The 1015123-nt window shown below is 50.0% G+C and overlaps 379 protein-coding genes and 4 non-coding genes across 383 annotated transcripts in view; 194 read left to right on the top strand and 189 right to left on the bottom strand.

Annotated features, from left to right (window-relative positions):
- BU24DRAFT_400895 (AAA family ATPase/60S ribosome export protein-like protein Rix7) overlaps nt 1–971 on the bottom strand; it is a gene marked incomplete at its 3' end in the record, with an annotated part of 2405 nt that extends 1434 nt beyond the window's left edge. The window contains exon 1 of the mRNA XM_033525473.1: nt 1–971. This exon is cut by the window's left edge and continues 805 nt beyond it. Within this exon, the coding sequence (XP_033378502.1) occupies nt 1–836 (836 nt within the window). The 5' untranslated portion in view covers nt 837–971.
- A 210-nt stretch (nt 972–1181) lies between these two features.
- On the top strand, nt 1182–1938 carry BU24DRAFT_436990 (charged multivesicular body protein-like protein 6; the record flags this gene model as incomplete). The annotated part of the gene is made up of 3 exons (XM_033530190.1): nt 1182–1225; nt 1285–1648; nt 1708–1938. 3 exons carry the CDS (start codon nt 1182–1184, stop codon nt 1936–1938), a joined length of 639 nt encoding a protein of 212 aa, XP_033378501.1.
- A 220-nt stretch (nt 1939–2158) lies between these two features.
- BU24DRAFT_72606 (DUF1000-domain-containing protein) lies at nt 2159–3261 on the top strand. Its single transcript, XM_033534570.1, has 2 exons — nt 2159–2644; nt 2734–3261. Exons 1-2 carry the CDS (start codon nt 2379–2381, stop codon nt 3137–3139), a joined length of 672 nt encoding a protein of 223 aa, XP_033378500.1. The 5' UTR covers nt 2159–2378; the 3' UTR covers nt 3140–3261.
- Nucleotide 3262: 1 nt separating this feature from the next.
- On the bottom strand, nt 3263–4010 carry BU24DRAFT_72619 (Sm-like ribonucleo protein). The gene is made up of 2 exons (XM_033534571.1): nt 3962–4010; nt 3263–3889 (listed from the first exon to the last, which is right to left on the bottom strand). Exons 1-2 carry the CDS (start codon nt 3984–3986, stop codon nt 3615–3617), a joined length of 300 nt encoding a protein of 99 aa, XP_033378499.1. The 5' UTR covers nt 3987–4010; the 3' UTR covers nt 3263–3614.
- A 791-nt stretch (nt 4011–4801) lies between these two features.
- BU24DRAFT_467636 (uncharacterized protein) lies at nt 4802–6340 on the bottom strand (the record flags this gene model as incomplete). The annotated part of the gene is made up of 3 exons (XM_033532454.1): nt 4802–5568; nt 5641–6032; nt 6090–6340. 3 exons carry the CDS (start codon nt 6338–6340, stop codon nt 4802–4804), a joined length of 1410 nt encoding a protein of 469 aa, XP_033378498.1.
- Nucleotides 6341–7546: 1206 nt separating this feature from the next.
- On the top strand, nt 7547–9299 carry BU24DRAFT_436988 (RNI-like protein; the record flags this gene model as incomplete). Its single annotated transcript, XM_033530189.1, has 2 exons — nt 7547–8745; nt 8801–9299. 2 exons carry the CDS (start codon nt 7547–7549, stop codon nt 9297–9299), a joined length of 1698 nt encoding a protein of 565 aa, XP_033378497.1.
- A 386-nt stretch (nt 9300–9685) lies between these two features.
- On the top strand, nt 9686–11256 carry BU24DRAFT_428187 (NAD(P)-binding protein). Its single transcript, XM_033529410.1, has one exon. The coding sequence runs from the start codon at nt 10046–10048 to the stop codon at nt 11060–11062; it is 1017 nt and encodes a 338-aa protein (XP_033378496.1). The 5' UTR covers nt 9686–10045; the 3' UTR covers nt 11063–11256.
- Nucleotides 11257–11462: 206 nt separating this feature from the next.
- BU24DRAFT_455289 (beta-lactamase/transpeptidase-like protein) lies at nt 11463–13001 on the top strand (the record flags this gene model as incomplete). Its single annotated transcript, XM_033531365.1, has 5 exons — nt 11463–11621; nt 11685–11716; nt 11774–12047; nt 12102–12813; nt 12861–13001. The coding sequence occupies exons 1-5, from the start codon at nt 11515–11517 to the stop codon at nt 12999–13001; spliced, it is 1266 nt and encodes a 421-aa protein (XP_033378495.1). The 5' UTR covers nt 11463–11514.
- Nucleotides 13002–13170: 169 nt separating this feature from the next.
- Nucleotides 13171–14790, bottom strand: BU24DRAFT_467632 (uncharacterized protein; the record flags this gene model as incomplete). Its single annotated transcript, XM_033532453.1, has 1 exon — nt 13171–14790. One exon carries the CDS (start codon nt 14788–14790, stop codon nt 13171–13173), a length of 1620 nt encoding a protein of 539 aa, XP_033378494.1.
- A 1525-nt stretch (nt 14791–16315) lies between these two features.
- BU24DRAFT_455288 (uncharacterized protein) lies at nt 16316–17263 on the top strand (the record flags this gene model as incomplete). Its single annotated transcript, XM_033531364.1, has 2 exons — nt 16316–16625; nt 16697–17263. 2 exons carry the CDS (start codon nt 16316–16318, stop codon nt 17083–17085), a joined length of 699 nt encoding a protein of 232 aa, XP_033378493.1. The 3' UTR covers nt 17086–17263.
- Nucleotides 17264–17324: 61 nt separating this feature from the next.
- BU24DRAFT_436986 (RNA-binding domain-containing protein) lies at nt 17325–19784 on the top strand (the record flags this gene model as incomplete). Its single annotated transcript, XM_033530188.1, has 2 exons — nt 17325–17341; nt 17495–19784. The coding sequence occupies 2 exons, from the start codon at nt 17325–17327 to the stop codon at nt 19782–19784; spliced, it is 2307 nt and encodes a 768-aa protein (XP_033378492.1).
- A 3170-nt stretch (nt 19785–22954) lies between these two features.
- BU24DRAFT_496928 (progesterone binding protein-like protein) lies at nt 22955–24033 on the bottom strand. Its single transcript, XM_033534223.1, has 4 exons — nt 23840–24033; nt 23743–23780; nt 23605–23662; nt 22955–23544 (listed from the first exon to the last, which is right to left on the bottom strand). Exons 1-4 carry the CDS (start codon nt 23955–23957, stop codon nt 23363–23365), a joined length of 396 nt encoding a protein of 131 aa, XP_033378491.1. The 5' UTR covers nt 23958–24033; the 3' UTR covers nt 22955–23362.
- Nucleotides 24034–24074: 41 nt separating this feature from the next.
- On the bottom strand, nt 24075–26573 carry BU24DRAFT_428179 (Arginase/deacetylase). Its single transcript, XM_033529409.1, has 10 exons — nt 26231–26573; nt 25736–25829; nt 25385–25449; nt 25287–25328; nt 25065–25215; nt 24992–25015; nt 24917–24938; nt 24602–24870; nt 24409–24504; nt 24075–24333 (listed from the first exon to the last, which is right to left on the bottom strand). Exons 1-10 carry the CDS (start codon nt 26489–26491, stop codon nt 24194–24196), a joined length of 1164 nt encoding a protein of 387 aa, XP_033378490.1. The 5' UTR covers nt 26492–26573; the 3' UTR covers nt 24075–24193.
- A 147-nt stretch (nt 26574–26720) lies between these two features.
- BU24DRAFT_379530 (DUF1295-domain-containing protein) lies at nt 26721–28464 on the top strand. Its single transcript, XM_033524698.1, has 2 exons — nt 26721–27982; nt 28032–28464. Exons 1-2 carry the CDS (start codon nt 27195–27197, stop codon nt 28354–28356), a joined length of 1113 nt encoding a protein of 370 aa, XP_033378489.1. The 5' UTR covers nt 26721–27194; the 3' UTR covers nt 28357–28464.
- A 993-nt stretch (nt 28465–29457) lies between these two features.
- BU24DRAFT_356933 (MFS general substrate transporter) lies at nt 29458–31224 on the top strand (the record flags this gene model as incomplete). Its single annotated transcript, XM_033523919.1, has 3 exons — nt 29458–29824; nt 29884–30639; nt 30701–31224. The coding sequence occupies 3 exons, from the start codon at nt 29458–29460 to the stop codon at nt 31222–31224; spliced, it is 1647 nt and encodes a 548-aa protein (XP_033378488.1).
- A 1105-nt stretch (nt 31225–32329) lies between these two features.
- Nucleotides 32330–33642, top strand: BU24DRAFT_414576 (ribosomal protein L6; the record flags this gene model as incomplete). The annotated part of the gene is made up of 9 exons (XM_033526230.1): nt 32330–32340; nt 32496–32569; nt 32629–32636; nt 32694–32741; nt 32795–32878; nt 32956–32996; nt 33049–33069; nt 33274–33439; nt 33514–33642. The coding sequence occupies 9 exons, from the start codon at nt 32330–32332 to the stop codon at nt 33640–33642; spliced, it is 582 nt and encodes a 193-aa protein (XP_033378487.1).
- Nucleotides 33643–35479: 1837 nt separating this feature from the next.
- Nucleotides 35480–36687, bottom strand: BU24DRAFT_71923 (uncharacterized protein). The gene has a single exon (XM_033534566.1). The coding sequence runs from the start codon at nt 36297–36299 to the stop codon at nt 35607–35609; it is 693 nt and encodes a 230-aa protein (XP_033378486.1). The 5' UTR covers nt 36300–36687; the 3' UTR covers nt 35480–35606.
- Nucleotides 36620–37808, top strand: BU24DRAFT_473324 (uncharacterized protein; the record flags this gene model as incomplete). The annotated part of the gene is made up of 4 exons (XM_033532775.1): nt 36620–36746; nt 36881–36932; nt 37091–37274; nt 37331–37808. 4 exons carry the CDS (start codon nt 36620–36622, stop codon nt 37514–37516), a joined length of 549 nt encoding a protein of 182 aa, XP_033378485.1. The 3' UTR covers nt 37517–37808.
- On the top strand, nt 37248–37808 carry BU24DRAFT_72029 (uncharacterized protein). Its single transcript, XM_033534567.1, has 2 exons — nt 37248–37274; nt 37496–37808. The coding sequence occupies exon 2, from the start codon at nt 37520–37522 to the stop codon at nt 37733–37735; it is 216 nt and encodes a 71-aa protein (XP_033378484.1). The 5' UTR covers nt 37248–37274; nt 37496–37519; the 3' UTR covers nt 37736–37808.
- A 1857-nt stretch (nt 37809–39665) lies between these two features.
- Nucleotides 39666–42352, top strand: BU24DRAFT_71681 (uncharacterized protein). Its single transcript, XM_033534564.1, has one exon. The coding sequence runs from the start codon at nt 39897–39899 to the stop codon at nt 42255–42257; it is 2361 nt and encodes a 786-aa protein (XP_033378483.1). The 5' UTR covers nt 39666–39896; the 3' UTR covers nt 42258–42352.
- Nucleotides 42353–42565: 213 nt separating this feature from the next.
- On the top strand, nt 42566–44799 carry BU24DRAFT_357387 (P-loop containing nucleoside triphosphate hydrolase protein; the record flags this gene model as incomplete). Its single annotated transcript, XM_033523951.1, has 3 exons — nt 42566–42805; nt 42874–44571; nt 44662–44799. 3 exons carry the CDS (start codon nt 42566–42568, stop codon nt 44797–44799), a joined length of 2076 nt encoding a protein of 691 aa, XP_033378482.1.
- A 117-nt stretch (nt 44800–44916) lies between these two features.
- BU24DRAFT_356941 (uncharacterized protein) lies at nt 44917–45721 on the bottom strand (the record flags this gene model as incomplete). The annotated part of the gene is made up of 2 exons (XM_033523920.1): nt 44917–45467; nt 45532–45721. The coding sequence occupies 2 exons, from the start codon at nt 45719–45721 to the stop codon at nt 44917–44919; spliced, it is 741 nt and encodes a 246-aa protein (XP_033378481.1).
- Nucleotides 45722–46079: 358 nt separating this feature from the next.
- BU24DRAFT_455279 (uncharacterized protein) lies at nt 46080–49591 on the top strand. Its single transcript, XM_033531363.1, has 3 exons — nt 46080–47549; nt 47602–48316; nt 48363–49591. Exons 1-3 carry the CDS (start codon nt 46253–46255, stop codon nt 49408–49410), a joined length of 3060 nt encoding a protein of 1019 aa, XP_033378480.1. The 5' UTR covers nt 46080–46252; the 3' UTR covers nt 49411–49591.
- Nucleotides 49592–49768: 177 nt separating this feature from the next.
- BU24DRAFT_428170 (uncharacterized protein) lies at nt 49769–50083 on the top strand. Its single transcript, XM_033529408.1, has one exon. The coding sequence runs from the start codon at nt 49810–49812 to the stop codon at nt 49969–49971; it is 162 nt and encodes a 53-aa protein (XP_033378479.1). The 5' UTR covers nt 49769–49809; the 3' UTR covers nt 49972–50083.
- Nucleotides 50040–51129, top strand: BU24DRAFT_428169 (uncharacterized protein). The gene is made up of 3 exons (XM_033529407.1): nt 50040–50120; nt 50276–50353; nt 50409–51129. The coding sequence occupies exons 1-3, from the start codon at nt 50062–50064 to the stop codon at nt 50674–50676; spliced, it is 405 nt and encodes a 134-aa protein (XP_033378478.1). The 5' UTR covers nt 50040–50061; the 3' UTR covers nt 50677–51129.
- A 530-nt stretch (nt 51130–51659) lies between these two features.
- BU24DRAFT_428168 (uncharacterized protein) lies at nt 51660–52189 on the top strand. Its single transcript, XM_033529406.1, has one exon. The coding sequence runs from the start codon at nt 51912–51914 to the stop codon at nt 52107–52109; it is 198 nt and encodes a 65-aa protein (XP_033378477.1). The 5' UTR covers nt 51660–51911; the 3' UTR covers nt 52110–52189.
- A 670-nt stretch (nt 52190–52859) lies between these two features.
- Nucleotides 52860–53634, top strand: BU24DRAFT_428167 (uncharacterized protein). The gene has a single exon (XM_033529405.1). The coding sequence runs from the start codon at nt 52957–52959 to the stop codon at nt 53416–53418; it is 462 nt and encodes a 153-aa protein (XP_033378476.1). The 5' UTR covers nt 52860–52956; the 3' UTR covers nt 53419–53634.
- Nucleotides 53635–54604: 970 nt separating this feature from the next.
- BU24DRAFT_496917 (uncharacterized protein) lies at nt 54605–55248 on the top strand (the record flags this gene model as incomplete). Its single annotated transcript, XM_033534222.1, has 2 exons — nt 54605–54678; nt 54745–55248. The coding sequence occupies 2 exons, from the start codon at nt 54605–54607 to the stop codon at nt 55010–55012; spliced, it is 342 nt and encodes a 113-aa protein (XP_033378475.1). The 3' UTR covers nt 55013–55248.
- An 824-nt stretch (nt 55249–56072) lies between these two features.
- On the top strand, nt 56073–57600 carry BU24DRAFT_71491 (uncharacterized protein). Its single transcript, XM_033534563.1, has one exon. It carries the CDS (start codon nt 56206–56208, stop codon nt 57295–57297), a length of 1092 nt encoding a protein of 363 aa, XP_033378474.1. The 5' UTR covers nt 56073–56205; the 3' UTR covers nt 57298–57600.
- A 304-nt stretch (nt 57601–57904) lies between these two features.
- BU24DRAFT_357228 (uncharacterized protein) lies at nt 57905–61604 on the bottom strand (the record flags this gene model as incomplete). The annotated part of the gene is made up of 7 exons (XM_033523938.1): nt 57905–58094; nt 58192–58545; nt 58676–58863; nt 59886–59991; nt 60042–60442; nt 60492–60713; nt 60753–61604. The coding sequence occupies 7 exons, from the start codon at nt 61602–61604 to the stop codon at nt 57905–57907; spliced, it is 2313 nt and encodes a 770-aa protein (XP_033378473.1).
- Nucleotides 61605–61775: 171 nt separating this feature from the next.
- On the bottom strand, nt 61776–62342 carry BU24DRAFT_71440 (uncharacterized protein). The gene has a single exon (XM_033534562.1). It carries the CDS (start codon nt 62241–62243, stop codon nt 61947–61949), a length of 297 nt encoding a protein of 98 aa, XP_033378472.1. The 5' UTR covers nt 62244–62342; the 3' UTR covers nt 61776–61946.
- Nucleotides 62343–62426: 84 nt separating this feature from the next.
- BU24DRAFT_357367 (uncharacterized protein) lies at nt 62427–64209 on the bottom strand (the record flags this gene model as incomplete). The annotated part of the gene is made up of 3 exons (XM_033523950.1): nt 62427–62795; nt 62843–63275; nt 63326–64209. The coding sequence occupies 3 exons, from the start codon at nt 64207–64209 to the stop codon at nt 62427–62429; spliced, it is 1686 nt and encodes a 561-aa protein (XP_033378471.1).
- Nucleotides 64210–64704: 495 nt separating this feature from the next.
- On the bottom strand, nt 64705–65584 carry BU24DRAFT_356902 (uncharacterized protein; the record flags this gene model as incomplete). The annotated part of the gene is made up of 2 exons (XM_033523918.1): nt 64705–65009; nt 65080–65584. The coding sequence occupies 2 exons, from the start codon at nt 65582–65584 to the stop codon at nt 64705–64707; spliced, it is 810 nt and encodes a 269-aa protein (XP_033378470.1).
- Nucleotides 65585–66325: 741 nt separating this feature from the next.
- On the bottom strand, nt 66326–68385 carry BU24DRAFT_379499 (MFS general substrate transporter). The gene is made up of 5 exons (XM_033524697.1): nt 68221–68385; nt 67873–68167; nt 67446–67822; nt 67171–67399; nt 66326–67117 (listed from the first exon to the last, which is right to left on the bottom strand). Exons 1-5 carry the CDS (start codon nt 68377–68379, stop codon nt 66411–66413), a joined length of 1767 nt encoding a protein of 588 aa, XP_033378469.1. The 5' UTR covers nt 68380–68385; the 3' UTR covers nt 66326–66410.
- A 2302-nt stretch (nt 68386–70687) lies between these two features.
- On the top strand, nt 70688–73798 carry BU24DRAFT_467611 (HET-domain-containing protein; the record flags this gene model as incomplete). Its single annotated transcript, XM_033532452.1, has 2 exons — nt 70688–71553; nt 71605–73798. The coding sequence occupies 2 exons, from the start codon at nt 70688–70690 to the stop codon at nt 73796–73798; spliced, it is 3060 nt and encodes a 1019-aa protein (XP_033378468.1).
- Nucleotides 73799–73812: 14 nt separating this feature from the next.
- BU24DRAFT_428159 (uncharacterized protein) lies at nt 73813–74432 on the bottom strand. Its single transcript, XM_033529404.1, has one exon. It carries the CDS (start codon nt 74258–74260, stop codon nt 73874–73876), a length of 387 nt encoding a protein of 128 aa, XP_033378467.1. The 5' UTR covers nt 74261–74432; the 3' UTR covers nt 73813–73873.
- Nucleotides 74433–74638: 206 nt separating this feature from the next.
- BU24DRAFT_t85 lies at nt 74639–74729 on the top strand. The gene has a single exon. It is a non-coding gene; the product is annotated as a tRNA-Gln (tRNA).
- An 865-nt stretch (nt 74730–75594) lies between these two features.
- Nucleotides 75595–76179, top strand: BU24DRAFT_71393 (uncharacterized protein). The gene has a single exon (XM_033534560.1). The coding sequence runs from the start codon at nt 75710–75712 to the stop codon at nt 76100–76102; it is 393 nt and encodes a 130-aa protein (XP_033378466.1). The 5' UTR covers nt 75595–75709; the 3' UTR covers nt 76103–76179.
- A 1-nt stretch (nt 76180) lies between these two features.
- Nucleotides 76181–76871, bottom strand: BU24DRAFT_71405 (3-demethylubiquinone-9 3-methyltransferase). The gene has a single exon (XM_033534561.1). The coding sequence runs from the start codon at nt 76753–76755 to the stop codon at nt 76258–76260; it is 498 nt and encodes a 165-aa protein (XP_033378465.1). The 5' UTR covers nt 76756–76871; the 3' UTR covers nt 76181–76257.
- Nucleotides 76872–77248: 377 nt separating this feature from the next.
- BU24DRAFT_400834 (MFS general substrate transporter) lies at nt 77249–79575 on the bottom strand. The gene is made up of 4 exons (XM_033525472.1): nt 79176–79575; nt 78511–79124; nt 78082–78457; nt 77249–78031 (listed from the first exon to the last, which is right to left on the bottom strand). Exons 1-4 carry the CDS (start codon nt 79364–79366, stop codon nt 77476–77478), a joined length of 1737 nt encoding a protein of 578 aa, XP_033378464.1. The 5' UTR covers nt 79367–79575; the 3' UTR covers nt 77249–77475.
- Nucleotides 79576–83103: 3528 nt separating this feature from the next.
- Nucleotides 83104–84606, top strand: BU24DRAFT_357018 (FAD dependent oxidoreductase; the record flags this gene model as incomplete). Its single annotated transcript, XM_033523927.1, has 1 exon — nt 83104–84606. One exon carries the CDS (start codon nt 83104–83106, stop codon nt 84604–84606), a length of 1503 nt encoding a protein of 500 aa, XP_033378463.1.
- Nucleotides 84607–84760: 154 nt separating this feature from the next.
- On the top strand, nt 84761–86081 carry BU24DRAFT_71218 (uncharacterized protein). Its single transcript, XM_033534557.1, has one exon. The coding sequence runs from the start codon at nt 85107–85109 to the stop codon at nt 85794–85796; it is 690 nt and encodes a 229-aa protein (XP_033378462.1). The 5' UTR covers nt 84761–85106; the 3' UTR covers nt 85797–86081.
- Nucleotides 86082–89393: 3312 nt separating this feature from the next.
- Nucleotides 89394–90644, top strand: BU24DRAFT_71183 (thioredoxin-like protein). Its single transcript, XM_033534556.1, has 3 exons — nt 89394–89509; nt 89571–90116; nt 90170–90644. Exons 2-3 carry the CDS (start codon nt 89657–89659, stop codon nt 90517–90519), a joined length of 810 nt encoding a protein of 269 aa, XP_033378461.1. The 5' UTR covers nt 89394–89509; nt 89571–89656; the 3' UTR covers nt 90520–90644.
- Nucleotides 90645–91225: 581 nt separating this feature from the next.
- Nucleotides 91226–92412, bottom strand: BU24DRAFT_357213 (Aldo/keto reductase; the record flags this gene model as incomplete). The annotated part of the gene is made up of 4 exons (XM_033523937.1): nt 91226–91521; nt 91584–91778; nt 91834–92091; nt 92175–92412. 4 exons carry the CDS (start codon nt 92410–92412, stop codon nt 91226–91228), a joined length of 987 nt encoding a protein of 328 aa, XP_033378460.1.
- Nucleotides 92413–93300: 888 nt separating this feature from the next.
- On the top strand, nt 93301–94417 carry BU24DRAFT_414556 (uncharacterized protein; the record flags this gene model as incomplete). The annotated part of the gene is made up of 3 exons (XM_033526229.1): nt 93301–93592; nt 93728–94168; nt 94221–94417. The coding sequence occupies 3 exons, from the start codon at nt 93301–93303 to the stop codon at nt 94415–94417; spliced, it is 930 nt and encodes a 309-aa protein (XP_033378459.1).
- A 670-nt stretch (nt 94418–95087) lies between these two features.
- On the top strand, nt 95088–96207 carry BU24DRAFT_316873 (uncharacterized protein; the record flags this gene model as incomplete). The annotated part of the gene is made up of 3 exons (XM_033522885.1): nt 95088–95210; nt 95291–95395; nt 95455–96207. Coding segments are annotated over 3 exons (981 nt in total), but the record flags the coding sequence as incomplete, so codon positions are not given.
- Nucleotides 96208–99262: 3055 nt separating this feature from the next.
- On the top strand, nt 99263–101162 carry BU24DRAFT_357619 (GMC oxidoreductase; the record flags this gene model as incomplete). The annotated part of the gene is made up of 4 exons (XM_033523963.1): nt 99263–99299; nt 99371–100090; nt 100140–101007; nt 101063–101162. 4 exons carry the CDS (start codon nt 99263–99265, stop codon nt 101160–101162), a joined length of 1725 nt encoding a protein of 574 aa, XP_033378457.1.
- A 1257-nt stretch (nt 101163–102419) lies between these two features.
- On the top strand, nt 102420–103898 carry BU24DRAFT_496899 (uncharacterized protein; the record flags this gene model as incomplete). The annotated part of the gene is made up of 2 exons (XM_033534221.1): nt 102420–103473; nt 103528–103898. The coding sequence occupies 2 exons, from the start codon at nt 102420–102422 to the stop codon at nt 103584–103586; spliced, it is 1113 nt and encodes a 370-aa protein (XP_033378456.1). The 3' UTR covers nt 103587–103898.
- A 794-nt stretch (nt 103899–104692) lies between these two features.
- Nucleotides 104693–107838, top strand: BU24DRAFT_467598 (ubiquitin-activating enzyme E1; the record flags this gene model as incomplete). The annotated part of the gene is made up of 2 exons (XM_033532451.1): nt 104693–107646; nt 107700–107838. 2 exons carry the CDS (start codon nt 104693–104695, stop codon nt 107836–107838), a joined length of 3093 nt encoding a protein of 1030 aa, XP_033378455.1.
- Nucleotides 107839–108241: 403 nt separating this feature from the next.
- On the top strand, nt 108242–109632 carry BU24DRAFT_428140 (cytosolic Fe-S cluster assembly factor NBP35). Its single transcript, XM_033529403.1, has 2 exons — nt 108242–108373; nt 108436–109632. The coding sequence occupies exons 1-2, from the start codon at nt 108289–108291 to the stop codon at nt 109362–109364; spliced, it is 1014 nt and encodes a 337-aa protein (XP_033378454.1). The 5' UTR covers nt 108242–108288; the 3' UTR covers nt 109365–109632.
- Nucleotides 109633–110730: 1098 nt separating this feature from the next.
- Nucleotides 110731–113790, top strand: BU24DRAFT_400809 (uncharacterized protein). The gene is made up of 2 exons (XM_033525471.1): nt 110731–110936; nt 110994–113790. Exon 2 carries the CDS (start codon nt 111048–111050, stop codon nt 113412–113414), a length of 2367 nt encoding a protein of 788 aa, XP_033378453.1. The 5' UTR covers nt 110731–110936; nt 110994–111047; the 3' UTR covers nt 113415–113790.
- A 235-nt stretch (nt 113791–114025) lies between these two features.
- Nucleotides 114026–115967, top strand: BU24DRAFT_400806 (amino acid transporter; the record flags this gene model as incomplete). Its single annotated transcript, XM_033525470.1, has 4 exons — nt 114026–114921; nt 114997–115158; nt 115271–115587; nt 115643–115967. Exons 1-4 carry the CDS (start codon nt 114091–114093, stop codon nt 115965–115967), a joined length of 1635 nt encoding a protein of 544 aa, XP_033378452.1. The 5' UTR covers nt 114026–114090.
- Nucleotides 115968–116410: 443 nt separating this feature from the next.
- Nucleotides 116411–119508, bottom strand: BU24DRAFT_496894 (uncharacterized protein; the record flags this gene model as incomplete). The annotated part of the gene is made up of 5 exons (XM_033534220.1): nt 118856–119508; nt 118154–118807; nt 117979–118103; nt 117730–117932; nt 116411–117684 (listed from the first exon to the last, which is right to left on the bottom strand). Exons 1-5 carry the CDS (start codon nt 119462–119464, stop codon nt 116411–116413), a joined length of 2865 nt encoding a protein of 954 aa, XP_033378451.1. The 5' UTR covers nt 119465–119508.
- A 705-nt stretch (nt 119509–120213) lies between these two features.
- On the bottom strand, nt 120214–122338 carry BU24DRAFT_414547 (uncharacterized protein; the record flags this gene model as incomplete). Its single annotated transcript, XM_033526228.1, has 6 exons — nt 120214–121065; nt 121126–121324; nt 121376–121500; nt 121554–121604; nt 121660–122255; nt 122314–122338. The coding sequence occupies 6 exons, from the start codon at nt 122336–122338 to the stop codon at nt 120214–120216; spliced, it is 1848 nt and encodes a 615-aa protein (XP_033378450.1).
- A 701-nt stretch (nt 122339–123039) lies between these two features.
- BU24DRAFT_400801 (MFS general substrate transporter) lies at nt 123040–124919 on the bottom strand (the record flags this gene model as incomplete). Its single annotated transcript, XM_033525469.1, has 5 exons — nt 123040–123294; nt 123351–124539; nt 124594–124664; nt 124723–124787; nt 124859–124919. The coding sequence occupies 5 exons, from the start codon at nt 124917–124919 to the stop codon at nt 123040–123042; spliced, it is 1641 nt and encodes a 546-aa protein (XP_033378449.1).
- A 673-nt stretch (nt 124920–125592) lies between these two features.
- BU24DRAFT_400798 (FAD dependent oxidoreductase) lies at nt 125593–127074 on the top strand (the record flags this gene model as incomplete). The annotated part of the gene is made up of 2 exons (XM_033525468.1): nt 125593–126924; nt 126973–127074. The coding sequence occupies exons 1-2, from the start codon at nt 125656–125658 to the stop codon at nt 127072–127074; spliced, it is 1371 nt and encodes a 456-aa protein (XP_033378448.1). The 5' UTR covers nt 125593–125655.
- A 205-nt stretch (nt 127075–127279) lies between these two features.
- Nucleotides 127280–128583, bottom strand: BU24DRAFT_357332 (DUF453-domain-containing protein; the record flags this gene model as incomplete). The annotated part of the gene is made up of 2 exons (XM_033523948.1): nt 127280–128140; nt 128194–128583. The coding sequence occupies 2 exons, from the start codon at nt 128581–128583 to the stop codon at nt 127280–127282; spliced, it is 1251 nt and encodes a 416-aa protein (XP_033378447.1).
- Nucleotides 128584–129298: 715 nt separating this feature from the next.
- On the bottom strand, nt 129299–131325 carry BU24DRAFT_357605 (uncharacterized protein; the record flags this gene model as incomplete). The annotated part of the gene is made up of 3 exons (XM_033523962.1): nt 129299–130118; nt 130168–130561; nt 130611–131325. 3 exons carry the CDS (start codon nt 131323–131325, stop codon nt 129299–129301), a joined length of 1929 nt encoding a protein of 642 aa, XP_033378446.1.
- A 609-nt stretch (nt 131326–131934) lies between these two features.
- On the top strand, nt 131935–132858 carry BU24DRAFT_473289 (tricarboxylate transport protein, mitochondrial precursor; the record flags this gene model as incomplete). Its single annotated transcript, XM_033532774.1, has 1 exon — nt 131935–132858. One exon carries the CDS (start codon nt 131935–131937, stop codon nt 132856–132858), a length of 924 nt encoding a protein of 307 aa, XP_033378445.1.
- A 941-nt stretch (nt 132859–133799) lies between these two features.
- BU24DRAFT_436953 (MFS general substrate transporter) lies at nt 133800–135437 on the top strand (the record flags this gene model as incomplete). Its single annotated transcript, XM_033530187.1, has 4 exons — nt 133800–134005; nt 134057–134358; nt 134436–134833; nt 134889–135437. 4 exons carry the CDS (start codon nt 133800–133802, stop codon nt 135435–135437), a joined length of 1455 nt encoding a protein of 484 aa, XP_033378444.1.
- A 730-nt stretch (nt 135438–136167) lies between these two features.
- On the top strand, nt 136168–137498 carry BU24DRAFT_70518 (uncharacterized protein). The gene has a single exon (XM_033534551.1). The coding sequence runs from the start codon at nt 136263–136265 to the stop codon at nt 137256–137258; it is 996 nt and encodes a 331-aa protein (XP_033378443.1). The 5' UTR covers nt 136168–136262; the 3' UTR covers nt 137259–137498.
- BU24DRAFT_444743 (uncharacterized protein) lies at nt 137087–138509 on the bottom strand (the record flags this gene model as incomplete). The annotated part of the gene is made up of 3 exons (XM_033530652.1): nt 137087–137902; nt 137959–138319; nt 138382–138509. The coding sequence occupies 3 exons, from the start codon at nt 138507–138509 to the stop codon at nt 137573–137575; spliced, it is 819 nt and encodes a 272-aa protein (XP_033378442.1). The 3' UTR covers nt 137087–137572.
- A 213-nt stretch (nt 138510–138722) lies between these two features.
- Nucleotides 138723–139369, top strand: BU24DRAFT_70525 (uncharacterized protein). Its single transcript, XM_033534552.1, has one exon. The coding sequence runs from the start codon at nt 138841–138843 to the stop codon at nt 139207–139209; it is 369 nt and encodes a 122-aa protein (XP_033378441.1). The 5' UTR covers nt 138723–138840; the 3' UTR covers nt 139210–139369.
- A 2022-nt stretch (nt 139370–141391) lies between these two features.
- BU24DRAFT_473283 (uncharacterized protein) lies at nt 141392–144841 on the top strand (the record flags this gene model as incomplete). The annotated part of the gene is made up of 20 exons (XM_033532773.1): nt 141392–141798; nt 141845–141946; nt 141996–142059; nt 142117–142129; nt 142176–142294; nt 142343–142355; nt 142402–142528; nt 142624–142722; nt 142778–142876; nt 142933–143031; nt 143101–143202; nt 143265–143351; nt 143416–143514; nt 143581–143679; nt 143741–143839; nt 143904–144014; nt 144084–144182; nt 144250–144348; nt 144408–144489; nt 144558–144841. 20 exons carry the CDS (start codon nt 141392–141394, stop codon nt 144729–144731), a joined length of 2193 nt encoding a protein of 730 aa, XP_033378440.1. The 3' UTR covers nt 144732–144841.
- A 495-nt stretch (nt 144842–145336) lies between these two features.
- On the bottom strand, nt 145337–148589 carry BU24DRAFT_428135 (uncharacterized protein). Its single transcript, XM_033529402.1, has 8 exons — nt 147960–148589; nt 147788–147905; nt 147378–147736; nt 146264–147326; nt 146001–146210; nt 145709–145948; nt 145447–145656; nt 145337–145392 (listed from the first exon to the last, which is right to left on the bottom strand). Exons 1-8 carry the CDS (start codon nt 148217–148219, stop codon nt 145384–145386), a joined length of 2469 nt encoding a protein of 822 aa, XP_033378439.1. The 5' UTR covers nt 148220–148589; the 3' UTR covers nt 145337–145383.
- A 635-nt stretch (nt 148590–149224) lies between these two features.
- Nucleotides 149225–150640, top strand: BU24DRAFT_473281 (uncharacterized protein). Its single transcript, XM_033532772.1, has 2 exons — nt 149225–149956; nt 150012–150640. The coding sequence occupies exons 1-2, from the start codon at nt 149288–149290 to the stop codon at nt 150618–150620; spliced, it is 1278 nt and encodes a 425-aa protein (XP_033378438.1). The 5' UTR covers nt 149225–149287; the 3' UTR covers nt 150621–150640.
- Nucleotides 150641–151576: 936 nt separating this feature from the next.
- BU24DRAFT_467584 (uncharacterized protein) lies at nt 151577–152248 on the top strand (the record flags this gene model as incomplete). Its single annotated transcript, XM_033532450.1, has 1 exon — nt 151577–152248. The coding sequence occupies one exon, from the start codon at nt 151577–151579 to the stop codon at nt 152246–152248; it is 672 nt and encodes a 223-aa protein (XP_033378437.1).
- A 231-nt stretch (nt 152249–152479) lies between these two features.
- BU24DRAFT_379449 (acyl-CoA thioesteras-like protein) lies at nt 152480–153746 on the bottom strand (the record flags this gene model as incomplete). Its single annotated transcript, XM_033524696.1, has 2 exons — nt 153448–153746; nt 152480–153399 (listed from the first exon to the last, which is right to left on the bottom strand). The coding sequence occupies exons 1-2, from the start codon at nt 153655–153657 to the stop codon at nt 152482–152484; spliced, it is 1128 nt and encodes a 375-aa protein (XP_033378436.1). The 5' UTR covers nt 153658–153746.
- Nucleotides 153747–154802: 1056 nt separating this feature from the next.
- On the top strand, nt 154803–156950 carry BU24DRAFT_400788 (glycoside hydrolase family 13 protein). The gene is made up of 4 exons (XM_033525467.1): nt 154803–155015; nt 155066–155183; nt 155232–156297; nt 156350–156950. The coding sequence occupies exons 1-4, from the start codon at nt 154902–154904 to the stop codon at nt 156882–156884; spliced, it is 1833 nt and encodes a 610-aa protein (XP_033378435.1). The 5' UTR covers nt 154803–154901; the 3' UTR covers nt 156885–156950.
- A 165-nt stretch (nt 156951–157115) lies between these two features.
- Nucleotides 157116–158749, bottom strand: BU24DRAFT_473278 (uncharacterized protein; the record flags this gene model as incomplete). The annotated part of the gene is made up of 2 exons (XM_033532771.1): nt 157116–158573; nt 158630–158749. The coding sequence occupies 2 exons, from the start codon at nt 158747–158749 to the stop codon at nt 157116–157118; spliced, it is 1578 nt and encodes a 525-aa protein (XP_033378434.1).
- A 1069-nt stretch (nt 158750–159818) lies between these two features.
- BU24DRAFT_428131 (supernatant protein factor, C-terminal domain-containing protein) lies at nt 159819–160939 on the top strand. Its single transcript, XM_033529401.1, has 4 exons — nt 159819–160038; nt 160093–160300; nt 160350–160537; nt 160594–160939. Exons 1-4 carry the CDS (start codon nt 159841–159843, stop codon nt 160609–160611), a joined length of 612 nt encoding a protein of 203 aa, XP_033378433.1. The 5' UTR covers nt 159819–159840; the 3' UTR covers nt 160612–160939.
- A 359-nt stretch (nt 160940–161298) lies between these two features.
- BU24DRAFT_455247 (uncharacterized protein) lies at nt 161299–163576 on the top strand. The gene is made up of 3 exons (XM_033531362.1): nt 161299–161418; nt 161524–161564; nt 161675–163576. The coding sequence occupies exons 1-3, from the start codon at nt 161332–161334 to the stop codon at nt 163245–163247; spliced, it is 1701 nt and encodes a 566-aa protein (XP_033378432.1). The 5' UTR covers nt 161299–161331; the 3' UTR covers nt 163248–163576.
- A 207-nt stretch (nt 163577–163783) lies between these two features.
- Nucleotides 163784–166382, bottom strand: BU24DRAFT_428130 (uncharacterized protein). The gene has a single exon (XM_033529400.1). It carries the CDS (start codon nt 165918–165920, stop codon nt 163995–163997), a length of 1926 nt encoding a protein of 641 aa, XP_033378431.1. The 5' UTR covers nt 165921–166382; the 3' UTR covers nt 163784–163994.
- Nucleotides 166383–168522: 2140 nt separating this feature from the next.
- Nucleotides 168523–170644, top strand: BU24DRAFT_444738 (sulfate permease; the record flags this gene model as incomplete). The annotated part of the gene is made up of 2 exons (XM_033530651.1): nt 168523–168844; nt 168893–170644. The coding sequence occupies 2 exons, from the start codon at nt 168523–168525 to the stop codon at nt 170590–170592; spliced, it is 2022 nt and encodes a 673-aa protein (XP_033378430.1). The 3' UTR covers nt 170593–170644.
- Nucleotides 170645–170900: 256 nt separating this feature from the next.
- BU24DRAFT_473267 (uncharacterized protein) lies at nt 170901–172664 on the bottom strand (the record flags this gene model as incomplete). The annotated part of the gene is made up of 4 exons (XM_033532770.1): nt 170901–171830; nt 171898–171966; nt 172048–172053; nt 172089–172664. The coding sequence occupies 4 exons, from the start codon at nt 172662–172664 to the stop codon at nt 170901–170903; spliced, it is 1581 nt and encodes a 526-aa protein (XP_033378429.1).
- A 1131-nt stretch (nt 172665–173795) lies between these two features.
- BU24DRAFT_414527 (uncharacterized protein) lies at nt 173796–174518 on the bottom strand (the record flags this gene model as incomplete). Its single annotated transcript, XM_033526227.1, has 1 exon — nt 173796–174518. One exon carries the CDS (start codon nt 174516–174518, stop codon nt 173796–173798), a length of 723 nt encoding a protein of 240 aa, XP_033378428.1.
- A 764-nt stretch (nt 174519–175282) lies between these two features.
- On the top strand, nt 175283–176190 carry BU24DRAFT_70417 (kinase-like protein). Its single transcript, XM_033534550.1, has one exon. It carries the CDS (start codon nt 175351–175353, stop codon nt 176110–176112), a length of 762 nt encoding a protein of 253 aa, XP_033378427.1. The 5' UTR covers nt 175283–175350; the 3' UTR covers nt 176113–176190.
- Nucleotides 176191–176668: 478 nt separating this feature from the next.
- On the top strand, nt 176669–177137 carry BU24DRAFT_414525 (uncharacterized protein; the record flags this gene model as incomplete). The annotated part of the gene is made up of 3 exons (XM_033526226.1): nt 176669–176801; nt 176862–176968; nt 177039–177137. 3 exons carry the CDS (start codon nt 176669–176671, stop codon nt 177135–177137), a joined length of 339 nt encoding a protein of 112 aa, XP_033378426.1.
- An 86-nt stretch (nt 177138–177223) lies between these two features.
- Nucleotides 177224–178625, bottom strand: BU24DRAFT_428126 (NAD(P)-binding protein). Its single transcript, XM_033529399.1, has 3 exons — nt 178062–178625; nt 177527–178001; nt 177224–177470 (listed from the first exon to the last, which is right to left on the bottom strand). Exons 1-3 carry the CDS (start codon nt 178361–178363, stop codon nt 177435–177437), a joined length of 813 nt encoding a protein of 270 aa, XP_033378425.1. The 5' UTR covers nt 178364–178625; the 3' UTR covers nt 177224–177434.
- A 741-nt stretch (nt 178626–179366) lies between these two features.
- Nucleotides 179367–180221, bottom strand: BU24DRAFT_428125 (pyridoxamine 5'-phosphate oxidase). The gene has a single exon (XM_033529398.1). The coding sequence runs from the start codon at nt 180123–180125 to the stop codon at nt 179382–179384; it is 744 nt and encodes a 247-aa protein (XP_033378424.1). The 5' UTR covers nt 180126–180221; the 3' UTR covers nt 179367–179381.
- A 409-nt stretch (nt 180222–180630) lies between these two features.
- BU24DRAFT_444735 (ATP-binding cassette sub-family A member 7) lies at nt 180631–185841 on the bottom strand (the record flags this gene model as incomplete). Its single annotated transcript, XM_033530650.1, has 7 exons — nt 180631–180651; nt 180763–181218; nt 181274–182258; nt 182307–182547; nt 182601–182752; nt 182803–184913; nt 184963–185841. The coding sequence occupies 7 exons, from the start codon at nt 185839–185841 to the stop codon at nt 180631–180633; spliced, it is 4845 nt and encodes a 1614-aa protein (XP_033378423.1).
- A 665-nt stretch (nt 185842–186506) lies between these two features.
- On the top strand, nt 186507–187264 carry BU24DRAFT_436943 (RNase P/MRP, p29 subunit; the record flags this gene model as incomplete). The annotated part of the gene is made up of 2 exons (XM_033530186.1): nt 186507–187041; nt 187095–187264. 2 exons carry the CDS (start codon nt 186507–186509, stop codon nt 187262–187264), a joined length of 705 nt encoding a protein of 234 aa, XP_033378422.1.
- Nucleotides 187265–187734: 470 nt separating this feature from the next.
- Nucleotides 187735–189795, bottom strand: BU24DRAFT_379419 (glycoside hydrolase family 125 protein). The gene is made up of 2 exons (XM_033524695.1): nt 189350–189795; nt 187735–189295 (listed from the first exon to the last, which is right to left on the bottom strand). Exons 1-2 carry the CDS (start codon nt 189526–189528, stop codon nt 187807–187809), a joined length of 1668 nt encoding a protein of 555 aa, XP_033378421.1. The 5' UTR covers nt 189529–189795; the 3' UTR covers nt 187735–187806.
- Nucleotides 189796–191147: 1352 nt separating this feature from the next.
- BU24DRAFT_428119 (Clp1-domain-containing protein) lies at nt 191148–192907 on the top strand (the record flags this gene model as incomplete). The annotated part of the gene is made up of 2 exons (XM_033529397.1): nt 191148–192090; nt 192238–192907. Coding segments are annotated over exons 1-2 (1429 nt in total), but the record flags the coding sequence as incomplete, so codon positions are not given.
- Nucleotides 192862–194341, bottom strand: BU24DRAFT_428116 (inositol hexaphosphate kinase 3). Its single transcript, XM_033529396.1, has 2 exons — nt 193984–194341; nt 192862–193916 (listed from the first exon to the last, which is right to left on the bottom strand). Exons 1-2 carry the CDS (start codon nt 194043–194045, stop codon nt 192971–192973), a joined length of 1008 nt encoding a protein of 335 aa, XP_033378419.1. The 5' UTR covers nt 194046–194341; the 3' UTR covers nt 192862–192970.
- Nucleotides 194342–194861: 520 nt separating this feature from the next.
- BU24DRAFT_496872 (uncharacterized protein) lies at nt 194862–196982 on the top strand (the record flags this gene model as incomplete). The annotated part of the gene is made up of 3 exons (XM_033534219.1): nt 194862–195017; nt 195079–195815; nt 195865–196982. 3 exons carry the CDS (start codon nt 194862–194864, stop codon nt 196820–196822), a joined length of 1851 nt encoding a protein of 616 aa, XP_033378418.1. The 3' UTR covers nt 196823–196982.
- Nucleotides 196983–200265: 3283 nt separating this feature from the next.
- BU24DRAFT_70340 (dual specificity protein phosphatase-like protein PPS1) lies at nt 200266–202783 on the bottom strand. The gene is made up of 5 exons (XM_033534549.1): nt 201914–202783; nt 201779–201865; nt 200818–201723; nt 200645–200765; nt 200266–200582 (listed from the first exon to the last, which is right to left on the bottom strand). The coding sequence occupies exons 1-5, from the start codon at nt 202677–202679 to the stop codon at nt 200402–200404; spliced, it is 2061 nt and encodes a 686-aa protein (XP_033378417.1). The 5' UTR covers nt 202680–202783; the 3' UTR covers nt 200266–200401.
- Nucleotides 202784–205948: 3165 nt separating this feature from the next.
- Nucleotides 205949–208277, bottom strand: BU24DRAFT_400747 (uncharacterized protein). The gene is made up of 2 exons (XM_033525466.1): nt 208195–208277; nt 205949–208123 (listed from the first exon to the last, which is right to left on the bottom strand). The coding sequence occupies exons 1-2, from the start codon at nt 208259–208261 to the stop codon at nt 206025–206027; spliced, it is 2166 nt and encodes a 721-aa protein (XP_033378416.1). The 5' UTR covers nt 208262–208277; the 3' UTR covers nt 205949–206024.
- A 390-nt stretch (nt 208278–208667) lies between these two features.
- On the top strand, nt 208668–209416 carry BU24DRAFT_428112 (uncharacterized protein). Its single transcript, XM_033529395.1, has 2 exons — nt 208668–208701; nt 208797–209416. The coding sequence occupies exons 1-2, from the start codon at nt 208679–208681 to the stop codon at nt 208939–208941; spliced, it is 168 nt and encodes a 55-aa protein (XP_033378415.1). The 5' UTR covers nt 208668–208678; the 3' UTR covers nt 208942–209416.
- A 1170-nt stretch (nt 209417–210586) lies between these two features.
- BU24DRAFT_467562 (uncharacterized protein) lies at nt 210587–213286 on the top strand (the record flags this gene model as incomplete). Its single annotated transcript, XM_033532449.1, has 3 exons — nt 210587–210861; nt 210910–211034; nt 211086–213286. 3 exons carry the CDS (start codon nt 210587–210589, stop codon nt 213284–213286), a joined length of 2601 nt encoding a protein of 866 aa, XP_033378414.1.
- A 660-nt stretch (nt 213287–213946) lies between these two features.
- Nucleotides 213947–215649, bottom strand: BU24DRAFT_400743 (p60 domain-containing protein). Its single transcript, XM_033525465.1, has 3 exons — nt 215452–215649; nt 214454–215383; nt 213947–214398 (listed from the first exon to the last, which is right to left on the bottom strand). The coding sequence occupies exons 1-3, from the start codon at nt 215583–215585 to the stop codon at nt 214182–214184; spliced, it is 1281 nt and encodes a 426-aa protein (XP_033378413.1). The 5' UTR covers nt 215586–215649; the 3' UTR covers nt 213947–214181.
- A 294-nt stretch (nt 215650–215943) lies between these two features.
- On the top strand, nt 215944–217054 carry BU24DRAFT_400741 (ras-domain-containing protein; the record flags this gene model as incomplete). Its single annotated transcript, XM_033525464.1, has 5 exons — nt 215944–215984; nt 216044–216069; nt 216135–216223; nt 216282–216684; nt 216740–217054. The coding sequence occupies 5 exons, from the start codon at nt 215944–215946 to the stop codon at nt 216796–216798; spliced, it is 618 nt and encodes a 205-aa protein (XP_033378412.1). The 3' UTR covers nt 216799–217054.
- On the bottom strand, nt 216924–217947 carry BU24DRAFT_400738 (mitochondrial import receptor subunit tom-20; the record flags this gene model as incomplete). The annotated part of the gene is made up of 3 exons (XM_033525463.1): nt 216924–217423; nt 217478–217578; nt 217629–217947. 3 exons carry the CDS (start codon nt 217945–217947, stop codon nt 217307–217309), a joined length of 537 nt encoding a protein of 178 aa, XP_033378411.1. The 3' UTR covers nt 216924–217306.
- A 215-nt stretch (nt 217948–218162) lies between these two features.
- BU24DRAFT_428106 (uncharacterized protein) lies at nt 218163–220452 on the top strand. Its single transcript, XM_033529394.1, has 3 exons — nt 218163–218692; nt 218742–219999; nt 220052–220452. Exons 1-3 carry the CDS (start codon nt 218254–218256, stop codon nt 220401–220403), a joined length of 2049 nt encoding a protein of 682 aa, XP_033378410.1. The 5' UTR covers nt 218163–218253; the 3' UTR covers nt 220404–220452.
- Nucleotides 220453–221105: 653 nt separating this feature from the next.
- Nucleotides 221106–222155, top strand: BU24DRAFT_473253 (uncharacterized protein; the record flags this gene model as incomplete). The annotated part of the gene is made up of 4 exons (XM_033532769.1): nt 221106–221171; nt 221247–221402; nt 221466–222036; nt 222103–222155. The coding sequence occupies 4 exons, from the start codon at nt 221106–221108 to the stop codon at nt 222153–222155; spliced, it is 846 nt and encodes a 281-aa protein (XP_033378409.1).
- Nucleotides 222156–222438: 283 nt separating this feature from the next.
- On the bottom strand, nt 222439–223739 carry BU24DRAFT_428104 (exoribonuclease family protein). Its single transcript, XM_033529393.1, has 2 exons — nt 223565–223739; nt 222439–223427 (listed from the first exon to the last, which is right to left on the bottom strand). Exons 1-2 carry the CDS (start codon nt 223710–223712, stop codon nt 222601–222603), a joined length of 975 nt encoding a protein of 324 aa, XP_033378408.1. The 5' UTR covers nt 223713–223739; the 3' UTR covers nt 222439–222600.
- Nucleotides 223740–226500: 2761 nt separating this feature from the next.
- Nucleotides 226501–228276, top strand: BU24DRAFT_436931 (glycosyltransferase family 62 protein; the record flags this gene model as incomplete). Its single annotated transcript, XM_033530185.1, has 4 exons — nt 226501–226619; nt 226730–227409; nt 227462–227781; nt 227839–228276. The coding sequence occupies 4 exons, from the start codon at nt 226501–226503 to the stop codon at nt 228274–228276; spliced, it is 1557 nt and encodes a 518-aa protein (XP_033378407.1).
- A 1166-nt stretch (nt 228277–229442) lies between these two features.
- On the top strand, nt 229443–234565 carry BU24DRAFT_357303 (Sec7-domain-containing protein; the record flags this gene model as incomplete). The annotated part of the gene is made up of 5 exons (XM_033523945.1): nt 229443–229830; nt 229931–233513; nt 233565–233671; nt 233739–234112; nt 234197–234565. The coding sequence occupies 5 exons, from the start codon at nt 229443–229445 to the stop codon at nt 234563–234565; spliced, it is 4821 nt and encodes a 1606-aa protein (XP_033378406.1).
- A 2613-nt stretch (nt 234566–237178) lies between these two features.
- On the top strand, nt 237179–238555 carry BU24DRAFT_326511 (glycoside hydrolase family 72 protein; the record flags this gene model as incomplete). The annotated part of the gene is made up of 2 exons (XM_033522986.1): nt 237179–237424; nt 237494–238555. Coding segments are annotated over 2 exons (1308 nt in total), but the record flags the coding sequence as incomplete, so codon positions are not given.
- A 614-nt stretch (nt 238556–239169) lies between these two features.
- On the bottom strand, nt 239170–240866 carry BU24DRAFT_379379 (NAD(P)-binding protein). Its single transcript, XM_033524694.1, has 2 exons — nt 240495–240866; nt 239170–240443 (listed from the first exon to the last, which is right to left on the bottom strand). The coding sequence occupies exon 2, from the start codon at nt 240388–240390 to the stop codon at nt 239212–239214; it is 1179 nt and encodes a 392-aa protein (XP_033378404.1). The 5' UTR covers nt 240391–240443; nt 240495–240866; the 3' UTR covers nt 239170–239211.
- A 298-nt stretch (nt 240867–241164) lies between these two features.
- BU24DRAFT_428096 (uncharacterized protein) lies at nt 241165–243838 on the bottom strand. The gene is made up of 2 exons (XM_033529392.1): nt 241553–243838; nt 241165–241488 (listed from the first exon to the last, which is right to left on the bottom strand). The coding sequence occupies exons 1-2, from the start codon at nt 243597–243599 to the stop codon at nt 241472–241474; spliced, it is 2064 nt and encodes a 687-aa protein (XP_033378403.1). The 5' UTR covers nt 243600–243838; the 3' UTR covers nt 241165–241471.
- Nucleotides 243839–244309: 471 nt separating this feature from the next.
- BU24DRAFT_356959 (mitochondrial division protein 1) lies at nt 244310–246435 on the bottom strand (the record flags this gene model as incomplete). Its single annotated transcript, XM_033523921.1, has 3 exons — nt 244310–244588; nt 244639–246261; nt 246322–246435. The coding sequence occupies 3 exons, from the start codon at nt 246433–246435 to the stop codon at nt 244310–244312; spliced, it is 2016 nt and encodes a 671-aa protein (XP_033378402.1).
- A 563-nt stretch (nt 246436–246998) lies between these two features.
- On the top strand, nt 246999–247922 carry BU24DRAFT_414501 (chorismate mutase; the record flags this gene model as incomplete). The annotated part of the gene is made up of 3 exons (XM_033526225.1): nt 246999–247069; nt 247137–247788; nt 247845–247922. 3 exons carry the CDS (start codon nt 246999–247001, stop codon nt 247920–247922), a joined length of 801 nt encoding a protein of 266 aa, XP_033378401.1.
- Nucleotides 247923–248406: 484 nt separating this feature from the next.
- Nucleotides 248407–249842, top strand: BU24DRAFT_467548 (glycosyltransferase family 58 protein; the record flags this gene model as incomplete). Its single annotated transcript, XM_033532448.1, has 4 exons — nt 248407–248527; nt 248590–248834; nt 248889–249167; nt 249228–249842. 4 exons carry the CDS (start codon nt 248407–248409, stop codon nt 249840–249842), a joined length of 1260 nt encoding a protein of 419 aa, XP_033378400.1.
- Nucleotides 249843–249864: 22 nt separating this feature from the next.
- On the bottom strand, nt 249865–250368 carry BU24DRAFT_414499 (nucleic acid-binding protein; the record flags this gene model as incomplete). Its single annotated transcript, XM_033526224.1, has 2 exons — nt 249865–249961; nt 250058–250368. 2 exons carry the CDS (start codon nt 250366–250368, stop codon nt 249865–249867), a joined length of 408 nt encoding a protein of 135 aa, XP_033378399.1.
- Nucleotides 250369–251014: 646 nt separating this feature from the next.
- BU24DRAFT_444713 (MFS general substrate transporter) lies at nt 251015–252972 on the top strand (the record flags this gene model as incomplete). The annotated part of the gene is made up of 4 exons (XM_033530649.1): nt 251015–251601; nt 251703–251931; nt 251982–252483; nt 252559–252972. The coding sequence occupies exons 1-4, from the start codon at nt 251208–251210 to the stop codon at nt 252970–252972; spliced, it is 1539 nt and encodes a 512-aa protein (XP_033378398.1). The 5' UTR covers nt 251015–251207.
- Nucleotides 252973–253276: 304 nt separating this feature from the next.
- Nucleotides 253277–255118, bottom strand: BU24DRAFT_379359 (norsolorinic acid reductase). Its single transcript, XM_033524693.1, has 4 exons — nt 254710–255118; nt 254562–254648; nt 254018–254382; nt 253277–253939 (listed from the first exon to the last, which is right to left on the bottom strand). The coding sequence occupies exons 1-4, from the start codon at nt 254832–254834 to the stop codon at nt 253365–253367; spliced, it is 1152 nt and encodes a 383-aa protein (XP_033378397.1). The 5' UTR covers nt 254835–255118; the 3' UTR covers nt 253277–253364.
- A 354-nt stretch (nt 255119–255472) lies between these two features.
- BU24DRAFT_428091 (RNA exonuclease 4) lies at nt 255473–256818 on the bottom strand. Its single transcript, XM_033529391.1, has one exon. It carries the CDS (start codon nt 256755–256757, stop codon nt 255702–255704), a length of 1056 nt encoding a protein of 351 aa, XP_033378396.1. The 5' UTR covers nt 256758–256818; the 3' UTR covers nt 255473–255701.
- A 149-nt stretch (nt 256819–256967) lies between these two features.
- BU24DRAFT_428090 (histone acetyltransferase ESA1) lies at nt 256968–259069 on the top strand. The gene is made up of 3 exons (XM_033529390.1): nt 256968–257133; nt 257190–257217; nt 257396–259069. Exons 1-3 carry the CDS (start codon nt 257051–257053, stop codon nt 258800–258802), a joined length of 1518 nt encoding a protein of 505 aa, XP_033378395.1. The 5' UTR covers nt 256968–257050; the 3' UTR covers nt 258803–259069.
- A 449-nt stretch (nt 259070–259518) lies between these two features.
- On the top strand, nt 259519–262467 carry BU24DRAFT_496850 (uncharacterized protein). Its single transcript, XM_033534218.1, has 7 exons — nt 259519–260323; nt 260401–260780; nt 260829–261142; nt 261195–261539; nt 261649–261785; nt 261847–261917; nt 261967–262467. The coding sequence occupies exons 1-7, from the start codon at nt 259813–259815 to the stop codon at nt 262315–262317; spliced, it is 2109 nt and encodes a 702-aa protein (XP_033378394.1). The 5' UTR covers nt 259519–259812; the 3' UTR covers nt 262318–262467.
- Nucleotides 262468–263762: 1295 nt separating this feature from the next.
- BU24DRAFT_357646 (glia maturation factor beta) lies at nt 263763–264386 on the bottom strand (the record flags this gene model as incomplete). Its single annotated transcript, XM_033523964.1, has 3 exons — nt 263763–263954; nt 264006–264136; nt 264284–264386. Coding segments are annotated over 3 exons (426 nt in total), but the record flags the coding sequence as incomplete, so codon positions are not given.
- Nucleotides 264387–264647: 261 nt separating this feature from the next.
- On the top strand, nt 264648–266045 carry BU24DRAFT_428083 (Molybdopterin binding protein). The gene is made up of 4 exons (XM_033529389.1): nt 264648–264927; nt 264995–265012; nt 265072–265220; nt 265284–266045. The coding sequence occupies exons 1-4, from the start codon at nt 264841–264843 to the stop codon at nt 265924–265926; spliced, it is 897 nt and encodes a 298-aa protein (XP_033378392.1). The 5' UTR covers nt 264648–264840; the 3' UTR covers nt 265927–266045.
- A 2658-nt stretch (nt 266046–268703) lies between these two features.
- BU24DRAFT_467539 (ras-domain-containing protein) lies at nt 268704–269541 on the top strand (the record flags this gene model as incomplete). Its single annotated transcript, XM_033532447.1, has 4 exons — nt 268704–268715; nt 268799–268913; nt 268972–269247; nt 269306–269541. The coding sequence occupies 4 exons, from the start codon at nt 268704–268706 to the stop codon at nt 269539–269541; spliced, it is 639 nt and encodes a 212-aa protein (XP_033378391.1).
- A 5343-nt stretch (nt 269542–274884) lies between these two features.
- BU24DRAFT_436916 (uncharacterized protein) lies at nt 274885–275334 on the bottom strand (the record flags this gene model as incomplete). The annotated part of the gene is made up of 1 exon (XM_033530184.1): nt 274885–275334. The coding sequence occupies one exon, from the start codon at nt 275332–275334 to the stop codon at nt 274885–274887; it is 450 nt and encodes a 149-aa protein (XP_033378390.1).
- A 1012-nt stretch (nt 275335–276346) lies between these two features.
- On the bottom strand, nt 276347–276745 carry BU24DRAFT_414490 (uncharacterized protein; the record flags this gene model as incomplete). The annotated part of the gene is made up of 1 exon (XM_033526223.1): nt 276347–276745. One exon carries the CDS (start codon nt 276743–276745, stop codon nt 276347–276349), a length of 399 nt encoding a protein of 132 aa, XP_033378389.1.
- A 157-nt stretch (nt 276746–276902) lies between these two features.
- On the top strand, nt 276903–279077 carry BU24DRAFT_428077 (Metallo-dependent phosphatase). Its single transcript, XM_033529388.1, has 5 exons — nt 276903–277351; nt 277402–277525; nt 277576–277666; nt 277717–277897; nt 277950–279077. Exons 1-5 carry the CDS (start codon nt 277323–277325, stop codon nt 278890–278892), a joined length of 1368 nt encoding a protein of 455 aa, XP_033378388.1. The 5' UTR covers nt 276903–277322; the 3' UTR covers nt 278893–279077.
- A 154-nt stretch (nt 279078–279231) lies between these two features.
- BU24DRAFT_428076 (uncharacterized protein) lies at nt 279232–280251 on the bottom strand. The gene has a single exon (XM_033529387.1). It carries the CDS (start codon nt 280144–280146, stop codon nt 279286–279288), a length of 861 nt encoding a protein of 286 aa, XP_033378387.1. The 5' UTR covers nt 280147–280251; the 3' UTR covers nt 279232–279285.
- A 2915-nt stretch (nt 280252–283166) lies between these two features.
- On the top strand, nt 283167–285587 carry BU24DRAFT_428073 (MATE efflux family protein). The gene is made up of 2 exons (XM_033529386.1): nt 283167–285180; nt 285233–285587. The coding sequence occupies exons 1-2, from the start codon at nt 283348–283350 to the stop codon at nt 285341–285343; spliced, it is 1944 nt and encodes a 647-aa protein (XP_033378386.1). The 5' UTR covers nt 283167–283347; the 3' UTR covers nt 285344–285587.
- Nucleotides 285588–285658: 71 nt separating this feature from the next.
- On the top strand, nt 285659–286804 carry BU24DRAFT_455206 (PQ loop repeat protein-like protein; the record flags this gene model as incomplete). The annotated part of the gene is made up of 3 exons (XM_033531361.1): nt 285659–285866; nt 285925–286182; nt 286240–286804. Exons 1-3 carry the CDS (start codon nt 285796–285798, stop codon nt 286802–286804), a joined length of 894 nt encoding a protein of 297 aa, XP_033378385.1. The 5' UTR covers nt 285659–285795.
- Nucleotides 286805–286821: 17 nt separating this feature from the next.
- On the bottom strand, nt 286822–288476 carry BU24DRAFT_428072 (uncharacterized protein). Its single transcript, XM_033529385.1, has one exon. It carries the CDS (start codon nt 288392–288394, stop codon nt 286976–286978), a length of 1419 nt encoding a protein of 472 aa, XP_033378384.1. The 5' UTR covers nt 288395–288476; the 3' UTR covers nt 286822–286975.
- A 990-nt stretch (nt 288477–289466) lies between these two features.
- On the top strand, nt 289467–290411 carry BU24DRAFT_379326 (carbohydrate esterase family 8 protein; the record flags this gene model as incomplete). Its single annotated transcript, XM_033524692.1, has 1 exon — nt 289467–290411. A coding segment is annotated over one exon (945 nt), but the record flags the coding sequence as incomplete, so codon positions are not given.
- A 281-nt stretch (nt 290412–290692) lies between these two features.
- Nucleotides 290693–292102, top strand: BU24DRAFT_414484 (uncharacterized protein; the record flags this gene model as incomplete). The annotated part of the gene is made up of 2 exons (XM_033526222.1): nt 290693–290812; nt 291053–292102. 2 exons carry the CDS (start codon nt 290693–290695, stop codon nt 292100–292102), a joined length of 1170 nt encoding a protein of 389 aa, XP_033378382.1.
- A 487-nt stretch (nt 292103–292589) lies between these two features.
- Nucleotides 292590–294620, bottom strand: BU24DRAFT_444701 (ammonium transporter). The gene is made up of 7 exons (XM_033530648.1): nt 294529–294620; nt 294348–294477; nt 294215–294296; nt 293835–294163; nt 293735–293779; nt 293479–293583; nt 292590–293425 (listed from the first exon to the last, which is right to left on the bottom strand). Exons 1-7 carry the CDS (start codon nt 294568–294570, stop codon nt 292704–292706), a joined length of 1455 nt encoding a protein of 484 aa, XP_033378381.1. The 5' UTR covers nt 294571–294620; the 3' UTR covers nt 292590–292703.
- Nucleotides 294621–296882: 2262 nt separating this feature from the next.
- Nucleotides 296883–297530, top strand: BU24DRAFT_473232 (uncharacterized protein; the record flags this gene model as incomplete). The annotated part of the gene is made up of 3 exons (XM_033532768.1): nt 296883–296894; nt 296971–296991; nt 297079–297530. 3 exons carry the CDS (start codon nt 296883–296885, stop codon nt 297523–297525), a joined length of 480 nt encoding a protein of 159 aa, XP_033378380.1. The 3' UTR covers nt 297526–297530.
- Nucleotides 297531–298575: 1045 nt separating this feature from the next.
- Nucleotides 298576–300270, bottom strand: BU24DRAFT_467528 (uncharacterized protein; the record flags this gene model as incomplete). Its single annotated transcript, XM_033532446.1, has 1 exon — nt 298576–300270. The coding sequence occupies one exon, from the start codon at nt 300268–300270 to the stop codon at nt 298576–298578; it is 1695 nt and encodes a 564-aa protein (XP_033378379.1).
- A 1577-nt stretch (nt 300271–301847) lies between these two features.
- On the top strand, nt 301848–303121 carry BU24DRAFT_414480 (uncharacterized protein; the record flags this gene model as incomplete). The annotated part of the gene is made up of 3 exons (XM_033526221.1): nt 301848–302213; nt 302283–302617; nt 302665–303121. 3 exons carry the CDS (start codon nt 301848–301850, stop codon nt 303119–303121), a joined length of 1158 nt encoding a protein of 385 aa, XP_033378378.1.
- Nucleotides 303122–303913: 792 nt separating this feature from the next.
- Nucleotides 303914–304603, top strand: BU24DRAFT_414479 (uncharacterized protein; the record flags this gene model as incomplete). The annotated part of the gene is made up of 2 exons (XM_033526220.1): nt 303914–304095; nt 304222–304603. 2 exons carry the CDS (start codon nt 303914–303916, stop codon nt 304601–304603), a joined length of 564 nt encoding a protein of 187 aa, XP_033378377.1.
- Nucleotides 304604–307991: 3388 nt separating this feature from the next.
- BU24DRAFT_473229 (uncharacterized protein) lies at nt 307992–309441 on the bottom strand. The gene is made up of 3 exons (XM_033532767.1): nt 308826–309441; nt 308258–308772; nt 307992–308199 (listed from the first exon to the last, which is right to left on the bottom strand). Exons 1-3 carry the CDS (start codon nt 309241–309243, stop codon nt 308152–308154), a joined length of 981 nt encoding a protein of 326 aa, XP_033378376.1. The 5' UTR covers nt 309244–309441; the 3' UTR covers nt 307992–308151.
- A 382-nt stretch (nt 309442–309823) lies between these two features.
- Nucleotides 309824–311613, top strand: BU24DRAFT_496837 (general substrate transporter; the record flags this gene model as incomplete). Its single annotated transcript, XM_033534217.1, has 3 exons — nt 309824–310001; nt 310073–310869; nt 310923–311613. The coding sequence occupies exons 1-3, from the start codon at nt 309903–309905 to the stop codon at nt 311611–311613; spliced, it is 1587 nt and encodes a 528-aa protein (XP_033378375.1). The 5' UTR covers nt 309824–309902.
- A 1295-nt stretch (nt 311614–312908) lies between these two features.
- On the top strand, nt 312909–314378 carry BU24DRAFT_496836 (alpha/beta-hydrolase). Its single transcript, XM_033534216.1, has 2 exons — nt 312909–313564; nt 313618–314378. The coding sequence occupies exons 1-2, from the start codon at nt 313047–313049 to the stop codon at nt 314159–314161; spliced, it is 1062 nt and encodes a 353-aa protein (XP_033378374.1). The 5' UTR covers nt 312909–313046; the 3' UTR covers nt 314162–314378.
- A 609-nt stretch (nt 314379–314987) lies between these two features.
- Nucleotides 314988–316109, top strand: BU24DRAFT_428069 (carbohydrate-binding module family 1 protein; the record flags this gene model as incomplete). The annotated part of the gene is made up of 3 exons (XM_033529384.1): nt 314988–315225; nt 315271–315348; nt 315396–316109. The coding sequence occupies 3 exons, from the start codon at nt 314991–314993 to the stop codon at nt 316010–316012; spliced, it is 930 nt and encodes a 309-aa protein (XP_033378373.1). The 3' UTR covers nt 316013–316109.
- A 539-nt stretch (nt 316110–316648) lies between these two features.
- On the top strand, nt 316649–317234 carry BU24DRAFT_473221 (uncharacterized protein; the record flags this gene model as incomplete). The annotated part of the gene is made up of 2 exons (XM_033532766.1): nt 316649–317024; nt 317086–317234. Exons 1-2 carry the CDS (start codon nt 316694–316696, stop codon nt 317232–317234), a joined length of 480 nt encoding a protein of 159 aa, XP_033378372.1. The 5' UTR covers nt 316649–316693.
- A 637-nt stretch (nt 317235–317871) lies between these two features.
- Nucleotides 317872–321099, top strand: BU24DRAFT_455199 (uncharacterized protein; the record flags this gene model as incomplete). The annotated part of the gene is made up of 4 exons (XM_033531360.1): nt 317872–319060; nt 319105–319543; nt 319595–319828; nt 319876–321099. 4 exons carry the CDS (start codon nt 317872–317874, stop codon nt 320939–320941), a joined length of 2928 nt encoding a protein of 975 aa, XP_033378371.1. The 3' UTR covers nt 320942–321099.
- Nucleotides 321100–322120: 1021 nt separating this feature from the next.
- Nucleotides 322121–323310, bottom strand: BU24DRAFT_428065 (uncharacterized protein; the record flags this gene model as incomplete). Its single annotated transcript, XM_033529383.1, has 1 exon — nt 322121–323310. The coding sequence occupies exon 1, from the start codon at nt 323068–323070 to the stop codon at nt 322123–322125; it is 948 nt and encodes a 315-aa protein (XP_033378370.1). The 5' UTR covers nt 323071–323310.
- Nucleotides 323311–324736: 1426 nt separating this feature from the next.
- On the top strand, nt 324737–326664 carry BU24DRAFT_379315 (MFS general substrate transporter). The gene is made up of 5 exons (XM_033524691.1): nt 324737–324915; nt 324971–325228; nt 325281–325775; nt 325845–326240; nt 326292–326664. The coding sequence occupies exons 1-5, from the start codon at nt 324847–324849 to the stop codon at nt 326598–326600; spliced, it is 1527 nt and encodes a 508-aa protein (XP_033378369.1). The 5' UTR covers nt 324737–324846; the 3' UTR covers nt 326601–326664.
- Nucleotides 326665–328239: 1575 nt separating this feature from the next.
- On the top strand, nt 328240–328880 carry BU24DRAFT_357254 (30S ribosomal protein S12; the record flags this gene model as incomplete). The annotated part of the gene is made up of 3 exons (XM_033523941.1): nt 328240–328606; nt 328662–328762; nt 328812–328880. 3 exons carry the CDS (start codon nt 328240–328242, stop codon nt 328878–328880), a joined length of 537 nt encoding a protein of 178 aa, XP_033378368.1.
- A 2011-nt stretch (nt 328881–330891) lies between these two features.
- On the top strand, nt 330892–331841 carry BU24DRAFT_428059 (uncharacterized protein). The gene is made up of 3 exons (XM_033529382.1): nt 330892–331014; nt 331066–331203; nt 331257–331841. Exons 1-3 carry the CDS (start codon nt 330968–330970, stop codon nt 331714–331716), a joined length of 645 nt encoding a protein of 214 aa, XP_033378367.1. The 5' UTR covers nt 330892–330967; the 3' UTR covers nt 331717–331841.
- BU24DRAFT_428058 (uncharacterized protein) lies at nt 331841–333229 on the bottom strand. Its single transcript, XM_033529381.1, has one exon. It carries the CDS (start codon nt 333163–333165, stop codon nt 331966–331968), a length of 1200 nt encoding a protein of 399 aa, XP_033378366.1. The 5' UTR covers nt 333166–333229; the 3' UTR covers nt 331841–331965.
- A 246-nt stretch (nt 333230–333475) lies between these two features.
- BU24DRAFT_428057 (nonsense-mediated mRNA decay protein) lies at nt 333476–335316 on the top strand. Its single transcript, XM_033529380.1, has one exon. It carries the CDS (start codon nt 333544–333546, stop codon nt 335068–335070), a length of 1527 nt encoding a protein of 508 aa, XP_033378365.1. The 5' UTR covers nt 333476–333543; the 3' UTR covers nt 335071–335316.
- Nucleotides 335317–336270: 954 nt separating this feature from the next.
- BU24DRAFT_69460 (uncharacterized protein) lies at nt 336271–339115 on the bottom strand. Its single transcript, XM_033534548.1, has one exon. The coding sequence runs from the start codon at nt 339021–339023 to the stop codon at nt 336423–336425; it is 2601 nt and encodes an 866-aa protein (XP_033378364.1). The 5' UTR covers nt 339024–339115; the 3' UTR covers nt 336271–336422.
- A 703-nt stretch (nt 339116–339818) lies between these two features.
- On the bottom strand, nt 339819–343606 carry BU24DRAFT_400644 (uncharacterized protein). The gene is made up of 4 exons (XM_033525462.1): nt 343356–343606; nt 341512–343308; nt 340597–341462; nt 339819–340544 (listed from the first exon to the last, which is right to left on the bottom strand). The coding sequence occupies exons 1-4, from the start codon at nt 343540–343542 to the stop codon at nt 339897–339899; spliced, it is 3498 nt and encodes a 1165-aa protein (XP_033378363.1). The 5' UTR covers nt 343543–343606; the 3' UTR covers nt 339819–339896.
- Nucleotides 343607–344387: 781 nt separating this feature from the next.
- Nucleotides 344388–345731, bottom strand: BU24DRAFT_69441 (translation initiation factor-like protein eIF-2B subunit alpha). The gene is made up of 2 exons (XM_033534547.1): nt 344629–345731; nt 344388–344573 (listed from the first exon to the last, which is right to left on the bottom strand). Exons 1-2 carry the CDS (start codon nt 345589–345591, stop codon nt 344484–344486), a joined length of 1053 nt encoding a protein of 350 aa, XP_033378362.1. The 5' UTR covers nt 345592–345731; the 3' UTR covers nt 344388–344483.
- A 1890-nt stretch (nt 345732–347621) lies between these two features.
- BU24DRAFT_379297 (glycoside hydrolase family 79 protein) lies at nt 347622–350152 on the top strand. The gene is made up of 2 exons (XM_033524690.1): nt 347622–348897; nt 348970–350152. The coding sequence occupies exons 1-2, from the start codon at nt 348087–348089 to the stop codon at nt 349884–349886; spliced, it is 1728 nt and encodes a 575-aa protein (XP_033378361.1). The 5' UTR covers nt 347622–348086; the 3' UTR covers nt 349887–350152.
- Nucleotides 350153–350358: 206 nt separating this feature from the next.
- BU24DRAFT_428052 (uncharacterized protein) lies at nt 350359–351181 on the top strand. Its single transcript, XM_033529379.1, has one exon. It carries the CDS (start codon nt 350780–350782, stop codon nt 350984–350986), a length of 207 nt encoding a protein of 68 aa, XP_033378360.1. The 5' UTR covers nt 350359–350779; the 3' UTR covers nt 350987–351181.
- BU24DRAFT_69242 (uncharacterized protein) lies at nt 351027–352044 on the bottom strand. The gene has a single exon (XM_033534546.1). It carries the CDS (start codon nt 351958–351960, stop codon nt 351067–351069), a length of 894 nt encoding a protein of 297 aa, XP_033378359.1. The 5' UTR covers nt 351961–352044; the 3' UTR covers nt 351027–351066.
- Nucleotides 352045–354458: 2414 nt separating this feature from the next.
- BU24DRAFT_414461 (uncharacterized protein) lies at nt 354459–354899 on the bottom strand (the record flags this gene model as incomplete). Its single annotated transcript, XM_033526219.1, has 2 exons — nt 354459–354737; nt 354768–354899. 2 exons carry the CDS (start codon nt 354897–354899, stop codon nt 354459–354461), a joined length of 411 nt encoding a protein of 136 aa, XP_033378358.1.
- A 2204-nt stretch (nt 354900–357103) lies between these two features.
- BU24DRAFT_436889 (glycoside hydrolase family 47 protein) lies at nt 357104–358858 on the bottom strand (the record flags this gene model as incomplete). The annotated part of the gene is made up of 1 exon (XM_033530183.1): nt 357104–358858. One exon carries the CDS (start codon nt 358856–358858, stop codon nt 357104–357106), a length of 1755 nt encoding a protein of 584 aa, XP_033378357.1.
- Nucleotides 358859–361754: 2896 nt separating this feature from the next.
- Nucleotides 361755–363562, bottom strand: BU24DRAFT_436888 (uncharacterized protein; the record flags this gene model as incomplete). The annotated part of the gene is made up of 3 exons (XM_033530182.1): nt 361755–362419; nt 362503–363041; nt 363147–363562. 3 exons carry the CDS (start codon nt 363560–363562, stop codon nt 361755–361757), a joined length of 1620 nt encoding a protein of 539 aa, XP_033378356.1.
- Nucleotides 363563–366959: 3397 nt separating this feature from the next.
- Nucleotides 366960–368545, bottom strand: BU24DRAFT_455184 (COPI associated). The gene is made up of 9 exons (XM_033531359.1): nt 368372–368545; nt 368174–368248; nt 367992–368051; nt 367713–367756; nt 367636–367650; nt 367515–367595; nt 367415–367483; nt 367214–367349; nt 366960–367146 (listed from the first exon to the last, which is right to left on the bottom strand). Exons 1-9 carry the CDS (start codon nt 368389–368391, stop codon nt 367110–367112), a joined length of 537 nt encoding a protein of 178 aa, XP_033378355.1. The 5' UTR covers nt 368392–368545; the 3' UTR covers nt 366960–367109.
- A 226-nt stretch (nt 368546–368771) lies between these two features.
- Nucleotides 368772–369963, bottom strand: BU24DRAFT_455183 (uncharacterized protein; the record flags this gene model as incomplete). Its single annotated transcript, XM_033531358.1, has 5 exons — nt 368772–368941; nt 369042–369120; nt 369157–369208; nt 369515–369612; nt 369747–369963. The coding sequence occupies 5 exons, from the start codon at nt 369961–369963 to the stop codon at nt 368902–368904; spliced, it is 486 nt and encodes a 161-aa protein (XP_033378354.1). The 3' UTR covers nt 368772–368901.
- A 645-nt stretch (nt 369964–370608) lies between these two features.
- On the bottom strand, nt 370609–374213 carry BU24DRAFT_400629 (26S proteasome regulatory complex, non-ATPase subcomplex, Rpn1 subunit). The gene is made up of 6 exons (XM_033525461.1): nt 373872–374213; nt 373748–373812; nt 373488–373652; nt 373082–373431; nt 371068–373027; nt 370609–370992 (listed from the first exon to the last, which is right to left on the bottom strand). Exons 1-6 carry the CDS (start codon nt 374011–374013, stop codon nt 370972–370974), a joined length of 2703 nt encoding a protein of 900 aa, XP_033378353.1. The 5' UTR covers nt 374014–374213; the 3' UTR covers nt 370609–370971.
- Nucleotides 374214–374440: 227 nt separating this feature from the next.
- On the top strand, nt 374441–375809 carry BU24DRAFT_356976 (RIO1-domain-containing protein; the record flags this gene model as incomplete). Its single annotated transcript, XM_033523923.1, has 2 exons — nt 374441–374503; nt 374565–375809. The coding sequence occupies 2 exons, from the start codon at nt 374441–374443 to the stop codon at nt 375807–375809; spliced, it is 1308 nt and encodes a 435-aa protein (XP_033378352.1).
- Nucleotides 375810–376591: 782 nt separating this feature from the next.
- BU24DRAFT_400627 (uncharacterized protein) lies at nt 376592–378505 on the bottom strand (the record flags this gene model as incomplete). Its single annotated transcript, XM_033525460.1, has 2 exons — nt 376592–377517; nt 377568–378505. The coding sequence occupies 2 exons, from the start codon at nt 378503–378505 to the stop codon at nt 376713–376715; spliced, it is 1743 nt and encodes a 580-aa protein (XP_033378351.1). The 3' UTR covers nt 376592–376712.
- Nucleotides 378506–382568: 4063 nt separating this feature from the next.
- On the bottom strand, nt 382569–384714 carry BU24DRAFT_357543 (uncharacterized protein; the record flags this gene model as incomplete). Its single annotated transcript, XM_033523959.1, has 2 exons — nt 382569–382865; nt 382921–384714. 2 exons carry the CDS (start codon nt 384712–384714, stop codon nt 382569–382571), a joined length of 2091 nt encoding a protein of 696 aa, XP_033378350.1.
- A 2788-nt stretch (nt 384715–387502) lies between these two features.
- BU24DRAFT_414452 (uncharacterized protein) lies at nt 387503–395579 on the top strand (the record flags this gene model as incomplete). The annotated part of the gene is made up of 4 exons (XM_033526218.1): nt 387503–387506; nt 387770–388413; nt 388475–388705; nt 388755–395579. The coding sequence occupies 4 exons, from the start codon at nt 387503–387505 to the stop codon at nt 395577–395579; spliced, it is 7704 nt and encodes a 2567-aa protein (XP_033378349.1).
- A 3504-nt stretch (nt 395580–399083) lies between these two features.
- BU24DRAFT_357678 (plasma membrane iron permease-like protein) lies at nt 399084–400357 on the bottom strand (the record flags this gene model as incomplete). The annotated part of the gene is made up of 6 exons (XM_033523965.1): nt 399084–399335; nt 399386–399472; nt 399520–399631; nt 399686–399787; nt 399836–400179; nt 400229–400357. Coding segments are annotated over 6 exons (1026 nt in total), but the record flags the coding sequence as incomplete, so codon positions are not given.
- A 234-nt stretch (nt 400358–400591) lies between these two features.
- On the top strand, nt 400592–403471 carry BU24DRAFT_473199 (multicopper oxidase; the record flags this gene model as incomplete). The annotated part of the gene is made up of 6 exons (XM_033532765.1): nt 400592–400611; nt 400976–401303; nt 401359–401853; nt 401962–402182; nt 402287–402460; nt 402537–403471. 6 exons carry the CDS (start codon nt 400592–400594, stop codon nt 403060–403062), a joined length of 1764 nt encoding a protein of 587 aa, XP_033378347.1. The 3' UTR covers nt 403063–403471.
- A 526-nt stretch (nt 403472–403997) lies between these two features.
- On the bottom strand, nt 403998–405247 carry BU24DRAFT_473195 (PAP2-domain-containing protein; the record flags this gene model as incomplete). The annotated part of the gene is made up of 2 exons (XM_033532764.1): nt 403998–404598; nt 404659–405247. 2 exons carry the CDS (start codon nt 405245–405247, stop codon nt 404060–404062), a joined length of 1128 nt encoding a protein of 375 aa, XP_033378346.1. The 3' UTR covers nt 403998–404059.
- A 314-nt stretch (nt 405248–405561) lies between these two features.
- Nucleotides 405562–407600, bottom strand: BU24DRAFT_473189 (MFS general substrate transporter; the record flags this gene model as incomplete). The annotated part of the gene is made up of 6 exons (XM_033532763.1): nt 405562–406139; nt 406209–406594; nt 406650–406716; nt 406771–406839; nt 406889–407068; nt 407165–407600. 6 exons carry the CDS (start codon nt 407598–407600, stop codon nt 405562–405564), a joined length of 1716 nt encoding a protein of 571 aa, XP_033378345.1.
- A 418-nt stretch (nt 407601–408018) lies between these two features.
- On the top strand, nt 408019–408844 carry BU24DRAFT_473184 (uncharacterized protein; the record flags this gene model as incomplete). The annotated part of the gene is made up of 2 exons (XM_033532762.1): nt 408019–408701; nt 408750–408844. Exons 1-2 carry the CDS (start codon nt 408023–408025, stop codon nt 408842–408844), a joined length of 774 nt encoding a protein of 257 aa, XP_033378344.1. The 5' UTR covers nt 408019–408022.
- Nucleotides 408845–409311: 467 nt separating this feature from the next.
- Nucleotides 409312–411294, bottom strand: BU24DRAFT_357242 (putative pantothenate transporter; the record flags this gene model as incomplete). The annotated part of the gene is made up of 9 exons (XM_033523940.1): nt 409312–409885; nt 409939–410167; nt 410228–410295; nt 410352–410445; nt 410509–410596; nt 410645–410728; nt 410779–410859; nt 410919–411020; nt 411082–411294. 9 exons carry the CDS (start codon nt 411292–411294, stop codon nt 409312–409314), a joined length of 1533 nt encoding a protein of 510 aa, XP_033378343.1.
- A 1160-nt stretch (nt 411295–412454) lies between these two features.
- Nucleotides 412455–414397, bottom strand: BU24DRAFT_473177 (putative MFS drug transporter; the record flags this gene model as incomplete). Its single annotated transcript, XM_033532761.1, has 7 exons — nt 412455–413230; nt 413291–413426; nt 413486–413648; nt 413704–413780; nt 413833–414082; nt 414174–414265; nt 414317–414397. 7 exons carry the CDS (start codon nt 414395–414397, stop codon nt 412455–412457), a joined length of 1575 nt encoding a protein of 524 aa, XP_033378342.1.
- Nucleotides 414398–416663: 2266 nt separating this feature from the next.
- Nucleotides 416664–418846, bottom strand: BU24DRAFT_473171 (FAD dependent oxidoreductase; the record flags this gene model as incomplete). Its single annotated transcript, XM_033532760.1, has 9 exons — nt 418731–418846; nt 418624–418668; nt 418460–418563; nt 417866–418403; nt 417568–417815; nt 417292–417507; nt 417148–417240; nt 416958–417084; nt 416664–416692 (listed from the first exon to the last, which is right to left on the bottom strand). Exons 1-9 carry the CDS (start codon nt 418780–418782, stop codon nt 416664–416666), a joined length of 1452 nt encoding a protein of 483 aa, XP_033378341.1. The 5' UTR covers nt 418783–418846.
- Nucleotides 418847–419478: 632 nt separating this feature from the next.
- On the bottom strand, nt 419479–421255 carry BU24DRAFT_473165 (amine oxidase; the record flags this gene model as incomplete). The annotated part of the gene is made up of 1 exon (XM_033532759.1): nt 419479–421255. The coding sequence occupies exon 1, from the start codon at nt 421240–421242 to the stop codon at nt 419479–419481; it is 1764 nt and encodes a 587-aa protein (XP_033378340.1). The 5' UTR covers nt 421243–421255.
- A 715-nt stretch (nt 421256–421970) lies between these two features.
- Nucleotides 421971–424017, top strand: BU24DRAFT_473164 (amidase signature enzyme; the record flags this gene model as incomplete). Its single annotated transcript, XM_033532758.1, has 4 exons — nt 421971–422271; nt 422323–422919; nt 422978–423073; nt 423128–424017. The coding sequence occupies 4 exons, from the start codon at nt 421971–421973 to the stop codon at nt 424015–424017; spliced, it is 1884 nt and encodes a 627-aa protein (XP_033378339.1).
- Nucleotides 424018–425466: 1449 nt separating this feature from the next.
- Nucleotides 425467–427170, bottom strand: BU24DRAFT_436872 (uncharacterized protein; the record flags this gene model as incomplete). The annotated part of the gene is made up of 8 exons (XM_033530181.1): nt 425467–425509; nt 425596–425703; nt 425761–425882; nt 425942–426003; nt 426062–426291; nt 426343–426636; nt 426688–426728; nt 426784–427170. 8 exons carry the CDS (start codon nt 427168–427170, stop codon nt 425467–425469), a joined length of 1287 nt encoding a protein of 428 aa, XP_033378338.1.
- A 6555-nt stretch (nt 427171–433725) lies between these two features.
- BU24DRAFT_428038 (NAD(P)-binding protein) lies at nt 433726–435211 on the top strand. The gene is made up of 2 exons (XM_033529378.1): nt 433726–434355; nt 434488–435211. The coding sequence occupies exons 1-2, from the start codon at nt 434097–434099 to the stop codon at nt 435066–435068; spliced, it is 840 nt and encodes a 279-aa protein (XP_033378337.1). The 5' UTR covers nt 433726–434096; the 3' UTR covers nt 435069–435211.
- Nucleotides 435212–435357: 146 nt separating this feature from the next.
- BU24DRAFT_496814 (uncharacterized protein) lies at nt 435358–436727 on the bottom strand (the record flags this gene model as incomplete). Its single annotated transcript, XM_033534215.1, has 2 exons — nt 435358–435524; nt 435572–436727. 2 exons carry the CDS (start codon nt 436725–436727, stop codon nt 435358–435360), a joined length of 1323 nt encoding a protein of 440 aa, XP_033378336.1.
- Nucleotides 436728–437432: 705 nt separating this feature from the next.
- Nucleotides 437433–437521, bottom strand: BU24DRAFT_t83. Its single transcript has one exon. It is a non-coding gene; the product is annotated as a tRNA-Gln (tRNA).
- A 640-nt stretch (nt 437522–438161) lies between these two features.
- Nucleotides 438162–439637, bottom strand: BU24DRAFT_400614 (glycosyltransferase family 4 protein; the record flags this gene model as incomplete). Its single annotated transcript, XM_033525459.1, has 2 exons — nt 438162–439387; nt 439469–439637. 2 exons carry the CDS (start codon nt 439635–439637, stop codon nt 438162–438164), a joined length of 1395 nt encoding a protein of 464 aa, XP_033378335.1.
- A 343-nt stretch (nt 439638–439980) lies between these two features.
- On the top strand, nt 439981–444787 carry BU24DRAFT_356894 (ARM repeat-containing protein; the record flags this gene model as incomplete). Its single annotated transcript, XM_033523917.1, has 3 exons — nt 439981–440194; nt 440253–440373; nt 440431–444787. The coding sequence occupies 3 exons, from the start codon at nt 439981–439983 to the stop codon at nt 444785–444787; spliced, it is 4692 nt and encodes a 1563-aa protein (XP_033378334.1).
- Nucleotides 444788–445119: 332 nt separating this feature from the next.
- Nucleotides 445120–446420, top strand: BU24DRAFT_68962 (uncharacterized protein). Its single transcript, XM_033534545.1, has one exon. The coding sequence runs from the start codon at nt 445451–445453 to the stop codon at nt 446210–446212; it is 762 nt and encodes a 253-aa protein (XP_033378333.1). The 5' UTR covers nt 445120–445450; the 3' UTR covers nt 446213–446420.
- A 503-nt stretch (nt 446421–446923) lies between these two features.
- Nucleotides 446924–448294, top strand: BU24DRAFT_428034 (U2 small nuclear ribonucleo protein A). The gene is made up of 5 exons (XM_033529377.1): nt 446924–447061; nt 447129–447169; nt 447223–447483; nt 447633–447767; nt 447821–448294. The coding sequence occupies exons 1-5, from the start codon at nt 446983–446985 to the stop codon at nt 448037–448039; spliced, it is 735 nt and encodes a 244-aa protein (XP_033378332.1). The 5' UTR covers nt 446924–446982; the 3' UTR covers nt 448040–448294.
- BU24DRAFT_496810 (uncharacterized protein) lies at nt 448127–449853 on the bottom strand (the record flags this gene model as incomplete). The annotated part of the gene is made up of 5 exons (XM_033534214.1): nt 448127–448810; nt 448872–449083; nt 449136–449185; nt 449236–449605; nt 449714–449853. The coding sequence occupies 5 exons, from the start codon at nt 449851–449853 to the stop codon at nt 448302–448304; spliced, it is 1281 nt and encodes a 426-aa protein (XP_033378331.1). The 3' UTR covers nt 448127–448301.
- Nucleotides 449854–450019: 166 nt separating this feature from the next.
- BU24DRAFT_473149 (uncharacterized protein) lies at nt 450020–452074 on the top strand (the record flags this gene model as incomplete). The annotated part of the gene is made up of 3 exons (XM_033532757.1): nt 450020–450075; nt 450193–450612; nt 450663–452074. The coding sequence occupies 3 exons, from the start codon at nt 450020–450022 to the stop codon at nt 451603–451605; spliced, it is 1419 nt and encodes a 472-aa protein (XP_033378330.1). The 3' UTR covers nt 451606–452074.
- Nucleotides 452075–453988: 1914 nt separating this feature from the next.
- BU24DRAFT_428031 (uncharacterized protein) lies at nt 453989–455680 on the top strand. The gene is made up of 3 exons (XM_033529376.1): nt 453989–454288; nt 454360–454958; nt 455052–455680. Exons 1-3 carry the CDS (start codon nt 454286–454288, stop codon nt 455473–455475), a joined length of 1026 nt encoding a protein of 341 aa, XP_033378329.1. The 5' UTR covers nt 453989–454285; the 3' UTR covers nt 455476–455680.
- A 713-nt stretch (nt 455681–456393) lies between these two features.
- Nucleotides 456394–460500, bottom strand: BU24DRAFT_68872 (uncharacterized protein). Its single transcript, XM_033534544.1, has one exon. The coding sequence runs from the start codon at nt 460197–460199 to the stop codon at nt 456489–456491; it is 3711 nt and encodes a 1236-aa protein (XP_033378328.1). The 5' UTR covers nt 460200–460500; the 3' UTR covers nt 456394–456488.
- A 4629-nt stretch (nt 460501–465129) lies between these two features.
- BU24DRAFT_379256 (uncharacterized protein) lies at nt 465130–471631 on the bottom strand. The gene is made up of 3 exons (XM_033524689.1): nt 470958–471631; nt 470831–470899; nt 465130–470781 (listed from the first exon to the last, which is right to left on the bottom strand). The coding sequence occupies exons 1-3, from the start codon at nt 471381–471383 to the stop codon at nt 465382–465384; spliced, it is 5895 nt and encodes a 1964-aa protein (XP_033378327.1). The 5' UTR covers nt 471384–471631; the 3' UTR covers nt 465130–465381.
- A 1724-nt stretch (nt 471632–473355) lies between these two features.
- Nucleotides 473356–475525, top strand: BU24DRAFT_455168 (uncharacterized protein). Its single transcript, XM_033531357.1, has 2 exons — nt 473356–473924; nt 473970–475525. The coding sequence occupies exons 1-2, from the start codon at nt 473613–473615 to the stop codon at nt 475227–475229; spliced, it is 1572 nt and encodes a 523-aa protein (XP_033378326.1). The 5' UTR covers nt 473356–473612; the 3' UTR covers nt 475230–475525.
- Nucleotides 475526–476104: 579 nt separating this feature from the next.
- BU24DRAFT_455167 (uncharacterized protein) lies at nt 476105–483351 on the bottom strand. Its single transcript, XM_033531356.1, has 6 exons — nt 482839–483351; nt 480435–482778; nt 480332–480345; nt 480233–480263; nt 479498–479884; nt 476105–479447 (listed from the first exon to the last, which is right to left on the bottom strand). The coding sequence occupies exons 1-6, from the start codon at nt 483187–483189 to the stop codon at nt 476431–476433; spliced, it is 6144 nt and encodes a 2047-aa protein (XP_033378325.1). The 5' UTR covers nt 483190–483351; the 3' UTR covers nt 476105–476430.
- Nucleotides 483352–483708: 357 nt separating this feature from the next.
- Nucleotides 483709–484507, top strand: BU24DRAFT_428024 (uncharacterized protein). The gene is made up of 2 exons (XM_033529375.1): nt 483709–483967; nt 484017–484507. The coding sequence occupies exons 1-2, from the start codon at nt 483872–483874 to the stop codon at nt 484473–484475; spliced, it is 555 nt and encodes a 184-aa protein (XP_033378324.1). The 5' UTR covers nt 483709–483871; the 3' UTR covers nt 484476–484507.
- Nucleotides 484508–485367: 860 nt separating this feature from the next.
- BU24DRAFT_379247 (homocitrate synthase) lies at nt 485368–487479 on the top strand. The gene is made up of 4 exons (XM_033524688.1): nt 485368–485737; nt 485888–486444; nt 486496–486764; nt 486815–487479. Exons 1-4 carry the CDS (start codon nt 485542–485544, stop codon nt 487260–487262), a joined length of 1470 nt encoding a protein of 489 aa, XP_033378323.1. The 5' UTR covers nt 485368–485541; the 3' UTR covers nt 487263–487479.
- Nucleotides 487480–487720: 241 nt separating this feature from the next.
- BU24DRAFT_428022 (isopentenyl-diphosphate delta isomeras-like protein 1) lies at nt 487721–488922 on the top strand. Its single transcript, XM_033529374.1, has 3 exons — nt 487721–488058; nt 488120–488458; nt 488507–488922. Exons 1-3 carry the CDS (start codon nt 487833–487835, stop codon nt 488737–488739), a joined length of 798 nt encoding a protein of 265 aa, XP_033378322.1. The 5' UTR covers nt 487721–487832; the 3' UTR covers nt 488740–488922.
- A 1653-nt stretch (nt 488923–490575) lies between these two features.
- On the top strand, nt 490576–491439 carry BU24DRAFT_356960 (uncharacterized protein; the record flags this gene model as incomplete). Its single annotated transcript, XM_033523922.1, has 2 exons — nt 490576–490949; nt 491013–491439. 2 exons carry the CDS (start codon nt 490576–490578, stop codon nt 491437–491439), a joined length of 801 nt encoding a protein of 266 aa, XP_033378321.1.
- Nucleotides 491440–493307: 1868 nt separating this feature from the next.
- On the top strand, nt 493308–495077 carry BU24DRAFT_68744 (uncharacterized protein). The gene is made up of 2 exons (XM_033534543.1): nt 493308–493700; nt 493840–495077. Exons 1-2 carry the CDS (start codon nt 493511–493513, stop codon nt 494994–494996), a joined length of 1347 nt encoding a protein of 448 aa, XP_033378320.1. The 5' UTR covers nt 493308–493510; the 3' UTR covers nt 494997–495077.
- BU24DRAFT_68739 (uncharacterized protein) lies at nt 495078–495793 on the top strand. Its single transcript, XM_033534542.1, has one exon. It carries the CDS (start codon nt 495158–495160, stop codon nt 495650–495652), a length of 495 nt encoding a protein of 164 aa, XP_033378319.1. The 5' UTR covers nt 495078–495157; the 3' UTR covers nt 495653–495793.
- A 141-nt stretch (nt 495794–495934) lies between these two features.
- BU24DRAFT_400579 (Spc98 family protein) lies at nt 495935–498469 on the bottom strand (the record flags this gene model as incomplete). The annotated part of the gene is made up of 1 exon (XM_033525458.1): nt 495935–498469. The coding sequence occupies exon 1, from the start codon at nt 498272–498274 to the stop codon at nt 495935–495937; it is 2340 nt and encodes a 779-aa protein (XP_033378318.1). The 5' UTR covers nt 498275–498469.
- Nucleotides 498470–499159: 690 nt separating this feature from the next.
- On the top strand, nt 499160–500839 carry BU24DRAFT_496798 (biotin synthase). The gene is made up of 2 exons (XM_033534213.1): nt 499160–499493; nt 499552–500839. Exons 1-2 carry the CDS (start codon nt 499242–499244, stop codon nt 500542–500544), a joined length of 1245 nt encoding a protein of 414 aa, XP_033378317.1. The 5' UTR covers nt 499160–499241; the 3' UTR covers nt 500545–500839.
- On the bottom strand, nt 500812–503049 carry BU24DRAFT_400575 (general substrate transporter; the record flags this gene model as incomplete). The annotated part of the gene is made up of 7 exons (XM_033525457.1): nt 502550–503049; nt 502315–502494; nt 501726–502257; nt 501382–501659; nt 501283–501327; nt 500993–501223; nt 500812–500927 (listed from the first exon to the last, which is right to left on the bottom strand). Exons 1-7 carry the CDS (start codon nt 502749–502751, stop codon nt 500812–500814), a joined length of 1584 nt encoding a protein of 527 aa, XP_033378316.1. The 5' UTR covers nt 502752–503049.
- A 935-nt stretch (nt 503050–503984) lies between these two features.
- On the bottom strand, nt 503985–504647 carry BU24DRAFT_68713 (uncharacterized protein). Its single transcript, XM_033534541.1, has one exon. The coding sequence runs from the start codon at nt 504489–504491 to the stop codon at nt 504117–504119; it is 375 nt and encodes a 124-aa protein (XP_033378315.1). The 5' UTR covers nt 504492–504647; the 3' UTR covers nt 503985–504116.
- Nucleotides 504648–505160: 513 nt separating this feature from the next.
- On the top strand, nt 505161–505827 carry BU24DRAFT_428016 (uncharacterized protein). Its single transcript, XM_033529373.1, has one exon. The coding sequence runs from the start codon at nt 505259–505261 to the stop codon at nt 505430–505432; it is 174 nt and encodes a 57-aa protein (XP_033378314.1). The 5' UTR covers nt 505161–505258; the 3' UTR covers nt 505433–505827.
- Nucleotides 505356–505841, top strand: BU24DRAFT_68688 (uncharacterized protein). Its single transcript, XM_033534540.1, has one exon. It carries the CDS (start codon nt 505451–505453, stop codon nt 505754–505756), a length of 306 nt encoding a protein of 101 aa, XP_033378313.1. The 5' UTR covers nt 505356–505450; the 3' UTR covers nt 505757–505841.
- A 7321-nt stretch (nt 505842–513162) lies between these two features.
- On the bottom strand, nt 513163–519145 carry BU24DRAFT_428014 (carbohydrate-binding module family 18 protein). Its single transcript, XM_033529372.1, has 4 exons — nt 518967–519145; nt 515952–518855; nt 513524–515894; nt 513163–513462 (listed from the first exon to the last, which is right to left on the bottom strand). The coding sequence occupies exons 1-4, from the start codon at nt 519028–519030 to the stop codon at nt 513444–513446; spliced, it is 5358 nt and encodes a 1785-aa protein (XP_033378312.1). The 5' UTR covers nt 519031–519145; the 3' UTR covers nt 513163–513443.
- Nucleotides 519146–519904: 759 nt separating this feature from the next.
- On the top strand, nt 519905–520761 carry BU24DRAFT_68668 (uncharacterized protein). The gene has a single exon (XM_033534539.1). The coding sequence runs from the start codon at nt 520184–520186 to the stop codon at nt 520637–520639; it is 456 nt and encodes a 151-aa protein (XP_033378311.1). The 5' UTR covers nt 519905–520183; the 3' UTR covers nt 520640–520761.
- Nucleotides 520762–522658: 1897 nt separating this feature from the next.
- On the bottom strand, nt 522659–523367 carry BU24DRAFT_436857 (thioredoxin-domain-containing protein; the record flags this gene model as incomplete). Its single annotated transcript, XM_033530180.1, has 3 exons — nt 522659–522857; nt 522947–523054; nt 523177–523367. 3 exons carry the CDS (start codon nt 523365–523367, stop codon nt 522659–522661), a joined length of 498 nt encoding a protein of 165 aa, XP_033378310.1.
- A 42-nt stretch (nt 523368–523409) lies between these two features.
- BU24DRAFT_68611 (uncharacterized protein) lies at nt 523410–523895 on the bottom strand. The gene has a single exon (XM_033534538.1). It carries the CDS (start codon nt 523789–523791, stop codon nt 523546–523548), a length of 246 nt encoding a protein of 81 aa, XP_033378309.1. The 5' UTR covers nt 523792–523895; the 3' UTR covers nt 523410–523545.
- Nucleotides 523896–525378: 1483 nt separating this feature from the next.
- On the bottom strand, nt 525379–527895 carry BU24DRAFT_325793 (uncharacterized protein; the record flags this gene model as incomplete). Its single annotated transcript, XM_033522978.1, has 1 exon — nt 525379–527895. A coding segment is annotated over one exon (2517 nt), but the record flags the coding sequence as incomplete, so codon positions are not given.
- Nucleotides 527896–533258: 5363 nt separating this feature from the next.
- On the top strand, nt 533259–535227 carry BU24DRAFT_68353 (kinetochore protein nuf2). The gene is made up of 4 exons (XM_033534534.1): nt 533259–533615; nt 533672–533935; nt 533993–534907; nt 534978–535227. The coding sequence occupies exons 1-4, from the start codon at nt 533523–533525 to the stop codon at nt 535092–535094; spliced, it is 1389 nt and encodes a 462-aa protein (XP_033378307.1). The 5' UTR covers nt 533259–533522; the 3' UTR covers nt 535095–535227.
- Nucleotides 535157–536190, bottom strand: BU24DRAFT_428005 (PLP-dependent transferase). Its single transcript, XM_033529371.1, has 2 exons — nt 535956–536190; nt 535157–535871 (listed from the first exon to the last, which is right to left on the bottom strand). Exons 1-2 carry the CDS (start codon nt 536161–536163, stop codon nt 535360–535362), a joined length of 720 nt encoding a protein of 239 aa, XP_033378306.1. The 5' UTR covers nt 536164–536190; the 3' UTR covers nt 535157–535359.
- A 1167-nt stretch (nt 536191–537357) lies between these two features.
- On the top strand, nt 537358–540036 carry BU24DRAFT_357557 (PLP-dependent transferase; the record flags this gene model as incomplete). The annotated part of the gene is made up of 6 exons (XM_033523961.1): nt 537358–537551; nt 537631–537730; nt 537784–538428; nt 538456–539138; nt 539194–539789; nt 539852–540036. The coding sequence occupies 6 exons, from the start codon at nt 537358–537360 to the stop codon at nt 540034–540036; spliced, it is 2403 nt and encodes an 800-aa protein (XP_033378305.1).
- Nucleotides 540037–540114: 78 nt separating this feature from the next.
- On the bottom strand, nt 540115–541411 carry BU24DRAFT_428003 (SEN34 subunit of tRNA-splicing endonuclease). The gene has a single exon (XM_033529370.1). It carries the CDS (start codon nt 541179–541181, stop codon nt 540222–540224), a length of 960 nt encoding a protein of 319 aa, XP_033378304.1. The 5' UTR covers nt 541182–541411; the 3' UTR covers nt 540115–540221.
- Nucleotides 541406–542000, top strand: BU24DRAFT_467460 (uncharacterized protein; the record flags this gene model as incomplete). Its single annotated transcript, XM_033532445.1, has 2 exons — nt 541406–541491; nt 541691–542000. The coding sequence occupies 2 exons, from the start codon at nt 541406–541408 to the stop codon at nt 541998–542000; spliced, it is 396 nt and encodes a 131-aa protein (XP_033378303.1).
- A 158-nt stretch (nt 542001–542158) lies between these two features.
- BU24DRAFT_68266 (secretory pathway protein-like protein Ssp120) lies at nt 542159–543108 on the top strand. Its single transcript, XM_033534533.1, has 2 exons — nt 542159–542454; nt 542516–543108. Exons 1-2 carry the CDS (start codon nt 542316–542318, stop codon nt 542998–543000), a joined length of 624 nt encoding a protein of 207 aa, XP_033378302.1. The 5' UTR covers nt 542159–542315; the 3' UTR covers nt 543001–543108.
- Nucleotides 543108–544855, bottom strand: BU24DRAFT_68240 (uncharacterized protein). Its single transcript, XM_033534532.1, has one exon. The coding sequence runs from the start codon at nt 544740–544742 to the stop codon at nt 543216–543218; it is 1527 nt and encodes a 508-aa protein (XP_033378301.1). The 5' UTR covers nt 544743–544855; the 3' UTR covers nt 543108–543215.
- A 114-nt stretch (nt 544856–544969) lies between these two features.
- On the bottom strand, nt 544970–546861 carry BU24DRAFT_357030 (sphingosine-1-phosphate phosphohydrolase-like protein; the record flags this gene model as incomplete). The annotated part of the gene is made up of 5 exons (XM_033523929.1): nt 544970–545052; nt 545101–545633; nt 545682–546452; nt 546504–546720; nt 546786–546861. The coding sequence occupies 5 exons, from the start codon at nt 546859–546861 to the stop codon at nt 544970–544972; spliced, it is 1680 nt and encodes a 559-aa protein (XP_033378300.1).
- A 907-nt stretch (nt 546862–547768) lies between these two features.
- On the top strand, nt 547769–549362 carry BU24DRAFT_400548 (GTP-binding protein-like protein rho4). Its single transcript, XM_033525456.1, has 3 exons — nt 547769–548326; nt 548386–548589; nt 548641–549362. Exons 1-3 carry the CDS (start codon nt 548048–548050, stop codon nt 548974–548976), a joined length of 819 nt encoding a protein of 272 aa, XP_033378299.1. The 5' UTR covers nt 547769–548047; the 3' UTR covers nt 548977–549362.
- A 245-nt stretch (nt 549363–549607) lies between these two features.
- Nucleotides 549608–550170, bottom strand: BU24DRAFT_496783 (uncharacterized protein; the record flags this gene model as incomplete). Its single annotated transcript, XM_033534212.1, has 2 exons — nt 549895–550170; nt 549608–549832 (listed from the first exon to the last, which is right to left on the bottom strand). The coding sequence occupies exons 1-2, from the start codon at nt 550021–550023 to the stop codon at nt 549608–549610; spliced, it is 354 nt and encodes a 117-aa protein (XP_033378298.1). The 5' UTR covers nt 550024–550170.
- Nucleotides 550171–550289: 119 nt separating this feature from the next.
- Nucleotides 550290–551582, top strand: BU24DRAFT_427999 (thiamine pyrophosphokinase). Its single transcript, XM_033529369.1, has 2 exons — nt 550290–550508; nt 550567–551582. The coding sequence occupies exons 1-2, from the start codon at nt 550447–550449 to the stop codon at nt 551471–551473; spliced, it is 969 nt and encodes a 322-aa protein (XP_033378297.1). The 5' UTR covers nt 550290–550446; the 3' UTR covers nt 551474–551582.
- On the bottom strand, nt 551282–552519 carry BU24DRAFT_379200 (RNA polymerase). Its single transcript, XM_033524687.1, has 2 exons — nt 551830–552519; nt 551282–551776 (listed from the first exon to the last, which is right to left on the bottom strand). The coding sequence occupies exons 1-2, from the start codon at nt 552150–552152 to the stop codon at nt 551671–551673; spliced, it is 429 nt and encodes a 142-aa protein (XP_033378296.1). The 5' UTR covers nt 552153–552519; the 3' UTR covers nt 551282–551670.
- An 8-nt stretch (nt 552520–552527) lies between these two features.
- BU24DRAFT_427997 (uncharacterized protein) lies at nt 552528–555389 on the top strand. The gene has a single exon (XM_033529368.1). The coding sequence runs from the start codon at nt 552950–552952 to the stop codon at nt 555191–555193; it is 2244 nt and encodes a 747-aa protein (XP_033378295.1). The 5' UTR covers nt 552528–552949; the 3' UTR covers nt 555194–555389.
- A 463-nt stretch (nt 555390–555852) lies between these two features.
- Nucleotides 555853–557001, top strand: BU24DRAFT_68211 (uncharacterized protein). The gene is made up of 2 exons (XM_033534531.1): nt 555853–556521; nt 556589–557001. The coding sequence occupies exons 1-2, from the start codon at nt 556188–556190 to the stop codon at nt 556825–556827; spliced, it is 573 nt and encodes a 190-aa protein (XP_033378294.1). The 5' UTR covers nt 555853–556187; the 3' UTR covers nt 556828–557001.
- On the bottom strand, nt 556935–558391 carry BU24DRAFT_379193 (PAXNEB-domain-containing protein). Its single transcript, XM_033524686.1, has 2 exons — nt 557924–558391; nt 556935–557836 (listed from the first exon to the last, which is right to left on the bottom strand). The coding sequence occupies exons 1-2, from the start codon at nt 558375–558377 to the stop codon at nt 557097–557099; spliced, it is 1194 nt and encodes a 397-aa protein (XP_033378293.1). The 5' UTR covers nt 558378–558391; the 3' UTR covers nt 556935–557096.
- A 168-nt stretch (nt 558392–558559) lies between these two features.
- On the bottom strand, nt 558560–561231 carry BU24DRAFT_400533 (putative nucleoside diphosphatase). The gene is made up of 4 exons (XM_033525455.1): nt 561056–561231; nt 560951–560985; nt 560764–560890; nt 558560–560699 (listed from the first exon to the last, which is right to left on the bottom strand). The coding sequence occupies exons 1-4, from the start codon at nt 561063–561065 to the stop codon at nt 558796–558798; spliced, it is 2076 nt and encodes a 691-aa protein (XP_033378292.1). The 5' UTR covers nt 561066–561231; the 3' UTR covers nt 558560–558795.
- A 452-nt stretch (nt 561232–561683) lies between these two features.
- BU24DRAFT_427993 (uncharacterized protein) lies at nt 561684–563873 on the bottom strand. The gene has a single exon (XM_033529367.1). The coding sequence runs from the start codon at nt 563634–563636 to the stop codon at nt 561873–561875; it is 1764 nt and encodes a 587-aa protein (XP_033378291.1). The 5' UTR covers nt 563637–563873; the 3' UTR covers nt 561684–561872.
- A 523-nt stretch (nt 563874–564396) lies between these two features.
- Nucleotides 564397–566599, top strand: BU24DRAFT_68138 (MFS general substrate transporter). Its single transcript, XM_033534530.1, has 5 exons — nt 564397–564785; nt 564832–565123; nt 565174–566159; nt 566234–566300; nt 566402–566599. The coding sequence occupies exons 1-5, from the start codon at nt 564456–564458 to the stop codon at nt 566578–566580; spliced, it is 1854 nt and encodes a 617-aa protein (XP_033378290.1). The 5' UTR covers nt 564397–564455; the 3' UTR covers nt 566581–566599.
- A 423-nt stretch (nt 566600–567022) lies between these two features.
- On the bottom strand, nt 567023–567107 carry BU24DRAFT_t82. Its single transcript has one exon. It is a non-coding gene; the product is annotated as a tRNA-Trp (tRNA).
- A 7762-nt stretch (nt 567108–574869) lies between these two features.
- BU24DRAFT_436841 (calcium transporting P-type ATPase-like protein) lies at nt 574870–579117 on the top strand (the record flags this gene model as incomplete). Its single annotated transcript, XM_033530179.1, has 1 exon — nt 574870–579117. The coding sequence occupies one exon, from the start codon at nt 574870–574872 to the stop codon at nt 579115–579117; it is 4248 nt and encodes a 1415-aa protein (XP_033378289.1).
- A 2400-nt stretch (nt 579118–581517) lies between these two features.
- BU24DRAFT_68101 (uncharacterized protein) lies at nt 581518–582278 on the bottom strand. The gene has a single exon (XM_033534529.1). It carries the CDS (start codon nt 582006–582008, stop codon nt 581601–581603), a length of 408 nt encoding a protein of 135 aa, XP_033378288.1. The 5' UTR covers nt 582009–582278; the 3' UTR covers nt 581518–581600.
- BU24DRAFT_436840 (uncharacterized protein) lies at nt 582221–584243 on the bottom strand (the record flags this gene model as incomplete). Its single annotated transcript, XM_033530178.1, has 2 exons — nt 582221–583763; nt 583819–584243. 2 exons carry the CDS (start codon nt 584241–584243, stop codon nt 582221–582223), a joined length of 1968 nt encoding a protein of 655 aa, XP_033378287.1.
- Nucleotides 584244–586518: 2275 nt separating this feature from the next.
- BU24DRAFT_427981 (alcohol dehydrogenase) lies at nt 586519–588364 on the top strand. The gene is made up of 4 exons (XM_033529366.1): nt 586519–586941; nt 587046–587089; nt 587160–587849; nt 587911–588364. Exons 1-4 carry the CDS (start codon nt 586824–586826, stop codon nt 588109–588111), a joined length of 1053 nt encoding a protein of 350 aa, XP_033378286.1. The 5' UTR covers nt 586519–586823; the 3' UTR covers nt 588112–588364.
- A 1062-nt stretch (nt 588365–589426) lies between these two features.
- BU24DRAFT_68016 (uncharacterized protein) lies at nt 589427–592451 on the bottom strand. The gene is made up of 2 exons (XM_033534528.1): nt 592139–592451; nt 589427–592088 (listed from the first exon to the last, which is right to left on the bottom strand). Exons 1-2 carry the CDS (start codon nt 592250–592252, stop codon nt 589680–589682), a joined length of 2523 nt encoding a protein of 840 aa, XP_033378285.1. The 5' UTR covers nt 592253–592451; the 3' UTR covers nt 589427–589679.
- Nucleotides 592452–593425: 974 nt separating this feature from the next.
- On the top strand, nt 593426–595261 carry BU24DRAFT_427978 (serine/threonine protein phosphatase-like protein 2A catalytic subunit). The gene is made up of 6 exons (XM_033529365.1): nt 593426–593822; nt 593894–593935; nt 593986–594091; nt 594141–594674; nt 594723–594795; nt 594845–595261. Exons 1-6 carry the CDS (start codon nt 593661–593663, stop codon nt 594915–594917), a joined length of 990 nt encoding a protein of 329 aa, XP_033378284.1. The 5' UTR covers nt 593426–593660; the 3' UTR covers nt 594918–595261.
- Nucleotides 595262–595684: 423 nt separating this feature from the next.
- Nucleotides 595685–598942, top strand: BU24DRAFT_379174 (MCM-domain-containing protein). Its single transcript, XM_033524685.1, has 3 exons — nt 595685–596035; nt 596085–598569; nt 598626–598942. The coding sequence occupies exons 1-3, from the start codon at nt 595752–595754 to the stop codon at nt 598743–598745; spliced, it is 2889 nt and encodes a 962-aa protein (XP_033378283.1). The 5' UTR covers nt 595685–595751; the 3' UTR covers nt 598746–598942.
- Nucleotides 598943–599022: 80 nt separating this feature from the next.
- On the bottom strand, nt 599023–600532 carry BU24DRAFT_427975 (uncharacterized protein). Its single transcript, XM_033529364.1, has 3 exons — nt 600317–600532; nt 599907–600102; nt 599023–599721 (listed from the first exon to the last, which is right to left on the bottom strand). Exons 1-3 carry the CDS (start codon nt 600406–600408, stop codon nt 599248–599250), a joined length of 762 nt encoding a protein of 253 aa, XP_033378282.1. The 5' UTR covers nt 600409–600532; the 3' UTR covers nt 599023–599247.
- A 163-nt stretch (nt 600533–600695) lies between these two features.
- Nucleotides 600696–602495, top strand: BU24DRAFT_427974 (uridine kinase). The gene is made up of 4 exons (XM_033529363.1): nt 600696–601137; nt 601195–601322; nt 601373–601560; nt 601610–602495. The coding sequence occupies exons 1-4, from the start codon at nt 600991–600993 to the stop codon at nt 602479–602481; spliced, it is 1335 nt and encodes a 444-aa protein (XP_033378281.1). The 5' UTR covers nt 600696–600990; the 3' UTR covers nt 602482–602495.
- Nucleotides 602468–604012, bottom strand: BU24DRAFT_379166 (serine/threonine-protein phosphatase 4 catalytic subunit). Its single transcript, XM_033524684.1, has 3 exons — nt 603858–604012; nt 603569–603802; nt 602468–603518 (listed from the first exon to the last, which is right to left on the bottom strand). Exons 1-3 carry the CDS (start codon nt 603871–603873, stop codon nt 602815–602817), a joined length of 954 nt encoding a protein of 317 aa, XP_033378280.1. The 5' UTR covers nt 603874–604012; the 3' UTR covers nt 602468–602814.
- A 482-nt stretch (nt 604013–604494) lies between these two features.
- On the top strand, nt 604495–607002 carry BU24DRAFT_67808 (uncharacterized protein). Its single transcript, XM_033534527.1, has 3 exons — nt 604495–604874; nt 604946–606274; nt 606322–607002. The coding sequence occupies exons 1-3, from the start codon at nt 604702–604704 to the stop codon at nt 606692–606694; spliced, it is 1875 nt and encodes a 624-aa protein (XP_033378279.1). The 5' UTR covers nt 604495–604701; the 3' UTR covers nt 606695–607002.
- Nucleotides 607003–607514: 512 nt separating this feature from the next.
- Nucleotides 607515–610527, bottom strand: BU24DRAFT_427971 (ARM repeat-containing protein). Its single transcript, XM_033529362.1, has 2 exons — nt 610141–610527; nt 607515–610017 (listed from the first exon to the last, which is right to left on the bottom strand). The coding sequence occupies exons 1-2, from the start codon at nt 610324–610326 to the stop codon at nt 607681–607683; spliced, it is 2523 nt and encodes an 840-aa protein (XP_033378278.1). The 5' UTR covers nt 610327–610527; the 3' UTR covers nt 607515–607680.
- A 307-nt stretch (nt 610528–610834) lies between these two features.
- Nucleotides 610835–611893, top strand: BU24DRAFT_427970 (uncharacterized protein). The gene has a single exon (XM_033529361.1). It carries the CDS (start codon nt 610944–610946, stop codon nt 611679–611681), a length of 738 nt encoding a protein of 245 aa, XP_033378277.1. The 5' UTR covers nt 610835–610943; the 3' UTR covers nt 611682–611893.
- On the bottom strand, nt 611812–613148 carry BU24DRAFT_67770 (E set domain-containing protein). The gene is made up of 4 exons (XM_033534526.1): nt 612654–613148; nt 612231–612550; nt 612127–612175; nt 611812–612076 (listed from the first exon to the last, which is right to left on the bottom strand). The coding sequence occupies exons 1-4, from the start codon at nt 612751–612753 to the stop codon at nt 611943–611945; spliced, it is 603 nt and encodes a 200-aa protein (XP_033378276.1). The 5' UTR covers nt 612754–613148; the 3' UTR covers nt 611812–611942.
- A 1609-nt stretch (nt 613149–614757) lies between these two features.
- BU24DRAFT_473095 (uncharacterized protein) lies at nt 614758–616768 on the top strand (the record flags this gene model as incomplete). Its single annotated transcript, XM_033532756.1, has 5 exons — nt 614758–614824; nt 614918–615126; nt 615184–615346; nt 615406–616243; nt 616297–616768. The coding sequence occupies 5 exons, from the start codon at nt 614758–614760 to the stop codon at nt 616319–616321; spliced, it is 1302 nt and encodes a 433-aa protein (XP_033378275.1). The 3' UTR covers nt 616322–616768.
- Nucleotides 616769–617309: 541 nt separating this feature from the next.
- On the bottom strand, nt 617310–619620 carry BU24DRAFT_436826 (succinyl-CoA ligase-like protein subunit alpha; the record flags this gene model as incomplete). Its single annotated transcript, XM_033530177.1, has 4 exons — nt 617310–618425; nt 618492–618690; nt 618743–619125; nt 619183–619620. 4 exons carry the CDS (start codon nt 619618–619620, stop codon nt 617310–617312), a joined length of 2136 nt encoding a protein of 711 aa, XP_033378274.1.
- Nucleotides 619621–621160: 1540 nt separating this feature from the next.
- Nucleotides 621161–621890, top strand: BU24DRAFT_467431 (uncharacterized protein; the record flags this gene model as incomplete). Its single annotated transcript, XM_033532444.1, has 2 exons — nt 621161–621188; nt 621325–621890. The coding sequence occupies 2 exons, from the start codon at nt 621161–621163 to the stop codon at nt 621888–621890; spliced, it is 594 nt and encodes a 197-aa protein (XP_033378273.1).
- An 888-nt stretch (nt 621891–622778) lies between these two features.
- BU24DRAFT_357411 (ubiquitin-like protein) lies at nt 622779–623159 on the bottom strand (the record flags this gene model as incomplete). The annotated part of the gene is made up of 2 exons (XM_033523952.1): nt 622779–622841; nt 622923–623159. 2 exons carry the CDS (start codon nt 623157–623159, stop codon nt 622779–622781), a joined length of 300 nt encoding a protein of 99 aa, XP_033378272.1.
- A 1554-nt stretch (nt 623160–624713) lies between these two features.
- On the top strand, nt 624714–628378 carry BU24DRAFT_400489 (nuclear pore complex protein-like protein Nup107). Its single transcript, XM_033525454.1, has 3 exons — nt 624714–627084; nt 627138–627474; nt 627542–628378. Exons 1-3 carry the CDS (start codon nt 624948–624950, stop codon nt 628002–628004), a joined length of 2937 nt encoding a protein of 978 aa, XP_033378271.1. The 5' UTR covers nt 624714–624947; the 3' UTR covers nt 628005–628378.
- A 2085-nt stretch (nt 628379–630463) lies between these two features.
- On the bottom strand, nt 630464–631289 carry BU24DRAFT_67629 (uncharacterized protein). The gene has a single exon (XM_033534525.1). It carries the CDS (start codon nt 631123–631125, stop codon nt 630586–630588), a length of 540 nt encoding a protein of 179 aa, XP_033378270.1. The 5' UTR covers nt 631126–631289; the 3' UTR covers nt 630464–630585.
- Nucleotides 631290–631452: 163 nt separating this feature from the next.
- On the top strand, nt 631453–632964 carry BU24DRAFT_357480 (uncharacterized protein; the record flags this gene model as incomplete). The annotated part of the gene is made up of 2 exons (XM_033523956.1): nt 631453–632427; nt 632479–632964. 2 exons carry the CDS (start codon nt 631453–631455, stop codon nt 632962–632964), a joined length of 1461 nt encoding a protein of 486 aa, XP_033378269.1.
- A 1489-nt stretch (nt 632965–634453) lies between these two features.
- BU24DRAFT_67612 (uncharacterized protein) lies at nt 634454–636959 on the bottom strand. The gene is made up of 2 exons (XM_033534524.1): nt 635974–636959; nt 634454–635919 (listed from the first exon to the last, which is right to left on the bottom strand). The coding sequence occupies exons 1-2, from the start codon at nt 636697–636699 to the stop codon at nt 634465–634467; spliced, it is 2181 nt and encodes a 726-aa protein (XP_033378268.1). The 5' UTR covers nt 636700–636959; the 3' UTR covers nt 634454–634464.
- Nucleotides 636960–639216: 2257 nt separating this feature from the next.
- BU24DRAFT_467426 (WD40 repeat-like protein) lies at nt 639217–641152 on the top strand (the record flags this gene model as incomplete). Its single annotated transcript, XM_033532443.1, has 3 exons — nt 639217–639458; nt 639603–639934; nt 640047–641152. 3 exons carry the CDS (start codon nt 639217–639219, stop codon nt 641150–641152), a joined length of 1680 nt encoding a protein of 559 aa, XP_033378267.1.
- A 236-nt stretch (nt 641153–641388) lies between these two features.
- On the top strand, nt 641389–642998 carry BU24DRAFT_427958 (uncharacterized protein). Its single transcript, XM_033529360.1, has 3 exons — nt 641389–641800; nt 641850–642004; nt 642197–642998. The coding sequence occupies exons 1-3, from the start codon at nt 641713–641715 to the stop codon at nt 642932–642934; spliced, it is 981 nt and encodes a 326-aa protein (XP_033378266.1). The 5' UTR covers nt 641389–641712; the 3' UTR covers nt 642935–642998.
- Nucleotides 642999–643236: 238 nt separating this feature from the next.
- Nucleotides 643237–643864, top strand: BU24DRAFT_467424 (UPF0057-domain-containing protein; the record flags this gene model as incomplete). Its single annotated transcript, XM_033532442.1, has 2 exons — nt 643237–643294; nt 643401–643864. The coding sequence occupies 2 exons, from the start codon at nt 643237–643239 to the stop codon at nt 643862–643864; spliced, it is 522 nt and encodes a 173-aa protein (XP_033378265.1).
- Nucleotides 643865–645772: 1908 nt separating this feature from the next.
- On the top strand, nt 645773–647709 carry BU24DRAFT_414374 (vacuolar calcium ion transporter-like protein /H(+) exchanger; the record flags this gene model as incomplete). The annotated part of the gene is made up of 3 exons (XM_033526217.1): nt 645773–645776; nt 645883–647568; nt 647618–647709. The coding sequence occupies 3 exons, from the start codon at nt 645773–645775 to the stop codon at nt 647707–647709; spliced, it is 1782 nt and encodes a 593-aa protein (XP_033378264.1).
- Nucleotides 647710–649252: 1543 nt separating this feature from the next.
- BU24DRAFT_357138 (uncharacterized protein) lies at nt 649253–653193 on the top strand (the record flags this gene model as incomplete). The annotated part of the gene is made up of 7 exons (XM_033523934.1): nt 649253–650624; nt 650671–651286; nt 651335–652384; nt 652431–652482; nt 652608–652710; nt 652764–652995; nt 653049–653193. 7 exons carry the CDS (start codon nt 649253–649255, stop codon nt 653191–653193), a joined length of 3570 nt encoding a protein of 1189 aa, XP_033378263.1.
- Nucleotides 653194–654067: 874 nt separating this feature from the next.
- Nucleotides 654068–654771, bottom strand: BU24DRAFT_67479 (uncharacterized protein). The gene has a single exon (XM_033534523.1). The coding sequence runs from the start codon at nt 654610–654612 to the stop codon at nt 654238–654240; it is 375 nt and encodes a 124-aa protein (XP_033378262.1). The 5' UTR covers nt 654613–654771; the 3' UTR covers nt 654068–654237.
- A 1103-nt stretch (nt 654772–655874) lies between these two features.
- On the top strand, nt 655875–658683 carry BU24DRAFT_436817 (uncharacterized protein; the record flags this gene model as incomplete). Its single annotated transcript, XM_033530176.1, has 3 exons — nt 655875–656033; nt 656132–657555; nt 657606–658683. The coding sequence occupies 3 exons, from the start codon at nt 655875–655877 to the stop codon at nt 658681–658683; spliced, it is 2661 nt and encodes an 886-aa protein (XP_033378261.1).
- Nucleotides 658684–658801: 118 nt separating this feature from the next.
- Nucleotides 658802–659539, top strand: BU24DRAFT_67417 (uncharacterized protein). Its single transcript, XM_033534522.1, has 2 exons — nt 658802–659344; nt 659432–659539. Exon 1 carries the CDS (start codon nt 658919–658921, stop codon nt 659252–659254), a length of 336 nt encoding a protein of 111 aa, XP_033378260.1. The 5' UTR covers nt 658802–658918; the 3' UTR covers nt 659255–659344; nt 659432–659539.
- Nucleotides 659540–659737: 198 nt separating this feature from the next.
- Nucleotides 659738–660832, bottom strand: BU24DRAFT_414371 (uncharacterized protein; the record flags this gene model as incomplete). The annotated part of the gene is made up of 1 exon (XM_033526216.1): nt 659738–660832. One exon carries the CDS (start codon nt 660830–660832, stop codon nt 659738–659740), a length of 1095 nt encoding a protein of 364 aa, XP_033378259.1.
- Nucleotides 660833–661611: 779 nt separating this feature from the next.
- Nucleotides 661612–663104, bottom strand: BU24DRAFT_400464 (DNA repair protein rad18; the record flags this gene model as incomplete). The annotated part of the gene is made up of 2 exons (XM_033525453.1): nt 662439–663104; nt 661612–662383 (listed from the first exon to the last, which is right to left on the bottom strand). The coding sequence occupies exons 1-2, from the start codon at nt 663053–663055 to the stop codon at nt 661612–661614; spliced, it is 1389 nt and encodes a 462-aa protein (XP_033378258.1). The 5' UTR covers nt 663056–663104.
- A 197-nt stretch (nt 663105–663301) lies between these two features.
- On the bottom strand, nt 663302–665600 carry BU24DRAFT_427954 (NEDD8-activating enzyme E1 regulatory subunit). Its single transcript, XM_033529359.1, has 5 exons — nt 665461–665600; nt 665102–665393; nt 664126–665050; nt 663809–664073; nt 663302–663752 (listed from the first exon to the last, which is right to left on the bottom strand). The coding sequence occupies exons 1-5, from the start codon at nt 665508–665510 to the stop codon at nt 663593–663595; spliced, it is 1692 nt and encodes a 563-aa protein (XP_033378257.1). The 5' UTR covers nt 665511–665600; the 3' UTR covers nt 663302–663592.
- Nucleotides 665601–666078: 478 nt separating this feature from the next.
- BU24DRAFT_66993 (ribose-5-phosphate isomerase) lies at nt 666079–667254 on the top strand. The gene is made up of 2 exons (XM_033534519.1): nt 666079–666566; nt 666626–667254. The coding sequence occupies exons 1-2, from the start codon at nt 666188–666190 to the stop codon at nt 667096–667098; spliced, it is 852 nt and encodes a 283-aa protein (XP_033378256.1). The 5' UTR covers nt 666079–666187; the 3' UTR covers nt 667099–667254.
- BU24DRAFT_427952 (uncharacterized protein) lies at nt 667056–668705 on the bottom strand. Its single transcript, XM_033529358.1, has one exon. It carries the CDS (start codon nt 668385–668387, stop codon nt 667410–667412), a length of 978 nt encoding a protein of 325 aa, XP_033378255.1. The 5' UTR covers nt 668388–668705; the 3' UTR covers nt 667056–667409.
- Nucleotides 668706–669149: 444 nt separating this feature from the next.
- On the bottom strand, nt 669150–670723 carry BU24DRAFT_357241 (lytic polysaccharide monooxygenase; the record flags this gene model as incomplete). Its single annotated transcript, XM_033523939.1, has 4 exons — nt 669150–670213; nt 670263–670442; nt 670504–670591; nt 670643–670723. 4 exons carry the CDS (start codon nt 670721–670723, stop codon nt 669150–669152), a joined length of 1413 nt encoding a protein of 470 aa, XP_033378254.1.
- Nucleotides 670724–672979: 2256 nt separating this feature from the next.
- Nucleotides 672980–674939, bottom strand: BU24DRAFT_427949 (uncharacterized protein). Its single transcript, XM_033529357.1, has one exon. It carries the CDS (start codon nt 674593–674595, stop codon nt 673330–673332), a length of 1266 nt encoding a protein of 421 aa, XP_033378253.1. The 5' UTR covers nt 674596–674939; the 3' UTR covers nt 672980–673329.
- Nucleotides 674940–676448: 1509 nt separating this feature from the next.
- On the bottom strand, nt 676449–678127 carry BU24DRAFT_427945 (uncharacterized protein). The gene has a single exon (XM_033529356.1). It carries the CDS (start codon nt 678056–678058, stop codon nt 676754–676756), a length of 1305 nt encoding a protein of 434 aa, XP_033378252.1. The 5' UTR covers nt 678059–678127; the 3' UTR covers nt 676449–676753.
- A 2294-nt stretch (nt 678128–680421) lies between these two features.
- BU24DRAFT_444620 (uncharacterized protein) lies at nt 680422–683152 on the top strand. Its single transcript, XM_033530646.1, has 2 exons — nt 680422–680526; nt 680586–683152. Exons 1-2 carry the CDS (start codon nt 680490–680492, stop codon nt 683024–683026), a joined length of 2478 nt encoding a protein of 825 aa, XP_033378251.1. The 5' UTR covers nt 680422–680489; the 3' UTR covers nt 683027–683152.
- A 280-nt stretch (nt 683153–683432) lies between these two features.
- On the bottom strand, nt 683433–688807 carry BU24DRAFT_379108 (thiamine diphosphate-binding protein). The gene is made up of 4 exons (XM_033524683.1): nt 688459–688807; nt 688166–688305; nt 683703–688103; nt 683433–683649 (listed from the first exon to the last, which is right to left on the bottom strand). Exons 1-4 carry the CDS (start codon nt 688487–688489, stop codon nt 683620–683622), a joined length of 4602 nt encoding a protein of 1533 aa, XP_033378250.1. The 5' UTR covers nt 688490–688807; the 3' UTR covers nt 683433–683619.
- A 1579-nt stretch (nt 688808–690386) lies between these two features.
- BU24DRAFT_66904 (adenine nucleotide alpha hydrolases-like protein) lies at nt 690387–692008 on the top strand. The gene is made up of 3 exons (XM_033534517.1): nt 690387–690882; nt 691043–691460; nt 691526–692008. The coding sequence occupies exons 1-3, from the start codon at nt 690665–690667 to the stop codon at nt 691760–691762; spliced, it is 873 nt and encodes a 290-aa protein (XP_033378249.1). The 5' UTR covers nt 690387–690664; the 3' UTR covers nt 691763–692008.
- A 77-nt stretch (nt 692009–692085) lies between these two features.
- Nucleotides 692086–693039, bottom strand: BU24DRAFT_66926 (uncharacterized protein). The gene is made up of 2 exons (XM_033534518.1): nt 692739–693039; nt 692086–692602 (listed from the first exon to the last, which is right to left on the bottom strand). Exons 1-2 carry the CDS (start codon nt 692769–692771, stop codon nt 692222–692224), a joined length of 414 nt encoding a protein of 137 aa, XP_033378248.1. The 5' UTR covers nt 692772–693039; the 3' UTR covers nt 692086–692221.
- A 75-nt stretch (nt 693040–693114) lies between these two features.
- On the top strand, nt 693115–695593 carry BU24DRAFT_455102 (ABC transporter-like protein). Its single transcript, XM_033531355.1, has 2 exons — nt 693115–694101; nt 694181–695593. Exons 1-2 carry the CDS (start codon nt 693351–693353, stop codon nt 695512–695514), a joined length of 2085 nt encoding a protein of 694 aa, XP_033378247.1. The 5' UTR covers nt 693115–693350; the 3' UTR covers nt 695515–695593.
- A 1341-nt stretch (nt 695594–696934) lies between these two features.
- BU24DRAFT_427940 (glycerol-3-phosphate acyltransferas-like protein) lies at nt 696935–699904 on the top strand. Its single transcript, XM_033529355.1, has 5 exons — nt 696935–697703; nt 697763–698237; nt 698284–698790; nt 698846–699005; nt 699066–699904. Exons 1-5 carry the CDS (start codon nt 697133–697135, stop codon nt 699825–699827), a joined length of 2475 nt encoding a protein of 824 aa, XP_033378246.1. The 5' UTR covers nt 696935–697132; the 3' UTR covers nt 699828–699904.
- Nucleotides 699895–701601, bottom strand: BU24DRAFT_379099 (uncharacterized protein). The gene is made up of 2 exons (XM_033524682.1): nt 701327–701601; nt 699895–701269 (listed from the first exon to the last, which is right to left on the bottom strand). Exons 1-2 carry the CDS (start codon nt 701340–701342, stop codon nt 700044–700046), a joined length of 1242 nt encoding a protein of 413 aa, XP_033378245.1. The 5' UTR covers nt 701343–701601; the 3' UTR covers nt 699895–700043.
- A 142-nt stretch (nt 701602–701743) lies between these two features.
- On the top strand, nt 701744–705519 carry BU24DRAFT_427938 (uncharacterized protein). Its single transcript, XM_033529354.1, has 4 exons — nt 701744–702038; nt 702089–702708; nt 702760–705092; nt 705153–705519. The coding sequence occupies exons 1-4, from the start codon at nt 701944–701946 to the stop codon at nt 705450–705452; spliced, it is 3348 nt and encodes a 1115-aa protein (XP_033378244.1). The 5' UTR covers nt 701744–701943; the 3' UTR covers nt 705453–705519.
- Nucleotides 705520–705690: 171 nt separating this feature from the next.
- BU24DRAFT_427937 (uncharacterized protein) lies at nt 705691–708209 on the bottom strand. Its single transcript, XM_033529353.1, has one exon. It carries the CDS (start codon nt 708149–708151, stop codon nt 706004–706006), a length of 2148 nt encoding a protein of 715 aa, XP_033378243.1. The 5' UTR covers nt 708152–708209; the 3' UTR covers nt 705691–706003.
- A 396-nt stretch (nt 708210–708605) lies between these two features.
- On the bottom strand, nt 708606–709272 carry BU24DRAFT_66865 (uncharacterized protein). Its single transcript, XM_033534515.1, has one exon. It carries the CDS (start codon nt 709086–709088, stop codon nt 708663–708665), a length of 426 nt encoding a protein of 141 aa, XP_033378242.1. The 5' UTR covers nt 709089–709272; the 3' UTR covers nt 708606–708662.
- Nucleotides 709259–709963, bottom strand: BU24DRAFT_357316 (uncharacterized protein; the record flags this gene model as incomplete). Its single annotated transcript, XM_033523946.1, has 3 exons — nt 709259–709672; nt 709728–709824; nt 709875–709963. The coding sequence occupies 3 exons, from the start codon at nt 709961–709963 to the stop codon at nt 709259–709261; spliced, it is 600 nt and encodes a 199-aa protein (XP_033378241.1).
- A 268-nt stretch (nt 709964–710231) lies between these two features.
- Nucleotides 710232–711234, bottom strand: BU24DRAFT_427935 (transcription initiation factor IIA gamma chain). The gene is made up of 3 exons (XM_033529352.1): nt 711153–711234; nt 710948–711095; nt 710232–710880 (listed from the first exon to the last, which is right to left on the bottom strand). The coding sequence occupies exons 1-3, from the start codon at nt 711191–711193 to the stop codon at nt 710731–710733; spliced, it is 339 nt and encodes a 112-aa protein (XP_033378240.1). The 5' UTR covers nt 711194–711234; the 3' UTR covers nt 710232–710730.
- A 159-nt stretch (nt 711235–711393) lies between these two features.
- BU24DRAFT_427933 (uncharacterized protein) lies at nt 711394–712500 on the top strand. Its single transcript, XM_033529351.1, has 5 exons — nt 711394–711488; nt 711539–711573; nt 711627–711718; nt 711768–712079; nt 712129–712500. Exons 1-5 carry the CDS (start codon nt 711431–711433, stop codon nt 712229–712231), a joined length of 600 nt encoding a protein of 199 aa, XP_033378239.1. The 5' UTR covers nt 711394–711430; the 3' UTR covers nt 712232–712500.
- A 102-nt stretch (nt 712501–712602) lies between these two features.
- Nucleotides 712603–715143, top strand: BU24DRAFT_427932 (uncharacterized protein). Its single transcript, XM_033529350.1, has 6 exons — nt 712603–712895; nt 712947–712987; nt 713038–713075; nt 713123–713344; nt 713398–714283; nt 714331–715143. Exons 1-6 carry the CDS (start codon nt 712626–712628, stop codon nt 714914–714916), a joined length of 2043 nt encoding a protein of 680 aa, XP_033378238.1. The 5' UTR covers nt 712603–712625; the 3' UTR covers nt 714917–715143.
- Nucleotides 714963–716163, bottom strand: BU24DRAFT_496728 (uncharacterized protein; the record flags this gene model as incomplete). Its single annotated transcript, XM_033534211.1, has 2 exons — nt 714963–715798; nt 715863–716163. The coding sequence occupies 2 exons, from the start codon at nt 716161–716163 to the stop codon at nt 715185–715187; spliced, it is 915 nt and encodes a 304-aa protein (XP_033378237.1). The 3' UTR covers nt 714963–715184.
- A 2083-nt stretch (nt 716164–718246) lies between these two features.
- BU24DRAFT_427931 (uncharacterized protein) lies at nt 718247–719526 on the bottom strand. Its single transcript, XM_033529349.1, has one exon. It carries the CDS (start codon nt 719425–719427, stop codon nt 718402–718404), a length of 1026 nt encoding a protein of 341 aa, XP_033378236.1. The 5' UTR covers nt 719428–719526; the 3' UTR covers nt 718247–718401.
- A 1282-nt stretch (nt 719527–720808) lies between these two features.
- On the top strand, nt 720809–721801 carry BU24DRAFT_414350 (uncharacterized protein; the record flags this gene model as incomplete). Its single annotated transcript, XM_033526215.1, has 2 exons — nt 720809–721707; nt 721759–721801. 2 exons carry the CDS (start codon nt 720809–720811, stop codon nt 721799–721801), a joined length of 942 nt encoding a protein of 313 aa, XP_033378235.1.
- A 138-nt stretch (nt 721802–721939) lies between these two features.
- On the bottom strand, nt 721940–723289 carry BU24DRAFT_427930 (uncharacterized protein). The gene has a single exon (XM_033529348.1). It carries the CDS (start codon nt 723209–723211, stop codon nt 722165–722167), a length of 1047 nt encoding a protein of 348 aa, XP_033378234.1. The 5' UTR covers nt 723212–723289; the 3' UTR covers nt 721940–722164.
- Nucleotides 723290–724419: 1130 nt separating this feature from the next.
- On the top strand, nt 724420–725897 carry BU24DRAFT_427929 (pirin-like protein-like protein Prn3). Its single transcript, XM_033529347.1, has one exon. It carries the CDS (start codon nt 724620–724622, stop codon nt 725757–725759), a length of 1140 nt encoding a protein of 379 aa, XP_033378233.1. The 5' UTR covers nt 724420–724619; the 3' UTR covers nt 725760–725897.
- Nucleotides 725898–727166: 1269 nt separating this feature from the next.
- BU24DRAFT_357174 (MFS transporter) lies at nt 727167–728863 on the top strand (the record flags this gene model as incomplete). Its single annotated transcript, XM_033523935.1, has 3 exons — nt 727167–727361; nt 727428–727544; nt 727601–728863. The coding sequence occupies 3 exons, from the start codon at nt 727167–727169 to the stop codon at nt 728861–728863; spliced, it is 1575 nt and encodes a 524-aa protein (XP_033378232.1).
- A 312-nt stretch (nt 728864–729175) lies between these two features.
- On the bottom strand, nt 729176–731311 carry BU24DRAFT_414346 (uncharacterized protein; the record flags this gene model as incomplete). Its single annotated transcript, XM_033526214.1, has 1 exon — nt 729176–731311. The coding sequence occupies one exon, from the start codon at nt 731309–731311 to the stop codon at nt 729176–729178; it is 2136 nt and encodes a 711-aa protein (XP_033378231.1).
- An 885-nt stretch (nt 731312–732196) lies between these two features.
- BU24DRAFT_357522 (uncharacterized protein) lies at nt 732197–733100 on the top strand (the record flags this gene model as incomplete). Its single annotated transcript, XM_033523957.1, has 3 exons — nt 732197–732261; nt 732338–732696; nt 732751–733100. The coding sequence occupies 3 exons, from the start codon at nt 732197–732199 to the stop codon at nt 733098–733100; spliced, it is 774 nt and encodes a 257-aa protein (XP_033378230.1).
- A 1085-nt stretch (nt 733101–734185) lies between these two features.
- On the bottom strand, nt 734186–736063 carry BU24DRAFT_66659 (amidase signature enzyme). Its single transcript, XM_033534514.1, has 4 exons — nt 735773–736063; nt 735494–735688; nt 734988–735350; nt 734186–734939 (listed from the first exon to the last, which is right to left on the bottom strand). Exons 1-4 carry the CDS (start codon nt 735932–735934, stop codon nt 734394–734396), a joined length of 1266 nt encoding a protein of 421 aa, XP_033378229.1. The 5' UTR covers nt 735935–736063; the 3' UTR covers nt 734186–734393.
- Nucleotides 736064–737912: 1849 nt separating this feature from the next.
- BU24DRAFT_467391 (FAD monooxygenase-like protein) lies at nt 737913–739957 on the top strand (the record flags this gene model as incomplete). The annotated part of the gene is made up of 3 exons (XM_033532441.1): nt 737913–738070; nt 738122–738296; nt 738356–739957. The coding sequence occupies 3 exons, from the start codon at nt 737913–737915 to the stop codon at nt 739955–739957; spliced, it is 1935 nt and encodes a 644-aa protein (XP_033378228.1).
- Nucleotides 739958–740201: 244 nt separating this feature from the next.
- Nucleotides 740202–742264, bottom strand: BU24DRAFT_427924 (HET-domain-containing protein). The gene has a single exon (XM_033529346.1). It carries the CDS (start codon nt 742157–742159, stop codon nt 740363–740365), a length of 1797 nt encoding a protein of 598 aa, XP_033378227.1. The 5' UTR covers nt 742160–742264; the 3' UTR covers nt 740202–740362.
- A 377-nt stretch (nt 742265–742641) lies between these two features.
- On the bottom strand, nt 742642–743460 carry BU24DRAFT_357020 (carbohydrate esterase family 1 protein; the record flags this gene model as incomplete). The annotated part of the gene is made up of 1 exon (XM_033523928.1): nt 742642–743460. One exon carries the CDS (start codon nt 743458–743460, stop codon nt 742642–742644), a length of 819 nt encoding a protein of 272 aa, XP_033378226.1.
- Nucleotides 743461–744957: 1497 nt separating this feature from the next.
- BU24DRAFT_357551 (class I glutamine amidotransferase-like protein) lies at nt 744958–745876 on the top strand (the record flags this gene model as incomplete). The annotated part of the gene is made up of 2 exons (XM_033523960.1): nt 744958–745291; nt 745350–745876. 2 exons carry the CDS (start codon nt 744958–744960, stop codon nt 745874–745876), a joined length of 861 nt encoding a protein of 286 aa, XP_033378225.1.
- A 160-nt stretch (nt 745877–746036) lies between these two features.
- On the bottom strand, nt 746037–747938 carry BU24DRAFT_379061 (MFS general substrate transporter). The gene is made up of 2 exons (XM_033524681.1): nt 747417–747938; nt 746037–747361 (listed from the first exon to the last, which is right to left on the bottom strand). The coding sequence occupies exons 1-2, from the start codon at nt 747738–747740 to the stop codon at nt 746087–746089; spliced, it is 1599 nt and encodes a 532-aa protein (XP_033378224.1). The 5' UTR covers nt 747741–747938; the 3' UTR covers nt 746037–746086.
- A 743-nt stretch (nt 747939–748681) lies between these two features.
- On the bottom strand, nt 748682–749598 carry BU24DRAFT_427920 (uncharacterized protein). Its single transcript, XM_033529345.1, has one exon. The coding sequence runs from the start codon at nt 749561–749563 to the stop codon at nt 748856–748858; it is 708 nt and encodes a 235-aa protein (XP_033378223.1). The 5' UTR covers nt 749564–749598; the 3' UTR covers nt 748682–748855.
- Nucleotides 749599–750898: 1300 nt separating this feature from the next.
- On the bottom strand, nt 750899–754662 carry BU24DRAFT_414337 (uncharacterized protein; the record flags this gene model as incomplete). Its single annotated transcript, XM_033526213.1, has 3 exons — nt 750899–751033; nt 751118–751265; nt 752066–754662. The coding sequence occupies 3 exons, from the start codon at nt 754660–754662 to the stop codon at nt 750899–750901; spliced, it is 2880 nt and encodes a 959-aa protein (XP_033378222.1).
- Nucleotides 754663–756293: 1631 nt separating this feature from the next.
- BU24DRAFT_427914 (Ribulose-phosphate 3-epimerase) lies at nt 756294–757828 on the top strand. The gene is made up of 4 exons (XM_033529344.1): nt 756294–756615; nt 756669–756806; nt 756896–757144; nt 757463–757828. The coding sequence occupies exons 1-4, from the start codon at nt 756511–756513 to the stop codon at nt 757727–757729; spliced, it is 759 nt and encodes a 252-aa protein (XP_033378221.1). The 5' UTR covers nt 756294–756510; the 3' UTR covers nt 757730–757828.
- A 1940-nt stretch (nt 757829–759768) lies between these two features.
- Nucleotides 759769–760888, top strand: BU24DRAFT_427912 (uncharacterized protein). The gene has a single exon (XM_033529343.1). The coding sequence runs from the start codon at nt 759876–759878 to the stop codon at nt 760752–760754; it is 879 nt and encodes a 292-aa protein (XP_033378220.1). The 5' UTR covers nt 759769–759875; the 3' UTR covers nt 760755–760888.
- A 404-nt stretch (nt 760889–761292) lies between these two features.
- On the top strand, nt 761293–762315 carry BU24DRAFT_357453 (galactose oxidase; the record flags this gene model as incomplete). Its single annotated transcript, XM_033523953.1, has 1 exon — nt 761293–762315. One exon carries the CDS (start codon nt 761293–761295, stop codon nt 762313–762315), a length of 1023 nt encoding a protein of 340 aa, XP_033378219.1.
- Nucleotides 762316–762961: 646 nt separating this feature from the next.
- Nucleotides 762962–763960, top strand: BU24DRAFT_66499 (uncharacterized protein). The gene is made up of 3 exons (XM_033534512.1): nt 762962–763481; nt 763555–763597; nt 763649–763960. Exons 1-3 carry the CDS (start codon nt 763053–763055, stop codon nt 763750–763752), a joined length of 576 nt encoding a protein of 191 aa, XP_033378218.1. The 5' UTR covers nt 762962–763052; the 3' UTR covers nt 763753–763960.
- Nucleotides 763961–765385: 1425 nt separating this feature from the next.
- On the top strand, nt 765386–765771 carry BU24DRAFT_467380 (uncharacterized protein; the record flags this gene model as incomplete). Its single annotated transcript, XM_033532440.1, has 2 exons — nt 765386–765496; nt 765598–765771. The coding sequence occupies 2 exons, from the start codon at nt 765386–765388 to the stop codon at nt 765769–765771; spliced, it is 285 nt and encodes a 94-aa protein (XP_033378217.1).
- Nucleotides 765772–765871: 100 nt separating this feature from the next.
- On the bottom strand, nt 765872–769288 carry BU24DRAFT_400390 (uncharacterized protein). Its single transcript, XM_033525452.1, has 5 exons — nt 768714–769288; nt 768540–768652; nt 768412–768486; nt 766362–768359; nt 765872–766308 (listed from the first exon to the last, which is right to left on the bottom strand). The coding sequence occupies exons 1-5, from the start codon at nt 768916–768918 to the stop codon at nt 766222–766224; spliced, it is 2478 nt and encodes an 825-aa protein (XP_033378216.1). The 5' UTR covers nt 768919–769288; the 3' UTR covers nt 765872–766221.
- Nucleotides 769289–770917: 1629 nt separating this feature from the next.
- Nucleotides 770918–775863, top strand: BU24DRAFT_66396 (uncharacterized protein). Its single transcript, XM_033534511.1, has 3 exons — nt 770918–771631; nt 771690–774392; nt 774453–775863. The coding sequence occupies exons 1-3, from the start codon at nt 771011–771013 to the stop codon at nt 775767–775769; spliced, it is 4641 nt and encodes a 1546-aa protein (XP_033378215.1). The 5' UTR covers nt 770918–771010; the 3' UTR covers nt 775770–775863.
- A 129-nt stretch (nt 775864–775992) lies between these two features.
- On the bottom strand, nt 775993–777808 carry BU24DRAFT_379040 (NAD(P)-binding protein). Its single transcript, XM_033524680.1, has 3 exons — nt 777428–777808; nt 776588–777308; nt 775993–776530 (listed from the first exon to the last, which is right to left on the bottom strand). The coding sequence occupies exons 1-3, from the start codon at nt 777610–777612 to the stop codon at nt 776447–776449; spliced, it is 990 nt and encodes a 329-aa protein (XP_033378214.1). The 5' UTR covers nt 777613–777808; the 3' UTR covers nt 775993–776446.
- Nucleotides 777809–777989: 181 nt separating this feature from the next.
- BU24DRAFT_400382 (uncharacterized protein) lies at nt 777990–781967 on the top strand. The gene is made up of 5 exons (XM_033525451.1): nt 777990–778391; nt 778468–778557; nt 778619–778681; nt 778761–778893; nt 778948–781967. Exons 1-5 carry the CDS (start codon nt 778307–778309, stop codon nt 781661–781663), a joined length of 3087 nt encoding a protein of 1028 aa, XP_033378213.1. The 5' UTR covers nt 777990–778306; the 3' UTR covers nt 781664–781967.
- A 756-nt stretch (nt 781968–782723) lies between these two features.
- BU24DRAFT_455072 (uncharacterized protein) lies at nt 782724–783266 on the top strand (the record flags this gene model as incomplete). The annotated part of the gene is made up of 2 exons (XM_033531354.1): nt 782724–783092; nt 783186–783266. Coding segments are annotated over exons 1-2 (345 nt in total), but the record flags the coding sequence as incomplete, so codon positions are not given.
- A 179-nt stretch (nt 783267–783445) lies between these two features.
- On the bottom strand, nt 783446–786092 carry BU24DRAFT_379036 (WD40 repeat-like protein). The gene is made up of 3 exons (XM_033524679.1): nt 785794–786092; nt 784902–785732; nt 783446–784845 (listed from the first exon to the last, which is right to left on the bottom strand). The coding sequence occupies exons 1-3, from the start codon at nt 785926–785928 to the stop codon at nt 783697–783699; spliced, it is 2115 nt and encodes a 704-aa protein (XP_033378211.1). The 5' UTR covers nt 785929–786092; the 3' UTR covers nt 783446–783696.
- A 164-nt stretch (nt 786093–786256) lies between these two features.
- BU24DRAFT_496704 (uncharacterized protein) lies at nt 786257–787155 on the top strand. Its single transcript, XM_033534210.1, has 3 exons — nt 786257–786408; nt 786517–786700; nt 786822–787155. The coding sequence occupies exons 1-3, from the start codon at nt 786385–786387 to the stop codon at nt 786893–786895; spliced, it is 282 nt and encodes a 93-aa protein (XP_033378210.1). The 5' UTR covers nt 786257–786384; the 3' UTR covers nt 786896–787155.
- A 411-nt stretch (nt 787156–787566) lies between these two features.
- BU24DRAFT_467372 (dynamin-1) lies at nt 787567–790172 on the bottom strand (the record flags this gene model as incomplete). Its single annotated transcript, XM_033532439.1, has 4 exons — nt 787567–787884; nt 787936–789564; nt 789612–790007; nt 790074–790172. 4 exons carry the CDS (start codon nt 790170–790172, stop codon nt 787567–787569), a joined length of 2442 nt encoding a protein of 813 aa, XP_033378209.1.
- Nucleotides 790173–791266: 1094 nt separating this feature from the next.
- BU24DRAFT_427902 (PEBP-like protein) lies at nt 791267–792762 on the top strand. The gene is made up of 4 exons (XM_033529342.1): nt 791267–791556; nt 791640–791668; nt 791728–792273; nt 792329–792762. The coding sequence occupies exons 1-4, from the start codon at nt 791435–791437 to the stop codon at nt 792364–792366; spliced, it is 735 nt and encodes a 244-aa protein (XP_033378208.1). The 5' UTR covers nt 791267–791434; the 3' UTR covers nt 792367–792762.
- A 1286-nt stretch (nt 792763–794048) lies between these two features.
- On the bottom strand, nt 794049–795194 carry BU24DRAFT_66265 (uncharacterized protein). The gene is made up of 2 exons (XM_033534510.1): nt 794692–795194; nt 794049–794624 (listed from the first exon to the last, which is right to left on the bottom strand). Exons 1-2 carry the CDS (start codon nt 794891–794893, stop codon nt 794173–794175), a joined length of 654 nt encoding a protein of 217 aa, XP_033378207.1. The 5' UTR covers nt 794894–795194; the 3' UTR covers nt 794049–794172.
- Nucleotides 795195–795931: 737 nt separating this feature from the next.
- BU24DRAFT_427900 (uncharacterized protein) lies at nt 795932–796361 on the top strand. The gene has a single exon (XM_033529341.1). The coding sequence runs from the start codon at nt 796056–796058 to the stop codon at nt 796335–796337; it is 282 nt and encodes a 93-aa protein (XP_033378206.1). The 5' UTR covers nt 795932–796055; the 3' UTR covers nt 796338–796361.
- Nucleotides 796362–798259: 1898 nt separating this feature from the next.
- Nucleotides 798260–798874, bottom strand: BU24DRAFT_467369 (uncharacterized protein; the record flags this gene model as incomplete). Its single annotated transcript, XM_033532438.1, has 2 exons — nt 798260–798519; nt 798610–798874. 2 exons carry the CDS (start codon nt 798872–798874, stop codon nt 798260–798262), a joined length of 525 nt encoding a protein of 174 aa, XP_033378205.1.
- Nucleotides 798875–799465: 591 nt separating this feature from the next.
- BU24DRAFT_467368 (SET domain-containing protein) lies at nt 799466–801343 on the bottom strand (the record flags this gene model as incomplete). The annotated part of the gene is made up of 3 exons (XM_033532437.1): nt 799466–800488; nt 800548–800856; nt 801032–801343. 3 exons carry the CDS (start codon nt 801341–801343, stop codon nt 799466–799468), a joined length of 1644 nt encoding a protein of 547 aa, XP_033378204.1.
- Nucleotides 801344–801719: 376 nt separating this feature from the next.
- Nucleotides 801720–803102, bottom strand: BU24DRAFT_427893 (putative thioredoxin). The gene is made up of 2 exons (XM_033529340.1): nt 802133–803102; nt 801720–802085 (listed from the first exon to the last, which is right to left on the bottom strand). The coding sequence occupies exons 1-2, from the start codon at nt 802871–802873 to the stop codon at nt 802011–802013; spliced, it is 816 nt and encodes a 271-aa protein (XP_033378203.1). The 5' UTR covers nt 802874–803102; the 3' UTR covers nt 801720–802010.
- Nucleotides 803103–803256: 154 nt separating this feature from the next.
- Nucleotides 803257–804599, top strand: BU24DRAFT_455064 (Brix-domain-containing protein). Its single transcript, XM_033531353.1, has 3 exons — nt 803257–803342; nt 803427–803632; nt 803689–804599. The coding sequence occupies exons 1-3, from the start codon at nt 803329–803331 to the stop codon at nt 804444–804446; spliced, it is 978 nt and encodes a 325-aa protein (XP_033378202.1). The 5' UTR covers nt 803257–803328; the 3' UTR covers nt 804447–804599.
- A 1075-nt stretch (nt 804600–805674) lies between these two features.
- BU24DRAFT_357282 (general substrate transporter) lies at nt 805675–807353 on the bottom strand (the record flags this gene model as incomplete). The annotated part of the gene is made up of 2 exons (XM_033523943.1): nt 805675–807202; nt 807256–807353. 2 exons carry the CDS (start codon nt 807351–807353, stop codon nt 805675–805677), a joined length of 1626 nt encoding a protein of 541 aa, XP_033378201.1.
- Nucleotides 807354–808303: 950 nt separating this feature from the next.
- BU24DRAFT_427890 (uncharacterized protein) lies at nt 808304–808458 on the top strand (the record flags this gene model as incomplete). Its single annotated transcript, XM_033529339.1, has 1 exon — nt 808304–808458. A coding segment is annotated over one exon (155 nt), but the record flags the coding sequence as incomplete, so codon positions are not given.
- Nucleotides 808459–809663: 1205 nt separating this feature from the next.
- Nucleotides 809664–811311, top strand: BU24DRAFT_65877 (dUTP diphosphatase). The gene is made up of 3 exons (XM_033534508.1): nt 809664–810531; nt 810677–810849; nt 810935–811311. The coding sequence occupies exons 1-3, from the start codon at nt 810078–810080 to the stop codon at nt 811043–811045; spliced, it is 738 nt and encodes a 245-aa protein (XP_033378199.1). The 5' UTR covers nt 809664–810077; the 3' UTR covers nt 811046–811311.
- A 24-nt stretch (nt 811312–811335) lies between these two features.
- BU24DRAFT_357534 (Ribokinase-like protein) lies at nt 811336–812886 on the bottom strand (the record flags this gene model as incomplete). The annotated part of the gene is made up of 6 exons (XM_033523958.1): nt 811336–811881; nt 811921–812128; nt 812184–812301; nt 812348–812560; nt 812637–812716; nt 812822–812886. 6 exons carry the CDS (start codon nt 812884–812886, stop codon nt 811336–811338), a joined length of 1230 nt encoding a protein of 409 aa, XP_033378198.1.
- A 108-nt stretch (nt 812887–812994) lies between these two features.
- Nucleotides 812995–814395, bottom strand: BU24DRAFT_65849 (proliferating cell nuclear antigen). Its single transcript, XM_033534506.1, has 5 exons — nt 814201–814395; nt 814109–814149; nt 813630–814059; nt 813283–813572; nt 812995–813229 (listed from the first exon to the last, which is right to left on the bottom strand). Coding segments are annotated over exons 1-5 (780 nt in total). The 5' UTR covers nt 814202–814395; the 3' UTR covers nt 812995–813211.
- A 252-nt stretch (nt 814396–814647) lies between these two features.
- BU24DRAFT_427887 (uncharacterized protein) lies at nt 814648–815424 on the bottom strand. Its single transcript, XM_033529338.1, has one exon. The coding sequence runs from the start codon at nt 815295–815297 to the stop codon at nt 814956–814958; it is 342 nt and encodes a 113-aa protein (XP_033378196.1). The 5' UTR covers nt 815298–815424; the 3' UTR covers nt 814648–814955.
- BU24DRAFT_65861 (uncharacterized protein) lies at nt 814926–815940 on the top strand. The gene has a single exon (XM_033534507.1). It carries the CDS (start codon nt 815366–815368, stop codon nt 815876–815878), a length of 513 nt encoding a protein of 170 aa, XP_033378195.1. The 5' UTR covers nt 814926–815365; the 3' UTR covers nt 815879–815940.
- On the bottom strand, nt 815819–816361 carry BU24DRAFT_427885 (uncharacterized protein). The gene is made up of 2 exons (XM_033529337.1): nt 816098–816361; nt 815819–816040 (listed from the first exon to the last, which is right to left on the bottom strand). The coding sequence occupies exons 1-2, from the start codon at nt 816214–816216 to the stop codon at nt 816004–816006; spliced, it is 156 nt and encodes a 51-aa protein (XP_033378194.1). The 5' UTR covers nt 816217–816361; the 3' UTR covers nt 815819–816003.
- Nucleotides 816064–817120, bottom strand: BU24DRAFT_66131 (uncharacterized protein). The gene is made up of 2 exons (XM_033534509.1): nt 816606–817120; nt 816064–816554 (listed from the first exon to the last, which is right to left on the bottom strand). Exons 1-2 carry the CDS (start codon nt 816943–816945, stop codon nt 816250–816252), a joined length of 645 nt encoding a protein of 214 aa, XP_033378193.1. The 5' UTR covers nt 816946–817120; the 3' UTR covers nt 816064–816249.
- A 594-nt stretch (nt 817121–817714) lies between these two features.
- Nucleotides 817715–818332, bottom strand: BU24DRAFT_427883 (uncharacterized protein). Its single transcript, XM_033529336.1, has 2 exons — nt 817994–818332; nt 817715–817933 (listed from the first exon to the last, which is right to left on the bottom strand). The coding sequence occupies exon 1, from the start codon at nt 818275–818277 to the stop codon at nt 818059–818061; it is 219 nt and encodes a 72-aa protein (XP_033378192.1). The 5' UTR covers nt 818278–818332; the 3' UTR covers nt 817715–817933; nt 817994–818058.
- A 2159-nt stretch (nt 818333–820491) lies between these two features.
- On the top strand, nt 820492–822836 carry BU24DRAFT_65584 (uncharacterized protein). Its single transcript, XM_033534503.1, has 4 exons — nt 820492–820741; nt 820808–820998; nt 821064–821542; nt 821597–822836. The coding sequence occupies exons 1-4, from the start codon at nt 820693–820695 to the stop codon at nt 822720–822722; spliced, it is 1845 nt and encodes a 614-aa protein (XP_033378191.1). The 5' UTR covers nt 820492–820692; the 3' UTR covers nt 822723–822836.
- Nucleotides 822837–824698: 1862 nt separating this feature from the next.
- On the bottom strand, nt 824699–827084 carry BU24DRAFT_65786 (uncharacterized protein). The gene has a single exon (XM_033534505.1). It carries the CDS (start codon nt 826734–826736, stop codon nt 825174–825176), a length of 1563 nt encoding a protein of 520 aa, XP_033378190.1. The 5' UTR covers nt 826737–827084; the 3' UTR covers nt 824699–825173.
- BU24DRAFT_65722 (uncharacterized protein) lies at nt 827076–828163 on the bottom strand. Its single transcript, XM_033534504.1, has one exon. It carries the CDS (start codon nt 827985–827987, stop codon nt 827433–827435), a length of 555 nt encoding a protein of 184 aa, XP_033378189.1. The 5' UTR covers nt 827988–828163; the 3' UTR covers nt 827076–827432.
- A 781-nt stretch (nt 828164–828944) lies between these two features.
- Nucleotides 828945–830462, bottom strand: BU24DRAFT_427878 (uncharacterized protein). The gene is made up of 5 exons (XM_033529335.1): nt 830303–830462; nt 830214–830247; nt 829794–830154; nt 829488–829649; nt 828945–829426 (listed from the first exon to the last, which is right to left on the bottom strand). The coding sequence occupies exons 1-5, from the start codon at nt 830347–830349 to the stop codon at nt 829251–829253; spliced, it is 780 nt and encodes a 259-aa protein (XP_033378188.1). The 5' UTR covers nt 830350–830462; the 3' UTR covers nt 828945–829250.
- A 70-nt stretch (nt 830463–830532) lies between these two features.
- BU24DRAFT_427876 (SPC25-domain-containing protein) lies at nt 830533–831928 on the top strand. The gene is made up of 3 exons (XM_033529334.1): nt 830533–830693; nt 830752–831032; nt 831116–831928. Exons 1-3 carry the CDS (start codon nt 830651–830653, stop codon nt 831467–831469), a joined length of 678 nt encoding a protein of 225 aa, XP_033378187.1. The 5' UTR covers nt 830533–830650; the 3' UTR covers nt 831470–831928.
- On the bottom strand, nt 831819–833698 carry BU24DRAFT_427875 (uncharacterized protein). Its single transcript, XM_033529333.1, has one exon. It carries the CDS (start codon nt 833322–833324, stop codon nt 832104–832106), a length of 1221 nt encoding a protein of 406 aa, XP_033378186.1. The 5' UTR covers nt 833325–833698; the 3' UTR covers nt 831819–832103.
- Nucleotides 833699–838215: 4517 nt separating this feature from the next.
- Nucleotides 838216–842650, top strand: BU24DRAFT_65382 (uncharacterized protein). Its single transcript, XM_033534502.1, has 2 exons — nt 838216–841622; nt 841674–842650. Exons 1-2 carry the CDS (start codon nt 838517–838519, stop codon nt 842504–842506), a joined length of 3939 nt encoding a protein of 1312 aa, XP_033378185.1. The 5' UTR covers nt 838216–838516; the 3' UTR covers nt 842507–842650.
- A 2134-nt stretch (nt 842651–844784) lies between these two features.
- On the top strand, nt 844785–847524 carry BU24DRAFT_473015 (uncharacterized protein; the record flags this gene model as incomplete). The annotated part of the gene is made up of 4 exons (XM_033532755.1): nt 844785–844832; nt 844885–845618; nt 845670–845927; nt 845975–847524. 4 exons carry the CDS (start codon nt 844785–844787, stop codon nt 847431–847433), a joined length of 2499 nt encoding a protein of 832 aa, XP_033378184.1. The 3' UTR covers nt 847434–847524.
- A 498-nt stretch (nt 847525–848022) lies between these two features.
- Nucleotides 848023–851001, top strand: BU24DRAFT_400338 (glycosyltransferase family 66 protein). The gene is made up of 5 exons (XM_033525450.1): nt 848023–848250; nt 848304–848384; nt 848474–849067; nt 849121–850276; nt 850328–851001. The coding sequence occupies exons 1-5, from the start codon at nt 848097–848099 to the stop codon at nt 850596–850598; spliced, it is 2256 nt and encodes a 751-aa protein (XP_033378183.1). The 5' UTR covers nt 848023–848096; the 3' UTR covers nt 850599–851001.
- Nucleotides 851002–852109: 1108 nt separating this feature from the next.
- Nucleotides 852110–854139, top strand: BU24DRAFT_427867 (uncharacterized protein). Its single transcript, XM_033529332.1, has one exon. It carries the CDS (start codon nt 852119–852121, stop codon nt 853769–853771), a length of 1653 nt encoding a protein of 550 aa, XP_033378182.1. The 5' UTR covers nt 852110–852118; the 3' UTR covers nt 853772–854139.
- A 237-nt stretch (nt 854140–854376) lies between these two features.
- BU24DRAFT_455048 (uncharacterized protein) lies at nt 854377–857220 on the top strand. Its single transcript, XM_033531352.1, has 2 exons — nt 854377–855983; nt 856040–857220. The coding sequence occupies exons 1-2, from the start codon at nt 854530–854532 to the stop codon at nt 857043–857045; spliced, it is 2460 nt and encodes an 819-aa protein (XP_033378181.1). The 5' UTR covers nt 854377–854529; the 3' UTR covers nt 857046–857220.
- Nucleotides 857221–858397: 1177 nt separating this feature from the next.
- On the bottom strand, nt 858398–858817 carry BU24DRAFT_65261 (uncharacterized protein). Its single transcript, XM_033534501.1, has one exon. The coding sequence runs from the start codon at nt 858777–858779 to the stop codon at nt 858462–858464; it is 318 nt and encodes a 105-aa protein (XP_033378180.1). The 5' UTR covers nt 858780–858817; the 3' UTR covers nt 858398–858461.
- Nucleotides 858818–860717: 1900 nt separating this feature from the next.
- Nucleotides 860718–861098, top strand: BU24DRAFT_414301 (uncharacterized protein; the record flags this gene model as incomplete). Its single annotated transcript, XM_033526212.1, has 1 exon — nt 860718–861098. One exon carries the CDS (start codon nt 860718–860720, stop codon nt 861096–861098), a length of 381 nt encoding a protein of 126 aa, XP_033378179.1.
- A 1536-nt stretch (nt 861099–862634) lies between these two features.
- On the top strand, nt 862635–865618 carry BU24DRAFT_414300 (uncharacterized protein; the record flags this gene model as incomplete). Its single annotated transcript, XM_033526211.1, has 2 exons — nt 862635–862778; nt 862922–865618. The coding sequence occupies 2 exons, from the start codon at nt 862635–862637 to the stop codon at nt 865616–865618; spliced, it is 2841 nt and encodes a 946-aa protein (XP_033378178.1).
- A 2345-nt stretch (nt 865619–867963) lies between these two features.
- On the bottom strand, nt 867964–869087 carry BU24DRAFT_357101 (ribonuclease T2; the record flags this gene model as incomplete). The annotated part of the gene is made up of 3 exons (XM_033523932.1): nt 867964–868107; nt 868173–868906; nt 868982–869087. The coding sequence occupies 3 exons, from the start codon at nt 869085–869087 to the stop codon at nt 867964–867966; spliced, it is 984 nt and encodes a 327-aa protein (XP_033378177.1).
- A 1376-nt stretch (nt 869088–870463) lies between these two features.
- Nucleotides 870464–872116, top strand: BU24DRAFT_427862 (Metallo-hydrolase/oxidoreductase). Its single transcript, XM_033529331.1, has one exon. It carries the CDS (start codon nt 870686–870688, stop codon nt 871883–871885), a length of 1200 nt encoding a protein of 399 aa, XP_033378176.1. The 5' UTR covers nt 870464–870685; the 3' UTR covers nt 871886–872116.
- BU24DRAFT_400324 (TPR-like protein) lies at nt 872038–874648 on the bottom strand. Its single transcript, XM_033525449.1, has 2 exons — nt 874208–874648; nt 872038–874135 (listed from the first exon to the last, which is right to left on the bottom strand). Exons 1-2 carry the CDS (start codon nt 874376–874378, stop codon nt 872387–872389), a joined length of 1920 nt encoding a protein of 639 aa, XP_033378175.1. The 5' UTR covers nt 874379–874648; the 3' UTR covers nt 872038–872386.
- Nucleotides 874649–874904: 256 nt separating this feature from the next.
- Nucleotides 874905–879124, bottom strand: BU24DRAFT_427860 (uncharacterized protein). The gene has a single exon (XM_033529330.1). The coding sequence runs from the start codon at nt 878713–878715 to the stop codon at nt 875125–875127; it is 3591 nt and encodes a 1196-aa protein (XP_033378174.1). The 5' UTR covers nt 878716–879124; the 3' UTR covers nt 874905–875124.
- A 150-nt stretch (nt 879125–879274) lies between these two features.
- On the top strand, nt 879275–880022 carry BU24DRAFT_427859 (vacuolar ATPase assembly integral membrane protein VMA21). The gene is made up of 3 exons (XM_033529329.1): nt 879275–879429; nt 879602–879693; nt 879771–880022. The coding sequence occupies exons 1-3, from the start codon at nt 879332–879334 to the stop codon at nt 879902–879904; spliced, it is 324 nt and encodes a 107-aa protein (XP_033378173.1). The 5' UTR covers nt 879275–879331; the 3' UTR covers nt 879905–880022.
- Nucleotides 880023–880523: 501 nt separating this feature from the next.
- BU24DRAFT_414295 (uncharacterized protein) lies at nt 880524–881860 on the bottom strand (the record flags this gene model as incomplete). The annotated part of the gene is made up of 4 exons (XM_033526210.1): nt 880524–881242; nt 881299–881418; nt 881469–881546; nt 881644–881860. 4 exons carry the CDS (start codon nt 881858–881860, stop codon nt 880524–880526), a joined length of 1134 nt encoding a protein of 377 aa, XP_033378172.1.
- A 1610-nt stretch (nt 881861–883470) lies between these two features.
- Nucleotides 883471–884243, top strand: BU24DRAFT_65114 (uncharacterized protein). Its single transcript, XM_033534499.1, has one exon. It carries the CDS (start codon nt 883704–883706, stop codon nt 884145–884147), a length of 444 nt encoding a protein of 147 aa, XP_033378171.1. The 5' UTR covers nt 883471–883703; the 3' UTR covers nt 884148–884243.
- Nucleotides 884244–884906: 663 nt separating this feature from the next.
- Nucleotides 884907–885512, bottom strand: BU24DRAFT_427854 (uncharacterized protein). Its single transcript, XM_033529328.1, has one exon. The coding sequence runs from the start codon at nt 885135–885137 to the stop codon at nt 884940–884942; it is 198 nt and encodes a 65-aa protein (XP_033378170.1). The 5' UTR covers nt 885138–885512; the 3' UTR covers nt 884907–884939.
- Nucleotides 885513–886026: 514 nt separating this feature from the next.
- BU24DRAFT_427853 (methylmalonate-semialdehyde dehydrogenase) lies at nt 886027–888469 on the bottom strand. Its single transcript, XM_033529327.1, has 3 exons — nt 887478–888469; nt 886535–887412; nt 886027–886466 (listed from the first exon to the last, which is right to left on the bottom strand). Exons 1-3 carry the CDS (start codon nt 888139–888141, stop codon nt 886290–886292), a joined length of 1719 nt encoding a protein of 572 aa, XP_033378169.1. The 5' UTR covers nt 888142–888469; the 3' UTR covers nt 886027–886289.
- A 382-nt stretch (nt 888470–888851) lies between these two features.
- BU24DRAFT_427852 (calnexin-like protein) lies at nt 888852–891437 on the bottom strand. The gene is made up of 5 exons (XM_033529326.1): nt 891126–891437; nt 890768–891050; nt 890582–890712; nt 889869–890522; nt 888852–889814 (listed from the first exon to the last, which is right to left on the bottom strand). The coding sequence occupies exons 1-5, from the start codon at nt 891243–891245 to the stop codon at nt 889305–889307; spliced, it is 1698 nt and encodes a 565-aa protein (XP_033378168.1). The 5' UTR covers nt 891246–891437; the 3' UTR covers nt 888852–889304.
- Nucleotides 891438–894020: 2583 nt separating this feature from the next.
- Nucleotides 894021–895869, bottom strand: BU24DRAFT_436763 (uncharacterized protein; the record flags this gene model as incomplete). Its single annotated transcript, XM_033530175.1, has 2 exons — nt 894021–895137; nt 895265–895869. 2 exons carry the CDS (start codon nt 895867–895869, stop codon nt 894021–894023), a joined length of 1722 nt encoding a protein of 573 aa, XP_033378167.1.
- A 5343-nt stretch (nt 895870–901212) lies between these two features.
- BU24DRAFT_356986 (multidrug resistance protein fnx1) lies at nt 901213–903371 on the top strand (the record flags this gene model as incomplete). The annotated part of the gene is made up of 4 exons (XM_033523924.1): nt 901213–901458; nt 901518–901933; nt 901991–902675; nt 902865–903371. The coding sequence occupies 4 exons, from the start codon at nt 901213–901215 to the stop codon at nt 903369–903371; spliced, it is 1854 nt and encodes a 617-aa protein (XP_033378166.1).
- Nucleotides 903372–905277: 1906 nt separating this feature from the next.
- On the bottom strand, nt 905278–906945 carry BU24DRAFT_427847 (Clavaminate synthase-like protein). The gene is made up of 2 exons (XM_033529325.1): nt 905535–906945; nt 905278–905417 (listed from the first exon to the last, which is right to left on the bottom strand). The coding sequence occupies exons 1-2, from the start codon at nt 906777–906779 to the stop codon at nt 905319–905321; spliced, it is 1344 nt and encodes a 447-aa protein (XP_033378165.1). The 5' UTR covers nt 906780–906945; the 3' UTR covers nt 905278–905318.
- Nucleotides 906946–907172: 227 nt separating this feature from the next.
- Nucleotides 907173–908622, top strand: BU24DRAFT_427845 (mitochondrial deoxynucleotide carrier). Its single transcript, XM_033529324.1, has 3 exons — nt 907173–907311; nt 907402–907454; nt 907520–908622. The coding sequence occupies exons 1-3, from the start codon at nt 907279–907281 to the stop codon at nt 908397–908399; spliced, it is 966 nt and encodes a 321-aa protein (XP_033378164.1). The 5' UTR covers nt 907173–907278; the 3' UTR covers nt 908400–908622.
- A 351-nt stretch (nt 908623–908973) lies between these two features.
- BU24DRAFT_427843 (uncharacterized protein) lies at nt 908974–911256 on the top strand. Its single transcript, XM_033529323.1, has 3 exons — nt 908974–909206; nt 909274–909559; nt 909607–911256. The coding sequence occupies exons 1-3, from the start codon at nt 909058–909060 to the stop codon at nt 911095–911097; spliced, it is 1926 nt and encodes a 641-aa protein (XP_033378163.1). The 5' UTR covers nt 908974–909057; the 3' UTR covers nt 911098–911256.
- Nucleotides 911257–911316: 60 nt separating this feature from the next.
- Nucleotides 911317–913379, top strand: BU24DRAFT_400297 (para-nitrobenzyl esterase; the record flags this gene model as incomplete). Its single annotated transcript, XM_033525448.1, has 2 exons — nt 911317–912664; nt 912714–913379. The coding sequence occupies exons 1-2, from the start codon at nt 911630–911632 to the stop codon at nt 913377–913379; spliced, it is 1701 nt and encodes a 566-aa protein (XP_033378162.1). The 5' UTR covers nt 911317–911629.
- A 179-nt stretch (nt 913380–913558) lies between these two features.
- On the bottom strand, nt 913559–914911 carry BU24DRAFT_467335 (uncharacterized protein; the record flags this gene model as incomplete). Its single annotated transcript, XM_033532436.1, has 1 exon — nt 913559–914911. The coding sequence occupies one exon, from the start codon at nt 914909–914911 to the stop codon at nt 913559–913561; it is 1353 nt and encodes a 450-aa protein (XP_033378161.1).
- A 310-nt stretch (nt 914912–915221) lies between these two features.
- BU24DRAFT_357201 (cytochrome P450 76C3) lies at nt 915222–916984 on the bottom strand (the record flags this gene model as incomplete). Its single annotated transcript, XM_033523936.1, has 3 exons — nt 915222–916262; nt 916322–916532; nt 916602–916984. 3 exons carry the CDS (start codon nt 916982–916984, stop codon nt 915222–915224), a joined length of 1635 nt encoding a protein of 544 aa, XP_033378160.1.
- A 472-nt stretch (nt 916985–917456) lies between these two features.
- BU24DRAFT_378952 (uncharacterized protein) lies at nt 917457–920864 on the bottom strand (the record flags this gene model as incomplete). The annotated part of the gene is made up of 7 exons (XM_033524678.1): nt 917457–918773; nt 918822–918943; nt 918990–919040; nt 919088–919210; nt 919269–920583; nt 920661–920715; nt 920786–920864. The coding sequence occupies 7 exons, from the start codon at nt 920859–920861 to the stop codon at nt 917723–917725; spliced, it is 2793 nt and encodes a 930-aa protein (XP_033378159.1). The 3' UTR covers nt 917457–917722.
- Nucleotides 920865–923537: 2673 nt separating this feature from the next.
- Nucleotides 923538–924363, bottom strand: BU24DRAFT_357119 (mitochondrial carrier; the record flags this gene model as incomplete). The annotated part of the gene is made up of 2 exons (XM_033523933.1): nt 923538–924192; nt 924245–924363. Coding segments are annotated over 2 exons (774 nt in total), but the record flags the coding sequence as incomplete, so codon positions are not given.
- An 803-nt stretch (nt 924364–925166) lies between these two features.
- BU24DRAFT_444565 (CoA-transferase family III) lies at nt 925167–927110 on the bottom strand (the record flags this gene model as incomplete). The annotated part of the gene is made up of 7 exons (XM_033530645.1): nt 925167–925515; nt 925580–925873; nt 925937–926441; nt 926538–926622; nt 926677–926708; nt 926772–926850; nt 927073–927110. 7 exons carry the CDS (start codon nt 927108–927110, stop codon nt 925304–925306), a joined length of 1245 nt encoding a protein of 414 aa, XP_033378157.1. The 3' UTR covers nt 925167–925303.
- A 262-nt stretch (nt 927111–927372) lies between these two features.
- Nucleotides 927373–929270, bottom strand: BU24DRAFT_444564 (homogentisate 1,2-dioxygenase; the record flags this gene model as incomplete). The annotated part of the gene is made up of 5 exons (XM_033530644.1): nt 927373–927458; nt 927528–927717; nt 927771–927889; nt 927936–928925; nt 928976–929270. The coding sequence occupies 5 exons, from the start codon at nt 929268–929270 to the stop codon at nt 927373–927375; spliced, it is 1680 nt and encodes a 559-aa protein (XP_033378156.1).
- A 267-nt stretch (nt 929271–929537) lies between these two features.
- Nucleotides 929538–931307, bottom strand: BU24DRAFT_427839 (adenylosuccinate lyase). The gene has a single exon (XM_033529322.1). The coding sequence runs from the start codon at nt 931142–931144 to the stop codon at nt 929711–929713; it is 1434 nt and encodes a 477-aa protein (XP_033378155.1). The 5' UTR covers nt 931145–931307; the 3' UTR covers nt 929538–929710.
- Nucleotides 931308–931314: 7 nt separating this feature from the next.
- Nucleotides 931315–933028, bottom strand: BU24DRAFT_427837 (putative 3-ketoacyl-CoA thiolase). The gene is made up of 2 exons (XM_033529321.1): nt 932059–933028; nt 931315–932010 (listed from the first exon to the last, which is right to left on the bottom strand). The coding sequence occupies exons 1-2, from the start codon at nt 932688–932690 to the stop codon at nt 931566–931568; spliced, it is 1077 nt and encodes a 358-aa protein (XP_033378154.1). The 5' UTR covers nt 932691–933028; the 3' UTR covers nt 931315–931565.
- A 106-nt stretch (nt 933029–933134) lies between these two features.
- Nucleotides 933135–937345, top strand: BU24DRAFT_400279 (uncharacterized protein). The gene is made up of 11 exons (XM_033525447.1): nt 933135–933337; nt 933397–933559; nt 933611–933867; nt 933915–933976; nt 934024–934482; nt 934533–934617; nt 934981–935241; nt 935494–935982; nt 936034–936432; nt 936491–936835; nt 936886–937345. The coding sequence occupies exons 1-11, from the start codon at nt 933241–933243 to the stop codon at nt 937212–937214; spliced, it is 2946 nt and encodes a 981-aa protein (XP_033378153.1). The 5' UTR covers nt 933135–933240; the 3' UTR covers nt 937215–937345.
- A 29-nt stretch (nt 937346–937374) lies between these two features.
- Nucleotides 937375–938409, bottom strand: BU24DRAFT_496660 (NAD(P)-binding protein; the record flags this gene model as incomplete). Its single annotated transcript, XM_033534209.1, has 2 exons — nt 937375–938054; nt 938139–938409. 2 exons carry the CDS (start codon nt 938407–938409, stop codon nt 937375–937377), a joined length of 951 nt encoding a protein of 316 aa, XP_033378152.1.
- A 664-nt stretch (nt 938410–939073) lies between these two features.
- Nucleotides 939074–940087, top strand: BU24DRAFT_444558 (3-hydroxyisobutyrate dehydrogenase mitochondrial precursor; the record flags this gene model as incomplete). Its single annotated transcript, XM_033530643.1, has 2 exons — nt 939074–939427; nt 939479–940087. The coding sequence occupies 2 exons, from the start codon at nt 939074–939076 to the stop codon at nt 940085–940087; spliced, it is 963 nt and encodes a 320-aa protein (XP_033378151.1).
- An 81-nt stretch (nt 940088–940168) lies between these two features.
- Nucleotides 940169–941210, bottom strand: BU24DRAFT_444557 (putative 15-hydroxyprostaglandin dehydrogenase; the record flags this gene model as incomplete). The annotated part of the gene is made up of 3 exons (XM_033530642.1): nt 940169–940503; nt 940556–941044; nt 941099–941210. 3 exons carry the CDS (start codon nt 941208–941210, stop codon nt 940169–940171), a joined length of 936 nt encoding a protein of 311 aa, XP_033378150.1.
- A 329-nt stretch (nt 941211–941539) lies between these two features.
- Nucleotides 941540–943511, bottom strand: BU24DRAFT_496657 (carboxylesteras-like protein; the record flags this gene model as incomplete). The annotated part of the gene is made up of 5 exons (XM_033534208.1): nt 943216–943511; nt 942865–943158; nt 942642–942817; nt 942213–942583; nt 941540–942163 (listed from the first exon to the last, which is right to left on the bottom strand). Exons 1-5 carry the CDS (start codon nt 943380–943382, stop codon nt 941540–941542), a joined length of 1632 nt encoding a protein of 543 aa, XP_033378149.1. The 5' UTR covers nt 943383–943511.
- A 299-nt stretch (nt 943512–943810) lies between these two features.
- On the top strand, nt 943811–944927 carry BU24DRAFT_357460 (uncharacterized protein; the record flags this gene model as incomplete). The annotated part of the gene is made up of 4 exons (XM_033523954.1): nt 943811–944008; nt 944067–944203; nt 944267–944611; nt 944666–944927. The coding sequence occupies 4 exons, from the start codon at nt 943811–943813 to the stop codon at nt 944925–944927; spliced, it is 942 nt and encodes a 313-aa protein (XP_033378148.1).
- Nucleotides 944928–945195: 268 nt separating this feature from the next.
- BU24DRAFT_378919 (cytochrome P450 3A30) lies at nt 945196–947656 on the top strand. Its single transcript, XM_033524677.1, has 2 exons — nt 945196–945721; nt 945784–947656. The coding sequence occupies exons 1-2, from the start codon at nt 945617–945619 to the stop codon at nt 947290–947292; spliced, it is 1614 nt and encodes a 537-aa protein (XP_033378147.1). The 5' UTR covers nt 945196–945616; the 3' UTR covers nt 947293–947656.
- A 304-nt stretch (nt 947657–947960) lies between these two features.
- Nucleotides 947961–948746, top strand: BU24DRAFT_436742 (DUF924-domain-containing protein; the record flags this gene model as incomplete). The annotated part of the gene is made up of 1 exon (XM_033530174.1): nt 947961–948746. One exon carries the CDS (start codon nt 947961–947963, stop codon nt 948744–948746), a length of 786 nt encoding a protein of 261 aa, XP_033378146.1.
- Nucleotides 948747–948844: 98 nt separating this feature from the next.
- On the bottom strand, nt 948845–949507 carry BU24DRAFT_414272 (glutathione S-transferase; the record flags this gene model as incomplete). Its single annotated transcript, XM_033526209.1, has 1 exon — nt 948845–949507. The coding sequence occupies one exon, from the start codon at nt 949505–949507 to the stop codon at nt 948845–948847; it is 663 nt and encodes a 220-aa protein (XP_033378145.1).
- Nucleotides 949508–950044: 537 nt separating this feature from the next.
- BU24DRAFT_t81 lies at nt 950045–950130 on the bottom strand. The gene has a single exon. It is a non-coding gene; the product is annotated as a tRNA-Pro (tRNA).
- A 754-nt stretch (nt 950131–950884) lies between these two features.
- Nucleotides 950885–952786, top strand: BU24DRAFT_427827 (uncharacterized protein). The gene is made up of 3 exons (XM_033529320.1): nt 950885–951052; nt 951133–951885; nt 951938–952786. Exons 1-3 carry the CDS (start codon nt 950957–950959, stop codon nt 952700–952702), a joined length of 1614 nt encoding a protein of 537 aa, XP_033378144.1. The 5' UTR covers nt 950885–950956; the 3' UTR covers nt 952703–952786.
- BU24DRAFT_427826 (NAD(P)-binding protein) lies at nt 952387–954356 on the bottom strand. Its single transcript, XM_033529319.1, has 4 exons — nt 953967–954356; nt 953789–953858; nt 953326–953689; nt 952387–953235 (listed from the first exon to the last, which is right to left on the bottom strand). The coding sequence occupies exons 1-4, from the start codon at nt 954042–954044 to the stop codon at nt 952827–952829; spliced, it is 921 nt and encodes a 306-aa protein (XP_033378143.1). The 5' UTR covers nt 954045–954356; the 3' UTR covers nt 952387–952826.
- A 102-nt stretch (nt 954357–954458) lies between these two features.
- On the bottom strand, nt 954459–955484 carry BU24DRAFT_496651 (cytidine deaminase). Its single transcript, XM_033534207.1, has 2 exons — nt 955301–955484; nt 954459–955204 (listed from the first exon to the last, which is right to left on the bottom strand). Exons 1-2 carry the CDS (start codon nt 955434–955436, stop codon nt 954786–954788), a joined length of 555 nt encoding a protein of 184 aa, XP_033378142.1. The 5' UTR covers nt 955437–955484; the 3' UTR covers nt 954459–954785.
- A 207-nt stretch (nt 955485–955691) lies between these two features.
- BU24DRAFT_427824 (Co-chaperone Hsc20) lies at nt 955692–956792 on the bottom strand. The gene has a single exon (XM_033529318.1). It carries the CDS (start codon nt 956711–956713, stop codon nt 955985–955987), a length of 729 nt encoding a protein of 242 aa, XP_033378141.1. The 5' UTR covers nt 956714–956792; the 3' UTR covers nt 955692–955984.
- Nucleotides 956793–957351: 559 nt separating this feature from the next.
- Nucleotides 957352–960614, bottom strand: BU24DRAFT_357344 (kinase-like protein; the record flags this gene model as incomplete). The annotated part of the gene is made up of 3 exons (XM_033523949.1): nt 957352–959714; nt 959769–959846; nt 959897–960614. The coding sequence occupies 3 exons, from the start codon at nt 960612–960614 to the stop codon at nt 957352–957354; spliced, it is 3159 nt and encodes a 1052-aa protein (XP_033378140.1).
- Nucleotides 960615–962429: 1815 nt separating this feature from the next.
- Nucleotides 962430–963368, top strand: BU24DRAFT_64579 (uncharacterized protein). The gene is made up of 3 exons (XM_033534496.1): nt 962430–962547; nt 962600–963198; nt 963300–963368. The coding sequence occupies exon 2, from the start codon at nt 962727–962729 to the stop codon at nt 963138–963140; it is 414 nt and encodes a 137-aa protein (XP_033378139.1). The 5' UTR covers nt 962430–962547; nt 962600–962726; the 3' UTR covers nt 963141–963198; nt 963300–963368.
- Nucleotides 963369–964246: 878 nt separating this feature from the next.
- Nucleotides 964247–965542, top strand: BU24DRAFT_64537 (uncharacterized protein). Its single transcript, XM_033534495.1, has 3 exons — nt 964247–964572; nt 964830–965386; nt 965542. Exons 1-2 carry the CDS (start codon nt 964475–964477, stop codon nt 965221–965223), a joined length of 492 nt encoding a protein of 163 aa, XP_033378138.1. The 5' UTR covers nt 964247–964474; the 3' UTR covers nt 965224–965386; nt 965542.
- Nucleotides 965543–970218: 4676 nt separating this feature from the next.
- BU24DRAFT_64275 (uncharacterized protein) lies at nt 970219–971585 on the top strand. Its single transcript, XM_033534494.1, has 4 exons — nt 970219–970847; nt 970902–971024; nt 971081–971226; nt 971284–971585. The coding sequence occupies exons 1-4, from the start codon at nt 970333–970335 to the stop codon at nt 971451–971453; spliced, it is 954 nt and encodes a 317-aa protein (XP_033378137.1). The 5' UTR covers nt 970219–970332; the 3' UTR covers nt 971454–971585.
- Nucleotides 971586–973504: 1919 nt separating this feature from the next.
- BU24DRAFT_427818 (NADP-dependent leukotriene B4 12-hydroxydehydrogenase) lies at nt 973505–975290 on the bottom strand. The gene is made up of 4 exons (XM_033529317.1): nt 974284–975290; nt 974207–974234; nt 973839–974150; nt 973505–973787 (listed from the first exon to the last, which is right to left on the bottom strand). Exons 1-4 carry the CDS (start codon nt 974932–974934, stop codon nt 973735–973737), a joined length of 1044 nt encoding a protein of 347 aa, XP_033378136.1. The 5' UTR covers nt 974935–975290; the 3' UTR covers nt 973505–973734.
- Nucleotides 975291–976024: 734 nt separating this feature from the next.
- BU24DRAFT_455011 (uncharacterized protein) lies at nt 976025–976937 on the top strand. The gene is made up of 3 exons (XM_033531351.1): nt 976025–976170; nt 976279–976517; nt 976656–976937. The coding sequence occupies exons 1-3, from the start codon at nt 976036–976038 to the stop codon at nt 976816–976818; spliced, it is 537 nt and encodes a 178-aa protein (XP_033378135.1). The 5' UTR covers nt 976025–976035; the 3' UTR covers nt 976819–976937.
- Nucleotides 976938–977614: 677 nt separating this feature from the next.
- Nucleotides 977615–978574, bottom strand: BU24DRAFT_414262 (uncharacterized protein; the record flags this gene model as incomplete). The annotated part of the gene is made up of 1 exon (XM_033526208.1): nt 977615–978574. One exon carries the CDS (start codon nt 978572–978574, stop codon nt 977615–977617), a length of 960 nt encoding a protein of 319 aa, XP_033378134.1.
- Nucleotides 978575–980799: 2225 nt separating this feature from the next.
- On the top strand, nt 980800–981167 carry BU24DRAFT_64102 (uncharacterized protein). Its single transcript, XM_033534493.1, has one exon. It carries the CDS (start codon nt 980921–980923, stop codon nt 981131–981133), a length of 213 nt encoding a protein of 70 aa, XP_033378133.1. The 5' UTR covers nt 980800–980920; the 3' UTR covers nt 981134–981167.
- A 3798-nt stretch (nt 981168–984965) lies between these two features.
- Nucleotides 984966–987431, bottom strand: BU24DRAFT_472960 (PLC-like phosphodiesterase; the record flags this gene model as incomplete). Its single annotated transcript, XM_033532754.1, has 6 exons — nt 984966–985718; nt 985845–985939; nt 986000–986418; nt 986476–986548; nt 986599–986896; nt 986964–987431. The coding sequence occupies 6 exons, from the start codon at nt 987429–987431 to the stop codon at nt 985080–985082; spliced, it is 1992 nt and encodes a 663-aa protein (XP_033378132.1). The 3' UTR covers nt 984966–985079.
- Nucleotides 987432–989195: 1764 nt separating this feature from the next.
- On the bottom strand, nt 989196–990029 carry BU24DRAFT_356989 (DNA-directed RNA polymerase III; the record flags this gene model as incomplete). Its single annotated transcript, XM_033523925.1, has 3 exons — nt 989196–989294; nt 989347–989671; nt 989827–990029. Coding segments are annotated over 3 exons (627 nt in total), but the record flags the coding sequence as incomplete, so codon positions are not given.
- A 443-nt stretch (nt 990030–990472) lies between these two features.
- On the top strand, nt 990473–992172 carry BU24DRAFT_427808 (uncharacterized protein; the record flags this gene model as incomplete). Its single annotated transcript, XM_033529316.1, has 1 exon — nt 990473–992172. A coding segment is annotated over exon 1 (1513 nt), but the record flags the coding sequence as incomplete, so codon positions are not given.
- A 484-nt stretch (nt 992173–992656) lies between these two features.
- BU24DRAFT_467306 (uncharacterized protein) lies at nt 992657–992927 on the bottom strand (the record flags this gene model as incomplete). Its single annotated transcript, XM_033532435.1, has 2 exons — nt 992657–992810; nt 992875–992927. The coding sequence occupies 2 exons, from the start codon at nt 992925–992927 to the stop codon at nt 992657–992659; spliced, it is 207 nt and encodes a 68-aa protein (XP_033378129.1).
- A 1374-nt stretch (nt 992928–994301) lies between these two features.
- BU24DRAFT_427806 (uncharacterized protein) lies at nt 994302–998778 on the bottom strand. Its single transcript, XM_033529315.1, has 4 exons — nt 998167–998778; nt 996559–998014; nt 994649–996487; nt 994302–994597 (listed from the first exon to the last, which is right to left on the bottom strand). Exons 1-4 carry the CDS (start codon nt 998362–998364, stop codon nt 994572–994574), a joined length of 3519 nt encoding a protein of 1172 aa, XP_033378128.1. The 5' UTR covers nt 998365–998778; the 3' UTR covers nt 994302–994571.
- Nucleotides 998779–1000177: 1399 nt separating this feature from the next.
- Nucleotides 1000178–1001635, top strand: BU24DRAFT_436732 (MFS general substrate transporter; the record flags this gene model as incomplete). The annotated part of the gene is made up of 1 exon (XM_033530173.1): nt 1000178–1001635. One exon carries the CDS (start codon nt 1000178–1000180, stop codon nt 1001633–1001635), a length of 1458 nt encoding a protein of 485 aa, XP_033378127.1.
- Nucleotides 1001636–1001975: 340 nt separating this feature from the next.
- BU24DRAFT_63620 (uncharacterized protein) lies at nt 1001976–1003630 on the bottom strand. Its single transcript, XM_033534492.1, has one exon. The coding sequence runs from the start codon at nt 1003420–1003422 to the stop codon at nt 1002316–1002318; it is 1107 nt and encodes a 368-aa protein (XP_033378126.1). The 5' UTR covers nt 1003423–1003630; the 3' UTR covers nt 1001976–1002315.
- Nucleotides 1003631–1009260: 5630 nt separating this feature from the next.
- Nucleotides 1009261–1011165, bottom strand: BU24DRAFT_455002 (RNA-binding domain-containing protein). Its single transcript, XM_033531350.1, has 2 exons — nt 1011025–1011165; nt 1009261–1010957 (listed from the first exon to the last, which is right to left on the bottom strand). The coding sequence occupies exons 1-2, from the start codon at nt 1011145–1011147 to the stop codon at nt 1009467–1009469; spliced, it is 1614 nt and encodes a 537-aa protein (XP_033378125.1). The 5' UTR covers nt 1011148–1011165; the 3' UTR covers nt 1009261–1009466.
- Nucleotides 1011166–1011310: 145 nt separating this feature from the next.
- BU24DRAFT_427802 (uncharacterized protein) lies at nt 1011311–1014533 on the top strand. The gene is made up of 5 exons (XM_033529314.1): nt 1011311–1011713; nt 1011908–1012927; nt 1012996–1013065; nt 1013119–1013605; nt 1013662–1014533. The coding sequence occupies exons 1-5, from the start codon at nt 1011635–1011637 to the stop codon at nt 1014283–1014285; spliced, it is 2280 nt and encodes a 759-aa protein (XP_033378124.1). The 5' UTR covers nt 1011311–1011634; the 3' UTR covers nt 1014286–1014533.
- Nucleotides 1014534–1015123: the final 590 nt, after the last annotated feature.

Raw genomic sequence — 1015123 nt, 5'->3', positions numbered from 1 at the left:
TCCATCTGGCTTTGCGCCGTGTCTCGCTTGGGTGCAATCACGTCGATTTCGTCGATGAAGATGAGACACGGGGCGACCTCCTTTGCCCTTTCGAAATGCTCCCGAATCTGCTTTTCCGACTCTCCCGACATGCCAGAAACAACGGAAGGGCCGAGAATTTCAATGAAAGGAACCCCGAGTTTTGCGGCAAACGCTCTGCAAATCACAGTCTTGCCGCAACCTGGGGGGCCGTGAAGTAGGATACCCCTGGGAATTGGAATGCCCCTTCGCACGTAATCTTCAGGTCGGAGCAATGGCATGACGAGGTGATCCTTTAATTGGGCTTTGACATCATCGACACCACCTACATCCTCCAGGCTAAGATGCGTTGGCGGTGATGTATTGATCTTCTGGCCGTCCTTCTCTTTTCTCGGTTTCTTAGCATCCCTTTCGCCATTGACCTTAGATCCGTCGCGTTTCTTGCTCTTCTCTCCGGTTGGGGTGGCGGTCCCCGATGACACGGCCCAGGAGTTGACAATGGACCGATTCATCAAATCTGTCGAGTGGCTTTTCTTCTCCTTCTTTGCGACCTCTTCGACGAAGCCCTCCATTTCGACCAATTCATCTTCTCCGGATTCGTCCTCTTGCAGGACGGCCAGTACGCGGTCGATAGAATCCTCTAATTGTTTCTTGGGTCTCCTTTTTAGACTGCTGTTCGAACCCTTGATCCAGTCGTATAGAGTGTAAGATTTTATCTTGAGTGGCGATTCATTTCGTTCCTCTATGAACTTTGTGACGATTTGATACACTTCCTTGTCGAGACCTTGCTGTAAAGTCGCACGACTTCGTGAAGCCATTTTTGAGTGCTGTCTCGCAGTTTCAGAAAATAGCGAGATAACCTATTACGCTCTTTCCTTTTAAAGAACCCTTGTAACTTGCTTTTCTTGCGTGAACGCTATTAAACAGAACTTGACGATTTTGCGGAGGTGCTTCGGCGATGCATCTCCAAAGGAAACTCGGAAAAAAAGTTGATGCCAAGACATTGTACCCTATTTTGCTTATCGATAATGCACGGTCCCTGCGCTGTCGACATCATTGTACCGGCTGGTAGGGCACGCGCGCGAAACCATGGCACATCACATCTCCCAAGTCTCAACAAACTACATTGCACCCCAGATACACCACCCCATAGCCATGAAATCATGGGGAACTCGGGGAGCACGAACAAGATCTCTGCCCAGGATAAGTATGTGCCTGAAATAGCGAGTAGGAAGTCTCATAGAGTGGATGTTGACTCAATCTCAGAGCTATCCTGGACATGAAGAACCAGCGAGATAAGCTACACCAATACCAGAAGCGCATTACCGTTATCACCGACCGCGAGTTGGCAGTCGCAAAGGAATGTCTGAAACGAGGCGACGAGAAGAAGGCGAAGCTTGCTCTCCGGCGCAAGAAATACCAGGAGTCATTGCTCGCAAAGGCAGATGCGCAGTTGGCGCAGCTCGAGCAGTTGACGCATGACGTAGAGTTTGCGCAGTTGCAGAAGGATGTTATGTTCGGATTGCAGCAAGGAACACAGGTGCTGAAGGAGATTCATAAGGAAATGGGCGGGGTGGAACAGGTTGAGAAACTGCTCGAGGAGAATGCAGAGGCACGCGCTTACCAAGAGGTATGGAGGACAATTGTAAACCTACAATACTTTGGCTGTGCTAACACAAATATACACAGGAAATCAGCAATATGCTGGCGAACAATCTCTCCAACCAGGACGAGGACGAGGTTGAGGATGAGCTGGAAGCCCTTGAAGCCGAACTCTCGGGCATCGATCTACCCACCGCGCCTGCGAACAAGATCGAATTGACCGATGCACAGAAGGCAGAGATCGCCAAAGAGCGAGCAAAGAAGAGAGCCCGCGACAGAGCTGCCGAGCAGCAGCAACGAGAGCTCATTCCCGCATGATTTGATGACATTTTGCGATCTACAATTTCAATACTCAAGAGGCATTGCAGCGAGGCGTTATGGAGTGTCCAATTTGGACATACTAGATCAGGCGGCCGCATTTGGATTTCGTCTTATTCCGTACATATGCATTTGAATATCCATCTGATTTGTAGCAGTGAAGTTGGTTGTCCATGTGCTCTTGATGGGACATAATGCAGTGAAGCGCGAATCGCTCAATTAGGCATCGGTGTGTTTCGCACTTCACGTCACTGCACATGACAGTGTTGATCCACACCAGAAAGTTTACTTAAGGACATACATGTAGCAAACAATCCACATCTTACAACCCGCTTTGACATGCTGTTGCTGTCCACAACTCAGACCTGATCGAACATACACATCAAACTATACGATCCCCACCAACTCAAGCTACCCCGCCATCACATCCCACCACAAACATGTCGCATCACCATCACCACCATGGTCACGGCCATGACGATGAGCACGCCGAAGCTCACGACCACGTCCACGACCATAGCGATGACATCACACCAGCACTCCAGAACCTCCTCTACGAACAAATAGACTTCAGCAAGCTCCACACCCTTAACGAAGACGACTCCAACTCCGGCCGCGCAATCTGCCAAAAAACATGGATGCAAAGACTAGACCCAGAGCCAGAGCTCAAGAGCAGTGCAGATGAACAGCTCCTCATGATAATCCCGTAAGTTCCAAAATTGCCCTTGCACCCAAAACAAGGTTCATCAATCATCAATGACCACAACCCACTGACCAACATCTCCGCAAACTCAGATTCACCGGCCAAGTCCGCCTCCACTCAATCCTAATCCGCACCTCGCAATCCGACCACTCGCCCAAGACCCTCAAAGTCTTCGTAAACGCCGATGACATCGACTTCGACACCGCCTCCGAGAAGGAACCCACGCAGGAACTCTCCGTCTCGCAGTCCTCGGAGGTCCAGGAGATCCCCGTGAAGCGTGCGTACTTCAACACAACGCGGAGCCTCGCGCTCTTCTTCGAGGATAATTGGAGCGGTGGCGAGGAGGATGAGACGAGAATTAGCTATCTCGGGTTCAAGGGCGACTTCATGAAGCTGAATAAGGAGCCGGTGAACGTGCTGTATGAGGCTGCGGCGAATCCGGGGGATCATAAGGCGATCGTGGGGACGGATGTGGGTGTTGGGAGAAGTATACAGTAGAGACATGGAATGGAGGAAGCTCCATTCTGACCGTCGCAAAGGAGGGGAATGAAAAGCGAGTGATGATACCAACATAACAATAGGCCTTCAGATCAGATTAACAGGAGTAATCAACAGGAAAAATTTCTTTCTTTGCTTCTCTTTCACGGGTGTGTGGCACGGCACGCATCATTGCAGGTCCCTGACGTTGTTCCATAATTTCAATTGATCATTACAAAATTTCCAGCGGGCCATTCTCTCTCTCGCTCTCGAAATGCGAAGATTAGCAATTACAACCAGCTCTCCGTCCGTCAATATTGAAGTGTTGACATACGCTCCGTATATCTCTATTCGCTCGTGGGTATCATTTTCAGGCCCTTTATGCTCCTTCTCCCTCCATCCCCAGGCTAAAGCTCCTACACGCGCAAGCTCTTCCCCCAGTATCTTCCCCTCCCTCCCAAAACTCCAAATTCCCCGCGCACACAGTCCCTCGCCCTCAAAAATGTTTCGTCGTCCCAATCACATCCCCATGCACCTTCTCCCAATTAATCTGCCCATCGACCTCCAGATCCACCCGCCCACACAGCGCCACGCTATCCCCTCTTATGATGTACAGGCCCAGCGGGACCTCTTCGCTCGGCGTGCCTTCGTCGTCGAGGGGCCGGATGATGCGTTCGACTGCGTCGGCGAGGACGATGTTCATGGAGCCGTCGCATGAGAGGAGGGTTCCGACCATTGTGCGACCGTCGAGTGTGAGGACGGAGACTTTTTCTGCGGGGGGTTAGTTGGGGGAGGGGGGGGCGGAGAGGGGAATGGCAGTGGGGGAAGGAGGGGGAGGATTACTGTTGAGGTAGGCGTTTAAGGCCATGGTGGATGGAGGATGTGAGGTTGTGGATTGTGGATTCTGAGGCGCGGTTACAGGCCTGGTGGTGAGCTTTCCTGGGTGGAAAGTGGGTCGGGGGAAAACTCCAGACACCGGTGTGGGTGGATGAGGTTATGGTCTTATTGAGGTTTCTGGCGTAACAGAAGGATCAATGCTGATTGCGAGGGAGGGGTTTTTGGAACACTGGGAGCTGTTATTGGGGAAATGTTTAAACATTCGGAAATGTCGAGTGAAGCTTGCAGTTGATCTAGGACGCACCCCGTCCGTGCGCTCCAACCAATGAGCATTCCGCATTGAATTATGGTATTAAACTGATCCTATCTACTATCAAGTTTGAGGACGGCGATAGCTGTTCTGTACTTTTCAAGCCTTAGACATTGGAATGTTTTTGCTACGACGTATAATTATAGAGTATGCCAATCATTTAGGCCTATATGTGAAGCTTTCTCCCATCTTCTGGCAGGCAATCGAATGTCCAACGACTCTGAATTGAGATGTTGAAATACTCTTCTCTCCCTCTTTATGGAATCTCATTGAATGTGAAGAAATAGTTCCCTCCAGACTTGTTCGCCGGTCTTCTGGACTGAGAATCTTCCATGCACAGCAGCGACGTTCTCCCCACCGAAGTGTGGTTTCCGGGGTCTCCTAGTTTTGGCCGTCAATGCATCGGACACATTCAGAAAAAGATGAATGAGTCCTCCTGTGGATCTTCAGCTCCTATGGGAGTTTGGAGTTTCCTACCCTGGGAATAGGGCATCATAATTCTCCTCTTAGTTCAACTCAAGCCCCCAACTCTTGTCTCACCCACCCGCCCCTAATATCTCCCAGTCGTCATTAAACGGCGGCAAGCCTTCTGGATCTAGATGCCCTTTCACCTGATAGCGCATCAAGTCTCCACTGTAGTCACGTACTATACAATCGACAACACCATCTTCGCCCCTGATGATACTTGTCGCCATATGGCTTATAATCTCGCGATCCACACCGTTCTCACCACACCAAAGAGGGACCCAGGAATCCCATTCGGTGCCGTTATGAGAGATGTAATGGATACAGTTGTCGTCTCCTCGAGCCATCATGTGTGCGAATGGTCGTTCATCCACACCATCCCCAGAAACAACGCTGATTGTATGTGGAAGTACCCCTCCCTCATGGCTTGCCGGTACGATGTCCCAGTCATTGCCCCATGCACCATTGCTGAACATCTTGTGGTAAGTCGAACCAGAGTTGACCACAACGTCGATTATTCCGTCGCCCTCGGGAGAACGCCACGATACTGCCCGCGGCGGCGAGAAATCGGTATCTTCGATGACATACGCTTCTCCTAGCTCTTCCCACAAGTTCGACCAGCCTCCCTCATTTGTCCACCACAGATGATAAATCCAGGTGTTGCGTCTGGCAAAGACATCGATCCTTTTTTCATCCCATGACGTCGCAGACACTTCGCCAGTGAACTCGGAGCCCAAGTATTCGAACTCACTCCAGAAGCCGTTGTCTTGCGAGACAGTCCACATTTCGCCCATCGAGTCAATAGCGAAGATATCAATCCCACCGTTACCTCGAGACACTGCGGTTGGACGAGTCAGAATGGGTGCGCGAACAGGCCTAGAGACCTCCTCCCATCCCCTCCCCCACGAACCATCCCTAAAGTACGCAACCACTATTTGGCCAGTAATTGCGTCGACTGAAACCGCCATCTGGGTGCCGTCGCCGGTCTTGACAGCTATCGGGGCGAGCAGGAACTTCTGGTCGAGCACTTTGATCCATTCGCCTTGTCTGCTTTCTTCAATCCATAATGTTCCGTCTTCCTTCAGGTCCCAGGCGGTCAGACCGAATGGCGACTCAGAGGCTCCGCCAAACGTTCGAGGAATGATGCTTTGGTTATTTAACATTGGTCGCGGTTCTGGGTTTGGTGATTCGGTAGGGTAGTCGTAATAATAAGTCGAGCTCGATATGTATGTCGTTGTAGTACTAGGATAATAGTAATAAGGATACGAAGACGTTACACCCGATTGCAATCGAGAACTTGATCTAATAATATCTGTCAATCCTAAATCTTTGGAATCGTTTCGTATTGTTACCACTCACGCGTTACTCGCATTGACACGTTTGGCGCCAACTACTGTCCCGACGATGACTCCAACGATTACCCCAACCCCCAGTAGTACTATAGGTATCATTACCGGTCTCTTCCATAATGACTTTTTGTTAGGCGTGGGAGCAGCTGCTTGAGATTGCGATACACTCGGCAATGCGCCGCCTTGTGTCTTTGGCGTAGTAGCTACTGCCTCCGAATATGGCGGAGGCGGATCCAATGTAGCTCTGTCAACGTCCGCCATGGTTGTAACATAATTGAAGAACCGCAATCAAGGGAGTACTTCCTCCCCATCATACATATACATACAAAGTACGAATGCTGCCAAGTCGTATTTCAACTTATACATCGAAGGATTTGGGCCTGACAAGCATCCATCGCACGACCCTCCAATCAGCGATTCTTCCCGTGCCGACTCCCCGGATTTTGCTCTCTGCCAATGTCACCTGGTCGCACTATAGCCCCCAAGGGAAGTTGTGAATATTGAGTAAGACAAATATGATGTCGATAATGGTGCTACTTTATATTAAATATTCGTCTGCGGCTGCCCGAGGCTGGATTGGGTCTCAATGTGCGGCTCAACACATGGTTCTAGAGCGTGAGGCGAACATGTGAACCCGGGCATCCGTGGGCACCTTGTAGAAGTTGGAGCACTATGGATTCTGGATTATGGGAAAGTAAAAGGAGATGGGGATTTTAAGATGTGATTGTCAGAACGTAATCTGTCACAGGTGTTAATATTGGTATTCTGTTCAACTAAGTACATTACAGCACGGCATTTTGCCCACATTCGAAGGCGATGTCGAGGTGGCGTGAGCCGTGAATTGCTTTCATCCTATCTTTGCTGCTGGATCGAATTATTCGTCTCTTGATACACGTGTTGGGTGCAATCATTGGTCGTCGACTATCTGAGCTGATGATGGTCGAACTTGAAGCGATGTTTGTGATCCCGCCTATTCACTTTCTTTGTTTGTTAGGCAACCGTGAAGCACGTGCACTCGCACGATTGTGACTCCCCACCAAACCTACCACGCGCCCGGGGCGCCCTTCACGCCCTTGCAGCAGTGCTCAAATCCGATTGTTTGCCCGCTGAATAGAATAACTTCTATTCGTACGAATTCGATGAGATTCCAAAAAAGAAAGTTGAAGTGACGTGGCTATGGCAACAGCAAGACACTGTCTTCGAGACATTGTCTTACAACCCCTATTGACAACTATAAAAACTCCCTAGGCTCCCAGCCGGTTTCACAACTCCAATATCAATTTGCATCTGAACATCATGGCTTCAGCAACTCTTCTACAGCTTTCCTCCCAGGATAGTATTCTGGACCAAGCCATATTGTGGGCAGACAAGATTCGACAAATTGCTTCAACATTGGCGCAGGACGATGTCGACGATGATGCAGGCGAAGTTGCGAACACGAACTTCATAGCCATCGATGAGAGCATCATGGATGCACCTCGCCGAAAAGCCGCGGACCCCGTCAGTGCTGCCATCGCTGAGAAAGCTGCCGAGTTGCTGTACCCTGCGCCCGATCATTCATTGGCACCGATCATCAAATACGAAAGGGACCTCGTCAAGCTTCGCAGACACGTGGTCGAGCAAAGAGTACGGGCCATCGATACAGCGACCAAAGAGAACGAACAATACAGTTGGCGCCATCGTATCATCGAGCAAGGCCCTTGGGATCCTCTCAAGGACCCCGTTTCCCTTGACGGGTCGCCTAGTTTGCCTATGCCAGTTCAAATTTCGGAACCCAAGACGTTGAAGCCCTTCTTTGATCACCTCAGAGTCGGTGGTACCGAGAAGCAGGCCTCGTCAACGACAGCCACTGAGAGCTCATCTCGAATCCAGGAGCCTCATTATGAGGTGGATGCTCTTGAGTTCGAGAGAGGTGTCGTATATTCTGACCGTCGAATGGACCTATGCAAAATGGTGCTCGGTCCAACGAATATCAAAGATCTCTTGGAGAGCTTGAAGTCCAATGAGTTCATCACCCACTTCTTGCTCGGCAATAACATCATCGGACCATACGGTGCGAAGTGTATCGCCGAGTTTCTGCAGGAGTACCCAGACCGTATTGACACTTGGTATTTGGCGGGCAATTGCATCGACGGAACCAGCTTCAAAGTGTTGGTCGATCAGCTTGTGAAGTCTTCCACAGTCACGAACATCTGGTTGAAGCGCAATCCATTGGGACCGTCGTCTGCAGATGACCTGTTTCGACTAATCACCGAAACGCCCAACCTCCGCACTTTGGATCTTGATCAGACCGAGCTGGGTGATGTTGGTGTCACCAATCTCTTCTCCAAATTGGCTGCGTGGGAACAACCACTTCCTCTTCGCCACATCTATCTCAATGCCGTTGGTATTGGTCTCAGTGGTGCTACCGCGATTCGGAACTTTCTCGCTTCGCCGCACTGTCGACTGGAGTCTCTGTATGCCTCTAGTAATCCACTAGGATCTCCTGGTGTTGAAGCTCTTGCCGTAGGGTTGGCTGCCAACAAGAGCCTCACCCGCCTATCGCTCACATCGGTTGGCCTAACTGATGACGGCACGATTACACTCTGCGAGTCGCTTTATGACCATCCAACACTGATGACGCTGCAACTTGGTCACACCTACGCCACTCGTGATCTCGATGCCAGGTACGTAGAACCCTACGAAAAACAACCTTTCACGATACACTAACATGCCCAATAGGTTCAATTGGATAACCGACAAATCCGCGCCCGCCATCCAGACCCTGATAAGCCGTTCGCAAATCGCCTACCTAAATCTCAGCTTCAGCGCGCTCACCCAGGTCGGCTTGAACCAGATCCTTAGCGCTGTCGCCTCCTCCCCTTCGATTCAATACTTCTTCGGCAAAACCATCTGGCCACAATCCCGCGAAGCCGAAGCAATCGCCGAAGGCCAAAAGCACGCAGCCATGGCCAAGCAAGCCCACGACCATATTGTCGCAAACATCAAGCGCATATATGGTGCGGACTACGATTACCACACTTTCCATGCTGAGGACAAGCGCTGGCTTCTCAGTGACAAGACTGATGTGAGGAAAATCGATTCGGTGTATCGGAATAGGGATGCGGGTCTGGCAAGGAGGCATATCAAGAAGTTGGACAAGTGGTGGGACGCGGATGATGAGACGTTGGCGCAGGTCATGAAGGCGACCGGTCCGGTTTGCACTATGAGGAAACACTGATGAGGTTTTTGCCTTCCGTGGCGTTTAGGGAGACTGGGAGGAACTTAGAATGGGCAGAATGAATCGGTTAATGGATGATGTCAATGGGCATTTGACAGCCTTAGAGAACTAGACAGGAACCAATGTACAGGTGGTTACAATTACTTCATAGATTGTGTTATCGGCCAATTTACCTACCTATCTAGTAGATGTCTATATATGCAGTTCAACCGTGATCACGTTTCCAACGCTCTGGCTTGCCAGACCCGAGATGTTCGTACGTCATATCGTTCCCATGTCATCAACTCGAACGGCGATAGGCCAGTCAGTCTCATGCAAGTTGCCTTCTTAACGCAATTTGCCTTATATAATAACAGTACAACACCGACATCCGCTATCAGGCTAAGTAAATTAATTGACCGATCGCTATAGCGAACGATCACTAGTAGCGACGATCTTGCCCCTCTAATGTTCAGCGAAATTGTGGCACGTTAAGATAAGCGCAACTACAAGTAGGTAGCTGCAGGCGTAGGTCGCAGTGCTCCGGGATCTATCAAATCTCGAAGCTACGCCGCAGCATTCTTACATCAGTCGTACTGCGCCGTTTCGGCGGAGGAAGTGCTGGTCCTCACGCTCGACTACAGTTCCTTGGGACTCAAAAATTGAATATCTCTTTAAAAAGAGTGAATCAGAACTTGTAAACTCGCCTTAACGGAATTTCTTCCCTAAACAGTGCAGTATTCCACTTTCACAACACCATTCCAATCATGGGCGTGAGTCTATCAGCAGTCTGGACGCAAATCTTCCCACCCAAAGACCGCGCTCCAATTACAGAGAAGAACTTAGGCTCACAGAAGGGCAAAGTCTTCATCGTGACGGGAGGAAGCAGCGGAATTGGCTACGAGCTCACCAAACTACTCTACGCCGCCGGCGCAAAGGTCTATATTCTTTCCCGCACACCAGCCAATGTCGATGCAGCAATCCAGCGTATAGAAGAAGCATACGCTGATGTCGACAAGAGTGACCTTGGATCTTTGCATTTCGTACCCTTGGATCTGGAAGATCTTGAGAGTGTGAGAGACGCAGCTAGGAGCTTTAAAGAGAAGGAGACAAGACTCGATGTCCTGTTTTGCAATGCGGGGCTCGCAGCTGTACCCGGGAACAAAAGGACAAAGCAAGGCATCGAAATGCACCTCGGAGTCAACACTGTAGCGCATGTTCTCCTCGAAAGAAGCTTACTCCCAATTCTCACGGCAACCGCAAAGGTTGCACCAAAGGACAGTGTGCGGGTAGTCTGGTCCGCGAGCATTGTCGTAGACTGCATGGCGCCCACAGGCGGAGTGCCTCCATCTTTCCTAGAGACTCCAGGTACAAATATAGGCGTCAAATACTCCATCTCGAAGACGGCTGCGTGGTTCTCTGCCTCGCAGCTGGCAAGGGAACACGGAAGGGAATCTGGTGTGGTTAACATCGCTGGCAATCCCGGGACGTACTTTACCAACGTTTGGAGGTTCACGCCAACAATTATTTCTTATGTCTTCAGGTTTTTCATGAGGGATACTGTCTTTGGTGCGTATACGTATCTTTGGATGGGATTTTCAAACGAGGTGACGATGGAAGCTGCGGAAGAGGGGAGGTATGGGATTTGCGACGGGAGGTGGCATCCGGGGCAGAGAGAGGATCTTGTTCTCGCGAATTTAGCAGTTGAAGACGGGGGAACTGGGGAGGCAAAGAGATATATGGAGTGGGTGGATGAGAAGATTGGACCATTCCTAGATGTGTGATATTAGATCGATTGGACAGATAGCATGGAGAGGAGAAGCAGGGAGGAAGGTTGAACATTTTCCTATTATTCACTACAACAATCAAGATGTAGGACAGAAGGATTGCGTTGGAGTTCTATAGAATCAAGGTGAAATAACTGCAATAACATTATTTGGCCTGCATGAGCTGGAGCAATTACATGAAATGAGATAAACCCCCTTCTCATTGGTCAACCGGAGGTTTTCCTGATTGGGCTTAATTAGAATCCTATGCTCGATCTTCTACAACCCAACATGTCTTAGTATTTTATAGGGCTTATCATACTGTCAGAAACCCACTGTGTCGGCTGTGCCACGATCATGGAAAATGAGAGAGCTTATAAAGGAGCGTGCCCTACAATAAATTGCCAAAGTTGTAACATCACAATATCCCTAAGTCTTTTATCATTCACAGTGCATTTAAAACAAACAAGATGGCGTTCTACTCCGAAACCAAGGTTGCTCCGCGACACGTTACATCTGAAGCGTCAGTGCCTTTCGACCAAGCATACAAAGAAGCTATCGAGAAGAAGATCCTGCCGTGAGTGGTTTCCCTTTCTCTGCACAGCAGCCCCGAAATCCGTCAATTGAACTCTGTGATTAGCGGTTACGCACTCATTGCAGGGGGCCGAGATGGTAACACACTCTGATCCCTTTTCAATAAGCATCAATGATCAACATTCCTCACTCTAGGAAACATTCTATACTCCAAGGCAGACGGTGTCGCATCGCTCAAAGAGGGAGAAACTCAGCCCTTCAAGCTCGACACAATCTGTTGGATCGCCTCTATGACCAAACTTCTCACCTCAGTGGCCTGCTTACAAGCTGTAGAAGCGGGACTATTGGAATTGGAGAAGCCCGTCACAGAAACACTACCAGAAGTAGGCAAATACGGGATACTCACAGGATGGAACGACGAGAAGAATGAAGGGATCTACGAACAACACAAGACGCCAGTCACGTTGCGGTAAGAATTCGAATAGTAATACAAGAGCTTTGGTCGTTAATTAATTGGAAACAGTATGCTTCTCTGCCATACCTCCGGCTATGAGTACGACTGGTTCAGCCCACTGCTGGCCAAGTGGCGTGCGAGTCGAAACGAACAACCATGGACAGGACCTACCGTTGAGGACAAAACGACACTACCACTTCTTTTCGAGCCTGGTACTAGCTTTCGATATGGTGGCAGCCCGGATTGGACAGGAAAGCTGATCGAACGGGTGACGGGTAAGTCGCTCGAGGAGTTTATGGTCGAAAAGATCTTCGAGCCTCTAGGTATCAAGGATCTTACATTCTATCCGAAGAAACGGGAGGACATGAAGGATCGCTTAGCAACCCTGAGCACATTGAGCGAGACAGGTGAAGCACCGGCGAAAGACGCTTCAGACCAAGATATGTTGTTTGGAGGTACCGATTGCTTAGGTGGCGGGGGCGGGTATGGCAGCGCACAAGACTTCTTCACGTTCTTGCAGGCTGTTCTGCGACGGGACAACAGGCTTCTCAACTCTGAATCGTATGATGAGCTGTTCCGACCTCAGCTGAACGATGAAGTTAAGACGGCATTGAACGAGTATCTGCGCTCTTCTCCAGCACATGCTCAATTCTTGGGCATGAGTTTGCCTCAGGAAATCGAGAAGACGTGGAGCTTTGCGGGCTTGACGGTCGAGCAGGATCTGGAAGGGAGAATGTTGGCGGGTACTCATACTTGGGGAGGCGTTCCTAGTATGACATGGGTAAGTAGGTTGCCTCTATTAGAGAAGCTTGAGTTAACAACCAGCAGTACATGGACCACAAGGCAGGAATTTGTGGTGTTGCTTTCTGCCAGATTATGCCACCTATGTTTCCTGGTGTTCTGGCCCTCCACGAACAATTCCAGAGGGCAATGTACGCAAAAGCTACTAAAGGAGAGCAAAGGGAGTGAGGATAATTCTGGTAATATTTCTACCACCATTTTGATCACTTTTCAATAGACTGTAGGCATTCAGAATGAACTTTCAAAACTTGCTTTGTTATACAATTCTACATCTTGAGCATCTCACTATCCACCTTCAGTCGAGGTCGAAAGGTAGTTCCCGCCAGTGCTGCTCCGATCAGTATTCGCCATCGGTCAGTGGCTCTTGGGGAGACTCTGGATCTGTCTCCCCCTCGACATCTGGGACCAGCTCCGGCAGTGGTTCGATTTCAGACTCCTCCTCGGAGTCCTCACCCGAGTCTGACAACTCCATTGGAGATGACTGGGTACCGAGGCCCCGGTGGCCATGTGCGCCTGGGGTGGGAGAACCCCCAGGAAGTAGTTGGCCCTGCAGGCCTCCATGCTCTGGCTCCCTATCCGAGCCTGCCTCCTGAAAGATCGCCGGCAGCATGGCGCCCGCGTTGCGGGAGAAACGGGCGAGTGGAGAGGCGGAGAAGGAGTCTCCAGAGGCTGGGGAGTCGAAGGGATGCTCCTCCTCGTCGGATGCAGGGTACACCGACTCATCGTCCGACTCGGAGGTGTCGGGGCTCTGGCTGTTACTGCTGTGGTGGAGTCTCTCGGATTGAGGATTCTCGGAGACTCGGCGAACCAAGCTGTCTCGCACATGTTCAACGAGTCTGTCCATGATGGGTACATCGGGGAATTCATCTCTGACGTATTGGACAGCTTGAAGAAATACTTCCTCTCGGCTTGCGCCACGGTGAATGGCAGGTACCTCATTGAAATCATCTTCAGGCGATGACGAGTAGTACCTGAGAACTTCTTGTGTAGATGAATCAAGCTGGTCCTCTTCGCGAACACGCTTGCGGTGGTGGACATTCCTTGGAGAGCTGGATGCTGATCCCGGGAGGGAGTCGGTGCTCGCGGCCGTTTCTGTGGTATAGCCGCTATGCTCGACATCGTAGTCGCTTGCCTCAATACCGGCTGCGCTTCTATGACCCTCAAGGGGTCCATTATGGACGGCGCTGTCATAGTGGTCATGTGTGGGAACCGAGGATGAAGACTCCGCGGTCAGTGTCTGCTCAGTTGTAGGCTCCAATTTCGACAACTCTGCGTTCACGTCTTCTGTGAATGTGAGACCATTCTCTGGGCTTCCGGGATATTTCCTGGAAAGTCTCTTGACGCCAGCTCTGTACGTGGCTTCGGCGAAGTGGCATTGGACCGCGGTTTTAGCCTTTGAAAGTGCGGTTGTAGCCTCATCAGACAGTTTGATCAGCTCTAATGCGTATAGAGAGCGGATGTCGCGTAGTCCCATGTCCTCATTATAGGACTTGGAGATGTTTTGCTTGACTGGGGCAACGAACTTCCTCTTGAACAATTCCTCCTCCACCTGGTCCATGTCTCCCCCAGTCATTCTGCCCTGGTTGACTTCCTCAATCTCCCAATCGATCCACTCCCTCAACTGCTCAGCACTTTGATCGACGCCTTCTCCAAGTTTAAGCGCAGCCTCGTTGTCTCTGCAAACCGTCGTGTAGTACTTCATCATGTTTCGAAAGCGCTGAGCACGGTCAGGGTTGGCTCGATACGCATGGAGTGAAGCTGTACCAGCTTCGAAGAGGGCATCGATGAGAAGGGAGTAGGTTAGATCTGATTCCGCTTCGGGGGCGGAGGCGCTTGAAAGATATGGGGTCAAGGTGATGGAGTCATCGTGGTCTCCATCTTCATTCTCAGTCATGACCGTGTCATCATGTGCGGTTCCCTGCATCAATGCAGCAAGCCACGGTGGGTGGGACGCCATCTTAGTTGAGATGGACTTTGATATATCAGGCCTGGCCTGTATTTGTTCCTGCAAATGTCTGAGTAAAACTTCGTCACATCGCCATCGCCGTCAAACTTCGTCACATCGCCATCGCCGTCAAACTTCGTCACATCGCCATCGCCGTCAAACTCACCAAATGTTTCCTCTCAACGAGGAAGAAAGCTGCCAAAGGTGCAACTGCAATGAGCTTGATGCTTGATCGAGCTGATTCGTGGTATCTATTGAAAAGTCAGCTATGGCTCCTTTCTTGCGAGCAAAAACGAGGTCGAGTGCAGCAGTGTGTGTATGTGTGTGTGGATGGAAGGATGGAGTGAAGCAGTGAAGGAGGACGGGTAGAATAAATAGGTAAACAAGTCCTCGCACCCCAGGTAAGGTAAAGGTAAAGGTATCACTAGTCAGCTGTCTCCCTCTCTCTCTCTCACCCATTCTCTCACTTACCTCAACTCAATGGAAAGGTGACAATGATATCTCCAGAAATCCTGACGAGCGAGGGAAAAGGTATTGGTATCTGGCTACTCGTTAGCTGGTTCGCTTTTCTCACAAAAAAAGACGCCGTGTGGATAGTGTGTAGCTTGTTCGATGGGAAGAAGAAGGACAGAGAGAGGAAGAGAGTGAGAGAGATTGTACGGGCGAGCTGGGTCACTGATCCATGTCTACCTAAATTTCAGACTAGTAGTGAAGGTAGAGGTTTTCTTCGAATCAACACACAATCTGATGCAGTAGTCATTACCATATTGTCCTTATTTCTGTAATGCCCTCTTCAAATGCCATAGTATGGATTTACTCTCATACCTCACGAACTTCTTCGTCACTCGCTATGTCTTTTCTCTCAACCTACGATTGAAGAGGAAAAAGGTTGTTTGGTCAGGTACTGTCTGACTCTCACGATGCTTCATCTCAATAAAGACACCTACCTTACCCATTATGTCACCCTACAAAAGCCAAAACACGTTGGACTCTGAATGCACCGCCTGTGGTAATGATGACCCGGTCCGGGTTCAATCAACAATTGAGTTCAGGAAACAAGTAGTATGCACGTCTAAGTGAACTCTCTCTTGAAAACAGCAACATATATCAATTGAGCAATACCATTAGCATTTCTCTTTCAAAGATCACTCCTAGTATTGAGTGGCTCGGACGAGACATGGCTGGATACCCTAAGATCTTGGATGAAAGAATCGTCCTCACCATATTTGTTTCCGAGCAGTTGACACATGTTAAATGTGAAATATTCCTTTTATTGTTGTTGTCTATCTAACTCAATCAAACCTTCTTCACCAAAATTGTTGCTCCATGCAGGACCCCACATGCTTTGCAAGGGGTGGGGCTTGCGGGGAAGTTCTAATATTTCAAGCATTAGGTACTCTATTGATTTTCTAAATTCAACATCTATCCTACAGAAGAGCTGGGGAAAATAATGCACTGATATGTTACACGGGGACGACCTTTTTAATTATCGTAAGATTGTCAGCCAATATTCATGAAGCATCGGAGTATCAAAACCATGAACAGCCCAGAACTTATTCTTCGCCTGGCAACGGCTTCTGATCTACCTGCTATTGCTCGATGTTGGTACTATGCGTTCTTTGATGACGAAGTCATTGGAGACTTGATGCATCCCCATCGAGAAGAGAGCCCTGAAGATGTCTACTATTTCCTTCTCCGGGGAGTTAGAGAACGATTCTGGGACTGGAGACACCAGTTCATCGTTATTACGGTTATAGAAGAAGGTATTGAAAGAATTGTCGGCGCGGCAGATTGGAGGAGAATCGGGGATGGTGGCAAAGCGATGGAGCTTCCACGTCTCGATCCAAGTGTGTTCCCTTCCCCAGCTCTGGCCTTGCTAAATTCAAAGACGACATACACATACTAAAGCATGGGGTAGGAAATCTGATCTCTCCGACCTACTCGTTGTATCACAACGTTTCCCTGTACTTTTTCCCAAATCGTGCTGCAGATCCTGCACGTGCTTCGATTCTCAACTCCGCAGTCGAGAGCGCGGCTTCTTACTGGACAGGCAAACATTCTCAGTGCTGGGATCTTTACGTCTGCGGAGTCCATCCAGATTACCAAGGCAAGGGCATTGGGAAAGCACTAGTCGATTGGGGTATCAGGAAAGCCGATGAAGAGCGTACAAGTGCAAGTGTACTATGTGGTGAGAAGAATCGGGTATTCTACAACAAGGCCGGATTGACGGAGGACATGGGAGGTTTGAAAAGTTCTAGCGGCGGTAATGGCGGGATTGCATTATTTCGCAGTGTACAGCAGGAGTAACATGATGTCGTGAGTCTCGTGCCTATCTGAGACAGAATCGATGGTAGGAAGATGGACGAGCCTTTGGGGAGGGGGAGGTGATGCCGAATTTCCCATTGTGTAGAGAAATACAATTCATATCCCGCAGAAGAATCCAGAGCAAATGCCACATATAGCTAGGTGATGGACCGTATCAGTGAGTAATTGTTATGTTCTTGATGCTATGGAGTTGAGAAGTTAGTATAAAGTGCATCTGACATATGGTGCACGGCCCATGGTGAATTACCCGTTTGGGTTGGCCACACTCCGCAGGTGCCAAGACTCTGCGCTTTGGCCTCTAAACTTTTTTTTTGTTCAGTCTATTCCCATGCTCTCAGTGCAAATTCGATCCTACAGCAATCAATTTGCAATTGTACAAAATGGGTCCTAGGATAAAGCGCCAACGCCTTTCGGTGGACGGCGCAGAAGCTGTCACTGCGACAGTCGACGCTGAACAACCTACCTCAAATGTTGAACCCTTACCGAACGATGAGGAAGTCCGCAAGCAAAACCTCCAACAGCGCCGCTCGCTCTTCATACGCTCGCTGGCGCCCTCTGTAACAACAGAACATCTTACCGAGCTCTTCTCCGAGTCGTATCCTATCAAACACGCTCTCGCCGTTCTCGATCCGACCACAAAGCAGTGCAAAGGATATGGTTTCGTTACGTTCGCAGACGCGGAGGACGCACAGCGTGCTAAGGACGAGTTGAATGGTGCGGACCTACAGGGTCGTAAGATCAGGGTAGAGATTGCGGAGCCTCGTCACCGTGATATCGATTCTGAAATCCCCGGACACAAGAAGAGCACTCCCGCCGCCGCTTCGATCAAGGCGAAGGAAGAACGCGAGCAAGCACGAAAAGATCAGCAACCCCCCAAGCTTATTCTTCGTAACCTTCCCTGGAGTATCAAGACACCCGAAGATCTATCTAAGTTATTCCAAAGCTACGGAAAGGTCACGATCGCCACGCTGCCGAAGAAACCGAATGGGGAACTTAAGGGCTTTGGCTTTGTGTTGTTGCGCGGACGCAAGAATGCAGAGAAGGCTCTTGAGAACCTGAATGGCAAGGAGATCGATGGCAGAGCAATTGCTGTGGATTGGGCGGTGGACAGGGATACATGGCAGAATCTACAAAGCGCTCAGAGAGAAGAAGAAAAGGCCAAAGCTGATGACGCGGAAGATGATTCGGACGCCGAATCCTCAGTGCTGACCGAATCTGATGAGGACAGCGATGAAGAGGATGAGGAGGACGAGGACGAAGACGAAGACGAGGATGACGAAGACAGCAACACCGACCTCGAAGACATATCAGATGATGAGGATGGCGGCATCAAAATCGAACCGGAGGCGCCCCCACCGAAACAAGACCTCAGAACAATTTTCATCCGCAACCTTCCATTCACTGCAGATGACGACTCTTTATTTGAACAATTCTCGCAATTCGGAAAACTACGCTACGCCCGTGTTGTCATGGACCAGCAAACCGAAAAGCCCAAAGGCACAGGCTTCGTTTCCTTCGTTCGTGACGAAGACGCTACAAACTGCTTGAAGGGTGTACCTCGCAACGCGCCACAACCCAAATCAAATGACAAAAAACAAGGCTCGAACATTGCACTTCCCAATTCCGTCCTTGAAAACTCTGAGGCGGATCCATCAGGTGCATACACCATGGACGGTCGAGTTCTCCGACTTTCCCTCGCGGTCGATCGCAACGAAGCTGCCCGTCTTGCGGCAGACCACCATGCCGCTCGATTTAGCCGTGACAAGGACAAGCGACGTCTCTATCTCCTTTCCGAAGGAACCATTGCCAAAGGCTCTCCTTTGTACGAGAAGCTCTCGCCCTCCGAGGTCACTCTTCGTGAGTCCAGTGCAAAACAGCGACAGAAGCTCATTCAAACAAATCCATCGCTGCATGTATCGCTCACACGTCTTTCTATCCGGAACATCCCCAGAAGCATTACGTCGAAGGATCTCAAAGCGCTCGCTCGCCAGGCCATCGTCGGCTTCGCTTCAGATGTCAAGGCTAGCAAACGTCAGGGCATCTCGAGGGAAGAATTGACTCGTGGATTCGACGCCGCTGCGGAGCTTCATCGCAAGACGAAGGGCAAAGGTCTGGTCAAGCAAGCCAAAGTAGTGTTCGAGACCGAGGGTGGAAGCAAGGTCACCGAAGGCACTGGTGCGGGTCGATCACGCGGGTACGGATTCATCGAGTACTATACGCATCGCAATGCGCTCATGGGTCTCCGATGGTTAAATGGTCACGCAGTCGATTACAAGGTGAAGACCGATAACCAGCCCAAGAGCAAGAAAACCCAAAAGGAGGCCTTTGAAGACAAAAAGAAGAGATTGATCGTCGAATTTGCATTGGAGAATGCAAATGTCGTACATCGTCGATCAGATCGAGAGAATAAGGCTCGGGAGTTCCCGAAACCGAAGGGTGATGTCGATGCTGGACCTAGTTCTACAGGTGGCGCTGGCAACAAGCGGAAGCGTGATGATGCAGATGCAGCAAGAGGGCAAAAGGGCAAGGGTAAGAAGGCAGATGGATCAGATACCGGGGAACGGGGAGACGATGCCGGTTCCAGGGTTGGAGCTGCAGAGGACGACAAACTTGCGCAACGGTCGCGCATCATTCGCAAAAAGCGCATGGCAAGGAGGGCGAAGAAGGGTGGCAAGGCCTAGCGGTTAACATCTCATGTGCATCTATGGCGTCGTGGTAAATAGGAAAAGCTTTCTCATGTATGGGCGGAATACCTCCAATTCATCGTTCATTTGTTTGTCTTCACCGTCTCCTCTCCCAACCCTCTAATCCTCACAAGTGAATATCTCTCAAGACCGTACGATACCAGTCCCCCCCTAGTAGCCAAGTTCCACCTCGTAATTGAACACGGGTTACTGCTTGCTTCATGTAACACCCACGAGAAAATTTTCATCCTCGCACCCATTTCTTTACACCGCCGCTCGAGCGCCGTTGCTTGTACGACATGCGCCGACGACAATTGACTGCAGCCCCACGCAGCCGTGGGGACTTGACCACTGACAGAACAATCATTTCAGAGCATTGCCGCCCAACGAGTCCTGCGCGTAACAAGGCCCCGATGCTGCACGCCCTTCCTATTTAGGTCGAAGTCATACAACCTATCGTGCGTCTTCCCAATTGGGAGGGTCACGAATGGAATTATCGGCTATTCTTACTTGCGATGAGTCTCTGCGACGGCGGGTCATTGACGTTTTTCTTCCATGCGCGAGCTTTTTGGATAAGGCTTCATAACCGTCTGCTCGTAGGTGAGTTATGTTGGTATCTTCTAAAAGGTCCGTTCGCCTGCAGCAAATACAGCCATGAAGCACACCGTATGTTAGGGACGAGAGACCTTCATCATCACCCATAACCAAGAAATGAAAGTACCAAAGTATGGTCTCCTCCCTCCTCGAGGCCCATTCCCGCAAGGTGACATTTCAAAGGGCCAAGCCTGCACGCAACGGTTGGGCAACGCAAATGAAACACGACGATGGCCGTTCGGGACGGGGGAAGCAGTTCCCCTTCCGGCATGCTTCTTGTCAAATGCAATCGAATATGTCTATTGGCCGGCTGGCCGTTTTGATCCCATTGTGGCTTTCAGTGTTGCGGGAGGTGGGTCCCGGAAACAGTTTGTCTGGGGTCTCAAAATTTCCTCTTTCGGTAAACAGTCCTTAATGAGTGATGAGGGAGGTGAGGGAGTCATGAGTGAGCCACCCCGAATGGTGTAGACCTGGTGGGAGGGGAATCAGAGCGGAGATATGAGCTGTCTGCTTTGGTCTTCAATCGTCCTGCTCGATTGTGGGCAGTTTTTGGCGGTTATGCATTGATTGGCCCGTTAGCTATGTCTGTCTCTCATGGTCCTACAAGCAAGAAAATCGTACATACGAGCAGAGAATCCACATGCAGCTTTCAATCGTCCTGTAGTTGTAACCTACGTACATATTTCCCCCGTGGCACTCGGGGAAGGGGGGAATCGAACCGGGAGCTGACAGCAACAGGTCTATCTGCCATCTCTGTCCCACACCAACTGTCTGATGCTGTGAACTTGGAATGAACAGGACAGGGGCGGACCGCATAGTATCCCCAAAGAAACGACGGGTACTAGCGAGCTCGACCGCCCTTCCCTGAAGCCAGCTGCACGAAGCAATCAGTGAGGGCTACATCAGTCAATAGGTGCACGACAGGACCGCTACATGAGATGCATGCATAAAGCTCAAAACCCCCTTCACACGACGATGGGTCACTTCTTTCGTTCAATTTCTTCCCAGGGTCCTCGAGGATTTCCCTTCAGACGGTACACCTTGGCATCGAGATGCACGATGGAGCGTACAGGCAAGCCAGTCCCTGCGAGAATCAGTGTTGCATATGCCCATGACCTTCCTGCGGATTCTGTGGTGCCAGGCGCACGGAACCAACATTTCAGCGTCCAGAATCGGACATCGATATGTTTGCCACACTGTCATGAATCTACCCTCTACCTGGATTGAATGTACCAAATCCCCGGCTGCTGGTCGCTTTTCATGCACCCCGGCCCTCTCACCAGAGGCAAGTGAGCCAGATCGTCTGTTAATGCCCTCAAACGTGCTGACTGCATCATAGCATCGACTTTACTGGCTCGGATATTCTGTTTAGAACACTCATGACTTCATAGATCGAGGAAGTCTAGACTTGACGTAGGCTACGAAGGCTCTCACGGGACACGAATTCACTCGCAAGGGGTGCGGCGCTACTGCTAAGGAGGTTTTCTATGTTTGCTCGTCTTTGGATAACGAACAACCACCCCAAGCAGAGGTATGGGTATGACAACACCTGTGACGACCAAGGGTAACGCAGACTATGTACCAGCGGTGTCTACCGTGTATCCTCGCAGTTGACACCCACTCCGGACCGGTAGAATCGAAGCATGAAGGATGTCCATGCATTTGATTGAACGTCGACCAATAGACGGTTAAAGTTACTCTGCACAGTGACGATGAAACTGGATTAACTGGATTATCTGTACAGATCGACCGTCAGTCTAGTTGTCGCACGGCAGCATTGGAGAAGATATAAAGAGAGTGGCTGAGGAGACCGATGCCTCGTTCATAATTTCCAGTTCCTGCAAGCATTCCATTTCTTATAGGCGGTGCATTTGCTTGATACGAAATCATTTTCCCAATTCCTCATCGCATTCGAACTCATTGAGAATTTGACTCTTGCCTTCCGGACCACTCACAAACCACACTAGGTAATTGACGTCCCCGTTCAACTCTTCATCATCTAATTGATATACAGTCACTTCTCGGATATCGATCAGTCTCCGTCGCCATGTGTCTCTGGGAAAGCGTCCAGTATACTCCCTGCGGCCACGAGATAACTCGCCGTTATCAATACTGCCACTTTGCGCGCAATGATCCCAATCATCAATGCTTTGGTGCATGGAGGATCAACAGATCATGGCCGCAGAACAACTCAGAGTGTGACGGATGCATTCAACGAAGAATCCTCCACGCCAATTATGTGGAATCCAAGTCAATGGGTATGGCAAATGGTAGACACTGAGTTCATTGACACGCGGTTGGTTAGTCATGGTATCGTCTACTTGGATGATCGACTAAAGGAAGGTTGATGGGCTGTATGGTGTGTAGTGGTGAGAATCTGTTGTGTGTCTTTCATGTGAAGATTGGACTTTCATTGGGACTGTTATTTGTCCTTGGTTTGGACTCGAGTTCTTTGTTTTGCCTGTAGCGAGAATGTGCGTTGGCCTGCATAAGATAGTCTTTGTACTTCCATATCGTATCACGTCCGTTGCCTAGGCTAGCAAAGGCTCGAATGTCATTCCAATTCATGCGTGATCAAATGTTGAACAGCTTACGTATAATCATACGATTGAGCAAAGAAGAGTTGTGCTAAAAATTGATGATGATTATGTGCAAAAGTCCGACTCCACTATAATGTAGCATAGCATCATATGCGCGGCTAGAATTTGTGAATGATGTTTAGCTATGGAACAAGGTTCGTCGCGTTCAACGGACTGTCTATACAGTATTCCAAATGACCTCGACCATTGGAGGAGGTTAATTCTTTGCCAAGAGAGGTGCGGTGCTTGCGCAATACCTCGAGGTGTCTTATCTAATGTAGCCATGAAGTCTGTCGTTGGGTGTCAAGGTGTCCCCGCAGTATGTCGTTCGGGGGTACACTGCGCATTGTAGCCTGTACTCACGTTGTACTGGAGTCGACTCCAGACCATCCAATATCTCGATCAAAGGTTCGAGCTACTCTGAAGCTTCCCAACAACATTGTATCGTTTGCTGAAGAAAGTGTACCAATCGTCCAGCACTTTCTTGGGGCCCGCGTCGAGATCGTCGTAGTCAGAACGAGCAGCGTCTTCTTCCTTGAGAGAGGATAGGGCGAGAGCTCGATTGGGCTCCTTGCCGGCGAACACTGTAGAGAAAAGATGTCAGGTTCCATGAATATTTAGGATCTTAGAAGCAGTATACATACCATGGTATCCTTTTCCAGGCGCGTAAGTCTCCTTCCCACTCACATCAAACACAGTTCCCTAAACACAGGTAAGCTACACAGTCCACTGGGCACAAGGGTAACCAGGTGGTTACACCCCAGTATGAGACAAGAAAATACCTTTATAGCGACATAAGTGGGATATCCTTCCGTCTCGCCTACGATTCATCTGGTCAGCCTGTGGTGGAGCAGCCATGTTGATGCGCGCGGGGCTCACCGTTGCATTTGGCGAGGTGTTCGAGGCTGATTATGTCGTCTTTTGGGGGGTTTAATTGCACCGGCTCCTTTGGCGCAAACTTCTCCTTCTTCTCTTGCGGTTGATTCGTGTCTGCCATGTTGAAATGTGTGTGTAGAGATTGAAAGAACGCGTTGATGCGGATAGCGATGGAGATGGAGATGCCGAGGTGGGGGAAATAGCGTGATTGCTATTCGATGATGTCGACGCATGAGCCACAGCACTAGCGCACTTCTAACTTTCTACATAAATTATCATATGTTTAGTCGGCGTCTATATCTTTCCATGCCCAATGCGATGATTTATGAAAGATCTCTTTCCGTAAGCCATGGGCTCTCACAGCTCGTTCAATTCCTCACCACTCCCGGCTGCTTCTATAGGTTTGTGGACCATCAAGCCGATCAGAGACTTAACAACTTCAGCAGCCGCCAGTACAGTCGTCTCACCTGGGTTATCATAAATTGGTGCAACTTCAACTATTGGTACAGACAGTCAGTGATCGGAAACAACAATTCTAATTGATCTTCGAAAGGGTAAAAGAGAAAACTTACCAACATCGGCGCCCACCACCTTTAGTCCACTGAGACCATCAAGAATCGACAGGAGTTCGCGCGTTGTCCAGCCGCCGACCTCTGCAGTTCCCGTCGCTATCGGTGAAGAGTCAGCAGATGGAATTTGGGTCTAAGTCAAGATATTGCCTAGTCTAGTAGGACTACGGTAATTCGAAAGCTCAAGATTACGCACCTGGCGCGAATGCAGGATCTAAAACGTCTATATCAACGCTAATGTAGACATTCGAATCTCCCACTCTTTTCTTCAGCAAATCAATCACACCGGCAACACCAATATGGTCTAGATCTCGAGCTTTTATCATAGTGAAGCCACAGCGAAGATCATTTCTAATATCGCCTTTAGGCCGTGATACAGGAGCTCTTATGCCAGCATGTATCGAGGTATTACGGATCAAGCCTTCCTCGTGAGCTATATGCAGGAATGTGCCATGATTGACGCCTCTGCGGAGCGTTAGGGGGACTATCATAGACTTCTATCGACACTTACGCATAATGAGATATCCCTCCTCCTAGCAACATAATTAGTGGTCAATCAATTGCAGGAGCCATCTTTTGGACTTACCTAGAACTTTTGGATCCCAGGTATCTATCGGCGATTATCAGCAACGTCTAGTGCATGATGTGAGTCAACTCACCAATATGACTATCAAAATGTATGACGCTTACTTGGCCCCAATGCTCGTACGTTGATCTCAAGGCAGGCAATGTCGTGGTATGATCTCCACCCAGTGTAATGATTCTAGGCTGAGAATAATCGCTAGCTTTTCCTCGTCGCCCAGAGATGACCTGACAATATTAGCCTATAAACCTGCAACATTCATACGTCTCTACAGGTTTGGCCTATTCCACTAACTCACCTTGTGCGCTTGCGTAAGTTGCTTCAGCGCAACGGTATTGTCCTATCACAGATGGGTTCAGCTCAACAAAAGCATTAACCGCATATGTATCTACTGACCAGAAACGTCAATGGGGCATCTCCGCAGTCGACCACTTTGGCCCATTCTTGGAACACATCCTCACCTTTTCACGTTAGTAGGCTTTTCAAGTACTTGCACTGCCCTTTTCAGCCGATAAGATGTACTACAATCGCCCCGCATAAAAATTACGCAGCCACAACATGTTGTGATACCGTATCATACCTGAATGTTCGAACTGATTGGTAACGATTTTGTTTCGTCAACAGCAGCACAATGACGGAGGGCAGGCTGGAGGCCGGAACCGCCACACAGCATGAAGCACTTTGGACCACATGCACATGTGCATATACATCCACCGCATACGTTTCAAATAAATCCTCCGAGCTTACCTGTGTATATGCTGTACTCGCCCGGTTGAAGTCTACGAGAACCTTGACGGATGCCACCAGGCCCATATCTCGTGCCTGGCCGGGCAGTAACACCCTAGCAAGGACATCAGCTCGGGTTGCAGTATGAACTCTTCCACTTTGGGCTGTCTTCTTTAACCATTTTGTAACTACTGGATCTCTTTCTGGTATCAACACGGTACAAACACCGCGTAGCCAATTATTAGACCTCCGACATCGCAGCTTTATCGCGTAACATCTGACGGAGACACAGGCTTGGCGATACACTCGACATACACAAACGATCGTGGTATATCTCCACAAAGGACACAAGATAGCGCAGATGAGGTACTCGGCCCGCACAACTTCGGTTCGATCCGAGATTGTTGTGAGCTGTCCGGACCTGAGCGGTTCCAGTCCCATTCAGGTCAAAGGTGACACGCACACAACATCCAATACTCAAGATATCAAACGCCTAGGTAGATAAAACAAACGTACCGTATCGAAAGGAGCACCTAGGATCGCGATGTCATAACCTTCCACCTCTTGGCCTTCGGGTGCTAAACAGTAGACATATGGTAGGTTGGCATACGTGGTGAGACCATTGAATGCTCCTTCGAGAGAGGCAAATCCATGGTCGTTCCAACCCAGCTGTTGTGGGCTCGCGAAGCCAGAGACTGGAGGGAATGTGATCTCGCGGGCGAAGCTACAGCTAGCTGCGAGGGCCAATGGCAGAAGGAAAGCTTTCGGGTATGACATTGGACAGAAGTACAAGCGAGGGAATTACAAGAGATGGATCAGAAAGGGGTTTAAATGTTGATCAGAGAGCAGTGGTATTATGTACATTGATATGGGTGGAGTCGAGAGAGTGAGGGGCATAGAGCATGATAGAAGACTCAACTAGTCTGTTCTTGGATTAGACAGTCTGTCATATCATGCTCTGGTTGCTTTCGCAAGGAGGAACTATCTATTATTATCTATAGTACAATATTCTTCTCTGCATTGCGATGTTTCCCTCAATCATTATCAAGATACTCGTACTGTTTTATAAGAATTCTCAAAAGCATCGTACCACAGATATGACGTCAATGTTGTAAGCTCCGGTATGCACTAGTCCATTGTGTTGGCGAACTCCATACATAGACTATGGCAACGCCCCCCTTCATGCTCGACTGGCTCCATTACTATTGCGGCTTAAATTGATCATTCAAAGCTGAGAAACGAAGCAATATTGATTGGGCTGCAAATGTTGGCTACAGCAGGTTTAGCCGGCAGTGTGCAGAATCCGGGGTAGGTGGGGCCGCGAATGGAAAGCATCGCCTCCCTTCCGTCATGCAGTCACTCCAGATGCGGGGAAATTGTCACAAGCTCATAATAAGCTCAGGGGTGGGAGGAATGCATTCCTTTCCAGCAGCTTCTTCCTCCTCTGACACCTCAATTGACACGACAACAATAATCAATCATGTCGTGGTTCCAGAAAAGCGGTGCTCCCCAGACGCCGCCGGACATTCAGGTCCAAATCGCGGACCGCGAACCAAACAACTTCTATTTAAGATCTTCTTCTAACAACACTGGACCGCCACCGGGGACGCGTGTTATCGATACTAATCATTCAAAGACTCACGTTAGCACCAACACTTTGTTTGACGTTGGCATCTTGAAGGACACGCTTGTTCCATCACTGGAACTACACTCAGGTCTTGCTATAATTGCTTGGGGAGCTGCCCGTTACACTGGACGAGTTGAAGCCAAAGATTGGCTTTGGCCCAGTGGACAAGTCGTCAATGCCTGGTGGTCCGCTGTTGGTCGTCGCCTATATCAAGGTCTCACTCTTTCGCAAGCACTTCATCGTCTTTCCTGGCACGAGCGCCTTGTATTGACCGGTGTTACTCTATGGGGCGGACGCCTCTTCTACCGAATTGCCTCAAGGTCAATCAAGCGTGGAGAGGATGATCCTCGGTACGACGAGGCAAAGATGGACGAAGACTTCTGGTCGAAGTCATTGTTCACGACTTTCATCCCGGAGGCTTTCTTCCAGATGTTAATTGCTTTGCCCTTTACCGCGCCATTCCGACATGAAGGCGCGGTTTTGATGGGATACCATCCGCTCCTTCAGATGACGGCCGTGGGTCTATTCTCGGCTGGCTTCGCGTTGGAGACACTTGCAGATTATCAGCTTGATCAATTCAAAGCAAAAGGTGGAACTGGTATCTTGAAGGAAGGCGTATGGAGTATTGTCCGCCATCCTAAGTATGATCAGTTTTCTGCTCTCTTCTCTCAATCACTAACGCAAGAATAGCTACCTTGGTGACGCGTTTGTCCATCTCTCCTTCATTGTCCTTCTCTACGGCTCTGACATGCTCGCCCCCGTCGAGCTCCTTGGCCCAGTCGCAAATTACCTCTTCCTCCGCTTCTTCGGCGGAGACAATCAAAAGGAACGCCACCAGACCCGCCGATACTCTGCTTCAAACCCAGATAAGTTCGCGGAGTTGGAGAAGTTCAGAAAGGAGAAGAACGCTTTCTGGCCCCAGACACAGGAACTTTCGAACAAGTGGCTGTGGACCGTGCTCGGCGTCGGTGTTGCCGGTGCAGCTCTCGAAGAGGCTATCAGGACGCTATTTTAAAGGGATTTGGCAAAGTGCATTTGTGTATGACTGTCAATCGCTATAACTATGACTCTCGGGAGTATGGCGTCCTTTCTATCTGTATAGTACGAAAACCATACTACCACGGAAGATGTTCCCCTCAATGCAATAGCAATCAATTCATCTATCAATTAGCAATTGAGTCTTTATGACAATTCTAAGAAAGCTTAATCTCCATAGTGAAGAGCCAAGAAAGCTCCAGTTGACCTTTGATCCATCTATGTGCACGTGCACACGCGCAGCCTATGTTACATCGCACATCTACTTCTAGCGCGTGAATGGGCTCAGTACAGGTAATTAGGACATCGGTAAAGCCGATCTGCTCTAGGACCACTGGCGAGATACAAGTTGATATCTGCATTTGGGATTTAGTTCATAGTATGAGTCCGCTATTTTGATTTGAAACGAGTATGGATTATATCCATTTCGCTTTGCAGAACTAGCACCACTTGTCAAGGAGAATTGAATTGTTGTTTTACTTGAGGATGGCCGTCGTTGCAAGCATCCAAAACCGCCCATGCCCTTGATCACAATTTGAGCATCGAGCTTCTCAACAGCTTGGAAAAGTGGATGGCATATACTTCCAGCACTAAGATCGGAGCTAGGATCGTACAGGACCCACCAAATCACTGGCATAAGGACAGAATCTCCTAGTCTAAGACATCGAAAACCCAACTTTCCCATAGCTGGTAGGTAGTTTGCCTGATTTCCTTCAAGGAGTTCTTAGAGCATGTCACCGATTGGGCTTAGCCTAACATTTCCACCAATCACATTCCCGGATCAGGTCAATTCTACAATTTCCTCTGACGTCGTCTACATTATCATTGTACATCCATCCCGTTTGCAAAACGCGAGAATATGTCAACCGAGGAATCACCCAGGTACATTGTCCCTCGAGCGGGCCGTCCAGTCTCGCGGATCTTAAGTAGAAGCCATGTGCCATGACGAGCGAATATGTCACACAAAGAATCAGCTCAACTTTTCATTCAGCCTTTTGCTTCTTCGTCTTCCACTGCTGCCTACGGGTCTTTTGAACATTCAGACTTGCTGCCTCCCCGCAGCTCTACATCGTCTGCCAAGATGGAAACCGAGAAAAAGCAAAGCGAGGCCGAGTATGAACCCGATCTCGGTCAAGACACTGAGCGCTCTCGATCACTGGCTGAAGAGCTAGCTGCGGAAGGATCTAATTTGTACGAGAAAAAATGCATTCTCATTAATCGAGAGATTGATTCAATGGGCATGGGGAGGTACCAGTGGTACTTATGGGCGCTCTGCGGTCTAGGATACTGGATCGACTTGATGTGGGCTCAGGCATTTGGGCTAGTGTTAAGTCCATTGCAGCAGGAACTTGGATTTGGTGATGACCAGACTGGAAACCTAAGTACAGCGTTCTCGAGTGGTCTTACTGCTGGAGCATTTGTCTGGGGAGTATTAGTCGACATTATCGGTATGCCATCGAATCCTCTCCTGAACAGAGCAGACATCCCAGCTAACGACGCATCCTAGGCCGGCAATGGGCATTCAACCTCACAGTATTCATAGCCTCTATATTCGGTCTTTGTCTCGGTATCCCTGATTCCTACGATTCCATTCTAGTTCTCACAGCCTTCGTTGGGTTCGGAGTCGGCGGTAACATTCCCATCGACACGACCATCACTTTAGAGTTTACGCCTCAAAATCGACGCTATCTTCTACCACTGTTATCTATCTTCCAACCAATCGGTGTGGTTATTTGCAGTGTCATTGCATACGGCTTCATCCCCAACTACTCTTGCGCGCCCAATTTCTCCGAACCCAACTCGCTTCCAGCCTGCAGCAAGGCCCAGCCAGGACAAGATTGCTGCACCAAAGCGAGCAACATGGGTTGGCGGTATCTGTTGTTCTGTCTCGGAGCAATCACTTTGTTCGTGTTCTTTTTGCGTTTTGTCGTCTTTCGGTTCCAAGAGTCACCGAAGTTCCTCGTCTACCGCGGGCGAGATGAGAAAGCCGTTCAGGTGCTCCAGTACGTTGCGAAGATGAACAAGAGGGCATGCAATATAACTTTAGAAGACTTCGAGGCTCTAGAGAAGGAGCATAATTCTTTGGCTAGCTCAACGCCTGTACTGGGCGGAGGAGCAAAGCAGCTGCAGGCAACATGGAGCGAGAAGATCAAGCTAGAACTCGTCCGCTTCAAGATTCTATTCAGCAGCCCCCAGATGGCGAGACTTACAATCCTCGTCTGGCTTACCTATATTTGTGATTACTGGGGTTTCACCGTTGCTGGTACGTTTACTTCTCTACCCTGTCCACGTTCTGTTACCATGACATACTCATGCTCGTATAGGCACCTACCTCCCCCAAATCATCGCCCTCAAGAACGGCGCCCTCAACCTCTCCCTCCGCTACACCTACCGCTCCTACATCTACATCTACCTGCCCGGCACGCTCGGCGTCCTCCTCGGCACCCTCCTCTACCGCACACCCTTCATCGGTCGAAAATGGGCCATGGTAATCTCTTCCGCGCTAATGGGAACCTCCATCTTCGTCTTCAGCACCGTCAATTCCGCCGCCTCCAACATCGGCCTCAACGTCATGGAATACTTCTTCCAATCCATGTTCAATGCTATCTTGTACGGCTGGACACCCGAGGCCTTCCCGGCTCCGATCAGGGGCACGGCGTGCGGTATTGCGAGTTTCTGGGGGAGGTTGTTTGGTATTGTGAGTCCGCTTATTGCGCAGCATCTTTATGCACAGGGCGAGGGTAAGGATATTAATAGTGTGCTGTATCTTGCGGGAGGAGTTACGCTTGGGTGCGTGTTTACGACGGCGTTTCTACCGGGTAAGCTTGTTGGAAGGCAGAGTTTGTAGATTTGGTGTGGTGGCTGTCTACACGGAAGTGGTTGATGTTGGTGGGTTGGTGAAGGGGGTGTTGTATCGATTCGAGCATTTTATTACATATCTGCGGGACGATTATGTTGGCTTAGTTTTGGATACCCTTTTTGTCTATACTTGGATCCTTTTATGAGATGGATTATACTTGCGAGCACCATTTACTCCACCGAAAGCATGATCCTCAAGCTAATTAGTGTGTAATAAACTCGTGGAATTTCAACCTGCAAAATCGTGTAAATCAAACAATTACCCGCACAACACAACATAACTTTTCAACCCTTCCAAGTACCTTCTTGCTACCCCTAAAATCTGGGAAAAAATTCATAAATTCAAAACACCCGTTTGTTGAGCGTTGAGACGTATGTTCTTTGTAGAGGAGGCTGTAAGAACGCAGTGAAGACGCCAAGCGATATCATGACCAAAGTCACCCAGATTCAGGGTTCAAATGGTATCTACCTAGGTAGTGGAGTCTAATGAAAGTCAATGCATGTGTACTAAGAAGATGTAGTTGAGTATGTTCAGCGCACTGGGGTTGATGTACTGCATGTATGAAGTCTAGTGTGTTCGTGTGTATGCTGGATTACTTTAACACTACGATAGAAATTTGAATGGTATACACGAGGTAGAAAAAAGGAAGTAACTGGATAAGAGACGGCAGTCTTCAGGCTTGCATATTACTATTATTGTAAAAGTCTGGTCAACGTATGCATTATCTCAAACGGGAGAGACAAATAAAACACATCAAGATGGATTATTGAATGGTAGAGACCGATGCTTGTTAGAATAGATGGCTACTGGGCAGTTGTGTAGGCGGCATGCGCGAGTAGACATATCTGCGTTGACTTTTCTGTTTATGCTGGCATCATTTTATCTCATGAATTTGGTGAGGCGAGAGGCGTCTTGGTGCTGAGTGGGTCGTGTGCGTGACGATGATTTTTGGTGTTGAGGCAAAAAGGCCAGTGACAGATGCGGTTTAGCGCCTCGCTAACTCATTCTTTTCGAACTGCCCACAACTCTCAATTTCGTCGCCCAATATCGAACACAACGACAACCGACATTCGACGCCGCCCCAATCCTCAAAATGAAGTACATGTACGTACCGAATGCCTTTCCGGACACAATATACACCATCTCCTGGCGATTACAATGAGCGCAATGAGCCTGCATACGCTCTCGCAAACCCATCCCTTCCAACGCCCACGAAATAGATCGAATTGCATGGAGCAGGACTGACAGTGTCGCAACAGCCATTCCGAGGAACTGCTCGAAATCCCCGAGGGGGTCAAGGTCGCCATCAAGACCAGGAATGTCGTCGTTGAGGGTGAGTGCGCCAACAATCAAGAAAGTGGAAATTGATGACTGACAAACTTTTGCCTACAGGTCCCCGAGTATGTCCACCCCGATGACAGCCAAGACGAAGAAGACAGAATACTCATAGGAAACAGGGAAAATTGACCAAGTCTCTCGGTCACTTGGCCGTCTCCTTCTCTCACGTATGTCGGAAATTCGAAATATTGATATGGATGGTGGACTAAACATATTACAGCCCAAGAAGAACCTCATCAAGATCGAGCTCCACCACGGATCGCGCAAGAGCGTCGCCACTCTCCGAACTGTCCGCACCTTGATCGTACGTTGCCACAATATCGCCAGGTCGATTCGTTGAAACGAAGGCCGGATCGTTGGACTGAGACTGACATGGGCTAGAACAACTTGATCATCGGTGTCACCAAGGGATACAAGTACAAGTAAGGGTTCTCCTGCGGGTGAAATTTTGCTTTGTTTGCTAATGCATAACAGGATGCGATACGTCTATGCCCAGTAGGTTTCCCTCGTCCATTATCATTTTCGAATATCCGACCCGGTCCGAGTCCTTCGCATGGCAAAACAAGAAAGGAAGATTGATGAACAGGCGGAAACGTGCTGCATCACGTTGGAAAGTTGCATGAAAGGACGAGGATCGCTTTGGGTCGAAAATCGACTGTGTTGTTTGTGGCATTTGCGGGCGGGCGCTAACGAACCTAGTTTTCCCATCAACGTCAACGTTGAGAAGAACAAGGAGACCGACCAGTTCGAGGTTGAAATCAGGAACTTCATTGGCGAGAAGATCGTCCGAAGGATCACCATCCGACCTGGTGTCGACGTTGAGATCTCCGCAAACCAGAAGGATGAGCTCCAGCTCCTCGGAAACGTAAGACTCCCGACAAACCCTAGATGGGGTGCCGACACTCGCTTTGAATGGACCATGCTAACGCAAGACGACAGTCCCTCGAGGACGTTTCCCAGTCCGCCGCCGACATCCAGCAAATCTGCAAAGTCCGAAACAAGGATATCCGAAAGTTCTTGGACGGTCTGTACGTGTCGGAGCGGGGCAACATCGTCGAGGACGAGTAAATATCATCCGAATCAAATCATGAACCCACAAAAACGATATGATATGATGGTGATGGCTTGAAAGAAGACGACGACGATGGCGGCCGGGCGGGTCGCGAAGGGTTTCCAAGCGGATTTTCTTTCATGGGCAATATGCGCTTTTCTCTCTGCATTTCAATGGTGGGGAAACGCGACACTCAGGGCGCCTTGGGGAATAAAGCTCGAACGTAAAAAAATCAAACGTGTTCACCAATCAAACAATACCCCAATCTCCGTTCCGCATATCGTGTCGGTGTTCGTGGTTTGGATTTACAGTCCTATCCACATCACTCTCGTTGTGATTTCAGCAGTCGTTCGTTCAATTATGCCAACTGATCATGTCCTTGCGTGAAAGTACTTCAATGCCATCACCACTCATCCATCACTCTCCCTCTCTAGCATGAAACCCCATCCATCTACACATCAACAATTCCTCCCCTTCCCTCAGCCTCCAGTTGCATCCCACCTCTTCAACTCATCCATACGCACACAACACCAAAGAGCCCATCTGCAAAATCCCGCGCAAGGTGTGTTTCAATCCATTCACACTCACGCCTCTTCTCACATATATAACCACATCCTCACACGCATTCCATCCATGTACACGAATACCACAATCCCAACACGGAATAAAAATTCATTCACAGCAACAACATTGATATCCAGTCCTATCAATTGCGTCCTATCGTATGCACATTCCACCTCTTACTATCATTCGACCGTAATTCCACGCAGGGTATATGTGTGCTTTTACGACTACCATTTCATTCTCTCAATTTCCTCTTCTTTGATGTGTTTCTTAACTCGTATTGGCATCAGCGGTGGAGTGCATGACGCGTAGGACTGAAGGTCTCCGTGGTCGAGTGGTATATGCATATCATATTGAATCGCCTCGAAGGTACCTAACATATCGACTAGTGTGTGCAATCGTATCGTCCTCATAAACCACACTCGGTATGTGACGTCACATTCCATATTATCTCCATCCAGCAGAAAGCATTAGAATAGCATTAACAAGGCATTGAAAGGTGACGGGCATTATCTCGTACCTGCAGTATATGGCGAGATACGTTGGCTTGTATTTCGTACGAGCGACCCGTAGTGGAGACTCTGTCCCGTTTAGGCAAGTTAGCCTGATCACCAGATACATACTCCCAGTATCAGGTACGAGCACCACGAGGGAATTAACAAAGTCAGGGAAGTAGACACGACACGACTCAATATGTACGATACAGTCGATCGATGCGGTGACGAGATGTGCATCTGAATTTCATTGCCAGGACGCAGAGCAAGAGCCTCGTTGATGCGAGATTGCGCGGAGATCTGGTGAGCGTTGCGGCGTGGTACCTGCCTACCTACCGCCCTGCCTACTTCCTCACGCCTCTACTGTCGTGTCTTCAGGTCATTATCTGTCTACTCATACGGTGTACCTTGATAATTGACTCAGGGCTGTATGATTAGATAGCTACACTTGATGATCGAGCATTAATCTCAATGGTAATGTCTATGCCAAGGCGGGGATGCCGTTGGATTCCCAATGGCCTGCTGCTGCAGCTCAAGGTCCCGCTTCGTACCCGCCGTCCGGAAGACGGTGCATCGCTCATAGGTACCTCGTGGCTACGAGACAAGACAGGGCGCGAGCGTGTGGGATAGATGAAGCAGTATCCCGTCACCACCACCATCGCAATCATTGTTCTCTATTGTACGGAGTACATTATGCTACTACCTAGTTTACCATGTCCCAACGACACAGCTGAAACGCAAACTGCGCACTCTACCCCTCAAGCCTGCATTCGCTGGGACGCGGATGGCGATTGAGTGGTGGGATGACGTACGGGGGTCAGGTCGCGTGAGTGGTCTCACCACCTCACCTCGCCTCTTCTTCCCTCCGACCACGTCCGCTAACAGGCCACCACCACCACCACCACCACCACCACCACCACCAGTCACAAACAACTTTCACCGCCTACGTAGTTTTCACGATGCCAGTGTTTACTTGTGTGTTTACCTTTCACTTTTGATGATTGGGATGGGAGATGGGTCTTTGTACCTGCGTGCTTAGGGAGGGGGTGGGTGCGAGGGATGAGGAGTCGTTCACTAAGGCGATGGAGCGAGCGGAGCTTCCCCGCATTCTTGTTGTCCCCCCCCCCCGGCTGGGTGGGTGGGTCTGTGCTTGCATCATCGTCAGCCATCATCCTTTGACTATATGGAAAGGAAGAGGAGTAGATGTGCAGTTGGGATAGTTTATGAGGCTGTTGGATGGTGAATTGAGATGGGATTGGGGATAAGCGATTGCTGGGTGATGTGTGAATTGCATGTGTGTTGATGTGTATCTCCAAAGTACTGTTGTTGTCTACGAAGGTATACACAAGAAAGGGCCTATAACGGGTACATCTAGCCCAGCATCGGCGAGATCCCTCATTGGATTGATTGGGTGGTGAGAGGACGGAAAAAGGGACGGTGGGATGATGATACTGGGAGTAGAGTAGAGCAATGGCCTCCGACTGGTTCCCTTTGGGGCAACATGGGACATGATTTGATGGTTTCATGGGTTGGCTATGGTGGTTAAGGGTGGTGTGCTGATCAAGTGACACCTCTTTACTCCTCCCGTTGATGCCGTTAACTCCTTCTCTATGCATTACTGTTACGAGTATTGTTACTGTTACTACCACTGTTACTACTGTATACTGTACATGCTCGTACCTACATGGCCCTTGCGTTAAACTGATCTGACTGTCCGTCTGTTAAGGGAAACCCCTCATTCTCATTCATTTATCTACCTCGTCCTCCCACCCCAATCTTCCCTCTTCCTTTCTTCCCACCTCACCCACCACCTCACATTCCTCTCTCTCCATCCATCCCTCACTCACTCTTCCATTCTTCCATTACCATCACCACCAATATCAAGCTCGCTTCAGCTTCAAAGCTACCAATACAACAACCCGTCTCCGTCACAGTCATGGCAGCTGAGACAGAAAACACCCTCTCCAAGGTCGACTCCCTCGTAGAAGAGGCACCCGTCAAGAAGCCCGGCCACCGCAGGGGTAGTTCCCTCGCCGCCGATGTCTACAACATCAACGACCTAGGTCCGTAACTTCCTCATCTCCCCCTCTCTCGTCGCTCTCACTCCAATGGCGTGATTCCGCTCCTACCCCCAAACTACCCCAATGTCCAAGTGAGGGGAACCATGTGGGGCTGCCAATGCTGACCAGATACACAGAGAAGGAGAATAAGCCCATCAAGATCGCCATCGAGACACAAAAGCTAGGCTGGTAAGTCATCCCCTCACCCTCTCTAGTCTCCTCATCGCGGGTGATGCCGAGCTGCTCGTCAGCCTCGTCTCCCGGACAGCGCGCAACCTCGTTGTCGCGTCCGGTCACTCGCGGATCCCTTCGGATAGGTCAAGGCTGACATGTTATCCCCCATATAGGAAGCTGAACACCTCGCCCTCATCAATAGATGACAAGGATGTGTTAAAGAAGCCTCTCACCGAACCCAAGATCAAGAAGATCGACCTGCACTTCCCACTCGGTCTTGAGGTCACTGCACGGAACTTGAAGGGTGTCACCATCAAGGATGCGTTAGACGCAATCCACAAGCAGTTCAAGAAGAAGGTATGCTCCCTCCGTTTTACCCGTTCTACCCCGCTCCTTGTACTCCAATCCTGCAGGACGACCCCGCTGACAACGTCGCACCACAGGCTGATGATGAGCTCGACGCACCCTACCTCGCTGGCTTCGAGTGGGATCCGGAAGAGTGCTACACCCGATTCATCGTGCACCAGAAGAAGACGGGAGAGCAATCATCAAACACCTCGGGCAAGAAGAAGAAGAAGGGTGCCCACGCTGACGAGTAATGAATGACTCGCCCCCGACTTCCCTCGACACTCTTTATACTATTCCAATCAACTGGCCTCCTCGACGACGACATATCCAACTATCCGGACATTGCAGCGTTCACGTCAAATGACGGCGATGATGGCAATGGCGATGACGGATACCAGATATGTGCTCGCGCTGTCGGCGAGGATCGGCATATGGTTCCAAAAGGGAAGAGCGGTGCTCGCCTGCCTTGAATGAAGTGGATGGCGAGGTAAGCTTGCTGCATGCCCGGTGTATCTGGCCTTTACTGTGTAGGTAGATTGAGGTGAGCGGTTCGTGCTGGCTGTTTGCTCATTTTAGCGCTTGGGATTGAGGACCGTAAAGGGATTTACAGAGTCTTCATTTTTTGCTGCTTCTGGCATTGTGTGCGTAGTCGCTGGCTCGGGGATTTGTCCCGTGGCCGCGCTCGCCGTATGTACTTCTTCTCTCCATCACACTTCGGATCCGTTCGCGGATTGCTGAAAAGCGTCCTCTAGAATTGGAACTGGTCATCATCGATATGGTGTTTTCTTATATGATATGATGTGACGTGATGTTGTGAGGTCGTCGTCAATCTCACCCACGGGCGGGCGGGCAGAGCAGCTGCATTGGCCCCACCCAACTGTGGATACTCGCCCGCCCCAATCGAGATTAAGCGTAAAAGGCGCCGTACGTGCGTATCTACAAGTACAGCCAGGGAACGCGATCAATGATCACAGCCTTGAATTCGCGAATAGTCTCGAACGAACACCTAGAATCTCGTTGTCTACTTTTTTATTTGATAGAATCAATGAATTTCAGAAGATCTATCGTAGAAAAACCATTCCTTCTAACAATCTTACCGTGTCAATGATTTTTTATCGATGTTAAGCCAGCTCTCTTTCACAAACCAAAATACACTGTTTCTTGTACCGCAAGGCAACAGATGAAAAGACTCTAGAATGACTATCTTATATCGTCACTGTTTTTCAGAGGGTAATGCAATAAAAAGAGGCTCTGAAGAAGGGAGGGAGGGAGACAGAGAGGCTATCGGCTTTTAAATGGCGTTCATTGTTGCATGTATTGCATAGCATTGGCAACGGGCACAACATCACGCGAGGAATCATCGCATAATGTTCGAGCACCTATCCGCACAATACTTGATTGCAAGGCTCCAACTGCTATCAAGCTACCGAAACTACCGATTGCCTGCCTTAGGTAGGGCCAAAACCCTAAGGTCATCATTGTGGAGATGGCGGAAGTTTTTGCCAAGAGTCCATCTCGTTTGCTGATGGGGTTGGATACGAAAGCAGCTTCCTGGCCTGGGATGGTCTGTCCTGCTCTTTTCTTGAGTTTTGCGGTCTTGTACGAGGACCTTCGAGGCGAGGCTGTGGGTTGTGTTGATTGTGTCATGCTATATAGCTCTTGTTATTTTTTGGTGCTGGTTGCTGTTCGTTGATTGATTCTACAATGTCGCGTTATGAGGGCATCTGGTAGACGTAAATGTAAATCTGATGGTTAGTATGAGAATAAATGATACAAGAGTTGGAGAGAGAAAATAAGGTGGAGGGAGGCGTCACGCCGAATTGTCTTGTTTCCTACTAGTTCACACCATGTGTTCTGCGGTTCTTCTGTTGGCTCCTGTTCTTGTTCCTGCAGCAATAATGCAATAATTACCACAAGAATGAGGGAGGGAGTCCCCGCGTGTCGGCCAGCCCGCCGCCCGCCAACCCGCCCGCCATCGAACCCAGACGCCACCCCGTTGGGTCCCAAGTCTTTTGTACCTTTGCACCTTCCACCTTCCCATCATCTCAACTCATCTCAATTTCCATCATCCATTCCGCCATTAACCTCTTTCACGTCCTTCGTATCCAATCTCTACCCGACCTCATCCATTAACCCAAACACAGCAATGACCGCCGCCCATATGCCTTGATTAACCGGGTACCCGGTCCTCTAGACTCCCTTGGCATTCCTTATCCACCTACTCGATGAGGAAGCTCGCAGCCCGTTGCCATCCCGTTGCCAATCAGCTCAATCACTCAATCATGACCCAATCCTATCGCCATTGGGGGGAGCTTGACCTCGTCGAGCTTCGAGCTCCAAGTACATATATGACCTCACGCCGTTGTTGAACCCTCGCACTGCCTCTGTGTCACCCAATTGAGCTCTGCATCTCGCCTTTGCTCTCTTCCTCTCCCCGCGGGGTTCTTGCTTGGGTTCATCACAAATACGAGCCAGCTACTTTGCGAGCTGTCGTAATTTGCTTGCACGACCAACAAGACAGGGTAGCTCTCGGCAGGTCGTCATCTTCATATTAATTGACGCCCTCGCCCATCCATTGGAACTGCAATTGCCGTCGTCTGTGTTGTTTGGGACCTCTGCTCTTCTGCAACAATGATGCGTTCTCTTGTTCTCCTGGCGTCCAGCATCTCGCTGGTCGCTGCAATTGACCCGGCGCGTCCCCCTCACCAGCCAAAGGGAAACGGCGAGAAGCTCCTCAACTACAACATCACCACTGACGCTCCCGGCCCTCTCCTCGCCTCGTCCCAGGCCCTGAGCTGGGTTGGTCTCGGTGCGGATGGCGACTACATCACCACCGCCGACGACGGATCCTTCGTCTTCGAGAACGTTGCGACCGGCGAGTCGACAACATTCCTCTCTGCTGACAAGGTCCCTGAGGACTACTGGGAGTACTGGATCTCGCCCGACGCGACTCACGTCCTCTGGGCCGTCAACCACACCAAGCAGTACAGGCACTCGTACTTCGCCGACTACGTCATCTCGAACGTAGAGTCTGGCGAGTCCACGCCCCTCGTTGCCGACTCCGTTGGCGACATCCAGTACGCCGAATGGAGCCCCGTCTCCTCTTCGCAGATTGCCTTTGTCCGAGGCAACGACCTCTACCTCTGGAACGATGGAGAGATCACCCAGGTCACCAAGGACGGCGGCCCTGACCAATTCAACGCCGTCCCCGACTGGGTCTACGAGGAGGAGATCTACGGCGACCGCTACACTCTCTGGTACTCCCCCGACGGCAAGTACATCGCCTACCTCAGCTTCAACGAGACTGGCGTCGAGACCTACCGTATCCCTTATTACATGAACGACCAGGAGATTGCCGATGTCTACCCCCGCGAGTTGGAGCTCAGGTACCCCAAGGTCGGCACCAAGAACCCCACTGTCCAGTTCAACCTTTTGGACGTTGAGGCGGTTAAGGTTACCAACGTCCCGATTGACGCCTTCCCCGAGGATGATCTCGTCATCGGCCAGGTCGCATGGGTCACCGAGGAGCACGGAAAGGTGCTCTACCGCGCCTTCAACCGTGTCCAGGACCAGGAGAAGCACGTCCTCGTCGATGTCGAGGCCGCTTCCACCAAGGTCGTCCGCGAGCGTGACGGAACTGATGGATGGCTCGACGACCTCTTTGCCATCTCCTACGTCGGTGCCGTCGCCAACGCTACCGGTTACAAGACCAGCAGCGATACTGAGTACTACGTCGATCTCTCCGACAAGGATGGCTGGGCTCACCTCTACCTCTTCCCCGTCGAGGGTGGTGAGGAGATTGCGCTCACCTCTGGAGAGTTCGAGGTCGCCGCCATCCTCAAGATCGACGGCAAGCGTGGATTGATCTACTTCACCTCCACCGAGCACCACAGCACCGAGCGTCACGTCTACTCTGTGTCCTACAAGACCCTCGAGAAGAAGGCGCTCGTCGATGACAAGGTCGCTGCTTACTGGAGCGCTTCTTTCTCCTCCGGTGGCTCGTACTACGTCCTCAACTACCTCGGCCCCAACGTCCCCTACCAGGAGCTCTACGCCATCAACTCCACCACCCCGCTCAAGACCGTCACCGACAACAAGAAGCTCTGGGACACCCTCGAGGAGTACAACCTCCCCAACATCACCTACCACGAGCTCAAGCACCCGTCCGGTGTGACCCTCAACGCCATGCTCCGTCTCCCTCCCAACTTCGACCCCTCCAAGAAGTACCCTGCCATCCTCATCCCCTACGGCGGACCCGGCGCCCAGGAGGTCCACAAGCGCTTCAGCGCCCTCAACTTCAAGGCCTACATCGCCTCCGACCCTGAGCTCGAGTACATCACCTACACCGTCGACAACCGCGGCACCGGCTTCAAGGGCCGCGAGTTCCGCTCCCTCGCCGCCAAACAGCTCGGCTCCCTCGACGCGGAAGACCAAGTCTGGGCCGCGCACGAGCTCGCCAAGAACTCCTTCGTCGACAGCGACCACATCGCCTTCTTCGGATGGTCCTACGGCGGATACCTCGGCGCCAAAGTCGTCGAGCGCAACGACCCCATCATCTCGCTCGCCCTGATCACCGCCCCCGTCTCCGACTGGCGCTTCTACGACTCCGTCTACACGGAGCGCTACATGAAGACGCCCGAGCTCAACCCGGACGGCTACAACGTCTCCCGCGTGCACGACTCCACGGGCTTCAAGAACATCCCCGGCCACGTGCTCATCCAGCACGGCACCGGCGACGACAACGTGCACTTCCAGAACGGCGCCGCGCTCGTCGACCTCCTGATGGGCGACCGCGTGACGCCCGAGAAGTTCTCGAACACCTTCTTCACCGACTCCGACCACAGCATCGTGTACAACAACGGCGGCAAGTACCTCTACCGCCAGCTCAGCGAGAAGCTGTTCGAGGAGAAGAACAGGAAGGTCGACTCCAAGGGCAGCCACCAGTGGAGTAAGAGGAAGGTTGCTGGTGGGGCGACGATTCCTAGGCTTTGAGTGTGTGGAGATGTGTGGGGGTGTCGGGGATGGGGATATGTTTTAATGTCTATTAGCCTACGTGTTGAATGAATGAAAAATGTACTATGAATTCTATTCAAGGATCTTGCTTTTGACTACTGTGTGTATTGTGTTTATGGTCGTCTAATCGAGAAAACCTCAAATCCCATACTTCCAAAAACGGCGAATGATATCACGTGAACATTTTACTAGCTCACAACCCCAACTCCAACCTTCAACCCACATCCACCCATCACTTCAACTTCACCCAACCCCTTAAAAATAAAATAAACCGAAAGCCGCAAACGATGGCAGAAGAAGAAGAAGAAGAGCAGGACCTCGCCCAGGGGTCCATCATACCCTCCCTCTACAAGCCCGCCTCCCTCCTCCCCATCGCCCGCCTAAAAGACCAATTGTTATACACCATCGAAACATACCCCGTCACCATCGTCGTCGGCGAAACGGGCAGCGGGAAAACGACTCAGATCCCCAGGTTCCTGTACGACGCGGGCTGGACGTCCGACGGGTCGAGCATCGCGGTTACGCAGGTGAGTAGTCAACCCCCCTTGGACGAAGACGTGTAAGGAGAAACGGCGTACTACTGCTGATTTACCAGCCGCGCAGGATCGCAGCGACATCCGTGGCGGCGCGGGTAGCGGAGGAAATGGGGTGTAAGCTCGGACAAGAGGTCGGGTACTCGATTCGCTTCGAGGACGTGACGTCCGCGGCGACGCGGGTGAAGTTCCTGACTGACGGGCTGTTGCTGCGGGAGATGCTTGTCGATCCGCTGTTGAAGAGGTATTCGGTTGTTATGGTTGACGAGGCGCATGAAAGGTCGTTGAGTTCGGATGTGCTGTTGGGGTTGTTGAAGAAGGTGGTTAGGCGGAGGGGGGATTTGAGGGTCGTGGTGGCGAGTGCGACGTTGGATGCTGAGAGGTTCAAGGCGTTTTTTGAGCCGGAAGGGGAGGAGGAGAGGGTTTGTGGGAGGGGGAGGGGGGAGGTTGCGTGCGTGGTTGGGATTGAGGGGAGGGTGTGGCCGGTTGAGGTGCAGTTTTTGAGGGAGGCTGCGGAGGATTACGTGGAGAGGGCTGTTGAGACGGTGATGGAGATTCATGCGAGTGAGGGGCCGGGGGATATTTTGGTGTTCCTGACGGGGCGTGAGGAGATCGAGACGGCGATTGATATGATTGCGGATCGGATGGTTGACTTGGAGCCTGGACGACAGCGATTGCAGCCGCTGCCGCTGTATGCGGGACTCCCGACGGATCAGCAGATGTACGTCTTTGAGGAGGCCGGTGAGGATACGCGGAAAGTCATCGTGTCGACCAACATCGCCGAGGCGTCCGTCACCATCGACGGCATCGTATACGTCGTCGACAGCGGCTTCGTGAAGTTGCGCGTCTACGACCCAACCCTCGGCATCGAGCGCCTCAACGTGTGTCCCGTCTCGCGCGCATCTGCAATCCAGCGCGCCGGTCGCGCAGGCCGGACTCGCCCTGGTAAATGCTTCCGACTGTACACGGAATCGACCTTCAACGCCCTCGAGGCGGCCACCACCCCGGAGATCCAGCGCAGCAACCTCGCGCCCATGGCCCTGCAACTCATGAACCTGGGCATCCAAAACCTCGTCCGCTTCGACTACCTCTCCCCTCCGCCATCCACCCTCCTCATCCGCGCAATGGACCTCCTCGGCTCCCTGGGCGCCGTCGACGCAACGACCGCACGCCTCACGAAACCCCTCGGAACACGCATGGCAGAGCTCCCCCTCCCTCCGATGCTCGCGAAATGCCTCCTCAACGCCCCGTCCTTCGGCTGCCTCTCCGAAATGCTCACCATCGCCGCCATGATGACGCTCAACGGCAACGTCTTCATCTCCCACTCCTCAACCTCCACCTCTAAAGCCCAGGAGGAAAAGATCCGGCGCCGCTTCGCCGTAACCCAAGGCGACGCGGTGACGCTGTATAACATCTACACCTCCTTCCACTCCCACTCCTCCCCATCATCCTCTTCCTCCACTAACAGCCCCTCCCCCCAATGGTGCAGAGAAAACAACCTAAACTTCAAATCCCTCATCAAAGCCACCTCCGTTCGCAAGCAGCTCCGCAACCACCTCTCGCGCCTCGGCATCGAAGAGAACGCAGGGCTTTCCGGCCCGGAGGTCGTGCGTGCTGGAGGCATGGGCGTGGTCGAGAGGGTGCAGCGGTGTCTTGCGAGTGGGTTTTTCGCGCAGGCGGCGCGGATGCAAAGTGACGGCACTTTTAGGACGGCGGGCGGGGGTGCGACGCTGTGGCCGCATCCTACTTCTATTTTCTTTGTAAGTTTGATTTCCGTTACCCCCTTTTCGCTTGCTTGCTTTTTGGGTTATGGGTTTTGGCTGACGGTGGATGGTTGGCGGGGTAAACAGCATAGGAAGGCGGATTGGGTGGTGTACGGCGAGATTCTGGAGACGAGGGGGAAGGTGTATATTAGGGATCTGACGGCGGTGGAGATGGAGTGGTTGGTTGAGAGTGCGCCGGAGTATTATAAGGTTACGCAGAAATGAGGGAATGGGTGGAATTGGTAATAGGTACGGGGTGGGTATACAAGAAACTAAAACGACTAGACAGAAAGCATGGAAGCAAGAAGAAGAGAAGAAGAAGAAGAGAGGTGAGATGAACAACTACTTCATCGCCTCCACAAAAACCTCCCTCATCCCCTTCAAAAACCCACCCAAATCCCTACTCTCATTCAACCTCTCCACCACCCTCTCCACGGCCTCCCTATCCACCGCCCCCTCCGGCCTCACCTCAAGAACCCTATACTCCCTCTCACTCGTATCCAGCTCAAACCACGCCTCGCGCTCCCACTCCCTCTCACAAACCCCCTCATACACAAACCTCAACCTATCCTCCTTCCCGAGCCCTTCAATCCTCAACCCCAAATACCTCTCCCAGAACTCAAGCTCGGGTTCGTTATACCGCGCCTGCCCGTCCAAGTACCGCCGGTGTTTAGCCTGCGCGTCGCGCCGCGCCGACACCGCGCGCTGGGCCTCCGCGATTTGGGCGCGCAGGGCGTCCCGCGTTGTGAGCAGGGCGTCGCGCTGGGTGGTCAGGGTCGAGATCGCGGTGTGCATCTCGGATGTCTCTGCGGATTCCTTGGCGAGGGTCTGTCGGTGCTGCGAGGTTTTGAGGTGCAGGATTTCGATGGCGCGGGCGCGGGCGCGCTGGTCCTCTTTTCGGAGTTAGTTTCTGTACTTTCATGGGTTTGTGGGTGGAGGGGAGGGGGAGGTGTTTACCTTGACACTCGGCGACGTTGATGCGGAACTGGTTTCTGTCTTCGAGGACGCGGGCGCGGCCTTTGGCGATGAAGTCGTCGAAGCGCGCGGTGAAGTGGTTCATGCGGGTGCGCAGGTCGTCGAAGCCGAAGGCGATGGACGGGAGGGTGTCGGCCATTGTGGGTGCGCCGGTGGTGGTCGAGTGCAGCATTGTGCTGGTGTTGAGGGAGGGGGTGGGCTCGAAGGTCGTCATTGAGATGATGGTGGGCGTGGGGAACACCGGGGTTTTATTTGGGGCGTGGGTTTTTTTGTTATTGTTGTTTTGGTTGGGGTCGCAGGTTGATTGCACTGGCGGTTTCGGTGACGTGGTAGTGGATGTATGATATGGTAGACAGGGTGTGGTTATGGTTGTGGTTGTGGTGGTGAATTGTTGTTTTGATTTTCCCGCATCGGTTGCTAGGCAAAACAAACGTCGAATCGACAATCACGTGACCATGCGTTTCGCAGTTTAGCGCAAAGCTGCGGGGAATGTCTGATCGCTTTCCCGAACTGGAGCTCTCGAGGACAGGCGGGAAAAAAAGTTACACGGCCTTCACCTCTATCGTCGCGCGTACGCGTCTCGCGCCCTCCTCCTATACAATAAAGTTGGATTCAGTATTTTGTATTCTTACGTTCCGCCGATCAATTATGCCATTACTCTTGGTCCCTCTACTCGGCAGACGAACACCTCTTTTGAACCCAAATGGCTAACTCGCCGTTCAATCTGAACTATGGCCACCCGGGACAGCCGTTGTACGATTTGGAAACCAGCTCGTGGGGGTTTGAAAGGACACCTGGACAGAATGGACGCTTACGACAATTGGGCTCCTTCAAGCTTGTAGTACCGTCGTCCACTGAAGCCGATCACAGCACTGCAGGAGGACCATGTGGAAAAACCAACCAAGAAGTGCAGCAGTCGACCAAAACCCTCAGCCGCGCCTGTCCAGAAATCGCACCTGCAATCGACATCCTACCCAACCTCGCGCAGGTCTCCGCGGCCATATCCTCGACGACCGAAGTCTACGACCCGGCGATTGGCCCGCTACTCTCTTTTGGCACGTTCACGGGCGGCGGGCGGTACATGTACCCGCGCCGCATCGCCGCGATACCGACTGGAGACTCGGGCAGCGTTCTCTGCCTGTTGGCTGTCACAAAGGAGAGACTTGGATGGGGCGCCGACAGGAGCTTTTGGATCGAAGGGCCCTCTCTAGCCAACTGCGAATGTGGATATTGGGCCGATGATGCGGCGCCGATACAGCAGATATGCTTCTCGCAGGCCGAGAATAGGTCGTCTTTTCTGGCTGTGCGATACCCTACGAGGACTGTCATTTTTCGACCCTGGCAGAACAATGTCACGGCGTTTCGGTCGCAGTTCCATAGACTCCCTCCTTCGCGACTGGATGCGCATCGGATATTGGCTTTGTCGATTGAGCAGACGGGGGGAGCGCCCCATGCGGATGTGACGTTTAATTTTGAATATCAGCGCCAGTTTGGAGTTGTTGATCAGAAGGGGTTTTGGAGCGTTTGGGATATCGATGCTGGATACCGGGAGAGCGAATATAAGATGTCGTGCACAGTGACGGGATCTCTGGATGCCACACCCGGGGAATTTGCCACAGAGTCTGGACCTGGGCTACAAGCTGATGGATGGGGGAGAATATTATGGATCGGGAACGTGAATACCGTTGTTGTTTGCAACCGAAGGGTGATGCGAATCTTCGACATTCGAGGTGGACAGACGAACTTGCTGCAGTGCCCCTCGCCTATATTGGCAAAATCACCGGATTGGATTTTGGATGTACAGAAGCATCCGGCGCATAAAGGTCACCTATTTGTGATCACATCCAGGCAATTGCTCGTCATGGCGGTGAATCCTCCGACCGATGTTCCCGAATACAGCAACCCTGTGAAAGGAGGTCGCACATTGGTGTCTTCTTTTCATTATCGGGGGACGGATGATATCACGCTTCAGATTTATCTTCATGCGAGTTCGGAATCAGGTAATTGAACTTTCCATCTTGGCGTAGAATTATGTGCTGACTCGATCATTAGAAACGCTTGTATTCGTACACTCACGTTTGAATCCTTTGATCACGATCTTTAGATTCCAATTCCACGATCAACGTGGCGGACTCCCCTATTCTTGCTCAGATCCACTGCAATTGGACCTCGACCGGACTCTTTTCGGGTCCGTGGAAAAGCCCCTTCACATCGTCAACCTCCAACTAGACGCTTTAGAGTACGGGGAGGATGATAATGTCCGTGGTACAGGACTCGGCCCTGGCTACTCCCACTCAGGCGTTCGCTTCTATCGTCTTGCCATAATGCTCTCGGATTTTAGTATTCTTCAGTCACTACTTGTGTACGAGCCTGGCAGATCTCCCCAACATGCCCGGATGAGTGTAGATCTACCAGGCTGGACTAGAATCACCCGCCCGCATCTTGCTGTAGGTCGATCGCCTACTAATGTCGACCACAGTGAATTCATCGTTGCTGTTGGGTTGGGCCCCACATCGAAACCACAGTTGCTTCTGTCGCATCCGCAGAGGCGTTCTACTAGTACGAATATCGACATGGCCTCGAACGTTCAGTACTGGACGAATACCCGGGAAGTAGACAATCGGCTGATATACCAGACTTTGGTGAAATCGGCAGCTCGAACGGAAGACTCAAACACGGAATCCGAGAGTGTCACGAGTATCATTCAAGAGGTCAGCTCTATCTTGGATGAACAGCTTGTACAGGAAGAAGTACCCACAGAGACATTGTAAGATTTTTGCAGCCATCTGTCGTAACCAAACTAATAGTCTTAGATTTGAACTTTCTACAACATCTGAGATCGGAGTTGAGGACGTCGATGAAGCATCTGTACAATTGCAAAGGCTCCTGGATGATACGGAGCGAGATCTTCCTCACCACCTAGAGCGGATTTCGCTCGATAGCATCCTTCGTATTGGTGGCGAGGATGACGAGAGAGCCACCATTTCCTCTCTCTATGACACCATCCTCGCTCATTGGATTGGTTCACTCCCAGCACATGTCTCTATACCCGTCCGACAGGCAAAAGAGCAATTGGCCCGTCGCATATCTGCTGAAGTCATACTCGCGAGTATCCGAATACGTATGGATAATAGCACAGGTCCCCCTGGTACGCAAGCAGAACAAGAGCCGACTGTGCATCTGCCAATCTTACCATCGCGCAAAGGCATGGACCAGCCGAACGTTGGAATGAATTCATTCTCGCAGCCTCAGCCCCAAACAACCTTTTCGTGGTCACAGCCTGCGGCTCAACAGGGTCTAACGGCTTCTCAGCCTCTCCCATCTCTAGCTCCAACAGGTGTGACCGCAACTACTGCAGAGCCCTTACCGGTCAGCCCTTTCACAAGGCTAGGCCAACATCTCCAATTCGACAAACTACAACCCGTGACGCCCCCTGGCATCCGCGATGTCTTGACACAATGGACGCCCGGCGCGGACCCCAGAGCATACCAATGGGACGGCAAGATCCTCGGCGCCGAAGACGATTATGACGACGAAGACGACGACGAGGAATCGCGACTTCGCAACCTCAAAGCCCGACGAAAGAAAGAAGAGCAGCTCCGCAAAAGACAGCGACGCGAATTGGAGAAGGAGCAGAGGAAAGCAGAGAGTCAGCCTCTCATCGGAATGGATCGGGGCGGCGTTCGAAGCTCGCCGGCGCCGCCTATGTTTGGCCTGGGCATGAGCAGCCAGGTGATGCCGCAATTTCCAAGCAGTAGTCAGATTCCTATCGTGCAGAGTCAGATGGAGCCTGGGAGGCACGGGGGTCGGCCGTTGATGTCGAAGAAGAAGGCGAAGGATAAGAGGAAGAGCGGGTTTTAGTGTACTCCTGCAGGCATAGCAATCCTGTTAATGATGATCATGACTTTGGTATTTGGAATACAAGTATTAGATGACAAAAATTTCGAAATGAATGATAGAGCACTGCTGTCCACTTGCTGACGCTGACTTCACGATCTACGAATCCTTCTTACACTCGCAGTTTTATCATCGTGGTCCATCATGCCATGTCGGCAGAACGGAAGTTGTCGCGCAGCAAGGCGTTGCAAAGGCGGGCCCGCATCGGAGGTAGGCGGCGCCGCGGGGTAGCTGTTGAGCTCGATTTGTATAGCTAGGAGGTATCCAACAACATCTATCCCACTATTAAAGCATCAATTGTTGCACTTCTCTCCCTCCAGAACTCCAATCACCACCAAATACATCCAATTCATTCTCTCCAAGATGTCCGGATTCCCAAGTCTTCAACCCGCTTTCACAGTGCGAGTACGTCTTTCTGTCCCTCGTGCCCCTCTCCCCTCACCTTTCCATACATCAATATGCACATCACCTGATCGTCCATACAAAATACAAACCCCCAAGAAACCACAAGAAAAGAACAATTGATTGACTGACGGTTGTTCGTGAAAATAGGTAACCATCGATGCTCCCATCGCAACAGGAGCCCAGCACGGCTCGCCGCTGGTGATCGTGCCAATGGTGTCTGGATCGGTGAAGAGCGAACCGGGTTTTGAGCCAAAGCTTGATGCTGAACTGTATGATTGATTTCTCCATATCTTTTCGAAATTGTCGACGTTAGGGGGAAGAGGAGGAATGGGAGAGGGGGAGTGGAAGCTGGGAAGGACGATGGAGAGACGAGAAATAAGGGCCGAGGAATGAGAAGAGATATCACGTTCTGACGAGATTATAGACACGGCGTAGGATACGACTACATCCACAACGACGCCGACGGCAAAAACATGCGCCTCGACGTCCGTAGCCAAGTCAAGTACACCTCCCCTCCCTCTCCCATATCTCCCCTTTCACTCACAACCCTCCCACAGGAACAACGACGGCACCGTCTTCGCCATGTACTACAAAGGCACCGTCGCGCTGACCCCCGGCGTCCAGGCCATCCTGGGCGGCGGTGCGGACGCCCATACGACGCCCTACGGCGACTCGTTCGTGACGTTCTCGTTCGAGACTGGGAGCGAGGCGTACAAGGAGTTGCAGAATGGGACGTACGTTGCGGCGGGGCACTTTGTCACTAACGAGGAGGGGGTGAAGGGGGTGGTGGTGGAGTATAAAGTGAGTAGGGTTGTTAAGGGATGAGGGAAAGTGTGTGCGGATGGGTGATGAGGGATGGGGGTATGTAGATATTAGGTGAATGGTATTCCTGATTTTCTGATTTGTGTCTTTTGGGGGTAGTAGGTGGAGGTTGGAGTGTGCGTTTGTGATGAAAAGATGATGGACGGAAGTGGTGCGAGTACATACTGCTTACTGGATCTTACTTGTATTCATTGTTCAGCGAATGACATGGAGCTTGTTTGAACGTGTTCCTAGCAGTTCAATGGGTTGTAAGGAGGAGAGGAGATAACAGTAGAACCTCTTCTGTATTTCCTTTATCCAACCATTCAACCCTAAGACAAGCGGTTGGCTTATCATGTTCACCTTTTAGAATAGGAGCGCTTAACGATGGAGCAAAAGGGCCATATTGACATCGAAAATGAGTGATACGATTCTCGACCGAGAATCAGCGCCTAATGGCAATAGAAGAGGCATTGATGTACCTGCTGAACGAACTTGACTAGAGTTGTTGGGTCTGGACTCTGACTCTGACCGTGGACAAAGCCTGCGCGCAGGGTTTTTCTTACTTTTTGCAAGCCGAGTCTCGTGAATTGAATCAGTTCTTTCATGCATCTCTCCCTAAGATCTAGACGGTTCAAAGCAGTGTACTCTTTCGGAATCGCTCTCCCAATCTGCAAGTAGCTACAGATACATCTCCAACATTCATGACTCGGTACACCCGACGCCAACGTCCAAACGGCAACGGCCGCCGCAGCTGAAAAGCAAGCCGCCGAAGCTTGAGCCATATAATGAGGCGGAATCAAATCGTGTGCTGGCAGTCGGTGGCTTGCAACAAGCACCGCAAAACCGCCTCCCTTGAGCTTAACAAGTGCCTGTGCCTGGTTCCGAAGTGGGGCTCTAATTGATTTCCGCCACAACCGTAAATCACAGGATACTCCCGTCTCGCGTGCGGGCCTAGGTTGCTTACAACCTGGACGTTATCGTCGTATCTCGTTCTCCCCCATGATCATCATCGTCGTCATGTCGAGTCAGGTTCTTTTTTTGTCTTTGGTTGGGGGTTGACTATGACGTGTTGAGTATCGTGACTTCAACAGGGAGTCAGGTACCTTGATACTGAAGAGTAAGGTGCGAGTAAGGGGACATGGAAGTTGTCGTTGCGCTTGTGAAGTACTCGTACAAACGACGTATCATTTCTATGATGTTGAGCATCCTCGGACACCGCCGCATGGCTTTGCTGATGCTACCAGCATAGTACAATAATGTGTATACATTGCAGGAGTGGCGACAGAGTATTGCATTGTATTGTCTTGTCCCCAACGACACCTGCATCTCGTATTCCGGGTCTCATAAACCCAGTTCCAGCCAGCCCCGTCCTCCTCACCCATGTAATCGAGAAATCGCATGATACCATTATGGTCAAGCTCGATCTGACAGCTAACAATAACACCACCCAGTAGAGCTTCCGCATCCCAGCCTCTGATCGGGATTGACAAACGAAAAGGAAAAAGTGTGGCGCGTTGCTTTGCAGCGCAACGTCATTGGCCCCATCGCCCCAGAAAAGGGTTGGTAGACTTGAATGGATTGAAAAGGCAACGAAACAGGGCGAAAACTGGAGTAATACTGTCGATACGAACTGCGAGTTCCACTTTTGATCCTTTCCGTCGCTGTTTCGACGCTAGGGGAATCTCGAAAAAGTGGCCGACTGCAAAGCCTAATCTCTAAAAAGGGAGGAGATCCTCGGTCTAGTGGACTCCGTCCGCGATTCTGGTCGCTGGGGAGAGTCCAAATCGGGGGCAAGCACAGAGTTTAGTAACGTTGCAATGCAGAGACAAAGTCGTTTATTAGTTTAGTTTCCCCATCTGAAATTCTATTTTTGCCCGCTGGCTAGACAGATGCGCTTTTTGGGGGTGGAGAGAGGGCCAGATGAAACAACCTAGTCGTGGGTCAATTCGATCTCAATATTGAATAATATCGGGGGTGGTCGCTATTGGCTCTCCGCAATCCATAAACACGAACATGGCGAGAAACAATGACAAAAGGGTGCTCAAGGAAACACAAGAGTGGGAATGTAGGGAAGCATTCTAGAAGACAATGCAGATAGTTACCCCATCGGGTTCTTGATAGTTTCGGGCCGTGGGAAAAGTGGACCAAGATGATGGCCTCATGGAGAATAGATGTGCATATAGAAATACCAGCTTCAAGAAGCACTCTTTTGAAAGAAGCATCAGCAATCAACAGTTCTTTCTCTGTATCATACTTCGATCTACTACCAAAAAACCCAAAACCACCTTCGTTTTATTCAAAATGTACACCAACATCCTCGCTACTCTCCTCGCCGTCGCGCCCTTCGTCGCCGCGAGCCCAGTCTCTCCCGAGCCTCATGGCGCTCCCGTTGGCATCCGCGAGTGCTCCGGCTCTTCTCTCACCAGCGACGACTTCAATGCCTTCGCCGACGTGATTCTGACCAAGGAGTCCTTCACCGCACAACCCAGCATGACCCGCTACCAGTTCCAGGAGCAAGTCAACGGCAAATGCGTCCAAGTGCAGATCTACAACCAGAACTGCAACAACGCCTACGAGGTCGATGGTGACAGCCTCGCCAACACCATCCGAAGCATCACTGAGCAGTGCTCCGAGACGGCTGGCCAGACCGCGGGCTGGGGATACTACCGCAATGTCAACACCGCCGATACCTACAAGAACCAGCTCTGGGTCCTCACTTCCGAGTGCAACACCCGTATCATCCGCAGCGCCTGCGCCCCATAGAGGAAGACTTGATGACTTGACAACGGAATGGACGGTCGACGGGAGAAAGAGACTGCAACATCGCTTGTCCTTCGAGACATGGATAGTGAGCGGCAATTTAACCGAAGGACTCGCCTCCAGGTGTGAGAATTCAAGGCCTACCAGGATCGTTACTGAACGTCGAAAAAGCTATAATGTGAATCACTTAATGATAATGAAAACTCTGTTGAAGTTGAGGGCTGCATAGCCCTAGAAACTTTCATGAAAAGCTCGTCTTGCCTTGTTGTGATGTATTGGTGCTGATAGTCTCCACATAGTCGTGTCCTATGCGCCAGACGCAACTGTCCATCCCATGTGGTGAATGTGTACTTTCTGTAACTATGTGTTTAACAAATTGAATCCTTTACGTTGGTATAAGGGTAGACTTATTCATTCCAGATATTCCGGAAATATGAATCAGTTCAAGCAGCAGAGAGGTTTCCTATTCGCAAGTCAAAGTTCGATCTGCTAATCGACACATCTGCCAATACAAGCTTCTAAATCAATACACTTTTCTCCTTCTCAAAGATAACGCTTTCCAGGTCTTGTATCCGAAGATTGGCTAGAACACTTGGTCATTGTCGTTGGCCAATCACCATCATCCTGGGTAGGAGTCCTGCATTTTGCCGTCAACCCCATTTGTCTTGCATCAATTACAACACTATATTTAGCCATTCAATTGAGAAATCACCTGCCTCTCTTACTTGCTACCTCTTTGCAAACCGTCAAGTCTACCAATTGACTCCTCAAATGCAAAGATGCCGCTTGACTCGAATACTTATATTCATTATACGAGCCCCGCAATCTGGAAGAACGACCCACAGTTCTCTTATCGCGAATCATGCAATGTCATGTCTCGTAGCCGGGTCAAGATGGCAGTTCGCTTCTCGCTACGTGATGTCATGCAATATACTCGATATGAAGAACGGCTGCGGAACATGCGAGTGAGGGGCTCCAAAATCATGAAAACGTGAAGCTTGTTGGTCGTTTGGATATTAAGATGCCTTGTTAAACCTTGCGATTCTGTTTCCGCGACCTTCGATTGGCTATGCTGTAGAGTTTGGTCTCGTATAGTAGGATTCTTGATACCAAAAAGAATCCGGCGCGCAGCATTATGTCGTCCAGAATCCGAGTTACTAAACAGTGAGCAGCATCATCGTTAATCTATATGCCTCCGCGAAACGTTCGTCGAGAGACATATAAAAGGAGTGGATCACTGGAGGCTAAGATCGACACAGAACTGTAAGTGCAGCATTGACATTACCTTACATCGATTTGCGAATATACAAATACAAACCTACAAGTAAGGACCCCTCGAATCTCGCTCTGTGGAAGGGTACTGATTGTCGTAGCAATGAAGCTCATCTTCCTCACTGCACTGCTTCCACTTGCAATTGCTAGCGCCATCCCCGCTGATCCTTATCCTGCTCCATGCGGTCGCTCTGATCCATCGGGCATCTGTACGAAGAAGGAAACCTGCTACAAGAAGGGTGGATTCTGGGTTCAGAGAGACTGCACCTTCTACAACGTTTTGGACATCGGATGCTGCTACAGCATTCCCGACAAGAAAGATTAGACTTCTGATCTTACTGGGAATGACAAGAATCGACTGGAGTTGATAAATGGACTTGAGTTCAAATTATCAAAATTGGGCGTCGTTTGATGTCGAATACCGCATAAAGTAATTGAATCTTTTCGTCCTCGGGGCGATTAAAAGACTTGACGTCTGTACTTGAGTAGTAAAATATACCCCATAGGAGTGACATGCAAGTTCTATGAGGCTCAATGATGTAATGGGAATCCTAGCGAAGGCATCGGAAAATGGTTGAAGATCTGACAGCGGGCAACGGGATAGATTAGATTAGATCTCGATAGAGGCCGAGGTTAACCATCCTAGGTTAGCGTCTCAACATGACTAACCATTCACTTAGCACCACCAACACGTGCTCCGTAATTTCTCCACAGAAGCGACGACGTTCGGAAACCTCAACCCTCCCTTTGCTCGAGCTATCCCCAGGTTATTTTCTTCACTAATATCTTTGTCTCTTTGACCTCTTCACTGCTGTTTGCAGTTGTTACTGCGTTCTCGCGCGTCGGTTTGTGTTCGAGCCTTTGCCGACGCACACTCCGACTGCCCGATTTTTTCGCGTCACGAGTTACTGTGTTCCGAGTCAGCCCGAAACATTTTTTTCAACCCTCAACCTCTTATCCGAATAATGTGTATACGAATGTCGATGCCTGAGGGCGCACCCAGCGAAGCTCTATAGGTCACACGAGTACTAAACATTCTACTTCTGAGCTTGTACGTTGCTAAACTTCCTCTCCCCAATGCAAGATCCCCAGATCCCAGTTCGCACGTACCCTGGCCCGGTTTTTTCCACAATGGCCGTGTGCTGGGGGCTATAAACCCTTCAGATATCGCCACCCGTGTTTTGTTTATTCGTTGCGACTTTCGCCTTTGGAAACCGTGCCGGATCATTCGACTTTCCACTGTGCCTCCCATGCCAGGCTCTGGAAACGACAGTGGATCCCGAAGCTTTGCTGCTACTCAAGCTGGCAAGCTTATCTTGTGATTTGATATTTCCCTGTTGCCGATTCGTATGCAGCGTTGGCTTCTAGCCTCAGCATGCAGATCCTACATCAGTCGCTAAATCTCTTGTAACCTCTTCCAGACATTCGGTACTCCAATCATACGACGGTTGAGGAAGCGTTTACTATTCTACGCTAGACAGTCGTCCTACATCGGAGAGGGCTGGTCCATTTCCAGCCATGGTACACAGCTCTACCATGAAGCGAAAGCGATGTCAAAGTCCCGCAGAATCGCTTCCTTCAAAGAAGGTTGCTCAAGAGATAGATGCAGGAAGTCCGGGCAAGATATGTCAGCTCATCTGTATTCTCCAGCAATATGGCTTGCTAGTGGGAATCACGAAACACCTTTTCCCAAAGGACCTGCATGCACTGGCGGCGACCTCTAAAGCGACTTACAATGCCATTTTCCCGAGAAATACAAGCCGGTGTAGCTTGCTTAAGAAGATGCCCTGTGATGGCCGTGGTGTCGCCATACGAAATGACCTACATAAGAGATCCCAGTTCAGCCAAGGAGCCGTGGAGAGTAATCAGTGTGGTACTGTCGCCAAAAATCGGAAAGTTGAGTCTCGGCCATGCGTCAAGTGCAAGGTCACTACATGTGACGAGTGTCGAATACATTGCGTCTACCAAAGCATCCGGCATCCTGCAGATGAGCCAGATGAATTCGATAATTACAGCGGCTTTGTGCTCTTAGATGAGACCGAAATGGGAGTGCTAAGCCATTCCCACATGTTTGCAAACGACGACCTACCAAATGGCGCTGCACGGTGGGGAGAATTACCACACCATGATCAAGGCTTTCTCGATATCCCACTCGACTCTCCTACATTTGTGTCTCCGGTGGAAATCGAGGAACTGATCAGCATGGACCTGGGAATGCGTCCCATAGCTGCCGAGGTGTCATCAGGGATAGCCCATCCGTCTTCTATCCTCAGAGCCTTTTGGGACATTACCGAGAAACGCAAGCGACCATGCTGCAAAACGTGCCTATCAAATTTTGTCCGCCGCGGTGACAAAACACACACCGTGTGCGACTGCACACTGAAGAGCCAATTCCTTGACCGATGGCTTTGTCTTCGTTGTTACCAACTAGAACAGAAGACCGTAGAAGAATCCACCGAAGGCGTAGCCGATGAGCTTTCTGGACTCTGCAATTGCGGAGAAACACTCGATGATGAAACAGAACGAGTAATTTGCCTATGGTGTTACGGCGAAGTCACCAACCCATGGGGCGTTATTGACGTCCAATCCCCTACTTCAACCGTGGCATAGACATGCCCTAACCATTCACCCTGTCGCTTCGCTCATGAAACGGCTCGCGTACCTTCAGCGGATACCCCGGATTGACGGTGTACGGAACTGGAGTTTCTTTCCCTATTTGATCGGCATATACCCTGGATTTAAAAGCGAGCTGGGATATTCAATTCTCCCCACTATGTTCGAGATATACCCAGGGTTGCTGCAACATGGCGTTCGAGTTGAGAGGTTTATTGTTTTTTGGGCCCACATCCGTCTTTTCCTTTTCTTCTCGTTTTCAAAAGTGTTTCTTTTGAAACATCTTTCCAACTCTCCTCTTCTCCTTGTACTATCACCAATTGTAACACCACCATGTCTTTATATCCGCAATGGTAATGATTAATGAGTCTTTCATGCAAATTATCTCTTTCTAGCATACTCGTGCACGCATCTTAACAGTTCTCACATTTCTCCTCCACATCGCGTTGCTTGAGAAAGATTCCAAATTGGCAGCATGTATTCGCTTCCGAACCCAAAACTCCAGCAAATTTAACATCAACAGTCTGTCCTCTCAATCCACACTTACACGCGCATTCGTCTCAACATAACCCACCAACCCTAGATCCTATTCAATCCACCCAACTCACTCAAGCGTATCATCCGAATGGAAAACCAACGCCCTGACCTCGATGCTCTCCCTCTTCTCCTTATCCTCAGTTCCTGGAACCTCAAACGCCGTATGTGGAACTCTCCTAGCGCGCCCGTCGAGCTTCGAGTCGAAACACTTGATCAACAGCACTTCTTCAGGAGAGAGCTGGCTCTTGTAAAACCACCTACACGGCGTTAGCCTCCGCTCTGCCTCGCCCCGGAAACGGCACCCCAAAGAAGAAAAAAGGAACGGGAAAGGGAAAAATGGAAGGAATGACCTACCTATGTCCCGGATCATGCTTAACAGCAAACGTCTCGCCCCTCCTCGTCGGATAAATCAGCTCGGTAACCACCAAACTCTTATCATCGACGCTGCTCGCCTCGGCGACGGCTAGCGGATCCCGCTGCACCGTCTTGATCGGCCTCCACACGTTGATGATCTGCACGCGGCCCTTCAGCAGCTCCTCCGCCTCCTCGGGGAGGTGGTGCGGGACGCGGGACAGCGCGGCGGAGTACGACTGGTCGATGTGGACGCGCTGGACGGGGCCGCGGAGGTTGCGGCTGGTTGTGCTGGCGGGCGTGTTGGGTTGGCGACGGATCGTGTGGTCGAAAATGAAGATGCGGGATGCGCCAGTCCTATTACATCCGTCAGAAATGCTCTTTCTCACGTTCGACCTTTGCTGCTTTTGAATTTCTTTTTCTCATGCATGGAAATTGCATTGAGGAAAGAGAACAGTTGGAAGGGAGAAGGGGGTGGGTAACATACGCATCCTTAAGCAACTGCTCCGTCTCCGGGTAATACCTGCTCTTGATCTGCTCCTCGTCCAGGAAATCCTTCTCCTCGCTCGTGTGCTTGTAAAACTCGAACCCGTTCCCGTCGAGCGTGTACTCGCTCTCCCGCCCGCGGACGTCGCGCACCGTGGCCTTGTGGCTCTCGAACGGCCGCTCGTAGGTCTCCGGGCGGTCGGTGTAGGTTGGGTGGGGTGGCGAGCCGTCGGCGTTGGGCTTGTGGTAGTTGAGTGTTGTTTCGACGTCTTGGGGTTTCGGTGTTTGGGGGGTTGTGGTGGTGGGGAGGACGGACGGGGTGAATGTGGGTGTGGATTGGGGGAGTTGGACTGCTGCTGTGGCCATGGTTGTGGTAGTTGTGGTAGTTGTGGAGGTTGTGGAGGTTGTGGTGGTTGTGGTGGTGGTTTATAGTTTCACGGGGATGAAGTCACAGAGATCGTCGAGTCAGGATGTATTGTAGCAAGCTAGCAAAGCGAATACAAGAAGAGTATCTTGCAAAAAGTAAATGCACTTCGGGCCGTCCACCACCACGTCTTTATACTCCATCCCTCGACAGCGTGGGGCGCATCACACCATTCCCCATCACAGCCAGTCGTTCGACGTAAGACGTACGATAGCTACCATTTCGGATATGTAAGCTACCCCCCCTCTACAGTATGACTTCCCCGCAAGCACGCAATCATCCAACAGCAACGAGTGATCGCATTGCATTTCAAAGCCGAGTCGTACGAATCGAGCTAATCCCGCTAGTGTTCGTCCGAATGCAAGGCTTAACGTGCAGTTTCTCATGCCTGTGAGACTGGAATTGCATGGTTGGATGTTATGGTGTCAGAGGGTCCAACGCATGCAGGGTTGGGTGCGGTGGTGCTGATAAATACTGGAGGATTGCGTTTGATGCTTCAATGGCATTGGTGCAATCTATGTGGTATTTCTAATCGTTGTACGTGGATGAATTGCATGTCATATTTCAGAGGTAGCGAGTGGAGTCAGATTCTTATGTTTTCGTCTAAATCATATGATGTCAAGATTGTATCTAAATCTAACCACTGATGCCTGCGAAAAGTGCAAGAATTAATGAGTGAGATAACGCTGCCAATGTGTATAGGAAAAGAGAAGTGCAAAAATATGTAGCAATGCCTAAGAATCCAGAAATCTCTCTAAGTTCGAGGAACGTGAACAAGTGTCGTTACTGTCGTGCCGTCATTAAGAATACTCGTCTCTTCTTCGAGGCGATATCCCCTCAATTTGGGGATCAAACGTGTCCAGATATACCAGTAAAGCAAGCCAAATACGATACTTGTGTTGTTAGCCTGATCCTCGTCTTTGAGCTTCAAATATACACTTACATGCTAATCCCAACTACGGCGTAAGTAGCATACCAAATTCCTCCCTTGTTGACCTTGTCCTTCGAAGGGAAGAACGGCGCAGCTAGAAGTGCGGCACTCAGGCCAATCCGAAAGACCACGGCTGCAATCCAGGCCTTGAACGGCCGTTTGAGGTCAGGCCGCTGGTAACGCAGTATCAAAAGGCCAACTGATACAGCAAGTGCGAAAATTTGTCCGGGATACCCTTCAACTTCCAAAATGAAGGAATAGACGTCTCCAGACGGAGGAAGTGCTAGGACCAAAAGTGATGGGATGTAGTGTACAATGAGTCCTCCCAACGGGGCGTTGAAAGGCTTCGAGGACGCCAGAATCTTCGAAAAGGGTAAAAATCCCTGACGGGCAATCTCTTGGTTCAGTCGAGCCTAGACATAGTTCAGTCATTGATTGCCATGAGCAGATTTCCATACTAACCAGAGCAAAAGTAACAACCATGACATTCCCAGCGCCAGACAATGCAACTGCGAGGGGGAGAATCTTCTTCCCTAACTGTGGACCAAAACTACGCTCAAAGAACAGTGCAGCGATCAACTCGCCGCTATCGCGGATTTCCTCTAGCGGGACGACAATAAAATACGCAATATTGACCAAAACATACAATATGCAAGCCGTGGCCAGTGCGGTGACTGAAACTGACTTCAGGGTTCGTACGGGGTTCTTGACTTCGTTGAGAACGTTGTTGACGTTATTAAGCCCCGCATACGAGTAGAAGACCTTGAACAACGCAGTAGAGATGACACCCCAGCTCCAGTCCGAATCTTTCCAGAGATCCTCTGCAGGCGGGAAATGGTTTCTTCTGACCTCTGTGTCGTGGCGCTGGAATACTACCACGAACAGACCAGCGAAGATCATAAAAATGACAAGGCCGACCTTGAGCCATCCAAGGAAATTCTGTATCCGGATTCCAGTCTTCAGAAAACACCCGTGGATGATGGTGATGATTGTAAGAAGGCCAATCGCTAAGGTCTTCCGGATGAAATCCGTTCCCTCAATGTCGAAGGCGAAAAGCGTGTATTGAGCGAAAACGATGCAGTTACTCGCAGTAAATCCAAGCAGAACGGCCTGTACTGCCACCAGAGTCGATGCTAGATATCTCGGTTTTCGGTATGTAAACTCCAGGTAGACCTTCTCGCCGCCCGATCTTGGGAGCATGGAGCCATATTCGAGGGATATCGCCAGACCGCAGGCAGCGATGATAGCACCTGCAAACCAGAGCGAAAGGCTCAACCCGACACTTCCGACTCCTCGCAGGATGGCACCTGGAGTTGCAAAGATGCCGCTGCCAATGACGCGCGATATGACGAGAATGTACGCGCTCGGCCAGGTAATGTTCCTTCCAAGTACTGAGGTTTCGGGTAGGACGTCGTCCTCGATTTCGCGGGATACCTCTCCAACGGCTATTGTTCCGTTTGATTCTTCGTCGCTTCCATATGCTGTCTTGGAGCTCGACCGTGTAGATACCTGGGTTATTGATGGAGATGGAGACGATGAGAGCAACGGTTGCTCTTCTTCTGGAGTAGCCGCCATATTGTCGAGTTCGAAAGGATTTGGTGTAGCGAGACTGTAGTTTGGGTAGTAATCGTGGAATATTATGTCGCTGGTATCGCCGCTTTCATCACATTCTCGGGGCGACGGAGGAATGTAGATGGTGACATGTTGAGCATCTCGACGACAGCAGAGGGAGCGAGGTCGACGTCGTCAGCGGGTTGCATCATTCGGATATTGGATGTCGCGGGTATCAGGCTCCAAATAACAGTGAGACAGATGTGATATGGAGAGGTTGGTGATTGGTGCCCTGTGCCGGGCGTGCGACATCCCCATCTCGCACGCAATTCTTAGCTCCCCTGACGACGTCCATAACCGCCAACGTCACCTCTTATCTGTATATAACTCCATCAATCCCCATCTTATTATAAATCCAATTCTTAGTAATTGGGAACTTCCGAGGTACAAAAGGTAACAGCTCTGCGACGAGTACCGTCTTCTAAATGCTTGAGTGGGGTTACCTTTATAGGTCATTTGGCCAAGCTTGCACGAGAAGGAGATCACGTGATCGATAGTACTCACCTCCCTGATGTTCTGAAGCAAGGATGTAGCGGGGCGGGTGAATATAAACAACACAGGAGACGGTAAGGACATTAGCCAAGTGTGAAATCGACGGATCATATTTGACTCGTATATTGGGGTATTCGTATAAAACTCATGCGTCGTGAGTTGTATCTATGTACAAGGAAAAGCAAGTTTTGCAGTAAGAGAGTGAAGAGGATCTATGAACACGGAAGCGAAATATCAACAAGTGAATTTTACACATACGGACGCGAAACCTCCTCACACTTGATATGGTTGGTGTTACATCGACATACTCATGGCCGCCATCGCCGGTGGCAACTCTGAAAATGTCGTTGATGGCGGGGTATATAGCGACATGTCGCTCCAAGAAGTGGATTGTGGGAGTCCGCGCGACGTATCGTGTTCATCTTCTGAGGATGAGACATCGGTGAGTAATCGAGGCGACGATGTACTCAATCCCAGCGCGCTCATTTTCTCTTGTAGGATGTTGATGACTGCAGGGTTTCCGCCTCGGAAAGAAGCAAGCAACGTTGAAAGCTCATGTATCAGATCCCTTGGACCGATAGAGAAGCCAGCATCATAATTGATAGTTGGAACACATATCATGACATCGGCTAAGGATGTTGCTATGTCAAAGAGTTTAGATTCCTGTAATGGTCAGTACTTGCCCGAGTTCGACGTGTTGACTGACTAACCATCCCTGGACCGTGAGCTTCAAGGCTTTGCCGTGATAGCGTTCCTAGGAAGCTCAGTGCATTCTGTGCGACAGTGGCCGGATAAGAGAAAGAGAACTCATCATTCTCCACCGTCGTTCTCAAGTTTGTCACTCCCAGAGCATGTTGCCAGAGGAAGATCCGCATCCACTGCTGAGTCATCGATATGTCGGCCCTAGCAAGTTCATTCTCTAACGAGCGAGATCCACTATCATCGCTAAGTTGCTGTTGAGCCCTTGATAACGCTTCACGGACGGATGAAGGGTCGGCGGTCAGGGTATTGTCCAAGATTTGGAACAGTTGACAGAGTTGAATAAACGCGGGTGTTACAGCTCCATCATGGAGATCCACCATCTGTGGAAGCCCGGGAGTGCGTCTAAGCATCGTGGGCACATCGTGTTGGATGGAATGAGCTCTGTAAAACCAATCAGCGTCGGGAAAATCATACAGAATCAAGCCAATTACCTTTCTGTTATGAACAGGAGCCAATACACCCGCAAGCTATGCTGCTCCTGCTCCGTATCCATTGTATGATAGTGTTGTATCCGGTGTAGGCCAATGATGTGTGCCTTGGTGATCGCTTCGCCGAGTAGGTTCGTCGACGTCGACATTCGGCCGACATTGGCCGAGTGTACATGAAGAAAGAAACTCCCAAGGACAGACCATATAGTAACGTGTTCGAGGTGATCAGATAATTCACGCGCTCTCTTCGCTTCCTCTGCGAAGAGAGCACTGGTTACTCGAAAGTGACCCTCTACGGGGCTTCCTGGCTCAGAGTCAATCTGAAATTGACTTATCGTAACCGCGCAGACTGCACACGCTAAGCCATAAGCCTCCATGTCCTCCGGGGCAGTGAGCAGCCGTGCTATCAAGGGCTCCGTATCGATGACTGGCCATATTGGATAACCCCTCTCACGGAAGATTTCAAGATACTGGGAGATACACGATGTAGATATGCGCTGAGGTTCTCTCTGAATCGCAGGATGTAGTGGAGGCGACAGTATGTCTGGCCATCCTGTTCCATCCAAGTTGGAGTCACCGATTGGCAGGTGGTCTACCAAAGGGATGTCGGCGGTACTTGGACTCCCACTGTCAAGGCTGGTCTCGCTGTCACTTCGATGCAATTCAAAATTCGACCGGTTGCGCTCTTGCAACCTCCTGATGGCGGCTTCTGTCGTCCTCCTGGGTCCCTTGGGTCCGGATTTTCCATGAGTTTTGAGGTACGTACAATCCCAACTTGCGGCGATACATCTTGCACACGGATGGTTACCGTCACATCGAACTTTGCGAATGGAACAAGGGTCACAGGCTCTTCTCGTGCCCTTTCGCGGGGCAGTTGTATCAGGCATTTCGTACTGAGGGTCCTTTTCAAAAATCCGTCCCGAAAGACCTTCCGGCGTTGTTGCGCCCTTACGCCGTCATGGTTTAGAGCTCACGCGACTGTCGGATAGCGTACAGGGGTAGATGAATGGGCCGTGGCGGGTCTGAACGCAAGATATTGTGGAAAGATTTGGTCGAATATAAGGGTATACAAGAAAAGCAACAACCTCTCCTACAGAATTCTTCTCCTGTGTTGCGAAAGAAAAAATGTTGGTTTTGTCAAGTCTAAAGGCTGACGAGGGACGTACTGCATCATCGGAGAGGGGGAAGGCCAAAGGTGGGGAAGGCGGACAAAATCTCGGCCCATCTTTGCCTCTTCAAGCAAGGAAGTCCAACGCAGCCAATGAGAACGACGCAATCCAGTCCGTGTTTGGTTAGTACCGGATAGCGCCTTTTGAGGTTTAGAGCCTCAACAATGATCGTCCCATAGAAGCGTCTGATAACGTCTAAAATCCTTCTAGAGCCTACATTAGGGCCCCGATGACAACCGAAATGCAGGCCACAGTCCATACCCATCCTAGTCCCCTGGCTCTTGGTTCAGCCATGGAGGTGTTCTTCTTGCTGCCCGTGGTAGGACTGGCGGTGTAGTACAGACTAACTTCTGTTCGCGTCCCTAGTAAATCCTCTGCCGTAGTACTAGGGATCTGCGCCTCAGCGGCCGTCGCTTTCCAATCCAGCATGTAGTCGAAGAATTCCTTGGTGGGTGGGTTCTCTGAGCAGTATGCATCTGCCGCAGCACTAATGTAGGATTCTGGAAACCAGTGCCACCCTATGCTCACTTGCGTCAGTACAAACCAATCATCAAACGAAGAGGGGTGGGCTGAATGGAGCATATGTACCTTCGATGCCTCCATGCATCTCCAAGCACTTCTGGCATCCTAGCGTCGCCTCAAAGAAGGGGTACTTTTCGCAAAAGCAGTGCTGCTGCTCGTCGAAATTATCTTCATATTTCCTCAGGCCACTGAAAGTTCCATTTGTGTTCTGGAGTCGGCAATTCGTATTGATGGCCCCCTGGCGGTGGCATGGCGGGGAATCCTCTTGGTAATCGGGTTTCTCGATCTTGATGTAGATCCACGAATCTTCCCTTTTGGTCTGGTTCCTAGGCTCTACGTATCTATGGGGCCGGGAGGGGAGATAGCAGCGATTGAGCAAATCGGTGTCAAGGTGTGTGATATCAGACAAGTAATCTGCAATAATAGCGAACCGGGATATGTAGTTTGCATTTGGAAAAACGGGGTAAGAGGCGTCGCCAGTGAAAGTAGACCTCGATGCTGAGGCCGTAGTGGTAGATGGCGCGTAAGGCTCAAATTCTGTGACGGTAGACGCAGCTACTTCTTTGGGCATGTTGGAATGGATGCCTCGTTGGACCGGCGCAAGGATCCGGTCGAATGGGGCAATGGGAATCTGATTAGCGGCAAATATTACGCTATTGCATGACTGTCTATCTCAACTTCGCGACAGGACAAACGGGTACCTCTAAAGAACAAGTATGGAGTCGTAATTGAGGGTGAAGTGTTTTTCTACAGATGGGAAAGGAGGTGGAAACAAGCTGTTCGAGAAAAGCGCGAAGCCAAGATATGCTATCCTCAAACTACAATCTCCGATATCTCCATACAGTCTAGTGCCCAAATCCTTCTATTTCTACGCATCGCATCTCATGATAGCAAGATCGAGAGAAACGTAGGATGGTCATTATGTTTTCTAACAAGAAATGGTCTTGTGGAAAATCCGGAGATAATTCGTCATGCGGAGTAGCACAAGGGTTAGAGCCACATCATCATGTAGGCTTCACATTACTAGCCTGAAAGAACAGCCAATCGCTACTCTCAAAGCATGTTCCAACGTTCCATGAGTCTTCTAGAACTTCACACTTTTCTTCGTTGGTGGGTGAATACGATGCCAATACTATAGTTCCAATTGGAAGCACATATGCCATGCTCGGAAGAGATCATCAGCATCATGTTTGATTACTATTCGTCCAAATAAATGCGCATTTGCAAGCCTATTGAGGTCTCGTCTACCGTAACCCGGACCACTAATGCGAACCCCGGCATCAAAAGATACCCTAGACTTCGCTCATGTGATCCGAATTTACGCCTCAAGGTGGAGGCCCAAATCATCCATGACAACAGTCAGCAATCGATGATCGGTCCTTGAAAACCAGGATCCCTTAGACCGGCGCAGCCACCTGATTAGTCAAGAGCGTTCCAATGTCCTCAACGAAGAAGCTGAGGATGAAGCAGATGGAGCCAAAGGCGATGCTAATCCAATAAGGGAACCGATATGCCAATGCAAATGCTTCCTGTGCGGCTCGGATGATGATCGGATATGCGTCGCGCCTCAATACTGCTGGGCTATTTGCCATGATCTCTTTCAATTCGGCAAATCTTGCATTTCCAACAAGTTCTACCATGTGCGCGATTAGAGGAAGTTCTGTTGGCGCGACGATACCTTGCAACACGATGGTTTTAATCGCGACGGTATCCGTTGCGTACTCAGTGAACTTGCGGAAGAAGAGGTTGGCGTAGACGGCGAAACCTATGGCGCCTCCAATGTATCGGATAGCCAATGTGATCGCAGTTATAGTGGCAAGTAGGTCGTCTGGACAGGCAATCTGTGCGATGATTGAAGACGGGATAATGACACCCCCTACGCCGATCGCGGAGATGGTGACAATGGCGTACATCGTATTCAAATTGTCGGGATTGGAGACGGAGATGGCTCCGGTACCTGCAGTCATCAAGGCGGTGAAAAAGATCATAAGAGCCTTGACACGGCCTTGTGTTATGGGAATAAGGATGAGACAGATGGCTGCTCCAGCAATAATACCAAAGCCGACTGGCAGAGAGCGAATGCCAATACCAACGGGATCATCCCCTAGGCCATGTTAGATATGTGATGATTGGAAAATCAAGTACAGGCATGCTCACCATAGACGTTGTACACTTGAGTTGGCCAGAAAAGCAACATGACGAAGTAGTTTCCTCCAGAGAAGAATGTGATGAGAAGAATAAACGTCATAGTCTTCTTCGACTTGCTGAACAGACCTTTTGGAGCCATGGGATATGGAGCAAACCACCCTTCCCATACGAAGAACGCAATGATCAGCACAACGCCAACCACGAAGGGTGCAACATTATGTGCACTGCCCCAAGGATACTGTTGGATATTAGAGGAGACTCAATTCAGATCCACAAATCCATACCTGAGAAGCACCCCATTGGAGGCCCATCATAAAACAAGTGACACCAATCGTGCTCAAAAGCCCCCCAATGTAGTCAACCTGGCGTAAAACATCCTTCGCCGTATACTCGGACGTAAGGCGAGGTGGGTCGTGGTAGCAAAAGATGCACAAGAGTAGTCCGACGAAGTTCCACACCCCGACAAAGATACCATTGTATCGCCAGTTGCTTTCTTTCGCGATGAGTTGAGCATACAGCACAGAAGGACAAAAGGGCAGGATGGTAAGCACAATGAAGCCAACCCATTTGCCTCGATCCTTGACGGGAACGACCTCAGCCATTCCGGCTAGAGCAATGAGTTCGTTGAGACCGGCTCCTAAGCCTGAAAAGACCTGCCCAGCTATATCTGCATTAGACCCACCCCTTGTTCGTTTCCCCAGGACTACTTACCAATAGCAATGTTCATCGTATGAGCCGTAGCCGTGACAATCGGCCCAAGGATGAGGAACAATTGGCCCACGATAGCCACCTTCTGTCTCCCCCACAAATCTGACAGCGCACCAACGAAGGGGCACAGAGCCGCATTGGGGATGAGGTAGCCAATGACGAACCAAGTGTATCGATCCACACCTCCAACATCTTGGTAGATGATCGGAAGCACCGATCCGAAGAGATACAATGGAATCTGAGACCCGATCCAGAGGAATGACATGCAGAGGACAATTCCGAAGAACTTCCATGACATCTGTTTGCCACTGTTAGATCGCATCTTGTTGTTTAGAGTATGCAATATATTACCTTATCATGAATGACTGGCACATTGCTCGCTACGCGGACAGGAGTGTGTCCTTTCTCGGTCTCACTTGGTGTCAAATCCGCCGGAGCTCTCTCAAGGTGCTCAATCGTCTCCTCCCCCTTCGCGTTCTTCTCTTGAGGCGAGTCTGAACCAGTCATCATTCTAATTGGGTGCGATACGAAAGAAAACGGTGTCGTGATCATTGAGAGTGAAAGCTTCTGGTGATGCCAAAAACAGCGCAATGAATCTGTCAAAGGCAGGGCCTCCAGACGATTCAACAATCTCGCGATGTCGATCTCTATATCACCAACTTGTCTCTACACTAAGAACTGTAGGAGGTATACTCGAAAGAGTCGAATCTATACCTCGATGCCGCGGCTACAGGGTAGCCACCCCCAACTCCTGCCGCTTGGCCTACAGGCCACGTAGCCAAACAGATGCTGAAAATGCGAAGATATACATCCCTTACGTAGGCACGGAAGGGGAATGGGATTCTGGTGGCTGTATCAAGAATGCGGGGTCGCTAACCCGCATTTACGTCGATCTGCTTTAGTATCGTCGCGCTAGACTTGTAAGGCAGAATGCGCGATTGGCGCAACAGCTCTCTTTGCCCGTGAATAGTGCGGATTGTAAATATAGACCTATCATTTTTGAGTTTATTCAATTCAATCTTGAACGGGAGGGTTCTTTGCGGCGCTCAAAGGGTCAGTCTGCAGCTTCGCTTAATGCTTTGGCGGTCCAGAGACGCCCACTTTGTAATTGTCTGCTCCGTACATGTTGATCATTTGCCTGCGTGCGTGTGAAGAGGGGTTTAGAATTCTCCCTCAGGTAGAGCTCAATATATTTCGAAGCAATAATTACCGCTATACCGGGTCCTGTAGCGGGAGATCTTCAGGTGTTCTGCTACTGCAGCATTGGCAATTTCTTTGAAGGACTCGAAGCGTAAACCTTCGTCAAGAAATGGGCGGTATTTCCCAACGTCTTCCTTCATTAATCCCCAACTCACACCATGTGAAATCAAATTGTTTAGAGGAGCGATGGTACCCCCGAGCAATATAGATCGTTAGACTATTCACCACTAATGTATATCATCTAAACCACATTCGGAAGGTCTAGCTACCGTCCCCAAAGCTTATCCATTTCCCAACGTCAAGCGTACTTTTGACACAAAACGGACTTCTCATGTGAAATTGAGAACCAGACCAATATACTTTCATACGTCCTGATCCTCTAGAATATGAGTCCTATTGCTACTTCAATTCAAAGAGTCTAGATCCTCGATACCTTTCAATGGCGTCGTCCATCCTCCGCTGAATTACCGTATCTGCGTATCTACCCCACACGCCACGCACCTCCCGCACGTGGTTCCCTCTCCCTCCCCATGCCTCTCCCTACACAAATACTCAATATATGCGACATTGAATCCATACATACTTCCCTTTCCGTACCCTGCCAAGGCACAGCCGTCCATTTGATTGGTATCATGCGAAGCTTGTTCCCGCCTTGCGGGGTACATTGATCCCAGTGACCGGGGTATGTGAGCGGGAACGCCACACTGAATACCGAAAAGCTCCGCGTGGAAGGACGGCGATGGGGATTTCGGCATTGTGATGCCGTTTTAGTGAGGTGGGGAAATGGGATGAGGTGTTTGAGGATGCTGGGGTGGAGTTGCCGTGGACGATGGAAGGGATATTTTGGGCAGGGTTTGGATTGCTTTTTGATATTAGCGCATCTACAGACGTCTAGAGTTTAGGGAAGATCTTGTAGAGTCTAAAAGGAACATGCGTTTAATGTAAAATGGGTGTCGTCTGAGTAGACTAGCAATTCATAAAGCTGCCCAAGCATAGACTCTGTGTGCTAAATGCATTCCTTATGCAAACAGCAGCCTTTTGATCCGCTCATATCCATAATGACAGACGCGCATTCATAAGAACTTCCCTCATAGAGGTCGAAGAAGGCATCTTCAGCTCTGCGCAGTCGGTCGCTCATCCTGTCATCTATCATCTTCTCGTAGGGTACTGTGAACAATGAGATACGACTTCAGAGTTCAAAAGCCATGGACAATATGAGGTTTATTTTATCGCTAATTTGAACCAATACCTGAAATTCAAATGAAAAGGAAATGTCAATTTCATGACTTATTCCTCAAAAACTTACGTCAGCCTCTCGACATCAGGCTGTCCTTGTGTAACCCGGCTATCCAGCGAATGGAATCATGCCAGATCAAACCCAAGGCAGCAAGGCCTATGATAACAGCCTCAGGTCTCATCCTACATTCCACCTTGCCTTTCCAGGCCAGACAGGCTCATCACATGACTTGTGCATCCAACATCGCCATTGCACAGCCTAGTTGACTGAATTATCGTTTACAATTTCGACGATCAAGCATTAGGTGTCGGCTTAATGCCGCTAGCATAGTCAACAGTCAATCTTTAAAACGCGACACGATCTTACTTTACGAGTATCTCGATGCGGCTTTTACAGTTCCGTGATGGCACTTTCAGCCTTGTGGAGCGGCTGGGAAGAGATATCCCGCCATATGCGATACTCTCGCATACGTGGGGAAATGATGGCGACGAGGTAACTTTCGAAGACCTCATCAAAGGCATAGGCAAATCGAAACCGGGATATCGTAAACTGGCCTTCTGCGCGGGCCAGGCTGAGAAGGATGACCTGCCCTTCTTCTGGGTGGACACCTGTTGTATTGACAAGTCGAGCAGCGCAGAGCTTACGGAGGCTATCAATTCGATGTTCAAGTGGTATCGGGGAGCGGCCAAGTGCTATGCTTACTTATCGGATGTATCAGCAGCGGAGGCTTCTCGTGATGAGCAGGCCATTGGGAAGAGCAGGTGGTTTGCTCGAGGGTGGACGCTACAGGAATTTATCGCGCCGAAAGAAGTGGAATTCTTCTCAATGGAATGCATCAAGTTGGGTGATAAACAATCACTCCAGAAGATCCTTCACGAGATTACAAATATTCCCATTGACGTGCTCCGAGGCAAAGCTCTAGCAGAAGTCAATGTTGACGAGCGCATGTCGTGGTCTCTGAAACGCCAAACAAAACGAGAGGAAGATGCTGCATACTCTTTGTTGGGAATATTCGACGTCTTCATGCCATTGATCTATGGGGAGGGGCGCGACAATGCTTTCAAGCGACTCCGTCGAGAGATCAAGGGGGCATCAACTAATGATGGACCTTCTGTGGTGCCGAGTTCTAGCGTGCCGTTCCGACGTGATCGGGAATTCGTCGATCGAGCAGCGGTGCTTGACCAATTGCGAGTCAAGTGTTCGGAGCCAGCATCGCGCGTTGCCCTTGTCGGTCTGGGTGGTGTTGGGTAAGTGCCAACAGCAATACTGACTCAATATGAAGCCAATGACTTGCACAGAAAATCTCAAATTGCCATCGAGTACTCGTATCGTGTAAGAGAGGAGTCGCCCGAAACATGGATATTCTGGGTATATGCAGGCACACGAGCGCGGTTCGAAGAAGGATATCGACAAATCGCGGAGTTGACTTCGATGAAAGGATGGGACGACCCCAAGTCTGACATTCTGCGGCTCGTTCGCAAATGGCTGCGGCATGAGTTGAACGAACGCTGGTTGATGATCATCGACAACGCCGATGATGAGGAAGTCTTCATGCACCACGAGACGATGCCAGATGGTACATTCGATGCAACGAATTTAGAAGAACCACTCTCGGATTTCCTTCCTCAGTCGCCGAACGGCTCAGTTCTGGTAACATCGCGGAACCGTGCTGTCGCACATCGGCTAGTTGGAGGCAACAGTTCCATCATTGATGTTCATCCCATGGACAAAGAGCAGTCCTTGGATTTACTGCACAGCAAGCTTGATTTGAACGATAGCGAAAAGGTGGATGAAACGGACGCCGCGAAATTGGTGGAAACACTTGAATACATGCCGTTAGCTATTACGCAGGCAGCGGCGTTTATCGCACTAAGGAAACCGCGAATGACCGTTCAAAAGTACACAGAGAGACTCATCCGCAGTGATGAAGAGCGGGCACGGCTCCTGCAAGAAGATGTCGGCGATACTCGTCGAGACGGTCGTGTATCGAATTCGATCATGACAATCTGGCAAATCTCGTTCGAATACATTCAGAAGCATCAGCCGTCGGCTGCAAGACTATTGTCGTTGATGAGCCTATTTGATCGACAAGGAATTCCAGAGTGGCTCTTGCTTATACATTATCGGCGTACATGCGATATCCAAGAAGACGAGACAGACGAGGAATTGTGGAAGGCCACATTTGAAGAAGACATTCACATACTATCGACCTTCTCCCTAGTTCATGCTAACGCAGCTGGGAGCGAATTCGAGATGCACCGACTGGTTCAATTATCCATGAAGAAATGGCTGGAGATAAACCATGAATTGGAGTTCTGGTATGCTACATATATCTATCTTATGAACGAAAACTATCCCAGTAGCGAATACGAGAACTGGCCAACATGCCGCGCCTTGTTTCCGCATGCTCAAGTTCTGGTCAACGACTGCCCGGAGCAGACTGAGGTCCTCCTGTTATGGATGTCAATTCTATACAAGGCAATTGGGTATGCAATGGCGAGAGGCCAATACACCGTCGCCCAAAACATCAATGAGCGCGCTCTTGAAGTAGGAAAAACCAACTTGGGGGAAACTCACCGTAGAACTCTTATGCACGTTGAGATTTCGGCCAATATTTTAGATAATCAAGGCAAGTACGAAGAAGCAAGGGAAATTTATCAAAGGGTAAAGACAGAATATGAGAAGATGTATGGACTGGGCCATCCAATTACGCTGCGGATCATGAAGGACCTAGCCCTCTTGTCCTTAGATGCAGGCAAGATCAAGGATGCCGAATTCATCCTTAGGGCAGCACTAGCCAGGTCAGTAATGGCACAAGGCCTCGAGCATCACCATACGTCAACCATCATGACCCATCTTTCGGCTGTCCTGATGAGGATGAGAAGATTCAAAGAAAGCGAGGCCATAAACCGAATAGCGCAGGAACGATCCGAAAAGGCCTTAGGGCGGGATCATCCGGAGACATTAACGATCAATCGCATCCTCGCACTTGGGTTGTTCGTACAGGGAAGGATTGCGGATGGCGTATCAATGATGAGACAGGGGCTGGATCGGGCTGAGAAGTCGCTAGGCTTCGATCATCCATACACATTGGGGGTTGTTCACAACTTATCTGGGCTTCTCGCAACACTAGGCCGCTACGATGAAGCTCTCGTATTGTATGAAAGAGGTTGCGTGGAATATCTCAAGGTTCATGGAAGAGATCATCCATACACCCAGGAATGCTTGAAAGCCTACTCCAAAATACTCGCAACAAGACAGGGGAGTGAGCTCGACGTCGAGTTTGAAGCGCGGCATAGATTCAGACTTAGACGAAAGCGATCGGGCAGAAGACTGATAAAAGTCAGAAGTACTTCCGAGGAAATTACGGAAAGGCTCAATACTGTTCTCAGAATTGCTTGCTACGGAGCGGTTGAATTTGGAAGCGGAAGCCGTGCGCAAGAGAGCGGACAATTAGGTGTCAATGGGAATTTGTTCTATGGCAGCGGATGAGACTACCTGTAGCTTCAAATATGATGCCGAAACTTGGACGCTTTGCATTGTTGGTCAGGTATTTAGTTACATTCATTAAGCCTGTCCTACACCTTCCAACTCCAGTCCAGCAAGGGTATTCTGCTTCACACCTTCGCCAACCCATATGGCCGGAAAGACATTGGAGAACTTCTCGACATCTGGTTTCGTCTCTTCGCTCCCGTTCTCCAACGCAGCTTTGAGATGTTCGACTTGATCGAAATAGCATGTCGTTTGCACGAGATACGGTGGCGTCTGACCAGTCAGAGGACAAGGATTGGGAAACTCGTTGATGGACCAAGAGCGCAAGCCATATGGGCCCCATGCGCGTTCGATCAGAGGTAGATGCGACGCGAGATAGTATTTCATGTCGAAGTTGAGCGCGTCGCCGGTGTCGGGGTCCTTGGAGGGATATGCGACGACGAGGGCTATTTTGGAGGACATGATGGATTCAATGCAAACGTAGAAATGAGAGCGTAAGATGAAGGCAAAGAGTGTTCACATCCGGTATGTTGAAGTTTTGAATGAAGGTCTGTTCCCCGCAATGGAATACTGACTCTGTTGAGGCTACACGGCCTAAGATTACTCGTGGCGTTGTGCTGCATTCCAAAACACAAAACCTCGGTTAATGAATGGATGGTTTCGATGGATCTTATTGTTCGCGCTATTTAAAATAGTTCGCATTGAGTTCATAATAGACTTATTACTGATAGTTTCGCTGGATCCCAGAGTCAAGAATGTTTCCGAGAATGGCGCTAAACAACACTTGTGTGGGTACTTAGTACTTAAAATTTTCAGAAACAACATCAAACAACGAGGTTCGGTTCTATAGTGTAGTTGGTCATCACATCGGATTCTGATTCACATCAGAATATTCCTTCCGGGGACCCCGGTTCGAGTCCGGGTAGGACCTCATCATGCAATCTTCTTTTTTTTGCTTTTTTTTGTATTGTGGCCGCTTGGTGTAGTGGCCGGCAGATTGGTTGTTTTAGCGTTTCAATTACGGCCCACCTTTTTTTCGAGGAAGAAGCTTCACCTAAGCGAGTTGTCCGCCTCTCGTTGTTGTTACTATCAAGGAGCCTCCTAAAGGTGTTGACCCTTCACTATATATAAGTCGTCTATCCAAGCTGCTCGTAAAGCAGGGTTAAGAAGAACATAATACAGACAGAGTACATACAGGGAGTTACTATAGGACAAACATCAATATCAGGATTATACCACACATTTACTGATTTACATAGTAGTGATTTTAAGTTATCTATGCATATCCTCCGTTCTATTCTGTCAAAGTAAAATGTCAAAAGTCATAGTTAATACGAACGAACATTGAGTTAATTGATTTATGTCTGATAATTGGACACCTACACAAAGGATAGGCTTGCGCGGAGTAGTCGTGTCTACTTCCAATGTCAATTTATCGATTTGCTGGTCCATTTTCGACCTGCTACGCCCTTGGTTTCGCCCTTCAGGATTCTTCTGAAAGCCATTCCATATTACTTCTCCTTAGAATAGATTAGCGCATCGATGTAGTTTCAGCTGAAGGATTGCCAACTTCAGGCAGCAATGGAGATAAGGCTGACAACACACGTAATCCCGTGCCCGCGCGTCCCGAGACGCTTGACGTGAATGGTACAAAAGCGGGGTCGCGTCAGCTCAATGAACATTCACTTGCTCATCCACAATACAACAACTCACACATCTTCCCTCTAAGATCCCAACAAGAAAATTTTGTAAATAAGGAAACCTCCACATATTGATTTGCAGTCGCGCCAAAACTTGCACAGCTTTATCAGATTCTCCCGCCCAACTACTACAACGAGTACCCCACAGAACCATTGCAGATCAACCAAATCCTACACAACAAACCCCAGATCTACCACCTCAAAATACAAAATGCCTATCTCCAGAAGCCCAATCATCTCCCTAGCCGCCGCATTCTTCGCCACAGTTTTCATCGGCTTCGGCGCAAACTACATCTTCCGCCCATATGACGCATTTGGCACCTTTGGCCTGCCATATGTCTCCAATGCCGCCGACCAGGAGATCATCGACAGCTTCTGCAAGCTCTTTGGCGTGAAGGACCTTTTCATGGGCTTCTCAATCTTCTCCGCGCTCTTGTTCGGCTCGAGGAGGACGCTGGGCGCGCTATTGATCGCATCCAGTGCGGCTGCGTTTGCTGATGGCGCGATTGTGAAGGCGCATGCTGGAACTGGAGAGTGGAACCACTGGGGGTATGGCAGTATGGTCGGTGTTGTTGGGCTTTTGGCATCTGGGATCTTGGGATGAAATGATGTCACTCACTCCTCAGAGGGAGAAGCCGGATGATCGTCAATGAAGAGCTTTTATTCGAACTCAGAAAAATCAATAAAGCACCGTACCAACTCCCACATAACCTCATAAAACCATCCAGAACTGCATCTTTCCCCGTCCAATCCCCTCGCTCACTTCTCCCCCTCAAAGGCCTTCCTCATACCCTCAATATCCAACTTCTTCATCCCCATAAACGCATCCGTAACCCTCTCCACCTGCCCCTGACTCCCCTCCTTCATCCACCGCTCCAAATCCCTCGGCACAAGCTGCCACGAAACCCCATACTTATCCACCACCCACCCACAAACCTTCATCTCGTCATCGCCCCCCTCCCCCAACTTCTCGAAATAATAATCTAACTCCTTCTGGTCGTCGACGTAGATGATGAACGAGGTCGCCATGTTGGGCTTCGGCTCCGGCCCGCCGTTGAGGATTTGGAACGGGTTGTTGTTGAGCGTGAAGTCGATCGTCATAGCGGAGCCGGGGGTGTGTTTGTGGATGGATTGCCCAGCGGTGGAGTAGGGTTGGATGTGGGTTATGGAGGAGTTGGGGAAGATGGAGGTGTAGAATTTGGCGGCGGTTTCGCCTTCCGTGTCCATCCAGAGGCAAGGGGTGATTTTGAAGGACATGATGTTTGTAAGGGTTTGGGGAGGTTTCTTGGGATTGGGTTAGTGGGTTGTGACTTGGGGGGTTGAGGTTGCGGAATGGAGTCACCTTGAAATGTAAATGTCTCTGAAAATGTATGTTTGATTGTTTTCTTATCTGAATGTTGCTGGTTCTCAATTATTTCAAGCCCAGATTGTCATTCATTTTATATCTTCCATTGCTTAAAGCGGTGCAACGCGCCAAGTTCACCAAAAATGAGGGGTCGCGACAGGATTACTGAACACGGCGGCGCGAAGTCACATGAAGGCGCGCTGGAGCCTGGAAAACGAGGAATGCGATCCAATTACTTTGAGCTTACATTTTCCTCAACTAAAAGTTTTGTCATATCGCACTTTGTGCAACGACCTGGTGCTGCGCTGTTACTGTTGGGGGTTGATGGCAGTTCAGCCACTGACATAATTAGTAGGCAACAACGCACTAGGTAACGACGAGACATTCTGGTCACAACGATGGTTTATAAAGTCTGTTGATATTGATTACATCGAGTTGAGATAGACGCTTCTGAAGCCATATAATGACTATTTGATAATCAACATAGCTATTTGAAAGACCTTACGTTGAGTAGGTAGGTTTGATAAGTAATATCCTTTAAGTCCCCCAACCAAAACGAACGATAGCCATATGAAAGGGTCCAATGGATAGCACCAATGACTAGCATTGGATTCCTAAGGAGGATAAATCCCTTAGAAAACAGTTCCCTTAGTCTGCTTCATATCCTTGACATGAAGGTTCTTCCAGACAAAAATACTTGCGGCGACGAGCGGAACGAACGCAGCTCCAGCGATGACCATCAACCTCATCACATCACCGTACGCATGAACAATAGCCTCGCGCACAGGGCTACCATACGGGTAGCTCAACTGAACCTTCAAGTCTCCGTAGATCGTCATTGTCTCATTCTTGAACTCATCTGGGAGATAGAACTCAAGCTTCTTGGGAAGCAAGTTTGTCCACAGAGCGCCGGATATGGCGGATCCGACACTGGAGCCGATGGATGTGAACATACTTGTCAGGGCGAGGACGACAGCGACTTCCTGGTGAGAGACGGAGGCCATCACCATGATGGGATTGAGGATGTCGAGGATACCTCCTGCGGCTCCGTTGAACACCTGGCACATCGCAATGAGTCCGGAGCTTTGGCCGGGAACGCGGAACTTGACGAGTAGGCCGGTGCCTAGGGCGATGAGCGGGATGGCGGCAATGCCTAGGTACTTAGGTTGCTTCATGTATCGCAGCGCCCTGTACGATGTTAGTATGGTTTCAAATAGAACAGCCTTCAAGGAACTTACAATCCGGTAATAGGCATGACTACAAATGCTGTAAGGGAGTACGTGTCCATAATGTATCCTGCGTTCCTGACGTTGACCTGTTGAACCACCTGGAGGTATGAGGACATGTAGATATCCCAAGTCCTAATCGTGATGTACAAGGCGAAACGACAGATGCAGACTCCCAGGATCGTACGGTCCTTGAGATATCTGAACGGCAGGTACTGGACAGGAGCGAACCATTTCTCCCAAATGACAAAGCTAACAAGACAGAGAACTCCGACAACGATCATTGCAATGATGCTAGGATTTGCCCATTTGTGACTGGCACCGGAGGCGAGAGAGAAAGGAAGGAGGATTAGAGAGAAGCCCGCGATGGTCAAGAGCATTCCCATCACTGCGAAGCCGTTAGTTTTATTCGTTGGAAAGGATTCGTTGGAAGCAATTCACCGTCAAATTCGATAACATAGTGTTTGATGGACTCGAACGCAGTGCGACCAGCACCCGCCTCATGTGCGACGCCGAGTTTCTTCGCCTTCCTTTCGTAATGCGCGAACGCAAAGATGACTGGTATGGTGATTGCTGGGATGACAATACAGAAGAGTCCGTAACCCCAGCGGAAGCTGGAGTGTTGAAGAAGCTCCTGAGCGATAGCAGGTCCAGCAAAGATAGCGGCGAGACCTGGAGTGCTGTTGACACCGAAGACGAGGCCTCTGTTCCTCAAGGATGTGACATCCGATACGAAGACATCCACAGCATATGAAAGACCTGTGGCTCCAACCCACCAGAAGACATTTCCGGCGGCATAGGTCTGGACATTCTGGCACACTGCCTTTAGAATCAAACCCATGAGGACAAGGAAAACAGCAACGGCAAATCCTTGGGGGCGACCCCAGATGTCGAACAACTTGGCGATCGCGAGTTGGGAGACACCACCGGCCAGAGTAGAAACAATGCTGACGATAGCAAGCAGTCCATGTTTCCTGAACGCCGAAGTGACATATGGTTCAAGGGGGAAAGCCACATTTCGCATAAACGCGATAGCGAAGAATACACCGTAAAGCCTGAATAGATGAGTAATCAGGCGGATAGGATGAGATTCATGAGAGACCTACAGTACAATGACAACCCATAAAGCCTTCTTTGTCCACACTCTGGTCATGGCCTCGACGTTTGCCACGCCATGCTGCTTATGGCTTTCGAGATCTTTCTCCTTCTGCGACTCAGAATCGCTCACATCAGGTGCTGTAGCGGCAGCATTGGAATCGATGGCCACATCCTTCTCTTGGACCTGTTGAGTAGCCATAATGACTGGAAGTGTCGCAAAAGATCAACTGCAAAAGCTACAAGAGATTGTATGGTTCTGCAGTTCCAGGGGAACGGAACTGATTTATTCTTGTACTCTCCGTTCATGGAGAATCATTGTTTGTCGCCATGGTGGGCACTGAAAATTTCTTGAGCAGGCCTTGCCCGAAGCAAGTTGCGATCATCCCATCGCGACCATTGTACTGGGACTATAATGAAGGTCAGATGCCAGTGTCCACGGCGTGGCTGGCCATACAAGATTTCGGCACCGACCTCGGATCTAATCAGATCCTAGAGAAAACTGGGGCTCATGGACCTTGCTCGGTCGAAAATCTCTGCCTGATTTCCACTTGCCTAATGGATATATTGAAATGCAGATCACATGCCTCCATTCACTCATTCTTGCATGAGCTGATGGATCTGATAAGATAAGATTTGATGCAATGTCAAGCGAATTTTTGAATACGAGCGGGATTTGCATCGGGTGTAACTATAAACTGTTTAAAATGGCATTGAACCCCATTCTGAGGGACCTGTTCCTCGATGTTGCTCATCTTTAATTCACGCCTGCTTACTGGCAAAGTCTACCCATGAAATTGAGTGCCAACGAACACACACATCTGAATCGCTTACTATCTTCTCCCAGCACAGTGGATGGATTTTTAAGGGCAAAAATGTTCCTTCAACGGTTTTGAATGACTCCAATACACTACACTACATCCATGAGGCGAAGATGCCGTCACCGCGCTTGGCGTAATTAAGCCCGCTAGGCGCTAAAGCTTGCCGCCTTCGTACTCCTTCTCCACCGGACTGTATTCCTATTTGAGCTGTGAACCTTTTGAATTTCTCATATACAATACAGCACCTTTCCACTACCTATTTAACACATGATTTTGTGTTGTAGGTCTGGGCGTGCAGTGAGTCCGTGGGTGCGGCATATGTACCCAGTTGAGGAACCCTCCGTTGCCAACGGCACGGTTTAGAGATTCATTAACCATGTCGAAGAATCCTACGCACGACATTATAAGGCGTCCAAGGGTCGAAGGGCAATAGAAGCGTGAAGAGGCTGATTGGCGCGAAATCAAGCAGTTGGCGAACCTCAAAATCAGTGCATGATCAGATAAGATGGACGGGTAATAGCCGTGATGATCGCCAGAGCCGTCCGACTGGCGGACCTCGTATTCACTAGCTCACAAGGTAGAATACCCGAGCGATGACAAAAGCAGCTCGATATTGGCTCCCGATATGGAATGTTTCCGCTCCTTCGCCTAGAATACAAGATCATGATAGGTGAGAGCATCAATTAACGATGGAGGGGGACGAGCTCTCGCATGCTCCCACGCTGGACAATGGGGTCGCACAGCTAAGAGTTTACTCAACCTCGACCCGCCCACCAAATTGTATCCACGTCGGACATTCTCGTAACAGGAATAGGTGACTCCAATCAGAATTTTTATCTCGCTGTGCCTCTTACGGAATCCTAATTCGCTTTGCTGCCGAAGCGCCAGATTGCTTCCGTTTCCTTCGGCTCATTGTCAATGATCCTTATGTCTCTCTCTTGTCCTCGAAAGCATATTGGGAGTGGCATAAGAATTGGTCATTTTCTGTAAAACCTTGGACGGAGTATACGATATCTAAATACTAAATGCAACAGCAACAGCATACTGTTCACTGCAAACCGTATTTTGGCTATGAATAGAGACTACTACTCCGTACATGAGATCGGAATTCGGATCCCGATACTTCAGTACTGGTGGGCACGAATAACCTCCACTAATCAGCCTAGTGCCTCTCCCGTTTATAAATCGGGCACTAGGTGCCGTTCAGGGTGCTGTTCGTGGCGCCGATGCGCTTTGGCACATTTGCATTCATTGGGTATTGCTGCGTGGGTCGTTGTTACATTGAGAAAGTTTACGGCCTATGGCCGTGCTCCTCCATGGGGGCCGTGCAAGCCGCGGGAAGCGATGGGGCAAACAACTTTACAGTGCATGGCTTTGACAAGGAAGAACTGTAATGGTTGCGCATTTTGCTCCTGGGTATCTCATTACTAACAACTCTGTCAAAGGTCTAGTCCCAAGAGAATCAGCAGATTTATGCTTCGAGAGTTGCCTAATTATATTCGGGCAGTCATTGTCACACAACATTTAAGCAGATGGGTAGGCAAGAGTGCAATGTCTGGTCATTCATAAGGTTGATTATATGCAAGTCCAAGCGATGGCCACTCCTAGATCTCGCCAAAGGCTCATTGTTCCTAAGACTCAGCAGAACAACATTCCTCCAGATACATTACTGTTATTTGACTTGGAGTTCAAACATATCCCACAGATATTTCACACTCTAGGATGTCATCTAGCTCTTTGCTATGCTGGTTGGTAGCATCAGTGCGTGCTTCTGCTCTCAGTTCAACCTTCATTTCCCGCGTGTACACGGAGACCATCTCGTCAAGGACATGAGGGCCGGCAGCCATTTCCTTTTCTTTTTATCATATTGAACAGCACTTGATCCATAAAAAATCCCGCAATGCATCCAGAACCAGTAGAGACTCGAGAGGAGCTGAGCATGACCACGTCTCTGCGTCCACACCGTGAAAAAGCTCCTGATTCATTCCAAGTGCAGCGCAAGGCATTGTCAAAGGGCGTGGAACATCTTTGCTCAAAATCTTACGGAAACGGAAACGGAAACGGAAATACCCCTGTCCAACAACATTTCATGCGCTCGCCACACTTCTTGTCGGAGCGAGATCTTCATTGTTGGGACTGTGGAATAGCATGAGGACCCATTCTTCTGGATCAATCAGGGCGTAGTCGGTAAGTTTTTCTGGTCATGAGGATGAAAGTGCATACTGTGAATTCTATAATGAGGCTTTGCATGACGAACTTACCAGCAATCAACTTACATGGAGAAGGTTGATCTCGTATCCCACGACAAGTGTAGTTTACAGACTGATAGAAGAGAATCTTGTAGACCTGTGTCACCTCGCTCGCTTCGAAAAATTGTTGGGCCAATTGAGTGAAGAGCAATAATGCCTTGTAAGAGATGCAGTCCACTCCCTGCAAAGCATTTTAGCAAATTTCCGACCCTGTAATGACTTGCAGGGCATAACACATGATATTAGCAGCCAGGTACGACATCACTGGTAATGTTTGCATATAGATTGCTTGTTCCCCTGTCCCTTTCATTGCTCTTGTCTTCCGGACCCTAGTTAGTCAGATTAACATATTATTGAGATATATGCGATCAGGTCTAATGAACGAAAACACCTCATCGCGATATCCTTGATCAGCTACTCAATAATTGTTGAAAGGTGGCACACCTTTCTTTTTAGAGATCTAACTTTCTCAAAGTTCAAAGCACCGTTCATCCTGACAATTCCAGTATTTCATGGTATATGCATTTCAAGTTATCAGATGGTATCATCCATATTCATCAAAAGCGGGGAGCTACCCCAATTAGGAAGTTGTTTACGTAGCTCAGAACCCCGCCAGAGCGACGATAATCTTCCTCACGGGGAGGTCTTTCTATCTGATGACGTCTGTAAAACCTACTACCATATACCTGACTCTATACATTCAAGGCCACCAAAGTTTGACGACATTATTGAACGTTGCTTGGTTGAGTCACGCTGGACTTCCCTCGTTCCCGTTTGCCTCTCTAAAATAGCGCCAGTTTGCGCTACCATACAACTACAGCATCACCAACCACTCCGGACAGACTCATATTGCATCCCACAATTACGAAATGGAGAGCAGATCACAAATACCAGTCGGCCCACCCGTGAGAGACCCTCTCCCATCATACTGGCACGAGCCAAAATCTCCTCTCGCGAAAGTGGTCGAGGCAGAAGTCGACAATGAGAGCCATGTCTACGACCACTGTATCATTGGATCTGGCATCTCCGGGACTATGATTGCGTATAATCTCCTTACCCAGCGACCGGATTCTCGGATAGTGATGCTTGAAGCCCGCGAAGTGTGCGGAGGCGCGACAGGACGGAACGGGGGGCATACAAAGGCCGCTAGCTATCGGACCTGGCTGCAGCACGTCGATGAGCTTGGGGAGGAGGAAGCGAAACGGATTATGAGGTTTGAACATGCAAATATTTTGGCGACTCATGAGTTGGCGAAAGAGTTGGGGATTGAATGTGAAAGCCAGTTGTGTAATACGGTGGATTTGATCTACGATAAGGACACTTTCGTCGAAGGACAGAAGGCCATCGATTCGTTGAGAGCTTCGGCGACAGAAGAAGAGAAAGCAGAGGGCGCGGTCGCCTGGTACAAAATTCATTCCCCAGAAGGAGCGACGGAGAAATTCTGGGCAGCTAAGAAGAACGGAAACCCTGCTGTAAAAGAGGAAGAACAGCTTCAAGGAGCCGTCGAATACCTGGCAGGAAGAATCAACGCGTATAAATTCTCCACGGCAGTCCTGAACCTATGTACAAGGAAAGGACTACGACTTTGTACCAGAACACCCGTCCACGCATTCAGACCCGCTCGCCAATCTGACGATCCGAATGTCAAGTGGGAAGTCTTCACCCAGTACAGTACTATCAAGACCACCTCTATCATTATTGCCACGAATGGTTACACGCCGTACATACTTCCTTCCTTGCAAGGCTCCATCGTGCCTCTGCGTGGGCAGATCACGGCGCAGAAACCAGGGGAGGCGACGAAGCTTCCATCACCACTACCATATACGTACTCGATAGCTTACAAGTCTGGTTTCGAATACATGATACCCAGACCACTACCAGACGGAGGTCAACATATCGTGATAGGTGGCGGCGTTGGACGGTTACCAGACAATGGTGAGCGTGAATATGGTACCGTGAACGACGCTATTCTGAATCCACAAATCTCAGAATATCTGCGAGGCAGCCTCGTAGGCTACTTTGGTAAAGCAAACTGGGGCGAGAAGTCAGAGGAGGAACAAGATAGTCGAATCGTGCAGGAGTGGACGGGTATCATGGGAGCTACAACGGATGGAAGACCATACGTCGGAAAGGTGCCGGATATGGAGGGAGTTTGGATAAGTGCGGGTTTCAATGGGCATGGCATGGTTTTATGTCTGAAATCGGCTGAGGCGCTGGTCCAGATGGTACTTGATTCGTCACCAGAAGAGATTTCTTGGTTTCCACAAAGCTTCCTACCAACCACAGAAAGGATGCAAATCAAATTCCAAGGCCTGACGGATATTCAAGTTCCAGAAACAGGGGCAGGTACTGTAGAAACTGGTAGCTCATGATAGGAGCTTATAGGAAATCTGCGATTATTGATGTGGGATATGCCATCATGTAAATTCACTTCAGTTCAAGTAGGAATTCCTAGTACCTACGGCAGCATAGAAACAGCTTGTTGATAGTATTGGAAGTAACAAACAACTCATCTGTCTCATTCCCTACTTCTTTCCATCTTCCTTCACTTCTGCCCCATACTCATTCACTTCTGCCCCATACTCATTCACTTCTGCCCCATACTCATTCACTTCTGCCCCATACTCATTCACTTGCTCCCAGGACAACCGTGCGCCTTCCTCAATCACACACTGCCCTCAATCACCTTCACTGACAACAAATAAACAACAAAGCTTCCTCCATCCACGCGACAACATTTCAACACTCATTCATAAACCACCCATGACCATTTCACTCTCTTTAAACCTCAACCCCTCATCCAACATACAACCAACTCAACCAACATCACAACCCCAACAACCAACCACCTAACCCACTACAAAACGAAACCATGTGCAAGCTCTGGAAGAAGACCTACCTCTGCGGCTGCTCCTCGCACCTCTTCCGCGACCGCTGCACCACGGCCCTCCGCTCCCCCTCCGACACCTGCGACGAGTGCTCCCAGGAAGACGAGCCGCGCAAATCCTACTTCAAATGCTACGACTGCCTGAAGCTCGAAGTTGAGCAGGAAAAGGTAGATGCCGTTCGCCTTGCCGCTGCCGTGGAGGAACAGAAGAAGAAGGACACTGAGAAGGCGCGACAGGAACGTATCCGACGCGAGGCGGAGGAACGGGCCGCGAGGGAGCGGGAGGAAGATGCGAGGCGGGAGAGGGAAAGGCGTTCAGAGATGGAGAGGGCGAAGAAGGATGGTGGTGCCTGGGTCGAGATGGGGAGTCAGAGGAGGAAGGGGAAGAAAGGGTTCCAGCCTAGGGGCCGTATCACGAGTTTGCATGCTGGTGGTTCTGAGCCGAACTCGCCACTGACGATCAAGACGAATGCGCCGGGTATGAGCGGTATTACGGGTGCGTTTGGGGCGTTGAGGTCTGCACCGCCGACTGCGACGACAATGACGGGACTGAAGGAGAACGGCGCAAGTGGAGTCGATCCTGGTGGCAGGGCTGGTCGCTGGGGTCCCTCGAACAAGACAGACACTCCGGTTAGGATCCTCAAGCCTGATCGAACTGATTGGAAGAAGGTATAGGGAGCCCATCTTTTGAGCCTCCCCAAGAGACCAGCGGCACCCCAGGAGCGTGGCAATAGCAAGCATAGGAAAGTGTCAACAGGATCGCCGCCTTCAAGCAACACGAACATTCGCTCTGATCAGCACGAACAGTGGCGGCTTTCGTTAAAAAGGAGAAGGAACCACCGTAACAGCAGTACCACGTTAGAACCTGATTCGAACAACCACGCCCGGAAGAGATTATTCAACCCGGCTGATTAAACAATCGTCACAGACTTATACAGCTCATAGTTCCGAAATAAATATTACCCCCATGTGATCTCATCATTGTTCAGTGGTATCTCCATGATCATCAACAAATCCTTATCACCTTCCTGAAACTCCAACGTTCCCCGGTACACGTACGATTTCCGTGAGACTTCATGCCGAGGTGGAATAGAGTGATGCTTAAATGAAGTAAGCAACGTTCTACCAAAGGTTGAAAAGAGACGAGAGTAGTTATTCACAAAGCTATTTAGATAAGAGAGGAGTGAAACAGACACCTAAACACCAATTCTAATCACGCTCATAGTTGACTGACTTCACGTACTCGCTACCTCTTCTTCTTCTTCTGCCCCCAACCTTCTACTACAGCAATTATGAGCGCGACACATATCACCGCGGCGAACACAAACGGCACGTCGTCGTCGCCGAGGCAAACATTGTGGTGGTGCGTGATTTGCACTGGGATTTGCACTGGGGGCACTACTACTTCGATTTCCACCGGTGACACTACTACTTCGATTGCCCTGGGTATGGAGTCTAGGGAAGAAGGGGAAGTTAGTTAGGGTGGGTGGAGGGGTGGGTGGAGGGGTGGGTGGAGGGGTGGGAGAGGAGGGTTCGTACTTGCGTATAGTGTTGGCCATGGTATGAAGACAGGGAAGAAATATGCGTTGGGCATTGTGTAGGTGGGGTTTTTCTCTTTTAATAAAGGTTGGTCGTTTGGGGGTGGGAAGGTGATGAGGGGGGCAAGGCGGGAGTGGGAGATCGATTTTATACTTTACGGCTCCGCCGTCCTCCTTTTGTTGGGATCTAGACCAGAGGGTTGGGAAAATGTTAGCATAGATATGTTGGCCTTGAAGAATTGTTACAAGGTAAATAGGGAATGAATATAGAAAAGAGAGGATTTTCTTTTTACTAAGCTATTAATGATAAGAGAACAGTAAAACAGACACCTAAACGCCTAACCACGACCTACAGATAGACCTGAGCCATTGATACGGCTCACGAATCGCTTACACGACATCTCTCTCCATCACAGATTCCTCCAACCCTCGCCCATCCTCCTCGCTCAGCCCAACCCATCTACCAACACGTTCTTAACCTCTTCGCCATCTCACCGACTTCACCTAACCACTACCTCGTCCCCTCCGCCACCTCTCTCTTCGGACCTCCCGCCTCAGCCACCAGCGAGGATATTACCAGCGATACCACTACACCCATCACCACGACAAACACCCACGGCACGACGCCGCCGAGAGAAACGTGGTGCGCTGTTTCCGCCTTCCAATACGGTGGGAAAAGGTTCGTGAATTTCAGTGGCGGGAACGGATTGAATGCTCGAGATGCGGACTCTAGGTGGAGGTAGGTCAGTAGGGTGGCTGGTGGGATGGGAAGGGGACGGGTTCGTACTTGATTGTTCTAACGTCAGTATGAAGTAGGGGAAGAATAGTGGGGTGTTCATTGTGTAGGTGAGACTGTTATTGTAATTGAGGTTGTGGGGTTGTAGGGTTGAAGGGGGTAGAGGAGGGGAGGTTATGTACTGTACGGATCCCCGTTGTTCCCATTTGTCGGGATATGAACCAGATGGTTGGGAAACCGTCGGGATGGAGATGTTGGATTTGAACGATTGATGTGAGGAAGATAGGAAAGGAATATATAAGTGGGTGCGGTGTAGTGTAGTGTATCGGATCAATAGGTACTGAGCGTAATATCTTTCGCATCATATAAGTACCTATGCTCGTAGTGATCCCTTTGCAGCAATGAAGGCCTGTTCGTTTCGGAGAACACAGAAGGTACCTAGTGATTGCATACTCGATACTGTCAAGATCTATGGGTCGTCTGCAAGATACGATGTAGGTTCGACGCTTTACGATCTGTGACGTCTCTTTTCTTACGGAACTTTTGGTCACATTGTCTGAAGGCTTACTCTCAAAAATTTATCTACGGAGCCTAAATCATTGAGAACCTGTAAGTAGATCTATTCTTCTTAGAGGGTTTCCCTCAATTCTGTAGTCGGAACCTCTAGCCTGTCAAAGACATGTTTCAAGTGCATACATTGAAGTCGCTCCACTGTCAGAGTCTACGGGAACAAGCTGATAGGAAGACCGCGGATGAACAGAAGAAGTCGATAAAAATATATGGAGCGTGTAGTCCATATCAAGCAATGTCTGGGGTGACCAGGGGATCCATATTGGGAACCATGGTAATTATAATATGCCATGCGATGTCAGCAGCCAATTCCATGCAACTAGCCGCTTTGGGCAAATATTGGAAACACTGTCGATCTATGACGATCTTCAGATCTTGATATCAGTCTCAAAAGACCGGGTGTGGTCGATTACCCATGGCCGGTGCGTTCTAGAGGTAGTGACATGTCAACTAAAAAAATAAGGGATGTTGCACAATGCAAGATCATGAAAACATGATTGAGGCGTGTAAGACTGTGCTACCGCGATCAATGACCAGCTTATCAGAACGCCTCTCCCTGGGACTTCATGAAAGGAAGGATTCGCCAATGTTGTGTGGGCAGTCGGACAGATCTAGGACAGACGCGGCGGCAGCCCTTTGTGTGCAACGGTTGCGAGTGTTGAGACACGTCGCGTCTTTGTCGCGTACTTCTCCTCGGATATACGGGATGTTGGGAAGGGAAATCCTGCATGAAGGTGGATCTGCCTCGTAGGGTCTCGACGGTCTAGATATCTAGGTCCCTAAGATACTTAGATGACGGAGAGCAATCCGACAGGCAATGTGAACAGTATCCCGTTATGGAAGAAAGGTTACTAAATGGGTAGGTAGTGATTAGTCGGACCTACTAGCATGATGAGAATGGTGACAGTATGTTTCCACTGACATATGCATGTAGGGTCCGATCTGAATCGACGATCATTGCAGCAATCAATCGCTACCGAGGCAAAGGAGACAGAATGTAATGACTATCTCGTATAATAATGATTGAATGGTAGGATGGAGGAGGTTACTGTGTAGAGTTGAGAGTTAGAGTTACATAACAGGAGGGGGAGAGGAGGGAGAGGGAAGCCAGTCACAGTCCCAATCCGGTTAGTCGGGAAGAAAGTGGCGCCGCACCCATAAGCCAAGCCCCTGGGACCTTCCCTCCCCCGGCTTCGCTCTCTTCTGCTCCCTGCAAGTTTCCCCATTCACATTTCCAGTCCTGTACACTTACACTTATAACTTACTACTACACCACTCCTCACACACTGCACACTACACTTACTCGTATCTACCGTGCACGCTTCGTCTTCCTTTTCCCCTCATCCTCACATCTGTTGTTTGGGCTCAATATCTACTTGCGAGCATTACCAGAGAGAAGCTTTATTAGAGCTCCTGTACACTTATACATCATAGCTGTCGCATGAGCACTACCGGTGAGCTCGGCTGAATTAACACCCCCGCGAATTCCATACACCAGACCGGCAGAGGGTATGCACGTTGGCCTGGCCACTTGCTAGCTTCATGTATTTTCTATGCCTGAATTGCATATTCCAGAGTACATTGTAATTAACTAGTTGACAGTAGAACAACATTCCTTTCGCATCGCAACAGCTCGATTCGTAACCCACCCTGTACACTTCCCCGCCAATTACGCCCGAGAACCAGTCACAATGCCATCCCAACGACGCATGCGCCTCAGTGGCCTTCTCTTCATCGTCGTTGTCATAGTAATTCTCTACATGAGCAGCTCAGCCAGCCGGACACAGGGCTCGGATTTCTACACCAGAACGCAAGAGGCCCTCCAATCGAGGGAGTACGAAGCAGCTGCCAAACAACGCGATGCAGAAGACGTCGGTTCCCGTTTGAAGGCGGCAGAAAACGCTGCTAAGCAGTCGGCGGATAAAAAGAGCCAGAAATACTTTGAGTCGGTCGATGGCGCAGGCAATGAGAAGAGCGTTGCTGGACGGGTCAAGCTAGGAGAACAGGCAGCAGACAGGAAGAACCCCCCAGGTGTTGCCAACGTTGGAGGCAGGCCTGCAGACATACACGCTGCCAAGGAGGATAAGGATGAGACAAAAGAGCAGCACGAAGCCGAGGTCGAATTGAATGCTATCCTGAAAAAGAGTCCAAGTACGTACCAGAAAGCACTTGTGGTCTGATGCGCCTGCTAACGTACCCTACAGTGATCATTTTCAGCAAATCCTACTGTCCCTATTCTAAAAAGGCAAAGAACATTCTCCTCAAGAAATACAAAATCGTTCCTGAGCCTTTCGTGGTCGAGCTCGACGAACACCCTCTCGGCCACTATCTTCAGCAAACGCTCGGCCAGACCACCGGCCGAACGACGGTTCCTAATGTTCTACTCATGGGCAAGAGTATCGGTGGAGGTGACGACATCGAAGAACTCCACATTCACAACAAGCTCATCGACAAAGTCAAAACTATGGGTGGCAGCCGCATAGTCGAGGTCGCACACCGAGACGGCCTGTCCATGGATTCCGACTCAAGGTCAGAGGTAAAACTCCGGGTTTGAGTGACAAACCATACGTAGCTCCAGCAATTCTCATTCTATTATTTCGTTGTACATATTACCAAACGGATCATAAACGGCGTTGACAGGGTGGAATGCCCTTGGGTCTGCGGACCGGGATTTGGGAATTGAGCATACTACTCAATGTTCGGATTGGAGATACCTCTGGGACAATTGGCTTTTAGGTTTTGAGGAGGTTTACTAATTGACTTGCCCATTCTAATTTCCCTCCGCCATCCATGGATTTATCAATCAAAAACAATTCATCATGACCAAAACTCTGACTTTACTCCCCAATTTTTTCTTCGCCTCTTTTAGGCTCATCTCCATACCAATCTGCCAATTTCGTTTTGTTTCGTTTCTTATTATGAGAGCAGGGGGCCCTTCCACTCTTTTTTACTGCTATTCACCCGCACCAAAACGCCCCTGTCTTCTGATCATGGTCACGAATACATTTTCGACTAGAAAACAATATTGCTCTACTAATTTCGAAATGCCCCTCAAGAACCCAGCGAGGCCGGGGCGACTGTCTGCAACGGATAGATGTAGAATCACTCAAGGACATTCTCAGCTCTCAACATCACATTTAGGGACCAAGTTCGGGATCTACCCTGTACAATGGGATATCCAAAGTGCCACAATCCTAGAACCTTAGCATTGAAACTTTTACATATCTACCTCGGCCCGCCGATACGGTATATTTCCATCCCTAATGCCCAACCATCTTCTGCTGCGCCTCCGCATACCGGTTACCAGTCGGCTTCGCAGCATCGACGATCCTCCGCATCTCCGCGCGCTCCTCCTCCGTCAACACCACATCCCTCGACGCCCAGTTCTCCTCCAGCCGGCTGGACTTCGTGGTACCGGGGATGGGTATCATGCCCTGCGCGGCGACCCACGCAAGCGCAATCTGCGACGTCTTGACGCCCTTCTTCGCCGCGAGCTTCTTGATCTCCTCCACGATCGCCTTGTTCTTGTAGAAGTTCTCGCCTTGGAATTTGGGTACTGTCGAGAGTGTTAGGTTACAGAGCACTGATGTTGGTGGGGACTTGAGGGGAGAGGGTTACCTGATCGTCGGAAGTCGTTCGCGGCGAAGTCGTCGGGAGAGTTGTAGTCGAAGTTATCGACGAGCCAGCCGTGGCCTAGGGGGCTGTATGCGACGTATGCGACGCCTAGTTCCTTCGCGGTGTCGATGAGGCCGTCGGTCTCGTGTAGTGTTTCGAAGGCGGAGTACTCTGCTTGCACGGCGTCGATCTTCGCGACTATGGATCCAGTCAGAAATGCGTCAAGGGATCCATATAAGTGATTTCAACTTACTGGCATTGGCAGCACGCAGCGTCTTCGCCGAGCACTCGGAGAGACCGATGTACTTCGTCTTTCCCTGCCTGCGGATCTCATCGAGCGCGGGGATCGATTCGGTGAGCGGGGTGTTGGGGTCGATGCGGTGGAGATAGTACAGGTCTGGCGCGAAGCCGAGGCGAGAGATGGTGCCCTCGATGTATTCCTTGATATGCTCCGCAGAATTCGTGCAACCAGATTCGCCGTTGAAGCACTTCAATCCGCATTTTGATGCAACTGGAATTCGTTTGTTAGCAAACAGTGTCCACCTCTTGTGCGGGGGGTTCACGAGCTCGTGTGGGTTACGTTATGTTACGTACTGAAGACCTTGTCACGGACATTGTGCTTCCTAATGAAATCACCGAGGAGCTTCTCGTTCACGCCGGCTTGGTACACGACTGCGGTGTCCCAGAATGTGCACCCCAATTCGATGGCCTTGAGCAGGACGGGCTCTGCTTCCTCGAGACTGAGATCGCTGCCGAGGCCGAAGCTGAGGCCCATGGCGCCGAAACCTGGGGTCGGGACTTGGATGTCCTGGAATTGGAATGTTTTGCTCATTTTGTTCCTTCTCTTGTTTTGTGATGTTGAGTAACGAATTTGTTGGTGGTTAGGTCGTCAAGTATGCTGGTAGTTCAATGTCAATGAAGTTCAGCTATTTCGGCGGATCAAGTTCACTTTATATCTTCCATACCATCTATCAAAAACTCCGATGAGGCTCTGGAAGTTGATATCACTATGCGTCCAAGCTCTGAATATCTCCGGTCATCAAGATGCATTAGCTCGGCGGGATCGGCTCGACTACAAGCTTGACGTCGTTGATGCGATTATCACCGATTAATTCCGCGCCATACCATGAACGGCGATCCACAATAGAAACAGGCATTTTGAGCTAACAGGTTTGCCGGGAGCAGTTCGGCAACATAGATTTTGATTTACGGATGCTGATGACACTAGACGTTGGAACAGTTGCAGCCAAAGGTTGGTGTATGAGATGATGTGCTCTGCACCCCGGAATTATGCGCGGAATTGATTGGTTAAGTCCGTGCATCAGATCGATCTTTCTTGATAGATGCGAATGAACCCAATAAATGCTTCAAAAGTCGATCAGGAAGGATATGACTTTATCCGACACACTGTAGATGTTGCGATGGGTGGTATGGCCCTCTGTTAATATGTACGTTAATATGTACAGGATGTCACATGCACTGGGTAGTGACGCGTAGTCCAAAGCGGAGCATTGTTCTTTCCCTCCAACCAGTGTTGTTCTCCAACACTAACACAACAACTTTGTCAACGATTCATCCGCATTCAGATCCAAATTATTACGGACTCAGTCCGTACTTGAAAGTCTATTGTTACTTCCGTGTAGCCGCAATCGTACCTTACCGTCGGTCCTGTAGATAATTGTTCAATTACGTCACACTTTTCCCCCGCATATAAATCAACATGGCCCTATCAGCAGAACCCATTGTAATCCGCATATCAAGCACAGAGATTGAGAATGCATCTCTCACTCAACAGAATCTCGAGATTGCAACCAGAGCTCTGCATCGTGATGGCCTCGTTGTCATTGAGGATCTCATCCCCCACGAAATCCTCGATTCCCTCAACGACTATATGATCAAGGATGCTTACGAGCTTCGATCGAGGAAAGACAGTCCGTTTAACTACCACAGGGGAAACATTCAGCAGGATCCACTGCTTACCACGGAGCTGTTCAGCGATGAGGTTTATGTCAGTAAGTGCTTCTGGGGTAGCCAAGGATTTCTCATCGAGAGGCCAAGTCTATGGTAATGAAAATCTGGGGAAGCAAAAAGAGTCCGCTATGCTGGGCTCATCAACCACTAGACGAGCTTTTCTCTGACGGAGCCAGATCCCATCATCACCCAAATCACGTCAACAACTCTTGGTCCCAAGCCCTCCTTGCGATTCATATCTGGCAACACTGCCCTTCCGCCTTCTCCGGATGCTCCGCCCAAGTCCCAGCCGACACACACTGATGCCGACTTCAATCACCCGGAGATTCCATTCGCTCTTGTTATCAATGTGCCTCTCGTGACTATGACACCCGAGAATGGCTCTACCGAAGTTTGGCTCGGGACGCATGCGAATACTACAATCGCGGATCAGGAGGGCGCACATGGCGATCGCGCAAGCGGGAGAATCAAGTCCAATCTACTCAGGGACAGGCGCGCTCAACGACCTCCATGCCAGCCCGTCGTGAAGAAAGGAAGTGTCGTTGTACGAGACTTAAGACTATGGCATGGCGGGATGCCTAATATGAGCAAAGATCCAAGAGTCATGCTTGCTTTCAGTAAGCCAGCCACGTCGCTTAAGAGAATCCTTGCCGCTAAAAATTCTGACAGTCCATTTTGCGCCTTGGTATCGGAATCAAATGCAAGTCGAGTTTGCCGAGGAGTTGAGGGAGAGGTTGACGCTCGAGAGGACTGGCCTGCACGTGGCAGCAATATATGTGTCGAGCCAGGAGTTGGCGCAGAATTATTTGAGTCGACCGTACGGAAATGCGTACGACTTCGACCAAACCGAAAAGCTCGTGATCTAATCTCTATTTGACATATGACCCTGAAATGTCTGCTCTCAATCGCTGATCTTTAAAGGAGACGACTCCGCGTGCCAATCATGTGTGCTGGTGGTTAGAACAAAGAAAGGGAACCGTGTACGAGCCCACGAGCCAGAAGACCCTGCGTCGACAGTGACTTCCATCATAGGAATTGGGTCGATCTAATCACTGATCAAAATACCATCCGGCTGTGCATGCCCAGGCTGCGGATATTTATTCAGCATGGGCAGGTCGTATTCCGAGTGGTGCCCAGACATATCGACACGCCATAGCGCGCTCAGTAAGCACTCACTCAATCTCAACACGGGCATGCATCACCTTACCTCGTACCAACAAACATGAATAGAAACGAGCCCCACTGCAACCCGTTTTCCTTTCAATCGCCGTTACTCACACCTCGGATTTCGACATTCTGGATCTTGATTGAAGTTATTGACATCTTGCGGTCTCCTCTCCCTGCATCTATTTTTGAAGAGGAGGAGAAATGCGGATTTGCGAGAGCTCGTTTTAGGGCACTAGAGCCATGGCTATTCCGCCTGCAACCGACTGGCACTGGAGAATTTTGAGGGCTTTGGAGCTGCGCGGCACCGACAATATCAAGCAACATGAAGTCGTGAATGGCTACCGCGGCCCTCAAATATCGAAAACTGCAACCCTCGCGACAGAACTACCCTTGATGATCCTTGCAACTTCCACGGTTGCATTGCGACTCTGGTCAAGATTGGCAGTGAAAAGAATGTTGGCGGTCGATGATGTGCTCATCACACTTGGATGGGTAAGTCTGAGAAGATCTACTTTGTTCGATGCGGACTCGAGGGAGAGTCGTAAGAAGAAACCCTCTAACTGTCGACCCAGGCGTGCGCATTCGGGCGAACAGTCATTTCATGCATGAGTGCAGATGATCCATATGGTTTCAGCATAGACGGACCTGATGAACCTGCTGAGATACCATATTACCAGGTAAGCATGACGTCTGCATGTTCGGAGTTTTAGTGCTGCATGTCTCTGACAGTAAACAGCACATATTCGAACGTCGCATCGCGTACATCTTCGCCGTAGCTTTCATACGTACATCAGTCGTGTCATACTACCTTCGCATCTTCCCCCCATCACTTCTGTCCCTCCGTCGCCTTTCGTGGGTCTTGCTAGTCCTTGCCCTTGCTCAGTTCATCGAGGTTTTTACCGTGCTCATAGTCTTCTGCAAAGACATCTCAAAGATCTGGACAAATGACTATATCGCTTTCCGTGGGTCGCGGTGTTTCTCGTCGTCGACGTACAGCTATAGTGCCGCAATCGGTGATAGCATTCTCGACTGTCTGATCTTCGCACTCCCGATTCCCTATGTATGGTCTCTCACCAAGCTGCGATTTCGGCAGCGACTCAGTCTTATCATCATCTTCGCTCTTGGTTTTCTTGTCTGCGCAGTCGCGCTCACCCAAATACCCTTTATCCAACGCCGCGAACAGAACCCCAACTACTTCGGCGGCGCAATCAACCTCCTGATCGCCATACAGCTAGCTTTGGCCATAATCGCCGCGTCACTCCCGGATCTGCGGGCCCTCATTGCGAGATTCTTTCCGAAATTCGAACATTTGCATCGGAGTAGCAGCAGTGGCCGGGACGCCCAACAAGATGCGCACGAACATTATGGCGATGCGGAAAATGGTGGAGATGCGTTGCGATATCCTCAACGGGCCCAAGAATGCCAGAAGCGTGAATCGAGAATTCCGGATTGGATGCGATCGGCGATACCCGCGAGTCTGATGGAATCCAGGAATCCGCAGGACACCGAAGCAGGAGATACCAGAGTTTCGTGCGAGGAAGACCGGCCGGAGGGAGCGAAGACAGGACAGGCCAGGTTCGGATATGAATCGAGCTCGAGTCTCGGAGTCGGGGTGGGTTTGGGCGTAGGCATGAGGAGCGGACAGCCTCGACGAGGGAGCGCATTTTCCAGGCGCGCGACGGTGGCAGATATTACACCACTGCCGCAACATAGCGAAAAAAGCGAGCTCTCCACGCAGTAATATATATACACGATACATACGACGTCCCCCCGGAAGCAAGATCCGATATCTGCGAGCCTAGTGCGGCTCTATAACTTACATGATTTGACGAATTGATGACTGATGATTCTGTGCTTTTACACCTTGTGCCAGACCCATGCATGCCCAAACGGCGTTGGAAATCGAGAGCTTCTGACTTGCTGTTGCCATAATGATGCACACGCATCCGGCAAAGAAGGTTTCGTGCCATCCAACTCTTTTGAGCAAGAGTGCGAACAATCGTGTCTGTTGCGCATGCATCTCAGCCTCAGCAAAGACATTGAATCCCTCCGCTGCAGTCTCGCCAGAAACATACCATAATTACCACAGCCCTTCCCAAACTGTCGACTAGGTGGACCCGTTATCTTACGGATCGGTCCTTCCCATCCTCCTGGAATCTTACCAATGCTTCACATAAGCTTCACGGCCGCTTCATCATACACTTACATACAACATCGCTCCCCAACGAACAGTATCCCCACACCCATCATACCATACACAAACGCATACATGAACATACTTTCATACCTAGATAAGGACCTATTTTCCTAGGAAAGGAAAGGCAAGGCCAACAGCAAAACATCCACGCACCCATGAAGTACACGAATAGGTCTAGCATCACACACTAGACACGACCCTTTCGGCCCGACCTACCCGCTACCCGATCCGCATGCGCCATCGTCACCACACGTTCGATGTTAGATGCACGACGCCGTCGGGGGCCCTGCATGATGGACTGATAGAGGGGTGGTATGTGATGAGAGGGGGAGGGGGAGGGAGGGTAAGTACCGTGTACTGCTGCCGTGCGATTCGTGGCGCACTTGTGCAGAAGGAGGGTTGATGTGCGGAGGGGGTTATGGTGCGGTTGGAAGGCGTAGCGAGAGTACGGAGAGAGGGTAGCTGTTTTGAAGATGTTGGATATTAGGTGCCTGCTGTAGGAAAAGAGTGTTAAGAAGTTGCATGAACAGATATTGCATGGGTGGGGTGGTTTTCGCTGTAGAGTGTTGATGACGAGGATCATGGATAGACATGTATGAGACTTCCATCGTGCTTGAATTTGTTTGGTTGTGCGAATGCGTGTCTGATTTCTTTTTTGTTTCGAACACGACGTGCGAAAGCACACGAGGAGAATGCGTACTATCTATCTAAACATACATCTCACAGCGATTAGCAGAAACTGCGAGGAAGTACTTCCGTGATTGAATAGATGTAGAGTTAAGAAGGTTGTCGAGGATTTCTTACTAGATCTTTATTGGGAGTATGTACTGTCCAGAACCCCGAAACTTACTTGTACAAGGTAGACTTTCTGCGCATTTATTTATTAGAGTACAGATGTATGTATGTACGATACGACGCGTTTTCAATTCCCATGTCTATCTCCCTAGCCGTTGACCTTGATACATCCCCTCTTTCGCAAGCGTTGGTGGAAAGCATGAATATCAAAAACATACATATGTTCTCTCGCCTTTGGTCCTTTTGAGAAGACCGTGATGGCTTCATTCTTGTCTCTAGTTCAAATCTCACGCACAAACACCATCCTCCCTCATACTCATACTAATACACAAACACACTCACCGCACTTCCAACCACCTACTCCTCCCAACATCTCCATTAATCCTACGACACATCACATCACCCACGATCTCCCACCATCCCCAGCGCGCTCCGTCGATCATAATCAGGGCTATCCACACTTAGCGTAAGGCACACCACACACCACATTTTTACCCCACAATTCGACTAGCACGCGTGCGTACATATCCACAATTCGTCTCAATTGCTTCATGCACTGGCGATCATCGGAAGAGTATCACAGCGTACGATATATCTACGGGTAACGACGACGGCATGGGAAGTACAGGAATGGGGGAATGTTGGTGAGGAGGACAAGATGGTGAGGATGCATGTGATTTGTCCGTCGGCGCGACTTCGGGAGTCTGGAGTACGAGGGGAGGGAAGGACAATGTGTGAAAGGCGGGGAGAGGGGGGGGCTTCGGCGCCGATGGTCACTGGTGTATACCCGCAGTGCACTGCCGGTGCTGTGGGTAGGTGGTAGGGTAGCGTACTGTGCTGTGCTGTGTGGTTAGTAGAAGGTAGGTTAGTGTGCGACCCTGAGTTTTTTTGTCATGTCTCGTTTTGTTTTGTCATTTCTTATGTGAAGGGATTTGGAATCGTTGGGCGGTGCAAGGCATCACGGGGATTGTTCTGTTTTTGATGTTGGATGTTTTTCTATCTCGTGTTTGTTGGGAGCGGTTGGCGGCGTGCGATCGGTGCGTAGCGGGGTTATTTGAATTGGTTCGAGTCGAGGATGATTTGTGTTGATTTGGAATGGATTGATGATGTTACGAGGCGGTTTACAAGGTAGATGCCTATTAACGGGTAATGGGTTTTGTGGTCGACTTGATGCTGATGATGCTGATGATGCAGATGATGGGCTGGACTGGGCTAAAATAGAACGGATCGGAGTGGAGTTTGGGAGCTGCGTCGGAAGCGTGTGGAGACGAGGCGGGGTGGATGTTGGTGGTAACTAGTTCGGTAAGTAGGTATATATACGAGGGACGGCGGTTGTTTGTTTCATGGTGCTTAAGTATATACTTTATTTGCCTTTGTTTTGTGCGACAGATCTTCATTGGTGTTTGAACGAAAAGGTCGCTATCAGCCTTGCTACTTGTTTCTCTGGTGTGATTCTTGCTCGTATTTGTAGTTGTTTGGTGCTTCGAAAGTCAACCGCTGTGAAAGTTTAGATCGGAATTATACAGCTGTTACTGTTGTATAGCGCATAGTCATGTCGGATTCGACATACGATTTCATTATTGTCGGAGGTGGGTTCGAATTGTCTATAATGTTTATTCGCTTTGCAGAGGTGGACATTGAAGCTAATTGATATGCATAGGAGGAACGGCCGGATGTCTCCTCGCTCATCGTCTCGCGCACACACAGTCTCGTCCCTCGGTCCTCGTCGTCGAGGCTGGCCCGAAGCCAGAGGGTGAGCACCTCCGAGCGCCATATCACCGCTTTGCGCCTGCGTTCACACGACCTGATCTCGACTATGAGTACTCCACTATCCCGCAAAAGGAATTGAACGGACGGGTTGTGCCGTACAATCGTGGAAAGGGACTAGGAGGGAGCAGCATATTGAATTTCGCCGTGTATTTGTACGGGTCCTCGGAGGATTATAATCGGTGGGCTGAGCTAGTTGGGGATGATGCGTGGAAGTGGGAGAACACGCTGAAGTCGTTTCAAGCGATTGAAAACTACGATACCACTGGCTCGAAAGATTACCCGCATCTAGCGAATCCGGATTCAGAGGTGCATGGGAAAAGTGGCCAGGTTCAAATTTGTGTTCCACCAGTCCTAGAAAAGGGGTTCGCGTCGCATATGGAGGCCGTCATCGAGGCGGGGGAGAAGGTGAACCTGGATGCGAATTCAGGGGATCCGGTGGGAATATCGGTGTTTCCTGCGTCGTATGGGGCAGAAGGGAGGTCGACGAGCGCAACGGCGCATCTTTTGAATAGTCCGGATAATCTCACCATCTGGACTGGGGCGACGGTCCAGAGATTGGTGTTCGAGGGGACGAAGGTTGTGGGGGTAAAGACGACTGACGGCCGGACTGGTGGGTTGATAAAAAGCACACTGGGTAGGGCTACACTGACGTTGAACAGCATCTGCGCGACATGACACTATCATTACGGGTGGATCCATCGACACTCCTCGGCTGCTTCTTGTGAACGGAATCGGACCGGCCAAGGAACTCGAAGCCCTCAGCATCAAGGTCGTCAAGGACCTACCTGGCGTTGGTAAGGGCCTACACGATCACGTCATGACGTTCCTTTGCGTGGAAATCGATGGATCTCACAACGATCGGTATGCGTTCGAAAGCAACGAGAACATGATGCTCGAGGCAGATGCCCAGTGGAAGAATGACCACACCGGCAGGTACTCTCTAGATTTCAGCGGCCTCTGGGGAGGGTTCCTGAAACTTCCAGAACTCGAGAATCTCCCCGAATTCAAGGGACTGGACGAGAGTATGCAGAGATTCCTCTTGAAGGACAAGGTGCCGGCTTATGAGTTTACCGCTCCCTCCATCCTGTTCCCGCCAGGCACGCCGCTCGAGGAGGGAAATACCTATCTATCTGCTGTGGCGTTTCTGATGAACGCACAATCAGAGGGCTCTATAACACTTTCTTCGTCGAATCCAGACGACAAGCCAGTCATCGACTTTGCATACCTCACTCATCCGTATGATAAGCGCATCATGCGAGAGTCGGTGCGGCAGTCGTGGATCAAGTTGTTCGAAAACCCAGCGATCAAGCCATTGATCAAGCGTAGGCTGTACGGACCTGAGACATTATCCGACGAAGACGTCGATGCGTTTGTCAAAGATGCCGCTGGCACAGTTTGGCACGCTAATGGAACTGTGGTGATGGGCAAGCCGGAGAACCCCAAGGCATGTGTGGATACTAGTTTCCGGGTGTATGGCGTGCAAGGGCTTCGCGTGGCAGACTTGAGTGTCTGTCCTGTAACGACAAAGTGAGTTTCTTGGAGAAGAGCTGAGCATCCTGACAATGTGCTAATCTGATCATAGCAACCACACGCAAGCAACGGCATACTTGGTGGGACAGAAGGCTGCGGAAAAGCTCATTGCCGAGTACCAGTTGGACACAGTCGGTTCATCCAAGTTGTAGAGAGAGCGCAGGCTGCATTACGACGAAGTCCTATAGCAGCCATGCTTTTTACGTACGTCGTCTTACACATTGACAAATAACGGGAGTGTATTGAAATACAGAGTACTTGAAGACAATATGTGGACGATATCGGTTTGTTTCTTAGATTTAGATTAGTCTGAGTTTACAGTTATATGATGATGACTTTACGAAAGATACACGATGCAGATGAGATATGAAAATGACCAAGTATGGAACACTAGCGGTCCGAGGCTGTTGAACATGCTTTGTGATGGATGGATGATGGTCTGACAGAGGTCCAGAGGTTCATTATTTGATGTGACGGCAATAGATGGGGTGCCGAATGTGATCATGTGACTGCCTTCAAACAAGGCAGGAGCGCAACCAGCACGAGGAATAGGTAACGGCATCTTCAACCAGGCAGCAGACAAATGTATGGCGGAATAATTAGGCCTGGACCTTAACAAAATACGACAGAAGGATGATGTCAAATTTGAAAATGAAACGTGAGACGGCCGTGCACTATTGTTATTGGGCTCTCCGAGTAAAAATAGGGCAGGACATTGGCAGAGTGGCCGAGGGGCGGCGGTTGCTAGGACAAACGTTCGCTTGTGTTTGTATACGGGGGAGGATGGGGGGTGGAGAGTAGGCGGAGATCATCTACCATCATCATCTCAACCAACTTCACATTATTACAATAACCTCACTCAAAAAACCTCGAAACCTGCATCGCAAACGCAAACATTATTGTTATTAACTTACAGCGAATATTTTATCTCGGACACGAGCGGTACGATATATCAACAGGGAAGGTGTTGTCCCAAAAGACCCGCAGTAGCGCAGTTGCGGTGGTTGGTAGCCAACCTCCTCCCAGCCATCACCAAATCTAAGTACCCTATTTCCTCCCACCACCTGCACTCAATCCACCATTCCATCTTTCCACTCTTTTCTCTCTCTCACACACACACACACAAACTGCTCTCTACATTCTCCGAACATTCCATCGCTGACTTCTATCAATTCGTCTGTCTTTCTCGCGACATACGGCATTCCAAAGACAGTCACTTCCAAGAGAATCCGACGTGCAGGACGCTAAGCGAATCAACTGCATCAACCCCACCCCGCAGCATCTCACCACTCACGACTTCATTCGACCCGTTCACCGCTGATTCCTCCCTCTTTGCGCTTCTTCATAAAGCCTTAGAGTCAGAGTAACTCGCCCGTCTGGCCATTCCTTTGGTCCATTCACATTTCCAGATGTGGTTCCTCCAACCCTCAGTGGCTGCGATCGGCCTGATTGCCCTATCAAACTTGCCTTCAGCTGTAGCCAAGCCATATCCAGTTGAGATCCAGCAAACCCCCGAGCAAAGCCTACAGAACGATACTCAAATCGAGAAGAGGCAATGCGCGGGCACTCTTTGCGGTTTCTACAATCAGCTTTGCTGTGCTGCTGGTGAGACTTGCTACACCAACGCGAACAACGAGGCAGTTTGCGGAAAGGGACAGGCCAACCCTGGTGGATCATGGTCCTACTGGACTTCGACCTGGGTCGAGAGTGAGACCGTCACCAAGACCCAGGTCTTCAGTTCTTACGTCGGAGCCGCAACCCCTCAAGCTACTGCTGCCTGCAGCGACTGGCAGAACCCATGCGGCAGCCTCTGCTGCGACAGCGGATATTATTGTTTAAAGGCCGGGCAGTGTGCCTTGGTAGGAGGAGGATCTTCTGGTGGAATCATTGGTACCTTGACCCCGTCCGCACCGTTACGGCCCACGAGCTCGACTCTGATTATCGTCACAGCCACCGGAAGTCCCACCGCAACGAAGCCATTCTCAACTCCCATCCCCACTGGAGTCAATGGAACCCTAGTGGAGCAGGGACCTGGAGATAGTGGTGGTCTAAGCGGAGGAGCCATTGCCGGTATCGTCATCGGCGTGCTCCTCGGTCTACTCCTACTACTTCTCATCTGCTTCTACTGCTGTGCCAAATCTCTCTTCGACACCATCCTCGCCTGCTTCGGCTGCGGCAAGAAGCGTAAGCACACCCACGAGGAAACCTACATCGAGGAACACCACCACAGCCATGGCGGCGCGGCTGCCGGCGGTGGTCGCACCTGGTTCGGTACTCGTCCTTCCCGCCCAGATCGTCCATCCGGCTCGGGCGGCTTTGGAAATGCTTTGGGCATCGGCGCCGGTCTTGCTGGACTGGCGCTTGCCCTAGGTTTGAAGCGCAAGCACGACGCCCGACACGACAGGCCGGAGATGTCGAGTTACACAGGCTCTTCGGCATACTACAGCGACTACACAAGCTCAAGTAAGTTTCCATAAAATATGTGTATCGATCTCCAGATGCTAACAATCCTTATAGGTAGCGCAAGCTCAGATGATCGTCGATCACGCCCTACTCGTCACTCCTCACGCCGATAAGGGTCTTTCTTTTTCGCCTTCTTGTACAAAAGTTTCCGGGTTTCATCTTAACTGCATAGATTTTGTGGCGTTACGATTGAGCGTGCATGTATTTTTTCCAAGGCCTAGGCCGCAGTCTCTCCAAGGAGTTTCAGGGTGGCAGCCTTTTTCAACATGTTTTATATGTGGCAATAATGACTGGTCAAAATGGCCGCGGATGGAGAAGAATATGGATATTACGACCGATGGATTATGTAGATGACCAGGCTGCCAGGAAAGGCTGTGAATACGATTTTTTCGAGTGGATTTTGCTCGATCTTGTTCTGCTTCAATTAGTAACCGTCCCTCATCCGTGCGTGACCGATGATGCTATCGCCCAAATTCCGTTGCGTGAGAATCCGTCATTGAGGCCCAGCGAATTGAATTCTTTGGATGTAGAGGCTAATGTAACGTGAACGGTGCAGGATGTGTGTGCAGGGTGTATTATTAATGATTTGGGTCGTTATGTAGAAGAGAGCGCGTAGCTTATGGTGGTGCCTGGAGGCGGGAAGGTAGAGAAGACCTTGTTGTCATCGATCGGCTGCCAAGAGAAAAGTGGGATGAGACGTAGCGAGCTCTAAGCATCCAGCACCTTCTGCTGCTCCTCAATCAGCAACCAACACTCGCCTTCTTCCTCTCTCACAACCTCACAAGACTTACTCCCTCCAACGGACACAATATCTACGTCAATCAACATCTTCACGCTCTACATCTCTTCTATTCAGTAGCACAGCCGGCTGTTGCGCATCTGTGAACGATAACATCATCCCCGCCAACCGCCGCTCTCTCGCCACAAGTACACAGCTCCGGGGCTTTTGTGCAAGCCGGCAAGCTGGGGAAGAGAAGGTTTTCCGGTGAGGACCTTGGGAGTCCACAAAAGAAAGCCATGTCCGTAAGTAAGCGCCATTCCGGCAATCAGTTTCCCAAGCAAACCCTCTGCATCCAAACAACATATGGGTCGAGGCTGTGTATCTATAAACATCATTGATGCATCCTTCCACAAGTTATCGTCTCAACAACCAGCTGTTCATCTTTCACCTACCACAAATTCGTCGCCCAACTAATTATTGACCCCGATTAAGGATAACATGCAGATCGATGACCCAGCGGCAGCCGCTGAGCAGCTCAAGGATGCTCAGGGCGAGATCGATGAGTCCCTCTACAGCAGGCAGCTGTACGTCCTCGGACACGAGGCCATGAAGCGCATGGGAGCCTCCAACGTCCTCGTTGTTGGCCTCCGTGGCCTTGGCGTCGAAATCGCAAAGAACATTGCACTTGCTGGTGTCAAGTCTCTGACCCTCTACGACCCTAAGCCCGCCGCTCTCGCGGACCTCTCCTCCCAGTTCTTCCTCCACCCTGAGGATGTCGGAAAGCCCCGAGCGAGCGTCACTGTCCCTCGTGTCTCTGAGCTCAACCCTTATACCCCCGTGAAGGAGTTCACACCAACAGATCTGACGTCAGACCTGTCGCAACTGAAGCAGTTCCAGGCTATCGTTCTGACGGATACACCCTTGAAGGACCAAATCACAATTGCCGACTACTGTCACGAGAATGGTATCTATGTGGTCATTACTGACACCTATGGACTTTTCGGCTCAATCTTCACCGATTTCGGTAAGAACTTCACTGTTGGAGACCCGACCGGCGAGAATACCACCAGCGGAATCATCGCTGGAATCGATTCCGAAGGCCTAGTTTCCGCATTGGACGAGACGCGACATGGACTGGAGGATGGTGATTTCGTTACTTTCACGGAAGTTGAGGGTATGGAGGCACTGAATGACAGTGCTCCACGCAAGATTGAAGTTAAGGGACCCTATACCTTCTCTATCGGTGACGTTGCTGGACTCGGGCAGTACAAGCGCGGAGGCCAGTACCACCAGGTCAAGATGCCCAAGATCATCGACTTCGAGCCATTCAGCAAGCAGTTGAAGAACCCCGAACACCTCATTTCCGATTTCGCAAAGTTCGACAGACCCCAGCAGTTGCACGTTGGTGTCCAGGCTCTGCATGCGTTTGCCGAAAAGAATGGCGGCGACTTCCCCCGCCCTCACCATGAGCAGGACGCAGCCGAGGTGCTCAAGATTGCTCAGGAAATTGCTGGCCAGGGAGAAGAGAAGGTTGAACTCGATGAGAAGGTTATCAAGGAGCTCAGTTACCAGGCACGCGGAGACCTTAGCCCTGTCGCTGCATTCTACGGTGGTCTAGCTGCACAGGAAGTCTTGAAATCAGTGTCCGGAAAGTTCCACCCCATCAAGCAGTTCCTCTACTTCGACTCTCTTGAGTCCCTCCCAACATCAACCAAGCGATCCGAGGAGCTATGCGCGCCTATCGGCTCTCGCTATGACGGCCAGATTGCAGTGCTCGGAAAGGAGTACCAGGAGAAGCTCGGCAATGTCAAGGAGTTCCTCGTTGGTGCCGGTGCTATTGGTTGCGAGATGCTCAAGAACTGGGCCATGATGGGCTTGGGCGCTGGACCTGAGGGCAAGATCACCGTGACAGATAACGACCAGATTGAGAAGAGCAACTTGAACAGGCAATTCTTGTTCAGGCCTGCAGATGTCGGAAAGCTCAAGAGTACGGCTGCTGCCGCTGCCGTTCAAGCCATGAACCCCGATCTCAAGGGCAAGATCGTCACTCTCCAGGACAAGGTTGGACCCGAGACCGAGGACATTTTCAATGAGGAGTTCTGGGAGGGCTTGGATGCTGTGACCAATGCGCTTGACAATGTCGAGGCGCGAACATATGTCGATCGCCGCTGCGTATTTTTCCGCAAGCCTCTCCTCGACAGCGGTACTCTTGGAACCAAAGGAAACACCCAGGTCGTCCTTCCACACATCACCGAGTCGTACTCCTCTTCTCAAGATCCCCCGGAGAAGTCTTTCCCCATGTGCACACTGAGGAGTTTCCCTAACCGTATCGAGCACACCATTGCTTGGGCACGCGAATCGTTCGACACCTTCTTCGTCAAGGGCCCTGAGACTGTCAACCTCTACTTGACACAGCCTGACTACCTCGGTGCCTCATTGAAGCAGTCTGGAAGTGAGAAGCAAACTCTTGAGACATTGCGCGATTTCTTGGTCACGGAGAAGCCTCTGACATTTGACGATTGTATCATCTGGGCTCGCCAACAATTCGAGAAGAATTACAACCATTCGATCGAGCAGTTGTTGTACAACTTCCCCAAGGACTCCACAACTGGCTCCGGCCAGCCCTTCTGGTCTGGTCCCAAGCGCGCCCCAGACGCATTGAAGTTTGATGCCAACAACCCTACTCACTTCAGTTATGTCGAGGCCGGTGCCAACCTGCATGCGTTCAACTACGGAATCAATCCTAAGGGAGTCACAAAGGAGCACTACATCTCCGTCTTGAATGATATGATCGTTCCTGACTTCAAGCCCGACCCCACTGTCAAGATACAGGCGAACGACTCCGACCCCGACCCGAACGCCCAGCCAGCCGGAGGCGACGACGGTGATGATCTATCGAAGATCATCGAGTCGCTTCCACCACCAAAGAGCCTAGCTGGCTTTAGGTTAGAGCCAGTTGAGTTCGAGAAGGACGATGACACCAACTTCCACATCGACTTCATCACTGCTGCAAGCAACTTGCGTGCAGAGAACTACAAGATCGAAAACGCCGACCGACACAAGACCAAGTTCATTGCCGGAAAGATTATTCCAGCCATCGCCACGACGACTGCTCTCGTTACTGGTCTTGTCAATCTTGAGCTGTACAAGATCCTCGATGGAAAGACCGACATTGAGCAGTACAAGAACGGTTTCATCAACCTGGCTTTGCCATTCTTCGGCTTCAGTGAGCCCATTGCCAGCCCCAAGGGAGATTACGTTGGTCCCGACGGATCAAAGGTCGTCATTGACAAGCTCTGGGACCGTTTCGAGACCGACGATATTCCCCTCTCAGACTTCATTGCAGACTTTGAGAAGCGTGGCCTGAGCATCACCATGATTAGCTCGGGTGTGAGCTTGCTGTATGCATCATTCTACCCCCCAAGCAAACTGAAGGACAGGCTGCCATTGACGTAAGTAATCCCAAGATCAGTGACCATTTGAGACTGTGACTGACCTGCAATAGAATGAGCAAACTTGTTGAGACGATCAGCAAGAAGCCCATCCCTGAACACCAGAAGAACGTCATCTTCGAGATCACCGCCGAGGACTCGACCGAGGAAGACGTTGAGGTTCCGTATGTGATGGTCAAGCTCCGCAAGTAAGCAGTGTCCGAGATCGCTCTCCTGCGAGGATGCTTTGCTGTTTGCACGGATCACACTTGATGAATAGATGTTACTGGATGCATTGACTACCATTACATAGATGATAAATAAATGAAAGTGAAATCATTAGCTATTCGTCCTCTGCATGTCCTGTTGAGATCTATATGTGAACGCAGATATGATGGGTTCGGCCATTGGTGTCGACAGGGTTGCTAGTAAATCAGACCACACAGTTCCGATTCCGGTCGGAACGAGGGGCAAGTTTGCCAAGCGTTTAGTTATTCGTTCCCTATCGATATGTCAGCGCCCGCCGCCCGCTCTGGATTGGATTTCCAATCACGGGCAACTTTCACGACTGATCCTTTTTCGAAAACTCAGCTGGGGAAGAACATAACTCCTCGATTCCTACAACACACACTCGCACACTCGTACACACGAAAGGAATTCGACATGGCGCCCTCACTGGAAGAGCCAACCCAAGTCGATTTCGATGCGCCCATCAAAGCGGCACCCAAACTCGTCGCCCCAGAGCCAGGTACGTCCTCTCTCCTCCCTCCATACCCCAGCCAAATACTCACCCAACACCTCTCCCCTCAGAGCACTGCCCAGGCCCCGAATCCGAAAAAGCCGGCCTCGCAGACAACTGCGCCGGCTGTCCCAACCAAGCCATATGCGCCTCCGCGCCCAAAGGTCCCGACCCGGACATCCCGCTCATAACCTCGCGCCTCTCGTCCATCCAGCACAAAATCCTCGTCCTCTCCGGCAAAGGCGGTGTCGGCAAATCGACATTTAGCACGATGCTGTCGCACGGCTTCGCGGCGAACCCCTCCCACACAATCGGCCTCATGGACACCGACATCTGCGGGCCCAGCATCCCGAAGATGATGGGCGTCGAAGACGAGACGATCCACGTCACTGGCTCCGGGTGGGAGCCCGTGTGGGTGTCCGACAACCTGGGCGTGATGAGCGTGCAATTCATGCTGCCGAACCGGGACGACGCGGTCATCTGGCGGGGACCCAAGAAGAACGGACTCATCAAGAAGTTCCTCATGGATGTGCAGTGGGGGGAGTTGGATTTCCTGATCGTGGACACGCCGCCGGGTACGAGTGATGAGCATCTGAGTGTGAATTCGTTTCTCAAGGCGTCCGGGGTGGATGGTGCGGTGCTAGTTACGACACCCCAGGAGGTGGCGCTGCTGGACGTGAGGAAGGAGATTGATTTCTGTAGGAAGGCGAAGATTCCGATTCTCGGGATTGTGGAGAATATGAGTGGGTTTGTTTGTCCGGGATGTAAGCATGAGAGTCAGATTTTTAGGGCGAGTACGGGGGGTGCGGAGAGGTTGGCGAAGGACGTGGGGATTCCGTATCTTGGGGCCGTGCCGTTGGATCCTAGGATCGGGATGGCGTGTGATTATGGGGAGAGCTTTCTCGATGCGTATCCGGACTCGCCGGCGTGTGCGGCGATTAGAGAGGTGGTGAGGAGGGTTGGGGAGCAGATGGGTGTTGTGGTGGATGGAGAGGAGTAGGACGGCGAGGACCTTGACGAAGAAGATGACGACGAGGAAGACGTTTTCTCTTCATGTTCATGACATTTCCGCATCTTTTGGAGTTACATTTTTTGGAAGCATTCGGCGGCGTTTATAGTTCTGGTACTTCCTGTATCAGAGCACTTTACTCAATACCATATCTTCGTCTTGCTGCCACGGTAGAACTACATACTAGAAAACTCATGTTCATATTCAATCTACATATATCTATGGCTATACTATAGAGATCATTCACTTTTCTTCAAGTATAACCTACCCTCCATTCGAATCCCAACATTGCCATGTACAAGTCACTAGCATTGAACTTGATCGTTTGAGAGGTCTTAATTGACGAGCCCAAATATGTACGTAGGTGGGCATATCATATATATGAGTATACATAGGTAGGTATACGTACAGCAACAACCGATTCCGCCATAGTTTTCACCTGATTCGTTGTATAAATATATGCATTATCATTGCTGTGTATATAATTCATAGCCCACAAGGAAATGTCGTATATGTGCGATCGATGCTTCCATTATCCAGTCGAGGAAACCTCTTGTTCTTAGACTCGACGACAACAATAGGGTGGCTGTTCACGTCCTGCGCCACACAATAACGAGGAAATTCTCGGAACGTTTCAGTTTTGGATGTGATGCTCGAATGCTTGTTTTCCCGCAGATCATTTGATAAAATCGAGATTGAAAAAGGATGGCATGTGATTGGGCGATTCAGTGTGGTACTCGAGTGGGGGGAGCTTGGGCCCGCGTTCGTGGGTACCCGGCTGGTCTCCACCCAGTAAGGTTAAGATGAATTGTGGCTCAGTTCAGCTTATGAAAAGGACATGACCATCCATTCACGATTGTTACCACTCATAAGGAGTATCGATCATCAGGGAGGGAAGGGAAGGGAATGGAAGTGTAATGTAAAGTTCCTACGGCAAATATCACTGAAATGCATGATGAGTCGACATAATAGACATGTGAATGATTGGAGGTTGAAGTTGTAATCTGCCAAGGGGGTTTAAGATGCCGCTAGCCGGCCTATGACATCGTCATCGAAACACAAAAACAAGGTCATTTATCTTTTGTACTCCTGGTACTCCCTACCCTCTCCTCTTTTTCAATCAGAGATTGTTTGGGCAGTAAGGGGAGGTTTAGACTTGTAATTAATGCAATTGGTAATTGAATTGCAGGAGGGTAGGAGGAAAAGGGGCGGAGTTTGTGTTGTTGAGGTGGTGGTTGTGCATTGCGATGGGTGGGCGTATCACACGTCTCCATAACAACCTTGGATCATCGCATACGTACCGAGTAATGGCTGAACAGAATAACTACTTACCAATTCCTGAATTACTGTAACCACTAACTTGACTACCTCACTCCACCTCACCACTTCATTATTCCCTCCCTCCCTCATCCTCCTCTTCTTCACTCCATCCCATCTCACCTCGCATCACCTCCGCCGCCGCGCCACCCCCAAGCGCACAGCTCACAAGCGCCCTCATCGTCAGCTCCCCTGTCGTCAATCAGCCCCAATAGCCGTGCGCTTATTGTTGATTCCACATCGCAGGTGCATTGATCTTTCTTACATATGTCTTCTTTTGCGCGTCACTGACAATTCTCAAAGCAACCTCTTAATACTTCCACCTCACCCGAGACTTCCTCAACATCCACCAACACCATGGCCGAACAACCCATATCGCAACCGCAACCGCAACAGCCGCAGCCGCAGATACAGCCACAGACAGATGCCAACGGCGCGCAAGGAGTCGGAAACGGTCCCCAGGTCATCAGCACATCCAATGGCCTCGAAGTCATCGTCGGGCCGCTCCTCAACTACAGGCGCATGAGCAATGAACAGACCGGACAGCCAATCTGGCACGGCAGCGTGCTCATCGTGACAAAACCCGGCCAACAAGGTCCCAGCCTCACTCTCTCACCCGCCGGAGCAGTAAACCCACAAGAGGGCAACCAGCAGTTCTCCGTCTCCGGCAGCACCAGGTACGCCGGCGAGAAGCTGTACGAAGATCCCAATAAGGCGTTCTGGCGCTTCACCATCGAGCTGCCATTCCAGCAATTCGAGTCGCGGTGGGAGTACTCGATCGAGGGCTTGAGGTACGTCGACGAGAAGAAGACCGACAAGCCCCAGACGTTTGCGGTCCCCTCCGTCCACCAGTCCATGCGCATCATGTTCCACTCTTGCAACGGCTTCAGCGTCGGCACCGACATCGACGCCTGGTCGGGCCCCGCGCTGTGGAACGACGTCCTCCGGATGCACGAGCAGAAGCCGTTCCACGTCATGATCGGAGGCGGCGACCAGATCTACAACGACGGCGTGCGAGTGGATGGTCCCTTGAGGCCGTGGACTGACATCGGCAACCCGCACAAGCGACGCGAATACCCCTTCAACGAGAAGATGCGCGCGGACTGCGACGAGTACTACTACAACAACTATGTGCGCTGGTACGGCCAGAAGCCGTTTTCCACCGCCAATGGACAGATTCCGCAGGTCAACATCTGGGACGACCACGACATCATTGACGGATTCGGTTCGTATACCGACCACTTCATGAAGTGCGCTGTCTTCCGAGGCATTGGAGGTGTCGCGCATAAGTACTATCTGCTGTTCCAGCACCACATTGCGCCTCCCAAGAGTACGTTCACTACGGATGCGCCAGCTACCACGGCCGTCGGCCCAGAGGGCACGCCTGCGGATCCTGCGCAGCTCAAGTCGACCTGGGTCAAGACCGACGATGCTAAAGATCCATCCTACATCATCGGCCATAAGCCTGGTCCTTATGTCGAGGAGACGAGCATGAACATCTACTGCCAGCTCGGTGCGCGCATTGCATTTGCTGGTATTGATGCTCGGACGGAGCGTACCAGGCATCGTATCAACTACCCTGAGACCTACAAGCTGATCTTCGATCGCGTCAACAAGGAGTTGGCAGCTAACAAGGAGATCAAGCATCTTATTCTGTTGCTCGGTGTCCCAATTGCGTACCCCCGTCTGCAGTGGTTGGAGAACATCTTCTCCTCCCCCCTCATTGCGCCCATCAAATTCCTGAACAAGCGTTTCGGATTCGGTGGAAGCTTGTTCAACCAGTTCGACGGCAACGTCGATCTCCTCGACGACCTGGACGACCACTACACCGCGCACCAGCACAAGCACGAGCGCAGAGACCTCATCCACATGCTTCAGAACACCGCAAAGAAGAACAACGTGCGCGTCACCATCCTCGGCGGCGACGTGCATCTCGCCGCCATCGGCCGCTTCTACTCGAACCCCAAGCTCGCGATCCCCGCCGAACACGACTTCCGCTACATGCCCAACGTCGTCAGCTCCGCCATCACCAACAAGCCGCCCCCGCAGGCCGTCGCCAACCTCCTCGCCAAGCGCAACAAGATCCACCACCTCGACCACGACACCGACGAGACCCTCCTCGAGATCTTCGACCGCGACCCGAACAGCAACGGCAAAATCACCAACGGCACCACCCCTACCAACGGCGTCACCAACGGTAACACCACCACCAACGGAGCCACCACCACCACAAACGGCGAGCCCGCCCCCAACCCACCAAACCACACCCCAACCTCAGACATCAAAGTCGAAAAGAAGACCGCCGACTCCAACCACGCGACAATGCCCTCCCGCAACTACGCCATCATCGCCGAGTCCAACCCTTCCCCCATCCTCCCCCCTCCCTCCTCAACCCTCCAACCCCCCGCCTCCGCAAACGCAAACGCCCCCTCCATAACCGGCGGTCCCGCCTCCTCCATCGCCCCCTCCACCGTCTCCCAGCCCCCCGAGCGCAAAGCCAACGCAAGGAAGCCGATTCACAACGGCGAGCAGGGGGCCGGGACCACGCATCCTGCGGCGAGTGGGTTGCGGGCGACGGGGCTGTGTGGGCCGTACGGGCTGGATGTTACGATTAGGGTTGAGGTGGCGCCGAGTGATAGGGAGGGGCATACGGATGGGTATGGGTTTAGTATTCCGGCGCTCGAGGGCGGGGAGGGGTTTAAGGAGCAGGGGAGTCGGTGGTAGAGTTTTGGTTAGTTGTCGTTCATGAGGAGGATATGTGTGTTCGTGTTCGTGTGTGTGTGGTTGAGTGATGAGAGGAGGAAGGTGGAAAAGGAAAGGAAAGGATACCCTTGTCATCTTTTGTCTTATGTTTTCTTTAATGGTACTTCGATTCTCTATACTGGAAGTTGTTAGTTTTTGAAAAATCCTAATACTGTTTTCGGAATCATTTTGGTTTTTTGTTTCCTTTCTGTTTCAATGAGATGAGAGACTCGTTATTGGTTTAAAGGAAAGACTATCGTTTTTTTTTGGTTAAAGAGAGGTCTTCTCATGATCTTTTGGAAAAGTACCAATTCAATATATTTACTGATTTATTTGAGTACCAGAACTTCAAGGGGTCAATTTTCTTTAGTGTAAGAATGGGTTGTGATGCTGTTGAAGACTTATCATGTAGTTCCCTACTGCATTTATATGTGTAAGAATTCCTTATATTCACATTTGTAGCTTCTCTCTTGGGTGTATATGACTACCCGGGTAGGTCGATGAAGTAGAAGATATGCGCTCACGTGACTTACCATGACTCCATAGAGCACGCAATCATCCCAGCCAATGATATGCTATCTCGAACTACATATCAACGACCTCACATCTCCAAACCCTCCACCACCATCACCCACATGCAATTCCCCCGCCAGCCAAAATGCCAACGGAGAACACCCCCCTCCTCCAGGACCAGGAAAACCAGGACTCCCAGGCCCAACCCTCCATCCCCCCCTCATCCCAATCCCAAAATGTCCCCTCCCAACCACACTCCACGTTCGCCCGCCGCCTAACCGCCACCTCCGCCTTCACCCTCCTAATCTCCATAATAATCGGCTCCGGCATCTTCAGCTCCCCCGGCCCCATCGACGCCAACGTGCCCTCCCCCGGCGCCGCGCTCCTAACCTGGCTCGTCGGCGGCATCGTCGCCTGGACCGGCGCGCTCACCATGGCCGAACTCGGCACCCTTTTCCCCGGGCCCGGCGGCATCCAACCCTACCTAAGCCACATGTACGGCGAGGTTTTCGGGTTCTTGGCGGCCTGGTCGTGGGTCGTGGCGACGATGCCGGCGACGCTCGCGATCTTGAGCGTTGCGTTTGTGGAGAGTGTGTATTCGAGTCTCGGTGTTAATGATGCGGCGCCTGGGGTGGTGCACAAGCTTTGGGGGTTGCTTGTTGTGGGGACGGTGACGGTGTTGAATTCGATTAGTACGAGGACGAGTACGCGGTTGGGGAGTTTCTTTGTGGGGGTGAAGTTTTTGTCCGTGTTTTTGCTGATTGTGGCGGGGGTTGCGGCGGTGGGGGTGTTTGTGACGAGAGGGAGGGATCTAGGGGGTGGGGATTGGCATCAGAGGGGGTGGTTTGAGAAGAGGGAGACGGTGTTGCCGGATGGGGGGACGATTCGGTGGGAGGAGGTGGGTGTGTGGGAGTCGTTGGGGTTTTATAGTACGGCGTTGTATGGGGCGTTGTGGGCGTACTCGGGCTGGGATAAGGTATTTGGATTCCCCCTTTTCAACGTGAGGTTGTAGCAGAAAGGAAGAAGACTGACCATGTGAATTATGATGAAGGCGAACTATGTAGCCGCGGAGCTCAAGAACCCGAGGAAACAGCTCCCGCTCGCTATCAACACTGCGATTCCGACTATCATCGTGTGCTATGTTGCCGCGAACGCAGTCTACTACGTCCTCCTCCCCTGGAAAGTCGTCTCCATCACTGATGCAGCCGCCGTCGTACGTTCAATTCTCTCTTTACCCTCTCCCAAGGTCTCTCACTACTATCTCGAAAAGAAAGATATCATCTCCGAAAGCAAGACAACGGAAATTCATTAACTCGCAAACACAGACAGCAGTAACCCACTTCCTCGGCAAAACCGTAGCCTACATCGCGACCTTCCTCATCTGCCTCGTGATCGCCGGCTCCGCGCTCGGAAACTCCTTCGTCGCAGGCCGCATGACCGTCGCCGCCGCGAACAAAGGCTGGATCCCCGCCGTATTCGGCACCGTGGGCCAGATAGGTCCGTTCAAGATCTCCCACCACCTGCGTTCCTCAAAGGACGCCTCAAACGCCGACGCCTCCTCCGCCTCCTCTCCCACCTTAATCGACCAAAGCGACGATGATACGTCGGACGAAGACGCCCTGGATAGAGGCGACTCACCAATGTAACCCATCCCCATCCCCCCTTCTCTCCCCCCTTTCCACTGACAAAAGAAACAGCAACGCACTCCTCCTAAACTTCCTCCTCTCAGCAATCTACATCCTCCTCTTCCCCATGCGCACCCTCCTCACGCTCAATGGCCTGGCAGAGTACTTCTTCTTCTTCCTGACGGTCCTCGGCGCCATCGTCCTGCGTTTCCGCGAGCCGGACCTCGAGAGGCCCGTCAAGCCGAGTATCGTGGTGCCGGGCGTGTTTTGTGTTATCAGTGGGTTTGTGGTGGTTAGGGGTGCGGTCGGGGAGGTGCTGCAGGCGGGGGTTTTGGTGGGCGTGTGGGCGTTGGGTGGGGTTTGGTGGGCTGTTAGGGGGAGGAGGGGGAGGGATTGAGGTGGGGGATGGGAGGTGGGAGATGAGGTTGTGGGATGGGGTGGTGGAAAGTGGGTGTATATAGAGATGGACAGATGTTGTAATGCGTAGACACAAGAGGTAGAGAAGAAGTGCTACTAGGCCTTGTTACTTTCGTCGTTAGGGGGGTGCTAAGGTACGGTATCGTTATGCGTGCTCTCAGTCTAAGGGAGAAGCTGGTAATAGTCCTGGGAAGGCTTGTCAGGTTGTTTGACCGACTATAGAGACATTACAGATGGTAGAATAACAAAATATCAAAAACATTTCTTAAGTCTTTACAACGTTTCCATAATATTGTATCGTTTTTGACACAGAGGTGCCTAGGTGTGATCGGCAGGTGGTGCGTTGTAGTCGAAAGGCAGGTTTGATGAGTTCATGTGTTGACACCTTGATGAATTGAACAGACCCCAAAAGGCTAACATCCCCTACCCTTCTTCCGTAGATACAGTCTGCGTTTCAACCTTGTCAAGAACCACACCAATGTCCATAATCCTCTGTATTTGTGATTCATCGATATCAGACAATTCGCCACACTCTTCTTCCATCTTTGGCTCCCAGACGTTGTCGATGAACTCCTGAAATTTCCCTGTGTGTGTTTCCCAAGCAGCCGTAAATTCTTCCATGAGTCGTTCCAAAAGCTCAATGTCCTTCTTTTCGATAACGTGTATCTCGTCTATTTCACTGCAGTCTGGAGGGTCTGAAAGCCACCACCTCTTAAGTGACTCGTGACAGCAGGTGTGAGTGAGGTTCAATTTGTCGAAAGTGAGGATTCGAATGATCGCAGGTGCCATCCAACGACGATCATCATGCAAATCTACGATCTCGTAGACAAAATGCAACATGCCTGTTCGTCTTTCCTCTATTGTATCGACCAAGCCTGAGGACAACTTTATGGCACTTCCAATGACAGTACATCCATCTTCTGAACAGTGGCAGCAGCAGACGTCGCGGTTCCCACGTAGGAGAACATCCATCATGAATTCACTGCACGGTGGCAATGAATCATCTAGGTTAATAGAAGTGAAGACCCCTGAGCATGCAAACTGTCGCGCAATGAAATGGGCGGAAGTGGTGCGGTGCTGTGGATGAACCCAGTCAAGGCTACACCCTTTGCTTACAAGCCACTCTAGAAGTGATTCCGTAGCAGCCCATGAGGATTCCTTGGGATCCGCAAGTCTAGCATGAGACCACAACGGTGATGACCTCCCAGGACACCCAGTGTCCTGGTCCAGTGGAAAACCTGCATCCCAAAGACATTGAGCAGCGATTGGAGTCAACTTATATTCGTGGTAGAGTCGGGAAGTGCACCCAGCTCGTGCCAAGTATGTGGCCATGTATGTGAAGATCTCATTTCGTGTCTCTGCCTCAAAGCCGTCTTGCAGATAGCAAGCACACCTCCATAAATCAGGAGTTACAGAGATATTGTTGTGGAGAAGGATACGTATCGATGCTCTGTTGTTGAGGTTCAAAGCATGATTCATCAGGAGGCTCTGGTCCGCGCCTAAAATAGATAGGCCCCCAGGGATATTGGACAACAGTGATTTTAATCCAGATGGCCATGATAATGCAATTGATAACGCTTCGTTGAACTCGATACTAGTGTAAAATGAAGATGGCGGCTTTGATTGAAGTATCAACAAGAGCTCCTGTTGCGATCTATGGACAATGGCGGATGTGAGGGGGGATTCCTCCTCGAAGTCTGGAATATCTCAGCAAAGAATAGCAATAGCCACTTGAATTATACCTCTGTCATATTTTTCAAGTAAGAGCAGTTCATATATGAAGTCGAAGAACCCCTGAGGTGCCATCAATAGCAAAGTTGTATTGGGGAGGCTCCAACTCCCTGTTGTGCGTATGACATGTGAATAAATGAGAGCAACATCGTCCTCGTCATATTTAAGACAGAGACTCCCCACCTGGGAACCGTATTTCATGTGCAGCAAAAGCCTAGTGATAATCAGCGCGATCATTGTGATCTGCAAGTGTGGCTTACATTGCATAGCTGACTTCCTGGTTCAGTCTAAGTCCCATAAGTTCTAGATCGTTGAGGAGAATGTTAAATTCGTCAATGTCAAGCAATCCTTGCTCAAGGTAGAACATCACATGCTTAAGAATAAGCTACCCAGTTTAGAATATTGAAGATTCGAAGAGAAAGAGTGATATCTCACCTTCACTATACTCATCCCGTTTGTGTTAATATCGAGTGGACTAGCCCGTTGATGCTTAAAGTTGTCCCGAACCGTGTTTAATGTTTGATAAAGTCGCAACTTCCAATTCCTTTTGCGCCCCTTATCTGAAAGATGATGTATGCGAGGGAGTGACCGAAATTCTTTCAAAGACTCTTGGAGTAACCGGTTGAAAGGTTCAAACCCTGGCGAATCGGTTGGAACTACGGGATGGAATCGTAAAACAGGGGATATGGTCGACCAAATTGATGTTTGCGCGTGAGTCCAGCTCGCTTTTACATGGTAATTCCAGCTTCCAGCTATTCTCACATTGAAATGTGTTTTGATCGTTTGAACGCGATCGCCGCTTGCATAATATTGGCAACCTGGCATATGATCCGACACCTCCTCGATGCGGATAGGAAACCAGAGCCAGTGTGAAATACTGAACTTAATTTGAATCTGATTCCGCGCAAAATAGCGACAATGACATCTTGCACTTCGCGAACCCTTCCAATTTGCTATCTCTTGAAGTGGCTCACGACGATTTTCGGCTGTTTGATTCTGTGAACAGAGCAACGTTTCATCGTGGCCTTTCTCATTTGATGAAGAACTTGGAAAGCTAGTCAGATTCATAGTTCTTGCATTGGGTAAGACCTGCTACAATTTAGTAAAAATGTACATTTTTTTCAAGGGTGTTCTCACTATTATGTCAAGCCTCCGCTTGATGGCAGAAAGCTGCGATGAAATCAGGGATGTCTGATTCTGAATCGAAGTCATCTCGATTGTCCGATTTCCACGTTCGATCTCGATTATATCATTTTGACTTTTCAAGGTCTCTCTGACCTCTTCAAGAGCTTCTGTATGATTGTGTGCGACTCCAAAATCTATAATCTGCAAAGCAAGCTCCAGATCCGCTTGCGTTCGGTCCAGCGTATCCTGGAGATAGAGTAATGTGTCGTGCCGAAAAGGCCACAACAATCTCTTCGTCACAAGCCTTGCTTGATCTCGCTGGCTCACGGGTACTTTGATCTCTCCACATCGTTTCGCATACTCATTCAACTTCCTGAGCGCCAGAGCGACTGTATCCATGGACTTTTGTAGATCCGAGGACACCTCGCCATCCCCCAGTCGGATCTTCAACGACTCTAAGGCTTTCAAATTTCTGCCCAGGCTTTCTGATCTTCTTACAACTGCGTCGACATCATCGTGAAAACTTCGGAACTTCCCGTAATATACGATTAGAGCCTGGCATATTTGCAGCCCGAGAGAGGTGACACCGACGGCCGAACCCGCCACGGAGAACGGGTCCATTTTGGACAAAAGGAGGAGAATTGGAATTCCAAGTAGGCTGAAAGAATGATGGGGAGCGGGGTAGAAGAAGGAATTGGCTTGACAAGGCTGAATCTCAAGAGCGCGACAGGTTGCGAAATCGAATGCCAAGTGACTACACCGCCAGGCTGAAATAGCCTTGCGACCTGCCCTTCTCGATTGGACAGAACCGTGTAGAGATCTCTCAGCAAAGAAGGTGCTCTCATGCAATTTCTGATCGGAGCACATTCTGAAGGTGAGAACTGCCCCCAAAGAATCAGTCCCTCAAAGATATGGCAAACGAGGTTTTGATCAACAAAAGGCTTTTGCTGTTCTGCGTGACCAGTTAATGCCACACAGCGAAGGAAACCTTAGCATCACCTCTGAGGACGATATTTATTTCTACTTGAGGAGACTCTTGACTTGAATCATGTACAGAGTGATGGCATTCATTACAATCTTTTGTGCTGCGAGACCTAGACCTAGGTTGGGGAAGTGCTGAAGCTACACGACAGATACAGTAACGCTGTGTCAGCCTAGGCAGCCATGGCTAAAACAGCCGTATACCAACATATGTGACGTGGCGATGCCCAGTAGATTCAGTGGCGGTAAACTGGTTGTAGTCACGATTGACTCGGGTCTTGAGGATCGGGTAGCTCAGGATAGGCAGGATATGCCTGAACGCCACACAGAAAGCATCGCTCACAGCGAACAGTTGTGACAACAAGCCGAATATCTTGAGCATTGATTGTCTAAAACCCATATCCCTCCTGGTTATAATCCCCGATAAGGCTAGTCAAAAGAGTCCCAAATGCGTCCGGCATACTGAGATCAGCAATCTGTGCCGCCCACTGCGTCAACTCCTCCGTATTCGGGCTCGGGGCTGTGAAAACTGGACTTGCATCCTGGCCTTGCTCCACAATCATGGTCATGGTACGCGAGGCCAGAGCTTGGAACAAGTCGCGGTATGGCGCAGCGCCCGCCCAGTGCTCCGCCATTATGGCAAGGAGCATGGTGCAGTTTGTAAATGTGTTGCTCGCCTTGTCGTATCGTGCTGCTTGTCGACAGGTCGGCGATGCCCAGAGGCAGTGAAGATACGTCAATCCTGCGAGGAAAAGGACGTGGAGCGCAGACCAAGTGTAATTGATGGGCTTGCCGACGTAGAGACGCTTGCAGGAGTCGCAGATGCTGCTGGCGGCCTGCATACATTCTAGGAAGATGTCGTCTGGTGGATTGTCCTTTGCTCTGGTTAATTTTCCTCGGTAGAGCAGGATGATGGTCTCATTGTATGTGATCTTGTAGTCTTCCGTGCTGGCAAATACGCATAGTGTAGGGCCTGCTCGATGGGGTTCGGGCGGTGTCAATGACATCCAATTGTCGAGCTCGCTGCGCAGAGATTTTATTTGCGCTTCGTAGCTCTCCTTGTTGTGGCGTTTAATGGCTGCATTGGTGTAAAGCGCCGCATAGATCCGCGCCCAGATACAGCGGATGCGAAATTGGTGCAATGCATGTGTGACAGTGGTTACGGGATCAAGCCGTGACTGCCGTGGAGCTTCCCCAATACCTTCATTGCTGATGGCGGAATCGTTGATATCGAGAGGAAACTGGAATGGTTATTGTGTAAGCACTTTTGGTGCTGTGAATAGTGGTGTTCTACTACTGACCTCTGTGTCCACTTCTTCAATAGGCAGGCTGAGTGGGAGGCCGACATTGACAGAGGAAGCACAGTCAATCTGATAGGCGCACCAAAATACTCTCTTCTTCATTTCTGACTGCAAAGTATTCGTGATCGGATTGGCTTTCTTAAAATTCCGATGATAGCCCAATTCAATACACTGGCGTAACGCAAGTCCAGATAGATTCCTAACGTCAGTTATTAGCGGCATTCTGTGGTGATAGTGTAGAACAACGTACCATGTGGAAGGTCCTACCGTAGACCTCAATGAAAACATTGCGCAGCAAAGCACGGCTTGAATTGATTCGATGTTCTTCTGGGCAATCACATCGTCGAAATACAAGAGAGCGGAGGCATAAAGTTGCTGCATGAACTAAGTAAGTCGGGTTTTCCAAGTGAAATAATTTGCCCACTTACCTGTGAAAGGGTTCCCGTGTTTGGCTTAAGAAGAGAACCCACCGAATATACCTGATCGCGTTATAAAGATTTTTTCCTTTTGGACAGACTATAACAAACGACTTACTATGTTGACGAAAAATAGCTCCATAGAATTGGTGACTTGTGTCCCAATTCCATGAGCATTATTCTCCCATTGCCTGAAAGTTGGTTCATGCAAGAAGGGGTATTGCAAGTGTATATTCTCGAAATACGCATTACTGAGAATCAGACCAACTCCCAAGTCTGGTAGATTGCAAGGTGAAATGGACGAACTTCCCGCTCCACCTAAAGCTGACTCGAATTGCTCGTCCGACCTCCCTTGCCCAACCTGGCGGACACAAGATCGGATAATACGAGAGAAGGAGAACATCGATGAATGTCCGAAATAATGCGGTTCCGCACCTGATGCATGAAGACTTAGCACTCCCGCTTTGGAGACTAGGTTATCACTTCCTTCGGGATCGTCGTTTTCGCTGGCGACAGAACGTGTTGTAGGTGTGTTCGCATAGTCATGGATGTGAGATTGGGACCTTTGTGGTGGCTCAACGGTCTCTGCCTGGCTTTGACCGCGTTGTTGTTGTTGCTGCAAAAGACCTTCAAGAACTTCAAGGCGCTCTTCTAACGTTTGCACATAATTTCTGGGTAGTTGGCGTCTGGTTGATGGATCCTCAATGAGACAAGCTATCGACATCATTATCAGTGGCCACTCTCGCACGATTTGGACCTTCATCTTACCAACATGAAAGCGCAAACAGTTGGTACATGATGGCACACAATCATCGCACTGGGGGATGTGATTAGTTTCGAATATGTATTCTTCGATCATTGCGGAGCTGGTACCTTTAATTTTCTTTCCTTACAATGAGTGCAAGCCGCCTGTGCTCGAGACCGGCGTTTCGGCTCGCTAGGATGCGGTCGCATTGGGCGCCTTTGACGGTTGTGTTGAAGCATGACCATGTGTCGAGCGCGAAGTTATTGGAGTAGCAATATTTTGTCGTTTTGGATCAATCTGGAGCATGGCCGGATTGGTGGTAGATAATGGATCGCGAGTTGAGTATGTTGTCTGAGGTCGACTCCGCACGTGCTAAGCCTGATAGGGCTAATGTTATCTACCATTATTTGGATATCAACCCATTACGTTCCGTTATTTTAGTATTCATCTTTTACGGGATATGACCAATTGATTGACATCGTATGGTTGAAGAGACTTGCTCTGCCCGAGGCTACCCCATTAGCCATTACTCTTTTACTACAGATTCTCTTGATCTTGCAATAGGAAGTCACGACTGTTTGGAAGATACGATTCCGAGATCACCAATCCACTAAATATAAGAACTTGATTTCCTTCACCTAATAGACATCCACATATTCTTTGTTATAAACAACATATTATTTCACAGACTATCGAGTTCTCTCGTTACTAGCTACTTTCAGATTGCGGCCTCGCCGTACTCAACTGAACCACCTAGGAAAAGTTGACCCGCGGCTCAAACTGCTTCATCGCATATTTCTGGTAAGTCGCGCGGTACTTGTACCTAAAGTACTTTCCATAATAGACCAAGAATCCATTGCCAAAGAGAATGGAAGCAAGTATGACACCAATCATGATAAACGTGTTTTGCAAGCCGATGCCAGCGATCCAAGGCGTTTTCGCGAAAATCATGATGGTGCTACATAAATTGCGGATGAAAGTCACACCGACCATGGCGTCTCCTACGATCTGAAAGTGATGTGTTAGCCGAAATGAAACTGTACTTGTCTGCACGGCGATCTTACCTGAGTGTATGCATCGGTGATGTAAGTGAGAGAGAGCGTGCCAGCTGGTGCAATTCCAAAGCTGCATAGCGCATAGCAAACGGCTAGAATAGGCCATGTCCAGCCCTTCTCTAGTCCAACGCCGAGTAAAATCATGCCGACAGGCAGGAAAGTGGCAAAGACGATTATGAGCCACAGACGCATTTCTGGCTCGTAGATGCCCTTGTTTCTTTTGGTAAGATACACAATCGACCAGTCACTGACGGGGCCGCAAATGAGAGTACCCAAGGTTGAGCCAATGAACGGAGCTAGACTCATCAAACCTATCTGATCAGGGCTGAAGTTGTATGGCTCCTGAGTCATGTATGTTGATACGGTTGTGACCAAGATGTTGTTCGTGACCATCATGCCTCCGTAAAGGAGAGACATGTAGAGAACACCGGGGATAGTGAAAAGTATCTGAAATGGTTGATAGCAGTGGCGAAGCAGATCATTGAGAGACCCGGGTGATGATGTTGTAAGTGCAAGGCGCTTGAGATAACTCTTCCTTGGAATAGTAGGGTCGATCGATATCTTCGTAGCATATCGAGTGGTCTCGTCTGCGACTTTGACTCGGCCGACTTCTGGGTCTTTGATGTCCTTGCCATCTTTGGTGGTGTTGTTTTCGAGAGTAGAACAGTGGTCCAGAGCGATACCCTCAGTTGCCGGTGGAACGAACTTTGTCTCTTCATAGCCGAAGAACATGACTATAATCAGAGCACCAAAGATGATGGTGAGCCACCACCAGACCCAGCGCCACCCTTGATCGACCGTGACATACCCTGCAGCCAAGGGCGTCAACGATGCGCCAATTCTGGTGGACCAAAAATACAAGCTGTTCATCAATGCTCGTTGGTTTACGAAGATCATATCCGCTATGGTCATCTGCACGATTGTCTCTGCGAGAGCACCCAAGAAACAACTGAAAATGTTGACCAGAATCAGGTCTGCCACAGTCTTTTGACGTGCAGACCAGATGCAGACCCCGAACTGTATAGCGCAGCTGAACAGGTATATGGGACGACGTCCATACTTGTGTGCGAATGGTATCAGTGCGACAGCTCCGAGAGCGAGACCTGCGCATCCAGCAGCGTAGCTATTGTTGAGATCATCGTAGCTATATCCGAGCTCTTCATGCATGGGGTCCCAGGTCGGGGTGGCAGCATCGATTCTAGAACCTCGTTAATTGAGATACACAGCATAGACGTGGGCAGAAGTGACATACAATGCAAAGACGATTAGGGCATACAATGCTGCCAAACCAAAGTTGAGGTACTTGAGTTTATTGGACCAGTTCTGGAGTTTCCACATCAGCAGATGGATCTTGCATCGAAAGGTACTTGCTATGACTAACCAGTGGGTCGTTTGGATCTTGAGACGGCTGGGGTTGTAGAATGATCTCGTTCGATGTATGTTCCTCTGGAGTGAAAGTGGATTAGTGGTCCACATTAAACCAAGTCATTGCTTTGATCAGGAAAGGCCTTGCTTACCTTGCAGACGAACAGTCCCAGGAGGCCACATAGGGTCATCAAAATGATCGGTTGAAGACATTTTAAAATACCTCGAAGACACTCGGAGCTTATTGAGAAATTGATGCTTCGAGTTGAGTGTTAAAAGCTGAAGCAGAGATATGGACTTTGTATTCGAGACTGCATCTTGTAAAGTATAGATATTGCTGTTCACATAGTTGCGATAATAGGTTTGCGCCGGCGATATGGACATGAACGAAATTCACTGATAGGAAACTTCCTCAAGTCGGCAGCGGTTCAATCCGACGCAGTTTTCCGATTGGTGGGTACTATTCCCCGACTAGGACTGAGTTGGTCATCTCTCTCCCTTTGTGGCCGTATTTCCAAGTATGAAGGGAACTACCCACCAATGGGAACATGCGCTCGGATTCGTCAATTAGTCTGTTGATATGTAGAGTTTTTGGGCCACGGCGATAGGGTCGCTATTTACAATTGTTACGATAAATCACCGCGCCACTGGATCTAGATGTTCCCGGTTATCTGAAATACTCCCATTAATTGAACTAAAGCAATTGACGATCTGTTTCGAATCATACGAGTAATCGATTATCCCGGTACTTTCCCTTCCGCTGACATGGAAGGTATACAACGCGCGTAGGCTAGAAGGCGCTTCAGAGTCATTTTTGCCTTCAACTCTTTTCTTGGACTAAGTTCGACTTTCTTTGAATTTAATAATTGCCATATTCCAACCACAAGTCAAACTCGTCAAGTCATCCTCAGTCCTCGATCCCTTGAACAAACACTGCGAAAAGACCACCATGTTCACCAAGCCAGCCCCTCCCTCGAAGTCAGATGGCATCATCATCGTAGGAGCCGGAATCTTTGGCCTGAGCACCGCAATTCACCTTGCAGAACGAGGTTACACCAACGTAACATTGCTCGACAAGAACCCCTACGAGAGCACACTCTACTCCTACCTCAACGGCTGCGACGCCGCCTCGGCCGATATAAACAAGATCATCCGCTCCGCCTATGGCACGCAAACCATATACCAGAACCTAAGTCTCCATGCTGTAGAGGCATGGGATGCGTGGAATCAGGAGCTGCGTGACGGTGGCGCGGCTGTACCTCCAGGCATGAGCTCCGAAGACGTGCTTTGGATCAATAACGGAGATTTGTCGGTCACTGATGCCGATGTTCTCCCTGAATTCGAGAGTTCATCAATAAAGAACATGGAGAAGGCGGGATATGCTGATACGCAACTCGTTAACAACAATGAGGCACACTTGCGCTTGGCGGAGGAGAAAGGGTTCTCAGCAAGAATGAACCCATTTTATAAGAAGCTGCTGGGTGTGATGGACACAACTGGGGGTATCGCATTGGCGGACAAGGCTTGTCGCTTTGCGTTACATAAGGCAAAGCGCTTGGGTGTCCATCTTTTCTTGGACTCAAATGCGGGGAATGTGTTGTCTACCATCCAAAGTCCGACAGGAAAGGTTGTCGGAGTGCGCACAGCCGATGGAAAGATTCACAACGCTGCTCTCGTCATTGTTGCCTGCGGTGGGTGGACGCCAAGTCTTGTGCCATCTCTTGATGGAATGGCCGAGACTACAGCTGGATCGGTTGTCATCTTCAAAATTCCAGAGTCTTCTCCTCTCCGCCAGAGGTTTGCACCAGATAACTTTCCAGCATGGGCGTTCAAGATTGGTGACGGACCTGAAGCCGGATTGTATGGATTCCCCGTCGATGAACACGGCCTTCTCAAGATTGGTTACAGAGGAACAAAGTACACCAATCCACGAGTCCAACCAGATGGACAGGAGCGTAGTGTTCCGATCACAAGGTGGTCGCAAGATGAGCAGATTCGTCAGATTCCAGCCCAAGCTGTGAAAGTCATTCGAATGTTTACAAACGTGTATCTTCCCGAGTTGGCAGATCTTGACATCTGGTTGACGAGACTGTGTTGGTATACTGATTCTTTCGATAACCAATACATCATCGATCATGTGCCCGGTCAGGAAGGATTAATGGTCGTCACGGCGGGAAGCGGGCATGCATTTAAGTTCCTACCAACTATTGGAGGTTGGGTAGTAGATATTATTGAAAACAAAGGTATGGAAAGAGCACCTATTAAGTCGTGGCAATGGAGGTCATTGAAAGAAGGAGAGGCACCATTCAACAAGTTGATGGAGGGGTCGAAAGGAAAGAGGGCGCTTCGATATGTCTCGATGCTGTAAGATGATGCTAAGAGGCGACTGGTTGCAAGATAATTAATTCTTGTTGCGTGTGTAATTTAAAAAGTGGTTTTGGTGTACTATGCGCAAAGCATTCATGGGAGCTTTTGTAATTCCCACAAGAATCAACGGCTGTAAATCTAGCCAAGTGTGTAGATTATGGATCTTTATTGGGTATTCATTGGGTACAAAGTTGGTGGTATTAATTCTAGGCCTGACATTGCGCTGCATCTTGATAATAGTACACGTTCCCCTCGAATAATCGTCGAGCCGTGCGCGAAACAATACATCGGTCCACCACCGCTATTTCAGGCGAGCTCGCGGCAGAGACATCGACAGTGATTAATCCACTCGGATGCGCGATGCTAACAGTCTTCCTGTCGGGAAGGACAGGACAGCTGTGATCACTCGAGTCCGAAAGAGAAGGACTCGGGGTCCTCTCAGGTGTTGAGAGCTGCCACGCAGCCTGGGTTCCCGACTTTGAAGCGATATCATGAGCTACCGTGCCCTCAATGCACACTGCGGCAGCAATACATGCTGCTCCTGTCAGTTGTAGACTCGGATGAGGTCTTCCCATGCTGAACGCTTGCACTTGAAGACTCGCATCGTCGGTAGTTGAAACGAGGGCAAGCTTCGGCGTTCCTCTCACTTTGGCTGCAGCATCAGTACTGGATGCTAGGCCCATTGTAACTGCACCAGTACGTCGAATCATCTCCATGTACTCCAAATATCCGGTTGAATCCTTGGAACATGAGCGAAGATGTAGTGGTAGCGTATTGGCGTCGACAAGAATAAAGGGGTTGGCAGCGTCAATCAAGGTTGCTCTGACCGAGAACGGACTGTCGTTTCTCTTCTTCACTACGATGGTCTCGTTACGCTTCCCGGTTGGGAAAAGCTTGCCAGTCATACTCCCTGCTGGGTCGACGAAAGCAACTTTGACTTCGCTGCCAGTTCCTTTCACGCCCGGCATTGAATAGTCACCATCTTCTTCATACTGGCCAAACTCATCTATTTCAACAGTGTCGACAATTATCCGCGATGTATTAGTGTTGAATATTTTAACATCAATCTATGATAATTAATAGATACTACGATACTGCGAGTCGACTGAAGAAGACTTACGGTCCTGTCCCCGGGCCTGGCACGCACAAGTCCTTCTTGAAGGGCGAATGGGCCGACACCCGAGCACATGTTCCCACAGTTCCCACTCAAATCGACCATTCCTTTCCCAACTGCGACTTGAACAAACGTATAGTCCACATCCACACCTAAACGTGTTGACGGCGATACTACGGCAACCTTTGAAGTTGTGGACGTTCCGCCACCAACACCATCTACCTGACGAGCATCTGAGTTATGAGATCCCATTGCGGCAAGTAATGGAGCCGTCCAATCGGTTTCAGAAGCAGGTAGATGATGACGGTGTACGAAAAGGCCTTTGGAGGTCCCGGCACGCATGAGCACTGCTGGCAATTTGCATCGGACCTTTCTAGGAGGTCGTTCGGTATGCATTATGAAAGTCGGTAAAAGCCAAGTCGGGGTTGGGGCAGTGGTAGATGTCTCGATTATAGAAAGATGGGATGTTTTTGTGTGAAATGATTTAGCAAGTGCGCGAAGCATTGAAAACCCCAAAGGCCAGGAATATAATTTTGGAAAAAGCCTGTCAGATATGGGAGTACTTCCATGATGGCCCCAAAGTGAAATATCTTTATATGACTATTGCTGGTAAATCTTGTTGCCCGGGTAGCTCTTGGTGAGGTCTGAAGTCTGCATTGCCTGACGGGTCTGCACCATTCCCGCGGCATTGCTACTGAGAGGGAACGGGAGGGAGGACGGGAAGGGGTGTGGGGCCCGAAGTTTAGCCGCGGATGAATAAGGCGGGCAGCGTGTTTAGGTAGCGGCTCTCTCAACCTAAGGGGGAAGTCGGAAATAGTCCTGGCCACCCCCTATTGTTATAATCACCACCTAAGCACCGTTGTATCTAGTAAATAATATTATAGCATTTAGTATTTAAATTTAATAGCACTATTATAAAGCCTTAAGAGGTGTGTTTAATATAATGTTATTCTGCCCTCTAAAGTGTCTCTGTAGTCAATTAAATAGCCTCACGAGCCTTCCTTGGACTATTTCCGACTTCCCCCTTAGGCTGAGAGCGGCTCTATTGATCAGTAGACGGGTAGGTAGTGATTGATTGCATCGTGCGTCCCGGTTCTTATTTCGCCGCTCCTCACATCATAGTTCCATCGAGGATGGGGAAGCTGTCTAGTGCCGATCCGTTGAAACCGTAGAGTAAGTCATCTACCGATATAGAAACTTCTCCAAACGGTTGTTGTTGCCCTTGGTATAACCAACTCGAATCGGTTTCATAGGCAAGGGTGTTCGTATCCTGATTCTCGGATTGCGGCCCCACACCTTGAACCTCTGTACTTGGAAAGGACCACATTTGCTGCGCGGGGAATGTGGCATCTGATGACATATTGCGACCGGACTGACTTGCTTGGGGAACTTGCATAGTTTCCTGTTCTCGTACAAAACTCTGAATAATGCCGTCGATATCCAGACTGTGCAAGCTAGGTTCTCTCGCCATTGACCTGCTTGTTGACGTACCGGGAGTACTACTCTGACTGTTCCCGCCATTGTCTCGATCAATTCGAGTTTCGTCAGGGCTAGGAATGTCTACTCCTAGCCTTTTCATCAGGTTCTGTACAATAGCATTAGCGCGCCGAACAGCCCAATTTGTCTCTTGGTTTTCTCGAAATACGGCTAAGCACGCTTTCAAATTACTATGAGCATTTGAACCGATGCCTCTCTTTGCAGCAATGCGAGCATGAATAGTGGCGGCAACGTATGTCGCATACGATATCAAGTATGGTGCCCTGCGTACGCTGAATGCTTTGTCATACACACGTAGAAGATCGACTATGTTTTCAGCTGCTGTGGCACAGGCTATAAAGGAATTGACAGATATGCTGCGAGATGTACTGTAAAGATGTCCGTCGGCAACAAATGGGCGGTGTAGCAGTATCATGAGTACGTTGTACATAGCACTATCGGTGTTCAGATGAAAGTGGGATAGGTGGGTCTGGGAAGACTTACTGTAGGCTCAATACGTGTGGAGGGGGTGTTATAGGTTCTTTTTTCACGTCAACAGCAAGATGAGCAGGCAGATGGCTATGCCATGTTGTTAGCTTTGAGTGGATACTCTCCAATTTGGCCGAGAGTTCTCCTGGACTGGAGTCGAAAGTTCTTTCCGTGTATATTGTGCTAAGAATGTCGCTGAGAATCACCGAGAGCTTGCACAAATGTTGAAAGGTAGTGATGCTGTAGGCCGGTGATCCCTGGTAGGTAGAGCTTGACTGAGTAGAATATGCAAAAGGTGACCAATTCTCAAGCTCTTCGTAAGTATCGAGAAACTTGATAGGGACAAGGGTGTCGGATTCCTTGATGCTGACCGGCCGACCCTGATATAAACTCTGGATCTTATCGACGACTATCTTCCATCAGTTGAATGTATTGGCTGGCGACAGAATATGTTATACCAAATGCTGCCCAGAACACGCGCCTCCGTATTTCATAATCTTCGTCCGAAAACTTGCGAGTACTTGCCAGATCTACGGTATCTACGTGCATTCCTAAATCGACAATCATGCGAAAGGCGAGGCCAGCATAGAGCCAGGCAGCACTACGCTCATCACCCAAAGCGAACAGAGAGTTGGTCATCACTAGCAATGCCTGGATAGTGGTGACCTCACTCTTATCGAGAGCACCGCCTAGGAGTTCGCGCACCCTTTGACGAAATTGCCAGCCAGCAGTACGTACATCGTCAGCTACTCGCCGAACCTCGTGCCGTGGGCTGAATTTTGAAGCGCCAAAGTAGATGGCATTGAGAAGAAGTTTGGAGAAGTATGGGCCCCCACACGCCATATCACGCATAAATGCTGGACGATATGTTGTGAGGAATGAATGATGTTGACGATTCCAATGTAAGGACAATAAGTGCATTCCCAAATCGGGTTCAACACCATCAAAATCGAGCTTCCCAAGGCGGAAGTTTACTTCCTCGAGTTGTCGCTGGCGCGCAGCTTCAGCAACGAGGCCCTTTTCAACCCATTCATCAGGCATTCGAGGGCGCGTTTCAGTATTGGCTCGGTCATGGGGATTTTCATCAAACAAAGTGCTCGTACGGCCATGATAACTAGAAGCACCATTGGAAGCAACAACAATACGCGACACTGTTTGTGGTGTCGAAGACATGGTGATGGTAATCGACTCTGAAGTGGGTTCCCTTCGTGGAGCCTTGCTTGGACGGCTGCGAGCTTGAGCCTCCTCTATGGGCTCATAGCTGCATGTCGTTCCATGTGTTTTACAATTTGCGCATGAAGGCCTCTCTGCGCTGCATTTGATCTGTGCGAAATCTCAGTGTCTTGAATGTTGGCATGGGTGCTGCGATGACGAACCTTGCGACGGCGACAGAAGGTGCAGGCCTCAAGCGCACGTTTGCGAGGGCGACTAGGCGAGGGCTCGTTGCCTTCCGTACTCATGCTGCCGCGGTAAGGTACTTGGCACAAACAGATACTCTGAACGGGATATTCGATTAACTTGATGAAGAACAGAGCAGACGAGTGTTGAGCGGCGGGTATGTTGCAGGAGGGCGAAGAGGTTATGGGACAGCGGGAAGTCGGCGCTCCCGTCGGGCCGCGTCCGATATGGAAGGCATTGGATGTATAGGTACTGTATTTCTCTCCATTATTCTGGGTACGGATTTATTCATGCCCAGACTATTATCTAAATACTCCTTGATGAATCAGAATATCCGTATCAAAATTTATTCTCTGCACCTTTTCTACATCCCATACAGCCACCATGAGCGTCGCATCCGCACCTGTGAACAATTCGATACATACATTGTCAACGGCCAATGTGACCAAAGCTACGCCTCCTAAAGCAAAGCAGGCTCCAACAGCTCTTGTCTCGCTTTGTTCTGGTGCTATTGCCGGTGGGGTGGAAGCAACCGCGACATATCCCTTCGAATTCGCAAAAACGCGCGCACAGCTTCAAGTCGGCGCGAGCTCATCATCAAATCCTTTCGCGGTCATCGCTCAAGTGGCACGTAACGACGGCATAGGAGCTATATACACTGGCTGCTCAACGTTGATACTGGGCACTGCTTTCAAGGCCGGCGTCCGGTTTTTATCATTTGACTCGATACGTCGTCATCTTGCCGACGAGAAAGGTGTACTATCCCCTTGGAGAGGCGTATTGGCAGGAATGCTTGCGGGTGCTGCTGAAAGTGTGGTGGCGGTCACCCCAACGGAGCGCGTGAAGACCGCTCTCATTGACAATGCGAAGAATGGGGGACAATCAAGTCGGGGCGGTCTGCAAACCTGTAGACTCATTATTCAAACACAGGGCACTGCTGGCCTTTATCGAGGATTGGTCTCCACAACGATGAAGCAGTCGGCCACATCTGCCGTACGCATGGGATCTTACAATGTATTGAAAGAGCTTTCTCGGCGAAACAACATTGCACAAAACAGTGCAACGACGTTTGGAACAGGTGCAGTGGCTGGGGTTATCACAGTCTATACAACACAACCGTTTGATACGATCAAGACGCAGGCTCAAAGTGCGAAGGGAGCAAGCACGGGGAAAGCATTTCGAACTGTCCTACAGGGAGCGGGCATTCGGGGTTTCTGGAGTGGAAGTACGATGCGATTAGGGAGATTAGTCTTTAGTGGTGGCATTGTCTTTACGGTGTATGAACAGGTTGCTGCATTGCTTAGTTAGTCAGGTAGTGTAGCATAGAGGTTTGGAGACATGCATGTACGATAAGTTCTGGTATCTTTTATATCCTCTTGAGGTTCAGTTCAACTACTATTGTCGTGTTCATTGAAACTTTCACTACAACCCTCTGTCTCCATTCGCATCGAAAAGTCGAGTTCTCTATATTTTACCTATGTTCTTCTTTCATTTGAGGAAAGAAGACCGACAAGAACTTCGGTTCTTTTTGCGCAGTCACATGGCACAAAATGAAGGCCCCAGTTTTACCACCATCAATAATGTGCAGAGGGTTGGCACGCCCGGCTGGCCACCTGCTAGCTTCAAGTAGCTCGAATACCTGAATTAAGGATGTATTGTAGCCAGTAAACAGTCTTGACTCCTCGCGATAAAATCTTGCGTATGCACTGTTGTAGGCATGAAATACTAGCAAAGGGGAAGCCTGACGTGCCAACCCTCTGTATTTACGGCAAATCTAGCCAACATTCATGCGTCTCTTCAGAACCAATCTCGTAAAGCCGCGATTGTCTCGAGTACAACGGCGAGCCCGTTTCCCCCGGACGGCGCAACCGTAAATACGTTTTCCCTTGGGGTCTGGTCTCTGTCCCGTTTCTCTTCCCGCGGGAACAAATTTGCACCATGACGGGAACGAGCGAGCCGTTACTATCGCCTTAGCTTCCTCGATGGCGTCTCCCCCAATGCGTGAGACCAACAGTTTGCGGGGAATCTGGGGGCCCGCGTTTTAGTGGCTTACCACACAGAAAACGCCATTCTCTGGCTAGCAGATTCCACATGAAGACTCTAGACCAGACCAGACTCTGTGATGTCTGATATATATTGAACGTTCTTCCGCATTGAAACATGATCTCATGCACAGACAGCTTCAACGCATCTCACCACTTATCAAGAATCATTTCAGCTTTTCCGAAACCGAGTGCGCATTGAAAGACATGGCGCTCGATCAAAAGAATGTAGAGAATGCCGAATTCAAGGAGGTGGCAGCCGAAAGTGGCAATATCACAGCGCAGCAGATCCAGGCGCGTTTTGAGACGCTCCGGGATCTGACTGAGGAGCAGATGGCAGATCTCAACAAAAGGCTTGTCAAGAAGCTCGACTGGAGACTCATGCCATGTATCACTCTCATGTTTTTAATGAAGTATGTATACTACACCGTATCTTGCTCGGAAATTTTGTACTGACCTAACAGTTATCTGGACCGCATCAACGTATCCAATGCCCGCCTTGCGGGACTGCAGAAGGATCTGCATATGAGTGATACTGTGTGGAACACCGGTATCTCCACCTTCTATGTGGGCTATCTCATCGGTCAGCTTCCAGGAAATTTGTGGCTTGCTAAAGCAGATCCTCGCTGGCTTCTGCCATCTATGATGATGGCATGGAGTATTGGAACGATTTGCATGCCAGCCATGACAAGTGGCGCTGGCTTCGCCGTGTGCAGGTTCTTCATTGGCCTTTCTGAAGCCCCATTCTTTCCAGGCATTACGCTCAGTAAGTTCACCAAATGACTATGGCCTAGACGAGGATCTAATAGTACGCAGTGACATCTTCATGGTACACCAAGGAAGAGAACCCAATGCGAATGGCAATTTGGCATGCCGGTAACACAATGTCGAATATACTCTCTGGCTTTTTAGCTGCCGGCATCCTAACCAACATGGACGAAGTTCTTGGTTTGCACGCCTGGCAGTGGTTCTTCATTATAGAGGGAGCCGCATCCATTCTCGTTGCACTAGTCGGATACATTGTGCTTCCATCTTGGCCACACAACACTAAGTGGTTGTCTCAGGAGGAAACTGAGATGGCTCAATATCGTGTGCAGGTCTCGAATGGTGGGCGTGAAGAGGAGCTTGGAGGCACATGGGATGGACTCAAAGAAGCAGCAAAGGATCCTTTCACGTGGTACTTTTGCCTCATGCACTTCGCCCTTGTCACGGCACAGAGCTTCAAGGATTTCCTACCATCAGTAAGCGGAATCTCCCCCCCGATTGAATTTTCGACAATGCTAAAATAATGTGCAGATTATGAAAACCTTCCATTTCGACACCCTTACCACCTATCTCGTGCAAGCTCCTCCTTATGCAATCGCTTACGCCGTCGCATGCGGTCTTGCATACACCTCAGGACGCTTTCAAGAATCGTGCCTCCATATCGTCATACCAATCCTGTTCAGTGCGGTCGGATGTAGCGTGCTTATTGGGACCTTGAATGTGGGTGCTCGCTACTTTGGCCTCATTCTACTCATCAGCGGTACCTACTCTGGGCTCAATCTGCAACTGAGCTGGGAGACTACCTTAGTTCCGGCTCCGAGAAGTAAGAAAGCGGCACTGATCGCGATCGCAAATTGCATCAGTCAGGTCAGCCATTGGTTCAGCCCATACTTCTTTCCCACATCCCAGGAGCCGTTCTATCGGATGGGCGGTGGCCTCATCCTTTTTGGCTGCGTCGCTTGTGTTGTCTCCGCTGTACTTATCAGATGGCGAGCGGTCAGACTCAATAAGAGGCTGGATGAAGCAGAGGGTTGGTCTGAGCATACAGGGGTGGAGCGTGGATGGCGTTATGTATATTAGAACCACTGCAAGTGGACACTTTGTCAAGGCGAACATAGCGTGGAACCAGATGCACGACAGAATTGAAATGATACGAGTAGGGTTCTCTCAACTTTTTGATCACCACCTAAACACCTTTGTATCCAGTAAATGATATTATACGACTTAACAGTTATAAATAGTAGAAATGTTGCGAAGACTAAAGAAATGCCGTTAATGTTTAGTTATTCTACCCCCTATAATGTCTCTGTAGTCAAATAAATAACCTCACGAGCCTTTCAAGGACGATTTCCGGCTTCCTCCTTAGGATTCGAGGGTTCTCACAAGTTTCGTGTTGAACCAAGGGAATGTTGTATACCCTCACCATTTCATAAGCAGTCTAGTGTCTCATTAGTGTCCGATAACAGTTAGTGTAGCAATGTGCTCCTGCAGACCACAAACCACCATATCAACAACGACATCTTTACTTCACGATCTCCTCTGGGCAATATATCCAAAATGTCTTTATATGAACCCCCTCCGTGAGTTCCAGTCGTAATCCAGTTGCTGTATATGATACCCTCATTGAATTATGGCCTTATCTTTCACCCAATACCCTTTTCACGCTTCCACTTCTTATCGAATCGACGAGGAACAGAGCAGACGAGTGGCGAGTGGCGGCCATGTTGCTGGAACCTGAATAAATTGTGCAAGAGCGAGCAGTCGGCACCCCCCTCGGCATCCGATAATGCGTCTCAACAATTCTGGCCCGGTAAGGCGTATAAATGCTGTCGAATCCAAGATTCTCGTCCTCCTTCCTTCTTCCTTTGACCTTCCCACCCCATCATCCATCTCATCACAAGCAGAATGATGAGAGTACCACGCTGCACTGGAAAGTCTGATCTCCTCATAGCCAACATGGCGCAACTCCCTCACCACTATCGAATGCCCACTGAACTTGTCTTGCACATTGGCACCTACCTCTCACCGGCCGACTACTTGAGCCTAGAAGCATCCTGTCGCCACTTCCGATATATGCTTCAGACTGAAACAACCAAGATCTCCGATGCCTTTGACCGGCGGAAATTCTTTCGACGGATAAAAAGAGACATATGTTCGCAGGCTGCACGGGCAGAAATAGAAGCACTAGAAGGTTATAAGGAGGGCAGGACGACTAGACTTTTACTATCCCTAGAAAATCTGTTCTGCAGCTACTGTTTATCCCCTCACCTAGTTCAGTTCTTTAGTCTAAATGCTGTTCTAGAATCCCCATTCAACCGCGATTGTCGAGGAGCAGCAGGCGTCTTACGAGTATGCCAGCATCGCGAAATGACTTTTACAGAAGTCAGAAAGGCTATCCCAGCTAAAGCGCGAGAAAAGTATCTGTGCAGTCATCGAGATCACTACAGAGACTCCGGAGGGCCCTGTATCTTTGATGGAGCCCGTCACTTACGCAAGTCAAGGGCTGCTGAGAGGTGGGTTCTCATTAACCCTGTGTATTTCCATTGTCAACATTGGAGTTACTTTAACCCTGAGCCCTTGCGCCTTAGTATATCTAAGATCAAGGTCTATCTCTGTCAGCATCTGACTCCCTCAAGTCAGGCCTTCTTTGATCTCATGTATGCCCCGATACGGAAAGACGAAGATTGCTGCGTAAAAAATTCGCTTGTTTCTGAATCACGGTGCCCGCACAAGGATTGTAACACCCGTTTCACGTTTAGAGATTTGGCAACACGAAGAGCAGAACTGGAGGTTTCGCGAGCATTGGGGAACCTTTTGGAACCAACCTCAAAAAAATGGTTAAGCCACGTTCAAGTCGCCACCACTACCTCGAGCCGTGCTCGTGTAGCGAGAAAGCAATGACCTGAGCTTAAATCACTTCGCAGATGGTATCCTATTTCTTCATTTGTGGGGCCTTGACTCCGATTTATTAGTGAATTCTGGTCTTTCGAAGTAAATCGGAGATCAAAGTGCCAGGATGAGCTATATTGGAAGAGTCTTATTCAACTATTGATGAGGAAGGACTTTCCTGTCTCTGGTCTGGATCCACGTCTTGATTAGATCCTCCCCCCGGGTTTTGGATCGTTGCCGTATCTGGAAACTCATCGAGGAGCTATGCACGAAAAAAGCCTCGAGAACAATCCGTTAGCAGGCACCTGCTCGGGGGGTATTGATTGTCATGCACTGCACTGCGTATCTTCGCGCGCCACAGCCGCAACAAACTCCGCCCAACTCGGTCCAAAACTTTCGTAAAATGCTTGCGTCAAATCCGTCACGAATAAATACTCTGCACGATCCCGAAGTTCGTGCGTCAAAGCAGATACCTCACACTTCGGAACCGAATGGACCATGTAGCTGGACCTCGTTCGATTATAAGGCGACGTTGCGAGCCATCGCTGGTAATCATCGGTACGATAATTAGCAAACGAATCTTCCACCACTGTCGTAAGGTCCGGTCCCGGTTGAGCAAGTGTAGCGTCCACGGCCGTCCCAGGATTATGGATTACCTAGGGCAATTGTCAACATTTCGAAAAATACACTTCAGACTACACATATTACGTACGAGACGATTGCCTGCAAGCCCGGCTGTTTCTTTCGCGCGCTGCGTGATAGTATTCAAATACGCTGCCACCTCTGGTGTAAACCGATTCGGCGTTTCGTCGAAGAAAATTCCTTTCACGCCAAGTCCAGGGTACCGACTATCTGTCGACCACTTCGCATACGCATCAATATCTGCGTACACATCGGCAAGCGGTCTTCGACAGTAATCAATTTTCACATATCCAACTGTCTCTGCATTTGGCTGCGCATTGAGCCTAGGCACCTCTCGAACATAATCTGGATTCGGCCACCATGGTGGCGCCCCTGGTCCGCTGCTCGGATTAACAATGATTGTAAACTTCACGCTGCGATGAAGGGACAATCTAGAAGCATTTTGTTAATCGGAATACTTCATGCAAGGGGCAATAAGGGGCAAGAAACGTACGCGCCGTAGAGAGGGTCCCACGCGCCAGGAGCGGGATAGATATACAATGGAAGAAGGACATTGGCTTTTGGCTTCGACTGAGGCGGTTGTGCGACAGTCGCGTTTATGTTCTGCGGCTCGACTGCCATTCTTCTAGCAATTCTCGTGGAGGCATCTTCAACCAGGTACGTGGCCGCAAACCCCACAAACAACTAGCTTACTAATCAGAAATTTAGGTTAAATATAGAATTTTGTGTCTTGGTATCTCACGAATACGCAGAATACGTTGACCATATTGATTTAATGTTACTGCTTCATTCATGTCAGTTCTGATATGTTACTTTGTTGTCATGCAGGCGTACCTTTAGTTTTGCTCGTATTCACAATGACTTTGTTGCGCCACAAATTTAGAACAATACTATCGACAAAGCATACATCTACCATGAAAGTGGTAGAGATGAATTCCTCATAAACGCGCATATGTTGCTGATTTTATATTCATATCAACTTTTCTTGCTCCCTGTGGTGGCTGGAATGCAAGACATGGCGCTTTGGTTAACGAATGAGGAAAAAGGAAAAAAGATCACACATGCCTTGAAAGGCTTCACAGGGGGACTTGGTATCACTCCAAGGGAATTAGTTTCCCAATCTGAGTCTCTTGGTCCTCATAAATACTCCATTAGTACTTTGCTCGTTCAGTCTGCCTGCGAAGAAATGGGTGCAATGTATTCGGAATTCAAGTTTAGCGGCGCTCTTTTAGACTTCCTAAAGGTGAGCCCAAACGCCCCGTCAGGCATAAAATCTGGAAGTCAATTTACCGTGACATTCGGACGAGAATCTAGGGCTTAAGATACCAATTCGGGTTCTGTGTCATAGTACGATTGTGCGCCATTGCCAAATGGCACCGCACGGAGTGTCACATGGTCAACTATGGCACCGGTTGACACTGTACGGCTAGTGATGCCTTTTTACAATGAATGGCTCGATACATTCATTGCGAGTCAAATAAGTAACAAAACCCCACATGGCTGTTGCCACATCATGTTTGTTTCAATACCTACAATGATCGTTGCGTAGATTTGGTTGATGGAGTCCTCAATTCCTTATTTCAGGTGTATCCAGGGCTATATCCCTTGTGTCTGCCACATGATCGAAGAGCAGAGTTAGAAATGCGAAACTTCAACGTAGTGCTGGGAGTGGTTATTGTTGGAGAGGTTGCACTCTTTACTGAGATTGCAGCTGGTCATCGAAGCTGGACTCGAGCCTCATTAGAGTTATACCAGTGGCGTTGGTGGCGGTCGCAAAGAGATTGTGTTGCACAAGCAAGTGTATTGGAGAACTCGAGAACGGAAAAAGAAAGGAAGCGAGCGGAGGATGTTCATCGTGAATCCTGTTGCCGAGTTTTCAGTGATCCCGACACTTGGGTACTCAAATATCTTGTCACTGAGCTTGGTGTTGCATATCATCCTATTACGAACGCCTTCAATATCTTGGAACTCTGAAATGGGAAGCTTGTCAAAGATAGTGGGATTTTGTTATATAAAAATAAAAGTTAATCATCCCTCCACATGTTGAATATGGAAATGGAGAAGTTGAAGGAAAATATAGTAAGCGAACGTGACCACAGCGACCGACCAATTCCAACTTCCTTTTTCGATCCTTTCGACATCAAACATAGCGTCATTATTTCATGTAAGACGGCATCTGAGTGAAGATATCTGCTTCATCTGCACTGTTCCCGAGCATGATCAATGTGGTTCGCAGTGGTATACGAGCTGGTTAGATCCTGTATTGCCACAGAAGCCTCCGTGGGTGTGACATGCGGACAATGTGGGAGCGGAAGGGCACTTTACTCTTAACATCAGCACAATTCTTTAACGATATATCCTCATGATGCAACATCTATCAATAAATCTTTGTTGTTGGAATCTTTTTTCCTCATTAAAATTATGCACTTACACAAAAGTTACAGTTTGCAGCAGCACCATAAGTGGAACAGCCGGAAGGCGTAGAACATGCGCGCGGAACAAGCTCTACAGGAGTAGGTGAGGCGATGACACCTGCAACAAGAGCGACAAAGGGTATGAGAGTATATTTCATATTGAGAAGTGTTTGCGATAGAGCTTTCCGGCAATAGGTGGTGGTGAATTGATCAATGGTTGAGTGGCTGCACAGAAGAAATGAATGCGGGAATCAGTGCAACTTTATAATTTTCTTGACTTGATTCTCATGCATGTGGCGATATTGTGTGTGTTGAAAGAACGGGTTTGTAACAACAGAATCAAGTGAAGGATCCCCGTCAACTATACCGACACAATCGAGGGTATGCGTTTCTCTCGGTGTTCCGCGATACTTTGCATGTCCAGGAAACATAAGCCTATGCACTATGTGCCTATGCATTATGTTGTTGCTCTTATCCTCTTCAGAATTTCTACATGCCGCCAAGCCATGAGAGGACATACAAGGTCTTTACGAGTTTGTTTGCGCTCTACCATGATGTCCAGTTGAAAACCCAATCGTATCAATTCTCCAGGTAATGTCATCGTTACAACATCAGAAATCTTGGCTGTTGTTGGCCTCATTCCGCAATGTTGGAGTTGAGTTCCTGCAGTGGTGCCTTGGCAGTACCTTGATGTCTACTGACAAGACATCTAGACGTTCATCATATGGTCTATGATATGATCCATCCTCACGAGTTAGGGCATCACTACCGAGATCTCCTCTTGGCCTTTTATGTCCCGCTTGAACGAATGGTAAAACCAACAGATTCGGAATGTGATGAACGATTAAACCCCACGCTATCATCAGCCACCTGCTCGTTGCGTTACGGCTTCAACACTTCTGGGGTTTACCTGACTATTGGATCCTACCGGGGAGGTGGCCAACATTTCGTGAATGTGAATTGCAAATACGATGATGTTGTTGATCTATGCGGCACAGCACGCAGATAGTTTATCATAAATACATGCAGTATCACCTTGCAAGAATTCTACACGTGGAGCTTGCAGATACCATTCGGTTCGTCTCAACAATGACCAGTCTTCGGCATCAAGCTCTAGCGCTTCTAGCGATCTACAGGAGCATAGGAACTGTGAACGCATTACCGCAAGGCATCACAGCAGCTCCTCTATGCACCACTACAACGCTGACATGGGGAATTGCAACAACTGTTACCAATATTGATGATTTTGACAGTCGGCTTGGGCCTATAGCTAGTACGGTAACCGACACGGATCTCGAGGTTCCAGTATTCACGACTGCCTTCGACTTCCCGGGTCTAGGTTGGATTACAGCTTACAGGTTCTACGGATCAAGTATCCTTTCAAGCGCTGGCTATACCGTTACCTCCGGTTTGACGACCATCACGGCTCCCTGCTCCACGCCCACTCTTCCACCCTCCCCCACAGGATCCATCTGTTCACCTCATGGAGACCATTGGTAAGTCTGAACTCTTGACGATCATCATTTAGCTAACAATAACTAGGCACTGCGACCCTCTACCGACCGCAACAGGGAGCGAGGATCCCCATACGGAACTTCCACCGTCCCCCACTGGCTCAGCGTGTTCTCCCCATGGTGATCACTGGTAAGTTGTAATGTATCTAATAATGTTTCTATGCTAAACATCAGCGAAGGCATTGCGAACCATTACCGACTGCGACTCCACCTCCAGGCGAAGGAGAATGTGAACCCCATGATGTGAGCAAACAATTTCCCTGGACTTATAATATAAGAGCATATACTCACAGCATCCAGGACCATTGGCATTGTATGATGCCCATTGTTGCTGTCAAGTGAAGTACTAATTGGTTTAGGTCCTCCAGGAGTAGAGCCTCCTTCAACGCCACCACCTTCGGAGCCACAACCGACAACTCCACCGCCGAGCCAACCAACTCAGACAGCTCCAGTGGACGGAGAGTGTGAGCCTCGTGGCGTAAGTCATGGTTCTTTTCCATACACACAACTTGACTAACTTTTATAGGATCATTGGCACTGTAGGTCGCTGCATCTACAAACGTGAATGAGACTAAAAACTTGTAGGCCCACCTGGTGTCCCGGAGCCAACCACTCCACCTCCGACCGAACCTCTTCCTACTCGGCCGACTCTCAATCCTCAGCCTACCTTTCCGTCAGGAGAATGCGAGCCTCATGGCGATCACTGGCATTGGTAAGGGTCTCTATTTACGTTTTGTGAATCTAAGCTTCGTTTCCCGGCAGCCCTCTTGCTTCTGGAGGTTTACTGATCAAATATCAATCTTGCAGTCCAGATGGTGTACCAGAACCTTCGAGCCCACCGCCTACAAATCCTCAGCCAACGAACCCTCCTCAAGAGTGTGAACCACACGGTGACCACTGGCACTGGTAAGCAACTCATTCGAGGATGGAGTGTGTCTTTTGCTAATTAGCCCATTCACAGTCCAGACGGAGTTCCAGAGCCTTCGAGTCCACCGCCCACGCATCCTCAGCCAACAACCCCTGCTCAAGAGTGTGAGCCTCATGGCGACCACTGGCACTGGTACGTAGAGATATCTGAAGATCGATTACATCTTATACTTACAAGCCCACTCACAGCCCAGATGGCGTACCGGAACCACCAAACCCTCCAACAACCAGTCCTCAGCCGACAGCACCATCACAGGAGTGTGAGCCTCACGGAGATCATTGGCATTGGTAAGAAGATTTTTATTGAAAGGAAGAAGTTGCAACAATGAGAACGCATGCTGACCCCGTCTCTTACAGTCCAGACGGAGTGCCGGAGCCTACAAGCCCACCACCCGTGAACCCACAGCCAACCTCTCCTCCTGCCGGAGAATGTACCCCACACGGTGATCACTGGCATTGGTATGTACCCCAACATCTTGGTCAAACGAGAACAATTTTCTAATTAAAGATCGCTGTGGCAGTCCTGATGGCGTACCGGAGCCTCCAACTCCACCTCCAACTACAACTCCTACCGAGGAGTGCACTCCACATGGAGATCATTGGCACTGGTAAGTATCTATGTTGTAACTTTATGTCTTCTTTGCAGTATCTAACTCGTTATACTCTATGCAGCCCTGATGGTGTTCCCGAGCCATCGACTCCGCCTCCGGCAGAGCAGCCAACTACACCCCCGTCAGAAGTCTGCACTCCGCACGGAGACCACTGGCATTGGTAAGAGCACCAAGAACGTTCTATCATCGAGTGAGATATGTTACTTACTTATGGCGACATAAATAGTCCCGATGGCGTTCCAGAGCCTACCACTCCACCACCTGCTGAGCCTCATCCAACTGCACCAGCCACTGAATGCACCCCACATGGAGATCACTGGCACTGGTAAGTCACAACTTCAGCTTTACCTAGTGTGAGCGATATATTACTCACACAACCTTAATAGTCCGGAGGGCGTTCCAGAGCCGACAACGCCGCCTGCTGTTGAACCTCAGCCCACCGCGCCAGGTGGAGAATGCACACCTCATGGTGACCACTGGCACTGGTACGTCGCTATTGGCAGCTTCAAGATGCCTTACACTTAACTACGAATATAACTTTCTAACAAGCCTCTCCTACAGCCCCGATGGTGTTCCGGAGCCAACCACGCCGCCACCGACCGCACCCCAACCAACGAGCCCAGCGGAAACGTGTGAACCCCACGGAGACCATTGGCACTGGTGAGTTGTTCTATTGTTTGAACTCGTGTATATATATGCAAGTGACTAACTGTAAGACTTCACACATAGTCCTGAAGGTGTGCCTGAGCCTATAATATCACCAGCAGCGACTCCTCAACCAACCTCGCCGGCGCAAGAATGTGAACCCCATGGAGACCACTGGCATTGGTGTGTAGTCCTCATTACAACCACAATTGTGTTATGAACTCCTCCGCTAACCACACTGTAATAAAAGCCCGGAAGGTGTTCCTGAACCAACCACCCCTCCACCAGTATCTCCCCAGACTACCCCAATTGCTGAGGTTTGCGAGCCTCACGGTGACCACTGGCACTGGTAAGTCTTTAATTCCAGCCAACCCCAAAGATAAACGCTAATCGCGCGTTCTATGACAGCCCAGAGGGTGTCCCAGAACCGACGACACCACCAGCTGCAACAGCCCAGGCCACGGGACAAGAGTGTACTCCACATGGCGATGTAAGTGCCCAATGCGCAAGTCATAACTAGTTATCTACTGCCGTTGACTAATCATCGCTTCTCCTCAGCATTGGCATTGTCCTGACGGCGTGCCGGAACCAACGACCCCTCCACCAGTCGCAAGCCCGACCCAAACTCCAGAAGAGTTCACGGGAGCTGCGTCCGGGATCAGAGGGAAGGATGTCTTGGCTACCTTTGGAGTCAGTCTGATGGCCCTTGCTCTGGGCTTCGGTATGATGTGATAGACGATAATAGTTATGGTACACGAAATGGAATGGAAAATGAAGGTTTCTTTTGGCGCGAAGTCATTCGCTGATACTACGATTACTCGATGAAAAATTATGGACAGTCACTCCTTAATATAATATAATATCGTTCATTAAAATATAGATGAGGAGATAGAGTCTACTCTACGCATTGCTCTATTCTATCAACATCGTAATGATCTCGTAGCTAGGGAATGCTGAACTAGTGTTGAAGTCTAATTACATTGTAACTGCGTGGAAATATTTACTAGCGGATATAGTCGTAAGGTATATCTTTCCATTAATGCCCTTGGTGAATGGGGTGCATCTTGTAGAAGAATGCTTATATCGTGACCGAAACTCATGTTGATTCTACTTATCAAAAAGGAATCGTGATATTCTCCACCAACTGTCGCAGTTCAAACTGCTCTGGTGAGATCTTGGAGGGGTAAACATTGGGAAATTGGAATACTTAGTAATGATGGTACTACTACTCATTCAATTACACGGCTTTAAGGTCAAAGACATATTCAATAGATGATAGTTGCCATTATTGATCAATAATTTCATTTAGATCTGGAATGTATGTACAGATCGTCCCCATACGATCCCTCACGCTCTCTCAGTCAATATCATTCACACGCATCTTTTACCACGCCTACATTCTGTCAGCATATAAATTTTTGGTATCGTATTGAGAGGTAAAGCGTACAACAGTCTTGCGTGGCTTCTTCGCAATGTTCGTGGAGATAGCACTAGGTGCAGCCGCCTCTGTCTCTGTCAAACTCTGGGTAATGGCCGCACCATCCTTGACAGCCTCAATGGCCTTGGCGCTAGGTTGGAACTCAGTAGGGAACTTGGCTATCGAGCTTCCAATTTCATTGATGCGATTCTGCAATCCGGAGATGATTTCTTTTTGTTTCTGAAGACGTGTTAGTGCGAGTTGGCGAATTCTGATGTGTTCAAATACGTACGGCTTGGACAATGTCTTTGACATTCTTTTCTGCTTGGGTCACGAACTCAGACAGCTTCTTCTTGTTCTCACGGAAATAATCGTCGTCGTCGACCTTGTCATTTCCGTTGGCGATGTGGAGCTTTCCGACAAGGATGATTCCCTCCTGAATGCATTTGCGATCAACTTCCATGTACATGCTTGCGACATCGCGATAAAGCGAGAAGTTGGCAGCAATCTTCAGCGCCAGTTGGAAAATGAGCTAATAACACAAGTTAATAATATGTGACGACTGTATTCAGGGTGAAGCTTACATCTCTGTAGAAATCTCCATACATCAGAGCCTTATCTTGGTTGTTCTTGGCATAGCTGTCTAGATGTTTCTGGAACGGCTGGACTTGACTCTTGATGCAGACATCAATGAGGTTGGTTAGCCCAGAGAAGAAGATGACCAATTTGCCAATTCTATCTTTGAGATCAGTGAGATAGCTGATGCACTCGATCAGGACTTTTCGGACGGTTTCCTATTCAGAAAGTGAGCACCCGATTTCTAATACATGGACAACCATCAACATACCAGCGTCAATTTGTCGGAGGTTAATGCAGTCACCTGCTGCCTTGCTCTGAGCAGGTTATCCTGAACCAAGAGCACTTGCTCTGTTTGTTTCTGGTAGGTTTCCAGCGTTGCAGCATACGTCTGCTGTGTCGAGAGAAGTTTCGTAGTTGCGGACTTAACAGCCTGCTCAGCGACAGCTGCTTTGGAGTTCATGCTGGCAATCTTTTCCTCTGGCGTCTGGGAAGGAGCCATAAGAGATGCATTACCTGCGCCAACTCCTCCTGGGGTGCTTTTGGTGACAGTATCCAAAGCCAATGCAGTAGATGCACATCGCGTGATGCGGGTATCGAGGTCGGTGAAGAACTGTGACTTCCTGTCTGGCTTGACCCAACCTGACAAATCCTTTGCGTTCTCAGCCTCCTTCTCAAGCTCATCCGCAACGCCGATAGCTTCTGTGACGATGGCATTCATGAGCTGAGAAGCAAGACCGCCTTTCTTGGGCTTCATATCTTTGAGCAAGCGGTCAAGAGTATGGCTTAGTCGGGCAACTTCACTGATCTTTCCTTGGGTTTCATCCTTAGGTGGCAAGACGGAATCCCATCTGATTCCTTCCGGTGACCCGACAATGATGGCCTTGAGCTCGTCGGTCGCTGTCTTGACGGCCGGCGCAATGATGAGTGCGCTATCGTCTGCGTAAAACTTGCCGCTCAAGTCATAATAAGTCTCCTTCTCAGCGTCCTTGGCAGGCTCTTCGGTCTTCTCACCCTTGGGTTTTGCCCTCCGAATGAAAGTCGTAGTCAACTTCGCAAGGATAGCAGACTTCTTTGCACTAGCTTTCTCTGGATCTGGTCCCTTTTCGCTAGAATCAGTGCTTTTATCCGTGGACTTAGGATCACTCGGCGGCGGCTTAGGGCCGCTGCTTTCGTGGTTAAATTTCCGGACTTCGTCGGTCAGCGTCTTGACTCCGGAAGTCACGCCGCCAACGGGGTTGACATATGTTGCAGCAGCTGTTGCACCGATGGTGATAGCACCACTTGCCGCCTCTCCAAGCGACATCAAGACCTGCTGGCCAACCAGGTCCATGCTATTGTAGACTCGTTAGCGACAGACAAATGCGAGGTCGAGTTTTGCTTACCCTGTCGGCATGGCATCAATGGCCTTTTGATAGTTGGTTTTGGCGTCGTTCAAATGTGTGTTCATCTTGTCCAACTCGGTCTTTACTGCCGTTTCTTGTTCTTTCCTAAAGTCGGATTCATCCTGAGCGAGTTGCAGGTTCAGTGCAGCCTTTTGTGCCTTCACTTCCGTCGACGATGACTCTGCACTGCAGGCATCGTCGAGTTCCATACAGACGTCGGACCATTTCCGCATGCTCTTCTGGATGGTACTTGCTGACTGGTAACACTCCGTTGCGGTTTCCTTCATCGTATCTAGAGAGATGAGAACAACAGACATGGGTACATCTGGGTCTGCAAGGGCTCCAACGATGGTTCTCATCTGCCATATTCGTTAGAAAGACCATAGCTTGAACATTCTAGTCTTACATACCTCACCCGGAATTGAGCCTGCAAGTCCGTGAATCTTGTCCATTTGGATTCGCGCATCTGTGAAGGCGACATTGCCTTGATTTGTCAACTGAGATAGACCACCTTTGAGGTTACCATAGCTGTAGATTATGTTAGTTACTTGCTAATGTCTACCAGACATTGACACTGCTTACTCCTTCAGATGCTCGAATCCACCTTTAGGGGCCTTCAGTGGAGTTGTAGAGGCCAGCTTCGTGGAGGATATGGCATTGATATTTCCCAAGAGCTCAAGGCAGTTAGGCGCAGCAAGTAGTAACTCATCCCAATTCTGACGGAAGAACTCGCTACTGGCCATATCTGCAATGACCTGTCGAGCGCTCAAAGCCCGCTTCTCCTCTTCCCTAGCAAGGACCGTGAGGGCCTGCTTGTGGGTTGCGGTAAGCTCTTGGCTCATGTTGATGACTTGAATACTTTGAGAGGAGAAAAGATAAATAAACGCTGAGTGTGGGAAGCTGTATGCTTCGCTGGAAAGAGGTGAAAGAGGAGAGTGGTATAATGTGAAGATGATTGTAGAGCACGACTGACGGTCCAACAAGGTCTTATATATCTTTTGGCGGCATAACTAGTATGGGACTTTCGAACGATTAAACGCAGTTCAGCTTTCAATTGCCCATATCGACTAAAGAAATGGTGTGAAGAAAGGCTTCGGTGTCACCGTGGTTATTGGGGCGCAAGCCCTCCCATGGCTAGAATGAATGATCTCGCGCCATTTACCATAGCTCCGGTCTAGAAAGACATCAGAACGAGGCCATAGACAGTTGTCCAGAAGCAGTGATGGAGTTTGCAGGATGTAGGAGAATCGACACGGGGATGTGACAGGGGTTGAAGTTCTAGGCTGGCTGATGGGAGCCCCAGCGCCCCTCTGTTACGGGCCGCCCCCGCGCGTTACCCGTCTCGGCACCATAGATCGCTCAATCGAGATCTAGCAACCTTCGACGAACCTATTTCGGATTGTTGTTCGCCTACCCTAGAGTCTTCACCGAAAGTTTCTCTGCTTCAAGCGTACACTCAGCTGTCTCGAACACGGTGCCGCGGCCCCACTGCTGCGATTGCCATGAGCATCGCTGGCTTACGAGTTCAGCCACCAGAGACTGGCTTCTTTGTTTTGGGTATCGCCTCATCCATAGAGAAGTCACCGGGGACTCCCGCAACGGTCCAGATGGCTTCATGCTTTTTCTCAGCTTCACATGGACTGTGGTGGCTACTCGGCGTGTGAGGTGGTCTCACTATAGAATCATGCACTTCGCAAGCAAGCCGATCACATCCATAAACTTGAAGGACTTCTCAATTAGGAATGATACAGAAAAAAGAACTTACAGTGAAGCCGTGTCAATTCATATGAAAGGCATCGAGTTGGCCAACATTTCTCTCTGGTTGAGCTTATCATCTTTCCTATCACAAAACATTCACATCGAAATTCTTGTTCCATCTTTACCAGATCTCTACTTTTCTCTTCGCAACAATGACGGACACTGGCGTTGGCAAACAAGCAAACGATCTCATCAACAAGATCAAAGTGTTCTTTGATGGACACAATGCATTGATCAAGAGATGGGAAGCTGCTAGGAAGCTGCCTGAAATTCCACCCGCTACTATCTTCGAGAAGCTTTGTAAATTCACAGCTTCTGTTGGAACCCAAGATCCAATTGAGAACCATGCTAAGTACATGGAAGAGCTCAAGACGATTGCAAAGCTTGTTGCAGGGCATCCAAACCCCTGGGAAAAGACTCTCCAGATGTTCCAGAAGGATGCACATGAGATCGTTGAGAATTTCAAAACTGCATCCGAAGAGAGCAAGACCGCGATGGCCGCAATAGCTAAAGTCATCGATGAGGCTGCCAGCGAAGAACATGACCTCTCGAAACATGTTCAGGAAGCTGCGGACATACTCGATCTCCTAAAGACCGAACACGATACTTCTGATCAAAATCTGAAGGATTTTATCGCCGGTGGCGGCGACAGCAAGAAGGGATACAACTTCGTCAAACAACTCAAAGAAGCTGATGCAAAGAAAATCACCGATACGGAAGCCGAGATAGAGCACGCAAAGTCAGAAAGAGACAAGTACGAGGGGTGGGCCTCTGAATCTCAACTCACCTTCGATGACGACAACGACTATTATGCTGATTTGGTAAGTCAATATACTCACGCACCAGTATCCTTATCCAGCCACTGACATCTTTCAGGGAAGGCAAAATGTCATGGAATCGAAAGCACAAGCAGAGAGAGACAACATCAAAATCAAGACCGGTCTTCTGCCCGGATACAAGACCACAGCTTGCAAGAGCAATAATGCATTCAAGAAAATGGACGAGGAGAAGTCGACACGCGAGCACTACATTGATGTGATGCAGCATCTGATCGACGCTCTGAAAGGATTGCAACCTGAGTTGGCAGCCATTTCTAAAGATTCAGAGTCAACCCAGAATAAGATGGAGGACGACCTTGAAGCGTTCACAGCATGCCACTCTCACGCTGGTTTCCTCAAAAATAAGGCTAGTCTGCTGGAAGACAAAATGCAGCGCTATCTACCTGAGCGTAGCAACCTTAGTGAGCGAGTGGTTGCAATCGTCAACCAAGGAGCATATTTCGCTGGCCGGCCTGTCATTCTGAATTGGCTGCGCCAAATCTTGTCTGAAGTTGAGAAAGCGAATAACTGGAAATTGGATGAGACTAAGGAACTGAGGAAGAGCGTTGACGCTGTGTCTGGGCTGCTCAATTCTGTTGCCAGCGCTGTTGCTGCGGGCAAACATGGCAAAGAGCTTCCCCAGCCATTGGCACTTACAATCGGTTGATTGAGTAGCAATACATTGCCCAATTGAGTTTCTGTTTAGTCACGTAGTTGAAATAAAATGAGGTGGATCGTCACATGAACGTGTTCACGCTGAGCCAAATAATTCTCTTGCTGAACAGAGACTGAGCATGCCCAAGATAAGCAACATCTTTTAGTCAAAGCTCAGTTTGGCACATTGTTGAATCTCGCAACCACCATTCCAAATGCGATAACAAAATACCGATCATGGTAGCCACGTGTTTTACCATCGGATTCATGCGTGGGCGGCCGTTCTAGCGGCCCGCATCCGCATAATCGAGACCGGTCCTTCAGCCACCACAAACGTCAATGCTCAGCTGAAGTTCTCGTACCTGTGAGCACGATGTGACCGATTTCAGATATGCTGCACTGGCTATTGGAATTTGTTTACTCACCCCGCATAACCCGTCTCGCTACCACCCGCTTGTTGCTTTTGTGTGGCTGCGGCAGGTACCTAACGTGTGCCGTAGTGCCGCATAACGACGCCTCCATAAATGTATGTGATGGACCAACATGGCTTCGGGAAGGGATCAGCTGTGATGAGCTTGTCTGGAACTATCGTATCATTTCAATATAGGATACTGCAGTAGTGTCCCAAGGTCGAACTATGGTCTGAGGTGTGATGGTTCTCGTTTACAGACAAACTATTGTTTTCTTCGACAGAGCGAGAATTGAAGAGATTCTCGGGTTCCCCGACACGTAACCATCTGAAATTGTCTAGACCCGGATTCAAAGAAGAAGTACCTTCGTGAGCGGGATGGTCCAGCGTTCTGTACGGATCTTTGGGTATATAAAGGGCGTTGACACAGTCGTACAGCTTCTATTCATTCCAAATTAAATAGCATTTTGTAGTTGACATCTCCAGACTACAATCTTCTCAAATTCAAAACTCTTTTCAATTCCTCAATTCCATCCGGCAAAACTTGTTTCGAAGCCACAATGGTTGACAAAAAATCCGACCATTTTATTATTGAGATCGGCGGCGAAGATGGCCAATATGCCATGGATATCCCCGCCAAGGTCGATCATTCCATCCTCCAAAATCAACAGAACTGGTTGCCAAAGTCAAAGTTCAATCCAGACAACGGAGACATGAACTGTGTCTGGGTGACTGTGGCTGTCTTGCTGGACACGACCACTGTCCAACTAGCCAAAGATACTGGGATCAACCAAAGCTTCATCAACGGCACCAACCTCGCGCAACTACAAACACTCTTGAACAAAAAGGGCCTGCAGTTCGTGATCTACGAGATCGAAAAGACTGCAAGTGGGGCGGAAAAGTACACCGTCGCTGGGAAGTCTGTTGCGCCGGACATGAGCGTACTCCCAGCTCGCCATGGTGCTGGCTACAGGCGTGCGGACGGCAGCGGACACATGGTCGTCAGAGTCCTAGACGACTCCGGCGATATTGAAGCCAAGAAGACTGGCGCAAACTACACTTGCTATCAGAGAACTGATAAGGGCGAAAATGTGGCTTGGGATGTGGCTGGATCACAGCTTGAGTGGGTTATGTTTTTGTTGCCAGTGTCGAAAGATGGCGCCGGCATTATATTGAATGCGAACAAAAAGGCGCAAAAGAAAGGTTGGAGCCTTTTTGGGTTGTTCAAGTAATGATCTGCAAGCGCTTTTGGGAAATTGGGACGGTGAAATGTCATAGAATAACACTTCGAGACCTATCCTAACTATATTCATCTACATTCACTCAACGAGATCTTTCTGGTGATGCAAAGTATTCCATGCTACTGACAATTTCACCTGTGATTGCGCTGAAGTAGCACATATTATGCAGAACACAGAGGTAAGGAGTTTTGTGCAATATTTGAAAAGTTCTCAGGTTTAATGGTTCATAGCTTAGTCTTAGATTCAAATCTAATCAGCCCATCTTGTATCGTACTAGCGATGTGTGTGCCTTTCTTGTAGTCCCACAAGCGGCTCATATGCAATCCTCTCCCTCCAGCCGCTCTCGACACCCAAGATTCTTGCATGTACCATTTCCGACCATCCCCGTCCTTCTCATCAGGCGAAATGTCACCGAAATTACAAAGTGGAGTTGAGCCCTCGTCGAACAATGTTGGATCCGCATTGGGGTGACTGATTCGCGGCTCTGGTGGGAGAACCAGATCTCTTATGCCAACGTGAAAGATAACAGTATGCGAAAGAGAGGCCATGCGTGTCCATTCCCGGCTGCGCTTCAGGTGGTTGGGAATAATGAACAGAGAGTTCCTATCTGACGCATAGAGATGGGCGCAGGCATGTAAATTCGCTTCTCTTGTGACAGTCAAGTTTGCTGATAGGGTCGGCGGATATGGTGCCGTGGGTAGTGGCAATGCTCCGCGCAATGTGTACAAGATAAGTTGTCTCCGGTCAATTGCCGCTTTGTTTTCGTTATACTTTTTCATGTCGACTTTGCGAAGATGCAGCCCCGCCACAGGATTGAAATGCTCGGGATGTGTAGGGAGATACGTCTCGCGAAACCACTCAGAATCCTGGGACGGCGCATTTGGGTGTTCCATCGGCTCGTTTTCTTTCCCTCCTAGCACTTCCTTGAAGCGCTCTTCGATCTTGACGGTATCTTGGACATCTACAGATGATGGCTCATCGCGTTTGAACGAGCAAGTACACGTGAACATGGTCCCCTTTTCCGCGACTTGGGTTACCGTCACAGAACGTGTACAATAATTATAGCCATCACGGATCTTGTGAACAGTATAAACAAAGTGTTCGCTTGGCTTCCCACCTAATATGAACCAGCCCGTGATGTTCTGAGTATGATCAGTTAGAGATTCATGATCACTAATTACGGATCATACATGGAGTAGAAATCCCTCGGAGATCGTTTGAGCTGCTGCCCATGCAGCTTGCGCATATACGTGTCCTCCATAGGTTCCATTCTCTCCACCAGTCGGAGAGTAGGCCTTCACAATTGATCGAAATGTGCGGTCGTCAATCTTCTCGAGTTCCATGACCTTGTCGAAAGGCAGAACATGGTGGTTTTCGTCGAAATAGGGCTTCGGCGTCATTTTCCAGTGCAGCAGTCAAGGGAAAAATTAAGATTTTACTACACGCGTTGTTGTTTTAAATGATGAAAAGAACGTGCATTCGATGGTACCTGAGTGTTTTGATGATGGTCCCAGGTACCTCGGGAGAGCACGAGTAAGCGCGCGGGGGCTGCGATCAACCCAAAGCCTGCCGAGCTAGCAGCACTTGGGTCGCTATGAAAGTTTGATTTAGACGTAAATCAAAAAGCCGCTGTCCAGAATAATAAAAATCATTGCGTCCTCTCGAAAGTAACGCAATGATACACTAGATTATCCTTGATGTGGAACTATCTCGAGCACGTGATTGAATGCTGTAGCTGCCGATGGAATCTCCACAGTAGAGCGGCGCCATTTGCATCGTACGTTTCTGTCCCTTTATTAGGGATTACACGAGTAAGATCCGACATATCGAAGACAGCCTGTCGGCCGTCTGTATAGTGCTCGTGCCTTTGGACTGTGCTAGAGAATAGGACAGAACATCCTGAGAGGTTCGGACTTAGGAAAGCCTTCATTCCAGTTATTCATGATTAATTATCTCGTGAATATTGAGCCTTGAAACAATTGAGGTCGAAGTCATTATTGATATTCAATTCATTCTCTTCTGAGTACGAGTACACATTTGTGTCTCAAAGAGGGCTCTATTTTACGTCATTGCTTGGCGACGATGTCGGACCGACATCTCTGTGTTGACTGTAGTCGTATCGTTGAGGCGGAGAATTATGGGGAAAGCAAATGGAGAAACAATGAAGGAGCGGCAGGATACGAAAGGATTTAGGAGAAAGAATCCACCGCGTGTCACAGTCTCCAAGCCGTCTTACTTGGAGGCTTGGGCGGATAGTTACTTACGGCCAATTGCATACGAGCTTTTGGGTCAGCGTGAGATTAGGTGAATAGGGCAAATTGATATCTGCAAAGAAATACCTTGAGCGATAACACGGATCTAAAAGTTTTAGTTTGAGTAGACCCGCAAGCCAATCTTCCTGCTAATAAATATCAAATATAATGTGTTTAATGGTTATAGTTCGGGCCTTTTGGTCAACCCCGAATGCCCCGCGCGTTATACAAGGCACTCCACTTAAATCCATGACTGCATGACGTGCCATCACACTGCAGAAGCCACGATACTTCCATAATCCTATAAAGCCCGGGCGCTGATTTCTGCGGGACGCTTACTTCCCTAACTTTCCTTTTACTTTCCCAATTGACCTATTTTCTTATCCTGCGATATGTCTCTAACTTCTAAGATATCGGATGTGGCCAATGCTGTCAAAAAACAAGTTCCCGGCTTATATGTCGGCGTGGACAAACACAAATGGTGGAAAGAGGCTGTGGTCTATCAGGTTTGTTCGAATTAATATTGCTACCTGTACTTTCGCTAATAATGCTATAGATCTATCCAGCATCATTCCTAGATACCAATAATGATGGATGGGGAGACGTGCCTGGAATAACGCAAAAGCTCGACTACCTTAAGGACCTGGGCGTCGATGTAATTTGGACATCCCCAAGTAAGGTTGAAACAATGTATTGCAAGTCAGTAAATTAATATGTTGTAGTTTACAAGAGTCCTCAGGCGGACATGGGCTACGACATCGCCGACTACGAAGATATTGACCCCAGCTATGGAACCCTGGCCGATGTCGACAACCTAATCGCCGAGTGCAAGAAACGAGGTCTCAAACTTGTCATGGACCTTGTCGTAAACCACACTTCCGATCAACATGCCTGGTTCCTGGATTCTCGTTCTTCCAAAACCTCACCAAAACGTGACTGGTATATCTGGAAGCCCGCCAATTATGATAGCGACGGTAATCGACAACCGCCTAACAATTGGGCGCAGATTCTTGGAGAAGCGAACAGCGCATGGGTCTGGGACGAGACTACACAAGAATACTACCTTGCCAATTTCACACCAGAGCAACCTGACCTGAATTGGGAGAACCCAGACGTGCGCGAGGCTGTTCACAATGTGCTTCGATTCTGGCTTGATCGTGGGGTCAGCGGTTTCCGAATGGATGTCATCAACCTCATCTCGAAGAACCAAGATTTCCCCGATGCGGATATCGTTGTAGAAGGCCACAAATACCAACCTGGCTGCAAGCACTACGCCAACGGTCCCCGTCTTCACGAATGGCTTCAAGATCTCAACAAGCAGGTCTTGTCCAAGTATGACACACTCACCGTCGGCGAGATGCCATTCGTACGCGACGAAGACGAAATCATCAAGGGCGTAGGCGCAACCAGAGGCGAACTTAACATGATCTTTGCTTTCGATCTTGTCGACATTGACAATGTCCCCGGTGACTTCAAATACACCCTACACCCATGGGATGCTCGAGACATGAAGAAGATCATCAATCGACTGCAGAGACTGATGCTTGAGCGAGACGGATGGAACTCGGTCTTTGTAGAGAACCACGACCAGCCCCGCAGCGTGTCGAGATACACCGACGATAGCGACGAGTGGCGCGAATACGGCGCAAAGCTGCTTTGCTTGATGCAAACATCGCTTGCAGGGACACTATATGTTTACCAGGGTGAGGAACTTGGTATGCGAAATGTGCCTGCTAGTTGGGATCCAGAGGAGTACAAGGATATCGAATCGATCAACTTCTTCAACAAGTAAGTTTACAATAAAATCCATTTGTTGAGAGCCGAACTAACATACGTAAAGATACAGGCAGATGTACCCCAACGACGAGGAAAAATTCGCCGTTGCCCGTGATATCCTGCAGCGCAAATCGCGAGACAATGCCCGCACTCCAGTTCAATGGACATCTGCCCCCAACGCAGGTTTCACTTCCCCGGATTCCAAGCCATGGATGCGCGTGAACGACGATTACCCTACCGTCAACGCTGAGGCACAACTTGCGAATCCCACACCCGCCCCTGGCCAACTCTCTGTCCACGCATTCTGGAAGCGCGGGCTCGAGAAGCGGAAGGAGCATAAGGATGTCTTTGTGTACGGAGATTTTGAGATCATTGATCCCGATCACGACAAGGTTGTCGCTTTCAGGAGGTGGAATGGTAACAAGGCTTTCCTTGTTGTTCTCAACTTCTCCGGTGAGACTGTTCAGTGGGAGGGACTGGGTTCGCATCAGGCGAAGAGGTGGGTTGCGGGCACGTATGATGAGAGGCAGCTACCGTCGAGGAACAAATCTGGAACCATTGAATTAAGGCCATGGGAGGGTCTGTTGGGTATTGCTTAAATTATTCCATTCCAGGGTTATTAGACTACATACTTCCAAGAAACGCCTATCCCAGGGTTTAATCGTACAGTGAGACAGAAAGAGACCAAACATCTACCTTGACCATCACCATATTTGACATGCGAGAACAAAATCCCATCCTGGACGTGATAAGAAATACCCAATTGCCAATGTTCTCATCTCTCGTCAATCCATTATTCGTGATCCATTGTTCTCGTCAGTTAATCGTCCTCAGTTGCCTTTGGATGCTACCTTTCCCGTCAGCTTGTGCTCGAAGACATCTGGATCGAGGATCCTTCCAGTCTTGTCGCGGAATCGGCTTGCAATCCTGAGCCACAACATCTTATTGTCATCCTTGAGAATCTTGGCAACGAGAGTCAAATCTTTCATGGAGAAATTTGCATCGGGGTAGAGCTCCTGATAGACGGTTGAGGCCGTGGACTCCGTATCATCGTCCTTCTTCTTGTCGTCTTTCTTTTTGTCGCGCCTCTCACGCTTCTTGTCATCATCTTTCCAACTGGAGTTGGACTCGCTCTCAGACGAACTGTCGTTGCCCCAGCTAGAGGAGTCATTGCCCTTTTTGGTGGAGTCCGAGCGACGACTGGATTTCTTCTCCACCGATTCTTCATTATTCCAGCTAGAGTCATTGTTCTTTTTGGCGGAAGCCGAAGGACGACTGGATTTGGAATGATGTTTAGAACGAGACTTAGAGTCACGGGAGCTTTTCTGGCTTCTGCTAGAGCTTTTATCTTGGGGCCAGCCTGAATCGAAAGTTTCAGCGGGTGCGCCTCCAGTATCCCCTGAAGAATTCTTCCAATCCGAAGTACCGCCACCATTTGAATCTCCATTGCCATTACTCTGATCTTCTCCGTTTGCATCGTCTTTAGAACTCTTGTTGTCGGTGGTCTTGTTGTCTTCATCATTGGTCTGCCAACTGGGGAGCACATCTTCGTCTTTCTTGTCAGCATTATCCCAAGATGCAGCTCCGCCGAAACCGCCATTGTTATCGTCGTTAGTGTTCTCCTGTGGTGATTCCCATTTGTTCGCTCCCTCGAATGTTTCGCCCATGCCACCACTGTTGTTTCCTACATCAGCCGCCTCTGTGTCCCAGGTGTTTCCCCAAGGCTCTGCATCTCCACTCTGGTTGTTACCAGTATCGGCCGTTTCCCACGATGAGGCTTCAGTCTTTTTCTTCTCCGCGCCATCCTGTTTTTCCTGCTTGCCTTGATTCTTGTTGTTGTTCTTTTGCTTCTGACCTTTACTGCCCTTGTTGGTTTGGGATGGCCTCCAGTCCGCTGGCTTGATGTCTTTGAACCTCTTTGTTAAGTCTGCCTTGCTCTTCCCCATCGCTTTCTCGATCGTTGCCCACTGTTCACCTGCGTTCTTCCGCTCCATAAGTTCGTCATCCTGCTTCTTGGTCCAACCGCCTGCATCCTCTTTGGGATCTTCATCCCAAAGGCCACCCATGCCACCTAACATGCCAATCTTAGATTCGCTCTTTGCAGCCTTTGCCACAGTGGATGCGGTCTTTCCCTGGAGGGCCTCAGATGGTAACTTGGCGAGGTTCTTCGCAGTGAGCAGACGCTGTGCAGTCTGGAGTCTTTGGGGGAAAGAGTTAGGGAGACCTGAAACTTTGCCTTTACGGCCATCACTGGCGACGTACTCAATCATTGCGCCAGGTGAGCTGACCTATTTAATGTTGTGAGTGAAGGAGAACAATGTGGGGGAGGGCTGGTGGAACTGACAACTTCTTTGTAGGGGTTGTGTATGGGTGGAGTGCGGGGTTTGAGAGGTTTCTCGCTCCAGCCTAAGAGGTAGCTTTTGGAGATTCTCATTTCCTTGGGAGGCCATTCTGGAGAGGCCATGGCGGCGGGACTTCGCCTTCACCTTGGAGGCCAGCACGGAGCGGACAATTGAGTGACTTCGCCGAACGACGCCTCAAGTAGAAACAGGAAACTAAAAGAGGAGTCTGCCTCAGAACAGAGAAGTAACGCAAGGGTTTAACAAAGCAATTGTGGTTGTGTAGAAAGCAAAATAACCGCAAAGGTGAGAGAGTGGGAGTGTTGACTTCAGAGGCCTGTGTTGTCTTGGCGACGGCAACAGTGACCATTTCGCAGACATGACAACATTCATAATGAAAACAAACAATCACTTCTCACTAGATACGCGTTGGAATACACGTGCAATGCATTTTCGCCTCGATCAAATGCCTCTCCAGTGTTTATAATACAGACGTCTATCTGAGTTACCATTTCGATGCTAGGACCATGCCCAATCACTTAGTCAAGATTTGGGAAACATCGAAGAAGAGACGGGAAAAATTAATTCTCTATACTATTATGGATACAAGAATTGAAGCATACACAAGACATCGGCTGCAGTGTATCCTACGAGCACTACCTGGACAGGTAGTCGGCATCCTTAGTATAGTATAATTAGGTATCTAAGGTATACAACGTGGAAGTAGCACTCTCATATATTCCTGGTGTATGAAAATTACAATCTGACAGCCAGCCGATTTGAGGAGCATCGGAATTGATTTTCAAATTTCAACAATGGCCATATACAACTGCTCGTTCGGCATTGGAAGGGCGTCTTGATAGCGAAGTGGCCCGTCTGTGGTCGCGTGACCCTGGCTTCTTATTGGCTCAGTGAGTGAGGTAATCTTAACACTTCTACATCGCAGTGACACAAGACTCAGAATATGTAACGACTGAGTGACAGGTTCTTTATGATGTCTTTTCGACGTTTAATTTTGATGACAGAAAAGCGTGTGACTATACAGATTGGGATAGGTACCTCGTGGTTGATGCCAGGGGTATGAATGTTATGCATATCGGCCCGATGTTTTCCCGACTGATCTCGAAAGCTGGCATCACCTCAATCTTGGCAATAGTTTTGGAGCATCAACAATCCCGATCGAACTTTCTACAACTGTAAGACGACAATTTTGAAGATGCTGCTCCCCTCTTTTGGTGTCCTCGCTGCGGCGAGCAGCTTGTTCTCGCTAGCTGCGGCGCACAACATCCAGATGAAAGCGTACATGCGGGAATGCTTCCACGAGCAGCTTCACAAGGACGACAAGATGACCGTGACTTTCCAAGTTGGTGACAGGGAATTTGGAGGAAGCGGAAACATTGAGATTGATTTCTGGGTACTTTACTACCCTGTATCCTTAATTGTCCACTTGCTAATTCAATTGCGATAGATTGAGACTCCCTCCCGTAACTACCAGATTCATCAACGCGGCGTATCCTCCGGCGACCATTCCTTCACTGCAACCGAGGACGGAACATACACATACTGCTTCAACAATGAGCATTGGGGTGCAAACACAAAAGAGGTGTCCTTCAACGTGCACGGAATAGTATACGTTCCCGAATCTGAGGCTCCACAAGATCCTTTGGAGAAGGAGGGTATGTACACATGGATGTTGTGACATGGACAGAATACTGATGGTTTCAGTGCGAACTCTTTCCGAGCTTGTCTCGCAGGTCAAGGACGAGCAGGGTTATATCATTGTCCGCGAGAGAACACACAGAAACACTGCCGAAAGCACGAACGCGCGAGTGAAGTGGTGGAGTGTTGCCCAGCTGTTTGTTCTCATCGGCAATGGAGTCTTCCAAGTTTGGTGGTTGAAGAGGTTTTTCGAGGTTGGACATTGCTTGATCACGCATTTTCAGTTCCATTTCACTAACCAAGAGCTCAGGTTAAGCGTGTTGTTTAAGCGATTTGCCGTGATGGTACACTTATGTCCGATTATTTTCAATCTTATAAGGCGGCTTGATACACAGGACCCAATCAGCTGCATCAGTTTGCTGCTTAGGCGTTCATACGCTTCCGCAAACCAGGCATGGACGGAGTAAAGGCAGTGTTTACGAGTGAAAGCTCACCTCAAGCAATGCATCGGTTGCTATTCTTCCTCAGTGAAATCACCGCATCCCTAAATGTACTCTTCACAGTGACTCACTCCTACATAGCAGTTGCGTGCGACTTATTACTTGCAGTCTTCTTCACAAATTTTTTTTCAAAATTGTTTGTTTACACAAACTGAGGCCTGGCCATTTTTCGTAACATCAACTGACAAATCACATGTGTTGCAGCTCATCATCTCCCACTGCTGAAAGCAATGGGCACGCCATCGAGTCAAAGTGATTGTAGGGTGGCAAATCTTTCACTTGCTCGCTGCCGCCGCCATGACCACCACGTTTTCCTAAAGTGATTGACGACCTACACCTTTGCGTCAACTACTTAAACCCCAACATAACACTCCCACGCTCCATAGTTGCATTTTCCTTGTCATTGAGATCACTCAGCTAACGCAGTAGGCCAGTATTTGGTTAGCCTCGGTTGTGTTTTGGAAATTCTTATCACTCTTGTCTTCCATCTTCAACTTTTGGATATGGTTGATCAGAGCGAACCTCCGCTGCCAAGGGGTGCAATCGCTATGCGAGGGCGTCGTCCCTGGTATGGGCTCATGCCTGCTAGATTGGATAATCATGGTATGAGGCCTCCAGTCTCGCAGACTGCTCCTGTAAGTCAACGCGCGCCAGCACGAGCAACTGAACCGCATCGAGGGAGAACTAGAACTCTTCGAACTTCGTACCCTCCTCGCAGTTCAACCGAAACACGCGGACAGGGGCAGCGACTTGAGTCTCAAGCGCCTCGTCATGCTTCACAGTAAGTCTTTTTCGTCTTCCGTTCGAACATCAAGTCCAAATTTGATATTCACGCTGTCATACCATTTCCCACCAGCTTCGCTGTTTACACTACTCTAACCAACTCACTAGACATGTATTCACCAACGTTCCTTCGCGATCCCAAGCTCAAGCCAGTGAGCGAACGCCATCGCAGCTCGCGCTCGAGGAGATGGAACGTCTGAATGACTTTTGTCGCGAAAGCTCAGAACGGTTCCGGCGGACTGGATCGTATTATGAGCACCCACCGCGTGATCCGCAGCTGACACTGCCTCCGATTCGGAATGTAGGAGGAATATTCCAAACCCCCGGTTCAACCATCACCTACGATCTCCAACGGGTCAGGGAGAACGGTCCTCTCTTCAGGGAGCAGTTCCGTGATACCTCAACTACGCCTTCTACAGTTGAGCACGACCTCCAGCGACCTAGGGACAACCGTCCTCTTTCCAGTGGACCGCCGATTCCACCTCGTCCAGTTGGGTCTGGTCGCCAACAGCCCAGGCCGCTTGAAGTTCCTGCACGGGAACCTGCCAGAATCCATCCAAGAATACTACAGGAACGTCAAGCTGCGCTTGTAGATCCTAGAGCTAGGAATCCTCGCGGGCAGCAGCATCTTTTCCGCCCGGGATACTTCCGCCCAATTTCCTATAATTCTGCTAGAGATGAAATCCTTGGCCACCCTTTTAGAGATGGAGACCGTCGCCAGCTTGCTCCAGCGCCAGCACGAAACCCAGTCTTGCCATCTGCATCCCCCAACCCCGAACAACCCCCCCTGGCAACCAAAGATCCCGCTCTACCTGAAACCCCCGAACGCAAACGCAAGAACGCTCGAAACCCCGCCGCCAAACCCCGGAAGCGCAAATCCCTCGCCGAACCCACTCTCCCCACCCGTGACGAAACCCTCCCCCCACAACCACCCGCCATCGACCCAGACACCCTCCCCCAGTCCATCACCAGCGACTACTCCCGCTACAAGTGGTCCGTCCTCCTCCTCCAAGTCGACGCTCCCTCCACAGGAGGCCCCGCAAAAACAGCCTACGACACACTCCAGCACTTCCTCTCCTTCGAGCAAACCCGCCGCACCTTCGAATGGCACGTCCACGTAACCGAAGGCTTCATCGCCCGCGGCGGCAACCAATCCTCCTTCGTCGTCGCTTACAACGCATGCAACCCGTTCTCCGACAAGGACCTCTTCAACACCACCTCCTTCGGGTACTACCACGGCGCCGACGAGGACAGCATCCAGTGGCTCACCGTGTCGTTCGGCGCGCAGCTCGAAATCATCGACATGTTGAAGAACGGCGTGAGGGAGGCGTATAGGTGGAGGGTTAGCATGCGCGCGGATGAGAAGAGGTTCCATCGCGCGTACTGGCTCGCGGCGAATATGCTGCCGCTTGGTGCGCTGCTGAACCGTGCGGCTATTTCCCCGCCAGCAATGACCACCGCTACAAACAAAGAAGTGAGGGAGAAGGCGAATACGGAGACGACGCCGTCTGCGACGGGTGTGGAAGACCTGAGCGACGAGGAGGTGCCGGAGAATACGGGCATCGATGTCACTATCAACACGGCCAGGAGGAATTGGAGGAACGTCGAGGAGCAGGCTATGAGGTACCACTCCGGTCTGCCTACGCTCTTGAACCATGTCGTTGGCGGGTCGGAATTGTAATGACGGCGATTGGAAGAGTGCGGTTTGGTGGTGAGGCGTTTGGGCTTCTGGTGATTGGGCTTTTTTCCTTTGCGGTGTACGATGAATCCCTTGTGACGGTTAATACTCACGATTGCCCATTTCCCTATTCCCCATACGGTATGTGCTTTACGAAGTGCGCCACCGCCCAGCGTCTGAGCTCCTGGAGCACGAAGGAAAACTCATATGTGGAACAGTACCAGTGTTACCACCCAATGTATAATAGACACCAACACATCAGCGTGATATCGCTCCACCCGTTCAACATGTATGAGCAGTGGAAAAGATAGCAAGGCTCTCTAAGAATACACAAGAATGAAAACAAAATGTATGAAAATGATTCGTAGATGTGCCAATTACTATCGTGACAAGGGCATACGATGGAAGTATTTGGCTGTTATGTTTGGCTACTTACCACCTGTGGTGTATGCCACTTTCTTCGACTCTCCCCTTCTTGGTTGACTTAGGTTGTGTATAATTGCAGGCCAGTAGGCAGAATTTTAATTTCTTTATTAATCGACTGACTATCTGTCCGTCTAACCGGCCAGACTCATACATCCGTACATGCCTTGACTTCCTACTTTAATCCACCCTCTACCAGAACAGAATGTATCTCTCAATCCTGACGACAAACCACAAACCTATCATATCATCAACAGTGCCCCGAATAATCATAAACATCTATCCCTCTCCAACCCTACTCCTCTCTATTACCCGTCAAACCCCTCCTTACTCCACCTCTTCGTCTGCCAAACTCAACGTCTCGATGTTAGCTTCCAATCCCGTTCCGTCACCACCGTCACCAATACTTTGTTTCGTAGCTTTCTTCCCGGACTTCCCTGCCCTCTTCTTCCTCTTGCCAGGTATACCGCTGTTCACTGATGTGAGCGCGGGGGCCTCACGCACCCAGCGTGATATGGCCTCCGCACGCTCGGTCGAGATCGGGTATTCGCGGCCGTCCTCTTGGGCCCAACGCTTCGGGGCTTGTGGGTTTTGATTCTGCTGTGATGTGGAAGTAGGGGGTGGTGAAGGGCCGGTGGGGGATGAAGAGGCGGCTTCTTCGTCTTCTTGGAAGCGGCGCTCGCGGGCGGCGACGGCGCGCTGGAAGGATTCTTCGTCGACGACCCGGTCGTCGGCGAGGGCTTCGAGGATGGCTTCGTGCTTCTGGCGGTCGCGCTTTTGGGCGGGAGTTTCTTCTTGATGGTGGGGCGGCGGAGGCTTTGTTGAGGTTGTGGCGGTGGAGGATGAGGAAGTAGAGGAGGCGGGGGTGCTAAGGGCGTCGCTGGGCAATTTACTACTGCCGCCAGCGTGGCCTGGGAGAGGTGCTGGGCTACATAGAGTTTCCCAGGACATGGAGAGACCTATCCAGTTTCCTGCGCGGCGGAGGACTTCGATCCAGTCTGCTCGGGCAGGAGAGCGAGCGGCGAGGAAGATGGGGTAGCCGTCGCAGACGCGGGCAAGACGGGCAGCATTGTGGGCGTGCCGGAGGAGCTCCTTGGGTGGAGTTTGAATAAGAGAGTGACAGAGAAGGAGGGAGTGTAGGGCGTCAGTGAGGAGTGGGTGGTAGGTTATGCGCTCGTGGTACTCTGCGAGCGCGACGGCAGCAGCTAAGTTGGCGGAGCTGGCAGGATTGGTAGATGGATGCGGTGGGTATGGAGGCAGAGAGGAGGGAGGAGAGGCGTCGAAGAGCTGGCTCGACTTAAAGATCTCTGGTGGTGGCAACTTAGGCCACGCTGGTCGATCGCCATAGGGGGTGTTGGGTTTGCGATGTGGCACCAGTGCTTCTGATACTGGGGAGGAAGGTTTTGATGCAGAGTCCAAAAGACGGTTTAAGGGTTTTTCTGTACCTTGTGTTGGATTTCTGTAGCCATTAGCCGAGTTCCCAACACGGCGAAGAAACTCTTCCGCTTCGTCTGCAGACAATCCTGGCGTGTATTCGAAGTGAGAAAGGAACCCAACGTAGTCCCGGATGGCACGCTTTGCATTCGTCCGGACCTGCTTTCGAGCCTCGGCCCTTCGTTGATCATCTTTCAGTTCCTCTAGCGTTATTGGTATTGGGTCTTCTCCAGCAGCTGTTTGTGCGTCTCTTCGAGCCTTCGCCTCCATGGCTTCCCTTAGTCCATCTAAAGCATCATGTACATGTTGACAAGCGATCGTGAAATACACACCGGCGCGATGGAACAAAAGCTGCGATTCAAGAGAACTTGGTTGATCTTCTTCGGGTATTTTAACCTGCTGTTTCCAATCTCGACCATGTTGTTCCTGCATGGTCTTCGCCAGAACTAATTGGTCTTTGCCTGCGCGATGCTGCGCGGCGAGGTACCGAGCAAGCGCCAGTCCTTCCGACAGGTCCTTCGCGGAATTTAGAAAGTCCTCTTTGAATATGCGCGTCAACGCTCTCGTCCTCCACGGCGATCCGTCATGCGGCCTTTCTGATATTATCTCATTCAGAGTATCCAGCGGCGTGAATCGCGCCATCATCCTGGAAGGTATCTTCTCATGGAAAAAATGAACATATTTGGCATCTACGTCATTGGGGTTCCTCTGCAACACCAGATGGGCGACATCTTCCAACGTAGAAGCCGATTGCATAGTGGCGACGCTGGCCGCAATCTCGTCCAAGTGATAGGCCTGGCTCAATTTCGCCGTTGCCATTTCGCGCATGCGATGTTTCCGCTCTCTACTCAGTTTTGTATTTCCCCCACCTCCCCCATACCCTATCCCCAGCGCTGCGGCGTTCCCTAGCATGCCATTCCCTGCGTTTAGTGAGTTGGTCACAGCTGCGGACGTTAACCCGTTGGTCGCTCGAACAGCAAGACTCGTAGCCTCGTCAACGGCCTTTCGGATCTTGACGACATCGTAGAACACGGCAGGGTCTATGGGATGCGGACGTGGCGAGAGGTAATTGTTATGCGCAAGTGATTCGAGGACCTCTGGGGGTAGCTGGAGCCAGGGGCCATGAAAGGAAGATATGTAGCGCCAATGCCTGTTGGGGTAGAGTCAGTATGGTGATTTCGTTGGGGAGGAACGGCCGTAAAACGGTCTGTAGAACATGCCTCCCATGAGACCTACTTATTGCGACATATTATGAGAGCAGAAGTCGAAGGCCCTGTGGCGGGCTTCTTGGATGAGGATGCGCCATTGACGTTGGCGAATGGACTTGAGGATGATGCGCATGAGGACGGGCTTGGAGGGATCGAGTTGCCATTGGGTTCGTCGACGACCCGGGAATTCTTCTTCCTGGCCATTGCATCGAGTGTGCAAAGGAGTGAAGGAGCATGCGACAAAAAGAATGTTACTATTAATGTTAATGTTAGAGCATGTATCTTTGTGGAGGAGTGAATGGTATGGGTATTGAGTCCATAGTGGAGTAACCAAAGGGCATAAATTATTTCGTAACGTCTCTCTCTCCTCTCCCCTTTGGGTTTAGCGGGTCTAGCTGTTTTGAGCTCCCCTTAGCTCCTTCTAGCTCCCACTAGTCGCAAATCCCCCATCAGTTCCTCTCCTGGTCTTCTCTCTCTCTTCTTCATACTTTCCCATCCCCATATAACAATCCCATCTCCACTTCCTTTCCCGTCTCATCGTTATTCAAATGGCCCTTCGAATGTTGCATTCCATATTGCCTCTTTGATAGAATATTCGACATCAATATCCTTCATAACTGCCATCGTGTACGATCGACTCATGCCTCCTGCCCTTTTGGGATCACACAACCACTACGCCGCTACCATTGAATGGCATGAACAAACAAACAAACGAACAAACACATCAACAAAATTACTGAACCCAACTCTTCGTACCAGATGCAGCCCCGTATGCATATGCCAAACGTTACACTGCATCAACAGCGAAAGGCTTGAACTCGCGCCCAGCCAGAGTTATTATGGAGCCAGTACTCCGTAATTATATCGGAGAATAAAAGTCTTGGTGGATGATCGATTTCGTGGGGTAACATCCACTTCATCGAAACGCATAACAATAACTCTATCCGGGCTTTACTTATAACAGGCTAGTCCAACAGCACATCATCATCCTGAACCCTCGTCACCATCACCATCACCCAGCAAGCACGACTTCTTCGTCCAACCTCATCTCCTTTCTTTATTTAGCCTCCCACATTACCCAATCCATCCTCACTGCCGGGGTCTTGTAATCAAGATCCGCTCCTTTTGATCGTCGGCATGACATGAAACAAAACATTCAACGACACCTCGGCCTCTTCTGTGCACCGGCCCGCGATTCCTGCTTCGAAAACCACAGGGATCTTCGCGCCCGTTCCGCTTCCGTCCTTTCGATCATCCTATTTCCACCTATCAGCTATCCTCTTCCTCTTCCGCTCATGCTTGATATGTGTCGCAAGCTGCAGCCTGCTTACACTTGATGTCGCCAATAAACAGAACGAGGACGTGTGATCCCATGGATACTGACAGGGGCTTTTTACCAACCAATGTCTTGTCGAAGCTTGTGTAGAAGCTTATACTGTTTCGGGTCTCACTGCACCATCACGAGTGAACAATGCCGCAGCTACTATTCCTGGCAGAAGCGGGGCTATTCACAACCGCATCAGACAAGATTAAGCGTTGTAGAGCAATCCGGTGGTTGTCTTCAGGTATGTGAAGGTAGAGACTGATGCCTTCATGACTTCGATAAGTTGTCACTGCAAGCACGCACAGTCTATATGATTTACTTCGATCAGGTAGAACAAGTGATGCCTCTCTGACTGACTAAACCATTGTTATCACTATGCCCGTCCTCATCTCGTCACCTGCAGCTTTCACTTCTCAGATTGAACGATCATCCACTTTCCGTCAGTATCCGTGTTTATGTATAGAGAAACCATGCGCTGTCGCCGTCGATAGTCGTCAAGTACCTCTATGTCACTCGCTGAGGGTGGTGTCCAACCCTGGTTAGCTGGCTTACCCCTCAAATGAATGTATCACTGTTTCTTGCAGACTCCGAGAACTGCCCGAGGGCTGGCAAATCAGGATAGGGCTTCTAGTACAATTTGCGTATGCTCCGTCGTCTCTCCTCTCTCGGGTACCTGTCTATCAATCGATTGGATAGTACCATGGATTCTCTGTTACGATGTGACTTCAAGATACTAGGATGCCCTTTCAAGTCTGGCAGGTCAGTGAGCCTCAATGCCCCTATATATCGTAGCATTTCAGATAGGCCATTTTCATGTCTAGGAGCATACAAATACTCTTTGATAAGAGCAGTCTATTGCATTACCAGCACTCATTCACTTTCTTGAACCATGGGTTATTGGAACAAGGCCCGTACAGCGTTCGCTGAGGATCAAAACACCCAACGCTTTAGGTACTACGGCGGCAGAGCTGCTCGAGCCCTACCATCTGCTTCACTCAATTACCTGGTCGAGAAAGTGCCAGTTATTTTCTGGCTACCCAAATACAACCCTCGATGGTTGCTCAACGATGCACTTGCGGGCATCACCATCGGTGTCCTTTTGATACCTCAATCATTGGCCTACGCGAAGATTGCTACTATCCCTGGGCAACATGGCCTCTTCTCAAGCTGGCTTCCTAACTTTCTGTACTTCTTCATGGGTACATCCAAAGGCAAGTAGGACAAGTATCACTCATCAGTATCTGGCTAATACTATACAGATATGTCCACTGGCCCCACCTCCCTCATTGGTCTCCTGACGGCTGAAATCATCCGTGATATCGCATCTGAAGGCTTCGCCCCGGAGGCCATAGCATCTGCTGTTGCTATGTCGATGGGAATCTATTGTTTGATCGTCGGCTTATTCAAACTGGGATTCCTGCTAGAGTTTGTCTCTATCCCGGTCCTACACGGTTTTATCTCTGCTGCCGGTATTGTCATCATGCTCGGCCAGATTCCGTCACTGTTTGGTGTCAAAGTCGGGACGGGGACAGCAAAGATCATTCACGATCTATTTGCACAGATACCTGACTTCAAAGGGCCCACAGTAGGTGTGGGTCTAGGAGGCATTCTTCTTTTAGTCCTCATGCAGAAGATGGGACAACGATGGGGCAAGAAGAACAAGATTATATGGTTCGTCGCGCTTGCGCGCAGTGCCATCGTCCTGATTCTGTTCACTGGCATCAGCTATGGGATCAACAAGAATCGAGACGACGACCCGGTGTGGGAACTGAGCAAGGTCAAGTCATCAGGAATCGTCCATCCTGCTATGCCTCAGCCTATACTCATACAAAAGGTCTTTGCTCGCTCCGTCGCTCCCTTCCTTGCTGCTGCCATTGAGCACCTCGCCATTGCCAAAGGCTTTGCAAGAAAGAATGACTATGTCATAGACCCTGCCCAAGAGCTGGTGTATCTCGGATTCGCCAATTTCTTCAATAGCTTCTTCTCGTCTATGGGTGTTGGTGGTGCCATGTCGCGCACTGCAGTCAACTCGGACACGGGCGTCAAGTCCCCAATGTACGGCTTCATTGCCGGTGGCTTCGTTATTCTCGCTATCTATGAGCTTACTCCTGCTCTCTACTGGATACCCAAGGCCACGCTTGCTGCCATCATTGTTACCGCCGTCTGGCACGTCGTCCTTCCACCCAGAGTCTTTTATGGGTACTGGAAGACCTCCCTTGTCGACTTCATTGCTTCTATGCTTGCCTTCTGGGTCACACTCTTCGTTTCGACTGAGATTGGCATTGCTTCTGCCGTTGGTTTCAATCTCGCATTCCACATTCTGTACACTGCCTTCCAGCACATTACTCACGTCACCACTGTGGAAGACAATAACCAAGTTGTCGAGAAGTATCCGATCAAGAGCATTCCCCTAGACACCCAAGTATTCCAACCCTCTCAAAGCGTCATCTTCTCAAACGCGTTTCGCCTGAAGTCCCGATGCTTCGACGTAGTGCAGACGTACAACTCAGGCTCCGTCGTGTCTCTCGAACTACAGCAGGCAAACCGCAACTGGAGCGTCTCAGGCGAGCGTCGAGTTCGCCAGCTACGCGCCAAGGTGGGCATCGTAGACGAACCCCATCAGATATCTTTCGTCGTACTGGATTTCGCCAAAGTCGCTACCATCGACACCACGGCGTTGATCGCCCTTCAGGACCTCAGCATCGACCTAGCCAAATACGGCGGCAAAGATCTTGAGTTGCGCTTTGTGAATCTCAACACGCAGGTTCGTTTGAGGTTTGAGCGATTTGGCTGGGTCCTATATGACTCCGCAAGTGTGACGACCTCCACGAGGGGCAGTCTGAAAGCCAACGTAGTCTACACTTCGCTCACTGAGGCACTTCTAGACCGCACTGAGGGCTCAGACTCACTTGAGATAGGTCCAACTGAGATCAAAGAGGTAGGCAGCGAGAAGGTTTAGGCTCCTCTACTGCTTGGTATGAATGAGTTTTTGGATGTTATGATGACGATACATTATGTTAACATGGACATTCGTTTTCAATCCTGCGTTCTTTCTTCATTTTCGGTTTCACTTTTTATTTCTTTTCGTACATCAAAGGTGGAAGTGCAGGCACCCAACACTCTTTTACACTTTATATGAATTTATGTTCCTTATTTTGGATTTTATTGTGAAACTCCTTTTGAAATTCAGGTTATTAGTTTCGTAACGATCATATCATAACAATCATAACCCATCAAACAATACCACAACTCTCCGTAAATCTAGCCTCATTTCACCCCTTCCGACCCATCACCTTCCGTCGAAACCCACCTCAAAAGCCGATCATAATTAATCAGCGGCCTCCCCTTCCCATTAACCTGACTCCTCCTCTCCAGCGGTGCCCTCCTCGGCAACCCCTCCCCAGGCATCAAAATCCCCCCATGCCTCATACCAAAATGCCTCACTTCCCCCACCACGACCTTAGTCCTCTTCACTCTCCCAGCAGCCTCCACACCACGTGCCCTCTTCCCCTGCCGCACGCAGTGCACTACATGTCTCGCCGCCGCACTGTCGTCCTGCCGTAGCGCCACGCCGCACCCTGGACAGCAGAGGGGGAGGCTGTTGAGAGGGCAGAGCAGGGCGTGGATTTCCCGTGACTCTGCTCGTAGGGCTTGGAGGTCAGTTTGGCAGTGTGGGCATAGACTGCCCGGGGGGACTTCAGAGGGGGCTGACGGCGATGACTCTGGAGGAGGGGGAGAGGGAGGGGAGGCCTCCACGGGGGGAGCGGACTCCACAGGGGGAGGTTGGGAAAGAGTGCTGGGTGGGCCTTCAGGGGCCTGGTCCCTCTTTCCTTCCTCCTCCTCTGTTAGGGGATCCGGCGCCACAGGGCGAGAAGGAGCAGGCTGCACACTGGGAGCCGACTCCGCACGCCGAGGGGCCTCCACGCTGTCGGGATCATACTCGCCTTCAATGATGGCGAAGAGGATGTAGTCGTCGTTCGAGGTCCTGTCATGACGCGCCTTCGTCATGTCCCCCAACTCGAACTTCCTCCTCGTCTTCTTGCTCAACTTGCGAGCATCGCTTTCTTTAGCGAACCTCGTCCAGCAGAAGTTGATGTGCTGTACGCGATTATGCTCATTTTTTATCGCCTCTAGATCTACCCCGCAGCGGCATGGCTGCTTCTGTCGGGTGCTCGATTCGATGTATTCTTCGCCCAACTGGAATACAATTAGTCGTTTGAACCGTGGCTTGGTAGGAAAAGGGGGAGGGAACTGTGGTACTTACACTGTTCCGGATCTGGCAGTTCATGACCACCTTTTTCTTCCCAGATTTGGTTTTGCATTTCGCCACCATCTTCTTGCACGGTCGGCACAGCTCCGCATGCGACATCTTCCTCTCGTACGTCGGTGCCTGTCACCATATGTTAGCACTCACAATCATCTAGACACAATCAAGGACCAGGACCAGCAACTTACCTCCACCGCTTCTTCCCCTTCCTCGACGGCGGCCTCCACAACCCTCAACCCACTCTGCCCATGCAGCAACGCCCTCCCATCCCTCTTCAACTCCTCGCGCCGCCACACCTTCGCGTGCCCAATGGCTCGCCCCAGCCGCCGCCCCGCCGGCTTTCCCTCCAGCTGCTCAGAGTGCAGCCGCACCCCGTGCTTCGCAGAGTCCTGCGCCAGGTACTCGCGGAAGCTCGCCGGGGCCAGGCGTCGGTTGACGGCCGCTTGCTGCGCGTGCTCGGCGCCCAATATCGTGTAGAGGGTTGGCCGCCAGTGGGGCTCCACGCCTGGGTGCTGCTGCTTCTGCTCGGCGAGCGTGCGGGTGAGTTGCTTGCCCAATTTTTGGGCGGTTGGGCTTGGGGGGGTGGTGCGACGGCGGGGGGCTTTAGGGGTTGTGGGGGAGGGTGCTTGGGGTGTAGTGGGGGAGGGGGATTGGGGGATTATGGGAGAGGGTTCCTGGGGGGTTGTAGGAGAGGGTGCTTGGGGGAGGGGGCTGTTGAGGAGGCAGGTGTTGATGATGCGGTGGGTGGCTTGGAAGAGAAACATTTTGGGTTGGTGAGGTGGTGGGAGGTTAGGGGGAGTGCTTGATAAAGGGGTTTTGATGGGATGGGGGATTGAACCGGCGACAGCGGGCTCAAGTTGTTGGGAGAGGTTGAGAGTGTTGGTAGATGGCTTGTTGATGACAGCGTGCTGAACCGGTGACAGTCGATTCAGTTCGTTGATAGAGGCTGGTTGTGGTAGTTGGGATAGTGATGATAGTGTCCGTTGATGTTTTGTTGTGATAGTGTACTGAGCTGGTTGACAGTTGATTCTGCTGGAAGATGCTTGAGTACAATGGATTGTAGTAGCTGAGGAACTCTGAGTCTTATATATTCATTCAGAGACCCGACAATCTGTATCTTCAATACTTGCTCAAATATTGGATATCTCATGGGTTCCAAGGTTCGGCATCAAAATGTTGCATTTCCATACTATAAGTCTCGTGTCAGTGGTGAACCACGAAACGACGTCGGGATAACAAGCACGAATTGGGATTTCCTATAATGGGCACACGATGCATGACGTACCGCTTCTTTCCATTGCAGTTCAGTCATTTGATTCATCTCATGGCATCTCCAAAGCTGTTGGGATCGTTGGTCACTGGACACATGTGATAGATCCTCACAGGCGGGTTTTGTAACTTCACCGAGCAAGCTCCGAGATATCATAATTAGGGGTAATTTCATAGAGTGATAATAATCTTCAGAATAGGACTGTTACAGATCATAGTTGTAAAATGATATAATTCTTTCAGAAGGTGTTGTAATTATTCACTGTTACAAGGCAGTATATGAGTGAAAGGGGCTTAGGGAAATGTGGAAGGCTTGCGGAAGGAGTTCAGATTGTTCGCTGTTACAGCATAGTTCATAAGACAAATATTCTAGATGATTAAATTTCTCATTCTATAGAAGATATACATGGGCATCTCAACAATGCCATTGTCCAAATTACATGCGGCATCCAGTGTGAAATGCGCCCTCTGCCCCTTAGTTGTCTGTACAAATCATACTGCCATCACTACCTCCTCAAGATGGCCTGCAAATTCCCCCATTGCCTTCGCGTATTGAAACGTTCTCAGTACCGGGCATGGATCGAGTCTGCAAAGCCAGTGGCTTCCGACCCTTCACCTCCTAGTCATCATCTACAGTAGAAGCCAGCAAAGCCTCCAGAGTACGCATGGCTCTCCCAATCCATAGGAGAGCCTGTACCAACAGATTCCGAAGACGAGTTTTCCCAGGAACCTTCCTCATTCGCGTCCGATGACTCGTCCTTGTCATCAAAACGGCACTCCTTGGCTAAACGAGACGGCATCACCACAGAGTAGCGCTCCCACGCCGGTTTCTGAGCCACATGGAGGTTGCGGTCGTGAGTCCATCGTAGAGTGTAGTTCTCATCCACGCGTTTCTGGGTCAGGGAGCCATTGATGACATCCAGCCGGTGGTCGACGTACACGGTTGAGGGGTTCACCTCGTAGTAGGCGTAGTAATTGAACTGTAGGTGCGAGTCATCGCTGGGTGATTCGCTGGCTTCGGAGTATTGGGGTAGTGCAGTATCTGATGATAGGAAGGAAGTTTTCTCTTCGGTTGTTGGGATTTCTTTCAGGGGTGAGCGCGATACGTGAGTCATGGAGGTTCCTTCCGTGGATGAAGAGGGTGCTTGAGTTGTTGAGGGTCCTTCCGATGGTGTGGGCGACGACGATGCGGGTGGCGACTGGGGAATTGGTGTGGTTATAGCGTCTTTCGATTCTTCCCAGGTGGTGTAATCGTCGAGCATTTCGTTGTAATCCCATTCCTCTTCTTCTTCGTCTACCCAAATCTTGATGGTTGTGGATTCAGGGTTATTGGAGATTGGAAACGCCATGACGGTTGGTGTGTGAGACCTTACAAAGGTTCAAGAAGGTGCAGATGAAGACTTTTGCGTTCTCGGGTAAAGAGTTACTGCTGTTATATATGACAGCAGCAATGGTGGATGAACAATGTAGCGTAGATGTCTCACTGTACAATGAAGGTGAGATGTGTGTGTGAGGGAGTCAGGGGTTGAGTTTACAAAAGCGAAGCAGTCTGATCTAGATGGCAGAGAGTCTTTATAAATGACGGAGAGAAAATGTTTCATTCGTGCCATGATTGTTGGCATTCAATGACCTTGCTGCAATTATTTCCACTTGCAGTGAAAGTATACGAATCTCCTCAACATCCCAAAGTTTCTACCATTGTGCAGTGGTTCTATACCGCACAACGTTCAATCTCAACAATGTTGACGAAAAACGTGGGACCCAATACAATATCATTATTCACTACTTTGGGACGTGATTTCAAAGTCCGAAAGTCCATATTTCTGATTTCTGGGCCGGAGGTTCGTTTCTGACTTTGAAGTGACGGGGATGTTGCTCTACTCTCTAGATACATTAATGATATACAACAATATTCCACAGTTCCTATCAAAATATGCGAACTGAAATTCGCTAAATCTTCTCATTCAAAGCAATAGAAGGTGATGATTGTAAGTATGATAGGACCAGGACGAGCCAGGTCAACCTCTCTACATATTTCAGGTTGTTGATAGGCTTCCGCACATACCTGTGTCTTTCCTTGAGTTGCTCAGCCTTGCTTACATAACTGCTTCAGATCATCCGCGTACCTTCATCCCTTTCACCGCGACGTGAGTATACAATGTCAGCGGCCCAAACAAAAAAATGGATGGGGATATCTATGTCACTCCCTATTTTCCGAAAGGAGTACAATACATCATTACCACTGGTAGCGACCACTACATTGGTTTCGTCAACGAGACAACAATTCTGAAATATCCGCATTTCAAAGATGGCTCAAACGCACTTGATATCGAAACTGCAATGTTCCGACAGCTCGGCAAACATCCTCGCATCATTGAATTCAAAGGGGAGCATGAGGACGGTTTGCTTCTCGAGTATGCACCGAACGGATCGTTGGCAAATTATATACAAAACACAAACGTCACCATGAAAGAGAAGATCAGATTCGCCCGAGAAACGGCGGAGGGCGTTGCCCATGTTCATCGGAGCAACGTGCTAATATGCGACATTCATGTTCGCAACATGTTGCTCGATCACGAGCTTCACATCAAACTCTGTGACTTCCAGGGCCGATTGTTGGGGGCTGATGGAGAGGTCCTTCTTTCTGGTGGAGCTTCAGAGAATGCAGAGTCGTTCATGCCTCGCGAAGATAGAAAAGTTGCAGATGTGAGGACAGACATCTTCGCTCTGGGGTCTACTATCTACCATATCATTACCGGTCACAGGCCATACCCACAGTATCACACCATCAACGACGAAGCCAAGTTTAGAGAACTATACCAAAAGGGCCAATTCCCTGCTCTAGATGTCTCATTAGGGGGCGATATCGTTCGGAACTGTTGGAGAGGCAACTACGCATCTGCGGACGAAGTGGTCAAGGATCTCAGCTTGATAGAGATATGAGCTGGTAGGAGCAGGCCCCTCATAGCGATTGTTTTTTTTCAGATGCAATAAAGCATTGATACATTATAAAGCGATACAAATAATGGGTTCAGATGATCAGTCAGAGTGTACAGTGTTATGCTTGAGAAAACGGGAACGAATCGTGATGTTGTACCATCACGTGACGCCACCCATGCATTCATCCACACAGATCCTCCAACATCTGGGCATCCTTTCTCGCAGCCTCACCCGAAGAACCAAAAGAATCATGCCCGATCCGCACGAATTGCGACATCCAACGTTAGATCCCCCACTAGACACTGTACCTGAATGAAATTTGCACTCCCACCCACACATTGCAACACTTATCGGAACCGACCCACAGTGCGTTCATCACTACGTCATGAGCTCCATCATTCATCATCATAGCTCTCACATCGGGAGCTATCTACATAAATTTCTCGCAACGCCCTTGATTTTCGACATTGTTCAATTCACCTCCATAATCAAAAACTACCTCTCAATTGACTTTTTTGTATTCTGATACCTCAATTCCAACTCCCAAAACAAATCCAAAATGTCAGGCAATTCCAGCGTCGGAAACAGCTCGGTCTACGAGGCGGGCGACCAGCGCAACTACAAGCAATCAGAGAACCAGCCCGAGAGGTTCCACGAGGGCAAGGAGAACAGCCATCTCGCTCTTGACTCCAGTATGTCTTTCCCCTAGCATCAGGTCACACATGAGGTGAAACTAACGTCCGATCCTACAGAGGACGAGCGCTCCATCGCCAACAAGCTCGCTCGCGAAGAGCAGCGCAGCGAGGAGGCCAACCTCAGTGAGGAGGCCCGCTTGGGACAGGAGGACGCTACTCTTCCCGTAAGTACCTGCCCTCCCAATAACATTCATGTATTCATGGGGGCAATTGAATTAATGCGTCGGTATACAGGCACGCGCACACGGCAACGAGCCCAGCAGGGGCGCTAAGATCGACCAGGAGCTCAGGGAAGAAGAGGAGGAGTACCTCCGCAACAAGGGAAAGAAATAGATGATAACGATACCATGATGCGTACGCTGTTGTATTATTAGTATTATGACATGAATTCCACCTGGAATAATGAAACGAGTTTCCATGTTCGATGAGTCTTTTTACATTTCTTGTTAAGATGTTGTTCTATGTGGTTGTGATGTGATGTGTAGATCATGCATATGCTGGCTTCTCTCGATATTGCACTGAGGTTTAGTGTCAATTCCCTTCTTTTCTCGTCTATAGCTTGTTCGACTTCGATACCGGCTTTCTATACATAGCGGTGCCCGCCCCAGCCTGTTGTGGCGGTTAGCTCTTCTACTGAGTCTTCCTGTGCATGACGGTTGCCGCGGCCTGTAGACCACACATATCAGCGCCATTCGATCAAAAACCGCAGGAGCTCAACTTACCTGGTGATTAGGGAAAATCAGTGTATCAGCAATGACGACGTTCTCCCTCCTGCCCGCTGTAAACACAACCACCTCCGCGATATCATCCGGCGTCAACGGCTCGACACCCTCGTAAACCTTCTTCGCCTTATCCTTATCACCGTAAAACCTCACGACGCTGAACTCCGTCTCCACCTGTCCGGGATCGATCTCAATGACGCGGATGCGGGAAGCAATGAGTTCCCTGCGCAGCGCGTCGGTGAACGAGCGCACGGCGGCTTTTGTCGCGCAGTAGATGGAGCCTCCCTGGTAGGGCTCGCGGCCTGCGATTGAGCCAATGTTAATGATGTCGCCGCGGCCGCCGTCGGGGCGGTTCTTGAAGATCGGGAGGATGGCTTGGGTCACGTTGATGAGGCCGGTGACGTTGGTCGCGAACATGACGTCAATGTCTTCGGCGGCGATGGAGGGCGCTTGGGCTACACCTTTTACGAGGCCGCTGGGTCATTTTGTCAGTTATTTGGACGGAGTTCGAGGGGGTGGGTTTGTGGGTGCTCACGCATTGTTAACCAGCACATCGACCTCCTTGAACTCAGCGGGCAGGCCGTCTACGAGCCCGGCAACCTCCTTAGGATTGCTAACGTCGAGCTTAACGGGAAGCACCTTGACGCCCTTTGCGAACCCCTCGATTTCGGCCGCGATCTCCTTGAGCGTGTCGATGCGCCGCGCGGTGAGGATGAGCTTCAGGTCTTCTGGGCTCGTGCGGGCGAATTCGAGGGCGGTCGCCTTTCCGATGCCGGAGCTCGCGCCCGTGATCAAGATCGTCTTGCCCTTGAGGCGCTGGGAGACAGAGGAGGACATGTTGGCGTGTTGACGGTGGAGCAGATTGCGCAATTGGTGGGGTATTGTCCCTGTGTTGGAGGATCGGAACGGGGATGCTGCTCTGGCGAGGGCGGAGGTCGTGCGGAGGATGCTGCGGGTGGTTTGGGAGAGGTGGGAATTCATGTACGGTCTCGAGATCGTGGGGGAAGGGAAGAATGGGAGAGGTTTTATATGTTACGATTCAGAGAGATAAGCGGTTTATTGTTAATGCAAGATTTCTGCGAGGTCGGCGTTGCGCGAGTGGTGGAGCTTTCCGTTGTATTTGAGAGCTGCAACTCGGTATATCTCGGATTAATTCCGACCAGAGGCGGGGTTACACCTGCGCGAGTCATGCCATCCACTGGGGAAGGCGGATTTGGGGTAATGGATAATTGATCCTTCATCATTGATCGTAGCTTTTTGTTCACAATATATTGATCTATCTCGATATCCCCTTGAGAGAAATATATCAATTTTGATATGTTTACTAGCACTATTGCATTGCTCTATTCGTCATTCCCTAGTGTCCCAGATCGTCACCAATTCTGACATTTCCGTTTATATGACGTGCTACCGGACATTGAAGGTCCGTTTCGTGCAACACGTGATTTGGTCCCATCTAGTTTATTAGTAGGGCACTTGATGAATTATAGGTAGAATGGTGAATATTGTTTCGTTTATTACTATTTGGCTTTGATTCCATCGTTGAACATGAAGAGATTATCCGGAATCTGACCGGAAAAGGCTGGTGAATCCCCGGAAATAGAAGAAGTTGGCTTGTTCCGTTGATAGCCGTCAATTGGTTGATGAGAAGAACGGATTATATTCGAAAGTATGATTATTGAATTTGTGGAAGGATTGCAGAACGGCACATCGTCGTCATTTATTACCATCCATAGTATACACACTTTTCTAAGTGCTTGTAGTTATCTTGATTTTTGAAGCCAATACGGAACATAATGTAAGTTTTGAGTTGGGATATAGTTAAACACGATCTCTCTCTATCCACTTCCATGCATCAAGGACCCAACCTCTCAATATTCCACTCTCCATCCTCCTGCTTCGTATACCTAAACCGATCGTGCAACCTGCTCTGCCTCCCCTGCCAGAACTCTACAACCTCAGGAATGACCCTCAATCCACCCCAGAATTCCGGCACAGGAATCTTTTCCTGGCCCTCGAACCTCTCCTCCACCTCCTTAACCCTCCTCTCCAATTCCTCCCTCCCATCCAGAACCTTCGACTGCGGACTCGCCCAAGCCCCAATCCTACTCGCCCGGATCCTCGTATCATAATACACCTGGCTCTCCTCCGCGGTCAACCTTTCCACACGCCCCTCAACACGGACTTGCCTCTCCAGCTCCCTCCACCAAAACGTCAGCGCAGCCTGCGGGTTACTCGCCACGTCCGCCGCCTTCCTCGACGTCTCCCAGTTCGAATAGATCACGAATCCCTTGTCATCTAGCTCTTTCATGAACACCGTGCGAGCAGAAACTTTTCCAGACGGTAGTGACGCAGTAGATAAGGTGACGGTTTCCGGTTGGTACACTTTGGAGTCCACGGCATGTTTGAACCAGGCGTGGAATTGGTCTGTGGGTGAAGGGGACAGGTCGTCGCGGTCGAGGGCACCTTTGGCGTATTGGACTGCGTGGCCTGGGTCTGTGGATCCGCCTGTTGGCGCGAAGATGCGTTTTGATGATGTCGAGGGGCCTTCCGGCTGCATTTGAGGGTCTATTGATGGGGGTTTGGCGGAGTGTAACATTTTTGCGGTTTGTGGTGTTGAAGCGCGGAATAGATTGAGATGGATGAATGGTGAGGGTATGACTCGGAAGGACGTTGAAAGTGAATTTTTGATTACACCAGTGGATTGGAGTGTTCGGCGCGTGAGCATCGATCAGAGTAGAATTGATTGGTTTTATATGTCTAATTCCAGGTTCTTGGGTTCTTCTATGGATTTCTTCGTGGGGTGATGAATTAATTATAGATGAGTCGTCGGAGGGGCAGCAATTGGTGCGGCGATCGGGAGCTAGTGGGGTGACGTCGAGATCTGACGGTCACTTTTAGCGTGGCGTGCTCCAGGAACAACAACATAACGTAAGCCAAAAGGGGCAAGCTTTTCATTTCATACGCAATGTTGCACTCTTGATGGAAATGAATAAACTCCCGGTACTAGCACAGATAAAGGTGTACAGGCCTCGGTACGGGCCGGTGATGTGATGCTAGCTCATTGTTGGCGCTACATACATGGTTCATATATTTAATGCAGCTCACAGTACGCTTGAAAAGTTCTATTAAATATTACAAATCTTCTACATTGCCTACACAAAGAGGAGAGGCAAAAACATCTTCAAATAATCGTACCACTTCATCTTTATCTTCGGGGTATCCTCCTCACCAACCTTGTGTTTGTCTATGACCTTCAGGAATACTTCATCAAACGTCGACGGGCTAACAGAGTAGAACTCCAGTCCCAATCTCTCCCTGTGCTCCTCGAGGAGCACATATAATTTGCCAACAGTGACATCTTCTTCACTCTCTTGTATAGTCTCCTCTATCTTGTCTTCAGAGGATGTCTCGAAGGAGGTGATGGATCCCTTGGCAGGGACACTGAATCGCATTTGTCCATGGTAGGCGAAGCCTTCAATCTTCGAACCAGGTAGCTTTTCCTCGACAAATTGCTTGATACTCTCGATTTGATCATCGGGCGTATTGGGCGCGGAAGCGCATATGAGTTGGAGGTGGAAACCATGACCGTGTTTGTTCCGAAGATGCGAAGTTGTTCCCACATCGAGCATTCGCTTCGCCAAAAAACCGACGCGATCAGCCAAGTGGACTGCTTCTTCCATGGAATGTGTCTATGCACATCAGTCAGACCAATGTCAAATACTTTAATGGAATACCCAAACTTACGGTCAGCAGTACGCTTCTCCCAGGCACAAATTTGATCAGTGTCTTCCACATGATCCGCTTTGCCAATGGATCCATCCCACTACTAGGCTCATCCAACAACACCAACTCAGGATTCCCAGTCAACGCGATACCCAAGCTCAACTTCCTCTTGTTACCACCCGACAGCTTACTTCCCATGGTATTCTTGAATTGATCCAATCCCACAGCATTAACGACCTGTTCTGCGCAAAGCTTCGGATCCGACACGCCCCTCACCCCGGCATAGAAGACGAGATGCTCAAGCACCGTCATCTGATCAATAGCATCGAACTGAGGACATATCCCGAATCTCGCCCTCGCGACACTCTTTTCTCTCAGCACATCGACATCGCCGAGGTGAATTTCCGCTTCCGGCCGACTAGGCGGAATCTCGCCGCGGAGCATACTTATCGTCGTCGATTTACCCGCACCGTTAGGGCCGATGATAGAAAAGACCTCGCCTTTCTGGACCCCGAATGTGAGATCGTCGACTGCGGTAAGTGGAGCTCGAGTCTTTGTCTTGGACTTGTAGTGCCGAGTGAGGTGCTGGACACGCAGGCCGTCAGAGGCTTCAGCGACCCGATTGATTTCGTCCAGTACTTCCTGCTCGCAGGTGTCTTGGTCTTCTGGGTCTTTGGCGGGCGCTTTGGTCTTGAACCACCGGGCTGTCCACTTGTAATCTGTTGACAAGAGAATGAAAAAGAGGAATGCGGATTGGAATAATAGGTATAAGATCGGGGCGCCGTAAAGCTTGAATTCACCCCCGTATGTTGCGATTCGCGGCGGGGTTCCGCGGCAAAGTGGCGAGAAGAGATTCATGGCGATGATCAGCGACCTCAAGAGATTGCCGATGGGCGTTATGATGGTGAATGTGAGGTTGAAGATTGTTAGTGTGCTGTCGATTTCACTCGCGTCTACGTTGGATTGGATCTGCATCCATCCAGTGAAGTACATCAACATCAGAAAACTGATGCGCATTAGTGAGGGTTTTGTTTGAATGGGTGTACGTTCTTACGCCTGTGATCCAGCTGCAATAGCAAATGCAGCCAATTGCGACTTGGCAAATAGGGAGATGGTGTATGACCATAGTAGTGATGCCAGGCCATATAAGAACAGAACTACGAAAAGGTAGCCGATGTTCCACCAATTGTCTGGAGTCGCTGTCGCTAGAATGATTGTCATGATGCTACTGGATACAAGGACAATGATCCAATCGAATGATAGATAGGCTAGCCAAAGCGAAAGAGGTCGCACACCTAGTAAATAATATTAGCGTCTTGAAGTATTTCAAAAAATAACGGAGACATACCATTGCTATACTGCAGTGCCTTGATGTTCAAAACTCTTTCTTTCGTTGGATACAAGGCGAAAAATGCCGGGTAACAAGCCATAATCAACCCGAAGTAAAATAGGAACTGATATTGATCGGTTGTATCGTCTCGCCATGGATAACTGAATGATCTGCGGACTGTCAGACATGTACATTACAATTCCACAGTAGTAGTACTCACCTGAGATTTGTAGTAATTGTCGTGTTCGTCATTAATACATTCACTGCATTCTGCATGAAGATGGAAGAGTACAGCCCCAGATACCCAAGATTGGAATAGAAGGCGAAGGTCGGTTCTTCGCCCAGGAAAAATCCTCCAGGTGAGACCGAGCTGAAATTTGCCTCGATATACTCATGGAACTGATCGATAGTTTCGACAATGCTGATGTACTGCGATATATCGCTCGTGTTAGACTGTGCGTTCCCGAACTGGCTAGGTAGCAGTGATTGAAATAGGGAAAGGTCCACGTTTGCAAATGCGCTGCTGGGACCAATTACTAGCAAGGGCCGGTAGTCACTGTCGTCTTCAAGCGTGGTGAACTTTGATTCATCAACCTGCTGTGTGGGGGAGCAGCCACCATAGGATTTGTCCTTCAGAAGAATCGACACAAGACCAGTGGCAAGAATAGGGATGAGCAATGCTAAGACCAGGGGAAGATAATTTCTTCGGAAAACTGTTAGGCGCTTCTTAAACATGACGAGTGTCTGCTTCGGGAGACCAACAGGTCGGCCCGTCATGAGAGGTTCGTTGGCGGACTCAGTTGTTTGTACAACGGTTTGTTTGCCCTCCTTATTCTCGTGCACAGATGAATGCTGGTCCTCGTCAAGTAGCAACTTCGGCTTACCGGAAGTTGGCACAAAATTGGGTTCTCCGGCGATTTTCATGAATACTTCCTCAATAGTCGGGCCACTGACTTGATAATCGATAATGCCCCGGCTCTCCAGAGTCCGAATGATATTTGCGGATCGTTGGAAATCAGGGACCGTGTATATGGTCTGGTCAAATAGTTGTTCTTTCGGTATGTTGACGAACAAATCTTCGACGTCTGGAAGTTTGCTGTAGCCCGTCCCATGAAGGAAATGAAAACGACAGCCTTCGCCAAGCTGAGTCTTCAATTGAGAAACCGAACCCTCCGCTTTGACACTTCCTTTCGACATCACGACCATGTGGTCCGCAAGAAACTCTGCCTCGTCCAAGAAATGAGTTGTGAGGACGATGGTCCGTTTACCTCGCTCGGCAAGCAAGATGTCCCAAATCTTTCTTCGAGATAGCGGGTCAAGTCCTCCAGAAACTTCATCAACGCAGCAGACTTGGCTCCCGCCAGTGAGCATTAGCACGAGCTGCAATTTTCGTTTCTGACCGCCAGACAAAGTGGTAGCATACGATTGCATCTTGTGGCTGAGACCACAGTCGTATACGAGCTGACTCAGTTCGGCCAGGTGATTGGGAGCTTGAGTGACCGACTTGAGCTGGTTGAAGATTTTCGCGTGTTGAGAGACGGTAAGGTAATCCCAGAGAACGTTTTTCTGCGGGCAGATACCAATACCGCCAGACCCGTTCACCACAATTGAACCACTTGTAACGTCTCCCAGCCCTGCAATTGCATTCAGGGTGGTCGACTTGCCACATCCGTTTGCACCGACCAATACCATGATTTGACCCTTCATAGGGGCGATAGAAACATCATTGACTGCCTTTACGGTGGGCTTGTGAATCCCAAATAATGGGGCGACGGTCCGGAAGAACCAACTAGGTTGGTAATATTTGGTGAATCCTGACAATACGATCGGTTGATCGTCATCCTCGTAGATGATTGTTCTTCCGTGAGATGTCGGATAGTGTAGCTTCCGTTCAATTAGGGCCGCCAAAACAGGGTATGCAACAATCTGAATCAGCATACATATCCAGAATACAAGACCAGGTATCTCCCATGATGCCCCCGGTGACGCCTTGATCAAGTTGGGCGATATCCGCTTGTGCTCGTAATGAGCCATCCATATCATATGGAAGACAAAGGTCATTGGTGTAAACAGTAATCCTAGTATTGCAACAGCTGCGGTGGAGAGAGACTTAGCTGCTACTTGCGCAGCAACACCTAGGCCCAGTGCCACAATTACAACCGTTATACCGCTGAGCTGAGCTCTCCTGAAGAGTGATGCGCCAAGGATCGAGAAGGAGTTCAATGACAGTCCAGTCAATACGAAGAAGATGATGGGGATGATCGGGTTGGTATTTGGGTACAATCCGAGCCTGGCAACGATTGCAATGATTATCCAGGATGGAAAGTAAATCTTCTTAGTGTCAGAGACCAACAATGTTCCGAAGCATTAGGGGACTTACCAATGTGAAGGCAACCCAATGTCCAAGCAACCTTGCCATCTGTGGTTGCCAACGGGAAACGTTCGGCATCATTGACTCCAACAGATCGGCCATGCCATGTTCTCTCTCTCTAGCCATCAATCCCACAAGCTGATAGCATAAGCCAATGAATGCAATGTACCACACCACGGCGATGTATTTGGCAATGGCATTCTGGATACCCGTCACTAGCTTATAGTTCCATTCTTTCTGTGTCTCCGAGGTATATGGATAGGCATGAACCTTTGGTGGAACTGAGCTGCTCCGAGATTCTGAGCTGACACTGGATATCGCAGTATCAACAGCATGCTGTAATGGAATGAGAAAAATCTCAGCATCGTTCTTGTTCTTTTCTACGTCGATCTTATAACCCAAGGCACCATCAACTCGAAGGGTATAGTTCCAGCTGCCGCCCTGGTCTGGTGATGAATGGAATTCCGCTGCTGCGAAACATTTCGTTACTCCAGACAACGTACTCCTACAAAGCGTCAGGAGTTCATCAGGATGATGGAGAACCTGTATGGTCTGGCCATTGTTGCCGCTGGCTGATCTTGCAACAAGGTCGATAACTTCATCAATGTCTCCGCCTTGTGATCCATAATTACAGAGAGCGAGCGTGCGTCGACTTCCCGGCGCGTCCCTTATGGCGTCTGATAAGGGACGAACTGCTGCTGGGTTCCCAATGCCATATATCTCGCGCGGCCAGTATACCCTGATGATGAAGGATATGTAGATGACGAAAACGGTGGGAATTGAAAATGCTCGTATGATGGTAAAGACACGGATTTTTTGGTTCAATGCCAGGAGAATGTCTTTGAATGCGAGAGTCCAGATCTGTCGAAGTAACAAGGGAAGAATCATAATGACAAAAAAAGGAAGATGGAGAATAGAGCAACTGATTCGCGGAGTGTTCTATGAACCAGCGGTCTTGATCATATCGGGAGATGTAGCCTTGACTTCCAGATATATGTTGTACGAAAGCCGTTTAGATGATTGAAAGACTGCCCAGGAAATACCAGTACGAGGAGTGCGAACACGCAGAGCGATTTACACTCGTACAGCCCATATTGTCTTGTATAAGAACATAGGGGTTTTGACTTCTGCCTTGCGGCAAGCCTCAATCTCGTGTATGAAGCTGGGGTAGTAGACCACATGAGTGACAGGGTTCATCCAGGATGTAGCGTCTTATCTCTACCAATAAGAATTCACCATAAAAGTCTTGGCCTTGATACTTTCCTAATTGAGGCTTTCATGTACAATCCTGAATGGCTCGGTTCGGAAACCAGTGAATGCATTAGCGCTGGCACGGACCTCCAGATCTCTAGAACATCAGATCATTCAGTCGCAAACATTTCAGCCTTGCCTATAGTACAACAACCGTCAATCATCCACCGAATCACACAGCACCATCAAGCTAGCTCACGTCGCGTCACCATCTGCTTCAGTCCTTCACCGGAAAATCATAAAAGCGTAGAGATCCTACCTTTCTTGGGAGCCGAGTTTACCATAGTTGAATCCTTTCACACATGGCATCGGATACACAGCCCCTCGCCCACGCACTCTTGCAGCGCGCACTTCCACCAGAAGCTGCAGACCGATATTACGAAGAGCGCGTGGTCAGGCGAACCTTGTTCCTACGACCGACGTCACCAGAGCCATCCGCGCGCGCGACACGCCGGCGCATTCTGAACGAGAAGAAGGAGAAAGCGAAGAAGCGCAAGAACCTGAAGCCGCGTCCTCTCTCGGCTGCGAAGAAGAGACAACTGGGACTATCCGAAATACCGAAGGAACAGCGGAAATGGGCAATATATGAGCCGCTACACAACTTGTGGCTAGGGTACATGAAAGAGATACTTGGGCTGCAGGGGGTAGCGTCGGGGGAAAAGAAGTCTCATGTGCATGTGGATCATGCCGGCGCAATGATTGGGAGTGCCGATATGCACGGCGCAATGCTGGAGGTCGTAAGGAGTCGATGTGTCAGTCGGGTGGGCTTGAAGGGTATTGTGGTGAGGGATTCACAACATGTGTTTGAGATCATTACAAAAGGCAATGTCTTGAAGAGTAAGTTTTTCTCCTGTGCACACATGTTGGTAACAACTACTGACCATGAAAAGCAATACCGAAAGAACACACCATATACCGGATGGAGATCCCTCTCGAAGCTGCAGAGAATGTCGAAACACCCCGACCACTAGTCTTCGAAATCAATGGCGAACAATTCCAGAACCGCGCGCCTGATCGAGCGAATAAGAAATACAAGATGCATTACCAGCCAGATCGTTGAACATTCGACGGCGCGTTCGATCTCGCTCTTGTTCTTTGCGCCGCGCAAGACGCGTGCCTGGCTCCTTGGAAAAACGCCCAACGGACTGAGGCTGAGCCAGCTCAGGACTTCGTATATCGCATTCAGAGCAGCCACCCAGTATCCGCAAAACGCATGCTAGATATATGCGGACCGTGTTCGACGAAAGAAATTGTCCTGACCCTAATAGCGTCAAGCCTGTCTCGCCCGATGTCATACCATATATAGAAAGACGCTGTACCGGCGACACAGCCATCTTGGTACACGCAATCCAGCGTTGGCAGCCAGTCGCAACAAAGCGAACTACGCAGAAGCAGAAGTGGGAGGAAGAATGAATTCAAAGAAGAATCATGGACAGAATAGCAGCACAACAAGTTCCCATCCGCTGATGCGCCTTGCGCCATCATCAGAGGGGGATGGATGGATATCACGGACACAAATCATTGCTATGACTGAGCTTGAAATTGGTCATCTATCTATCTCATACACATGCCGCCAAACACATAGCATAATCCCATACATCATCAACCAAGCACATACGGCTTTGCGCCCTCTCCGAACAACAGATGGGGTTTCCTAGCCGCTAGATCTAGTATCGTCTGCGCAAACACAGAGTTAGCCCACGCGAACCAACTCCTCGTGTAGTCCCTCCCGTAGTCCACATTCACACTCTCATGAATCAAGCCATTCTTGCTCACGTTCTTAACGAGGTTCAGACACTTCGCGATCTCGTCGTCGTTGTCGCTAGTCATAGCCTGCGTGAGAACGCTCATAGGCCACGCGTGCTGGAGCCCGATATGCGGGCCGCCGATGCCGTGGAAGGCGGGGCCCTTGAGGTAGTAAGGGTTTCCGTTCTTCGCGAGGATCATCTTGCGGGTGTTCTGGTAGACTTCGTTGTCTGTGGAGACGAAGCCTAGGAGGGGGAGCGCGAGGAGCGAGGGCAAGTTAGCGTCGTCCATGATGATGTGGGAGCCGAAACCATCGACTTCGAAGGCGAAGACTTTGCCGTAGGTCTTGTGCTGCACGACGCCGTGCTCCCAGACGCCGGCTGCGATGGTTTCGCCCCAGGTTTGGAGGGTTGAGGCGAGTTTCTTGCTGCCGGATTTGTGGAGGATTTCCGCGCAGCGTTTGAGTTCCACGCTTATCATGGCGTTGGCGGGGATGAAGAAGCCGAGGATGGTGGCATCGTCGCTGGGGCGGAAGGCACTGCGGACAAGGCCGGTGCCGGCGTTGAGGGGGTTGCCTCGTCCTCCTAGACTGAGTGTCTCGGTGCCCGCGTTGGTCTGGCGCTGGAAGGAGTATTCGTTGTGGTCCAAAGCACCTGTCTCTGGATCGAAAGTAGGTCGAGACTGCTCGGAGAGCGTCTCGATAAGTGTGTTCAGTGCTTTGCCCCAGCGGTGAGTGATGAACTCGGTAGAGCCGGTGTGATTGTAGAATTCATTCGAAAGTCGAAGGAAATGGGCAAGAGAATCTAGTTCGTACTTGCATTCGAAGACGAACGAGTTCTCGTACGCAGGATGTACGGTGTCTCCGTCGCCCTGGTAGGTTGGCTGGAGGCCACTGGGTCCGGGAGGTTGAAAGGCGTTGCAATACGGAGAGCCGATAACGTACTCCGCCTGTGTGTTGATCGCTCCAAGAATCAAGTTGTGAATGGCCTTGTCTTGCTTTGCCAATGATTGGTACTGGGCGAGCTGGTTCGTGGAATCCCGCAGCCATTCTGCGTTGATATCTCCAGTGACAATGAAACTTTGTGGTCCCTTCCAAGCATCCTCGCTCCATGTCTGCTTGATCTTGTGCTTCGGCTTTTGCTTCTCTGTGCCATCGACGTGCCACCGGACCGTCGTGTCGAGTGTGTTGGGGAATGCATTCTCGAATATACGAGCGAGGTCCTTGTCCAGAAGCTTCTCGTTGAAGTCTTCTATCACCTTCTCGACGAGCGGCGACTCGAATGTCCGACAATACTTATGGGGTCGTTGGAAAGGAAGTCCGAGGGGACCATCGCTGAGTGGAGGACTTCGGTGTGTTAGCACGCAGGGTAACACTGGATGAACTTTTAAGTTGTCTTACTGGGGTCGCGTAGCATAATGGGTATAATCCGGACATGCAGCCTTGTATTTGAGAGGATCTATATGTCCTGGTAATGGTTCTTGCCAATCACCGACCTGGGCAAGGGCGGGCGTAGGTAGAGAGGAGAGGACAGCGGATAGGAGGCCCAGGCAGGCAATTGATTCAGATCTGTACTTCATGGTCTCGTAGTAGAATCGCTGGGCGTCGCCCTTAGGAGTCTGTAAATGTTCTTATAAATGTGTGGGGTATCAAATAGCCTGAGGAACGATGGATGTAAGGAATGTGCGGCAGTCAAGTCGCGCAAAGACGTAGGTTCAACGAGGGAGGATCGTTAGCATGTCTTCTGCTCATCTGTACATGTGAGTACCCGTGGGTGCGGTCGACGCTTGCAACATATAAGATGTTGAGGAGAAAAGACAAGTTTCACAGGTTGGTGCTGATCCATTCGTATTGCCGTTGGTCGAGCTTGGAGGTAAGATGTGGTGGCCCTAGCTCCGGCAGCGCACTCTGGGAGATCGACAGGTGGCTTTACCATCAACGGACTTCTGCATGTTACACACTCATTCGTTCAATATGAGATAATAAGGTGTTGGGTTCTATGCGATTAATGCTGCCTTTGGTTCCTCGCGAACCGTACCAGCCCAGCATACCATGTATTATGTTTTGCAACTTTCATAGCGGGTTTGACGGTAGTGTCAATACCAGGTACCAGGGTCCTGCTATAAAGCCACCAGTGGTAACACCCACCACATTCCACCCTTCACCGCACAGAGAGAGATGTGCTCCAAGATCTTGGGAAAGTATACCAAGGCATGGAAGGGTCTCCGTGTAGACTGTTTCCACCGGGTATTGGCTGACCTGGAAACCCTTACTGAGATGCCCAAAATGGAAGGTCTCTCTTGGGTACAAGTACTTGCCCAAAAATCCTCGTGAATTTCAGAAACACAAGAAAATGGCGTTCGAATACCAAAACAATTCGTCCGTAGACCATATTCTATCATCGTGTTCTGATGAGACTCTCATTTTCCCCGGGACTTCGCACCCAAGACTTCATTCCACAAGGAGGAGTATATGCTCTTTCAGCAATTCTCAAGAATCTCAGACATGTGGAATGGGTGATACACTGACTTCATAATTCTCCTTCGAGTCCTAGCCATCTATGACTTTAGTCTGGAAAGCGAGCTAGATTTGCTGTAGATGTAACATTCTTGCAAATTGAATCAACCGTCTCTATAAATCCAGAGGAAGCTTCATTCGTTTACATACCTTGATGTTGCTGAGCAATAATATGATGAACTTTTCCCTTTCTTGATTTACGTGACCAATCAGTCATGTCTTCCAGTAATTACAGAGAACTATTATCTCATGCCAAAATAAGAGTAGGAGATGAAGAACCCCGAAAGAGCCAGAATTATATCCAAAAATGTAAGAAAGATCTCTGTACGCATACGCTAGCCCAAAACAGTAATCAGCTGGGATACCTGGAACCATTCTCAACATTGAGAATTGAATAGAAAGCAACTACTGGCTTGTATTCAAAGCATCATCTATTGGGATTATTATCATTCAAATTACAAGATTATCGTGGCCCTTGGGGGTTGTGTGGACGTTGCTATCCAGATCAGTTCGAGGAAGCTCCGCACCAACCACAGTGCAAGACCTCCGAGCTTCTTCTTTCAACTTCATCGCAAACAACATTTCTCCTCCATACCACCCACTTCAACCCCGCCATAACATTCATTTTCTCGAGACCAGAACAACATACAGTTCACATTTCCCATACTAATTCCTGTTAGCAGTGACTTCTATCCACAAAGCAATCTCAGCGCGCAGCGCTTCCTAGCTGCTCTCCCGCTTCGCACATCCAGACAACCACAACACCACCATGTTGTCGCTCCCAGGCCTCAACCTAGCCGCACCCTCCTCCGAACCCACCACAACCTCCAGCGCGACTCTAGCGCGCCCACAAGACCTCCCCGCCAATACTGAGTACCGCTTCGAAGTCGCCTTCAACCGGACGCTGAGCATAAAGCTCGTGACCGGCACAGCAGAGCTCTTCGGCACCGAACTCGCGCCCTCCTCAGCATACACGTTCACGGGCACAAAGGCTGCGATATACACATGGCACGGCTGCAAGCTCGAAGTGACGGGTGAGGTGGAGAGCGAATACATCGCCGAGGAGACGCAGATGACGAGCTATGCGAATGCGCATTTCGCGCTGGAAGAGCTGAGGGAGAGGGCCATGTCAGCGACGCATAACGGCAGCGCAGACCTCCATGGCGGGCCGAGGGTGCTGGTGGTTGGACCTGAGAACTCAGGGAAGACGAGCGTGGTCAAGATATTGACTGCGTATGCGGTCAAGATGGGACACCAGCCCATTGTCCTGAACCTCGATCCCAAGCAAGGCTTCCTCGGCGTCCCTGGTGCGTTCTCAGCTGCAGCGTTCTCCAGCATCATCGACATTGAGGAGGGATGGGGCAGCTCGCCGATATCAGGCCCGAGTCCGATTCCGGTGAAGATGCCGCTCGTATATCATTACGGCCTGGCGAACACTGAGGACGGTGCTGGACAGAAGCTGTTCAGGCCGTTGGTGACGAGGATGGCGCTCGCGGTCACGAGTCGGTTGGAGGAGGACAGCACGGCGAAACAGGCTGGCTTCATTGTAGATTCCCCGGCTTCCATTGCTCAAGGCAAGGCGGGCGTTTACGAGAACATAGAGCATATAGTGTCTGAGTTTTCAAGTATGTGTGATGTTGACGATTCCTTCCTTCTTTCGCCTATCAACCCTCTATATATCCTCGACCCAACCCTCCCATGTCCCCTCCCCACAGGTCGAAACCGTCATACCACTCCCCTCACAATCGCATAAGCTAACAACCCCCCTCCAGTAAACGTCGTCTTCGTCCTTGGCAGCGAACGCCTCTACTCAGACCTCCAACGCAAATACACGGCCCGCGACCCCAGCGACCCCGTCCACGTCATCCGCCTCGACAAGACTGGCGGCGCCGTCGCGCGCGACGAATCCTACATGAAGTCCCTCCGACAGGCGCAGATCCGCGAGTACTTCTTCGGCACGGGAGACAACACCCTAGGTCCCCATTCGCACATGGCCGACTTCGCAGACTTGAATCTGTTTAGGATCGTTGATCCGGCAGAGTCGACGGCAAGTGCGCCGGCAGGGGATGAGTATGATATTTATGGGACGGGGGCGGGTGTGGGGTCGATATATGAGAGGGTGACGCCGTCGTCGTCGATACAGAATTCGCTGTTGGCGGTGACGACGGCGTCGGCGAACGAGCCGCAGGATAGTATTAGAGATTCGAGCGTGAAGGGGTATATTTATGTGGCGGATGTGGATGAGGCGAAGAGGAAGGTGAGGTTGTTGTCGCCGCAGGCTGGGCAGACGCCTTCGACGGCGATTTTGTTGGGGTCTTTCCCGGAGGATGTTCCTGGGCTTGTGAGCTGATTGAATTCACTTGCGGGGTATGGGGGTGGTAGTGTCCATCTAGGCTGGGTGCAGTCTATAGATGCATAGTTGATTTCAATGGGTATATAGCTAGGTATGTTCAGGCTATGCCAAATATATGATCAATCCGAAGCTACGAGCTTCCGCGTCTATGTCTACTCAAGATCCTTCTCAACTTTATTCAACAGATCCTCCAAAATGGTGGCAGTGCTCCTAATTCCCTTGATGGCGTTCTCATCAGGGCCCTTGCCAGGATGGAACGAAGCATGTGCGAAATCGATCATCTTGACAGCGGCAAGCTTGGGCAGGTCGTCCTCGTCGTCCTCTTCGCCTGACGGTTCGGCATCCGGGTTGGTGAGGAACAACTTGGTCTTCTCATATTCCTCCAAGTCACCCTCATACACCAAGAGGATACTGGCGGAGTACATCCTGCTCTCCTTTTTCTCGAAAGCCTTCTGGATGTCTTTGACTTCGCCGAGGAAGTAAGAAAGCACCTCACGGGCTCTCTCAAGCTCGGCCTTTGACTTTCCCTGCGGCAAGACGTATGCCCAGAAGCCGTCGTTGACATCCTCCTGGTTGAACTTTCGTCCGTACATCTTGTTGTAGACCGTAAAACTACCGTCATTTTCCGCGAACTCCTTCAAATCATCACTTAGGGCCGGTGCCTTCTCGCCGACATACGTTCTCATGCCCGCAATTCGGAAGTTCAAGCTTCCACTTGTGGTCTTCGCTGCAACCTCATCTAATCGCCTCCTCTTATCTTCACTAGCTCCCTCGTCCCACAGTTGTGCGCCGAGCTTGAGGTCGAGGACATTTGGTTTCTTGAATCCGTGCGTAATGTTCTCGAGCACAATGTGCAGATCGGTATCCAGCTTTTTACCGTGCAACCGCTCCAATGCTCCAGATGCTGTCTGTATAAATCCAGAATCATTGGCAGCATCTGCTGCCTTGTCGCCAGAGAGGGACAGAGTGCCCATGAAGGTTGGGAGATGAGGAGCGAGGTCGGGGTGGTTTGCAGCGACGGCCTCGTAGAAGTCGACTTCAGGTCGGGTACAGGGCTTCACGACGACAGCGCCTGAGGCATCAGAGAGGACGCCATCGCTGAAGGGTGTAGTTAGTGTCTGAGCAACGTTGCGACGCTGGAATCATGATGGTGAGGTCGACTTACTGTCCTGCAGCGGCATTGCCGAATGCTTGGAGGGAGGAGGGGTCGAACTCTTTCTTGGCCATGATAGAAGCAGGACTATGTATAGATATAATTTATTTAGATCTTGAAGTAGAAATTCGTAGGACTTTATAGCAATTGCTGGTAGCAGCAGACGACAAGTGAGGCGTTGATGTCGGGGCTAAACTGGGGGAGCGAAGGCTGAAAGTGGCGGCGGGGCGAACAATTGCGGCCCTGGAGAAAAGAAAGCGGGATATGCCAAGCTATGAGAGTAAGATAGAATCGAAAAGGGAAGAAACTCCGAGCTGAAGGATTTGTTGTTTGAGGATTGTTGTCGGTTACAGCTGAGCGGGCGGGTAGGTTATGCCTCAGGTACTTAATGGGAGCTGTTGACATGCCCCCGCCTTAGCCCCCACTCGTTCCAACCGTCTTCCCCAAACGGGTAAGAATGAAGGGTTCATGTTTATATAAACCATCTCGCTCCAACTCTATGTGAACCTCGATCTATACAAAACTCAGAAAGGAGTTATGCCCACACTGGCGGAGTATTCAATCATACTTCAGAGTGATTCAACGTCTACCAAGAAAAGACAACTTCACTATACATTGATGATCACGCGCTTCACTGCCTGTTCACTTCACTAACAAACTCTCATTTACTCACTTGCCATACAATAGTAGAAGCAAACAATTCACACCGCCTATACTGTCTGCTGACAATCAATCACCTGGTCTGCTGGTAAGAGCAGCTCTTCCCCCGAACACTATATAGTTCCACCGTGAACATGGCTCTTCTCATTTTAACAACAACACCTTCGTTTCACATACAACCTACACTGAATCACCACGACCCGATTAGAATAGACTCTCTACCCATAGCAATGACAGACACTCCAGACTCAATGGAGGTTGAAAACCACCCGCCTTCCGCTTTGGAGCAGAAAGCAGAAGTGGAGATGGAGAAGCCGCCAATGGTGAAAACTGGCGATGGAGAGCCAGAAGCAGAGCACCCCGATGCACCACGAGTGCGACAACAGGTACGAACACACACTGACAGTCAAGAGCGTTGTCAACCATGATAGCCTAACAGTCGTATAGGTCGAGTATTATTTCTCCGACGAGAACCTCCCCACTGATCTCCACCTGCTCCAATGCTGTGGAGGTCGCGAGAACCTCCCGGTATCTATCAGCCGGATCAGAGGCTTCAAGAAGATGCGGCAGTTCAAGAACAAGAAGATGGTAGTCGACGCGCTTCGAAAGAGCGCCTTTCTCACAGTGACCGAGGACGGAAAGGGTATCAAGCGCAAGATCCCTCTCATCGGGAAGTGTCTCCTCGATCCAGACTTCCACTCCCAGGATTCAGAAGACGATGAGATTGCGTACGATCCTCGGACCAAGAGGCCTATTCAGCACCCTGTTCCCCTCATCTCGCAGGCTAAGAAGGGCCTCCCTCCCGGTGTAAGTAAGGCCATGCTGAAGCCAACGGGATTTGAAGATGGCTACGTCGAAGGGCCCCTCCCACCAGCCGAAGCCGAAGAAGAGGAGGCGATGTATGATCCCGGTAAGCCGTTCATTGAACGCATCGAACTTGCCATCCAGCGCTTCAAGCAGAAACGCCGAATGCACGAGATATACGCCAAAGTATTTGCAAAATGGATGAAGTTTGGAGGGGTGGACAACGATCCGAAAATTTTCGGCGGTTTGTCGAGACAGGAAATGAAGAGCATGAACGCTGAAGAGATTGCGCGAGCTACGGCGACATACGTGGTACCTTGGGATCGTACAGACGAGAGCAAGTGGGATGTTGACTTTCTTGGGGTGGCCGAGGGATTCTTGTACATTGCCAGCTTCTCTATGGACTATGCATCTACTAACAGTTTCCAGGTCTTCTTACTATCCTGACTACTTTGGCTACGATCGCAAGAGCATCAAGACAGCTAGCCAAGTCCTCCGGTCATTCTTCCAGTATCTCCTCTTCCACCGAGTCTGCCCAGAGTACCAAAACGATCTCCTCCTTGCACGCGCAATCTGCGACAAGGCCGAACAAGAGCTGCCGTTGGTTGACGCAGCCGGACTCCTCCTTCCCGGCGAATTCAATCAAGCCGCAAGTACCATTTTCGGAGGACACCATGCCAACACATACGCCGGGAATGCAGAATGGCTAACCGAGGAAGAACGCGAGAGCTTCGCAGACTGCGGCATGCGAAAAGAGCAGGCACTCATCACATTCAAAACCGCCGTAGCCATTTACGGGACCGACGAGCAGTTCGACCTCCTTGAGCGTTCCGGTCAAGACCTCGCACACTTCAAGACCATCAAGTCGGAGGAATTGAACTTGCAGATAGTGAGGAAAGAAGCCTCCACCCCCGAGTTCCAGAAGTACTACGACCAGCAGAACAAGCAGTGGAAAGACAAGCTCGTCCTCCACCCCCTCGGAAAACTGATCTGCCAAATCGTCACCATCAACCGCAACGAGCAATACGACCTGCCAGACGGCGTCCAAGTGAAACCTTCCCGGGATGCCGGCGACGTCATCGAGTTCTGGATCGAGGACAAAGTCCTAGACGGATGCTTCGAGGGCATGAAGATGTCTGCCGTCGTCAACACCATCACGGGCGGCTTCGTGGTCCTGGACCAAGTGCAGAAGATCATGTGTTCCTTCTACAAGTGGCTCCCCAACGAGCTGTGGATGATGAACAAGCCCAAGGCGCTCAGGATCATCAAGAAAGGAATGTTCGAGCTCGAGGCACAGAAGGCTAAAGACGCCACTGACGGAAAAGAGGGAGGAGCCGCGGAGGATCAGGTCGAGCAGGGGGGTATGAGCGATGACAGTGAGGGGTAGTCAGACAGGTAGGCAGGCCAGTGTGTAGATGGCCTCACAGAGAGATGACTTGTCTCGACTACATTCTCTCTCCCCTATCTTCCGCATCTCCCCGAAGCAGTCTGAGAATAAAGCAGCCCTCCATCGAAAGACAACTCTAGTCAACTTCAGTAGCTCGAGCACACTTCAAGCGAAGATGAGATCTTTTGAATGATTGATAACAATGATTGATGATGAAGTTCCTTTTGTGAGGCAGGCTTGAGATGTCAAGTAGAGATGCCATTCTCGTTTGCTACCCGGGGTTTATATAGTTATCTACTTGCATACAAATTGGCATGAGCGAGAGTGTATGTGCACGTCTGTTTACAACGGGCACAGTAGAATGGAGAAGGGGAAGACGGGTACGGTAGACCGTGAGAAATTTTTGTGTGCGGTGATTGCTGGGTGTTCGGCCGCGGGCCATGGGTGTGAATGGACATGTGTAGCTGTGGCCGCACAGATGAAATAGCGCGTATAGGGCTGCATATGGTATTCGTGCGTAGGGCTGCAGATGGGATGCAGGTCTCTGATTACGCGGACCTGTGAGAAAGAGAACATAGGCAGATGGGATGGAACAATTTGTCAGTCAGATGAGAGTAGAGAAACACAGTTAGTCAGTCAGTCAGTCAGTCAGTCAGTCCGGTCAGAGGCATTTCAACATGTGTATACGCCCGAATGTCCCCATATACAATACAACGGTGCATGTACGAAAATAATAACTATGGGATTCCACGATGCTGATAGGCCAGGACCAATCAGACTGGGACCAGAATAGGAAATATGAGCTACAGTAGAAGCGTGTAAGATGAATCGGACATTAGTTACGGTTCCCCAGTTGAAGCTGTGTAATGGCCGTGCACTGTGCGCTCTGTGGGCGCTGGAAGCCTGGCGATGGATGTTGTAGACTATGTAGGGAGCGGGTGCAGATCCTTCGGGTGCATGTCTCAGAGACATGCACCCGATGATAGGTCAGGAATATTAAAGATGCCGTTAGGAACATTACATTCTAAGGAATTGGTGATGTGAGCCGTGGGGCATGCCATGCGTAAACGGGGTCCCGGGAAGGATCAATGTTGATATGCACCCGTGTGAATGGAACGGCTCTGAGACCTATTGCCGCGGCTTTTGCCTTCCTAGCCCAAGCAATTGTACTCAAGATGATGACCGAGCGTTTCGATGGGCGTTCCACGAGTAGCTGAGGAGCCATGGAAGAGGAAAGGTTACAGTAATAATTCTAATGAATTGTGTAAGGCAAGAGAACTGCTGGGATCAAGTTGCAGACATGGGCCCAGTAGGTGCGTGCAAATCTACTCTGCAGTGTTCGCATCCACCAACGTCTTTAGCTGCATACGCTGGCCATGTGGCAGCTCGAGAGCACCCTTTGACAACAGACTCCTTGAATTTCCATGCCTAGTCCAAAGCCAAGTTCCAGCTTTCTTACTTTGACTGGACGAGAAAAGCAGCCTGAGATTCAACCTCGCGGGTTAAAATATACCAGTAACAGGGTACTGGTATTCTTAATACCCGCTGCTAGTCCAGACTGGGCCTACGAGGGTAAGAGAACGACATTCACACCAGGTCATACGGTGCTTCCCCTTCATGCACCTCTAGATCAAGGGAAGTCAGAATAGAGATACACAGTCAGCTACAATAGCTCGCTTAGAAAAGGTGTCGGGTATACCCGACGAGCTAACCTAGGAAGGGGTTGTTACATACCGCTTTTTGCAGTATCAAGGGCTACAGTAATCGAGGAAGATGCGAACAAGACGCTCAGGCATCCCAGCCACAGCACCGGTCTGACTTATTACTCGTCACATGCCTACAATATCTTGCCACACGCTTCTTCTTCTATACCTCTACCATCTTGAAACTGCTTGCAAAAGGCGTAGTCCCCAGCTGGTAAGCCGGGGACAATGTACCTCCGTATTACTTACTCACTGCTTCCTACGAAGCCAAGCGCCTACAACGATCAAGGAACATGAGAAGAAGATAATATTGATCCCTCTCTTGTCTTGTACCCGTTTACACATTGCTGGTGCCCCAGTCATATCCTTATCAACAATTAACCCTTTTGACGACATAAGCAGAGTCATTTACTATCAAACCTCGTAACGCATTTCTTCTTCTATACCTACTCCTATACCTATACCTACAACATCTCGACATGGCGCATCATAGCTTCCTATTCTCACAAACATACCTAAACCAGCCATATCACAACCCGTTTCCTCTCTCACCAAGACTCATCGCTTCTATTGAAATTCAGCCCGACCCTCCCAACCAAGCAAGATAACGCCAAACACACACACACACACACACACACACACACACACACACACACACACACACACACACAAACTTCAACGCTTGATCAACCCGTCCACAGTAGTTGGAAAGGGTGGGTGGTATTTCGTGAACAAGACCACACACATCCCAAGCACCGAACACTTAAGCCTAACCGTAACTACAACTACCTATGTAAAGCGTGCCAGCGCCAAATACAAACGACACGGCGTTCGCTGCGTCACTGTACGCGCTGGGGAAGAGCTCAGACGAGTGACATGGAGTTTGACATAAGTCGAAGGAGGGGGGGGAAGGGATTGTGATGTCTGTACCCTATTTTGCTCATGGTACTCATATAGTAATAACCTTTCATACCGCCCTCCTCGTCGTCGGGCGGCAGGTAGACCCTCGCTACCCTTCGTGCGTGATGACGGCGGGAGGAAAGGCCCGCTGATCTACACCAGGGGGGGAGGGATTCGGGAAACGTAGTGCTTACCACCGTTCAGCACGGTGCACACTTCCGAATCCTTGTGCTCAATCAATCATTCATTCATTCATTCATTCATTCATTCATTCATTCATTCAGTCACTTATTCGTTCGTTCTTTGGACACGATTGTACCATTGAAACCCATGTTCTCTCATTCTGCGTCAAGATTCCCGAGGATAGCTTTGAATCTACAAATTTGGAGAATAGAAGAGCAGGTTACCTTACATATGCCAGTATACGAACGGAAAAATTGGCGAAGAAGAAAGAAAAAAAAAGCTGATTTCCGCATGTGATGCTGTGTGCTGCTGTGCTGTTTGCATAGTTCCTCCATTTGATAAAAACAGGCAACCAAAGAAGAATGGAGTTGAAGTTGAAAGAAGAAGAGGAAGAGAAGGTAAGTAAGTAATTTGCTTGCAACCCCCATAGAATTGATTGTGCGCCTTTGGAAAATACCGCCATCCCTGACAAACGACATTGATGAAGGGAAAGAAAAGGGAAGATCCCGTGACATACAACATATCGTGTCCTCAGTTTGCGGTTGGAGAAAAAAAAGAACTGATAGAAAAGCAAGGCCTTTGGTGGGGAAAACACCTGTCCCTAAATGCCGTGTGCAAAGGTAGTAGTGCTGTGATGATATGTGCGAAGATGTGCACGCACATAAGCACCCACAGCCAGGAGAGAGAGAAAAAATCGTGACAAATACCCATATCATACCGTCGTTAAATCGTGTCATGCTGAACCAGAAGAAGAAGAAAAAAAAAAAGAATCCCAGGTGGGTTGGCTGGGAAATCACCTCGAATAAGGTTTGTTCATAAGGGCGATCTCCCTGGAGACGGTAGCCCATTCGAGCTCGCGGCGGAGAGGCTCGTTGCGTCGCAGACGCTGGTACTCCTCCCATTTGAGGAGTTCGTAGGTGAATCGGAGATGTGGTTGGATGATGACATTCAGTCGGCGCGCTCGAACAAAGCAACTACGCCAGGTGAGCAAACCGAACGGTCTTGTCGTTCGTCGCCGAGGCGGGAATTGACTTACTAGGCACGGGGGAACGAAAGACCCAGTTCGTTCATGACTTCGGCAATGCATATGGTTGCGGATCGAGAGACTCCCACTCGACAATGCACGAGGGTGGCTCCGCCTTCGAGTTTCCCATCTTCTGTCGTGAGGTTAGCGTGATGAATATATACATTCGTTATGGGCACTCTTACCAATAAACTTCAAACAACGCCCGAAATCATCCCAGAGCGGATCAACGCCATTGTCTTGGACTCTGTCGATGAGCATGAGATTCTCATCTGGCCAGTCCAAATCTCTCTTCATCTCGTCGGTCCATGATAGTGATTCGCCAACACTGAGAATTCTGGTAATGCCTAGTTCGCGTAGTAATTCTGGGTTATTGGCGTGTCCGAGATTCCCCAAATACATGTAAGGAAGAATCCTGCTCGGCAGACTGCCGTCGATGCGCGACATCCACTTCGGCGCCTGCATGGTGATGATGTTTCCCTGGAATTTCGGCGACGCTTGGAGGATTCGGGGTTGAATTTGCGTCAGCAGCGCAACGTCGGAGGGATACGCAAAGAAGTTACGACCCTTATCCCGATGCATCTGAACCCATGCCTGGTCAGCGGAGAGGCCCTCGGCATACATGAAATAAGCCAGAGCCAACATCGTAGTCTCTGTATAGCCGTCCGTGCAGTGGATGAGAAACTTTCGAGATCGAACGATGTCGTCCAGTGCAATTGCTTCGTCCTCCTTGCTATCTCTCCGTTTCAGAATATCGGATGCGTGTGGATTGGCCAAATCATAGATCCATTTGCACATGGCGAGGAGTCCGTCGACTTCGGAATGAGACCAGGTTGGGGGCATGATACTACCGGAGGAAGGGAACTCAATGTGCATCGGACCGTCTTGCACACTTTGGATCGAGTTCCGCCACTCCGTGAGACATCTGCTGTCCGGGATGTGTGCGAGGTCACTGGCCTCTATGAGGATATCGAAATCACTTTCTGTCGTGTTCGGGTCCAGCGTTGGGTCGGGCGTTGGTCCAAGATACACATTGTTACTGATCTCGGCTGCCTTGGACATGGAACTCATCTCATACCGTTCCCAGTAGACTGTTTGTCCGTTAATTTCTGCATAATTGCAATGTGATTTAATTGAGATACTTACAGAAATCTGCGACATGTCCGGTCATGCCGCCCGCGGCATCTACGGCGACTAGTTCAGGATGTGCTTCTTGTACATGGGCAAAGGTATCTAGAGATGTCAGCAACTAGCATCATAGTAACATATGAGATATCCTACCTGAGAGCATGAACGTATTGAACAACCCACGAGGCAGCCCGTTCCTTGCCTCGTATTGTCTCTGAGCCTTGGAGATGCGCTTTGCGAGGGCGACTGTGTCGGGCAGAGGGGTTTTGTCATCGCCGTACACGATGATGTCGGAGACCATGGCCAATTTGCAAGCCTGAATATGGAAGTTACGAACGGAGAAGCCGTCTTTGGGGTCGCACTCGATGAAAGTGTTGGAGTCTTTGGTGGGACACAACAATTCCTCGGGGGAGATCGCACCCTTCAATTTTGACGAGGTCAAGTCTCCGCCAGTCTTGACGAGCGTGACGCTACGAATGCATAGCGGTACCTTCCGTACGCTCTTCCGTCGCGAGGTGAAGAAGGCAAGTTGGATCTGGTTGTCGGCGTGCAAGCCGTGCAGCCATGGGAATACCTGCTCTGGGTTGGGCAATGGCTGCGTCGCAGTATGCTCGATTGCCTCAGCCATCTTCTGCGCATCGATCGTCCATAATGGAGGATCGTGCGAGTATTGGGTGCAGTGCAAGTTCGGCGGATAGGTCACGGCGGTGGTCTCGATGATGTTGTTCTTGGTTGGCGGCGAGGAAGGTGGGGTTTGAAGACCACGAGCAGGAATTGGACCTGGCGGGCATACTGGAATGTGTTTGTTGGGAATGGCTGCAGGAGTGCCACGAGTAGAAGTATTTAGAGAGATGTGGTGTGGTGGAGGCGTGGAGGAGCGACTCGTTATGGCAGGCGGGCGCGCGAGGACGGCAGCCATGGTGGAGAAGGTTGACTTCGATTGCGACGATGACGAGGATGGGGAGGTGAACGTGGTGTGTGTTGAAGGCACACCACGATTGTCGTGATTCTGGTCAAAAGAAAAAAGAAAGAGCGAAGGATCCGCGAGTGTATCTGGTTGTGCTCGGAGGAATAATAATTATATCAGGTCTCTCTATCGTATCTTCAGGCCGGGGTTGTGAACTTGTGATGGAGGGAAGTGGAGATATAGGTGGGGTTTCGGCAACCTTCCCGATGCAAAGGGAATGCAAGTGGGTGGAGGAGGAGGAGGGGGATCAAGCCGTTAGCGGTGCTGATGGTGGCTTTGGCGCTGGCTTTGACTTTGGCGGACTTGCGCTTCGGTGGGCTTTAGGTGAGATGGAGAGATACGAATGGTGAGTAGTCGCGCGGTGGTAGTGCTGAATATAGCAGTAGTTCTGGACTGTATTTGTCTGACTGCCCGTTTAGCACGAGGAGGCGGATGGCTGGATAAACGAGGTTCTGGACTGCCTGTATGCGGCAGATAGCACGCGATGTGGGAGGAGTGGCAATTGGGGATCGCCAGGGCGTTGCGCCGTGCAGTCTGATCGGCGCAATGGACGATTTGCTGGGAGGAGGAAGTTGAAGTCTGGGGAGAATGTTGTTACGCTCTGTCGTGAAGAAGCAATTGAGTTAGTAAGGGATAGAGCCGTCCATAATTGGTGATGGTCAATCAGGTGTTTGGTGGAGTGATGGGAGTGTGCGGAGATATTGGCTTGACTCGACTCGACTAAGGAGTCGCGGATCCGTGAGGTACAGACAGAACAGACACAGATAGAGATAGAGATAAAGATAAAGAGGCGGGAGAGGAGTGGAAGAGTAGCGTACCAAACGGGTCGATCTGGCCGAGGATGGCGATCAAGCGAAGAGCATAAAGGTGTGTGTTTCAATAATGCTGGGAGCGAACAATAAGGATGGGGTGAGGCGGTCTTGGGGATTGTCGCGTATTCTATTCAGAGGGTGACGACGGAGGGTGCGACGGCGTGCGCAACGACTAGCATTGCGCTGCGATGGGTTGAGATGAGATGGGACGCGATTGCGATTGCGATTGCGATTGCAATTGCGATAAGAGGGATAGATAGGGTAGGGTAGGGTAGGGTTACGAGTGCTGGTAACTAGACGGACTCTAGAGTCTACTGTAGATACGAGTAGTTGGTGGTGGTGGTGGTGGTGGTGGTGGTGGTTGATGATTAGTACTAAGTACTCGTAGTGTTGATGGCGGAGATTGTGGAGAAATAGATAGACGGATAGATCAGATAGAACGGATAAGAGGGCTAGGCCTGCTAACTAAAGTAAGGTGACGTCTAGCTGAACGGGGAGTAGAAGGTAGAAAGGAGGAAGAGGAGGAGAAGTGTAAACAAGAGATGGGGAGAGAGAGAGAGAGAGAGATGGGAGGGGATTGAGGAATGCGACGAAGGGGAGAGGAAGAGAAAGGAGACTCGTACAGGGCGCAGATGCAGGCGCAGACTGAAGATGCAGGTGGAATGATGGGAAAGTGAGGAGGACGGATGGTGGTTGGATGGATTCGTTGTGATACAGCAGCCGTAGAAGCAGCATAAAACACATACACTACCTATAGTTACACACTCAAGCAAGCATCACACAACAGCCGTCGGCGGAATGCCATCCTTACCCTCATCCTCACCCTTGCACATAACCATACACACACACACAAATAACTACTCCGTGCAGTCACAAAGAGACACAGAATATCTACGAGTATCCAGCCTCAAAAGAAGTCATGAACTTGTTACTCCTCCAGCCATTACGAGTATGTTGACCTACCTCGGAACTATTCTTAGATTGAGTCGATTCCCGCCGGCAAAGACAGCATCATTCCCTTATCTTTTCCCTTTCCTCCCTCTCTTCGTCCTCCTACCTTGTCCTCCTACCTCGTCCTCCTACCTCGTCCTCCTCCCTCCCACCTCATCTCCATCTTTTGTCCTTTTCCTCCCTCTTTTCATTCATTGTTGTTTCAGAACAACACAACACAACATTTCCAGAAAAGGAGGGGTAACTACCTAGGTACTCGTATTATCTGGACATGTTATCGATTATCGATTACAGCGCACACACCCACACGCTTATCGGATCGCGATGATGTCTCAGCACATCATCACATCGCATCATCATATCCCCCCCTACATACATACACATAGTTACCCATACAACCACCTAGATACATACAGTAATTACTAAAGACCCTAACACCATCATCATACCTAGCAAGCGAACCGCCCAGACGAGGGAAGAGGGGAAGGGGAAGGGGGAGACAACGACTAGACGAGAACCTAGACCGAACAACGCAACGCTAGCCGTGCCTCTAGAGAGGAGGGACTAGCTGTTAGAGGAGAATATGTGAGATGAGGGTTTGTCGAATCATGTTGAGCGTCATTGAGATTCTTCCTTTTACTTTTATTTTGTGTCTTTTTGTTTCGCTTGTGAAAGTACATATATACGAGGGTAGGGAGGGGGATGGGGGGGTTAAGTATCACAACTCACGTCTCCCTAAGAGACACATTAAGAAACGACGAAGTAAAACAGAAAGTAATACACCAATTCACCTCCCCTACCTACTCTTACATGTAAATACTCGTCATCTAGCTAAAGCTACTCGAATCTGAGCACGCGAACACCAACGGACCCATCTCCATCTCCCATCTTCGATTCCCCACTCCACCCCTCCACTTACCCATCCCAATCCTTCCATCCAACAAGGTAATCCATTCACACACAACACACTACTGCACACCCCCATCCCTGCTCTTTAGCACGATTACTCTTTAGCATCGCATGGTAATATAGCCAATGGAAGTGCGTCTTATGTGCCGTTTAGACAATAAGAGGGGCATGGGTATGGTTTACCCCGCAAACTAGTGGACTAGTAGGTTCGTTAACGGTCGCGGTTGTGCGGTTAGGGGGTGGCATCGATGATCTTGGGGGCGTATGGTGCATCGAGATGTGGGTGAATTAATAGTAGTGGTGGTGGTGGTGGTGAATGTGAGGTGAAGATGAAGGTAGAGGAGGTGGTGGGTTTGGTATATTTTGTTCGGGAGGGGAGGGGGGTTGTATGAGGGATTGGGGTTGGTGGTGAAGTGATGGGTTAATTGGGTTTTTTTTTTGGTTTACTGGGGTTGAGGGTGTTGATGGCGATTGTTCTTGATGGGAGGGTTGGAGATGATGCGAGGTATATGACTGGCATTGTGGATATGTGAGCGATGAGTGAACTGTGAATAGATGCATTGATGAATATATACTACAATGCAGTGCGGAGTACGTCTAAGGTATCCCGTCTAGATGCCATTTTCTACCGCCGACTCTTCGCCTTCACCCTTTCTGCCAGCTTCTTCAGGTCGTCTGCGTTGTCGCCAGCACCAGCACCAGCATCCTTCTTCGACTTCTTCGCTCGCGATTGCTGCGACTCCAAGTCCTCCCCGTCATCCCTATCGTGTCTCCGCTTTTTGCGGCCCTCCTCCAAAAGCGCCTTCATGCCCTGCGTGCCCTTGAACCTGGGGTTCGTAGGATCGATGGCGAACTCGTGGCTATCGTACAGCTTCGCGAAACGGGGGTCCTGAGTGTTCATCTCGAAATCGTCTTCCACCACTGCAGCGGCAGCAGCGTCCTTTGATTTCTTGCCCTTCTTGCCCTTCTTCTTCGCCTTCTCTGCCTTCGCTATCTCGTTCATGTCGAAGTGTTGGACTTTGTTGCCTTCATCGTCCACCATGAGGAGCTCCAGGTTCGCCTTCTCCGCCGCTGCCGCCTCCTCGTCTTGTTCTTGCTCCTTGCGCTTGCGTGCCTTTTCGGCCTTCTTCGATTTGCGCTCCGCGGCCTCGACGTCTTCTGGGTCGGACGCGAAGAAGGGGTCGTTCCAGGGGTCGTCTTCGGCTGCGTCTCCGTCGTCGTTGGCTTTCGATGCAACGGCGTTTTTGGCCTCCTTTGCTTCGGCGTCGGGATCGCGTCCTTCGCGGATAGCTTTGGCCCGCTCTTTGCCTCTCTGCTTCCTCTCCTTCTGCTTCCTTTTGTACCTCTCCAGTGTGGTTTCTTCGACGATGGGTTCGTTCTCGAACACCGACCCGCCTTGTCCTTTCGTCGACAGTGCCGCCGAGAACGTGACTTGCATTTCGCCGCCCGGATGCTTCGACTCACGCTTTGAGGCCTTGGACGGCTCGTCAGCGGACCCGAGCCCGAGCGCTTTGCGCAAAGCCGCCGCCTTGTCCGGTCGCGGGGCGTCTTCCTCTTCGTCGTCGTCTGAGTCGCCGTCGGAGCCCAGGTACGCTTTGAGTTCGTTTTCGTCCAGCTCGTCGCGCGAGAAGGCGCGCTTCTGCGCCTCCTGTCGCTGCCGGTCGTCGGCGTCCCATGTCAGCGTGACTTTGGAGTGGGAGAGCGCGCCCGTGGTGAATTCGTTGGGCTTGTAGCCGCTGGGGAGTTCGCTGCATTCGTCGTGCGGTTCCTCGTCGAATGTGGTGTCGTCGGGGATGAAGCGCAGGTCGAAGAAGTTGGCGCTGGAAAGGTACTCGCGGCCGTCGAGGTTGTCGTAGATAGACTTTGCGACGTTGGGGGACGAACAGGTGATTACGGCGTAGTAGTATCGTAGACGGTCGAGCTGGTAGGCGCGGAGTGCTTTGGAATCGAACTCGTCGCCGGTGCTCTCTTCGAGGAGTTGCTTCTTGATCTGCTCGTCGTCTTCTGATGCGTCGGAGTCTGAGTCGTCGTTCAGAGTGGTGTCGTCCTTGGACTTGGAGCTTGCGGCGAAGATCTCTTTGGGCGGGCCTTCGAGTTCCTCTCGCTCCATCCTCTCGCGGCCGAACTCGCTGGGGTAGATTACTACGCTCAGGAGCCTTCCATCGGAGGGAACGAATGAGCCGGCGACAGCCACGATATCAGCAGCCCGTATGTTGTCCCAGTCGAGGTTGACCGCGGCCAATCGTGATGTGACATCTCCAGTAGGGATATCTTCATTCTCACCAGCCAATTCAACCTCCTCTTCTGCCTCCACCTCTTCGTCTTCCGAGTCGTCGTCGCTGGAGCTTTCGTCGGAAGACGAGGATAGGCCGCCATCGCGTATGGGGTCGTAGTTCTGGCCGCGGATGTCTGCTTTTGCGAGCTGCTTCTTCACATTCTTCTCCCTCTTGCTAGCCTTTCCGTCTTTCAGATCTTCCTCGTCCTCCTCTTCATCATCATCCTCGTCATCATCCTCCTCTTGATCCTGTCGGTAGAACTTTTCGAGCTTTTTCTTGCCCGCGTCCTTCCCTACTTTTCGGCCATAGCGGTCGACAGATGCCTTGTTGTAGAATTCCGGATCATCGAGAAGCCTCGAAAATCGCGAGTCGAGTTTTGTCTTGGTGTTCTTCTTCGAGGGAAGTCGAAACTTGGCGTCGGTCTGGAAGTTGGAGAATCGTGTGTCCTCTGTCGCAAACAGTCAGTACGGTCGACCTTGATATTCTCCAATTGAAGAATTGGCAATTGGATGAACTCACTCTTCCTGGCGCCTTCTTCCGAGGACTTTGCCTTGGTAGGCAGCGTAGGTCGCTTGGGCAGAGGCATCGTTGTTGATTTCTGTCTGTATAGGCGTATGAGCGAGCTTGAGCTTTCGAGAAATTTTGGCGAATATCCACGGGCGGTGAGACAATTCTGCCAGTCGTGCTGCATTAGCGCATCTACCAAGGGCTCGGCTGGCTATCGATAGGACTAACCAGATACGTCGTTGGGTCGAATGTAAATGGTCAATTCGTCGGCTGTTAGTGGCCGGGGGCTGGACTTTCCTGGGGCAATACTAAGTAGTCGCGTCACAACAAAGGGAGGGGAAATGGGTCGTGTGAGCGCATCTTTTCCCAACATATACATAGATTCCTGCTTGCTCCCTCTAGCATTTGCCTCCCCGAGGTACTCGATCATTCTCCAACTCCATTTCATATACACTTCAATAACCTACTTCAATTTCACACTCAATCTCTCAACACAATGCCTCCTCTAAGGATTGCCGGGTATGTTACAATCAAGTCCCACCGAGGCTTCTCGGTGCTCACCGCTTCGCGACAATACCCCAGAGTAAGAGCTAGGCTAACGGTCTGATGATCAGTCCTCGCAATCTTGCCCTTCTCTCCGTCATTTCCCTCGGCGGCACCTACATGATCCTCAAATCGAAGACCCTAGCAGTCAAGCAGGACAATAGGACAGCGGGTGATTACAGTGTGTCTGTAGACAGATCCGGTAGGTCGACATGAACATACACCATCCGCATGAGAAGGATAGACGGTGACGACCCTCGCCACAACTACATCATCCGCAATCTATACCCAAAAGCTTGGTCAGCTTGCACTCCTAAAGTCATGAGAACATCGATTGTCTGGAGGATCCTATCTGAGGCGGATCATTTCGGAAGAGCATGTTTCGCAATATTGCGAGATGTTGCTGCTTTTGTAGAAGCATTCTACGAATCGACGGATCCCGAGAAATCTGACGTCCTGCTCTAAGCCCTCCAATTCATCTCGCTCACGAAGAACAACCCAACAGTCCCGACGTCGGACGTCTGTGTTTATGGTTTCGGACCCTTAAGCTGACTTTGACTGTGCAGGTGGCGGGATCTGAAAGTTGACTGTGGTTGAAACAACGAATTATACGCATCTACCTTTCGTTATGAGCATATCAGCAATGAATTCGGCGGCATGATGATCGATCATTTAAACAGCGTCTTTCCACATAATTTATACAATGAAATCATGAGCGTATTGGGTCACGAATGATGACCCGGTTACAATGCATCGAAATTACTTGCAGTGGTCGAAATCGTTCCTTCTATGCTCATTTAACACTGAACCCTGTTGCTCGTTTGAAATACAAGGTATATCTTGGAGGCACAATTCCAACCTAAGTGTTGCCGTGTTCAAGGATCTGAGCGGGAGTCGTGCAGGCTCCTGCATAGAATCCTACAGACCACGGGCGGGTAAACACCAAGGCGAGAAGCGACATTTGGTCGCGACGTGAGCACTGCATGCCGGAATCCCGCTACTACGGGACGGAGGATTTGTATCCGTATCAGACATTCTACACGGAATAGGTAAGAAGAAGAACGATTTGGTCAGAATATCTGGCAACCTAACGCAGGAGCAAATGTGATGGATGACTGCGGCCATGCGACCCCACTTTTATCCTGGGTGCTTACCATGGACCCTCAGCCAGCCCAGCCTCTTTCCGACAAACCCACCCCAAGGACGGGACGGGATTGGTCCATCATATCCATGCTGCTAGCCCAGTACCATTATGCTATTAATAACACCTCAGCCTCTCTGGTGGTTCTTCCATGGTTGATACCAGGGACAACGCTGCACGCATCTTGTTTTACAACGCACTTCTACGGTTCTACCCAGTAACCTGTCTCGTCTCATCTCGTGTAATGGATTGGTGAAGACGCCACAGTTGAAATGCTACGCGAATCAACCTCTACAAACACCCGTGCTTTTTGTCAGCTAGCATACATGCTTCCAAGTGTGGGCCCCATTCCGGAAGATCCAACGTGTTTAGTGTTCGGTTCTCAGCTCTGAGGAATGCTTTCTAGTGGGACCCCATTCACGTTAACTAAATCGAGTAAATATCAAAGGAACTATGGAGCGAGCCTTGGTCGAGTTGTTTTGCTCAGCCCTACATCAGTGCGGAGCCTTTAAAGCATCTTATCCCTAGACTTGCCCCAAGGTCAGAATCCATCTGGCATGCTGCGGCCATCCCAAGCTGGCATCAGGTACCCGCTCGTCTCAGATCCATCGCATCCTTTGAGGCCAGCACAAAAGCAACACATCCCACGCAACTCTTTACCCGTAGGAGAACTGATCTTCACTTCCGTACATCTCAGTATCAATTAATGCCGAAACAACTATGGGTGGCCAAACAGGAAACTACTACAGTGTAGAGGAGTACAACAGTTGGAAGAGGAAGCTCGGAGCAAACTACAGGAGTCCCCCAAAAGCGAATTTCCTCGCCGCTGCAACATACATACGTAACCTTCTCGATGGAAAGAAAATGAACTGGGCCGCCATCGGCGGGCTCGCCATGCTTTGCCTTGGTTCACGACGAGAAATGCCTGACATTCACATTGTATACGAAGATCGAGACTACAACAAAATAAAGATGAAGCTTGAGGCAGACCCACGGTAATAAAGACACTTATCGACAACAAGAGATCAAGCTGATGAAAGTAGGGTGAGGTTACCACGCGATATGAACCCATTATTCCCCTCGAAGATCTTGATCAGTACTGGTCCAAAATTTAGAGACGCCGGTTGCACCCACGATATGGAGGTGGAGCTTGACTTAGTCCCACCAGGTGAGCCTCTACTGTCTCAGATCGGAGAGCAAGCATACTAACGACCCCCAGGCTCACAAGGAACACCCCCAAACGATGTTCTCCGGAAGAACCAAAACCTTTTACGGCTGAGTATGGACGGGAAGATGCAAAACTTTAAGGGCTTGAACATACTCTACCTCGTGAAAACAACACTGGAATTTTGCAAGCGGCAAGACTTGATGTGGGACCCAAAGCACGACCTATACTTCTTGTGCTGCCATTTTGGAAAAGAGTTGGAGGCTATCCGGCATAGATTGGATGTCAAGGCTTTCGAGAAGTATTTCTTCTCGACTCTTTTCTATTCGAGATTGGCACCAGCAGACCAGCGTAGGTGCTCGGTGCCTATACTCGGCAAGGAACTTCTCAGGTCCCCTCCTCCTATGATGGCTATCACTCCTCCACCAGAGACCACTAATCAAGCACCCACACTACCCAACGTTATACCACCGCAACCTACAAGGCCCATTCTTCATCCATCAAAGTCTACTCCCCAATTAAGCGCTGGAAAGCCAAGTGTGAACAGCCTGCTCACGCCTCCTATGCCTGGAAGGGCGAAGCTTGTAAAGCCTCCGCCGAAGGAGCCAAATCTGCTACCGAAAGCCACGACCTCCAACCCCAACACAACAGCTGCCGGCACTGAACCCCGCGAGATTCGATCAAGATATCGTCAAACTGCCCCACCGATCACCCCAGGTCACTCTAGAAGCGCGAGCTCGAACATGCAAGCTGTTCCCACAGGCTCAAATACGCAAACCAGGCCACGATCAATGGAGTCTCTGGCACCGTCTCGGCTACCAAATGGACCAGTGTCCAACACTGTTGCTAGGGGTGTAGAGGGAGTCATGAATGGTCAGCAAGCTCTGAAAGGTGCTCCATTGCATAAAACCTCCTCAGCAAACAATGGCGTTCCAGCTGGCAAGAACCCAGTCCCGATCTTCGCGCATTCCGTGCCAATTCCCGATCCAAGAATCCACCCGGTGCCCCCGATTCCCGCCCAATTTTCTTCTCCAAATCATCCTACTGCAGCTTCGACTCACACGCATCGCAACTCCCCTGGTGCACATCGTCCTACAGCGTCTTCAACCGAGAAACCCAAAGAAGCAAAGGCCAGCGGATTGAGGGTGGTTGGTCCAGACGGGCTATACGCAGCACAGCCGAAGCCGCCACGGCCAACTCCTCCTCCGGCGCAGGCTCAGATCCAAGCTCCACCACCTAAACATGCTGAAACTTCTATCAGTCCTCCTATTATACATAGCCAATCTGGCTTTGCATTTGAGCTCCCGGGTTCAACGCCTTCTTCGTCGCGTTCTTACGATATCTCTCCGCTACAGTCACCAGACGCCACGCCAGTCAAGCTGCCCGAGGGGTTGATGGTGCATCAGGGTGCCCCAGCTCCCCCACGTAAGGCATCTATCCCACACGTGCAGCCACAGGCAACTCTACCACGCCCAGCGGAAGACGCAGTCCATCAGCACGATATAGTGGCTGAACTACCTGCTGATCATCCGGGAGCATCTGAATGTCTGCCCACTAGGCCACACCATCCTCGCACTCAGTCCGAACCTATTGTAGATTTTCCGTCCAGCCTCATGGCTGGTCGCTCACAAAACGTTTCCCAGAACTATATCTCCCACGCAATGCCTTCTCAGCAGCCCGAATCAGAACAGATACAAACTAATGCTAATCGATATGCCGGATATACCGTCAATAATTATTATCACCCAGCTGTAACTTCGCAATACAAAGCATACACAGGCGTTATTACTCCTCCTATGCCACCAACTGCTGCACCTATATCTCAGGACAATCCATATCATGACCAAATCGACTACTCAATGCTCCCTCGACCTCTTCAGTCGTCCCACAAACAAGTCCAGGAATTCGGTCCCAGCCATTCTGAACACAAGCGCTACGACTCAGCCTTCACCCCACCGCCATCATCCGGCGGAAAAGAGACGTACCAACGCGGCGACGAACCTCGCTTCGTCAACCTACAGCCACTCACTGGATATGAAGATTTCGCCCATGGACCATACACTCCCGTCGACCTCCAGCAAAACCCCTTTGAGAACCAGGGACAATGGCAAAACCATAAGCAACAGTATACCCTTGCCATGAGCGCGCCGGGAGGGCAGCAACAGCACAACGCTTCCCCACAAAACCACAACTACCAAGCTTTCGCCGCACCACCCCCTGAGCAGCAGCATTACCCACGAAACGACAGATACTAAGCATCTGCATAGGCGAACCTCGAGAATGATTACCCAATCGAAAATCTGATACCCAGACAGACTCTCTCCAGTCTTTGAAAATCTATTGTAATGAATATAGATGTCAACGATGTGATGATTGTGTTTCCTTTTATGTTTTGTGGTTTGTTTTGGATGCATTTTATGGGGTTGGAATCATTTGGTGTATGAATTGGATTTAATGTATCATCATTTTATTTTGCTAGGGATTGAGATGGGGATTTTGTATATCATTTTCTATGCTTCTTTCAGAGATGAATGAATTAACAATTGATTTTTTATATTTAAAGATGTGTACAGAACACCGAGTGGAGCTATTTTGATGTTTGCTCTTGCGTTTGTGTGATAACATTTATTTTCTTGTTTTTTTAATTTTATCTAAGTCACACCTTAGACAAACCAACAATGTCATACTGTATGAATATCCCGTGTATATTCCGGTACTGCTACTTGTTTATCAGAACTGGTCTTTCAGAAATTGCTGAGTGAGGAATTAGGGAAGGGGTTTGCAATTCTGTTCGTTCGTCCGTTGGTTCATCTTGTTCATGTTGTCCGTCCATTCGTTTGTGCGAACATTGCATATAAGAGATTAGTGGAGATGGACGATGATATGGGGAATCACAGAGGAAATGATCAATCGAGAGACAGAGATATGATGATATATTGAGGGCTAGCTTTTTGATGACTTCGGCGGAAATAGAGGCTTCTATATGTGCTTGTTCCCCTGCATTCCTCTCTCTGTGCTCATGTCCCTCTGTGTGGCAAAGTGTCTTAACTTTTCAAAAACGAATCGAACCAAAGAACATCCAAAGAAACTCCATGCAAATGCAGCGTACGTTTAATTTTAATAGGTCTAGTAGCTGAAGTTGGCAAGACTTCAAACGTGCTTGTCGAGCGACCAGTCCTTGTAGGACCATTTCTCCGAGGTGGTCGTCTTGCGCTGTTTCTTCTGGGTCTGCTTCCTGGACTCGACTCTGCCGCGGATGAGCATGCTTCGCATCCTGTCGTTGAGGAGGCTGCCTTCGGGCTTGAGGCGGCGGAGGGAGTCTTGGAGTTCGTCGGCTAGAACGACTTCGAGAGGTGCTTGGGGGACACTGCAGGGCGAGTGGTTAGATATGTTCATGGGAGTTGGGGGTGGGGGTGACTTACGGGTACTTTCCGAATCGCCTTTTTCGTAGGACTTCGTCTTCCTCTTCGTCGGAGGAGGCGTCGTTTTGGTTGGTAGCTTTGGCGATGGCGCTGGCCTTCGCTTTCTCCTTCGCTTCTATTGACTTGACGAGTTCCTTGATGCGCTGGGCCTGCTTTTCTCGCTCCTTCATCCTAGCTTGGTGCTTGGCCTCCGCTTCGGCTGCTTTTCTCCGCCTGATCTTGCTTCGCTGCGTGGGCGTCTTTCGCTCGGGTCGCTTCTTTTTCAGTTCGTTACCCTCGGCGTCGCTGAAACCTTCCCACTCGCTCTCCCATGTGCTCTCGTTGGCTTCCGCCTCTTCGTCCTCCTTCATGGCGCGCTCCATTATTGCCGCCTCCTCTCGTGCCTCCTGTAGTCTCTGCTTCTCGGCCTCGACTTCCTTGTTGCCTTCCCTCTCGAGCAGGTTCGCCCAGTCTTCCAATAGGGGATTGTAACTCTTTCCAGCTTCGGGTTTCTTGACGGCGGGCATCTGCTTTCCGCTCTTTGCGAGGGAAACAGGCGCACGCTTAAGCGTCGCAGGCTCTCTGGTCGCCTTCTTCTTCTCCAAGAACGAGTACCGCGGGTCCTGCTTCACCTCCTGCACAGCCCAGGGATCGTGGTCGGCCGTCCCACCCGTCTCCACGACATCCTTCTGGACCGCATCGCCGCCATATGCGATTGCGCGGAGTTTGTCGTAGTCCTTGTGCGAGATGCGCGGCTTCTTGGTCTTGGGCGCTTCGAAGTCGGAGAGACGCTTCTTGAGGTTGGAGACTGCGGGCACGGCAGAGCGCTGGGCGAGGATCTCGTCGACTTTGAGGGGCTTGTGGCGCTTGTTGTGGGCTTTTTGGAGGTCGGATGAGCCGACGGTGTCGATTGCGAAAAGTTGGTCAGCGGTTTTCTCGGAGATTAGACCGCTGGGTGGATGGTTAGTATTTTTGAAGCGAATTGAGTTTTATGGGAGGTTGAGAGGGAGGGAAATTACCCGTCAATGATTTGCTCTCGCACTTCATCAAGACCTTCTTGTACTTCGGTGACATCGATGTTCTTTCTCCAGGCCTTCTTGCCTTTTCGAGAAGGCTGCTTATAAGTCGCAGGCGCAGACGTTGAGGTCGACATCGTTTCTGCGCGAATTCCCAGGAATCCAAAGTACGTTGGTGACTTGGGGTGTTTTCGATGTTTGTTTCCACCTAGATAGAGACTTTTTTTTCGACGACGGAGATCGATAATTTCGCCCGCCCGCAAAAGGTGCACGGACCAGTCACGGGCCACGTCCCTGAAGGCTTGGCGCAACCTGGATCTCGGATATGCTGTTTGGACCGACAAGGCTTCCAGATCGACCACAAGCCCAGCTTATTATAACGTTACCTCCCTATTCCAGTTCACACCGCGCCTTTGGAGTAACTCGTTTTCTCTTTCAAACTTCATAATCTCTCATTGATTTAGTTGGATTGTCTTCCTTTTCACACCTTCCACAATGGCTCAGTCAGGTTATTCCAACCCTTTGAAGAAGTTCAAGTCAGTTGCATGGTTCCCCCGCGGAGAGGAACACCTCGATTGCTAACACGGCAGCACAGGCTTGTGTTCTTGGGCGAGCAAAGCGGTATGTCGACTCAAAACGACTAGAAAGCACTGCACAATTCACGATGACTGATGCGATGAGGACAGTTGGCAAGACGTCTTTGATAACACGATTCATGTACGATTCGTTCGATAACACCTACCAAGCCACGATTGGTATCGACTTTTTGTCCAAGGTGCGCATGCAGGAGGAGGAGGAGAAGGCCGGACTAGACCACGTCTAACATGATTTAGACTATGTACCTCGAGGATCGCACAGTCCGCCTACAGCTTTGGGATACTGCCGGTCAGGAACGATTTCGATCTTTGATCCCCTCATACATCCGCGATTCCAGCGTCGCCGTCGTCGTTTATGACATCACCAACAAGAAGACTTTCGAGAACACGAGGAAGTGGGTTGACGATGTGCGGGGCGAACGGGGTAATGATGTTATCATAGTGTTGGTCGGCAACAAGACCGATTTGAACGACAAGCGGGAGGTTACCACACAGCAGGGAGAAGAGGAGGCGAAGAAGAATAACCTCATGTTCATTGAAACAAGTGCCAAAGTGGGACACAATGTCAAGAGTCTGTTCAAGAGGATCGCGCAGGCATTGCCTGGCATGGAGGGCGAGTCGCAGCAGGGACAGAGCCAGAGTACGTTGACGCCCGCTCGGCTTCGCCACAACCAACGGCCGCTAATCGTTTGCAGTGATCGATGTCAACATCAACCCAACAAAACCGGAACAAAACGACTCCTGCGCGTGCTAAGGTATCTACCACGAATGGTCTACAGTTTCTTCATCGTCGCCGTTCGTCGTCCCTAGACATTGTTGTAATTATTCGGAATTCGGCCAAGAGTGGATGAGGATGAACATGAACATTCTGAGCAAGGCGTTCTGGGAATTGGGGTCTCACAGGTTGCAGAGCGCACGACCTCTTGGGACTCATGTAATTTGTAGTATATTCAAGCATTCATTCATCAAGCACGTGCCTGACGATGCATCGAACGATAATGACGTGAACCAAGGCCGTGAACTCTTGATATTTGCGAATGTCCATTTTCGAAGATATCTTCTTCATTGGAATGCTATGTGCCACCCGATTCCAGTTTCATCCATGCATTATGTCATACCTTGAACTCCACCTGGTCTGGCCACTAAACCTGGGCGTACTTCTACATTTACACGAATATTACAATATCGAATCCGGGAGTGGGAGAGGAGTCCTAGAACGCTTTTGTCGTGTACTAATCGAACTTTTAAGGTCGTCGGGAGTTCTACTCGTCAATTCCGCCACCGGTGGAGGAATCGGCATCGGCATCGGAGGCCTCTTTGCTGCCGACGGGAATGCTGGTGTCGACTGCGATCATCTCGGCGAGGATGTCAAGAACGGGCTAAATTGGACATCAGTAAATACTCGTATTTGTTGAGGGGTAGAGGCTTCATACCTTAGGAACAGTCTTGTCGTAGATGTTGATCAACTCTCTTGGGTTGGGGTAAACCTTCAATGCGCGGTAGAAACACAGCGCCGCGTCGATGTTATCCGCACCTGGGAACAATTAGCGATGCCATATCATATGCCATTGATTCCTCGCATACCCTGCTGGCAGAGACCCTCTCCTTGGGCGACCTCCTGCATGAAATATGCCTCGACCTCCTCGGGGTCCTTGGGGAAGCCCTCCTCATTCGCCTTCTCTACCGCCTCCCGGATAGCCTTCTTCTGCTCCTTGCCTGCGCTCTCGGCTTCCTCTTTGGCAACACGAGCAGTTCGCTTGGACTCGCGCTTCAATTGCTTGCGGAAATCGGGATCGTTTCGTCTCCGGTGATCGAACCAGATGGCATATGCGAGGAGTCCAGTGACGACAGTGCCGACGCTGATGGCGGCGATGGTGGCGGGCCGTATCGACTGCTGCGACATGGTGGTTTCAATTTGGAAATATGTAGCTTAGATGCTTGCGTAGTCGGAAACGGCAGCAGACGTGTAGCAAGGCGATTTGAATAGTGGTTTGGAGATGCGATGAGGAAGTGATGTCGAACTTTTTTGGAGGGTAGGGAAAAGCACGGGAAAGGGCTGGTCCGAGCTTCATGCTCATCCCGTGCATCTGGTACGAGAGCGCGTATGTGCGACGTATTGCTGCGACTCGAGTAACATACACATACCCCTCGCTTTCTACTGCCTTGCCTTTACGCCGACCTCTATCGACATCCTGTCGTATCCGTCAAGATGTCTGAGGAGAAAAGTAAAGGCATTTCGCTCCGCAAGAAGCGGACGCCGCGGCCCAAGGGCCCGATGCCTACAATCAGTGCTCCGCGGCAGATCAGTGCTCCTATGCCTGCTGGGCTCGCGGCTACGCAATCAAGTTCACGGCGACCTTCACAAGAATCATCGAGATCCACAGCTTCAAAAAAGCTAGATGCTCCAAGGGAAAGGCCGCAGCGAGCGGACAGGACGGCGGATTTGGTCAAGAGGAGATACTCGCAGAAGATCACGCAGGTGCCCGCCGATTTTGGAAATGGAGCCCCTATGCCAGCAATGCCGCAGATGCCGGCTCAGTATAAGAATGGACCGCCGCCTAGGGACGGGAGACCAGCTGGAAGCTCGGAGAGCCGTGTGCGCGTTGATCCGAAAGTACTCCAGGATCCCAACTTGAGACCTGAGCAATGTAGTTCATTCCTTACCGCCATACATACCTAATCTAACAGTGTGTCTAGATGTGGCAACGATATTAGCTGATGCCTCTGAGGAGGACATTCGCCGCTTCCAGGATGACCTCCGGAAAGTCAAGCATCGGACCTCTGCCGACCTTCAAAACAATGTATATCAGAATCGTACGCAGTTTATCAAGATCAGTAAAGAGGCAGAGAAACTCAAGACGGAGATGCGTACGCTCCGTCAGCTAATGTCTGAGCTTACAAGTACACTGGGACAAACAACGTCTGCTGCAGGCGCCAGCGGCGACAATCTTACCGCGAGGAAAGCATCAAACCGGAGTTCGGTTGCCAATCTGGAGGCGCTCTGGAGCTCTCATCTCCAGGAGTTGTGGAAGCGAGTGGAGGGATCGCAGAAGTACCTTCCAGCCATTCCAGGTCGACATATTGTTTGGGAATCCGGGAGGTGGGTCGAGTTGAATGCCGCCACCTGGAAAGCGAGAAGACGAGTGCATCTGATATTGCTGAACGATCATTTGCTAGTCGCTGCCGAAAAGAAACAGCGTGCTGATGTTCCCGGACAAGGTCCTCGAGACAAGAAGAGCGCGGGCAAGGAGTGGGTAGCGCAGCGATGCTGGCCACTGCAAGACGTTCAAATTGCGGACCTTTCCTCTCGGTCCAAATCAGGAAACCAAGGAGCCTCGAATGCGATTAACATCCGTGTTGGGGCAGAGTCATTCACATTTGCAGTCTACCAAGGAGATGCGAGTGAGAAATCAACCTTCCTGTCTACGTACCGAAAGTCTCTCGAAGATCTGCGAAAGAGCACGGAAGCTGAAATTGAGGAACGCGGGCGTGCCCAGGATTCCGTCAACTATTTCGCCACTCGCGATGTGAACATCTTGAAGAATCAAGATTTGATGGACAGCATTTCAGAAACGGTCAACAGCAACCGTGCAAGCATCTTCGTCAATGTTGACGGAAAGCAGCAACCCATCCGTTGGGTAGAGAGCCAATTGGACGATCTCGACATCGACATTGCACTTCAGAATTTCGAGGAAGCTGTGAAAAAGGTCGAAAAGCTAAAGTCCGTGGCTAGAGGCATTAGAAACGACCCTATGTCCCAAGGAATTGTGACATTCAAACTGAATGATCGAGCCGGAAAATTGGCAACAGTGTTGATGAAGCAGATGGTGGAGAACAACAACTGGATATCCTCTGTGAAAAAACACGTTACATGGATAGTCCGCCTCGGCTTCGAGGACCGGGCCAGAGAAGCGTACCTCCAGGCAAGAGGTGAGGTCATTAAACTGCGGACTCGGTATGTTGTTGTCATTGGAGCTCCCGTGAGATCGCTGCTAACATTGGCCAAGGCAATGCGTTTTCGAGGGTAATCTCCCCGAATACATATTCCAAATCGCGTTCATCTATTTTACCATTATCAAGAATACGGTCGATATATATCAGAAATGCTTCCCACAGCACCTCATGTCAGCGTGCGTCAAATGGGCAAAGGAGAACGTAGATGCCTTTAACGTCATCTTGGGACGTCAATTGAGCAGCGTAGAGCAGGGTGGCAAGGTTTGGACAGAGTGCATGGAGTTGGCACACGAACACGCTGGCATGCTGACAGAGGTTGGCTTGGATTTCAAGGATATGGTCGGGAACTTCGAGCATGAGGAAGCTAAAGAGTCAAAGCCGGTAGGACTAGGTGTGAGCACTTAAAGAGAGAGATTAGTGTAGTAAACAATTCTATGAATACGTCGATCATTTCATGAAATGTCCTGATATCATCACTGATTTGTTCATCTCTTTACGGGGTTCGCGTATTAGTAAACTCAAACTTGCTTCGTCCTCTTCCAACACTGTCGAAGTCAATCATGAATTCCAATCAACTATATTATGGCAAACTTCTCTATGTACCTAACATGAATGGCACAACGCCTCCTGTTTGAGGGTTGTGTTGAGCTCGCAATTTCACCAACCCGACTCCCAAAGGGAACTTGTCTAGACTGTACAAATAACAACAGCAATATTTGAAATAATTCGTCCTAATTCGGACACTACTTTTGTGAGCAAAACCAACACATCTAAGAATATAGCCAGTAATGAGAATTGATCCAGAGGTTTCACGGTGGTATCCCCAAGATCGCTCACCGCAATGACTTCTCCTTGGGTAAACTCATATTAGAGAGATCTTCACCTTCACTACTTCACCAACCCTCTCACCGTCTCTCGTCTCTCACCTTCCCACTTGTTCACTGAAGTAAGCTTGACAGTGGACGGTTCACGAACGTCCAACCTATAAAGACCCCGTCCCGTCCGTCGTCCGACAATCCAACTCTCATCCAACTCACCCACTGCAACACCCATCACCATATCTTTTCAGTCTTCACAAACAATCCAACACCTGCAATTACCATCACCATGCCTTCCCAAGGAGAGAACATCCAATACCTCTACCAGGTCCTTACCGAAGGCGGCAATCCCACCGTTAGTATCCGAACTTCCTTCGCTCGCTCCTAAGAGCGATACTGAAAGAAGAACGTATACTCACTCACTTTGCAGATCGACTTTGCTAAAGTCGGAGAAGTACTCGATCTGAAGATAGGAGCCGTCACCAAGCGCTGGTCTCGCCTCAAGCAGGCCATGAAAGCTGGCACAGTTCCGAACGACTCGGCCTACCCGTTCCTCTGGCTCTGCGTCAAGCACAGCACTCACCAGGTAACGTTCTTGTCATATCCGTAGAGGAAGTCATGCCTGCTTACTTTACTTACACAAGTACAGACTCTGAACTGGGAGGCAATCGCTAAGGCATGCAACCTCACTGTGGGCGCGGCCTCCAAGCGATACTCCCGCATGAAGATCGCCTTCGAGAAGGGCGAGGCCATGCCTGAGACTCCCAAGAAGGAACCGAAGGCAGCTGGAGGCGCCGGTACCAAGCGCAAGCGTGCCTCTACTTCTCCCAAGGCCAAGGTCGTCAAAGAAGAGGCTGCTTCTGAGCATGGTGAGAATGATGGTGAGGACCAGGCACCAGCACCAAAGCCAAAGGCTGCGAAGGCCAAGGCCAAGGTCGAGAAGTCTGAGACAGTGCCCAAGCCCAAGCGTGCTCGTACAGTCAAGAAGACCAAGAAATCCGAGGTGAACGTCAAGACCGAAGACGATTCCGACCACGAGAAGGAAGTCGACAAGAGTGTGGCCGATGCGTCCACCAATGCCGAGCTCATGGCTGAACTAGAGGCCGTTGTGAATGCTGCGGGTGGAGATGTTGGAGATGTCGACGAGGTGTTCTTCGACGCTGAAGAGTCAAGTCTTCTTAGCGGTACCGAGGATGAGACCATTGCTGCTTCTCAGACCCGTACGTCATGATTCTCCCGACCGCTTTTACTTCATCAACTGACTTCACGGCTGATTAGTGGTTTAGGCGTCAGAGATTGGTTGCAAAGCTGCGATCTCGCGAGAGAGACCGACATCTGAACGCACAAACATACATATTCGAGCGAATGGTTGTCGATGCGTTTCACTTTACGGAACATGACTGGATACTGGGGTATTCACATACTATGGAGAGTTTTTTGGGAATGTTCAGACGTTTAGGCCGATGGAACTTCATGTTACTTCGCCTATCCCCAATTTTCGGAGCAGGCGTTTTATGGTATCAGTTCTTTGAGACAGGCTTCAGTGTCAATGAGACACTGGCGAGGAACCTAGCAGTGCTTCACGCATTTGAATAGGAAACTTCTTGAAAATGGCTCTGCTGGGTGGATTTATGCCTTTGAGGGCTTTTCTCAAGTAGTTGATATGCCGAAAGTGGGCAAACACCAAATAAAATTTATGGTATATCCATTTCCATGCTTTTTCATCCAAACGCCATCGCTATGCACACACAGGGTTCCAAACAAGTCTTCAATGGAGACAACAATCATCCTGACATTTCAATGTCGCCCCCCGAATCGCCGCCCTTGGCATCCGTGGACTTCTCTGTGAAGCCCTTGAATTTGGCCTCGAGAGATTCGAGTAGGACCTCCTTCATGACCGTTAAGCCACCGAAGGCAGCATGTGTTGCGCCCTCAATTAGTTGATCGGAATCCTCTTGCACATTACCCCTAACCCACAGTTCCGTAATCTCATCTCTTCCGGCAAGATACCCCACCGCGCACGCAGCAATAATATCTTGATGCTCTGAAGGACAAGGATCGAGTACCTTCACGAGAGCGCCCTCTTTTCCTGTCTGTGAGGGTTCTCGGACAAGCGCAGCCACTCCTCCAGAAACCATATCCACACAATCGATCCCAGCATCTGTGATCGCCGCACTGCTGACAGTAATGCAGCCCGAAAGAACATTCAACAGTCCCCATCCGCTGCCTTCTCCTGCGCTATCGCCCCACCAGCCATCCTCATCTCCCTCTAATATGGTAATCACGATCTCGACCCCGCTCTTCGGCCATCGTTCTCCAATGATCACGCCGCGAAGTGCGCTCTCAAGATGGACGCCTAGGTCTCGCTCGACAGAGTCGCGTATATAGCCTCGACGGTTCCGGGTAGCAAATGGCGCGAATTTGACTGTGGTGGTGAGGAGAAGAGATGGAGAGAAAGGTGCGCTTCGTGGAAGCGGCTTGGGTCCTTGAATGGAGGCTGTGATCTTGAGAGAAGAAGAGGATGGGATCAAGGTCGAGGATGACCGTGGTTGTCCTGGGATTTCAAGGTATGCGGATCCAGAAGCAGAAGGTATGATGCCGGTTTGAAGGACTTGGTGGTTGTTAGTGGGAATTTTGCAAGATATGTCTTCCGAGCTTCATTGTAATAAGGCAAACTCAATTGACACCTATAGCGCCAACTAAGTCCTTATTTATCTTGCCTAAGCCATAGTAACTATTCCAACTTACAAATCTTGCGAAGCTCATCTGGACCTCTGGTACGGGTTGGCCGGAGAGATTGCTGATACTGAGGATCCTTCACAGTCTTTGCAAAGATTGGTGCAGATGTGCCACCACTCGGCGCATTGATTCTCCTTCTATCCGTATTCGCAGCCATATTGTCTGTTCGAGCTGAAGCTTTTCGTTGTAAAATGTTAGGATGCTTCTAACTGAAAGACGTCAAGGTGCACGGACCGCCAAGATTTCGCGACCTGCTCGCTCATATTTTTTCCTTTCGCTTGAGCTCCTCCATCTTCCTCTTTCTCTCAACCTCAGCTCTACATTCAGAGCTGTCGCCGTCCTATAGGTATGTTTATCCATCATTTTCTCGACTTGTTCCTCTTCTTTACATGAATGATATTTTCTGATTATGTTCTGGTGATTACCAATGAGCCATTGAACAATGCACCACCATCTGATGCTTTCTCTTCTTCACCGCAGATTTGCGCAGTCCAGTATGGAGATTACTTGCTAACTCTATGCAGAAAACAGTGAACAGGAGCTATTCGCGTCACATCGTTGTTCATCCTGAAGGTTCCACGCTGGCCGTCGTAAGAGATTGCCATACAACCCCTTGTCGAGGGCACGTTGTGGTTGGGCCGGTTGCATTCATATCATTCACGAGCATGGCTTGACGGTAGTTACGCGTACTATGGGCTGGAGTTCATGTCCATTGTCGGTCAAGATGTCGATGCATGCGAATATTAAGTGTTGATAATGGACATGAAACCCCACGGACATGCTCCAGCATACATCCTCGGTACTAATAAGCAGTTTGCGGCATAATTGACTCCATGATCCTAGTAAGTACTATCCTCCTTATTTTCCGAACATTCCGTATACTTCCCGTATACTATTTTTATGATGAGTGTATATTTTTTTCAGTTCTGCTACTGAACCACTTGAAGACAACCCCTACCAAAGCTTACCATGTCTGATCACTTTATTCAACTTCGTTGCATTTTTCGAGTATCTTGTTCAAGCAATTGTACTAACTCGCAATGATAGGCATAAAATTCGCAGTTTCAGCACATTAGCAGACACCGACCTTGTTATGGTACGTTTTACATATTTCCTACATGTCTCGCCAAGATGAAACTTCAGTTATATCCATTCAACGAGCTCGGCTTCCGGGTCGCCCTCCCGCACTCTACTGGCTTCGGCTGGGAGGACGAGTTGTGGAGTTTTGCTGAAGGTTTACCCCGACGGCGAGTAATTGCGGTCTTTGAGCTGAAGGTTGGAGCGGTCCGTCTTGGGCTACTTCGACTGGAGGCCAGGCGGCGGTGCATGACTACAACGGCTGTTCTGAGCAGAAGACCAATAGTCTTTAGAGTTTTTCTTCTCAAATTGTTGAAGACATGCTGACTCTAAAATAGACTTTCTCTTCTCTTGGCTCTATCAGTCCAATACATCGTGATCGTGTTGTATGTTTCTTTTAGAGTAACGCGTTAAGCGCGAGTCAGCCCCTACCGCAATCTCTTCGTATTCTCCCCACTAGTTATTATAGTGTATAATGTCAAAATTGATCTCAAATTCTGTGGATACTTTCTATTTCCAAAGTGATAGTCGCATCGCTTAAAGCAATGGATTGAATGTAGATGTAGATAGTCATGTCATGTAATCGTGATTATTGTGTCGGCATTCGACAGCGACGGAGTATTGAAATTGCCCCGGGTGCCTGTCCGGAGGTGTCATCACCAAATCCGTAGACTGTGACGTTGCGTACCTAAGAGATGGGATCGTGGCTGATGCAACAAATCCCCGTTGCAGGAACAAGGCAGGACAGGCAGGATGCATGACAAGTATTTCCATAAATATTGCAGCTTAAGGGGTGTGGGTCGTGATGTGCTTGTACTGTACGGAGTAAATATCCAAGTACCAAGGTAGCTAAGGTACTGCGTAAATCATTGCAGATGGTGGAAAGAAAACTGCTGATCCATGATTGGATGAACAGAGTCAGGGTACAGGTACTTGTATAGTACATAGGTAGGTACTTTGTAGGTACGAGTAGAGTCTTACTGTATTTAGGGGGGATTCGGATTAGGGACTAATTGGCAGAGAAATTGTATCAGATTTAGAGGCGGAATAAGGATAATAAAGATGAGAAGACAAGCAACAGCTAGAGTAAAGGATTAATGCAATTTCAACATCTCATCAAGTCACCGCTACGCCTTTTGAAAGATCTCCGGTTCTGAAACGTTGGCTTGTACTTGTCCCTCACCCTACATTCCGGAACAAGTAGACAATTGCGCAACTCCCTCAACCCCGTTACTCGTCACCCCCTCAAGATTGCTGCGTGTCCACACTAGCCAGCCTTTCTCTGTCTCGCGCGCCCTTTTTCCTTATTGTCCTTTCTATTATCATTATTACAGTACTATTCCCTCCCTTTTTCCCAACTTGTGATGTGCTATGCTTGTACAAGTATACAGTACAGCACACTACCTACAAAAGCATACGCCACCAGGGTGCGTCTCTGGCCTATCTCAAGACGTCAACGGTGGCCTTTAGCGAAATAAATCGCAGGCCAAGTCTCTCTCGCGCGCTCTTACTCTACTCCGTACCCTCTAATAAGCCTCTAACTCTTTCTCGGGGGTCTTGTACCTGTACTGTACAACGTCCGCCCTCTCCACTCCTAGTCCTGTCCTAGGAGTGCAACAACTTCCACTCACTACCCTCCATCCATCCACCCACCCTCCTTAATACCTCCTCTCCCTCCCATTCGAGCCTTCCTCTCATCGTGGACAACATCGTCAAAGCCGTCAACATCTACATCTCCGTACGACTGGCTCTGGGAGCTTAGCCTAGATCTTCGCAACACCGCGTTCTGGCGGGTGGACGGCGCTCGGGGGTGTTCAAGGGATAAAAACTTTCGAGGGCAATCCAAGTCTCACGACTTGCTCTCCTGGATGCTGCCCTTACATAGCTCGGCTACCAAAGGGAAGATGCATCGCAATGCCTTTTCGAATGGGCAGGCGGGGGCATATCCGTCTGGAGGAAACGGTACCTTCTCCATTCAACCTCACAAGTACGTCTGGCTACCACCATGTTCAGCGGTTCTTTTGCGCAAGACCTCTCCTCCATCATCCACAAGCACCATGCGTGGCGCCACGATGCTGACCTCAATTGTAACTGCAGATTCCAGCCGCGATCACAGCCAGCTTTGCGGCGGCGCAGGCAATTAATACAGCGGATACTCCTCGTCGGCGGAGTCTTCTTCACTGTTCTCTTTTTCTTCTTCCCTGACCTGAGACCGAATCTTGGCTCCGGCCCGTTGAGTTACTTGACCTCGAGCGATGATGGTCAGCTCGAGACTATTCGATACTATGACCTCAACAACGTGCAAGGCACAGCGAGGGGCTGGGAGCGGGAGGAGAGGATATTACTTTGCGCCCCTCTGCGAGATGCTTCACCGCATTTGCCCATGTTCTTCTCTCATCTGAAGAACCTGACCTACCCGCACAACCTCATTGACCTCGCCTTCCTCGTCGGAGATTCGAAGGACAACACCCTTCAGTTGTTGGAGGACAGCCTGAAGGAGCTTCAGGCCAACGAGGATTCTAGACAGCACTTCGGAGAGATATCGATCATGCAGAAGGATTTCGGCCAAAAGGTCAACCAGGACGTAGAAAGTCGACACGGTTTTGCGGCGCAGGCTGGACGTCGTAAGTCCATGGCCCAGGCCCGCAACTGGCTCCTCAGCGCTGCCCTCCGGCCAACGCACAGCTGGGTCTACTGGCGAGATGTCGATGTCGAGACTGCGCCATTCACGATTCTCGAGGATCTTATGCGACACAACAAGGATGTTATTGTACCCAGTATGTCACCGCATTTTCATGATTGCGTACCGTAAACTAACATTATATACAGACGTTTGGCGTCCCCTACCCGATTGGCTAGGCGGAGAGCAACCCTACGATCTCAACTCGTGGCAAGAATCGGAGACCGCCCTCGCCCTCGCCGACACCCTCGATGAGGATGCTGTCATCGTTGAAGGTTACGCAGAGTACGCCACCTGGAGACCCCACTTGGCTTACCTCCGTGATCCCTATGGTGACCCTGATATGGAGATGGAGATTGACGGTGTCGGTGGTGTCAGTATTCTCGCCAAAGCCAAGGTCTTCCGCGCGGGCGTTCACTTCCCTGCTTTCAGTTTCGAGAAGCACGCAGAAACCGAAGGTTTCGGAAAGGTACGAATTCTTACGACTGCTATTATGTTTGTCAAATAGATCACTAACAAATTGTAGATGGCCAAGCGCATGAAATTCTCCGTTGTTGGTCTCCCGCATTACACCATTTGGCATCTTTACGAGCCTAGTGTTGACGACATCCGCCACATGGAAGAGATGGAGAAGGAGCGAAAGGCAAAGGAGGCTGAAGAGGAGGCCAAGAAGGCACGTCTGGAGAAGATCAACAGCCAATTCGATTCCAAGTCCAGCGACTGGGAGAGGGAGAAGGCCAAGGTCCAAGACGCAGTTCAGAAGGAGAAGAACGATGAGGCCGAGAGGCAGAAGCAAGAGGAGGAGGCCAAGAAAGAAGCGGAGATCAAGAAGGAGACCCCAGCGGAGAGGTTCGAAGAGAAGCCGGAGGGCCAGCAAGCGGAGATCAAAGAGGAGAAAGTGGACAAGCCGGAGCAAGTCAACGAAGAGAGGCAGGAAGCTCCTAAGAAAGCCCGTGACTCTTAAGGGGGCGTAGAGGAAATGAATTACAGTTCCGCCGATATTGTAAGACTTCCCAAGACCTTTCAATTTGTATCAATGGTCTTATACTAACGATTTACCTAGTATGTGTTCGAATCGGCTCTAATAATAAATCTTTTTACACGACCTTTCTATGAATGTTCCCCAAGGGGCAAAGCAGATGGCACATCAATCTGCGGCACACATTGGCTGGACCGTGTTCCAACGTCGAAACCGCGATATACGCTTGCTAGACACTCTGGCTCTGTGGATCTAAAAGGGACAGACAGTGGAGAAACTGGCACCCGCTGAGTTGGGGGTCTATTTGAATGTTTTGCATGGGTTGTTAGATTCCAAAAGCCCAAAAATTATGGACTTCAGTTGGCGTTTCTTTGCTTGACGATGTTTCGGATGGGAGGTGGAGGGGAGAGAGTCGAAGGTCGAGGGAGGATGTATATATCATATTAGAGAAGGCTCTTGCATGGATGCATTCATTCAAGGGCGTTGTGCTCTTCATTCTGTTCTTTTTTTTCCTTTTCTCTCATGAGGTTGGGCGATAAGAGTTGTATCAGTATCATGGGATTTTCTAAATTTTCACGATCAGGTCGCCTTGAGAATACTTTGCCATTATGTTGTAGTTGATGCACATCAGAGTGAAGAGTGAATAGTAACAAAAGGTGGACTCTACTACCTGATGCGGAGGTAGTGCCAGGGCCAGGGGTGTTCCCCTCCCACTCCCCAGCGAAACATGTCCGCTGCTTGGCATCGCCGCCCGTATGGGAAAATGTCCAGATAGCTACTAAGTTACTAAGTACTACTTCGTACCTACCTCCAGACAGACCGCCATTGATTCCCCGTTAAGTTTGTTACTTTGCCACTTTTCTATCCCCAATAGAGGAATACATATATATCAATCGGTATCCCGGAAGAATCCGAATCTATTTTCTCCCATCCTCCAGGCAGCCGTTTTATCTATTCCACCACATTCATGATGATGATGCATCTCGGAGCTTGCTGAACTGGACATGTAGCATCATCCCCACCCGCAAAACCACCAAGGCAACCAAACAACAACACCTACAACACAACCTCCTCCGCTACAACTACTACCAAAATAACACCCTCATAATTCCCGTTTTCCCCTCCAATCCATTCGGGGCGCCACTTACGAAATGTCAGTCGACGGGCGGAGCGTTTCCACGGCGCAAGAAACCCTCCAAGATGCCATCACCTCAACACTCGATCCCCGGCCCATCTCCGTGGCAGTCAATCCGGTAGCTCTGGTCGTGACAGAATGCATAACCGTCACATCGGCGATGCGCAAGCACGCCCGCTGGGCGCACTCGTCCGTGTCTGCCATCCTAGGCGGGTCCTCGAACAAGACGCCGGCGATCCAGAAGCGCGACCGCGCGGGCCAGGGCATCGTGAGCGGAGCTGGCGAGCAGGAAGAGGCAGTCCCCAGCCGATGGGGCTTGAGGGGGAAGAAGGGCAAGAGCTTGCAGGATAATCCGCTGATGTCTGCTTTTGCGCGTCTGCGCAGCGAACTCAAGGGTTGCAAGAGTATGTTCTGTCTTTTTCTTTTGCTATTTTTGGCTGCACAAAACGAAACGGAAACATGTTTGTTATATGCCTGGGAGGTTCTTATGCTAATGCAGGGCAGATATAAGGAACTTCGATACCCCTTCCATGCTACATCCTTTCCTCCAGGTCATTCGCTCTTCGTCCACCTCCGCGCCCATAACGTCGCTCGCGCTCATTGCTATTACAAAGTTCCTGTCGTATAACATAATTGGCCATGACTCCCCACGGCTCCCAGAAGCCATGCAGCAGCTCTCATCTGCCATCACGCATTGCCGTTTCGAAGCTAGCGATTCCGCCGCGGACGAGATCGTCCTTCTCCGTATTTTGAAGCTCATGGAGGGCATGATATCCGGACCCGGAGGCGAGGTCTTGGGTGACGAGAGTGTCTGCGAAATGATGGAGACAGGACTTAGCATGTGCTGCCAGGCCAGGTTATCGGAGCTGCTTCGCCGGTCTGCGGAGATCGCCATGGTCTCCATGTGCCAGGTCATTTTCAAGCGCCTGAAGACATTGGAGCTCGAGGCACCAGAAGAGCTGGAGGCATTGGATGAGGAACTGGAAGACGAGGATGTCAAGGACACCGTCAGAATGGATCCCACCACAAATGGAGAGACAGAAGGATCTCCGACCAAAGTGGAGGAGCCGCAACAACCAGGCGACTCTGAGAAGAACCAAGAGGACACAGACAGCAATGCTCCCAACCCAACGAGCAGCACACTGGATCTAACCGTGACCGCACCGGCCCCTGAGCCCGAGAAACCCGTCGAGATCAAGCCATATTCCCTTCCCTCGATTCGAGAATTGCTCCGAGTATTGGTGGACCTCCTGGATCCACATGACAGGCAACACACCGATACCATGCGCGTCATGGCTCTGAGGATCGTGGACGTAGCGCTCGAGGTGGCAGGTCCCTCCATAGCCAGCCACCCAAGTCTGGCGAATTTGGCAAAGGACACACTCTGTCGACATCTGTTCCAACTCGTTCGGTCGGACAACATGGCCATTCTCAACGAGTCTCTCCGAGTGGCGGGAACGTTATTAGCAACATGCCGAAATGTTCTGAAGCTTCAGCAAGAGCTTTATCTATCCTATCTGGTTGCGTGCCTTTTCCCTCAAGTGGAGATACCGCAGGAGCCCGGGATCGAGCCAACGCTGTACGAAGGCGTACCACAAGCGCCGAGCATCATCAAGCCTTCTCCCTCGCGCCAGAGCAGCGGCAGCGGGCGATCGACCCCCATTCCTGTCAAAGACAGGCAAAAGCTTGGTCTCGAGGGCGGATCCCGCAAACCTGATGCTCGAGAGGCCATGGTTGAGAATCTAGGTGGACTCGTCCGGGTGCCGTCGTTCATGGCTGAGCTCTTCGTCAACTATGATTGTGAGGTTGACCGTGGCGACTTGTGCATGGACATCGTTGGCCTCCTCTCCCGTAATGCATTCCCGGACTCGGCTACTTGGAGCACGGTGAACGTCCCCCCTCTATGCTTGGATGCACTCCTTGGCTTCGTACAGTCGATTGCGGACCGTCTAGAGGACGATCCCGTGACTGAGGGCTTCCCAGATGTGGATGCCCTACGCGAACAGCGAGCGCGAAAGAAGATCATCATCAAAGGTGCTGCCAAATTCAACGAGAACCCGAAGGGTGGCATCGCCTTCCTTGCCTCGCAGGGCATCATCAGCAACCCCGACGACCCTAAGTGCATAGCCGAATTCGTCAAGGGAACCACGCGAGTCGACAAGAAGGTTCTCGGAGAGTTCATTTCGAAGCGGTCGAACGAGGGCATCCTGAGCGCTTTCATTGGCCTGTTCGACTTCAAAGGACAACGAATCGACGAAGCATTGAGGCAGCTGCTACACTCCTTCCGTCTGCCCGGCGAGTCCCAGCTCATCGAGCGTATCATGACCGAGTTCTCAGACCAGTACTTCAACAACGCCGAGCCCGAAGACATTGCGAACAAAGACGCGATATACGTCATGTCGTACGCTGTCATCATGCTGAACACCGATCAGCACAACCCGAACCTGAAGGGCGCGAAGCGAATGTCCCTGGAGGACTTCTCCAAGAACCTGCGCGGCGTCAACGACGGCAAGGACTTCGACCCCGAGTACCTGAAGTCTATCTACGACTCCATCAAAACGAAAGAAATCATCCTGCCCGAGGAGCACGAGAACAGACATGCGTACGACCACGCGTGGAAGGAGTTGCTCGTCAAGATCAAGTCTACAACCGACCTCGTCGTCTGTGACACCAACATCTTCGATGCAGACATGTTCGCAGCGACTTGGAAGCCCATCGTCGCGACCTTGTCCTACGTGTTCATGTCGGCTACGGACGATGCGGTCTTTTCCCGCGTCGTCACTGGGTTCGACCAGTGTGCGCAGATTGCTGCACAGTACGGGAACAGTGATGCGCTGGATCGGATCATCTCGTGCTTGTCGTACATCAGTACGCTGGCCCCTGACGTGCCACCAAGTACCTCTCTGAACACGGAGGTGCAGGCGGATAAGAAGAGCGTCATGGTCAGTGAGACTGCCGTCCGATTCGGACGAGATGGAAGGGCACAACTAGCGACGGTGGTGCTTTTCCAGGTCATCAAGGGCAATGAGGCTTCTATTCGCGAAGGATGGAACCATCTTATCCACATCATGGTCAACCTTTTTGTTAACTCCCTGATTCCACCCTACTTCCTATCCTTCCAGAAGACGCTAGCCCTCCCCCCTATACCACTACAAAGCCCCGCCCAAATCATCGACCGGGCAGAGCGCCCTGCGGATACCGGAATCTTCTCTGCACTTACGTCCTACGTGTCGAGTTTCGCTAATGACGAGCCCCCGGAGCCCTCAGACCAAGAGATTGAGTACACTCTCTGTACCGTGGATACCGTGAAGGAATGCCACTTTGAAGACATCCTCGCAAACATCAGCCAACTTCCGGTGGAGTCCCTCCGGTCGTTGCTCATGTCTCTCTTGGAGCAGATTCCCGAGGATGGTTCACCGAGAGTCATAGTGGTGAAGCCAGACTTACCCAGCGCTCCAAGCCCGCGGCCCAACGGCAACAAGGCCAAATTGAACCGCCCCATCTACGACCCCAGTGTCGTCTTCGTGCTCGAACTCGCGACGGTGCTGGCCCTGCGAGACGAGGAGACTGTCCGAGAACTAGCCAAGGACGTCACGGACTCTCTCGCCAGCGTAATCAGGGATGCCACAAAACTACATCCCGTGGTGATTGCACGGTCGGTGTACTACCTCCTGAGCCTGTTGAAGGCGAGCAACGACTTCGACTTCATCCGCGCTCCAGTGCTCCTGCACACATTCTCTAAGTTCGACGAGTCGCTCTTGAAGGAGTGTGCTTCGCCGTTGTTGAAGGGCCTGTCTGATTGCTGTAAGGGACCGAACGGCCTCCGCAGCGAATTGGCCAGCTCGCCTGACTTCTGGGTTATCCTCAACACTCTTCAACGCGTGCCAGAGGCGGCAGGTGATGTGTTCCAGCTGGTCGAGGAGCTGACCACATCGTCACAGCCCGGCATCACGGCGGATAACTACGAAGCAGCGATTGCACTGCTAGGCGAGTTTGCTACTGCGGCACAGGTTGGTGCAGCGTTGGAGCAGAGGCATGATCAGGCTGTACGAAGGGGGAAAGTGCCGGCCAAGACCAAGAAGCCTGAGTGAGTACATACATGTGGAAAAGTCCGAGTTTTCAACTAATGTAGATCTAGGAGCAACGAGATCGTGGTGCGAGGAAGCACGGCCATGACGATTGTTTTCCAGATGTCTGATCGCGTCCCCAACTTCATCGAGCAGTCCCAGTTGGAACCTAGCGAAGGTAAGACTAATCCCCAAAACCTTCATATGAAATGACTTAGCTAACGCCGAAAATTTAGCCTGGACAGCATACTGGTCGCCCATCCTCAAAACCCTAACGCACCAATGCCTAAACCCCTGCCGCGAGATCCGCCAACAAGCGTTCGGGGCTTTGCAACGCACGCTCCTATCCAACGAACTCGCATCGCCCGAGCACAAAGAATGGGAAGCCATCTTCACCGAAGTCCTCTTCCCTCTCATCAACCAGCTCCTCAAGCCGGAGGTGTACCAATCAGACCCAATGGGCATGTCGGAGACGCGTCTCCGCGCCGCGACGCTGCTGTCAAAGGTGTTCCTGCACTACCTGACCATGCTCGCCGAGGGCGACGACCTGATGGACCTGTGGCTGAAGATCGTGACGATCATGGACAGGCTGATCAACAGTGGGCAGGGCGACAACTTGGTACGTTTCCCCCCCTTTCTTCCCCCACCCCTTCCTACCCTTCCAGCCCTTTCACGGAACGAACGCTAACGTGCCATCCCACAGGAGGAAGCCGTTTCCGAAAACCTGAAAAACATGCTGCTCGTCATGTCATCGGCAGGATACCTCACACCACCCTCCGACGACGCCGACGGCAACGAAGACGGAGACGACGACGACAAGGCAGAGCAAGAGGAGCTCTGGACCGAGACTTGGAAGCGCATCAACAGGTTCCTCCCTGACTTCTACGCCGAGCTGTTCCCCGAGGAGGCGAAGAAGCCGAGGAAGGAACGCCCGGCGAAGGTCGCGAAGGGGAAGGAGAGCGAGGATGTTAAGGCGGATGCTGGTGCTCTGGAGAAGGGTAGTGATGATGCGGAGGAGAAGGGGGAGGTGGAGGGTGGGGATGAAGTGCCTGCGGCGGCGGCTTCGACTTGAGGGGGTCAAAGGGTGGATGGTGAGAGTGTTATGAATGAAGGGATAGGCATGCATGAACAAGAGACAGAGATAGAGATGGGGATAGAGACGGAGACGGAGAGAGGGAGAATATCAAAGTAGAATAGAGAAGATTTCGACGTATATGAATCAAACATTTATCAATTGATCAAATCAATCGACGAATGAAGAAATTCGAGCTGTGATTGTTCTTGTCACCAAGCTCGAAGTGTCGTTGACTCTTGACATACGTGACGTTAAAACAGAACAACAATATAGTGCTGTCAATGATAGTACAGTCCAGGACGGAATCAATCGCATGACAATATCTTTCACATCCAATTAGATGCGTCACTATATACCGAAATACCCAGTACACACATCATCAACATCAGCCCTGCTCATCGCCCAAATGCGAACAATTGACACCCAGGCGTCCCTACCTATGTTGGCGGTCGTCTACGTGCTCCTGCTCCCGTTTCTCTTAGCCTTTTTCATTTTTCGTTCTTCGTGGGGGTGATTTACGGTGTACCCAGGTCGGTAGGTGATTATCGCATCTTTTGGTTTAGGGATCTAGGTTAGGTAGGTAGACAAGCATCGCGTTATAGTACAGCGGAAGTACAAGTACAAAGTACAAAGTTGACAGTATGAGATTCTACACGGGTATTCGCACGCGTGTCGTCTTTCTCGTACAGTAAGTACCCAGTACAGTATGGCCGGTATAGAACATCTGACAGTATGACATGATACGGACTTTTGCATCAATCTTCCCTCAATCGCCATTATTAAAGATGATTCGGTCAGCCAAGATGGAGGAATGGAACGATGGTGTTCGGGTTAGGTTGATGTCCGGACTGGTTGGTTTTCAGATGTCCATTTGGGGTATTGTTCGTCGGGGTATATGGGGGTATCATCTCTGCGACAATGTTGAAGTATGATGGTTACTTGTACTTAGAACGATAACTACAAGTACACAGTCCTTACACGCAGTGTGGAGTAGGGCGTTTAATCGAGGTAATGATAAATCCCTTAGGGAGCGGAGAATTGGAGAGCACGGGGTAAGGTGATGTGGAATAAAGGATATACTCCCACTCCCGTATTCTCAATTTACTATTGGATGAGATGGCATGTTTCGAGCCCCTGGATGATGCCTGCATCGGGATTAGGGCTAAGGAGAGTGGGAGAGTTAGGTGCCGAGGCTTCTTTCTTCTTTCTTTTTTCCTTTTGTTGATGGTGATGATTGGGCCTGATGGATAGATAAACAGAGACAATTGAGGATGATGAGTATGTGTAAATTATGTGTATTTCTTTTCCTTCTATTTATTGGTATGGCGTTGATTGATTATTTGGTGGAGGAAGATTAGTGAAGTGGCCGTTCCTGGGGCTTGGACAGCTTGGGAAAGGGCTTGGTGGTTGTGCTTGTTCCGTGTTGGCCTTTGCTTGTGCCAGTTCTTGGGGGGATTGGTATTTGCTTGTATCGTATCCCCGACGGCCGTGGGTTTATCGATTGTAACTTCACTCCGTTCTACAGACTTGTGTATCATCATGGTTTTGCGCATGAATTGAGTACCTATGGATGATGAGTGATGATGGGATAATGTGGCAATGGTAGAGATTGGTGGATGGGGTATTGTCATTGGTGGGTAGAACGGATGTATCCATGGCCATTCGCTCTTTCCTCGTTTCATCTCGTCTGTAGTGTTCCGCCGTCCGTCATTTCAATTCGATTCACTCACTTCACTTGTTCACTTCACTTTCACTACGACATGGAGTCATGCATTCACTCACTCATCAATGATCGTCTCCCCTTCTTCCTTCCTGTCATGACATCTTCCATTCAATCTTCAATTCGATAGCCACCTCAACACTCTCTAGGACCTGACGAGACTCGCGCTTACGGGTAGTCCAGTGCATTCAGCTTGCCACCAATACATCCACACTAGGTTACCTACCTAGCCTCTAGGTAAGCTACCAACCGCCACTTTGTACGTTACGAGCGGCATCGACCCCTGCAAGTCGCGTCCAACAAACGATAATAATAAATCATCGCCAATTAGTTCAACCTCTTCAACCTCGTATACCAGGCTCCCCCTTCTCGTAACTGCAGTCTACCTACAGACTACAGTAGGAGTTCCGCCTCTGTAACAGACTAATTCTGTTACATACCCTTCTCTAGTCCTCTTACGACTTGTCACTGTCTGCTGGTCGGCTTCTGCGCCAATCCCCTTCTCGTATTCCTTTCTATTCTCTCCTTGTACTCTTTCCCTCTTTCTCTCGTTGCCTTCCCCTTCCAGAACTGGCCAGGGTCCCCCCCCAGTCGATATTCTTATCCACCCGTCTACACCTTACATTAGGGTAGAAGGTAGATTACGCCCAAGATACCCTCCTCCTCTTGCTCCTCTTTCAAAATAATCTATCACCGTCCGTCGACCTGCTAACCTCCTACCCTCTTTTTCCTTTAATTCTTCCTACCTTTGCTTGCGCGTCCTGTTACGCATCACACTCGCTCATCATGATTCCCGTACGTACTATCCATCCTACCCTGGCCAACTAGTCGTCATCTATGTATCTCTTTATAAGAACAACAATCGTCTCCCACACAATTCAACTGACACCCTCATCCAGTTCGTTCGCTCCCTCTCGCTCTCCGTAGCGCTCCTCAGCGCCCTCACTTCGGCCGTCCACCCCGTCGAAGTGCGCGGCCAGGACTTTGTCGATACCGTTTCTAACAAGCGATTGATGATCGTGGGTGTCGACTACCAGCCAGGAGGTCAAGGTGGTTACAAGCCCACCGAGAAGAAGGATGCCCTCACCGACGCGACCATCTGTCGTCGTGATGCCGCCATCATGCAACAACTCGGTGTACGCACAATCCTAGCTCTCTCAAATAATTGCGCTTAATTGAATAACCAAAAACTAACCAACTACCAGGTCAACACCATCCGCGTCTACAATGTTGATCCCACCCTGAACCACGACGATTGTGCTAGCATCTTCAACGCCGTCGGTATCTACATGATCATTGACGTCAACTCTCCCTTTGGCGGCGAGAGCATCAACCGTGGCGACCCTGGAAGCTCCTACCACAAGGGCTATCTTGCCCGCATCTTCGGTGTGGTCGAGAACTTCAAGGCCTACCCCAACACCCTCGCCTTCTTCGCCGGCAATGAGGTCATGAACGACGTCCCCAGCTCCAAGGAGAACCCGCCCTACATCAGGGCCGTCCAGCGCGACCTGAAGCAGTACATCAAGAACCACGCCGACCGCACCATCCCCGTCGGCTACAGTGCCGCCGACGTCAGGGAGATCCTCGAGGACACCTGGGCCTACTACCAGTGCGACAACGGCGACAACAACGAATCGCGCTCCGACTTCTTCGGCCTGAATTCGTACTCGTGGTGCGGCGGCAGCGCCACCTTCGAGACCGCCGGCTACAACACCATCGTCGACATGTTCAATAGTAGTGCTATTCCTGTCTTCTTCTCCGAGTACGGCTGCAACAAGGTCCTCCCCCGTGTCTTCGACGAGGTCGTCGCCCTCTACGGCGAGAAGATGACCTCCCTCAGCGGTGGTCTCGTCTACGAGTACAGCCAGGAGGAGTCGGACTACGGCCTCGTCGAGATCGATGGCGACAACGTCAAGTACAAGACCGACTACGACAACCTGAAGAAGCAGTACGCCAAGCTCGACCTCCAGCTCCTCCAGTCCACCGATGCCTCCTCCACCAAGATCACCGCCCCCAAGTGCTCCGCCAACCTCATCTCCAACTCCGGTTTCTCCAAGGACTTCAAGATCCCCAAGCAGCCCGAGGGCGCCGCCGACCTCATCAAGAACGGCGTCAGCCAGGACTACGTACGCGGCAAGATCAACGAGGTCAAGGAGACCAAGGTCACCCAGGAGGTCACTGGCAGCGACGGCAAGAAGATTGAGGGTCTCGAGCTCCACCTCCTTGCCAACAACGAGTCCAACACCCCTGGCTCGTCCAACAACACCTCAGGAACTCCCCAGAACACCAAGAAGCCAGGTGCGGCCAGTACGTTGAGTATCGGCAGTGCTTGGGTGATGGGTCTTGTCTCTGTCGTTGCTGCGCTGACCATGATGTAAGGTGACAGTGATCCTGCTGCAGCCGCGGCTCCTGTTGTCTCTCCGTCTACCACCACGAAACCCGGAGCCGGTGCTCGCCTCGAGGCTTCTTTCTTCCTGCACTTCCTACCGCTGGCCTGCCTTGCGATGGCCGTCGATTGATATATCATCTCGAATAGTTTTTGCCTTTTCCGAGGACATTGAGCGATTCTGCATTTATGGAAGCGTTACGCCGATACATCATAGACTTGAGCGAAGAAGTTTGGGGAGTAATCAGTCAGTCAACCGCCAGGATTGAAGACGGCTCTTCTTCTCTGTATATCCCATTTCACCACTACGTATGCCATTCTATTGCTGGCCTTGATGGCTTACCTCTTTGTTTTTCTCCGTTCCTTCATTCCTTGCCTCTGGGCGCAGTGGTTGGTGGTAGGAGCTGTAATGTATACTCACATATATATATACCTGATTCCAGTACGATGTTAGATGAATCGAAATGTGTGTGAATCCTGCAAGAAGAGCGATATGTCTGATACAGGGATGTGATTGTTCTTTCTGCCTACAAACGCTCACGGCTTGAGCAACAGCTTTCCGGTCGTCTTCCTGCTCTCGATGTCCACAGTAGCTCTAACGACGTCCTCCAGGGGGTAGATCTCGTGAATGTGCACCTTGACCTCGCCCCTCTCCACGAACCCCCACAGCTCCTCCGCATACCCCAGCAACTCCTCCCTCGTCGCGATGAAGTTAAACAGCGTCGGCCTCATGAGCCTCACATTCTTCGCGCCCAACCTGCCCAGCGCAAACCCCTCAACCGCACCACTCGCATTCCCAAAACTAATCAAACTCCCCTTCCTCCTCACAACCTTCAGCACGCTATCAAACGTCGCCTTCCCCACACTATCAAACACCGCCGCGACCCCCTCCCCGCCCGTAATCCCAAGCACCTCCTCGACAAACTTCTCCCGATCCTCCTCCCCATACCCAATCGCAACCTCCGCGCCATTCTCCCTCGCCAACCCCCTCTTCTCCTCACTACTCGCCACCGCAATCGTCCTCGCGCCCACCGCCCTGAGCAACTGACACAACCAGCCTCCCACGCCCCCCGCCGCCGCAGTAACAAGAACCCAATCCCCCCTCTCCACCCTATGCGCCTCGCGGATCAGCGTCAGCGCCGTAAGTCCCTGCAGCAACGACGCGGCCGCGACTTCATCCCCCACGCCATCTGGTACCGGGACGAGCGCCTCGACGGGCACGACGGTGTGGCCCGCGTACGTGGCGGTGTGCAAGTATGCGACTCTGCTTCCCACCTCCACCACACCTTTGCCATCTTTGGTAGCGGAGGGGGGAGAAGTGTCAGGGCCGAACGCGACGACGACGCCGGAGGCCTCGCGACCGGGGACGAAGGGGAAGGACGCGATGGGGTAGAGCCCGGAGCGGAAGTATGTGTCGATGTAGTTTATTCCTATGAATGCGTTGCGTACGAGGGCGTGGCCTTTTGGGGGGGTGGGGAGCGGGGAGGAGGGGGTGTAGGTTAGGAGGGAGGGGGGGCCTGTGGTGGAGATGGAGACTTGGGGTGTCGTTTTGGGGAGGGCCATTTTGGTGGAGATGGGGGAGGTTGTGAAGGGTTGGAATTGGGGGTGGAGATGGAAGGTTGGTGGGCGGAGGGTGGTGATGGGCTTGGTGAGGGTCCTGGTTGTGGTGGGTGAGAGGAAGAAGGTTCGCCAGAGGAGGTGGAGCGTGGTGGGCATGTAACGATACGCCGTATCAATTCCAAGTGAGGAGGAAAGAGGAGGTAGAACCACTGTTCGCGTGTTAGGATTGATGATCTTAAAGATCTCTTCGATGTACGTACGCGTGCGTTGTGTTCAACAGTTTATCGTTACGGTGTCGTCTCTATGTTGTTTTCCTGTAAGAGCGACGGACGGATTGAATCAATTGAAACAGCTGTCGTCGAAAATCACGTATGTCAATTGCTGAAGGGACGTAGGTTGCGAGTGTGGAAGTGTATAAAGTACGAGTGTGTATGTTTATATTGCGGGGAAGGGCGTGTTGATGATAAATACAACAACCCTATATCGGATCTCACTCCTTCGGTCTTAGGTCTTAGGTCTTAGGTCCGCGCCCCGGCCTCGGTATCTGCTAATGTCACTCAGGTTGATTTGTACCTAGTTTTGTTGTCTTCCGTAGAGAGAGACGGATCGACGTTAGGTGATGTGCCTGCCCCGCTTGCGTCATTCGATGGGGGATGGTGTTAGTTTAGGGAGGGCGGGGCTTATCCGATGGGGGATGTGGGTTTATCCGATGGGGTATTGGTAATCGTACTTGGAGCGCGGAATAACGTTTTTGGGGTGTTTGAGCTGATGTGTGTGTGTGATGAAGAGAATGTTCAGCAATAGGAATTGATTCAATTGCTCTTTGGGTTGTTGAATAAAAATGAATTGGTCGATTGAGTGGTATGAGTAGTTGGCTGTCTGGGATTGATATTGTCCAAATGTGGGTAGTCGTTTGATATCCTATTTTGCTTGCTGTACTTTTCTATCATGATAGAGCATAGAACACGTCTTTGGAAGTTATGTAGATGTATTGTTATATAAATTCACAGGACGGCTTCAAACAACCGTCCCAGGACTTCGGCTCCAAAAGTCCGACCCAGGTTGCACTCAGCCGATCCAACACCGTAAGCTGTGAGTGCGGCAGCAGAATCGACGACAAAAGAAATTCAAGGTTACTATCATGATGATGTAGAAGTGAGAAAGTAAAAAGGATGTTTCGAATTGAATGGCTTCCGTTCTTGCATGCTCGCACACTTGCCCGCTCAATTGCCCGCTTTTAGAAGTTCATTAGATCTGGGAGAAACAGTCAGTTTATAACGTCTTATAGTAGAATCAATCTTGTGATTTCTTGACATACCTCGTCCGAAAAGCGCCCTCTTGCTCCAATCCATGGCAAGCAAACACCTCGTCCTGAAACTCACGCTCTGGGCGAAGTAGATGCTCCTCCAGAGGTACACGGCTACCAGACCTCCCGAGAAGCTCATCCCGCCAAAGTCGAAGATGGCGGCATTGCCAATGTACGCCAGACTGCCCAGATGCTTGTACTCAAACGCCTTGTACACGGCGTCGTCGAGGTCGCCGTAGTCCATCTGGTTCAGCGTCATTCCCGGCGCAGCCTGGGCGATCTTACTGAACTTGCGCCCAAGATATTGACCCTGTTGGTGGGCGCGCTGGGCCGTGGCCGGCAGGGAGGTGAGCTTAGAGTCGATCTGCGCGAGGAGTTCTCGAAGCTCGCCGAAGTCGAGTGTACCCGAGTTATCCTTGTCGTAGGCTGAGAAGAGCTTGTCGAGGCGGCGTAGGTGGTCGGAGGCCTGGGGGAATCGCTGCTTCACGCGCTTGGCTACACCCCGCCAGTCGGAGTATGAAAGCGCCATCTTCTCCGGATCCTTACCCTTCTCCCATGCAAGGGTACGGAGGAAGGATATGATGTGGTCGGACACATTGTTCTGTACCGTTGCACAGTCGCCAATCGCATAGACATCACCAAGGGGAGCACCGACCACGCGCAGATGTGAGTCCGTCTCGAGGGCGCGCTTGTTGTTCTGGCCGTCGAGTTTCGCTGCAAGGCGCTTGCAGAAGTCGGTCTGGGAGAGACCAGTAGACCAGAGACAGAAGCCCATAGGAATCTCCTTCTCGACGACTTTGCCGCTCTCGTCCTTCTGCGTGAAGATGATCTTGTCTGCATGGACTTCCTTGACGCGAGAGTTGGTCAGGACGTCTACGGCATCGTGGGCGAAGCGCTTCTCTGCGTACTCCGAAAGCGCCTCTTCGTAAGTGTTGAGGATGTGGCTGCGGGATTGAATGACGTGAACAGAGATCTCGTTGCGGAGGACCTTGGGGAAGAATTTGGTCAAATCCTCGTTCAACATGTCGAACAGCTCTGCGGCAAACTCCACACCAGTTGGACCGCCGCCACTGACGACGAATGACAGAAGCCGTCTCCTCTCCTCGTCAGACGTCGTGGGCAAGCATGCACTCTCGAGGTTGCGGACAATGGAATTACGGATCAGGCGCGCATCGCTGATGTCTTTCAAGAAGTGGCAGTGTTCGAGTCCCTTGACACCGTGAGGGTTGGTGACGGAACCAGTTCCGATGACCAATTTGTCGTAAGGCACGTAGAAATGCTGCTTCTGGCCACTCGAGTCAATGGCAGATACCTCGACCAGTTTCTCGGAGAAATCTACGTCCTCCGCGAAACCTTTGAGGAAATGCCCTTGCACCCTTTTGACTATCCTTCGGACGGGCTCGACCAGCGACCTCAATTCCAACGTTCCGACGGTAGCAGAGGGCAGCATTGGAGTAAACAGGAAATGGTTCGATGGCGATACGACAGTGACATGGTAGTCTCCAGGGTTGAGTTGCTTCAGAATAGCCACGCTTCCCCACCCCGTTCCCAAAATGACCAACTTGGGCTTGTGCTTGACTGCCTTGTTCAGCGCGCAATCATCATCGTCAATGAAGTGGTCGACGATAGGCAAATTCTTGGGTCCACCTCTTCTAGGGTTCAATGCGAGTTCCGACACAGGCACGTCCTCTGCCTCCGGCTCTTCGCGGTACGTAGATGCGTCATATATGAAAAAGGCGACCACCAGTATACCACTTATTCCAACGAATGTACCCAGTAACGCGGCTCCCCTATAGACTGCACGAATAAATCCGTTCCGAGGCGTGGGTATAGGTTTTGTCGAGGCGCTCCGCAGGATGGGCGAGGCATGCTTGTTCAGCTGGAAGTTGCGGAGTGCGGACGATGTGGCCAGCTGAGGGCGCTTCGTGAATGGTGACGCCCCGCCATGGCTTGGATGTGTATACGACCGGATCTCTGAAGCTCGTGGGAGCCTTGAAGCGCGAAGTGTTGATCTCGTCGAGAGGTTCGTGATACGCGATCCAGCATGCCTGAGGATCATGTTGAGGTACGAGGCGCGCGGCGGCGTCGTGGCAGGGTGAGGAGGGTTTCAAGTCGGCCAAGTCAATCAATTGACAGGATGATAGAATATTCGATGCTGCGATACGATTCAAATCCCTACGAGGTCAATTGCGGGGATTGATTGACATGTGAGGTAGATATGAAAACAATGTGCAGGGAGACACAATAATGTAGGGACAAGGGAGATCGTTTTGTTGATAGGAAGGAAGTTGCTGGTAGGGGCAGGTACTAAGATGTGACGTAGCGCGGCCGATCGAAGCTTGACGTGCAGCCGAACCCAACGATCTCCAACTGGGAAAAGACGACACGACGGATCCACCACTAGCCATGAAACTTCGATTAGGTGCTGACATCACTTCCGCGTGAACCCATCAGGATTAGATGATGCTTGCATTTCTTTCGCATCTGAAGTCAAAATAGCTACCCGTTCGTCCCGTTGTAGCGTTCCCACTAATCTATCACCGAGGAAGGACGGAGGTGACGGATCTCGACCCATTTTTATGAGGCAAATAAGAAAAGAAGAGAATAAAAATAAAAAGATGATTTCGATAAGGAAACAAAAAATCTAATACAGCTACTGGAGAGGTATCTTGCGAGGTTACTGGCTGGTACTTTTACAGGCGCTTCATCTATACCAATAATGTCCCTACTCAGTATGTACAATGTCATGTTTTCGTTGCTCGTTAGGTTCTAGCAGGACCAGATACCAATCATTCCGTTCTTGCGGCCTTCCACCATGAAGCCTTCCTTGATACGCACCCGGTCGATCGTGGAGAGAGCGGAGGTATCCGAATCGTCCACTCCGACACCGGGGCCGCAGTTCCAATGGCGGCTCTCTGCCTTGTCGTAGATCTTGACAACATCTTCACCCGCTGCTGAGACAATGCGGCGAGAATCAAACATCATGCTGGTGATACCGTTGTCATAGGCGTATGCGTCATGAATCGAGCCTGTTCGAAGATCCCATATCTATCATCGTCAGTATTGGCATTTTAAGATTTTCAGCGTATTCGACTTACCCGAACGCTTCTATCCATGCTTCCGGTGACCAAATGAAAGTCGTCAAATTGAAGAGAGGTGACAGGGCCCGTATGTCCGACCAGGCTTCGGTGAACTTGACCGCTGCGAAGATCCCACAGTCGAACCATTCCGTCGGCGGTACCGCAAGCCAGAGCAGCATCAAATACCTGAAGAGCACCAACGAAATCCGCTGAAGGGTCTGGTGCCCGACCTGTCTGTCGCCATGAATCCGTATTATTAACATTGTTCGATGCCGTGGCCTGTGCAGCAGCCCACAGAACGTCGAGGGTCTGAACACATCGACCTTTAACCAAATCCCATTGCCTTAGAGTTTTATCGGAAGAGCCAGAAACCAAAACGTCTCCACGGAAGTGGAGTGCAGTGACCTCGTCCACGTGAGAGGCGAGGGTGAACATGGGACAGTCTTGCATGATAGTAGGTGGTGGTGGAGGCGGCGCGTCCTCGGAATTCTCAAAGGTTAGACCGTCGTCCTCGTCCTCATCGTCATCAGTTTTGTGTGTTCGGTTATCCATGGGTGCATATTCCGCTTTGCTCAAATCCCAAAGGCGGATAGAGGCGTCCATTGATCCAGTGGCAACGATGTTGTCCTCCACCTGAAGGCAGCGCACAGATGAGAGATGTCCCTCGAGAAGACCAATACAACGCCCAGCGTTCATGTCCCAGACACGGACGGTATCATCCAAAGCAGCAGTTACAAGAGTTCCCCAGGGTGCGTCAAAATCCATCGCAGTTATGGCATCGGTGTGGGCCTCCCATTCTTTGATCTTGGATCCAGGCTCCAAATGTTCGTGAAGTATAGGAATTGATATCCTTCGTTGCCTTGCCTTTCTCCGCTTGGATTTAGGTGAGCCCATCTTCTGGTAGATTGATTCCGACATGAAATCTTCTCCATCGTGCGTGGCTACCGTTGACGGTGAGTCGGGAGATTTGGGGGCCAACGCGGCAGCGTCTTCTAGCTCTTCCTCAAGGTCCTCAATGTTGTTTTCTACCTCCAACAAGTCTTGCTCAAGTTCCGCCTCTTCCATTTCTAGCCCGGCGAGCCTATCTAACACCATCTTGCGCATCGTATTGAGGTTGGCAATCTTGTTATCAATTTCGTGGATCTCGGCCGCACACATGTGCTTCCTGACGCTCATCATGTCCAAGCGACGGCCCATACTACGCTTTTGATTCTTCAATTTTATCATCGAAGGTGGAAGGTTTGCATCCTCATCCTCCTCAACTGCCCCGCCTATCAACTTTTGCCCTTTTGCATTATGTTTGCCACCCTTCGAATTTACTTCGTGGTCTTCGGGGAGAGAAGCTTGAAATCCTTCGAAAAGCGAATAAGCACTCTTATCTTCCGGAATATTGCTTAGAAGCTCGTCTGGGAGGTACGATAAAGCTCTTTGCTGGATCTCGGGCACGGAAATTCTCGAACGCACAAGCTCGCGTGGGGTCGTCTGGGCGAAAGAAAAGACAGAACGTTGCAGCATGGGCCGCCTCAGCTCACGATGAAGCTCCCCCAATGCATTGTGATAGTGTTGACTGACGCCTTCCGCACCGATAAGGTGCCCAGCTGTAGCGGTGACTTTGCGGCCGAATGCCTTGATATTTCTCCTCTGCGATGGCTAAATCAGCTTCCAAAACCTACTCGAGCTAGAACAGCAAGGGCCAAGTACATCAGAAAGACCATCTACGATACTAGAATCGTCGTCGCTCATCGGTGTCACCGGCCGTGGGCTACGTGACCTGCCTCTTGAGGGCGAGCCAGTGCCACCCAATAGAGTAGCCATGTCCAGAAACGGAAAAACGGGTTACGAGGGCGGATGGTAGCTTTCGAGTGGTGACTTATTTCATTATCGAGATCAATGAGGCACAGGAACCATCACCAGGTGGTTTTGGGGTGTGTTGCGGGCGGGTCGCGTCGTAACGACGGATGTTTGGTGTTGGGCGAAGAAGTCGGTAAAGGTAAAGAAGCACATGCAAGGCTGCTAAACGCGCCCGGACGTCATCCGAAAGATCCAGCTCCTCGTATGAATGATGACAATGCCTGCAAAATGCCATCTTACATTTATCCTGTGCAACGCAGCCCGCGATATAAAATATGTAGATAGCCGCAGCCGCAGCCTTGCCAATTGTCGGGTTTCTAATCCTCAGCCTGGCATCATGACAGCGCTGCTCATGCTCCGTACAGTTATGATGACTCCTTTCACACTCGCTGGCATCGCCGACCCCGATACTAGGGCTGGGCTTATAAGTGTGACCAATGGCAACAACAACCCCAACTCTGAACAACTCCCAGGCTTCCTCGCAATCAACAGCTACAATTGACTCTCTACAACCTCAGCCTTGCAAGATGGATGCAGCATTAGAGCTATACGATGCCTCCAAGGCACTCGACCTCTCCAACATTCGCTTCCAACTAATGTATGCTTACCAGAACAAGTATTTTCCCGATGCGGCGAAGCATTTGAACTAACTGAGCACCCAAAAGACGGTTAGAAGACACAATCACCTTCCACCTCATCGAGCGCGTACAATTCCCATTGAATAAGACCATCTACATCGCCGGCGGTGTTCCCATCCCCGAAAGCGACCTAAGCCTGTTCGACTGGGTGCTGCGCGAGCAAGAGCGCCTACAGTCCATCATCCGCCGCTACGAATCCCCAGACGAATACCCCTTCTTCCCAGAGGTCCTGCAGAAGCCGATCCTCAAGCCCCTCCGATACCCAAAGATCCTGCACGAAAACGACGTCAATGTGAACGAGAAGCTCAAGCAGTCCTACATCGAGCACATCCTGCCCGCTGCGTGTGCGAAATCGGACCGAGAGGACAGGGGAGAGCAGCAGGAGAATTATGGGTCGTCCGCAACTTGCGATATCACTTTTCTACAGGCGCTTTCCAGGCGGATACATTTTGGAAAGTTCGTGGCCGAGTCTAAATTCCAGAGCGAGACGGAGCGCTTCGTGAAGTTGATCAAGGCCGAGGATCGGAAGGGAATTGACGAGGCTATCACGAATGCGGCAGTCGAGAAGAAGGTGTTGGAGAGATTGAGACTCAAGGCGAACACCTACGGCACTGACCCAGACTCTGGCGGTGCTGGTACGTCGAAGGTCGACGCTGAGGCTGTGGTCGCAATGTACAAGGTACGAGAAGGAATTGCATCTTGTTGATGTGCTTAAGTATGCTGACAATGTTGTAGGATTGGGTCATTCCTTTGACTAAGGAAGTGGAAGTCGAATACCTAATGCAGCGGCTGAAAGGTACCGAATGGGAATGATCAATGCTGTGCGACAACCCTACGTAATAATAAATACCATGGGGCTACAAGACATGCGAGAGCTAGATGCTAGTACTAGAAGCAGTTATATAGATTTGGAGCGATTCAGGCTACTCATTGGATGGAAAGTGGACTGATTCCTTCTACACCATCGTATTAGAGCAAAGTTGTTGGATTGGGATGGACCATCTAGCTTAGAAGAGTACGAGGTAGAATAATCGGGGCATCCAGCGTTGACGAATTCGGGCACCGAATCGGCAGGAATACCCTTCAGGCGTGTGTACGAAGCAATGTTCTAAAGGATCGTACGAACAAACTCTCCCCATGAAACACGCAAGAGTTTGACAATGTTCTCCTCCTGCGCAAACCTGAAACCTGAAGCTCACCTCATTCACGTGACCTCGCATTGCTCCTATAACACAGGCCTCTATCCCGGAGGGGAAGAAGTCATCTAATACCGCTTTCCTCACAGAAAATAATCATCATGGAGTTAATACGACAGGGACTGGATATCGCTACGAATCCAAAGCACATGTCATGGATATATCCATTACTTCTCATCGCCGACGCAGGGCTGTGCGGCGTGATCATTGAGAAAATCCCATGTTCGTGACATCTCGAGAATCGACGCGACGAACACGTGGAAGATAACTAATATGCTCGACAGATACTGAAATTGACTGGACGACGTACATGGAGCACATCAAGATTTATTTGAAGGGAGAAAGAGATTATAGAAAGATTGAGGGTTCGACAGGCCCTTTGGTTTATCCCGCCGCACATGTCTACATCTACAGGCTACTCTACTCGCTCACGGATGAGGGCCGCGATATCCAGATGGCGCAGTACCTCTTTGCGTTGGTGTATCTGTTCACGTTGGCGATTGTCATGCAATGTTATCGCGCTGCAAAGGTAAACCATGTCATCTCTATTTACTTCGGACTTGTTGTTGACGTATGCTGTTAGGTTCCGCCATATGTTTTCCCATTGCTTATCTTGTCCAAACGTCTACATAGCATATTTATGCTGCGACTTTTCAACGATTGCTTTGCTGTTTTGGGACTTTTCCTTGCCATCTACTTCTATCAGAGGAATAACTGGCATCTCGGATCATTCTTTTACACGACTGGTCTGAATGTCAAAATGAGCCTATTACTACCACTCCCTGCTATTGGTTTCCTGGCTCTTCAGGCTCTCGGAGGCAGGGAGGGTCTCACTCAAGGAATGATCATTGTTCAGGTCACGGTAAGTTTAAACATTATCACGTGCATCGTTTTCGTATGTACTGGTATTGACAGACAGTAGATTGGCTATGGATATCCATTCCGAAAGCGTGCTCCATCATACTTTGCAAGAGCTTTCGAACTTACACGACAGTTCTTATACAAATGGACCGTGAACTGGCGATTTGTGGATGAATCTACGTTCCTTTCCAAACCCTTCGCGATCGGACTTTTGGCTGTACATGCAGGCCTTCTCATCTGGTTCGCAACGACACGTTGGATTAAGCCCTCCCGACGTTCGCTACGCGGGGTCCTCAAATTGATCACCAACGAGCCCGAAGATCAGGAGGCCATCAGTCGAAGGGTGTCTCCGAGCTTCATAATGACCACTATTCTCACTGCGAACATCATTGGCATGCTATGTGCCAGATCTCTCCACTACCAGTTCTACGTCTATATCGCATGGGCAACTCCGTTCCTCTTATGGAAAGCCGGACTCCACCCAATCATCCAGTATGCGCTCTGGGCTGCGCAGGAATGGGCATGGAACGTGTACCCAAGCACACCGGCGAGCTCTGCGACCGTAGTCGGGGTGCTGGCGATTACCCTGTTGAGCACATGGTGGGGCACGAGGAACGAGTTTGAGAATGTCCAAGAGAATGGCAGCGTGACCGAGCCGCACGAGCATACAGAATAGACCACGACGGCTTTCTTTTCCCTCAATCCTCTTCCGAATCTGAAGGTGGCATCTTGCCGACAGTGGACTCTTCCTCGTCGCTATCGACGTACGTCTGCTTCTTCTCGAATTCCTTCGGCCTGTATTTTTATATCAGTATCCCGTGCATATATTCCTCCCCAATGATACCAAAAACCTCCCCAGCATCTCCATAGCGTTTAGAATCAGGTACATACCAATAACTCATCTTACGCCATTCCTTCTCCTCTCGCACCACGTTGACAATCTCGCCGTCCAATTTGTTCTCTCGATCCGCAAGCGCCTTCACATCTACGACCACATAGCCTCCGCGCTTAATCCATATCGTGGAGCGAAACTTCGCAACAAGTTCCACGAGAATTGACTTCCCACCTGGCAGCTCAGCGATGTACAGGTTCTTTCCGGCGGCTTTGGAGACGCGGGCGATGGCTTGGGACTCGGATAATTCGTCGGGAGGGGTGAGGGTGTCTTGGACGGTGGCGAGGATGTTACGTTTCGGACGGGGCATGATTGCAATGACGTGGGGATTTGAACGACTTTTGAATTAAAAGTTTGTTTTGGAGGGGCAGGAAAAATAATGGACGGTAAACCAACAAGTACGAATATCTACCATGAAGAGTAATTCTGCCCGGCGGGGGGTGTGGACGAAGGCGGTAAGGCGCGCCGGTGGATCTTTCTCCGACGTTCTCCCGATTGTCCATCCAGATGCAGATACTCCGACTCGTCTCAATTGCCTGTCATAACCTAAAAGATACAATTCATGTTCATAGTTAATTGAGCCCACCACGTCAAGTGCTGATAAATTCAAAAGTCACGGCCCCATGATCTCAAAGTCTCCGAATCGATTTCGACGTAGTCCCCCAAGGTCTTAGCCCACTTGGACCAATCACAAAGTCCCAATCCGCTATCGAAACATTTTCCCAAGTCCAATCCACAATATTGGAAAAAGAACGTCAAAGGTTGCTAATGTTTTATCCAGTCCCTAATGGTTGCATACACGCGTAACAATGTCAGATTCCGACTGGCTAGATGTCGGTCCAAGCACAATGCATATGTTGCGAGTCCTGTGGATCCCCTTAGAGTCATCCACTGTCTCCCCGCACCTATTAATCAGCCCATGCTGTTCACGATGCTCCTCTTCTCGCTAGCTTATGCTGTGCCATCGTGACTTATCTCTGCTCATATAAAATTCGGATTGCATGAACGTAAAAATTTTTATCGTTCTCCTATCCTCAATCAATGAATTGACCAGACCTCTCAATTGCATTGTAGCCACTTTTAACAGATCATACCCTAAATTATTAGCAATTTTCTATCAGTTTTTCTCCTTATCGCTTTCTGTTTATCATGTCGACGGCCGGTGGCATTCACGGCTTTTTCGACATCCAACACTCTACTAGCCAACCAGTCGCCAGCCCGGCAGCAACTCTCCAGAAGTCCAAAGGTCATGCTCGCCAGGCCCCTTCAAATATTGAATTGGACGAATACACCTTCGGCAAAAAATACAATGGCCCGCTTCGTTCTGGTCCCCCAACTCCAGGAGAGGCGCCTTCTGCCGCCGAATCCGTAATGGAGAATACCCTGCCTCAGACTCCAAATGAATTGGAAATGAGTAGACCGCCCTCTCCGAAGATGGAGGAGGCTGCCAATCTCATGCAGTGCTGGAACGACCCGCCGAAGAATAAGTGGCGAGTTTTGAGTTGTTGTCTGATTTACTTTGGAAACGGCATCAATGATAGCGGTATGTATTCCCACCATGTCGCTGTCCCATCGTGAAGGAATAGCGAGTTTCGTTCAAGATAGTTTCCTTTTGTTCAATTGCAGTATCCTGACAAAAATCAGCAACTGGCGCTCTCATCCCTTATATGGAACATCACTATGCAAAAGGACATGCAATCATGTCATTGATTTTCGTCGGGCAGGCCTTGGGATTCGTCACTGCGGCATTCTTCAATAACCTCCTCTTGAGCAAGATCGGTAGAGCCAAGATGCTCATGACCGCCGAACTGATATTGATTCTATCGTACATTGTTCTTGTCTGCACGCCACCTTTTCCAGCTGTAGTCATTGCGTAAGTCCGCTCGGTTTGGCTCACCTCGGAACAATATTGACAAAACATAGTTTCTTTCTCCTAGGTTACGGCATGGCCATGACTCTGGCCCTCAACAATGTCTTTTGCTCCAATCTGCAGCCAACGACCGTTGTCTTAGGCGCAGCCCATGGCAGCTACGGCATAGGCGGCATCTTTGCACCTATCCTCGCAACCCTCATGGTCTCCAACGGCATCGTCTGGTCCCGCTTCTACTTCGTCCCCTTCGCCATTGCCATCGTCGCCATGCCCTTCGCAGGCTGGGCCTTCTGGGACTACCAAGAAGAGACCCCACAGACACTGATAACTGCGCTCGAACGGACCGCCAGTCGACAGATGGCTGGCGAAGAGGCCGTCTCGAAACTCCACGACCTCAAGGTCGCCCTGAAGAGCCGCGTCACCATCTTCGGCGCCCTCTTCATCTTCGCCTACCAAGGTGCCGAAGTGTCCATCTCCGGCTGGGTCATCTCCTTCCTGATCAACTACCGCGATGGAGATCCCTCAAGCGTCGGCTACGTGACCGCTGGATTCTGGGTAAGAAACCCCCTTCCCCTCCTCCCCTCCCACATCTCCCACTTCAATCCCCATCATACTAACGCACGAAACCAGGGCGGCATCACCCTCGGCCGCTTCGTCCTCACGCACCTCGCGCCCCGCATCGGCGAGCGCCGCTTCGTCATCCTGCTCATCCTCGGCACGACGGCCTTCCAGCTCCTCGCCTGGCTCGTCCCCAACGTCATCACCAACGCCGTCGCCGTCTCCATCCTCGGCCTCCTCCTCGGCCCCGTCTACCCGTGCGCCTCGACCATCTTCGCACGCCTCATGCCGCGCTCGACCCAGACGACGGCGATCGGGTTCATCGCGGGGGCGGGGAGCTCTGGAGGTGCGGTGGCGCCGTTCACGACGGGCATTTTGGCGCAGGCGGTTGGGACCTGGGTGCTGCATCCGGTTTGTATTGGGTTGTATGTTTGTATGCTGGGGTGCTGGCTTGGGATGCCGAGGATTAGGAAGAGGACTGAGTAAGGTGGAATGGGGTTTGTTTTGGTTGTTGTTGGAGGGGTGGGTGAGCGGTGTTCGGGGGGATGTGGAGGTGGTAATGGGAAAGCATTGGGTGGTGGAGAAAAGGAGCGTTGATATGTTTAGCGATTTCATTCCATTTATAGTGTTGGTGGTGTATGGCGTTCTGTTGGGAGACGGCCTTTTTGAAGGGGTTTTCCCGGTGGTTTCTATAAAACTTAATGATGATAATGGGAAATGATATCAGTGTAATGAATCAGACTCAAGAACGCCGTCAGGATGGAACATGCCATGTTTTTTGACATATTTAGTATTTCTTGACCATACTATATCTCGATGTCTACGGGGAGACGTCTGAATATACGTAAGTGAGGTATCACATCACTACACCAACCCCCTTACAACTGCTTCGGTTCCACCCCGAACTGATTTGGCACAGTCTGCAAGTGTCCCGCAAACTTCAACAACCCAACATCCTCACTATTCATCTTCCAATTATACTTACTCCCGGAGAACTCATACAAAAAGCTCATTGGGAACCCGATCTCGAAATCCGCCGCAGAATCAATATCCTCAACCTCCTCATCCGACAGCCTAAGCCCCAACGCCTCAATATTCCCCTTCAAATGCTCGATCTTACGCCCACCAACAATAGGAAAAACATACGGGTACTTATGCCGGATGTACGCGAGCGCCACGCTCGTGATTTGCGTGCCGTGCTTCTCCGCCACAGCCTCGAGCTTCTTGGAGACTTGTATCTGCTTCTCGGTCGGCGGCCGCATGTTGCGGCCCTTCTCGTTGGCTTGCCGTTTGGCTTCCGTGGTGAAGCTTCCGCCGCCGAGGGCGCCCCACGGCGCGAGGGCCATGCCTTCGTCGCGCGCCATCGGGATGATTTCGCGCTCGAAGTCGCGGTCTGCGGCGGACCAGCGGCCTTGGTAGACGGAGAAGCCGCGGAGACCGTGGTTGCGGGCGTCTGTGGGTGGGTGTTAGTTGGATGTTACGTGACGGTATCAGGTTGGGACGGGTAGAGAGCAGTAGGGAAGAAGCTTACATTCGTTTGCTTTGCTGACGACCCAGGCGGGGGTGTCACTGACGCCCAAGTACAGGACCTTGCCCCTTTGCACGAGATGGTTGAGGCTCTGCATCAGCTCGGGGATGCTCGTGGTGAAGTCCCAGTAGTGGACGTAGAGCAGGTCTATGTAGTCCGTCTGGAGCTTCTTCAAGCTGGCCTCGACGGACACATTGAGAGATTTGGTAGCATTTCCGGCATGGTTGATCTTGGTGCCCATGGGTTTACGAGGGTCCGGGTAGCAGATGGTGTACTTTGTTGCCAGCACGATTTGGTCGCGGTTCTGGCGGGAGGCGAACCATTCGCCAATCCATGTCTCGGATTCTTCTGATTGGTAGTTGTTGGCTCTGGGGGATTTGTCAGTTGGTAGCTCAAATGCTGTAGTTCACATAATCTCGTTGATACTTGAAGGGCCGATGTGTGGGGCATGTGGGGTAGGGGTGAGGCATTTGGAGATGGCCGCTAGGAGGGCATGATGGCGGCCAGGAAAAGCAAATGGACATGAAGAGAAAGAGTATATACTCACGTATCGATGAAATTGCCGCCTTGTTCCACGAAGTAATCGAGAATTCCGAATGTGGTTTCCTTATCACACTTGCCCATGACGCTCTCCCTTCAATTCCGGAATCTATTAGCTTCTACAACTCAGTTGTGATAGAGATTATACAACATACCAAGCATCACCAAAGTTCATTGCCCCGAGGCATAATGGGGAAACGCGAACACCAGCGACCGGCGCCAGTACGCGTGAGAACTCGAGGAGAGACTTTGGCTTGCGAATTTCGCCGAAGATAGACATGGTTGCTGATTAGATCCTTTTTCGAGGCCTTCGAGGGTCGACTCTATATGCTCTAGGAGTGAGGTGTTCAGAGGTTGATAATTGAAAGACAGTATTGGACAGGTTGGATGGCTTTTATGTGGTTTCTCTCTTTCCTCGGTACATACGTCCAACTATGCATGACGTTTGAGACAGATGCTTTAAGGGTCCATGATGTGGGGTCTCCGGGTATGGAGTAGCGTTAGTAGTTCGGTAATTGAGAATGAAGTCGATGATGCCAGGGAACGTTGATTGGGAGACAACAACCACACTTTAGTAGCGGAACTAGATCCGCGATGGCGCACTTTGTACATATAATTGTTTCGGAGTATCACGCATGCAACCGTCATGTTGGGAATGACCCACAATAAGCAACGTGATGTCAATCATAGCTTCTTTGAACCCAGAGATAAATTGTAGCAGTAGATTCATCCAGAAAACAATACTTAAACCAACGTAACCACCCGGTCGAGATACAAATCACCAATACGAATTTTACATACCATACAAGGCAAGACTCCGACGATGCCAGTATCATATCTTAAAACTCGGCGTCTTCTCTATTGCTTGTCATCACCAGCGAGACGCACAGGTTGAACAGTCAACTACTGTAATGTAATGTATTCAGTTATGCAAATATCGTATATCGCTAGTAGTCGAATATTGAATAATATGCCTGCCATATATGCACATGTGAGAAATGTTTAAAGTTGTCCAAGTCTCTGCTTCATTGTCGAAGCCTCGAAACGCCATTTGAAATGCAACAATCCGGAGTCCGTTGACAGTCATCCCTACCACAGAAACCAAGAAATATCGGAATTTCCACAACAACCATCATGAAGTGTTGCACTAGTGCTTCTTCTTTTTCTTCTTAGGTTTGTTCTTCTTCCTCCGCACTTCACCGTCTGCGTCCGGTTCCGCGACCTGCCTGCCTGGAAGCCTCGTAAGCCCGTATAGTTTTGTAATCTCCTCTTCGAACCCTTCCTTCTCCAACCTGAATAGTGCCATCGTGGCTCTTGCATCCTCGACAGAACTATGTGCACCAGTCTGAATCTCCACCCCCAAGCGCTTTTCGACCAAATGTTTCAATCCTGGTGTTCGGCCTGGTACCAGCGAGATTTCCCTGAACTTGGAGTATTTGGATGTATCGCGAATGAACCTCTTGTCATGTTTGAGAATGAGCACGTCAAGATCGTTCTTGACGCCGTGTCCGACCAGTATCCTATTCGATAAGAGAGTCTGAATATCTTCCTGAACTTCTTTGAAGGGCCGCGCAAAATCACGCCGTAGGTGCTTAGGCTCAATGCCGGACACTGCTGTCCTGTAATCGGTCACGGGGACTTTGACCTGTACATACGAGTCGTACACCTGATGCCCATGGAAGTTCACCACACTGACTCTGGCCAGCGCAGAGTCGCGGTCAGGCTCGGGCCCTGTGCCAACCATCTCACAATCTATGGCCACGTATTTCCCTGGTAGAGCGGTTTCGGATACACCCTCATTCTCGATATCAGGGTGATCTGGAGAGGGCGCGAGCACAGATGCGGATTTTGAGACGGCCTTAGGGTCGGAAAGAAGCGGAGGGTGTTTCAGCGAGGGCATCGAGATACTTCGAGAGAGGGCGCGGGAGTCCTTATGTTTCGAGGAAGCGCCGACTGAATTGGGCTCCTCCATCTTTTGGCGTTTATGAGTTGCGAAAGACTTCTCGGGCTTGATGTGTTTTCTCAGATGTGTGGAAGAGGGCCTCTCATGCTCTCCATTGAGCTGTGTTGCCCTCTTGCGTTTGAGGGAAGTATGATCGGATTTCTCTTCCGGTTTTGAGGACGCGGATTTGGAGGAGGGTTGTAGTGTTTTCTGTAGCTTCTTCCAGTTGCTGGAAAGGTTCTTGAGTTCAATTGGTGCCATCTTGGGTCATCGGTTGCGCATGGCGGTGTGGAAAATAAAACTTAAGCAAACAAAATTGTGTAGAAAGCGTTTGATGCAGAACTCTCTCCTCCGCTCCCCGCCTGCATTGGTCGCCGCAAAAAAACTCGCACGGGCCAATCGTCTGATCACGTGCCCTTAGGTCCGCGAACAGGCGGCGACATCGTCACTTTCGCCTCGTCGCGCGACAAAGAGAGCTTCAAACATTCACGACAACAATAATTCACAACGCCATCTACAGCTTGCGATAATCTGACTGCTTGTTCGTAGAGACCATGGCACCTCGTGAAAATTCTCACGAGCCCTCAGGCACGCCGGTGCCGCTGGAAACTGGATTTGCCACTCTTGCGACCCTAAGGTATGCGCGACACCGATGTGTACTTTTTTGAGATGAATACTGATGATTTTGTGCAGGCCTGGCGTGAAGGCTTTCGTTGAGAAGGTAAGTTCTGCGTACCCATGAAGTAGAGGCTGAGCAACTAGCGCCTATCAGGCGGCTGATCGTTGGAGTTCTCTTAATCCCCATGAACATAAGAACGTTGAAATCAGTTCCTGGCGCTGGAGTTACAAGACGTTTCCAAAATGCTTCGTTTCGAAAAGATATATGCTAATAATATTAGGATGGCGAAACTCGTAAAGCCGAGATCCTCACAAAGCAAATGCGCCGTGGGAAAATGAAATTCTATGTCCATTACGAAGACTTCAACAAACGTCTCGATGAATGGATAGACTCAGAACGTATTGATCTCACCCGAGAGGTCGAATGGCCCGCACCGGAAAAGCCGGAGAAGAAGAAGGCTTCGTCAAGTTCAAAGAAGGACGCCCCCTCAAAAGCAGATCCGAAGAACCTAAAGAGATCGAGGAGTAAATTGGATCGAGAGATTTCAGCGACACCTTCGGAGTCGACAAGTGTCAACATTCCTGGCAAAGCATCACGCCCTTCCAAAGCCAGTGGAAAAGAGAACAAGGAGGTGCTTGTCACGAGCGAGGTCACAGATGGCACGACTCCAAAACCCGAAGATGAGGAAATCGACCTTGTAGATGTGCAAGATGCCGCTGCAGCTGCCAAAGCCGCGCCAGAGGAGGTGTTCTCGAGAGAAGAAGAGATAGAAAAACTTCGAACAGGAGGCTCTATGACACAGAACCAGACCGAAATCTCACGTGTGCGAAATTTAGATAAGATACAGATGGGCAAGTACGAGGTCGAGCCTTGGTACTTCTCGCCATACCCGATCGATTTCGCCACGGACGCCGAAATGGTGTACATCTGCGAGTTCTGCCTGTCGTACTTTGGCGAAGAGACCTCTTTCAACAGACACCGCATGAAGTGCACACTCCTCCATCCTCCAGGCAACGAGATATATCGCGACGACTTTGTATCCTTCTTTGAAATCGACGGCCGCCGCCAGCGAACATGGTGCCGCAACCTCTGTCTCCTCTCTAAGCTATTCCTGGACCACAAAACCCTCTACTACGATGTCGACCCTTTCCTCTTCTACTGCATGTGTATAAGAGACGAGCATGGTTGCCACTTGGTCGGGTACTTCAGCAAAGAAAAAGAATCTGCCGAAGGCTACAATGTGGCCTGTATTCTAACACTCCCCCAATACCAACGTAAAGGATTCGGTAAACTGCTCATCGACTTCTCCTACATTCTATCAAAACGAGAAGGGAAGCTCGGTTCACCCGAAAAACCGCTCTCTGATTTGGGTCTTCTGGGTTACCGTGCTTACTGGCAGGAGACAATCGTGGATCTCCTGCTTGACGGAAAAGTCGAGGCGAACATCGAAGAGATCGGCTTCGCATCTGCCATGACAACAAACGACGTATTACACACGTTGCAAAATTTGAACATGCTTCGCTACAATAAGAACCAACACGTCATTGTGCTGACGGACGCCGTTGTCGAACAGCGCGAAAGGCAGAAGGCGAAGGAAAAGATCAAGGGAAAGCGGTCCCTGGATCCCGAGAAGTTGATCTGGAAACCACCAGTCTTTTCTGCTGCATCTCGAACGTGGAATTGGTAGGGGATGTTCTGGTGATCTACGTATTTGGTCATTAGAGTTCCCTATCGAGATAGGAATACAATTCCATTTAGGCGGACGTAGAAAAGGATTCGTTTTGTATTATTTGTATTGGAAACAGGCTCGGGCAACGTCGGGATTCAGGGATACCATTTGTCAAGGAAAGCATGGAGTTAGGGAGAGGAGCAATATGCTACAGTTGCTTTGGTTCATTATTAACGTGGAAGGCTATGTATATCAAAATGACACTTGAAGTTTTTTAAGGTCCATCGATAAATGAAATGAAAGATTGATCTCCACCAAAATTTTCGTAATACATACTCTGCTTAGCTTTACTTAAGAAGTGATCAAAATTTGACATAGGCTGTCATTATGTGCTAAATGTATACTTATTCTATGTGGTCATAGCAGAATTAGGATTATGAAAAGCCTGACCCTCTTAAATGATCTTAAGATACCCACCGCGCTTGACCCTCAACGATTGCGCCGTAGAGCTTTCAAGATCATATTTCTGTTTCGTCGAAAAATTATACAAATGTACAGGTGATGATCTCGCGATAATACTACAAGCAACCCAAGCTGCTGCTCGTGAGGGACTGCGGTTAAGTCACCCGAACCAATCACTGCCTCCACAGACACTGTACTGACTCAGCCAACATCTTCTCGATGTGACCTCTAGAGGATATTATGATATGTGAAACCATTTTCTACATAGGCTCCCGTTCTCTCCTGTACAATGGAAGAGATTCTGACCTCAATACATCCTACTACTATTATGAGTGTTGCCTGATCTCCCACTGTGTACCCATGCAGACGATCCACACCTCTGCGGTGGGCACAACGAATGGCTCATCTCATTGGTTGGGTGTGGTATCCGGCCTCAAGAGCTTAACCCAGCTACCAGCAACTGTGAGGCGTGGTAAAGTTCACTCAGTTGAAACGTTTCTCAGAAGACTACAGTTTGCTGTGCCACACGACTGGGGGTCTCGGATGATGGTTACTGTACCGCCAACATGTCTACGAACCCCAACCGTGCGACACCGTCGTCTCGAGGCTATCGCTCACTTCTTCCAGCCATTGGAGGCGTAAGGCCCGTACTGCCTGAAAATCATAGCACAAAGAAAGTACGATTGGCATGTAACGTCTGTCGCACCAGGAAGATTCGTTGCGATGGCCACCGCCCAATATGTGGACACTGTCAGCAGCACAGTGTCAGCTGCATCTATGTGGAAGAAGACAATAGAGAGATGCGACCAACCGTTCTAAGGCGTGAGAACATTGCTTTGCGTGAGAAGGTGACCGCATACCAACAGATCATCGGGCTCATAGCAAACATGCCAGCAGATGCTGCACAATCCGCCATGTGGCAGCTACAAAATGGTTCTGATCCGACCAACTTGCTCAGAAGCCTTAGAAGCAAAAATATGGGATCCACTGTTTCACAGGTACGGACATTTCGGGCTGCTCTCCCAGCTGCAGTTCATTCCCAGGGTGAATTGGAGTTGCTGGTACGGCACCCACTAGGTATGATAATTTCCAAGTTACGAAGGGAAACATGACACATCTGTACGCAAAGACATGTCTCACAACTCTCTATCTAGTGTACCCTGCATTAGACCTCTCTCCTCGCGCTCAATCCCTCGGAAAGACATTGGTCAATCCAGTCCGAGATCTTGGCCTGCCACCAGCGGATCAACTCCCAAAGACGTTTGATAACCCTTCTCGTAACCAGCATCCAGAAGAGGGAGCAGCAAGTGGGGCTTTGTACTTCGATTCACGACTTGCCAGCCTCCACATAGACTTTTGGACTACGGTTCCGGTATCCAATTCGCAAGCCGCAGAAGCCATCTCCGCTTTCCTGGAATTCCAGCATCCAGTTTGGGGAGTATTTGATGCAACGCTGTTTGTGCGTGACCTTGTCGAGCACCGTTTCGATTTCTGTTCTTCATTTCTAGTCAGCTCACTGCTTGCTGTTGCGTTTGTAGGTATTGTGACTCCTCTTGACAAGATTGATATTGACTGGACATAGCAAACTCATGCTCTCGTCGACCGGGAGGCCTTGGGCCGTAGTTTGAAATTTGCCGGGGAAGCGGAAATGCTGCTTCGATCAGTATCAGAAGATGATTGTCTTTCGACACTTGCTGGCCTTGCGCTTCTGTCTATACACTTGACTGGCCAGGGGAAGTTCACACCAGCAGCATCATGTCTCATCAAGGCCAAGGCCATGGCAGAAAGAATGAAATTGTTTGGCGTAATGGACTCGTTGCTTGTTTCATCGTTGGAATCTAAAGACCAACTGGAGGCCACAAGCGGGACTGCCTGGGGCGTCTTCAACATGATCGTGTAAGCATTCACCGGCTTTGCGGAGATTATAGAAGGTTACCATTGTTTGAAGGCACCAGAGCCGCTTCTACTCGTGGATAGAACCCGTCAAAGTGCGGCCGGCTCTACCGGTGCCTGGAGATCCAGTCGAGAGTCCACCAGCCCGCGACAACGTGGAAGCTTGGTCTCTACCTATCAGTGAAAGAGTCGACGGTAATGCTTCGGCAAGAGGCGCTTTTTGCCGACTCTGGGTCATTATCAACGAAGTGCAGCTTCTGCTTCGAAGCCCTGACAACGATGGCACAACGTCGCTGGCATTTGCGCTTTCGAAGTTCTCCGATCTTCTGCACTTAGCAGATACTCTACCCCATGGGATGCGTCGGGGAGAGAGAACACCAAACTCTGCACTCGTATTCTAGTCAGTCACAGTTTTCCCTAATCGTCCTGTCCTTCTCTTTATTGGCGTCTATTCCCATCAAAATAAAAGCTCTCCGTTGGTGCATGCTCACACGCTAAATATCGTCCAGTATGCACCTGCACACAATCATTCTGGACCTGTTCCGTCCATTTCTGGCGCCCGAGATCCAACAGAGCCACAAGAAGTATCTATCGCTCGGTACTCAACCATCGACCATATTCGCGGCCTCGGTCGAGCAACTCAAAAGTACATTCGAGTGACCTTTGTGCCCAGGCTGCCCACTCTCAAACTAACACGAGCTTCCCAGGTCTGCTCTTCGAATACACTCATCAGTTCCCAGCACCACAATGGAACATCTACATCTACGTCGCAGTCATCGTCCGTCACCTCCCCCCGTGCCCAAACAAACCCCACTAACATCCCACAGTACGCCGCCAGCGCCGTCCTCAACGACGAGCACGACCCCGAACGCCGCATGTACTGCCTCTTCTACGCCCAATGCGGCCTGAAGCATCGCCCGGCCGTCCAATCCATCGGCAAGATCGGAGAGTCCATCCTCGCAATGGGCTACGACCGCAACGTCCTCCAGCAAGCCGAGGTCGCCCAGTTCAAGAAGATGGCCGAATACAACGACAACGACGAACGGCGGGGGCCGCCGGGTGGCGGCTTCTCGGTGAATAGGAACTCGGAGCCGGGTAACGACGCGGATGTCGATACGCTCGCGGGCAGGTTTGAGGACATTGTCATTTTTGATGAGTTTACGGAGAGCGTGGCTTGAGGGGGGATTCGCTGAGCGATATGATTGCCGGCTGCATCTTTTGATTTATTTTTTTGGGCATATTCCTCGACATTCAGAACTGGAGAGAGGAGTAAGATACAACATACACATATACTTCAAGACACCATGATAATCAATAAAATCTTCAACCTACTTACCTACTTGTTTACCAAATGATATCTTTAGCATCTACAAAATTCAACAATCAGAAAAGATTTCGAAACCATCTTGACTTTGTCCATACAGTCTTACCTTGTTCTGTTCTAGCAATACCTCGATTCAAAAATAAATAAAATAAACCCATTCGAAACTTCATCTAGAGACTCAACGAATATAATATCTTCATGCAAATGATCGACCGCAAAAACTCAATCCCCCCCTAAGAAGAAAACTCGTAAACTAATACCTACCTACCCAGGCATTACACAAGCCTTCCGCATATATGCACGCACTACACCAGCACAAGCAACTCGACAGCCAAAGAGAAAAAATATACCCCACCCCACGCCGACCCTCTTCCCCCCCCCTGGAAATTATCCCTTCACTATTCTAGCCTATTATATGCTGTGATATTTTTCTCTCCTTCCTCGAATCGCGCGGTGGCAAGGGGAGAGGGGTATTCGGACTTGCGCGACACGGCCGTTTTTTTCGGAGAATTACTAACTACCCTATATACATGGCGTATAACACAACGGCGTTGTAATTTTCGAAATGTGAAATGAACTCGAAGGGTAGGGAAAAGAAAATAAAGGAAGGGAAGGTGAGGCGAGGTATTTCAAAGGGGCTGGTTTCGCTTTTGTAAAAGATAGGGAGGGAAAGGGTGCGGTGCGTGGCTAAACTGTTGACCTACCTACCTAGGTAGGTATCGTGACATCGGGTAGGTGGGTGTTCGCAGTCGTGAACGGCGTCGCCGTGTATCTGCAGCTTCATCGGTGGCGGGTGTATCCACTCGGGTTTTGCTTAGCGTGGGCGATAGGTCTGGTGGAGTCAATGATTGCATAAAACATGTGTTTTGTTACGATGAGATGGTGGGTTTGTCTGTGTAGATCATTGAGTGATGATAGGGGTGTGATGTGATGTGATGTGATAGGAAATGATCCGGGAGAAAGGATCTGAAACGGTAGCCTGTGAAGATCTTCGACACGTGCAAGGAACGTTCCCAGGAACTAAGATGCAAGAAACTTGGAAGCGGCGTGAGGTTGGATTATTGTCATGGATCTAATATGCTGTTGAATAAAATGATGGAAGGCCTGGGGGACCACCCACGTTGTCAAGTCCTGGTTAGGATATCATGATATCTTGACTTGAGTTTCTTATAGATGAATCCCAGCAGGTTGTATGCATCCGCGTGGCAACCCAACAATGCGTTCGACGTTGCTGTGCCTCTGGGAGTACCCAATTTGCCCAGTTCTGCGCCCGATGATGCCATGGTTGCTATGCTTTGTTCATGAGTGTTCCTTGAGCTTGGCCTCGATCTCTTCCAGATCCTCCGCAGAGTCGATCTCAATTATCCTGCCAACCTCTGCCGTATTCCGCATCAATTCCTTCGCGCCCGCGTAAAGCATCTTTACTTCGTTGTTGCAGGTTACTGGGAGGTAGTATAGCATGACGTACGGTACCGACAATCGGCCGGAGTCCTGTCAATTCATCAATCATGGATCCGTTCGAGCAGGTGTCGAGTTGCGTACGAGGGTTATGGGATAGCTCAAGAGTACGAATCTGGGCGCATGGTCTGGCAGTTCGTCGCCCAAGCTCTGCAGATCCGAGTATACCTCGTCATCATCCTGCTTGACCTCAAGCGTCTTCTTGTCGATTGCGTCTGGCTCGACTAGGTATCAGCGCCGTTCTTGGGAGGATTCTAACTTCGCGAGGAGGAGGCATGGGCGCGACGTAGGCCGTAGCAGATGGCAAATGCCATGTATGAACACCCCGGTGTTGCACGCGAAATGGAGGGCTCCTGACTAACAGATGACGGCCTGGGGGTCTTTGGCACGCGATGTGCCCAGGCGGAACTTCCGCAGCTTCTGTTTCGTTTCCTCGCTGAAGGTGTAGAGTCTTGACTCGGACGACTGCGGGGAGCATGGCTTCAGCGATGAAACGTCCGTTGAGCGGGAGGACACGAATGAGCGGTACTGACCATTATGAAGGTAAAATAGTGACTGTAAGGAAGGTCTGCTAAAGATAGACGGACTCTGGAAGACGTGTCGTAGGGGACTGGAAGTGGGATAGGGCTGAGGAAGTGTGAATGGCGGAGGAGGATCCCTGAGTCGTTCGCTGGAGTGCGGGGCAAATTCCGAAACGTTGGCGTCTAGCACGGGACGACTTCCTTTCCACGCTGTTTCTCGAAGACTTCTGACTTCATGCACCTAGCTACTCAGTCAATCCTCCATTGCGATTGAGGTCCCCTGAAGATCAATGTTCAGCAGGCTCAACCAAGTAGCCAGACACCTCACGCGACCCCTGCCAAACTTTTCACACCTCTCCGCAGCCAATCCGCGATCTCCATCGATAACGTCATCGACCATGGCCGGCGTCACGACGACACAGCAGAAGTCGCTCATACATACGGCGGCATGTTTGATCATTGGTGACGAAGTATTGGGCGGCAAGGTATGCAATTCAGGGATCTGAGTCTCGTGTAGCGCAGGGTTGGCTAATGCGCGCGCGTGCGCACCAGACAGTGGACACAAACTCGGTAAGACATCCAATATCATTCCCAATGTCTTCACTTCAGCCTCAGCTAATGCAGACCAGGCATACTTGGCCAAGTTCTGCTTCTCACTGGGTATCAACCTCCGGCGCATCGAAGTGATTGCCGATGACGAGGCCGAGATCATAGAAGCTGCGCAACGCATGTCCAAGAACTATGACTTTGTAGTCACATCGGGAGGAATTGGTCCTACGTGAGTCGCGCCGTACCACCCATGTCGCAGGATGTGCAGTCACTGATCACCATGCTATTCCAGACACGACGATATCACTTACCAATCGATAGCTAAAGCGTTCGGGCTACCTTTGAAACTACACGAGGAGGCGTACGAGCGCATGAGACGACTATCAAAACCTCACAAATCACAGCCCAACTTTAGTTGGGACACTCCTTCCGCCGCACTGACAGCGAAGAAGCGTATGGTCGAACTGCCACTGGACGACTCAAGACCTTATGAGGACCAGGTCGTGTTCGTAGACGACAATTTATGGGTGCCTGTCAGTGTTGTGAATGGCAATATCCATATATTGCCTGGTGTTCCCAGAATCTTCGAGTCCATGCTGGATGGGCTGAAACCTCGCTTGCTACCTAGATTGACCGATCCAGAAGGAAAGGGCGTTTACCGGATTTTGATATCCACTCCCATGGCTGAGAGTGCAATTGCAGAGTACCTGACGCAATTGGCGAGCAAGGCCGAACCCAAGGGAGTCAAAGTAGGTAGCTACCCACGCTGGGGCATGGAAAACAACACAGTCACACTTGTCGGTCGGGATGTAGAATACATGGACTCACTCGTCGCCGAGGTGGAAAAGGCTGTCCAAGGCCATCGAGTAGCGGTCGAAGGGGAGGACGATAAACCATCGTCTGACACAGAGGCGGGCAAACTAAAGTCCGGCTAAGCGGATGTCTGGACACTCTCCGCTGTGCGTATGTACATACATAGGAGAGTGATGCTGGGTCAGGATCAGAGGGAAACATGTCGTTGTCAAAATAGAAAACCGAGGTTGCTCGACATGACCTTAAATAAATCATTGCAAATAAATGAATGTCAGCTCACCAATACATACGGACTACATAATTACCACAGTAGTATCCATTGACGCTCAGACCGCCAATGCGAATCTCAGCGCAATGATACATAGAGTGCCCTAGTGCGCAAGGCTCAGGGGCATTGCTCCTCGAGCACACGCCAACGCCAAATTCTCGAAGAACTGTGGAAGGCGAGCTAGACGAGCCGTGTGCATCGCCAGTGAACTGGCTAGGGAGGGTGGACGTGCGCCGAGCCAATATTTGTTTTCGGGACGCGATAACGCTGTGATAGAGTGAAGTACAGTGATAATGCAAGGTGGAAGTGGGACTTCGTTGTTGAATAGCGAACAAAACGTCAACGTCGGGTAGATTCTGCATCTACGACGGGATACAAGGTTTCGCGTGTCATCTCGTGGCAAACAGTTGGTCAAAAGGGCATTCAGCATGAGCCTGCATCTTCCCGCACCCCACCCATACATCAAATAGAACTGTACCTGTGTGCATGTGCGACCCTCCTAGGCGGTGCCGTGGAGGTAAGGCCGTCGTGCCCGCATGCAAAGGACCGTCATGTGAAATGGTGACTGGTGCAGAGGGAAAAAGACAATGCCGGACAAGAGCTGAGATGAGCTGAGCTGAGCTTCAGCGTGACGACGTGACAGCGCGACTACGTGATTTTTGTGAGGATTGAGAATCTACTACTACTGCTAGTTAGGGAGGACAAAAGATATGGAGTATTTCGTATACATCGGTCCATGGGCTAGAACGCATATCTCCAGAGAGCGGAAATGGTGCTTTATTTCATGTTAGCACTGTGCTTCTCGGAACGATGGTTTGGTTGCTGGCCCGGTACCCCAGTTGGTGTTGGCCGCCGGCAACCCGCACGCACACCGACTTAGGCTTCTTGATCCTTCCTGTGAAAAAGGACAGGACTGGACTGCAAAGGCCCAGGATCGCGTACCTAGAAGGGGAGAAGGAGGGTTGAGGGCCGGAGGAGGGTGACAGACGAGTAGGTCATCCCAGTAACGCGCCGCTTTAACCGCTGGGTGAGGTCCTAGTCAAAGGCGGTCCGGGGTGGCCCATTCCATTCGCCTGTGCGGGCGTTTCTTTTGCGCGCGCCGGGCTGCAGGCAGACAGTGAGAGGGCAAGGATGCGCTGATCTCATTCTGTATTTCTTGGAAAGGCGTGTAAGAAAAGTACATTGAAGTGATGGGAGTGGATGAGATTGGACAATGCGTCTGTATGGGATGATGAGGCCGGGTCGAAATGGTTGATGGTGTGACCTGATGCAAAGATATGTGAATGTCCAGTAGTTACGGAGCATGTACGGAGCAGTAGTAGTGCAGCAATATAATGCAGGTCAACAACGAGTATCGTTCACCGCAGGGTCTTTCTCGCTTGAAGTTCCACTACCTGACACAATGCCGTCTGGAGACTCTGGACTGGACTGGACGGACGGTTGGATATGCTCAGTGGATGGACGGCGAGGGGCGAATGGTGACGGGGGACCGAGGATTGGGCGAATGGGGGCAAAGGACGAGGAAGAAACGAAGCCTCTCCCTATTGCCTATCCCTATCCCTAACCTTACTGTATCCCAATCCCATCCCCAATCCCATCCCCTCTTTCCTTCCTGTCCTTAGGGGATGGACTGTGCAGTGCTTGCAAGCGTCGTGGGAAGCGAAGACCTCATTGTGCACAGCGCTAAGGAGCCCAAAGAGGGATTGCTCGAATCAGAGGTGAAGTGGAATTTGCGGGTGGGGTGGGATGAATAGTTTAGTCAGTTCAGTGTCAGTGGATGCCGTTAATTGTATGGTGGTTGTCACTGTGATGGCGGTGGTAGTAGTGGTGGTGGTTTATGGTTTATGGTGGTGGAGGATGAACGAGCCAACGATGCCGGGCGTAGAGGCGGAATCTGCCCATTGCTCCCATGGCGCTAAACCCAATCTGGACCCATCTACTCTCCACTAACAGAAAGTCCAGTTTACCAACACCACTCATCTTCCACCCATCTCCCGATAATACACTGTAGTAGAGAGAGAAAGACAGAACAGTCAGTATTAGAAGACAGAGAGAATAATACTCCGTAGTCTACAGAGAGAGACACTGAGACATAGCTCCTTTACATCTTGTTACTGGCACTGCGCTGTAGTACTTTATCTACGGACTCTGCCCGGTCCCAGTGCCAACCTAACCTACTCTACTCCCTTACTACTCACTACCACTACTACTCACTACTCGTACCTACCCTTACCCTAATCACCTAACCTACCGCGCCTACCACACCTACCCTACACTACCAAGTACCTACCTACCTAACCTACCTCTCTCACGGTGGTTTTCAACTCTTCATACCTTATCCCTTCACACTCCCACCACCACACCCCTTCCTCCTCACAATTCCGTTCTCTCGGCATCTTCAATTGCCTCTCCACCGTTCTGTCCCTCCGCCTTCATCCTCTGTTCGCCTCTGGTACCTCGTGGTCGACACTCGGTGAGCGCAAAAGCCTGCTGCTCCGCTCGTTCCCCGTTTCCCGCCTCCTCCAATTTGATCAACCCCCGAGCAGCGCTCATCATCCGCGCTTCGGTTTCTGCTTCTGCTTCTTCTAATAGACCGCGTCCCGGCTGGTCCTTCTTATATACACATACATAATGGCATCAAAGGTGTGTTTCTGCGCGGCGTCGTTGTCCCCGTCCAACGGTCGCGGGCCCTTCAAAGAAGAATGTTCACTGACCGTACCTTCCAGTTCCTCCGAGAATATAAGCTCGTCGTAGTCGGCGGTGGTGGTGTAGGAAAGTCGTGCTTAACCATCCAGTTGATTCAGAGCCACTTCGTAGATGAATATGACCCGACGATCGAGGGTAAGTGTTTTCCTGACTCCTTGCGCATGACTCCGGATGGTGGCTGACCTTGGATCAGATTCCTACCGCAAGCAGTGTGTCATCGACGACGAGGTTGCCCTCCTCGATGTTCTCGATACAGCCGGCCAGGAGGAGTACTCGGCCATGCGAGAGCAGTACATGCGTACCGGCGAAGGCTTCCTTCTCGTCTATTCCATAACCGACCGCCAGAGCTTCGAGGAAATCATGACCTTCCAACAGCAAATCCTCCGAGTCAAGGACAAGGACTACTTCCCCATGATCGTCGTCGGCAACAAGTGTGATCTTGACGGAGAGAGGCAGGTGTCGACGCAAGGTAGGTCCCACGCCCAGAGATTCCATCCCAAGACATGCTAACCGTTTTCCGCCTACAGAGGGACAAAATCTGGCACGACAGTTCGGCTGCAAGTTCATCGAGACATCGGCCAAGTCACGCATCAACGTAGATAACGCATTTTACGACATCGTACGAGAGATCCGCAGATACAACAAGGAGATGTCATCATACACAGGCGCACCCAGCGGCGGCGCACCAAACGGCATCTCCAACAAGATGGGCGTGGAGGAGGATTCGGAGAAGAAGGGATGCTGCGGATGCGTGGTGATGTAGGAGACTGGAGACGTTGTCGCGCGTTTTGGTTGGGAGGAAGGAAATAAGATACCTATCATTTGCCCGGTGCCATCATCTCGGAGGTCGCATATGTTCAACGCCTTTACCAGGGAGCAATCGCGGAAACACAACCCGATACTTTTAGCACGTACTGTCACTTTAACTTGCTGGTGGTCAGCCTTCGACCGTCCTTCCCTTCTTTGAATCTTTTTGGGGTTCACCTTCAGGGTCTCGGTGTTGAACACGGATTATTTTGCGCTACCAGAGGGCACGTTCCATATGTTGCAAGCTTGTTGTTACTCATACATCTTCCCTCTACTTTACTGGGAGCTATTCTCATCATTGTTCCTCTTTTTTTTCGAAGGTCATCCTGCTACCGGCCTACTTACCGTTTCTCTAGACTTCTTTTCCCCCCTCATGGCATATCATATCGTGGTAAATTGTGTTTCCCCCTTGTCACATGGCTTCGATGCACACATCAAACCAGCACAACAAGGTCGCGCAGGTTAGGATAGGGGCATGAGGATTTCTGGAGTCCAAAATCTTTTTTCTCAATATATTTCATTAATTCTCGCTGAATGTGCCTGGTCCATCACTCGCCACCCCCTACCACTACTTGCTGCGCTGGACTTTCGCCTACTGCATGTATGCATCACCTCCTGGGCTGTCGACCGCCATCAGCCCAATCCCATTCCAAACGCCCATCCCCTCGTGCAAAGTAATAAAGCTTCTAATAGCGCGCAGCATTTCCAATTCTCCTAACTACACCAAACAGCTTTCTTTCCTAGGGAAGCGCACGCAGCCCTGCCCGTCGTCCGCCTATTACCCCCGCATTTTACTCTTGCATTAGTTACAACCTAGGTACTTATAGTTCACTATCCGTGGGGAATCCATGTTCGTGCCTAGGCATGTGCTTTGTGTTAGATGCGGTGTGGTGCTCGCATCGAGAATTTCCCCAAAGCAGTATCCGTCCATCAGCCCGAGAAACAACCGCCGCCGATCATGATCAACCTGGCTGTATAGCTTGCTTGCTTGTGATTGTTGTTAGCTTGCTTCCCTCCTCTTGTCGTTGTTTGACATTGCCTTTTCGTGTAATTACCAGATAGATATAGATACTTGGAGGTTGGCAATATATATATAATAAGGTATTGTCATGTGGTGTCACTACTCCGGTATACAGAGAAGTATGCGTTCAGCCGAGGAAGAAGGAGAGCTTGACTTCTATGTATGTACCTACCATCTCACCCCATGAGAGCGAGAGAGACACAGCGAGAGAAACATTCCACATGCCGAGCTTCTTCCCGACGAGTCGAATCCATAACTAACTCCAACGGAAATAAACCCGCACTGGCCCCTACCCTGCCCTGTAGTTGTCTCGGACTATTTGGTTCATTTCTCACGACAAACGCAACGGTGTGGAAACGCATGTGAAAGAACAATCGGAGAAACTGGGTTGTTCCGAAAGGGTAGGTACGGTAGGGGTGAATCGCTGTCTCGTAGAGGATCTTATCTAAATCCCATCTACACTTTCTTCCGGCGTCTCTGCAGAGCTTGCTTGCGATGGCTTCCCTACCCTACCTAGAAGCATTACTGGAGATATCTAAACAACTAGTTTGATTGATTGCTAGAGGAGACACGCTGGAGAGATCATATCTAGATTCACGACGATGCACCTGGCGACTTGACCCCCTACTGGCCCATCTTCCGCCTCACTCTCCCATATTTAGCCTATACATATTACGCTCCTCTACCTCATCCAACCAGACACACGCAATCCCGATCGTCCCCCTCCCGAAGTGCCAGGTTGTTCGCCAGCAATGCCATTCGAAGGGATTACATATTTTGCTACTCCTACCAGCCAGCATCCGAGCAGCGCGAAAAGTAAATGTAGGAGATATGTGGTATGGAGGGAGAGAGGAGGGAAAAAAGAGGGAATCGGTCGGTGCTTATTTTATATACCCATGCAGCACACACGCACACACTCGCTGTGGTGGAGTTAGCCTTGCGTGTACTGCGTGCGTGCGAGATACCGCTTTTGGGAGGTAGGGGGACCGTTTCTGCGGCCGCTGGTTTTGGGGTTGGGGGCAGGTAAGTGTACGGAGTACAGAGGAATATGTATAGACATGTGTACATATGTACCTAATGTGTATACACCATTCCCGCGTCCCATTGAAATCTAGACGACACTTATTACCATTGATAGGTGATAAATTGGTGTTCCATCAAAATTTCTCCCCTTTTTTTAATTGAAAAGCGAATTTGGCTTCTACGATTTCCAATTGGTTACTTATCAGGCAATTTCCATTTCTCATGATTGCTATCTCCATGCGTGCTTGGGATCTTGTGTGGATATTGAGGGGAAATGCAGGTGGGGAATTGCTGGCATTTTTCCCCATCCGTGCGCACCGCATCGCGCGAATGCTGAAACGTTTTCTTTCCCAACGAGCGAGCGAGCAAACCGTTGTGTCGGTGCTTGCAGTTTACGATTCTTGTTGATGGTATTTATCCAGATCATATTGGAGAGGAAGAGTTGGGGATGAAGGGAAGTGCAGGTTCACGCACGGATTGTGAGGGGATGTGATTGGTGTTTTGTCGGTTGGTGGTGATGCGATGGATGCACAGCTAAGAAACGGGAAACGGCTGGTCTAACGACACGACTAACTACAGTTATTGTGTGAGGCGGCATAGTGCAGTAGTGAGACAGACACTGCTCGCTGCAGGCATGGTGAACGGTGAGTGGTGACGGGTGGAGAGACGGGACGTGGATGGTGACATCGCATCATGCACATGTGAGCGGGTGTGCGGAGCGGCGCGCGTCCTGTTCGTTGGTTGTGTGTCGTGTGCATAGATTTCCCTTTTTTGATTTCTTCGCCTGCATGCCGATGTGTAGGAGAAGCCTCAGGACGTTTTTAATATGTACGGAGTGCAATGCGGAAGAACTTCCCCCGCATGCTTCTCGTTGGGATTGCGGCGTGGCTGGTTAGAATTCGTGGTCTCTACGGAGTAATAACGACTAAACTAACAACGGGAATATTGTAGAATAATGCATCTAATCTACGTTGAAATACCCCAGGTTTTTCGTTCTTGTGTCCTGGAAGGGTTTGAATTCGTTGAGACGCGCTGTGGGGCGGTACTTGAGAACTACTGCACGCTTTTTTCCTGTTGGAAGGCCTGAACCCTGCTTGACGTTATTTGTGATAGAGTAGAGTAGAGGTTCGGTGGATCTTCTTGTGGCTGGCGGGAATGGGGAAGCTAGGTGGAGTACCAATGCAGGACGAACGGCTGAATTGGACGGATGTGGGTAGAAATCTAAATGTAAACGTAAATATTTAGTCCAATCAGTAGTTGTTATTTTCCTTATATTATTTCAACAACTGCTGTGGCTACTGTAATCGCTGGCCGCACAGGTACATATTTGGTACATAGCAATGTTGGTGCAACACATGTTCACATTCGAGAAGACGCAAGGGAAGTATATCTTTCGGGGGCCAGAAGCATTCCAACTCTGCTCGCTAGCCTAAATATACAGAGCAGCGAATCAGACAAACACATTCAACACCTCTCTATACATCACCTTTCCACTTCGCCGCAATACGCTTACAATGGATGATGGACTTTTTCACTCGGCTCGACCGAGCGCTCACAATGCCATACACCGAATGCATGACCCACACGCAGAGCCTCGCATGAACGTGATGTGATTGTCCGCCTCTCGCTTCAACACAGGCAAGACAAATGCAGGTGAAATGCGCCCATCACCACCACTCGCCGTGCCTCGAAACGCGAGACAAAAAGGCGCGTGAAAGGAATGTGACAAGATAGATAGAGTGAATAGAGTCTTATCCACCATCCTTGGTTGGTATAGATGCTCGTTCGCGGCGTAATCCAACCTTTTCTCCCCACGGCCAATCAAGCTCTCCATCAACCGATCCAACGTCAAATCTTAGACACTCGAGCACACACGCATGTGGCAATCGTTCGAGTGTGCCTTCTGTCTATCACAGGCGAAAAACCTTTACGCCCTGCTGCCATTACCAATACACTAGTCAGCATGGTTACCGAGAGACATCCATCCATCCATCCGTCCATCCCTCCCTGCCCCCGTCGTGCGTGCGGTTTGTAGTTATGTAGTACAAGTACAAATCCACGGCCGTGGCGACCACGCGAGATCTCCAGGATCCCTCACGTCCGTTTCTCGTCCAACGTAAGCGGGGAAGGGGAAGGGGGGCCACGGGGTAAGGGTTCGCGACGACTGTGCCCGACCTTCTTCTTTCCAACGAGGCGTTCTCGGCGAAGCCAGTCCTGAAAGGTATGTGACCAGGTGAGCGGCTCGGCTCGGATTGCTGTAGGGCTGAATGGGGGAATTTCGAAGGGGAAAGAGCTTTTGGTTCACGTGGTGATGGAGAGAGACAGATGAGGTGAGATGGTAATTGCTTTGTGAGGTCCGGAGAGTGAGACTATGAGTGTGGTGGGGGGCGATGGAGTCGAAGAGGTTTGCAATGTACGCATAGCACATACGAGTACATGTGTGAGTATGTGGGTTCAGTGCATTGCGAGGACGATTGGATCCGTACGTATTTTTCCCTGGAAGATCACGGCGTCTGCAACGAACTGTCGGTAACGGGGTTGGGGGACCAGACTTCTAATCGATATACGCGTCGCGTTCCCAAGTAACTGTGAATGACGGACTGTGCCTCAGCCTCGCGCATTGTGTCTGCGCTGCTGCTTTAAGGTGGCCCATCGCTCGGTCTTATTGTAGATGCAGTGCTTACACCCCCGAATCCTGAATTATATCTGGATGAGGGTTTTTAATCTACAAACTGTAGTTGGACCCCTTGAGAAAACATTAGGGAGTTGATTGATGTTTTTCCCAAGCGATCTATATCAAGCCGTTGCGTCATTTTTTCCGCACGATTTATATATTATTGGAACCATGTTCCAGGAACTCGGATTGAGGCGAGAGCATGCATGTTTACTGCACGCTATTAATGGTCTTTCTTGTCGTCTTGTCCCAGGCACTATAATCTCGGTGCTTAGCGAGGTTGGTATTTTGGTCCATGGTACGAGTCTATAGGTCTCGGACTTGCGGTCCGGCGATTTGGTTGGGTAGCTTCGTGAGCCGGAGATGAGTGCCTTGGTTGTTGAGGCTTCTGGAAGGCCCGAATGGCTGTTTGGTTACGCAGATTAAAGTCTCGATTGATCCTTCTCCTAAGTGACATAAGTCTGAGAAGTACCGCTAGAACTGTTGGTCGATTCGATTCCGAGTCCAATTCTGGTGGGAAGCACGTGAGCTTCTTCATTGATACATCCAGTGATTGATAATCTCCTTGGTGCTGTAATTCCTCACGTCTGTTTCGATTCCCTTCTCTTGTCCTTATCCCAGGCCTTTTGCTCCTCCAAGAACATCTCTTTCATCCTCTTATATCCCTCCTCCGCCTTCGCCTTCTCCCACATTTCCCTGAAAATCCCCGCTGCCTCCTCTTTCTCCTCTCTCCCTTTATGCCCCTTACTCTTCTCCAATTCCCTCCCAGACTCCCTATCGTACTTCCTACCCCCCTTGTGATTTGCATATCTCTTCGCCCTCGTCATCCCCATCTGCAAGAACTTCCTGCACATGTCCATGCCCACAAAGTCATCGTCCGCCTCGTACTGTTTGAACTTCGCGTAGATCAGAGATGAAGACTGACGGGCCAATGGGGGATTTGCAAAGCGCCAGAGCGGAAGAATGGAGGACTTGTAGGGTTCGAAGGTGAGGACGAGGGTTTCGCCTCGCCCGATGCGGTAGCTCATCATGTGGGATTTTGAGGGTTTGGGGTGCGAAGAGGGTGGGGAGGCTGGGAGGGGAGGGGGTTTAGGCATTTTGAATTATGTGTGAGCAGGAATTGTATCGAGGAATTATGGTGAACAGTATGTGTATGGGGATGGATGTTGTTTTGAAGTGATGGTTATGGATTGGAATTACTGTTATTGGTTAGTGTATGTAGTGACGTAGTCTATTCGTAGGACAATGGCGAAGACTGAGTGGATGGTTATTAGAGATGGAATTCTGGTCATCTATATCATTGTCTTAGGATGAATGATATTCTACATCACCCTCCTATATACGTCTTCCTGAATACATTGTTGTGGATGGTACCAGGTATTTAGAAAGTATGTCAAGAGAGAGCCTTGAACCACGAGATTATGCTTATTGACTGGATATCTGCCAATTGGAGATCGAGATTGCGTGTAACCTTGAATTCAGCTCCACCAGTAGAAGGAAAATTCCAATGATATTTGCAACGAAGTGACATCGACATTGGAAATTGTTTCTCATTTTCGGATTGCAGGGATGTCTGAAATGGTCGTCCGCTTGGTTTCTTCCTAGCTCTGATTGGTTCAGCTGGTGTCGAATGATCCCAAATATTTATTCATCCTATGTATCGCGCGATTGAGCGACTTCCCCTGATTATGACGCGTTGTAGTTCGCAGGTAACATTGCAGAATACAAGCACAACTTCTTGACACTGTTTTGTTGTTTTTATGGCTGAATTTTGATACTTTGAGAGTTTGTCGCACCGTGCTAGACGAGGCCGTGCCGTGAATCCAAATTTCGAGTCATCAGTTTAGAGTATTTAATCGTGTAATAGAATTCTAAAACGCTCTATGATTTACATAGTTTGATAGCAACCTTCGTAGTGGTGCTGAGTACTTGGAGTACATTTGGTATACACATCGTCGTCCTTTCCACTTTCCTCTGTGGTAAATTGTTGTAGGTCTGCTCCGATATCAAAATCATCCGATCGCGACTTCGATGTTGGTCCGATCATTCGTCGCTAGCCTTCTGTCGTATTCTTTGCTTGTTCACTTCTTCCAGGATGGAAAAGTCCATCTCATCCTCGTTCTCGCTCTTGATTCCGAGAACCTGGCCGATCAATCCACCTGGCTTTGGTACAGGGCACTCCCTCTTTGGCCTCGCCCAATCATCAGTGACAATCTGGATCTTCCTATCCTCCCTCATGGTATCGTTGCAAGCTTCCTCCTGGGCTCTCCGTCGCCTCCGTCGTCGTTGCAGTGCTTGTGGGTCGGCTGAATCGGCAAATGCGCGGTTATCGACTGGACATGGCAGAAGATGCGGCGTCGCAACGACTATGAAACATATCGCTAAAGTCGTGGTGAATAGCGACATGGTCATCCGCGACCGCGGGTGAAGATGTGGTGGCATAATCGGAGAAGATTTGATTGGACTAGAAGCTCCTAGGCGATGATGATAGGCATCTCTGAGTTCTGCTGAGGAGTCAATTGGTGCTCTCGGTACCGCAAGATATTGAGTATATCATACCGACCCGATTGAGATGCCTCGAACGAGTGTGACCGTGGGTGAGGTGAGGTGGGTGGGGGTGAGTAGCATGATGGACTTTTGGATGTAGGGTCGAGTTGGCTACTAGCGCGGAATCTCGCCAAGACTTTATCGATTACATCCCTGCAGCTCTTCCTGGGAAAGCATCTCGAACTTCAACACCATCCCGCCCACCAGCTTATATCCGCATTCTCTCCGCAAATCGCTTCAAACATTCGAGCTGTACTGTGGAGTTTTGCAATACTAACGTCTATTCTAGTAGTCGCCGATCAGACGCCTGAAGCTTTTAAAGTCCATTTTTGGCACGCGACGCCACCTCTCTGAGAGAACTCTCCTACACGTCCATTATCTTCAAGACCTTATTCTATAACAACATCGCCAACCACAGCGATCAAGCTTAAGCCGGCATTTATTCTCTGGGTACCTACCCCAAATCACAAATATGAGCTCCGGTGGCTGCGATCTGGACAAGTACACCCCCCAATATCTCACTGCTCCGAAGCCGGGCTGACTCTATGTAGGGCCATCCAACAATTGCGCGCATGTCGACCAATTCCCGAGAACCAAGTCCGCGAACTATGCCATAAAGCGCGTGAGCTCCTTATAGAAGAGGGTAATGTTGTCGGTGTCGACGCGCCCGTAACGGTACGTCATTCAGTCGCGCATCCAGAACCTGGGACTAATGGCCATATCAGATATGCGGAGATATCCATGGACAGTTCCATGATCTCATGGAGCTCTTTCGTGTTGGTGGAGATGTGCCGGATACGAACTATCTATTCATGGGTGTGTACTCCTGAGCTTGTGCGACTGTTCGAAATACTAATCTACCCTAGGCGACTTCGTCGATCGAGGCTTCTACTCGCTTGAATCATTCCTGCTCCTCCTATGTTTGAAAGTTCGATATCCTGATAGGATAACTCTCATTCGTGGTAACCACGAATCGCGTCAGATCACCACGGTGTACGGCTTTTACGACGAGTGCTTGCGAAAGTATGGGAGCGCCAATGTTTGGAGGTACATCAGTCAAATACTACTGTTTGGATAACTTGAGCTAACGCACTCTTAGATACTGCTGCGAAGTATTCGACTACCTTGCTTTGGGTGCACTCGTATCCGGGGCTGCAACATCTCTTGTTCCTACAGATGGCCCAATGGCAGAAAACACGAACCTGGATAATTTCCCTGATTCCGATGCAGACATTGAGATCGAAACGCTGAATGCCAATGGAGAAATCATGTACCGGTACGCCCGAAACTCGGACTCTCAATCATCACAGCCGAACTCCAACCCCGCTTCTTCATCTCCCATTGCACCTACACCTTCTCGTGTAGGCCCTGCAGGTACCGGCGCCACCAGTTCCGCGAACGGGTCTGTGAAGAACGACACTGGAGCAATTCTTTGCGTTCACGGTGGATTGTCGCCCTTGATCGACACAATCGACAAGATCCGATTGCTGGATCGTAAACAAGAGGTGCCTCATGAAGGTGCCATGTGTGATTTGCTATGGTCTGACCCTGACGAAATTGAGGGTTGGGGATTATCTCCCCGTGGCGCTGGCTTCCTGTTTGGTGCCGATATCGTCAAGTGTTTCAATTACAAGAATGACCTGAGCTTGATTGCAAGAGCCCATCAGCTCGTCATGGAAGGCTTCAAGGAAATGTTCGAATCCACCATTGTTACCGTTTGGTCTGCGCCAAATTATTGTTACCGATGCGGCAACGTCGCTGCAATCCTCGAGCTGGGAGAAGACGGCTCCAATGCAGGTTACCAGCGACGATCGAACGGGGATCAAGGCGGTGGCGGTGGTGGATGGATTCTAGGATCCAACGACGGGAGTTCCTCCAACATGGTCGGCAATGGGAACGATCGGAGACTGAGTTCAGTTCTCGGAGACAATATGCAACGAACCAGAGATGGACCAGGAAGAAGGTACCGCGTCTTCGAGGCTGCGCCACAAGATTCACGTGGAATGCCAGCCAAAAAGCCAGTTGCCGATTACTTCTTGTAGAGAGGTCACTGTCGTAGAAGGTGTTTGACAATATAATTAGGATACCCAGGGGAAATCGTTGCACGCGCGCAACGGCGGCGTTGCTCAGGCGCTCTTTGTCTCAGTTTAGACTACGAAATTAAGGAAATGAATCAGTCATGAATTAAGCACAACTGATGAGGGAAGATGACAGCACATCTTGCTAATGTGTGATGAAGGTATTTGTGAACGATAACTGAGCTAACTAATAATTGAGTGGGTATACCGGTATGCAACGCCTTGAGTGAATGAACGCCTTCAGCCTTGTGGCCATTTCCGACTCCTTGAAACTATGCAAACGCCCTGAACCATTTCTAACGCCTTGAGCCAAGTCCGCCATTCCTATACCGCATCTCCTGGGGTAGACAGTACATTTCAAGTACGCTTCGGTCGAGGGGGCAATGGCGGAGGTGTCTGCTCTCCAGAGGGATAAGACCCAGGCATCTGTCCTACCCTCCTCCTATCGTACCTCTCGGCCGGGTAATCAGCCACCTGGTCGACCACCGCAGCAACAGGAGCCACCAGAAAGACATCCTGTGCAATGTGTCCCGCACTATCATGCCAACCTCCAGTATCTTCGCCGCCGGCTTCTATAGCATCTATCCTTTCCTGTGCTCCGTCGATGCCCAGCATATCATGCACCGCATCCACAGGCACTTCCGCGAGCCCATTCAGATCGCCCAGAACCGGAACATCTAGGGCTTCAGTATGGGCGTTGACTGTGTCGATCGCCCCACTGAGCAACGATTCAGACCCAGGGAACTCCTCCACGAGTGACCCTAATGCGAAGAGCACTTCGTCGTGCCCCCACAGAAGAAAGGTCAGTGGAAGCTTCTGCAGTGCGCCAACAGCCACCCCGTTCGCGAGATCTCGCTTCCGGATTTTGAACCCAAGCTTCTCGAGTTCTTCGAGGTCATGTCGAGCCTTGCGGGCTTTGTAGAGTCCGTAGCCCGATGCAGCTGCTGGGCCTAGCATGTATGGGAAGACGGTGGCCATGGAGGTTGATGTGGCTACGCCGAGGGAGTTGCGGGTTGTGCGGCGGACTACTTGCCGATATAGTCGGTTGAAGTCTGCGATTTGTTGGGGTGTGAGGTTTTGAGGGTTGATGGGTGTTGGTTGGGACCCTGGTGTTGCAGTGTTTGCTTGATGTGATGTTGAGGGTAAGGCTGGGTTTTGATTTGAGCTTGATGATATCGATTCGTAGGGAGGAGGTGGGGTTGGCGATGACTTGGCCATGGTGGTTCGATATGATGATTTCAATATGTTTATTGTTCAAGTATGATATGTATAAGGGATACTTTTGATATGATATCGGCTTCAGTGCCTAATGATGATGAATAGAATTCTTCTGTTCAGTTATAAGGATCCGATGCGGGATCGTATCTATTTCTACTAATTTTCAGTCACACAATGAGTAATCCAACTGTCTGTACATGCTCAACCTGACATTGTGTATAACATCTGTATAGGGCTGCACAAAGCATTGAGCCTCCATCAGGCCGCCTACCTGCGCTGACATGCGCACAGTTGGGGGCCGATCTCCAAAGACCAATGATCAGCAGCATGTCAACTGCCACGACCAACCACACCGACCACAGTCACACATTCCATTGCTGACTGCGCCCTGGCTTCGCTAGATCAGTAACACATTAGGGTTGGTCGCTCATCCTAATTCGGAGACCTGTGTGTCCGCTGGGCTATAACGACTGGTCCAAGCGCATTTGATATTCATCGGAGGTTTCTTTTTGGAGCAATGCGCGACGCTCTAAATTTGTAAGTCTAACGGGATCCTCGTTGTTCACCGGTAAACTCCTTCTTGATCTTCTAATAATTGATCATTACTAAACCTTCAGTTGGGATGTGCATTCTTGCCACTCACTACATAACCAGCCTCATGGGGATCCGATTTACGATACTTGTCTCGACCAGATTTATCGATCGAAATATTTCGTCCGAACAGATGGTGATGCTTCAGCCTTAAGGACAACACTTCTCCGGGTAGTAACATTCATGATTGAAGTCCGAGCTTATTTCTTCCCACGCGCAAAATGTTCCCTTAAGCGGATGGCCCCGATCGATTTCCTGATAAGCTATTGTTTCACATTGTAACGAGTACCAACAATAGGGTGAGAATAAGTTCCAGCAAACTACTCCCACGTGCGAATGCCTGCTGCCTTGCCTACAATGCAGCATGCTCGTGACTGAGCCACCGCCACAAGCGAATGGGAACTCTAAAGCCGGGCCACAATAAAGAAACCTCCAAAGAAACCCCCGCTCAGGTCTGCGAACTTCGCATTTGGTATATTTTTTTAGTATGATCTTTGGTACACGTGGTTTTGTTTTGCTACCTCGGAATAGCTTTGCATTTCCTCCTTCCTAGGGCGTTGACTTCTCGCCCGATATCGTTCTCGACGAGAGGTGCGACTCTACCTAGATGTTCTTGTGCGACATAAGCGGGGCAAACATTACAATCCTATGAGTACTGAGCACATCGCTTCGCCGCACATCCTAAAGTGCAAGTTGGCCTTAAAATTTGGCTTTGGTCGCAGAGTTCCTTAAACAAGACCTTCGTTGCATCTAGACTGCCCAATTTACCAATAGCTAGAATTAGAAAGAGGTGATGGGTATAACTACAGAAGAATGGCGGCAACAAGAAAGAGACATCATCGATGACTTCTTTGAGATCAAGGTTGGCCAAGTTCTCAATGATGATACGGATAGAACTTGTATCGAGGAGTCTTGCATCAAATTGGGAACTCAAATCTTCCCCTGGCTAATGATCTTGAGGCTGTTCATAAGCAAGGTTGCAATAGTTTAAACCTAGTATGCCATCGCAAATAAAGATTGTTCAGTTTCGTCTAGAACCGTTTGAAATTATGGTTATAGATCTGGTCCCTCAGGTCCCGATACAAGGGCTCCTCGAATCAACTTTCATAGCTGCTTTCCTCTGCTAGTATGTAGCTGCGACCTCCTACCTGTAAAGCTGTATGTGCTCCGGGAAGCCCCTGCAGAACTTCAAATAGAAGGCAGAGAAGACTAGTCATGAAGCTGGGAGTGCGATTCGTATCAAAGACAACACGTTCTCCATGGCCTGAGAATTTGTACCGGGCGGATGGCTGGACCATGAGAGCAAAGGAAATTCTACCATGGCTCACATCTCTAATCCGCAGGAAACCCTTGATGGAAAACATTTGAGCATGCCATGTTTCATCCGTCTTCATATCCGATACGCTTTGGAGTCGCTGGTCCCGGACGCAACTTGCAGTCATACTTTAATACTCTCTTCACCATCTGTCTTGAACCGCAGCCATAATACTTCTCATAGTTCGCTCAGTGCATCTGATATACGCTTCAGCTACAGACGTTGTGGCATTGTCTTCATGCTCTTGGTTCAGATTCAGTTCGAACGAGAAAACCCGCATGAAATAATTTGAAGTCGAGTTCAACTTTCTCGAAAGGAATTCTTTTGATTAAAGAGATCAACCCATCATTCATGGATTTCCGGCGTGGAATGGCATATCTCAAGTGTGATTGAGTGCGAACAGGATAGGGAAATAACTGTTGTTTACGGCAGACTTTGGAACGGTTGAAAAGCAATCGAGTGTGTCGTGATTGTGGCAACAGTTGTTCGAGAAAAAGTCCGAGGGTGTACGGGGTAGCATTGCATTGCATCGCGACATGCGCCTGTAGCTGCTATCACACAACTTTGCAGCTAGCCTAGCTTATCTCGGTCAATGTTCATCAAGAGCTGCAGGTTAAAGGGCTGATCTTCTGAATCGAATGAAAACGAGTTGCGAAACCAACGATCTCCCTCTAATTGGTAGATAATCGATCTAAGATGATCATCGAGAAGAGGCGGGATCTCTATCTCTAGCTAAGATGGTATCAGCAGCGCCCTTCTGCAGTAGATGAATGTGAGTCATTGCACCTCACAAAACTAAGCATTAATTATTGAATCGACATGTTCAACTCAGCTTCCAACTGGGGGTGCATCAGAAAGTTATAATAAAATATAGAAAATCTTTCCGCCAAGTTGATGCCTGAGTCACAATTGTCCCACGGGATGTGTCAATTGTCAAGTGTCAAGCGTCAGGCTTGAAGGGCGTAGTAGTGCAGGATGACTGTGAACGAACGTTCACCGCTTAGAGCTTCCCGATTGGTCCAGACGATGATAGTAGCCCGCATTATCGATACCCACTACTACTCGTGCCACTGGAACGATTGACATGCCATCCGTCATCCCCGCTTTTTGATCTCCAGCTCTTTTAAAGACCTTTTGGAAGGCATTATTTGTCGACTCACTTGTCCCGTTCCTCAGGAACACAATTTCCCACTCTATCTCTAATATCTTTTTCAAGATTGGAGATCCACCTCTCGCCCGATCAATTACTTTCACAACTCTCACTCTGTACTGCAGCTAAGAGGCTGTCAGCAACAATGGCTCAACGGGCGGAGCAGGCTGGAGGCAGCTCTATCAGTGGTATCGCCAATGAGATAGCTGCACAGATGGATTCCCTTTCTACTTCGGCTCCAATTGCAGAAGAAGCCATTGCCCGAGATCTTGAAGAAGAACCAGAGGAAGCGAATTCGAATTCAGAAGATGATGATTCAGATGATTCCACTATCCGACAATACTCAATGATAAATTCCTATCGTCGACCGTCATGTGCGAATCCTGCAGCCAGGTCGCCCGCAATTTTCTCTTCCAGCATGCCAGATCATGGGTACTTATCTAAGAAAGAGCGGGAAGCTGTGAGAAGCGAGGAGCGGAGTTTACTCCGCGATAACCACCTCTTACCACCCAAGCACCCGCGCCGAGGAAGTGAGGGAGTCCTTTCGAGCCTTGGGCGGAGAATATCCACCTCGGGCCTCAGAAAGGTTCGAAGCGAGGCGGATGAGGAGGCCCTCTACCCTGATGGCTCGCCATCTGAGCAGACTGCGCTGCTAGATGGTGACCCGAGTCTTCCATACGGAGGTTTGGATTCGCCAAAGACCATAAACAAGAGATGGGACGAAGCTGTTGCTGCCGGAAAGATCTCGACAACTTGGCAGCGAGAGACGAAGGTCCTGTTGAGGACGTCGGCGCCAATGATTCTTACGTTTTTGCTGCAATACTCACTACCAGTTGCTAGCATTTTTACCGTAGGACATATTGGAAAGATCGAATTAGGAGCAGTCAGCCTTGCTAGTATGACTGCTTCAATCACCGGATATGCGGTCATTCACGGGCTCTCCACCTCCCTGGATACACTTTGCGCCCAGGCATATCCCGTAAATCCCCGCCTAGTTGGATTACAACTACAGCGAATGGTGTACTTCCTTTGGCTTATGATAATTCCTATTGCGACTGTATGGTCTTTTGGTACTCAGATACTGGCCGTCATTGTCCCAGAAAGGGAGACTGCAGAGTTTGCAGGACTCTATCTCAAAGTGCTAATTGCTGGTGCTCCCGGATACGCTGCGTTCGAAGCAGGAAAACGATATGTTCAGGCCCAAGGTATATTCAGCGCCACTATGTACGTTCTACTGATATGTGCGCCACTAAACGCTTATCTCAATTGGATGTTCGTCTGGAAGTTGAAATGGGGCTTCGTTGGCGCACCAATCGCCGTATCAATTACGGAGACTATCATGCCAATTTTGCTCTTTCTGTATGTTTACTTCATCGATGGTTCTAAGTGCTGGGGTGGCTTCGATCGACGAGCACTCAAGAACTGGATGCCAATGGTCAAACTGGCTCTCCCTGGTCTGGTCATGGTTCTGGCAGAGTTGATTGCATTTGAGATTATTGCACTGTCCTCGTCCTGGATGGGAACCACTCCCCTTGCGGCCCAGAGTGTTCTAGGATCCATCACTGGCATAACCTGGCAGATTCCATTCCCCATGAGCGTCGCAGCATCGACCCGAATCGCAAATCTAATTGGCGCAACGCTTGCTGAACCAGCAAAGGTGACTGCCAAGGTTGCAGCTGTGTTCTCCGTCATAATCGGTGTAGCCAATCTGCTGTTGTTATATGGTTTCCGAAACTCCATCCCGAGACTTTTTACTCCAGATGAGGAGGTTATCGAATTGGTGGCCGCACTTCTACCCTTGTGTGCGGCTTTCCAAGTCTTCGATGCAACCGCAGCCACCTGTAATGGTATTCTGAGGGGTCTAGGAAGGCAAGAGTTCGGCGGATACGTGGCTTTGTTCAGTTACTATGTAATTGGTGTTCCCATCAGTTTCGGCTTAGGTTTTGGTGCAGGATGGGGCTTGTACGGGTTATGGGCTGTAAGTCTACGATCCAAGATGAGAGGAGAATTTCAACTAATCAACTACGTAGGGTCCTGCCATCGCTCTCGGCATCGTCTCTCTCATAGAGACTATCTTCATTTTAAAGGTGAACTGGCAAAAAGCAGTTCATGCTGCCGAGCGACGGAACCAGCTGGGTTAAATTTCATTTAATCGACGCGATTTGAGAAGTCTCCCAAGTTTCGTTGCGGGGTTTGGCTTGTTCTATCAGTACGGGGTGTGGGATACCAGAAGTGGATAGGGTTTTGAGCAGCGAAGGCGTCTGGGACTTTATGACTTTGGATGGAATTTTACTGCGCAACAGCGACGTGGGATTTACCAAATTATTTACATAGAGAAGATACCCTCCATTCTGTTAAATCTGATAACGAGATTGTTTTCTGGCCTTTTTGCTCTACTTTTTATTGATACCTTATATGGAGATGAAGTAAACATCGACCATGAGGTCGATAGTGAGATATGATTGGCCAATATGAAACAACCGCGGTCCAGCGGCCTAGACCTTGTACCACCCGACGTCACACGCTCATAGCTCCCTAAGCTCCGTCTCATCGTTCGCGCGTCAACCACATCAACATACCAACAACAACAACCATGAAGGACCATCTTTCCGAACGATGTCGGGAGCTCTCCCATCCCGATGTCTTCCAGTTCTCCGTCTCAGTGTACGTTTATCATCCCAAACTTCCTCCTATACAATTCCCCAGCGCTAATCCTCCACAGCTTCATCGTCGTAGGCATCCTCGTTTCGTACCTGCCGCAACACTACAAGATCATATCACGACGATCCTCACGAGGATTGAGCCCTCTTTTCGTTCTATTAGGCACCATATCCGGCACAGCCAGCATAGCGAACATCCTCACTCTCCCTGAAAGCACGCGGGACATGCGATGTTGCAAGGAGATTGGCTCGTATCCATGCGCAGCAGCGCTTCTCGGAATCGCCCAGATCGGCGTGCAGTGGACATGCTTCTTCTTCATGTAAGTCCTTCCTCCCACATCCGAAGCAGAACTTCAATATACTAACCTAACCCCCAGAATGCTTCTCTTCCTCATCTTCTTCCCGCGAAGCTCCCTCTCCTCCGAAGACCCCTCGGACATCGACGAAGACACCAACCTCCCAACCTGGAAAGAAGCCATCCTCGTGCTCGCGGCCTCCCTCACATTCTTCGTGATCGCGCTGTTCGGCTCCATCGTCTTCGCCAACGCGGCGCCGCAGTACATCCGCGGGTGGGCCAACTTCCTCGGCCTACTGGGCACCGTGCTCGCGGCGATACAGTACATCCCGCAGATCATCACGACGTGGCGGCTGCAGGCGGTGGGGAGCCTGAGCGTGCCGATGATGTGCATTCAGACACCCGGGAGCTTCGTGTTTGCGGCATCGTTGGCGGTAAGGTTGGGGCCGGGAGGGTGGAGTGCTTGGGGGTTGTTTATTTTGACGGGGTGTTTGCAGGGGTGCTTGTTGGCGATGAGTCTGGGGTTCTTGTGGAGGGATAGGAAGGCTGTGAGGGGGGAGAGTGCGGAGGGGAGTAATGGGGGTGCGGTTGCGGGGGATAGTGAGAGGACTCCGCTTTTGGGGAATGGGAGGTCAGAAACGGAGTAAGTGGGTTGAATGAGATGGTATAATAGATATATAACTCTGCTGCGCGCTAGATTCAAATAAGCTCAAGATTTTGACTTGGCCGTCCAATATCTCCTCCGTATAATAACATGCATGATGCAGTCCTCTCTGATATGCAAACCAAATACTAATACAACAGCAATCCCGAAGGCTCTACACAACGACTCTTCGCAAGACCTCTGTTCCGCCGAGGATACGTCGGCCGGTGATTGCGTCTCTGCCCTTTCCTGATTCCCATCGTCCCTCTCGGCTGCCCTCTTCTTTGGACCAATCGTCATCCTCTTCGTCTTCGTCTTCCGGCGAGCCCGATTTGAAACCCGCGGAACCCTCCATGAATGCGACCTGGCGGTCGTGGGTTCCCTCAACCCATCGGTGTATGCACGTGTAGCAGTAGACAAAGCCGGTGGGCGAGGCTGTCGGTGTGACTATCGGCTGGCTGCAAATTGGGCAGAGATGAGATGTCTCGGGTATTGGGTGCGCAACAGTGAGGATTGGAAGGAGTGTCTTTGAGGAGATCGGAGGGTCTATCCGCTTCTGCTTATCGGAAGAGGAAGAGCCAGGGCGCTTTTCTGATGCTGGCTTCTCCCCAGCTTCTGTTTTAGACTGTTTCGGGGGCCTTGACAATAGATTTGGCAAGACTGGAGGAGGCAGTTCAATGTTTTCCGCTGCTCTCCTTGACAGCTGACGTGCGAAGTCTGATGCGTGCCACCATTCTAGGAATTTCAGGGCGAAGATACTTGTGGGTAAAAGTATCCTCATAGATCCCATTAATTTGGGACCGACTGCTCGCGCCATGACCCTTGGGCTGAATAGGGAGCCTCCCTCTCCTGGTCGGCCTGGTAGGATCTTTGCTGGTTGTGTAGCTATTTCGATAGCTTGGTAATCTGCTGGTCCTAATCTTCGTATCCTTGTCCCTATCATCCAGAGGAAAGGCGAATGGTATTTCGACCCATCAAAGAGGTATGCCATGTTAAACACAAGCAGACTGAAATAGTATGCTGCATTCACGCTTGGATACACCTTCCTCAAGAACCACTTGTAGAAAAACATCAATCGCTGCTTCATGCTTGCGCCCGGGGGTAACGCATCGCGTTCGCGATTGTATCCAGAGCCCAATATATCGGAATGGGCGGCGTGGATGTCGTAACTCTCGTCCAACTTCCTCTTCAACCAAGGCAATGCCACCATCACCGCCAAGTTCTTCCAAACATCACTGTTTCGTAGTTTCACGGCGTCGCGCACGCTGTCTGAGGCTCCGAGCTGTGCTCTGGGTATCTCTCCTCCTTTTGTACGCAGCACACGGGCTCGTTTCATGCCATAGAAGTTCTCTGTGAATGAACCTCCATATGTACGCAGGAAATGTCGCTCCACCAGGAGCATGACCAGCGCGTAGACTTCATCGAATGAATTGAGGACGGGGAGTAGGTATCGCGGGTATCGATGGGTGGAGATGGCAAGGAGATAACGGATTGATGGTGGAAGGAGCGCGGCCAGTTGTTGTTCGGAGAGAAGTTCGAAAAGTGATGGCTTCAAGTCATCAACCTGCGACTGCAGGCTTGGAAGATACTCCATGATGGTGTTGTGTTGAATGGAGAGATGGGCCGCAAACTGCGGTGCATTGCGCGTAGGAATGACCGCTGGGAGGAGAGATTCGCGACGTCGGTCTATGAACGTGCTGGGCCGAGGCAGATGCCGGAAATGACTCGGAAGGTTGCTTAGTCACCCTATCACAAGTCAAATTCATGTTCTTGACCAGAATGCTTTCATTCGAATTAACTAATTTTACCCAATATTCTGGAAATCTGAAGAGAAGTTCTGAGAAGAAACTTCAAATCCTGTTATTGTTTTGCGGGTAGTATCTACAGAGCTGTTGCACGTTGTTTGGATCGACAGAATATGTATGTACTGTAGACGTTTTCACGATATACAAGCTTCACATCTTACGCATGCTTGAGAAAATTTAAGCTTTGTGAAATATGGAGTAGACAGATAATAATATGTCAGAGCGGTAGGCAATTAGATCAATGGTCTGTTTATTGTCTTCCTTTGAGTTGCTGTCCGGGTCGACCCGCTCGTCCTCATGATTGTCTCCGATATGAACATTTCTAGCCAACGAACCCTCAATTCTGCTACCCACGATCATCTCCGCCTGATAGCCGTCGTGCATCCATCAATTCCGCGAATTAGATAAATGTTTCTCCGCAAGGGCGCCATAGGTGACACACCTCAATCAAAATGATGCCGCTACTCCTCCGCACAGACGATCGAGATTCCACCAACGAGGACACACTATTTACCCCGGATTTCCAGATGGATCCCCCATCCGGACAATTTCGCTACCAACCTTGTCTTCCCATGGCAATGTACAACGTGAACGCATTTTGTTTCGACCATGTAGTGCAAATCTACGTGATGGGGCCATTCCTAAAGTTTCCTTGTTCAGGGAAACGAAATTAGAATTCAGCCGGAAAAATATAGATGAGAAACAGCAATTACTCGGTATATTGCGGGGCATGGAATCAAGATGTAAGTATAAATACATTGTCCAATTCTTAAGTTTTATTTTGCAGTATCAGATCATCTTCACTACTCCAATATGCGTTCGCTTTTCTCTCTGATTCCCTTTGCATCTGCGGTTCTGGCTGCTGGCCGTACCTCACCTCCCTCAGGATGCTTGGTGGTCAGCAAATCAGCCAGCTCAGGACAGTACAGTACCTTCCAGTCTGCTGTCAATGCTCTGAGCACATCCAGCACATCGTCGCAATGTATCTTCCTTTACCAGGGAACCTACAATGAGCAGGTCTACATCCAGGCTCTCAAAGGTCCTTTGACCATTTATGGTTACACAACCGACACCTCTGGATATGCTGGCAACACTGTCACAATCACTCAAAAGCTCAGCCAGGACGATGTCTCGGGCAACGACTTGACCGCAACGCTCCGAGCTTGGTCGCCCAACTTCAAGGTGTACAACATCAACTTGGTCAACACTCGCGGCAAGGGATCTCAAGCTTTGGCCGTCAGTGCCCAAGCCGACAAGCAAGGCTATTATGGCGTCCAATTCAAAGGATACCAGGATACCATCCTTGCAAATAAGGGTGCTCAAGTCTACGCCAAATGCTACATTGAGGGCGCAACGGATTTCATCTTCGGTCAAACGGCAACTGCCTGGTTCGATGGATCTGACATTCGCGTGCTTGCTGCATCAGTCGGATATATCACCGCCAATGGACGCGACTCTTCTTCCAATCCCTCATTCTATGTCATCAACAAGAGCAATGTTGCCGCTGCTTCGGGTAACAGTGTGACTAAGGGAGCTTATTATCTCGGCAGGCCATGGCGAAACTATTCGAGAGTCGTCTTCCAGAACACCAAGTTGTCGAATGTGATCAACAGTGCCGGGTGGGTAATCTGGAACACGGGAGATGCAAGGACGGACAATGTCTATTATGGAGAGTACGCAAACTCAGGAGATGGAGCTTCGGGAACAAGGGCCAGCTTCTCCAAGAAATTGTCTTCTCCTGTAGCAATCGCTACGGTGTTGGGAAGTGGCTACACCAGTTGGGTGGATACATCCTACTTGTCTTAAGTCATAAGTTTCACTAGTGGAAGCAATCTTGTTGGGCTGGAACCTGTATCTATCTATCAACTGTAAATATGCCTCGAAGCAAATGTGATACATTTCCAAAAGGGCGTGCTTGAATGCCATAAGACTAAAACAAGTGAGGCCGTGATCAGTGCAATTGTTCGACTATATGTAAAGTCTAGATTTAGTAGACGCGAGTAACTACCATAAAGGGACGAATGTCAACTAGCGAACCAGAGTCGATGGGCTAACTGTCCTACTAAGATTATCGGAAGACGGGAACCATGGGCGGACAGGGTCGAGATTATGAACAAAGCCCATCTCCCACCCCGCCGTACCTCAACAACCCTTCACTTTCTCAATGCAACTTACAAAAGAAAACAAATGTGCTCGTGATGAGTCTGGTGTGTAGCAGCAACCAGCTATATTGCAATGCGTCCGTTCCATATTGTCTGGACTTCAAGGACTTTGATTGCTCTATAAGGAGCGTTTGTGGTTGTCCACCGTTGAAAGTATGCAGTACCTTGCAGGATACAATTGGTTGAAACCTCATCTGATACAAAATAGGCTGATGCTGATATTGCCGGAACTGGTGTAGGCTCTCTAGCTTCATCATTTCTCTATGTTGATTAACTTGACCACAGGTTGTTATCGCCTTTGCTGTTTCCGCACTGTTGGCCTGGATAACCACGTTTGCCCACCTCATCCTCTCTCATTACCCAAAACCTCGGCGCACAAATACAATCGACCAATTCGTAACAGCGCACCTCGGAAATTGGGTTCGATCACACGTAAAGAACCCAGATGTCTTCGCGGACTGTTTTTTCCGTGTCACCCTGACGCTGAGTGATCAACAAGTCGTAACCGGTATCGCCATTATGATCGCCGGTCTCAAACTTTTAGCAGAAAACCATATCAGCATCTATCACTTCTCCGTCGTACGTGAGCTAGCATTCTTCAGCTCGAATGCACACCTGCTCTCACTCATATCGCTCTGGGCCTACCTCTCCAGCGACCGCAAGCGCTATAGGACAACCGGAAGATATCGACGGATCCCATTGGCTTTCTCGACCAAATGGAGGCTTGTTTGCTTCTTTGCATTCTTCGTCTTGTTCCTCACTGTTACCTGGATGGGTGCCGACAGGGACTGGGATAATGAATTCGGATGTCCCGTGAAGTGCGCATCGCATAATGTAAAGGACTTCGGGGGGCAGCCACTCGGCTGGGCGATTGCTATCACATACCTCCTGTTCACTGGATACACTTTCTACGCCTTGCAATTAGGTGAAGCTCTTGTTGACCGTAACAAGACTGTGCGACGATGGATAATCGCGAAGTGGTCATCAGTCGATGACAAGGTTACAAGACGTATCGCGCGGTCGTCTATCTTGCTGAAACTCTTTCATGGGCTGAAGACTATTGCATACGCGTGGAGGATGTATGTGTACTCTGATGCCATGGAATTACTCACCATGCTCGGATGGTACACGGCAAACCTTTACTGGCTGATCGAAGACAAGAAGGAGGGGTCACGGTGGATGTCAGATGAGCAGTGGACGATTGAAAATGAGTACGGATTCGGGCAGATTGTACCTTTGGTTCTACTGGTTTTGCCGATAATGACGTTCCTGGAGGCATATTATGGTAAGAAGCCTATGCACTGGTTTCGATCCTGGCTAATGGTACCTTTGTAGAAAACATGGAAATGCTGCAGCCTGGCAACCTCGATGCAACGATAAGACCTAAGAGAAATGATCATTTGCAGGGTTGCTCCAGCCACTTGGAAAAAAGGACGCAGATAGAACAGTGAGATACTACGTCCAGGAGATCATAACAGCTTTTGGGCCCCCTCAGTAGATTATGGACAAAATCATATTAGTATCCATCACTTCACTGTTGCATGCCAACTGGCAGCTGGACGTACATACATTGCTTATTATAGGCTCAAAAGAGACCTTGCAATACTTTGTTATTTAGATATTTTAATAATGGGCGGCATGACTATTGCCAACAGTAATCTTCTAGCCGGAGTAGATAATACAAAAGATAGGCTGTGGACAGGCGTCTTCCGAAATTATCTTTATGGGGGGTACCGTTGGCCTTCCGATGCCCATGCGACAGTCGAACAGGGAGGGTATATTGTAACGAAAAATGCTCAACAAATATATCAAATTAAAATTGGTCTCATATTAAAGCTCATTCTAGTATGAACAACGTCTGAAGTCCTCCGTCTCCGGCGCATTGTGCCTGTCACGTGCACCACTACGTCTTTCCACACACGTTCTCACATCCAACTTATGCCTGCTTAGCAGCAGCATCCTCAGGGGTTGCCTTGACGCTGCTATGGCTGCTGGACTGTGCTCCAACTTGCCCCTCGTATGTGTGTTGTTCCATCATGCTCCAGTCACCAATCTGCTCGTCGACAAACTGGTCAAGGTCAAGACCAATCATTTCAGCCTCCTCGCTAACACGGAGGTGCATGAAAGGAATGAACTTGAGGCCGTAGAGTAAGATGCAAGATACGACAAAGGCATAGGACGCAACGGCGCAAATCTCTGCGAGTTGACGGCCAACTTGAACACCGACGCCATCGAGAGCTCCCTCATAGATCGAGGACCCATCAAGAGACGACACCCACTTCTGAGCGAAGATACCAGTAAGGAATGAGCCCACCATTCCACCGATTCCGTGGAGCTTGAAAACATCCATTCCTTCGTCGATGTGGAGCCACTTGTCGATGTTATGGCAGAGGGCGCACACAACGCCGGTGAGGAAGCCGATCAACGCAGCAATCCAGAGCGATACATAACCAGCAGCAGGAGTAATACCAACTAGACCGGCAATAGCGCCAGAGCAAGCTCCGACTACGCTAAAATGTCCCTTGGTGCGGACGTAATCCACGATGACCCACCCCAGCACACCAAATGATCCCGCAGTCTGCGTATTGTACACAGCAATCATTGATCGCATCGTTGCATTAAGCGCACTACCGCCATTGAAGCCCATCCAGCCCAGGACCGCGAAAATCAGCACAGGAAGCGATTCCAGAGTTGTAGGAGTTGTAACTTACAGATCAAAGCTGTGCCAAGAAACACCAACGTGGTGTTGTGCGGCTTCCCATGAATCTTATCACCCTTATGCTTACGCTTTCCGAGAACAAATGCATAGGCAAGCGCTATTAAGTATGTTAGACCCATTCTCGAATTGTTTTGGGGTCATGTGGTGGTGAGAGGGAGGGGGGACGTTGGAAAAGTGAGGTCCGCACTGCCTTGCACTATCCATTCATCTGCAAGCACCACAACCAATCCAGCATAGTATTGACTTACCAGAAGATCCAGAACTGATGTGTACGACCGAGCCTCCAGCAAAATCTATTTTTCAGAGTAAGCTAGGGACCTTGCAATCGACAAAATGCGCACTGCTTACCAAGCGATGGGAGATTGTACAGCCAGCCGTTGGAGTTCCAGACCCAGCATGCGATGGGACAATAGACAATGGTTGTCCAAAGGAATGCGAAAATTGCTGATGGAAGGATACGACCTCGCTCAAAAGAGCCTCCGATGACGAGCATGACGGTACAGGTACAGAACAGCTGCTGATAGTAGACGAATACGATTTCGGGAATCAGGGCCGATCCTGGAGAGGGCGCAGACATGATATGCCTCAGTCCAAAATATTCCAAATTTCCAATGAATGCGTTCCCAGTTCGGGAGAAAGCCAGCGAGTAGCCCCAGAACATCCAAGTGAAACTGACACTGGAACGGTGTCAGTGAATTTCAATCTCAAGTGTAGACGTTTTTACTAACACGCCGAAGACCATGAAGCATTGGAACAATAGAGACAGCGAAGACTTTCGTCGGGCAAGACCACTGTAAAGCAGAGCGATACCTTTCCAAATATTAGTTTTACCGTAAAGATGATGTGAGATGACAAAAATACCAGGAACGATCATCCAGACAAAAAAGCCGCAAATGACGAGGTAGACATAGTGGAATTCGTAGCCGGCATATTGTGCATTTACATCTACATCCAAAGAGTTTCCGCCATTAGGCATGGCCGGGTCATACTCCTATATCAATGTTAAAGGTGCGTTTGAAACTAGAATAGGGATATTTCCTACCGGCGTCGGATTGTCATGTCTGGCGAACAGCGTCCTGTCCATTTTGTCGGTTACAAGACTTCGTCACGACTTAGGATCAAGATTGAATTAAGAAGATAATTTGGAGAATCTCAAGGGAAAATCCCTTGTCAGGGGGAATAGCAGGAGTCTATATAGGGCATCCTTCCAACACGGCTCAAATACCGAACATAGGCATCCGACAATCAGTGCCCAGATACATGGCACACAATATCCACCACGGCACCCCCATACTTCGTGAACACGAGCGACTTGGCGCTGATAAGAACCATGTTGTCAACCATGCCTAACAGCCGAGAGAGATGTACCACGCCGCCGACAACTTACTATTCCCCATTCCCCATTCCCCAGCATCGAAGCGGCATTGGTGGGTCACTAAGGATGATGAAAAGAGAGGCTTGTCGGATCCGCTGTTCGAATACAGCCAAGGCGCCCTGGGAGTCTCTATCAACGAAATGGATGGATTGACTCGGTATAAGGGGTCTTGGTGTTGTAGATAAGGTCGTCTCTGCCATAGTCCCGAACTGGGATAGTGTGGCGCAACGTGGATGATAACAGTTGAACGGAATTCACTCTGATTGGTTCCAGTCGGTTGGGGCTGGCAAATCCCATGTGTCAAACAATCTCGCTGCACGCCCGGTATTGATAGACAAGCCCCTACTAATTTTATGCTCTTCGTTCTCTATCAATCATTGATCAACATCTTTATCTTTGGGTTGGGCGCCTGTGTCGTCTTTATGGTGTTACCTGTTTCGGACGGTAGGTGATGAGCGCCCGCCATTGATAGGTCAAGTAGCGATCCGTGTTTCCGAATACCGGGACGGATAGGCGATGCCACATGCTTACCGTCCCCAGCGCCCTGGTTTTACTTTCTAGTCTCCAGTGATGCATATGTAGGGACTTTGAACATTTCCCTGCGGTCGACTGGTATGAATGTCCAGCGGCTAAATTTTGCAGCAACCCTATCGCTGTTGTTACGTTACCGGATTCCATCTTCTAGTATTGCTATCTGCCCTGCGCCCAAATTCGCTTACTTTGAACTAATCCGAACAACCCTTGAGCTCTTCAAGGTATGCATCCCACTCTTTTCTGATGCGAATCGCGTGATATAGGTGGCCGCAAATCACTCGGCGAGATAGACTTCGATACAGCGATTCAAAGGAACAATTTGTAGGTTTACGCCTTCTGAAGGCCTCCATAGCTCATCACGCGTACACAACCTCTCCTGTATAGTATGTGTCAATTAATACTTCTATTATCTGAATATCTAGCCTGTTCAGCGGTACAATGGCCGTTTAGTGGCTTATCAGGAGCTGGCCCCAACTACTATGCAGTATGCTTACACGATAGGTGCCCTTACCTCGGTCTTGGATGTTTACCAACATTGTAAGACTTAGGTATGACTGTAGCAACAGCAATTCCGCATGCTTTTCACTTCCTACATACCATCATTGCGCCAATAGTGTCAGGGTGAGCAATAGACAATTGCAGATCACTCAGAACGTAGCGACATCGAACAGTGACCGATCAAGTAGAATGAAAGTAGGGGCAATTGCATGTCCTTGCTTTTGTTTGCTTGACATTGTCATGCATACACGCCTCAATATCAGACATGATCACGGACGCGACTTGCAATCGATGGATGGGTAAATATTGGACATTATCGATGGGCCTCCGCAGGCAAGTAGACGATGTCTATGCTCTGCTTAGTGCCTTCCCCATACACGTGATCCCTAAACAGCCTCACCTACCTTGCTATTATCACTAATGAGACTCATGACGGAGAGATCGGCTCCTGCTAAGCAGTGCGAGATCCCTTGTACAAAACTAGCAGCCAATCAGTAAGCGTACAAGCCGATTTCTTACCACAAGTCTACGGCTGTTTTGGTCAGGATTTGATTCGAATATAGCTACTTTTACCTTACTTAGTCTCTACTACTACTAAGAATATTGATATAATAGTAATAGAACTGTATGCTTGTGTAGAGACCTATGAACATAATAGATTACTAACGCGTTTCTGTTGCCTTCAAACGTTGTTGTTACGCCTTATGTACTTAATTTTTGTCCTATAGCGTAATTCATTCTACAGTATAGCAAAACGCGCACATATTTCCCTTAGACGCGTTGCCAGGGCTCTGATCCTTACTAATCAACAATATAGCGCTCTAATAAGCCCGCCAAAGAAGCGTTTGGCTGGTGAGATAATCTTTCTACACCATCTATATATAAATGGTTGCTTAGGCTTCAAGCGATTGTACTCTTTTGAAGTGAAGGTGAGAGGACCATTCGGATCGCTTCCGAGCAGGGGTGTATCCAATGGCGACAGCGCACTAATGCCTATCATGGTTAGTTAGACAACTAGTGCCATCCCCATCCGTTCTGTTCTAAGACTGGCTCTCTTCCTTTTTGAACTTCCCCAAGTTTTCGCCAAAGGCAAATAAGGTATGTGCTGTTTCGTTCGATTATGCAACTTTTTAACATTTTCCCTTTAGCTCTACAGACTCATTCCGCGACAAGACTAGTGTCTAGAGTCTTTTGCCTCCTGTCAAGCTCTCTGGCATCAAAGGTCCTCCGTCCGCCTTCATCAAAAACGTTCTTGAACCTAATTCCTCAATGGCTACCAAAACTTATTTCTTGTATTTTAAGAACACAGTAGAATTTGTTGAAAGCGTAGTAAGCTCTCCCGTCTCTCTTATCTGTGTCTCATCTTTACTTACGCATGCATATGAAGCCAACCAAGAAGAGGAAGACCCCATCCACGACTACAACAATAACGGCATCAAAGAAGACAAAGATCACCACGGCCACGACCATGGCCGTGACCGTGACCGTGATCGCCGGCACCACCACCGTCACGACCACTACCACAACCACAAAGACGACGACGACTACAAAGACGACGACGAAGACGATCGAGGAGATGGAATGAAGACGACGGCAAACGACGTGGACGCAGTCGGGTGCGAGAAATTCTGAGGCAGTCTAGGATGCATTGCAATAGTCGTTAATGGATAATGCAGGCAGGGTAGCTGGATAGGTGAGGCATTCCGGGGATCACGCGGTGGGGAAGCATCAGGTTGAGCATGCATAGATAGATCAGGCCAGCCGAGAGAATTAAGACATCGTACACTACCTTCGGAGGCCGATTGACAAAAGCGAATATTTAATACCCTACCCATCTACTGATTGCAGGTCATGTCAGTGATGCTTGTAATGCTCCCCACTATAAACGCGTCTATTCGCACTGTTGCGGACCGGAAACTCAAGGTCTTGGAACGGATATTGTAGGTAAAGATTCGATCGATCGTGATCTATTGTTTTATCCCTATGGCAGGTATACATTCAATATAACCCCCTGGAGAATTGGCCATTTTAGATCATAATTGCAGTTGGAGAGTGATCATCAATTTTACTCCAGCTGGTTATTTCCTCTCTGTCTCCTACCTATATACTCTGACTCAAAAGTTACTGCTGCTAATGATCATGCTGTTCACTATTACACTATCTAGATTATAAAGTATTGCTAGGTTTTCAATCAATACGCCGTCCATCCTAAGATTATTGAACGTCATGTTGCATCGTCAGCGCACTGCCAGGCGTTTGAAAGTCAAAATAGAGAGCTACGTAGTATTATCACTCTGCCAATAGCTTTTGGGCAACTTACAAAGCCCTTCGTGTTGAGACGATAATACGTGAATTTTGTCGAAATACCAATATTTCCAGGAAAGTAACTGGTGTTAGGCAAGGTAATATACAATAGAACCTTTTCCACAGACTGTGCAACAAGATTATCACAGATGGTCGAGTGGAAGAGATTTATCATATGATATCATTGATTGAACTGAAATCGAAATACTAATGTAATGAAGAGTGGAGTGGAGAAAGTATCGCACCAAGGGTCCTATCCATTCTTATCCATTCCTCTTCATGGAACTGTTGATGAGAGAAAAATGAAAACTAGCAATCTAATACATGTGCTTGGGAGGAACGAATTCCCTAAAGTGATCAGAAGCAATGAATGCTCCGTCAATCTAGATCAGACTCGTCGTCCTCTGAATCTGGGATCTCAAATCGAGGAACTTCATCCTCATCTGCCATGAGCGAGTCCTGAGCGGGCCTGTCAGCTATGAATCGAATTCTCGTGCTGATGGGGGTACTATCGCGTGGGGCGGCAGGTCGACAGATCAGTGCCGATCGGATGGTATTTCGTTGAACAATCTGGTCGGGAGACATTTTGTCTTCTTGTGTTGACCTGTTCCTCAGCGTAGGTGTCCACGAACAACATGGTCTTCCGTATATCTCGAGACAATTCTTGCAGACTCGTCTATCAGCGACCTGGATACATGGGGTATTGTCAAATGCCATCAGTCTGCAAGTGTCGCAAACGATGCCACGATGCCCGACCTTTTCTTGGAAAGGCCCATCGACACCTTCGAGTAAGTATTGCGGCTGCTTCATTTGTGCCTTTATGGAAGCAGCGGATCGCCTTGCAGCTGAGATTGGCGGCGGTAGGCGAACAGGTGTCGCGAAATCGATGGTCATGGTAAGGAAATCCCACTTCATCTGCTTGACAAAGGCCGCACCATAGGCATCCGGTATCCAACTATGTTTGTGGGTTGGAGTTTCTCCGAATAACCAATGGATCATACGTATGCCTTGGGCATACGCATTGAACCCACCAGGCACATTTGTTGCGATGAGAACACTCGGAGTGAAATACTGAATCCACCGGTGTCTCCACTGGCCAGAAGCAGGGGGATGCTCCCAATTCGCGCGAATAGCCCAGCTATTTGCGCGGTCCCAATCTTCGTATGGCCCGATTTCAGGCAGGCAAGCCCAGGACTTCGAGTGGGGTTTCCAATCCAGTCGAACATCGATCGTAACATAAAATCGACTTCCCGGAAGAGGTCCATTGATGCCATTCGGCGTCTCGGTACAGAACATCTCGAATGAAAAGGAGCCTCCATCTTTGAGGGACGCACCCGAGAAAACATGCGTACCAAAGTTGGTCGATTTCCCAGTGGCGCTTTTTCGTTCCCTCCAGCTTGCCAGCTTTGACTTGGCACGACGGAATTCGGCAATCTGGTAAGGCTCTCCTGTTTGCTTATTCATTATCCAAGTATCCTTTCGTAACAGAAGTGGCCGCTCCGTAAATACGATTTCTTGGAGTGGTGAGCTGAAGTTCACACCGAAAGGAACCTGGAAGCTCTCACGTAGAACCCCTCCTGGCCAACCAGTCTTAGCTGCAACCAAGTCGATAGCCATCTTATAGTAGTGTGCCGCGTCGACCGCCGCAGCGGCTGTAGGCCTCTCTGCGAGCAATTTTGCGCCAGAGCCACCTGGTCGGATAGCAAAAACATCTCGCCGCCATGTCTGGAGCAAGCAGACGAAAATTTGCTCAATCAGCAAATAGACAGTCTTGTTCTCGTGTTCAAATATGGCTACTGGAAACATAATCATTCTCTCGGCCGTTTCTTTGAGAAGACTATGTTTTGCAGTACTCTTTGTCTGATGAGAGGTGTAGCGTGAGCAGAACTCGATCGTATGGCCGAAATATAGATGATTTTTCCCCGGAGTCCAGAAAGTGGCGTTTTTTCCCGAAAGGTAGAGCCGTACATAAATGCCTCCTCTGCCTTTAGGCGTGTACTCGTTAATTCGATACTTTTTGGCATCGACAAGTCCATGGATGGAGAAATCCGGCTTATTTAGAACTTGGTGCATATTGGCGGCTGTAATCGCGCCCATTATCATCCCGGCCAGAGCATCGGGTGATCCTAAATTCGTAATGATGCTCGTGTCAAGGTGAGCCGGGGGATCTCTAACGAAATATTGAACCAGCAATGAGATTGTGCGCGATAGCACGTCACCGGAGGCAGACAGGTTGCCTAAGCCTGGGACCGATTGTAACTGAAAATCGGTCGTTATGTTCCACTTCAGGAAGTCGTCGATGTACGGGACACTACCGATCTGGAGGTATCGAACCGGCACCCACACGTTTTCTTTCGTGATTCATGGGATACTGATTAATGCCTTATCGCCCTTCTGAAGGAGGGCAATGCCGTTCATATCGGTCCTCAAATTCAGATTTCCAACCACGATATTTGAGGTGACCCTGCAGCCGACAGGGCCCAATCGCTGAGCCTGAGCATGGGCAGACTGGTTCAGCTGAGGGGCTTCAGTTGAGTTAAATTGGCGCAAGAATAAACCTTGAGTTCCATCGAGGAAAACGGGGGACGGAATTGGACGTGCTCCCGGCATGGCGATTGAAGTCCCCGAGGGGAGACGTGGGTGGTTATGGAGGAAGATATGCGAGGTATGAAAGGAGTGTGATCCGATACTGATGTGGTAAAAGTAATAGAGGGTCGATCGGAGGTGTTGGAGGTAGGGTGAACAAGCAGAAGGTGTGAGAAGTAAAGACTTGGAGGAATAGAGAATGAGATCAAGAGAGGGAAGAGTGTGGGCTTTTATATCGTAAAAGTAGGATCTAAGCAGCCAATCGCCTCAACAGTCTCTACCGTTGGTCACCGCCGCTTCTCCACGGGGAAACTCAGGCAGCAAAATTGAAGTCAATATGACTGGAGCGCTCTGATTGTAACCTCACGTGAACTCGTGGGCCAATTGTCTCAGCAGCTCGTTCTTTTGGTCACCGCCATTCTCCACGTGGAAGCTCAGGCAGCGATATTGAAGTGAATACTACCGTAAAACTCTAGTTGATGGGCCAATTGTGTCAACGGTTCGTACTGTTGGTCACCGTAATTTTCTCATGTGAGAATGCAGGCAGCAATCCTGAAGTGAATATCACCATAGGGTTCCGATTGTAAGTATTGTGGGCCAATTACATTTGGTAGCTGGTCTCGATGCTTACCGCAAATCTGCCATATGATACTTTGGTGTTTGTGTGCAGTAATTATGCTGACAAACGGATGTTTGCGCAAGAGGACAGGACGTGCTTGCGTGAAGGTGAAGGTGGGTTATCAGGGCCTATATATTGACCTTGTGGCGAGCACAACCTTCGCCGTTTCATCAACCTGTTGGCAGCTCTTACACCACCTACAAGTTATCAACCCAGAGCACACCTTGAGGGCTTCAATTCTTCACTTCCTTACTTTGGTGAGCTCCCCACATTCAAATGTACTGTTGATCTAATCTAACTATCACCTCAGGACCTCTTTCAATCCGAAAAGCCCAGTCCTCTGCATAAACCAGTCCCCTGCATATACCAGTTCTCTCAAAAAATCAGTTCTGTGAACTAAGCAGTTGTCTGAACGATACGAATCAAACTTCGTATCGTCTACAACATGGCTGGAAGATACGAGCGGCATTATGTGTCCGCCAAAGACACTGGCAAGGTCACCGACGTCAAGGCACACGGACCCGTCCCCTCCAACTATTCTGTTAGTCGAAATGACTACAAGAGACCTGAAGGCAAAATCTATGCAGCGAGGTACACAGAGAAGACTTCAAAGAGGAAGACGTCAGAGCATCCTTGCAGCCCAAACAACCGGCGATTAGGATTTCGTATTGCAGAGGAAGGATACCAGCCAGTCGCCGTTGTTGGAGCTATTCAGGCTCCTTTCAACTACAATACGAAGGATTGGAAATGGAAATTTCACAAGACCTGGGCTGACGCTGCCGCGGCCGCTCTCGCCTCCTCCGGATGTTCGGTCGGGAAAAATGCCCCCACGCCAAAGGATATACTGGATGCGGGAGAGGAACTGTAGAAGGCCAACAAGGTCGATGACTGTCCGTATCACCCATCTGATCGCCGCACCGTTGTGTACCAACATGAGGCTCGCTGTGCTTCCGTGGTCCGAGAAATGGGAGGGCGTAGTCTCATCATCGTAACGCCTGAGATACCAAATAACGCCCAGAGATGGAACCAGTTCTGGGACGAGGAAGAACGTCCCAAGATGTATGCCCGATGGTCTACTGGCCCTCAGGGCACATCCAAGCCCATCGTACTTGGTTGTCTCCCAGTCTGGTACGAATGGAATACCAGAGAGGCGTTGTGGTACACGCTCGAACCTCTGGGATCATTTGGAATCGACTGGAACAAAAACCTCAACACGTAAGTATCTCTCTCGTGAAGACTAATGTTTACTAATATTACGACAGGAAGCTCGACAGTCTCAACCTACCTTGTCTCCAGGGTATCCGCGTCGATACTAGAATCATGAAGCCCTCACACCTCCACTGGACCATCGTTGGCGCACATCGCCAATATGTTATGGACACGTATGTCTTTCCTAAGAACGACAGAGGCGAGCCAATATTCGGCAACTGGATCCAACAGCACCTTGACCACATGAAACTCTGCTTTCAAGCCCGCAAGCGCTCTGACTTCGTCTTTGACAAGGACAGGAAGTATAGCGGGCCGGACTTGGACTGGACCCAGCTGAGTGCCATCGTCCTAGGAGCAGACAACGCGAGGAAATATGCCGTAATGTGGGACGATGCAATTGATGCATACATCACGTACCAATTGACGCAGAACGATGAAAATTGGATGGACTTCTCCCGCAAGATGAGGAAGGCGACAGTGTGGCCAGACTGTCCTTTCCCTCAGAAGTAATTACTGAGCGAGGGACAATTGGGAAGAACATTTAGATTGAGGCAAGGTGAAATTCATCAACACTTGAGGAAATGAAGGAATGAACGGCCTTGGGGGTCACCATGCTATGGAGAAGGTTTTCTTCCAGTTTAGGATGAACATTGGCTTTTATCGAGAATTCGGCACCTCATTAGGGGTTTTATCACAGTACGTGGAAGACTAGAAGCCAACTCCAATGAAATGAATACACATTCTCTATTGAACAAGCCGCATCAAGTATAGATATTCTACTCATGGGGCAATCGGCGGAGCATTGAAGAAATGAAGAATGAAACAACTGAAAAGGCAATAAACAATTATAGTCAGCCAGAGTCACAGTCATATCAACTTCTGTGTTCAATTATGTGATATGTCACAATCAGGTATGAGGATAGAATGCGTATAATCGCATGGTGCAGGCATGTCATGATTGGTGTGTTGCTAATTCAAGCTCCAATTCTGACAGATGGTGCAAGTTCACTATAGCAATACTCAACTGCTTCTTTCTTACGCAAAGGCGTTTCTGAAGACCTTTTTAATAAAAATTATACAGATTAGAAGAAGAGATACGTCAAGATATAATATCAAGATACTACAATTGATCAGGTGTTGTGATAAGGAGATATGATAGGAAGCATGTTCTTCTCTCACTTAGGGTTTCTGTTCCACCATGAGGCTCCCGTCTACCTTCGCGTAGGGCTTCGGTAGTTGCCGGTAGAAATTGCGCTTTCCAAGGATGTGGGTGGGCATCAGGTGGTGGGACACGGATCACTGATGGGATCAGGACGAGTGAACCATTCAGATCACTTTCGAACAGGGGTCGTGGCCAATCACGTCTGGTCGCCACTCATGTTAGCGAGATCACAGATGGTCGATGCTCGCCCCATCTGGGCTTTATTAAGATGGATTGCTTCCTTCATCCTAAGTTCTCCAAGTTTTACAGAAATCAAGATGAGGTATGTACTGCTCTGATGGATCCTGCGCTTCACTGATCCTGCAATTCACTGATCAGTGATTGACTGATCAGTCATTGACTGGTCGCGTAATTGACTGATTGTGCAATTTGCTGACATATGTTGTAGTTTTACCGATACGTTTTTCGACGACGACGGCGTTTTTTCGATCCTCCCTCGCGTGAGGCTCTCCGGGGTTGAGGGCCCCCCACCCGATCATATCGAGGTCGTCGAGCTCGATCTTGTTGCTGCGGCGTCTCCCGCACCTTCGTTGTCTTCCGCTGAGGAAGAAGTGGAGGAACCGTCGGAGACCGTCGTAGGCTTTATCGTTTCCCCCTTCTTTGTCTCACATACTAGAATACTAATGCATATAGAAGCCTATAGTGCCTACAAGGACGTCAACTATGAAGTTGACAGGAAAGAGAAAGACGAAGACGACGACGACGACGACAACGACGACGAAGAAGAAGACGACGACGATGAAGACGACGACGACGACGACGACGATTAGTCGAAGCGCGGAGCCGTCAAAACAAATGTAAGTGCATTTGTCTGACATATTTATCAAATCTTTTCATGACTTGCTCTTTATCCTTATGCACTTTTGCTTCCCTTTCTTGATCTTCACATTCAGCTTCTGTCAAGTATATGCATCTTTCGTCATGTCTCCTTGGTTTTGTAATGCATTTACTTCCTCAATTTATGTGCCTTGAGAAATAGTTGTTCTCCTTCATGTTTTCTCTTATGTTCTCCTCCTTCTTTGTGCTTTTTGTGTTTGTCTAAGATTTGTTCAAGACACCAGCTAATTTATTACTATAGTGTTGAACAGAGTGATGCCAACAATAAAGAAAATGTGTTGTCCCCGAGTGTCCCCGCAAAGCGGGCTTATGTTGAGGACGAGGAGGAGAAGGAGGTCAAGCATCCAAAGGTGATGCGGCAAGCTAGCATATTTGACTTTCTACAGCGCACTTAAATGTTGTCATTTCTAGAGCATGAACCATCTAATTACAGCCTTCAGAGCCATAGATAGAACTACACAGATGTTGTAATATGCAACAAATTAATAAGACATCAGACTTTAGTACTTCATGTTCACATTTTCTACACTTCACAATTAAATCAAGCGTTTGTCTACCTGAATGTTCATCGCAACAAGCTTGTATAGCGTGTAGCAATGCAATTTCTGACGTAGTTAATGTTTGAAAAAAAAAATTACATTCGATTCTAATTAGAACAAAGGATGCTTTTCTACCCAAGACTGCATACTCTGGGAAACTATAATTGCTGCTTTGCAGCTTCAACCACTTTATGGCTTGCTTTGTTACTCTAGAAATTGCTTCATTACTTTACTACTTCTTAATTTTTTCTTCATTTTATCAATTACATCTTCGATTGCCTTTCTACGAAAGTATCGATACTTGATACGCGTTTTCCCGACGCAATGATGCGTTATCTAACTGGAGTTTGCTTGCAGTCTCGCTTGATGATCAGAAATATACATCAACCCTATGTCGCCACTGTTTAGTTGTTCATGGTCACAGAAAGGAAGGAAAATTGATTTTCTTACCAAAGAGTCTACCAGAGTACAGTGGCTCATTATAGTACAATTTGGGTTTATTTGATAGATACATTCTCCAAAGAACGCCTTTTTGCATTTATTACCTGATAAACTTCTGTGCCTACTTAACTGTCACGATTAGAAATGATTGTATGGTAGAGTATTGCAGATTCTAACCACCTACTAAGGAGGCATTATTCAGTGTATCCTAGTGTACGATGATAGGCCATCGGGTTGCCTACCTAGTAATGCTCTTAGTATATAGTTCAAGTAATGCGTTTACCTAAGTCATATATCAACTGTAAGGTAGCTGATCGAGGTTCTTAAGTAGACATGATACTGTCAGCCGTACAACTAAACCTGCTTACCCTTTGTATAAATAACATGCGTCTTCGTCTGCTTTCATTCCTAAATATTTATTTCTGCGTAGTGAAACCTCGATAGTAAGGAGCATCGGAAGGGCAATCCGTAATCGATGACTTGGTAGAGTAGGCAAATATTCGCCTTTGTCAATCGGTCTCCGGAGGTAGTGGGACGACGCGTCAATCTCTCGGCTGCCCTGATCTATCTATGTTCAGCCTAATGGTTCTTTACGTACATGTTACCTTTGGTCAGTATCACCTATTCTGCTAGACTACAAGATTGGACATAGATTCTATTCTGACTGGCTGTTCTCTGTCATCTTCCTGCTGTAGGTGAACGTTTGTTTTTCGTGACTGTTAGTCCAACGTTCGGTCGATTCTAGCTACAATGAGAGTCGGAAAGGTCATCGTTACGATCGCGGTTATAGGTAAAGATTCGACCAATTGCACTAGTGTAGGTAGAAATGTGATTTTTCTTACAGAGAGGAGTATAATGCTTGATTAGGTACTTAGCCCATAGTAGAACCCTTAGTTTGCTGGCTTGCTACTGGCATTTAAATTAGCCTACGTGGATTGCTTCGTCAATATCACTGCTTAGCCGTTAGGAAAGAATAAAGGCTCACGTAGGAAAAAATCCAGTTGGTTAGAACCAATCTTGGGCGTAACTTGGAGCGGAGATTCTTATGTTCTTAGTTTCGCATGGTGCGCATTTCTTTTAGAGTACCCTGCTTGTCAATTAATTGATTATTCTTGTCTAGCATGTTGAAATGCGATAAATGGTGTAAATATGGCTATCCTCTCTCCACCTTTCCTTCTGTAGGTGGCTATTTGATCAATTTTAACCATTACTACAGGTCGTTGATTGATCACTGTTGTAGATAGTAGATTGGGGTGGTTAAACAAAGCCGCCTCCAAGGACAGTGCTATCTCTACGAACAGCAACGTCGTCGCTAAGAAGAAGCCTGTCTCCTTGCGCGCTGCAAATAGGTCTAACAACAACAAAGTTAGTTGCAGAAACGTCTACTAGAAGAGTAACATTAATTCTGAAACAATCATTCTTAGCAATGTATTATCATATTTTCTACCTATAACGGATATCGCATGATGTCGATTTTTTGAGCGTTCCCAGCAATCATAAGCATGGTCACTCATGTACCGTCCATAATGAAAAAGAGAATTCACGTGGAGGAAGTAATAAATCCAATGCTAATTGAGGTAGCCATAAAATCTCTTAGCATAACGTGGATCAGAGACTCTAAAGTTCGTGTTACAGGGAAGGTAGTTGATTGATTGCTTCCGCCGCAGATGAAGCCTGATTCAATTTTAGACATTATTGTAGGTAGAATTAGATCAAAACCAATTGAAAGTAGGTGGAAATTGAATAACAATAACGGGTAGGTTGGAAGCCAGGCGTAAGCTCCTCTTGAGATCATTTACAGCTTACAGACTATTTTGAATTTGCATTAATTGTAAGATACTACCACAGGCAGTAACCTTTTTGACAGGAAAGGATATCACGATTACGCCCTACAACTTTCAATGGCCTTCCTAGGCATTTGCTCACTCAGGAGACTCTGACTAGGTGTTACCAACCTCGGTAGCCTATCTGGGTAGATAGTCGATCGATCGCTCTATTCTCCATACTATACTTTAAGTCCCTTCAGGGATCATATCAGTTGGTAGTTGATGAAAATTGGTCACTGTTATCGGTGGTTGATCAGATAATGTTATAGACAAGAATTGAATTGATTCTGAGTAACATTCGGAAAATACAATCGACGTTAATCACTGCGGTAGGTAGAGATCCAATCGATTCTATGGATATTGTGGGTGGAAACTCGGTTTATATTGATCACCATTACAGGCGGCAATTCGGTTGACATCTCTCAATCTAATATCATAAAGGGCCAATCTCGGCCAGAACCATACCAGGAGATTGATAATTGGTTTTGCGCACTACAATACGTTGAGGCTTATCCCCACAGCCCATCATGCTTACAGTGCCCTAGCCGACGAACAAGCAAAGCGGGCCCTACTTCCTCCTATACTACTCTTTATCATGCAGAAATAGCTATGATAAAAGAACTCAGGCGCCAAATTCTTTTACCACATGTCCTTTGTTGAGTCTTCATGATAGGATCAGAATATTGCCACGGCATTGGCGGGGCTCGCGACTCCCCCAGGAATCTATCATCAATTTAGCATACGAAGATAAGGCGATAGTCCAGTACCTTGAGCCACATACCTTCAACGGCATGCTCTGAACAAAGAATGTCCACCGGCCGTGCTTTTGGCAATACTGTGCCAGCTCATCCAAATTAAACAGTTCACCTAGAGGTAGACCCCATCCTGCGAGACACCACTGGTGAATGCTAACATCGGGATCGTTATAAGAACCAGTCGCGGGCCCACGCTCGAAACCTGCCGCATCGGACGCAATAGCAGCGAACTGATTCACCCATAACCAGCGAAGGCTATCGCGGCTGGCTTCAAGGCCTAAAAGTCCACCTGGTTGCCGATTTGGAAAGTTTTGCTGTTGCTCGATGGAGAGCTTGTCGTACTCGGCCGTGAACCCGACTCGAATGAACAAGATATCTGCAGGACGGAGTTCGATGGATTTCTCTTGCAGTATTGCTTTCAGATGCGACAACTCCACAGCACCTGTCTCGAATGGAGACCGATGAATGCCATTCTTCTGCGCCCACGAGTACCAATCAAGCAGCACACCCCGGCCAGTGATTCCACCATGACGAGCGAACACTGTTGAAAATGTCAGAATACAGTCAAATCGCGAATCTAGGCGTTGATGCTACCGTCTATACTGAGCGGCCCCTGGCCCGGCACAAAATCCTCTTGTCGATGCCCTCGGTAGAACTGCTTCGTCCGCTGATAACCATAATGCCGGAATCCATCCCACTGCGTACTACTTTGGGTATTGATATAGATGGCATCATCGTTCATTGTCATTGGGGCTTTGTTCAAGATCTCATGATGGAAGCGGCGTCGATCGAAAGCAGGATGAGATGGCTTGTCCAGGGGCCAGTCCAGTGATATACGGTGTCCATTTTGAATCTCTCTGGCGGCGGCAGCTACAACTTGGGGTGTGATGCGATTGAGCATGCCAAGCTCGTCGTGTTCACCCCATAAACCCCACGCGTTGCCTGGCGGGCCATTCTTGTCAAGTGGGAGATCATCAAATGAAGGGATGGTAGGTGAGTCCTGCGACAGCATTGCAACGAGTTCCAAATTCTAAGTTGCGGTTCTTATGAGGTGTTGTAATGTGAAGAAGATGCGTGCGACACGTTGTTTGCGGCTGGTACCCCGGGTTGTTACCAATGAGTGGATCAACGATGCCGAACGGTACTCATGCGAGCCTGCCTCTGTCGGCATACTCAATCAGAGAAACTATCTTCCATGGAAATGCAGAACCGAATCTTCAGACACGAAAAACTGGGGTTGAACCAGCCAAAGCGTGTTGTGCCTTGATATTCGGATATGACTTCTTCCAGGCGATTGGATGAGACGGGTCATGACTCAAGTCTCCGCGAAAAGAGGCGAATGACGAGTAGACAAACAGAACATCACTGAACATGTCGTCCACTCCGCTCTCCGCGTTTCCCCCGCAGTGCTGATCTCCATGTTCGCTATACTAATTCTGCTATGGTTTATTTGCCATGGTTAAATACTCAGACAGTCCTCGGTTACCATTGCCGAGCATAGAACAGTCTTGCTCTTACGGCATGCCGGTATAAGTATGTGGTTCTGTTTACTATACGGTAGATGACCTTCTTCGATTGTAGTAATTAATATTTGATACCATTCTCCAATATTGGAGCGTCAAGTAACTCCCAGACAAGGCCCTCAGGTGCTCAACCCGAACCACGACGACTATGCGAAACATTCTCAAACTGAGGGAGAGACCAGGTGAGGAGGTTCCGCAAGAAGTGTACGGATGGAGGCCCTACGCTCTCGCATTTTCCGCATCATGGGTAAAAGCCCCTTCTGTAACCCCTCAGTAGACTGTTGTAGCAAACTTTGACTAACGCATAGATTGCTGTAGGCATCTGCGATGTATGGATATGATTCCGCCTTCATTGGCGGCACTCTCAACCTGCCCTCGTTCCAGAGAACATTCGGCCTTGCAGACGCCAGTAAGCGAGCAAAGGCAGACTTATCCTCGAATATTGTTTCCACTTTCCAGGGCGGCGCATTCTTCGGTTGCGCCGCTGGGTTCTTCATGGCCGAGCGCTTCGGTCGTAAAGCTACCATCATGGCATCCGCCGTCATCTTCACGGTTGGGGCTATATTGCAAATGATAGGTCGCCTGGATCTACTTTACGCGGGTCGAGTGTTCACGGGATGGGGCGTTGGAGCCAGTGCAATGATTCTACCCATCTACGTGTCAGAATGCTCTCCTGCATTGATTCGTGGGCGATTGGTGGGGGTGTTTGAGATCATGCTTCAGGTCGCACTTGTGTTCGGATTCTGGGTCAATTATGGCGTGAACAAGAACATCCCCGCGACGACATCAAAGCAGTGGCACATACCGGTTGCAGTGCAATTCATCCCGGCTGGATTGCTAGTCTTGACCATGATACCCATGATAGAGAGTCCTCGATGGCTCATGTCGAAGGGTAGAAAGCAGGAGGCAGCCAAAGCTCTGTCATGGGTAAGGCACTTGCCAGAAGACCACCCCTGGATCATACATGAGCTTTCAGTGGTTGAAAATGCAATAGAATCCGAAGTGGCTGGTTCCCCGCGCACATGGAAACAAATAGGACGAGAGTTGTTTTCAGCCGGTGTGAGAGGGCGTATCATTATCTCGTTCATGATGATGATATTCCAGAACTTCACTGGGTAAGCTTCGCATCTATGGCCTGATAATGTCCATGACTGAACTTCTGCTACAGTATCAACGCAATCAACTACTACTCTCCAACGATATTTACTTCCATTGGTTTCACCGGAACTTCCAATGGCCTCCTTGCAACGGGTATCTTTGGCATCGTCAAGATGGTGGCTACCATGCTATATGCTGGTTTCCTTGTCGACAAGGTAGGCCGTCGTAACCTGTTGCTGATCGGTGGCGCGGGAGCAGGCATCAGCATGTTCTACCTAGCCGGTTATTCCCAAATATCGGGCTCGTTTGAGCGCACGCCGCCGCTCGACTCTGGTGCCCGCGCAGCCGTCGCCATGGTGTACATTTATGCCCTCTTCTACGGCCTCAGCTGGAATGGAATACCCTGGTTATTCTGCTCGGAGGTCCTACCCACGCGCGTTCGGACTGCTGGTATGGCATTCTGCGTGTGTATACAGTGGCTGACACAATTCGTCGTTGTGTACTCTTTACCACATATGGTCATTGGCATCAAACATGGTACATTTCTCTTCTTCGGAGCATGCACAGTGCTTGCGATTGGTTTCGCTTGGTTGTTTGTGCCAGAGACGAAGGGTGTTCAGCTCGAGGATATGGATCTATTGTTCGGGCGTGACGTCTCGATCGTTGCCACGAAGGCGAGGCAAAATTATGAAGATGTCCGGAATGCGCGAGTGGTTGTAGCGGAGGAGAAGGGCAGTGTGGTGTATGAGGAGAAAGTCTAATCAGGCGGAGTGATGTCATTTGTACAACTACGAACTTCTCTAATGTCAAGTACAGATTGCCAAATGACCAACAGCCAATCTTGGATTAGTGTATCACGATACTGGGAATTGCCCATAAGTACTCCTACCAAGTATGAATACTATTTCCTTTGCCTAAGCCATCATCGAGTCCGCAGTGTTGAGAGACAATATGTGATTGTGCAATCCCCTCAGATTTGCATCAATGGCCAGCCCAAACGGTTAAGAGATGGCTCGGGACCTGATCGAAAGGACACTTCGTCGGGCGATTACGGAGACAATTGGCATTTGTGCATACCTACTGAGAAATGGATGAGAAGTTACATCCTCATGTCCGACACTTGCGCAGGCTTCAATTCAAGTACTTGGCTTTTGGGAAGATGGGCACAGATCATGAATAAAGACCACCAAGAGTTGAACCATTCGGATCACTTCCTAGAATTACTCTTGTCCAATCATGGTTAGCGACAAGGTCGAAGCCTCTCCATCACTTCGAATTACTTCACTCGTCCTTCTGGTTTCATCAACTTCGCCAACTTCACCAACTTTTCCACAAAACAACGAGGTACGTACTACTCTTCAAGTAGACGCGTCTCACACTTGACTAATATGTTCTCTTAGCTACAAACACATTTCGCAACGAAACCCCGCACCCGAGGACTTTTGACCCGCGTTGTATTATTTGGTCACCAATCTCATTTTGGGGGGCTCCCCATGTGGATCTGACCGATATAGACGACCTAGCGCAGGAGAAGTTTTAATTATTTGGCTACCATTTTCACGTCTGAGACCCGTTACCCGAATAAAGCTGTCCGGAGTGGAAGACCCAGTGCCTGGATATGTCGAGATCATTGAGCTGGATCTCTCTGTGGGTCCACCTGCGCCTTCTTTATCTTCTGTTTAGGAGAAGGAGAGAATTTGTCGGAGACTGCGGTAGGCCTTCTCGTTGAGGATTTGCTACTGTGAGATAGAGGACAACAGTCATTTGAAATTGACAAGACCGTACAGTCCACTCTGCATTCATCAATGCCATTCTATGATGAAGCTGAAAGTGTACAACTAATCGAGTTTAGCCGCGGCGCGTCATGAAGTATCTCTTGCCGAAGTATGGTGTGGCTGATCAGCCTCTCCGCCTCTGCATTCCTCTTCCAGCCTCGAAAGGTAAGTCGGGGCTCCGACTACCAATGAGACCACCCGGACACGCCCGAATTTTTGGTGGTACAAACCAAAGAATATATGAGGGCTCGTAGCCAGTACAGTCACTCAGTCATTCTTCTTGATTCTACATGATATCTAATTGTAGCCTGTACAAGCACCCGAATTCCTTCCATCTCAATTTCATTCAAGAACTTCATCGTCCACTTAGCAATTGTGGATTTCTGGACAAATAAAGTGCCCTCTATCGTCAAGTTCCCATGTTCGGCCCGTTCGTTCTCCAATGGCGAGCACCATCTCCCAACCCTCCAAGACCACCGCCGCCGCCAGCGGGTATCAAACGTACATATGTGACCACGACTTCTGGCCCGCTGGAACTACTTTCTGCCATTCCCGATTCAACGTCAGACTCTAAACCACCTCTCTTCTTTGCGCACGGTGGGTTTGGTTGTGCTGAAATGTGGATTCCATATTTGCAGTATTTCTCTTCTCAGGGCTACCCATGTTACTCTATAAGCTATCGTGGCCACGGTAACTCCTGGTATCCAGGCTTATGGAGAATGTATTTCACGAGTCGCGGGACCATGGGCAGTGATCTCGTCGCAGGGATCGAGCACGTCGAGAAGCTTGAAAAGGCGCGACGAAAAGTGCAAGAGAATGTAAAGGTCATTTTGATCGCTCATTCGGCTGGCGGTGCACTCAGCCAGTACATTCTCAGCAGAGGGCTGGTCAAAGTGCAGGGATTCTGCATGTTTGCAGCCGTACCTGGATTCGGATCGTAAGTCAATTCTCCGCAGATCTCAGGAGTATTAAAACTGATGTTTCCTCTAGATGGAGTGCATACAAGTTCTGGGCTCTGACAGCGCCCTTTCACTTCCCGTATCGCCTTTACCATCCACGGTACATTCTGGCAAACACGCAACAGGTGCATGATGCATTTTTTTCTCCATCTACGCCAACTTCGGTTGTCAAATCGTTAGAACGATTATTGTCGCCCTATGAGAGCATGCTTTGGCCGATGCAGGCTCTATTCCGATTCGTCACGGGTGCAGATGTGCTGTCGTCGATCACAGGGTGGCGTTTGCAAAAAAGCAACTCTTCCGCCTCCAAGCTGAGCAACAGATTCCTCGTGATAGCAGCGGAGAAAGATGTATTATGTACGCCTTCATTGTTGGAAGATGCAACCCAACGATATCGAGCCGCATTCCGCGATATGGTCCAGAGGAAAAAGGTAGATGGGATCTCTGAACGAGATCTCGATGAAACAAGCGGTGTATCTTTCAAGGTTGTCCCGGAATTGGGACACCACCTTCAAAACCACGTTGGTTGGGAACGGGGAGCAGAAGAGGTGCTCGATTGGGTGAAGTCTTTGTGACAGAGTGCAAACGCATGTTTTTTCCAACTCGACAGCGTCGTTCTAAACATTGCTTAGCTTCCACTCCGCTCCGAAAAATGTTATCTGATGTCATGAATGGTATTGCCTATACATTGTACAATGTATTGAATAATTGTACATTATTTCTGGTGTTTTTGCAATGTGCAGCCTAGGGTCGCTTCATATAGAATGCAATATAACCCCCTACCAATTTCGGCACGGACCAGACGGACCGAAGGGAGACTCCCAAACGACCATCTACTCTATTATTTATATGGTGAAATCGAACGCGGAGCCTCCTGGCCATGTGCTTCAACAAGGTACTATCGGATGCCGGCAGCTGCCTGTTCGAGTGTTGCGATCCTGGGAGCCGATAGCATGTCCAAAATCTGGGGTATGGCAATTTCTCGTCCCCCACTGTTCGCGTCCAATCGAACAGTCACTTGATAAATTACACGATGCCCAACCTTTGCTCACATGGCAGGGCTGTTGTTTCAATTTCCACTTCTCAAGCGCTTCACTGCCTCCGTTTTCTCCGGCACCAATCGAGATCCGCTTCTAAATGGCTTCTAGCCACGATGTCTTACGTGGATCGAAATCAATAGCGGATTGCACTCCATCTAATCCTAGCGCTGGGCAATCTAAACTACCACACTTCGACCCGACAGACAAGATTTTGAGAACATGATAAGATTTGATAGTAAGGCTTCCTAGCATCAAGGCTCGTGTAGCGTGCAGATCAGTCTCGTCTATAAAACGGCCACTGCTGCCAGACAAAAGCCTCGACCTGCAAGCCATCCAAGAAACACTCCAAACTAGAATACAAGCTATGAAGATCCAGTCCCTCATCAGCGCGGCTGTTCTTGCTGCATCCAATGTCTCGGCCCACACTATCCTCCAGAAGATCTCCGTGAATGGTGCGGATCAGGGCCAGTTGAAGGGTGTCCGTGCCCCCGATAGCGACTACCCCATCCAGAACGTCAACGACGCTAGCTTCGCTTGTAACAAAGACATCAAGCACAAGGACAACACTGTCATCAACATACCAGCTGGAGCCAAAATAGGTACGGAGTAATAGTGAGTACACAGACACACAACTGACCGATCAGGCGGATGGTGGGGTCACGTGATAGGCGGAGCACAGGGAGCAAATGATCCAGATCACCCAATCGCGAAGTCACATAAGGGTTAGTAGTCATCTTCTTGGTGTAAAGTTGTTTCTAAGACGCGACAGGACCTATCAGCTACTGGCTTGCAAAGGTGGACAGCGCCGCAAACACTGGCACAACAGGTCTTCAGTGGTTCAAGGTGGCCCATGAGGGACTTTCCAACGGCAAGTGGGCCGTCGATAACATGATTGCGAATCAAGGCTGGCATTACTTCACGATGCCATCCTGCATTGCCCCAGGAGAATATCTTCTCCGAGTCGAGCTCCTCGCCCTTCACAGCGCGGGCCAATCTGGACAGGCTCAGTTTTACATGGAGTGCGCTCAAATCAAGATTACAGGCAGCGGTACTAGCAAGGGCTCAAACTTCGTTTCATTCCCAGGAGCGTACAAGAGTAACGACCCTGGCATCTTGTTGTCCATCTACGATACCACTGGCCAACCATACATGGGAGGAAAGCCATACCAGATCCCAGGACCAGCTCCTCTTGTCTGTGGTGCCGATAGTGGATCGGGAGGTCAGACTCCTGAGGTGACTCCGCCTGTCCCAGGAAATGGCGCGGGGGGTGCGACCGCTCCGCTCTACGGTCAGTGTGGTGGTAACACTTGGACTGGACCAACGGCATGCGCTGAAGGTGTTTGCAAGGCATCTGGTGAATACTACAGCCAGTGTGTGCCAAATTAGGGTGCAGCTCGAACATAGCGCATAATAGCAATGCCACTGTACTTTTCGTTCCTGATGATCGGGAACTAAGAATGCATTTATTAGTGAGCCAAAGAACCACTATTATGAATTCATGTTAGTTACTCAGTAATCAATATTTCATAAGAATCACAAAATACTTAACTATCATTGATTCCTTTGTCATCCAAAACGCGTATCCCTCTTTCACTCATCAGCGTGTCAACACAATATGACTCTATGTATTGATGACAGCCCGCAGATCATCTATTTCCTGCTGCACATGTCGTCAGAACTCCGCACAGAATGTCGTTCCTTACGATCACCTACCGTGCTTTTTTACGCCGAAAGCACCGTGTTCTATAAATGAGAATGGCGCGATTCCAGTTTGACGATGAAACTTAGCTGCACAGTGAAAGAGAGGTAGGTGAAAAGGACTGGAGCCATGACGCATGATATAGCTGCTCATATAATCAAGAATCATACGCAAGGATCTACTACTTGGAGTCACATCAAGAGCAAGTCATTGCATTCAGCAAAGACGTTCAAGATGAAAGTTCCAGTACATAAGGTTCCATGATCCAAGAGTGTCCTTCATCATCCTCAAAACCTCGCCTGCAACTCTCGGACTTTGGCACACTTCAACGAAACATTTCGTTTACAGATCATCGAATCTTATCAACGATGGCCAACAGCAGTAGCGGTCAAGACCCCCATGTTCTCTACTCCGTGGAGTTCTTTCACCTGAAAGGAAAAGTGTACCAAAGCGAGCCAGTTGCCACTTTGGGATTTACTACTTCGAAGGCTATTAGGCAATTATGCGTCGACGAATGGGGATGGAAATGCGGAGGTTGTGAGGAATACAAGACCTACAAGGAGCTTGCAGAAAGAAAGCATCGACTGAGCCAGGAAGACGGAAATGGCTCCAAGCGAATGTGCAAATGGATTGATCCACTCGATGACAATAAACCCAACGAGACGGGTCGCAATCCAAACGCTGTGGTACAACTAGGCTGTGAGTTTTAGACTGTCTTCTGCATTCTTTGCATATCAGACTTTGAGCTAACGTATGGTAGTGTGGGAGAATCTGGTAAAAACGATACGCCCGTGCTTTCGTGAGAATCGCATAGATGAGCTCCTTGAAAAAATAAGGAAGGATCAGGAGGAGATCCAGGAGAAGGTCATGAAGGAAGGTTCTCCCACTTCCCAAGCTCGTGGATGCTAAGGCATCATCAAAATCACGGGGAATTAATTTCTGACCAGGCCCCCATCTGATTGTCCTTCTACCGTTTCCCTGAATGGCGCAAAGTGGTATACTAAATAACCATACTTCAAACTTCAAACAAAGAATAGAATCTTCACCACCCTGGCAATAGCGAATCACAATGTTTTTAGATTTATTTGCCTACCGACCGTGTGGGACATATACTGAAATTTGGTGCAGATATTACATCGATCAATGGTTATGTATTTCGTTAGGCCAGCGAACATCTCTCGCCCAGCGAGCAGCTAGCGCAATATTATAGTGATCACAGCGAATGAAACCATCAGGTGGGGCATAGGCTCCAAAAAACCACAACGACCTCAATTGTTCTTCCTGCGGGTGCCACTACTTCGTTATCAGGGAATAAAGAGGTCAGGGTGCAAGTCACAGTCACGGGGCCCCACGACGTTCCGCGCCAGTTTCGTGTGCTAGCGTCTCGCGTTCCCCTGATCGGCGCTTTTTTAGCCCAATCTAGCCACTTCGATGAATTGGTGGAATGTCAAACGTTCACTTATGACATTCTCAGTTAACGAAGACTTGGACGAGCGTGCTCACAAGTCGAACGGACGCCTTAAGAAAACATCTTATTCTTCCAGCAATGAGCGACGAAGAATATGACAGCGAAGACTTTGACCGCGAGGATGATGATAGCGAACCTGATTATGAATTCAGACGTCGTAATCAATCTCCAGAAGTAGTAGCTGCTCCCAACCTACGCTCTTTCAAATCACAGTTACGAGGCTGCTTGGACCGAATAGAGCACGAAGGAACCTTTTCCGCCATTCATCATTATCAGTCCTACACCCCTCCTGGTCTCTTCTTAGATGCACTTGGGTCAGTTGGCTTGCCCTTGAGCATTCGCGATGCAGAGGCCATCAAACAAGCATGCCTGTCCTCAAATTCTGGGCCCCTTCCCATGGATGATATCTGGGAAGTTGGATTCGAATGCAAAAACCCTGAATGGGAAGCGCAACTCGATACCTACATCAACAGAACAGTCGAACTGCTGGGTTTCGCGCGATCGATTTGGGCCGTACCACGAAGAACACTTCTCTGCGGAGTGAACGCATTCGCGAACGGTGAACTACCAGATAATACCGAGACGCGCGGTAAATGTGGTACACTACTGATATGCCTGCCGTCGGAGCATACTGGTGGTAATATTGAAGTTAGCCACCATGACGAAAGGTGCAATTTCGCGACTTCAGCTACATCAGCTTTTGGATTAACTGTGTTGGCGTGGCATTCTGATGTTTCCTCCAAAGTACAAAGAATTACCTCGGGCTATCGCTTGGCTCTTGAATATGATCTCGTACGAAATGTATCAGAAGGACCCGAACAAACAGCTACATCACTTTCAACAAGACACAATGAGCTACAGCAAATCTTGCAGCAATGGCAGGATGCCCCAAATTTCCCCGATATCCTTCTATATCCTCTTAAGCGAAAATACACCGACCTTGCCTTGCAGTCATTGCAAGGTGGCGATGCTGCCAAAGCGAGATACCTGGATCATGTTTGCAAGTCGAATGGTTTCCTTTGGTTTCTTGGCCGCTTGACTCGAACAGAAACTGTAATCGATGAGGAGCCTGATATTCCCATGAAGCACTCACTTCACCAGGTGGTCACTCCTCTTGGAGAGGCGGTGGAGTTGAGTAGAATTATTGATATTTCACACATCGTGACAGAGGACTTGTACCGAGGGCGGCAATCAGACAATGAAGTCGGATCAGACTTCGAATATGACATGCCGAGAAAGTTGACGATTCAACACCATGACAATGTTGGTATACTCTTCAGTTCTGAGAAACGAGTTAATGAATTGAACAAGTACTGGTCCTGGTGGACAGAGCTAAATTGTTGCAGAAGGAAAGGATTCTGGACTGTACCAATTCTGCCTCGTTGCTCTCCTACTTCAAAATTTGCAACAACGAGCTTGTACCGCTCGAGTTGCGCGAATCCCTGATGCAGACATTTTTACAGGCTGCTATCGAAATGCTTTTCAAGGCGCTGAAGGGAGTGTTATCTGTTATGGACCATAACGGACTGGTCCATGAGGACCGAGCTATTTCAGAAATGAAACAGGTCATTGTCGGCTCGATAAAACATTCTGCACTAGTCGGACGAAGTGAAGCCATCTGTTCCATTTTGGCTCCTGCTCTTCGAAATCCAGTCTTTTGGGCTTCCTTGTCAAACCCCCTCGCAAAAGTCATCAAAGAGCAGATATACATCGATTTTGTCAAGCGGGGGGCGGGCGTTTTCGATGCATGGTAAATGGTCCTGTTATCATCGTAACAGCAAATTGGTTAACGCAAGTTCAGGTTCTCGTATTTACCAGATGTGCGCACATTCGTGGATGTCAATAACATTCGAACGTTTCTGGATCAAGTCGCACAGCAGATACCCACCACGTCAAGCGTTTCCCATCAAGAGTTTCGTGAGCGGAAGTTGACAGACCTCTTGCGTAATATCCAAGACTATTCCGAGTCTGATGTCAACGCAATTCTATCTTTGATAGATAGTCGTGCGGTGCCTCCAAGGGTATACTATGACGTGTATGTTACAATCAGTATCCTGATACACAGCACTAACGCAATTCCAGGGTGATACCAACACTTGCCAGAGGAAATCGCGCAGCACTTTCTCTTTTCTTGGAGAGGTTTGGGTGTAAATCTGTCGACGAGCATTGGCGGCCAACTGTCCAAGCTACTTTCAAGTCGTTACTGGAAACCTCTATGACTACTTTAAAAGCACGACATGCCGATCTTAAAGATCAAAACGTCCATGTGACAGGCAACACCACCATATCATCACGGACTTACGTGACACGTCTGATCGAAATCTTGCGGACAACACTCCACCTGAAGCTACAGTCGGAAGCAAGACTACTCATGGAAGTTGCATTTTCGGACGTACCAGATTTGAAATCCCCGATATGGTCGGATTGGACGACGATCTTTGACATCCAGAAGGGACTGTTTCATGTGATGGAACAATACGACTATGAGCCTCTCAATATGGCTGCAGCGTATTATTCCAGGACATCATTCGCTAATTGCGTCGAAAGCCTTGCTCTCAAGCGCCCGCGTCCGCCAGTGGACTGGAGCCGCGGACAAGTGTATCCATGTAGCGGGTCCTGCCTGCAATGCCGAGATCTGAATCATTTTCTCGGTGACCCGGTGCAACCGCAAGCAATATTCGGCTATCCAATGCAGGCTCGTAAACACATAGAGTTCAAGCTAAATGGCCAATACTGTGAATGTGTCACGGATAAAGACTTTAAGCCTCACAGGTTCATAGTCACAAAAACTGACGGAAGGTATCGGGAGCTACAGACACGGTGGATCACGGAGGTTGACAGGTTACGTGAGCGCCTTACCAGCCTAGTGAATCCCTTTGGGTTGAAGGTTCTTGGGGCATCGTATGTTCAGGCGCTTTTCGACAGGTTGGACAATGCATCTATCTCACAACCAGGTCCCACCATGGAACAGGAGGCTCAAAGTAATCCTCACGGGCAACTTTCGGGGCCCCTTCAACCACCAGCTAGTGTATCAGGTCCTCAGGGCTATCACTCGCCGCTCCCTGGGCCATCCAATATCCCAGTTCATACTGCAGCAAGTTCGTCAAGCCACGCAGGAGTCAAAAGAAGATTTGACGGCACGCATTAGTATACGGGCACTCAAATGGTGAAGGGTTCTCTTTGCTATAGATAGCGGTTGGGCAGATGAGCTGCTTGCATCTTTGTTTCGCGATCGTCGAATCTGCATCTGGTACGGGGGCGGCGATGACAAATTGAATCAACCAGCAGCTGGATACGATGCCGAAGTTTTAAGGGTTTATTTCTGTATCACGGGGCATACTTATAAAATTTATTCGCTTGGGATAAGACAGGTTGTGGTATCAAGTAAACAGGCATAAAGGCCCGAAATGGTATTGTATTTATAGTCCAATGAGCGCGATTGGTGATTACAGTGTGCAGACACAAAGTATGTGGTGCGAACATTTCAGCACGCGTATGCGTGAATTGCTGCATTGTAGCCCCAATAATACACTCACACTCATCAACTTCAAACACATATGGCAAATTGCGTAACGTTTGAAGGAAGGAGAGCTGACGACCCAGGTGAGATCGAAGCGCCTAATGGAACGCAAACAAGTACATCACTCCATACAAGATGAGAATGACGATGCGTGCATTCAAAAAACAAAGAGATAACAGGTATGGTGTATGCGATCCACTTTATAAGACGCGCGAGAGGATCACGCCTTCAAAAAAGACGTAGCTGCTCTTCACGTTACGAATCACATCGTAAGATGGGCGGTGCTATTCTAGGCCGCCTCCGAATTGGTTTTGTTGTTGCGAGACATAAGCCCAAATTTCCCTTCCTGGATAAGCTTCGGACTGATCCATACACCATAAGCGTATGGGTACCTTTGCTGCGGATCAACACCCGTTTGACCGCTTTGATGCGGTCCTTGGGCAAAGCATCCATTTCGTCCCGCATGTACAAAGAATGAGGTTGGGTGTTTGAAGGCCTGATAGTCGCCACTTGTACCGTGCCGCTTGTCGGTTTCCGACTTGTGCCTACAACGGTTCACCTACAGGTCCAGCGTGGCTGAAGGACGAAATACCCAACGTATCTGGTTTCGGAGAACTTGCCACACCCTCTCTGGATACTTACTTGTCTATGAAAGACAAAAATTCCTTGTCTTTTATGACCGTGGATTTAAAAGTGTAGGTATATTTCGCGCGTAATTCAGGGTATAATTCGCTACAACGTAAAGTATGAACATAATCGAAATGCATGTACATGTTAAGAATACAACTGAATATTTCAAACAATAGCAATCATCCTGTAAGTGTCCGCTCTGAATCGGCAGCACTGCGCAAAGTATCGGTCGACCTCTCATGCTTCAGCGATGAAGATGGTGTCGATTTCTCTTGTAGGCAGCGTTTCGATTGTCTCCAAGTCGCTATCACCGCATCCCAATACATTGCTGGATCATCCGCCATATGTCGGCAATGAGCACTTTTTTCGAAGAAAGCCTCCGTGACTGGTATTCCTTTTTCTCGAGACTCGATTGCATGCTCTTGAATGTCGGGCCACATTATCAAATCATCAGCTCTCGAATAAAGATAACACCTTGGTGCTTCGAAGTCCCACAATCGGTCATCAAGTAAGCGACGCCTTGTCTTCGCGATGGGACTAGTTTTCTTGCCTCCATTGATGATGTAAATGGCCCACACCAAGGAAAACCAAATCCAACTGATGGCCAGACCTCCAAATCGGAGAATAGGGTGTGGCGGAAGGCTCTTCCTTACAGCATTGACCAACGGCATGAATCGGGGCTTACCTGGTGCCGAGTCAATACATACTGTAGTGGCTGGCAACCGTTGCCCCGTCTCGTTGTAGTAAGCCTCTGCAAACTCCACAGCCTTATTTGTACCACCTTCTGAGAATGCGTGGATGAGTATATCATTCGCCTTGTATTGGAGAATATGGTCGATGGCAGGCCGAAGTCGACGTTGTCGTCTCTTTGATGTCCGTAGGGCCATGTCTTTAATCGATGTAGTGACGACAAGTATTCGACTTGATGGGAACAAGATTTGATAATTTTGTGTGTATTTCAGAATGTGTCGTCCTCCAGCGCCTGTCCATGAGAAGATGAAAATCAGGTCGGGACATTGCTCTTCACTCTTTCCAGATAACTGTGTCGGGGTATGGCGTGCATACTCCCAGATACCAGGTCCTATGGAAGAGAAACCTGGGATTGAGTCGTATCGATCTTTCACCATGTCGTCACTGTAATATTTGTGATATATGCAGTGAACGGACGGGGGAATCGATTGGAGGCCTCACAGCCTTATGGATATGATCAGGGTGCCAAGAATAGGCAAAAATATATGAGAAGAGAAAGACCTGTTTTCGAAAGCAGAGCGGTAGATAAGAATAACCTTGAAATTGCAGAATAATGATTTCTGGGGTGCTGATACCTGAGGGACTTTCCCCCATTTATGATCCCCTCTGCTCTGACATGTTGCGCCGCTCAAGATTGGGATTCGCGCGAAGTGATACTGAAATAGAGGCACATGGATTTCTGTTATTTTTGCCTTGAATGATTTCACTTGGCTGGGTTTCGATAACCGCAATAATCACCGAATGCGCAAACCGTTCCAGATCTTCATTACATGAGCATGGCTATGGGGCCCACTCTATTGCTACGTCACTCCATTTCTCAACTCATCTTGGTATCATAGCTTTCCAACATAATATTCACTATCCAAATGGGCTATTTACAACGGGAAATGTCTAGTTCGGGGACAAGTTACTGTATATGCTTACCAGAGATAGTCATTTTATTGCAACAATCCGTACAGTCAAGACAATACCATTATATTGTAAGAGAACTTCTTAGATTTTCTAATGGCCTCGTTGACGCCGTGGTTCTAACTTCATGGCGACGAATCTCGCTTGAACATCGTCCACCTCAAAATAGAGCGTTAGCGTTTCGTCGAACAGGTATCGATAAAGTTAGACTCGCAACAGCTAGCGCCATTCCCGCAGGCTGGGGACACTTTTCTTATAAAAGATCTCGTACCAGCCAGCATTCGCATTTGCTCAATTCAGTATGGTTAAGATCCGATCCGGGCCCTGTTCCCGTGGGGCTGACATGGGAGCGTTTAGACTTACACATCGGATGGGGGCTGAGCGCCTCACAGTCAAGGACCCCCAAGGGCCCACTGTAACGCCCTATGAGGTCAGATATCTCTATCGATTACACCTGCGGAGGAAAGTTCAGACGGACCATGGGTTCATGTCTGGACGATTTCTGCCAATCGTTCATCCAAATGTGCCACTTGAAACCCTTCAGGGAATTTTTCGCTTCTTCTTGCATGCCGCGAGCCGGGTAGAACAATACAGCACAAGGATCTTTCTCCCCGGTAAGCCACCCATGCGATCGCCACGACACTGGCTGGCACATATCACCACATGCATACATGGCCTTTGATCTACATTCGCGCGGTATTCTCACTTAAGCTGAGGGACACAATACATCATCTTTGCTGCGCTGGTCTGTCTATCAAGACTTAAAGTGGGATAGTAAACGGCTGTGCCCTACAGAGGGACGTCCTGGGTTATATCATGTACATGTATACTTAAACGCAGCATCGTTGTATGGAAATAGAATCCATACAGTTTCATCGTCAATGAGCGCTATCTAGGTCTCCCTGTACCCTAGATATATCTGAATCATTCCCTCCGTAAAGCCCTTCTGAGCGTCAATTTTCGTCTTACTTTTTAATTGATTAGAAAACTCAGTCTCAATGTATTTAGTAGCTCCTATGGAGAGCTATAGACCTCAACCTTTGGGTAGCAACCCAGCAAGGGTTGCTTTTGTCGAGAATTATGCTCAACGAAATGTTGCCGTGACGGCGTCACCAGATGCGTTCCGTACACCCTCATCGACCACAGTGTACGATAGTTCTGATGAGTCGACCTTGGGATCTATCGAGGCGAAATCATCTAGGGACGATCTGAACTGGAAACCTCAGAAGAAAGAATGGTTCATCATGATCAGTCTGTCCTTCATATCTTTCATGGTATCTCTCGATTCTACCATCTTAGTCACGGTCCTTCCAGTAAGTACGCCATCCGATAAGCCTTCACGATAGCAGCTAACAATATCCCTTCTAGACCATTGCAGGGGCTCTACATGGCACATCAATCGATGCCTTCTGGGCAGGTACATCATACCTTCTTACAAGTGCTGTTTTCCAGCCTGTCATCGCTTCAATTTCTGAGGTTTTTGGACGACAACAGCTTCTTCTCTTCTCCTTGGTGTTCTTCACCGTCGGCACAATCATGTGTGGCGCAGCCAACGACTTCACTGTTCTACTTGCTGGTCGCAGCATTAAAGGTATTGGAGGAGGTGGCATCATCACAATGAACCAGGTAAGTGTGATAAGCTATCCTTATGCCAAATCCCTCTTTGACCTTCATCTAGGTGATCTTTTGCGACATTGTCCCACTACGCCTAAGGCCAAAGTACTTCGCTATCGTCCTCAGCTCATGGAGTCTTGGAACGCTTGTTGGTCCAATGCTGGGCGGTGCTCTTGCGGAAAATACTTCGTGGCGATGGGTCTTCTGGATCAATCTGCCATTCTGTGGTGTCGGCATCATCCTCGCAGTCTTCTTCATCAGACTCAACGCAGTCGCGAAGATGACGTTTGCGCAAAAGCTGAAGCATACTGACTTCCTTGGTGCGTTTTTGTTCGTTGGCGGGTTGACTTCTATTCTCATTGGTCTGTCATGGGCGGGCATCCAATACTCCTGGACTTCTGTTCAAACACTCTGCCCAGTCATAGTCGGCTTTGCTGGCCTTGTTGGTTTCGTTGTGTGGCAAAAGATGGCAGCTTCACACCCATTGCTTCCGTTATCGTTGTTCTACTGTCCATCTGCATTCGCGGCATTCTACTGCGCATTTGTCAATGGTTTAGTGGTGAGTATTTTCCCTCGATCCATCAAAGACGCAGTTCTTCTCAGGCCGATACTGACTATGGTACTCCAGATCTTTATGGGATTGTACTACTTCCCCTTCTACAGTATGAGCGCGCGCGGAGTGTCAGCTATCAAATCTGGGGTTGACCTATTGCCGGCTCTTGTTCTTTTCCTCCCTGGCTCCATCATCGTTGCCACCCTCACCACTCGATTGGGCCGTTTCCGTTGGGCTCTCTGGGTGGGATGGGCCATCATGACCCTCGGCAGCGGGCTTTGGATCTTGCTTGATGAAGACGTCAAGACTGCAGTTTGGGCCGTTGCGCTTGCGGTCTTTGGTGTCGGTGCTGGAATGGTTCTCACCAGCGTGAATGTTGCCATCCAGGCCATCGCTCACGTAGAAGACGCAGCAATGGCTGCTAGCATGTATGGCTTCTTCCGAAGCCTAGGTATGCCAATTGGTGTCATTGTAAGTGGCTACAAGCGACTGGTTCAAATCTTCTCGACTAACAGATCATAGCTTGCCGGAACCATTTTCCAGAACGTCATGTCCACGCGCCTTGAAACACTTAACCTTCCTACTGCGATTGCACATGACTCTGAGCGTTATGTTCACGTACTCCAAGCAATGGACCCTGCTGATCCTAAGCGTGCCCTCATTATCGACGCTTATGTGACGGGCTTTCGCGGTATCTGGATCTTTATGGTAGGAATGACAGCGACCGGGTTGCTTGCTAGTGTGTTCATCAAAAAGTTCGATATGAACAAGGAGTTGAAGGGCAAGTTTTCGGTCGGGCCATCGAAAGAGGCGCCGGCAGACAATGTCTGATCAATGGTTCAATGTCTCCTTGGCTCTGATCATATCTTTTTATTACACGCCTTAGAAAATATGCATGTGGAGGATATACCCAGAATGTAGATATCTGTACAGTACACGATTTATTCAAATACTTCGACGAAGCGATGAATGAACTTCAAAATCACGAATTCAAGCAGAATTTTCAACATCTAGAGGTGGTATTGATCAAAAGCCTTAGGATTCTATATTGCGGATTCATGTTGCGTCTTTCAAGTTGTGGGTTTGATGTTCCGGATTGCAACTCCTCCCCCACAGTTCAGCCAGACAACATGAGATGTAGTCACACTCATTCAAGAACCTTCCCCCTAAGTTCATACTCCTTGAACTGCTCCTCCATAAGCACCCTGAATAACTGCGGTTCTTTAGTCACATAGCCTTCCATCGTAATCCGATTCTCATTAGGTCCGAATTGTGTTACATACCGATCGAACCTCTCTACGTGAGTACCTGGAAACCTTGGGTCGAATTCCATTGGTGGTGGCATGATCTTGTCCGGTATATACCGATCAACATGCTTTTTATCATCCTCGCTGGCCTGGCCAAAGACTGCTCTCCCTTCATGAGCCCAATCTCGTGTCACAAAATAGTACGTGATATCGATAAATCCCATAGGCTTATAAGGGCCATCCATATGGGCTTTCAAGAAGGTTGCCATCTCCAACCGCCTAAGGAACAAATCATCGAATGAAATCAAGAAGCGAATAGATAATTTTGGCTTCCTGGTCTGCAGATCGCACAGAATAGGGCCGAAATCCTTCCACCACAGTGATTCATAATTGGTCTTTTGCATCTGCACAGTCAGGCTTCTGAGTCGCTTGAACTTGAAAAGTGCATACCATTTGATACGGGAGAAACAGGACCTGTAGACTTCTTCAACCCTAGCAGTACTGGAGTTTGGCCATTGGAATGGTTCAGCTTCGTTGACAGGAACTATGAGATGACGAATATGCCTTTTGGCAAAATCTTGGTGAGGGCCATAGGACTTGTCGTGCTTATCGCCAGCAATGGGCAGATGTGTCATAACCAATATGAAAGTGTTGATTCGATAGTACGTTTCGAGAGCCTCGTACAGGAACACAGGATTCGAGAGAATTTCATTGTCGAAAGGCTGGGCTTTGATTTCCTTCAGAGGAATAGGGTCGTCTTCAGCGACAACGAGTGGGTAAATGAGATCGCGAATCTCTCGAGGAATACGGACGAGTGAATGAATGAGTGCCTCGGATGAATTATCCTCCATCGTATGACCTGGAGTAAGACTCATGAGAAGAGGGGAACGACAGCGTCCAACTGTCGATAATGTAGAGACAGAGGATTGGTTGTTATGGACGTAGGTTGTAATTGTTAGCGCTGATTTTGCCTAGGGAAGAACGCATAGTAACGGGTCTTTTATACCCCTTATACCCGCTACAGCAGTTTCACTATTGTCCATTGTGCATATACAAGATTGTGGTAGTAAATCAGATCAGACAAGGGGAAGATGTCATGGTGAGTATTGTAACTAGTTATACAATGTATGTGTAGTGATTGTGCACGGGCCTGCCAAGACATCTGCATCTCCAGCTCCCAAACTTTTCCCCAGTTAGCACTCATTTGCACATCACGACACATCATGCCTATCCAACTTCTCCGCCGCCTAGCCAGGCCAATTCTCCTCCAAAACCCCTGCGCATATCTTCCCCGACCCGCGAGACCGTCAATTGCCCCCTCGATCACACGATCCGCCCTGCCAATCCGAACTTTTACAGCATCTGCCCCACGACCCAAATGTACCTTGATACAAGTGAGGACGAAGGGTCGCAATGATCGAAAAGCCCGAAAACTGCGATCTCCGGCGCTGGCGAACAGGCCAGAAATGAAGGGTGTCTGTTTGAAGGTTGGAACGACGAAACCTAAGAAGCCCAACTCTGGAGAGAGGAAGATTGCAAGAGTGAGATTGAGCAGCGGAAAGATCGTTACAGCTTATATTCCTGGAGAGGGTACGTTTGAGTATAGCCGTTTGATAATTGGAAACAGCTGTTGATGTGCAGCTAGGTCATAATGTGCAGCAGCATTCGGTCGTTATGGTACGTGGAGGTCGAGCGCAGGATTGCCCTGGTGTGAAATATCACTTGGTGCGAGGCGCTCTGGATTTGGTAGGTCCATCCAGATTTATTGGCCATCAACAGATACTAATTAAAAAAGGGTGGTGTTGGAAATCGTATCACAGCAAGATCGAAATACGGAACGAAGAAACCCAAGCAGACCGCTTAAGCAAGCCATTGTATGAACCTGTAGTTTTCTGTACCATATTTACTTAGCATAGGCGGCGTTTGAGCTTTAGAAAGAAGCCTATCCGGAATCTCAGGCCGATTGGTTATGCAAGAACCTGGGACGCACTCGACGAATGGCTTCATGTACCGAAGCAATGAATACTTTACGAGGTAGCATTGAGAAAAGTTGGAAAATCATGGAGAACATGCATGGCCACTCTCTCCAAATGTGCTGTCATTTGTCTTCTGCACGCTTGAAACATCCAGGACTGTGTCGAAAGGACCTTCGGGCTAGGAGTATGAGAATGTCATATTTGCAAATGCTTGAGCTGTAGCACTTTCCTTTGTAAAGAAATACTACCCGAACTCTGTTTAAGAATAGCAACGTCAATTCTCCGCCAAGTACATACTTCCATGACGTTGCATGCGTCCGAAATCCACATCGGCCAAGCTTAAGCAAGGAAAAATCAATCATATGGCTTGCAGATCAATAAAACACTTGAAGAACAAGGGTGCGATACGAACGTTGTACTTCTTAGCCCCTCCCACTCGACCTTGTGATCCTTCGTCTGTCTCTTCCTACAGCGCCACGGGTCGGATCATGATATTGGGGACAACGGAGCTGTCTATAAAGCTAGAATGTATCGACTTGTAACTACTACTACAACTCCTTGAGATCAGTATCCATTGCAATCACCATGAAATTGTTTTTTGCAACTCTACTTCTGAGCATTTGGTAAGTTCTTGCACTGGACCCTCAGTTCTTCCAAGGATTCATTCCAGTACCAGTGCTTCGGTCGCTGCTCTCCCAGCAGAAGATATTCGGCCCACAATAATCTCAGCAACCTCCCTCGTTCCAATCCCACCGTTCACACCCCTCCCCTCGACGACATGCCCGGCTTCTACTCCTGTGACCGTCGTCATGACAGTTACCACGACTACTCTGCGCGAGCGTCGTTGCCCAACGTTCATCACCCGGGTTGATACACCTGCGCCATGGTCATCCTGTTCCTTCAACGCCGAGACTTGTACACGTCTGCTTTGTCTGAATATACGAACAATTACTCAACCGTGTATCACAGATTCCTGCTGTTCGTACCACGGCCCCAGACATTGTCGAGACTATCAAGTTCAAGCTGACATTTCATTTAGGTACAAGAACCGCAACTGATACAGTATTCGCAGGGTGTCCTACACGCTGTCCAACGGGATGTGCAACAAGTTGGACTGTTGTAAGCAAGACTTGCTCCACGGCAAGGCCTACCATCACCCCACTATAAATGCAAGTAAGGAGACGAGCTCTACAGAACTAAATTGCAAGGGAAGGTGGTCCTACTATTCAACATATAGGACCTGCGTTTGGAAATTATGCAGAATTTGTAAATTGAATCCAATATATCTAAAACATTCGTAAAGTCTTCTGTGATCCTTCCACATGGTGACATGCACGAGGTTTTGTACATATCAGGAGACACACTTCTTCTTTCTCCGATGTGGAGGCAATTATAAGCGAACAATGTACAATGCATACAGAGTATCTAAATAAAGAAATGCCATGCACATGGGGAAATTCAGCCAAGAATGTGGAAGTGCCACACGGCTATTCAGCTCGTTGGCCTTATACACTCCATGTTACTCCACGGCAAGTATGACCTAAAGGGGAAGACTTATACACCAACAGCAGTCTTCGTACGACTAGTCACGTATGCCTCCATCGTTCCATCTTTTCTGATTCGTATATTTCGCATATCTCGCTTTTGCCTCCAAAGCTGTCAAACTCTGATAGGTTTATTAGATATACCTCGTGTCACTTTATCCATCGTATCTGCGGGGTCAAACTTTGCTTTCAATCAATACTTGCATTGTTACGAAAGGCAAGCAGCCACATTGAGCGGCTTAGGCGACCGAATGGCGAGTAAAGATCCGGGGTACATTAACGGCTCATGCAAGGTACATCCACCATACATGCCGGAAAATCAGAGGCTCCCGTACACTAGAACTGACATTGCAGAATTTCATCAGATTATGCTCATATATAATGACTTAGAACGGCAACGTCTGTAGACCCTACTCCAAAACATAGCCAACATGGTCGGACTTTTCAAGATCATTGCTCTTACAGCTCTGTCCTTTAGGTAGTTTGTGCTCTCAATCAAGCCAGTATCCAGCTGATTGTTATCTCGTAGCTCGACGGTCGTCGCTCAAGATCTTGCTGGCATCACACCATGCCCTTGCTACACTGCGACAACCTGGGCTGAAGACAAACAATGCGCGCCATTCCAGCCAACCTCACTATGCATTATCCCTCTCTGTCTCAAGCTTGCGTAAGTATTCTCCCCGCTCGCTCTAAACCGTTCCTCTCTCACAATTCCTCAAGATTCACCACCATCCCTGGACCGAATAAACATTGCCCCATCACCCCAACAATCACCTCCCGCCTGCCATGCCAAACTGCCTGTCCAAAAGGCTGTCCAACATCCACGCAGACAATCACCGACTCGGTCGCCTGCCCGCCTCCAGCACCAACCCTGCCTCCCCCATCATCCCTCCTGACGTCCTGGAAGCCACCGAAGCCTACGATCACACCGCCTCCGTCACAGCCGCCACGGTCTTCCCCATGTTACACGGAGACAGTGTCAGCGACGCAGGTCTGCCCTGAGGATCTGATGGGTTGCCCACCGCCTGATTGTATCTATTTGAGCACGAGGACGGTACCGCCGGGGCCAGTGGAGGGGTGTCCGATTACGCCGACGTCAGTGCAGTTTAGGACATGCCGTGGACGGTGCCATGGCGAGTGTGCGACGCAATGGATCACTTCGACGGCTACGGCGTGGTAGGAGTAGAGTCATTGAGTGGAAAAGAGGGTGGATAAATCTCGTGATGATATTGGAAGCACAGTCAGACAGTGGCAAATCTTGACCGGTGTCCATATGAGGTTTCACTGCGCTGATGCATATTTGCACGCTTGAATGAGAATCGATATTGTTACATCATATTTGCAAGCCAATGATGAACAAAACTGTTTTACATCGGCGACTACGAAAGTTTGTCTTTATTCATTACAGTATTTGTACAATGTTTCGGGATCATGATAGTGCGTTTGACCTCAGGCCAACCGTGTGTAAGCGTCGATATTGCTGGCCCGAATTACGAATCGGAGCTTCTGGAAATGGATCGCCTTTTGTTGGTGCTGGTCGATGCCATTGACGGGTCGAAGGTTCAATTGATGGGAATGGGTCGCTTGGTGGTCGTGACGATGCAGAATTGGAAAGATGTGGTTTCGGTGGAGACACATCAGACTGGATGTCGCTCTCCTCTCCCTCGCCTTCCTCTTCTTGCTCCTTTAGTAGCTTTTCCTCTGCTTCTGTGATCTTGCGATCGTGTGTCCTTAGAACACCACCCCATAGTGTCTCCAAATCTATTTCGTCTCGCTTCTCTTCTGTAAACATCTGAACGACGACGTTCACGCCAGGCTTGACGTCTCTGAACCCCACAAAGTTGTCCACATCGTCTCCTGGCATCTCCGTGTCCTCTGGATGAGCCTCGATTTTCCCAATCGTACAGCAGATCCAACCAGTCCTAATTCCGTCATCGATCATCCCTTCCGGCTCCTTTCCTCCAACATTTGCCAGCATCTTCATCCTCTTCATCTTTCTCCGTAGCTTGATCTTTAGCTCATTACGGCCCAGCAGTCCGGCTGCATTTGCCTTCAAGTTGTGCTCACGCCTAAGCCAACGACAAAATCTGTCCGCAGAAACGTGAAGATGCTTCTCTGAACGTGCCGTGCCAACAATCATTATGAGTTTCGGGCCGAGGGCGGGAGGAGGGTCGAGGTGTCGGAGGTCAAGTAGGTTGAGGTCATCTAGACCCGCGGTGATCGAGACGTATTCTAATATGGCTTGTAGTAGCGGCGGTGGGTTGTGTGGTAGCTCAGGAATAGCTTGACGGTGTCGGTCGTCGATTTCATCGCGGCCTTTCTTAGGTTGGAACTGGTTCTGAAGGTACCAGGGTAATGGTGCGGCAGCGGGTGATGCTGATTCCACGACGGTATCCGTTGTTGTGCTCGCAGAATCCTCTTTCTGTGATGTGGTCAAGGCATCTTGCTCGTTATTGAGTCTTCGGCCTGAAGCGAATGCTCGTGATTGAGGTAGGCGATGGCTTGCCACTACGAGGGAGACATGTGAGGGAGATGCATTGCTCGTGGTGGGGCTTATGAAAGAGCGAACAATGGCGCTTCTACAGCCATGGCATCGTAAAGATGCAGGTAACGCCCGTATTAATGGCATTGTCAAAGAGCAATGGAAGCCGTAGAGTCGAAAGACTGAGTAAATGTACGAAGTTACGATGGCTGGTCGCAAAGTTTCGAGATGGTCGGCGAGAGAAAATGCCGACGCTCGGTAGGGCTGAGCCCGCGGATTCCGCCTGACTATGATTGGTCGAATAATGAATTTAGCTTATCGATAAATAATCAACTTTTGAGAAAGTTCTGGTGGTGGGGTTAAATCTCAATTTGCCTCCCAAGAGCCTTACAAACCAATTACTGACCTCTGACTCCTCATCTGGGGCTTCATTCCTCATATACAACCGCTCTGATAACTTTGAGATACCCCATACATCCTTCTCTTCTTTTCTTTTGAATTTCCGTTTTCCTTCCCTCATCAACCATGGAGGTCTTCACTCCTGCCCCTCGGACCGCCGCCACCATTTTGTGCGCAGACTGTGGTGCACCTGTCGATGGAACAATCTCTGGAGCTTTCTGCATAGACTGCATAAAACTCAAGACCGATGTCACATCCGGCATTCAAAGAGAGGGAACCCTTCACATGTGCAGAGATTGTGACCGATGGCTATCTCCCCCGAACACATGGGTCGTCGCATCCCTCGAGTCCCGCGAACTCCTCGCCCTCTGCCTCCGCAAACTTCGTGGCCTCAACAAGCTCCGGATCATCGATGCGAGCTTTATCTGGACGGAGCCTCACTCGAGGAGGATAAAGATGAAGATTACCGTGCAGAGTGAACTGGGATCTCAGGAGGGAGCCATTTTCCAACAGACTTTCGAGGTGGAATTCGTCCAAAATTACCAGCAGTGCCCGGATTGCCAAAAGAGTTTCACACCCAACACATGGAGAGCCAGTGTACAGGTCCGCCAGCATGTCCCGCACAAGAGAACGTTCCTTTTCCTCGAGCAGCTTATCCTCAAGCATTCGGCCCACAAAGACACTATCAACATCAAGGAAGTCCACGAGGGTATCGATTTCTACTTCGCACAGCGTAATCAGGCCGACGCATTCGTCGACTTCCTCAAGGCCGTCGTGCCTGTCAACGTCAAGAAATCCCAAGAGCTCATCTCCATGGACGTACACACCAGCACGAAGTCATACAAATTCTCCTACTCGGTGGAACTCGTCCCCATCTGCAAGGACGACTTGGTCGCTCTCCCCATCCCCATGGCCAAAAAGCTCGGAAACATCAGCCCTCTAACCCTCTGCCACCGTATCGGAACCTCCATCAACCTCATCGACCCCATCACCCTTCAAACTGCCGACGTCTCCACCGAAATCTACTGGCGCGCCCCCTTCAAGCCCCTCGCCGACGTGCAAGACCTAACAGAATTCATCATCCTCGACATCGAGCCGCTCGGCCCGTCGCGGGGGCGCCTCTTCCTCGCCGAAGCGACCGTCGCCCGCGCCGCCGACATGGGCGCCAACGACCAAACCTTCTACACGCGCACACATCTCGGCGGAATCCTGAACGTCGGCGATTCCGTGATGGGATACTCGTTCACCGGCACCAATTTCAACAACCCCTTGTTCGACGCACTCGAGGAGTCCAAGTACGCTTCCAAGCTCCCGGACGTCGTGCTCGTCAAGAAGCACTACGCCCGCAAGAAGAAGGGCAAGAGCCGCAACTGGCGCGTCAAGCGCATGGCGAAGGAGGAGTCCGAGATGCTGCCCCGCAAGCAGGACCAGGAGCGCATGGAGCGCGACTTCGAAATGTTCTTGCGCGACGTCGAGGAGGACTCCGACTTGCGCGCTGGTGTTGCACTGTACAAAGCTGAGCAGCAGAGGTTGCAGGACGGTGGCGATGCGATGGATGTGGAGGAGAGTGATGCTGGTGATGAGGATGAGGGGCTGGAGATCCCGATGGATCAGCTGCTGGACGATTTCGAGGATATGACGATGCAAGAATAGATGAGATGATGTCGTTTAACGGCATTGGAGTGGCGTGTTGGGTTGCATCATATCTGGCGTTACCATCTTGTGTCCCCTTTTTGATATCTTATTTATACAAGGACACAAAATAAAAAGTTACGATATTTAAGGACATGCATCACGTCTCTTTGGCAAACTATTTCGTTGCTTTTTTCTCCGAGTAGAGTAGTACCGTTTCCTCTTGAAATTCACTGAAAGACCTCACGCTCATACCTTGATGATCCGATCCAATAACTGCCACATTCACAACCTCTTTTGATTCTCTTGTGTTGAACCTCCTCATCCGTCTCATGCCAGTGGTGTTTCCTCTCTCCTTTTCTAGCTATTTTATTCCATCGATTTCAAATTCCCTCTTCCTTAACTGACATGTTCTTCTTCTTCAACAGATCCCATCGTATTGTGTTTCTCTTTTCCGCTGTTTGATTGTACCTCAAGCCCAACAGATACACACATCTTATACCATCCCCCCTTGGGCCAAGAAGAAGATCATGTATTATAGTGGGCGAAGGGGAGAAACCAGGACTGAATCACTGCATCACTACCTCATAGCCCCTCACTATCACTTCACTCATCTCATTCGCATATATGCAGCGTATTGTCTTATTTTATTTGTATGCCTATCCCCTGCTCATACCATAACCCCCCCCGTCCCACCATTGTCCCCCTCCGCCCCGCCCCCAATATCCATGTACATAAAAAAAGAGCAGACAGATCCACGCATGCATGCTGAGTGAGCTACATCCCTAACTTATGCTTGCTTTCGTCGCATAGAAGGGAAACCATGACCGGGGAATGCAATTCGAAAACCACCGCCGCCGTTTTTTATTTCCTTATTGCCGTCCCGCCTGCCCGCCAGCCAGCCAGCCAGTCCGCCAACCGATAGCCCCCCCCGTATGCATGCACGAAAAGGGATTGCCCCGCCGTCCTCCCCTTTTGAACCGAAACAGCCGTTGAATGGTATAGTAGTAGTAGCAGTAAGTGGTAAGTGTAGTAGAGTAGTAGAGTAGTAGTTGTAGTAGTAATCCATAATCGACCGTCTTGTCTGAGCGGACCGAAAGACGAAGAGAGAGACGAGCGAGAGAGAGAGAGAGAGAAGGAGAGAATATGAGTTAATACACCAAGAATATGTTTTCCCCAAGACTCCACGCTAGCATAGCCCCGAGTAATATGTGTTGGTTTTGGACGTTGAACGGAGAAAGACAGCGGAAAAAAAGTGTAGCGTGGCACCCCATCCATCCCTCCCCCCTTTCCTTTTTTTTCTTTGATGATTAAGTGGAAAAGGGTGATACCATTGGTTTTTGCGAATGTTTCGTATGCTCTAGGTGTGTTTTTTAGTACATGTTTGGAGGGCGACCGCCCTGGCGTGGGCCGGGTCCGCCGAACTGCTCGAAGTCGGGACGGCCCATCATCATACGGGGGTCGGGGGGACCACCAAAGCCCTGGGGCGGGAAGTATCCCTGAGGAGGGACTGGGGGCATCTGGTTGGGCCCAGGGCCGCCGGGAAACATGCCTCCTGGGCCTCCGGGGCCTCTCATGCCGGCAGATGGCGGGCCAAATCCAGGCGGGTGAAGAGGTGTGTTTCCGCCAGAGAAGGGAGGCATCTGTGGGGGGCCACCTGGGCCAACAAGGCCAGGTGGTGGCTGTCTCATGCCGCCAGGTCCTCCGAAGCCTGGGGGCGGAGCAATGTTTTGACGCTCATTAGGCGTCGGGGGCATTCCTGGCTGCCTGCCGCCCATGAACTGCATGTCAGGGATGGGCTGAGAGGGTATACCCATATTGGTCATCTGTCGAGGTATCTCACCGGCAGTGTTCCGGCGTTGCAACATTGGGTCTTCGTTCATAGGGTTGAAGCCCATAGGCATTCCGCGCTCCTTAGCACGCATGGCTTCTTGTTGCTGTTGCTGTTGCTGTTGCTGCTGCTGCTGCTGCTGTGCATGTTCACGAAGGCGTTGTTCGGCCATGAATCGGGGATCCTCCATGAAACCGGGTGGTGGTCCGCCTCGACCTTTCCCTTGATTCTGGGGTCGCTGAGGCCCTTGATCGAAGAACTGCATGTTATGGTTCTCCGAGGGTGGACGAGGGAGGCCTTGGTGATGCATCTGTGGAGGTGTGGCGCGAGAAGGTTGCTGCATAAGCGTGAGAAGGAAGTCGCGCTCACGCTGCTTCACTTGTGGGTCGCGGTTGGTTTCCTCCCGGGCACGGGAGTTGAGCAGAGCATGTAAGTGAGCATCCTGGGCGCTGCTGTTCCTAGATGGAGGCTGTTGGATGGGGAAATCATCAATTGGACGGTTTGATTCAGGCCGGGGAATGCCGTATCGCTCGAGTAAACTGTTATCGGGAGACATGGAGGAGAAGTTACCCTGTGACGGCCGGCTTTCCGGGACAGAAGGCCTGGGAGCTAGGATGTTCTTCAGAAGGGCTTTCTGCTCCATCGAACGTTGCTCGTCCTGCCGTTGCTGCTCCTGCCGTTGCTGCTGCATGTTCAACATACGATCATCTGGAGGCGAAGCTGGATTGAAATCCAGGGGGACGCCGCCTTGTCCTGCCGCGTTGTTTGGCATTCCAATACCTGGAGGGGCGCCTTGTGGCGCGGCAATGTTGACTCCACCAAGCATTTGCAGGATGCGCTGAAAGCCTTGCTTGTCTTCGTCGGCACCAAGCTGGGGAGCTGGTGACGCGCTGGCACTAGCCGAGGGTTGCACAGGAGCTGCAAGCAGGGCTGGCTCTTCGGGTTTGTCAAACATGTTCATGAAACGAGACTTCTTGGTCGGCTTTGCCTTTGCGGGAGCTGTTTCTGCAGCTGGGGCGGCCGGCTCAGACAATTGACCCTTGCCCCAATTACCGAACAGGTTTCCAGCCTGCATTTCAGACACTCCTGGTGAGGCCACGGTCTTTGGTGGGTTGGCAACCGGGGCAGCCTCAAGGGGTGCTGGAGTGTCTGCTTTCGTCTCCTCCTTCTCCGCTGGCGGTGCATCTTTGGCCTTCATGAGTTCTTTCCAGCGCTGGAACTCTTCTTGCGTATGCGCCTGTTTCTTCTCCTTTGGCAATCGCGGAGTATCCATCCATTCCGGATCCTCTTCCGCCTTCGTAGTAGCACCTCTATGCCAGTCTCGATCCTTCTCACGCTCGCGCTCACGGTCTCGCCAGCCGCCAGTTGTCATTCCTAACTTGGTGCCTTCGGAATCTTTTGTTGGATTGTCATCTCGTCGACCCCAGCGTTCGAACTTGTCGCGGCCGGTGCCAGCACGTCGGGTAGTAGTTTCGCCACCATCAGCATCACCCTCTTTGTGACTCTTCTCACGATCACCGTTGCGTCCGAACCCACGATCGAAGTCTTCCTGGCCCAGGCTCTTCCGACCCTTGACGTTGGTCCAACCTTCACCTTCCTCCCTTGTACGTCGTCCGTTCGCAAAGGTGGCTTTGTCGCGAGGATTATCACCTTCACGATCCCTTCCCCACCGTTCTCCTCGCTGCCGGTTGCTGCTCGGGAAGCGATCGCCGAGATGGTCACCGTCAATTGAGATTATGCCGCGCTTCTCTTGGCTATCGGTGGTCTTTGCATCGCGGCGCGCAGACGTGAAGGAGAGTTTGGGAGGTCCGAGGACTGTGTCGTCGGGTTCTAGAAGGAGAGAATTAATAGAGGATATGAGGGCTGTTTGCCGTGAAGACTCACGCATGCTAGCGCGGCGGCCAAAGTGTCCCATCGATCCCGTGTTCACCAGTGGCGGTCGCTCTGCACGGTGCTCGCCCGCCGCGTTGGAATCGCCATGATTGCCTGAGCGCGGACGGCGGTTCGTGTTGGTGTTGTTATTGTTCTGATCGGCTGGCAATTCCATCCATTGCTCGATCGAAGGAAGTCCATCGGGCTTCTGAACGAGCGGAGAATCCCGTAGATATTCTAGTTGCTCTACTGTGTAGGTTGGCCCGGCCATTCTTGTGGCCTTTGGGTAGTGATAGAAGGCGGTGAGGCGGGGGAGGGGGTTTCGATCGTGGGTTGTTTGGGTGTCGGAGTGGCGATGTTTGGTGGGTGTTATTAGCCCACAAAGGGCAGCGGCGGCAGATGCCCGATGGCCGGCTCAGATGTAATGATTCGAAATGCAGGCCACTGAGCAATTCCTACGTTGTTGTCCTTGTTCGAATATCAATGGTGATGCGATCAGTGTGCGATGAGCGAGAGCAGAGATGGAGTATATGTGTATGTCTTGTATATCTGAATAGTCTTAGTATGTAAACAGCAATTGCTTGGACGACGTAAATCGTGTTGACGTATAACAAGTAAGGTGAGTCCATGGAGTGAAGACGTACTTGGAGCACCCCTGCGGGCGGCGTGCAAAAGGCGGGCAGATGCGAAGCGAGTTACGCATGCGATGAGGATATTGTGATGTTTGGATGAGCTGTAAGAATTCGTTCGATTGGTAGTAGGATGTTCGATAGCTCTGTGTGTTAGGGCAATATGATTCTACTGAGTAAGTGAGGTTGCGCGGGGGGTGTGTGTTTGGTTCTCCAGCTTGTCGGTCGGCTTCGTTATGCACGTCCAGTAGTGGACCAGCACGAGCCAACGGCGACAGCGGAAAAAGGGTTTGACCGGTGGACGTCACTCCAGCATGCATCGATGCCTGCCAGGCAGTACTGCGCATTAATTAATATCATGTGCACCTTTATCATGGGATATCGAAGACGGTAGAATAACCAGAACGTTCAAATGAGCAAAATTCTTATTATATACGATGTTCAATGCGGCCAATTGTCCGTGAGACACATGCTGCCCAATTCCTCCGAACTATCGAATATCTACTTCGGCGGTACTAATTCGCCTTAACCATCAATGCCAACGCGGGCTGCAACGTCTTGCTACTCCATTGCTCCACCTGTTCTTGGTCGCAATTCTCCCAAATACGAGTTGCCAAAATCTTCAATGATCTTTGTCGGTGATCATTGTTCTGCAGCCGCATCTGAATCCAGCTCACTACACCACAGCGCTTAATGAGAGTGGTACTCCCACCGACAGAGACTGCTCGTAGCAATAGTCGCACAATCTTCTCCTTAGCTGACACGGCGCAAGACGCCGATAGGTAGTATGAGAGAAGTCTTTCGAATACGTTCTTCGTCCTGAGGATTTCCATGTCCTGTTCAGTTCGGAGAGCGTCGATCAGGTAGTCCAGGTACCAATCGACTTCGGTATGATACGAGCCATCGACGTCCGGTTCGCTGTTGATGGTGACTCTTCCAAAGTAGCGCGGCAGGTTGGCCACTGTCCAATTCGGTCCCTTCAGTAGGAAGTTGTTGATCTTTCCAAACATAAAATGAGTTGGGTCAGCTATGACGCGAACAGCTCGTGCAGCGAAAACGCCTCCGATGTAAGGGAACGGCTCAGATGAAATGACTGATTGAGCCGTTTCGACTGCAGCACCAAGGAGAATCCTGAGCTGCAGAAAGTCGGCATCATTGCTAGCCTACAAAGAAACGTTAGCCTTGCCTTTGATACTTCTGTTTAAGTGAACTTACAGTGATATGGGCGATTAATTGGCGAATGCTGCTCACAGCTTGAATGCGGATTTCAGTATGCTTGGAGCAGAGGCACAACAATAGCTCGCCAATGTCGCCATCTTCAACAGCCTCGTCAATGTCTTTCTTTCTCCAGCGATTGAGACCAGCATGCTTCTCGTCTTCCTCAGGTGGTAGCTCAAGGTTGATTTCTTGTAATGGCTCTGGCTTCGCCTTTTTCTTCTCGATAGGAATTGGAGACGTGCTTGAGCGCTCAGAGCCACTGAAATCGACACCCGTGGCAAGCTTCAATGCCTGTTTTGCCTGCTCCTTGCCTAGCTTCCACTGGAATGAATCCTTGAGGACTTCTTGATAGGCCTTGTCCGCCGATGCAACTAGGGCATCACGGACCGCGACTAACAGAGCCTCATCTTCGCCAATTAGCTTCAGTAGATACAACAGCTTGGAAAGCCATTGTGCTAGCGGTTCGGCTGGATTGCCCTTCTCCGGCTTGCCACCCTTGAAGGGCCATTGTTCCACCAAGGTCATGAGTAGAGGACTGAAATGTCCGGCTGGCAAGGGAGGATCCGTAAGGCGAGCCTTCATTGCATCGAGGTCATCAAAATACTTGATAGGCTTCTTGACGAACATTGCAAAGGAATTGTCAAGGAAATCCAAGATCTGAGCCGATGACCCCGAAGAGCCGTATGTTGCGCCCAGACTAGCAATGAGGGCGTCGAGGGCGTCCGGATGAGTATTCATCTGAAGCATCTCGTGATCCTGCAAGATCGCAACCAACAAGCTCTTGATTCCCGTGTACAACTCGTTCTCCGACGACTTGGCGACTAGATTCAACAAAGTTATAAAGGGCGAGTGTTGTAGTGATTCTGCTACGGTTAGCGTCGAGAAAACATCATGTTACGGGAAACTACTTACTGTCTTTTGACCACCATCGGATTGTGGAAGACTGTCTTGCCATCTGTATCCAATGCTCAAGTTCCATCACACGAAAAGCTTTATCCTCTGGTGTCTCCGAAGGCTGCTCGGCCTGAAGAAGCGCATTACAAAGTGAGACTGAGATGTCGAACTTCTCCTGCAGCGCAACTTGGGGTGTGACTTCATAGTATAGTCTTAGTAATCGCGTGATGGCCTCACGCATCATTCCCTTCTGGAAATTCGGCCGTTTGAAAGCCAGAATGACTGTCCGCATCAAGGGGCATCGCTGGCTGAACTCGGTCACCAAACGGCTTTGAGACTGCACCCAGGTTTTGGAGGTCTTCATTTGCGACGCCTGACTGAACTCCCGGAGGACCGCTCTGAGCTTGTAGAACGCAACAGTCATCACACGGACGGCGAAGAAATTGACCAAATCGGACTTCATGTTCAAGCAGGTCGTCAACACTTGCTGTGTTAGAGGTTGAGGCAGAATACTCTGGATGACCGTCGAGATGGCTGGGGCATATTCACGATAGCCGCGTTTACCTCCAAGATATGACGGCACGGGCAGCTCGATTGTCTGATAAAGGAAAGACGAAAATCCAATCCAGGTAGACGTGAGCTTCGGATCATATGGGAAAGCTTCTTTATGCGTGAAATAGTTGGCTACTAGTTCTGGGCAGGCATTGAAGATTGCAAGCATAAGATCCTGTTGCAACTTGTTGGAATGAGGCTTCAATGTCCGGATGAAATCTGCGAGGACAACGTTGCGGACTTGAGCTTTGCCGTGGGTAGCATCGTATTGGTCGAGTCCCAGCTCTCCCGGTAGGTCAATGGCATCGTCCATAACCTGATCACCATCTTCGTCCTGGTTGGCGGGAGGATAAAAGCCGGGCGAAGGCAACATTACGCCGAACGCGGGTGAAGTGCATACCAAGCACAAGAAGTCATGACCGAGCTCATCCGGCGCTTTATGGCCTTCTGGTAGAGAACCTTCCGCATGTTTGTATCTATAGAGGTTGGCAATATGCGACAAGACTTTGCCGGTGAGAATGCGGTTCTTAGTATGGCGTGGGATCGTCTTGTCCTGGAAGACATGGGTCTTCATGACATCCAGAATCTCGAATATCAACGAGGGGTGGTCGAACTGGAGATAATCAAACAGTGGCCGTATGATTATCGAGTTGGACAGAATCTCCGTCTTAGCAATCTCATCTTGGTATTTGAGATGCGCGAGAAGATAACGAACCGCGTTCACGCGGATTGACGGCTTCCTAATAGCGGGTTCGTTGTCTTCTTTCATGTCTTTCCAAAGTCCAATGTTCCTGCCCAGCGTCTTGTACTCCAGAGTGAAATCTCTCTTCGCATATACCGCCCTGGCGTATGCACCTTCATTGAACTTGGTGAGCTCGGTGAGCAGTCGAAGTACCGGCGAGATGATAGCTTCCTTCGATTGTGGAGCCGAAAGGCTTCGATTAAGACGCTTGATCAGAGTCGATCTCAAGGTCACTTTGCAGAGAAGTGTGCCATAGCTCTGCAAGTCCTCGTGGCTGGAGAAAACTTTCAGCAGCAGCGCCAGAACAGCAGGCACTTGCGTCTGCAAGCTCTCCAGATCTGTCTCGACAGCATAATCCCAGGCCTGGAATATGAAAGGTAGAAAAGTAGTATCCTTGTCCTCACGTCCCTCTTTTTTCTGGGTGTCAAGGTATTCGCGGAGAATGGCTCGTTTGCGCGGCAAGCTCTCTTCGTCGTTTGTGTAAAGAATGGAGTCCAAGAACTTCTTCAGGGTTTGCAAGCCTAATTATGTTAGCAGTGTTGTGAAATTGTAAACCGCGCTATCTTACCATTGCGGTATCCAGAAGGGTTGCTCGCCAGCGCCTTCTGCAACTGGTATGCGGAGGTGATTTCTTCGACCTGAGGTGCGGGCCGTGGTGAGTTCCTCTCTGCGGAATTTTCGACGCGCTGTCTTTTTTGGTGATGCGCTTCGTAGGACGGTTTGGAGTCGGCCTCGGGGGCCAGTCGTTTTCCCATTTTCACCTCATCTCTCAGTTGTAGGTTTTGCAATGCTTGCGTCGCGCTGAAGGTTTTCGGCGGGACCTCGAAATTTTGGACCAGGGTATCAAGGTCGCTAGCTTCCATTGGCGTTAGCGTGGTCGTGGGTTCAACGGCCAACAATGTTGGATGGAGGTAGCCGTAGAGTGATGTTTCTAAAGAATACGAGGAATACTTGTTATTTGAGGTAATAGTAAATACTTCAAGCTAAATCTCGAGCTCTAGCAAGAGGTAATATAGTCGTTTATCTTGTTGGATACACGATATCATAGTAAGAAGTAATCTTCGGCGCAGAGTTCATGGAGAGCCTTTCAGAGAAAACGACAATCTCCATACGAGTAAAGAATTTCCGCACTGGTAGCGATGATAATATCATAGAACTTCACGGAATTCTAGGTTGCAAGAATAGAAAGAGACTGAAACTGGAGGATCATGTTCGAACCGTCCATTTGTGGGTATAAGCTTTACTTCTCCATATATAATGCATCAATATCTCCATTCAGTAGCTTCACTCAAGGTGCTTCACAGCCAATTAGATAGAGCTCGCCACAGGTCATGCCTATCGGCTACGCTTGTGTGCAGTAGACACTACCCGGCCATTGCGTCTGCTCAGTCCCTGATCGTGTCTTTAGGCGCAGTGGCCCATATCTTGACTCGATATGAATATATAAATGAAGAAGGTGCCTCCGGGTCCTCTTACACACTCATCATCATCATTCCTTGCGTGAGTCGTGAGACATGGCCAACTTGTCGCTGCAATATGCTTGCGACTGGCGGCTAGAGTTTAGGCGAGACTGCTACTGAAGGGAGACCTTTCCAGATTGTCAAGATGTATCCGGGGTCTTGATCATATGTAGTGAAAGAGGCGGCGCCGCGAAGCCAGAAGCATGTCATCATTCGTGAGCTAACGGTAAAGGCGTCTAGAACCAGATCTTGATGAGCTCTTCAGAGACGGCAGACGGTGTCAAAACACCAGATTCAGTGATGATACCAGAGATTAAATCAGGAGGCTATTTGATGTCAGCAGTGAAACAATGGCGGAGATGGGAGACGCAATGCACTAACCGTGAAATCTACAGCATCTGCCGCACGCAGATGGGTAGTCGTGAATGTATTCAGATCTGCAACGCCTTCGTCCTCAGTAAGCTTTTCAGCGTTGGGCTTCTTCACGTCTTCTGCCACCTTGAAATCCAGAACCTTTTGGTCGATAGGGAGATCAAACTGGCTCAGCGGATACAGCCTAACGAACTTGTGGCTCTCGGCAACGACGTAGAATGGCTTTCCTTTGCTCTTTGCAAGAAGACCCATCTGGTAGGTACCCAACCGCGAGATGATACCGCCGTTCTCCACTACACCTTCAGCGCCCACAATAACCATATCAACCTTGCCCAAAGAGTAAGCCACCGCAGAATCTGGAATGGTAGCGACAGGGACATTGTGTGCCCTCAGATCAGCTACGATTTTGTTGCCTCCCTGTGCATCCGAGCAGTCCTCTGGTGAAGTCACATAGATAACCTTGAACCTCATCGTGCTCGAGTCGGCAGCCCTTCGCAAAAGTGCGCCCACCACTCTAGATCCACCGTTCGTCAGCACCGTCGCACCATCTCGAATGAAGTGTTTTCCGAAGCTCGCAATCTTCTCCCTGCTAGCCTTTGCCCTCTCCACGAAAAGTCGTCCGTTCGATAGCAAGTGGTTGCGAATGGCGCGGAAATCATCCTCGGGTCCCAGATTCAGACTTGCCGGTCGGTTTAGGGTTGTGACAAGATATCGCTGGAAGAGATCGGTACCGGCGGAGAGTGAGATGGGATTCGGTATGGAGGATTTGAGAATCTCGGTGTGGTATGTGAGTAGGTCGAGAGTTTCTGCGACGGTGTTTACGGTGCTGTTGGCGATGGCTTCCACGAGAGCTTCGATAGCGGCAACAGGCATGGTGAGATCGGGGTCGGAGGCGAGAATAGTCCTGTAGGTAGAGACAATATCGAAGGCTGGAAAGGAGGTCTTCTCCGTTGTGGGCGTCCGAAGGTCCATTTTTGCGGTGTTTGAGCTGTCTTCTGCTATGCAGAGATTCGATTCTTAGAGTGGAGGAGGGGTCCAGTGGGGTTGAATATCGCAATATCGTCCGCTTAATAGGACAGCTGATCTGCTCTGGATTTCCGGGATGAAAGCGTGCAATATGTAAATATGTAATTGATTTTCTTCGAGCAGATATCGACACCTCACGCTGGTATAGAAGAAGCTTTACACTTTTTTGGTCGGCACATCTGCGATTGTTGGACACATTCGAAATTGAGTCATTGCCAAGATTTACATGTGGATGATGATTAGTCATGCATCTGCAAGGCACAGAACGATTGGCCATCGCTACACCAACGACGTTGTTACAAGCAACACCGACATGTATGGGCAATTGTTCGTCCTTCTATGCGATTTGATAGAAAATGCCATATCATACGAGTCTAGAGGAAGCCAATGAATGATATGCCTCCGCCCATCACGAAAAGTTGAGAAGAGCTCTCCCTCAATCTCGACACATACACATAGCAAGAGCTACAGTTACTGATTGGTTGAGGGGGGCCGTATTTGAATACGCCGTGAACCTTCTTTCCAACGGAGTAGATACTTGGACAGTGCAGTCTCAGAGAGGGCGGAAACAAAGCTCTGTCTCACTCGGACACTGTATTACCATCATATTCCAAACAAAACAATAATGCCAATATCGCCATGCGCATACGAGCATCTGGGCATGGAAGCGGTGCCCAATGAAGGTGAAGATGGCAAAGATTCACTAATTATAGACGGAGAGAATACGGAGTAGCGCAGTGAAAGAACAAGATGCTGAAGTATTGGATGAGATCCTTTGGGGTTAAGCGAGCCAATCAGAGTCTTCACGGGTCAAAGTCCGCGTTCGATGTTGATGTCTTCCAAGAATCTTCCCGGCATAGCCACTAGTACATAGACTGCCTGATGATTCCTTTGAGCATGATTGATGATTGTGTGCCTATTACCTGTTTTTGATTCTTGGTACGGAATACCTGTTGCAAATACAATACTTGTAGAAGCAAATGGTGCGCAAGGCAAGCGTAATACGGATGATGTTGATGATCAGGGAGAGATTGATGATGAATCTCCCCCAATCAGAGTCAAGCACTTTTTATCCATGCGAGGATGACGGGAAAACAAAACGCCATGTCGGGCTGGTTTGATTGAATGCAAGTTGTAATATTAAATATGTAGTGTTAGTTAATGTCATGTGTAGGCTGAAGAGATAAGCGATTCCGTGCGAACGACTATACGAATGTGGCGGCACTGTGCCGTGTCCATCTAAATAATTGGTGATGCTCATCAAATCGCAGTCTGCGTATGCCCAAGAGAGAGCGACATATCGACCTAGGCAGATCATGGCATAATTAAATAGGGGAACCTCGATTTAGCACGTGGCTTTGCGTCTTCTCAGCGTCATTGCAGCCTCTATGTGGACGGTGTAGACTACTGGATATTACTAGATACTTACCCACTAAACTATTAACTGGACGCGGCTCTTGATGGTTTTCTTCGATCGGCTGAAGCTGTAACGCAAATCCCGTCGCTCGCTCCTGTTCATGCCCATGCCAATCTGCCAATCTCATCCCACTCATCCCGTCAGCGCATCTTTCTCTTGTTTGAGCTGACGCGTTGTTGTTGACATTCCCGATTTGATCTTCTCCCGCACTGCAGTGACTGCACTGGGCTCAGGCCAAACTTCCCTAATTACTCCTAGAGGAAGATCCTTTTGTACCCCCATGATCCATTATTCCCTCGTGGGAAGGGGAACACGAAAGGGACAAAGGGCCCGCCAGCATTAGTGAATCAATCGATATGCATCCGCCTCAGGTTTTTGTGCATCATTGACTCCTACCTCACCGATGTTTCAAATCGCATTATGGATGATGTCAAGTCTTTTTCTCTTTGCGATATTTTCTCAAACGCCACCGCGGCTTCAACAAATAATACTGGAGCCCCGAGCGCTCCGGCCGCACAAGGAGGTTTCGAGGTTTCGCGCCCCCGGCGCCGCCTTCCCCAATCCATTCACTAAGCCCCCCCCGTCGTGACGCATCCTTATCCCATCCCATGTTGCTTGACAGGTTTACGGCCGTTTACCTGCCCTGCTCAAAAGTCATAGCGGGTGGGTGGATGTTTGTATTGTAGGTGTGGGTGCGGATAGACTAATACTTGTAATAACAAGGCAGCACATCTTCCAATACAGGTAAATATACTTACCAATTACTTGTATATACACTTGCACTTACCCTGGTGGGTCTCGACTTCCGGAGCCTCCATCATCCATCTACCCTCTTCTATCATCGACCTTCCCTCTTGCTCTCTCTCCCTCTCTCTCGTTCCCCATACTTGTTTTCACTCGCTCTTGCTCTCTCTCGTTTTTTTCCTCTTCCCCCTACACATACCTCACTCGCTCTTCGTCTGTCTTGCGTGCATTCTGATTTCCACTGTATCTGTTTGCGCGCGTTGTCGGCGCTCTAGCAAACATGCTGCGTTCGTTATGCCCTTCCGGGCTCTTACTGTCGTTTGCGACCCAGTCCCTCGCTCAGTCCATATCCTTGTCGATCGCCCCAAAGGCTACCGATACATCTGTTTCTGACGCCCTGGACCCGTCCTTCGCTGGCTTTGGTATCGAGCCGTCCAATCTGTTCACATTCACTGGCGACGAAACCCCGAATAATTTCTCCATCCAATTGATGCAGAACCTGGCAGACTACTCCGGAAAGCCCCCTCACATTCGCTTAGGAGGAAACGCGCAGGACTACTTGATATACGATGAGACTTATAAGAAGGTTGCGTGGAAGCCGAACGCTGCGTCCAGCGCTCAGGGGACATACGCCGCGGATTCGATCATCGTCGGGCCGGGATACTTCGAGGCGGTGGAAAGATTCCCCAAGGACACTCCAGTCACCGTCGGATTGAACATGGCCTACAGCGGAGCAGACTACCTCGAGCGCATTTCCACCATGGCCCAGGCGGCGGTCGATAACCTGAACAATGTTAAATTGTACTCTTTCGAAATTGGAAACGAGCCCGATCTATGGTTGAAGAACCTGTTCCGAACTGCACCCTGGGACGGGAAGGTGTACACCCAGGAATTCCTAGCTCGAGCGGATGCCATCTATCAGCGCGTACTGAAGCCTGCCGGATTGCCTGCGAACTTCTTCGAGGCCCAGGCCACGGCCAGTACCATTGGAACCACCTTTGAGATTAACATGCTGATTGATGACGGGATGCTGGACGAAGTGAACGGGAACAAATACGTGTCGGCTTGGAACCAGCACGACTACTTCTACTGTGAGTTCTATCGAGCCCAGTTGAGGTCTCGGGTGTAGTACATGCAGGGTCGTCGTACTAACTGTGTCTTAGTTTTCGAGGTGACACCCAAACCAATAACACTTGACGACCTCATGGACCTGGACCAAACCAATACGCAGTTCCTCTACTGGGAGAAGCAGACCGCTATCGGCTTGAAGACGGGCCTCCCATTTGTGCTGCGCGAGATGTGCTCGATCGGTCCTATCGGATACCATGGAATTAGTGACACTCACGGTGCATCTCTATGGACTCTCAACTTCTTCCTCTACGCTGCCAGTCTTGGCATCTCATCCGTACAGATGCACATGACCGTAGACTCGAATGCTTCAGCCTGGCAACCGCAAGTATGGTACGGAAACCCCCAACACGTGCGACCCCAATATTACGCCCACGCCGCGATCGCACAAATCATCGGGAATGGCAACGGTACCACACAGATTGCATCGGTCAAGGCCAGCGGCAGCGGCGATTACAAAGGCCGCATTAGGGCGTATGCCTCCTACGCGCAAGGTGTACTCCGGTCTTTGGTCCTGATCAACTCCAAAATGGCCAACTCCTCCGAGTCCAAGGGGAGCTTCACATTCAACCTCGACTTGGGAAGCGACTATCAAGACAGGGACGTATTCATATCCTACCTTACGGCAGACGGTGCCGAATCCCTCGATACCACTACCTTCAACGCAATGAAGTACTCTGACACAGACGGCCTGGCTTCGAGGGCCAATGAAGACCCAGCCCCCATCCGAACGTCCTCGACGGGAGCCATCTCGATCCCAGTGCGCGATTCTGAAGCTGTGGTCGCCAACATCGAATGGCTATTGGGCAGCACGGAGGTCATCAACGGAGACGGCTCCAAGTTCAAGGGAAACAAGGCCTCGGCCGCCATCCGCATCAGCACGGGAGCAAGCACTATCGTGTGGACGACCGCTACGCTCACCATCGTCGCAGGGTTCTTCCTGACCGCATAAAAGAGCGTGACTCCTTCGCATCCTCTCACTCGCCATTGTTTTTCAGCAACTTTCTCAAAATCTGTTTGTTTCACATGCATGGCGCAGGCGTTACTCCATATGCATTAGACCGTTTTCTTTTTTCATGTTCCTCTTATCTCTCTCACAAACTCTCTCTCTCTCTGTCTATCTTACTCAAATTCCCGATATAGGAATCAGGAATCGGAACCAGGTATCCTGCCACACCCCCGCCCCAGGGTTAATTCAACTGTTCGTACGGAGGCGCGATGGGGGGAAAGGGAAAGGCAGGATGGAATATGTAATGGAATATTTTCAAGGGTCAAGGGAAAGGGAACAGGAATCGGAGTATATAGAACACACATACTTACATACATACCTATGTATGGACGAACGACATATTACGAACGATTACACAACAAGATAGTTAATATAATCTTGCGAATATAGATATCATTGATACTATTACCATGATTCTTGTTATTGAAGAGCGGAATCAGACGACCTCGTGGATTGGGTCCCTTCCTTATCTCCATCGCCCTCCATTAATGCCAACTACAACGAAGACATTTTAAAAGACATCGAAACCACTCCCTCACCTACACTATTCCTCTCCTCACGTACAAAATTACCTTACGCACGACAACTCCAACCCCAAAAAGGCAGGCAGGCCAACGAAAGGATCGAAGTCACACCCTGATCCTGCCCTTCCTTTCGCTTCACATGAACCCTCCGACTCACGAATACTGTGTACGGGGGCGGGGACGCCGATATCGTATCAAGCTCGTCCCGTCTGTCTGTCTGTTGTGCGATCGTGGGGTTGTGGGATCGTGGGATCGGGAGTGTGATAGGGAGGGTGATAGGGATTGGGATGAGGGGGGAAGGGGGCGCACGACATGGACGATGTGTGGTTGACGGTGTGGGAAAGTTTATGTGCTTATGATCTATGCATACGGCTGTGGTTTATGCTGTTATGCGTTGTTTGTATGTACGCTGCAGTGTACATGCGTAGCAATGTGCTACTCACTACGCAGTATGCATTCGAAAGACATGGTGCGAGCCAGTGGGTAACGTGTGTGGGGACGGAATGTGGGGGGAGGTGAGGTGAGGTGTTGGTTGGTTGGTTAGTGGGTAGGAGGTGTGATGACGTGCTTTGCTATTTTTTGTGTTTCCTTTTTCTTTTTTAACTTCGGGGAGAACGATTTGTGGTGGGTGATGATCGGTGGGGGTAGGAGGGGAGGATTGAAGAGGTGATGTGGTGATGATTGCATGCGGGTGGGATGAACGGTGGAGATGGGATGGGGGATTTGGGAAGATATGTCACTGTGAGCAGAAGAACGATTTGTATAGGATGTATGTAGATAGTATGTATTAAGAGGTTGTGGTTAAGATATATGTAGTTAAATATTGACAAGAAGGTTATTATGATACTCGATGTGTAGTATGAAACCCGCAACCAAGAAACCTTTTTCGATGATCCTTTCGAAAAGAACTTTTTCTTTTCCCGATCCCCCACGTGATGACGACGATCTTCCCATTCATCCTTCTTCATGGCATGAAGAGGAAAAAATATAAGGTGATTAATTGGTATGCACCTCATCTCCGATGCAACGAGGAGGGGCTCTCTTGGCTGGACAAGGACCACGTCTCCGCCCATGCATTGGCGCTTGGTGCTTGGAAAAAAATCCCCAAGAACACCCAAGTCCCAAGCTTCTCCGCCCGGACTCGGCGAAAGCAGAAAGAAGAAAGAGAGGAAAATTTTGGCTGGCTGGCTGGCTGGGCTGGAACGTGCTCCGCTGCTCCGCTCGCCTGCCTCAGGCTCCACCTGCCTACTTTTGACGTAGGTTGTGAGGCTATTAGTTGTGTTTTCTCCCTCCCGTGTCTGGGCAATGAACCCAAGAGTCGTGCGATCAATTTCCGCTTTTCTTGTCCAGTGGAGAGGGGAGGGGGAAGATTCTCGGTCGTTCCAAAAGGTTGCTCGTGGCTCGTCTCGCGTGCTGGCTGCTGTACGATTCATGCAATTTCTCGTGTTGCCTTTTCTTTCGTTGGCGGGCGGGCTTATGATGCAAGCATGCATTTGCTCGGCGTCATTCTCGCAATTTCCGAAGATTGTGGGGAAGAAAGCTAGGACAGATCGATAATCGCCCGTGGTTGTAGTTTATCTTTCTCCAGATCATGATTCCGACAATTGTTCAATTGATCAGATTCGGAATCCACTTTTGTACTCCGGCAATGGTGTAAACGCTCATTCTTCCTCATCGACGCTCTCCTCGCTAGGAGATGGGGAGGACTCGCGGGAATAGACCGAGTCTCTTCGCTTGAGCTGCGGGAGTGGGGATGCCCTGGTGGTCATTGGGGCTGCATCATCCATGGAAAGCGAGAGACCGGGAGATGTCGTGAGCGTCTGATCTTCGCAAGGAAGGACGGGAACGCGGAGAACCTGTCGACCGACGAGGTTGGGGATGTAGACGTATTGGATTGATGGGGAAGACATTGTGGTTGTTGTTTAGTGAGGAGGGAGGTACAGTCGATTGATGATGGTGATAGTGTGTAGTAGGATGGTATACCAATTGGTGATGTAGAGGTCAAGGATCAAATCAATCTTGAGGACTGATGAAGGTTGAAGTAAGATGTCGTGAGTATATGACGAACGAACATCGTGAACTCCGGGGGATCCACCCAACTATATAGACATGAGTTGGGGAATCGGTCGTGGCCTCACCCAAGAAGGAGAACAAACGCACAAGACAGCATCCAAAACCCTAACCCCATGTCCGCTACTCGTAATCGCGATATCTCGCGGTTAAACGCTGTTATTCGTTGATAGTCGCCCTTAAGGGGGACGGACCCTGGTAAAGTCCATTATCCCCACCTCGATGGACCAATTGACCGTTCGATGGGACCACGACTTGGCTGCATGACGATAACTCATCCCTCCAGCACTTGCGAGCACTTACGAATCACTAAGAACGGGCCAAGCGGCTAAGTCTCTTAACGGTCTTAAGGCCTTTTGAGGTTCCGGTCTAGCCGTCCGCCTTCATGGCCAGGATGTGTGACTGGGCATCTCACATGGGTTTAGCTCGGGCGTCCGGGGAGGAAGAGGAGTCTCTCGTTAGGTCTCGCAGATAACTGCACAGCGGTCGGCCAAGTGGTGGTAATGGGTCCGTATTGGTGGTTGCCTTCGATCGCATTCAAAGAAATTCCAGACCCGATCACCAGATTATGCTTCCGCTTTCGGCCAAGGCTGGGGTGATACAGCCAAGGGTTGGGGGACTGTTACCCTGTCAGAGGCAATAGTCGAGGTTCAACAATGAATCCTGGAGGCGAGGATGCTTGTTCCATAGACTCCATACCCATTGCCCCATTGATGCCAGACCTTGGACCGACTTCCATCTGCATCTCAAACATAAGGCTGTGTTTGTGACTTGTGACAACGTGGTGTCTCTCTATGGGGTTGAATGAGGATGGAGATGTTCCAAGTTGACTGGCATCCTCATTGGGACAGGTGGACAAGACTGTTAACTGCTCGCGGCTGAATTATTCGAAATAACGGACTAATGATCAATGACCGGTCGGTGGATGATGGACGATGGTTGGTGGTTGACTCAATAATGATTGTCGTTGTAACTTGTTGGGTTCGTCCTTGTGTGTCGGCGTTAGCACTAGTTAGCGTGCTGGGGTATTAGTTATCGCCGCGCCGACCATCCATTACCTACACACTTCGTCCGCTCTTAGTTACTTGTTACGTTGCTAAACCACCAGTGGTCTTCTACTCCTTAGTTCAGTAATCGTATGTGCTCGTACATCGTACACCTCCGCGATCAAGTAAAAATCATCCTTCCCTTTCACGCTTCGGGCCTGTCGGTGTGTCGGCGTTTTCCCCTGCTGCCTTGCAGTTACGTTACGTTTCCTTGCATGCAATCGTCCACAATTGTCGTCGTTCGTTCGCTTCGGTCCAAATCGTTCCTCCGTCCCACGGAGCACGGAGAAAGAAGATGGACTTGATGAACAATTGACGTCCAAAGCAAGCGCTTACCCTGCTCTAGTTAATCACGACATTGCTCACATTTTCCTGCGACCCGGTGATGCTGCTTCAAAAATAGAATTCGGGATATATACTTCTAAAGACCGAGTGTTCCCCAGCACACGAAAGTCATTGAGTCACTGGCTCATGGATTTTCGTTCACGGGTACATACTTGTGGGTTCTCATCGTAGTAATCGCAATGATTTGCCCCAGGATACTATTCTCGAATCTCGCACCAATACCAACGTTATCAAATTATTGTTTCTAAATACAATTACGCTAAGATGCAAGCGACTGGCCTCCTCGCTCGGATATAACCATCTCGACTTGCACTGAATAGGCGTTGGGTAGGCGGCTCCGAAAGTCTGGCCGCTCATTACTTGCATTAGGCTGTCATCCCGCGGGTCTACAGGGCTGATTTAATGAGCACGATAACACCTTTATCGCAATCTCATACGAGGAAACCTAAATGCCATTACTATTCCAACAGACTCGGCGGGTGATCAGCAATGAACGATTATCTAACCTATCGTGTATGCATACATCTATATTAGGCCTCGCAGAGTCGATTTCGCCTCTTCTTCTGCCTCCGCTTGTTCTCTCGATTTCTAGTCTGGAATTTGACACACAGCTTCGCGTCGACCTTGCTCAATGCGGCAGGTCTTCTCAGGATCAGATATGCCCTTGGCACCTCGCCAGGTAGGCCGACAAGAGCCGCATCCAATATATCTTCATGTACCATCAGGTGATTTTTCACTTCTGCGGGTGCTTCATGCACGCCCTTGTACTTAACCAGCTTCTCTTTCGCGGCATCCGCCGTAGACTTTGCCTGCTGTGATCACGGCGAAGTCGCCCGTACAGACCCACTCGGTGCATCATGGGACGTTCCAGCGCTCGCCTCGGCATCGTCGTAGTGCCCGTTCGTAACGAAAGGTTCTCGAACTACATTCTCGCCTGGTTGCTCGCAAATCGACGTCGCGATGGTCGTCATCCACGACGTGCATCTCCGTGTTCGGAAGTTCGGGTCACCTGGAACTAGCCACGTCTGAGGTCCCGCGCGGCATCGATGTCACAGCAGCCGGGGCTGGAAAAGCTTAGCTGAGAATAGTTTCAAGCTCTGTATGTTTCGACACTGCAGCACCAATGGGAGTTTCCACAGGCCCGAAGTTTTCCAAGTATTCAATTGTAGGCTTTGAAGCACAGAGCCAGGAAATGCGAGAAAGAAGAACCCACATCGAAAGGGAAATAAAACTTACCACAGTCTCACCCAAGGACCGCGTCTACGCTATCGTCGTCTTGACTTTTCCCAGTATCGCCGTATTGGAGTATGACACTGTTGGAGTTCTGTGTTCGTCGGTGCCATGACTCCGTGGTCGCTGCCATGATAGTGCCAAACTGATCTGCGACAGCTCGGTTCTTTGCAATTCGGAGAAAGATGCCGGACATCAACAGAAGACAGCGATATGACTCTCCCACATGTGTCTCAAAAAGCAATACAAACTAATCATAAGGCCAAGTAGATATCTCTTTCTGTATGCTAACACCACACAAAGTAAGAAGACATGACAGCATACAGATGTCCAACAGCGAAAGTTCACCAGCCCTGATAACAGTAGCGAGATCAGCACAAGACTACACGAAGAACAGTACGGAGTATGAAAATTTAGGGGACAATATTCGCATTTAAAGAGAATCGTACCCATCTATACACACTATCAAATTTACAGTCATCATTTCACACAGTTGATATATCCAGATTCCTCCCTTCTCAGCACACCCTTCGACCTGACATATGGCAATACAGTCAAGATTCTCTTCAACTGCTCTGGGGCATATCAGACATAAGCAACATCACCGAACAGAAATGTAAACAAGCCGACGTGACAGCACTTCTATGCAAACTTTACCACTTGTAAACAATACCACAACACGTCTTCGTTGTCATTGGGTCGTCACAACAGGCAGACATCCTTGACGACCTATACCCAGCATATCTTACTTTGATCTTCGTACCCAAGCAATATGAATAACCTGAACGTGTATCAAAGATCAACGAAGTCCGAGATAACACAGAAAGATAATCTCAGACTCACTCCACCGTCGAAGTCCCATCCAAACATACAGACATACCTGCAACCAGCAAACCAGAAACAACTACTCCACCCGGCCAACCAATCTATCAGCCTCAAATCCCTTTCCAATAGCCGCTACCTCGTTTGACCAGCACCTCATCCCACACAGCACCTCGTACCACATAGCACCACCACCCAGCACCAAACGCACGAACCCCAAGATCTCTTAAACCGCGATCGATCTACACCACCAACCGCCCGGTCCCAGCATCTCACACCAACAAAAGAAATGCGGGGGTTAGCTCTCCCTTTCGCTCCTTAGCGCACCAGCCGTTCAGCAATGCGCCACGGATACCTTCGACTAACCTCACCCAGCTATTGGATGCCGGGGAAGTACCATTTAGTGTTCTCTTTGAAAAGTATATGACTAGGAAACGGTTGAGGCGGGGGGGTTCTTTGTCTCGTAGTGTCCGCGCGATCGACGGCGGGAAAGGGAAAGGCTTGGCGGGCGATGGGAGAGTTTGGGGATTGGATTGGGACGGTAGAGGTTGCGGGGGAGGGAATGTGGTGCGGGTGCTGCACTGTTTCCTGGGGGATCTATTGGTGGTGATGGTGGTGGTGGTGGTAGAAGGAGGAGGAGTAGGGAAGGGCAGGCATTGGATGTGTGTTTGTGGCGTGCGAGGCTGGTGACCGACTCCTCGACGACAACATGGAAATTTCGAAGAGATTATTCTTGAGCATTGTGTAGTAGGTTAAATGTATGGTCAGTACTGCTGGTGGTTTGTTTTGATGAGTGGGTACGTAGAGAGTAGATATCCATTATTGCCATTCGACGTAGAATATCTCAACGACATCTCTTGCTAGACATCTACCAATGAACAGTGCACTATGTAATCCCATCGCAGTAATGCGTAACGACGCACACTTCCCACAGATAAAGACAAGTGACCAAAACTACGGCCACAGGAAGCTTTTACAGCATTGAATATCAACATGGTTGCACACATAGACCTCTACTCATATCACAATGGCACCAACACCACCATCTCGACACCCTACGCCATTCAAATACAAACAAATCTTAAATTCCATTTACATATCATATCCACAGGAGAAAAACCCATCACGTCTCCCCACCTCCCCCAGGTATCCTAAAAGCATGCGCCTCAGTATTAAAAACCCACTCATCCAACCCCAACACCTCCTCGCCCGCAAACACCAAATAAAAATACTTCAACGTCTCCGCGAGCCAAAAGCTCTCCATGCTATCCTCCGTCCCCGGACTCTCACTCATCACGTCCGCGACCGCGCCGTTCGCGATGCTCGTCCGCGTGTGCGTGTCGATGGCTTCGAACATCGCCCACGCGACGTCCTGGTAGGCCGTGTCGCCTGTGACGCGGTAGGCGTAGAAGACGGCTTCGATGGCCTCAGGGCGGAGGATGTAGCGGGGGTCGAGGACTTGGTCGAAGGGGGAGGAGGAGGACGGGATGCCGGTGACGGGGCAGGCGGAGAGGGAGGGGCAGGCGGTCATGGAGAATTCTTCGGGCATGATGCCAGAGGGCGTGGAGTGGTAGGTGTAGACGCAGCCGTCGGTGACTTTAAGGCCGAGGGACTCGTGCGTGGTGTTTGAGGAGAGGCGTCCGCCGAGGAGCAGCATCCCGCCGACGAAGCAGGAGAGGTGCATGCCGATGTTGAGGCGTTTGCCTTTGTCGAGGGTGCCTGCGAAGAGGATGTCCGCGTTGTCGTGCAGCATTGGGCGGAAGAGCGTTGCGTTGATGGCGGTGGACATGGCGTAGGTGTACATGTCGAGATATCGGTTCGCTTCGTCGCCGCGGCCAGAGAGGAGTTGGTACATCTTGGGGAGGTACTCGTAGGCTGAGTCCGCCATCGAGCCGAGCGTGTACTCGACGCCGACTTTCAGGTTCGGCATCCGCTGATCGATGTCCTTGGGCCACATGCCCGGTAGACGAGTGAGGTTCTGCTGCGCGTGGAGAACGTCCGTGATGCGCTTCGCCGCGTCGAAGTACCGCATGTCGCCAGTGAGCTGCGAGAGGCGTGTGAACTCCAGGCTGGCGGATGCCAGCTCGGCGATGGATCCAGAGTACGGGGGGAGCTGTTCCTCGCCGTCGACGGCTTTCTGCGGGTCCCATCGAGTCACTGGCATCCGGTTGTGCGTGTCGTACGTAGCATACGCCATATCTGCGACCTCAACGGCTTTGTTCAGCAGGCGCTGGTCAAAGCAGCCGGAGACGTCGTATGCGCCGATGAAGCCTCCAAGGTAGCGGATGATGACCTCGAACATGTTGATCTCTCCACCCTTGGGCGAGAAGTCAACCATGACGGCCGCCTCGACAGCTTCTGCAAATTCCTCCTGCAGTCCCATGATCCAGAGCGTGTCGAGGCTGTCGATAAGAGTGGCTCCCCAACCGCCAAAGGTTTCTCTCGAGCCACCCGACATTGGCATCAGTTCGTCTTTCGTCCACGCGAAGTCTTTGTATGCTTGCCAGCATCGCTTGAAAGTCGCCTTGACGGCCTCCTGTCGTTCAAGTCTCTTTTTCTGTTCTGCAGGCGTCGACCGTCCGAACTTGAACTGGATCCTTGGAATGGGCGCCGGCTCGTCTGTAGGCAGAGAAGCGTACGACTCGACTGGATACTTGGCTGGGTAATCTCTCCAGTTATACCGTCCTTGGGTGTTCGGTACGAAGGCGGGACTTGGTGGTCGATTCGGACAGATGTTGGGCTTTCCTATGGTGGTTGATGTCGTCTTCTTCCATGGTAGCAGCGTGGCGCAAAGGATTATGAAGACCAGGGTGATGAGCGATATGCCTGTGATGTCCAACCAAGGTATCCGCCTGGGTTTGTGTTGTTTAGAATACATTATATAGTTGTTTGTTGTCGTCGTGAGATCCGTTTTGGATGTCGACTTATTTGGTTTGCGATTATGATATTTCCAGCTTCCGGGTATCCTCGTTGCTTGGAAAGACTGAATATGAATTCGAAATGCGTGAAGGGTATAATATAGCAAGCCCATCGATGGACTGCCTGCTCGTCGAATCTTCCCGGGCTCTCTCCCACGCTCAAGCAGTGATGCGCTGCGATGCGATAATACCACCTCTTTAGCACCCGCGATAACCCACCGACACCCAAACCGAATCAAACAAACTAACACGATAATTCCGTCTCTTCGCAATCCCTTATCGCAGCCTCGCACAGCAGCCGCTGGCACTCAGAAACCGACTCATGGCCGTGTGTCTTTGCTCGCAACACAGCGCGTCAGCAACCATAGGGGGAGGGGGGCGGATGCGCGAGGCGAACGACATTTCGTTTTTATTAAGCAGCCGAGGGACTTAGGATATCTTAGCCCCAAGACTTTTTTCTGATCATGTTTGGATGGCGGAGGGAAAAGATACGATGGAGATTATGTAGGCTATGCCGGATGGGGAAGGCCCAGCGCCGAGAAGGGTTGACGTGCCCCCTAATCTAGCCGAGGATTTTGGAGGTGCTGGTTTGGTGGGTGGAGAGAGTGAGGTTGATGGCGCGTGAGTTTGGATGTGGCTGTCTGATTGTATGATATGTATCATGTCTTGTTGGTGTGATGGAGTAAAAGAGGTGGAAGATCGTGATGCGTACAAAAAGGGTCCTTAACTCTACAAGTCGTACCGTGCCGCCGGCGTACAACAAGAGACACAGGAAACTAATTAACATTTCAACCATTACTTCCGCAGATCATCTCGCATTCAAGATACTAAACGACGAGTCCGTACATACACCTTCACATCCTCCAACCAACCCTACACGCGACACCTATCTACGCCTCCGTCTCCGCTACCCACCATCTCATCCCATCCATCCCATCTCCACCACCACAACCTAACCTTCCCCACCAGGAAACTCCCTAAATCCCCATTAAACACAGCAAGCCCTTTTCCCTCACCCTAACAAACGTGGACATACACCCTTAACCCTTCTACATCACGCATGTTCACCTACATAAAAAGCAGTGAACACATTATCAGATCCCTTGGCGCGGTGAGCAGATGGGCCAACGTAATCGACGGCAAATCCGTTAAATTACCGCATTAGGCAGGTTGTTCACCTTTTCCCACGTTCCCTGGGTACGGTGAACTCAGGCCCAGCCATCCACACTTTTTTAAAACCTTCCTAATCCGGCAGCTCTATGCTTACTTAGTCAGGATCATGTGACTCGACCTTCCTAATGCGGTAGGTAAAACGAAAAAGTGTCGATCGCGAGGCCTTTCACTTCACCGTCGGCCAAGTGAAAGGGTTCACCAGAGGTCCTAAAAGTCGATCTGATAAGAAGCAAGTTGCCTGATTAGGAAGGTTTAGGGAGAAGTGTGGATTGCGGTGGCCGTGAAGGGAGCCGGGGATCTGATAAGGGGTTCACTGAGAGAGAAAGGTCACGTGCGTGATATGGGCCAATCAGGGCGGTGAATTTGAGTGGTGGGGGGGAGGGGAGGAGATGAGATGAGTTTTGAGATGAGTTTTCCGTGAAAAACTTCATGGAAAATCTAAGGCACTGTGTCTGTATTTGTTGTACGTGGTAGAAGGGTCACTTTTCTTAGTGCTTTGAATGTAAGTATCGAGGTTGTCACTATGGATTCGGAGGATAGTCTGATGTGTTAGAGATGCGATTTGGATACTGAGTGCCTCTTTCTCTCACATGCACACAGAGGAATTCTGTAGTATACACCATCGAGCAAATTCATCTCCTGGGATGCAAACAAGTGTGTGGAAACTTCCCTCTCTCATCGGCTCAACCGAACATACATGTACAGGACCGCGAGCAAACCTCTCATCGCTACACTGACTTACGCCCATTCCCCTCTACCCACTCGACTAAAACAGAGCGAGTGAAATGGCGATGGACCGTGCAATGCTTTCATGCCTACTTCAAATCTCTGTGTGTATACGCACACCAATACGTGAATGTCTGGAAAGGAAATGCTGTCCATGGATTGTCAAAGTGGAGATCGGCTTGAGGGCTGGAAAAAGAGGTAGAAGAGACAGAATGTACCCGTGGTCCAAAGACCAAAACCACTCAATGGTGGAGATGCAGTGGAATACTTTTGTCTTGAGTGAGTTATGTACCCTTCTCACATACCTCCTCGTAGTCAACGGAGAAACATGCCATCTACCAACAACAAGCAGCCACTCCCCCACCCCTCCCTCCGTAATCCGAGTGAAACAGTCGCATGTGGGTTCATTCATTCACTAACATCATCTTCACCTCCAAAAAAACAAAGAGTGGAACAAATAGCGACAAAGTCGGACGCACCGACAAATATAAATCAATTAGATAGACCCTATCCTTTGACCCGAGTTAAGATCCCGTCCCTGTCTGTCATTGAACCTAATTTCCCAAATTCATAACGTCGTTGATTTCCCGTGCTTAAAAAAAAGAGTTTCCGAAGAAGAAAAGAAGAGTAGCCCCCGTAGTAGTTATCGTGACCCATGAGAAAGCAAAGCAAAAGAAAAAAAAACGGACTGGAGACAAAAAAGTAAAGACATGAGAAGAGAGACATACAGTCTGGCAGGACAACGACAGGCATCCCCCCCCATTGTCTACATCTAGCCAAAGCAAGAAGAAGAAGAAAAAGTTTTGTTGATCCCAGTCTACTCCGGATTGTGCACGCTAAAAGTTGGTTTTTTGAAAAGTTCCCAATACACCTTTTTTGGTCATGTTACTTTTTTTTGGCCTGCTGTTGTTCGTGTCGGAGAAAAAACTGTAATGCGTGCCCCCCGTTTTGGCGAAATCAATCCCCCATTTGTTCCAATTCCCTCTCCCTCCTTGCTAGTTCCTCTCTCATGGCCTCGGCTTCGCGCCTCAGCCTATCTCTCCTTGCGAACTTGTCCTCCTGCGAGGCGGGACTGGTTCTCGAAGCGTTCGAGTTTGCGGCGGAGTGTGTGCGGGCAGGGTGCGAGTGTGAAAGTGATGGATCGATGTTTGTTTCGGGTGCATCCGTGGGATGATTCAGGATCGAGGAGATGGCGTTCGGGCGGTGAGGAATAGGGTTTACGGGCGTCGATGGCTTGTCGTCTTCGAGATGGGCACTGAGGCTCCGTTTTCGAGGCGAAGGCGCACCAGGGACCATGCCGGACGGTGTTGCAGGACCCTGCGGGTGGGAGGTAACGGACGGGTTATTTCTGGTGTTGTAGTTTGTGAAGTCGACGGCGATAGGACCCCTAGGAGGTTCCGGAGACGGCGCGTAGCTCTCGCTGGATTCGATGGCGGTGGTGGGGTCTGGCGAGACGGAGTGCTCGAATCGTGGGGTCTCGGCGGCACGTTGTCGTGGAGAGGTGCTTGCTATGGACGAGGCGGTAGCATCTCCAATTGCGGGTACCACACGTTTGCGGCGTTTGATTTCCTGTTTCTTCATCGCGACCGGGCGGTGTGCGCCATGAAGTTTGTAGTATAGCCCTGCATTGACTTGTCAGTATCGTCTGCACATTCAACAACGCAAAACCTTCATGAAAGACATGGCAAGCAACCATTCCACCTACCACAAGCATTGCATATTGTATGCCCAGCCTCGTCTCTCCTCCACAACGGCGTGATCGTCGTCCCACAATTCTGACAAGCTGGAATGGCGGCTGTCCCTGCAACGGCCGACTGAGCACTTCCCTCGCCCCCACTCGGTCCGTCGCTGGATCCTGCAGTGGCGTTTGCTTGTGCCAACGCAAACTGGGCGGTCTTGGAAACTCGGTTGTTGAACGCCGGGCAGCCATTGCAGCCTTGCTGACCTCCCGTGCCGTTGCATCTGCCCCCACCCGGGCAAGTCCCAGAAGCGACGTGCTCAGCGCTGACATACGTTTGGCCTCTGGATGGACCGGCAGAGTTTGTGGGTGAGCCAGTTCGGTCGAAACTCTGGCCAGGCGTAGGGCTTTGATGGCCTTGATCTATGGGGTGCGGGCCGGTGTTGCGCTTTAGATTGGTCGGTCGCGATTGGTTGCGCGCCTTGAGATACAGGCCGCATGCATTGCAGATGGTCTCTCCAGTCGGTGAGCGGCGCCACAGGGGCGTTCTCGTCGTCCCGCAATTACTGCATTCCCATCAGCTTCAAAGATTTCAAGAGATAAGTGATCGTGTGTCTGGCGACAGCGCACAAAGGCGCGCCTACAGCATGATTGGATTATGGGAGACGTACCTGCAAGTCTGGCCAGTCACTGGCGCATTCCCTAGCGGAGCGGTGCTTCTTGTTGTCGAGGCTATCGTGGCAGGCGTGGGTGCGTCTTCTGGCTGTTCGGCTGTCTGCAGCGGTACGGTATCCTGGAGGGAGTGGTAGACGTGCGGGCTTTGGCTTTGTTGGTGTTGCGGTTGCTGTTGCTGCTGGGGTGGCGGTGATACGGCAGCCTGCGGAGACAGCGGCTTCTGGGGCTGCTGCTGCTGTGGGAGCTGAGGGCTGAGTTCGGGTTTTCGAGAGTGATGTTCTTGTGAGTTATTTAGGAGACTGAGGTTCTCCGCCATTTCGATGTCCTCCTTGCTGTGTTCTCTAGATAGGTGATGAGGATGGGTAGGGGTAGGAGCCAAGGACGTGCCTCCGCTCCCAGAACCATGCGCCATATCACGATAAAGGAGTGAAAGGTGGCGAAGAGGACTGCAAAGTGCCGTCCAGCACCAGCAAGTGCGGCAAAGGGGGGAAGTGTAAGAAGATAGGAACGTGGACTTGGGGATTGGATATCCAGATAGTCGGCCCGTTAAGTGCGTATGGGGAGACTAATAAGAGTTCCCGAAACGTGGGTACAGAAGTAGCGTGAGGGACAACGAAAGTCAAGATGGAGCGAGTGGAGGGAACGTCTCGTGGGTAGGGTAGGGTAGGGGGGTGTGGATTTGTGGGTAAGTAGGAGGCAAGGCACCTGATGGACGGCGACGCGTGTGGCGGTACAGCGTGATCCAGCGAACAAAGGAGTGAGTGATGTGAGTGTCAAGTGAGAGGATGAGGGAGTGAGCGAGGGGGAGATATGGGGTTTGTTGCGTGAGTAGGTAGGTATGCGAGAGCAGGTTGTCGTGGTGGTATAGTAATAGTAGAAGTACGGAGTAGTAGATAGATGATGGTAGATGGTGGTAGTAATCGTGCTCGTAGTACTACTAGTAATCCTAGTAAACTACCGGTAGTGGTGGAAGTAGTGAGGAACGTAGGCGTTGGCGTAGTGGTCGGAGGCGTTTAGGTGTGTGAGGCTGCGGGTGGCCAGATCTTGACTGGTCTTGGAAGGGGTGCAACGCCGGACGAACGAGATGGAGAAGAAGATGTAGCGGTAGTGTGTGTGGTAGTGGAAGTAGAAGAGTAGTACGAGTAGTAATGGTAGTAGAGGTATTCGTAAGGAGGTAGTGGTAGATGGGAGGAATGGATTTTGTTATAACGGATAGTGGCGGTGACGGGGGAGTTTAGATGTCAGACAATTTGAGAGATAGAAATTTCGTCATTGCGAAGGGAATACGTGAAGTGGGATGTGGAAGTGATGGACGGTGCTTTTGTTGTAGTAATGCGAGACGGGTAATTGGACTGTGAGGAGAGGATTGGAAATAGGCCAGACTAGACTGGGTAAATTGGGAATGAGTAAGTCTGGTTAAGTGTGTAGTATCGTGTAGTCGAGTAGTGGTTAGATGCTCCGTGAGGTTACTCGAATGGGTAGAAAATAGAATGGAGATGAAGAGTAACGGACGATTAATAAAGTGGGGGGGGAAGGGAGGGGGGTAGGGTAGGGTAGGCGGTAGGGTAGGTAGGGGAAGGGAAGGGAAGGGAAGGGTGAATGTATGGGAACAAGGCAGCGTGTGAGGCGTGCAGGTTGCAGAGGAGTGCAGAGTTAGAGTGCAGAGTGCAGAGTGCAGGTGTGTAGGTGTGCAGACACGAATGACAAAAGGAGAGCTGGAGAGCTGGAGAGGATATTCAGGGCAGACATATGGATGACATTGCGACCACCGGCAGACAGGACGGAATGACTAACTGGCGATGGCGATGATGTGGACTACGACTACTCGTAAGATGGCTACCTAATTGATTACTCGTATTATTTGCGATAAGTAGGAAAGTGTCTGATTAATTACTTGAATAGACTACGGTTAACAGTGGTAATGGTAATAGGTCGCAATAACTACTAACGATACTATCGTCTGTTAGTGTTTGTTGAAGAGAAAGAAAAGAAGTGAACAGGTATCGACTATCGACTATCAAAATATCGGTGAACGGAAGTCTGCACGCGGACGAATCACGTCACTTCTGATTCTAAGCAACAAATCCAAAGTCCCTCGAGTCTCCACGAATCTATGCCTACCTTACCCTCTACTACAATTATCATCAGAACACAACGTTCTGTAGTAATAAACGTTCAACAAAATAATACAAACATTGTAAAGACCTCCTCGTTAATGATAATTTGTTTTTCTGTCTATCCCTATCAAATTGTGCGATTGGCGCACGAGATGCGTGGTCGGACATGTCGGACGACTGAAAGCCAAGTCCGGTCCCATCCTCTTCTCTCTCTCGTAATGGCCTCGTAACCCTCCAGCCAGGCGTGCTAGGCCTTGGTTCAGCTGCCATTGACCCAATTAGATAGGCGTGACTAGTATCAAGCTACTCGTACTCGTCCATCTGGCAGACAAACGTCTGTCATAGGCGGCTTTGTTGCCCGTCGCTGCCCACGTGTGTCCGATTTGGTGAACTACCCACTCCAAGTATCTCCTCCGTAGTACATTACTGTACTCCGCTGTACCTGAACACCATCGTATCTAGTAAAAGACAAATGAAGAAAAAAAATCAACAGAGAAACTTGAAAAGTTTTTTTTCCCTTCGTTGAAATTAATTTGCCCCAGGCCATCCTAGCAATGCTAATGCACAGCGTTTATTCCGCCAGATCGGTTCTCGGCTTGCCTCCCCTCCCTCTACTTGTACACGGTACTGTGTATGTACTCGCAGATACACAGACTACTTCTCCAGTACATACAACGTAGTCACGCTCTACTTCCCTCTCGGCTTACATGCAATAATCAGCCTACCCTCCCTCGGCGAAGTACACAGTAGTTATATAAAATAAATGAGAGCAATTGGCCCCCCCCGAGTTATTCCCATATAGTCACCACCCAGGTAACTACTCTATGTCTACAGGGTATATACATTACATCACCACCGCAAACATCCACACCCACACCCACACCCTTACCCATACCCATCCACCCACCCTCTCCCCTCCCGAACATGCCGACCATCCCGAGCGCCATCCCGAACCCATTCATCCAATCAGCGGGTATTCACAACCCATGTATATACACCGACCAGATGGACGACCCCTTCATGGCATATGCACACCACCCAAACCATAAATAAAGTTTCCAAACTTCCCTTGCCTTCCCTTCCCGATCATCTCAGAGATCAGATAAGAGAGGGAGGGGAAGAGAAAGAGACGTGGGCTTGCATGATGTGGTACGTTTTCATCGATTGTTACTCGTTCGGACTGTCGCCGCGGCCGCCTTGTTCGCCCTCCCGGAACATCTAGCGGAAAAAGGAAGGAAAGGGGCAAGGGAGGGAAGGGAATGAATGAACCAATCAATCAATCAAGATCTATAAATCTACAACCTTAGAGAGATCGACGACACAAAACAACAGTTGATAAACGACGATGATGGATGCCAGGATAGCTGCATCGTGGAGGGAATAAAGGATCCCGGATACCACTTCAGCGGAAATAACCCCCCCCCTTTGATCCCCTCCCTCCCCTTCCCCTTCCCTTCTCTTGAGGGACATCCCTCCCATCTTTCAATGAACATGGACAACGTTCAATAGCGACTGACGACCCCCTCCGTCCGTTCTAATCGCACAGCAATTCCCCCCTAGTGTCGTCATATCGATTTCCGCACAAACATACATACATCCAACCGGCCATCGACTCTGTACACCTGCGTCCCTTTTCTTGACTTGACGTTAAGTTTGACTACTCGGCAGGTACCACGCAGGTACCCCCCAAGTCACCCCCTCCCGCCCCCTCTCTTTCAAGTCCCCCAGCCGGATCTGCAGGAGGAATCATACAAACGCCATCCTCGACCGCGTGGCCCCCCTGGGCCTGGGCTTGGGCGTGAGCTTGGGCTGGGATGAGACCAGGTGGGCGAGTGGTCACGGTTAGACCTGTTCGGCGCCCCAGCCAGCGTCCGCATCACTGTGATCGGTCAGGGTATTGTTCGGCTTCGGCCGTCAGATTTGGCTGGTTATGATGTATTGCTTACCGCATATTGGCCGGGGGCTCAATCGACGGGATGTACTCGAGCACGGCATAGCCGATGCCAATGACACCGACGATCGTGCCGGGAAGCCATCGGAACCATCCCGGGCCGACAATCACGGAGCCAATGAAAATGTAGACTGCATCATACGTTAGCCTTGTCCGCGCACAGTAGAAATAAATAATAGAAGATAGATATACGTACAGACTCCACGTCCGAGGAACGAGAACATGAAAGACGCATAACGCGCAACTTGCGGTGGGATCTGGATCTCTGTTCCGGATCGTCAGTAACTAGTGCATACTACCAGACAGACATTGAGCTGGGAAGGTGAGACGGCGCCGACAGCATGACTCTGTCCACCGAAACTCAACTATCGCAGAGCCTAAAGTTTGTTTATACGAAGGGACATGACAAATACGCACCAAGGAGGGCAGTTCCTAGAGAGTCATTAGCACGATTTCCAGAGAGCTTGGCGATGCCTTAGAGCGAGCTATCTTACCAGCACCGAAGAGGACGAGGTAAACACCGAGAATGATATCTGAGCTACAATTTCCTTGTCAGTGCCATTGTCCACTTTGTCCATGTTGATACGCGCGTGTCGCATCCGAAGTCTGGTGCTACGACCGCTACCGCGTTGCCCATCATCGTGCGAATCGCAAGAGCCTTGAGCTTCTCCCCAGACTCTTGGAGACTGATGTAAAATCCCGGTATGGAATGTAGATGGTCGGACGGGAGAGACCATGCCAACTATATAGCTTGATGAGATGTGGTCCCATACAAGCCAAGTTCATCGGCCATATTGATCCACCCCTCCCATCCATCCCCAAGAGCTCCTATCCTGCAGTATCAAGAGCAACAAGCTTCATGACAATTGCATTATATACGGCGATCGCGACGATGACAACGGCGGCGGTGGTAGAAGGTAGATGGCGAGCACGCTTTGCGCCAGGGCAAACTCACAAGTCATTGAATCCGAAGAACTTCGAGATGCCACCGAGGACCATAAACACGGCGACGGCGAAGTTCACAATGCGACTGGCAAAGGTTCGAATTAGTAAATTTCATCTAAAGCTAATACCGAAGGCCTGTGCAGGAAGCTTCCCCTTCTCCTTCCTCCCTGCCTGCCTTCGATGGCAGATGCCTACTGCTGGAACTTACAAGATATCGGAGAAATCCATCGTGGCGAGCGCGAGGCGTATGTGTTTGGTTCTACGAGGAAAAGAATTGGACTATAAACCGAGGCAGATCGGCGTGATGAGGGTTTAGATGGATGGGTGGAATTTCTGGGTGGTGCGCAGGGAAATAGCAGAGAAAGTGAACACAGTGGTGAGGTTTCGCGTTGGAGGTTGCGCAACGGCCACCACAGGAGGACCGAGACGGGGGTTCCGTTTCGAACCTTGCGCCGTCGCTGTTCCTCCCCCAAGCTCAGTTCCCCCAGACCAGAACCAACGCTTCTCATTCGCTGGTCGCTACTAGGGGGTCGCCTACGTCACCGGAACACGCAACTGCGGTTGTCTTTTGCCCATCATCCATTGAGATGTGTTAGAACATGGAACATGTAGCATTAGGCAACAATATCTATCATCGGAATCTAGGTAACAAGTCCAGTACTTCGCCTTGAACGTATGTTTTATTTTTACGTCGTATTATTGTTGCTGTGTAGATTCTGGAAATTGGCATCAACTATCCTAGCCTCCTAGGGGACGAGCAAGCAAAAAAGTCTCTTGTCTATCATATCAAAGAGAGTTTGCAATAACTACTTAGCTATCAAATATTTTTAATATTCGGGATACACTTTCATAGGAACAGTTTTGGAGGTATGACATACTTCTCCTTGTCTTGTTCAAATCCCTCATTTTCGTAAACATAGTCTCTTCTATATGGACGTTCATGTAACATCATCATACCTATATCGCATATAATTGTTCAACTTCTCCCATTACATTTTTTAATCTTCATAGAAATATCATCCTTTTCTCTTTTCAAAATGATGAACTTCAATATTAGTGGTAGCAAATATAATCACAGCTGCGTTATTGTTCCCACTGCTTTTAGTACTCCTTCACTCTCGGCCAACGTCAATGGTACATATACGATACACTACACTTGAATGCCAACGTGAAGAAGAAGAAGAACTGGGACAGTTTCTCTCATTAAACTTGCTAGGATCTGTTTGTTTTCAAGTGCACTGAAAAAAGAATGCCTCGATTCAGGTATGATGCTTTGCTATGATCGAATAAATAAACTGCTTTCATATCTCCAACATTGATGAAGATGCAGAAAAATAGAACAACCACTTACTGTATGATAATACACCAACTCACCCAACTCTGTCAACATACTACATCTTATCCTATTAGCATCTCCACCAACATCTTCAATAGAATCTTCATCATTATCTTCAACACCATTCTCAACACCACCTTCCACAATACCCCCAACACCGCCCAAAACCTTACACCCTACCTCTCATCCTCCCACCTCACCCCATACGCCGCCATCAACCTCTCCATCTCCTCCCTCGTACACCTACTCGCCCACTCCCTCCTCCACACCTCCGCCAGATGCGGCCTGCCCTCCCAGTTGTCGAACGACGCCTCGCCGCGGGCCTGGATCTCCGCGATGCGCGGGTCGAACGGGTCGAGGACGTCGACGCGGAAGCGCCAGCGCGCGAAGTCGGACGCAATGGGCGTGGAGAAGGTCAGGTAGGGGCGGCCGGGCGCGACGGGGTGGTGGATTAGGAATGGCATTCTTGACTTTTGGTTGAGAGGGTACCTTGTGTTTGTTTTTAGAGGGGGGGGGACTCTGGGTTGTGATATTCGTCTTTGAGGAACTGGTATCTTTTGGATAGAAAAGGGGTATTGACTGACTGACTGACTGACTGACTGATTAACTGACATGCGCAGGACGCTTTAGATAGCAAAACTAAAGGGAAAAGGTGAGAACATGACGACGAGAGACTACATCTCGCATTTATACAACCCAGAAACGTGAAGTCTTGATCCTTGGAATGGTGGGAGATATTGATCGATTGAGATGGAGTTGACGTCCCAGCAAAGGCTCGAGCGATACGTGGTCAGCCAGTGATCCCGAAGAACTGGGGAGAAGTATCTGGACTGTGGGAGAGATGGGGTTTGAGTGGTGGATTGGAGTTGCTAACGATGGATTAAGCAGTGACACTTTGAATCCGATGTCGAGACTATACCGTACATTGGCTGCGTATGGCGTTGTGGAAAGGGGGAGGGAAAGGATGCCATTGTCTTTGGAGCAATTTATGTAACATGGCGAGAAGACGCTGCTTAGAACATTCAATCGTCAATGGCCAACATGGAAAGGCAGCAATTGATGCAACATATTTGGAAATTTCACCATGAGATCATTCATCAGAACACAATCCCTATCTGAGTCTAAGTACATCACGTAAAGCAGCCCAACGTAATATTCAATACTTTCATTCCATTCTCTCTTATCATAGCGCGCGCTAATCTATATATACACAACGATAAATACCCTACACAAGCCCTTCTTCCTCATTCGTTCACTTCAGGAGAGCAACTCGCGGGTATGTATCATTGCGGTCTTCTAATTAGACTTTGGATCCCCCCAACAGAGACAATTGAGGTGGGGGAAGAAGATTCGAAAGTCTTCTTGTTAATCCTCAATAACATTCCGGGTGGTGGTTTTTCATTGATTGATTTATTGAATGCGTTCGATTACCTAGTGAATTTATGCTAGTTTCCACACAAGTGTTGTTACGTTCAATCCTCCCATTCAGGGTTCTGCAGATGTGTTAGTAATGCCATTCAATATTGCTGGGTCCCCTGTAGAGGCATAGGTGACATTGGGGGACATACCTTTCTGAGAATCACCACACCCTCCAGAATACTGCTCAATGGAATGTACTTCTCATCTTCCAGCTCTGCCCTCTCGCCATGTGCGAGCAGCACCGGCGTGCTCTGTGTCTGCCAGCCTGTGATAGTCTTGGGCTTACCGGCCTGGCCAACGACATCGACGGCTTGACCGACGCGCACATTGACTGTGAGTGGCTTCAATTCCTCGTCGAGTGTGATGAGGAAACGTGGGTGAATGGAAGTTGCTAAGAAGTAGAGCAGGTAATGTGAATCTCCGAGAATGAACTGCTTAGCGTCGATCATGGAAACGAGGACGGTGAGCAGGCCTGCGGCGGCCACGCGGGAAAGGACCTGTCGGTCGGTGTGGAACGGACTTGAGGATAGCGTGCCCTTGCCCATGTGGAGAAGACCCTGGGCCACGCGAACCATGAAGAGGGCATTCGCATCTCTATGGTAGTAGCTGGCAAGCTGTCGGAGCAATTGTGCAAGACGGGCGTTGTTGGTACCGGCACCGCAAAGACCCATGGCAAAGATGGCGTTGACAGCAACGTCGTTGTCGTTGTCGTGGGAGTATCGTGACAGAGTGTCGTACACCTTCATTTGCGGGTTGCTGGCGCTGATGAGACCCATGGCAAGCGGGACAGCCTTTCGGATGTTCGCCTCGCCGTAGTGCATCAAGTGGCCGAAGGTTCGGAGGATCATGTCCTGGCCAACGTCTTCGCCCATTGCGACCAATGAAAGACCGATGACAGCATATGACTGAAGCAGCTCATCGCCCTTCTTCTCGTCACTGTCATCCTCGATGTGCTCATTGCAGATGTGGAGAAGCTGCTGGATCTTGAGCACGGCACCAGTACCTGCCCAGGCGCAGACTTCGGCAAGGACCGAAGTTGGCTTGGACATGGGGTGGTCGAGAGCCTTGAGAGTCTCCAGAATGACCTCGACCTCTTCTTGCTGGCCGAAGAAAAGGAGAGCAAGACCGAGAGCCATGAAGCGAGTCCACTTATCAGTGAGCTGCTTCGTCCGGTCCTCGTCCAAGAGTGTGTTCATCAAAGCGTCAGTGACCTCACCATTGGCCGAGCCAACGAAGATGAGTCCGAGAGACAATGCTGCCATGGCAGAGAGTTGCATCTCAATGTTGGTATCAGCAACGATGGGTAGAAGGAACTCCAGAAGCTCCTCCTTGTTCGATCCAGCATAAGCCAGACCAAGACCCATGATGGAAGCCATGCGGATGTTGAGATTCTTGTGCGCCAGGTTGTCCTCGTCGCTGAGAAGAGCCAGAGCAGGATCCGACTCGTTCCTCACGCCTGAGTTGATGATACCAGTGGCAAGCATAGCACCGGCCTTGACCATGTCGTCATCAGCAGTGGTGTAGCGGTCAATCTTGTCAAGACCACCCTCCACATCCCAAAGCATGAGCATACCAAGAGAGGCGGCCGTAGACATCATTCCCTCGTCCTTTGTCTTCCAGACCCAGCTAGTCCTTTGGTCCTGGCCGAGCATGAGCTTGTCGTTGCTGTATCCTGCGTTCACGAAGGCATTCACGAAAGAAGAGGCAAGGTTGTGTCTGGCAGAGTCGGTGTTGGTCAGGCCCGCTGTCCGGCTGCTTTCAAGATGGGTCTTGTAGATGTCATCGGGGGTCTTGGGATCAAGGATGTTGAGTTCCTTGCCCAAAGCCTTGAAGTGATCGGGCAATTTGGTGTTGTTTAAGCACTCCTGGAGCTCTGGGTCCTCGTCATCCGAAACATCGAACCATATACGTTGTCGGGCGCAGAGGAACGCCAATTGTCGCCTCACGGCCTTGTCTTCGGTCGAGTTGAACGTCTCCTCGATGAGGTCGTGGTCGTTCAACCGTATCGCCAGAGCCACCGCCTGTGTGTATTGCTTGTATTTCCGGTAAACCTGGTGTGCTGTGCGGAGGAACTTGTCGTTGTCGGGGTATGTGAGAAGAGGCACGGTGCTGAAGCCGTCAGTCAGTATTGCCCAGAACATCCTGAATTCCCACAACACTTACCTAACCATGTACAAGCACACTCTTGCGTAGGTGTTCTCGTCCAAATACTGTTCGATCTGGTCAATCATCTCTAGCTCCGAGAGGATATCCACCGCGTCGGCCTCGGCGTTGTGCTTGAGGAAGAACGGAACAAGGGTGAGGGCAAGATCGGTGATATCATCAGTCGACTTATCATCGTTCAGTCTGTTCTGGAACTCCCTTCCGATTTCAAGTGCGAGATGTCGCATGTATTCGTGGCCCCAGGAGCCGAGATCCGTCGAGGGCGCTTGCAGGCGGTATTTGAGGCAGTCGAGGCGATCTTCATCGGAATATGTCATTCCGAGTACGGACAACACATCGGCGAACGATTTCTGCAGAACAATGAGCTTTCCTTTGCCCTGTACGCGCGGAATCCAGACAATCATACCTTGTTGTCGCCCTCCGGCCACGAGTCGTAAGCCTTCTCCAGGTTCTGGTAGTGCGGCCTCAGAAACTTGAGGGGCTTGGGGACAGCCGTCATCGAGCTCGTTGACGTCTTGATGAAGTTCTTGATGTTCTCGAGCGCGGGTGGGTACAGACTCGTATCTGGCTCCTACAATCACAGGCAATATATGTCAGCGCATGTTCAAACCCCAGAAGCGGACGCATCAACAGCGGACGCCGCGATGTACTGCCGGACTGACGTACCAGTAACCTCTCGACAAGCATATCGAGTTCGCTCTTGAGCTGCTGGTCCTCTTCGCTAAGCTCCTCTACACATCGCCGTCAGTATACGCGGAAATGCCAACATGGCTAAACATCTAGAACGCACCAGCCTGCTGCACGCCCTTCTTGTCGTCCTGTATCGGTTTGCCATCCTTGTCCTTCTTGACCTCCTTCTCAGCCTCGCCGTTCACGGCCTTTCCCTTGCCCTTGTCGGCGGCCGTGGGCTTCTTCTCATCTTCCTTTGCCATGATGGATTACAAACGGGTAGCTTAGGGCAAGGCGGCAAAGCGTATCACGTTCTCGTTTCCCGGGGGTTGCAGATGCGCTGGTACGCGAATTATCGGGGACCGTATCCGCGTGTCTCGAAGATAGGTATGGGGTGGATCGAGGGAGTGCGAGAGGGTAGTTTGGTAGGGGGAACGGTGTTGTATTGATGAGATTGTTGTCGGTGAAGTTCCACAGAGCTCCATCCATCACGGCGGCGTCGGTGCCAAGAGCATACTTGCCCGCCGATCCACCGTAAGAAAGCTCAGACGTCGGAATTTACCAAGTGCCCCTCCAAAATTTCCCAAATCCATTAATATCGTCTTCAAGAGTATTCGTCTTGTACTTCGACAAAAGAATTCACATACGGCCACACCACAAATTTACCTTTGAGAATTCGAAACCGCAACCATGAAATTGAACGTCAAAAACATCCGCTACCTCAGCGGAGACGACTGGCGAGTCCTCACAGCCGTACGTAAATTCTTTCCCCCATACCTTTCCCAAAACTTTACTGACTTTTTTACGTGAACAGACCGAGATGGGCAGTCGAAACCACGAAGTCGTCCCCACGCCCCTAATCTCTCAACTCGCCTCCCTCCGCGCCGGCGGCATCCCCCGCTGCATCTCCAACCTCGCAAAGATCGGGCTGATCGCGAAGGTCAAGAACGCAAAGTACGACGGCTACCGCCTAACTTACGGCGGGCTTGACTACCTCGCCCTGCACACGCACACCAAGGCTTCCACTGTCTACTCCGTGGGCAACCAGATCGGCGTGGGCAAGGAGTCCGACATCTTCGTGTGCGCGTCGGAGACGGGCAAGCAATTGGTGCTGAAGATCCACCGGCTGGGCAGGATCTCGTTCCGGACGGTCAAGGCGAATAGAGATTACCTGCGGAACCGCTCGTCGGCGTCGTGGATGTACATGTCGAGGTTGGCGGCGACGAAGGAGTTCGAGTTCATGAAGGCGCTGCGGGACGCAGGGTTCCCTGTGCCGGAGCCCGTGGCGCAGAATAGGCATACGGTTATCATGAGCTTGATTGATGCGTTTCCTATGAGGCAGATCTCGGCGGTCGCGGAACCCGCGGCGCTGTACGCGGAACTGTTGTCGCTTATTGTGCAGCTCGCGCAGCATGGGTTGATTCATGGGGATTTCAACGAGTTTAACATCTTGATTGAGGAGAAGGTGGATGAGGAGTCGGGAGAGGTCACGCTCATTCCGACGGTCATTGACTTCCCTCAGATGATCTCCATCGATCATATGAATGCGGAGTACTATTTCGACAGAGATGTGCAATGCATCAAGAGGTACTTCTCACGGCGTTTTGGCTTCACCAGCGACGAACCTGGCCCGTTCTTCAAGGACGCCATCAAGACGATCACCAAACGTATTGATGTGGAGGTCGAAGCCTCGGGTTTCAGCAAGAAGATGGCTAAGGAGCTGGACAATTACATGAAGGAGCATGGCGTGGACGGCGACGCAGGGGACATTGAAAAGGCGGAAGAGGACGAAGACGAGGATGACGAGGAGGACGGAGCTAGTGACCGTGATAGCGAAGACGGCGGTGTGACATTGGATGGATCGACTGGGCTTTCCGACGATATCAGCAGCGCCGCTGTGAAGGATGACGAACAATCGTCGGCCCTTCCAGCGCAGATGACCATCCTTGATATTCGAGACAACGATCCACTTCCCGATCTCAGTGAGATCAAGAAGTCCGCACCAACACCAAGCATATCTACTAAAGCTGCTAAGGCAAAGGCTGGGTGGTCCATCTGAGCTTCACAATGTCCTCGGCTCTATCTTCATTCCCATTTCTATCCATGATACCCCACGAGCAGTTGCTCCAAAAGTTTAGTACACGTAGACAACGATTGCAATCGAACGTACCGTTACCAAGGTTTTCGCCTAATTCTGAATGTAGTCTACCATAGATGATAACAAGGCATTTGACAAAATGACTACTGTATGAGCATATGCTTGAACGTATTTGAAGGTTCAAAGCCTGGGAATGGGCATCTTTCACGATGAAAACGCACACGATCATTAATCTGACTTTGATTGATTTTTTGAGCATGCTAACATTATTATAATCTATGATCAATGCCTCCCATAGAACCCCATATCATGTGCCTCCACTAGTGTGTAGATACTTGATCAAGAATGCAAGCTCACTTGCTGTTCGCGTTCGAAGATGTTCCTTGCTTGCAAAATAGTAAAACATACTCAGCTGGTGTAGCAAAACACAGCCGGCGGAAGAAGAAGTGCATGCCCTTTTCGGCGATAAAACATGAACGCCGGCCAATGTCGATAACGAGTGGCAGTCACCAGGGAAGCGACGCAGGTGGGTCCAAAAGTATCAAGTGAATAAGGACAGTTACGTAAGAGAGCAATAGAGTAGACGCATGGGCATCGACAGCAAGGTGCGTGGCCGGAAGGAAGAAGAGAAGATGAGATGTAACTGTAAGGGGCCGCCTGGGGGTAACAGTTGACATAACAGGCTTCATGGCGATGTGCTTGTCTGAGATACCAGGATAGGGAATGAATGCCCAAAAACTCTCCATGAATTGACTTTGAAGTGTTGAGATGAATAAAGAGCAGGCGCCGCTGATACGATTGGAGCGACGAGATGAGCTTCAAAGCCTGCAGGTGCATGCGAGGAGAGCCAGTGGGGGATCGACCTTACTCCTCGCGTCCAGACTCACGAGCAGGAGAGCTAGAGGAGGCTGCAGTCTTCGCGGGAGTAGCAGGACTGGGTTTGTTCTCGACACCCTCATCGTCAGAACCGTCACGACCAGCCTTGCCAGGAACTTGGGCAGCTGAGAGCAGCATGGGAGGCATCGTTGGACGGGCGGTGCCCAGAGTCGATGGGACAGCGGGGGCATACGGCTGGCGATAACGCTGGTTGGGGACGAATGGAGCCCCATTTGACTGACGCTGGAGGAACATTTCGAACTCGTTGACACTACTATGCTGTTCCGGGGAGATGGAGAGGAACCTGTCCGGGGCACTCAATGCGCGAGCCTGAGCGACGCCGACCTCATACTCATGAGCACGGAAGACTCGTCCAGCAGCTGTCTGCTGCTTGAGAAGCTTCTGCTCATGGGTGTCGGCATAGCGAATCTGAATGATATGCTCCTCCGTTCCGGGCTTGGAGACGGGGGTGTTGTTGAACTTCTTGATGATCTCTTCGCAGACATCACGAGACTCCATGCGAGCGAATCCAACACCACGAGGAGTCCCGGCTGCATCACGAAGGATACGGCTGGAGCAGACTTTGTGAGGTGCAAAGATGGCACTGAGCTCGTGTTCGTTGAAATTCTTTGGCAAGGTGGAGATGTAAAGATTCGTGTTCTGCTCGTCGGAGAATTTCTTGAGCTTGGAATAGAACGACTCCCGTGCGAAGCTGACTTCGTATCCAAGATAGTGGAAGCCACGAATGCAGTTCTCGGCGTCTTCGAAGTTATGATATTTGATGAATCCGAAACTGGAAGGTACTAGTCAGCAAATGAACAAGAAGTATCGGATAGCACGTACCCTTTGCACAGTTCAGTCTTGTTATCGATGATCGACTTGGAGCTCTGAATGTCTCCGAAGCGCGCGCCCCAGGAATGCAACATCTCATCGGTGGTCTCCGGAAGCAAGCCACGGATGTAGACGTTTGTCTCGCCAGACTTATTCTCAAGGCTGCGGTCGAGTGGCTTTGCGGGGGAGTTAGGAGCAGGAATGGCCCGAGGGATTGACGGCTCCTTGTTGACCAGCGCCAGCAGACGAGGTGAGAGTGTTGGCATGCTCTGGGCCTTATGGAGTGGGGCAACGAGCTGATACCCATGAGCCAACTGGGAAGGTGAAGGGGTTGCACTGTTCGCGTAGACTCCATTGGGGGAACGATCAATGATGGCCGCCGAAGGTCCATAGCGGTAAGGGCCGCTGCCATTGTAGGGCGTACCGGGGATGTCATTCTCGTTCGAAGAGATGGAGTCACGTCTAGGTGTCATCAGCGATGGCATCTCGGCTGAGGAGATACGACCGCTCCAGTTAGCAGCCATTGCGGGGTTCTCAGCAATGCCCTGGCTATACTGATAGGCAGGGACGAAAGCACCTGCATGGTTGTACATGCCAGGCGAAGCTTGCTGTTGACCAGCTCCAGGCAGGACTTGGTACATGGAGTTCAGAACATGCTGATTGGGGACCCATAGACCCTGACCCTGAAGACCATTGTAATCTGACGAGGTGGAAGACATCATGGATGCACCGGATTTGTTAGTGCCGGAGGAGCCATAGGAGGCATGCAAGTTCAGACCACTCATATTGTTCGTCAAGTTCTGGAGAGGGTTGTCACCTATGTGGGACGATATCGGGAGCCCGCGAGGAAGGTACTGGGCTCCGCCGTGAGCTTGGGCATAGTGGTTCATCATGTTCTGGCCTTTGAAGCCAGAAGTGCCGTAGCCGTTTTGACGTCTGTCGGTAGCCATTGGAATTGTCTGAGTAAAGAACGTAAAGTCAGCTTGGAACTTGAGTCAATTGAAAAGCAGGAGTGAACGTACCAAGCTTGAGATTTGCTGGATGACGAAGCAATTGAATCGAGAGAGAGAGACCGAGGCGGCTGAGTGCAGTGCGGACGAAGGCTGCTGAGTGATTGGCGAGCAGCTTTTCGACAAGAGCGAGTCGATAGGGAAAGCAGCAATGTTTGGTTGTTCTAAAAGTGATGTACGATCAAAAGAAGAAGGTACTCTGCAGAACCGTCAGCCAAATTCGATTGCTTTTTTTGCAATCGGTGCGAATTGTCGTGTATTGTTCGGTGGAGGGAGGGAAAAGAGAGAATAAATAGAAGGTGAGAGAGATAGAGCGAGAGGTTGGGATTGGAGTGGACTAGCTTTCACTGAGGCACTAACTCCGGCGACATGGCAACCATGAACGCGAAGAGTCAAGTAGCCCCGAGTGAAGGCTTCGGTGAAAGGTTGAGAGTGAAACCTACAGTGTCGAAAATGTCAAATTCTGCAATGTGCGAGGCTTGTAGTGCTTCCAAAGCTGTTCACTGTTAGAGTGGTGCTCGATCGTGAAGTGTGACGTGACACCAGAACGGGGCAGAACTGGGGGAGTCGGTGGGTGAGCACGATGCCTGGTTCAAGCACTGACCTGAGAGAAAAGCTACAAAGAATGTGGCCACTGAAGCGTACTGGTGAGAAAAGAAGTGTGGTAGAGAAAGAGAAGAAAAGAAAGATGAAGGGAAAAGGCCGATTGGAAACAGAAGATGTCAATATACGGGCCGTGGTAGATCCGTGTAAATGAGGGAAGGAGCAGTGGTAGTAGTGTTGAAGAGGACTGGACACGGTCGGAAGGCCATCAACAGTGCACGAACCTCTCCTTCCACCTATGGCCTCGAAAATTTGCGCAATATCCAATTCAGATGGATGAACAGAATGAAGCGAAGCAGGAGCTTACCTCGTTCTCACGAAGATACCGGTATAGTAAACAACGAGGTAGGAAGTAGTGGCTGATAGGTGAAGTAACAACAAGGACCAGTGAAGTAACGACGAAGACCAAAGATATTACGAACGGCAACAAGGGGAACAATTGGGGACACTTTAATCCCAATCTTTGGGTGGTTAGATATGACTCGATGTGGTTCTGAGATATCCTTCTGCTCTCCTTCTTTCATACGAACATATGCGACGTCAGAAGAAAGGTTGGTAGGTCGGTTATCGTAAGCAAGTAAAATATTTCGGAAATGCTGCTCCTTTATCAATGTATATGTATGCCTCCCAGGGCTGGCGGACAGATAGATAGATAGAGAGAGTATAGGTATATAAGTGCGATGCAGTGCGTATGTTTGCCTAACCGCCACAATGGGAGGGTCACTGCTTTAATAGTGCGGTCACAGAATGGGTGCACTGTACGAGAACCATGCTTCAGGGATGTTCGTCTATGAATCTGCAACTCAACGTCCTGGTGGAGACACTGCGAGGGTCACATCAAGTCGTGCACACTATCCGCTTCCGCTGATGGATCCAGCCATTCCCCTCCAGGATGACTTTGTACTCCCTATCCCGTACTGGAGCGCCATCATTCGTAGTCGGACTCTACATACAGCGGGCATTTCCCAGCCATAGCGAGAAGTAATGCATTGCCCTTGCAGCAAGGCTGAACAAACCCGAGAGAAAACTCTCCCCAAATAGGGAACAATCCTCTTGCATGAGTATGATAGTACATGGACGAATGCCATCGTTTTGGCGAGCCACTCCCGATGCAGATTCGACCTGTCACTTTTGGGTCCTCCCCCCCCGGCAAGGCTTTGTGTACCGACAATCACTTGCCTGAATAATCGTTGCTACGACGTGCATCTATTTGCATTTGACATCAGGTCTGCTTGCAGCACGTTAGCATGGCTACACGGACAGGGAAGATATCACGCAGCCAGAATCGAATCCCACCTGGAGTACTCCGTAAGTGGACATCTGTAAAGATCTCCAAATAGCGTGCGCACGACTTAACTCTCTGTAACCTATAAGACATCCACAACAGATCGACTTTGCTGCGGCGGACCCGGCCGTTGCAAGTGGCGTTGGACAATTGCACCTTGGAACGGTTCGGCGGTTGGTATCTCGAGGACGGTTGCGTATTCTGTGCAGTGCACTCGCGAATCATTGGATCTGCATCCTGGCAGACGATACGCCACAGACCAGTAGGTGCCATTAACATGGTGCAATGGCCCATCTCGTAGATTTATTCCGGCTGCAACTTCAAATCTCCGGCTAGATGCTGCCGCGTGCCCGCGGGGGGACGGAAAGCAAGGGTACATTCCGAGATTATCAGGACTCATCGATTCTCTTCCATTCGAGGTTGAAGGCAAGAGAATCCAAGAAACGGTGCAGATGATCAAGGACACCGAGGTGGGGACTTCCCCTCTGTGCGCTACAGACATTGAAAAGGTTAGGGTAGATCGGCTTCTTCGGTTGCTCCCGCGCGCTGTGGACCCTGCTCCGTCAGAATAGATGAGATAGAGAGTCGCATCACTCTGTGCCTAACGAAATTCAGTATCTGCTACCTTCCACAGGTCGTGCGATCAATGACTTCTCGTCCGCGAGCCAGGAGGGGCCCGTGTGACCTGTCTGGCTGAACAGAGCTCGAATTGCTTCTGAGCGTGCGGTGTGGGCGCAACTGCGGCAACACCGCGTTGCAGAAATTCGCTATGTGGTTACCCGACCACCGGTAGCCGTCTGAAACGTTTAAATGCAGCAGCTGCTTGGATATTGTAAGTCCAGAAATGGCCTGGTGCCGAATTGGCCCCACGAGTAAGCATAGAGATTGGATGTTTGAGGACTGTCTTGCATCTCGGTGATATAGTAGGCGGTGTAATGACGATGTTGTTTCCCGTTTTATCCCAGGCTCTGATCACATGGTATGTTTACGCCAGGTGTGATCGTAGCCGCTGGCGTGTTAGATGTCGTGCGTCGATGAGATATCTTCGACCTTGGCCAGCAAACTTCTCAAGTTGACTTCCTTGGAACTGCCCGACATGTCCAGAGTTTCTCCATCCAACGTTACGAGTACCAGCCTCATACCTGGCCTTCGGGTCCACGCACTCAGGAAAGGTGTCCAAGAAAGGGGTCGAAGGCGACGCTTCTAACCATTTTCATGTCAAGGTAGCACAAGACGTAATTCCGGCGCACGCCAGGCTCGAGTGTCTTGCTTGTTCGGGTCATTAGTATTCAAGAACATGTCTCTTCAGATTGGATGGTTGGCCCAATCGCTAAGGGACTCTGCATATGACCTTCCCCATGGGCAGCTCACTGTTAGGAATGCCTCGGATTGCTCGACGATTTGTAAGAGTGCCCTATTCTAGATGCCGGCTGGAAAGCCACATGCATGGGATCTCTCATGGATAGTATAAACAAAATGTCGTGCATCTAACTGAGACGAAATGGACAATGCTCTGTGTGGGTGTCCATGTTTGCTTTTGCGGAGGCTGCATCTATACGCATTTGACCAGTTCGTTCTAGAAAGATGGAAGGACTGCAGAAATTACATGTCGCCGCCGTGCTGCAGCGGGTCCACATCTGCCGGAAGCCTCTAGAAATAAGCGACGCAGTGATAAAGTGAGACCTATCCTGGCGGCAGGCGTAGATGCTTGATGCCAGTTTTGTTAGTTCTGAGTTTAGAGTTCATTAAGCGACGTGGAGATGGGAAGTGGTACTTTTCCCAAGAGTTAGCTCGCCCTCCTTGGCATCAATCACAGCATTAGCCTGCAGCACACAGAGTACGTACATGATGTCTAAAATAAAATAAGATAACAGAAAATGCGTACTGTGCGCTTCGCTTATTAGATTGTCATATCGCAGAAGTTTATGTACTAGGCTATGGGTAGTCAATGAATAAAAAAAGAGATGAGACCAATGGTGCATCTAGAGAGTTATTCCAACAATCACATGCCGCCCTCGCAATTATTTATTCCATCGAAGGCTATGCGTTCAAACGCCAAACCACTCCAATCTAATCCCTGACGACCGGAAATGCTATGAAGATGGACGTTACAAATCATGACCAGACGTCTTCCTGGTATTGGTTCGAGGCCCTCATCGCCTTGACGATTTCCTCTCCCTTCTGCTCAGACACGTTGCGGTGTTTTGCGATCATCTTGCCGAGGAGCGTGTTGACTTCGCGAGCCATGTTGGCTGCGTCACCGCAAACGTAGAAGTAGGCCTTCTGGTCGAGAAGCTGGTTGAGCTCGTCGGCATAGTTGGCCATCTGGTGCTGCACGTAAACCTTCTTTGGGCCGTCACGTGAGAAAGCAACGTGGAGAACGAAGTTATCGCCAAGAGCTTCCTTGTATTCCTGTGATACTGTTAGTGAACCGAACGTGTGTTGGTAGCGATGCGCGTATACTAACCTTCCACTCATTTTGGTAGATGTAATCCTCGTCCTTTCTCCGGCAACCGAAGAAAAGGATCGTCTTTCCAACGTTTTGTCCAGCCTTGGCCTGTGCGGCGCGCTCCTGCACGAAGGCTCGGAAGGGAGCGACACCGGTACCGGGACCAACCATAATGATGGGCTTGGATGGATCCGAGGGAAGCTTGAAGTTCGAGTGGCGGACATGGACGGGGACGTGGATACCATCGTACTTGTTACGGGGACCATTGATTGCGTAGTTGAGTCCATGGGGATCGGGGTTGGGATCGCCGTGCTGCTTCTGCTTCAGAGCCAAGAGATAGTTGGTGGTGACACCCTTCAGAATGTGTGGTGAACCTGGCTTCTCCAACGATTCAACAACCGCGGTGATCGAGATCTTGTTTTTCTGGACTAGAGACGACGAGGAGATGGAGTAGTAGCGGGGCTGGATCTTGAGCAATCCTTCGATCATGAGAGAGAATGGGATCTGCTCCCAAGGCTTGCCACCAGACGCGATCTCAAGGAACTGGGCAATGTTGAGTTGACGATCGGAAATCTTCTCATGGAAATAATCCTTGTCACCTCCAAGCTTAGCGAGTTCGGCACGGAGCTCGTCGTTGGGGGCGAATTGCGCGATGGTGGAGACGAATTGACGGGAGACGGGGGCGCCGATCTCGATGTGGTATCGAACGGCAGCATCGTAGGTGGTCGGGGATGGGAAAGGCACCTTAGCAGTAGCATCAAGACTCTTAACGGCAATGACCGTGTGGCGCTTGGAGGCAAGACCGAGGATGTTCAAGAAGCGATCAACCTCCTTTCCAGAATTTGTGGGCCACACAGCGATATGATCTCCCGTAGTGTACGATAGGTTGGAGCCAGAGACATCGATTTCCATGTGCAAGCAATTCCTGTCCTTGGCGGTGAAGAGTTCGGTGGATTCGGCGATGGGTGCGATGAACGGGTTGTTGGCGTTGTAGGGTCCCTTCTGCGACCCCTCCAAGTGGTTCTTGTTAGGCTCGCCCAAGTAGACCTCTGTGGACTCGGCGTCGACGTCTGACTTCTCGGTAATCTCGAAGTTTGGCTCGTAAACGGCTTCGCGCTCCTCGAGACCCATGGACTCGGTGACAGCAGCCCACATGGGCTCTTTCCAGGCCAAGAAGTCTTCCTCCATGGTGCCAGCGCCATCGTCACCCTCACCAGCAGCTCCGAGCCTGGTAGCACCAAGCTTGGTGAGATACTTGTCGACGTTGCGGACCATGGAGTTGTAATGTTCGTAGGTGTTGTTGCCGAGACCGAATGCGACGTACTTCATGCTACCGAGGGGCTTGTCGTCAATGGACCCGCCCTCACTGAATGCAACATCCTCAGAGCCAATGAACTCGTAAAATTCGACAGCGTTATCCGTGGGTTCACCTTCGCCATAGGTAGCAAGGACGAAGACTGCAAGTTTGTCATCGGGGAATTTGTCTAGGTTGTCGAAGTCGTAGTCCTCTAGGTCGGCCACCATGGTGCTGAGACCAAACCTCGAGTGCCCCTCCTTGGCCAATCTCGAAGCATAGTCCTCGGCGGTACCAGTTTGGCTGCCATAGAATACAACGCAGTTCTTGTCCTGCTCCTCCATGCGCTCTAGTATGTTTCGTGACTTGCCCGCCTTCGCTGCGCCATTGCTGGCGGCCAGCGAATTGCCGTAGGGGTCACCATAGACGGCCCAGTAGGTGCCTTTGGTGAAATAGGCAACCGTTCCGAGAAGGAGTGCGGCGAGGACGATGATGTCGAGCGTGTCGAGTTGCGCCATTGTGCTGTTTGTCCCGATGATTAGCAAAAGAAGAACATGGCAGAAGGATGCGAGAGTTGGAAATTCTTACAGGACACGTTGGGAAGATCAGGACCGGAAGAGGACAAGCGGTCAAAGGAGCGAGAGAGAGAGAGAGCGAGGTAGACACACGGAGGGTCACCTAGGAATTGGAATGGGGCGCGGTGGAAAGTGGGAGGTGGTGGTGGTTCGGGGCGGAAATCGGTTTGTTAGTGTCCGATATCTCAAGCGTTGCCTTTATCGGCGGTGGCCGTGGAGCCGTGCTGGGCGATGGATTGGGAGCTGGATGCTCAGGTGGGGATGAGGTGAGGTGGGTGAGGCCCCTCGTAACAAGCGAATATGGGTACGAATAGGTGGAGACTCGTAGAATGAACAAGTATAACTTTTGACGAGAAGAAAAAAGGAGAAAAGGAAAAGGAGGAGATTTGCAAGGAGAATTAACTCTCTCACATGTGCTAGGAGGAAAGGAATCGTATGTATGCAGGATGCAGCTGTCTCGGGTGGCGATGCTGCTTGTACTTGTAATTAATGTTGTCACCACCTTGGGGTGGCGCACGTGCGTGAAGCGGTAGAGAGATGGTGGGTTCCAGTAGCACCGGTAATAGCGGTGATGAATGAAAGGTGAAGAAGAATGAAGCAGAATGAAGGGTTACGGGACAGAGCAGATACAGCGGAAGATATTAGCTGCTATTGTCCGTAGGTAGACTGCAACTCTCTCTATGTACAGTACGAGGTAGTGCACGAAGTACCTATTGTTGTATAGAGTAGTAGTAGAGAAAACCGGCTGGTGGCAGTTGGTAGAGGCAGTGGGAATCGGACAGAACTCGGAGGTGATCGGATCGCCGCTATTCCGCGTCCGTGAGAAAACTGTAGAGAGTATAGGGAGACAAAAAAGATGTCTCCGGAAAGGGTGATGGGTAGCGTGTGATGGATGCGGGACGTAGTACACAGAACTGCGTAGAACAACCAGCGTCTTGGTGGAGGGGATAGAGCATGCGCTTGTGATTCCGCAGTTCCTGTTTGGGAATCGCAAATCTTTCCGCAGGACCCCAGGCACCGATTACTGAGACGATTTGCTACCGGTAGTTCTCCTACAAGCCTACGAATACCTACGAGGGTACGCCGAAGGACTTGGAGGTGAATGCTACGTAACCGAAATCACAGCTATTCAATGCCGTGTGGGGTATCCAGGACCAGGTAGCGTGTAAAAGCCTCGTGCGAGCGCCGAAGCGGACCACGGTGGTAGTGTAGGTTCCCTAGACGTTGGATCGAAGTGCGGAATAATGAGGGGAATCAGAAGCTCGCACGACTGCAACGAGGCTGTAAGACAACTTAGCCGCGGTTAGCCTGGACGGAGACTTCTATCGGCAGTGGTGGAGAAGAGAACGGGAGCAGTGAGGGGCGGTATTCAGGTAGGTACTTGTAATTTGTATGGGATGGACTTACTATTTCATGTACCCTTTCGAATCCGCAAATCTTTCCACTCTCCCAAATGATGGTCCTGGTATAATACACGATGAAGAAAAAGGAAATGAGAGATTGTACTAAAGAGACCTCTTGATCGTTTCCTCAAGGAAAAAATGTAGATACAATGCAAACACACGAGTAGTATCCGGTCCGGGTTTATATACCTCGGGCTCATCATTCAAGTAATATACCTTTCTTCATTGCCGACTCGGGACTCTACAGTAAAAGATCACCTCAGGCTCGTTTGAGGCTGTGGTCTCCCAGTCTGGGTCTGCAGTAAGCCGAGCTACCTAGTAGACGTGCCATTATTGCGCGCATTCATAGTAGTAACTTCGAAACCTTTTGGGAATGTTGGTGGCAAGGCTCGGGTTACGAGGGATTATTGTGTTGATATCGGTAGGTATCTATAGGGTTGTGGTGAACATAATCAATCACGACTGGGCATATTCACATCAAAGCCTGGCTTTCACAAAACATTGTAAGATTAATAGGAAAAGCAATACGGGCGATAATTTGCAGGTGATCTCCAGCCTTTACTCTAAGATGATCGGATCGGAGGATTTACTAAAGCAATCCATCGTATAGTGGAGGGGACTGTGGAGTATCTCCTAAATTACTGCTACTACTACCAGGTGCCGGGTATCCCACTCGCGTGCATCGTTACTGTTTCAGCATTGAACGTTCTTATCAATCAATCTTATCTACTTTATTTTCCTTTGATCTTACTGTTCTCTCTCTATATCTACCCTGATTTCAATGTTCGGCCAATGATGTCGGCCATTGTGGTGCTCCTCCTTCTTTGTACATACACAGAGGATATGAGCAGAGCGTGAGAGGGTACAAGCACATGAGGTAATCAGTAGCCGACATTGCCATGGCCCTAGATCTACCCGCAGTAATTTTACTATAACATACATCATATCACATTTAACATTATTTACTTGACTATGGTAAGCTGATGAAGTCTCACGAGGATGTTATATGTATACACTATAGGTATGACCGTCAGCCCAGATCTTCCGGTTGGATTGCCCGCCATAGCCTTACGCCCACCACCAAACAGCGATCATGACCTATGAAAGCGGTCTAGTGCCAGGAACCGACCTGGAAGCCGCAAGGGTCGATTGTTGAAAACTAAAAGACGACCGACCTAGACATCATTACATATTCGCACCTCCGCTCCCTCCGAGAAATCTAACCCCCCCTCCGCATCACCATCATGACGACCGGTTGAACATATCATACCTCTTGCTGTTCCTTGTCAACTCTGCTGCGCGCATATGACAAGTGAGATGCCGGCAACATGTGTGAGTAACCCCTTCTTCTTCTCCAACACGCCCCCATATCCGCATCCCAGTCCAAAAAGCCCCCTCCCTCAGAAACAGCTTCATATGTCGAATCTCCAAAACCGCCGCCATCCCTAGGCACGGCTCGAAGGAGTGCACTGTTTGTCAACAACCATCTGTGCATATCCGCCCCTCTCCCGTGTTCGCCGCCGAGCTTGTCTGGACGTTGAAACTTTCCCACTCCGTATTTGTATTGAGCTGACCCCTGTGACTCGCTGCAGCAGCGTCCTCCCCACTGGCGCAGCCCGCCCAGCAGGCTCGAAATACGTCGCACCATACTGACGCTTCCTTTGGTCCATCGGCTCCCTCCCGAGAATCTTCTGTCACACGAGGGCGGGCGCTGACCACCTCCGGCCGTACAATATCGCCGCGTTCGCAAACGCCTGTCGTCTTGATACCCGGTAGCAATTCGAGCCCTGACCGGGGCCTCGAACGGAAACCCTCCCTTCCCTACAATCACCACCGTAATACCTCCATCGTACATGGCATTCAACACTCCCGCAACACCAGCTTCGTCAATTCTCCTGCCACCAGCCCGCTGAGTCCGCAGATCATTGCCGCCAGCGGCGCTGGCTCTCTCGATGGACCAGTAATGGCGGAGGAGAACATCACCGAGGCCTCCATGGCCAACGGCTTACAGAACGTGTCGGCACCGCCCAATGGCCACTCAGGAGGAGGCGTGGCATCTCCTGTAAGTGCCCACGATGGCACCGGGAATCAGACTTCAACCGTACGCAAGCCAGAGCGGGGCCTCAGTCGTTCGTCGCGGAAGGGACATCACCACCACCGGTCGCAATCTCGGCACCACCAGCATCCCCACGAGACAAAGACAGTGAGCGAATATGCCCTGCATCATCTTTTCAACTCGGTAAGTCGATCCGGATAAGTTTCCTCCATCGGTTGAGGTGCTAACACAGTGTTTGCCGTAGTTCATGGACCAGACTTCAAAGATGATAGAACAGTGCATGACGGATCGTGGACAACCAGAGGTGAATGTTGAAAAGGTTTGCGGTCCAGGCGTGGATCCGAGTTTCGATCAACTCATTTCCGCCCTGGGCCATATTGCTCGCCACAAACCAAAACCTCTCATCGATACGATAATGCACTGGCGGAAGGCAAAAAGCGACGAAGCAAACTCCCAGAGGCTGAAGCTCGCCAGCGTGAGTACACATATTCTACGACAGTGATTGTTACTAATTCTCAAGGCAGGCAAGACAAGGTGCTTCCCTTCCCCCAACGGTTCTTCCTCGCCGCAATACCGAACCTGTTCAAAGTGTAGGAGACCATGCGAGCTCGGGATCAATCTCTTCAAGCCCCGAAAATATCCTTGTCCTACAACAAGTGCTTGCCCAAGCAGAGCAACGTTCAACTGTCTCAACATATATACTTTGCCGTGTTCTTATCGAAATCATAACCCAAACGGACTTGCAGTCTTTGACGGTGGAAATGGCAGACCGTCTTCTTGGGCTTTTCTACGGACAGCTCATCAGCGTCGAACCTGAACTAGTTGAGGAATCACCACTGTGCCATGCCAACTGGGTTATTTATGGCCAGCTCTTGGGTGCTTTGAGCGAGCTCGTCTTCGACAATGTTCGCGACAAGTACATCGGGGAACTTAAAACCATCGATAGCCAATTTGCCGTAAAAACCCAATTCAGCCGAGAGCTAGAGACGAAGGGGGCCCTTCTTGTTCGCTCCATGCGGTACATGAAAGTCAGGTCCCATCCAGAGGATGCCTGGGACCGCACTTGCGATTACATGCTTTCACTAGCCAGACTGTTTTCGACCGTACACGGCCAGACTATCAAGTACGCATATTGCCAGGTTCTCCGGGAGCTGCTTATACGCATTGCCGCGAACACACCAGCGGAGAACCTCAGCTGTCAAAAATGGAGAGCAGTGATTGAGACTATGAAACCAAGAGTGTCCCTTCTGCTTGGCAAACCAAAACACTGGCAAGAGGCGTTTCCGCTGATGTGCGCCCTGCTCAGTGCCTCACCTCCCGAGAACATCACCACTCAGTGGTCGGCTCTTGCTTTGTCTACACAGCCCAGGCTTAAAGAGCGTGCCACGAGGGCTCTTGCTCTTCGGGGATTGTGCCAGCTAGTGTGGTCATACCTCTATCGAACGAACACTGATTCGCCCAACATCGCTGCACGCAAACTCGAGGAAATAATCCGGATGGTGTTCCAGCCAGGGAAGAGGTCATACCTGTCTACAGAGCCCACAATCGCAGAGCCACTGATTCAACTTACGCGTATCATTGGGTACAAGTTCCAAGATCTTTGTTTCAAGACGCTGATTTTTCCTCTACTGAACGCTGATGTCTTCTTGTCTGGGCACAACCTGCGTGCCGAGAACCTCGAACCTGACCGCATGGTTATAGGCATACGGTCTTTCCTTGCAATCGTGTCGGATTTGGAGAACACCGCACAGCCACCATTTCCTGTCTCCTTCGACTCGGATCCATCTTTAGACTCCACCGGTCTTCCCGCGCTGCCTTCCCATTCAAAGCCAATGCAACACTTGCAACTTAAATCTTCTCTGCTCAAGGATGAGCGACTCTCCAGACCTGTCAACTTCACCGGCTTTGCTGAGGTTGCCAAGGAGTACTACGTGCGTTTCTGCAAGATTCTGGGAGAGATTACTATCATTTGCGACAATGCCTTTGGCGGACAGGCCGTTCTCGACGAGAAGTTTTCACTCGCAACTCCAAAAACTCCAATGTCCGATGCCTTTAATTTCGCCCGACGCGACGATCATCAGGTATCCGCCGACCCTCGCCAGAGCTTTTATGATCTCTTGCATGTTGCGGTACAGGCATTGCCGCGATGCTTGTCTCCTCATATCCCATTCAACTCGCTTATCAATCTTTTGTGTACGGGGACTGCCCACGTGCAAAAAAACATCGCCCTGTCATCAGCACAGTCCTTAAAATCCATTGCAAGGCAATCGCATGCACAGCAAGTGACCATAGGCTTTGCCAGATTCATATTCAATTTTGATGACCGCTATGCTACCATGTCTGACGGTGGAATGCTGGGACCGGGTCACATAGAGAGTACACTAAAACTTTACGTGGAACTGCTCCAAGTTTGGATTGAGGAAATAAAACAGAAGACAAGAAAAGCGGCGCTCGACACTCCTGATGATGGTACCTCGGGCCATAGGGGAGTGCATCTCGATCTCTCCTCTGTCTGGGCCCATGTGGACGAGGTCGAGTCGCATGGCCTGTTCTTCCTGTGTTCCCCATCTCGTCGCGTCCGGTCCTACGCTGTTACGGTCCTTCGCCTTGTCACCGAATTTGATATCGCCCTTGGAGGCAGTAGCTCGAGAGTGATTCGGGTCATGGAAGACAGTCCACAGAAGGTTTTGGATATCAGCCTCGAAAAACTGTCGCTCGCCGAACGGAGTCGTTTACAGCGAGGAATGAGGAAGAGCAATGTTCAAAGTACTCTAGTCGAATTGTGCAGCAGCGACGTCCCTTACGACTCCACCCTTTGGTTCAAGATTTTCCCAAATCTTATACGACTCAGTTTCGAAGGCTGCCCGTTCGCCGTCACCCTTACTCGCGATATAGTCTGCGCACGCCTTGCTCAGATGCATAAAACTCTGGTAACGTTAATTGAAGGACACCGCACTGGTCCATATTCCGCATTCGATTCCAATGGTGGAAGATACAGCAGTCGTCTCGCAACTACGTCCCCCGAGATGATAGTCGAGCAATGGAAGCTCTATCTCATCTTTGCTTTCACTACCCTCACCAACCTAGGGCAAAGCAACCAAGTCGCACTCCATAGCCCGGTGGCGCATTCCCGGAAAAGCTCCAAGTCCTCGCAGAAGAGCTCCAATAAGGTATACACCGCTTCAGAATTGTTTGCCAAGGTGCTCCCATTCCTGTCAACCGATAACTTAGCAGTACGAGACGCTGCTGTTGTGGGGCTAGGATCGATCAACATGAATCTGTACCGGACGCTCTTGGAATCTCTTCAAGGTCACGCAGCAGCGTGTGCAGAGGAAGCAAAGTCACGTCTAGGCATGCACACAAGAACCATCAGTAGTCCGCGTCGAAATCGTCGTACCGATCATCTCCGCACCGAGATCACTCATGTGTACAAGCTCACCTCCCATTTTCTCAAGGAACCGGAAGCCTACAATGACGAGTGGATCCTTAATAATCTCATGAACTACACAAAAGACTTGCGCATATTCCTCAGCGACACAGACGTCCAGAATGAATGGAACTTCCAAAAGCTGCGGACCCACTATTGTGGCCTCGTAGAGGTATTGTTCGAAGGGATCAACAAAACACAGGATCCGCTTCAGTGGATGCCATTCCAAGCACGAAAAGCTGCCTTCACGTTGATGGAAGACTGGTGCGGTTATTCTGCCAATCAACCCGAAATACGTCAGCGCGAAGAACACATGAGACGCTCCATGCTGGACAGAGAGGCAGAGATGGGAAACAAAGGCATAGCCACAGCTGCCATGGAGATCGAAAAGCGCGATCTCCGGACTGCGGCCCTTAGCGCCATGGCTGCACTATGCGGTGGGCCAGTCAGCATCACCACGGACAGCAAGGTGCATCTCCAATTCGACGTCCGTCGCATGCTGTCTTGGATCGATAGCATCTTTGAGAATGCAAGTGATCGCACTCATGCAATCGGCCGACGCGCACTAAAGAACCTCATTATCCACAACAGGGAACACACCTATCTTCTCGAACGGGCGATAGAGATGTGTTACCTTTCGAAATTCGCCAAATCTCTAGAAAGCTATTTTGAAGTCGTTACCCAAGTCCTCACTGAACGAGAAGACCATGCACTACCTTACTGGAAGGTGCTCAGCGCGGGGCTATACACATTGGGACACGAAAACAACGAGTTGCGGATGAAGTCTGCGCGCTTGCTGAGAGTGCTAGAAGCCCGGGAACAGAAAAATTCGAAACTACAAGATCTCGACATCAGTATTTCGGATAAGACAATAGCAGTCTACAAAGCCGCACAGTTCGAGATGTCCTGCAGGCTTGCAAAAGAACATTCTGAGCTAGCTTTCCTGGTGTTCTCCCAATTCTCGTACTACTTCAAGGAATTGCAGCCAGATCACCAGCGCAACATGGTCGCAGCAATGCTTCCCTGGGTTCAATCCATTGAGCTACAAGTATTTCCTGAAGGAGGGCCCACTGCCAACTCGTACATGCTGCTCGTCAATCTCTTTGAGATCACTGTGCGGTGTAGTAACGCATTACATAACGAGATTCAAGCATTGTGGCAAGCCCTCGCCAACGGACCCTATGGCGGGAATGTGCAGACGATACTCGACTTCATAATAAAGCTCTGCTTGGACAAGCGGGAACAAAACTTTGTTGATTATTCCAAACAGATTGTCGTCCATTTGTCGGGCACGATATCAGGACAAAAGGTCATCGAGTTCCTGCTGCTCCAGATCAATCCACGCAACATGGTGGCCGAGAAGCGCGAACCTGTTCCACCGCCCGCCGACGCTGGCAACGTGCCTTATCTCGCAGACCTGAATGCGCTCCTCCCCACCAGCAATAAACAATCTGGCTTCGCCTTGGGACAGATATGTCTCATCCTACTGGTTGATCTCGTCATTCCTCCATTACAGCTTTCTGCCGAACACGTGCCACTTTTGCTCCAGGTCGTTTTGGTATTGTGGGACCATTACACAGGGGTTGTTCAAGATCAAGCTCGAGAGATGGTAATCCACCTCATTCATGGGCTAGTCATATCTTCGCTTGAGGAAGATTCGGATGAGAAACGGTCCGTTGAGGACTTCATCGAGAGTGTGAGGCGGCACGATCCCAAGGTCGTTTGGAATTACGACGACAAGAACGGCAAAGACTCAGAGGATTCGGGCGCAAAGGTCCCCGAGGCCATGGCCTATGTCGCAACGGAAGTCCTCAGGATTATGGAATATGCTTGTCCAGGTCTGAGGGAGAAATGGGGGAAGATCACGCTGAAATGGGCGACCTCCTGTCCAGTGCGACATCTCGCTTGTCGATCGTTCCAATTGTTCCGTTGCATACTGAGTACACTTGACCAGCCGATGCTCTCCGACATGTTGGCGAGACTTTCCAATACAATTTCGGATGACGAAAGTGATATTCAATTCTTCTCGATGGAGATTTTGACAACTCTCAGAGTCATTATCGAGGCACTGACACCAGATGACCTCATTCAATACCCTCAGCTCTTCTGGACAACATGCGCATGCTTAGACACCATACATGAAGGAGAGTTTATGGAGAGCATGCGCATGTTAGACAAATTCATGGATAAGATCGATCTAGGAAACCCCGCCCTACTTGAGATTCTGGAAATCAATTGTCCTCCAAAATGGGAGGGACAATTTGAAGGTCTTGCCCCTCTCATATACAAAGGTTTACGATCAAGTGTCTGTCTAGATCGAAGTCTGCGCCTTCTCGAGAGACTGGTAATCCTTCCCCCCAGCCGCATCGTTGGCGACGATACCCGCCTTGTCTATACTGTTCTCGCCAATATGCCCAGGTTCTTGCGCTCGTTTGACGAGGCCACCAAGGACCCTTTCGTGACTGCCCATGCCGAAGTTTTGTCACAGGTAGCCGAGTCATACGACTGCGTCGATCTATCACAGGCATTGACTGCATTCGCAAACAAGAGATACAGAGCGGAGAAGGATTTTGTGGCACAGGTCATCTCTGCGATCCGGTCGTCCTTCTTCCCCGAGCTGGAATTCACGAGCCTGGTATTCTTGCTTAGTTTACTCAGCAACAAGTTGGACTGGATGAAGATCAACACCATGGAAGTCCTCTGTGTTATCATTCCGGAGATAGACATGCGGAAACCAGAGATTGCTACAAAGGGGGCAGATCTAATATCGCCCCTTCTCCGACTTCTACAAACCGATTTCTGTCCCCAGGCTTTGGCCGTCCTGGATTGCGTCATGAATTTCACTAGCGCTCCCACCCCTCTCGAGCGTCAACATCTGCGCATGAGCATGGCTGGCTCTCACAGTAGCCGTGCTTTCAAGAAACAATACGAGAAGACGCAGTCATTATACGGCATCCCGGAAGCGAGCGGCTGGTCGATACCAATTCCTGCGCATCATTCGCAATCAACACGATCCAACGTCCACGCCGTATTCTATACGTGCGCAAACGCAGAGAACATAGATGTAGACACCGCTGCCACTCCGAAGATCGAGTTCCGACAGGACGAATTCCCGTTCAGCCCCATGTCGGATTACCGCACGGCTACGATGACGTCCGAGGATACCCGTGGTGACAGCCACATTGGAGAGCTGGTGATGAAATTGGACAGTCTCGATGATTTCTTCGAAGACGATGACGATACTGAAACGCTTACGGATCTGCCCGACAGCTCGGTCTTTGGCAACAGCCGCTATGGTAACGGTTCATTCTCCACGCTGCCAGGAAATCTCAACACGCGGGAGAATCTCTATGACCAGCAGACAGCCCCGATCCTGCACAAATCCTTGACTCGAAATGCTAGCGTCACTTCGTTCCAGGGCGGGTTCACCGATCATAAGCTCTCCTCATCTAGGGACCCTGGAGTCATGACCCCAGGAGCCTTCACCTCTTTCACCTCCGCGCCTTCGGTTCTTGCGAACGCCAAACCCCCTCTCACAGCACCTGCTCGCCCTGGCCTCCATTCCCGTTCCATCACCTCACCCTCTGCTTCCAATCAACCTCAACGGCTCTCGCCAGGTCTATCATCAACCTTGGACGAAATGGGTGAGCCCTTTTCCGATGACGAGATAACCACGGGACGCAGCAACAGCGCAGGCACCGCCACAGACAAGACTTTCAGTCTGGAAAACGTGATGAAGCCCATCAGAGAAGACACCCGCAGCCGCTTCCGAAGCGGCATGCGCAGGCTAACAGGCGGAGGAGGCGACCCGAAGGAGAGGGAAAAGAGCCGCGAGGCCATCAAACAAGCGCTGCAGAAATCTCCGCAAGTGCCAAAGGTGCCAGACATCTACCTGGTGAACCCCAAAAGTGCAGACCCGTGATCTTCTACTGATGATCAGTTGTTGGTTCGTTAACGATTGTATTGTACAAACGATGATGGCATGTATGGTCTCCTTGCAATGTAGTTTTCCGTCCCGGAATGAGTGGATTCAACGTCGGATGGCATGCATCACTTCACCTTCACAATATGGGCAGCGACTGGGATTTCATCCCCCTCTCGTGAGGCCCCCGATTTATACTAGATGTTGTTGGGATCTCCTGGGTGCTTTCTTTTCTTTCCATTCTCTTTCTAAATCTCATGTTATTATGTTTGACTTTCATCTTTCGACTTTTATGGGGGTTGCAGGGGTTTTGGGTGTATGTAAACGGAGTGGTGTGTGGGAGTTGGAACCTTAGCCAGATACCATGACGCTCCTTCGCTTTTTGCGCGTGATACCAAATAGTTATGAGGAAGATTGTAATGCTGTTTTATTTCTGGAAAAGACTATCATGAGAGACTCTTTGTAAATGTGTTTGATGAATGACTGTTGGGACTGGACTGTGTGTCTGTGTGTGATGGGTTTTATGCATACGATTGTGAAGATAGATTGGAGTGGAGGGATGTGTATGATGTGTAGGAGGTGATCGAAGTCGTGGACAATTGTTCACGGCATGGCAATTTCATATATGAAGAGTAGATCAAGGGGACTTTCATCTAGGTATCTGACCCTTACCTCCGAGAATATCGACTGAATATCAAATCTTATAACTACAACCCTTATCAAGATCACAAGTGTCCTTTACAACCACGCACACGACTACTTTCTTCATCATCACCAGTTCTCATTTTAATAGATCTTCATGCCAGTCTTATGATTGTATAAAGGAACCTCGCGTGTATAAGACTTTCTCAATTGACATGAACATTTTGAGGCATTTCTAAAGTAAACCAAGTCACCATTTGAACGGACTGAGTTTCGAACCACCGTCATTGCGTCGGGCTCACTTCTAGATCGTCATCCGCATGAATCTCACAGTGTGTCATATCTGTGATCTTGTGCTTGGAAATAACAAGTTGATGCAAATACAGGATTCTCCACAGCTATGGTGTTCGACGCACTTTATAAAGAAGCGCTCGAAAGTAGCTCGAACGAATCAAGTTTGGAAGCGATTTTGTCACAATGATTGAAGGCTGGTTTCGTTCGGTTATCAAGCATCTCTATGCAAGCAAGCCTCTTGCCGTAGATAATTCACAAAATCCAATATCGGCAAGCATAGAGGCCAGCGGGAAGAAGTCAAAAGTAATGACACCTTTCTTTGTTGTGAATGAAGAAGACAGCATTATCGACTTCTGCGCGGATGAAGCTCCTGCGAGAAATGGGTGGTTCTGTTTGGCTGTGCGAGTGATGATGTCCTCTCCTTCTACATAATTCACGGTCTTCTGAGTGAACAGGCCACAGAGCATGGAATCATCGTGAGAAAACATCTATCTACAGCTCAAGTCGGGGTGTTTTGTACGGAGAGGGGGCTTTCATGTGGATTCATGATGTAAATGCTCATGAAAGGTATTCAGAGCAGCATTGGTTTGCGGACCCATTGTAACGCTCGGTCAAAGTCACTCTGGACGTCAGAATTGGTGAGAATTGTCGGCTACTTTTGTAGCAAAAGGCTGCGGCTTTTCTCAAGGCAGATGCTACCATTGCCTTTGATCATTAAATCAATGGTCGTCCGCTGGATGAGTCGATTTCCATGTTTTCGATGGTAATAGGGCTCGTCTTCAAGGGAGGATTGTTCTCTCATGAACCGATTCTATTTATTGCAATAGAAAATCTTTACTCTTATTTCAAAGACGGTATTTACCCAATAGATAATATTGAAATGGCTATCAAGAATGTTTTTTTCGAAAGACAAGAGTATCTTGGGTTTTCCGCACTCATGTTTAACAGGAACTGAACTTGACCTACCTTTCACTACCGTGAGCAGACACCCATCATACCAGATGGTCTCAAACTATAATGGCATTGGAAATAGAGACAAGGTGATTAGTCCATCCATGGTGTTTCTATCGAAACAATAGATAGAAAAAATCATAATAAGACCAAAATTAAACATGGTAAAATGTCTCATACGCGACATGAAAGTACCCGCTCCGTAGATTGTCGACTTGATCATCTTGACTACCCTGATAATGCATAAACTGCGTGCACAGCGCCCGGGTAGGTCTTGTGCATTTGAGCGCCTTCACAAAATTGAAAGTGACAGATTACTCACACAGAAGCATGCCGATGGTGTTGGAACATGTCAGGATTAGAGTTTGTTGGAAAGTGACCCCGAGTTGGGGTTAGATCCGAACCAGTATCTCTCCACACCTCCACGAGCTTGAACTTTTCATATCCTTAGGCACTGGGGGTCCACATCCTGACTGACTCTGCAGAAGGCCGTAGAGCGTTTGGATTTATCTGATGTTGCGCCGGATCTAAAACCCTTTTTGGGAAGAATCGCGCGAAGAGGCCGGTCGGCGAGCTTGCAGCAGGATCAGCCAATTCGCCCAAATGTCACAGCGATATCGCCTGAGTTTTAAATTCCGCGGCAGTGAACCTCGAATAAACGGTACCAAAAGTATACTAGATGTGTTGTTCATAGTTCAAGCGGATACTGCCTTAATGCCCGACATCAATTCAATCGCACGATACTTGATAGCAAGCAACTCTCTTTCATGTCGAGCTAGACCCGCAACCTCGCATATTAGCGATAGTTGCATTAGTGTTTGCAGGGAAGATTATTTTTTTCTATTTGCAAGGGTGATCCAGCATGCCGATGCTTGATGAAGAAGCTTATTACTAGCGCTGGTGCTTGTCATAGTGAATGGAGACTTGGTGGCGCTCGTTTCCATGTTGGGTACGGATGGCAACTCTGAGGTCCACCTCACCACAAAACATCTGATAAACTCAGAACCCTTGTTCATGCATTAGATTCATACTACTAGCTCCCTAGCATGCAGGTGATAATTTTCGGAATTCAGAAAACGGCACAACGCCTATGCGTCGGCTTTAGTGCTAGGAAGAGCACATGTTTCGAGGAAGTAGACTTGAGGAAGGGCCTAATGGGCCGCGCAATGTGAGGAGGTTGGAAGCATGAGTACCTATGACCCCGAGAAGGAATGAGGTGCTTTTGTCGGGTTCACAGAAGGCTCCGATCAAGGACATTTCCATGAGCACTTTTACTCACCAAAGTTGATTCATAATACAGAATAGAAGCTGGACAACTTTTTGAAGGCTAATCCAGCAATGAGAGAAAGCGCCAAAGGAAAACATTATCACTTGCTGAAAGTTGTATTTCCTCGTCAGATACGAGTATATACATTGAATGAATGTAGTATTTATCATTAACACTGAGAAGTGCTAGCAAGTTTGCAAGAGCCAACTATGAAACTACATGTGTTTCTGTATGCATAAATGTGTATCACTTTTTGATCAACGTTCTGATCTGGATCCGACAATTGTCTCCAAGCTTGTGACGAGCTGAGCTGAATGCAACATTCAAACCGCAGCTCGATCTCCCCATCCTTATGGCTTCGTGACTGGCGTTTCGTGTACGACAACAGGCTCGCTAGCAGCATCCTCATTTTGCTGAGGAGCCTTTTGCAGTGGCCAGTGGCCCTTCCTTTCCTTGAATCCTTGACAGAAAAAGTAGATGATTACAACCAGCCAGTATAGGTTGTAGGAAATGACAGACCCATAGGTCGCAGAATTCTCCCAACCAAACAGGGAGTTGAAGACTCCCCATCCGCCTTCTCCGTAGCTTGCTGGGCTGCAGCACTATAATTTTTTTAGCTCAGAGTAAACATCGAGTCAAGGAGAACCCTCACATTTACATGCCAAACGCTCTTGCGGATATCGTATGACCCTGGGCCATTTCCAGCCTCGACAGCGCCTTCACCGGCAACTTTGACCCACTGGGATCGTTAGGACCAAGGTAATATTATGGTATCGATAGACAAACCTGATGGGTTTCAAAGTCCCAAACACCCTTCGAGAAAAGACCAGCAGCTACAAGGTAGAGAAAGCATGTAGAAGCGACAAGGAATATCTGGAGAGAGGTTCTATTTCCGCCCCTGGTGATGTGAGTTGTATGCAAAGCTTGAATTTGTTTCCTACAGCCAACTTACTTGTAAATCAGGACTCCGACGAGAATACCAGCTCCGAGCCCACAGAACACTGCCAAGGGAAACGATGTTGCTGGCATACCAACTCCAACGCCAGCAATGAAACTATGATCCGTCAGTGTCTTTCCACTATAGAATTGTGGTTTTGCTTACAGGACGGCTTCGATGCCCTCTCTAAGAACCGTGACGAACGGAAGTAAAAACATCGCATTCTTTTCCGACCACTTCTTAAATCGACTAGATACCGGAAGCTTTGACGTATCGTCTTGTTCGAAAATCTTTTTGAGTTTAGCATTCCATCTCTCTTGTAGCTTGTTTATCCGTAGCAGGGCAGCTCCCATGATTGTAATGATAATGGAGGCGACGATGGCAAAGACTCCCTCCCAGAGATATTCTGCGGCATCAAAGGCTCTTTTACCCGCAGTATAGAACGCAGCGATTAAACCCGCGCCAATAATGAGACATATGATCACTCCTAGGCCAACACCAAGCCAGATCTAACGATTGTCAGAATCTAAATTTGTGTGGGCATTGACCTAAATTTACCTGCTTTATCAACTTTCTTTGAATTGCAGCATCATTTTCAAGACTCAGAGTCTGCTTAAGAAATGACAGAAGGACTGAGACAATAATGCTCGTCTCGAGGCTCTCGCGAAAGCAAATGAAGAAGAATGGGGAAGGTCAGCTTTATCATAGAATGTTTCCAAGACGCGAACATTCCTACCTGGAACAGCAAAGACGTTAGGCATTGTTTGAAAAGGTCGTGTTGATGGCCAATGGATTGTTTTGAGATGTGGTGAACAAGTGGAAGAATTTGTGAGAAACGCTCGTTGACGAAAGATCGGCTCAACTCGCTCATGATATGTTCCTTCCCTGGTCCTGACTTAGGAGCTTCCGCAGGTCGGCTCAATGGCGACTAATAATTTCACGTAATTCTACGGCAGAGCTTTCAACACGTGGGTCTAGATCCCATTAAAGTCCATTATTGTCCTCGATCTTCGTGTCACACGGCATGGTCTGGCGAATGGTTGCTCTCAATGAAGCTGCATGTTTATCTGTGGCTTATCAGATGATCCGATAGTTCTCCGCCTCGTTCGAGCGACACCAGTTGGATGTTGCTGACCCCTCTGGAACAAAACTGGGGGCCCAAGTGTTCGATCTACGGTAATTTGTCTCGTTCGATAAGACTCGGTGACACCTGGGTTTTGATCTACTTGCAACAGGTTGTGAGACCCTACGAACGTTCTGAGGACATACTTTCACTGTCTTGTGCAACATGCTCCCATACTTCAGAACATCATCATTTCTTTTGTACTCTCTCGTGGGGTTCGCGCACGCGAGCACCATCAACCACAACTTCGACGTTGGCTGGGTCTATGCCAACCCTGACGGTCTCCAAAATCGCCCAGTCATCGGCATCAATGGACAGTGGCCTATTCCGACAATAACAGCAGACAAAGGGGATCGCCTTATCATTAATGTGACCAACTCCCTGCACAACGAATCAACCAGTCTACATTTTCACGGCATTTATCAGAATGGATCAACCCATATGGATGGGCCTGTCGCCGTCACCCAGTGCGATATCCCACCAGGAAGCAGCTTTGTGTACAATTTTACAGTGAGTCCAAACTGTTGATACTAGCGACGAAATTCTGAGTAACACATTCCTATAGGTCGATCAGCCAGGTACATATTGGTACCACTCGCATAGTAGAGGCCAATATCCAGACGGACTACGCGGAGCGCTCATAATTCACGATCCTGAATCTCCTCATAAAAATCTCTATGATGCCGAGATTGTTCTCACATTCTCCGACTGGTATCACAGCCTGATGAACCCGCTCCTTAACTCGTTTTTATCCATCAGCAATCCTTCTGGCGCTGAGCCTGTGCCTCAGTCTTCTCTTGTTAATGAAACGAGAGATCTCTCTGTGGCCGTAGAACCAGGAAAAACATATCTTGTGAGGATGGTGAATATGGGGGCGTTCGCAGCCCAGTATGTGTGGTTCGAGGATCACACTATGAGAATCGTTGAGGTAGATGGCATATACACTGAACCAACGGAAGCAAGCATGATCTACATGACAGCTGCGCAAAGGTACAGCGTACTGATTACAACCAAAAATTCGACGGCTGGCAACTTTGCCTTCGTTGGGAGTATGGATCAGGTATGATTGTCTCGATTTCCACCTGCGTTGCCCTTTTAGTGCTTTTTGGAGAGATCATTTGGCATCAATCCAAACAATTCGAGGAACTTACAATAACGGTTCAATTAGGACTTGTTCGATGTCGTACCAGACGGCCTGAATCCGAATGTCACTGGTTGGCTCGTTTATGACAGCACCAAAGAAAAACCCGCAGCCAAAGAGATTTCGGAATTCGCGCCCTTCGACGATTTCACACTCGTACCTCAGGATAGTGAGCCGCTGCTCCAGCATGTTGACAGGTCGATCACATTGGATATGAAGATGGACAATCTGATCGATGGCGCGAACTAGTAAGTTAGCTCGTTCATGTCGACTGTTACTGTCTCATACAATCACCGCATGTGACTGTATGGGGTTGTACGCCTGGAGAATTATGCTAATAGCCTATAATCAGTGCCTTCTTTAATGATAAGACATACGTTGCACCAAAAGTTCCGACTCTGTATACCGCCCTCTCGACTGGAGCCAATGCTTCCAATCCGGAGATCTACGGATCATATACAAATCAATTCGTTCTCTCTGAAAACGAAGTTATCGAAATCATACTTAACAATAACGATCCAGGAAAGTAAGTTCTTCCACATGCCCGACAGCCGTTCTTCAGTCAGAATAACAATGGATCCTGTTCACTTACATCTATGTAGACATCCATTCCATTTACATGGCCACGCCTTCCAAGTTGCCTATCGTTCGGAGGAAGAAGCCGGTCCTTATGATGCCAGTCAGATTACGGATGGCACATTTCCCGCGAGCCCAATGAGGCGTGATACGGTGTTGGTAAATCCCAATGGGAATATCGTCCTACGATTCCGTGCTAACAACCCTGGAATCTGGCTGTTCCACTGCCACATCGAATGGCACGTGGCATCCGGACTTGTTGCCACGATGATTGAGTCGCCGCTGTCACTTCAGAAGCAGCTCGCGGATGGCATACCAGAAAATCACTTGGACGTTTGCAAATCATCGCGTGTTCCCACGGCAGGTAATGCTGCTGGTAATACAGTCGACTTATTCGATCTGGCAGGAGAGAACAAAGCCCCAGGACCATTGCCGGCGGGGTTCACACCCAGAGGCATCGTAGCGTTGGTCTTTAGCTGCGTGGCGGCCTTTGTGGGCGTCGGCGTTGTTGCATGGTATGGAGTAGCACCAATCAAAGCCAAGTCGGTTTAGATGGATCCACCGAGCAGCATGAGACGCAGCCTGTAGATTCAAATCAAGTACGGAGTCAATTGAATTGAGCATTCTACCTCTGCTTCATGTTTGTGTCAAGAACAACAACCTAGATGACTAGGTGAAACCTCTCTTCACTGTATTTTTATCTGGGAGACCTCGCGGGAGATTCTTGACCCGAAATATCATACCACAATACCAAAGGTTAAATGGCAATTCACTTGTAGTCCGTGCCTTATCTAAATAGATTGACTGAACTCGATTCTGTGGAACTCAGGAGGCGTGTTCCAGCTCTGTTGTCTCCGCAAAACCGTAATCGACGGCTTCTCCTAGTAAGTCCTCCGGGCCTCGAACAAGTTGTTGCTTATCAAAAAGTCGGTGTTTTCAATCCTGCTGGCCTGTGTTGATGTGGATCGATGTGTCATTCCAGGGTTGTGAAGCCTACCATATCTTCAGCTAGGCTAAACCAAGCTAGAATGGGCTAAGCATCTTCTTGGCAGGCTTAATTGATCAGCCGGACATGACGGAGATGGCGGAGATGGCGGCGCGGTTTTGTTTTGTCCGCACGCCCCCTTGCTATTCACTTGGTCAAAGCGTGTTGTAGCTGCATGTAGGTATTCGGATTCGTACTCGGTTTGCAAAATTCGGTCTAGATCGTCAACAAATGGTTTTAGGCAGGGCACGGATAAGGAGCCTAACCTTGTTCAAGGACTACCAATCAACTCTAATCCGACGTCACGCTGTAACGAGCATGCTACTGACTACCAGATAAGGCTACGCCTGTAAATGTGTGTTTGTATTTTGTACTATTTACTAGTATACACTTGCAAATCCCTCTCCTACCGACAGTGGGGTTCATCGATCATCCTTCTTCCCATAAATAGTTGTTGATCTTAAGCGACCATACGCGTCGTTTTTGGCCTTACTGAACAGTGCCTCGACCAATTGGAATCATTCTTTCAAGCACATGTGCTCACAGTTGCCATGTACTGTATCATCATACCAAGGCACGATGGCTGTCGTAGCTTCCATCTGCCGTTTCGGTGGCACGAAGATCACGCAGTTCGACTGATGCGGTGTGCCGTCCATCTGCGCCCGCCCGCTCAGCGTCAGCCTGTCTGTGCATATTGGTTTTGGAATGGCTGAGTATGCCATAGCTGCCCATTCCAACTCCTATCCCCCATGCTGCGTTTCGGTGGCGGGGTGCCCAAGCCCAACCAGCTCCGCGACGAACGGGGAGATGATACACTCGGAAAGCGAACCAAGCAACTACAGCACCCTCTAAGGACCCAGATAGGACGTCGAAACCTGCATGCTTGTAATCTGTGAAGCGCGTCGAAGCAATGTAGATGGCGGCCCCAAAGGGAATGAACACTATTACCCACAGATACAGTGGAGGTGCTGCAGATGCCTTTCTCTCATCCGCATATGGGAAGTGGCTCGGTTCTCTACCGGGCGCAGACCTCAAAAATGGGACGTTGGTGGAAAACTTAGCAGCCAAAAAGAGAGTGAGATAGGTCAGACCTGCAAAGGCGACTGAGACGATGTTGTTAGCTATACAATTTTACAGATTTCAAATGATAGAGACAAACAAACCCGTGCAATGCCCACTTGGAAAGCTCCTAAATCCATCAATGAATTCTGATTTCCCGACCCCAGTTCCATCCTTGCTGCGACATATCTGCCAATTCACTAATTGCGAAGTGCCCTCGAGTGCTTCACTGGTGTAACCGCCCACGAGATATTTATCCATGTTTACAATATCCGGATTGCAGCGCGCCAGGAAATCCGGACGATGTTTTCCGAACATGTTCTTCATGGTCTGGGTCAGGAAGAGCGAAAGCGTGAGGGAGAACGCGAGACCCAGCCATGTAGCATGCAATTCCCACAACTTGCGCTTCCAATGCGCCTTAGTCGATGGCTCTATGCCTGGTCGAGGTGGTATGCGCACAAGGGCAGCGCAAACGATGGCGATGATGATGGCAGGAGCAACCACGGCAATGATAAAAAGAAGCGGTATCGAAATCGTATCTTCGCGATAAGGGTAGGAGATAGCATCATTTGTCAATGAAAAGTCGCGTTTGACTGGCTCCAGGATGGTAAATGCGCCGGCAATGCCCAAGAACACAACGATGATGATCCAGTCTGCCACATAGGACAACGCAGCGCGATCGAGCAACGCCATTGTGGTTAAGGTATAATGGCTCCTGAGGACGAGAGAGACGAAGAGATAAGAGCGATGAAGGAAACAAGTGCGCTGAAGGAGACAAAAGCGGACGGGGTATCTTTTACTTGGCTAGCGGATTTACCAAGCCACTGAGGGATACTTGTATATAGGTAGCGATGACGCGTCTCAATGGAGCACCTGTCTGAGCCTCAATAATGGAGCAGATCTACGAAGGTCGACGGTATTCTTGCACAAGCACTTCCTTGAACAGCGCTTCATTGAATTCTTGATTTATTTGATTTTGAAATAGATTCTAAACACGTGGTCGTATTCTACATTTTATCTCGCGCCCCTCGCTCGCCCCTTTCCCTTCTCCAATCTCTTCCCCAATACCACTGTATCACCACCATCGGAACGGTCCCCAAGGTGATCAACGACAATCCCAGGAAAGCTCCAGCAACGCTCAAGTTTTCTATCATCTTCTCGACGAAAGCAACGCCAATAGCGCCTAGACTACACCTTACGAGGTTGTTGATTGCTGTGCTCGATGCACCTCTACCCGGACACAAATCCGATACCATAGTCTGGTTGATTGCAAATATCGCATTCGAGGTCGCAGCAATCAGGAACTGTAGGACAAGTGGCAAGGCAATCCATCCTGGCCTAGATGTCAAGTTGTCAAAGGCGACCGAGAAGCCGTAAGCAGCAGTGCTGAGGATAAAAGCCACGGTTATCCAACCGATGTGCTGCAGACGTGCATGTTCAATCGGGAAATCGAGCGGTATGGCCTTTTTGGACAAAACGAACGTAGGCGCGAGGCCACGTCGTTCCTTGTACGCTGCCTCCGCTTGAACGTATGACTGGTTCATTAGGTTGCCAACTATGGTCGAGCCAACGATTGTTCCTAGGCCTGTGCCACTGGCAGTCAGCATAATGGCTCAAGACATTCATAGGATTTAGCAAGGGAAAGTAGACTAACCATTTGGAATGAATGAAAGTCCGAGAAGCAGGTTGCTTAAGTGGAAACTTCTCTTGAAGATCCCAGTAGTACTGGCTGTCACCATACTCCAGACTGCATAAACAGTACCGCCAAATAACAAACTGAGCAAGATGTCCTTTTCCTTCAGCAGCAGTAAGGGCTCAACGAAAGTTCTGGCCGTTACATTGGGGCGATTGTGTGCAACATCGGCAGTGCTAGGATCGTCGTAAAGGGATTCCTTTGTTCTTCTACGGATGAACGGTCTGTGAATGCCATGGAGCCGCACACTGCCATCTCCTGCAATGCTACGAAGGGTTTCGGGCAGAAATAGGAGAATTGCAACGAGCGTAAGGGTTGAAAGTATGAGAAGAAAGATAAAGATCGATCTGTTGAATGTCAATGACATTGCCAGGTATTCTTCTGGGGATGAGAAAATAATACCTGAAGCCGAAGAAATTATTGAGTATACCACCAAGCACTGGGCCAACGGCAATGCTGAGATTTCGAACTAAAGTCCATATGAGAAGATGATTTCAGTATCGAGGGCGGAGTTGACACTCACTCGCTTGATAGAAGCTGATGAAACCTCCCCTTTCAGCTGGTGGGATGATGTCTTGGATAACGCCATTTCCTGATTGTTCAGCGGATCACTCATGCTGGGAATGATGTTAAGTACGTACCAATGCTGACCGTCGAAGCACTTCCAGCAGCTTGAAGTCCGCGAAATATGAATAGTACTGTAAAGGTTGGGGAGAAAGATAGGCCGATATTCGCCAGTATGTACACCAGAAATGAGTAAATGTATATTTGCCTCCTCCCAATAGTGTCTGAGAGGGTGCCCCAAAGTAATGGAGAGATACCTTGAATGATCAGGTAAGATGTGATTGTGAGAGACACCGAATTCAGACTGATGTTTAGGTCCTAAAGAAATGATTAGTCCCAACCCATGTGAAGACAGGAGAGGCATACCTGTGCGATTGCATCCAGAGCTGGGAAGTAGATGTTTGACGAGAGGCCTGAGAAGAGTCCTGCACTTCCAATCAGAACCACGACTACCCATCTTTCTTTATTGGAAAAGACATGATAGGGCGCTTCGGGAAGAGGTTTGGTGTCCTGAGGAGTCGTCACAGCCTCGTTGTCATCAGGATTTCGTTTGTTTTCTTCAAGTCCAAGCACTATATCAGAGCGTCTTTGGCTTGGTAGGCTGAATGAACTTCTCGTGGTTCTGTCGTCTTCATACAACTCCGAGTCGAATTGATTTTGAACAGAGAAAACGCGCACATTGGATCCCGCAACATAAAGGTCTCCAATCTCCCGGAACCCTTCTAAAGTGGTGAAACGCCTCGTTATTTTGGTTGGGAGACCTGACAAGGAAGAACGATTGCGAGACATGTTGTAGATGCGCACGAAGATAGGAAACTGATTGTGAATAAATGAGTGCTTGTGGAGGTTAGAACTTATTTCAATGAAGTATATCTCAAGAGACCGATAGAGAAGACTAATAGAGTAGGTGAAACCGCAACGTTCGGCCCCGTAGATATCGGCCATTTAACCCTACCTCAACAATGCAAGGAGCCGAATTGTATCACAAAGAGCAGGAGCCGCACCGGAAACATCATCATCAAACGTATGCTTGCACATAAGGAGGACCATAAGATTCGTCAGAGTTGAACGTGTTACATCGGTGGACCCTCTGATTGGCTAGGGATCTGCTCGGGCGGTTATATAGTGTGAAACGGTCCAAAAGCTTCGTACGTGTCACTGATGTTTGTAGAACACAGATAATGGTGACCTTACTTTGTTTTATGTCCTTTATGTCCCGATTCGACTTGTACATACATAGCGTACGCGTCAGCTCACTTAATTGCTGTCCAACATTCCAGTCTCCGCATACCACTTATTTAGTCTTTGTTTTCTCCTTCAAACTATCGTGGCTGGTAAAGGCCATGATTGAATCCCGCCGAAAACCACGCCCTTGCCCTATCCAAGTTCCTAAGCTTGTAGGAAGACAAGAGCGCGAAAATGTCGTGCAGGCTGCTGAGAAAACACCTCCTCTTTCACCAGCAGTTCAGGCTACCTCATCTCATACGCAGAGCGAATCCTTCACAAGAGGAGCACCAGCCTCAGATCACCCTTCGAATGTCCAAGGGACACTTCTACCACGAACCTCGCTTCGCCCTTCCTCGACAATAACTACCCCAACGTCGTTACAGACGACGACCTTACGTATACCGCAATCACTTCTAACACCGAGCACAACCCGAAAAGACTCACCGACCGTCACGACAGTTGTCACTGTCACTCAATCGTTCAGTGCCCCTGGAGCGGAGCCGGAAACGCCTGAGGCGGACGAAATAGTTTTTATTTCGCAACGCGTCACAGTGACTGTCGCCGCACCCCAAGTAACAGCTCAGGCCGACAGCAAAGGCAATCCGCCCGTGCAAATAATACCATCAAATGCTAAAGTACCACTCATTGTTATTAGTGTTCTCGGTAAGTAGTTTTCCTTTGTCTCTTCCTAGGATACTGACCTTTATGAAGGTGCGATTGCAGCAGTTGTTGCTCTGGCCATTGTAATCTGGAGGCGAAGAGCGAAAAAGAAGAAGCAGAATGTCGACATCATAGAGAAATCCTGAAATAATAATAGAACATATAGCAAAAGCGTTAGACTGGATTACGCTGTTCTCAGTTACAAATGTAAATTATGATAATATTTCGATATTGCAACATTGCCAATGTATAACATACCCTGGTGTAACTATGTATTATTTTTTGAGGGAGCGGTGTGCCGATTTGCATCAGTCTTGGCACGAAACAGTGCCCTGGCCACGATACTGCACAAGTTTACTAAGCCCATGAAGCTCCTTGTGAAAGCACTCCCTAACCAGGGTATCTTGATTTTTAATTTGCAGCATTCCTTTATAGAAGTTCTAAGTATGATGTACAATATCTTTACGCGTATTTACTTACATTTATTAGATGTTGCCCCTATCACACTCTTCCCCTGTAGTACTAAAGCAAAAAGCTTCGCCCAAAAGCTATCGACTGACTCATCTTCTTTGCGATACAAAAGCATCCGAACATATCGCTCGAGTCCGCATAACTAGGCCGCTCCGTCCTTCCGATTTCGAAAGTCCGCGTTGATATCTACGTCTTGTGTGATAAATCCACCGTTTCGTGCCGCGGCGATCCTTTGCTTCTGTATGTATCGTGTCTGTCTCTCTGTCTCTCTCGTTACCCACCAGGTGTAGGCAATCGTGACGAGGCAAATGACGGTGAAACCCATAGCAATGCCGAAGGAAGTTGAGTATCTTGGAGCATATTTGACACGGAAAATCTGTGGCCCGACAACTGACCCAATCTGACCGAGAGAATTAGAGAAGGCGATGGCGAAGGCGGAGCCCGTGGCTTTCGAAGTCGTTTGAAGTCGCCATGGCCATGCTGAAGAGAACCATGCCAACGATACCGAAGCAGCGATGACTGTGGCAGCATACACCCCTCCGACATTTGGATACGTGTAGAGAACCGCGTAGCAAATCAGCGTAATGGACATGTATACAAAAGGAATGATTGGATATGGTACATTCCGCTTCCATGTCAAGAAGGTTTGCCCAGCGATCAGCAGTATCGGGAGTACTGAAGAAGGAATAGTCAGGAGCTGGCTCTGGGCAATTGACCTGCGATTCAGTGAATTAGCATTGTGAATCAAGTGACAGAGGAGAGAGCATACGTAAGTTTCAGCGTAGACACAATCTCAGGAAGATAAAATGAAAGACCAGAAGAGCCAACGGTCTTGGTCGCCCACATTAGTGTGAACAGCCAGAGACGTTGGTCTTTCAAGGTTTCAACGATCTCTTTCCAATTGAAGTTCACCTCGTCTGAACGTGGAGCGTTTGCGGGAAGTCGAGCCTTGAGGAAGGCTTTTTCCTTCTCAGTAAGCCATTTGGCTTGATCAGGGACTGGAAAGTGCACACCATAATCAGCTGAAATTGAATTGTTCGCTCGACGAAATCACTCACAGTCGGGTAAAATAAACCATATCAAAATTCCAAATGCAACTGTAAATACTCCCTCCAGCAAGAAAAACCTGTTGGGGGCTGTTTAGCAACCAGAATTAATATAGAGCATCAAGGAGCAACTTACCATTGCCATCCAGATAATCCTTTCATGCCATTCATATGGTCGAAACCGAACGCAAGCAAAGCACTAACAACGTTGGCAAAAAATTCGAATGAATCTGTGGCCAATTAATATATATTTTTTGCACTTGAGATTTCTGAATGCCAAATTTGGTACTCACAGAAAATCAAAAAGCGCCAAGTCATTTCATCCGCACGGTACCAGTATGTCATTTGAAGGACGATTCCTGGGAACATTCCAGCCTCGCACTGAAATATCGTCAGCGTATTTATGACCTCTGTCTCAGGTATACTTACGAGTCCGAGGAAAAATCGTGCGGTGTAGAGCCCTCCCTTTGTTGTAACAGCGGCATGACATGCTAGCGCAATGCCCCAAGTTACCTTCGCGATTAGGTCAGAACATGTAATTGACAAGAACGATTTCAGCTTACCATTATCCTAGACTGGAACCTCGAAGGAAGCATTTTCTTCACAATCAGATTTGACGGGATTTCGAACACGATGAAGGGTATCTGTGACAGCGTCAATAATGCTTGCAGTTTGATGATTCCACGATTCCAAGGTAACAAACAAAGTAAATAGTGTTCACGAAATTGTACTCGTCGCCAGTCATCTCGAGCTGAGTCAGAATATTCCGAGGTGTGCCCTTGTTCATGATGCGAGCGTTTGCAGCCTGTTGCGACGGTAATTAGTGCTTTGGCTTCTAGGTATGAGAGGTAGGGTATATATTGTACGTTGTTGGCATCGACATTCTTAATCATGAAGATAACTGCACATAGTACCATAAGACGCAAGTCTACCCGGCGTAACAACTTCTTTTCTTCTTCGTGCGATAGCAGTTGTCGATCTTCTGCACGCTCGTCGTCAAGTCTAGTGAGATTCTCCGTCTCGAACTTCTTCAAAGTTTCATCTTGTGATAATTGATGGTTCGCCTCAGGATTATGCATATCCTTAGTTGATACCGGGTTGCGCACATTGATCGTGGAGTCCATGATGAGTGGTACAAACAGAATGGCACAAAGTGAATGCAGATAAACTCAAGAATGAAGAGTGAGAGAAGGTTTTACAAGGGGTATAATAAATGAGCTGGATAGGTCTGTGCATCTTTTACGTAGAAATCGACAAATTCCTATGAGAGAATGCACAGACGTGTCGCACGTGATTAGGGCCACCCCATGTATGAGAAAAAAGCAAACAAGCAGCATGTCTGCTCGAAGATCCCAACCCAAGGATCAATGGTGGCGATGTAGATGGCTCAAAAAGGTAAGAGATTATCAGACGAGTGAATCAGATAAGATGTAACCTCGCATGGAGGAGATTGCGCCGCATATTCCTTTGCCAAGCATACATCGGATGGAATGCATGTCGGTCGGGGATGGTGAAGAATACGAAGGATCCATGTCATGCACGAAGTTATCACGTCAGTACGAGTGCGGAACGCTGGCGTGCAGTATGCATTGCCTTAGTCCACCGTAATGCAAGCCTGGTAAGGATGCTGCCTCGAACAGCTTAGCCTCGGAAGAAACTGCTTGTTCGATAGTGTCAAGAACACTTGGTACCTTGTCCGCACACTCACACGAATGAAGCTCTCAGTCGCAATTCGACGCTGGCTCGTGCTGTTGAAATTTGTATTGTATTGTTGTAAAGAAGCCGATTGGCGCGGGCTTCAATGCGTACCCCACGCAATGGTTAGGTAAGGCCCAGGTATTTACGGCCCCACCTCCTTAGCTTCATAGCTTAATTTGATGGCAATTCGCACAACAATATCCGTTGGTCATTTAGGAAACTTTACGAGGGCTGAAGATGCACGACCAGGCTTTCAAGAAATTCTTTTCCTGTAATGCACCGATCCCTACAGATCAGGAAAAATGCCAGTAAATACATGATTAACGAGAGGTGTCGTGGCACGCATGGTACGCACACATTGGTCAGCACCATATACATTCATGCGACCTGAAGAGGATGAGCCAACAATCCCGTCCCCGTGATTTCATACAAAAGTTTCCCGTGAGACTTATGTAGTACCCTTTCGCCAGTTCCTTGATGAACACCTGATCCATGTTCTTGGAATGGCACAGATAATATTCCGAATGCTATCAATACTTTCTTACTGGACGTCGCTTTTCTTGGCGGTCTCAAGATCTCTTTGCTCATTCAACGCGGCGTCATCTGGCCGGTCTAAGTTGATGTGGGAGATCATTGTCCATGCAAGCAGAGCGGCCAAAGCGCTCAGTGCAGCATTCAGGTAGAAGACGTGTCGAAAGCCCTGCGAGTAAGCAGACAGGACCATTTCTTGTGCCGCCTGCCGTGCGCCTTCGGGAATCATTGACAGGTATGCCTCAGGATCGTCAATGACTTGAGCAGCGTTCTGGCCGGTCACCCGAGACTGCAGACTGGAGGAAATGAGGGTAGCAGCCACAGCAAGACCTAAGGTGGACCCCAGGTTACGTACAAAATTGCGTGTGCACGTAATCACGGCCATATCCTGTCGGGCGACGCCTGCCTGTATGGCGATCAAGGACGGTTGCAGAGTTTGGCCAACACCAAATCCAGTGAGAAGACCGTAACCGATAGCTTTGCCTAAGTCAAAATGTGTGGTGTCAAGAGTGGAGTACAGACCAAGGCCTACAGTCCAAGAGACCCAACCTATGATGATGCTCTCCCGGTATCGGCCGGTCCAATGCACGATCAACCCGGAGAAAGTGCTGGAAACGGTTTGCATCAGAGTTATTGGGAGAAGAAGAGCCCCGGATTTCATGGGAGAGAGACCATATGCTAACTGAAAGAAAGCCGGAATGTAGTAGATCTGAGTGACAAAGAGCCAACCGTTTATGAACATGGTTGTGCATATCCCGATCACTAGGGGGTTACGAAAAATATGCACTGGAGGTGTGATCAGTGACGGTGGTTCACTTGTTGCAGCGTAGCGACCGCCGGACTTACATGGCATGAGCGGGTACTTTGGACCTATTCCTTCCCAAATAACGAAAGCGGCCAAGAGGACCACTCCAAGAATTAACGGCGTAATGACCGCCGCCGAATGCCACGGATGGTCAATCCCGGCCCAGGTAAGTGACAACTATACAGAGTACTGATCAGATGTTGCTCCATAGTAGTGGGCGTGGCAAGAATACGAACCACGAGGCACGTTGAAGCAGTCAGTGTAAGTAATGCACCTGCAAAATCAATGGCCTTGAGCTTGAAAATCCAGGATCCTTGCACTCGCTTCAACGGCATCATGTAGACTATCGCCACTGTCGAAACAGCCGTCAATGGCAAGTTCAGTCGAAAGATCCATCTCCTATGCTTGGCATTAGTTGTCATACTGTGGGGGACAATTCCGAAGCGGAACTGACCAAGACTCAGGACTAATTGACGTTAGCGAGGCACCAATGATGGGCCCAATACCGTTAGCTAGCGCAACCACGGCCCCCTATTTGGTGTGAGTAATGGTTTGGGTGGTGCGGGATGGCATCCAGTCATACCAAGATCCCTTGGTACTTTCCCCTTTCACGGAGAGAGACAACATCAGAGACGATCGTCTGAGCCAGCGTCATCAGTCCGCCTCCTCCCACGCCAGTGATCGCCCGGAAAGCGATTAGTTGCGTCGTGGTTTGCGCTAAGGACGCCGCGAGAGACCCGATGAAGAACAGAAACATGCAGCACAACAGGACTGTCTTTCGTGACCAGATGTCTGATAATCGGCCGTAGAGAAGTTGAAAGCTAGTCGAAGTTCTTCGGAAAGGTTAGTTTCCAGACTAGTCTTCTGCAGGGGTATACTTGCAGAAAATAGGCGCCCGCAATCCATGCATTGTCTCCTTGAGACCCTAAGGCTCGAGACACCGATGACAAGCTTGCAGCCAAGGTGGTCTGGTCCATGAGTGCGACCAGGTCAACGCTTGCGCAGGTGAGAAAAATCTTCATGTTTGTCAGATGTCGCCGTTCGATGCAACAGCCAGGGACCCTCACCATAACAATTCTACTCGGCTTAACGTATCCAGTCTGATCTGTAAGGCTGCTCGGCTCGTCTGTCTCGTTACTGCTGGCCATGGCCGGCAATGTCGCTGGGACATCTACTGAAGTAGAAGGGTCAAGTGTAGGTACTTTTCCCGATGACCCTAAGGTGGCGTGTGTACTCGATGCAGCTTGCATGACGATGGAAGTAATCAAAGGCGGTTTTCTCTCAATGAATGCTGTCGAGACTGGCACAAAACCCCCTCGCATATGCAGATCTTATGTACCCATGAGCAAGAGGAGGGGTCCTCCCGAGGCCGGTCTGCAGTTACGATTATGACACAGTCTCTACAGTCGAATCTGTGATTTCCGGCGTAGCACTACATCCGTGTAACTGTAGTGGCAAGCGGCCGGGTTCGAAGGCTGGGGTCATAGTTGGAGTAGATGCATTCAGTGGAGACCAAGAAGACTCACAGATCAGAGATTGGAGCAACATTGAAGCCCAGTACGTCACAGTGCAGGCTGATGGACTACTATCAGATCGTCTGATACGGAAGTCTATCAGATCTTTTGATTAAATCAAAAGATCATCAAGTCAATAGCGAAGCTTAACCCAGGTAAAGCCAAGGTCTTGTAAGGTTGAGCCAAGCCTGCAGCATGACGAATATTGATGCGAAATGCAACCATCACATGAAATAGGTGCCCGAAGAAGAAGAGAATACGTCCTGAGAATACCGTGATTATAGCCGTGAACGTGGGAAGATAGTATCTCTGATATTGTCTTTTCTGCCTCCCACCTCATTGAAGTAGATTGATATAAATTGATCACGACAGTACTCCCAGATATACTCACATAAAAGATCAAGTCGATACCATCATCCTCTAGCAAGTACTTTATACTACCAACATTTTATCTATCTATTTTCCAAGACTCCCTTCGGTATGGCGACTCAGAAAAATAAAAATGTCTTCAGCGGGGAGAGTGCCTTGAAGGACTACTATGATCCTGACAAGAATCCACTCCTGCCTCTTGTTGAGGTTCCTCGCCATCTCAACCCCCTTTATGACGACGGCGTTCGCATGTACGCTAAGATGATGACATTTCTTCCTGCCCATAATGTCAAAGAGCTCCCAGCCTTGGCCATGTTGTCATCCTCACAGGTCTCCCCCAAGACCACATCCGTTGTTGAGTACTCTTCCGGCTCGACAGTCATCTCAATGGGTATCGTTGCTCGGATCCTGCACAACATTACCGACACCCGTGCCTATGTCAGCAATAAGACCAGCGAAAGCAAGCTTAGACTCTTGCAATTCTTCGGTCTCAATCTACGCCTCTTTGGAGGCCCGTCACAGCCAGAGCCGAGGGATGAGCGCGGCGGTATTCAGCGGGCACGCTGCGATGCTACTGCGGATGAAACACTCGAGAATCTGAACCAGTACGAGAATAATCTGAATTGGGGAGCACATATGCGATGGACTGGCCCACAGATCTTAGCGCAGATGCCGACACTATCTGTGCTCTGTGCGGGTATGGGTACGGCGGGGACCTTGACAGGAACTGCTACGTATATGAAGCGCACGAAGCCTTCTGTCACGACTGTTGGGGTTTGTACTTCACCTGGAGATCGCGTCCCAGGCCCTCGAAGTCATGCTCTCCTTGCACCCGTCGAATTCCCATGGAAGGACTGTGTGGACAGTATTGTCGAATGCGGGTCTGAAGATGCATTCAGTGCCTCTTTAAAATTGACTCGAACCGGCATCGTCTGCGGGCCATCCTCTGGCTTCAATCTTGTGGGCCTCACGCGGTATCTTCAGAGGCGAAAGGATGAGGGGACGCTCGAGGAGCTACGCAATGGGTCAACCCAGATTGACTGCGTGTTTCTCTGTTGCGACCTCCCCTACCAATACCTAGACGAGTATTTCCACAAGGTCCCCTCAAGTGAGTTCCATCCTATCCAGGACTCGAACCTGGCCAATGTAGACATATATCGTTACGACGACAGCTGGGAGCTCGATATCCAAAGCGACATTTTTGCCAGAATTCGCCTCGAGGAGAACACGATGTTCGTTGACCTCCGCGCACTCGGTGCAAGCGATTGCTTCTCCGGCACGAGGGCGGGAGACACGCTTCGGATTCCTATGGCAACGTTGCGAGAGCACCAAACCAGTCCATTTTACGACAGCAAAATACTGGTGGAGCAGTGGACGGAGTTGTCGCAGTACTTTGATCGCAAAACGGTGCCGACGGCGAAGTACTTTGATTTAGTGAAGGGCAAAGTTGTTGTTGTGGTCTGCTATGGAGGAGACACCGCTCGAATGGCAGTAAGCATCTTACGTGGCAACGGAATGATAGCTTGGTCCATCAAAGGGGGCGCTCAAGCCTGCATGGATCTGCCCACAGTCACAGACCGAGCCGACAGTCCACTAGCTGGATTTGAATAAGGAGAGAAAGAGGTTAAATTCCAGTACATTGTAGAGCTGGAAGCAAAGCAAGGTATTGGGGCCTCGATGGGAATTCAAGCTACTGAGCAATAAGTGTATCGCACTAGTTTACAATGAACACTTTTTCTCTCTCTAGTATTTATCTAATAAAATTGACAAATGGTGCTTGATCTCTGTATTTCGAGCTTAATTCATCTAAGACTATTCAATGTGCTAAGATCTCGTAGGCTACCAGGCCCGTCTTCAAGCCCGTTCTTCCGCGGCGCATCCTCCCGCCAGCGCCAGTGCTGACGCATGGGCGTGCTACTTTCTTCCTTGTTTTCAAATATATCAGCTGCGTGCTTGTATTGTCAGTACATCCGATTTGCGCAGTTTTATCCTACTGGAGCAAGGTGTAAGCTTACCTCCCCAAGAACTGGCATGAACTTGGCTCCATGCCCGCTACCACCGGTGCAGACGAAGACTGAATCGTCCTCATACATGGGAACATAGTCCACCTCAAATGTAGATAAGCAACGGGACGAGAACACGTAGGCTAAAGTGCTTACTAGAAATGAATTATCCAAGGTATCTGTGTACCAACAGAGCTTTGTGGAAAAGAACGGTTCATTATTGAAATCGGGCATAAAGATAGATACAAAGTTTCGAATGGCCTCTGCTGCTCCTGATGGAATGTTGTGGCACTGCTCAGACGGGAGCGGGATGGACCATTTCCCATCCTGAGTGAAACGTGCGCCATCAGGGGCCGGTTGGAAATTGGTGAACTGACGAGAAAGGGCTTGTTTTAGCGGTTTCTTAGCATGGATGGATGCGGCAGGACTCACTTTGATTCCCCGATACCCGATCTTAACAAAACCTTCTGGAGTTCTGGGCAAGACATAGACACTACCTATGTCTTTGCCGTCTTTACCTCTCGGGGCGCTCTTCCATGTAATGACTGGGAAATTCTCGGGCGAGTACTTCTCCCACAAGGCCTTGTCCTGTGGGTCAATTTTGAAGAAGACGATTGTACCGGCTGATGATTCCATGTGATAGGACAACGTAGGTAGTATCTGCGTCGAAAAGGACCCAGCTGTAGCACGATGAGTACAACACTACGTGCAGATCACAGACAGCTCTTACCAGCAACTACAACCGTATCGACGTAGTGCGATCGTTGATCAGCTGTCATGAAGCCAATTGCTCTCTTCTTGCCACTGTTGAGGGTTTCTTCGATCAAGGATGCAAAGCGTCCCTGCTCAGGGCCTAGTGAAAAGACCACACCCTCACGCTCAGCCACCCTTCGGAAATAGTTGCATCCGTCAGCACATCTCGTGAAGCCTGCCAGAGAATCCAATACCGCCTCAAAAGGGAGGTGCTCCGGGTCGTCAGGTATGAAATAATCGAGCAGCTTGTGCTGCAGTCCCCGGTCAGCGGCGCGTCGACAATCCTTGGGATCACCTTTGACAAATTGAGTATCTCTCACTCCGTCCCGCTCCATGCTTGCCAGGGTCTCCATTTCAAGCGCGCCAAGGGATGAGCTCGGCTGCACGCGAAGCATGCAACAAGGCACAAATAGATCGTGGCCTATGTCTTGACTGCTGTTGAGGGAAAGCCATTGCTTCCTGCTTTCGAGTGCGAGTCGCTGATAGTCGGCTCGCTTCCCGTACGATGCGCGGAACTTCAAGTGTGTCAATATGCACTTCCTTGTTAGTGCAAGTAACGTGGAGAACTTACAATTTTGTTGTGGTCCACTGAAGCTGCGAGCTCGGATGAGTACTCTGATGGGCGGTACCCTGTCTCATGGTAGGCGTTCTGGTCAAAAACCGCCACGCAATGACCTATTCCGCAGCAGTTGGTGTAAGCGTCCAGCGACGGGTAGCCGTGCGTGAAGGACCTACCTTTTCTTCGTAGAGTTAAGGCTAGTGAGAGACCGAAAACACCCGCTGGCAAGAATTGTGTTAGTATGTCAACGCGCCTTCGTGTTGTAAGTGGCTTTGGAACGCACCGCCGATGATGGCCACACGCCTAGGTATGCTCGAATCGTTCGTGGAAGACATGGATAACGATAGTCTTGAACCAGCTGCTAAAAGAATGGATAATTCCTGGAGCTCGATGCTGGCGTGGGCATTGGCAAGCTTAGGTTACATGCAGCTGAGGCTGGACAAGTCCAAAGTCGGAGAAGGTGGAAGTCCGACGATGTCCGACGATGTCCGAGGTCTGAATCCCAAATCTAATTGATTTTCAACCGCGTTTACCAAGCTAATTAATGAAATTGGTGAAACCAATGATGTAATTATCCGTCGTGCACGCCGATCGTGATCCCATATCTGCAAGCCTGCGTGCCCGCATCACGTTGGGGTGCCTCCGCCAGGGATCGAGCACTACGGAGAGCACCATGATGATCCAATCGAGAAAGAGGAGTGACCTTAGCAAGTAGAGGTGCTAGTACTCTCCCAGAGCAATGCTTCAACATTCTAGTAGGATCGGCTTCCTAGTCTCGGCACGGGAGAAGGGAGCACAATTCGAATCTGCGTAGGGTATGGTAGGTCTCGGAAACGAAACAGGACGCGTGAAGTGATGTGGCAGATGTGGCTTCAATGGCTTTTCTTCGCAAGAGCCTTTGGAACGGGTATGATTCTTCTTCAAGAGTTTAATAACGAGAGGGTGATAACTTGAAGCACCCTGTTTACGAACATACATATTCCCATCTGCATAGTTGACAGCTGCATCTGCATACATTTCCGGCTTTCCATTTATACACCAAAATCGATCCACCGTCCCATCCATCTAGCATTGAGGGCTTTGGCCTCAGCTACCATACCTATCTCCAACAAAAGCTGTATAGCCCCTCTAACAGAAGAATGAATTGACGAGCTAACCCACGCATGCGTCGGAGCGGTATGCTCGCCGATGAAAATTGTGTTGTGCTCTGTGGCATGATACGCAGGAATGTATAGTGCATGCTGCTGAACGTCTGGTCTGCACCAGGACGTAGCTGAGTGCTCATCCTCTAGCCAGCAGAGACGCTCAAATTGGCCTGTGTATAGCTCCCTCGCCTGCTCGCCATGCAGGCTGACAATTGCATCAAGAACCTGTTCTACATGCTGTTCGTCGGAAAAGCTCATGTAACGATCGCTCCAGTCACCTCCACGGTAATGAATAATCGCCCCTGGGCGCCCAGTCTCGTTGTGACCATAGACAGGATAGTAAAGGGCACCAACAGCAACACTAAGGGGCTGAGAGTAGCCGCCAAAGATCGGGCGTTCTCCTTTCTCCCAGAAACGCTCCCGGAAGAGTAGGGCGACCTTGCATGCAGATTTGAATCGTAGACCAGCTTCGCTAATAGCACGCCCAAGTACAGATGAGAACTTCGGAAGATCCATGAACCGGGTGACAGTGAATGGTGCAGTGATGATGGTGAAATCGTAATCTTTGTGAGACAAACCTCGGTCTTTGCCACCAGTATGCCATGAGAGACGAGTCCTGGGCAAACCCGAAGATCCATTCACAGCTTCCAGCTTGGTGATCTTGCGATTCAACACAATTCGATCACTTATCAACGGTATGAAAGCATCGGAAAGCTTGTTGAATCCTTTGTCGATGCACTTCCACTCTGTCTCTCCTAACGTGCCCGAGCTACCATCCTGGGCTAGGTTGGAATTATGGACCATCTCGTCCCAGAACAGATCGTAATCAGACGCAGTCCATATAGCGTCAGTAGTGTTCTCGCTTGCGTTGAAGACGTTGCGCATCATGGCTTGTTGACTGATGTCATCAAGACCCCTATCCATTGCTGCTCGATGCGCACGCCAGACATCTTTCTGTATAGCCCGGAGAGTTGTTTCGTTCTTCAGGATGGCGTTCATCTTCTCTTTGGTGCTGTTGTAATCAGCGGTAAGAAGTGGCGGTGCAGACTGAAGCTCTGCATTGGCAGCAATGTCTGCCCGTGTTGGAATCCGGCCATCAGAAGTCTTCTTGCCCCCGCGCGCCATCAGCTCATTTGGATGGTGCTGGATCCATGGAATGAATTCCACCTCCCACCGTGGGTCGTGATGATTGAGTTCATTCAGCCATTCAGCCAGTTGGAAGACCATTCGGTGGTCCGTATACTCATGTGTTGAATTGTCGCTGTCGTATGTTATGGTGTAAGGGAGGCGCATAGGTCCCATTTCTACCCACTCCTGAGTGTCCGCGAAGAATTTCGTTCTGAAACGTCCACCAACGCGATCGCTGGCCTCAACGATCTCCCAGTTGTGTACGCCGACACTATCAAGCATCAGTGCTGTAGTCAAACCAGAGATGCCAGCCCCAACGATAGCAATGGTGACATTAGGCTGACGAGGGATTGCACTCTGCTTGATACCCGCGACGCCGTCGTACCAAGCACCCAGAGCATCAAAGTCTCGTAGGAGAGGCCTTGCATTCTGTATGCTTCTTTCTGTATGAGGTGATACCACGCGGGCGTAAGACAATTGGAACGTCGCCAGAGCAGACAAAAGAATAGCGTGAATCGCCATGGTCGGCTTAGAGTCAATGATCGCATCACTTTGAAAGGCATGGAAATCACAAGTTATATTGGCAGCAAAATCCAAAATGAGCAAAAGCATCATATCATGCATCCAGGTACGCATGGGTCCCCCACGTTCCCCACATTTCATTGAGCCAGGGGGGTACCTGGCCAAACGTCACGATGCGCTAGCGAAGAATGCCCGCCCACGAGCCACTAGCAGGTATAGGCTCTTAGCTTCCGGAGGCTTGATGCAAGGTTGAGAACTCTAAATTATCAGATCCTGGCCATATCGCTTATCAGATCCTTGCCCTTGCCCTTGTGGCGACCTTCTGTTGATCAGCGTTAGACCTCATCTCTCATGTCTAGTGTCTTAGCAAGCCCAACACATATTTATATGCACGATCGCACCGTCCACCTCTGCAATATGCCAGGGCCTTAGTTGGTTGAATCAGGTGCAGGATCAGGTTTTTCAACTTTACCAACGTCAGTAAATCTCCACCGCCAAGGTGATGATCTGGAAAAACTTGTCAATCCGCAAGAACGGCCTAGAGACCGCATGTAGTCGATTTAGATAGCTTTTGCGACATCTCCGAGCCCCACGAGTAGTCTTGAAAGAATGGTCTTGTATGATATAAGAGCCTGCGCAATGTTGGCTACAAACAGTTCCACGGGAGTATCTACTATCTCTTGCGCTGTGTGCGATCGGGAATAGAACTTGTTCGATATCATTTCATCATGCAGTCGACACGCTATGTTATTGGCTTTTCTTTTCTATGGTTACGGATTGTCCACGCAAACGCATTAGTCCTGACTGGTACCACACTGACATTCGATGGCATTCCATACTTTGTGCCGCCTTACTCGGTAGGAAAGATACCAGACACGGTAGTGCGTTCTTCGATTACGCATACGCTTGGGCTGTCACCGATTACCATCGCCACTGTAGCTGCCGGCCATTTTGACCTCAACGACCTGGATTCGCTACGACACAACTTTACAGAACACGATGACGTCTTTCAAAATGGTTTTCTGCAATGTGATTATTACCTGCACACCCTGTCTCACCCGACACTACTGACTCGATCAGCAATCTACCTCCAGTACCCAGGATCATGGAATCGCAGCGCCGTTTTCCCCGGATCTGTTGGTAACAGTTCCATATTCGATTTGGGTTGCGATCTATCGCTGCCAAGCGGGCCGTATTTCATGTCTCCTGACGGTTCCTTGTATCAGGCCTACCGCCTCTACGCAGACACACAGGGTGCTTTTGTCGAAACAGCCATCGCTAACACCGATGGAAGCTTTTCAGTTCTTCCAGCTAATATTCCGGGACAGGCTTTGGCTGTGGCGGTCCCGTCTCGATTGTACTTTACCAAAACAGCGAGCAAGCCTCTATCAGGTGTGAGGATCGGCATCAAAGATATCTACAGCATCAAAGGCCTTAGATCAGCAAATGGTAATCGTGCCTGGTACGATCTGTATCCTGCAGCCAACATCACGTCCCCAGCGGTTCAAAATCTAATCGAAGCTGGAGCGGTGATCGTTGGTAAGATGAAAACTAGCCAATTTGCCATTGGAGAAACAGCCACCGCAGATTGGGTTGATGTACATGCGCCATTCAATCCTCGTGGAGATGGCTATCAAGATCCGTCCTCTTCCTCTGCGGGTTCCGCAGCAGGAGAAGGTTAGTAACAATCTTACTTTGAGGCTGGCGGTAAATATTGACGATTATTTTAATGCAGCTGCGTATCCTTGGCTGGATCTAACCGTTGGCACCGATACTGGAGGTAGCATACGAAGCCCTGCGCAGATCCAAGGGGTCTTCGGACATAGGCCCAGTAAGTAGATATGGGCGCGCGGGCAGTATTAATCACGGCTGACTCACGTTACAGCACACGGATTAGTCTCGCTGGACAACGTAACGCCCATTGCCCCCGAGCTTGACACGGCAGGTTTCTTTGCACGTGATCCGATACTGTTCAAAACGGCAGCTCAAGCATTCTACAAAGACAGGATTAGCATGTTAAATAGTTATCCTTCTAACATTCTCGCAGTAGGATTTCCAGATAACACTACTGGGGAGCTGAATCGCATCTTAGTGGATTTCCTATCGAGTTTGACCGACTTCCTATCATCCAATACAACTGTATTCGATATACAGAAAACTTGGGAAGCGAACAGACCGGAAATGCCTCCTCTGTCTACTTATCTTAATGACACATACGACATCATTACCTCGCATCGACAGGCTCAACTAGTGAGAGACCCATTCTACGCCGACTATGCAGCCAAGTTCGACAGCAGAACGCCGTTTGTGAACCCGAGCCCTCTCGCCCGTTGGGCTGTTGCAGATATGTCTCCAAATACACTAGAGAATGCCCTTGAGGCCAAGTCTCAATTCCGTGATTGGGTCAGCTCTTATATTCTCCCCGCTGACCCCCAGACTTGCTCGAAACACTTGCTTGTGTACGTTCCAAGAAGGCCTACGCCTAAGTACCGCAACACATATCTTGCAGGCGTTACGCCTCCGGCGGCCTTTTCAACAAGCAGGATCTCCCCACTTGCGGACGTGCCGGAGATGGTAGTACCCATTGGAGAGGTGGCATACCGGTCTAATATAACGTCGCATACAGAATACTTGCCTGTGACCGTGGATTTAATAGCGCGGAAAGGTTGCGACGGTATGCTATTCTCCCTGCTAGCAGAGCTCTATGAGAAGGGGTTGGTAAACAGAAGTGAGCCTGGGAGAAGCAGTGTGCTTGGTGGCGACATCCTTTTTTGAATTTCGAACGGCTTCGTGGGCAATCGGATAAGTATACGAGACTATTAATAAAGAGACAAGTGGTATTCCTGCGTGATCTATATCAGCCGATGGTTCCCGAGCCTTGTGATTGTGCACTTGCGGAGGGGCTTTAGTGGAGTGCCCATTGAGTGGAACAGCTAGGCTAAATAGAGCCGAAATATGCACTTCTGCTCGTTATCTTCGGATTCGTTGCCGGTTTGTGTGCACCGCAAATTTAGAAGAGCGCGATGCAAGTGGCAGTAGGCTCGGAGGAGACGAAGCTGGGTAACTGCGCGTCGGCTGTTGACTCTCAGACCGGCCACATAGAACTGCAATTGTGCAGGCCCCTCCAACTGGGTTGACTACCACACAAACACATACACACGTTCTGTTTGAAAATGGTTTTTTTGGATTATGGCTGCGTGCTGGATTTCTTTATGTACGTAATATGGTGAATGGCAGTTCTGTTCTCCTGGAGGCAAGCACTACAACTGCGAAGTCGGCGCATTTGTCCAGTCCACACTCTTTCAACCTAACAACTCGAAGAGAAGGCGAATAGATATAAAGATTTCTCATCCAGGTGAACACAGTCTTTGCATCAATGGTTACCATGAAAACGACTCCGGGAAGAAATCCAGGTTGTAAGAGCCTGCCTGAAGCGCTCTGACAACTATTGCTCTTACAGTATCAGCCATGGATGGCGGTCCACAACAGATGAGAGCTGCCTTTCCGTCGTCGTGTGAAGTTTGGTCAGCGTAACTGAGGCAGATATCTTCTAGAAGCGGCCTCCCGGTGTAGAACTGAACACCCACTTCAACTTCTCCCTCAGACTTCTTTTTGTGATCCTTCTTGACGTCCGTCACGGACACACCGCCTTCATCCAAGCCTTTGGGCGATTCAAGGTCCTCGCCAGAACTGTTGAGCGCAGAATCAATTCCCGTCTTTACTGTATATGGAGCAATCTGTGCGGTCTCTTTGGTCGTGTAAATATCGAATCTGATGTCCATCCTTGATCCGATCTTGCTTTGGGAAAGCCAAGGCATTATATCGTCCTTCAATACACCTGATGCAAGCTCAGCGTGACGAACAGCCCACACAATGTGAGCTCTGCGGGTTGCGACTACATGACCCTTTTCAAGCATTGCGTCCAGGCTCCGCAGGTGGGAGATTGCAACGGTTATGCCCGATCCTCCCACCACAAACAACGCCGAACTGTGTGAGCTTGTATCACTAGTGTGACCATAAGGACCCTCCACTAAAGCGAGGACGGAGCGCTTCTGCAGTGCGTCCGATCCGTATTCAGTATCGACCTTTTTAATGGCTAGATCTCTGAGTCTGCCGGTAAAGCCGTCAAGGGGTCGGACCAGGAATTTGAGAGTTGTTCGGCCCCCAGTACCACCAGCCTGTCTTTCCCACGAATGCAAGGTGAATGGGTGGCTTTCCCAGAATTTAAGGCCATGGAGGACGTATACGTAGTAGTATGTGCCGGCGGCTGGTTGTACAATCGATCCTGTCATGACGTTGAGATGAAGCATGTCTGAAGAAGGATTGTATACAACTTCGGCCTGGGTCACAGACCAGTTCAGGACGAGTACTCGGCCTAAGCGCAAGGCGCGATCAAACGCCCATACTGCTACACATGGCCAGAAATACATGTCGAATTCATTATCTTGTTTCTTGATATGGCTTCGCGATGTTCGTCAGTGGTTTGTATGTGGCATAAGCATTATCGGAAGACCTTACAACCACGTTCCAACCAGGAATAGCATTGCTAAAACAATGTGACCCAGCAGAAATGCATCATAGAACCTTTGGCGGATCGGATAGATTGCACTAGCAGTAGCAAAGGACCCTGCAATGATAGACTAGCCATAAAGTGTTGTTAGAAATGCTTCATCTTAGTGGGAAGGGATGTGGGATTTACCACAACGCCCCACCACCAGTACTCTTGTGGCCACTGAGCATAGTACTTCTTTAATCCTCCGGCTATTTCGAGTCAGTTTGAACTCTCCCCAGTACTGTGGCTCTCGTAGGGTATACATACAGTAGTAGTCGGAGAGACTGTATGCAACTGCGTGAGCGACCAGCTCCGCCATTACCACACGAGCTATCCACCGGTGAAAAGAACTGAAAGTAGCAAAAGTCCAGCCGCTTATCCAGGACAATATGTTGTTCCTCATGGCAAACGTCCACATAAGCGGCAAATTTGCCATGATCAGCACTCCTGTACGGCGCCCAATCAGACGTGAAACTTGATTGGGAATACTCGGGCGTCTGGATACAATCAATTCCATTGTATTTGTTGTTTGGGTTACTTGGACTCACTTCAGATTGCCTGGGAAAACATCGTAGCCGCTCACGCACAGAGCTAAATTCAAGGCAATGAACGCAATGATGACGAGGGACTGAAGTCGGGGTGGAACTGTACACCAACCAATGTTCTCCGCAGTACGCTTACCAGCAAGTGCAGGAATGGTCACATGTTGCCTCAGCTTCGTGGAGGCCTTATTTACCCATCCTTTCTGAGCAACGCGGGGATATTTCGTGGTCAGGAATTCCCACAGCTTCATAAGGCTGGATACTAAGATAGTGAGAGCCCAAAACCCGTACATTGCGTGTCTACTACATTTAGTCGCTTGCCAAAAAGATCGAACGAAGTCTATGACTAACCCGTAGCGGACGTTGATCTCGTCCTGAGCTGCTGCACTTGTCTAAGACAGAAAGATATCAGTGTAACTTTTGGTTTGTCTTCGGACTACAACTCACGATTGTGCGCACCGAGAGCAAGTACAACGATTCCTCTAGGGTAACAGGTTGCTTGACAGGTGCTTTCTTATAGAGGTCCTTGGCTGTTATCTTTGCCAGACCATCTACGTCTACTGTGACGTTTGCTATGGTCGGAATTGCAGCCGTACTTTTACAAGTCTTTTTCAGAGCCGTATACGCTTCAACTGCTTCTCCAGGACAGTACTGCCTCAAGCAAGAATAGTACGAGACTATGTGTAATTGGTTTGTACATTGTTGTTTTGTGGCATTACCAGAAAAGACAACATAGGACAGTGCACTTTCACAAGCTGATGGACAGAGTGCTGTACTTGCCGCGAACGGCCATGTAACAGCCAATATGAGAAACGAATAGAAGAATGATTTCATTCTGATTGCGTGTAAACGATAAGCAAAGATGTCGAGTTGAAGAAAAGATGGTGCCTTGAGCTGTTGCTTTATATCAGAGCATCTGTCAAGTTTATCGAATTACCGACGTCGGTACTGGTGCACATAAAGTGGCCTTTGAGTGAAAATCCTTCGCAGACACAGCGTACGGGGCATCCGCTTCGCGAGTCCTGTACTAGATTTGGCTGCGTATGATCGCATTTAGCGTGCTACTATTATTCCTGGTCCGCATGCTGGTCGTACAATTGCTTGGTGGAGCATCTTACGCATAGCCCAATACCAGAGCCGACATACCACCGAGGAAGATTGAGGACTGGATTTGTGTTGACATGACTGACTTACTTCCCACGTGCATTCAAGGGCCAACGGTATGAGAGTACTATGGATGGGACCTGCTAAACTTTGATCAGATTAAGCGGGTCGCACGATCTGATAATACTGTAAGCACATTCGACGGCCAGCTAGTAGCGGGTTACTACGGACTGGCACTTACGAGGCTCACTAGCCAGCCGACTGCGGACTTAAAGAAGGTCTACGGAACTAAAGGTAGGAAATCGACCCGACATGCATATGCCTTATATCGCAGGAACTGAGCGCTCCAGGCCACAATTTCACATAGGTGTGGGCAATGGCGGATCACACATCCCGTTGAATTAAGGCTAGACATATATCTACTGCCACCGCTTCGACTCAAAGAATTATCGAAATTCAAAGCGTGGACATAGAAAACCTCTCCATGATCGCGGACAAGATATTACCCCGAAGCTTGTCGCTGTCCAAGCTATACCAAGCTCCCAGTGGTGTCATATTACAATGGTGTCATATCAGATGTAGCGTCATGCTAGAAGCAGGGGTTGCACGGAGCTTGAGGACAAGCTGGGGTGAACGAGTCTCGTTCGGTGGAACATTTAAGGCTATCAAATTTTCTATGCAGTACTTGGATAGCGCAGGTGGGTCCTGATGCCCATCTGATAAGCGCAGTGAGGAGCACTATGGCAACCTGCAGCCTGAACACGCCAATGCACGGAGAGGATAGTTACAGTACGTCGGTTCATCCACCTGCTAGTATCATGTGCGCTCTAAACTTGTTCAGCTGCTTTACAGCAGATAAGAGGCTGTAAATACACATACTATACCTTGTATCGGCTAAAATCGCTAGCAGGTATACGACCCGACCTGCTTCCTTTCTGGTAACTATACTTATAGCATCGCGCTAATCTTTTTGCGCTCCAAAAGTGCTGGTGATAGTTCTGAGCAAAACTGTAGTCTAGGCTCTAGATTTACGCCATGTCCTATGATTATCCTTGGTTATTAATTTCAGGCTCACTGCTTGATACAGAAGGTCTATGTTGTGTGTTAGAGGGAATAATGAACCATCAGACTCATATACCGTGGGGAGCCGGTCCGAATAGAGCGCAAATTTGGCAGGCGACAGCAAAGGTGCAACCGAATTAAAACCAGCCATGAGCCGGGTCAAAACTATCATGGTTGGTAGATCAGCGTCAAGTTCAAAGCTATATGATGGAAGATAATCTTCCGTTATTCGATTTTCTTGCGCCCATCCAGGTTTCTTCACGCTAAACTAGTAACTTGTTCGGGCATGTTCTGTCTGGACTTAGCTATCACCATCCGCTCTCGGTTAAGTAATAAGTGTGATCTTGTTTGAGGCCACTGAAGTGCGTCGAATAATCTGTTGTAAGTCCCTTCCTCTGTTCCCTTGACTACAATGGGTTCCCCATTTGCATTTACCCTGTTCATCATCCAATGCGTGGTCACGACAGTGACATGCAACTTTACCCTCACATAGGTCATTGGCCAATTTTAATGATTCTACTGAACGGAGGGTTGTTGTTGTCAAAATTACATGGTCTTTACTAGTCATCGAGGTCGTTAGAGGTGGCTACCTTATTGTCAACGTCGTGAACTGTCTTCCTCAAGACTCTAGTATCTACTTCACAGCATGATTTAATACTGTACTAAACACCTGAACGGTGCGATTATGGTAACACAATGTCGAATTCCTCATATATTCATTTCTGTCTATAATTAAAAGCTCGACTAAAATGGTACATACTAGTACCATTGCCACGTTAATGACTACTGTCTTAATAGGTATCCTGAGGCTCTTGTTGTACAACGTCCTGATGCCTTGTTAAACAATAAGTACGATGATGAGATTGTCATCACTCTAATTAATGAGTATCATGACCTCGCTCAATATATTAAGCCCTCATTCCTCACCAAATCCAATCCTACAGGCGCTGAACCAGTGCCAAAGTCCTTTTTGTTCAACGACACCATGAAACCTACAATCCCAATCGATCCGGGCAAAACATATTTATTTCGCTTAATCCATACAGCCGCGATCGAGGCTCAGTACTTCTATATTAAGAATCGGCGTTTACACCAAGTCACAAAACGCCAACACCTTATACATTGCTGTTGCTCAGCGTTATGCTATCCTACTTACCATGGAAAACATCACCAACCAAAGTCAGCTCGATATCACCCAAGCGATCTATAGCTGAACAGCAGCAATTGGCTCTTGTACACTAATCTTGCGCCGCCGAAGGCGATTAACCATACATTTGACGTTTTAAATGCCCTGCCTTTTTCTTTTTCTATGACTTGTCACTCGTACCGCCTGATCATGAGGAGCTGTTCTCTGAACCCGTCTTAACATTGAACTCGAAGTCGTCATGCAAAAACTAGACAACGGGCTTCTGTACGCGTTCTTTAACTAGACCACGTACGTGAGACTTAAGGTGTCAACACCAATCCTTTCCTCTTTGATCACATAGACGTCATCGATATTACTTTGAACAACAACCATTCGGGTAGAATGCATAATCTGATATATCTATATCCAAATGGTTACTAATTATACTCAACTGGCCCAGGCACTCCGTTCCATCTGCACGGGCATAACTCCCAAGTCCTTTAAAGGTCAGATAGCCCTGCCATGTGGATCTTCTGGGAGCATTTTTTGGATCCATCTTTTGAAATCAGCACACTGACATCCTCATCTTAGATGGCCATATTGCCTGGCACATATCTCAAGGTGATGCTTCTTTGTTCATTGAAGCTCCTTCCCAAATGAAATTGAACTTGACCATCACTGATGACCATATTGCAGCTTGCAAGGCCACTGGCGTCCCATATGCAGGGAATGCTACTCGAAATACAAATGATCTCCTAGACCTGTGCGGCAAAGACCGGCAAGCAGATTAGATACCTTAATAAAGCTTCACGGCTGAGATAATGGTCGCATTTGCGTTCTCGATCATTTCAGCGTTTGCGGGAGTGGCTGCTCTGACTTTGTATAGGAAGGGCAATTCGAACCACACTCCTGGCGAGATATACAAGACTCAGATCATGAATTCTGGGGTCATTACACCGGAGGTGATGCGGAGAAAGGTACGAGCCGATATCAATGCTCTTCGAAGAGGAATGAATTGACGATACGGCTGCATGAGAACTGCTTGAGGTGTTTGCAAAACAACCTTCAACTTTGGTAGTCTTCTTTTCAGTAGTGTGGCTTTAACAGGTTACAAGTGGTCATATATGATTCGTTTGGCCAGCGACCATCGATAAATTCCAGTATGAGTTATTAATCAATGAGGTCTTGTGTGTTATCATCACTACGTACTACAGCCAGGCGACGACGGATAGTTAGACGCAAATCAATAGCAAGAAGCACGGAGACGATACCAAGGCATACTCGTGAGATTATGATGTTCTAGCTGGTGTGTTCCCATGTCAGGAGGCCAGATTGCCTACAAGATCTGGGCAAGTTCTCGAGAACGCGAAAGCGCATGAAAACGTGTAATCCCATGGCTTAGGGCTGGCTGTATAATCATGTCTTCTTTGCCCTTCAGTTTCGCACATATAGGGACGACTGATCGATTTTAGATGTGTGATCTCAAAATTACGGTGTAATTCGTAAAAGTTCTCGCACCATAGCCAATCTGATCTCTGAGCCTCTCACCAGCACTGTCATTAATGCAGGTCAAGTTCACACCAACACTCAGCATGGGACCAATCAGTTACATAGGTTACGAACCGTCACAAACGGATGCGTTCTCGCCAATAAACACCCCTTATCAGTGTCAACATTGGGGTTGATCTATAATTGAACGGCCTACCAGTTAGGACTCATGTTAAGTTCACACTCCTCGGCGTGTGAGAACGAGTAAGAACGTAAACCTCCTAATCCTCGAAGCGTGAGGAATCTTCCTCCATGAAGCATAACACATAGTTTAAAGTGAGGTCTGCGATCCGTCACGCAGACCAAGGTCAGAAAGAACAGCAACGAGTGCATCTAGGACTATATCAGAAGAGAGTCTTTCGATCATCAATAGTAAACTCACCAATGCGCCGAGGAAGGATGCGCCTTCAACTGTGGCTACCCCATCAATGTTCTGGAGCAGACTCAAGTCTAGTATCGGTCCGCAACCAACATTGTTCCAGGCTATAGACGACCAGAGTGCCCTGGTAAGACTGATTCTCTGACAGGCAGCTGAAGTGAACGCGCGCCAATTTCAAGAAGTTATATCACCCGCCAGTTTGTCGATTCATACAGATCGGCTGTGATACTCAAACCCACGAACAAGCAAACCATAGTGCAGATGAACAAAACGACGGCGAAGATATCCAATTCTGTTAGCTTGGTAGGACAACGAACTCTGTCTTGAATTTCGCTTGCGTTGCATATGAGAACCCGAGTAGAACGTATAAAAGAACGTTCAAACAGGATTCCAGCAATATAGTAACACGCTAGTTTAAGGACTGAATGCGGAGTATGCCGGGGTTTACTCACCCAGCGATGATCTCTTCTCAAAATACCAATAGGAAGACTCTATGCCGTTTTAATTGCAACAATAATGAGAAAAGCATCTAGTAACTTGGACTCGCTGCGAGACTAAGGATTCCAGTACGGCGCATAGGCAGCGCAAAAAGACCTCCGCACCGCAATTTTTGGAGTACACAAGACTGCGCAATCTGTGGATGACACGATACAGGAGCAGTAAGGCAACGATTTGGAGGTTTTCACAGAGCAAGGAGCCAACTCCAAGCAACATCGCCAACTTGATCACGACACTTCTGCGATTGAATTCATTAGATAATCCCGCAAGAATAGACTAAGATAGATGGAGAAAATTTGGTATGATGCAATGGATCGAAAGGTTTTAGTAGTACTACTCTCGGGCACTATGGTCATGATGTGGCGCATGTCAGTCGAGCATTTTCTATCGTAGGCGCATGATAAGGACGGCGCCAGTATACACGGCGATAAGGGATGTGAAACAAGAAGAGATGCAGCAGAATGGTCAGTGAGCTTTTTGTGTTTGGCAGGAGTTTCGACTCTTTGCAGACTCATGGAACGAACGCTCCAATATATACATATAGTGTCCAAATTTGTGCGCCATGCGGAAGTAGACTCATGCACATGAAGAGGCAGCGCGCTAACTAAGATAAGGACTATAGTCATCATTCTTGCTAAGAGAGCTATGTAGATATGATCCAATATCAGCCAGTCCACAAGCACGGGATCAAACTTTTCACAAGTGGGAGAATGCTTAATTACTACAGTCTGCTCCTGGGTACCGACCGAGCACGCTTTGTCTTCATGGCACCATGCGGGTAGTCATCAGAAGCATATTAGTTACCTATAAGACGATTATCGGCTTCCTGCGCTGCAGATGCTCAATCATATTTGCAGAATTGTGGTAGGATAAAAAGTCTTTCGCGGTGCATCTCTCAAACTGCCGCGTCTAGTGATATAAGTTCGTCTCTTGCCATTTCTTATCACCGTTACTGCATTGTGCTTCATTCGTAGGCCCCCTAGGCTGCTCAGATGGCTGCATTGGTACTTTAACCCCTCCATGGACGCAACCTACTGGGTTCACTTGGAGCGACTTGTTTTAGGAACAGGTTTCTCGATTAAAAGGGGTCGACAAGTACATGAAAAACAAGTTTGTTTGGTCAAACAAGATCATAAACTCAGCCTTAGAAAATCCCTTGACTGTCGTTACATCTCTGTCTGGTCCTTCCTTCATCCTTCATTGCGTTAGTCACTTGTAGTCACTTGTAGTGGAGCATACGGAGAGGGTAAAATAATCATAAATTGTTCGGCTAAGGTGTCATTGTAACAGAGTATAGCTGGCGCCTTGCGCGTGTTTCTAACAGTGGGGCACGCTGTTGGCATTGCTGTCTCCTCCGTTCTACTTTTATTCATTATGGTGCATCGCTCTCTAGGCGGGCCATCACTTGTGCTCTAGAGCCAGAGGGGGTTTGACGCTGCGCTGACAACAACGTTCACCGCATCGGCAGATAAGGTCCTAATATAATAATATTACTATGCTGTTTTTCTAAAACATCATGATGAAGGACTTTTTGTTTTGTGTGTCTGTGTGTGATAATCGGCATGGAGGGACATGATGTGGGGATCAATGTTTCGAACAAGATTCCACGCTATGGAGGTGTCAAGAGTAGATCAAACTCATTAATTCATTCAGCCATCTCATGAATCGTTTCGCGTTCATCTATATAAAAATGGCATGATGGATTCGACACTCGATGTAGGAGTGTCTACGGAACACTCGTCGTTAGCTGACAACGCCCATCCATCGCGTCATCCCTTCCCCCTCCCCGCCTCGGTCCGATCCGCAACGTCGAGCACCCTAACCTTGACGTCAATAGCCAGGAAAGTCGTGCAGTATTATTATTACCAATCAAACAACCAAAACCCCAATAAGAAACCTTAAATTGCGTGCTAACCCATTCCTCTTTCCACTACCTTTCTCGTAGCAATATAAATAAAACCTCGTTCATTTGGAAGTTACTCAAACCTATCCTCAAACTCAACTCCATCATCACCCACCCATCATCATCATCAATCCCCAAAAATGCCACCGAAATCCATCCTCCTAATCGGCGGCCACGGCAAGGTCTCGCAGCTACTGACGCCTCTCCTTCTCGCCAAGTCATGGAACGTGACCAGCGTGATCCGCTCTCCAGACCAGGTGCCTACGATCGAGGCGCTTGGGAAGGGCCAGCCGGGCAAGCTAGACGTGCTGGTTAGTAGTGTTGAGGATGTTAGAAGCGAAAGCGATGCGAAGAAGGTGCTGGAGAAAGTCGGACCGGAGTGGGTTATTTGGAGCGCTGGTATGTTGGTCTTTCGCACTATTTTTCTGTCTCTGGAAGAGGGCGGATGTATCACGTGATGAAAACTCCACAGTAGAAATCCCATTTCCCTTTGATAATGATGTGGAGAATGATACTAAATGCAACTATTAGGAGCCGGCGGGAAAGGCGGTCCAGACTGCACGTACGCGGTAGACCAGGACGCGGCGATCGCATTCACGAAAGCCAGTATCCACACTCCGAGCGTGAAGAAGTTCCTCACAGTATCGTACATCAGCTCGCGGCGCAACAAGCCGTCATGGTGGACCGACAAAGACTGGGCTTACGGGCAGAAAGTCAACAACGAGATCCTCCCGCATTATTTCAAGGCCAAGGTTGCGGCCGACGAGGTGCTAACCGTGCTCTCGAACGAGCGGGTCAAGAAAGAGGAGGAGAGTGGGGTGCCTGCTGCAGAGCGGTTTGCCGGGATCAGTTTGAGGCCTGGAACGTTGACGGATGAGGCGGCGGGGGGGATCAAGGCGGGGAGGATTGGATCTGAGGGGAAGATTAGTAGGGAGGCAGTTGCGCAGGCGGTTGTTGCGGCATTGGAGGTTGAGGGGACGAAGGGGTGGTTGGATATCTTGGATGGAGAGGATGCGCCTGTGGAGGCTGTGAGGAAGTATGTTAGGGATGGTAGTGATGCGGTTGAGGGAGAGGATTTAGAGGGTCAGAAGGAGAGGGTTGCGAATTTGTAATGGTCCCAGTGAGGGTTTAAGAAAGAAATGGGGGAATTTGATACTACTGAGAACTGGTGAATACATAAGAAATCAATGAAAAAGGGAAGAATAGAAAGAAAATTTCCAGAGTACTATCTGAGAGATGCATCCCCAGTTACTGGTCGCAAACCACATCATCGCATACCTAAAGCCGTGCTCTTCCTATCGTCGAGACTCAAATTACCAATTCTTGCGCTCAAAAAGTGACCAGCATTGAAGCCATCGACATCACTAAGCGTCTTCGGGATTTTGGCACCTTGATTGGGATTTAACGAGATTTGCTGTTTCCTTTATCCTCACGCTCTCGAAGCTTGATCTGTTCGTTCTCGTATGTCGCCTTATCCACCAATAGCAATTGGGGCTCTTCGCTGTATCGTTCATGCAGCTCTTGCCTCCGATTTTCCTCCGCTATTGCTCCAATATATCGTTCCAGCACTGGTTGTATCAGCTGCAAATTCGAAGTGATAAACAAGGCCACTCACCATTACTCGTGCACTGGTATGCATAAATTTTGCCATCTTCGCTCCTCCGCTCTTCCACGTATGGGTACTTTTCTAAAGCCTCTTTAACCCGGTGATCAGGTGGATTGTCATCGACAACCACATCCGGTTCCAAATCTCTCATAAACTCGATTAGTTGTTCTGTCGCTTGCGTTTTCTTGATTACTCCATTGGAAGGGTGGTACCCTATCTCGGAATCTTCGCTGTCGGAGACCGAATAGACTTTCATGCTAATGTAGGCGAATTTCCCTTTGTCATTATCAGTGTACTTGTACATCTTCAACTTATCTTCCTTCGGAATCTCTTTGGGAACAACAGGTCTCGTAGGCCATTCTTTTGCGTCAGCCATATCCGCCGAGCGCTGTTGCTTTTGATAGAATGCAGCCGGATCACAAGGATAGCCATACTGATGGTGCATTTGACCCGGCATCTGCGTAAATGCTGGTCCGGAATGTGCATGGTAGAACCCCGGGTCTGGACAGGTAGGCTGATTGTATGAATAGCCTGGCGTTTGCGTGTATCCTGGCCCGTGTTGTTGCGCATCATAGTGCCCCGGAAAGTTGCTATAGTTATGTTGATTGTAGTGCGAAGAATCCATAGGTACGTATGCCGGTTGTGGCCTTCGCTGGTCGAATTTATCACTTCTGGTCGAGTAACATGGCATTTCTCTTTGGCGGCCAGGGTTGTGTAGCAACGGGCTGTCATTTGGCTGCCCACCATAAGTACCATTGGTTGAGGACCGAGGATTGTAATATCTTTGCTCTTTTTCCTTCAACAAATGAGGATGGTCTTCGGGTTCTGAGCCAGACCACTCATCTTCCCTTTTCAACCGGGTAGATTCATGTCGGTGTTCCTCTCGCCTGAGAGACAATTTGCTCAGATGGGCGCTTAGTGGATCGTTTGACTCCTTGTGATAATGTCTGCTTTCTGAGCTTGGATGGTCATCTAAGGCGCTCTTTCGGGAAGGTTTCTGTTGGTGTTGCTCTCTCTGGAGAGACCGCGAATAGTAAAACTCCTCCTCCTCATCGGAATAATATCTGCTTTCTGAGCTGGAGTAGGCAATTGGGTGGTTCTTTCGGGAAGATTCATGTCTGTGTTTCTCTGGCTGGGAAGGTCTTTTACTCATCGGGCGAGGCATCGTCTTTTCGATTTGGCTGAAAATAATATCACTAAGTTGTGGGTAGGATCCTACTCTGTGATTACTTCGAAAGGCTGTTGGTATTGGGCAAAGTGAAAGAGAGTAACAGGAAGCATATAGCAAGTTGAAGATAGAGTGCTCAAATATGTACTGATTACTGAGTCCGAATGACTGGTATTACTGTAAGACTGAAAGTGTCGTGACAGGTCAAAGAGCAGTCAATGCGATCAATGTGTCACACACAATGAGCCAAATACCCAACATTATGACAATAGGAAATGAAGGAGTCAATATACGTCCGTCAAATCTGTATCAACATCTACTACCAGTATTATCTGATAAACATAATTATTGGTACAACGAGACTTGTATGTGGTGGCTACGTGAAGTAGATACAGTAAATGACATGAGCGAAACATCATGAACAGGGGAATGAAAGGGAAATAGATAAATATCGATTTCTACCCGTTTCACTTAATGAAATTTTCAACCTTTATAATTATAGAAATATGATAGATATTGTACTCAGTATAAAGAAAGGTTCTTTCTTTATTGCACTAAAAAAGAAAACACAAAGTGTGTCAAAATTTGTGATCAAACCCTTACATTGTTTGATAGGGTAGCCGTGGTGATAGACAGATAGCAGGGCTAGGAGAGTATTTAGAGTCGGTGTCTTTTTACGGGAGCAAAAAAAGTCAAAAAGAGAGGTCATACCCAGATTCGAACTGGGGTTACCGGAAGTTGTTGTTTGATCAAGTCAAAATCCGGAGTGATAACCGCTACACTATATGACCGAATCAACTGTTTGATGCGCTTGTTGATGGAAATTCGATGAATCATTATTATTATGAGCCCCGTAAAAACCTCTCTTCAAAGCAATCGCTCTGAAGAGACACATTGTGAGGAGAAGCGAGAAGCTGAAAATTTTGCTTGGCGGATAGGGGTGGTGGGCCCCTCCATCCGCTAAGAAGGCGCTATACGTCATGACACGCATTTCGCTCAAGGCGACTCACCACAACGAGTCATAGATGTCTCAAGGCCAAGGAGACGTGAGTTTCCCATTCATCGAATAACAATAATGTAATATAAAGCATAGCTGGTTAGACCCGTGATACTGTTAGAGTGATGTGCAAGATGGTGTCAAGTGAATTTTGGTTTATTTCCTCATGTGCCAAGCTAAGCACAAACAACATGGAACAGTGCAGATAAAAATAAGGGGCAGGGCTGTAATTGTTACGACTTGCTGGCTAGCATATTGTGCACTTGAAAATGAAGTTCAACGACCCACAGCCTCGATCTAGAAAGTCGTGTTGTCGGTTGATCCATTATTTTACCTTAAAATCGTCTAAGAAAGCCTTGTTATGTTTAGATAAGTAGCGACAATTGGGTATCTTCATCGCGATTCGATTTATAAGCACACCTTCTCGAGAGTATCTATTGTTTACCACTGTCTATCATATTGGAAAACCAGAAGCTGAGCATGACCAATATCGGCATCAAGCCGACCGCAAGTATGACTGGAGGTATGCCAACTATGGGCGGCCGTGGCCGTCCAGGCTTCATCATGCTTTGGATTTCTCCTTCCAGCGTCTCTGCCATCCTCTCTTGGGAGAACTCTGCGACCACCCTCTCTTTCCCCCACTTGCCCATCTCTTTCCGTCTCGCCTCGCCCTCACCATCTTCTAGGGCGATACGCATGACCTCCGTCCAATCTTGAACCTTCGTGACGTCGCGCAGCCACCCTGTTTGTCCACTCACTACAGTTTCCGTCGGGCCTCCCTCATTGGCGGCAAGTACGGGTGTGCCAGCTAGCATAGCTTCCAGAGGGACAATGCCAAAATGCTCATGAAGAGGAGTATATACCAGCAGGCGAGATGTTTTAAGCAGTACGGTCTTAAGTGCGCTGGGTACGGAGTGGAGGAACACGATGTCAACATCGTCGGAAACGCCCTGTGCTGTCACAATAGTCCTTGCAGTCGCATGCTTGAGTTTCAGCGCGTCCGCCAGGTCGCATAGCTCCTTATATGTATTCACATTCTCTGCTACCCGAGGATCGTAGCCGCCCGCAATGGCAAGTCTCGTGTCATTCCGCTCTGCATGAGTTAAACCAGCATATGCCTTAATCGCTAGAGCAACGTCCTTCTTCTTTTCAAACCGGTTGATGCTTAGAACAACCTTCTTATTCTTCCACACGGGCAGTACCTTGTCAGTCGCATCCCCAGTATTTATGTCCACGCATGGATAGACTACACCAGGTTCGCGGTGCTTTAAGCTAGGGAACGCCGATCGGAAAATGCCTTTCGTGAACTTGCTATTGACCACAATCTTGTCACTGCAGCCTGTACTCCAGCTCTCTACCCAATCAAAGGGTGCACGATATAAAGATTTCAAGGTGCCTCCTTCTTTTGCGAGAAGTTTGTCTGGGAAGTGGCAATAAAATAGTACTCGCACAGATGGGAAAAGTATTCGGAGGAGAGGTATTCCAGCACTAAGCTGATCGATGAAAAACGCGGAAGGGTTGAGTTCTTGAAGCTCGGAGCTGAACCATGCAATTTGGACTATCAGATGCAACTGGCGCAGTATAGCACATAGGATAGCGAAGCGACCGAAGACGGTGGTAGGTACGATCGAATTTCCGCGCACTAAGACCTTGAGGGTACCTTTTGGTGAAAGACGATATCTCAGCGACCTTCATGCAGGTATAAGTGGAAAGGGACTGTGAAGTATAATATGCTACTCACCATCGCGGGCTTCGTCGAAGCAATGGTCGTGATCACAGTGCGATGTGTAGATGGTGACAGTATGCCCCCTCTTCTGTAGGCCCACTGCAGCGTCCACCACAAGCCGCTCAGCCCCTCCTATGCCCAGATCCGGATGGAAGAACACAATGTTCTGTGGTTTGGTGGCCATGTGTGGTGCTTGAAGCAGCCTCGTACACGGTAAACGTGGTGTTTCCAGATGGTAGACCTCCGGCAAATGACCTTTCCCCTTTTGGAATAGTTTGTGATGCCTCCGCCGACGTGAGATGACCTACACCGACCTCCAGCGATATGCACATGACGCTTCCGTTGCAATATCCCCACGCCAAATTTGATCTACGTGTAGCTGGAGAGGTGCATATTGCGTGTTTGATACAGGATCAGAGCTCTAGTCAACGCAGTTTATCGGAAAACATCTCACGACAATATGTGGGCGGAAAGGCAACAGCGCCGTGTCTCTAAGCCCTAAAGTCAACAATCAAATCACTCCAACTATGGGCCAAGGATTCTCTCTCACAACGCTTTCGGCTGGCTCGGCTGGGATTGATGTGCCTCAGCTGGCCGATATTCAATATGAAAAGAGTCTCGGAGCAGCTCGTTTCATGAAAACGGTCCGAGCGCGACATAAGGATGGGCTGGTAGTTGCTCGAGTAGTTGCTAAACCGTATGCCCAGCTGAATCTGGATATCTATGTTAAACGTCTTCTAAGTAAGCCCCAACAGATGCTTTTCTATGTTAAAAGGACCGTACTGATCTATCTTATCAGGGGAACGGGCGGCGCTTGCTGATGTTCCTAATGCCTTGGCCTACCATCGCATCCTAGAAGATGAAATCGGTGGGTATCTCGTCCGTCAGTATATTCACAGTTCCCTATATGATCGTCTAAGGTATGTATATTTACTTGAATTTCGCCATAAAATGCTCTGGCAGCTGATCGATACAAGCACGCGACCGTTTCTTGAAGAGATTGAGAAGAAATGGCTTTCATTCCAGTTGTTAAGCGCTGTCCGGGATTGTCATTCTCGAAACATCTATCATGGAGATATCAAGACGGAGAACGTCCTGGTCACCTCCTGGAACTGGCTCTATCTCACAGACTTCTCCTCTGCGTATAAGCCAGCATACCTCCCCGAAGATAACCCCGCCGATTTCTCCTTCTATTTCGACATGTCAGGCCGCCGAACTTGTTATCTGGCCCCTGAACGGTTCCTACCTCCTGGCGAACAACCCGAAGGTGAAGGCGTGATTACTTGGGCCATGGACATATTCAGCGTTGGGTGCGTCATTGCTGAACTATTTCTCGAGTCACCTATATTTTCCCTCAGCCAGCTCTTCAAATACCGGCAACACGAGTACGACCCAGCACGGCTACAGATTAGTAAAATAAACGATCCTCACGTCCGAGAACTGGTCACGCATATGATCCAGCTCGACCCAAATATGCGCTTGTCTGCCGACGATTACCTTAAATACTGGCAAGACAAGGTTTTTCCGAGCTACTTCTACGGATTCCTTCAGCAGTACATGCATTCCATCACAGATCCGACTTCCGGAAGGAAACCAGTAACGACCGCCAATGAACACCTTGGGGAGCCTGATGAAAGAATCGAACAGATCTACAATGATTTCGATAAGATATCTGTTCTTCTGGCTGGGAACGATGGACAAGAACACACCAAACCCAGCCACTCACCCCCAAAACCGAATGATAGGCTCTTTCCACTGACAGTCGATATTCCAAATTACCAACATCAAGCGTCTGCGACGCCAAGTCTCTCCGTCGATGATGGCAATTTAATATTCTTGACAATAGTTGTCTCCTGCATTCGAGGTACAGCTAGAGCATCCGCCCGGCTCAGGGGCCTTGAGCTACTATTAGCCTTCGCCGAAAGACTTACAGACGAGGCCAAACTTGATCGTGTCATACCTTACGTAACGAATCTCTTGACGGACAAATCTGAGCTGGTTAAGATAGGGGCGTTGCGAACCTTGACACAGATTCTTGCCATGGTGCAAGTCGTTTCTCCTGTGAACGCATACATTTTCCCTGTGTATATTCTTCAACGCCTCGAGCCCTATCTTCCGGACTCCTCACTGGAACGACCGAGCTCTCTAGTCCGAATGCATTATGCCTGGTGTATTGGCACCTTGGCCACGACTGCAGCAAGATACATGGACATGATCCAGGCCCTTCGGGCAGAAGGATCCCTTCCAACAACAGGCGCGGGCGGTGAAGACGAGTTGACATCCTCACTTCGCCGGAACCAGTTCGATCTGGATCGGTACAATCTATTGGACGCCTTTGAGAAGCACAGCACAGCGCTTCTCACCGACCCCGAGCCGTCCGTCCGTCGCGCCATTCTCAAATCCGTGTCTGACCTTTGCGTCTTCTTTGGGAGTCCCAGGGCCAACGATGTCGTTCTCAGTCATCTCAACACATATCTCAACGATCCCGACTGGCTACTTAAGTGCGCTTTCTTCGATTCGATCGTGGGTGTTGCGGTTTTTATAGGCGGTGCTGGGCTCGAGGGCTATATCTTGCCGCTGATGGTTCAGGCCCTAACCGATCCCGAAGAGTTCGTTGTCGAAAAGGTGATCAGAGCTTTTTCCTCCATGGCCGAACTCGGACTATTCCAACGATCTAAAACGTGGGAATTGGTCGATATCGTTGCCCGGCTCACCATGCATCCCAACGTGTGGATACGAGAGGCTGCTGCCCAGTTCATTTCCACCGCTTCGAAATATCTCTCCATTGCAGATACCCATAGCATCCTTGTGAATCTCATCAAGCCGTATCTGAAGATAGTTCCCTCTGACTTCAGTACACTACGCCTCCTAGATTCCTTAAGGAAGCCTTTACCTAGACTAGTCATGGATATGGCCTCCAACTGGGCGACACAATCACAAAAGGGCTTATTCTGGGTTCCTGCAAAGCAACAACAGACCTTTACATTCAGCTCTGCGGATGACACTCTTCCAACAATCTCTGGGCGCGAAGCAGATCCCAAGATCCTTCAAAAGATTCCAAAAAATGACGAAGATGAACAGTGGTTACGCAAGTTACGAAATGCTGGCATGTCGTCCGACGATGAGTTCAAACTCGTAGCTTTGCGAGAATTCATCTGGCGAAGCACCCATCGTCGACGTGGAGATGACAGTAATGCCGCCTCTTCGAAGTTCAAAAACATTGTATCGCTGAAGGACCTGAACATCGTACCAGAAATTGTCCTTTTCGAGCCGAATGCTGCACGGCAATTAGTCGATGATGGGCAGAGACCAAACAACGAAGGTGAACCCTACAACCAACCTCGCACTATAAGAGATGCGCTACTCGATGCTTCTACCACCGATAACGACGCACCTGTTATGTCCCCAGTTCACACCCCTGATACCCAAGCAGACAGATTGGTCCGCGCAGAAGCGGGTACTCACAGACTCAACCTTCCAGCACGTCCAAAGCCTTTGTCCCCAAGCGAGCTCCACGTTGGTTTGGACTCGCCCTCATCCGATGTTGATAACAGAAGGAGCTCTCTACAGATTCCGCGAGATTCTCCCAGCACACAGTCGCCGATCGGCTCTCTTGGAGCGGGTGATCATTTGCATCCTTTGCGACACAGGAACAGTGCACTGAGTCTCTTGAACAGAGGAGAAGGCAAGGCTATAGCTGAAACAGGAACAACATCTACCAATGCTTTTGGCCGTGTGGACGGTCTTACTGGTCGCGAGATCTCTCGCTCACGACCATCTACATCCTTCCCCACTTCAGAGAATCGCCAACCGAGTCCTTCTCAGGCCAGGTTCAGGGATGCACATAATTATCGAGGCAATGACCCTGCCGTGCTGAAGCTCTTGGACTCTATGATGCTCGAGAGATTACCATCCGACGAACTCGAATTCGGTCCTCGGGTCCAGCCCAATCTGCGCAAACAACCTATAAAGCACAAAGACAGCAATGTCACTCCAGCAGGTGTTCCTTGGCGACCTGAAGGTATGCTTGTGGCTACATTCAGCGAACACACTGCGGCGGTGAATCGGGTTCTTGTCGCGCCAGACCAGAGCTTTTTCATAACTGGATCAGATGATGGGACTGTCAAAGTGTGGGATACATCACGTCTCGAGCGCAATGTAAGCCGAAGATCTCGCCAGACATATAAACTTAGCAACCAGGCCAAGGTGACCAGTCTTGTTTTTGTTGAGCAAACGTATTGCTTCGTTGTTACCGGCAGTGATGGAAGTATACACGTGATACGTGTCAATTATTACCCAGGCAATGATGGCGGAAATCGATTTGGAAAACTCTCGTCGCTTCGTGAACATCAACTTGACGAGGGGGAATTCGCAGTCTGGTCTGAACATTACAGAGAAGAGAATAAGTCTGTTCTACTTCTAGCAACAAACACCTCACGGGTTGTTGCGTTGGATCTACTCTCCATGACCGAGCTATTCACTCTACAGAACCCTGTTGAGCACGGGACGCCAACGTGTTTCTGTGTCGACCGGAAACATCAGTGGATACTGCTTGGTACCTCACATGGCGTTCTTGACATGTGGGATCTGAGATTTAGACTGCGACTGAAGGCATGGACTTTCCAGGGCGCTTCACCAATTCATCGGCTCACACTCCCGAGGGTAAAAAAAGCGCGTCTTTATATCGCCGGAGGAACAGGCCAGGGCGAAGTTACTGTCTGGGACTTCGAAAAGCTTACGTGTAAAGAGGTATATCGGACTGGTAACAGTAAAGACATTGGATCGAGGAGTACCACATTAATCGACCTTGACGAGGAAAAGCCTGGGGGTATGCTAGGGCGTTTCGCAACGAACCTGGAGCCCACGGCCAACTCGATAGCTGATCGTGGAATCCGCTCCTTGGCCGTGAATTCGCAAGCCATTGATGACAAAGGTGACCCCAAACACACGTTCATCCTCACTGTTGGTCCAGACTGGAAAGTTAGATACTGGGATACCAGTCGTCCAGAAGCGTCGCTCGTAGTAAGTGGCCTAGATGCCGACGAACTAAAACCTCAGTATGGCAACAGCCAGCTCAGTCCAGACACGCTAGTGGTCACTGAGCGGCTGTCTCAGCCTCAGCCTTCCGTGGCCACGGGAAGAGAGAGCAGAAGCTCCAACACCTCAGCTAAGCGAACCGCGCCTAAAAGCTCTCGCTCCGGCCTGATTAGCTTGCAGCAGCATAATCTTCTCCGAAGCCATATGGACACAGTGCTCGATGTGGCGATGATAGAACAACCTTATGGGATGGTGATCTCGGTTGACCGGAGCGGGATCATTTATCTTTTCATGTAGGGACAGACCGGTGTACATTCTAGCTTCCAAACAAGTCGCATATTCCTAGAGCCTATTCGAAAGCACTCTAAAGCCTCCACATGTTCATGTGCTATCCTTGTCTCGTGCTTCACAAACCAAGCTAATGCACCATACGTCGAACCAGGTCATTTTCTGATGGAGGAACGCAACGATCAACTGGGGTTTCAGAATTCACTAACAAGCAGGCTGCATATAATACGTAATGATCATCGATCGCTCGGTAATTAATTTTGGCATTTCTGTGAGTACCGGCGGGCTCTTTATCGGGTTGCATTTGGTGGCTTGAACGACCGGTGAACGCAATCAAGTGTGCAGCACCTGGTATGCATAAGCATACAGGCAGCCTGCTGTATCAACGAACTTCATATTTAGACGACGTATTTCTTCAAAGGGCTGAACCCTTCCCCGTCGCGCCTAAATCTTTTCATCAAAAGCGATTTGGTCGAGGCATAAGACGGAAACAACACAGCGACTTCACTGTTTCTACCCGCACTCAGGAAGTAGCAGAGAGTTCCAAGATTTGTCTACATCAACGCCGAACTCAAAGTTGCTCCAACTAAACAGTGTTTCAACAAAATTTCTTACCACATACATAATACCCTTGCACCCCACATCCCCCTCGATACCTTGTCATCTGACACCATGTCATTCTGTAATACCTGCGGGGAGATGTTTGAGGGTCCCGGCTCCTACTGCCTCTATCATGATCCGTACTCCACCAAGCATAGTTTTGGGTACAACAAGCTTGACTTCGATGGGTTCCCCAGCATCAAGTACCGTACGGGACAAGGAAGTCATGGTCACAACCATCATCGCCACCATCAGCAGCAACATCATCTTCATCACCCACACACTCACCATACATCTCATAAGCTCAAAGACTACGATACGTATGATGTGCTTGGCAGATACGATAACTCCCTAGACTTGGTCGCGCCCAGCGACTCAGCACTGATTCAATACAACGATCAGACTGCTCTCCAGCCATTCAATAATTACAATTACAACTATCAAACCTCAAACAGTCAAAGCCATCCCATCCTCGCTGCCGCAGCAAGCACCTTTACTCGCCTCACTGCGAACTACTCAATTAACCATATGAGTTTCTCCATGGCACCAAACGGTACAAAGTCCGTCAATGTTTCGGCAAACAAAGACCGTGAACAGTGTTCCACATGCAAGAAATGGTTCCCTGATCACGAGAAACTGAGGAACCATATGTGGGAGCTGCCTTCCGGGTGTGAAGTGCACAATATGTGCTTCACCAGGGACGAGGAGAGTTTCCATGGTACGAGATGTCGACATGATAGATGTTTCGTAAAGGGATGCGGGAGCGTGTACAGAAAGGAAGGCGGGTGGAAGACTGGAGTGGTGGAAAATCATGTCAGGGAGTTTCACCTTTGAGGGTACGGGCTTATGGTTTCCTTTTGATTTTGTTCAGATCCATTCTACGTTAAGTTTCATTCACGATACGGTTGTGGTTACTCAGTTCGTTGATTGTTCATTTCAAGCGAAGGAGGTCAATATTGTCTAAAATGTTTTGCCCAAATCCGATTTCTCTTACAGCCAAACGTTGGCCACGGTGGATATTTAAGACTATCGTTCCATAAATTTAAGATAGTTATGCACCTTCTTATTAATTCGAAAGATGAAGATGGAAAGTTCGTGCCTACAACAAATGTCAAGAAAACAGATTACTATGCTTTGAAACGAGAAAATTGGAGCTAAACTCAGTATTCAGCGTATCTAACATAGCAGTATCTTACTATTTGTCTACAAAATACTCTATTATAGTGTCCGGTCTTCTTGCGATTCATTGTTCACAGGATTAAGAACACTGATATCTGATGAGATGCACAAAAATCAAAGCTGACTGCTACTATATAATTGCGGTTTTTAGGAAAGGCAAAGGTCCAAAACAACGAAAATTGGTCAGAATAATGCAAGGTGAAATAGCTAGGCACCTAGGTAAATGATCATGTTCACTTTGCCCTGCTCACACAATGTCTTACATAAGCCGCCCGCAGTGGCCTATGTCCAAAATCTTGGCATCAAGCTACTAATTTCGTAAATAGCTCCATCCCACTTCACATCCCATTCTTTTGTGTACTAACGCCTACCACCCGATTCGAACCATTTAACTAGGAACAAATAATAAGATATTGGTCGCAATCATGAGGTTGACAACGGACCTGATCCAACATTCCCTCTCCTATATCAATCCGTTAACAGAGCGTGAACTCGATTTACGAGGTACGTTGAAAGGAACAGATACTACACTTGTTTGAGCTGCATTGATCTCAATTCTTTTGCAATTTAGGACACAAAATCTCGGCGATCGAGAACATGGGTGCTGCGCGCGTGAGTCATACCTTCAAGCCCACACGCGACAGCTTGCTAACGAAGATTGCTAGGACAACGATGCCATCGACCTTACGGACAACGACATCGCTTTGCTTGGAAACTTCCCACTGAACCCCCGCTTGCGAACGCTTTTCCTCGCCCAAAACCGCATATCAAACATCCAGTCCAACCTCTCCTCTTCGATACCCTCACTCACGACAATCGTCCTTACAAAGAACCGGTTAGCTGAATTGGCGGACTTGGACCCTTTGAGTGGCTTCAAGAAGCTGGTATACTTGTCGTTGATGGGAAATCCGGTCGCAAACAAGGAGGTAAGTCAACCTCCCTTAACTTCGTGCTCGGAGTCCCTGTATCAAGCGCAAGTGAGGGTTCTAGACTGCGTTGCGACCGTGGTCGACAGAGAGATACTAGACCGAGCTTGGCCACACACTTTAAGGCAGCACAGCTGACATGCTCATAGAATTACCGATACTGGGTGATATGGAGGTGCCCTTCTGTCCGTTACCTTGACTTCGCGAAGGTCCGACAGGCTGAAAAGCAAAAGGCTGAAGAACTGTTTGGTACTGCGGAGGAGCCCACCGAGCTTGCCACACAGGTAAGTACTATACCGAATGGACATTCGAGCCATGTAGACTGATAATCATCTAGATCATGGGCGTGAAGTCCAAGGGCTTCGTAGTGGCCTCTCTTTCTTCTAGCAACGACCACGTCAAGGAGCGAATCTGGACCGACGAGGAAAAGAATAAGATGAGGGCCGCAATTCAGAACGCGAAGAGCTTGGCAGAGATGGCCAGATTAGAGAAGGACTTCTCAGAGGGCCGTATACCAGCATACGTACTTGAAGGTGGCGAGCCCATGGAACTATAGACTTTGACGTTTCAAAACATGGACGAAGGATAGAGAACAAGTATTGGCGCATCATGATAGCACGATTATTGGGATGACTACCCCCTTGGCGTTCAAATGGAGCATTGGATGGACGAAATATCAAAATCTTTTCCATGGCTTTGTCCTGGTATCGTACATAAAACGCCAGACCGTGCAACCAAACCGTGACCGTGCCTACCTTGGCAGTCATATTGAAATGCAGATTCCCAGAAGGGTAGAAGATAAAGGCTTTCCCCACACACTACCACCCTCTACCTCTCCTGCCTTGCCCTCTTCCGCCTCCACCTTGATTGCCTTGCTGCTGTCCGCCAAACCCTCCTCCACCACCGCCACCCATGCCCGGCATGCCGCCACCGACCATCTGCATGAATTGACTGATGTCCATGTTGCCGACATCCATACCTGATGCCTGCATCTGCATCATAGTCTGCATCATTTGCTCTTCGTTCATTCCCATTCCTGGTGGCATTGGGGGCATACCACCCCCACCGCTATTTTGAGCTGATGGTCCAGTTGGCGCACCAGGCATAGGACCTGGGCCCGCATTCCCAGCTCCTGGTGCTGGAGAAGGACCGCCCATAAACATTTGCTGGAACTGGGCCGTCTCGGCCTTTTGCCTGGAAAGATTGTTCGACATGTCCGTTTGACGCTGCCTGTACATTTCCCATGTGAACTCATCAAAGCCGTAGTTGAAATAATCCGACTGGTCGGCGCCGGGAAGTCGCCACGGTTTTGTGGATTCAGCAAGATCTATGCCGTGCATTAGTAGGCGTATTCACAATTTTACTGCCTGGCCATGGATGGTACCCACCTGCATCCATATCAAGTTGTGACACGGGTTTCCCTGCTGGGGGATAAATGGGATCGGCGTTCACATCTATTGTCGATGTCCGCACGGCGGGATATGCCGTTCCAGGTTGGGAAGGTATCTGAGGGACAGCCGAAGCCGACTTTGCTGTTGGTGTTGAGGATGGTTGCTGGGGTGCTTCTATTTTGATTGCTTTTGACTCTTGCGGAGCTTGTCTGGTGAAGGAATTAGCTTTGTATAGCGTATTGAGACCTTTAAGAAACTCACGAAATAGGCTTTGGGGCTGTCTGAGGCTTGTCGATGATGATCTCGAGGTCCTACAATCCGTTAGCTATGCGTTGCGCGTGGCGATCTCGATTCAATGTACCGAGTCACTTTCGTCCGACTCTTCGCCTGACTCTTCGCCTTCGTCCATAGATTCATCGCCCTGTTCGCCATCCTCCTCTTCTCTGGACACGTCTTTCTTTGCGTCCACAGCCGCGCTCGACTCCGAAGGACCATAGAGATCATCGTCTTCTTCTTCCATTGTTCCTTCCTCTTCCCAGAATGTTGGTGGTTTGCCCTTCTTGAAATCCCAGGGAATCAAGTGATATCCTGCCTCTTCAAGACCTTTTTGAATAAAACGCGCGCGTTTGATGATGTTCCGCTGCTTGTCGCCCTCGACGTCGTGGTTGGGATACTTGAACAAGTACACGAGCTTCCCTCTCTTCAAGCCGTACCTGATTGTTTGGCTGTCACTAAGATCGAAGAAGATCAGCGGGTGGCCCAAGCGCCTGCATTTCGCGGAGAGCTCTGGTTTTCGAGCCAAAACACCATCACACCGGTCGTTGCACAAGAATACTCACGCGCTGACTCTCTCAAGTCGGCAAACTGCCGTAACCACGCTCTCGCCACTATCCAACTTCTCCTTTATCTTCTTCATCTCGGCCTCGCGTCGCGCCTCCACCACCCTCCGACTTGCGGATCGCTCTTCCGACACAGGCATCTCCGCAGGGAGTGACCGGACCTGCATCGACTTCCGTTCGCGCCGTCCAAAACACACGGAACCTGCAATTGATACAATCGAAATCGAGTGCTCTCCTTTTCAGGAAGCATACAATAAACTGGGTTGAATATCCTGAAATATTGGGACACTGCTGCTATCCGACAAAATGACAGGCTTTGGTCGCTCCAACTCGCTGAGTATCAACACCAGCGGGTCGCTCTTGTAAGTTTATATACGAAAAGCAGATTGAACCTGTCTTATGCTTCGATATGATTCGCATTCGGGGGGCGATTTTATCACTGTACTTGCCTAGTTTCACACGATCTAACAGCTGGACAGTGGAAATAACACCAATACCAGTCAAGGACAGCAGAGTGCAGGGCTTTTTGGCTCTACTAATGCAACATCCCAGCCTGCAACAGCCGGAGGGCTTTTCGGATCGACGTCCCAGCCTCAGTCAGGAGGATTGTTCGGCGGTGCGTCGGCAGCAGCCTCACAGCCACCCCAATCCGGGGGACTCTTCGGGGCCACACAACAGGCATCACAACCACAATCGGCCGGCCTATTCGGGAATCTGAACAAACCAGCAACAGCGGGAACAGGAGCCAGCACTGGCCTGTTCGGGTCTTCAACAACTGCATCTCAACCCCAGGCAGCCGGGGGCCTGTTTGGGGGCGCTCTGGGAGGGAATGCACAGAATCAAAATCAGACTCAGAATACCCAGACGGGAGGATTGCTTGGCTCCAAGCCATCATTGTTGTAAGCAAGAGAGACGTCGATGGTGTTACGCGGAGAATAACGTGTTCTAGTGGCTCGTCAACAGCGCAACCTGCAGCAACATCTTCTTTGTTCGTTGGCGGGAACGCAAACACCCAACAAAATCAAACAACCACCCCATCCTTATTTGGTGCCACACAACAGAATCAACCTCAGCAGCAACAGCAACAGAGCTCACTCTTTGGCGGCATGGCCTCACAAAACAAGCCTCTTGGGGGCCTCGGAAACTCAACGACTGGTCTAGGTAACAACCAGCAGGCTGTTCAATACCGCACTCTTGATAACATCAAAGGAACCCACCGATTGCACGAATTGCACCCAGATCTCCAGGCCGAGATACAGAAACTGGACGACACATTTCAATACCACATAAGCAACTCCATCAAACTGCGCGAGGCAATGCTTAAATCGGAGCAAGAAGTTGCCACTGTCGCCCCAGACGTCGTCTACGTTGAAGAGTTCTTAGCTACTATAGAGACTGGCCTCGTGAACGACTCCACGAACATTGCCAAGCTGAAAGAGGTGATCAAGAAGGATGCGGAAGAAGCCTTGCTTAGCTTCCGTGCCATCGAGAACCATAAACTCCCTGCACAATTCCACTACGGCAACCGCACGAACCTCAATGCGTCGAGTGCAAAGCCGGCAGCGAACAACTCCCTAGATGAGGATGACCCGAATAAGCCCGTCGATCTGGTTAGCTACTTCTCGAGGCGCACAGAAGACCTGGGGCGGACGCTTGATGTGTATCAGCACCAGATCCGCGAAATTGAGGCTCATCTGCGAACCATGGAGGCAGGCACAGTGGAGAAAGCACAGCAACTGACAGGTAGCCGCAACGGAGCTCGTGATCAGCGCAAGGAACTTGTGGAGGCGATGAAGGCCATCGAGGGCGCGATCCTCGATGCAGCAAAGAAAGTCGGACAGACAAGAGACATGGTCAATCAGCAAACGCTAGGCGGTGTCGGGGGTGCATAAGTCGCGATGCGAGACGTTGGGAGCAGGATGCAGCGGCTCGTCTCACTGCAGCAACGAGCTAGGATGTACATGTACATCAGGGTGTCCCGGACCATGGACACGCATCTTCCCTGAACGTGGCGTGTTATTGCTTCAATTCTTTTCCTCATTCCCTCTTCCCGATCAGATTTCTTCATGCACATCCTGGTACATACAAAACCACGGTAGATACCCTTGATATCAGATGAGCAACGTTCTTCAGAATCACTCTCCCGCGAGAACTCGTGAATCTATTATTGATCGATCACCAATAGTTGGGGCGGCTGTGTCCGAAAGCATCATTCAACGAATACGACAACTGGCCCCCTTATCTGCAAGCGAACGTGCGTGGCTGAGTGGGAGTTCATAATATACCCTATACCTCTTGTAAAATGAACCGAGACCAAGACTCAGCGACGGTTAGGACGGCCAGATAAGATTTTCCAGCATAATAGGCGTTCGGTGGGGACAATGGACGTTGGAGTAAAAGTGCACCAAGCGCGGACCATATGTCTATGGGGTAATTTTGTAAGACATCTTTGAGTAGACAACATGAACGTGTCAGACTGGCAATGGCATTACGAATTGTGCGCAATTGGTCATATCTCAAATGTAGCAAATGTGAACGGCAAAACTTACATTGAAACTCATCATTCTAAGGTACAAAACAAACCGCGAGAGCCGATCTAGACATTGACGTCATACCTCTCTTTCAAAAGGAGAACCATACCAAACCACGTTGAAAAGAGCATGGCACCATTTCCAATCCAGAGCAAGGAACTACACTATTCACCAGCAACATCCCGTAGTGGTCTTACAAGCTCGCAAAGGCGACAAGTAGAGGCAGAGAGCAGACACAGAGCCTCAATCACTTACCCGCTCCACCCCAACCCTGTCACCTTTGTACGAGGATACATAGGGCTGACAGGGGTCAATACCAAACTCACTCGTCAGGCGTAATCGCTCAGCCAGAAATTCGATAATCCTCAGCAGCGATTATCGCCGCGTCCAATCAATTTCCATTGCGTGGAGGTAAATAATCAATTAATGATCGATCGATCGATCGATTATAAATTCCTTTACTTTTCGGGGATGGGGGATGGGCTGGGTATTGTGAATGAGGCTCTGCGTACACCGCGTACACACAAGTACTGCAGAATGAGTATGATTACAAGGATGCACGCGTACGTGTGGACGGGTATGGGTGTGCGATTGTCTCAAAGACACAATACCTGCCTCTTCTCGCTCCTCGGCGATCGTAAGAACAGAACCAGTGCGCGCCAGCCTTGATCGTGGCGTGGCGTTTGCTTGTTAAATGCCGTTGATTGTCTCAGTTCGGTCAGGCGAGCTGGAGATCCAGCATATGTCTGTGTGTGTGCGTGTCATCTCATACATATCACTTCGCAATCTCTGATGGGGAAAAGGGAAGGGAGGAGGAGAGGGAGGGAGATTGGGGAGACTTGGTCAGATGAGACTCGCGTAAGTTCGCGTGTGGGTGGAGAGATTGGGAGTAAGCTGTCTGGGGGCGAGGCGCAATCGCTTCGTGTATGTGTGTGATTGCACACGTGTTACGGTTCTTGGGGTGTTCGGTCTTTGGTTGCAATCTCTCTGTAGGCTGGCTTATGGAAAGGGTGATACTGGGTGCGTGGTATTGGATTGGTGGTTTGGATGGGAATGATGAATGTATTTTGAGCGAGGCTAGATCTGAGAATTTGAGACCAATTTGCCTGTCAACGCAATGGTCTCAGCAGGATCTTCATTGACAGCAAGAAAAATGCAGAATAGGCTTCCCCAGTCCAGTCTGTGTCGGCATAGGACATAGCTTTGGTGCAATGATGCTGGAAAGTAACAATGCTGCGTCTCTATGATGGTGGAAGGGGGTCTGTAAAGCTAGGAGTAATGACGTAGATAGAGTCAATAGAAACACATTGCACTTTCATTCCCACTCAAAGCCGCGGACGGTGACCAAGTTGTTCTATTGTTACTCACCGTCATGATTATTCCATGGAACATAGTGGAGTAGATTCGAAGGAGAAGTGGAATGTTGGTGTACAGTAATCAAAGCTGTAGTGGTAGCCTTTACACAGACCAATTATTGGGGGGTTTAGGGATACATGTCCAAAACGAGGCTGTAGTCCATAGAGTAAGGAAGGTAGTTCTATGGACTAATGACAGTGTCCCATGCTGAAAAGTGTATATTGGATTGGATTAGGATAAACTAAGAGTACAGAGTGAATTGAGCGGCGCGAGAGCTGGAACTGTGTTTAGCTAAGGTCTTACTCAACATTGTCAATTTGTTAAGCTATTGTAATGCTGATTAACCGCCAAGTGCAGGGATGTTGGCCCTACAGAAGTCGAGAAGACCCTGTCAATCATCAACCTTCATGACGAAAGCGGGACATTCCTAGCGCCAATTCACCCCGCTTCATCCATAATGCAGCTCTACGAGGGACATTCAATCTATCGTCACTACTACTGAGTAAATTATGATAAAAGCCACATCTCCAGCCTCGAGAAAAGTTATTCCTCTTCTTACATCACTCTTCCACACTTTCCCTCCCAATTGTATATGTCTATAGCTCTGACCAGACTCCGAGCTCTTTCATCCCAAATCCCAAGAATTACATCTATTCACTCCACCACTAGACCTTTTTCTTCCACAATGGTATGTGTCACTCGTCTCTATTCATACACATCTTGCTCAATTACTCGTCCATCTACTAACAATCCTCACAGTCCACAAAAGACTCCATCCTCAACTGGGTGAAGCCCGGCGACAACTCTGGCGAGTTCAAGCGTCAAGTCTCCGTCTTCCGCAACTGGATCGAGAACAAGCCGGACGCCGAGTTCCCAGCTGAAAAGGGCCGCTACCACCTCTACGTCTCCTACGCCTGCCCATGGGCGCACCGAACGCTCCTCGTCCGCCAGCTCAAGGGCCTCGAAGAAATCATCCCCTACACATCCGTCCACTGGCACCTGGGCGAGAAGGGATGGCGCTTCTCGACCCCTGACGAGAAGCTTCCCGGCGAGAACGTGACCCCCGACCCTCTTCACCCCAACTTCACGCACCTCCGCGACATCTACTTCGAGCAGAACCCCGACTACGAGGGCCGCTTCACCGTGCCCACCCTGTACGACAAGAAGCAGAACCGCATCGTGAGCAACGAGAGCAGCGAGATCATCCGCATGTTCTACACGGCGTTCGACGACATCATCGCAGACGAGTACAAGAAGGTCGAGCTTCTGCCCAAGAACCTCGAGAAGGAGATCGACGCGCTCAACGAGTGGGTCTACAACGACATCAACAACGGCGTCTACCGCTCCGGTTTCGCTACGTACGTCCCTTTCTCCCTTCCATCCCATTTCCTTCCCCCTTCCACAACCCCCTCTACAAAAACCCACAATCAAAACTAACAATCCCCCTCCAGCTCCGAAGAAGCCTACACAACCGCCGTAACCACCCTCTTCTCCTCCCTCCAAAAGATCGAATCCCACCTCGCCTCCTCCACCACCCCGTACCTCCTCTCCGCGCCCGCCCCCACCGAAGCCGACGTCCGCCTCTACACCACCATCATCCGCTTCGACCCCGTCTACGTCCAGCACTTCAAGTGCAACATCCGGGACATCCGGTCCGGGTTCCCGCACATCCACCGCTGGGTCCGCCACCTCTACTGGGACATCCCCGCGTTCAAGGACACCACGCAGTTCGAGCACATCAAGCTGCATTATACGAAGAGCCATCGCCAGATTAATCCGTTTAGTATCCCGCCTGTGGGACCCGTGCCGGATATTCTGGGGAAGGAGGAGGAGGTTGAGGCTGTTAAGGCGGCGCTTGCGGCGCTGAGGAAGTAAGGGGGTATGCAACTTCTTTATCACGGCCTTTTTCTTTTCTAGGGGCGAAATGAAAGTCGGGTGAAGCAAAACTGGAAGGAATAACAGAGAAGTTTCTGATCTGGTGGATATGAATCTATTTATTGTATATAACATAACATTTACCACGAAATAAACGGCCGCCGTTTCTATTTCAAAAAGAACATGAATTCAAACAAAAGTAAAGCAAACGAACCGATGACTGTGACAACGCGGTTGCAGACTTGACCACCAACTCATGAATTCACACGAACGCAGGGTGCAAGATAAAATCAGCAGAAGCAAGATTTGAGGAGACTCGTGAAAAAGAATCTCGGTCCACGATGAAAAGGTTGAGGGGAGGAGACGTAGGTAATAGCCAAGCACCGTGAGGCTGCGAAACAGGCAATGAAATATACCGCGTTCCTGCGTTTGTTTCGTGCCTGGGGAAGGTCAGGGTTGAGATACAATGTAGTGGTACAATGCGTGAGAGTATATATATGGGTATATTTACTGTGGTGGAAAGAATGATTTAAAGCTAAGGTGCCTATTGGTTTTCATATAAGGGGAGTTCATTAGATAGCTAGGTGGATATTTAATGTAGACGTGTAGATCTGTGGAAGATAAGAGTGCATCACACCATAGTATATGCATATAGATCAAAAGTTTCTTCAGGATATAAAAGTAGTATTATCATCGTTATCGTATCATATCTTAGTCTAGTTTCTCTCATCGTCATCCGAAAAAAAGGTGACGTGCTGGTTGGGTATCGTCGCGCCATGAAAGCACGCAAGGAGAAAAGAAAGAAAAAACCGCTACTTAAGTAGCTTGCTCTGCAGAGAAGAAAAAAGAAGAGTCTCTCTACATGTGAACTCGGGCAAGCAGGCCGTGAGAAAACAAAGACCCGCCCCGTTACATTCCTTATCGATATACACTTTGATCCGTCTGACGCAAAAGAGGTATTAGGGGGGAAGAGGGTGAGGGAAAGAGGAGGAAGAGAGCAGTTGTGATGATGACTACTCTACTTCAGTAAGCCAGCGTCGAATGCCCTCTTTGAGAGATGAGTCTGTTGCCGTGCTCGCGGGGGCGTCTTGTTGAACCTTCTTGTCGGTGACAAGAGCTTTGTCTTTCGTTGATTGTTCTTTCCCGGTGCGCTCAGATGTCACGTCCCTCACTACTGATTCGAGAGCGTCGAAGATTATGCCCTTGTAATCGCCTTGGGAGATCTCGGCTGGTCCGTGGCCGGCGTCGAAACTCGTCCTGGTGTCTCGCCTTCCTCGCCGGGAACTAGACCTCGAAGAACTAGTGGACTGGACACGAGAACCTTGCCCGGATTGTGCGAGAACACGATCGACAGCGTCGATGAGAGTGGCATCGAAATCCATGATGGTCTCCTCACTAAACTCCTCAGTAAGATGCTGTTCGGTCATTGTCGGCCCGACGGTACTGGCGCTGTACGGATTACCATACTGTGAACGGCCAGGCACACCAGTTACACTGGGCGTCAGGGCTGCTTGGTGATATGTCGGCAATGGTGTGATCTTCACCAGTCGCCTGAGACGTATACGTTTGATGGTGAAGTTACGAGTATCGGACACGAGAGCAGAGCAGACGTCTACCCACCGTTCCTGGGGCCCTTGCTCAAGTGTTGGAGTCGCCGCCGATGTGACAGGAGTTGGCTCAGCACTCATGGCTTGCTTGATGTCTCGCTCGAGATCGGCGTACGGTTTGATGGCTTGAATAGCGAAATCGGGATGGAACTGCTTGAGCCAGCCGGCAGCATTGACAGGCTGATCGGGTTCACAGTATGGCATTGATAGTATCGATGTTTCGCCAAAGCTCGAGCCTTGCTGGCTCGATGCTGATCCATATCCGCCGAGCAATGGCGATTGAAGCGGCGACCCGAAATCTGGAAGTGGTATGTCCACATCAATGACTCCGTCTTTCTCATTGATCGAGAGCTTGAGGGTGGAGTCGAACGTTTTGGGACGTTCGGGTATCGGCCTCGCAGCTGATGCTGGCATACCACTGGAGCCGCCCATCGGGTATGTTTCCGGAGATCCGTCGGCTGTGGTACTGTTGTCCAGGTTGGAAGAATCGAATGCATCAGATTCATCAAATGTTTCTTGGTCCATGGACAGCTCGTGCACCATTTGTTCGAGCTGCGACCGTCGCCTTTCACCCGCGAAGCCGAAGTGGGGAACGCCCAAGCCGTCATCTGTAGATTGTAGGAAGTCGCTGTGATCTGTAGATGATTCGCGCCTGCCCCCGTTCCAGAAGCTCATGAAGCCGCTCCACCGGCTTGTGTTACCCGAATCAGTGCTACGGTTACTGATATGTCCGGTGTTGCTTCGTTGGAGCGTGTTCATCAGATTCGCAGAAGCGAGGCTGTCGCTGCTCTCTGGCCTATTCTCAGCTGGTGGCCCAGAAGACTTTGTGCGGGGAAGTGCGAAGTGAGCAACAGGTATGTTATTTTCAGGCGTTGCTGTCGAAGTGGTTGCGGAACCACTCTTACTAGCTGCACTATCCGACATAGGGGGAAGAACCAAGCTGTTCTGGATTGAATTTACAGAAGACCGACAGGAGTGCTGCTTAGACGCATCCTGAAACTCAGCGACACCCGAATCAACGCGAATGTTAGAAGATTCAAACGTCGAGCCGTTGCTGGAACTGCCCCCATGCTGTGGGCGCATATTTGTAAGACTTGGTTTACCCCGGGGACGGCGGTTGATCTGACGTCGCAGAGAATGTTTTCTCGATGGAGGTAGATTTGTAGGTGGGGATTGTGAGTATGCCCGGAACGATGCGGAAGTGCCAGGTCTCATTGGAGACGCGCCATCGTAAAGCACCGAAGTGCCAGACGGCAAGAACGCAGCGAGCAAGAATATTAGCCTTCTCGCAGCCATCTTATCAGGGGACACAATGACAGTCCTGTTCGGGATAGTAAGATTGTCCCCAGAAAGTGACTTTTGCTGCTCCCGGTGACGCTTTCGATGCCATTTCGGCCCCAAGATATTTAACCATTCGGTATGATGCCCCAGGAAGGCCGTAAGTAGATTGAAGAAGAAAAAGTTCTCTTCTCGTCGATTCGCCCACCGGCCGAGCCACCTTGCTTCTTCACGCCAAACACCCCATTTCCCTTGACCGGTGACGACTCGAGGGATTCTCATTCCGCTCACTACGCGGTTGCCTGCAACCTCGACTGCCTGGCGGATGAGTGGGTCTATTGCGAGCTCGTTTGGTTGCAGCCTCCAGAACCGACGGCCTACTTGGGGAAGAGGTTCTCGTGTGGCATATCGAGATGGCTGACCACGTGGTAGCGGTGAGACTGTTGGAGAACGGGCATCGTTCATTCGGAAATGGGCTAATATCCGTTCGCGCACTACATACTGAAGACTTGTAAGAGTCCTTGTGATGACATCCCAGTGCTGTCCAATGACATCAACGCGGTCATCGACATCGCTACTCAGGGACATCGACAAGAGCGATTCCACGCCGAAATTGGGATCGATGGTTGTCCAACCAGCGCGACGATCGGAGTCTAGGGATGATCCAAGAGAGTCCTGGCCAGGAGCAGAAGTGGATAAGTGAGCCGTACCTCTGGCGGCAGAGTGGCCCGGCCTAGAGGGTGGTCGCATGGTAGGGGACGAAGAAGACAATGGCAAATGGAGTATAATAGTGATGGCGTACATTGGAGTCCGCCGCGACTGAGATGGCTGTGGCGGTCGAGTAGCTCCAACTCCCGCCTTATTTCCTGTGCGAGGAAAAGGAAAGCCGTTACCTTTCCCTAGGGAGCTTTGAGGGGTTGGAGTACGAGGGTCGGAGGAATCACGTTCCTCGTCTGGCAACGCAACCGAGAACATTCTAGTGATGAGAATGGTTCGTCTGCGGGACTCTTTTGAGGAGTTTCCAGGAGTATCCGTTTGAGGCATATCAATTGGGAAGTTAGATGGCGTGAATGACTTTGCTAAATTACTTCTTCGACGGAGCCCTTCTGACCTGCCTAGGGAACCGGACGCTTCGTGTAAACTTGCTGCTGCAGGGGTGAGATCAGCGGGCCTAGAGTCGAGGGGGACGATATGTAGTTTGTTGGAATTGCCCCTATAGCTCATGGTAGTGTTTCCAAACATGCAATCCAGACATGTTTTCACAACGTCGAAGGACTCCGTTGGTTTGGCCTGGAACTGAGCATGGGTTTGTGTGTGTTCGTCTATGTTTGGCATGGAGGAAATCGAACCGCCCCGTGCTCGCGTGCGCGAGAACGCAGCAACGGTTGGCGATCTTGGTGTTGGCTCCGTGACAAGGGAGGATCGCCGTGCATGTACACCTCCAAAGGAGGGGCCCGCAGTATTGGCGCCTGCGGTCGAGCCAAAGGGCCTTGACCGTGCATTCTGCTGTGTGGGCGATTCTGCTCGAGGTGAGCCGGGTTTGGAATCATAGAGGACGGTTCTCGGCATAGCATTGATTTCGTCCTGGGCAATTATGATCCTACAGTCCCTGGGGAACTCGAGATCAATCTCGGGCTGAGGACCATCATAGCCGTTTCCCAAGGGGAGGGTTGGCGTCGGTAGTGGATAGTGTTGACCATCGTGTGGGTAGTTGCTGTTCAATTCGGGATAGAGCAGGTGTCGCGTGTGAGACTCTTCTGTCGCAGATTCCAGAGGGGTGGTCGGCGAGGGATGGGTCGCGCCGGTAGCCTTCCGACCGCCAAAGAATTGACCGAGCATGACGTCTACTGTAATAACAATTGTACACACAACTCGTCCAGGTAAGGTGGGAGACCTTAGCAATTATGGAAGGAGCCACAGTCGCAGGTTTGTCGGACGCGAACTGGAAGACGGGTCGGGCGTGGGCAGCCCATGACAGTCTATTGTTCGACGTAGGTATTGGAAGGAGCCGCGCTGCGGGAAACCGGTCGTCGCTCGAGGGTAGGGTGAAGAGTCTGTTCTATCTATGGACCGCGGTCTATGGATGTCGGAGAAGGGTGTTTGCTATCGTGAAGACAAAGCGAGGCGTATTGTGAGGCGGGAGGCGTAGGGTAGGTGGTCTAGGGCGTAGACAAGGATGAATTGTCGCGTGTCTTGTAGAACAGTGGAAGGCGGGGAGAGCAGAGAGGAGGGGGAGGAAGGAAAAGAGAGCAAAGCAGAGTAGAACAAGGGCGTAAAGTGAGTGGAGTATCGTGGGTTGAAAGAGTACGAGGGAAGAAGTTGAATAATGGTCGAAGTTTTGGATTGGACGGTGGGAGGAGAGGAGATGGGACTTGTGGAGGCTAGTGGTGGTAGTGGTAGGAGTAGTAGGAGTAGTAGTAAGTAGTGGTGGTAACGGCGAAACTATGGAGAATCGTCAAGATCGATTTGAGGAAAGTGTGAGTGATCTAGGAGTAGGCGAAGGGCTAGGAGAATTACGGGCTGGGTGAAGCATTGTAAGGCATGAGGCGTTGTGGATCTCATCATTAGATATAGTTGCAGTACAATGAGATACCGTGTAACACATGAGAGAGTAGTAGTAGTAGTAGTTGCAGTGTCAGTGGGAAGTGGAAGTGGGATACGAGATGGGAGTTGACAACAATGGCGGTGTAGGGCTCGCCGTCTTCCGGAGCATGTCACTGGCCGCCTCCTTCCAGTTACCCCCCCTACCATTACAGTATCTATGAGCACACACTTACATTCAATTCATACATGATACATCACATCCATACCTCTCCACCCCTCCTCCTCCATAGTTATCTCCTCCAGACTTTCCATACCCTTGACAATCATCCCCTTAATCCATGTTCATTCAACACGATCCCTCTGCTCTCCACTTCCGCTCCACGGGCCAGGCCTCCGGCAACCATACCCATACTCCTCCAACTTAACTGACTACTCGTACTCTCCCAACATCATGCTTAGTCTGTTAATCACTTCCTTACCAACAAACATTCCTGATGATAAATCTACTCGGCTACGGAGAAGGATGAGGCAGAAAGCAAAAATAAAAAAAAAGCCACTCAGACGCTACGGGACGATAGCGGCTGCTCCCATACTCCACCCACCTCACACTCTCTTACGAGAGGATTAATTCCCCTATCGATAATATATAATGACCATTAAGTATCTAATTTGATAGGAGAGGAGCATGATGACTCGTAACCATCGACAGGTGGTCAGCGATAACGACGACAACACAATATCAATCACTCCTTCGATAACACGGAGAGTACAGAGTACTGTGCACAGATTCTCTTCCTCGTCTGGTGTCTTCGGCCGATACTACGAGTCCGGACGAACACGCCCTCCTCCTTTGTTGCGTTGCTTCTTACTATCGCCGTCTCTCCCAATGGCTGTCGCCGCTGTTCGCTACCTATGACTGTTCGGCAATCCTTCGTGCATACACTTACACCACGCGCAGATCGCCAGTCAGGGGTGACCCCAGATGATGCCTATCCATCCGTGACATTTTCTTCAAGCCATTCCATTCCGGCAGGCGACAGTAGGCACAGCTTGTTCCGTCACACCCTTTGCAGCCAGTCACCGTTGCATTCTTTCATGGGATGCGCGTAGGCAGACGCATTCGATCACGACATGTAGATAGCAATGTAGCAGACGCAATCCTCCACCAACGGCCAGCCTGGAAATCTGCAACATCCTCCCTACCGTCCCGTTGCTCACGGCAAGTTATCAACAACAACGGCTATTTGCATCACAGCACGTCAGACTCCGTGCAGCTCCAAGGGCTAGACTACCACGACAGCTCTCTGTACCCGGACGCTGTGAAACACGAGCCACTGTCATTGGAAGAGCACGCGTTGTCCATGGAGGCTTCGTTGGTCAACGATCTGTACGACGAACATGCATGCTTCCCACTCCCTCGGATTTCCACAATGGCACCCTCTACGACATCCGCGCTGACAGCACCGCTTACCATCAGCTTAAACATGACCAATACATCATGAACAATGCGCAACAACATAAAGCGCTTCAGCAGCCTCATTAACACATTTGACTCGCAGGACTACGCAAACATGATACGCATCGGTTTTCTATAGATAAGCCCGGTCGCAGTACGCGCCACAGGCTGATCTGTACCCAGCGGTGTGGAACATGAGGCTTGGAATGGTCACAGTGCTGCCAACATTGCGACCCAACGCCCGTGATTATATTCAACGATCCCCGTTCCACTCTATGAACTGACAATCCGTGATGTTCGATAGGCTGTTCGAAAGGGTCCAGAGAGGGAAACCTGATATCGGGAGGCATTGGCGCATCGGAGTACCCGAGCCGAAACAGTCACCTATGGCGTCCAAGGCTGCGCAAATATATTGTACTCTTTCCAAAAGCATATCGACTTGTCTCATCTTCCCACGCGCAGGCTGACATGAGTGAGGCAGCGCCAAATGGTTCGCATCACGACTGTCGTCCACTCAGGATGCCGCGTACTCTGTGCGAACAGGTCATTTCCCTGGCACCACAGCGCATGTCTCTCTCTCCCCATTAGGAAGTCCATTATTCCATTATCACTCCCGATACCGGCCCGGCATCACAGATATGCATGGTGGTCGACCCTCAAATGTGGTCAAACAAGGGCAGAGCTTAAATCCAAATCGTAGCGACCATTACCGAAACCCACCACATCCAGCAAATCAGACGGCAGGATCACATGTTGGTGTGTAACTACGGGTATGCCTGATTCACCAAAAGCATCGCTCAAACAAACGTCAAACCCGGTTCTTAAGACTGATCGATTACTGCCATGGACATGACGCACCCCGCTTCGGGATTTTGCTAACGACTTCTACAACTGCTGGGATCCATTCTCGCTTCTGCACCCCAGACTGACTGAATTCTGCCTGCTCTACCAGGCCGACGAGCGTTGGGGAAACAGGCAATCCTTAACATCCGTCTTAAGCCTAAACTCTCGTCCATCGTCCTCATGATAGCGTCCATATCAGTGACGGCGATGCCACGACCTTTCAAGTCATCACGTCCGGCGCTATCGTAACCCAATTTCGCAGGGACCCACGTCATCCGGGTGATCGCCTTTGCCGTACCGGGTGGAGCCAACGAGGAAATATATTGCATCTCGAAGGGAAAACGGTCCTGAATGGGTCGAAAGGGTTCACCCGACCGTTGGAAGTTCGAGGCCCCTTTCGTCCAGTTCTGGGCATCTACGGATCATTCTACCGCTTACAATTTTCCAAGCGAAAAAAGCCCCGTATTGTCTGCATACGGAGCCGCAATATCCTGATTGTGATAGTTCTTGGTAGGCATTGGCCAATTGGAAACAGCTGCAATCTGTGAGTCTCATGGCGACAACAACGGTTCGCCGTTGAACGTGTGCATGCGAACGGTTCCCTCGCCCGGGAAGTCTTCTCGCATGGCCAGTAAATAGCCACGTGAGCGACTTCTATTCGGTACTGATGATTAACAATATGCAACTCTGTACATTTCAGTCGCCTAGCATAACCAGTCATTTCTAGGAACGCGAAATCAGTCGATGCCACATCATCAGACAATCATGCCCTCCATCCACCTCTTCGACTCACATTTCGCCCTCACCGATCAAACCGATCAACCCTTCGTAATCGTCCTTCTCTTTCTCTTCTAGGAAAGAAACTACACACATTACGTCATATTCGATCTCCCCCATCTCCCCCATCTCCCCCATCGAACCTCACAACCACTCCATCAATCAATCAATCGATCGATCGAAAAACTCCCTCCCTCGCCTCACACCTGCACCAGCCCAGCGTATGTACCGTACCCACTTCCACTTCACTCCACCGTGCCGTGCCACAACCGAAAAAACAGAACCTTCCAAGATATCCAAGTCCCCTCCGTCATCGCCCCCAGCGATCTTCACAACCTCTTATTTCGATCTTCTCTCGTCCCGTGTTGACTACATTTCCCTTTCCTTCCCTCCCCTTCCCACAGCACTCACGCACGGAGAAACAAAAGAAACGATCGTCTCACCTTACCTTACCTTACCAACCTAGAAACGGAACATCACCCGCCGAAGCTGACCGAGCGAGGCGAGCATAACATGATTCTTTTCTTCCGTTTCTTTGCATCTGCTTCGGACGGATAATTTATGAAATCCGTCCGGACACTCTTCACGTTTCCGTAGACATTGATTTCGAAGAGGGGAATTAATTCCGGGGCGGGGGGGATTTGTGAGACTGGTGTTGGTGATGATAGATGATACATTTCTGTTCCGTGCCTTTTCTTAGATGGAAAGGTAGGGAGAGTGTGTGACGTAGGCACCCTTCCCCCTACAAGAAAGGGAAAGGGATAGGAGGTGGAGAATATGTAATACGGTAATTGAAGTACGGAGCACAACGTCACAGCTCAGGAAAATAATATTTGTGTCGTGGTCTCGTATCTGCACTCACTTGTTTGTTTACACAGTATTTATTTGAGTTTTGTAGTTTGTGCGTACGACCGTAGCACAAAAATACCCCGTCAACCACGCGGCTTGCCAGATAGACGACACCATAGTGACCATACCAATGTGCGGCGCCATGTAAACCCGAACATAATAAAGTTCATTCAAATACTCGTGTGGCCCTTCCGAAGTCGATTTTTGTTTCCGCGCGTTGCGTAGTAGATAAGGTAACTCTAAGTGAGCATTCAGTAGGTAGGTAGAGTGGGAAAAATTGATATCAGAATACCGTGCGTTGGATTTACTATTGGATTAATGTGAATAATGTACTATAACATGGCTATCCTTATTGAATTGAACTCCTCATCGCTCTCTGCTCTCTCAATCCCCTCTGGAAAGAATAGCTGTAGATAGATAGCCCAAAAAGCCAGCGGTTCCCCTACCAGTTAAACCCAAAGATCCAACTCCATGCAAAAGACAAAAGTCAAGTATACATGCAATCCGTACAAGTAACAGCAAACAAACAATACATGATTCCAACAACCCTCATCACACGCCCGTCCCGGCACTACCCTGCGAGTCCTGTCTCCTCGGCGCTCCCCCATTCCCACCGCTTCCACCGCTTCCACTCCCTGCACTCCCATTCCCACCCGCACTTCCCGGAATCCCAATTCCACTCCCACTTCCATCGCTCCCCTGCCTCCTCCCCATGATGCCCGCGACCGTCGCAGCCGCAGCCGCATTCGGCATCCTAGGCGTGCCGATGTAGCCCGCGGACCCAGCACCACCACCGCCGCCGCCGCCGCCGCCTCCCGCAGAAGACGCCAGACTGAGGCCGCCGCCACCCCACCCGGAACTCTGCGCAGGGCTCGCCTCGCGGATGCTGATGGCGGGTGGGAGACCGAGGCTCGGGATCTTGTCGTCGAGGACGGGGAGGAGCTGGGGGCTCGGGCTAGGGGCCTGGCGGAAGGCCTCGTCGTAGAATTTCTGGAGGGCGGGGGCGTCGTGGCAGAAGGCTTCCATGTCGTCTTTGATCTGCTCGGGGGTGCGGGAGGTGAGTGGTTGGTGGGGGAGGGACGAGAGGACGGGGTGTGAGGTTGTGGAGTTGGTGGAGGAGAGCTGGGGCTTCTCGGCGAGGGAGAGGTGCAGGAGGGAGGGGTCCTGTGGTTGGACGGGGCGGGCGAGGGGGGAGGAGAAGGGGGAGCGGTGCGGGTTTGCGCGCTCGGCTGGAGTGGGTGGTGCGGTTGACGTCGTTCGCGAGAGCTTGTGGTCGTAGTGACTGCCGCCTCCGCCGGCGCCGGTGGTCGCGGTTGGGCGCAGCCGGCTCGTGGTGTCTTTGCCGCGGTTGTGGGCGAGGCGGTTGGCGAGCAGGAGGAAGTCGCCGTCCGCGGTGATCTGCGCGAGGAGCACTCCCGTGCGGTGGATGAATTGCGTGTATTTGTAGTCCGGGTTGCCCCAGGAATAGGAGACCTCGACGTCTGAGGGGAATGCGGACGCGGCTTCCATGTCGAGGACGAAGTCTAGGCGCCGGAGGAGCGCTTTGTGGTAAGGGAAGCTTTCGGTCTTGAACTGTGGTGTGAAGTGTGAGGTGTCCCAGGCCACTTCTGGCTGTTGCTGGGGAGGTTGGCGCGCGAGCTTGATGATGTAGGGAGAGCGGAATGGGTGGTGGGTAGCGATGTTGCAGGCCTCGCCGATGGGTACTTCGACGAGCTTGAGGCCGTACTTTTCTACCATGGTGGCCCAGGTCACGATCGCGTCTTCGATCAGTTTCGCGGTCACGTTCATCCAATCGATCCTTACGTGGTAGCAGTTGTCCGGGTTGTGAAGTCGATCGTAATGCAGCGAGATTATCTCTGGACGATAGGAGCGTCTGCGAGGGTCGACGTCGTAGCGCATGACGCGAGATAGTACGACTTTGCGCTTTGGAGTACCATCTCGAGTGGGCGTTTTCTCCCCATCGCGTGAGGATTCAGAAGCACTTGACGAATCGCGGAACTTTGTGTTAGTCCGAGGTGCCAAAGGAGACGTCCTTGGGCCCTCGGTGAGAGGCGTCGACGGAACTGATCGGTCGGTCCTCCGCATTCCAAACCACCCAGCCCGAGATTCTGGGCGGGGTGCCCTATATTCATTGGCAATCTGGTAGAAGAAATTGCCGTCACGGAACTGATGACGCTTTTGGACATGATTGAACAGGCCCTTTTCCATTAGTTGGTTCCCAAGATCCACGGCTTCTTCGCGGGTGTGGATTTCTTTGAACCGAGACAGCAACCAGCTCGTTAGGTCGAACCCAAGGAAGCAGTTGTAATGCAGCTTCCAGTGCCAGCGACGGTCCATCATATGAATACCTTTATCTCCTTGAAGATCATCTGCCAACTTCTTGATGTCGATGTTAGCGGTTGCATACTGTTCGGTCTCGGAGAAAAGCGACATCTGGAGCTCGTTCTCCGCATCTGTTAGTATCGTACTGTCAGGGCCGGCGGCCACAATCGAGGAAGGGTCCCGCGTCCTATACTCTATAGCAAGAGGATTGGGGTCTTTTTGCAGATTGGCGGCAGATGACTGGGTTCCCCTTTCCTCCGGCGGCACGTATCGATATCTTTGCCACACCTGTGTCAGCTTTCGAATACCCTCCAGCCGTATTTCTTCCTCTGAGTCTTCTGTCAGTAGGTGTAGCGGCCGGCGATTCACAGTCGGCAGTGCTACAGGAATGAGCACAAAACGTGCTCTCCAGAATCGCAAGACGTCGGAGAATTCGTCCTGATAGCCAGCAAGGAATGTGTCAATGAAATTCCAATTGTACTCCTTCCGTGGAGGTCGCAGCACGACGTCTCTAGGCTCGTAATTTGGCTCCAGCGCGGTTTTGATGAATGGCTTATACGCAAATGGCGTATCTACCCCCGCTGAAGTCTGCAACGCCGTAGTAGGTTTACGGTTATACCGCTTGACCTCTACCTCGCCACCGGCGGCACAGACAAGCTGGTGTATGGTATTTCCAACAAACATGAATACGGTATCTCCATCTTGCGCCATATAGTTGGGATCAAAGATGCTCGACAGATCCCGCTCACGTCCGCCTGCAAATTCTGCAACAGCGGAACCAATGATGATTTGAAACCCGTGCGATAGTCGAAACGCAATGAGCTCGCGAACCAGGGATTCTCTGGACTTGGGTGCTTCCAGCACGTCTTCATCATCGTTTTGTGTGATCTTGTATGGGCTTTCGTTGTACTCAGTTGCCAATTGCTCTGCGGTTGGAAAATACTCGTTCGTCAACGGGACAGCCGCCGGGGAGCATAATGATTTCCACTTCACCGAGGAAGTTTTCAGACGCTTGGGAAATATATGCTGCCACCGTCGGAATTGAGCGGCAACGTTTTGCTGATTCTTTTTCGGATTACATGGGTTGACCAGGACTGCCCATGGCGCGATCGCACTGGTCGGAGATATTGTTCGTGGGACTTCTTTTGTGCCGCCACTCGTTGACAAATCTAACTTGGGACCGACCGCATCTCCTAAAGCTCTTGACCCTGCAATCAAGAACGTCGATCCAGGGTCTTTTGTCACCGAACTTGCCTGTGAAGTTGTAGCCGTTCTTGAGATGCGGGAGTTCCTGACGGTTTCAACCGACTGGGAGACACTTTCTGAAGACGGTGAACCATCGGATGATAATCCGGCGCGGGAACCTGAGCGTATGTTGATCGGTTGTGAAGGCTTTGTGCTCGCCAACTTCGCAGCAATGACATCTTTCTGGTTGTTTTCGGCACTGAGATTTGTAGCCGTCACTTTCACCGGGGTAGAGTCGACAGTAGCAACACTTGTTGTCGGTGCTGCTGTTGCACCGCGCTTTGCACCAAAGCTAATTTGTCGAAGAAACCAACTGGTTGGCTTTTCTGACTGGGTGGAAGGGGTCAATGCTCCGGGACGAATTGGCAATCCACTCCGTTTTGGTGGAGTGTTGTTTCTGCTCACTATTGGGGAATCATTTGGTGTCGACATCACCGAGTGGTGAGGATTGTTCGAATCACCAGAATTTCCTCGACGATGTTGTTGGGGACGTTTATCTTCCTGATTTCTAGAGGCCGCCATCTGCCTGTATAGAACGTCCGCGCGGGGGGCACCTGGACCACCATAATCACCTGGCTGAAGAGTGCCACCTGATGGCGATGAACTGTACCCCCCCTTTGATCTATGTTGAGCCAAGAATCTCCCGTTCTCGATATATCGCGTGTCCTTGGACGGCGAAGTCCCATTTCTGCCAATAGAACTTGGCAGCAATGAATTATCGATTGATTGCCCTGGAGAAATGGTCTTCTCAAGAATCCCGTTGTTGTTGCTAGGAGTGTTGAAACGTATTTGGGGCACCTCCTCATTCAGTGGACGAAATACGTTGTCATCGTAAGTATCCATCCATGCTTGGCAGACGGCTCGAGGATTGGTTGCCTCTTCGTTTAGCGGTGATCCTGACGCTCTAGAAAGCTCTGCATCGATTGTGTTGAAAACAGAACCCCGTTTTGCGACCGTTCCCGGCTCTTTACCTTGAAGACCCTCTGCTAGTTGCTTCAGGTTATGCGGATAGAATGGATCTTCTTCTAGATACGGAATTGAGATGTCACCAAGCTCGTTCTCCATGACGCCCATCATCTGCATCTCATACATGCGGCATCTTAGAGCAAATGTCCTTTTCCGTTTAGTGGCTTTCTCAATCGACGTCTTGGCCTTTGTGGGCTTTGATAGTTGAATAATTTCCTCTGTGGTCCCGGACCAGAAGGAAATATCAAGCCAATGTGGCATAGCATACCTCCAGTCGTCCACGGCAGATTGTCCCCTTTGGATCGGGTCCTCTATGTGGGTTGTTGCTGGAAGCACGGGGTGTGCAAATCGTATGGATCCAAAGTTGGCTTGGTGTTGCCGTGGTGTTTTATCATCCTGCTCGGTGAATGGATCTGGAGAAGGCGCACTCTTTTTATTTCCGGTTGTACCAAAACCTAACGAAGATATTGACCGCGGGCTTCGGTATTTAAAGAGAGGCACTGAATGAAGTGGCATCGGAGAAAGACACACCAGATCAATCCCGATTCCAGAGCCCACAAGGGTATCAGTTGTCAATTTCAGCATATTATAGTCGACCTCGAATACACCTGTGCCTGCAGTGATGACAACTATGGAGATTCCCGTACGTACCAAATCGCGATCGATATAGTCTTTTGCGAACTGAGTTGCTGCCAGATTGATGGCCTCAAGAATGTTGCCGGTGGATGCAGTCGATGGCTTGCCTGATATCACCAATTCTGTCTCGGCATTGTTTGATGACTGAGCGTCGGTGGCGAGAGTATCATTTGCCTTGGGTACCAATGATACATCTTTTAGAAACGATCTAAATTCTTTCTTCAGCTGGTACAGAATCCTTATCCAGTCTTGGCTTGCCATGTCACTGACGACTACACGGTAATAGTCTCGATAGTTGCCACAGCGGTTATTAAAACTCGAGCTGCTATTGATAGCGGGATGATTCGGACTATTCTCGTCGTATCGCATACGCGTGAACAAAATGATAGTGACCAGATGGCGTGCATTGATTTTCAACCATCGCTTGAAGAGATCAGGCAGGAAGCCATTCACCACTTTGTTGAACATGATTTCCCCGGCGCCTTCCGCATCGAAGTTCCACATCTCCTTTGACATTTGGATAAACAAGACAAATCGTGCGGACTCGCTGCGGAACACTGGTTTGGTGAGAGACGAAAAGTATCCGGAGTGCGTTGATTGGCCATTGATAAAGACGTTCTTGACGGTAGCTTTTATGGTGCTCATGAAAAGCAGCTTTTGTCCGCGATAAACAGTTCGATTGCTCAGTTCAGATGAGGCCATGCGCCACATATCAGCGCGGGCTAGATATTCATCTCGAAAGGTAATCTCGACGTGTGACGCCGAATGCCTTTCCTCGTCGGCCTATTTACCGTTAACACATAGCACAGCAGAGAGGATGAGTCGAGCTTACCTCTGTTACTACAACTTGCATGCGGTTTCTAAGGCCAAATTCTCTTGCAATCGTTTCCGAAATAGAAACCTGTTGTATTCAATCAGTAAAACGTTAGACATAGGCGCGGAGCATAGTTCAAAAATACCTGCAAATTGGGGTGCTTGCTCTTCAGCTCCGGAGACATAGGCTTCGCTACGAAGACGTATGATTTCTGCAGATCTACGTCGCGCCTTTCATTGATGACAGACCCATTTTCATCGAGCGTGATCCTAACGGAACCTCTACGGCTTCTTTTGGAGTGATGCGTCGATGCAGTGTCCTTGCCAATGTCATCGGCCTTTGAAGAGCTTGTGTCCTTGACATTGCTTTTCGCCGGTACCTGGAAGTCTCGAACAGCGACAGACTGCGTGAGAGCGAGTACTTGTATTAGAGATCCGTGGCTCGCTGGTAGCTCGGGAAATTTCTCTATATTGAAGATGACATCGTCGCGAGAAAAGTTATCCCCGTGCGTCCATAAGGTGCACACCTTTTGCACCCTGGCCTGCTTGGGATCCAGGCTAGTTTTGGACATCTTCGATTGATGATTTAGGCTTACAAGCGCCTTAGGTTGAGCACTTTCATAGTAGCACTTGATCCCCAGATTTATTATGACGATCGCATAGCCGTGGTATGTTGTATCAATGGTACTCTTACTCAGGCTGCGCAAGAGGTTGCGCAACCAGCAATGAGTTCAAATACAAGCCCCAAGTTCCAGATTGGCATTCCAAAACACCATCCAAAAGATATAGTGATGCACAGTGCGAAAGTAAAGAAGTTCGTGATGAAAGGTCACACGTCCACACGAATGGCAATCCACCTGGGCACGTACCAGCAGGCTTATCTAATTCCTAATCTAACTACTTTCGGGTCGTCAGAACCTCACCAGCAACATTCATTGTATCTCAATCCAACAATCCAAAAAGACTGCAAGACAATATGTTTCATTTCTCGAGGTCATAGTGGTAAGTAACAAGGTCGGCTAGGTTGAAGTATTGCAAACTCCGGGTTCTTTTAATTAATAAATACGTTGGTGAAATTGTGAGTCTTAATTAGTGCTAGTCATTACTTCATAGGTACCACCTCAGTTTTCCTAGCATTTTTACATTGAACGTTTGGAACGACGATGCATGCAAAGCATACTCAAAGTCCAGAGACTTATGATACATTTAGCTGCAAGATTTTACTCATATCCTAAGGTAGCTTTCAATTTTCACATAGAAGGAAATAATATTCCTATGATACATACAAATTTCGCGCCATACTATATATGTAATGTGAAAAAACATTCAAACATAGTAAAGTCGGCAAAGCCATCTTCTTTGCTCGCAAGCTTCATTGAAACAAATCACATAGACCACAAAGGCGCCAACTTTTGACTCCTCACTAGAGTCATCAACAATGACAACACTTACCGTAGCACCGCCAAAGACAGTCATTACACCTTAGAGTTAAAGACATCACAGTCAGAATCTCTATGAAAGACTATAAAGCAACATTATGCAGTAAGGAATCTTCTTACATTAAACCACACCAAGTTTGCTCCTGCCTTGAATTATTTCTACCTAATCTTGTGCACACGATACTTCTAAATCTCTGCAATTCGCCAAAACATGTCGTCGGAAGAATACTACCAAGAAAGAAAACAACACCATCAGGATGTCAAGCGTCAAAAACACCAGGCGATTCTCGACGTAATCAAAGAAATGAAGGAAGATCACCAGAAGGTCGGTATTTTTATCACGCATCCACTCTACCGAGTTAGACACCCAAGACGAACTAACAAACCTCAGGAGTGGGATGCCAAAAAACAAATTGTATTATACCGTCCGCTGGCACGGGGTTGGAAGTAGACGACAGATAAGACTGGGGAGGTGTGTTGGGAACATACTGAAGTGAATCAGTCTACGATCTACATCAGACCGATCGATCTGAAAGAACCGTTCAAAGTGTACTGGAGTCAAGAGTTCAAATCATTCTATTCGTACAATACGGAGACAGGAGAGTCCGAATATTACGAACAGGATAGTGATGGAGATCCGAAGCAAAACAAGGGGTGATCCCAATTAACATGAGATCCATCACGAAGCTTACTCCTATCAAGTTTCATGTAGGCATTATTAGCCTGTCTATGTTGTGCTTTGGCAATGACGATATGAAAAGGAACAAAGAATTTCGAGAACTCATGTCTAAACCTTGTTCTTGAGCGACCGAGAAGAAAGCGCTCAAACGAGTGTTCTTTCATCATTGAACCAATATTAGTTTAGACAGCAAAAACAGCGCAGAAGCGAGCAACATCCTAGTTGCGAACTTCTGTGCTATCATCGAAAGCAAATGATAGAGAGCCGACGTGCCGAAATGTAAAGTTTGGTGATGCTCTGCTAACCTGAGGTCATTGTTTGTCTCCAAGCAAACACTACCCTTGTTGTCGCTAATTTTAGGCTACCAGGTCAATCATACCAATGTCGTGTCATTGCAGCACAAGTCTCTCTTCATACAGTCTTAATGTAAGGGGTTTGATACGGCAGTCTCTAGATTGTCATTTCTTGCTCCCCACTTTATTGTGGTCCCGGTAGCGAAGTTTAATGCGTGACTATTGCCCTGGCTTGAGGTTTGACGTTTTGGCATCTCTCTTTGTCGGCTGTCCCAAAGTCATGGCTGATTATACATCCCGTTCTTTATCCACTTGATTGCTCGAAAAGATGGAAAACATCGCTTCCCAACTTCTCAAACTTTCTTCAGATATCACTTTACTAGATTCCACATGCCCAAATCGAACACTTCACACAACCGCGAACGTGCGGATCTGGGTTCACCTCACCAGGTCCGGACGGAGCGGTCGGAAACAACAATATCTAACGAATACCCTACATACCAATTGCCGCCACAGTTTTGGGATAACCTCTCCAAGATCTGGCTCACCAAAAACGCTTTGAGAGAACTGAAGCGAAGGAACGAGCAGCAAGAGAAGCGGTTACCGCCTCCTCAATCACACCGACCAGTCACTCGAAGTTTCCCCGCAACAATTAGACGGTTTTCTCGCAAAGGGGGGCCAGACCTGTCTGATCTCAGAGGCGTATGCGCTCACTTCCTTGGGCCTACAAAGCTAACACCCGTTTAGTATCCAGAACCGAGACACCGTACAATGGGTTGCAATAAAGATAGCTCTCGCAGTCGCCGCACACATGGCACCAAAGATCGCTCTCGCAGTCGCCGCACACATGGCACCAAAGATCGCTCGCAAGCAAAGGATCCGAAAACTACCACAAGCTTTATTAAAAGCATAGGACCCTACGATAGGAACTTTGAACAGGCTCTTACGGATGGTGGCATATTCCACGATCAGTATCGCTTCCCTGATGGTCAGGTTAAACCAAAACCGGGAAACTGGGCTCTGATCAATGAAAGGGCATCGCAACGCCGGGAATCGCTATCATCATCAACTTTTTCGGATGCAGCATATGCGAAGTTCCTACAGATCACTGAAAATGCGAAGCACGAACACCAACTCACAACATCCGTGATTCCCATCATTGCAGGCGAAATCCGGGACGAAGATTGTGCTTCGGGAAAAATCCCTTTGACGAATCTAAGACAACTGACGGACGATATGTTTGTTCCTGGAAATCCGGACCTATACTACGGTGCTCGTCCGGAGCAACTTAATAAAAGGGTTCGAGATGATCTTTGCGACCTGATCATACCTTCAACTTTAACTAGTCTTCCCATTGCGCCAAACTTCTTCCTTCACGTGAAGGGTCCACTCGGCATGTTCCCTGTGGCTAAATCGCAAGCATTGTACGACGGCACACTAGGAGAACGAGGCCAAATCAGTTTAGAGTCTTGGATACAAGGTGGGACAGTATTTGACGACAACGCCCATACTATTACGGCGACATACCATAATGGCCTGCTCAGATTGTACTCAATACATTCTGCCCAGTCTAGTGATCACGGCGGCCGTCCTGAGTACCACATGAACTTCATCCAAGCGTACGCGATGGTAGGTGGTGCGGAACAATTCCGTCAGGGAGCGAGGGCGTTCAGAAATCTGCGGGACTATGCAGAAGAGCTTAGAAACGATGCAATCCGTCGAGCGAATGACAGGGTCCGAAGGATCGAGAGGGCTGAAGCGGAAGGTGTGGCAATTGAGGATCTACAGGTTGAGTCTTCAGGTAATCCACCCCCTGCCACTCCTGTCCAGGATGAAGGGGCCACTCCCGTCCAGGATGAAGGGACCACTCCCGTCCAGGATAAAGAGATCACTCCCGTCCGTGAGCGAGTAATGGAAGCTTTGGAAGATCAGTCGACACCATCGCGGAAACCCTCAGACCAACTCGATGAACACCAAGCAAAGCGTCGCAAGGTCAATTCGGCTTAATTTCTGGACATACAGAGTGGCTCCAAAACACGTCCTGGGTATCAAGGCTGTTTGTGGTTGTCGCGAGTTGCGATGAGGCCTGGCTCATCAGGTTGGACAACGTGGTGGTACGACATGCGGCATACACGGGGCTGGGTTCTTTCCAGAGCCTAGTGGTATGGGGTGTTCGTTGGACAATAGCCTCGGTGCTATGTGGTGGATCAAGAACTTTGAAAGGTATGGGGGCATATAGAGGGAGTGTTGTTTCTTAGGAAGGGCGGGATGTTTGATTTATCAAGTTTCTTAGATAGGTAATGGGTAATTAGATTTCTTTCTAAGCACGCATCGCTCAAGTGAAACCAGTGTGTCTGTCCATTCAGATGTCGTTGTACCAAATTGGACTTTCGTGGTTTTCTGCAGAGAGCCGACACGATGTTCGTGAAACCTTCAGGACTCTCGCGGAAATTGGACCAACGACAGTTTGAGGAATAACAGTCTACAGCTCATTTACCCAGTCATCTGCGCCACCCGAGTTGCAACAAGGCCGTAAATTGGAACACGATCTGATTGATAGTTTACGCCGTTCTTAGATCTCTTAAATTCAAATCTACGCCACAACTCGTTCCTAGCAATGCGGGGTAGCTTTCTGATTCACGATGATACGGCATGAGCGAAGGGAATGGTACGGTGCTTGGTCACGCTCTCCGGTATGTACTGTTTCGAACAGCTTTCTTCAAATGGATGGGTCTTGGTGTCGGGTAGTGATTGCATATGATAAGTAGAAGACCTTGGTGAACATTCGATGGCGGTTTAGGATAATGCGTTGCAGTTAGCATACGATCATGCTCGTCAGTATCAGTGAGGGAAGGTGAGGGAAGGTATGCGCGAGAAACTAGCGACGCTTGCGAAAGTTTATTGGTGTTTCTAATGGACGAGGGAAAATGACAGCAATGTGTTAAAGAAACCAGGAAAATATTATATTGAACAATGTGTGCTATAGTGAGAATTGAATATTGGCAATGATGAATTGTGTATCACCATCCCGCATGTACTTTCGAACCTCGGAGATCCGCCGCGTTCAAGAAAGGCTGAATCGGTGATTACAGAAGAACCATTAAAAGAAAAGGATGAAGAAGCAAAATCTAGCACAATACTATCGCACAATCATTGGATGCGGGCGGTAGAGAGGAAATGTGAAGCAAAGGCGCAAGGACGTCATCTCCTACCAACGCATTTTCCCTTTGCCTTTCCCTCCAGAGGAACCATTCACGGGACTCAGAGGTGGGAAAGAATCCTCAGCATCCTTCCTGCTTTGCTCTTCTGCGAGGCTTAATTGGAGAGCGAACTCTAGATCAGACAACTCGCTCTCTTTGCTCGATCCCCCGTTGGCGCGCGCTCCTCCAGTTGGGCTGGCCTTCGAGCGCGGTGGTGACTTGCGGCCTTTGGCATACTTGATCGGGATATCAAGGCCAAGGTCATTAGCGGAATCATCGTAACCGTAAGAGTCAGACGAGTTCTCTTGCAAGCTGAGGCGGATGGCTTCAGCGATGTCAGCATCGAGCTCTTGATCGCCCACCAGAGTAGGCGAGGAAGCTTGTCCAGAGACACTTGGCTCCGGTGTGATTGTCGTGCTTGACAGAGCGCTGCTGGTTTCGCTTTCTTGCCGTTTCTTCTTCTCGTTCTCCAGGCTCTCCTGGGACAACATAGCAGCATACGCGAGCGCCTCGTCTTCGTCAGCAAGTAAATCGACGCCGAACCGCCCAGCCAAGCGCTCCGCCTGCCGGTCTCGCTCGACTTTCTCTCGTTCAAGTTCGTACTGCTCGTTCGCGATGTAGTCTTTGAGGTTCGTCCTGCCGGTGCCCGAGAACCGTTCTACAGCAGTGTTGCTACCTCGTTCCGAGTGTCGGAGTCTGCGCTTGTTGCTCTTGAACTGATCCGCTGCAGAGGAGCTGTAGCTCCAGTATCGGATCTGATTACCAAGGGAAACCGCACCACGTAATGTTGTCGGATCGGGATCCACGCATATGGCTCCAGCAGCATACATGTTGATTCCCACCCCGTGTACCGAAGCTTGAGCTTGGACAAGCCGTCTGCGGGCTCGGGACGAGAAGCGGGAGTTCAGTGTCTTGATCGGTTGCATGCTAGACGCCAACGGATCCCAAGCTTGAACTAGGCCGTCGTTGCCTCCGTGTATGAGGTGCAATGCGGTGAGACCAAGACATGATATCTCAGGCGATTCGGTATAGATAATGCGGATTGGGTCGATGCTATTCACGTAATCCACGCTACGAGAAAAGGGGGCACGTACGTCCCAGAGAAGGACAACACCATTCAGAGTTCCAGCAGCAATGAAGCGGCCGCGTTGTCCTGGAATATCTGCAGGTGAAGCCGGCTGGCTAGCCACTGACATAGGGGAAGCGTACGGCGACGATGCAGTGGATGTAGTCGAAAAGCCAAGGGCCGGATCTTCTGACATTGTCATGGTGGCGAATGTCGAAATGTCCAGTGTGGTCGCGGAAATGCGAACCATTTTGAGACCCCCGAAACTAAGTAGAGAGCATCGCCATTCCTCTACCAAGTTCTCCCTTTCAGGTGAGCTGGATGTAGATATGGACGAGTCGCTCCTTATACGTTCCGTAGATGCTACGTGAGATGAGATTGGCGTCGCCGAACCGCCAAAAATCGATGCGTTGTGTCGTGCGGCAACGCCATTCGGAATAGGGAAGCTCCTGTTCTTTTCCACTGATTTCCATCGTGTATACCTCTTGATCTCCGCCGTCTCATCTTGCCCAAGCCCACACTGGAAGACGACCATAGCTTCTCCGGCATAGTGTCCGTCGTCACCCGCAAAATCTACCTCAAGGCGTCGGCGCATATCCCAGCCAAGGCAGGAAGCACGGAAATCCTTGGGTTGCTTTCGAATAAATGACCGGATCTCTTTCGTTTCTGCCGCAACTTGGTCTTTACTCAAGCACATGCTATCCCAGGAAGTTCGAGGCGAGTAGCTGCCATCGGTCTCGCTATCATTGTAAGGGTCGGGCCGCGCTGTACGCCTACTAGGCTCAATGAGATTCCAGTAGGCCGTTCGACCCGTAGTCCAGGCGTGATGTTCTAAATGCTCTATTTCTTGACTTTGGGGGGCGGTATTGCGGATAGGAAACTTGGTCAGATAGAAGAGCTCGCCCAAGGCGTTCAGGGCAACGGCCCAGATCCGGTTCTGCGCTTGCCTCTTAAGGGAGTAATTCTCATCGACGACAATTGACACAACCGGCACACCGGGGCTTAGCACCCAGCGTGCCGTGAGTTCGCCGCGCTGGAGCCGTTGACCACGAAGCCCATCAGTACCAACAGAGCAGGCCGTCACAACGCCTGCAGCGGATCCCATCATCATGCCGATAAGGCCTTCGGATAATGACGGAATAGTACTTGATTTTGCAAGCCAGACGCTGCAGATAGAACCACCATCAACGCCAAGCTTGGGAACCCCTGCTTCTGGCATAGAAAGGTCGGTAGGTTGTGCGATGAAGCGACCACGCAATTCTTCTACTGATCGGTAGTAGCAGGAGCCCTCAGGGCAGCCCTGACCATATATCATTCCGTACGGCTGCGAGATATCCATGACGTTTGGCCGTCCAACGATTTCACCTGCGCCCAGACCCCACTCGGCAACTCCGGGGAAGCGCTCAGAGAACTGGCTGTAGAAGTTGGGATCACTGCGACCCCATGGATCTACTTTTCCACTAGTCGGGTCGCTGCTGGTGACCAATCCAACGTCATCAGCACCGTGAACGAATCGAGGAAGTCGCTTGTTCAACCCAGCACCAAATGTAGCATGCAGGTGGTTTATAGTGGCAAATGTCTCTGCGTTGTACATGATAATGGGAGCTGGAGTCTGAGTGTGGCCCAAACGCGCTGAGGTGACGGTGGATGGTGCTTGAATAGGTTTGCCTCTTGCCATGGAGCGCAGTGATCTCGTACGGACTATGTATTCGGTCCTCCACGAAGTCAATGCCATTAGTCTGGCGAATGATCGCTTCTCCGATCGGACGTAGTCCCCAGCATCCTCGGCACCCAGTCGCACCTCAGGATCAATAAGAGCTTCAGGTCCAGGGAAGTAGCGAGCAAAGGCAACTTGCCACGCATGCGGGGTGGTGACGAGAGAATTGAATCGGCGCGATACGAGAGAGACAGCAGCGAGGTCATTTGGAGAAAGATGGGATAGAGCATGCGTTAGGATTTCTAGAGTCAGGTTAGCATTGGGAAGTGAATGGACAGTCGCGGTAACTCACCATTTGGCAAATCAGTAATTGGGGAAGCCATGTCGCCAGGCTTCCTAGGCTTCTTAATAACCTCAAAGATCGGACCTTCCGAGCGTTTCTTGACAGATGAAGTCAAGGCATTCTCATATTCCGAAATTCGATCGCGGGGCTCCCGGAGTGGGGTGAAATTGCCGTTCAGTCGCGCGGACTCATCCGCAAGAACGCGTTCAGGGGAACGCGTAAATGAACTGGTGCGGCTTCCATTTGAGAGTCGCCACGAGTCTCTCTGCTCCTCATGCTGAGGAGGCAGGGACGTTGGGCGATCATCGAAGTGGAGAATTCCATGCTGGGAAATTGTAGAGCTGTTATCGAGGGGTGGTTCGGGGGGCAAATCGTTCTTGAATGCGGTGGACGGGTCTGGTTGCATAAAAATTGAAATAGGTTAAAGAGTTATTCGCAATTGACCGAGCTGGTTCGTGTTGCTCAGTCGTGAATTAAGGAGTCAGTGGCTGCTGGTAATCGAGAGTTTTTGGTTGTCTATGATGACGAAGTTGAAGGCTCAGAAGAAAGGTTTTGGATAGGTGACTAAGCTCTGGTGTTCGTCCTTTGGCTTTACCCGAATGGGATCTCGAGAGAAGCCCTGAACAATCCGCGTCACTTTCGGCACCGGTTCTCGGCGACGAGCGGTTCACTCTTAATTACACTATGTCTATTCTCTAATCGTCTATACCCGTGCAGCAGTGATGATATATCATTGGATCTTACTATGTTCCTCGTGGACATTGCCAAAATTGTACTAGAAAAAGGAAGAGTATGTACAGAATAGAAAACGCCAATGGACCCGAAGGCTATCATGGCACATACAGCCGTGAATAAGCCTGGACATTGGTCCTGCAGCAAACACAGGTTGTATAGTTCTTAGACGCCAACCCAACTCTACACTCGTCGCATAATGACAAACACCCACATGGCCAGACCAGAACTGTACGTGGGCTCAATTGGCAAACAACGCATTGAGGACCTTCAGACCCCATTCCCTCGGCACCACTATCCCAGGTGCCGGCTTTGCTCGTGCCCTGCTCATCGATCTTTCGTTTGTTGAGGATGAACTCTTCCAAGACCTGTTCCTCTTCTTCCGAAGTCATATTACTGCCACCTGCTAGCGTGATTGGCAATCGCGACGAAGTTAGGACTCTAGCTTCCTCGCGCTCGATCAATTGACGATAACGAGAGCGTGTCATGATTCCAGGTTCCTGGAGATGACGGGCCAATAGTCGTGCTTCCTGCCGATCTTCATCGGTCTTTGGGTCTAGAAGATGCGACAAACGTGCCAAATCAATTGTGCTTTCCGGCTGAACTGATGACTCCCGCTCATTGTCATAGGGCCAGTTTTGCGTAGGCGTTCGTTGGCCATCATCACTAACATCTGACCACTCGTCTTCTGTGGCGGCAGTATCCAGTGATACGACACTTGTTGTATCGTCGTCAAGTGGTGGGACGTAGTCGCCACTCATATCGACCTCACTCCAACGGCCTCCGCGTTTCCACCAGTTATACAGATAGTCAGTAATGTGTTCCTCCACCATGGGAGTTCCCATTTCTTCATAGACGCCGTTTTCGCGAAGTTTTTCGCGAACAACGTTCTCCAGATCTGCTGTCAGAGCGGGCTTGAAACGTGTATTCTCATCGACGTACAACCACGGCTCTGTAGGAGTAGCAAACCTAGCAGGGGCATTGCGGGAGGCATGGCCTTGTCGTTTCTCCACTGACACATTGCCAGCGATCTGGCGAAGCCACCTAGGGCAATACGTGATCCGCACCGTTCGCAAGACCGATATGATGACTCGGGCATGGATAGCCATGAGAAGACGGGATATGCTTCTCAGGAAATGGTAGGCCAAGGTCCAGCGACCTCGGCGCTGTTGTAATCCGACCCCATTATCTCTGCCAGCGGCACGAGTGGCATCGGACACTGCAGTTGCACTTTTGGTTTTTCTTTCTCGAGCGTAGCCGGATGCAGATTGGGAGACATCGCTGCTGGCCTTGTCCAAAACCTCGATACCTTCAGCCATTGCATCTCCATGCAATTCACGAGGAATGTTGGTGAGGCTCTGTCGGAACGTCCGTTGCCGTGCAATCAGCTCTTGAAGCCTCTTCTTCTCTAGCCAAGTCATGGAATTCACATTCACCCTTGTCCCTTCGTTCAGATAGACAGCCTCGCTTGCAGCTGTCAGCACAGTGAAGCCGACTTTCAGAATGGCAGTGTAGAAGTCCTCATGCCAGTTGATCGTTAGAGGAGTAATTGCGGACAGATGAATGTTGGCATGTAGATTCTCGTATGCAACTGAAAACCTTTCTCGCCACGTCAACGAGGCAGGCTGATTGGGAGGTGGAGAGAGGACGGTTAGTGCAAATGCCAAAGAATATATGGTTCCACACGCAACTATGCCGATTATGATGAGAAGATGCGGGATGAAGCCCACAATGCATACAGTCGGAAACCTCAGAATACCGATCGCAGCACCATGTTGCGAGTCTAACATGGCAAATCGCAAGAAGCTCCAGAGGAATGCTGACATGTATGCGATGCCCCAGATGCCAGTGGTCACAAGGCGAAAACGTGCCCTTAGGCCAGCAATTGCAAGGACATTGCTTGTAAGGTGACTGAAACTGGATATGACAGAAATCAGTAGTACCTCAGGCGGGACATTCGCGAAAGAAGAGAGAGTAGCACGTGAGACTGTGAGTGAAGTCCCATCTGGAGTGAAGACGGGCTTTGGCTTCCAGAATCGAGCAGTATCTAAAGCAAAAGGCTTTGTGACAACCGCCTCGGCCTCTGCAAATGCAAGAGAATGTTCGAAAATGGTCATGCCGACTTCAGGCAAGGGCTGGCGACCCTGCAATGCACAGGCAAGCGTCTCGATGAACTGACTGAAGCCCAGCGACAGAAACAGCGGCCAGAGAAGGGCCAAAGATCCTGCAGTGCGTGTTGAGCCTGCGTCCAGGGGGAACATATTCACAGCCTTGCAGGAGATCGCAGGGTCTTCTCCAAATAGCAAGAGAGAGCTTGCCCACCACAGGAACCCCCCTTCCCCCGCAAAATCAGTGTCTAATCGTCTCCCGGTAGCTCCGTACTGCATTATCGACCAGTCGGGCGATGTTTGACAGTGAATCGCCCGGAGGAGACTTTGAATCCGGTACACAAACAACAGCGTAGGTAGAATGTATAAGGCGAACCGGAGATAGATACGGTTGAACGAGAGTGGGACACGGCTAGATGCGTAGAAATGGGTTCGATTCAGCAAGATAGCCTAACATTACATGTCAGTAACCAATCGCGAACACAGACACTTGCTTTTCTTGAAACTCACTGTTGCAAACGTAGTTATCGCCCACTTCGATGTAATGTAGGTGAATACAGTTCCAATGTTTTTCAAGGATTGGAAAAGTCCCGACTCATCCTGGGAGCTTGCAACGGCACTTGCTGCAGCTGCCGCCGACTGCTGAACGAATGTGCTTCCCGTCATGGCGGCGGTACTGTTCGTAATGTTGACGGATGTTGGTTCCGCAATTATGCTACCGCCCGACAACATCTTGCCCATGTCAAGATTCTCCGCATATATACCGGCTTTAGCGAGTAGGCGTGGGAAGACGAGGAGAAGATCCGCCGGTGAGGGTAGGTACGAGGTCGCGTTTGCGAACGAGGATGGCGGCCGTTCCATGGTGTCAGGGGACAAAGATTCGCCAGTAACTCAAGTCAGTCGCATGTGAAGTGGCGATAGGAAGACCTTCGCGACTCGACTATCTGTGCATATGCATCTCACCAACTGTTTTCCATCCAAAAGATGGTTGCGGAGAGTGATGCGGTGGCAGTCATGAAGTTGCGACCTCATCTATCGTCATATCCGATAGGCGGACGAAACTCCTGGAGTCGCAACCCACGCTAGTCTATTTTAGGTAGCTTCACTCCGCGTCCTGAAAACGCGGGCAAAGAGACATTCGGTTAAGGTTTCCGAAGTCTGGCCTGCCTTTGATATTTGCTTCAAAAAAAAGGCGTGTAATGATGTGAGGAATCTATCTCATGGGAGTCATAACGAATTGTAATTTGTAACTTTCCCCCTACTTTTCGCCTACGGCTGGTTGACAGTCAGTCGTCTTTTACAGACGCATGTGAAAGATAGCCTTTTCCTAGGGTTTACTCATTATTGGCCATTTCGAGAGCAACCGTTAAATTCTGAGCAGCCAGTTACAGTTGAGATTGATCTGCATTTCAGGCTCACGTGCCAATCTGACGCGCCCTTTGATCATTTATCACCATGTACGATTTAAAAGTGAGCTCAAGTGGTACCAAATTATTCTTCAATCTCAGATAAGTTGAATCATCAAAACCCCAAGTTCGAAGACATGGCACGCCCAGAGAGCATAGAGGGAGGTTGCCTTTGTGGAGCAATTAGATTCAAGGTCACATTTCCGCAGGAGGAGGATTGGCCTCCACAGGGCGTACGTTGCAGTCCATCCCAATGCTCGTAGGCTTGCTAACGAAGACCAGAACGGCGTCTGCCAATGTACAATGTGCCGCAAACACGGAGGAAGCGTATTACCGCAGAATGTAGCCTTCCCCAGGTCAAACGTGTCACCGCCTTTGGAGGCAAATGCTACCTATAAGAAATATCAGTCGTCCACACATTGCTCACGGGGTTTCTGTAGCACCTGTGGAAGCGCTTTGACGTTTGACGAGCATGGATCCAATACGATCGAAATCAATATTGGAGCATTCGATGAGGAAGTACTTTGTGGACGGCGAGACGAGGCAAATGCATGGGAGGACGGGTATGGTCGTCATGTGCCAAGGGTTGGAGGTGTAGGAAAGGAACTTTGTTACCCAAAGTACCACATTTATGTGGAGAACGCGATTCCGGGGGTAACAGATGATTTCCCTGGACCAAAATATCTACTGGGGAGAGAGGGTGGCAAGGCGTTTACAGAGAAGCCGCCAGAGCGAAAGTAGCATACTTGATGACTCCTATGTAGTGTCTTCCGTACCATCTCCATCGAAACGAATTGGCCACACTCTCCACTCTGTTTGTCTCAATGCGATTGAACTAGAGAGGTGATCTTTGGAGCTATGTTTAGTCACGGTGGAGCTGGGAAAACAATTGAAGAGAAGAGCGCAAACTTGTGTGACTCAAAGAACGATACACAGCAGTATCCTGAACGCAACGAGATCTGAAATGGGAATCCACCGCCGTCCGGAACGGGTGCCGCTCGCTTCACAAGCATGTACAGTACTTTGGATTGCTTGGTAGAGGTATGGTCCAGACTGGAGATGGCATGGGCAGCTGCAGGGAATCGCAGGGGGATAATGGAAGTGCAGTTGCAGATAATATATGGATTGCGGAGGCTCGGGTTCAATGAACTGTCTGGTGCTCCGTAGAAGAACGGTGTATCGTGACTCAACATGGGATCTATGCTGATATTGGATTTTTCCATAACTTATCCTACCTCGTAGCTTATGAGCTATGAATCGCAGGGCGATCAAAAGGAACAGAGTACCTATGATCGATGACCTAGGTATATACCTAGTTAGCGGAATTTGCGGGGGCAAGGAACCGCAGTATGACATGACTTCAGAACCCCCAAGATTGTTAAAAACATGGATTGTTAATTGGCCTACGGCAAGGGAGGAAAAAATTGTCTGGCTGGGGGAGCGAGGTGCGTTAAACCACCTATACTGTAGTAGGTAGAGACTAGAGTAGTGCTGCAGGAGGAGGAGCAGGAGGAGGTGGGGAAAAGATGGCAGGCGAAAGGTGAGGGCAAGGGTGCCAATGGCCGCAATGTGCCACCCGCGCTAAGTTAAGCCTAGCCGATCGCGGCCTCTCTTTCATCATCAAAACCAGCCAGTCCAATCCGTCGTCCGGGTGTGCGTGCGAAAAGAATTTCTTCCTCTGATCTTGAGTCACCTCTACTATCAATCAACCCATTCACCAATCTCCCCTACCATTCAAATACCCCCATCAATCCTCCCTTCCATCCTTCAACCTTCAATCCCAAATCTCATCTCACATTCCCACATCATGTGCCCTCCCGTCGAAGATACGCCTGTCAATGGCACCAACGGTCAAGCAAACGGCTCCAATGGTACCAACGGCGACCACCCAGGCTTCCGTGCCATCCAGTCCTCGCACAACCCCCATTCCAATCACAAGAGCCCGTACCAGCCTGTCGGCGACTTCTTGAGCAATGTCTCCAACTTCAAGATCATTGAGTCCAGTACGTTTCCATCTTCCAAGCTGTCGCGTGCTGTCTGCCTTACCTCCGGAGATTGCCGTTTCTCATCGACATTGCAATCTATTCGGGGCGAGTCCGAAGCCGTCGGACGACCCTCCCGCCAATGAAGACATGTGTTAACAACATTCACAGCCCTCAGAGAAGGCGAGCAATTTAGCAACGCATACTTTGACCTCGAAGCCAAGATCAAGATCGCCAAAGCGCTGGACGAGTTTGGCGTCGATTACATCGAGCTCACCAGCCCTGCTGCTTCGGAGCAGTCCCGCTTGGACTGCGAGGCCATCTGCAAGCTCGGATTGAAGGCCAAGATCCTTACCCACGTCCGATGCCATCTCGAAGATGCCAAGATCGCCGTCGAGACTGGTGTTGACGGCCTCGATGTCGTCATTGGAACCAGCAGCTACCTCCGCGAGCACTCCCACGGAAAGGATATGACATACATCAAGAACACTGCCATTGAGGTCATCGAATACGTCAAGTCCAAGGGCAAGGAGATTCGATTCTCCTCCGAGGACTCCTTCCGATCCGATTTGGTCGACTTGCTCTCAATCTACTCTGCTGTCGACAAGGTCGGCGTCAACCGTGTTGGTATCGCTGATACCGTTGGATGCGCTTCCCCAAGGCAGGTTTACGACCTGATCAGGACTTTGAGGGGTGTTGTGAGCTGCGACATTGAGACCCATTTCCACGTAAGTCAATAGAAAATAGCCCATCAGAGGATCCCGCTAACAGCATCTCAGAACGACACCGGATGCGCCGTTGCCAACGCATACTGCGCTTTGGAGGCCGGTGCCACCCACATCGACACCTCCGTTCTCGGTATTGGCGAGCGTAACGGTATCACTCCTTTGGGCGGTTTGATGGCTCGCATGATTGTTGCCGATCGCGACTACGTTTTGTCCAAGTACAAGCTTCACAAGCTCAAGGAGGTTGAGGATTTGGTTGCCGATCTTGTTGAGGTCAACATTCCCTTCAACAACTACATCACCGGTTTCTGTGCCTTCACCCAGTAAGTTCACCGATGCGCCGCAGAAGAATTATGTACTCACAACCATCTAGCAAAGCTGGTATTCACGCTAAGGCTATCCTTAACAACCCCTCAACTTATGAGATCATCAACCCCGCCGATTTTGGAATGTCCCGATACGTCCACTTCGCTAGCAGACTCACTGGCTGGAATGCCATCAAGAGCCGTGCCGATCAGCTAGGTTTGAACATGACCGATGCTCAATACAAGGAGTGCACAGCCAAGATCAAGGCTCTCGCCGATGTCCGCAAGATCGGTCTCGATGACACAGATTCGATCATCCGTACCTACCACCAGAACCTTCACAGCGAGGTAGAGAAGCCTTTGCTTGAGGGTCTCTCCGCAGAGGAGGAGCAGAAGTTCCAAGAGGCAGAGAAGAGCTTGGGCGGAGTCCCTGAGAAGCGCCAGTTGGACCAGACCGCGGATGCGGAGGCTGAAGTGCCGGCTGCTAAGAAGACAAGATCGGCCGCAGTTGCATAGAGGATTCAGGACCAGCGGTCAGAGTCTTTCGGAGTTTTGTGAACCTAAATTTTCATTTCCTGGGGCCATGTTTGGGCATTTCTAGCATCCGGTTACGGAAAAGTTCCCTGTTTAGATACCTCGCTATGAACGGGCGATGTTCATATATCCTGACATATCAAAAAGCTAATACGCTTTGACGTCGATAGTCAAAAGAACACAGTGTATTTTATTTCCCAATCTGGTGCCTACATTGCAATAATGTGATGCATTACTTGTGGATTCTAGCTTGACATTGAGACTCAATTCCAGTCAATCAAGTAACTCCTATGTAGTCTTACTCATTCGGGACTCGGGGACTCGAGTCTCGATCTTCGGGGGAGTCGGTGTAGCACCAAACCAGACCACGTGAGCAATTCCGGCTAAGCTAGTTATCCTGATCCCTGCAGGGTCCTCCTACTCCTTGTCCTAGTCCTGGGCCTGCGGGACCGAACTTTCGTTTAAACTTATTATTGCCTCTCCCCTCCAGATACTCCTCTCCTCAATCTCCTTTCAGAAGACTACAAACGAAACACTTTGACAGTCGCCACCATGAGTACTACCGCCACAATCACGCAGGCTCCCACTATCACGGCGGAAAACGTCCAACGCCTCTTCCCAGAAGTCAATACAGCGATCATTGGCGGATCGCACAACTCCGCCCGCAATGACAACGACATGGAGGGGTACGATGAGGAGCAGATCAAGTTGATGGATGAGGTCTGCATTGTCCTTGACGAGGACGACATCCCCATTGGCAGCGCAAGCAAGAAAGTTTGTAAGCTATCCATACAGTCCTCAGCTAGGTGGGACGGTCAAGCTGATAGTTCTTTGTACAGGCCACTTGATGGAGAACATCGATCGAGGATTGCTCCACCGCGCATTCTCCGTTTTCCTCTTCGACTCTCAGAACCGCCTCCTCCTACAACAGCGCGCCACCGAGAAGATCACCTTCCCCGATATGTGGACCAACACCTGCTGCTCCCACCCTCTAGGTATTCCCGGAGAGACTGGCGTTGGGCTTGATTCCTCCGTACAAGGTGTTCGACGCGCCGCAGTGCGCAAACTGGATCAGGAATTGGGTATCAAGGCCGAGCAAGTCCCAATTGACGATTTCAAGTTCCTCACGAGGATACACTACAAGTCTCCCAGTGACGGCAAGTGGGGCGAGCACGAGAGTGAGTAAATTGCTGCATACATTGGAGTCAATTGCTCACATATTACAGTCGACTACATTCTGTTCATCAAGGCTGATGTCGACACCGACATCAACCCTAACGAGGTTCGAGACTCGCGTTTCGTTTCTCAGGAGGATTTGAGGACCATGTTCCAGGACAAGTCATTGAAATTCACACCGTGGTTCAAACTCATTTGCGAGAGCATGCTGTATGAGTGGTGGGACCATCTTGACTCTGGTCTGGAGAAGTACTTGGGCGAGAAGGAGATCCGCCGAATGTAGTGTCAGAGCGCGCGGGCTGACAGAGGGGATTACGAGTAATGGACCGAAAACTTGCATAAAGGAAACAGTGCCATTGGTGCGCTGCTGAGAGTCTGAGACACATCCGAACGGTCTGCAGGACCTGATTTCAATAGATACCATACGAGTACGGCGAAAATGATACAAACTACACACCCTGACAAATGACGTTCCTTTCATGCAGCATTGATCCCGAGGAATGCAGTGGGTGGCTTTATCTGTCGTGCGTGACCAGTCGGCTCTCTCCTATCACTATCTGTGAATGACCGAACGACGTGGCAAGCGATCTGCATTCCCCGCAGCGAACGCATACTCTTCTCAGACATAGTCCTCGTAGAACGGAGAGGAGATCCCGCCCTATCCAATGCGTTTGTGATTACCTTATGCATCAAGGCGGAAGACTGTTGAATGCTGCAATGTACCATACCTCGTACTTGCTATTCACAGTAATTGTTTTCTTGAAGCGGTTTAGCAATTGATAACGTGTGCTGTGCAGGAGCATTGCCCGTCACGCATTCCTCTAGCTAGTTGCAGCAAGTACTACCGACTACTGGTCAACAACCTGCAACTCTCCATCCACCACCCCACACTTCCTGACGATGTCGTCTCGTATCTCGTTCTTAGTGTTCACGATGGAGGGACAATGCCTCCACTCTTTACTATCTTATCGCTAACAAGGCTGAGTGTGTTCAGCTTTGATACGATACAGCTGGTTGCTCTAAGCCTCACGATGGCGGCGGCAGTATCCCCAAGATGATGCTCTAAGATTATTGAAGCTGATCCACGGCTACACCCGCGGCGCCCTTGAGGAATGGTAACAGCTAATCAACAACAGCCAAGATCCCGCCCGGGACAAACAATGGCCTCCACCTTCACGCTGTGGGCTAGTGGACGTTGCAAGGGTGTGGGCGGAACGTATATCAAGCCTGCATCTTCCTTCCATCTTCAAGGAACTCCTGTGAATCACCCAGTACTACGCTGCACAACTCGTCATCATCCAACAGCTCTGCACCAACCATTATCTGTACTTCCCCCACGACCCACGCATTATCACTGCAATCGTTCTAGGTCCTACGGGCTTGCCACATTCTCACCACATCAGCAACGCATAGAAGGAGGCCAGCCAGTACCCTCTGTTATCGTGGACGTCTCGTGACCAAGTCCCAGCCAACTGGAAAGACGGAAAGAAAGAAAGACAGCAACGAAAGGGCTTGGACTACGCTCGTCCATCTGTAAACATAAACGCATACCCAACCCATATTTCTGCGACCTCACCCGTCCTTCCTCAACCTACTGACAAACATACGACCTACCTGTCAACCCCGATCAGCCAATTACCCTCTCCATCTTGACCTGCCACCACACAAGGGCAACTAGCATAGTCCGCCTATTGATGTCGGTTGATTGTCGTAACGCATTTACTTCGCTGCGATTCCCCTCTAGAGTGGAATCCGTCTCAAGATCTCAATTATCAAGAGTACATACAGGAGATAGTAATCGTCCAGCAGATACATAACCGTCGACAGCTAACAGAAAAAGGTATACTATTGCAGAGTGTGGACTGCGGCGAATCCCACCTGAACCCGCTTGCCAACAATGGACCGCAATCAGACTAATTGCAACATAGTCGTGGTATTTGAACAGAAGGTATTTCCCTATTGAGAAAGCTACGTTCAAGTGACATAGTACCTTTTGGCCGCTTGAGCCTTCTGTTCTAATCTAAGTCTTCACGCTGGCTCGATATACGACTGTCCCAATAATAAAAAGAAGCGGCAGATCCCATCTCAATACTAGTAGAGACTCAGCGAAATCGCAATCATGGCGAAGATCCTCCCAGCCGTCGCTCTTAACTTTAAACAGCCGGCTCCAACCCTGAAGCCCACGAGCCGTGTCGTTAAGATTGTTCAAAGTGCTGTCGAGGCAGTGCCGCAGACCAGTGCATTCGTTCCCCCTCCCTATGAGGGCGTCCGTGTTGTCACTGCCGCCGAATACAAAGAGGCGGCAGCCTGTCTGGCGGAAGCCTTTGCAGAGGACGATGTGGCTCGCTACTTCATTGACGTGCCTGATCGCGACCATTGGACGGCGGAAGAGAAATGGAATCTTCATGTCGAGATCATGGAGTATGTGACGTATGCTCACATCTTGAAAGGCCTTGTGACTACAGTTGATGAGTTCAAGGCTGTTGCGCTGTGGTAGGTTTCCCTCGTAATTGACAGCTATGGAAATGCATCGTGGAGACTGATGTATGCAATTAGGATGCCTCCTGGGCAAGACATGGATGATCTGTGGACCGTCCTTCGCAGCGGTATGTGGCGGCTTAATTACAGACTGTCTGCGGAAGGAAAACGACGATTCTTCAATGAGTTCCTCCCTCTCCTCCACGACACGAAGCACGCTACTCTGGGAGAGCACGATGAAACGAGCTGGTACCTCGTGTACATTGGAACCAAACCAAGCGCACGAGGCCATGGGTACTGCCGCAAGCTGATCGAGCATGTGACGAGACAGGCAGACCGTGATGGCCATGTGTGCTATCTGGAGTCGAGCAACGACGTCAACCCGGCCATCTATCGCAAGTTTGGCTTCGAGGATCGCCGTACGATCCATCTGCAGCGCGGGAAGAAGAATGTCTCGCTTGATATCATGGTGCGGGAGCCCACCAGCAGCGAGGACAAGCACTGAGCGTGCGTTATAAGGGAGAGACGGACGGATGAAATGATCAAGAACGCGATTCAACAGTGCTCTTGCGGGTGAAATTGTCATTGGAAGATCCGATGAGAATTCTTCAACAGATGGCTCAGTCGGAAGGCGTAGTTTTGTTCTTTCTTTTATGCGACTTGACTTTATAAGCTTAACATTCGTTTACAGTTGCTATTTGAATTGATTGACACTGATGATTAACATGGTACTTCAATTCTTGCGTGCGAAATGTATCCATCTGTGATCTATCCATGCGTGGAGTCCAGTCCCAGCTTTCATGACATTATTGAAAGCTTACGTTTGGGGAGATCATGAATCACGATGGTTTCACCGGTGTCAATTGTTGGGGATGATCGATTGTTACCTCAAGGAGGTAAATGCTACACAGCAGCTCTTAGCTCTCTGGGTAGATCTTGATTTTAATTAAATGGCGGTTGGCAGCGAGTTTATGCTGGGCTAGCGGGGATGCTGGGGGGTCGTATGGGGAAATGGATTGACTTTGTTTACTTTTTCGCGTTTTCGTCTTCAGCGAGCAGTCTTCGTCAGAAAGTTGATCCTCGACTTGTTAATTACGTAGTACAAGTATAGTACACGACACAAGATGGCACGGTGATACGGGGGCAAAGTAGGCGCAGCAAAAAGGCAAATGGATAGGTAGCCACAGCATGAAACGGAGCCCCCCGAATCAGAATACCTTAATCTCCCACCGTTTCAACAATCTTGCAGACACGGATGCTTGATTGTTTAGTCATTTGATGAATGTGTCCGGTGTGTTCTCTTGAGTGGGAGCGTGTTAGTGTTGCCTGTTTTTTCTTTTCTTTTTTCTTGTTTGCTTTTTTCTCTTCGTAGATTAGATACTCGGACGTACATGTGTAGTTGATAGGTACCTCGTAGGTGGTTTTGTTAGTGATGGGTACTTGACGATTACTTGTGCTTAATCGATAAGGGTAGGGACGGGACTAAAATGGGAAATGCATTGGTACTGCCGCTCTCCCGCACTCTTGCGCTTTAGGGCCCCGCCCAATATCCACTCACTCACTACCTACACTACCACAGTACCACTCCCATTCACTCATCATCAACTATCGTCATTTAGTTAATTATATTTATTTTATTCTATACGAAGTACTGCTTCACTTCATACTTTGCCTATCCATCCCTTGCCACGGAGTACTACTATTCTTCAACAGGGCACAGGATAGAGACCATACAGGCTACAGACCAGTCACAGGTTTCCAGGAGATAGGTCAGGGCTGTTGGAACATACGCAGAACTGCAACAATAATTATTACTGCCACCCCCTCCTCTGTCTCTGCCTCTACTCTTCTCCCTCCCTGCCTACCATCCCTCCCCCTCCCCACTCATTTCTTCCGCCCGCCCCTGATCAAATCAACAACTAACACACCACAACACTACACATCACTTCCACAACAAACTCCCTCTCAGCTCTCTCTCGCATTCACTCTCTAACCTTTCTCACAAATCTAATCAAATACTTGCGCATCGCCATTCCCGTGTCCTGCGTCTTGATCCATCTTGTTCTTGTCCTGTCCTGTTCTGTCCTGTCCTGTCCTGTCCTGCTCTGTCCTTGTCCTGTCTGTCCTATTCCTTTCCTGCACCCCAACTACGTAAATCCCTCTTCTCATCTAATTACCTACCTATCTCCCTCTCCCTCTCCCTGCCACATCCCTCCCCATTATTCTTCCTACTTTGCCGTCTCAAGGCAGGCCGCCAGCACATCATAATCAGCAACCACGCCGCATTCGCCCTCGACTTCTCTGTCGCCGTCGCCGTCGTATTCCTCCTGTCGGGGCGCACTCCTCACTAGCATCACCCCCCAAACACGCACGTGCTGAAACCCGTCGTAACATCTATACACCAATTCTCCGACAACTACACGTATCAACACCCTCCCAACCGCCGACACTCAATAACTTCTCGTCCCTCGACACCCGAATACCATCATCACCACAAACAAGAAGAAGGAAAAAGAGAAGGAAGACCCAGACATCACCACCAAGTGAGGTCAGGATACCAGAACAACGCAGACATCATGGTCGCCGCTATACCCCCAAACACCCCCGTTATTCCTCCGCTACAACGACGATACTCGATTTCCGGCAAGACACCGCTAGAAGACCTGGGATCTGTCAAGTCACCGCTGCAGGCACTGGATACAAACGTGCAGTCTCCGAGTTGCGGCCTATGTGACTCCAGCAGCAGCGGAGGTGCAGGAGAGAATGGTGAGTGAATCCCGAGGACTGCCCTGCCTCCTTTCACCTGTTGCATGTCAAGGCAAAGTGATTTTCACTTGTGTTTTGTGCAATTCGGTACGCAGGTGAAGACGCGGAAACAACAGGGACTAACAACGAGTTACAATAGCAGTACGAACTTCTGCGAAACGCTCCGCCATGCAATTACCCTCGCCCAACACGCCCGCACCACAGGAGCTCCCAACCAAGATTGCCAGATTAGGCCTCGACCAGGATGATATGGATCTCAGCGGAGGAGAAGAGAGCTGCGTCACCGACCCTCTGCCTGACGAGCGTGAGTGGGTGGAAGACGACATCATGAACATGGACCAGGATTTCCTCTCAATCTCCCCTTCCAGCACGAGCTCCCCCGCAGATTGTGATTGCGAGTGTGACCACGCGATCTCACCGAGCGACTCAGCTACAGCGTTGCCGACATCCACGATACCGAGCCCACCCTTGGCTTTCACCCCATGTGAGATGGACATACAACATCCGACATTCCTGACCCTTCCGCCCGAAATCCGTCACCAGATCTACCTCCACCTCCCCGACCTCGTCCTCCCGCATCCGCTCATCTACTGCCTCTCCACATTCGCCAACAAGAAGTCCCATCCCTTGGCTTCCGTCTCCTCACAGATCCGCGCCGAGGCCCTGGCCATCTTCTACACGTACAACATCTGGACCATCAAACTGGAGTTTAAGATCATGTACGATGCATTCCAGGAATGGATATGCAGACTAGGCGACAGTGCACGAGATTTGAGAGTAGTCATCATAGCCGTACGAGGGAGGATGTTCAAGCCGTGGACCCGGCACGGCCGTGGCAGTAATTTGATCAGCGTAGGAAACCAGCAACAACAACAAACCATACTCCCCTCAAACCAAGCAACGGCCATAAACATGGCACTCGGCACCGGCAGCGCCTCGACGGCAGCAGGTGCAGGACCAGCAGGGCCCATGACAATCCTCCCGTCCAACACCTCCATGATCGCATCACCCTTACTCCCACCCGTTCCGCCTGTCACACAGGCTACGCCACACCCATACTCCCCTCCAGACGGCGACGCATCCTTCCGCATCGACCTCAGCGAGAAGTGGGCCGGCGGGCGGGTGGAGCTCCTCCGCAACGACGGGACGGCTGCATCGGGCGAACTGGCGAGGTTCCAGCTGTCGAAGCTCGTCGTCGGGATCTGGGAGAAGAGGCAGGCGGGGACGCTCAACGGACAGGACTGGGTCAACCTCGTGGATCGGTTCCTGGCGTTGACGGGGGGTGGGTCTTGGTAGACAAACCACCCCTTCCATCTCTTGTCACGACTATCGGGGTATCCGTCCGACTTCCAACGGCTAGCACGACTGGCAAGCACAGTTATCATCGAATGTTTACGCTTTTCCTTTTTCTTTAATATCAACACGGGAAGGCGTCTAGGAGGGGACTGGAGTCAGTCATGATATTGAACGGAGCTCTCCAGCAACACCCTTCCTCACAGCAAGGGATCGTATTTCCCCTCCCCTTCCGATTCGATCCGCGGCCTTCTCCGATCCCGTTTGATCATTCTTCCTCTTTGACCTTGAAGTTTAGCATTGGATCTTTTCTGGAATTTCGTTTTATATCGTCTCTTACTTTAGGGGAAAGGACTCGGCGCGAAAAGAAGGAGAATCTCGAACTCGACTGGGGAGAAAATGTTTGGGCCGTCATCATCGTCAACATCGTCACCTTATCATCATCTTTACTGGTTCTATTCCTAGGCTTTATTTTCATCCTTGGGAGGCATCATCACCACCACCACCACCACCATCTTCTCTCTTTCCCCCTCCTCCCCCCCACCACACTCACCACAACACTAATATCCACGAGGAGGAAAATAGGGAAACTGACACATTCTGCGACATTCTTGGGCCACTTTGGAGAAATGACAAGGGAAACCTTTTTTCGGGAGTAAAAAGCGAGCGAATATCTGTTCTTATATCTATACCTGCCTTGTTCACTTTTTTTCTATTTCGTTTTTTTCGGTCGTCGTCTTTGTTTTAAAAAGATTAATATACCCCCTTATTTAGCACCTACCCGCCTATCTATATGCCTCACATGCACCTGCACCTCACGATGGGATTTCCACGATTCTGTTAGGAGGGGATGAGGATGAGGATGAGGATGAGGATCAAAATGGAATCAATATCGAATTGAATTGAATTTGAATTGAACGACGTGTGTCTGCTCAGTGATATCAAACCAAGTCCCTCCTCCCCACCTCGTCATCATCATCGCCATCCCCCTCGTCATCAACAGCACCCCAATCCAACTTCATAAGCAAGCGATCCACGCCCCCAATCCGCAGCGGCTTATACACCATCCCCTCCTCCCCACCCTCCCCTGCACCACCACCCGCATTCCCCTTCCCCACAACAGACGAGACATCTCCGCCGACTCTCTCGGCGTCGATGTCCCTCAACCGCCCAACAAGCGCCTTCATATCCCCGTCCAGCCTCCTCCGCGCCCGATCCAACTGCACCCTCACCTCCCCCTCCTCCTTCACTAAATTCGTCGCGAGGTCGACGTCGTCTTCGACACCGTCGTCGTCTGCGAGGTCGAGCGACGCGCGCACGACCTGCAGCCGCGATATCAACGCCGTGAGCTCTGACGCGTGTGCCAGGAAGGACCGGAGGGTCGTCGTGAAGGGTGTGTCGGTTAGGAGGAGGGATGTCGTGATGGAGGTCAGGAAGAGCCGGTGGGCGCGGGTTAGGGATTCTGGGTCGTGTTGTTGCTGTTGCTTCTGGTTTGATGGTTGTGGGTTTGGTGGAGGGTTGGGGGTGGAGGTAGGGCCCGAGACCCAGGCGAGGAAGTGGTTGAATGATTCGCGGATGACTTCGCCGGCGAAGTAGGCTTCGCTCTCCGAGAGGAAGAAGATTGCGGCCGAGCAGGTCGCCCATACTTTTCGCATCTCCCGCGTGCGGGTGTCGAAGCGGGTGCGGCGTTTGGCGAGGATGGCGCGCCCGTAGGGGGTGTTGGTGTAGGTGTGGTTTGGCGGGGCGGGGTGCTCGCGTCGGATGGATGATTGCTTCCAGAGGTGGGTGAGGTGGAGGTGGGCGCGGCGGCACGCGAGGAGGTAGGCGTTGATGGTGGAGTAGACGTCCAGGTCGTGTTTGGTCATGAAGAGGTCGAGGGGGGGTTGGAGGGAGAAGGTGAGGGATGTCGGGACGGAGAGGAGGAGGTCGCTGAAGACGACGGGGCTGAGAGTCGGGAGGGAGGTGTTTGATTCTCGCGCGCGGCCGGGCGTGCCGGGGCGGTGGGCGGAGGTGGGTTGGACGTTGAGGTGGACGATGTCCATGGCGAGGTCGAGGATGTCGTCCGTGTGGTCGTCTTCGCCGCCGAGTGAGGCCAGGACGGACCATGCGCGGGAGAGCGTGTTGTTGATTTCGTTTTCTTTCAGTAGGACGCCTTGGATTCCGTGGCCGGGTTTCCCGGGGGCGGGGGCACGATGTCGGCTTTGCAGCTTCTCGTCTGCTTCTGCGATCAGCACTGTGGCGAACTCGCCCCGTCCGAGGAGGAAGAATTGGTAGAGGAGGGTCAGTATCTCGACGATCCTCTCCCGCGGTAACAGGTGTTGCAGCAGGTTTCGGGAGAGGGATAAGCGGATGTTTGTCACTGCTGAGGACATCTTTGCTGAAGAGATGGGGGCGGTGATCTCTGATAGGTAGCCAACATGTGTGGGGAGAAGGTCGAGCTCGGAAGTCATGGAAGAAGCCATGGTCGACGTCTTGGAAGAGGCAGGGAGCGATCGAATCTGATTGAGAGACTTGCCGATGAACAGCATGGATGAAGCTGTCTGGCGAGTGACGAATTTCGGCAAGAGCTTGTGATTGATGACGAAGACTAAGTCGTCCTCGTTCTCTGCGCTGATGAAGAAGTCCGTGGCACCGAACGAAGGTAGTCGACCGTATAGAAGCCATGTCGATAGCTGTCGTAACCAGGAGGTCTCTGCTACTTTCCCCAGGTGCAAGGCAGTCTCTTCGATATCTGGATACCCCGTCTGGGCTTCGCTTCGCAGCTTGTTCATGATCTCAGCGCCGGAAGCAGTCTTTCCATTAACTCTTTCTGTGTCGTATTTTCGACTTGAATCATCCGCGTCCAGCATGAAGACGCTCATCTCCCACAGCCATTCCATGGGTCTGGTGAATTCAGAGAACTCGGCCACGATCGCCGCCAGTGGGACAATGTTGTATGCACCAACAGCGGATGCATCTTGAGTAAGAATCCTGGACTCAACATCCAGGACTTTGCGTTGGAAGTTCTCCAGGTGGTGGGACGTTATTGCGGTGGCCACAGCCCGACATACAGTGGAGGGGTGGGATGCTGCGATCTTGGCGACATGATCTCGTATCCTCCGATGGAGCCGGGAAAGATGTGCAAGTGACGAGAGAAGCTCTGCCTCGGGAGCTGATAGCAATGCCAGAGGAGAGGTGGAATTGGTCACGTGGGAGGATTTTTGGGAGGCCCGGTCTGAGCTGGGGGCATCGAAGAGCGCCGAGGGGTGTCCGGACAGCGAGAGGAGGATTTCGTGTAGCATAGTCGCGGGGATGGCGGGGACGGAGTGTCGACAATGATGGCGCTCTGGGTGGGGGGATGGGGCCTCCGGGGGTTGTGTCTTTGAGCAAAGGACAGGCAGACGCTCAAGAGTTCAAAACGGCACATTGGGAGACGCGTCGCATTTCCACAAGGCGCGTATTGCGGGGGATGCGTAGGCGGAGTGGCCAGAGGTGGGGGAGTGGAGTGGAGTGGAAAGGAACGCGAGATCACGAAGTCACGAAGGCTTGAAGGCACAAGAGTCGCGCAGTCACGGGACCGGAACGAAATCAGGGAAAATGTACTGTGTGGACTGGTGACTGTGTAAGGCTGTGATACAAGTTCTGTCGTGACTCGTATTGTCCAGATAGACGGATACGAGGTGTGGAGGGTCCCCCTCATCCCTCTGACCCTCTCCCGTAGCTAGTTAATTATAGCTTCCCGCAGAAAATGTTCCTGACCTGACGTGACTGTCGTGACTGCCCGGTGCCTGGTGATTTTTTTATTTTATTCAAGTACGGAGCACAGAGTACTGCAGATGTTTTGAAGACAGGATGGAAGAGATGAGTGGCATCCCCTCCCCTCTAACACATGCACAAGTAGATTGACACCATCGGGGTTGGAGTTGGAGCTGGAGGCCCTACCTAATCTAATTGAATAATAACAATGGAGCTGCCGGTGAGCAGCCACCTCATCAACATACACACACACACACACACATTTCCTCGTCTATCCTCTTCCTCCAGCCAATGATGTCAAAGCCGATTGCAAGCGGGGGGAACTGGTCAGGAACACTTCCCCCCCCCCCGCCCGAGTTCAACAATCCTGGATTCACATCTTACTCACCTCCCACTTCATTCCATCGTCCTTCTTGCCATCAATTGTATACGAGATCACCTTGGTTGCCTCGCACGGGTTTTTTTTTTTTTTGCTTTTGTCAATTCTAATCCCTATTCATCTTCCCGCCCACCATGGCTACACGAGCCCTCATACGCCCAATCGGCTTCTCAAAACAAACCGCCCGTTCCTCACAATACCTCCGACGGTTCAGCACAGTCATCGACGCTCCCATCTCCCCCTCATCTGGCAATGTGCCACCAGCAGCTCCCAAATCATCCATCTTCGAAGATGCCGTCAACGCAACTAGCCCGAGGAACAATTGGACTCGAGAGGAAATCTCGGAAATTTACAACACCTCACTCATGGAGCTCACATATGCTTCCGTGCGTACATCCCATACTGCCCTGCTCTACCATTGGCTGACCACATGCTACTCACCAGGCCACTGTCCATCGGAGATTCCACAACCCAGGAGCAGTCCAAATGTGCACTCTCATGAACATCAAGACTGGAGGTTGCAGTGAAGATTGCAGTTACTGTGCCCAATCATCCCGCTACAACACCGGTCTCAAAGCTTCAAAGATGGTCAATGTCGAATCGGTCCTTGAAGCTGCTCGGATAGCTAAAGAGAACGGTAGCTCTCGTTTCTGCATGGGAGCCGCCTGGAGGGACATGAGGGGCCGCAAGACGAACCTGAAGAACGTCAAAGAGATGGTCAAGGGTGTCAGGGCCCTAGGCATGGAGGCCTGTGTCACACTTGGTATGATCGATGCCGAGCAAGCAAAGGAGCTCAAGGACGCTGGGTTGACGGCATACAATCACAACGTCGATACTTCGAGGGAACATTATCCCAGCGTCATTACAACACGCACGTACGACGAGCGGTTAGCTACGATCAAGAACGTGAGCAACGCCGGCATTCATGTCTGCACGGGAGGAATCCTTGGACTCGGAGAGAAGCCTAAGGACCATGTCGGGCTGATTCACACCGTCTCGACGCTTCCCGTCCATCCAGAGTCGTTCCCCGTGAACGCTCTTGTCCCCATCAAGGGAACGCCACTCGGAGAGAGCAAGACCATTAAATTCGATGCTATCCTGCGTACTATCGCTACTGCTCGCCTCGTCCTTCCGTCTACCATCATCCGACTCGCCGCAGGCCGACACACCATGCGCGAGGAGAAGCAAATCATGTGCTTCATGGCCGGCGCCAACGCCGTATTCACCGGCGAGAAGATGCTGACCACAGCCTGCAACGGATGGGACGAAGACAAGGAGATGTTCCAACGATGGGGACTGAGGCCAATGGAAAGCCACGAGACGATGCAAGGCCAGCAAGAGGCTGCGGTAGCTGCAGCGGCTGAAATCGAGGTAGATCCAAGCCTTCTGGAAGAGCCAAGTGCGGGAGCAAAGCCTGCGGCGGCCTTGGGCGCCTGATGGATGCGCCACTACATTTCTTGTCTTATCCCCAGTGATGAACCGCAATATAAAAACGTTTCAAAGTAATATCAAACCAAAACGGCAGATTGATCAAAAATCGTACGGCTCAAATTTGCTTTTTCGCTCTTCCACAGAGAATAAATTGACTATTAGGCGAGAAGATTATATGCTACTAACCCCCCCCTTTCCAAACTGCCTATTTCGGACATCTTCCACAACAGGTCCCCCCCCCCTTCCAATCACAAAACGTCAGAGGCCGGAAACCTACTGGTGAGCAGGCTTCTCGCTCGTCATAACAGCGTTCTTCTCATCGTGTCCGATATGCACGACATCCTCAACAGCCTCGTTAGCCTTCTCAGCCAACGCCTTGTCTTCGAACACTGTTTCGTCACAATTAGCCAAATCCGACCCACATGCCTAAGGGCAACAGGTAGGTGGAACTTACAGAAAGCCAACTCCTCGAGGGTGCGGTTCGCCGTCTCGGGGAACAGGAAGTACACGAAGACGATCTCGAAGCAGAGCCAGCAGCAGTAGACGATGAGCCACTTCCACTTGATGTTGTTGAGACCGATGGGGTTGACGAAGGTGGTGAAGAAGGCGGCGAGACGGCCGAAGAGCTGGAAGATGGCGATACCGCGGGAACGCTCCATGTAGGGCCAGACCTCAACCATGTAGGCTGTTGGGAAACATTGTTAGTGGGTGTCCTTGGAGGGGCAGTAATGCAAAGGGACTTACTGTAGGTGAGGGCGTTGTAGCCGATGTTGTAGCATGGGGAGTAGGCTGGTTCACGTTAGCTATCTGGCAGTCGACGATGGATTTTTCGATGTGGCTTACCGTAGATGAAGAAGATGGTGGCGATAGAGGCAGCCCTGTTGACGGTGCCTGCATCCTTGGCCGCGTTCGCCTTCTGCATGCTAATGGTCCATGCAGTGTAGCAGCAGAGCAGGGAGATGGTGCAAGTGAGGTAGAGCGTTCGGCGGTTGAAACGGGTGACGAACATGGAGATGGTGAAGGCGTTGATGAGAGCCCAGCATGCATTGGCGAGATTGAGCTTCTGCTTGAGGATGGAGCTGGTGATGCCGACCATCTTGAGCAGATCTCCGAAGTAGTAGCTGGTCCAACCGTTAGCCTTACGCTCCCTGGGGGAAAGAGACGAGATGGGTTTTGCAGAGACTTACGAGATGAGGGTGTTTCCAGACCACTGGGTGAACAGTCCGAGGGCGGAGGTGATCAATAGACGACGACGCATACCGGCAGTGGCGACGAGATCCATCCAGGAGTGCCTGGCAGCCTCGTTCTCGAGCTCGAGGGTGGTGCGGATCTGGAGCATTTCTGCCTTGACAAACTCAGAGTCACGGTCGCCCTCAGCGTGGTACTTGATGAAGATGGCTTCGGCCTCCTCGGCACGGTCCTTGCTGATCAAGTAACGCGGCGATTCGGGGAGCATGTAGATGACGATGATCTGGACCAAAGAGGGAGCGGCCTGTAGGAACGAGGGAATCCTCCAGCCCCAGTTGCCGGCCAGGTTGTTGGTGCCGAAAGCAATACCAGCAGCCATGATCTGGCCGACAAAGTAGGCGACGTTGAAGAGCGAGGTCAGGACTGGACGCTCCTTGGGGTAACCCAACTCTCCGATCAAGGACGAACCGGAGACAATGCAAGTAGGGATACCGAAACCGAGAATCATACGTGCAACAATGTACATGCCAGCTGTAGTCATGTCGTCAGAATTGAGCATTCACCATTTCTATTTCAACATGTCCTTACCGTTCTGGGCACATCCTTGGATGATGGCACCAATGACCATGACCCAAGATCCAGCGAAGATGGAACCACGTCGACCGAACCTTTCATTGACGATCGGGACGAGAGGTAGCGAGAGAATGGCACCGAGCGAGTAGGCGGCGCTGATTATTCCCTTCAAAGAGCCTTGAGGGTCGCCAAAGTCTACAGCGCATTAGTTTTGCTTCGAGACGATTGCATTCATGGTCTAAAATCTTACAATCGATCCATGATGGCACAATTTGAAGAGCGTTGATCAATTGAGAATCGAATCCGGAGGTAAGTTCGATACCCATACAAGAGAAGAACAACAGGACGTATAGGATGCGTAGGTTCGGTTTCTTGTACCAGCGCACCTTGTCCTCGGCGACGAGGCGGGTCAGGACCGGATCGGCCACACCAGTTGCTCCAGCACCACCCATGATTACGACGATAGGTATCGGATTGTCAGAGAGACTTGACTTTGGACCTTTCAGGTAGGGGAGAGAAAGAAATCTCGTTCGAGTCTGCTTCCCAAATGTTTTTCGCCGACCGGCGCGCAGGTATATATCCCACCAGGGTTCAATATCATGCCGTCCGGCCTCCCAGAAATGCCTCGTTAGCTCTGCTGCAAAGCAAACCCCAGATGCGAGCCAAGCACTCTTAATGACCTGCAGTCATCTCGAAGAGACCACACCCGCCATGGCGGTCTTGCACCTTTTGATTGACCTCGTGTCTCTGATATATGTGCACGGAGGGTTAGCCCAACAATTTACCCTGTCCCTCCCCAATCAATATAGCCTGACCCCTGTCCGCACCCCATGAAATCCTTCAAGCGAAGGGCGAGCCGTCTCTCGTAGACTCGTCGACGAGACCGCTCGATGGGAAAAGAAGGCAAAAAGTGTGCTTCGTGACCTTTTTTTGCAAGACAATGAATAACTTAACCAAATGGGCCGTCTTGTTTAACTTTCCATAGAGCCGCTTAAGGCGCGCCTCGATCGACCACCTTCGCCTCCCGAGTACGCCTACAGCTAAACAATGAACTCCAAATCTACCATTACTGTACAGTACCTTACCTACATGTATGTGCGATCTGATGTCTTAGGTACCTAGTCTTACATACCCACCCGCCTAACCCACCCACCAACCTATTACCCCATCCCATCCCCCCCAATCTTCCATGTTTACCAGCAATATAGCCGTTCCCCAACACCCATCTGCCCGTGGATCCGCTTCCGTGGTCCTTCTCGAAAATGCACACCTGGACTGGGTGCCCACCATGCCCACCACCACCACCGACCGGCCACCACGTTGTGCTGTGCTTGCTGTGCGTGTATGCTTGGTGCCCGTGCTAAACCTGTAAAACCTGTAAACCTGTCACGACTCACACGAAGCGGTACCGGGTCATCGGCCAGACGTACCCACGAAACCGACGAGGGTATTCCCAAATCGGTCCCATCTCCCTCCCTCCCCCAGCTCCCCTCCTCGCCTAACATCGAGTTGAGTAGACTACGCCGCAGTATAAGGCAATGATTGCACCTTTTGCAAGAACTGAACAACAGAGTAACAAGGGAGCCAAGCCCCAACCCACTGGGTTTACCCTCCCCCTCCCCTCCCCTTCCCCATCCCCCGGCAATGCAGAGCAGCGCATCCAGCCCAGCTTTGCAATGTCCCGGGTCTAGCTACGCTACGCTCTGTCTGCGATGCATCAAGCCCCACAAGAAAACAATTAAGACTATTGAGCCGCAGCCAATACCCATTGGCGGCTCCCCATCGCTCCCCTCGCTCGCCTCCCAGGCGCGGAGCGATCACGCTGCGCGAGGGTGGGTCGAGAGTCTACAGATGGGATTGGAATTGGGGGGTTCCAACAGCCAGGCCCGTTCGTGACTATGTACATGGCTCGAGGGGGAGGGGGATTGTGTCGTGGGTTTTTGGGAGTTTATATGAGGAGGGAGCGAGGGAGGGAGGAGGGACCCGCATGCGCGTGGTTTGCGTATGGTATGGTATGGTATGGGGCTCTGGGAGGTGTGTGTGTGTGTGTGTGGGTTTGGGTATGGCTGGATGGGTGTACATACATTTCGTATATGTGTGTGCGACGCGGGCGATCCTCTTTTTTGCGTTGTGTAAGAAAGCAAGCAAGATGTGTACCTTGTTTTTTTTTTTTTTTGCTTGCAGCGAGGCATTCTTCGTGTTGAGGTGAGGTGGTTGTTGTTGGGTGTGCGGTGAGTGATTGACGTTTTGGTCGGTACGTTTCACGCATCATCACCATGGTCTTTCGAGTCTTGCGATTTGGACGGACAAGCAAGCTACGTATCGGACGGGTGTTCGGCGGCAGTGGTTATAGTTCAAAGCAAGATTGGGTAAGAAACGACAAGTTCGGTAGAATAAAGTACCGTTTGCCTTTTTGTCTCTTGTCACGGGGGATGCTGAAGAGCGTCTGGATATCAAAAAAATGTTGTCACCTAGAAGGAAAGCAACCTCATTGGTCTGTACCCTCGTCATGAAGACCCGAGCATGGCATGGAGGAACAGGAACATGCTCAAAAAGACCAAAAGAAGAAGGCATTCAAAACTACCGAATGTACGGAGTATGTACATCTTATGCAGAGCAGGCCCTTTTTTCGCCCCCCATGCGCTGGTCAACCACGCGAGGGAGACACTAGGTAGCTACCGTAGATAGGTAGATATCGTATCTTTTCTCCATGATCCCCAGCAGGAGGTACGAGTTGAGAGTGGGGTCAATCACCGTAGCTGGCTATCATGCTGCTAGGTTGGTTGGGTAGTCAGGACTTTAGCGATGCTAGTATGTTGCATACTTGGACGTCAGTCAATCCGTCACAGCAATCATCACATCCTCCTCCACAAGAAAGTTCTCTCCGATTACGCACCTAACTCGGCCAAGATAGACCAGCGATGATTCGCGCGGCTCACGTCTTTGAGGCGTGGCTTTCATGATCCTTCCGAAGCGATTTAGCAGGTGGGACAATTTGATTTCCAGCAATCCTGCCGTCGCTCCGTCCGAAAGCGCCGCTCAACTCGGACACACCCCGTCTCGTCTTACCGCGGGGCGTCAGCAACAGCAAACCAAGCAAAAGCAACACGACCGTATCCCCAGTCAAAACTAAAAGCAGCTGAGAAAGCGAATGACAACCTTACCCAAAGCAACCCTATGGGAATTCCTCCTCCTGCTTGCACGCCCACACACTCTTTCTCTTCCTGCGCTAGTGCGGGAGAGAGAGGTGTCAATCATTTCGGAACCACGCGAAGATATATCCGCAAGTTCCTTGGGATTCGCCATGCCAAGGTTCGTTTTTATGCCACACACACACCCTACCATGAATCTACCTATGATGGACTGGAAAGCCCAGACCCCTATTGCCTCTCTATCTGATTCTACTTCTGCCTACACGGTACGGTCTTACCTACACCGTGTATGTCTGTGCATGTGACCTCTGGGGTTTTTGGGTCGATGTCCGCTATGTTGGCCACTGTACTGGGTAGATTGCGTGTGTAATCGGACTACTTTGCTTCGTTTCTCCTTGGCTGCTTGCTTGTGACATTGGCATTGTGGGCTTTGGTGCGAATTTGCATCTCCGACGACGGCGACGACGACGGCGGCGATGTACCGCCGGCAAAGACTCGAAATGCACCAGCGCTTCGTGAATCGTGATTCTTTACTGTGTGCGTACATACCATACATACATACAGATAGTTGTGCTTTGACAATCATCCAAACACCTGCCGTGCAAACAACACACACATCCCCTCAATCCTTCCAACAATAACATATTAGACCCCCTAATATCCAGCCAAAACCCGTGCCTCAATCACCACATAACTTACTTAAACCCAACGCCAACGCCAACACCTTCAAATTGACATGTATATATATATTCCACCCCAGGCGTCCCGCCGGGCCCCCCGCATGTGAGCGCCGCCGCAATGTGAACAAATATACACAGTATGTAGTTAACCAAAAAGACGAAAACTGGTTCATTAAAACACAACCTGGCGAGCTCGCGACATGTTTCCTTCGCAAGGAATCTCCGCGGATTGTGGGGAGCGGAGGGGAGCGGGGATGGGGGATCAGGTGCTTGCTCTTGATGTGAATGTCTGGGAGTCTGCCTTGTATATATTGTATGTGTATGTTTGTATGTATGTACGATGGTACCTTGGCTTGTGGTGGATGGTTTGAGAGTGTATGTACTGTGTATGTACGTCCATGCACGGTAGTTCGAGTTCGCAAGAATAAACACGCCGTATCGCGTTGGGATGCTCGCCTATGTTGTATGTACTGTAGCCCCAGGTCGTCAGTTCTAAATCTTACTCTGTCTGAATGAAGCAGTATCGCTATGTAGCTATCATACGTACGACCTATCTTAACCTAGCCTACCTCCCTATAAGAAAACCGACGCCAAAAATGACGATACCAAAACACGGCTCCAAACAGTACTAGTTTCCCAAAAGCCCTTCGCCAAGCCGATGCAGTGGTAACCATAGGCATACGCGATCTCGTATTTCATAGTTACATCGTAGGGCGACAGTCGAGCAAGACAACGACGGAGGAAGCTAATGCTTTCCTAGGAACTTTTCCCCGGGCTCGCGAAAAGCGTTGGGGCGTTAGTGTGGGGGGGAAAGGTTCGTTCCTGCGACTTCTTCGTATTAAGACCGTCCGCGTCCTTGGAAACTTGTGGGATGGGATGGGGTTGGAGACTTGTTTGCTGGCTCGCCGTGTCTATGTTGAATTCGGGATGTGCTTCCGGATTGAAGGGGCATGGCGGTGAGTTTGTGGTGTTGTAGGTTTGACTTGTCTTTCGGGCTTGTTTTTTGGCGGTCTTTAACTACTGGTCTGGTCGTTCTGGGAGGGAGTGGCAGGTTTCCTGATATGTAACCTTTGTCATGTCTTTCCCATGGCGAACGGGCGTAACTAGTAGTTCGTGGATGCTGACAAGCAGATTATCAACCCCGGGTTACAGCATCCAATGCACTCCATCCATCCGACAAGGCGGCAAAGAGAGACTTACCAATTTACCGTGGCAGGCCATGAGCTAGCACATCCAAAAGCACCAGAAGAGTCGGTCCTCAGGAATCTCAACTGTCAGTCTGGTCTGTACGGCGGAGGATTCTCACGTACGCCCAACTTACACTACCAAGTTCTCGTGCCTTGGATGATTTTTGCCGCCTCATAGTGTCACTAGTCGTGCTCTCCAAGCTCCTGTCATTGAAAACCTAGGCTGTCTGCGGTACCTCGCGAGGTCATGGGATACCTCACGCACGCGGTCGTTGGAAATCGCCGGCCAGAACGACCGCTAACTCAAAGTGCTGACATTGCTGACGGAAAAATCAGGGCGTCGGAAAGCCACTGCAGACGATGGCGATGCGACGGAGTTTCGATCCAACCCCACGAAAAGCTCACTGCTGTAGTCGTAACCAGCGCGCCATCACCTCGAAAGTTTTCAACAACTCTGGGAGAATGATTAATCGATGTATACAATCATATACGAAAGAGGAAGGGGAGTTTGGGTGTCGGATGCGAGTTTCAGATTCGCAGTCAGCTTGCACTGTACCGTCATCATCCTACGAGTAGTTGCTCCTCATCAGTCCTACCCTATACCTGTTGGAGGAATATCAAAGAGTTCTGTCTCGAATGATGCGAATCAAAGGCCCCGAGCGAAGTATAGGACCTTGATTTCCTCAGTATCCATACATAGAAAGACTACGGAGACGATACGGAATGTGAAAGACTCTCCATTTTCGTCTGCTCCTGGAGGGGGGTTATCTATGTCTTTGCTGAGCTTTGGTCATATCCGAGCATGCTGTGGTTGAAGACGAAAACTATTGAGCTGACCTCCAAGTCCAATTCGAGATGTTGAACATGATAGTTAGGATCTTGAGACGAAAGGACAGCCCAAACAGCATGAAGTCCCTGAAGATTCACATTGACCAAATTTTGATCGTATGTTATGCCCTAAACGTTGCAGTCGATCCCAGTATTCGGTAATAAAGAACGTTCTCTTCGAGTCTTGCTAGTTGTCCATAATATTCTATATTGTCCAGCTTCCAGATGCGGACAGTCTGGTATCAGCTTTCTCCAGCATGTAAGCTGCAACTGGAAATGGACCAACAGCGTTCGATTATCCGTTATCATGTCCCCAGTGTCGCAATGTGCCGCAGTAACAGACGAGTATCTCATCCTCTCACAATATGGTTGTTTCGGGCGTATTCACTATACCAACCGTTACAATCGATCCACACTTTACTTTCTTTTCCTACTGTATCGTACTCCCATCTCGAGCCCTAGACATCACGCACGTCGAAAAGCAAACTTTGCCCACATGCTTTCTCTTCCGCCCACCTATTCGGAGCCATAAAGGCTTCTGTGTAGTCGGTTTTCCAAAATAGCAAAGAGCTGCATACAGCCGGAATATCTGTGTGACCCAGGAACCGGGATCCAGAGGCTCGGGATGTCGAGGGGGTGGTGGTCTCAGGCTGCCTATGACGAGACGACAGTCGCAGGTTGGTCGATCCCCTGGTAGCAACGGTTTCGCAACATGATTCGAGAACAAAACAAATTTTGATCGACTAGGTCGTGTGTGGAAAGTGGTGCTGCTCGACGGTTTTACGAGTATTTCGCGCGTAGTTGTTGGGGTGATTTTCGCGGATTGAACTTGTGAAGTTGATGTAGTCTTATCGTGCGCGACTACGATCTGATCGGAGACATATTGCAAACTATGGAATCTTTCTTCAAGCAGCGCTGCGATAACTTTGCGAAATATCTCAGAATAAATTAGATACTACATAAACACGCTCGCAAGTGAAGTAGAGGTGGGGTGAATCGAACCTGAGAATACGCCATGTATCTCGATCGTCGTTCCAGATCTTCTTGGGTGCTGTTACTCGTAGCTAGTATGGTGGGCCATGTGTATTGCTAGTCTACACTCTACAGCTGCGACAGCTCGATGACGCGAACGACTACCTACCTGACTAGAGCATTACCATGTGTCAGATTGTCTACCCCTCAATTCGGTCTGATGCACGAGTCTGATACGTTGACATAAGCTGAGCGTGTTGTAAAAAGCTTGGGGGATTGCGCATGGATGGGGGTGCCCGACTCATTTTACTTGCAAGCTTGTCCCTAGAAACTTAAGACCATTGGCCGTTACGGTTGTTGGGTTGGGGATGTTGGTTATTGTTGTGGTATCTTGTTATAGGTTACATTAACTCAATAGCATCAGAACAATAATGCGATGAATTGATCGCTGATTTTGGATCTTCCGCTGTTTTCATTCTTTGTTTCTGCAAATAATTGTACATCTACTGGAAATCGTATGCATATTAGCATCTTGGGTTGGCCAAGATTATACGATAGAAGGCTGTCTTATTAATTAATTACTTAGTAGTTGCTGAACTTGTTATTGGAGCTCATTATTGCTTTGCGCACTCGTACTCCAATTAATTTGCTGTATGCTGACCATCGCGATTGCTTTGGAGAGCACTGTATTGGTCCGGACTCCCCAATGGATGGTACATTTTGTGTCAATTGATTGTTTATTTATTCAACCATGTAGAAATTCATCGATACATCGTCCAAACGTTGCCGCGGCTCATATGCGGAAGCTCATGTTTCGTTCCAGGTTGGCGAGGATGCAAGGCACCTCTCCTGCAGCTGAAGGGGTTCGGCCTTCGGTCTGTTCGAGAACAGCAAAACCATTATTGCACGGCCAATATACCTCAGAGGCTCCGTTTGGACCACGAATCGCTCAGATTCTCTCTGTGCCGTATTAACCGAATTAAAAACAACAATCGAAATGGTCTGCAATGTTGTACGTCACCGTCGAAAGATGCCATGAAGTTGTGGGTTTGCTTCTGCAACACCAGTGGGTCGGCTTTTAGGTCATGATGAGAGTGGTTATGCACGATAATGGGATTTCAGATAGGTAGGTCAATAATCAATTAACGACTGCCCTAGGCAATCCCGGAAGCGACCTGCCCGCGAAGATCATCAAGGATTAGGCGTGCTGAGCCTCAGTGCTACGGGCGGACTGTCGCAGCCATAAGACGGGCCTCGATTGAAACCATGCACATACGGGAGTCCGATGCCGTCATGGGTCGGGTCCCACCGTCTACCTATCACGTCGCTGCAAACAACAGGATTTCCTCGAGGAGGAGGTGACGAGAAAAACAAAATGATTTTACTCGTGGTATTGCCAACCCTTGCCGTCGTTCTGAAACTCGGCTCGTTCCCTAGCGAGCGTTCCCCAAAAATCTCTTGAGTCTTTATGAACTGATTTCTGCCCCTGGTGGTGGGGATTCTGCTACACTGTCTCTAACGAAAGACGTTAGGCCAAGAGTTTCAATTGGCCGAATGTGCACAACACACTTCCTCTTTCGTCCATCCGACCATTAACGTCCATCCCTGATTGGCCCATGGACCTTTCAGCAAACCCTATCTTCACCTACTTTTGCTATTCCTTCTTTCTGAGGGACCTGTCTACAGCTGCTACCTGAGGTGGCAGACGTCTACGCTTGATCCATGTGGGGGTAACCACTTCTTGTCAACGTCTCCTTGAAGCCTGATCTGCAGGGGACTTACTCGCCGTAGACCAGGCTTACGATGGTATTCGGGATTGGGCAAAACAGTCCTCCAAAGACTGTGTGCCGTCTTCCAGAACGTCAAGTGGTCAAAGCTACAGGGACGGTATATATCTCTAATATGCTCTCCTCCTCTGCTCATCTTTTCCTCTAACAAGCAACCTTTTAATCTTGTCCACTTCTGCTCAGTGCCGTGCACGAACCTTTCTTTATCTTTTTGTTTCTTCTTACTTACTTTCTTGCCTTGAGCTGTGCTCGATTACTTTCATTTGATCATCGATCAATCTTCTGCCGTTCGCCCCAATTCCCTCGAATTTCAATCGAACCTCCCGACTTACAAGGAAAAGAACCAACAACCATAATGAGGGCCTCCTATTCTCTGATCACACTCTTGACCGCGGCTCTCGTGGCTGCCGGACCCGTGCCCATCAATGGCAACGCTCCCTCCCGCCGTGGACTGTCTAATGATATACTTAATGTACGATTGGAGGGACGGACTGAGAAGGCACCAGAGGCTGCAGTCGTAGCGGAACCGGAACCCACATATCTAGTCGCTGGGGGAGCACCACTCGTTGAGGAAAACAAGGCCGAGAACTCGACGACTATCGCTGTCCCTGAACAAACCGCACCTCCTGAGGCCGCTGCTCCTCCACCAGCTCATCCAGTGGCAGCAGCTCCTCCACCTCCTCCAGAGCACAAAGTGGAACAGGCGGCTCCTCCGCCTCCCCCGGAGCACAAGGTAGAAGAGGCTGCTCCTCCTCCTGAGCATAAGGTCGAACAGGCTGCTCCCCCGCCTCCTGAGCATAAGGTCGAACAGGCTGCTCCCCCACCTCCCCCAGAGCACAAAGTGGAAGAGGCCGCACCTCCACCTCCTGAGCATACAGTGGTAGCAGAAGCACCTCCACCTGCTCCGAAGCATGAAGTGGAGCAGGCTGCTCCTCCCCCACCACCTCCTGAGCATACGATGGTAGCAGAGGCTGCTCCTCCACCGCCCCCTCCAGCAGCAAAGCACGAACCGGAACAGGCTGCTCCTCCACCACCGCCTCCTGAGCACACTGTCGTAGCAGAGGCTCCTCCACCACCCCCGAAGCACGAGGTCCCAGCAGCAGCTCCTCCACCTCCACCCGTCCACCCAGTTGCAGAGGCTCCCCCACCACCTGAGCACACTGTCGTCGCTGAGGCCCCTCCACCACCGCCGGAGCACACCACGCCTCCTGCAGCAGAGGTCACTCCTCCCCCTGCAGCCGCCGCTCCCCCGCCACCACCACCTCCTCCTCCCGCAGCGGGTCCTACCCCTGAGGAAATGGCCAGTAAGTTTCTCTCCATACACAGCATCCTAGCGAAGTACAAAGTCTAACAGAGTGACTCCAGAATGGGATGCCGAGAAGAAAGCAGCTGCTGAGCACAAGGCCGCCGCCGACAAGGCCGGTAAGTTCCCCTTAATTACCCTCCCACATTCAAGTACCCCGAAACTAACATACCCCAGCCGCCGAGCACAAAGCAGCCGCCGAAGCCATGGAAGCCATGCACGTAGCCAACGCGGAAGCCGAAGCAAAGGCCTCTCAGGAAGCAGCCGCAAAGATGGAGGCCGAGCACGTCGCTAAAGCCCAAGCCGCGGACCTCGAGCACCAGAAGAAGGCAAAGGAGATGGAAGCCATGCACGTGGCTGAGGAGGAGAAGAAGAACGCCGAGCACCTCAAGGCGGCACAGGAGATGGAGGCCATGCACGTCGCGCAGGAGCAGGCGAAGAACGAGGAGGCGAAGAAGGCGGCCGATGCGAAGGAGCTTGAGCACCAGCAACAGCAGCAGCAGGGTATTGTTCCCCCCGAGGGCGCCGCTGCCACGGGTACGGCTGTTGCTGAGGCTGCCCCTCCCGCCGTCACGATTCTTGCGGAGGAGAACCCTGCTGCCCCCGAGCCTACCGCTGCTCCCGTTGCTGAGCGTCGCATGCGCAGGTATGTCGCTTAGATGGGGTTGACATGGTAGGCGGTGGAGGAGAGGTATTGTTTGGATAGCGGTGGGTGCTGATTGTGAGTGAGTGTGGAAACATTTGTATCATGACATTACATCTAGACGTTTCGATTGTTGTTCCTTTGTTCGTCCAAGGGTCATATTTTATATAAGGGAATAAAAGAAAGGGGTATGAAGAAGTTAGCATTTTTAATCACGGCCATCCTAGATGAGACCAACTCTTCTCAGCCTCTAATTAACGGATCACGATTTTCTTTTTCATCACTTCACATTCTGATGTGCGATTCAAATACGGAAACATGTGTGACACTAAAGATCTATCGGCTACAGGCTACATTGACAATTTTTATCTGCAACCAAGCAGATTCTAGTACCTTATCTGATCCTCCGATGGATGCTTGGGACCCCAGACCGGGAGTTTGAAATTTGTCCAACTCCCAACGGACGTCGCGCGCGAGCGTGGATGCGTCGTCTTGGTGACGATGAGTGGATTGATGCCGTCCAAGACTTCGAAACGAGCGTTAGAGAAGATGACTCCTCCTCGGACTAGACTACCTGCAGACTCCCACACTTCTAGGATCTTTTGGATATCCTTTTCCAGCAACAAGTCAGCCTCTGTTTTCTCTGGGGGGCCTCCGGGATATTCGACGTACCCTTCTTCTCGCTTGCCGAGATCCCTGCTGTGAATCTTGCTGGGAGCCTTGCTGGGCTTCTTACTGAGATCCTCTTTCTCTGGTGCCGCAGATCTCGAGAAAAATTCCCCCAAAAATAGTTGGAAATCGTGCCAATTTCTCGGGCTGAGTTTGTCGCCCCTCTTCGTGTAAACATTATAATCCTCCACGAAATCACTCGTGAAATTGACGATTGTATCCCATACGTCCATGATACCTGTTTTATCGTCTCGACGGGCGAGAGATCTCTTCCCTAGGATACTCCAAGGTATCATGAGCCAATCTAAAGTATCGTCCAAACCCTGCAGGAATTGATTGTCACCCGCTTCCCGTTCTACGAGGTTTTCCCGGGCGACGAGGGATACCATCCCTTCATCTACGTCGGGATCTACCAAGTGATATTTTTGGTGCCACGGAGGCTCCTCATCGCCCAAGAAGGCAAAACCCATGCCTTGGAGCCATTGCTTGGCGGCGTATTTGATCAGATCGTAACCGTGCATGCGCTTTTCGAGTTGCTTTTCGACGGGCTTTTCGGATGGATTTTCGACTGGCTTTTCGGCTGGCTTTTCAACATCCCTTCTCTGAAGTGACTCGTCTAGTGGCCAAGTGGGCAATGGGTACGTATGTTCAGGATCCTCAATCCCCCCGAGCTCGGGGATGCGAGACCTCTTTCTTCCTGGGTCTGGCACCACACTGAAGGACGGGGGGTACACGGCTAAGTCGAACGAACTACTATCAGTGTCAGTATCGGTTTGAACCCATTGGTGCTTTAAGAGAGATCGCTGGGAGGCAGATGTCCTGGAGGCGGACCTCCTGGAGGCAGATCTTTCGGAGACAGATCTCTTTCCTGAGTCTGTCAAGATAATGATTTCCGGCTCGGGCTCTTTCTCGTCGGAACTACTGGAAGTGCTAGTCTCCCGCTTGAAGAAAGATCTCTTTGTTGGTGGTAAATTTTCCAATGCCATCCAGTCACTGGTTGTCGAGAAGGTTTCCTCATCCCCCAAATCGAGACTGTCATCACTCCGGACCCCAGATCTCTTTACTGGTGCTTCCATTGCGATGTAGAAATCGGGAGCCGCGATGATATCCTCATCCGTACTACTCAAACTATCATCAGGCCCGAGGATAGATGGCCAATATGGTTCCGGTACGGCTCTCTTTATAAGTGGTTCTTCCAGTACGGGTTCCAATACCACTGCGAGATCAGGGTTCGGGACGGTTTCGTCATCTGAACTGCTAATACTATCAACACTATCACGGCGGGCGATAGACCTCTTTGTGATTTCTGGCGCTTCCAATCTGATGTACCAGCTGGGTTCCAACCGGTCGATGACTCTCTCCTCGTCCGAACTACTTTCTTCATGACGCGGGGCGAGATATGCACTTGGTGGTTCGTCAATCACGATCTGGAAGGGAAATTCAGAGAGAGGGATCTCGTCCTCCGAACTACTATGGGAATTATCATCCTCATTACGGGGGACGACAGATCGCTTTCCCGGGTCTTCCGCTAGATATGCGTTTGGGAGGTAGCTGGCTTCAGGGTTGTCTGGATCGGTGGGATCCAAACCGATGTCCCTGAGAAGCTTCTCAAAAGAGTCCCGCAGAACGTCCCCGAAATGTTCGCGTTTAGATTTGCCGTGTGTAGGTGCCTTGGTGCTCGTTGGAGTTGTAGCGTTGGCACCAAGATGTTTCAATGCGTTCAGAACCTGCTTCCAGCCCGAAGTGTCTTGAGACTCAATGTCATCGACAGACGCCGGTATGATGATTTCGTACTCCACATCTCCAAGGTAGATGCGCTTGGCGGAGTACTGGATCAGGTCGAGGAACTTGTTCTGCTTGATCTTGATCTTCTTAACTGTGGTGTCGTTGGAGCCAGCCAGTTTGTCGATGAACTCTCCGCTCTTGAAGAGAACTGGCGTGATGACAGTCTCGTTGGCGAGCTTAACATAGTAAACATCATCGCCCTCGACGCGATAGTAGTTGATGCTTCCGTTGTTGAACTTCTCCAAAACGGGCTCTGGGATACCTTCACTCGCATTACGGTACTCTGGGACGTGTCCAGAGCAAGGGTTGGTGCAAAGGAGGTAGTCCTTTTCGTCACCATGCGGAAGGATGCGGAAGAAGGTTTTGGCATCAATCTCTCCGCAAGCAGTTGGGGTGGGGGTAGGGGTGGCGATCTTGCTGGTTGCGCTCGCTACGGACTTTGTCGAAGGTTTTGTAATCGACAAGAAGCCTGATGGGGCCGCTCTCTTCTGGTAGTGAATTGGCTTGTGCTTTCCCGTGGCATCCTCGACCCAAGCACCCCAAAAGTTTTCATCATATTCTGGAGTCGGCTTGGCTGTTGGGGCGACTGCTGCGGTGGATTTAGCTTCCGGCTCAGTAAACATAAACGCTTTCTCATTTGACTTACTCGACGAGATTTCATCTACGTATTCCGTGACGACTGTTGTGCTATACGTTGTGCTATACACCGTGTCGTATTCGACTGGTGGTGTAGTAGTCGGCGCAACTTCTTTCGTCTTACTTGTCTTGCTTGATGAAGTTTCAGCTCCATATCCTGGGTAGTATTCTGCGGCAGGAGTGGTAGATGTCGGTCCCGCCTCGCTTGACGTACACGACGTGCTTGACTGGCTCGCCTTGCTCGAAGAAGTCTCTGCTTCATACTCCGGGTAATGGTGTTCGAACGCAGGCGTGGTAGAGGCCGGCGCAGTATACGTCGTGCTTGACTCGCTCCATGAAGTTTCGGCCTCATATTCTGGGTAATACTCGACCGCAGGGGTAGTAGGGGTGGGTACAACTTCCGTCGTCTTACTCCAAGATGGAGCACTGGAAGATGGCTTGGGGAGCTCGGAGGCATGATTATACCCCTCACCGTAAGACTCCCACGATTCCTCCTCAGCTGCGTACTCGACTTCCTCGAAATCACCCTCTTCAGGACCATACCCGTACTCAGCAGGCCCTGGAGTGGCTTCCGGGACGTCCTCTGACCATGTGGACGAAGATACTGTCTTGTACAAAGAGTGGATCAAGCTTTCAAACTCATTGGACTCTTCTACCTCAGGGGCCGGTGTGACATGGGGGGCCTTTGTAGGGGCACCATGATGAGAGCTTTGTCCAACCGTCTTAGAGGGAGCATAACTAGATTCCTCAGAATACTCCCAGGGAGTAGGCAAATGCTCTGACTTGGTAGATGTCGACGACCACGGGATCAGGGTTCCTGGAATATGCTTTGACGATGTTGCCTTTGCGTGGGAGGAACTGGAAGCAGATGGCTTATGCGGGATCGAAGCAGCAGGCTTTGACGAGACGGAGAACGACTCGCAATAACCGTACTGAGAATTGCACCCTGCACCGCAATGATCAATGGATTTTCCACACCATCCGGCTTGGGAGCAACATGAACCAGCAGCGAATCCAATGCAGCTGTATCCCTTGTAACCACCGCAAGAGCCATCAGGGCTCGTCTTGATCTTCTCTCCTTGTTCATGGACGGCCGAGTCCTCTGGATTAGAGGCCCAATCGTTCACTTTGTGGGAACTCGGCAGAGCTGGTGGATGCGTTGCGGTGGGCTTTCCCTGGTACTCGCCATCTTCACCGAGGGAGTTGCGTCGCTCGTCTGGGACTTCGCCGTCCCCCTTGCGTATATAGTATGCCCAGTAATCAGACAGCATTGGGTCGTCACGTTCTGCAAGAGAGCGACGGTCTGCTTCTTCGGTTGCATTCTTAGGGGGAGGATTCACCGCGATGCTCAACCTCTGACGGGTCTCTTCGACGGCATCATCATACATGGGAACCGGCTCCGTGCCCTCTGGTCCCGCGAAGAGGATTTTTCTGTCGCCAATATCCTGCGGGAGAATGTAATATTCTTGGCCCGGCTTGACGGGGATCGTCACGGTGTCATCATCAAATGTGACTTCGGCGTCTTCATCCCATTTCAGCGAGTTGTGGTTAAACACTGGCTTTATAACGGGCACGAGGGGCCCTGTCTCCGTAGGGATGGCGGTTGGTCCTTGTTCTACAGTCCAGTAGCCCTCGGCACGCGATGGGGTCGAAGTTGCATCTTGCCATAACAGATCTTCGGTTGGGGTTGCTGTTTGTATGTATCGTGTGATTACCACTGTTGCGCCGGTGTCATCGGGATCGATGGCTGTGAGAGGATCATGCAAAAACACAGTGTGACGTGGGGGCGCTGAGTCCAACGTTGCTTCTGCTGCTGTCACTGCTTCTTCTGCTGTCACTGCTTCTTCTGCTGTCACTGCTGTCACTGCTGACGGCCTGACTGTTATTGTCCTTGTCACTGGCGGGCCGAACTCTGGTTCTGTCACCGGTGAGGCTGCCACTGCTTCTGCGATGGGAGTGAGTGTCGCTGGCGCCACAGTACCGTCCGCACCGGTAATTGAGATGATCTCAACTTTAGCCGATTCAGAAGCGGAGGCATTGCGTAGTCCAAAGAAGCCTGGCCTGGCGACTATATGTCCCGGGAGTGTCACTCCTGATGGCAACTCGGTCGCAGTTTGGGGATGGATGACCACAGTCGAGTCGGAAAACTGCACCTCAATGATCGGGCCGCCGCCGCTTGAAGAAGTCGTCGTTGCAATTTCAACTTCATCCTCAGCAATGGCTGTGAGCGTTGGTGTTGGTGTTGATATTAGTGTTGAAGATGGAGTTGGAGTTGTTGTTGAAGTTGGAATTGGGGTTTGATCAGCTGTGGTGTGAATGGTGACCGTGACAGTAGGGATTTCAATGTTAACAATGGCCTGTGGGACGATTAGGGTGGAATTTGTGCCATTGACCACGTTGAACGCCACAGCAGTAGACTCGGCCACTACTGGAAGAGTGGTTGTGTTGGTGAAGAAGGCGAAGGGCACGCTCGTATTAAGAGCGGGTGCCGTAGTTACATTAGGTGCAGCAGATACAAGAGGTGCAGCGGATACCGCAGGAGCAGCAGATGCCACTGGGACCCTTACTGCACCCCAGATTGACGCAAGCGGCTGAGGATCCAAGACCTCAGACTTGAGATAGCAAGGAGCAGGAGCAGGATCTTCGCCACGGAAAGCGACGGCCTGACAAGTTGGCGTCTCGTCGCAGAGCTCAATGCAGGCATTGAAGTTGTCCGCATAGCGAGGGGCGCCGATGTCGCCACCGAAGTAGTCGATGCCGCATCTGATGAGATACTGTTTCTCCCCGGCGGTGGTGTTTGTCACAGTCGAATCGAGCTGTGGACAGACTCCATCGACAGCAGCGCTGGAGACGGTGGGATTCGGAGCGCCAATTGACTCAGAAGTAGAGGTCACCGCTCGATAGTTGATTGCAACTACGTTCAGTCAGTGTGAGTCTTCACTATGCTTTATGATGGGATGAATGGCCCATGGTAAGAGCCTCAAGGAAAATATCACATTGATATTGGAAAGAGGATAGAACTTACAGCCGTTGGCCACGCCAGTGCTAACGAGCACGACGGACAAGGCTTTGATGCTCTTAGTAGGCATCTTGACCTGTATTCAAGATGCTTGTCAAAGCAAAGCACCTTGTAAAGGGGAAGGGGTGGCCTCAGATATGAGGTTTTCGTTCTGCTTGTGGGAAGATTGTGGTGATTTTCTGAGGGGTTTCAGCAGATTGGGAGGGATCAGGAAGAATTACCAGGGAGGAGTCCACCTTTATTCAGTTGGAATCAAAAATTTTGATGTGAAATCGAGAGATTGAGGGGCCCTGTCGGCTGTTCGGTTTCCGGGGGACCATTTGTTGAGTGACATTACGCGGCTGTCCCATGACCGAATGCATATATTAGAAGTTAGGTCCTTGGGTAGGATCGTGAGTTTTTTTGGTAGATTACTCAATGGAACAGACCAAAGTGGAAGATGTCTCATTGAGTTAGAGGCATGTTCGGTATTACCCCAACGAAAAGACCAAAGTAGAAGAGATTATGTTGAATTGCAAGCATCCTTGGTACGTAACTCCATCGAAAAAACCAAAGTGGGAAATGTTGCAAAATTTGTATTGAAGTGTAGGCATATTTGGTGCAATAGTCGACTGAAACAACCAAAATGAAAGAAATCGTATTGAACCGTAAGCATCCTCGGTACATGTCCCTAACGAAAAGACCAAAATGGGAAATGTTGCAAATATTCTATTGAATAGTAGGCATATTGGGTGCAATACTCGACTGAAAAGACCAAAATGGAAGAAATTTTATTGACCTATAAGCATTTTCGGTACATAACTCCATCGAAACGACCAAACTAGAAGCAATACATTGGATGTCCAGTGGTACCTGATCACTTGAGCAGCAAAGTCTCTTTGAATCCCTTCCGACCTCACCAAGGAGAGTGGTAGGAATCTCAAATGAGATATGACAACCACTGTACACTTACATTGAATCACCCCAACGATAAAAATTGTACAGATCGTCAGTGCAACATTTCGAAAGGATGGGGGGAGCTTTTTGTATACAAAAGTCGAGTCGATGTCGCAAAGACAGACTCCTCATTCACTTCGGTTCCCTATCAAAAAATTTCATCAGATATCATCATCGTCGTCTATCATCACTCACACAAAGTTACCGACTTTCAATCAGCCAAGTCTTGACAATGTCATCCTCCCACCACTCGAAACGGAGTTCTCAGGGCGGCAGTAGCCAAGGCAATGGTAGCGGCAGTCACCACAGTGGCAGTCGTCACAGTGGCAGTCGTCACAGTGGCAGTCACCACAGCGAGGGCAGCAAAGCCAATGGCAGTGGCAGCCACCACAGCGAAAGCCGGAAAGGCAATGGCAGCAGCAGCCAACAAATGGCTCTCCAGCCATTTGGCGGTTAGTTCGATCCCCATTCCCAGCTACACTTCTTCTGCTTCGACCAACTTACCCACATCCATCTCTCCCACCTTCCCCTCTCTCCTATTGCAAACATCGACTAACCCCTCAATCCCCATAGATTGGACCAACAGGCAGAGAGAGACAACCTCCACAGCCTACACCCTCCCACGGATCGGGAAATACCATGGGAAGCGCGCGATGGATTACGAGACGTGGATAAGGCAGCAGAAGATAGAAGAGGAGATACGCAAGAAGGAGGAAGGATGTTGCAGCTGCAACGTCATGTGAGCGGGATCGAGCGAGCGAGTTGAGTTGAGTCCGGGAGGTCGAGTCGTTGAGTGGGTGGTGGTTGTATCGATTCCTTCCCCTTCTCAGGTCATTTTTTTCCCGCTCTTTTCCTTGCTCCTTTGGGGGTCGTTGGGAGGTTTCTGTCCTTTCCAATAGACACGGGTCCGTGGTTGGGTGCGTTGTTGGGGGGGGGGAAGTTTTCCAACTATTGTGTCTCTCCTTTTTGTGTTTTTTTTGGGAAACGATGCGGATGCGGGCATTTTATCCTCGGGCTGGATCGATACCGTTCGGATCCCCTCGTTTCCATGCATTGGCATTCACTGTCCTTACCACTAACCCGGGGGGTGGAATCTCGGACATCGGTGGCAGCAAGCCACCTGTATACGGCATGTACTCATCATACATGGCATAAAAATGAAAAATTGATTAAGACGAGAGTGTGTTCAATCATCACTACGTCCTTTTCAAGCAATAACTTCCCCTTTTGGTGTGAAATTTGTGACGAACGAAAGTGATGACACTGACATCTATCTGCGCAAGTCTTAGTATAATGAAGACACATTATATCTGATATTTTTGATACCATCCCTCCTCCTCCACAACTAACAAAACTAATACACGACACGTTGATGTTCTCATCTTTCTGAAGCACACAGAGTAGCCCAACCCAGCCTCAAGGACCCCGATTTCAAAGGCCACAAAATCTCCACTTCCCTTCTCCTTCTAGGAGAGAATTATAGTATGACCATTTGACCGAATTTGAACAGACCCCTTGGAAAAAGTGTTACTCCAACAAGACATAGCGACACAGGCGTCAAACAACTGAAGCCATACTTCAATTATTAATCTAGACACCAAGGCAGATCTCACACAACTAACCCAACGAACACCACCACACATAGGTACCTACGTAGTAATGCAATGTCCTCCTCATACAGCCCTCTCCCCCGTCGTCCCTCTTCCCAGGCGAGAAGAGGCAGAGAACAATGACTGGCGGAACGAAACCTCTCACGACTTCTTCGAAAGAAATATTATCTCCATGACCTTAAGAATCCATATCTCTATTTATCAAAGCTATCAGAGTATCCAAACCATCAACACCCTACCTACCCTTGAGACACATGGGACGAAGTACACTCCCCTGCACAGTACACCTTCCACCCTTTCCATAAGAACGCTCAACATCATCTCATACAATCCATCAAACCAACAAATCACCAAACACCCACCCTCACATCTACCCTCCACTCCACTCACCTCTCCTCCCCATTGAAAGCTCCCCCCCGTCCAGAGAGATGTAATCAGTTCACTGTCATCGTCGTCGTCATTCCAAATCGGTACCTGGTCAAGTTGGCTTACGTACCCACCCATACCACACAAGGTACAAGGTACATGGATCAGAAGAGGACCCGACGACCCCCGACGGGCCTCCGAGGGAGCGCCGAACATCGGCGGGGCGGGCGTCATTTTGCTTTAATTAGTAATGTTGCACATACATACGTATGTACTTGTAACTACGGAGTACGTTACCGAGGGAATTGGAATTGCGAATTACTACGGTATTGCTATCGATCGCCGTGTGATGGGTTTGGGTAGTGGGTTATTGATTGATTTGTTGATGTTGGAGGGGGTTCATGTATTGACGGTTGAAGATATCGTAGATGGGCCGATAAGTAGATAGGGAATAAATGGGCGTAATCAAATCCATGGCAAGCACCTTCAAATCATGATTATTGGAGAAAGGACAGTGTTGTGTATCATTCATTTATTTCTGGAGAAGAAGTGTATCCTAGTGAGGTAAGGCAAGGTAACCAAGTCCTTTCCAATTATCTCTCATAAGAGCCTTCCTTCGAAACATCTCTTCTCTCTCTCGTGGGTGTATCCATAATTCATGCATTGTATGTATGTTTCTTCCCAAGAACCTAGTCGGAATAACAAGCTCTCGGGTCGTGTAGGCAAGAGGCCTTCCTTTCGTACAAAAAAAAAACCGCTTCTTGTCTGGATATCTAATGTTTTTGTCTACTCGGCCTGCTCAAGACCGGACTTGATGGCGGCCTCGAGGGCCTTGGGGTTTGCGCCGACGACCTCGCCGACCTTGTCACCGTTCTTGAAGAGGAGGAAGGTGGGCATGGCGCGGATGCCGAGTTCTTGTGCAACATCTGGGACCTCGTCGACGTCGAGCTTGTAGAATCGGGCCTCGGGGTAGGCCTTGGAGTACCTTTGGTAATTGTTAGAATGTCATTGTTTTTTTTGTGGGATTTGGAACGGGCGCGCGGGCGCTGCCGGGGGAAGAAAGATTTTACGCACTTTAAGACTTGAGGAGCAATGACCTTGCAAGGTCCGCACCATGTAGCGAAGCAGTCGAGGACGATGAGAGTGTCCTTAGCCTCGAGAGCAGAGTCCCATTCGGCCTTGCTGTATGTTGCATTACGTTAGCTACCGATTCAATTCGTGGGCGGCAATGATGTGGGAATGGATGGGGCATCACGTAGTCGGAAATGAAATATTGGCGGGAGATGCAAGGGACAGGGACTTACGCAGCCAAGTTGTGTACGCCACCTTCGGATGTCATTTTGCTGCTTGTGTAGGAGAAGAAACGGGGAGCCGCGGATAGGATAGGACGGTATTGGAATAGAGTTGCGGTGGAGTTTGAGTAGGTGGGTGCTGTTTTGGGCGAACGGGCGGTGGTAAGCAGAGTTCTTCGGAAGATGGTTGATGTAGCGAACATGATCAAAGGGTAGATGGACGACGGTATATGTACAAGGGGAGCCGAAGGAAACAGGGCAGGAAGAGTACTGCTTAGAGAGAAGGAAGGACAGGGGTGATGATGATGATGATGATGAAAGAAAAAACGGATTATAAAGAATAGCGGCGATAGAATGAGCTGGACAACGTTCGCCGCTGGATTACAATTCAATGCAAGCGATGTTGAATAATGACGCGCTTATTTTAGTTTTGATGGAGGATGGAGGGATTTGAGTTTGCGGTTGGGGGAGAGTCAGAGAGTCAGAGAGACAGAGGCAGAGACAGTAACTAGGGAGGGAGAGAGACAGCGAAAGAGAGTCGGCAACCGGCTCCGAAGTCCCCTTGCGCAAAAAACCCATAACCGTGGAGGGGCATGGGCAGCGATGCATGGGAAACGAACGGCGCATTTACAACGCTGGTGGATGTATGTGTAGATGTAGATGGAGATGGAGATGGAGATGGAGATGGAGTTTTCAAGAAAGGGAAAAGAGAAGAACTTACAACAGTACTATTGTCCTGTACAGAGGTGATGTTTGTTGTTGATGTGTATGGAGTAGAAAAAGAAAGAGGACGAAGCAATAAATGATGATGAAGGGGAGGGGCAGAGTCAGTCAATTCATGACAAATGCAGATATGATGCAAGACACACCACGCTTACCCGATTCGGCAACCAACCTGCTGGTGGGGCAATCTCTCTCTCTACTCTCTTCATCAACCTTCTATCTAATCATAGATAACCATTATATCTTGGCCTCAATTATGATAACAACTCCATACTTCATCTTGAAAAGACATCATGATTCTCTTATTCGATGCTTGTCGTCTCTATAGGTATATATGTACATACACACCTACTCACCCATCATCCAATTCATCCTCTACCGATAATGTCCGGCTCCTCCCTCCACCATTTGTCTACTCGCCCCCACCATCATGCTCCTCTCGGAAGGGGAATTTATCTATTTAGATAGATGGGAGATACGATGCACCCCATGTATCCTCCACCACATTCCCATGTGCAACACATTCTCAGAGTACATACACTGGCAATAGCAAGAGTTTGTTGGCAATGTTTTCCATACATGGTTCATGAACCAAATATTTGATTTGGCATTTCCTTTGTTATCTGAAACTACATATACAGCCTCCTACAAAAAAAGAGGTAAGATGGCTGCTGTCGATCCGTGCACCATTGCACGATGCGACGGCGACAAAGACAAAATATCCCCGTTTCCATCAAGGTCGGGGGATGAAGGAGAGAATATCCTGTAGCCCTTCCTAACCACTCAATGCTCGTGCATTGGGAAGGGGTAGAAAAGGAAGAGAAGATTCTTTCTTCTTCTTCCATGGTTCCAGGACTGACAATACAGACGCCGTCCCATCAATTCCAACGTGGTATGTGCCCTTCTATAATGCCAGGCCCCAAAAAGCTGTGTCTCGGGACCAGATGAAGTCGGAAGAGTGTAACAAGACTGTGGAATCCAAAATAAAAATTGCCGGGCCCAATCGCCACACAGCTGGTGTACAGTACAAACTGGATATCTGAGACCCTTGAACCAAAGAAAAAAAAATAGTAAATCCGGGTAGGTTAACCACCAACGCCTTGCTCAGCAGTACTGAGAAAATTCAATGTGTTTCGTTCAGACGCTCCAACACTCCGTCTCAACTCATGCTTCTTCGGGAAGGCAACCATTCCAAGCGCCGGAAGGAAGACCAGAGGAACCACGCCATATGCCAATCGAAAAGGACGAAAAAAAAAACGAAAATTGGACAGATAAGGAAATATTCAAAGAAAGAGCGACAATAGTTGGGTTGTCTGGTAATGACTGACGGATACAAAGGAAAGTACAAAACGAATGGCGTGATGTGGCAGATGTTGGTTGATTCCTCTTGATTCATTCCTTTGACTGCAAGGAAGGGACCTACTCGTGTGGCAATGTGTTTTGGGAGGTTGTGCTGGCCCGTTTTGGATCAACCGAAGACCGTTTTGCCGGGATGTCTAGCAATTTCGCCGAGCCAGCGCTGAGTTGTCTCGTATGGTAGTTACCCAGATCCACGCTACGTGCGCGCTGGACCATGGGTGTTTCTGTTTCTGATATCGGCGATTCCTGTTCCCTGGCATCCTCAGCCGATGGCCTTTCCTCGGGGGATGTCTTGTCCGTCTGGAAGAAGCTGACCAGCGCCTCTGTGGACTTGACACGGGCATTGCGGTGCACAATAGTAGGCTGGCGACCGACACCAACATGAACAAGTTCTTCCCCTCCATTAGCGGGCCTGGTGGTGTCTTCTTCATCTTCGGATTCTGCAATGTCCAGAGCTGCCATTGCCGTGCTGCTAGCCTTTCGGGCAAGCAGGTCGGCCGAGTGTGCAGAGCGGCGCTTCTCATCGGGTTGGGGAGTTAATCGTCTGAAATACTCATCATCCGGAATGCCAAGTTCTTCGTAAGAGGCGTTGAACTCTTCATTGGGCTTCAAGATTCCCGATGAACCCACGCTTGACCGGAGATGCGTGTTGTTCGATCTTCGCTTCATCGGTTTGCCAGATAGCCAAGACCCCTCCGAGTCTACAGAAGCTAAGCTCTGCGACATGGCGCCGGCAACTGGCACACCAGGGCTCACTGGGGAGTCGGTTCGGCCACCAACTGGGCTGCTGGCATTGACTCGAATATCTTGTGGAGGGTTGTTTCCACGTCGGGTGGCGATGGCACTTCCCGTGACCTCCGGTGACTGAACTCGGGAGTCTGGGGGAGATATCGGAAACTCCGGTAGGTCCTCCCGGAATTTGGACATAGTGCGGCGCGGAACGCTGGACGGCCGTTTGATCTGGATAGGCTGAGTAGGGCCGACAAGATGTGCGGGTAGTGGCTGGCGGGACATCGATTCTCGCGAAGTGTTTGAAAAGGATGCCTCCGATGGCGTGGCGCGAGCCTGGTCTTGGGAACTTCGCTTTCCACGGCGGAAGAACGAGGCAAACACGCCCATGCGTCTGCCCTCTGAGCTGCGTCGGCGAGCCCAGGACTCTTTCTTTGACGTTGCGGCAGTGTCTGTGGAGATCACAGGATGAAGCGATCCACTGGCATTTGGGTCCTCGTGGGTGGGTTCCACAGATTGGAGGGCTGTTTCACGTGCTGTCATCTCGGAGAGGAGCTCTGGCATCTGCGAAACGTTGGAAGGTCCACGGGTGTGGCCGTGTGGGGTTGGAGTAGGTGACATGCTTGCGCGCGAATATCTGACGGCCTGCGCATCGGCTACAACGGGTTCTTCGGTCGGGCTGTCCAGCGGCGTCGGGAGCTGGCTGTTTTCCTCGAGCTTTGGTGTCGCCGAGGTATCTATGGCATGAGGTTGCGGCTCTGGCGGCGGTGTTGCGGATCGGACGTCCTCCATGGGAGTGGCTTCGTCCTTGCCGATTCCCAATCCTACAGCTCCTTGTGCTGCGTTTCCGGGCGTCGCAGGTGTTCCGCTTGGTTCCATGACCTTGTCTTGGGCTTTCTGTTTTTCTGCGCGCCGCTCGAGCCTTCTACGCAGACGTTCGTCGTCCGCCCTCCTCTTTTTCTCTCTCCGCCGCTGGTCCCTCTCGAGGATTTCCCTCAGAGCACCGGCATCGAGGGTGTCTGCTAAATCATCGATAGTCTTGCTTCTGCTTTCGTGTTTGCCTTCCCGGCTGGTCGAGGCTCTCTGCTCTCTCTTCGTGTCGCTCTTCGGGGATGGTCCTGCTCCTGTGTAGTAGTATTGGGAGCCCGTCGAACACCGGACAGTCGGTCGTGGGGAGAATACATCGAGGGCGCTGACGCGCCAGCCGCGGGTCTCGGAGCTGCCAGACATGGAGGAGTGTATAGAGTCCTGGAGTGGAAGGGAGATGTTGGAGGTGGGTCGATCGAAATGGCGGTTGAGTCCTGCTTTGACTTTCTTGCTGTCACGGCGCAGCATGCCTCCCGAATTCCCTGCTGGGCGCTTCTGTGGTAGAGGCATACTCATCGCCCGGATCTCCTCCTCGCGCAGGGAATCGTGCTGCTTCCGCTTACTAGACTTGCGGCGAACAAGTGACGACTCATTGACGGATTTGCGTAGGGACTGGGGTCGTTGTAATTTCCCCCGCTCACGCGCCGCCGAGAGACTGGGATGTGAGCCTGCGTGGAAACTGTATGGAATGCTGTGGTCTTGGGTGACGGGTCGAAGGTGAGGACTTTGGGAGAGACGCTTGGTGGCAGGCAGTGCGGTGATGTCCTCTGAGGAGTGTTGATATCGCCTGGAAGCGAAGGGGGGATTGACGGGAGGGAGGTCGGAGAGATGTTTCTCTGGGTCGCGCGAGGATGTAGTACTGGAGCGCGAGGGTCTTCTCTTTCGGCGAGCGCTGCGTCTGCTTGGGTTGTTTTGCAGGGCATCGTTGCTTGGTGGCACAGGGCCGGAGGTTCCTGTGGGCGGGATGTTCCCTCCAGCAGTAGGTGTAACGGGAGTGGGTCTGCCCTCCTGTTTTAATTTAGCGGTTTTTGCTCTTCTTGCCCCAAAGGGCCATGATATTTTGGGCATGGCGCTGCCGCCGCTGGGCGGGCGTGCGAAAGGTATCGCAATGTGTGACGCGCTACGTTGTCCTGGACGGGTGTGCGTGGTTGTGTGTCGCTGTAGGGCCTAGGGCAGGAAAGATGGTAGGTATCTTATCGTCTGTGTGCGTGTGTGGCGGGCAGACAAGGGCTATCTAACATCGATGGACCTGGTGGAAGTAGGCATTGTGGGCTGACATGGGCCGGCGCGCGCGCACTGACTTTGGCGATGAGATGTGAGCGAGTGTGTGTTGGACGAGACGTGACGAGGCGACAGCGAGTGAAATTTGAGCGTGAGTGTGTGCGCGAACGAGTGTGAGTGTAAAGACAGGGAGAAGAGAGTTTGGAAGAAGAGAAGAGGGTAAAAGTAGAATAGAATAGAGTGAAGTGGAGTGGAGTGGCAGAGCAGACAGGGACGTGGTGGAGTCGGGATGATGGAATTGGGTAAGAATACGGAGCAAGCCGTAAAGAGTGAGTGAGTTGGCAGAGGGAGGTGAGGTGTGTGCGTGTGCGTGTGCGCTGCGTATAGTGTGGCTAAGGTGAGAGTAGTGTGTGGTTTTGCGACTGGTTTGTTGTAGTGAAAGGACCAGGGAATATAATAATGGAGCACGGAGGAGAGTTAGGTAGGTGGGTTTAAGAGTGAGTGAGTGAGGGTGGAGAGAGAGAGAAGAAGATGAATGGATTATTAGAATGGAGGTTGAACGGGGATGCAGGTGGGTGGGTGAGTGTGAGTGGTGAGTGGGCGTCCAGAGGTCCAAATAGATGAATGGTGGATGGGTGGATGGGTGGATGGAATATGACTCTAGTAGGGCAATTAGTGACAAGGGAAGGAAGGGCAGGGCAGGAAGGAAGGAAAAAGGAAGGGAAGGAACGACGGTCCATTCGACGTCACACTGGAAGGAAGGAGCAAGGGCGAACAACAGGATTTGTCTGGAAGTCTGGACTATCACTTACACACGTACGGTAGTTACTGGACTGGTACTATGCAGTTACCTACTATTGTAACTAACTAGTTATTACTTGACTTACCTACAGTCTAATTGTTAGGTACCTTTTATTGTTTCTCTCTTCAGCATGTAGAACCGCTGATCTCAAGAAGAATGTCCTGAATTCAGTCACACACACACGTCCATCCAAGTCCAATAATCGACACTGTATTTCCGACATTATCATTTACATTGACTGACATCTCTACGGAGTACGGAGCTCTTCTCAGTTCATACGAGGTACGAGGTGGATATCGCCGCTCGTTAAAAATAGGTTCACCACCTTCTTTTCTTCCCAATTATTCCTTTTTTGTTTCACATGACTTAATAGACCGTGTCTGTCCTGTCTAATAATCATCTCGTCAGGTGCTGGTAGGACTTTTGCACCGTCACCTTAGGTACCTGCAAATAGTCAATAGGCGATACCTAAAGATACCTAAAGGTAGTAGTCAATCAGTCAGTCGTTGCTCTAACGTTCAGCTCTAACTAGTCAGTGACTCTTTGTCAGTCAGTCAGTCTCGTCCACATCTAACCACTCCCCTAGTTATAGCTTACCTCTATTGTATCACTCCTACACGCATTTACTGACCTACTACTCCGTACTCCAGACTCCAGAGTAATTATGCAGCAGGATGATATGGTACCGCACAGTAATTATTCCGCTTACACCTGTAGAAGGATGGAACATGCATATCATCGAGGATGGAGGATGGCAGATGATTGTTATGAGGTCGATGGTTGGTCAGAGATGGATATGGTGGCTGGACTTGGCTGAAGGTTGATTCATTATTCTAGTAACCCTCGTAGTAGAAGTCTTCGTCTCGTAGGCGGTTGATGACAGCCAGCCAGACGGAGACAGACTCACGGATGACCCGTGGGTGCCGCTTTCCCTTTTTCCCTTTCCCTTTCCCTCTCTTTCCGTGCGCCTCTCCCATCTCCCATCTCCCATGAGTCCCATCTTACGGCCCTACTAATTACCCTGCCCTATCCTATCCCATCCTATCCCATCCTATCCCATCCTTCTCAACCTCATCTCCCCTCTACCAAAGATCTAATCTCACCCATCTCACCTGTCTCACCTATCAAGCTCTCCCCCACCTCTGCTCTGAGAACCATTCTTTTCGCCCTCGCCTTCTCCCCAGAACACACCACACTACTAAAATTACCAAAGTGTGGTACGCCAGAACCAGAACCATGCCTTGTACCCGTGACAGCTACCCGCCGATCACTAACCGTTCCGCTCGTGGTGGCAAACCTTCCACCGACTTGAACAAGCTAGCTAATTGCTAGGTCTATTTTGTTAACAGCAGTAGTGGCCATGGCCATGCCATGATCTGGTCTGCCTGGTCTGTCAGGCCTGTCTAGGTCTGTTCTCGTCTCGAAGCAAGCATGGATCTTGCTGGATGGCTGGGCCTCTGTGGCGTTTCGGTCACCAAAAAAATGACCCTGCAATGTCATCCCTGCCGTTTGCTCGGTGGCTACCGACGCCAATGGCCAGTCCAGTGACTGCCCACGCCTTTTCAGTGCAAGGGAAGTGCCCATCTTCACCACGAGCTGGGCTGAACTACTCAATTCCCACACCCGCGACCATCTTCGGCGCCCATCAGCGCCCATCAAACGCTCATCAACGCTCATCAGTAGTGCTGATCACCAATCACAATCTTTCCCCTACATGTGGCCAGGCACTCACTCGTCGGCAAGTACGTAGGAGTAATTTGCCTTGCTCTCTCCAAACCCCGTGCCACATTTTCTCCCCAGCAACAAACTCAGCGAGCTACGAGTACGAGTTGGTCAGTCTACAATGCTTCCAACTCGGAATCCCGTCATACCCGTCATGGCCGACTGTGTAGTGTAGCTTGCACTGATCCTGCGCAAACGTCCAGCGCACGTACAGCACCTACCAGTCGAGAAGATATCTTTAGCTCGCGAGGCATCGTTTCTGGTCAGTGCTGCGTATTCAAGGGACACCGTCGACAGACAGCGTGCAGCCACGCGAATCGTAGTGACTTGTACGCAGGGTGGCAGGGTTGGTAGCTTGCGACCGCCGCGACACCCTGGAGGAAGCTCGCGGGACCTGGAGCGGACTCAGGCGGAGCCACGTCGGTCCTGCAGCGGCGGCCAACGGTACATAGACGCGACGACGGGAGGATCCCCTCAGAATCCTTCTCTCTGTTCCAATCGGCTACCAAGAACGCCTATCTCTGCCCTGCACCTTACTGCACCTTACCAGCAAAAGTATCTTGTCCGTCTTGCTGCTGTCTGCTTGCAAAGCGTGCAAACCCAGGTACGATCTTCGACAACTCCCTGGAATGCTTCTAGGCATGCTGTGATCGAATAGTACCGCCCAATGCTACCGCGCGACTTCGATTCGCTACACTTGCTGCATTCTCCGCACCCTGTAACTTCCGATATCAGTATGGCGTAAGCCGCTTCGAAGTATCGCAGGGACACAGACAGATGCTGTACTTCGCATGTAGGCAAAATGGAACTCAATACTCCCTCCGTACGAAGCAGTTACTGGCTTCATGTTGAACGTCGTGCAATGCGCGAGGACATGGCATGGCATGGCATGGCATCCATATAATGTCTCAAATTGCAGCTGTGTTCTTGACTGCAGCTTTGCGCGCGCCACTTTCCTTAAACCAACTCCAGAAAGCCATCAGTCGTAGTTGTATGGGACCGAGTCTGTTGCGCTAGCATTGGTCGGATTGTGTTGACTTTCTCAAAGCACGACGAGTATCAGCGACGACAACACGTCTTTCAGCAGGCCGCAATTACGGAGTACTCATACTGTCTCTTAGTATCCCTTGCTGATCTTCTCTCTACCAAATCATCATGATTTTTTCTCGTCCACTCGAGTGTCTGTGGATTTAGGTTCGGAGTATATCGTCAACTAGTGACCGCCAGATTCATAGCTCAAAGTTTATCTAAGGGCAACGATGTGCGCGCTACACCCCAGAGCTACTTCCGACGAGGAATGGAGAGGATCCCTTCCTATGTTCAGTTCCCCGCATCAATCGTGGAGTAAACAGACCCCCAAACACCTTTGCCTACGCGTAGGTTCCATGGCAGCAACTCGATCTCTCTGGCAGCGCGGCACAACACAGGCAAGCAGTCAAGACAACCAATCCGATAACTCTAGGTACTTCAGTTCGCACATATAGCCAAGGTTCTCCCGATTGGGATATGCAGAGCGATCAATAAAATGCAGTACAACCTCCTCCAATGCGCGTAACGTCTCTCGAGCCAGCGACGGCGCTTTCTCAGGTCGTACTAACACCACATATGCCAGAGTAACGGGATAGCATGTATACGTTCCTAGCGACAATACAGGTCCTTGGATTCCAGACTCTTGACATGTCTACTAACCTCGACCTTTCCCATCGATACGTCCACCAAAGCGTTGAACGGTTCTGCGTAACATTGAGATGGTGTAGCGACCTGTCGATTGGTGGCTGCGTGAGATCGGGTGTTCTATGCGATGGCCTTGTGTTTGGATATCTCAGCCGTGACCGATCGTGTACCTTCTGCATGTATGCAGTACGAGAACCGCGCAGTTCACTCCGTACTGAGATCGTTGACTGTTTTGAGGCAATTAGTCGATGCAAGCCTGGAAAACAAACAGAAACTCAATGGTTTTCGTATTGTCTCCTTGCTGGTTTACACGCATATCGCGAGATCACGACGTCATCTGATCCTTAGAAGTACCATGGTTCAACCAAAAGGGTTGCAGAAATCACGAGAGCGTGATCCGACCCCAATACTTGGCTCGACAACAATAGTCACGGTTCACGGATTGGGCACCACCTCGGGCTACTGATCGTGATGGTGATCGTCGATGCAGATTTCAACGAGATAACGTATAAGATAGGATCGCGATTGGTGGTCATGCGCAGTTGATTTCGGCTACACCGCCGTCTTTGCCTGCAATTTTGGTTGAAGCCATCCCGCAACTCCGAACAAAAATCATGACTTTCCGTGAGAGAACTAATACTACTGATCATTACACTCATTGACCGTAGTCTAGACTTTGGATCCATGTTGATGGCGACCGCTACCATATTCCTCTATGGCGTTTCTGATTTTGCTATCAGATTGCAGTTCCTATCTAATTACGGGGTACTTAGGTAGTTAATGGAATGTGTCTCTCTCTGATCGAATTATTGTGACTAGGTAAATAATGGAACAATGGCAATAAGGGGATATTGAACTGAATTTCACCATTACGATAAGCATGTTCATTGTAGACAGTACAACAGCGTTACATGGCGACAGCATTGCGATTGATATAGTAGAGGTTGGTAATGAATCAATCTCATGAGAGAAGAATATTCGGACAGCTATTTTGCATATAAATGATCACTTCAGGCTCGAAAGTTTAATGTCTAGGACGCCACATCTATGATCTATCCAACATTGTCGTAGGGCTGCCAAGTAATGAGGGGATCAGCGCCGGCTGCCAGGGTGTTAGTTGCGCACAGACCATGTCAACAAACAAATCCAACACGGCATCGCAAGCGTCAACACTCGAAATCGAAAGGAAAACCAACTCAATCGCATGTGAACGAGCATTAAAAACCACATATCGAACAAGCAGTTACAACACAATCTGAAGATGTCTTACAATCCGCGCATGAGCACTGCGCGCGTCACATCCTCCTACAACCAGCGCACAAAACCGCAAGATGAAGATGCCTTCATGACTCTAGTATGTCAACAAACTCAAAACACTGCACCGCAAGCGTTACTGATATGTAAACACAGCCCGACTCCGAGATCGCAGGATGCATCACAGACATCGGAATCAACTTCACCGTCCAAGACCTCCAGAAACCCAACCCGCAGATCATCCAGAAGGTATTCGAATGGCTGGCCGAACTGTTGATGAACACGACGCGGGAGGTGATCGCACCGGCCATGAGGGCGGCTGCAGAGGATATCTGCGGTGGAGACGCTGAGCGTATCTTCACGAGCGACACAAGAGATCTGATGGCCTTCTTCGTCATCCTCAAGAAGCTGCTGGGAGAGGTAAGGTTGACGTACGCGTGGGGTGTTTATTGAATCATGAAGCTGACAGTATCGCAGTGCGGAATCCATGACTTCACTTTCCAGGACATCTATAAGCCATCGCACCCGCGTCTCGTCAAGATTTTCTCGTACATGATCAACTTCATTCGATTCCGCGAGTCGCAGACTTCGGTCATCGACGAGCACTTCAACAAGGCGGAGCGCACCAAGCTGCGCATCGAGCAGCTTTACAACGACAAGCAGAATAAGGAGATGCAGGTCGCTGAGCTGGAGCGCAACCGTGTGGCTACACAGAGAGTCATGGCCGAACGGGAGAAGAGGAACAGCGAGTTGAAGAGCAAGCTTCTAGAACTGAAGAAGGGTCAAGAAGCTGTTTCTGTGAAACTGGAACGTGCCAAGGAAGAACAGAAGAGGCTGAAGGATCTGTTGATCGAGAAGACTGAGGCGAAAGAGAATGTCCAGAGGGAAGTCATCAAGCTCAAGCCCTATACTCAGCAGAGCCCGGCGGCGTTGGAGGACTCTCTCCGCAGCTTGAACGACAAGCTGGCTGCAGACAAGGCACAGATTGATTCTCTGGATCGTCGAGCACGCGCCCTTCAAACTTCGACCGACTCCTTCGCAGTTGTGGCATCAGACGTGACTGCTTGCACTCGGTTGCTGACAGACGTGCAAGCGGATCTAGCAAGGGAGGAGGAAGAGCTTGGAAAGGCTTCGCGGCACCGGGATGCTCTGGCCGACAAGAGCAACAATGTCCGTGAAGTGGAGCGCCAGGAGAAACTTCTCCAGAAGCAGCTCAGCAACGTGAACGCACGAACAGAGAAGCTCAAGAACAAGGCGGATGAAGAAGCCGAACGCGCCCGTGGACGTATGGAGGAACTGAGGGAGACACACGCCAGTCTCGCCGAAGAAAGGGCTGATAAAGGACGAGAGATGGAGAGACGTAGAGTACGCATCGAGCAGACTGAGAAAAAGGTAAGGAAATGACCCAAGTTCGCTCCGAAAGTAGAAAAATTAGCAAGCAGCTAACAGAGTGTCTTTCTAGATGGCCGAGCTCAAAGACAACATTGAGAACGAGGTCCACGCCGCACACGACGAGTACAGGAAGATGGAGAGCCACATCAAGCTGTACATCACTGAGATGGACCAGAGCCTCCAGTAAAAAGAAACAGCCTTGTTTCTCCCACGGTTTCATTGGATTTTCCCTATCCCCTTGGCGTTAGATCAGGTCCGCTCACGGTCGGTTGGCACATGATGAACTGGATGTTGGGGGAGCTCAAGATACCCCCGCCGTGTATATACCTTGGATATTTCCATCCATAGAGGCGTCTTCTCTTTTCATTTCCATCTTCTCAACCAAGTCTATCTATCTACTTTTTCACCTGTCTATCTTTCTATACACACCCAACCCTCCACAAATCTACTTACTAAAGTCTCGCTCTCGCCTTCGCCCTCCCCCGAGCCCACTCCCCAATCCCATCCACCAGCGTCTCAACCTCCCCCTTCGTGTTCCCAGCATGAAGACACACCCTCACTCTCTCCGTCCCCTCCGCTACCGTCGGCGCCACGACCGCCCTTACCATCATGCCCCGCGCCTGCAGGAACGCCGCCAATTGCCTCGGTTCGGGCGTTTGGACTGCGAAGATGGGTGATGAGGGGCATGTTTTCGGTACCTGGATCAGAGTCCGTATGTCCCCGTCGGCATTGGAGCTGGAGTCAGTGTCCACGAGGGCAGTCAAAGAGGTAAAGAGCTGGGAAATGAGATTGAAGAGGTGGGTCCTTGGGTCTTCTTCTCCCTCCTGTTGGCCGAGGAGTGGAAGGAGCCTGTAGGATGTGCGGATGGCTGCGAGGGCTGGATAGGAGAGAGATGTCGTGTAGATCAAGGGGCGGGCGTAGTTGATGAGGTAGTGTCGGAGGAGTGGTGAGCAGAGGATTATCGCTGTGTTTTCGAACGCATATGAGTTATGTCCTTTCGTCTCATGACCACGAAGGAAAGGGGATAGGGGGATGGAATCGAACTCACCTCCATTACACGCCAACGCCTTCCCAAACGTGTGAAGCCTCGCAAACACACGATCCTCCAGACCCAACTCACAAACCAACCCCCTACCCTGCGGCCCCAACACACCCGTCGAATGCGCCTCATCAACAACCACATGCCCCGTCCCCCTCGGCAGCGTCCTCTCCACCATCTCCACAATCTCCCTCAACTTCGCAACATCCCCATCCATACTATACACGGCCTCGACCGCAACCACCACGCTCCCCCTCCCCTCCCTCAACTCCTCCCCCTCCGCCAGACACCCCTCCAACACCTCCCTCAAACTCTCCACGCAATTATGCCTAAACTTGCGACACCGGCCCCTCCCCACCCGACTCATCCTCATCCCATCATGCACACTCGCATGGATCAACTCATCATACACCACGAACCCTCCCCCCTGCGGCACGCACGCAAAGAACCCGGCATTCGCATCAAACCCCGAATTAAACAGCAGCCCCGCCTCCGCGCCATGGAACGCCGCGACGTCGCGCTCCAGCGCCTCCGCGTACGCCGAGTTGCCGTCGAGGAGCCGCGAGCCGCCGCTGCCCAGCGGCAGGTGTGGCTGCGTGGCGGCGGAGGAGGAGAGCTCGGCGAGGTAGAGGGATTTGAGGCGCGGGTTGTGGGAGAGGGAGAGGAAGTCGTTGGAGGAGAAGTCGGTCATGTGTGTTTGGGGCAGGGTCAGGGTGCGGAGGGTGGAGTTGGTGAGGCGCCGGTGAAGGGATTGGCGGTGCTGGTGCTCGAGGGGGGTTTCTTTGCGATTGCTGGGGGGTGGGGGGATTGGGGAGGGCATTTTTGAGGGGGGTTGGTTGGGGGCCTTGGATGAGGGGGGGGTTTTTCTTTTTGACTTCTTCCTTTGGGGGTGTTGGGGAATTGGAATTTGGGATGTTTGGGTTTTATATAAATTTCCAAAGGCGGAATACGAGGTGTTTTGGTTTGTAGGCAAGAAGCTTTGTAGGGATGAAGCTAGTACGACTCAACATTCACACCAGGGGGCAGAGCGAGCGATGATCCAATGTAATAACGCGGGGAACGAGCAATTGAAATTCGGAGACTTGGGGGAGCGTCTTCGGAGCTTAGGGTAATGCGGGATTTTAAGTAATTTTCTTTTTCAGCTGGATATCGTCGGGATAAAACTTTCAATTGCGAATGATGACTCTCTTGGGGGAGGAGGAGCAGGATGCAGAAACGATGTCCAAACCGGTGTTGACGACTAGCCTGGTGCGGTTTAGCGCCCACATCGTATAATACACCTCGGATACTTTAGGATGAATTGAATGTTAAAGCCTGGGGCGACGTCAGCTGCGGGATTGTTGTCATCTAGTTCAGCATTCCTTTTTCTTTCTTTCCAATTGGACGTGGAGTTGGTCGAAAGGAATTCACAATGTCTGAATTGTCGGGTGGTCTGTGGAGGAACCTGATTGCCATCCAGATATACGGCGCCAACACCGGCGTGGGGAAGACGGTCGCTTCCACATTGTTGGGAGCACACTTTGCCAATAGGAAGAAGTCGACAAAGTACAACATTCATTACATCAAGCCTGTATCTACGGGGCCGAACAGTGATCGAGATGATAAGTAAGCCTCGTTAGACGACAATTGCTATTTTACATACGCAATTGGGAAGTGGGGAAGATGAACGCTGATGTGTGAACAGCTATGTGAAGCTGTACGCGAGACAGCCGACTGTGTCGACGCTCTTCCAATTCGATGATCCTGTGAGCCCGCATGTTGCGGCGAGGAGGTTCGGTCATGTGGTTTGCATTCTCTCCCTCAATTCATCTACGCATGTCAATTGACTTTATCACAGCCCACTGATGGTGCCGTTCTGGCACGGCTGAACGCCGAACTCGACAAGATTGCCCATGCAACCCCCAAGCAACAAGGTTTCAAGGACATAACGTTCGTCGAAACCGCAGGCGGAGTCCTGAGCCCTGGACCGTCTGGAACTCCCCAGGCCGATATATACCGACCCCTTCGACTGCCCGTTGTCCTCATCGGCGACCATCGACTGGGAGGCATCGCGTCCACGATATCAGCAGCCGAATCGCTCCTGATGCGAGGCTACGACATCGACGCCGTAGTCTGCTTCAACGACGACTCGACATTCGAAAACGCACAGTACCTCCAGCAATACTTCGACAAACTCGGCGTCGGCGCGTTCCAACTCCCCTGGATCCCCAAGCTCGAGGGCGTCTCGCGCGAGGAAGAGACGCACAAGATGAAGCAGTACTACGACACGAACAGCAGACAAGAAGGCGCCTCCCTTCTCGGCGACCGCATCATCAACCGCCACATGGACCGTCTGAAGAACATGAGCACCATGGCCAGCCGCACGCAAAGCGCAGTGTGGCACCCTTTCACGCAGCACAAGCACATCGAGAAGGCGGATGATATTTTAGTCTTCGACTCTGCGTATGGTGATTTCTTCCAAGCAAAGCATACCGCGAAGTCCGTCGAAAAGACTCCTCAACATAGTGAGGATGGATCTCTCTTGTACCCGGCCTTCGACGGCTCTGCGTCGTGGTGGACGCAAGGTTTGGGACATGGAAATCCGCAATTGTCTCTCGCGGCTGCGTATGCTGCTGGGAGATACGGACACGTCATGTTTGCTGGCGCCACCCACGAGCCCGCTCTGACTCTCGCGGAACGCCTGTTGAAAGACATTGGAAATCCCCGCTTAACAAAGGTCTTCTACACTGACAACGGAAGCACCGCACTCGAGGTCGGCATCAAGATGGGCCTGAGGGCAGCATGTAAGAGATATGACTGGGACGGATCGCAGGAGAACATCGGCGTCCTGGGGTTGAAGGGTAGCTACCACGGGGACACGATCGGTGCCATGGACGCCTCCGAGCCATGCGTGTATAACAAGAAGGTCGACTGGTACCGGGGCCGCGGATACTGGTTTGATTTCCCGACTGTCAAGATGACCCAGGGACGATGGGTTGTCGAGCCGCCAGCAGGAATGGAGAACGATTTTGGATCGGCGCAGAGCTTCGACTCGCTCGATGAAGTCTTCGATTTCCAGTCGAGGACATCGCGGCAGAAGTATGAGCAATACATCACCAGCGTACTAGACGATCTGGTCGGAACCCAAGGAAGGAAGTTCGGTACCCTCCTCATGGAGCCCATCATCCTCGGCGCCGGAGGCATGCTCTTCGTGTACGTCTAACTCCCCCTTCCCATCAACATTACAACTAACTCAATACCAAACCAGGGACCCCCTCTTCCAGCGCACTCTCGTAGATGTAGTCCGCAAGTACACCTTCTCCCCCACCTCCTCCCCCATCCCAGAAGACCAAGCCACATGGACCGGCCTCCCCGTCGTTTTCGACGAGGTATTCACCGGCCTGTACCGCCTGGGCCGCTACACCGCGGCGTCCTTCCTCGACGTCCACCCGGACATCACATGCAACGCTAAACTCCTGACCGGCGGGTTGCTTCCCCTCAGCGTCACCGTCGCGAGCAGTTCTATCTTCGAGGCGTTCTGGGGAGACGAGAAGTCGGATGCGCTGTTGCATGGTCATAGTTACACGGCGCATGCGATTGGGTGCCATGTCGCTAATACGAGTCTGAGCGAGATGGATAATCTGCATCGGGGTGCTGAGTGGCGGGCTTATAAGGAGGCGTGGGGAAGGGAGGCGGGAGTTGAGCGTGACGGACGAGTGAATTCTGGGAGCGAGCGTGAGGCGGCGTCCTGGAGTATGTGGTCGAAGGACACTGTGACGGAGCTTTCGAACCATGCTCGTGTGGAGGGTGTTATTGCGCTGGGGTCGGTGCTCGCTGTCACGTTGAAGGATCTGGCTGGTTCTGGTGAGTGTCCTTTTGCTTGCTTTTCTCGGACGATGATGGGTTTGCTGATCTTGGGTGAATAGGTTATACATCGACGGCTGCGTTGTCGCTTCGCGATGATCTTTTGAGTGGAGGCGACGAGGACATCAGGATCCACTCTCGGGTATTGGGTAATGTGTTGTATTTGATGGCAAGTATGACGAGCAAACGAGACGATTTGAGAGCTATCGAGAAGGTGTTGCTCAGGAAGCTTGATGAGGTCTCATGAGTGTCCTTTGGTTGGTGGAAAAAGGGGTATAGTAACATCACTCTGGATTAGGGTGCATTATGGACAGCATCATGTAGTTGTGATAATAGGGTATATTTGTGGTAGAATGAACAGAATATCATTCGGTTTGTTCAATGTCTTCGTTCTTTACTTTTGTGTAGCTCGACGAGGCAAACCAACAATGTTTACATTGCCACCCACTCAATCGAAAACACACGCATTCCCTCTGTGGATGTCACACTCTCTTTTGGCACCTGTGGATCCTCGCCTCCGATCAGATATGCTTTCTTGTTTCTATTCGCTAACCGACCTCCGCCAATGACGTCGAGTAGATCAAACTCTTCATCCCATCCGAGACCAGTCCCGAGGAAGTGGCTGTGGAATCTAAGCGGGTCGCCAGGATAGATTGAGTAATTACAGCCGAAGCGCAGTCCAGGCATTGTGAAGTAGCCTTTCGACTGCACATATCTGTACAGTGAATAGCTCTTTGGAACCACGGGTAGCGGTATCGAATGGTCTATAGCTGGCTTTGGTAGTGGAGGGTGAGAAGTGGTGGGTGTGATGAAATGAGGAACGATCTTGTTCTCAGGAGCAGAAACGGCCGTAGCAGCAGGTTCCGAGTCGAAGAGCGACTCTTCCTTTACTTCAACAGGTTTGACTGATGCCAATGAGTTTGGCCTGAATTGCGGCATGGTCACATCACGGTACGGCTCCGGCACTAGTTCAGGATCCACTGGAGGGTTTTCTTCTTCCTTTGGCTTCAAACCCTTCGCACTGAGTGCTTTTGCCGTCCTCTGCTCGGTCATACGTTTCGACTCCATGGCCTTCTCATGGCCTTGCTGGTCCATATATTGTAAGAACTTCAATCGGTCTTCTCGACTCATCTCCATGAAGCCTTGTCGATGAGCCTGCGCATCATCGACAATATATGCAGCGCCCTGTTCTACCAGGACGCGTGCTTCCTCAGGCATAAGCTCAAGCGGAATGCCGAGAAAGACATTCTGCTGTGAGAGATTGGGAATGGTGCCGACTAGGAGGCCGCACATATTATGGTTGCGGCGCACATGGCTGATGATGTCGACATCAAATAGCAAGTAACGACTTGCGATGCGAGAAATGGGGAAGGGCTCTGTGACCGGAGCCATTGTAAACTACTATACCGAAGACTTGTCAGCAAGGAGACGCGAAGAAATTGCGTAAGAAATAAGAAGCTGAGCTCTGGTTGTGAATCATAGTGTGAATACAAAAATTTGGGGTCATCAGTTCCCGTAGGATACAGAAGATTGACAGATTGAAATTTGGAATAATCATATAAACCCAGAGATAGGAAATTAGTTGTGTTGACATACCTTTTCACTTGTATGGTATCATGGCGAAGGACCAGAAGAGTGAAGAAGATGAACAGAGGAAGTTCGAGTTCTCAATTTTTGTTTCGAGTGCCAAGACGCGCTATTGGTGGGCTAGTCGGGATTGGGTGATATGTCAACCAGCTGTAGGAAGCGCAATTGACTAGGTGCATACATGTGCGTAGAAATTATTGCAGCTGTTTGTTACTTCCTTTCTCCTGGACAGAGTCAATACCAAATATTGTATCTTTATTTCTATATAATTACTGCAGCTATCGAAGATCTGATTTTGGCCATAAATCTATTAGTATCATTGCCAATTTCTACAGCACAGCAAACAGGCCTCCATATCCTTTCCCGTTCATCATGAAGGTACTCGCAATTCTCGGATTTCTACTCCTGTTCCCCATACTTTTCTTCATCGCGTTCCTCGCATTGTCGTCCTGCATGGGCGAGAATTTCCGCGCAAGAATAGCCGGCATGACCTTCAGCCCTCGAAACACATCCTTTGGCCGCTTCTACGCCCGTGGAATGGGCTCGGGAGCAGGACAAGCAGGCTGGGAACAGATCGAAATGGAGGACATGCTTGGGGACGATTCCCATTCGGATTCGGAGTGAGCGTCTTCGCGATATCAAGTGGGTCAGAGCTCCTAGGGGAAGCTCCTCAGATATCAACTCCCATCCCGTCTCGCAGAACCCAACAACGCAAACTACCAGCACAAATCATCTGATCCCTTCACGTCAAAGAGAAGTTGCAATTGCAGGCTCATTTGCTTTCTATCTCCATATTGCATACGTCATCGCGTCGCGCCGAGGTGCATCTCGACCCGCAACAAAGTTTCGCCGCACCCCGTCAGCCGCATGCCCCCTATCGATTACCATCTACTTTTTTCCCAACAGTTGTCGCGCTATAGCTACAAGACCACATAAATCATGAGCAGATTACTACGGATACCCCTCGGCGTGCTCGTTGTGCTGTCGTGCGCGCTCAATGCCTCGGCGCATGGTGGCGGCGCCCATGAGCAGATCGTACTGGACGATAACGCGGACTGGGCGACGAAACATATGGCTGGTATGTTTCACCTTTTCAAATTGGCTTTCTCTAAGACAACGTGCTTACATGGTGGTTACAGAGGAACATCACATTTCAACATTCGACGCCCTTTCATTCTTCAGGCTTCACGACTACGACTCCACTGGCGTCTGGACGACAGAAGACATCCGACGGACGTACGGCCTGAGAGACCCGTCCAGTGCGCACATCTCCGAGCTCAAGAAGCAGGGCGTAGTTGACACCGTGCTCGGCATCTACGACGCCAACAAGGACGGCGAGATCACGAGTGAGGAGTTCGTTTCCAAATGGGATGCTGGCGAGAAGTTGCCCGACTTCGGCATGGGTCCTGGGCACCACGGAGACGACGAGTACGAGTATGAGATCCACCATTGGGAGAAGTATCACAGCGGGGATGACGTCAAGGAAGAGGATTTGAATCACCCGGAGGACATTGAGCATTTTGCTAAGCATGACGAGATGGATCGGAGGCGGGAGGAGTGGGAGAAGATGGAGTGGAAGGGCGTGGTGGAGAGGAATATACCCGCCAAGTTCAGGATCAATTGAACATAATCCGATGTGAAAGATATATCTTATGTCCATTGGGTGTGGCGTTAGGCGTTCGAGTAGAAAGAGATGGACTCGAGGCCATCCATCGAAACGCGCAAGAACTGTGAACACGAATAAGTAACGGCTTGCGTAGTATATATGTAGAAACGGTCTGGAATAAACCATCGCCATCAAAGGCAAATTACCTACAACAAACACCCACCGCCATCAAATCATCCCTCCACATCCCTCCACCCCTCAACCCTAACATCAAAAACCACATGCCACACCCCAGGCGCATACGTCTTAATCCTCTCCGTATGCTCCCACACCACCCTCCTCCTCCCTCCATCTCTCCTCCCCAACTCCCCATCCCACTCATCTAAAAACCCCTGCATAGCCTCCACGACCTCCCCCGCCCTCCCCTCAATCTCCCCAACCCCAACATTCTCATGCACATGAACCCACCCCCCAACCTCCGCATCCACAACCCTCACCGCCGTCCTCCATGCGCCCCGCGACGAAGGCAAAAACCCCAAATTCACATGTCTGACCCGCGGCACCACGCCCCCCTCCCTCAGCGCACGCACAACCGGCGCCGCGAACTCGTTGCTCTGCTGGAAGACCGCGAAATCCACCCCCTCTTCATCTAACTCGCGTAACGTACTAACCACAGCAGACGGGGACGACGAAGCAGCGTCGTGGAAGATAGCAGTCTTCCAGCGGTTCCTCTCCGCCCCGCGACGCAGACCCTCCACGCTCCAGGGATTCAACTCCCAGCACAGCACCTTCGCGACGCCGGCGCGCCGGTACGAGAAGGAGAAGTACCCGATGCCGGCGTAGAGGTCCACGGCCGTGCAACCCTGCTCCTCTTCCGCCCCTTGCGTGACGGCGGCGGTGACGGAGGGGAGAGTGAGCAGCCGTGTTTTCTCGCGGATGTTGCCGCGGGAGAACATGGTGTATAGCGGTGCCCAGACCTGGACGATGCCGTTTTGGCTTGTGGAGACCCAGAGGGTGGAGGAGAGGTCGGAGGGGGTTGGGGAGGTGAGGGTTTGGGGGGTCGGGAGGGGGTGGAAGGCGCCGTGGAGGGGGGTGAGGTTTAGGGGGCTGCGGAGGATGTTTTCGACTTCTTGGGGTTTGGTGGTGGTGGGTTGGGCTTTGGAGAGCGGGATTCCGGCGTTGATGGCTATGTGCGTTACGTTCATTGAGGAGGCGATGGTTGTCCAGAGGGGTTGGAGGTCTTGGTGGTTGGCTCCGTGGGCGGAGAAGAGGGTTTTCCAGGGAGGGGAGTCGAATGCGTTGGGTGGGAGGAGGAGCATGGGTTTGTATATCGAGTATGTTGTTGGTGCTTCGTTGATCAAGTCCGCGTGGCTGATGTGGATGACTTCGAGTAATGATGGCGGGAGTTTGTTGAGTGCTTCTATTATGGCGGCAGTGAATGGATTGCGAGTTGTAGTGGCTCCGGTCGATTCACTGTTCTGTAGGATGATATCTATTTCTTCTTTCAAGTCGTCCAGAGCGAGGTCCCCTGTGAGGGTGGATTTCCGTTCGTCATCTAGAAACATGTCTTGTATTTCCGATTGAGTTGGATTTATTGTCGTAAATAATGCCATTCGCGAATCTCGCGGTTGTCCCTGCTCTTCATCTGCAGCAACGGCTGCAATTTTTGTTTTTCGATCTAGCAAATCATGTTGCTCGAGAACCGTCTTCACCCTCTTGACATGAAGGCGAGGAACAAGAAATATAATGCGGGGCTCCATGGTTCCTCTGTAAGTACAATATCATCAATTCATTCGATGTTGTGTTGTGGTCGAGAAGAATGATAGAGTTAAGTGGGCCCAAACTACGAGGTCAAGGCAAAAGTCAGGATGTTCAAGTAGTGGGGTATCTAAAATACGTCTAGTCTGAAATCATGACCCAACGTCCACAGGAGTAGAAGAAAATCAACAGCCACCATGTCTGAAATGTATACAACAGAAGTCTCCGCTCACTGGACAAGAGCCACACCCATTCCCAAACCAACTATTTGAAACAACATTGGGTTTCCTGAAACCGCCAACCAGCCAATGCCTAATCATATCAGCAGATGTGCGCAAATTCGAATGGAGTGCTTCTTACCTGCATAGACAATTAATTTCGTTACAACCTCCACATCGTACCTCACACGGGGCTTGGTGATCTTCATGAATATTTCCCGTTTCTCGTTTTCTTCTTCGGTAGGACTCTGAACGGCATCTTCGCCCATAAAATTTTGATTCCGCTCTGGAGGTGTTGCAGTCGTGACAGCTGCATTCCCTGTTCCCATCATTTGCTCATAGGAATGTACCCGCGATGCCATTGGAGTAGGAAGCATATTTGCACCTAACGGTACCTTTTCTTGGGACTGTTGTGGGGAAGCTTGGGTGCCATCCTCCTTAGTTTGAGGCACCCAGGCCGAGTCCTCGGGCATCTTTCCATCTAAGGAGTTTATGCTTTCTCGACGACGCCTATTGCGATATGCAAGCGTTTCGTAAGCATCCGCTGCGGACTGTGGCCCAACCGATACCGATCTTCTGCGGGGGTGCGCGAGATTCTTAAGCATATGCGGCAATTCTGATGCAGTAGGGATGACATTGTCATCGCCTCGTAATGTTGGAATACTGGTATATTTCCTGTGCAATGTAAGTGTTAAGATCTAGCGCTCGGAGCAGGTAACCTACGAAGCGTTCAGAAAGAAAGCACGCGGAAGGTTCCAGCGAACTCTTTCGAGGACACGGAAGAGTGGGGGCAGAATTTTGAATAGCGCAGGTTTCGTTGATGCCCTCCAGATGAAGATCATTACCACACCCAAAATGACCCGAAGTACAGCTCGTACCCACCCAATGCTTTCTATGCTGAATGGAACGGTAGATGAGATTGGGTCGTTAGTGGAGAAGGCACATCGAGCATACTGCCAGGCTCCGACTTGGATTCCGAGCACTACGCCAGCAAATGAGACGCTGTCATCGAAGCAAGGGCAATCGTCTGCGGGTTCGGGATGAATCCGAACAAGAACCAAAACGACCAATATCGAGATTATCAGGTTGCCAATAGGGCCGTCGGGAATCCACGTGTCCAGGAAGTCCCCATATGCTAATTGGCCGACCCCGATAATAGCCCCGAGAATGCTTCCAATGACAACGTCCAGAAAGCCATGCATTCCGCAGTACAGCCTGCCGAAGATGATGGAGATGGCATACCACCAGAAGAGGGCCTGAACCGCGACAAAAACCTGAGGATGGTACTGCTCTGGAGCACTTCGTATCATGTAAATGGCGTATAGGGCTACGGAAACGGCATTGGTAGAGTGAGAGGAAGGAAAGCCATATTCGAGCGCTGCCGATCCTGACATGGTAATACGCGCAAGCGGGGGAGACAGTGGTCTGGGCAGACAGAGCATGTCCTTGAGAAACCCGCTCACGAAGATGCCTGCAGCGAGCATGTGGACCATCCTAGATTGGATCAGTATTCGGTAGCGATATGATCTCAGACGCAGGACCTACGCTCGGCCAAAGTTTGTGTATCCGCACCAGAACAGGATGGGAAGAAAGACCATGTAGAAAGTATGCGTTCCGAGATTAGCTGTAAAGGCGAAATAGGAGTCGAGCGCAGGAGTTCGCAGCGCATCCTGCATCAGCGCGAGGTATGGGGTCTCCCATCGTACGATGGGAATCAACTTTTTGCGGATTTCGTTTCGCCATTTGGGAAGAGCATTTGCATCTGTAGTACATTGTATTAGTGGAATGTCTGAGACAATGGGCCATAGGGGAAGGGCAAAGGCGCACAGTGATCGTGATGTTTATTGCCTGCGTCGAGCCGAGGCTCGTTCTGCGCGTTGGAGAGGGGATCCACCTTAGTCATTGTCGCGTGGGTGGAGGAGGAGGAGGAAGAGGAGGTCGAGGCCTCATAGTGGAGAGCCATGAGTAAGTCCTAGAATAGAATTCCGAGGAGCTATCATGGCCATTCAGGGCGGGGTAGGGACAACATGGAGGAGATTGATGATGTTGGGGGCTGCTATGTTGGAGAGGCAGGAGAAGGATGGTCGCTTAAGTAACTCTGTTCAGCTAGTGCATAGTACGGGTGAGCATCGAGACAAGAATAGAATGGAGAGGAGATGAAGAGACAAGACAATTAATTAGATTGATACTGTATTGTATATTGGGAACTGTAACGACGTCACTTGACTATCCGTCTGCGCATTTATGGGTCGATAAGATACTGTGTGTCGTGACTTGTATGAGTAAGAAGTAGAAAGCCGACTTACCTAGTGTGTCACGTCACACACGCTTTGAATTACATTTCATTGGACGTACGATCGAGACATATGAGAGAAAGCTAAGGTAGCTATTGTCTTTGTTGAGTGCGACAGATGCATCATTGCATAATTGGTACTCGAAAGTACTCGTAGGTGGGATTCGCGCAAACATACTCCGTACTCGGTGCAATTATAACTACTTGTGCTGTTATGTGACTATATTAATTCCTCTGTAACAGCAAGGCAAGGCTAGGGACGGGAGGGGACGATGGCGCACGCGCGTTGAAGCGGGCACTGGCAGGTGAACGGCCTGGCTGGACTGGCTGGACTGGCTGGACTGGCTGGGGGCGGGCTGATCTGCTGTGCTGGTTGGTTGGGTGGGTGCATTTGGTGAGCCTTGAGCCTTGAGGAGTGGGCGACTCGAGTGCGGAGTGGCCCAGTAGGTCAGTGGGTGGCCCAGTGGGTGCGTGGGTGTGCGGGAGGGATTGTTGCCAGGGCAGCCGCCGCCCTCGAAACAAACACTGGCAACCAACCCACTTCACTTACCTTCGACCAAGGAAAAACTTGATTAATTAAACATTGCCCTTCACTTTCACCACTCTCTCTCGTTCCTCATCAAAACGTCAATCCCACTCTTCCACTCTCCCCCCAACGTTTCGACATTTCCTTCCACTTCGCTGTTCATATATTGATACCGCATATTCAGATCTGTTCGACGACTTTGCTGTCCTCCGGCAACAGAACACGATACATACCCTCATACGGACACATACACATCCAAATACAACTACAATGTCGGCGCAGACAGGCACCACCGCCAACTACGACTACCTGCGCCGCAAGCAGTCCGTCAAGGCGCCTGTATCATCAGTGGCTCCCGTTCGCAAGCCTGTCCGCACACCCAGCGAGCGCAACAGCAATGGCACTGTGAGCTCCTACGACACTGCCAACACCCGGGAGACCAACATCACAGAGCCCCCTACCTACTCCAAGAAGCTCGTCGTTGTTGGAGATGGCGGCTGCGGAAAGACATGTCTTCTCATCAGCTATAGCACCGGCAACTTCCCTGAGGTATGACCAATTCACTCGCTCCAGCTTCATACATTGATCAATTTACTAACGGCGAACAGAAATATGTACCAACTGTCTTCGAGAACTACATCACTCACACACCACATCCTCCTACCGGAAAGATGGTTGAGCTTGCTCTCTGGGATACTGCCGGTCAAGAGGAGTACGATCGATTGAGGCCGCTCTCTTACCCCGAGACAGATATCTTGTTCGTCTGCTTCGCCATTGATTGCCCCAACTCGCTCGAGAACGTCATGGACAAAGTAAGTTGATAGTGATTGCTCGTGGATACACACGTATACTAACGTTAGCAGTGGTACCCCGAAGTTCTTCACTTCTGCCCAACCACCCCAATCATGCTTCTCGGCCTCAAATCAGATCTTCGCAACAAGAGGTCATGCATTGAACTACTCAAGACACAAGGCCTCACACCAGTGACGCCCGAGCAGGGCAGGGCAGTAGCAAAGAAGATGGGCGCGCACTATATGGAGTGCAGTAGTAAGGAGCAAGACGGTGTCGAGGAGATCTTCGACATGGCCGTGACAACAGCGGTAGGAGAGGAGTACAAGGAGCCAGAGGAGACGGGCGTGCCGCGTTCTGCATTCACAGGTGGTAAGAAGCCTAAGAAGCGGAGCTGCAAAGTCCTCTAAGCATTTCTCTTTCGTTTCTTGTAGAGTCCGTGGTACTGAGCAACCCCAACCCGCCGCCTTCGGTAGGATTATCAAGATTCACGACGCTGGACGACACGATCGAGATGCTTAATGACCGTATCATGGACATATTTACCTTTCTTCGCACCCTTTTCGAGCATCCTAGTCGTGGTATAGCGGCTACTGGGGGGAACCACATTGGCGTTCGGGATCTGTCATACACAAATCGGAGGAGTTAGTCTGCAGCGCCCTCCTCTTCTGCACATCCAAATTTCCTTTCCTTTTCTCTTGTTTGTATTCTGGTATCTGGTATCTGAACGGGGTTGTCCGAGGAGCTTCCCGCCGTGTAAAAGAAGTGAATTTGAAACGAATTTTCCATTGCCTCGACGTGTATCGTGATCGACAATCGCCCTAACAGCAATATTTCACGATGTGCACTCTCCGCAGCCCTCGAATGTCAACGGCCAATTCGGCCAGCTCTCCATAGTACAGGGCATTTCAACCCTAACACAACTTCCTCTTCCCCTTACAAAAACTTGGGTATCATATATCGCCACCACACACAGTGACGCAACCACATCTCCTCCTCTTCCTCCCATCCACACTTCCGCAATGAACAGAAAAAGGCTCCTCACTTCCCCCTCCCCTCCACCTCCGTCTCCCCCTCTCCCTCCGTCTCCCCCTCCCCATTCTCCGCACCTCCCCCTTCCTCCCCCTCCTCCCCATTATCCTTCGCCATCACGTTCTCAAACTGGCTCCACAGCGCCTCGACGGGGCTGAACTCCTTGCCCACGGCTATGACTTCCTCCAGCGACCGGTTGAGCTTGTTCATGTTTTGTAGGACGTGCTCTAGGCTCTGTGGATATGCGTTAGACAAATGCATGGGAAGAGGAGAGGGGGGACAGGAGGGAGGCGTACCTGTGCGATTTCGCCGACGAGGATCTCGCGCTGCTGCTCGAAGTAGGTTTTCTCAGCCCCGCTGGCGAGCGCGGATGCGGCGCCGCCGGTGGTGTTGTTGGATATCGAGACGCTGCGGTTGTGTGACATTGTGTTCGTTCGTCCCAGTTTGAGGGGATTTCAATGGTAGGTTTGTTCAGTAGTTGCGGCGGTGGCGGCTGTAGAGGAGCGAGAGACGTGCCTGTGTTTACAAAATAATCCAGGTAACTTAGGGTAGGGTAGCTTAATCAGACGGTGATGAACATTCAATTCACGAAACAGCTAAGGGTCGGTCCCCGGTTTTTAGCCCCGCCCCCCACTTTGGCGGTTTAGGTATAAAGAAACTGGAGGGTCTCGAGGGCATGACGTACGCTGAACTTCCTTTTTCTCAATTGCTATAATCTACTTTTATTATATATAAAGAAAGGGATTGCTAAATTTCATTCCAGTGGTGGCAATTGAGCAAAAGTCAAAGGTTTTAGACTAAGAGCTGTATCTATCAACAGAACGGACAAAGTCCAAGGCAAATCGACAATGGAGCCCGCAGCACAAAAGACGAACTACTCCAACCTCGACCTGGTGGACGAGTGCGATTCGTAAGTCCCCTCCTCCACAAAAGCGCCATACCGCCTACTCACTCACACGCCGCACCAGCTTCCCTTACTACCAAGTCGATCCGGACCTCTACGCCGCGAGCATATCAACCTACTACGAGCTCCGCGTGCGCAACCACGCCTACGGCATCGGATACCTGCTCCCCTCCGTCGCCGAGGTGTTCCGCGGGGTCCCCAACTGGGACCTCAACGACGCGGACCGCATACTCACGCTAGAAGCCGGCGACACGGCGGCGGAGCGGTCGGCGGCCGTCGAGCAGACGCTGCTGGCGCTACGTGCGACAGGGCACTTCAAGGTGCTGGATAAGTGGCGGGACGAGTTGTATGCGGTGTATGGGCGCAACAAGGAATTGTTGTTCAATGTGGAGAGGAGCGCGGGGCCGCTGTTCGGGGTGGTGATGTATGGGGTTCATTTGACGGCGTATGTGCGGACGAAGGAGGGGGAGATCAAGATTTGGACGCCGAGGAGGGCGAGGACGAAGCAGACGTATGGGGGCATGCTGGATAATGCTGTCGCGGGGGGGATTGCGTCCGGGGAGGATCCGTTCGAGAGTATGGTTAGGGAGTGTGCGGAGGAGGCGTCGCTGGGAGAGGAGCTGGTGAGGAAGGGTGCGAAGGCTTGCGGGACGGTCACGTATCATCACATTCGGACGGAGAAGGCGGGCGGCGAGACGAAGTTGTTGCAGCCGGAGTGTCAGTACATTTGGGATCTGGAGCTTCCGAAGGATGTGATACCCAAACCGGGCGACGACGAGGTGGAGGAGTTCTATCTGTGGTCGGTGGAGGAGGTGCAGGAGGCGATGAGGAAGGGGGAGTTCAAGCCCAATTGCGCGCTCGTGGTCCTGGACTTCTTCGTCAGGCACGGCATCCTGACGTGTGAGAATGAGAAGGACTACATTGAAATTGTGTCGAGGTTGCATCGGAAATTGGAGTTTCCTACTCTATAGAGGGCTGGGCTATCTTTGGACGCCAGTCTGGGGTTGGGTATCCGGGCGCGCCATGTTTGCCGATTGAAACAAAAGGTTCTTTTCCAGAGATATACCAAACAAACAAAAAATCTCTAGAGATAAAAGTCCACACTTTTTTACCTCCTCCAAAAACGCCATCCATGCATGCTTTCAGTCGTCTCTGCCATTCATGTCCTTCATTTCTTGACCAAGAGGTAGACATACTCGATCCTCAAGCCAGTGAGCTTCTTGTATGGGCCTTCGATGTAGAGAAGAAGTCCTCCGAAAGAGATGTACACCTTTCTGTATATCTTATTAGCATTTTCCACTGGAAGAACCTTCAAAAGGCTACTTACGCAGTCTCCGCCTCAGCCGAATCCTCAAAACGATAGACCTTTCCGTGGCAGACGTAGTCGTACATATCAGCCAGCGTCGCACGGTCGCCCTGGTTCTGCCTCCAACCCCTCTCGTCCTTTGTGCCGTCCAGGTTCAGTGTCGTCGCGATGTTGAACTGCAATTGGTCGCCGACCGCGCAGGGGAAGAGCTCATGGTTGATGTCGAGCTGCATGGTCATGGTATTGTCGATGGAAGTTCCATAGAGACGAGAGACTCGGTCATATTTCTTTTGATCCACCGAGGTTATGCTGAAGGTGTCTTCGAGGACGGTAGCGTCGGCCATTGCGATGGTATATTCACAAACTGGAGGATAAAGGTGCAGTCGCGATAATGTATCGTGCAGTCTAGTTGGTCTGGTTCGATTGTTTTCTCTTGAAATGCGATTTGAGAGGTCTGACGGTTGTGATTGCGAATGGCGGGGTTGTGAGTATGCAAGCTCGATAGTGAAGCTCTATGAAAGAGAAATCGACAAATCTTCCCAGCACTGTGCCAAGAAATACAGAGGCTATGCCCTTTCAGGAACTGTCTTGTCTTTATCATGCCAGCTTTGTTCGCTCTGAGTCCAGTCCAGTGGTCTAATAGTAGAATTCATGGACCTGGAGTACATGAAACTGCGTAGATATAATCTTACTTGCTTGTGGTCATCAAACTATTGAGCGTTTGTGAATCCCAATCGCGTGATAAATCATCCAGCATTCCCAAGGAGCAGCCACCCAAAACGCCGACTACCGACCTCCGACATCATGTACGAGCGCCCGCATTCACTATCGTCGCAACTCTTGCGGCACAATCATTCGTGCCTTTCACCTAACCGAAGTGAAGGCTACAATATTAATCGTTGCGGCTCCTTCACTTCGCTTGCGTTTAAATCTTACTCAAACCCTCTCTCCCTCTGAGAACGAAGCATAGCTGCTCTCCAACTCCACCCAGAGCTGTCGCGACTAGGCTGAGCTCTGCTTCCCATGCTGTTCACAAGGCGATACGCAGCACTCCAATACAACCGCATGTGATACCAACTGCCAGGACTAATTGGACTCTGTTGACGCGAGTGAAGGACAAAGACTGCTGCAGCAAAGAATCATGGATGCTGATACCGATTCCAGCACCTCCGTCAGCCGCGAAACCAGCCCAGACGCCGCAAGACCCAATGGCACCCAGCGCGACGGAGATATTACGATGTCTGAGCCCATAGTACAAGACTCGCCATTCCTAAGGCTTCCAGTCGATATCTTCAAGTGTATCTCCGATTACCTCGACCGAGACTCCGCATGGTCCCTCAAGCGCCTGTGTAAGGGCATGTCGCAGTCCAAATTGGTGAACGAGCTATTATACAAATACCCCTTGCAGTGGAACGATGTTAGCGACCTCTGTCTAAGAGATTGGAAGTATGGACCTACAGGACAACAACGATGGGAGGCTTTCCAAGAGTCCATCGACGATAGCAACAGGAATTATGTGCATAGGCTTTCCATGTCTCACTGGAGCAGCATACAAGACTTTCGGTGGATCGAGGAGAATCTCCCCAGCCTCACATGCTTAGATATTTCAAGTATCAAAGACTTTGTTTGGACTCCGGAAGAGACATGGACATGGACGGAGCTTGCGAACGCCTGCCCCAAGCTCTTTGGCCGGCTCGAGGAGCTCGAGGTGGCAAACTGGGCTGATTACACCAATCACTCACGCATTTCTTACGCTTATTCATACGAGGACTACAGGTTCAAGACGAAGTTCAGACTCTCACGGCGTCAGGGCGGTGGTTCCGTGGCCAAGATACTCTTCCCCATCTGCACCACGCTGAAGACACTTTCGATCCGCGAAAAGTACTCTGGATACCATAGTTGGGATGAGTTCGAAGTTCACCAAAGAGTTTGCTTGCTGGTGAACGGAATCGAAGAGAATTGCCCGCCAACCTTGACAAAACTTCGCGTATATGATTTCGGACCGTACAGGTCACTGTTCTGCACAGATGTTACCAGCTGGGGAAGGCTACATGACATCGAGATTAGCCTGTATGACTGGCTAGATGGTGGCCGAGGTCCGCGTGAGCTATTCGCACCTATACCCTACCGCATAATGCCTGGTGATCATCGCCGAGAGGATGAAGAGGTCTTTGACGACAAAACATTCGAAACGTGTGGGCGAAATCACATGGAAGTAGGAAAACAGGTTGTGTCGGGTGTGAACGCATCTTTCATTGATGTTCTTCAGAATCTTCGGACTAGTACTCAGAAGTTTTCCAACATCAAGGTCACACCCATGAGCTTCCGCCGTAGTATGGAGTATCAGCCCCTCCAACTCATCAATGCCAGTCATAGGCGTAGGCATGTTGCCGCGACTCCGGTCCTGGTGCTACCGCCGCCCGCCGATCCCATTTCCAGTCCAGATGTACAGGATGCTTTACGCTGGCTGGCTCAAACGTGTGGTTGGAAACCAGCATTGTCTTGGGAGTCCTTGATGTGCGATGTGTACCCAGAAAATTTGGACTCGAGATATCTCCTCCCAAAGGTAGATCTTATTGCGAGGATCGAAGCGATGATGCGAATACTCAAATCCATCGACATTCCTATCAGGTTGCTCATTGGTAGCCGCAGAGACTACAATGCGCCCGAGGTTTGTCTCTTCTTTGGAGATTACAAGAGTTTCGAGGGTGAGGGTGAAGGCAGAAGGGAAGTTCTAGCGCCCACACAAGCACGATGCAATCTGTCCGGTGTAGCGGAGCTCGTTGATGAGCTGACCATCAGTTACCCCTATGACGTACCTGGTGTAGCAACATGGAATCGCTCCAAGCGAGCAAGCGACGCCGAAAAGCAGCTCATCGATCGAGAAAAGGTTGGATGGCGCCGCTTCTGGAAGCGATACGCTCTCAAGTTCAAGAACCTCAAAAAATTGACCGTCACCGTGCCGCTTGAGTTATACAACGATTGGGTACAGTCGCAGGAATTTGCGGAGCTGCTGGCCGACAAAGGCTGGGAGATGCTGACACTCGATGACCAAAGTGCACCTGTCACCGACATAATGTCGAGGACCTATCCGATCACCTTCCAGAAGTTCAGCTTTGTCAGGAAGCGCCACTGCATGGAGTTTGTACGAAGAGTATTCTTCCGAGAAGACACACAAGAGCTGCATCTCAACGCTCCAAATCTCACATCTGAGCAGCTCGAAGGTAGAGAGATCTTGGACAGCGAAATTGCTGATCTGGACAATCCACCCGCACACCGGTTCTGGCCCGCTACATCTAGGAAAGCAGAAAGGGTGCTCAAGAGGAAGTCCGAGCATGATGGTCCAGAATCCTCGGCGAAGAGGCCGACTCTGGAGACATCGTAATCTATCTACTACACATTTAGCGGTGTATGCAACCGTTCCTTTTGAGGGTTTTATATTCATAACTCTTCGGAGTTCTTTTTTGCCGAGATACTGGAAGCGGCGACAATTGCATTTTCTTTACCGTGCAATATGAAATGCGCGGACAATCATTAGTATAATTATTATTTCAGGAACGAATTTCATTGATATGTCAATATCTTGATAGACCGATAAGCGTGATGTTTTGTGTCAATTCCTCGAGTACTAAATGCTAGACAAACAAACTGCTACCTCGTATCGTTCTCACACGGTAAAAGGAGAACACAGAAGAAGATTCAAAGATCTTGGAACATGATACATTTCACCAATAGACCCTGGATACGCCCTACACTTCTCATGCAAAATATTCCTACGCTCCAACATTGAAGCATTTCGTGTTGTTGTCCGCCAAGCTCGAACCCATCCAACGTCATAGCCCTGGCCGATCACCACTCTATTATCCCCAAACGGCAAAACCTTAGATCCTATAAGCCTTGCACCCCGGGATCACAACTCAGCCTCTGATCTCACGCTGCGAAAGCGGGTCGCCTGCTCTTAACCCGTAGAGGCAATGGAGAAGGCCAAGAGATAGGGAATCGCGACCGATTGGCCCGCCGATCGACCATTTCGGGGGCTGAGACCTCGCGGCTTGGTGCCTTTGCTGGAATAATTTTGGAAACGTTAGGGATGGGGTGGGTGAGCGTCGACGTAGGTGTGTGTGTAGATCATGAGATTGCGGTTGCGATAGAGTTACAGCCATGATGTCTGATTATGCATCGTTGAATGCAAAGATACTTAAGGTTCGCTGCATCCTACTTCTTTGGAATATATCAAATCACTATCCACTGAAAAAAAAAAAACAATATCCCTCTAAAGCATCAAATCCGAGGATACATCAACTATACAACATCCAACCAAAGAGGATAAGCACACCAATATCCATACAATCACAAAACCACCACAACCACATCTCAAAATGAACCCCCTCCCACCACCAGGCATCGTCCTCTGCCAGGGCTTCACAGCCAAACGGCCCGAGCAATTCGTTATGAAAGAGAAGCAAGGCTGGTCCAAGAACAGCTACATCGCCGCATTCCGCCTCCCCAACGGCGAGCCAGGCGAGACATTCCTCGAGATCGAGCAGCAAAACAGGAAGAACTGGGACTTCAAGCAGAATGGAAGGGTGGTGTTGAAGCTGCAAAAGACGACCGGCTGCTGGACGTCGAAGCCAGAGTACGTTGCTATCGCGCCTGGCGGCCGTCAGATCTTTCACACTAAGCTGAAGGACGGATTTACGAAGACTAAGTTCGGTACGTATGATGTCTTTACACCTTGAGTCCTAGTGGGACCTATTTGCTGACATGTGGGGACTGGTAGAAATGCAAACTCCAACGACGCAAAACATCGAGGTCGATAGGCACCAGAGCTGGATGACTATCACGGCCGATGGCCAACCTGTCGCGACGCAGAAGCATCCCAACGGCTTGTCTTTCCGGAGCAGGAGAGACAATATCGATGTGACTCCCGGAATGGATCTGCTGCTCACCTTTGGATTGGTGATGGTGACGATCGATAAGTACAACCAGGACGTCAAGACGGTCGCCGCGGCGACGTAGAATCGTGACGTGATGGGAACGAAACGAAAAGTGGAAAGGCAGGGTTCTTTCTGATTCTTTCTGATGGCCATGTGTCATTTTATGTATTAATATGTCTCCAAGCGATGATTAACGACCTTTGTATTTTAAATCAATATTCTTCATCACATCATTTCATTTCCGGTACAAGATTTCCGATTGTGATGAACCCCAATTCAATCGCTCCTTCCAAATAATAAATGGTATCTTTAATATCCTGCCCTAGATAACTAACTATATCAACCCGATACTTAGAACTCAAGTTCTGCTTTACTCGGCATCGTCTTCCCTCTCTCTCCCGCAACATCCCTCATCGCTTCCTCCTGAGCCTCCTGATCTCCCTCCATCGGCGGCAGACTGAACTTCGCAATGGTGAACTTCCTCCTGCTTAACGTGAAGGCTAGATCCTCGCCTAGACCCTCGACCGCACCACCTCCTCCTTTGTCACTCCACACAGGTAACTTGTGTACTGCGAACATGCCCTGTGGCCTTTCCTCTTCCTTGGTGGCAGCGGAGGAGGTGGAGAGTGCTTGGGAGGCGGAGTAGGGGAATGGTGAAAGTTCGAAGACACCGTCCGATAGGTGTTCCATCCAACGAATTAGACCAGTACTACGGGGGTATAAAGATAGGGGTATGGTGGATATGGCTGTTAGGCGTGTCGGATATTGTCTCAGGAGGGCTCGTAAGGCGTGGAGGAATTGGAGGACATGTTGAGGCTGGGATGATGAAGGAGGATAATAGGCAGGTGACAGGATGGAAGGAATGATGAGACGGTGGATCGAACTAGGTGGTGACGTTTCGAGCTTCTGTTGGAGGTTTTGTATTATCCCTGTGAACGGTGAGGCTTGAGGTGCGGTTCGTGGTATTTGAATGTAGTTGATGGATGTGTTAGACGGTAGAGAGAGCCGTTTTGCGAGGTCAAACGTATGGCAAAATATTGACTCCGCCTCAGCTCCATCAGTCTTGGTTTGTGTGGGGACTCTGTTCGCATCTATACACGACAGTAGTTAGCAAAAGTATTTGCGTGAAAGCACACGTAGTTTGCTGCGTAAAATGATAGGAAATGCACAGCACGTACTCCTGCCACCAAACTCCCCCAAACTTTCGTATCGCCAGGCAATCTTCATTTTTTCTTCCCGTTCACTCCTTTGCCTTCTCTTTTCCTCATCTCTGCTTTCCGCTATCCCAGGCAGCTCCCTTCCCCATACCTCACCCAACCCCACAACGTGCACTACATGGCCCTGTAGCACGCCCTCCGAGGCATAGAATCTCAGCAATGCTCCCGCATAATCAGTAGTTCCAGATTCTCCGATCAATAGGGAGTTCCCAAGGGCTAATCCTGCGTGGCCGGCAAGTACTGCGTCGAGCGATGGCGTTCCTGTGGATGTGGTAGGTCGCCCGTCAATTGGGGAGGGTCGCACGCCTGGTGATGGCTGAGGAACATTTGCCGCTTGAGGGGACGTAGGGGATGATACCGTATCACTGGACGGATCACTACGGGTTAGGGCTACATTGCGCTTGCGGAATGCCATTGTGAATGTTCGCGATGGTGGGGTTGTGATGAGTTCGAGAAATTTGGTTCCCCAAAACCTTATCGATAAGCAGCATAGGTGTGTTGACAAACGACGTCACTGAGCAAGGCTAAAGTTACACTCTTTTAGATTATTCCAATACCCACGGACACTCTGATTACCACAGTTCTGGTCAATTGATAGTCCAGATTCATGATATGGAGAAGTTAAAGATATAGGTATAAAGGTATAAAGGTAATATCAACGCTAGAATAGACGAAGCCCCAGGCCTAAAAATCCGTATATGGTTACTCCATCCCACAATATCAAGGTAAGACGCCGTCTGCCTGTAGACACTCATGACCCATTGAAGCGAATTTCGTCTATAACATAAACATGAAGCCGACGTTGAGAGACTGATCACATTGTTGAATGTAAATCACTCCCTCAGGTTCGTCCTTCCGCTCCTCAATCGGCCAGGAGAGCTAGGTCGGCTTCTCGCTAATCTCTCTCTGCTTTCTGTCCGACTCATCAGCCCCCCTCTGTCTATTGCATTGGCATAGGCGGGAGGACCCAACCCTAAGTTTCCACCCTGACTTACAATATTGTCGGAATCCACGCCCGGTGTCCCTGGTGTGGCCTGGGTAGCTTTGATCTGCGGAGTTGCCCATCCAGACGTGCGCCCAAGTCGACTTCCATCGCTCGAATCTGACTGTTCGTGATCAGAATTTGAGTCCACTGATCCCAGTTCAAAGTCGTCGGCACCCTCTCCACTTTCGAGGACACGTTCATATGATGGTGCACTGGAGCCAAAGAGCTTGCCTGCTAAACCCCGCCGTCGCCGTGAAGAGCCATGGCGACCGCTACCTCGTCCGAACAGCTGGCCCAACTTCTTTCCTGCAGACTGTCTCCGTTCTCGTCCACATGCAGTAAATATGATCACAAAAATAATGAGAACAAATATTATGAGCCCCGGAATCCTTCGGGAGTTGTCTGCGAGAAGATGATCGTCGTCCGTGTCCGGGTATGGAAGATATGCGCCGCCGGGGTACTGGAAATTTTCGGGAATGCCATCCTCGTTGCTGCCAAATCCCACTGCCAAATCGTTTTCTGAGGGAGGTGGGACCTCGCTTGCGGCATACAGGACCATCTTACCCAGCGTCCAACTCACTTCAACGTCATTGATCTTATTGACAGCCTGGAAGGGATTGAGGAACCCTTTCTCTTTAGCTCCATCAATAACAGCCTTGGTTGTGTTTTGGTCGCCTTGAAGCTCCTCGAGGCCTACGCGTGGAACACCAATGCCGTCGTGAAGCACATTGATAAGCCATGAAGCCTTGAAACATACTTCCAAGGCAGTTGTTTCGTCGACCTTCTTTCCCCACTTCTTTTTGGAGATGCCTTTCTCAATGTCCTTCCAGCTCCGGCTGCAGAATTCCTCCACTCGCTCTTGGTAAGTCTTGAAATCATAGGCTTTGTCTTTGTGTCCCATCTCGAATATTTCGTGTGTTGTGTGCCAGTATTCCGAGACACCAACGAAATGGTTTACATCGAAATCGATAGCTGGTACATGTTGTCCATTCAGTAGGCACGGCTCGTCAAGGCATTCCTTCTCTTTCTCTAACAAGGGGTACGTTTGGTGCAAACATTCCGAGAATTTGCCAGTTCCAACAAGTTCTCGGTCGTCTTCTTGCTTTTCGTCGGAATCGATAGGTTTGCCATCCTTTGTAACTCGCAACCCAGAGGGTAAACAAGGATCCGGGAATTCCTTGGTGGTTGTGCTAGATTCCAGGAGTGCCGTGACATATCGTTGTCTTGCCTGATTGACACCGAATCCTAACCATGTAGTCACGAAGACTCTGTATTCGAGTGCGGTTCCCCCCACTGTTCGTAGGCGCAGCAACGTCAAATCATCTGCGTGTTTCTTCGCTTCTGTGGCGTTTGGAGCAAACGCAATCTGAGCTGATGCTCCTCCCATATCAAGAAATCCATATGTATGATGTCCCTTCCCGTGATCGTGGTCCTTGGGGGAATCGAAACCGCCCAGGAGATAATTGGCCGCTATCCACCCATATAGACCCTCTGTTTCACCGGGTATGACCTGAACGTGTAGATTGCAATCTGGAAGCTGGAACTTCGTGGTTTTCTTCGCGAAATCGCACACTTCCTGTAGAACGGCCTTCCTCTGGCCTGGGGGAAGTATGCGCATTCCCGCTGTCGCAAGTAGGAACAGAGGTGTATTCGGAACCTCTTCCAGCGGTACGTATTTAAGCGCATGGCTAAGCAGCTCATCGAGATGGTCCGGACCAACATTATGGGGGGTCTCGCCGAATGTAGATATGCCTATTCCAGAGTCAGGTCTTGCTCGCTATCCACCTCCAACAAAGTTCCAACAAAGTTTGCGCACCAGGATGTATTTTCTTCGTCCACTTCTTATCGGTTTCGATTTCGGGTAAGCTTTGAAGCTCCTCTTCGCTCGCTTTGGAGCGTGCTTTGTCGCTGTTCAGCCATCGATAAATATGGACCCGTGTCCCCTAAACTTCTTGTCAGTATTTGGCTTGCGATTCGAGAAGATCGTCATCGGGGGGACATACGGAGGACCCAGCATCCAAGATGACACCATATCTCCCTGTGAAACAGCGATTGTCAGTATAGCGCCTGAAATACGAGTTTGCGCGAGCGTGAAGGTGATTGCGTACACTTTCCCATTGGAGAGGGCGATGCCTGAGGCTACGAAAGATGAGGCATGCAGCGAAAGCTGTCGAGTACTAAGCGAAATATGTGATTTAACGTGAGGCGACGCAAGGGGTAGAAGAAGTAGAAGAAGGGATAATCGTTAGTGAGCGAGAAAAGGCAAAGTTGTGTTGGAGAGCTGATAAGTTAGATAGAGAGTCGCACATGAAGATTGGACTCGCCGCTTTTGGATTGGCCACTTCTCGAAACAACCCAGTCTCCGGTCCGCGTCACCCAATGTTGATCATGCCAATTGTCCGCTAACGAAATGCCCACCAACCATCGTCGCTTCTGGGAAACTGTGCTCTACTCCCCTCATAGCTGTTGTCTTGATTTGCCAATACTTGAGACCTAACTACGAGTAAATACTGTTCATGCACATTATTGCTGCGACACATAGTTCATTATTGGACAGGTCCTTGCTTGTAATACGAGCTTTCATCATTTCTGGAGACTTGAAGCCATACTAAACCCCGGATTTCCTTAAAGAGAATAATCGTCTGAGCCATCTCGCCATCATATGTTCTATACGTTTTAAATAGAAACATCTTGTCATCTGCTACCTCGTAACTAGTCCTCCATTCCAATGAGGAAAATCTCTCCACGTGTTCCAAATAAAAATGTTAGGCTCGCCATAATGAGGAGTTGTTGCCGTTTTCCCAATAGGCCTTTACCAACGGTGAAGGATGCAGGAACTAGAGCTATAGCACTCTAAAGGATTTGATAGAGAAGATCTAGCATTCGGTACCATTGAGACCATCGCCAGGAAAGTCTTAAAATCCTTCAATGACCATCGCTTGAGCTATCATCAGGTGACGACCCTCCTTGATCATTTTCGTCTTCATCATCATCGATGTCATCGTCTCCCTCTGCTTCTGCTCCTCCATGTTCGTCATCTTCATCCTCCTCATCGTCGTCATCGACTCCGCTTTCCTCCCAAGATCCCCACTCGAAATTACGTTCGTACTCAGAGGAATCATCACTGAGACCATCATAACCATCTCTAATGGCTTTCTCCATTTCGAATCTTCGAGTATAGTCCACAGGTACCTGAACATATTGCGTGCCATTCCATCGAGTCTCCTTTTGAGGTGTGTCAAAGTAGCCTTCGGCATCTACGAAACAACTCTCACCACGCATGAACGAATCGATTCCAACATATTCCACCCGCAGCGATTCTGTGAGCTTTTCTGGTATAGCCTTACGTCGCCGAACCTTGTTCGGGTGGGCAGTGACGATCCGGACACTTTTCAGAGCCGGACATGTTTTCTCGCGAACAGTTAAAAAGTCTTGAAAATCGGCGAGCGAGACTCCGTCGCATCCTGCCCCGAAAAGTATGTCCAATTGCTCCAAAGAAGGCGGTAGTACATTGCGAAGTTTCTTTTCGTCCGGGTAGTCGTAGTTGCTCTCATTTGCTTCGACGAACTTGAAGTCATCTGCATCCACTTCAATTTTCTTCAGCGCCGTGAATTCAGCCAGTGATGGGATATCCACTTGCATGCCCGGGTGGTCGCTTTGGTATTGTCGGAGTCCAAAATATTCCAAGGTTTTCCTGTGACGGCTTAAAGATTCGACAAGCTGTGCTGGGTTCACACACTCGAGGCACACAAGCTTGCGACCCAAGGACATGAAGAATGATCTCAAAGCGCAACAGGCTCTGAGCAAGGTCTCCATATCGGGATATGGGATTGCGCTGTACTCCAATCGGATTGTGCTCAGGAACAACGATCGAGGGGGTAGATACAGAGGTATAATGGGTCCGTTCACCACGCTGCACGATGCCACGTTCATTTCGAGTGTCTGCAGCTTTTTGCTCAGCAGTTGGCGTTCCAAGGTAGCAATATGAAAGGGGATTAGGCCACTGTCACCCGAAACAGTCAGTCTACGCAGTTCAGGAAAGTCGAAGCCATCTAGATCCCAGCCCAAAGAAAGGGGATCTGGGGACACCCCATCGAGCCTGATAGCTTGTAGATTTGGCGAGAGCGATAAGAGAAGAATGATCAAGGCGTCTTCTAGTCCTAGTCGAATGTGATCACAGAACCTGCGATCTAACGGCACATCCCCATCCTTCATATCGTCGTCGTAAACATTTGGAGGCAAAACCAATTCGTCCGACCTCGACAACATTCCTTCGAAATCTTTCATTATTTTCAGTATAGGACTTCTTTCTTTGAAGGACAGGATGTCAGTGATCAATCCTTGGGCCTTTGCACATTCTGTGAGTTTCTGGTATTGGTCTTTCGTCATCATGCGTTCTCGTCGTCGACGGTCATCTGGATCCTCGTCGAGAAGCCTTGACAGGGAAAACCAAGGTCGCAAGCGTACGGTTTTGATGGATCTCCCATCAATTTCACCATCTATGATTCTGTTGATAACATCGACAAATGAATTTCCCATGATATGGACATTGTTGTATTCTCGGTGGAGAGATGATTTCGTCGTTTCGCGTAGACCCTTACAGACCAGCGACACATTTAGTAAATCGATCTGTTCCAAGTATCCTGCAATTTCTAGAACAAGTTCTGGGCTGAGTTGAAGAAAAGACATGATGAGAATTTTGAGCGGCGAGGTGGGTAGAAAGTCCTCTGATTGAGAGCCCCTCTGTGGAAATTCACAGTATAAGTAGATTCCGATGCGCGTTGAAGAGGAGAGGATGCAGGCTTCAGAAGCGCGCAAAGTCGCGCTATAAATGTACCCCCGCATACACTGACTCTGTGTGTTTTCTGCATGTTACACGAAGTCAAGATAGGCGAAACAGCTTTCATGAAAGGTTTCATATTCGATCAATTCTTAATTATCTACTTAATACCGACGCTCTCTCTATTCTTCAAATTTACGTTGTTCAAGTAAGTGATGGTCTTGACGAAGCATTCAGTCATCAATCATACCAATCCCATACGAGTTTCTCCGTGCATATTGTTACGGGACTCCGAGCAATTGTTGTCAAGCGTTGCTACAATATCATATCAGGGGCGTATTTATCTATTCTAGTGGGAAGGCAACCTCGGTGAGTTCGGTATCTATCGTTGATTGGTACCATTTTCGGTGGGTTTTGCTATTGTGGCTTTCGAATGTAAGTGCACAGCAGCAATTTTGACTCAACAATTCGAAATTGCGGTATCACCATTTCACCAGCTGCAGCGACCCCGCAAAAGAAAAAAAAATCGAATTCGTAGCGATAAATCCGTGTAACAATGGAGATGCAATCATAGAGTAGGGGATATGGCTAGCCTAATACGGCTAGAACCGTCGGCATGCTGAGGCGAGTCACGGCAGCTATCCCGTCATCTTTGTCATCTTTTCAACATGAACTTTGATCTTTTCTCCCAGTTTCTTTCTGAGTACGGAGTACGTTGACGAGATATAATGGGGAAGAAAAGCAACAATGGAAGTCAGCCATCGGAGAGGACGCCGCTATTGCACCCCGATCCCGAGCTGTTAGATGGCTCTGCCATTGAGGAGAACGCGATACAAACAGTAGAATCTCACAGTCAAGGAGCTCTTCAACCAGGGGTCTTTCCGGACGGTGGAAGGACACGGAGTTACTCACATAGCCATTGGCTTGCGCCAGACGAAGATGCAAGTGGTCGACCTGAACCCGAATTCGTCGCAGAGTTTGGGGAGAATGGATTAATCGCGAATCTTTCAAGAACCAAGTTCCGATTCATTTTTGGAGGCATCCTGCTGGGTTACCTGGTGAGTAGTTTATATTGGTCGATGAATGCTACTAATTCCTTGATAGGTGGCCATGTTCGACTCTACACTTATGGCATCAAGTCATCCAGTCATTACTTCCTATTTCAATGCCTCTAATTCGGCTTCATGGTTATCTACTTCGTTTCTACTCACCTCAACATCTCTCCAACCACTTTTCGGTCGCGTCTCGGACACCATTGGTCGCCGTCCACTGTATCTCATGGGCATTGCATGGCTGGCAGCAACGACCGCTTGGTGTGCTTTGGCGCAAAGCATTGGAAGTTTCATTGCCGCAAGAGCATTTTGTGGTTTCGGTGCTGCGGGAGTTCTAGCGATGGGTAGGTTCAGATGTTGACTCTCGTTGTGCTTTGGATTAATAGATTCTAAGGGAATATCATGACGAACGACCTGGTCAGCATTCAAGTCCGAGGCACTTACCAAGCTTATATCAACTTATTCTATGGCGGCGGATCTGCTGCAGGTGCCGCCTTTGGAGGTTTCCTTTGCGATAAACTGGGATGGCGTATGACCTTTGCTCTTCAAATTCCCCTGCTGCTTGTTATCTTCCTGAATGCTGTGTTCACTACACCATCGAATCTCGGCCCACAGCTGGCGAAGCGTTCTGGAAAAGGCTTGCGGGAGGCATTGAAGGACTTTGACTTCGCTGGATCTTTTCTTCTAACAAGCTCAGTTGCATTTTTGATCTTGGGTCTCAATCTGGGTGGAAATGTCTATCCTTGGAAACATCCTCTCGTAATCACAGCCCTTATTCTTGCCGTCCTTGCTGGTGGAGCTCTCATCTATGCCGAATCGAAGGCTTCAAGACCTGTCATGCCTCTGGCCATGCTTTTCAGCAGGCCGCGAGGCAACTTGGTCTTCAACAATTTCTTCGCACAAGTTGGCATAAACACAATCATCTTCAACGCACCTCTGTACTTCCAAGCCGTCAAGCTCGAGTCCGCCTCTCTATCTGGATTTCGTCTTGCTGGTCCGTCAGTAGGTTTGACAATCTGTGGAGTGTCTGCTGGGTTCATCATGACAGCAACCGGCAAGACACGATGGCTCATCGTTGTCGGTTCGTTGGGCATGCTGTTGGGAGGAATTTGTATGTCCGTAATGTGGGATGGCATACCAGAATGGGTAGCTACCCTCTTCCTCTTCCCACCGAGTATTGGCCAGGGACTCTCCTTTCCAGCGTCCTCCATCGCCGTCCTCGCGACGAGCACGCAAGCCGATCAGGCAGTCATGACGAGTACTCTGATTCTCTGGCGAAGCCTGGGTATCGTGATGGGCGTTTCACTAAGCAGCCTGATTCTCCAAAATGCCTTGACAGCCTATCTTCACGACCTCGTCACCGGTCCCGACAAGGACGAGGTACGTACTACCTTGGATTTTTCGTTTTCGAACTCGCCGCAGCATTCATCTCTAACCGCATTTTTCTCATGCAGATCATACTCCGTGTACGACAATCGGTCCGCTCTATTATCGCCCTTGAACCCAAGACACGAAGCCAAGGTACGTTCCAAGAAGAAACAGAAACCCTTCGTTCCTCACACATGTTCTGCCCTCCCTACCTAGTACACAGCCCCCAAAACTAATGGCATGAATCCTACTAGTCATCGATGCATACTCGCGAAGTCTGAAGATTACATTCATCTCGGCCATTGCTGTTTTCGTGATAGTCAATGCGCTGTTAATCCCCGTTCGCCTTCCAAATCTTAAGAACAAGGAGGCGGAGGAGAGACAATCACACCAAGCGCAGAACACGAACACGTCAAGTGGTGACGAGGAATAAAGTGGATCGACCCTAGAGACTATCTGGCCAATGGGTCTCTAGAAGACGCAATGCATTATCGATTTCGTACCCGGTTGTGGAATCCATGCGAAATGCGTTATTGTTGTGGGGAAATAAAAAAGTGACAACGGCTTCCTGCGGGAAGGCAGTGCACGCATATTAGCACTTGTAACAGTGTACAGACAGACTATCACCATGAGCGAATATGTCTCATGCCGATGCTGATCGAAAAAGATAACAAAGGAATGCAATATTCGACCATACTCCATTTTTTACTGCAAGGTCGTCTTGGTACTAGTTTGTCCAGACAATGAATCGATCCCCACATGGTTCCCACTCAGGGCCTCGTATCATCACGTCTAATTCACCAATTACCCGTACCCCTTCCACTTCAACCCACTACCCCGATTCATTCACATCGTCCAAAGAATTGGCAAAAAAATGACCACATCCTGATTCGAACAGGAAGCCTTCAGGAATCTCCAAGGATACTGGAATCTGACGCGCTACCGTTGCGCCATGCGGCCAGTGAATGAAGAAGAAACGATCAAACGATCAGTTCTATTCGTAGATGACTAATCTGTGAAGTTAAATCATTCACATTCAAAGACAGAAGAATCAGAGGACGTAGATGCACACAATCTGGACACGGGGATTCAAAAGTGTGCGGTGGGGCACAAGGGCCGGCCAGAACGCAATTGTCCTTTGTTTGGTTAAATGTGCGTCTCAGTGTGCATTATTCTATCAATCTAGAATATATTGAGATTAGCGGACATTCGCTAGACCCGCGTACAACTGGCCCAACTTGACTTCGAAGCTCAGGTCTATCTGTTTCTCTGCTACGACTCTGAGAATTTGTTTATTTTATAACTGCTTTCTGGCGGCATATCTGGGTACTGGTAGATTATAGGAAAACGATGGTTGAAATTTGAACCACCATAGTTTGAGAGTCGACCTCGTTCAGCGTTTGCTATAATCTCAGAGCCTAATACTTGACTTTCTGACAATTGCCTACCATAGTCAGCACGCAAGGCAACTATCATTTTCAGTCAAGTTCATTCCTAACGCCTAACCACCAGTAGTTTACGGTTGTCGTTCATCAGCTCATGAGACATTAGCTGAAATCAGCGGACACCGGTCCACGACTTGGCCTCATAGAACCCTCTAACACATCAGAAACCCATGATGTGCAATAATGCGAACAAAGCACCTGAAAATCCTAAGCTTCAAACCCTCCCAATCAACCTCGGCGCGGCAAAAAATTCACCGGACCCCCCGAAACGCCATACATCATACACAAAACGCGAGCGCCTGCGTCTGCGCCACATTCATTGATGCACCGCCACACGCCACATTTCTCAAACCCAACCTCCTCAACCACGGCACTCCGCTCGGCAAAGATAATTTAGTTGCCTCATGGTACGTGACGTCTTTGATATTCGTAACAATCTTTCAATGCACATCATGAGGGACGGGGGGGTATCACGAGGCTCAATCATCTCGCCGCTGGCGTCAGCCCTGATGTCTTTAGCTTTGAGACGGACATCAAGGGGATTACAGGATTGAAACGGGCTATGCTATGGAATTGAGGCTCAGTGCTACAATCCCACACTGCGATTCTTTACCTTCGATTATGGATGAATGAATTAACGGCGTCAATGTCGGTGTCTCTTGATTACGCCGCGTGGACGCCCGTTTCGTGGCAGTCCTTGAGGCTGGCTAGCTTCGAGGCGGATATCAAGCCTTGTGATCTTGAAGACGAGGGCGAAGGGAAGCTCTCGTCATCGCGACACAAGGTGTCTACGTACGTCTAGACGGACGGACATGCCAGAAACCAGATGAGGCGATAAGAGAGCCGCGCATTCAGCGAGAAGCGCAAAGCCTCGAGGCTCCATCGTAGAACACTGCGTACGAGCGCTAGCTTACGGCTCGTGAAGAGGGTTCCTGAATAGGGAAGAGGATGTGCATTCCGCGAAGGATTCACTATTGGTACCTTTTGCCCTCTATGCTGGGCCTCGCATGTGTAATTAGCTTGCTTGTTTGGGAAATATGTTTTGGCGGTGTGAAGAATTATGTAGACATGGGCGTAAACGTGCCTCCTGAATGGCAGTCATCAAGGACTTGAGTTATACAATCTTACAGTGTATGTACAGTGCCTCACAACCACATATGTACAAGACTACAGAAATTATACAAGAGAAATTACCGCCAAGTAGAGTCGGTGACATCTACGCCCACCTTTCCCATCCAATCCATCCCACGACGAAATACCTATGCAATTCGTCACGTTTCAGAACCACCCTGCAGTCAATCATCTCGCACGAGACACCCGTAGGTAGGTGACAGGTCGTTGACCCAAGATCTCGGGAAGAATATCCAAAACGCAACGATCTGAGACAATGCCTTCTCTTTCGCGCGCCTGAAATGTGCATCCGTTCGCATGATGCGAGGGGGCGGCGCAGCATGTACCAAGTACCGTAAAGTAGAGCTTACTGTATGCAATAATCAACGACAAGACAAGAACCGAGACAAAATAAAGGAGGACAATGAACTTGCGCCCACTATCTCAGGGGGAGGTGGATTTTCTTCGAGGCGTGGAAAGAAGAATTCTCCGTGATCTGAGATTATTCATTCATTATTGACTATTGCTCAGGAAGAAGAGAAATCGCTCTTACGGAGTACCTCTGTTGAGAAGTTCGTTCTGGAGGGGTTTTTTGCACAGCCTCCCTCAGCCAAGGAAATCTACAATGCCTAGCACTTCTGGCTTAATTCGATTAATCTCTCCCGAAGGCGAAGAAATATCGAAGAAGGGAAAAGAATCATCGGGTGTAGTCCTTCGGTGCCTCTCCGGTATGAAGTTGCATATCGATAACCGTAGTATGTATGCCATTCGCATCAATAACGTCGATGGAGCATTTCATTTCTTGGCGCATCCCGGCCTCCGACGCCGCTCGCTGCGAGAAGAGCCAAGATAATCACGCCGAAGAAAACCGCATAATCAACTAGCCGAAGGTCAGGTAACTACATACCTAATTGAGAAGCCGGTCGGTTGCTCATCGTACACCTTACTTGATTTTTAAACGAAGAGAGAGATACAAGTACTTGGTTGGTATCGGGGTTGGGTTGGCAGTGGAGGCTGTGTGCAGGTAACTGTGGGTCCCGACCGCGGATGCGAAAGGCTGCGAGAGCGCGTGTGAAACTGCCTGAAGCTGGTTAGTGCAGGCCTTCCCAGGCGTGCTTGATGAATAGATGTTGTTACATGTACGAGTACGGGATGGATGGGTGTGATCTGCAAGATGTGCGTGAACTGTAGTAGACGAGGTATGGTAAGCAAGGGCAAATTGAAGTCTGACCGATCGACAGTCATGATGGGAACGTATTCGTATGTATGGACTATGTATGTACACAGTAAGAGGGGAGGCAAATGGCAAGGTTGATTTCATCCTGGGAATCATATCGTTGTTGATTGATATGTGCTTATTGGTTCATGGCACAGGAAGTTCAGTTGTGCCTGAGATTTTCATTCTAGGCGGTAATGTTCGGAGGTGCTTGCTGCCTTGTCTAGATTATTTTTGATGTTGTTAGTCGTGACGTCGACCGTGTAAATTCGGGATACGAGACACACCGGCCTCAGGGTCGTGATACAACCTCGTGACGGACGCATAATTGGCCTGGAAACCACGGTATGACGTCGCACAGCGTCGTCGAGTAGAATTGAATGGACAAGCTCAAGCGACGCGATGGTTGCCTCCGTGAGCTTGACAGGGACGTGGGAGCGCAATCGTAGATGGATAGGGTGTACGATGCGCAGCGAATGTACTCCGTAAGACTGTACCTACATACGAGCGACGATGTTGTGTTGTGCAATAATTTATGTTTTGTATTAGAGTGATGTCTCGGTAATTCCAACGGCCGACGTCGATTGTTTTGTGGTATAAGTGGTCAAACCCAATCGATTGGAAGTCTGATATCAAAATACACTCGACCACTAGTGTGACATTACTTGAGTGTTTGAAATACTTCAAACACGACCCAGCAGAACGAACGCGCTGGATTATTCTGGAATTAGACACCACGAGTCTCATCCAATAGATCAATATATACATATAAATAGTTGATAGAACCCCGGTATTCATTTGTTACGAGCTATTTCTGCAAAGAAAGAGATTGCGAGAAATCCAGGGCAGTGGAAGGATTACTCCAGCAAACGAATGTAGATCTGTTTTTGGGTTATGCGAACAAGAGAGTGAACGCTTTGGGGGCCAACTATATGCAGGTACGCGGTCAGATTCATGCCTTATCAGAAACATATCCCAATGGGGGCCAAAGTGAAATGGTTCGCCCACGAGACTTGAGGATCGTTCACCAGTGTATAGATGCGTAGATCAAACTTTTGAGTCAGCATTACATGAAGTATGGCATTTCATGAAAATCAATAGGTATTTGAGAGAGATAGGCGACGTCAGAATTTCGAGGAATGTACTGTGTATGGTTTAGATGATACGTATGTACAGAGTATTATCATGACTTTTCTTTGTTTTCGATCTGGATTATGATAAGGTAGGAACCAACCAATGTATGTGTTACCTCCTAGATAGTTGGCCAATAGTGACGAATACTGAACTGGTGAACAATATTGGTGATCATTTCATATTAAAAGATTGTCATCATGAGAGCAAAATATGGTCATTCAACCTTTGGCATGGTTCGAATAGGCGAGGTCGCTTAGCGCCCTGGACTGTGATTGGTAGGCCGAGGTGCACCGACAGGCAGGCTCGTGAAGACTTCATTGATTGGCTCGCAAGTCTGGAAGAGGACAAAAGTTTAAGCTGCATGCTAGCCGGCACCAATGCGTTCTTGATTTTGAACACTAAAATGTTCTGTGGGGCAGACCACCGAAACGTTCCATGTGCATCCCTGGGCTGGTATCCTACTCCATTGTCATTGATGAGAGTTCTAGTTTTTGTTCAATGAGGTCCAGTAAGTCGAGATGCGCCATTCAAGTCAACACCGATGATGACCGAGTGATTGTGTTCATCTGTCGACACCAAGGTAAGCGAGAAGACCAATGGCTGGCTGATATCAAGGTCGATCGCGGTTGCACTTGGGCCCACCAACGTTGTTTTTGCTTTGTCGGAGATCTAGTGGAAGCGTTCAATTCGGGACAAGACCTACATCATCTACTCTTCACCGATAGAGACGAGCTGCTTTGCTCTGCGATGTGATCGCCAATGTACACCAGATATCCTTTCGGCGTTGGAAAATCCTGTTTGGTAAAAAACACAACAGCATGATGCTCACATGAGATACATTCCAGAGAGATCAGGCTAGTCCATGAGACTAGTCAAGAGTCGAGACAGACCTGGTTGCGACCTGCATGTGCCTGCTGCACCCGCAGCGGCGACAGCCATGGTCTCCCGCTGATTATTGAGCAGCTCAACCTTAGATGCGGAGTACAATGCACTATACGCCAGATTGAGTTCTTGAGTCCCGTCTCAGCGGCTCCTTTTCGACGACAGCCTTTGCTCGACGAGCTTCCGGTTTCAGGTCTTGTGTGTTCTCAGCATTGAGGCTATGTCACGAAACCAAGAAGCATGGCATTTGCGTGGTTTCTCGTAGTACCAAGCATCACGATGGGCAACCGTGTGGTTCTTGGACGGTTGATTTGCAGTTTCACGCCCCTTACGCCATCGCGCACCCATCGGGACATGGGGAGCAATTGGCTTCCCGGCGGCAGATACAGATGCAGCTGCGGGAAGGCCAACACGACAACACAACACGGGTGGCCAAATGAGATTCCAAGTTGTCGCGCGCTTGGCTTCGCTGAACGTCTGACTTGAACATGGCGCTACGTCTTGTTTTGGCAGAAAGCAAAGTCTGAAGATCGACAGGGTGGTAGTTTGGCACTATCAGGGACTGCGATGAATGGTGGTGGTGGTGATAGTATCACGTCTAGATCACGCTGGTGGGTTGCTAGATGGGACGAAGCATTTGGCGAGGCTATGCTGGCGGCAAAGTCGACCAACAACAACAACGGAAGGGCAACATCGGAGGATATGGCCGACAGAGCATTCGGTCCGCCAAATGGACTATTAGAGCGAGGCGAACAATCCAAGGCCAACGAATAGGTAGATTGAGCTTCGGGTTTAGGGGTGGAGGACACAGGACAGAGGACTGACGTTATTTACCCCGTGCCTACCTATGTAATTAATCGACCATGATTTATCGCGCACAATCTCTGTCCTCGGGGACGGGGATAGGGCCAGGGAAGGCAAGGCAGGACAGGGCGCGAGAAGGAGTCGGGCACAGATCTGACGTTGCGACTTGCTAAACACGCGGCAAGTTACTGCTCGCTGACCTTCGGCGGGCTGCTGCATAGGCTCTTGGCCGACATGAGGGCGTGAGGGCGCGAGGAGAGCAAGGCAGAGGATTTAATCAACGGTGCACGACAACGACGACGATGTTCGCGACAAATCAGAGCGGGAAAGGAGGTGAAGATGTATGTAGTAGTGAACTTATGAAGATACTCGTACTGTACTCCGTAGTGTACATGATGTTGATGAATGAGGACGATGAAGATGATGTGCATCTTTTGGTTAGCGGGCGAAGGGGTACGGCAGGTCCCGAGATAGGTTTAGCGTGGCGGAGAAGGAGAACACGAGAACCGAGATTTGTTAGTTGAAACTGCCAGATCAGAACTGCCAGCGTTTCGAGGATAAAGAAGAAGGTTAAGCAGGGCAGGCAAGTAGAGTAGGTACATAGGCATTGTGGTTCTGTCACAGACTATTGCATGTCTTTACGCGTATTATCGTAATGTATACAATCAAGCGAACGGAGATTTTTCTTGATCATGGTAGACATGGGTTGAATAGATTGCTCCGTAAACTATTGTTGTACCTAGGCATGCATGCAGAACGGAGGGCAGCAAGGTAGAGGAAGAGAGGATGACGGAGGAGGAGAAGGAGGACAGTTCAATCAATCCACCATATGCTTCACCATGTACGAGAATATGTCTGCATATTGAAGCTTGATGGGTTGTTGATAGGTTGGATGGGGTGTTGACATTGATGATGCTTGATGGCCGTTGAATGGTTGAATTAGACGACGAGGAGGGACGGGAGTGGATTCTAGTGGACATGCACACGACTCCATACTAACATCAAAACAGGAAAGCGACCTGAATAGCTCCTTCCGGTCTGCCTAGGCTTGGTCCCCAAGACCACCATACCGGATCCGGAATGGTCCCGGGGGCTGTGTAGACATCAATCCCCAAGAGTCCCCATCATGAATCCCAATCGACGTCTTTCTTCCCCCCAATATCGCCGCCCCCGATTGAACTGAGCTCTTTTCTTGTGTGCGTGTGAAGGGGGCAACTTCGAAACTTTTTTCCCTGGTTCTGCACGTAGTACTAATTACTTCAATTCTCAAAAATCCCTGGTTCGCTCCTTTCGTCCATCCATAGCAAGTCTCGATTCTTCTCTACCTCTCCCTGGCCAGCCTTCCTTTCCGATCAATACTTCTTTCGCCTACCTACACTCTACGCAATCCATCTCATAGCTACAGGCAATGCTCCATTGAAAGCTCTCAAACTGCATGATCATGAGTGGTTGTCATCAACACTGCCACAACATTGCCTCATCACAATTGCTTGCTCCGGTCCAGTCATAGGTTCATCCAGTCAACAATTCAACGACCTTGTTTTCCTCAACACCCGCTCAATCACAGGGTCGACCTCTTTCAGCTATCCCTAAAACAATCATTGCTTGACAGCTCCCATTCACTCATTCATTCTTCATTCAAACGTGCGCCCCTGCTCCACGTACCTCCTCGAGCTCAAAAAGGTGAGCTAGCAACGTTTGCCGCTTTCGTTTGTGTTAGACGCAGTGTCTGGCCCTCAGAGACACACCAAAACCACGTCTCTCAGCTTTACTGGCTGTGGCTGTGCCTTGGTTGCGTACACGTCTTTGGGATCGCTTTGACTGACTACCGGCTGTCCTAGTCGCCTCTCGTAGTCTCCGGGCATCATTCTTGATACCACCGGTAGCGACTTCTTGGAAGGCACGCTACAGAAGAAGGGAAACGTCTATTGCGAAAGCACAGCCTTGTCAAGTCGCCTTCGCCCACCCTTTATTACTTCGACCCCGTACTGCATGCCCGACTGCATGCATCACACCGGCGTGTCGCCTTAGCACATTCTTCTAATCACATTCATCCTTCCCGGGCGAACTCAGCCACCCACAAAACCTAAGCCCTCCCCACACAGGGAGTCTCATCAGCAAGGCACCCATCATGTCGGATCATAAAGACGCGGGAGAGCGGGACACACCGTCTCCTGGTCCTCGAAGGCAAAGGGCTCCTACCATCACCATTGACACTTCGGCTGTCAACCCGAACGACCCGAATATGGGAGAGTCTGTTCCCCTTGGAGATTTAGATGACAATCGTCCATCACAACAACATGACGACAATGCAGACCTGTCGCCGCAAACCAAAAACCCGCCTACCGAGCTGAGAGGAACCAATTCCTTCGATAGCAAGGAGAGCAGGCCAACATCACCCCACAACGTCTCTTCCCCGAAGTCAACCAGCGGAAACCCACAAAACTTTCTATCCGTCCCAGGAGCACGCTCTCGCGGTAACTCGCTCGATTCAACAACAGAGAACGGCGAATCAGCATCGACTGGAACTTACCTCGCTTCCTCGCAAGGAGATACTCTGCATGGAGAGGTCGCGGCTCACGATTTGATCAATGACAAGGATGCGCTTACTCCAGATCCCGGTACCGAGGCCGATTTCCAAGTGGAGGATAACAAATTTGCCTTCTCGCCTGGGCAGCTCTCCAAACTTCTCAATCCTAAAAACCTGGCGGCTTTCCATGCCTTGGGCGGTTTGGATGGCATTGAGAAAGGATTAAGAACGGACAGGAAGTCAGGCTTGAGCGTCGACGAAGACCGTTGGCACGACAGCATCTCCTTCGAAGAAGCGACCACCCCCAACTCTGCACAGACACCTACAAAAGGCGCCGATCTTGCACGAAATGATACACCTCCTCATGCCGAGGGAGGAAAAGATGGCTTCTCGGATCGCAAGCGTGTTTTTAGCGACAACAGGCTGCCCGAACGAAAGCCAAAGAGCATTCTCCAATTGGCGTGGATGGCTTACAACGACAAAGTGCTCCTTTTGCTTTCCGGCGCTGCGGCTATCTCGCTCGCTCTAGGTTTATACCAAACCTTTGGTGTTAAGCACAAGCCCGGTGAGCCAAAGGTGGAATGGATCGAAGGCGTGGCCATTATTGTGGCCATCCTTGTAGTCGTCATTGTCGGTGCACTTAATGATTGGGAGAAAGAGCGTCAGTTCGTTAGACTCAACAAGAAGAAGGAAGACCGCTTCGTAAAATGTGTTCGGTCCGGAAATATTCGTGAGGTTTCAGTTCATGACATCCTTGTCGGAGACGTCGTCAACCTGGAACCCGGAGATTTGGTCCCTGTGGACGGTATCCTCATTCAGGGCCACGGTATCAAATGCGACGAGTCCTCTGCTACAGGCGAATCCGACCTTCTTAAGAAGACTAGCGGAGCTGAAGTGTTCCGTGCCATCGAAAACCACGAACCCCTCAAGAAGATGGATCCTTTCATCCTCTCTGGCGCCAAGGTCTCCGAAGGTGTTGGATCTTTTATGGTTACAGCAACTGGCATTAACTCTACCTATGGAAAGACGCTCATGTCCCTCCGCGAGGACAGCGAGGTCACTCCGCTCCAGGCGAAGTTGAACAACTTGGCGGAATATATTGCAAAGCTTGGTGGTGCATCAGCCCTCTTGCTTTTCATCGTTCTCTTCATAGAATTCTTAGTCCACCTCCGAACCAACGACGCCTCCCCCGCCGAGAAAGGACAGAACTTCTTGAACATCTTGATTGTGGCCATCACGGTCGTAGTTGTTGCTGTTCCAGAAGGTTTGCCACTTGCTGTTACCCTCGCCTTGGCCTTTGCTACCAGACAAATGCTTAAGGACAACAATCTCGTCCGTTTGCTTCGATCCTGCGAGACTATGGGCAATGCTACAGTCATTTGCTCCGACAAAACAGGTACCCTAACGACGAATAAGATGACCGTCGTCTCAGGAACCCTTGGGACCGCCCTTAGGTTCGGCGACCGAAAGCTCAAGGCCCCAGTAGCACCTGTCCTCGATGATGGAACAAAGGGCAAACAGTCCGTGGATTCACCTGTCGACCACCCGGATGATGTATCCCCCGCTGAGTTCGTTTCCACACTCAGCAAAGAGGTCAAGGAGTTGCTTGAACAGTCTATTGTTTTGAACACTACTGCTTTCGAAGGCGATCAAAATGGCCCTGACCCCTTTATCGGTTCTAAGACTGAGACAGCCTTGCTCAGCTTTGCACGCGACCACCTTGGAATGGGCCCTGTCAGCACTGAACGAGCGAATGCTAACATCACTCAAATCATACCCTTCGACTCTGCTATCAAATGCTCGGGAGTGGTTGTAAAGCTGAACGATGGACGGTACCGACTCTACGTAAAGGGAGCATCCGAGATTCTCTTATCTCACTGCGACAAGATCATCTCTGATGCCACCAAAGAGATTTCTGATATCCCGATTTCCGACGACAACCGCGATACCCTCGAACGTGTAATCACCACATACGCATCTCGGTCACTCAGAACTATCGGAATCGTCTATCGTGACTTTGAAAGCTGGCCTCCTCGGGAATCCCGCAAGAACGAGGACGATCCCACCATGGCCGTGTTTGAGGACATCTTTGACAAAATGGTTTTCTTGGCTATTGTTGGCATTCAGGATCCTCTTCGCGACGGTGTGCGCGAGGCTGTTCAGGACTGTCAAATGGCTGGTGTCTTTGTCCGCATGGTCACTGGTGATAATCCTCTTACAGCCAAGGCAATTGCTGAAAGTTGCGGTATCCTTGTCCCTGGCGGAGTTGTCATGGAAGGACCTACATTCAGAAAGCTCTCCAAGAAAGATATGGACGCTGTCATTCCTAAGCTCTGCGTTCTTGCTCGCTCCAGCCCTGAAGATAAACGTAAGCTGGTTAAGAGGCTCAAAGAACTCGGAGAAACTGTCGCTGTCACTGGAGATGGTACCAACGATGCTCCTGCTTTGAAGACGGCCGATGTTGGTTTCTCCATGGGTATTGCTGGAACAGAAGTCGCAAAGGAGGCCTCCGCCATCATTTTGATGGATGACAACTTCTCATCCATCGTCAAGGCTTTGCTTTGGGGCCGTGCTGTCAACGATGCCGTCAAGAAGTTCCTGCAGTTCCAGATCACCGTCAACATCACAGCTGTATTGCTCACCTTTGTCTCGGCCGTTTCCAGTGGTTCACAGGAATCAGTCCTTAACGCCGTCCAACTTCTCTGGGTCAATCTTATCATGGATACTTTCGCTGCGCTTGCGCTTGCTACTGACCCTCCTACGCGCACCTTGCTGGAGAGGAAGCCCGATCCCAAATCTGCACCGCTCATCACACTACGCATGTGGAAGATGATCATCGGCCAATCCATCTACCAGCTTACTGTTACCTTCATTCTGTACTTTGCTGGAGAGTCCATACTCTCATATGAATCTACTGAGGAGAAAGAACGCATGCCGACCCTTGTGTTCAACACCTTTGTGTGGATGCAAATTTTCAACGCTCTCAACAACCGTCGCTTGGATAATCACTTCAATGTTTTCGAAGGAATCCATCGCAATGTCTTCTTCATCATCATCATGTTCATCATGATCGGAGGCCAGACGATGATTGTTTTCGTCGGTGGTGCTGCTTTCGACGTCACACGTATTAATGGCGCTCAATGGGCATACTCAATCGTCCTCGGTGCTCTCTCACTACCAGTTGGCATGATCATTCGATTGATACCCGACGACTTGATCCGCCGATGCATTCCCGCCTTCATGAAGAGGAAGCGTACACCGGAGGTGGTTGTATCGGACGAGTACCAGTGGAACCAAGGACTGCTCGAGATCCGAGAAGAACTCGCCTTTATCAAGAAGGTCCGCGGTGGACGACTCAGCCATTTGAAGTTTGCCGTTCAGCATCCAAAGGAGATCTTCTCGAGATCCAGGTCCAGTTACTCCCTACCAGGAACTCCTAACAATGGTCCATCTAATGATCAGGACGGTTCCCCCGCTCCTCCCACTCCCGAGTCGAGAGGTCGCCGTCGCGGCAGGTCTCGTTCCAACTCGGCATTCGGGCCTGCCGCCGTCATGGCCGGTATTGTCGCCGGCAGTGTTGCCGGCTGGTCACCGATCGATCGCCATGGTGGGGAGAACGAGTCTCTCAAGTTCGGTCGCACTAGGAGTAAATCGGATTTGGAGGCTCAGGAGGGCATCGAAGTTCACCCTGACACGAAGCCAAATGACCCTATCCTAGCTCCTGGACCATCGGAGTATACCCATAATGGGCCACCAAGCCAGAACGTGGAAACCACACCGAATTTCGGAGTTGGTCCTTTCGCGGGAGATCCGAAGCTAGATGAGGATAAGAAGGCGCAATCTCCATGATGCTGTTCCATGGTGTGACCGTACTTTGAGTCCGGGGTGCGATGTTTCTCCATCTCTTTTGTTCATTTCCTTTTTCAGTGCTCCTCTACACCACTTTGCGTAATCCCCCAACATTGGCATTGCATGGCGTTCATTGGAGTATCCCATGTCGCGGGATGAGCGACAACGTGGAGGCGGTTTAGTCTATTCTGCCGTCGAAATAATATCCGTCTGTAAACTACCAACGACCACCACCAACACAATGTGCGTCTCTCTTTCGTTTTCCAATTGAGCGGCGTCTGCTGCTGGCCGCTCTCTTGTTCCTGTATTATTTAGTCTTTTTTTGTTCCTGGGTGTCGTGGGCGGATCATGTCTTGGACAGTGAGAAGCATCATCCCGAGCTTTCTCTTTTCTTGGTCCTTTGTTTCATTGCGTCATATGGGGGGCAATGGTGTTTTTGCGAGAAGGCGAGCGAGCGTGCCAGTCGACTGATCGATCATATTTGGGTAATCACACCCCCACGGAGTTGAAATCAAGGAGGAATTAGAATCAGAAATCCGGGCGGATCGGGATGGTGATGAGGTCCTAGGAAGTAGCAATTCCACATTTTCCCAACAAAAATCAAGTTCCTTTCCTACAACCAGTTGTCCTATCGTGTGGGTGTGCGTGCATGTTTATATCGTCCAGTAAATCCGAGTGCGCGTAAATCAATATAACAGGTGTGTGCCAGCCAGTCCAGTGTTCGAGTCCAAAAATGCGAAGGGAGTCGTCGCGAGAGGGAAAAATGGCAGCATGTGTGGCGCACCACCTCCCCATATATATATACACCTACCCTAACCCCACCGACCACCCTAACGTACAAACAAGCACCTCGTAAAAGCAACGGAACCCAAGCCCGCACGACGAGAAATGTAATGACGACGTGCAGAAAGCCCAGCATCCGTCCCATGGGGCTGAAAAAAAAAGTGTGAACGAGTACGCCGTACGCTGTTGTTTCTTGGCTCAACCGGCTTGGTGGGCATGGATTAGGTGCCTCGTGTTCCGGCCGTGATAGCCGTGGGTTGTGTGTACTGTGCTACACTATGATATCGTACCCTGCCACTTACTTGTTCAGGAAGGATTTAACGACGTCCCGACTTTTGTAGTGATAAAAAAGGCACGTAGGAAGAGTTATACGCAGTGAGCTAACTAGTCTTCAGGTTCGAGTGGGACGAGATTGGAGATATGGATACGTATCTAGCTTGGAATTGCACCTAAGACTGACTGTCTGACTTTATCTGGAGTCTGCTTTGGGGAGCGCGTACTTGCTTACAGCGGCGGCGGCGACGCGCGGAATAGATAAGATTAACCCGACTGTTGCTAATACACACTGGTCTTTTCTTATGGAGGGATGATCTACGTGCTGTGTGGTTTGCTCGAGGGTAGGATTTGGCAATTGATGCAATTCTACCAATTGGTACGAGGCGTTGCTGTAGCCGTTGAAGATGCTAGATATCAGCTTACTACAATACATCAGGGCCTAACTGAGACGGGTGGAAATTGGTCTCTCTTATGTGCTCTGGGCCTGAGCGCGTGTGTGAGCTACGTACATGGTAGGTACATCATACTGCGTAGAGTCTAGCTTTGTATATACTTCTTGTACTATTATCATCCTCGCCAGATAGGTTAATTGGGTACGGATTGTATGTACAGCGGCTAGACCCTCTGGCATCTCGGTATCTATCTAATTGAACTGCCAAAATCTTTGAGAATGAACGATATCAGCACTCGATGTATAATTCCACCACGCACGCAGCGGCATTGAGGATATGTGAAAAGTACAAAGTCAACTACTTCTCATCCTCGACGCCGTGCGTCACACGCACATATCAATGCAGCGGTACTTCACATAGATCTCTTACACAAGCGGCCCCCATGAAATGACAACACACCAACATAAGATAGGCAAAAGGTGGGGAAAACTGAACGACGGCAAGTAAGTCTCGCTATCACCTCCTCTCCCATATCAAGGTAGATGTCATGAAAACCTACGTCCAGTCCTCTAGCCACTGAATACACGTCCTTTCTTCTTCTATCCCCATTCCACGATGAGCAGTCCAGACCAACGTATCGCGTACATTTTCTCAAAATGATAGAGACGACGACCGAAACAAGACACGATAGCTGTCTCTCATCTCGCGTGTTCAATGATACATTCAGTCCCAACGCATACGGGTACAGATACACCCAACCCCAACCCCCAAAGTATCACAACCCCATCGCTCGCCCCAACGAACGAACATTCATTCATAGATCATACCTGGCCCCAAAGAATACGATACGATTAACACACCACTGATACCTCCCCGTCCCTCTCTTCTCGACCCAGCACCCTACCATCCCCAACGTCCCCTTCATCTCATCCCAAACTCCTCTACCCCCTCCATACCTATGCCTCAGGCGAGGAAGAGTCCGCAACACACAAGTACATGCGGTACCCTTTGTCGCGGTATCGTGTCAGAAGCTTATATCTCCCCCATACATGTACATACATGCATGCATATCATGTCGTGTCGTGTTCGAGGACGGATCGGCGCCTCGCCGTCGGATTGCACTGGTACTGTGTTATGCATGTGTATGTATGTGTGCGATTGGGTGTACGTACTGTGTGAGACGGCGGGCGGGCGGCTATATGTGCGTGCGTGGTATTGGTTATGCGGTGCGGCGTGCGTGTGTGCGTGCGTGTGTGCGTGCGTGCGGCGTAGCAAGTGGTGGATGGTGGTACTGTGGGGGGCAGATGGGGGCGGATTTCGATGTTGAGGGTTTTTGAGGGGAGGATTTTCGGCATTGATGGGGTCGGGCTTTTTGTGTGAGATGTATGGGAGTGGGTTTGGGGTATTAGGTTGAGGTGAGGTGAGTGTCTTGGGGTGCATGTAGTACGTTTGTTGTGCATGTGGATGGATGTTGATGTGATGCGAAGATTGTACAGTGTGGAATTAGTATGTAGGTGCTGCTATATACCGTTTGGAAAACAATAGTCTATGACATGCAAAGGAAAAATTGGGGTATCGCAAGTAGGATGGTGGCACAGTCCCTCGTGAGAATGGAAATGGACAAAGAAAGAAGAACAAAACGCGATCCCCGATCAACTGTCCTCGCTATCACTATGGGACAGCAGTGCTTCCTTTTCTTCTTCAGAGCCTTTCTCCCTCTCGGCTTCTCGCCTCGACCTCCTTAGTCCAGCGTACAAGCCGTATTTGACGATGTCTTTCGTCTCGCCCGCAGTGCCGAAGGTGCAGTGTTCGACTTTACCCAGCGGACCCTCCCACGGCTCCTCCTCCAGCAGGACGCCAAACCTCAACTTCGTCTCTCTGAGTTCCTTGGGGAACGGGTCGCCTCCTAGGCATGCGCCGACGCTCAGCCAGTCGATCGTGGGATTTCTCGTTGTCACAAGGATACGGCTGAACTTCGTGTCAGAGGCAACGCCGTTCTGCCACATGGAGCACAGCCCAATGAGAATGGTGGTGAGAGTTGCAAAGACAGCCATTGCATAACCCAGCCAAAGAGCCCGCTCGTGGTATACGAAGGTGTTCATGGTGCGTGATTTCTCGCACGGGACGCTTGTGTTGTCGGCGACGACTAGCAACGGTTCGCTCATCAAGGTGATTAGCATCTCCTCGTACGTATTTTGGATCTCTTCCATGAGATTGCCGATTGGATACGACGTTCTCGCGTCCACGAGCCGGGTCTCGGAAAGGTCGGAGCTAGTAATGTAGGTGCCGGTGAATCGAATGTCGCCACGGAGGAAGTTGCGCAATAACGTGTTCATCGAGTGGTATACAGCAGTAACCTTATACATGCCTTTGTCTGTTCGAGGGCTGATGTAGTTCTGCCGCGGGTTCGCGACGAGTCTTCCAGGGGGTCCCGTGACTGTGGTGTCGACGATTGGCTTGAGAAAGACGCGCTCTTTCCTCTTCGCAACCTGAACGGTATCGTTGTAACTCATCTCGAAGGTGTAATTCGTATGGTACGCGACGCACTTGAAGATCTTTGATTCGTGAACAGTGCCCCACACCTTCTTAAATGGCGATAAGTCGTCGTAAGGTCGCCCCGTATCTCTGGCGTAGCCGATCCATAGCACTGGCTCAGACTCGAAGACACCGAGTGAATCTGGGTAAGGAGGTGGTTGCGTGGGAACGCCGTCGGTCGTGTCGATTTGAGGGGACCGGTAATCTGCAGTATCGACAGATGCTTTGTACAAGCTGTCACCCTCGGGCGCGAATGCAGTCCTGTTGAATGGGGCTCCTTCGGATGTCTCCTCGCATTTGTACCCTGGTCCTTCGAAGGTAATACTGTATGTGCAATTCCAGCCTTCGCCGCAGGCATTGAATGAAGCATTTGCGTGAGATGCGGGCTTTTTGAGGTATGCGCTTGTAACGGCCAGTCTTCTTGCGTTCTTTGAGGGTTCGGCGTAGTAATCGAACCATCCTTCCGCTTTGCCTACTCTATCGGTAGTGTTATAGAAAGCTAGTGAAGAGCCCGGCAAGAAGTTTTTATCTCGGAAGTCATATTGGGCCTCATGGCTGAAGTTTAGAGTAGCCACCGATGCGCAGGTGGTGTAGTTGAGAGAAGTCTTCATTTCAGTGGTCAAGGCAGCTGGCGACAGGACTGAGGCCAAAGGGATGAGCCTGAGCAATGATTAGTATTTTCTACACTCAATTGGCCGGACGAAAGATGACTTACCAACTAGTTGCTGCCATTAATGTCGCAAGCTTCCCGTTACGTAGCATCTCGATGTTATAGAAGAATTGTGTTGGGTCTTCAGTAGCTGCGAAGAGCCCGTCAATGCCTCTGATTGTCATTGCCTTGGTCCTGAAAGTACGCCATATACGTTGTCGATATGACATAATAACTGCTCCAACCAAAGTACTTTTCACAAAGAATGCCATGGCAGTTCCATAACGAATCATCTTAAGCTGCTCTTCCGCGGGTCTACCGTGCAGGTAATCGTAGAAAAAATGATGCGCCAGTGCTGCACTCGTGCCGGCGAGGAGAAGTATGGTGATGACAGCCGGCGTAACCCAATGAATGTGCCATTTCGCAATTTCGCCAGCTCTTCGATCGCACAATGCCTGAATCTTTACGTCCATGCTCTTGTAACTAGTCATTGATGGTACCGATTGCAATGAAGTTTGCGTTTGAGACCGCTCGGGAATTGGTCTTGGTGAAGGCGCATCTTGATTGTATTGGAATACATCGCGAAATGCTGGACTGGGAATACCGATGGGAGTCAGGTTGTAGGAGTCAATTGGGGAGACCAGCCCATATCTGCGCTCGTCGAAGTTCTCCACGAAATGCGATGGCGAAGGCACGTTAATCATCGCAACGGAAGGTGATTGATGGTACGACAACAAAATCGTACCTCCAGCGCAGCTAGGAAGCTCGAAATGCAGATCAATACAATTGAGAGGAGGGGTAGCTGCAGAGAGCAGGCATGAGAGGTCATGTATCGGACAATGTACTGGATTGTGAAACCGCCTCTTTTAGCGAAGGAACCTGGGGACAAGAGCTCCCACGGCACATTATCTTGGTGGCGGAGCTTGCCTGTTACAAATGTGCCTCGCTACTTTTTTCTCATACAGGTGGAGGATTAATGTTCAGCGGGCTGGGTTATCGAGTAGGTTGGCGCATGATTGTCATCACGAATGCGGACTATGGGCGTTGTTGGTGAATTGAATAAAGGATAGTCCATTAATGCGATTCATCGGAATAATTGTCAGGCGGTTGCGCTCGTTTTCAAGTCCAGCAATCAAGTTGTTTTCTTCCTTGCGATCGTTTCTCTAGCATTGTATCGCTTGATTTCACAAACTATGCTAGTAGTAAATCCCATCGTTGAAGATATCCGCATACTATTTTGAATCATTTACTACTAGCCGGAGAAGCGTCGCGGCGCGTATATTGGGAACTCTTAGTCTGCGAGCAAGGCGTAGGCATATTCGACGCCATCCTACGATGTGTATCGAGTTGCTGATATGGGGCCAATTTCTGATGAACGATGATGCAATTGTAGTCATAGAGGGGAATGGAGATGAGGAAAGGAAGATGGGGATGAAGCATGAGTGTAGGAGAGTTGGAGGTGGAGTGGAGTGTAGAGTTGCCCCGCAAACCTGAGGCATGAGTTCCGAAGATCTGGACTTTGGAACGGCAGATACAAGGCACAGGCACAGCACAGGCACAAGCACAAGCACAACAGAAAGGTACAGGCACAGGTACAGGCACGACAGGCAGAGCCGCCCCCGATTTCTAACAGCGAGGTCAACCGTTGTCAGACCAGGGGACCTGAATCTATGCAGGTCAGGGAATGGCATGTCTGAAACCGGTTGCTTCCTTCGGGTTCCCGATCTTGAACTCTACCAAGGTAAATACTAGTACGAGAACTATTGTGTAGGTATATTATTATCTTGATATTACACTCTTCGATCAACTACGCCTCATTTTGTCTGACTGGTAATTTTATTCACGGATGGTTCGGGTGATGGTAGTCACAACTAAGAAGTAGTTCGTTACGGGTAACGTGGGCATTGGGGTTGGTGTTGGCTTACACCTCTATTTGTAGGTACAACGTACAACATATAGTTACAACGTATTTGTTAGGCTGCACCTGTCAGAGTGCAGGTACTATGACTACCTCGTATATACATACACACACTGTACCACCAGTTCCCCAAAGCCAGCCACATGCTTTAACTTGCGGGTGGCCCAATGATATTTCAGCAAGCTTTTAACGGCGCTTCACCAGCCTGGTTTCCGATTCTAAACCTCGGTTGGTAGACGCCCAGTAATAAGTATAGTCGCTGTGCAGGGAGGGAGGTGGCTGCATTTCTCAGATTCATCTCTAACGACTAGACACACTCTGACCGTTGAGAAAACGTTACCTCTAGGCTCTAGCTAGGAGAAAACGACCCCCTTACCTTTTGTAGGATTCGTTTCTGGAACTGTAGTTGAGCACCTAGATGTTGCGTAAACGGGTAAGGATACTCGGTCATGTTGTCCAGAACCTGTGGGGTCTCAGATGTGGTTCACCATGTGGCCCCAGGGACACCCATGCAGACAGCCTCGTCAGATCCAGTCAAATGTATCTGTGCAGTCGGTTTAGGTAGTTTGTTAGTTTGTAAGCAGATATGTTGGTAATCTGATCTTACTTGTTCACTAATTGAATAATGATCAATTTGCTGTTGTTTTGTTTGTTGAACGGACAATATGGAGAATTCTGTTATAAATCTCATGCGTTGTGGTAGACGATCACCAGGAGATATCTCGGAATTGACTCGCGGGAGAGGAAATGGACTGAATTGGCAACTCCACATTTGCGTCACCAACTTATTAATCGACATGGGCATGGGCATCATCAGTTATTTCACCGAATCTGGTGGCGGGGCAGGTCTTTATTGTTGCTTGCAAATGTCGTGATGAAGGGTACATACAATTCATGAATGGTAGTTGACTTCGGTATAAAGATACACACTACTTCCACCTCAATTGATTAAAACTTCATCTATCTACTACCCACATCTCGCCTTGTCCATATTACTTCCACATCTCTGTACAACTCTAGCGCGCCGTTTGTGGATCCAATTCGAATATTTCCATACCCTCCCCACCTACGCACTTACATACATACGGAGTACATCCATACACATTTTCCATTCCCGACTTGTACCCAATATCTCGACCACCCAATCCAAGCAATGGCACCCACAACCACCAGGCAATGGACCGTTGAAGGCCAGAATGGCTTCGACTCCTTGAAATTCAACGAGAAGGCCGAGATCAAAGCATTGGGCGACCATGATGTCCTGGTCAAGAGTACGTCACTCGACACCTTCCCCATTCGTCATCGATGTACTCGGTACATACATGCTGCATACGAAGACTCGATAATAGGACCGAGATACTAATTAGGAAAACAGTCCACGCTGCTTCCCTCAACTACCGTGACCTCATCATTCCCAAGGTAAGTATTCTCCCTCCTCATCCTGACATCACCAACTTTGGAAGTTCCCGGGACTAACAAAACCCGACAGGGCAAATACCCATTCCCGATAGTCGACAACGTCGTCCCTGGTTCCGACGGCGCAGGCACAGTCGAGGCCGTCGGCCCACGCGTGACGCGCTTCAAGCCCGGCGACAAGGTCGTCACTCTTTTCTCTCAAGGCCACCAAGCCGGATCTCTCGATAATGCCTCTCTAGCCACTGGACTCGGAGGCGCCGTCGACGGTACCTTCAGGGAGTACGGCGCATTCGAGGAGACGGGACTCGTGCACCAGCCCAAGAACCTCAACGCCCTCGAGGCTTCCACTCTCTCTTGCGCCGCACTCACCGCATGGAATGCGCTCTACGGCCTCGAGAGCAAGGCCCTCAAGCAGGGTGAGGTCGTGTTGACGCAGGGAACCGGCGGCGTCAGTATCTTCGCAGTGCAGTTCGCAAAGGCGGCGGGCGCAACCGTCATCGCGACCACCTCTTCCGCAGAGAAGGCCAAGGTCCTCAAGAAGCACGGCGCAGACTATGTCATCAACTACAAGGACACCCCCAACTGGGGCGAGGAGGCGAAGAAGCTGACTCCCGGCGGGGTCGGCGTCAACCACGTCGTCGAGGTCGGTGGTCCTACCACTATGGCACAGTCGATCAAGGCCGCGAAGATCGATGGTGTTATCTCCATCATTGGTTTCATTGGCGGCTTCGGAAAGGACCAGCCTACTTTCCTCGACTGCTTGGTATGTCAAGTTTCCCTTCCTTCGGTATCAATATCAAACATACTGACCTCCCCGCCCACAGACAAACCTCCTCACCGTCCGCGGCCTCCTCGTCGGATCCCGCGCCCAGTTCGAGGACATGAACCGCGCCATCGAGGCCAACGACATCCACCCCGTCATCGACGAGAAGGTCTTCGACCTCGCCAGCCTCAAGGAGGCTTACCAGTACATGTGGGACCAGAACCACTTCGGAAAGCTGACCCTCAGGATCGCCGCCGAGTAGAGACGGACGAGGGTAGGCCGTGGAACTGAAACTCTTTGATTGACAAACATGAGATACCTTTTTACCTAAGTTCTTCGCATGCACGAGAGAACTCGTTAGATTCAAGAATATATACAATATACACTGAGCGGCGTTATTCTATCAAGGTTGTTATTGCGTGCCATGTGGTTGTCATCTGTCTTTGTGGTTTTCCTGTGAAGATAATTGTACGTCAGCAGCTAGAACTTGACCAATCACACCAAATTGTTAAAAACATCAACTGCCACATAATCACAAGCATGGGAAGCAATAAAAAGATGAATGTGTAATGTGTGAGATTCTGTAGAAGTAGCAGCCCATCTCAAAAGAGACAGGCGCCACAGTCGATTAAACTAATCGATCTGAATCTCTCACGCGACAGATAATTCGTCGCTGTTAAAACCTATAATTTCAAGCCCATGCATCTCCGTTAGACCTCCCAAGGTCCAGGGCCATTTCGATGCAAATTTTCATCGATGCCATATAAAGGCGGGTATCTTACAAAACAGAAACAGGTAGGAAAAAGAAAACCAGACCCTGGAACAGCCAATTGTTCCGGTCATGGTTTTATATGAGAGGGGGTATCATTCGCTTTTCCTGTCCGAGAGCAAAAAAAGGAAAAAAGAAGAGCCGGAAAAAAAATCCGTTCCAAGCTCGTAGAGTGGATATCATTCGCTGCCATCATGCAATGCAAGTCCGCGCGAGAGAGAAGTAAAAAAGGTGGTCGAGAGAAAAGGTGGTCGAGAGAAAAGGTGGTCGAGAGAAAAGGTGGTCGAGAGAAAAGGTGGTCGAGAAAAAAGGTGGTCGAGAGAAAAGGTGGTCGAGAGAAAAGGTGGTCGAGAGAAAAGGTGGTCGAGAGAAAAGGTGGTCGAGAGAGAAGGTGGTCGAGAACAATTGTTTGTTCCGCCGTCGAGGGTGTGTCCGCGTATGCGCCTTTGCGTCGTCCCTTATTCCGTAGGTTGGTGAACGTCCGGAAAATGGGCAGTACAAAGAAGATGAGAAGAAAAAGAAGGACAGGAGTTGAGGGGTAAGGGTGCATGTTCATGGCAAAGTAGGGTCAAGATCACAATCAAGACCAACTAACCAGAGCACCAGAGAAAAGTAAAGAAAAGAAAAGAAATAAACAAGACTGAGAGAATACAAAGCGAAAGAACAAAAAGCAAAAGCAAAACTCCGACATAAACCCATCAAACCCCACAAGTACCTCCCAATGAATTAAAGAAAAGCCGAAACCAAGACTCCGAAGCAGACGTATGAAACCCACCCAGTACCCATAAACATAAAACCACCCATTGCCAATTGAAACCGAAGGGCAAAAAACCACCGTTATTCATGATACAGAGGCTGACCCCTATAGAAGACGAGAAAGAAAAAAGAAACACAGACAGAAACCGAAACAAGAAAACAAACAAGGAAGAAAAAGTTGTGAAAGAGACGTCTACGTCGTTTTCCTTGCCTGTCGAACATTTGAAGACATAGGACGCTGCTTTGGAACGTAGTATCCATTAGGAAGATGGGTGGCATCCGAAAGTGAATTTTGTGTGGCGAGACTAATCCATTTCGCCAGTGAGTGATTTGTTGAGCAAGCTGACCGCGATTCTCTTTCGAGCGGCATCCATGCCATCGTCAGGAATGACACGGAACAGTCCCTCTTCGCGGAGCAGAGCGAGTGCATTCAAACAAACGAACACTCCACAGTCGCTGCCATTCATCTGGCGTTCGCTGGTATGATCGTCGAGAACCTGCCATTCCGACTCGACGTAAAGGGGACCGAGTTCGTTCTTGACCCAATCTCTGGCCATCTTGGTAAAATCGTCTTGCCTCATAAACAGAGAGTCGATGTATTGGATAGTCCTGTCTTGAGGCTTGATTGATAACAATCTCCAATGGCCGTTGTCGCAGATAGGAATAAGGAGTAACTTTGCATCGAGCAACTGCTTGCCACCGAGTTGCACACGTCCAGCCCACCGCGCGACGTTCTTAGCGCACTTAGTGATGGTTACGTACCATTGCGATGGGAATGCGTGTACAGGAGGGGCCGGGCCGTTCTTGATGTGTGTATAACCAGCCTTCGCCTTCACATGATCGGTGAGAAGTTTGAGGTATTCGTTGACAATGTTGTCATTCACCCAGGCCACGGGATTGCCGTTGAAGAGGGTGGGTAGCAAGGTCTTGAAATCATGGGTTGTGAGAATGCCATCGGCTAAATCGATATGGTCCAATCCGCCATTGGTCATGCTCACTGCCTCGGCGAGCTGCAACTCCTGTGATTCATTGAGGGGCCTCACTAGCGGTGGGGGATTTTCATCGAATGGAGATGATGATCGCTCTTGTTCTGAGAGTTCTAATGTCTTCTCAAAGTCTTCGATTACTTCAAGAGACAATGCCGACTCATCGACTGCCTCTCCGAAAAGATCAGGACGCTTGTGAGGAGAGGTGACGATGTACTCGAGGGAAGAGTCAAGAAGGTCGCATGGAGCTTCGTCCTTGAAGAAAGGTTTGGAACGTCCAGATCTACGGATTCGGACAGTCTTCTTTGGTAGTAGTTCAGGCGCATCAGGCAAGAATGACAAGTCATTTGCGTAGTCTGGTGCAACAGGCAGCTCATCATCTTCTTGCGGCTCATCATCTTCTTCTTCGGCAATCGGAGAAAGGAAGGAGGAATGGAGGAAGCTCTGTATTTCGCCGAGTTTTCCTAAGCCGTCTGGAGTGTATGGATCAAATTCATCTTCAATGTCATAGTCGACTGAATTGATCTCAGGGGCCACATGCTCAGCGATTGTGGTACCTTCACCAGCGATACCATCATGCAGTGGCGAAGTTGCTTCGGAAACATGAATCTGTGGTAGCGGATTTCCCAATTCAACGTTCTCCTCGAAGGGAGAACTTTCTCTAGCGTCAATCCCATGGAGATGCGAGTCTTCTACTCCAACGTCCTTATCGAATGGAGAGCTCTCTCTATGGGCGATCTCGTTGAATGGCGAGTCCTCCCTGGCAAAGGCCACATGGTACTGAAGGTTGTCTTGTTTGCTGGCTGAGTGTTCTGCTTCCAGGTTTTCTGTTATGGCTAATCCCTCCGACTCGCAGCCAGCAATGAACTTTGCGAAGTTAGAGCTTATGTTCTTGCTCGGTTGCTGGATGGGAGTATCGCGTGTCGAGTGCAGAAATTTAGGCCGGTTGCGATCTGTATGGTTCGCAACAGGTCTTGCAAGGTCGCGAATGCGCGAGTGTTGAAGTGGCCGATTAAGACTGAATCGACCTGCGGCTGGGGACAAGAATTGTTGAGAGCCGGAAGGCTCGATAGTGAAGCGGGCTGGTGCAGCGCGACCAATGGGTGAAGGTGATGGCGGCGGGGTGCTGTGGAGGCAATTTTCGAAGCTCAAATCGATGTTATCGATGACTGAGTGGTTGTTAAACTGCAGGCTGCTACTTCCTGGAGTGATATTATCAGAGCGCGCAGATCTAGTTATTGAGGGTGACGGATTTGGGAAATTATTCCCTCGGTTCCAACCACGGTTAGGAGTGTTGATAGTGTCGAAAGTGTTGAGAGTATTAGCGTTGTTTACGGTGGCGTAATTGTTTGTGATGTCATTTGTTGTAATGGGACTGGAAAGGCCAGGTTGCTGCCTGAATCGCTGCGTAGGTGTCCAGCCATTCTGGCTCTTCGTGTTGTTTATTATACTCTGAGGGGAGCGGCGAGGTTCATCGAGTGTGCCTACGTCCAGTAGGACTTTCTTCCTGGATCCATCTTCGCGCACTACAGGTACGGCCTGGATGACCTGGCGTCGGGTGTATTTGTTCACAATGCGCACTGCGGCAGTGATGAGAGAAGCTATGTTGGTGACGATCGGTGCAAGCTTGGAAGTTGTAGTGAAGAGGGTATTGGAGGAGAGCTCATCGAGTGAGTTTTCTGGCACGTAGATGGTGTCCCATTGACCAGGCATCGCAGGGAGTGCGATCTGATTCCTTTGTTAGTGCGCGCCAAACAACTGTAGTGAATGCCACTTGCCTGGGAGAGCGCGCGCGAGTTGGGGAAATGAGCCGAAGCAGAGGAAAAGGAAGCGTCAGCCATGTTGCTGTAATCGTCGTGGATGAAAGCCTCTGGAAGGCTGCGCTTAGACATCGTGAGCTTTCTTGCCAAAGTTGCTGGTTGTTGGCAGTTTGTTGCTCGTTGATGTGGGGTGTGTTTGTTGTATAGGAAGGATGGAAGGTGAGGTCAAGGGAAGAGCTCTTGTAGCTCAAAGTCGGAGGTTGGGACGCCAAGAGCTCCGACCTCCGACCATTGTGTAACCTCCGATTGCGCAATCGATACCACCAACCATGGTTCGTGCTAACGTTTGTGGATGAACATAAACAAATAACCCAAGTAGTAGGTATTTACCAAACTTTGGATGTAGAGAAATGTTAATGGTACTCCGTACTGTCTGACGCAAATATGCAAAACCCTTCATTCGAGCTCCTGCATTTCCACGAGCTCCGAGATTTCCGGTCCACCTAGAATGCTTCTACTTCAATTGCTTTTGGTCCAGACCCCGACTTATTCAAGGTCGATCTAAGCGACAACAAAAAGTTACAACGGTAGGACTCAAACAGAGCTGGAAGGCAAAACAGAGACAGATATGTTCGAAACAGCATTTGTAAACCTTGGGAAGGCTATTCGTCATCTTTGAGATAAGATCTATCACGGATGATTAAGTTGAGTCTGTGATTGCCCAAGGGCATTGTGCGGCCCTGATGACAAGTTCTTTACTCGAAATACACACAAGAGGAGACGCCCACCACACTACATCGCTCTTTCTCGTTGTCAACGGAAAGGAAGAAGGCTACAAGCAGATGTGGTGTTTTTGCTGTGGTGTTTGATCGTTACGAGGTACGAGCAGCTCGCCCTGCTCACATTTCCACCAGTCATTCATGGTGGTACTGAGAAGTGTGCTTGCAGCATTAATGAATAATCCCAAGGGCACTAACTATGCTTTTCCTTTGGCACACACGTCATATCTATTACTCCTCCAAGGCAGTTTAGATGCCGCTATCCTGGAAGACTTTTCGTCGAATGAAAAAAGAGCTTTTAGATTGCTTTTAGATTAGAGAATCGATTTCTTGAACATGCCATTTTCGCAAATGATCAAAGTATAGTGATTACGTTTTTATCTGCATAACTGGTAATGCCTCTTGACATCTTGGCCACCAGCGCAGACGTCTATCGTGCGGATAAAGGTATCTCCGACGCCAAGCACTCGAGGATGGGAAGCGGCAACCCGCCCCAAGTGCATCACTCAGTTCACTCTCCCTATTATTCTCAAACATACCCCGCCTACGTTTACCCTTCCTGTCGCAGAAGTAATCTGAACGAGATATTTGATTCGAAAGAGTACTGTCTACTGACCGCGCTCTTTGTTAACAACGCACGTCATCGCAAGGTTTGACACCAGAAGCCCCTCGCAAGCTGCACACCAAAACAAGCGATACCCCCCTCATAACATCCACACCTACCGACCTTCGAACTTTCGCCATCGGTATCTCCGGCAAACATGGATACCAACATGGAGGATGTGAAGATGCCAGAAGCCATACAGATGTCGTCCGTCCCTAGCACAGAGCCGGCTACGATCCCCACACTCGATGGCTGGATTGAAAGCTTGATGAGCTGCAAGCAGTTGGCAGAAAGCGATGTGCAGAGGCTATGTGATAAGGTACGAATCATCGGATGCGCTCCGGCTCGGAACCATCATGCGATCGGTTACTAACGACTTCTCTTACCCAGGCTCGAGAAGTCCTCCAAGAGGAATCCAATGTTCAACCAGTGGTAAGTGGCAAGAACCTTCTGGCATGAAACCCCTTACTCACAAAGTGTAGAAATGCCCAGTCACGGTGTGCGGTGATATCCACGGTCAGTTCCATGACTTGATGGAGCTCTTCAAGATTGGTGGACCCAACCCAGACACTAACTACCTTTTCATGGGTAAGACCACTAGGCATTCATTTGAGATCAAACTAACATAGCCATATAGGTGACTACGTTGATCGTGGATATTTCTCTGTGGAGACGGTGACGTTGCTTGTAGCTCTCAAGATCCGCTACCCACAACGTATTACTATCCTTCGTGGAAACCACGAGTCCCGTCAGATTACGCAGGTGTATGGTTTCTATGACGAATGTCTTCGAAAGTACGGCAACGCCAATGTTTGGAAATACTTCACCGATTTGTTTGACTATCTTCCGCTCACCGCTCTGATCGACAACCAAATATTCTGCCTTCATGGAGGACTTTCTCCCAGTATTGACACCCTGGATAACATCCGTGCTTTGGACAGAATACAGGAGGTTCCTCATGAAGGACCCATGTGTGATCTTCTCTGGTCCGATCCCGATGACAGGTGTGGTTGGGGTATATCTCCCCGAGGTGCGGGCTACACCTTCGGACAGGATATATCGGAGGCGTTTAACCATAACAATGGTTTGACCCTGGTAGCAAGAGCACATCAGCTTGTGATGGAGGGTTACAATTGGTCCCAAGACAGGAATGTTGTGACTATTTTCTCTGGTATGTTGTTTATGTGGTTCTGGAGTAACATAAACTAATAACGGCCAGCACCAAATTACTGTTACAGATGCGGCAACCAGGCCGCGATCATGGAGATTGACGAGCACCTGAAATATACCTTGTAAGTCCATCAACATCCCTCAATGTAGTCGCTCTAACGAGTCCGATAGCTTGCAGTTCGACCCATGCCCACGAGCTGGCGAACCGATGGTGTCGCGCAGGACCCCCGATTACTTCCTCTAGACAGCATTACCGGCGCCCCCAGCTCCCTTGCTAAGACTGGTAGACTGTATATAATCTCAGCCTATCAACGCCCTTTGATTGGGGTCTTCTTATACCTATGTAACGATTACCATTGGCTTCAAACAGGCAGGCCCCAATGTGTACATGAGCGATGAGCCCTTTGTCTTGTAGAGCGTCGATATGTGCAATGAGCACAGAAAAACAGTATTGTGAACGTATTGCGCCGCGCGGCTTGGTATGCCATGGTTTATGTGTCAGCCATGACACTTAGAACCCACGATAAGGTGTCGTGGTGTACGGAGTAAGCTAATAGACGAAATGCCATGAAGTAATGGCTGCGAGTACTCATGTCGTGTCAAATTATCGCTACCGTGATGCCTAACTGTGAAATCGGAAGACGAAAGGCCATTTGAGCGTAGCTTGCTGTTGAACGACTTTAAGAACACAGGATGATTCCTTTGATAACAGGTACTTAGGTAGCCCAGATCCAAACGATCTTTTCCCAATTACCCCCTTCGACGTTTCTCTGCTTAAGATAAAAAAGAAGAAAGTTAAACATTGTTCTACAGCGATATCCTTCAGCCGCCACTGAGTGCATCCAAGTAAGCACACAACTAGTCATCAACGACATACCTCATAGACAGAGTTCTCCACAGGAGTTGTTTGTGATGCTTTCATAGGTGGATGGGCATTCGCGGCTATTCCTAATCGGGCGCTTAATTGAGACTTCGCGTGCGCGACGCGTCCTCCGCTGGTGTCCCCCCTCTTTTTCCCTCAACTCTACACAAAGTGTAGACACCCCACTACTGCGAGTATACACAACCTCCGACCACCATGTCGTCCCTTCTCGACGCTGCTCTTAACTCAGATGCCGCACCTACGCCATCCAGCGATATAGGTGCTGGGCAACGTCAATCTCGAGTTCGATCCTCTTCGAGACCTCGCGCACCCCCCTCAGACAGCGCGGGCGCAAACAGTGACATTGAAGGTTACGCAGACGACGATGTGGTCGAGAAAATACCTGGTAGAAGAACGAATGGCCCCAGGACGGATATCCCTAAGGTCGTTGATGTGACGGGAGAGACACTCTCTTTGCGATTTCAGGAGTTCCTCGAGAGGTATGATACGCACATAAGGGTTCATTTTCCACGATTCTGATTTGTACAGTTACACAGAAGATCCTACATCATCAGTAGCGGCGCCGCAATCCAGTGTTCCCACGACGGATAAGTACTATATTGCTCAAATCGGCGGACTGCGTTTATACGGACTCTCTACACTATACGTCGATTACACACACTTGCTCAGACATGAAGACGGTGTGCTGGCTGCCGCTATTGCTAGCGAATACTACCGCTTTCTTCCGCACATGATTCGTGCTCTACACAATCTGATTGCAAGATACGAGCCCAAATATTTCCAACAACATCGTCAGCCGCCTTCCACAACTTCCGTTTCCGCACCCTCGAATGCCGGAAACGCTACAAGTCAGAATGAAAGTGTCATTGGTCAGACCGCGAATCAGCAAACGGATAAGATTTTTACTCTTGCGTTCTACAATTTGCCGCTTGTTTCGCGCATTCGCCAGCTCCGAACGTCGTCTATCGGAAGCCTTCTCTCCATCTCCGGCACCGTCACACGTACGTCTGAAGTCCGGCCCGAACTCTCGATGGCAACTTTCATATGTGAGGGTTGCAATACTGTATTGCCAAATATTGAGCAGACCTTCAAGTACACTGAGCCGACGCAATGTCCCAACGCCGTGTGCATGAACCGAGAGGGCTGGCGGCTTGATATCCGGCAATCTACTTTCGTCGATTGGCAAAAGGTTCGAATTCAGGAAAACAGTTCCGAAATTCCTACAGGTAGCATGCCTCGAACCATGGACGTCATTCTCCGCGGAGAGATGGTCGATCGTGCAAAGGCTGGAGAGAAATGCATATTCACGGGTACTATCATTGTTATCCCGGATGTCAGTCAATTCAGGGTACCTGGCGTACGGCCACAGGCGACAAGAGATACATCAAACGTAGCTCGAGGAAATGATGCTGGCGGATCTGGCGTCAGTGGCTTGAAGGCCCTTGGTGTTCGTGATTTGACCTACCGGATGTCCTTCCTAGCCTGCATGGTCAGCCCTGATACTTCAACCCCAGGACAAACAACGAACCACCACATGCAAGGACAGGCCGGGAACATATTAGCGTCCCTAAACCAAGCACAGGCAATGGAGACCACAGCGACAGGCGAAGAGGCACAGGCAGAGTACCTAGGCACTCTTACTGGCGCTGAAATCCAGGATCTCAAGGATATGGTCCATCGTCCCAACATCTTCATGCGCCTTGTGGACTCGATTGCTCCTATGGTCTATGGACATCAAGTTATCAAGAAAGGCTTACTACTCCAGCTAATGGGAGGTGTGCCAAAAGAGACGCCCGAAGGAATGGCTCTTCGTGGTGACATCAACATTTGCATCGTTGGCGATCCCTCAACATCCAAGTCACAATTCTTAAAGTACATTTGCAGCTTTTTGCCTCGGGCGGTTTACACATCCGGAAAGGCCTCATCCGCTGCTGGTCTCACAGCAGCCGTGGTCAAGGATGAAGAGACTGGAGAGTTTACTATTGAAGCAGGTGCACTTATGCTTGCAGACAATGGTATCTGCGCAATTGATGAATTCGACAAGATGGATATTGCTGACCAAGTTGCTATCCATGAGGCTATGGAACAGCAGACCATCTCTATCGCGAAGGCCGGCATCCAGGCAACATTGAATGCACGAACGTCCATTCTCGCGGCTGCAAATCCGGTTGGCGGTCGGTATAACCGTAAAACTACTCTCCGCGCGAACGTGAATATGTCGGCTCCCATCATGTCCCGTTTCGATCTCTTCTTCGTTGTTTTGGACGAATGCGACGAGGCGATCGATCGCCACCTTGCCGAGCACATTGTCGGCATCCACAAAGACAGGGATGATGCCGTGGAGCCTGAGTTCAGCACCGAGCAACTGCAGCGATACATCCGATTCGCTAGGACATTCCGACCCGAGTTCACGGAGGAAGCCAAGGTGACTCTCGTCGAGAAGTACAAAGAGCTGAGGGCAGATGATGCACAGGGAGGAATTGGCCGAAACAGCTACCGAATCACTGTTCGTCAGCTTGAGAGTATGATCCGTCTCTCTGAGGCCATTGCAAAAGCAAACTGTGTCAGCGAAATCACTACGGATTTCGTCAAAGAAGCGTACAATCTTCTCCGCCAATCCATCATCAGCGTCGAGAAGGATGACGTTGAGGTTGAGGATGAGGATGATGAGGCTATGTTAGCCGCAGCCGCAGCTGCTGAGGCAGAAGAGCAAGGCGAAGATGCCAACATGGCAGATACTAATGAGGAAGCTGATGCATCGAGGGCGCGAACCGCAAGCCGAACACCAGCGCCACCGCGCGAGAAGACGAAGATTACGCACGACAAATACATTGCCATGCGCAATCTCCTTGTCAAGCGCGTCAACGAAGATCAGACATCTACAGAGGACGGTGTTGAAGAAGAAGAGCTCCTGGTTTGGTATCTCGAACAGAAAGAATCAGAGATGGAGACGCAGGAAGACCTCGAGAAGGAGAGGTTGCTTGCGAAGAAGGTCTTAAGGAGACTGGTCAAGGTGAGTTCATGGATCCTATTATCGTGTAAAACGTGGTTACTGACAGTCCTTACTAGGATTCATACCTTATGCAGATTCGCGGCGAAGGTCTTGCAGATGAACAAGGCCAGGGCGCTCAAGAGGGCAGGACTGTCTACGTTCTACACCCTAGCTGTCCAGTGGAGGATATTGTTTAGCGTATTACAACTATTAGCATGTCATGCAAATGTACAAAGCTTACGAAGCATTGGAGGGATGAGGAATTGGCGTTCGATCTGATCACAGAAAGGCATACATCGGTTATAAAGGATCATAGCGAGAGTATAGTTATCACGTTAGCTGAGATAGACATAGCTACAACAAGCTTTTACGAACAGTAGAACGCAATTAAGCCCGTGCACATTGAAAGAGGTGCAAACTTTAATCACATAGGCGAGGTCACTGTTTCACCAAGAAAATATACCAAAATCAAAATTTTCAAATTAGCAGCGTACCCTAAGGTTGCGCAATGGTTCATATTCAGGTAGGTATCAATAACAATCCATACTATAACGCCATGGCAAAGAGATGATGCCAGCGGACCAAACGCCTTACAAAGATAACAGGACACAGTGGGATACCAAAGAACCACCCGATCAAGATATCATTAACCATGTTGTTCGTGAAAAATTCTTCATCCCGAAGACAAGTCACCTAATTTCAAGTGACCATGAAGTCTGAAGTATCATTATCAATTCCGTGAGTGTCATCAGGATCTTGCAGAGTGTACGGGAGCACGGGTGGCAAATTTTTGCCAGATGCTCTGGCTTTTTGCTCAGCCCAGACGCGTAAGCGCACCAAGCTACGAAGTCGAGATTCACCTCTTGCACCCATGTGGGTCAAGATAGCTTCATTCACGCGCTTCGCGACGTCCCGACGAAGGGATGGTTCCAGAAGTTCAGCGAACTGGGGCTGTAAAGTGCTGTCGGTTGGAAGGAAGATGAGTAGGGACATGGTGAGTTCAAGGTCTTTCAAGAAATCATTGTTGGTAGCCGCACGGGGAGCGAGTTGAGCGGAGGCGAAGGCGAGAGCCGGAGTGATGTCGGCAGAGGGAGACGAAGTGCACGTACGAATCAGTTCTATCAGCTGCAGACGAAGAAGGGCGAAATGAAGAGAGGGATCTGTGTCAAGGATCTGAATGTTTATTAGCAAAGCTCGGCCAAAAGCTTGTGTAAACAGAAGTTGTAAATCTCTTTAAAAATCATACTGAGGACTGAAGGTTTGGTGTTTCATCAAAGCCCGGAGACTATGCGTGGTGCATGAAAAACACTTTCTAATCATAAGAGGAGGGGTGGGAGCGCCGCAAGATGTAGACTTACTTGGGGGTTCAAGTCATTGATCTTGTTGATAGCAGTATCAATGTCGCCAGCGTAAATGGCCCTGCGGATCTCCACTCTCGACTGGATTGAATCTTCCTCGAGAGGGAGAGTCAGGTTGGCCTCTTTAGCAAACTTTTCAGCAGCTCGAGGATAGCCTTCGCTGATGAGGTAATCCATGATCACGAAGTTGATGTCTCTGTTGAATGAGGCGGTCAGCGCGTTGTATTCATTGGTGATGGTAATGACAGGTAGAGTCATTGATGAAGCAACATTGATTGCTTCAATCAGAGATACAAGTTAACATATTCTCCACACGTTGTTTCGGAGAGATTCCCAACTTGATTTTCGACACATCATATGGAAAAGCTCGACGCGTCGAGCTGGGCGACATTGAGGGGATCGCGACTTACGATTTGGAGGGTTTGATCTCATTGACCTTCCTTTGGAAGGGGTGCTGAGTCGGCGTCGTGGCCGACACAGACACGGAGGAAGAGCTCTGCATTGCGTCAGCCCGAAAGCTCAAAGAGCTATTCAGCACCGATAGGCAAGCGTACCATGACGACCGCTGTGTTATCAACGGATGTCCATCGGAAGATGAGAACTGTTTGCTCGACCGTGTCCAAGTTGCGTTGAGCCCTTGGAAGAGTTTTGCAAGTGGGAGGAAGGTGAAAGCAAGCTCTGCGGAAGATGAAAGCTCTAAGAAGTCGCAGATCCTTTAGCGAGAAGCTTAGTCATCCATGAGCCTCTTCTTTCCGAGGCATAGTGGCATTGTCTCCACTCCATAGACCTTGAAAATCACACTGGGCGGTATTTTGCAGCATTTAATATCTGGGCGATTGGTTGCAGGGTAGCGCCGTCTTAACCTCTTATCTATCCTTACATCTCTTCATTCCGCGGGCTATCGACACCCAAATCACCACCAAATGATGCGTTGAACGACCATTTACCGTCTCAGTCTGTGTAACCACGGATTTATTGGAAAGCTTTCAATCGATTGGAAGATCAAAAAAGCTCTATTCCATGTTGTGAAGTTGTTGTTCCTCGAATAGCCATTTTTCTTGCATTTTGAAACTCGTTCCACATCATGACGAGTACCCGGGCTCGTTATTCCCCGCCTTGGGGAAATGCCAGCATCATTGGAGTAGCTGGAAGCTCTGGATCCGGAAAAACTTCTCTGGCCCTTGCCATGGTAGCTTCTTTAAACCTTCCATGGGTTGTCATTCTATCTATGGTGAGCTATCCAAAAGCCGTTACACCATGTCACGTGCTTCTATATTCACATCAACAGGATTCTTTCTACAAGCCACTTAACCCTGAGCAATCCGCAGCTGCTTTCCGCAATGAATTCGACTTCGATTCGCCCGAAGCTATTGATTTCGATGTGCTGGTAGATCGCCTCCGAGATCTTAAGCAAGGGTGAGCCACCCTTGCTGCATTCGAAAGTAGATATCTGACACAAACGCCAGCAAAGTTGCGGAAGTGCCAGTGTATTCATTTGAAAAGCACGCCCGACTTGAACACACTACTACTATCTACTCGCCTCATGTTCTTATCCTGGAAGGGATATTTGCTTTACATGATCCCCGAGTGCTTGAGTTGCTTGATCTCAAGATATTTGCAGAGGCTGATGCAGATTTGTGCCTGTCGAGAAGATGTACGGATTCTATACCCTGCACAAATACAATTGAAGCTGACCTAGAAAGTGGTCCGGGACGTTAAAGAGCGCGGGCGTGAGATAGAAGGTTGCATCAAGCAATGGTTTGGCTTTGTCAAGCCCAACTTCTACAAATATGTAGCCCCTCAGCGAGAGATCGCAGACATCATTATACCCCGAGGTATTGAGAACAAGGTCGCCATCTCAATGGTATCTAGCCAGATACAACGAACACTCGCACACAAATCAGCCGAGCATCAGTTGGAGCTGCAACGCTTGGGGAAGATTGCAGAAGAGGCGCCGTTATCGCCAAATGCGCTGATATTACCACAGACGAACCAGGTCAAGGGCATTCATACGCTGCTCATGAACCCCAACACTGACAAAGAAGACTACATCTTCTACTTCGACAGGTTGTGCGCAATGCTCATTGAAAAAGCTGTTGACTTCCTTCCGTTTGAACCACAGCAGGTCGTCACTCCTCAGGAGAACGTATATATGGGTCTTCGGAAGACTGCAGATATGAGCGCCGTAGTAATCTTACGTGGCGGTAGTGCATTCGAGACTGGCCTTCGCCGGACTATTCCAGACTGTCGCACGGGTAGAATCCTGATTCAGTCCAATTATAGGACAGGCGAGCCAGAACTTCATTACAGATCCCTACCAAGCACCATCAATGAGGATGGATTGGTCCTGTTACTGGACCCGCAGATGTCCAGCGGTGGTGCTGCTCTCATGGCCGTGAAGGTGCTCGTAGATCACGGGGTTGCAGAGGATAAGATAGTCTTCGTTACATACTTGGCGGGACGAGTTGGGGTCAATAGGGTGTTGAACGTCTTCCCGGATGTAAGGGTGGTTATTGCCCGTATGGGAGATGACATGGAGGAACGATGGGTAGAAACGAGGTATTTAGGATGTTGAAATATATATCATGAACTTTCGAAAGAGGGGAGCTTCATTGAACTGTGGATATGGAGTGCTCGAATCCACGAGAGCTATGAGGTGGCATAGCGCCCGGCAACCAACGATGCATATCAAACGTCACAAAGTTTGTTAGTTACATATGGACTTTGCATCATTGCTTTCGATCTGCATCATCCACTTCATATGCTTATAAAGCAATGTATAACCGGAGAACAAAAACCACAACACTGAAACTTAGCATGCAGGATATCCGTAATCTAGAGCAGTTCCAAACGCCTCTAAGCCAAACACCGACCCATATCGTTTATTATCATACAACAACCAAGTATCTCATAAGAAATACTCAGTTGTTACTTCTTTGCCTTGCTGGTTCTGCTGATCAATACGATGCTGATCATTTTCAGGGCTCGCGTCGAAAACGTTGAAGAAGCGTTCGCCTGTATCGCTGACTTCCAGTACGCTGGCCATGTTTCCACATCGGTAGCAGTAATTTGGCGCACTCCAAACTGTGCTCAATCTATCATCAAACAATACTTGATATCCCTCTTGGCACAGCTGGTGCGCCCGCAATATGTGAGACATAGCATTGACCTCTAAGAACTTTTTAACCACCTGAGCTCCAAAAGTATATCCTGCGCCTCTTGGGCTCAAAGAAAATTCGTCTCTGTCTGGATCCGGGTCGCTCCAAACTAGATCAGCCATGGGTCCTTCGTGGGGTATCTCTCTGAAGCGGTCGATGATCTTGATCTGATCGATAGAATGTATGGAAGGTGATAGACCACCGTGGACGCAGAAAATTTGATCATTTATAACCACGGAAAGTGTGAGGAAATCGAACATGTCAGTGAAATAGTGCCAGACATTCGCATTGCCATATTTTCGCGAGCACTCAGTATAGAACCCATAGGACTGTGTGACTCCGCGCGACTCGTGATTACCGCGAATGAGGTGAACTCGATGTGGGTAACGCAGCTTGAGGCAGACCAGAAGGGAGATCGTTTCTACGGAAAAGAGACCGCGGTCTACGTAGTCGCCTAGTATTATTTAGTAAGTGAGCTATGCTGCCAGAATAGTATTCGCATACCGAGAAATAGATAGTTCGTGTCCGGGCATGGTCCGCCGATCTTGAATATCTCGATCATGTCGAAGAATTGGCCATGGATGTCACCAACCACGGTAACTGGCGCCTTGATGTGCACTACGTTGCTCTCCTTCATAAGGAGCTCTTTCGTTTTGGCGCATATTGCCTCAATGACGGACTCGGCCAATAATTCCTTTTTGTACAATCTTGATATGCACTCATCAAGGTCCACGGTGGCTGGTGCGGGGCAGTCAGCAAGAGCGAGAGGTAGCAGGGCTAGATCAGAGCATACACGGAAGCCCTGGCATGGTAGGAGATGTGAGTGGGCGATGGATACTGCTGCATCCGCGTCGGAGCTCAGGGTAAGGGGTCTAGGTTGGTGGGCGACGGGCTCGAATACCTCACAATCATCCTCGGTGGTTCATGAAGGCGAGCGCAGAGTCGGTGGTGGCGCGAGGAGGGCGTGAATGCGGTCGAGGTTGAGGTAGAGGTGCGGCATGCTGTCAAGCTCGTGTGCCATCCCGGTAAGCTTGGCCTAGGCTAGCGCTTATGTGGCTAGCCGCCCACGCCGCATTGTCTCCTCTCAGGGTTCAACATCAGTCTTCAGATGACTTCTAAACCTCACTCATTCTATCCACTCGAATGTTCTCAATCTTCGATTAACGTCTCTCAGCAGCCTGTTCGCTACTGAAGCTTCAAAGTTCATTGTCATCTCTTGCTAGCCCTTTTTCCTAGCCTCTTGTTCCATCAAGTCTCTTCTTCAATAAGTTGCATGGCTGCTTCCCCCTCATATCAGCACCAGCGCATCTAAGCCCGCCCATCGACCCTGTCTCGATTCATCTGGTTTTCCTCCGTCTCTATTTCCAGTCATACATCTGATTTCTTTTGTTATTTGCTCTGTTATTTGAAAAGATTCAACCGCCAAACCAAAAGGACAAATGAAGACATAATTTAACTTCAACTAAGAAGTCTTCAATACACCACCAAGGAGTATTACCTAGGATCCACCAAAGAAGCCAACCCATCAGCTACACCTCCGGTAGGAATAAATCGTGCTGATATTGTATTGCTCCGACCACGTCAGCGGTCTTAGGACTGGATGCATGGACTATCGATTGAACCGACAATAAGTTGACATGTCGTGGAGTGGACCGTCCACAGGAGTCGCGCCATATCAAACACATCCGTATGCCCAAGGACAGCCGTATCAACCCCATTCACATCCACATCATGGCCAGCCATCAAACCATGGCCAACACCCCATGCAATTCCAGCATGGCCCTCCCCAATACAGACCATCAGAAAGACGGTACGTCTCTGGGTCTAACTAGTGCATTATAATGGGTATGATTCGTCTCAAGTATACTAATGAGCGAGCAGGCCCCCCAAGAAGAAAGGCAATCCTGTCATAACCAAATATCCACCCCCGCCTGGTTATCGTGGGCCGAATCAGCCACAACGGTCTTATGGATCTCGGCATCAGAATCAATTCCAGCAACCTCAGCAGTCGTATGGTCATATTAACGGGACTCCGCCACTGCCACCTCCCCCTGGTCATCCATATCAAGGCTATCCACCTTCTAACCATATATCTGGCCCAAGCTATCATTCCCAAAGTTCCGGTCCACAGCAAAACTATTCGCAGCATTCTGCCTATCCTCAATCGGTGGCTCCACAGGTACAGTCCCATCAAAACAGCCAACAAGGCTATCCTACGCAAGGCTACCCGCATGGCTACAGTTACCAAGGAAGCCAAGGGTATTCTCCATCCCAGAACGGCTATTCTGGATATGCACACCAGTCTGGCAGCCAGCCTCCGTATGGTGCACATCAGAATTGGAACAACAATAACCAAGTATCTTATGGGCAGGGACCTCATGACCAATTTAATGCGTATGGCAACCAAGCAGCGCCTGCAAAAAGAAAAGATTCCCAAACTGCAACTACGCTAGTAACGTCACAACCCAATACGTCTCATAGTTCCCCTGTGCAAGCTCAACCAACTAGTGGCTCAAACGAAGAGAATGAAAAGCCTCAGCTCTATCTTGCATGGGACGATTGGGACTTCGATTTCGACGGCGCCATTTGGCCAAAAAGCAATGAACCAGTCGATCCAAGTTTAAGTCTTGGGGTTATAATCTGGAGACCTGCAAAACAAGTTACACGCGCTCTGCCAGCAACTTTTGAAGAAGCTGAAGAGCAAGCTCTGAAACCCCCTGCCGAGAAGCTTGATAATGGGGAGTCGGTCTCCATCTATTTCACGATTGAAAATTCTCATGAAGCATTCTTGAACATCCGACAGACGGACTACTGGAACGAGATCAAAGATGATCCAGTTTTTGTGGTATTCCCCGACAGCAAAGATATGAAACTGATTACTGTGGATGCGTGCATTGCTCAATGCGATCGGATGGACGAAGCTCTTGACGAGGGTACAAGCGGGAATGACGAGATCATGCAAGATTCGACATGGAACGTCATGGATAATCTCGAACAAATGCTAACCAGTCGAGGAAGCCAATCCAAGCCTCGGCTTGCTATGCAGTCAGAATCATTGCGAAGCCAGAAACAAGAAGATATTCTCGCGATGCTTGGTGTCACAGGCTCCCCCAAGCCAATTACAGACGAACATAAAGCATTCCCTTTCCCTCTTGTGCAGAACAGCACCATTGTCTCCGAAGAGACATCTCAAATATCTCCCTCTCAACAGTAAGTGCATCGTAGGCCCTCATAGGATTTGGCTTACAAGCGTACAGAGCCGTTGTTAAAACCGAGCATACAGCTCTTCCCGCTCCCCCTTCTGCAACCCCATCATCAGATCAAGGGCACCCTCAAAGACTGGGAAATTCTGGTCCTGGGGCGGCTGAGAGCGTGCACGAGCATCCAAACGGCTCGGCAAGATTAGAGCGTAGTGATGTAACATTGGCTAGTTCAAATTCCAGTGATAGTCCGCAGATCGAGGGTTCAAAATCCTCAGCTGCAGCATCACAAACTGTGCGAAACGATACCCCAATCTCCAGAAAGCGAAGCTATGAGTCCGATACCAACGACGAGGGTATACGCCAGCAAGATGAGACCTTCAAGCGCAAGAGGCGATCTCCGATCGATGCTGCTTATGGCCGCCGCTGATTGTCGTAGTGCTAGCGAGTTGGGTCTGCCAGCATCGAGAGACATAACATTATTTTCAACATTTACAAAGTGAGGAGATCCAACATGTTTCCTATCTACCAATTTTCAGGGTTCAGCCACCAATCTTAACAATTTAGCGATATATCATCAGAATTGATTTCCAAGGCGTTATGGGTACGGTATTTCATACGGATATGGAGGTCATATCATCCAATTATTGCAGTCGGAATATTTAATTGTGAACATTATATGATGCACAATTTTTCCATATTTTTCGTTTTATTAGCCTTACGATTCTTTCTCTGGCTCTGGCATGGCAATTTTCTTTCCATCTGCTATGGACAACTTCTTTCTATTTGCTATATCAATTTGAATACATATCAATTTCTATTGCTACATTCGTCATTTCACAGTCTATGGCTCTTCTACGTCGCCAGCCACTATCGTCTCACCTTCACATTCCCTCTTTCTTTCTCCTTTTCTCTCTCATTTGCGTGATTCCCAGCCCCATCGAACACCACGCGATCACTCATCACACTCGACGATCTGTACCTACAATCTCAGCTTCCGCGTCATCTCGACCGTGGCCACATCACCCCCAGCCTCTGATCAACGATGCAAACATCCTGTGTCCCAAAAAATAATCCTAAGCACGTAGGTCTTGGTTTTCTTTTCTCTTTACTTGGTGGGTCTCGCCGGGGTTTGTTGGTTCGATTTGCGTATTATGATGTACACTTTCATATATTATATTCCATGAGCGTAGACTACATGGTGAGGCATAGTTCGGCGTTGGGTAATGGTAACATTGAGCGTAGTTGTATTGATTTCCGGGTTCATTCGTTATCCACACATGGGTGTGAACATGTGTGTGATATCTGCAGATGTGACATAGTTGGTACACGAGCTATAAATATCAACATATGATCATACAACCCCATCAATTTTGTTCATTTCATTTCATTTCACATCATGAGAACCGAGTGTATCTACCTAACAAGCCTCTGATTCTCATCTCCGTCATCACTGTCCGTCTCCTCCTCTTCCTCGCTATCAGTCTCATACTCCTCCTCATCATCCGTCTCTTCCTCTTCACTGCTCTCCTCCGCACTCTCCTCAGCCAACCACTCATCCAACGTCTTCTCCTTCCCATTCCCTGCCGCCGGCGCGGCTCCCGCACCATTCAACCCCCTTCCACCGGACGCCGTCGCAGGGGGAGGCGTAGGCGACAACTCAGGCGTCCTCCCACTCCTCGCGGCATCGAGTTGCTCCGCCGCCGTGAGCGTCCTCCCCCCACCACCGCCTTCGTACAATGACGAGGACGACGAGGACGCCTTACTCTCCTCCCTGAGCCGGGGATCGGGTTCGCTTCCGTCCTTCACCCAAGCGGGTAGGTCTTCGTAGCCCCTGAGCCCGCCGACGCCGCCTTCGTCGCCGATCACCAGGCTCGAGCTGCCGAGCACGAAGCCCTTTCTCGCTTCGGAGGGGCTCGGGGCGTGCGGGACGGGTTTGGGCGCGAGGAGGAGGAGCGAGGCGAGTTGCGTGGAGGACGGCGTTGCGAGCAGGGCTTTGTAGACGCGCGCGCGGTCGCGGATGTCGTAGGATGTGTCGTAGCGGGTTAGGAGGAGGACGTAGCGGTAGAGGGATTCGATTGGGTGGGGGGTTTCGGGGGAGGGGTCCTCGGGTGGTGGTGGTTGAGAGTCGAGGTGGGAGTCGCGGAAGCCGCCTGAGTCTTCTTCGTAACCTTCTAGCAGGGAGGATGGGGTGGTGGTGGAGGTCTGTTGGGGTTTGGAGGGCGCTTCGGGGGGCGGGTTGGCGTTCAGGTGGTGGATGTACACTTTTGCGGCGAGGAGGACGATTTGAAGTTTTGCGGGCTCGGCTTCGTCGGCGAAGCCCTTGACGAGAATGCGTAGCACGTCGGCGGCGATGTTGTTCTCAGGGTCGATGCCGGCGAATTCTCCTACCAACCAGATTATGCTGGCTCGAGCCTGGGGGCTGGTGGCAGCGTCCAAATGCTTTGCCAAGCGCACGACTGTCGTGCGGTGGTTGTCCGGGTCTCGCTGGATGAGATGCCGTATCACTTCCAAGCTCTCTGCGACCAAGTGTGCGTCTGCAGATCCAATGTGTGCGAGTAGCAGCCTCAAGCATCTAGCAGAAGTTTGAGGGCTCGTGGCACTGCTCTGGGAGCATCGTCCAATTGCTCGAACGGCCTCTTTTACCAATCCGATATCCAGACTCCCAGAATGCGAAAAGTGGCTCAGCTCGGCTAGAATAAGACTTTGCACGCGCGGCGGAGCGAAGGGGAAAATGAGGGTAAGAAGTTCCAGTTTCAGACGCCATATATGCGGAGCGTCGGTAGATCGCACGAGGAAATGGGTATAATAGTTCACAAACGATGCTGGGTACGAAAGGCACACCTGGACGATGTTGTAAAGGGCTATATGTTGGACGTCGGCAGCGGACCGCAACAAGGAGATAAGAGGTCCAATCGCGGTCTGCAAGTAGGCTTCGTTTCCAAGGTAAAGATATGCTCTTGCAACGGCGATAATGACGGCAGCATTCCTTGACTGAAGTAACGATTGACACGATTTCAGGAGTAATTCAAGGTCCGGATCCAGTACCAAAATTTCCTCAAACTCCTGATCCTGGGGTTCATCTGAATCGCTATCGGTGTCGTAAAATCCTTTCGTAGTCTTCGTCGTTTTGGCTCCAGTGTTGTTGGCTGCCGTCTTCTTAACCTTCTTCGTCCGCCTGGGGAAACATTTCCGTGCATAAACCATCATAAGTCGAAGAGTAGCCAACTGCCCCCACTCATCCATGTCGACCAATTTCCGCACAAGTGATCGATAATGAGGATGTATAAGGTCCAATCGATCGGGGCATATCTCCAAGAAAGCAGCCACCGCTGCCCCGGTCACAAAGTATTGTTTATCCCCAAGAAGCGTGGAGAGGTATTCCAATAGTTGAGGTTCTGTGGTGGGGTCCAAACTGTAGCACTTCGGTATAGCCAACGCTGCTGCTCTTCTTACATATGGCGACATGTCGCCTGCCCCTCGCTTTATGCCCAAACTGACAATCTGACTGATGACGGGTACTCGGATCCCAGACATGACGCGAAGTGCGAGCGCACGCAATTGCGGATTAGAGTCGGTGAGAGACTTCTGGATGGTGTTGATCGAGAGTAGGGCGGTATCGGGTTCGTGTTCCGCATGTTGGAGGAGATATATGTAAACGAGCTTCTTGATAGGTAAAGATGGCGACGCAATATTCTTGATTACGTGGGTGAAGAATGGTAGAGTCTGGGAAGGAGGCTGTCGATATGACATCTGTCGGGGTATCAGTACTGCTCCAGGTCTTGCACGAATATGCTAATTGATGCGCCAGGTGTGCGCAGAGCGCAGAAGCACGAGCATGTAGCCCAATTGTATTTTGGGGAGCCGATGTCATACCGTCACAACCCTTTTGAGTCCTTCCAAAACATCGCGTTCCGAACGGCTGTCGAGCAGCTTCTTGAGCTGGCCCGAAGGCAGGATCTTTGTGGATGTTCGTCTAGCGGCGCTGGCATCGCGGGCGGCTTCGAGGGTCAGGTCGCGCGCTGTGGTGAGACTCCAATGAGCATAATTACTAGGATGCATTGTGGGAAAGGATAGCAGAGGGAGAGGAGGGAAGTGAGCGCTCCAAGGGGCAGACAGAGCGGCCGTAGAGACTCAATAGAGGGATCGCGGCGAGGATGACGATGCTATGCGTACCGGATTCAAGCATGCTAGAAATGCGAGATATCGACTCCATGGTGAGCCGGTGGTGGTCCCGGGGGGCACTCGGGTACGGGAAGGAGCTTGCAAGCGGGCTTTTGGATTATGCAGAGTCTGATCAAGGTTGGGAAGACGATTTGTGCTGAACATGCATGATGCTTCGGTGTGCCTGTTGTGGGTTTGGGCGTTGATGGGTGTGGTTACTGGTGGCCCTGGTGGGGTAGTTCTGCCTTTGCCTACGAACGGGGAACCTGGCCCGAGAGCTAGCTAGCACGCGAGGAGCTTACTTGTACTCGTCCTTCATTCAACTAATTGTCGACATCTATACCATCATACACATCTCAAATGCATGTGACTGTACGGAATACACCTTCGCCCTACCGACATTACTGAACGATCAGATCAACCGTCCAAAAGTATCGCGCGGAAATCATACCAGGCAGGATCTTATATGCACCTACTCTCCATATGGAACCCATCAACATCCAAAAAACTCCCAAATGTCCACCAAGAACATCATACTTCCTCCATTGACTCTACCTGAATTCCTGTGTCATGTTGCCGATACCCAGCCTGACTCCGGCGTCACGATCCTGATCATATGTTCCACTCGGGAAGCTTTCCTAGGCACACTTTCCCAAGCATTGACGGAGCAGCAACCCGAAGAAGCAAAAGAAATAGAAGCACTTCGACGGCTGACGGTACCTACACTGCAAAATCTTCTCACCGCCAAACATATCAAAGTCGTTTTCTGTGCCACTGTGCAACATCTGCTAGCATACTTGACAGGACTGCAACTTGAAGAAGGCAGAGGAGTTTTCCGGCCTGAGAGCACGGGGGCAAATGCGAGAATCATAGTTGTGAATCCATTGACTTTGCACATTCACACGCCGTTGTATTCCGCGCAGGGATTGTCTAGGACTTTTGCTGCTGCCGCTGAAGCAGCTTCCAGAGAAGGCGTTGCGAAGCTGTTGGTGGTGGAGTGTATTCGAATGCATGGAGATGATGAGATGGACCAGATGGAAGGGTTAGAATCGCTTGCTACGGTGGAAGAAGGCACGGAGCAAAGTTCTTTTACGCGTGACAATCATGATCCATGGGAAGAGGAAGTACCGATCCTCAACGTGTCAGCAAGACGGTTCGGCTCGGGTGGAAGTGAGCGTCTCTGGGCGGGTCGGACGGTAAAAGTCAAGCGGGTCGCAGCAAGGTGGTTTCGATTTCAGCAGAAACTCGCATGAGAAAGAAATGGAAACGAAGCGTAGAAGATGGTGCACGTTCAGGTGATGGGTGGAAGAAAAGAATTCAGATTCCAATCAAGTATTGTGAGGTGAAAACCTACACATCATGTCATTCTGCCATTTGGCAGCTGTCCAGTTCGTCATTTTCAGGCCGTTTCCTTGCGTTCTATTCGTGCTGTCTCCAAGCTTTTTGAATCAATCATATGCTTCCCCCGGTTATGATAACCCTCGTCTGTCTCTCACCGTTCACACCGCTGCCATCTATTTCCAGTCCTTCTTGATGTCGAACGACCATTCGAACTTGAGATGCGTCTCGTTGTCGTCGTCGACGAACTTGGATGTAGCGTTGTAGTGACCACGTGCGAGCATGCCGGATGGGGCAGTATCGGGTTCGACTGTGAAGGTCAGTTTCGGTATATCCAAAAAATTGTATAGTTCTCCTTACACTTCTTCTCGTAGAAAGGCTTCTCCTCTGTGCTGGGACCATATGAACCCTTTGAAGTGTTAGCAACATGGCCAGACGCAATTGCTAAAGTACGGTGCACTTACAAGCATCTCCTGGTGCTTGCTGCTTATGGGACCACGCTTGACGACCTGGAGGTACTTCAATCCAGACAAGATCTGGTGCTGGACCTTGAAATGGACCTTCATGCGGAACTCCGCGCCCTCCTTGATCACGAATGGCTTGTCCTTGAGTGTTTCGACTGCGCCGGGCGACTTCAAGTCGATTATGATATCCGGTCGTCCCTCAACCTCCAAGCCGAGCGATTCGATGATGCATTTGCGGGGGTCGTTGGGGTCGGAAATGCTCTTTCCAGTTCCGAGGCCGAGTGACTCTTTCCACTTGCGGAGGGACTCATCGTTCTGGTCTACAGGGTGGAGGTCAATTACATGGTGAAGGACATGGACGATATGGTAGTGAAGGTAGCGACGTGTTTGGCAGAAACGATGGTACTGAAGAGATTGACTTACCAAGCTGCTGATACTCGTCGATTGTCTTCTTCTCGCCGACCTTGAATCCGGCGGTCTGCTCGGGGGTGAGCTCATCATCAGGGTGAGCGGCGCCAGACATGTTGGACTACGTGAAGGTTTGTGGGGTAATGGTGCAGGAAAGGTATATTGGATATGGATATCAAGAACCTCTGGAAGTGCAGAGGTGATTTTGATTGATTGACAATATCAGAAATGGGTAATAAAGATTGAGAGAAAGAAGTTGTCAAAGGAATTGAGAAGTAAAGCAGCAGGAAGCAGGTCAGCAGCAGTACGACGGCGGGGCAATGGGATCCATTCACCGCCCCTCCATAGCGTGACGGTGCCTGATTGGTGAGTTCCTGAGACGGAATGTGTTAGAGCCCGCTTCCCTTCCACGATTCGAAAAGGCACTTGAGGGCAGCCATTTTGGGATAGCATGATCCACGTCACCCGCTGGCCCCTTGCCACTATTACTATGAAAGCCAATTAATTAATGATGCTAGAGGCTACTAAAAGATTCTAAAAGGTGTTTTGCTGCATGTTCGAGGCCTCGAGGGTGTTTGGAGAACCTGCTTTGAACTGTAACTACCTACAAATTATTGGAGATGGAGATGGAGATGCCGAATATTGACCGAGCCCCGCAGTACAAGTACAAGTACAAGTTACATACCAGCAGTGTTCATCTACCAAGCATAAAATACATAAACAAACCAGCTTCCTTTTTGTACGAGTAGGAAGCGCGCTCGAACAATTATTGTTTAGGTCCGATTTACCGGTTGATAAAAAAGTCTCTCGCCTAATTCCATTTGGCACTTAGTACTGAAGGAAAGCTACCTAGGTACCTAGCTAATAGGTATCTGGTAGAGTGCGGGTTTGCCCCTGAAGTAGTCCCTATACTTTGTCGCATGTACTGTGTACCCAGTTACAGACAGGTAGAGGCATGTCACCTTGTTTACTTGCACTCTTCTCATCATGCGGAGTGGATGTGGATTTGTAGAAGGCTGTCAAGACATTTGATGAAAACCTTGACCCGATGTCACTGATCGATGTTCGCACTGCATTATCGGACGCGCTGCGCAAGGGGGCCATGAGTAGGAGAGGGATGGACGGGGTGACGGGGTACTCTTTTCGCGTGCAATGGGCGCGAAGTGCACTAACCGCTTTGGATATCCCGGCATCAGAACTGTTGTTCTTGGACAGTTCTGCGCTGGCGAAAAGGATGGAGAAGAAAAAAAAAGAAAACCCAGACTGAGGTTGACGAATCACGAACGGTACTGATATTGAATGAAAGCCCGAAAGGGTAATGTCGTTAATTCCGCTTACTGGAAGGGATTCTCTCGAGAGCAGGAAAAGGGATCTGGGGAAGTCAGCCATCCGAATACCGTGTACGTCTTGGCGTGGTGGTGAGCCCTGCAAGTTACTTGTACGGGTTACGGCGGGCGTTACGGTACCCCATCCCGTGCCCTCGTTGGATAGGAGGAGGAAGAGATGAGAAGAGCAATCCTTCCCCCCGTGGCACTCTCGAGCAAACTTACTTGTACAGTAATCAATTAGTATTACTTATTACTACAAGTGTCGAGTAAAGATTTAAGATTAATTACCTGTGTAGTATGTACTAAGTCCCATAATTAGTCGGATAGGCCATAGGTCATAGTTCATAGGTACGGAGCGTTACCAGGTGTGGCCTGTAGGGTACTGTAGGGTAGGGTAGGGTAGGGTACATAGTCCATGGTCCCCAGGCCAGCTGCGCGCGCGAACTTTGCCCTGTCCACCTCCTCCTCTCTTTACCACCACTTAAACTTCCTCCCCCTCCATCTTCACGACATTCCAGTCGCGCTCTTGTGTGTTCTGCGCAATCATCTGCATCGTCGCATCAACACATCCCTCCTCTACTCTCGCAACTTCCACTTCGCTGTGTGTTCCAAGTTGCCAATCCGCTCCACGGCGCGAAACCACAATCGGAGCTTACCCTCTGGTACTACCTAACTGCGCGCTCGAAGCCACATTCCCGTCGCCATCCATCTTGCATCCTCCCTTTGCGCTGCGCGCTTCATCTCTATCTAATTGTTGTACTTCGTCTTAATAATACAGTCACGTTCTCAATATGGTTGCGAAAAGACCGCTCCCCGAGAGGCACAACGACCTCGTCGAAGCCGAGCATTCGCCTTCCCGTACGTACCACCGCGCGCATCAGCTAGCCGCGACGCGAGGCAGCTATGAGCATCCGTCATCGAGAGCGCGCACCCGCTGACATTTCTTTTCAGATGAAATACTCGTCGAGAGACGCCGACTGGGACAGACAAACCTGGCCGTCAAATCCGGCGCTGTCGGGGTTTCCAACGCGACCAAGTCAGAGCACTTGGGTACGTTCGACTATGCCCATCTCCGAGTGCCCCTCCCCAAGGACTTGGGCGGCTCCGGCATCTTTACACTGAAGAACGCGACCTCATATCCCGAGTCTTACTTCCTGATGGTACGCAATTGAATCGTGGCGATTTCGCAAGACATTGAATCGACTGACGCGACACAGCGACGGAGCAGCGATGGTTACATCAGCGCGACAGGCATGTTCAAAGCCGCCTTCCCGTGGGCTTCCCTAGCAGAAGAGGAGGCGGAGCGCAAGTTCCAGAAAACATTTCCTTCCGCAGGAGATGAGGAGGTTGCGGGTAGCGTCTGGATTGCTCCAGAAGAAGGTAAATTTGCCAACGACTTCCATTCGCATCGAACCAGGCTAACGTCGTATTTCTTGAAGCACTCGCGTTGTCCGAAGACTATGGCATGCGCCGTTGGATTGTCGCACTGCTAGATCCAAGCACCATCGAGAAGGGATCCAAGGACCGTGATAACACCCACATCCAGGTCCCGCCGAGGTTCGACATCGAAAAGGCCGTCCATCCCGTTGTTCTTCCTCCAAGCTCCGCCCTTCGTTCTACCCGCGCAAGGTCTACGCGATCGGCTTCCCCCAGCAAGATTGCCACGCCTGGTCGCAAGATCGCAAGTCCTCGCAAGGCGCGCACCACACGAAGTGCCGCGAAGCCGGAGTCGGTCAATGGGGAGGAGATTCTCGAGACTGCAAAAGCACTATCCGCAACGAGCGCCCTCCAGAGGGTCATCGAAAACGGTACCGCGCCTGCCGAGTCCACTGCGTCTGAGTCGGTCAACGAGGATGTGGCTAAGGAGGGCGAGGTCAAGGACATCGAGGCCAGAGAGCCTGAGACGGTCCGAATCGAGATTCAAGAGACGGTTGAGCAGGATGGCGACGTGGAGACCACAACGACCAATGTCAAGATCGATGTTCCCGCTGATCATCCCGAGCTTTCCACTCCGGAAGACCCTGCCAAAATGATCGAGGAGGCTAAGCGCATGGTTGAGGAAGCACGAGAGCTCGATGCACAGAGCTCTGGCGTGGAGCCTATTAAATCGAGCAAGAGGAAGGCCAAGGATCTCTCGAAGGATGACAACGAGACAGAAGAGGCCGCTGAGGACCGACCGGCAAAGCAGGCCAGGACGTACACAACAGAGCAGCGATTGAAGAAAGAAAAGGTGACAGTCAAGGCTTTTATTGGACTAGGAGTCATGACCGCCATTGGGTAAGTTAGATGATTCTTTAACGATGGCATCGCAATTTGCTAACTCTGTTTAGTGCCGCTGTTCAATACTTCATATAAGCGCAAAGAGCCGATAACAACGCTCGTACGCTTCTATGATCTGAAATGTCTCTTTTTCTCTTATGCGGCTCGTCACTGGATACATTTCCCCCTCTTTTCTGTCTTTTAACCGATACCACTACACCTTTTATTTCGATCTTACGATCTTGACCTCCCTCCATTTACATCCGCCTAGGTATACGGCGCAATGGATTGTGGTTTTTTTGTATCTTCCATTTCCTCTCTAAAATCATTCCATCCCCACCCCTCCCAAATGGCGTTTATGAAATAGCACTTGTTTTGCCTGGTCACCTTACTACCTTACCTTACCACACCCTTTTTGACCTCGTTCCCATCCCGTCCTCCGTCTTGCGAACCAAACGTGCACTATCACTTCTCATGAAACCCTGCCATTACCCATATCACCAAAAAATCCATCTCGGAAACACGAAAGTAGATATTTAATTCCAATCCCTTCCATCCCCGTCATCATCTATCCACCACCTTCACAACACTACAACCACGCACTACATCATCACTACTATCATGATCACAGAAACTCTCATCCATCCGTATTCTCCAGTATCTTAAACTTCTATTCGTTTAACCAACCTTTCAACCTTGAGTCCACGGACTTTCGAGACCGCTTTTACTTCTCTTCTACTCTTTCTTAATCTTCTCTTCTCTTCTTTTGGTCTGGCCGGGAGCTCAGGGGGTAGGGGATGGATAGTACGTTGTTAGTGCTTAACAGTAATGTCAGAGTTTCATAACCGTTCGTTTGTGCGATCGGAATCGTATCTTCAACCCTCTTTGGAAGGCGAGACAAGACGAATGTGGTGGTCTTTTACACATGGGGCGTTGTTGTTTTCAGGTGGATATGACCTGTGCATGATGCCAGGTAAAGCTGATGTAGTGATATAGTGATATAGTCTCGATATTCTATCAATGAATGCTATGTGATAACAACCTCCCACCCCAACGCGATATACCCTCCACACACATCTTCCCATCATATCTCCTTCCCATCACTAGCAACACCCGCCAACCTCCCCACCTCCCTCACCGCCTCCTCAAAGTCATCAAACGCCACAATCGGGAGCCTCGCCTCCTGCAGAATCCTCCTACCCTCCTCCTCGTTCGTCCCCTTGATCCTCACGACGACCGGCTTGTCGACGCCGACCTCCTTGAACGCGAGGATGATGCCCTCGGCGATCATGTCGCCGAGCGTGAGGCCGCCGAAGATGTTAACGAACACGACGGCGACGCGCGGGTCCTGCAGGATCAGCTTGAAGGAGGTCGAGATGGTTTGGGATGTCGCTTTTCCGCCGGTGTCGAGGAAGTTTGCGGAGGTGGTGGTGGGGGAGAGGCGGAGGGACAGCACGTCGTTGGTGTTCATTGCGAGGCCCGCGCCGTTGACGAGGGTGCCGATGAGGTTGTTGCGCGGTGGGGAGGAGGCGGTGGTGGTGCTGGGGGAGGCGAGCGGGATGAAGACGATGCCGGAGGCTTCGGCTTCGAGGGAGGTGGGGTGCAGGGTGGAGGTGTCGCGGAGGGCGTGGAGGTCGGCGTGCCGGTTGTTGGATTTGAAGGCCGCGTCGTCGAAGAAGAGGTAGGGGTTCCAGATCTGGAGGGTGTCTTGTGAGGGGGAGGGGGCGAGGGAGACGGTCGCGGTGATGGCTTCTTTGGCGGTGTAGAGGGTCCAGAGGTTGGTGATCAGTGAGGCGGTTTGGGCTTTGGTCTTTGGGGCTGCCGCGTCGAGTTGGAGGTACGATATCGCTGCGGAGATGGTTTCTTGGGTCGGACCGGTGCGGTAGTCGAAGGGGAAGCGGCGTACGCGGTGGGAGAGTTGGGATGGAGAGGATGTGGGCGCCGCGATGATGCTTGGGGAGCGGGCGCCGCGGGCTACGTCTATGCCGACAAAGTGTGTGTTTTCTGTGTCCGCTGGCGGTGCGGTAAGCTCGATGTTGTATGATTTTAGGAGTTCTTTGGACTGTTCGGGTGATAGATGTAGGGAACGTTTCTGATGGTAGGTGGTGGAGATACTGGAAGATGGTGGGACAGTGGGTCGTGATGCACTGCGTGAAGTATGATATGAGCGACGTTGTTGAGCCTGAGCTGCGGACCGTTCCTGGATCATATCAGTATGTCGCATGGTGCTACAAGTTTGAGAGTGATCTCCTACAATCTTCCTGACATCTCGGCCAGATTGAGCCAGGATCTCCTTCATTACTCCGCCAAACTTGGCCGGGTGGTCAACCATCGTGACTCCCGCGTCCGACAAAGCCTTCCACTTCGACTCCGAAGTACCCTCTCCAAGTCCTGTCCATGCACCTGCGTGGCCCATGACCCGACCTGGTGCTGCTTGGAAGCCGCCTATGACTGCAGCTATGGGTCTGGAAGAGTCAGTCTCGCTCCGAGATGATTAATGCCATAGGGAAGACTTACTTCGGGTCCTTGGTTCTCTTCTTATAATCCCTGATCCAATCTGCCGCCTCCTCTTCTGATGTACCACCAAGCTCTCCAACAATGATTATGCCCTCTGTGTCAGTGTCATGCTCGAAGACCTTCAATGCATCGACGAAACTGGTCCCTGCAATCACATCGCCTCCCACTGCGATACACAAGCTCTGACCCACGCCCGAACGTGTCAGAGAGCCCACTGTCTCGTAGGAAAGTGTTCCTGACTTCGCTACAATTCCAACATGGCCTGGCGAGAATGTGGGCAGAGGTTGGAATCCGATTCTGCAGCGGCCAATGGCGGAGATGATGCCAGGAGCGTTTGCCCCAACCAATCGAGACTTTGACTGTGTCTGAAGCATGGAGTGTATCTGTCCTAGGACTTAATCATCATGTCTAGGTATAAGTCAATGGTCCGATTTGCTCACCCTCATGATATCATGTATTGGGATATGCTCCGCTACAGCAACGATAAGCGGGACTTCCGCCTCGATTGCTTCCTCAATGGCCGCGGGTGCCTGGTGTGCTGCAACATAGATACCCGTCGCGTCTGGCTTCAATTGCTCCATTGCTGCTCGAACCGAAGGCAAGACGGGCAGACCGAGATGTTCGCCCGAGCCTCCTGGCTTGACGCCGCCCACCACGTTGGTGCCCCATTCTATCGACTCTTTTGCGTTGGCTGTGGCGAGCTTGCCGGTGAAGCCTTGGAATATCACACGTGTGTCTTTGCCGATCTTGAGGTTGGCTATTGTGTCGTCGTAGCCATTGCGCCTGGCGGAAGAGGAGAATGGGGCGTAGGTGAGTCGGGAGTTGGGACATGGGTAGCGAAGTTTCTTGCTCAGACACCGCGAGCGATGAGGAAGCATTGTGAAGTATATCTTCGTGAAGTAACGACCCTACTGTGGGGTGGGAGTAGGAAACGACGAGGTCTATTGGTCTATACACAAGCTGATTCGTATCGTACCATGGACTTCAAACAGCTTCCAGAGCTTCGAAGTCACCCAATTGACTTTATGTACGAGAAATTCCAAAGGTACATGCGAAATATAGATATCTAGGAGCTCAATAATGGCAATGAGACCGGGCAGTTGTCATGGTTTTGTGTCTCAGCAGGTCCAAAGTAAACAGCCGACTCGAGCTATGGCAAGTAACCGAACGTACCCCTCTCCCTCCCTCCACCTACACATACCCGCCTACTCACCATAGGAAAATAGGTCAGCTACACAGTAACAACTGCTTTTCCCACAAGTGAATAGTAATCAATCGTGCTCCTCGTGACTCCATTGTAATTTAATTTACCCTAGGCTATGCATTTTACTTATTAAAATCGATTGCTCCTAAAGACAGACGCATCCGACCTCGGGAGACCTGGCTTGGCTATCCTTCTTTCGCCGAACGGAATTAGAATACACAACTAACTAACTTATGTACCAGGTACGCAGAGGGAGTATATCCACCGTGTTAGTTATTGTACACATAATAAGTTCTTTTGTATTGTTGGCTCCAATGTAATTGACTGGGGGCCCGCAAGATCTCGCCATTCCCTGGTCAAAGTGTTGAACAGCTACTAGTAGTTTGCGTCACCCATCCCCACAGATTTCTATCTATAAAGACATTCTAGAATTCCGCATACGTGTGCACGCAAAAAAGGGGGAAAGGACCTTGACCCTGGAATAGAAGGTCGGCCGTACGAATTGTCTTGTGGAGAGTAGTCGAATGCAGGTCTTGAGCTGAGAGCGGACAGTGACGGTGACGTCTTGGTTTCAACGTCCGTTCCCCCACATCATCCATCCGCTAATTACCACCACCACTTACACCTACATGGTCAATGATGGATGGATACCCTCCCAATTTAGAGACTGATCTGTCTTCTTGATCTTCCTGATCTTCTTGAATAGTGCTATACCTTAAAGACTATTGGTGTTCTAGTCCTTTTTCACAACGTGTATATATAGTGGGACAGGGCCCCTTGCTCGAATAAATCGATCCACTCCATAATAAAGCGAAGATAATTTGACGACGAGTAAGATTCCATACCTAAACATTACGAGTTGTCTACCTCGTAATACTTAAACAGAGAGACCTTCGCGTTGACCAACCATAAGCACACACTACAGCTTCCCAACCCATCCTTCTCAATTCCCAACAACCAAACTTTCTCTCGTTTGAAAATCATAAATATACCAGCCCCCTCGTTTTACGCTACATCTTTGAAAAGAACTCTACTGTTTCTTTCAGCCCTGCCTAGCGCATAGCTTTCGCCGCTCTTTGAACAAAAAGTTGGAGATTCGAAGCTCCATCAACCTACCCTTGAACTACCCCGCAAAATCCGAACTCCCTCCACCCCGTATACAACATACCTACGGGTATCTACCTACCGAGCAACGAACAATCATTAATATCACAATGGCACACGCAACGCCTTCAGAAGCAGGTAAGCTCCCACAATCAAACAAACCAACATCAATCCCGCAATTCCCCATGCCAAACCCCCCTCCCCTCCCCTGCCAAACCCAACCCCCAAACCACCATCCACAAAAGCTCACCGAAACCTCTTCTTCCCCCAACAGAAGTCGTCTCGACCCTCTCCTCCCTCAAAATATCCCCCAACTCCAAGCCGAAAGCGAAGCCGAAATCCAAGCCCGTAGCCGACAGCTGGGACGACGACGTCTCGTCCGGCAGCGACACCGAGACCGAGGCGGCGAACCCCCCCGGCTTAAGTACCACCACCACCACCTCCACATCCTCCAACTCCAAAGACACCGGCCTGTCCGCCATAAATACGTCCACATCGGTCGAAACCCCGGGTCCACCGCCGCCCACGCCCGCCTCGCCGACGCCAAAACCTTTCGAGTATCCGGATAACACGCCCTTCGGGAGCCAGGCGTCGAGTCGCGGGGGCGGGGGCGGGGGCAATGGTGGTCCGATGAAGAGGCCTGAGAAGACGACGGCGGTGGCGGGGCGGTTGATCGCGGGGGCGCTGGGGGTGCGGGCCCCACGGCGGACGGAGGAGGAGAGGGAGTTCGACAAGGCGATGAGGGAGAAGGAGAGGAAGAGGAGGGATGAGGAGAGGGGGAGGGAGAAGAGGGAGAGGGAGGTCGCGGAGGAGAGGAAGCGGGCGATTTGGGAGGACTGATTACCTGCTTACTCTACCTCTCTCTCTCTCTCTCTCTCTCTCTCCTGGCCCTGATCTTACTTGCGGTGATCGCTGATTCTGGGGGTTGGGAAGGGAAGGTGTTTGGGTTATGATGGCGGCGGGGATCTTGTCGTTGCTGATGAACGCTCACGAGAATCATTTTGTACTTTTCTGTGTTTCTTTTGGAGAGGGGTGTATTTATAGTTTTTGTGTTTGCATAGAGCTCGACGTGGGCCCCACATATTCGTCGTGCTGGTTATACGTGGGCTAGAAACACGTACATAGTGGAAGAGAAAGTAGGAAATACCATATATTCACGAAGAATGGCACACGGAACATGATCGTCGTAATGGGACACTGAGCGGGGAACAAGGAAAGTCACTGCAGTTTGGGAAGGTTGCCATGATTGAGAAAGTCACTATCATTGTGAAGGGCCACTACAGTCGTATGCAAGATCTCGAACTCCGAGGAACGGTAACCGCCCCACGAAATCGTCGGCGTCGGAAAGGTTAACATTGAAAGTATTTGAGAAAAAGAGGCATGCATGTTGCTGTCGCGACACCAAAGCCCTTTGACACCACGGACGCCAGAAAGAAAGATCCTGAAAAACCCCCCAATTCCAGGAGAGATAGAAAAGGGGGGAGGAGGAAAAAAGCAAGAACAAGCCCGAATTCTTTCCTATTACCGTCCGCTAAATATATTCACTCGTCGCAGTCGTGAAAAGGGGAAGAAAAGAGTCGTTATCGACACTCGGTGGGGTGTGGGCGGGGGAAAGAACATGGAACACTCGAGAGAGAGCACGCGCGCGCGAACGCAGAGCCGAGCGGATGCCCACAGGTGATGCATGCGGGGGGAAAGCATGTTGGTAGTGGAGAAAGGGCTCGCGCGTTAGCAGCCACCTCCGATCTGCTCCTGGTGCACCTCGAGTGTGTCTCCGTCCTGCATATCCAACTGCTTCAATGTTAGCCAATGTGCACGTTCCGATCGAGTTGGATATTGATCGCTGCGGGGAGTGAAGGGGACTGGACGTACGCTCTCTGGGTTGTCGGTGGGCTGCACCCGTTGGCCGTCGAACAGGAATCGCACGCTCTGGATGTTCTTGCCCTGGCGGTCGCAGAACGCATCCATCAGTTTCTTCAGCTGGGTGGTTCGCTTGATCTTGAAGAAGACCTCATTGTTGTTGTCCGTGACCTTGATATTGAGGTGCTCGGATGGGCCTGCGTCCTCTGGCTTCTGCTGGAAATTGTTCGGGGAGCCGTTCTCAGACATGGTGTTGGTTGTGGGGTATCGTGAGTGGTATAAACGACTCTATTGACTCTGTAGATGTACCGATGAAAGGCCTGGACAGAGACTTGGTCAGTGTATGCGAAGAATTAGAGGATGTGGTGTGAGACTAACAGAAGCGCTGGGGTTGCTTCGAATATATGCTGGGCCCGGATGTAAGGTAATTCCGTTCGCGCTGTAAGAGGGAAGGCAGTGGAGAGATGGAGAAGAAGGGTTTAGCAAGCGCGGGTACGCGGTGAAGGGTGTTTATATGCGCGGGTGGCAACGAGTAGTCCAGAGTAGTGAGAGGGCAGAGGCCAGGACAATCCGGTGGAGGTGATTGTGAGTTGACGTGGGAGCCGCTAGTGGGGTTTGGTTGGCCACTGAAAGAAAGAGAAAGAGTGAGACTGTGAGAGTCTGTGTCTGTACGAGTAAGAGTAGTGAAGAGACGTCCAACCGAGCCAGGACCATCTCTCTAACTACCGGATTTCATTCACAACCTCGTTTGTCTTTCTGTCTCATCCAAACTTTACTATCGGCTTTCAAGCCTCGCGCAGCAATCGATACATACATTGCAGGAACAATTCGTCATGGCAAGTTGTGATGTCACTTCAACTAAGAGCAAGAACCTGAGGCTTACTGGTGAGAAAGGGTTTGAAGGAAGACTTGAGGACTGATCCGCCCTGCCATCCACGGGCGTGTGCAATCCAAAGTATGACTACCCCAAGGAGCTGCCCAGCCCAGTACTGATAAAAGATGTCAGATTGCATACAGAAGAACAATTACAACGAGGAGAAGTGCAGGAGCCAAGTTTGTTCCCATGAGCAATTGATTGATATACAAACCAGCAATCATACTAATAGATGCAGGTTGATGCCTTGTATGAATGCTGCAATGCATTCTATGAAAAGAATGGAGACAATGCAAGCACCGTGAGCTGTCCCAAGCCATCACTTCTCAGGTATGTACTGTGTATGGACGGGGGTTGCGCTCTCAATCCTTTCACGATTTATGATGACTAAGAGACGCAGATTGAAGATGAAGCAGAGAAGCCAGGAATCCTCATAGGACCCAACCCTCGGCCAATCCTGAAATGTATAGACAGCGTTGCGGCATGGCATGAATCACAAGCATTGTACGATAGACGAAGCAGAGGAGTACCCTGTTCTTGATACAGATACAGCTTAGACATCGCGAAATCTGCGCATGCAATTCTGGATACTAGAAATCCAAAGCAAAATTTAAACTCCATATGTTGCACCTCCCCTTGGATCTAAGCCTTCAACCTCCGCAAGGAAGTCCGGCCAGGTTATGGGAAATACTTTGATATAAGACGGTCGTGAGCACGCAAGAGGCCTCAAGGACCTGTACAAACACTGAGCAGCTTGAACCGAGACTCTAATGACTGCCTATAAAGACATTATGGAGAAAAAAGAAGAAAAGAAAACTTCCCAGCCGCGAAATCTGCGAAGTTTTGTATCCTCCGCCAAGGAGGGCCCGTGCTTCTAGCGCGTCAGGGCAGCTTGTCGCGATTGCATTGTTTTGCGACTGAAAGTGATGCACTCCCGCTTGAACAGAATAACCTCGTGCCGCAATCCAGTCGTCTCTTCTCTGCACGAGTCTCGGTGCGGGAACAGCCTTTATTCTTCGAACACCTGAACGAGTGTGAATAGGCGCTCCTACGACTGACCCCTTCTCGCATAAACACCTCTTTGAGGCCTCTCGAGCTCCCATCCCTATCACCACGAATGCTGCATCGATAATCTCTACGCTGTCCGTGAACCCCAGACTACGATGTCGTTCGCCGCAGCACAAAGCAGCATGGCTTTGACCCAACCCCAGAAGGAGGATCCCCTGCAACCTCTCCGAACGATGGCCGACCGAGTGGGCAAAGAGGTGGAGAAGTTCGCGGAGCGAGTAGACCATTGGCATACGCACGGCAACGACGATGCAAAGGCGAAATATCAGACAACTCTACGCATGGTTGGGAAATTCAAAGATCTTGCGGAGGCTACAGTGAAGGACCTGAAGAAGCAGAGTGATGCCGACAATAAAGGAGACTTGGACCAGAGCGTGAGACGCCGAATACAGACCATGGCCACTGCAGCATCTAGAGAGAAGGGTGGGGATGACGATGGGGTGTTCCAATCCGTCTTGCCCTCTGTTGAGTCTTCCAATGCCATCGCCAACTCGTCCGACGTTCAGGAGCTGCGCCAATGGCAGGCTGAGGTCGCGACCTGGAAACTCCTGAGTCTCATCATTGAGCACAACTATCCAGAACCTGGTACTGATCCAAAAGTTGTCAAACAGGAACGGTTAGAAGGTCTCGAAGCAACCCACCGATACAGTCCAAATAGTGAGATATGGGATCGATTCCTTCTTGAAGATGATCAGGCCAAGGAGAAGCAGTTGATCTTGAAATGGTTGGAGCAGACCGCAAAGGACAGCGAAAGCGATATTGGATCCATCACCGCGCAGCTGGAGGCAGAGTCAGGCAAGGGAACCAATACATGGACCAGTGGCTGGCTTGATACAAAGTCCAAGGTCAAACAAGCGAAGCGATCGCAAATATCGGACCAGCTTTTGCCCAAGGATACCCCCCTTCGTAATTCCGAGGGTCTCCCGCTACTCACGCGACTGGATCCGGATGCTCCAGTAAGAGACAGCAGGAAGCTAGAAAGGTCCGACGAGTACTACGAACGTGCACTTTGGATGGTCTTGTACGAGATGGTTCGCCGCGGTGTGCCTTGGTCTGAGATCTGCGAGTGGTGCAGGGACAGAAATGAAGCCTGGCGAGGCGTAAGCATCGGTGCAGCCTATGAATCGCACCCAGAGGGAGCACCAAACCTTTCCGGACCTACGGTTGGTTACTTATTCCGGCGAATGTGCCTGTATGCTTCCAGGGGGGCTCCCTCGCCTTACGAAGCTGCCGTATATGGCCTGCTCTGTGGAGACCTCAAAGAAGTAGAGCCTGTGTGTAGAGGTTGGGATGACCACCTCTATGCGCGCTTCAATGCGCTCCTGCTGTCTAGGTTTGACGAATACCTCCTGAAGAACCATTCGAATAAGGTTCCTCCCACCCTGGGCAACAAGTTCACCTTCAAGAGCGCACTTACAGACGTTGGAAGCTGGGAGTCCTCTACCACCCGCGTAATCCAACTTCTCGGTCAACAAAAAGCCACAGCATCCCAGTCGCTATCTCCAATGAAGCTTATACAAGGCCACATCATCAGCAATGCCGTCGAGGAACTCGTCTTCCACGTGGGCGCAGCCTTTACCGTGATGCTCAAGCAAGATAAACGTCCAACAACTCTATTGATGATTCCGGAAACTGCCAAAAACCTCTTCTTCGTGAAGCATTTTGCCGCTCTAGCTAACGATCCTCATGCCTTCCGGACTCTTGTCCATGTCTTCATCGTTTTCAGAAAAGGCCTCCGTTTATTCGAAGAGGATGGCACGGATCGATGGGACATAATGGACAATACCATTGCAACTTACATTGAATTCTTGCGGGTTACAAAAAGGATCTCCCTGATACCACTGTACGCAGCACAGCTCAGCGAAGGTCGAGCGATACATTGTTTGGCACGCGTATTGCCAGACATCAACAATCCCGAGGAGAGAGAGCGCATGATCGGCTTGATGCGACAGTATCGCATCGATGAAAGTCTGGTCATTTCTCAAAATGTCGTCCTCACCATAAATCGTATTCGCAAACGGTATGCCGACAAGCGCATCTCAAGATATACCATTCTGAGACCCATGGACCATTATCTCTGGCCAGGGCAGTGTATCATGCGCGATTTTCCGGGTTTAGACATCAGCACAGAGGAAGAGTCCTTGATCGAGTCGTTGCGGTGGTACTTGCATCTTGAAAAGGACATGGTCGATACATTTGAGTATCTCACAACGGCAATGAAAAACCTCTTGGGTAAGTAAACCAGTCCTACATATATTTCACCATGCTGACGTCTGTCTGTATAGTCAACGGCCGAGTCGGCGCCGCCATCCAAATATGCGACAATCTGAGCCTCGAGACGGTCTCACAGATCAAAACCCAAGCCTTCTGTGGGTACGCCTTCAACTTCATGGAGCCGGGCTCCGAGGAACAAGACCCAGATATCACACGTGCTGTCGGCAAGAATGCTTCGAGTTCAGGACGTGCCTCTATTCGACCCTCCGAGATACCCACGAGGGAACAGCATCGCGATATTGTGATTGATCTCCGAGCCATAAGCCGTACATACTATGCGCTCCACCAGATTGTTCGTGCTATCGTTCTGTTCCGCGAGTGGCGCGATGAAGAAGCGAAGCTCATGGAGTAAGTTGAATCTCTTTCCTCTATCCTCCTTTCCGTTCCAAGCCCCAAATATCTAACAGACTCCCAGATTGCGCACAAGCGGTGACGGCAAAGTCAACACGAAGCAAGCCAAAGACATCTTTGGCCAAATACAGGCCACCATGGACACCCTCCTCCTCGAAGACCTCTTCGCCAACCCTTCGGTCAACACCGATCCGAAATTCATTGCCATCCAGGCGGCCTATCTCCCCGAACTCCTCATTGCCTACCTCAGCACCATCCAAGCCGCCGCCTTCTTCACCTCGCGCGAGTTTGTCGTCAAGGCCATGGACGTCGCCACTGTCGTTGCGGACGCAGACCAGTACTGGCTACAGGATGTACTGATGAAGACGGGCAGGATGTCGGAGCTCGTGGAAACTTTGGCGCTGGTCAGCCGCGCGATGTTGACGCTCGGCGAGCACGAAGACTCGAAGAAGAAGAAGACGGTCACGAAGAAGAGGGGCAACAGGGGCGAGACGCTCAAGCTCTGGGATCTCAACGTGAGGAATTAGGATTCGTCACATCTGCACGCGCAATGGCATGATCCCGTACTCTATTATGGGAGGATTAGATTATTGAGATCGTCGATGGCGAGGAGGAGCAGATGGTTGTGGTAAAGGGGGAGCCGCGAGGATTTGTATTCTAGCTTATCGGGCATTATGTTTGGCGTTTGAGTCCGGCTGTCTGCTTTGGCTGGCCTGGTTTGAGGCATCTTCTCTCTTCTTCTCTCACCCTCGAGATTAAGAGAGAAGCCGTAGTTATTTGTAAGAAAAAGTGAGGAGGAAAAGGAAAGCCAGTCAACCACAATAATCGAAATAACGAGTTCTATAGACTCAATACCTATACCTACCTACCCAACTACCTAGACCGACTTTAGAAGGCTTACCCTATTCAGAAAATTGCAGTCTTCTCAATCACGTTTTGCAAATAGTACTCCGTAGTCTTTCATGCTCCGTAAGCGTTTACCAATAATGTGGTTTCGACATAATATGATATCTCACATCCACTTCTCCATCTACCGTACTACAGTCTGAGGGCTAAACCCTTTTCCGCCAATGCTTGGCACTGAAGAGCATGGTCGGAAACTCAGTTTCTTTTCAATGCAGGATTCCGATTGGTTTAGAAGCTGAATTCTCGGCCGGGTGAGCATCTACAGCTGAATGGACAGAAGGAAGTGAGGTAAGAAACTCGTGAGATGCATGGCATGGCATGAGGTGAGAGGTGTGTGCCACTGTGTGGAGGTCAGACACGTTGCGGTTGCGTTGCCCCGTTGCGGCTCCTTGATCCGATCGGGGATAAAGTACCGTTTACCTACCATGACTACTGTACTGCTCTGCTCTGTGCTGTACCTACAGTGCACTATGTAGGCCCCCGCCGCCCCAACACGATGAGCTGCATATTGAGAGTAACCTTGGCTAGGCAGGCAGGCATCGCAATCGAACCATTAATCGCCCCCGGTCTGTCGTCCAAGTCTGCGGGTGATGCCAATGGATGGGCGCTGGACGGGAAGGGAGTAATTCAGCCCACCTCCCCGGACCAGGCGTATGTGCGTGTGTTAGGCACCGCGTATTGCGATTTGCGCATCTGGGTTTGCGTTTCGGAGGGTAGAGTTGGTTGGTTGGTTAGTTAATATGCGTGCGGCGGACTTTTTCTCTTTTCTTCATATCCGGGCTTGGTGGTGAATCGCATTCTCTGTATACGGGAGTGAGCTGGACTTCGTGTCGTGCTGTGGTTTCCGTCCTCATGCCCGGACAAACTCGCACTCGCACTCGCACTTGTCCTTGTTAGTCGCGAGGCCCATAAGCGAAACTGCTCCTTCGAGGTCGTCGAGAAGCGGAGAGGTTGGGAATGCAGATGTGGAATCGGTGCAAGGCCCCAGGCAGGGCTGGCTTGCCCATGTCTGGAAGGTCGACGTGGTAAGCGATGGGGGGATTGTGGGTGGAGGACGCTCGCCAGTTAACTCGAAGTGGAACGTCTGCAAGTACGAGCCAAGTATGCAGCACCACCCAGCAACCACCAACATCCACGCATGCAGGGCTAGTCAGCCTTGAATCATCATTGGAGGAAAAGAGAGAGGGACGACAGGTACAAGTTGTACAGAAGGAAGAAGAGAAGGCCGGGGTGTGCGTGTGTGCCGCGGCCGCGTTGCTGGACTTCGTATTGTATGGGGTGAGGCAGAACAGAGTATGAATTGCACTGTGTATGTACTGTATAACTCCGTAGAGGAGAGACGCGATGCACGAATTGATGCGTTATATTCTCTCGAAAGCGCGATAGTGCTTTGCGAATCGATAATCAGGCGGTGTCTGCTGTATGTTGTTCTGTCGTACATTACATACAGCACTCTTGTACGCACGGAGGTCGATGCGCTGTATCTACTCTTCCGTACGGATATAATGCCTCGTAGATTGAAAGAGAAAGAGGATTGATGACTGATTCGTCGCCGGGTGGTGTCTCGCAATATCAGCATGACAAAAAGGCAACAGTCGTTTCGAGACAGCATTGAGAGCCAAGCGCGGGCAGAGTAAACGCATAGTAAACACTAAACACCCGCACAAACACATGCAACAGGTACATGGAGATCGTCGTCGTCAATTCAATTCTTTGCCAGAGATTAAAGGTGATGCTAACAATAGCGAAGGGCCCGTAGATAGCATAGATCGATGGGTGAGCCCGGCAGTTTGTAGTGGGGAAGAAAGGTGTATCAGTCTAGTAACAGTACAGTAAGAGTAAGATCAAGGGTAATGGTCAGGATAACATCGACAGTGACAGTGACAGTGACAGTTAACGCAGTTTAAGAGACATAGACAAGAGACAGAGATGACTAGAGGAAGACGGACGAGAAGGATGAATGGAGGGTGAAGAGGTGAAGGGTGAAGGATACGATAGATGAGGGATTATCATTCGTCTGTCGTGGACTTGTAGAGAGTCTGGGCCGGTCCCTCTCGCTCCTCTTCACTCTTCAACCCTTCCTCTAGGTTACGAGTAGGATACTACCTAATACCTAACCTATCCTGTCCTCTTCCTCCATCGTCGTCGTCGTTGTCGTCGTCGTTGTGTCTCTAGTTACCGAACATGCTAGTAGGGTATCCACTAGTCCCTCTCTGTCTGTTTCGTCTCGTCTCGTCGTATCTTCTGGTCCCATTCTAATCGTCGACTCCCTACTCGTACTCTCCACCCTCTCCTCCGTCTCCGAGACCACTCTTCATTTCCCTCCCACTCTCCTGTCTTCTTCTTCGACTTCTTCTTCACTCTTCCTCTTCTCTTTACGACCCAATTTGCATTCCTGTTGCACCTCCCCTCGTTCGCCGCTTCCGTTTCCTCCTCCATATCTCCGCCTTCCACCCGGTCGCAAACATCCCAATCCCCCCGAGGACCCAATTGCTTGTCTACCATACTACAACCACGCCGACGCCGATTGTAAACACCAAGAGCGCCAGCGCATTCCAGAGGATTACCCAGGAAAACAGGCCCGCGAACGTTCTTGAGCACATTTTGGTTTCCCAAGTCTAAGAGGCCCGCCCCTCCGCTAACAAGGCCCCAAGCCATTCGCCGGGCGGTCGGTGTCTTCGCCTCTTCGCCAGTCGTCATTGCCAACCCACACTTTTCTCCGCCTTTGCTCCGCACCACCATCACAGTCGACTACCAACAAGTAAGCGGGTCTGCCCGGGTCCGCCGTTACCTGCTCTCAACCACCGCGATTCCCTCCTCGCTCGTTACCTCCCTTCCGTTACAGACCCAAGGGAAGGCAATGGATCCAGAACCACAGCAGGCGTGACTCGTACAATGACAAGACGTCTCTCACGTCCCTATAAGTTTATGACGAGCACGTCGCTGCACCCAGATACCCCCGTCCAACTCCTCCGAATCGAAATCGCCGAACTTGAACGGGCAGATATTTCAACACTTCAACACACATACAAACCCTAGTCCTACGCTCTCCCATACCGCTCCGTCGCCATGGCGTGGTTCCTGAGAGGAGTCCAGTCGGCCGTCTTCCACTACGTCTCGTGCGCCCCTTGCATACAATATGCAAGTCAGAAGAAGAGGCGGAAACAGGCAAAAGTGGATAGAGAGGCAAGGATGCAATTAGAAAAGGAACAGCCAGGCGTATACTCACATCCAGAACCCACGGGTACCAATCCATTCTGGCAGGAAGAGATAACTCTGGGGCCAGGTCCTCCGCCTCGCCGGGGGAAGAAATCCAGCAGCCAGAGGGGCATAGTAAGAGCTGGAACTCACAGCACCATAGCCAGCCAAGGGTCGAGCAGCACCGATGTCAACGACCATGTGAGGCTAAGCGAGGATACACTGGACGACGACAATTGGAACCGCAAGCGCTACCAAAGGGAAGATGAATATCTCTGGGGCCTGGACGGGCCGATCCTTGCTATTCGTTCTGCCACGACCCGGGCCTCATCCATCGGTATTTCTGGCGTCAGTCGGCCGAGCAGCTCCTTGGGTTCTACCAAGAGCTATTATACCGCCCGTGTCCCCCCAGTGAACGATCTTCACCCTCCCGTTGTCAGCTTGCCCTCTCCGAATCCTGAAGGCAATCAATGGATGCTCCAACCTCCACCCAAAGCTAGTGTCATGAGTGGCAAAGAGAGGGCAACACGGAGTCGCAGTGGAAGCAGTGCGAGCAGTAGAGTTGAATTGAGCCTACAACGGCAGGCAAGCGCGCGCAACGCAAGACACAGGTTGGAATACGGTGCGGCTGCAGAGATCTCCCCTATATCAAGGACAAACTCGTACAACAATAGGTCTGCGGCGTTATTGTCACCTAATGCGCGACCACCGTCGGCAACCAGTTCACGGAGAAAGCAACGACGAGACACTGCATGGTCTGTTCGTCCAGACCACGGGATGTCATCGGCAGGCAACTCCTCATCTGATACAATCGCCCGACCAAAAAGGGCGCAGACCACGAAAGATGTTAGTACGAAACATCACCCGAGCCACATCTTTTCACCGAAAGAAAATGAGGTGTCCAACATGGACATCGTCCAGATCCGTAGTAGCAGACAACGTCTCTCTACCGTCTTCTCCAGCGGAGAGGCACGGTCCTCTAACAATGACTTTCTTACAGCCCCCGGAAACCGGATTGGCAATCGGCGGATCAAATGGGCGTCAACACAGCAACCAGACTCGAGTCCGTACTTGATGAAGCACCGGGTCCCTCTTACTTCCTCTGACGTCTCTTCTCTCAACGCTTTACAAGACCTTGTTCCTCCACGTGCCCTGCTCAACAACCGATTCGTCTCCGCACCACTGATCGAAGCCCGGATCAAGTTACCCCCGTCTAGTGCAGACGAAGAACGAACCTTGACTTCGGATGACGATGAGGATTGGGCGGGAAGTCGCTTTGGATCCGACCGGGAATGGAGTGGGCATATGAACGGTCCCGTGCCGTTCGATTCTTTGGGGCCGGCGGGGAGAGATCCGAGATTGCGGTGGAGCGTTGACTTCTAATCCCCACATTGGATCTCTATAGTTTGGACCCCGTTTCTTGGAAGGCACGACTTTGATTACTGCCAAGCGATCTCCATTCGGTATTGCATGCAGAAGCATGCAAGAATGACGGCCATGGTCTTGTCAAGCCGACATCGGTACCATTTCCCCCACAACATTTACCATTTCCCCGGAATCAGGTCTTCGCAAAGATCACATTTTTCTTGTCTATACATCATATTCACCAGGCCTGACGCCCCTTTCTTCATTGCTTTTACAATTCGGCGTTGCAAGCGAGCATCATCCACCAACGTCCTCACGAAGTGTCGTTTCGAGCAAACCTCGGTGCAGGGTCAACAAAAGTATTCCGTCCACGGATCTCTCTGTCATTCCTACCGAACACCACTTGTTTTGCTCTTCTTATCTATTTTTGCGTATATCGGCGCATACTCAGGCTCGGGTGTCTCCAGGGTGTCTTGTCATGTCATTGCATTGGGTCATTTTTCTTTGTTATGGGAAACTAGGTCTTGGATAGTGCATCCATGTTCCTAACGTGGGATCATTGTTTTTTGTTTATGTTTTTGTTTGCCCCCTCCCGATCGAAATGCATATTTGATACGTCGCATTTTGTTGTTAAAAACATCACTGACATTGCCGAAATTGTTGGTGTTTGTTGAACTCTGCCATATTTCTACCTCCCCTTTTTTGTGGTTGTTGTTGAGAACGATCGGAAACAGACAATCAATGCATGTATACAAAATTACGTATGTAACAGTACATACAGTCAGCCAGTACGTGAAAAGAGGAGAGGAATGAGAGAACAAAGAAATCGACATAAATTGAATAAAATTGAACAAGTTAAATGATGTGAGATCGGTCACGAGCTTTGACATGTGCGTATGTGACTTGGGTTAGGAACCTGCGAATCTCTAGGACGAAGGACGATGTAGCATCCATGCATATCATCTCACATTTTTCACTTTCAAATGGCTCTCATATATCTCGAATTAACTCTGTACTCGTACGTATCGTATCGTACCGTACATGTATATATATGCGCGCGTGTATCTGAACTATACATAAACCCATGGTATCTTTTTATCCCCCGCTCCCCGCCGCCCATCTGCTCTTTAACAAGAAAACCAAAAAATACAAGAAGATTTTCAAAATGGGGAAAGAAATGGATGGTTACAAGATGGAAAGGATATCGCTGCCGTCCGTCCGTCCCCACGCCCGCCCGCCCGCCCGTTTCGTATGAAGGGGGTGGTATTATTAGTGTAAGGTATGTACGTGTGGGAATTATGGTTTTGAAGGTTGGGTACTGGTTAAGTGTGTGTTCTTTGAAGGTGTGTTGTGGCTTGAGGAATCGTTACGTGTACGTTCGTGTGTCCGGTGGGTGTAGGGGTATCGATGGAGAATTAGAAAGAGGCGGGGAAGGGCTGCGTCCCCGGGAAACTTCATATGCGTTGCGGTGTAGATGTGAGGAGGAAGACAAGTAAACATGGCGCGAGCGTAACATCATCATTGCTGCGCGTAGTAGTTCGCAGCGGCACTCGCGTTCTGCTGGGCCGCAAAGTGCTGCTGAACCTGGCTCTGTGCCGCGAATCCCGCCGCCGCGGCCGCTTGATCAAGGTGGTTCGGATAGCTGGGAGCCTGGACGTGCTGGACGGCTGGTTGGTATGCTGGATTCGGGGGAACGTAGTGCGCCGGGTACGGGTGGTTCGAGTGGTTGAAGTCTGCGGTCGCGAGGAGGGGGTTCATGAGTCCGGGCGGGAACAACGGGGGCGCGTGGCCTGGCGGCGCAGGCGGTGGGACGGTGACTTGGGGCGCGGGGATCTGTTGTTGATGGCTGAGTTGCTCGTTTTGCTGGTGTTGCTGGAGTTGTGCGGCGGCGGCTGCGGCTGCGGCGACATTCTGGTCGTCCTGTTGTTCGTTCCAACCCCATTTCTGCTTGAGCTCGTCGTTGAGGAAGCCCACTCGCCACCCTGTCTCCTGGCGGATCTTGGTGAAGATCTGGAGGACTTCTTCCTGTTGGCGCCGGCTGGTCAGACATTCGGCGGCAATGGCGAGAGAGCGGAGTGCTACACTTGCGACCCCGCGGTCTTTGACGTGTGCGACGATACCACAGATGAGAAGTGAGTTGTTCTCAAGCATATTCCGCATCTCTCCTTCATGAGGGGATTTGAAAGGATGGATCTGGGCAAGGAGGCACATGCATGTATGGAAGAAGAGTCGGGCTACTATCGAGGCTCGTTTCACCAGCCATACGTCCGGGAAGGAGGATCCCGATAGGGTTTGGCCGATCGGTAATATCCCTAGAGGATGCATCTTCCGCGGTGTGTTTTTGTTCCATCTGTCTGCCATGGCTTTTAGAGTCTCCCACTGTTGGACTCGCCCAGCGGCGCGCATTTGGTCTTGCGCATTGTTCGGGTCATGGTTTCGAGGAATAGTGGCGCGGAAGTTAGCCACCTTCGCAACGACATAGACTATGCGATACGTCCAGAGCTCTTCGTTCCCAGGCTCATCTTCACGGGCGTCGTTGCGACGAAGGTCCATGTCGAGGCCCCAATCATCCGGATCCCAAGCGACTTGCCAGTTGAAGTGGAGACAGCTGAGGAGTTCCATGCCGACATTAAGCCAGAAGCACGCAGCACCGATGCCCGTTGATTTTGCGTTCCAGCCGCATTCCTTGATGAGCGCTCGTGCGCCTGCGATATGGTTCATTCGCTGGAGTGCTCGCTCACACATGATCTCATACACGTTGAGGATGACCGCCGTGGTCGCACATATCACAGTGTTTCGATCGGGGTTTTGTAAAGAGTCAAGTAGGTAGCGAGTAGCCGTATCGTAGTAATGTAACGCTTGATCCTCGCTGTATTTGGGGTTGACCAAGGCCATATGTCGTGCACCACAAGCTAGGAAAGCGTGCAGGAGCATTGGCTCGCTAAGACTTTGAAAGGGAAGTAGCCGTGAGAACTATTACCATAATTAGAAGGGAGATCATTATGATCGAGTGGCAGCAAGACTCACATGCTTCTGTGGATCCATGCTGTCCATCCATAACCCTACTTCTTCAACGAACACTTGCATGAAGAGGACTTCGTCTTGGCTGTTAAGATAGTCGCGACGACTTTCACATGGCGATACTGACCGTTCCAACGCAGAGTAGGTGGTGTTTGCACCGGAAACGGTGGATTCTGGAAACGCGCCATTAGGGTATGAATTCGAATGATGGTGGGAGGGCGCTCGGTTGTGGCGAGGCTCATATCCCGCATTGTGGGCGTCTGTTTGATACGGATCGGGCAGCATACTGGAAACAGAAGGAAGAGGTTTCTGTGCGATTGACGACGATGGGGGGCCCATGTTGTTATTATGCGCATTCATGTATGCCTGGTTGCCTATCGCTCCGAAATTTCCATGCGCCGCATCGTAGTCATCGTACTTCTGTTGGCCACCTTTGTATTCGCTAGCAATCTCCCTCGAATCGTCCTGAAAGGCGACCTGCCATTCGCGCGGTCGCGGAGGTTCATAGGGCAGCGTCGCCTTTTCGGTGTATATCCAATTGATCCTCAGTCCGGTCTTGCATTGGCGATTCGATCTTTTGCAGTTGTTGCAGACAGGTTTACCCTCGTCGCATTTCAAGTGCCGCTCTCTGCATGTCAAACACCCACTGCGCGTCCTCTTAGGCTTTGTCTCTGGGGCGGCAGCCCTCCCCGTCGAGCCTGGAGTATCGGCAGCGCCATCGCTGCTGTCCATGGCGTGCGCCTGTTGTTTCTGTCCTCCCTTCTGTTGTTCACCAGCTGCGTTCGGGAAGATTTGGCCGGCGTAATCGTGCAGCTCTGCCAGCCGCGGGCTTGGAATAGAACCGATTCGCCTCCGCTTCCGTGGTAACTCGCCGACAGCCGCTCCAACGTACGAATCGACAGTATTCGGGGGGTAAAAAGTACTCGAACCGACTGAGGCGTTGATATCGACCGCCACGATGACAGTCACAGCGAGATCCTACAAGAGAGAGAGAGCGATTCGCTTGGTGCGTATATGCTTGTAGAGAGGAGTAAGAAGGCGACAGATATAGCTGGAAGCGGCCGCTTCAGATGATAGCAAGCAGTGATAAAAACTGCATGGGTGAGGGTATTACGTGCGAGGTACGAAATGCGCCGAGGGGGGGTCGAATGCAGAGGGTTTCTGCTGATGCGGCTGATGCGGCTGAGGGAGGCGTGTCGAGTCCTTTCGGGGTAAGAAAGGGCGATGTGTGTCGCAGTGGGTAGGAGTACCTTCGGGCAGCTCTGCTAAAGGATCGGAGACCTATACGGAGGTATGGAGTTCACGATGTTAGATGGGAATGTAGATATGGATGATGTTCACTAGGTTGAGGAAGGAGGGCAAGTCCAGCCGGACGTGGAGGGATCGCGAAGTCTTGAAGCGAGATTTGGACCTGGGTTGGGCTGGTACTCGCGACGACAGAAGCGACTAGTTGGCTAGTATCAACTATCGATGCCGAACTCCTGAGGGAATAACGGTGGAATGTAGGGAGCGAAATACTTCTGACAGCGGGAGTTAGGAAGAGGGAATTTTATGACAGTAGTGGAGTTTGAAATGGCGGGTAGTTAACATGCTCGCAAGTAGTATTCTCCATGCATACAACAGTACAGTTGATAGGGATGGAATTCTTAAGGAGACAGGCGAAGGCGAAGGCGAAGCAAAGGCGGAGCCGGAGACGGAGATGGAGACGAAGGGGGAAGGGAACGGCTTCAAGGCGCGCGTTGAACGGCGTTCAAGCAGACGCACTAGGCCCAAGTGCAACGATGGTCTACGTACTTGTATGAAATACACAAGCAGACAAGATGTGTAGTGTAGTGTAGTGTAGATACTGTATTGAGACGATTGTCGCTGATGTCGCCGTCCTCAATGCGCCGTCGTGTCGATCGGGACCTGCGCCTGGATTATATACCCCCCCACAGCGCTTCAGCTGTGATGCTCGTAGTTGACAATGCAGTAAACAAAAAGACTCTAGGCGTATCGAGAGAGGCAAGTCAGTTATTATATGATTGTCGATTGCAAGTATGATATCGTATCATCTTGACCTATAATTCCATTCATACCTAGTGTATACATAGTACATACGAAGACCCACCAGTTACAGATCCAGATCCCCATCCTGTATACGAACAGAGTCCTCCCCCCTAACAGTATCTTCTCTCGGTCTCCACTCCGTCTACAAGTACATAGGTAATTACCAGGTCAAGGTAATAGTCGTTATCTGAATCCTACTGGGTACAAAGCGGCACAATCCAATGCCGCCATTCAACTGTCTCCGCCCGCCATCGCTGAATGCATTTGGATGATCCTTGATCCTCCCCAGCGCGTGGCGTTCTCCATATAGTGTCACAACATAATAGACACGACAGCCTTGAGCGAACACTTTCAACCCAAATCAAGGAACACGTACAGGAAGCAATGCATGAGGCTGGCTGTCACTGGTCCAGGCTTCCAGCCCTTTCCCGCGTCCTTCGAGTAACTAGCATTCGGATGCCCATCATCTATTGACGATGACGTCTAATCTTGTCCGTTTTGGCAAATAAGCTCGCGCCCCTAAAATAGACGGGCTGGCAGCTTCGGCAATCTTTGCTCCATCTCTAGACCGCACCTCATCCACTCATCCACTTTCCACCCCCCGCGTCGCCGCGTCCATTGCCCAGGCGCATGCAATCAACTGATCTGGATTCCTGGGTATTGATTATGCTGGATACCTAGTCGCATCCCCGAAGCCATTCACTGCTTTCCCTGGCCGTCGGTCTTGATTCGCAGCGTCCCTGATCCGACGGAAAGGTGCCAGCCCATGTTTTACCAATTCGACCAACACGATTCAATTCAATCCCAACTCTGTCTGTGCAATAATCACGAGGCTTCGCAATATCAACGCCCTCAAATACGGGCAGCTGCCGAGCGGTTTGCTCAGCTTCAACTGTAGTCAATAATCTCCGATGCCTTTTGTGGCATCAGCTCTCCCTATTCATAGCTTAACCTACAGAATTGCGCATCTACAGCAGTCCTGATCAGCCCTCTCTACTGTGTAAGATCACGAAGGGTGCTGCGCAAAGGGCAGTGTCTGCACCGTGAACTGCATCCCAAGCACAACAGAACAGATTGTGTGCATCCGCCCCCAAGACGTGGTTCCCATGTCGTCGATCATCCTTCTCGCTCCGGATTGCCTCGTTCATCAACATCAGCCCGAACCTGTCCTGCTGCTGCTTGTGGCGGCCGTTTCACACAATGGCCGTCGAACGCCAGACCTCTGCCCTTCCACCTGCTCAGCCTAGTTACATCTTCCGCGGCCATACCGCGCAGATTCACAGCGTACAGATCGTACGCGACAATCGCCAATTACTTACGGGCGATGCCGATGGCTGGATAGTGCTGTGGAAGTTAGAATCCAAACGACCTGTAGCCGTGTGGAAAGCCCACGAAGGTGCAATCCTGGGTACAGCTGAATGGGGTCCTGATAGAATCATAACGTGAGTATCTGATCTTGCCATAATTAGGAGAGTGTTTTGAGCGAACTTCTAAAACTAAGAATTTGTTGCTGTTCCGACAATCAGATAGTCGTCCTCGAAATTTCATTAGTGATTCATCGTCCGCTAATATTCGTCTCATTCCAGCCACGGTCGTGACAATTCACTTAGAATATGGCAAATATCGCCCACCACCACAACCGACCTTTCTACAGTTCTGCCCATCGACAATGCTTCTGTGCATCGTCCCAAGCCTTGGTTGCTGCACAAACTCCCAGCAAACACTCTTAATTTCTGCGCATTCTCCGCGATTGCCCGTTGGCCTACACTCGAAAACCGAGCGTCATCACGATCAGTACGGGCCGAGGGGTCCATACTCGTAGCGGTGCCTGCACGCGATGATCATAAGATCGAGATCTACCAGTTTCCAGAGGAAAAGCTGGCGTATGTCGTGCCGAGAGTCCAGTCTCCTGATACAGGTTCGTACATTTTTTTGCTGAATGAAACATAACGCCATTGTTCATCGAAGGCCGCATTATCTTTGCACTTTGTGCTATGTAGCGTAGAACTACTTCCACTGACGATTGATAGGTATGGTTATGGCTGTGAAACTTGCACACCATCAGCCTTCAAACAACCTCATCGTTCTCGCTGGGTATGAGGGCGGATACACCGCTGTGCATCTTCTCAAATTCAGCCCCAATGCCTCTTCAGAAACAGAGACCTCGTCGATTCTCGAGCGTGCGCAGCTTGTATACCTCAGTAAACCACATTCCCAGCCCGTTCTATCTCTAGACGGCCCACCAGACGGTACTTCTTATTTTACTTCTTCAGCAGACGCCATTATTGCAAAACATACCATCTCGGATCTACCGAATAGCCATAGCAATATTGGCGGACTTCCTCACAACAATTATGTTGAGAGTTCGCAAGCAGATGTGCAGCCAGTTTTAGATCTCAACAATGTTGTAGGGGATGCATCAGTCACCATGCAACATCCAGCGCAGCAAGATCCAACAGAGCCAACAACTGAAGGCATTCCAACGTCATCCGAAGCACACGTTGAAACAGTAAAGGCCCCGGAGGCAGAGTCGACTGGACCTCTTGACTTTTCCAAGAAACCCATAACTTCAACACATCTCGCGAATGCATCCACCCAACCCACGGCCAAATCATCCTTGACGCATGACAAAAGGCCTTCAGGACTCTCATCCCTCCTCGCAACGGCAGGACCTCAATCTGGCATTAAACCCAAGCCTGCATTTAGGCCCAATATCACCGTCCAGCCTGCGTACAAGACAGTCCAGACAAAACATGCAGGCCAACAGTCATTGAACGTCCGCTCCGATGGCCGTCTGCTAGTCACAGCGGGTTGGGACAGTCGAGTACGAGTATACAGCACCAAGACACTCAAAGAGATGGCTGTACTCAAATGGCATAAGGAAGGCATCTATGCAACGCATTTTAGTGTCCTTTTAGAGCACAAACCCAAGAATAGTCCAGAACATCAAGTTGATGCACATAAAGCTGGCGGACCTTCGGATTCCCCGGACACCTCTAACGAGCTTCTCAATGTCCAGCAAGAATCATCTGGATTGACTCGTTTGCAGAACAAACGAGAGGAGCAGATACAGGCGAAGCATTGGGTTGTTGCGGGCGCGAAGGATGGGAAGGTTAGCTTATGGGAGGTCTTCTAAGAAACAATGATCCCACATTCTATTGAATAAAATATTTCTCCAAAGTGTCAAGCTGTCAACCAGAACTGGAATAAGCAATTGCTTGATACGAGAGGAGGGGCATCTCTGAATGCGTGAATGCGTATCTCCAGGAGTAACAGCGCCTTCCTAAATCTAGCTAGTTAGCCCATGCACGTACCAGGTCGGAATTCTTTTCCCTCGGGTGCAGCGCACACTTCGTTTTCTTCTCTCCACAATCCACATCTTCCTCTGGAAGACAATTGGCAGGTCTAACCTCCAGATGCCTGCGCTACGCATCCTACCGACATGTTTTCCAACATGGTATCGATTGGCGGCTGTGCATGCCAGACCATGAGCGCTTTCGAGCGGCTCTTCCATGGCTCCGTGACCGACCTCGGTTGACCCAACCCCAAGAATGCGGAGATCGCTCCAATCGCACCTAGCAGCACAGCTCGCCTTCTTTAACTCTCCCCGTGCTCAGTTCTGACGACTCTACAATCCTCAAGAACAATATGCGGGCAGTTTCGGCGATAGCGTCGCCTTTGAGGCGTATGGCACCCATGACGGTGCGTCAGGGATCCAGGCGCTGCTTCTCCAGCTCAAAGAATCTCCAAGCAACATGGGGATTCATTGGGCTTGGACGTATGGGTAAGTCATCATCCTCACATGATATCCAAGCCGGGCTGACCCATTCTAGGATTCCCGATGGCTAAGAACCTGAGGGCAAAACTCCCCGCTGAAGACACCTTGTTTGTGCATGATGTGAACACAGCGGCCACTTCGAAATTCCTGGAAGAGCACCCTGAAGGAGTCCGAGTGGCCGACAATGTCCGCGAGGTTGCAGAAAAGGCGGTAAGTCTACAACATCTTCTTCTTCTCCGTACTTGCGTGATGAACATATAATTTTCTCTATGATCTAAGTTGGGGGTCACTTGTGACCCTTATTCTGATTACACAAATCAATAGCCAATCCTCTGATGCTTCTTCCAATCTTCTATTGTTATTCGTACATCTGAGGGAGATTGTTCGCTGACCAGTCGAAAGGAAACCATCATCACTTCTTTGCCAGAGCCGCATCATGTTGCTGGTGTCTATAAACAGATGCTAGAGCCACCAAGTCTTTTGACCGATGGCTTTGTGACCACCGAGAGATTGTTCATTGATTGCTCCACAATTGATCCAATGACCTCTAAGTCTGTGGCAGATGCCGCTCACTCGTCCGGGCAGGGCAGGTTTATCGATGCACCGATGTCCGGTGGTGTAGTAGGTGCTCAGGCCGGGACCCTTACCTTCATGATTGGAGCGGCTCCTGAAGTAGTTGAGCGTGCCACTGCTGTTCTGTCCATGATGGGCCGAAGAGTGCTGCATCTGGGCGAACAAGGTTCTGGCTTGCACGGAAAGCTTGCCAACAATTACCTGCTTGCCCTCAACAACATTGCTACCGCAGAGGCCATGAATATGGGAATTCAGTGGGGCCTGGATCCTAAAGCTCTTGCTGGAATGATCAACATCAGTACTGGCAAGTGCTGGCCGAGTGAAGTCAACAATCCCGTTCCAGGCGTCGTTGAAGGATCGCCTGCTTCAAGAGGCTACGAGGGTGGCTTTGGCGTTAGCCTCGCCAACAAGGACCTCAAGCTCGCCATCAAGTCAGCTAAGGAATCTGGAATTAAGCTTGCGCTGGGAGACCAAGCGAAGGCATTCTATGACGAGGTTGAGGCAGCCGAAAACTGCAAAGGTCGGGACTTTTCAGTTGTATATAGGCACCTGGGCGGTAAAGAATAGCTGGCCAAATCTTTACAGTGCTCTACAATCAATACCAAATGAATTTAGATGATTACAATTTGCCATGTATCCAGTTACGTTTCCCTCGTCCTCATTGCCGATCCAACGTGTCCAAAAAGGGTCGTTCCTGATCAAGGGCTAGCACAGCCACCCCGCCACACCACGCGTCATACGACGAACTCTCAAGTGACATCTTCATCCTGTCCTCATCGCCGCCCATACCAGTCGTATGCTTCTTCACTCGACTCTCTCGCACTGTGAAAACCCTCTACCATCTTCTTGAATCTACAACAACCGTCAACATGTGCGGAACCGACTGCTTTTTGATGCTCCTGTCGGTGCTCTTCCCACCCATTGGAGGTACGTTGCCCCCACACAAGTGACAGACGGCCAGGCAGCACAATGCGCAACCTCCACCACTCTTCCGATATCCCACAAAAGAAACATAGCTAACCATCACCTACAGTCTGGGTGAAGCGCGGCGTCTGCAGCGCAGACTCCCTCATCAACATCGCCCTCTGCTGCCTCGGTTTCCTCCCCGGCCTCCTCCACGCCTGGTACATCATCCTGCAAAACCCCGACCCCTACGACTACGAAGGCCTGCAAGACGGCGAGCGCGCCGGCGACGGCTCCGTAACATACTACTACGTCGCGCGGGGAGGACAACAACAACAACAGCCGCAACCGCAACAGCTACCCCAGAGCTACGGCACCCTGGGAAGCCAACCCGCCGCCGGCCAGTTCCCAGGCCAGCAGCAGACCGGCACGACGAATGCGTTCCCGGGCCCCACCAAGCAGAGCAGCGCGCAGCCTCAGCACGGCGTCGCTGGCGCAGAGCTCGGTGGAGAGGGAAGCAGTGGGCAGCCTGCTGGGCCGCCGCCTACTTACGCGGATGTCATCAAGGGGGACAACAAGATTCAACATCCATAGAGTACTTTCTCGAACGGAATCATAGCTATCGTCGTCCCGGGAGCGAAGGCGAAGAGGGGACAGGAAAGGGACAGGAAAGTGTCGGGGTGAAGGAGTGAACACTGGGCGTGTGGGTGTATGGTGTTGGAGTCATCATCATTAAACTACACTACACGTTTTGTACGGCGACACATGCAGCAGCAGGAAAGGAGGGAAGTTTTCAAAGTGTGCAAATAATTACAGTGCTCACTTTTTGCTATGGACAAGTTGTCTTCAAGTACTTTATCATCGGTGCCGATAGGAGTTTTTCTTCCCCTCTTCGCTATACCTCTTTGTTTCCTTCTTCTCATCATCGTCACTCTCGAATCCTAGGTAGTGAAAGCATGAGAGTGAATGATTATGCTCTAGTTGTTTTTACTTGGGTCGTTTGTTTTGTATTTGTACTTCTATCCCCCATCTGGCAAACAGAGAAAGCATTATATCTACTGTCGTTTCTGAAAATGGACATTTTATGATTTAGAGTGTACGTGTTTCGATGCGTGAGATTCTTCTTGTTAGATGATGAGGGGGGATGCTGTGATTGAATAAATGGATGCTTATTGGAGTGCGTGAGCGCATCAGTACAATGTCGTTGCGGTCGTCCGCACATGGTTGTCATCTATCCCTTAGAAGAATTGGAAGCCCTGAACGTTCGCGTTGTACGCCAAAGGGGGCATAAGCTTTAAAAGGGTCTCTGGAAGGGTTTCTATTTGACCAATTTGCTCGTTGATCATTTTCAACAGTCTCCCTGACTGTTACTAGTTTCAACAACTGCTGGTTCGATCTATTCCTATGGGGAAATGGATGCCTACGATCGATGAAAAAAGGCTCTAACCCTATTATTCCCGTCGCTAAGAAGCGTAGCATGATGTCGTCCAAAGAGCCTTCGTTTCAGACCTGGACCGGCGGCGATTTCCTTGCTCCACCGTCAAGGTACAAGCCCAACTGGTGACGAATAGGCTACGCCTCCTTGTGGAACCTTTTCCCTCCTCATCGAAATAAGATCAGCCAATGAAATATCCCCGGAGAAACTCTAGAAGACAACGGCCTGTTGCAACATGGTTGACGGTGAGTTGGTCGTAATGACTGCTAGGGGGGTTTGAGTATGGGCAGGCCAATGAACGGGGAGCACGACGCGGCATGCTAGCCAAGGGGTGTTAAGCCGTCGCCAAAAAGGCTTGGGCAACTTGGGGTTCCACGCGCGCAGAATCAAGATTTGCGCTTAATCTTAACTTAAGCTTAAGTATAGTGACGTACGAGGGAGAAGCATGGTCGGGTACTTGCATCAAGACTTGACTGATAAATATTCCTGTCAAAGACTTGCAAAAACAAAAAAGCTGCATCGTGAGAAGAAGAATCGCAATTGCACTTAGCTTTTACATAGCCCTACGCCGCCTCCCTGACAACGCAATCCAAACCTGACCGCTACTACAGTCGGCCTAGGTACCTTTACGTTTGTGTGTTTATCCCCAGAACAGACCATACAGCACACGCACACGGCGACGCCCGCCCTAGATCATTGTTGTCGTGGCCACCCCCTGCTCTGCGCTCTTTAATCTCCAGTCTCCCCACTTTCTCCTGGATCCTATTCATTCATCCTTTCTTTCTTCTAATCTTTCGAGAACCTCTTCTATCGTATTTTGGGGTTCGTTCAGCCATCTACTTGTGTATTTGTTGCTGTGGAATCGCGTCTGTGGAACTGCGGTTGAGGCATATACTCGAGGTGCCTTTGTAGCGAACATAACGTGTCGCAAACACTTTCAAACTTATTGAATCAGCTACCAAAGGCTCGCAGCTCGTTGGACATCTCAAGTCCTGGACTGGGTGAGATAGCTATTCAGGCAACCCCACCTCAAAGAGTGTGACTAGAACAACAACCGACTCATAACAATGCGTAAGTTTGTCCATGTATTCCTTGCAAACATTCTATGTTGTAATACTTCTCTTTCACAGCTCACATTCTGTACTCGAGACTAACAATAACTCTTTCAACTACACAGATCAAGTTCGTAGAAAAGCCCACAGGATCGCCTCTCGTGGTGGTAGCGAGTCCAACTTCAATCCATTCGCAAGATCACACTCCAGAACACTGAGCGACACTGAGAACCAGATTTATCACACACGCTCGGAAAACCACATACGGCCCACCGTGGAAGAGGAGCGACGCCTTGAAAGCCGGCAGACAGAGAAAGAGTTTGGTCCCCCCAGGCACGCCGACACTGCACCAACCGCGTCGCCTACTTCGACTGCCATGTCACATAACTTACCAGGACCTGTCGAGGAGCGAGAGGTTAATGCGGGTAACCCAGAGGAAAGCAACTTCTCGACAAATAACAGCGACAAGACTTATATCGAAACAAATGGAGCACCAGCTGTCCAGAAACGCGCGAGGTTCAAGAACGCTTTCAAGAAGGGTGGCAAGGACGAGGGGAATGAGTTGGAACGTGCCGAAACACCTGGACTCTCTGTTGAAGAGAGGAAACATCGAGCACTTAAGAGGAAAATCCCCGTTGGCAGCCAAATTCGAGCGGTCCTTTTCTCTTCCTGGATCAACGTCCTGCTTCTGTTCGTTCCCGTCGGCTTCGCGCTTTACTATGCACATATCAAGAACGGCGATGTCCCGGTTTTCATCATTAACTTCATTGCCATTATTCCCTTGGCTGCGATGCTGAGTTACGCGACCGAAGAACTGGCACTTAGAGTGGGGGAGACGTTCGGTGGACTTCTCAATGCGACATTCGGAAACGCAGTCGAATTGATCGTGTCAATCCAGGCGCTCATCAAAGATGAAATCGTCATCGTCAAAACCTCGCTTATCGGCAGTATGCTGTCGAACTTGCTATTGGTCCTGGGAATGGCTTTCTTCTGCGGTGGTGTCAATAGAATCGAACAGCACTTCAACGTGACCGTGGCGCAAACTGCAGCCAGTTTGCTTGCTCTCTGCATCGCCAGTTTGATCATCCCAACTGTTTTCCACGAAATGCTTCTGGAGGATGCCGGCCCTGACGGAAACAAGAACCAGTCGCTCTCTCGTGGAACGGCGATCATCTTGCTGTTTGTTTATGGCTGCTACCTGGTCTTCCAGTTGAAGTCTCACGTCACCATGTACAACGCACCTAGCCAGAAGACGCCTAAGAACAAATCGTTTAAAGTCGAAGAGGGTAGCGCCTCGCGTGGAATCGCGGCGATTGGAGCCGGCACTGCAGCAGCAACCGGAGGCATGATCCACAGCGATCGCATCTTCAAAGAGAGTGATTCGGACGACGAGGAAGACGACGAATTTGAAGAGCCTTCGCTTTCGGTCATCGGCGCACTCATAACTCTTGCTATTTCTACCACGCTGGTGGCTTTCTGCTCCGAATTCATGGTGTCTAGTATCGAAGGTGTGACGAAGAGCGGCACGGTCTCTACTACCTTCGTCGGTCTCATCCTCCTGCCCATCGTCGGAAATGCTGCCGAGCACGCTACCGCCGTCACTGTCGCCATCAAGGACAAGATGGACCTGTCGATTGGTGTCGCCGTAGGATCCAGCATGCAGATCGCACTGCTCGTGCTTCCATTTGTCGTCGTCCTTGGTTGGATCTTGGGCAAAGACTGCATGACCTTGTACTTCGACACTTTCCAGATCGCCTTGCTCTTTGTATCAGTTCTGCTGGTCAATTACCTCATCCAAGATGGCAAATCTCGTAAGTACTGCCCGTAACGTGAAATGAGTCTCGACTAACATACCCGCAGATTGGCTTGAAGGCGTACTTCTCATGTCCTCATATCTTATCATTGCACTTGCGGCTTGGTTCTACCCGAACATCAAGGAGACAGAGTGCTAGACCCGACGTTGCTCCCGAGGCCTTGTGTGTCTTCCCCCGCAAGCATACCTGTCGTAAACCATAAACCTCTTCCTACTCTCCTATGAACTTCTCTTCACTGTTACTTCCTTCCATCCAGCTATTGTTTTTGTAATACCTGATTTCCCGCTGTTGAATGACCACACCAGGCGCATACATGCGTGCTTTCCTTCCCTTTAATATTGTCTGTTTCCTTTATGTCTCGATACCCACCTCCCAGATCAAGTACACGCGCTCGGGGATGGCGAAGTCTAAAATAGTTTGCTCTATCTCTTATGTTCGGGCGGTCTGGAATCTTTACGACGGCTTTGAAATTGGTCACCTTGATGAAATCCTTGAAATTGGTTGGTTTTGCACCACTGCATGTACAAGTAGACTGTCTAACAATACGTATTACATTTCTTAGAGGAGATTCTTCTTGTTCGTCGAGGTGAGGCTAGCAGTGAGGAATTGTCGAGATGTCCAGCAACTATTGAGTCATTGTGGTCATATGTGTCGTAGAGGTGGGCGTACAGCAGATGTTCTTTCCTATTCGGATGTGTCCGTGACTGCCTCTTTGGTGAGTATTCAGTTGAACCTTCTCGGTCACCTTCGTCCTTCCTTCATCTTACAATCGCCACTTTCTTCTCTCTAAGAGGCCCATGGTATTTAAGCGCCTCATGCTACTTCGAAGCTTCCTTCCTTCCATTTCCTCTTCCTCTCTCTCTCTCTCTCTCTCTCTTTCACATGCCTCTCTCATCATTGATTGATCTCACTATATAAGTTAGATCGTCAGTCCTTCTCTTCTATACTCCTCCACCAACCTCATACCTTTTTGTTCTAAGTTCTCCCCAAGCCTCACACTTCCACTTCTTACAATCATCCGACTCACCTACCAACGCAACCCTATGGACCTTTATCATCAACTCCATTCTTCTCTACCTTCAAGTCGCATGGGCTTTACTTCACTTCGATAGCTCAAAGCCGAACTCTTTCTACTCCTCCACTATTTCTGGTCGTCCAATTTTCTGATTCTACAATTTCCATTCTACCGCTCCATTGCTGCCCCAGCTCGCAGATCTCCGAACTTGGTTGACTCATATCTCCTCAACACTTTCACGTCTTCACCATCAGTGTTCCCACAACGATGGAGGAGCCTTGCCAAGATCCCATAGCAGGCGAAGCTATGGAGGGGATAGAGACGAATGATGCTCGTGTGAACCCTCCAATTTGCGACAAGGAAGACGAGCCTCATCTGTCCAGAGGTGAAGTCGAAGACGCTATGGAGATTACGGCGGAAGAACAAGGTGATGGCTGCCAGAACAACGGGGAGGTTTCCAAATTGAGTGCTTCCGCGAGCAAATCTCCGCTCGAATCTCTCAATGTGAGAGACTCTGTGGACGAAAACGACTCTGCGGCCACAATTGGACCCCCGGAAATGGTGCCACATGAGCCCGCTGCAGAACTACAAGAGGATATTGCAGAAAGCACTGAGGTCCCACAGAGTTCGCTTCCGTGGCTCGATTCAGGCCACAATACAGAAACGATGGGTCTGGAAAGGCTCGGTGGAAAAAATAGGGACGATTTGCCTCTGTTCGTTAGAGCAAACAGCCCTCCACAACAACCGTTTTCTACGGAAGATCAGGACGATTCACTAGTACAAACAAGTTTACCTGCACCAGCAATAGGAATTCCACCCTCCACCGCTCTTCCTACGAATTCAACGACTAACTCGGAACACGTGTCCACTGCCGTGCCCCTAGAGGGTTTGTCGACATTTGCGAAGATTCGTTCCCTGCAAAGCCGAATTGGAAAGTCCAAAACAAGAAACGATGGATCTCTGCCCCTTATTAATGACACTAAAGTGCGGTCGGGTCATGCGACCTACGTTGAAGGCCTCCTGAGTCGGACTGAGAACCCTCCAAGTCATCCACGGACTGCTCAAAATGATGATGGTGATGACAGTCTCGGTGACGGAGAGGATGCCGAATATAAGAGAAAAAAGCGGCATTTTGAAAACCTAAAGAGAAAGAACGGAGGGTCCCTCACGTTTGTGCAGGATCTTGAATGGACGAAGGTGCAAAAGGATGAAACAATTCGCAGGAATAGGTTGGCAATGCAACTACTCAGGGATCAAGATGAGAACGGTGGTCATACAGCTTCAAGTCTTCCGGGCGATGATGATGAGATAGGTCCCAATAGCGACGCAGAAGACTTCAACTATGGTGACGACGGTACCCTGCGCCAAAGGCAAACTCCAAGCCTGTCTCAGAGGGATCACAAGTTGCAGAGTTTGCAAGATGCTGAGATACTGAGTATGCGAGTCGCCCTAGAGGCCAGCGGAGACCTACCGAAGAAAAAGAGGAAAAATGAGGAAGGTCAACCAGATAAAAACGGACGCACCGCGGGCAAGACAAAGGGCAAGAGCAGAGTTCAGAAGTCTACTTCCAGAAATTCGAAAGCTGCGACCAACCAGAAGAAGGGTCCCAAGGGTCCGCGGATGACGGTAAAGCAGAAGCGTGCCCATCAAGACGCTCTACGCCAAGTGAGTTCACTCTTCTCTGGAGATGTCTTCAGAGATCAAGCTGCTCAGGACGCTGCGGATCAACCTACGTTCACATCAAGAAACAAAAACCATGCCTTGAAAGAGCTGATTGCGAGTGTCCCCATCGATAATCAGAAAGAAGCGAAAGGGGACATGAACACTCTTTTGGCGGCAACCAAAGACTTTGATGGTCACGGAAGTGTGAAATCGGACGGCACCGGTTTATGGCTTGTGAAAGGGATGAAAACCTCACTCAAACCTTATCAAATTTTGGGAACTGCTTTCATGAGACGGCGTGAACATGAGCCACAGGATCCTCGTGGTGGACTCATGGCAGACCAAATGGGTCTAGGCAAGACTCTTATGATGCTTGGTAAGGGGTTGTCCGGATAATAAGATTCAATAGCTAACGGCAGCAGCCAATATTGTCAACGGCAGACCACCCTCAGGCCATCGCAAGACAACGCTCATTGTTGCCAGCCCGAGTCTACTCACGCAATGGGCCAATGAAATCGCAACACACAGCAATTGCAACTTGAAGGTTATGAGATACGGTTCCGGCAATCGCCTCGAATCCAATGATAGTTTGAGCATCTTGGGCGGAGTTGACATCGTTCTCACCACGTACACTGAGGTCATGAATTCATACCCGAAGCATGACCCACCCGTTAGCTGTCAGACAGTGGAACAAAAGGAGTTATGGTGGCGAAAGACCTTTGAAAGATATCGAGGGATCTTACATAAGATGCAGTTCTACCGTGTCGTACTTGATGAAGCCCAGGCCATCAAAAACCATGCCACCAGAACCTCAATTGCGTGTCGTGCTATCATGGCAGATATGCGTTGGTGTATCACAGGGACACCAATTCAGAACAATCTCAAGGAATTGTATCCTTACTTCAAATTTCTCAACGTCCCGCATACCGGAAGCTTCCACATATTCAAGTCCAACTATTGCGACCCAAAGGATGCGACACATACACAACGACTTCTAGTTCAACTCAACCAGTTCATGATCAGGAGGACCCATAAGGAGTAAGTTTACCATGGAAACTCAAAACAAGTTTGCTTAACAAGTTGCAGTATCATGTTCGGGGCGCCTATCCTTAAATTGCCAAAAGCTGATCACACGACACACTGGTGCGAATTCAACATGGTCGAGCGAAATATCTACGCAATCGTAAGCAAGCGTTTCGCAGAGAGAATCAACTCAATGGCTGTGGCTGGTACACTGGAGAAGTCATACAGCAACATTCTAGTCATGCTTCTCCGTCTACGCCAGCTAACCGCGCACGTTCTAATGCTGCAATATGTCATGAAGGATCTTCTTGAGCGTGAAGACATCGAAAAGATCCGCGATGTGGTCAAGAATCATGCTAAAGACGGCTCATCGGCGAAGACGATCACTGCACTTAGGGCGCAACTCGATCACCATGCGAAACTGGAAATTAAACGCACTGCTAAATTAGAGCAGCAGAGAGCAAGGGCCCTGAAGAAGGGCGTGGATCCCGATATGCAGCCACCAAAACTGGTTGATCATGATGTGGAAGAACCACATTTACACACCGCCGACGACGATGCGCTATCCGAAGACCACGAGCCCCTTGGATCCGGATCTGGAGGGACATTTGGAAAAAGCTACAAATTTGAGCCTTACCTCAAAACCCTCACGTCAGGTGAAGGCTGGGAAAACGCCAGAAAGAAGAGCCGGTGCTGTGTATGTTACGATAAACCGGTAGCTCCATGGATCACATCGTGCCATCACATCTATTGTCAAGCCTGCTACGAGAGCGCAACAATACAGGCAGCAGAACAAGGGCATGAGAGGATTGTAGCATGCCATAAGTGCAAGAATCCCTTCCAATTTGCGCATGCATGTGACGCGGATGGCGAGCCCGAGGACCCGTTTATCTACGCCGCGCCAGCGACCAGGTCGAAGACGAAGGGCAAAAACGCCTCGAAAAATAATACTGTACGGCTGGAGCGCGAGAATATTGACAAGGACTGGCTTACAATCAGTCCTGATGGTGTTCTGCCGTCTGCGAAGACCATCGCTATCAAGGCTCAAATACTGAATTGGCGAAAAGAGAATCCAAGCGTCAAAATCATTATATATACGCAGTTCCTAGCAATGTAAGACACTGCGGAACATATTGTATCAATCCACTAACATTGCCAGGATTCGAATACTGAAGAAGATCTGCGAGGAGGAGCATTGGGGATGTGAACAGGTAAGTATTATGGATTCGATAGGCTCAACCTTGGGAGAGCTCTACAGGAGGTTGATTTGATATTATTGACATCATTTGGCATTCGCAATTTCGGCATGCTTTGATAAAGCTAATGTTTGTGCCAGTATCACGGAGAGATGACGTTCCAGTCCCGAGACAAGGCTATCCATAGCTTCGCAGAGGAAGAAGATACCAACATTTTACTTTCATCACTTCGGTGTGGAGGCTGTAAGTGATCATGCCTACGATTGATATTTGACTCGTGCTGATCAAGGGCGAAGTGGGATTGAATCTAACCATGGCTTCGAGAGTCATCGTAGTAGATCCATGGTGGAACAATGCAGCCGAGCAGCAGGCATTCTGCCGTATATACCGAATCGGGCAACAGGATACAACGTTCATGACCCGGTTCTGTGTGAGAAATACGGTGGACGAACGGATCCTGGCCATGCAGGAACGGAAGCAGAAGGAAATCGACACAGTCATGGAGGATGGGGGACGAACAGTGAAAAAGTGAGTGAAACGAAAGCGCAAGATTTGGCCAGATATCTAATGCGGCATCATAGATTGGACCTGGCTGCGCTCATGCGTCTCTTTGGAACTGTGACCGAGGACAGCAATGGCAGACCATTCATCTTGGTGGACAATCCTCACTCTCGCGGAGGGTTCAGGGCAGACAACGACCATGAAGGATATGCGGATGACCTTTGAGGGAATCTAAGCTGCAAAAGGAATTCGGAGGCCTAATTTGTATGCTCCATTCCTTCGCGCGATTCTGATGGCTCAGATTCCTACTTCGGCACAATCTTTAGCGACATTGCTCATCTGGAGGTACTTGCGAAATGTGGAGTGCGAGGCAGATGAATGGAGTGAAGTGGAGTGGGAGGATCCGGGCTAACGATCAGCCTATGCATCACGCTTCTGGAAACACAACGATGGAGATCGTCAGCCGTGGCAAGAACGGGACTTGATCACTGCATATGCTTTCATTAGGAGTTTTACGGATGCCATATCTTGCGATTTACATCTTTCTAGCTGGGGGATTTACGGCCCGAAAAGCTTGCACCAAATTGGCTCGAGAAAGGAATGGTTTTATGGAGGAATGGTTTGCCTGGTCGGTATCTCCCGATACCATAGCTCTCAGGCATTATTTAGTTACAAGCATCTATCAGGCCAAATGAAGCAATATTTCCTAGTACTAGACAAGCGAGAAACGTAACATCTATTGTAGGCGTGCAGTCATACCTTAGTGAGCGCTGTATCGTACATAGCGTATACTCGTTAGAGTGGAGCGTGAATGCACAATGACGATCCAAGTCGATTAATATCTGCAGGGGGCCATCTTGAAGGAAATATGGGTGCTTTAGTGTCTGACTCGACATGTATTGATCTAAGTAACAACTACCGGTGGCCATATTACATAGTACTAGGTACGTTCGGCACCTACCGATATTGCTTGACCATTGAAATGAGATCGTGAGCAATCCTGGTGCTTGTATCTAAGCCTACTTCACAATCCCGGCATCAGAATGGTCTCCCCGTCGCTCTCTTTCTTGTTTTGGAGACTGGAATTTGAAAAATAGACGCATTTGAGTGCATGATGTGATGGGTGGTGCCATTGTTGGCACTACTAATTACGTTTGTTTGGAAGGGTGGCTATCCGCCATGTACCGGCGGGAAGGATTTCATATGGGGATTTTGTTGTTTCTTCCTGGGATCGTGAGGTTTGAGAGGTAGGAGACTTGTAGGTAATGTTTAGAGAGCGAGTGTATGGATGCAGATTGGTACTTGAACAACATTGAAAAAGGGTTCGAGAAGGGGTTGAGTGTGGTGTGTGTTTTGTTGGGATATCAGTATATAAATTTTGGGGTTTGTTAGGCATGATTGAAGAGTAATACCACAAAGCATGTTTTGTTTCCATACAGTTATCCTCTTGGTATAATCGCCCCGGACCATCATTGTGCTGCTTTCGTCTGTAGCATAACTATAATTATTGGTCGTCCTTTGCTTAGACCTACAAGGCTGGATGCATTGCAAGCTGGAAAGAGATAAGAAGACGACGAAAAGAGAAAAAGAAAAGAAACCAGGAACAAATCGAATCGAGATCTGATCTGTTCCACTCTGATCCATGTAATATTATTCGTCCAAAAGAACAGGAGCTGCGTCGTGTTCGTCGGGAGGTCCGTCTCCTAGCCATTCACCCCCAGGATTTCTAGTGCACTCCCGAGGAGATAGGTCGTCTCCAGCTCTATGTTCTCTCTCGTTTTTCTTTTCTCCTCTTCTCTTCTCTTACCTCTCTCCATCACAGATAAAACTGCACGCGATTTACTTAACAAACGAGGGACAGACGTGTTGGATCTAGTCTGAAGATTGCGTCATTTCTCTTGATCATCACCACCACCATCATCTCTGCATCGTTCTAGGACGTTCGGTTATCTGGAGCTGCATTATCTTTTAGTTCCACAAGAAAAAGAAAGGAAAGGGAAAGGAGGGAATGGGGATATATCCAAAGAGGGGGTGGTTGATAAGGATTGGGAATGGGAGGGGTTTCGTTGGTGGGAGATAAGAGGGAGGATGAAGGGGAGTGAGAAGTGATGAGGAGTATGCATATATGTGCTATGATGTAGTTGGATGTGAGATATGGATTTGGATAGCTGTTGATATGGGAATGACTGTGGTTGTGATTAGTTGTTGGAGTTATGATGATTGTAACTTGTAATGTGAGTATGTGTATACATCGTATACCTATGAAGCTAATAACGGGAGATGATCGCATAACTACAAGTACATAGAAGTGGAACCATCCCCCATCTCCCCCCCATCGCCAGTTCCCACCCCCCCGCTCTACTTAGTACGAGTACTGTGTAGGGATTCAAGGGAATTGGTCTCGGACTCGCCCTGCCCAATAGCATTCCTCGTTAATCATCACTACCTCGTACTCGTACCCTACTCCAGTCTCCTCTTCGCTCTTTTCCATGTACGGGAGCTGCTATTATTTGGCTCTAGTCTCCTCTATTTTCTCCTTCCCAATAATCTCATCCTGGTTCACAGTTCACACTACTGAGTAATATTGGTTCAGGGTTTTGTCTCTGGAGTGGGTGCCTGCGTGGGTGTTGGTGCGACTCCCAGTGCGATTGCGGCAGCTCTTCCATCACTACCATTACCATTAATTCCTGACCTGACTGCGACTGCGACTGCGATTCTTCCTGTCGCTGCGTCAGGTTTTGCACCTATCTGTACATCTAGGTGCAATACAACAACTCGTCGCCGCCATCGCCGTTGTCACCTTCCAAGGTCACCTTTGCCGTCCCTGTCCGTCCGTGTGTTCACCATCAAATGTTCTTTCCCCGCCTCCGCATCTCCCACCTATCATACACCACTCTCTTCCGGCCATGGACTCTTCATCCATCAGCGCACCGGACGCTGCGCACACCGACCAAAACCCGAAACCTCGCAGAAAAGGGAAGAAGGATGTCTTAAACGACGAAGGCTCCAAAAAAAGACGGTGCATTTCCAGCGCCTGTGTGCCCTGTCGGAAGAGGAAGTCAAAGGTAGGTAGACGCGTTGCCCTGCAGCCCAAGTCCTCCCAGAACCTCCAATCTCCGGAGAAGAACTCCGCTGACAGCAGCCCTCTTCTATGACCACACAGTGCGACGGCACAACACCCGCCTGCTCTGCCTGCGCCGCCGTATATAACACCGAGTGCATCTACGATCCCAATTCAGATCACCGCCGCAAGGGCGTCTACAAAAAAGACATCGACAACCTCAAGACCCGCAACTCCACCCTGCAGACCCTGATCCAGGCCATCCTCAACTATCCGGAAGAAGATGTCGCAGCCCTCGTCCAGCAGATACGCACCTGCGAAAGCTTGGATGCCGTCGCTGAAGGTATCATAGCTAGGGAAAATGGAGAGGAAGAGGAGGAAGAGGAACAGGTGGTGCCTTACACCGTCCCGGCCCCTGCCTCCGCTGGCGCACCGCTCACATTCGAGTCGCAACTGTCAGGCAAGATGGGAGAGCTGAGGCTGGAGGATGGCTCGACGCGATACATTGGAGGCACATCACATCTCATATATCTCGGCGCGGGCACCGAGGATACCGACCAGTCGAATGCTCTGTCCAACTCGGACCAGTACCAGCAGCAGGAGAACCCTTTGACCTCATGGACCACCGTCACATCCGACCCGGAGCTCGTCTTGCACTTGATCAACATGTACTTTTGCTGGCATTATACCTTCTTCACGACGCTATCTAAGAACCTATTCTACCGGGATTTTCTCTTGGGCAAGCCACCACCTGGATCGCGACGGAAGATGGAATACTGCACACCACTGCTGGTCAACGCCATGTTGGCCCTGGGATGTCACTTCACGTCCTGGCCTACTGCGAGAGCGGTGCGCGACGATGCCGCCACCGCCGGAGACCACTTCTTCAAGGAAGCGAAACGGTTGATCCTCGAGGGCGACTTGCACGAGGTCCCCGCCCTGACGACTGTGCAAGCGCTGGCGCTGATGTCTGTACGAGAGGCTGGTTGTGGGAGAGAAGCAAAGGGCTGGGTCTATAGTGGCATGAGCTTCCGCATGGCTTGCGATCTGGGACTCAACCTCAACTCGGGAGGCATGCAAGGGAATAGAGGTGCCATCGACGAGACGGAGGAAGACGCGCGCCGAATAACGTTCTGGGGTTGCTTCCTGTTCGACAAGTGCTGGTCCAACTATCTGGGCCGACTACCGCAGCTACCGAACGCCTCCATTACTGCCCAGAAGTTCGAAGTCTTTCCCGTCGAAGACTCAGACACTTGGTCTGCCTACACCGATTCCGGCTTCAGCCAGGCCCATGCGCAACCCTCGCGCACACGCGCGGTTGCCCTGCAGATATCCAAATTATGCGAGATCTCTAGCGACCTCATAAACTTCTTCTACAACCCCATCGATATGGACAAGACCAAAGGCAAACAGGCCGAACTCAAGAAGCTCAGCGAGATACACCAGCGGCTTGAGACATGGCGACGGGAATTGCCAAAGGAACTCGAGCCAAAGGAGGGCGGCCTCCCTAGTATGCTTGTCATGCAGTAAGTTCCCCAATTATTTTGACCATTCAGGTATCCTAATCCCGGCGTAGCATGTTCTTCCAGCTCCTTTTCATCCATCTTTTCCGGCCCTTCTTGAAATACAATCCCAACAACTCGCCACTCCCGTCTCATGTATCTCCGCGGAAGTTGTGCACTCAGGCGGCACAGATGATTTCCAAGCTTCTCCGCCTTTACAAGCGATCACACGGCCTCCGACAGATCTGTAACATTGCTGTCTACATTGCACATTCGGCCTGCACGATTCATCTATTGAATCTGCCTGAGAAGAATGCGAAGAGAGACATCATCCACGGTGTCAAGCATCTCGAGGAAATTGCCGAGAGTTGGCTATGCGCCCGCCGAACACTGGGCATTCTTAGCGTGCTTGCTAAGAACTGGAAGGTCGAGCTTCCCGAAGAAGCCGCAACGGTCCTCGCTCGTACTGATGCTAAGTTCGGTCCCTATGGCGAAGTCCTCTCACCCAGGTCTAGTACTACTGCGCAGGATGTAGGCACCCCTGCCGTCCATCAGCAGCAGCAGCAACAGCAGCAGCCAGAGACGTCACCGGCTTTACAACCATACAGCATACCCCTAGCGACAACAACCAGCACAACCACATTCTTCGAGAAACATGGACAACCCATGCAGTCTCTCACATCCGAAGCACTGCGTCACGCTTCCGAGGCACGTTCCCTTCCCCCCAACGACGCTTCTGCATTCGCTTACCCTCGTGGACAGCGTGATATCAACCCCTCGACCCCTGCCAGTACTGCCGGAATTGACAATAGTGTAAATTCCACACACAACTCGCCCTCGCAACTCTTTGGTGGTGTCGAACAACTCGTCCGCGAGGGCCAAGACTGGTGGTTGAGAGACCAGTCCCAGCTCGCCGTTGGTTTCGACAACTGGAACCTAAACCCTGACGAGATTGCCTGGCTCACGAGCAACACAGGCGCCGTCGGCAGCCCGGGTAGTTTCACCGCCAATTCTGTGGTGGGCAATGGCGACATGATGAACGGTGGACCTGTCGCCAATGGCAATAGTAACCCCCAACCGAACAACATGAATGGGTTCAACGGCTATGGCGGCGTGATGAACACCTACAATGAGAATGAGTGGTATCAATGATCTCTGCTACCCTCGTACACTTGCGAATGGATTGAAGAGTATGAATGATCATCTACTCCATATATGTATCATTGATGGCGTCAACATGTTGAGGGCTTATCGTTACCTGATACCCTGCCATAGAAACGTTGGCAGGGGATGACGACAATGATAATGATGATGACTGTGAAAACAAAAAAAGGGAGAGGGTGGGGACCGCGACTCGTTACACCTTTTATACCATATCATACCTTGAATGTGTATGAGCATCCTGGCGTTCTTTCTGTCTATTTTGAGCCACCTTTTCTCGTCGTGTCCATTTTTCTTACATAGGATGACGATTTCGTGTAACTACTTACCACTTAACGCCTACTCGCGACGAACCAAGAGAGTTAGAGGTGATGGTCGAGGATGGGAAATGGTATTCTTATACTTGCCAAAGTTTGGCGTTTTCCTCGGCACTCTGTTCGAATTTCTTGCTTGCTTTTTGATCGCACTGATAAGTGATTCTTTTCTCGTGGGATGGGCGAGGGAGATGAGGCACGGATGTTGGATGACAAGTGAACGATGTATGTCTTGTTCGTTTGGTTGAGGAGACGAGATGGAGCGTGTGTACGTGTGTTGATTTGGAGATGATGATACATGCACGACATGTCACTGTGGGATGGGAAGTTCTTTCCAAGTAAGTATATATGCCCGATTTATTCACTTGAACTTTCCTCCGCGAATCTAGATTGAATGACAAATTGATTACCAAACTGATTAAAAGACAGACTGATTGATATACTGTTCGATAGATGGATGAAAATAGTCAACACATCCACAGAACTATACAGTAACGATGACTTAACAAAACCAAGATCCCAACCAAACGCCCAACCAGTCCTTACTCCTAAAATTCCACAAATGCCATAGACCAAAACTGATATGTTCCACGATTGACGCCGTATATCAATAGATTCAACCACAGGTCGATGGACAGACAGATACCAGATTCTCAATCCATCAATAATCCAAAACGCACCCGCGGAACCAGTATTCCAAAATCACAGTATCCCCCAATCCTACCGACACCCTACTTCCTGAACCCCAACAACCCCATAACCCACCGCGCGACCGCCGCCCTCCTTCCGAGCTTCACCTTCGCCTCACCTCCCTGGCCCTCGCCCTCAGCGACGACCCACTCCCCAGCCTCACCAACTCCCGCAGCCCCCGAGTCGGTCCTCCCCCTCTCCCTCACCCCCTCCTCCTGCTCCTGCTCCTGCTCCCTCGCCGCAGCAGCATACAACCCCTCCCCATCCAAATCAAACCTCTCCCGAAAGACCGGATGCGTCCGCCGCGCTGGCTGCGCTGGCTGCTGCCCTCGCGACACCACCTCCTCCACGCTCCCCTCACCCCCCGTCGCGACCACAGTCTCCGACGACGACGACGCCCGCGGGGACGGCGAGACCCCCGTGTCGGCTGCGGGAGGTGCCGAGAACGTCCAGCAGTGCACGCTTGGGATGCGGGACACGCGGGGCACAGGCGTCAAGGGCATGCGCCAGAAGTGAGCTTCGGTGATGAGAGGAGGGTCCGTGGGTCGGGGCCTCGTGGGCTGTGGTGGTTGTGGTGGTTGTGGTGGTGAGAAGATGGGATATTGGGGACCGCATTGGCGCCAGGAGGGGATGAGGGGGGTGTCAGTGACGGGGACGGGGACGGTGCCAGTGATGGGCACGGTGGTTTTCCTGAAGGCCTTGACGAGAGCGGCGGCGTTGATGGCGCGGGCGAGGGCCGCGTCGTCGTCGTTGTCGTCGTCGCCGTTCCCACCGTCTCCGGCAACATGGTTGTCGTCGGCGGCGGCGGCGGTTTGTGGTTGTTGGGTATTGGATGGTCGTTGTTGTTGTTGAGGGCCTTGAGAAGATGAGGAGAGGAAGTTGGTGTCCGACATCCCGAACTTCCACTCCTTGTGGACCCGCGGTCCCTGCTCGAAGACTCCGTTCAGAGGCCAGTATTCGTCCCTGTCCATGGCTGATCGCTTCTCGAAGAAGTTGTATCGTTCTCTCTCTTTCCGCGCCGCCCGGGAGTTGGCTCTGGTGGGAACGGGAGTGCGCGTCGTTGTGAGGGGGTAGAGAAAGTCCTTGTGGGGGATGCGGAGGGATGAGGCAGCATTGTTCGACGTGTTGTCCGCCATTGTTGTATTTGTGGTGTTTGAGGCGAGGGTTTGGGGTTGTGATGGGGTGATGATATGCCTGATGGTGTTTTGATGTTTTTGTTGGTGGTGGTGGTTTGATGCTTGATGGTGGTGTTGGGGTTGCGATGTTGGTTTTTCTTTTCCCAGAGGGATATCTTCAGCTCACACGTAGTGATTACTGATGATGGGAGGGAAGTCTGAAGGTGAGGAGTGAGAGTGAAGGGCCGGATTGTGGTGATTTTATACACAATGCGGTCGAGAATAATGTTGCACTCTGCACCCATAGTATGGTACTCAATACCCCAATACCAGGGAAACTTGTTGAGAGAAACATATCACTGGCTACCAAGGTCGATGAGACCTGGTTGATGATGATTGAAATGAGAATCACTAATATAGTCGATACCTATAGTGAAAGATCACACTAGCAAAAGATTGCTCGAATGGGCTTTGGTTGAGCAATATTGATTGAAAAGGTTGAATATGGGATGTAACCTTAACCGTGCAAGAGGTGATGAGCTCGGATAAGTCGTCTGCACCATCCTAAGGCATTCAATGTTCGAAGGGGGGCATTGCAATCAGAGAAGGCGATGATAGAGTAGGCGAGATTATTCATTTTCACCATTCATATATTCCTGATATGTTCTGTTGCTATCCAGGATGTGATTCATCAGTAACATAATGCCGCTATTAGGGGATATAAAGATGCCAACCCGCAAGTTTTCGCTCAATGCCTGTGCGAAGAGGTCTAGGTATCGGCCAAGGCAATGCCATGGTCGTCAGCAGGAATTTGTCGAATGTTCAACATCGACAACGGGACTCTTTGGTACTTCGAACATGGGAAGCTTTCTTGTGGGCGATCCGAAGGGATTACGTATTCCCACCTCTGACAGGTGTGCCTGCTCGCTCGTCCCTCCGTGTTCACCATTGACGTATGGTAACTGTTGTTCCTGTGGGCGATTTGCCGTTTCAACTTCCGCTCGGATGCTAGCAAGTGCAGCCTCATTGTCCTCGTATGGGCGAAGTGGGTCAACGCTGGATTGCGTTCCATGGCTAGGCAAAGCATCTGGGGGTGGCGGTATTGGAGAGCTAATAGCCTGTGTCGTACTATCGCCTTCCGCATCGTTTTGCTCGTCCGCAGCCTTTGGTGCCTTTGCCTTACGCCTTGCATTTCGAATCAGATCGTCAAACTGGTTTTTGTGCGTGTTCGCATGGCCGAAACCATCGAAATCCTTCTTCATAAACTCAGACTCTTTCACATGCGCATGCCCGCCTTGAGTCCTCTCCCATGTGTCCAACTCTTTGAGTAGGTCCCGTTTTGATTTTCTTCGATTTTCCGAGGCATCACAATTAGAATTCCACAGGTGTAACCACTCTGTGTGCCTTTTGATCAGAAGCGTTTTGTTCCCCCATGTAGGTATCCCTAACTCTTGAAACTTTTTCTTTAGGTTCTTCTCGTTCATCATAGCGTAGTTTAGGCCTGGTAATCGGGTCGGAGCAGGCGAGGGATCCCTTTGTGGTCTCTGAACTTTATGGAACGCAGTATTGTTTCTAAAGCTTCGGAGTAAGTAAAGGACTTAGGAGGCATACCTCATGTAGAACGAACCTTGATCGCGTGCTCCGTGCTCCCGCAGGCTCCTCTGACCCAGTGCAGGTATCCAAATGCGAAAAGACCAACGCCTCCTTCATAGGCTTCCCGCAAACCGGACACTTGACCATTCCGTCTGGTATATACTCTTCCTCATCTTCGCTATCCGGAACCTCGATAGGTGCATCTGCGAAACCATACTGTGGCTTGGTTTTGCTCCTGGCTTGCCGCGACCGTGTCTGCCTGACATTTTCCGGCTCTTCGATATCGGTATCATCCAGTTTCCTCTTCTTCCCCGGGTCATTGACAGCAGTACTGCTGGGTGTGTCTATTCGTGCCAGCTCCAATGCCTTCGGACGAGCATCCTGGAATCTCTGCACGACTTCGCGCAGCGCATTATTCGGCACCAATTTGTCCGCCTGGTTCGCCGCCCGACACGTAGGGCACTTTCCGTCGCTAGTGATGCACCGCCGTATGCACAGCGAGCAGAAAGTATGCGAGCATGATGTAATGACGGGATTCTCGTAGAATTCTTTGCAGACCTCACAGCGCAAGGCAGCTTCGAGCGGCTCGAAGGCGGGGAGCGACGTGCTTATCCAGTCGGTGGAGTCTGGAAGGGTGAATGACGGGTCCATCGTGGGCGCGGCGGGCGGTTTCGACGTCGCTGACCTCTGCTGCGATGCTGGAGGCGTGAAAGGCGCGGTCGAGACGCCTGACGCGATCGTCGCGTAGACGTGATCACGTGATGAAGATGGTCTTGCTAAATCCGGTCCTTTGTCAGCAGAAAGGGGATGGAAAGTAAGCTTGCTTTGGCGTGGCATATTTTAAGAACTTTTATGAATTCACATCATATATCGGAAGTTCAAACTACTAGTAAGAGTCTGAGTTTAGTGTGTGAGGTTGTCGATGATTCTCACAACTACTTGGAAATCATTTCCTCTATCTAGTGTTGCAGCTGCATTTCGTTTTGGAGTGCAAAGTGCACGAGAAAGTGAATCTGACCCACTGCATGCAGGTGCTACGTGGTTGCTTTCATGAAATTGTTCTAGCTGTGTCTTTACATGCATGACTTTTGGATATAATGCTCGTAGGGATGAGGCCAATGGTTCTCCGCCAAATGGATCTACTACTGGCGGTGAGGTGAATCAAGCCTGATTGGTTCTTTCATACTCTCAGACACGAATGACAGCCGTTTTGCTCTTCACGCCGTCGAATATGCAGGTGTTGTCAACTGGTACATACTGCTCCGTAATGACCTTGATAACCTCCTGTGAGACCAAACCGCCGGTCAAAGCAGCAATATTGTGTAGCTCACCGCCACCGGCTCGGACACTGATACTGCAATTAGTACTTGCCTCAATCTTCGCAGAATACAGTAGGTAACTTACAGCTCCTCTACAAATTCTCTGACCTGCGACTTGATGGTTTCTAGTTCGTCTTCTTCAAGCGTGGCAACAGCTTCTTTGATGAGGTCGTCGGTGATCTTGAGAGCGATGCCCGTCACCTTTCCTGCGTCGGTTTCTGCGTCGGTTTCTCCAGGTACCTGCTGAGCGCCTACAAGTCCGTCCTGGTCGTGAGTTGCTGCGAACTTGTCCCAGGCAAGGAACGCGATATATAGTGGGACAAGCGAGTCCGGGAACGTCAAGTTCTGGACTGTCTGTTTGTCAGAGGCTGCTAGAATGCGCCAAAGATTGTATCATCTTACCAATAGCCTTTGCCCTGTCCGCCCATTTGATCGACTCGTTTGGTTGAACAACGTGGAACGGTCGACCACGCACCAACTTGATGTGTGCAGCATTCTTGCAAAATGCCTCCACGTCCTTCTCCTCGATTTGGGTACTTCTATTCGCAGTTCGCTCTACGAATCGCACGCTCTCCAGCACTTCTGCGAAATCTTTCCGGGCCTTGCTCTTATAGACGTTTTGTAACTGAACATAATCTGCGGAGCGAGCTTTCATGTCGGGAACTGACCCTGGAACGGGCAGCACTCCGTACTTGGTGTAGAACAGACCGATGGCATGCGCAATGACCCAGAAGCTGGGCGAGTCTTGTTTTATCACAACGCATTCCTTCTCTTTGAACAAGTCTTTCACTGAGCTGCTTGGTTCCGGCGGATTTAATGATTTCAGTACTGCACCCACTGCCTCGTCGAAGTTCTCTTCTCCACCTTCTGGATTATTGGTCCGGGCAGCTTTTGTCACGATGTCTCTGAATGCAGTCTTCTCCTTGTAGTTCTGTGGTGGGTTTCCGCCATGCTCTTTCTTCCACTGTTCGAGATAGTATAGCAGGATAGCAATGTATGGGATGTGGCCATGGTCGTCATGAGCCATGGCGTCAAGGTTGCTCGTCTTCTCTTCCGCAAACTGCAGCAGCTCCGGCCATGGCTTCAAAAGTCGAAGATCGGTCGTGGTCTCGGGGCTAGGATGCGTGTCTACAATAGGATATGCGGGAGGAAGATGTATTGAGAAGTGTGAGTAGAATCCGACGGAGTGGATGTAGAAGAGCGGCACGAGGGATGCATCTGCGTGTGCGGAGAGTTTGGCAAGAATCTCGGGGCGGACAGGTGCGGTCACGAGAATGAGTGTGTATGGTTTGAAGGCATCTGGCTGGGTTGCGAATGTCTCGATAGGCTAGGGGCGAGGAGTCAGCGTGACGATCAATTAGTCAGTATGAGCGCACACCTCTGTGATATAATGTCCTTCGACGTCCGGGTTCAGCTCTTTCAGTAGATTGCACGAATGTTCTGCTCGAAATCCTCCGACGTGTTCCTCCTCCAGAAAGAAGCTTACGCCCAAATCTGCCTCCGACACCACAGCTGAGTCTTGAATTGTGAATTGGCCAATTCCCGGCAACACCAGGTTCTTGAGTGTCTCGAGACCTGTAACGCCTGGTCCTGAGTTCATGAGAAGGATGTGGGAGTTTTCGAGGGCTTGTTGACCCGTTGCTCCCCAGAGCCGCAGCTGGCGGTCATATCTATTGCACCGGTATTAGTAGTTGTATGTAGCAGTAGGTAAGCTTGCGGAAGCTACCAATGTCATACTTCTTCTCTTTAGCGGTAGGTCCTTGGACGGGAGGGGGCAGGTCGGCCATATTGAGCTTGTCGCTGGATGTGAAAGGGTAACGAACGGAAGCCAATATGATTCCACAGATATGGCGATGAAGGTCGTGCGATGTTAATGTTTAGAGCTCCAGGCGGTAATGGTTGTGACGCTGATACTGCCGTCCATTACCGCCTTTGTTATACACCCACGCGCTGGAGCGGACATGGCGGGGTACAAGTTGCACGCGATTGGTCCATCCTCCCTCCGAAGAATCGGACGGGGTCCCCTCCAGCCCCTCATTCATCCATCACTGACTCTGGAAGGTCGGAGCGTTTTACGACTTACATCAGTTACATACTTCCTCATACGGGATCACAATTCCGATTCGTCTCACATTCCGTCATCATTGAACATTGACCGTGACTAGTGTTCCTGTAATCTTTTCTCAACTACTTCCAGTACTCTCTCCCAAGACAGTTGATGCGCCTATTATACAATACCCCACGGCGCAAGCTACATAGCATCACTAAGCATATTAGCTCTTTCCGTCATCAAAAGCCCCAGTGTCTGCACCTTAAATCCCAATTGAATCCAGTTGCGAACGTCCTCTCGTCCTCCTCCAACACACGCATCACATCCTCGGAATCCGCTCTCCGTCAACTGAGCCGTATATCATCCTCGCGGACCAGCCCTCACCCAATTGGACCTCGAAGACATTCAACCGCAATGGCAGAGTCAACCATCGAATCCGCCAAACGCGCCGCTGCCATCCAGGCCGTCGAGGAGAACTTCGACCCTGCTGCAACCCACGTCGGTATCGGCTCAGGAACCACCATCGTCTACGTCGTCGAGGCTATAAAAGAGAAGAGCACGAACCCCAACATCCTCTTCGTCCCTACCGGATACCAATCAAGACAAGTCATTGTAAAGGCAGGCCTCACCCCGATTGCATTCGACAGTCTACCAGACAACGTCAGGTTAGACATTGCCTTTGATGGCGCAGACGAGGTCGACGACCAGCTCAACTGCATAAAGGGTGGCGGCGCCTGCCTGTTCCAGGAGAAGTTGGTCGCTGAGCGCGCCAGGAAGTTCGTTTGCGTAGCAGGTAAACACAGCAGTATCAATTCTTGTCAAACATAGCATACTAATACAGAGCCTTACCAGACTACCGCAAGAAGCAGAATCGTCTCCTGACGAACTGGCCCACCATCCCCATCGAGGTCGCACCCATTGCCGTGCCCACTGTGCTCCAATCCCTCCGCTCTCTCGGATCCTCAGAGCCCAAGCTCCGAACCACCCTCCTCGAGAAGTCCGGACCCCTTAAGACCGATCAGGACTTTTTCATCGTTGACGCGCCTTTCCCAACGCTCCTCACATCTGACGATGTCAAGGCCGGAAAGGGCAAGGGCGACGGTAGTGATGGATCATGGGAGGTTAACAACCTCAGCCAGGCTATCAAGGAACTCACCGGCGTGCTAGAGGTCGGCATTTTCTCCGGTCTTAACGGTGTCGAGGCGGAGGCATCGGCAGCTAAGGGTGGCAGCAACAATGTTAAGGTCATCATTGGTGGACAGAAGCCTGTCGCAGTATACTTCGGTATGCAGGACGGAAGTGTTGAGGTGCTAAAGGCACAGTAGTAAGCTAGAGGTACTGCTGTTCTGGCCCATTTTGTTGTATGTTCGACCATGTATCCACTTTAGATCTCAATTCCAAGAAGAAGAAAAGTATATGCCCTCCCTGTTGGCAAACTGAACAAATCATGAAACATGAAGAAATTCGTCACTGCATTCTGCTGTACCATGCTTGCGGTATCATATCAAACCATTCCCAAGAAACAAAACTCCTTTTTTCCACTTGTAACAGATCTCCCACCAATATCTCTCCCTCAAACATGAAACCCAAGCAAGGAAATTCTACCTCCGGATCCACCACCGTACTACCAACCTGTCTACCTCCTATGATCATCCTTCAACCCTCCCTCCCACTTCCCCTCCTTCCCTCTTTGCGCAACATACACCGTGTCGCCAAACGAGTCCCCCAACTTGACCTGCAATCCCCTGAGATTGGCTCTCCTCCGCAGCCCCTCGACGAACGGCTGCCCAAGGCTCACCCACATCCAATTCGTCGCACACGCCGTCGTGAACCTCGCCCGCACGGGCACCGACGTCTCCCAGACGAGCTGGATGCTCCTAAGCTGCGCCATCTGGTCCAGGAGCCTCTGCACGGCGGCCATGAGCGTGGAGTCGAACTCGGCGTCCCCGGCCTTCAGGTCGTCGAACGACGAGAACGTCTTCATTTCCTCGCGCACGCGGCGCGCCTCGAAGATGTCGCGGTGGGAGCGCACGACCTGCGAGAGCGAGTGGCTCGACCGCGGCGACGATGCGATGTCGCCCAGCTCGATGTACAGCGTGCAGTGTCTGAGACTTGACAGCAGGGCGAGCGGCGCGTTCCAGAAGTTCGGTACCCCGTCTTGGTACTGCTGCTGCTGCTGCGGCTGCTGCTGTGGCTCGTGAGCGCCCGGCCCGGATGGTTGTGCGACCGCGGTGGGGGACGTCGTGCCGCCGCTGCTGCTGCTACTGTTGATGAGCGCGGGCACGGCTGTGAAGCAGTTTTGGCTGTCGATCCGGAGGAAGAAGCGCGTTCGCTCGTAGTACGCCTGGCGGTACTCTGCGCCTAGGGTTTTGGACACGAAGACCATTCCATGTCTGACGGTTGTTGGTTTTGGTCTCGCAAGGGTGCGGGTTGAAACTCGTGCGGGGCCCGTGTATCCATACGACGATGGGACATGGCTGACATTCAGAAGGTGATTAAATATCTCCAGGCGTATCTCAGTTGGAAGGTTGCAGAGCGATGGCCCGGAAGGATAGTCATTGGTCGCGGCGAGCAATTCAGCTTTAGCTGCCGACGATCTGGTAGTCGGACTCATGGGTGCCACGGGTGCTCGTTGGGCTGTAACCCTTCGTCTTCGAAGTGTTTGGATACTGCCCTCATCAGTGACAGAGTGCACTTCATACGGTCCCGTATCCTCTATTGCCTGTGTTGAGTTGCTGTGGTGGTGTAGCGGGGAAAGAGTCCAGCTTCAGCTGAGTGAGTGGGCGAGAGACGTTGGACGTGCGAGTTCGATTCGCGACGTCACGTGTGATCCGCAAGATGCTGTGCAGGTGATCGCTTTCAAGGTTTGGTAGAGGCTAATTGCGGGAGAACTAAACAATCCTTGTTTGTCATCAAACACGAGATTTACATACGACGGAAAGTTGCAACAGCTAATTAACGGGTGATGATTTACGGGCTAGGTGAAGGAATGCATCGGCCGTACATATTCCTATCGATACGAGTCAGTTGTGGGAGCATGGTGGGGACTGTCAAACAGATCAACAGAAGAGTCAATGTGGAACTCGCACAATTACATCGAACTTCATTTGATTGGTAAAGAGATCTTTGATTGAATCATCATAAAGTATATTTTCATTTGTCGCATAGTGTCACAATGACCAAAGCAAAATGTGCGCGACATCAAAATGTGAAATTGTTGTTTTCATAATGCATATTCCAATGCCAAAGTGCCCATTCGGGATGGAAGAATCTGTGAGTAAATGAGTCCATGGACTCGCAATGCTAACATCCAGTTACGCCATTGCAGAATTGAAATTTCCCTGTAGTTTTTTCCTTGTTCCAGCTCTAATCAAGCTCAAACGCGACGCCTGTTCTGGACGCTCCTCCTCCGGTAGTCGTTGTAGACAGTAGAGTACACGACCTCCGTCTTGACGACAGTCTCGTAAACGGTGACACACTTGTATCCCTCAGGGCAAACTGGAGCAGTGGGGGCGGGGCCGGCCTCAGAGGCAGGGACCTTGACAGTGGGCTTCGAGGTGACGGTCGGGTACTCAGCCTCAGGCACAGGCTTCTCAACATCGGCAACCGGGGTCTTCGAAGGTGCCGCGACAGTTTCGAAAGCTGAAGTCTTAGCGGGAGCAGCAGCAGAAGTAGGCTTGGGCTGGGTGGCCTCTGTCTTAGGGGTGTCGACGACGGGAGCACCGCCACCCTCAGTCGCCAGAAGCTCACCAACGTCGACGGCGGCGGGCTTGGGGGTGAGGACCTTGCCCTTGTTCTTAGGGCCGTTGAAGTCTCCGGATTTGCAGAGGTCGCTCTGGGCCTGGCACTTCTCCTGCATGGTCGTGCAGCCCTTGTGGCCAGTAGGACCAGCAGACTTGAAGCAGACATCGGCCTGGTCCCAGCAGTTCTCGGTAGATGCCCAGCAGCCCTTCTCGTCAGAGTAGTCGGGGACTTCCTTTCCACACCAGTTGGCGTTCTCGACGATGCATCCAGCGGGCTTGAGACCCTCGGTCTGACTAGTCTCGCCAGCATTTGCAGATGCAGACTTTGACACAAGCTTGGCGATCTGAGGTCCTGGGAGTGGGTAGTCCTCGGGCTTGGTGCCATAGTAGATGTTCCAGTTGGTGCTCTCCTGTCCATACTTGACGTATCCGGGAATGCTGACGGTCTCTGCGGGACCAAGGTTACCGCCGCCCTCGAGGAAGAGCTGAGCACAGCCCGTGTAGAACTGAGGATCGTTTTCGAGAGCCTTGTGAAGAGCGAGAATCTCAGGTCGGGCCAAGTAGTATCCACTCTCGAGACCCTTGGGAAGAACGACTGAAAGTTTTCCGTCGTTGTCGATGATCTTGTCGGTACACCAGGCATCCGCATCCTTGTCATATCCGTGATCGAAAATCTTGAACCAACCATCACCGTGGCCTGTTCCTATAGTTAGAAGGCCATCTTGGAAAATCTTGAATCATACTACACGTACCTTGGTCGTTGATTGCGGAGTCTACCTTCTTCAGGTAAACAGCACATGGGCCCTTGTGGCCACGGTCGAGGCGCTCCTTGGAAGCATCATCGGGCCAGGCACGAATCTCAAATGTCAAAGTGGATCCGTCCTGGATAGGTGCAACGCGAGAGACACCCTTGCTACCGCCAACGTCTGTAATTGTATTGTTAGATCTCCGAGTGTGCTGTACACTTGAAAAAGTGGTAAGACTTACTGCAAGCCAAGTCATTGCTCTCCAAGCTGGCGATGGGGTTAGAGGCTTCCACCAAATTGGTGTTCATGCGAATGGCGACTCCATCACCCTACGACTATGTTAGCGCAACCTTCATGTTTGTTTATCCGTACTAGCGTACCTGGGAGACTCCGTCGATGAAAAAGTTGGTGAAGACGGTATGGGCGAGGGCTGAAGGCGCAGCGGCTAAAGCAACGAGCATAGACTGGGTCTTCATTTTGTCGGATTGGTTTTCTTGTAGCGATTCGAAAGATTTGCTGTGTTGTGTGGTGAAAGGTGATTGAGTATGGAACAGGAACGGACAGAGTCACTGGGACCGTGAATATAACTTTTGCAAATGAATGGATGGGTCGACTAGCGACGTGTGAAGGAGTGACTTTGGCAAAGGCCGAAAGGAAAGACAAAGGTTGGTATTCAGGTCGAGAAAGCACCAGCTGAAGGGTAGAGAACAAGAGCAGAGTTCGATGGGGGGATGATGAGGTTTTGACTGGTCATTCAGAACCCGCTGACAGGCACAATGGCCGGGAGTAACCCCTGCATAGTGAAAGATGAATGTGTATTGTGGATTTCTGGTAAAGGGCCGGACCCCCCTGCCAGTGCACAATGTTCCTTGCAACTGATCCTCGGGATAATTAACGCTCAGGCAGCCAAAATCATTGAGTCCAGAAGTATGTTTGTTGGCCGAAGTCAGCCTTAACCGGGTCCAGTCCAATCATTGATGTTGCCCAGTCACCAGTTGGAAACACGAAACATAAACGAAATCGATTGCGGCGATGGCTGGCGATGTCTAACGAAGGGGCTAGTCCCGATTCAGGCCTAGGTAGGAACAGGTTAGGCCAAGTTTAGACGCTTGTGGCGTGTTCCCAAACATGTGAGATGCAGGTACGGGTCCTGGGCCATCTCTTAATTTATCCCTTATCGTCTTCCCTACTTCCTCTCCTCCTACTCTTCCTACTCTCCTGACTCTCCTAACTCTCATCATCCTGGTCTGGTCCATCATCGTCCATCAGCGACATCCACCTTCTCATCACCTAAAACATTCGCAGGGCGTCTCGCAGCACCCAGGAATGACTACTCTCCAGTGATCGTCTGCCCCTCCTTTGACATTCTTGCGATGGTGATGCTCTTCACCCCCTGCATCCCCCTCAGCAAGCGCACGTAGACTTCGTAGGGATCCACCTCGCTGACTCGAATGTGAGCGTTTGTACGTACGCATCGCGGGCGCCACCTCGCAGGCTTGCTGATTTTCGTAATTTCCTCTTCGTGGCTTCGGACCCCGCACCCATCCGTCTTTCCGTATTTTTGCACGCCTCTTCTCGATAAGATTAGGTGTCTCCTACGCTCGAGCTGCATCGTGACGGAAGTGCTAGCTCTCGCAAATTACAGCGCCCGCTTGGCATGTATCTAGATGGTCCCCGGGGCGTCGATAGCGTGCATCCGATCATGGCTCATTTGGCCAAAGCCTGCCACTGCGGCGCTGGTGTCTCCTTCTGGGTCCCTTCATCAAAAGGCAAGGAGATCAGCTGGGGGGATGTTATGTTGTGCTCCCCAGCATCCGGTTACTCCTGCGTCCTTCCGCTTGAAATTGTCCGATGATCTTCCTCAACAAACGCTCACTTACATTGTAGTAACGATAGAACACAGGGATCCTCTAGCCTTTCGAGGAGGCGGATATTAATTTGGGACACAAAGGAAGTCCTGGGTTGTCACAAAATGATTCCACGTGTTGTGTAAGGATCTCACTGATGTGCCTCAAGTGCCCGGCTGACCGACCCATGTACCACCTATCCTTTTTGTGGAAAGCCAAAAATTATATTAGCAGATTAGATATCTTTTTCTAGCTGCTTACATGTTGCATGCTCTTTATATTGAAGTATTCTATTCCAGTAACGTCTTCCTGTCAGAAGGCCACGCACAGGACGACGATTCTCGCTACCTAATTGTCTTGCGTCAACCGGAGGAAAAATTAGGTTTACCCCAATACCCGGACTGAGTCAACGATTATCGTGCAGCAATATCGATAAAGGGATCGCCAGTGTCCTGGATGTGGATCCGATACGCAATGAAGCTACCAAGGCCGTAGCAGCGTTGGAAGGCGTACCGGTTTGATTTGGTATGGTCGGATCTCCCTCCGCCGGCCACAGACTCCTGGTCACCCACCGCCACAATGCCCCCCCTCCAAAAGAAAAGTCACGATACATACCGATCGTGGACCCTGCTACAGAGACTACAATGTATGTGGTCGTTTGGAGAAGGTACGAAAGGTTCACAAAACACCGCTATATGATTCAAGAATAGATATCGCCATCAAATAAGTCTCACGAGGTGGTAGGGCGGAGTGGTAGACGCGCGATATTGAAGAGTCGGAGGCGGAGGATCGATTAATCTATTTCTTATCGCGATCATTATTTTCTCGTTTCTCCATCGAGACTTTTTTTTGTTCTCTCATAGACCTTTGGTTGATGCCTAAACGCATCATAGACCTGTGGTACTTTTAGGATGTGATCAGCCTTACCAACACCGACTCTATACCTACAAGCAAGAATGTGTACGGTATAACTATAGATAGCAACTACCTACATAAATCACCTTTCTATTGATACCTAGTGCCTCCAGCAAACTGTGAAAGCAAGACATTGGGAGGTATATCAATGCCACAACATCCCATTCTTTCACATACTTCTCACTTAAAGATCCACGGGAGAGGCAATGAAAAGTCGCTTACTCAGGAGCACAAAAGGTCATTAGATGAAGTAGGTGCTTATGGCTTAGGTAAAGATTGAAGAACACATAACTTCATTTCATATGTCAACCTTTATGCATCTGCCTGTCCGCTCTCCGCGCTCTTCGAACTTGGGTGACCAAAAGCTTAGTTCCATCGATGGTTGACCCGTTAACCTCAGCAATGAACTCATTCAGAGATTCGATATTATGAAATGACAGCTGCCAGAATCTCACGCCTAACATCTTATCTACTTCCCTCCTCCAATTTAACCCAACGGCCTTTAGTCCAGAGTACGTTGCAAAATGCTGGGAAACGGCTCTGGGTGACCATGGAGGAAGCTTTTCGCCATCGATAGAACTAATGCTGGCCATAAATGGGTGGTAGGTGCCTTTAGTGCTGCATATGAGTTGTGAATACCGTGAGACATTACCAGTGTCTGGTTTTGAATACATGTCGGAAAGCAGAGAAGGATCAGATGCCAGACCACACAGTACTATCAGAGATCGTAATGCATCATTTGCGGCATAATGAGTGCGCATGTGGCAGCGTTCGTCTTGTATGTTCATAGCCTTCAAGACATTCGAAAGTCCAGGTACAGACGGGGGCAGCTTAGCTGGCTCGAATTCTTTGCATCGCTGAGACGCCATTTCTTGTACGTCTAACCACGCTGTGAAGTAGGGAATAATAGACGGGCAGTCTTCTACTATCCATTTGAACTCGTGATGAAGGTCGAATCCAACAAGTATTCGGTCCCCATTATATTTCGAAAGAATGCCCTTGATTGCAGTTGCAACGTTGTTAGGGTTACTCTCAATAACCTCTCCAATCGCCTTCTCTTTTGGTAACTTGGTTCTTTCTCGGATCCGGACAGTGAATGCGTCTGCACCGCGTTCATCATATAGCTGCTTGATGCCCGTGTATGGTTGAGTGATTGGACCGTTCAAACGTTGGACTGCTATTCCAATTTCGCTAATGTCTCCGCAACGCTTTCGAGATCCCTCGGCTTCGGCGGGTTGACTCGATCTCTCAATATCCAGGGCTACCAGGAAAGACTCTGAATGATTCTGTTGAAGGGTTGCAAGGTCCCCGATTCGGGAACTCCAAAGTGGTACGTCTTGGATAAGTCGCATAAGCGAACTGCGTTCTGTAACTCGCATGGTTACAAGAAGAGGCGTCGAGATGTGTTTTTCCAGGTAAGGGAACAATGATCGAATACTGTAGTCGTGATATTTGTGTTGTTGGAAGAGAGTAGTAGTTGTTGGACGAGGAAGCAGTAGTTGTGGGATGAGAGTACAGTAGTCATGAGAGGGTGGCGGAGATTTAGAGTACAAAAAAGACCAAGCCCGCATTGTGCAATGACTATACCATCCTGACTCCCTCAACTATTGTCCAAACTGGGTGAAGCAATATATTGAACATCGGATCAATCTCGAAAGAAAAAAAATAAAACCACCGTGTGATCAATAGAACCACCAAATCATGGAGCGACCATATTCTGAGACAGCCATGGAACCACGTCACTTCTAGAGATAAGACTCATGAATGCTTGACAGGTGTCTCATTATTCTTCAATATGTAGTCCCTCTCACAACAATGGCGCTATATCAGAGTTGCGCTGGAATAATACTCCTATGCCACCTTAGTTGGTGCTAGAGTGTTTGGGCGCCTTCTCTGCCAGCCTACTTGTCCATCGTCATCACATTCGATTATTGGCAAGTCAACAATGGGTGTCTACTACGCGCAAAATCCAAAACCAATCTTCCAGACAAAACGATATCTCATTACTTAGGGGTTCAACAAACGATTAATCTGGGCCTACCCGAGCATACGTTTCTTTGTCGCTAGCTGTTGGTTCCCAACAACTCAACCACTATCTCAGCCCTTGAGTCACCAAGACGTTGAAACTTGGGTCAATGCCAATTGTTTTCAAAGTAACAAATCAAATCACTTGCGCAAGTCATGTAGAGAGAAAATCAATAGACGGGAAGAAAAAAATCCATAACCCTATGGTCTGCTCTATTCCATTTTTCAACAGTCTGTCTCCGCCTAAACCACTTCCTGGTACCCAATTAACTTGTCCTTCCATCTCTCCGACCGTTTGTCCGAGCCCCGAGGGAAAGGCATGAAGAGGGCGGATCGATCGAGGATGAGTGTGACTCAGAGATGGACCGAGGGAATGGATGGCAACGAAACCTATAAAAGGGTCTTTTATGGTCAATACGTTGTCTTCATCATCGGAAAATGCTCAGGGCAAATGCCTCAGAAGTCGTAACTTGGATATCACTCCACCTGCCTTTGAAAAAGAAAGGGGAAATGATCCAAATGGGAATCGAAATCGGCCAGTGATGATAATATTTCTGAGGCCGATTCGCGGAAGACGGGTTGACAGGTGGTTGCATCGAACACTACAAGGACACGAAACGGTCGGGGAGCGGAGCAGTGGTGAGTGACAAAGGTTCCAAAGAAAGCTAACAAAGAATCCAGAATGGTGTGCAGGGGCAAGTGTTCATAGACAAGATGAGGATGAGATGGAAATGGGAAAAAGAAGATGTGGGAAGACGGACGAGGTGTTGTGATTGTGGAGTGAAAGGAGGAGGGTCGAAAAGGAGTCGAGAGGACCCTCTTATAGACTTAAGTTCAGGAGATTCTCGCAAGGGCGAGTCTGGGACGGGAAAGCAGAGACCCAGGATGGGAAGGAGAAACAATCTACCATCGCAGTAAGAACAGCGTAGAGCTGGTACGGCTGGCCGCTTGACTTGAGGGAAGGACGTCGTAGCGAAGACAGGAGGCCAAGAGCTACAGAATAGAAAGGCAAGTTCAATACTGGATTCTCCGAGGAATGACTGACCCCGATATCAGGGAGGATCTCAAAGGACTTTGTCAGTGAATTTAATCGTTCAGACTTTTGGGCAAATGCTGCTCGACACATACGAGTGGAGGTAAAATTAGCGTGCATCCCTGAGTAGCGAGACGCTTCAGACACTCCATAACATAACAAACTCAGCAGCAGGATGAAGAAATAGATACTCTCGGAATAACATTATTAAGCGATAAAGTCTATTTTCTCCAAGTATCTTCTAGAAATAAGCTCTGCTTACCGTGCAATACGACAATTTAGTATGAGCGTCACGCGACCGCCTCGCTTTGGGTAGCAGTAGGTGCGTTGAAAGCTCATACATCTTTTCAAAAGTCCGTCAACTTCCAGCCTACTATATCATCATCTTATCCCGAGTACCGTGCTTGGGCTCGAGAGGCTGTCATGCTTCTAAGTCCGCTTGCTTGAAGTGCCAGATGATCAGCCCATCGCCTCCGGCGCAAGGTCAGGGCAGGAATGGCAAGATTGCGTACCCCCGAAGTACCTGCTTCATCTGTATCCTGCTTACAAATGATTGCTTCTAGACCTGCGATGGTTTAGTCAAGCCTTGTTAGAACATAAAAGATTCGCGATGCGTACGGTTTCCCAATGTTGCCTTCACCTAAGAACACCAAACTTCCATCAAGCACCAGTTATGGAGTCATTCCTAAGCGTTGATGAGACCCCAAAATCCTCGGTGCTACTTCACAAAGACTATCATAGATAGCATCTTTCATAGCTGGTCCTATGTAACTCATAGCCGGTATTCCAGTTCCGACCCAGACCGGAATGGCGATCAATGGCCCCAATCCTGTGACGACACCTAAGCCCGTTCCAAGAGCAAGACAAATACCATTGATACCCCAGCCCACTGTTGGCCCGGTTACGGCGACCGAAACTCCCTCTGCGATTGCGTTCGAGCAGTTAGGGTCGATAATATTCGCAACACCGTGCAAAAGTCCAGTATGCGCTGCTGGAAGATTAAACTCAACTAACGGCTTGCCCTTGTGCTTCCTTCCTTCCACCTGAAATGGCTGAAGGCAGTCCGGGAAATGTAAGGGCTCCTTGATGGAGATGGAGTACCAGGTGGGGATTAATAGGTGGAAGATAATACCTTGTCCACATTGTGCCCTGACGCATTGCATGTACTGACATAAAGTATCCAAGTTATCTGACTTGGCACAAAACGTGGGTGGAAGAGGATTTTGCCCAATCAGTCGACGGAATGCTCCGTACCAGTCTGTGTCAGGATTATACACAAAGAAACGATGCTTGTTCCCCTCAGCCTCATCGATGTTATCAGTTCCTTCTTTGACAAAATCGTAGACATGCTGAGCAAAACCGTCAGGGCCTCCGCTACCTGATACGGTGATGCTGTTGCTCTCACCAAGATGATCTCTTATTTCGGTCAGCGCCTGGATTGCCTTGTGCCCCTGAGCAATTTGAATTGCTGAGGCGATTTGCATCCAACGTCTGTAATAGTCGATCCGATCGACGAGCGACTTTCCAATCACGTGGATGTCGCAGACTTGCCGGACCGCACAGTCTGCTGAATCGGTAGCCCCTTTCATGTTATCAGCTGCAAGCTTGGCACTTGCTGACACTGCCTCGGCGCTAACAGGCACTGAATTAGAAGCAGCCTCAGCCAATACTGAGGATCTTGTGTCGGTGTTGCTTGCTATTGATTTTGATCTTGCGTTTCTGGTTATACCAGCCAACTGGGAGAAGAACCTCATCAGCGGATGGCCACCGTAAATACTGATCGACTCCAAAATTTCAGGCGACTGTTGCACAAGGTGTGGTAACATCGGTTTCATTCTCTCCATGCAGTCTTTGGGCAACTTGACGAACGCGTCATGGAGAACGTTGAGGTACGCCTCATCTAAGGGTAGGTCCGGATAACGCTCCCTTATCAAGTGTTGCAGTTCGACCCATTCCACATACGCCACAGGATCCATCTTGACGTTTTGGAGCTTTTAAGGTTAGTTTGGTGGACTGTAACATGAATGGAATGACTTTACGAACATCTCCTTGAGATATTGAAGGTTTTAAGTTGATCTATTGTTTGTGTCACTGATTGTTCTGTTAAATTAAGTGTTCGGAGCCCTGAGCTCTTACCGTGCAGTTTGTTCTCAATGACCTAGTGCAGGATAATCACTAGATAGATACTGATGCAAGAGGTAGGTAGTGGACGTTAAGGAGCAACGTGAAGAGTGCGTACAGATCTGTTGTGATATCTTTAACGAAAGTGGACACTGCGCAACAAAACACACGATGCAGCTGCTAAAGAAAAGCCTCTTCTACAAGGTAGAAGCAGTAACACAATATGATAGGTAGTGCCTGCTATGGTTACGCAAGGTGATAATGCTGTGTTACATTATCAATCTTAATCAGCCAGTCAATGAGCAGCACGTAGATATCCCCCCCTCGTCAATCTCTTCGTATCGCGAAGCCAGTTGGAACTACTGATGCGAGTGATCTGACTTTGTAATCTCTTGTTCTGGGTTTTTTTCTCGTCGACATGCAGCCTGCGGGCTGTATTTGAAGATCTAGCATCGAATCAATGACTGCCACGGACCTCATCTGCACTTTACGATCATCAACTCCAGGAACGTATGAGATTTGACGGAAGGACAACTACTATTTCGTCTGAATGAGGCAGCAATATTCGCCCTGTTCTTGGTTTAATGTCTTCGAGGCGATATGAGCGGCAAGTCTCGGGCTTTGGCGGTGTCCCGAGACCTCTCGAGACGCGCGCCATGCTTGCTTAGCATTATCTCCTCCAGACTAGATCCGATGCAAACAGTTGGAGACCAAATCATACAGGTAGGCTAAAGCAGCGGCTAGAATGGTGTCAAGGTAATTACTTGCCGAGTTATACAGTGCAGTTATGGAAGGTGTGAGATAAGAGAATCAACTGATCCATTTGTGTACGTACGGTAGGAGCCACAAGACGCTCGAAATAGAGTTTAACAATATTGATTGTTTAGCTATTCATCTTCTAGGAAGTGACTTCTGATACATAAATTACCGCAGCGTTGATCCTGCTGTTGATCAATTTGCTACTGGTGCTGCAAACTTGTGAACGGATTCATGAGGTGCACAAGACTTGGCAGAGTCGTAGGTAAGGCTGGCAATAGTGGTGGTGGCTACCGCGTGGAATGGTGGCGGGGAAGTGGAAAGCAGGCACGAGGTTGGATGTACAAGCAGTGTGAGAGACGCAACGCTCTACTTTAATATCGTCCGTACCAAAAACTCACTTATACCTTCCCCGTCATCTGAGTAACCACCAACATCAAGTTCGCGCTTGCGTTATCAAACTCTGAGTGCGGTGCTCCTAGCAGTGATCCAGATTATTCATTAGATTCGAGTGGACGGCTGCTTCCTTATCTTTTGAACAACTTGAAGATTCCTACTTAAATACTTCTCTTTCTGCTATGACTGTGGAAGGTGCAAGGCCAGGTGGTCAGTTGAGCAGGAAAAGGAGTTTTCTATGACCAATGTTCGGGTGTGAAATATGAGCTGAATTGTTGATTTCGATAGCATGCAAATATCAGGCCAGGCAAAAATAGCTTCCATTCGACACATACTCATTAGAGAACCAACTGTTCAACGTGTTTCAACATCGGCAAGTGTGATGTTCAGATGGTGTGGGAATCGATCGTGGGCATTGCGCTTCGTTATCCAACCAGCTAGTCTCCTGCTTGAAGCCGAATTGTAAAAGATCTGACGGACTTTCTATAAATCTCCACTTGCCAAAAACCGGATAGAAACATATTTCAGATACAGTAAGTCGTATTCATAAGGAATCCGTTCTTGCATGGGTCAGTTAGTTCTCGGGTATTTTTATAGTGTCTTTGACTACCTAGGTAGTCAAATATGAGCATCGACAAAGTCCATAGATTATTATTAGCCTTGAAGAATCATTGATTCGCCACAGAGCAAACATCTTGCATCCGATCCAGATGAGAACGATCCAGAGTTTGTTGAGCGACTATGGTAAATATTGTGACAATGTGTCAGGAATAAACCCTAGTCAAGTTCTATAACGATATTTGTCTAGGAAGAGATTGATCATTCAAGACAGACGGTTTTATATATGCACCATTAAAGACATATATCAAAGGATCAAAGAACCCCTATAACAATGGAAATAGTTTCTCCGTATCTTTGAGCATTGTGCAAGAAGGACGTCCGCCATGTAGGGCTATAGGCACTACTATCACAATCAGCTTGCATCTGATTCGTGCTTGGCATCCTGCTCCCCGCCACTGTCCGCCCGCCGATGAACCAACCCCACACAAGCGACTCAAGTCGACAACTTGCGTGCTCGTCAAACTTTCAAAAAGTTTCCGCGACATCGTCAATTGCAGCATCGCGAACCTGACCATGTCCGCGCCAGAATTGCTCGAGCAGTTGCCAGAGGGTAAGACATCTTTGACATCGAATCTATCAACTTGATCATGAATTCTAATGGAATCGCAGAATTGATTTTCCTCTGGCACCAACACCGCATCGCCATCCTCCTCTCTGCACTGACGATTCTTGTGCTCGTCCGCCTCACGGTACACTTGCGCACCAAGCGCGAGAAGGTGTCCGCCTCGCCTGTTCCCGGATCACCTACAGAGAAGAAGGTCGTGGAGATCAAGCCCGAATGGCTTCCTGAGAACACAACACTGGACGTGTCCGCTTTGACTGTAGATGACCATGCGGAGGATTCGGTCGCCGCAGTTGCACCGCTGGTTAAGGCCAGAAAGGGCCCCAAGACTGTGAAAGGACGCAAGACTCCGAGCAAAAAACCTGTTCCGGAGGCTGTTTTCAACCATGCGACAGATAAGATACAACCTTTGATATTCTTCCAATCACTGTCCGGAACCACCGAGCGCCATGCATCAAGCTTCGAGAAGATATTCTCCACCTGGATCAGTGGCCAGGACTCCGCGGCGACGATTCTTCCACCCCAGGTGCACGACATCTCTTACATCGAATATGACGACTACTTCATCACTCCTCCAAAGTCCGCTGACAACACAAAATACTTCTACATCATCCTAATGCCGACGTACAATATCGACACCGTCCTTGATATCTTCCTAGAAAGCCTTCGCGAGACCCATAACGACTTCAGGATCGACACTGCGCCTCTGAGTGGACTCCTGGGTTACTCAGTGTTCGGATTCGGAGACAAGGAAGGTTGGCCCACTGAAGAGGAGGGATTCTGCAGCCAGGCGAAAGAGGTGGACAAGTGGATGGCACGCTTGACGGGCAGGAAACGAGCATATCCGCTAGGCATGGGTGATGTGAAGGACGACGTAGATATGCGATTGGAAGAGTGGCGGCTTGGTGTTCAGGAAGCATTGGGTGACATTGCGCAAGGCAAGGGCCTGGGCGAGGGAGTTCCTGGCAGTGGAGATGCCGCAGAGAGTGACGAAGAGGAAGATATCGACGTCGCAGAGGACAGCGATGTCGAGGTAGAGACACAAAAGCTGAAGCCAAAGAGCAAGAAATCCTCAAGAATCGACGATGTCGAAGACCTCGGATCCATGGTCAACAGCAGCAACAACAACAACACCTCCTCCCCATCTTCCTCCGAAACGCCCCTCGCCATCGACTTCACAACCTACAAGTCGAAATCGAAACCCGCCCCTGCACCGACGCCAAAGGAAATGGTACCCACGACATCACCCACCTACGCCGCCCTCACGAAGCAGGGCTACTCGATCATCGGTTCGCACTCTGGCGTCAAGATCTGCCGATGGACCAAATCCGCCCTTCGCGGCCGCGGCTCCTGCTACAAGTACTCCTTCTACGGCATCCAGTCGCACCTGTGCATGGAGGCGACCCCGTCCCTCTCCTGCAGCAACAAATGCGTCTTCTGCTGGCGCCACGGCACCAACCCCGTCGGCACAACCTGGCGCTGGATCACCGACGCACCCGACACAATCTTCGACGGCATCACGACCGCACACTACAAAAAGATCCGCATGATGAAAGGCGTACCCGGCGTGCGCGCGGAGCGCTTCGCCGAAGCGATGCGCATTCGACACTGCGCGCTCTCCCTCGTCGGCGAACCCATCTTCTACCCGCACATCAACGACCTCCTCACCATCATGCACTCGCACCGCATCTCCACCTTCCTCGTCTGCAACGCGCAGCACCCGGCGCAGCTCGCCTCCCTCGTGCCCGTCACCCAGCTCTACGTCTCCATCGACGCGTCGAACAAGGACTCGCTCCGCAAGATCGACCGCCCGCTGCACCGCGACTTCTGGGAGCGCTTCTGCGCGTGCCTCGACATCCTGCGCAACCGCCGCTTCGAGCAGCGCACCGTCTTCCGCCTCACCCTCGTGAAAGGGTTCAACATGGCCGAGGAGGTCCGGGGGTACGCCGACCTCGTCGAGCGCGCGCTGCCGTCCTTCGTGGAGGTCAAGGGCGTGACGTACTGCGGTACCAGCGCGGCGGGGTCTGCCGGCCTCACGATGCAGAACGTCCCGTTCTACGACGAGGTTGCCGACTTCGTGCGCGAGCTTGACGCCGAGTTGGCGCGTAGGGGTCTTGCGTACGGTATCGCGGCTGAGCATGCGCACTCCTGCTGCGTGTTGCTGGCTGACCGTACGCGGTTCATGCGTGACGGGAGGTGGCATACGCGCATCGGGTACGACAAGTTCTTCGATCTGTGCGAGGGGAAGACACAGGGTACGAGAGTGGAGAAGGACGAGGTCACGGGCGAGGAGAAGGTCGTCGGGTGGAGGCCGGAGGATTATATCGGCGACGAGACGCCTGAGTGGGCGCTTTGGGGTAATGGCGGCTTTGATCCTAGGGACGTCCGCGTGTGGAGGAAGGGCAAGGGCCCGAAGAAGGATGAGACTGCCCCTGCTACTGATGCTGATGCTGATGCTCATACTCCTCGTGCTATTGTGGAGATATGAGATCTATATATGATTTGACCCGATGTCGGGGATTTCCAACTCGGCCTGTCTGCTAAAAGCAACATTTGGATATGTACGGAGTATATCTAAATTTGAAATACTAAGCTGCGTATATACATGTATGCGAATATAAATCATCTAAACATTCCAATCAATGGTCTGACATATTTTACATAACGACCAAAAGGGAAAAAAAGGGAAACAGGGAGCGAAGAAGATAATCGCATCTATTGAAGGCACCTGAGTAATACGATTGGGCAGTTAATCGAAAGTAATATTATAGCATGGAAGGGCGGGAGATCATCTCGTGGAGACATCACATCTGCATGCGTGAGGAATCAGATCTAAATTAGTGACTTTGGGGACAGAGTAGGTGGACAAGACCAAGTAGATTTAACATTGATATGACATTTTCAACATTCAATTTTACTTCATTTATCTCTTTTGAACGCCAATGAGAGTCGTAACGTCTCACATGCAGAAACGAAAAACAAAAATTCCGTGTACCGACACAAAAGGCACAAGAGAGCCTCCAGTTACAACATATTTACAGCCATCTACTACTCGTAATACCCCCTATATCGAACAAAATTCTACTCTCCGTCTGATTCGTCTTCGGCAGTCTGGTTACAATGTTAGCTTTGATACCGGGCAATGTGGATTTGGATCAACTTACGTTATCGTGGAAGTTGGTGCCGTGAGTGGTCTCGGTGATGTAACCCTTGCGGATGACGAAGTCACCAAACCTCTCACCCTCGTTCCTCTCGACAGCATACTGCTTGATCATGGGCTTGAGGATGTCCAAGATCTCCTCCTCCTTGATAGAGCTCCTGTACAACTTGTTCAAACGGTTGCCGTGGTATCCGCCACCGAGATACATGTTGTATGCACCATAGGCCTTTCCGACAAAAGCCACTTCAGCCAACCAGGGACGAGCGCAACCGTTGGGGCAACCAGTCATACGCATAACAATTGAATCTTGTCGAAGACCGGCTTCCTCGATGGTAGACTCAAGCTTGGAGATGAGTACGGGAAGGTAACGCTCAGACTCTGCCATGGCGAGACCGCAAGTGGGGAAGGCAACGCAGGCGGAGCTGGAAAGTCTCAAAGCGGAGAAGTTTGTGTTATCGAGCTTCCACTTCTTCATCAATTCCTTCATCGCCGGAAGGTCCTCATCGGCAACGTTTGACAAGATCAGATGCTGGTTACCAGTCAACCTGAACTCGCCCTTGTGGACCTTGGCAACCTCGATGAGACCTGTCTTCATCGGGAACTCGGCGGTATCCTCGATACGACCGTTCTCAATGAAGAAAGTGAAGTGATTGAGGCCATTCTCATCCTTCTGCCAGCCAAAGGTGTCGACATTGCTATCAAACTTGAATGGCCTGGGTTCGGCGAATTTCTGGCCCCAGAGCTCCTCGACCTTGCCTCGGAAGACGTCGACACCCATGTCATCGATGGTGTACTTTAGACGAGCATGCTTCCTGTTCTTGCGGTCGCCGTGATCGCGCTGGACAAGCATGATCTTCTCGCAAGCGATGTGGGCCTCAGCAGCGGAAACGTAACCAAACATGCTACCAGTTCGGGGATAAGTCTTCTTGTTGTTGTGAGTGACACCCATACCACCACCAGCAAGAAGATTGAAGCCCTCCAGGGAGCCGTCAGCACCCTTGATGGCAATGAGACCGATATCGTGCGCGTAGACGTCGGTGTCGTTGTAAGGAGGAATGGCGATGGTTATCTTGAACTTTCGAGGAAGATAGGTGGGTCCATAGAGAGGCTCGTGGTCGACAATAGCGTCGCCTGCAACCTTCCTCTTCTGCTTCGTCTCATCGTCCTCAAGCCAAATCTCGTGATAAGCAGTGGTGGAGGGCAGCAAGTGGTCACTGATCTTCTGCGAAACTGCGTATACCTCGCGGTGGTATCGTGATTGCTGGGGCAGCGAGCTGCACATGACGTTACGGTTGACATCTCCGCAGGCGGCGATTGTGGTCATAAGTGACTTGTTGATAGCCTGCATGGCGGGCTTGAGCTTACCCTTCACGATGCCATGGAACTGGAAGGTTTGTCGAGTGGTGAGCTTCATGGTCTCGTTTCCGAGCGTGGAGCTGATCTCATCCATTTGGAGCCACTGCTTGGGCGTAGCGACACCACCTGGGAGGCGGCATCGAATCATGAAGGAGTAAGCGGGCTCGAGTCCTTGTGCCTTGCGCTCGTCACGCAAATCACGATCGTCCTGCATGTAGGTGCCGTGGAACTTGGTGAGCTGCTGGTCACTGGCAGAGATAGCGCCGGTGCTAGTGTCGTTGAGCCCTTGCTCAATGGTACCACGGAGGAAGTTGGACTGGATCTTCATGTCTTCGTTGGTCAATGGCGGGGGCTCGTCAGGAAGGCCTTCGACATTGTCGACACCAAGAGCTTGCCAGAGCTTGGGCTCCCACTCAGCATAACCGGTCTGGTATGCGTCGGGATCTTGGTCGTCTCCCAGACCGATGTCAACCAAGGGCTTGGCTCCGAGGGCAAGGAAGCGTGCGTGGATGTCTTTACCAGGCTTGTTGTAGTAGATCTTGTCTTCCTTGCGAGGCCAGTAATGGCTGTCACCCAAAGCGAAAGTGGAGAAATTGACAGTAGCAAGGTCGAGATCGGTAGAGTCCCTGACAGCATCCCAGAATTGCCTTCCGTTCTGGGGGAATTCTCCCTGACCGGCGGTACTAGGAATGAGAACAACATTCTGCTCGTTAGGGAGATCCTCGATAGGGAAATCGTCCATTGCCATGAGCATGGTCTTCAATCCTCTGGCCTTGCCACGGTTGGCCAGACGCTTAGCAAGGTTCTCAGCGTTACCATTGTCGGAAGCGAACAGGACAGTCAGGGGATCGCCAGCAAGGCCATCGAGCAGAGAGCTGTAGGCGTCCTTGGCCTTCCTCTTCTGCAATTGCCTGACCTCGGTGCCGTAGGACGAAGAAAGATTGGCGGAGAACTCGGGGTGCCTCTTCATGACTTGGGAGATGTAGTTGTCGCGGCTAAGGAAGTCCTCCAACTCCTTCTTGATGCGCTCGGAGTCAAGTTGGAAGTTGGGCTCACCCTTCTCTTCGCCTCGAGGATCCCATCTGTACAGGGGCCAGTAACCAAGGTCAACGGCCTTCTTGGTCTCTTGCAGGACAGTCAAAGGCGAGTCATTCTCCTTTTCATAAGGCAAATAGGCAAGCACGACTGAGGGACCGTCAAACTTGTCGGCCTCGATCATTGCCTCCAAAACTTGGGTGTACGAGCTGTAAACAGCAACGGATGCGACATAGGCATTGCCAAAGTTCATGGCGTAAAGACCAATGTCCTTCTTTCTCCTTGCTGCATCGGCGGCAGCGCGCTCGGAGTAGGGCTGAGAGTCGATGATGAGCATGTTAACGTTCTCACCAGAGGCAAGAACATGGTGAACACCAGAGTTGCCGAGATCATAGGCCCATGCATCGGAGCCGACCAACCAGGGTGACTCGCGGAAGAACAAGCCCTTGGAGGAGAGAAGTCGCTGAGCGGCCGGTGAGCCATCGGTGCTGAGTCGAGAGATGACCTCCGGAGCGATTGAATTGGCCTTGTCTCCGTTGCCTGCATCCAATGCCCACTTGGACAGCCACTCGAGGGGTGCCTTGGTGATGAAATCGTTGCTCTTGGAAGCAGTAGCGACCTCGTCGATGAAACGGCCACGGTGCTCCTTGCGAGCGACCAGGGAGCCAAAGCCGTACTCAGGACTAGAGGCGATATTGTTAGCAACACCGGCGTTCTGGGAACCCAACTGGTTGGCAATATGCAGTCTCTCGCCAAATACCTGGTTCAGAATCTTTGTGTACGCATTCTCCAAACCAGGCTGCTCAAGCTTTACCGTCTGACTGTCCGTTGTCGGGCCGTCGAGGCTGCCAATCTGCAAGTTCTGCACGGGGGACTCGCTGGTGAGGTTCTGGAAAACGCCCCTCAGAGCTTGGTGAACGGTCTGTTCGTTGATGTAACCCAATTGGTAGCCGACAATGGTGGGCGAGCTTCCACCTGCTGACTTCAATGACATAAGAATGTCCAGAAGGAGAGGACCCCATTTTGTGGTCTTCCGGCGGACTTGTTCGAGGACTGCGATCTTCTTGATGGATTTGGGGAGCAGAGGAGCCAACGATGCGCCCAGCCAAGGTCGGTACAACCTGACGGTGATGAGACCGATATCTGCATATAGCTCTGAGTCGCTGGCCTCGTCGATGGCGCCAGCGAAAAGGGCAGTGTCTGCGCCGAACAAGAAGAGGGCAGTCTCAGTGTTGTCACCACCCGTGTACTCGAAAGCATCATAGGAACGCCCGGTGGCTTCCTTGATGTCAGCCCAGATCTGAGCAGCGAAGCGGTAGATATCCTCCGACGAGACAGTCTTGGAGAGGAGAGACTCTACGGTAGTGGCAGAGGAGACGGATGCGCCGCTGGTGCTAGACTCTCGCTGTGACGAACCAGAGGTAGAGGAAGCTCTTGCGCTAGTCCGGCTAGATATAGGGAGAGACTTTCCATTCTCGGAAATTGGATTTGTGGGACCTGTAGTTGCTTCGTTGGAAGCGCTAGCTTGGCTGCGTGCCACCGAAAGGGTGGCGGTTCTGCCATCGTCTGCGTAGAGACCAGTCTCGCTCGCGGTCGAGCGCTGGTATGCAGCGGCGGCATCCAAGTCAATGACGCGCCTGACGAGGTCTTGGTCCTCAACGGGAATCTGCTTGCTCATGGCAACAGAGCCAGAGTCGAAGAAATGGATGACACCCTTGCCAGACTTGATTGCCAATGCATGGGCAGTCAATGCGATATCCTGCGTCTGCTGCAGAGTCTCGGACTGGAGGAATGTGAATCCAGACTGCCTGATGGAGGTGATGTCGGAGAAATCTGGGAATCCATTGGGGTGAACGGCAACATGGAGGACCACGGGGTATTGGGCGAGCTTGTAAAGATGGGGTATCGATTTAACGAGAATCGAGGAAGTAGATGTGACGGAGGTGAGCTTTCCTGCGCGAATGGGCTGGAAGACGGAGAGAAGCGGATCCGCATTCTCGCGAACGGTGAGGATCTATGGAAGAGAATTAGTTGAATGTTACAAAAGAAAGAGGAGTAGACCTGGGGTGCAATTACCTCTGGTTGCTGCTTGGAAACAACTCCTGAGGCCTTGCCCTGGCTGAGGGAGCGGAGAGCGGCCGAGAATTCGGAGTCGGAGGCAAGAGTGGGTTGGACGGATACCACTACATCGCTGGAGAGATATGCGATGCGGGCAACTGAGGATGGCGAGTTAGTGAATTGCTATTGTCATTGCAGGGCAGGGAAGGACGGAGGGGATAAATTGCTAGGCGCAATCTGGAGGAAGATTGTATTGAGGCAAATGGCACGCGATGTGCGGAGGAAGGAGCAATTGGGGGAGGGGAACTAACCGGCCTCTCCAGCATTTGAGATGGAAGCCATAGTTGCAGACTCGAGGGGTATGGAGAGCTGCAACAATGGAGCAGAGGGCTTTTGGGGAGAAGAAGAGCCCACGGCGGAAGTTGTGAGAGGGAGGGGAAGAGGAAGGAGAGAGGTGGTAGAAAGAGGATGGAGAGGAAGAAGAAGGAGAGGAGGAGGAGGAGGAGGAGGAGGAGGAGTAATCTAGATGGAAATAAAGAAAGATATATTACATAGGTTAGTAGTAGTGGAAGTAGTAGTAGTACTCCGTAGTTTAGAATAAGTAAAATGTATCGGCAAGAGGGAGACTTTTTTTCTTAAAGGTCATTCAGCCATACAGTAGATAGGTAGGTACAAGATACAAGCAAGAGATGCAGCTCCGATATGCTGCCGACGCTGGAATTTCATAGACCGAAAATCACATCATCGACTAGCGTGACATGGGGCGTGAAAATGCTGGGGCATCGGCCACTTCACCGTCCAGTCAAATCCCTCAGTTTAGTCAGGGCTACGACTCCTAGTAATCGAGTACAATTGTACCTTACAACAAGTACTATTTATTCCTCATCTCTATGTCAACAGGTTTCGGCGGTTACTCATTGATTTCACGCGCACGCAGATGCCGCTGAGAAAAGGTGGGCGCCTGATCCTATTATTCATGACATGTTCTGAGAATGGTGGAATAAGTAGATTGAGGTGGCACTCTCTTCTCTCTCTCTATGGCTTCAGATGATCGGCATGGTGGTGCTCGGCATAGGTAGTTGGCAAATCATTCCATGAATCTCTGCGAGATACCTTGGTCTTTCTGTACTATACTATACTTTATCTGATGGTATGTTTCTTTTCCGTCCTCTAGCCAACTAATGCTCTTTATGATTACATTACCTGCCAGCCCAGATGCGTCTCGCCTCGCCTTGTCTGCAGACCCTTTCCCCCCACCATGCCGCTTTCGTTTCTATACTTACCCAGTACCTTCGTCTCGAGGGCACAATACAGTACAGGGACTTGCCATACTCATACTCTTCACTCTTTGCTTGCCTGCTGTGTTCTGTACGAGGTAAAACAGGATAGGACCCTGACTTTGTGGGGCTGTCATTCTGTGGTGGTTCGTTGTCTAATAAAATACAGATTTGAGCACAGCATACTTTCGAGAATGATACCTGAAGCTCCTGATTGGCTGAGAAACAACGATGGTGAAGATGTGCAGATCATGTGATGCGGTTCACTTCATCTCCCTTTATTAATCTTTTGCTCGCTTCCTACTCGCACTTTGCTCGGCGAGGGTCCAGTCAGTCCAGTTCTACCTAGGTAGTCACCCAGTCACTGCCAGTTCAGTCAATGGCTCTCCTCGTGAGTCTCATCCATCCCGCGTGGGCAGTGGCAGGCACGGACACGAGCACGAGCACGAGCACGAGCACGAGCAAGAACTTGGGGTCCACGAGCTAGACCGGACTACCGAATGAACTACGGAGTACTGGCCTGCGAACAACGGAGGATAGGAAATTCTACCAGAAAGCATCTACTGTATGAGGACAACGTAGATTGTATGGACCATTCAATTGCTATACAACTAGATGTGTGTCCCTACGACATCTTGCTAAATACTGACAGAAGCTATACATGGATACATTCAACCATGTAATACCGTGTAGACATCAGCGAGTCCGTCCTCGACCAATCTAGCGGGGTCAGTGACTGTTTCGACCGAGGGCCGCATCCGCCGATATCGATAACCACACCAGACACCAGACACCCTCCCTCCTCCATCCGGCTATACGAGTTATCCCACCATACCTGTCACCTCCACTGCCTTGCCTTGCCTTGCCTTGCCTTGCCATTACTTACCTACACTCTTTTCATTATTTGATACTGCCATTACCTTATTGCATTCCTACCCACATTCTACTCATACATTACCCTCCACTCTCTACCTACTCTCCACCCACACCCTCCGCATTCGCAGCCTCCCATCTGCACTGTCACGCTGGTTTCCCGCCGTGACGGGTGCTTCGCTCCCGCTCCCTCCAGGGTGGAGACACTTCGAGAACCATCGTCCTGACTTGGCCCGCTGCTGTCGCTGTTGCTGCTGCTACGGTTTGCTGACCTATACCACCACCACCACCAACACCAGCCAGTCCTCCCCACCCCGCCATCGTCTCCATCCCATGTCGACGTTGTTCCTCCTATCATCACACCGCAATGACCGCTCCAGCTGCAGGCGACCTAGTCAACGCCATTGATCGTACCTCGCCCCTCGTTACCGATACCCCGCTACCGTTGTCCGAGCTATGCGCAAGCATCAATGACCGGGTGACGACCTTCCTAGAGCTACCGGACCCTTCGCCCAGGATAAAGGCTGTACAGGAGCAGACACGCATTGCGCTGGGAGTCATTTCCGATGCATTGGATCGATATAGGTAGGTACCATATATCCCATCAACATTGCTATGATACATCTTGTATCGCTTGTCACGTACCTATCCATCAAGGTGCTACTTCAACAAGCTCTTGACCAATAATGATACAAGTGGCGCGCACCACCTTTGGAAATCGCAACAACGACTGACAGTATCGTAGTCTCAAAGAAGTGTCATTAGCATACAATGGAGGCAAAGACTGCCTCGTTCTCCTCGTCCTCTACCATTGCGCCCTACACCGAAAAGGTCTCACCACCAAATCCACATCCACCGATACTCATGAGCCCATCCAGAGCGTATACATCCAGTCGGAGCACCCCTTCGAAGAGGTGGAGGAATTCGTCGCCCTGAGCGTCAAACAATACTCGCTGTCCTTACTGAAATACCCGCCGCCCATGAAAGCCGCCTTCGCGAACTACCTCCACGACCAACCGCAAGTCAAGGCCATCTTCGTTGGCACTCGCCGGACCGATCCCCACGGCGAGCACCTCAAACACTTCGATCCGACCGACCACGGCTGGCCGACGTTCGTGCGCATCCATCCCGTGATAGACTGGCATTACGTCGACATTTGGACCGTAAGTCCGGCCCCCAACAACTACCTCGCCCCCTCAATCTATACACATTACTTACAAAACCGCAGTTCATACGACACATCAACATCCCCTACTGCGTCCTCTACGACCGAGGCTACACCTCCCTCGGCGGCACGACGGACACGCATCCGAACCCCGCGCTCGCCCGCCAGATCTCCACCTCGGAAGTCCCGACGCTCGACTCCTCCAACGGCGGCGCGGTCAACGGCTCGCGACCCGTCAAATTCCGCCCTGCATACGAGCTCGTTGACGACTACGAGGAGCGCCTGGGGAGAGACAGGTAGACGGCCAGACACGCAGAAGTCCGGTCACGACGCGATTTACTGTACATTTAACGACGCAGATTTAGAGGATGGATTTTGGGGGGAGAGGCGATTTGTATATCTTGAGGCAGTACTAGCAGCAGCGGCAGCATCGAAGGGCGTTTGGATCAACATGTGGATAATTGCGAACATTCATACTCGTTCTTAGCACATACCATCATCGATAGACCACATCATCATCCTCATATTTTTTACCCAGCCCTACACAAACCAAGAAAAAGACAAGAAAAGATAGTAAAGAAAATAATATAAAGATTCATTCAAGATCATTAATCACCCATTCATTATGGGTCTTTTCCAGGAAAAACCCCTGACAAAAGATATCCTCACATGCAGCTACCGGTAGCCTCTTATAGCTCTCATCGCTCTCAAAAAAATCTCACTGGATATCAAAACACCCCCCTCAAACAAACGCAACCCTCACAGCTTCGTCCTCCCCCCGCCCTCCCCCTTCACCCCCAAAACCCTCTCCACGATATACCCACTCGCGACAGGACTATACCCGCTCCCCACGACGTCCGGCACCCTGAACGGCGGCTTCCGCAGCCGCTCTGTGAAGAACACCGGGTGCCGTTTCGCAGGGTCGTACGCTTGCGCCTGCGCTTGTCGCTGCTGCTGGTGTGATGTGTGGTGGTGGGCGTAGGGGGGCATTGCTTCGATTTGGTTGCGCGGTCTCGTGGTAGGGTTTTGCTGGGGAGGAGGGCTGTTTTGTTTGGGGGGTGTGGGGAGGGGGAGGGGGAGGTCGTGTGTGTTGCGGATTTGTTGGTGCGGGAGGGTGATGGGGCGGGAGGGGGGTTGGATCTGTGGGTTTGGTGTTAGAGGAGTGTGGAGGTGGAGGGTTTATACGTAGGTATGTAGGACTTACGGAGAAGGGATGGGGTGGGGAGGGAGATGGGAATGTGGATGTGGATGTGAATGAATGGGGGAGCTACGATACCTTTGGGCGCGAGGGTTGGAGCGCGGGGAGCATGCTTGATGGATAGCTGTTTGATTCTCTTTTCTCTCTGTTAGAAGAGAGGTTGGATGCGCAGAATGGTTGCGAAGGGGAGGTAGTCTAGTATTTCATGTAGGTATATGGGTATGAATATGCGGAGGGAAGCTTGATATAATGAACAACACATGCAATAATGCTCAAGTCAAAGTAACTACGAGTAGTCGTCTACCTATCATTTAATAAGAATAATAAGAGTGGAACCTCGGCTCAGACGGCCGACGTCATGTCTGGTTTCCCATCGCGGAGAGAGAGAGAGTGGAGAGGAGACCATGGCCTTGTGTCTGTGCGGCGACTCGAGAAACGCAAACGCACCAAAACGTGACTGCGGAGACGGCATTCTTTCCGCAAGACAATTTCATAGCGAGACCCCATTTTATCCAATTACATACGAGTGCCATTGGTAGTGACTCTTCTGCTGTCTCGCGTACGGTGAGCGAGACGAGCCATCTCCGCAGTTCGGACTGTCAAACCTAACTTCAGATATGTCCAATTCAACGTCACGTCATCCTTAAGAGATAGTTTTGGGCAATTGAGGGTTTTCCTATTCTTCTCGACATGCAGAGAGTAGTGGCCAGGCGGTCCTTCGCTGCGGCGAGATGTGCACGATTATACCCTTCACGTAGACTTTCCTCGACAACAACAGCGGCGCCTATAATAAGAATAACAAATGGCACCTTCTACCGCCAACACCCAGCCACATTATCGTCATCACCATCCAGCACTCCATTGAGTCAAACCCACGATACAGCGTCATCACAAACCAACCCACCCCTCTTCCCCGACCTCACCCTCTCCCTTCCATCCCACGCAACCCCCAATCAGCATTGGGCCATCCTGAGTCCCTCATCCACCATCCGCACCGCCTTCCTCCAAGTCCTCAGAGGCCAGTTGATCTGCATCCCGCCAACCTCCCGCTCCTTCCCGCACCTGCTCTCCGAGGAGATTACTTCAAAGAACCCGGACCTCCGGTTCCCCGAGCGGGCGATCGAGTATGTGGGCTTCGACGTCGAGCGCAAGGACTTCGGCGGCGCGTACCTAAGCGCGAGGTACGAGAGCCGCGTCGAGGAGACCGACTTCACGCTCGAGAGGTATCTCACGGGTATCGTGGGGTTGAACCCGGGCGAGGAGGTTATCAGGGAGAAGACGCCGGACCATGAGGTCATGCAAAGAGTGGTTAAGGATCTGGAGCTGGAGAGGTTCTTCGAGAAGCCTGTTAGTACGTTGAGTAATGGGCAGAGTAGGAGGGCGAGGATCGGGAAGGCGTTGTTGACGAGGCCGGAGGTGCTGTGCTTGGATGCGCCGTTTAGTGAGTTTTCTCCTTTTGATGTTGTGTTGCTTGGTGTGATATCTGTTTACCTGGGATTATGCTAATGTTGGGTTTGCAGTCGGTTTGGATCCTTTCGTGTCTCAGCATATCTCGAAGGTGCTGCATCGCCTTGCAGAGGCGAATTCCCCCAGGATAGTGCTTTCGCTGAGGCCGCAGGACGTGATTCCAGAGTGGATCACGCATATCGTCTACGCGGGAGAAGATGGCAAAGTCGATGCGCTCGGTCCCAAGGATGAAGTATTCAGGTACCTGCAAGAGCAGTATCAGACTGCTGAACGCTCTGTCCCAGCCAATGATGGAGACCTGGACCCTAAGTTAGTGGAGATCCGAGAAGTCGGACGACACCTTTCTGAACGGGGCGACTTCGAAGCAAATGGAATCGAGGAGGATGGGGAATCGTCAAATGGGACGGCGTTGAGCAGAGACGGATATGAGAAGTTCGATACTACACCCGCTACGATTGGCGAGCCCGTCGTCCAGATAGACGGCGCCCGCGTCAAGTATGGCAGCAACTCTGTCCTCGGAGACTGGCAACAAACCGTAGACGGATCGCCAAAGGACGGACTCTGGTGGAACGTCCATCGTGGACAACGATGGGGTGTCTTTGGAGCGAACGGATCCGGAAAGACCACGCTCCTCAGCTTGGTGACATCAGACCATCCACAGACCTATTCCGTGCCCATCAGGATCTTCCAGCGCTCACGCCTTCCCTCCCCCGGTGTACCCGGCATCACGATCTTCGACATCCAGTCCCGCATGGGCCATGCCTCCCCGGAAGTCCACGCCCTCTTCCCCAAACGCCTCACCATCAAAAGCACCCTCGAATCCGCATGGAGCGACACACCCATCACGAACCCCAAGCTCACCCCCGAAGCCTCAGCCCGCATAGAAGCCAGCCTCCGCTGGTTCGCCAGCGAACTCAACCCCAACCACGATGACTCCCACCCCTCGTCCTCCCTCGACTGGGCATCCAACTCCACGTTCGGCGAAGTCTCCTTCTCCGCGCAGCGCGTCCTCCTCTTCCTCCGCGCCACGATCCGGAACCCCGAAATCGTCATCCTTGACGAAGCCTTCAGCGGCATGGACGACCTCGTCCGCGACAAATGCCTCCTCTTCCTCAGCAAAGGCGAGTCCATGGCCCTGCACTACTCTCCAACTGGTCCCAAGCCGGTAAAGAGTGACGTCGAGAGCCCCGTCGTGCCCGGCTTGCAGGACCACCAGGCACTATTATGTGTTAGCCATAGTAGACAGGAAGTGCCTGGCTGCGTTAGGGAGTGGATATGTCTGCCTGAGCCGGGGAGTGGGGAACCTAGGTTTGGGAGGTTCGATGGGCCGGTCGAGTTGAGCTATAAGAGGTGGAATGAGATTTGGAACTGGCCGGAGCAGAAGTAGATTTGAATGATGGGCTGTTTAGAGCATCAAAAAGCATAACTAGATGACATATAGATACAATATCAACACTTGAAACCCCAAGCAAGAGAACAAACTTTCCAACCAATATCAACATCAACATCCAAAAACTTATACAATCATAATCCTCACAACACAAATCACATATCTACAACCATTCCAACCCCACAATAACACGACCCGCCGAAAGAGCCTCAACCAACCCACCATCGCCACCCCGTACCAAACAGCCACTCCACCCACACCAACGTACCCACCAGCCTCCCACCCCGAAATAAAATACACCCCAGTCCCTCTAATCCACAAACCAGACTATCCATCTTACATTACAGGCGCTCATTCCGTCCTAGGCGTCGGCATCCCCAGCGATGGCGCAATGCCGATATGACGAGCGCGTCGGCATGCGTATCGGCATTGCGATTTCGTCGGCGTGGGGACGGGTGCAGGGGGTATTGTTTAGTCTGGTATGGTAGAGGTCCGGATATGGTGTAATCCAATGATGTATTTCTCATTGTAAGTGAGGTATAGAATAGTAGGAGGTAGGTAGTGTTGTGAAGTGTGGAGTGGTTTAGAAGGATGGTATGGAAAGTGCGTTATATAAAGTATGGGGTGTGTAGTAAATTTCTATTACCTAGGGAGTTAGGACGAGGGTGAGGGGGGAGGTTAGTAAAGGTATGGAATGGATTAGGATGGGTTTTGTTTTGGAGTATGGGTTTCCTTTTCGGTGTTCTTGAGGTCAATTTGAGTGGCTTTTTGAATTGATGTTGGTATGGCAGTTGGTAGGAAAAGCAATTGGATCACGTGTAGTATTCTGGTAGATAAGGCGAAATATTGTACGTAAAGTGGAAGAGGAGATGAGGTTGAGGTAGGTTTTGATAGCATTTTACAAAGGGTATTCATATATCATATACAATGCATGATGTATGTTGATTGGCTAGTGAGGTTAAAGTTGTGAGTGTATAGATTTGGCGTATTGGAGCATTTCTCCTGCTTTATCTTTTCTCGAAAGTATTACGGGGTGCATTGATATTCGTGGATTGAAATTGGCCAGATAGTATACTTTTGGGGATGTCTGGAATCTGGATGATACGTACAGTTATGTTATTTCATGTTTGGCAGTACCACATGGATTTGGGACGGAGAAGAGATCAAGACGAAGAAGTAATGTAGAGATCTCCATACCGGTCAATGTTTTCAGTGTCGAACCTTCTAGGACCTCCAGATCTTGCCAATTGATACCATCTTCCTACTAATGATTATTTTCAAGATGGATTCGAGTTCAGGGGTACAAAAGGCTGATCGCGCCTCGCAATTGGCAACATCGGAGATCGGACGCCACCTCCCCGCAAAATGTGCCTCGGATCAGATAGATGCACATGCATCACCCCAAACAGGGGAGCTTCCCCAGTCGTCGGAGCACAATCCGGCGCATCAACGTCGAGCATACACACCTTGGCTATACAATGTGAGCGACTCAAACAACAGCCTTTGTATACCACCATCTATCCCACGGAATTGATCGAAAAATCCACCCATCTCATGGCTCACGACCTATCCTGACCCCCTCCCGACCACACACCACCCCGAGCGCAACTCCACCATGCCGTCCTCGAACGCGCCGCCCAAGCGCAACGCAGCGCGCCCGCAGCCATCGGAGCAAGCCCCAGACCTCAGCATAACCGCGGACGACGAAGTACACCTCCACGCCTCCGGATACAATGAATCCCCTGAGCGCAGCCTGGTCCACAGCATGGCGCGCTTTCGCTCGTCGCCGCTGGACTTCATCCGAGAGGTCTCGATGCACGTCTCTGGCACGGGATGGCGCTCCTATGACGACGTGGTTGGCCAGCCCGTGTTCTACTCCGGCTTCTCGGAGCAGATGAAGAACCGCGTGTTGAGCAACAAGATGCTGGTCGCGAAAGTTAGGGACCTTGCGGCGAAACGGGTGGAAGTGGAGGCGCAGGAAGGGTTGCTGGGCGGTGCGGCAAGAGATGGGAATCAGGTTGGCGAGAAGGATCGCAAGGCGAAGAGGAGAGTGCAGATTGAAGAGAGTCTCATGGAGGTCGCGGATACTTTGACCGACCAGATGATCTGCAAGATGGAGAGCAAGAGGTATCTGCGCGGCGCATACTATCTAGCCACACAACTTTTGACGCGGGCATACCATCAAGGTGAGTAGTGAATCGTGGGACCAGATATTGTGGCCCCGACAGCTTACAGAAGGGTATAGGCGTGCACGTATCGAGTGAGGAGGTCTTGCGACTCCGTTCTGTCGCCGAGCAAGCGGCGAGGAAGAACCAATCTATCATATTCTTGCCCTGTCATAGGTCTCATGTAGACTACGTGTCACTACAAATCATATGCTACAGACTCGGACTGGCTCTGCCGACAGTGGTGGCAGGTGACAACCTCAACTTCCCTGTGGTCGGATCATTCCTACAGCATTGTGGTGCAATGTGGATTCGGAGGAGCTTTGGAGATGATCAGTTGTACACTACGCTTGTGCAAGCCTATATTGACACGCTGCTCCAACAAGGTTACAATCTAGAATGCTTCATAGAGGGAGGCCGAAGCAGAACTGGGAAGCTTCTGCCCCCGAAGTTCGGTATTCTTTCTTACATGCTAGATAGCGTAGCATCGGGGAGAGTTGATGATGCTATCATATGCCCTGTGTCAACCCAGTATGACAAGGTCATTGAAGTCGAGCATGTCTCCCACCTCGAAATCCTCACAACTGCTAACAGAATATAGCTCGTACATTAGCGAACTTTTGGGCCAGCCGAAGCCGAAAGAGAATCTCATGGACTTCCTATCTGCCTCTTCCGTACTTTCTTTGAAGCTTGGTAGAGTCGACGTTCGGTTCCACGAGCCATGGAGTCTCCGTTCCTTCATCACCGACCAACGTGATCGCTTCAACCAGCTTCCACAGAAGCTTGACCTCAAGGATGAGCGGCTGAGGATCCTCCGGACCATGGGATACAAGGTTCTTTCGGAGATCAATGACGTTTCAGTGGTCATGCCTACAGCGCTTGTCGGAACGATTTTGCTAACGCTCAGAGGAAGAGGAGTTGGAAAGACTGAGCTAGTTCGGAGGGTGGAATGGCTCAGTGAAAGGGTGAGGGCTCAAGGTGGTCGCGTAGCCCATTTCGCTGGATTGCCGACAAGCGTCGTCGTAGAGCGTGCACTCGAAGTCTTGGGTTCAGAGCTCGTAGGACTTGTGCCTGGTTTACCAGAGGATACATACTACGCCGTGGATAGGTATGTTGCTTTGAGCCCGGATCAACAAGGCAAGGTCTTTGCTAACATTGTACAGATTCCAGCTATCGTTCTATCGGAACATGACCATTCACTTGTTCATCCTACAAGCTCTGGTTTCAGCCGCCATGTACACCAAAGTCAAACTTGGCGGCGGACCTGAGGTTCAGAGGATATCATACGACGATCTGCGCGATCAGACACATTTCCTTTCTCAGGTATGAAGCCCCAGAATACCCATCCAGATCCTTTACGTCCTCGTACTGACAAAGCCCCAGCTCTTCCGCGGCGAATTCATCTTCCCAACCGAAGGCCTCGACACGAACCTGTCCCGCACCATCGCCATCCTCGAAAACGACAACGTGATCAAAGTGAGCCGCGACAAAGACCAAGTAACCTTCGTCGAGCTCAGCGACGCCGAGCGAGAAAGCGGCCGCGAGAACTTCGACTTCTACTGCTTCCTCATCTGGCCGTTCATCGAATCCGCATGGCTAGGCGCTGTCTCTCTACTAATGCTCACGCCCCCACTGGGATCCGGAGACAAGGAGAAGTGGTTGGAAATGAAGAAGGTGCAAGATAAGGCGCAACTATTCGGCAAGACGCTATACCACCAAGGTGACTTGAGCTACTTCGAAGCCGTGAACAAGGAGACGTTGAAGAACGCATACACTCGATTCGAAGAGGACGGCGTTGTGCTCGTCACGAAGCCCGTCTCGAAAGATGCGAAGGCTCCGCCTACGATCAAATTGGCGGATGAATGGATCCCCGAGCGTAGTTCGAGGACGGCTGGGATCATAGGGTCTGGTCCTCTCTGGGCGTTCGCTGAGAAAATCAGTCTTAGTCGGAGGGAGGGCAAGAATCGGAGAGATGGAGCTACGGTGATTCATAGGGTGCTGCACTTGGCGGATGTTGTTGGTGCACCGCTTTGGGAGGATGCTGTTGCGGATATGGGCGGTGGGGAGGAGGAGACCGCAGTGCAGGTGGCAAAGGCGAAGGGGAGGCGTCGTCGCACGAATCTTGCGGGGCAGGCCCGATTGTAGGTCGTTGTCGGACTAACTGATACACGTAAATACATACCGTCGTGCCAGAATGTAACGAATATAAAGAATCCTGATATCTAGTATTCATGAAGGGTATCTACCAAACCTAAACTCCGGGGTATGCAAACACCACCTACTAACTTTTCTACCTACTTTGCCCTATTTACATATCATCGTTTCTAAGATTTTTGCAGTTCGAAATGGGATTTCTGGGGCTTAGAATGGACCCACGATTGGGTGTTCCAGATCACCATGGCTAGGCACATGTTTCTTCTTCTTGTTCGATTCATCCTCCTCCTCTTCGGGACCGAAATCTTGCTCGTCTTCTTCCAAAGTGTGTTGCCGGGTACCTTTGACGGCGCTGAGGGATTCCACGTACTGTTCGTTGGTCATGGGCGAGACCAGCTTCACGGCGTTTTCGGTGTCGTGCAAAAACATTCGCTCGCTGAAAGCGTGCCATGCCTCTGGCGAGTCTTGGTCGTTGTATTGGAGACGCTCCCATGGTTCGGCAGTCGCCCTCTTCATAAACTGAGTGAAAGACTCCTCCTCATCAAGAATGGGTCCGCCAGTTAGGGGTTGTTCGACAACAGCCTTGGGCTCTTGAGCTTGCGCAGTGGTCCCGCCTGCTTGCTTGCGCTTATCGACGATGTCTAGGTGGTCGATCGCATCAAAGTGATGGTATTCGGTTGAGAGCCGGACGAAGCCCGTGATCTTGTGTAGGTGGCACTCGTCGCCGCGGAAAACACCACACATGTAGACGGGCTTTCCAGCCTCTTGAGTTTGAGCGCGACCGCCGTAGGTGATGTAGTTAAGGACATGGCCCTTGTCGTTGGCGTCCTCGAAATCGTTAACGTACTTATCCATGTCTGCGTCATCAACGATTGTAGCGCCAGCGCTGGCAGCACCATCCTCCCCTTCTTCGTCTTCGTCCTCCTCGTCCTCGGCGGCGGCGGCTCCACGACGTTTAGGTCGAGGCATAACGCGCCCAAATCCAACAGCCATTCCATAACCTTGCTGCCCTAACGCCTTTGTCTTCCTCAAAGCCTCGCCAAATCTGACCGCCTTCACACGATCAAATTTATGATGGATGTCCAGGGCAACATCAACCTCGAAGAACCCAGTAGTTGGTTTGACGCGCATCTCGATAACCTTGGCGCCATATTTTTCACCGACAGGCTGATCCGCAGGGCGGTCGATATATTGAAGAACATACGTTGGGTACTTCGGCTGGACCAAGAACATCTTGTACTCGGCCACGATAGGGTCGTCCTGGTAAGGGTCCTCCGTGTCGCTATTGTCGTCATCTTTTATCTCCTTCTCATGGGCCTCATCATTATGACCAACAATGCTGTCTACATCAATAGTTTGGCTAGTGGAAGCACTGGCGGTCTGTTCGTGGACATCGGGCAGGAGATCTTCACCGCCGGTGCGGTTGGGATGGGCTATTTTGGATGGTGTTAGCTGAAGGAAAGCATGTATTTGCACAGTTGTGTCCTTACTTGAAGATTCAGCCATGTAGAGAATTAGACAATTTTAAGTAATAAGTAGTGCGAATGTGAGTTCTCTTTGCTCCAAAGATGGTGAGGAACAGTTTTGTTCAAGAAATGGGAGAAAAGGTTTTCGACGAATTTGCACAGATAATGACAGTCAGAGAGAACATCCGATAGGTCTCAAATGTATCCTAACACGCTTGACTTTGTGGAACTAGAAATTGAAATGAAGAATCGGATGTCCTGGAAGAATGCGAGACTATCTTTAATAAGAAGTTGGCCGGATATGAAGTTAACAAAAATTATTCGAGCTACCCCGCGGTCGCGTTGACGTCGAAGATCTAGCGCCTTGGCGTAACGCGAAACTCACGTGAAGCGGCTAGCAAGCCATTGCTCGCCGGCGGAGGTCTTGACGTATGCATGCCAGACGGGTGCTTTCATGAATTGGTTATTAAACGAGCCTGGCAATAGACTTTGAGTTGTTTTCTGTCAAGTTTTGGACAAGCTTTCTTTCCAGAGGTTGAACACCTTCCTTGAAACTCCGCTTAACACCGAAAGCACGCCAACTTGCGGAGCTCTCGTACCTCCTCCGAGCTTCGTTCAACCACCAAGTTCACGACAGCATCATGGCTTATATAGCACCGATCCATCGACCTAGCAGCGTCAGAAATGCTCTCAAATTAAATTTCCTAGCACCAGATGAGGACTGTCTTGTGGTTGCGTAAGTTAGCTAGGGTGCTATTATTTCAAGCGGATACTGACATTACCAAGCAAGGCCAACCGGCTCGAATTCTATACCCACAGTCCCGATGGACTGGCTCTTCAGCACTCTAAGTCTATATATGGCAGAGTGACTATGCTTCAGAAGCTTCGACCGGCGCTATCCCCTACCGATCACCTCTTCGTCGGTACCGACCGATTTATGTACTTTACCCTTTCCTGGAATGCAGATAAGAAGCAACTTCAGACGGAAAAGACCTTTGGAAGCGTAGCTGATAATGCGGCTCGAGAATCACAGACTGGAGAGAGGTGCCATGTCGATCCTTCGGGGCGATTCTTGACGCTAGAAGTTTACGAGGGCATTATCACCGTTATTCCATTAGTCCAGCGGGGTAAAAAGAGGAAACAGGAATCAGAACATGTGGGGGAGCCCGTTCCCTCTAGAGTGTCTGAGATGTTTGTGCGGTCATCCGGATTTGTGCGGCCGAGAAGTCAAGATGATAAGCCGAAGCTGGCATTGTTATACGAGGACACCCATTCTCGCGTTCAATTGAAGCTTCGAGAGCTCTCATTTGCGGGGCCCGACTCTATCGAGCTGGATGAAGGCGAAAACTACAAAGGGGAACTGGAACTTGGTGCTAGTCATGTAATACCCATTGACGCTCCTGCTTGTAAGTTACGCCAGTCCCCAGCTAGCTTGACAGCTCATTGATATCATACAGCTGGCCTGATCATCCTTGGTGAAACATCGATCAGTTACTACAATGACACGACAGGCGAAATGATAACAGAGCCTCTAGAGGATGCCACAATTTTCGTAGCCTGGGAACGCATTGATAGCCAACGTTTCCTCTTCGCAGACGACTATGGGCGTTTATATCTTTTCATGGTGCTATTGGATAGCCGCGATCAAGTTCAGTCGTGGAAGCTGGATGCAATTGGTCAAACATCAAGAGCATCGGTTTTGATCTACCTTGACGCAGGGCTAGTCTTCGTCGGTTCCCACCAAGGCGATTCCCAAGTGCTGAGAATCGGCGACAAGTCGGTAGATGTTGTACAAACCATTTCAAACATCGCACCAATTCTCGACTTTGCTATAATGGACATGGGTAATCGATCTGGAGAGGGCCAGGCCAATGAGTATTCATCTGGGCAGGCTCGAATAGTCACAGGAAGTGGAGCATACCAAGACGGTAGCCTCAGAAGTGTTCGCAGCGGCGTAGGTCTTGAGGACCTCGGGGTGCTTGGAGAGATGGATCACATCACAAATCTGTTCAATCTGAGGTCAAGCTCATTGTCCAGCCATGACGACGTTCTGTTGGTCACATTCGTGACAGAAACACGCGTTTTCCGGTTCGATGGACAGGGGGATGTTGAAGAGATAGACGAATTCGCTGGGCTACAGTTGATGGAAACCACACTTGCTGCAGCAAATGTCTCCCAAGGTCGCATTGTACAGGTTACAGGCTCCCGCGTCCAAATAACCGACTTGGACGGTGGCATGGTCGTAGCGGAGTGGCCTGCCCCGAACGGCCAAAGTATCACCGCCGCCGCTTCGAACGATACCCATGTGCTCATCTCTTTGGGCGGTGTTACGGTGGTAGTCCTTGACATTGAGGGGGGCTTAACTGTGATCAAAGAAAAAGCTTTCGGTGCTGATAGCCAGGTAGCATGCGTAGCTTTGGCTCCCGGCTCAAGCGCCGTGTGCTTCTTGGGGTTCTGGCACAATTCGAGATTATCAGTTGCCGCGATAGATACTCTAGAATCGGTCAAAGATATTCATATCTCTGAAGATTCGGTTCCCCGATCAATTCTTCTTGCTCAGATCTTTGATCTACAATCCCCGACGTTGTTTGTCGCAATGGCCGATGGAAATGTCGTTACATACTCCTTCAATCCTAAGAACAATCAGCTCTCTGGACGCAAAAGCATCATTCTGGGAACACAACAGGCGAATTTCCGGGCACTACCGCGTGGCGATGGCTTGTTTAATGTTTTCGCTACATGTGAGCATCCCTCACTCATATACGGCTCAGAGGGACGCTTGGTGTACTCTGCCGTAACCGCTGAGAAGGCAACGACCGTCTGTCCATTTGATTCGGAAGCCTATCCCGGCTCTGTCGCCATAGCTACGACTAGCGATCTGCGTATTGCTCTCGTTGACACCGAAAGAACCACCCACGTACAGACACTCAAAGTCGACGAGACTGTCCGAAGAATTGCATACTCCGGCACATCGAAAGCTTTTGGTCTCGGGACAATCAAGAGAGTTCTCAAGGGCGGCGAAGAGATCTTGATTAGCCACTTCAAACTTGTTGACGAGATTCAATTCAAGGAGCTGGACACATTCATGCTCAAAGAACAGGAGCTTGTCGAGAGTGTCATGCGTTGCGAGTTACCAGATGGATCTGGATCGACAAGTGAGCGTTTCGTCGTCGGAACCGCGTATTTGGATGATCAAAGTGCCGTTGCAGAACGCGGGCGAATCCTTATCCTCGAAGTCACTGAAGATCGCGTGCTCAAACTGGTCACCGAGCTCGCGGTCAAAGGGGGCTGCAGATGCCTGGCTATGTGTGAAGGCAAGATCGTTGCAGCACTCATCAAGACGGTCGTTATCTATGATGTCGAGTATCGTAGTGAAGGCCGACCAGAGCTCGTAAAAGCTGCATCCTTCCGCTGTTCTACTGCCCCTATCGACCTCATCGTCAATGGTACTTTAATCACAATCGCCGATCTCATGAAATCTATCGTGGTAGTCCAATACGAACGCGGTGAAAGTGGACTCTCCGATCGCATCACAGAAGTCGCTAGGCACTTCCAAACCACATGGGCCACTGCCGTCGCTGAAGTGGATGATGATACCTATCTCGAAAGCGATGCTGAAGGCAACCTTCTCGTACTCAGCAGAGATCCCAATGCAGAAATTGATGACCACAGGCGGCGACTGATGAGGACATCTGAGATGCTGCTCGGTGAAATGGTGAACAGGATACGGAGAATCGACGTAGTAGCTCCGCCAGGTGCTGTCGTCGTTCCGAGAGCTTTCATGGCGACTGTAAGTTAAGATCGACGTTTCTACCCTGCTCTCGCTTGCACTGCTAACGCACCTATCTAGGTTGAGGGTTCTTTATACTTGTTTGGCCTCATTTCACCTTCCTACCAGAACCTTCTCATGCAACTGCAAGCACGGCTTGCGGAACTTGTACAGGGTCCGGGCCAAGTCGAATTCATGAAATATCGCGCATACAAGAACCAAGTCAGAGAGGCAGAGGAGCCGGAGCGTTTTGTCGATGGAGAGCTAATTGAAAGATTCCTGGACGAGAGCGAGGAAGTGCAGAAGCAAGCCATAGACGGCTTGGGGGTTGATCTGGAGGAGGTGAGGGGTATAGTGGAAGGCTTACGGAGATTACACTGAGGTGAAAACGGCCGGATCTGTTTGATAGGCATATCACGAGTGCATAGTGAATAGAATTTTACAAGACCTTTCCATTTTTTCTCGGTTTTCTCGGTTTTCGCGATTTTATCTTCCACAACTTATCAAAACACACCAGAAACCTTGCCATCCTCACTCGATTGTCGTCCCCCACCCCCAATCATCAACTTCCAACTTGCAAACTCCACCAAGCCCCCCGTATCCCCCCATTCAATATCCTCCAACCTCCAATCCTCAACTCCAGCCCACCCTGTCACCCCTTCAACTCCTCCAGGTCATAAAACATGATTGTGGGTATAAGTATGTAATGCAAGTAGGGGATGGCAGAAAAGGGGAGAGAGAAAAAGAGAAAAGGGAGAAAAAGGGAGAAGGGAAAAAGGAGAAAGAAGAAAAGAAAATTCATGCTACAAACCTCAAATACGAACTCCGGAAAGCACAGTGAATTCGAAGAGAAAAAAGCCTGGGGACGGCAAGATGATGGTCGTGGCACTCATGAAGGTCGTGTCTCACTCCACACACACACATCGACAAATCTAGAACTGCACGTTGGGGTCGAAGTCGGGAAATTGCTCGAGGGCGTTCGGGTCCGCTTGCGTTGACTCCGGCGTGCGAGGCGATGGTTCGGTGTCATAAAAGCGAGAAGGGCCTTGGGATCCGGAGCTGTAATTGTATTCAGGCGGGGTCACGAAAGGACTACCGAGAGGTCCACTCTGAATAGAACTATCCTCTGACTGGTCGCGAATGGGAACCGTTGCAGAAGTATCAATGTGCAGGTCCTTCCTGCTCTTCCTGTTCTTGTATTTCTTAGGCCTGCCCGTCTCCATGGGGCCGGCGGGAGCATCACCTAAGCCTGGGAAGGAGAGGTCATCTGGCGGGTGAGGTGCGCCAGCGTCAAGTGACTGACCTTCACGATGAGAACCGGGCCGGGGGGTTTGTCCTAGTTGAAAGGCTGGATCAAGGTAATGGGCTGGTGCATCATACAAAGATGGAGCTTCAGTGCGTCGCTGGTGAAGATTATTGCCGGTCGCATAAGCATGTCCCATCGCGTAGAAATCGGCGTAGGCATCGTAGAAGGGGTTGTCGTGGCTGAGGGGATTGCTAAAAGTCGCGAGCTTGTAGAGTTCGGTGGGGGTGTAGCTGGCATTGCTGGGCATCATGTTTACATTTCCAAAGGGAGACTTGGCGAAGGGTTCGCGACCGTGATGGTCGATTGGGTATCCAGGGTTTCGAAATCCGCCATCGCTCATATCACTTCGGCGGCCATTCTCGTAGCCATTTCGTGGACCGTTACGATTGTCATTCTGATAGCCATTCTGATAGCCATTCTGTGGCCCGTGCCAATAGCCATTCTGATAGCCACTCTGGTAAACGTTCGGTGGGCCATTCTGATACATGTTGTTGCGACCATTCTGATATCCCATGCGGCGGCTACTCTGATAGCCGATTTGGTGACCATTCTGGCGACCATTCCGAGGGCCATGCTGTTGACCGTTTTGACCATTCCGGTGACCGCCCTGGAGGGTATCATCCAGAAGGGTTGAGCCTCTACGGCTGTTCCTAGTAGCTCTCCTGTAGTTCTGGGGATGGCTGCTTGGTTCTCCAGTCGGATATGCTGCAGTTCTGCCCCTCATTCCATGTGGACGTTGCTCTTGGTTGAGGTAATAAATCGGGTAAGCACCTCGATGAGGCGGGGCTGGTTGGCCGACATGTTGTACGTTGAACCGATCATTAGGGACCGATTGAAGAGGGACGCCGTAGCCGTGCTGCGTTTGGGGCGGTGGGATGGGGGGCGCGAAGCCTGGGACATGGGGTTCAACCATTGCTGAAGCTGAATGGTTGACGAAAGGTACATACACATAGTCACCCCCATGTCCATTCCAGCTGCCGCGACGCCGATCAACCTCATGCAGCTGCCCATGGAAGGAGTTCAAGGGCTCAGATGGGTGAGCTTGATAATAGCCAAGACGCCTCATGTATGGACGAGGCTGAAAGGAAACGGCCGTGGGGTTCATGCCCAGGGCATCCTCTCTCTGTGAACGACATTCTTTCTCAATTCTCCATAAGGTTTCCCTATCCACCACCTTAGAAAAGGCCTGGATGCCGTCGTTCCAGTTGACTTCATAGGCAATGGTGGCATTGAGATCAGCCCTGGAATGGTAGTATGTGCGCAGAGCACGCTCGTAGGCGGAGGTACAACCCCATTCGATTTTCAAGTAGTTTGGCAGGACCTCTAGGATCGAACGGACGAAGTGGACCAGGGGTGGGAAGTGCTCAAGGTCCATGTCCGGGATTCGCCACTGACCATTGATGAATTCGCCGGAGCGTACAATCACAAGTTGCAAGTGCTTAACAGTGCCCATGTGATCTCCCAGTGACTCAGCAATCCAATCCTTCACCATGAGCAAGAGTGGGAGGCGCGGTCCAGCGAAGATGTTAAGCTGGACTTTCAGAGATTGAGAACGCCTAATGCTGAAACGCTGGATCTGCTCGTGCGCGAATGCAGAATCGTGAGTCTTTCTCGTATCATAGTTGAGAATGATGATTTTCTCTTGCGGGTCATAAGACACCTCTTTGTCGAAGTTCACATTGCCTGCCACTATCATGCGATGTGTGTTACGTGCGTCCACACCCGCGTTGGCGATGCTGAGTGTGGTGAGAGCTGCAGCAAACTCTTCTTCCATATCGTCGGTGACATTATCAGGCTCGACGTGTCCGTCACTGAGCCGTCCGTCACTGAGCCCAGAGTGTTGGGATTCGGGACTAGAAGCAGAGTAGAAAGCCTCGGAAGTGAGGACGCTGCTTGGAGACCTGCCGCGGCCCAACTCAGGTGCGGACGCGACAGACATTGCGGCGAGGCAGCTCCACCTTATGTCCGCAACGCTACAGGTGATGCTGTTATGTGAATGTAGGACAAGTTATGTTTGAATGAGAACTATGTCTCGGGGTTTAGTTACTGGGAAGGGGATGGCAGAATGAAGTGAAGTTGTACCTACTCTGAAGCGAGCGAAGACTCAAGTGAGTGAGCGAAAGCCGCCTACAACAAGCGGTTTCCGTGGTATCGGCTTTTGATACCGAATATCAGCGTGGAAGGCTGTTTCAATGGCAACGTCGCAAAGACGAAAGGGTTGTTGAAAAGGTTGCGCGTTGGAGGTGTAGGAAGAGAGGATAGGTAGGAGGGGAGGGGGCGGGACTTTAAATAGAGGGAGACGAGGGAGCGAGGGTAGGTGAAGGTGGAGAGAGCGGGCGCGAGAGATTGCGCGAGAGGTAAAGTCTGGTAAAGTAGGTTGTGGTAGAACACAATCGAAGGTGGTAGCTTGACTGCGCTTCACTACAGAGTTTATTCAAATGACCAAAGAAGTCATGCAACCGCATTTGCACTTCTCGTGGGATTGACGATGAGGATACGGTGATGCTCTGTAGATAACTCAGTCCCTCCGTTGGTGCCGCAACATTGACGATAGCAACCGATGAAACTGCAGCAGAGGAGCAAAGATGGAAATGAAGTGATGGTATTTCAAACGTAGGTGGTAAATCCTCTCCAGGCGTTGGGACGGTGCTTGCCACACCTCTTGACAATTGAAAAGCCCAACACAATCTCTGGCATTGCAAGAGCTTCATTAAGCATTTCGAATATTCTTTCCAAGAGCAAGTCTACTCACTGTCACGCAAGATCAGTTTCGACTAGGATGAGCAATCGTCATCACAACCAATTTCAGCATGATCACATAGTGCAAGGTTTGGTCCAGTCATACACAAAACATCTGTCGGTCGCAAGACGATTCGATTGATTATTTCAAGGTGGCATCCTCGTCATCCGTTGATCTTTCGCCGTCGGGATCATTGACAGTGTTGAGCTCCAGTCCATTATGATTGTCCGGCTCATCCTCGTCTTTGAACCTAGAATCTGCATCGTTGGTCCCCTCAATCAACGGCTCGGTCACTGTAGTAGCTTCCCCACCAGCTTTGTTACCCTCCTCTCTTCTTCCGATGATAACACTGCCAGCAACCAGGAGTGAGGCGCCAACCCACCATAAGCCTGGTAACGTCTCGGAAAAGATGAGGGCTCCAAGGACCGCGGTAATCATGAAGTTCGCTGAGGTATTTATCACACTCACACGCACAGTGGAAGATGCTAGGGTAAGAGCCCGTGTAAATAATCCCCACATCACTGCGTTGAAGACGAGGTTCAGGGCGAAGAACAGCTGGGCGATGTCAATGGCAATGCCAGGGTATGAGCGAGCCTGAGCGTTGACTTACAGCACGGATGGCGTATTCAACGACTTTGTTATCTGCATCGAGGGAGAATGCCTTCGCTATGGCGCCCGCCCACGAAGCCGTGAGCTCAGTTGTTGTTCTGCCATGTCGTCAGCGGGCTCAAGGGGAAGTTCAGGAGAATGTTCTTACAGTTTCGCAAAGACGCCATTGAACGCCGCACACCCTCCACTAGCCACTGCTAGAATCAGCCACGTAGGCTGTGACCTTGTGGTAGACATAACAGGTCTGAATATCTGTTGTGAAGTTGGAGCTTGCAAGGACAAAAGGATGTCAATCGACATGTGAGGTGTGAGGTTACCCTGCAGCTCTCGGCTCTTGCCGCTCGACGTGCAACGGGTACCTGGTCGGATCTCCCAACTCCGCCGTCCACTAGTTAGAAAGCATGTACGAGGATGTCATTGGAACACTCAGTTCTACTCGTACATGCGGAGTTCTTTTGACATTGAATAGTGACTTCCCAAGGAGCGATACAACGATCTCAAAGTATATGAATGCACTATTTCATTTTTTCATATGAAAACACGGTACTAGTGAATCGCGTGTTCGAATGCGGGTGCATCTACGTTCAACAGACAGTATAATTCCTGAGATACGCATCCACAGCTTATCAAAAATCATGATCAAATCATGAATGCTGGTCTGAATATGGAAATTCTAATTCAAAGATTGAAAGTCCATCAAGTCAAGCCCTGAACGCCTTTGCCATGCCTGAGGTATCCATGAACCTGAATAACATACTCCTTACGCCAACCATAAAAATTCGGACGGGTCTTCCACTTGCACAGCCGTTTTCCCATTTGATTCCATTGGAGGCCTTTCCAAAAGGTATCCTTCGTATCGCTCCGTACTATCGCGCTTGTAGACGGTCCGTTGTTCTTTTGGCGCTTCAAAAGCCATCGGGGCACAGTGCCAACTCTGGGTAATTGCAAGACTTTCCACCAATCTCTTTCTCTCCCTCAAACATTCTGTCCACCAGCCGCTGTGCTTACATCCGCGCTTGCTGTTCCTTCGAGCTACAACTGACGATCTTGACTCTGTCGGCATGAATAGTGTTGGTGTTGTCAAGCTTGAAGTTGATATCCTTAATAATGAAAGTCCAGACATCGTCGCAGAATCGGTAAGTATCGAGGTGACCCTTAATACTGGTATTAGCAATGGCGGCGTCGGAAGGCAACAGTGATCAAAGAAATGGAAGGACCAACCTTGAAAGTCAACCGGCTCTTGACCTTGTCTGCCAAAACCTCTGCCACAGCCTTATCGAAGTTTGCTAGAATCTTCATAGCAAGTTGCGGCTCTATGCGACGTTCAGTGATCAAGTTGTCCAGGGTATCCGTAAGAGCACCGCCCAAGCTGTTGGAGTTAGCCGAAGCTCATTATACTCTGATCTGGGGCGAGGTAAAATAGTACCTGCTTCGGCGGTAGAGCTCATAGTACTTTGCGTCAGCCATGGTGAAGGTCGTCGAAGTGTTTGATGTGAACAGATCCGATGTTGGTGTACGTGCGATACGCAATGGAGGCGTTCGGTGTTACGAGGTCGCGGCGGGGAGGTGACTAAGAGGGAATCGCGCTAGCGGCTCAATTGCTTGGCGAAGTCATCATCAGCTTCCCATGCTTCCATCTCCCAAGTAGAGCTCCCGAAACGCCACTTTCGCCGTCCATCTGCTTCCCAAGCTTTTTCGTTGATCATGTCTCTCACATATGGTACTGGTGGTGCGGCTGCTGCGCTGGGAGTTGTCGGCTTGTGTGAGTAGGCACTAATTCACGGTGCAAGCAGTTACTGACCCTGACAACAGACATGCTGTTCAATGGCGAGGGCGAAGCTTTCAACGTACATAACCTCATCACGCGCCCGTAACGATTGTCTAGTACTGACTGAAATAGGTCGGCCAATTTCTGGAGTCCGTTTCACCTTATACCTGGGCGAGTTTGGGCATAGGCCTTTGCATCGGCCTTTCAGTTGTTGGTTCAGCATGGTATGCCTATTGTACGATGGCGTCAAGCTTCGGAACTAACGATCAGCAGGGGAATCTTCACGACTGGAGTCTCTATCGTCGGTGGTGGTGTCAAGGCCCCTAGGATTCGGACGAAGAACCTTATTTCCATTATCTTTTGCGAGGTCGTCGCCATCTACGGTGTCATCATGGCCATCATCTTCTCTTCGAAGCTCAACAACATCGCCGATCCCGAGCAGTTGTACTCGCCCCGAAACTACTACACTGGTTACGCTCTGTTCTGGGCCGGAATAACGGTGGGCATGTGCAACTTGATTTGCGGTGTATCTGTAGGAATCAACGGAAGCAGCGCGGCTTTGGCTGACGCCGCAGACCCTGCTCTGTAAGGACTGGATCAATTCGTCAGTGTTGTCTATGCTAACGCGCTTTAGATTCGTGAAAATCTTGGTTATCGAAATCTTTAGCTCTATTCTTGGCTTGTTCGGATTGATCATTGGTCTGCTGGTTCAAAGCAATGCACCAGATTTCGAATAGGTGGCCAAATGCGACTGAAATATCTAGCAATACAATGTCGCCCCAGACGCCCAGGTATGATGGGCTGGTCAATAAGGTGTACGAAGGGAGAAAACGCGCTCAGACGCAGATTTGATCGCGGTCGCAAAGAGTTCGTGTGGAGATTGTACGATGTACATAGGGATTTTTGTAATATCCATGTATCATGAGCGGGATAGTAGGGTTCATCATTCAGCAGCGGCGCATAGGGAAAATAGAACATTTAAACATTGCCTTTTATGATGACAGACAACCACAATCCGTACCAAATCCGAAGCTCTAGCTAGGCCGAACTATGACCGATCAAGATAGCATATGTATCTCAGACGTGCCGTCCCGCATGCTCCGGAACACAACATTGTCAACCACTCGCAACATGACCGACTCCAAATTGAAGGCTGCTATTCTCATCGTCTCAGAGACAGCGTCCAAGGATTCCTCCACCGACAAATGTATTCCTATCCTGAAGGAGGTATTTCAAAATCTTGGTAACGATCAATGGAATGTTGCTAGCACTGCAATTGTGCCAGACAGCATCATAGACATCCAGAAGACAATTAAAGCTTGGTCAGACAGTGAAAACCCTATTAACCTCATCGTTACCAGTGGTGGTACCGGTTTCGCAGTGAAAGATGTCACCCCAGAGGTTAGCGCCGAGTCCATGTTATGTGTTACAAGATCTGACGTGTTGGTTCAGGCTGTCTCAATGCTCCTGGATAAACAAGCCCCCGGATTAGTGTATGTTCCTAGTTCTCATTATACAAACAAATGATACTAAAAAGGGTCAGGCATGGCATGCTCGCATCTTCGCTGTCTGTGACGCCTTGTATGTATTCCTTCACATCGTTCTAGCGGGGTACTCACACTAAGCAGTTGCATTAATGGCGAGGCCGGTGGCTGGCACTCGGAAGTCATCGCTCATTTTGACACTTCCGGGATCCCTAAAGGGTGCCAAAGAGAATTTAGAGGCTGTTCTCAAGCTTCTACCTCATGCCTGTATCCAGGTAGCTGGGGCAGAGTCACGTCCCTTGCACACTGGAGGTGTTGAGAAGCTCGAAAAGGACGCGGGGGTTAGCTCTAAATCTTCAGCTCAAGGTACTCATGGGTGAAATTGCACATTCAATCAGGAATGCACTAAGATGTTATAGCATCTCATACTGGAGGCTGCGGCCATAACCACCACCATCATCATGGCCATGGCCATTCACACGGCCACGGCGGGCACGCCGTTCCAAGGGCTCATACTCATCCAGATGAACGACCACAATCCAACGACCCAAATGCAGGACCCACACGTCGATATCGAAGCTCACCTTACCCGATGATCCCAGTAGACGATGCGCTCAAGCTGATTGCACAGCATACTCCTGCCCCAATTGTCCACAAGGTTCCTGTCAACCTGGATATAGGTGGGCACGTCCTAGCTGAGGATGTCAAAGCAGAGGAATCTGTTCCAGCCTTCAGAGCAAGTATTGTAGATGGCTACGCAGTGAAGATCCCCCCATCTGGGAAGTTTGTTAAAGGCGTTTATCCTGTCGCGCTTATCTCCCACGCCCAAGCTGGAGAGGTTCCGGAACTAAAGGAAGGGGAAATTGCTCGAATCACCACGGGCGCTCCACTCCCTCCCGGCGCGGATGCTGTCATCATGGTTGAAGACACCGCCCTGAAATCCCAGACGGAAGATGGGAAGGAAGAGAAAGAGATTGAGATTCTGACTGATGACATCAAGTCCAGCGAGAACGTCCGTGAAGTTGGCAGTGATGTCAAAGTGGATGACATTATCATGAAGAAGGGCGAAGGAATCACCATCTTCGGTGGTGAATTCGGTTTACTCGCATCTGTGGGCACTTCTGAGGTGTCTGTGTACAAGAAACCCATTGTCGGTGTTTTGAGCACAGGCGACGAGATCATCCCGCATGATAGACCTGGTGCTCTAAAGCTGGGCGAAGTTCGCGATACAAACAGGCCAACATTGCTCACGGCTGTGAAAAGCCATGGTTTCGAGGCAATTGACCTCGGCATAGCATCAGACAAGTCAGTATTCTGTGCCAACCACAATTGCAACACTAACAGTAACACAGGCCCGGTTCTCTGGAGCAAACCCTTCGCGAAGCTATGCGGAAGGTTGATGTCATTATAACCTCTGGTGGTGTTTCCATGGGCGAGCTCGATCTACTAAAACCGACGATCGAGCGTTCCCTGGGTGGCACAATCCACTTCGGACGAGTAAATATGAAACCTGGAAAACCCGCTACGTTTGCCACAGTGCCCATCAAAGATGCATCCGGAGCTCGCACCGACAAAGTCATCTTTTCCCTCCCAGGTAACCCCGCATCCGCAGTGGTGACGTTCCATCTGTTCGTCCTGCCAAGTTTACACCAGGCGAGTGGAATATCCCCCGCTGGTTTGACAAGGGTCAAGGCTGTCCTCGAGGAGGATATACGTCTCGATCGACAGAGGCCAGAGTATCACCGTGCTATCGTGGCTATCAAGAACGATGGGATCTTGTATGCCAGTAGCACGGGTGGTCAGCGCAGCTCACGCATTGGGTCTTTCAAAGGGGCAAATGCATTGCTGTGCATGCCCGCTGGAGAACAGAGTGCAAAGAAGGGCGACAAAGTTGAAGCACTGTTGATGGGTAAGCTTGGAGAACTAGGGCGAGTTTGAGCAAAGAGACGTGTGCCAATCACAGTGCAGCAATAAACCGTTCATGACGAAGGTCTATGTGAGCAATTAGTCTCGTCATAGAAGCAAAGGCGGGCAAAGGTCGTCGAGTTACCGCATAGCAAAACATAAATTCAAGCATGCGATATCATCCTTTAACTCCTGGCAACAATTACCATCCATCCCCCCTTTATCCCGCTAATAATATTTTTACGCTAAATCGACAGACAAAAGTAAAAGTACACATAAAAATACCCCATAGCTATGGACGTTACCCAGCCCTACCCTGTTGTTCTATGATGATTGGCTTCTCGCTCGTTGGACTTGTAGGAAGCTGCAAGAGCTCGCTCGACTCTGTATCCACAACGACCGTCCTCTTGTACGCAAAGTTTTGGCCGAACTGCTCTTCGTAATGCTCTTTAAGCCTTCGCTGTCTCTTCTCCTTCCTGTGCATCCACATGATGACTCCCATCATGCCGAGAAGAGCGGCACCTAGTATGCCACCCACTGCGCCCCCAACAACCGCGCTTTTGTCAGGCTTGCAGGTCGTTTGTGGCTGAGAGGTAGTGCTTTCCTGGGCGAATGGCGTGCCTGTTGATACGGCTTCTCCGACAATCTCGGAGGTCCGTGTTGCGTCCGGCGTTGGCGTCGCAGACAGTTTAGCTGAAGTCGTTGTAGCTAATGATATCGATGATGAAGAAGGGATACCAGCGGTAGAAGTAGGAAATTGGAAGGCGCCGATGAAGTTTGTTTCGATCTGTGGTGCAGTTGCATTGTTGCAACAATTCCTGGAGTCGCCCACTTCGCGGCAGCAGTATTTGCCGAAATCGCAGGTTTGGATATTCCAGGCAAAGACTTTCTTAAGGCCTCCGAAGTTGTCTCTCACTGTTACACGATCAGTATTAGGACTGAAGAAAGATCTGATTGATATCAATTGATTTGGGCTCACCATCGGGACATAGTTTTGGACAGGCAGGATCTTGGCCAGTCGGATCTGTACATCCAGACTGCCATATCGTACCCATATAGCCTTCGCCTGTGGCCATGCACAGTCCATTGTCGAGGCAAATATCAACAGAGCCCGCTGGTCTGTTGATCGCACAACAGCCACTGTGACGCGTACCGGTCTTGCATGGTCCGAATCCCTCCTCTTGCGGTTGACCGTTGAGGCCATAGCATTTCTGCTCTGCTGCTGATACAATTCTAGAAGAGAATAGTAGAAGAGATAGGAGGTGTGAAAGTCTGGCCATTTTTGGAGGAATTAATAAGAAATTAAACAGTAAACCGATATAAAGAAGGAAGTAGGATCGAATATAGAGGCCGTGTCGTAAGCGCTAAAAGGGAGCGATATAGCAAAAGTGAAGGAGAGAGAGTTGGAAATGGAAAGATGTACAACATGCAAAAAGATCCGGCGCCTACGCCGCATAATAATAGTTCCTCGCGTTTCTATTTACTGTGTAATGAGGCGTGGGGAACGCGGACCTCGACTTGTCCCCTCATCCTCGAGAGCTCAGACGCGGTGGTGTGGGCTCCAAAGCTTTCTGTGCGACTGTCTTGTACTTTGGGCGCCACAAAAGACGTGCATACCCGCTCCATCTGAAACATAGACGTAAAACGGGGCTGCGGTATCCCAGCTTGATCAATAATCTTGTCACGGTCTCAGGGTATTGCGCATGGAGGGCCCTGCGGACTTTTGGGTGCTTCACCAGACGAAGTCCGACAGGGGAGGGTTCAGCTCTCATTATGTCTACCATATGCTGGCTTCAATTAAAGACTTCATTTATGCCACCAAAATGCAGATTTTAGCAGATTTTAGCCGCATTGTGTTGAAGATAAGCAGAGCTGACAATTGAGCAGCCGTTAACTCAAGTGTGCGTGTATGTATTGAGATCATGTTATGAGTTATCGAAGGCATGAGGGTCGTCTGTTTGAGGTCAGAGTGGTGGGTGACCGACACGACAATCTGATTTGTCCGAGTCAGGGGTGGCCGCGCGCCAACAGCCCTATACAGTACGCATCTACGGCCCTCTAGCAGATCAACAACTTGAGCACTAATTCAACTGAGACGTCATGGCGCACTTCAGCCAGTCTGGGCAAGTTAGAAGTAAGACAGAGCCGGACGGACTTTAACTCTATTTCTCTGCAATAATGAGAGAGAGGATACGTTGCTGATCTTCACCAGTGCAAAAACATGGCTCGCAAAGATATGTCGAATGTTGATCGCGACGACAACCCAACAACAACTGCACAAGGCTTTAATTGACAATCACACAACATTAGACTTCGGATGTGCGACTGTACCACAACGCAAGGAGGTTGATGAGATTTGTCTGGTCGTCTGGACATATCGACAAGGGTTTCCCACCTTTTCCTGCGGATCATCTCGGTTGTCAATGCGTCAGCCCTGTCCTACCCAAAAAGATGACTGCTATTCGCCCAATGCAGACACAAATTTCAATCCTTCAGCAAGGTAGCAGGCATCTGCATCGCCAAAACATGACGAAAAGCTCGGTTATCGGGCAGATGTCTTGATTGTTATGACTGAAATGCTAACCCCTTATTCTCAACTCGTCGACATATATGCCTGCATTAGGCATACATCTGGTTCGTGCGTTGATGCCATCATTTAATTTTCTGCTCAGCTACCAGCATTACCCCGGGTTACCGGAAGAACTCACAGTTCTCGACCTGGTATTACAAAAATAAGGAAACATGAGTGCGGGACCAGGAACTGTCAGTTAATATAATGGAATTTGAACATAAGCCCCCTAGGCCGTCTTGTCTTCGTCTAGGCCTGGAGCAATGGTAGGGATGCATTCGCAAACCGTAAAGGGCTCCCGCTCTCTTCTCGCTACAGACTACGTCGTGAAACTGCCAGGGACAAGGCTTGACGTATCATCTTTTGAAATGTTCGAACCATAATAGAGAAAGGATGGTCTTAAGAAACTTTCCGCCTGTGCATTGATTCCATGAAGTTCAACGGGTGAGATCGACGAGCAATGCCCATGGGCAGACAATGCTGCCATCGAGTTCCTTGTTGTCCCTTATTCAAGTCGCATTATTGCATGATCACGCTCCGTACCAAAAGCGTAGAAACATGAACAATAGAGAAACCAAGTCTATGAAGAAAATACTATCTAGCTAGGAGACACTTGATGCAGTAAGGGGGCTCTGCAATCCAATTCCATTTTACTCAGGCTATTCCCCCAGCAAAGGATAAGAAGCACCTAACTGCTCTTGATACGACTATATAGGTCAATCAAGCCACTGGTGAGGTATTTCGAGCATCATTGTAGGCAGTGTGTATGCTTGACAAATGGTCTGATAGATTAGCTTTTGCCGAGTCAGGCCTTGATGCACTTTGATCAACGTCAGACTCATTATAATACAGCTGTTAAACTGCGACTTCAATTGTACCGAATGGTTCTGGACTTTATCTCTTGGAATTAGATCTGCAGTGTCCTAATCATCCACAGGATATTTTCCATTCAAGGCAAGCTCCCCGTCGACTTCATTCCACCGTGCACGTCAACAGTACACATCAACCCATAGTGATCTGTGACGAAGGGGAAGCCAGTATCTTCTATAAGAGCCTTTGCGAAAACCTCATCTTCCACACATACGCCTGCACCAATTCTTTCTAACCCTCTTGCTTGTACAACGCCCCATGTAGCGACTTTGTCGAGGCGTTGGCGTCCGAACCGCTTCCCGGAACGACTTTGAAACCCCCAAGTTGCACCGTTCTCGTCACCTTCTTCGCCGCCTAATTCGAGGTAAGCGTCTTTGAAGCCGTTTTGCTGCGGTTCGGTCCTATCACGTGTTTGGGTTGCATTACAGTCTCCTGCCAACAGACTTCCAGCAACTCCTCCTTCCTTATCTTGAAGTAATTTCGCCAGCCCTTTCCACTGAACAGGTCTTAAATTCCCAGTAAGAGAATCCAAGTGAACATTACAAAGGCGGAGAACGTCTTCTCCTTCGCCGAGCCGGATATCAACGAGCAAAGCATCTCGTCGGAACTCGCTGACAAGCTCTACACGTGATACCTGAGCCACGCTGAGCCTTCGGTCAATCAAGGTCACTTGACCGTAGTGAGAGGCCCAGTTAGAGAGGTCCAGATCCGTCATGTGGAATCTCTCTTGGACCCAGGACGCGTTGGCGATCTGGCTTAAATCATTTGCCTGCTGTTCGATGTCCGGTTCTCGGTTCCCAGTCACCTCCCTCATCTCTTGAAAGAATATACAAATAGCAGACGAAGATGGCACCTGGGCTACAAGGCCTTCGATGTATTTCAAGGCTGAGGCCATCCGAGCTCGGGGATATGGAGTTTGGAAGTCGATGTTCCAAGATATGAGGTGTAGCTGATCCAGGTATTCCGTCTTCAAGCTCTGGGTCGTTGTGGATGGCCATGGGCCAGTTTTAGATAACCACTTGCCTTGGGAAAAGACATGTAGTGGTTGTGGTATCATAACTCGCTCGAGTTGTTTCTTCACAAGGCTGTCAAGCATTCTCGCCATTGTGTTGACTACAGTGCGACAAGCAAAAGTCCTCAATCTTCCTTTGATAGGGTTCCCGAACCAAACAGTTTCGAAAAAATCGTCTGAGGTGTTACTGATAGAAACCTCAAAATACTTTTGCGATGATTATGCGGCGCGGCGACACATGGCAATCCGGTCGGCGCTAGCCTAAATGGGCATGATAGTCAACCCCATTCATGACCTGAAGTATTAGGCATCCAAATAGCATCCAAAAAGCAACTAATATATAGAAAAAGACGTTATGACGGGGAAATTTATGAGACCGAGTCTCTTGTTAGCCGAGTCGCTGTATCTGAGTGTGTTTTGAAAAGGGTTTGACCCATCTGTCGATAACTGGTGCTTCTGTTCTCAAGTCATTACGAAGTCAACACCCATGTTTAGTAGTAGCACGGAATATTACGTACCTGGGTAACCAACCATAATATCTCACGTCTATCTATGTAGGTTAAAAGACTAATATCCAAACCGCATGCAAACTTCACAAAATTTTTACCAAGTTTACTATACTTTTCGATTCTTTTAGGTCGTGTACTCCCCTCTCCACTCATTTGATCGAGTTGGAAAGGTTACCTAAGTCTATAACACATAGCATCAATATGGCAAGGCTCTGCTTAGCATACGAGGTGCAAGATCATCGTTAACTTCAGCTTGTACGTGAACATTTGTTGGTTAGTTGGTAGATGGGAATTTTATACATAGCTATTCTCTTCGGCAGTTCAAACGGTGAATCTATTGCATGGTATCGAAGGTACGATCGGTAAGTGATGAGGTGAATGGAGTATTCAATCTGCGACTCTGTTCACAATGATGGCTGTGAACGGGGGAACTTCAGGGCAAATGAAGATGGAAACTACCAACGGTTTCAGTGAACATGAGCCTTCGTTCCCATCAGCGATAGAGAATTCTCGCTATAGAGCTCAAGACAGCAAGAATTTAAGTCCAGGTGGGACCTGATCAAATAGTCCATGTAGAATGTTCGTCATAACATAAATAGTCTCTTCCATCGACGAACCCTCGCTTTCTCTTTCTTGTTGTTCTTTACCCCAACTCACTCTTCCGAGGATTTGTCAATTGTTGGCTGCACATCATTGTTTGACTGAATCAAGGAGATAAGCAAACAAACCAAGCTTTCACTTCAACCAGCTTGAAGCCAACGTAGGCAGCGCTCCTGGCTAATAGCTTCAGCTTACTTAGCTTCCGATCCATTAGTGATATTCACGCCAGCTCTTGGTTTCTCTTTGAGCGCCCTCACCTCAACATTACAGTCACTGATACGCATACCCCCACCACAAAACCCTAACCTCATCTCACCTCAAAACGTCAACAGCTTTACCAAAACCTCTAGTACCCCTCACTCAAAATGGCCCAATCAGGTCAAAATACCCACTTTCATAACGGTCGCGAGTCCGACTCCGACAGTGATTCTGATTCTTTCCCCGTCCGTCCCGCGCCCGAGGATGTCAGCATCCTCAACCGTGACTTCATGGCCCGCGCCCGACGGCGAGGTGGCGGAGATGAAGATATCGATGGACGACACAAGTCCCGGAAAGGATGGCGCTGCTCGTACCTGGATGAAGATGGATTTTTCGTCGATCCTCTTGGAGTCGAACCTGGCGAGCCGGACGAGCATGCGCCAAAAGAATTATCTGAGCTGCTCGTTAGGGAGACTAGACAGCGACAGGCAATCACCGGATACGAAATCATGGTGAAGAAGTTGGATCGCCAACTTGCGATCACACGCCAGAGCGAGGCGGTACTGCAGAAGAGGAATAAAGCTCTCGAGGGTGAGATTGAGGATCTGAAGCTGAAGTTGAAGATGAAGTCTGGTCCACCTGAAGGTTCTGGAATGAAAGATGGCTCAAGTATTGATTCCACTCATGCATGCAATTCTAACAACTTACATCAAGTCATAGTCACCACTCAGGTTCCGCCTCGAAGAGAAACCATCCCTGGCACCATAAACGGTCAACGGCCTGTACTGTCAACATTGAGATCCATACTTCAACGGAAAAATGAACTACGGGCGCCCGCCACTTACGTGAAGGACGGCCGAGTCACCAAACCCACTAGTGGTTCAAACGCTTCCTCCGCCAACCACAAGTTTCCCATCCGAAATCCAATGCTGAGTATGGCGAGATTACCAGAGGATCCAAGCCATTCTCATATTGCTCGATCTCGAAAGGTATCTGGTGAAGCTAGGGCGAGCGATCTTCGAAAGTCAAATCTTCGCTTTTCAAAGCGAATGATAACGTGCGATAGGTATGGTTCGATTAGTGGATATTATTCTCACAGAGCTAATGAATTGTATAGCGAAGATGAAGCAGACCAGGACAAGGATGATATAAAAGACTGAGGTGCGCGATAAGAGGCTCACTTCGGCCAACGATGCCCTGTTAAGCAAATGATTTCCGAGGAGGCAAGGAATAATATGGAATGACCTTTAGCAGGCATTTGGTGTGATGTGATGGTTTGGAGTTCAATTATTGGGAAGCGCGACAAAAGGCTGGCAAATTAATACAAATACCTCTAGATATAGCTAATTATATGCGAATGATATGAGCTAATCCACTAGATGAAAAATCGAACTCATGCATCTCATTCTACCTAACAGGCGAAAGGGTGTATAATGTCGCCTTGCAGACCAGTCGATTACTCCTATCCCGTCAACGTGAATCGCTCGAAAACCTGAACCTAGACATCGGCCAACAACTCCGTACTATACGAAACCAGCAGAGTATATCGCATCATCAACTCTCCTCTCTTGATTTTCGGTCATCATAAGTGATTTGTCACTATTGAATAGAGAACCTCGAAGGCCATTCTCCCAGATCCATCGTTCACACATAGCTGATGTTTTTTCATCACCGTAGTAGCTTACAGGAATGTCAACCTCCCAATACCTTATTGGGTCGGTGTCTTTCCAGTCAATATCACCTTTCACGGGTGAGTGGAACCACGAGATGCCGGCAAAAACGATGTCGAGTGGCGCTCGCCGGTCGGACGAACATTTTGCGAACGCATTCTTGACTGCATCGTCAGACAGTCCCGGTGCGGACAGCCCAACGAGGATCTCTAGACGGGGTGTTGAATCTAACCAGTCAACCCAGCCATCTACAAGGTTTCTGGTTGATATTGCCAGGCGCTTGACGTTCGGTGGAGGGCAGGAGAACCACTCCTCGTAGTCCCATGAGATGACTAGTTCTTCCAGATTATGCATCTCCCGGAGTACACTACTTTTTGGATATGTTTTGGCCGGCCCTAGCCCCCCATAAGATGCAGAATCAGGCTGGAAATCAATGTATAGCGTCTTTATGGTGGAGCTGACTGCTCTGAGTAGGTCGACGATAGTAGAGAAATGGCTAATGCGCACGCCTATGTTTTTCAAATGAGGCCTAAATGGGGATAGGTACATCGATGTGATATGGCTGAAGACCTTGGTCTCTCGAAAGAATGAACTGTGTCCCAAGCTGCCATAACAGAGTCGACCGGTTGAGGATGCGGGGAGATCTATGCCGAGAGTCCTCGCGAATAGTTCCAACGTTTTATTGTTTCCCAGCCAGACACAATGTGTATATAAGTATTCCGAAGCAATGGGATATATGTCCTTTGATGTGAGTGTCAATGCGCGTAGAGTCTTCGTGACTTGATCGGAGGGGGGAAAGGCCACTGGATGTTTGCCTGACCGCGTTCGAATCAGCTCGTCTAGGACGCTGAGGAAAAGCTCAGTGGGCAGGACTGAAAACATCGACTTTTCTGTTTGCATTTTGAACATGGATGCTATTCATGGGAGTATCGAGAGGTTTGGCTAATATTAGGCAATGATGTGTGTACTCGTCGTCAGACATGAGTATGTTGGGATCCAAACCGTGGTTGTGATGTGCCCCGCTTGTTGATGTCAGCAAATCACATGCAACCAATAAAGTGTTTGAGCATCGTCCGTTTTCTCTCATGTATGTAATGATACTTAAAGATGGATCGTGGGAATCATACTCGTATATGCCAGATCAGATTGATGCTTTTCTTAGAGCAGTTTCGCCTTCCTCATCTATACTAGCCACCCTATCAGACGTACTATTGTAACCGTATCTAGTACCCCAGCCTGGCCCCAACCTACCTCGTATTTAGGCACTGGTTCTCTCTCTATATGTATTTACCCATTTTGGTAGTTGTTTATATACTCGTTCAGGCAGCAGGGCCAGTCAACTGCATATGTTGCGCTCCCCGCAAAACACTAATCCGAACTCGCAAATATCGACACGAACACCTGCAGCAGCTCACTTGGGATCCACAAGTGCTTCCTTGCCTTTCCTATTACTGCCTAGCCTTCGTTTCGAAAGTTCCTTGGGCGAAGTACTCCTGCGACTATTTTGAAGCGCCTGTCTTGTTACTAAAGTTGTTCATAAGAAGCCGGCACTTCGTGTGCTGCAATATGTTAATCTTGTATTGCTTTCCGTTTCCAGGTTTGGTCAAGTAGTACGGATTTAGTAGTTTTGTACAAGTTTGAACGCTCTGAATTTAGTTAATCTTCTGTTGCTACTCGTAGCTTCTTGACGTTGTAATCGCGATCGTTATAACGTAGCGGTACGAAGCAAACCTTTACAGCTAAAGAAGAAAGACGAGTTGTGAGGGTGGCTGGCGCTTACTGTGACCCTCTGACATCACTGATAAAATCTTAAAGGACAGCTCTACTACACTCGTACCTTTTACGAATAGTATCGTCCGCAGTACACAGTAGTGCTTCAGCCTTGTCTAGTAGGACGCTGGCATGTTGTGTAAGCTCGTTGTTGAGGGATGAGAATGATGTCATTTTGGCTTGAACCTGCAATAAGGGATGCCAAAAGGGGGAAGGCGTTGGTTGCTAATTGCTTACAGAAGCTGTGAGGCTTGGCGTAGGGAAGTGGGTCCATCCGGGTCCGGTTCAGGGTCCTAGCCGAAGACGATTACCGAAACGTGTAAGAACTCTGGCTTGAAATGGATTTCGCATGCTTGGTCAGGATCGACAAATCTCCAAACGGCCCTATCATCTGTAACGAGTATTAGTATTACCACGCGCTACAAACATCATTGTAATGTCTATATCCTGCTTGATTCCAATCATCCCACGCTAGTCTTCGAACATTCTCGATTGTAGCCCATCCCATCTCCAACTATAAGTATCAACGCCACCCCCCATGAAGACAATTCTATCCATCTTCTTTTGCATCATAGCAATTGCAATCTACAATCAAGAACACCTACTTTCGACTATCAACCAACTATCTCAAACAATTAAACTCGCAACATCCCCCAACACCATCCTTCACAACAACCAAAACAACATCACACAAACAATGTCCAGCAACGCAGCAACACCAACCACCTTCCGGGGACTACCAGTGATCCCACCAAATGAGACACTGACTGTTCAATCGCCGCGCAAGATTCAGAAGTCGTTCCTTGCTATTGAGCAGTCCGAGGGCGCTGGCGCACGCGTCAGACGCTCCATCGGCACCCCACAACTTCGCAACTTCTCTCCCTTCCTCATGCTCGACCACTTCAGCATTCCTCCAGGTGCAGGCTTTCCTGACCACCCCCACCGCGGACAAGAGACCGTGACTTATCTTCTTTCTGGTGCTGTGGATCATGAAGATTTCGCAGGCCACAAGGGTTCGATCGAAGCCGGCGATTTGCAGTTCATGACAGCCGGCCGGGGAATTGTCCACGCCGAGATGCCGAGGCAGAACGAGGACGGAACACCAAACGTCGGAATGCAGCTTTGGGTCGATCTGCCAAAAGAATTGAAGTTCTGCGAGCCCCGTTACCGCGATTTGAGGGCGAAGGAAATTCCCGAAGTGGTGACTGACAACGGCAAGGTTAAGGTCAAGATCATCAGCGGCCGCGCCTACGACACCGACTCCGTTCAAGAGCTTGCCTACACTCCCGTCTGGCTTCTCGATTTCACAGTTCAGCCAGGTGGTGTTGTCAAGCAATCGTTACCAAAGGGCTGGAATGCATTCGCCTACACCCTGAGCGGTTCCACAATCTTCTCCTCTGACGGAGTGTCGCGCCCCGTCGAGCAATACCACAATGTGGTTTTCGAGAAGGAGGGCGACAGCATTGAAGCTACCGTCGAGGCAGGAGCCGAAAAAGAGTCGAGATTCATCCTTGTCGCTGGTCTCCCACTAGATCAGCCTGTGGTCCAGTACGGACCCTTCGTTTTGAACACTAGGGACCAGGTCGTCCAAGCAATGATGGACTATCAATCATTCTCCAACGGATTCGAACGAGCAGAGAACTGGGAGAGCGAGATCGGAAAGACAATGGTACACTAGATGTAGTATCCAGTATCTTTCCTATTTCCTTTTGTATATAAAAAGCACGCATTTACGAGGTTAGCGAGTCCATTTTTGTAGCCACACTATACCAATTTCTGTATTCTATATATGACAATAGATCTGAATGTCCAAAACATCTTCAAAACATCATTGTGCCTGTTCCATTTGCATCAAGGTTTATTTCCCTGCATCAAGTACGCCTTACCAACACATCTATCATAGAAAGTGACCATAACCCTCACGACGCATTTCACAAGTGCGCGCACTCGATTACAATACCAAGTCTGAAATTGCACTAACCGGAAGAGCTTTCCTTCGTCTGTATACGTAGTAATGCCTTCACGACAAAGTACAGCCAATTATTCGTAGCCAAATGGTGAAACAGCTTATCTCCTGCTTCGGATTGACAATAGTACTATATTGACATGGATATATACATCAGACTATACCGCTTAAGACTAATTCTGTTTACACCTTATGTTTTTCCTGCCTTAAAATTCCTACTCGACTTATGCTTCCAATTGTGAGCGCGGCACATTGCTTCCGAATTGTCAGCCAATGAATTTCCATAGGCTAGGCACGATCCGGCGGATGGAGTCCTTGAACCCGAGCCAATGAGGCAGCATGGTGTATGGTTCCGCAGGAGTTGTTAATACAAGAAAATCAAAAAGAAGGTGACAAGTTCATCGCTGGAGACATGTGTCCCAATTGGGTAATACCGACTCCTGTATATCCAATCCAACCTTTTCAACATCACCATCTCTATTCGTAGACACAATTCCAGGCAATGGTAATTCAAAATCGCATCAATCAACATATGGTCATTTCTTAACTGTGGCTATTTCCGCCGCGAACGCGCTCTTCTCCACAATTATCAACGTCTCGGCTGGACGCAGTGTCGTGCTGCAGGGCCAGACTGACGTGACGAGATCACCACGGCCGTCCACCACCTACCCCAAGCCCTAACAAGCGCGACTCTTATCAGCACGAACCAAGCCCAAAGGAATGCATCTTATTGGGCAAAGTAAACGTCAAGCATGGCAACTGGCACGCAATTCCATCAGGATACCCAAAACCGAGAGAAAGTGCAGACAAACGCAGAGTCAGGTAGTCGGAAAATACGTTGAACGCCAATGTAACGGGCAAGGAATCTTCCAATCCTCTTCGCTAGAGCTTGTTTAAGGCCCACTGATTACAAGTACATGCGATTCGAATTATGCAAAGGGCATGGTGATTTTGCCTTTTGCGACTGGGGACATTCCCGGTATCGCCCCTTAGACTGCCAGGTCGATTATTTCCGTAGAGAGATTGGTACGAGTATATAAACAGGAGAATCGCTCCTCACAAGTTACTTCCCTCTGCAGCCGAGCCAGTCATAGCTTTGAGTTTCTCGTCCCTCTCATCATGGCTGCAGAGATCGCTCCTAAGGAAGTGGACGCTGGTGTCCGTGATGCTACGACATCGGAGACGGCATCTGGAATCAGCCAGTCCAAAGCCGAGTTTCTGTCTTCGTTCACGCAGGCAGAGAATAAGGCCATCATGAGGAAGGTTGATCGTCGATTTCTGTTCATCATTGGTATGATGTATGTTATTAAGAATGTACGTGGGCCGTTGTTGCTCAGCTCTGCTCTTCGTTCGTTGTCCATGAAAACTTACATTTCCTAGATCGATTATCAAAATGCCGCCTCGGCGAAGGTGCTTCACGTTGGCCAGAAGAGCAACATCATGGTTGAGCTCAAGATGACCCCCAATCAGTATAATTGGGTGCAGTCGATCTATTTTGTATGTTCCATCTTCCAGTACTACCAATTATGTATGCTAACGTTGCCCGAATTTAGATCGCATATATTATATTTGAAGTTCCATCCAACCTACTACTGAAAAGGATGACGCCTCGGATATGGCAATCGCGCATCATGCTCTCGTGGGGCATCGTGCTTGCCTGCCATGCCGCAGTCCAGAACGCGGGAGGTTATTATGCCGCAAGATTCTTCCTCGGAGCAATGGAAGCTGGAATGTTCCCTGGTCTCATGGCTCAACTATCTGGCTGGTATCGCTCAGATGAAATCGGAAAGCCGGTGATGTGGCTGTTCGCTTTCCAAAACACGAGTGGTATCTGGGGAAGCCTAATTGCCTATGGAGTGAGCTACATGGACGGCTTAGGTGGACTGTCCGCCTGGCGCTGGCTCTACCTTCTAGAAGGGATTTTCACCATGCTATTCTCTATCGTTGTATTCATCTGGCTCCCAGACTGGCCTAAATCGCCTAGGTCTGAGAAGTGGCTCACGCCCCGTGAACAGGAGTATCTCGAAGCCCGCCTGTCTGAGAACGCACCCGTGACCTCGGACAAAAACTTCGACAAGTCAGAAGTCATTGCAGGTCTCAAGGACATCCGCAACTACTCCTTTATGCTCTCCCAGTTCCTCGTCAATTTCGGCGGCTACGCTCTCGGCTGGCAACTACCGACCGTTACGACCTCCCTGGGTTACGCTGGTCTCCCTCGTAACCAGCTCCTCAACATCCCTCCTGCAGCCGCCACCGTCCTGTCCATCATATTTGCCGGTTGGTTTCTGAAGCAGGCTTACATCACGCGGCCCTTCTTCATCATCTTAATCATGATCGCCGCGCTGACATTCTTCATCCTCCTCGCCTGCACTGTCTCCAATGCCGTAACCTACGTCGCAGTCGTTCTCGGCACGACATTCTACTCCGTATACTTCATTCCCTTCTGGGCCTGGCGGTCTTCAAGCCTGAAAGGCACGACCGGCACAGCGTTCTCCCTCGCATTCCAGAGCTGCATTGGCCAGGTCGGCGGTGTCATCGCGCCGCAGCTGTTCCAGGCAAAGTACGCTTACAATGGGTACAAGACGAGTTTTGCGATCAGTGCGGCCGCCATGGGTCTCGGTCTCCTTGCGAATGTGTGGACGTGGTGGCTGACGAGGAATCTGGAGTGGGATGTCCGACGGATTAGGAGGCTGAGGAGGAAGGCGGAGAGAGAGGGCAAGGTGTTCGCTGGTGATGATATTAAGGTTTATGAAGAGAGGGAGTTTTATGAGGGAGTTAGGAAAAAGGAGGATGAGAAGGTGGTGGCTACAGTCTAAGTGGACTGCATTTTGTGGCAGGGTTGCCTCAGTAGTTCGAATGTAAGTGTTTGGAGAAAGTAAAATGTTATCAAGAATACGTCTGCCAGTAATACGATTACTACAACACGATGGCTGTACCTTGAATGAATGATGTTAAATAAGTCGCTCTAAAACGGTGCGATGGTACATTATGAGATGATCCTACAATAAGATCCAGTCACCTATTTCAATGGTGACTCCCGCACGCTGGACAAGAAGCCCCCGGAGCCGGAAACGTAGTTATTTCGACGGGTTTCGCTGTCGATTCAAGGGCAACTGACGAGGGACATGCTATCCTTTCCCTGATGATCCCGGATCTGGATCAATGTCGTGGTTCTGTGAAGCGTCGCCTTCTTCCTTTCCTTTTTCTTGAGGTACTTCAAGTTTATCTTTGAGCTCATTGGCTATCTGCATGCTTGAGGAATCCTTGGTTTTCTGCTCTTTGAGAGAATCCTCTGCATCCTGCTTTCGTACGATATTCTCTTCCTCGACCTGTACAGCCTTTTTGTCACCCTGCTGGGCCGAGAGCAACCTTGATTGCCGCAAAGATCTTGGTACCGTATTTTGAATCCTCTTTCTCGACAACGCTAGAATCCTCTCATTACTCGGGTTTCTTTTGCGGATGGCCTGTTCCTTCTGCAAATATTGATCTCGAATGACCCTTTCCTGTAGATCTAACTTTTCTCTTTGCTTCTGTATCGATGCGAGGTCCGTTTCAAGCGACGCCGTAAGCTGCTCCTTCCGACGAACATACTCCTCTTTAAAATTCTTCAGCTCCACACGGAACATGTTAATATGCCCGGCCACTCTTTCGCTGAGGAGTGGAAGAGTCGGAGATCTTTTACCAAGAGGAAGATTTTCATCTCGGAATGCATGTCGGGCTAGGTGCTCTATTTTCTTCAGGTAATTCTCTACTTCATCTATCCCGCTGCTTGTCTCCTCATGAGCGTAGAGATTGCGTATCTGTAGCAAAGCCTTAATGTCGTCGTTATACGGGCGAAAGTGATCCCACAGAATGCGCTTTGAGCGATTTGAAAGCCTATGCACTCTGACCAACCTGATGTCTAGAATTGCAGTGAATTCACCTATGCTGACTGCCTCTGGCGAGTCCCACCTAAGCTCTTTCATGATCGTGGGGAGGTGATCTATGCCGAACTCGTAGAAGAGAATTTTGAAGTTGTCCACTATATTACGGAACATGTAGTGTCGCGATGGAAAGTCCATCTCAATTGGGGAAATTGGTGGGCCCTGGTCATTTGTGGCGGTTTTCTGGATGAGTTCCGGGAGTTCTTGAACCACTGCCGAGCCGTAAGGAGATGCTCTGATTTGAGGCTTCGTGGATCGGGCGGATTCAGTCACTCCCAGTTCGTTTTTGACAAGGATTTTGACACTGTCTCTCAAAGATCTTTCCCCATCGATATTCACCTCATTGGGAGGAGGCTCTGAGTCAAGAGCTGCTTCAACCATGCTTTCGACTAGGCCAGATCTTTTGATTAGTTCCTTTGCAGAATCCACAATCTGGTCCAGTAACATCATTCCCTCTAGCTCTACTAATTTCGATTGGACCTTTCCCATAGCTTTGGGGCGCTTGGTTTTCCATATTTCAGTGTCGGCATGCCATTTTAATCTCATCCTGATGTAGAAGCGATAGAAATCGAGGAGGGCTCCCTCGTAGCTTTTACCGGATCTGAAGTAATTGGCACGATTCGGAATCTCTCGGAGGGAGGAAGATTCTGACAAAGATGAGGGATCGATGTTATTTCGAAAGCACAACAGCCTGGCCCAAGTTTGCGCATTATTCAGTGCTGCATTATTGATTTCTCTTCTCCTTTTGATCTCTTCCTTGGACAACAAGGAAGACGCAAGCACCGAAAACATTACGCGACGTAGCTTTACTACTTCTCCAAGTTGTGACACGACGATCTTGTCAAAATTCCAATCGAAACTATTCCCAGGAGGATGCTCGGTGTCGGATTGAGTGGATGTAGATTTCACGCGTCTGGCACGTGCAAGTTCTCTCGCTGATCTTTCGTTGCTTTTCGGATTTGAGGCCGATGGCTTTGCGGGAGAAGCCTTTGAAACGTTGAGCCCAGTAGCAGGAATAGGTTCCTTATCCTGAACGGCCACTTCATCTTTTTCGCTGCTGTGTTTTGGCGGTGTCACCGGATGCGCGCCCGTGGATTTCATCTCCCCATCATGATCGCCGATTTCTGGCGATTCCACATCTCGTGTCCATATGTCAATGATTGGCCCTGAAGATACATATCTTTTTCTTTGAGTCCTAGCTAGGCTATTTAAAAATATTTGGTAAGGACCGGGTTCGCCTGGGTGGTTCCAATTGCGTCGGTATGACCTCGACTCGTGCAAAGATGGAGTATTTGTTCGTGTATGGAGTATTGATCTTTGCAGATAGATCCTTGGATGCATGGATAATTGTTATGTACTCGGTACGCACTAGTTGTTCAATCCATGTGTAAGTAAAGGGTGAGCAGAAAGAGCTGTATTGTGGGTGTCATGACATCCATTTAAAGATGGTCTGTGCGTTCCGAATTTCTTCCTGTTCTTCGAAACCTACTTGCTTCTGTGATGAAAATGCATGACAACGACAAAAGGCCAATGTGCTAGAAAGAAATCTCACCAATCATTATCTAGCAGCAGAGTCTGGAACATTTCGTTGTAAAACCAGCGCAACTCAAACCTCGTGATATCTCGAATTCATCGCGAGAATAATGTACATTGAGGACGGAGAGAGTTTACATGGCAACGAAATCGATAACATAAATACTAAATGACCTTAATTTGGACGTAACAGATCGCTTTTTGTTGGATTGGTAAGCCTGGGAGCTTGACATTTATACTCTCGATTCTGCCCTACTGAGTCTAGTACACATTCGCCTTGGAAAACATCTCACATCGTTGTGGAGAAAAAGCCGGGACGATTGTACCGCCCGATAGTGTCGGTTCTCATGTGAAACCATCTTCGCTCAACAATCTTTCGGTTATTTGTAGGATCCTTGCTTCTCTAATCCTGCTCCCGGCAGTTATATTATCAGAATGTCCATTGACCCGGCTATAGAAACCCATTGGGCCCGAATCGGATTGTGCCGCGCAAGCACAACACGCAAATTCATCAATTGCGATATGAGACCCAGATTAAACAAGTCGGACTCGGCAGCTAACTCCAGGTCGTGGGGATCAACGTCATTTCGACCACAACTTGTGTGGGACTACTATTTGTGAATTCCAGAATACTTTTACATACATACAAACGTTGCCTACATTCTAAACGCAAGCTGTGATCTTATGTGAATTATGTCCATCCTTCTACCGCTTTACGTTTATCCACAGGCAGGCGCATGGAACCCGCTTTACATAGCGTGAGTTGAAGATCCACTTCAATTTTTTCGATCTTGTTGCCCGAACCTATCGTGCTTCAGCTGACAGATCCTTCAGTGCAAAGGCTCATCCCGATGTCGAGTTTACGGTTGTCGTGAATCCTTGCTCTGGCCCTTGCAATGGCTCCCTCCCAGATGCTACATATCTCTCTGAAATTCCGAAGCTTCGTACCTTCGAAAACATCCGCACTTTAGGTTACGTCGCGACCAACTACACGACAAAAGACCTCAGCCAGGTTCTCTCAGAGATTGATACATATGCGAATTGGCCGAAAACAGCGAATAATACCAAGCTAAAGGTTGATGGCATCTTTTTCGACGAGACGCCCAGCGAATTTGTGCGAGAGAAGTACGAATATTTGAAAGTTGCGAGCCAGAAAGTCAAGAATGGAACGGCATTTAGAGATCGATTCGTAGGTAAGTTGGTATGCCGTGGTCTTCGGAAAATAGATAATAATATCAATTGCACAGTTCACAATCCCGGCCTTCTCCCCAAGACCTTATTGACAACTCCAACGCCTTTTCAAACATCGTACTTGAATTTGACCGACATAACCGTGCTTTTTGAGGAAACATTTACCAAATGGCTTGATGCGACCACTTTCGACTCGCTCCGATCACACAAAATCAAGCGCGACAAACTCGCCGTGATACTGCATTCGATACCTAACTTGAGTAACACAGTGTTGGACTTCGTGGTCGAGCAAGTGGAAGACAGCGCGGATTGGTTGTTCTTAACAGACATTAGCCAGAAAGACGAATATTACCACAGTTTTAGCCCCATCTTCCAAGATGTTGTAGAGGCAGTTGATAGGGGCTAATAGAGATTTTGAAGACTTGGTGGTGGGAACGGTGGCCAAGGACCGTTTATTCTTTGTATTTTCTTCTATACATTTATTTCCTAGATACATCTTTGTCGTTCTCGGTACATTTGATACACAAATCGGATGATGGAATAGCCATTCTCCACGGTATTAAGAAACAGGAAATTTCAAACGATTCAAGATTCAGTGTTTCTATAAATGTACGCTCGACGGTAAAAATCAATATTCTTGATGATTGAGGAGAAAAAATTATAATAACTGCGAGATTATCTCATACCCTGCTTCTACCTGAGAATATCTCCTATCAGAGCTGACTGCTATCTCTAAATTTGTAGGTGATTTGTTCCTCGCCGTGAACTCATCACCCAACTTCGCATTCGTGACGCATTCAACATCGTTGCTCGCAATGATGTACTTTATGACCCTGGCAGATTCTATGGCAGTCTTAATGTAAAAGGTTACGGAATGAATATGCCTCTCATGCATCAAGCACATTTCCTGACCGTAATTGTCCTCTGCTCTGTTATAATCGCTAGTCGAGTATTCTACATCGTATGATCAAACCAACAAGCAATGGCGTCATTATCGATATGGTGACTGACACGAAAAGCCGTTCTTGCCCAATTTTATTTTATGAAATTCAGTTGCCTAGAACCCTTTTGTAGTAAGGTATACGAGTAATGGAAAATTAGTAAACCGCAAGGCTCTTTGTACAATTGCAGATAGTGGCACAAATACTCTCAAGGGTGGAATATTCTCAAGTGCAGACGAGATCAGTAATCTGATGATCTATTATCTACCAACTACCAAAGACACAGTCGGTAAACCAGCACTCAATAAATCTACACATAAAACAGTGACGTCGTTGCATTAGAGGTTGAAAAGCGCCAGACTCCATCTGGGGTGTAGCATCCCGAAGCGCGGGAAGGCCGGTTATTGGCGGGGCCATTACTCGTTCATTGCCATAGATCCAGCCCGTCGGTTTCCATGGCCGTCCTTCGTTGGATGAAGCTCATCCACACGTGGAAACCCCCCAGGCTTCGGGATTGTAAATGTGGGATATGATGAGTCCAGATCCTCCTGGTCCTGGTGTTTGCGGTGTGGAGCAGAAGGATCTTTTGCACGTGTATCGTGTAGATCCCATGCAAGTGTTTGTTTCCACAGAGTTCAAACGTATGCCTTAGGCAAGAACATTGGAGCCTAGCAACGAGAAAGTTCAAATGAAAAGGTGTGTGTACTAAAGTGCAAAGCGTGACAATTAAGAATCATGACCGACAACTACGTGTAATTCTAGGCATCGTGCAGCAATGCATCGATAAGTTTGGCAGCGCCCAAAACCTTTTCCTCCTCTAGCCTCCGAGCGACTACCTGCACGCCTATAGGCATGCCGTCCATGCTGTCCAAGTCGTAAAGCCCATGGTTAAATTCGTCTTTCGCGTTGCGCGGCTCGTACGAGCCCCAAGAAGCGCTACTGGTGCTATCAAGGTCTTTCGACACCTTGCCGGCTGGAATTACAACCGCTGGGTAGTCGACAAGATTGAAAACCTTAGTATATCCGACCCACCGACACTTGCGGTGAGGAACTGCTGCGTGCGGCATGACCGGTGTCAAGAGTACGTCGATCCTATTTCCCGTCTTCGGAGAAACGGTTGAATTCCACAAATCAAGGAATTTCTTCTGTGCTGCGATCTTCTCTTTGTTCAATTGCCAGTACGAATAGACCGAGATGGCCTCTCCCCGGTTAACAAGCGCCTCCACATGTGGTACGAACGGTTCACCCCCGGCCTCCACATCCTTTCGAATGTCTTCGCCACCATCGACAGTGTAGAATTTATCCTACATCAGTAAGCAATGCACGAATGCAAGACGGGAGAATGAACATACCATGATATCAATGCACTCTTGATGTAGGTTTCCTGGGTTCCAGGGTACGATCTCATGTCCAGCAGCCTCAAGCTTTGCTACCACTTCATCCAAAACTCGAGCTACAGGTGGATGAGGCTTAACGACACCATCGTCATGCATGATACCTATCACCAGGGGCCTTGTTTGACATTCAATATAGGGGCCACTTCTCCATAGGAGGGGACAACACTTGGGATCGAGATTCCAAGGTGCTGCATTGATGACGGCTTTGGTTGCGGCAATCAGTGATTCGATGTTCCTGCTCATGGGACCAATAACCGAAGGCGCATGCTCCTGGCCGTCGGTAGATACCTGAACACCCAGGTACGGCAAACGAGTGCTCTACAGACAGTTAGCGCAACGTTGTCAGCCTGGAGAGCAGATTTGCCCTTCGCCGAAGAGCCGAGGCCTCATTGGAGAAAGTCGGATAGAACTACTGCATAGGAACAGGTTCTTGCCATGAATGACTAAAGCGAGCTACTCACACTGGGCTTCAAGCCATACAAGCCTAGCATATGGGACGGGATGCGAATGCTGCCACCAATGTCGGTTCCCCACCCAACTACAGAACCTTTCGAATACAGAACGGTGCCTTCTCCTCCAGATGAGCCCCCAGATGTGAATTCGGGATTCTTCGGGTGAACTGTTAGGCCCCACAGGGGATTTTCAGTTTCACACCACTACGGAGATGTCAGTCGCGTGCGTCGCCGGAATGCCGCAAGGAAGGAATTCCAAAGAAGGAATTATAAAGTGACGTGACGTACCAATATACTCTGGGGAAGGTTCGTTTTAGCAATGATAACCGCACCGAGCTGTCTCAATTGTGTTACCAGTACAGAGTCTTCGGCAGCCGGCTTGAATGCGCGACCAACATATCCTAGTGTACTGTCGTGACCTTTCACATCGAATTGATCTTTCAGAGTCATGGGGACGCCATGCAAAGGACCCACGAGGCGGCCATTTTTCTCGAAGAATTCGTCGAGCTCCTTGGCTCTCTCCAAGGCTTCGTCGAACAAAACTTCAGTAAGGCTGTAAAAGTTTAGCCACCAACTTGGTAAACTCAATTGCGGGCCGTTACGTGCCAATTTGTCTAAAGAATTTAGTTAACCCAAGAGACCGAAAAACTGGAGAACATGGCGTCTCAGGAGAAATTACCTTTCGGTGTGCATCTATAGCCCTGTGGGAAACATGGCGTGAGAATTTATTCGTGACTCAATTTAAAAATGGACGGAGCGAATCAGAAATACGCATTACCGGGTTATATAGGCGGCGCAAAGCTCTGAAGCGGTCACTGCACGCGAGGAGAGGGCTAGTTGAATACGGTCAACGTGGTCGATCAAGGTCGGACCTGTCTCATCTTGTAAGGCATTTGTTTTCTCGTCTCTCTCTTAGTTAGTTGTTGTTATTATTGTTGTTCTTACTAGAGTCTTGGTCGTCGGTGCGGGAAATCTGCAATCTCGTTCAGCATTGGCCAACCTTACCATTCTCACGGTCTTGACGACTCAGTCCATGAGAGAAAAGGGTCCAATCGCTTCGTATTCTGTCTCCTTACCGAAAGTGCCTGCGAAATTCTGTTGATGGTTTCGTCACGTTGCTGGCGTTTCTGCTGGACAGTCTGCTGCCACGAGGTGTCCTTAGTTTCGTCCATGCTTTTGCACAGGCCGAGTGTTATATGTGGCGCTTATTGAATGGGATTAGAAACGAAGAGAGAAAAAGCGAGGAACAAGTTAATAGGGTATGTGAAGGAGTTGAATATTATTAGAGTGCAATGATGATGAAGAATTGAAGATACAGTGGGCCGTTATCATACGCTAGGCGCTCACGGGAACAAACTCGGAAGAGCTACTCGGAACGGTACCAACGGTAATTAGGTCCATCTTTGAATTCACTAATCCGTACATATTGTATGTTGATAATCAGATGCTATAATCGCGCCTTTGGAAGTGAAGCACGAACGTACTCCGTAATCGTATATTATTCAGTCGGCATAAGGTAGTGCATGCCCAGTGCAAGTGTATGTACCATAAGAGGGTCCATGTAAATGGCCGAAAGCTGCCGGGACCGGGCGTGCGTGTGGCAGGTCAGGTCAGGCCACTTTCAATATGGTTCCAACTTGAAGAACTCTACCTCAATACAGTAGGGGTACCGCGGTACCTATGCCCGTGATACGGCATACGCGCCTGTGATATGGACAGGAGTTGATACCGAGCGTAATGGAGCGAAATGAGGTCTGGCCTGGTTGGGGGCCTTGTGCACACTACTGTAGCAACCTCTTACGCTACTAAGTCTCTCCGCCATTCTCAAGTTTTGGAACGGCTGCCCCATTTATGTACAAAGCCGAAACGGGTAATCGAAAAACGATGCACATGGAAATTATAATCGATAGTTGTGAACAGTCAGCTTGGATTTGCGCATGGCAACAGGGGTTTCTTTGTTAGACGCCATGCGCTTTGTCCTCTAATTATACATGGCTCCTCGACTACACAGTACATGGGCTGTTGTTACTGTTCTTACGGGTGTTCGGTACCCGCTTATCCATACACATTTACCCTGGACTCGAATCACCCCATACCCATTATTTCGAAAAGAAAAAAAAATTGACGTGTCTGCTCGCCTACGTATGTGCACGATGATGATACTCCATGGAAGCAGGGGTAAAAGGCGGAGGTGCTTTATGTCCTCAAAATGGCCAGACATCTCGTTCGACTCTTCCGCTGGAATTCCCAAACACGACCTCTCGTCCGTACGTATACAGTCTGGTCGAGAACGTCAATACGACATACCTAATTCAAAATGCCTTCAATCGCCTGGCCGTTCATGAAACGGCCTCAATCCCAATCGCCACCCAGTTCATCCCATAGTTCATCTTACGGGCCTACTCAAAATAAGCTTCAAAAGCCAAAAATGGCACCTGGTCTCACCGTCGACTCGAATTTGACCACCAGGTCAAATAGCTTCGATATCATTTCTCATACTTCGGGCAAATCAAACGAGAGTAGCTACCAGAACTTCCTCAGCGATGTCGTTGTTGTGGGTGCGGGTCCATCCGGGCTTATGCTTGCGTACGTCCAGACATTTCACCAACACATAATTAAGAGTTAACATTATGGTAGCGACAACCTTGTACGATATGGTATCAAGACGCAAGTAGTCGACAACAGACCGGACGCAACATCCACGGGACGTGCAGACGGAATCCAACCAAAGACGATTGAGACATTGCGCCAAATGCGACTGGCTGATCCTGTCCTCAGGAAAGGAGTGAAAGTATACGACATTGCTTTTTGGGTACGTGTTATAGAGAGGTCGGATGGGTTATGCTATGCAGGGATACTAACTTTGCTCAGAGCTCCACTGCTGGCAAAACATTGCATAGGAAAGGTCGCGAGGTTCATTATCCCCCAGACGTTGATCTTCTAGACCCTTATGTCCTGCTTTGCCACCAAGGAATGATTGAAGATCTTCTTATCAAAGATCTTCGAGAGCGTGGTGTCGAGGTCGCCCGGAATACGGCGTTTGTTGGCTACGAGTCCACGCCTGCTAGTCTTCGACCCATGGCAGTGACTTGCCACCAGGATGTTGAACAGATGCGAAGGACATACAGAACACGATACATCGTTGGTTGTGATGGCGCACATTCAAGAGTGCGCAAGGCTCTTCCTAACTCGGTCCCAATTGGTTCTTCTACTGATGCGGTTTGGGGAGTTATCGACGGCGTTCTAGACACTGACTTCCCTGACATCTGGAGCAAAGTCGTTGTTCAATCGGAGGAGCTAGGTACCATACTCATGTGTCCTCGTGAGCGCAATATGACACGTTTGTACATTGAGCTCAAGCCAGGCTCCATGGAAGTCACGATGAAAGAGAGAGCCACTCAAGAGTTCGTCCAGATGCGGGCGCAGGAGATCATGCAACCTTACCGACTGAGATGGAGGAATGTTGAATGGTTCGGCCGCTATGTCATCGGCCAGAGAGTCGCTTCGCACTTCACTGATCCCAATCATACTGTCTTCATTGCGGGCGATGCAAGCCACACGCATTCCCCTAAGGCGTCACAGGGTATGAACACCTCCATTCACGACTCATGGAACCTAGCCTGGAAGCTCAATTTTGCTGTTCGTGGCCTTGCGAAACCAGCGCTCCTGCAGACATATGAGGAGGAGCGCAAGAAAATCGCGCAAGATCTTGTTGATTTCGACTCGGAGCATGCTAGTGCGTTCACGGCAGGCAATCCCGAGGGGATTGTGGAGAATTTCACGAAGAACACCGCCTTCATGTCGGGCTATGGTGTGACCTACAACTTGAACGTGCTAAATATGTCGACGAAGTCGGTTGGCCGTGGGTTGTTAAAACCTGGGTACCTTCTGCCTCCAGCCAAGGTCACAAGATTCATTGACTGCAATTCTGTCGACATACAGACCGATATTCCCGCCCTGGGCCAGTTCAGGATTTATTTCTTCACTCGTAATGTCTTTGCTGCCATGCCTTTCATCGACACGGTTTGCAACGCACATACTTCCACTTCCTCATACGTTGGCCGTGTTACGACAGCTGGAAATGCATCATATACTATGCAGCCGCCGCTTGCTGCACCCCACGACCAATTCGTCTGTCCGGAGCGATATACACCTGTCAGTGGGATCTTCACGTACGCGCTGGTCACAGATATGCCACGCCAAGACATCGAGATAGAAGACCTGCCTTTGGTAATGCGCGATTCGCGATGGACTATTTATCTTGACGACGTCCCGCATCTTGACACTCGCAAACAAACCTGCATGGATAAATGGTTTGGTGGTATCGCTGAGAACGAGGTGGCGGTGGTGAATGTCAGACCCGATGGGTACGTTGGTACCCTCGGCCGTTGGAGAGACGGAACGCGAGAGAGCGGGCTTGAAGCCGTGCGTTGGATGGACCAGTATTATGAGAAGTTCATGCGGGATACATGAGCTAGCTGTACATGGCCCTGTGTATACCTGTTACGACCTTTCCTTGACTTCATTATATACCTGATAGAGAGGGCATTGCATCAGTACGGCGTTATTGCTTGGTCATCTTAGAGAAAGACGTAGAAGAGAAAAGCTCCCTATCGTATCATAGGCATATGGCTCGCTATTGGATAGTAGCCCATCATAGTAATACTTTTTAATTAGCATGATCACTCACTGCAATTTCCCACCACGGACTACGTATAGTCGATCCATTGTAGCTCGAAAATTTATCTCTATCAGTGCCAAATAGTCTCTAGTCTGGACCTCTAATAAGAGCCGACAAGCCCTCATTACATGATTTTGCCTCGTCTACATTAGGAGATGAATACACACGCAGGCTTCCATAGATCAAGACGCGAGATCTCAAGGTGAAACAGACAGCCCTTCAATGCTTACAATCAATGATATCCTATTCTCAACGAGAGCAGCGCTTATCCCAACGATAATAGAGGTCAACTCACTGGAATTCCGACAATTTGATTTGATGAGCTTCGCCGAGTTGTTGTATTGGCCTAGATTGGGGAACAGGGATTCAAGGAGCAATGTCGAGTCTGTAGAATTCTCGCCATTCATGAGCAAAGCGAACTTAGGTCCATCGCTCCAAGCATTTCTGAGGTAACACCATGATCGCATACGTTTCTTATCATATCCAAGTCCAAGATACACAAAGGGGCAATCGCACGCATCTTTTGTCGTGTCCGGTATTCCCGTCGGTTTTGGACAGTACCACTTTAGAACAACGACATAAATGAGTCTATTAGTGGCATCTCCCTCCATAGGAATGCAATACAATGAAGACCTCCGCCACGGATCTTTCGGCAGAATTTGAACAATTCGTGTGAAGGCATCCTCGTTTACTCGTCTATATGGACGCAGGTGAAACGCATGCATATCTGAAGTGCGAAACATACTCGATATGATGGGCTTCTGTCGTACATATATTTGTTGAGTTGGCTGCATTGTGGTGAAAGAACTGATGTTCATTGTGGCTGATAGGTCAACCCTAGCGAACTGATGCACACCGTCTTCTGCTATCTCCGACGAATCCAGTGAGCGTACCATGATTCGTATTGGACGTCCGTCCTGCGCCGTTGTGTTTAGACGAAAGACATACAAGCCAGGATGTTTCGAGGAGCATTTCAGTTTTTTTGTTAACTGGATGCCAAGGCTTGTGCTCTCTGCACATGCAATAGGTGATCCCATCCATAGTTGTGACGACCGTGCAAATTCGCGAGGCGAAGGTGCTAGTAAACCAGAATAGGTGTAATTATCGGCAGAATCGTTGAACCATGCAAAAATGGAATCGTCCGGGTGTGTCTTTAATATTTCGAGTTGTAGCCTCAAGAAGGCTGCGCTTCCCTCGCCGTACAGCATTGGCATATGAATCCCGAAAAGTCCCAATAAACAATACGCCATGTCTTCTTCCCTCGTTGTTTGTCGTCTAGCTGCCCAAGACATGATTTGAGCGACGCAACACTGGCTCACGTCACCAGTGGCCAGTACATGTTGATGGATTTTGGTAGCGATACTTAGATGGGAGAGAGTGTGTTTCTTCGACGCGATGAAGTGCCAGTTTCCATCGTAGAACAAGACCTCCTTGGGAGCGATTAACTCCTGTAGCGTCCATCCTCTGTAGAACCATCTGGCTTTAAGGATCGAAGCGTCCAGGAAATTTCTAGTCTCTTGAATATCCGGGTCTCCAGTGTTGTTGCGCGAAGTTATCGATGGGTGTAGGTGTACATCCTCGAGGAAAACGACACATTTGAAGGCCCTTTTATACCATGCATACATAGAATTAATAGCTTCCTGAAGCTCCGAGCTACTCGTTTTATCGATGCAGCAAGTGTCGACCCATATGTGTTGGACACCCATTGAGCGGGCCAAGGTGGCAGTATCAACAATCTTGATATAGCCTTTGCGTCTCTTGATGTCCTCTTCGGCGACTGGCATCTGTGGACCCGCACTAATGCTCAACAAGGTTGAAAAAAGGGGATTTGCTTTGACATCTGGCGATAGTATTCGAAGCCGTTGAAGCCAGCACATTTCTTGGTAGCTAACCTCCTCGGACCCCCAAGTGTGTGACAATATGACATAGTCTGGTATTCGCCTAATGTCAGTGAAGAACTCGAATTCCAGTGTGTCTACATTGAGTAAACGCATATTGTTTCAGGTGACAAAAGAACGGTACTGGGTAAAGAATAATGGCCTCAATGTACTACATGGGACGGTTGGTGACAGTTCTCTCAATCCCAAATGACGAAAGATCATGCATAAACATTCTTTTGACTAGACATCACGAGGAAGGCTGAAAGGTTTATACGCAGATGCGGCGGTTAGAGGAGGTCTGTGATTCGCTCATGTTGGCTGTGGCAGTGCTTCTGCCTACATGCTTATCACGAAGTTCTACCCTCCTACATACATATTCAGAGAGCATCCTTAAATCATAGGCGTAGTTCAAGAAGGCAGACTCTTAAGTTAGTAGGATTGGCACTAACTAGTCTCCAAATCCAATAACCTATGAGCAGGCGTTGTAATACCTTGGCCATCAATTCCACAAGTACGCCTTTAAGCAAACACAGCCACAGACTTTTCCAGTAGATAAATGAAGAGTCCGCTTCCATAAAATTTATAACACCTTTTATCTACTTGAATTGGGAAAAGAACTCCCAGACATACTCAGCAGTGAACGTAGTATCCTTACTCGTGCCACTGTCCGTAGGTATAGGACTGTGACCTCCATCGAATGCCGTCCACCAAAGTGGCTTATCTTCCTTACATCCAGTGTACTTGGTCAAGATATGTTTGCGACTCCCGCGGGCTGGTTCCTCTGGGGACTGAGCCGCACAGCCATTCCGTTGAACCCAAGTGTCCCTGATCTGTCTTCCACTAGCTATGGGCAGAACATTATCATTGTTGCCGTGTTGTCCATAAAAGGCTACCGGTGCGTCTCCGTTGGCGCACCCACTCAGCAATGCGCCAGAGAAGGCGGCAACTGCTCGGAGCTTGCCACCCAAAGAGCATGCGAGTGAATGCGACATGCCAGCCCCGTAGCTAAAGCCCATCGAGAAACGAAGATTGTCCTCAATGCACAACTCATTGTTGGTTGTCTCCATGATCTTGGTCAAGAAATCAATGTCCTCGTTTCCTTGGTTTGCCCAGCCAGAGCCCATCTGATCCACCAGCCCATTTGGAGAAACATAGATCGCGGAGCCGTTGGTGAACGCTGGGAGGCCGTAATATGGCTGGATTTGTCCGCCATTCGCGACATCGTTCATAGTGCCGGTGAGCCAGTGGAGTCCGAAAATGAAGCGGTAAGGTTTTGTATTGTCGTAGTTGTCGGGAAGAGAAAGGATCCATTCGCGACGTTTGTTGTTGACTGTCATGGTATTGATGCCGGCTTTGATACTGGTTGGGGCTTTTCCACACCCAGCCGTTGGTGCAGAGAATGCTCCTGCAACCATTGAGGATAGCACCGTATACCAAGTAGTGATCTTCATTCTGAGTTTGAGATGTGTATTTGCAATGTTAAACTTGAAAAGTATTTGCTGTGTCCCATCATGAGTATGAGAGTTTGCTGAGATTTTATATTTCCATTGCCTTTAGCAACAATTCTTTCTTTCGTGGAATTTGGTGAAATGCCGTGCGGAGAACCTTGCACATTGCTTGAAGGCCAAGTAATATCATTACCTATTTGAAGCTGTCTCCTCAGCTCTATTGGGAAAAGTGCCGTATTCAAAGCCGAAAGATACCTATGTGATTTGAACTCGCCAGGGTTATGTATAAATTACCCGAGGGCCATTGTAGGTACCAATGATACGTGACACTTTGGAAATTGTTCAATGTAGCTGTCTTCTACTTCTCTTGGAAGTAATATGCAGAATAATGTGACTGGGTTGGCTGTTTCCCAGGTGTGTATGTTTGCATCGATACGCTCGGCGATAGGATGGGGAAGACTCGGAATCGCCCATATCCATGCCTCTGCAAGTCCTGGTTGAGTAGGCTAACCCAGCGGAAGATGTTAGCAAAGACCCGGTAGTTCAAATGAATCCGGGGTAAGACTAGGTATGCAATCTAATCAGCAGTTGAAGAGAATCCCTGCTTTGACCTACGGTAAATTGGACGAATTCCCGGCATGGTTTCTATTCTTGCTTTGACGAGTCAAAGAGAGGGATCGATTGGAGTCTGGTATCTATGACCGCTCATACTATAATGGGCATAGATTGTGAGTATGAAGTCTAATAATCAGATTACCGCACAGCCTGTATTAGACTTGCTTATGAATTGAGGAAATGTTAATGTATGCTCATGGAATGGCCTGCGGAAGTCGCAAATTGATAAGATGGTGCCTTTGGCGGACAAACCGAGCAAAATACTGCCATCAAACATCGCGTTGAAGATATGATTCTGTCAATACAAATTAGCTATGACGTAGCGCTGCCAAATCCGAAGCAGCAACTCATGTTGTGCAGCAGCAAGGCGCCGTCGTGTTTAAGAATCGGAACCGTCGGACCTTTCGGAACGAACAAGCTTTCCAAGACCTTCTATTACGTTATAGAACCCATTCATTCCGACTACAAACCCACACTTTTCCAGGTTTACAACGTTCAACTCGCCGCTTGACATACGTCGATGATGCAGGTACAACAACTTTCGTCATGGATTCTTTTCCCCATGAAGAGAGAAAATATACCCCAGAGAAGAGGCTAGGCATACAAGAACGCCACACCGTGGCTGAATGTCAACCCTAGAGACCCATTGGACTCTCAACAGCTTGATTCCAAGATTTCCATATCTTGGAACCGACAGCAACTGTCCTTAATAATACCTTGATGTTCTCGCGGGTACGCAGCATTGCATTTCAACTACAAAGACTAGCACCTAAGCCTACCACCCACCGCAACTGTACCACCAACAACACCTACAATCACCAGCGATTCTTCTGCTACACAGTCCGAAACATGGCTCCTCCTGAGGCTCGCCTCATCCCCAATGACCACCCCGAGAAAGTGCGCATGCTTGTTCTCGAAACAGACGAGCCGCACCCGGATACACAGAGAGAGAAAGGATCTTTCGGCGACGTGCTCAACGAGCTCTTCGTGAAGGCCGGAGAGGAACACGACCCTAAACTCGGTATTGAGACGGTAATGCAATATGTCGTCGAACCGGATGGTGGCAAGATCCCGAAGAAGGAAGAGATTGGGGACGATGTACATGCGATTTTGATCACGGGAAGCGTGTACGATGCGCATGGTGACGATGAGTGGGTTATGAAGTTGATGGATCTTATCAAGTGTATGTGAAATTGATGATGGCATTTCCCACTTTCTTGTATGCTAATAAACCACATCAGATTTATGGATTAACCGTCCCGATATCAGATTTACTGGCATATGTTTTGGTCACCAGATCCTCGCCCGGACATTGGGGGGAACAGTCGAACCAAACGCAGACGGGGAATGGGAGTTGTCACACACAGCTATAACCCTTACCGATGTCGGAAGGTCGCTTTTCAATCTCCCCTCCACGGAAAAATACATTTACCTGCATCAGATGCACTTGGATCACGTTGTTGATCCGCCGTCCTCAGAGGGCAACGAACTCATCAAGTCCGGGACCAAGGTGCACGTTTGGGGGCAGAGTGAACACACCGGAGTCCAGGGGTTATATATCCAGTGTCGATTGTTCTCCACGCAAGGACACATGGAGTTCGACGAAAAGATGGTAAAGAGGCAATTGGAGATGCGTGTTGAGGCTGGATCGGTTAAGCTAGAGGATGCGGATGAGGCCGCCGAGAGGGCGGACTGGATGCACGATGGATTGATTGTGGCTAAAGCTGTGTTACGATTCTTTCATGGAGATGATGATTCTGTAGAGTAATGTTCTTGTATATGCTTTTCTCATTGAGTTTTCATTCACATAGACGATATTAATAAAAGCCTATGTCATAAATGCATGAAGCCTATTAAACCGACACGGTAACATGATCTATGCCGAAATTTCAAAAAATTGTTAGGGGAAAGAATTGAAGTTGAATCATATCTCATTAAAAAGACGTATGTATATACATATTAAGTCATCTAACCGCACCTACGCCGTCGTAACAGCTGCCAGCGCCGCCTTCTTCGCCTCCAACTCTTCCCTCCACTTCATTCCATTACGCATGATCCAGAAGACCACGGCTATCAATACCGTATATATCAATGCTATCAACGTAAACGCCCACCCAGGATTCATCGCGCGGCACATTGGAATAATCGCCACACTCCCACCAGCAGACATGAGACATCTGACGAAATTGACCGCGGCTGTTGCAGTGGCGGGTTTATCGCGATGGAAGTCGACCAGCAAGTTGTTCGTGACGCCGAATGCTGTGGTGATGCCGAAGCCTAGAAAGAAGAGTGCAATCTCGGGCCAAGCGATATGTGTTTGAAATTTCACTGTCCAGCCGAATGCGACTAACGCAGCTGTGCCAATGATGTGGCCTGGTACTGCGACCTGCAGGCGCGCCTTTTCGATGGGGAAGTTGCGGAGATCTTGCTGTTTGCCTTTAGTGATTGGGATGTTGAGAAGAGCGGCGTGTCGGCGGAAGTTCCAGTCGAGGATGTGGCCGGTTGACAATGCGGAAAATAGAGCGCCTGTGCCAGATGCGATATAACAAAGGCCGACTTTAAGTTCGTCTAAGCCATAGTTGGTTTTGAATAGATCCGGGATTGATGCGGTAGTGACCATGAGTCCCGTGAAGAAGAGGCCATTGTACAGCAGCACAATGCATGATTCCTTCTCTCCGAGGATCTTCAGCGTCAACAATGGGTTTGGCATTACGAATTTGCGTTTCTCCGCAGGTGTGATGGTGCTTTCAGTCTCTCCTCCTGAGTTTCGATTCTTGCGTTGCTGGATGTAGCCAATTACTGATTGGTTGAGTCCCGTGGCGGGAATGGAACCATTGCCTACAACGTTCCGACATGTTTCTGGCAAGAAGACGAGGAAGACGATGAGTAGTACTACGCCGTAAATGGCCAGGAACCAGAATATAGATCGCCATCCAAGATACTGTGCAAGAACTCCTCCGATCATAGGGCCAAAGGCAGGTCCGAACAGAATGCCGGCAGAGGCGTATCCATTGTAGGTGCCACGTTCCGCGGATGTGGCGATATCTGCGGTTACAGCCACGGTGAGTGCAATAGAGGCAGAGGCTCCGACCGCCTGGACCATACGCAGAATGAGAAGGGCAGCATAATTGGTCTGTAAAGCTAGACCGATATTTGCTAGGATGAAGATCACATAGCTAACGAGGAAAGCAATGCGACGACCGCTGTTATCGGAGAGATTACCAATGATCGCAGGTGCTATTGCCTGAGCAATCTATCCAAATCAAATCAGCTAATGTACATCTTTCTCGCGTAGATAGATTCTTTACCATATAAGTAGTCAAAGAAACGTTGGTCATCGTTGGAGAAATATGCAACACGTCCGACATGACATTTAATGCGGGATAGTACAGAGTAGCCGCAAAAGGTGAGATTAATGCAGAAATAGAGACAAGGAATATGATCCACCATTTCATCCCATTGCTGAAGGCAGAATAAGGAGGCCCTGATACCTCTCGGTTGAGAGTTGCGCCATTTCCAATTTTCTCTACGTCTGGGTCTGGCTGGTTTATCGGACTGGTCAGCGTAGGGAGAGCTTCGACCGAGGAGTCATCCTTGACTCTGTCCTGGTACTCTTTCTGTGTATTACCCATCGTGAAAGATAGATCATTGCAGAAGCTGCAGCAAATGGAATAAGAATAGAAAATGAAATGCTTCAATGAAGTGCAAGTGAGGGATGAGCGGGAAAAGATCGTGCTTTAATCGCAATGCGTCCTATCGCTCCACTGCAGCTAAACCTACGATCTTCCTGAAATGGGTGTAGTTAGGTTCCAAAAGCGCACTTTGCCGACTTATCCGGACGTTTCAACGCGGGGGAGAGCCAATTTTAACTGTTGCGGATAAAATGAGCGCCTGCTGTGACGGAAAACAATTGCAGATCCCTTTGTAGTATCTATTGTCACTTCTGTGCAAAGTTATTGAACTTGTGTTGCATGTAGAAATTTGTTGGGTCCTCCAAGTTGCGGACCTAGAGAACAAGTTCGTCGCAAAAGACCGATGTCGCTCGGACATTCCAGAGCCTTATCTGACAAGATCGGCCTCCGTATTCCAGTTAAGAAATATCGCCGCTGTCTTGATACCGGACCTTTAGTTAGAGGTACGATTAGCTACATACGAGTAGGTCCAATTAAGCTTTCGGAAACACTACCCCGGGGATGGCGATGTCTAGTAGAGGCTTAGGACTTGTCTACACCTGTACCAGCACAGTGGTGTACGTGTTTGAACGATGATCAAACTGGGGCCAAACCTGGGGATTTGCTTTTTCGTTTCGTTTCGTTTCGTCGTATTCCGATTCTATCTAACATGTACTACCGACATCTTTATTGTAGCTCATCGGCACCCGTGGGAAGGGAGACTTGTATTCAGTTGCGGATACGCTTATCCTTGATACATGTACATATACTGTACATGTATACCTAGCGTAATTGACTGGCCATACACTAAAATCAATATTCACGGGAACCACCCATGTTAGATATCATTATTGGATACTAGGTCTCGTAATGCATTTGATCAATTTTTGTAACCTTCCCATTGCACATTCAAATCTGTTACCTTAGGACCTGCCAATGTAATACTTGTGAACCTGATTTATGACCACTCGAACGTCGAACAAAAGCCCACTGCTCACCCAGTCTCCTGAAAACATTGACCGACACCAGATATTCAAGGGACAACATTGAGCTCACCACACTCGCACACTGTGTGTTCAACGAGGAGGTGCGGGAGTGATCGCGTCAGGATCCTCAACGCTTGCTGGCATGGCTGGGTTTGCGACGACAGGATCCGGCACAAGACTGTCCTTGCGTTCAGAAATCGTCTCATTCTCGATCTTCTCCTTCATTTTGTTCTCATAATTGGCGGGCGTATTTCCTTCGTCTGGGCGTTCACAGATAGAACGAGACTTCTCACCCTCCTCCATGTTCATGATGGACTCAATGTCGTAAGGGTCCTTGTTGCCCTTGTGCGCGTTGAACCTGATCCGCGGCACCAAGATTCCGTCAGGACCCATTTCGCTTTCTGCAGCCCGCATGCGCGCCTGCTCTCGATCACGCTCCATCTGCGCAAGCCCCATCTCTCGTTGCTGAGCCGCCTCCCTCCTGCGACGTGTCAGAGGGATGTACCAGATAATCCACCATAGCCAAAAGCCTAGCAGACACAGACCGAGAATGACGGCCAAGGCGATGGAGCCGCGGAGTATGATCTTTCGCTGTTGTTTCATTTCCGAGTCATCTTCTGGTATGGGAGAAGGGTCGAAAGGATTCTCGCCGGTGGCGACGGGGTCGGGTGGGTACGTGGTTTCTAGATCAGGGGAAAACAAGGCGCTCAAGATCTCTGAGGGAAGAAGCCGAGTGAGGTGCTCGTCGTCGGGGTCGAGGCAAGGGATCGGCACTTCATCTGCCGAACCGCGTTTCATTGTGAGCTCTTTATTGCGAGTGGTCGAAGTCACTTTGGCAATGTACATGCTCTCGGAAAAGGTGGGCCAGTGCGTGGTGTTTGCAGCATGACCAGTCGCATTAGCTTTGAAGGCCCCGGTGTGGGTGACAACTGTCGACTGGTCAGTAAGGGCTTTTACACTGTAGGAATGATGAAAACCCTTGACGACACTGTCGTCAAGCTAAAGGTGAGTGATGGTTTGGACCGCGGGTGGTAGCACCTGACAGTCCCCAGAGTGAAAGTACAACTGGTAAAACAATTACTATGAAGGTTAAGGGAGATCATACTTACCATTCTCCTGCGTCACCAAAGGCATTTTATGGTCAGATCTGGCGGTAGGTGTTCCACCTGGGCAGACGAGGGACCGAGCCCGCAGCTTCGTTGTCAAGGTGGTGCCGCCCGCACTCACGCCAGTTGGGATCATGAATCCGACAGCTGCTGGCATGGTAATCATCGCACTGGCGATGACAGGGAATAGCTTAGTGATACGCATGTTGTAGGACTGAAGATACCAATCATGCCCCAAGCTGGAGGTTTTAGGAACTGTTGTCGATGGTGAAGAGGAAAAGAGAGGGCGAGGAGCAGGTGAGGTGGTATTGGTGAAGGCAGAGTGGTCAATGGCCCCGTTCAAGACACTAGCTTGGCAGCGGCAGAGAGGTTATTCCGGTGAAGGTGAAGGAAAGATGATGTTAAGTTGAATCTGTAAGTTGAGATGCTGCTCGTCAAGTGAGAGAGCAGTGGCCCTGAAGAGAATGAGGGGAACGCTGGCCCATGCAAAGATGTGCTTCAAGGTGAAATTGAAAGCTGAATGCGACTCATAAGCAGTCGAAATAGCACCAAAACGCTTGGACTTATGAATACTTTACAACCACTCATGTCAATTCTCGAATGCTTCAAGCAAAACATTACCAAGCTTTTCGTTCGACCTGTGCCTATGCAGATAATACAACGCACTTCGAAAGACCGGGACAAGCTTCCGCTCTTTTAAACAACATCAGAACAGAAACCGCATATTTAAGAGTGATCAGACACAGATTGCGAAACATTATGGTATTTTTGACATTGTGAAATGGAAACTTATTCGTGGAGGGTATATTCCTGCATCCAATTGCCTCGTGATCTCATATTTTGGCGTCTCGATCTCCACCCTTTTAGACGATTGGCCGACTTGCATTTATGCATGTCGTTACGGGTCATGATCTTGCTTCAGCCCGTCGAGCTTATTCCATGTGCTACACACGTGGCGGCCGGCTTGGCAACGTCCACGTGAATTGGGCTACTGATTTTGAACTTCACTACATCTCAACGCAGCCGCTCATTTCGCCTTGTTCTTCGCAGCTTCCGCTTCTCTCCTTGTGGCATCCTCCAAAAGTGTTGTATCGACAGCCCCACCAGGTAGATGTACATATCGGACAACGGATCCACGAATGAACATGTCGCGCGTCGAACACTAGTAAAGATCGTCAGCAATCCGATAGAGCAACAATGCACGGTATAAGTCGAGACGAGTTATAAGTCGAGAGGGTAAATATACCAGATGCGGCCACCTTGCTTCGTCGGTTGCTTCAGCATTATCGAGCTTGATGTTCAGGTATTGGTCGACGCTTTTCAGTGTACCACGGATGCACACTTCGTTCTTGAGCTCCACGGTAATCTCATGGTCGACCAGTGTCTTGAAGAAACTATTGAAGTATATGTAAGCATTAATTCAGAACAGGCACAGCCTTCTTGTATGCATATCCTCCAGCAATTGGACAACCGAGATTGTGTAGTAAACAATCGTTATATGTGAGGGCGTTGTAAGAAGAAATACAACGGCGAAAGCGATTGGCTGGTGCGTGCCTATGATCCGTAACTGAGATCGTCTCCTCTGAGTCCTTCACATATAAAGATTGTATACATTATATCGGGAGCCGCAGTCAAATCCACGGGTGGACAAGTCGTTCAAAATCGGGTTGAAGGCGAGCGCGAGATCAAGTAGGTAATAATGATAGTGGTGACAAACCTGAAGAAAAGCATGGTGATCGAAATTCGGTAAAGGCGGACGTATTCCAAGAGCTTTTGGGGTATGTGGTTGGTTCTGAGGTGTACAGATGTTGTAGCTGCCGTCGCGCATAGAGAGACGTGCGGTATGATGCAGCTTCGGAGGTTGCGAAAGCTTAGCGGGGCTGCCGTGGTTTAGCCGACGACACACGTGATTAACCATTCACTCAATGCATCTCTTCTCTGCCATCAACATGAAGAGAAGCCTCAGTCTCAACGGTAACTCATTTCAATCTAGTGGTATCTTGGATAAGTATTGACACAATTTCGCATTCAATGACTATATAGACCCTGTCAAATGGTATCAATCTTAAAAGAAACGCCCACTCATGCAAACCACGAGTCCTGAACACCACGCTAATGCCGATCTGAAGCACACCATATTAAAAGGAGCAATCTACACGAGAGTACCTATTTTCTGGCATATCCAGTAAGATACCTCCATCCGGAGCCCTCACGAACACCCTCCTCCAAGACCTGTACAACGCCTTCGAGAAGCTTCTCATCCTCCTTGCCCATCTCAACCTGCAATCGCAGCATCCACTTCTCCCACAACCAACTTCCTACAATACCGGTCATCATGGCAGCATCTGCGGTTGAGCCGAAGACTGGTGCCTCGCTAACCTGTACCTGGCCGTCCGGACCAATGCTCCTTTCTTGCTCGTTGTTGTTGGCACCAACAGGGAGGACATCCTTCCAATTGGCAGAAGTCCTGCCCATTGGAAGCACCATCCACATTCTTTGCACGTCTTTGAATCCAGCCTTGTGAAGACGTGGTAGGAATGCCTTGGTGGGGGCGGCGTCGTAGCCTCGGGTTTTCAAATTGAATCCAAACTCAACACTCTTGGCTTGGGCACTGCTTCCGGCTTGAATGATGTCAGAGTCGATGAGTGAGAAGTCAATGATGCCTCCAGTCTTGAGCACGCGGAAGCACTCCTTGATGCATAGATCATACTCGTCCTTGGAGCGACCAAGGGGCTTGTCAGTCTTGAGCAGTTCGTAAAGAGTGCGAGCAGAAATGACATCGAAGTGTTCGCTAGGGAATGGAAATGTCCAAAGGTTTGGGACGGTCATATGCTTATGGTTCTCGGGTCCACTGACGTTGCTTGTGAGGTTGGCTCCAGCAGTGTAAATTGTGGTGACAGTAGCATAGGTGTAGTCATAAGCTACTTGCCAGGCCCAGTCATTGGTAGGAATGCCCCCAACATCTAGGATGCGTGGCTCCCGCGCGCGCGAGATAAGTCGTGCTGCGGGCTTGCTGAGTAGCTTGCCGCCGTTCAGCTGTTTTTGTGCCTGAAGGACCCAGGTGCTTGGTAGCATCTGGTCAAGCGCTTGTCGTTCGGATTGGGCACGAGCAATCCTCTCCTTGAGAACGGTGGGATCGTTCATGTAGAACTCGGACACCGGTCGTGGAGGTGAAGGTCGCACGGGGTCAGTGAGCTCGAACTTGCCAAGTAGCTGATCCCTATGGGCTTGGGGCATACACCTTCGGCGGAGGTGCATGGCTTCGGCGCGGGTCTGTCGGTGAATGTAGGGATCTTGCTTACGGCTTTGGTTGCGAATGAACTCAAATCCCTGGATATAGGTGGTAGTCTGCTTAGGCGATCCAGGCTCGGCTTGCGATTTCTGGGGCTCTTCGGCAAACGTGACCGACTTCTTGGTGCTCTTGTCTAGAGAGCTGCCACGGCTGTGGCTGCCACTTGGAGAGCTCGGCGAGGCAATGGAGCTCATATCTCGAAGTGCGGCCTGAAGCTCATCCTGCTCCTCAAGCCAATGGCTGGTCCGCTCGAGGTTGAGAGTTGAGAGCTTCTGCACCTCTGCGTCGTATTTCTCGTTGTATTGGAAGATGGTCTTGCTAGGGTTGATCTCCTTGACCTCGAAGGCCTCCTCGTCGTCCTGGATGACGGGGCGGGCGGTTGGCATGCCTGAGTCGCTAAAGCCATCTAGCGTAGAACCGGCGAGAGTGGCAGTCTGCTCCTTGATGATGCTCTGACCCAGTGTTTTTCTACGGTTTCCCCAAGGTACACCATAAAAGTGTTCGGCGGTGGAGGTGTTTGGGGCTGACTCCTCTTTCTTGGGAATGCTCCAGGTATGGCGGGCAGAGAGCTTGAGCGAAGAGAAAAATCCCCCGGGAGAAGGGACGGAAAGGGCAGAGATGGGGGTGTTGCCACATGTGCTGGGCAGCTGTGCAGAGGGAATGCTAAGGTTTAGGGACGGCCTGGCAACTTCTTGCATCTCGCCTTGCCTGTGGTTCTGTTCCTGTTGCTCAATGCCAAAGTCCATTGAGCTGAGATGTTGAAGTGTCTGTAGGGCCTGTAAGTCAAGCTGAACAGGGCCCCATTCATCTACGTTCAAGTTCGATCGACGCTTGTGCGTGTCAGGGGTGGAGGGGCAGCTCAATTTATCCATCTCTTCGGAGGTCAAGCTTCCATCAAGGGAAGGGGTGGTAGAGCGAGCTGGTACGAGAAGGTTGTGGGACTGGATCATTGACAGAGCCTGTCGAGAAGGAGTAAGAAGCGTTGGAGGTGTTGGAGGTGCTGCGTTCTGTGCACTTCGAAGCTTCTCTATGGTGGGCCAGGTGGACGGGGAGGGGATCACGACGGATGGGTATCGGCTGTGAACAGAGCGTGCAGTCTTCTTCACGGATGCAGAGCACTTGAGAGGGACCTCGGCCTCATCGTCGGTCACATCGTACAGAGAGTCGAAGTCGCTGTCGCTCTGCACCATGGCGTCGGCGGGGAAGGTGTCAAGGCAGGGCGAAGGTTGACCAGCCTGCTTCGACATGTTGAAACCACGTGCCTTTGGGGTGGGGAAGTCCTCGATCGTCCGTGGTGAGATGGCAGCAGGCATATAGGTTGAGGCAGTCGAGTACCTTGGCGTAAAGTAGTAACGGGGGATTGTACCTTCGTCTTCAGTATCGACACCTGGCGTGTGAAGAGCGTGTCTATCGGCCAGCGGGAGCACGGCATCTTGAATGTGCTGCACGCCAAGGGAGGTGGAAGGATTGTATACTGTCGCAGAAAGTATCTCAGGCATTGTGGTATATTGAGCTGAGGTGAGCTTCGCCTCGTGCTATTATTATGACTCGGTACGCAAAATCGACTGAACTTGCTGGGGGTCGGTTTAACGAGGCTGGGTAATACTAGGATTGGGAGAAACACCCCAAAATTGGAAGAACAATGACTGAGATTGGAGATTTGATATTAACGGGGCAATAACCCTAAGCCGTTCAACAGCTCTCTCGTAAGAAAACAGATAATTATAAGACTGCTTCGATCAACGAAGAGATAAAAAAAGGGTAAAGATTGAAAGACCCGTGAGGGAAGCAGAAGTGAATAGCAAGAGAAAGGCCACGCGGGGAGGGCAAGTGGAAGGATATACCAACCATAGACGCCGTCATTCTCGACCTACATGGTGTCCTAGTGCTACGGTGGCACTGAAGAGGCTGCGATGGATGCGATCTCATCCATTAGCAAAAGCCGTCAAAGAGGAAGTGGGGAGACGATAGCGGCACGAAGGCGGCCACGACATGGCAACCAGGATCATGTGGCCCTGATTGGCGGGACAGCAGAGATGGCATACAGATGTTTCTTTGGATTGATCGCTTTTGGGGAGAGGGCGCATCCAGAGGAATGGACAAATTGTTCTACCGTGATCGAGGATTGGGTGATGGGGATAGAAGCGCCCGGGCATGCCAGCCTGGTCTATTCTCAGCGCTTCGAGGATGCAAAGCCAGCCAATCGCTGTGCAGAATGGCCGAGCACAGCATACTCGCCAACCCATCCCCAATAAACATGCTGGCAGATCGGTTGGAACGACCGCCCTATCTTTGGGCGATTGATTATTGTCTTATTTGCCGTTCTGTATTGCAGAGGCGTGGGGTGCGCACACGACTCGCGAGGAGATGTAGGTTTGTGGTGTAGTTAGTTACAAGTAAGACTGCGGCTGTGTTTCTGCCACGCGGAGTTGGTTCCTTTGGTGGGACCTGGCCAGGTGAAGCCATGTGCACGTCGAAGCTTTCTGGAAATCTCCGTGGTTCGGCTGACGTTCACGGAAATTTTGGTATTCGATGGATGTTCAACCTCGCCCTGGAAGGAGAATTATTGGGGTAAGATGGAATCGAAACGAGGCCAGGCCAGCCAGTTGGGTGGCGTCGAAGGCCCATACTGTCCATGGGAAGAACAGCCCAGGAATATGCGTCACACGCCATGGCATTGGAACATCGGCAAGCCAAACATCAAGAGAAACAGCAGTGTAGGCGACCAGATGTAATGCAGGATGGTGAGTCGCTGGGAGATGGTCGAATAGATAGTGTTCGCATGAATAAGAAGACTGGAAGAGACGACTTGACGTTGCCAAGGCGGGGTAGCTACTGTGTATGGTGTCGTATATCCTGGCATTGGCAACAATCTCTCTCTGATGTGTTGTCAGCATGTACTCCGTAGTATCATCATTGTCGTCGAGACAGTAGTGGTCATTATTTGTTAGGGTATGGTAATCAGAGTAATGTGAGTTAGCTCCAGTAATTAGTATCTAGTATCTAATGATTAGTTGGTGGTCGGGTTGGTGCTGGTCGCATTGACGTCGGCGTTTGATCTTCCTCCCCTCCCCTCTCCATTTCCCCCACTACTAATTAATTCACTACCTGATACCCTACCATCTACCTACACCAACAAAAAAAGAGTCTTAACAGCGTTACGCTGAACACCACGAAGCCTCGTACATTGTCAAGTCGCATCGCAATATTCGCCCCCTAATCCGAGCTCACCCAACGCCATCAATCTTTCCGCTGCGTTGGTCAATCCTCCGCCTCCGCCTCCGCCCGCATCCCCATATCTCCATAATCTAAGGGCCCAGCAGAGCTGTCCTACTCTCATCGCAGCCATGTCTCCCCCAGCCATCATCGCTCCCTCGATCCTCTCTGCTGATTTCGCAGAGCTGGGCAGGGCCTGTTCGCACACCATTGGCCAGGGCGCTGACTGGCTTCATGTACGCTTTCCTCTCATCACCAAACGCGTCGACATGCATCTAACGCGTTCAAGGTCGACATCATGGATGGTCACTTTGTGCCCAACATGACCTTTGGCGCTCCAGTTGTGACCAAGATCCGATCTCATGTCAATCCACCCACAGAGGCATATGGAAAGGGTACTTTCGACTGCCATATGATGATTGCAGAGGTATGCCATTCATCTGATCTCGTTTCTGAGAACGGGCACTTCCTTTCATAATTTGGCTTCAATTCTTGAATGCTTACCATTTGAACTAGCCTAAACGATGGGTTCAAGACTTCAAGAAAGCCGGCTGTGACCTCTACTGCTTCCACTACGAGGCCGCCGTAAACTCGACCGCCGCAGTTACTCCCTCGGGCACTTCTGACGAGAAGACTTCCCCAAAAGAGCTCATTCGTTACATCCATGAGAGCGGTATGCAGGCTGGCATTGCTATAAAACCAAGCACATCAGTAGACGTCTTATGGGAGATTCTGGAGAACCCTGTGAAGGAAGAGGTCCCAGATGTAAGTGGATCTTTCGCCCTATCAGCCAAATATTCGGCATATACCCAGGCAATCGAAAGAGATTGGAGAAGCGCCATAACCCCTCGGTACGGTCCGGGCAGGCCTAGGCCATGGTCACATGAAGTTGGGTCGTAGGGCTGGCAGGTTGGGGGCGGCTGGCAATACAGGCGCTAAAGCCAGCGACCTTCATTGCCCTGTCACACTCTTCCACCCAAGACTTTCTGAAATGTACCAACCACGTTCACGCTTTTGCCACCAACACGCGCCCTTTTCTCCGACGGCATGAACCCTCACGGAATGGTAACTAACTGTTTGCAGATGGTCCTTATCATGACAGTAGAACCCGGCTTCGGTGGCCAATCATTCATGGCATCCGAACTACCCAAGGTCACCGCATTGCGCAAGAAATACCCTGAGTTGCACATCGAGGTAGACGGTGGTCTGTCCGAAAAGACTATTGACCAAGCAGCAGACGCCGGAGCCAACGTCATTGTAGCTGGAAGCGCTGTCTTCGGCGCTGCAGACCCAGGAGAAGTCATCCTGAAATTGCGGGAGGCAGTGAATGCACGTAGGGGGAAGCTCTAGACGTCTAATAGTGTCTGCAAAAATTGATCATCGAAGAAATGAAACAAACATTTAAATGAGTTTATAATAGATAGGATAGACAAACGATGCATAGCGGTTCCTCATCAGTTTACAGAAACATCGCATATCGCAACATTGAATACCCTTCGAGCACGACTGACGCGAGCGAGACGAAGATAGCACGATTCAATCTAGAAGCACTCTACACAGTGCATTCGTGGCTAGCATCGCCCGGTGTCGATGTACATGTATGCATGTACTTTACGTCGAGGTACCCCTCTAATCACACTATCCCAATTCGCCTCAGTATTCCCAATCCAGCCGACGCAATAAACCGCAGGGCGTTCTTGCATGCCCACCCTGTCTTCTCTGCTTACGGTTCGCACAATAGCATGTAAGCACTGTAATCGCGTCGGGCGAAGATGACCGCAGACTCGACTCGTGAATATCGTGAGGGTATATTGCCCATTTAATTGAGAGGCTTGCACTTCTGAGTGCCCCGCATGCTGAAAACCAACTCCGCCCCGACCCATAGACAGCAAAACGATAAATTGAAGAAAAAGAAATTGACACAATCTATGGAACGAACAGAGGGGCCAAAATGGTGCTAATTTGCGTAGTGACGAGACTATTTGAGGGACTTTTTGTACTGCCTCGTTAAGCAGCTACTTTCTCACTATATGGACTTGGCTATGAGCAGGGTACAAGATAATTCTCGTGTATAGTATTTACTGTACGGAGTACTCACTCACAGAGACCACGGAGTACACTGCTTACTGTTGTCCAAGAGAGCCTTGGAAATGCAGCTCGGTACGGTACGGGACGGTATGTGAAGGTTTGGTACTTATTTGGCACACGGAGACGGGGCGTGGTCTATTGTAGAATATCTGCTGCATACATACGTGCAAGTTTAGACAAGTATTACAGACTGCACAGGATCGAGCTACTACTCAGTACTGTTCTTATGTTCTTTGCGATAGAGGTGCGCTTAAGGTCAATTCATGTGTTGGTAGCACTTTGGCATTCAATCATGAAGGCTGTATAGCTCGCACGCGCCCGATGCGGTAAGTTTGCACATTTTCCATCGAACGCAGCAATTTCCTATACGACCGCTCATGGCCATGTTCCTACAATGGCCTCCAATCAAATCCAGTAGGCGTGTTTACCGTGGAGAAAACATCTCAACCTCCGAAAATGTCTTTATGTGCTCCCGCAATGTGAGAGCCAGTGGCCTCGGTGTCATGTTTGAGCTGTATCCGGATCGCTCAGCCTTGGGCAGCCGTATTTCAACATGCCTAATGCGGTATGTTGTTGCAAAATATGTCGAAGACTGCGGCATCCCGAACCTGACGCCTTATCCACTCGGCCATCTTTGTTGGACTTGTAACCTCAGGCAACAACATCCTCCAACAAGGTCATGAGCCACTTCACATCCGTGAAGATCATATATACAAGGCATTTCACGCGATATATTGGTAGTGTAAGCTGTTATTCTTCAATTACGCTTCGATTCTTCAATTATACTTCGACGTCGATGCCGCGAAGTGAGCGACGTTATTCGGGAAGTTTCTCCAGGAACCATTTGTTGTGCCCTTGACTGCGTTGTAGGATGTTCGTTTTGAAATAACTGGTGTCGAATTGATTCGTGATGGACCCCTTCTTCCGATAGTGAATTCATGGCAATTCATCAGTTATCTTCTAGTTGCTATTCTCAGCTGCAGCCCTCTCGTGTTCTTCGGCACCCCACTCTCCTTCAGCTTCCCGATGTCAACATAGCGAGAAGTTTCCTCCATTTTTAAAGAGCAGCAACCGTCTAGGTCAGATTAACACGAACAGAAATGCGAATAAATATCCAGAATGGTCTCGAATAATGTTTATAGAAGAAAATGATGAGCGAAAACAGAGAAGGTATACAGATCAGGTCTACGTACAGGTCGGACTCCGATAAGGAACAACGGCTTTCCTTGTCCTTGCGCCAATCACTGACAGACAACCTTGCATCGGCATGTAGAATTGTTTCAATAATTTGTTATATCAAGTACCCCGACCTCACTTGTCCTTAAATCTTTTCTCTCTCGCTTTCCAAACCTTCAATTACTCCTCCAACTAGGATTCACCAGGTCCTGGCGCCCTCCCGCTCGTGGCAATGCCCGCATCGATCTCCCCACCCAATGGACGCAAGTCCACGTCCAAGATTCCAGAAAAGATACCCGACTCCACAAATCTACCTCGAATACTATGTTTGCATGGCGGTGGTGTGAACGCAACGATCTTCGAGGCACAGTCACGTTCCCTGATACGGCATCTCCAACATTCCTTCCGCCTCGTTTGGGCCGAGGCTCCATTCTTCTGCGACCCTCACCCCGATGTCATACGTGTGTACGGAACCTACGGACCGTTCCGCAGATGGGTGCGATGGCTGGACCAACATTCAGAGATTGACTCGGAGAGCTGCATAGAGGAAATAGGATACTCGCTCCGGACCGCCATGGAAGAGGACGACCGCGCGGGTGGAACAGGGCAGTGGGTGGGACTCATGGGGTTCAGTCAGGGTGCTAAGCTGAGCGCAAGTCTGCTTCTCGAGCAGCAGGCGAGAGAAGACAAGGCTGTGAGGGAGCGCAAGGCGGGCACTGATACAGGTCCCATCGGTATTCCTGGCCTGGACTGGCGATTTGGTGTCCTGCTTGCTGGAAGAGCTCCCCTCATCAACTTGAATCCGGATGTCCAGAAGAGTGCGGCGTTGGTTCCGGCTGCAAATGTTGCTGAGTCGTTCGAGTTTGTGAAGGAGGTGGATGATGAAGCAATACTGAGGAATCCTACCATTCACGTCCATGGATTAGCGGATCCAGGACTTGCGCTACACAGAAGGCTACTAGATGAGTATTGTGATAAGGGAAGCACAAGGCTCATCGAATGGGATGGTGCGCATAGAATCGCAATCAAGGGCTCTGATGTCGAACCTATTGTGAGCTGTATTTATGATGTCGCGTCCGAGGCAGGAATTCGAGTGGTCCGGACAGTATGATGTCTTGGGACGTGGAAGTAAACCCAACCATCTGTGCAGTCGACATGGTCTCTCCATCATCATTGAGCATTTCGAAGGAAGATAAATCTACTTGGCTCCGTGCCAAACATACGCATTAGCGGAAATGCATTTTCTTAAATTGACGCGGACGAATATTACTAGAATGTACCAAGGTAGTGTACAACAGGCGTCAGCACACAAGACTCCACAGGGCCAATGGGAGCATAGGTCGGTTTACGTCGCGTACAACAGAGGCGGAGTAGATGCTGATCTCCGCCCAGGTCCGACTATGGATCATCTTGTACGAAATATATAACCAACATGAACCTTTTCTCAAGCCTTGACAAGTCTGCGTCTATTCCTAAATAATCATTTCGTAGAATCCTTATTCTTTTCGTCCGCGATACTCGTGCGGTCATGTGTGCACGCCTGATGATGGTGATAACTATATAATTGAGATGGGATGCACGTCAACTGAACCAAATACTTCTCATCAAACATGATATCCGATCGTGGTTACATTCGGTATTCTCTCACCATGCTACTACTCCAGGCATTGCTTATTGCTTCGTCTGCTCTTGCTTACCCGAACCAAATACATCCGACATGGACCTCGTTAGCAAACATTACGATTGCTCCACGACAAGAACACACAACAGTCTTCCTACCCCCTTCTACTCTGGCCATCCTTGGAGGCATAGCTAGCATCGAGTTCCCTCCACCCACAAGCAATCTCATGCAGTTCTACTCCATACCCGAAAACACGTGGACAGTCAAAGCCCCCCTTCCAGTCCCATTGAACCATGTCAACGTCGCCGTCAGCTGTGGTAAAATCTACGTACTCGGTGGGCTAGTTGAATCCGAAGGAGAAACTCCTCCAGCCTGGCGCGCAAGTCCCGAATCATGGGTATACGATCCACGAACAGATCAGTGGACAAGCATCGCGCCATTGCCTGCCGATGAAGCAAGAGGTAGCGCCGCGGTAGGGGTTCATGGCAATAAGATCTACCTGGCCGGAGGAATGAAGGCTTTGATTCTCGGTCAAGATGGCTTGCAGGATACGGTTTCTGTCGTCTCTATCTACGATACTACTCTTGACGAATGGATTACGGTGCCTAATGCCGCAAAGAATATTCCAGAGGGACGAGACCATTCAGGCGCAGCTGTGGTGAAGGATGTATTTTACATCCTTGGTGGAAGAGACCACGGTCAGTTCAACGTCAAAGATACGGTTTTCGCTCTTGACTTGAACAATGTTCAGAGAGGATGGGTGACAAAACCCGGGAGGATGCCGACACCTCGTGGCGGTCTTGCAGCTGGAACGATAGGCAGGAAAGTGTACACTTTTGGCGGTGAAGGAAACTCAGAAGTTGAGTCTGGTGTGTTCAACAATACTGAAGTGTATGATACGTCTGATGGTTCATGGAAAAAGCTTCCGCCCATGAAGGTAGCACGACACGGAACCTCTGCTGTCGGAGTGGGAAATCGCGTGTACATTCCAGGCGGTGGCATACGCATAGGTGGTTCTCCTGTCGCTATCTTGGATGCTTTTTTGCCTTGAGCTGTTCTAGGTAATAGCATGATGTAGAGATACACGCATGGTTGCAGATTGGCTGTGAGTGTTCCAGCAGAAAGAGCTTGCAAATCAAGAGCCCACTGTCAAGTCGATCTTGTCCTTGTACTTTGAAGAGTGATCTAAGCTTGAAACAGTTTGATGTTGGTTGTTGCGCATTTCTTAAGAAGATTCCTTCCATAAACCCAGGATACATTATTGACATCGTGTTGATATTACCCTCGCATTTTAACAACAGAAAATCAAAGCGAAATTTACTTTGACAGTCAGAAATACTCGTTAAAATTTTAAGTCTGCCTTGTTTTCAAGAAACCTTAAACTCTCTCGAAACCATTCATACGCTATAGCGAACTCGTTATTCAATGTCTTTTTACAGGGTATGTCGTCCGTATGCTACGCCGCCCCCTAACACCAAATTTGCCGTGTCTCGCCTCACTTGTCACATGCATCCCTCTCCATGATTCGACGACACGACGAACAATGGACCGCGATGCCTTCCCTAGGCGCTTGAATTCAGTTGCCTTTGATTTTGAACATCCCATAGAAACTAGTTTCCAGGAAACCACGCCTTCACATCAGTATCAAAGGTTTCACATAGGCGGCCTGGCTTGTCCATTACAGAGCAGCAACATCGAGACTAACAGTATGTGACGTCGCGCACAGTCCGAACGAAGTCCAATTGGCTCAGATATGTACTGCATGAATGGGCGGTATCGAAGTACATTATGATGACCCCGGCCTCCCGGACCTGCAAAGTCTGTCAGTACGGACAAACCCAACAACCACACTTGCGGGTTAGCCTTAATGTGGTCCTGCGGCGCCATCTTGCATATCCATTATATTGCAGAAGCTTCCCCCCGTCGTGTTACCCGCGAAGCTACCTCGAAAGTGAATCAATGGTCGGGCATCTCGACATGACGCTGGTTTTGTTGACTATCTTGTCGATTGCTATTCCATCCACGACACAGACGACGAAATCATCAAACGAGCTATATTCGTGGAGCTACTGGGGCGAGGGTGATCTCGATAAGTTTGATCTTGGGTACCAACCTCTCCTGGAAGCATGTGGGAATGGCTCTTGTGGGAATTGTCTTGGTTACAACGGCTCTGTACCTGAACCCTGTGATGGCCATACTCTCCACAATTCCTGTTTTGTAAGTGTGACACACAACCATCAATATTGCCGAGGAAGTCACGCTTCTTTAGATGTTATGCTGACCCGTCCAGAAACCATACCTAGGAGAGACATGTTGTAAGGATAACAGTGGCAGTGAGTATCATTAGAAACAAGTGTAAAGACCATTTTTCTAACGATTCAAAGCTGCATGTATGTATGGCTACCACTGCGCCTATGACGTGAATAACGATGGATTCTGCTGCGCGGATGTCTGCATCTCCTGTATCCTTCTGGTGTACCTTGACTAACGTTTCCTAGAATGGCGATCATGATGATTGCGAATCCCATCTCGGGAAGAGTCTCGCTACTACGCAGAGACTTGTCACTGTGATCGTAACACAAAAGATCACTGCGACCATGGGGGATGTTAGCCAAACAAACGAGGCCCCTCCAGTAAACACGAACGGGAGCATTATCAAAACAGACGGACAAGACTCATCGTCCGGACTTGGAGTCGGAGCTAAGGTTGGAATAGCTTTGGGGGCATTCTTTGGGATTGGAGGATTACTGGGAGTGGGGGTTATCCTATATCTGCGGAAACGGCGTGCACACACTCCCAAAGACGGAGACACATCATCTGGAGACTTGTCCCAGGCTCACCACCGTTCAGCATCTTATATCTCGGCACAGACCTATCTCAACGATCCGCGGATTTCGATGGATCCTACGGTATTTGGCCAAGCACATGGAGATCCGCATCACGAGAAAACAAAAACTGCGCACTTGTCTGTGTCGCCGCCACTTGGAAACTCGACATCTCCCTTGTTACAGCCCATGATTTCTCCACCACCGGGTGTTGCAGATGGCTCCTTGGAACCGCCGACTTTGTTCGAGTTATCGGCAGTAGCAGATGCGCAGGAGCTGTCAGATGTGAATAGGAGATAGTTCCCACATGGCTAGGACACATTCATTCGCCATACATATTTCCTATATGAACATCATTGTTAATTAGCACATACATAGAGCCCCGTAGGAGGTCATCATTTCCTACTAAATAAACCCTTCATTTACTCCAGTGTTCTGACTTCCTTCTCCGCGCCCACTCTTTGCCAAATAGACACCTCCATCCTGAAGCATACCCAGGCTTGGACAAGTAAATCCAGCCTCAATTACCACCCGTGAAGCTCATCTAATATCCATTCATCACCACTTCCAACCCCCAACGATCAATCCCACGTGTTTCTCAACACAAAAATAGCAGCCCTACCATTCTCTCGGCTCCATTCACCGTCATTGCGCGCAAAATCTACTCAAAGAAGCTAGCTAGGTAGATATTCGTACCTCACTAGTGGCAACCTCCCCATCCAACGTCATGACTTTTCCCTCTCCCATCAATCAATCGTTCCTCCCCCTTCGGGAGGGAGCAACAATCTTTCGTCCGATCCGCAGCAGCGACGGCATTATCTTTCGCCCGCCCTTCGATCTAGATAGGTCTCCTGCGTGCTTGGTCCGCAGTCCGGGGCGATCCGTTGAAGGGGGCTTCGGCTCGCATTCGCCTAACGGTAGGGTGTGAGATTATGACGTGTGGATTGATCGATCGTTAGTATTCTTCAGGTGATGTACGAGGTGTGATGATGATGATGGTTTGTAGCGTGGAGGAAATGAAATGCACAGCCTTCTCACGCGCTCAATGGCATCGTAATGTATGACGACAATACAAGTACATGCACAGTTGCGAGTAGTAGAGAAGCGTAACCGCTTCGACACGGGGGATTGATATATAAACAAACGTTGAAAGCCGTGTTGTCCAGTCATTCGTCTACTATCAATACACAACAGATCACTTCCTAGCAACCTCATTCTGACACAACATCAACGGTCACCATACCAATACCTTAAAATTAAATTAATCAAAATCGATATTGAAAAAGTAGCAGCAACATGCAAAACGAACGCGGCCAAGGCATCTCCCACGCGACAGGCGACTCTAAAGTCCCGGAGACAGTACAAAAGAAGGCCCCGCAAGGCCTCGAGGAGTCTCTTCCAAACAAAGTTCGTTTTCCCCGCCTCACTCAATTGGTAATTTGACGACACGAGGGAAGAGCGAAACAAACAAGAAAGGAATCGCGTCCACTAACACGCAAAAATTTCAGGTCCACGACACAGGCTCCGGCACAGGCCGTCAAACGCACGCCAAGGACGACGGCGACGCATCGATCGTGCCTTTGGGACTGCAGAAGGCTGTGCCTGAGAAGCTGGAGAGGGCGTTGCCGAATGCGATTCATGATACTGGGGACCACGGGGGTTTGCATAGGAATAAAAAGTAGTGGGTGATTTGACGAAATCTAGTGTGGATGGAGCCTTCTATCTATTTGTTTAGATTCTTAATATATGACGGTGTTTTTGTAATATTGAAATTAAAATTGTGCAGAAATTTCGTGTCGATTGTTTTGATGTTGGGAGATATGGTTGAGTATTGGTGCAAGATGCGAGGAAAATAGACATGTCGATTTCTGAGTTGTTTCAGTCCCTCCTTAAGGGGATAAGTTCTTATCACTTTAATCAGTACCCAAACAATGCTGTCAATCTTCATTCAATAACTAACATTCATTTTGGCATGGTCGAAAATACGTACTTGCATCGCCACCACTGATTTTATCTGTTACTCACAGAGTTTAAACATACTCGCTCTTATGCGTTAAATACCGCAAAAGTCACAGGCCCTCCCAATAGTTGCGTTCCTCAGTGTCTTGACAACGACAACGAGAAGATCGAGCTTACTCGTCCAACTGGACATAGTTCGCAGGGAAGAGTCCTGACTTTCCATTGAAGGAACCAAGCCACCAATCTTCGTCGGGGAATTCCTAGATAACGATTAGTTAAAAAAGTAGATATCGGTGGGGTTACCTATACATACCACATTGGTGATAGTTGCGTTCTCGGGGAAGCTGAGCTCGTTATCCTCGGCGGCCTCATAGTCGTAAAGGGCGGTGGCCGTAGGACCGGAAGCACTGGCACGTGGGGCTGGCTCCTCTGGCTCCTCTTCGGCAGCAGAGGGGTGAGCTGGCAGCTGTGGTGGAGCAGCAGCGGCACCTGCGCCAGAGTCATCGTCCTCAACGAGCTCGACGTAGTTCGAGGGGAATAGTCCGGTCTCGCCCTGCGAGTTGGTACCCATCCACCAGTCCTCATCGACTTGCTCAATGTTGGTAACGTACTCGCCTTCTCGGAGCTCGATTTCGTTGTCCTCGGCCTTCTCATAGTCGTATTGGATGACGGCGCGTTGACCAGAACCACCTTCAGAATCTCCTCCTGCTCCTGCAGCTGCGGCGACGCCCGCACCAGCAACGGCGGCGGCTCCAAAGGTGGCGGCAGCGACTGCAACGCCTGCTCCGCGGGCCGGGTCCTTCGCCTCCACTCTGGGTTCGGGAGACAGATCCCGTGCGTGACTGGCAGCTTGGTCAAGGGAACGAGTTGGCATGGGTGGCGCCCTTTCTTCGGCGGGGGACAGTTCTTCAGGCTCACGTCCTCGTGCAACAGGCATAGCAATGCGTACTGGGGAGCCAGACGGCTCGGGAGACGGACTGCGTGGTGGCTGTGGTGGGGGAGAAGGAAGACGTTGGTGCTGCGTAGCTGGGACATCGTCCTCGTCCTCGGGTTCGGCAGGGCGGCTTGGTAGACCTGGCATAGGCACACCTCGAGCTCCAGCGTTTGGTTTGCTAGACATATCCATAGGGGGAGGAGCAGGAGCATCGCGAGGCTCTGGAACAGGGCGAGAGGTTGGGGCGCCCATAGGAGCAGCTCCAGCAAACCGATCCTTCAGAGAGGCGACACCACCAGCTGGGGAGCTAGGCTCCTCCTGATGTTGCTCTTGAGCACCTCCGGTGCGCTGTTCGCTGATGTTGCTGGTGGCCGACTGTCCAGTGCGAGTAGTCTGAACAGCTGCCCAAGACTTTCCAGTGTAGCCACTCTTCCAGCCGCCCTCGCCACTCTGTTGAGTAGGCAAAGGAGAGGTCGGTCCTCCAACAGAAGGTACTGCCTCACCACGTGCAGCCTTCTTTTCCGCCCAAATCTGCGCAGGTGTCTTGCCGCCTTCGTCTGCGAATGTTTTGCTTGCTGTGCCAACAGGTGCGGCAGCGGCCAAAGGCTTCGCACCGAACCCGGAGGGTGTGGGAGCTTTGGTTCCCGTGAAAGCACCCCCACCGCCGAACTTATTCGCAACCTTGGGCTTTGGAAGGCTCGTAAGGCGTTCAGGCTGCTTGCTGAAAGCCGCCGACCTTTCTGCTAGTGATTTGGGTGCTTCTTCCTCATCATCGGCGTTGCCACGAGGGGCTGCGCTTGGAGGAGCGGCTTGCGCTTTAGCCTTGATCGCCGCAATGTCGACTTTACCGACCGGTTCGTAGGCACCCTTGACGACCGTTGGTCTGTCATCCTGGCCCGATTGTTTTGCCTGCGCGCGGATTGCTGCAATGTCAACCTTTCCAATTGGCTGATATCCGCCCTTGACCACGTCCGAAGAGGCTTCCTCCCTCTGTGGCGTTTGGAACCTCGAGGGCTCTTGCGGCTTTGATGTGAGCTCGGCCAGATTGACTTTTGTGGGCTTGTAAGCCGATTCAACCTTCTCCAATTGGGAGCGCGAGACTTGGGGGGCATCTGCACCCCATCCATCCTCATCGGTAGCGCCACTGGCCGCAGGGGCCCTCGATCTTGAGCCGAGAGGATTGAACCCAGAGCCTCCTCCTCCTACTTGTGTGGGTGTGAATACAGGCTTCTTGGAAGCAACGGGAGGCGGTCCGCGTGAAGATGGGATCTCGGGGCCCCCTCCATATTTTGCGCCCGAGGCATCGGAGACCTTTTGTACGATTCTCTCCGGTGTGAGATCTGCATCGGAACGAGCGGTGACTTGCACATGATAACCCTGAGGATGTCAATATTTCGGATTGGGAAGCAGAGAGGGGAATGGCACATACGTGAAGAAGCTTGGAAACGACACCGAGATGGCTTCCGAAATAGCCCTTGGTACGTTCGGGCACGCCCTCGCCACACTGTGAAGATGTTAGCAAGCATACAGAGGTTATGAAGGACAAGCACATCATACCCATGCGATCAAGACGTTCTTGGGAAGCGAGGTGTTCGGGTCCTTGACTTTGACAAATGCGAACTGGATACGGCCGTCCGAGAACTCATCGATGAGGTCGACAAGCTCACCCTCTAAGACTCAATTAGCTCTCTGAACATGACCGTGTGCAGAATCTAGCTGTCAGATGCGTACCGCCAGTAGTCTGAACCTTCAAGACACTTTCTTTCCCTCCATCCTGCTGGAACGCGCTGACCAGCGGGGCGGCAACGGTGAAGACAGCCCATTGACCGTAGGTGGGGGAGCTGGCTTGGGGACCGGAAGGCGCCGGAGCGTTTACGATATTTTGATAGCTTCTCGTGATGTTTGGGCCATTGCTGGAGGTGTTTAAGGAAGCCATATTGACTGGGGCTCGAGACTTAGAAGCTGGAAACTGGGGCGGGGTGATAGCCGGGGGTTGGCAGGGTGAGCGAAGGAAAGCAGAGCGATGAGCTCTCTTTCAGGCGAAGGAGAGATTGCGTAGTGACAGGTCACCGCAAGACGTGCCTTCTCTGGGGGAAGGGGAGAGAGGGAGGGGGAGGAGGTGGTGGTGGTGGTGATGGTGATGAAGGATGGAGGAATGGAGGGAGAAGAGTATGCGTATTATTCGTGGATGTGAATGCGTATGTACGTACAGTGTGTACGGAGTATGTACATGTACAAGGAAGGCTGGGTAGAGAGGTACAAGGTAGTTTGGGTATACTTAGTTATGAGTAGTTAGTGAGTAAGGATACCTGCCCAGTGCTAGGTCAGACAGCACACACCCAAGTACTCCGTAACAACACAGCCTGCATCGAGGGCCCGCCAAGATGCCCTTCGTCATCGCCCATTACTTGTCTAATGACTTCTACCCACACTACTTTGTACCTAGGTATTGGTATGGAACATACCCGAATGCTACTATGTATGTAATAGCTTACAACTAACTCCCTACGAGGTAGCTAACTAGGCCAATAACCAACAATTCTTACTCCCTATGAAGGCTGCGTACAGTACCTACATGTATGGTATACTCCCTCTCGGCCCGTTTTATGGTCAATGGTAAAGTTTTGTATACAGGCAGATGGGGTAGTTGGTAGCTTCAGCTTCCTACCGCTACTCTGTACATAATGCCATTTCCTAGATACACAGCTGACTGCATGTAGTTATATTGTTCATGTGCATCCGACATGTTCTTCGACTACAGGTTCATCAACAATCTGCACATGATGCTCCGTCCCACTGGCTCGGCCGTGACATCGCCATTCCTAGGCCAAAGATACAACGCACCATAGTAATTGTCCACGCATGGCTGCTAGCACATACAATATGAAGAGGGACGTTCTAGACAAGCTGCCTAAGCAGGTACCCACGCAATGCACAGAATAAGTTGTCAAATGCGAGAGACCACCAACTATATACTTCTACTGGGTACAAACCCTTGCCTGTGGATCTGTAGTTGTGCTGGTCAATACTTCCCCACAGTGCTGCCTAGGGGTAAGCGTATGCGTATGCGTATATGTCCACAGTAGGTGGTAGGTGGATGAGTACTGCATCGTATACGTATGTATGGGAGTGGGCCTAGCCTCATTACCCTCAGTCACCGGACAGGACCCAGGTACGGAGTACTTAAGAGGTAGGTATCCACCTGAGGAGGTAGACTTAATACACATCAATGCCCTCACTTCTCCTGACGCTTGCAATGATGATGGGAGGCTCCCTTAGCAAGCATTGATTCTGCCCAAAATATTCAAGTTCTCGTCCGTCTATAAGGTCGAGGGCCGGACTCGAATAGTAGTATGGGTTAAAAGTTGAAAATGGTTGGGCGTGGGCGCATATACAGTGCATACAGATCAGATGAGATGAGATGAGAAGAGCAGACTTATTATACTCCAGCAAATACCTGGTAGATAGTTACATATAATATACTGTGTATTGTTTACTGTGTAGTTACTGTGTAGATGGCAGATGCACAGAACGCAGCGGCAGAGTATCAGGCTGATTGATGCAATTGGTCCGCGGCCTAGGCCATCGTTCGCCTCATTTTCGGAGGATTGGCTCACAACTCACAGCTTCCTTCCTCTTCAACTTCCTGTTATTCCACCCACACCATACATCACAAGATTCCTCTTCCCTCTTCTTCTCATCCTCCTCATCAGCTCTACTGTATTCATTCTACGCCCTCTTGTTCTTCGAACTACTCCAGCCTTGGGACCCCGTTCATTCTTATCTCCACTATATATCCCCTCGTCATCCCCGTCACCTGCCTTCTACCACACCACCTTGAACCTAGCCCCGACCGTTTCCAAGGTCATCGCTGTCTCCACACCTTTCTCCTTCCTACTTCCTTCCTCCACCACGCATTGGCAAGCAACCGTACACGTCGTCCTCTATGTCTTCTATCTGTCGCGTGTAAATGGTGAAGCTCCCACCGCGAGCTTGCTTTAATATTCAACATCTCGTGGCTCCAAGTCATGGAAGATCGAGAGGGCAGTGTTGCTTCCTCAGTAGACTTCTACGATTCAGATAGGAAGCCAGCCACACCTGCAAGAGATGGACAGAATGACCTTGGTCTCTCTCTCGTCACTTCTCCCTTGAAGCGCAAGCCCGAGGAGCTTGAGCAGTTTCGCGAAAAGAAGCCAAGACTCGAGTCCTCGACGCCGCCTTCGACCCTGAAGCCATGTGCTGGTCTTACGCCAGAAATATGGCAGCACATATTCCTTTTCTGTTCTCTTGAAGCGCTTGGTCAATTGCTTCAAGTCAATCGATCTTTTCATTCCTATCTCGCAGAAGCCCGGCATGCCTCAACTGCAAAACCAGCTTTTGGTTTTCTGCGTCTCCTTAAGTCTGATTCTATTTGGGCGTCTGCTCGCAACCTGCATGCGACAAAGCCACCGAAACCATTTCCTGGCTTCAGCGAAATGCAAATGTGGCAACTAATTTCCAATCAGCGCTGTCAGTTTTGTAATCGAGAAAGCACTTTCACTCCGGGCGAGAAGATCTGGCAGAAGGGCCCTGGTATGAAGGGAGTTCGCATTATATGGCCATTTGGAGTCCGCTCATGTGGTCCATGCCTTCTACAGAGGTGTCAAACTGTATGCGTGCCGAAAGCTTACTCTCAAGATGTGATCAAGTTTACTTATTGTTGGTTAGGATTCAAGTCTCCTCTTTTCCACCGTGTCCGCTGCACGCCCTGCCCTGCCCTTCGCGCTCGTCACCAGCGACCAACATTATATTCCCGCATACACTCTGCAGGCAGCGACAACTCCTGCGAACGTCGAGATCGTGAAATACTACTTCAAAGAGCATGTTGAGGAACTCACGAGCGAGCTAGAAGGAGCTCTCGGTCTTGGCCCTGCTGCCGCAGAAGAGTGGTCGAAGGGCTTGGATTCGCGCGGAAAGGAACGAATGAGGATCGCTGAAAACTGGGAGCGTTGGGAGGTGAAATACATATGGTGGAAAGAACACCAGGAAGCAAGGCGTGCCGTCTCAAATGCCCCCTCATCCACCATCTCAAATCAACGACAAAAGACAATGTCCCCGGCGCGAACCGCCCCATCTCCCATATTACACGCTCCGGTACCAGCGAGTAAGTATCGCTCTATTCAGTTGGCGCAGTCAGAAGAGCACCGATTACTGGCTTCCAGCGAAGTTCACATGCCTTTTTCTTCCCCAAATCCCCTGACAAACGTAGCTGCCATGCCTCAACAGACCACCCCTGGCGTGTACTACTCTCAACATAGACCTCCCACCGGACCGCCACAGACATACACACCGCAAGGAGGATCGAATGCGATCGCCCCGCCGCCACGTTCGGAGAGGAATCTACATGACGCCAATGAAGCAAAGGCAAATCGCAAATTAGACATCGAGCGTCGGTGTCAGCAGCTTGATCCGCCCATCCCACCCAATGTGTTGCGCCACATGGAGTCTTTCAAAGCTGCAATACAAATCCCCCAACCGATGAATGACAGCGCCTGGAATATGCTTGAGCCTCGCCTAAGGAGCCAAGTATCTGCTGCTCAACAAGTCGAGATTGAACATGCGTCACGAGTCACATCTATGAGCGCTCGCGCTGCGGATCGACGTCAGCAAGAAGCCAACTCCAAGGAGGTTAAAGAGATTCAGGATCGAGAATGGGACGAGTCGCAACGACCGATCCGAGACAGACTCAGCATTATGGCCGATGAATTCATTGCCCAACAGTGGGATCACGGTCGGGCCGTCACACACGACACCAGTCCTAAATTTGCCGTTGACCTTCTCATGCATGTTCGTCGCAGATTCTACGCGGAGCTCGAGGATGGAATTGCGATACCCGGGTTGGAGGACACAGCCAACGATGCTACAGGGGAACCCGATGCACTGAAGCCCAAACTGGTCCTTGAAAATATGAAATGGGTGTACGACAACAAGCTAAAGCCTCTGACTGAACAGTTTCGTAAGGAGCTCTTCCTCTGCTACGGCAATGGTTGCGAAAGCAATACTAGGTTCTATGGCTTTGAAGGTGTTATACAGCACTTCGGAGCTAAGCATACTAATACTTTCAGTGTGGGCAATATCGTTGTCGCCTGGAGAGAAGCTGAGTGGCCCGAGGAGACTCCCTTCCATCCCGATCCCAATTCCGTGAAGCATAACTACCAAGCGTCTGGACCTACTGGTGCAAACAGCGGCTATGGATCTTATTACGGTGCGTATTCACGAGCTGGGACAGCCACACCTCACATGCAGCCACATCTTCCTCAGGTAAGCCCTGGACCATACCACTATGGGGGTCAATACAGTGGACCGTTCGCGCCGCCACAGGCGCAGCCAGGCTATGAGTATCCTCAGACATATGGCCCTCCGCTGGATGCATACGCCTCCTACCAACCAATGGGACCTCCAGGGTATGGCAACATGCCACAGCATAGTGCTTATAGTACCTCCCCTGCAATGTCGCGTCCTACTATTGCTCCCCAGCCAGCTGCACAGGGCGTCGCTGAATCCAGCAGCGTGGAATATCGTTCAAGCCTGTTCGATAAGCAAGTGAGTACCGTTATCGAGGCAGCCCAGGATATCTGGAAACAAACATCGGGAATCAAGGACCTGCCCAACAGCCTCCGGATATACGTTTTGTTGCAGCGTGTTATTTCCAAGTTCCAGATAGAGTTCAATCACGAACCTGGCCTCAATCATCTCATTGATGCCTTTTCAAATCATCAAATATCCAAAGCTCTGAAAAATGCACCAGGGCTCTCATGTAAGTCATGTCAAGAGGAATCCTCGTCTCGGCCAGCTTCATACTCGTCCCGGCCTGAGGAAAGGAAGACTTATACCGCGCTCAATCTATTCTTTCATTTCCAATCTCAGCATACCGCTCCACAGCACCAGGACTTTGGACAAGGCCCTTCTGCCCTACCATTGGACTGGAAAGAAGATATGATCGAACTACCCGGCGATCGCTTCATATCTGGCCTCATCCACGCACCCGGTATGGACGATGATAAGCTGCTTATGATCGCTACTGTTTTTCCCAAGCTTTTCCCGACACCATTGCCACGGATCGGAGTCATTGATAACAACGGCGTCGAATCTTTGGCTAATACAGACTCCAAGCTCCTTAAGGACTCCGCCAGGACGGGTGGCACACCAGGACTCTCCGCCGAGAAATCAGGGCCTTCATCTCTAGCTTCCCCATACCATGACTCGCCTAGGCCGACAAGGTTTAGTGAAGAAGAATACGACCCCCAACGGCCATCCCTTCTCGTACAGGGCGATCCATCAATCCGTAATGCTCCCAGGGTACGACTGTCTCGAACTAGTCCGCCTCTTACTCATAGACGTGGCTATAGTGGCTCTGAACCACGTTATTATGTAGGTAGCCGGCAGGCTCTAGGTTCCAGTGTCGACAGGGCTAATCAAGACCTTCGTCAGTTGTCCCGGGATGCTCTTGACGACGATAGTTTCTCAGAAGCCAGAGAATACATGCAAGTTCCTCCAATAAGAAGATGTCGAAATTCCGGACCTACATACGCAGATTACCCTGAAAGGCGCCCGATATATCATGATGAAGAAAGATACCCACCTGGCCACGACGAGATACTTTATGCGCCGCCCCCGCCGCGAGAAAGCACGATTTCACGTGTATACGACCCATACCAATATTCCGAGGACCATTATGCCGAGGAAGGCCGACAAGGAGCTCGACTTAGAGAGGATCCCCCGGAGTCAAGTAATTCTGGAACGCGTGCAGCAGCAGACCGCTTCTTGGACGAACTTGGTAGCTCCCTGGCTAGTAATAGACCCCAGGAGCCTGAAAATAACTTGCAGGCTTCGAGAAGACCAGTAGCCGGAGACTCAGACATGGATGATGGTTCTCGATATACCCCTCCACCTCCAAATCAATCTAGCTCTGGAGATGTGACCGAGAGGGGCCGTCCTTTGACTAATACTCAGCGTACTGCTCCTTCCACTGTGTCCAATGGCTCTCGATATGAGGAGTTCGGCCCCCCAGCCCGCCAAATTCCTACACCCGACTCAGCTGGCGGCCCTACCAGGATCGGTCCCCAGCGTAGGAGGGACAGGCATCAGGATTATGTCCCATCTCGTTATTATAGATACTTGAGCGTCGGGCGTGATGAGCCGTATGCTCGTGGGCCAAGTGTTGGTCGGAACCACAGGAGACGGTATGAGCGGTATGAAGAGCAACGTCGGCGCATACACGAACAAGAAACACCACAGCCTCAGGCTGAACGAGATTACGACCCTCCCTACTCGAGAGACCAAAGCGTAGATCAGGGGCCTCAGGACGATAATGCCACCTCGGCTCGCCTAGCACCGCGCGATTATGTACCTTTACAAGATCGTGCTCATCCATACTCTCCCCCGCGAGGCCGTTTCGCGAGACACCCCGACATCACTCTCGGCCCATCTCCAGTATATGTTGACGAGTATGGCCAACCACTGGAAGTCATCCGTGTTCCTCGAGACCCACGGTCAGGGCGTGGGACATACGTAGCAGACCCCTCCAGATACCACCCTGAAGATGAACCTGAACACCTCCGATACGTTTCTTACGGACGACCCCCACCACGGCGGTATGACGAGCCAGCTCGAGAATACGTATACTATGAAGAGCGGCCGCCAGTGAGCCGGAGACCGGCATTTGAACAGGAGACGGAGGCTCTGTATGATGCCGCTCCACCGGAGATCCAATTGGAAACCGCACCTGCAACTGCGGAAAAACCTTAAATACACCTTACTGGATCTCAACAGCTCATTCAACGCTGTTGGGTAATAACGAAGACATTGCACTTGTCTAGTCCGTTTTTCTTTTGTTGTCATTTTGTTTTCGATCATACCCACGTTTTCTCATACTTTTTTTTCCTATGAAAGGCGTTTATTTAATGCTGTACTTGTACCGACCTGCTACGAAGAGATGCCCGGCGTTGGAATTCTTGGGAGGCTCCTTTGCAGCATTTACATGGAATGCCCGTTGAAGTTGCACAGGCTTCACTTTACTTCCTGTGCCCTTATTGCTGCTAGGTTCATTGTTGGATGGACTCATCGCAGGCGTCTAGCAATATTCTCAGGGTTCGTTTTTCTTTCCATGAGCGGGCCCCTCTGTCGATTTCCCAACGCCCTTATTTCGCAGTATCCCGCAATATATCCAATACGTCCTTCAATTGAAGTGGATCCTTGCTTTAACGTTGTGAATAGATGATCGTGTTGCATTCGAGACGTAAATCAACCTCTCCATGACACTATGTTGAATGGCTAGCACAAAGTATGTCTTGTGAAGTAACATTGTCCTCAACCCTATCGCGGCTATAGCCTTTTTTCATCTTATCTCAAAGCAAATTCTTTTCTTCTATCTAAGGGTATCAAAGTCACGTTTGGGTACATAATGAATTGGAGGTAATTGCTTTTCAAGAGGCAATCTGCGGAACAGCAGCCTCCTCGGTTTGCTTAGCAGATTGAGCTTCCGCCTCGAGCTTATTCTGAACGATTCGCTGTGCCATCTATTAGCATGCCGCACTTGATAAGGAGTACAGGGTGAGTATACTTACCAACAAATTTCTCAGCAGAACGACGATGGTCACCTTGCCGATGGCGGGCACATAGATACTAGCCTTCTCCTTGACCTCGGGGCTGAAGTTCCTCTCGCTCGAGAAGTTGATACACACGGCACCTGGTCTCAAAAGATGCAACGGGACCTTGTACTTATCTCCTGGCACACCACTAATGACCACATCGCTCAGGGGCAAGGCGTTCTCCAGTGTCCATCCGGGCTTCTCCTCCACCTCGTGGCGTCTCTTACGCAAACCCTCACCACGATGGAACTGCTGAACATCATTGACATCAACGCTATAGACGCAAGCTCCGTCATTGGCAAGCAGCGCTGCAAGCGGCCTTCCTACGACTTCACTCCTATTGATCACTGTGATCGTCCTGCCATGGAGCCTATTTCCATACGGCAGAATTGTATTGTAAATCCTCAAATACTCGAGGATCTTGATAACAGCGAGCGGTGTGCACGGCAGGATGGATTTCTTGGTGCTGGCCGGGTCAAGGAATCGGACGTTCTGGTACATGTTGAAGATGTACTGATGAGAGAGGCCCTCAACGTCCTTGTCGATGGACACAATCTGTTGCAGGTATTGGTCCTGGCGGTTGTTGAAGATTGGGTAGTAAACTATTATGCCGTCGACCGAGGCGTCGTTGTTCGCGTCGATGAGGGCGTCTTCCAGGGCATCGCGGTCAACTTCGCGGAGCTCGAAGGCAAAGCCACTGTCTTGTAATCAGCCATGTTGCGCTCTTCTCCTCTTCTATCTCTCCTTCTCATATCCTTTGTCTTTATCTTTGTTTCCCTGGAGAAGATAGTAGAACAGGAATGTGCGCATGCTCACTTTTCATTGCAAGTCTTGCCCGTCCATTCTGCATAGACGCGCGCGGCGGGATCGGCGGAGGAGAGGAAGCCAACGAGGAGGGGTTTCCGATTGATCTTTTTCAGACCCTCGTGGACCTCTTCGAGGAGACCTTTTGCGATGTTGTTGGCGAGGACAACTTTGCAATTGGGTTTGTCGTCGGCCATTGCGGTGGATGTGTTTCGCAGGTTGAGTGTAGGTAGCAGGTAGACGGAAGGTGAGTGGTTCGTCACGGTCACGATTGACGAGTGGAATGGGATAGGAGCACTGTGGCTTTCTGATCGGATATGTTCCAATTATATAGTAAAGGAGAGCCTCTGAATCAGAACCTAAAGAAAAGGAAAAAAGACATATGAATTAATTAATTGGATCCTCTTGACATATCTTTCATGTGCCCCGCCAATCCCGCTCTCTTTAAACTTTTTCTATGGCGCGCCAGGCCCCACCTCCGATCTCGGGCCAATCAGCATCCAACCGTTTCCGCGGCGTCATACCCACCAAAATACCACCCCTCCGACTGCCTTCCATGGATTCTGGCGTGCGAGGCAGATCGGAGGAATACTAATGATTATCTACACAACACCACCACCACTTCCACGACCACGACCACCACAATCTCCGCTGTTACACTCCCACTACAACTATTATACTACCACCCGTCTATGCCTCCTCACTGTCTTTCCCGACCAGACAGCCACCACGAACACCTAGCCTGCCATATCTCCCCCGCCGCCTACCCTGCTCATATCTGATCGCACAAAATTCCCCCGAACCGCATCCTCGAGCAAACCCCCTCACGGTTCATTCGGTAGCTATTAGTGCGCGGTGCGGTGCGGGTGGAGATCTATCAATCAAGCAAACATGTCAACAGATATTCAGCAATACCTGCTGGACTTCGATAAGAATAGGAAGGAAGCTACAGCGACGGCTCAACGCTCTGCCACACGTACGATATACCTCGACCTCTCGATGCTGAGGGCAAATCTTTTGTCGCAAATCAGCATGTATTAATTGGAAAATAGGGCTACAAAATAATGATTTGAAGCTCTTGAGACTCATTGAGGAGCTGGGGGAGTTCTTCAACAGCGAGGATGGCACTACCAGGTCAAGAGGTATGTTTTCTAACATGTTCTTGAAGGTTTGGAAGACGGACTGCTAACACTTGAAATACAGCCATGTCTTACCTTGCCGAAGTCTTATCGTCGGTCCCACAGAAGGTCTTGTCCCTCCAACAACGTACGTGCCTCTCCCCAACGGTTATGGTTGCATAGCCCACATCTATTGAATAAGGAAGCATGGAACTGAGATAATGTAGGGAACTTGCTGTGCGACTTCGTACTATCCAGAATCGAGGACAGTGAGGGCTTGGGCTTTTGCGCAAAGGCATTGTCCGCACTCGAAGAACGGGGCAAGTGGGATCAAGACCGCGTTGTTGCAATCTTGGAAGCGTATGTTCGAATACACCAGCCTGGCAAGACACACTGAGTGCTAAGAACCAACAGATTCCTCACTCACACACACCCTCTCCGCCAGTACAAGCAGCAAAGCGAGCGATACCCCGTCCTACACTTGATTGACACCCTGATTGCCAAGTACAGAGACGCGTTGAGGGTACACCACGACGAAACTCCCGACTTCCTTTCGCGTTTCATTCTATATTTCGATGGAGAGAAGGACCCCCGAAATCTCATGGTCGTATTTTCGATTCTTAAGGTTCCCATGACAGAATGGCAGATAGGCGCAGACGCTCAACAGCTTTTCGACGCGGTGTTCAATTACTTCCCCATCACATTCAGACCGCCTCCGGACGACCCCTACGGTATCACGGCACAGGATCTAAAAAATCGTCTACGGGACTGTATATCATCAACAGCAGACTTTGCACCCTACGCATTCCCTTCCTTGTTGGACAAGCTGGACTCAACATCTATGAACACGAAGCGTGATGTTCTTCAGACTATCACAGCGGCTGTCACCGAATACGGACCGAGGACTGTCTCGCTGTACTCGATCACACTTTGGGATGCACTTAAGTTCGAAATTCTCAACGTACAGGAGGAGGATCTAGCCGAAGAGGCACTGGTCGGACTTGCTGCGATCGCGCGCACACTTTCGCAAGGAACAAGTGGTCCATTGAACGCATACCTTCGGCCCATTATCAAAGAATGCAACGAGCATCTTGAAGATGCCCCAACGAAGCAATCACAGGCATCGGCGCGGATATTAAACAAAATTGCGGATGTTTCTGCTGATGTCACTAATACTCTCTTAGCCGGTATCCTTCCGAATCTATTCCTGCTCTTTCAGACAGCCGAAACGATGGCCAAGAAGCGAGGATTATTGGAAGTCCTCGTCCAACTCATCAGCGCAAACATTGACGTGTACGGCGACTGGCGGTCAATCGGTGGAGCCGGGGAGCAACCTCCACCCAATGCGCTTGCTCAATTCCGAGAGCAGGCTCTGGAAATCATGCTCACTGGCCTCGAGAATGCGCCTATAAAAGAGGTATCCTTCCGCCTTGTGTGCTTAGATGGCTTACTGCAACTGTCCAAAACCCGCCAATTACTCACCGACGAAGATATCGGACGGATTATTCAGTTATTCCATACAATTATCATCCAAGAGGAGGCATATGGCAAAGATGAGGTCAAGGATGCTGCAACCAACGGACTGGTGGAGATTGCGCACCAGAAACCCCAAGTGGTCATCGATAAAGCCTTCCCCGCGTTCTTAGCCAAACTTCCTGATTTCGACAACGGTCAAGATGCAAGCTATATCCAGGTTCTAGAGGCTTTTGCAAAGCTTGCCGGCGAGGAGAAAGTTTTTGACACTGTCATTTTACGCCTGAAGAACAAATTCAGTGCGGCTGTAGCGCAAGGTGCCTCGTCAGCCTACATTGTTGCACTTCTCTCCGCGATGCTCTATGCTCTCAACCGAGGATCGTCCAAACTTGAGGAAAGCCCAGAAACATCTCCCTATTATCAGGATATCGTTCTTCCCCTACTCGAACGCACAGCGAGTCCAGATGTATCACATCCAAAAGCCTTCGATAAGGATAAGACCCTGGACCTAGTGGGCCGCATTTGCGGGATCATTATCAGATCGCAATCAGTGGAGCAGCAAAATCAAACTTCCAAGGAGTTGTACACTTTGTTCAGAGGCACACCACAGAATGAGCTGCCACCATTCAGCAAAACTCTCACAATTGAGCAGTCAAGGACAATGATCGTCTCCACGCATCTCTTGGCTTCATTCCGCAGAGAGGCCGCGTTACCCTGCGAGGTCGATCTTTTGATCTCTTCTCTCGTGGATTTCTCTCAGCAACCGAACCTGTCAGGACCTGTGCGCTCTGCTTCTTTAAGGCAGATATCCCTACTAATTAACAAATACATCACCACGCCGGGCCTCAAAACATGTATGGATCCACTTATTGACTCCCCTGTCGATCTGTTCAACATCGAGAAACTAGATGCTTCAAGAATCAGAATCACCTTCGCCTGCCTGAAGGCTCTAGTGCTACGGAATAGCACTGCACTATCGAAATTATATCCTCGCCTACTCTCCTTCCTATCGCATCCAACATATGGTAGCATGGTGGCACATGGGTTCACAACACTTCTCCAACCAGATGATCTTCTCACCAAAGCGAATTACTGCCAGATCTCCGGACTGCACAAGCAAAAGACTTTTGCTTTGCTTGTGCCGAGCATCACGCAAGCATTCAAGGATGCCACTCCTGATACGAAGCCGAACTATCTCATCGCCCTGAGCGGAATACTCAGGTGGATGCCGTTCGAGATCGTTGTCGAAGAGGTCGCACAGTTGGTCCTGCCACTCTTACAAAGTCTTGATCTGAAGGGCGAGGACCTGGTCAAGGAAGCTGCGATCGCTACGCTTACGTCAATACTTAAGGAACGACCCAATACCCTGGAGCAGCATACAGGCAGCTTGATCAATCGTTTGCTTGATAACTCGACAATTTCAGGAAAACGGATTGGAGCAACACCCACAACTCCCCCGAGGGTACGGGCAGCGGCGTTACGAGGTCTTGAGTCTCTTCCCACACAATTCAGGGTAGACATTGTGCTGCCATATAGACGACAGGTCGTCAAGAAGCTGACAGCCGCTTTGGACGATAGCAAACGCGAGGTTCGGTATGCGGCCGTCAAGTGTAGAAATGCATGGCTACTGGTTGATGAAGTAGGAGATGACGACTGAAGTGGTCCTCAAGAACGTGTGGTGTTTCGACCTCACGGCCATCGCCAGAGTAAGCCTGAACAATGATCAGGCACGGGCATATGTGATTAGCAGTCACAATACCAACATACAAGTAGCTCTCTGCCAGTGGTAAACGCGTCAATACGTGGTCGGGCCCAAGGTCAGCCTGGTCAGGATGCTGAGGATAGCATAGATGGTCGGCATGACACTTGAAGGGTGGACTATCTGATTGTTGCTTACGACTACATTGTTTACTTAAACGAGATCTAAACGAAAGTAGAACCAGAACGCTCAAATACATTTTATAGCGTATCCACATCTGCATGTGCACCTTGCTCATTGGGAAGATATGTTCGTTTAGGTGCATGAGTATGGCTCGTTACACACGCATAACTAGTGAACAACTCCGCATCCTCAAAGCAACCAAATAACCACCGTCCAGTCCCAATAGCGTGAGAAGCCCAAAAACATCAAAGGACCCACTTGACGTGTCTCAATATGCGTCTTCGACTCGTCGTGTGCACTGTGTACATCACGATGCATGCCCGGGCTTCGGTGTGAGGAGACCCGAAACCCACCCTACGCTCACCTCCCCCCGGATCAACACATAACCCGCCAACCATAACAATGGCATACGCAAGTGTTTCAGTCGTGGCAGCTCACGACGTAGTACCTTTGCGGTTGTCTATGGTTGGCACTCGCATGCACGTCGATCGTTGTGGACGATGGCTCGACAGACAGACGTACGTCGTGCTTGGGGTTTCCATAGTTACTTGGATTTAGGTGCATTCATCATACGCGCGTTTGGGTGGCGGTGTGTAGACGAAGAGTATTTGAATAAATACTGGAATTCCAGGTTTTCTGTTGCTTCTATTCCTACTCTTTTCTCCCTTGACTATATAAATATCAATGGTGGTTTAATTGGCTTAGCATTTCTGGGAGACATAGATATACGGGCAAAACTACGATACTGGAACCATCGGAGATATTTATACGCAGGAACCCAATAAACGATCGTCCATCTCGCTCGATCTTGACCTCAACAGCTCGGATTATTCGACTGGGAGACACTTTCCATCGCCAAAAGATACGGAGAATCAACGAACTGAACGTCCACTTCCTCTGAGGCCCCAGACAACATTCACCAACCGAGCAACAATACGCCATGCTCCTCCCCATATCCCTCTCCCTCTCCCTCCTCCTCACCCTCGCCAACTCGCAAACCACATCATCATGGGGCGAACCCTTCACGGTCGACGGTCCAAGTTCCGTGCCACCTGCCACCGCACCGACATTGCAAGATTCCGTCACTCCAACCGTTGTACCCCCTTCTCCTTCTCCTTCCGGCGGATCGAGTGGTGTTAGTAGCAGTGAGGCCGTGTCCTCAACCCCTGTGGTGACATCGGGAACGGTGTCGGTGTCGTTGCAGGTTCGTTTGATTTCGTTCTTAGTCTCCTCTGATATGTTGCTCTGGTGGAGAGAAGGAGGGTAGGAGGGAGAGATGTTTACTAACGGCTGGTAGGTCAATTCAACGACAACGGCGGGAGTGACGGGTAACGCGACTTCGACGTTCTCCATCTCCATACCGAGTGAGAGTCCCGGGGCGGCGCCGATTGTGTATCGAAATGTAGGCGTTGTTGGATTGATTGCTGGGGCGGTTGGCGCCGTGGCGGTGGTGGGTTAGTTGGTTGGACCATGGGATGAGTGTGTTGTTGTAATGTGTTAGGACGTTATATTTGTTGTGGAGTGATATGGGAGGTTGGCTTTGGGGAAGATGAATATCATGGACAAGAAGTCTTGATTTGTTTTGGAAGAGAATGATAATCAGGGCAGTACTGGCGGCAAGACCTGCCCAGCGCATCTTCTCAATAAACAAACATATTAAACGTACATGAGGGGGTATGCCGCGATGTATCCACAACTCCAATAAAATGATGCGCATCTCGCCGTAATCGAGCGCTCACATAGCTTCAAAACCTTCCCTCCTTACAAGATGCCTCCCTCTTTCGCTAGCTAATCGATAAATGAGAAATCTATTTCCCATTCACCCCTTCGCCAACGCCTTCGAGTCTTGAGACGAGCCTCTTGACTCCACTCCATTCTTCGCTCCTTGTCTCTACGCCACCGAGATCTTGGCCGACCTCAAATACTGTGACCACGCCATCCATGCCACCAACAGCGACTCTCTTGCCTTCGTTCCTCTCCCATGCCAACTTGTTGAGGCTTCTGTTCATATAACCTAAGCCACTTGGCATGGTGGCAAAGGCACCACGCTTGTTATCACTAGGTGATACCTTTTGCACAGGTACCTCGACATCGACGTTGATGTCCCATACCTCGAGGCTTCCGGCGCCATCAACAAGCGCAAAGACGGACGGTTTCACAGGTGACCAACGAACGTCATAGACAAGGTCCTCCCTCGCAATATCAAGGATCGGGGAAACCACTTGCGTCGCACCTGGCGCAGCAGCATTGGCCGGACCCGTCGCTGCCGGGGGGCGCACTTTCCAGAGCTTGACACTCCAGTCGACACTGGCGGATAACACCAGGTCTCCGAGATCGATCTGTCCTTTAGCAGGGTGGAAATCTAAGCTCATGACCGGAGCTGCGTGTCCAGAATATTTCACTCTGCTATCCACACCCGCCTTTGCTCCGGCGCGGTCGTAACGATGGCAAGGGTAAATGGAGCCCTCCTCTGTACCAGCGAGGAAGTAAGTTGGATCGGACTGAGGGAAGGCAATGCTCGTTACGGCCATGTCTTCTGTCTTTGCTGGTGGTGGAGACGTCAATTCGAGGAATTCTTGTGGCTGGGAGAGCATGTCGACTGTCCAGCCGCATACAACACCATCTGTCGAGCATGAGATGATGTTGTTTGCGTTCTGGGTTCCGACAATGTCCAAGGAGTAGACTGGATGGGTATGACCGGATCCTGTGAGTGGTGTTTTCTGAACCGGTGCTGACTTGGCGCGGGTGTCCCATAACAGAACTTGGCCTGAGTATGCTCCACCGATGATGAGATTAGGGTGGAATGGGGAAAACTTTGCGGTGAGGATATCGGACTGCGCATGGAAAATATACTCGGGCCGATCGTGCATATGAAGATTCCAGACCTGAATGAGGCCATCAGGGTCGTGTGGCGCCGAGGGATTCTTAGTATAGGATGCAAGGACAAGTTCCGGGAACTATAAAATAGTCAGTATCCAATCTTGACATCAGTAAAATGTCCGAAGGTCCATACCTTTGAGGAGAATCCGAGATCTGATATCATCCTCTTTTTGCTCCATCGCTCATCCCAAAATTGTGCGATCTCTTTTACGCGCCTGCCCTTCTTGCCTCCACTCGAGCCGTAGCCTTCGTCCTCCTCGTCCACATTCTCGCCGCCCAGCGCATAGTCGGCCAGAATGTCGTATCCGAGTTGTTGATCCAATGCCCTCTCCAACACCTTGGTGCTCCTTTCGACGAAACCGATAAATTCGTCGGAATTCTCCACAGCATTCAACTCCTCATTCGAAAGCGTCTTGAATGGGAAATTCTCTTTTCCATCAACTTCACCACCTTCAGGAGCTGGCTGCTGGACCGCTTTAAGCTCCTCCTCGATCTCTTTCCTGAGGTTGGCACGAATCTCATCTTCCCTCTCCTTTTGGCGGCGGCTTAATCTCTTGCTCCGAGGTGAACTGGTGGGGCTCTGGTCGCCTTCGGAATCACTATCTCCTACCCCCCTGGACCTTTGTGGTTGCCAATCATCGATATTTGCCTGTACTCCTTTGCTGTACGTGATCACTTCCTGTTCCTTTTGTTGCTTGAGTGCAGCATCGAATTCGAAGACTGTGGCAAGGGGCGCAATGGATAGCGTTTGCATTCCTTGGTCGACTCCTGTGATTGGCACGTACTGTATTGGTGCTTCATTGTCACTGCTTAATTGTCCAGAACTGATGACCGAGTGCGGTCGTGTCACTCGCTGAGCGGGAGAGTCTGGGCGAGTAGAGGAGGGCCTGTCTCCGACGAGGCCAGATATGAGAGATTCGAGGTCGCGTCTTTGGTCGGAGCGGCTTGGTGAGGGCTGGGCTATCTGCGCAGGAAGGGTCCAGGTCAGTGAGCTCCCTATGTAGTATGTAAATTAGATAGCTTACGTCTGGGCTGGGGCTGCCAGCAAGGGATTGTCTCGCTGAGGCTTCCTTTCGAAGCTCGCGCTGCCGCTTCAACTCTGCGAGTTTGGCCTTTTTGGCAAGGATCTCATCTCGCCGTTGCTGTATGGTGCTGTCCATTGCGGAGGTATATTGGAGAGCGGAGCTCCTTTTCGACTCGATTGAAGTATTCGTATGGCTCGAGGCAGAACGGGGTCGAGGGGTGACTGCGACACGTTAATGATAGCCCTAGACCTTTAGAACCTGAAAACAATAAGGAGCTGTGGTCAAGAATTAGGTACAACTGTTTGTTTGAATCTCTCTCCACAAAATCGCGCCAAGCAGGGACGTACTGGCACCGGCGATTCCTCGGCTGTTCTTCGCCCAGTCCTTGCGCGAGATTTCGGGATGAACCGCCGTGCAGAACTTCGACTTCAACAGCTCTCTTTCGACCAACCTCCTGCCAACCCCAGCACCGCGCATCGTCCGCTATCGACGCGGAAGAACCGATCATCGTCGTCGCAGATCCGAGTACTTTGCCATTGGACACAGCAGAGCCCGAGAGTCGCCGCTACCACACCTCGCACGACCTTAACGATGTCTACCTCCGTTGGCGTTAATGTACGTTCAATGGCGCCCATTCAGCTATCAAATCCGATGGAATGATATCTCCGACCTGTCATACGTCAAATTGGGTGTATACAAATAGCTAACAGCGATGGAATCCAGGTTCTCCGATGGTCCGCCCTGGGCTTGGGTGTTTTCTACGGCATCTACCACCAGACCTCCATATCCGCCCGTGACAGGGCTTCGAAGGCTGAAGCAGAGTGGAAGCACAAGGAATCATTGATCTCGCAAGCCAAGGCTGAGTTTGCCAAGTCACAAAACGCCGGAGCTGCCAGCTCATCTTCAGGTATGGATTTACACTCCTGCAAAAGAATCACCTGTTTTTCCGGTCACAGCTGTCTGCAATGGCATAGCAGGGGCAGAAAAAACGTCGTTTTGTAGAAATGGATCGCTAACGAAAGGATCAGACAAGTCTGCGGATCCTACCAAGGACCCCAACGCGGATCTCAACACTTTGCTCGGAATCACGGATAAGAATTAAGCTCGAAAAAACAGTCAATTTTCCTATGTAAGCATGGCGATAATTGGAAGAAGGTCAGCCCACTCAGGGGAAGACAACTTTCGAAATGTAGGGGAGAGATAAAGGTAGAATCACGGTGTGATGCCGGAATCAACTCTCTTGTACTGTGTGCATTGTATCTGTACAATATAGACGCTGGTGGTTGGTCAACGTTCACGTTCAATATACATCCTTACCCAACAAAATTTTTTGGAACAACTATGCTCATCATCTTCTCATCCATTTTCTTGAAAATTCGGACAAATGGAACATTGTCAAGAGACACTCGCAGTTTTTGAGTATTTTTCGCAGTGAAAACACCAAACAATGCACTAGCGGAAATATTTACATACACGCGTCGTGTAATTCCTCCTCCATGGTCTATGTTACAATCCATTATCCCTCTACAGGTGTCGAAATATCAGAAGTGGAGCCCATGAACGCCCTGCTACCCTGTATCAGAGCATCAGAAGAGTAGAAATTCGCGGAAGCGGCCGACCCTATCAACAAAGCGCGTGGCCTGCCTATTTTTCAATCCGCCGTTGAGCGACGTAGAGCGAGATGTTACTCGACTCTTTATCGATCGCCCGAACCTAATAATAACTCTTACACAAGCCTTAGACCTACATGGAGAGTACAAAATAAATATCATGTTATATCACTTCTCCTACAATTTTAGCTGCCTCCTTGTACGTCTTGAGCAGCTTCTCGCACTTCTCCCGCTCCGCCTTGATGGTATCGTCCTCATACAATAACTCTTCAAAGAGACTCTCCTTGTAAAGTTCGCTGACGAGTCGGTTCTGAACAACGTCTTTCGAGTGGTTCACGAGCAAGTGCATAACAGCCTTGGGAACCTGGTCTGCAGTGGTCTCACGAACAATGTTGAAGTATGAGGAGATTAGGCGCCGGATCAGCTCCGTCTCTAGAGCCTCACGCTCAGTCAAAGCAGGAGCAGCTTCCGCTTCCGATGGCTAGGCACAGATTAGTACAAATGCAAATGAAAGGTTACGGGCATGACTTACGAAACCGCCTTCATACTCCTTGGTGGGACTAAGGGGCATATCATCGTCGGGTACCATTTCCAGGACATGCGCAGGTGGTCTGCTTTCGCTCCGGCGAATGCTCTGTGCAATGCTTGGCTCGATGTTTTGGCTGACATGACGGCTTCCAGGTCGATTGTCAAAAGTTGTAGCAACCGGAGAGGCGGCTGGGGAATTTCCCTCCTTGCCGAAGAAGTAGTTAAGGAAGCTATCACGTGGGCCCCCAGCGGCTCCCGCGGCTCCGCCATGAGGCGCCGGCGATCGAGCTCGAGCGCCGTTTAATGCTCCTAGGGTACCGTGAGAGCCATTCATCAAGCGGCCGACTGCTGGCGACATGCTTCGGCTGGCCTGGCTTTGATGCTTTCGAATAGGGTGAGGCTTCTCCCCAGATACTTCAGCATCTTCGTCAATCTCAGGGTTCTCTGCATTGTTAAGGGCACTGAACTCCTTGATCCGTCGTTTCTCTCGTTTCTTTCGCTCTGCTTCGAGGGCAATTCTCTTCTCTCGCTCCTGCTTATCAGCAATGACCGAAGACATGGCAGCTGCTGCACCCAAGAAGTTAGGGTGATTGGTGTTGACGTATGCTCTTTGGATCTCGATCAGAGATGCAACATACGAGGCGCAAGGTCCGAGTTGTTCTCGAAGAAGGTCAGAGACAACTTCGATAAGCTTCGCTTGAAGGCGTGGATAACGGCTGAGTTCATTAGAACCGCAAGTATGACAGATCTTGATAAGCTCTTCATAGACGAGCTCTACACATCGCTGACTAGGCATTTCCAATAGCTTGATCTGGGGTTTCACCAGCAAGTCAAATGCAAGTTCTGGCACGAACAAGCTAGCCCGAGGTCCAGTGGAATTCCGGATGGCCGTTCGAATATCGAGAACCGATAGGTTCTGAGTAGGATCAACTTGTTCAAGGGCGTTACCAAAGACTGAGTTGAAGATGTAATAAATCCTAGCACCACCGCACAGCTCTTTTGTGGATATTTCAGCCGAAGTACCATCGATGGAAGAAATGAAGGAGGAGGCAAATCGAGTCATGAGTTGCAGAATTAATGAGCCTCGATGCTCCTTTCCAGTGAATGCAACGTCCCCATAGCTTGCCAACTCTTGTTGTGTCTGTCCCATAAGAGTGTTCAAACGAGCTTTGATGTCGGGTAAGCGGTCTCGAATATGCGCCATGAGCGTCTGGTTCAAACTCTTTGCCAAAAACTGTGTGCCACATCGGTTTGCCATATTTCTATAGGCGGGGTGATGTCTAAAGAAATCTCGTTCCGCATCTAATGCATCTGCCAAGGGTTTTCGTTCCTGAATATCGTGCTGCGATCGATTCACGATGCCGATGAAACCAAGTTTGAGAGGGTAAACGCGTCCAGAGAGAATATCCATAGCATTCGTTCCGTGATCCATCAGATCAAGCTTTGTAAGAACACCGATGGTTCGCTTGCCCATTGGATCGACTTGCCGAGCGAGTTTGAGAGCCTCCGAGTTGACTAGATCGACGTTGGCTGGGGAGACGGCCAGAATGATACTGTTGGGCTTTGCGATATATTCGGAAATGAGGTTACGGGTCTGCTTCTCGATATCTGTCGGTTGATCTCCAATGGGTACCTTCGTATGTTAGCTTCGCCCTCAGTGAATTATAGGTGGCTACGAACCTTCGTCAAACCTGGCAAGTCGACCAAAGTAAGACTTAGGACATGCGGCGAGTAGATCTTCAGGTTGATAGGTTGCCTGGAGATGCCCTTGTTGTTTCCTGCTATCCTTGCTGTCTCTGCTTCGATTTCACGCTTCACCTCCGCAAAATCGTAGATCCTCTTTCCGCCGAGGTGAAGGAACTCTCCCCATTCTTGCTGTCCAGCTACGCTTGCAGGAGTGTGTGGTACGTGGACTTCATCGTTTTCGGGCTTGTCGTCTCTGTCGCTGGGAAGATTGATGAGCTGGAGGATAAGAGGCCGTCTGGTGACGATGCCGCTTCCACGGGGGAGAAAATCTCTGCCGACGATGTTCTCAAGTACTGAGGACTTTCCTGATGACTGTGATCCAACAACGACCTGTTTTGGAGTTAGATATATGTACCAAACCTCTTCCGCAAAAAAAAAGGAGTGGGGCAAACATACAATCTGTGGTAAATCCAGGGAATCATTCCCTATAGTGTTGAAGACCAAGTCTTGCAACCTATTTACGGTGGTGAGGAGCTCCTCTCCAAAGGATGCCATTGCGGATCAGATGTTGGGTGGATGAATTGTGCAGTTGTCTCGATGGACCTGGTTTCACCCAGGAGCGGTAAACAAATGTCGTCTCCTAGATGGCGATCTGGAGTCGGGCGAGCGGGGAGAGATAGATCGAGGTGGTAGAATCGGATGAGAGAAATTTGTTGGATGCGTCAGCGCGATCAGGCTGCGATGAGACAGCAACGCGAAGATAGATTACAATCGTAGAAGCTCGTCGTCATGGTGTTCAACGTTCTTCACGAGCAAGATTCCGCGGCGAGCTAGGGCCTGGTGCATAGTCACGTGCTTTGGGCCAGCGCACACCGTAAGGTATCAGGACCCATCTCCTTAATTTTACAAACTCAACACTTCCATGACATTCTAAAATTTGCATAAAGGAGATGCTGTCAGTCCCGCCAGACACGTAGTCGCCTAGGTACACATCTTTATCGCTCATTCTTACGCATCTCCGCCCTCTGGCTGTTGCTCGTTATGGCATTCGGGAGTATTATCTACAAGTACCGCTAACACTTGCCTGGGAGTAGCGGATACTCTCGGCCGCAAGTTCGCTCCACCCGAGGCGAAACATCAGATATCCATGACTATGCCTCAGCGCGTAAGCATCCACAGTGGCCGACTGAGTTGTACAGTATAGGTGGGGTTTGCTAGAGCTTCAAATGTTCTCGTCGGCATTGCTTTCGATTGAAGGACCCACCATACCGTTTGGCCATAAGAATGTTTCTTGTGTTTAGAACAAGACGATAAAGCTCTACAATCTTCGACTATTAGCTCGGGTAGCTATCAGCAGAGAAGATCACAAGAGATACATCTCATGCTCCACCGTCTGCTGAGCAAGTCTAGCAAGTCTAGCTGCAATCGTACAACCGCTGATCTATCTATGATACCTTCACAGCGCAAGAATGTTTTTGTTACTTTTTGATACTTCTCCAGATCTGGCAATAACAAAAATTGCGCCAATCAAGTCGAAGCTACCGAATCTGGAAGCTAGATCTTGATCTGGTTGCTGACACAACAACTGATCGGCAGGGTGAGGTACGAATGACGACAATGCGCGGGGACGACAACTCCAACACAAAAAGCCAATGGACATGCACCTCACGCGACAACGACTCTGTCGTATAGGGCGCCGCTATAGTTTCCAATTGAGCACATCGAATCGAGCTGCACTCTTAAATCTCTCAATGAACTTTGATTGTTCTTGACTTTGATCATACTCTTAATTATACGTGAACTTGCAAGCAAGCAACATGCTATTCCGCAATGCGGCAGCGTTCTTGCTCCACCTCTTTGCTCTCGCTCAATCACTGCCCACTGATCAACAACCTTTGCAAGATTCGGTCCCTGATGGTCTTTTGAATGTTAGAGCTCAGTACGTCTTACGACTATGCTCTCCACCAATGACTTCGCTTCTATCTATGCGATGCATTGCTCATTTGGTTAACCGTCGTGCAGGCTCTTTCGTGCCGAAATCATTCCAACGGGTACATATCGGATTACCTTGATTGATGCTTCCTGAATCTATCCAATTAACAGTAGACAGTTATTGATGACTTCCTCCCTCTGATTGAACTATCAGTCACCTGGGACAAGAAGAACAAAGCATCCCTGGGCAACACCTTGAAGCCCAAAAAGCTGCAAGACCAACCAGCGATTTCTCTCCATGAAGACAGACACCCCGATGGCCGTACGGCTACAGACATGACGTTCATTGTTGCTCTTACCGATCCTGACGCACCTTCCCGTGATGACCCAAAGTGGTCGGAGATGTGCCACTGGATAGCTACGAATGTGTCGTTGTCAGAGAAGACGGTGTCAATTCTTCCCGTTCCTTACTTCGGTCTTGAGGAGGAGATTGCCAACAATAAGGGCAAGGGTCACCATCTTGATGAGTTGGTCCCGTACAAACCTCCTGGTCCGCCGCCAAAGACAGGCAAGCACAGATACGTGTTCCTGGTATTCGGGCCTAGGAACGGGACAACATCGCCGTTGAACTTGACGAAGCCGAAAGATCGTCAGCATTGGGGGACTGGGGAAGAAAGGAAGGGTGTCAGGCAGTGGGCCGCGGAGAATGGACTCGTGCCCATTGGTAAGTGGACTCAGCAACAGAACTTATCGAGACATGTCCACTGATAGACACGCAGGAGCGAACTTCATCTATGCTCAAAACAAGAAGCAGTGAGCCCGGGTTCTCTCCAGGTCATGCCCATCGAAGTAAAATTTCTCCTCGCGGAAGGCGAACAAGGCGTTAGGTTGGTCATCAAAAGTTATGATGTATCTTTCTCTTCGACCAAGTGCACAAACACTTCATTGTTTCATAAGCGTAAATATTCGGGCTCGTTACTTGTTAAAACAGCATGTATCACCAAAAAGGTCTGATTCTGGCCACTTTCTCGTGTCTTCCTGGTGCGTTGTTGGAGTGTCCCGGTCTATGCCGTATAGCATTTACGTTTCACGACAAATCGTTTTTATGAGAGGTACTCCGTAGTCGAGGGTCGAGTCGAATAATGAACGTATGTACTACCAACTATGCGGCACAAATCATAACTACTCCTACCCCGCGGAAGTCGTGACACTACATAATATATTCTATACTCCGTACCACGTACTCCCCACTTGAAGGTCTGCTCGACCATCATCTTCACATCGAGTGATCTCCCAGACATAACGAAATCCACAAAAACGGAATCGTACGTCAAGATGAACCGCATGTGATCCCTGTCTGCCAATATGCACACCGCAACAAACGAGGCAGGTAACTCAGGTAATAATAGTGTAGGTGTCCTAGCAAACCCATTGCATTACAATCAACCACCACCGATAGGTCACTTCCCCAAAGGAGACAATGCAAGGGATGCTAGAGATGACGCATGCACGCATGCATGTATGTACGAATGGAATGCGACCGAGTAACGCAACACCCAACCACCAAACAAACAAATAATAGACCCTGACGAAAACAACGGTAAATTGTTGGTCGGAAGAGATTGTCAGTATTTCTACATGTAGGATGTAATAGTGCGTGATCTCTACGCATAACCATACGCTGGTTCTGTGTATGCTGGAGCCTGGATGTACTCCGTAATGGATGGACGCAGCCTCGATGGGATGGGTAGGTACTCGTGTCCTACATAACTACATACATGCTGCATGGGGAAACCGCACGAACCGTGGTACCACTGAATTAACTGCTTATGCCTCGGGTACATCCCCATCCATCGTGGCTATCCGCAGGATGCGGCGCCATGCGCGGGAACGGCGCATAGGCTATGTTAAATTCCTATTGTTTGATTGATGCACTATCGCGGTTCCAGACTGTTCTCACGTTCGCATCGCATCATCGCGTCGCAGCGCGTAGGATGGAAGGATGCAGCAGGGGATGTTTCATGTGGAGCAGGGCAAAAAGCCGAGGGCGTTGCGTCAGGCAAGGTAGGGCTGATGTGATGTTGGTGATTGATGTCTGGAACGGGCAAACAGGCGAAGGGGGGACTTGCGACTGGTGCTCACGACATGCCCACACTGCTCAATGTACCCACAAACCCACATGCGGCGAACAGAGTGTTCAAGGTCAAGGCATTGTGGGAACATACGATGCGATATTGGTCACTTTGGATGCGGGGAATGGTGAATGGTTTGAACTTTGTTCGATTGTTGTCTATAATGGCGAACAAGGTGCAAGCCAGATCCGAGAGCGTTTGGTGAAAGCCACCGCGCGCGACTCCGCCTGGCCTGTCTTCTAACTGACCTCGACCTCCCCTGTCACGCAGGCTCTTTTTCTTCTTCATGCCGTGGTCAAATGATATCATACAGAAAACAGTTCAGATGAAGAGATTGTCAATATGCACTACGTAGAAGGAAAATAGAACGCAACGTTTTTAGACGCGCCGCCTCCGCTCGAATTTATACTTTAAAGCCATTACCAAGGTATCGTTGAAAGATTAAGAAAAACACAGGAAGCAATAATTGTAAATCATTGGATATGGTCAATCTAGTTGAGGTAGGCCATGGCGGCGACAGCGCCGAAGATGAGAGCCAAGGGGCTGGAGCTGAGCATAGAGGCAGCGCCAGTGCTCTCAGGTGGGCTGGAGCCGGTAGTGGTGGCAGAGGACTGGCTGGAACCAGTGCTCCTGGCGGTGGAGAGGGTAGCAGAGGTGACGGTGGAGTTCTGGTGAGCAGAGGAGGTGATGGAGCCAGAGACGGAGCTGCTAGTGATGGAAGCAGAGACAGACTTGGTGCCAGATGAGGTAGGGGAAGGAGACGAGGTAGCAGATCCGGAAGAGGCAGAAGCAGAGGAAGAGGAAGAGGCCGAGGAACCACCAGAGAGGGAGATCAGACCAGTGTAGTTGTCCTCGCCGTTGACGACGATCTGGAGAGCGTAGTCGCTAGCGTTTGCGAGGTCCTCAGGGACGTTCCAGGTGTACTTTCCGCCAGTGGCGTTCTCTGTTTCGAATCAATTAGTACACATGCAAAGAAGGTATGAATGGATCTCTTGGTAGGAACAACGTACCGGTCAAGGTTGCGAGGGTTGCGAGGTTTCCTGGGGATCCCTTGCGGAGGACGAATTTGGCAGTAGCAGTGGCCGGGCTGTAGGTGATCTCGACAGACTCGCCAGCCTTGACGGACTTGGGGTACTTGTCGATGGTAGGCTTCTGGGCAAGGACGCCTGCGACGATGGCGGCTCCGGCGAGGAGGGTGCTGAAGAAACGCATGTTGATTGTTTGTTTGTTGTTGGAGGAGGTGAATTGAATTGGGTGGTTGAATTAAGTTGTATGGTATTACAAAGGGAGTAGGTCGAAGATGTAAGGAGTGAAAGAGTGTGGAGTAGCTCGAGGCTGGGGTTGGCTTTATGATAGAGCGAGTGGATGGGTGAGGAAAAGAGGAGAGAAAGAAGAAGACAGACGAAGGCGGCGCAGCTGAGTTTTCTACGGAGGGATGAGAGACAGAAAGGAGGAGCTTGATCCCGGAAGTCCCTCCCAACGCAAGCGGGAGGAGGAGGAGGAGGAGGTCCTGGGCTGGGGTGGTGGTGGTGGTGGACCTGGTCTGGTCTGGTCTGGTGGTGGTGGTGGTGTGTGCCTCCTGAAGTCTAAGCTTGACGATCCAACCAACCCAAGTCATCACCGAACAGATTTAGTTGATCCATCCATCGATCACATCAAGCAATCAATCAATCGCGGACCGGTCAAAGTGCACCCAGACGGCAAAGCGCAAAGTCGCCCGTTGGCCCCCATATCGTCTCATCCTGGCATAATACAGCGAGGCAAAGTATGGTAGGTAAGCCAAAGAAGCCGTGATGCATGCCCTGTCTGGTAATCTACCTAATTGTCCACCCTGAATACCATACGCGGTAAACAAGCAGAAAAGGCGCAAATACCGCTACTCTTCCAACTAACGGGGGGGTTGAGCAACGGAGTGGAACAGTGGGCGCAAAGTTGTGCAAGACGGATGATTCTATTGTTGACGATGTGGACGATGTGGACGGTGTAGACTCTGTTAGTTCGTCGGTGGGCGTCGTTGGCTCAGGAATGTCTCTAAATTGCATTCCCACATCAGGCTAGAACGGTAAGCCATCGACCAATCGCCTAATTGCTTTCGTCTCTTCTCATTATCCCTTCCGCCCCCCCTATTCTTTACCCGATTTTTCCATTGTCGTTCCTTTCACTCCATAGGCAGGCAACGCAACTCACATTATTATTACTCCGTATGTATTATTACTAGTTATCCCAACTGTGTATCGTCATCATCATAATTGTCCCTCGCTGCCGTCGTTGCAGTGCTGCTATGACTTTTATCCTTGTTCACCACCCATGTTTATTCTACGACAACCTGGTAGTAGTGTAGTATACCTAACCTTCCGCGCCTTCCCTCCCCTCTATGCTCCTTCACGTCTTACTCTTCCTCGCCTCTAACTACGGGCGGCGCGTCCAGACTATGAAACTCTACAGATGCAGGCAGCCTCGACACATCATAGAGCGCGCCACGGGGGCAGTGTCTCAGCTCCTCGAAGACGCGACAAGCTCTCCAAGGTCCGATCGGGGGTGGTCTGGATGGCAGGACAAAAAAGCATTAGATATTATTGATTCACTTCGCATTCACGTAACGCCTCGCTGCATCCCGTTGGCATCGGACCCCTGTCACCCTTCTCTCAGCGCTTGACCGGATCTGATCGCGACAACGGCTCGACCAAACCCTTTTCAATCGGCCCAGTGGTAACCCCTGTCGATTATTGCTCTCAATCAATAATCCGGGGAAATTCAGAGGTTCAGGGGCTCCTTTCCTTGTATTCCTCTCTCTCTCCCTCTCTTCACTTCTCTCGTCTCCCTGTCACCTTTTCCTCAGCATCCACCAGTGTCCAAGCCTTCCGCCTCGTTTCACCAAGATTACCATCGCACAAACTCCAAACTCTGATTGACATGCGCAGCCTTTCAATGACGTCGGTAGTTGAAACTTGAAACCCCGCGGAACACAACCCTCTCTTCCCGTCATCACCAGACCAATACAATACAATTCTCGAATGTGTTTGCCTTTTCAAAGCTTCATCCCTGTAGCCTATAGCTGTCTGACAGCACCAAACCTCATACGGGGATCAGCTTGCATAAGAACTGAGTTCGCCACCTACGAGGCTGCGCTGCGACTTACGAGGCTGCGAACCGCTGCGAGCCAACAATAATCTAGATGCCTCCGTCCATCTCGATCGGGTATCGCCGGCCGCCCTACCACAAACTCTACATCCAGCTCAGTAGTCGTCGACAATAATCATGCAGCTACGAGTATGAATATCTATTCAAAGAACAGCTGCGTATGGAGTACTCCGTACTGTGCAGTCACCCAACCAGTTCCATCCTTTCTAGACGCCTCTCCACACCCTTCCTCTAATCGTAACCGCTATGCTTCTAAAAAGCCGCGCGTCGCTACTTGGTGAATCCTGTGTTCCAATCAATGACTCAAGGCGAGGGCCTGCAACGCCGTCGAATCGTTTCTTAGATCACGGCCAAAGTTCCTTTTTCCTTTTCTTTTCCCTTTCCTAGACCGAGCGGAAATAACCGCCTTCTGGTTCGCGGCGTTGCACCTTGATTTCATTCCGGCTCTTAATAGATCGGCGCCGAAGTCATTTTATTTCGCGAGCCCACCCGCCGCGCTAGCTCAGATGAATAGAAAACCAATCTCGGCAAACGACGCACATCAATCCGCCCGTAGTTGACGCGATCAAGCCCAGAAGCTGTAGCTATGGCATTGTGGCAGCGAGGCTCCCGTCAGCACGTGTAAGAGGAGAAGAGTATGTAACGCTGTCTCCCCGGCCTCAGGTTTCTGGAGCTGTTGTGCTTCTACCTTTGCCTAGAGCACTGCGTCACCCGAGCTCATGCTACTTTTACGATACGATGCACAATAGATACGATGATAACAAGTTCCCGATCACCTCCGCGCGCGATTCAGGACCCACAATGCCTCGCACGGTACCTGCATTAACCTGCGACCACCAATCCATGCTTACTCAGTGCTCCCAGTCAAAATGGCGAAGAGTGTAAATTCACATATCTTCAATCATCCGACTGCTAACACGTCAATACTAAATTCCATATCTTGATTCTCCTATGTTGCATTTACACGGCTTTCTTGAACATATCGGAACATGTAACACATATATTCGCATCACATATGGACTCGGTATTATACACCATGTGCTTTTCATTTATTCCCACCACGATAAATGACGTTCGGATCATGCAATTGTCTTTCATCTTTTCTGGAGACATGATTTGTGAATTGTGTACCTAGCTAACTGCACTATAGCCTTCCAGGACGTTTTTGCCCTGCAGAATGTGAGCCTATGAAGTAATCGTTGTCTTCTTGTGGTTTTGTGACGCAATCATGCATCTCATGAATTCGGTTTAGACGACTCTCATGACTTGACTCCAGAAACGGAAATCCGAAAAACTCCTCATATGTTAGAGCTTGAACTATTATCGTCTGGTACCCTTTGCTTCACAAGACGTCCCAAGCGGTCGCTCCCAACTCCATACCGCCACACGTCCTCAGAAGACAAAAGAACGAGTGTGCCACGTATCCGCCCTCACTCCCTAGACCCAATTCATCTCCTGCTTGATGAATGCGTTGACTGAGGTATCACTGTCAAACGCATCAAGCTTGGTCTTGTCGATACCATCATCTTCGGCGTCGGCGAAGTCATTGTCGAGCGAAGGCGGAGAGCTGGGGGGCGTGTCGATGTCCTTTGGCTTGCCCATGTTCTTTCCTCCACGAGGCTTGGGTGTAGCTCTTCCAGCCTTGGTGGTCTTCGCCTTCTTCGTTGGTGGGCCATCGCCCTTCATCGAAGAAGCAGCTGTACGCAACAATGAATCAGTCAAATGCCAATCACAGGACAAGTGAAGGAGACATGGGATGGATGGAAGTGAAACAAGGAAAAACATACGTCTCTTCTTCGCAGCGACAGGCACGAATTCCTCACCGCCGTCGATTCTCTCTTTGAGCTCCTTGGCCTTCGCCATGACGGCCCGGAAGTCATGCTGGAGTGCCGACACCGTCTTCTGGCCGTCCAGCGCGCTCATCAACTCGTACTGCTTGTGAGTGAGAGTGGTCACGGAGCAGGACATCAAGAGCGCAGCGACCATGTCCAGGCTGAACATTCTGGTCGACTTGCCCGCGGCGACGTTGGCGTTGTTGGCGGGGCGGGGCATTTTGATCGTTGAGGATTTTGTCGGGTGAGACTTGCGTCTGATAGTGGTTGTGATGGCTGATGGTTGAATGGCAAGTGGGGAGCTTTGTGGTCTGAAGACTGGACAATTGGGTGTTATGCAGAGATGGAAGTGATTGAGCGTCAACGAGACAGGAAGGGTTGTTGCGAAGTGGAGTGTTGAGTTGAAGAAGAGGTGGAACAGATGGGCGCTCTTTATAGACGTACGAGGACGGGTTCGCCTCAAAGTGAGAGAGCAGTGGTGATGATGAATCGTAAGCCTGAAAAAAGGTGAACGGGTATGCCCGTGTGAAGCCCAAAGAGCCTGGAAAGGTGAACAGGTATGACCGCGCGAAGTTCAATGGGCATGGAGAGGCGAGGCTTGAATGACGAAATGATGAGTCCTGCACGGTGAACGTGAAAGCATAAGCAAGAGTGTGAGTTCGTTGGAAGTGCATCGAAGAACGAAGTGTTTGAACTAATGTACTGCATGTGAATCGCAGCGCTCTCTCACTTTCACCCTCATTTTCACCAGCTACCGAAGCTCATCAATGCGAGCCATCTTCGTTCGAGCGGTCGATGACCGATGTCACTCTCACCGAACAATCGCCTCTAGTCCAACATCCAGATCATCATTAAACGGAATCTTCTCCTCGAGAATGTCCATTTGCTCAGATCCCTCCGTGGTTATGATTGTCGGATCATCCACACCAAGTACTGCACACAATGCGCTTTCCACCTCCCTAAGCTTCTTCTTTACACTGATCGTGAAAGTATTCTTCCCACCATGACTTTTCTCACACAGCCCAGCGGTCTCCCGCATGAGCATGAGTGCAACCAGAGGCATCTCCACGCCAGGTATGATCGGCGCCTCCTGTGAAAAATAAAACGCAAGCATGGCCGTACTCCACGTCTGCGTCACGCGAGCGGGATGAAAACTCGTCCGTTGAAGCTTAGGCATGACATATCGATAACGCACGAAAGACTGCGTAAACGCTTCTCGATACTTCTGCAGCTCGAGCAAAGCGTAGATGCAGTCATCTCGTAGCGAGGGATACGGTTGACGATGGATTGGCCAGAGTTTGGTCTGGCTACAGATCGACATGCCTTCTTTCAGAATCCGCAGAGAATCTGGAAATCTTTCTTGCAATTGTGCTTCTCGGTGGCACTCGAAGGCCTTCCCCTGGAGCACCGCAACATGCTTCTCGTCCGCCGATGGCCCGACGTAGTTCGCAGGGTCGTCGAGCAGAGCTTGCCTCCCGCTCATTTCTTTCGCTTTCGCCTTCCATTCCGGAGCCAGGTCCTTGGGTGGTGTTTTCCATTCGTCTTCTGGCGCTGTCGTGCCCAATTTACACTTGCTACATTTGCAGGTGAAAAACCATCTAGTCTGAAGATCCAGCTGACGGCGTGCGTAAGGGAGCGTAGTATCGCAATATGAAATCAAGACTTCCTCGTCCTTTTTGATCTCTCGGAGCGGGCGGATCGAAACCTGCGGGCCGTCCATCATGATGAATGCATTGGGGTCGCACGAATGGTTGATCCGGCACAGGTGTGGATCGATCATGATTCCCATAGGATCCAGCGAGGGCGTGATAATCGTCAAACTATTCGCCAGCACCTGCTCTCCCACATCAGCCATCAAGCACTCATACAAGCCGGAGATTCTCGAATACTGACCCTCCCAAGCATGCTAATCACAAAATCTCTGTCAAACGTGTTCCCAGTCCCCGAGTAATGCAGCGCCCCCGTCGCCATGAGCTCGATATCACTCCACACCTCCGACATCCTGAAATGGTCCACGTGCCCATCGAGCTCACACAGCATCGCCCACGTCCGATCGTCAATGAGGCCGTTCTTCCGCCTGCTCAGCATGTCGATGATCGCGAATACGGCCTTGGGAAGTGACCTCCCGGGCATGCTGTTGATTGACTTCAGTACCTTGCATTCGTACTTGTGACCTCTTTTCCAGGCGGCAGTTTGGCATTTCTATTTGTTAAAATCATTAAAACCCTTTATTCCCAGGAATTATAGAACTAGGGAATTGAGAATTGAGGATTGGGAATTGAAACTTGATAAATGATAAATAATAAAATTGGAAACATGGCAGTAGCAACAACTCTCACCACCCTCCCAAAACAACAACAACTAAACTCAAACTCACCTTCCCACAATACCTCACACTCCGACACCCCGTGCACACATCCACCCTCGCATCCTCGGGCACATAAAGCCTCGCCCCGAGCGCCTCGCCGTGGTCGGCATGCGGCATCGTCGTCCACAGGAAGCAATTCGAACACGTATCTTCCAACCGTGAGACGTCCAGCGATGTCCCGAGCGGTCTTTCGATCACGCTTATCGCGTCGCCGGGAGCGAAAGCGCGGTTGGCGAATAGGCCTTTGCCGCTGCCGGAGGAGGCGGCGTCGCAGATGGGTGAGCGGGCGAAGTAGACGTTTTCGTTGGGGCGTTGTGCCATTTTCACTATCTCTTTTATTTTTGAGTTTTGACTTCCTTTTCTTTCTATTCGATTTGGTACTTTGAGTTTAGGGGTTGGGGGGAATTGATAGATGGAGAGGATGGGAAAGGAAGGTAGGTGTGGATAGTGGAGGAGTTTTAGAGGTATCGGGAATGTAACGATCGTGGTTGGTCGGAGTCTCCATCCTGGAGCGTCATTGGCTCTGTAGGTGTCGCGTGCGGAGTAGGAAATGGTTCTGGAAGGACCAACCGTAGTGTTCCTAATATCCAAGAAATATCATAGAAGAAGAATTACAGATATGTTTCATGTCTTTGATTTCGAGATTCATGTACGGGCAAGAAGGGTTCGGCGATTCAATAATTTACAATAAACCTTTGGAGAATATCATCGTTATTTAATTATTGTCCTACATAGGTCAAAGATTTTTGTATCATATAATCGGCGACTTGATGAGGTTGGAAATCCTGTCGCCGTCATAGCTGTCGTAACTTCTTTGATACGTCGATATAGAAGAAAGATTTGTATTCATGGCTCATTGGTATTCCCAGACATAACTCCCGAAAGCCCAGCCATCCGGCTTTTGCTCAAGATCCACGGATGCAGAGCGTCTCTCTCTAGAAGATATAAGTCTGCCGTTATAATTCTGTCCCGTAGCATCTCATGCTATCTAAGCAGCAGCAGCCTGGCCATTAACAGAATATTCACGCAAGAAGTCTGGGTCATTCTCAAACTCCTCAGTGACCTGCTTGCTGTTAGCGTCGAAACAATCACAGTCATGATTGGACTTACAATATCTAATCCGCCAACGAGTTCGCCATTGACCCAGACTTGGGGGAAAGTGGGCCACTCCGCAAATTCCTTGAGACCCTGTCTCACCTCGTCGTCGGCCAAGATGTTGAAGAAACCATATCGAATTCCCTTTTCTCGAAGTAGTCCAACTGTCTTCCTGCTGAATCCGCATTGTGGCTGGCTAGGCGTTCCCTTCATGAAAAGCATGACTGGTGCCGCCTTGACGAGTTCCCCGAGCCTCTTGAACAGCTCCTCTTGGCTGGTCTCGCCGGCCTCGGGTGCGGTGCTGGAATCGCCGGCTGTGGGCGCAAGGGATCCTGAGCCATTTGCCGCGCCATTCATAGCAGCTTGCTGGGCTGGCTTCGTAACGGTTTGCGCTGGTGGTAGACTGGATTTATTGCCGGCTCCTGCATATCGCTCAACTGCCGCTCGGACTTTCGCTGCGTCTGAACCCGAGACCGTCTCCTGTACGCTTCCATCTTTCTGGAGGACTATGTAGGGAACTGCTGTAACGTCATATTGCTCCGAGATTTCTGGGAGCTCTTCAGCATTGAGGGAGAGGAAGGCGATGGGAGCATCTGTGGAATAGGTGCTGGCGAGTGCAGAAAGGACTGTTGACATTTGTTTGCACGGAGCGGCCCATGGTGCGTGGAAGTAGATGACTGCGAGTGTTGATTGTGGGATCGAAGATATGGTGGAGGCGAAAGCACCCTCATCTGGGATTTCATGTACACTTGCCATTTTGGCGATGGGCGAGGAGCGCGGGGTGTCGGCGGGGGGGTATGGAACGTCGAGGCAGGAGCAGAGTGGAACCAGAAGGAGGGTAATCAATTGGCGATAACGTAGGAAGACAAGGAGAGATGGATTTATAATGTGATTATAGTTTTAAGAAAGGCAAGGATGCGAGTGAGAAGAAAAGGGAAGATTCCGCAATCGCAATGGCGATGGATTACGATCTGATAAAATATAATGGTATGATTAAGTTAACTAAGGTTGTGACCTCTGACGTGCTATTGGCCCCACTGGCCTATCTGGGGATAGCCGATTACATAACACTGCCTGGCCATGCAGCAGAACAGACACGGCAGATCGGTTTCTCCGGAACTCCGTCAAATTTTTGGTTCGCCCGCCGAACTTTTTGAGATTGCTAGGACTCGAGAACAAATATCGTACCCTCGCTATATCACAACGCCAAGATGTTGAAGACAGCGTAAGTGCTTCTCTTTGTGTAATCTCGTATAATCAATGGTATCGAGAGGCATAAAATGACAACACGAACTGACCATTCGCATAGCAAACCCAAAAATGCTCGCGCAAAGCGTGCCATGGACAAGCGTGCGCCGCAGCAGCATGAGAACCCCAAGACAACCCTCTTCCTCAGCGCAACCAAGACCTCTGAAGTCCTGAAATTAGTCGTGTCGGACTTGGTCTCATTGAAACGCCCGTTCGTCGAGAGATTTACTAAGAAGAACGACATCCATCCTTTTGAAGATGCAACTTGTACGATATCCCGCATGTCGAGTTTTTTTCCAATACATTTACTAACTCTGCCTAAGCTCTCGAATTCTTCTCCAACAAGAACGATACTTCCCTCCTTGCTCTTAGCAGTCACTCGAAGAAGCGCCCTCATTGCATCACCCTCATTCGAACATTCGACTACAAGATCCTAGACATGCTCGAGCTCTATGTCAACCCGGACACATTCCGCCAGCTCAGCCAATTCAAGAACGGCAAACCCGCAATTGGAATGAAGCCCATGCTTTCTTTCCACGGCACAGCCTTCGAGTCTCCCACGGAGACCAAGTATACTCTCGCAAAGTCCCTGTTTCTTGACTTCTTCCGAGGCCAGGACACTAACGAGGTGGACGTGTCGGGACTCCAATATATCATCTCAATTTCTGCTGAAGAGGAGGAGGAGGGTCTCCCTTCCCCAAAGATCCACCTCCGAGGCTACTTGATCAAGACCAAGCGCAGCGGGCAGAAGCTCCCACGAGTGGAAGTCGAAGAGATGGGACCGCGCATGGATTTCACCGTCGGCCGTGAGAGGTTCCCTGACCCCGACATGCTGAAAGAGGCGATGAAGAAACCCAAGGGCGCAGAGCCAAGGACGAAGAAGAACATCGATATGGACATCATGGGTGACAAGGTCGGCAAGATCCACGTCGGAAAGCAGGACCTCGGCAAGATGCAGACCAGGAAAATGAAGGGATTGAAGCGCGGCAGGAACGAGAGCGATGGTGAGGATGACGCGACCATGGTTGAGGAGGCGTCCGATGATGAGGAAGGCCGAACGCCGAAGAAGGGCAAAGTCTGATTGCTACTGTACGGTCAAAAAAAAGGCAGCATGGCATATGGCGTTCAGGCATTTCGGGGGCGTTCTTCGATGATATACCACCATTCGCATGGTCGATGTTAAAATCATTTATGTTCTATCTGGATAACAAAAGAACTTACTACCGTTTCGTGCAAAATTCCTACCGCTACTCTGTGAAATTACATGAACATGCAAAAAACCTGAGGATGGAGGATACAACTTGGCCTTTTTCCTCCACTCCCAGTTTGAACTGCTCGACAACCCTTCTTTTCGTTATCGCCCATTCGAAGTCGGATGCACCAAAAGCACTACGAAACGTAACACTCAATACAGCTGCCGATTCAACACAGCTCTCTCAATACTCACTAACCACATCCTCAGCCCTCCAGACGGCTGTCTTGACCTTGCATAGATTTATAACACGATCCTTGCCATGACCTACCTAATATTGCTCCTCACGCAAAATGAAACTTTCCAACATCCTTTTATAACATTGATGTAATATAGACTCTATCCTTTGTAGCATCCATTCAACTGACCGGTAGTTACATATTCCATGGACACGAAAGTGTGAAGATCAATGCACATTCAAGGAGGAAACCACAACCGCAATTATCGAAGTGGTTCATCAATTGCATCGCTGACAAGCGTACTCAGCGATTTCCAAACCCCAGCGGACAGGACAATGTCGAGGATGGAGATAGGTGGTGACAGCCATTTTCTTTTGAACCAACTTCGATTAGAGTAAGGTATGTTGTCAAGTGTGATGCTTGCATGCACCTTCGACTCTTTCTTCTTCTTTCTTTTCTTTCAACCATTCCAGTTTATTGTCGAGTGAGAAGATGTGACTTATTTGCTCACTTGTCTTACGCGTTGCTGCTGAGAAGAGCGTGGAAAAATTAATGGTCTTTTCATTTGACTGTTTTCATCAGGTGAGAAAAATTTCCCCTCTCGCTACCTATGAAGGTGTGGGAATAGGGAACTGCTTGTGAGCGAGCAATTAATCATTCACTATACCATGTACAGGCAGCGAGTCACTTTGTGCACAGTAAGATGAATTGTTTTAACAGTTGGATTCGAAAGGAAATGAGTAAAAGGTTCATATATACACGTCGAACTCCCCATTTAATATTTACATTCCCTTGGTCGTAACCTCACACCTTGGGAAAAACGCCAGTAATAGTCATGTATGCCATGCTTCTCAACATTAAGTGTCTTGATCCATCATCTATACGTCCAAATGCTTCTCGGTCATGTTGCCCTTGTTCTCGGAGTGGGCGACGCTCCTCTTCCTGGTAGCCTCGTTCTCAGCCTCAGCCAAGCTCAACTTCCTGCCGCCGTTCACGTCCTGGACATCCTGGAAAGAGACGGTAGGAACGAAGCCGGGGGACTTCCAGGCCTTGTCAACCTTTGCGTAGAGCTCGTCGACCTGCTCGAGGGCGAGTCCCTTGGTCTCGTAGATCATGGCCCAGACGAAGAAGATGCAGATGAAGCAGCAGCCGCCCCAGATGAAGAACACCTTGGCACCGAGGTTGGCGTCACCGGGCTCGTTGTTGACGAGGTAGGGAGTGGCGTAACCGATAGCCCAGTTAAGGAGCCAGTTGGAGGCGGTGGTCATGGAGAGAGACTTGGCTCGGACCTTGAGAGGGAAGAGCTCTCCAGTCACGACCCAGGCGACGGGTCCCCACGAACTGGCGAAGAAGAAGATGTAGATGCAGACGAAGGCGATCAGGGCCTGTTGGGCGGCCATGTTCTCAACACCGACGACGGTACCAGTGATGGCGACGATGAACTGGCAGACAGCCATGCCGATAGCACCGAAGAGGAGGAGGTTGCGGCGACCCCACTTCTCAACGAGGTAGAGACCGGGGAAAGTGGAGGCAACATTGATGGCGGATGTGATCATGCTGATGATGAAGGGGTTCTTGATGCCAGAGTTCTGGAAGAACGAAGTGCCATAGTAGAAGATGAAGTTGACACCAGTGAGCTGCTGGAGAGCCTGAAGAGCACATCCAGTGAAGAGACGTTTGCCCAAGTTTCCTCGGAAGCAGTCGAGGTAAGAGGCTTTGCCGAGGCTCAGCTCATACTCGTGGTTGGCGTTGATCTCAGACAACTCTTCAAGGAGAGCAGGGTGATCGACGTCAAGACGGCGAAGAACCGAAAGCGACTTAGCAGCAGCTTCATGACGGCCCTTCTTGATGTGGAAGCGAGGCGTTTCGGGAAGGAAGATACATCCAACGAACAGGATGATAGCCCATGCGAATTGGACTGCAATGGGGATGCGGTAAGATCCAGTGTCGTTGCGGTGCTTGGTTGCGTTGTCGACAATGGCTGCAAGAAGAAGTCCAATTGTGATTGCGAGTTGGTATGCACCGACGACGGCACCACGGATCCACTTAGGTGAGGTTTCGGACTGGTAGAGAGGAATGGTAGCACTGATCATGCCGACACCATAGCCAGCAAAGAAACGACCAGCAACGAAGAGAGGAATGTCAGTGGCAACGGTCTGGAGGATGACACCGATGCAGAAGACGACATTGCAAGCAACCAAGCCAAGTCGGCGACCAATCAAATCTGCTACAGGTGCGGCCGTGAGGGCGCCAAAGAAGGTACCAGCGGAAAGAATGGAAACAATCTCGGAAGTTTGTGCAGCGGTGACATCGGGAAGATGATCTTTGGGGTTGATGTAGCCAGTAGAGAATTGCTCCCTCCAGTACTTCATGCCCAGAATGCCGCCAATGGTACCAGTATCATAACTATCAACATGTTAGCCCTGTGTAGATCCAGATGGGAACACGGTGTAGGTTACCCAAACAACACGCCGCCAAAAGCGACGAACAGACCGACCAGGATGGCTGGCAATGCCGATCCGGCAGTGCCCTCAGGCTTTTGAATCAGGAAACCCATGATCCGGGGTATTGGGAATTCTATGTAATGACAAAGATTGGTGGAGAAGAGATGGAGGTAAGTGGATGTGATGAGCTGGAGAATGGAATTGGGGAGCGACCTGAAGCTCCTTTAAGTAGATTGTAGATCTCAACCTTGGGTCAACGGCTTGACAGGCTTGACATGCTTAGCTGGGGACGTGATGGCTTTGCTGGGGACTGGACCGAGGACTGGAGTCACGAGTACAATCATTGGGTGATTGGAATAATAGCGTGAAAAGAACATCTGGGGATACCGTGCGGGCACCAACAAGGTCTAGTCGAGTCGGGACTGTGTGCAAATACATCTGGACGTTGCATCAAGCGTACATCGTACGGAGCAAAGGTGGGGAGGATAATGTCCGCGGTACGCCATCCACGAACTCCACACTAGCTCCAGGTTGCTAGCTCCAGTTACATCGGGGTTATGGTGTAAATTTCGAATGAGTAGGGATCACCTCATTGCGATGAGAAATAGAAGGACACTCAACACGTGTCGACCTGATGATGTTGTTGCAGTCAGACGGGCGCATGACGTTTCTGATATTTCAATAACGTTACAGACCCACCTTGAGGTTTCTTCGTTGCTATCATGTTCACACGTCTACGATGTATCTGTGTGGTTAGTAGAATGTACTTCTCACGCAACAAGATGCTGGCCAGGTTGAATTGGAGAACACGGAGTATGGGGTGGCGTAAACAAGATTTGGCAACATCGGGCACTAAGGTCTTGTCTAAATGCTTAGCGGGCAATGGCACGGTCTACAAGATGTTGGAGATGTCGACCAGGTAGCAGTGCCACCTACGGCACACTTGCCCGACTCCTCGAATCAAATCTTTTCAAAAGAGGGTTTTACCAGGCCGATCGTGATTTAGCTCATCCTGGAGGGCATTTCTGATGAGAAACCCCGCAGTCGCAGTGTCTTGATCAACATGGCTTTTCTCAACAGAGGGAGAACCAACCCCGGATGTTGGCTTTCTCCAGACAGCTCAACAATTATGCGAGTGAGGACATGCAGACCTCCTCCTTGTACTACTGCCGCGCTAACTGCGTGTATGTCTATGCATGAGGTGAGGTACTCCGACTGCGAAGCAATGAGCATCATAGGTGACGACTCCCAGCAAATGCATTAACCTACTTAGGTAAAGGGAAAGAAGTGAGATGGAAGAAAATAATGGCTCTAGCAAGAGCCGCGTGGAAGCACTGTCGTGCGACCTCACCGTGCGTCCAATTAGTAGCCAAACCTGATGCGACGGTCGAGGGACAATTGAAAAAGGACGAATCCGGGCCATTGTCGACTCGACTTGGAAAGATGTGATTAGACGAAAGACTTCACCTCACTGTAGCAGCGGGGCCAGCTCCGTCAGTCTGGGTGTCATGATTTGCTACTGGCGTGATGTAGCCTCGGGCTAGTCGAGCATGAATACGGTCTCGGCCAGTTACTAGTGTAGAGGAACGGTGCTGGCGTTGCAAAAGCGAACCTGTTGGACGATTTCCCGGGAGAAATTTTCAGGCACTAGTAGAGACTTTTGCTGACAGGTACGAAAATAAAGAAAACTCGTCTGGTCCAGGGCAAAACAAGAATAATGCGGCTCAAGTCCTAGGCTGAGAACAGATCGGCGACCCGTTCCCCAGCTGGGGCGCGCAGAGCCGCATTGTAAATCTTGAATAATCTCCAGGTCACAAGATCAGGCTTCAGGAGAGAAACACTTCGGCCTCGGTGGTTGGTCATCAGTGGTGAGCCACGGTTGTGGAGATGTGGGATGTGAGGTCCACGCCCCCATCGCGTGGTTTTCGGTCATGTCCGAGGAATCTTCGTGATCTTTTCTCTTCTTCTCTCTTTTTTCTCTCTCTATACAGTAGAGGCTGTGCGTCATTATTGTCGTAGACAGGCGTCTTTTCGCATGCCGGCATCCCTAGCTGGGTGGTAGCAGGCAGGGGCAACAGAATCCCCAAAGATGCGGGATACCTCGGCGAAAGCAAAATTAGTAGTATTGGGTCTCGAGAGCAGGTCAGGAACGATCGATCCTGTGACCAGCATGCACGCAACAACAATGGACTTGCAGTGCTCCATACAGAAGACTAAGTTGAAATAATCTCTGTTCATGTTTGTCTAGAAGGTAGGCGCGTCGGGCTGGTTACCTGTTAGCTTCATGTATCTTCTATACATAGGAGCTCAAGTAGCAAGATTATTCTGTAGCTAGGTAGTCAATAGTCTTAAAGCCTCTCAAATTGATAGATTTGGCATTAATTAGATACTAACAAAGGGCCAACCCGATGGACCAGGAGCCTACCCACTGTAGAAGAAGCGGGCGCGAATTGTCGAAACAAATCATAGCAGCTTCCCCTTGTCAGCAAGCACACCTAAAATTGCAAGTCACACTCAACACCTGACTGAGAGCATTGGAAAATTGAGTGGGAAAGTTACTTCAATGGCAAGTTATCGAGATTCCTTGTTAAGCGGATGATGAATCCAGGTCCCTGGGCCATGAGTTGACAATGACGTGCACGGTGTAACGAGGGAAGGATTGAGGCTCTGCTCCGCGTTCCTGAGAACGGTGACGAGGAGGAAGTCGTGCGGAACAACCCCGCCCAATCAACGCGTCGAATCCACTTCAACCCCACAACGCGTCCTTGCACTCCTCACCGCACATTCACCCTTCACCATCTTCCAATCTCCAAAACCTCCTGCCGACACACACAATAATGTCAGAAGAGACCACGACGCCAGCACCAAACACTCACGAGCCACCATCTCTCCCCGCCTCCCCACTCCCCAAACGCACACGAGTAATCGACCCGACGCCCCTCGCCCAACAACCCTCCTCCTTCCCCCGCGGTTCCGACTCCGGCACCGCAACACCAACGCCCCTCGCAATGACCCTCGAGCAGGACCAGCACCACCCCACACATCCCATCGGCAGCGCGACGGTCTCTGCCCTCCAGCCCGCTGCCCCCATAGCCCCCAGCATCGTCGCTGCCGCCGCCGCCCAGATGCAGCTCCAGGTCCAGCTCCTGAGTGACAAGGCATCTGCGCCCACCAAGGGCAGCGAGTTCGCCGCCGGTCATGATCTGTACAGTGCTCGTGACGTTGTCATCCCCGCGAGAGGGAGGGCGAGAGTCGACACCGATATCAGCATAGCAGTGCCTGTTGGAACATGTGAGTGTCATGCGGTCTCCTCCGTACCGTTGCCGATGTGACAACAATTGCAATTGCAATTGCCATTCGGTTTTCCAATTGGGAATTATATTCGCATCCGCAATGCGAGAGACAAATTGCTGATTTCGATTTCCCCATTATCAAGACGGCCGCGTTGCTCCCCGCTCCGGACTCGCCGCCAAGCACGGCATCGACACGCTCGCCGGCGTCATCGATGCAGACTACCGCGGCCAGGTCGGCGTCATCCTCGCGAACCTGTCCGACGTGGACTTTGAGATCAAGGTCGGGGACCGCATCGCCCAATTGATCGTCGAGAAGGTATGGAATGCTCAGTCCTCATGGTCGTGAACGGTACATTGTGTGTGAATTGGGGGGAAATGCTAATGAGAAATCTACGTTGCAGATCGTCATGCCTAGCGTCATCGTCGTCGATAAGTTGGAGGAGAGTGTGAGGGGCGCTGGAGGATTTGGCAGTACGGGTGGATTTGGCTCGGCGCCTGCCAATGGTGCTTGAATGGATACCTTACGAATAAGCAGAAGCGCATGGTGTAGTTGTCTGATAGAAGGATCGAAGGATTAAATAGGGCTTCAAAGAAGACCTCCACAATGAGATATGCCAAATAAAAGACAGGAATACCTTTGCCAATGATCAAGAATAGGGATGTTACAACGTAATATTGGTATCAACCACGCAGACATGCTCAAGTCACCACAGTGAACTGGCGGACTCTGCTCCTATCTAATGTCTATTGGTCAATCGAAATGAATATATTTCGTCCCAAACCTGTTAGCTCAAGGTTAATCTCAGCCTCTCTTCCCGATTTCGTTCTGAACACTCCTCGGCTTGAACCGCTCCAGCTCGGGAGGATCAGTGAGCTCCTTGAAGAACCTCACTGGTTTCACCTCGGATGCATTCATCAGCGCGAGATGCCTCCTCTTTGCTCTTTGCTCTTCCGCTTCTGCGCCCTGTCCACACCCCTCCTTCTCGACCTGGGCGTCGTACTTTTCCATTTCGGCTTCGCATCTAGCCGAGGTTGCGGCGAGAATGGCTTGCATGGATGCGAGGACTTTCTGGCACGCTTTTGCTAGGGGAAGGTCCTCAGCGGCAACATCGTCTGGGGATTTCCAACTCGCCCGGCTCGAGAGGTCTGGGGTGGGCGAAGCATGTACGGCTTCGATCAAACGGGGGATGGTGAGTGCTGCAAACATGTCGCCCGTTCCAGAAAAGAAAAGTGGTATCTGGGGTGTATCAATGCGAAACAGACGAGGTTTATGGTCGGAAGTAGATGTGGAACCTATTATAGTTAGAGTCTCAACCTCTTCGGCCTGGCCGTCGGCTCTCGAAGCTATCTTGGATGTAGCTTGTTCAGACAAATTCGACGCATCTACGCTCTGGCCTTGCGACTCGGAGGGCGTTTGTGCACCAGACACAGTGGTTGAGGCTGGCTTAGATACTGGCCGGGAAGGTATTGTCTGGTTATCGCGGGTTAGTCGGAGGGAGGTGATGATGATGTGTGGCACTTGGTATTTCTTGTGTAGAATCTCTATGGCGGCGGCGAGGGAATCGAGGTCCGTGATGGTGGTCTCGGAAAGGGTCCTGGGAAGATCAGGTCAGTTTCCACAGTTATCACCCCCGCATTTGGGTAACGTACTCCGCTTCGAACTGATTGGGGAGAATGAGGTCTGCCTCCCGCAGAAGCGATTTGTATTGGGGCACTTCATCTTCGGGAATGTAGAGTTTGCCATTATCGCCCATGACTGGATCCAGCACTGTGCGCGGTCAGCGGTCGCCCTGAAAGTGACGCACGCGACTCACCCCAGAAGAAGCTCCCCGGTTTCGTGACAGAGTTATACTTGAGGTCCCTTGCGATCTTCCCGACTTGCTCCACTGCCTCTGCACTGGGCATGTACCCAGTCAGTAACATGTCGAAATGGTTCAGATTGCTCTGTTGCAACCCCTCGTATAGATCCGCGATCTCCTGCGCCGTCGTTTTCGTGCCCTTGACCTGCTTGTATGCGGTATGATTGCCTAATGACAAGCGCGTCAGTACCAATTGAACGATACGTAGACAAGGCGATTGCCGATCGGTGAACATAAAACATACTGTAATGCACCGTATTGAGAGCCGAAACATCACATCCTAAGGACTGCATGACGACCGTTGCCATCTTGTTGCCAACATAGCTGGACATTAAGTTCAGTCCTCATTTTCGTTTGGTGCAATTGCTATTCATACCCATGGACGACCTGTCGCATGATCAGCACCCTCTGAAAGAAGTGAAGAAAGACATGACTCTTACATGACTTGCGATTGCTAGGACTCGCGTCTCCGGTATCACATTCCCCGAAGTCATGTTATGCGCAGTAGATGCTGGGATACCCCAAGGTGATATAATGCGAATTGTTGATATGAAGACAAGCAGCGGCGCAAAGTTGTGGTATCTGTCAGGTTGTATTGTTGATTTTTCGTTATCTGCTCGACCCGACGCGCTGACGTCGGCGGGGCACCTCCCGCGTACCGACGGTCTGGAACCCACTCCACGAAACACACCACACTGATATTCTACCATGCCAGTTCCGACCCGAATAACACTTTCCGTCACAAACATATAACGCTATGATGATCTCCCATTGTATCCTGAAGACATGTAATTAATTTCGTACGCGTCCGCGCTGCAATTATTCCTCGTCGCCAATCTATGGTGGTCGTTAGTATGAACAGTGAACGTGCTACAGTGCTCGGGTCATACCTTTGGTGCGAGGTAGAACCTCAAATAACTTCCACTCTGGAGGCCGTACTCGACGAGAAGTGGGACCTCATTCGACAAGCACAGCTTGACTTGGGATGACAAGCCACTTGCTTTGCAGAAGTTGACGAGATACTTGAGGGAGAACGTGAGAGCGACCGGCTCAGACATGTCAATCTCGACGCTGTTCTCGTTCTTTTCGACGTCCGTATTGGACCTGAGCTGAATGGAGCCCGAACCAATGTCTCCCGATGCCTTGAAGCTGACACCCTCCTTTGTGCACTCAATGGAGACTATTATCCGTAGTCAGTGTGATGATCTAAATTGCTAGAATCCTTTAGTAGACGAACCAGACTCTGACAGGGCGCTGAGATCTCTGCAGATGCGCTGGAACTCGGCAGATGGGAGAGAAATAGTCGCAGCATATTCAGTCTCGGGGATTCCCAGATGCTCCTGATCAATATCCATGAGCTTGATGTCGTACTCGCTGATCCTGTCCACATCCTTGCTCTCGAACACCAGGTTGACGACATCAGGTGCATCTTCGGCCTTTATTGTGAGGAGGTCATCCTTGCCCGCAGCGCGGAGGACCTTTGTGAGCGAGCCGAGATTGATGCCAAGAGCGATGTTGCGGTCGCATCGGTAGGGGGAGAAGGCGTCCGACTTCAGCATCATAGACACGAGCGCAACGTGGGAGTTGTCCATGGCCTGGAGGGCAAAGCCGGAGTCATTGCAATCGAAGTTGCAGTCTTGGACCAGATCCTTGATAGCATCCACCACCTTCAAAGTGTTAATCATGTTAAAGATGTGGGTGCGATTTGTGTCTTACATTTTTCAGAAGCTGAGCTTGTTCTAAGCGTGCCTCAAGCACTGGAGAGTGTTAATACCCATCGCGGGTGTAAGAACAATTGTTATACGTACTGGTTGCTGATACGAGTAGAATATACTGTTATGATCGGTGTTGGGAGTTGGTATGGAGCTGGGAGAGAACAGCAGTGCGTGAGGTGAAATCTAGGTAGATAGAGGGACAGGCGGAAAGTGGTCGTGGGGAAAGTCGCGAGCGACGCGATCTCCCAAAACGCGTCGCGGGCTGACTAAGGAAATCAATTAAGCTGGCGTTTGGGGGTATCACGTGATAGCTAAAGGAGCACAGGCCAGGCCTCGAGCATACATGTGATGGGCCTCTTGGATCTGGGACATGTACCATTGAGCGCAAACTACCTAAGTAATGGCTGAAATTGAATTGGCATTGGAATCATTTCGCAAGTTAAGACGCCTCAATTGTTGACGCTCTAGCATAGCTGTTGGAAGCCGCAATGGCCATCGAGTTCAGATCCATGGTTTCAGGAGTGGAACACACTGTGATATGGGTGTTTGGGTATCTTTATTATGAATGTTTCTGAACGCTGCGAAATCACCAAGTGGGGTGAAAAATAGCTGCGCCATGAGTCTATGTGACAGTAGACTTCCCGCTCTTTATCCTGACGACACCCAGTTGATCCCGTAGAATCATCCGAAAACGGAGCAACGGCGCGAGGCGGCTGCATCAACCCTCGTTCGAAAGACACATGCCCAGGATCCACCCTCGACATGGCATCTCTTCCTTCGTATATTTTGCCTCCGCCGCCCCTGCCGACACTTGTTAAAATTCCCGCAAGCCTTCCTTTCTCGCCTCCTCAAGCCTGCACCAGACCATAGAACAGCGTCCACGTAAGAACAAACCCACTGAGCCCACCGAAAACCTCGCCGGCCCACAAGTCTCCCAGTGGCCTATAGAAGTACTCTGACGGTTTGCCTTCCGCCCTGAACGCGAAGATCATCGCCGAAACCACCAGCGTTCCGACGAGGTAGAATATAAAGCCAGGGTACGATTCCAATCCGAGGGTGCCCGCAGCGACACCAAAAAGTGAGGCGGTGAGGTTTCGAATGTTCGAGACGACCTGTGGCAATGTCAATGAAACCGGGACTTTCAGGAGGATACGCGTGGTGATAAAGCCGTGCTGAGGTGGGGGGCGCATTTACCTGTGTGTTGTGCTGTACGCTCGTTTGCACGATCGGGCTGATCGCCAATTCCCTTTCTTCGTTCATGTTGTGTGCGAGAGTATTTCGTGTTGATTATGGAAGAGATGCGAGGATTCTCTGGACGATTCGATCTGAGGCGCAGTGCAGTGATTACACAGTACGGCTTTCTGTCGGCGTCCGGCCGTGGAGTCGGGATATTCTCGGAATGCTGTGTGCTTCCTTTCTATGTTACGTACGGAACGGTTGTTTTCGGTGTTCGAATCAATGGATAGAGTGGAAATGGCAACGAGGTGTTCACCTCTTCTGTATGAGAGTAGGGTTGTGGTTGGGAACGAGTTTAAGGTTCATGGAACTAATAGATGTCACGGTTGGAGCCGAGTGGTCCGGGCGCGCTGTGGAACAGCTGGGTTCATTATTGGTCTCCGTGGGGCATGGAGATGTCTCGCCAAATTTGATTTATTGGTTAGGAAAGAGTAATACCTGGATTGTATGCAGCACTGTTCAAAACAAAATTCACAGGGGCAATAATTTACTAGGCAACTTCGTGTTTTATCTCGATGACAACATGAAGTTCTAATTGCGATCAATATACTCCGTAGCCATGCAGACACTTTGCATATTCCAACCAAAGATTCCAGACCAGGGTATAGTACTAGCAACAAGTTTTGAATAGCGAAACTGGAAATGCAAAACTGAAGCGATCTATCCTTCCAAGACGACTCCATAATCCTCGAGATATCTATAGAAAATTAAAACGTCAGCCTCAAGATGCAAAAGGAGATGCATCTCGACTTACTGTTCGAGGGGGCTCGGGAGCCGGAAATCCTCTATATTCTTCGCTGCTCGGAGGTACTCGAGTGCTTGTCTGAAATACGTTTCGTTCGATCGAGGCGAAGAAACGTTCCCAAGACTCATGAATGCTTCTGCGGCCTGTAAAAATTGTTGATATCAATGCTGTCTCAAACAAAACAGGCACAAACTTACGTCGCCTAGAAGAGAGCCGGTCAGAACATCTTGTGCGCGCGCATTGTCAACAGCTCTCTGGAGATATTCAGTCGCTGGGAGCAAGATGCCTCTAGCCTCGACGTAATCAGCCGTGTATAAACGCTCCTCGGCTTCGGCGACTTGTCTATTACGATCGCCTGGAGATGTAGAATAACATAGACTCGCACCACTGCTGCTGGATTCCGGATCCGTGAGTTGTATCTTCGCAAGGCTTTTCTGGGCTCGGAGGAGCCAGTTCCGCCCTATCACTATGATCATGGTTAAGAGAGTCAGGCGCGCCGCTTGGTAATGCTACTTACGTTCCAAGACTCCCACCTCGTTGGGGTAAAGGGAGAGTAAGCTCAGTGCCTGCCTCAGACACCAATTTCCAATATCTAGCATTCCACCATTGTCTGCGTCGGCGTAGGCCACGCGCTGGCAAACCCGTATCATCTGTATTTGGCTGGCCTTTCGTCCTTGGTTCGGCGTGATGCTTGACATGTCCGTGGTAGCGATTATTGTTCTGATGATGCGTAAATGATCTCTCCAGGACTGTGGGTCAGCGTCGAGCATGGCATTCACCAGCTCTATGTTGGAGTCGATATCCACAATATCATGGTGATCCATTTCGAGAGACTGGGGTGCACTGGACCGGCACATGGTCAGTGTCCAGGATAAGAGCCAAGTGAAGACAGGATGTCTGTCAAAGGGAAGGGATTGGAAACACCAAGGGGGGGAGAGAGAAGCTTCATAAACGGGCTACAATGTTGAATTCACTGTAGCGCCAAGGTGCATGCGAGTGTGAACCGAGAGTAGTCATGGGAGATCCATTCTTGTATTTAATCGTAGTGAGAACGGGACGGGTTCCAAGAACACCTAGTGAGTTTGGACCAACCTCATTTGTCTGGCAGTGCAGTGGATTTTGTTCCTAGAAGAATCGAGAGTCTCACTGTGGCTGCCGAGGTGGGAAGCATGAAACCACAGCAGCCCTACCATACATCGGAAGAGGGTTCATTCTTGCAGCATATAGGGCCTCGTACTTGCCAGAAAGCGCAGTCTAGACAGAATCCGACCGCTGTACTCGCCATACACTAGAATGTAATGGTACAAGGTGGAGCCCCCACTCTGAGAGCTAGGACAGGATTGCCATGCGATACCTACCGTGACGATGGCTACGAATAACGGGGTGGTGTTTACTGGGGTTGGACAGCCTCGAGATAGTATTTTGGGTATCGAAGAGAAGGGCCGACACGGGAGTTGTCGACAGAATGAGCGAACGTGAGGTGGGGGGCACCCAGGGACGATCTCGTCCACGTTCACGGGTCGCATCGGAGAGAAAGAATAGACCTTAGTCTACCATCACTAATAGCTGATATATCAGCCTTAAGCCGATCATCATGCACATACAGGCAGGCCGATTCGTCGCTGATCATACACGCACATTTGGTTGAGCCTACGGGCATGCAGCAGCACCCAACCGTCTACCATGACCCTCTTTTTAGGGCACGGCAGCTGTACCGAAGCCTGTAACAGTAGTGAAGACAGAAATGGTACGAAAAGCCACTGAGCGCAGAAATAGCGAGAAAAGCCACCGCAGGAGGATCGTACGAGAACGAGTTGCAAACTGCAGAGTAGTGCGATGGTGATGGTACATATTCAATTCGGTGGTCCACTACAGCTGAATACTGGCTAATCGGACGAATGGCAGCGTCGGATGTTTTATTACATGACCTGACATGGCCAAATTGATCACGGGCCGGGAGGGCACAGATGCTATGAATACGCCCATGGACATCCGATAATTGCTATGAATGAAAGACGGAGTGTCACTGTTGCGCACAAGGTCACGATAGGCATCGTAGGGAGGGTCTTGTAGATGAGTAGTACGGGGGGTCGGGGATTGAGACACTGAGTCGATGATGGGACAAGAATCCGATCTCCGAGTCCGCTCAATGCATCGATAGGTAGTCGACGGTTGGCTCGTTGGTTCATGTTGCGTGTAAGGGCAGGGCTTAGGGCTGTGGTGTGGTGCTACCTGGTATTCGAGTTCAAGTCAATGAATGCATCACCAAGCAACTACCCCAGATTGCTAATCGGACGGTTAGTTACCTGCAACAGAAACGGCGTGTTTGTGTTATGGTCCTCTGCCGGCAGCCGTGTGAAGATGCAGGATATGGGAATGATCTACCTGGATTCGATGATCTAAAGAAGATACGAGGCTTATTCGCAGGGCTGGCGGACGCCATCTGCTGCTGTACAACACCGAATTTTGGCGTACGTCACCTTCACGCATGGAACGGAAAGCAAGTGGTAGCTGAAAGCATCCGAAAAAACCTTGATTAATGGGGACCAGACGTCGAGACTCTTTGAGATATCTACGAGGAACTCGACCAGGTTGTGGACCCGATTCTACTAGTCGTGCAAGAATGGTGAATGGCTGGATGGGCCTGTTGAGAGCTCCATTCTGCCATTCATACCGATGATGATTATGACTACAAGATTGGTTATACTTCCAAGTCTTCCCAGTCTTCCACTACAGTTCCACATACCTTCCAGCCAGTCTTTTGTTTGACGAGCGGTTGGAGAGGGAGGCATATGATTGGCCATAGGGATAAGCCACTCAGGGGTGGGGGGCCTGACAGAGGAATGACATAAGGAAACCGCACTATTATTAAGTCTACGCAGAAAGAAGAAGATGATAAAACAAACAAGACAGATCGGACACAACCAGCCGACTGAACCAATACGAGCCGATCTAACCCCAAACAAACTACCCATTTACCTGTGTGTGTGTGCATACAAAGTCAGTATTAATCACTCGCAAGTACGGAGTAGTTACTCTGGATAATTGTTAAATTCAGCAAGTACGGAGTACGCCGTAGCTAAAAGCAAAATCTTTTCATCCTGTTCCATCGTTTGCATCGTTTTCGTTCTTTCCACGCGATTGCAATTCCGCAAGTGCAAGTGTAAGTAGTGTAAGTGTAAATGTAAGACATTACCTAGCAGGCTAGCACTCGTGCACTCCCTAGATACCGAAGAGGTTAGTGGGACATGGGGTTTCCACTAGTACCAAAATGTACAGGCGGTTAATCCGCCCAATCGGGGTAGGTTCATCTCCGCAGGCGAACGACCGTTGACTGGAACTGGAACGTGTAGTCTTGTATGTACACAGTACACAGTACTTGTCAGTGGCAGTCACTAGTACCGAGTACCGAGTACCGAGTACTTGTCTACTTGTCCAGGGCTACAGCCTACAAGTGCATGTAGATAATCAATTACTGCAATGAGGATATGCTGGGGAAAGGAAATTAACCATCTTGTCTAAAGGGGCCATTCCATTCATTCCCATGTACTCCGCACCTTATTATTAGTATTGCTGTAATAATTCAGGGACGACAATGGTCGTTCTAGCCACTGCGCATCTACAACAATCTCCCGACCATTCATGCATGCTTGTGGTTCTTGGGTGTGTTAGGGCACTAGGACACAATGTCACTAGGTACTCCGTACTAGGTACTAAGTACCTAGAATCGTATTGGTATGGTACAAGACTACAAGTACTCCGTACATGTGCTCTGGTATACGGCAGTAACAGACCGCACACCGCACACCGCACAACCGCCGCCTTATACCGTTCCGAGACCCTTAGCGGTCCCTTGTAATTATCTCACCCCCGAATGCAGTACGGAGTAATAATAAATTCATCGAGTACTGTGCACGGAGTATGTAAAGTACAAAAGTAGAGAACCAAGTAAGGAGGAAGTACCAGTCATTTGGTATGTGCTATGGAGGTACAAGTAGAGTAGATACCTCCCAGCCGACCAGCCGACCGTAGCGTTCATTTCAGACCGACCCCGTTAACCACCAGTTGACGACAGTTGAAACGTGAGTGGAGTGGCACAGCACCGCACAGATGATGCAAAAGTCCATGACTCCATAGTTAGTCCATCCATACCATACGAGTACCATACCAGAGGAAACCAAAGGGAACCAAACGCCGCGCATCCACCACTGAGAGCCGAGAACTGAGGCCACCACCTTCCTAGTCCGTCCCGCTACTCCACCACCGTCCACCACAACTAAACGTTCACCTTTAAACTACCTACACTACACCTCTACTTGTATCTACTGTCTTTATCCACCAACGTCGCCTTTCGGTTGCTCCCGAAAGACCCTCACTTCCTCGATCGATTGTGACTACTGTACTTGCCACCCACACATCTACTCCCTCGAAACGAATCCCGTATACAATCCCGTACACCAAACCCAAAGCAAACGATATCACACGGGCCGCGCGAACAGGTGACGTGCCAATTGCCTGTGTCCATCTCTGTGTGAGTGTGCGTCGAGACACTCGCACTCCCCCTAACCCTCACCGCACCACCAACCACCACAACATGATCTTGGATGGAGAACGTCATATTCGATGACTCGCCCCTGGCCGAGTTCTTAGAAGGTAAAAGAATTCTCTTCGTGTCACTACATCCTGCAGCAACGTGCGCTAACCGCCCGCCTTCTCCAGGTGAGGGAAGAAGACACACAAGCTCCCCGCCGTCGCCGGTCGCCTCCGCCATCCCTTCAGACGACACACACAATTTCGCCCCGAGAGGTCCCTCAACGCTCCAGTCGCGGATTCGAGAAAAGCTTCCTCGCCCCCTACGCATACACACGCGGGGAAATGGCTCGGTGGCGCGCATACATAGCGCTTGTTCAGTGAGTTTGTCAATCTACAGGCCACTCGCTGGTCGGGAGACCTCCCACTAACCGCAGACTATCAGCGGGCGGTGAATTCTAGAATCGGGCGTGCAGACAACCAACGTTTCCTCGAACACTTCCGATACCTGCTCGTCGCCTCTCAACTCCTCGCCGAGCAAGGCGGTTTACGAGCTCCCTCCCTTCCCAGCTTCGCATCCGACAACCGAATCGCACCCCAAGAGTTCAAGGTCGCCACAACGAGTGTGACCGGTGCCGGCTTGACTGCGGCGACTTCCTTTTGCCTCGTCTGGCTGGTACATTGGTCGCGGAACAGGTCCACTGGTTTCAGCGTCGGCAGGTTTCTTGCCGTATTGGCAGTCTTCGCAGCAGTTGCCACAAGCTGCTACGCCTACATCCGGCGCCAATGGTTACAACACCTCCGACAGCAAGCAGTAGAGGCTGCATCCACTCTTGTCACGAATCTCCAAGCATTTGAGGCGTCAACCTCGTCGAGCCTTGCATTGATCCAGGAGGTCGAGCTTGTCTCAAGGGGTTATCGACTGTAAGTGTTCCCATTCTGGCTAATATAGCCTTCACCTAGCTAACGTTCGTATAGAAGCAGCCCCCTACCCCCTATCTCCCGGCTGGAAGAACAAGGCCAGAGCCGTCGATGCCAACGTCTACGCCGAAGCCTCGGCGCTGCTTTCGCGGACGCTGTACCTGTTTTCGCCGAGCAATGCGGGTCCCTGAAGCAATTGATCGAAGAAGATGATTTGGAGAAATATTTGGATGTGTACGACATCAGCAATCCCGATCTGCAGGAGGCAGCCCAGGGATACTCGCAATCCGAGTTCGAAGATAATGAGACGCTGAAGGTTCTGCGCACACTCCAGTACCGGCTCTCCATCTTGCGGAGAGTCTACCTTTGCTCCCTGCTCGCCCTGGAGGCGGACGGTGGCAAACCTGACTTTGTACGATGGAGTACCGCGGTAGACTCAATGCTCACTTTGGCCGCCACTACCGGCGAGTGGAGCGAGAAGATAAACCGCATTTTGGGCGAAGAACAAAACTTCGTCTTGCCTTCTCCAAGCAAGTCTCAACCAACGCCGAATCGCGAGAAATTGCGCACCTCGGTCCGCAAGCTCGGTTCCTTGTCCCAGGGTATTCGTGGACTCCAAGCGAAGATGCAAATTCTGCGCGAAGAGTCGAATAAGACCTTGGAGGAGTCTGAAGATGTGACTGACTTAAGTTCGCACCTGATGGCGCAATACGAGTCCATTGGCGCGGATCTCAAGAACCTAATGCAGGCGTGGGAAGCAGGCAAGAATGCGCTTGCTCTCAACATCGATAGGCACGAAAGGCGGATATCCCAGGCCTCCAGTGGTTTGAGATCGCCCGTCCCAAGCCTAGGCGGTTTGACAGCAGTTGACGAAGGTAGTCCATCTGATGCCCTCCGAGCGCTGAACGGAGAATTATTGAGTCTCAACCAATCTGCGCCCTCGAGCGCCGATGGCAACAATTCCGATGACGAAGTCTTCGAAGCCATTGCCATACCAAAGACACGTGCTACGATGACGAGAGAAGAACGTATGCACAAAATCCAAGAGGATCGAGTCCGGCAGGCAAGCCTCAGGGAGCAGAGAGACGCGAGCAACAATATGTTGAAAGAGTTGGAATCTGTCATCAATTTACGGCCACAAAGAATGAGCCTGCCTGCTCCAGGTAGGGTAACGAGTCTGTGAAATTATCACTTTCCCTTTTGTTTTGTCTTTCTCTTAATTTGACTAATGAACGTCTCCCAGAGGACCTGTGGGCCTTGCTGGGCGTTTACGCACTCGACACACGAATACTTTTTCCTTTTTTGCTTCCTCTTCAAGTCTTCATCACGACATCTGGGAGTCGGGCGCTCGTTCGAATCTGTCTGTTTCTGCCTCTGTCGCTTCACCGCCATCTGTTCATCTGTCACCTTTTAGGCCAGACCATCTTCCCTGCCACCAAAGCCGAAAAAATCTTGCGGCATTTCCACGGGTGGCGAGTATAATAGCTTTGTTTTTTCTCCCTGCGCTAGTTTGTTAAATAAGATACCTGATGAATCAACGTACGTAGCATTAGAACAGCAGCAAATCGACAACCGGCCACCTTTCTTTCTCTCGTAAATTGTACATATCTTTCGTATCTCACTTGGGGGTACATCATCAACATCATCAACTCCAATGCCAAAGCCAAAGCCATTGCCATTGTTTCCTTTTTTTTCTCGTGACATACTTCCCCCTTGCACAGGAGTACCTAATTACATCCTCCTCGCTCATCTTTGCATTCTTGATCGCAATTGTGTATGCATATGGATATGTGCGTGACTAGTTCAAGCATCCCATCCAACACCCATACCACTCACTCCCTCTCCCATTATATCTACCACGAAACCCAATAAGGCGCAATGATACCCCCATGGTATAGTTCCTAGGTCTCCTGATGTTTCTCGTTGAACATCGGACCACCTGGTCGAGCCGGACTTCAATCACAATGGAAACTAACGTCTTGGGTTTATACTTTCGTTGATGTATCGGGAGTTAATGAAGAGCAACTTTGGCTCGGTGGCATTAGATTGATTGAATGGTTCTCTGTGTGAATGGTATGTCAGTGCGTCATATATTAATGACTTGAGTTACGTTGACACGCGGCGTTGAAATGTTTTTTCAATCGAAGTTGCGATTGTGTCCATAAGAGTGTGTACTTTTTGAGTATATGGATCGTTGTATGACATTCAAAGTCCGGAAGGACTATGATGGTCTCTAATCAAGTAATCTCTTTAGATGCAGACATCTCTCAGTGTGTTGAACACTGCGTGTTGATTCATTAGTATGTGCGTGGCCGTGGTCTCCTGTAGTTCAGTCAGACAGGATTAATTGGAAGGGGTTTTTCTTGGTGAAAGTAATACAATGCAGCATAGATACTATTTTATTTGACATTTCCTGATACACTGCTACCTGTACATTCAATGTGAGCCCGCGGTACCTGGTCGTCTTGTAGAATCGTGTTTCAATAGATTCTAGCGTGTGTCGTCTAAGGATAGTCGAAAAGAGCAGGAATACAGAACTTATAAGACCAGGAGTTTGGATTATAGCCACGAGCATGTGAGTGTGTGTTTAATTGATCAGTATGAAGGCTATTATGAGGCTGTCTTGCTCTGGAGGAGTGTTGAAAGGAGTAAATGCAGTTTGGCTGTGTCTCTTTCAAATTCATGTGGCAGAGGTGAAAAATGGATCGGAAGTAGATGAGGAGAGAAAGTTTCTAATACCATTGGTCAAGTAGGTACTTAGGTAGGTACCTGGTGGAGATTAGGAGTGCTGCGTCACTTTCCTTGCCTGTGTCTTGAGTGTCCGTACACAACGTTTGCACAAAACCGGTGCCGTAACTGCGTAGTATAACGAGATAGATCGCACCAACGGGAATGGAATCAGGCGCCGACAAGTCGGCTGTGTAGAAATGTGGCAGCTTATTGCAGAATATTTCAATTGCAGCGTAGCCAGTGAGCTTCTCGCGAGTCTGCTTCGCAGTTAGGAAAAGGGTGGGCAGTATCCCAAGTTGTCGGGACGTTCTCGCCCCATAAACATCCAAACAGACGGTTACACCGCCAGTGAACAGACTCGTAAGCAAGCCTCCCGTTGATGTCTATGGATAGGCCAGAAAGAAGTCAATCATAGAGATACCAAGGGAAGCTGGCTGCCATAACAGTCCGACCGACGTAAGCTAACTTCAATCAGAATGGAAGCCCGACACAACGCGCATGCGGAGCACGGTGTCATGATTCACCACTCTGCTATGGCTTGTAAAAGATGGGGTCCGACTTGAACCCAACAGTCGATTCGCCGTTGCCTCCCTTCGAATCAAATTGCTATGAACTCCGTGTCTTGACTTGGGCGGCAAGCTGACACGCAAAGACTCCTGAGAAGCGTATCTTGGTTGGATCAAAGGGAAATAAATTGAGATTATCGCTATGCCGTCAGCTACTATCTATTTTTGCCGAAAAACATATCTACTGCCTAAAAGAAATATACCCCGAACGCCACGTTGGTTGGGTATCCGAAATCAAATGTCGCGCATATAGCAAAACCATGTCGTGAGATATGTATAATTCACCGACCCTACAGCCTCACCACTCTGTGCCGTGTATGTTTGTGAGAACCAGTCTCTTATTCGCTCCCGCTGTCATCATCAAATCGGGATGCCGCCGCTCTTGGGAGACCATTTCCGATCGACCACCCGTCGTGGTTGCGCTTTATCAGACCTTCATCGAGTAGGTAAGATTCGAGCATGGGATCTACCTTCCAAGCCGATACATCGTATGTCTCAGGCCTGCGATCCTTCTCAAGATGGCGCCCGACATGATCCATGCGATCGTCCCAACTGTTTGCACCAGTGAAGACTGCATCGCAGAACAGACAATTTGAGTGTTGAGGGTTTTCACGCAAGTGCCGGTAACAGCGATGTTCGTGCTCGACGATGTTTGCCTCTGTGACTGGGATATCCGAGCCACCGCTTGTGCCTTTGGGGTGAGTGGTGTGCATGCGTCGCAGATGCTGTCTGAAGAGGTCTTTGCGGTTGAAGTCATTGTGATAGACGCTTCCGGCGTCCTCGGGGTCGGTGGTGGTAATGCAGAGATCACATCGCCAGAAGCCGAGCTTGATGTGCTGCGTATTCATATGCCGCTTCCATTCGTTCTTCGAGGAGAATTTGGATTGGCATCCGTAGATGGCAAGAGTGCAAGGGAAAGGTTGCTTGGAATCGGCGTTCTTCTTGGCGCTGGACTTCGCTGACTTCGACGAGACGCTGGCGCGCTTCCTCTTATTCTTGTTGGGTTTGGAGATCGCTGACTGTGTGATACCGCTCTTGCGGGGCCTGCGTTTTACAGAGCGGAACGGACCGTTGGATGCAGATGAGCATCGCTTCTTCGACGTTCGTTGCACTGGCGAGTAATCGGAGTCGGTTTCCTCAGCAGGCCGAACATACTCTTCCAATTGATAAGACATAGCAATATCGTACTCGTGCTGTCCGTCTTCATCCCTCTCCCCATCTGTAGGCGTTGCCGAAGCGTACTGCGAGTCAAGCGCAGGCTCAGATTCGGAAATAGTATCCGAACAGTCTTGGACTTGGTCTTTTGCAAGAGGGTCCACACGGTCCTGCTCGTAAAGAACATCTTGTGGGCAGATACCTAGCCCTGTATGCGATAGCTCAAGTATGCCGGGTGCGGATATAGACGGGTTGGGGGATGGGTACGATATCCCGGAAAGATAGCTATCTGTTGGACCGCCATAAGAACCTTGATAATAAGTGTCTGGCGATCCAGCATCGGTGAAAGGATAATGAGTAGATTCGCCAGACACAGAGGTAGGTTCGGGTGAATCGATACGTGTGGAGCATGGGACATATTCTACAGATGACCACGTTGATGTTTGGTCATACTGTTTTAGGTTCTGAGTCTGAAGAGGCAGGCTGGCCACACATCCTAGGTAAAGCGAGGTTGGAGAGGTGTCAGCGTTGTTTATATATCGCTGAATCGATTCCATCTTTGATGTCCTTGGGTAATGGTAGGGTGGTCCTTTCCCAAAGCACTCCCCTGATTCCACCCTCGCCTGGATGTATGCCTGCGGCTGTGCAAGATATTGATATTGATATTGCCATCCAGCGAATGATGCCTCGTCCTCCAAAGAGTTTGGAATTTGAGGAAGGTCGTTAAATTGTATAAATGGGTCCATAGTGTTGGCCGGACTACAATGAGGAAGCGATACCACAATTCACCATGCCAAAACGTCGGTCAAGTTGTAGCGCTGGGACACTGGATGAGATGACAATACTGGATTAAGAAACGGCTAGCATTGAAACATAAGTAAAGTTCCAACCCAAAAAGTCATGAGTTGAGTGACATACGATGATTTACATCCACGGTCTCTCACATAGAGCAGACTCGAAAGGATATATATATACACCAACACAGTACTGCAATGGCCTCAGGACGCGAGATGCCTAAGTGTGATGTATCAATAAAGATTTGAGGAGGCGAAGCACCGGTCGAACGAAAAGTCCATCCAAGACGATAAGAGTCGAGTGAGAGAATGCGGAAATGCACTGCCTCTGTTTTGGTATGGGCAACTGTCCTGCCAAACCACCCGTCCTGGAACTCATTTATGGTCCAGTCAGAGTCGCAGAGCCGCATCCTCTCTCAGCCAATTAGGCGTCGAGGGCTATCGAGCGCCGTGGAGCAGGGGGATCCCTGCATTCCGTTCCATTCACCGGTGGCCATCGCCAGTTGTTCAGCTACCCACTTCCCAGTTGGGAACTACCTAGAACGCGTCGTTCCGCGCCGTACAGCAGGCCTGCGGGGTCGCATGGGGGATGGCGGCGGAAGGACCAAGCCTCTGATAAAAAGTAATGACATACATTCATATGGCAGATCACTGCCAGAACCTTGCGAGCCACAAATGCTGCATGCCTCTAGGGGGCGTCCAGGATGCTCTGTACAGCTCAGGTGTGCGTTTTGGGGGCCAATCGCACCGAAAACATTGGTAGGAACTAGGAAGTGAACATCGAGATACAAGAAAGAGTACAGCACTGACCCGTGAGGGCGGATTGGCGCCACAGCGGGCCCCAGGCGAAGACATTGCTTCTGCTATTCCGTTCCGTCCATCCATCATGCAGCCATCAATGGCCATGAACCCCGCGTGATGGCTGCCACGAGTCGATCGGGTTGCCAGGAGAACATTGAGGAGGGACGGGACGGATACAGTGCAGCATGGAAGACAAAAAGCATGTACAATGAAGTACGGAGTACTTGAGCTAGCAGCCATACGTAGGCAGGAAAGGCGATTTGGTCGACCAGGTGTGATACGACTGAGGATGGGTGGATGAGGGGATGCTGTAATTGGAGAGCTGTCCCAGGATGCAGAAAGCCCACTGGGGGTGAGGCCACCCTCGAGCCACTCCCGAGCGAATCTTTGACAATGCACCATCGATTAGGAACCGGTGGAGGAGACAGGCAGGGCGATGCTGCGTTTGCCTGACTGAGCATGTTGTGTCGCACGTCAATCACTATAAGGGCGCCGCGAAAGGAATGGGTACTTTGGTTGCCCAACGACAACAGCCATCTGTACTCCTAATATGACCTGTGGTTACATGACCGCAACCTATGGAGAGTGATAGATCATTGCGAATATAGACATTACGGGCACGCAAGACAGGCACTTCCCACCACACCTGGCTTGGATCTGCCGTACGGTGCGGTGCGGTGTAGTGTGGTGCAATGCTGTGCAGTGCAGTGCTGCGGCTGGCCTACTCGATGCACCATCTGACGACCTCGTCACCATGTTAAATCTGAAGGACCGAAAGAGGCTTTTGTCCGCACGTGTGACACTGGAATATATTGACGTGTATGATTGGAATGGCATTCGTGCCGCCCCAATGATGTTCTCGGGACGAGCAAAGGTATCGGAAGGGATGTGCTGGCTGATTCTATTACGGGAACAAGCGGGAAGAGGGAGAGGGGGAGGAAGAGGGGGGGGGAGGAGAGATGGAGGCAGTCAAGACTCAAGAGCAGGGAATGAGAGGAAGACTGGACAAAGGGTGGATGGATGGATCATGGATGGATTGGTTGGGTGTATGTATGTACGAAGGATGTAATGTGATGTATGGGATGGATGGCGGTGGTGGTGGTGGTGGTGGTGGCTGATTATGCGGGGGGCTTTTGGCCGATACCTCGTCCATCTACGGAATACTCCAGGACCAGATCACCAAGACAAACAGGCCTCCAGCGTCGTCCCAGAATTATCCTTTTGTTTTCTTTTGTTCTACAGGGGCAGCCGACCTGGCGGTTACCAGTGTAGGTACGGGCCCGAAAGTCCTTGCCCACGGGCCGGATTTATAGAGCTGTCGGGTTGTCCACCCTTCACAAAGCTGACTATAGGTAGAAAGAAGAATCGACAGGCTTTTTTTTAGGAATTCCATTGCCAATCGGTACATACCTAGATATCAGGATATCTACCTCCCCCACGCATTTGTTAGTGCGTCATCTAAAACCAATTCATTGATTGGGATAGAAGAGGAATCTGTATATGTATTTCGCTAGATCTTGGCCGTTCTAATTTTTGATTCACCGCACTGGAAACAAGACCTTCCTATGCTGGCCTTATGTCTGATCATCATGGCCCCCACTTTGATCAGCCCTTACACATATATATACATACATCACCATGAAGCAGTGGTTTAGCACGGCCACCCTACGACGTTAACTTGGCAATGAGGCGCTCCTCGACGCCATCGAGTATCCATCGATGCTCCAGAACCTCCAAGTTCTCTGCTTCACTCAAGAACAATTTGTCCGGATCTTGTTCTGGGCCCATCATGCCTGCTCCTGGATTCATTTGGCCCATCTGTTGGGTGACTTGATTTGCAGCTGGGGCGGTCAGCATTAGCAAATTCCCAGTGGTCCTCATAGCTTGCCAGGGACGACTTACAGTTGTTACTTCCGAGGATGAAATTGTAGACGGGTTGCAGACCAAACAAAGTGAGGAAGTACCAAGATAAACTGGACACCCATCTTACATCTAGATCGCGGGTACCCACACCAGATTGAAGCATGGACTTGAATTGAGGTGTCAACGGGAAGGGAAGTTTCACTACAATCCCAGTTAGCTTGATGATACATAGTAGCTGAACCAAGTTCCGTAGAGTGATCTAGGTTGAGTTTGAAGAAAGGTTGAGACGCTGAAAATATCGCTCCCATGCACCATCCTCTGAACTGAATTGTGACGGGAACTTACTGATGACGAAGCCGGAGAAAAATGCATTGATCCATCCCATGATCAGAGTTTGCGGGATCATCATGGCCATATTGCCCTTCATCATTCCCATCATGCCCTCCATAGCTGCCGGGTCACTCATCGGGTTTGGCCTGGGCTTGCCTCGATTCTCCGGCTCTGCGAGGAATTTGCCATCCTGATACGCCTGAACCATATACGCTTTGCGCCCTTGGAAGGATGATGGGGACAAGACATTGGCGTTTGTACGTAGATTGACGCCACGGACGAGAGAGCGTTGCTGTCGGATCTGTGGGAGGGGTTGTTTCTTTGGGGTATTCTGTAGGAGGACCATCGCATAGTGACGTAGGATTCCTGTCAAAATCTATAGCATGTCAGACCGATGCATAGGCCTGGAGGACATGATGCATAGAGATTACATACCATGACCACCGTAATGGGGAGGAGAATCCACCAACTGTAACAATGTCAGTGCTTGCCCTGTACGATTCTAACATTTGAAGTGCACATACAATAGGGCGGGGTCCCTGTGGATAGTTTGCACCACAGGCTGAGCCATTATGGTGATTCGATGGTGCAGGCAATCGCGATTGAGGACGGGAGTGGGACAACAAGAAATGTCTATCCGGGTGGTGGGATTGATATTGACGATGTCGATGGCGGTTGGTTGTGATGAGAGCTTACCTGCACAGGGGAGGGCGGCGGAACTGAACCGAACCTCCGACAAGGATCCCGCCCGTTGCGCCTTTTGGAAATGTGGCCGCTATCAGACCAAACAACAACGAGCTCCCGCAGAACTATACTGCTTCCCAATCCCCTTTGAACGGTGCAACGACAAGTATTATATACAAATAGCGAAAATGTCAAACGCTTCCACAAAGATCGCTGTGTATTCACTGCCAGGTGTGTATTTACATACCTAGTTACCGTGCAATTGCAAACCTACTGACGCAACCTCCAGATCTAAAGAATACGACCGATGATGCACTTCCTAACTACCTACACTCCCTCAAATTTCGACAAATTCACACGCAAACGGACGTTCGTCTCGCTCTCGGATATGTGGCCGTGATCATTGCTGGCGTGCTATTCTACTTCGACTGGACATTGGGCTGGGACGCAACCAAGCCGTATACTGCGCCAGCGGTAGCTGCCTATTTCATTCTGAATGGCGCGTTTACATATTGGCTCTGGTTTGTCGAGAAGGGTGCCGTGTACGAAGGAGAGGGGAAGACCGGGAAGGTGAGCAAACGAATGCCGACTCGATCCTCAGTAGCAGACAGACATGATGGGAGGAAAATGACTAACATATGCTGGCGATTCAGATCTTGATCCGGTCGAGCACGAAGAAGCACACCCCGATATATGAATGCGATGTCACTTTCACGCCTTCCCCCACTTCCTCCAGTCCTTCCAAGACGATCCACATCCGGGCACCCTTCACAAGATGGTTCACCTCGGATGGCTATTTCGTTGCGAAACCTTTTCAACAGTGGCTCGCGTCCGAGGTTCCTGTCGTTGGGGCCGCCGATCCTAACAATGTCGTTGAGGAGATTGGCAGAGGTAGCGAGACCGAGAGAACCTTCAATGTGTCCGGTAACAATGCCATTGACATACTAGAGCAGCTTAAGGCAGGCGCAAAGGTACAGGGCGGCGGCGAGCGAAGGAGGAAAGTATAGATATCATAGCAAATCACCCTGGAAATTCGAGGAAAAGTGAAAGGAAGGGTAAATCAAGAAGCACGGCATAAAGTAAAACGGCCTAAAATCCGGAATTGAGAGCGGCAAATAAAGGGCGTATCCGGACAAAGGTTATCATTCTTTTGGAGAAATCGAAGAATTGCCTCGAATCAACACTTGCCCTCGACTCGTCAATCAGTAGCAAACGGGATTCGCACTTCTTGCCGAGGGTGCTTGATATATCAAGGGTATCGCGCATGCCAATTCCGTGTCACTGTACCCTATCTGACGTGATGGTCGATGACCATGATTGCTTGTTGGGTATTCCCAGTGTCAACTGCGTAAATAAGCACCAAGTGGCTGCATACTTGATTGAATTCGATTGTACCTCTATATATGTCGTAAAGATACAATGGTTTGGGTGACGAATTGATACCCCTAGCTACTACAAAGTAATGACTTTGCCCGCGTGACCCAGGAAAATGCCAACAAGGTAATGTGAAATATGCCAAATGCTGTAACCAAAAGAAGCCTGCGCCATGCCAACCGAGTTTTGTCAATTGGCGTTTTTTAAACCAAATACATTTGACATGGCAAGAAAACCGTCCTGTTCTCCAATTCTCTGCTACACGCTCTAATGGTCTCGCTCTAATAAGGGCAAGACCTCCAATTCCCTCCTGATGATCCTCTCGAACTCTTCCCGATCAATACCTGCTGTCCTTGCTAAACGGAATAAGCTCTTAAGATCGGTGCTGATGTGCTGTTTGATGGCCAACTCGGCCTGACTATGGCTCTCGGCTTCTCGCTCGAGTCTTTCGATCGAGTTTGATGATGCGGACGATGAAGGACGAGGGTGGTTCAAAGCAGCATACCGATCATCCTCTACATTTTCTATATGCTCCGCCTTGGCCTCATGTGCGGCTCCGTTGAGGGGCCCATCGGGGCCGGTAGGGTGCGTAAAGGCTGGAGGAAGTGAAGAATCATATCCGAAGGGGCCTAGATTTGTTGCAAGAGGCTCCGTTTGGGGTTCGCGGGGAAGTTGTAGCGAGGTTCCATGTAATGTAGATTCGACCTCAGCGGCACCCTCTTCGTCAGGATCATGAGCGTCAAGTGCAGGCTGAACCTCTTGTGCATACCGGGCAAAGTACTCGAGTTCGTCCTGAGTGGGACCTATTTGCACGCGAGAATTGGTTGCTGGAGCTGGAGAGCGTTTCTGTTGTGGTGTTCGGCCTGGTGTGCGGTCGTAAGCGGCCCAGTAGGCGTCGTCGTCGTCACCATCATCCTCGTTTTGTGCTGTGGTCTCAGGTGCTGTGACAGTTGTTGCAGGCGTTTGGTGAGCTCCTCCGCTTGGCCTCGATGAAGTCTTCTGGAAGCCTGCCTCATTCGCTTGGTCGATGCTTGGGAACCATTGTGTGCCGTCATTTGAGTCTTGTACGCTGCGCAATTCTGCGAGTCTCCAGCCATCGCCCTCCTCCCCTCCAGTGCACCACAGATATGTTGCTATGAGATCAAACTCGCCCAGGACCAGTCGAGAGTGTAGTGTTTCGGGGTCTGAGCGTCGGTATAGGATCTGATCTGGTTCTTCTACTTCGATCTCACCCGAGGCCGGGTGCGGTTCGACATGGATATTGCTGATTGTCTGGGGAAGCCTTGACGCGACTTGGGTATCCCAAGAGAGGAGCGCAAGCCAGTTGTCGGATGCAAGAAGTGTAAGGCGCTGTCGAAGGATTGGAGAGAGCAATGGCAGCAATGCAGGAGGAGGCTGTTTCGAGGCAGTTGCTGTGGAAAGGCAGGCAAGTAGAGAGGGGAGCAGACTACGAGCGTCGGGCGTAGGGATGTGCAGTAGGGCGGGCATGTTGAGACGAGAGGGAGGATCGAGGAAGATTGGCGACGGGAGATGGGAGATGAGCCGGAACGCGCAAGTTGAGGAGGCAGCAGCCGATTACAGGAGAGGACACAGGGAGTTTTGTACCAAAGCAATTGTGTGCAGTCGGTGTGGGACGGGAATACTGGAGAAGCAGTGGACGTGATGTTGTCACATGCGGTTGTTCCTGTGGAATTTATGACGCAGGCGGGCGCATGGGTTCATAGAATGTAGACGTATGGATTGATGATTGTGTAGGTAGGTAGGTAAGGAAGGAAGAATAGAGAATGAATTGAGGAGGAAAGGGATATCTAGGAAGGAATTTAGTAGTAGGTGAGAAGAGAGTTTTATTATGAAAGGTGGATGACCTCGATTACTCCACATCATCTAGAATCTGGTCTACCTAATGCTGTTGCTCGTATTGGAGGGGGAATCTACCCGGGGGGGAGGTTTTTCCATTCGGTGCCCGCGACAAGAATGCCCTCTGATTGGTCACATCCCCCTTCTCACTTCCGTTGCGCCGAACCCATCCTCTCATGGGGAAAGGGAGACATGGGAACAAACTCCAACCCAACCCCACTCGATAGTTGATAACTATCATCATGTATACGAATAACTGACGCTAAACCGCTATTATCTATATATCTATTATTCACGGGATATTGTCTTTTGTTGTACGAACAATCAATTCACGAGTGGGAACTTCTAAGTAGACATGTCTCTTCGATTGTGTCTATCGTAGACAACAAAACCCCCCCATGAATGTGTCTTGGGTATAATCCTTACTCGCGCATCTGGGTATCTATATCCGTCCTTGATCATCTGATCGAACATCTCATCACCCCGGGCTGGATTGTAAGAATGATATCAATCCTGTTCGCTCAATTTCATTCATTATCTTCTTGCTTCGCTGATAGATGGTTCGTGAACAACCACCAAGGCTCGTACGCGGAATGAGATGGATACTTACCAGGGCTGTCCTCGTAGCTATCAGGTTGATTGTTGAACCAGACTCCTCAATGTCCTGACCACCAGCAATACAATCGGAAACTATGCAAGGTCGGGGACTATCATCGGCAATTACAGCAGCTTGACCAACCCATATCATGTTCATCAATCAACCCGGAAGAGCCTCAATTCCACCTATGCAACACATGATCGATTGTCGCCGACAGAACGCGAACGCGGTTCGAGGTTCGCCCTCGAGATGATGTCAAGAGTGATGGCATCTGCTCTTTTTGAACACAGACAGCCACCAGATACAGTCAGCACAAGGGGGTTTCCTACATCATCGGCCATCGTCCTACCGGAGAAGGGAAGATTCGTCACTGGGCCCAGCATAATCCCCACCAATGCAGATTCTTACCGGAACAATTGCTTCGGACCGTTGATGAACGATCTTTCCAGAAGCTGACTCTTTCTGTTCTTTGCGATAGGGGTATTTGATATCGTATCCAGAGAACCGAGTGCCGATTATTCTGGTCGCCATGAACACACATCTCCAACCGGAAGCTTCCGAGTAGAAGCGCAACTACTCGTCTAACTACCTACCTAACATATAATAAGATGTCAACGAGCTTCGACGAGAACAAAGATGATCACCAATTAGCGGACTCGGCGTACGGGGAAAAAGTGAAACAGACCTTACCTAAGCCCAGCACGGATAGAATTTGATGTGAACGTGCTGATCAGAAACCGTCCCCCAGCGTTGTGTTGCAGAACAATCGGATATCCGCTGTTAGAAGTATTCACACCTACACGTTCCTGTACCATTTATTTGCCTCCGTGCACTACTTCACTCGCGGTAGAATGTGTTTATTACACTATATGTATAGAACGTGTATGTGCGATGCTACTCAAATTAGTTCACACTTCATGCATGCTTATCCACCTGGGCAGCTGGAACATGTCTACTTGTGTCGAGGTCAGCATGCCCCAGGCACTTTTCTAGTCAAGCTGTACTCCGTATTCGAGCATGATTTTGGCGGTTATGCACAGGGGAGTTAGGTCTTTTTCTCTTTGGTAGGTGACGATCACGACCGAGCTTGCATGTGGTTCGTGGATTGTGTCCATCATCTGTGTCTACTGTCTAGGTGGAGGCTTGGCGAACCATGTAGTGTAGCCACGGTAGTGTTGGTACCTAGGGAGGTATGTATATATTTATATCCCGTTCACTAATTACAATTAACCAGCATGTACGGAGTAGTGTAGTATGTACAGACTATAGTACAATAATGGATACCTACACAGTAGTAGTCCAAGCTGGGCTGCCTCGGCCAACGCCTGATTCGGCCTGGATGCTGCTGCTAAGCGCCCGCTCGCGTTTCAAAATGGTTGGTGAAAAGTGAGGCAGTCCATCGATTTGCTTGGCCAACTTCCTCGTTGTCTTTTGCTTTGTTCTCTTTTCCACTTTAGCCACTCGCGCCATTTGTTATTATGTACGGAGTAGGTGGTGTGGATGTGTCTGCCTAGATACCTGTCAAGGCACGGAGTAATGACTGTCACATTGAAAGCCCTGTCCGGTGTTGTATCGCATTGGACGAAGAAGAAAGCAGGTAAGCAAGTGGTGGGCATGTTTAAGCTTCTGCTCAAGCTCGTGCTTAGAATTCAATGGGACAGTCACCAACCACTCGTGATGTGGCAGCAGACATAACTACCTAGAGTAGGACAGGGCAGGGCAAAAGGCATGGCGGTCTAATAACCTGCTCAGATTACTTAGTGATGTTATGTTAAGTTATCCACTGGGATCGTTCTCACACGAGCAGATCATTCCATCCTGGTTGATGAGGCTGTGCTGCGCCCACCCGCAGCCGAGAGCGGGCAACCTCATTCGCATAATCTTTTGGACATGTTAACTATCTACACAGAAGATACACGCTGGTCCTCCCCTTGGCCATCTTCAGCCTTGAGGCTTGAGGCTTGAGCATTGAGCAATGAGGTTTATGGTCTAAGACTTGAGTTACCTACATGGTACGAGAATCATAACGCCCTCGTGCGCTCCGTACTCCGTACGCCACTGTATGAGTAACTACCACAAGCAATCCAATCCCGTCCTAACATGACCTAACACAACTAACCCTACTCTAAGTCTCTAACCCTTCCCTTCTACATAGTCGTTTCATAGCGCTACGAATGAACATATCCATATTCTGGCGAAGTCTGCCTTGGGGCGCAGCTTTCCTCCGCACTACCTACCTATGTAATCGTACATGACACTTTCTATTCACCCACAGACACACAGACGCACTCATCATCATATCCCTTTACCTATCATTTTGCTCGGTCTGCCTCGCCTCATCACTACACTTGTTCTACTCTTTCTAGCTCCCTTCTACTACTACCCGTAACGTGGATGGATATTGTTTCTCTCCGAATGAATGGTCGTCCATACCCACTATATGTACCTACATATGTACTCCGTACCGAGTACCTAGGTACATTACACTGTGGTGACGCCTGCAAGGTTCTTGGCTTGGCAGTTTACTTGTACTCGTACATCTTCATCATCGTCTTTTTTAATAATAATAATATTATTAGTTATAATTATAATTATCCAGGTAATCTGTATACCCGTAAGCTAGGTACTTAGGTTAGGTACCTACCAAGGCACCTATGTAGGCATCATCTGTATCTATGTATATCCATTCATCTACGGAGTGATTCAAGGACTTAGATACGTTTTGTGGTGATGACACCTTGAAGGCTTGAAACTCTCCCCATTCCGATCCCCTCCCACTATCACCATAGGTAGTAGTACCTCGATAGTTGGATGTCCTATTTCCCATATCCCATAATATCCCATTTCCCCATCGCCCATACCTACTTCCCCCCGGCTCTCCTTGCGACAACCCCTTCCCGTACCCCCGGTCTCTCATATTGGTCATCTTGGTCATCTTGGTCGGCTTGGTTTCTGCTACGGAGTATCATCTTCCTAGGTGGTAATAGTTATTTTACTCGTACACATAGGAGACGAACGAGAGAGAGAAGAGAGAGACAGAGAGAGAAGGGGGAGGGCGACTTGGACTCATTATTTCTGATCTATTCTATTTGTAACTTCCAGCCAGTGTACATCGTACAGGCTGTCAGCCTTGACCGGTGCCTTGAACCCTTTTCCTCTTAGGTATTCCTTCTCTGACCTCCTCACACTCTCTCCCCTCCCTCTCCTTCTTCCTCTCTATTCTCCATCTCTCCCTCTTCCCCCTCTCTCTTCCCCCCAATCCCAATCCCAATCCCAAACCCGACCCCACCACCTTCATCCTACTCCCCCCCTTCTTTTCGTTTAAGCTGTTGCTGCGGTCGGTTGACTTTCTTCAATATCGATAATCCTCGCCCAACTACTCCGTACAACAACGACTACTACCACTGACTGTCGCCTACCATCAGCACATCTTCCTTCATCCATCCCACCGCCCAGCGTCGTGTCCCCACCTGTCTGTGGCTCGCGCCGCCGCTTCTCCCAGCTCCACTTCTGTTCGGTTGCAACCGCCCTCCGTCCTTTCTCACCATCTGCTCATCCACCAGCACCAGCACCACCACAAGTGCATGCGCCTTTGCACTTGTCCTTGACCTTGCACCGCCCATTAGCTTCCATCGCTGTCATCCAAGGTATCCCTGCGCGAGCGCGCGCGAGGCGGATCGCCCACCAGACAACTTCCACTTGCACTTCCCTATTCCCACAGACAGACAAGACGCATTCTCCTGTCACGGCTCACGGCTCACGGCTGATCAGCCTAACTTCAGCAATATTTCCTACCTCTGTTCCGCGCCGACTACCCTCCATTGTCGGCTCTCGATCTTCGTCGCCGCATCGCGTCCGTTCTCCTTGTCGTGCTCCTTCCTACCTTCCTTCCTTCTTACCTGCCTACCTTCTTACCTTACTTCCTTCCTTCTTTGAGCGCTCTTTCCCCACGTATTAGTTGTCGCCAAAAGACCAATCAATCAATCTCCCGGGCATTAACCGCACCCCATGGATCCCTGAGGACCAACAGCCACCTTGGAAGTCACGTTGCCCCCTAGAGCCATCCGTCGTCCTGTTCTGTCCTGTTTTGCTCTGTCTGCCCTATTCTACACTTTCCAAAGCCACAGACAGCAGCGCAGTCTTTCTCTTCCCTTCTCCTCCCCTTATCCTGAGGAGAAAGAAGGAAACAAATTGATCACGAGACCTATTGCGCTAAAGGAGCAAGATGATGGACTCAAGACCGCCAGTATTCCATGGCCAACAGCGTCAACAGCGCCAACAACATCCCCATGACCATCAAGACGAAGCCACACATGCGTTCAACCAAGCGTCATCGGGCAACTTTCTACTGCCCGAGAGTCAAAATGGATTCACATTCTCCGCAGAGCCTGGGACCATAGATGATGGCTCCATGGTCAGCCTTGTCCCTTTCCCCGGGTCTGCCCAGGAGTCAGCCTTCGCACCCAATGCTGGCTCATCCTTCGATTCTCACATGCGTCCCGATATGATCAACCAGACCTTCCCTCCTCCATACTTTTCCATGCAATCGCAACAGAATTACTCCCTCTCTCCCGCCACACATAGCCGCAACGGTCAGAGCATCTCCCCCTCGCATTCCGTCGATCACCTTAGCCCAGAGGCGGCAGGGTACTTGAGTGATCCAAATAGTTACAGCAATTACACGACCCCTAATCTCGGGAGCCAGTATTTAGAAGACAATTTCTCAAGCCTGACCTTCACAGAACCGCCCATGGCATCTACGAACTACGATCCATTTCAAAGCAATGCAAGCTTGGCAATGCCCATCACCGCTGACGTTTTGGCTACTTACAATGCCCAAGCGCCCTCTCTGAACCCCTCCAACATCCCATCACAAGCCCAGCTCATTTCGCCATCTCCAACAAACAATTCCAGTCCAGTCATTACCGACGATCACGCCAATACTACTGGCTTTTCGACGATGAATTTCACCAGCAATGACTATCAATCGTCAACGCCACCGGCCCCAATGCAGCATATGATGCATTCTACTCCCATCAAACAGGGAAAGCGACAGCAACAGCAGAGCCCTGCTCTGACAGAAAGCCCGCCTTACTCCACGCTTGCACAACAACAGTCCAAACCTCATCTCCTTACGAGCCCAATAGTACGCGTGGAGCATATCGACCGAGCTGGATCCCCATCGACTTCAGATATCAGTAGGCCAGTCAGCAAACGAAGTCATGGCAGCCGTCGCTCGGGCAATCACCTCTCGCCATTTCCCGTGGATGATAATGATACATCTGACGAGGACGTGGATCCCCAGGCAGTTCGTGTGCAACATCCACCCGTGATTCGCGGTGCTGAGCGCAATGAGGATGGCAGCTGGGTGTCTGGCCAGGGGGATGGCCGAGGAGGCCTTAACCCCCACGATCGAGACCACATGAACGGTGCATGGGTTCCCACACTCGACGAGCTTGCCGATCACAGGTTGAAAGAGGAAAAGAAACTCGAAGTCGAAGAGTGGCTCACCAAGAGTGAGGCATGTAGTGAAGCGGGAGATGCTGGCTCATCTACGAACCTTCTGAAACCTTTCACCACAAGACGCCGCGCCAAGAGCACAAACGATGCAAACCGCAACGGTTTTGCCAAAGGCTTTGGACTGGGAGTGCGCACCGATTTCGAGCTTCTCGATGACTCAGGTATACCTGGACCGGGCCTGTATATAGATGAACGCAGCGAATACGAGGACTACGACGACGAGGACGACGAGGATGCCGAGCCAGAGTCCCCAGCTGCCGAAATCGACATTTCTGCAAGCCATGCTGATGATTCTTATTTCCCACCGGCTGCTGTGGAGCATGGAAGTCTAATGAGTGCTATTTTCCGGCCCTGGGTCGATGCTCCAACCCAACCCACCCCCACTGCATCTTCTACTCGTTATCAGCCACAGACGTCGAATGCCGCCATGATGCGATTCGGGCTCAGGGCAAAAGACGTCGAAACTGCTTCATTGGCCGCCACTCTCGGTTCTAGGCGCCTTAGTGAGTCTGATTTGGGCAGTATCAGGGCGGCTCCCGGAGTTGTCAAGGCCATCAAGCCCGCAGAGCCTGTGGAGTCTGAGATTAAGAAACAGAAGGAAAGGCAGCGGAGGCCTAGCTTTCTGGAGAACATTCTTCCCAAACGTGCTCCAAGCAATCTCCTAAAACGAAAGGGCAGCATACCCGTGCAAACGCCTACTGAGGTCGGTGGAGAGAAAGCGAAAGAGCTAGTCGGTATCGAAAAGCCCAAGCGAATGGGGAGTTGGGGCCGACCGAAGTCCCCTAGGTTGGATACTAACGTTGCGACTCAAGTAAAGGAACTCGGCCCTCCAAGTTCCACGGGCCTTTCTGCAACATCGGGCCCATGGTACCAACGCCCGAAGAACGCGATCAGGCGCAGCAGAAGTCGAAGCGACCTGGGAAGATCGCCAGGATTGAAAGAGCTCATGACTCAACATGGCGGGCCCCCTATGCCTATGCTGGCATCGCCGTTGGCTGAAACGGAGGCTACGAAGCTTCCAAATCCAAGCCCCGGCGGTGACGACGACGACGATGATGATGCCCAAGAAGCTGTCACCATGGACCTCAAAGTTCGCTCTGACCCCATCATCCCGACCTATGAAGGCTTCAAGACCCATGCTCGACAATTGAACCCCCGCCTAGTCGATTATATGGTTGAGAGAATCACCCAGGAACAAATGCGTAGATACAAACGTTTGCTTGAGTTTAAAGTCAAACACCTGAACGCTGTGAAGAATCACAACTGCCCGTCGGCAACATTTTGTACAGATCTTGGTGGAGAATCCAAGCAATTGCCACCGCGAGCGGGCAACAAAGATTCCGACGCACCCTTTATAGGTTTCCAAATCACTGCTCCAGGCTCGTCAGACGATGATGGCGAGCCTCTGCCAGAAGGAACTGTTGTTGCTGCCCAATTTCCATCAGGCGTACCCCTTCCACCTGTGAAGCGCTTGCCTGCTGAATTTGAGTGCCCACTCTGCTTCAAAGTCAAGAAGTTCTACAAGCCTTCTGATTGGACTAAGCATGTTCATGAGGATGTGCAACCCTTTACTTGCACATTTCCGCACTGCGGCGAGCCTAAATCTTTCAAACGAAAAGCAGATTGGGTGCGGCACGAGAATGAACGCCATCGGCAGCTTGAGAATTGGACCTGCCAGATTGCCGATTGCAACCACACATGCTACAGGAAAGACAATTTTGTCCAGCACTTGGTCCGAGAACACAAAATCGCCGAACCGCGAGCACGCACTGGCCGCGGAACCAAAGACACAGCTACTGCTTCGACCTCAGGTATGTGACCCATTTATCTCACCTCAGTACCCATTCTGACGATCAGTATAGAAGATATATGGAGCTTAGTGGAGAGGTGCCGCCGTGATACGACTAAGCAACCCAGAGATGAGCCCTGTCGCTTTTGCGGGAACATCTGCAATAGTTGGAAAAAGCTGACAGTCCATTTGGCGAAACACATGGAGCAGATTAGCATGCCAATTCTACCACTCGTGGAGCAAAAGCAAATGAATGCCGATACGATCATCAGTCCAGTCGTCGAGATGCCAGAATCACGGAAGTTATCTGCAACGCCGGGCAAGTCACCTGTCGACAATCCTTCCCGATATATCCCAAATCATTCCACCTTCGCGCCAGGAATAGACCCTAGCCGATTCCCCGCAGACCCATCGCCTGTTGGCAACGCTGCCACCACCATCCATTCATACCCTCCACCACAATTGATGCACATCAAAGCCCAGCATCCTTCACGCAATGGGAATTATAACAATTATGTGCTGGAAGGTGCACCCAACATGTCTGGCAGTACATATCCGGGCCTGCAAGAGCCTGCAAAGATGCGGGGTACCTATGTCAATGGACTACAAATTCCTAATCAGAATTATCAAAACGGGACTGCGCAGAATGGGGCCAATGGGTTTCCTATGACACCTGTTTCCGCCCTCGGACATCACCAGACAGCGGGATTTACCACTTCCCCTATCGACACCGCAACCTTTCCTAGTGAGGCCCTGGGTCCACAGTATTTTACGCAAGAACCCCAGAACCTAATGAATTCGAGCATGGCCTATGACAATGGCTCACCATTGCGCTTCAACGGGAGTCCCTACCAGGATCTCTCGTACATGCCCCAGCAACATAATTATCAATACCAGGGCCAATAAAACACTCAAAATGAGGACAGCCGTGTTTCCCAGCAACACTGCATAGAAACGGAGGCAGATACTACTTCCTCCCCTTTCATACATTTGTTTGACTAGTTGGAGGGTACGGTGTCACCTCGCACGAAACTTATGATATTATTGAGTGGACACGTCATCACGTGGTGTGTATTTGATGATGCCAACTACAATAGAATTACGATCGCAATTTGGGGCGTTTCATGTTCGGACGCATATCAGGCGTAAAGGAGGAGGATACTTGTTTTAGTGGGCTACTGATGAGTTGATGCAATGCACCTAGCGATTTTTTGGCTCGACGCGTCGATTTTCCTTTCGAGTACGTTAAATCTATACCCACTGTCGTTCGCATGTCCGTACTCAAAACACGTCTTCTGGTTGGGGGCACTTACCTGTAGTTTCAATAGATTTGTGCATAAATCTCCTAGTGAAGCCATGCAGAAAGTGATTAAGAAGCCACATGTCACGGAGGGCTAGTTCATACGTCTGTGAACATTTTCAGATCGCACAAGTGTTTGCAAGGCCGTAACAATTCGGGAACGCAGTGTTCGTAGCCACGCCCCCTAACCACGCCGCCTCGATCGCGCGCAAGGCCGAAATATCCGGCCTTGCGGCGCGGTCGCGACCAAATATTCCCCCACGTTCTGTACGACGACTAGAGGCTACGAGTACGGAGTACGGAGCAGTGTTGACTAAATGATGTACCCCCCTTGGAGCAAACACACCAGCTTTTTGTACGAAGGTATTTTAGTTCCCACGCAAGGGGTTTGCATGCGACGGAGCGCAGAGATGAAGACACCAGACGACGACACACCATCGCGCGGGGGCGGCCGCGACTGGGCCACCCTCGGGGAGCTCATTCATAAGGTGGGCTCATCTTTAAGGTGAGCTTCATTTTTCTAGCATGCGGTGTCACATTCTGGACATGGCATTGGGGCCACGGAGTAGAAGGAATGGGGAGCAGTAGAGAAGGATAATTGAGTGATCGGCCTCTTCCTCTATTTCTCTGGAAGCAAAGTGCTGCACGATTGTACCATCATGTTGAATAGCAATTAGTTCGGAATACTCTGTACATGAACACACTTGAGGGCAAAGCGAAGAGTGTATGGGTTCTCATCACGAGCTCGCTGGATACCTCTGAATATGGTTATCTTGTCTTAGAGTACCTCTATCGAGGCTGACTCGAACCATGAAGTAGGGAGAGGGGAGGGGGCGTTAGGAGGGGGGACGATTGGGGGCGGCAGGACCAGTTTCATGGCGATGCACGACTGTGAAGTTGAACACCACCATTCAGCGTGATGATTGGCAGTCTACGGTATCCCGGTTCATTTGCGTTAAACAACTCGACGGACATGATACGGCCAACGGGGTTTCTCGATGCCACGGCAGACAAGCAGGCAGCCGGGGAGATAGGCCGCCGATGTTCAAACACGTCCAATTGATCCTCGTTTGTGCGATGATGGACCACCGTTGACATCCCATGGAACTGTCTTGCCCTTGTGCAATATCCTTCGGAGGCCGCCCTCAAGCTGCGCAAACTGCATCCAACATGCGCCTCAAGGGTAAAGCCCTCCGCCCCCATCTTCTTCTACATGTCCGCATGCCATTGAGTTCCTCCTCTGTCATTCATCAATTTTTTCTGCAACTGCATGCACACTGCTGCTGTGCCCACGCCGCAGTCTTGATACTTGCGGTCCGCGGACTACTCCGTACACAACCTGTTCATTGCCCTCAAAAAGATCCTTGAACGTCATCCTTGACCTGCACCGGAGAACGATAACGTAGGACAGACTATCCTCCCATGCGTTTCGTTGCATGCCAGTCAGTCACATAACCCATAACGCTTGCCGCTCAACGTCAGCGCTTAATGCGGTGGATCAGTGCAGACCGCATCTACTAGTTAATGCTCCCTCCTTGCGCCCTCGACCAACTCCAATCTCTCGACTGCTTTCCATTGTAGGCAAAAACGCCCCATCCGACAGAAGGCCTAAGGCCTCAGATAGTAAGTGGTATCTGGATTTGAAAATGATTCCTGCCTGGCGTCTTCGTGGCACGCGCGGGTTCCCGCACAAAGGCGCCTCAGGATCAATTAGTTGGGGAAACCGTCCTTCGTCTAACTACCTGGTTATCTGGGCCATTATTTTCTGAGAGGCACTCGCAGCCAGCCCGTTCAGATCCTTTCTATGCGTCATATTTTGGTGCTTCGAGTGCCACGATTTGCACATCAGACTTCATCGCTGACTATTACATGTGTAGAGAAGATATGTCAGAGAGAAACGAAGACTTCCAAGGCTTTGATTTCAATGTGCCTGTACGTATGGTGCGCGGTGAATGTGACAGGTCACAGCAAATGACCATTCTAGTACTATGACGCTCCGCTATTGGCCAATGAGAGCCTACTGCCGGCATGGCCTCCACACAACTCCCAGGAGTGCCAGGTTAAAGCTGTACCACCTGCAGCTCCAAGTCCCGCTGTGTCCATTCAAACTGTGAGGAGTGCACCTCAAGCAAACTCTCCCTTTTTGAGATTTGAAGAGCCCAGCCCTCTCCAGTTTCAACACGTCAGGGCGGACTCAAATCTTTCTGACACTTGCTCGCTCAATTTTCTTCAGGTGCAACAACAATCCTCCACTCTGCCCGGCCAGAGGAGAGATGCCAGTTCGTTGGATCGATTCTGGATTGAAGTACCATGGAACCCCATGAATACGAGGAACTTTAGCCGCCCTAGCAGTGATTCCAACTCCCTCCAACGCAATATGTACCATGATTTGGGAATGTGCCCCAGTGGCCCGTCATCTGAGGCCGAGAGTTCGGCCCGTATGGGCGATTCAGGATACGGCACCGCATCATACTCTTCTCCTAGCGACCAAGGACGAAGTCACGACATCCCCTCCGATGCAGTATACACTCTTCCGAGAAGGAACGTTGGCTCCACAGTAGCGGAGGAGCCGAATAACGTTTTTGTATTCAACAACAACAGCAAAGTAGACCGGCTTTCGCAATACAGCGGCCGCAGCCGGGCCAGGAGCGCGATATCTGGAAGAAAATATCACTGTGTCATCTGCCAGGAGGTATCCAAATGCCAATCGGATCACAAGTGCGTGCTCGGGCTTTTCTGAGAATGTATAAGACTGACGATCAGGCGTAGGAAACACATGCTCAGGCACAACAAGCCTTTCAAATGTAACCTTGCGAATTGCAAGCGCGGTGGCAAAGGATTCGGCACCATTAATGATCTGACCAGACACAAGAAAAGCGTGCATGGCATTCAAGTTCTCGAAAACTCCTACCGATGCGCCTCTAATGCCTGCAGAAACAAGGAAAAGGTATGGCCACGTTTGGACAACTTCAAACAGCATATCCAAAGAATGCACGCAGAAGAGAATGAGCAGGACGTGATCAGAAGGTATGAGCGCGATTCTTCTGCCATTGATCTGGGCTAATGACAAGTAGATCTGCAATTGGATTGCAGGCAGTGCTACCGGATCGTTCAATGCCTCCAATGGATGCAACGCTCGCCGGTATAGGTACGGAGAGGCAGTGTTTCAGTAATGATGTTAACCACCCTACTTCCGGAATTAGCTTAACCCCATCCCAGGAACCCAATCCATGGATTGTTTCCGATTTGAGTCTGACACGACTCTCCCTGAGAGTGGTTAATGATGAAGGCTTCGATCCATATCAACCCGAGATCTCTATCGAGCTCGACCAGGCTGAGAGATCAAAAACCGTCGCTCCGAATGGCTCGGGTCACCGCGTGTTAGATTCCACGGATCGGTCTAAAGTAGCCGGTCCTTGTTTGTATGATTCCAGTTCGTTAGATTCAACATCATCTCAATTTCCTTGGAATCATTTGGAGGAATGTAAGGTTTTCGAAAATCTGCGTACGCTGTCACGATCCCGACCGCCTGAGACCGAAGAGCAGCATGAGCAGCTGCGACATGTCCACAAATTCCTGCAGAACACCAAGGAAAGTAACTTTTTGGGTGACAGAGAGGATACCGAAAACCTCGATATCGTGCTTTCTTTCCCTAAGAAAATGGGACGGCATGGAGAGGCCCTACCGGAGCGGGCAGATTCTGTCGTTTCTTCAATATCTACAGATGCCACCTGTGTGGGCAACGACCGCGATGTCAAATTCACAACAATCTCGAAAAGTCACCTCATTCAACTTGCACAGGCAGTTAGTGAAAAGGTCAACCAGATCAAGTGCCCAACCTGCCATGTACCCTTGAGGGGACTTCCGGACTTGGAGGAACACCTTAAACAACATAAAAATTTGCCACCGCACGCCTGCGTCGTCCCCTCCTGCGATGCCCGCTTCGAAACCTTCCAAGCGTGGAAATCTCATGAGGAGAAGGAACATTCCTACCCCGAGCTCTACTTCCGATGCAAGCGCCTGCAACTTCCGACACAGTCATCATGTCAAGACATGTTCCAGTCCGAAGATGGCTTCAAAGAGCACCTGAAGAAAGTGCACGACATACTCGACGACGACGACAGGGAGAGCGAAGCAAGAGCATGCAAATTGGAATACTGGTGCGGATTCTGTAGTGAATTCCAGAAGACATCTGCCAGGAGATCCACTGGTCGATACCAAGAACGTCTGTGCCATATCCAAAAGCATGTAGACGAAGAGAAGATGGTCCTCGAAGACTGGAAGCGCATCGCAGACGAGGCGACAGGGGATGAATTGGATCACCTCCAGGCAACGGTAGAAGCCTCCGAGACAATCGATGATGACGATGCAATGTCAGTGCCTCCCGCTCTACCGGGTTGGGAAGATCAAAGTGAAATCGGACCATCTCGAGAGTGTTATGTTGATGCAGATATGCTAGACCTTGACGGGGACACAAGCATTTATTTCCAGCACCAACCTGAACGACCGCGCAGAGGTGGATTCGGAGAATAACTATTACCGGCAACACATCTCTGAATTCGGTCCCTTGGTTTTACTCCTGCGTTTTAGCAGTTCGACGTGACTTGGAACCCACACATCGTCCCTCCGCCTGGATAAGACTCGGGAGTTTCGTATAGACCCTTGCGATGCCATTTAGTTACTACTGTTGGGAGACGGGATAATGGAGGAGAGATCACATGGATATTTTGGTATGGGTGTGGGGATCTGAGGCGGCAACGATATGACAGCATGCTTTTATATAGTATTTTAACCTGGATTTTAGGAATGAATAATGTTTACATGAAGCAATTAAAGATAGTTCTCCTGGGATGTCTGAACAACTGACCGCAACGGCACTTGTACTTGTGAATGTGGACATCTGAATAGATGCAAATATGCGTCGACCGTGTCCTTCGTAAGATGAACTGTTTTTGATTCGTAAGAGATAAGAGGGGTGCACATGAATACTTAGGGGTCTGCCTCACAGAGGTTGGAGATGATGTTTGAAACAAGAAGTGTGGCGCGCATGTGGCGGTTATTACATAATCCCTCTATGCGATCTTGACACCTGGTGCTAGAGAGCGAGCTCCGACCGTTGCGGGAAACAGATAGCTTCAGTTACGCGGCCTTGGAGAACAGTGACTTTCCCTCTTTTCTTACCATCACGCCGCAATCATGGCCGTCGCAGAGAGCGAGTCGGTCTTTACGCCGGCTACGAGTCGGAATACTCGTGGCATGCTTCGAGTTATTATTCTTGCTTTGATTGCTGCTGCTGCTGTCTCAAGTCGTCTCTTCTCCGTTATTCGATTCGAGAGCATCATCCACGAGTGTGAGTCGGCTCAAACGCGACTCTGAAGATCCAATTGACTGATATGAACATAGTCGATCCCTGGTTTAACTTTCGAGCGACAAAATACCTGGTCCAGAATGGCTTCTACAGCTTCTGGGACTGGTTCGACGACCGTAAGCCAACCCCTCCGACCGCAAGACACGATCCATCCTTCGAACGCTTTGGCTCTTGGGCATTATATGAATTGACTCTTTTGTAATAGGTACCTGGCACCCTCTTGGTCGAGTCACTGGTGGCACCCTCTACCCTGGTTTGATGGTCACCAGCGGCGTCATCTACCATGCTCTCCGCTTCCTCACCCTTCCCGTTGACATTCGGAACATCTGCGTGCTGTTGGCACCTGGCTTTTCTGGCCTCACCGCGCTTGCCACCTACCTTTTGACTTCCGAGATGGTCACTTCCCCCTCCGCTGGTCTCCTCGCCGCTGCTTTCATGGGCATCACACCGGGTTACATCTCACGTTCGGTGGCTGGCAGTTACGATAACGAGGCAATTGCCATCTTCCTTCTTGTTTTCACTTTCTTCCTGTGGATCAAGGCAGTGAAGAATGGATCCATGTTCTGGGGCGCGTTGACCGCGTTGTTCTACGGTTACATGGTCTCTGCTTGGGGAGGCTATGTCTTCATCACAAATTTGCTACCTCTACACGCATTTGTGCTTATTTGTATGGGAAGATATAGCGCTAGGCTGTACGTCAGCTATACCTCTTGGTATGCGCTTGGAACGCTTGCTAGCATGCAAATTCCCTTTGTCGGATTCCTGCCGATCAGGAGTAGCGAGCATATGTCATCCTTGGGTAAGACCTTGATAATGAAACTCTTGGGTGTGTACACTAACCAATGCATGCAGGTGTCTTTGGGCTCATCCAACTTGTTGCGTTTGTCGATTATGTTCGCGCACAATTGCCCAGCAAGCAGTTCCAGACGCTCCTCCGCGCAATCGTCCTATTTGTATTCGTGGTTGCGTTCGGTGGACTCGTTCTTCTAACAGTTTCCGGTGTCATTGCTCCCTGGACTGGCCGTTTCTACTCTCTCTGGGATACCGGCTATGCCAAGATTCACATCCCAATCATCGCGTCCGTCTCGGAACATCAACCTACCGCATGGCCTGCCTTCTTCTTTGATCTCAGCATGATGATTTGGCTCTTCCCAGCCGGTGTTTACATGTGCTTCAAGCGCCTGACAGATGAGCAAGTGTTTATTGTCATCTATGCTGTCCTTGCAAGTTACTTCGCAGGTGTCATGGTTCGACTCATGCTTACCCTGACCCCAATTGTCTGCGTTGCATCTGCCATGGCCTTTTCCCAAATTTTGGACACTTATCTCGATACTAAGACGCCCAAGGTTGATTCTAAAGAAACCGGATCATCGGATGCTGCCAAGGTGGCAGCAGCAGCAGTCTTGCCCGACGGTCTGAGATCGACACGCAAGCCCGTTGTTGGAATCTATTCATACGCCTCTAAACTGACCGTCGTTGGAGCATCTGCAGTCTACCTGTTGCTTTTCGTTTTGCACTGCACCTGGGTGACCTCGAATGCCTATTCTTCTCCTTCCGTTGTGCTCGCCTCGAGATTGCCCGACGGCAGCCAGCATATCATCGACGATTACCGAGAGGCGTATTATTGGCTCCGACAGAACACTCCAGACAATGCAAAGATCATGTCATGGTGGGATTACGGCTACCAGATTGGAGGCATGGCTGACCGACCTACATTGGTTGATAACAACACTTGGAACAACACCCACATTGCCACAGTTGGTAAGGCCATGAGCTCGCGGGAGGAGGTCAGCTACCCGATCATGCGCCAGCACGAAGTAGATTATGTCCTCGTTGTTTTTGGTGGTCTCTTGGGCTATTCTGGCGACGATATTAACAAATTCCTGTGGATGGTCCGCATCGCAGAGGGCATCTGGCCGGAGGAGGTCAAGGAGCGGAACTTCTTCACACCTCGTGGTGAATACCGCGTTGATGAAGAGGCAACACCTACTATGAAGAACAGCTTGATGTGAGTGTTTGTCATCAAACCGGAAAATTTACGTTCTAATGAGTCCAATAGGTACAAGATGTCGTACTACAACTACAACTCATTGTTCCCCGCTGGCCAAGCCCAGGACCGCGTCCGTGGTGCACGTCTGCCTGCGCAGGGACCCGAACTCAGCACCATTGAGGAGGCGTTTACTAGCGAGAACTGGATCATTAGGATATACAAGGTCAAGGACCTTGACAATTTCGGTCGTGACCACCAGAGCGCGACATCCTTTGAAAAGGGGCATAAGAAGAAGCGCACGGCGAAGAGGAAGGGCCCAAGGGTCTTGAGGGTGGATTAAGCAGTGAGGCTTCTTTTACCAAAAAAATCTCCCTTTGTAGTGAGGTACGAGAAGGGATTTTGTTGTCATAGAGATGATTGGGAACCTTGTAAAAATTATAACTTGCCGGACAATTACTTATACTTACTAGGGCGTTCTTGGAGAAGGGGAAAGAAATGAAGAAAAAGAACCAAATCAACTCCCATCCCGCAATGATTCAACAAAAGCTATCAACTGGTTGTCTGAATAATTGAAGTGTGTAGTACAGTGGGTAAAGAAATGAGCATTCAAGTGGTGGGATCTAGGTAGGGTCTGACCACGCACATGCACGTTCGCCAGCTCATTCTGTACCTACCTACCTAAGGTACCTAATATATTGTTACAGCGGGAGGTTTGCGATCAGATACTTGCAGGCAGAGATGAGAAAATAAGAGATAAGACATGAAAGGTGAAACGAGCCTGCGCCTCGTTGTAGCAGTCTGAGGCAGGACCTGAGAGGCGAAGACAGGCATCCAGCCACGTTCACCCACACTCCAGGTACGCACTGAGAGGTGAGTCTCACTCAGTCTTGAATAGATTTCTCAAAGAATTCTCCTCTTCTTGGTGTCTGTCCCGTTGAATTGTTTCATTCCGCGGCTTTGACTGGCCTGAAACATCATCTTGCTTAATCGGGTCGCATTGCAACCTACCTCATTTCACCTCCACTTGCGATTTACTCCTACTTTGCGCCTTCCTACGACCATCGACAATACCAGGCACCCACTTGCCTGGCCTATTGTTCTCGCCACACAACAAGGCACCTAACCTTATTCAATCTCGAAATTGCATTGTCGTGAAGTTCAGGCCATACGAGAAGAGTCATTACTACGCTGCTTTTGAAAGTTTACTTTACTTTACTTCACCTTCTCTCCACTTCAACTGCAACTCCACCCCACTGCGCCTTAACTCGTTCGTCCGTTTGTAGCACGGTGTTTTCCTGGATCCAAACGACACATATCGATCCTCCAATCCTCCTTCCGTGTTTCTGTCCCGAGCAATTTAAACCTTGCAAGGGTGTGCAAACAATGAACAGCGATGCTGAAAAGTGGCGGGCGTACGCTGAGTATCTAGGAGGCGGCGCGGGCAGTGCTTCCGTTACAAGTACGGCCACGAACACGCAAACAACATCAACTGCTTCTGAAATCTCTCCTCCAAATGCTCTGGCCACCTATGCTGGTAACCAGTATTATTATCCTGCTCCTCCCGCTGCTCCTTTCCCCCCATCTTTCGCTCCCTTAGGTTTCGTTCAACCTCACTATCTCCAAACGCCTCCACCCGCTGCACCTCTACCACTACTCCCACCACTGCCACCACCACCACCACCTCCACCTCCTCCGGGCTACCATCCTTCTTTTGGCGCTCATCCAGTGTCATCTTGCATTAAAAACTGGCGCCAATCAAACGAAATTGATTCGAACACGCAGTCAATCGCAATGGTGCGTTACCTGAATCCCGCAACTTCTCGAAGCTCACTTTCTAATCCGTCACTCTAGGTTGGCTCAATGCGCTCGTCGTCTGGAGAGCTCGTCAGGGCCAGTACTCGCGAGAAATGGTACGAATACGATCATCGCTATCCCGACCTTCAGTCTCCCATTGATACCTTGACCACTGTTCAAACCGTGAGTTCCGAGGGTCCAGAAGCGTTTCCCGTTCTCCTCTGCCACGTATGCAGTGACTGCGGCCGAATGCGGTCGGCTGGCTTTCACAGGTCACATCCCGTAATCCCAGGAGAACCAGTCATCTCTTCTCCCTGTCGCCGCTGCAGAAAATACTCCGGATCAAGCGACGAGCACTGCGAGCGGCAAATCACACATATCCGAGAATGCAAGTCTGATGAGCCCTGCGACTGGCCGTACATGTTGGATGACGTTCACGTTCAAGTGGATCGTGGACGACGTCGAAGCCGATCGAGAGACCGGGACGATATATACATCTCAAGACATCGCTCTACTAGCAGGCCACAGATCATCAAGAAGTCGGAAAGCCGTACGAGCCTAGGCTTGCGAGCACTGCAAGACCAGATCAAGTCACCAAGACTGTTCCGCAGGAAGTCGAAGGTCCGCATTGCCTCCATGAGCCCGCCGCGTGAGTATGACCGTGTGCATGTAGAAGTCACAAGGGACCGTTCTCCTGGATTTCCGCCTCGTAAGGAATATCTACAGGAAGACTATCATGTCATTCGAAGAGAGTCATCCTTACCGCGCGTTTTGCCTCGCCTAGAGATGAGATCTCGAAGCATCTCACCGGCACGCTATCGATATAGAGATGACTACCACGAAGTCGACGTGGAGCGCCACGAAGTATCGCACTACAAGGCCAGTGATCTTGTAGACGACTTTACTCCCCTATCATCTCCGGCGTTTTCGGACAGCTACGTCGTTCCAACCCCACGTTCGATTCTCAAATCAACTAGCACAGATGTTGCGACCACCCATCATCGTCGAATGAGTACGCCAAATGTCGCCCGCGAGACCCGTTATGTTGAGGTATCCAGCCCCCGTGTCGAGTACATTCAAACGTCGAAGGGCAAACAGCACCGCGAGCGTAGCGAAAGCCGTGAGCGTATCAAGATCAAGACAACACAGCGCCATAGTCTCGACGAGCCTTACCTTGTTCGTGAAGATCGCGAGTATCTGGATCGTCGAGGTAGCGAGAGGATTCGATTCGTTGAGAGCGAGCAACCGCTAGTGCAAGAATTTGAGGAGATGCAAATTAGAGACAGGGTTCGCAGTGAATCGCCTCATGTGACTACTCGCGGACGCTCTACCACTCGTTACAGCACTACGCGTTCTCAGTCGCCTGCCGAATCATACGAACGGGTTGTCTCTTATAGAGGCCAATCTCCTGGACCCCATGAGCGAGTGACCGCCGGCTATCGAACAGTTCAACGCCCAGCGTTACCCGAGAGCGAATCAACGACTACAATCATTGACAAACAGAGTTTCCAGGACGGGCGTCGGCGCCCTAGTGACCCGTCCGACTTTGTCACGGTCAGGAAGTGGAGAGGGCTTGACGAAAATGGCAAGCCAGCAACTTTCGTTGAGGAAACGAAACGGAGTCCTTGTCCCCCTCGGCGGGATTCAAGCCGTTTTCCGCGTGGATATACTGACAAGGTCTCCGTCATGGCGACTGCTGGCAGTATCAGGGAAATCTGATTGGTGACTTCGAGGTGTCAGAGACGAAAAAAATTGCTTTGAAGATCTTATGGCTACGAGAGATGACGATGCAGGGTTAGCTTTGCTCTTATGTATTATGACGGTTAGGGGGAGTTTATGGCTTTAGACGAGGGTACGTTTCAATACCTTCTTGGACGAACCTCTCTCATTGTATGCTGTCTATGAAATTCACGACTTTCCTTCTTCTTTCTCTTCTTATAGTCGACGGTGGCTAGGTTTTTGATAGGCCTGTGTTTCATTCTAAACTTCCTTCTTTATATGGTTCAAGTGCATCAAGATCTATGACGGGCAAATTTGGCAAGGGTAGCTCCAAGTAAGAGCCTCCGCTGTCGTTAAGAAATTGGTTACATGATCACACAGATGGATGACGCAATCAAACCCATGACATTGAGGAAATTGTGAAACATCAAGAATCTCATCTGTGGCCGTATAATCATCTCTACATCTGAGCCAGTCATGATGTACTTATGCTGCTGCATCGTCAAGACACACTTCCAGCCTTGTATTTTTCCAATAACACTTGCTGTCTGTTCAGGGATTAGATATCGATAAGGGTGGAAATCATGCCAAGGCACTAGCGTGGTGGAAAGTCCTATGTCCTTTGGAAATTCTTAGAACAGACGCTTTCACAACACACGACGCTCCGAAGAAAATTGCAGTTCAAGAACTAACTCGTTGTGCTAGTCCGGCCTTGGCCTCATTCGAAGCATTGCTTCGCAAGCTAGTTGCAGGCCAACATGACGAAACGGAAGCGTGGAAGTGACGCGAGCGCTCCCGATGTTGGACTCGGTGCAACTCTTGCATACCTGCGCGAAGAAGATGCGAAGGACACTTCAAACAACGACGCTGGAGCTTGGACCGTAGTGAGCGCGTCAAAACGGAAGCGAAGAGGTCGAGATAGGGCCTATCGTCCCCCAAGAGAATCAAAGGTCGATGCGACATTCTCGACCGAAGCTGCGCCAGACGAGGAGCCTGATCAGGACGACAAGGAAGCCTCTACCCCGGAGCCGGCACACCAAGGGTTTCCTCATAACCCATTCTCCACCAGTGCAGAGCAAGGAAGTGATAGTACAATACCCAGAAATCCATTCTCCACGAGGGAAACCGGTGATAAGAGAGTGGGAAACGGGGAGCATGACAGTGAGAATGGCGCAAGGGATCGAGGACACCAATCGAATGGTCACTCCAAGCAAGAGAAAGCGCAACGGAAGCACGAGCGAAGGATCGAGAAGAATTACCCCAGCATCAGTCACTCTCACAACGCTCGCCTCCAGAGTCACGTCAAAATCACTGATTTGCAATCGCTCATCCTTTACCTCCTGGCAGATGGGAATGCCCCGCAATGGGTGGCTGTCAAACAACGGGCTGATATCCGACAGGTTGTGACGCTTCTAGTTCCCGGACTAGAACTAGGCATGTTCAATGGCAAAATATCACTCCAGTCGTCTGAATCCAAATCTTCTACCCCGGAAGATGAAAGCAGCCACATCAAAGCAGACGATGAAGCGAAACCAGATGAAGTAGAGCACCAGCCCAAAAAACTCCGCATCACCCCAGACGACTTTTACCCCGCCAACCTCAAACCTGACCGGCTCCCAGACGTACTCAAGCCGCTCGCTGACATGTTTTCTCATGTCTGGCCCGTCATGGGTATTGGGGAGCATCGCGGGAATCGTCAATATTATAGGATTCACTCGCCCATACACACCATGCTGACCTCTCAAATTCCCAAAACCCAAGAACAAAGGGAGATGAAGAAGAGCTCCTCCCACCGAGGCCCATTGCCCCAGAACGCGAAGCACTGGGAGAATAAGCGCACCCCCATCACGGACTACATTGCCAATATTATTGACCAGCAAGAGAATGAATATGCAGTGCATCCGGCGTGGTTTACTTCACCCGAGACGATCGAAGCTGCAACACAGCGCAGGAAAGAGGCCCACCAGATAGCCGAGGATGGCTGGGTCGACACAATTGTGACAGCGCTTGAGGATGGCGAGGTGCCAGATGCAGAAATCGAGAGCGGAAGTGTGACCGCTGGACGCGATGTATATACCGTCGACTGTGAAATGTGCAAAGCAGACAACGACGAGCTGGTATTGACTCGAGTGAGTCTAGTTGATTGGGATGGCAAAGTAGTCCTTGACAAATTGGTGAAGCCGGATGTGCCTATTAAGGATTACTTGACCCAGTAAGATAATTGACGCGATTAATGAGTAGTAGTTCAAAGCTAAAAGTGGCGTGCAGGTACTCTGGCATTACTCCAGCCATGCTTCAAGATGTTACAACGCGACTACCAGATATCCAGAAAGAGCTCCTGGAGATCCTTTCGCCACGATCTATTCTGCTTGGGCACTCTCTCAATTCCGATCTTAACGCTCTCAAGTTGACGCATCCATTCTTGGTCGACACTGGGATCCTGTACCCACATCCCCGAGGTCCACCATATAAACAATCGCTCAAATTCCTCTGTCAGAAGTATCTGTCAAAAGAGATTCAAAAGGGTGTACAAGGACACGATAGCATCGAAGATGCACGTGCCTGCTTGGCCCTGGTGAAGCAAAAATGCGAGCGCGGCCCGGGATGGGGTACTAGTGAGACCAACGCAGAGTCCATTTTCAAGAGATTGGGACGGAGTGTACGTCCCAAATCCGGCAATGCGTTCAGGACAGGGGCTGTGGTTGATTGGGGGGACCCGACCCGGGGGCACGGCGGACAGGCACAGGTGGCAGTTGGATGCAAGAGTGACAAGGACGTCGTCGATGGCATCGAGCTTGCAATCAAAGGCCAAGCAGAGAACAAAGAAGGTGCCACGGGCAAAGTAGATTTCGTATGGGCGCGCCTGCGGGAGCTCGAATTGGTTCGTGGCTGGTGGGACGACACCAAAACGGCCGACGTGGAGCAGATTCGACAAGCGGCGCTCAAAAGGCTAGATCACCCTGCTTCTCAAGCGGGAGAGGAAGTGGAAGAGGCCAGTGGTGATGCGCTCGGGGAGGCCGTCGCAAGAACGGTAGCGGACATTAGACGAGTCTACGAGTCGTTGCCACCGTGTACTGCATTCATTGTGTACAGTGGAACGGGCGACCCGAGGGAGGTCCGACGGTTGCAGAACATGCGGCAGCTGTACCAACGAGAGTATCAGACGAAGAATTGGGATAACCTCAGCGTCAAATGGACGGACACGGAGGTGCAGGCACTATCGCGGGCATGCCAACAAGCACGCGAGGGGGTGGCCTTCATCGTAGTCAAGTGAGAGGGCATAATATTTGTGTCTCGCTTGTACGACTTGCCAGTCGTGTATACAGAGTAGAGTAGCACACACTGTCTCAGGCCAGAGCACCGTAGCATGCGGTTATAGCTTGATTATCAAAGCCACGGATACACACTATTTGGCGCACGGAGAGGATCCGCTGCCCCATACTGCTAGCTAGATCATAGTATCTGCAAGAATTAGGACGTGATGTAATGTGATGCGATGTGATGCGACGCCACGCGACGTAAGAAGGCGATGGCTTATGCCACTCATGAGAGATTGAGCATTAGAAGGGCATTAAAATAAACAACAATGTCAAAATCACTATGCACTACTAAATACTGGGACGACGGTTGTATCGCTGGCGAGACATGGGATGGATGATGCGTCGGCTAAGATTCGCATTATTATTGTAAGTATCGGAAAGATGCATCCGGGGCGAGGAAAAAGGAAGAATCCAAAAGGGCGATATTGACCCAACCGAATATCCCAAGAACTGATTTACCGAGTACTCCACTCCGTAGGGAGGAGGAAGGAGAGAAAGAGTGAGAAGAATGGAATCATGTTTGACATGCGTGTGGACACAGGAACGATATCGAAGATGATGTACGATACCCACAATGCGAGGCTATGCAAGGCGATGCGATGTGGTAACTGCCAAATGTTATGTCGAAGATGGAGAGACGATGGTGAGAATAACAATGGTAAGAATAAGAAATATAATAAGAATAAGGACAAGAATAGATTACCAGTCTCAGACATCAAGGAACCGCTTCTTGTAAGATAAAGGAGCGGCTTGGGTAGGCTTCCCAGATTGTGAAACGGTTGCCTCCATTATCTTTGCTATTATTATTGCGACAATGATGATGATCATTCTCGGTATTATTATTACTCTTATTACGGGGGTTTTATTATTCTCATTTCGAAAAGAAGAAGTAGTAATCCCTGTAGAACATCCCTTGCTGTGTTCGTTTGCAGGTACGAGTACGGAGTGTGTAGGTCGGTACGAGTAGTACTCAAGTACGGGGTATGTATGTACATACTATCTGGATTAACGTAGTATGTAGATGATTAGGACCATTAGGTATTATTAGTTGATGGGATGTTGTGATGGAAAAGGGATGGTGTGTGTGTGCCAGGGCTTGATTTTTATTGAATAAAGACAACGAATAAAGGCAACTTTACTCCTTACAAGTCACAACAAGTAACTGTTTGTTAACGGTGCATATGCGCCATGGCCCCTGGCTATGCGCCACGTCGGGATTGTGTACTGGGATTGGAACGACAGGGATCATGCAGCGAAACAAGATATGAATGACGATGAGATCGCTGCACGGATGTTGAGCCCTTCTCTTTCGCGTCTTGTCAATCATTTCTTGCCTGCCGACCTTTGTCTTCCGTCTTCATGCGCTCGGCTCATCTCAGTAGGGCTCGGGATAGAAGGAGGGGAGTGCCTGCAGAGGTGGAGCATAATGGTCCTCGGTAAAGGAGCATAAGGGAGGGTAAGATGGTTACGATAAGGAACATTAACGCGTATGGGAGAACAGGAATAGAGCCAAACAAGACATAGACATGGGACCTGGCGCCTGGGGCTGAGGGAGAGAGCATTATTGATGGTCGTTTTTGCCTGTTTCGGGCACAGTAGTGTCGGCTGTATAGTACCTCATACAGCACGGAGTAGGGTACTTTGTTAAAAGTAAGAGGTATGACTCCATGAGTACACAGTAGATGCATAATTCAGATAAGAATGGTGATGATACTAGGCATGTGACTACATCCGAAACAGGACAATGATGACTAGTAACTCGGATCACGAGTGCGACTGGGGTTGATGAAGCCCTCACTGCACTCCAAGTAGTCGCAGTTTACATATACCTCGTATGTAGTTAGAAATGACGGACCTGTAGCAAGACGTGGAACCAGACCGGCTATGCTCAGTGGTGGGAATGGTTCATATCAGCAATTGCTACCCTCGTACTCTCGTACCCTCGTACCAATAAGCACCGACTACCTGTGTAGGTAGGTAGTTAGTAAGTAGGTACGGAGTAAGTAGGTGAGAAAGTAATCAAGTGAGTTGTGGAACCAAGTCAATATGGAATTGTCTAGGGACCTATAGTTACCAGTAGTGTCGGGTGGAGATAGGCCACTACTCATTATTGACTTATATGTACAAGTGACTACGGAGTACGGAGTACCTACGGGCTGTAGTACCTCGTACTTGTAAGTACTTACGAGTAGGTACTTTAGGTACCTAGGTTGGTAGTTATCCAGCTAGGTAATTATCAATACAACATCCCTTAATCAGGCTGAGCTTGACTTTTTAATGCGCAACCACCGCTAAACCAAGTCAAGGATTGTGGCACGTTTACTGTGTAATGCTCACACTGGTCACTTATAACGTTAATTATTTTATGAGCGAGTCGGGGGAGGAGCTGTCCATCTCTGACAAGAACAATAAGTAGTACCGGTACCTAGGTAGATACCTGGTACGAGGTCCGTAGTTATGTATGCATTACTGTATGATATGAGTACCTAGGTACCTAATGCAGTGGCATATTGTATGATGACACTTGACTCTTTTGGCTCTTGAGGAGAATTACATATGAGCAGAACAAGGATTAGGTTATTAAGCAATTTGAGCCATTGGGTGGTATACAGTGATACCCAGTACACAGTACTCCGTAACTGACGGTAATTAATTAGAGTTGAAGCTAGTAAGAGTTGAGGGTTTGGATCCGTCCCACTTCCCATTCCCATAGTCACTTACCTAGTAATGGTTATCCCCTTCTCTTTGACATCCATCATCCTTACACAATAATTCATCTCCACCCATCCCTATTCCCGTTACTTCTTGCATTTCACAAAAGACTCCGTTCGTTCATCATTTCTCAACCTTCCTATTCCTGCCTATCACTCGTCTCCCAGTTCTGCCGTCCATCCCCAAAATAACACCAGTCTCGGAACCGAAACATATCGTCTTCTTCACAAACTACGGAATGCATCAGCCCTCAGCTCTACCACCTGAAACATCAAGCTCTTACTATGCAGTACGTGCATCTCTCTACACTATCATTATTATTATCATTACTCCTTGCATCAACGCTGAATAAACACGCGCGCAGTAGGGTAATATAGGGTAGTAAGGTAGTAACGCAGTGACTAGGGGTTTATTCTTGGTAACCTACCCTTCGAAACTACTGCTTAGCTTACTGTTCCTGTTCCTGTTCCTATTGCTATTCCTATTCCTATTGCTCCCACCTCGCTCCTGGCTCCTTACTCCCGCTCTCACTCCTACTCTCACTTCGACTCCTGTCTTTGGCTATTCGTGCGAACCTCTTCGCTTTCTTTCGTGGATCCTGCTCACTCGCAGGCAGCCATTCCGTCAATCAATCTGCATGTCTGTCTGAGGTTGCGGGGCTGATTCTCACCGTCACAGCTGTCTATTTCCAGCACGTTTTATATCCCCACTGGCCAACCAACATTCGACATCCCACCACTACTACATACTACCTAATCCTACCAGCTATCTACTCGTACCTCGGATGGGCCATTGTTCGCCGGCACGCTAACGTTTCTGCAATTTTTGGCAAAAAGGTTCTACTGTGAGGACCAATCATTCACCAAAAGTCCCCAGGAACTAAGCCATCCTTTCGTGCCAGTGATCCCCCGTTGATGCCCACCCAAGAGCCTGTCGCCGATGGGCGCATCTTTGGTGGGGATGGCCAAGAACAAAGAAGAGGAGCAGAACGACGACGAGAACTATCTCCACTGCCATCGGCTGAAGTAGATCTCAGTCCGTCTGTACAGTCTGTAATACTTTCATCCACCATGATCGACGACGTTCGCAACATGCACCCTCCAACGGATGGTAGATCGACTTATGGCATCTGCAATCGCTGTGGCCGTGCTGTGGTGGGCAATTTCTTCAATGCGTGGAACAAAGTCACTGGCACATACTATACTCCAACCTTTCTCGGGTCGTACAGTAGTTACCTCCAGGCGCATGGTCGGCAGAGGGAAGCATCGATCGGAACAGATTTAGAAGGATGGTAAGCATTGCATCTCATCTTCCTGCGCCCTCTCTATGCCCTGCCCATGGCCCTCCCCTGCACTCTATACATACCTACATACTACTGAGTACTCCGTACATCCTTTTGGGACGGTAACTGGTATACATTTCCTACAATCCTGTCTGTCTCTTTATTCCATCTACCTATTTTGGAGAAAAGTATCGGTACCCACTTAGACATTCTCACACTCACACTCATCTATTCTGATCTTATCACCATACCACCCATTGTTTCAACCCTAAGGGGAGGAGCATGGTACATTCTCTGCCTCGCTCAGCCATGCTACCAGGTCCTAGCCTGGGAGTGTTGGTTTCTGTACGCTTTTCGTGTCGTTGCACAATTCTCTCTTTTCCCAGTCGAGCAATCGATATTCCCCTAGCATTCTATGATCTTATTCCGGCACCAATCAATCGCCCTGGGCCATGGTATTTTAGTTTTCCCTCTAAGCGCGAATGCACTAAGTCGCCTCTTTTTCCTTCCACAAGGCTCAAGCCCCCCCTCTCTTCCCGTCTTCCCCCAAAATAATGTCTATACAGAAGACACTATTACTCGGTATCCTTTTTTCTTCCCAATCATCTATTAATTATTAAACCCGCTTGTCCGCTTTCTTTTACATTCATCTATTATCTACCCTAACGAGCACTTACCCTCACCCTCACCCTCACCCTTACCCTTACCCTTAAGTTCTAACCCTACCTTACCCTACCTTACCCTACCTTACCTTACCCTAACCCTAACGCTCTATACCCTGACCCTGCCCTATCTATCCTACCTCACTATTATTATTTGTATACCTTAGTACCCGTCCACTCCACCATCCCCTCCGCCTGAACGCCCGTCACCACATTTCTTGTCATGGTGATCTTCCTACCTCCTACTATTACTACCCACTGCCACTACATTATCCTCCCAATTCAATCAATATCCTACCCCCACTGAGCTCATCAATCCAATATCCATTCTACTCTTCCCCACCCACCTTCCTTTTTTCTTTCCTTTTCCCACGATCCCGCTACTTTCTTTCCCACTGCCGAGCTCAATTATATCCCTTTCTTTCCATTGTTGCAATCGCCATTGTCCCCACTGCGGCGAGACGACTATCACCACCTCCTCTTTCTCTCTTCCTCTCTTTCTTCACTTTCTTCACTTTCTTCTCTTTCTTCTCTTTCTTCTTCTTCTACTACTCCTTCTCCTCCGTCTGGTTCTCCTCCTTCTATCAAGACTTATATCAAGACTTCCTTTCTTGCCAGCCAGCCATTCATTACCCTCACCGCTTTGGCAGTTTTGCACTTACTGACCCGACCTCTGCATATCCAGCCGTGTCCAGCCATTGGCCTGTCCGGACTCCAGCTGCCTCGAAATCCTAGGGTTCTGTGCGGTCCAAGTGCCGGAAGGCAAACGAGTGTTCCGGTGAGTCGTCTCCCTTCCCACCATTCGCCATCTCGCGTCTTCCCTTTGACTTGGTGATTCCTTGGTCAATCTGGCTTTTATTCGCCTGCCGGCTTTTCCCACCTTCAACATGTTCCCGATTCTTCCATGCTTCCATGCCCCATGCCCCATGCCCCATGCTCCATGCTCCATGCTGCGTGCTACTCCATCCATGCTTCCATGGTCCCGTTTGATGCACCATCTGTACCATTTTGTGGCGCCAGGTGGGGCCAGGGTATGTACTTGCTATATGCATGTTCAATGCCCGCACCACGTATTAACAGACCATTGCCTCTCGCCGTTTTGGTAAAGACGATGCCTTGCTAACTTCTATCTGCTTACAGAGGTCGCGATTTCTTTAAATTATCACATATACAGCTGCGAAGGGAGTGCTCTTCCTCCGGCAAATCCATCGCTGTCGACCCCTACGTTTCTCCCAATCCGCTACCTGTGAATGCGTCTAGTAGCTCATCATCACCACCCACCCAACCAACCACTCCACTGCCAGAGTCGCTCCCACACGGAATGGAAATCGATTCACGACCTTCCCATCCACCAGTCATAGGAGGATCACCGCATTATGGACGTCTCGAACGACATCGTGTTGAGCCAGGTCAGCAACAGCCACTGCAACAGGTCGAGGTCAACAGGCAGGCACCTTCCCTTCCACCTGCATCTGCACTCCGGTCCCCTTCTGCTCCATTAAATTCCTTTTCAACAAAATCGCCCAGTAATCCACCGATCCCATCGCCTGCCGTCAAGCCTATGCAAGATGCTCAATATGCCCATCCTCCTCCGCCTCCGCCTACAGCGCCACCTAAAGAGGGAAGTGCTGTTGGTGTAGCCAATCGCACACGCGAACTCCCTCCAGTCACAACCCAAACGCACTCTCATCCTGATCACTATCGCGTCAACGGCCATCACTTCCCGCGGTCGCCCAAGGACGTTTCGCTCGATGCAATTGAACGTTTACAGACCCAGGTTTCTCAGAACAGCAGCGCTTTAATGGTCCAGGCGCGAGATATGCGCCGCTTCGAAGAAACTGCCGCTCAGGTGGAGAAGAGTCTCCGTCATGACTTCCAAACCCAATTACATCTTCAGGCTGTTGATATAAGGCGAGTCGATGATGCAGTGGCGCGATTGCAGCATGAGATGAGAGGAATGCGGGATCTCTGCGAGGCACTCACCCGCGAAGTGCAAGCGTCTCGAGACATGTATCCAGGACCAACCGGCCCTTCTTCTTCTACCACTGCTCCATCCGCTCAAGATACGGCGTTGGAGATGATGGCCCAGCAGATATCGTCGTTGTCGCGCAAGACGAGCGAGGTCGATACCTTGAAACTCACCATCGAGATCATGAAAAACAAAATTCAACGACTAGAAGAGTCGGCGGTGTCTACCCCCCCTGTACCGACGCACGCCTTTCCCTCGCCGCGTGAAAATCCTGCTCACCCTCCACACGCTGCGCTGAACAGGGCCCCTTTCCGGGCTGCGCCGTCGGCAGTACCCGCTTCTGCGCCTCAAGTTGAAACCTCAATGCCTCCAAGCCACAGACCAGCTTCGTTCAATTCTCACGGGAGTCACTCTAATACTACACCAGAGCTTCCTCACAGAACTGAGCTTCCCCAGGCTCCAAGTGGGTGGGTATCGGTCAACTCGAGTGCTAAGCGCGCACAACCTGATAGTGTGGACGTTCCTCACGACCCCAGTGGCCAACAGCTTGGCTCACCAAAGCGCCCAAAACTTGCTCCAATCGAACCTCGGCTTGGCTATGGCAACTCTCAAACGCCTTCTCAGTCCCAACATGTGTATGACCAGGTGGAACCCGAGGATATGGACGCCAGGAGACACACCCATCACGCAATGCCCTCTCAGGCACATGTGCGAGAGACTAATCTAGACGCAGGCCATGTCGCTTCACATGTGCCGCACGGAACTTTCGTATCATTCAACGCTCCAGATACACGTCCAAATGACAATTGGCGATCAGAGATACACCCCATGGCTGAGCAGCACACCCCTCGAAGTCGTGGCCGTGGCGGGGGGCCAGGTAGTCGTGGCGGGCGAGGAAGAAAAAGTATGCCAGCCCAAATGCATATCGGTACCCCCGTGTGGGATAGGGATGACTGGCAAGGTGTGACTGATCCTCAGACTAGTCCAGAAGGCTATTACTATCCTATCTCGCGTACGGGTAGGGGCATCATTCGTCGCGGTAGTGGTGGTGGTGGAACATCTCGCGGAGGGCGCCCTTCCAGCTCCAGCAGTCGTTCGGTCAGCCTAGGTCTACAGGGAGTCACTAGTGGCATTGGTATGGTCGTGGATCCTTACTCTCATACAAAGAAAACACGAACCAAGCCTACGAGAAACTCTGATGGAGTTCTTATCAGAAAGGACGGTCGCCCAGATATGCGCTCACAGTCCTCGGCAGCAAATCTTAGGAAAGTGCACGCAAGGAAAGACGATCAGGGTTTCGAGCACGGGTTCACTCCTACGAATCTGCATCACTCCGTCAATACTGAAGAGTCCGATACTAGAAGCCCAACCGAATACACGCCACCTCATCAGGATGACGAAGGCAATGTTCAAGAAAAACATCATGCTATTATGGGCAAGATGTTCCCTGGTGGAATTGAGGAATCGCGGAAGGAACACGATCTGGCTCGGAGAGTCTTCGAAGAGGGTGAGCAGCACACAGCTGAATCGCGCACTCATCACCATCATCATCATCATGGCCAGCAGCAGCAGCAGCAGCAGCAGCAGCGTGACCGTCAATCCTACAGCCCTGACCGTGCACGGCAAATGAGCATCAAGCGGGAACATCATGACTCAGTCCAGAATGACCGTTCCCAAAGCTCGAACGACGAAGACATAGACATGGACAGACCTAGAGAACTTGAAGAGGATCAAACACCAAGCCGACAAAGCGACAACTCCAACCAGTACCAGTATCATGATCTGAGGAGTCGGCAGGGCAGGAGTCAGGGGCCTCAGGATTCAGGTATTACCGCAACAGAATCCAACACCGGACATCACGTCCAGTCTTCTCAAGTTCTTGAGGGACATGATCTAGCATAACAGGTCCAGAGAGGAAAGCGCCAAAACTCACCTATGGCTCGATCAGTATAATGCCAGCTTTTGATTGTCACTTCTTTTGGCTTGGAATTTTATTATCATGATGTGCTCTGTTTAGTGCTGGTTCTATGATAGCTCGAGGAGCTGTTCTTCTGACTCAATATACCCTTGTTTGGTCAATTCTCATCTGCTTATTCTTCCAACTTTATGTCCCAAGGATTGTAGCTTTGGGTCATACGCATTCTGGACTTGCCGGATGCACTCCGGGCATCTGCATGGGCTACAGACTCTTTCGGTGCAACGTCTGGTAGGCATGCGGGCGTGGAGTATCCTCACTCGTGGAGGAATCTGATAGGCTTTCGAGAAAACGTATCACAAGTCTCACGGTGCTATATGACACTATAGTTTAGCGACAATGATAAGAAGATAATATCTGCTCACGCTGGTGTTTGAGACTGAAGCCGCCTGTGTTTTGGTACGCTAACCGCATTTAGGCGCCACCACGTAAATGATAATCTCGGTCTGAAGGATAAAGTAGGGAAGACATGATTGTATGACACTATCCGGGCAGGCTTAAGCGACAGGGGCGTGGGATGGTAGAGCCAACCTGGCAATTTTGTTCTTGTCTTCAAAGCAAAGCGTGGTCGTCGAGGCCGCTGTTTGGACTGCACTGGCTGCTGAGCGCTACATTTGGGTAGTCACTTCCTAGCGAAGTGAAAGCTCAACGCCAAATTTGTTTTTAAAGAGTTGCTATGCCTAATTATTCAAGTCCCGAGTCCATCTCTGTAGATCTATTCATCTCCCTTGGAGCGATCGAGCGGTCCAATCGCTGCAAAACCGTTATACCCCTACTCTCCAATAGACGGATGCCGATATTAGATCGGCTTGGACAACCCATTCTTCCAGAAAGTGAAATTGCCTTTATCTTTGTAGGAGAGCAAGGTATGCCTGCATGTCAGCAATGCGAACCAAAGAAAAGGCAAATCATGTAACAATGATAGTTGTTCCTTATAGTAATACCTGACCCATGGCGCCATCATCAATATTAGATCGTCAGAAACCATAAGAGTATGTTCTCTGTCAACATGAAACAAGTTGGGACTTGATTCCTGCCGGGTGGGGGCACAGGCCAAGGTCATCATTGTCTTAAGCAGGCAGTTTGGTAAGAAGACGAAAAGACCGCGGGAACTGCCAGCCTGATACACTACGCCGCGGCTATACGTCGCGGGACGGGGAGGTTGGAACTCGTGCACTTGTGCTTATTGCTAATCTATGTATACTCGGCTGCGTGCTGGTGCGAGAAATGGCGCAAGGCCGCCTAGGCGTACGTTCTTTTCTCCACGGAGTCGGAAAATTGGTTATCGGCTCTCCTGCATTGTTGTGATGACTTGTGTATTGTGTCATGTTTGGCAATTGATGTATCTTCATAACTTTTGCTCAGTATTGAATAACCGGGGCAAGGGGTGGAGGATATCCGGGAACCGAATCCACTACATTACATCATTCCGTCCATCAGTAAGATACAGACAAATGTATCTTACTATTCCTCGCCAAAGTGAGATTGCAATGTCGCGCCTACATGGCACTGTTCGTCTCGCATCACCGTTCTGGGAGCAGAAGAATGACGTTGGATAGCCCTTGATTGGTCCATGGAGATGCGTCCTGAGACTGGAAGCAACATGGCTGCTGTACTGCTCTACATGTGTGATAACAACGTCTTGTTGTAATTCAATTTTGTAATGCAGCACACATGTGGTGACCAAGAATACTCGACCAAGCGGTTCTGCAGATGCAGCACTACGCCATCTGAACAATTGTCAGATCTGACAATGCCGTCAATACATCGCGTAGGTGATGGAAATTTCAACGAGCCAATGGCAGGAGTAAACACTAGTGCTTTCTGATATCCTCATATCAATTCAATGTGACGATGTGGAGCCAATGGACTGGAGCTTTCGTAATTTTCATCTATAGTAGCTCTCTTTCTAGAGGTCATTTATTGGATTTGCATTTGAATTCTTCAGATTAGCTATCCGTAGCACTCGCTGAGGAATTGTCAGAACTTCAAGAAGAAATGATGGCAAGGTTTGAGCAATGTGGACGTAGGAGCTTTTGTAATGATGTTGTTTGACCTGCCTGTATGGAACCTCGATTGAGCAGAGTATATACGCACGGTATGACATCGAAGCTGTACGGCATCACGCAAAGTAACACCACAATTACGCATAGTCTTTTCGAAGTATCAAGACAAATGATCTATTTTGGCTTTTCTACTTTTCACACTGTATGTGCTTTTACGTTATTACATTAGTTCGTCAACCACGTCTGACCGGTGGAAGATGGTCACTTTAGTAGGGCACTGTGGGCAACTTCTCGGATCCCTCAGACCTCTCGTGGTACCAGATGGCACCGTCAACCTTAGCACAGTTGGTCAAGTAGGTAGCACTGGCATTGACGGGGATTGTGTTGACCTCCTGGGGACGGCCATAAACCTGTTTCAGAACTTGTGAGAAAAACGAAAATGCAAGGACAAAGAGTGGTTTTTGAGACTACTTACGTGCTCATAGTACCAGATCTCGGTGAGTTTGGTATATCCGGCATCAGTGCTGCCCTTTCCGGCGTCGGTGGTGTTGTACCTTGGTCCAGAGCATCCGATGAAGGGAACACTACCGAACTGCGAGCTCAATGCGTCGCGGATGGCAGTGTAGCTGTACTGAGTGGTGTTGGAGGGTGTGATTTCGGCCTCGGCGAGCCACTTGAAGGTGGGAACGCGCTTGTAGTACTTGATTGCGGTCTCGAAGAAATCGACGACTTCCTCGTGCTCACGGTACTGCGGACCGTAACAGGGGGTGTTGAAGGTGGAAAAGCAAGTTGCGTGCTTGGAGAACTCGTGGCCCCAGAATCCGGCGTTGTCCTGGTTCTGAGCGACCCAGTAGGTGTTCATGTACTCAAGCAAGTCGAACTTGCCAAAGGGCTCCAAGAAAGTACCAATGTTGGGGCCGTTGTAAGGCTTGACGACGGTACCGTTGGGAAGACCATTAGTGGTGTTGGGCGATGGAATAGGATCGTATTGTCTGTTCAAGTCGCAGTACTGGGTGTAGCTACCGTTGCAAAAGTCAGGCCAGAGGCCGTGGAGGGTCCAGACGTCCTTGGGGAGAACCTGACCATCGCATTCACGTCCAGTGTAGGTGTCCCAGAATTGTGTGGTGAGGACAAGGCCACCAAATGTCTCGACGCAGCAGGAATCGACGTCCAAAGGAGACTGTGGAGGACATGAGAGCAGCGGTTCTTCTAAATATATCATATGAGTACAATATTCAGAAATCTTCTTCATCACATTCGTGTATTATCATGGACGTAACTTACGAAGCGCACAAGTATGGTTCAGAGGGCTCTGATCGGGGTAAAGTTGGGCAGAAGCACCAACGACAAGCAGTCCTGCTGACGCGGTCCTGATAGCAGAGAAATGCATGGCAACGGAGTCAATTGACCAAATGCTCCTCGAAATGATCTTGTCCAACTACAATGGTGACAAGAGTGCTAACGGAGAAAAAGTCGAGTCTCTTATAAAATAATAAATTAGCTGTGGCTGAAGGTATTTTAGAAGCTTGCTTGTTGATTGAAGCTCTTTACCTAGAATGGAAGGTCAGAACTGGGATTCAGGCGAACAGCGACGGCGGCGAGAAGTACCTACAGACGGACCAGGCAGGTCAGGCAAGTCCGGTAGTAGACAACGATCCTCGTGCGATATTCATTGGACGGGACAATGATAAGGCTATGCTCTGTCAGTGTTCAAAATAGGCCTAGAAGCCGAAGCATCGTCATGGCGGCCGGTAGGTGGATTGTCCTACCCAAACCAGTGCATTGCAGCGTAGAAACATGATCGTATTTCCTAGGATATGCTTTAACTAATAGTGTACTATGTAATTATGGACTCACCAATGGGGCATGGGTTGCTCCGACGTCCCGGGTATTGGAACGCGCATTGTGGTGGAATCACACGTGGGTAGTGTAGAGTAGCCTGTAGGGTTGCGGTAGTACAGTAGTTGGTCATGGAGATTTCTAGTAACGTAGAAAATGGTTAGGATAGATCGAGTGTGTACAGATCAGAGGGGCGTTAAGAGAGATGCCATTACATGCCATGATATGAAAAGTTTCAATGGGTAATGCGGTAATGAGGAATTTACTTGATGAGAATTGGGATCGTGACGGGAGAGACATGGGAGACACGGGCGGGCCAATCGACACGCGATTAGAACACACGTTGTCAGCTTTGGCTCCAGACGAAAAATAGCATGTCCCCATCATACGGCCCTTTGCCTATCTTAGTTTGCATCTAAGTAGACTATGGAGTACAAGTAATCGATTGCAATTCTCCTATGAGTACTATTCTTCAATATAAAAGGAAGCGCAGGTTTCCTCGATAAGGTATAGGTATGTACAGAGGGTTGGCACGTCGGGCTGGCCCCATGCTAGTATTTTATGCCTACAACAGTGTCTTAGCAAGGTTTATTGCAAGCAGTTAAGATTGTTTACTGGCTACAGTACATTTTCAAGTAGACACTTTAGGTATAGAAGAGATACATGAAGTTAGCAGGTGGCCAGCCCGACGTGCCAACCCTCTGTACATACCCATACCTGCCCTTGGTTACACAGTAATTACTACAATTACGAGAATAGTCGCGGTGGCTCTGAAGGAAATGCGAAATTAGATGCGATTGAGTACGTTTCTTTGTCCGAGTCGTCTTCGCATTACAGTTATTGGATTCATTCAAGATATACACTCGTGCTGAATGTACTCTGATCAAATCATCCAAGTCATCGACGTAATGCATCGAGTGGCAGCCTCGCACTCGGCTTAATAGTCTTCCCGTCGAGTTCCATCCGATCCGACACTCCTCTTGACAACATCAAGTCATCAAGTCTGATCTGTCCGACTACTTTGCTTATATATGAGAGAAAGAGGGCTTCTCTTAACTAACTTCCTCAGATTATTCCTCTCTAAATTCTAGAAAATCCCTTTCACGGTCCCCAGTACGGAGATATTTTCTCTACCTAGATTTTAACGTGATGCCACCACAATCCATTTCTTTGACTCCCGTCTCCCCACGGCATCCGCCCTCTTACACAACTCCTCCATCTCACCACATTAATTCTCCCGCATCTAGTTTCAAGAATCCATGGCCTTCCTTCCAACGCAAAAGCCCCCTCGATGCTGCAAAGACGCGCTGGTTTTCCTCTTCGTCCAAGAACTTCGTGCCAGTCCCTTCGAACATATCCACCATCATCCCTATCAACAAACCCGATTTTGGATCCGACCGGAAAGGACTCAAAGCGACATGGATCGGGCACGCAAGTTTCCTCGTTGAGACCAGCGACGGAATCGTGATCCTACTTGACCCTGTGTGGAGTCACAAAGTTGGGCCATATGGCGTTGTTGGTCCCGTACGCTTTTCTCGACCGCCTTGCTCCATTGACGAGATTCCCCATGTCGACGCAGTGCTTATAAGTCACGACCATTACGACCATCTCGATTCATGGACCTTGTCCGAAATCCTCAAGAAGCAGAAAGGAGACTTGCATTTCCTCTGTGCACTTGGAGTCAAATCCGAACTCCTACATCTTGGTGTAGGAATCAAAGAGTCCCAGGTCACGCAACTGGACTGGTGGGACGGCATCCGATTATCTAAAGAAAATGGAGCCGGTGTGAACAGCGTTGATTTGATTTGTACACCTGCGCAGCATTCCTCTGGTCGCGCACCGTGGAACTTCTCGGCTTCACTTTGGTGTAGTTGGGTCATTAGGGAATCATCTTCAACATCATCTCCATCGCCATCGTCCTTGGATACCAATGAGTCTCCTACATCAAAGTCTCTCTACTTTGCCGGGGACACAGGCTTTTGCTCCGTAGACTCGGACGATCAAGTGTCCCATCATGCAGCTCCCCACCCGCCATGCCCTGCCTTCGAGGAGATTGGCACTCTTTACGGTCCATTCGATCTTGCTCTATTACCCATTGGTTGCTTCCAACCTCGATCGTTCATGTCTGGGGTGCACTCCTCACCACACGACTCCGTGGCCATTCATAAGGCAATAAAGAGTAAGAGGAGTATTGGGATGCATTATGGGACGTTCCGGGGGAGCATTAGTGCGCATTATGAACCTGTGACGGAGCCCGTGGAGAGGTGGCGACAAGCTGTTGAGAAGGAAGGTTTGGAGTGGGGTGTCGATGCTGATGTTTGTAGCATTGGGGACACGGTCGTTGTGTAGATGCATATGATGAGCGCGCGTTTTCGTCTTGGACTAATGGACGCACAACGGCATCAAAGAGAGAATACGGACTCGAAGGAATCAGCTGGGACGATGGGTCTCTTTATACCGAGATACCCAAAGAATTGTAAACAATCTCGCATCGTGAGGGTGAAGGCATGATACCCCATATCAAATTCACAGTTATGTCATGGTAGCTAGGTGTGGATTGCATGAAGCCAACAATATGCCCAGTTCATTATAATGCCGAGTCATTGTGTGTAATTTTCGTTCAATCGGGTCATCTATATCCCCCCATGCAGCTTCCAGACACAGTCAGGTCCTGCCCTGACGGTTCTAATGCCGAAGCAGCAACTGGCGCCTACCTCTTGCTCCCAACCCCAAGGGCCTTCCTCTATGGCTCTATCATGCTGGTCCTGGCGGTCTGCCTGCTCTGTCTCGGGCGCCCACTTGTCGCAAGTGGCAGCCTGCACTTCTTCCATGTTATCATCATCAAACTTGTTAAAATTCAAACTCGCCGCGAAAACTCTCAACATCCATGCCGGGACCGACAGTATCTGCCAGATCTCGCCTACCCATTTGGCCGAATACTCTCCTCAAAGTGTCGTACAGGTTTGTACTCTGGTTCTGATGGATCATGTTATCCAACTGGCTCTCGCTCACTTTGTCGCCCACCACCTCCCGGGCGCGCTCCTTCCCTTCCTTCTCCACAACCTTGTGCATGGATAGTGCACCGAGAAGGTGCTGTGCTGCTTCGGTGAAGCACCCGATATTGATGCATGAGACACCAAGATTGTATCTTGCACGCACGAAATTCGGTCGGAAGGAGAGCGCGCGTGAGTATGCATCTATGGCCTCCTCGGAACGACCTGAGTTCGCAAGAGTGGCGCCGAGTCTGTTCCACAGAAGATGCACCTGGGATGAGGAATTTGTAGTTCCGGACTCTGTAGAAGCCAGGGCTGCCCCAAAGCAGTCGACTGCTTTGTCGTACTCCTCTACACCATAGAAAAGTACACCCAAACCGACCTGCACGTCCGGATCCATCTGCTCGCCACTTGGAGAAAGTTGGGCTGCCTCAATGAAGAGATTTGTCACCTTCTCATGAAGCAAGTGGCGGTCCGTGAAACCCATATCTGCGTCCGATGAAAGTGGCTCCTTGATCAATGTAGGGTATTTGGTTGCAATCCATCGCTCGAGTGTCCTGTATGCTGTGCTCTCGTAGCCTTCATTTGTATAAGACACTGCGAGACCCATCAATGCTTCCAGATTCGAGGCGTCTAACTTCAGTGCTTGCTCAAGCGCCCGGATGGCGGGCGTTTCCTTCTCATTCTGTGCTTGTGACTCTCCAAGCTTCACCCATGCAGCAACGTGCTGTGGATCCTTCTGTACGGCGGCCTCGAAGGCAAGTGCGGCAAGCGACAGGTTGCCACCTTCTTCCATGATCTTGATACCTTCCTCGAAGGGATTGGTGACGTTATCGAAGAGGTTGTTCTGCTCGAAGAGATAATCGCCCATAACAGGGTCGCGGGCTGAATGGGTATTCAGGCCATCGAAGCCCTCCCACTGGTCGAGATCGCCCATGTGCATGCCGTCGACGAAGTTCTCCTCGTTGGCGAGTTGCCTAGCGTGCTCAGTCTCAGCTTGGATGCCCTTCCATATGGACTCGAAATCGCCGAAATCCACTGACCTGTCCATTTCATTGAGCTCCGCCTCAATATGTTTATTTGCCTCCGCATCAAGAGCATCTAGGTTCTGCTGTTGATCGCTACTCTCAAGCTGGGCAAACTGAGCCTCCCAGTCCTTATCGTCGAGCTCAACCATGCGGCCCTTGCCCTTTCCAGAGTCTTGCACAGGTTGCTGGAAGTTCTGTGGTGCGTACGGCTGCTGCATCATGCCCATACCGTAGCCCATTCCCATTCCACCCATACCCATGCCGTATCCGCCCATAGGCCTTTGGTATCCCATCATAGAGGGTGACTGGCTCGCCATCGGACTCGCGGTCCTCGCTGTGGGGTTCATCTGCTGATATTTGGCGAACTCGGCAGGGCTGAAACCTGCAGGTCTTTCCTGCATGGCCGGACCCATTGCTGACGGAGCCTCCATGCCAGGGTCGAACTCTGCTGCCCATCCAGGCGAGCCGCTGTGTTGTGTTCGCTCGAGCTCTCTTCTCATCTGCTCCATGGCGAACGGTGACGCAGGGCCGGGTCCCTGTGGAAGGTGCGCGGGTTGTTGCATGAACTCGTTCATCATCTGTTCCAACACCAATTAGCTCCCGTGTTACTGAAATCGCAGTTGAAAACTCCACCGCCGCGGGATACCTACGGCATCACTGCCACCGCCCATGTGCTGGCTCCGCATGCCCTCCGCCATGCCACCAGGGCCCCGCCCGACCAGCCGGTCCCTCTGGAGCGACTTGTCGTCTTGTACATGTTTTGTGAATTGGCTGAGGGGGTTGCCAGCCGTCGAACACTCTGCGCCGCCGAGGAAGGACATGATTTCTTCAATCTAGTATGTGCAAGTATGAGGAGTGAGGACAGAGGTCGGAGGTTTATCGGCGGGAAAGCCGTGAACCAGTCGGAAGGATGAATGAAGAATCGACGGATGGAGGCGCGTGAGGAGGAGAGAATGATGTACAGAGCAGAGGGAGGGGGGGGAGAAGATAAACACTATTGTGTTGTGGTATTGTATGATGGGTGGATTCGTAGTTGTTGTCGTCGTTGGGATTGCGGCTCCCGAGTAGTTTAATATTCCTATTCCTAAGCAGAAGGGTTAAGGTTGGGTTATTGGCGGGGGTTTCGGCTTGCCATTTCACAAGGGGCCGAGGTCGAGGTCGTCCTCACGCGTTTGCGCCACCCACCCACCTACCCACAGTATATACCAAGTTGGTGACATATGAAGGCGAGTCAAGGAGAGGCAATCGTCAAGAATCAGTAATTAGTGAAAGGAACGACGTCACCCGTTCCTGATCCCACAAAGTCCGTAGTTTCAATGATGTATTGTCCATTTTTATCTTTATGCTTTTAATTAAAGAAGGATGCCTACTTGCTACCACTACAAGGACATGCTCTTCGAAGTTGGTATATAACATCAAATATCCATTAGAAGAGTCGCCTCAGGTATCTATGCTATTCAACAAAACACAAAAAGATGCAACAACGCCTCGTATGTCTCGATGTTCGCTCCTTGAACAACTAGAGACATGTATGGTGCCTAACACGACCCTTCTCTCTCGAAAACCCTTACTCCGCCATTGGGATGCCTGCTGCTTTCATTCCATCCAAGAACTTCTCTTTGACATCTTTGCCTTCATCTTGCTTCTGCAACTGCTCTAGCATCATCCGCTCAACCGCGTCAATGCCTTGCTCTTCCGCTGCACTAATAGCGCCAGCGTCTGCCTTGGCACCTTTCTTGCCGTTGCCAGCACTTTCGCCTTCCTCGCCTGCCACCATCTTGTCCAGCTCGAGTTTGGAAACCCCAAGAGCATGAATCTGTTCTTCGACGGTGCCCTTGGTCACGAATCGGACGACCTCGACGTCTCGGGTCTGTCCAACACGATGCGCGCGGTTCTCGGCCTGGATGTCATCCTGGGGGTTGAACGACGAATCGAAGATGATGACCTTGTTCGCGCAGGCCAGATTGATGCCTGCTCCTCCCGACTTGGTACTGAGCATGAAGACAGTGATCGAATCATCTTCGTAATATTGATCAATCAATGGCTGGCGTTCTCCAATCGGTGTCGAACCGTCAATACGTGAGTATGCAATGTCAAGCGTCTCGAACACAAGCTGCAGGATATCCATAACGGAAGTGAACTGCGAGAAAACCAGTGCACGATCGCCATTCTCCTTATACTTTTTGAGCAGTTCCGCGAGTTTCTGCACTTTCCCCGAATCCATCCATTCCTCGTTCTTGAGAGCGAATTTGCCCAAGGTCTTGGGGTATTTCCTTGACAGCTCATTGCATTGAAAATCTGTATACACAGTGAGGTCCTCGTAAATGTACTCCTCCTGGCTGTCTGCAAAGATGGGCTCTTTCAGACACGCCTTTGCCATCTTGCGGATGACCTTGTCATTATAGCGGTCGCGGAACAGCAGAGGATGGATAGCGGCCTGGCGAAGCTTCATCATGATGTTGGCGTGATCTTTAGGTATGATGCCGTTGGCGCGATCGAGTAGGACCCTCTTTTGACGTTCCAACTGGGTAGCATAGAGCTTCGCTTGCGACTCCAGCAGATCACAGTATTCCACTCGGCAAGTCTTTTGTGGCAGATGCTTGAGGACTTGTGCTTTCTTGCGTCGGAGAACAAAAGGCGTCATCATCGAGCGAGCTCGCTGGATTCGCTGGGTAGACAAAAGTGCACCGTGTGTATCCGAATCATTGACCTTAGCCTTCGATTTGAACACAGCCTCTAGGTTATCCGAGACGTTCTCGAAGATGTCGGGCATGATGAATGCAAGAATCGAGACAAGCTCACGAAGGCTGTTCTGGAGAGGCGTGCCAGTCAACAACAATCGGAATTCGGCCTTGATGCGCATAAGCATCTTGTATCGTTGTGTTGCCGAATTACGAAGGTAATGTCCTTCATCGTAGACACATGCCTTTGGTCGGCATTTACGCAAGAAGGAGTTATCATCCTTCTTGTGCGCAAGATCGTACGTGGTGATGATGACATCGACGCGGCCTTCGTCAATGGCGTCTAAAATGACTTGCTGCTGTTCAGCTCGTGCCGGCTGCGAACCGTAATACACCTCAACCCTCATTTTCTTAGAAAAGCGCTTGAACTCGCGGAGCCAATTCTCAAGAGTAGAACCGGGAACAATAACAAGGTGCGGGCCTGGCATTTGTTGCTCTTTCAGATGGGAGAGGAACGCAATGACCTGGCAAGTTTTCCCAAGTCCCATATCGTCCGCAAGGATCCCAGAGACGCCATTCTGGTAGAGCAAAGCCAGCCAATTCAGCCCAACAAGCTGATAATCTTTGAGTTCGATCTCTGCGTTCATGTTGGAAGGCTTCTTGACGAAGTTGCTCCTCCTACGCCGGGGATCTACTTCCGTATCGCTTCCATGACTACTCCGGGGCGTGCCTATGCCGGAATCGTGTGTCGCATCACTCTTGTCCTCGAGATTTGTGATGGCGACTTCACCATCAGTAGAGCTTCCAAAGACGTCTACTCCCCATTGGGCCATGGCATTTGCAATAGGCTTTCCTGCATTCTCACATTCTCTCACAAGGTCGTCAACTGCCATGAACCCATCCCACATCTCGGTAGCTTTAGCCATCAATTTTGCACCAAATGCAACCTTTGGCCTCCTGGCTTTCTTCTTTCCATTGTCCGGCTCGAGGTTTATCTTTTCGATCTGTGCCATGGATCTGAATGGGCGGTGCTCAAGCAACGCGCGCACGTCCTCGACCTTTTCATTTGAAAGATCCACCATCGCTTCAACGGAGCAAGTGTTGAAAAATTCGAGCAAACTTGGACTGTCAGCCACGTCATCGCTTGCTTCATCTTCCTCATCCGTCCCAATGGCTTCGTCTGAGTCCGATTCCAAAGCGATAGGAGTGGGCTGACGCTGAGGACTTGACGCGGGTTCGGGAGTACGATTCTTCCGTCCTCTTTGTAGTCTCCCCTTTTTCTTGGGCGGTGCGGCGGCGGGGCTAGATGTTATCAATTGAGGGCTACTTTCGCGATCTGGCGTAGCCTGCCTGTAACGTTCCCTGATACTCTTGATGGGCGCATTCAGGAATCGTTGTGCGGTCTTCTTGGGCTGTGGAGCAGGAATGATTTCGACGTCCGAGGAGCCATCCCGGAGAAATTTAGGCATGTAAAATTTATCGTTAGATGGTGATGGCTGGCTAAGGGCACGTCTTGTTGCCTCATATTCTCCCCCGTGTTCGTCTAGCTTGTCCATTAACTCCTTTAAAGTCTTGGTCGCATAAATGGATTTAAGCCGTTGCACTTTTATGCGGAGTGCGTCATCCTTGATGTCTGTTATGCGCATATAGACGTCACCCACAGGCATAGCACGAGAGGGGCCTGATTGGCGCTGCATAGGACGCATTCTTTTCTGAGGCGAGTTGCTGGCGAAAGAGGAATCCGCGGAACGCTTGGCTTGCGAAGTGCCATTGTAGGCGTACTGTGAGAAGTTCGGAACTCGTTGCGGGGGTGTTTCCTGAATGCGAGCATTGGTAGACCAGGTCTCGATGTCTGACGGCTTTATGTTCGAGCGAAAATCGTCCTCCTCATCCGGATCACTCTCGACTGGTGGATCGGAGTATGCTGTGAGGTCAATCGGAGCGGGTCGTGCTACGCGCGGAGGGTTTACGAAGATTGTACCAGGAGGGGCCATGCTTGATGGAAAGGCACGTTGTGTTTGCGACAATGGGGACGAGTGGCGATCATTTGAAGGGGAACTCCGAACTACTTGGACGTGGGTGTGTGTCTGCGGCCGCGGAGGTGTGCTCAGTATCTGGGTGGGCTGCGTACCCGATGGAAGCTTTCGTTGCGGTGAAGATGCTCGGTGCACTTGCGGCGGAGAGTTGCGGTTGAGGGTTTGCGGATCGAGAGGTTGCGTCGGTTGCGTGATATAAGAACCTCCGGGTATTGCAGCGCGACCTGCCATACTGTAGGGAATCGTCTGCTGCGTCATGTGTCGAGTGGCCCCCGGTGCAAAGTGTTGCGAGCGTGTGCCGTCAACCTTGACCGAACTCAAGGGTTGAGTAGGTTGTGTCACATAATCTACGGCAAGCTCGTCCTCGCTGGCATCTGTGGGTGAAGGTCGAGAAGAGGGTCGAAGAGGGGAAGATGACAGGATCGGATCTGGTCTGTACATTGTGGATAGAGGGCGAGTGGTTGAGGGTTTGAACGTGATGTTGGATGGCGGATCGATTTGGCTTGAGATGTTGGGTCAAGGACTATAATCAGACAAAAGAAACAGAAAGTCGCCAACGAACAATGGAGAACAAAGGGTAAGGTGTGATCAAGCAACAATAAGGTTGGGCATTGCTTCGTGCAGGTGTTTGGTATTTTGAGATGAAGGCAATTCGAAAGCGAATGAAGTGAAGAGAGTAGGGAAAGGGAAAGGGAAAAGCAGATCTGACGTCGGCGCGGGTAATAAGAAGTCGACCTTTTTAGTAGGTAGAAGAGGGAGTAGTTTAGTACCGGTAGTGAGAAGTAATGGAGCAATAACTACAAGTAGTACAGAGGTAGAGTGAGTAGTGACAAGAAAAGTTGCGGGGATGGCGAAGATGAGAGGAGGGATACGCGAACTCACGCGTTTTCACTCTTGGCGACCAACCACTTTAACTTTCTATTCTCTCTCTCCCCGTAGTTTCTCCGTAGCATCTGTCTCTCTTACTCCGTCGTGGCATACACGCCTTACACACCGACACATCTTCAACCACTCAGCCACTCAGCCGCTCCCGTTTTCATCAGTCGAAGAACATCAGATGGCCACCCAAAGAATCGTGTCAAAGGAGAAGTCCTACCTCGACAATGATGGAAAGGCTCCCACCGAGAAATCCAACATCGCTCCCGCCGTCCCATCGTGAGTGATTCCATCATTCCATTCTGCAGTGGCAACAATTCCATATAAACCCTCTCTGTTCCCATGAAATGAATGTCCAAGACGCCGATTTCACAAACTCTCAAGAACCTTCAAACATCTGTCATTTTCCACCTGCTTAAGAATCAATGATGATTGACCACGTGCAATGCAGCTCCGTCATAGCCAAACTGTTAAGCTTCACATTCGCCATGATTACCCTGCCCCTGGGAACCTATTTCTTCATGGTCAATGTCGTTATAGTCGGTATGTCAAGCCTTACACCATCATCATCTTTGAAGTTAGACAAAAGAACCTATGTATGAATTGATGTTCGGCTTCAGGAAACACAACGTACGCCGGCGCCCTAGCAGCCATCATGGCCAACATTGTCCTCTTCGCCTATGTAATCGTCGCAATGAAAGAGGACCAATCTGAAAGATTAGAGGAAGAAGAGAAGAAGAAGAAGTCACTTTGAGCATCCTCCCACCCATCATTGTCCTAGTCTGGATGGCTTTTATCCTAAAATAGTTAATTAATAGTCACAACAATTGCATGTAGTTCGAGCTGTTGAGTAACATGAGGACACATCAGCCAAAAATCCACACTTTCACTGTTGCACAATACTGGAGGATGGTATGTGGCGCCTGTTGAAGGAGTGACATTCGATGGCCTGTACAGAAATTATTAACGCCATCATTTCGCCTCCCACCGCCCTGGTATCTCTGGCGCTCATTCCGAAAGAGTCCACCACCCAAGTAAGGACTCCCAAAAACTGACTGGGAATCATCTTTTCATCCTTCTCCATGGGAAAGTCCCAAATGAGAAGTAGACTCATAATTCATTCGTGAAACAAAAACTTGTGAATGCCAATTCCCGGACACACGCCGTAGGTCCATTCAGAAACGCCACAAACCCGCCCGCGCCCATACCCAGAGCAGCCAAACAAATCTAAACAACGATACATGTGACGCTGAGCTACAAGAGCTGCAGAAAAGCTACAAGATGAAGTGGAATGCACTGATCATGCCCCCCACCATTCGATCCGGTTTCCTCATAATAGAGAAACTTGATATCAACCCTGCTTGGTCGGAGCCTTAGTTCTTGCTGAACCGCCTCTTAAACCAACTCTGTCTCTTCTCGCCGGACTGCGACGTGCCCTTGCGAGACAAAACATTCGGCCTCGGACCGTTCGCAGGCATCGCCTGTCCATTCGAGTTGCTTTGGCTCAACTGAATCGGTGCAACTTGGGGTTGTCCCGTCTTTGCAGGTACAGGCGGCGCGAAGTTCTGTTGTTGTGATTGCTGTGGTGGGAAATAACCTTGGCCTGACGGAACGTTTCCATACTCCTCGAGGATGGGTTGGGGACCGCCTCCGCCAAAGCCATTGAACCCATATTGCTCTCCAAGGTCCGGTCGAACACCAGGTGGTGGGCCAACGGGTCCGCCTCTCTGCTCGATGGAGCTGTTCTCGCTACCCTGTTCGTTTGAGTACGGTTCACTTTGGCTACCGTTCGACCCTCCCGTGATGACTGTGTCGCGCGATTGGTGATAGCCTTGGGTAGGATAGACGTTGTTGTTGGTATTAATATTATTATTACTGTTGTTATTGTTGTATCGGTAAGGGTCGGATTGCATGCGGTTGTAACGGTTGCGCTGGCCACCGTAGCCGTTGTCCCAACCATCGCGTCCCATAGCAGTCTGTCGACTGCCGTAGTAACCCCCCGGCTGTGAGTGACGGTTCTGGTCGTAACCTCCATTTCCACCGTAGTAGCTGCTTCTGCGACTCGCGTATCCGCTCAACATCTCAGACGAATCTAGAAGAGTCGTTAGCCGTGGCACAATGCGATTTGAGCGGACTAATAGTGTGTACCATTTCGCATCGCCTGCGACCTGCGCTTATATTCACCATCGATCGCAGCTTCGAATGATCTGATCGTATCGAGGGGACGCTCCCATCGCGAACGAGTGGGGTTGGACAGGTCAGGTTCGGCTGTTCTGTGTTAACGTTTGCCCATGGAAGTCGCTGAGGAGCTTCACTACCTATTGGGGCTCCATTGCTGTCGACATGCTGGAAGGAACGAAGGGATTGAAGGGTAGGCTTCTCTAAAGCAGCGGCGACTGTGAACCGTCAGTATTCGTTACGCAGGTTTCGTACGGTGGATCTGGAATCGCATGCGCCAGATGAGGGCAATGGCAAGGGCAGATTAGAACGTACTGGGTTGAACCTCAGTCATAGCAGCGTTGGGATCGGCTTTGGTGTGTGGGGTCAGATGGCTCTTTCGTTTGTCCTCGGCAGATTCGCGAATATGATGATGATGAGGAAGGTGATGGTGATGTTTATCGTGATTGGGATTGGAACCATGGGACTTGTCGCTTTTGAAGCTAAAGGTCGACTTGGACCGGGGTCTCTGTTGGTCGGGTCGTTGGTCCATTGCGACAGACATGGGCTTTGTTGTTTTGTCGATGTGCTTTCCAAGGAATTGCTTGAATCATGCAACAAAGTGACGGGGCTGGTAAAGCGTGGCTAGTGAGGCGCCGTTGGGTGATCGGTGATCAATGCCGAGTTGCAGTGGAGATGAGAGATGGGCAGCGGTCGGCTAACAAGATTAGAAGGGGGGGGCTGGAGAGCTATGAGCCTACGGATGGGTAGATAAGGTGGGTCGTCGTGGAGGTGAGATTGAGAGGGCGGATGTCGGCTGCGGGTGAGAGGTAAGGGTGTGTGTGATAGCGATGGTGATGGGGTAACGAGGGACCTTTTACGAGAAAGGAAGCGCAAGGAAGAAGAGATTGATGGGAAGAGAGGTGGTGGAAGTGAGGAGTGGTGAAAGTGAGAGTGAGAGTGAGAGTGAGTGAGAGTAAGTGAGAGAAAAGAGAGAGAGAGGAAGAGTAGAAAGATGGGAGGCGAAGTCGAAGTAGTAGTAATGTAATAGTAGTGGTTAGAAGATGCGGTGGTGGTATTGTATGTCCTCGTATGTATGAGAGCAATACTACGCTGTACTGCAGTGACTAGTACGAGTACACACACAGTAGTTAGGTGTATACTAAGAGTAGTAAAGTACCCTGGGTAGTCTGGTAGTCTACTGTGTGTACCTGGCCCTGGTACTAGTCAAGGTAGAGTGAGTGGCGTACCACAGAGGACGAGGTTCCTCTTCTCGTAACGCGCTTTTCAGTACGAAACAATACAGAGAGTTTGGATACCCAGAAGGTTGTTGGTGGATGGAAGTCGAGTCGTAGTCGTAGTGATAGTGGGAACAGTAGTAAAAGTGTGGTGTGTTTTGTGGTGGAGGGATAGTGGAATAGCAGTAGTGGAAGTAGTGGAAGTAGTGCCGCGGTGGGTGGTGGTGTGTTTATTCTTTTTTTACTTTCTTCCTCTAACTCGACTCGTCATCGGCTGCACGTTCCGTACCGGAGTGAGTGTGGAAACGCGTCAATAATGAGGAGCAACAGTGAGCAGTAGGTAGGAAGGTCAGGAAGTGTCACTCGTCGGAGTGTGAGTAGCGTGAGTGTGAGAGAGAGAGAGTGTGTGTGTATGTGCGCTGTGTGAATGTAATACCGTAATGGAAGTCAGGATGTTGAAGCCCGTTCGTTCCAATCAATCCCTACGGATCTCCGTCTCAGGATGCACCATCCACCCGAAACACCAGTTGTCCCGCCCGGCCTTGCCAATCTTTTGTCGATTTGCTGCTCGAGTTATCGATGTGTTGGTGCATAAAACCGTAGTACACCAGTCCCAGCAACCCAGTCAAGCCGACAACTCTCTAGCCTCTGATAGCGCTATGCCGGCGGGTGTTATTGTATGCACGGTGTAGGTGCGTATGGATGTATGAATGTGTGTACGGAGTATACTGTGTAGTATTCGGCACGCATACAAGGACGATGGAGATGTATGTATTTGCGGAGTACGGAGCAGAGCTTGGAGAGATGGAAAAGAGCGAGAGAGCAGGAGAGCAAGAAAGAGAGGAACACAACACAGGGGGGCGAAAGAGAGAACGTAAACACGAATGTGAGATGGCCAGTCACTCTGTACTGCGTCTATTCCAGTCTGCTTCTAACAAAAGAATCGAATAGTTACGCAGTAGAGTCCGGGTCCAGCTTCATCTCCATCCCCATCTCCAATTCCGATTCCAATTCCAGCTCCAGCTCCAGCCTCAGCTCCAGAAGTATCCATGCATTTGTGTATGTTTCCATTCCACGCACGTTGATTGCGTTGCCACTGTGACTGCATGCACTCAACCCGTCCCAATTCATCCACACTCTTACGGGTACGCTCTTATCATGCTACTCCCTACTTCGTACTCTCCATACAGCACAGCGTATAGTGACCCTCGCCACCGTCGATGCGCTTGTGCTACCACGCACATGCAATCCGAAAAGAAGATATGCATCTTTTTGTCGCTGCGAACAAAAGAAGTATTCATGCCAATACCAATATCGTCAGGCCAACTGCTTGTCCTATCCCGCTTCCGGTCGGCGGCAGTGGTAGCTCCAAATCCCCGCCACTCCCATCATCCTTATCCCCCATTCCTCATTCCTTGCCAACCACAGACATCCTATTCTACACAGCACGGAATACTCCATCCCATCCATCCATCCCAATCTTTGCGTCCCCCGCACTGCACCTGTGTCAGTGCTCTGCTGCTGGTGCTGCTGCCATGTCGCGCTCTATCAAGCTTGCCCTGTTCACATCTACGAGTCCCGAGTACACACCTAGGTAGTTAAAACCCATTCTCCTGTACGGAGTCACCGACGAGCATAGTATCAACAACTCAGATACGTGCCAATATAGATGCAAATACGAAATGCCTCCTGTCCACGAGTAGAACCTAGCCTCTCTGGATAAAGGATTTCCAAGCTATTGATAATGAAACAAATCCCTCTCTATTCTGCTCTATCCGTCCGGGGAGATACGATATGAATCATATGATACGATTACGATACATATCCGCCCTGTCAGACAACCCTTTCAACTGCACCCCCGCCTATATTGATGCTCAGCATTCGATAACTTGCTTTGCTTGCTTGCTCGGTACGAGTACTGTAACTACACAATTGGTAAATCAAGTTATGTATTCACCTACCTAGGTAATTAGCCTTGCAATTGCCCGTGGCTACAGTAGTTGCGAGGAGGGCGGAGGACATTACACATGGAGCTAGCCCACTCTTCCTACACAGTATCCACTGACTACGGAGCACCTAGGATGCTAGGCTAGGTACATATTACATTGAAAAAATCAAGCAGTATTTATTCTGTCTTCATCCAATCAACCCATGAATATTTATTGATTTCGTCTACTTTCAAAATGGAGTAACTATTATTGTATAGTCTAACGTGTACCTAGGTATTACATGTAGACTAGACTAGACTACCTACACGCGCAATGTGCACACGCAACACATTGCTTGGCTCCAGCTCCTCTCTCCCTCAACAGCTTATCATCTTATCCTCACAGGCTCACTGTTACTCACAACACAACATCATCCCGCTCATCCCCCCCCCTTCCCCCGCATCTATTATTCCCTGCTCTTGCCACTTATGATTTCTATCCATTGATGTAATACTCGTAGCCCTCCTCTTGCGTGGCACTGTGGATCCCAAAAGACGATCAAACCCATCCACCCATCCCAAAACACCGTGATATTCAGGAGAATTGAATCAAAACATCCTCCTGGATAATCCAAGTCAGCCCCGAGAAACACAATCGACGTCATTGATCTTCACATCCAGTAGATCAACCCCATTAATTGAAATAACATGTCCCGCTCCGTCTCTTGTCCATGCCTGTCCTGCTTCCGTCATCCTCAGGCCAGTATTGTATGAGTGGATGGATAGATTGTCCGCGCGTCGTCGATCAACCGTCGAACGGATGAGCGTAACAGCCGAACGCCTCGTGGCTTTTGGCTCTCCACATCCACGTCCACATTCAACGATATTGTAATTATCCCTCTGCCCCGGTGCGGATGGGCAAACGTGCCATGCCTGTATACTCGTAGGCTGTCTGTAACAAACCACAACTTGCTACTCAGCTCCCTCTCCCATCCCTCTCTAATTAACTAATCACCTACCCGCAATTCTCCGCTCAACGTCTATCGAGACTCCACCGTCCACGTTATATCGCGGTGGCGTTTTGGGGGGGGGGGGGGGGGGGGGGGGGGGGGGGGGGGGGGGGGGGGGGGGGGGTGGGGGGCGTTCTCGGAGGGACAACATGCATGCACGCACGCGCTGCATGGGAAGCAATGTTTCAGATCCCAACGTTCCGTGCCCAGGTTTCACGTAATTCTGCCTCAAGACATTTTCCATCCTGGGACCTGTTTCCCCTTTCCCATTTCCCGTCTGACATGGACATACATAATCGATTACAAACGTAGTAGTAAACACGGAGTAATCTGCACTGTGGTGCGTTTGTGTTTGTGTGGACGAGAGCTTGCTCGACCGCTGTCAAGTGCCGTTCAGCCTTGTCGGATATGACTCCCTCTGAAGTCGTCCTTTCCTTCTGTCATGTTCTCCCTGGCACGGCTGCTGCTGTTGCTGGTGGTGAAAAGAATCATCATGTGCACTGGCTGGACGGAACAAAGCAGCCAACAAGTGAATGGCAATTGGTCCTCATGTAAGTGTATGTAAAATGTCCGATGCGTATGCATCCGCTTTTGAATTCATTCTTATGTCTGTCCTAAATCGTTCCGCAACTACATGGCCATATACCAAGCAGATTAACGAGCAGTGGTTGTATGCATATACCTTCGAGGGCATTCTGAGTGAATATCAACGACATATCAAGCCGACCTTTTCAATCTCGTCTAAACATTGATCGTATAATCATCCTCCCCGGCTACTTCGTCGCACTTCATGATATCAAAAGCAGTTTAGCTATGTGTGGGCATGTTGACGCTGGCCTTGGTGGCTACGGCATCCTCGCTCCTCCACAAGCTGGTCACAGTCTTTTGCTGGGTGTAGAATTGAAGTCCAGGCTTGCCGTAGAATGTGCTGGCACCACCTCCGGCGATCGACTTCTTGTTGCCGGTGAAGGAGAACATGGGAAGCTGAATGGCGAATCAGTATACATGCGTCACTGCGGGACCTCAAATGGTTGGAGGGGAAAATGACTTACAGGGACGGGGATGGGAACATTGATGCCGACCTGGCCGGCCTCGATCTCACGCTGGAATTTACCAGCAGTAGCACCAGAGCGGGTGAAGATGGCGGTACCGTTTCCATACTCGTTGGCATTGATGAGCTCAATGGCCTCGTCGATGGTCTCAACGTTCAAGCAAACAAGAACGGGACCGAAGATCTCCTCCTTGTAGCAGGTCATGTGGGGCTTGACATTGGCAATTATGGTGGGACCGACCCAGTTGCCGTTGGGGTACTTCGCGGGCTTCTGGCCACGTCCGTCCAGAAGGATAGTTGCGCCCTCCTTCTCTGCGGTAGCAATGATGTCCTCAATCCTCTTCTTGGCTTGAGGAGTGATGACAGGTCCGAGATCGGCACCCTCCTCGAAACCGCCATTCATTTGCAGAGCCTTCGCGCGGTCGGCGATCTCTGCCACCCATTCCTTGGTCTCGCCAACCATGACAAGGGTACTGAGAGCCATGCATCGCTGACCGGCGGCACCGAAAGCAGCTCCAGCAATGGCATTCAACGCGTGGTTCTTGTTGCAGTCGGGGAGGACGGCAGCGTGGTTCTTAGCTCCCAAGTTGGCCTGGCATCGCTTGCCATTGGCCGAGGCACGAGAGAAGATGTATTCGCCGGCCTTGTTGCTTCCAACGAAGCTCACTGCCTTGATGCGGGGCTCGTCGAGGATGAAGTCGACAGTCTTAGCAGCACCGTGAACAATGTTGACGACACCGGCAGGGAAGCCAGCCTTCTCCGCGAGCTCAGCGAGGATCATGCATGCACCGGGGTCGCGCTCCGAAGGCTTGATGACCAGGGTGTTACCAGTGACCGTAGCGATAGGGATGGACCACAGAGGAATCATGGCGGGGAAGTCTGGTTTTCATCCGTTAGTTGCGGTCATGCGAAAGGACATGTACATGATAATGAGAAATACTTACTGAAGGGGCAGATGGCTGCAACGACACCCAAAGGCTCTCTGTAACTGCGAGTCTCCATGTCCTTTGCGACCTCGAGAACCTCGCCAGTCATCTGAGTAGTGATGCCGCAGGCGGTCTCGGCGACCTGAAGACCACGAAGGACGTCACCGCGAGCATCAGCAAGAGTCTTTCCCTGCTCGAGAGTGATGCTAGCGGCGAGTCTGTCCCAGTTCTCGCGGATCAGAGCAGTATACTTGAAGAGGATCTGCTGCCTGTGCAACAAGCTGGTCTCCTTCCATGGCTTGAATGCTTTCTCGGCGCTGTCAACTGCGGCAAGGAGCTCTGCATCAGTGCTCTGGGGAACACGGGTGACGAGGTTGTTTGTTGCTGGATCGTGGAGATCAATCCATTGGGTTGCTTGTGAGGGGACGAACTTGTTGTCAAGGAAGTTCTGGGTATCTTTGGGCGACTGAATCTGGTCGTGGTTGAGGGGGTACGAATCGGCGGTGGAGGCGGCGGTGGCAGCTGGCTTGAGGTGCTGAGCAGTGGCATGCAACCGCCGCGAGGCAATGTAGGCCGTGTTTGCTGGCTTAGACATTCTGGCGGAGAGTGAAGCAACGCGAGGAATGGACGACCGGGTGGCCAACGTCGCAAGGTTGCGGGTGATAACTTGTCGAGCGGCCATTGCAGGACCCAGATTAGCCGTTGCTCGGTAGATTAAAAGGTGGATGTCCTTGCTCAATTGCGAGTTGTCAACTCACGGCAGATGGACCTTTCTCCACAAGAGGAGGGATTTTTTAATTTTTGAGAGAATGAAGGAAAGGTGAAGAGAACAATTCAGAAGACAGAAAAGCAAAAGGAGAGGAGGTAGAGAAGATAAGTTGTAGACGGTTGGACGATGTTTGGTCGGATACGATTTCCCTTTGGTTTGGCCCAAGGTAGTCGACATTGCCGCGGTCGGAGCGGGGGAGAGATGCCGAGTCAAACCGTCTCAATCCACCTCTGGCACTTCACAGACTACAGTACGTATCATACTTAGGACCCGTACACAATAGCCTTTCTCCACAATCTTTCCCTTATCACATGACTTGATTCAAGACTAAGTTGATTAATAACCCCACCATGTCACTGTTTCCCCCTCAAAAGAGAACGAAGAACGATACGGATAGACGCCGTTGACGCCAAGCTTTACCCGATTGTGTTCCCCCCCATAGGAAACCTCACATCAAACAAGAAGGCCATTCCGATAACATTACCAATTCGCTTTCCTTGTTCTCTTTGGGAACTACACTCGAATTTCTGCGCGTCTTGCGCGTTTGCGCGTAATCGCATTGTCCATCGAATCGAGACAGGCATGTCCAATTGCAAGATTACATAGATAGTGCTACTCCGTACATAGGTAGGCACGTAGGTGATCTTTCGTATGAGTGTGGGGAGCGTCACGGAAGTTCACCACCTCAACGAGATCAAGACCATCCCCAATGACGCACGCTACTATAGCTGTCCCCGCCGACAATGCAACTTTCCCAACCTCATTGCGTTCCTCTTCCTTTCCCGTTTTCACCATTGATAAAATCTCAAAGTCATGCCAATTTGTTTTAACGTGTTATTATTCATGTCATTGTTGAAAAGCAACTATCATACAATATCATAGCGCCTTTTGCACGCCCCCCAAGCAATATATCAATGTACCTAAATCCAAGGTAATGGGATCGAATGGATTCGAATGAAATCGTGGACGTCTTCTTCTCCGTCCCTGTTGAACGTGTCTCTCCTTTTGTGGGATCATTCATCGCTGCTACCCTCGCCCTAAAACGATCGATCCTCCAGCTACGCTACATTGCATATCTATGAGGCGTTTGAACGGGTGGTGCGCTTGTTGACCTCAGCTTGGGCCTTCTCGGCACCAGTGGTCACAGCCTCAGCGGCCTTGTCCTTTGCATCCACAGCAGCATCCTTAGCCTTCTTTGCCTGTGCCTTGACCTGCTCCTTGGAGGGGGCAGCGCCACCGCCGAGGGCGGAGGCAAGAATGGCAATGATGGCGACAACGATAACACCAAGACCACCGGCGACCTCGGGAACGAACTTGACGGCCTCAACGGGATCGCGCTTGGCAATCTCGATGAAGAGGTTGAGCTTCTCCTGAACGAATCGGACAGGGTCGTCCTTGAAGGAGAGATCAGAGGGAGTCTTGGGATCCTCGGGCTTGGGAGCGTTGGCCTCCTCCTCAGCCTTCTCCGCAGCGAGCTTAGGAACGAAGGTCTCTTCCTTCAACTTGTCAGCATCCTCGGCAGAGTGACCAATGTAGATGTTGTCGAAGAGGATATCGTTCTGCATAGTCCAGATCTCAAAACCAATCTGCGTTTACAATCAGTATATCTTCATTGTCTCGTCAGTGTGCGGACTACTTACAGCGCCAATGGGCTCAAAGTTGGAGGGAGTCTTGTCCTCGAAGTAGTTGGGGTTCTTGACCTTCTTGGGGGCCCAGACACCCTTGTAGGCAGGGTTGTCGATGAAAGGAGCGCTCCACTTGCCCTTGTAGTCGGGGTTCTTCTTCATGGGGGGAGACCAGGGGCCACAGCCGGTGACCTCGTCGCACTTGGGGTTAGGAACAGTAGGGGGAATCCAGTCACCATCCTCCTCGTCATCCCAGTCCTCGGGCTTCTCAGCTTCAGGGTCGGGGACGGTGAGGGGCTCCTCGTCGAGCCAGTCGTCGGGCTTGGTGGCCTCCTCATCAACAATCTCGAATGGAGCCTCCTCGTCCCAATCCTCGGGCTTCTTGGCCTCGGGGTCGGCGATGCGAGCCTCGTCGACCCAGTCTTCAGGCTTCTTGTCATTGACATCGTCAATTTCCTTCTCAGGGTTGACGGAGGGGGAGAAGTCCTCGTGGAGAGTTCCATTGCGGATAGACTCGCCGTCGATCTTGATCTCGAAAGTGTTGTCGGGTTTGACAATCAAGGTGTAGAGGGAGGAGGTCTTGACGATACGGGCCGTCGGGGGGTTCTTGAGGTGCTTCTCCTCGTACTCTCCGGTCTTGGGGTTCTTGTGTCGGAAGATGAAGTGGACCTATATACCAGTCAAAACTCACGGTCCTCGCAATTGCCACGCATGAGCTGTGCACATACCTTGTTGGTTGCACCGCACTTGTCAGGACCGAACATGATGATGTAGGGGGAGGCGTTGGAGAACTCTTCCTGGTGGAGAGCCTTGTTCTCCTGGAGGAGCTTCAAGTAGGCACCACCGCATTCGAGACCGTCTGGTGACATGTTAGCTAGCTAGCACAGACCAAGCCGATTGTTTTCAAAACTTACTCTGAAGCTTGACCTCGTACTGAACAACGAGGGTCTTGCCCTTGTTGTTGATGGCCTTGGGGAACTTGGCCGAGATGGCGTGGTGGGCAGCTTTGTCCTTGATGACGAGACCCTTATCGCCCTCAACGCCCTTGAGGACGGTAGGCTCCTCGACGGCCCAGTTGCCGACGTAGGCCCACTCCTCTTCTGTAGACTTGTCATCCTTCTTCGCGTGTGATGGCTTCCACCTCGATTCCCAGTCGTCCGTGAACTGCTCCAAGAAGGGAGCTTTGAGGGTTGTGGGCTGCAATAGGTTCCACCGTTAGCGAATTGATTCTGGTGGAGGAGGCGGGAGGTAGTCGAAGATAAGAGGGCTTACAGTGAATGTTGGCTTCACGATCGAAGTCGAGGAAGATACCTCCTCGTCGACCAAGGGAGCCTGCTCCTGTGCTTGCACGGAGGCAGCAAGAAGCGCGATGGCACCGACAGCGAAACGCATTGTGAGCGAAGCAACCTACTGTTGGAGGATGTGAACAGCAGAGGAGTCGCAGTTGCGATTGCGATTTGACAGGTGGAAGCAAGGAAGAGTGGGACAAAGATGGAATGAGATAAGTCGAGTCGGTTGTAGCTTGGTGTTTTTAAGGGTAGGATTTTATGTTGCCGTGAGAAGAGGCCACGGTGGTGGGTGGTGGGTGGTTGTAAGCTTGGCCCAATCAAGACCCCAGCCTCTCCACTTCCCCCTCTCAGCAGCCTCCACTGTCCAGTATGCAGTATGTAGTTACCTCGTACTAACTAGGTAGGTAGGTACCGGTACCTCGCCTCTCAGCACTTCCAGTACTGCATACGGAGTACCCGTACTCCAGCACCGAATAGCATTATTGATTAATACCTTGCTCGGAGTATTATTATCGTGGCTACCAGAAAACCATTGACCACTTGCCTTACCCTACGGAGTAGTACATTCTGCATAGATGACAAGTGTCTACTTCTCAGTTAGTTACCGTTGCTGCGGCTGTGGCTGCGGCTGCATTTGCTAAAACCTAGATCATGCTCTGAGGTCGGAGATTTGCAAAGGCCAGTAATATATTGCATTATTGCATTATTCCTTCTCCGGCATACGGCATACGGCAGTCGTGCGAACGCATCCTCCACAGTCCATTGTCAAGGCATATTGCACGGAGGCGGAATATACTGTATACATATGGCAGTGACTTGCTCCGTTATCCACCTGCCACAGCGAGCTTTCCATCGGGAGCGATTGATGCGTGGTCTAGCATCAGGACTTGAAAACGTGATAAAACAGCACCACGCTGCCCCAGCTTGAGGCTGGTATTTAGGCTTTGCGCGGTTTGATCCCTTAGGTTGAGACAATTGAACCGCGGGCCAACATCAGGCTCATGTTTGGTGAGACCCTCCAAAAGGATTGTCCTCTACCTATGGAGGCGAGTATCATGCCTCGGCGCGATAAGGCCTATCGTTCCGGCACACGCGACATGCGCATAAGACAAAGAGCAATTCCTGATAGAAAATTCCGCCCGTATTCCCATTTTCTGGCTTTCTCACTGCTCCGTACTTAGCAAACGTATGATACGAGTAGCGATGGAACAAGTCACGATCGATCAGTCGTAGAACGTTTTACTGTCCGCGTTTATAATCTGGCCGTTGAAATCTGGCCAATCAAGTGTCAGGATCTGACTTCATTCCGCCAATCGCACGTGGCATAGCCGACGGAGTAGTCTCTCATTTCTATATCACAAATAAGACCTCTCTCTCGTTAGCACGAGACGTCTACGGAGTACTTGGATGACAACCAAATGAAGTAATAATCCAAAGCCCTCTATCTACATAACCAGAGGTACGCTTCAACGAACGGTTCGGTTTTATTTCCGAGGCTCAGGAACCGTTGGTGCGCTGGACCCTTCAAAAAACAACGCTCCGCTCCACGCTCCACATCCATCCGCTTTCGATCGAGGAAACGTCATAACGTTTCCCGAAATGGAGAGGGTCTTTCGATTGTGAGACTTTCACATGAGAGTCTCTTTTCCGTATATTTCGTTTCGATTTGGGAAAGAATGCTTCTTCTCACATGAATGAATCCCATTCCTAAAGGGTTCACGTCTATGAGATCACAGCCATGTCATTCATCTTACCGAACCCACCTACTGTGTATGAACACTGGCTTGCATCAAAATGTATGACCATCTCAGGCAGCGAATGCCCCTCAATTTCACATATGCCTCGACTCTACTCATAAATCCTCCCAAGCTGTGCCCGGCTGTCCAGAGCCACTCGCAGAGCCTGACCCTCCTCCAGAAGCTCACGACCTAGATTTCTTCTATTTCTTCCTCTTCTTCGTCTCCTCCTCCTCCTCATCTTCTGCTACCTCCTCTCTCCTCCTCATGTGAACTAGTTTGCATCCTTTATCTTCTTTACATTTGGGATGTGCGCAGTCCTGATACTCGCAGTCCTGATACTCGCAGTCCTTCTGGCCAAGGTAGTTTAGTGTATGACACTTGCAGCATTTCCAGTAGTACGTCGCAGTCATGGTTGCTTTACAAGAAAGGCCTTGATGCAAGTTCTCGAGTTTGATTTGGACTGATGGATTGAGTGTTGTTGTTACTCGAGTGGTTTGTTGCGGGAGAGCGATTGACTGACGGGGAGATATGATTGCGAATGAACGGTACTGATCAAGGGACGTGGACGGTGGCGGGATATCTCTTGCCATATTGGTAACATGGCGCGTTCACACGCCAGCCCGTCCATGTTCATGAAGGTTATAGATTGGTCACAAGCTCAGGTCGGTTCATGTGTGTATGTGATTGTGGGGCAAGCTATAGTTGATGGAGTCAGACAAGAACTTGCTCGATAAATTGACTGGTTGTGTCGGAACTGTCTTCCGCGATAGCTAATGCAAGCTTCAATGAACCAGAGTACTAGGCTATCCAGCAATCCCCTTGATTCACCATACTATGTCCTCCACACCTTGACGAACCATTTTCGCCTCCTCGCATATGAATGATACAACGTAGATGCATTCATGTAGTCGCACGCTGTGAACCCCGATTCAGTGTGTCCGCTAAAAGGAACAGGCCCAGAAGAAGAAGAAGAAGAAGAAGAAGAAGAAGAAGAAATCGCAAACCAAACTTGTATGTCATCCGTTGTGAAACCCAGAATCCCGACCTGTTCCCGAAAATGCTTTATGTTAAGACAGCCGAGCCGAACACCATTAAAAACGACGCCATCAAGGCAAAAAATGAAAATTATGTTATCAGTACTATCCCCTCCACCCAACATTCCATATGACATGCGCAATATCTCGAGCAGTGTTGACGGTATCCACTACCCTCCCGATGAGGCCAGGTGGGGTGGGATCATCGTCCATCTCATCAAAAGGCATGAACATTCCTGATGCGGTTTTCCGCAAACCACCTGACTGGGAAGGTTCGTCATTTTCGGACTCCGCCGCCTCTACGTTTGGGTTTCGGGGAGTTGGCGTGCCTGGACGCTTGACTTCGTAAGCCCTGTCGGGTTCCCACAAGCCGTCATCCTCGTCATCGTCTTCTTCCTCCTCTTCTTCATCGCCGTCGTCGTTGGGAAGGAGAAAGTTTGTGGAGGGATTTGATGGTCGAAGCGTTTCCTGGGAGGGTGAAGGTGATAATCTACTCGATCGCCAGAGTCCGAGCGAATGGGAGGGTTGCTGTTCAGTGATGTCGGGGGAGTCTGTTCGACACTTGAGAGTAGTCGATGGTAGTTTGGCTATTATTTTGGTATCTCCGGTAACGCTCAATCTAGAGGCGCTTCGCGAAAGAGGTGCCCTTTTCCGCGACCGCTTCATCATGACAACGCCGTCATCGGACGAAGAATCGTCATCGTCATTATTTCTCCAATTATTGGCGTCGTCGTCGTCGTCATCGTCCATGCCGTCTTTGCACTCGACGGCTATGCACTGCTCCACCTTTTCGTCAAAGCGAATATGTTTCCGCTCGCCATGGTCTGGCGTCTGCAAGCCAGACGTAGATCGCGATGAAAAGTAATCGGTCGGATCACGGCTAGTGGTTCTGGAAGGTATGGAGGATATGGAGGAGGTAATGTAATCGGACGTAGCTCGGCCGACCACAGGACGTTGCCGTCGGCGAGCCAGAGCTGTCGAAGTGTCAAGCTGCTGGGCCTGCACTGCTGCTGCTGCCTGCTTGACCAGGGAAGAAGATGATAGAGAATTCTGTAGCATTACCTCTGACATGCTTCGCTTTTTCAGGATCGGTTTCTTATGCTGCAGGAATGAGTTCGATTTTGACAACCGGCTGACCGGCTCGGAAGTCTGTGTTGAGAGCGTTCGATGAGCTGCGGGTTGAAGCGGGCCATAGAGCCAGGTAACGTCACAGTCTTTCAGCCTATTGCAATCCATTAGCAATCCAATTTCATCAAAAACCACAGAACAGGTGTTGGGCCGGAGGATTTGCGGACATGTGGGGATGTGATCGGCAGTGCAGACAGGGGTTGGCAGCGATTTCCACATACCAATTCAGTGTTTCGGGCGACACAGTCCTCAGCTTGAACTGCGACTTGGCCCATGTTCTCCAAGATGCATTTTCTAATCTCGACCTCTCGCCGTAGACTTTTCGGTGTTCGACTATGTGCCGCCAAGAGGACCAAATGTCCTCCTCGTTCCATTCATGCGACAGGTAGTCGACGTGGTGTGTAGGCTCGATGCGAACGGCGGAATCGTCTTCGGATATTGGTAATGGCGGATCCGTAGGGGCGGCGGGGGAAGTATCTGATATATCGGCGGGTGTTGGGGCAGGGCGAGCGGTCTGGGTCGGGCTTGAAGGTTGTGCGTCGCGGGTTTCTCTCGGTTTCGGTTTATAGCGCGCGGTGTTGTACGCGGGAAATGACAGTCCACCATCTTCGTCGTCGTCGTCGTCGTCGTCGTCGTCTTCGCTGCTGCTCTCTTCGAGTCCGGTGTCCAGGGATAGGCTGCTGGCGGGAGTGGAGTGGTAGGATGAGGTCTGGGAGGAGCTTAAGGAGCCGGAGCGTAGATCGGAATGCGAATAATTCCTCCGCGGCGCACCATATGGGGCGGTAGCATCGAAGAATGAAGTGTGAGAAGCCGAGGTGCGCAACATAACCGGGAGAACATCAGCCATATTTCCTTCTCTTCCTTTCGTGTCAATTGCGGTAGCTGGATTGCCTTGATCCTCCCTCCAATGTTGCCTCGGCGGGCCGAAACGGTCTCGACATGCGTCCGTGGTGGTTGCGCGGGTTAAGTAGAAGGGGAGGACGGGATGGGCGAGAGGGTTGATGGCGTTGTTGTTGTGGACAGGCGAGGAAGGAATGCGGTGGGGGAGGTGGCGGCACGCAAGGAAGGGTGGTGGAAAGTATTTATCGTGGCGGCGTGGGGGGAAAGGAGGAGAAGGAGGAGGTGGAGGGGGTTACGGGAGAGAGAGAGAGAGAGAGAGAGAGAGAGAGAGAGTAAGAGAGCGGAGTAGGATAGAGAGTTAAGTAGTATAGGAGTGGGAGTGGGAGTAGAAGTGGGGAGAGAAGAGGGAGAGAGATAATAGACCGAGAGTGGGAGAATAGTGGAGGGTTGAGAGGAGGAGGAGGAGAGGAAGAAGAAGAGGAAGGATGTGAGGATGAGGAGTAGAAGGAGTAGGAGGAGGAGAGTAGTTAGGGTAGGGTAATAGGGTAGAATATGGGTAAGTGACTTATGGTAGGATGGAAGGATGGGATCGGATTGGTCTGGGTTTTGGACTCTGGAACTGGAACTGGAACTGGACAGGGAAGGTTTCGGTCTGCGTGTGGGCATGTCTGTGTGTGTGTGCGTGCAGCGTGCGTGCGTGCGTGCGTGCGTGCGTGCGTGCACTGTTGCTTGCGCGTGTGAGAGCGAAAAAAGAGGCGGACGCTTGCGGGGTTTTTTTCGCTAGGCCAGGCCAGTTGGTACTACTACTACTACTACTACTACTACTACTACTACTACTACCACCCACCTACTACTACTACCTACTAGTAGGACTAAGTACTAAGTAGTAGATGCTAGGGAATAGGTAACTAATGGTGGTTACTAGGTAATGGTAATGGTAATGGTAATGGTAATGGGTGGTAGTGGGTGGTAGTGGGTGGCCACATTCCCGGGTCTCTTTCATCTTTCATCCTCCACTACTCTTCTGTGTACCCATTCACACACATCAAGTAGATACTCCGTAGTTACCTAGGTATACAATAATAATACTTGCAAACCACACAGATACATTAAGCTACACAGACCAAACTTGATCAACTTAATTAGCTCTTCCCCTCTCGACCAAACTAATTGAAAAAGCAAAGGGACATGGACATGGCATGGTTTATTACCTTGGGTACTGGTATATATCCAACTGACTGGCTGAATGACTGACCGACTACTGTATACTCCTCATGACTGAGGGAGGACGTCAGACCGATAACTGGCCGGAACCAACCAATTCATCACACTACTCAACTAAACTCGCAGGTTTCAAACAGCAATTGACATGGGAAGAATACCTACTGTGTAGGCAAAGCATTAATGGTTCTTCAATCTCTGGGCTCAGTATGAGTACCTAGGTACCTATGGTCACAACGATCCCGAGCCGTGGCGTCCCAAAGACCGCAATATAGGCCGTGCCATGTCCGTGGTTTTTTTTTTCTTCTCTTCCGCTCTCCTCTCTCTTTTCTTTTATCTATGACCGTGCCTACCTAGGTTGGTTACAGGTAGTTATGGTTACGGGAGATGATTAATGACGCCAATTAGAAGGTTACGCCTGTTGAAGAGAGAGAAAGGGGGATACCGGACAGTCCCGCTGCCCGCACCACTTGATCGGTCGCGAGCGTTTTGCCCATGCGTGCCATGGTCCCGCCAATTTGACACACAAGTATGGACGGAGTATTCTCCTCGCAGAACCACTTCCACGACTAACCGAGGGAAAGAGGCAACGAGGCGAGATTGCCAGTACATACTGTGTAGAAGGGGGAGCATGCATGGCGGGCGATGGGGAGGGCCTGATGACATGCAAGGTGCACCTAGATACCGATAGACTCACCTTTCGTTCGGATGATCGGCGGTAGCTGCAGAAGCAGAAGCAAGCAGTGGTGCACATCAAAACACCTAATTACCCATCTACTCGTACCTACGAGTAATTGCCTATGTACCTACTGTGTATGCCGCTGGTGTCGTCAATGACTCTCGAATCATCGCCATCAGACAGGGAACGCAGCGCATGGCCTGGCACGGCATGGCATGGGGAACAAGGTAGGGCAGCATCCAACGGTTTATGGCGGTGGTAAGTTGTAACTACACAGTATGGATGTATGTACTCTGTACAGCTGTAGGCGCACTGGTGCAGTCATACCTGTCACTAGGTGTAACCGCGTAGCCTGTAGGGCCTTGGGCAAGGCAGGGCAGGGCAGGGTATCGCAGGGTAGGGGTTCTACGGAGCCCATCTGGAAGCTACCGGTAGTCTTCTACCCTTGCCCTGCCCTGTCCTGTCTAGTGATTCACCCAGCATGGCAAAGCATGGCATCGCTAGGGAAGAGAAAAAGAAGAAGAAATAGGAGAGGCCCAGGCCTGGTGATCCACTCCACTTCCTGCATACCTACAGCACACACGAGTGACCACACAGAACGCTAAAAGCCCGCTGCCAATTGTACTGGTATAGGCTCCGTACAGTATCTCTCCACTTACAAACACAGTCACAGTTCGGTGTATGTAGGAAAGATGCATGGTGGATGGATGGGTGGACGGGGCGTGGTTCGTGAAGGGTTGCGTCGCATCTTTCCCTGCTCAAGTCTCTAGTTACTTGTAGGTAAAGAGTTATACTCTGGAGTCTGCTGAATGGTCTACCCTGTGTTGCCCCATACCATTTGCCCCCCATTGCCTCCCGTTGCCCCGTTCGGGCGACCTAGTATGTTGCCATTGAACCGGCCGACCCATTCGAATCGCTCGGAACCTGTTCAGCCATCGTGCGCCTAGCACATACGGATCGTGTAATTTCGGAACGTCGCTGCTTGTTGCTGCATGAATGGCATCTAACAACCTCACCATTACTGCTAAGAGTTACTGGCACGTAAGTTGGAGACTACGTGCGGGGATACGGGATACTGAGCCTCTCAGCACTCCACCAAACTGCTGCTCCCCCAGTAATCTTAACAACGAATTCGCGGACAGCACGTACAGTAGCTCCAACACGATAGGCACGCACCAACGGGCTTCTATCTGTGGTTATCAGCATTATGGATCTTGGTTATGACTCTTGACGGCAATTGACGAGGCTCGCTGCACGCTTGGTTAGGTGCTCCTCAACACCATGGCTTCTCCTCTTTTCTGCTGACCGAGGAGGTTAGAACCCCCCTCCTCGAACCCTGTATCCATGCATTAACTACATGCACCAACACTTACACCGTACTCCGCCTGGTATATACAACCCTCCGTATCATTTCATCATTCATGTATGTTTGTACGAGTATGTATACATACTACATAGTACCCTACGTAACACGGTCACGAGGTAACCCTAGAATGGATATACAGGACGGAGTACAATACAGTTCGGTACAGCAAGGTGCCCCAGCTTCACCAAGATGTCCTTTCTTTTGGCTCAGCTCCTAAGAATAGTGGGATCTTCCCCCTCGATCCGCCCTCTCTACCAAGGCCCCAACTCAACCATTTGAAGGTACGAGCAACTAGGTAGACACCAGGACGCAACGCCCTGATTAGGCACTTTTGGATGTTGAGAGAGCCAAGTTCCATGGAACCTGCGGCCACCATACCGAACAAAGCAACTACAATAAATAGATCCATCCAACATCAATCCCTGGTAGCCATCATTGGGCAGAAGAAAAACTACTAAGTAGGACGCGACATCATTGTCCTCGATAAGCTGCCTGCTCCCTTTCTGATGGATCTCGATGCTTTGATCGTCCACCGGGGTACCCATACCTCTCCACATTAAGGGTGCGAGAACGATGAATCCATCCTCATCAGCTCGGAAGCTCTTTCTTGGACATAAGCCAGTGTAGCCCAACATCCCCAACATCCCCAATGAGCCTCATTACCCGTCCCTTTAGGTCCTGCTATTCGATAAGCACAGTTGAAAAGAGTGAAGGTTGCCATCGTGGTTGACTCTAGGAGGACCCTGAATTATGACTACCACCCGGGAACAGCCCAAGTTGGTTGCATCGTGCTAAACCTCAAAATCATGCCACACTGCCTTTGAATTACTATTTGTTAACTTATGCGTCCTCCATGTTTATTCGTCGAGATCTTGTTTTGGTAAACAATGAATGTGCTGCACCCCACAATCAACAATAATGCTCCGCAATTTGGCATCCCAACGGAGGAAGCAGGCGGAATGTTAGAACCAGAGAAACGAACAGCGGCATTCCAAATGGAGACGATCACCGAGCGCGATGCATGTAATGTACCAGACAGTCATTGTATAATTTCCAAATGGTTCCGGGGAAAGGTCCAAAACCAAAGATGAGGTGTTTCGTGTTCATAGTCATTATCCCTAAACAATCACAATAATATCTGCCTACCGAACCTAGGCAGAGCAAGCACCTGGTTATCTGATGGCTTCACAATTTAACAAAGCGATCTACCGAGGCGTTAATCGCTTGGCTTCTGCCCTTCCCCACGCCAAGTGGAAAACCCAAGCAATGGGTGTAGGAGAATTACGCGAATTGAATGCCTGCATGCATGCCCGGTGACCTACACAGTACAAGACTACAAGTAGTACGTGCCTACAGAGTGACTAGTTATTGGTGATCAGATCTGAGTGGTCTGCATCTCTATCTACACAGTATGAACTCTTACTTTCACTCCGTACTCTTGAGTCATATGAACAAGGACAAAGTACTCCGTACAAGTATGGATTAACTACTCGTTCCTAGCCAACAACCAGGTAATGAATGGACTGATTCTGTAGATTTGTTTTCATTCACTTGACGACAAGCCGTGCTCCATTTCTTGCTGTACCACCGTCGTTCGAATCACTCATTACTTCCGCATCAAGTTCAACTACACACACAAACTCAATGATTGATATTCATGCTCTATCCAGTGCGTTGACATGTTGGCGACTCTAAACTCCATTTACGCCCTGCTTACCAATTTGTTGCTGCACATGGTCCTAGTGATACTTTTTTGACTCCTGTGCATCGCACCCCCTGGGCCGTCATCGCTGCCTCGGCGTGCCGAATACGCCGAATTTCAATGCCGTCATGGAACTAAACATTTCGTATTCTTCCAGCGACACAGCGCAAAATGTTCTGACTTCCGAACATGTTCACATGCTGGCCTCACGACCGCCATCCACGTCCCCTGAAGCATGAGTTCATCTCTTCCTTCATCGTCACTTGAAAATCCGCCACAGTCAATGGACGACGTGCGTCCGACCCCGGCACATCCTGATGACCGACAACCGCAAACGAACGCGCCGAACATCCTCCAGGACATGAACATCCATCCGCAGCCGCCAGCATCGAATACCACAAGCCAATCTACATTTGATAAAGCTCCCGTCGATTCAGCAGAACCCCTGACAGTCAATGAAAAAATAAGGGAAGATGCGAGCCATGGCGCAAACTCACACTTGCCTACCGATGCGCCAGGTCCTGACGACGAAAAGCCGAAGCGGAGTAAGCTCAAGATTACACTCATAATGTTGAGTTTGGGCATCTCTGTGTTACTGGTTGCTTTGGTATGCGGAAACCTCAAAAGGCATGGTTTCGCACAGGCTGACAGATAATTTCTCTCTAGGATATCACGATTGTAACTACAGCTCTTCCAACAATTGCTGAACACTTCAACTCCGCTTCTGGCTATACCTGGGTCGGCAGCGCATACTTGATCTCCAACTCAGCCGCTACCCCAATATGGGGAAAAGTATCAGATATTTTTGGGAGGAAGCCAATTCTCCTCGTCACCAATGCCATCTTCTTCATTGGTTCGCTGTTGGCAGCTGTTTCCGTGAACATGAATATGCTTATAGCATCCAGGGTCATACAAGGTATTGGAGGGGGAGGGTTGATTGTCCTGGTGAACATTTGCATTTCTGATCTCTTCGCAATGCGAGAGAGGGGGGCATACTTTGGTATCATCGGCGGTGTTTGGGCATTGGCATCATCTCTGGGGCCCGTCGTTGGCGGCGCCTTCACTCAAAAGGTCTCATGGAGGTACTGTATATATATTGAAGCGGACTGCAAATCTTGTCTATGCTGACATCAATTCAGGTGGTGTTTCTACATCAATCTACCCTTGGACGGAGTGGCTTTTGCCATTGTTCTGTTCTGCTTGGATCTTCATACACCGAAAACTCCATTGGGCAAAGGCTTGAAGGCGGTCGATTGGCTTGGATCGTTCACCATGGTTTCTGGAACGATTATGCTGCTTCTTGGACTTGAGTTTGGGGGCGTTTCGTTCCCATGGAGCTCTGCGACGGTCATCTGTTTGATCGTATTTGGCGCCATCACCATCGGCTTGTTCTTCATCATCGAATATCGCTTTGCGCCGTCTCCATTGATGCCTCTCCACGTCTTCTCGCAACGTTCCAACCTGGCCGCGCTCGGGACTTGTTTCTTCCACGCATACGTATTCATCTCTGCATCCTATTTCTTGCCACTCTATTTCCAGGCCGTGCTTGGAGCGACTCCCATACTTTCCGGCGTATACCTACTGCCTACGGCCATATCTCTTTCCTTTTTGTCGGCATTTACTGGCATCTTCATACGAAAGACTGGACAATATCTGCCCTGCATTTGGTTCGGTTTTATATTCATGACCATTGGGTTCGGTCTGTTTATCGACCTGGGACCGCGCTCCTCCTGGGCCAAAATCATCATCTATCAAATCATAGGCGGAATTGGTGTTGGACCTAACTTCCAATCACCACTCATTGCGCTACAAAGTCTTGTTCCGGTAAGTTACAAAGTTTCCTATTTTGTGGGTTTTCCATGGTTCCCAGCCCAGCCTGCCTCTGACCCACCCAACCCTCTTACCCGTTGCTTAGCGGCAAATCCTGGGCTTTAGATCTCGACACCCTAAAGCCAGTTCATCTCAACCCTTGCCTGGCACCCTGGCTAACGAAGTTTTTTTTCTTCCTTCTAGAAAAGGGACGTCGCCACAGCTACGTCCACTTTTGGATTCGTGCGCAATCTTGGCTCTGCCATCAGCATTGTCGTCGGATCAGTGATTTTCCAGAATCGCATCGAGACGTACCAGCCGCTTCTACGGTCCACGCTTCCGCCGCAGGTAGCCGATGCGTTCGGTGCTGGCTCGGCCGGCGCCAGCGTGGGTCTCATCAAAAGCCTCCCAGACAACGAGAAGGCGGTAGCGCGATATGCATTTTCGAAATCCCTGAGCACCATGTGGATCATGTATGTCTGTTTCTCGGCCGCGGGCTTGGCCGTGAGTCTCTTGATCACCAAGAATGTGCTACAGAAGCAACATGAGGAGACAAAGACTGGGTTGGAGGAAGAAAAAGCAAGACGTTTGGAACGTGAGCAGGCAAAGGCCGAGAAGAGAAGAAAGAAATCCAACCAGGCCAATCTGCCAACCGACGTCGAAGCCGCCAGTGATCCTGCTCTGGCGGAGAAGAAAGATCCTGTGGTTTGAGGATGTGAAAAGTTCACTTCCCCAGATGTTCGAACAGTAGTGGGGACGAATAATTATTATTTCTCTTTTCCTTGTGTTGCATCGCGGTGACAAGTTTAGGTTTATGTAGAGCATCGTCATCATCATTCACATCACATTATACCCCGAAGGAATGATGTCTTCCTCCCGGCTCTGGAGGTGCTATACAAACGAACGATTGGCAGCATGGTTTCTTGTATCAGGTATTCTAGGTAAAAAGTCCATATCATTATAATTATCGTCACATTCTACTACATACATATCTATCTCTGAAGCTGATTGAAACCATCTTCATACTTTCTCTTCGCCCTAATATCGTTGATCTCACAATAGGTATTCATTCTGTAAGCACCACTACAATGTAACACACTGCTCGAGAATCCTCGTTCGATATTCCATTGGGTTGGTATCTACAACTGCAACCTCATTATCGCACGCACCCACTCGGAATCCAAATTCATCCCACGCCCTCAATAACCCAGCACAACGGCACAGCGAAAACCCCAGCACACTCACGGACGCAAGGGAGTACGGAGTACTTCTCACAATATTGCCAATGCATCGCTATCACTCGCGGCAGGAAGAAGCGGGATATAGCACGATCAGGAATAGGATCGCGAAGATGCTACGAGGTAGAACCAGCCTCCTTCCACACTGACAATCCCTCCGCTCCTCCTTCGCGCGTATCTCCGTGCCGCCCCTGCAGGACCGCCACGTCCAATATCAAACAAGCCCGAATCACTTTCGAACAAAGGCCTAGGTTCTAGGCAAACAACAACAACAATGGATCTGGATATGAATTGCATGCACTATTTGACCTTGCCAATGCTCTACACCACTGTCCACTGTGGAGACGCACTGTATATGTGCGCGCAGGGATCGTACATTATCTCGACCGCATCTGTGTAAATTGGATGCTGCCGTCTACGAGCACCGGTCGCGCCGCATTGCTCGGACTCGCCACATGGAATGTAGTGGGCCTTATAATCTTCGCTGGAATGAAACGCTTTTTGAGCACAGGTAGTTACACGTTGACGCACATCTCTCAAACTATATTGCATCGGAAATGGTGCATCAGACATGAATTGACTGAAGATTACCTGGAGTAGACTGTGATCAAACAGTATGGATGGTCAACGAGAACATTTGGTGCTCAGGTGGGCCAGCGGGGAGACAAAGTGGCTACACTGACCGTTCTGATCGTGCGGGGATCTGCAGCCTCTGGGTAACGTGCAAGTCTAAAGTATGAAGGTTTGCTCGTGCGTCATGAGTCTGCAGCTTGTGGCTGATAGCATGCAGTATCTTTGTTCTGGATGCTCCCTCAAACGGTGAGGGTTGAACGTGAGAGGTGGGGAAAGTAAGCCGTGCGAATCGATAAGTTACGTGTGGACATTGTAATGGTGCTGCTTATCTTGCTTGGGGGGAGAGGGGGGGGGGGCAGTTGTTGGGATATGTATGTTCATGGGACGTACTTTAGCGAACAACGTGTTGAGCTTTAGCAGAGAGTTCATTTATGACATGCATTTAGCGTTATGGGGCGCATATGGCTAGCGTGATGGTGTCGAGCAACGGTCCTGAGATGGTGTTATACGGTTTGTATACGTCCATGTGAAGGCATTTACTTATCATCAATATTAGTGGAGCTGCGTGACCGGAACTGGGCATCTGCTGCTTTGGTTAGGTCAATCATGGGCGAGAAGGTGACTTCACGTTGCCCAAGGCAGTCTTCCCTTGAAAGAGGGCGAGAAACATGAATTCAGCTATCGAATCGGAGGGATATACTGGATCAATGCTGGGACTAATCTTCGCAAATGGCGACGCATGTGTCCTGGGAAATGGTCCGAATGAAGCTTCAAATCAACCACCACCTCGTGCAGGCTGGAAACGACATTGACAGTTTCAAACAAATGTCAATGCCACTGGTCGAGCTTATATGACGGCAGGTCGAATCACTCCCTCGGCAGTCCAACGACCTTCGAATTTCTCTTCCAAAACTCTAAGCTTGGAGAAAAAAACATCGTCGTCTACGTAGGCCCCCTTTAGCCACCGCTCTCCCTTTGCCGCATCAAATGCCCGTCGAGCATGGAGAACCCTCCTGTTATCGAATATGACGCACTCTCCTTCTTCTAATCGGTACTCATACAGATTTTCCTCTGCATTCAGTAGCTTCTCGAACTCGTGCGCAGCGGCGAGATAGTTCCTCAGTCCCGCTTGGTTCTCACCGCCAATGCGCGCCTCGAATGGACCCTGGAATGGCGGACTCCAATTCACACGCTTGATGGCCAGATTGGTGGGTTCGCTGTATTTAGGATATGGATGAAGTTCGATGGTCGGTCGGGTGTAGTGGTAATGGAAGTTGGTGTGGTGATAATGATATGTCACTGGGAAAGTACACAAGGTACGGAAGTGGAACGGGGAGCGTTGGTGCAGGAGCTGAGCAGCATGGTAGGCGTCACTGAAGAAGGACTCGCCTCTCGGTGCTCGTGCTCGAAGAGAATGAAGCAGTTGAAGATGTGGGGGGTTAGAGGTATACAAGAGGTCCATATGGAGGCCCAGGAACTGGTGAGTGTACGCAATGTTCTCTGCTTTAGGCTTGGATTTTACGTCCCATGTACGTCCGTAAAAAGTGTCCTTGAGGTTCCCTATCCGCTCGGCGATGTTAACGACGGACTGCTCTGACTCAGGAACATTCTTGAGGAAGAGTAGCCCGTAGTCATTCAAATGGCTCAAGGAATCGTAGAGCACCTTATCTTCCGCCATGTATTCATTGTAGTCCACCCATTTATTTTTCTTCGTAATCTTCTCCCTGTCCCACATGACTCTATCATCACTCCTAACGCAGCCTCTCAGTTGCAGCTCTGTATCAAGCGCTCTGCGCAACCATTCCATTGAGTGCCTGGTTCGATGCCCGGGCTGGAAATGTGGAACATCCTTGGACCATTCCAATTCGACCAGGAGCCCCTTCTCGGGATCTTCTATGGTGCGGTACGAAGCTTCAATGTCCTGTGGAATGTCGGAAGTCTGGAACAATTTTTGCTTGCTGTCAGGATCCATGCATTGCGGGCAAGTGCAACTATCGCGCAGGAAGACCTTGTCAAAGACTCTGGAGTTGCCGTCTATGTTTATGGTAACATGGTTGGATGATGCGCCCTCCAATTGCCCCATATTCGTGTTGTCATGAATTGAAATGTCCGCCTCTGTTGGTTCCGCATGTGCATGCTGTGCAGGTTGCGCAGCGGCGCCAGATCTCCGCCAGAACTGACGGTATGGCACTCTCGTATGACATGAGGTCGGGCCAGCACTGCACTGCGGGTAAGCAGGGCGTGTAATCTGTCGGAGCAGCAGTCGCGGAGGAAGTCTGACCACTCTGGCTGCAATTTTGATAGACATGACGGTCCGAAGCTTCGGGCGAATACGAGAACCCGCGAGCCTATGTCCGCAAGTACCTAGGTATGTGCCTCTTGCTGTAGATCGGCTTCTGGGTTTGCTTTGCCAGCACGTTGAATGAACAGAATTGCGCTTGGTCACCGGTCTATATGATGTGCGCACTCTGTGTGTGGGGGGGGGAAAGGGGGAGAGAGAGGACCGAGATATCAAATCCCTTCGTTGTGGGCGCCGAACAATATAGTTATTAGGTGTGGTGGTGTAGTCGTGTATTACCGTTCCTTTCCCTTAACTACCAAAAGCCGCCATCCTGTGAACCGAGGTGCTTTGTACTGTAAACACCAACTTTTTCCGCTCTACCGGGGGTCTTTTCTCGAAACCATTCCCTTCAGCCCCCTCCTCCCCCTCCTCCCCCACACAGCTGGACTACATCGTACCATTGAGCGGGTACCTGGCCTGATACCCGCAGTGCGCGAAAACTCCCGTGTAAGGAGCCGCTAGGCGCATGTCTGGAGGGGTCTCACAGCTCAAGGATGAGGTATGCGATATGCGTCATCAAAGCCAGCACCACTTTGTGAAGGTCACCGCAGTCACAGGTGCAGGTAGCTAATGGCATTTCATCATCTAGGGCTCTCAAAGACAGGTGGCCGTCGCTGGTGCCGTCGCAGGTCTTGTCTCGCGGTATGCGCCTTTTCGTTCCATTCCCCTCATCATTGAGCACGCGATCTAATGTTCCACTTTCGCAGTTTCGTGATAGCTCCCCTCGACGTCATCAAGATCCGCCTGCAGCTCCAGGTCCACTCCCTCTCAGACCCATTAAGTGTTCGCAACATCAATGGTCCTGTATACAAAGGTACCCTCGGCACACTCAAGCATATCCTGCGCGAAGAGGGGTTAACGGGCTTATGGAAGGGGAACATTCCTGCCGAAGCAATGTATCTTGCGTACGGAAGCATCCAGTTCTCTGCATACACATACGTTTCTCATGTCCTTGATGCTATTCCTGCCCCGTATACTCCTCCAGCCTCTGCAAACTCTTTCCTCGCTGGCGCTGCAGCGGGTGCGGTTGCGACGACTGCCACCTATCCTTTAGATTTACTCCGTACACGATTCGCCGCCCAGGGACCCGATCGGGTGTACGCCTCTATATTGGCGTCAGTCCGACACATAGCAGCGCATGAAGGGCCAAAGGGATTTTTTCGTGGCTTGGGCGCTGGCGTCAGCCAGATCGTGCCCTACATGGGCTTGTTCTTCACCAGCTATGAAGGATTGAAGCCTATAGCAGCGAGCTCTGCTCTGCCATTGCCATTTGGAACTTCCGATGCAGCAGCAGGAATCGTCGCAAGTGTACTAGCAAAAACCGCCGTGTACCCGCTCGACACGATCCGTAAGCGACTGCAGGTTCAAGGTCCGATGCGATTGAAATATGTGCATAGGAATATACCCGTTTACGCTGGCGTAATGAAGACCCTGGCGCATATATGGATGCACGAGGGTAGGAGAGGTCTATACCGTGGTCTGACTGTGAGTTTGCTCAAGGCTGCCCCTGCCAGCGCAGTGACCATGTGGACGTACGAGCGAACCATGGACGCCCTGTTAGCTCTTGAAGAGAAGTTGGAGGAGTGAGACAGGCGTTCGCTTTGATAACTATTCATGTATTCCCTAGGATCAGTAAACGGCCATTACATTGCCTGCTATTCCTGTACAACAGCCTTCATCTATAGAACTAGAGAGGGGGGGTTTCTTTGATCGGTATATATTGCATCTGTGAAGCTGCGAGGCATATGGTTTCCGAGAAGTTTGACGTAAATAGGCAAATAGGTGAACATGCCCTTAAAATTTTGACTAGAAATGATCAATGATTTCAAATTATTCCTCCTGAGGTAGTGTTCATCTATCATCAAGTTCTTAGGTACATATTCATCGGGTCATGTCATGCAAGGGCATGGAATACGGACTGTATGGTGGAAGAGGGAAGTGAACGGGTATTCATATGGATATCATTATGAATATAATTGTGACCATACCAAGATATGAATATGATTATGGATATAGTTATGGATGGGCTGGAGCGTATGGCGTGGAGTATAGTACGTGCTAGGTACGGTACGCTTGTACCTTTATCGATAACGAGAAAAGCTTGGGCGGTGGGTGATGGAGCTCTCAACCCATTGTGGCATGATTTTTGGCTGTTACCAGAAACCCGACTTCAAAAAAAAATTTCGAGCTCCCAACTTCTCGACTTTCTTCCACCCCGTTCCCTTTCGACACTGCTTATTTCGACATGGTGAAGCGTAAGAACGACGCTCCTACCAATGGTAGCTCAAAGAAACGTGCCATTTCCGACGACGAGGCGCATGAGAATTTCCGCACTGGTCTGTTTGCCAGTGAGGTGCTCAAGAGCTACACTGATTATTATGCCGAATCGCAACCGTACGTGCAGCGCAGCCACCTCAAGTGCAACCGGCTGACTGCATCTGACATTCCGTGCAATTCACAGATACAAGCATGCCGTCATCCAAGACCTAGTGAACGATAGCCTCCTCCGCAATGTGCGTAACGAAATTCGCGAGAACATATCTTTCACGCCAAAAGAGACGGACATCTACAAGATCCACCAATCTGGTGACTTGGCCAACCTCGATGGACTCGACGATTCTGCTCTCAGCCGATTGCCTTCCCTTTTGAAACTCCGCGATTCGTTATACTCTTCAGCGTTCCGTAAATATTTGTCCTCTATAACCGGCTCCGGCCCGTTGAGCGGCGTCAAGACGGACATGGCAGTGGTATGCTCAAACCGTGTATTTTGAGGAGGCCAAACTGACAAACATAGAACGTATATACACCGGGCTGCCATCTTCTGTGCCACGATGATGTTATTGGAAGTCGTCGTGTAAGCTGGATCCTTTATTTACTTGACCCGGATCGCCCATGGAAGCCTGAATGGGGTGGTGCACTTCGTTTGTATCCCACAGAGGAGCTGAAAACTGCGAGCGGGGACGAAGTCAAAGTCCCACAGCCAGACTTTACAGTCTCAATCCCACCAGCGTGGAACCAACTTTCCTTCTTCACAGTACAGCCTGGTGAGAGTTTTCATGATGTTGAAGAGGTTTACAAGAGAGGCCTAGAAGAAATGGAGGAGGACGATGGTGGCCGAGTTCGCATGGCCATCAGCGGGTGGTTCCACATTCCTCAAGAGGGAGAGGAAGGTTATGAGGAAGGATTTGAAGAGAAGCTCGCAGAGCGCAGCTCATTAGCGCAACTTCAGGGTGGAAAGGCCGACGTGTTTGATGAGCCACAAGCCCATTGGGTTGACAATCCGAATTGGGACGCTATCAGAAACTCGGAGAATGACGAGCTCACTGCGGATGAAATTGATTTTCTCATCAAGTATATGAATCCAAACTATCTAACACCAGATACCGTGGAGGAGCTATCAGGAATGTTCTCGGATGAATCCTCGCTTCGACTGGCTGAATTCCTTTCGCCGAAATTCGCCACTCGACTTCGTGAATACATCGAGTCGAAGGATCATGAGCCAAAGCCGAGCTTACCTACCAACCCATTTTACAAGGAATCTAAGGTTGGTGTTGCAAGGCCACCGCACAAGCAGCGATACCTCTATCGTAAGGCCGTTCCGTTGCCCGAGACCATGTATCCAGACACCGAAAAGATGACCCCCTACGACGATTTGGTGGACATCCTATTCCCGCATCCGGCATTTACTAAATGGATAGCCCTTGTCACTGGGATAACTCTCACGAAGAGCAACATCTACGCACGACGCTTTAGGCGCGGTATGGATTATACACTTGCCACTGCCTACGAAGAGGAGGACCCGCAGTTGGAAGTTTGCCTTGGAATCACACCTAGCAAAGGCTGGGGAGATGAGGAGGAGAATGCTGACGAAGAGGAAGATGAGTCGGGGCAGAATGGATCTTCCAGTAAAGGCAATGGCAAAGCGCCTGTTGAAGCACCTAAGCCTGAGGAGGAGGTTGGAGGTTACGAGATGTACATGGCCGGCGAAGATGATGATGATCAAACGGACACTGGAGCTACAGAGCCTTCGACTAGCACTGGTGCTGGTCAAAGACGTAAGGCAAAAGCTGATCCGGCGATTTACAAAAGTGCTGTGGATGAGGAAGATGATGGGGTTCTCTTCTCCCAACCTGCCGCCTGGAACAATGTGAGCATTATCTTGAGAGATAAGGGCGTTCTGCGGTTCACCAAATATGTCAGCAAGTCCGCTAACGGCGATCGTTGGGATGTGTGCGGAGAGTACGGCGTCGAGTTTGGCGACGATGAAGAAGAAGCGTCAGAGTGAAGAATTTTGGCAAAAGCTGCATGAGTTCCAGTACTGTAAGATGATCGAGCTCCACTTGATCATCTATCTTGTTTCTCAAAGTTGACGACATATATTGAATTTTGTGATCCACGATGAAACAACTTATTGTGCATGTCAAATTGCCTCAAGCATGCTATCACCTTGCGCTGTTCTCAAGTTCTTTAAAAACTGCAAAAATTGCACAAACCTCCTACTTCCTCCACCCATATATTCCAACGCGTTACGAGCACTGCTAGCATCTCAGCATCAAGCCGGACTGAAGTGCCTTCCATAGTTAGCGCTTATGGCGTTAAAACTGTTAGGCAGAACACTGCACCCTCGAATACGCCCCCGCCCCGGCTGTTAATAGAGTTGAGGGGCCCCACAATCCGCATATGAGCCCCATCACCATGTGTCTGCATCTAAGCAACAGTTCTGAACGTCTCTTTCTCCATCATTTTGTTGGAAAGGAAATCTCCGATTGGTTATTCCACACGTTTATGTTTCTTCACAATTCGTTTCCATCCCTATCATGTCTTCTTCAGCTCTTCTTCACCACCCCACACTCTCAGTGAAATTACTTGGTAAACAATTCCGTGACTCGACAACGACCCAATATCGTAACCTCAAGTACGCTACTGTACCTGGACGCTGGCAAGATTCCGTACCACTGAGAAATCTAAAGTCGCACGCTGATCTCAAAACCGGCGTATACAACGCCACAGCGTTCGGGCCATCCTGTCCTCACAAACGCGGAGCACAAGCTTGGGATGTCTCTCTCATTGGAGATGTCAATCTGGAGACAGAGCCAGGTCAGGGAGTAGACGAAAATATGGACGAATTCGAATGTCTACACGTCAACGTCACGGTACCCAAAGGCCTTAATGGAAAGGATCCCATACCGGTTTTCGCATGGGTGCACGGCGGAGGATTAAGTATGGGGAGTAATTCGTGGCCACAGTACGACCTGCGCCGATTCGTCGAGAGAAGTGTGGAAATAGGCAAACCTATCATCGGCGTAAGTATAAATTACCGTACCAATGTTTTTGGGTTCCTGGCAAGTAAGGATATTACCTCCACGGGGAACTATGGGTACAAGGATCAGGTACTCGCGTTTCTTTGGATCCGCGAGCACATAGCGGGATTTTGTGGAGATCCAAATAATGTAACTGCTGCAGGGGAGTCGGCTGGTGGAATCAGTCTAAGTACGTTGCTATGCGCCGAATTGGATCCGGACAAATCCTTATTTGATAGAGTCGTGATCATGTCGGGAGAAGTGTCATTGAGAAAACCGAGGGGTTGGAGATGGCATGAAGAAATGTACAAGGATCAATCGAAGTATCTGAATCGGGACAAATCGAAGACTCTGGGCCATTCCAGACTGTTGATGGAGCTAGGTGCAGAAGAATTGGCCCAAAGGTTACCTCTGGCGCAGCATTTTTGCGGACTTGTAGATGGAGTCTGGCTAAACACCGACGGGAACATAGGTGTCTTGGGAGATGGAAGCAATGAAGTGCATAAACGTCATTGGTGCAAAGACTTCGTGGTTGGAGATACAGCAGATGATGTGAGTTCGGCTTTGCGAGCACTCCGTCAACAAATACTAACATCTCCAGGGAACCGTTCTAAAAGGCCGGATCCTCGACAATCCAGCAGCTTTAACACGTCTTCAGGCACTCTGTGCACAGCATCTCTCCAAATCAGAAATGGCAGCATTATTTTCTGCTTACAATATCCCAACACAATCATCATCATCGTGGTCGCCACCGAAGGACTCACGGGAGCTGCCCCAGGCTCTCCGAAATTTAGCTTCGGAGCTTCGTTTCTATCTCCCTGCTTTAACGGTACACAGTGGCTGGAAGGCACATCATCCTCATGGTCGAGTTGGGCGATATCACTTCCACCTACAGAATCCAATTAATGGCACATTTCATGGCTTATCTAGCCATGAACTCGACGTGGCGTTCCTCCTACAAAACTTCAATCATTATTTTGACGCTCATTGCCAAAACGCGGCGAAGCAGATGGCTGATCATTTCATTGGGTTTACGAATGGAGAAAAGTGGAGCGCTGATGGGGGAGTTGTCGTGTTTAGTGATTTTTCGAAGGCAAAGAAAGTCCAAGTGTTTGAAGAAGATGATTATGATGATATCTTCAGATCTGGAAGAGGAAGGGTTTTGCGTGCCATTGGAGCAGTAAAGCTGTGGCAAATTGCGGAGGGTTGGCAAGAGGTGCGAGCGGACATTGAAGACGAGCATTCAAGGAAAGTTTCTCGATTGTAGTTGTCTCTGTAATTAGACAGAAAATGATAATGTACAGATTTGGCTTCTGAGACAACGCGCACACGCAGTAGTCCATGTCCACCAGGTCGTTATAGCTAGACTTGATTCCGAAAGTAATTTGGAATCTGCTCGGTCATGCTAGAGTCAGGGCCAGTGTATCAACTTCACCCACTGAAAATTTAGTCTCTTTCACCATCCTTCTCATCCCAATCTAGGCCGGCAAGCTTTGATAGAATAGTGTCGATACTCCAATTGGCAATGCTCGTCATTTTCGCCACAAGCGTCGTCATCAATGCCATGGGGACGAGACCGATGACCTGAATGAACACAGGATGCTCACCTGAGATACCCGCATCATTCGTACCCACAACATAGCTATCTGGATTGTCAAAGATGGTAGCAGCCGGGTTGTCCATGTCGACCTGGTCGGCATTGAGCTTTGTCCCACACTCTCGAATGTAGTTCGTGAGTTGAACCTCGGAGGCGTCGCTTTCAACTTTGAGGATGCAAGAACTACCAGAACTACCAGGAATAGATGAGTCGTCCGCAGAAGCCCTCTTTGGGGGTGTGATGAGTTCCACTGGATTGGTGGTGGGAGAAGCCAAAGCCCCAGCAGTGGTAGACTTCGGTTGCTCAACGTTGCCCTTTGACATCTTGGAGAACGTCGAGCTAGGCGATCCTAACATGATAATATCGCCGGCAGCCTGAGTATCTAGAACGGTATCCAACGGTGCAAGGTCATATTGACGATACCGCTCCAAGTCTTGTAGGTCCTTGTTCTCTTCACAGTTGTTGGTCTCCATCGCACGCCTGGCAAGTTTCTCCAGATCATCTTCTGCAGCCTTTGCTGCTTGTACCACCTGTGCTATTTCTGCAGGAAGGCAGGCATTACGTCGAAGTTTCCCAGGAAAGTTGTGTTTCCTAGAAGCTGAACGATTGCCCTTAATGTTCTTAAAGTGCTTTAGAGCATCGGCGAAGGGTGTATCGATGGGTTGAATCTCGATCAAGGCGATGTTTTGTTTGAGCGGCGTGCCATCTTCAGACCCTGGACTGTATGGAATCGATGCATGCTCTGTATCGGCCGAGACACTGGACCGGTGCGAATGGGACTGCATTGGGAATTGGTTTTTCTGTGCAGAACTCGTAGCATCGTGACTGTCGGGCAGGGAAAGGATTGTAGGCAGAAAGGTTTCCGATAAATGAACGAGATTATCGCCAATGTCTCCGTGTTCTTGCTCATACTCTGATCGATCAGCTTCATTTCCAGCCTCAAGCATCGCCTGTTGTTTTGCATCGGCCTGATGCTCTTCTGATTCTTCACGGCTGAAAGCCTCTTGCTTCGAGGTTTTTGAACAATCCCGAAGGTTCGGAAGACCCATATCATCTAAGGTACCTTCAGCGCTCTCCTGGTTAGAAAACCTGCAAGGTTCCCGGAATAGTGAGGCACCGGATTGAGTGACAGTGTGATGAGCAATGGAGTTGGCCGCATACTCATCAGGGTTCGCAGAAGGTGAGTCTAGCTGTTGCGGCATACTTGTGGTCGGCTTGTGACGTAATGCAAGTTGCGTTGTGGTCCCTTCTTGGTCGGTTAAAAGTAATGAAGTTGCTGGATTCAGAAGATTGGTTTTTCCTTGCGTGGGAAGACTGCGAGGGTGTCATGGATGAGTGCTTATGAAGGCAGAGGCGATGATAACACTAAGTGAATGCGCAGGTTAAGTGAGTGTAAATAGTCGGGGTTGCACGGTTATTGTGTCATTAAAAATGAATAACAATCAAGTGCGTTGCTAGTGAAATTGTCATAGCAAGTGATAAAACAGTAAATATGGGATGGCTTCACCTAGTTTATATTTCCACCCCGTTTTCTGCAACTTTCATACCACGGAGAATGTACCCATCCCTCTTCGCAAATGCTACTTCGCGCTCGATAGTCAATGCAGTCTTCTCACTTCTGACCTTCCATCTGCACTTGAACGGCTTTGGAACTGTATTACCACCAGGCTCAAATGCGTTATCACTTGTGTCGACCTTCACCTGTTTACCGTCGCCATCTAAAGGCGGCAGGATGTCGAAGGCCCATAGTAGCTTCGCTATGACGATGAACATGCTGTTTTCTGCCAGGTGAAGTCCAGAGCAGATCCTTCTGCCCGCGCCGAAATTCCAATGATCACGATCAGAAGCCGGGCCTGCAGCATAGAAACCCGCCTTTTCGGGATATGATAGGTACCGCGATGGATTGAATTCTTCCGGGTTGATAAATAGACTTGGGTCATAATGTATAGCGTATTGTTGGATTGCCACCATGCTTTTGGCCGGGATGTGTATGTTCTTGTACGTGATCGGTGCCGTTGTGAAATGGGGTGTTCCAATATTCGTAACAGGCCGTACTCTCATGGTTTCTTTCACGATTGCCCTGACGTATGGTAGTTCTGATTCATCCTCAAATGTTGGGCTCCTCTCTGTTCCTACCACTCGATCAATCTCTTCGAAAGCTTTCGCTCGTACTCCGGGGTTTGCACAGAGATACAGAATCGCGGTATTCAAAGCAGCTGATGTTGTCTCACTTCCAGCCTCAATCAGGCTGCCTGCGAGAAATGCAGCCTGAAGCTCACTGATACCCTGGTTTTCATATCTACTCTCTATCACTTGCTTAACGAAACATTCAGGAGCTTGACCGGTGTCCATTTGCGTCCGCAATAAATTCCAAAGTCGCATCCATAAGTTGGCTTGCCGATCGAAAAGTGGCTTCAGGGAACTTCGCCACCATTGCAAGCGTGGCGGGAGTCGCCCCAGCGGAGGAATACTGTCGGCTATGTATTTTCCTGGTGTTGCTGTGTTAGAGAAATCATTCATAATCCCATATATCTCATGAACCTCGTCGCATTCCTTTGTCTCGTTAATTCCATCAGAGTTCCTAGTTAAGTTTGTCGGCAGGTAATACGCACCCATTGAGGAATTCTCCTCCCATATGTACTAGTCATGATGACACTGACTGTGTATCGTCTTACAGCCTTATATGCACTGTCATCTCCCACTTTGCTGCACAAAGTGCCCTTTAGTATCTCTTCGAGGAGCATCTTGCCCTCCCATTCCTGACTAGGCTTGAAAGTCGAACTCACCACCGGAGTAAGCAACTTGTGACTGACCCCTCTCAATCTGCAATCGATCTACTCGTCAGTTTCTTGCAAAACAAATCTACATGGTCAAGTACATAGCCATGCTTACTTTCTCCACTCCGATCCGTACTCCATGAACAGGAACCTCATTCCCCCGCTCAAAGCCTCACTCGCCACGGGCATGGGTGCCCTTGAACTGGTGCTCGCACTTTGGCGATCCATGACCTCCTTCACTGCCTCTGGCGAACACAACATGTACCAGTCATGCCACCCCAATCTGACCTTGTATAAATCACCGAAGTCGCGCGCCCATTTTTGAATTTGGCGATGCGGGTGCAGGCCCAGGAGATGTGCGTGCCCAATTACGGGCAGAGCACCCGAGGGCCCTGGAGCATCGATGTAGCCTGGAGGCGGCCTGTTGACGAATTTTCCGCGGATGATGAATAGCGCGAGCGCAGCAATGGCAACGAGAGGCAAGACGTAGAGGACCATTGTCATTGTGCTTTGGGGATGTGGGGCGATTTCCGTATGCCACCCACCAATGTCTCCGAAAAGCCTTCCTTGAATTATTTTAGCAGTTGTTGTATGCTGAAGGTGAATTGGTGTTTGGTATCAATATAAAAGATTTGGTGAGGGTTGATCGAAAATGTTTCATTTGGGTATTTGAAACTCCCGTAACTACCAGTAAGCTCCGGGCAACGGCTGCTTTGAATATCCTGTGCTGATTAGCTTTACCCCACATGAACAGGGTTGCTGAGCTTGGGGTAAGCTTTCATTCCCCTCATCATGGCTGGCGGAGAGTCTAAGTTGCGGGGAAGGAGACCTTTTAGGTTTCCTTTTTTTTGCGAGGCTACATCTCTGTCAAGCACACCCAAGGCAACTCTGAGTCATTCTAGTATCACGCCGGACTTGCTGCAGTTTGAAAGCATTTGAGCATGTTGAAGTGAGTTCATAAGTGTAATCCGTTTAAAGCCTCGCCATATCACTACCCAGTATCGCTGCCGAAAGTAAACCTAATACCATGCTTTTGAAGACCCTATGCACATCTCAGTCATATAACATACATTTGGTATGACGCCAAAATCATGCAAATCGTTCTAGAACCCATTTTTGGCATCAAAGCAGACAATTGCCTTCTGATCTCAAATGATCAAATTACGCAGATCTCCTATCCCAGAGTTTCTCCAATTCGGTGATTGATAGATACTTCAAGGGTGGAGATGCGAACCGTCATGCTTCATCGCTGTCGTGGGTATCCACGTCCGTCAGGTCATCACTCATTATATGTAAGATTTGGGAGAAGGTCCTGCTCTTCCATCGACCCATGCCGTCCATCAGGTCAGCGCAGTGCAAAAGTGTACGACGAGCAGCAAGATAGCCGCCTTCTAGAGCGATTCCTGTTATGCTGAAAGGTCCACCGTTGCGGATGAAGTTCACGACCGGGCCATCGCCAAAGCGATGTTGGCCATTTGGCGAATTGGGCGTATCCATCAATCCGACATGACCAACGTGGCTCCAATCCACAAGCTCTAACAGTTCGAGGCAGTTGTCGTTGATACCACAAGTTGAGGACGGAGGAAGGGTGAAAATGTAAAGGCCCAACACAAGAGCCGCCTGGAAAAGAGCGACGACACTGGGGGGGTTTACAATATCGGAGACCTTACGATCGAAAAGGAGTTTGAAGATGTGGGCGGCATGCAGGACCGCGCGTCGTGCAGATGGTGTTTGAGACCAGGCAGATATATCTTCGAGAGCTGTGACGGCAGGCTGCGCTCCAGCACGGCCCGCGGCCAATTCAAAATCCCCCAGGTTCGCCCCGAGGTGCATGCAAGATACATGCCAGAGCACTGCCGAGTTGAGATCTGCAGTTCGTAAGGCATCGATTGACGAGGAAGAAAGGTTGACGAGAAGTGGAATTATCTCGCGACTTGGAAGATCTTCATTGTAAACTCGCCATGGCTCCAGATGTTTATGTGGCCCAGCAGCATTCGTTAGCCGTTCATTTGCTTCATAGATCCGCAGCTGAAGGAGGGTGAGGAGTGTTCGCACGCTTGTAGGGTCCATCTTCAACCCGGGCGTCGGAAGAAAAGAGGGAGTGATTCGCTGCGTGTGCATTCGAATACCTCGTTGCGCCAAGTGAAACCACTTGGTGGCCGAGTTTGCGTGATACAAATTGTATTCAGAGGGAGGGATTATTTGCACCAAGTCTGGTCGAATCGTTGGATTGGTTGATAGGTAGGCTGCGTAGTAGCAATCAACCTCTAACAGGCCAAATATGATGCTGTTCCATGTCAGTAACATTAACACGGATATGGGCCGAGTTCCTTACCGTTTTGCGCATTCAACCCTGCTCCACGCCTTCCACCGTGAATCAATGTCCATTATTTCATCAAGCAAAGCTTCTGGTGGCGCACTCTCATTAGAAGAGAACAGACCTTGACCTTGTGCCGTCTGTTCAGTGTTAGCGCAATACTTAGACAGTTAAGAATCGACATACAGATATCAAGTCGGTATACAGCTTCTCAGCTTGAGCGATCCGACTTTTGCGCTAATAGCTGTTAACAATTTCACTTAGATTCTGCAGATTCTTCTTACCCCCGTGATGAAAGCGAGGTTGAGCGCGAGGAGGCCAGTAGCAATGACTCGCATTTGCTTTTCCGGGCGCTGTTGGCTTGATGAAAGGTCTTGAACTTCGGCAGTTACCATCTGTAGAACAGTCTGGTGGGTCATGTCAGTATCCGATGGTCGGAGTCGTACAAAAAGACAAGCAACATACCGGGAATGTCCGCGAGACAAACTTCGAAGCGCCAGCCGTTCCCAAAATGCACAAACCGATCAGGCACATGCAAAGCAAAAGTGGTCGAGGTGCATTTTTGGCCGAGAAAGTGGGAATGTGAACAATGGGTAGAGTCGGGTGGAAATAATAGAGGTACATTTCGAGTGCAATGTCTAGTATTTCAGCAGGCGGGAATTGTATCCCATCGCCGATACCTGGACTGGCACCAGCGTCACCGCTGGATGATGCAGTGTCACCATATGAATCGGATCGAGCGGCTGTGACTGCTTGCGGTGCGTTGTTGATTGCTCCTTGCAATACGTCTCGACACTCTTCATCCAAACCCCATCGCGAGCTTCGTCTCTCGCGTTCGCTAACAGGAGTTTCCATGGCACCGGGGGGGATTTCTGACAGAATATTGGTGTGATCGCAATTGACCAAACTGTGCCATAGTGTCGGCATCAAACGACCGGATTTCCGATTCTTCGAGGGCCAACAGTTCTCCACTCTGGCGAATCTTTCACGAGGTATTCTGCTCGCGATAGAAGCACTGCTTCCGGAAGGACTCGCATGGTTGTCTGAAGGATGACGAAAACCATCATGATCGAAATGGCTATCTATTGCCATATGATGTGAACCATGTGCTAAAAGATCGTTATCTAAAGGGAACAGCCACGTCTGAAGGGCATCGGCTGGAGTCCGATTGGGCATTGGATGGTTGCTCTGCACAAGTTCGAAGGCCCACTGATCTAGGCTTGAAACGTGACCGGCGGGGGAGAACGACAGCATGTCGATTGCAGGATCTATTGGGGGTGGCATATTGTCCTGATTACGGGTGAGGTAACGGTCATTATCCGATGTCAAGTTGATTGGAGAGGGAGACTGCCAGGCCACCTCCGCTGGGGGTTCCAGATGTTGCGCGGCGTTGATCAGAGCCTCCAGTCGGCTGTCTCCGGGAGATGCCGTGTGTTGGGAGACGGATGGATGTCCTGCAACTACAGATGGAGAAGAAGTAGAGTTTTGAGCTATATCGCCAGCTGGTTGGGGCACCTGCTGGGGGTTTCTCCCTCCCGAAAGCGGAGATAGATTTGAATCTTGTCGATGCAGTCGGGGGGTTGGAGTCGAATTCAGACCAGATTCGATTTGTGAAAGGGGGGGTTTTGGCGTTTGCTTGTCTTGCGCGGAAGTTTGCTTGGACTGCTGCTTTGGTTGACCTTGTTGTTGGTTGTTCCCGTTGTTTGAATTGCTGTTATTGCTGCTCATTCGGTTTAGGGCATTCTGTGCGTGACCTTTGCAATGCCGAAATAGAACGTCGCTGTTCCACGCGGAATATCGAATTAGCCATTTGGAGGATCTCGGTAGTTACTTGATTCGCAATTGGGAAGTACTCACCTTCTCGAGAAATGTTTCTTGCAAGTCGGACATTCGTAAGGGCGTTCGCGAGTGTCTATGCCTGAGGTCAGATTCGTTGTGGCAGACAAGAAAAGAATTTGCAGGCAACACAGATGGCAACATACGGGATCGTTCATGGCGTTTTACATGCTCGAGCTTAGTGAATTTGCGATCGCACAGGCTGCATTGTTTCAAGGCCATAAGGTTGACTGGGCTGTGGCGAGGAATTGATGAAAGAAGAGGGGAGAAGGGGAGGGGGGACGGAGGATCTTGGGGAGCGCTGGCGGGGTCCCCTCGGGGGAAGTGAGAAGAGAAGATCACAGGCGCGCGGCGGCGGCTTTGAAAGGCAGGGAAGTCAAATATGAGGATGAAGCTCCCAGGGGAACTCTTTTAGTTGGTTATCGAACAATTGGAGGTAGGCGTGTGGTAGGGTCTGGTACGTGAAGTGCCGGGAGGAGGGGGTTTGTTTGTAGGGTTGATGGGGGATAGGTTGAGCCAGGGACGCCAGGGTACCTAGTTGTAGTAGGTTGGGTCGAGTTGAGTTGATTGAGAGTAGAGTAGAGTAGAGTAGAGTAGAGTAGAGTAGAGTAGAGTAGAGTAGAGTAGTAGGAAAGATTCGATAGTAGAGCAGGTTGATGCAGTAGTAGGAAGTGTCTTGAGCGAGAGAGAGAGAGAGAGAGAGAGTGTGTGTGTGTGTGTGCAAGTGTAAGTGTGTAGGTATGTATGTAGTCGGTAGGTATGAGGGAAAGTGCGAAAATGTAGAGATGCGCGCGCGTTCGAACAGGCCAGGCAGGGTAGCAGGGAAGGTACGAGTAGGGATCTTAGGATCTTCAATTGGCCATAGCGTAGGTAGGCAGTATGAGTAGTATGAGTATGAGTAGGGTAACTATAGGTAGTTAGACGGGGGATGTAATGCGGGGAAATAGACAGACGGACGAGAAAGGAAAAGAACGAGTTTACTGTCTGTGTGTATGTACTGTATGTACGAGTATGAGCATGTACGGCGAGCGATGGGAGGCGTCTGACCCAAATGCCGTCCAGTCCAGTCCAATCAAGCAATACCTAATCCAATACCTAGGTACCTTACTCGTAGGTAGGCACCTTAAGGTACCTAAGTAGGCAGATACGGCGTAACTAGGTAACTAATGCAAATGGTTTGTATAGCTAGAAAAGCGGAGCAAAGAAAAGAAAAGAAAAGGAATGAAGCATGGGAAGGCAAAGAGGGAGGATATCACGCAGTAAAGAAGCACTCATACTCACGCGCGCTGCCCTAACAGAACAATCACTACTCGGTGAGGAGGTGTGTACGGAGTAGAAATACATGATAGTATCTACTATTCCGTATATATGTTCATGTATATGTACATCCACGATTGCCTGTACCTACCTATACACCATCGTAGAGTTAGTTGATGACGCCTGGCATACCCGCGACTCGGCTAGGTTCAATATAATACCGGGATTTGCCCATCTTCCTTCAATTCATCCTTCAATCTATGAGATGCGATACATATCTGCAATCCTGTACCTCCAGATTGCGACTCTGCACCCGCCCGCATATCGTTCCTCTTACAAACTCCAAGGCGGCCGATCCTCGTGCGAACTGCCCACACTCACAATATGCATTTCCACGCTGACTGGATTATCCGCCACGCTCGTATTATTACTGTCATCACCTGCCCCTGGTTGTACATAAATACGGAGTAGATAGGTAGTTACTACACAGACTCTTGGGTTGAGATGACGAAGATCAGCCAATCGCCAATTGTGCACGCACGCCTTGCTCTCATCCTGACGCCACTTCTTTCTAGCTGCTTTCTAGCAATGTGTATGTACGGACATGTACATGCATGTACATACATTTGTTGATGCATCTACACATCGTAGAAACGACTAGGGCCAAAACAGCTGACCATTGACGGGCAGCTGACAGGCGGACAGGTGTCTAAATGCAATATTGAATAACTACTCGTACTGGTTCCCGCTCGGTGCTTCCAAGCACCCTCCATCTACTCAAAGGGCTTGTTGCCAACTGGATGTGGGGACCCTGTCGTGCTGTGACCCTATAGTGGGGCACCACCGAAGTGTAATGTACAAAACACAATACTGACCTAGTCATATAAACGCATGCTTTACTGTGGTAGTCATTATCCCAAAATTCTTAACGTGGCTCTTATTTTCTAGAAAGTTGCATGGACGAGAGGAGCTCGAGCTCTTGGGTGCCCGCTGATTGATGGAAGTTTGCTAATTGGATTTCATCTAATATGTTTCATGCAATCGCTGGTATCAAGATCTGATTCATATCAACCGCGATTAAGCTTCCTGATCATTCACCCTGCATAGTGCTGACCCATATTCCTCCTCGATTATAGCCTCGGGCTATAGGATTTATTTCGGCTCTCGGATCATGTCCTGTACACTCCGCGGCACTGCACTCGTTTATTCATTCAACAATGTATGGGACATGATCCCTGTTGCTACAAGTATATCGTCCTATAACCTATACCTCACATGGCCGTCTCATCGTGAAGCAAAAGCATTGTACCTTTGATCCTCATCTCTAGACGGCAACGCGGACACCCGTACATTTACCACCTTGCTAATTGCAACTATTGCAGTACCACTTGGCGAAGCTCCATGTATTCAGCAATCCTAGGAAGGAGGAATTGCTGTGGTACTCCAACAAGATGAAGATCACTTCAACCCTCAACAGAATAAAATTCCAAACAACCAAAGAAGTTCAAGAGCAATTTTTATGCACCGATAATTCATCCAGCGTGATATAAGAAGATTTTCTTGTTTTCTCCTCCTTGTCACCGCAACAGCATGTACGATCGCGACCCTGTCGTGAATGTTTTGCGATTGCCTACGATAATATCATATGGCTTTCCCAAGCACCTCCGCTACCGCCGAATACACAACCAATAACACTCCTCCTCCAGGTCCGAATCTCAATATCTTTGCCACATAGCCTTTGTACAATGCTCCGAACCCTTCTTCCCTTGCTACAACCCTCAAGCTGGGCCACGCCCAGGCATATTTAGCCTCTGTGCCTGGCATCTTTGCAACACTCTGAATCCTACTTTTAACGACGTCTAGTGGTGTGTTGAGTGTTGTCCCTACGACACCACCTATGAATCCAGCTATTAGATCGTTTGTAGTCTTCTGCATCTTCGGGTTCTTCGCAGTTTCCGGTGGAGGAAGCTGAGCGCGAACTTGGAAGATGCATCCAAAGTATCCAGCATTCCACACAATGTGACGCCAGAGCGTTGCTTCGAAGCCGTTGTAGAGTGCGAGTAATCCTTCGCTGCGCACAACCTTTACCAAGCAATCTATCAAGCCCGAGTAGCGTGATGCGGAAGACTTATCCTGGAGACGAATCTTCAATAGTTCGAACGGCACAACGACGAGTGACTCTGTTGCCCCTGCACTCGCACCGGTGAGGATAGCAAGAGGTTGTGTGAGAGTTGGCGCATTGAAAAGATTCTGATACAAAGGAGCGAACGTGTCATTAGAGGAGAATTTGATCGCACTATTAGAACAGTCAGTTTCCTGTACCGCACTCGTTGAAATCAATATCTCACCGCTTCGGTACTTCCATCAATATTGGTGCTGTGATACCTCTGTATAGCCTTGAAGCCCCTTCGTTCTTTATAATCTTTTGAAAGCAATCCAATACTCCGTTGTATCCTTGCCCGTCTATGGCTTTACCATGCTGAAGCTGTATCCGTGTTTTCACGACATCGAGAGGATACCTTGCTATGTTCTTAGATATGGTAGTATACTCTCACGATATTTTCTCACATCGCTAAGATCTTCCGCTTATTAGTGTCATCCTAGGCTATGTAGTGTGGATGAAACCAGCTCACCTCTGATACTCCTGCCACAGCGCCAGCAGCAAATTGATACCTGAAGGGTAGTGCTTTTATCGCCGCCTTCTCCCTTCCAATGTCCTGCGACTCGCCATTCGTCACTGTATCAGCCATAACGTGTTTATTAAAAACAAATGTCTGCGATAATGATACAAAATTATTCCAAGTTGTTCAAGACAAGTTCCTCTCATCCAAGTTGCCCAAGGCATAGACTACAGCATAGGAATTGTGAATCGCGCGGCATTATCTTCCCCGCCGCTTGAGAACCCCATACTGCGGAAGGAAACCCATCAATTTCTGTGACATCCAGATTGCGGTCTCGAGAAGGGTATTCTCTTGTCGCACTGTATAGACTGACTGACGACGCGCAAGTAGATGTGGCGGCATAGGGCATGGGGGACGATGTGGGACCTGGGAGGGGACTAATGTGGGGCCTACGTGATTGGCTACAGGCCTTCGATGGTGATTCTCCAAATTAGGTATATGTAAATGTAGAAACGTGAGAGGAGATAAGTGGCTAGAAACATGACCATAGAGTATCTTACATGATACAAAGAGGTTTGAAAATTGTCATTAAGAATGGTTTGGGCCTTCTTTCGAATCGTTTTAGATCGTGGACGGTAATTTTATCTGACTTCTATGAGACAAACATGTCTTGGACAGGAATTGTACAATCGGGGTTGATATGACACTCAGCCTTACCCTAGCTTCATTATGCTATGCTCTACATGCTGTGTGTGTCTGTGTGTGTATGTGTAACAATCGGGCTTTCTATGAAACAATTCTATCTTTCTTCAAGTCCTCTATTTGTACTTCAGTGCAGTCCAGCAGTTCTTTTAGCACCTCTTCAGTGTGTTCTCCTAGTAGAGGTGGGGGACTTCGTATACTTGGTTTTGCTCTTGAATACTTGACAGGATGATTGACCAGCTTGATTGGCCCACAAGCTGGATGGACAACCTCTTCGATCATATTACGAGCAAGGACTAGAACAAGGATCAGTACTGGTTTTCAAGGAAAGATTGAGACTAAGGAAATGTACACACTCACCGTGTTCGTGATTAAGGGTACCTTGAATATCGTTCACTGCAGCATAAGGTATCCCGCTTCCCTCGAAAATTTCGAGCCATTCCTGTGTCGTTTTCGTCTTCAACTCATCCTCTATTATACGATCAAGAGTGTCCCTGTTTTCGACGCGTAGCGCGTTCGTAATGAATCGGACATCTGTTCTCCATTCTGGTCTTCCAATTTTGTCACACAGAATGCCATACAATTTGTCGTTGCAACCGCCTACGGCAATATTGGTGTCTTTCGTCTGGTAAGCTCGATATGGGACAACAGATGCTATTGTAAATGTCAGTCAACGTGTTCATCAAGACGAGCAACGTATTGATTATGTGACATTACCATGCGCAGTGCCCCATCTTCCGCTATCCTTCTTCCCACTGATCAACCCACTGCTCGCAATGTTGGCTAGATTTGCGACTTGGCAATCGCTCAGACTTGCATCAATCCACTGCCCCAATCCGGTCTCTTTCCTTGCGTACAAAGCCGCGAGTACGCCTATTGCCGTAAACATTCCCGTGGACAAATCCGTCACTGCAACTCCGACTTTCACTGGTGGTCCGTCTCGTTCGCCAGTAATGTGCATCAGGCCCATCTCCGCCTCTACCATAACGTCGTATCCCGCGCGGTCTGAGAATGGTCCAGTTTGTCCATATCCCGTTATAGATGCGTAAATGAGAGAGGGATTGATCTTTGACAATGTCTGATAGTCGAGCTGATATTTCGCGAGAGATCCGGGGAGGTAGTTTTCAACCAGGACGTCACACTTTTGGACTAGTTTATGTAGTATCGACACACCGGTGGGGTTGTTGAAAGATAGGCCGATGGACTTCTTGTTGCGATTTACCTACCCTTTGTATTAGCGAATTATATGAAGTTCGAAAGCTGAGGTGGTCCTTGCAGATAGATAGTAGGCTGATTCTCCAGGGAATTCACGCTCAACGCCGTCTGTGTACGGGGCATCAGGCGGGCCCCAGCTTCGTGTGTCGTCGCCTCTTGTTGGGTGCTCCACCTTGATAATTTCAGCTCTGATGAATACTCAGCATGTTGATAACGAAATATTTCAACCAAGTATTGAATACCCCAAATCCCCAAGAATTTGTGTGCAATAAGGCTACGATCAGTCAGCCTTCTCTGCTTACTACCGGCGATAATGCCAAAGGTAATTGCATCATACCCCAGCGAGTACCCTCGTCATATCAAGAACCCTAATCCCAGCCAATGGTAACTTCTCCACCGATGTTTTGTCTACCGGCCTATTCAAGGTCGATATTTCTTTCCTTTGGCATTGTTCCCTGATTCTGTAGTGCAATCGCCCGGAACCTCGAACGCGACGGTAGGAATGTGGGCCTCTAATGGAGGCACACAATCTAGTTGTCGACTTCATGATTGTATTTTTTGACGATTTATGTTTGTTGTTATGAGAAGATTTATCAAGGGATAAGTGCTGAAGGTCAATTAGTACGCCCCACACGTACATACAAGTAATACGTGTGGGGTCGGTTCTATGAAACATTACTTTTCAGCTTCCGTGCACAGACATTAATTATGCAGGGTCTTGCGGAGATATGAGATCGTGGATACGATAGCAGCGGTATTGATTGTGTTCGTCAGAGTAATGAGAAGTATGAATGAGATATTACGATCTGGTCATGGATATATAACTTATCGGAGGCTCAAAATGAGCGTAAAGGAGGTTGCTATGCTATGGAGATAGGACAAACAATCATGTTATTGTTTCGATCAAAATGCCGCCAAATGCAGAAAACGTCAATTTCTTAGGCGGTGTCAGTTACCTCTGCAGCAGCAATATTGACACGGGTCGATTTCAAATCCTCAGCTGCAATGCCATTGATGCCTTGATCTAGCACGCCATTTCCAGCACCGTTGTGGGTCCCATTGGTAGTTCCGTTAATGTGCTCGCCTGTGGCACCATCTGCTTCAGATTTACCATTCAGATAAGGCGCAAGCTCCTCCGAGTGTACACCGTAGGCATTGTTCGTGTTTGCGCCATGAGAAAAGCCACCGAAGTAGTATGGTGCAAGTCTCTTCTTCTCGGCAATCTTATCCGCCTTCACTCGAGCGAGCAGCTCCTGAGCTCTAGGGTTGGCAGAAAATTTGTCCTATCGTGAATCAGTAACTTGTGGTACCACGGGCAGTGATACATCAAACTTACTGGAAGTGCATCCCAGACCTTGTAATCTGTTCCTTGTGTGCTAATCGTTCCACACCCCTTCCTTGCGTATTCAGTCCACAGGAAAAGGCGGCTGGATTCGACCATAATGGTCAATTGATCTAGAAAATCAGAAAGAATGCTCAATTAAATGACTCATGACCATACCTTCAAGTATCTTCTCTGGTTGACTTTCATGGATCCTCATTCCGTGTTGATATCCCTCATGGAATCCGCCATGTGGGGTGTGAACTCCTTCGAAACTACCTCCGCCTGGCTGAAAGTCATCGCTTCGACCAAGACCTTTTCCGTACAGACAAGCAAGAAACTCAGACGCTGCATTTCGGTGGAAGTAGGGCAAGCGGAACGTGTTGGTGGCGACGTCCCACCGAGGGCCAAACCACAGGAAATCGGCTAGAGGAGTATTGGGGTCCCGAGATTTTGCAGTGAGTACACAGAAGACGGATGGATCGGTATGGTCGATCGAGGTACTGTTTTGAGAAGAGAACTTGGTGAGGTCGTACTTGTATGGAACTACGTTGCCATGCCATGCCACGAGATCGAACGGACTGTGGTCCTGTTGGATAGAAATCAGCTTTCCGTTCGTTTTGTTGACGATTGTCCAGTCCGCATGGAGCTCGCCATCAATTGCAGCAACTGGGTATAGGAAGTCGCGGGGGTTGGCCAGACCGTGACCCCCCAAAGGACCCAGATCCGGTAGTTCCCACATGGAGCCCCAAACTTCGGTGATGTACCCTCGAGCTACTTTAGTATCTGGTGCCAGGTTCAAACAGAACCGGATGCCTCGTTGGATAACGCAAATTTCTCCGGGCTGTAAAAATATCATTCCCATCTCAGTCTTTATATCGAGGTTCCCAAGCTGGCCAGCAATCAAAAAGTCACCATCAGTGTTGCAGAAGGCTCGTTGCTCCATGCTTGAGTTGATCATGTAAACATAGAGGGCAATGCCTTCTCGAATATTTGGATCGCCACTACCAGCGAGCGTATGAAGTCCGTCGGCGAAATCGATCTTCTCATCGTCCTTCGGGAGTGGGAAGGGATGCCATTCAGCCTGCTCCGGCAGTGTGTCTACTCGTGGATTGATAGAAAGGAAGCAGTTTTCCACGTTAGATTTTGATTCTATGGGTAGGTATCCCTCTACGAGTCGGTCAGTACCATTATCACTATCGAGGTACTAAACAACTCACTATGAGCAGCTGCTGGTCGTGCACGATACATGTATGTGCTGAAGTTAGCGTGTCGTGGTGCGGCGAAGGCCGAGTAGGTGATGCCTTCAGTGTACAATCCAAATCGGTTTTCGTGAGGATTGTTCTGTGCAACTGGAAGCGTCCCAGGAATCACCTCCGAGTAATGTCGATTCCCCCATCCCGCTTGATATTCATAAGGATCATTTGCTCGTGTAGGTTTAAGTCTCTGCAAATCCGTGAAGTGGAATGCCTTCTGGGGGTCTGTGATAAGTTTGCGTTCCTTGAATTGAGTCATGATGAGATACTACAACGCCGAAGATGCAGAGTATCCGACGTTATTAGACGGCATCCACTATTATATCGAAGCATCCACATCCCCGGATTATCCCCCGTGTGGATTTGCCGTCGTTGAATGGAGTGGAACGCCGCTTATGTGGGGCGGCATGGTTCATGAGAGGGTGAGCGGGGAGAAATCCCCCCCAATTCGCATATCATACCACCTACACAGAGCATATCTAAAGATAATTCAAGGAGCAAGTTGGGCATATCCAGGATGCTGGGCTACAAATAGATGAAGGTACATACATTTCAAATGTAAAACATCCTTGTCTCAGCAGTTTGAATGCTTTGCGTTCTGAAGTCTACGGCCAAATGACAGGATGAACATGTTACTTAAATGAAATGTAATGTCTGAAATATAGAGTATCATGCTTGAGATAGAAAACCAAGTGATGACTACTTCGCAGTGGCGAGAACCTCATCGACCATCAAGCCGCACGAGCCAAGGTAGTTCCTCGCGTCGCAGAGTGAGCTCAATTCCTCACTTGAGATCTTGCTGGTCACCTCCTCGCGTGCCTGGAGCGCGTCCAAGAGACTTGAGTCGTTCTCTATACTCTCTTTACATGCCTCATATACAATATCATGCGCCTTCTGTCGTCCCACATGTGGAGCAAGCCCCATCATCACAGCTTCAGCTACAATGAGACCTCGCGTGGAGTAGAGATTTTTGAGCATCTGCTTTGAGTTGACCACCAGACCTGACAGAGCAAAGTCCGCTTGATTAAGGGCTCCAACGGCAATGACAAAGCTTTCCGGGACGGCAACCCATTCGAGGTGCCATGGCCCTGAAGCCCGCTCAAAGTCCGAAACCATGCCATCCAGTACCAGTCCAGCGTTTGAGCGGAGAATCTTGGAAGCAGCGAGAATGACTTCACTAGAGATAGGATTTCGCTTCTGCGGCATAGTGGAAGACGCTCCGCGGTGTGGAACAAACGGCTCTGATACCTCGCTCAGCTCATTGGATGACATAATAATGATATCGAGAGCCAGTTTGCCTAGACTTCCGCCTACCAAGGCAAGAAAATTAGTGACTTCGGCGATGCCGTCTCTTGCAACATGCCATGTAATGGGGGGATCATATAAGCCCAAATCTTTTGCCATTTCCTTGCGTACCCGAATGCCATTGTCACCGGATCCTAGCGAAGCTAAGGATCCAGCTGCACCACCAAATTGAACCATGAGTGCACGAGATCTCAGCTGCTCCAGTCTCTCTAAATGGCGTTGGAAACCCGAAAGCCATATCGCAGTTTTGTGTCCAAATGTAATGGGGAGAGCGTGTTGTAAATGGGTTCTTCCAGCCATTGGCGTGTCTCGATGCTTTCTAGAAAGAACTTCGAGGTTCTTAACGACAGATTTAAGCGTCTTTTCGAGGATTTCCAAGCCCTGCTTCATCTGGAGTATACTGGCGAGGTCCATGATGTCTTGAGTCGTCGCACCCCAATGTACGTATCGTCCCGCCTCATCACCAACCGCCGCCGAGAGCTGTCGAACAAGGGGCAGAATAGGGTATCCTACAATTTCCGTCTCCCGTCGCAGCCTTTCAAAATCCAATTGGGCTCCGTTCGATTTTGAAGTAACAATGTCGCCAATGTGTGAAGGAATCACATTGCACCGAGACTGTGCTCGAGCAAGTGCGGTCTCGGCGTCCACGCATCGATTAAGGTAAGCTTTGTCGTCGAAAACCTTTCGTATTTCCTCGGTACCAAACAAGGTCCTGAAGATTGCGGAATCAATCGCGCCAACGCTTCCCAAAGTACGTCTCTGTGTGACGGCATTGACAGCGTGCATACGCGGAATGGCACGTAACGATGCACGCTGGAGGACGAACATGATGACGGAAGATTAAGGTGCAATGATTAGATCAATGTCGGCCACAAAGGAAAGTGGATAGCAACAAAGTTTCCCTCACTAAGTCTAAAAACGAACTCAAACGCCTATATGTAACAACAAAATGCAAAAGGATAAATTGTGGCGGGTTTTAGGAGCCGGCAAGCTTGTGTGGGGAAGGGTGCATGTACTTGATTAGGCTAGAATTCACGTGTGGCCGCGACATCTACGTGTACATGCCTTAGCTACCAATGTGGCCCTAATAACGTGGGGCAATTATACCTGATCTGGCAAGGAAGACCCAATAGTACAGAGCAGATCAAACATCGCTATTGTCCATTGCTCCAGGTGATACTGATGATAACTTCATGGTCGCTGGACTACATACCTCATTTTCTAGGTGCGTAGTGACAGTTCAGTTGCCTCATGCCTCTCGGACGAATAGTGACGCCACTCCCTGTCCAGTGCTTGCACACATACTAACAATACCAATCTCTTTGTCCTGTCGTCGCAATTCACCAAATAACGTCGCAAGTTGGCGTGTACCTGTAGCCCCTGTGGGATGTCCCAGTGCAATAGCTCCTCCATTCGGGTTCACCTTTTCCTCATCCAACCCAAGCTCGCCAATGCATGCGAGCGTTTGGCTAGCAAAGGCTTCATTTAATTCAAAAATGTCGACATCTTTTTGTTCTATGCCAGCATATGAATATAGTGCTGGAATAGCATAAATAGGACTAATGCCCATTACATCTGGCGAGCAGCCGCTGACCTTTGTGCCAACGAATCGGCCCAACGGCTGAAGCCCACGCTGTTCCGCCCATGAACGCCTAGCTAAGATAGACGCCGATGCCCCATCAGATATTTGAGATCTGCTGGTGTTTAGGAAAATGATTTTATGGCTGTATGGACTTACTTACGAATTGCCTGCGGTACTTTTGCCATTTTCTCTGAAGACCGGCTTCAGAGTAGAGACCTTTTCATATGTTAGGCCGGATCGAATGCCGTCGTCCTTAGTCACTTCAAATTGACTCTCTTGACCATCCTCTTCGATCCTTCGAACCGTCACTGGCACTATCTCCCAGTCAAAGCGCGCTTCTCTTTGAGCTCGACTCGCTTTTCCATGGCTTCGAACAGCATACTCATCTTGAGATTGTCGATCGATGCCATATCTTTGTGCAACGTTCTCCGAAGTGAATCCCATTGGCATCAAGCAATCCCTGGCGTCCTTGTTATGAGAAGCTAACAGAGTCGGAGAGACATCTACGGGGATGCCTCGTGAACCATAGTTTCTTGACATACTCTCGACGCCACCAGCAAGCCCAACATCAATTTGTCCCACCAGGATCGAATGTGCGATGTGCGTAAGCGCTTGTAGACTGCTTGAACATTGGCGATTGACGGTATGGAAAGTGGTTGAATTCGGGAATCCGGCATGATTGAGAGCCATCCGACCAGTCTTCGCGAATCCGAGCTCTGCCAAAACATTGCCAATCATAGCATCTTCGACGCATCTGTATTCGATTTTGGCTCGCTGCACGGCAGCCTGCATAACCTGTATCCATTCAGCCTCACAGTCCACAGCTCTGCCATGGACTCGCCACCCACTGGCATCAGGATATCTTCTGGATGTGCATCCTTAAACCCGCCCTTGAAACTGCGATTGATAGGTGATCTGGCAACGGACAACAAGACAACATCGTTTGGGCTTCTCTGCAGGATATTGCGGGTGGCTCTGGTAAAGGCAGCCATTGTCTCTCACCAAGCTCTAACAACAACGAGGCAGGAATGGTTTCCATCATAGTGCTACTTTACACGTCAAATAACTGCCATGTCGCTTGGCCCCGAAAGGGCACAAACTGCCGTGTAAGGGTTGTGCTGCTATTGTGGTGGCGGGGCAGCAGCGGTCAACCCCAGGGGATGTATCCGTGTGGGGCGAGATCGGAGCTGCCCCTCCATGACGAATTACCATCTGGAGGCTCTAGGGACCGGACGGGTACGTTTCTTTTTTGGCTGAGAGCACGAAAAGATTACTTTGGTGTGTGTTTTCCATCAATCCTAATTACACAGCACGTAGATTCTAAATCCAATTACTCAACAACATGACACTCCCATCCAAGTACCAGAATGGGAGCATTGACTCCTCTGTCAAAGGTGTCTACCGTGCATCACCTATCAAGCTTCTGATTTATGGACGAGGTATGAATGCTCCCATTGTGAATTGGGAAATATGTTCGTCATTTGACCCCTTGATACAGGTACAAGTAAGCAACTATCTGATGTGGTTGCGGAGCTTGGGGGCACAAAGGCCTTCATCATCACTGGACGTTCACTGTATGAGAAAACCCCGGTCATCAAGGAAATTGAGAAGAGTCTGGGACCCGTTCATGGAGGAACATTCAGTAAGATAGGGCAACATGCGTACGTTCGATACCTTTTGCAATTCTTCTGTTCCGTTGCTGATATATTCAGGCCGATTGGAGACATCAAAGATGCCACCACCTTAATGGCGCAGTCTGGAAGTGACATCTTGATAGCAGTAGGCGGCGGGTCGCCCATTGATTCTGCGAAAGCGATCGCGCACAACATCCATCAAGAAACAGGTAAATGGGTTGCAAGTATTGCAGTGCCAACTACGCTCAGTGTCGCCGAGACAACACAGAATGCAGGATTCACTACGGAGGAGAAACACAAGATTGCCGTCAGCAATCCTGAGCTTGTTCCTAAAGGTAAGATCATCAGACAGACGTGCTGCGGCTTGGTCTAACTGGGACAGCTGTTGTTTACGATGGAGATATCGCGCTGTATACGCCTCTAAATCTCTGGACTAGTACTGGTGTACGTACTGCCTCGCCTTACATCAGCGCTGTGGCTGATTCTTGAAGATGCGATCGCTTGACCATGCGGTAGAATTGATGTACCATCCGCTCGCTTCCGAGATACCTACCAAGCGCATGTGCCTGGAAGCGATCAAAGATCTGTTCACTTATTTGCCTCAATCAAAAGCCAACCCGGAGGATGCCGATATTCGTACCAAGCTATTTCTGGCCTGTTATTCCTCCCTCTTCCCTTTTCTCTACACAGGAGGAGTCGGGCTCAGTCACAGTATTGGACATGCAATTGGCGCGACGTATTCGATTCCCCACGGTATTACAAGTTGCTTGAGCTTAGCGCCTACTGTGCATTTCAAGGCCCAGAATCCAGACGAAGCCAGACAGATCGCAAGGATAATTCCTTACATCGGGAGACAAAGCACAGGCAATGACGAAGAGGATTCACATGTTGTAGCAGACGCAATTGCACAGCTAGTTGAGGTTCTCGGTCACAAGACGACGCTGACATCTGTGAGCACTATAGATCTCCATTACATCCATGCATCTAACTTTATGTGCAGTATAACGTCCCAACGGGCGATGCAGAAGAAGAAGCCATAGCTACCCGGGCACTTCATAGCAAAGACCACAAGGATTTTGAAAACTGTGAGTGCTTTCTAGTTTACGTCAAGAAAACTGACAGAAGCTGAACATTTACCAGTGAAGAAGATTGTGCACGGGCTATACTAAAATCATGCGCACTTTCTGGATCACACGTGGTCGAGACTATGATTGGTGTATGCACATCGATACAGTGTGGTGGCGGCATTCATTTACAATTAGTATCCATACGCTGAAAAAGAGGCTTGTTTCCGCGCGACACCAGTCGATATGGATATTGGGGTGGAAATGGAACTGGAACTGGAAATTGGAATTGGATACGGACATGGAGATGGATATACCAAGATGATTTTCCGCTCTGATTCGGCGTCCTTCCGATGAATTACAATCTCACGTGATGCTCCATAGCCGCGCTTTTACTTGATCGTTACTATGTTGCGTTTAGTGGAGTGTCTGGTAAAATTTCTTCCGAGATCTATATCCGAACCTTTTCCTCCACTTTTCCGCCTCCATTCCGGAATTACATTCTGCCACATCCCCTCCCAGCCATTTGTGGTGGCCTTCTGGGGTCCCTCACGTGCCTGAGTCTCCACCGGCATCGGCTACGGCAATTGCATCGGTCTACCCAGTATTGCCTAGCGTCCGATATTCCAGTTGTGGGGAGCTCCAGTTGTGCAACAAAAAGTTGACGACTCCACGATCTTGGTTGACACTTGGACTCGTTCATTATTGCGTTATATCGAATCGAAGAAATCCCTGGAGCATCAATCGAACAAAGTATATCTTACGATTGAAATTGCTGTTGACCCCACCACCACCACCATTCATTCATTGTACATTGGATCCATTACACAACAGTCCCACATTCGAAGCTTTGTCGATTTGGAAAGAAACATCCAGTCGCAATAGTTTGAGATTCAGGCTCACATACCCAACTTCTCACGATGCAACGAACCCTATTTGCAGCGGCCGCTCGTCGAAGCGCGCCCGCGGTCCGCTTCTTCAGCAGTAGTTCATTCCGCAACCAGATCAATAAGATCTACCCATCTGCATCGGAAGCTCTTAAGGACATGAAATCGGACACAACCCTTCTGGTTGGGGGCTTTGGATTCTCCGGCGTACCGAATACCCTCATCAATGCCCTCCGCGATCGTACAGATTTAACAAACTTTACTGTTGTTAGTAACAATGCTGGTATGCCCGGAGTTGGGCTTGGGCAGCTTTTAGACACTAAGCAGATTGGGACCATGATTGCAAGCTATATTGGAGACAACAAAGTCTTTGAAAAGATGTATTTGAGTGGTGACTTGGATCTTCAGCTTACACCGCAGGGCACAATCGCAGAGAAGTGTGCCGCTGGCGCAGCTGGTGTGCCTGCATTCTACACCCCTGCCGCGTATGGAACTATCGGTAAGCTATTAGATGGCTTATTATCTTGTCTAACTATCTAATCCGTTGCAGTACAAACTGGTGAACTTCCCGTGAGGTACAACAAGGACGGCACGGTCGCCAAAATGGCCCCACCCAAGGAGACCCGCGAGTTCAACGGAAAGGCCTACGTTATGGAAGAGGCCATCTTTGGCGATTACGCATTCGTCAAAGTCGCTAAAGCCGATCGACTGGGAAATTGCCAATTCCGAAAAGCGCAGAACAACTTCAACGAAGCTATGGGAAAGAACGCAAAGGTCACAATCGTAGAGGCTGATGAGATTGTCGAAGACGGCGTGATTGCGCCTGAAGACATCCATCTCCAAGGTGTTTATGTGAAGAGAGTCATTAAGAGTACTGAGGATAAGAAAATTGAGAGGCTCGTCTTCTACAAAGACCCAGAAGAACAGAAGAAAGCACTCCTGGAAGGTGGTCAGTTGCATACGGTAGCCCCCATCATCAACTGTTGCTAACGTATATTTGTCTCTAGGAAGTTCAGAAGCCTCCCAAAAACGAGAGCGCATCATCAAGCGGGCTGCCCAGGAACTGAAGGACGGCATGTATGTAAATCTTGGCATTGGTATGCCCCTTGCGGCTCCCGCCTTCCTGCCCGAAGGTGTCGAAATCATTCTCGAGTCCGAGAACGGTATTCTTGGTATGGGCGGATACCCAAAGCAAGGCGAAGAAGACCCAGATCTCATCAATGCTGGTAAAGAAACTGTCACATTGATTAAGGGTGCGTCTGTCTTCGGAAGCCACGAGAGTTTCGGTATGATCAGATCTGGAAGAATCGATGTGGCGATGTTGGGCGCCATGCAGGTTAATCAATATGGAGGTATGTGGAAACCTCAATCGCAAGGTGAATTGTGCTGACAGGTTTTCTAGATCTTGCAAATTTCATGCTTCCAGGCAAAGTCAAGGGTATCGGTGGAGCTATGGATCTCGTTGCAAACCCCACGCAGACCAAGGTCGTCATCACAATGGAGCACACCGACAAGAAGGGAAACCCCAAGATCTTGAACCAGTGCACTTTTCCCTTGACTGGTCAGAAGTGCGTATCCACGATTATCACGGATCTTGCTGTCTTCGACGTGGACCGTGTAGAGGGCTTAACGCTTAAAGAGGTTGCAAAGGGGGTCACAGTGGATGAAATCAAGGCAAAAACCGAGGCGCCGTTCAAGGTCGCCGAAGACTTGAAAGAGATGCAGATCTAAGAGGGAACTAGGTACCGTGTTGTTCTGTTTAGCGTTCTTGCATGATTCAAAAAGCATAGGGGCATCTGGAGTTGGATACAGGCTCGTGCATTATTTCATTTCATAGTTTTGTTATACCATACCAATTGCGGGTCTAAGACTTTGAATTATTACGGACAAGTCACCGCCGTCCGTCCTCCACGTTCTCCAAGGTCAGATAAGCTGGTGCCGGCTGATCTTGAGATAAGTCGCCAATAGCACTCCAATGCTTCCCTACAAATCGTTGTCTCTCTACCTCATCCGCAATTGCAATCGCCATGTCTGCTACACTGATTCCAGTCAACCGATCCTCAAAAATGTTGTTGTCCTTTTGCTCTCCAAGAAGCACCATTTCGTCGATACTAGTTTCGTATTTCCCAGTCCTGATGCCGGGCCGATACAAGGCCGATGGGGAAACAAAACTCCACCTAAAACTGGTGTTCCCGTCGAAAAACATGTAAGCCGTCCTTCCCGCTTTAATGAAGTCACTTGCACGATCTTTAGTCTTGATGCCTGATTCGTACTCAGCAATGATCTTGCGATCTTCAGCCGATGCCCGATCCTCTCGATCTGCAATCCGCGCCTTTCGGTATTCTCGCAAAGCCGTCCCCATGATGCCAAGTCTTTCTTCCATGTAGGCTATGTGCGCTTCAGAGGTCGCGATAGCGCGGCGATAAGCCATGAAGAAATCGGGGTGGTCGACGCAGCTTTCCTGCGTGTTGGGGACGTGGAGAGAACCTGCCCCACCGACGAAGAGGAAGTACTTCACTGGAGACTGCTTCACCGCGAGAATGATTTTGCGTACAGTCTCCATGAATGGCACTACTGCATATTAGTCTTGTATCTGTTTTGGCCAACCACTAGATTCTTCAGGCTCGCAGCTTCAAAGGATCATTTGGCTCTTACTATAGAGGAGAGCATCGGCGCCAGCTGTGTGTGGACCGTACTCTGAGACTAACACATCGATGTCTTCAAAATTTTTGGCCAAATTAACAGTAGCAGTCTGGTCGATATCGACTGAACGTGGAATATATCGGTCATGCTTCCCGATCTTTTCGGGATTGCGTGATATGCCAATGACCACGTGGCCGCGATTCAGTAATTCTACGCATAAGTAAGATCCACCAAACCCAGTTGGCCCAATGACTCCAACTCGAAGAGGCTGAGAGGTGGACATTGTATATCTTGGGATGTTGGGGGGAAAGATGACTCATGCACAGTGTGTTTGGAAATGCCGAACTTGGGTTCAAAAGATTCGAGCCAGCTTCTACGCCATAATATATCATGGCGTACTCAAACCACGGTGCCTGTGCCCCTGTCTGTATATAGCAAATAACAAGCTCCAATTACCCCACAGTACATGACGGATTTTTGGTGTGACATGAAATCCTCTGAATTGATACTCCCAATGATGAAGGAGTCTGACCTCCACTAACACCTTTGGCCCCCAAATAGCAGAACTTCATACATGTCTTCACATTCTTCAATGCCCTGCAAGAGTCGCTGACAAGACATCCGGAATTGTGATCTTTGGCGCAACATCATACCGAAGTGGTTGGGGTAAATCTGGGGAAATGAGGGGACCATGTGGGGCTTTTGATGAACAGGGTCAGTAGTTCACGCGGGACGTTGAGGAACATCGGTGAGTCCAAGCGTTCCGACAGATAAATTGTTTAACAGCAAGGAAAAAAGAACACATTTTCAGTATCGTATCAAAACCTGATAATACATACCAATCATGCCAGAGCATTATGCATTCATAGGTATCTATTCTCGCAGCTTTGGCATCGCTCAGATGTTTGTACTGACTTTCGAAAGGCCTCGGTGCCATGGGTTATGCTATGGCATCCAATATTCGCAAGAAAATGCCATCTGACTCGATACTATACATTAATGATATCAACATCAATACCTGTGAGAAGTTCAAGAACGAATTTTCATCCCTGGGCCAAATCAAGATTGTCCCAACGGCACGCGAGGCAGCTGAAGAAAGCAAGTACGTACTATCAATAGTACCTGGTGCAAAGGACGTGAAAAATGTGTACCTTGATGAGAAGGATGGAATTATAAGCTCAAGAATAGATGAGGAAAGATTGTTGTGTGAATGCAGTACTATTGATGCCAAAAGTACGCGCGAAATTGGAGAGAAATTGAAGGAGAGGATCCTGGGAACTTATGTTGATACGCCAGTTTCTGTCAGTCGCGTATCATCTTCCATGGCAAGCAATAATCTCATCATTGCGTAGGGCGGTGTACCAGCAGCAGAGCGTGGGGACTTAAGCATGCTGATCGGGCACCCCGCCCCTTCTCCGGAGAGCCCAATCTCCAAGCGCTTGGAGAGTGTTCTCTCAATGATCGGCTCGCCAGCGAAGTTCTTCTATCTAAACCATTTAGGCGCAGGTCTGACGGCAAAAATCTCGAACAACTACCTCAGTGGCACAATCCTTCTGGCAACGGCTGAAGCCTTAGCCATAGGCGTCGCCCAAGGTCTTGATCCTAAAGACCTGTACTCGGTGATCCGCGCCTCTACTGGACAGTCGTGGATGTGTGATCACGTTATGCCAATTCCGAATGTGGCTGATTTCTGGGTTCCGAGTAATAGCGGTTATAAACCAGGGTTCAAAACTCAGATGATGCTCAAAGATCTGGGCCTGGGAATCGAGGCTGGTATTCAAGTTGGAGTGCGACCTACGATGGCAGAGGCGGCAATGCAAGTTTGGGAAAGTGCAAGCAAAGATGAGCGATGCTATGATAGAGACGGAAGTAGCGTATATCTTCACATAGGAGGCAATCTTCCAGCAGGGTACGAAGATAAGGGTAAAAGGATTATTACTGGGGAATGGACATTCGAATGAACAGAAACAGTTCAGGAAACGAACCAAACCTAGCGTGTCCTTGGGAATTTCCAGGCAAAAAGAAAACTGTGTCTACAAAGTCTAAACCATTTTATGTGTTTTCAATTCGTCAGCATCCCAGCTTGTGCCTTTACTTGCTAAATATTCCTGTCCCCTTGACAAAATCTTACTGTTCTCTTCACCTAGCCACTGAGGCTCCAACGCCTGTATTGCATCTTCAATCTCGTAAGCCTGGCCACCAGCTATCCACAATATCTTGCCAGCAAAAGGCATTCTTGCCCCGCCATGGATTTTACCCTCGTTCGATCTATTCGCTGTTCCGCAGAGAACTATACTCCTGGCAACATCCTCTGCCTCATTCTCTGGTAATCCAAGAGCGCGCCAACCATCTTCGATTCCCTTTACAAGTCGAGTTTCTACGATGGTCAATCTTCATCAGGGTACGTGGTCGGAGCTTCACTTGCTTACTTGTCATCCAAGGGCAAATTACATTGATCCTAATCCTCTCCTCGATTGCAGTAATGTGCAGACCCCTCATCAACCCCAAAACTCCATGTTTGCTCGCAGTATACGTAGCTATACCTCCGCACTCTTTGAAACCTGCAATTGAGCTCACAAGCACCAAATCGCCCCCCTCTTTTCTCTTTCTCAGATAGTGCATTCCAATTCGTGCGGTGAAGATGGCGCCGCATAGGTTTACGTCGATCTCTTTCATGCTTGGCTCTGCCCCTATATCGGACGAGGGGGCGAATATGTCTTTGTGCACTGCCATTCCTGCATTTGCAACGACAATGTCAACTCCACCATACTTCGACTCTGCGGCTGCGAACAGGGCAAGTTGGTCTGAGTATGATGATGTGTCACAGTGGAGGAAATGAACACTAGAGCCTAGGAGAGACTCTGACTTTCGGGCAGGTGCCTCATCAATGTCACCAAAGACAACTTTACAACCCGCGTCTATGATAATTGGCAGTCAGACTAGAGAAATGATCTGTATCTCGATGGACTTACCGGCAAATTGCTCAACAGCAGATCGGCCAATGCCTGTGGCACCTCCGGTCAGCACAACAACTTTATCTTGGAGAGTGCTGAGGAGCTCAGGGTTGAACTGAACATGTACCATGATTCCAAATTTGCAGGGTCAATTGAGCAGATCAGCTCAGAAAACGATCCTTCTCTGTTCCGGAAACTCATTGTATGAGAAATTGTCGCAAGCTCAGATTTCCCCACCCCCCACATTGCTTGGCACCCATTACTTTAGTAGACACTTTTGTCACCAATTACATCAATGTCCCAGCGGGGTAACTGGAACGGCGAATAGAATGGGCTGAATGTCTATTAAAAAGACCAGAGTGGACAGGGTTAATGGTAGTATAAGAAGGATTCTGAGAACAATGATGATCGAGCGCAACATTTGACTGGGATGTCCATTGAATTAATACAGGTAGCTACTTATTTTAGGAAGAAATCGTGGAATGCAGCATTGATTGAATCAAATCCAGCCAGTTCACCTAGCTTGAGTATCCTATCGTGCCTTCGAGTCTTCTCTAGGTCAGCAGATCCAACGTACTCAGCCGTACGTCCGACGTCGCTTGGGCCATATACACGAGCACCTATTTGGTCGTTTTGCACAGGCGGCCACGGATCTTCGCCATTAACAAATTTTATGAAATCCTCTCCATAGGTGCGTGCGACTGCCTTTTGTGCGTCCGTCAAATGATCGTTGTAGTTTTGAAACAAATAGGCCACGTCCAGGATGTGGCCTGCTTCGCCCTGGAACCTTCCCTCCCATGGGATTCCCTCGTTGAAATGATAAAGGAAGACCTTGTTTGCTTCTGTTTGCGGCCAGCCTTTCGCTAAACTGATGGCGGCTGCGTAAAATGCTATTTCAGACGCAAATCTCAGAATTGTAAGCATCGCCTCATCATCATCAGTTGAGGGTGACAGATCATAGGCTTTGAAGAGCTCTTCCGCTGCCTCTGGGTGTTCACGGAGCGATTCTCGAACGGAACGGATGAACTTCGATGCTATTCCAGGATTGAGATTATCTAAACCCATATGGCAAAGAATATTGGCCTTTCAACGTTCAGTATGGCGAAAGATGTGGGCTATGCCGTGCACTTACATCTAGTTGCGAGTCACCGATCATTAATCCCTTACACCATCTTCGGCCAGGAATTGGATATTCTGGGTGGTCGTCTTGAGAAGTAACGATCTCGAAACTAGGCGTGCCAGGTACAGTTTCCCCGTCCAGGGTAGGTATCAAGGCAGCCCCAGGAGGCACTTTCTGCCAGAGATCATCGACAGGCAAATCGAGCAAACCCTGTATACGCTCTGCAGATGACTTATCAGCAAGTCCAAGGGCTTCGATAACACTCTGGTACGTAGCCTCAGTTTCAGCCTCGGGGATTGGCTTGAAGAGCAACATGGCACCACCAGTGGTCAGGCAACGGCTCATCAGCGGTTCTTCCGAAAGCAACAACATCGCGACGGACACTGCAGAGAGTTAGCCTGCACGCAGCATGATGGGTGCTAGGTGCTCGCTTCTACTCACAGCCACCTGCACTTTCACCGGCCACAGTCAGTTCATCTGGGTTTCCTCCGAACCCACCGATGAACCTTTTGACCCACGTCAAGGCCGTTCTTTGGTCACGGTAGCCGTTGTTAGGTTTATAACCAGCATCTCGAAGCTCGCGAGAAGTTAAGAAACCAGGGACACCCAGCCGATAGCTTTTCACTGTCAGCGAAGCTCAAGATATGGCCCTTTTCTTACCTACTTGATCGATACGCCGATGACCGGTTTCCCAATCTCTGTGGAAAGCCTCACCAATGGGGTCGAATTGTAGTGAGGGTACCAGCTCGAGCCCACTGCAAAACCTCCACCGTGAATGAAAACATACACCGGGAGGTTGGCGTTCGTATCAATGACTCCATCCTTTCCCTGCGGTACTGTGACATTCAAATTAAGTCCTTCAAGGTCCGAGTGCTCTGGAACTGCTGGCAGAGGCAGCGACTTCTGGATGAACCCAAACTCGGTGTGAATAGCCCCGGCTGGAGACACTGGAGGCGGTCTGTGTGACTTTAAGTAGAGCAATCAAAATATAAAGTCAGGAATGACGGGTTCTTACCCATAGCGTGTGCAATCCTTTATCGGTTGTTCATAGCTTGTCACCAGCTCGGACGGGGCAAAGCGATTCTTCAATGAGCCGTACTTCAATCCAAGAAATTGCACAGTTCCATCGACCAGATTGCCTTGCAGCTGTCCTAAAGCATTATGCTGGAATATGTCTGACATAGCGTCTGGATTGTAGGGGACCGAAATCGATTAGGGGAATCTGCGTGTCTTGGTTGAACATCAATGGGAGCTACCAAGCCAAGCGGCGTCGAGCTCTCTAACAATTTGACTTACTCGTAGCAAAAGTCCTGAAGTACGGTTATGTTGGCTTTTCTCCTGATTCTCCAACCTCCCATGATTACTTACCCCGCCCCGCCGTTGGAGTAGCTGAGCCTTTGGTGGGGCACGAAACATGGATGCAAAGCAATTAGTGGATAGCATGGTTAAACCAATGTGGGGAGAGGAATTAATTGCAAAGCGTGAGTCGTCGCCCGCAAAAAGGAGCGCGGAGGGATTAGGTGATGAGGGGAAATTGAAGCATATCTCATTACATGACCAAGTCTCGTTTTGTAACATGACTTAACAGATCCAGCCTGTACCTGCCGGACATGACAGTTGCAGAACGTTGTCTTGTACCTTTGCCGGCGACAGACGCATATGTTCAATTATCACTACTCGATGGCGGAAGCTTCATCGGCGAGATCTCGAAGATTCATGCTGGCGTAGAGAAACAGAACTTTCGCATGTACAACTGGGCGTTCTACCTGTCTCACAGAGGCCGTCACATCTTGTGGGATCTTGGACTCGTCGAAGTAAGTACTTCGACAACGCTAGACAATTCTTCGTGAGAATAGGGCGCTAAAGGAACAGGACCGAGCGTGTTATACACCATGGGTGAATAAATTCATGCTTGACGAGGTCGAGTTTGTTGGTCCACGACGCTCCATTGTCCAGCAGCTCAAGGAACGAGGTGTCGACCGGAAGGATGTAGATACAGTATTGTTTAGGCATGCATGGCCGACTCTAATAGCAAGTCCTTACTTCTGCTAACTTCATCTATCAAGCCATGCGCATTGGGATCATTGTCGACCTATTCGGGATGTCTTTCCAAATGCCACGGCGAATTTTGGGCCAGGTACCAGAGACGGGTGTTCGCCTGGACACATGGTCGACCCAAGCCTCCAATGGGACGGCCGGTTTTTTGATCCTGAACATGCTACAGAAAGATGGCATGAGTTGAACGGTGACTGGATAGCCTTTGGACCATTTGAGAAAGCGATGGATTATTTCGGAGATGGCAGCTTTTGGGTTATGCAAGCGCCCGGGCACATGGCAGGAAATTTGTGCGCAGCAGCAAGGATCGAAAGCGGAGAATGGATTCTGCTTGGTAGCGACTGTTGCCATTCCAGGTGAGCATCTGAATACGCTATACATCATAGGTCGCATCATTGAGTGCCTGTCAGAGAACTTCTAGACGGGAAATTCCAGATTGCAAAATTCAGCGTGCCTGGGTTGGGGAAGATGTCTTTGCATGCCGACATATGTGCTGCCGAGAGAACAATCTCCAATATAAGGGTGCTCGAGAGAGACTATGGTTTTCACGTAGCGCTGGCGCACGACGCCTGGTGGTTAAAGCAAGGGACAGATGCAGTATTGATGTCGTTACTTGACGACCACATGCGAGAGGCGGCTCAGGCACGTATTCTTCGCGATGGGAGACCTTAGATCTTTCCATACCTGGGCGGTAACTAGTTTCCCAAGGGACTACAAACGCAAATAGACGCAAATGAAATACGTGCACCACGGTCATACGTTGTACATGGTTACAGATTGCGATAACTAATACAAGGACTCTGTCGTGTAACTGTTGTCCTCCCTTTCTTAACAACGCAGGTAGCAGGCCGACACAGAACAGGTAGAGGGTCGCTTAAACTACAAGTCCTCCCGGGCACAAGAGCCTTCAGCTTCGTCACCAATTAACTGTTTCGTTGATTGGCCTTAGCTGTAATACGGAATATCCTAGCACCTTGGGCACATTCGCCTAGGTACATAGACCTTCAAGCCGGCTCTAGTGTATTGCAGCCTTGTCGAATCAACATGCCTCCTTTACAATCATCATCCCTACTCGCGCTGGGTTGGTTGCTGTTGAATCCAACAACACGCGCGAGAGCATTTCAAGTGCTTACACCGAAAGCACTATCTACCTCTTCATTGTCACGCCTCGTCACTTGGGATCCTTTTAACCCGAATTACGCCTAGAACACTACAAATCGAAAGTCCTTCATATAGCCGATCCGTGCCTCAGCACAGTACCTTACGACTGACCTGCGCCGTATAAGTGCCGATAAAGTCGCGCACAACTTGTGCAACATATCATCAACCTTCCTTCCGGGCATTGCTGGATCAACATCAATATGCAACAGTCATATGCCTTACCCTGGGCAGCGCTTCTGATAGCTGCAAGCATTGTCTACTTCGTAGTGAGGCTCGTGCAACATCGCCAATTCTACAAAGATCTGGTACGGGAAACAGATGGCGACCCGCGTATCAACGCGCCCAGCACTTGCTAACTCTGGGGTAGCCAAAACCACCTCACGACTTCCTATGGGGTCATGCCAAACTGATGGGGGACATGCTCGCTTTAATGCCTGGTCAGTGCCATCCACAGGTTGCCATAACGTCCATGGCACAGAAGTACAACCTGCCAGGCCTCTTCTATCTTGATATGTGGCCATTCAGCCACGGAATGATCATTGTCCAAGACCCCGACTTGGCTTTGCACATGACAGCGATCAAGAACCATCCAAAGCACTCCGTCGAAAAGACGTTCATTGATCCAATCGTGGGCGCAGGCAACATCGTCACAGCCGAAGGGCCGTATTGGAAGCATCTACACACTGCCTTTGCCCCTGCGTTCTCCATATCGCGAGTACGTGGTATGGTAGGCATGATAGGCGAAGAAGTCATGATCTTCCGGTCAATCCTGCAGCAGAAAGCGGAGTCTGGCGAGGTTTTCAGTCTAGAGAAGGCCTCTAGTTGTTTAACATTCGATATCGTAGGCAAAGCCGCCTTTGGATATAACCTTGGGGCACAGGCCGATTGGAACAGCCCCGCTCTGCGACATTTCGGCGATATGATTCACGGCTTATCGATGGAAACTCGCAGCTGGAACCCTTTCAAGCGACTTCTCGGACGGCGAAGGCGTCTGACTGCAACCAAGCAGCTAGACTCTCTGATTGAGAAGTTGATCCGACAACGTTATGAGGAACTGGAGCGAGGAAACATCGATGTAAGCCACAAACGATCCCTGAGCATCATGGACCTTGTGCTTCGCGATCGTTTAGAAGAGATGCGTAAAATCAAACAGTCGAAATCGACAGCCCTCGACATGGGCTTCTTGGCCTCGGCAGTCACGCAAATCAAGACCCTTGTCCTGGCCGGTAATGGAACGGTAACAGATACAGTCTGTTTTGTGTTCCTGTTGCTCTCTGATAACCCAAATATCGTCAAAAGATTGCGAGAGGAGCACAACCAGGTGTTCGCTCCAACGGTCGAATCCACCTACGCTATGCTCCAAGACCCTCAACACCATGCCAAAATCAGCGAGTTGCACCTCACTGCCAACGTGATCCAGGAAACGTTGCGACTCTATCCTGTCGGACACACGGCACGAGGGCACGATGAAAACGGCTTCCTTACATTCAATGGCGTAAATTATCCCACCAAAGACCATATGATATGCCCAGTCTCTCACACAATGCATTACAATCCGGAGATCTTCCCGCGACCTTCTGTATTCGACCCTGATCGTTTTTCGCGAAATGAGTCTCCACGGCATGCTTTCCGCAGCTTTGAGCGTGGCTCCAGAGCGTGTTTGGGTCAAGCTTTGGCCCTAGATGAACTGAAGGTTATTCTTCTCTTAGTCATCCGGGACTTTGATTTCCATTGCGATGGTCTCAAGCCGAACAAGTCACCGCGAGTTACTTGGACTGATTTAGACTTAAAGTACGGCGATCGCGCATTTCAGGAGATGGTTTTTGAGGCCAGGCCACGGGATGGGATGCCAATGACAGTAAGTAAGTCGGTTTGAAAGTGAGGGATATTGAACACTTCCATGCGTCTTGTCCTGCAGTAGGGTCTTTTTTTCGTATGATTGGCATATGCGAAAAATCAACATCGGCCGGCTTCATCTGGAACCTTCCAAATTTGATATCATCGTATTTGCCGAATTGAGCTTTTAGGCTTGCTTGTTGTAAGACATAATGCTTGTTTATCATCTTCTGTGCCTATGCTGGCAATCTTTATGCTGTCCCCAATGAGAGACAGAAAGAGAAATGTGAGCTAATCGGAATGTTCATCAATTACTACGTAAACATATCGAGGAGAATATTCTGAGCACAATGTAACAGGCTTGATCATCAGGCATGGTCTCCGGATGTTTTGGTCCGTACACCACAATAAGAAGTTTGTGTCAGCAAAGCATTCAAAAAGCAAAACCGTAAGCGAATTCCAGTCTTTCGTTGCTTCGGCCTTCCCAACCACCGACACTAAAGCAAAGATAGACAATGCCGTGAAACTAATGACAATAACGTCTACGTCACAATAAAGCCAACGACAATCCACACAAAATTCCCCAGTGTTGTAACAACAACAACAACAACAACAACAACAACAACCATAACATTGGCATACATGTTATCCGGAACTCGACACTCTTTGCACTTATTTTCACTACGTTCATTCCATCACCGACGAGCGATGGGCTCCTTCACACTTGATAGAACTATATTCAATTCCGAATTGTATGATCGAGTTCGAGACATTTGGTTCGAGGGACATCCACTTGATGCTAAAGAAGTCAGCATCCCAGTATTGCGACGATGGTTCATGGGCACCCCCGAAGAGAAAGTCGAATTTGACAGCATATGCCGTGAGAATTTCAAACATGCTTTGGAGGTCATTGGTCCTGAGAAGTTCCCAAGCCCAACGGCGGAGCCTTTCTTACGTCAAATCGAGGAAGTTGTCCAAAATGATACAACCCCTGATGGATCGAAGGCTGCGTGGACGACACTCAGCATGGTACTACTCCTCGATCAAATGACTCGCAATATATTCCGCGACAAAAGTGGCCTCGCGAAGGTCTATAGTCATTACGACCAAATAGCGTATTCGTTGATCCTTCACCTCCTGTCCTCTGACAGTCCAATTCAGAGACCGGATCTCCATCCGCAATGGCGAGTGTCCGTTGCGCATAGACAGTGGTTCTTCCTTCCCTTGATCCATTCCGAGAACATTGAAGCACACAACAAGGCATCGGAGATTATGGCAAAACTCAAAGAAGATATCGAGAGTGAGGGGGTCGAACGACAGAGTCAATTTTTAGAGCAAGGTCTGAAAGCGGAAAGAGAGCACAGGGAAATCCTGGACAGATTTGGTCGATACCCACATCGTAACCTCGCCCTCGGGCGAAAATCCACAGCTGAGGAGGAACGATTTCTTGCAGAAGGCGGCGCCACCTTTGGTGTTGCTCAAGCAAAAAAATAGAGTTACGCAATGAAAGAGCTGAATTGAAGATTGTGCAAGATATGTCATGCAATTGCAAGGCAGCCATGATGTTTAAAAGACGAACCTGATCCAGACTTTTACCGCATCGAGCTTACGTGGCAAAATTGAATCGGTGCCTGGTACGCCTGCGCAACCTCATCAACCCTCATCAACCTGTTCCACCAGTCCATGATTTTAGGGAATTCATTCCTATACTCTTCGTCCAAGATCCTTTCCAGGGGCCAGTACAGACTCGCTGCAATACTCAGATCTGCAAGGCTGAATTCATCATTCCTGACAATCCAAACCTTTCCTTCTTGGCTCAAATGCTGCTCAACGCGTTCGAGCGCTCGTAGAAAACTATCCTTGGCCATGCACTCGGTTTCGGCAGGGTATTTTGACTGCATGATGATTATACCATTTGGAAAGATATCGGTGTCTGCAAGAGATATCCACATTTGCACCAAAGCCCTCTCCTCGGGATTTCTACCTAATAGTTGATCCCTCGCAGGCCCAGATTCTGCAACGTAGTGAGCTATAGCTCCTGCTTCCGAAAGGCAAAATCCAGAGGGAGTCTCGATTGCCGGAATCTTGCCGTGCGGAAATTTTGCGAGGTACTCCGTAGTTTTGTTCGTTACGGGATAGTTGAAGTCAGTATCAACTTTTATTTCGAGGTGGTTCAGCGCGGCAGCTGCCAAGGTCTTTGTGACTTTGGCATGCAGAAATTTGGTAGTAGTATAAAGAGTTGCAAAGGGTGGCATGTCTTCGATTGCTGCGGCAGTATGAGGGGAAAGCAAATCATTGGCGTGGGCGTCGAGTATTTCTATTCAGTATGTTCGTATGACTCACTCACTCGTGATTTATTGAAGATGGCTACTGTAGTACAATACGCAATAATGAGCGGGCCAGATGATAGTGAATGCTGTCATGCTGTCATGCATGCTGTGGAGCTTTGTCATGTTCAAAAATGGATGGAAACGGTGCTCTGACTCTCACTTGAGTGAGACACAGGTGCAAGGGGTAATAGGAGCAGGTTCCGATAGTTTCCTCCGCTGGCGTCATCAGATTACACACTTATAAGCATGTTGCAGCAGAGCGGCACCTATAGAATGAATATCGCAGCTGAACAAATGTCACGGCTGAGAAAACAGAGATAGGCTGTCAATAGATTCAAGAGAAATGATAAATAAGGAAGGAAGAAGGGTCTCTGTGAGCAGAGAGATTGATTGAAAAAAAAAAAGTAAAAGCAAAGCCGTTTCTAATCGAAAGACAGAAGTGCATTAAAGGGACAAAAAAAGGGGTCTTACCGCGATTCGAACGCGGGGCCTCTCGCAAGCATGCTTAGATACCCTAAGCGAGAATCATACCACTAGACCATAAGACCGTGATCCTTAATGTCTGAATGACTTGTTTGATGAAAGACTTTCAATTAACACAATATATGTACTTGTGCAAAATAGAAGAAAAGTCACCATGCATTTTATGGTTATCTTTCTAGGTCTAGAAATCCGCAATGTGGGCTCAGCCCACGATACCTGAAACCAAGGGTTGATGACTGAATCGATATTTACCCGCTAGCGTGCGTAAGCTCACACAATACTTCTTCGTAACTTGTGGTGACCAATCCTATAAGTAGCCCCAAGATGTACGTTAGTGCTAAAGCAACTGGGTCGAAGAAAAGACATATGGTCCAGGAATGATTGGACGAGCGAACGATTTCATACAATTTATACGCATGGCTCCCCTTGCAGTTTGTAGATCGTTGCTAAGATAATTGATGCCAGATGAAATCCTGTATTGATGTAGTAATCAGTTTTGGCCAAATCTGTAAACATGTAAGCCATCTTCACCATCCATGGATGTCAATTGGCCATGCGCCAATACGATTAGATACATTGATCGTAGCTGTGAATCAACGATCGTTCGCCATATTGCTGCACGCACCACTGAATACCTAGATATATACCTAGGCGACTAAATGTACTCGCTAGGCGCCCGGCACCGATAATTACAACTTACAAGTAGGTCATCGAACGAGGTGACTGCCGCGGAGGCGAATGAACGCGCTAGTCTACGATAGGCTAGTTTGAGCGAGGAGCTTCGGAAAGTGACATCTGTCTGGATGATGTACCGCGCCACCACGGGCTGGATCTCCAACAACTTGAACTTTACGAAGAAAGCTTCTTTCAAAGTCAGTGTCGAACGGCACGATGAAGAATTTCTGGGCTTTACCTGCTTTCCTGCGTCTTGCGCTCGCAAGTCAGCATTCTTTCAGCGTGTTTGATGATCTCCTCGCATTCCCTCAGGTAAACTCCTCTCTCAAGCATACATTCGCCTATATCTCGATGCTTGCACCTGGAAGCATTTTGCTAATTCGAGACGACAGTATGAAGTTCTTTTTCCGGATACCTACTTGACTGAAGACGAGGCGGCGGGTCTCCTCGCTCGATCTGGATCTCACATCCAACCCTCTACATTGCCGCAATCCCAAGAGACTCAGGAGCTTACGGAAGGACACCATCAGAGCCATGCTCCGCCGGCAGACATTGAAGAGCTCGAGCATACTTATGAGCCCGTTGTCCTTGACGGTCGAAGATATATTTGCAGTATTCCCATCATCGTAGAAGATGAGACTGTAAATGCAACAGCAAGCGCTGAACAAGCAAAAGCAGAGGAAGAGAAGGAATTGGTGCGCGCCGCAGATAGAGGCTGGGAACTGCTGGATGGTATGAAGGACAGTTGTATCTATTACATCGGCGGGTGGTGGGCGTATAGCTTTTGCTACCAGGGGGAGATCAAACAATTCCACCCGCTACCCCCGGGTCGTGGTGTGCCACACTATCCTCCTGCGGAAGATGCCGCTGTCAATAGCTTCGTGTTAGGAAAGTTTCCCAAGCCCGAGGACGGCAGTGATCAATCCAAGGCGTCGAAGGAGACACAGAAAACCCTCGGGAAAGAAGAGGGAACTAAAGAGACGATGGATGACGAAGGCAACATCCAAAAGCCGAAAACTGCATCGGGATCTACACTAGAAGTTGCTAGACTAGAGACAAAGGGAAGCTCGAGATACATGGTTCAACGAATAAGTGGAGGGACTGAATGCGACTTGACAGGCAAAGAAAGAAAGGTGGAAGTTCAGGTAGGCCCATTCCAGACGTTGGCCTCCTCTCTCTAATGATTTGTGTGACTAGTACCACTGCCATCCCCAGTCGGCGGATCGTATCGCCATGATCAAGGAGACTGCCACCTGCACATATCTCATGATTGTGAATACTCCTCGTCTTTGCAATGACGTTGCTTTTCTGCCACCACAAGAAAACCTTGCACACACAATTAATTGCCAACCAGTCGTTCAAGATTTCGAAGCCGAGGCCTGGGAAATGGTACAAGTAGAAGACAAGCTTGCTGAAGCAGAGCGGATAATAGCTCTCGAAAACCAAAACCCATTGCGAGAAATCGCGGACGGTGCAGAAGGATCGACAAAGCGTGGACCCATTGTGGGTGGCATCGAAGTCGGGGCACAGAAATTCGTTGGCTCTGAAGGCAAGGTGATCGAGAAAAGTGTAGTCGTCGGCGGAGGCAAGAAGACTCATCTCGCCACCATCGCAACATCATCCGGAGAGCAATTAAGCGTGGCCGAAATGAAGAAACTTGATATCAAGAATCCCAAGGACGTGGAGAGGCTGAAGACCACCATCAAGAAGCGTGCAGGGAAGAAAGCGTGGAAGCTCGAACTTATAGAAACACCATTAGGAAGAGAGTTTGTTGCAGTCATCGAGATAGAGGATCAGGAGGACGTGGAAAAGAAAGCGAAGGATGGGAGGAAAGAAGATGGAGAATCACCTAAAGGGAAGACCAGCTCCAAAGCCAAAGCCAAAGCCCCGGACAGTGAGGAATGGCAGGGTGCCGAAGACCAACAGGAGGGAAGTGAGGAGATCTATAAGGACGAGCTCTAAGTGTGTATGATGATCTACAATATTGTTTTCGTGTAGTTAAATATTCTTTCGTACGTCGATAATACCCAGGATTGTTTCTCTCCACCACTGTGGTCCACCCCCTACTCATAAACCCTGAAGCTCTTCAAACTGGCACTGTCAGAGGATTCATCACGCTCGCTCCTCCGTCGACCCTCAATTCGGTGCCAGTGATGTAGCTACTGAATCCGCTAGCCAGGAATCCAGCAACTCTTCCGACCTCATCGGGGCGCCCGGCCCTCTCCAGTCCGATGATCTTCTTCTGCACCTCTTCATCTTGCAGACCCGCCGGTGGGAATTGACCGCCTTCGAGGCCGGCATCTTTCAAAGAGACTCCCACGTCGATCTGGCCTGCCGTTATAGCGTTGATGCGCACATTCGTCCCCTTTAGGATCGAAACCCCGGAGCGCACGACACCTAGAGCGGCATGCGATGCTATCGTGAAGGCAGGGCCCCAGCAACCGCCGTAGGTCCCGGCTACGCTGGTGACGACTATGATGGAGCCATATGCTTGACTATAATGACGAGTCAGCCAAATTGCTTTCTCCTGCAACGATAACAAGACGCCACACATATCTAGTGGTATAAAGAGGGGGCCGGCTCACTCCTTTGGCGCTGCATTAGGGTACCTGCCCTTGGGTGTAGTCTTCTGCATAGCAGCAGGAGCGTACTTGAGCGCAAAGAAAGCCGGCATGGCATTCGTCTCGAATGCGCTGTAAAGATCTCTCGGGCCGGTCGACGTGATGCTATGGGGTCCGAGGAGGCCTGTCGACGAGGTCCAGACGTCGAGGCGACCCCATGAATTCAGGACATCATCAATGAGGGCCAAAGTATCTTCCTCGGATGTGATCTTGTATGGGTAGCCGATCACTTTGGTATTGGGGAATTGGGCGTTGACTGATTCGGCGAGCTCGGCATAGGGCTCGTCTGGGAGGGACGAACATGCGTAGATACAGGCAGCACCGTGAGCTGGTCATTATTTTCAGTTAAGCTTCACGTTGATTGAAAGTCACATGCGACCAGGGAGTGTCATATTGGACCATAAGATGAAGGGAAAAATCGAAATACCTGCTAATTCAGTGACGATGGCTTTGCCAACAGCTTGAGTGGCTCCGGTCACGACACAGACGAAGCCATACTAGAGGATCACCACCATGTCAGTTAGATATGTGCAAGTTGTTACGACGGCTACCTTGATTGGGCTTTCATGATGATAGATAGATAAATGAACTAGAGATCAACTCACGAGTTTTCCATCTGACCTGTATGGCGAGAAGTGCTCCGATTGCGCTATCTCGTGTGATGTTGGTGTTTCGTTCGACATAGTCGACTGGTCAATGTCAGTTCACGGAGTGAGGAGGGCCCGAGGAGATGCTTGGGCTTGGGAATGGGCTTGGGGAAGATAGAGAAGAGGAAGTGGAGGAAGAAGATATATTATTGTGGTTTTTGTTCACAAATCAATTGAGTGAGTATTTGTTTTCTCGATGAGGTGATTGGCAAAATGGGGATGCAAGCCATATTACGTTGCTAACGCATACCCACGGGGCGCGGAGATGCATAGTCAGTCAGACAGACGGTCAGTCTAGTTTAGATGGGATGATGGGACAGGACAAGTTCATCGTTTGTTGTTTGGCTGGAGACGGGGAAGACGTGGGTTGCTTATCGGATCAAGGATGGGCTTATCGCTACCTGGCTAGTCACCATACCTACCGGCGTGCGACCCCTACGGTCTTCCTAAGCTTAAAGATGGTTGTACATTAACATACGGAGTAGATGCCTATAGGTAGGTAGGTAGGTAGGAGTGCAATGCAGTACGTGATACTCGAAGCCGTAACTAATAAGATTTGGCTGTTCCGGCAGAAAGAATATCACAAATTCAAACATGTCATCGATCATCTGTCTAGAGCTATATTGTACGGTGTAAATTGTGCGGAAACCCCCATCATGTCAACCCTCGTTCCTGACTTCGAAATCTCTCCATGTGACCTGGACATTATAATACTATCGTGGACTTCTCATCCTCGTTGAATGACCTTAATAAGGAATTGCTTCTAAACTGCGAAAACTAAGCTTTCTTGTCTTTCCCATCCTCCACGATGCCCTTCAACTGATCCCTAGATGGAAGACTGGACGGCCCGAAGCTCAATGGCAGCAATTCACCCATGGTCTTTACCTTAAACTCCCCTTTCTTGTTGAACATGAAAATTGGCACGCTGTCCTCGCAGAACTCGCGCAAGAACTGCCTGCACATGCCGCACGGCGAACAGAAGTCGTCCATGTCTGTAGAGACGCCGATTGCCTTGTAGGAACCAATTTTGTGGCCTTGGAGTACTGCGGTGCCCATCGCGGTGCGTTCGGCGCAGGTTCCCACGGGGTAGGATGCGTTCTCGACGTTGGCACCTGATACGATGTGATGCTCAGCTCCTGATGGCGAGGGGCTGCGAATGAGGAGAGATGCGCCGACTCGAAAGAGAGAGTATGGACCTTAATAAAACGATCTCCATGTTAGTTCGAAGTAAACATACATTGATTCGACTGCGCGACAATATCTATTGTGTCTCATGGAGGGGCAAAGCTTACAATATGCCGTGGCTTTCGCATCGTTACATTCCGAGCCGAGTACCTGTAGCTCTGCAGCCGAAACGCCGTGAATCAACCCATCGCTTGATTTTGCGACCTCCTCGGCGGGAATAGGTCGAAAATTTGATGTCGACATGGTGGAAAGGAAGGAGAGGAGGGGTAACTGCTCTGCGCGCTCGGAACTTGAAGATATGAATGAATAATGGAAAGCCTCGGCCTATCGCGACGCTTAACTCGGTTTAGAAGCTGGTCATGGAAACAACATTATTCGGAGATGCCCGATGGCAAAACGTGATGATTGGGTATCAATATCAATACAGTATAATCGTGGTCAGTAGGTAGTGGTGGCATTATTATATTAGACGGTGAACGTAATTGAGCTTTCTGTACAATCAATTACTCGTTCCTCTGATGGATGGAGTTATTAGTACCTACCTACACACAATGCGCTATAGATGATGCTTTGAAGTACTCCTTATTTGGGAACAAAGCTTAGCCTTGAGTTTCACCCTATTGCATTTATAATGGTAGTACAGTGTCAATATCAATGTGACCAGTAAGGCGCCGTGCCCCAGAATCGAACTATGAAGTTGGGTATCATGTACTCGGTAATCTATACACCGTCAGGTAGACGTTTTCGCATCCTTCTACACTTCCGCCTCTGCTCTTGCTCGTAAGCCAACCCTAATGTATCAATTGAACCGGCTTCCCTTTCTCCCACGCATGAAGACTTTCTCCAATATTCGCCCAATAGCGTAAGTTGACTGCCTCCCGTTTCGCCGCATCCACATCATCTTCCCGGAAAGCCTCTTCCAGAATCTGCAAACTCCGTCTCACCTTCGCTTCATTCTCATTCTTAAGAACCACGAGGTCATCCTCCGATTCCGCCTCCTCAATCCGTTCGTTCGTCTCCAGTACCTCCATCAAAAGCTCCGGATCCTCCACCTTGGCCGTCTCATCTTCTGCGACCTCGATCCCCCGCAGCGTCAACAAGTATTGCGCCCGCGACAGTGGAGATGATAGCGTTTTGTATGCCTCATTTATCCGCGCAGAGAGCGCCTGCGCCTTGCTCTTGTCCGCTGGAGGGTGCAAGTCTGGGTGGGCGCGCGCTTGCAGTTGCAGAAATTCTCGCTTCAGCGCGGATAGATCTATCGAGAAATCACCCTGCGGCGGCGGCCCGGCTGGAAGGGATTTCGGGAAGAAAGTGTAGTGGGTTTGCGGTGCGGCTCTAGTATCCTCTTTGGTCGTGTTTGAAGTGGTGGTGGATTGCTGGAGGCGTGGAGACGACCGGGTGGAGATTCTGTGGATGCATAGGAGACATGGCCCTTGTCGCGTGCGGAATGTAGTTGTAGATCTGCCTGAAGGGATTGATGAGAGCAGTCTAGGTGTGATGAATGGGGGTATAGGGCGCATGGTTCTATCGTTATGCCGAAGAAGAGGAAGTTGCCAAATAAAACTATCGTTGTGTTGAGCAAGAATATGAGGTTTGAGAGATGGATATTTATGGAGCGAATTCGGCGGCAAAGTTAATTATTCAAGGGTTTGTTCCGCCGATAGTGTTACGTCATCTAAATACTGTAACCTAACTCGTGACTACTTAGGTACCTACTAACTACCTAAGCAGCTAAGGTATCTGGGTAATCACGTAGTGTAGGTAGTCATTCGTTGTTCCAACAAAATATGCGATACGAGAGCGAAACCTGTATCGATTATGAGGGTCTAATTATAATATCTCTAGCTAATACTTGATATATTTGCCATTTATTGCATACGGGGACGCGCCGTACTCGTACAATAAAGGTTCGCGGGTATTTACACTCGTACCAATAGTTTGTGAAGCTTCAGTGATGCCCGTCTTCTGGAGCACCGTGTCTATCCGCATTTTTCGAGGATCGCCAGTTTAGAAATCCCCCAATCTCATAAATCTGACAGCGGCGAAAGGATATACTATGCACAAAGGCCCGACAAGAACAGCAAACAGTAAATTGCCACCAACTCCCACTTAAGATACATGGCAGTTTCTGGATCGAGGTGCCTAGGAGGCTTGTGGATTAGAGATGATCTCTCTTCTTTGTGAAAATATCAAACGACTCGCCCGGAGCGCGTGGATCTTTCCCGATGCCGTGGTAGATCTCGCATCTGAATTTCAGGCATTCGACTCCGCGAGCATCCTGAAACACTTGGATGATATCCCCATTGTGCAAGTGTCCAAATAACGGACGGCCCTTGTCGTCCACCTTTCGGAGATGTTTCCCATTGATACTGATGCCAGACGTGGCACCAGTTGAAATACCCACATATAGACTGTTCAAGGTTGTCCAATCTTTGCCCTGCTGGGAGAGCGTATCGACACTGGGACTACCCACATCAGTTGAGTACCAGAAAATCCCGAAAGCTGTTTTGGGAACACGGGTATCTTGTGGATTTTCGTATACTATCGTGTTTGCTGGAAGTCGACCCCACGACGTCAGGCTTCGTTCAATATTAAGGGTAAGACCCGGGACAAACGAGTCAGCAGTAGCAACGAGCTTTCCCAACCGGCGGGGAGGGGGTTTGATATCGAGATCTAATGGTAGTCCTGGAATGACACTTGAATCTTGATGGTCATTATGATAAACATCACCACCGCTGCAATTGCCAGCATCGGTAGAATATCTCATCGTATCAGGCAGCTTTGTCTCGGCAACCTTGGCTGCTGCGGCTCCAACAAAATCAAATCCGCTGACTTTGCTTGCATACTCGAGATTGTGGGTACTAGGGTCGTAAGGGTCATAGTAGAACGAGGCCGTCTTCGGTAAGCTGATTTGTCTGTCCAGTTGGGGAGGCTTGGCTCTAGGTGTCGCTTCGCTGACCTGGCTATGCTGCGAAACATCTGTGCTAGGAGCATTATGCTGGGAAGCCGCTGGTGTCCTTGGGGTTGCGGGACTATCAGGGCTGTGAGCGCCAGATGGTGGGGACTGAGCCGAGATCATATTCAAATCGCGAACCATTGATTCCGCGCCAAGCAGACTTGGTGACGAGAACGTTGTGTTGGATTGGGGGAGGTACTTGTGACCCGAAGTGTCTACCTGTTCCTGTAGCCCACGGTTGCTAGTAATCGCTACTTGGTCGGGAAGGATGGTATCGGGCAAAACCTCGCTACTGGTGTCATCATGTGAAAGAGCATCATTTGCATGAGCACTGAGGATTCCTGAGCTCTGGAGTGCAGACTGTCCAATCTCCCCGAAGAGTCGTTGCTTGTCCAAAGGCTTCATCTCGATCCTGAAGCTCTCAGCAGCATCTTTGTCATCATCGAGGTGTTCTGATTGAAATGAAGGGTTCGAGCTAGCGCCGTGGTTTTTATCGCGCATCTGGTTCCGCGGCACCAGTGGATCTACACGTATCTTCTTAGATTGCCGGTCGCTCACGAGTTGCTCGAACTCGGCATCTTCAAGAACATCACAGCCGTAATCGTCAGACTGCAGAAGATCCTCACAAAAATTGAGTTGGGAGAGCTGTTCCTCCACGTTCTCTGATTCATCCTCCTCCAGAATGCTTTGAAGGGTCGGATCTTCAAGTACTGCTACTGCGACACCCTCTCTTAGCCAAGGATGATTAAGACACTCTCGATCTGTCGGGCGAAGGGCTGGATCGGTCTGCAGCATGCGGCAAAGAAGGTTAATGCATAGATCGGATACGTTGGCTTCTCGCAAGGGAGTCGTATCTAGGCATGTGGTCATGATATTGTTGTACATCGCTCGACCCGTAGCGTCGGCGATGCCTTCGAAAGGCGGTTTGCCACACAACGCATACCAAAGAACAGCAGCAAATGACCAAATGTCCACAGACGAGCTGTACGAATGAAATTGCTGCTTTGCTCCACGGCGTCGTTTTGTTCCCTGAGTTGCCCTTCCATCGAAATCGGGAAAAACCTCGGGTGCGCAATATAGAAGTGTGCCGCAGAAAGTCTTTAGGAACGTTTCGTCATGTTTGACAACCTTAGACAGCCCAAAATCAGACAGCTTGACACTGAAAGGCTCGAAACTTGCAATGAGTATATTATCTGGCTTGATGTCGCGGTGCGTTATCTTCCTTCGATGGAGATAGGCGAGGGCACTCAGGATTTGTTGGGCCATCGTCCGGACCAGTGACTCTGGCATGCGGCCCCGTTGATTGAGATATCCTTGCAGATCACCGTGCCGAACAAACTCCATGATAATGTAAAGAAAGTCGCCCTGGTCATAGTACTCGACAAACTGGACAACGTTGGGGTGTCGCAATTCCTCCATGATTTTCATCTCGTTGTCGATCTTTTTGTCAAGCTGGCCATTCTTCATGAAACGTCTCTTTTCAAGTTCCTTTGCCGCGAGCAAACTACCGTCAATCTTAGTGGCAAGTTGATGAACCGTCGCAAATGCACCCTTTCCAAGAAGACCTAGATTCCACTTAGTCCAGATTTCGTCTGATCTTTACTTGGTGCACTACTGACCTATGATGTTGTACTTTACTCCACCATCCCAATGCATCGGCGGTCCGCTACGATCTTTCCCCAGGCGTTGAAGGGCTGCTTGTGAAATGATTAGTCGCTGAGCTTCCTCCATAAAAAGGGGGACCCACCTTTGAGCTGCTCGGGTCCTCTTACACACTTTGTTAGAAATGCACGAACGTTCTCGTGGTAGTGGTGTTGATGGGATGTACGCGATGGAATGCGAACGATGAACTTTATGACCTCATTTTCATTGGCGTTCTGGATGCATATGATGGAGCCAGAATTGAGCATCCGTGACTTGGCAAATCGCCCTGATTCGCGACCTCTTAACAAATTCTCATCGACAAGTGTTCCATTGGTTGACATGTCTTCTAGCATGAGGATGGTGTTCTCGTTTAGGTATATGCGGAAATGCTGGTTACTGATACGTTTCCCAGAATCCGAACCAAAAACTATGTCTGAGGATCTCTCGTTACGCCCAAAAACGAATCCGAGGCTAGGCTCTTTCAAAGGGGAGGACATGCGCAAAGCTAGGTCAGCACCAATTCCGGAGTTTCTTGTTGGTTCCTCGAATGGTGGGCTTATGATAATGGTTTCCTGCTCTTCAATGTCTGAATATTCGCCGAACGAGTCGTCGTATGGATTGCGAAATAGGACGTGCTGTCGCCTTGTCGCTGCCATATCCTCTACAATTTTGATGGCACCTGGCGATGCTGGATGCAAGACGGCGAGCACGTCTGCTACATCTTTCTCGTTAAGTCCAGAGTGGTTACGGCCTAATCGTCGGGGATCAAGTACCTGCTGAGTAGCAGGTTGGGTGGGTTGCGTTGAGTCGTTGGTGGCCATCATAAACGCCGACAGTATTGGTGTTGACTGACAGTCAGTACCAAGGTAGCAAAGTGAGGCAAGGAAGAAAGAAAAACCAAGAGCCTAAGTATGATACACAGGTACAGTTCAAGGCAGCCAGACGCGAAAATGGTACGTATAGTTCGCGAAAGATGGTAACACTCTGTGGTTGCCCCGGCGATCGTGGTGAGAGAGTATTTTCATGCGTCGGCCAGTAGTCCGCAAACAAACAATTTGTTGTACGGTCAACAAATGCGGGGCAGAATGAACAACACAAAATTCTAGTATTGTAGAGTGACAATGTGATCCAAGTCAATGGTACATATCACTCATGCCGACGGGAAGAGATACTACGCCCTGTTTATGTCTTGGCTCTTCACGATCTTCGAAGATGAATGTACGAATACCAATCCAGCCTGGCCGAGGCCGCGCTCACGCCAGGCCTCTATTCCTCCAGCTGCGACACTCAATTGTCTTTGGACAGTATATCAAGGCAGATCAAGGTGGAGGTTTGGGTATCAATCGACGACGGGTGCAAGAGGTGAGCTTCTTCGCGGCTTGGAGGAAGGTGTGCTGCAACGCGCGTTTGCAGGAGCTACGGAGGCGATAGGAGACCGATTATCATATGGACCGAGGAGCCAAGTGTGGATGTGTTATATTTGCGGTACACGGGCAGCAATGGCCCAGAGAGGTGGCGGCGTGGGGATGAGGGGAGAAAGGTCGTGGACGTCTGATAGCAGATGGGCGAAATAAAAGCAAGCGAGGAGGTATCTAGCGAGTTGCCCGGTGAACAGCTCCGTTTGTGATCAAGAATGATACGATTACGAGGTAAATTATCAGCCTAATGGTTGCCTGGCATGTCTGGCCTAAGTTGGTTGGCATTATTCAGCCGTACAAAGCAAAGTGATGAAGCACGTACTTGGCATGAAGGACAAATATTTAACTTAACACAGGTCAAATACGTGTGTGCACTCCATATGAAGGATGGTAAAATGTGATTTGAAGGAATATTTAATTGGATAGGGGGAGAGACATTAACAGGTCCAAGACTATGGTTACTCGTAGTAACAGGACAGGAACAGGTATAGTCCGGACAGAGTAGTTACTGACGACTGTACACTGTGCAGTAATGAATAGCGAGGCAGTGTGAACTGTGTAGTGTGTAGTGTGTAGTGTGAGGTGATACTGGTCGGAGTCAGAGTCAAAATCAGAGTCAGAGGAGACAGGAGAGGAGAGGAGAGGACTCAGGTCGGGGAGGTCTCGGCAGTGTCGATTCACTCTCCCATTGGTCCAATGCTGACTGACCTTTATCACGTGACTGATACTTCTGGGTACATGGGTAATTACGTGGGTGCCTAATGAGTAGTGCCCAGTCTTACAAGGTACCTTTTTTAAGGGTGTTTTTTTTTCTCGGGGAGAGGTCAAGTAGGTACGAGGTAGGTAAGTGGTTAAGCACGCGGCGGGTACTCCGTACTCGTAGGTTCTACTGTGATACTTGTACACGTACATAGGTGCCTAGGTACCTAGGTACTAGCACCTACCTACACAGTAGGTAGTTACGAGTAGGCAGGTTCTCGATAGTAAGGTACTGTTCAAGACCACCACCTTTGATGAAGATGTAACACATGGAACCCCCATTTCCCATTTCAATTCATCTTCTGATCTTGATCTTGACTCCCATGAATGAAACCCAATGTTGGCCAGATGATCACGAGTACTCATAAATTGACGGTCGTCTCAAGCAAACGCCCACGCCAGAAGTCCATTCGATTGCAAATGTTGATCCCAATAGTTAATTAACAGACCCACGTTGACCGTTTTCTACACGATATACTCCGTATCACCAATTGGATCGTTGCTGATATTCAATAAATCAGCAACATACAGATGCCCCGTATAGGTACTTGTGTAGAGTGTAGGCCGTCCTGTTGTGGTAACCCTCCCGATGATGTCATTAACCATCAGACAATCTTATCTTCTCACAGATAATGTCACCGGTTCTTACAATAATCGCAATCATTCGAAGCGTCAAGTAGATCTTAACCCTCGGTTCGCCATGGCGCAAGCAGATTGAAGCCTTGTCCTTCTGTTATCTATGCATCTGACTGATGTATGTACATACATGAATGCATACACATACACACATCATCCAATGTCGTATTGACATGTATGCATCCAGATTTACTTGCAGAGACAATGTCAAGGGCCGCAAGGCTGAAGGATCGAATACGAGCCTGGCTGTCCCATACACCTCACGTTTTAATAGCAGCGAGTAATGCTACGAGTAGTCTGACCCACCCATGGATTTCGCAACCCATGGCCGCGGTTATGGTTGTTGGTAAACACCTCTTTGTCGGGCGAAGTGGAGTTGGATTTCCAGATTGCTACCATTGCCGTCTGCTTTCAGCTCTCAGCTCTCAGCTCTCAGCTTTCAACCTTCCACATGCACTTCTTCCCAGGCTACCCAACGGGCACACCGCATGTCTAGCGCTTCGTTGTGGCAAGCTATCTATAGCTATTGCATGAGTTGAAGAAGTTTGTGGCGCCTGCTTCTTGAACATGATTTGAGAGATTTATTTTGCCAGTGAGTCCGCACGAGCTGGCACGAGCTGTTCGGGCTCGAATATTGCTGCGTTGTGCCCAACGTCGTTATTCAAATAGCTCTGACACTGGCTCAAAATGAAGTTCACTGTGTATTTGATATGTTGTACTTGTCTATGCCCTTTCTCTGCGCGCCCTTTTGCCCATACTATCATTGCAACCACAGATCAACCTCTTGACGAAACACAACGACCCCGCTCACGCCACAACGCCTGTGGCCTTGGGCAATGCAGCGCTCCAATTGCTGACTCCGTTGGTCTTCCTGTGCGGTTGGTCCCTGTCAGGTGGGCTTGTCTTCGAACCCTTGGTACAAAATTTCACCGGAAACCCTTCGCCAGACAACGCATCGTCCTTCCCCGAGTCTTAAGCTGGACGTACTAGAATTCAACAATCTCAAGAGGCGAAAACGGAGCCCCTCTCGTTTGGATTCAGTAACCCTGTCTCTGCGTTGGCATGAAGGCCACCCTCTGAGTAACATTCGGAGTGTCGCCCGGCAAGAACGATCTATCCAGATCATCCACGTTGCCCAGGACGATATGACTGGCTTCGCCAGATCATCGGCAGAGGTGAGGCTTCGAATGTACGATACTTGATTCGCTTTGGTTCGATTGAGCCCTTGCGGCATGCAGGAAAGATAACCACGTCTCAATAGTGGCGATGCTTTAATGGCAGGCCATTCTCGCCATCTCTAGTCGTTGACAGAAACAGGATACGCCAAATCCACTCGCATTAAGGGCGCTGCTTGTTAGCCTTCGGATGACGCTTAAGTACACCAATTCGCCCTGAAAAAAGAGAAAAAAGGAAGTTTTCTCGACGAAGCCCTAAATCCATTTTGCTGCAACCCTACCCCCTGGGGTGTGTCATCTCTCCGAGTTATTGTGCCTCATGGTTCGGGGACGTTAACCTTGCATAGGAGTGGCTTTTCGAGCACCTAAAGGGCCGGTACACCGCTATTCAAGGTAGGTAATATTGCCAACTTCAAGCATTTGGCCGTGAGAGCGAATACGAGTATGATACAGAGGACTGACTGTTGAAGATGAACAACGGCGCGAATGGCACGAATTATATCATGACACATCCTCCAATTGATATGGAGAAGGGACGACCCGATATTCAGCAACAAGAAAAGTTCTCAAGATACCAGCATGCCGATTTCCGGGCATATGGCAGCATGAACACTCACATGTTCAATCCTGCATGTTCTCCATCTGTGTGGCCGCCAGCCGTTCATCATCAATATACATTGGACCAATCAAACTATGGCGAGTCTCAAGCTAAGACTTTCGTGCAATCCTCTCTTGCCCCGTCTGGTCGAATTCCAGAGGCAATCGGCAATGCCATTGACGACCACGACCGTGTATGTATATCTTTCAAGGAGATGTCGGCAGGGAATGAGTATAGGGCATGCAAGAGTGTTTTCTCGGGCGAGTCACGAAAGTTGTACAGACCCTCTCCATCATACCATGGGAGTACCTGTATGCCATCAGTGAAAGACGTGGGAAATACACAACACCACCAGAATCGTGGTACCAGTGTTATAGTCCCCAAATCATCGAGCCTTCGAGGGTATATATGATCTTCTATACGAAAGAGCTTCGCTAACTGCTTATGGAGTGCAAATACCGTCTTCGAAAAGAACATATTCCCCAGAGGATGTGGCTTGAGCTCGTCACCTGCACTTGGACCTACAGATAATCAATATGCTATGGATCCATCTAACTTTTCAATCGAGCGGGATGGTCGTAAGGAGACGGCGATTCGATTACACTGTTCATTTCCCCAATGTTCAACGACCTGTTCGGGACATTACGCCGTCGGCAACATGCAGCGCCACGTGAAGCAAAAGCATGGCGAGGTCGAGATGTTGCTTATATGTGAGGTATGCAAACACGAGTTCAGACGGGGCGATGCATTGAAGAACCACCAAAGAGAAAGTCATGCCGAACTGGGCATCGAACCGATGCAAAAGAGAGGCCCGGTTGGAAAGAGGAGGATCTTGGAAGGCTAACCCCCCTCTCCGGAATTCATCGAGGATTGTGTTCAGTCATCCACAGGTTAACGTTAACGGGTTTCTCCTTGTTGTTTTCGACTGGATATTAGATACCTAGTTTTGATAGTGTGGTTGGGATAGGAGATGTTTGGTTGAAAGGTAAAATGTCCCGGTACCAAAGGTAAGTATAATCCCCCATAATCCTAATCACCTGTCATGTTGGGAGCGACACTCTCATTGTCAGATTTCCTTTCTTGTCTGTCGGTCTCCCAGCTAGATGCAGTCTCTTTTCTCTTAAAGAAATTAAATGCTCACGCAACCCTCCATATGACTCAGACAAATCTCTTTGTATCTTAATTATATTCCTCTTCGCCATGCTCAATGGCTAGATTTGACCATTGCCATGTGACAGTCTATGTCACCCTGCCTAGGTTTTGCTGCAAGACATGAGGTCAACAAAAGTTCAGCCCTAAACGCAATGACCCATCGTTTGCGAGGCTATGCATCATTGCATAGTACTGCCGAAGAACTTACCATTGGGTCTTGATGTCGCTTGTATCTCTTGGTTCCCCGTTAATGGCTGTTTCACCGAGTGGCACGCGCCAATCATAGAACGAACAACCCCGTTTCCTTTTACAATACGATTTTCCCATGCTTCTGATCATCATCGAAGAAGCGCCGGCTATCGTTCTGAACAATACTTCTCTAAATTTCTAGGAAAGGGTTTCAAAGATCCTATGGTACAAACTACTTCGATAACCGTATACAGCTCAAATTTCATCCCCCACCCTCCAACCACATCTCACTACAACATGTTACAGATAATTCGGGCCGTCAGGCCGTAATGCCTCCGCCCAATCGAGGCCACGCGTGCTCACTGATGATTACAGTCACTCAGTCGATTTGCGCCTCGCGATGTCAACCGTTTCTCGATCCAGATCGCGTGAACTAACCTTTTCGTGTCTTATAATTAGAACCTGGACGTCGATAAAGTCTTGTGATGCTCGTGCTTTAACGACATGGCTTTTCCATTTACTCCAGAGATCGCCGGTTGGGTTGGCTAATATTTTGGAATCAAAGAGGTATTCTTCTCATGTGACACGCGCTGCGATCAAAGAGGTGTGCTCACTACCTACTGTTCATCGCCTTCTTGAATTTGTTTTGATCCATAACCTGGAGCTCGAATGCCAATTGCGAAATGTCCATAACCCCAACCAACTACCGACAAATTTTCACACTGGTATGTTGTCACACGAGTAATTTTATCACTTATACCCGCAATAAATCTCAGTACTATGCAGTCTCCCCTCCGCTCTCCAATGAGATGAGGGCGGACAACGCGTAGAAACGTACTGTATGCCGTCATCAACGAAGGTGACCATGCCAATGGCCATAAGAAGGCTCCTTCACATTTCCAAAAATTGCTTCACAATGCGGCAGCGGCAGGATCACATACTCGCCGCAGTTATGGCGACGCATTAGGTTCAGATGAGCAGGAAACGTGCCAAGCAAATGACAAGAAGGCACATGCAGAAGTTACACTTTATTTCGGGAGGCACTGCACTAAATAAGCACTGTGACTCAAAACGGAATCCGAAGTTAGAAGTTGGAGCGTTTCGTTTACAAACAACTTTACATGAAGTACCGATGAACCCCCGGACAGTCGCCGTCGCACAGCGTAAGGTAATTATCCGCAATTCCGTAGCAGGAGGCACAGTCAAAGGTGTGGAGCATGCGGGATAGGAATATGGGCCCAGATTGAAATGATCATCCAATATGACTGCTGAAAAGAAGTGGATCTTTGCGGCGAGGTTTGGCTCATGGTCCGGTGCTACTTTGAGAAGGTCAAAGCAAAAGGAAAGTCTCCGTCAGGCGCGCTCTAGAGAAAGGTAGACTGCCATGATGTGGACGAACGATTCACCACCCTCAGACTTGTGCGGAACGAATCTTATTGGTATGACTACGGAGGAATATGGTACCTACTCGTACATACGTTGAGAATCACGGGGGCCAGGAGTGTAGACGCGCCATTCCTGAATGCGGCTTGTTCATGCACACGAGCCGCAGAATACCTATAAACGACCCGTTGGAGCCGCGGCATTTCGAGGGTTGGAAACCTCAGTGAGTCCTTGACGCAAAGTCGCCAAACTCACGGTCGATGAATAATGCGAATACGATCCGATCTTGAGCATATTTGGAGCCTGCTCAGCGCTCATTGAGCGTCTATTGCTTCGCTTGGAATCGGGATCATAGCCGACGAGACCTGTGCCCCACTTTAACGTTGAGGGGGGATGGAAGGGGGTTGCAGTCGTCGTGAATTACTGCTCTGTAGCCTGTAGGTATGTTGTCAGTCCGTGGGAGGCGTATGATATGGACGCTGGCTGGTGAGATGCCAGGAAAAAGGCAAAAAGGCAAACTTGCATGCATAGGCAAGCGTTAGTACCATACAGGTTTAGCTTACTTCTCTGCCTTCTGCCTCGAATATCGAAGCGTTTAGGGTCCAACAAGACTTCTGGGATACCCATCCACCCATCTTCGCACCGCTGCGTATTCGATTGTGCGCCGCAATATCCCTCCCGATCGTTATAGTGCGTGCCACAGACTGCATGAAGCAGTACGCGTTCTCAGGTCACTCCAGCATGTTGGCGGCGTAGTATCATACCATACCCTACAGGGGTCGGATTGTGAAAGTCATCATCATCGCGGCTAGCAGATGCTATTACAGTACGGAGTACTCCGTACGGAGTAGTGACCAAGAATTCGACCCGCTATGACATCCATGGCTCTTTCAGGATTGCAATAGGTGAGGGGGTTGCGCTGAGGGTCGTTTCGAGTTCACGGCTGAGCCAGTGTTGGTTGAATTATGAGATGCCTAGCTGCCACTGCAACATTCGAAGCAGACTACCAATGGTCGAGCATTGCCACTCTGTGTTCTCGTGCTTGCTTTGCTGTTTGGTACCGCTCCATTCAGCAATCCGAGGGCGATGGAGGAGCGCAAGGTCAGAGAGTAAGTCTTGCCGGATGGAGTGCTGTGCCGCAAAGACGGACTGAGCCCATATATGCCGCTAAGTCCAAACTATCGATAAACCCACCAATAGACTTTTAATGACAAGTACTGCAATACTATCACAGCACATAATCTTAAAGTCCGAGACGCTTAAGCGCAGCAGAGGATGCCAGAACGGATCTAACATCGACTAGTATCCTCTTCTATAACACTGTCTTAGAAGACTTGGATAGCGAGCATTGCATTGGTGGAGCAGATATCCGTGATATTGATCAGAATGCAGGGGCGTGGCGCAACGTAGGCGCCGAGTCGTTCACGCCGCCATCCAGCATTGATTTCGAGGCATCGTTAGGTTAGAAGGCAACAGATTGCTTTCTCAACGAGGAATTCCCGTATCTAGGCCAGCATGTATCCTCGGATTCCTTACCAATTACTGTACCGGACTACTGCTGGCGGCTGCGTGTAAGGGGGGGAGTGGATTAGCATGAAGACCAGTAGACCGGGACGAGCCGAAACGGCGAATCAATTGATGCAAGTACATCCGAGGATTGTGCCGTGTATATTCAGTGTCCGGCCCGGGGATGTATGGGCGAACATGCACTTTTCCGCCATGCCCTGGTGACCCTCAATACTTACCCAGGTATACGTTGATCTGCCAGACAGGGTACCTAGTTCAGAAAGCGAACAGTACAATATCTGACTCTGTGAGCAATCGCGCTCCGTGGATCGATTCGGCCTACTTTTCTGCGCCAGGATACCCTGCGATAATCCGTCCCTTGTCCGAACTAGGATCGAAGCGAAGGGGAGTACAATTGGGAGGGAAGGTTGTTGAGCTAGCACGCTGTATGGCTTAGGTTCGAGTCTTTACCGATGTTACACCCAACTGAGTATGCTCTGGGTGTAGCATACCGCGATTCCTTGGGTCCCTAGGCCAAGCAGTGGCGGTCGATCGTGGAGGAACTTGCAGGAAGCCGGCATGAGGTCAATCAGGCTGAGCGATACATTACACTGGATGTACATTTTCCTCCAGCTGTTTCCTGGCCGAATGCTATATCCTTGTACTTCCGTTGCGAGTACCATTGCTCTTCGTTGGAGCGAAATGATTCTCTGGTCTCTGGAATGCTGGTCGCTTGCCGTGAGTATAAGGTAATTACGAGTAATCTGGAGACCACATTAGAACCATCGTCGTCTTTGACAGGACGTAAGAATTCGGTTGGGCTACGTTTCGAATAGTTTGTTTTGATACTAGGTACCTATGAGCCATGGAAAAAATGCAGGATGTGTGTAATGTCGAAGTCCCCATGGAACTTTGCATCCGCATCTGCATGCCCTCTCTTCAGGTCGGCCCATGCTGCGGCTTTGCAGACCAAGCGGCATGGTTGTCGATCTGCAAATGTCCTCACACCTGAAGGCACGCCGTTTGGCAGGCGGGAGTGTTGGTTCCACACATTTGGGACCGCACATTGTCCGCCAACCCTTGCACAGACACGACCGATTTCCGTTTTAGTCGGCTGGAAAGGTGAATAGTCCACTATTCTTAATCCACAGCTTCTAACCGTCCAGGTTAATGGTGAGTATCTCGTGCCGCAGGACCCCAGCCTTATAGTCCTCCCGTCTGCTCAGAGCTCTAGCCAGTTGTCCCTCAGTGCCCTGCTTTTTGGTATCGACTTTTGTTTGTCTGTGAAGTACCGTGAGTTTCCTACGCAGCTCCCTGCTTTCAGTGCCGTTCCCCAGGGTTGATTTTCGGTTTAGACCGAGTCTAGGCATTTTTCAGGACTCTACTAGTAGGTTATGTCCAGATTAAGTCCCGTTCGATCTCCTTTCAAACATCTACGAGTCGCAGTCTAATTGTCGCCTCCCCAACCAAAATTGATCTTGGGTTCAAATTTAATTCTGCTAGAGCAACAGAAGACAACTAGTCGTTGCATTGCCTTGCGGCTGTGACGTCCACGGCGAAATAGCGCGTTGGTTTCCTAAGCTGCGGCGTGTCAACATGTATGCCGTCGATATTATGTCTTTCAATCATAGCATTCGAGTCGCGGCGTAAACCTTTCGTGTGGTGAGACAAAAGACGAAGCTAACAGCAACCCGTCGCAGACTCGAACAATTTCTCGTGATCGATGGCGTCCCCGCCCGCCTCAAACGATACCACGCATCGCCTTTCGCACCGCCCCAGGAGAGACAGAGGCGAAGCAAAGGAGACGACGCGTGGATACGCAGCATCTAACCTCCAGAACCTATGGGATAGCCAGGAAATGACACAATATCAAATACCACGAGTGGCAGGAAGCCTAGCGACATCAGCCTCGCAGATCCACTCGTTCGCTGGATCACAGGAGAGCACATTCTCTTCGGATCTGTGGGCAAGTCAGAATAGCGCCGTTGATCCAAATTCGAGCCAACAGCTTGGATATCCAGTTCCCACTGTTCTACAGGGACATATACCTCACAACACTATCACCAGTAGTGTTTATCCGCAAGGCTTGCAAGACTTTAACGTTCAAATGCCCACTACTTCGAACTTAGGGCCCTCGCCGTACAGCCAGATGAATTCACATCCTAGCCCTAACCATCTTGTTACCAATCATCAGGGGCAATACATTCCAGATCTCGTCCAAACTCAAGGATTTCCGATGTAGGCTATGACCATGTTCTCTTTGTGAATTCCATTGGGTTGATAGTTATCCAGTTCAAACACCAATTATCCACAGTTGTCGAACGATCTTCGGTACGGACATATTCCGTCTCCACGTGTCGAGCGAGGTACGAGCCGAGCGGACAGAGGCCAAAGTGATCAGGCTTATAATCGATTGTGGGTGGACAGGATCTTATCTGGTCATTCATGTTATTGATTCTCAGTATAGGAAGACTTCTCATCCGGACTTATCAGTTGATACTTCACCATCGACCTTCGCGTCAGGGAGTGCAAACCAGAGCAACGCACATCATGAACAGTACGAATACGGTACTGCAGGTGGCTGCAACGGCAACAATGAATATTTCAGCGATCGGAGGTAAGTCGATAATTGCTGGCCGGACAGAAAGGAATCTGCACTGACTTCTGCTCCAAGCATGTTACCAGAAAGTGGCCAAACGCAAAAGGACCAGGTGCATCCATCATCAACACTTCAATCTCCCCGTGGAAATTCCAGAACCAGACGCTCTCAAGACTCGCCTAGTCCAGAAGCTGCCACACCTCCATCGCCCAGTGAATCGTGTGACTTCTGTGGCAAAATCTTGACAGGTCCGCATGCCAAAGGGAATCTTCGGCGGCACCAGAAGACTTCGGAATGTCCAGCGCCTCTCCAAGGCCAAGCGTATCATTGCAAGTATTGTCCCAAGTTGTACAGACGGTCCGACGCATTGCGGAACCACCAAAAGAAGAGCGGCCACATCAGCGATCAAGATCTAGTCGACCGATCACCCGTATACGATTGTAGGTTCAAGGCACGATAGTGGCGGTATTGAGCCTAATGTGACTGGTGCAGGATACTTCTTCAGCCTGGAACGTTTGTTCCACCCTTCACCTGTTCCTCTCACCCTAAACTGTGTATGCAATGTCTCTAAGGGCGATGCATTGTCGTACCATCCAAGAAGACATCCCGCGAGTTATCTTTAAATTTGTCGTTCGTTGCACCGTATACAGGAAGCGAGCCGCGTTTATTTTCGACGTTGCGTGCGTGAAGCGTTTCGATGTTCCCGCCGATTTCGATTTACCCTTTGGAACACTGGGGACTCTCGTGCAAGACTATGCGTATCTCAGTGAGGTGACATGCTCCATGGCGGTATGTCTCCATGGTTTTCAAATGGGATGAGTGTTTGTAGTTGGTTGGTCTCAATCTCGTCTATTACCACTCCATACGGCCCGCCCTGTACCTTCCTTCTTCCATTCATCTCGGGTCTGCACGCTGCAAGCGAGGAAATGGGCACGGCAGTGCCTAAGCCAGCCTAAGCACCATGCCTGGGAACAAAGGGAGGAAATTTTCGAGTCTAGCAAGGCATATTGGATGAAGTTGCAGCGTTTGGGCATGAGGTTTGCCAGGTGTATCGGGGAATCGCGCAGGCTAGGCCTGATTCACCACGGTACTAACCAAGGATCCAAGCACAGCACGGTAATCGGGGCCTCGGACAACGCAAATCGGCCCAGAGAGACTGGGCTATCATGGACATGTCTTTTCTCTTTATTTATGGCTTATGTGGTTACTCTGTAGTCGGGTCAAATGATTTTCGTACTTGTTCTTCCAAGAAATGTACTAGGAATATATCGTCTCAATGCAAGTGTCATTCGGAACACGCAGTCTACAATTGGTTGATGTATTTTTAAGCAAGTCAGCAGTTACGAAATATGAAGGAAAGGCTCAAGTATCAAGCCCGCGCTACTAGTCATCTCCAACATGATCACTCCTTGGATCCTCTCGTGATGTACCCCTTACGATAAGAATGTGTCATGGGGGCCATATGATGGCGAGTTTCCACTCCAGCTGATTCAAGCTTGGTGTAATTAGTGAGACTGAGGGGATCCTATACATCCCAGTATAAGGCAGCGTCGTCAAGTGCTTAAGTCCCTAGGTGCCAGAGTTGCACACCGCCCCAACAGCAATCCATTTATCTTGCAGTACTGGAATCGCAGTACAAGTGCGTAGTTACGACATTAACTATTGAAACCCAATATATTACTAGTAGCTGACTACGGTTCTAAAACTAGTCTATCGAGACGACATTGGTGTTCCCTCGCGTCAGACGCATCGAGTATAGGAGTTGTCCTCAATGTCCTTACACTCACCAACATCTCGTTGAAGCACGGATTTGCACCGTCAGAATGATCCTGTACATTACCCCCTTGTCTTCTTTAGGGTAAGGCAAACCTTGAAATCCACCATGCTTACGAGTTGGGCCAAACAAAATTCAGAGTCTGATACAGTGCCAGGATGGACCAATCTTTGAGCAGAATTTCTCATTAGAGCCAATGGCGGAATAGTACTCAACTAGATAGTTCGCAACATCACTTCCCACAAGCATATGCTTGCTATACAAAAGTATAACAAAGTGGTGGACAAAGTTCCCTCAGGTTGCAAAGATTGGTAGTGATTTGCTAGTACAGTGTTCTTCTGGGAATCAGAAACGTCTAACGTGTGTAACTCGATCACGTGGCACCACAGATTATGTAGACCGTAACTTGAATTGACGAAGTGATGAATATGCGAATTAAGATTCACGTAATCTATGTCCGCACATGTATATTAAGCCGCAAAGGATACTGCAAGCTCGGGTCACATCAAGCAACATTATTACAAAGATCACCATAACCGGACTTTGCTCAGCAATGTTGTTAAAGGCCGGTCCACGATTGTCATGATTGATGGAATCTTGCTATAATACACCCCATATGGATCATGTACGACATCCGTATTTGATTGAAGACGCTGGTTCACAATAGTGAAGGTCAAACTAAGCCCTATAACAATTCTCCTGTAATCATATTGAATACTCGTAGCACTTCGTACGACGCTTGCGATAATAATTTACAACTTGGACTTGGCATCTTCTGGTTTTGCTACCTCCACAAGAAGCTTCCCTACGAGACCCTATCAGTAAGGCCGAGTAAATCATGAGGAGTACAACTAACCTGTATTCACCCCGTTATAGAGGTCCACAAGCGCCTGTTCAGCCTTCACTAGGCCTCCCTTAACAATTGTCTCTTTCCGCTTGAGCTTTCCCTCTGTTAGCCATTGAGCAAGTTGCTTCTTTGCTTCCGGGTACTGTTTCGCGTAGTCCATGACAATGAACCCTTGCATTCGAATGCGCATGGAAATAATCATGAGATAGTTTTTAGGCCCTTGAGGCTTCGCTTTGTTATACTCGCTGATTGCTCCGCACATGACGAATCGAGCATGGGGTTTAGCTCTGGCGAGCGCCATGTCGAGAATCTCCCCTCCGACTACATACAAGGTTTTAGTTAGTACGATCCTCGTTAGAAAGGGCATTTATGCATACCGTTATCGAAGTAGACGTCAATCAGTCCCTATCGATCATGTTAGTGAATGGGTATACAACACGAAAGAAACATTTACCTTGGTTGCTGCCCTGAATTTGCTTGCGAACTCAGGATCCTTATAGTTTAACGCGTCATCAAACCCCAGCTCTTCCTTCAGCCAGCGAACCTTATCATCTCCACCAGCTAGGCCCAATACTGTGGCTCCCTTGATCTTCGCAATTTGGCCTACGACACTACCAGTCGCACCTGCAGCTCCAGAAACGACGACAAAGTCGCCCTTCTTTACTTGACCGACATCCAGGATTCCAAAGTAGGCAGTTAATGCTGTTGCTCCAAGAACGCCCAATGTGTCTGTGGGAACCGCACCCTGAGGCAAATCTAATTTCTCGAGGCCCTTTTCCGGCAGGATTGCATACTCGGTCCATCCACACATTCCACTCACATAAGTCCCGACGGGAAATTTCTCAGATTTGGATGCTTTCACGATGCCGATGCCGTAACCACGCATGACTTCGCCGATACCGACCGGAGGGATGTACGAGCGTGTTGAATTCAACCAACCTCGCATGGCGGGGTCGAGAGAAAGGTAAAGTGTCTGGAGCAGAACCTCACCATCTTTGATGGTAGATGCATCAGGCGTCGGATGTTCTTTCGTTGTGAATGTTTTGCCAGGCACGATTTGGTCTTTAGGCCTTTCGGCAAGATGGACCGACGTGTATGAAGACATAGTCCGTAATCAACCTTTAGTACAATGGAATGATTGAAGACGATGAAGGCAATCCAAGAATTCGTATTGTCACTGGTGCCGTGTCACCTTTGCCTCGTCTTACCCGGTTCAGGATTAATTGGTGAAAGGGTCACGCTCTTGTGGTCGCCAACAAGAGTTGTGTCAAGAGATTGTGAATAGTCAAGGGAAAGGAAAGGTAAGGGAGGGCAAAGGAGAGTAAGAGGCAGAGTCTACGTCGCTTTATTGTCGTCTTGAGTCCACTCGCACAGATTGCGTAGCTTCCTGTGCTTCGTCGTGAACCCCGAGAAAGCTGGATGGGGTGGGGTTTGTACCGAGGCACGCGAGGTATCGATCTACTGGGATTTGAACTAGGCTCTTTTCAGGTGGCGCCCTTATATTAACCTACCTAGCTAGGTCCCTATTATAGTTAATTCGCGTCGCCATCGCAAGCCTTTCGATAGAGGCTATCAAGTTGTATCGTGGTGGGTTGGGGCATGAAGAGGCTCTCTGCGTATTCTATATGTTCTGACGTTGAGATGATATGTCGTAATACATGCCTACTCAGGCAGACACGTAGGTACCCAAGTAGTCATGAGCCAAGCAAGTCCCCGGACAACATGCGAAATGAATGGATTTCCTCTGAATTCCATCATTGCAGGCAGGAAGTAAAGTTGTACCAAAAGAAATGTTGATTGCCTAAGGAGTCGTCATGCCATCGATTGAGATGCTGAGCATGTCCATTGCATTTTGAACCAATGAGGAACAATGCATCATGCCTTACTTCAGCAGAAATACCATCTAGTTGAGCCATTGCACTGACAGATTAGGATCTCTTGGGATTTATTCAAGATGGCGCTAGTCAGACGGGTATATGGCTGTCTTCAATTTACCTCGTAAGAAAATGAGGTTTCATTATTACTGCCAAAGATTGTAATAACCTGTCGTTCCGATAATACGAAGATGTACCAAATCCCGTCACCTTCCATTTGCACAACAACGTCGCCAAGACACTAGTCCAAAATCCATCTAGCCGTCATTGACAACTTCAAGCTTCATCGTCACGTTTGGACGCCTCTGCCAGTAACAACTAGCTCTGTCACCATGCAAGCGCTTCGCCGGGCAGCAGTCTCTACCGCTAGAAGAGGAAGAACCTCTGTAAACTGCCAGGGGCGTCGATACGCCCATGACGAACATGCCCATGGCCACGCACATGCATCCGTAAATGAAGCATTCGGGGTACGTCGAACTTCCTCCTCCACCAGCTCAGTCTTGCTCTTGTTCAGGCACAGATACAGCCATTCGTTCCGATTATTTCCACCTTTGCTAATATAATTGGATATCTAGCCAGGCTTTTGGGGTGTTGTAGCTTTGTTCCCAATCGGATATGCTGTATATGCTGCGTCACGACAAGGTCCGGATTCGCCAACGTTCTTCACCCAGTTCATCAGCAAGTTCACCGAGAAGCAAGACGAGCTTGCGGCGTATAATGATGTTCATGTACGGATGATGGAGCAAGCTGGCTCGGATAGGGTGTTATTCATGAACTCCAAATCTCAGGATCATGTTCCTGTGAAATTTCCCGAGTACGTCGATCCCAGCTCGCGAGCCGCATGGCCGATCCGCTTCATGTTGTCATACGAACAGAACACGGGTCTTTATACTTCTCCTGATGATTTGGAGGGACATGCAGACGAACAATAAAGCGCTGACTTTGTACCCAGACTTCTGACTGTTTCTTCGCCGTACAATGTCCCCGCCGGGCACCAAGTCAATTTGGACGAGACCCTTGCCAAGTTCAAACGAGAAGCGAACGAAGACAACGAGCGTAAGCTTGAAGCGCTTCGGAATAACACTATCAAGTCAGAGCAACCCTTGGCGAAATAGCAACCGCCTAGGAATGCCAATTAGATTAGCCATACTATAGGCCTGCACACAATGTGCTGTATGTACATATACAAGGAATGATATCAGTTTCTCATGTTCTCAGAAACGTCACACCTGTGGTAATGGGCTACTTTAACCTTAAGTGCTCTCGTGCAAGGGATTCTCCAATGCTACCTTACATCAACCTCTACGGTATGTGAAACATCGAATGGATGTCTACGTGATCACACATGGAGTCAGAACACCCTTATTTCACAAGGACATCTATCCATCCTTTCCCAAAGTGGAGCTTATGTCGTATGATGAGCATCTCTCTTCTGTCGCTGCGAATCTGAAATCTCGATGTTCTCAAGCCATTAGCATCACACAGTTTGTTCTCCCTGTGAACGGGCACAGTGGTTGATATGGGATTCATTCAACCAATGCATGAAATGCACTTGTGCCCATGTCGACCATCGCAGGGTGCGGGTCAGATGATTGATCGAGAAGAATCTGAAATAATATTACTATTATTCCTACAATTTGGCAGTGGAGAACGAGGCAGAAGCACTCACACTGTTATTTCAAAGAGTATGAATATGCAGAAAAGCTGTCCATGTTCGTGATACCTTATGCTTCAATGAAGCGATGATTGACATAAGAATATAGGTTCCTTTAATATACAATAATGTGCGCTAGTTGGCACCTTCAAACCTCTGACCATGCTGTGGCAATCCAAATCCTGACGCCAGGACCCTGACATCCCATAAGATCATTCATACAAGAGGCACTCGTAACAGTCATTAAACCCGACAAGTCATTGAACTTGCCGCTTGTTCTGGGCCATTGCCCATTTCATCTTATCCCTGGTTTCTATCATATCATCTATCAACCGAGCGGCCTCCTTTTCCCTCTCCGGCAATGCTTTGCGCATGACCTCTGCCTCATGCAGGAGCGCATCAAACTCCTTGCGGTGCTCCTTCTTGTAAGTTTCCATCATATCAACCATCTTATGATCATTGCGTAAATTTCGAGTCAGTTCGTGTTGAAGTTGATCGCTGATTATAGCTTGACGCTTGATCTTATCGGCATCTTCGTTGCGGGCTTGTCGCAATTTGTGGAGCTGCTCGTTTATGGACTTCAATTTTTTCTCATAGCCGTCTGTAATGCGCTTGAACCCATCTCGTGCAGCTTCTGCGTTTGTTTCTGCAAGATGTTTCATTTCGTACGCTGACGCAAGCTGCCGTTGTGTCTCTGATCGTGTATCTCCAAGCATCTTCAAGGCCTCGTCTGCTCGCAGCTCGGCGGCTTTTCTTCGCTTTGCTTCGGCCTCCATTGCATTCCTAAACTCCTCCAACTTCCTGTCCTTGCGCTCGATGGCTCGTGCATTGGCATCTGCGAGCACTTGCAAGTGCTGGTATTCAGCACGGGAGTCCTCGGCTTTAGATCGCGCTGCAGATACCCTTTTGGCCTCCTCTTCTCGAGCCAGCCTTTCGGCATTGAGCTCCCGCCGCAGCCTCTCATTCTCAGATGTGATCTTATCAATGTATTGAGATGTCTTCGAGTTGGTAGGGGGTGCGTGTGGGTTGGCGCGCTGCCACGGCGAAGTCACGGCGGAGGGATCGGTAGGAAGGTTCGCCATGTCGACGGCCAAGGGGCCCGAAACGTTGCGAGGCGACGTGTGGACCGGCATCGAGAACTTTGAAGAGGGTGGTGGCGGCGTGCTCGTTTTGGCAGGCCCAAAAGCGTCCTCGTGACTCCAGCCAGAGCCGTTCATGTCATTCTTCTTCTACTCAAAGGACAGCGGTTCAGTGGGCCTCGTGTGTTGATGTGCACGTAGGGGTAGGGTGCGGACGGGCCGATCTCAGCATCGAACGAGCGAAATCTGCCAATGGTTCCGGCCGACGTGGAGGTGACGATGAAAATGAATGCGAAGTCAAGGAAGTGGACCTAACCAGGTAGTTCACGGATGCGGTGTTGTATTATGCGCAGATAAGGTGAAGTGGAGGACGATGATGTGCGACGCGGGGATTGGGATTACCTATGATTAGATAAATACGGATTGGTAGCGGAGTGTGGTTGATTTCTTCTTTTTCTCTGTTCTTCTTCTTTCTCTGGCAGGTTCTGCGGTGTCGAATTCGCTTTGATTTAAAAGAAGAGTTAAGTGGAGTGGAGGAGAAGAGAGGAGAGGAGAGGTCTGGGGAGTGGAGGTCTGGCGGTGGTGCTAGATCATCACAACAATAAAGGACAAGACAACAACTAGTTACGAGTACACAGTAGTTACGAGTACACAGACAGTACACAGTACTCCGTACGTATGTACATACAGGTAATAATCAACTTACCTTGTATTCCGTACCTACACAACAAGTAACAAGTTACCTAAGAAGCATTCGGGGATCTGTACTAGGTCTAGTCTGTTCGTTTTTCGAATCACATTTCCTGGTACACGTCTTACTGTGTAATTATTATACTGTGCATGTACCTAACTGATAGGAATGGATACATACACCTAATTGTGTAACAACATCCTCCGTGAAAACACTCATCATCATTTATTATTGTTGTCAGCATATGTCTCACAGTTTAACCCATATTGGGTCTAGCGTATTTTGAGCACCCCCTGAGCCTCAAGGAACACTCCCACACTCCATACATACAGTGATTAATACATGGTCACACCAGGTTGAATTCTCCCTCCGTCTGCTACGATTTACTTCAACTTACTTGTACCTTGAATCTTATAGTACTACCCGTAGTATATTACGAAGGGCCGAGTATTACGGTCGCTAGTATGTATTTAGGTAGGTAGATACCTAGGTACGAGTAGTTGGTACTTACCTAGATACACAGTAACTACGAGTACAACACCCTATCACCCTACCTACAATGCTACATTCTGCTACGGAGTATACGAATTGCTTACATCCTATCTCAATGCGCTGAGCAATTCTACACAATAGTACTCGACCAATAGTTTCTTATCATTGATCGTACTAACTACCACGTATTTCCGGTACATACAACCCCAACTACAATTGTATAAAAGCCGCACGAGATCTCTTGAATCAAGAGAGACGGAATTATACAATTTATCCGTACGTCCTGTACTCAAACTTATTGTCTGGGTTTGAACTCCTCATCCTGTTTGCAAGTTCCGAGCTCCGGCGACAAATGGGTCAAAAACTGGTTGTTCGCCTTCACACTGTTGGTCATCACCATGGCCGTTACACTTGAGGGGCTATTAATTCTCTATTAATCAAGTAAGGATATATACCTCTTTTGACGGCAACTATGAAACATTATCCCCCAACTTTTGATCGCTTGGCCTCGAACGCCGCTGATCACAAAAACAATCCTGATAGGTTCGATTGACATACAGCCCCAAGATAGAGCGCCGAAAAATGCAGTACACAAACACCTCAGCTTGAACCCCGTTGATGCAATTACCCTGATACTCATGTACATCCGGTCCCAAAGCCCCGCATAACAAAGTTAGCCTGCGCGCTCAACTTCTGAATCGCAAGTCAGCGCAAACGTTCATCAATGGATGTATTACGAGACTATACCTCTTTTCATCACACACGAAGACACATACACACACAGAGAGAGAAGTCGTTCAATTCACCGGTGTTCCGCACTGCGGACAACACTTGCCTGGAATCACCCACACAGTATCCCCCCTCTCTAAGCATGCTGGGCAGCGGCGTCCTGGTACCTGGGACAATTAGCAGGTAAACACTAGCCAGAGAGATTTCCATTCGAGTGAATACGCATGCAGAACGACTTACCGGCATAGTCACAATTCCCTCAGCCTCGTTCATAGATGGGATGATGATCTTGTTGATGGGACTTTGGAAACACATTGCGTTGTTGGATAAGCAGCACAGACGTAACTATGCTGAGAGATGACAAATTGGGCCCACGATTCGTATACTGATAAAGGCAAACTTGGTGAGCACCTGGTGATAATCACGGGAATGACTTGAAGATAACGGTGTCCTAAAGGCCTCTGGTTGTTGAGGTCTAGGCCTTTTATATGCCAGAAGGTAGAACCGTATATCTCTAGTCTCTTGCCTGTCCCCCATGACCGAATGTAGGGGTCCTAACTAGATCCCAAACAATGATATTGGACCTTAACGGCCGCAGCAGTAGCCGCATGGGAGCATCCTGGATTCTGTGCATATCTGCCGGTCAATCGAACATTGTGTGTACTGCTACTCCCAATGGATGCGTTACAGCTACACGGATATGTGCATGTGTTCCCTTCAAGTGGGCATCGGCAGTAGGTGATCCAGACCGGGGGGAGGCAGAATGTCTACCTGTCGCTTCTTGAGTGCTGTGTTAGGGGATGGATCCAGGGACTTGTTGTACCGCAACGCGATCTTTTGTTCCAGAGAATTCTAATTAGAAGCGATCATAATAGTTGCTTTTCCATCAAGCAGCACCAGCACAAAGCTCGACCTATCAGAACGCAGGACGAGGCGGAACACTGTTGGTGACCACTTCGATCGTGAGAGGAGCTTGTATGAAACGTGAGATCCATGTGAATGTGCCCAAGAAGTCGCTCCATGAAGATAAAGGCTGATCCGTGTCAATCTAGATGTCAATTGGCGGTGAGCATTTGCACTCATACTCTGCCGGATAGTCTTCAAGGTAGATGTGAGCGATCACATCTGTGATCGTAGTTGTTAGGGTCAAGCCCGCCATCCTGCCGCCAATGTGCTACATATCGGTTCGCTTAACTCCTCAGGGGTTCACAAAGAATGTACGCTATACCCATCGAGTCTTAAGCCGTGCTAGGTATATCTCATGTTGTTCATGTTGTCGGCGATCTCTCATTCCAAAGCCTTTCCGCCCAACCATATTCCTCGCCCATCACCAGAGGTGAACCCTCCAAAACCTTCCCAGGGATTTGAGGAGGTGTGAAATCCTACGATCGACTGGCATAAGCAAGATGCTGTGGCATCAGTACCATAGATGGTCAACGTTGCCCAAACCCGGGATCCCGGTAGCCGATCTTGTGCACCCAGACACCATTCAAATCGCTACATGTGCAAGGAAAATTACCCATGCACATCTTAAACTTACCTCATTATTGGATCGCGGCTACCAGGCCTTACTGGTTGCGGTAGCATGGTCCGCTAATTCTGGACACGATGGAGTATTATTGCGAAGGTGGACATTATCCACTGTTGATGCTACCATGGGTTTTTGGAGAACCCGAGGGACGTGTTCTCGAAAGTCACTCGTCAGAGTAGTTAAGAGGAACTCATGACTGCTATCACGCAATCTTGTTAACCCCCTTCCATCAATACGTTCCGCCTATTGCGGTCCAATGATCCTTGTTCGTCGGCTCGAACTTATCAAATCGGCGGGCAATATTGGTTGGAGAATGTTGCTATGTTATTCTCCCTAGTACTCCGTACTCCGTATCATCATTAATTTTTCTGAGCTGATGAGGAACAGTCTCGAATCGGAGGCTGTTGCGAATCTCTTAGCTGCACCTTTTCTATCCAACCTACGCGGTCCCCTGGTTGAGTTGAGTATTACGGCCAAAACGAAGGACTACTCCGTACAATCCTCGCAAATCTACTGTCCATAATGAGTTGTCGAACACGGTTAATCGTTACACAAAGGGTTTTAACAGTCGACAATGCTTATCGTGTCAGGTCGATGCATTGCTTGGTTCTTCAATTTTCATCACATTGTTGTATCACGACCTCCAGTGCCACCGTACCAACTATTGTCGATTGTTTTATAGCAATCTGGTTATGCTGTAGTGTTACCTAGCGCTGTTTCAAGTGCCTAGAGCCTGTACGGCCTCTGGGTGCCACCATGATTCGTGTAATGCCTCTGTTCAATTAGGACTTGGAGTCGAGTGATCTGAACTATCCTTTCAATCAGTCAGCATGGACCTGTGACTACCAATAGTTCCTTGGATGATTCCAGAAAATTTGCTAAGCTTCTTCATCTACATTGTGAACAAGCGTAGCTTAAGGTACTGGTCGATTATAAAATTGAATGTCAGGAGCGATCGAAAGTATTAAAAGAAATATCACAGCGTGTCAAGTGTACCAGACATAATTGAAGGGATATCATGCATGCTCCTTTACCATCCTACTGTCTAGATGTTTAAAGACTTCTACCCAGTCGATGAAAAGATGTATGCTTGTTCTGTGGGCTTTACTTCGCATACTGTTTAAGTTAGAGAACACAAGGTATCTTTCATTCGGAAGTCCGCGAGCCGGTCACACAAATGCCAGTTGGCTAGGAGGTACACCGGCGCAACCTAGATAAACCAACGTACCAGTGATGATGACCAGCTCTCATTCCAACCCCACCTTCGTATTTCCTGCCTTAATTTAGATTTACATAAGCATTGTCAAGAGCGTTTGCACAGCTTACTGGTGTATTCTTGTGCCTAGGTCGACCTTTCGTCGATCCGGCGCGAAAACTCCTAGATATGATAACGGACGACCCTGTTCGAGCAATCTGTGCCCCCTTGCACTACGAGAAAGAAGGTCTAGTCCTACCATTAATTGTCACCGCTTCCCACTGGCACGAGTTGATCGAGACTTTTGATACTAGAAGTGGTAAGCGTTATGCAGTTTATCTTATATATACTTCTTTTGCCTTATCAGAAACATATTTTTGTACTCAACGCCCTATAAACTCCGTACCCATATCCATGATACTTATTTACTGACACACGGCCACGCCAGAAACAGGATCTTTGGTCATTATGTCATTCATTCGTGATTCGCAATACAATACATTCGTGCCTGACTCTGCGCTATAACTGCGATCTGACTCTAAGATACAAATGGATTCGCTCTATGGTGTTGAATCTACACTCCCTGCACTGAATTAGCCATGTTGTACCTGACAAATTCTCCTTACTTGCCAGGTCATGACCTACATATACGACCAAATAGCCCTCGGCTCAAGACATATGTTCGAATTACATGTCACTAGATTGAGCAGTGTCCAAAGACATGTTCACGAGTCTTTCTTTCACCTTCTGAATGAGCAATTCAAGATGGTGTGTTACTTTGTTGTTGTCTTCCGGATTTCCATTCGAGACGTAGTCTAATTGTGATGACCAGGCGATCGAGTGGCCCTTGAGTACAACTTCCGACCAGAATACGTCATCTACCCACCAATGTGATCTTTCCTCTATAGCAACATTTGCTTCCCGCATCAGTTGACATATTGGACCAAGTTGTTAAAGCAGTGGAGCAAAACCGAGATTGACACTGAATAACTGTAAACGCGTGTCAAGTACAACCTTGTACTTCTCGGATTTTCCGAGTAAGGCTAGACTGCATGATTGATTCAAGGGAATAGAAGCGCACCGTCGCCAAAAGTGGCGTGGCTAAAACAGCTCATCGATGTTGCTACGGAGTATCTCAAGCGAAAATTAGATTCAAGAGCTCACCATAGAGAGACACGAATATATAAGTGCCCAGGATCGTTTCATATATGTACCTCTCCACATGGATGGGAGACGCTCGTGCGGTGCAATCGGGATTTATATGCTGATCAATATCTCTTCTGCATATGTGTCATTCTAGTGTCGTTGCAAGCCACCTCTATGAGCCACTGCGAGCGGAGTGCTCCTCCGGCTATTGATGTCTATAGAAGTTCGCTGGGCGCGGGTGCTTCCTAAGGCAACCCCTCTAGTAATTCTCCTTGAACCAATGCTTGCCCGAGAATAGGGATAAAACTAGTGGTCTGGATTAGTTCAAAGGACCGTATAGTCACAATGAAATTCCGTGCCGCACTAAGTAAGATGCTACTTAGCTGCACTCACTATCTTCTTGATCCTCACCAACAATACACCTTTGGTGATGACCCCATTAGAATCATAAAGATGAAGTATGCGCAGCCCGGATTGCAACCTATCAAGGCGGAAACAGGCCCAAGCAGCAAGGTCATCCGAGAGTCGTTCATCATCCATGACTTTAAATCTGACCGACAAGGTTAGCATAGATTAGCTCAATGGCCAGACCTGAAATGCATGCTTAAACGCAGCCAGCCAAGATGACAAGCTCCCCAGCAATAGATACAAGAGGCTTGTGCATGGAGAAAGTAAGGTTGTCCCAAAGTCCTGACCCAAGCATTCCCTACCCTAACATCAAGCTGGTATGGTAGGGGCGTAAGCCAGAGCAATGGCGGGTCATTCCACAACTGGGGGAAAGGTATTATGGGGTTGTGCGATCGGTTTAGCATGCTAGGTTTGAGGACAGTCGAAGAGATGACAGGTCAATTGCAAACCCTCATGCGCAACAGGCCCCTCGTTCAACCCCGTGCAACAAGTCGCGTGCATCTCTTGCCCCACAACGTGAAACTGATGTAACAAAGGAAAAAAGAGATTGGGAAGGCCAGGCGGGCCTGCGTACATACCTCACAAAGGTCAATTCTTCCGTCACTCCCTGAACTCCATCAAATTTCACTACCTCTCGACCGAAATCTGGATTGGTAGATCGATGTGTCTTTGTTTTCGCCTTATATTCCCCCCCTCTGGTTTTCCCGCCACCAGGCAGCGGTTCCCCTTCACGTTCCTCACGCTTCTCGACGTGCAGTTCAACTTTGACGTATGGCTTGAAGTCGTTGGGGTCGTCTTCTTCGGGTGGCAGAGGGATATCCTGTCCAGCATAAAACTCGATGGAGAGGTCTAAATTATGGCGCGGAATAGCCGTGTTCTGTGAGGTTTCGTTACTAGCACCCCGATAGCCTTCGGGTTTTAAGACCCAGCCGTTGGTACCAGCAAACATGGCTTCGTTCTGCATCATGCCGCCATCCCAGCGTTGCCAGTTCAGTGCCACTATTTGTACACCAGCTCGCCAAAATATTGACGGATCGAGGTTGGAGGAGTTCAATCTCAGGCCTTTAGGATATGCACGCATGAAGAAGTTCTGTCGGCCAAAGTCAGCACTTTTTTGAAGAGGTTGTTATGCTCATTGGCAGCTTCCGCAATCCGTCCAAACTGCAATGAATGCTTCTTTGACTGGGCTATTGAGGCATTATGATATTTTGCTTACCTTGTTGTGATTGAACAGAGCTGTTGTCTGTGTTTCATGGACCTCCAGTAAGGCTTTCTCCGATAGCGAAAAGACGTGGGTTGGTATTTGCGCCTCTGTAGGTATCATTAACAAACCAATGTTTGCATGCCTTTGTGCGGCTTATTGAAGCTCACCTGGCTGATCGAGCCCTTTGAAATGATAACCACCCATGTACACTCCGAGCTTTCCCAAGGCTTCGGTAATTTTAGGCTTCGGGGCGGGTGGATTGGCTTGGGATTCTGGAATTTCCTCGGACGATGATGATGATGCTGAGTTGATTGTTGTGGTTTTGGCGACTTCAGTGGGAGCTTGTAGAGTCGTAGGTTTGACGCCGACGGGTTCAACGGGTTTTGGAGCGGCCCGCTTGACTTTAATGATGATTTTCTTTTCGAGATCCTTCAAGGGTGGTAACGCTATGTCGCCCGAAGCCTGCGACGGGTCAAGAGGGAGATCGACAAGCATTCCCTTCCAGTATTCACGCATAAGCTCAACCATGATGTCCTGTTGTTCGGGGCTGGTATGGACTTCAAGACTGACGATTAACGGTAGTTTTCTGGATATAGTCAGAGAAAGAAGCCTGACGCTGTGATGAGCACCTGGAGGGACTTACGATGTGGAAAAGGCAAAATCCCTGATCGTTGCGCATACGGCTCGAAAAGACATCTCCTTTGTTAGTGTGTATCCTAAACAATGTCAGTAATCTTCCTCTAGAATTACGGAAAGGAAAAGTCACCGTGAAGAACTCGAGGCTCAGCACGAGAAGACGTATTTGAGCGCCATTTCTCTATCTTATCATCTGTCATTGCTGACGGATTGGATTCGGGCTGCCGGTCTCCAGGTGGAGGCGATGCCTTTCTACCAAACCGCAACTCCAAGCGTTTACGGATACCTAATCCAGACTTTTCCTTCTTTTTCTCCTTCTTCGCACTTGCCGTAGAGGGTTTTGTTGACTCATCTTCAGAGCTGGAGCTTGAGGGAAGCTCGCCGTCCCACACATCGATTTCTACGCAACGACAGCCTCGAACCAGTACCTAGAGGGCGCGTCAATGCCGTTCCGGAATATGAAAAAGCAAAAGAGTGACAAGATTAAGCACTTACGTTTCTGTAGGCTTCTACACTTGAGTTACTGGACAGTTGGTTTCCAGTCAAGTACGTGTTGTGACTGGAAGAAATGAAGTAATTCGAAATTGGATAGGACTCATCAAGATTAGGAGCTGCCGCCATGACATTTGCAAGGCCAGACAGGAAGTAATTGGCAAAATGTGAGAATGATCCGTCCTTGAATAGGCCCGGATCCTGTTCGGGCGATTGTTGCTCCTCGGCCAGCCACTTTACGAGACCTTCTTTGGTGGTCAAATCAAAGCGTTTATTTGCTTCCGAGTAAGCAATCTTGAGGTGATTGGCTATTATGTCGTTCAGATAGTCGAGTGTTCTAGCCTTTGTGGCGGACGATGCAGTCCCGCCTCCAGCTTGGAGCTGCGGTTGGTCGAGTTTCGGCTCACCCAATTTTCGGTCCTTTGCGACCTCTGCGCTGGCAGATGCAGCCAATGGCAATGCGGTGGTCATTGTTTCAAGCAAGAGGTCGGCCAAGCTGTGCAGGCCGTAGACGTGGATATTGCAAGAGCCTAGACAGCGGGGTCAGATATCTGATAAGCCAGCATGCCAACAGCCTCCATGAGGGTGTCCACCAGCGTCAAGAGAGAATGTGCAGTTCTGCTTGAAATGAGATGTTGAGGAATAATACGGTAATTGTGCCATCAGTGATGCAGCGTGTATTGAAACGTCTAGCGACTTGCGCCAAACTCGTTGTCACGCGAGGGACGGGAGGCAGACAGGCACAGTACTATCGTCAGGCGTGGGGTAGCTCACTCACCACCTCAAGTAAACAACGGTTAAGTCGTGGAAAGCCTCCTAAGTGTAGAGTGAAAATGTAGGGAGGTAGGCGCGAAGGTACAGATGAGAAGCAGTGAGAGGGACGAGAAGAGGAAGAGGGAGAGGGAGAGGGAGAGGGAGAAGAAGAAGAAAAGTAAGAAGTGAGCGGCACCAGAGATTTGGAGCTGAAGGAAGGAAGTGAGCTGTGAGGCAGGCTTGGCAGCTTTGTTGTTTTCCTGTTTGATCGACAAACTTAAGTAGGTAGGTAAGAGTAAGTTACCCTACCAAGGTGCCTAGGGTCATGACGGTGCCGGGTGCCGACTTTTCTTTTATAGTTTCACAGACAAGAAACGTTTGTTACAAACAAATCATGGTGTGAGTGCGTGTTGGTGTGAGAGTACCACAGGTACGGAGTAGTTGACTACTATTACATGTACCTTACGAGTGGGTGCTTCTGGTTAGGTACCTAAAGAACCTAAAGTACCTAGGTAGTTAGCCACCTCGTAGTTAGTCAAGGTAATTACCTTGTACCTCGTAGTATTAATAGACACTTAGCAGGTACAGAAACCCTACGTACTATTTGTAGGCGGTCCGCCCAGATAGATACTTACGGGCTGTGTACCCAGGCACTACACGAGCATTGGAAGGTGGGGGCGCCCGAGGGGAGCAGGCTTGCGGCCACTTATCGATATCGAATCGACCCAAGTCTACGTCACATTGTATCTTCACCTCAACCTCAACCTTGATCAACCGATCACATACAAATAACAGGGTACCAGAATCCTAAACGAAACGTTATTTGCACTCCTCATCTCTCTCCAACTAGTCGCGGTCATGGAAAGTTTCAAGAGGGATGCTGAAGATAAGGTGCGCTCCTGGGGGTTCAAACATGTCTTTACATGGACCGACAGCCCGTAAGCCCGTGAACCCGCAGACATGGCCATAGCCGTCGCAAGCATTCACCTGCACTGCCTGTATGACTGATCGGCCACGCTTCTCTCACCTCAGCATCATAGAATTGGTATCAGGGCTAACAAATTGACCCTCGCCTTGTAGTAACTCCCACTATCCACCGCATGTGCATGACGGTTTGACCACTGTAAGCCCTAGTCTACAATACCGTCTTGCATTTGCTGAAACGGCAATGTATTAATGCCTGCAGCATCTGATCCTTGATGGGCAACTGACCATAGTCTATCCTAAGGATGTAAACCCCACTAAAGCAACATTCGTTGCTGGTGATCGAATCGATGTCGATGCAAAGAAAGAACATGAGGTCTGGATTGGGGACCATGGCTGCACATACGTTATTGGAGAGTAAAGACACGATTAGTGGGAATATAGAATTACAAGTATCTCACTTTCTCTTATCGAAACAGTGCAAGCCCAGGACCATGTGCTATTTGACATCGGCCAGTAGCAGATTGCCACAGTTTCGGCACAACTGCCTGCGTAGCCTTACTCTTCCATCTCATCACCTTGCCCCTGTTCATCATCCCCTTCCTCCTGATCTCCCCACCACAATGTTGGACCCAATCCCTCCATACTCATCGAGCCCTGGATCTTTCAATATTCGTCATTCAGCGGTGATCTCATAGATAGTACTTACTATGACTCTCCAACTTGTATCTCTCGTCTCAATGATCTCACCGTCCTCATCCTTCTGTATCACGGTAGGCTTTTGATCGATCCATTCCTCCTGCTCAACGCGGAAAAGTACCGGCTCTCCCTTATCAAAGAAGAGCTCATGGCCCTCTTCCGTCTTCCAGATGAAAACGCCCTCTCCACGATCAAAGGTTGAGCCCGGGAACAGGTTTTGGTACGGTACGAAGATCTCTGATGTGAAGTCTACATCAAGAAATATGCCCTCCTCTGTAGCCATCTTTATCCTTGCGCGTATGATTTCACCACGGAAAGGGCGGAAAACCACCATCCTAAACTCGACTACTACAACGTCAGTCGGCCGATACAAGATTGCTTAATTGGCAGGTAGAACCATATGGCAGTAGCATTTGCCACAAAATTCTGCTCGAGCTCTCCGAGATGTGTGCAAAAAACACGTCGCACTCGAAACGATGGTGGTGATTACTTGCCATTCACATTGACAAGCCCGGTCCCGTGACCTATGAGACCTTCTGTGCTCTCCGAGACATCCCATAGGCAGACGCATAACCCAATGTTTTGAATGATTCTATTCGAATATTTTGCATTTATCGCATCCTTTATGGCCTGGGCGCTGGGTTTCTCGAATTCTTGGGGCCTGATCTGGATCAGGTCTTGAATTGTTGTCTGTCAGTAAGAAAAAAAAATTAGCAACTTGACCGCAGCGCCCCGGCTTCGACCCTACTGAATCAAGGACCAACTAACAGTTATGAACATTGTGATATGAACTGTAATCTCTTTCCGTTTGTTCCTTTACCGTTGAGTGATTCAGTATAGCGAGCACTATCAGGTCATGATCCCAGGGAAAGAGAAAGCGAGCATCTAATGCCAAAGATGCATGCAACGAGGGTGAGGATAAGATTGGAATGTTCAGTTTGGTCCAGTAATGGCCCAGTAGTCCGGTAGAGTTAGGTAAAGGTACGAGGTATTAGGTAGTTAGGGAATGAGTGAGAATCGACGGTTCAGTGGTCAGTGGGTGATTGATCGGCGCAAAGTGGCGCAAAGTGGCCGAGCTAAGCAACATATTCTCTCTATCGATAAGGAAGCTACGAGTATTATTTCCTGCACTCCAACAACCAACAACCATCAATCATCAGCCATCCCGGTGATATTACCACCATTACGGCTACGACGAAAGCTTCGATATTATCATCATGGACCGTTGAGTACCATGACAGCTCACCGTTCTGAAAGATGACACCCTTCAAGTTTCCCCCTCCACCTCCACCGCCTCCCCCGTCCTCAATTCAGCAAGCTCCCATGAATGATGCGCCAACACTCTCATCAAGCCGCGGAAGAAACGCAAACAATACCAGCAGTGGTTACGGTCGAGGATGGCAGACACGTGGGACCAGCCACGCGAATACCAGACAAGGAAGAGGAGGGAGAGGAGGGAGAGGGTTTTACAACGGAGGTAAACAAGTTTCTCGCCAGGGGCCCGGTAACCGGCAGATCCACCCACAGTTGCAGTCAACGATGTCTGAAAGTGACCAGCAGCGTGGTATGGTTTCGTCCAATGACAGGATACCCCATTGGAACGCTTCCACTCAAGTGCGTTCATTGAACGAGCAAGCAGGCGAGCCGCGACAAAGCAGCATTGCGCCCACAGAAACCGGCTCGCCAGAGAGCAACAGAAAACGGAAGCGAACAGTAGAAAGCTCGGGGCGGACGGAACAGCATCACAATCAGCGCTCCCAACAAGCACAATCAAAGCCACCGAAAGCTAAAGCTGCCCCTGCGCCGGCTATACCAAGTTTCGGCTTCTCTCTACCATCGCATCTTATCACACCATCGTCGAACGCCGCGGCAGCCAAAGATGTGAATACTCTGGGCAAGCAAAGAATGAATCTAGGTCTCACGACAAGTGCACCGGAATCGGATGGCAGTGACGATGGAGCCGGTGAGGATATTGATGAAGAAGCGGCATACGCGCTATTGCCTGCCTCACAACGCATGACGTTCGAGCATGAGGGCCGTACAGTATCTCTGCAGACCCCGGCTGACATAGCAGCCTGGATTGAAGACCGTAGAAAGCAGTATCCCACGCGCCTGAGGTCACAGGTTAAGGCGCAGGAGAAGGCCGAGAAACGTGCTAGTGAACTTATGTTCTTGCGCAAGGTGAAAGGTGGGCCAGTTGTTCACATAAACCCAGAAAAGAGCTTTGGTGAAGTCTCGACCAGAATAGTGCGCAACCCCGAAAAGAATGGAACGCACGCTCGCGAAATCGATTCCCGAAGTACCTTAACGACTGAGGGGCAGCCGGTTCAAGTTACAGGCAAACCAAAAGTCGATCTTGGACTTGGGTACGGCACTGACAGTAACTCCGGGGATGAGAGTTCGGTTCTCTCGGAATCTTCTGTGGTTTCGAGCTCTGGGGAATCAGATGATGCAGGATCCGACGATGAATCTGATGAGAATGAAATGGAGCCGGAGAAATTGTCCTCCAAGATCGTCCCTTGTAATGCAGTACCCCCACCACCCCCGTCAAGAACTGGGGCTACAGGCAGTGCTGAGAAGGGCCCTCGTGCATGTCCCCACTGGCTAAGGGGCAACTGCAAGTACAAAGATCGATGTAAACTGGCTCACCCACCAAGGGAGGAGAATAAGAAACTAAGCCTGTACGAAAGATTGGTGGAACAGGAAAGCGCAAAGACCGATCGATATACACTCGATGCGATTAAATGGCTTGGGCAACATGGGTTTCTAGGCTGAGGAATTCTGGTATATCGACTTATTAACTAAATGAAACTTCGTTTGTTTCCTTTTCGATTGACAGCATCTCGCAGTGGTGCTTGTTGACGAATGGCCCAGGCTCTGCTTCACAAGCAGTCGTTGTGATACATGCTCCCCCCAATTAACATAGATCGAAGCTGAAAAGTAGCGGGAGGAAACTTCTCTTTGCTGGGATATTCTGCAAGTGCTATATACAGTTGTGGAGGGCGGTCGGCGTGCTCACAGGTATTGTGTACGCTACACACTCTGAAAAGGAAAACTACAGATTTGCCCTCCCGCTCAACACACCTAATGTTAACGGAATGGTCGAATCAAGGAAATGCGCCCTCGGGGGGTATAGAAGGGTCCGGGCACATGGCCGTTCCATTATTTCGTCATCAGCAACAGTCTTCGGCACATTCGCAACAATCGATGCAGCATTCGCAACCCTCCTCACAGACGAAACAACAGCAAAGGGTTGCCAGACTGTGCACAGATTAGGTTTGAGCACGTATCATGAGACCATGTGCCTCGAAAACATTCACTTACCAAGCGGCCAAACATCCCCGATCCTTTGACTGCCTCTGTGGTGGCGGTGGCCCCTGCTGGTATTGCATTTGCTGTCCCTGTGGTGGATAGTACATCTGCTGCTGGGGCGGTGGACCGCCATATTGAGGTTGGCCGTAAGGACCGCTGTAGCTGTGCGATCGTTAGCATTTCGGTTCATAGTCAAAGACAGTAATATGTAAGGTTCGTGACTAACCTTTGTTGGGGGTATTGAGGAGGGCCTTGGTTGTAGTACTGGTTTGCTGACATGATTGCGAATGGGGATTTGGCGATGAGGTTTGATTATGGGGCGTGCCGGATGGAGGTTCCAATTCTCTTCTCTCCGGTGCAATTGTAAAGGTCCACAGATGATCGCTCGTTTGAGCCGGAGAATGTTTTGTTAAAAACTTAGGGTTGGCGCGGTGGACTCTTAAGGAAGGCGACTTATTGTCGCGAATTAAATCAACGAGGCGGCCGATAATTAATAGGAAAGAGAGTAATAGAACCACGACGGACGGGTTGTCTTGAATCGTCGGGTTGCTTGCGGGGACGTTGAAGTCTGATATATGAAGAATAAAGGTGGAGAGGCTGTGAGAGAAAGTGAAGAGCGAGGGAGAAGAAGTGTATGTGCAGCGGACATACAAAGGGTGGAATGTTGCAACGTAGAAAGGGTGAGCCAGCGAATAGATATATTTAGGCAACTTCTAGATAGCCATGGGTGAAGATGTAGGCCCCATTATGTCATTGAAAGAGGCCGAGATTTTAGATCCTAGGTTTGGCCACCCATTCCTAGCAGTCTCCTCGTCATTTCATTGGAGGCAGGCCGCACTTCCTCAGCCACTCGGCCATGATTCGTGATGACGAAGCTTCTTCGGCTCGCGGACGGCGCGGATGGGACGGAAGCCATCGCTACTGCCCTCAGCTCGAGCAGGTCTGCATTGTTGCGAGCGAGTGGTTACCGTTTCATTATTGTTACCAGAGGTCTCTCATAATGCACTCTGTGAAAAACTTCCGCTCTAATAGGCTACAAAGGTTGCCAGGAACATCCTGCTTGTGACTTGTTGTGCAGTCAATCTCCTTATCGTAGGATGAGGGCTGGCTAGATCGAACTACCTCGCGATGTAATCGTCCTGATTCCTACCTAGGTGCCGTATTATTTGGCCAATAGACCGACCACCAGCTACTCGGGCCAACCCGCATGGATGCTCGTAGTCTGTACACGGGACGGCGGTGCACGCATGATAATGTGATCGTATGGGTAATTGCGAGACGTGGTTTTAATGCTTCCAAAACGTAGTACATAGAACCAGAGATGCATACCAAGGTAAAGAGCTTAGCCCTCTTGGCAAAGCTTCGCCGCCGATCATTATTCTTCCCTTCACGGGTTCGATTCAATTATCGCAGTGCCAGATATTCCCTCACATCCTCACGCCTGCTAGACTGGTCGGATGATGTCATATCTTAATTACCACATAGTCCGATCTACCTCGTATGCACAAGTCCACAATGCTCGTTCCCTTATATAAACGTCTTCCATATCATGAGTAAAGTTAATTAGATATCTTAATGCCCTCGCTAAGATGCATTTGTCCCCCGTCAATTACAATGGGGCAAAAACTTGTGCTGCGAGAAACCACAATTGCAGCAAGATGAGTGCCTCTCCTCGCCATTCTTTTTTTTTCTACTTCTACCATGCTCGCTTCATTCGCATGAGAGAAAACGGACACTCGCCGCCAACCATATCTAGGTAAGGAGGCGATTCAGAAAGGAGAAGAAGAACGAAGCGCTATGCAGCATATTTGCTGGCAAAAACTGCAAAACTACATGGGGCGATCTAGTAGATGCCAATTATATACAGAGGTCTGTCACAGTGGCAGCATTAAGAATTGCCAGTGCAAGGGCCATGTCTGTGTCCTAGAAACCAAAAGGATTCTGTGGCGCTATAGGGACGTCAGCATCGGGTCAGAGTCGATCAATGTTGATATACTTACTAGCCTTGGCCAAGTTTGCCCTTCCTGTAGGTTGAGGTACTAGTTTATTGGCCGGCTGCACCCCAAATCGTATACTTGGAGCAGGTCCCGTTTTCTGTGGCACCAACGGTTGAGCCTGTGGCATGGGAGGCATGGGAGGCATGGGAGGGGGGCTCTGAGATTGTCCGAAACCAGTAGGTGTTGGCTGGATTGCTGGAGGAAGGAAGCGATTGATCCCGGTCTGACCATTTACCGGTGCTGGAGAGAATGAATTGAAACCCGTGGGTTGAGCCTGCATGGGCTGGAAAGGGGGTCGTGATGGGTCAGTAAAGGGGCTTCCATTCTGCTGGAAGCCTGTCTGCATAGGTTGGAATGCTTGGGGCAGGGTTTGTTGGTATCCCGTCGGCGCAGGCTGCTGGTAGGGTGTAAATGCGGTCACCTGGGATTGCATTGGCTGTGCTGGCATGTTGCTGAAACCAGTCGGTTGTGGTGCAATGCCATTCGATTGGAACTGATAAGCCCCGGGTAGTTGTTGGGGAAAGCCGGTCATTTGTTGCTGGAGACGCTGGTTGTTTAGATCCTGCATGCTTTGGCCAGGAGGAGCGAGTTGCGCATGCATGACTGGGGCACCACCATACCCGGTGAGCTGTGGCTGCAACGGAGGCGGCGGAGCAAATGCGCTCTGTTGATTCTGAGGAGCTGAAGCTGCTCGCTGTGGAGGAGGTGCAATGAGGCCGTTCTGACTCTGGTGTTGCGGTGCCTGAGGCCGAACTCGAGGAGGGGCAATTTGTTCGGGAGGAACCGATTTGATAGCAGCTACCTGATCAAACAACGACGGTGTAGCGCCAGCTAGCTGCGCTTGCTGCGTAGCTTGTGTTGTGACAGGTGCCTGGGCAGCGGGTACTGGTTGTGCTTGAATCTCAGGCTTAATAGCTGGCATTAGTAGAGATAGCTCTCCCAAAGAGCCAGTAAGTGCCGGGACTGAGGGCGTAGGGGCAGGGGCAGGGGCAGGAGCGGGAGCGGGAGCGGGAACAGGAGCTGGGGCCTGTGTCGATGTTTGTGGGTTAGAGTTCGTCGTTGTCGGTAGGGAGGCCGACGGCTGTCGGGAAGGCTTGACGTCCCAGGCGTTATCATCGAAACCCTCAACCTTCTTATCTGAGGCAGGGGTTGGAACGGATGCGAGGGGAGTAGGCGACGCTTCAGCGGGCCTTTTAGGGCTGTCGTCTGTCTTCTGTTCAAGAGCCTTCGCATCGACGACGTCGTTTGTCTGGACAGGAGGTGCTGGCCGTCCTTTACGCGTGTTGTTCTTTAGGCTACCACCTGGTCCAGTGAATAGAGGACCTTTGCTACCGTCGTCACCGTCACCCCGCTTGTCGCGACCAAATTTATTGTCCAAATGTTTCATAACACGGAGAATATCGCCCTCCTTGAGGCCGAGGGTACGAAGAAGACCGTCAGTTATATCGGGCAAGTTTTCCTCCCCCATCTCGTCACGATCAAACGCCTGTGCATATCGCTCGCATATCTGAGGGTTTACCCCACTCTCGAGGAAGAAATTGAACCAGAAGTCGTTTTTTGGTTTCTTCTCGACGGAAAGTCCAGATGAAGAGCCTTTCAGCTCGTTCGCGCGTTGCGTGCTTCTTCGTTTGATGTCCGAGAGTGGCTTGTCGTCCTCCAACGAGATACCCGTCACTCTTTCGACGTATTCTAGATCATCAGCGGACATCTTAGGGACGGGCACAGCAATTCGGACGCCGTTTTCTTTGTGGAGATGAATCTTTCCATCCTTGATCGTCAGGAATTCGGCGTTGACAGTGAATGATTTAGATCGATCTGTCCAAACGCGTAGCTTAGCAGGGTCTATACACGAGGCATTAGCAATCAAGTCTCTATAATCTGTACGATTGTGGGTTTTTTCAGGAGATACTGACTGGGTTTGGAAGATTTGGGATCTTTCGCAGTGCTATCGCGTTTGCCTCTCTGTGAAGTACGACGATGGTCAACATTTGACTGCATAAGACTAGAATGACGCGCAGGCAAGTGCAGGCCAGGCCCTACCTGATCAGCCCGAGCATCACCCTCGCTCCGTCGCTTTGCTTTCGAAGCCTGCCGGGCGAGCTCCTCCTCCTCTAATCTATTTTGATCGGTCGTGGAGCGACCGGCATTCACTCCAGATCGAGCCGAAGATGCGGCGGATATCGGAACGGAACCTGTTATCTCGACGAATTTAGATGGAACCACGCCCTCCTTTCCATTCTTCAGTCTCCGCACTTGCCACCAGTCCGCGCTGGCCGAGTCGTCAATGATGAGTACTTCGTCTCCCTGCGCGACTGTAACCTCATCATCGCCCTGGGCCATGAAATCGAATAGCATTGCCCCTTTCTTCTGTACATTCGAATGACCCGATCCGGCAGCGAGGACTTCCCGCAGACCCGATGCCTTAGCTGCCCCAGACAGTTCACCCAGAAAAGATATGATCTCTGAAGCAGTATCCTTTGCCCCGCAGTGGAGGTCTACGCTCTTGCTTGGCCTTTTCAGCTCTAAGAACACGTGCTTTCCTTCTTGAGAGTAGAGCTCAAGGTTGTCCGCAGTCCACTCCTGTTGGTGTCCGTCTCTTGATTTCTCGGGTGCGAGCATAATGACTCCTTTCGGGATGTTGATGCCCAGAGTGATGGGCATCTTCTTGTTCTTACCTGGCTGAGTAATATATTCGTAGATGTTGTAAAGGTGATATCCGGAGGCAGAAAGAGGAGTGTTTGGCTGGTCTCGGTCGTCACGCGGGTCATACTGGTCGAATGTCACGCTCCGAGCCGGCGGCGACGCAACAGGAGGCGAATCTGGGAAGCGAGGAGTGGCATATTGTGTTGGAGGAGGCGAGAATTGCTGCGAAGCCGGTCTTTGTGGCAACCGAGGGGGTGGTACCTGCTCCTCGTCCGATTCCTCCTCGGTAAACTTCACGCGACGACGAGGAGCAGCAGTGACATTAGGCGGGGGTGAGATGACGGATCGTGGGGCGGACGTCTGCTCCGACTTCTTCTGAATGATGCCAGCAAGTGCAGCGGCCGGACTTTGGTGGGCGGGACTGTCGGGGGTGGGAGGCTGCTGTTCGTCATCTGAATCGGGAGCTGCACCCGCGGAAGCCGCTGCTGAACGAGGAGGTAGGGTGGGAGATGTTACTGTAGCCGGTGCTGGTGCGACCCTGCTTCCTTCCTTGATCTCAATGTAGTTCGCCGGCGCGAATCCATAATCACCATCGACTCCGATGAGTGTCCAGTCAGGATCCGAAGCATCGTAAACATCGAGGACGGCATCCTCTTTGAATGAGAGCTCTTCATCCGTCTGTCGTGTGTAATCGTAGAGAGCTTTTGCTCGCGCTATCGGTTGGGCCTGAGGCGGATGGCATTAGCATTGTTCGGATGAGGTAGTTTGCTATAAGAGCTGGTGCAGACATGGGCCAACTGCCGATGGAAGCAATTGGTAGAGCGGGATGGTATACGGGAAGAAAAGGGTCTTTGAGGGTGCGGTGCGTCCAGACTCACCTCTTCTACGTAGTTATTTGGGATCAGGCCTTCGGGCTCCTCATCATCATCTTCGGCGCCCTTCTTCTTGGCTTTCCACCAGTCGTCTTCCGTGGATTTCTCCAGAACCATCAGGAGGTCGCCTTCTGCGAGGGCGATCTCGTTTTCGCTCTGGGGGACATAGTCGTATAGGGCGCGATGTATGCCGAGGAAGACCATGGCGGCTGTGGATGGTGCGGCGCACCTTTCGGTCGCGGGAGAGATTTGGGTTTGTAGAAGATAATTGAGATGATGGATGGTGGTGGGTGGGTGTTACGAGAGAGGGTATCTGTGACGGTGACGTGCGGTGATGTGCATGAGCTTGGGGTTGCTTGGGTTAAGAGAGCAATGGCACGTTCTCAGAAAGGACGGGGGGGGTTTAGGTAGGGGGATGGGCAGGGGGATTGGGGGGGCGGAGAAGGGTGGGTGTGTAGGTGTGAGCCGACGTTACACGTACGGTTTGATTAGGAAGGGAGAAGGATCTTGAGTTGAGGGTGGATTTGAATAGGAATGGTAATGATGGAATTGTTGGAGGGTTGGAGATGAGAGGTGGTGGAAGGAGTAGGAGTAGGAGTAGGAGTAGGAGATGGTGATGATGGTGGTGGTTGGTGTGGTTGGTGGTAATTAGTGCAGCTGCTCTTCTCTCTTGGTAGAGTCTAGAGGTAACCAGGTACGGGTCCATGATTACTAGGTACCTAGTTAGCCAAGGACAGTCAGCGCATGCGGATGAGTACATACCTGGTATCTACTACCTATTTACCTATTTACCTACCTAAGTAATATCTTTTATCACCAATTATAGAAAAGCATTGCCTTCTAACTTGAGGTACAAGTATGTGTTTACTTCTACTATATGAAATGTGATTGTGTGTACTCCGTAGGTACTTTGGTATGTATTAACATAATAGGTACTCCGTACATCGGCTGAGGTTCTCACATATATATATTGGATATATTGGATATATTGGATGATGGCCCAGTAAGAACAGAAAGGAAAAATCCGCCCTCTTCCAATCTATCATCTTCTTTCTTGTTGTCAAAAGTTCACCAAGGAGGTAGTTACCGCCTTTTATTTCAAGGCATAGATGCTAATATCTGCCTGGGTAGGTATCTCTTCCCCTGGATTGCTACCACTACTATTACTACTACTACTATTACTACTGATCATCTCGGAATCCCACTCAAACCGTATAGACAGCTTCAGTTTACCTGACTTGTATTACAACAATAACAGGCACGGATATACCTGATGATCTTTCATATGTAGCTTGTATGCTTATGGGAAAACCATAACTATTAATAAGCAGCATCTCTAGTTACCTAGTTAAAGGTACTTAGGTATTACGTGGTCAGCTTCCAGTGTCCACCCACACTACATAATCGTTATTGTGACCATCACCGTCACCATCGTTGTCGCCATTATAATCATCATCAATCCTTCCTCCCCTCCCATCCCCTCCTCCCTTGCCCTCGTCTCTTCAATTAGTCATATTCTGGACTCGCTAACCGGACCCGCATCTGTACCTCGGCAAGGGAAGAAGAAGAAAGTAAAGACGAAAGCACCAGCTGGCCATGAAATGATAATACGAGGAGTACTGTAATGCGTTTATATCATAGAGAAATCCGAGGAAGCACATATGCTCGTGGTTAGTTCCGGTTCCCTGTAGAGTTGTGGCACACTCCACTGCTATTATTAGTTTATTAATCGATGGAGCGTCTAGTGAGTGGAGCGGTAATCACAAGTGATTGGTAACTCGACTTGAAAGATGCCTTTAAAACCAACCGATACTTGGAATATACCCGCACCCAGGCACGGAGAATAGATAAAAAGATAGCCCCCAGAGGTCAATACCCATTTGATACTTCGATGACCTTTCACCCTTCTTCTCTCTCTCCCACACATATCTGCCCTTGACCCCACTTCCCTCCTTCCGAACCCTAAACTTCCTGATCTTTCCCGAGTCCTTCCTTTCTGTGAAGCCTCACGAGAGAAATGACGAAGGCGCCGTCCTTCGTACGACCGGAAGAGGTCCTTGAGGATGTTCAGGATATTCTAGGCGAGCGCGGCGACAATGGCGATCACAACGATGTTAAAGTGGCATTGGAGCGTCGAATCCGCCTGAAGGTCGACTTGCGACTTTGCAGCATTGCGGGGATTCTCTGTTCGCTAAATCTTTTAGATAGCGGCGTCATCTCCAGTGCATCCGTCACCTCCATGTTGTCGGACCTGGGCCTAGATCAAGGCAATCGATACTCCGTCGCCATCTTCATATTCACAATCGCGTCCATCGCGTTCCAACTGCCATCGACCGTGGCCGTTCGTACCTTTGGACCGCGCATCTGGTTCTCGGCCATCACCATCTCATTTGGCATCATCACGCTCTGCACTGCCTTCGTGCGGACGTGGAGACAGATGATCGCCCTCCGCATCCTTCTCGGCATCTCCATGGCAGGCGTATATCCAGGCCTGACTTATCTTATCTCCACGTGGTACACCCGCAAGGAGCAGCAACTTCGATTCGCCCTGCTACAGAGTGGGGAGGTCATAGTCCTCGCGACTGGGGGCATTGTCAACTTTGGTCTCAACCAGCTCGATGGCTACAACGGCCTGCGAGGGTGGCAATGGATGTTCGTAGTCCAAGGCGGCGTCGCCGCCTTCATTGGCATAATCACGTATTGGTGGATGGTGGACTTCCCCGAGAATGCCCACGAGAGCTTCCTGTTCCTGTCCCCCGAGGAGAGCAGGATGGCAGCCACGCGGATCGAAAAGGATCGTGGCGATGTCGAACCATCGTCTTTCAGTTGGCCCGCGATCCTGCGGCACGCCAAAGATCCCAAGGTCTACGGTTTCTGCACAATGTACTTCCTTCAAAATCTCGTCTCAACCAGTCTGTCTTATTTCCTCCCCATCATCCTCCAAGGGGGTATGCGCTTCTCGCCCGATAAGTCCATCCTTCTCTCCACGCCGCCGTACTACTACGCCGTCGTGCCTGCTATCCTATCCTCGTTGATTGGCGACCATCTCCAGTTGCGCGGTCCCATCATCGTTTTCAATTGCGCCACCCTCATCGTCGGCTTCTGCATGCTCGGGTTCGCCGATCAAGTCAGCGTCCGATACATCGGTACTTTCCTGGCTACGGGCGCCTACGTCGCCAACTGGGCAGCGTTGGCAACCTATCAAGCCAACAACATCGTTGGCCAGTGGAAGAGGGTCTTTGTTGCTGCCGCAGTGACTGCATGTAATGGAGCCGGAGGCATTGCCGGCAGCTTCATCGTGAGGAGGCAGGAAGCGCCCAAGTATCTAACGGCTGTTTGGATAAGCATTGGCTCGCACATTTTGATCGTAGCCTGTGTCGCCGCGTTCTCACTGCATTTCTATGCTGCCAATCAGTTACAGAAGCAAGGCAAGAAGATGATTGAAGGCACGGAGGGATTTCGTTTCACATACTAGAACAAATACCCACGAGCACCATGCATGAGCCATGACATGTAGAGTCTGCCGCCCGTTCTGTCACGAAAAGCCGATGTCAAACATAACACTTATGTGAAGCGAGCAATGAGTGACTAGTGGAGAAATTGAAGGGATGGTGACAAAAATTGAGTTCCATTTTTCTGTTCCGATGAAGGATGGCCCTTTCTAATATGCTCCTTGCCCATCCACCGGCGAAGAGTGCCCTAGCCCGGGAAGGAAAGTTGAAAAGGACTACAGGGTAGCGAATGTGGGGTATACAGGAAGATTGAGGAATAAAGAGAAACAAACAAGCTAGCCAGGATCACAGGCAGGAAGGAGACGAGACGCAAGGCGCCTCTTTACCCAATCCACCAGTGACCATCGAAACTCCAACCAATTGGGTGGCTGTCGCCCCATGAACCGTCCATCCCTTAACCGTATATGGCACCATGTCGGCCCGACCTAGCCCATCGCCAGAATATCAACGTAGTTCGATATCAATTTGTAGTTAGGAAAGGATCTGGGTGCAAGGCAAGACAGCAGTGGTTTCAACATGCAGACGAGCCCAAGTAACAGTCGCTTCGTAAATCGTGAAATAACTCAGTGGTAGAAGAGGAGAATGATATGGCGGGATTAAACAAGTAATAAGAATGAGGAGTTCATCTTCACGGACAGCGAGTTCAACCATCATCGTCTGCGTCATCCTCGTCGTCTTCTTCCTCTTCCTCGCTTGTACTGGGCCGCTGGACTGCTCCACCAGTCTTAGGCTTCTTCGTGGACGAAGTTCCCTTGAGCTGTGTTGTCGACGCCTTTCGCTTTGCTGAGTTGGGCTGGGCGGCGGCCGATTTGGCCGGGGCATCAGTGTTTTCCTTATCGTTGCCGTCCTCTCCCTCGCCACCGGGTTTGCTATTGGCCTCCATTGCGGCGACCTCATCTGCGGTCAAAAACCTGCCACCGGGACCACGTGGGCGCCTCATCGCATGATTATGTCTTGATTCATGGAGATAAGGCTTCCGACCTTTCGAAGTCAGCCGGAGGGCATCCTCAAGCTTCTGCCGGGCCAATCTTCTTTTCAGAATTCGGTGGAACTGTTTAGCATTGACATAGAGTGGAGCTTCTTCGGCAGGTGCGCCACCTATGGCTTCTGGCGAGGATTGGTGTGGCTGGGGAGGTTGTGGCATCTGAGGAGCAACAGATGGCCTTGCACCGCCGTGGCTCATCACGGGCTGCGGCTGCTGCATTGGGCTTCCCACTTGTGTGCTCATGCGGCGCTGCTGTGCAAGTTGTTGCTGTTGCCCAGGGGTCATCTGAACTTGTGAGGCAAGTCCACCGGCACTCATGGGGTTTGAGACCGCGGTAGGGGAACGAGGTGCAACGCGTCCATCAGTTTTGATGGCGCCGGCCGACATTCGTGGAGACGCTCGAGGATCAAGCTGGCCCTGCAAAGAGTTTTGGTCGTAGTAGCCGGCTGGACCGGCGGCTGCTGCCGTGGCCATAGCTGCCGCTTGCGTGGGTGACATTCCATATTGTTGGTGCATTCCCGGGGGGATGTAGCCAGTCTGGGGATAATTCATCTGCTGATGGTGCTGGGCGCTCGCTCCGCCTTGAGAGTATGGGTTTCCCTGTGACGGTAGGATTGGCGAGGTTTGTGGATAGGAGTGCATCTGTTGCTGGGTGGGCGATGTTATGGATGGGTTCGCGGCTCCTGGGTTTTGCGCGCCATAATTCTGCATATGCGCGGACGCGTGCGCGTGATGGGGTTGTTGATATTGCGCGTAATCAGTCATGATGACCTGCGAATTCGGCTCGAAAGTCGATGTATGGTTCAGGTGGTGAGTTCAAAGAAGTACGCGGTCGCGAGGCGGCGCAACCTTTTTGATAGTTTTCCTGGACGGTGCGCCACAATCGGACAGAGGCCGAGCCCTCGGTACGGATCGACTCGTGAAGGGTCGTAACCTAGAGCAATAGGCAGGGCAATTAGCATATAGCCAATAGGCAACAAGGGTCGAGATGACGAAGGCAATTGGAGGCTTACCTGAGATTAGAGAATCGCGTGGACTCCGGGAACTGAGTCGACAACTGTAGGCGTTCCTCGGGGAGGGGAAGTGATGAAGCTTCTTTGACAGTGTTGTTGTCCGTTTGCTGGTCTGGCGACAGCTGCTGGGACAGCGAGGCTCTCTGAACAGGATGTGATGGGTGTGTATGGATGGGTGGTGGGTGATGGTCGGGGTCACGTCACGACAGGCCAGATGCTTGATGCGTTGTCAATGGCCACGCTTAAGAGTCGGATCTCTGGGGACGCGCACAAGCAAGAGGCTCGGTGCGATACGTAGGTCTGAGGCGCAACGGGTGCGATTGGCCGATGGAACACGCGACGGATGAGGCGGTGCGGGCGCGCGTTGGTAGATTGAGGGTATAGCGGCTCCTCAGAAAAGGATTTGCGATTCGAGGAGAGGGCCGCTCCGTGTGTGGGGAACGTCGCAGATGGTAGTGGTAGTAGTAGTAGCAGTTCGCCAGTAGGAAAGGGTGGTCGACGATGCGTATTCTACAGGCAGCAATGTTGGATTAGCATTTCATAAGAAAAGTGCGCAATGGGGCAATTGGCGGAGGGGACGGGTGCGGGCATTGTGTTGGCGGGCGGGCGGGCGGGCGATTGGAGGTGATGCGTTGGCAATGCAGCTCTATGCAAGCTGTGGACAGACTTACCAACTGTAATCAGCGGCAGGGTATCCACGTCGCAATTGCGCGCGCTCAGGTGGTCGTCTGGGCGCAGGGTGACGCTGGCGGACTTGTCTGGAACCGATACGGGAGGTGATTCTCTGGCAGGAGGTGGGAAGTGAGTCTGCGCGGCTATGAAGTAGGTTCACAGCGAGGGTTGCAGACAGACAGGGTATATATTGATCCAACGCGCAGCTGACTTTGGAGGACTACGCGTAGAAATGGTCAAGATAGACGGATACTACTAGGGATTTGGAGTAAGCCGAGTGTGTCCGTTCATTACCTCAGTGTACGATCACGATCGCAATGGAAATGAAGTGTAGGTAGGACGGTGTACGGAGTACGGAGTATGGAAACAAAAAAGATGGGAATGAGAGTGAATTGCCCAGGTGGTGCGACGAGTAGAATGAGTAGAACAGGCGAGACGGACAGGGAGGGCTGTGGGAATCGTGGTGAGAAGAAAGCTTGCACGCGGGGGCGCGGTCGCGGTCGCGTGTAAGTGCGTATATGTTTTGTATATGTGTGTGATGGGGACAGAGAGAGTGTGTGAGAGGACTGTGTGTGTGTGCTTGGGCGTGGGTGCGCGCGCGCGCGGCGAGTAAGCAGCGGCGTCGGATCGACCCAAACAGGACAAAGCGTGAAGGGATGTCCGATAATTACTACCTTAGTACCTAGGTGCCCAGGTAGGTAGAGTTCGCAGAAGAAGGAGGGATGTTTGGCGGGCTGGCAAGCATGCAGGAAGGAAAGGACAAATGATGAATGAATAATGAATGCTCCGTACCAAATGAAAAAATATGAATACGTGGGTGGGCGCCAGTAGTGGATTGAGAAACGGAAATCCCGACGAGGACTTACCGAGTGCAGATGGACCGCAGGGGCTGACAGTCACGAGATTTTCAATGCGCTTGATGAGTGAGTAATGGTGCTGTGTCGTATTGGGATGGTAATGGTGGTTGTGATGGTAATGGTGACGGTGATGATGATGATGTTGATGTTGATGTTGTTGATGTTGTGTCTGGTTGGGAGATTCAACGCGTTCAAAGGTCGAAGAGGATGGAGAGGGCTGAACTCGGACAAGTACCTCGTACGGTAGAGAGGTACGGAGTAGAGTGTATGGGTATGGGTATTGCACTCGTGGGTAGCTCGTCCTATGAGTAGGTAGATGGGCAGGTAGGAAGGTTACTTAGCAAAGGAAGCAAGTAACCAACTATCCAACCAACCGAACGAGAGGTAGGTTGATGTACGAGTAAGTTGGTGAGGAGTGACGGGGAATTGATTGAGAGGTAGGTTGAGAGAGGCGGGAGAGTTGAGAGGGGGAAAGAGAGGTTGGAAGAGCCAAACAAACCACGAGTGTAGTCGCCCCGGTGTTGGGCTAACTAAACCACACGGTATGGCAGCTGGCGATGGGCCGATGGCTACACAGTACACAGTACGGTATGGCTATGGCTATCGCTATCGCTATGGCTTGCGTGTGCCTATGCTCGTGCTTGTTGTGCTCGTGCTTGATTGAGTCGTGAGAGTCGTGAGTCTCTCCGGCTGTGGAAAGGAAAGCAAAGCAAAGGTAAGCAAATGGAAGGATACGATAGGGTACCTCGTAGGGATTTTTAATGAATTATGATGGAAGTTTGATTTGATTGACGGATAGAGAGTAGGATTGATGGGATTGATAGGATTGATAGGATAGACGATGAAAGGTGAATGGATGGATTGTTTTGGGATGATCGGGGGGTGGGAGAGAACTTTTATTGGGTGAAGTTGGGGGCGACCTGGGAAAGGAACGGACGAGGGAAAGTGAAGGAGGAGGGGAGTGGGAGGGGGAAGGAGCGAACGAAGCGAAGGGGAGGAGCGAACGAAGGAGGGGGAAGGCGTAGATACTGACGAATCCAATCAATCAATCATCCCGGATCCACGCACATACACGGGAAGGCGAGGAGTGGCACGGGTTCGGAGGGACCCCGGTCCCTTCCACACGCTCTCTCGTTTCTCGTTTCTCGTTTCTACCTACCTAGGTACGTCGAATTCTCTCTGTTCGCTGTTTTCTAACAGTACCTCGTAACTACCTACTCCATACTTATGTACTCCATATTCTCCGTTCTCGCTAGCTCTCTCTCCGAAAGTCATCTCTTTTCAAACAGTAAGTTGCAGGACACTGGCAGGACATTGCCTGGTCTGTCTGATCTGCCCAAAGTTCTACCTACGAGCCTTGGAGGTGCATTAATTATTGCTTTTTTTGTTAGTCTGCTTCTGTAGGAAAACGCTAAGCCTTTTATGGCCACACTAATCGGTCAATCCGAGGAATCTGAGCAGGGTTTATTATGGCGGAGACTGGACGCTGGACACTGAAGTCATCAATCCATCATTTCCAGTAACGTAGGTACACTATAGTGTCCCCATACCTACACCGTAGCAGACCAAAAACAACATCATAGTCGGTTAGTACAGAGTATGGAGTACCTATATTGTAGTATAATATTGTGTACAGTAGTCGTTGAGTGAGTAGTGCGTACTCCATACAGTACAGTGACAGTACCTAAACACCTAGATAGACACCCCTAGGTAATCAGTAGGTACTCCGTACCTTGTAGGAATACAATACATTACATACTACCAAATATTAACAAGGGACCAAGAACTTGTAGTGCCACAGACTACAGTGCCACACCGTCCCGCGCTCGCCAGGTGGAATTTCCAGCGCGTGCCCAATCGTTAATGTGACTGTGACCAAAACCTGCCACTTTCTCTTCAATATCGACGTTCCATTGGTTCACGCCTGAAGTTCGTTCAGCCTACGTGGTTTAATTGCCAAAGATACTCCTCCATGATTTGCTGCACAAGATAATGGATAATCTTACCCCTAAACCGGGCCCGGTGATGGGTAACTACACAGTATGGAGTAGGTATCTGCCCTGCTACTACTGTGTATGTAGTCACCTCCAATACTTCTTCTACTTACCTCGTACCTACGGTGAGTGCAGTGTGACTATATGCTCTGTAGCTTGTCCTTCGTAGCGTCTCTTTCGTAGTCGTCGTACTATGTACGGACTCTGGAGTACATTTGCTTTCGCCTGGCCTGGTTATCAAATATCATCTCCCCATGTTGTTTGCACGATCAGGCGTGTACAAATGTACTGTGTATGTAATCAGCATGTAGGTATGTAACTAGGTAGTTACGGAGTAATACAAGCATCACCATCCTACGGGGTATTACACATCGAAACAGTCTACCTATCCTTCTCCCCCATCGGCCGCCCGGCGCCCACGACGAGCTGCTGTCTCTACCTTCGTAGGCGTAGATATCTAATTCCCCTTCCCACGGCTGACATGCTAGACTAGCCGCTAGGCGTGGGAGCAGGTAATTCTCCCCATGGTGGATGTCTATAGCGTCCCAACACGATTGGCGTTTCAGCCGCCGCCAGACGACGTCAGCGCTTGGGCTATGTTATACTCTGAGAAATAGTACGAGTATGCTCTTCACACAGCATAGAACTATGGTGTTCTGGTATTAGTGACCGTCTGCAGAGTAATTGATAAACTTCCAAGGTGATAGATGGAAAAGGATGCATGGGTCTCCTCCAGCTCTTCTGCCGCCCAACGTGGCATCAGTGACATCTTCAAATGGCTAAGCCGACTATCGCGAGTCTCCTGCTTGAACATACCGGTAGACTATACACAGATCTCATGCCTAGATACAAGTTTATGTGTGTAGACAGGGCGAGGACGAAGTTGTAGATACTCGCACTCTTGGCCAACAGAGCGGGTTTATTTCCGCTAATCAGTTACCTTGTGTTGGATTTTCACTACCCTACCACAAGTTATCATCAGATACTGCTGACCACTTTCCTCTGCTGCCTCTATACTGTATGTGTTTACGGACTACCTCCGTACATACGAAATCAGATCTTTCATTCTTCACTCGCTCAACTTTACAGCCTGGTCCTCTGCCACACTCGCAGCGTCGTGGCATCGCTTCTTCGTCGAATTAATCAATCAACGTTACATCTTTTCGAGGCCAGCATCACTACATACACCCCAGCTGTTGTGCCACTAGGCTCAGTTGAAACACTACCGTATTTGGAGGTGCAGCACCAGTTCGGTATCGCTAATAAATAACCACAAACACAGTAGGGTGTTTATAATGCTCTAACGACATGGACATTCATCCTGGACTGTCGATGTACCTATTCCCAGCAAAGATTTATGACGCCTATAACTTTATTTCATTCTCTATCTCTTATACGCGTTCCGGGTCACTACATTTTGTTCCGTAGTAACCTCCAGAGATTTCTACCTTACAAATCCTGCGTTGGGATCATGGAGAGCAGTAAAGCATATTCTGATACCTTGGATTACAACCCTGACCTAACTATGAAGTTCATCTTACGCGATCGAAAAATAGAACAAGTGTTTCGTACCTTTGGGTGTTCTCTGACCAAGTCCTTACGGTAAGGGCCGAATGTTGGAACTCATGGTATACTATCATCTAGGTACTACCCGTTTCTTGGGAGCTCTACGGTGCGATCTTGATATCTCAAATGGGCTGTGAGACGAATTGCACTTGCTTGGGTTGTTGTCCTTTGGCAAAGTCTGCATTGACTACGGCAGAGTACAGACAGGGCGTGGTGACCAAAGCTTGGTTGGACAATAGGCGATGGCCCCATACAATGAAATGAGCGAACAAGTTAAAGATACGCGCCCACTCATGTCTCGACACCCCATTGCCCTATTCGAACTAAGACATCAGCATCCATCGTGCGTATCAATCTGCACTGTACAACAAAAATAATACATCAGAAGCGCACCAAAGGGTCTTCGCAGTGAACAAAGATACAGTGGCTGTGGGCATTGGGTCGGAAACCACTCATCCTGTTAACTGAGCAATGAATAGGTTGTGGTGGCGGTGAATGCGTGACTCGTGATGATCTTTGATTCTTGAGATGATAACTACATGAAACCTTGTCGCGTGGAGTGCAGAGGTATGTCTCGACGGTCACTGCACAGGCTATAGTGTCCGATATATGAGCAAAGCGTTACTGTGTCATGAGTATGCCCCAAGGAAGACAGTCCCTTGACCTACTTATAAAAACTACAAGTCTCCAACAACCCGTGTCCTCCATCACTGCTTTGTTCTTCCAGCACCATCTTTCCACGCCGCGCCACGCTTGCTGCTTCTAGATTGGGGTTTGCCTGTCCTCTTTTTGGGCCCCGTTTTGGGCCCACCCGCCCCATCTTTCCTACTGGCTCGGTGGCCTTCAAAAACAAAGTCTTCAGCCTTCTTGAAAGCAGCTGCTTTACCAAGCATGGCGCGAGCACGGCCATGGTCCGTCTTCTGCTTTTCCGACACTTTGGCGCTGTAAACCCCAGATGGCTTGCCTGGCTGGGGCTTCCTCACCGATGAGGTTGACTTCTTCTTAGGAGCTTTGGCACGCACCACTCGAAGCTTACGCGGAAGCATAGGAGGGTACTTCTGATCATTGTACTGCAAAGCTGCCTCGACCGAGTTCTCGTCTTCGAATTGGACATAAGCAAAGCCCTTGCTGACTCGGGTCTTGGAATCGCGGACTACACGGACGCTCTCCACTTTACCAGCTTTACTGAATTGGACCCAAAGGCCTTCTTCCGTGTCTGCGGGAGGTTTGGTCTTCTTTTTGTCCTCTTCACTGGCATTAATCGTACTCTCGTCGTCAACGAAGCCTAAATTACCAATGAAGACGCAACGACGGTGATCCACCTTGGCCGGGTGTGCCACAGAGTCTACCCGAAGATGTCTGTTTAATACCATTGTTCCGTTTAGACGCTTTGCTGCTTCCCTAGCCGCAATCTTTGTGGAATATACGACATACGCATTCGTACTCTTGGTGGTCGCATCTAGAATCTCCTTGTTGACAAATGCGGCCTTCTTTGGTAAAGCACTAGCAAAAGCGGTAGAGCGGAAGCGCAAAGACTCGATTTTGTGCGGAGGTTTGTGATCGGCAAGGTCTTCAAGGAAGGATCCGAGATGTCTTGTCAAAGTCTTCTTTGCAGTTTTGGATGTTATTGCGGTGCTGGAGACGTTACCGAGGAAAACTGTGCGGCTAGCCTTATCCACTTCGTCCATATCTGCGGACCCGGTCTGCGTCTCATGCTTTGGAATTGTGTAATTGTCGTCATCCGATCCTGACGCAGTAGCAGAGTCCGTATCTGTACCAACTACGGTTCTTCGCTTCTTGCCTCTCTCCTCCTCTTCTCTAGCCTCCTCGCGAGCAAGCTTCTGCATATAGTTGTCCTCTACATCTGTCTCCTTGGTGCGCTTACGCTTTTTGCCTAAATGTTGTTCATCACTATTGGTGATGTACTCTCGAGCTTCTGATGGTCCGATGTCACCCGCAGAAGCGTGGTCTTGAGAATGTGGAACGTTTTCGCCAGGTTCAGGTAATTCGAGCTCGTTCGAAACGGATTGCTTTTCGACCTCTATATCGGATGATATATCATCGGACACGGATGTAGTGTCTTCATTGACTTCTTTGCGCTGGCCTTCATCTTCACTTCCTTCGCTCGTGTTCGCAACAGGTCGACTCTCGATCAAGTCCCGATAGCGTGCCTTTGAAGGAGCCTTGACTGGACCAAGCTTTGTCAAATGTTAGATACGGACCTCATGATGAAATGTTGCGTGTTTGATGGGTGGTAATACTTACAGATTTCGCGAACAGGGATGAAATATTCGGGTCAAGTGCGCGTTTGTCGAGCTTCACGAAGGTTCCTGCATGTTGCTGTCGCGATCCAGCTGCGGTGGCTCGATTGGAAGCCGACTTCGCCATTGCAATGTTTTGACGAAGGGTGTATGGGCGGATTATCCGTAAAAAGTTTTGGTGGAGCAGGTTGGCCGGAGAAACATGGCGCCGTAGTGCAGTCATACCTTCTTTTGGCTAGCCCGGAGTGCTCGGCCCAAATGACCTGTTCCCAATGAGCACGCACTTGGCACGCCGAACACGGGCAGTTCCGCGACTCTTCATTTGGTTCACTCTGCGACACAGTACTGCGTCTCTCCTCCTCACCATACCTACTAAGACGTGAATTATTGCTTCGTTGCACATCGTTTAGGTTTTCACTGCCCTTCACCGATACGTCTAAAGGAACACGAGCGCCCCCGATATACCTTCCTTTCCCGCACTTCGCATTCAGCGACCACGATCTTTTATAACCACAAGCTTAATCCAGCAGCTTCACGTGCGGCGTGCGATACCTTGGGCCTGGATTCGCGACAAAGATCTCTGGCGGTTACCCTTTCCGCCGCTTGAGCGCACAATGAGCGCGCTCCAGCGAGGCAAGAGAAGCAGTTCAAATCCCGTCCTAGGCGCCGAACGGGACGTCGTGGTGACCAACGGTATGTGTAATACAAGAGTTCATTCTATGTTTTCCATGAGCGTCATGCTCTGCCTCTATAGTACCATCTTCTATATCGCAGTCTAACCCGCGACGCAACGACTGTGCTGGCAAATCCAGATTCGAGGGATCCACGCTTCTTCCATGCAACAGTATGACATGTCAAGGCTGACCTATTGTTTTGTTTCCTATAAGACGATGCTCAGATTCCCAGTACCGACTTATCAAATCCCTCCTCGAGAACGTCAACCCCACCCCTCACCGCGAAGGATTCTCTACAAATTTCCAGCTCCAAAGAGCCAGATGGAGCTGTTGCACCAACATCGCCTTTCTTGCCAGTATCAGATGAACCAACACTGAACAGCGTGTCTGTTAACTCACTGGTTGGAAGGGACAGTATCGATGACTTGCAGGATAACAGATCCAGTAGCTTGAGCGAGTTGGGCGATGCATCTGATGAGCATTCAGAGCCTACTCCTCGTGCTGTCGGGGCTATAGATTTGATTGACAATGATTCCGAAGCGGAAACTGAACGTTTGGAACAGACACCCCGGAAGTTAACCCGCACCGCGACGAATGCATCACTTAATTCGGAGCAGATGTATGAACGAACACCAAGCAAGTTATCGCATACGAAGACCGTGCTCCAGGACAGCTCCGTGCCACCTTCGCCGACGTCTTCGGTCATCGATGAGGTTGATGTGATTGACGTTCCGACAGACGGGAATGCAGCGCTCCGGTCGCTATCATTCGTGGCGGCGTCAGAAGCAGCAAGCCTGGAATTGGCTGGGAAGAAACGGAAGCGTTCAAGTGCAGAAACAAGCTCTGCTGACGAAACAGCAACCGAAAAGCGTGCCAGAAAGCGGACAAGTGTCGAGGCAGATCTTGCCCATAGCGGCGACCGCGAGGGCGTAGCTTCCAGTTCCGCTCCAGTTGATATCGAAGAGGAGATCGAGACTGCTGGGGAAAGAATATTGCAGCTTGCCGAAAAGGAAATGGAGCTCGAGGCAAGACAGGCAGATGTGGCAACAGAGGCTGTTGGAGAATTGACCACAGTTGCAAAGCTCTCTAAACCTCGTAAAGGCGGTAGGAGAGGCAAGAGAAAGAATGACGATATCGGTGGGGGCGTTGATGTCACGAGCAATCTCGATTCCCAGGAGCTCCAAGGAGACGCCGAACAGGAAGAGGAGGATGGCTCTGCAATGGATGAGGAAGGTAAGTAGACGCGATCGAGCTCCCCTGCCTTTAACCTTTAAACGTTCGACCTAACCACTGTGCTCCAGCTTCGAAGAAGAAGACTGCAATTGACGAGCTAGCAAAGATCGAACGGAAGTTCAAGATTTTCAGGGAAAAGTAAGCACCGTCCACACATTCATGCACGAACTATGTGTAAATTGACATTCTAGACTATGTGACGAGCAGCTTGCTCAGTGTGAGTACGAGATGGATCTGCTTAAACAACCAAATTGTCAACACCCCGAGTATCTAGCCATGATTCGGTGTATCGACGATCGAAGAACGGCCAAGATTGCTTATGAAAGGCAATTGATGGAGTACAAGAAGCAAAGCCTTGAGAGGACCACGATTGCAGAGAGGCATCAGCTACACAGCCAATACTTCCAAACCGTACGGGATACTCGAGAAAACATACTCTCGGACTGTAATCAACGGATATACGAGCTGCAACGCGGCCGCAGACAGTATGGAGTCGAGGATATTGAATATGCCATCCGCCTACCAGAGAAGCGGTCGGAGCAAATTCGTCAGCAGACAGCATATAATCTAGAGGTCTCCATCATATCCGGTGTAGCCAAGTACGTTGGCTTTCCTGCAGCTCCAGAACTGAAGGCTGCACGTCCATCGGAAATAGATGATGATTTTCGAGCAATGAAAGTGAGTCCCTTCAATATATTTTGTATCATCCTTTTAGCTGACACGCACGCTCCCAGATCACACCACGTCCTTCGGCCACTCAAACCCTGCCCTACGTCCGCTCGATGCACCGGAGTGCTACCGCCGACGAGGCTGCTGCGGAAGAGCAGTTTATTGAAAGAACCCCTTGGGCAAACCCGCAACATCCAGCGCATCAGCAAACACATTACCAAGTTGCTATTGCTGCCACCCCAAGGCAGTCTAACCAGAGCTTCCAGACACCCGCTGGCCAAAGACGGATTGTCGACATTCATGCCCCAAATGGATCTTCCTCCACCATCGAGATAGGCTCAAATCCTCCCTCGGCCACAGCACACGCAGGGCGGGCTGGAGAGTCGGAATCCCCAATCTTGCAATCAAAAAAACATCCAGGTGACCATGGCGCCTATTCCGAAGTCCCTGGCTTACATGCACGAATCCCGAGTGAGGCTTTAGGGGACTCCTACACCATCAACGCACATCCACGTTCGAGCCCAGCCGCCATCGTGGAACCGGTTACTGATGAGCACGGTTCACGCTGGCATACGAATAATCTACGATCACTCAACCCAGTGGCACCAGCCGGAACTGCACGGCAGGTGCCAGTATCTCAAAAGGGCAGTCTCGGCGCCATAAACGCGCAGCCGCTTTTTGGTCGGTAGCGACGCTGTCTCTTCTCCGGAAAGGTTTTATTTATGCGTATATGATAGGGTAGGCTGTAGGCAATCTTGAATTTGCTTATGCTGTCTGATTCTTTCTTAGTCTTTATGTAGTGATTTAGCTTCACTATGTTCTGTCTAAAGCTCTATGAGCTGGATGCTTTTGGTGCTTTCTATTAATGCACGTAGTGTAGCATGTACAACAGAGTTTACCTCAATATTTTTATGATTCCCCACCTTATTAGTGTTACGATCCACCTTTGGTCTAGGAAGCAGCCACTATAAGAGGAGACCACCTCGCCCAACACCACAGACGCACGGGTAGTCACGTGATCATGATCACCATGATCATGACTCCCAACGATCATGAAAACCATGATCACCCCAAGTATATAGAGAACCCAGAATACCCTTATGGTCTTCTGTGTTCAACCTAAGTTAGTATCAAATAATACACTCTACTGTTTTACGATCATTATTATCCTGCCTTACCTACCTCTTCGTGTTACTCTTCAGATCATCCCCAAGAACCAACCAGTAGATCCTCGATCTTAACACCTATGTAACGATAGGTAACTTACTACACAAGGTAAGAGGGGTATATCGCAGAGGTTTGTATAGGGTAAAGCGAGTATCAAGACAAGATAATAACTCTGACTTATCCAGGGGGATAAGCTACTATTGTACTGGTAAGGTAATTCCAAAAGATCAGATACAATTTGTTATTGACTACGAAGAACTCCTACATATGAAATCTGGCAATCTTATATATCCGTCCTTCCTAGTCCTTTGATCAAGCTGCTCAAGATCTTGGCTTTTCTCGATTTCGCCAAGGCTTGAT

Source organism: Aaosphaeria arxii (genome assembly GCF_010015735.1).
Source record: "Aaosphaeria arxii CBS 175.79 unplaced genomic scaffold BU24scaffold_12, whole genome shotgun sequence".
Taxonomy (NCBI): domain Eukaryota; kingdom Fungi; phylum Ascomycota; class Dothideomycetes; order Pleosporales; genus Aaosphaeria; species Aaosphaeria arxii.
Note: the sequence above shows the minus strand (reverse complement) of the source record. Positions and strands in the feature narration are given on the sequence as shown.

Excerpts from the sequence above, each read along its gene's own strand:
- BU24DRAFT_66993 (XM_033534519.1), top strand. The coding sequence starts at position 666,188 with ATGGCAGAGTCAACCATCGAATCCGCCAAACGCGCCGCTGCCATCCAG. Across the intron at positions 666,567-666,625 it reads GAAGTTCGTTTGCGTAGCAG|ACTACCGCAAGAAGCAGAAT; the intron begins GTAAACACAGCA and ends GAGCCTTACCAG.
- BU24DRAFT_65114 (XM_033534499.1), top strand. The coding sequence starts at position 883,704 with ATGCTACTCCCTACTTCGTACTCTCCATACAGCACAGCGTATAGTGAC.
- BU24DRAFT_379247 (XM_033524688.1), top strand. The coding sequence starts at position 485,542 with ATGTGCCCTCCCGTCGAAGATACGCCTGTCAATGGCACCAACGGTCAA. Across the intron at positions 485,738-485,887 it reads CTTCAAGATCATTGAGTCCA|CCCTCAGAGAAGGCGAGCAA; the intron begins GTACGTTTCCAT and ends CAACATTCACAG. Across the intron at positions 486,765-486,814 it reads GGTTTCTGTGCCTTCACCCA|CAAAGCTGGTATTCACGCTA; the intron begins GTAAGTTCACCG and ends ACAACCATCTAG.
- BU24DRAFT_427949 (XM_033529357.1), bottom strand. The coding sequence starts at position 674,595 with ATGCGGGCTTGGTCTTTTTTGTACTCTAAATCTCCGCCACCCTCTCAT.
- BU24DRAFT_428022 (XM_033529374.1), top strand. The coding sequence starts at position 487,833 with ATGAGTACTACCGCCACAATCACGCAGGCTCCCACTATCACGGCGGAA. Across the intron at positions 488,059-488,119 it reads CAGCGCAAGCAAGAAAGTTT|GCCACTTGATGGAGAACATC; the intron begins GTAAGCTATCCA and ends TTCTTTGTACAG. Across the intron at positions 488,459-488,506 it reads CAAGTGGGGCGAGCACGAGA|TCGACTACATTCTGTTCATC; the intron begins GTGAGTAAATTG and ends CACATATTACAG.
- BU24DRAFT_379419 (XM_033524695.1), bottom strand. The coding sequence starts at position 189,528 with ATGAAGTACAGATCTGAATCAATTGCCTGCCTGGGCCTCCTATCCGCT. Across the intron at positions 189,296-189,349 it reads CATTATGCTACGCGACCCCA|TCCTCCACTCAGCGATGGTC; the intron begins GTAAGACAACTT and ends AACACACCGAAG.
- BU24DRAFT_379061 (XM_033524681.1), bottom strand. The coding sequence starts at position 747,740 with ATGGGTAATACACAGAAAGAGTACCAGGACAGAGTCAAGGATGACTCC. Across the intron at positions 747,362-747,416 it reads TTTCTTTGACTACTTATATG|ATTGCTCAGGCAATAGCACC; the intron begins GTAAAGAATCTA and ends TGATTTGGATAG.
- BU24DRAFT_379379 (XM_033524694.1), bottom strand. The coding sequence starts at position 240,390 with ATGCCCACCACGCTCCACCTCCTCTGGCGAACCTTCTTCCTCTCACCC.
- BU24DRAFT_66659 (XM_033534514.1), bottom strand. The coding sequence starts at position 735,934 with ATGACTCTGAAAGATCAATTCGATGTGAAAGGTCACGACAGTACACTA. Across the intron at positions 735,351-735,493 it reads TGTATGGCTTGAAGCCCAGT|AGCACTCGTTTGCCGTACCT; the intron begins GTGAGTAGCTCG and ends AACTGTCTGTAG. Across the intron at positions 734,940-734,987 it reads AAGAGTGCATTGATATCATG|GATAAATTCTACACTGTCGA; the intron begins GTATGTTCATTC and ends TTACTGATGTAG.
- BU24DRAFT_455167 (XM_033531356.1), bottom strand. The coding sequence starts at position 483,189 with ATGGAACGGCCGCCATCCTCGTTCGCAAACGCGACCTCGTACCTACCC. Across the intron at positions 479,885-480,232 it reads CAATGTCCACGAGGAACATA|ACCCGTCCACCGCATTCAAG; the intron begins GTAAGATCCAAT and ends TTATGCAACCAG. Across the intron at positions 479,448-479,497 it reads AATTACTGATTTGCCAAATG|AAATCCTAACGCATGCTCTA; the intron begins GTGAGTTACCGC and ends ACCTGACTCTAG.
- BU24DRAFT_67770 (XM_033534526.1), bottom strand. The coding sequence starts at position 612,753 with ATGTCTGGCGCCGCTCACCCTGATGATGAGCTCACCCCCGAGCAGACC. Across the intron at positions 612,176-612,230 it reads GCAAGCACCAGGAGATGCTT|GGTTCATATGGTCCCAGCAC; the intron begins GTAAGTGCACCG and ends AACACTTCAAAG. Across the intron at positions 612,077-612,126 it reads GCCTTTCTACGAGAAGAAGT|TCGAACCCGATACTGCCCCA; the intron begins GTAAGGAGAACT and ends TGACCTTCACAG.
- BU24DRAFT_400489 (XM_033525454.1), top strand. The coding sequence starts at position 624,948 with ATGTCGTTCGCCGCAGCACAAAGCAGCATGGCTTTGACCCAACCCCAG. Across the intron at positions 627,085-627,137 it reads GGCAATGAAAAACCTCTTGG|TCAACGGCCGAGTCGGCGCC; the intron begins GTAAGTAAACCA and ends CTGTCTGTATAG. Across the intron at positions 627,475-627,541 it reads GAAGAAGCGAAGCTCATGGA|ATTGCGCACAAGCGGTGACG; the intron begins GTAAGTTGAATC and ends ACAGACTCCCAG.
- BU24DRAFT_428135 (XM_033529402.1), bottom strand. The coding sequence starts at position 148,219 with ATGAGCCAAGAGCTTACCGCAACCCACAAGCAGGCCCTCACGGTCCTT. Across the intron at positions 147,906-147,959 it reads GGATTCGAGCATCTGAAGGA|CTATGGTAACCTCAAAGGTG; the intron begins GTAAGCAGTGTC and ends CATAATCTACAG. Across the intron at positions 147,737-147,787 it reads CAGGCTCAATTCCGGGTGAG|ATGAGAACCATCGTTGGAGC; the intron begins GTATGTAAGACT and ends CGAATATGGCAG.
- BU24DRAFT_65722 (XM_033534504.1), bottom strand. The coding sequence starts at position 827,987 with ATGGTGCATTGTCAAAGATTCGCTCGGGAGTGGCTCGAGGGTGGCCTC.
- BU24DRAFT_427997 (XM_033529368.1), top strand. The coding sequence starts at position 552,950 with ATGGATGCTGATACCGATTCCAGCACCTCCGTCAGCCGCGAAACCAGC.
- BU24DRAFT_64275 (XM_033534494.1), top strand. The coding sequence starts at position 970,333 with ATGGCGTCCCCGCCCGCCTCAAACGATACCACGCATCGCCTTTCGCAC. Across the intron at positions 970,848-970,901 it reads CAAACTCAAGGATTTCCGAT|TTCAAACACCAATTATCCAC; the intron begins GTAGGCTATGAC and ends ATAGTTATCCAG. Across the intron at positions 971,227-971,283 it reads GAATATTTCAGCGATCGGAG|CATGTTACCAGAAAGTGGCC; the intron begins GTAAGTCGATAA and ends TTCTGCTCCAAG.
- BU24DRAFT_428014 (XM_033529372.1), bottom strand. The coding sequence starts at position 519,030 with ATGCCTACTAAGAGCATCAAAGCCTTGTCCGTCGTGCTCGTTAGCACT. Across the intron at positions 518,856-518,966 it reads CACTGGCGTGGCCAACGGCT|TTGCAATCAACTATCGAGCG; the intron begins GTAAGTTCTATC and ends GACTGAACGTAG. Across the intron at positions 515,895-515,951 it reads CGTAGATGAAATCTCGTCGA|CAGTCGCCCCAACAGCCAAG; the intron begins GTAAGTCAAATG and ends AATCCACCGCAG.
- BU24DRAFT_427929 (XM_033529347.1), top strand. The coding sequence starts at position 724,620 with ATGAAGACAATTCTATCCATCTTCTTTTGCATCATAGCAATTGCAATC.
- BU24DRAFT_428057 (XM_033529380.1), top strand. The coding sequence starts at position 333,544 with ATGGAGGTCTTCACTCCTGCCCCTCGGACCGCCGCCACCATTTTGTGC.
- BU24DRAFT_66865 (XM_033534515.1), bottom strand. The coding sequence starts at position 709,088 with ATGAAGCTCTTGCAATGCCAGAGATTGTGTTGGGCTTTTCAATTGTCA.
- BU24DRAFT_65261 (XM_033534501.1), bottom strand. The coding sequence starts at position 858,779 with ATGCATCTACTGTGTACTCATGGAGTCATACCTCTTACTTTTAACAAA.
- BU24DRAFT_428031 (XM_033529376.1), top strand. Across the intron at positions 454,959-455,051 it reads TACCGCTCCGGTTTCGCTAC|CTCCGAAGAAGCCTACACAA; the intron begins GTACGTCCCTTT and ends ATCCCCCTCCAG.
- BU24DRAFT_70525 (XM_033534552.1), top strand. The coding sequence starts at position 138,841 with ATGTTGCTGATTTTATATTCATATCAACTTTTCTTGCTCCCTGTGGTG.
- BU24DRAFT_379530 (XM_033524698.1), top strand. The coding sequence starts at position 27,195 with ATGTCGTGGTTCCAGAAAAGCGGTGCTCCCCAGACGCCGCCGGACATT. Across the intron at positions 27,983-28,031 it reads AGTATTGTCCGCCATCCTAA|CTACCTTGGTGACGCGTTTG; the intron begins GTATGATCAGTT and ends ACGCAAGAATAG.
- BU24DRAFT_427883 (XM_033529336.1), bottom strand. The coding sequence starts at position 818,277 with ATGAACCAACGAGCCAACCGTCGACTACCTATCGATGCATTGAGCGGA.
- BU24DRAFT_400834 (XM_033525472.1), bottom strand. The coding sequence starts at position 79,366 with ATGGCTACTCAACAGGTCCAAGAGAAGGATGTGGCCATCGATTCCAAT. Across the intron at positions 79,125-79,175 it reads TTATGGGTTGTCATTGTACT|GCTTTACGGTGTATTCTTCG; the intron begins GTAGGTCTCTCA and ends TCATCTATTCAG. Across the intron at positions 78,032-78,081 it reads GTCATGCCTATTACCGGATT|GGCGCTGCGATACATGAAGC; the intron begins GTAAGTTCCTTG and ends AACATCGTACAG.
- BU24DRAFT_428167 (XM_033529405.1), top strand. The coding sequence starts at position 52,957 with ATGTACACCAACATCCTCGCTACTCTCCTCGCCGTCGCGCCCTTCGTC.
- BU24DRAFT_428072 (XM_033529385.1), bottom strand. The coding sequence starts at position 288,394 with ATGGAGTATCTTCCAAGCCTGCAGTCGCAGGTTGATGACTTGAAGCCA.
- BU24DRAFT_428058 (XM_033529381.1), bottom strand. The coding sequence starts at position 333,165 with ATGCCATTAATACGGGCGTTACCTGCATCTTTACGATGCCATGGCTGT.
- BU24DRAFT_67808 (XM_033534527.1), top strand. The coding sequence starts at position 604,702 with ATGTCGTGGAGTGGACCGTCCACAGGAGTCGCGCCATATCAAACACAT. Across the intron at positions 604,875-604,945 it reads TACAGACCATCAGAAAGACG|GCCCCCCAAGAAGAAAGGCA; the intron begins GTACGTCTCTGG and ends ATGAGCGAGCAG. Across the intron at positions 606,275-606,321 it reads CAAATATCTCCCTCTCAACA|AGCCGTTGTTAAAACCGAGC; the intron begins GTAAGTGCATCG and ends ACAAGCGTACAG.
- BU24DRAFT_400279 (XM_033525447.1), top strand. The coding sequence starts at position 933,241 with ATGACACTCCCATCCAAGTACCAGAATGGGAGCATTGACTCCTCTGTC. Across the intron at positions 933,868-933,914 it reads TCCTGAGCTTGTTCCTAAAG|CTGTTGTTTACGATGGAGAT; the intron begins GTAAGATCATCA and ends TAACTGGGACAG. Across the intron at positions 936,433-936,490 it reads GAAAGCACTCCTGGAAGGTG|GAAGTTCAGAAGCCTCCCAA; the intron begins GTCAGTTGCATA and ends ATTTGTCTCTAG.
- BU24DRAFT_427827 (XM_033529320.1), top strand. The coding sequence starts at position 950,957 with ATGAAGAATTTCTGGGCTTTACCTGCTTTCCTGCGTCTTGCGCTCGCA. Across the intron at positions 951,053-951,132 it reads ATCTCCTCGCATTCCCTCAG|TATGAAGTTCTTTTTCCGGA; the intron begins GTAAACTCCTCT and ends TCGAGACGACAG. Across the intron at positions 951,886-951,937 it reads AAAGAAAGGTGGAAGTTCAG|TACCACTGCCATCCCCAGTC; the intron begins GTAGGCCCATTC and ends TTGTGTGACTAG.
- BU24DRAFT_428077 (XM_033529388.1), top strand. The coding sequence starts at position 277,323 with ATGAGCTCCGGTGGCTGCGATCTGGACAA. Across the intron at positions 277,352-277,401 it reads GGTGGCTGCGATCTGGACAA|GGCCATCCAACAATTGCGCG; the intron begins GTACACCCCCCA and ends GACTCTATGTAG. Across the intron at positions 277,667-277,716 it reads TACGAACTATCTATTCATGG|GCGACTTCGTCGATCGAGGC; the intron begins GTGTGTACTCCT and ends AATCTACCCTAG.
- BU24DRAFT_68016 (XM_033534528.1), bottom strand. The coding sequence starts at position 592,252 with ATGTCTAAGCGCAGCCTTCCAGAGGCTTTCATCCACGACGATTACAGC. Across the intron at positions 592,089-592,138 it reads ACTCGCGCGCGCTCTCCCAG|ATCGCACTCCCTGCGATGCC; the intron begins GCAAGTGGCATT and ends CAAAGGAATCAG.
- BU24DRAFT_428005 (XM_033529371.1), bottom strand. The coding sequence starts at position 536,163 with ATGGATGGGGATGTTGCGAAGTTGAGGGAGATTGTGGAGATGGTGGAG. Across the intron at positions 535,872-535,955 it reads GGCGTTGGCGTGTAATGGAG|CGATAATCCTCTGCTCACCA; the intron begins GTGAGTTCGATT and ends TCGAAAACACAG.
- BU24DRAFT_428091 (XM_033529391.1), bottom strand. The coding sequence starts at position 256,757 with ATGGCACCAATTGAACTCAAGAACCTTTCCAGCAACTGGAAGAAGCTA.
- BU24DRAFT_427932 (XM_033529350.1), top strand. The coding sequence starts at position 712,626 with ATGACCGACTCCAAATTGAAGGCTGCTATTCTCATCGTCTCAGAGACA. Across the intron at positions 712,988-713,037 it reads AAACAAGCCCCCGGATTAGT|GCATGGCATGCTCGCATCTT; the intron begins GTATGTTCCTAG and ends AAAAAGGGTCAG. Across the intron at positions 713,345-713,397 it reads CTCTAAATCTTCAGCTCAAG|CATCTCATACTGGAGGCTGC; the intron begins GTACTCATGGGT and ends AAGATGTTATAG.
- BU24DRAFT_400548 (XM_033525456.1), top strand. The coding sequence starts at position 548,048 with ATGTCGGCGCAGACAGGCACCACCGCCAACTACGACTACCTGCGCCGC. Across the intron at positions 548,327-548,385 it reads GCACCGGCAACTTCCCTGAG|AAATATGTACCAACTGTCTT; the intron begins GTATGACCAATT and ends AACGGCGAACAG. Across the intron at positions 548,590-548,640 it reads TCGAGAACGTCATGGACAAA|TGGTACCCCGAAGTTCTTCA; the intron begins GTAAGTTGATAG and ends TAACGTTAGCAG.
- BU24DRAFT_427824 (XM_033529318.1), bottom strand. The coding sequence starts at position 956,713 with ATGCGCCCTATACCCCCATTCATCACACCTAGACTGCTCTCATCAATC.
- BU24DRAFT_427887 (XM_033529338.1), bottom strand. The coding sequence starts at position 815,297 with ATGCGCCCCCCACCTCAGCACGGCTTTATCACCACGCGTATCCTCCTG.
- BU24DRAFT_67612 (XM_033534524.1), bottom strand. The coding sequence starts at position 636,699 with ATGGACAGCAGCGATGGCGCTGCCGATACTCCAGGCTCGACGGGGAGG. Across the intron at positions 635,920-635,973 it reads GCATGGATCCACAGAAGCAT|TTCTCACGGCTACTTCCCTT; the intron begins GTGAGTCTTGCT and ends TTATGGTAATAG.
- BU24DRAFT_428131 (XM_033529401.1), top strand. The coding sequence starts at position 159,841 with ATGCTGCTCCCCTCTTTTGGTGTCCTCGCTGCGGCGAGCAGCTTGTTC. Across the intron at positions 160,039-160,092 it reads ACATTGAGATTGATTTCTGG|ATTGAGACTCCCTCCCGTAA; the intron begins GTACTTTACTAC and ends CAATTGCGATAG. Across the intron at positions 160,301-160,349 it reads AGATCCTTTGGAGAAGGAGG|TGCGAACTCTTTCCGAGCTT; the intron begins GTATGTACACAT and ends TGATGGTTTCAG.
- BU24DRAFT_427806 (XM_033529315.1), bottom strand. The coding sequence starts at position 998,364 with ATGGTCTTCCTCGGCATACATCGCGCCCTATACGACTATGTCCCCCAG. Across the intron at positions 998,015-998,166 it reads CAAATAACTACGTAGAAGAG|GCCCAACCGATAGCGCGAGC; the intron begins GTGAGTCTGGAC and ends CATCCGCCTCAG. Across the intron at positions 994,598-994,648 it reads GGCAAACTTGGCCAAGGCTA|CGCCACAGAATCCTTTTGGT; the intron begins GTAAGTATATCA and ends ACGTCCCTATAG.
- BU24DRAFT_379499 (XM_033524697.1), bottom strand. The coding sequence starts at position 68,379 with ATGATGACTGGTTCAGACTCGCCTCAAGAGAAGAACGCGAAGGGGGAG. Across the intron at positions 67,823-67,872 it reads TACGATGAACATTGCTATTG|CTGGGCAGGTCTTTTCAGGC; the intron begins GTAAGTAGTCCT and ends ATGCAGATATAG. Across the intron at positions 67,118-67,170 it reads TCAAGTGTACAACGTCTATG|GGGATGATCCCGTTGGTATT; the intron begins GTGAGCATGCCT and ends AACATGGCCTAG.
- BU24DRAFT_427970 (XM_033529361.1), top strand. The coding sequence starts at position 610,944 with ATGTCCACCAAGAACATCATACTTCCTCCATTGACTCTACCTGAATTC.
- BU24DRAFT_65861 (XM_033534507.1), top strand. The coding sequence starts at position 815,366 with ATGTTGTGTGCGAGAGTATTTCGTGTTGATTATGGAAGAGATGCGAGG.
- BU24DRAFT_67629 (XM_033534525.1), bottom strand. The coding sequence starts at position 631,125 with ATGGTGGTGCGGAGCAAAGGCGGAGAAAAGTGTGGGTTGGCAATGACG.
- BU24DRAFT_427999 (XM_033529369.1), top strand. The coding sequence starts at position 550,447 with ATGGAGCCCGCAGCACAAAAGACGAACTACTCCAACCTCGACCTGGTG. Across the intron at positions 550,509-550,566 it reads CTGGTGGACGAGTGCGATTC|CTTCCCTTACTACCAAGTCG; the intron begins GTAAGTCCCCTC and ends ACGCCGCACCAG.
- BU24DRAFT_427885 (XM_033529337.1), bottom strand. The coding sequence starts at position 816,216 with ATGAGTCTTGGGAACGTTTCTTCGCCTCGATCGAACGAAACGTATTTC. Across the intron at positions 816,041-816,097 it reads CTCCCGAGCCCCCTCGAACA|ATATCTCGAGGATTATGGAG; the intron begins GTAAGTCGAGAT and ends AATTTTCTATAG.
- BU24DRAFT_71440 (XM_033534562.1), bottom strand. The coding sequence starts at position 62,243 with ATGATCCGTCGATTTCACACTTGGCTAATGTCCTTACCGTCTCCTGTG.
- BU24DRAFT_69242 (XM_033534546.1), bottom strand. The coding sequence starts at position 351,960 with ATGCATGCTTGCATCATAAGCCCGCCCGCCAACGAAAGAAAAGGCAAC.
- BU24DRAFT_427876 (XM_033529334.1), top strand. The coding sequence starts at position 830,651 with ATGTCAAACGCTTCCACAAAGATCGCTGTGTATTCACTGCCAG. Across the intron at positions 830,694-830,751 it reads CGCTGTGTATTCACTGCCAG|ATCTAAAGAATACGACCGAT; the intron begins GTGTGTATTTAC and ends CGCAACCTCCAG. Across the intron at positions 831,033-831,115 it reads GAGAGGGGAAGACCGGGAAG|ATCTTGATCCGGTCGAGCAC; the intron begins GTGAGCAAACGA and ends CTGGCGATTCAG.
- BU24DRAFT_68962 (XM_033534545.1), top strand. The coding sequence starts at position 445,451 with ATGTCATTCTGTAATACCTGCGGGGAGATGTTTGAGGGTCCCGGCTCC.
- BU24DRAFT_428052 (XM_033529379.1), top strand. The coding sequence starts at position 350,780 with ATGGACGATGTGTGGTTGACGGTGTGGGAAAGTTTATGTGCTTATGAT.
- BU24DRAFT_66131 (XM_033534509.1), bottom strand. The coding sequence starts at position 816,945 with ATGTGCCGGTCCAGTGCACCCCAGTCTCTCGAAATGGATCACCATGAT. Across the intron at positions 816,555-816,605 it reads CGAGGTGGGAGTCTTGGAAC|TGATAGGGCGGAACTGGCTC; the intron begins GTAAGTAGCATT and ends CCATGATCATAG.
- BU24DRAFT_428034 (XM_033529377.1), top strand. The coding sequence starts at position 446,983 with ATGAGGTTGACAACGGACCTGATCCAACATTCCCTCTCCTATATCAAT. Across the intron at positions 447,484-447,632 it reads ATCCGGTCGCAAACAAGGAG|AATTACCGATACTGGGTGAT; the intron begins GTAAGTCAACCT and ends ACATGCTCATAG. Across the intron at positions 447,768-447,820 it reads CCACCGAGCTTGCCACACAG|ATCATGGGCGTGAAGTCCAA; the intron begins GTAAGTACTATA and ends ATAATCATCTAG.
- BU24DRAFT_427867 (XM_033529332.1), top strand. The coding sequence starts at position 852,119 with ATGCGCTCGTCGTCTGGAGAGCTCGTCAGGGCCAGTACTCGCGAGAAA.
- BU24DRAFT_67479 (XM_033534523.1), bottom strand. The coding sequence starts at position 654,612 with ATGGATCAGAGTGGAACAGATCAGATCTCGATTCGATTTGTTCCTGGT.
- BU24DRAFT_71681 (XM_033534564.1), top strand. The coding sequence starts at position 39,897 with ATGATGCGTTCTCTTGTTCTCCTGGCGTCCAGCATCTCGCTGGTCGCT.
- BU24DRAFT_379256 (XM_033524689.1), bottom strand. The coding sequence starts at position 471,383 with ATGTCCAAAACTAGCCTGGATCCCAAGCAGGCCAGGGTGCAAAAGGTG. Across the intron at positions 470,900-470,957 it reads GCAAGCACCCCAATTTGCAG|GTTTCTATTTCGGAAACGAT; the intron begins GTATTTTTGAAC and ends TGAATACAACAG. Across the intron at positions 470,782-470,830 it reads TGCAAGTTGTAGTAACAGAG|GCCGACGAGGAAAGGCATTC; the intron begins GTAAGCTCGACT and ends AACGGTAAATAG.
- BU24DRAFT_379166 (XM_033524684.1), bottom strand. Across the intron at positions 603,519-603,568 it reads CACGAACTATCTATTTCTCG|GCGACTACGTAGACCGCGGT; the intron begins GTATGCGAATAC and ends AAATAATACTAG.
- BU24DRAFT_473229 (XM_033532767.1), bottom strand. The coding sequence starts at position 309,243 with ATGCTGTCGCAGGACTCACCTACCATCCCTTCATTTGATGATCTCCCA. Across the intron at positions 308,773-308,825 it reads GGGGCCGCTCAGTATAGACG|TGTTCGCTCGTCATGGTGGA; the intron begins GTAGCATCAACG and ends CATTTTCAACAG. Across the intron at positions 308,200-308,257 it reads TTCAGAGCATGCCGTTGAAG|ATTCCTGGGGGAGTCGCGAG; the intron begins GTATGTGGCTCA and ends AATTGATGATAG.
- BU24DRAFT_70340 (XM_033534549.1), bottom strand. The coding sequence starts at position 202,679 with ATGGCTGCCGTCCTCGCGCGCCCGCCTGCCATAACGAGTCGCTCCTCC. Across the intron at positions 201,724-201,778 it reads CGGACATGTCGCAGATTTCT|TCTACTGGGAACGGTATGAG; the intron begins GTAAGTATCTCA and ends ACGGACAAACAG. Across the intron at positions 200,583-200,644 it reads CTTTCGTTCCCCCGTGCCTA|TTGCTTTGTTCGAGCGCGCC; the intron begins GTAAGTCAATTC and ends CACCTGGCGTAG.
- BU24DRAFT_428159 (XM_033529404.1), bottom strand. The coding sequence starts at position 74,260 with ATGTCCTCCAAAATAGCCCTCGTCGTCGCATATCCCTCCAAGGACCCC.
- BU24DRAFT_428076 (XM_033529387.1), bottom strand. The coding sequence starts at position 280,146 with ATGGCCAAGTCATCGCCAACCCCACCTCCTCCCTACGAATCGATATCA.
- BU24DRAFT_66926 (XM_033534518.1), bottom strand. The coding sequence starts at position 692,771 with ATGCTCCCCGCGCTCCAACCCTCGCGCCCAAAG. Across the intron at positions 692,603-692,738 it reads TCCAACCCTCGCGCCCAAAG|ATCCAACCCCCCTCCCGCCC; the intron begins GTATCGTAGCTC and ends CCAAACCCACAG.
- BU24DRAFT_400533 (XM_033525455.1), bottom strand. Across the intron at positions 560,891-560,950 it reads TCTTGGATGCTGGGTCCTCC|GGGACACGGGTCCATATTTA; the intron begins GTATGTCCCCCC and ends CAAGAAGTTTAG. Across the intron at positions 560,700-560,763 it reads GACGAAGAAAATACATCCTG|GCATATCTACATTCGGCGAG; the intron begins GTGCGCAAACTT and ends ACTCTGGAATAG.
- BU24DRAFT_379040 (XM_033524680.1), bottom strand. The coding sequence starts at position 777,612 with ATGGCCGACGACAAACCCAATTGCAAAGTTGTCCTCGCCAACAACATC. Across the intron at positions 777,309-777,427 it reads GGCAAGACTTGCAATGAAAA|TGGCTTTGCCTTCGAGCTCC; the intron begins GTGAGCATGCGC and ends ATTACAAGACAG. Across the intron at positions 776,531-776,587 it reads TTCTGCTGAGAAATTTGTTG|CGAATCGTTCAGAATAAGCT; the intron begins GTAAGTATACTC and ends TAGATGGCACAG.
- BU24DRAFT_400629 (XM_033525461.1), bottom strand. The coding sequence starts at position 374,013 with ATGGCAAAGGAAGATGAGAAGAAGCCCACGGCCGCCGACAAGGGCAAG. Across the intron at positions 373,813-373,871 it reads GAAGGGCGTGCAGCAGGCTG|AGGAGCTTAGCGAAGAGGAC; the intron begins GTGCGTTCTAGA and ends GGCGATGTGTAG. Across the intron at positions 373,432-373,487 it reads GGCCGGAGGGCGACAACAAG|AAATCGTTCGCCGATGTGTT; the intron begins GTATGATTGTCT and ends ATTGTTCTGCAG.
- BU24DRAFT_64102 (XM_033534493.1), top strand. The coding sequence starts at position 980,921 with ATGATATTGGACCTTAACGGCCGCAGCAGTAGCCGCATGGGAGCATCC.
- BU24DRAFT_68138 (XM_033534530.1), top strand. The coding sequence starts at position 564,456 with ATGGGGAAGAAAAGCAACAATGGAAGTCAGCCATCGGAGAGGACGCCG. Across the intron at positions 565,124-565,173 it reads TGCGGGAGTTCTAGCGATGG|GGAATATCATGACGAACGAC; the intron begins GTAGGTTCAGAT and ends ATAGATTCTAAG. Across the intron at positions 566,160-566,233 it reads CCGGTCCCGACAAGGACGAG|ATCATACTCCGTGTACGACA; the intron begins GTACGTACTACC and ends TTTCTCATGCAG.
- BU24DRAFT_455102 (XM_033531355.1), top strand. The coding sequence starts at position 693,351 with ATGCAGAGAGTAGTGGCCAGGCGGTCCTTCGCTGCGGCGAGATGTGCA. Across the intron at positions 694,102-694,180 it reads GTGCTTGGATGCGCCGTTTA|TCGGTTTGGATCCTTTCGTG; the intron begins GTGAGTTTTCTC and ends TTGGGTTTGCAG.
- BU24DRAFT_427853 (XM_033529327.1), bottom strand. The coding sequence starts at position 888,141 with ATGGCCGCTCGACAAGTTATCACCCGCAACCTTGCGACGTTGGCCACC. Across the intron at positions 887,413-887,477 it reads TGCAGCCATCTGCCCCTTCA|ACTTCCCCGCCATGATTCCT; the intron begins GTAAGTATTTCT and ends GATGAAAACCAG. Across the intron at positions 886,467-886,534 it reads ATGTTCCCATCCCCGTCCCT|CTTCCCATGTTCTCCTTCAC; the intron begins GTAAGTCATTTT and ends TTCGCCATTCAG.
- BU24DRAFT_68611 (XM_033534538.1), bottom strand. The coding sequence starts at position 523,791 with ATGCGCCGTTCGTTTCCCATGCATCGCTGCCCATGCCCCTCCACGGTT.
- BU24DRAFT_427930 (XM_033529348.1), bottom strand. The coding sequence starts at position 723,211 with ATGCAAACAGAAAAGTCGATGTTTTCAGTCCTGCCCACTGAGCTTTTC.
- BU24DRAFT_455064 (XM_033531353.1), top strand. Across the intron at positions 803,633-803,688 it reads TCCTTTTGAAGATGCAACTT|CTCTCGAATTCTTCTCCAAC; the intron begins GTACGATATCCC and ends ACTCTGCCTAAG.
- BU24DRAFT_427933 (XM_033529351.1), top strand. The coding sequence starts at position 711,431 with ATGTCTCTCACATATGGTACTGGTGGTGCGGCTGCTGCGCTGGGAGTT. Across the intron at positions 711,489-711,538 it reads GCTGGGAGTTGTCGGCTTGT|ACATGCTGTTCAATGGCGAG; the intron begins GTGAGTAGGCAC and ends CCCTGACAACAG. Across the intron at positions 711,574-711,626 it reads GCGAGGGCGAAGCTTTCAAC|GTCGGCCAATTTCTGGAGTC; the intron begins GTACATAACCTC and ends TGACTGAAATAG.
- BU24DRAFT_428126 (XM_033529399.1), bottom strand. The coding sequence starts at position 178,363 with ATGTCCTCCTCTGTCTCCCAGCGCCTCAAGGGCAAGACGATCTTGATC. Across the intron at positions 178,002-178,061 it reads GATGTGCTGGTTAACAATGC|CGGCCTCGTAAAAGGTGTAG; the intron begins GTGAGCACCCAC and ends AAAATGACCCAG. Across the intron at positions 177,471-177,526 it reads TGATTTTCCCTAATCACCAG|GCCGCGGCAACCGTCATGCA; the intron begins GTAAGTTGAGCT and ends TGTGGTCTACAG.
- BU24DRAFT_66396 (XM_033534511.1), top strand. The coding sequence starts at position 771,011 with ATGGAAGATCGAGAGGGCAGTGTTGCTTCCTCAGTAGACTTCTACGAT. Across the intron at positions 771,632-771,689 it reads TTCTACAGAGGTGTCAAACT|GATTCAAGTCTCCTCTTTTC; the intron begins GTATGCGTGCCG and ends ATTGTTGGTTAG. Across the intron at positions 774,393-774,452 it reads GCTCTGAACCACGTTATTAT|TTGTCCCGGGATGCTCTTGA; the intron begins GTAGGTAGCCGG and ends GACCTTCGTCAG.
- BU24DRAFT_400747 (XM_033525466.1), bottom strand. The coding sequence starts at position 208,261 with ATGCCTCTGCCCAAGCGACCTACGCTGCCTACCAAGGCAAAGTCCTCG. Across the intron at positions 208,124-208,194 it reads GGAAGAAGGCGCCAGGAAGA|AGGACACACGATTCTCCAAC; the intron begins GTGAGTTCATCC and ends TGTTTGCGACAG.
- BU24DRAFT_428083 (XM_033529389.1), top strand. The coding sequence starts at position 264,841 with ATGGCCGGCGTCACGACGACACAGCAGAAGTCGCTCATACATACGGCG. Across the intron at positions 265,221-265,283 it reads TCGGGAGGAATTGGTCCTAC|ACACGACGATATCACTTACC; the intron begins GTGAGTCGCGCC and ends ATGCTATTCCAG.
- BU24DRAFT_65786 (XM_033534505.1), bottom strand. The coding sequence starts at position 826,736 with ATGGACCCATTTATACAATTTAACGACCTTCCTCAAATTCCAAACTCT.
- BU24DRAFT_64579 (XM_033534496.1), top strand. The coding sequence starts at position 962,727 with ATGTACATACATGAATGCATACACATACACACATCATCCAATGTCGTA.
- BU24DRAFT_427845 (XM_033529324.1), top strand. The coding sequence starts at position 907,279 with ATGTCTGGAGGGGTCTCACAGCTCAAGGATGAG. Across the intron at positions 907,312-907,401 it reads TCTCACAGCTCAAGGATGAG|GGCTCTCAAAGACAGGTGGC; the intron begins GTATGCGATATG and ends TTCATCATCTAG. Across the intron at positions 907,455-907,519 it reads GTCGCAGGTCTTGTCTCGCG|TTTCGTGATAGCTCCCCTCG; the intron begins GTATGCGCCTTT and ends CCACTTTCGCAG.
- BU24DRAFT_428170 (XM_033529408.1), top strand. The coding sequence starts at position 49,810 with ATGTCCGGATTCCCAAGTCTTCAACCCGCTTTCACAGTGCGAGTACGT.
- BU24DRAFT_427940 (XM_033529355.1), top strand. The coding sequence starts at position 697,133 with ATGCCGTCCTCGAACGCGCCGCCCAAGCGCAACGCAGCGCGCCCGCAG. Across the intron at positions 697,704-697,762 it reads GACGCGGGCATACCATCAAG|GCGTGCACGTATCGAGTGAG; the intron begins GTGAGTAGTGAA and ends AGAAGGGTATAG. Across the intron at positions 698,791-698,845 it reads ACATACTACGCCGTGGATAG|ATTCCAGCTATCGTTCTATC; the intron begins GTATGTTGCTTT and ends AACATTGTACAG.
- BU24DRAFT_427974 (XM_033529363.1), top strand. The coding sequence starts at position 600,991 with ATGACGAGTACCCGGGCTCGTTATTCCCCGCCTTGGGGAAATGCCAGC. Across the intron at positions 601,323-601,372 it reads CTCCGAGATCTTAAGCAAGG|CAAAGTTGCGGAAGTGCCAG; the intron begins GTGAGCCACCCT and ends CACAAACGCCAG. Across the intron at positions 601,561-601,609 it reads TTTGTGCCTGTCGAGAAGAT|TGGTCCGGGACGTTAAAGAG; the intron begins GTACGGATTCTA and ends TGACCTAGAAAG.
- BU24DRAFT_428112 (XM_033529395.1), top strand. The coding sequence starts at position 208,679 with ATGCCTCCTCTAAGGATTGCCGG. Across the intron at positions 208,702-208,796 it reads CCTCCTCTAAGGATTGCCGG|TCCTCGCAATCTTGCCCTTC; the intron begins GTATGTTACAAT and ends TCTGATGATCAG.
- BU24DRAFT_72606 (XM_033534570.1), top strand. The coding sequence starts at position 2,379 with ATGTCGCATCACCATCACCACCATGGTCACGGCCATGACGATGAGCAC. Across the intron at positions 2,645-2,733 it reads CAGCTCCTCATGATAATCCC|ATTCACCGGCCAAGTCCGCC; the intron begins GTAAGTTCCAAA and ends CCGCAAACTCAG.
- BU24DRAFT_427818 (XM_033529317.1), bottom strand. The coding sequence starts at position 974,934 with ATGTCTTCATACACGTCGGTCCATCTTGCCGAAAGGCCTAAAGACCAA. Across the intron at positions 974,235-974,283 it reads AATTCAGGGCAGCAACCAAG|GGACTGATTGACGTCTACTT; the intron begins GTAAATGTTTCT and ends CATGATCGATAG. Across the intron at positions 973,788-973,838 it reads CTATAACGGGGTGAATACAG|GGAAGCTTCTTGTGGAGGTA; the intron begins GTTAGTTGTACT and ends AGGGTCTCGTAG.
- BU24DRAFT_455279 (XM_033531363.1), top strand. The coding sequence starts at position 46,253 with ATGGCTAACTCGCCGTTCAATCTGAACTATGGCCACCCGGGACAGCCG. Across the intron at positions 47,550-47,601 it reads TCATGCGAGTTCGGAATCAG|AAACGCTTGTATTCGTACAC; the intron begins GTAATTGAACTT and ends CTCGATCATTAG. Across the intron at positions 48,317-48,362 it reads GAAGTACCCACAGAGACATT|ATTTGAACTTTCTACAACAT; the intron begins GTAAGATTTTTG and ends TAATAGTCTTAG.
- BU24DRAFT_400390 (XM_033525452.1), bottom strand. The coding sequence starts at position 768,918 with ATGGCTTCCTTAAACACCTCCAGCAATGGCCCAAACATCACGAGAAGC. Across the intron at positions 768,653-768,713 it reads GAAGGTTCAGACTACTGGCG|AGGGTGAGCTTGTCGACCTC; the intron begins GTACGCATCTGA and ends ATTGAGTCTTAG. Across the intron at positions 768,360-768,411 it reads TCGTTTCCAAGCTTCTTCAC|GGTTATCATGTGCAAGTCAC; the intron begins GTATGTGCCATT and ends TGACATCCTCAG.
- BU24DRAFT_427862 (XM_033529331.1), top strand. The coding sequence starts at position 870,686 with ATGCCACCACAATCCATTTCTTTGACTCCCGTCTCCCCACGGCATCCG.
- BU24DRAFT_71405 (XM_033534561.1), bottom strand. The coding sequence starts at position 76,755 with ATGTCCTTCAAAATCACCCCTTGCCTCTGGATGGACACGGAAGGCGAA.
- BU24DRAFT_400338 (XM_033525450.1), top strand. The coding sequence starts at position 848,097 with ATGGCCGTCGCAGAGAGCGAGTCGGTCTTTACGCCGGCTACGAGTCGG. Across the intron at positions 848,251-848,303 it reads CGAGAGCATCATCCACGAGT|TCGATCCCTGGTTTAACTTT; the intron begins GTGAGTCGGCTC and ends ATATGAACATAG. Across the intron at positions 850,277-850,327 it reads ACTATGAAGAACAGCTTGAT|GTACAAGATGTCGTACTACA; the intron begins GTGAGTGTTTGT and ends TGAGTCCAATAG.
- BU24DRAFT_400382 (XM_033525451.1), top strand. The coding sequence starts at position 778,307 with ATGTCAACAGATATTCAGCAATACCTGCTGGACTTCGATAAGAATAGG. Across the intron at positions 778,558-778,618 it reads TGGCACTACCAGGTCAAGAG|CCATGTCTTACCTTGCCGAA; the intron begins GTATGTTTTCTA and ends CTTGAAATACAG. Across the intron at positions 778,894-778,947 it reads GTTGTTGCAATCTTGGAAGC|ATTCCTCACTCACACACACC; the intron begins GTATGTTCGAAT and ends AAGAACCAACAG.
- BU24DRAFT_496798 (XM_033534213.1), top strand. The coding sequence starts at position 499,242 with ATGGCTACACGAGCCCTCATACGCCCAATCGGCTTCTCAAAACAAACC. Across the intron at positions 499,494-499,551 it reads TGGAGCTCACATATGCTTCC|GCCACTGTCCATCGGAGATT; the intron begins GTGCGTACATCC and ends GCTACTCACCAG.
- BU24DRAFT_428168 (XM_033529406.1), top strand. The coding sequence starts at position 51,912 with ATGTGTATACATTGCAGGAGTGGCGACAGAGTATTGCATTGTATTGTC.
- BU24DRAFT_444701 (XM_033530648.1), bottom strand. The coding sequence starts at position 294,570 with ATGGACAGGACGCTGTTCGCCAGACATGACAATCCGACGCCG. Across the intron at positions 294,164-294,214 it reads TGCTTCATGGTCTTCGGCGT|TGTCAGTTTCACTTGGATGT; the intron begins GTTAGTAAAAAC and ends ACACCGTTCCAG. Across the intron at positions 293,584-293,734 it reads CATCAGTTCTGGATCTTCTG|CGCTTGCCTATGCATTTGTT; the intron begins GTAAGTCAATAC and ends CATACTTAATAG.
- BU24DRAFT_427938 (XM_033529354.1), top strand. The coding sequence starts at position 701,944 with ATGGCTTATATAGCACCGATCCATCGACCTAGCAGCGTCAGAAATGCT. Across the intron at positions 702,039-702,088 it reads GAGGACTGTCTTGTGGTTGC|CAAGGCCAACCGGCTCGAAT; the intron begins GTAAGTTAGCTA and ends GACATTACCAAG. Across the intron at positions 705,093-705,152 it reads CGAGAGCTTTCATGGCGACT|GTTGAGGGTTCTTTATACTT; the intron begins GTAAGTTAAGAT and ends GCACCTATCTAG.
- BU24DRAFT_427875 (XM_033529333.1), bottom strand. The coding sequence starts at position 833,324 with ATGCCCGCCCTACTGCACATCCCTACGCCCGACGCTCGTAGTCTGCTC.
- BU24DRAFT_400644 (XM_033525462.1), bottom strand. The coding sequence starts at position 343,542 with ATGGGAAAACGACTGGCCCCCGAGGCCGACTCCAAACCGTCCTACGAA. Across the intron at positions 343,309-343,355 it reads CCCTTCTGGATACCGCAATG|GCTTGCAAACCCTGAAGAAG; the intron begins GTAAGATAGCGC and ends TAACATAATTAG. Across the intron at positions 341,463-341,511 it reads CCGATGGTGGTCAAAAGACA|AATCACTACAACACTCGCCC; the intron begins GTAAGTAGTTTC and ends TAACCGTAGCAG.
- BU24DRAFT_427978 (XM_033529365.1), top strand. The coding sequence starts at position 593,661 with ATGGATACCAACATGGAGGATGTGAAGATGCCAGAAGCCATACAGATG. Across the intron at positions 593,936-593,985 it reads AATCCAATGTTCAACCAGTG|AAATGCCCAGTCACGGTGTG; the intron begins GTAAGTGGCAAG and ends CACAAAGTGTAG. Across the intron at positions 594,092-594,140 it reads CACTAACTACCTTTTCATGG|GTGACTACGTTGATCGTGGA; the intron begins GTAAGACCACTA and ends ATAGCCATATAG.
- BU24DRAFT_455247 (XM_033531362.1), top strand. The coding sequence starts at position 161,332 with ATGCGAGGGCGTCGTCCCTGGTATGGGCTCATGCCTGCTAGATTGGAT. Across the intron at positions 161,419-161,523 it reads CAGTCTCGCAGACTGCTCCT|GGGCAGCGACTTGAGTCTCA; the intron begins GTAAGTCAACGC and ends ACACGCGGACAG. Across the intron at positions 161,565-161,674 it reads GCGCCTCGTCATGCTTCACA|ACATGTATTCACCAACGTTC; the intron begins GTAAGTCTTTTT and ends CCAACTCACTAG.
- BU24DRAFT_71923 (XM_033534566.1), bottom strand. The coding sequence starts at position 36,299 with ATGCATAGAGAAGGAGTTAACGGCATCAACGGGAGGAGTAAAGAGGTG.
- BU24DRAFT_427878 (XM_033529335.1), bottom strand. The coding sequence starts at position 830,349 with ATGGCTCAGCCTGTGGTGCAAACTATCCACAGGGACCCCGCCCTATT. Across the intron at positions 829,650-829,793 it reads TTTCTCCGGCTTCGTCATCA|TGAAACTTCCCTTCCCGTTG; the intron begins GTAAGTTCCCGT and ends CTGGGATTGTAG. Across the intron at positions 829,427-829,487 it reads CATCCTCGGAAGTAACAACT|CTGCAAATCAAGTCACCCAA; the intron begins GTAAGTCGTCCC and ends TGACCGCCCCAG.
- BU24DRAFT_68688 (XM_033534540.1), top strand. The coding sequence starts at position 505,451 with ATGACAACCTTACCCAAAGCAACCCTATGGGAATTCCTCCTCCTGCTT.
- BU24DRAFT_427945 (XM_033529356.1), bottom strand. The coding sequence starts at position 678,058 with ATGGATCCTGTGGCGTATGTGGAATGGGTCGAACTGCAACACTTGATA.
- BU24DRAFT_379359 (XM_033524693.1), bottom strand. The coding sequence starts at position 254,834 with ATGTCTATCTTCGGCGAAATTCGCAAGCCAAAGTCTCTCCTCGAGTTC. Across the intron at positions 254,649-254,709 it reads ATGAACTTTGGTGATGCTTG|GGAGAGCGTCATGGGCAAGT; the intron begins GTATGTTGTATA and ends CCGGAATTGAAG. Across the intron at positions 253,940-254,017 it reads CGTCAGCAAAGCAAACGAAT|ACGCCCGCAACCACGGTCTC; the intron begins GTAAGCTTCTTC and ends ACCCACCCACAG.
- BU24DRAFT_427893 (XM_033529340.1), bottom strand. The coding sequence starts at position 802,873 with ATGGCAAGTGTACATGAAATCCCAGATGAGGGTGCTTTCGCCTCCACC. Across the intron at positions 802,086-802,132 it reads TCGTTGGCGGATTAGATATT|GTCACTGAGGAGTTTGAGAA; the intron begins GTAAGTCCAATC and ends AACAGCAAGCAG.
- BU24DRAFT_379193 (XM_033524686.1), bottom strand. The coding sequence starts at position 558,377 with ATGGCATTCCGCAAGCGCAATGTAGCCCTAACCCGTAGTGATCCGTCC. Across the intron at positions 557,837-557,923 it reads GGGGGAGTTTGGTGGCAGGA|ATGCGAACAGAGTCCCCACA; the intron begins GTACGTGCTGTG and ends TGTCGTGTATAG.
- BU24DRAFT_444620 (XM_033530646.1), top strand. The coding sequence starts at position 680,490 with ATGTCCGCGCCAGAATTGCTCGAGCAGTTGCCAGAGG. Across the intron at positions 680,527-680,585 it reads GCTCGAGCAGTTGCCAGAGG|AATTGATTTTCCTCTGGCAC; the intron begins GTAAGACATCTT and ends ATGGAATCGCAG.
- BU24DRAFT_428003 (XM_033529370.1), bottom strand. The coding sequence starts at position 541,181 with ATGGCTCCGGTCACAGAGCCCTTCCCCATTTCTCGCATCGCAAGTCGT.
- BU24DRAFT_68739 (XM_033534542.1), top strand. The coding sequence starts at position 495,158 with ATGATATTGAACGGAGCTCTCCAGCAACACCCTTCCTCACAGCAAGGG.
- BU24DRAFT_66904 (XM_033534517.1), top strand. The coding sequence starts at position 690,665 with ATGACCGCTCCAGCTGCAGGCGACCTAGTCAACGCCATTGATCGTACC. Across the intron at positions 690,883-691,042 it reads GATGCATTGGATCGATATAG|TCTCAAAGAAGTGTCATTAG; the intron begins GTAGGTACCATA and ends ACAGTATCGTAG. Across the intron at positions 691,461-691,525 it reads ATTACGTCGACATTTGGACC|TTCATACGACACATCAACAT; the intron begins GTAAGTCCGGCC and ends ACAAAACCGCAG.
- BU24DRAFT_455184 (XM_033531359.1), bottom strand. The coding sequence starts at position 368,391 with ATGGATTTCTCCGATATCTT. Across the intron at positions 367,757-367,991 it reads ATGGCCGATGAACTTGGCTT|CTCAGATATCATTCTCGGTG; the intron begins GTATGGGACCAC and ends AGGAAATTGTAG. Across the intron at positions 367,484-367,514 it reads AGCTCAATGTCTGTCTGGTA|AGATCCAGATCCCACCGCAA; the intron begins GTATGCACTAGT and ends GATCCGGAACAG.
- BU24DRAFT_427937 (XM_033529353.1), bottom strand. The coding sequence starts at position 708,151 with ATGGAAGAAGAGTTTGCTGCAGCTCTCACCACACTCAGCATCGCCAAC.
- BU24DRAFT_428140 (XM_033529403.1), top strand. The coding sequence starts at position 108,289 with ATGGCGCCCTCACTGGAAGAGCCAACCCAAGTCGATTTCGATGCGCCC. Across the intron at positions 108,374-108,435 it reads ACTCGTCGCCCCAGAGCCAG|AGCACTGCCCAGGCCCCGAA; the intron begins GTACGTCCTCTC and ends CTCTCCCCTCAG.
- BU24DRAFT_72619 (XM_033534571.1), bottom strand. The coding sequence starts at position 3,986 with ATGGCCTTAAACGCCTACCTCAACA. Across the intron at positions 3,890-3,961 it reads CTTAAACGCCTACCTCAACA|AAAAAGTCTCCGTCCTCACA; the intron begins GTAATCCTCCCC and ends AACCCCCCGCAG.
- BU24DRAFT_70518 (XM_033534551.1), top strand. The coding sequence starts at position 136,263 with ATGATGAGAGTACCACGCTGCACTGGAAAGTCTGATCTCCTCATAGCC.
- BU24DRAFT_496928 (XM_033534223.1), bottom strand. The coding sequence starts at position 23,957 with ATGGCAGACACGAATCAACCGCAAGAGAAGAAGGAGAAGTTTGCGCCA. Across the intron at positions 23,781-23,839 it reads ACACCTCGCCAAATGCAACG|GCGAGACGGAAGGATATCCC; the intron begins GTGAGCCCCGCG and ends GATGAATCGTAG. Across the intron at positions 23,663-23,742 it reads CCACTTATGTCGCTATAAAG|GGAACTGTGTTTGATGTGAG; the intron begins GTATTTTCTTGT and ends ACCTGTGTTTAG.
- BU24DRAFT_68744 (XM_033534543.1), top strand. The coding sequence starts at position 493,511 with ATGGTCGCCGCTATACCCCCAAACACCCCCGTTATTCCTCCGCTACAA. Across the intron at positions 493,701-493,839 it reads CGGAGGTGCAGGAGAGAATG|CAGTACGAACTTCTGCGAAA; the intron begins GTGAGTGAATCC and ends GAGTTACAATAG.
- BU24DRAFT_427975 (XM_033529364.1), bottom strand. The coding sequence starts at position 600,408 with ATGCAGAGCTCTTCCTCCGTGTCTGTGTCGGCCACGACGCCGACTCAG. Across the intron at positions 600,103-600,316 it reads GAGATCAAACCCTCCAAATC|AGACATCAACTTCGTGATCA; the intron begins GTAAGTCGCGAT and ends CTCATTCAACAG. Across the intron at positions 599,722-599,906 it reads TCAATGACTTGAACCCCCAA|ATCCTTGACACAGATCCCTC; the intron begins GTAAGTCTACAT and ends ATAAACATTCAG.
- BU24DRAFT_428038 (XM_033529378.1), top strand. The coding sequence starts at position 434,097 with ATGCCACCGAAATCCATCCTCCTAATCGGCGGCCACGGCAAGGTCTCG. Across the intron at positions 434,356-434,487 it reads GTGGGTTATTTGGAGCGCTG|GAGCCGGCGGGAAAGGCGGT; the intron begins GTATGTTGGTCT and ends TGCAACTATTAG.
- BU24DRAFT_427860 (XM_033529330.1), bottom strand. The coding sequence starts at position 878,715 with ATGTACAGACCAGATCCGATCCTGTCATCTTCCCCTCTTCGACCCTCT.
- BU24DRAFT_427902 (XM_033529342.1), top strand. The coding sequence starts at position 791,435 with ATGCTATTCCGCAATGCGGCAGCGTTCTTGCTCCACCTCTTTGCTCTC. Across the intron at positions 791,557-791,639 it reads CTTTTGAATGTTAGAGCTCA|GCTCTTTCGTGCCGAAATCA; the intron begins GTACGTCTTACG and ends ACCGTCGTGCAG. Across the intron at positions 791,669-791,727 it reads TGCCGAAATCATTCCAACGG|TTATTGATGACTTCCTCCCT; the intron begins GTACATATCGGA and ends AACAGTAGACAG.
- BU24DRAFT_379200 (XM_033524687.1), bottom strand. The coding sequence starts at position 552,152 with ATGGCCGACGCTACCGTCCTCGAAGACACCTTCAGCATAACCTCGGTG. Across the intron at positions 551,777-551,829 it reads TCGGCTGAGGCGGAGACTGC|AAAGGTGTACATCTCTTTCG; the intron begins GTAAGTAGCCTT and ends TAAGATATACAG.
- BU24DRAFT_427859 (XM_033529329.1), top strand. The coding sequence starts at position 879,332 with ATGGCCACCCAAAGAATCGTGTCAAAGGAGAAGTCCTACCTCGACAAT. Across the intron at positions 879,430-879,601 it reads ATCGCTCCCGCCGTCCCATC|CTCCGTCATAGCCAAACTGT; the intron begins GTGAGTGATTCC and ends CGTGCAATGCAG. Across the intron at positions 879,694-879,770 it reads GGTCAATGTCGTTATAGTCG|GAAACACAACGTACGCCGGC; the intron begins GTATGTCAAGCC and ends GTTCGGCTTCAG.
- BU24DRAFT_427854 (XM_033529328.1), bottom strand. The coding sequence starts at position 885,137 with ATGACGTCGATTGTGTTTCTCGGGGCTGACTTGGATTATCCAGGAGGA.
- BU24DRAFT_428130 (XM_033529400.1), bottom strand. The coding sequence starts at position 165,920 with ATGGCAACGGCGAAATTGAGCCAGGCCTATCACTTGGACGAGATTGCG.
- BU24DRAFT_427843 (XM_033529323.1), top strand. The coding sequence starts at position 909,058 with ATGGTGAAGCGTAAGAACGACGCTCCTACCAATGGTAGCTCAAAGAAA. Across the intron at positions 909,207-909,273 it reads TATTATGCCGAATCGCAACC|ATACAAGCATGCCGTCATCC; the intron begins GTACGTGCAGCG and ends TGCAATTCACAG. Across the intron at positions 909,560-909,606 it reads TCAAGACGGACATGGCAGTG|AACGTATATACACCGGGCTG; the intron begins GTATGCTCAAAC and ends TGACAAACATAG.
- BU24DRAFT_68353 (XM_033534534.1), top strand. The coding sequence starts at position 533,523 with ATGTCTTACAATCCGCGCATGAGCACTGCGCGCGTCACATCCTCCTAC. Across the intron at positions 533,616-533,671 it reads AAGATGCCTTCATGACTCTA|CCCGACTCCGAGATCGCAGG; the intron begins GTATGTCAACAA and ends ATGTAAACACAG. Across the intron at positions 534,908-534,977 it reads TCGAGCAGACTGAGAAAAAG|ATGGCCGAGCTCAAAGACAA; the intron begins GTAAGGAAATGA and ends GTGTCTTTCTAG.
- BU24DRAFT_68713 (XM_033534541.1), bottom strand. The coding sequence starts at position 504,491 with ATGCCTCGCTGCAAGCAAAAAAAAAAAAAAACAAGGTACACATCTTGC.
- BU24DRAFT_427826 (XM_033529319.1), bottom strand. The coding sequence starts at position 954,044 with ATGTCGAACGAAACACCAACATCACACGAGATAGCGCAATCGGAGCAC. Across the intron at positions 953,690-953,788 it reads CATCGTCACTGAATTAGCAG|CTCACGGTGCTGCCTGTATC; the intron begins GTATTTCGATTT and ends AATAATGACCAG. Across the intron at positions 953,236-953,325 it reads CCTAATGCAGCGCCAAAGGA|TCAAGCATATGGCTCCATCA; the intron begins GTGAGCCGGCCC and ends TCGTCATTATAG.
- BU24DRAFT_496704 (XM_033534210.1), top strand. The coding sequence starts at position 786,385 with ATGTCTACCTCCGTTGGCGTTAAT. Across the intron at positions 786,409-786,516 it reads CTACCTCCGTTGGCGTTAAT|GTTCTCCGATGGTCCGCCCT; the intron begins GTACGTTCAATG and ends GATGGAATCCAG. Across the intron at positions 786,701-786,821 it reads AGCTGCCAGCTCATCTTCAG|ACAAGTCTGCGGATCCTACC; the intron begins GTATGGATTTAC and ends CGAAAGGATCAG.
- BU24DRAFT_455011 (XM_033531351.1), top strand. The coding sequence starts at position 976,036 with ATGCAAGCGCTTCGCCGGGCAGCAGTCTCTACCGCTAGAAGAGGAAGA. Across the intron at positions 976,171-976,278 it reads CCGTAAATGAAGCATTCGGG|CCAGGCTTTTGGGGTGTTGT; the intron begins GTACGTCGAACT and ends TTGGATATCTAG. Across the intron at positions 976,518-976,655 it reads GTTCCTGTGAAATTTCCCGA|ACTTCTGACTGTTTCTTCGC; the intron begins GTACGTCGATCC and ends CTTTGTACCCAG.
- BU24DRAFT_71491 (XM_033534563.1), top strand. The coding sequence starts at position 56,206 with ATGGTACACAGCTCTACCATGAAGCGAAAGCGATGTCAAAGTCCCGCA.
- BU24DRAFT_379174 (XM_033524685.1), top strand. The coding sequence starts at position 595,752 with ATGTCGTCCCTTCTCGACGCTGCTCTTAACTCAGATGCCGCACCTACG. Across the intron at positions 596,036-596,084 it reads TTTCAGGAGTTCCTCGAGAG|TTACACAGAAGATCCTACAT; the intron begins GTATGATACGCA and ends TGATTTGTACAG. Across the intron at positions 598,570-598,625 it reads TCTTAAGGAGACTGGTCAAG|GATTCATACCTTATGCAGAT; the intron begins GTGAGTTCATGG and ends AGTCCTTACTAG.
- BU24DRAFT_379108 (XM_033524683.1), bottom strand. The coding sequence starts at position 688,489 with ATGGCTTCCATCTCAAATGCTGGAGAGGCCG. Across the intron at positions 688,104-688,165 it reads TTTCCAAGCAGCAACCAGAG|ATCCTCACCGTTCGCGAGAA; the intron begins GTAATTGCACCC and ends TCTCTTCCATAG. Across the intron at positions 683,650-683,702 it reads GCACCAACTTCCACGATAAC|ACTGCCGAAGACGAATCAGA; the intron begins GTAAGTTGATCC and ends CATTGTAACCAG.
- BU24DRAFT_427971 (XM_033529362.1), bottom strand. The coding sequence starts at position 610,326 with ATGCATCCTAGTAATTATGCTCATTGGAGTCTCACCACAGCGCGCGAC. Across the intron at positions 610,018-610,140 it reads GACTCAAAAGGGTTGTGACG|ATGTCATATCGACAGCCTCC; the intron begins GTATGACATCGG and ends ATACCCCGACAG.
- BU24DRAFT_427900 (XM_033529341.1), top strand. The coding sequence starts at position 796,056 with ATGCTCCTTCACGTCTTACTCTTCCTCGCCTCTAACTACGGGCGGCGC.
- BU24DRAFT_69441 (XM_033534547.1), bottom strand. The coding sequence starts at position 345,591 with ATGGACCTTCGGACGCCCACAACGGAGAAGACCTCCTTTCCAGCCTTC. Across the intron at positions 344,574-344,628 it reads CAGATGCTGTAGATTTCACG|CCTCCTGATTTAATCTCTGG; the intron begins GTTAGTGCATTG and ends GACATCAAATAG.
- BU24DRAFT_428106 (XM_033529394.1), top strand. The coding sequence starts at position 218,254 with ATGTCTGAGGAGAAAAGTAAAGGCATTTCGCTCCGCAAGAAGCGGACG. Across the intron at positions 218,693-218,741 it reads CAACTTGAGACCTGAGCAAT|ATGTGGCAACGATATTAGCT; the intron begins GTAGTTCATTCC and ends CAGTGTGTCTAG. Across the intron at positions 220,000-220,051 it reads GTCATTAAACTGCGGACTCG|GCAATGCGTTTTCGAGGGTA; the intron begins GTATGTTGTTGT and ends ACATTGGCCAAG.
- BU24DRAFT_473281 (XM_033532772.1), top strand. The coding sequence starts at position 149,288 with ATGACGGACACTGGCGTTGGCAAACAAGCAAACGATCTCATCAACAAG. Across the intron at positions 149,957-150,011 it reads ACGACTATTATGCTGATTTG|GGAAGGCAAAATGTCATGGA; the intron begins GTAAGTCAATAT and ends GACATCTTTCAG.
- BU24DRAFT_65382 (XM_033534502.1), top strand. The coding sequence starts at position 838,517 with ATGATGGACTCAAGACCGCCAGTATTCCATGGCCAACAGCGTCAACAG. Across the intron at positions 841,623-841,673 it reads AGCTACTGCTTCGACCTCAG|AAGATATATGGAGCTTAGTG; the intron begins GTATGTGACCCA and ends CGATCAGTATAG.
- BU24DRAFT_63620 (XM_033534492.1), bottom strand. The coding sequence starts at position 1,003,422 with ATGACTGATTACGCGCAATATCAACAACCCCATCACGCGCACGCGTCC.
- BU24DRAFT_428125 (XM_033529398.1), bottom strand. The coding sequence starts at position 180,125 with ATGTTACACTCCGCCAAACCCCCATCAATAGACCCTCAAATGCAGCCG.
- BU24DRAFT_379036 (XM_033524679.1), bottom strand. The coding sequence starts at position 785,928 with ATGGACAGCACCATACAGCAACGGCGAGATGAGATCCTTGCCAAAAAG. Across the intron at positions 785,733-785,793 it reads CTGGCAGCCCCAGCCCAGAC|ATAGCCCAGCCCTCACCAAG; the intron begins GTAAGCTATCTA and ends CTTCCTGCGCAG. Across the intron at positions 784,846-784,901 it reads ATCTCGGATTCTCCTCAAAG|TTCCCGGAACTTGTCCTTGC; the intron begins GTATGGACCTTC and ends ACTATTTTATAG.
- BU24DRAFT_496836 (XM_033534216.1), top strand. The coding sequence starts at position 313,047 with ATGTTCGGCCCGTTCGTTCTCCAATGGCGAGCACCATCTCCCAACCCT. Across the intron at positions 313,565-313,617 it reads GCCGTACCTGGATTCGGATC|ATGGAGTGCATACAAGTTCT; the intron begins GTAAGTCAATTC and ends TGTTTCCTCTAG.
- BU24DRAFT_427852 (XM_033529326.1), bottom strand. The coding sequence starts at position 891,245 with ATGCGTTTCGCTGTCGGTGCCATCGCGCTTCTTGCTGCCTCCGTGCAA. Across the intron at positions 891,051-891,125 it reads TCGTGAAGCCAACATTCACT|CCCACAACCCTCAAAGCTCC; the intron begins GTAAGCCCTCTT and ends AACCTATTGCAG. Across the intron at positions 889,815-889,868 it reads ACTTTGAGCCCATTGGCGCT|ATTGGTTTTGAGATCTGGAC; the intron begins GTAAGTAGTCCG and ends TTGTAAACGCAG.
- BU24DRAFT_68240 (XM_033534532.1), bottom strand. The coding sequence starts at position 544,742 with ATGGAGCCCCGCATTATATTTCTTGTTCCTCGCCTTCATGTCAAGAGG.
- BU24DRAFT_65849 (XM_033534506.1), bottom strand. Across the intron at positions 814,060-814,108 it reads AAGCTCAGCTTCTGAAAAAT|GTGGTGGATGCTATCAAGGA; the intron begins GTAAGACACAAA and ends AACACTTTGAAG. Across the intron at positions 813,573-813,629 it reads CAGCGCCCTGTCAGAGTCTG|TCTCCATTGAGTGCACAAAG; the intron begins GTTCGTCTACTA and ends TACGGATAATAG.
- BU24DRAFT_66265 (XM_033534510.1), bottom strand. The coding sequence starts at position 794,893 with ATGCGTTTCTTCAGCACCCTCCTCGCCGGAGCCGCCATCGTCGCAGGC. Across the intron at positions 794,625-794,691 it reads AACCCTCGCAACCTTGACCG|AGAACGCCACTGGCGGAAAG; the intron begins GTACGTTGTTCC and ends GATTCGAAACAG.
- BU24DRAFT_428179 (XM_033529409.1), bottom strand. The coding sequence starts at position 26,491 with ATGTCATACCCGAAAGCTTTCCTTCTGCCATTGGCCCTCGCAGCTAGC. Across the intron at positions 25,216-25,286 it reads AACTTACGCAAGCGCACAAG|GTCATCTCTGGGCGACGAGG; the intron begins GTGAGTTAGTGG and ends TAATATTGTCAG. Across the intron at positions 25,016-25,064 it reads ACATTTTGATAGTCATATTG|ATACCTGGGATCCAAAAGTT; the intron begins GTGAGTTGACTC and ends AATCGCCGATAG.
- BU24DRAFT_427993 (XM_033529367.1), bottom strand. The coding sequence starts at position 563,636 with ATGTCTTTTCTTCAACTCAGCCCAGAACTTGTTCTAGAAATTGCAGGA.
- BU24DRAFT_427839 (XM_033529322.1), bottom strand. The coding sequence starts at position 931,144 with ATGTTCGTCCTCCAGCGTGCATCGTTACGTGCCATTCCGCGTATGCAC.
- BU24DRAFT_427952 (XM_033529358.1), bottom strand. The coding sequence starts at position 668,387 with ATGAGTCCGACTACCAGATCGTCGGCAGCTAAAGCTGAATTGCTCGCC.
- BU24DRAFT_427958 (XM_033529360.1), top strand. The coding sequence starts at position 641,713 with ATGACGGTGCGTCAGGGATCCAGGCGCTGCTTCTCCAGCTCAAAGAAT. Across the intron at positions 641,801-641,849 it reads CATTGGGCTTGGACGTATGG|GATTCCCGATGGCTAAGAAC; the intron begins GTAAGTCATCAT and ends GACCCATTCTAG. Across the intron at positions 642,005-642,196 it reads GCGAGGTTGCAGAAAAGGCG|GAAACCATCATCACTTCTTT; the intron begins GTAAGTCTACAA and ends ACCAGTCGAAAG.
- BU24DRAFT_68872 (XM_033534544.1), bottom strand. The coding sequence starts at position 460,199 with ATGCTCGGTCAATTCTTTGGCGGTCGGAAGGCTACCGGCGCGACCCAT.
- BU24DRAFT_400788 (XM_033525467.1), top strand. The coding sequence starts at position 154,902 with ATGTCTCTAACTTCTAAGATATCGGATGTGGCCAATGCTGTCAAAAAA. Across the intron at positions 155,184-155,231 it reads TGTAATTTGGACATCCCCAA|TTTACAAGAGTCCTCAGGCG; the intron begins GTAAGGTTGAAA and ends AATATGTTGTAG. Across the intron at positions 156,298-156,349 it reads TCGATCAACTTCTTCAACAA|ATACAGGCAGATGTACCCCA; the intron begins GTAAGTTTACAA and ends ACATACGTAAAG.
- BU24DRAFT_428016 (XM_033529373.1), top strand. The coding sequence starts at position 505,259 with ATGATCCTTCCGAAGCGATTTAGCAGGTGGGACAATTTGATTTCCAGC.
- BU24DRAFT_427924 (XM_033529346.1), bottom strand. The coding sequence starts at position 742,159 with ATGCGTTTACTCAATGTAGACACACTGGAATTCGAGTTCTTCACTGAC.
- BU24DRAFT_428073 (XM_033529386.1), top strand. The coding sequence starts at position 283,348 with ATGGCTCAACGGGCGGAGCAGGCTGGAGGCAGCTCTATCAGTGGTATC. Across the intron at positions 285,181-285,232 it reads GCTTGTACGGGTTATGGGCT|GGTCCTGCCATCGCTCTCGG; the intron begins GTAAGTCTACGA and ends TCAACTACGTAG.
- BU24DRAFT_427912 (XM_033529343.1), top strand. The coding sequence starts at position 759,876 with ATGCCCGCATCGATCTCCCCACCCAATGGACGCAAGTCCACGTCCAAG.
- BU24DRAFT_427935 (XM_033529352.1), bottom strand. The coding sequence starts at position 711,193 with ATGGCTGACGCAAAGTACTATGAGCTCTACCGCCGAAGCAG. Across the intron at positions 711,096-711,152 it reads GAGCTCTACCGCCGAAGCAG|CTTGGGCGGTGCTCTTACGG; the intron begins GTACTATTTTAC and ends TAACTCCAACAG. Across the intron at positions 710,881-710,947 it reads AGAGCCGGTTGACTTTCAAG|GGTCACCTCGATACTTACCG; the intron begins GTTGGTCCTTCC and ends ACCAGTATTAAG.
- BU24DRAFT_65584 (XM_033534503.1), top strand. The coding sequence starts at position 820,693 with ATGGAGAACGTCATATTCGATGACTCGCCCCTGGCCGAGTTCTTAGAA. Across the intron at positions 820,742-820,807 it reads CCTGGCCGAGTTCTTAGAAG|GTGAGGGAAGAAGACACACA; the intron begins GTAAAAGAATTC and ends CGCCTTCTCCAG. Across the intron at positions 821,543-821,596 it reads GTCTCAAGGGGTTATCGACT|AAGCAGCCCCCTACCCCCTA; the intron begins GTAAGTGTTCCC and ends ACGTTCGTATAG.
- BU24DRAFT_428169 (XM_033529407.1), top strand. The coding sequence starts at position 50,062 with ATGGTGTCTGGATCGGTGAAGAGCGAACCGGGTTTTGAGCCAAAGCTT. Across the intron at positions 50,121-50,275 it reads CCAAAGCTTGATGCTGAACT|ACACGGCGTAGGATACGACT; the intron begins GTATGATTGATT and ends ACGAGATTATAG. Across the intron at positions 50,354-50,408 it reads GACGTCCGTAGCCAAGTCAA|GAACAACGACGGCACCGTCT; the intron begins GTACACCTCCCC and ends ACCCTCCCACAG.
- BU24DRAFT_427802 (XM_033529314.1), top strand. The coding sequence starts at position 1,011,635 with ATGAGCGCGCTCCAGCGAGGCAAGAGAAGCAGTTCAAATCCCGTCCTA. Across the intron at positions 1,011,714-1,011,907 it reads GGACGTCGTGGTGACCAACG|ACGATGCTCAGATTCCCAGT; the intron begins GTATGTGTAATA and ends GTTTCCTATAAG. Across the intron at positions 1,013,606-1,013,661 it reads ATGATTTTCGAGCAATGAAA|ATCACACCACGTCCTTCGGC; the intron begins GTGAGTCCCTTC and ends GCACGCTCCCAG.
- BU24DRAFT_428096 (XM_033529392.1), bottom strand. The coding sequence starts at position 243,599 with ATGATCCTCAGGCATGCTGGATCGCGTATCACGAACCTCTCGACGAGA.
- BU24DRAFT_379297 (XM_033524690.1), top strand. The coding sequence starts at position 348,087 with ATGCTGCGTTCGTTATGCCCTTCCGGGCTCTTACTGTCGTTTGCGACC. Across the intron at positions 348,898-348,969 it reads CCAGCACGACTACTTCTACT|TTTTCGAGGTGACACCCAAA; the intron begins GTGAGTTCTATC and ends ACTGTGTCTTAG.
- BU24DRAFT_427954 (XM_033529359.1), bottom strand. The coding sequence starts at position 665,510 with ATGGCCGACCTGCCCCCTCCCGTCCAAGGACCTACCGCTAAAGAGAAG. Across the intron at positions 665,394-665,460 it reads CCTACCGCTAAAGAGAAGAA|ATATGACCGCCAGCTGCGGC; the intron begins GTATGACATTGG and ends CCGGTGCAATAG. Across the intron at positions 664,074-664,125 it reads GGACAGGGCAAAGGCTATTG|TCCAGAACTTGACGTTCCCG; the intron begins GTAAGATGATAC and ends ACAAACAGACAG.
- BU24DRAFT_427981 (XM_033529366.1), top strand. The coding sequence starts at position 586,824 with ATGGCACCCACAACCACCAGGCAATGGACCGTTGAAGGCCAGAATGGC. Across the intron at positions 586,942-587,045 it reads CCATGATGTCCTGGTCAAGA|TCCACGCTGCTTCCCTCAAC; the intron begins GTACGTCACTCG and ends TTAGGAAAACAG. Across the intron at positions 587,090-587,159 it reads GTGACCTCATCATTCCCAAG|GGCAAATACCCATTCCCGAT; the intron begins GTAAGTATTCTC and ends AAAACCCGACAG.
- BU24DRAFT_378919 (XM_033524677.1), top strand. The coding sequence starts at position 945,617 with ATGCAACAGTCATATGCCTTACCCTGGGCAGCGCTTCTGATAGCTGCA. Across the intron at positions 945,722-945,783 it reads GCCAATTCTACAAAGATCTG|CCAAAACCACCTCACGACTT; the intron begins GTACGGGAAACA and ends ACTCTGGGGTAG.
- BU24DRAFT_72029 (XM_033534567.1), top strand. The coding sequence starts at position 37,520 with ATGACTCGCCCCCGACTTCCCTCGACACTCTTTATACTATTCCAATCA.
- BU24DRAFT_428024 (XM_033529375.1), top strand. The coding sequence starts at position 483,872 with ATGGCACGCCCAGAGAGCATAGAGGGAGGTTGCCTTTGTGGAGCAATT. Across the intron at positions 483,968-484,016 it reads AGGATTGGCCTCCACAGGGC|AACGGCGTCTGCCAATGTAC; the intron begins GTACGTTGCAGT and ends AACGAAGACCAG.
- BU24DRAFT_71183 (XM_033534556.1), top strand. The coding sequence starts at position 89,657 with ATGCCATCCCAACGACGCATGCGCCTCAGTGGCCTTCTCTTCATCGTC. Across the intron at positions 90,117-90,169 it reads TATCCTGAAAAAGAGTCCAA|TGATCATTTTCAGCAAATCC; the intron begins GTACGTACCAGA and ends CGTACCCTACAG.
- BU24DRAFT_455168 (XM_033531357.1), top strand. The coding sequence starts at position 473,613 with ATGCCCAAATCGAACACTTCACACAACCGCGAACGTGCGGATCTGGGT. Across the intron at positions 473,925-473,969 it reads ACCTGTCTGATCTCAGAGGC|TATCCAGAACCGAGACACCG; the intron begins GTATGCGCTCAC and ends ACACCCGTTTAG.
- BU24DRAFT_427931 (XM_033529349.1), bottom strand. The coding sequence starts at position 719,427 with ATGGCGAGAATGCTTGACAGCCTTGTGAAGAAACAACTCGAGCGAGTT.
- BU24DRAFT_400809 (XM_033525471.1), top strand. The coding sequence starts at position 111,048 with ATGGCCGAACAACCCATATCGCAACCGCAACCGCAACAGCCGCAGCCG.
- BU24DRAFT_70417 (XM_033534550.1), top strand. The coding sequence starts at position 175,351 with ATGGATGGGGATATCTATGTCACTCCCTATTTTCCGAAAGGAGTACAA.
- BU24DRAFT_65877 (XM_033534508.1), top strand. The coding sequence starts at position 810,078 with ATGTCAGAAGAGACCACGACGCCAGCACCAAACACTCACGAGCCACCA. Across the intron at positions 810,532-810,676 it reads AGCAGTGCCTGTTGGAACAT|ACGGCCGCGTTGCTCCCCGC; the intron begins GTGAGTGTCATG and ends CCCATTATCAAG. Across the intron at positions 810,850-810,934 it reads CCCAATTGATCGTCGAGAAG|ATCGTCATGCCTAGCGTCAT; the intron begins GTATGGAATGCT and ends TCTACGTTGCAG.
- BU24DRAFT_400324 (XM_033525449.1), bottom strand. The coding sequence starts at position 874,378 with ATGTCCTTCCTCGGCGGCGCAGAGTGTTCGACGGCTGGCAACCCCCTC. Across the intron at positions 874,136-874,207 it reads TGGGCGGTGGCAGTGATGCC|ATGATGAACGAGTTCATGCA; the intron begins GTAGGTATCCCG and ends GTGTTGGAACAG.
- BU24DRAFT_64537 (XM_033534495.1), top strand. The coding sequence starts at position 964,475 with ATGGCGAGTCTCAAGCTAAGACTTTCGTGCAATCCTCTCTTGCCCCGT. Across the intron at positions 964,573-964,829 it reads CCATTGACGACCACGACCGT|TGCAAATACCGTCTTCGAAA; the intron begins GTATGTATATCT and ends CTGCTTATGGAG.
- BU24DRAFT_455002 (XM_033531350.1), bottom strand. The coding sequence starts at position 1,011,147 with ATGGCGAAGTCGGCTTCCAATCGAGCCACCGCAGCTGGATCGCGACAG. Across the intron at positions 1,010,958-1,011,024 it reads CATCCCTGTTCGCGAAATCT|CTTGGTCCAGTCAAGGCTCC; the intron begins GTAAGTATTACC and ends CATTTGACAAAG.
- BU24DRAFT_71218 (XM_033534557.1), top strand. The coding sequence starts at position 85,107 with ATGTGCAAGCTCTGGAAGAAGACCTACCTCTGCGGCTGCTCCTCGCAC.
- BU24DRAFT_427914 (XM_033529344.1), top strand. The coding sequence starts at position 756,511 with ATGTCTCCCCCAGCCATCATCGCTCCCTCGATCCTCTCTGCTGATTTC. Across the intron at positions 756,807-756,895 it reads GCCATATGATGATTGCAGAG|CCTAAACGATGGGTTCAAGA; the intron begins GTATGCCATTCA and ends CATTTGAACTAG. Across the intron at positions 757,145-757,462 it reads TGAAGGAAGAGGTCCCAGAT|ATGGTCCTTATCATGACAGT; the intron begins GTAAGTGGATCT and ends AACTGTTTGCAG.
- BU24DRAFT_496651 (XM_033534207.1), bottom strand. The coding sequence starts at position 955,436 with ATGTCGACATCAAATTTTCGACCTATTCCCGCCGAGGAGGTCGCAAAA. Across the intron at positions 955,205-955,300 it reads TGCGAAAGCCACGGCATATT|GTCCATACTCTCTCTTTCGA; the intron begins GTAAGCTTTGCC and ends CGTTTTATTAAG.
- BU24DRAFT_428104 (XM_033529393.1), bottom strand. The coding sequence starts at position 223,712 with ATGGCTGCGAATACGGATAGAAGGAGAATCAATGCGCCGAGTGGTGGC. Across the intron at positions 223,428-223,564 it reads AGATGAGCTTCGCAAGATTT|TCCTTCAAACCGGCATCATA; the intron begins GTAAGTTGGAAT and ends ACAACCACCAAG.
- BU24DRAFT_68211 (XM_033534531.1), top strand. The coding sequence starts at position 556,188 with ATGAACCCCCTCCCACCACCAGGCATCGTCCTCTGCCAGGGCTTCACA. Across the intron at positions 556,522-556,588 it reads ATTTACGAAGACTAAGTTCG|AAATGCAAACTCCAACGACG; the intron begins GTACGTATGATG and ends GGGGACTGGTAG.
- BU24DRAFT_496850 (XM_033534218.1), top strand. The coding sequence starts at position 259,813 with ATGTCTACGAACCCCAACCGTGCGACACCGTCGTCTCGAGGCTATCGC. Across the intron at positions 261,143-261,194 it reads GGCGTCTTCAACATGATCGT|GCACCAGAGCCGCTTCTACT; the intron begins GTAAGCATTCAC and ends CATTGTTTGAAG. Across the intron at positions 261,786-261,846 it reads CTCGGTCGAGCAACTCAAAA|GTCTGCTCTTCGAATACACT; the intron begins GTACATTCGAGT and ends CGAGCTTCCCAG.
- BU24DRAFT_428187 (XM_033529410.1), top strand. The coding sequence starts at position 10,046 with ATGGGCGTGAGTCTATCAGCAGTCTGGACGCAAATCTTCCCACCCAAA.
- BU24DRAFT_68101 (XM_033534529.1), bottom strand. The coding sequence starts at position 582,008 with ATGCACCCCAAGACACTCACCTCACCTCAACCTAATACCCCAAACCCA.
- BU24DRAFT_69460 (XM_033534548.1), bottom strand. The coding sequence starts at position 339,023 with ATGGCCGGGCCAACCTACACAGTAGAGCAACTAGAATATCTACGGGAT.
- BU24DRAFT_427920 (XM_033529345.1), bottom strand. The coding sequence starts at position 749,563 with ATGAAACGCGGTTCGGCAGATGAAGTGCCGATCCCTTGCCTCGACCCC.
- BU24DRAFT_71393 (XM_033534560.1), top strand. The coding sequence starts at position 75,710 with ATGCCTATCTCCAGAAGCCCAATCATCTCCCTAGCCGCCGCATTCTTC.
- BU24DRAFT_428059 (XM_033529382.1), top strand. The coding sequence starts at position 330,968 with ATGGTCGGACTTTTCAAGATCATTGCTCTTACAGCTCTGTCCTTTAG. Across the intron at positions 331,015-331,065 it reads CTTACAGCTCTGTCCTTTAG|CTCGACGGTCGTCGCTCAAG; the intron begins GTAGTTTGTGCT and ends GTTATCTCGTAG. Across the intron at positions 331,204-331,256 it reads CCTCTCTGTCTCAAGCTTGC|ATTCACCACCATCCCTGGAC; the intron begins GTAAGTATTCTC and ends CAATTCCTCAAG.
- BU24DRAFT_455048 (XM_033531352.1), top strand. The coding sequence starts at position 854,530 with ATGACGAAACGGAAGCGTGGAAGTGACGCGAGCGCTCCCGATGTTGGA. Across the intron at positions 855,984-856,039 it reads ATTAAGGATTACTTGACCCA|GTACTCTGGCATTACTCCAG; the intron begins GTAAGATAATTG and ends AGTGGCGTGCAG.
- BU24DRAFT_68668 (XM_033534539.1), top strand. The coding sequence starts at position 520,184 with ATGGTAGCGGCAGTCACCACAGTGGCAGTCGTCACAGTGGCAGTCGTC.
- BU24DRAFT_68266 (XM_033534533.1), top strand. The coding sequence starts at position 542,316 with ATGAGCAGATTACTACGGATACCCCTCGGCGTGCTCGTTGTGCTGTCG. Across the intron at positions 542,455-542,515 it reads GGCGACGAAACATATGGCTG|AGGAACATCACATTTCAACA; the intron begins GTATGTTTCACC and ends TGGTGGTTACAG.
- BU24DRAFT_428090 (XM_033529390.1), top strand. The coding sequence starts at position 257,051 with ATGGCACCTCGTGAAAATTCTCACGAGCCCTCAGGCACGCCGGTGCCG. Across the intron at positions 257,134-257,189 it reads GCCACTCTTGCGACCCTAAG|GCCTGGCGTGAAGGCTTTCG; the intron begins GTATGCGCGACA and ends GATTTTGTGCAG. Across the intron at positions 257,218-257,395 it reads TGAAGGCTTTCGTTGAGAAG|GATGGCGAAACTCGTAAAGC; the intron begins GTAAGTTCTGCG and ends TAATAATATTAG.
- BU24DRAFT_427837 (XM_033529321.1), bottom strand. The coding sequence starts at position 932,690 with ATGCAGGCTGCCGTGCAGCGAGCCAAAATCGAATACAGATGCGTCGAA. Across the intron at positions 932,011-932,058 it reads AAAAGTACCGCAGGCAATTC|ATCTCAAATATCTGATGGGG; the intron begins GTAAGTAAGTCC and ends AAACACCAGCAG.
- BU24DRAFT_379315 (XM_033524691.1), top strand. The coding sequence starts at position 324,847 with ATGATCAGTCTGTCCTTCATATCTTTCATGGTATCTCTCGATTCTACC. Across the intron at positions 324,916-324,970 it reads TCTTAGTCACGGTCCTTCCA|ACCATTGCAGGGGCTCTACA; the intron begins GTAAGTACGCCA and ends TATCCCTTCTAG. Across the intron at positions 325,229-325,280 it reads GCATCATCACAATGAACCAG|GTGATCTTTTGCGACATTGT; the intron begins GTAAGTGTGATA and ends ACCTTCATCTAG.
- BU24DRAFT_428116 (XM_033529396.1), bottom strand. The coding sequence starts at position 194,045 with ATGGCCAAGAAAGAGTTCGACCCCTCCTCCCTCCAAGCATTCGGCAAT. Across the intron at positions 193,917-193,983 it reads GGCAATGCCGCTGCAGGACA|CGATGGCGTCCTCTCTGATG; the intron begins GTAAGTCGACCT and ends TACACCCTTCAG.
- BU24DRAFT_400743 (XM_033525465.1), bottom strand. The coding sequence starts at position 215,585 with ATGTCGACCTCAACGTCTGCGCCTGCGACTTATAAGCAGCCTTCTCGA. Across the intron at positions 215,384-215,451 it reads CGAGAGCAAATCATTGACGG|CGGTCTAATCTCCGAGAAAA; the intron begins GTAATTTCCCTC and ends CCATCCACCCAG. Across the intron at positions 214,399-214,453 it reads AGGCGATTCGGAAAGTACCC|TGTCCCCCAAGCACCTCTCG; the intron begins GTAAGTCACCCC and ends CTCGCCCTGCAG.
- BU24DRAFT_66499 (XM_033534512.1), top strand. The coding sequence starts at position 763,053 with ATGATGACCCCGGCCTCCCGGACCTGCAAAGTCTGTCAGTACGGACAA. Across the intron at positions 763,482-763,554 it reads CTCTCCACAATTCCTGTTTT|AAACCATACCTAGGAGAGAC; the intron begins GTAAGTGTGACA and ends TGACCCGTCCAG. Across the intron at positions 763,598-763,648 it reads TTGTAAGGATAACAGTGGCA|CTGCATGTATGTATGGCTAC; the intron begins GTGAGTATCATT and ends AACGATTCAAAG.
- BU24DRAFT_427847 (XM_033529325.1), bottom strand. The coding sequence starts at position 906,779 with ATGTCTATCAAAATTGCAGCCAGAGTGGTCAGACTTCCTCCGCGACTG. Across the intron at positions 905,418-905,534 it reads TACTGAATGCAGAGGAAAAT|GTAGACGACGATGTTTTTTT; the intron begins CTGTATGAGTAC and ends AAGGGGGCCTAC.
- BU24DRAFT_67417 (XM_033534522.1), top strand. The coding sequence starts at position 658,919 with ATGTGTATGAGCATCCTGGCGTTCTTTCTGTCTATTTTGAGCCACCTT.